Source organism: Bufo gargarizans, chromosome 1, assembly GCF_014858855.1.
Source record: "Bufo gargarizans isolate SCDJY-AF-19 chromosome 1, ASM1485885v1, whole genome shotgun sequence".
NCBI classification, from domain to species: Eukaryota; Metazoa; Chordata; class Amphibia; order Anura; family Bufonidae; genus Bufo; species Bufo gargarizans.
This window is the reverse complement of record NC_058080.1, coordinates 558,629,614-559,783,046: the sequence shown is the minus strand read 5'-3', so window position 1 is coordinate 559,783,046 and position 1,153,433 is coordinate 558,629,614. Positions and strand designations below refer to the sequence as shown.

Sequence of the window (1,153,433 nt, the reverse complement as noted above, 5' to 3'; positions counted from 1 at the left end):
GGCCTGAAGCCTATGGCGGTGATCGGCAGCGGGGCAGGCAGGGAACTATGCGCTCCCGTGCCCTGCTGCAGTATGCGGGCGTCAGCGCTCCAGCAATGAGCGCTTCTATCTGTACCAGCACTCATTGCTTCTGGGCATGGTACGCCACTGCACATATATTATGTCTAGCTTTAAAAAAAAGTCTAGCTACTGTGGTTTCTCCAAACTTTCTCTTAGGAGGAGATTTTTCTTGTTTACTGCTCTTAAGCTGGTGTTCTTTAGAAGAGTCTGTTCTGATTAGTAGATCGATGCTTATTTAGTCTCACCTTTACCGATCTAGTGGTTTGTCCGACATAAACTTTCCCACAGGGACACTTCAACATATAGATTATGTTCTTACTATCACACGTATGAAGCCCTTTTATTTCGATTTTAGAACCTTAAAGTGGATGTAGTATAAACTCACCCATAATAATATACCATTGCGACTCTGACGCCCAAGACATGGAAAAGTTCCCCGCTTTCTAGCAGACAGAAATCATTTCTAATATATTTTTCTGATATTTACTATCGCTGCTGCATATACACCAAACCCGTGTCATCTGACTTTTGGGTATTTCTTCTAATACCTGAGGGGCGTGATAACTATCTCTTCTCAACAAATTATTCCTATCAATGAATTTGGCATATAATGCAGTAGGGAGGCTATGCCCTTCTTTCTTTATTTCAACATCCAAAAACTGTATACTGTTCTGATTCTTAGATAATGCAAACTCAATCAGTGGATGACAAGAATTCAAATACAACACGAATTCTGATGGTTCAATATCACTTCCCGTCCACAACAAGAACACGTCATCCACATACCTCACCCATGTTAAAATATGTGCGGTATGTGGACAACTCAAGACGCGACATTGTTCAAAAGATTATAATTACACTTACCAGTAATTTGATTTTCCATTTAGCCTCCACAACAGCACTAAACAGGAGGGTATCCTACCTCCCAGGGACAGGAAACAATGTGGAGAGTAAAGGTTTAAAAGCCTCATCCCCTTTACCATGTCCAGTAAATATCCAGGAACACAAGAGGATGCTAAATAAGTTTTTTATCTGGGAGAAAGAATACAAAAAAAGAGACACAACAAAACTTTCTCATAATATTCACAAAAGAGCAAAATTAGGGTTGGAATATCCAGTGCCATTGTGAAGGCTAAATGGAAAATCCAATTTAGTGAAATTATCATTTTTTCCATACACCTCCCCAATGGCACTAAACAGGAGGATTAACAAAGGAATCAACAATTAAAGGGGGAACAATGGGAACAAAACCTTACGACCGAAGGACAGATCCCTATTAGCAACAACATCTAGTCTATAATATCTAAAGAAGATAGATGGACTGGACCAGGTAGCACCCGGACATATCTGGGCCAATGAAGCAGAGGTCCCTTCTGCCCAGGAGGTTGACACCGCCCTAGTTGTGTCCGAGTTTTACCCGATCTGCTGATGTGTCTGCCAAGAAATTGGAGGCCTGTTTCAAAACTGCATAGAGGACAAGATATCCTCTCTTGCAGTACCAGAGATTAAGTGTTTCTCAAGCTGGGATAACTACAATGAAAGGGTCCTAGCAGTACACAGTGGATATAAAAAGTCTATACACCCCTGTTAAAATGTCAGGTTTCTGTGCTGTAAAAAAGTTAGACAAAGATAAATCACTTCAGAACTTTTTCCACCTTTAATGTGACCTATAAACTGTACCACTCAATTGAAAAACAAACTGAAATCTTTTAGGTGGAGGGAAGAAAACAAAAAAACTAAAATAATGTGGTTGCATATGTGTGCACACCCTCTTATAACTGGGGATGTAGCTGTGTTCAGAATTAAGCAATCACATTCAAAATCATGTTAAATAGGAGTCTGCATACACCTGCGACCATTTAAAGTGCCTCTGATTAACGCCAAATAAAGTTCAGCTGCTCTAGTTGGTCTTTCCTGAAACTTTCTTAGTCTCATTCCCCAGCAAAAGCCATGGTCCACAGACAGCTTCCAAAGCATCAGAGGGATCTTATTGTTAAAATGTATCGGTCAGGAGAAGGGTACAAAAGAATTTCCAAGGCATTAGATATACCATGGAACACAGTGAAGAAAATCCCTCCAAAATTAATGAAAAGACGAGAAGAAAACTGGTCTGGTAGGCTACCATTAGGCCTACAGAAACATTAAAGGAGCTGCAGGAATATCTGGCAAGTACTGGCTGTGTGGTACATGTGACAACAATCTCCTGTATTCTTCATATGTCTGGGCTCTGGGGTACATGTGACAACAATCTCCCGTATTCTTCATATGTCTGGGCTATAGGGTAGAGTAGCCAGACGAAAGCCTTTTCTTACGAAGAAAAACATCCAAGCCAGGCTACATTTTGCAAAAACACATCTGAAGTCTCCCAAAAGCATGTGGGAAAAGGTGTTATGGTCTGATGAAACCAAGGTTGAACCTTTTGGCCATAATTCCAAAATATATGTTTGGCGCAAAAACAACATTGCACATCACCAAAAGGACACCATACCCACAGTAAAGCATGGTGGTGGCAGCATCATGCTTTGGGGCTGTTTTTCTTCACCTGGAACTGGGGCCTTAGTTAAGCTAGAGGGAATTATGAACAGTTCCAAATACCAGTCAATATTGGCACAAAACCTTCAGGCTTCTGCTAGAAAGCTGAACATGAAGAGGAACTTCAGCATACATCCAAATCAACAAAGGAATGGCTTCACCAGAAGATTAAAGTTTTGGAATGGCCCAGCCAGAGCCCAGACCTGAATCCGATTGAAAATCTGTGGGGTGATCTGAAGAGGGCTGTGCACAGGAGATGCCCTCGCACTCTGACAGATTTGGAGTGTTTTTGCAAAGAAGAGTGGGCAAATCTTGCCAAGTCAAAATGTGCCATGCTGATAGACTCATACCTCAAAAGACTGAGTGCTGTAATAAAATCAAAAGGTGCTTTAACAAAGTCTTAGTTTAAGGGTGTGCACACTTATGCAACCACATTATTTTATTTTTATATTTTTTTCTTCCCTCTACCTAAAAGATTTCAGTTTGTTTTTCAATTGAGTTGTACAGTTTATAGGTCACATTAAAGGTGGAAAAAGTTCTGAAATGATCTTTGTCTCATTTTTGTTTACAGCACAGAAACCTGACATTTTAACAGGGGTGTGTAGACTTTTCATATCCACTATAAGTGGCCGCAATACTGTGTCTTAGCATGGACGTACAGGTTTCCCAGGATCTTTTAAGAACTGATTCACATTTTTTATCTATGGTGTCTCAAAGGAGCCCAACATCCTCAAAGGGTAAGGATGATTTCTTACAGATCCTGTCTATAGGGGTGTCCACTCTGGGAGTTTTATCCCAGTGAGCCGAATCAGATTAATTAAATGGATACATTCTTTTAATTTTGATTTTTTGTTTTGTTTTCATTGACAGGAAAAACTTGCCTCTTTTAATCCCCTAGACCTTTAAACATTTGGACTTGTATAGAGTGTGGCTCTTTAGACTCCTCTATATTTATAGTAGCTCTGATTGTTTTGAGCAACGAATCAGTCTCTTCTATAGAATATAAAGGCTATCCAGATTCATCATCAGATGAGGCCAAGTCAGCATTAGATGAAACTTCACCCTTGTCTAAATCAAAATCCATATCCACCTTAGTTTCCGGATTAGATCTGGATGTAGAGGGTTTTTGCGGAATTAAATCTATCTTTGCATCAATAGCAGAGCTTACTTCATCTTTTATGATGGATTTCAGACTCTCAACCAAAGATGGAGCTTCATCTGACATGACTTTGTCTTTACATTTTTGACAAAGAGGCTTTTTTATATGGGTGGCTAACTGCTTCTTGCAAATAGCACATTTCTTCTTTTACTGGCATCTCTGCCCTGAAATCTAAAAAAACAATCCCTTAGAACGGAGCTTTTGTTTAAACATGGGAACCTCCACCATGAACAAAGGTGAAAATACACTCAACACCCCCACACAAAAAAAAGGTGCTACATAAGAAATTTCACCCAGTAGGAGGCTTACCGGGCTGAGGGCTTTGGGAGGATCAGCAGACTTTTTTTTAATGATAATAGAACTATCTTCAATCAAAGATTTCACTGCCTGTTTTTCCTCCCATGTAAAATTTGATCTGTTGTCACTGCTGTACCTATCCCAGTTAGGGTCCATTCACACGTCCGTAGTGCATTGCGGATCCGCAATACACCCGGCTGGAACCCCCATAGAACTGCCTATTCTTGTCCACAATTGAGGACAAGAATAGGACATGTTCTATTTTTTCCGGAGCCGCGGACCGGAAGATCGGAGCCGTGCTCCGGAAATGCGGAGAACACATAGTGTGCGATCCGCATCTATTCCGTCCCCTCAGAGAATGAATGGGTCTGCACCCGTTCCGCAATTTGCGGAACGGCTGTGGACCCATTCTACGGACGTGTGAATGGACCCTTATTGAGTACTTCATTAATAACCAACTGCTGTAACGACAATAACATGTGAGTCAATTGCAGGATCAAAACTAGATTTAGTCCGCAGCTTCGCCAGGATTTCTGTACTCCTATCTACACAAGATTTTCCATTATCAGCCAAATACATTTTGATCTGTAAATTACAACAAAACTTATGAAAATCAACCAAAAAAATCAAATCACTGTAGTGAAAAACTTGGAAAAAATCCCAATCCTTTATCTAATACCAACTGTTCACCTGATGTTAGAAATCTAGAGGATATTTTGGCCAGTTTAGGGTCCATTCACACGTCTGCAAAATGGATATCGCATCCGTTCTGCAATTTTGTGGAACGGGTGCAGACCCATTAATTTTAAATGGGTCCGGAATGTGCTGTCTGCATCCGCATTTGCGGATCCGCATCCGTGCTTCCGTTTCTACAAAAAAATAGAACGTGTCCTATTCTTGTCCGCAATTGCGGACAATATTAGGCATTTTCTATTATAGTGCCGGCGATCTGCGATCCGCAAATTGCACATTGCCGGTGAATGGACCCTTACTCTGGACTTCTGAGCCCGGGTTTTCCCTTTCACTTTTCTTCTTGTCTTCTGAGTCACAGATCCGCTGCTGTTTATATCCATTTCTTCTGATGACACATCTGTGGGTAAAAAAACCTTGTGTGGTATTGTTCTTTTTAGAAGATCTCAATGTCATTCATTCACCCTTTCCACTTGCACATTCAGATACACTCAATTATGTATGTCAGCTGATGGCACTGAGGGGGCAGCTGATGGCACTGAGGGGGCAGCTGATGGCACTGAGGGGGCAGTTGATGGCACTGAGGGGGCAGTTGATGGCACTTGGTGGGAAGCTAATGGCACTGAGGGGGCAGCTAATGGCACTGGAGGGGTAGGTGGTGGCACTGAGGGGAACCTGATGGCATTGGGGAGCAGCTGATAGCACTGGGGGGGGGGGAGCCTGATGGCACTGGGGGCAGCCTAATGGCACGGGGGGGGGGGGGGGGGGCAGCCTGATGGCATGGGGGAACCTGGTTGCATGGGAGGGGGGTCTGATGAGTTTTTATAAAGAAAAACGTTCTTTTAATTAGTTTTTTGTTATTACAGTACTCAATTCTTTGTTGGATTAATCGATAGAATACTCGATTACATAAATAGTTGATAGCTGCTGCCCTAGTTAATAACATAAAATAAATGAAATGTCTACTGCATAAAGCATACCATTTTTGCATATACACTCACCTAAAGAATTATTAGGAACACCTGTTCTATTTCTCATTAATGTGATTATCTAGTCAACCAATCACATGACAGTTGCTTCAATGCATGTAGGGTTGTGGTCCTGGTCAAGACAATCTCCTGAACTCCAAACTGAATGTCAGAATGGGAAAGAAAGGTGATTTAAGCTATTTTGAGTGTGGCATAGTTGTTGGTGCCAGACGGGCCGGTCTGAGTATTTCACAACCTGCTCAGTTACTGGGATTTTCACGCACAACCATTTCTAGGGTTTACAAAGAATGGTGTGAAAAGGGAAAAACATCCAGTATGCGGCAGTCCTGTGGGCAAAAATGCCTTGTTGATGCTAGAGGTCAGAGGAGAATGGACCGACTGATTCAAGCGGATAGAAGAGCAACGTTGACTGAAATAACCACTCGTTACAACGGAGGTATGCAGCAAAGCATTTGTGAAGCCACAACACGCACAACCTTGAGGCGGATGGGCTACAACAGCAGAAAACCCCACCGGGTACTACTCATCTCCACTACAAATAGGAAAAAGAGGCTACAATTTGCATGAGCTCACCAAAATTGGACTGTTAAAGACTGGAAAAATTGTTTCTTGAACATGACAATGAGTTCACTGTACTAAAATTGCCCCCACAGTCACCAGATCTCAACCCAATAGAGCATCTTTGGGATGTGGTGGAACGGGAGCTTCGTGCCCTGCATGTGCATCCCTCAAATCTCCATCAACTGCAAGATGCTATCCTATCAATATGGGCCAACATTTCTAAAGAATGCTATCAGCACCTTTTTGAATCAATGCCACGTAGAATTAAGGCAGTTCTGAAGGCAAAAGGGGGTCCAACACCGTATTAGTATGGTGTTCCTAATAATTCTTTAGGTGAGTGTATGTCACATCATCTTTTATCAGCATGGGAAGCTCAGGACTTCGGAGTCCTCTTGGTATGAGCTTTACTTTAACATATTCCGTGAGAGTCGAGGCATGGAACATTAATCCAATCTCCTTCCTTCTTAATGCTTCCAATTTGTGTGGATAGTCAATCTTCATGTTTTCCTTAGTTTTGCTAAAGGACAATCCGGCAATTCGGCCCCATGCAAAATACACATCCTCTCCTCATCAGTAAATCCAAAGGTATCAGCAACATTCGAAGTCATTTTTGATATTTCTTCAAAAGACATTTTTTTTTAAATGTAATCTTCCACCACTAAGGCTATAATCGTAAATGTAGATGGTAGTCGCCAAACTAATTAATCACTATCACTGAAAACGACTACCTAAAAATTAACTTTTAATAAATTAATCTAAAATACTCCCTACCAAAGGGATACACAGTAGTGCAAAAAACAACAAACAAAACCGACTACACAAAACAGAGAAAGTCTGGATCAGACAGAAAGCTAGGCTTGAAGACCACAGAAAACCAGAGGGGAGGGAAAGCACCGGGGTAATCTTCCGCCACACTTAGGAAAAAACAAAACCATTCCTCAATCAAATCTATGGAGGCATAAACATTAATCACACAACAGAACCACAATGGTGCAAAAACGTTGATTTCCCAACTCAACTCCAGAAGGGTTCTTCTGGAGTTCAGCACATGTGGTGCCTAGCAAGAATGTAGCTACGTTTCGGGGGTCCAGTGAGGGGCTCAGGCATATGGGGTGGCATTACAGGTCTTGGATAACCCCTTTAATTCTGAATTATACCAGCAAATTCTAAACGAAAATGTGAGGACATCTGTCTGTGAGCTGCATCTCAAAAGAATGTGGGTCATGCATCAAGACGACCCTCTCAAGTCATTGTACCAAAGAATGGTTAAAGAAGAATATAGTTAGTTTTTGGATGGCAAAATATTCACCTTAATCCAATAAACAGGTTGTGGAACGATGCGACACGCGCAGTTCATGGGAGGAAAGCCAACAACATAACAGAGCTAAAGCTGTTTTGTAATGGGAAAGGGGTTACAATTCCTCCAAGCCGATGTGCAGTATTTTTTACTTGATTTGACTATCTTTATCTACTTTTAGGACTTGTTGGAAGATCTGATGTAATTCAAGATCACATCTATGCAGACATATAGATAATTCTGAGGGGTTCACAACTTTTAAGCACCATTGTAGATCATCATTCACAAGATCCAACCCCACTTTCATTCCAGTGGGAGGCACTGAAGTTTATTTATCATACATGGTATTTGCCTCTTTCATACTCTGCTTTTACAGAAGCTTAAAGGGTAACTGTCATATTTTTTGTAATTGGATTGGTCTTACTTTACCTTAGTTCCCTAAATACCTTTGTATAGGTATTGAATTACCTAGTAATTGCAGCATGTTCTTTCCTTCCCCAGGCATTTCAGTGGTGCGGCTAAAACAGCATTGCTTGGTGTCCTCCGTCTCCCATCTTCTATATACAGAAGACGGAGGACGTAGTAGTGGGCAGTCCCGAATGCTGCGTGTGGGCTCCCATCGGACCTGGCTAGTGCCGATATTCTTGATAAAAATTCGCAATTAGAATATTCGCAATTACTCAGGAGAAAGAGGGCGTGTTTAAGTTTGGAGAAAGCCGATTGGTTGGGGTGAGGCTGCGCGTTCCTGAGATGAGCCAAATTAATTCTGGGTAGTTAGGGAGGGAGGTCTAAGCCTCAGGGTAAGGGCATCGGTGGCCATCTTGAGAACATAATCAGAAAGAAGTATTGTGAGGAGTGGTTGCTATGGACGGAATATTATTAAACAAGTGGTATGTGAACACAATAATTAGTGATTATGGATTACTAATATATATGAAAATCGAATTTTGAGTGAAAATATGAGTTATCCAAAATACCTTTTGACATTCAATAATATTCAATGATAGAAAGTGAAAAGTCGAGCAACAATATAACAATAAAGTTTACAGAGAAAAACTGTGTCTGTCTTCAGTCTAATATAGGACCACTGAGCAGCATATACTAGAACAGGAAGACATCAAGTAGTAGGAGGGGCAACAGTGCCTCTCAAGAAGAAATACTTTATCAAAGACAGTGACACAGTGGGGGGGGGGGGGGGGGGGGACAACATCATTATCACAAGATCGTTAAAGAGGACCTTTCACCGATTATTACAATGTGAACTAAGTATACAGACATGTAGAGCGGCGCCCGGGGATCTCACTGCATTTACTATTATCCCTGGGCGCCGCTCCGTTCTCCTGCTATGCCCTCAGGTATCTCCGCTCACTAAGTTATAGTAGGCGGAGATTTCAGTCACTAAGTTATGGTAGGCGGAGTCTGCCCTTGTTTTGCTCTAGCGCTGGCCAATTGCAGCGCAGAGCTCACAGCCTGGGAGGTTATTTTCTCCCAGGATGTGAGCTCTGCAATGCTATTGGCCAGTGCTACAGAAGAACAAGGGCAGACTCCGCCTACTATAACTTAGTGACTGAAATCTCAGCCTACTATAACTTAGTGAGCGGAGATACCGGGGGGCATAGCTGGAGAATGGAGCGGCACTCGGGGATATTAGTAAGTGCAGTGAGATCCCCGGGCGCCGCTCTACATGTCTGTATACTTAGTTCACAGTGTAATAATCGGTGAAAGGTCCTCTTTAAGGCTGCCTCGTAGCCCAATAATCATCCCAGGAGTTCCATATGGCGTTGAAGAGTACATTTTTTTCCTGAAACATAGCTGTGGAGTATTCCAGGGTCCGGACCTCCGTCACCCTAGCATACAAATCAGAAACCCCTGGCGGTTCGGGGCTTTTCCAACATCAGGAGATTAGACAACGAGCCGCTGTTATAGTATCAATAGTAATAACTTAAATGAGTGTTTTTTAACTTGAATGGGGACCACATTAAGCAGGAAGGACAGAGGGTCAGGTTAGATTTCCACTGCAAAAATATCACTCAGGAGGGTGCCTACTCCAGTCCAGTAAGGGCGTATCTTGGGGCAGTCCCAGAAGATATGAACCAATATACCCCTATGTAACCCGCACCTCAAGCACTCTCCCTGGACTACTGGGTTTCCTTTATATCTTCTGATGTCTTCTGGTCCAGAGTTCTTGCGCTGGATCTGCTAGGTAAGTACTGGTCAGTTCTGTATTTCAGGCTAATCCCCAGTGTTGTTTGGTTTCTTTCTAGAAATGGACAAGCCTGTAAAAGACCTTGCAACATGACTAAAAATAAAATCCAAACCATGAAATCTCCTTCATAAGAAAAGTAACTCATCTGCAGACAACTGTTTCACGGTTTTTACCCCAGATCATTTCAGGGCAAAATACTGTTTGGCTGTGTGAGAGTGCCTGAGGGGGATATTGGCATAGGGGGTCTTTTATAGGCCAGAAAAAAAGATATGCAAAGCCGATCTCACCCAGGAAGAAGGAAAACTTCTCACTAGTGTCATCTATTGGTAGTAGCTGGTCTCTTTATCTTATGGAGAAGATTCTGGGTTGGTTTATAGCCTTGTCAGATTTACTCATCCTAAAATGTAGCCAGTGCAAAAGGGGTTTATAGAAGTGCCAAATTTATCATAGTGGTCCACGTTGTATATTACAAATTAGGTGCACGCAATATTCTGAGGAGATGTATAGAATAGCTACAAAGACGTCTATAATTTTAGATGATATGTTATGCCACCTATTTCGTGTTCTATAATTGAGGTTATCAGAGATATAGCTAAAAGCTCATGGGCCCTTCAGTTTAAAAACTGCTTAGACCAAGTCTGGTCAATTACTGGTTACCTGCTTGCCATCCCAACTAAAACTTTGGACCCTGTGACTAAGTTTTGCTCCATGAACATTTCATATTCAGTGGATGAGGACTTCTACTAAGTGCCAAATCTAGAATTGACAGGATCCTTCTCTACACTCAGTACCATCCACAGAAGCTTCCTTCAAGGCGCAGTAAACACACAGCAACTGTGATATTATCAATAGGGGGGAGGGGGGGTTCAATTGTTACTACTATGAGGCAGATGATTGTGGCTGTAACTACTAATGCTGTGATATCTGAAGAAGGGGTGCTTTGGAGGCCGTGACTGTAACCAGTGAGAGGGCTTTGGGCTGTCGGAATTGTGTTTGACTACTGAGCTACTCGGTGTGTGCTGGAGAATTAAATTATAGCTGTAACTAATAAGAAAGGGGTAAGTTAGGAAGAGGTATGGCTCCAACTACTAAGGGGGTGGACTCGGGTGGATTGCTGTTGCTCTGAAATTTGAGAGTGTGGAACACTTGAGGCTACTCAATGTATGGTTGGGGAATTAAATTATAGCTGTAAGTTCTAAGAAAGGGGAGTTGGGCTGGGGAGGGGCACTGTGGCTTTGACCAAAACTTGTATTCAGTAAGGAGACTTTTTTGTAGTAAGACTTTTTTCCAAAGAGTGAACCATCCTTTTCCATTTTAGGCTACTTTCTTATCTGTGTTTTTGCTGTTCGGTTTTGAGATTCACATTGGGATCTCAAAACCACAGCTAAACGCATGAACATGCCAGATCTGGATGTTGTCTGTGCATTGGGGACCGCAATTTTACGTTCCCAATGCACGGAACGGCCGCGTGCATAAGGCCTTTCTCTGATGAGGAAAAAAGTGGCTTCTACTTTTTAAAAACCCCCAAAAAAATTACTTATTGAAAAATAAATCATTAGCAAGTGGCTGCAATTATTCACATGGACAGTGATTTTTTGCAGTAGAGATAAAGTGGGACATTTATTAAGACATTTTTCAAGACAGTCTAAGGGTCCATTCACACGTCCGCAAAATGTGTCCGCATCCGTTCCACAATTTTGTGGAACAGGTGCGGACCCATTCATTTTCAATGGGGCCAGAATGTGCTGTCCGCATCCGCATTTGCGGATCCGCACTTCCATTCCGCAAAAAAATAGAACATGTTCTATTCTTGGTTACGAATAGTTGGGCGGCACTGCGTGAAGGTATGGGTTAGCGGACGTCACTCCGGATGCTTAAATGAAGGGACCGGCACTCCTTGGTACTGCAATTATATCGGGTTTATTCGCCAATCATAGAAGAGGTGACATGCGTTTCGACACATGCAAGTGCCTTATTCAAAGCAATGTGGGCAGCAGGATCGATTGCATGTGTCGAAACGCGCGTCACCTCTCCTATGAGTGGCAAATAAACCCGATATAATTGCAGTGTCAAGTCCTATTCTTGTCCGCAATTTCGGACAAGAAAAGGCATTTTCTATGAAAATCTAGAACGCACATTGCGGATCCACAAAACACATACAGACGTGTGAACAGACCCTTAATGGGGTTGTCTGAGTTATGAAAAAAATAAAAATATAGCACTGTAAATCTGATGGGCAGCAATATACACTCACCTAAAGAATTATTAGGAACACCTGTTCTATTTCTCATTAATGCGATTATCTAGTCAACCAATCACATGGCAGTTGCGTCAATGCATGTAGGGTTGTGGTCCTGGTCAAGACAATCTCCTGAACTCCAAACTGAATGTCAGAATGGGAAAGAAAGGTGATTTAAGCAATTTTGAGTGTGGCATGGTTGTTGGTGCCAGACGGGCCGGTCTGAGTATTTCACAGTCTGCTCAGTTACTGGGATTTTCACGCACAACCATTTCTAGGGTTTACAAAGAATGGTGTCAAAAGGGAAAAACGTCCAGTATGCGGCAGTCCTGTGGGCGAAAATGCCTTGTTGATGCTAGAGGTCAGAGGAGAATGGGCCGACTGATTCAAGCTGGTAGAAGAGCAACGTTGACTGAAATAACCACTCGTTACAACCGAGGTATGCAGCAAAGCATTTGTGAAGCCACAACACGCACAACCTTGAGGTGGATGGGCTACAACAGCAGAAGACCCCACCGGGTACCACTCATCTCCACTACAAATTGGAAAAAGAGGCTACGATTTGCACGAGCTCACCAAAATTGGACTGTTGAAGACTGGAAAAATGTTGATGAGTCTCGATTTCTGTTGAGACATTCAAATGGTAGAGTCTGAATTTGGCGTAAACAGAATGAGAACATGTATCCATCATGCCTTATTACCACTGTGTAGGCTGGTGGTGTAATGGTGTGGGGGATGTTTTCTGGGCACACTTTATGCCCCTTAGTGCCAATTGGCCATCATTTAAATGCCACGGGCTACCTGAGCATTGTTTCTGACCATGTCTATCCCTTCATGACCACCATGTACCATCCTCTGATGGCTACTTCCAGCAGGATAATGCACCATGTCACAAAGCTCGAATCATTTCAAATTGGTTTCTTGAACATGACAATGAGTTCACTGTACTAAAATGGCCCCCACAGTCACCAGATCTCAACCCAATAGAGCATCTTTGGGATGTAGTGGAACGGGAGCTTCGTGCCCTGGATGTACATCCCTCAAATCACCATCAACTGCAAGATGCTATCCTATCAATATGGGCCAACATTTCTAAAGAATACTATCAGCACCTTGTTGAATCAATGCCACGTAGAATTAAGGCAGTTCTGAAGGCAAAAGGGGGTCCAACACTACATTAGTATGGTGTTGCTAATAATTCTTTATGTGAGTGTATAACTGAGCTAAGCAAGTTTTAGGCAAAAAAATATCTATTTTCTCATTTCCCTGGTTCTCTTCTGGCCCTTTGTTTACCTTCAATAACAACAATCTCTGAGGTTTTCATCATGAATATTTGTGCCCCTCCCTCTGCTCTGCTAAGGGAGTGAACGCTGCCCTGAGCGACATGTCTGCCTGCTGGGAGACTCAGCAGCACGTTATATGTGTAGGACTACAAGACTGTACAATGATACTGCTCATACACACAGGATCTCCCCCCCTAGCTGTTCTTGTGCAATGCTCTGCAGAACTGCTCTAGTCTGTCGGCTCTATGTCCAGCATTTGTCTCCTCACTGCCTGCAGCTACTCAGTAATGCCTTCAGCTCTGAGTCTATGCTACTGAAGGGGTTAAAGTGTTTCTGTCACCAGAATTAACCTTATTAAACTAGCTGAAATTAGTGATGTGCTAATATCAGCTGAACCTAATTAGCCTATTCCTAATTTTATCTATGCTGTTACTCCAGAAATATAACTTTTATAATATGCTAATTAGCCTCTAGGTGCAGGGGGGTTGTTGCCTCTGCTCCTAGAGGCTCTGTTCTCCCACCTCCAACTGCCGGCCCTGGGGAAATCTTGTGCCGTTTAGTATTCGGCACAGGCAGGAAGCCGGCGAGTGCCCTTCACTCACTGCACCGAATACTGAACGGGACGGCGCAGGCTCGAGATTTACATGGCAGACAGGGCCGGAAACCAACACTGCCTGGCCCTGTCAATATAGTGTAGCAGGGTGTGGCCAGAGGTGGGAGAACGCAGCCTCTAGGAGCAGGGGCAACGCCCCCCTGCACCTAGAGACTAATTATCATATTATACAAGTTATATTTCTGCAGCAATGGTGGCATAGATAAAAGTAGGAATAAACTAGTTAGGTTCAGCTGACATTAGCACATCACTGTCAGCGAGTTTAATAGGGTTAAATCTGGTGACAGAAACAGTTTAATGCTTTTCCTCAAGAATCCAGGGAGAGAACAGACAGCAGCTCAGCCAGTGCAGGGGGCGTGGCCAGCAGTGCCATCTCGTGTACAGACTCATATCTGATCTCTCAGGTGATTGAGGCGTAGTCCTAGCAGTCACTTATTATGTCCTTATTTATGTGATTGCAGCTGAGTAGATACTCTTAACCCTAGGCTAACTGTGTCTATGTGGGGTTAATTGTTTGTGGAATTGCACGTTTGACATCATTGTTTAGTTTCAATGGTGTACTAGAGATTGTGATGGATTAATGAGGTTGCAAAACAGTATTTTGGGGTCATCTGTACATCATAATTGTGACACTGCATTAGGATTTGTGACCTCCTACAGATGACTCATCACTAATTATCAAGGCCGTTTATTTGATTCATATTAGTTGTGCAATTTTGCCACTATAGGTAACAGTAGCATATTTGGGGAGGTTGTGGCAGGATATACTCCTACATTTCCTTGCTAGGGGCGTCTTAGTCTGTATACATTTTTACATCATGGCTATCTCTGCCAAATTGTCTTATCATGTATACTTGTTATTAATTTAATAAAGACTATTTTTATCTACTTATATACACTGCCTGTCCAAAAAATAAGTCTGCACCAAAAAAAAAAGGTCACACACTCTATTTCGTTGGACCACCTTTAGCTTTGATTATGGCACGCATTCGCTGTGGCATTGTTTCGATGAGCTTCTGCAATGTCATAAGATTTATTTCCATCAGGTGTTGCATAAATTTTTCACCGAGATCTTGAATTGATGATGGTAGAGTCTGACTGCTGCGCAAAGCCTTCTCCAGCACATCCCAAAGATTCTCAATGGGGTTAAGGTCTGGACTTAACCTGGTCATTCAGTATGTTCAGGTAGTCAGCTGACCTCATTCTTGGAGCACTTACTGTTGCTGAACCTAGACCTGACCAACTGCAGCAACCCCAGATCATAGCACTGCCCCCACAGGCTTGTGCAGTAGGCACTAGGCATGATGGGTGCATCACTTCATCTGCCTCTCTTCTTACCCTGATGCGCACATCACTTTGGAACAGGGTAAATCTGGACTCATCAGACCACATGACCTTCTTCCATTGCTCCAGAGTCCAATCTTTATGCTCCCTATAAAATTGAAGCCCTTTTTTCTGATTTGCCTCACTGATTAGTGCCCTGACGTCACTCTGGAGCGCCCCGGGAGCCGCACGGATGGTAAGTATGCTGCTCCCCCGCTCCCCGCTACACTTTACCATGGCTGCCAGGACTTTAGCGTCCCGGCAGCCATGGTAACCACTCTAAAAAAGCTAAACGTCGTATCCGGCAATGCGCCGAAATGAAGTTTAGCTTAAGGCCGGATCCGGATCAATGCCTTTCAATGGGCATTCATTTCGGATCCGGCCTTGCGGCAAGTCTTCAGTTTTTTTGGCCGGAGCAAAAAGCGCAGCATGCTGCAGTATTTTCTCCGGCCAAAAAAACGTTCCGTTCCGGAACTGAAGACATCCTGATGCATCCTGAACGGATTTCACTCCATTCAGAATGCATTAGGATAATCCTGATCAGGATTCTTCCGGCATAGAGCCCCGACGACGGAACTCTATGCCGGAAGACAATAACGCAGGTGTGAAAGAGCCCTTACTGCACCAGTGTCATGGTGGGGAGTGGGGGAAACCCCCACTGTATAATTAGAGCTGTTACTAAGCCCAAAAACAGGGATAGGGAGCAGGTCACCTCCTACAGCCGCCCTAATCCTGACCCTGATCTCCTGACCGTATGAGTGCCCCCTAAAGGTGGGAGGGCTCATACACTCGAACCTGGATCCTACTGACCCTAACGGTCCCTTGCATAGAGGTCAGGGATAGGAGACAACCGGTTCCTCAAGGAAACAGACAAACCGGAGTCTCCATCGGCCTAGTAACAGAAGGGAAAAGATAGAATCAGCAGCAACTGAACGGCAGGTAAGCACCTGGAGAAACAACAGCACGCCAAAACATCAAACACTTACCTGCCGCAGCAAAGATGGAAAAACACCAAAACAAGCTGGACCTCCATGCGGACACCGATGCAAGGTGGCTCCAGGCAAGGCTGCAAATATCTTTTAGGTTCACCCCTCCGGGAAACCAATGGGACCCCCTTTCGGAGGTAATAACAGACAGGGGAAAATATCAATCATCCATGCAGATCACAACACCAAACCGACCTGACATGGAACACCAGACATGACATAAACCACACCAAGAGATAGCACGTCACCATCCTCCTAGAGAACTGAGATCCACCTCAGCTTCCCTTCTGTCGGTGCCAAGAACCCGCCACAAGACAAGGGGGGACAGACGTTTCTCAGTATTGGCCCCCAAGATCTGGAACTCCCTCCCAGAACACATTAGAACAACATCAAATTACCTGGAATTTAGGAAGTTGGTTAAGACCTGGCTTTTTGTGTAGGATGACGTAGGGGCCCACCAATATAGCCGTCGACAAGCGCTTCGATCGGATTGAGTTCCTCTAGAGCGCTATACAAGTACTTAGTAACATAACATAACATGTGAAGAGGGGAAAGGAAACAAAGGGAGACAAACGATGTCCAACTAGGATGCCCTCACACAGGTAAGATTACACATCCAGAAAGGAGCAGAGCTCCTACACATATACAGGCAAACAACCAACTGACCTTCAGGCTCACAACACTGTAAGAAGAGCCAGAGGCCATACCCAGCTCCACCAAGCACACATCTTAAGGCCGGATGCACACGGCCGTTTTTCACGGCCGTGAGCGGTCCGTGGAACCGCGGCCTGGATTCCTGCTGAGAGCAGGAGCGCACGGCGTCATTGGTTGCTATGACGCCGTGCGCTCCCTGCTGCCGCCGCACTACAGTAATACACTGGTATGATCTATACCGGTGTATTACTGTACGGTGGCGGCAGCAGGGAGCGCACAGCGTCATAGCAACCAATGACGCAGTGCGCTCCTGCTCTCAGCAGGTATCCAGGCCGCGGTTCCACGGACCGCTCACAGCCGTGAAAAACGGCCGTGTGCATTCGGCCTAACCCTGAACATACCAGGATGGGAAGTGACACACAACTTAAAGGGGAAGTGTCAAAACATGCAAAACAACATGTTGCCACCAGCAACAAGCACGCACGGCAAAAGTGTCATGGTCCACTACACCAGACCATGACACAACCGTGACAACCAGTTGGGGTTAAATAACTTGTTGCCAGCTGAAAGATAATCGCCCATACAGTAATTATCCAATAGGAGGCTCATACCTATTTGCTTAGTTAAATCCAGGTGGCGCCCTTTTTTTTTGGACAGGAAGTGTATATTGGTATTCCATAGTGCCATTTTTGGGTTAGGTTTAGGTTCACTCTACACATGTTAGCACAGATTTGAACACGGACATATCCCCATTTTCACCCAGGCTGACCCCCTGTCATGAGCATTGGAGCATCTTGTGCTCCGATGCTCACCTTTGCTCTGCACTGAATTGTGCAGGGCAAAGGCATTTTTTGGAGATCTAGTGACGTACTGGGCTCTCCATGGGAAAAGCTAGGCAGAGGCCTCTGATTAGCAGTCAGCCCGCTGGCCTTTAAAACGTCTAGGGCAGCACTAAAGCCTGCCCATCTGTGCCAGTGATGTCAACGACAACACTGCTAGGCAAGAGAGATCCACAGCATAAATTGAGATGCTGCAGATCTATAAGGCGCATCGCAGATCATTCATAGTGTTTTTTAGTTTTTTTTCTTCAGTGTATGGATGAGATTTCTTAAAATCTCATCCACTTTGCTGGTGCTGTAAACCCTTGTGGACTTCGTGAACACAAATCCACACCGTATCCCTCCCATCTGAACGTACTAGGCCACACTGTCAGTATTTGTAAGACAAATCCAGTAGCAAAAAAAAGGGAAAAAAGGGAAAAAAAGGTGAGTCTTACATATGAAAAATATGGTATATTAGTGGTTGGCAGAGGTTGAACACTTATCCCCTGGCCTATGGATAGGGTATATGTGTTTGTCATGGGAAAAAAAACTTTAAAAATTCTTTCTCATTAAAAAATAATAATAATAAATATATATTAAAAAATGATATATTTTTAACCAACAATGTGGATGCTGTAAATAATAAACTTACCCTACAAAAATACAAGCCCTCACCCATCTCTACTGAAGGATCAGCAGTTTGAAAAGAAGGCGGCTCTCGCAGCGCTGCGTTCTCCTAACCTGCTCGCTGTCAGCAATGGGCAATGTAATTACAGCTCCTCAGTTTCATTCACTTTATGGGAAGGAGCAGATGTACTTACACTCCATCCCATTCAAGTGAATGGCACAGAGCCATGTGCCATTCACTTGAATGGGATGGAGTGTAAGTACATCTGCTCCTTCCCATAAAGTGAATGAAACTGAGGAGCTGTAATTACATTGCCCATTGCTGACAGCGAGCAGGTTAGGAGAACGCAGCGCTGCGAGAGCCGCCTTCTTTTTCAAACTGCTGATCCTTCAGTAGAGATGGGTGAGGGCTTGTATTTTTGTAGGGTAAGTTTATTATTTACAGCATCCACATTGTTGGTTAAAAAAAATATATATATGGCACAGAGGAGGGTTATATGTTGCACTTCGTGGACGGCGTGATGACGTGAACACGTCGCGTCTCGTTCTCCCCCTCCACTGGCCTCCTCCCTCTAGGCTCTCGCGTCTATCCGAACAGCTGATGCTGAACAGCTGATGGTTCGTGCTGCGCTATCTCCTTTCTGCTGCGGGCTCTCATCTCCTGTCCCTAGGTCCGGCCGCCTGGAGCTCGGCTTCTTACCTCTCGTTTGCTGATACACGGTGGGTTCTTTTGCTCCTCTGCCTGCTGCCCGTTCTGCCTCGTCATCGTTATCGGTCTCTGCCGGCTGGCTCTGCTCCGGAGGCGGGCTTCGGCTGTTGGATCGCTCAGCAGTGGAATCGTTTGCTGCCGGGCCGCCTTGCCACCCGCTGCTTCGCCTGTTGCAGACTGCCTGCTGCCCTGCTCTCCATCCTGTTGGTGCCCTTGATTTGAACTGCTGTCATCCCTCTCTTCGGTTCCGATATTTCGACACAGCTGCGGAGTGCACCACGAGTAGGACTCCTTCCTCCGGACACGTGAGAAAACAGCTTAATTCTGACTTTTCAAAATTTTGCTCCCCTGGCTTGCTGTTTTTTTTTTTTTTTGCTATATTGTCACACGGAGGAGATCGTCTTTTTTTTTCTTCTCTGGAATCGCTTTTGCCTACTCTCTCTCCTTCCTTCCTTCCTGGTGAGGGGGGGAACTTAAAGGGGAGAGGAAAGGAAAAAGGAAGGAAAAAAGAAAAGGGGAAAGAAAAGAGAAAAAAAAAAAGGAAAAGAAAGTAAACAAATAAAAGGAGAAGAAAAGGGAAAGGAGAAGAGGTTAAGAAGGTGAAAGAAAAAGGGAAAAAGTAATAAAAAGGAAAAAATAAAATAAGGACAAAAGGGGGAAAAAAAAAATAAAAAAAGAAAGAGGGAGCACACAGGGACAAAAGGAGAGATAATAATAGACGAGACAAAGAAGTAAAGGGATAAGGGGGGAAAAGGAGGGGGAGAGGAAGAGAGGAAAAAAAAAAAAGGAAAAAAAAAAGAGAATAAATTTTTTTATGAAAGAATGGCCCCAAAGCGACGCTCAGTCGATTCCTCTGTAATCAAGTTGGGGTCCAAGACTCCAGAGAACAGAATTGATAAATTTCTGAAATCACCTCTCCCAACTGAAAAGAATCCAGCTAAAACCAAACCCCTGCTAATTTGAGAAAATTCGCTAAAATTCCTCAAAATGATGACCATTCTGAGGATGGATTAGAGGACGCAGACCAGGAAGTAGAGGAGGAAGGCCTCCGTACACAAACACAAACTGAAAATGATCCATCTCTCTTGGATAAAATCTTCGGCGCCGTGGAAAATAACGGCAAGTTAGTGCAAGGAATGTCTGCTCAATTGGGGTCAATGCAGAGCGACATCTCTTTAATAAGAGATGACCTAACAAAGATCCGCGATCGAGTTCTTAATATGGAAAAAACAGTTGTCTCTCTGCAAACCGATATCGACATACTAAAATCTAAAACTATGCTTCTCGCCTCAGAAAATCAAGCACTCCAAAATAAGTTAGAGGACCTTGAAAATAGGTCAAGGCGAAATAATGTCCGAATAATTGGCTTCCCAGAAGGAGTGGAAGGTCGACACTTAGAGGAACAACTTAAAGACGTGATTATGCATAGTCTAGGTAGCGATAACTTCTCCTCAGGGTTCCAAATAGAAAGAGCTCATCGAATCCCAGGAGGGAAACCTATTCCAGGGAGGCCGCCGCGTGCAATTTTAATGAAATTAGTACTGTCCTCGGACAGAGATATGATATTGAGAAGAGCAAGAGAATCTACACCCATCGAATATCAGGGCACTAAATTGCTCTTCTTTCCTGATTTTGCGCGGCAGACTCAGGAAAAAAGAAGAAATTTTACGGAGATAAAGAAACGCCTGGCATCCAAGGAGATTAAATACTCCCTACAGTACCCAGCGAAACTGAGAGTGATTCACAATGGGACTTCCCTTTTCTTTGAGACACCACAACAAGTGCTAGAGTGGATGGATCAAAAGGGTATCTGATATTGCGTACTTTCATGATTGAAGGGTCGGAAGGGGGGTGGGGCTAGAATGGGGGAGAACGGCCGGAGGTGAGAGGTTTGCTGAGTAGATCGGGCGAATCAATGGAGAAGGGGGGGTGGGAGAGAAGGGGGGGGGGATGATTACCCACCTTGCAGGTATGGGTTTGTTTTTTTTGATTTCTCCCTTTTCTTTTTTTTTTTTTGGTTGTAATTGATGTCTATTAGAATGGTATCTTGGAATGTCAGAGGGCTTGGGGAAAAGGTAAAAAGACAGGCTATTATGGATGCATTAAAAAGATACCTTCCAGCAATTATCTGCATAGTAGAAACTCATCTAACTAAAGAAACCGTGTCCCGCCTGACAACGGGATGGTATTTTCAATTTTACCATTCTACCTTCAGTGGCTCTTCTAGGGGGGTTTCAGTCCTTATTCATAAGTCCATAGATTTCACCCTGATAAAATCCCACATAGATGATCAGGGTAGATTCATCTTCCTTCATGGTGAGCTGTATGGATGCAGCTATATCCTCGCTTTTTTTTATATACCCCCGCCATTTTCAATGTATCCACTGACCCAGTTGATGCTCTTTTCTGAAAAGAGACCAGAATCTCGGCTGATCTTAATGGGAGATTTTAATGCGGTCATGGACCCTAACAGAGATAGATTCTCATCAGATGCAGAAAGGCGGAGGAATCCTTGTAATTCCCCGCTGTTCCAGTTCTGCTTGGAAGTAGGGCTGGTGGACATATGGGAACATCTTGGCGGAGGAAAGAGAGTGTATTCCTGCGTCAGCAGGGGCGGTAGAGCAATGTCTAGGATTGATCTAGCATTTACTAATGAGTGCAACTTGAGTAATATCCGCAAGATGCGATATGGAGTAAGAACAATTTCAGACCATTCACCCGTTTTGATTGAGGTTTGTACTGGGGAGAACAAGGATATTAGGGGGCTGGGATTTAAGCTGAATCCATATTGGCTCACTATTATGGATAATCCTCAGTCTATCAAACTGTTGATTTCTTCCTTTTGGGAGGTGAATCTACCCTCTGCAAACATCAACATGGTATGGGATGCTTTGAAAGCATACTTGAGGGGGGTTTTCATAAGTGAGATTGCAACACTAAAGAGAACATTTAAAAGGAAGGAGGAGGAATTGGCTAAGATTGCGGCATCTGCAACTGAGCGATTTACCAGGCAACCCACTGAGCATAACAGGGAAGAGATGCAGAAGGCTAGTTGCTTCTTGGAGAATTATGTAACAGAGAAGGCAAATCACAGGGTATTCTTTAAGGGGCTAAATTATTTTTCCGAGTCTGGACGACCGGGTAAGCTTTTAGCTAGAATAACCTCACAACAAGATAAGAAAAATCAATCTATTACTTTGATCCGGAACTCAGAGGGGGAAATTATAATAGATCCAGAAGGAATCAGGAACACTTTTCTGCACTATTTTGCTCAGATATATAAATCCTCTTCTGGTTTGACATCTGAACTGGCGATGCGGTTCTTGGAGAGAATTCCACTCTGCACCTTAAATGAAGCTCAAATAGAATATCTGGAAGAGGAATTGTCTCTCTCAGAGCTGCAGGAGGCCCTTGGGTCCATCTCGGGGAACTCATCGCCAGGTTTGGATGGCCTGCCATATGAGGTTTACCGTAAGCATAGCGATGCAATTCTCCCGCAGCTGCTAGAGGTTTTTTCCCAAGCAACACAGGGAGGGGGATTACCAAACTCCATGATGGAGGCTCTCATTGTTTTAATTTTAAAAAAAGATAAAGACCCGGCAGAATTGAGCTCTTATAGACCAATCTCTCTATTAAACACTGACGCTAAGATACTATCTAAAGCTCTGGCTAGAAGGCTTTCGCGGGTCATATCCACCATTATCCACCCAGATCAAAATGGCTTTATGCCAAAAAGGGGCATTCAGCATAATTTGCACAGATTATTTACGAATATTCAGTCCCCGGGAGGTGGTGCTCGCTCCATCCTGTCGCTGGACGCTACCAAAGCCTTCGACAGGGTGGAGTGGACTTTCCTCTGGGAGGTAATGAAAAAAATGCGTTTTGGTCCAAAATTTATGGCAATGATTCAGCTGCTATACAACTCCCCAGTTGCTAGGATTAGGATTAATGGGACGATGACAGAGAGTTTCATCTTAGGAAGAGGTACCCGTCAAGGCTGTCCCCTCTCCCCTCTGCTATTTAATATTTATATTGAACCTTTAGCAACTAGTATAAGGCAGGACCCAAAGGTGGCGGGTTTCGGCATAAAGGGGAAGTATGATCGTGTTTCACTCTATGCAGATGATATCCTGGTTTTCATGCATCAAACAGACACCACTCTCCCTCGTATAATGGACCTGGTTGGTCTCTTCTCCGATCCTTCTGGCTTGGAGATCAACTGGGATAAGACCGTTCTGCTTCCTATAGACGAGCTGCGTGGTGAATGGGACAATCAGTTAACGATCTCTGATTCAATAAAATACCTAGGAATAACAGTTTCTGCCAAACCGCATGAATATATACAACTAAATCTGATTCCGCTGTTGATGAAGCTGAGGGCTAAAATTAAGGTGTGGCAAAAAATTCTGCTTTCTAGAGCGGACAGAATTTCATTAATAAAAATGGTAGTACTGCCCCAGGTTCTCTACATTCTGCGCAACTCGCCTGTATGGATCGCAGACAAGTACTTTAGATTGATAGACCGGATGCTCAACGATTTAATATGGGGGAGGAAGCGCGTGAGATTAAAGGCACTCTACTTTTCTATGCCCTATGAGCGGGGAGGTCTCAACCTCCCCTATTTTGGGGGTTACTTTATGGCCTCTCAATTATGTCTTTTTAATGATTGGGAAAATAGCCCTCTCTGCAGCAGAGTGGTGAAAGACTCAGGATTCTCGGATTTTTTTTACTGTATTGGAGTCTGATTATCTACTAAATATACTAAGTGGGTACACACTTTTCTGCAGAATGGCTATGAGAACTTGGCTGGCCATAAGGAGTTGGTGTGGAGTTAAGGCGTCACTTATTTGCACCCCATTATGGCACAACTTAAAGCTCCTTAATTTAAATGATTTAAACTGCTGTCAGTATTGGAGGACCAAAAATGTTCAGTATCTACACCAAGTGGTCAGTGATGGACAAATACTGCCCCTCATGGAACTAAAGCAAAGGGCAAATTTAGGTGAGGTGGCTTGGTTTGCATATTTTCAACTGAGGTCAGCACTATCCTGTACCTCGGACAGTTTTTTTTTTTATTGACACTCCTGTATTTTTACACTATCTAATTTGTAAGAAAACTGACACGAGAATTAAAGTATCACATTGCTATAGGCACTTAATGAATAATTTTTTTTCAGATGTTCTCTCTCCAGGACAGCGAGCCTGGTCCTCTCTACTTTCAGAGGTGGGTTATCCAAACTGGGAGAACATGGGGGAAAGTTTAAAGTTGGTCTCACACAATTTCAATCACATTGTCGTACAATTTAATATTTTGCACAAAATTTATGTGACACCCACATGGCTATATAAAAGAGGTTTTAGAGCCTCCTCTGATTGCCCACGCTGTGGCGATCCCGGGGCAGATCATTTACATCTGTTCTGGGACTGCCCAATGGTGAGCAGATACTGGAGCCTAGTCCAAAATAATCTGGCTCGTAAACTTAACATCTCTGTCCCTCTGTCCTCCAGAATATGGGTCCTCGGGGATTTATCGGAGCTCAACTGTCAGCCTACAAAATGCAGACTGTTGATCAAGGTTATGTTCCTGGCCAGGCTCCTGATCACTAGATTATGGTTTTCCTCTTCCGCTCCAGAGTGCAACAACTGGCTGGGCCTGGTTGAGAAAGTGAAAACTTATGAAAAGATTTTGTACAAACAAAGAGGATCCTACTTGAAATGGAATAAATTGTGGAAAGACTGGAACAGGGCTAATTAATCAGAACCTTTCTCCTCCCTTTGGCTTTTTAAGGGATTTTCTTAAAAAAAAAAAAATTTTCTCCTTCCTGCAAGGTGGGGATGGGTGGGTGGGGGGTTGGCGAAGATCCTACGAGTCTGGTCTCTTCTATGTGTACTGCACTGGAATAGAATATGAAGACATATTGGAGTATCTCTAGGAACGTTGGAGGATGGCAGGACCCTCCGGAATTAAATAATGGAAAAAATCCAAGAAGATGTTTAGTCCATCCGCTATATTAAGCTTAGGATGTCGGGCAGATCCTGTTGTTCTTCCCAGCAAGAGATCTCCATCTGTTTTCCTTTTTTTCTATAAGTCTATATAATTTTTGATATTTGTATGAAATTAATGTCATTCATGTTCATAGATTAGAACTGACGGACTTATGGATCTTATAATATTGCAAAATAATATGGATATAAAGTTTGGTATTATAACAATAAAATATAAAAAAATACAAAAAAAAGTGAATGGCACAGAGAAGCTGTAATTACAGCTGCAATATCTATGGTGACCAGGAGAGGGTGCCAGAGATGGGGCAGAATTACTAATCCTATAAATGGCGTCCACTTACAATGTCTGAATAGACCTGGATCAGATTTCTCACAGGGGCTCAGACTGTATGGTAAAAAGGGTGCTGATACACCTCGGTGTAACTCCATACCATACCGCCCAACTTTGTAAACAAATTAAGAGGGACACATTGTGCGGTGCACAAAGCGGCATATTTTTTACAAAAAAGGCCACAACTCTAAATCCGCCCAAAACATAACTATACACCTAATCCCAGCCAGTCCCCTTAACCACCTCCGGACCGCCTAACGCACATGTGCGTTCCGGAGGTGGCAGCGCTGCGCACAGTCACGCATATACGCGTCATCTCGCGAGACGCGAGATGACGCGAATATGCGCGCGCGCATGCGCAGTTCTCGCCGGCATTTCGCACAGCAGTATTTCGTCAGCAACCTGCCAGCCAATCATCGTGGCTGGCAGGTTGCTGATTTTTAAAAAATCCAATCAAAGTGCCAGATAGCAGATCATATTTGTAAATATGATCTGTTATATGGCTGCCTGCTCCTCTGCTGGTTCTTTTCGTCGGTTGGATCCAGCAGAGGAGCAGGCTTCACAGTGAGTACACCAACACTACACTATAGCCCCTGATCACCCCCCTGAACCCCAATTAACCCTTTGATCACCCCTTTGATCACCCCTGTCAATCACAAGTGAAAAGAAAAAAGTGATCAGTGCAAACTGTCACTTTTTTTTTTTCACTGGTATTGACCGTTAGGTTTTAGGTATAGTTTAGGTCCCTTGGTTAGGTAGTTAGCGATCAGTTAGCGCCCAGCCCACCGCACCGCAGTCCGTTATTCGCTGATTAGCGTATCGCTAATCAGCATTTGTACTTTTATAGTATCTGGAAGTGATCAAAACTGATCACGGTCAGATCTATAATTGTATTAGTGTCACTTTAGTTCGCCCTCCACCCAAAACGCAGTGTTTGCCCGATCAGGCCTGATCGGTCGCTCACACGTGCGTTCGCCCACACCCGCCCCACCGCAGTGACAAAAAAAAAATTTTTTTTTGATCACTGCACATTCACTTTACACGCACTGCGGCGATAAAAAAATCAGTTTTGATATTTTTTATCAACCGCAGCGGCCTCCGGTACTTCGCTAGCCTCCCCTTTGTAAGACGGGCTTGCTTTTTTTTTCTTGGGTAGTCTCAGGGAATACCCCTAAATTTAGTTGCCCACATGTCTAACAGGGGGTATTCCTCTGAAGAGGCCTACAGGCTTCTGACCCAGTCGGATGAGGAGTGGGAACCCTCATCTGATGAATCCAGCGGGTCAGAATACGAACCTGTAGAAAGCAGTGGCTCTCTGACCCAAAGTTCGGACGAGGAGGCTGAGGTCCCTGATACCACCAGGCGTACCCGGCCCCGTGTCGCTAGACCGCAGGTTGCGCAGGATCCGCTTCAAGAGCAGCAGAGTGGGGCTGGTGCTGTCGGATTACGTGGTGAGGCATACACCAGCAGCCCAGCCCTCCCTGGACCTAGTACCAGCACTGCCGTACAACCTGGTGAAGTAGCGAGCACCAGAAGGGCAGTTGAAGCTGGTACGGTGGCACGTGCAGTAGTGACCCCGTCGCAGCCACCGCAAAGACGTGCCCGTAGAGCCCCTAGAATCCCAGAGGTGCTGGCAAACCCTGATTGGCAGTCCCCAACTTCAGCCGCACCTGTAGTTTTCCCTTTCACTGCCCAGTCTGGAGTTCGGGTTGAGACGGCTCAGATCGGTTCGGCCCTGGGATTTTTTGAGCTGTTCTTGACTGCGGAGCTCTTAGACATAGTTGTGGCCGAAACAAACAGGTATGCCACACAATTTATCACCGCTAACCCGGGAAGCTTTTATGCCCAGCCTTTCCGGTGGAAACCAGTCCAAGTTTCCGAACTTAAAACTTTTCTGGGCCTCCTCCTCAACATGGGCCTGACAAAAAAGCATGAATTGCGGTCATATTGGTCCACGAACCCGATTCATCACATGCCCATGTTCTCTGCTGCCATGTCCAGGGCACGTTTTGAGGCCATCCTGCGGTTCCTGCACTTTAGTGACAACACCGCCTCCCGTCCCAGGGGCCACCCTGCTTTTGACCGGCTCCACAAAATTCGGCCCCTCATAGACCATTTCAACCAGAAATTTGCAGATATTTATACCCCAGAGCAAAACATCTGCATAGACGAGTCCCTGATACATTTTACCGGGCGCCTTGGCTTCAAACAATACATTCCAAGCAAGCGCGCCCAGTATGGGGTCAAATTGTATAAGCTCTGTGAAAGGGCCACAGGCTATACCCACAAATTTCGGGTCTATGAGGGAAAAGATCAGACCCTGGAGCCGGTCGGTTGCCCTGACTACCTGGGGAGCAGTGGGAAGACAGTTTGGGACTTGGTGTCACCCTTATTCGGCAAGGGGTACCATCTTTATGTGGACAATTTTTACACAAGTGTGGCCCTCTTTAGGCATTTGTTTCTAGAACGGATTGGCGCCTGTGGTACCGCGCGAACTAGTCGCGCGGGCTTCCCCCAACGGCTCGTTACCACCCGTCTTGCAAGGGGGCAGAGGGCCGCACTGTGTAACGAAGAACTGCTCGCGGTGAAATGGAGAGACAAGCGTGACGTTTACATGCTCTCCTCCATTCACGCAGACACGACAATACAAATTGAGCGAGCAACCCGTGTCATTGAAAAGCCCCTCTCAGTCCACGACTATAACCTCCACATGGGAGGGGTCGACTTCAATGACCAGATGTTGTCTCCGTATTTAGTTTCCCGACGCACCAGACGCTGGTATAAGAAGGTGTCTGTATATTTAATTCAATTGGCTCTGTACAATAGTTTTGTTCTCTACAGTAAGGCTGGGAGAACTGGATCCTTCCTCAAATTTCAGGAAGAGATCATCGAGAACCTCCTGTATCCAGGAGGTTCCGTGGCCCCAACCACCAGTGTAGTTAGCCGTCTACACGAGCGACATTTCCCCAATGTCGTTCCTGGTACCTCAACCCAACAGTCACCCCGAAAAAGATGTCGTGTCTGTAGCAGGAGTGGAATAAGGCGTGACACCCGCTATTTCTGTCCTGACTGTCCGGACCACCCTGCCCTATGCTTTGGAGAGTGTTTCCGGAAGTACCACTCACAGGTACACTATTAGCATAGGGATCATCTCACCAGGACAGGCACACAGGGCTATTAGGGCCCATTCACTCACTGCTGCTGCAAACGTCTCCTTTCACATGGGACAAAGTGCATAACGCACTTCGCCACATCTTTGGGCGATTTGCGCTTTGCACATTGACCCATGGGGAAGGAGAGGTTTGTTCTATAAAGGTAAAAAAACAAAAAAAAAACAGGTAAGCAAACAGGTTAATGTTTAGTTCCAAAAGTTTAAGTTACATGTTCTGTTCCAAAGTTAATAAAATTATTGCGTTGTGGCCTGGTTTTTTCTTTTTTTTTTTGTTTTTTTACCTTCCAGGTGGACCAACCGATCTACTAGCTGCAGCACCGATGTGCATTCTGACAGAAGCATTGCGCTGCTGTCAGATTACACGCAAGTCGGTGTATGCGGCGCTGCAAGACGGGATTTTCTCCTCTGCAGTGACAGATACGTTTGCCGAGGCATACGAGCTGAGGAGGAGGCGGCGTTCCTATGCTTTGGCAAACACTTTGTATATATATATATATATATATATATATATAAAAAAAAAAAAATCCCGGCAATGATTTATTCATCCACATCGATTGATGCGAATGGAGAAATCTGGTTTGCCAGGGCATACGAGCTAAGTGGGTATGGATGTAGGGCGGAGCTCCTATGTCCTGGCAGACGCCTTTCCCCTCCATTTTTTTTTTTGGCAGAGATTTTTTCATCCACATTGATCGATGCGAATGAAGAAATCTGTGCCGTTCATTTTTTTCTTTCAGCCCAGAGGCTGAACGGAAAAAAAAATCTCATTACCTGTATGCTCAATATAAGGAGAATAGCAGAAACTCCTAATGCTGGCCATACATGTAATGATTGCGGAGACCCTCAAATGCCAGGGCAGTACAAACACCCCACAACTGACCCCATTTTGGAAAGAAGACACCCCAAGGTATTTGCTGAGGGGCATATTGAGTCCATGAAAGATTTAAATTTTTGTCCTAAGTTAGCGGAAAGTGAGACTTTGTGAGAAAAAACAAAAAAAAAATCAATTTCCGCTAACTTATGCGAAAAAAAAAAAATTCTATGAACTTGCCAGGCCCCTCATTGGATACCTTGGGGTGTCTTCTTTCCAAAGTGGGGTCACATGTGGGGTATTTATACTGCCCTGGCTTTTTAGGGGCCCTAAAGCGTGAGAAGAAGTCTGGGATCCAAATGTCTAAAAATGCCCTCCTAAAAGGAATTTGGGCACCTTTGCGCATCTAGGCTGCAAAAAAGTGTCACACATGTGGTATCGCCGTACTCAGGAGAAGTTGGGGAATGTGTTTTGGGGTGTCATTTTACATATACCCATGCTGGGTGAGATAAATATCTTGGTCAAATGCCAACTTTGTATAAAAAAAATGGGAAAAGTTGTCTTTTGCCAAGATATTTCTCTCACCCAGCATGGGTATATGTAAAATGGCACCCCAAAACACATTCCCCAACTTCTCCTGAGTACGGCGATACCAGATGTGTGACACTTTTTTGATGCCAAGGTGGGCAAAGGGGCGCATATTCCAAAGTGCACCTTTCGGATTTCACCGGTCATTTCTTACACATTTTGATTGCAAAGTTCTTCTCACACATTTGGGCCCCTAAATTGCCAGGGCAGTATAACTACCCCACAAGTGACCCCATTTTGGAAAGAAGACACCCCAAGGTATTCTGTGAGGGGCATGGTGAGTTCCTAGAATTTTTTATTTTTTGTCGCAAGTTAGTGCAATATGAGACTTTGTAAGAAAAAAAAAAGAAGAAAAAAATCATCATCATTTTCCGCTAACTTGTGACAAAAAATAAAAAGTTCTATGAACTCCCTATGCCCATCAGCGAATACCTTAGGGTGTCTACTTTCCGAAATGGGGTCATTTGTGGGGGTTTTCTACTGTCTGGGCATTGTAGAACCTCAGGAAACATGACAGGTGCTCAGAAAATCAGAGCCGTTTCAAAAAGCGGAAATTCACATTTTTGTACCATAGTTTGTAAATGCTATAACTTTTACCCAAACCATTTTTTTTTTGCCCAAACATTTTTTTTTTATCAAAGACATGTAGAACTATAAATTTAGCGAAAAATTTATATATGGATGTCGTTTTTTTTGCAAAATTTCACAGCTGAAAGTGAAAAATGTCATTTTTTTGCAAAAAAATCGTTACATTTTGATTAATAACAAAAAAAAGTAAAAATGTCAGCAGCAATAAAATACCACCAAATGAAAGCTCTATTAGTGAGAAGAAAAGGAGGTAAAATTCATTTGGGTGGTAAGTTGCATGACCGAGCGATAAACGGTGAAAGGAGTGTAGTGCCGAAGTGTAAAAAGTGGCCTGGTCATGAAGGGGGTTTCACCTAGCGGGGCTGAAGTGGTTAAAGGGGTTGTCTCACTTCAGTAAGTGGCATTTATCATGTAGCAAGGCAAAAGGAGACCAGTGCTGCCAGGCCCTGTCAATCAAGTGTAGCAGGGTGTGGCCAGAGGTGGGAGAACGGAGCCTCTAGGAGCAACGCCCCCCCCCCCCCCCTGCACCTAGGGGCTCATTTGCATATTATAAAAGTTATTTTTTTCTCAATAAAGGCTTCAGACAGTGAGATGGCACCAACACAGTTATGTTCAGCTGACTTTTAATAACCATTTTCCTGCTGACAGAAAACCTTTAATACAAGCCACTTGTAATGTTTTGTTATTGTCCATATTGCTTCCTTTGCTGGCCGGATTCATTTTTCCATCACATTATAAGGCTACTTTCACACTAGCGTTCGATCGGATCCGTTCTGAACGGATCCGATCATATTAATGCAGACGGAGGCTCCGTTCAGTACGGATCCGTCTGCATTAATAACTTAGAAAAAATTATAAGTGTGAAAGCAGCCTGAGCGGATCCGTTCAGACTTTCAATGTAAAGTCAATGGGGGACGGATCCGCTTGAAGATTGAGCCATATGGGCTCATCTTCAAGCGGATCCGTTCCCATTTACTTACATTGTAAGTCTGAACGGATCCGCCTGTCCGTGCGGAGGCGAGCGGAGCGGAGGCTGAACGCCGTCAGACTGATGCAGTCTGAGCGGATCCGCCTCCATTCAGACTGCATTAGGGCTGGACGGAGGCGTTCGGGTCCGCTCGTGAGCTCCTTCAAACTGAGCTCACGAGCGGACCGACGAACGCTAGTGTGAAAGGAGCCTAATACTGCTCACTTCCATGGTTACAGACCACCCTGCAATCCATCAGTGGTGGTCGTGCTTGCACAATATAGGAAAAAGCACCAGCCTATGTGCAGTCCCATGGTCTCGGCCACCAGAGAAGCTGATGCTTTTTCCTATAGTGTGAAAGCACGACCAACACTGATGGAGTGCAGTGTGGTCTGTAACCATGGAAACAAGCAGTGTATAACGTGATGGAAAAATAAATCCAGCCAGCAAAGGAGACAAGAATCCCACAATGTCCATATTCTATATCATCCTTCTTCGCCTTTCGCTTTCTAAAACTTAAAATGGATAAAACAGAATTCATCATCTTTCCCCCATCTTGCTCAACCCCCCCCCCCCCCAACAGACCTGTCTATCACGATCAATGGCTGCACACTCTCCCCGTCAACCAAGTCTGCTGCCTTGGAGTGACCTTGGATTCTGCTCTCTCCTTCAGACCGCACATCCAAGCCCTTTCCACCACCTGCCGCCTTCAACGCAAAAACATCTCCCGCATCCGTGCTTTCCTTAACTTTGAATCTGCAAAAATGCTTGTACATGCCCTCATCATCTCCCGCCTAGACTACTGCAACATTCTCCTCTGTGGCCTTCCATCTAGCACCCTCGTACCCCTCCAATCTATCCTCAACTCTGCTGCCCGACTAATCCACCTCTCACCCTATTACTCCTCTGCCTCTCCCTTCACTGGCTCCCCATTGCCCAGCGAATTCACTTCAAAGTACTAACAAATACATACAAGGCCGTCCATAACCTGTCCCCTCCCTACATCTCTGAGCTACGCTGACAGGGGGAAGGTATGCCATACCAGCTATTAGTTGGCTTAGGTCGTGAGTAAGCAACCTCCAGCTGTTATGAAACTACAACCCCAACATGCACACTTGCTCCGCTGTTCTTTGAACCATGCTGGGATCTGTAGTTCCAGAGGTTACTTAACACCTAAGTTTGGGACAGAATTGTACACCGGGCTGAATATGTCAGTTATCAGGCCCCTGTCAGGTTAGGTGCAGATGATTTATCTACGAGCTTTCACACGAGCTGTACAGATTGTGTCAGGATCTGTCCAGGGAAAACGGATGGTTTTGCACACAAATTCAATCCCTCTTTCTGCGACTGCGTTCAGTGTACGTTTATTTTCTTTTCCGGATTAGAAGCAATTTTCACATGCGCGAAGAACAACAATTTCCATCTCCTAGAAATCATCAGCAGAAAACGCATTGCTTCCGGATGTCTTAGTTTTCACACAAGCCCCATTCACTCCTGTGGAGCTGCATGAAAAACACACAGGGATGAGCAACCTTCGGCACTCCAGCTGTTGTGAAACTACAACTCCCAGCATGCTCCATTCTCTTCTATGTGATTGTTGAGAACAGCTGAGCAAGTGTGCATGGTGAGAGTTGTAGTTTCACAACAGCTGGGGTGACGGAGGTGGCTTACAAAACATGATGTGAAAACCCCACTGACGTGCACAGACAGTGACTTGAATGGGTCCGGGGTCAGTCCCCATGCTATGTGCTCTACACTCATCCCATCCAGACAGCAAACTGACTGGTGTGAACGAGCCCTAAACCTACGCCCAAAATAAGGTCAGTATACATATCAGTAAATATGTCTCTATATCGCCTCAATTTTCTATTATTCTGTTCCATAACTTTATCAGACATGGTGGTGGCATTTACTACACGCACACCGCGCTGCGCTGCGCTCCCGGCCATTCTTTCCGAAACTCGCAGGAATTAATCCAATCCTCTCGTGGTTCGAACAAAACCTTCCCGCCCTTTTAGATCCCGCGCGCCGCAGTGCTGGCTGCAGTGACGTCAGTCTTCCCTCCCACGTCATCGCCCCTCCCACCCAGTGCGCGCCCTGCTATTTGAATCCCGCTTCCGCCATTTTCTTTCGCTGCCTCACAGACGCTTCTGGAAGGTAAGAGCTCCTGCGCTGAAGGCGCCGCCCGGCCTTACCGCTACAATCCGCCGCTCATCCCTGCCATCTTTAGTCGTACCGCTCGCCAGTTACGTATAGTAGCAGTGTAATCTGCCCCTAGCTGACTGGCGTAGCTCTGGGACGGATCCCGTTTGGTGAGTTGGACCGGGCGGCGGTGCAGGGTCTCCTGACAGGGGGCGGGGAGGCGAGCGCTGTTGGCGCGCTTTCCTCTTCATGGCTTGTGGTCGGCGCTGTGCGCTATAGGGGTCTGCGGGGCGGCTGTGTGGGGTGGTCGGGCCTGGGCTGCCCGTGACTGTGCATGTTGTGGGCACCGCCCGCTTCTATCCTCGGGCGGAGAACAATGGCAGCCTGTAACGTGGGCACCGGGCGGTCAGGCCTGGGACGGGGAAGAGCAGGAAGCGCGCAGCCGCCATTAGTGCCCGCTCATTTTCCACACGTGCTGTTGAATGGCGGGAGCCCCCTCCCTATGTCTGGCCGCGGTTTGGGGTGTCCTCACCCTCAGTTAGTGTCGGGCCGTTTCCTTTGTATCCCTCTAATCTCCCATTTCCGCGTTGGAGAACCTGAAGCCGCCTGGCATCACGTGGGCAGGGGGAACTTCAGGAGCCTCCCTGGTGATCGGTGCACCCCGGGGAGCTGGGGCATCTGGGCGGTGTGGCACAAAGCAGAGGCGTCTGTGTCCACATGGTGGTGGGTGTCCTGGGGGTGGTGTGACTCACACTCCCTGTCTTCTGAATGAGGCCTATTATATAGCGCTCAATGCTGCTTCTCCTGTTGCTGACACTGTTAATCTATATGTTGCACATGCAAATGTGTTTCTTTTAACCAGATAAAAACCATGGCGGCCCAAGGAGAACCTCAAGTTCAGTTTAAGGTAAGTTACTCAATCTTTCAGTAATGAGTGGTTTTTATCCCCTGGAGTTTGTGCTATCTGAAAACCCCATTGTCCATCCCAGTGGCCAGGCTTGGCAACCTTCTGGTCCCTATTGTTTACTACTGGGTCATGTGTGCCACTGCAGCCAATCACTGGTGTCACCAAGCCTGGCTGCTGAGGTCATTCACTGGCTGCAGCAGTGCACATGGCCCCCTCCACAAGATTGCCAAGTGACAGGTATCAGTATTTTTTTACAAGTATCCCATGTTCTGGGGGCAAGGTTAAAATGGGCCAAACCCCTCTAACGATGTTTCTTGTGTTTTCCAGCTGGTTTTGGTCGGTGATGGTGGTACTGGCAAGACAACCTTTGTAAAACGTCACTTGACTGGTGAATTTGAGAAGAAATACGTAGGTAAGCAGAACTGAGTCCTAACCAGAATGGTCTGGAGCATCTGACATAACATGGCCGCTGCTGGATTGTGATGCGCACTACATTCCTTGAGTAATGTGTATGTAGGGGGTTAAAAAGGTTTTCCAGTGGTATTTTTAACATGAGTAATTGGGTATAAAATGCTCTCTGCTGTTCTGATGCTACTCATTTCTGGCCCTGGACACATAGCTGCTTAAGGTGGACCTGGCTGTAGCCATTGATTGGCCAGTACTGTACTCGGGGAGCGGGGGGCAGTGATGGGGTGTATTTATATACTTCATTCTGCCCTTAGTGTCCATGGAAATCCCCTTTAAATGTATCTTCTGCATGTAAGCATTATTTGTTAATAGGGAAGGAATTGACTTCAATGACTGAACGCTAGATCTGACCTATCGAGGGAGATTTATTCTAACTGGTGCTGAGGGGGACCCCTGTAGTGGAAAACCCTTTGAAAGGGATTGTACAGCGGGTAAATATTGATGACCTACCCTTAGGATAGTTCAATGTGGGGGGACTCCAGAACCTCTCCCGTTCAGCTTTGTGTATGCCCTGCCTCCTCTTGGATCCCTTCACATCTCGCATGTAGCTGCTGTGCGGTATTGGGTACTTTCACACTAGCGTTTTTGTTTACCTGTATCGAGTTTCGTCACAGGAGCTCAATACCGGGGGGGGGGGGGGGAGAACTGATCAGTTTTATCCGCATGCATTCTGAATGGAGAGCAATCTGTTCAGGATGCATGTTTAGTCCCTCTTACGTTTTTGGGACAGAGAAAATGCTGCAGTTTTATCTCCGGCCAAAAATGCAGATCACATTAATTTACATGGAAGTGTACTAGTGCCGGATCCGACATTAAGTGTTCTGGAAAAACGTATCTGGTTTTGCGGTCTGCGAATGCATAGACGTTTAAAAATGATACTGGGTCAATTTTTCCAGATGTCACTGGAGAGACAGATCCGGTATTTCAATGCATTTGTTAGACTGATCCAGATCGTCTACAAATGATATCAGTTTGCATCCAGATCCAGCAGGCAGTTCTGTTGACAGAACTGCAAGTGCTCACCATGTTCCAAGTCAAAGGGATGAGCAACTGCACTGAGATGAGTGAGACAACATGAAGAGGAAGCGGTGCACCATCTTTCAACCAGCTGATTGGGGCAGGGAGTTGGACTCCACCATCAACTATTGATGACATTTTGAGGATATCAAGATGTACCCACTGCACAACCTGTAGTGTGGCTTGGCATAGGCACAGAATAGAGATTGTTCTGTCATATGCCTGGTTTACCATGAGGGCACAGGATCAGGCATTTTTAAAGGGGTTGTCCAGGTTCAGAGCTGAACCTGGACATCCCTCCATTTTCACCCCGGCAGCCCCCCTGACATGAGCATCGGAGCAGTTCATGCTCCGATGCTCTCCTTTGCCCTGCGCTAAATCGCGCAGGGCAAAGGCATTTTTCTGAGTGCCGGTGACGTACCGGGCTCTCTATGGGGCTGACAGGAACCCCGGTGACGTCACCGGCACTGATGGGCGGGATTTGGCTCTGCCCTAGCCAGTAAAACGGCTAGGGCAGAGCTAAAGCCCGCCCCTCAGAGCCGGTGACGTCACCGAACACACTGCTGGGCGGAAGTTACCGCCCGGCAGTGTGTTATTGTAAACACAAGAGCCTGTGCCCTGCGCGATCTAGCGCAGGGCACGGGAGCGCATCGGAGCATGAGATGCTCCGATGCCAGGCTCAGGAGGGCTGCCGGGGTGAAAATAAGGGTATGTCCGGGTTCAGCTCTGAACCCGGACAACCCCTTTAAATCATGCCTGCTTAGTCCTTTTTACTAGGCCTTGTGGATTAATATTTCTGAGTGCCCAGTATGTATCAATTTCATCAAGTCAGTTTTTCTACTTCTCACATCGAATGACAAACTGTACAAAGTGGCTCATCCACGGGAGCAAATACTGAAAACACAGCAATGATGTGAACTAAGCCTGAGTCTTCTGCCTCTCTCCAAAAATAAGATGTGTATGGGTGGCTTTAACTTTGTCTTTGTAAGGCTACTTTCACACTTGCGTTCAGAGCAGATCCGCTCATAAAATGCAGACGATGGGATCTGTTCAGAACGGATCCATCTGCATTATATTGTAGAGAAAATTTGAAAGTCAATGGGGGATGGATCCGTTTGAAAATTGAGCCATATAGTGTCAAATTCAAACGGATCCGTCCCCATTGACTTGCATTGTAAGTCTGGGTGGATCCGTATGCCTCCACACGGCCAGGTGGACACCCGAACACTGCAAGCAGTGTTTGGTTGTCCGCTTGCAGAGCGGAGGCCAACCGCCGCCAGACTGATGCATTCTGAGCGGATCCGCATCCACTCAGAATGCATTAGGGCTGGGCAGATGCGTTCGGGGCCGCTTGAGAGCCTTTAAACGGAACTCGCAAGCGGAGCCCCGAACGCAAATGTGAAAGTAGCCTAAGTTGAGTGAGTTTTCCGTTCAGGTGCAATGCATAATGTGGACACATTGCACCTTCGTGGAATCCAGACCCATTCATTTCAATGGATCTGTCTGTGTACATGATCAGTGATTTTTCACGCATAACTTGTGTTGTGTGGAAAAAAATCACAGCATGCGCTATTCTGCGACTTTCATGCAACACTAGGCACATACAAGTGAATGGAGCTGCGTGAAAATCGCATCCACAAGCAAGTGCGGATGCAATGTTTTTAATGTGTGGTTGCTAGGAGATGTTTGTATACCTTCAGTTTTTATATTGTGTGTGCAAAGCGCATTAAAGTGCATTGCACCTGCACAGTAAAAACTACCCCAGACCAAACTGGCTGTTGGCAAAATTGCACATTTTTCACTGAACGCATTCGCAACCCACCCAGACCTAATCCGCACACTTCTCTGCAGGGGGGCCTTAGAGTTTATTGGCTTCCATTATTCAACAAAAAAACTGTCTTGTTTGAAAGTTGTCATGTCATTAGCTGTTTAGGTGGCTTGAATGACTTTACTCACAGCCTGTTTGGCGCTCAGGTGCTGGTGCATTGCTTGTTAACGCAGGATTACCATGTCAATTTGATAAGGCAATTTGACTTTCTAAAATTAAATTTTTTTTTTTTTTCACTTCTAGCCACACTTGGTGTTGAAGTCCACCCACTGGTTTTCCATACCAACAGAGGTCCTATAAAATTCAACGTATGGGATACTGCTGGTCAGGAGAAATTCGGCGGTCTTCGTGATGGTTACTACATTCAGGGTAAGGTTTTTAGGAGTCCTGTTTGTTTTTAATTCTTGTCTAACATGTTAAATCTTTAGTATGTGTTTAGTGGAACATGAACACAATATACCATACTCGGGATGGGGACATTTTTGACATCTCTCAGGGGGAATGCTGTACATATCCAGTATTTACTGTTTATCTCCATGTTATGCATGAAAAGGCAATACTCTTATGCTCCAACACAAGCCATATTCAGTATTGTTCTTGAAGGGGGAAGAAACAATTACTCTTACCAGTAATTGTCTGTCTTGAAACCCATGACGGCACCCATGCGAATAGGACCACCAATCCAGGACAGGAAACCTGAAGAGATAAAATGGTTAACACCCCCACCACACCTGAGTCTAATAAACAGACCGATGGAGGTGTACCAGCCAACAATGTCAAACAGAAACCAACAAATATATCGATCACTGAGGTGTGGTGGGGGTGTGAACCATTTGATCTCTTCAGGTTTCCTGTCCTGGATTGGCAGTCCTAGTCGCATGGGTTTTAAGAGAATTACCGGTAAGTGTAATTGTGTTCCCCTTCACCCGTAACTGCACCCATGCGAGAATATACTGAGATAAAGAAATTGGAGGGAGTTGGTGGGCTGCCACAGATCTGGTGGAATGAGCCCCAAAGGAGTCGGGTTAAGAGAAGAATAAGCCAGGGAAATATTGCTAGATGGGTAAAGAACTAACACCAATAGACTTTGCACCCTTTAGCTTTACCCAAAAACTGAATAAGGAGATTCTCATCTATTCTCCAAGATGAAGTGGAGGCTGTTTAAAATGCTAAACACTTTCTGACATCCAGGCAATGGAATCTTTCTTATATTGGTTGGATTTGGACAGAAGGAGGGAAGAATCACATCCTGACTTCTATGAAAATCAGAGACCACCTTAAGCTGAAATGATGGCAGCTGTCTAATCACCTTGTCTTCTAAAATGGTAGTATAGGGAGGAAAGGCAGAGACTGAATTTCTGAAACCTGTCTAGCAGATCTCATAGCTATAAGGAAGGCCATTTTGAAAGTAAGCATTTTAATAATAATCTCACTTAATGGTTCAAATTGCTTTTGCGGTAGGGCTGAAAAGAACAGTATTCAAATCCCATGGTTCAGACAAGGGTCTGAAAGAAGGGTGCATTCTTGATGCTACCGACAAGAATCTTTTAATCCATGGATCTGCTAATCTGGAATCAAAAAAAAAAAATCTTAAAGCAGCTACCTGGACTTTCAATGTAGATGCTTTAAGATATCTGTCTAGCCCTGCTTGAAAATTCAGGAGACTTAAAGGGGTCTGGGCTGTGTCCTAAAAGGGGTAAAAAAAAAAAAGCACTCCAAAATTTTTATATTTTCATGAGAGAACCACCTTCCTACTCTTCAGCATAGTGGAGACTAATTTGGTGGATAAATCACCTTCTAGACCAGACTTCCCTTTCAAAATTCACACAGATGGAGAATTTCTGGACTGGGATGGACTAGCAGACCCTGGTACAGAAGATCATCCTTCAACGGAAGGGGCCACGGAGAATCTACTGCCAACTTTAGCAAACTGAAGTACCTTGACAGCAGACAGTCTTGCAAAAGCCAGTACTGCTACTACTTTGGTAAAGACTCTGGGAGCCTAAGAGACCCCAGCGCTCTGTATTGGAGATGCAGTAACTCTCCCTGGACCCAGACTGCTGTCTTTAAAAACTTTTGGTAGGAAGCATGGATTGGAACATGGTAATATGCATCCTCCAAATCCAAGCTTGCTATCCTGGAAGAGGAGTTTTACAGTTGATTTCTATCTCCATATGAAAAAAAAAAACCTGTAGTCCTGGGGCTTGAACAAAAAGATTGTTTAGGAAATTTCTCCGTCATCCCTCAGGAAGTCTGCGGCTTTAGAAGAGGTAGGAAGGGAAGATGGTAATTGTTCTCTAGGTCTTTTGTCCTTAATACGCAACTCCAGCTGATCTAACCATAGCCTTAAGGACCTGGTGACCCAAGAGGCGGCAAAGGCCGGCCTAAGACTTGTTGACGCAGACTCCCAAGCATGCCGCCAGGGATAGTCTCTTTACAGTGTAGTAGACCTGGACCTCCTGAGGTGAGCACCAAGCAATGGTAGGAGCCAGAGCTCCTCGGGTACCTCCTATCCCGGAGGACAGGAAACCTGAACTGATGCATGGTGGGTGTGTGAACCATTTTCTCTTCAGGTTTCCTGTCCTGAATGGGAGATCCTAGTTGCATGGGTGAGGGGAATAATTGGGGTACAATCAAGTTCAGCAGTAGCTTGAAGTACTCAGAATGCTTTTGCTCTTGACATGTATCTTTATCTGTCATGATGGGTTATTCTCTTAGATATTAGTTGTACATTGCTGGGATGGGTAACCCATGCCAGGTGGGAGCAGGTTGCTGAGGTGGGTCCTGCTCTTATAGTCAGAACAGGCCCCACAGAGTGAAGGCGACTCAACATTCACTTATCTGGGAGCTTGGGGAAAATAGCTGAGCTGGATTTCAATCATTACCATAGTGGTGAATGGAGAGGTGGCCATCTATGCAGTGATCTCATCCACTACTATGGGACCTTTTTCCAGAACTCCTACAGCAGTGAATGGAGAGCATGTGCAGTGCTGTCTTCACTCTAGGGGTCCTGTTCTGGAGATGGTAATGGGACCCACTTCTGTAGTGTTTAGATAAGAGATACCACCAATGTTTGAGACGAGTTTAACCATTTAAAGATGCACTGTCACAATTTTGTCTTGTGATCTGACTGTTAGAGTACATGTAACCTGTAGTCATCTTACTTTTGACTCTAACATTCGTTCTGATCATCACCGGTACAGGACAGCAGTCTGATCTCTAACTAATGCATCACAGGAAGTCAGTTACTTCTCTAGTCACTCTGGAGACTGACATTTAAGCTCCCATAGGAATACATAGAGAAACCGACTTCCTGTCCACAATATGCTGTTATCTGGGAAGTCACTGGTGACCACATGAGACAGAATGAAGTTTATAAATCACTGGTAAGAGGCTTCATTACAGTTTACATCATGGATGTCAAACTCATGGCCCTCCAGATGTTGCAAAACTACAACTCCCAGCATTCCCTGATAGCTGCAGTATGCCCAGGCATGATGGGAGTTGTAGTTTTGCAACAGCTGGAGGGCCACGAGTTTTTTTTTTTTTTTTTTTTTTTTACTGTGTCCATTGTCTCTATTGGAGAAATAAAACTGTCACCACTGGGACCTGCACCCATGTCGAACGGAGCCCCGCAAGTGAAGGAGGGCGCACTGCGTATGCACAGCCGTCCTCAATTTATTTTTCTACGGGGCAGGTGAAAATGGCCGCTTGCTGACTCTGCTATTTGTTGGTCCCATGGAAATGAATGGGATCAGGGGCAGCACGTGCAGGGTACGCTCTCATTCACTTCTATGGGGAGCCGGCTTGGCTGTGGCTGGACCAGAGTTCTCAAACCACCACCTAGCGGGGCTCGGTTCTCAATATAGGTGTGGGACCCGCACTTATAAGACATTGTGCATATCCTAGCGATATGCCCCCATTGTCCATGATGAGACAACCCATCTAACACTTTTTTTTTTTTTTTTTTTTTAATAGCTCAATGTGCCATTATCATGTTTGATGTTACCTCAAGAGTCACATACAAGAATGTACCTAACTGGCATAGAGATCTTGTACGAGTATGTGAAAATATCCCCATAGTCTTGTGTGGCAACAAAGTGGACATCAAGGACAGAAAAGTTAAAGCAAAGTCCATTGTGTTCCATAGGAAGAAGAATCTTCAGGTTGGTTTATTTTAGAGCTTCAATGAGAACCCCCCCCCCCCCCCTTTCCTCCCCCATAATGCAGTTGTCCTCGGTTTGTTCTGTAACTTATCAAATATACTTATCTCCTTTCCTTTCTAGTACTATGATATCTCTGCAAAGAGTAACTACAATTTTGAAAAGCCATTCCTTTGGCTTGCCAGAAAACTAATAGGTGATCCTAACCTTGAATTTGTAGCCATGCCTGCTCTTGCACCACCAGAAGTGGTTATGGATCCTGCACTTGCAGCACAATATGAGCGTGATCTACAAGTAAGTTCAACCTTTTCCAGACCTCTGCCATAATATGTATGGGGGAAGTTTGCCAGTTTTCCATTTTGTTTTTTTACAGGAGACACTTGAGGCTTAATGTCTGTAATCGGCGATGCCAATTGCAGACATTTAACCCTTCTGATGCCAGGATTGCATTTGCTTATGGCATCTGCACTGGGGAGCCTGTAATGGCTCCCCTGTGTGGTGATGGCAGGAACTGTTGTGTCCAATATTGGAATACAGAATTTTCTATTTAGCGATGTTTTATGCCACTAGTAAATAGAAAATGCCTGTCCTATTAAATTCCCATATAAAAATACTTATCCCCTATTAAAGGGAACCTGTCACCGGGATTTTGTGTATAGAGCTGAGGACATAAGTTGCTAGATGGCCGCTAGCACATCCGCAATACCCAGTCCCCATAGCTCTGTGCTTTTATTGTGTAAAAAAAAAAAAACTGATTTGATACATATGCAAATTAACCTGAGATGGGTCCTGTATGTTAGATGAGTCAGGGACAGGACTCATCTCAGGTTAATTTGCATATGGATCAAATCAGGTTTTATACACAATAAAAGCACACAGAGCTATGGGGACTGGGTATTGCAGATGTGCTAGCGGCCATCTAGCAACCAATGTCCTCAGCTCTATACACAAAATCCCGGTGACAGGTTCCCTTGAAGTGTCACCTTGTTAGGGGAGGCAGGTTGTGTATTTGTGCACAGTCCCTTTTTTAATTCTGTGAAAACTAATCTTGTTGAACTTATGCAGAATTGGACAAATCACAAGTAACTTTTCTTTTTTTTTTCCCCCTCCCCTTTAATCACTAGGTTGCCCAGACCACAGCACTGCCAGATGAAGATGATGATCTGTGAGGTGAATGAAGTGGAGCCCAGAGTCAGAAGTCTAGTTTTATAGGCAACTGTCCTGTGATGTCAGTGGTGCAGCGTGTTTGCCACCTTATTATCTAGCTGAACAGAGCATATGCTTAATCTTTTTGGGATGCTGAAGGAGATGAATGGGCTTCGGAGTGAATGTGGCAGTTAAACAGAAACTAAATAAATCCTTCATATTTTGGACCTGCATATTTAGCTGTTTGGGACTGCAGATATTCCCTAAAATTTCCAATATTAAGACTGCTACAGTCACATCACACAATATCCAGTGGTGAATCCTGTTTGTTACTGTCATTCCCATATCTTTTCGTTTAGATCATAATAAAGTTGTATTTCAAATACCCGTTCCTTGACATCAGTGACACTTGCTGTATGTTACACTCAATCGCTTACTCAGCCTCATGTGACTTTCCACTTGATGTTTAAAACACTTGCCTTTAACTTTTTTTTTTTTTTTTTCTTGGTCAAAGTCACTTATTTGGAGGATTTGTTAAGAGTTCACAAGCGTCACATTGCCAATATCTTAATCTGTTAGTTACTCCGTCGGTCAGATTAATAAACTATTTTGCGGCAGTCTATTTGGCATAACTGGGTTTTGTTTGAGCTGTATTTTTGAGACCATTAACTTTGCTCAAACTGGTGAAAACTGACTGCATACCAGTATGGTGCACTTTATATAAGTTGGAAAGGGTACAGCCCAAACTGCATTAGCTGATACAGCAGTTGTCATGAAAGAAATCCTGCATTCAATCGGATCCATTTTGCAGCCCATGACTTCTATTATGACAGAATGCCTCTAAAGGCATTCCATCATAGATTTGCATTATGGTCTGTGGTAACAGTATCCATAACACAATTAACCTTTTTACCAACAAACGAAGTGAACGAATTTCAAAATATGATATTTGCTCACCTCTAGTGTTGTCAATAACACTAGAGGTTTCAGCATGCAGTTTTGAAAGCTAAGATCAGGAGTGGATCTTAAAAGGAGTGTTTAAATGATATTTATTTATATATATATATATATATATATATATATATATATATATATATATTTTTTTTAGTATATTCACACCTGGTTTGGGCTTTTAAGAACTCATGTAATTATAGCCTTAGGAGTTCCCCACACATGTTGGTCTGTTGCCTAGTCTGCCAAAAACTGGATATTTGGCTGACAAAACGGCATAAGGGGGTCTTCAGGCGTAAAAAAGAAAAAAAAAACTATAGGAGAGATTTATCAAAGCAGGTGGAAAGGAAAACTAGCTTAGTTTCCCATAGCAACCAGAGTCTGCTTTCATTTTCCACTGGAGCTCTTAAATATGAGAGCTGGAATCTGGTTGATATAGGCAACTAATCCAGTTTTCCTTGCCACTAGTTTTGATAAATTTCAGAAGTGTGGTATAAGTCTCAGATTGTGCAAGCTGATCACAACATTGGTCACTGAAATGCCAGATCTGTGGAAAAATTGAAATTGTAAGGCTAGGGGCTATACAACGTGTGGCACAACATTTTGTCTCACAACAATTTTTATAATGATAGTCTATGGTGTTGCACTGCAACACGACAGTAGCAAAAAATCCACACGATGGATTTTTTTTCTGCGACAGTTGCAACATGTCGCAGTGCAACACCATAGGCTATCATTATAAAAATTGGTGCCATATCAATGTTGCTCTGTAGTTGTGACCCATGTATCCCGTGACTTAATTGTTGTGTGACACGTGTCGTCGCGTAGCCCTAGCCTAAATTCTGTGAGGGGTGTGGTTTCTAAAATGGGGTCACTTCTTGGTGGTTTTAATTTATTTTTAAAGGGGTTTCCCAGATTTTTATACTGAGTGAAGCGAGCTCCAGATGCTACATTTGAAGTCTCTTCACTCAAAACTTCGGCTTAATGTTGTATGGAGATCCATCTCTGTACAGCATTAAAATGTATGGCTGCCAATGAGGCAAAGTAAGTAATTTGCAAAGTCGTGCAAGACTTCTGTTGAATAACTTAAGTACTTGATTTTTAAATTGGACAATCACTTTAAAACTCAGAACCAAACTCTGCTTTGGTTCCGAGGTACCTGTCAGAACTGAAGCTGTTGCAGTCCTCTGGCCCGGAGATCTTGCACAAGCCCGGTCACCACCGAGCCTGTGCCTCTGCCCTGTTAAGATCAGTGCCTCTGCCTATAGTGAGCAGAGCGCGTCCAGTGCTCGGGCAAGATCTCCAAACCATAGGACTGCAAGGGGAGCAGTTAACTGGGCACTTGCAACAGAAAATTTACATAACTTTATAAACTACTTTTTTCAGGATATCTTCGTGGGGCAGACACGAGAGGTACTATTTTAATAGGGGGGGCAAACGTTCTATAACGCAATCTGAAAAGCGGTCTAAAACACTCAGAGTAGGTGGCAGACTCCCTTTAATAAGGGACCACACACATGGCTGCAGGTCATTCAGAGTATAGTATCATGTTTAACAGAGTCAATTGGGCCTTGTACCTCTGAGCTTTGACATACAACCTTTAGCCATTTGTGAGTTTGTCCCTGTGCTTACTGGGTAAAAGCTTATATATATATTTGTGTGAGGCGCGTACGGTAGTACAGTGAAGAACCCTAGGAAATCAGGGAATAAGCGTAGTCTGTTGTGGTGTGCCGAAACCGAGGATGAGGTAGGCCTGAGAAAGAAGAGGGCCCACCCAAGGATAGAGATATGGAAGAAATGAGTTGTAAATGAGTGGAGTGGTGGGAGGGTCAAAGCTCAGACCTCGGACGGTGCAGGAGCCAGGTAAAGGGGGTGCCCTAAATAGGCTGGAGGCGGACCTCAGCCCCTCCCACAAATCCAGGCAAACTGCCTTCACACTTGTGTGAGGCGCTTACGGTAGTACAGTGAAGAACCCTAGGAAATCAGGGAATAAGCGTAGTCTGTTGTGGTGTGCCGAAACCGAGGATGAGGTAGGCCTGAGAAAGAAGAGGGCAAAAATGAAATAACCAGTTATTGTAGTCAAATATACATGAATAGCTCAACCCGACATGTTTTGGAAAGTATCTCTTAACTCTTGTGTTGGATTGGGAATGTATCGCGAGTAAGCGGATGACTTCCAGCGCCCCAATTCCCGATGACATGAGTAGGGGCCTTGGCACTGGAGGCCGTGGATGCGGCTCCAAAGCGAAAGGAGTGCCCTGAGTAGTTGGCTGCGTGAGGCCCAGTTGTGTGAGGGATGACCTGACAAGGGTCATGAAGGTGGTGGTGGTGAGTACCGAACCATGTAGTGAAGTAGCGGTTGAGAGGGTAGAACTTGTGACGTTGACTGTAAGCATCCAGAACCCTGACTGGACACCATCTGTTGTGCGTGGGGTGATATGAAATGTTGACGGGTAAGTGCTGACTACTCTTGGAGTGAGGTAAGGTCAGGACGTAATGATCCATGTGTTTTGCCAAGTGGGAGACAAGAAGACAAGGTGTGGCTTGGGTCGTGTAGGTTGTAGTGAATTCCCCGGGCCTCAGGAACCGTAAAAGGCCAAGTAAATTCCTGTTTTGAGGATGGAGTTGGTGTCTGCTTCAGAAGGCTTGGCGTCTAGTAATTCAGATAATGCCTCGAAAATATGATTGTTAACGGGTAGCCTCTGGGTAGGACGTGCGGGTTCCGCTTCCGAATACCTCTGAGTATGGTTTTGATCTGGTGAGAGGCCACGCAACTGATGTTATTAGGGTGTAAGATTTGCATGTTGGTGTAAAATGCCAGTGAGATGGAGTATGATGGCGTTGTATGACATTTGAGTTTAAGGTGGCAAAAAGAAGCAACCCCAGAAGAGAAGACATGACAAAAAGGGGGCGTGATGTTATGCTCCAGGAGGAATCTGACAACCTAGAAATTAAAAGTCAGAGAAAATGATAACGTGAGAGAGACTCTAATGGCGCAAGCCATGCGTGCGAGTCACCACAAGATAATGTATTGCAAGCCACAGATGACCGAGCCATGCGAGCGGGTCTGAAGGCCGAAAAGACATGGAACCTGCTGGTTGTGGGACCACGCAGCCGGCCTCGACTGGCGGAGTTATGTGTGTGGAATTTGAATGGGGAAGCGATACGTGAGACTCTAATGGCGGAGCCATATGTGTGAAAGTTGACAGAGAAGCCATGCGTGAGAGACTCTAATGGCGGAGCCATGCGTGAGAGACTCTAATGGCGGGGTCGTGTGTGTGAAATTAAATACGGAGAAGCCATGCGTGAGAGACTCTAATGGCGGAGCCATGCGTGAGAGACTCTAATGGCGGGGTCGTGTGTGTAAAATAATATGGAGAAGCCATTCGTGAGAGACTAATGGCGAAGCCATGCGTGAGAGACTCTAATGGCGGGGTCGTGTGTGTGAAATTAATATGGAGAAGCCATGCGTGAGAGACTCTAATGGCGGAGCCATGCGTGAGAGACTCTAATGGCGGGGTTGTGTGTGTGAAATTAAATACGGAGAAGCCATGCGTGAGAGACTCTAATGGCGGAGCCATGCGTGAGAGACTCTAATGGCGGGGTCGTGTGTGTAAAATAATATGGAGAAGCCATGCGTGAGAGACTCTAATGGCGAAGCCATGCGTGAGAGACTCTAATGGCGGGGTCGTGTGTGTGAAATTAATACGGAGAAGCCATGCGTGAGAGACTCTAATGGCGGAGCCATGCGTGAGAGACTCTAATGGCGGGGTCATGTGTATGAGATATATGCGGAGAAGCCATGCGTGAGACTCTAATGGCGGAGCCATATGTATGACCATTGATGCGGAGAAGCCATGCGTGAGAGACGCTAATGGCGGAGCCATTCGTGTAAAAATAATACGGGGAAGCCATGCGTGAGAGGCTCTAATGGCGGGGTCATGTGTGTGAAATTAATACGGAGAAGCCATGCGTGAGATTTTATGGCGGAGCCATGCGTGAGAGACTAATGGCGGAGCCATATGTGTAAAATGCGGAGAAGCCATGCGTGAGAGACTCTAATGGCAGGGCCGTGCGTGAGAGGTTCTACTGGCGAAGCCATATGTGTGACACCAACGGAGAAGCCATGCGTGAGACTAATGGCAGAGTCATATGTGTAAACTAACACGGCAAAGTGATGCGTGAGAGACTCTAATGGCGGAGTTATGTATGTAACACTGAACGGAGAAACCATGCGTGAGACTAATGCGGAGTCATGTGTGTGACACTAACCGGAGAAGCCATACGTGAGAAAACTCTAATGGCGGAGTCATATGTGAGAGACTCTAAATGGCGGAGTTATTGTGTGAAACCAACGGCGAAGTGATGCGTGAGACTCTAATGGCGGAGTTACAAGTGTGACCTAAACGACGAAGTAATGCATGAGAGTCTATAATGGCGGAGAAATGTGTGTGAAACTAAACGGCGAAGTAATGCGTGAGAGTCTGTAATGGCGGAGAATTGTGTGTAACTAAAACGGCGAAGTAATGCGTGAGAGTCTGTAATGGCGGAGAAATGTGTGTGAAACTAAACGGCGAAGTAATGCGTGAGAGTCTGTAATGGCGGAGAATTGTGTGTAAACTAAACGGCGAAGTAATGCGTGAGAGTCTGTGATGGCGGAGAAATGTGTGTGAACTAAACGGCGAAGTAATGCGTGAGAGTCTGTAATGGCGGAGAAATTGTGTGTAAACTAAACGGCGAAGTAATGCGTGAGAGTCTGTAATGGCGGAGAATTGTGTGTAAACTAAAACGGCGAAGTAATGCGTGAGAGTCTGTGATGGCGGAGAATGTGTGTGAACTAACCGGCGAAGTAATGCGTGAGAGTCTGTAATGGCGGAGAAATGTGTGTGAAACTAAACGGCGAAGTGATGCGTGAGAGTCTGTAATGGCGGAGAATTGTGTGTAACCTAAACGGCGAAGTAATGCGTGAGAGTCTGTAATGGCGGAGAAATGTGTGTGAAACTAAACGGCGAAGTAATGCGTGAGAGTCTGTAATGGTGGAGAATTGTGTGTAAACTAAAACGGCGAAGTAATGCGTGAGAGTCTGTGATGGCGGAGAAATGTGTGTGAACTAACCGGCGAAGTAATGCGTGAGAGTCTGTAATGGCGGAGAAATGTGTGTGAAACTAAACGGCGAAGTGATGCGTGAGAGTCTGTAATGGCGGAGAATTGTGTGTAACCTAAAACGGCGAAGTAATGCGTGAGAGTCTGTAATGGCGGAGAATTGTGTGTAACCTAAAACGGCGAAGTAATGCGTGAGAGTCTGTGATGGCGGAGAAATGTGTGTGAACTAACCGGCGAAGTAATGCGTGAGAGTCTGTAATGGCGGAGAATTGTGTGTAACCTAAAACGGCGAAGAAATGCGTGAGAGTCTGTAATGGCGGAGAAATGTGTGTGAACTAACCGGCGAAGTAATGCGTGAGAGTCTGTAATGGCGGAGAATTGTGTGTAACCTAAAACGGCGAAGAAATGCGTGAGAGTCTGTAATGGCGGAGAAATGTGTGTGAAACTAACCGGCGAAGTAATGCGTGAGGGACTCTAATGGCGGAGTTATGTGTGAAACACTGAAACGGAGAAGCCATGTGTGAGACTAATGGCGGATTTGTATGTGAAACACTAAAATGGAGAAAGCCATGCGCGAGAGACTCTGATGGCGGAGCCAGGCGTGAGACTCAAATAGCGGGGTCGTATGTATGCAACTGAACCGGAGAAACCATGCGTGGGAGACTAATGGTGGAGTCGTGGGTGCGTGCTAAACCGGAGAAGACACGCGTGGGAGACCAAATGGCGGAGTGCTGTGAGTGAAACTAAAACGGAGAAGCCATGCGTGGGCGACTAATGGCAGAAATAAAAATTTATTTTTTTTTTTTTTTTATTTATTGATTTGTTTATTTATTTATTTATTTTTTGTTTATTTATTTATTCATTTTTATTATTTGTTTATTTATTTATTTATTTATTTATATTTTTTTTAGGACCATGGAGCACGAGGGTGATGTGGCGTTTTTTTTTTTTTTTTTTTTTTTTCTTTTTTTCCCCCTTCATATGGCGGGTTTATTTATTTATTTATTTATTTATTATTTATTTTCTATGGCGGGTTTTTTTTTTTTTTTTCTCTCCATATGGCTTTTTTTTTTTTTCCATATGGCGTTTTTTTTTTTTTTTTTTTTGTTTTTTTTTCATATGGCGGGTTTCTTTGGTGATTGTGTGATGCGTTTTGAATGGTGTGGATTTTTATTGTGGTGCGAAATGAGCCCCCGTGACGTGGAGGAAGGTGTGATTCGCAGAACTTTTTTTTTTTTTTTTTTTTTTTTTTTTTTTTTGCCAGGACTATATGGCGGGTTTCTCTTCTATGACCCTGAGGGAAATTTTTATTTTTTTTTTTTTTTTTTTTTTTTTTGGGACTACATGGCGGGTTTCCTCCCTATGATACTATGGAGCTTTAATTACATAATTTTTATTTTTCCTTTATCGGGGTACGCGGGTGATGTGGCGGGTTTTATAATGAAGGGGGCTGTGGCCTGGTGTGGTGGGGGTGTAATGTGATGGGGAACAGTCTGAGCCCCTCCTGGGTTGCGCCGCCTGTGGGAGGGGGGCAGTGGCTGCAGCCTGGGGCAGAGTATTGTGGCTGGACCGGGGCCGAGCAGACCTGTGGCGGCCCCCTCCCCACACACCAGCCGCACCAGCGGACGGCCGTCGGGATACCGCGCACGCGCCGACGCCGCCGCGCATGCGCAGTACCCCGGCCGCGCGTGCGCAGACCAGGGACCGGGACGCGGGCGGCCGCCATCGGCAGCGCGGCAGGAGAAGCAGCGGGACGGGCCGGTGCAGCGGTGGGGAGAACGGGGAAGTCCGTAGCAGCAGCGCTGAATGTGGAGGGGGAGAATGTGTGGTGTTGCTGGAACGATCCAACCTGTGGGCAAGTGTGAGTGTTTGTGAACATGCCGCTGTGATGAACGAGGGGAGGCATGATGTGAAATGAGCAGGAATGGGGGGGGGGGGGGGGGAGAGTTGAGCCCAGGAGACAACCTGCCTGCTTGCTGCAGGGGTACAGACCGGAGTGGTGGTGTGGTGTGACCAATCTTCATGTGAACAAGCCTGCTAGACATGAAATGATGGTGACTTGTGACGAAAATTGTGACCTGAATGTGTGTGAGAGAGATGTTGGTGAGGAGGGGAAACGGCGTTGGTGGCCGCCATGGGAACCTGGTACACGTGCTGGTGGTGCTAGGAGTGGGGATGCGGTGTGGTACGCGTGCATGCATGACCGGAAATGGAGGCAGACATGAAAACCGTGACTTGGAGTGAAACTGTGACATGGTTGAAATGAAAATAGTGAAATGAATTGAGCTAGTACAGGGGGCAACCGTGAGGCCCTGTGCTGTACCGCAGACATGAAATGATAGTGACTTGTAACGAGAATTTGTGACATGAGTGCAAAGTTTGGTGAAATGAAATGAGCCGGTACAGGGGGCAACCGTGAGGCCCCAGCTGTACCGTATGGATGACTCATAGTATACCGGGCAAACGTGACCCACAGTGAACCGAGTAACGCAAAACTTCCAAGACTCAGCAACTCGCAGGTAACTCTCCAGTAACTCCACCAGCGACTTCCTCCTTCAAAGCTCAGACCTCGGACGGTGCAGGAGCCAGGTAAAGGGGGTGCCCTAAATAGGCTGGAGGCGGACCTCAGCCCCTCCCACAAATCCAGGCAAACTGCCTTCACACATATATATATATCCTTCTAAAAATATTAGCATATTGTGATAAAGTTAATTATTTTCTGTAATGTACTGATAAACATTAGACTTTCATATATTTTAGATTCATTACACACCAACTGAAGTAGTTCAAGCCTTTTATTTTAATATTGATGATTTTGGCATACAGCTCATGAAAACCCAAATTTCCTATCAAAAAAAATTTGCATATTTCATCCGACCAATAAAAGAAAAGTGGTTTTAATACAAAAAAGGTCAACCTTCAAATAATTATGTTCAGTTATGCACTCAATACTTGGTTGGGAATCCTTTTGCAGAAATGACTGCTTTAATGCGGTGTGGCATGGAGGCAATCAGCCTGTGGCACTGCTGAGGTGTTATGGAGGCCCAGGATGCTTCGATAGCGGCCTTAAGCTCATCCAGAGTGTTGGGTCTTGCGTCTCAACTTTCTCTTCCCAATATCCCACAGATTCTCTATGGGGTTCAGGTCAGGAGAGTTGGCAGGCCAATTGAGCACAGTAATACCATGGTCAGTAAACCATTTACCAGTGGTTTTTGCACTGTGAGCAGGTGTCAGGTCGTGCTGAAAAATGAAATCATCTCCATAAAGCTTTTCAGCAGATGGAAGCATGAAGTGCTCCAAAATCTCCTGATAGCTAGCTGCATTGACCCTGCCCTTGATAAAACACAGTGGACCAACACCAGCAGCTGACATGGCACCCCAGACCATCACTGAATGTGGGTACTTGACACTGGACTTCAGGCATTTGGGCATTTCCCTCTCTCCAGACTCTGGCACCTTGATTTCCGAATGACATGCAAAATTTGCTTTTATCCGAAAAAAGTACTTTGGACCACTGAGCAACAGTCCAGTGCTGCTTCTCTGTAGCCCAGGTCAGGCGCTTCTGCCGCTGTTTCTGGTTCAAAAGTGGCTTGACCTGAGGAATGCGGCACCTGTAGCCCATTTCCTGCACGCGCCTGTACACAGTTGCTCTGGATGTTTCTACTCCAGACTCAGTCCACTGCTTCCGCAGGTCCCCCAAGGTCTGGAATCGGTCCTACTCCACAATCTTCCTCAGGGTCCGGTCACCTCTTCTTGTTGTGCAGCCTTTTCTGCCACACTTTTTCCTTCCCACAGGCTTCCCACTGAGGTGCCTTGATACAGCACTCTGGGAACAGCCTATTCGTTCAGAAATTTCTTTCTGTGTCTTACCCTCTTGCTTGAGGGTGTCAATGATAGCCTTCTGGACAGCAGTCAGGTCGGCAGTCTTACCCATGATTGCGGTTTTGAGTAATGAACCAGGCTGGGAGTTTTTAAAAGCCTCAGGAATCTTTTGCAGGTGTTTAGAGTTAATTAGTTGATTCAGATTATTAGGTTAATATCTTGTTTAGAGAACCTTTTCATGATATGCTAATTTTTTTAGATAGGAATTTGGGGTTTTCATTCATGAGCTGTATGCCAAAATCATCAATATTAAAACAATAAAAGGCTTGAACTACTTCAGTTGGTGTGTAATGAATCTAAAATATATGGAAGTCTAATGTTTATCAGTACATTACAGAAAATAATGAACTTTATCACAATATGCAATTTTTTTTAGAAGGACCTGTATATATATACACACAGTACAGACCAAAAGTTTGGATACACCTTCTCATTCAAAGGGTTTTCTTTATTTTCATGACTTCATCATCACGATTCACACTGAAGGCATCAAAACTATGAATTAACACGTGGAATTATATACATAACAAAAAAGTTAGCCACCTTTTGCTTTAATTACTGCTTTGCACACTCTTGGCATTCTCTTGATGAGCTTCAAGAGGTAGTCACCTGAAATGGTCTTCCAACAGTCTTGAAGGAGTTCCCAGAGATGCTTAGAACTTGTTGGCCCTTTTTCCTTCACTCTGCGGGCCAGCTCACCCCAAACCATATCGATTGGGTTCAGGTCCGGTGACTGTGGAGGCCAGGTCATCTGGTGCAGCACTCATCACTCTCCTTCATGGTCAAATAGCCCTTACACAGCCTGGAGGTGTGTTTGGGGTCATTGTCCTGTTGAAAAATAAATGATGGTCCAACTAAACGCAAACCGGAAGGAATAGCATGCCGCTGCAAGATGCTGTGGTAGCCATGCTGGTTCAGTATGCCTTCAATTTTGAATGAATCCCCAACAGTGTAACCAGAAAAGCACCATCACACCTCCTCCTCCATGCTTCACGATGGGAACCAGGCATGTAGAGTCCATCCGTTCACCTTTTCTGCGTTGCACAAAGACACGGTGGTTGGAACCAAAGATCTCAAATTTGGACTCATCAGACCAAAGCACAGATTTCTACTTGTCTAATGTCCATTCCTTGTGTTCTTTAGCCCAAACAAGTCTCTTCTGCTTGTTGTGTCCTTGGCAGTGGTTTCCTAGGAGATATTCTACCATGAAGGCCTGATTCACACAGTCTCCTCTTAACAGTTGTTCTAGAGATGTGTCTGCTGCTAGAACTCTTGTGTGGCATTGACCTGATCAATGAGCTGCTGTTAACCTGCGATTTCTGAGGTTGGTGACTCGGATGAACTTATCCTCCGCAGCAGAGGTGACTCTTGGTCTTCCTTTCCTGGTGCGGTCCGCATGTGAGCCAGTTTCTTTGTAGCGCTTGATGTTTTTTGTGATCACTTGGGGACACTTTCAAAGAAATTAGGCCTCTGTTGTTAATGCAGAGGCGCAATGATTGGAATTTATGATGTTATTCAAGTAGTATTGGCTTTTCACTGTACCATTCACAAAGTGTAGGGCTGTACTGTATTGACTAGACACACCTGCCCACACTGTAACACCAGTGTTGTCTGGTGACAATGGTTGATGCATATCGCTCTCCTTGGCCTCTCCAACATCGTTGGCGGCCATCATTTCTGCTCAGTGTGAATCGAATTTAATCAGTGAACAGCACTGAGGCCCACTGGTTCTTTGTCCAGCTTTAATGCTCCCTGGCACATGCTCTTCTAGCATGCAGACAACACTGATGTAAACAGTTTTAAATGTTCTGACGTGACACTTGGGTGCCTCTCACCTCCCTTAAATGTGCCTGGAGTTGTATGACATTCATCATCCGGTGTTTGATGTGGCCAAAGGACGTCCACTTCTATACCTTTCTGGGACTTCCATTCTCTCTGTATCTCTGTTGCAACCTGCTGATGACACTATGTGACACTCTAAGCTCAGTGGCCACTTGCATCTGAGAACATTCTGCTTGAAGCCTCGCAATGGCGAGGTACTGTTGATCAACTGGTATCGTCTTGGTCTCATGATGTCAAAATGTGAACAGCATGATGAGGAGAACTGCTTAAATACCAATTCTAATTGAACCAGGAAATTTATTGGACGATTCATGGATCAAACATTTGTTGTGAATTTTGCCGTTAAGCTCCTTGTTAGAGAAAAGCAAGTTGTGAAAAAAGTACTGAAACATTGAACAGTTGGACCTGTGCATTCAAAAGTTTAGAGAAGGTCACATTAAGTTCACCTGTAAAGGTTAAAGTGCATTTTAGATTCAACCTGAAATTTCACCCACAAGCCAAATATCCCTAACTTTACGTGGCTAGTATATATATATATATTACACAAAGAAAGGACAGCAGCACTTGTAAATTAAGTCGAGTGCAGAATCCTCTGACCTTAGGATTTTCGGTCAAAATGGTTGTAGATTTTTCAAAGAAGAGGCAGCACTCCAGGATAAAAGTGAAAAGCGACCCGCTTTATTTCCCCTGTGCAACGTTTCAACTGCTCATTGCAGTCTTTCTCAAGCATAACAATTGGTGTCACAGCATCTACATTTATACCCACAATGCTTAGTGGGTCAAATTAACAGTGATTGACAATAACATGATCAATAATGTGTAAAAACATGAATTACATAAAAAAAAATTCCATAGTTGTCTGTGAATTCATTACATATATTATATGATAAAGCCACGAATTTACATACATAGTGAAACTTCATAGATCATTTTCAAAGATCGCAAACAAATATTGCCTAATTCATAGGGTGCCTCGTGCTTTAGTTTCAGTGATCACCTGAATGTGCTAATTAGGTGGTCAATAAGCCGCGTGATTTAAAAACTTACAGCGTGGAGCAACATGATGGCAGGCGTCCCCGGACCTCCACCGCGCATGCTCAGTATCCTAGCAACTGGTGTACACAATCACAGACCGCGCTCAATCACGACATCGGTCGTGATGCACGCACCAGCAGCCAGGCTCCGCCCCCGAAGCATGACAATACGGGAGGTGACGCCTTCATGCCCGGCCTCCAGGTCACATGACAAGTCATGTGAACCGTAGCCTGGCCACAAGGAAGCGTTCACCCTCGGCCGCACCGCAATCTCCAGTGTTGGTCAGAGCACAGCAGTGAGGCCTGTATAGGGGAAAAAAGGACCACATAGGGAATGATCGGGTTGTCAACTACTAATATCTAGATTGTTGCAGATGATTATTGTGAATAAATCAGGATGTCAAACCGTAGATATCGGAGGATTGTAGTCCTTGATGGGGACATTACATGTATTTAATGGAGAAAAAGGGTGCGGTATATATGGTCGCGTCACGTAAGTGATCATCGCTACAAACCTATAGGACTACAGGGCACAGAGTGTTGTCCACACCCTGCATCCTCATAGCCTACATCCACCCCCTATACATCTCCTGTGGTCATAACTTCCTCCATTCACGACTTATCCATTTTCTCTTTAAAAATAAAACCATAGTTCCAATCCCATTCTCCTATTATGGGACTAAACCACCATAGACGATCGCCATCATTCTCCTCCACCGTGATAATACACTTGAAAAGTAGAAGAATCCCTTTCAGAGCCGGAAAGTTCTGAAAGTAAAAAAGAATAAATAATTTAGATAATAGACACCAAAGGTGATCACATAACCAAATTGGTATAAGAGGAAAACAAGCCCTCAGGGGGGCAAGGAGAACCCCAACAAACTACATAATGTTCCATTTAAAATCCATATTCAGGCCCTGTGATTTGAGTGACTGTAGGCGATGTATCCATCGCAGTTCCCGTTGTTTAAGGGTCACTGTACGGTCCCCACCTCGTCTACCTCTTTGGACCTGATCTATAATCCTACATTTTAGATCTTTTTCAGTATGACCATATTCCACAAAATGTTTTGGGACCGGTAGATCTAGTCTTTTGCATCTTATCGAAAACCGGTGGTTATTCAGACGTGTTTTCATGTCACATGTGGGCTCCCCCGCATAGAGGAGACCACATGGGCATTTCAACACATATATGACATACGTGCTATCACACGTCAGATAGTGACGAATGTCATATTGTACTCCAGTACATGGGTGTGTGAATACATTACCCTTAATCATATATGTGCAATTCATGCATGTAAGGCACAGGAAACATCCCGTCCTTCTTGTACGAAGGAATGTTGTGCATTAAAGTTTGTGCAGATATCGAATAAATATGCCTTTGACGTTATATTGCTCAACCTAGAGTACTTACAGCAGGAATTGGTGGAAGTGAAGGAGAGACATCTGAAAACTAAAACTGCACTCCAGCAACTACTGAATACAGAGGAATGGAATCAGTATAACCTAAATTGCACTCAATATTTGGACAGATTTGTCAAGGATCAGGAGATCATAAAGAGAAGAAAATGGCTCTGTGATTCCGATGATTATTGATGCAAAGAGAGGAGAGAGAGGTAGTCGGGCGGCACTGCTTGCACTGGTTATGCCGTAATGAACCAGACCGAGATGCGGTTAAACGTGCTTCTTAATGTGGTGCTCAGCAAGAAAGATACTGTAGACAGTAGATTGCAACATGAGGAGAAGGCAGAAATAAAGTTGCAGCACTCACCGAAGTATGTAACTCTTTCTTTATTGAAGCTTCCTCAAAGGGTAGCTGGAGGATCCAGGGGCGGACACAAAGTTGCGAGCGGCGACGGCCGTTTCGCGCGCAAGATCGCGCTTCCTCAGGCCACTGAATGCGTCATCGCGCATACGTGCGCTTTATGCAGGTGGATAGGGGGACGGCCGACGCCGTCAGCAACTATCTCGCTCCCACGGATATGACGTAGCTAAAATACATGCAACCAATAGGTTCGGTCATAGTACAAGCATACTAGAAAAAAGACAACACCGACATTGAAAATATATAAGAAGAAAGCGGACATCAAGGGGTATATAAAGTACAGCAGCACAACATATATATTGAAACTATAATGGTAAAATCACCTTTGTATATAGATTCACCAAAGTGGGGAAGGGGGAGGTGCGCTTATATTTAGGGCATATGCGCAACAATAGGCTCCTCTATATATCGAGCGCATGCGACTCACAGGAACACCGACATATCATTTCTGTCATTCATTCCCACCGCGTGCATGGCCTCCGTTCGCATAATCCACCTTGCCTCCCTCTGCAGGAGCAGGCGGTGCCGGTCACCACCCCGTGGGATGGGACGGACATGTTCTACGCCCGCAAAAGAGAGGCAACGTGGATGTGCGTCGTGGGCCGTGCGAATATGTTCGATGAGGCGTGGACTGCCTCTACCTGATCGAATGGAGCCAATATGTTCGCGAATGCGCTCGAATAGAGGGCGAATTGTTTTTCCTATATAGAAGCGCTTACAAGGACAAAAAACCACATATACCACATAGGACGTACGGCAATTAATAAAGTCCCGTACTGTGTGTTGTACCCCGCCTATTTGTAGGTATTTACTGCAGACATTAAGTGCGCAAAAAGAGCAATGGCCACACCTAAAATTGCCCACCGGTTTTCTCAACCAGCTCTCATCTCTAGGTGTGGAGAATACGCTCCTAACTAGTTTGTCTTTAATTGTAGGGCATCTTCGCCAACTCAGGCGAAGAAACAACCCCTTTAGAAAAGGCACGAGAAGGGGGCGTGGTAGACGCAGAAGAAAAAGCAAGAGTGACCAGGAAATCGACAAGGAGGAGACGCCAAGTCTCCTGGCGACAGTAGACCCTGATGAACTGAGTGCGCACGCACCCACTGAAGATGTTGTTGTCAATCTTACGGGCTCTGAACTGCCCCCTGGCTGTATCACACTCCTCAATCGAGGGCTGGGATACAGCCTACCTGGACAGTTCAACCTAGTAGATTTTGAGATCGACCTGTTTTTGTCCATTCGCAAATTATATCTTAAGAGGCTATTCTCTGAGACCACTTCCCAGGCCCTCGACCCCTTACAGGGGGAGGTTCCTGCTACCATGTCGCTCACTGACTTTCACCTGACAGGTAAATTCAGTGACGACGAAATATCCTGCATCCATTTCCTTTCCAGCACTGAACCAGATGAATCTATGGATACAATACAGCAATTTAGTAAATACACAGGAGGCATCAGGTCCACCTTCCTTCCTCCCATGCCGGCCGGCTCACCAATTGACCTTTTCCACAAGCGAGTTTTGAGAGAAATACGTGCGCTGGTGTATCCTGCAGCACCTTCCAACCTCACGGTGGAAGAATCCCGCGCTCTCCTGTGGTTAAGGAAGCAAAATAATATGGTCATTAAGCCGGCCGACAAGGGAGGGAACGTGGTCCTGATGCCTAGGGAGTACTATACGGAGGAGGCACACAGGCAGCTAGGAGATAGTACAGTATACACTAAGTTAAGGGGAAACCCTATACCTGAAATATCCTCCAAGCTCTGCCGGTTTATTGACCAACACGTATATAATGGGTTCTTACCTAAAACCATGAGGGATAAACTTACCCCAGCCTTTCCAAAAATCCCTACTTGGTACTTTGTACCAAAGATCCATAAATCCCTAACTCGACCCCCGGGACTCCCCATTGTGGCGGGAATCGGTTCAGTGCTGGAACCCCTATCCGGCTACATTGATTGGCTCCTTAGACCTTTACTAAGGAGCACCCCGACATACCTAAAAGATACGGGAGACTTTCTCCGGGCACTCCGAGGCCTTGAGTGGCGGGAGGAATTCAGTCTCGTATCCTTGGATGTCGAAAGCCTATATACCCGGATCCCTCACGATCTCGGACTTCAGGCTATCAACACCGTTTTAAGCAGAAGCAATAAGAGTGCGGTATTCAGTGACTTCGTCCATGAGGCTTTGGACCTTGTTCTTAGTAACAATGTCTTCCAATTTGACGGACAGTGGTACCGCCAGGTACTAGGTACGGCTATGGGCACGCCTGTCTCGTGCACATTTGCCAACCTGTACCTGGCGGTATTTGAGGAGACCTATATTTTCACAATGGATAACCCCTATATGCGCCACATCAACCTAATTTTTAAAATATGTGGACGATATTTTCCTGGTCTGGTCGGGGAGCGAGGGGTCGTGTCGTGCATTTGTTGATCATTTGAACGCACGTAACCGTATGAACATGAAGTTCACCATCAATTTTGGTGGTGAGGTTCTGGATTTTCTAGACGTACATGTTATGGTGAAAGATGGGGTGGTACACACCAGCGGCTATCATAAGCCGACGGCGACCAACTCGCTCCTCCACCAGACCAGCTTCTACCCACCGTCTGTCAAACGCGCAGTCCCATATGGGCAGTTCGTCCGACTGCGCAGGGTTAATGATACAGATGAAAGTTTCCATCGACAGGCTGGAGAACTTGGGGCTAGGCTCATTAATAGGGGTTATCCATTGGGAGAGGTCTCATCAGCCCTTCAAAAAGCGTCCCAACTTGACCGTAATGTTTTGCTCATGGAACAGGGCACCAATACCAAACCCTCACGCTTCGCCTTTTCTTTCCAGTATAGCCCGGTCGCTGAAATGGTTCGACAGGTTATTAACCGTAATTGGGACTTACTCAAAGGAGACCCCACTCTTAGTAGCTTCACTGATAATAGACCATGGGTCACATTTAAAAGATGCCCTACAATTAAAGACAAACTAGTTAGGAGCGTATTCTCCACACCTAGAGATGAGAGCTGGTTGAGAAAACCGGTGGGCAATTTTAGGTGTGGCCATTGCTCTTTTTGCGCACTTAATGTCTGCAGTAAATACCTACAAATAGGCGGGGTACAACACACAGTACGGGACTTTATTAATTGCCGTACGTCCTATGTGGTATATGTGGTTTTTTGTCCTTGTAAGCGCTTCTATATAGGAAAAACAATTCGCCCTCTATTCGAGCGCATTCGCAAACATATTGGCTCCATTCGATCAGGTAGAGGCAGTCCACGCCTCATCGAACATATTCGCACGGCCCACGACGCACATCCACGTTGCCTCTCTTTTGCGGGCGTAGAACATGTCCGTCCCATCCCACGGGGTGGTGACCGGCACCGCCTGCTCCTGCAGAGGGAGGCAAGGTGGATTATGCGAACGGAGGCCATGCACACGGTGGGAATGAATGACAGAAATGATATGTCGGTGTTCCTGTGAGTCGCATGCGCTCGATATAGAGGAGCCTATTGTTGCGCATATGCCCTAAATATAAGCGCACCTCCCCCTTCCCCACTTTGGTGAATCTATATACAAAGGTGATTTTACCATTATAGTTTCAATATATATGTTGTGCTGCTGTACTTTATATACCCCTTGATGTCCGCTTTCTTCTTATATATTTTCAATGTCAGTGTTGTCTTTTTTCTAGTATGCTTGTACTATGACCGAACCTATTGGTTGCATGTATTTTAGCTACGTCATATCCGTGGGAGCGAGATAGTTGCTGACGGCGTCGGCCGTCCCCCTATCCACCTGCATAAAGCGCACGTATGCGCGATGACGCATTCAGTGGCCTGAGGAAGCGCGATCTTGCGCGCGAAACGGCCGTTCGCCGCTTGCAACTTTGTGTCCGCCCCTGGATCCTCCAGCTACCCTTTGAGGAAGCTTCAATAAAGAAAGAGTTACATACTTCGGTGAGTGCCGCAACTTTATTTCTGCCTTCTCCTCATGTTGCATTCCGATGATTATGCCAGAGGAAAAATATATACTTGGCAAGAAGACACACAAAGGAGACAGGTGCCACCTTATCGCTCTTACAGTGAGGAAACAATATCCACGATCTAATCAGTATCAGCAGCAACAACAAAATAATATGACAACTATATCTACATCGGACAGTGTATCACCTTCACCAGATGGGGAGGGAGGAAGCACCACAAGTGGAAAAAACTCCAAAAATCTGAGATCACAGAAGCAAACGACACATCGCAAAAAGGACAATCAGTAGGGGTGGATGAGTCTTCCATCTCCAAACCTACAGTGGTAAATATGTCCTATGGAGTGCTGCTCTGTTTTTCATTGATATTATCCTGGGACGCTATTCCCACTGGAGCTTGCACCCAATCTAAAATTTATTCCAAGGTTGGTGCTGCCATTTATTATATTTTATATATATATATATATATATATATATATATATATACAAACCGGATTCCAAAAAAGTTGGGATACTATACAAATCGTGAATAAATACTGAATGCAATGATGTGGAGGTGCCAACTTCTAATATTTTATTCAGAATAGAACATAAATCACGGAACAAAAGTTTAACCTGAGAAAATGTACCATTTTAAGGGAAAAATATGTTGAATCAGAATTTCATGGTGTCAACAAATCCCCAAAAAGTTAGGACAAGGCCATTTTCACCAACGTGTGGCATCTCCCCTTCTTCTTACAACACTCAACAGACGTCTGGGGACCGAGGAGACCAGTTTCCCAAGTTTAGAAATAGGAATGCTCTCCCATTCTTGTCTAATACAGGCCTCTAACTGTTCAATCGTCTTGGGCCTTCTTTGTTGCACCTTCCTCTTTATGATGCGCCAAATGTTCTCTATAGGTGAAAGATCTGGACTGCAGACTGGCCATTTCAGTACCCGGATCCTTCTCCTACGCAGCCATGATGTTATGATTGATGCAGAATGTGGTCTGGCATTATCTTGTTGAAAAATGCAGGGTCTTCCCTGAAAGAGATGACGTCTGGATGGGAGCATATGTTGTTCTAGAACCTGAATATATTTTTCTGCATTGATGGTGCCTTTCCAGACATGTAAGCTGCCCATGCCACACGCACTCATGCAACCCCATACCATCAGAGATGCAGGCTTCTGAACTGAGCGTTGATAACAACTTGGGTTGTCCTTGTCCTCTTTGGTCCGGATGACATGGCGTCCCAGATTTCCAAAAAGAACTTCGAATCGTGACTCATCTGACCACAGAACAGTCTTCCATTTTGCCACACTCCATTTTAAATGATCCCTGGCCCAGTGAAAAAGCCTGAGCTTGTGGATCTTGCTTAGAAATGGCTTCTATTTTGCACTGTAGAGTTTCAGCTGGCAACGGCGGATGGCACGGTGGATTGTGTTCACTGACAATGGTTTCTGGAAGTATTCCTGAGCCCATTCTGTGATTTCCTTTACAGTAGCATTCCTGTTTGTGGTGCAGTGTCGTTTAAGGGCCCGGAGATCACGGGCATCCAGTATGGTTTTACGGCCTTGACCCTTACGCACAGAGATTGTTCCATAATTGGCTGAATCTTCGGATGATGTTATGCACAGTTGATGATGATAGATGCAAAGTCTTTGCAATTTTTCGCTGGGTAACACCTTTCTGATATTGCTCCACTATCTTTCTGCGCGATTTAAACGTTTGATCTGTCATCTACGTTCTATTACAAATAAAATATTGACATTTGTCATCTCCACATCATTGCATTCAGTTTTTATTCACGATTTGTATAGTGTCCCAACTTTTTTGGAATCCGGTTTGTATATATATATATATATATATATATATATATATTATATATATAGATATTATATAAAGCTAAGTGTATGTGTGTGTGTGTGTATGTCCGCTAAAGGAATCCGCAACGTTGCATTTACAATCACGAAATTTGGCACAAAAGTACATTGTGTGTCCTGGAAGGTTTTAGAGCAGGTCTACTGTTCCTGAGATATTCCCAAAAAATGCATTAGCCAATAGAAGCTTGGTCACATGACCCTTATCAGCGAATATAAGCTCGGCGGCCGTTAGCCTCCACATACACAGTTTTACTCCAGGTTTCCATAACAACCCAGCCATTTATATTCACTGCTGTAGGAGAGCTTTAAAGGAAATATGTCACCAGGATAATTGCTATTGAAGTAAAGTCATGGCCTAATAGCACTTAGTACCTTATTTCCAGATGTGCCTTTGTTCCCGCATTAGATGTTTTTATCCTCTGAAAATCCAGTTTATTTGATATGCAAATGAGCCAGTAAGGTGCCCAGAGGGGCATCACTGTTGTAAGATGGAGCCCAGACACGCCCCCTGCCACAATGTGTCCACCCTCCAAATACTTAAAACCCCATCCAAAATCCAGCTAAGCCACGCCCTGATCCAGTTAGGCCACTCCCCCTCACTCCTGAGACGGCGGGGATAAAAAAAATGAAGGTAAAAATCGACTTCTGTCAACTGCAGGGGTGGGAGGGAGGGTGACTTTCTCCCTGCAGCTCACACTCACTTAGGATCCACTACACTTAGGCTTCATTCAGACGTCCGTAGTGCATTGCGGATCTGCAATACACCCAGCCAGCACCCCCATAGAAATGCCTATTCTTGTCCGCAATTGCGAACAAGAATAGGACATGCTCTATTTTTTTCCGGAGCTGCAGACCGGAAGATCGGGACCGCGCTCCGGAAATGCGGATGCGGACAGCACACTGTGTGCTGTCCGCATCTCTTCTGGCCCCATAGAGAATGAATGGGTCCGCACCTGTTCTGCATAATTGCGGAATGGATGTGGACCCATTCTACGGACGTGTGAATGGATCCTTAAAGTGAGCTGTTCAAAAGAACACTGCTCCCAATCTGGTTAGGCCACGCCCCCTCCCACTTCTCAGTCGATTGAGATTGAAAAAATTAAGTAAAAAATCTACGTCTAGGCCCGCTAAGCCACACCCATATCTGTTTAGGCCACGCCCCTCCACTCCTTAGCCGACAGGGATTTAAAAAATGAAGGTAAAAATCAACTTCTGTCAGCTGCAGAGGTGGGAGGGAGGGTGACTTTCTCCCTGCAAATCACGCCCAGACAGCACGGTGCTGCTGTGTTAGAGTGAGCTGTTCAAAAGGACACGCCTCCGATCCAGTAAAGGCCACTGTTATGCGGGCGGGCCCCTGTGGAGGTCACTGTTAAGGGGGTGGTATGCTGTGAAAGTCACTGTTAAAGGGGAAGGCTGCTGTAAAGGTCAAAGTTAAGGTGGTGGGCTACTGTGGAGGTCCAATTTTAAGGGACGGGGCACTGTGGGGGGGTCAGTGTTAAGGGGTGGGGGGCTGTGGAGGTCACTGTTTTGGGGGCGGGTGCTGTAGATGTCACTGTTATAGTGATTAGTGTTAATATCTTTTAATGACACACACAAACATTAAATGAAATAGATTAAATATACCAGAGCAAAGCCGAGTCCTTCAGCTAGTATATACATAATCGTTGTTTTTCCCAATTTTACATTAAAATTTCTGAAAATGTGTGAACTATTATGATGAACGCTGTAACAGAAAAAAAAAAATCTCCATTTTAGTGGTTACTTTGTTCTTTGCAAAAATTAAAGAATGTGATCAGTGAAAAGTCATGTACCCCAAAATAGTACCAATAAAAACTACAATTCACTCTGAAAAAACAAACCCTTACACAGCAATGTAGATATAAATATAAAAATGTTATGTGTGTCAGAAAATGGCAATGCTAAGTACATTTTTTCAAAGGTTTTAATTTTTTTTAAAAGTTGTAAAACTTAAAAAAAATGTACAAACTTGGTATCGCTGTAATTATATATTGTGATTTTTTTTTTCAATTTCACCCACAAAAAATTGAAGAAGTTGTGGCTATCAAAAATGCAATGCCAAAAATGGGATGGTCTTTAAGGAGTTAATAAATGAAATTCTTAGACTATTTTCATGCAGTTTGTTAATTTGATAAAATAAATTTGTATGTCAGATAAAAAAAAAGGCAGAAATAGGAACTGAGCTTGCATTTGCCTTCAGGAGAGCCAGGTATGTTTACTGAGCCCTCAGGATGGCATCAGGCAGCTATGTTTGCAGTGTATGTACAGTATATACACACAAGCTACAGATTTTTCATTTTAGTGACGCCCAATTGTGAGTTGTCTAAACATACAGTCGTTGCCAAAAGTTTTGAGAATTACATAAGTATTGGAAATTGGAAAAGTTGCTGCTTAAGTTTCTATAATAGCAATTTGCATATACTCCAGAAAGTTATGAAGAGTGATCAGATGAATTGCATAGTCCTTCTTTGCCATGAAAATGAACTTAATCCCCCAAAAAACTTTCCACTGCATTTCATTGCTGTCATTAAAGGACCTGCTGAAATCATTTCAGTAATCGTCTTGTTAACTCAGGTGAGAATGTTGACTGAGCACAAGGCTGGAGATCATTATGTCAGGCTGATTGGGTTAAAATGGCAGACTTGACCTGTTAAAAGGATGGTGATGCTTGAAATAATTGTTCTTCCATTGTTAACCATGGTGACCTGCAAAGAAACGCGTGCAGCCATCATTGCATTGCATAAAAATGGCTTCACAGGCAAGGATATTGTGGCTTCTAAGATTGCACCTCAATCAACAATTTATAGGATCATCAAGAACTTCAAGGAAAGAGGTTCAATTCTTGTTAAGAAGGCTTCAGGGCGTCTAAGAAAGTCCAGCAACGCCAGGATCGTCTCCTAAAGAGGATTCAGCTGCGGGATCGGAGTGCCACCAGTGCAGAGCTTGCTCAGGAATGGCAGCAGGCAGGTGTGAGCGCATCTGCACGCACAGTGAGGCGAAGACTTTTGGAAGATGGCCTGGTGTCAAGAATGGCAGCAAAGAAGCCACTTCTCTAAAAAAAAAAAAACATCAGGGACAGATTGATCTTCTGCAGAAAATATGGTGAATGGACTGCTGAGGACTGGGGCAAATTCATATTCTCCGATGAAGCCTCTTTCTGATTGTTTGGGGCATCAGGAAAAAGGCTTGTCCGGAGAAGAAAAGGTGAGTGCTACCATCAGTCCTGTGCCATGCCAACAGTAAAGCATCCTGAGACCATTCATGTGTGGGGTTGCTTCTCATCCAAGGGAGTGGGCTCACTCACAATTTTGCCCCAAAACACAGCCATGAATAAAGAATGGTACCAAAAAACCCTCCAACAGCAACTTCTTCCAACAATCCAACAACAGTTTGGTGAAGAACAATGCATTTTCCAGCATGATGGAGCACCATGCCATAAGGCAAAAGTGATAACTAAGTGGCTCGGGGACCAAAACGTCCAAGGAGGCGGGTAAAAAAACAAAAACCCACTAATTCTAACAAACTTCAAGAAGTGACTATGAAAGAATGGATTGCAATCAGTCAGGAATTGGCCCAGAAGTTGATTGAGAGCATGCCCAGTCGAATTGCAGAGGTCCTGAAAAAGAAAGGCCAACACTGCAAATACTGACTCTTTGCATAAATGTCATGTAATTGTCGATAAAAGCCTGTGAAACGTATGAAGTGTGTGTAATTATATTTCACTACATCACAGAAACAACTGAAACAAAGATCTAAAAGCAGTTTAGCATCAAACTTTGTGAAAACTAATATTTGTGTCATTCTCAAAACTTTGGGCCACGACTGTACATGAAATTAATGGGTTCAGAGCTTAAATTTTTTTTTTTTTTTCATGCTACTATATGTATTTAAAATAAAAAATCATAAATCATGCTATTTTCACACTGCCTACTGAGTTAATGATATGCTGACACACACTGTTTTGTACAGATCACTTTTTAGGGGTTACAATGAGAAGTGATGCCTACAGTATGTATACTTATCCCATGATTATTGTAAAAAATGAAAATCAGACATCATATAGTACATGACAGTCTCTTTCTAACCAGCCTTGTACCTTGCATGGATCCAGAGATCTCCACATTCATTACCTGATTTATATCAAGCTGGGAGCTCAAGGGGAGTGTCTTCTGTGCTGCAGCTAAGGGGTGTGTCCATTATCTCCCTATCACAGCTCAGGAGGCATTAAGAGATGAAACTGAGCAAGTGCGACCTTCTCAGTGAGCAGGAGAAAGAAATAAGAAAAAAAAACAGCAGGTGGCACTGTACAGATACATTTTATTGAATAACTCAGTGGTTATGCAAACATTTTATTTACATGCAATTACAAAAGTATTCAGATGCAGATGCTGGTTTGAAAACTGTAGAATATTTTTCGTGGGACAACTCCTTTAATCACTTCACATCCACCCATAGGATATAAACATTCTATCGGTGGATGTTTAACTCTGAATGGATGTTCTGGAACGTCCATTCAGAGATCGCAGCTGCGCGCTAATCGTGCAGCTGCAGAGAGGGTTGCCCACTGTCAGTGACAGCAGGGCAGCCCAGAGGGAAGGCAGGGCCGAGCGCTGTGTATACAGAGCAGGAAGCGCTATGTCACAGGGCTGGGAGAGTGCAGGAGCTGTCGGGTCTTTCACAGACCTCAATCAGCCCTGCACTGAGGCTGTACAGCACAGTATTCAGCTGTACAGCCTCTCTGGGGGTGTATTTCCACTGTAACTGGGGCTACTATGTCAGCCCCAGTTACAGGAGAAATCAATAGTAAAAAAAAAAAATAAAGTCAAATGTCCCCCAGACATCTTGTATGACCTTATGGGGGACACAAAGTGTAAAATAATAAAAAAAATAAAGTGTTTTCTAAAAAAAAAAAAAAGTTTCACGTGTAAAAAAAAATATACCCCAATTAAGTAATAAAAAAATAGGAAAAAATAAATAAAATAGACATATTTGGTATTGCCTCGTCTGTGACGGCCGGCTCTATAAACATATCACATGATCCCACCCTGATCGATAAACACCTCACAAAAAGTGCAACACCAAGTGATCAAAAAGGCATATGTCCCACAAAATGGTACCAATAAAGCAGTCACATGGAGACATTAAAACATATTTTTTTTGTTTCAAAAATGCTATTATTGTGTTAAAGTGAAATAAATACAAAAAGTTGACATATTAGTTATCGACGTGTCAAAAAAAAGTAATACCAAGCGATCAAAATGTCATATGCATCTTAAAATAGTATCAATCAAACCGTCTTCTCATACCGAAAAAAAAAATGAGAATCTACCAAAGACAATCGCCCAAAAAACAAACAAAAAAAACTATGGCTTTAATATGCTTTAATATGTAATACTGAAACAAACAACCAAACAAAGTAGTAATATTTGGTATTGTCGCGTCCGTAACAACCTGCTCTATAAAAATAGCACATAATCTAACCTGTCAGATAAACATTGTGAATAACAAAAAATAAAAACGGTTCCAAAACAGCTATTTTTTGTTACCTTGCCTCACAAAAAGTGTAATATAGAGGCTGCACTGAGGCTGTACAGCACAGTATTCAGCTGTACAGCCTCTCTGGGGGTGTATTTCCACTGTAACTGGGGCTACTATGTCAGCCCCAGTTACAGGAGAAATCAATAGTAAAAAAAAAAAAAAAAAGTCAAATGTCCCCCAGACGCCTAGCTGCGCCGTACGTCCTTGCGCATGGACTTAGTAATGATGCGCTTGCGTCCAGACTTGGTTCTGGTCGCTTATTTCTTCTATTTATTGCGCATGCCCATACTTTAATCATTGATTTCACACTCCCTGATGTTGGGGCGCATGCGTCAGAACTTGGATTGAATTCTCCCTTCTTAACTACAGCGCTTGTTGTTAGCTTATGTGCCGACTGGGTCCTATTCATAGGTGCATGTCTATACTTTGTTAGTATTATTTTCTGCTTCGTGCCACGATTTATTATGCCTCCTCATAATAATATTATAGTGCACTGGTGTGTCATCCTGCTGTGCGTGTGATGGGGCTCCGGCACTGAGGAGTCTGTAATAGTTGCTGCTATCTCTGGCAGGACTTTCATCCTCATGGATTGTACAATTATGCCTACCATCCTCCAGTACCTAATTGACTAGCATCCTCACATGCATGCCAGGGAAACCCGATCTTATCGGGCTACCCTCCCAGAAGTATATTGTTGTTGGTTAAGCACTCCGATTTAGCTGTCCAATCTTGAGGGGCTCATTAGGGCATGAATGCAGAATTTACAATGTCTTATATCTATTTACCCACTGTGGCTATCGGATCCTTCTGCTGTTGTATATCTTGCATGCCATATTTTAGCCCTAAGGGAAGTGGGTTGGATCTTATTTTCTTTCTCCCATAGTCCTTCATCTTTGATGTGTATTCTCGCTTAGTCAGGTTTTTCTGCATATCTTGCTCTACACCATCCTCTTTCTATATTTTGCAGGTGCCATGAGTTGCCGAACATCCCTGCATCTCGCCCAGTGTTCATCAGGTATGTATATTATATTTTCTTTTTCTTTATACCTTAGTGTATTTAATTAGAATTTTTGGGACTATTAAAAAAAGTCCCTCTAACATCACTCGATTGCGTTTGCGATATAGAGATGCACCTTTACTTTGTTATGTTATAGGTTTCAAAGGAACTGATTATCCGCCCCTCTTATTATCATCATGTGGTTCTATAGATAATCTATTTCTTACATGATTTATAGTTTACAGAAATTCTTTGGAATCTCTCTCATAGAAACGAGGCATAAGTAAATCCCTCATTTAGACCGTGCGGGGCTAGGCTACCTAGGCAATATATCCAACGAGCTTCCTCCTGTTGTAGCCTTTTGTCCAAGTTGCCCATTCTTGGGCCTAACTTGAGTTTTTGGATCCCCCATACTTTTAGACTCTGAACGTTTCCATTATGTTTATTTTGCACGTGTCTTGAAAGAGGTGTATCACTGAGGGTATTGATCGTGCTGAGGTGTTTAGAAATACGCCTTCTAAGTTCTTGTTTGGTTTTTCCCACATATATTTTCGGACAACCACATTGTATGGCATATATTACTCCCATAGATTTACAGTTTATATATTCTTTAATCTGATACTTTTTGTTATCAACTGGATTTCAAAAATCCTTTTTTGGTATCATTTTCCTGCAGAAACTGCAGTCGCCACATGGGTACGATCCCATCATATGGAGCCAGGTAGATTTCTCTTGTTTTTTATCTTGAGTAAAGTGACTATGCACTAATTTTTCTCTTATATTCTGCCCCCTTCTATATGTAATGGCTGGTCTAGGGGTAATGATCTCTTTTAGTTCATCATCTGAGAGCAATATATGCCAAAGTCGTCCTAAGATATTGAGTATTTTTTCGTGCTGTCCATCGTAATTGCCTATGCATCGTACCACTTCCTTCTTTTGATTCCCACATTGTTCGCCACTGCGAAGTAAGATAGTTCTATCGCTTTTTTTCGCCCTATTGTATGCGTAGTGCAGGTTTTTTTTTGGGTATCCTCTTTGCAAGAATCTATCATATAGGAGCCTACACTGATCCTCAAACCCCTCAGATGTGGAACAGTTCAGTTTCGCTCGAAGGTACTGCCCAATTGGAATTCCCTTTTTCAGGGGGGTGGGATGATGACTTTGCCAATGTAAGAGGCTGTTTGTAGAGGTGGGCTTCCTATATATGGTGGTTTTGACGCTGCCATCATTCTCCAGGGTGATCGTAAGGTCTAAAAAATTAATAGTTCTCTTATCTATTTCCGCGGTAAACTTGAGGCCTAGAGAATTATCATTGAGTTCCTCGACGAATTCAAGGAAATGTGTTCTAGTGCTGTCCCATAATATTAGAATGTCGTCTATGAAACGACCCCAGTATAGTATGTGATTTGTAAAATGGTGATTCTCTTCTGTGAATACTGTGCGTTTCTCCCACCACCCTAAAAATAAATTTGCAAAACTAGGTGCACAAATCGTCCCCATAGCTGTCCCAGTGATCTGTAAATAAAACTTCCCATTAAATATAAAATAATTATGTGTTAACAAAAACTGTAATAGTGATAAAATAAAATTATTGTGCTCTTGATATTGTGTGCCTTTAGTGTCTAAATAATATCTAATTGCTTCTAGGCCCAGATCATGTTGAATACTGGTGTAGAGTGCTTCTACATCCAGACTCGCTATCAGAGTGGTTTTATTGACCTGGATATCCTGGAGCTTGGTCAGCGTATCCTTCGTATCTTTGAGGTAAGAGGACAAACTGGGTACAAATGGGGATATCATCTGGTCCACATAGCTGCTGATCCCTTCGCACAGGCTTTGATTGCCCGACACTATTGGCCTACCTGGTAGTGGATCACGTTTTTTATGCACTTTGGGGATAGCGTAAAAAGTAGCTATGGTAGGATGGGGATTGTAGAGAACTTTCAGTTCTTCTTTGGTGATGAGATCTTTCTGTTTTGCTTGATCTAACATAGCTTTTAAATCTTGTTTGAATTTCTCTGTAGGATTTTCTTTCATTAGTCGATATGTATTAGTGTCCTCCAAGAGAGCCATCACCATACGTACATAGTATTCTTTGTTAAGGAGTACTATGTTACCACCCTTGTCTGAGGGTTTAATTTCTATATTGTTATTTTTCATCAGACTCTCCAGGGCTGCTTTTTCTTGTAGATTTAGATTTGATCCCAAAAGTGCTTTTCTAGTTTTTATTTTTTGAAAGTCTTTGGTAACCAGATCTACAAAAGACTCTATTTTCCCATATTTTGTAAATTGTGGGGTAAATCTTGATTGCGGAGTTAGGGTGCTGTGCGGTGCCCTCAGTGGCACTTTCTCTCCCCTATGCTCTCTCTCTAGGTCTTCTAAAATTTGTATTGTTTGTGCTTCTTTGGCACTATGTTTGGTCGGATCTCTCTCCAAATTTTTGTGTTCTTTGTGTAGAGCTAATTTCCTTGCAAACAAATTGATGTCCTTGACCCAACTAAAGCAATCGAAATAGGGTAATGGTGTAAAAGATAGGCCTTTACTTAGTACAGTTTCATGTTCTTGGGTTAGTGTCAGGTCAGTAAGGTTTAAAATTTGCATTTCTTTACTGGGTAAACCAGCAGCTATGTCCCCTGACGGTATCCCCACTTGTCTCTGTCCCTGAGCTGCACTCCGGGCACTAAAAAATGGGGTATGAACGTTTGTGTAGTGGTCCCTACTTGGGTAGTGGTTCCTGCTAGGGCACCTCCTGATGTTTGAGGTAACAATGAACAAGAGGATGGCTGTGCTATAGATGACTGTCCTTCTCCTCCACTTATCACTCCACTTGTATTTGTAGGCACCGAATTGGGACATCTTGAATTATCCTGCGAGCTACTTTTATTCCTGGCTTGATTAAAATTAGATCTATTATTTACCCTACGTTTATATCTGGGTCTATAGCCTGTTCTATATGTGGAGGTATTACTCTCAGCTTCTGATATATCTGACTCCGATACTGCGATTATAATTGCTGCGGTAGTTTGTTTGACTGTTTTTTATATAGACTTTCCCTGTTTCAAAGTCTTTTTTGTCCCTATTATATTTTCAGTGTTTTCTTTCTTTCTCTTCGCTTTGCAGGTATTCAATATTCTTCTGAAGATTTATTTCTAAATTTGTAAATTCAGTCTGAGACCAAAATGTCTGGATATCATTAATTTATTTTTCAAGTTGTATAGCAATTTTACTCAATACCTTTTTCTCATATTCTAACAGGTATGCCTGCATACGCAGGGAACTCTCTGTTTGGCTGTTAACCCTTGCTTTGTTACTGGAAAAAAATGGATTAAAATGTAAAATTTGCCAAAAAATAACTGTTTTGGCACAGTTCTAATTTTTTTATTATTTACAACGTTCATCTGACAGGTTAGATTACATGCTTTTTTTATAGAGCAGTTTCTTACAGACGCAGTGATACCTAATATGTTTACTTTTTCAAATTTATTTAAGTTTTACACAATAATATCATTTTTGAAACCAAAAAAATCATTTTAGTGTCTCCATAGTCTGAAAGCCATAGTGTTTTTTATTTTTTGGGCGATTGTCTTAGGTAGGGGCTCATTAATTGTGGGATGAGATGACGGTTAGATTGGTGCTATTTTAGTGTGCATATGCCTTTTTGATCGCTTGCTATTACACTTTTTGTGATGTAAGGTGACAAAAAATAGCTTTTTGACACAGTTTTTATTTTTTATTTTTTAACGCTGTTCACCTGAGGGGTTGTCATGTGGTATTTTTATAGAGCAGGTTCTTACGGATGCGGCAATACCTAAAATGTTGTTTAACATAAAAAAGCACTTTTGAAACAAAAAAAAATCATGTTTTCGTCTGAGAGCCATAGTTTTGTTATTTTTTGGGAATGTTAGATTGACACTATTTTTTGGGGGGGCATACGCCTTTTTGATCGCTTGGTGTTGCACTTTTAGTGATTTAAGGTGACAAAAAAATGGTTTATTTAGCACAGTTTCTATTTTATTTTTTTGACATTGTTCATCTGAGGGATTAGGTCATGTAATATGTTTATAGATCCGGTCGATTTGGACGCGGCGATACCTAATATGTCAAAGGACACTTTTTATTTATTTACTTATAACTATAAAAAAAAAATTGTAAAACTTTATTTACTCAACTTTTTTTTTTACACTGTATTTTTTGTCCCACTCCGGGACTTCAACTTTTGGGGTCTGATCCCCTTTACAATGCATTCCAATACTTCTGTATTGAAATGCATTGGCTGTATGAGTAATACAGTGTTTATTACTTATACAGCTTCCTGCCTGTGAGATCCAGGGGGCTGGATCTCACAGGCTCTCCACCGGAAGGCAGCCACGCTGCCTTCCATGCTATCGGGTCCCCATTACAGCAGCACGGGGACCCGATGGCTTCCACAATCACTGCCGGCATGACCCGTAAACGCTGCAAATCGCAGGTCTGAATTGACCTGTGGTTTGCAGCGATCGCCGATACATGGGGGTCACAAGACCCCCATCTGCATTGTCACAGGGTGCCTACTGAATGATTTTAGCAGGTACTCTGTTCCGATCACCGTCTGCTGCGCGGCGGTGATCAGAAATACACAGGGCATACAGGTACAGGGCAGGTACAGGGCAAACAGGGCGTTTCCTTAAGGACTCGGACATGAGGGCGTACCTGTACGCCCTGTGTCCGCAAGAGGTTAAAACGCTTTTACTTATCCATGCCATTCTGAGATTGTTTTCTCGTCACATATTGTACATCATGACGGTTGTAAAATTGAGTTAAAAAAAATCTTTTTAAATTATAAAAAATACCAAATTTACCCAAAATGTTGAAAGATTTGCAAATTCCCAAATTTCAATTTCTCTATTTTTTATAATAGATAGTAATACCTTCAAAAATAGTTATTACTTTACATTCCCCATATGTCTACTTCATGTTTGGATCATTTTGTAAATGTCATATTATTTTTGGGGACGTTAGAATGCTTAGAAGTTTAGAAGAAAATCTTGAAATTTTTCAGAAAATTTCCAAAACCCACTTTTAACCCCTTAAGGACCGAGGACGTACCGGTACGCCCTATTTCCCGAGTCCTTAAGGACCGAGGACGTACCGGTATGTCCTGACTTAAAATCTGAATTCCGGCGCCGCGGGGGTTAATCGAAACGGGATTTCGGCTGAAATCATTCAGCCGGCATCCCGTAACAACGCAGGGGGGGGTCATTGGACCCCCCCGTATCGGCGATCGCAGAAAACCGCAGGTCAATTCAGACCTGCGGTTTTCTGCGTTTCCGGTCCATTCGGGTGTCCTGTGACCCGATGAACCGGAAAAAGACTGCGATCGGTGGCGTAATTTTACACCACCAATCGCAGTCCGAGGATTTGAGGAGGCGGTGCTGGCCCTGGTGCTGAACGCCGCTGTCCAGGGTGCTGATTGGTGCAGGGGAGAGAGGCGCGAGATTCAAACTTCCTGCGCTCCTCTCTCCCCTCCTCTTCCTGTCCAGCACCCTGACCGTGCAGCATCGTCCAGCACCAGCTCCTGTGTCCCCCTAAATCGGCATCCATCACCCTCCTGCACCCATCGCCACCCAGGTAGGTTAGGGTCAGTGAGGGAGAGGCACCTTTAGGCAGGGATAGAAGGGAAAAGTTAGGAAAAAAAAAAAAAAAAAAAGCACATTTATTCCAAACTTTTTTGTTTCAACTTTCAGACCCCAGACCCCCCCTGCCACTTGCCCCCACCACCAGCCCCCCCCACCACCAACCCCCTCCCCCCACCACCAGACCCTTCCCCCACCACCACTTTTTTTTTTTTTCTGCGTGCGCTGACTGGCCGGCACTTTTTAGCGTCCGTCCACTGTTAGCGCATCGCCCGCCCCACCACCCCACCGACCGCTGATCAGCGTTGAACCGCTGATCAGCAAGTTTGAACTTTTTTTATTTTTTTTTTCCTAACACTTGCCCATTTTTTTTGCCTGGACTTTTTAGTACGTGAACACCCGTGCCCCCACACACACGCACATAGAATAAAGGTTTACACGCACGCACATACACACGCACACACACACACCCATGGCCCGCCGGGTGTTCTCGGCCGAGGAGGCATATGCCCAGATTGCCTCCGACTCTGAGAGCCCCAGTGAGGATAAGGATGACCCCACGTTCCTTTTGTCATCCGCATCCTCCTCATCATCATCGGATGACGATGAGCCACCAAGGCAGCGGAGACGCCGCCAGGCGGAGCCAGGGGCCACGCATGCTAGGGATCCTGTGGCCCACCCTAGTACGAGCCGCCCTGGGGTTCGTACTGGTTTCCCGGCCCACCAAATAAGTTCACCGGAGCCCCGTGCCGATGAACTTAGCTGGTGTCCCCCAGTGGACTTTGAGCCTGAGATTCCGGATTTCGCTGGCAATCCTGGAATCCAGATTCCCACAGTGGGGTTTACTGAAATATACTTTTTTAGTTTTTTTTTCAGTAACCCACTGGTGAATTTGATGGTGGAGCAGACGAATCTGTACGCCCAACAGTTCGTCGCTCAAAACCCAGGCTCAGTTTTGGCTAGACCCGGTGGCTGGACGCCGGTCAGTGCAGCCGAGATGAGGACATTTTGGGGCCTCGTGCTGCATATGGGTCTAGTCCAAAAACCCAGTGTCAGGCAATACTGGAGTGGGGACGTCCTGTACCAGACCCCACTGTACAGTATGGTCATGACACGTCACCGGTTTGAGGCCATCCGGAAATGTCTGCATTATTCCGATAATGCAGCATGTCCACCCCGAGGTGATCCTGCCTATGACCGGCTGTATAAGATACGGCCGGTCATCGATCACTTTGGGGCCACATTTCAGCAGGCCTACGTACCTGGAAGGGAGGTCGCGGTTGATGAGTCTCTCGTTGCGTTCAAGGGGAGACTCAGTTTCCGCCAATACATTCCCACAAAGCGGGCGAGGTATGGCGTGAAGCTATACAAAATTTGTGATAGTACCTCAGGGTACACTTACAAATTTCGTGTGTACGAGGGGCGAGATTCCCGTATTCAACCCCCAGAATGTCCCCCCACTCTGGGTGTTAGCGGGAAACTCGTGTGGGACCTTATGTACCCACTGCTGGATAAGGGTTACCACTTGTACGTGGATAACTTTTATACCAGCATTCCCTTGTTCAGGTCCCTTGCCGCCAGATCCACGTTCGCTTGTGGGACCGTGCGGAAAAATCAACGCGGCCTCCCTGCCTACCCCCTCCAGGTACCTATCCCCAGGGGTGAGACCCGTGCACTTACCAGTGGAAACCTGTTGCTGGTCAGGTATAAGGACAAGAGGGATGTCCTTATGCTGTCCACAATCCACTGGTAACAGCACCACCCCAGTCCCTGTGCGAGGTACCGCGGCAACGGTCCTCAAGCCCGATTGTATCGTCGACTACAATCGGTATATGGGAGGAGTTGATCTCTCTGATCAAGTCCTCACGCCATATAACGCCATGCGCAAAACCCGGGCATGGTACAAAAAAGTTGCGGTCTACTTGGTGCAGGTTGCCATGTACAACTCTTTTGTACTATCCCGAAGCGCTGGCAGCACAGGGACATTCCTCCAATTCTATGAGGCAGTCCTCAAGGACCTGATCTTTTCGGACCGGGAAAGAGCAGGCCGGAGTACCTCGGGAACTGGAGGCGCCCGGATCGTCCCTGGCCAACACTTTCCAGGTGTGGTCCCCCATACTGGAAAGAAGGGACGAACCCCAAAAAAGTGCAGAGTGTGTCACAAGAGGGGGATACGGAAGGACACCACAACTCAATGTGACACGTGCCCCGATCATCCGGGCCTCTGCATTATCGATTGCTTCAGGGAGTATCACACTTCCATGGAGTACTAAATTTTTATAATCCCCAACAGTTCACTAGAGAACATAAAACACTATGGCTCTCAGACTTTGGAGACACGAAAACAATTTTTCTTTCCCCAAAAAATATTAGTTTTAGTGCAGGCATCCTCAAACTGCGGCCCTCCAGATGTTGTAAAACTATAACTCCCAGCATGCCCAGACAACCTACAGCCATCATCAGGGCATGGTGGGAATTGTAGTTTTACAACATCTGGAGGGCCGCAGTTTTAGGATGCCTGCTTAGTGTCTCCAAAGTCTGAGAGCCATACATATTGGGCATCGTCGCGTGCGTAAAAGTCGTCGCTATAAAAATAACTTTTTACCAAACGCCTCGGATGAACGGTGTTAAAAATATAAAATAAAAACGGTGCCAAAACACCTATTTTTGGGCAAAATTTAAATTTAAATCCATTTTGCCGGTAATAAAGCAAGGGTTAACAGCCAAACAAAACTAAACATTTATTGCCCCAATTCTGTAGTTTGCAGAAACACCCCATATGTGGTCGTAAATGGCTATATAGCCGCGCGGCAGGGCATAGAACGAAGGGAACTCCATATGGTTTCTGGAAGGCAGATTTTGATGGACAGTTTTTTTTTTTGACACCATGTCCCATTAGAAGCCCCCCCTGATGTAGCCTAGACTAGAAACTCCAAAAAAGTGACCCCATCTAAGAAACTACACCCCTCAAGGTATTCAAAAGTTACTTTATAAACTTTGTTAACCCTTTAGGTGTTCCACAAAACTAAATAGCAAATGTAGAAAAATTTTAGAATTTTATTTTTTTGTTACCTTGACTCAAAAAAGTGTAATATAGAGCAACCAAAAATCATATTTACCCCTAAAATAGTACCAAAACAACAACCACCTTATCCCATAGTTTCCTAGATGGGGTCACTTTTATGGAGTTTCTACTCTAGGGGAGCATCAGGGGGCTTGAAAAGGGTACATGGTGTAAATAAACCAGTCCAGCAAAATCTGCCTTCCAAAAACCGTATGGCGTTCCCCTTCTTCTATGTCCTGCCGTTTAGCCAAATAGTAGTTTACGACCACATTTGGGGTGTTTCTGCAAACTACAGAATCAGGGCAACCCATTTTGAGTTTTGTTTGGCTGTTAACCCATTTTTTTCAGTAATAAAGTAAGGGTTAAAATGGAAAATTTTCCAAAAAATAGAAATTTCTAAATTGTTTCTCCATCTGCCATTAACTCTTGTGGAACACCTAAAGGGTTAACAAAGTTTGTAAACCCAGTTTTGAATACCTTGAGGGGTGTACTTTCTTAGATGGAGTCACTTTTTTGAAATTTTTATTCTAGGGGTACAACAGGGGGCTTCAAATGGGACATGGTATAAACAAAACCAGTCGTGCCAAATCTGCCTTCCAAAACCCATATGGTGTTCCCCTCCTTCTATGTCCTCCCGTTCGGCCAAACAGTAGTTTACGACCACATATGGGGTGTTTTTGCAAACTACAGAATCAGGGCAACCCATTTTGAGTTTTGTTTGGCAGTTAACCCTTGTTTTACTCCTGGAAAAAATTGATTATATTGGAAAATTTTCCAAAAAATAGAAATTTCTAAATTGTTTCTCCATCTGCCAATAACTCTTGTGGAACACCTAAAGGGTTAACAAAGTTTGTAAACCCAGTTTTGAATACCTTGAGGGGTGTACTTTCTTAGATGGAGTCACTTTTTTGAAATTTCTATTCTAGGGGTGCAACAGGGGGCTTCAAATGGGACATGGTATAAACAAAACCAGTCCTGCAAAATCTGCCTTCCAAAACCCATATGGCGTTCCCCTCTTTCTACGTGCTCCCGTTTGGCCAAACAGTAGTTTACGACCACATATGGGGTGTTTCTGCAAACTACAGAATCAGGGCAACCCATTTTGAGTTTTGTTTGGCAGTTAACCCTTGTTTTTTTCCTGGAAAAAATTTATTATATTGGAAAATTTTCCAAAAAATCTAAATTCTAAAAATGTATGTCCATTTGCCATGAAGTGTTGTGGAAGACCTAAAGGGTTAACAAAGTTTGTAAAAACAGTTTTGAATACCTTGAGGGGTGTAGTTTCTAGAATGGGGTCATTTTTGGGTGGTTTCTATTATGTAAGCCTCACAAAGTGACTTCAAACCTGAACTGGTCCATAAAAAGTGGGATTTTGAAGATTTCTGAAAATTTCAAAATTTGCTTCTAAACTTCTAAGCCTTGTAACATCCCCAAAAAATAAAATATCATTCCCAAAATGCTACAAACATGAAGTAGACATATGGGGAATGTAAAGTCATCACACTTTTTGGGGGTATTACTATGTATTACAGAAGTAGAGAAACTGAAACTTTGAAATTTGCAAATTTTTCAAAATTTTTGGTAAATATGGTATTTTTTTATGCAAAAAAATTAACTTTTTTGACCCAATTTTAGCAGTGTCATGAAGTACAATATGCGACGAAAAAACTATCTCAGAACGGCCTGGGTAAGTCAAAGCGTTTTAAAGTTATCAGCACTTAAAGTGACAGTGGTCAGATTTGCAAAAAATGGCCTGGTCCTTAAGGTGAAATAGGGCTGTGTCCTTAAGGGGTTAAAAAGTGGGTTTTGGAAATTTTCTGAAAAATTTCAAGATTTTCTTCTAAACTTCTAAGCCTTCTAACGTCCCCAAAAAAAATTAAAATTAAATTTAATTGACAAAATTATCCAAACATGAAGTAGACATATGGGGAATGTAAAGTAATAACTATTATTGTAGGTATTATTATTTATTATAAAAGTAGAGAAATAGAAATTTGCAAATTTTTCCAAATTTTGGGTAAATGTGGTATTTTTTTATAAATGAACATTTTTAATCTTAATTTTACCACTGTCATGACGTACAATATGTGACGAGAAAACATTCTCAGAATGGCATGGATAAGTAAAGTGACACTGGTCAGATTTGAAAAAAATGGCCGGGTCCTTAAGGTGAAAATGAACCCGGTCCTTAAGGGGTTAAAGTTATTACCGCATAAAGTGACACATGTCAGATTTGAAAAAAATGGCTCTGTCAGGAAGGGGGAAATGCCCGAATGGTTAACACCGGATCCATCTACGACAATAGGTTATGGACTGTTACCCTCCTATCCCTTCTTGCATAGTGACTTCTACAGAGGCCATGCCTAGAAGATGAGTCTCTGAATGCTGCCATGTACAGCTTAGTCAAGATGGCTACCACTATGATCTCCATGAAATAGAATAATAATAAAAAAAAAAAGCAAATAGAACCAGATTAGGGAAAAAAAACTCTGTTTCTAGACAAAATTGTCTCTTTAACCACGTCTATCCCTGGAGTTGTTTTTTTTTTACTTTGCGTTTTCATTTTTCGCTCCCAGCATTTAATTTTTATGTCCACATAGCCATATGAGGGCATATTTTTTGCGGGACAAGTTTTACTTTCCAACGCCATCATTTAATATTGCATAGAATGTAGTGGGAAGTGGGAAAAAAATTCCAAAAGTGGTGGAATTGGAAAACCCCCCCACAATTTTTCCTCCTTTTTTTTAAGGGGTTTATTATGTGGTAAAACTGACTTGTGATCTTCATTGTCCAGGTCAGTATGAATCTAGAAATACCACATATGTATACTTTTCTTTGCATGTTGATGCTGAAAGAAACTAAAAAACTTTAATTTATTTTTCTTTTGCTTTCATTTTCTGATCCCTATTACTTTACTGTAGCTATGTGTGCAAAGCTGTTTGAGGGCTCATTTTTTGTGGGGCGTTCTTTTCTTTCCATTGATACCATTCTGGGATGTGTACAACTTTTTGATAACTTTTATTTTTTTTGTAGGAGGAGTAGCAACCAAAAAATGGCAAATCAGCATTTTGACCCTTTTTTTCTTTTTGCCTTTTTTTGTATGGGATTAATACTTTTATATTTTGATAGTACAGGCGTTTTTGCACGCCGCAATACCCATGATCTGGTTTTTTTTTTTTTTTTTTTACATTTTCTCATTTTGGGGAATGTATAAAAAAAAATATATTAATTCGTACAAATACATTTTTAAAAAATATATAATAATTCAAATCACCCCCGATTTGAATTATTATATATATTTTTTAAATTTATTTGTACGACTTTTTTTGTTTTTTATACTGTTTTTATAGTTCCCATATGGAACTATAACAAGCAATCATTAGATTGCTATTGTCATAGACCCTAATGCACTAGCATTTACTAGTTTCCTATGGAGCCCTGTTACAGGCAAGAGTTCCATAGGGAACACTGTGCAGCAGCCTTCTGTCATTCACTATGACAGGGGCTGCTGCACACAAGGTCCGGCTCCTCTGATAGCCGCATAGGGGATCCAGAGGATCACAGGAAGCGTGCGCTTTCGGTCAAACCTGACAACGGCATCTGAGAGGTTAAATATCCATGATTGGCATTACCGTCGGTCGCAGACATTAGCTGTGGGTGCCTGCTGTATGAAACAGCAGGCACCCGCTTGCTATGTCGGTTTTTATAACGCCTGCTCCCTTCAGGAGTGAGCGGCATCTTTAAAGACCCAACATGTGACGTAATAGTACGGGTTAAGGGTATGTCCACGTGGAACCACAAGCATTGTGGATTTGTAGCCAAGGAACGGATGTGGCAAATCCACAGTGTTTTACAGTGCCAGCAGAGTTAATCACAGACTGACAAATCTACTTCACACAATCAGTTTTCCTGCACTCTTGCAGGAGCATATGAAATGGCTGTTGCCTAATCTAGTCAACATACTGTCAACACAATAAACTGCAAAATGTACCGGAGGGCGAGTGTTGCTGATCTTCTGCATTTAACACCTTAGATGCTGTGATCAATAACAACCACAGCATGTAAGTTGTTTGACAGAGGGATTGGACTCCCTATGTCAGTCCATCTGCAACCAAAGTACCATGGCAGGTGGGTCCTAACAAAGAATCCCATCAATGTCATCCTATTAGGCAATGCCAAAAGCGTGGTCATGTCAGTATTACACTGACAGACTATAATGGTATGGAATACTAAGGCCTAAATAGTGCAAATTGGCATAATTTGTTGCATCTAATGTTTCTGCGGTTTGCTTATAAAGAGATGGAGCTTATCATGAAAAGGGGTGGGTCTAAGATGCACCATTTTGCACCAACATTTTCATAAAATTCTGGCGTAAAAATCTGTCTCCAAGTATGCCAACCAAGACTTGGTATACAGACAGAGAAAAGTGTCTAGCCCTGCACCAAATTTATCATCCAGTCTGTGCCCCTGTGATAAATCTGGCATAGGTCTAGACAGCCTGTCTTACACCATCTACAGGCTTAGTAAATCTGGGCCTACATATTATAAAAGGTTTGATTACTGCTTCAAGAGGATTTATGGAAAAAGTTCTGAAATGATTTATCTTTGTCAAATTGTTTTACATCACAGAAACCTGACATTTTAACAGGGGTGTGTAGACTTTTTATAGCCACTGTGTATACAAAAATGGTGTCATTAAAATATACTTCAAAAAAACATAGAAGACCTCATACAGCGACACTGAGAGAAAAAAGGTAAACTTCATGGCTCTTGGAAAGTGAAAAGAAAAAACAAATAAAATTGCTTGGTCCTTAAAGGGGTTGTGTTATCACTCGGATATGCTACCAATGTCAGAAAGGTACAGATCTGACCTCCCCAAACTGAATAAGAGTGCACCGCGCATGCATGGCGTACTCTCCATTCACTTCTATGGGATTTCCAAAATTAGCCGAGCGAGCATGCTTGGCTATTTTTGGAAGTCCCATAGAAGTGAATAGAGAGTGCTCAACGCATACACAGCCATCTCTCCATTCACCTCTATTGGACTGCCAGAAATACCTTAGCCAGTGCTTGGCTCTTTTTGGAACTCCCATAGAAGTGAATGGAGGATATCCACGCTTGCGCGTTTCGCTCTCGTTCTAGATATATTTGCTGGTTCCAGAGGTGTGACCTGCACCTATCTGACATTGGTGGCATATCCTAGCCATAGGCTGCAAATGTCTCAGATGAGACAACCCTTTTAAGCCTTAAAATATGCTGGTCCTTAAGAATACCTTCACAGGAGCGAGTTGTTAACCGACAGCATCCGGACTGATTCATGTCCCATCCATTTCAATGGGTACGTGCATGCGAGCATTGTTTCTCACAATGGAAAATCAGAGCATGTTCTATATTGTCCATTGGTTGCTAGGAGATAATGAGTGTTTTTATTCCGTTTTTATTTACGTGTGTGAAAAATTTATGCAATCGGGATGGAAGAAATGGATACCCTGAACGCAAAGACAGACAAAACTGATTGAACTTGCACGAAAAAGCATCAGTTTTTCGCTGAATAGTTCCTGACACAATCCGTATCGCTCATGTGAAAGAGGCCTAAGGGGTTAAATACACAAGCTTTATTTAGCAATACTAATTGTGACAATATTAACAACACAAATTCCCTTTAATGTGTGATTGCACTTTCATAAAACTCTTAATCTGTCAAAATCACATACCAAAGGTTTTGATCTATGCTGGGACCACAGCCTGTTGCTAAAATGAGGAGCACTATTGTAACACCCCACTTCTACACCTTGCTGCTGGCTACATTGGTCTAACCTGAATGTCATCTTATGTATTTATTTCAGGTCCTCCACACTGTGCATTTCTAATGTTATGTAACTGTTCAAATGTAATGTGCCTGGTTCACCAGCAGGTGGCAGCAAATCTGTCAGAGCTGTAATTATGTAGAATGGAGCTAACCATTCCATTCTAATCCCCCTCTGTAGGGAAGTGGGCTAGTCCTACTTCCTGCAGGAAGGGTAGGGATCAGTCAGAGTTAGTCTAGTCTTCACTAGACAGGGGAAGAGTGTGCAGGGGCCCACGCCAGCTAGAGCACCCTAAGCTCTGCTGGCCATGGAGGCCAAAGCTTGACGCCTCAGGAGCCAGGAGGAAATTTCCCTGGCATAACCTAGAGTCAGACTAAAAAGTGAAGCTCAGCATCACAAAGAAAACTAAGACACTAATTAAGCTTGTCAGGACAGCAAAGTCAGATATAGCAGAGTTGAGTTTGCCTGCCATTTTAATGCTAAAGCCTGGTGGAACCATGATTGAAAGGGATTTTTTATAATCTTACTTTTGATACATCACAGATTAGACATAGATTATACAAGCATCATCTCTTGTGGAATACAGTATCCCGAATAAGCACATCTCACACCCTTTGCCAGTTGCTGGACACAATAGCAGCCTCCCTTAACAAAAGGCTACTTAACATCACACCTCATATACAATGACAGAAAACTATGATAAGTCATTCAACTTATTAGCATGTAGAGTAAACCTGTTCAGTATGTAAAATGGCACTTTTCATGTATTGTATATAGCAGATACCAGTATTGTTTAACAAAGTTTCAGCTGTATCTTGACAAACATGTTCCCCAAGGCCTCCTAAGAATACCAGGATTGTTCCAATTGGATCTTGAGAGACAATATGCTTCCACCCCTAAAAAGCTCTATAAGTATGTGCTGGGAAATAAAGATTTCAGATATTTACAACCTGCGTTCAGTCTGGGCTGATATTTATCTCCTAATCAGAGCAAATGGGATATTCGTTGCACAGGGAAATATTCACGGGTTGGAGGTCTGATGTCTCATCATATAGCCATTATAAACCTGCCTGAAGAAAAAACACTAACAATGATAAAACCTGAAATCTGTTTTGGAAAAATGTTTACTCAAGTAAAGCTGCCATTGAACTTCACCTCAAGGTTTAGACTCAAGTTCTTTCCAATCCCTCAATTATTCCCTTTATTTATTGCTTTGGAGCCAATGACTGGGGTCCAGCAGTAACCAGGTAGGAGCACTGTGACACACATAAAGAGACATTTTAGGCTGCAACATACCACTCGGCATTTCCTACACCTGGGATGCGTTATATAGAGGGCCCAAGGGAGAAGCACCCTTTGCACTCTCTCTCCTCACTGCAAAAGACAGGCTTAAAAGAAAGTCTAAGACCTCATCTCCAGTCCGTATTCAGCAGCGAGGAGAGACCGCCAGGAAAAACTCTCAATCATTAACAGGGGAGTGCAGAGAGCAGGAGCTCATGAATAACCATGACTCTTCTCAGGCAGCTGTGACTCTTTTCCAGCTGGATCTCGGCAACCTCTTACTTTTAGCTCAGGAATGACACACTAAGGCTACTTTCACACTAGCGGCAGGACAGATCTGCCCCGTCTCCATTGTAGTCAATGGGGATGGAGCCACAGTCTGACGGCACGGCAAAATAGCGGCAGGATGGATCCTACAGAGTGAACAGCCTGTCGGATCCGTCCTGCCGCTAGTGTGAAAGTACCCTTAGGAAATCACCTCATCTGTCACTACTTTATGCTGCTGTCAGTGAGGTCACTATAAAGTTGATGGCAGGTTTCCTTTAAAGGATTATGAAACTGCATCCTATCAATTGGTTATAGACAAAGTACACATTAAAGGGATGTTACAGTTTCAGCAAATTTATTAAAAGGGTTTTCCGAGACTTTAATACTGATGACCAATTCTCTGGATACGTCATCAGTATCTGATTGGTGGGGGTCCGACACCCGTGACCCCGCCAATCAACCGTTTGAGAAGACAATGGTACTCGCAGTAGCGCCGCTGCCTTCTCTAGCTTTTCCTAGGCCAGTGATGACACGTTCATCAGTCATATAGCCTAGGTGTAGCTCAGCCTCATTGCAGTAAATGGGGTTGAGCTGCAATACCAAGCACAGCCACTATACAATGTACAGCGCTGTGCTTGATAGGCTGCGAGAAGGCTGCGGTGCACACAGGAGCACTGGTGCCTTCTTAAACAGCTGATCGGTGAGGGTCCCAGGTCATCAGCATTAAAGTCTCGGAAAATCCTTTTAACTGCAATGAATAAAGTTATAGAATTTTCCAATATACTTTGTATATACATTTCTTGTATGTACAGGCAGATACAAAACAGCCTTCCACCAGTCTTGAGGGGAATAGAAGGAGGTAAGGGAAACACTCTCCTCATCAATGTCACAGACTCATAACTCGAAGTTAGGCAACATACTATAATGACGACTCTACATTAAAAAAACTTTTTCCATGTCTTGATATCCACTTTTTTGTTTAGAAAATTCTTCTAGGGATCATTTTAACCCCTTCCCGACCTATAATGTACTACTACGTCATGGGAACCACTGCATTCCCGCAATTTGATGTAATAGTGCGGGCGTGATCACTGCAGGGGCCCGGCAGTCTGTAGTAGCCGGGCCCCTGCTGTATCTGCCGGCATCGCTGTAAAAGCCAATGCCGGCGGATTAACCCCTTCTATGCCGTGGTCCGCGCTGACCGCAACATAGAAGGGGTTTGTGTCGGGTGAGTGATCGCATCGAGTCCTTGCGCTGCTGTGGCGGGGACCCGATGCATCACAAGGCAGCCCGATGCCATGCAGAGGCTTTCCAATGCCTTGCACGACATCGGGAACTGCCTTCTACGGGTGCTGAGGAGATCCAGCCTCAGCCTGGGTCTCCTAGGCAACCTGTTAGTGTATGACTCAGTGTCATACACTAACAGGAAATGCAATACAATACAGATGTATTGTAATGCATTGCAGAGGGGATCAGACCCCCAAAAGTGAACATCATAAATAAAGTTAAAAAAAAAAGTTAAAAAAAGTATTTTTAATAAAAATTTATAAAGTAATAAAATTAAGTAAAAAAGAAAAAAAATGCCCCTTTCCCCTTATTTTATAATAAAAAACTGAAAAAACAAAACAAAACCCACATATATTAGGTATCGCCGTGTCCGTAATGACCGGCTCTATAAATATATCACATGATCCATCCTGTCCGATAAATACCATAAAAAAATAAAATAAAAACGGTGTAAAAAAAGACCATTTTTGTCACCTTACATCACAAAAAGTGCAACACCAAGCGATCCAAAAGGTGTATGTCCCACAAAATGGTATCAATAAAACTATCACCTCATCCCGCAAAAAATGAGCCCCTACCTAAGACAATCGCCCAAAAAAATAAAATAAACTATAGCTCTCAGAACATGGAGATACTAAAACATAATTTTTTGGGTTTCAAAACTGCTATTATTGTGCTAAAGTGAAATACATAAAAAAATATACTTATTAGGTATCGCCACATCCATAACAACCAGCTCTATAAAAATATCACATGACCTAACCCCTCAGGTGAACACCATAAAAAAGAAAATAATAACTGTAAAAAAAAAGCAATTTTAGTCACATTACATCACAAAAATTGCAACAGCAATGATCAAAAAGGCGTATGCCCACCAAAATAGTACCAATCAGACCATCACCTCATCCCGCAAAAAACAAGACCCTACCTAAGAGAATCGGTCAAAAAATAAAAAAGCTATGGCTCTTGGACTATGGAGACACTAAAATATGATTATTTTTTGCTTCAAAACTGCTATTATTGTGCTAAAGTGAAAAAAAATTAAAAAAGTATACATATTAGGTATCGCCACGTCCGTAACAACCAGCTCTATACAAATATTTATATTAATATATATTTTTGGTAAATTAGATTTTTTTTATGAATAAGAATTTTTTTTACTCATTTTACTCATTTCATGTCATGAAGTATGATATGTGACGAGAAAACAATCTCAGAATGGCCTGTATAAGTAAAAGCGTTTTTTTAAGTTATTACCACATAAAGTGACACAGTGATTTGCAAAAAATGACCTAGGCAGGAAGTTGAAAACAGGCACGGGGTTGAAGGGGTTAATTTTAATCCAAAAGATAATACCCTACAGCTAATACAACCTGTATTGCCAGTTTCACACCTGCAGCACAGCTCTCCAGCAGGCTGTGTCGGTAGAGAACAGTCTTCCAGTGTTCTCTGGATCTATCAATGCCGCATAGTGCCATCTGCCTGCTGGACTCCATGTACTAAAATATAGGCCGGGATTCGGTCAGACAAAAAACACTGCACACAATGGTTCTCTGCCAGAACAGCCTGCCGAAGAGCTGTGCTGCAGATGTGAAACTATCCTATGAATTGTAAGAATAGATGGTAACAGTATATTGTAAATGCACATTAAGACAACTGCATATGGCTAGAGTTTTGCCCACTGAAATAATGTTGTATTTGTCTCCCCTATATTATTATCCATTCATGGCTATAGAGTCAAAGTGGCCTAAAATATGTTAGTATCTCTCAAAGTAGAACAGCTGTTTACTTGTAGCTATGGCTTTATGTACACAACTCTGGAGCCCTACAGTATCTTTGGTAAATGTGCTGGAAAATGCTCTCTGCTAGAGTTGAGCGAACACCTGGATGTTCGGGTTCGAGAAGTTCGGCCGAACATCCCGGAAATGTTCGGGTTCGGGATCCGAACCCGATCCGAACTTCGTCCCGAACCCGAACCCCATTGAAGTCAATGGGGACCCGAACTTTTCGGCACTAAAACGGCTGTAAAACAGCCCAGGAAAGGGCTAGAGGGCTGCAAAAGGCAGCAACATGTAGGTAAATCCCCTGCAAACAAATGTGGATAGGGAAATTAATTAAAATAAAAATTAAATAAATAAAAATTAACCAAAATCAATTGGAGAGAGGTTCCATAGCAGAGAATCTGGCTTCCCGTCACCCACCACTGGAACAGTCCATTCTCAGATATTTAGGCCCCGGCACCCAGGCAGAGGAGAGAGGTCCCGTAACAGACAATCTGGCTTCATGTCAGCAGAGAATCAGTCTTCATGTCATAGCAGAGAATCAGGCTTCACGTCACCCACCACTGTAAGAGTCCATTTTCATAAATTTAGGCCCAGCACCCAGGCAGAGGAGAGAGGTCCCGTAACAGACAATCTGGCTTCATGTCAGCAGAGAATCAGTCTTCATATCATAGCAGAGAATCAGGCTTCACGTCACCCACCACTGTAACAGTCCATTTTCATAAATTTAGGCCCAGCACCCAGGCAGAGGAGAGAGGTCCCGTAACAGACAATCTGGCTTCATGTCAGGAGAGAATCAGTCTTCATGTCATAGCAGAGAATCAGGCTTCACGTCACCCACCACTGCAACAGTCCATTTTCATAAATTTAGGCCCAGCACCCAGGCAGAGGAGAGAGGTCCCGTAACAGACAATCTGGCTTCATGTCAGCAGAGAATTAGTCTGCATGTCATAGCAGAGAATCAGGCTTCACGTCAGCCACCAATGCAACAGTCCATTGTCAGATATTTAGGCCCAGCACCCAGGCAGAGGAGAGAGGTCCCGTAACAGAGGATCTGGCTTCATGTCACCAGAGAATCAGTCTGCATGTCATAGCAGAGAATCAGGCTTCACGTCACCCACCACTGCAACAGTCCATTTTCATAAATTTAGGCCCAGCACCCAGGCAGAGGAGAGAGGTCCCGTAACAGAGGATCTGGCTTCATGTCACCAGAGAATCAGTCTGCATGTCATAGCAGAGAATCAGGCTTCACGTCAGCCACCACTGCAACAATCCATTGGCATATATTTAGGCCTAGCACACAGGCAGAGGAGAGAGGTCCCGTAACAGACAATCTGGCTTCATGTCAGCAGAGAATCAGTCTTCATATCATAGCAGAGAATCAGGCTTCACGTCAGCCACCAATGCAACAGTCCATTGTCAGATATTTAGGCCCAGCACCCAGGCAGAGGAGAGAGGTCCCGTAACAGAGGATCTGGCTTCATGTCAGCAGAGAATCAGTCTTCATGTCATAGCAGAGAATCAGGCTTCACGTCACCCACCACTGTAAGAGTCCATTTTCATAAATTTAGGCCCAGCACCCAGGCAGAGGAGAGAGGTCCCGTAACAGACAATCTGGCTTCATGTCAGCAGAGAATTAGTCTGCATGTCATAGCAGAGAATCAGGCTTCACGTCAGCCACCACTGCAACAGTCCATTGTCATAAATTCAGGCCCAGCACCCAGGCAGAGGAGAGAGGTCCCGTAACAGACAATCTGGCTTCATGTCAGCAGAGAATCAGTCTGCATGTCATAGCAGAGAATGAGGCTTCACGTCACCCACCACTGCAACAGTCCATTTTTATAAATTTAGGCCCAGCACCCAGGCAGAGGAGAGAGGTCCCGTAACAGAGGATCTGGCTTCATGTCAGCAGAGAATCAGTCTGCATGTCATAGCAGAGAATCAGGCTTCACGTCAGCCACCACTGCAACAGTCCATTTTCATAAATTTAGGCCCAGCACCCAGGCAGAGGAGAGAGGTCCCGTAACAGACAATCTGGCTTCATGTCAGCAGAGAATTAGTCTGCATGTCATAGCAGAGAATCAGGCTTCACGTCAGCCACCACTGCAACAATCCATTGGCATATATTTAGGCCTAGCACACAGGCAGAGGAGAGAGGTCCCGTAACAGACAATCTGGCTTCATGTCAGCAGAGAATCAGTCTTCATATCATAGCAGAGAATCAGGCTTCACGTCAGCCACCAATGCAACAGTCCATTGTCAGATATTTAGGCCCAGCACCCAGGCAGAGGAGAGAGGTCCCGTAACAGACAATCTGGCTTCATGTCAGCAGAGAATCAGTCTGCATGTCATAGCAGAGAATGAGGCTTCACGTCACCCACCACTGCAACAGTCCATTTTCATAAATTTAGGCCCAGCACCCAGGCAGAGGAGAGAGGTCCCGCAACAGAGGATCTGGCTTCATGTCAGCAGAGAATCAGTCTGCATGTCATAGCAGAGAATCAGGCTTCACGTCAGCCACCACTGCAACAGTCCATTGTCATAAATTCAGGCCCAGCACCCAGGCAGAGGAGAGAGGTCCCGTAACAGACAATCTGGCTTCATGTCACCAGAGAATCAGTCTGCATGTCATAGCAGAGAATGAGGCTTCACGTCAGCCACCACTGCAACAATCCATTGGCATATATTTAGGCCTAGCACACAGGCAGAGGAGAGGTTCATTCAACTTTGGGTAGCCTTGCAATATAATGGTAAAATGAAAATAAAAATAGGATTGAATGAGGAAGTGCCCTGGAGTCCAATAATATATGGTTATGGGGAGGTAGTTAATGTCTAATCTGGACAAGGGACGGACAGGTCCTGTGGGATCCATGCCTGGTTCATTTTTATGAACGTCAGCTTGTCCACATTGGCTGTAGACAGGCGGCTGCGTTTGTCTGTAATGACGCCCCCTGCCGTGCTGAATACACGTTCAGACAAAACGCTGGCTGCCGGGCAGGCCAGCACCTCCAAGGCATAAAAGGCTAGCTCTGGCCACGTGGACAATTTAGAGACCCAGAAGTTGAATGGGGCCGAACCATCAGTCAGTACGTGGAGGGGTGTGCACACGTACTGTTCCACCATGTTAGTGAAATGTTGCCTCCTGCTAACACGTTGCGTATCAGGTGGTGGTGCAGTTAGCTGTGGCGTGTTGACAAAAGTTTTCCACATCTCTGCCATGCTAACCCTGCCCTCAGAGGAGCTGGCCGTGACACAGCTGCCTTGGCGACCTCTTGCTCCTCCTCTGCCTTGGCCTTGGGCTTCCACTTGTTCCCCTGTGACATTTGGGAATGCTCTCAGTAGCGCGTCTACCAACGTGCGCTTGTACTCGCGCATCTTCCTATCACGCTCCAGTGCAGGAAGTAAGGTGGGCACATTGTCTTTGTAGCGTGGATCCAGCAGGGTGGCAACCCAGTAGTCCGCACAGGTTAAAATGTGGGCAACTCTGCTGTCGTTGCGCAGGCACTGCAGCATGTAGTCGCTCATGTGTGCCAGGCTGCCCAGGGGTAAGGACAAGCTGTCCTCTGTGGGAGGCGTATCGTCATCGTCCTGCCTTTCCCCCCAGCCACGCACCAGTGATGGACCCGAGCTGCGTTGGGTGCCACCCCGCTGTGACCATGCTTCATCCTCATCCTCCTCCACCTCCTCCTCATCCTCGTCCTCCTCGTCCTCCAGTAGTGGGCCCTGGCTGGCCACATTTGTACCTGGCCTCTGCTGTTGCCAAAAACCTCCCTCTGAGTCACTTCGAAGAGACTGGCCTGAAAGTGCTAAAAATGACCCCTCTTCCTCCTCCTCCTCCTCCTCCTCCTGGGCCACCTCCTCTTCCATCATCGCCCTAAGTGTTTTCTCAAGGAGACATAGAAGTGGTATTGTAACGCTGATAACGGTGTCATCGCCACTGGCCATGTTGGTGGAGTACTCGAAACAGCGCAACAGGGCACACAGGTCTCGCATGGAGGCCCAGTCATTGGTGGTGAAGTGGTGCTGTTCTGTAGTGCGACTGACCCGTGCGTGCTGCAGCTGAAACTCCACTATGGCCTGCTGCTGCTCGCACAGTCTGTCCAGGATGTGCAAGGTGGAGTTCCACCTGGTGGGCACGTCGCATATGAGGCGGTGAGCGGGAAGGCCGAAGTTACGCTGTAGCGCAGACAGGCGAGCAGCGGCAGGATGTGAACGCCGGAAGCGCGAACAGACGGCCCGCACTTTATGCAGCAGCTCTGACATGTCGGGGTAGTTGTGAATGAACTTCTGCACCACCAAATTCAGCACATGCGCCAAGCAAGGGATGTGCGTCAAATTGGCTAGTCCCAGAGCTGCAACGAGATTTCGCCCATTATCACACACCACCAGGCCGGGCTTGAGGCTCACCGGCAGCAACCACTCGTCGGTCTGTTGTTCAATACCCCGCCACAACTCCTGTGCGGTGTGGGGCCTGTCCCCCAAACATATGAGTTTCAGAATGGCCTGCTGACGTTTACCCCGGGCTGTGCTGAAGTTGGTGGTGAAGGTGTGTGGCTGACTGGATGAGCAGGTGGAAGAAGAGGAGGAGGAAGCCGAGAAGGAGGAGGTGGCAACAGGAGGCAAAGAATGTTGCCCTGCGATCCTTGGCGGCGGAAGGACGTGCGCCAAACAGCTCTCCGCCTGGGGCCCAGCTGCCACTACATTTACCCAGTGTGCAGTTAGGGAGATATAGCGTCCCTGGCCGTGCTTACTGGTCCACGTATCTGTGGTTAGGTGGACCTTGCTACAGATGGCGTTGCGCAGTGCACACTTGATTTTATCGGATACTTGGTTGTGCAGGGAAGGCACGGCTCTCTTGGAGAAGTAGTGCCGGCTGGGAACAACATACTGTGGGACAGCAAGCGACATGAGCTGTTTGAAGCTGTCTGTGTCCACCAGCCTAAATGACAGCATTTCATAGGCCAGTAGTTTAGAAATGCTGGCATTCAGGGCCAGGGATCGAGGGTGGCTAGGTGGGAATTTACGCTTTCTATCAAATGTTTGTGAGATGGAGAGCTGAACGCTGGCGTGTGACATGGTTGAGACGCTTGGTGACGGAGGTGGTGGTGGTGGTGTTAGTGGTACATCCCCTGTTTGCTGGGCGGCAGGTGCCAACGTTCCTCCAGAGGCGGAGGAAGAGGCCGAGGCGGCAGCAGCAGAATAGGCCGAGGCGGCAGCAGCAGAAGAGGTAGCAGGGGGAGCCTGAGTGACTTCCTTGGTTTTAAGGTGTTTACTCCACTGCAGTTCATGCTTTGCATGCAGGTGCCTGGTCATGCAGGTTGTGCTCAGGTTCAGAACGTTAATGCCTCGCTTCAGGCTCTGATGGCACAGCGTGCAAACCACTCGGGTCTTGTCGTCAGCACATTGTTTGAAGAAGTGCCATGCCAGGGAACTCCTTGAAGCTGCCTTTGGGGTGCTCGGTCCCAGATGGCGGCGGTCAGTAGCAGGCGGAGTCTCTTGGCGGCGGGTGTTCTGCTTTTGCCCACTGCTCCCTCTTTTGCTACGCTGTTGGCTCGGTCTCACCACTGCCTCTTCCTCCGAACTGTGAAAGTCAGTGGCACGACCTTCATTCCATGTGGGGTCTAGGACCTCATCGTCCCCTGCATCGTCTTCCACCCAGTCTTGATCCCTGACCTCCTGTTCAGTCTGCACACTGCAGAAAGACGCAGCAGTTGGCACCTGTGTTTCGTCATCATCAGAGACATGCTGAGGTGGTATTCCCATGTCCTCATCATCAGGAAACATAAGTGGTTGTGCGTCAGTGCATTCTATGTCTTTCACCGCTGGGGAAGGGCTAGGTGGATGCCCTTGGGAAACCCTGCCAGCGGAGTCTTCAAACAGCATAAGAGACTGCTGCATAACTTGAGGCTGAGACAGTTTCCCTGGTATGCATGGGGGTGATGTGACAGACTGATGGGGTTGGTTTTCAGGCGCCATCTGTGCGCTTTCTGCAGAAGACTGGGTGGGAGATAATGTGAACGTGCTGGATCCACTGTCGGCCACCCAATTGACTAATGCCTGTACCTGCTCAGGCCTTACCATCCTTAGAACGGCATTGGGCCCCACCATATATCGCTGTAAATTCTGGCGGCTACTGGGACCTGAGGTAGTTGGTACACTAGGACGTGTGGATGTGGCAGAACGGCCACGTCCTCTCCCAGCACCAGAGGGTCCACTAACACCACCACGACCATGTCCACGTCCGCGTCCCTTACTAGATGTTTTTCTCATTGTTATGGTTCACCACAACAACAAATATATTATTTGGCCCAATGTATTGTATTCAAATTCAGCGGGATATAAATTTGAGGCCTAGTATTTAGGCGCTGGGTGACCGGTATGGATTTAGTGACAGAATTAGACTTGGAAATGCACAGAAGCGTGTGTGTGAAGTTATTCTGAATGACCCTATGTGCACCTTGAATATTATATACCCTTTTTGGGATAGATTTCAAATAGCTCTGATATAGCAGGAACCACTAAATTATGAAATTGCTAAATTGGGAATTGTATTTCAACCCAGAACAAAAAATGTGCTTTGACGGACACTAAATATCTTGCCCAGCAACAACAGTACAGCGGTAACGAGAGATTTAGCAGGATATAAATTTGAGGCCTAGTATTTAGGCGCTGGGTGACAGGTATGGGTTTAGTGACAGAATTAGACTTGGAAATACACAGTAGCGGGTGTGTGTGAAGTTATTCTGAATGACCCAATGTGCACCTTGAATATTATATACCCTTTTAGGGATAGATTTCAAATAGCTCTGATATAGCAGAAACCACTAAATTATGAAATTGCTAAATTGGGAATTGTATTTCAACCCAGAACAAAAAATGTGCTTTGACGGACACTAAATATCTTGCCCAGCAACAACAGTACAGCGGTAACGAGAGATTTAGCAGGATATAAATTTGAGGCCTAGTATTTAGGCGCTGGGTGACAGGTATGGGTTTAGTGACAGAATTAGACTTGGAAATACACAGTAGCGGGTGTGTGTGAAGTTATTCTGAATGACCCAATGTGCACCTTGAATATTATATACCCTTTTAGGGATAGATTTCAAATAGCTCTGATATAGCAGAAACCACTAAATTATGAAATTGCTAAATTGGGAATTGTACTTCAACCCAGAACAAAAAATGTGCTTTGACGGACACTAAATAACTTTCCCAGCTACAACAGGACAGCGGTAACGAGAGATTTAGCAGGATATAAATTTGAGGCCTAGTATTTAGGCGCTGGGTGACAGGTATGGGTTTAGTGACAGAATTAGACTTGAAAATACACAGTAGCGGGTGTGTGTGAAGTTATTCTGAATGACCCAATGTGCACCTTGAATATTATATACCCTTTTAGGGATAGATTTCAAATAGCTCTGATATAGCAGAAACCACTAAATTATGAAATTGCTAAATTGGGAATTGTACTTCAACCCAGAACAAAAAATGTGCTTTGACGGACACTAAATAACTTTCCCAGCTACAACAGGACAGCGGTAACGAGAGATTTAGCGGGATATAAATTTGAGGCCTAGTATTTAGGCGCTGGGTGACAGGTATGGGTTTAGTGACAGAATTAGACTTGAAAATACACAGTAGCGGGTGTGTGTGAAGTTATTCTGAATGACCCAATGTGCACCTTGAATATTATATACCCTTTTAGGGATAGATTTCAAATAGCTCTGATATAGCAGAAACCACTAAATTATGAAATTGCTAAATTGGGAATTGTACTTCAACCCAGAACAAAAAATGTGCTTTGACGGACACTAAATATCTTTCCAAGCAACAACAGTACAGCGGTAACGAGAGATTTAGCAGGATATAAATTTGAGGCCTAGTATTTAGGCGCTGGGTGACAGGTATGGGTTTAGTGACAGAATTAGACTTGGAAATACACAGTAGCGGGTGTGTGTGAAGTTATTCTGAATGACCCAATGTGCACCTTGAATATTATATACCCTTTTAGGGATAGATTTCAAATAGCTCTGATATAGCAGAAACCACTAAATTATGAAATTGCTAAATTGGGAATTGTACTTCAACCCAGAACAAAAAATGTGCTTTGACGGACACTAAATAATTTTCCCAGCTACAACAGGACAGCGGTAACGAGAGATTTAGCGGGATATAAATTTGAGGCCTAGTATTTAGGCGCTGGGTGACAGGTATGGGTTTAGTGACAGAATTAGACTTGGAAATACACAGTAGCGGGTGTGTGTGAAGTTATTCTGAATGACCCTATGTGCACCTTCAATATGATCTACCCTTTTAGGGATAGATTTCAAATAGCTCTGATATAGCAGAAACCACTAAATTATGAAATTGCTAAATTGGGAATTGTATTTCAACCCAGAACAAAAAATGTGCTTTGACGGACACTAAATAACTTTCCCAGCTACAACAGGACAGCGGTAACGAGAGATTTAGCAGGATATAAATTTGAGGCCTAGTATTTAGGCGCTGGGTGACAGGTATGGGTTTAGTGACAGAATTAGACTTGAAAATACACAGTAGCGGGTGTGTGTGAAGTTATTCTGAATGACCCAATGTGCACCTTGAATATTATATACCCTTTTAGGGATAGATTTCAAATAGCTCTGATATAGCAGAAACCACTAAATTATGAAATTGCTAAATTGGGAATTGTACTTCAACCCAGAACAAAAAATGTGCTTTGACGGACACTAAATAACTTTCCCAGCTACAACAGGACAGCGGTAACGAGAGATTTAGCAGGATATAAATTTGAGGCCTAGTATTTAGGCGCTGGGTGACAGGTATGGGTTTAGTGACAGAATTAGACTTGAAAATACACAGTAGCGGGTGTGTGTGAAGTTATTCTGAATGACCCAATGTGCACCTTGAATATTATATACCCTTTTAGGGATAGATTTCAAATAGCTCTGATATAGCAGAAACCACTAAATTATGAAATTGCTAAATTGGGAATTGTACTTCAACCCAGAACAAAAAATGTGCTTTGACGGACACTAAATAACTTTCCCAGCTACAACAGGACAGCGGTAACGAGAGATTTAGCGGGATATAAATTTGAGGCCTAGTATTTAGGCGCTGGGTGACCGGTATGGATTTAGTGACAGAATTAGACTGGGATATGGCCAAAAAATAACCACACTATTGCTGGTTAAATGCACTTGGTGACGGGCGCAGCTTGCCCCTGATGTAGTATATGGCCAAAAAATGAACAGACTATTGCTGGTTAAATGCACTTGGTGTCACAGCTTGACCAACCACACTACTGAGGGTTAAATGCACTTGGTGACGGGCGCAGCTTGCCCCTGATGTAGTATATGGCCAAAAAATAAACAGACTATTGCTGGTTAAATGCACTTGGTGTGACAGCTTCACCCTGATGTAGGCTTTAGCCAGAAAACAACCACACCATTGAGGGTTAAATGCACTTGGTGACAGGCGCAGCTTGCCCCTGATTTTGTATATGGCCAAAAAATGAACAGACTATTGCTGGTTAAATGCACTTGGTGTGACAGCTTCACCCTGATGTAGGCTTTAGCCAAAAAACAACCACACCATTGAGGGTTAAATGCACTTGGTGACAGGCGCAGCTTGCCCCTGATTTTGTATATGGCCAAAAAATGAACAGACTATTGCTGGTTAAATGCACTTGGTGTGACAGCTTCACCCTGATGTAGGCTTTAGCCAAAAAACAACCACACCATTGAGGGTTAAATGCACTTGGTGACAGGCGCAGCTTGCCCCTGATTTTGTATATGGCCAAAAAATGAACAGACTATTGCTGGTTAAATGCACTTGGTGTGACAGCTTCACCCTGATGTAGGCTTTAGCCAAAAAACAACCACACCATTGAGGGTTAAATGCACTTGGTGACAGGCGCAGCTTGCCCCTGATTTTGTATATGGCCAAAAAATGAACAGACTATTGCTGGTTAAATGCACTTGGTGTGACAGCTTCACCCTGATGTAGGCTTTAGCCAAAAAACAACCACACCATTGAGGGTTAAATGCACTTGGTCGCAGCTTGTGCTGGCGCACCACAAGACACAAAATGGCCGCCGATCACCCCAGAAAAATGTGACTGACAAACGGTCTGGGCAGCCTAAAAACAGTGAGCAATTGAGGATCAGCAGCTCAATGATCCACAGCTGCAGATCGATCAGTTAATCAAGTCCTTTGGAGGAGTTAATCTGCCTAATCTCGCCCTACTGTCGCAGCCGCAACCTCTCCCTACGCTAATCAGAGCAGAGTGACGGGCGGCGCTATGTGACTCCAGCTTAAATAGAGGCTGGGTCACATGGTGCTCTGGCCAATCACAGCCATGCCAATAGTAGGCATGGCTGTGATGGCCTCTTGGGGCAAGTAGTATGACGCTTGTTGATTGGCTGCTTTGCAGCCTTTCAAAAAGCGCCAAGAAAGCGTCACAAAAGCGCCAAGAAAGCGACGAACACCGAACCCGAACCCGGACTTTTACGAAAATGTCCGGGTTCGGGTCCGTGTCACGGACACCCCAAAATTCGGTACGAACCCGAACTATACAGTTCGAGTTCGCTCATCCCTACTCTCTGCCTATATGTGAAACATATCCACAGGACTCCATTCACTGTGTTCTATTGGTCTCTGCAGGGCTGGTCTATGTTAGTATAGCTGGGCTACATAAAAAAAAAAATACTTCTACTTTTTTTTTTAAGTAGCACTCCTACAAACATGTTTATTCTCTGACCTGTTAGAAATGTACATGATGTACATGATAATCTTCTTACCAGTGTCCATAATCTGTAAACCATAGTTATTCCCTCCCCTCTGATCCTCAGCTGTGTTATGTGACCAGACTTTCCAAATAACACAGCATCTTATGTGTGGACAGGAAGTCAGTTTCTCTATGTATTCCTATGGGAGTCTCAATGTCAGAAGAAATTAATAGAGAAATAACTGACTTCCTGTCCTGTGTCAGTTGGAGAGGCAGAGAGTTGGTCACATGACACAGCTGAGAATCAGAAGGGAGGTTATAACTCACAAATTACAGTCACTGGTGAGAAGATTACATTCACTACAGATTACATCACATGCACCTTTCCAACAGGTCAGAGAACAAAGATTTTTATGGGAGTGCTACAATAACTTTGTGTCAACATTTCACATGGCTCAAACTATTTTAAACTATATTAAGTGACATTACATGTTGTGAATCTTGCTGTTAGAGGTTTCCTTTATTTCCTTTCTTCTATATCTTCTATTCTGGAATTTTGTCTTTGCAAATACAGAAGAGATGGAAAACAGATGTGTTCCTACAGTCAAATTGTGCTTGCCTTACTAGTAGTCACTTTATTACCAAGGATTTATATAATGTCAACAGAGCTGCACAGAGCGCTCACTCCCATGATTCACTATATAAAATCCAGGCCTCAGAAGATGCAGGTTTCCTCTTTCCCTCCTCTATTCTTTAAGGGGCCTTGGTTCTTATAAAATGTAATATTTCTGACAGCTGATACTATAGACCATGGATCAGCAACCTCCGGCACTCCAGCTGTTTTGAAACTACATCTCCCAGAATCCTCCTTTCACTTCTGTGGGAGTTACGAGAACATCCAAGTAAGGCTACTTTCACACCTGCGTTTAGGTGCGGATCCGTCTGGTATCCGTTTGCATTACCATGAACAAAAAAAAAGAATTTTTTTTTTTTTTTGTTCATGATAGTGCAAACGGATCCGTTTTGACTTTACATTGAAAGTCAATGGGGGACGGATCCGTTTGAAAATTTAGCCATACTGCTGAGCGGAGGACAAACAGTGCCAGACTGATGCATTCTGAGCTGATCCGCATCCACTCAGAATGCATTAGGGCTGGACGGATCCCTTCAAACGGAACTCACAAGCGGAGCCCCGAATGCAAGTGTGAAAGTAGCCCTAGTTTGCGTGCTGGAAGTTGTAGTTTCACAGCAGGTGAAGTGCCAAAGGTTGCTGATCCCTGCTATAGATTAACCACCTCCCGTCCGCACGTTGACTATAAACGTCCTGGAGGTGGTTCTCTATTTCTGAATGGACGTTCCAGAACGTCTGTTCAGAAACTGCAGCAGCATGCTAATCGTGCAGCTGCTGATCAGGTTGCCCGCTGCCAGTGACAGCAGGGCAACCCAGAGAGAAGGCAGGGACAGTGCCCCTGCCTTCTGGATCACTGCATACACAGCGCTCACCGAGCGCTGTGTATGCAGAGCAGGAAGCGTCCTGTTCCGGCCTGGCGGTCATGTGACCGCCAGGACTGGAGAGTGCAGGAGCTGTGTGAGGTCTTTCAGAGACCCCGATCAGCCCTACACTGAGGCTGTACAGCACTGTATTCTCCTGTAACTTGAATCTGCTCTATAAAAATGTCACTTGACCGAACCCCTCAGGTGAATGCTGTAAAAATGAATAAATAAAAACTGCTAAAACAACCAATTTTTTGGTCAACTTGCCCCATAAAGTGTTATAATGAATGATCAAAAAATCATATGTACCCCAAAATAGTACCAATAAAACTGTCCCCTAGTTTCCAAAATGGGGTCACTTCTTGGGAGTTTCTACTGTAAGGGTGCATCAGGGGGGCTTCAAATGGGACATGGCATCTAAAAACCATGTGGAGTTCCTTTTCTTCTGCGCCCTGCCGTGTGCCCATACCGCAGTTTATGACCACATGTGGGGTGTTTCTGTAAACCGCAGAATCTGGGTAATAAATATTGTTTTGTTTGGCTGTTAACAATCAATGTGTTAAAGAAAAAATTGGATTAAAATGGAAAATCTGCAAAAAAAGTTAAATGTAACATTTTTAATTCTTGTGGAACGCCTAAAGGGTTAACAAAGTTTGTAAAATCGGTTTTAAGTAACTTGAGGGGTGTAGTTTCTACAATGGGGTCATTTATGGGGGTATCCACTATGTAGGCCCCACAAAGTGACTTACCTGAACTGGTCCTTAAAAAGTGGGTTTTGGCAATTTTCTTAAACATTTGAAGAATTGCTTCTAAACGTCCTAAAAAAATAAAATGACATTTCCAAAATGATGCCAACATAAAGTAGACATATGGGGAATGTTAAGTAATAAATATTTTATGAGGTATCACTTTCTGTTTTAAAAGCAGAGAAATAGAAATTTAGAAAATTGCAAATTTTTCTAAAGTTTTGGTAAATTTGGGATTTTTTCATAAATAAAGGTGAAATATATTGACTCAAATTTATGACTATCATAAGGGAAAAATGTGTCACGAGAAAACAATCTCTGAATGACTTGGATAAGTAAAAACATTCCAAAGTTATTACCACATAAAGTGAGATATGTCAGATTTGCTAAATTAGGCCTGGTCAGGAAGGGGGCAAATGGCCCAGATCGGAAGTGGTTAAAGCTCCTTGGCAATTCGTATCTCTCTACACGTGAAGTTTAATGAGATTTTCATGACTCCTTATTAGCTACTCTTCATCATACCCATGCATTTCTGAACTTTCACCGTCAGTTTACTATACTTTGTTGTAACTGTTTCAAATAGAAAATATCAATAAGCAAATATAAAATAAAAAAAAAGAAGACCTCTTGCACACGACCGTATGGCTTTTTCAGTATTTTGCGGTCCGTTTTATGCTTCTGTTGTGTTTCCGTTCCATTTCCGTTCCATAGTTCCGCAAAAAATCTCTGTATGGTTTCTGTACACAATCTGTTGTTTGCGGATCGCAAATAGAAACATAAAAATTTGTCATCATTAATGTACTGTACAGTAATGTGTTTAACAGTATACACATGGGGAAGGTGGGCATGGATCCGCAAAAAACGGAAGACATACGGATGCATTCCGTATTTTTTGCAGACCCATTGACTTGAATGGAGCCACGGATCGTTATTTGCGGGCAATAATAGGACAAGTTCTATCTTTCAGCGAACGGATATACGGAAATACGGAAACGGAATGCATACGGAGTACATTCTGTTCTTTTTGTGGAACCATCGAAATGAATAGTTCCGCATACAGACCGCAAAAACGGATCGGAAACGGGAAAAAAAAACTTTCATGTGCAAGAGGCCTAAATCACGAGACTCCCTCTGTAAAGCCTCTTTCACACAACCATATGTATTTTGCAGTCTGCAAAAAACGGATCCACAAAAAATGCAGATGACATCCGTGTGCATTCCGTATTTTGCGGAACAGAACAGCTGGTTCCTAATTGAACAGTACTATCCTTGTCTTTAATGCGGACAATAATAGGACATGTTCTATTTATTTACAGAACAGAAATACGGACATACGAAAACGGAATGTGCACACAGAGTACTTTCTGTTTTTCTTGCGGACCCATTGAAATTAATGGTTCCGTATATGGTCCACAAAAAAAACAACGGAATGGACACGGAAAGAAAATACGTTTGTGTGCATGAGCCCTAACATTGTATGAACAATGGATTACATTAAAGATGGAGTGCACTGGCGCATGGCCACATGGCCCAAGAAAACCCCAATAGAATGCACATCCACTAAATGTGAAAACAATATATACATTTTATTAGGCCACAAACACACAGACATAATTATAAATTGTATACAATATAGCACGTGCTGGTACAAAATAAGACCAGACACCAACACAGCTCCCACCAAAAGCCACTAATATGGGCACAATGTGTGTAGACAAAATAGCAGTCTCCAGTAATATACAGCAAAGATGCACTATAGAATCCACAATAGATAAATGACAAGTGATAATATGGCATCAAAATGCCAAGTACCTGAGTAAGATAAAGGTATAAGGACTACCAAAGTGGGCCTGGGTGAAGAAATAACGCCCCACTCATATCGCCGGTGAAGTCCGGCTTTCTCGGGGGTGAATGTCTATGTGCCCCAAGGTCCTTTATATATATGCTGTAATGACCTATCTAAGAATCACCTGAGTGAGAGGTGTCCCTGTTGTGCCACTGGCATCCAAGGAGGCTCACCGCGCTTGCGACGGTGCCCGCTATAGGAAGGTGTAAATAAGTCATGTATTTGGAGGTCACATGGAATACACACCCCTCCTACTAGTGGAACGCAGATGCGCTCCACAGGCAGATTAGTAAGTGCGCATGCTCGCAGATGGGAGTCCCGAGATGCACGCAGTGATCTAGTGGAGCAAAGTTGCGCTCCCTCTGTAACAGTCATATCTTTTCCTCTTAGGCCTCTTGCACACAAACATATTTTTTGCATAACGGACAAGGATAGTACTGTTCTATTAGGGGCCAGCTGTTCCGTTCCGCAAAATACGGAATGCACACAGATGTCATCCGTATTTTCTGAGGATCTGTTTTTTGCGGACCGCAAAATACATACAGTCATGTGCAAGAGGCCTTAGGGTAAGTTGTATGACTTCCTTGATGATAAAGGAGACCACATATAGGACAAGATGTTAACTGCTAATAGCCACGAGGGCTGATTATTCTGTTGAATATTGTGCCAATATGACAAGTCTGTCAAAGCATTAGCTCCATTTTATTTAAATAATGTCGGCCTGAGACTGCACATTACTGAAGCAATGTTTTTTCTTTGAAACAACTGGAATGTGTAATTTATATCCAGTGACAATATGTTGTATAGCTGGTGGGTTGGCAGACCAATATTTACATTTTCCTTTCCTTATCGTCCTACAGGAAGCACAACACAAAGGGTTAATGTCTTGCTCCTCCCGTCTAGGACAGAAGATAAATCATTAGTAAATCAGACTAATTAACCCCCTTATAAAGGAGTGCACACCCACTAGGTAGATGTGTTTTCTTCTTCTGTCTAGGACAATTAGGCCCCCCGTCAGTTAGGCTAGGTCTACACGACGACATTTGTCGCGCGACAGATAGGGCTCAACAGTTGTCGCGCGACATTTTGTTGCACCAATGTCGCGCGACAATTTTTATAATGGCAGTCTATGGTGTCGCACTGCAACATGCGACATGTTGCGACTGCGACGCGACAGTCGCAGAAAAATCAATCTTGAATGTATTTTCTGCGACTGTCGCATCGCAGTCGCAGCATGTCGCATGTTGCAGTGTGACACCATAGACTGCCATTATAAAAATTTCGCGCGACATTGGTACAACAAAATGTCGCGCGACAAATGTCGTCGTGTAGACCTAGCCTTAAACAGCAGTTGCCGGCCTTCAGCCCATCCTCCCTCCTCGTTGATACATCGCAGGCCGCGCTGTGCAGCATAGCAGCCGGCGATGTATTAGTGTCAGACATTTAAAAAGCGCACCATTCACTTTATAAGACACATTGCCATTTTCCCCCCAATTTTTTTTTGGGGGGGTGTGCGTCTTATAAAGCGAAAAATACTGTATATAGCTGGGAGTGGTTTCTAGAATATCATATGAAGTGCTGGAAGAGAGTCCATTTTTATATGCATGTTATAGAGCTGGAGGTGTGCTCGAAAGTGAACTGCAGGTCATTACTGAATTGGAAGTGGGTTCCAGATTTATATGTATGTTATAGAGCTGGAGGGTTGCTACAGAATTAACTGCATAACATTACTGATCTGGAAGTGGTTTCCAGGATTTATTTTTCCCATCGGGGGTTTCCATGGGGGGATTGAGCTGAGATTTATTTTGGAGGTTCCTGGTGAGTTTCTCATATGCATTCGGTGTTTCCTGCAAACTATCTATGTACAGTGCTGCCCATAATTATTCATACCCCTGGCGTCCTCCTTGGTCTGCATTGTGCAGTGTCCGTTGGATTGTCTGCCTTGAGACATTGCCACCAGCAGAGCCCAGATTCACCAGGATGGCCTTGGTGGTGATCGTTCGATTCTTTTTCACCTCTCTAACTATCCTCCTGGCCAGCACAGGTGTCACTTTTGGCTTCCAACCACGTCCTCTGTGATTTTCCACAGTGCGGAACATCTTGTATTGTTTGCTCAAATGTAAATAAAATCTGAGAATTTTTTTTCCCCCCACAATAATGCCTCTTGTACATCGTCTTATTATCTTTTGGGAGACACCTATGTTATTTCCCGTCAAAAAATGACTCGCTGGTTGAATAAAAGTAATTTTAAGTCAAAATATGACAGGGGTATAACTAATTATGGGCAGCACTGTGTGTTTCAGGGTGTGCCCCTGTGAGAAGTGCTGGTTTGGCTGTTATAAGCACTATTATTGCCTTTAGGTTTGCAGCAGTGTCTCCATCTCAGGAGCCATTTTGGAGTAAAGTATATAGGTGCAGCTGAGCTAAACTTGATGGGTAACATGTTAAAGGGGTATTCCCATCATAGACAATGGGGGCATATCGTTAGCATAAGCCCCCATTGCTGATAGGTGCGGGTTCCACCGCTCGGACCCGCACCTATATCGAGAACAGAGCGGGGAGCGCTGTGGCTGGAGGACCCCAGATTTCCCAGGAGCCGTCCACCGCCAAGCGCTAATCCTCGCCTCTCCCATAGAAGTGAATAGGAGCGTACCTTCATTTTCGGGGCTCCGTTCTTAATATAGATGCCTATCAGACAATGGGGGGCATATCCTAGTGATATGGCCCCATTGTCTGAGATGGGAAAACCCCTTTAAGTAAAAAATGTCACAAGAGGTTAACTAACTCTTTCAATGTATTTCAATAGTTTGTCAAACTGGTATGAAATAACTCAGTGCCATGTGTTATCAGAGTAGTTTTTAGCTTTGCTACATCTGTGGCTCTGCACAGTGTGAGATATTACTGCAGCAGCGGGATCACAGCAGCTCTAAGGATCCTGGGTCTTAGAATGGCTCATATATAGCTTTTTTTTTTATGTGTGAGCGAATTATGGTACAATTACAGAACTCTGCAAAGAATCCCATAAAGCCATAAATGTTAGTATGTGCACCAACTGTGGACAATGTAGGAGATGTCTACACCATTTCCTTGCAGCTGAAGGTCTCCAGTGCAGAGATTGTGGAATGGTTTGCAAGATCTTTGTTTCATGAGGGCATACCTTCATTTACCTTCATTATTAAAAAGCTGCTAGCTTACCTTGAAATGTTTGCACCCAGAAAAGATAAGCCCAAAATGGAGGAAAAATGACACCATTATCATCACCATACAGAGACATTATAGGCAATCACACCACTCTGGCATTCCTAACCTGGGACGTGCGTTATAACAGCTTGGGAGGGCCCTGTGATAGTACCCTGCGCACGCTGCAATTCGTGTCACTAACAAACTATAGACTATAGACTCAGCCCTTAGCTTCCAGTTAGACTCCAGAAACTGGTTGCTTATGCTCTCACAGGACGAATCCAGAAATCAAGGTTGATGTGAGTTCTAAGGTCCTGAAAGGATTTGGACCTTTCTGGACCTCTACGACAACCTTGGTTTGAGACACTGACGTCAGGAGAGATGTTTCTCAGTTGGCAATAATAGACACACACATCACTGAGAAACACTCTAATTTTATTATGCTATAGCTTGGCCTCATATAGGCAGCAGAAAAGTTTGCACAACAACAGCGTTAAACCAATCATAAATGATAAACATTGACGCCCACACAGATATTACCGGAACATCCCTTTTATGGGTATGTAATACGTCACATATAAGAACGTACGCAGTTGTGCCGAATGACCCTGACTGAATTAGAACATATGATCTAATTCTGGGAGATTCCCAGAATCTGTCCTGAGACAGATAAGTGAACCTAACTCACAGTGGGGGAGGATGTGAAGTGCGTAGGTGAGATATTATAACAATTCTGTACATCATAGGGAAGACAACATGGAGTCACATTTGCCTTCAATCCCCTCTTTAGAACCAAATTTCTTAGATAATATGGTTCTTACCCTTGCCCTTTTCCCTGTATACAGCCAGATATTTTCTATATCCTTCACGTGAGTTGTCTTCAGGATTAGGCAGCAGAGTTTCATAAAATGACATATTTGATACTCCTTTCATTATCAATTTCCGTACACATGGTATGATACATGTTGAAACTATTGCTATTACTATAATAATTATCAGGATAATGATTCCCAACTGTACAAGTGCCTGTTTCCAGGTAGTGAACCAGCCAAAATACTGATCCCAAGGGTTATCGATACCTGAGTTTCTTTTGAGCTCGATTGATAAATCCTTGAGTTTCTTTATTGCCATTGTGACCTTACCATTAGGGCAGGTGTTGTTGGGTATGAACGTGCAGCAGGATGCGGGGTCCGTCAATACCTTACAGATACCACCTCTTTCTGCAAGTATCATATTGAGTACCATGCGGTTTTGAAATGTCATAATGGAATCTGCCTGTAACTCTTCTGCTGCACCCTGTAACGCATCCCTGGTGTAGTTTACAAACCTTTGTTGATTATAGTAAATATAGTTGATCCAGTCTACATTTTTGTTGATTGTTATGTGGGGAATTATGGATTCAAATCCTGCTGCCACCTGACCTCTGGCCTTGAATTCATCAGGGACCCCTCTTGGGACCCCGATTGCATCAATATATATGTGTGGGTCGAAGCTACCTTTGGGAGGGCGCGACGGTTGCGTATACAGTGGAGGAAATAATTATTTGACCCCTCACTGATTTTGTAAGTTTGTCCAATGACAAAGAAATGAAAAGTCTCAGAACAGTATCATTTCAATGGTAGGTTTATTGTAACAGTGGCAGATAGCACATCAAAAGGAAAATTGAAAAAATAACTTTAAATAAAAGATAGCAACTGATTTGCATTTCATTGAGTGAAATAAGTATTTGAACCCCTACCAACCATTAAGAGTTCTGGCTCCCACAGAGTGGTTAGACACTTCTACTCAATTAGTCACCCTCATTAAGGACACCTGTCTTAACTAGTCACCTGTATAAAAGACACCTGTCCACAGAATCAATCAATCAAGCAGACTCCAAACTCTCCAACATGGGAAAGACCAAAGAGCTGTCCAAGGATGTCAGAGACAAAATTGTAGACCTGCACAAGGCTGGAATGGGCTACAAAACCATTAGCAAGAAGCTGGGAGAGAAGGTGACAACTGTTGGTGCGATTGTTCGAAAATGGAAGGAGCACAAAATGACCATCAATCGACCTCGCTCTGGGGCTCCACGCAAGATCTCACCTCGTGGGGTGTCAATGGTTCTGAGAAAGGTGAAAAAGCATCCTAGAACTACACGGGAGGAGTTAGTTAATGACCTCAAATTAGCAGGGACCACAGTCACCAAGAAAACCATTGGAAACACATTACACCGCAATGGATTAAAATCCTGCAGGGCTCACAAGGTCCCCCTGCTCAGGAAGGCACATGTGCAGGCCCGTCTGAAGTTTGCCAATGAACACCTGAATGATTCAGAGAGTGACTGGGAGAAGGTGCTGTGGTCTGATGAGACCAAAATAGAGCTCTTTGGCATTAACTCAACTCGCTGTGTTTGGAGGAAGAAAAATGCTGCCTATGACCCCCAAAACACCGTCCCCACCGTCAAGCATGGGGGTGGAAACATTTTGCTTTGGGGGTGTTTTTCTGCTAAGGGCACAGGACAACTTATTCGCATAAACGGGAAAATGGACGGAGCCATGTATCGTGAAATCCTGAGCGACAACCTCCTTCCCTCTGCCAGGAAACTGAAAATGGGTCGTGGATGGGTGTTCCAGCACGACAATGACCCAAAACATACAGCAAAGGCAACAAAGGAGTGGCTCAAGAAGAAGCACATTAAGGTCATGGAGTGGCCTAGTCAGTCTCCGGACCTTAATCCAATCGAAAACCTATGGAGGGAGCTCAAGCTCAGAGTTGCACAGAGACAGCCTCGAAACCTTAGGGATTTAGAGATGATCTGCAAAGAGGAGTGGACCAACATTCCTCCTAAAATGTGCGCAAACTTGGTCATCAATTACAAGAAACGTTTGACCTCTGTGCTTGCAAACAAGGGTTTTTCCACCAAGTATTAAGTCTTTTTTTGTTAGAGGGTTCAAATACTTATTTCACTCAATGAAATGCAAATCAGTTGCTATCTTTTATTTAAAGTTATTTTTTCGATTTTCCTTTTGATGTGCTATCTGCCACTGTTACAATAAACCTACCATTGAAATGATACTGTTCTGAGACTTTTCATTTCTTTGTCATTGGACAAACTTACAAAATCAGTGAGGGGTCAAATAATTATTTCCTCCACTGTATGTGGGTTGGTGTCTTTTTCATTTTCAGTGAAGATGTGTATGTTCATGATGGCTTTAGCAAGGGCACATTCACCTTTCCAGGAACCCTCTAGTCTAGATGTCATCTTTCCATCCCCACAGATCAAATATACATCTCCAATCGAGTAAACTTGATTCTGTGTGAGGGAGGTATCTGTTTCACTGTAAGTTGCACAGTATCCTTCAGTGAACTTACCCAGGGATCTCCCCCTCTGTGGCAGGTATAGTTACCAGGATAGATATGTATACCTGCACCAGGGCGGAGAGCTTTTATGAGGAGTGGGTATTTTTGCTTTCATTCTTCACATGCAGACTGGTTACTAGATAAATTTGAGAATAATTGCAAAAAACATTCCTCAACACTAGAGGGCAATAATAAGGGCACAGTACCTAGGGGAGGCTTAGCTGTCCCACATATATAACAATTACTTTTATTTACTGAAGCAGCGCTGTACTTCATCCATTCTAACCATAGGTTGGCATCAGAGAACCCAGTTTCTGCTGCAAGAGCCTCCTCATATGTTGGGTCAGATATTGTTCTCATATTGTTAAAAGTTAAGATAAGAGGTTTGAGGGGGTTTGTTTGTTTCTGAGGGTATGTCCATTCTTATAGTGGTTGCCGCATCTCGTGGAAGGACTGCACTTCATTATGCTGCATAAACAGAAGGAGTAAGTTGCAACGTGAGTACTGGAGGAATTGTACCAGAAGGTAGTGATTCCACCTTTCTGAGTTATAGCAACTTCATCCTTGTTATCCTCCGGCAGAGTCATTAGGATCATCAGTAATCCCACAGTCCAAGTGGACCATCTGTGCCATCTTCCAGAATTTAGGGAGTGCATCCTGGTGGAGGTCAGAGCTGTCTGCTCCCGTTAGTACCTCACTTTGTCCTTTTTCGAGGTCAGAGCTGTCTGCTCCCGTTAGTACCTTACTTTGTCCTTTTTCGAGGTCAGGACTGTCTGTCCCCGTTATCACCTCCTTTTGGGGTGCCTCCTTTACCAGTTTCACTCTTCACTCTTCCGTGAGTACTGCTGTGCGGGTTGCGGCTACCACTGTAGTCGGTGGTCCGTAGGGGAAGTCTCCTGCAAATTTTCCTTTCTTTTAATTTCTTTATCAGCACGATATCTCCCACTTGGAATGGGTGAGTTGGTTCCTGTGGAAGACAAGGAGACTTACAAGCAACTTTTTTCCTCAATTTCACTTAGGGTTTTAATCAATCTGGTTACAATGGTGTTTGGGTTGTTCCTCAAACATGTAATACACCTTCCCACATAATCTGACACTAACTGTTTAATGCCTGTAATATAGAAATTATGCGCTAGCAGCATGTGTGTTGTTTGAATGCTGTTGTGTCCTACTCCATGAAAATGTGCAATGAACAGAGCGGAGCTGTGGTATGCATGTTTCCCCCTCTTTGCAGAATAATCCTGTCCTAGGATTCTTCTGCAAGATTGGATAACACCAATTGGCCATTTAATCGTCAGTAGCTGAGGACTGGAGATCCACAAGCATCTGAGTTAACTCAAGTGAAGGAGGTACTAATTTCACCATCTGCAATGTGGCCGGGGCCATCAGTGCAGCCTTCTTGGCCTCTGCATCTGCCAGGGCATTGCCTTGGGACACACGATCTTTATCACCAGTATGCGCCCTGCAGTGGACAATTGCAATCTGTCAGGGAGATCTTTTGGCTTCTAAAAGTTGTATGACAAGTTGTGAATGTGAGATGTGCTTACCATCAGCTGCAATGAATCATCTCCTTTGCCAAATGACCCCGTGGTCCCAGACCACTTCATGTGTGTACCTGCTGTCAGTGTAAATGGTGACTAGCTTGCCTTCATGTAGTATGCATGCTCTTGTGAGTGCAGTTCTGCTGCTTGTGAAGATTGGTATGTGATGGGTCTGGCTCCCAGGACAATATCTGTGTCATGTTGTATGGCGTGTATACAATCATGTGCCTCTGTCAAGTCCTAATAGGGCATTCAAGATAGGTGCTGGACCTGAGGTGTGTGTTGCATATTTGGAGGGAGGGATTGCTGAGGAGTAGAATCTCCCATCCAGATAGTCTTTGTGCAGACATGTGCTGTGTGTGCATGCCTTTAAGAAGGCCTACTACATCATGTGTGGTGTACAGGATAGTCTCATGTCCCATTGTAAGTGGCGTTGCAAGCTCAGCAATCATAGCACAGGCTGCAAGAGATCTCAGACAGGCCGGCATTCCTTGGACGGATGCCAGAACCACCTTTGAGAAAAAAGCACAAGGACGTAACTTGACTCCGTGATACTATGTCAGCACACCCGCCATGGTTTTACAATTTTGTCGAGCATATACGTGGAACGTGAGTTTGTAGTCAGGGAGGCCCAAACCTGGACTTATCATTAAAGAACATTTCAAATAATCAAATACATTAAACATTTCCTCAGACCACCTGATGAGATCTGGCATGTCTGCCAGAGTGGCTTGTCTCATTACATTGTCATAGTAGGAGCAATCAGGAATCCATTGTCTGCAGTAGTTATCATACCAAGGAAAGACAACATTTCTTTCTTGGTGTGCGGGGTGACCAGGCCCGCTATCAGACTGGAATCTTTCTGTGCTGATTCTCCTTTCTCCCTTTGTGAGAACAAAGCCCAAGTACTCAACTTGCTTCTTACACCATTGCATTTTCTTGCGTGACACCTTGTGTCCACATTCAGACAACCATTTCAACAAAGATAAACCATCTGTTACATTGGCCTGACAGAGTTATAATATTACAGTGAGATATGTTCTTACACTTACCACCAGAACAATAGCTCTCACACAAACAGATTAATCTTAACACTCTATGTATCTTATACTCTAAATATAGGTATGCGTCAAACCAAGGTAGGTCAGTCTCCCGGAGACTGTTCTCTTACATATACTTCTGGTACAAAAAAAATCTCTGTCGACAGTTAGATAAAGTAAATAGATTCTCCCGGAGAATATATAGTGTGTCCGTGACACACAACTTATGGAATGGATCATGTGATCCTATGATGTGTCCCTGACACAAAACAAATCTCCCGGAGATTTTTTTCCATGCATGGCACTCCAAGTGCCGGCCTTATTCATGAAAGTACTCCAAGTACTCATTATAAACTCCCGGAGTTTATTTTTAAGGCTTAACAATGTATCCCGGATACATAATAAAAACTTACGGGTAGAGATGTGGCCAGTGCCCTCGGACCGGGCAGTGGACAAAAGGGATGTCTCTCTTACCGGACACGAGGATGGCCTTCTCTAACCCGGATGTAGCCCCCAAACTGAAAGGATTTGGACCTTTCTGGACCTCTACGACAACCTTGGTTTGAGACACTGACGTCAGGAGAGATGTTTCTCAGTTGGCAATAATAGACACACACATCACTGAGAAACACTCTAATTTTATTATGCTATAGCTTGGCCTCATATAGGCAGCAGAAAAGTTTGCACAACAACAGCGTTAAACCAATCATAAATGATAAACATTGACGCCCATACAGATACCACTGGAACATCCCTTTTATGGGTATGTAATACGTCACATATAAGAACGTACGCAGTTGTGCCGAATGACCCTGAGTGAATTAGAACATATGATCTAATTCTGGGAGATTCCCAGAATCTGTCCTGAGACAGATAAGTGAACCTAACTCACAGTGGGGGAGGATGTGAAGTGCGTAGGTGAGATATTATAACAATTCTGTACATCATAGGGAAGACAACATGGAGTCACATTTGCCTTCAGGTCCCATCACCAAATGCCAGTGGAGTAACTCGAAATAACTGGGCCCCACAGCAAATATTTGAACAGGGCTTCCCCAGCATCATCTGTGCAGCCCCCCCCCCCCATGCAACCGCCGCTCCTGTCGCTAGTCAAGATCGCTATCAGATCAGGCCAGGCAGCCTCTCTGTCTAAAAATACTTTCCTGACCTCTTAGAGAGAAGCCGTTACATAGGCATTTGTGTACTTTGCAAACCAGAATTGTTTCAGGAAGAAACCAATGTTTATCAAGTCTGGTTCATCTTGTGGTGATCAAGCCAGAAAATCGGGAAGACCTATATTGATGGCTTCGTCCAAGAAATACTGAACAAAGTAGATTTTTCTGGTCATTCCGATAATTCTGGTCGGGAAGTACACTTCCACATTCTAGGGGAGGCTCAAGAATCAGTCAGTGGGGGAGCAAACAGATAATATCCACCATGTGCTAGATCAACAATTGGCACAGGACTCGTTCTGATCCATGATACAGTCAATGCAGTCAAATTTTGACCTGGGCAGTGGAATGTCAAACCATAGACAGCCATCCACATTGAAGGTAGTCTGAATATTCAGACATATCTGTTAAGTAGGTCACAGTTGAAGTCTCAGCGACTGTATTTTAACAGATTGTGTGCAGATGGGGTACCCCCATTTAGATGCTAAGGGGAAAGCCTCCTATACAAAGCTCAAGAAGGTCTGCTCCGTGAATCCAGCAGATCCACCAGAAAGAATAGATGGCCTGTCTTTAAGTTGGGAAGGAATTTTTCATCCAAATCCTCCATTTCCTCTCATATCCTGAGTGCTCAGGGAAAAAGACAAGAGTCTCAGCCATAGCCATAGTGCTCATCTGGCCAATAGGGCATGATCCCTCACTGGATACAACTTTCCGGAGGAAATTATAGGAGAAACAGTCCAGCCGAACCTTCTGGTTCAAGCAGGCCTACAGAATCCACCGGAGATGTTTCACCTTTGTAGGACGATAAGGAAAGTCTAAATTTGCTTACTGAGATTTCCTTCCTTGAGTCCAAAGGCAGCACAAATATCCCTCCCTAAAAAATACATTGCTTGGAAAAAAAACACATCTACCTAGTGGGTGTGCACTACTTTATAGGGGGGTTAATTAGTCTGATTCACTAATGATTTATCTTCTGTCCTAGTAATCGTAAACATAACATGCATGCAACTAACCAAATCAAATAAAAGTACAATTCACACCAAACACACTTTGCACCAATTGAAGTGTCAGAAGCTAGTTACAGGCGGGTTGCATATGCACAGATCTACACATATGTTAACATTATATATCACATATCTACTTGGTAGTAACATCATAACTAAAGCTCCTGTTTCCATAGAGCATGGAGCAATTCATTATTCTAACCTATAAACCATTCATACCCTTACACAAGTAGGAGTGGAGTATGGACCCCAACTAATACTACCACTGAGGAAGGGGTGTAGATGCCCCGAAACGCGTCTGGTGAAAGAAAGGAAAAAGCGCCCACCTAATCTACTGGACCTTCTTACAAATTGCATGGCCATGCGATAATAGATCTCCAGGAAAAAACCACAGATCCAGTTTGGAGCAGCGGACACCGGCGATCAGGTATTATCCTTGCCTGTTGAATCCTGCGATATTGTGACATCATCGGCCTGAGACGTGCGACGCAAGACGCCTGAACAGCCGGCATCGCTCGTCTTGTGGAAGGACCGTAAGACGCCACACAGCGGGACATACTACCAGGAACCAGGTAGGAACTGCCAAACTGTTGTTCTGGACACGGACCACGCCATTACTTACCTGTTTGGGTGGTTAACAAATAACTAGAAGAACTAAGCACCCTCGGAAGGACTGTTTATTATAGTGACTGTTTGCACTGGACATAAGCGATTTATTATAAGTGATCTATCTGAGGAACTTTCAGGACGTCCCTATTGATGTGCGGTGTGTGGTATAGGAGGCAGTGGCAGTGACCGGACACTGCTACATATAAATTGCCAAAGGGAGTTCTCCCTATTAAAGAGCTCTCTTTGAATACTAACACCCACACAGACTGTGGCAACAGGATTCTACCCCGACATCAGTTTATTATAGATATTGGTACCTATTTGCAACATTTTATTCTATTTTATTTCGAATGTATTCTATATTGTTAATGGTGTGTAATTGTTTTACCCTTTTGACCGTGTAGGTCCTAGCCTAAAAAATAAAACATTCTATATATCGTATGACCTAGGTGTTGTGAGTGCTCACTCTCTCTCTTGTTTTAAATTTTTAAATCACTTTGGGTCCTGGCACCCAATTCTGAGTTAGCAGCACCCATTATAGCCACTAGGTGAGAGCCACCCACCTATATATTTATTTAATACTTTGTTTTGTCTGCACCTCGTCACGAGGTAATTACATTTAAATATCAAACAAATTTTCCGAAAAGATTCGATCCGAATTTATTTGTGGTGAATCACTTTAAACAGCTATTTCCTAGCTGCAGAGAGCCTATATAATGGTGTAGAACACTGTTCCTTGCAGTAACACGCATAGGGAGTCTGCTGTAGTAGTGAAACAATACTGTGAGTCAGTATGACATGTACAGTCGTGGCCAAAAGTTTTGAGAATGACACAAATATTAGTTTTCACAAAGTTTGCTGCTAAACTGCTTTTAGATCTTTGTTTCAGTTGTTTCTGTGATGTAGTGAAATATAATTACACGCACTTCATACGTTTCAAAGGCTTTTATCGACAATTACATGACATTTATGCAAAGAGTCAGTATTTGCAGTGTTGGCCTTTCTTTTTCAGGACCTCTGCAATTCGACTGGGCATGCTCTCAATCAACTTCTCGGCCAATTCCTGACTGATAGCAACCCATTCTTTCATAATCACCTCTTGGAGTTTGTCAGAATTAGTGGGTTTTTGTTTGTCCACCCGCCTCTTGAGGATTGACCACAAGTTCTCAATGGGATTAAGATCTGGGGAGTTTCCAGGCCATGGACCCAAAATGTCAAAGTTTTGGTCCCGGAGCCACTTAGTTATCACTTTTGCCTTATGGCACGGTGCGCCATCGTGCTGAAAAATGCATTGTTCTTCACCAAACTGTTGCTGGATTGTTGGAAGAAGTTGCTGTTGGAGGGTGTTTTGGTACTATTCTTTATTCATGGCTGTGTTTTTGGGCAAAATTGTGAGTGAGCCCACTCCCTTGGATGAGAAGCAACCCCACACATGAATGGTCTCAGGATGCTTTACTGTTGGCATGACACAGGACTGATGGTAGCGCAAGCCTTTTTCCTGATGCCCCAAACAATCAGAAAGAGGCTTCATCGGAGAATATGACTTTGCCCCAGTCCTCAGCAGTCCATTCACCATATTTTCTGCAGAAGATCAATCTGTCCCTGATGGGGTTTTTTTCGCGAGAAGTGGCTTCTTTGCTGCCCTTCTTGCCACCAGGCCATCTTCCAAAAGTCTTCGCCTCACTGTGCGTGCAGATGCGCTCACACCTGCCTGCTGCCATTCCTGAGCAAGCTCTGCACTGGTGGCACTCCGATCCCGCAGCTGAATCCTCTTTAGGAGATGATCCTGGCGCTTGCTGGACTTTCTTGGACGCTCTGAAGCCTTCTTAACAAAAATTTAACCTCTTTCCTTGAAGTTCTTGATGATCCTATAAATTGTTGATTGAGGTGCAATCTTAGTAGCCACAATATCCTTGCCTGTGAAGCCATTTTTATGCAACGCAAAGATGGCTGCATGCGTTTCTTTGCAGGTCACCATGGTTAACAATGGAAGAACAATGATTTCAAGCATCACCCTCCTTTTAACAGGTCAAGTCTGCCATTTTAACCCAATCAGCCTGACATAATGATCTCCAGCCTTGTGCTCGTCAACATTCTCACCTGAGTTAACAAGACGATTACTGAAATGATCTCAGCAGGTCCTTTAATGACAGCAATGAAATGCAGTGGAAAGGGATTAAGTTAATTTTCATGGCAAAGAAGGACTATGCAATTCATCTGATCACTCTTCATAACATTCTGGAGTATATGCAAATTGCTATTATAAAAACTTAAGCAGCAACTTTTCCAATTTCCAATATTTATGTAATTCTCAAAACTTTTGGCCACGACTGTAGATGACAGGCAAAGCTCATAAAATCACTGCACACTTCACTTATTTGCGGCAGTTACGGGGCCAAGACTGACCAAATAACTCAAGTGTGAACTCAGCCTTACAGGTCAATGTTAGCGCCAGGTATAAAGAACCGTGCAGGGGCCCAATATCCTACTATAGAGTGAAAGAGCGCACACCTTTTACACCATCATCAGCTGATTCCACATAGATGTCTACATAACCTATTCTATTAAATGCTTATACAAGTAGAGCCCCCCCCCCCCCCCTGACAGAGTGGAGAGGGTGTCAGCAGTAAGTTTGTGTTGATATCACAGATTATTTTGCCCTTTCTCTGATCCGTCAGAACAATAACCCCAAAAAAACAGATCCTGTCTGATCATCCGCCTTCACTCGGTCAGCATTTGGTCAGTAATCCATCAGTATTGCTGAAGTAAAAAAAAAACAGGAGTGGATCCAAAACAGAGATGACATGTGAATAGAATCTTTGCATGTTGTCTGTGTTTTGTAACCACTCCTGCTTTTGACTACCAAATCATAAACCAATTCTGATGCAAAATAGGGACCATGTCATACAAGCATGACAGCTGCTACATAGACAGGATCTGTTGTGCGTCTCATTTGTCCTTCTTTCTGACAGATCAAAAGAAGGGTCAAATAAATGATGTCAACCAGGCCAAAAAGGAAAAATAGTGGCCCAGTCATGGAGTGGTGAGGTGGCAGCAGCATGAGACCACAGAGTGACCCAGTGACATAGTGTTGCGGTGGCAGCAGCATGATGAGACCACAGAGTGGCCCAGTGACATAGTGTTGAGGTGGAAGCAGCATGAGGAGACCTCAGAGTGGTGAGGTGGCAGCAGCATGAGGAGACCACTGATTGGCCCAGTGACATAGTGGTGAGGTGGCAGCAGCATGAGGAGACCACAGAATGGCCCAGTGACATAGCATAGTGTTGAGATGGGGGGTTTGGCGAAACCAACCTTGCCACTGGGTGCTGGAGAAGCCTGGTTGCCAGCCTCTTGCCCCAGGATTATGGGCCCTCTCATCAGCCAATGCTAAACTTAAACCCCATGGCGATTTGACTGTGTTTGTGGCATCTGAGCTGTTCGGATACATTGAGCGCTCAGATCCAAGCCATCTGGGGATATAATATAACAAAAACAAAGACAATTTTAACACCAGTTTGAGGGCTTAGTAAGACCGCAGAGTGCACCTGTCTTTGTTTTTGTTATATTATATATACTGTTTATCACATCCACACATTTGCTATCCTGTGAAGGATGTCCATTGTGGTACTTGTGGTCCGCTGCAGGCATCCTCCATCGTATGCATTTTTGCTGGGGATTGCCATTAGCAGCGGACCACAAGTGTAGGATCTGCCCCCCGGTATAGATGCACCACTGCATATGGGGTTGAGCACTTCCTGCTTTTTAATACCACGCCAATCTGTAGTTTGTATTTTGAATTTTTTGGAGGTGTAGAAACTCCTAGTCTGAATGTGCCTTTATTTCTATCTACAGGCAGCATTCTGGTGCACATGTGAGGCCCGGGCTATATCAGCCAGTCTTGGGTGGGGCTCAGAGCTCTCTGCCTCCTCCCATTGTATGCATGGTCACATGCTGGAGGTTACTGGGAGATTGCTTTGAGTCGGACCTTGCGCTTCTGTAATTCGCCCACTGGCTCCTGGTATTGCCCATACGACCCAGGTAGGTTTAGCGTTAGGTCCCGAGCTACTTGAGAAACCTTGGCGCGGTGCTCGGGCTCAGACATGTCCTCACTTAGGACATGTTGGCTAATCTCTCCATTTTAACACCAGTTTGAGGGCTTAGTAAGACTGCAGAGTGCACCTGTCTTTGTTTTTGTTATATTATATATACTGTTTATCACATCCACACATTTGCTATCCTGTGTAGGATGTCCATTGTGGTACTTGTGGTCCGCTGCAGGCATCCTCCATTGTATGCATTTTTGCTGGGGATTGCCATTAGCAGCGGACCACAAGTGCAGGATCTGCCCCCCCGGTATAGATGCACCACTGCATATGGGGTTGAGCACTTCCTGCTTTTTAATACCACACCAATTTGTAGTTTCCATCTGGGGATATGTTAAATGTCTATGTTTTATGCAATAGCTGCACAGTTAAATATTCTTATATTCTTATCTTTTATTGTCTTTTGCTACCATGTGGCTAATGAAGTTTTGCCTCTGCCCTTGGAGATAAATTGGATTACTTCCCAATTGTCTCCAGGACAGAAGACATTGTGTAAAACTGTGTATTCTCCTGCCTGTGATAATTACATTAACCCATTGTGTGAGGTAATTGTATCACAGGCAGAGGGGAGGATTTTATGTGGGAGTGTATGAGTGTATTGTACGGGGTTACTGGTTGTTTTACAAAACCCTGTGGCTGGTACTAATGTGTAAATATGTATATATAAGAACAATACTTCGCTGTATTCTAGCTGCTTGAGTGAATAAATCACCATCTACCGGCGAGTGCTGCGGATTATAGAATTTTCTATAAGAACAATAAACACACAGCTCTGGCTGACCACTGCTTGACCCTCAACACAGAGCCTCGTCTCGTTCTTGGGGGGATTCACTGTATGCTGTTAGAGACTGATTGCTAGGAGTGTAAGCCGCTTGGGTGCATTTCCTATTCGTCTGCTAGCAGCTATTCGTGAGGTTCCGTTCGGGAGTTTGGAGTGCTATGCTGATTCTGTTCGGGAGTTTGGAGCATTCCCTTGTATGCCGTTCGGGAGTTTGGTGTTCTGTAAGTAGCTGTGCCTGTAGCTCTGGAAGGGGAAGATCGCCTAAACGGTTTTAACCCCTTTTATGCCCCGGGGTGCCGTTACAGGGGGCATTACCAGTACCAGCTGAAGATGGTGGGTGGCAGTAGAAGCACCTGGCAGCAGGTGTGGCATCAGGCAGATGGCAGCATCAGAATAGTAGCTGAAGCAGGTAGGCAGAAGAAACAGGTCTCTTTTCAAAGTGTAGGTGTGGCACCATGGATGATTTAGTCTTTATCATCAGGCACTGGTGTTTGAAAATCCTGGCTGATCCACACCTGATTCATCTTCACAAAGGTCAGTTTTGCCACATTTTGGGTGGACAGGCAAGTTCTCCTTGGGGTAACTATGGACCCAGCCGCACTAAACACCCGCTCTGATGCCACACTGCTGGCCGGGCAGGAAAGCTTGTCCAGGGCAAACTCGGCCAGTTGCGGCCACAAATCGAGATTGGCTGCCCAGTAGTCCAGGGGAACTTTGATGTGGGGTGGCAGGGTGCACTCCAAGTATGCAACAACCTGCTGGTTCAGATTCTGCTCTGTCTAGCTGCTTGCTGCTGCTGGTGAGTAGTTTCTTTAGTAGGCGGGTGAAGAAAACTGATCATCAGCAATTCTAGACTTAAGTTGCTGCTGATGGAGATGGCACTGCTCCTGCCCCCTCACCCATCCCCCAGCAGCCATGGCAGTGGAGCGTGAGTGCAGAGGGCCCCCCGATCATATCTGCATAAGGGTGGGCAATGACGCACATAGACAGCAGCCAACTGACTACATAGGATGTCTCGATATTAGTTCAGTTTTTCCTCCCTCTCAGCGGGTTCAAAAAAGGCCCCCATTTTGGACCGGTAGTGATGGTCTAACATGGTGGAGAGCCAGTAGTCATCACTCTGCCGAATGGTGACACATTTGCGCAAGTGACTCAGAGGGACTCCTTGCCTTCATCTCCACTGTATACTGCCACGGTGTGTCTGGGTCCTCTGCCTCGTCTTCCTCATCGCCCTGTAGTTCTTCTGGCTGCTCCTGCTTCTCCTCTCCTGTCACCTTTGTAGAAAACCACCCCTTTCTCTACGCATTGCTTGTGCTTAAATGATGTCCTCCTTCTCTAGTTCAGCCCCCACAGGGCTCATGTGGCCGTGAGATGTAGTCGCCGCGTCTCCTGTCCCCAGGCCAGCCAGATTTAGCAGCATGTGCTCCAGGACATGAATCAGTGGAATGACGTTGTTTATCCCGTAGTCCTGGCGACTGACAAATAAAGTGGCCAACTCAAAGGGCCCAAGCAAATGGCAGGTGTCACGCATGAGCTGCCACTGGCTAACATCAAAGTTACACAGGGGAGTGCCTCTGTCCACCTGTATGGGCGAGGGCGTGCAGGTGAGCTGACCATCGCAAACATTATAGGTGAGAGCCTGCTGCTGCTTTGTTGACTCTAGATAACTTCCTGTGACGTCGATCCATTTGGATTTCTGCCCTATCAACTTTCGATGTTCTTTTATGCGTTTAACATGGTGACCACGGGTAACGCGGAATCAGTGTTCATTTCTGAAGAGGGAGTCTGAGAAACAGCTACAACATCCAAGGACGGCAAGCGGGGGCGCGCAAATTACCCACTCCCAACTGTCAGAAGCACACACCGTCTGTTGAAAAAAATAATAATTATGTCACAGAATTTTTTTGGAAGCGCACATGTTGCACGGCAGATGTGGGCCTGGTCAGGTCACTGTCAGAAGCGGACGCCGTCTACGGAAAATGTGCACTGGATGTTACTGATATTTTGGGGATGCGCACACTTTAAACAGATGTGGCGCAGATAATTTAACTGTCTGCAGCAGACACCGTCTACGAATGTCACTGATATTTTTGGGATGCGCACAATTGACACAGGAGATGTGGCACGAATAATTTAACTGTTCGCAGCTGCCCATACTGCCTACACTGAATTTTTGGGGTCTCTGAAAAGTTTTTTGTATAAAAATCTTCCTATTACACTCGCTACATTGTCCCTTCCTATGCACAGCTCTCCCTTACACTGAGCAATTTAGTGCAGGTTGCGCTACAAGCATATATTGCTGGTGTCACACACAATAGTCCTTACAAGGACTTTTGGGCCTCTAAAACGTTTTTGTACTGAAATAATATTTAATTACACTCCCTACACTGTCTGTCCCTTTCTCTATATAGCACCCGATGACGCATTACAGGTAGGGCAGTACTTACCTGCACGTTTATTGGCTCCTTAGCAGCCGCGAAACATGCGGGAATGAGACTCAAGCATTGCGCTCGAGCACACGCGGTACTCGGCCGAGTACCGCCATGTGCCGAGCATAGCGATGCTCGAGCCGAACTGGTATTCATCCATGATACCTAGCTTCATGTCCCAGTTTGCAGGGCGGCGGAATACAGCACTTTTGAAGTCAAAACAGTGCGACCAGGTGGTCGGTTGTATTGCAGCAGATAATGCTTCCAGTCTGTTAAGCACCACCCTGTCTTCCACAGAGTCCAGTCTCAGTAGCCAAGAGTCTGGTTAACAGAATCCTCACCCTGATCCACCTTCCTCCCACCATGGAGAGTCTTGGCAAACAAGTGATCCCACACTCGGATATTCCGAGGAGCTCTTTTCAGCACCATTCCTTGATTTGGCCCTCTCGCCAAGGCCGCTTGAAGAGGGACATGAGTAGATCTTGTGCCCTAATTCCCAAACTCTTGAGCATCCACAGCCACAAGAAGATGACGGTGGGGAACGGCAATTAGTGTTTCATGAGGTTGATGATGAGGATGAGACACAGTTGTCAATAATTGAGGTTGTTGTTAGGTCAACAAGTCAGGAGGACAACCAGAGTGAGGAAGTGGAAGAGGAGGTGTGGACGATGAAGTCACTGACCCAACCTGGGAAGGTGGCAAGCCGAGGGAGGACAGCAGTACAGAGGGGGAGGCATCCGCAGAACTGCAACAGGCTGGAAGAGGCAGTGGGGAGGCAAAAGGGAGAAGGTGGGTCACACCAAACAGGCCCGCAACTGTTTTCCAGAGCACCCCCTTGCGGCAATCTCCCTTGCCAAGGGGTATGTGTTTCGCAGTCTGGTGCTTTTTGAGGAAAGTGTGGACGATAAAAGAATTGTCATTTGCAACCTGTGCCGTAACAAAATAAGCAGGGGCACTAGCAACCTCACCACCACCAGCATGATCCACCACATGGCATCAAAGCACCCTAATAGGTGGGTTGAATGCCTGTGTCCACCATCAGTGTCTGTGGGTCACACCACTGCCTCCTCTTCCCCTGTGTTACATGCTGGCCAATCCCCTGTCCAAGACGCAGGCCCGAATGCCTCCCGCCATACAACTCGACCTTCACAAGCACCAGCAGCTAGCGCATCCACTTCTGTGTCCCAGCGCAGTGTACAGATGTCCATACCCTAGGCCTTTAAACGAAAGCGCAAATACCCAGCCACCCACCCACAAGCCATAGAACTAAATGCGCACCTTTACAAATTGCTGGCCCTGGAAATGTTGCCATTTAGGCTTGTGGACACTGAGGCTTTCCACAGCCTGAATGCATTGCATTACTCTGTCCCCAGCCGCCAATATTTTTCACGGTGTGCAGTCCTAGCCTTACACCTGCATGTGTCCCGTAACATCACCCGTGCCCTGACCAACGCAGTTATTGGGAAGGTCCACTTAACGACTGACACATGGACAAGTGCTTTTGGCCAGGAATGCTACATTTCCCTGACGGCACACTGGGTGAACGTTGTGAAGGACAGGAGCGAGTCGTACCCTGGGATGGCACAGGTGCTACTGATGCCAAGGATTGCGTGCCCTACTTCCATCAGGGTTTTCCGCCACCACCTACGTTAGTGGCTGCAACCACCCCTTCTCTTTCTCCCCCTCCTCCTCCTCTTCCACCTCTGAATTATCATCTTGCAGCACCAGTCAGTCATCAGTCAGTAGTTGGAAGCAGTGTAGCACTGCAGTGGGGAAGCGGCAACAGGCCGTGCTTAAACTGATCTGCTTAGGTGACAAACAGCACACCACCGCAGAGCTGTGGCAGGGGATAAGGGACCAGGCTGAGCTGTGGCTCTCGTCACTCAACCTTCCACCAGGCATGGTTGTGTCTGATAATGGCCGTAACTTGGTGGCGGCTTTGGAGCTCGGCAAGCTCACACACATCCCATGCCTAGCCCACGTGTTCAACCTAGTGGTTCAGCATTTTCTCAAAACCTACCCCAATTTGCCTGAGCTACTGGTGAAGGTGCGTCACGTGTGTGCCCATTTCCGCAAGTCATCTACAGCTTCTGCCGGTCTGGCAACGCTGCAGCAGCGCTTGCAATTGACAGCTCATCGACTGTTGTGCAATGTGAGCACGTGCTTGAACTCCACATTCCACATGTTGGCCAGGCTTTGTGAGCAGCAGAGGGCAGTAGTGGAATACCAGATGCAACATGGTCGTCGCCTTTCCAGTCAGCTTTTGCTCTTCACAAGCAACAAGTGGGCATTGATGTCTGAGCTCTGTGAGGTTTTACGCAACTTTAAGGAATCAACACAGATGGTGAGCGGCGATAATGCTATTATCAGCGTAACCATCCCACTTCTGTGTCTACTCAAACGCTCTCTGCGCACAGTTAAGGCGGACGCTTTGCATGTGGAAATGGTGATAGCCAGACCACCTTCAGTTCGTTTTCTCAACGCGAATTGGATGATGATGATGAGGAGGAGGAGCAGGAGACAGTTGCGTCCGCTACAGAGAGTAATACCCATGGAAGTTTTATTCCATCTGTTCAGCGTGGATGGGTAAAAGAGGAGGAAGAGGATAAGGAGATTAAGAGTCATCCTCCTGATGAGGACAGCAAAGTCTTGTCTGTTGGGACTCTGGCACACATGGCTGACTTTATTTTAGGCTGCCTTTCACGTGACCCTCACGTTGTATGCATTTTGGCCAACATCGATTTACTTGTTGTTCACCCTTCTCGACCCCCGCCACAAAGAGAACTTCTCATCTCTCATTCCTGTGGTGGAGAGGAGGAGCAAAATTGTGCAATACCAGAAGGTCCTTGTGGAAAAATTGCTCCCAAAATTTCCAGCTGACAAATTTTGGAAGTTGGTGAAGGAGTACGTAGTAGACCGTGTCAGCATCTTCAGTGATCCCTCTGTGCCTTACAACTATTGGGTGTCCAAGCTGGACACGTGGCATGAACTGACGCTATACGCCTTGGAGGTGCTGGACTGCCCCGCTGACAGCATTTTGTCAGAGCGTGTATTTAGTGCTGCTGAGGGCATAATAACTTAAGCGCACCCGACTATCAACTGAAAATGCTGACAGGTTGACTCTTATAAAAATTAACAAGGCCTGGATTGCCCCTGATATCTCTACTCCACCAGAGGAAAGTGGCTGAACATTAAAGGCACTCTAAATGTGGCTTTTATGGTGTATTGAATACGCTGTATTCCCATGCACCCCTTCCACCACTAAAATGGGTATATGGTTCAATCTTCCTTTTCTCATCCTCCTCCTCCATCATATCAACATGCTTATTAGGCTGCCCTCACCCTTAATGTTATAGAGGGTCACTAGGAGGCCCTCAACCATAATGTTTTTGAGGGTCACCAGCAGTCCTTCGCCCATATTGTTTTTGAGGTTCACCAGGAGGCCCTTGCCCATAATGTTTTTGAGGGTCACCAGAAGGCCCTCGCCCATAATGTTTTAGAGGGTCACCAGCAGGCCCTTGCTCTTAATGTTTTAGAGGGTCACCAGCAGGCCATCAATGATAATTTTCAAGGGTGTGTATGATGCCCTCCTTTATGTGTAATAAAAGGTGTATTGTAGTCCCAGTTCCTTTTGGCAGCCCTTTCACTTAGTGCATAGACTTTATGAGTGTAGGTCCCACTACCTGAACAATTGTACCACAATGTGAATGAGGCCCTCCTTTATGTGATATACAGGTTGTATCAGAGTGCCTCTTCCTTGTAATTTTTGGCAGCACTTGCACTTTATATGCAAGTAAATATACAGGAAAGAATGTTTCCTAACAATTAGTCCTCTAAAATATTTGGTTTTGTGCGTATTATTGTCAGTCTGTAAAAGTAGCATATTACTCGGACAACATTGTTCCCAGCAGTGACCTGGGAGTCCAAGATGCATCCAGACATCCTCCCTATGCTGTTCCCGAACCATTTCAGTGGTGTTTCCATCAATTTCTGACCTTTTCCTGTGAACTAGACACCCTCCCCTCTTTAGAGCAGGGGGTGCCTGGTTGAATGCTCAGGTTCTCCCATTGACTTCCATTGTGCTCGGGTGCTCGGTAGAGGACCCGATCATCCAGAGGTGTTCTACTCGAGCACCCGAGCACTTTGGTTCTCAACCAACACTATTTAAGACGTATTCTTTTTTTGTATTACTACACCCCAAAAAAAGAAATATAACAATCACAATTCAACACAGAACGGCTAATAGGACGTACATATATTTCCTTTTAATACACCATGTAAATAGCTGTAGTACAATGTAACTTCACCGCTGAATGGCAATTATGACATATTATATATTTTTTCCTTTTTTTTTCTATTTATACACCCCCTAAATTTTTTTTAAACAATATTAAATCAACGCAGAACGGCTAATAGGATGTATATATTTTTGCTATTAATACACCCCATTAATGGCTGTATCACACAGAGCTTGCATCTGAATCACAAGCAAGGTTTGCTGGAATTACTGATGTATCCTATAGTGCAAGCAACCTAAAACCAGCAGTAACTGCAATTTGGATCCCAAGTTAGTGCAGCAAGGTGTAATAGAATCGCTCCTATTACCCAGGCTGTACACTCTCCTTTTTATAGTGTAGCTGACGCTTCCCTATCCTTTCCCTACAGCTTGAATAATATTTCCCTGAACTTGTAAATTGATTTTTCAGCATAATAAAGTATTTTCTAAGACTGTCCCTAGCGCCTGCTGATGTCTGTTCCTGCACTAAGCACACTGAAAAATGACAGAATCCAAGGCGGCTGAGGCTATTTATAGGGCTGTGACATCACAGGGCTGTCTGGCTGCTGATTGGCTGCTGATTGGCTGCATGCACGGCATTTTGGGTGTTCCCTGGTTCCCAGGGTTCCTTGCTCCATGTCCTAACACGTGCAGCAGCCATTTTAGGGAAAAATGTGATTCACTAGCACGAAGCGTGAAGAAATTTGGATTTGGTGCGAATCTAATTTTTCCTGAAATACGGATCGAATTCCACTATGTCAACTTCGATTTGCTCATCTCTAGTGTGGGGTTTAAATACAACTTGGCTCCCCTATCTCACCTGTGGATAGTTTCCAGTGAATATTCAGACACATAGGAGACTGAGCACATGCAGGTGGAAGTCAGCCAAGTCATGTGAATGATATGTGACTTTACTCTTGAAGCGACCGCCAAACATGATTAGAAAAATATGGTGATACTTATTCTGAATATACTGTATTGCTAAAAATAAACACAGTAAAAAAAAATGATTCCATCATATCAACATGGTGCAATCTGTACAGCAAATAAATTACACTAATTAATGCAAGTGTGACTATATACTTTATAATCAAAACCATAAAAGTAAAAAGAAACACATGAAAAATGTGTGAATATCTAAAATCAAACAAGTGCACCATGATTTACAGAACTTTGAATACTTCCTTATCTTTATACTAGTGTATTTTTCAGAAATTTTTCTCATTTTTTTCATGTACAGCTTGCTTACTTTTTTTCTTTTAGTCTCCTGTTCTTTCACATGCATCACATATGTAGTCCATATTGGATTTATCAATCCCAGTAGCGGCGAGCCCCCATTGTGACTTGTGCAATAGGCTCAGTGTAAAGAGATACACCGTGATAGATGGTGCACCCATCATCAACACCCGGAGAGACACTAAGGTGCTGATAGATGTGTGTGTCTAGGCATGGGAAGATTCTGCTGGGATCTAGATCTAGTAGAAATTTTTACCTTGGCACGGCCACAATAACACAGTTGTTGCTTACAAAGCATCATTCACACATCTGTTTCCAAATTGCGATTTACCTACTTTAATCCTGCATTTGTTCCTGTTGTGTCCCAGCTGGTACCTGCCCTGCTTGTGTGTTCAAGCTCTTACAGTTTCAGCTTCAGTTCTGTCTGTGTTTAACCACTTCAGCCCCGCTAGCTGAAACCCCCTTCATGACCAGGCCACTTTTTACACTTCTGCACTACACTACTTTCACCGTTTATCGCTCGGTCATGCAACTTACCACCCAAATGAATTTTACCTCCTTTTCTTCTCACTAATAGAGCTTTCATTTGGTGGTATTTTATTGCTGCTGACATTTTTACTTTTTTTGTTATTAATCAAAATGTAACGATTTTTTTGCAAAAATATGAAATTTTTCACTTTCAGCTGTAAAATTTTGCAAAAAAAACAACATCCATATATAAATTTTTCGCCAAATTTATTGTTCTACATGTCTTTGATAAAAAAAAAAATGTTTGGGCAAAAACAAAAAAAATGGTTTGGGTAAAAGTTATAGCGTTTACACACTATGGTACAAAAATGTGAATTTCCGCTTTTTGAAACAGCTCTGACTTTCTGAGCACCTGTCATGATTCCTGAGGTTCTACAATGCCCAAACAGTAGAAAAACCCCACAAATGACCCCATTCCGGAAAGTAGACACCCTAAGGTATTCGCTGATGGGCATAGTGAGTTCATAGAACTTTTTATTTTTTGTCACAAGTTAGCGGAAAATGATGATGATTTTTTATTTTTATTTTTTTCTTACAAAGTCTCATATTCCACTAACTTGTGACAAAAAATAAAAAATTCTAGGAACTCACCATGCCCCTCACAGAATACCAAATGTATGAGAAGTACTTTGCAATCAAAATGTGTAAAAAATGACCGGTGAAATCCGAAAGGTGCACTTTGGAATGTGGGTCCCTTTGCCCACCTAGGCTGCAAAAAAGTGTCACACATCTGGTATCGCCGTACTCAGGAGAAGTTGGGGAATGTGTTTTGGGGTGTCATTTTACATATACCCATGCTGGGTGAGAGAAATATCTTGGCAAAAGACAACTTTTCCCATTTTTTTATACAAAGTTGGCATTTGACCAAGATATTTTTCTCACCCAGCATGGGTATATGTAAAATGACACCCCAAAACACATTCCCCAACTTCTCCTGAGTACGGCGATACCAGATGTGTCACACTTTTTTGCTGCCAAGGTGGGCAAAGGGGCACATATTCCAAAGTGCACCTTTCGGATTTTGCAGGCCATTTTTTACACATTTTGATTGCAAAGTACTTCTCACACATTTGGGCCCCTAAATTGCCAGGGCAGTATAACTACGCCACAAGTGACCCCATTTTGGAAAGAAGACACCCCAAGGTATTCCGTGAGGGGCACGGCGTGTTCCTAGAATTTATTTATTTTTTGTCACAAGTTAGCGGAAAATTATGATTTTTTTTTTCTTCGCTTTTTTCCTTACAAAGTCTCATATTCCACTAACTTGCGACCAAAAATAAAAAATTCTAGGAACTCGCCATGCCCCTCACGGAATACCTTGGGGTGTCTTCTTTCCAAAATGGGGTCACTTGTGGCGTAGTTATACTGCCCTGGCAATTTAGGGGCCCAAATGTGTGAGAAGTACTTTGCAATCAAAATGTGCAAAAAATGAACAAGCGAAATCCGAAAGGTGCACTTTGGAATATGTGCCCCTTTGCCCACCTTGGCTGCAAAAAAGTGTCACACATCTGGTATCGCCGTACTCAGGAGAAGTTGGGGAATGTGTTTTGGGGTGTCATTTTACATATACCCATGCTGGGTGAGAGAAATATCCTGGCAAAAGACAACTTTTCCAATTTTATTATACAAAGTTGGCATTTGACCAAGATGTTTATCTCACCCAGCAAAATGACACCCCAAAACACATTCCCCTTCTTCTCCTGAGTACGGCGATACCAGATGTGTGACACTTTTTTGCAGCCTAGATGCGCAAATTCCTTTTAGGAGGGCATTTTTAGACATTTGGATCCCAGACTTCTTCTCACGCTTTAGGGCCCCTAAAAAGCCAGGGCAGTATAAATACCCCACATGTGACCCCACTTTGGAAAGAAGACACCCCAAGGTATCCAATGAGGGGCCTGGCAAGTTCATCGAATTTTTTTTTTCCGCATAAGTTAGCGGAAATTGTTTTTTTTTTTTTTGTTTTTTGTTTTTTCTCACAAAGTCTCACTTTCCGCTAACTTAGGACAAAAATTTAAATCTTTCATGGACTCAATATGCCCCTCAGCAAATACCTTGGGGTGTCTTCTTTCCAAAATGGGGTCAGTTGTGGGGTGTTTGTACTGCCCTGGCATTTGAGGGTCTCCGCAATCATTACATGTATGGCCAGCATTAGGAGTTTCTGCTATTCTCCTTATATTGAGCATACAGGTAATGAGATTTTTTTTCCGTTCAGCCTCTGGGCTGAAAGAAAAAAATGAACGGCACAGATTTCTTCATTCGCATCGATCAATGTGGATGAAAAAATCTCTGCCAAAAAAAAAAAGGAGGGGAAAGGCATCTGCCAGGACATAGGAGCTCCGCCCTACATCCATACCCACTTAGCTCGTATGCCCTGGCAAACCAGATTTCTCCATTCGCATCAACCGATGTGGATGAATAAATCATTGCCAGGATTTTTTTTTTTTTTATATATACAAAGTGTTTGCCAAAGCATAGGAATGCCGCCTCCTCCTCAGCTCGTATGCCTTGGCAAACGTATCTGTTACTGCAGAGTATAAATCTCGTCTTGCAGCGCCGCATACACCGACTTGCGTGTAATCTGACAGCAGCGCAATGCTTCTGTCAGAATGCACATCAGTGCTGCAGCTAGTCGATCGGTTGGTCCACCTGGAAGGTAAAAAAAAAAAAAAAAAAAAAAAAAAAACCAGGCCGCAACGCAATAATTTTATTAACTTTGGAACAGAATATATAAACTTTAACTTTTTTAACTGAACATTAACCTTTTTGCTTACTGGTGTTTTTTTTTTTTTTTTTACCTTTATAGAACAAACCTCTCCTTCCCCATGGGTCAATGTGCAAAGCGCAAATCGCCTAAAGATGTGGCGAAGTGCGTTATGCACTTTGTCCCAGGTGAAAGGAGACATTTGCAGCAGCTGTGTGAGTGAATGGGCCCTAATAGCCCTGTGTGCCTGTCCTGGTGAGATGATCCCTATGCTAATAGTGTACCTGTGAGTGGTACTTCCGGAAACACTCTCCAAAGCATAGGGCACGGTGGTCAGGACAGTCAGGACAGAAATAGCGGGTGTCACGCCTTATTCCACTCCTGCTACAGACACGACATCTTTTTCGGGGTGACTGTTGGGTTGAGGTACCAGGAACGACATTGGGGAAATGTCGCTCGTGTAGACTGCTAACTACACTGGTGGATGATCTCTTCCTGAAATTTGAGGAAGGATCCAGTTCTCCCAGCCTTACTGTAGAGAACAAAACTATTATACAGAGCCAATTGATTTAAATATACAGACACCTTCTTATACCAGCGTCTGGTTCTGCGGGAAACTAAATACGGAGACAACATCTGGTCATTGAAGTCCACCCCTCCCATGAGCAAATTATAGTCGTGGACTGAGAGGGGCTTTTCAATGACACGGGTTGCTCGCTCAATTTGTATTGTCGTGTCTGCGTGAATGGAGGAGAGCATGTAAACGTCACGCTTGTCTCTCCATTTCAGCAGTTCTTTGTTACACAGTGCGGCCCTCTGCCCCCTTGCAAGACGGGTGGTAATGAGCCGTTGGGGGAAGCCCGCGCGACTAGTTCGCGCGGTACCACAGGCGCCAATCCGTTCTAGAAACAAATGCCTAAAGAGGGCCACACTTGTGTAAAAATTGTCCACATAAAGATGGTACCCCTTGCCGAATAAGGTTGGCACCAAGTCCCAAACTGTCTTCCCACTGCTCCCCAGGTAGTCAGGGCAACCGACCGGCTCCAGGGTCTGATCTTTTCCCTCATAGATCCCAAATTTGTGGGTATAGCCTGTGGCCCTTTCACAGAGCTTATACAATTTGACCCCATACCGGGCGCGCTTGCTTGGGATGTATTGTTTGAAGCCAAGGCGCCCGGTAAAATGTATCAGGGACTCGTCTACGCAGATGTTTTGCTCTGGGGTATACAAATCTGCAAATTTCAGGTTGAAATGGTCTATGAGGGGCCGAATTTTGTGGAGCCGGTCAAAAGCAGGGTGGCCTCTGGGACGGGAGGCGGTGTTGTCGCTAAAGTGCAGGAAACGCAGGATGGCCACAAAACGTGCCCTGGATATAGCAGCAGAGAACATGGGCATGTGATGAATTGGGTTCGTGGACCAATATGACCGCAATTCATGCTTTTTAGTTAGACCCATGTTGAGGAGGAGGCCCAGAAAAGTTTTAATTTTCGGAAACTTGGACTGGTTTCCACCGGAAAGGCTGGGCATAAAAGCTTCCCGGGTTAGCGGTTATAAATTGTGTGGCATACCTGTTTGTTTCGGCCACAACTATGTCTAAGAGCTCCGCAGTCAAGAACAGCTCAAAAAATCCCAGGGCCGAACCGATCTGAGCTGTCTCAACCCGAACTCCAGACTGGGCAGTGAAAGGGAAAACTACAGGTGCGGCTGAAGTTAGGGACTGCCAATCAGGGTTTGCCAGCACCTCAGGGATTCTAGGGGCTCTACGGGCACGTCTTTGCGGTGGCTGCGACGGGGTCACTACTGCACGTGCCACCGTACCAGCTTCAACTGCCCTTCTGGTGCTCGCTACTTCACCAGGTTGTACGGCAGTGCTGGTACTAGGTCCAGGGAGGGCTGGGCTGCTGGTGTATGCCTCACCACGTAATCCGACAGCACCAGCCCCACTCTGCTGCTCTTGAAGCGGATCCTGCACAACCTGTGGTCTAGCGACACGGGGCCGGGTACGCCTGGTGCTATCAGGGACCTCAGCCTCCTTGTCCGAACTTTGGGTCAGAGAGCCACTGCTTTCTACAGGTTCGTATTCTGACCCGCTGGATTCATCAGATGAGGGTTCCCATTCCTCATCCGACTGGGTCAGAAGCCTGTAGGCCTCTTCAGAAGAATACCCCCTGTTTGACATTTTGGGCAACTAAATTTAGGGGTATTCCCTGAGACTACCCAAGAAAAAAAAGCAAGCCTGTCTTACAAAGGGGAGGCTAGCGAAGTACCGGAGGCCGCTGCGGTTGATAAAAAATATCAAAACTGATTTTTTTTATCGCCGCAGTGCGTGTAAAGTGATTGTGCAGTGATCAGAAAAAATAATTTTTTTTGTCACTGCGGTGGGGCGGGCGTGGGTGAACGCACGTGTGGGCGACCGATCAGGCCTGATCGGGCAAACACTGCGTTTTGGGTGGAGGGCGAACTAAAGTGACACTAATACAATTATAGATCTGACCGTGATCAGTTTTGATCACTTCCAGATACTATAAAAGTACAAATGCTGATTAGTGATACGCTAATCAGCGAATAACGGACTGCGGTGCGGTGGGCTGGGCGCTAACCGATCCCTAAACTACCTAACCAAGGGGCCTAAACTATACCTAAAACCTAACGGTCAATACCAGTGAAAAAAAAAAAGTGACAGTTTACACTGATCACTTTTTTCCTTTCACTAGTGATTGACAGGGGCGATCAAAGGGGTGATCAAAGGGTTAATTAGGGTTCAGGGGGGTGATCTGGGGCTAGTATGTGTAGTGTTGGTGTACTCACTGTGAAGCCTGCTCCTCTGCTGGATCCAACCGACGATAAGAACCAGCAGAGGAGCAGGCAGCCATATAACAGATCATATTTACAAATATGATCTGCTATCTGGCGCTCTGATTGGATTTTTTAAAAATCATCAGCTTGCCAGCCGCGATCATTGGCTGGCAAGCTGATGACGAAATACTCCTCGACGAAATGCCGTCCCGAACTGCGCATGCGCGGGACGGCATAGCGCGTCATCTCGCGTCTCGCGAGATGACGCGTATATGCGTGACTGTGCGCAGCGCTGCCGCCTCCGGACCGCACATCTGCGTTAGGCGGTCCGGAGGCGGTTAAGCTAAGCCTGTCCATGTGCCTTGTCTCTATTCCTTCCAAATATCCAGCCTGCCTGGAAAAAGTTAAAAAAAAAGAAAAAAATGTGAAATAGTATATAAGGCCGAAAAAAGACATCTGTCCATCCAGTTCAGCCTGTTATCCTGAAAGTTGATCCAGAGGAAGGCAAAAAAAAAAATATTGTGAGGTAGATGCCAATGTTTATTTAGTCTGTATCTTCTCTGTCTCCCTGCCTGCCTGTTTATCTCCCACCATCTGCGCTTCACATGTGCTGTCTGGATCTCAGAAACCCGCATTCAAGTCTTAGTGACTGTAAAGAATATACCTGCAGTTTTCCTGCTTTTTTCGTGTATTTTCTGTATCCTGAGCTTTCTGTATCCTGTGGGTCAGCTGCCAGCAGCACTGGGACTATCCCAGGAGGTAGCAGTCTGGTTGTTTCCCTGCAGCAAAGACCAGAACCCTGTACAAGGGTTAAAGGGTGAATACCAGGGAGTGCCAAAATAACACTGTAATGGTTTACCACAAAGCTAAACTGGTTAGCTGGCACATTGGGTCCAACCTTGCTGATCTGTAACCGTAAGCTCAGGCCATGGAACTCACTAACCCAGCCTAATTGGATATGACCATCTACGTACAAGTCCGAATCAGATATTGTCCTATCTGAGTGATGTGTCTGACCGTTTGGACTCACTGACTACTTCTGCAGCCCTTGTACTAATCAGCAAGTTATCTGTTTTGGAGGAACCGGTTCCAGATTGTCTCCGCCTCCACTTTATGTGTAATTAGTGTTTATTAAACATTTTATCATAATACAACTGTGAAATCAACAAAGGGGAACAAAAGTAAAACTATGAAAGCATGTAGACGATAACCATGAGAATATCAACATAGGAACACGTTCTTAAAATGTAACTGCAAAACAAAGCCACTTCCACACTATGATAGTGACAGAAAGTCCTACCCTGAATTTTTTTTATTTTTATGAAACCCACTTTATTTTGAGTTATTGCCACACCAACCTCTGTCTGATAGAGCTAAAGTAGCCTTAACACTTCGCATCTGGCTGGAGAAGCCCTGGCATGGGCAAAACCTGTATGGGAGAAGAGTGGTCCACTTTTCCTAGACTCTTTCTGGAGAATTGGGCATGCTCTGGGCATGCTTGCTCAGTGGCTTCCTCAATGCTATGCCTATGTCAGGTTCACTTACTGTTAGCCAATATGCAATCCAGTTCTGAACCCTGACCTCTGAACTGGCCTGGAATAATTAAGCCTTGATTTCTGCTTTCTGGGAGGGGCTTTCTGATCAAATTAAAGACAAGCAGAATGAGACCTTCCTATCTCCCTGGATAAGCTGATAATTTTGGCTTCCTGAGTTGATCTACAGTTGTGGCCAAAAGTTTTGAGAATTACATAAATATTGAAAATTGGAAAAGTTGCTGCTTAAGTTTTTATAATAGCAATTTGCATGTACTCCAGAATGTTATGAAGAGTGATCTGATGAATTGCATAGTCCTTATTTGCCATGAAAATTAACTTAATCCCCAAAAAACCTTTCCACTGCATGTTATTGCTGTCATTAAAGGACCTGCTGAGATCATTTCAGAAATCGTCTTGTTAACTCAGGTGATAATGTTGACGAGCACAAGGCTGGAGATCATTATGTCAGGCTGATTGGGTTAAAATGGCAGACTTGACCTGTTAAAAGGAGGGTGATGCTTGAAATCATTGTTCTTCCATTGTTAACCATGGTGACCTGCAAAGAAACGCGTGCAGCCATCAATGCGTTGCATAAAAATGGCTTCACAGGCAAGGATATTGTGGCTACTAAGATTGCACCTCAATCAACAATTTATAGGATCATCAAGAACTTCAAGGAAAGAGGTTCAATTCTTGTTAAGAAGGCTTCAGGGCGTCCAAGAAAGTCCAGCAAGCGCCAGGATCATCTCCTAAGGAGGATTCAGCTGCGGGATCGGAGTGCCACCAGTGCAGAGCTTGCTCAGGAATGGCAGCAGGCAGGTGTGAGCGCATCTGCTCACACAGTGAGGCGAAGACTTTTGGAAGATGGCCTGGTGTCAAGAAGGGCAGCAAAGAAGCCACTTCTCTCCCAAAAAAACATCAGGGACAGATTGATCTTATGCAGAAAATATGGCGAATGGACTGCTGAGGACTGGGGCAAAGTCATATTCTCCGATGAAGCCTCTTTCTGATTTTTTGGGGCATCAGGAAAAAGGCTTGTCCGGAGAAGAAAAGGTGAGCGTTACCATCAGTCCTGTGTCATGCCAACAGTAAAGCATCCTGAGACCATTCATGTGTGGGGTTGCTTCTCATCCAAGGGAGTGGGCTCACTCACAATTTTGCCCAAAAACACAGCCATGAATAAAGAATGGTACCAAAACACCCTCCAACAGCAACTTCTTCCAGCAATCCAACAACAGTTTGGTGAAGAACAATGCATTTTCCAGCATGATGGAGCACCGTGCCATAAGGCAAAAGTGATAACTAAGTGGCTTGGAGACCAAAACGTTGACATTTTGGGTCATGGCCTGGAAACTCCCCAGATCATAATCCCATTGAGAACTTGTGGTCAATCCTCAAGAGGCGGGTGGACAAACAAAAACCCACTAATTCTGACAAACTCCAAGAAGTGATTATGAAAGAATGGGTTGCTATCAGTCAGGAATTTGCCCAGAAGTTGATTGAGAGCATGCCCAGTCGAATTGCAGAGGTCCTGAAAAAGAAGAGCCAACACTGCAAATACTGACTCTTTGCATAAATGTCATGTAAATTGTCGATAAAAGCCTTTGAAACGTATGAAGTGCGTGTAATTATATTTCACTACATCACAGAAACAACTGAAACAAAGATCTAAAAGCAGTTTAGCAGCAAACTTTGTGAAAACTAATATTTGTGTCATTCTCAAAACTTTTGGCCACGACTGTACAGTTACCTGAGCATGTCAAGGAAGTGTCCAGAAAAAGAAGACCCTTTCAACTGCTACCAATTTCTCAGGAACCGCTATAATCCATTTTCTTCTTCCTCACCAGTTACTGTACCTATGCAGGTGGATATAGTAAGACTGACAGAAGTAGACCATAACCACAGATGTACTAATACAGGCATGGCCAACCTGAGGCTCTCCAGCTGTTGTAAAACTACAACTCCCACCATGCCCTGCTGTAGGCTGATAGCAGTAGACTGTCCGGGCATGATGGGAATTGTAGTTTTGTAACAGCTGGAGAGCCGCAGGTTGGCCATCCCTGTACTAATAGATTGTGTCTGTACTGTGATAGGGAGGGTCACTTTCCTGCAGCTGTCCGCAAAAAAATGGGAAGCCCCAGAGCTTAGGGTTAGTAAGAGACCACACTGAGTGAAAATCTGTCCTCTCCAAGATTGTCCTTGCCTGTGATGTTGTTGTGTGGTGGTACTAGGTTCACCGTACAACCTCCAGCTTGTCCCTGCCCTGTGCATTCCAGCCCTTCCAGCTTCAGTTTCAGTTCTGTCTGTGTTTAAGTTAACCCTGTCCATCTGCCTCATCTGTGTTCCTTCCAAGTATGCAGCTGCCTGCCTGTCTGTATCTTCACAATCTCTGCTGCATAAAAGATCCGTCCAGTTTCCGTTATGCAGGAGAGGACTCCCTTGCATAACTGAAACAGGACGGATCAGTTATGCAGCCCATAGACTTCTATTATGACGGAATTAATAACGGAATGCCTTTAAAGGCATTCTGTTATGCATTCCATCATAGAATTGCGTTATGGTCCGTGGTAACGGAATCCATAACGCAATTCTGCTTTGACCAGTAGATGAATCGCAAAGGAATTTCAAAATATACAAAATGTAAGAGCGCTCTCCAGGAGTATAGCTTGGCCTGCTACACCACTTAGCTATTAAATGCAAATATATAATCAAGAGCCAGCTTGTTATAAAATCTAATACAATACTTTAACCACCTCCCGACCGCCTAACGCGCCGATGCGTCCGGGAGGTGGTTGATTTGTTCCTCCTGGACGCATCGGCGCGTCATCTCGCGATACCCGAGATTTCCTGTGAACGCGCGCACGCAGGCGCGCACGCTCACAGGAACAGAAGGTAAGCGAGTGGATCTCCAGCCTGCCAGCGGCGATCGCTCGCTGGCAGGCTGGAGATGTGATTTTTTTTAACCCCTAAAGGTATATTAGACGCTGTTTTGATAACAGCGTCTAATATACCTGCTACCTGGTCCTCTGGTGGTCCCTTTTGTTAGGATCGACCACCAGAGGACACAGGTAGGTCAGTAAAGTCGCACCAAACACTACACTACACCCCCCCCCGTCACTTATTAACCCCTTATAAACCCCTGATCACCCCATATAAACTCCCTGATCACCCCCCCTGTCATTGATCACCCCCCTGTCATTGATCACCCCCCTGTCAGGCTCCGTTCAGACGTCCGTATGATTTTTACGGATCCACAGATGCATGGATCGGATCCGCAAAACACATACGGACGTCTGAATGGAGCCTTACAGGGGGGTGATCAATGACAGGCGGGTGATCACCCATATAGATTCTCTGATCACCCCCTGTCATTGATCACCCCCCTGCAAGGCTCCATTCAGACGTCCGTATGATTTTTTACGGATCCATGGATACATGGATCGGATCCGCAAAACACATGCGGACGTCTGAATGGAGCCTTACAGGGGGGTGATCAATGACAGGCGGGTGATCACCCATATAGATTCCCTGATCACCCCCTGTCATTGATCACCCCCCTGTCATTGATCACCCCCCTGCAAGGCTCCATTCAGACGTCCGTATGATTTTTACGGATCCATGGATACATGGATCGGATCCGCAAAACACATGCGGACGTCTGAATGGAGCCTTACAGGGGGGTGATCATCCCATATACACTCCCTGATCACCCCCTGTCATTGATCACCCCCCTGTAAGGCTCCATTCAGACGTCCGCATGTGTTTTGCGGATCCGATCCATGTATCCATGGATCCGTAAAAATCATACGGACGTCTGAATGGAGCCTTACAGGGGGGTGATCAATGACAGGAGGGTGATCACCCATATACACTCCCTGATCACCCCCTGTCATTGATCACCCCCCTGTAAGGCTCCATTCAGACGTCCGCATGTGTTTTGCGGATCCGATCCATGGATCCGTAAAAATCATACGGATGTCTGAATGGAGCCTTACCAGGGGGGTGATCAATGATGGAGGTGATCAGGGAGTCTATATGGGTGATCACCCCTCTGTCATTGATCACCCCCCTGTCATTGATCACCCCCTGTCATTGATCACCCCCCTGTCATTGATCACCCCCTGTCATTGATCACCCCCCCTGTAAGGCTCCATTCAGACATTTTTTTGGCTCAAGTTAGCGGAAATATATATTTTTTTGTTTGTTTTTTCGTACTAAGTCTCATATTCCACTAACTTCTGTCAAAAAATAAAATCTCACATGAACTCGCCATACCCCTCACGGAATCCAAATGCGTAAACATTTTTAGACATTTATATTCCAGACTTCTTCTCACGCTTTAGGGCCCCTAAAAAGCCAGGGCAGTATAAATACCCCACATGTGACCCCATTCCGGAAAGAAGACACCCCAAGGTATTCCGTGAGGGGCATATTGAGTCCATGAAAGATTAAAATTTTTGTCCTAAGTTAGCGGAAAGTGAGACTTTGTGAGAAAAAAACAAAAAAAAATCAATTTCCGCTAACTTATGCAAAAAAATTAAAATTCTATGAACTCGCCAGGCCCCTCATTGAATACCTCGGGGTGTCTTCTTTCCAAAGTGGGGTCACATGTGGGGTATTTATACTGCCCTGGCTTTTTAGGGGCCCTAAAGCGTGAGAAGAAGTCTGGGATCCAAATGTCTAAAAATGCCCTCCTAAAAGGAATTTGGGCACCTTTGCGCATCTAGGCTGCAAAAAAGTGTCACACATCTGGTATCGCCGTACTCAGGAGAAGTTGGGGAATGTGTTTTGGGGTGTCATTTTACATATACCCATACTGGGTGAGAGAAATATCTTGGTCAAATGCCAACTTTGTATAAAAAAATGGGAAAAGTTGTCTTTTGCCAAGATATTTCTCTCACCCAGCATGGGTATATGTAAAATGACACCCCAAAACACATTCCCCAACTTCTCCTGAGTACGGCGATACCAGATGTGTGACACTTTTTTGCAGCCTAGGTGGGCAAAGGGGCACACATTCCAAAGTGCACCTTTCGGATTTCGCAGGCCATTTTTTACACATTTTGATTGCAAGGTACTTCTCACACATTTGGGCCCCTAAATTGCCAGGGCAGTATAACTACGCCACAAGTGACCCCATTTTGGAAAGAAGACACAAGGTATTCTGTGAGGGGCATAGTGAGTTCCTAGAATTTTTTATTTTTTGTCGCAAGTTAGTGGAATATGAGACTTTGTAAGAAAAAAAATAAAAAATAAAATCATCATCATTTTCCGCTAACTTGTGACAAAAAATAAAAAGTTCTATGAACTTACTATGCCCATCAGCGAATACCTTAGGGTGTCTACTTTCCGAAATGGGGTCATTTGTGGGGGTTTTCTACTGTTTGGGCATTGTAGAACCTCAGGAATCATGACAGGTGCTCAGAAAATCAGAGCTGTTTCAAAAAGCGGAAATTCACATTTTTGTACCATAGTTTGTAAACGCTATAACTTTTACCCAAACCATTTTTTTTTGCCCAAACATTTTTTTTTTAATCAAAGACATGTAGAACAATAAATTTGGCTGAAAAATTTATATATGGATGTCGTTTTTTTTTGCAAAATTTTACAGCTGAAAGTGAAAAATGTCATTTTTTTGAAAAAAAATCGTTACATTTTGATTAATAACAAAAACAGTAAAAATGTCAGCAGCAATAAAATACCACCAAATGAAAGCTCTATTAGTGAGAAGAAAAGGAGGTAAAATTCATTTGGGTGGTAAGTTGCATGACCGAGCGATAAACGGTGAAAGGAGTGTAGTGCCGAAGTGTAAAAAGTGCTCTGGTCATGAAGGGGGTTTCAGCTAGCGGGGCTGAAGTGGTTAATAAAAGCAAACATATAAATCTGGCTAATATTACATACACAACAGTATAACCTAGCTTCTAATCACTGTTAGCAATTCGCATATAGTCGCAGTCCCTCAACCTGTTATAGTGCGGACCTCTCGCACTGTAAAAAATGTTCGCAAAGTTCCGTAGCGCTCTTTTATATGCTGAGTATACGTTGGACAAGTGTGTTCAAATCAGGCTAAATGAAGCCTTTGATGGTAAACTGTATCGCACTTATAATGATGCAGTCCTGTTCGGATATATATCAAGTCTGTATCAGACACAAATGCAACCGATCATAAGGTATGTATTACTGCTGACCAGAGTCTCAGTTGAGTCCGGATTGTTGTTGATAGCAGAGCAGTTTATACATACGTGATGTTACTCCATAGACCTTATATGGCTGCTGGTATCTGTAATCAATTCCAACGCTAGTGCGGGCACTTTGATTTTCTGCGCATGCGGGTTGGAAATCCAGGGACGCCAAGTCAGTATCGTGGCTGTTTGTGATAATCTCCAATACAGATGGTAAACGCTTCAGACAAAAGTATACTCAGCTGTGTAAATGACGCTATGGCAATATATTCTTCAGTTCACCAGATGCATTTCGAAACTATCACAGTTTCTTCCTCACAACTTCCTCGAGTCCGGCACAAAACCTCAGATCCCAACACAGAGACTCAGCTGCTGAGCCTGGCACTTAAACTTCGGTCCGGTATTTGACCTCACCTGGCTGGAAACTATTCCAGCTGCACATGTTGTGAGGAAAATACCTGCCTTCCCAGACAAAACCCCTCGCTGTGTCACATACCCTTCCATTTTTTCAACCCTGAGGAGGTGAAAAAGACGCCAGACAGTGTACCCGGGACAGGGCATTCGTGTTTCCCTTTAACCGGCCTGCCCTGTGTTCCACCGAAAACTTTAAGTTTTGTAAGGAGAGAAACCATCGGGTGACCTGGACATTTCTGTCTTTGGCCATTTTAGAGGGGAGTGGTCAGTCACTAGAACTTTCTTCCCAACAAATAATAGCGGAGAGACTCAAGTGCCCACTTGATGGCCAGGCACGCTCTCTCCACTATACTATACCTGGTCTCGGCTGGGGTGAGCTTACAGCTAAGGAAGACAACAGGATGTTTCTCCCTGTTGACTTCATGAGACAGTACAGCACCGAGGCCTACTTTGGAGGCATCGGTCTGTACTATAAATAGTAAAATAAATAATAACTTTTGAAGTTGGCGTCATCAAAACCGGGGACCCACACAGGGCCTACTTCAAAGCGTAGAAAGCCTCTTCCGCCCAATCATCGAACCAGCGAACCATCACTGACTTGTCCTGACGTGTCCCTTCAAGAGACCTGTCAATGGCGCGGCCTCCATAGCAAAGTGCGAACAAACCTCATGTAATAGCCCACTATTTCCAGGAATTATTTTACTTGCCTAGTGGTGACAGGTCGGGGCCAATTTCTTATCGCCTCTATTTTGTTTACTTGGGGTTTAATGACTCCACGCCCAATGACATACCCCAGGTACTTAGTCTCCTCTAACCCAATGGCACATTTTTTCGGGTTAGCGGTTAGTCCAGCCTTCCGAAGGGAGTCCACTACAGCCTGCACTTTGGGTAGGGGACTTTCCCAGTCGGTACTGTGGATGACAATATCGTCCAGGTAAGCCGAAGCATACCGACGATGTGAACGAAGCACAATGTCCATAAGTCGCTGAAAAGTGGCAGGGGCGCCATGCAGACCAAAGGGTAACTCCTTATAGTGATACAGCCCCTCAGGTCTGACAAAGGCAGTTTTCTCTTTGGCAGCATCCATTAAGGGCACCTGCCAGTACCCTTTCGTGAGGTCCAAAACAGAAAAGTACTGTGTTTGTCCTAACTTCTCGACTAGCTCATCCACCATGGGATACGCGTCAAACTTAGAAATATCATTACGTTTACGAAAGTCGTCACAAAACCGCAACGTCCCGTCGGGCTTGGGTATCAATACTATAGGACTGGCCCACTCACTTTGACTACTTAACCTCTTAAGGACACATGACGTACCGGTACGTCATGATGTCCTGGTACTTAAGGACACATGACGTACCGGTACGTCATGAATGGTTCCGATCACCGCCGCTCGGCGGGCGGTGATCGGAACCCGGTGCCTGCTCAAATCATTGAGCAGGCACCTGGGGCAAATGCGCCGGGGGGTCCTGTGACCCCCCCATGTCGGCGATCGCAGAAAACCGCAGGTCAATTCAGACCTGCGGTTTTCTGCGTTTCCGGGTTATTCGGGTCTCTGAAGACCCGATAACCCGGAACAGGATGGTGATGGTGGTGTGATTTCACTCCACCAATCACCATCCAGCGATCCGGAGTGGTGATGGTGACATCACCACTCAGGATCGCTTTCTGATTGGTCAGGGGGCGGTCCGGCGGCAGATTCAAAAGAGGCAGGCGCCCCTCTCCTCCTCCTTTTGTGTTCCAGCGCCGGAGGAGAGAGGAGCTGCCTGCACGTCGTCAGTCTGTGCCAGCATCGCCCCATCTGTGCCGCCCAGGACCCGATCTGTGCCCCAGCACCCCCCATCAGGTACATAGGGACAGCTAGGGAAAGTTTGGGTTAGGCAGGGAAAAAAAGGGAAAGTTAGTTTTTTTTCACTTTTCATTGCATCACCCTAGTTAGGGTGTCTGGGGTCCACAGCACAGCTGTGTGACCCTAGACCCCCCAGGGGTGCTGCCACTAATAATCTCCTCTATAAAAATACCCCATGATCCAACCCCCCCAGATTAACACGGTCCAAAAAAAAAAAAAAAAAGTGCAAAAAAAGATTTTTTTTTGTCACCAAACATAACAAAAAATTTAATAGCAAGCGATCAAAAAGTCATATAGCCCCCAAAATAGTGCCAGAAAAACCGTCCGCTCGTCCCGCAAAAAATGAGCCCCCACATAAGATAATCAGATAAAAAATTAATAAAATAAATGACACCTAGACTTTAGAGATACCAAAAAAATGTTTGGGTATCAAAAAGGATAATATAGTCAAAAACCTAAATAATTATAAAAAAAAGTAGACTTATTAGGTATCGCCGCGTCCGTAAGAATCTCCTCTATAAAATATCCCATGACCCAACCCCCCAGATTAACACGGTTAAAAAAAAAAATGAAAACGGTGCCAAAAACTCCATTTTTGGCACTTTTTCATTTCAATCCGTTTTTTTCGGTAACAAAACAAGGGTTAACAACCAAACAAAAGTTAATATTTATTACCCTGATACTGCAGTTTACAGAAATGCCATATTTGTGGTCGTAAACTGCTGTATCAGTAAAAGGGAGACCGCAAAAGGAAAGGACCGACATGGTTTCTGGAAGGCGATTTTGATGGCCTTTTTTATTGACACCATGTCCCTTTTGAAGCCCCCCTGATGCCCCCCTAGAGTAAAAACTCCCTAAAAGTGACCCCATCTAAGAAACTACACCCCTCAAGGTATTCAAAACGGATTATACAAACTTTATTAACCCTTTAGGTGTTCCTCAACAGTTAATGGCAAATGGAGATGAAATTTCAGAATCTCAATTTTTGGTAACCTTGCCTCACAAAAATGTAATATAGAGCAACCAAAAATCATATGTACCCTAAAAATAGTCCCCCAAATAATGCCACCTTATCCCATAGTTTCCAAAATGGGGTCACTTTTAGGGAGTTTCTACTCCAGGGGTGCATCAGGGGGGTTGAAACAGGACACGGTGTAAATAAACCGGTCCATAAAAATCAGCCCTCCAAAAACCAAACGGCGCACCTTTCCCTCTACGCCCCGCTGTGTGGCCGTACAGTAGTTTACGGCCACATATTGGGTGTTTCTGTAAACGGCAGAGTCAGGGCAATAAAGATACAGTCTTGTTTGGCTGTTAACCCTTGCTTTGTTAGTGGAAAAAATGGGTTAAAATGGAAAATTAGACAAAAAAATCTAATTCTCAAATTTCATCCCCATTTGTCAATAACTCTTGCGCAACACCTAAAGGGTTAACGACGTATGTAAAATCAGTTTTGAATACCTTGAGGGGTGTACTTTCTTAGATGGGGTCACTTTTAGGGAGTTTCTACTCCAGGGGTGCATCAGGGGGGTTGAAACAGGACACGGTGTAAATAAACCGGTCCATAAAAATCAGCCCTCCAAAAACCAAACGGCGCACCTTTCACTCTACGCCCCGCTGTGTGGCCGTACAGTAGTTTACGGCCACATATTGGGTGTTTCTGTAAACGGCAGAGTCAGGGCAATAAAGATACAGTCTTGTTTGGCTGTTAACCCTTGCTTTGTTAGTGGAAAAAATGGGTTAAAATGGAAAATTAGACAAAAAAATCTAATTGTCAAATTTCATCCCCATTTGTCAATAACTCTTGCGCAACGCCTAAAGGGTTAACGACGTATATAAAATCAGTTTTGAATACCTTGAGGGGTGTACTTTCTTAGATGGGGTCACTTTTAGGGAGTTTCTACTCCAGGGGTGCATCAGGGGGGTTGAAACAGGACACGGTGTAAATAAACCGGTCCATAAAAATCAGCCCTCCAAAAACCAAACGGCGCACCTTTCACTCTACGCCCCGCTGTGTGGCCGTACAGTAGTTTACGGCCACATATTGGGTGTTTCTGTAAACGGCAGAGTCAGGGCAATAAAGATACAGTCTTGTTTGGCTGTTAACCCTTGCTTTGTTAGTGGAAAAAATGGGTTAAAATGGAAAATTAGACAAAAAAATCTAATTGTCAAATTTCATCCCCATTTGTCAATAACTCTTGCGCAACGCCTAAAGGGTTAACGACGTATGTAAAATCAGTTTTGAATACCTTGAGGGGTGTACTTTCTTAGATGGGGTCACTTTTAGGGAGTTTCTACTCTAGGGGTGCATCAGGGGGCTTCAAATGGGACATGGTGTAAATAAACCAGTCCATAAAAATCAGCCTTCCAAAAACCATACGGCGCACCTTTCACTCTACGCCCCGCTGTGCGGCCGTACAGTAGTTTACGGCCACATATTGGGTGTTTCTGTAAATGGCAGAGTCAGGGCAATAAAGATACAGTCTTGTTTGGCTGTTAACCCTTGCTTTGTTAGTGGAAAAAAATGGATTAAAATGGAAAATTAGACAAAAAAATGAAATTCTCAAATTTCTTCCCCATTTGCCAATAACTCTTGTGCAACACCTAAAGGGTTAACGACGTATGTAAAATCAGTTTTGAATACCTTGAGGGGTGTAGTTTCTTAGATGGGGTCATTTTTGGGAGGTTTCTATTATCTAAGCCTCACAATATGACTTCAAACCTGAACTGGTCCATAAAAAGTGGGATTTTGAAGATTTCTGAAAAATTTCAAAATTTGCTTCTAAACTTCTAAGCCTTGTAACATCCCCAAAAAATAAAATATCATTCCCAAAATGCTACAAACATGAAGTAGACATATGGGGAATGTAAAGTCATCACAATTTTTGGGGGTATTACTATGTATTACAGAAGTAGAGAAACTGAAACTTTGAAATTTGCAAATTTTTGCTATTTTGGGGTAAATTAGGTATTATTTTGTGCAAAAAAAATAATTTTTTTGACTTCATTTTACCACTGTCATGAAGTACAATATGTGACGAAAAAACAATCTCAGAACGGCCTGGATAAGTCAAAGCGTTTTAAAGTTATGTGCACTTAAAGTGACACTGGTCAGATTTGCAAAAAATGGCCTGGTCCTTAAGGTGAAATAAGGCTGTGTCCCTATGGGGTTAATAACGTCTGGCTGCACCTCCTCCGAGATGGCTTGTCGCCGAGCTTCGGGTACCTGTTAAGGTTTTCACTGGACTTTTGCCTGAAGGCTCAGTGACAACGTCATGCTGGATTATGGAAGTGCATCCAGGGAGGTCCGAGAACACATCCGTGTTCCGACTAATGAACTCCCTGGCCTCCTGAGTTTGTTTAGAGGAGAGGCTGTCAGCAATTATTACTGTGGCAGCCGCTTCTCTTGCATCAGACAGAGGGTCCGGAACCTCTTCTCCTCGCAAACCCGGCTGTCTTGAGTACAGGTTTCCCTAACTTTCCATGGTATGAGTAATATCACATGGTAAACCTGCTCTGGCTTTCACCGCCCTGGCTGGTGTACCTTATAGTTTACATCTCCAATTTTTGAGTACCTCGTAGGGCCCCTGCCACCTAGCCAGGAATTTACTGTCCACGGTCAGCACCAGAACCAAAACCCGATCACCTGGGTTAAAGATCCAGGCCCGAGCCTGCAGATTATAGACCCGACTCTGGGCTCGCTGAGCTGCCTCCATATGTTCCCTAACAAGAGGCAACACTTTCTCTATCCGATCCTGCATCTGGTTAATGTACTCAATGACACTTTTATGTGGAGTGGGTTGTTGTTCCCACGCCTCTTTGGCCACGTCCAAGAGACCGCAAGGGTGTCTGCCATATAGCAGTTCGAAGGGCGAGAACAAAGTAGAGGCCTGGGGTACCTCTCGCACTGCGAACATGAGATAAGGCAGAAGGAGGTCCCAGTCCTTCCCATCTTTAGACACTACCCTTTTCAACATATTTTTTAATGTTTGGTCAAACTTTTCGGTCAAACGGTACCTCAATAATCGGGAGAGGTACTAGGGGGACTATGAAATGTGGCTGGGGGCTAGTTATCTGGCAGGTCGGGCAAGATTTACAAAACTCTTCAACCTCTCAGAATATGCTGGGCCAATAAAACTGCTGTATGAATGTGTGAATACGATCCTTTGTTTTCGGCAGCCCCAGGTTACCCCCGAGAACGTGTTGGTGGGCTAGATCTAACACGAGTTTTCTATAAGTCTTGGGGACCACCAACTGTTCAATAGGCTCACCCCGTAGTTGGTTTACCTGATACAACATATCCTGATGAACCACAAAACGAGGAAACACTGACTCTGTCCCAGGTTGTTGTGGTTCAACATCTACTATTAACACATATTTTCCCAGGCTCAGGATAGGGTTGGGTCCCGACGTTGGGCGGAACCAAAATTATCCCCGGAGACATTGAGGTCTGCCTGCTCAGGCCCTGGGGTCAAGTCCTCCACAGTCTCCCACCATCACACTTAGCTGGGTTGTCTATGCCTCTTGCACCGAAGTGACGGTCACCCCTACCGCTGGCCCTTCTGTCTAGCGTTCCCAGGGTTCTGGTCTCCCCCCTGAGCAGGGCCACTCTGCTACGGTTACCCCTGTCTCATGGGTAACGGTAATTTTCGTAGCAGGCCACAGTGCCGGGAAGCCCGGGAAGTCTCTCCCTATTAGTTCATAGTGTAGATTGGTGGGACGGCCACCTCGTGGGTCCACCTACCGGCAACCGTGGATAGAGACACCATAGCAGTGGGGTAGTCTTTTAAGTCTCCATAAATACACATTACACCAATTTTCCGGGCAGTATACTCAGTGGGCCGTACCAGTGAAGCCCTTACCAGGGACACCAGACTCCCTGAGTCCAGCAACGCCACCGCCAGAGTGTTTCCTTCTTCCACCTGGCACAAGTGGTTGTTGTCTATAGTTTCTGGGTTACCGGAGGCACACAGATTCCTGGCATATAATGAGTGGTGGTAGCCATAGTTAGTGTCCATGGGATCACCCCGACGGGGACAGTCAGCCCTTACGTGGCCAGGTCCTGGCACCGCCAGTAGACTATCAGAGCCGGGTCCGTAGGGGATACATCCCGGGTGGGATTTGTTGGCGCAAGTCGCTGGGCCTGGGGTGGAGATTTCCGGGGTTTGACTGTCTCCCTCCCAAAAGAACTCTCCTGTAGATTCCTGGTAGCCTCATAGCGTTCCAACAGGTCCACCATCTCAAGGGCATTACCAGGAGACACCTGGCTGATCCAGTGCTGGAGAGAGTATGGCAAAGCCCTCCAGAATACTTCAGCCAACAGACGGTCCAGCATAGCAGTGGAACTCAGCACGTCAGGCTGCAGCCATTTTAGCAATTAGCCAGATTTATATGTTTGTTTTTAGTATTAGATTTTATAACAAGCTGGCCCTTGATGATATATTTGAATTTCAAAATATGAAATTCGCTCATCTCTAATTATTACACCTTATTAATGACATGATCTACATTTGCAATGGTAACAACACAGTTTACAATGCAATTAAATGTGCACATGTTCTATACAAATGAATAATGTACTCTGAATCACTTTCTTTGCCATCCTTGCAGTTCACCTGCTTTGTGAAGCCACTGTTCTTTCCATGGCCAAGATATTTAACATTTTAGTGCAGGTTCGGTGCAAATCAAATGCAATATGCTATTTCACAGTTTCTATATTTTGTTAATCCTGCTCTTTCCAAAACACAGTTAAATTGAAATGAATAAAATGATTGAATTTTAGTTTCTTATGATATGTAATGACTCCTTATTAAACTCCTTGATGGGAAGCCATCTTTCATTTTTACTCTGGGATCCATATACTGTAGTTTCAAACTGGCTTTGAGATCAAATTTCACAAGCAATGAGCCAGAGTGTAAATGATTGTTGAAGCTATTACAAGATGTACTCTGTAGTAAAAAAAAGGTTAATCAGCACATTTTAAACCTGTCCCCTTTCAGATGATTGCTGAATTAAACCACAGTCTACAACACACTGCAAGACAAATGAATGTGTGAAGGAATTCAAACTCTCCCCAAAGAATATAATGGAAGGCAATGTAAAAAATCAAAGGCTTCCTAATATCTTTTCTACTATCTATTTTTCTAATTCCATTTAGGCCTCTTTCACACTAGCGTTTTTCTTTTCCAGAATAGAGTTCCGTCCTAGGAGCTCTATACCGGAAAATAACTGACCAGTTTTATCTAAAGGCATTCTAAATGGAGAGCAATCAGTTCAGAATGCATCAGGATGTCTTCAGTTCAATCTTTTTGACTTTTCAGGACGGAGATGATACAGCAGCATGCTACGGTTTTATCTCCGGCCAAAAAACCTGAACACTTGCCTGAATGCTGGATGACACCGGAAAAACTGATCCGGTATTGCAATGCATTTTTCTGACTGATCGGGCATTTTTCAGACTGATCAGGATTCTCAACCCCCCCCTGATTATATAGGGCTTTCAAAGATTTCCTAGCAATGCGAGGGGATCGTTGATTCCACAAAAAGGGGGAGAAAATCTTATTTAAAGAATCAAAGTGAATATGGGGGATCTTTATGGGGGCTGCTCTGTAAAGATATAAAAGTTTCGGCAATATGGCCATTTTTGTCATATTCGTTCTACCTATTAATGTCAGCGATAAATTTTCCCAAGCTTCCAGTTTTCGAGTAATATACTCCATAGTGGGGACTACGTTAAGCCGATAGAACTGTCTAGGGTCTCTGTGTATCCTAATCCCCAAATAGACAAAGCATTCCACTACCTTTAGACACAACAGTGGCGTTATATCTGCAGGATCTATCTCGTCTATTAAGCAGAGATTGGATTTACTCCAATTGACCTTGAGGTCCGAGAATTTCACAAAACCGTCTATGGTATCTAAAAGTGCTTCCAAGGAAGGACCTGCATCAGCTAGAAACACCAGTAGGTCATCAGCGTAAAGCAAAATCTTCTCTTGAAATCCCGCTATAGACATTCCCTCAATCAGTCTCGATCCGTTAACTAACTGAGTTAGGGGTTCCATAACTAGGGCAAATAACATGGCTGACAAGGGACAAGCCTGCCTAGTACCTCTATGTAGACTAAAGGGGCGTGACAGGTAACCAATAACCCTGACCCTTGCCGTGGGGGCCTGGTACAATAATTGCACCCACCTTATAAAAGACTGGGGGAAGCCTAACCCGCTCAATGTCCCCCACATAAAGTTCCATTCCACCGAGTCGAATGCCTTTTCATTATCAAGGGATGCGATCGCTCGGGATCCCGCATTATCGTGTGAGACCTGTAAGTTAGTAAACATTCTTCTAAGATTAATGTCTTGCCCGGCATAAAACCCGATTGATCGGGATCAATTACTGACAAGATTACATCCCTAAGTCGCCTAGCGAGGAGTTTAGCTAGGATTTTCACATCCACATTCAAAAGGGAAATTGGTCTATAGGAGCTGCACTGGTCCGGGGGTTTCCCAGGCTTGTGAATCAACACAATGGTCGCCTCCATGAAAGATGGGGGCAATCTATTACACTCAAACGCATAGTTGAAAAGTTTCAACAATCGCTTGCTTTGCCTATCCACATCCGCCTTGTATCATTCTAACGGAAAATCATCCGGACCAGGAGACTTCCCACCCATCATACTCTCTATCGCTGCCCTTACTTCCCCCTCCTCAATGGGCGCGTCCAGAAAGGATCTGTCTGAGCGGGAAAGAGGTGTAAGCTGGACGTTCTTCAGAAACCCCTGAATATCACTAGCTGTATAAGGTGTTTTAGAAGTATATAGGTCAGAGTAGTAGTGGGCAAATTGAGCACAAACATCCCCCGGCTGGGAAAACTGAACACCCTCCGAATTAGTAATCAGTTGCTCCCTCAAGAGCTGCACAAGCCACCGGCAACACCTCCAACCATTTAGACTTTAGACCCCACTGCCTATCTGGGGGTTCCAGCGGCTCAGCCAAAATCACGAGTAACGGGGCATGATCAGAGATACCCTGCGGGAGGTATTCCACCTTAGAGAGCCATGGCAAAAGCTCCCTGTTAACAAACACTAAGTCAATACGGGACAAGGTATCAAAAGAAGCCGAGTGACAGGAATATTGGTGGTCACTTGGTTGGAGAAATCTCTAACCTTCAGTCAGATCATGTGCATCAGCCCAATTTACAAGTGACCTATTAGGCGAGACCTTAGGATGAAGTCTATCTGCTAACGGGTCCAGCACTGCATTGTAATCTCCCATCATAATTAGCAGGTCAGTCGGTAGAGTTGATACCTTCCCCATAATGTCATCTAGTACTCCTCTTTGAAAGGAAGGGGGGGGGGGGGGGAATATATGTCTACCACTATGTAGTCTCCTCTAGCAGCGTGTACAATTACATATCGCCCAGACAAGTCCGTCTGCACGGAATGTAGCGATCTTTTCACTTTGTCATTAAGTCCCCTGACGTTCCAGGAGATAAAATTACAGGTAGCCATCATGTAACAAAGCCGACCACATAAATCGTAGAAATCCTAGGACATCCAGGCCAGGCACTCCCACACTCATACCACAAGACAACACACCAACACATAAAACAAATATGAAACAGGTGAAACAAGACCCGCAAAAACTCCCCCCTCCCTGCCCAGACCACCCAACCTATCTGAGCCCAGAAAACCCGAACTAAGACTAGTAGTTTCCTATTGGAAAAATGGGGCGACCCATTCTAAACACTACTTCCCCCCCCCCCCCCCCCGGAATTACTGACTAACCCCCGGGAAGTGGAACAGTTCTGTCGAACACAGCCCCTCCCTGTGTCTCGGCCATCTTCAAAAGTGTAGACAGAATCTCACTATCTCAAAGTCCCTATATCTTCAGCCCCTACGGTTGAGCCAGTCAGATGCTTCCTCTGGAGTAGAGAAGAACTTTGCTGAGTCACCGTCCTGTACTCTAAGACGCGCGGGAAACAACATAGCGTAGCCGAGGCCTTTCTCCCGTAGTCGAGCCCTCACTGCAGTGAACTGTCTCTGCTGTTTTTGGACCTCCGAGGAGAAGTCCGGGTAGAAGGATATCCTAGTGTAATCGAATATCTTTCAGGCGACGGGCCGCTGCAAGCACTGTATCTCGGTCCCTATAGTTCAGGACTTTAAGAATGAAAGGACGCGGCGGGGCCCCTGGCGGCAAAGGTTTGGTGGGTATCCTGTGGGCCCGCTCCACCGCAAAGTTCACAAACAAATTAATGGGGGTCAGGGTTTGCTTGATAAGGTGCTCCGCAAAGTCCTCCGGGGATTGACCCTCCGCCCTTTCAGGTAACCCCATGATACGGATGTTGTTCCGCCTGTTACGATTTTCTGCATCCTCCACTTTCGCCATTAATGCTTTAATTTGTTGGAGTGTTCGGACACTATTATCACCACGCTGCATCATATCCTCCACTTCGTCCAGCCTCCTTTCACCTCTGCGGTTCTTTCCCGTACCTTGTCTATGTCATGTCTGAGGCAGGTAAGGTCCGCCTGGACCGTGAGGGTCGTCTGACAGTTCGTGATGGCAGACATTATTTTAGAGAGATCAATCTCCGCCTGATCAGTGGGGGCACTGTCCCCCTGAACCTCTGTCTGACTCATGGTATCCTCCATCAACTTGGGAGAGAGAGCAGCTCCAGAAGTGCCCGTCTTACGGCCCATATAAAGGACGTGTATCCGCGTATGATATAGGTAACAGTCCCTCAGGTGCAAAATATAAGAAGACACAGGCTCGCCAGTATAGGCAGGCGCGGGCCCCAAAGGATGTCAAGGAGGTAGTGCCAGGGCTAAGCATAGCAATCACTAGGGTGCCACTTCTCTGGGTACAGCAGTGTGCTAGCCTCTCCAACTGTGGCTTTCAGGAGGTGCGTGAACTTACCTCAAAGGGTTAAAACCCTCTTGAAGTCCCTTCTGTGGGGTATAATGGTGCTGTACTTTGATACTGCCACTGACCTGCTCTGCACAAAAGCTGCCCTCAGTGGCCAGTTGGCTCAGGAGAAGGGTCCCAGAAGCTGCAGCCTGCGTTCTGTCCCCAAACCGCGGTAATGACGCCCGTGAAAAAGAGCGCGTGGGAACCTGTCGGGAGGTGTCGGGTCTGCTGGTAAGTGGCGGACAGCTGCACTCTCCCCCGTCGTTTGATTCCGCAAGTCTGCTGTGCCGAGGAGAATCACCAATGACGTGCCGATGTCCCAGGCATCCATAGGAGAGCCCGGGTGCTGGAGTACCCGGTCAGCAAGATGACTGCTCCCCTCTGCTGTGTATAGGCGGTCACACTGGCGTAGCGGTAGGTCTCCAGAGGCAGACTTGCAGACAAGAGTTCTACTGCTGCTCACAGGGTGTTTCAGGGGTCTTTAGGGGCAAAAAATAACGGCGCTGGATTCGCTGATGGCTAGGATATACTCAGGATTTTGTAGGAGCTGGAGTTGTGTGCGACCTTACACCATGACATGACAAGTCTGCTGTGCCGAGGAGAATTACCAATGACGTGCCGATGTCCCAGGCATCCATAGGAGAGCCCGGGTGCTGGAGTACCCGGTCAGCAAGATGACTGCTCCCCTCTGCCGTGTATAGGCGGTCACACTGGCATGGCGGTAGGTCTCCAGAGGCAGACTTGCAGACAAGAGTCCCACTGCTGCTCACAGGGTGTTTCAGGGGTCTTTAGGGGCAAAAAATAACGGCGCTGGATTTGCTGATGGCTAGGATATCCTCAGGATTTTGTAGGAGCTGGAGTTGTGTGCGACCTTACGCCATGACAGTCAGGCCACGCCCCCTTGCCATCATAATATGGATGAGAATACAGATATGAAACTCGTATACAGGAAATAGTCATAAGTAATGTTGAGCGAAGTAGCATTCGAAGCAGAATTCGGTCTGAAGTTTAGGAAAAATTTAATTTGCATCTAATCTGAATAGCATCGTGCTTTGTGGTAACAAATCAGGTTTTCCTAAAATGGCTGCTGCACATGTTACAAAGCGAAACTAAATGTAGAGGAGACAAGCCCAGGAAGTTTAACGTCCATAGTGGGAAAAATGTTTGTGGGCCAGTTACTTACAGGATTATGTAACTGTCAATAATATAATAAGTTATAGCCAACATGGTTTTACGAAGAACAGAAGCTGTCAAAGTAACCTGATTTATTTTTATGAGGAGGTGAGTAGAAGGGACAGAGGGAAGGCTGTCGATATTGTGATTTTGGACTTTGCAAAGGCATTCGATACTGTTCTGCACAGATGACTAATGGGTAAATTGAGGTCTATTGGTTTAGGGGGAGTAAAACTGGGAGAGTCACTGGTTGAGAAGGATCTGGGTGTATTAGTAGATCATAGACTAAATAACAGTGTGCAATGCCAGTGAGCTGCCTTTAAGGCCAACAGAACTTTGTTTCGTATGAAAAGAGGTATGGATTCGTGGGGCAGGGATGTAATATTAGATAAAACAAGAGAGAAAAAAAAGAGAGAAAAAACAGGAGGCAGCGCCTCGTGTGTAAAACCGTATGGTATTTTTATAAAAAACCACCAAAGCACTGATTGCGCTTACCGTGTTTGGTTGTGAGGAGGCACAACTCCTATGGATCACTTTGGTTGGTAGTAAAGCCCGTCCAGCTTGCGGGGGTGACTGCTGCTGCTGCCTAGGTTCTTGCCGGTAGCCGTGGGGTACGGTGTCCGGAATTGGATAGTGGTGGATAGTGATAAAAAAAATATAGAACCTTATTTATAACGGCGCTGCTGCAGAAGACAGGACTCAGATAGGTAAAATAAAGTCGGTTCTTTATTAATATAAGTCTACGCGTTTCTGGGGCGGACTGCCCCCTTCATCGGGACAATAGGTCTGTCTGAACAGACCCATTGTCCTGATGAAGGGGGCAGTCCGCCCCAGAAACACGTAGACTTATATTAATAAAGAACCGACTTTATTTTACCTATCTGAGTCCTGTCTTCTGCAGCAGCGCCGTTATAAATAAGGTTCTATATTTTTTTTTTATCACTATCCACCACTAGGGATGTAATATTGCCACTATACAAAGCATTGGTGCGACCTCAACTGGAATACGCTTTTCAGTTCTGGGCACCAGTCCACAGAAAGGATGCCCTAGAGTTAGAGAAAGTGCAAAGAAGAGCAACTAAACGCATAAAGGGCCTGGAAGATCTTAGCTATGAGCAAAGGTTAAGCAAACTAAATTTGTTTAACCTTGAAAAAAGACATCTAAGGGGGACATAATTAACCTGTACAAATATATAAATGGAGGGGCCATTCCCTACGCCTGGAGAAAAAAAGATTCAGTCATAAGAAGCGACAAGCATTCTTTACTGTAAGGTCTGTGAATCTCTGGAATAGCCTGCCAGAGGAGCTGGCCACAGAAAATACAGAAGATGGTTTAGATAACTTTTTAATTCAAAATAACTTTGAGGCTTATGACCATGTATAGAATTCTTGTTCTACCCACCCTTTCCCTTTGACCCAGCTCCTTTTTAAAATGAAGATGGACATCGATCCAGGGATTTGTTCCATTTAATAATATAGCAGGATTACAGGTTCCACTTGATGGACTTTTGTCTTTTTCCAACCTGAAAGGGGTATTCCGGTAAAGTAACTTAATTTTTGAAAAACTGCATTAAGTCTTCAAGCTGTGACCCAACCAGAACCCTACCTATATATATAACCAGAGTTTCAATTTATCTTGCAACCCATGAGTGAGCCTGCAACACACTAAGAGTATCATGGAGTCTGATCTTCCCTCACAAAACTTCAAAGACTACAATAACCACAATCCCTTGCTATCCTGCTGTAAGTTTGTAGTTGTTCATGAGTGTTGATGTTTATTGATTTGCTTCTTGATATACAGTCCAGTCACGCCCCCTTTACTCATTAATCACCAGCACACTAACACTGTTTCATAAGATATTTAGCTAGAGAATTGATAGCAACACATTGAGCATGCTGAACCTAACAAAGGCTCAGAACTACTGATCGATGTGTAACGTCCCAGCGTGGCATTACCACCTTTGCATCTTGCAACTGTCTCCTATGGTTAACCACGTGTCATCTTATGTATTGATTTCCAGGTCCTGCAAAATGTGTATTCATATTTCATATTTTGTAACTGTTCACGTGTAATATGCTTGGTTCAGCAGCTGTTGGCAGCATAAATGGCAGAGCTGCAGGTACATAGAATCGAGCCTTTGTTTCCATTCTTACCGCCCTCTGTGGTGTGGTGGGTGTTTCCCACTTGCTGCAGGGAGGAGGGAGTTTAGTCTAGAGTTAGTTGCAGTTTACCCTCTTCCAAGGGAGGGTGTGCAGCAGGTGCACGTCCCAGCTGGACAAGCCCTGTCTTTACTCAATTTATTCTTCATCCCCTTCATAACAAACCCCCTTTTTCATTGCTGCGGAGCCAACGCCTAGGGTCCAGCATATCCAGATAGGAGCACCACGACACGTGCACCAACAATAAGGGACATTTAGGCTACCCTACACCACTCTGGCATTCCTAAACCTGGGTACCATCCACAGTATCACTAAAAGGGGCCCTGAGCCCTTGTTGGTTTACTGCAACTGGCATCACGAAAAACAAGTACTCTTTTACCCTTAAAGGGCCCTGGGGGGAGGCGTCCGCCGCAGTTGCTATGGTAATTTATGAGGAAACACAGTGGGTAGCAGAGAAAGAAAACAACTACTGAAGGTAAATATATCAAATTTACATTATATTAGGTAATTATTTATTATGAATTGGTCTGAAACATAAGTTATATTTATCATAACAGGAATACCCCTTTAGCAACTATGTAACGCAAGATCACCCATAATGCCGTGCAGCCATCCATCCCCTGTGATGTCACAGTCCTATAAAAATTCTCGTCCCACGCATTCTTTGCCATTGTCCTGTGAGCTGAGCATAGGTAGAGGCAAGTGATCATCGAGCACCAAAGTATTTGGGTGTTCGGCCTGAACACATTGCTATATTCGTGTGCTCGGCAGAGCACTTGAGTATAATGGAAGTCAATGGGAGACTATAAGAAGCAAACTCTGTCGGGCAGAGCAAATACACTGAATTTCAAAAAGGCTAATTTCCCTGGGTTGAGGGCAGAATTTCAGCGCATAGACTGGGAGCAGCTACTGTCACATAATAATACAGAGGATAAATGGGAGAGCTTCAAATCCACATTGAGTAATTTTTTTCATCCCTTTAGGTAACAAGTATAAATGGCTTAAATTAAACCTCCCATGGCTTACAGCTACTGTAAAAAGAGCAATAAAAGACAAAAAGAGGGCATTTAAAAAATTCAAATCTGAGGGGTCAGCTGTAACGTTTGAAGATTATAAAGGGCTTAATAAAATCTGCAAAAAGGAGATAAAATTAGCAAAGATACAAAACGAACAGCAGGTAGCAAAAGAAAGCAAAACAAATCCCCAAAAGTTTTTTAAATATATAAATGCTAAAAAACCTACGTCTGAGCAGGTAGGGTCCCTAAATAATGGTAAGGGGGGGGGGGGGGGGGGTAGTCACTGAAGATAAGTAAAAGGCAGAGTTCCTAGGTTTTTTAGCTCTGTATATACAAAAGAAGAGAAAGGAGCTGATATCTGTGGTGCCGGGGTTGTTAGTACATCCAGTAATATATTCAATTAGCTAACTGTAGATATGGTCCAAGAGAAGTTGAATAGGGTAAATGTGAACAGAACTGTAGGTCCAGATGGGTTACATCCAAGAGTGCTTAAAGAGCTCTGTTCAGTCATTGCTGTTCCCCTGTTTATAATTTTTAAGGATTCTCTAGGGACTGGTACAGTGCCAAGTGATTGGCGCAAGGCAAACGTGGTGCCCATATTTAAAAAAGGATCAAGGTCCTCCACAGGCAATTATAGACCAGTTAGTTTAACTTCTGTTGTGGGAAAAATGTTTGAAGGACTCTTAAGGGACTATATACAGGAGTATGTGACTATAAATAATATTATAAGTGATAACCAGCATGGCTTTACCAAGGACAGAAGTTTTCAGACTAACCTGATTTGTTTTTATGAGGAGGTGAGTAGTAGCCTGGACAGAGGGTAGCTGTGGATGTAGTGTTTATGGATTTTGAAATGGCTTTTGATACTGTCCCTCATAGACGCTTAATAAGTAAAGTAAGGTCTATTGGATTGGAAAGTATAGTTTGTAATTGGATTGAAAACTGGCTGAAGGACCGTGTCCAGAGAGTTGTGGTCAATGATTCCTATTCCGAATGGTCCAGGTTATAAGTGGTGTACCCCAAGGTTCAGTGCTGGGCCCTTTATTATTTAATTTATTTATTAATGATATTGAGGACGGGATTAATAGCACCATATCTATTTTTGCAGATGACACTAAGCTGTGTAGAACTGTACGGTCTATGGAAGATGTCCACAAACTACAAGCTGACTTGAACACCGAGTGATTGGGCATCAACTTGGCAAATTAGGTTTACAAAGCTCTAGTGCGGCCTCATCTGGAATATGCAGTTCATTTCTGGGCACCAGTCTATAGAAAGGATGCAATGCAGCTGGAACAAGTACAGAGGAGAGTGACTAAAATGATAAGGGGTATAGAGGGTCTTAGTTATGAAGAAAGATTAAGGGCGTGCAGGGCCGTCTTTTCCAAGGGGCAAAAGGGGCAGCTGCCCCGGGCCCAGTTGATCCTGGGGGGCCCAAGGCAGCTGCCTCTTGAGCCCTGCTAGCCACTGCCCCGGGTGTCAGTCTGTCAGCTACACAGGGGTGCTGCCATGCCATGCCTGCCGGCACTGAGTCCAGGCTTCGTACTGTTAGAGCTGTGAATGTGATCTAGGACCTTAGATGACATCATCACCATGTGACCAGTAACCTAGCAATATTACTGGTCACATGGCTATGAGGTCATCACAGGTCCTAACAGGAGTGTTGCAGTAGAAGTTTGGAACTTTTTTTGTGAAGATTACATCAGAAAAAGATGACAGGGGCTGTTATGCTAATATACTGTAAACTACTGTATAGTGGGGTGCTGTATACTGTGTGGGGGCCTGTATACTGTGGGGGGCCTGTAGATCTTCCAAATCACCTCCCCCAGGAAAGCTGCGAGACAAGGCATCTGCCTTGACGTTCTTGACCCCTGGGCGAAAGGTAACCACAAAATTGAACCTAGTAAAAAAAAATGTGACCATCTGGCCTGCCTAGGGTTCAGACGCTTGGCAGATTGCAGGTAAGCCAAATTCTTATGGTCATTATACACCGTAACGGGGTGAGACGCCCCCTCTAACCAGTGACACCATTCCTCAAAGGTCAACGTGATAGCCAACAACTCTATCTCCAACATCATAATTCCTCTCGGCGACCGAGAGCTTCTTAGAGAAGAAGGCACACGGGACCCACTTGCAAGGAGATGAACCCTGTGACAGCACCGCCCCAACCCCCACCTCTGATGCATCAACCTCCACTACGAATGGCTGAGACACATCCGGCTGCACCAGAATGGGAGCAGATGCAAAACGCTCCTTAATAGCCGAAAAGGCCTGCAATGCCTCATCCGACCAGACAGAGACATTGGCGCACTTCTTGGTCATATCAGTAAGAGGTTTTACTATGGTAGAATAATTCGAAATACATTTTCTATAATAATTTGTAAACCTCAAGAACTGCATCAAAGCTTTCTGATTTTTTGGTCGGTCCCACTCTAGAACCGCCCGGACCTTTTCGGGGTCCATACGAAAACCGGAATCAGAAAGCATGTATCCCAAGAACGGAAGCTCTTGCACCGCAAACAAACATTTCTCCAATTTGGCATAAAACTTATTCTCCCGAAGGATCGTCAAAACCTGTCTCACATGATCCTGATGGGTCTTCAGATCAGGAGAATAAATTAAAATGTCATCCAGGTAAACTACTATGAACCTCCCCACCAAGTGATGAAAAATATCATTGACGAATCGCTGAAATACTGCTGGCGCGTTCGTCAACCCAAAAGGCATCACCAGGTTCTCAAAATGACCCTTGTGCGTATTGAAGGCCGTTTTCCACTCATCCCTCTCCTTGATTCTGATCAGATTGTAGGCCCTTCTCAAATCCAACTTGGAGAACACCTTGGCTCCAACAATCTGCTCAAAAAGATAATTTGGCAGATGGGGCAGATGGATCCCGGACTGTAATACGGTTCAATTCCCGGAAATCCAAACACGGTCTCAGTGATCCATCCTTTTTAATTCACAAAGAACAAACCTACTGCCACTGGAGACTTAGATGGTCTAATATGACCCTTTGCCAAACTCTCGGCGACATACTTTCGCATGACCTCTCTTTCGGGTTGAGAGAGGTTGTAAAGCCGAGACTTTGGCAATTTAGCCCCCGGAATGAGATTAACTGGACAATCATAGTCTCGATGAGGGGGCAATTCCTGAGCCCCACCCTCCGAAAAGACATCCGCAAAATCCGAGAGATACTGAGGTAAAGCCTTAATGGACACACCAGAGATAGGTGTGCCAAGACAATTATCCGAACAAAACTCACTCCAACCAATGATTTGTCTCGCTTGCCAGTCTATAATTGGGTTATGTCTAGTCAACCATGGCAACCCCAAAACTATAGGAGCTGGCAAATCCTTCATGACAAAACAAGAAATAATTTCAGCATGTTACTCACCCACCCTTAAGTGAATACCATGAACAATGTGAGTAAGGCTCCTTTGAGAAAGAGGGGAAGAATCAATTGCAAAAACACAAATCTCGTTCTCTAAAGTGCAAGTACTTAGTCCTAGGTTTTGAAGGAAAAGAAAGTCAATTAGGTTTACCCCAGCACCACAATCAAGGAATACATCAATAAACACATTTTTTGACTCTAGCGCCACCATAGCTGGAAGGAAAAAAACGGGAACTGCAGGGAGCTTGCATACCTGTCTGCTCCACCACACCATTTATACTACCAAGTGTGAGGGAAGTTTTTTTTCTTTTTCTCTTCCACCTGTGGTTTAACATAAGGACAATAAAAAATAAAATGACCCCTCTTTCCACAATAGTAACATAGATTGTGCACTTTTCTAATGTCTCTACTATCAGAATGGCAAGATATCTGACCTAACTGCATGGGTTCCTCCCCTACCCCAGAGTTATAAGTAATATCACCCTGGGCAGCAGGTGAGAAAAAACCACACGCAGGAGGGATCCCTTGCGCGGAGGGACCCTTACACCTCTCTCTGATACGTCTATCCAATCATATAGCCAAAGACATAGCATTCTCTAGAGTATCCATGTACTCATGAAAAGCCAGGGCATCTTTCAACCTTTCAGATAACCCCTGACAAAACTGACTACGTAACGCAGGGTCGTTCCACCCCGACTCAGTAGCCCATCTCCTAAACTCTATGCAGTAACCCTCTGCAGTATGTTTACCCTGTAGTAAGTTACGCAATTTCGATTCTGCCATCGAGACCCGATCTGGGTCATCGTAAATCAATCCCAGGGCTTTGAAAAATTCCTCCACTGACCGGAGGGCCAGAAAACCGGGCGGCAGAGAAAACGCCCAGGATTGCGCGTCCCCTTTAAGCAGAGACATGATGATACCAACCCTCTGATTTTCATTACCTGACAAAAATGTTGCAGTCGAAAATACAATTTGCATGACTCTTTAAAGCGGAAAAAATCATCCGTACCCCCTGTAAATTTCTCGGGAAGAGCGACTTTAGGCTCCCCACCAATTTGACCTGTACCTGATGCCAGAACCCTCTGACACTGTGTGACCAAACTACGCAGATCCGCAACCTCTAGGGATAAACTCTGCATGCGGTCAACCAGTGCATCAATTGACGCCATCACAAAACCGCTGAGTAATGGCAGTCACAGTATGGCGGATTATAATGTCACGGCGGGCGTGCACTCAGACTCACAGATAACCCACCAACCAGGCTCTGGGAAGGGTCACCTCCTAGCAAATCCCTGACCTCTTTCCCTGCACTGCTCAGCCCACATGCAGACCTTAAAGGTAGGTGTGATGTGTCCCCGTGTCTGGGCTGAGAAAACCCTAACTTCCCTGAGATGGTGAAGAGGGGAAATAGGAGCAGCCTGCTTGCACAGAACCTGGATGGGAGAGATGACACAAAACAACCAAACTTGAATCACACTTATCTTTCTGAGCTGGAACAGACAGACAACCTTCCTTCCTAGCTTCCAAGACCACAATGATTAGTATAATCTGCTCAGAGCACTGGGCTGGTGTTCTATTTAAACTAATGACCCCACCCAGTGCACCTGATGAGAGGCGGATCCAGCACGGCTCCAAAACAAACACTAAACTCGTGCTGCTATCCTGGCCGACCTCTGCACATCATCAGTGTGGGGCATGACACCTATTACTTGATGGTGGGACCGACATACTTACCCACTTTTACAGTGTAAAAATTGATGACAGTCTGATTGACTGATACTCAGGACTTGCTAGATTAGATAAAGCAATTACATGGTATACTGCAGGAGTGTCATACCTCAGCTGGCCTTTCAAGTTTCTGTGGACTATTTCCATGGGCCGCAAAAACTCTCCTGTGGTTCCATCAACTGTTAAACAATACATAGATGCCATGAGTCAGACGGAGCAAGAAAGTGAGGGGTCTCATGTCCTTCTGGCCTGTGCTGAAGCCTGTCAAATTATGAAAGCTATAGCAGCTTGTCAAGCTACTCTTACATCAAAAATAGATCATCTCCAGTCTGATCTTAGCTGTTTACGGCATGACTTTGACAAAATACGTGAGAGAACGACTGAAGTGGGGCAAAGAGTAAGCGACATGGAAGATGCGTCTAGAGCAGTTAGAAATTACACCAGGCAGCTGTTACAGCAGGTCCAGATGCTACAAGCCAGAGCGGAAGATGCTGAAAACCGTAGAAGACGTAACAAAGTCTGTATTCTGGGCCTACTGCGAGTGGAGGGGTCTACCCTGGAAATATTTGCGAAACAAATCATAAAAGAGGTACTGCATCCTACCTCTTTTTCCAGTTGCTTTGTTGTAGAGAGGGCCCATTGGGTTCCAACCAGGCCCTTATCGCCGGGATCCCCTGCAAGGCCTTTTTATTATGAAAATCCTGAATTACAGAGATAGAGACGCTATTTTGCTAGCTGCCAGACAGAAGGGCAACATCACCTATGAAAATGTCCGCTTGTCATTCTACCCGGACTTTACTGCGGAGGTCCAAAAGAAAAGGAAGCAGTTTACTGAGGTGCGAGCACGACTGAGAGATAAAAATGTGAAATATGCAATGATCTACCCTTCCTGCTTGCGGGTGCAAGATTGAGAAACTGTACTTTTTTTTAACCCCTGTAAGACTAGGCTAGTTTTCACCATAAGGACCAAGCCACATTTTGCAAATCTGACATGTTTCACTTTATGTGGTAATAACTCTGGAACGCTTTTACTTATATAAGCGATTCTGAGATTCTGTTTTCTCGTGACATATTGTACTTCATGTTAGTGATAAATTTGAGTCAATATGTTTCACCTTTATTTATAAAACATTCCCAAATTTACAGAAAATTTGGAAAAATTCGCAATTTCCTAAATTGAATTTCTCTGGTTCTCTGACAGACAGTGGTAACTTACAACATAGTTATTACTTTACATTTACCAAATGTCTACTTCATGTTTGCATCATTTTGTATGTGTTATCAAATTTTTTGGGGATGTTAGAAGGCTTAGAAGTTTAGAAGCAAATTTTTAACATTTTCAAAACATTTCCAAAACCCACTTTTTTTTTGTATAATTGTCTTTTTATTGAAGAATGATACAATAATAAAAGAAAACATGCACATTTTCTCATATAATCTTATGACAATCAAATAATCAAAAAAAAAAAGTGACAGAATTGACAATGCAAATAAAGCATCAATATGCACATCACATCAATCCCGATCTATTAGTATCGGTTCGTACTGAACCCAGTAACCGGGAAAATAACTCACATACTCCAACGTGTTATTTAACACTGTAATAGTAACGAATAAGGGACAAGACAAGACCCAAGAAGATGGACATAGGAAAAGGGGAAGGAAATTCTATTCAGCAGTATCAAAAAATGTATCCCAATGCTGCCATACCTTATTAAATTTATCTACCGTGTTATTAATGAGCGCTGTTAAATACTCCATCCTTCTGACCTCCGTGATACTAGAAAACAGGTCGAGTTTAGTGGGTATGTCTTGTCTCTTCCAAAACTTAGCTATGAGGCGTTTGGTCGCCGACAAGATATGAAGTACTAAGCAAAGTACTGGTTTCTTTAATACCGTTGGAGGCATGTTCAGTAGAAACATGTATGGGTCCAATGAAAATTTTGTATTAAAAAACTGCAATAAAAGGTGTTGGGCTTCTTTCCATAGTGGGGAAATGGCTGGACAGTCCCAAAAGATGTGAAATAGAGACCCCTGACCAGAATCACACCTCCAACAAGTACCAGAAACAGTAGGGTTCAAGTGTCTAAGCATCTGGGGCGTATGGTACCAGAACATTAAAAGCTTGTATGAGTTCTCCCTGAAGGTCACACAAGTGGATGACATTGCGGCTCTACGCCATATAAGCTGCCACTCACTTGGTGATATTTCTTTTTCTAAGTATCTTTCCCATTTGGACATATATGCATGCCTTAGTATCTGAGGGGACTCCGGGATTGAGAGAACGGCATAAATATCTGATATAAGACCCTTAGTGGAGGTCGAAAGTTTGCATAATCTCTCAAACTGCGTTGGAGTAGATACCTTTGTATCACGAAATATGGATCTAAGCAAGTGTTGTATTTGCAAATGCTCTCGAATTATTTGTCACGTTTTTTCTGTGTGTTTATTAATCCATTTTATTTCATTTTTGGCATTCTCTCCATGTCTCTATTTCTTGGATTGACATTAGTCTCTTTCTCCTTATTCCAATCTTTGGTCAGAGTCCCCGGTACTGGTCTTTTGTCCATGATAATGGATATATCATGTCTATTGCAAGAAGCTTTTTCCTGTCTTATCTCTTTGCCCCGTGCACATCTGCAGCGCCCCCTCCGTCGCGTCACACACCGGGACCTATGTCATTTCCGGTTATTGACACGCAGTGGGAGCCCTGTGAGCCGGCACGTGCTGCTACTTCCGGTCTTTGGAACGCAGCACGGGCCGGCTTGAATGGGCGCATGCGCGGACGGCGCATCCGGACGCCGTTCGCGTCCCACAATCAATTTACAATCATATTATTGGAGACTTCCCCATACCGCCCCTCTGTCGCTTGATGATGACGAGGTGGTCACCGCCCCCTCTTTCTCCATCAGGAATCAGTGTCCAGCTGCAAGGTAGCAGTATATTGATTACTTTGTATATATATCTGATGATTACTATTAGGAACCAGACACTCCTGAGGAAGCCAGCAAGTCTGGCGATACGCGTTGGGCTCTTCTGCTGACCGCCACAGACACCCCCCATTATGCCATTTTTATGATAAGTATTTATTATCTATTGTTGATGGATTTCATGCACTTTACATCATTATATGCTGATTGATGTGGGGGTTCATATATGAATTTGTGGTGATTCAGATGGGCATGCGCCGATACACGGCTTACATGGCCCAGATTTGTTGTATACAACGTTTTTAAAAAACTTTTTTATGCTGTGTCTGTTGCCTTAATAAACTTATATTTTTGTAGATGTGCGGCTCCCATTTCGGTATTCTTTTTCTCTTTTGTTATATTGTGCTTCACATACCGAGGGCCGGCACTCTCCTCTTATATTATTGGATGTGCCCCTATCTTTTTTTGATTGCATGGTATTTGCAAATGCTGCCATCTAGAGGATTCGGGTAAATTATATCTCTCCTTAAGCAAATCGAATGATGTGATCTCAAGAGTCCTATACTCCACTATAATAGCATATCTAAATAGCTTATTAGAAAACCATGGCTTAAAAGACGTACCCTGCATCCCTAATGGAAACACAGGATTGAAAAAAAATGAGGTCAAGGAGGGCCTATCAGAAGCCAACGGAAATTTCTGTTTGCAACTTTTCCAAACAGTATACGTATGTGACATAGGGCCCAACAGTTGGGCAGTACAATCAGCTGATAAAGGTGACCATAAGAGGGCATTAGGATGGATAGGGGCCAACCATAACTTCTCAATCTCCATCCATCTAGAGAATGCTTGGAGGGAAGACCATGCCGGGATACGACGCAAATGCGTCGCCCAATAATATTTCAGTACATCGGGGAGCCCCAGACCACCCTGTGATTTCAGGGCAGTGAGAGTACTGCAGGAAATTCTATGCCTCTTTCCATTCCAGAGAAACCTAAGGATGGAAGATTGTAACGCTCTCAGATCTCTCTTAGGTATCGGGACTGGAATAGTCTCCATCACATATAGTAACTTGGGCAATATGGTCATTTTGACCGTTGCAATGCGCCCCAATAAAGAGATTGGTAAGGGCATCCATTTAGCCATAAGTGTATTAAGCTCCTGAAAAAGTGGAACTAAATTATGAGTATATAGGTTACCGTATGTTTTTGTTAATTTCACTCCCAGATATTTAAGGGTGGTATCGTTCCATCTAAAATGGTAGTTACTTTGTAAAGTACTCAGTATATCTGGGGGGAGATTAATAGGCAGTGCCTCTGTTTTTGACGTATTGATCTTATACCCAGATAGCCTACTATATTCCCCTATCGTCTGGAATAAATTCGGAAGTGAAGTATGCAAATTTGTCAGTGTCAGAAGAATGTCATCTGCAAAGAGTGACAATTTAAAGGCCACTTTATTAACTTCTACACCTTGAATATCAGGGTGGGCCCGTATCTGCGCCGCCAGCGGCTCTATGCAAAGTACAAAGAGTAAGGGGGATAACGGGCAGCCCTGCCTCGTACCATTTTGAATAGATATCATGTTCGACTGGGCATATGTCGTTTTCACAAAGGCCGTGGGCTATACCAAAACACCGCAATGTGGAAAACATAAACGGCCAACTGAGGCGATCAAAGGCCTTTTCTGCATCTAGGCCTAATACCAATGCTTGCTGTTTCCTCCAATTGATAACATCTATCAGATCTATAGTTCTCCTTGTATTATCACCTCCTTGGCGGTGCAACACAAAGCCAACCTGGTCTTTGTGAATCAAACTCGGGAGCAGACTAACTAACAAGCCTGTTCGCCAAGAGTTTCGTAAATATCTTTAAGTCTGAGTTAAGGAGGGCTATAGGACGATAGTTCGCACAGTCCATATGATCCTTATCTGGTTTAGGTATGAGGGTGATAAAAGATTGCAGCATCGTGTCGGTTTAGGAGAGCCCTCCAAGAAGGCGTTAAAGACCTTAAACATGTAGGGGAGGAGAGTGTCTATATAAGTCTTATAATAAAGGTACGGCAGACCATCCGGCCCAGGGGACTTACGATTTGGAAGATTGTTTATCACTTCCGATATTTCTTTTGCTGTAATCTGAATGTTAAGAGTAGCTGCTAGGTCACTAGATAATTTAGGTAGCCTACATTTTTTAAGGAAGGAGGAGAACTGTTCCTGTTGCCATACAGGATCCCTCGAGACCTGCAGGGGAAGAGAGTACAGATTTTCATAATATTTCTGGAAAGTGGCCATAATTGCCTGTGCCATCTGCCTGTCTCAAGGCCGTCGGGGTGTTTGCTAAAGTGGAATCCCGCAATTGCTTCGCCAAGAGCGTATGCGATTTATTCCCCCAGGCATAATAACGCTGCCTGGAATATAAGAGTAACTTATCAGTTTTTACCAATGCCAAGTCTCTCAACTTAGCTCTCAACATAATTATGCGCCTTAAAAGGTGACGAGAACTACGGGATCCCAGCTGGCCCTCCAGAGTTTCCAGATCTTTTTTGATAGAGCAATACTGCATATTCCTATCCTTCTTCAATTTGGAGCCAATGGCTATACAACTACCTCTGAAGACAGCCTTATGCGCCTCCCATAGGGTGGATACAGAGGAAACTGATTGCTGATTGATACGAAAATATTCTGATAGACCCTCCTGTAAATCCTGCCTAGATACGGGATTAGAGAGAAGGCTCTCATTCAGATGCCAATGACAAACCTTAGTGATCGGATGTTTAGTGCTTAATTTAAAAAAGATTGGCGCATGATCTGACCATGTGATAAACCCTATATCAGAGTCCATCATTAGACGCATTGTGGGAACATTACCTAAGAAGTAATCAATGCGAGTGTGCGTACTATGAGGATGTGAATAAAACGTAAACGTTTTCGATGTGGGATAATTCACTCGCCACAGGTCGAACATCGCAAACCTTCTTACCAACTGCCTAAAAAGACGCGAAAGCCTGGCCTGTTCCCTAGAAGGGGGCTTTCCTGCCAGTGCCTGCCTGTCTAGTGTTTAGGAGAAAGAGAATTAAAATCGCCCTCTACAATAAGTGCTGCCGGGAGTAAATGAGATACTTTAGTGAACACCTTAATGAGGAAGGAGATCTGCTTAGAGTTCAGGGCGTAGAGATTACATAACACAAGAGCAGTACCATGTAGGGTGGCCTGCACGATAATATAACGACCTTGAGGATCAGAAATCTGAGAGGTCACTTGAAGCGGGCAGTTAGCAGATAGAAGGATTGCTACTCCAGCCCTTTTCTTTCCACTAGAGGCCGAGTAAGCCCTTGGGAACAGTCCCTTAGCAAATTTAAATGTTCCTGTGTCATCAAAGTGTGTCTCCTGGAGGAAGACTATCTCCGCCCTCTGAGCGCGGCATTCCATCAAGGCCAGTCTCCGTTTAACATTGGAGTTCAGGCCCTTGACGTTTAAAGACATACACTTGATCATAGCGGAAAGATTGGCTGAGCCATATACTTGCTATTTTGAATGCAGAGGTCATTCCTCCAGGAGACCACACTCTGAACTATCCAACAAAGAATCTAAAAAAAAACACGGTTAATATCATCAGGCATATTGAACAGATAATAGGGTACGCGACACATGAGGGTATAAGGGAACACATAAGACAATTACATAAAGAAAATATTAACAGGAATCATCCGAACATTAGACATTGACGTCCAAATGGGGTCAGTCAGAGAAGGAATAAAACATATGATATGGCCCGGTCTCTTTTCCTCAGCTCCCGAGAGAGCAGAGGAGAGGAAGAGGGCAAAAAGGATCAATCCCCCCTGCGGTGACATAGTTGAACACACCCGGCACAGATAACCAAACATTGTTAGAACAATATGCATATCAACCGAGCTCCAAAGAAGCCCTACAATATGTTTCACTTGAACAATAAGGCACTAAGAACATGCAAAGAACATCAGCCACCCATCATAGCGACATAAGTTTTAGGAGACGAACTATATGGTATTACTCAGGACATAACAGATCAGGTCAGTTCATCTCTCAATGCTGATCCCCTGGACTCTTCTCTTGGTAGGGACCTACGGTTCTTGCTTCTCACTTGGCTCCAAATTGGGGAGGGTGCTAGCAGCGGATCAGGGACCTCCCAATCATCAATAGGAAGCTCCGAGACCCCCAATGTTGCGCAAAAGGTGGGCAAATCCGCATGGGTACGCATAGATACGGCTTTCCCATTTTTATTAGCAATAAGCGCAAATGGGTATCCCCAACGGTAGGGAATTTTCTTCTGCCTCATGGACGCTAATAGAGGCTGGAGTTGGCGTCTCTTTTGCAGGGTTAGCCACGATAAGTCCTGGTATAGTTGCACTTGACCCGCATTGTACGGGCCTTAGCCATTATAGCTTCTTTCAACTGGAAATCTGTGACGCGGCAAATGACATCTCAGGGTTGCGCAGACACATTTTTGGGGCGTAAGGCCCTATGAGCGCGATCCATCTTAACAATGTGAGTTGACGGGGCCTCCAATATAGTATTAAATAACTCATTCAGGACCTCATGTGCAAACCAGATTCCAAAAAAGTTGGGACACTAAACAAATTGTGAATAAAAACTGAATGCAATGATGTGGAGATGGCAAATGTCAATATGTTATTTGTAATAGAATGTAGATGACAGAAAAATACGCTGATTCAATTTTCACGGTGTCAACAAATCCCCAAAAAGTTGGGACAAGTAGCAATAAGAGGCTGGGAAAAGGAGCATAACGAAGAGCTAGAAGACCAATTAACACTAATTAGGTCAATTGGCAACATGATTGGGTATAAAAAGAGCTTCTCAGAGTGGCAGTGTCTCTCAGAAGCCAAGATGGGTAGAGGATCACCAATTCCCACAATGTTGCGCAGTAAGATAGTGGAGCAATATCAGAAAGGTGTTACCCAGCGAAAAATTGCAAAGACTTTGCATCTATCATCATCAACTGTGCATAACATCATCCGAAGATTCAGAGAATCTAGAACAATCTCTGTGCGTAAGGGTCGTAAAACCATACTGGATGCCCGTGATCTCCGGGCCCTTAAACGACACTGCACCACAAACAGGAATGCTACTGTAAAGGAAATCACAGAATGGGCTCAGGAATACTTCCAGAAACCATTGTCAGTGAACACAATCCACCGTGCCATCCGCCGTTGCCAGCTGAAACTCTACAGTGCAAAGAAGAAGCCATTTCTAAGCAAGATCCACAAGCTCAGGCGTTTTCACTGGGTCAGGGATCATTTAAAATGGAGTGTGGCAAAATGAAAGACTGTTCTGTGGTCAGACGAGTCACGATTCGAAGTTCTTTTTGGAAATCTGGGACGCCATGTCATTCGGACCAAAGAGGACAAGGACAACCCAAGTTGTTATCAACGCTCAGTTCAGAAGCCTGCATCTCTGATGGTATGGGGTTGCATGAGTGCGTGTGGCATGGGCAGCTTGCATGTCTGTAAAGGCACCATCAATGGAGAAAAATATATTCAGGTTCTAGAACAACATATGCTCCCATCCAGACGTCATCTCTTTCAGGGAAGACCCTGCATTTTTCAACAAGATAATGCCAGACCACATTCTGCATCAATCACAACATCATGGCTGCATAGGAGAAGGATCCGGGTACTGAAATGGCCAGTCTGCAGTCCAGATCTTTCACCTATAGAGAACATTTGGTGCATCATAAAGAGGAAGGTGCAACAAAGAAGGCCCAAGACGATTGAACAGTTAGAGGCCTGTATTAGACAAGAATGGGAGAGCATTCCTATTTCTAAACTTGAGAAACTGGTCTCCTCGGTCCCCAGACGTCTGTTGAGTGTTGTAAGAAGAAGGGGAGATGCCACACAGTGGTGAAAATGGCCTTGTCCCAACTTTTTGGGGGATTTGTTGACACCATGAAATTCTGATTCAACATATTTTTCCCTTAAAATGGTACATTTTCTCAGTTTAAACTTTTGTTCCGTGATTTATGTTGTATTCTGAATAAAATATTAGAAGTTGGCACCTCCACATCATTGCATTCAGTTTTTATTCACGATTTGTATAGTGTCCCAACTTTTTTGGAATCCGGTTTGTAGTATAAACCACAAAGCGAGGCAGTATGATAGGGAATATAAAGGGAGATGATTAGTCTAAATAGGTGACACCCGGGAGAAGGAAAGGAGATGACAAAGTGAAACCAAAACAAAGAACATCATGCAAGAGGTAGAGAAGGACGTCTGCCAGACCTTATCACAGAACTGGCGGTGACACTATCTCACTTCTAAATCTTGACGTCAAAATCTTTGCGAAGATACTGGCTTTAAGATTGAGGGAGGTAATTATTTCCTTGGTTGCGGTAGATCAGTCAGGTTTCATGCCAGGAAAGACTACCGATATTAATCTAAGACGTTTGTTCACTAATCTTCAGGTCAAACATGATAATCGAGGTATGAGGGCTCTTGCTTCCTTAGACAATGAAAAAGCCTTTGATTCAGTAGAGTGGGACTTTATGTGGGCGGTGTTGGATTGAATGGGATTCCCTGCAAAATTTCTGCGCTGGCTACAGATGCTCTATAAATCCCCTTCGGCGAGAGTCAGGGTAAATGGATACACATCGGACTCCTTCCCCTTAGGTAGAGGCACTAGACAGGGCTGTCCTCTCTCCCCCTTATTATTTGCATTAATAATGGAACCTTTATCGATACTCATTTCCTCTAACTCAGGTATAGGAATATCAGAAAAGCTTTCATTATATGCTGATGATATGTTGGTATACCTAGCTGATCCAGGGAAGTCCTTAGATACCCTTTTAAATGCTGTGGATTATTTTGGTAGCTTCTCGGGTCTTCGTGTGAACTGGGCCAAGTCAAGTCTCTGCTTAATTGATGACTTTAACCCAACTCGCATTTCATTAAACACTAAGCTTCAGATTGTAGAGCAATTTACATATTTGGGGATTATTGTTCACAGAGAGGTGGCAAAGTTTTATGACTTAAATGTTGTTCCTACAATGCAATACATTACCCAAAAATTGGAAGCATGGGAAAACTTACCTTTGAATCTCATTGGGCGTATCAATATTATAAAAATGATTCTTCTCCTAAAATTGCTATACCTATATAGGGCTGCCCCAACCCTTCTTCCCAGGAAACACTTTACTACCATGGATAGAGCAATCACTCACTTTCTATGGAACAAATCTTCTCCCAGAATAGCGTGACGTACCCTTCAGGCATCTAACCTGCGGGGGGGCTTGCTTTACCCAACCTGTACATGTACTATGCAGCTGTGCAGTTAAACTATGTGGCGTGGTGGGTATAGGCAGACTTGGGTAACCCGGCGGTAGTGTTGGAGGCAGTATTACTAGGGTCCTATTAAGCACTTACGAATTTGGCATATAGGAAAGTGGCTGGTTCTGCAGAACACTATACCCAATCGATGGCGGAGGTAAAGATTTGGGTTAAATGGAGTCAGATGCGTAACTCCGGCGAGAATAGTGTTACTTGGTCACCATATTTGCCATTGTGGAAAAATAGAGTGTTACCGGAGTTGTTCTCATTAATGGAATTTGAATTTTGGCCCCAAAAAGGGGTGCGTTATCTTACCCAACTGTATTATAAGGGTCACTTCAGATCCTTTAACAGTCTGAAACAGGAATTTATTCTGCCCCAACATAGTTTGTACAGATATTTTCAGCTTAGACATGCCTGTCATGCTTAGTTTGGCAGAGAACCTCTAAAGCTGGAATGTGGCCCAGTAGAAGCAGTGGTTAGGAGGGTTCCTTTGGTCAAACCAGTGTCGGCTCTCTAGCTTCTGGTCATTTTATAGCTTCTGGGAAGGGATTCATACTTATATTAATGATAAACTAGGCTTTCCTAATGTCTGTTCTGTGCTGACAAGTCTGTTGGTGATAGCTAAAGAGCTTTTACCCACCAAATTTGGCAGAAAACTATACAGAATACTCTTGTTCTATGCTAGGAAAACTACCCTCTTAAATTGGAAACCCCCTAAGAGTCCTACTGCGCAACAATGGATGCATCTAGTCAATACTGACCTTGAATTATATAAGTTGATATATGATCGAAGAGGGATTCTGATTGTTTCATTAAGATATGGGATCCTTGGATTGGAGCCCAAACACTGATACCCTAGGAGGCAGTAGTGTTTGCTTCTGAACGATGAAGGTGTGTATGAATGTGTGTGTGTGTGCAGTACTTTTTATCATTCCAAGATATAATCTATTGGGTGCTTTTCATACTATTAAGTTGATATCCGCTTCTGACCTGAGTAAGGGCTAAAGGAAGCTGCTGTGACTGATCCCATGTAAATTAATGTACTGGACTTATTTGTAGTTCGCCTGCAATTGGAGTGTTTGTAATGCTTTTTGTTAAACTTTAATAAAAAATATACTATTAAAAAAATTAAGAAAGATTAAAAGAATTGAATTTATTTAGTCTTGAGAAGAGACGTCTAAGGGGGGGGACATGATTAACCTGTACAAGTATATAAATGGGCCATACAAAAAATACTGCAAAAAGCTGTTCCATGTAAAATGTGTTCAAAAGACAAGGGGGCACTGCCTCTGACTGAAGAAGAAAAAGTTCAGTCTCCAGAAGCGTCAAAGCTTATTTAATGTGAGAACTGTGAATCTGTGGAATAGACTTCCTCAGGACGTGGTCACAGCAGGAACAGTGGAGAGTTTCAAAAAGGGTTTAGACGAATTCTTAAAAGTAAAAAATATACCGTAAATGCTTATGAAAACTTGTAGAAATCTGAGTCTCACTTCCTTCTGGGATTCGCGTCCCAACCTATCCCTTGGTTGAACTTGATGGACGTTTTTCTTTTTTCAACCGTATTAACTATGTAACTATGTTGTCTGAGTTGTATGCCACTTTTACGCACAAACCCCCCCAAAAATTTTAAGGGAAATTATTAGGAAACATTCTTTCCAGTATATTCAATTGTAAAAAAAGTGCAAGTGCTGCAAAAAATTACAAGCAAGAGGCACTCTGAAACAGCTTGTATATCACATAAAGGAGGGCCTCAATCACATTGTGGTACAATTGTTCAGGTAGTGGAACTCCTACACTCATAAAGCTCATGCAAGGAACCGACACTCCAAAACAACCTTTGTTACACATAAAGGAGGGCATCATACACACCCTTGAAAAATTATGATTGATGGCCTGCTGGTGACCCTCAAAAACATTTGAAGCAAGGGCCTGCTTATCTGACCATCTAAAACCATAGGGGGCGAGGGCCTGCTGCCGCATTGGTGACTCTAGATAACCTCTGGGCAATTGCACGTCCCCGTGACGGCGACAATCTATTTGGATGTCTGCCCTATCAACTTTCGATGTTCTTTTCTGCGCCTACCATGGTAATCACAGGTAACGGGGAATCAGAGTTCGATGCCGGAGAGGGAGCTTGAGAAAGGGATACCACATCCAAGGGAGGTCAATGGCTGAAATCTGATTGGCTGTTTGTTGCCTTGCCCCTTTCTTTCCTAATTGTGAACAACCCAGAGAGGGTGGGACAAGTTATTAAAGCTCAAGCATCCAAGGAAGGCAGTAGGCGTACGGCAATTTTCCACTCCCAAAAGTAGTGACGATAAATAACAATACAGCACTCCTAAGCGGCCCTGTTATTGGAATGAGTACACTTTCTGTTAACAAGAATCTATTGGAGGGCAAGTCTGGTGCCAGCAGCCAACTTGCTCCCGGCCTCCACAACGTTCACCCAGTGTGCCATCATGGTGAGGATTGTGTTGACCAGACTCTTGGCTACTGAGACTGGACTTGTAGGTGAGGGCCTGCTGCCGCTTTGTTGACTCTAGATAACTTCTAGGCGTTTGCACGTCCCTGTGGCGGCGACAATCCATTTGGATGTCTGCCCTATCAACTTTGGAGCAATTTTTCAACAAGGACCTTCTGCTATAGCACTGTTTTGCTTGTCCTTTCCACCAGAGAAATGAGAGATGAGAAGTTCTCTTTGTAGCGGGGGTCGAGAAGGGTGAACAACCAGTAATCTGTGTTGTCTAAAATGCGTATAACGCGCGGGTCGTGGGAAATGCAGCCTAACATGAAGTCAGCCATGTGTGCTGCCAGAGTACCAACAGACAAGACTTTGCTGTCATCATCAGAAGGTGAGCTCATCCTGTAAAAGATTGCAGGTGAGGGCCTGCAGGTGAGCTGACCCTGTAAAACATTATATACGAGGGCCTGAAGTTGAGCTGACCCTGTAAAACATTATATGCGAGGGCCTGCAGTTGAGCTGGCTCTGTAAAACATTATATGCGAGGGCCTGCTGCTGAGCTGACCCTATAAAACATTAGGGACGCTGTAAAACATTATATGCAAGTGCGCGCTGTTCAAATGACGCTCTAAAACATTATATGCGAGTGCATGCTGTACAGCTGATGCGCTAAAACATTAGTTTCAAGTGCATGTTGTTCAGCTGACTCTCTAAAACATTATTTGCGAGTGCCTTTAGGTGAGCTGACTCTCTAAAACATTATTTTCAAGTGCCTTCAGGTGAGCTGACGCTCTAAAACATTATATGCGAATGCATGCTGTACAGCTGACGTTCTAAAACATTGAATGCGACTAAGTGCATGCTGTTCAGCTGACCCTATAAAAAACTTTGACTTGAGGGCCTGCAGTTGAGCTGACCCTATTAAAAAATTAGAGTGGAGGGAATATATACAATCTGGATGAGGAGGAGGAGGAGGAGGAGGAGAAAACAAGATTCAGCCATATACTCTTTTTTTTGGGAATACACTACAGTAGATTGAGTACATTATAAATAATAGATTGAAATTGCCTTTATGTTCATCATCAGCTCAGCTCTCCTCGGTTGGCGTTGAGAAGTCGGGGGCAATCCAGGACTTGTTCATTTTTATCTGAGTCAACCTGTCAGCATTGCCGGTGGACAAGCGGATACGCTTATCTGTTATAATGCCACCAGCATCACTAAATACACGCTCAGACAAAACGCTGGCGGCAGGGTAGGCCAGTACCTTTAAGGCATAGAGCGCAAGTTCGTACCACGGGTCCAGCTTGGACACCCAGTAGTTGTAAGGCACTGAGAGATCATTTAGGATGCTGACACGGTCTGCTATGTATTCCTTCACCATCTTCCAAAACTTTTCCCTCCTTGTATCACTAGGCAGCGCTTCAGGGTGAGGTTGCTGGCGGGGTGTCATGAAAGTGTCCCATGCCTTGGAGAGTGTTGCCCTGCATTTGTTGGAACTGCTGTGTGTTCCCTTTGTCTCCCTTCCTCGGTTGCCTAAGGAAGTACAGACTCTGTCACCAGCGTTGTCGGATGGAAAATTTTGAAGCAATCTCTCAACAAGTACCTTCTGGTATTGCACCGTTTTACTTGTTCTCTCCACGGGGGTCGAGAAGGGTGAACACCCAGTAATCCGTGTTATCTAAAATGCGTATAACCCGAGGGTCGCGGGAAAGGCAGCCTAACATGAAGTCAGCAATGTGTGCCAGAGTAACAACAGGCAAGACGTCGATGTCGACATTAGGATGACTCGCCATCTCCTCCTCCTCTTCTGCCCATTCATGCTGAACAGATGGAATTAAAGTTCCATGGGTTCTACCCTCTGTTGCAAAGACAACTGTCTCCAGCTCCTCCTCCTTTTCATGGTCCAATTTGCGCTAAGAAGACGAACTGTGGGTGGGCTGGCTATCACCCTGTGTAATGTCCTCCCCCATTTCCTCATCTGCCACATTCAGAGTGTCGTCCTTAATTGTGAGCAGCGATTGTTTTAGTAGACACAGCAGTGGATGGTTATGCTGATAATAGCGTTATTGCCACTAACCATCTGTGTGGATTCATCAAAGTTTTTTAAAACCTCACAGAGGTCTGACATCAATGCCCACTCCTCGCTTGTGAATAGTGGCAGTTGACTCAAAAGGCGACGACCATGTTTCAGCTGGTATTCCAAAACTGCCCTCTGCTGCTCACAAAGCCTGGCCAACATGTGGAACGTAGACTTCCAGCGCATGCTCACGTTGACAGACCGGCTGAAGCTGTGGACGACTTGCGGATATGGGCACACACACGGCGCACCTTCACTAGTAGCTCTGGCAAATTGGGGTAGGTTTTGATAAATTGCTGAACCACTAAGTTTAAGACGTAGGCTAGTCATGGGATGTGTGTCAGGTTGCCAAGCTCCAAAGCCGCCACCACGTTACGGCCATTGTCAGACACAACCATGCCTGGTTGTAGGTTGTGGCGAGAGCCACAGCTCAATCTGGTCCCTTAAACCCTGCCACAGCTCTGCGGCGGTGTGCTGTTTGTCCCCTAAGCAGATCAACTTCAGCACAGCCTGTTGACGCTTACCCACAGCAGTTCTACACTGCTTCCAGCTAGCGACTTATGGCTGACTGCTGCTGGAGGTGGAAGTGGAGGAGGAGGCGGCGGCAGACCGTGGGGGTTTGAGCCAGTAACATAGCTGCTGGTGGAGACCCTGATGGACGTAGGGCCCGCAGTCCTGGGCGTGGGTAGCACCTGTGCCATCCCAGGATATGACTCACTCCCGGCCTCCACAACATTCACCCAGTGTGCGGTCAGGGAAATGTAGCGTCCCTGGCCACCAGCACTTGTCCATGTGTCTGTGGTTAAGTGGACCTTCCCAGTAACTGTGTTGGTCAGGGCACGGGTGATGTTCTGGGACATATGCTAGTATAAGGCGGGCACGGCACACCGCGAAAAATAGTGGCGGCTGGGGACTGCGTACCGAAGAACGGCCGCCGGCATCAGGCTGTGGAAGCCCTCAGTGTCCACAAGCCTAAATGGCAACATTTCAAGGGCCAGTAATTTCAAAAGCATTTAGTGCTATGGCCTGTGTGTGGGTATTTGCGCTTGTGTTTAAATGACTGTGTTATGGACATTTGGATGCTGCGCTGGGACAGGGAAGTGGATGATGTTGCTTATGGTTCATGTGAAGGTCCAGGTGCAGGGCGAGGGGCATCCGGGCCTGCACCTTCGACAGGGGATTGGCTAGCAGTGCGCAACACAGGGGAAGAGGAGGCAGTGGTGTGACCCACAGACCCAGATTGTGGACCCAGGCATTCAGCCCACTTATTAGGGTTCTTGGATGCCATGTGGCGGATCATGCGGGTGGTGGTGAGGTTGCTAATGCTCACGCTCCAGCTCATTTTGGTACGGCACAGGTTGCAAACTCTTTTGTCGTCTGCACTTTCATCAAAAAAGCGCCATACTGCGGAACACCTATCCCTCGGCAAGGTAGATTCATGCATAGGGGTGCTCGGTGTAATGGTTGCTGGCCTATTTGGTGTGGGCCGACTTCTCCATTTTGCAACCCCCATGCTTCTTCCAGCCTGTTGCGGTGCTGCGGATCCCTCCCCCTCTGTACTGCTGTCCTCGCTCGGCTTTTCACCTTCCCATGTTGGGTCAGTGACCTCATCGTCAATCACCTAATCTTCCACTTCCTCACTTTTCTCATCCTCCTGACTTGACCTAACCACAACCTCAGTTATTGACAACTGTGTCTCATCATCATCCATCTCATGAACAAATGATTGCCGTTCACCACCGTCATCTTCTTGAGACTGTGAAGGCTCAAGAGGTTGGGAATCAGGGCACAATCTCTCAGATCCCTCTTCAAGTGCGCTGGGTGCGAGGGCCAAATGAAATAGTGGTGCTGGAAAGAACTCCTCAGAATATGGGATCACTCGTTTGGCAAGCTTCTCCATGGTAGGAGGAAGGATGATCAGAGTGAGGATACGGTTGACCAGACTCTTGGCTACACAGACTGGACTTGGTGGAAGAGAGGGTGGTGCTTAAACGACTGGAAGCATTATCTTCAGCAATCCAACCGACCAACTGTTCGCACAGGTCTGACTTGGACAGTGTTGTCCTGCGCCGCCCAGCTAAGTTGGACATGAAGCTGGGTACGGTGGATGTTTTTTTTTTTTTTTTTTCTGGTGCACTGGCAGCAGGCACAGTTTCATCACGTCCACTTCCCTGTCCCTTAGTGCTCGCCTTTTTCATATTAATGGTTTTGTCACTAGATGTGGCGCAGATTGTGTCTTTAGCAGACTGTAAAACTGTTTTCGGATGCAGGACAGTATATGTCACAGAAAGCCACAGAATATGGACACTATATTAGTAACATAGCATAGTACATAAGGCCGAAAAAAGACATTTCTCCATCCAGTTCGGCCTGTCATCCTGCAAGTTGTTCCAGAGGAAGGCAAAAAAACACTGTGAGGTAGAAGCCAATTTTCCTCACTTTAGGGGAATAAAAAATTCCTTCCCGACTCCAATCAGGCAATCAGAATAACTCCCTGGATCAACGATCTCTCTCTCTAGTAGCTATAGCCTGTAATATTATTACGCTCCAGAAATACATTCAGGCCCCTCTTGAATTCCTTTATTGTACTCACCATCACCACCTCCTCAGGCAGAGAGCTCCATAGTCTCACTGCTCTTACTGTAAAGAATCTTCTTCTATGTTTGTGTACAAACCTTCTTTCCTCCAGACGCAGAGGATGCCCCCTCGTCACAGTCACAGTCCTGGGGATAAATAGATGATGGGATAGATCTCTGTACTGACCCCTGATATATTTATACATAGTAATTAGATCTCCCCTCAGTCGTCTTTTTTCTAAAGTGAATAACCCTAATTTTGATAATCTTTCAGGGTCCTGTAGTTGCCCTCCTCTGGGCCCTCTCCAGCTCTGCTATGTCTGCCTTGTTCACTGGAGCCCTGAACTGTACACAGTACTCCATGTGTGGTCTGACTAGCGATTTGTAAAGTGGTAGGACTATGTTCTCATCGCGGGCATCTGTGCCCCTTTTGATGCAACCCATTATTTTATTGGCCTTGGCAGCAGCTGCCTGACACTGTTTTTTGCAGCTTAGTTTGCTGTTTATTAAAATTCCTAGATCCTTTTCCATGTCAGTGTTACCGAGTGTTTTACCATTTAGTATGTACGGGTGACTTGCATTATTCCTTCCCACGTGCATAACCTTACATTTGTCAGTGTTAAACCTCATCTGCCACTTATCTGCCCAAGCCTGCAATCTATCCAGATCCCTCTGTAGTAGTATACTGTCCTCTTCAGTGTTAATTACTTTACACAGTTTAGTGTCATCTGCGAAAATTAATATTTTACTATGCAAGCCTTCTACAAGATCATTAATAAATATATTGAAGAGAATAGGGCCCAATACTGACCCCTGAGGTACTCCACTAGTGACAGTGACCCAATCTGAGTATGTACCGTTAATAACCACCTTCTGTTTTCTATCATTGACCCAGTTACTTACCCACTTACAGATGTTTTCTCCCAGTCCGAGCATTCTCATTTTATATACTCCCTGATTAGTTAAATTTAGGCCCAGATTAGTTAAATTTGCCCTAAAGAAACTGTTTTCGGATAGAGTACTGTATATGTCACAGGTGTGTATTACACGCACACACTACAGAGACAGTAAATGGTCCCAGGACTGGCCCCTGATTATTTAAATTTACGCTAAAGAAACGTACTGTATATGTCACAGAAAGCCACACACTATGGACACTAGATTAGGCCCAGATTCAGAGGCGTAACTACCATAGCGGCAGACCATGCAACTGCTATGGGGCCCAGGGCAAAAGGGGGCCCAGTTGGGATCATCTGCTCTTCTATTGGGGGTGAAAACTTAGTCTGGACTCTACCATCTAAAGCAGGGATCAGCAACCTTTGGCACTCCAGCTGTTGTGAAACTACAACTCCCAGCATGCTCCTTCTACTTGTGTGGGAGTTTAGAGAACAGCCAAGCAAGTGTGCATGATGGGAGATGTAGTTTCACAAACACCTGGAGTGCCGGAGGTTGCTGACCCCTGATCTAAAGGAACAAGTTTTAGCAAATAAGGCAGTAAACAAAAATTGGCCCAAGGGTCATTGAAAAGGGTTTAGGCAGAAACCCTTCTGTCCTGTGTGGGGGGCCGGGTTTGATCCTTGCTATGGGGCCCTTACTTCTCTATGTACACCCCTGCCCAGATTATTGGAATTTATGCTAAAGAAACAGTTTTCGGATGGAGTACTGTATATGTCACGGATGTGTATTACACGCACACACTACAGAGAAAGTAGATGAGGACTGGCCCCTGGTTATTTAAATTTACGCTAAAGAAACAGTTTTTGGATGGAGTACTGTATATGTCACGGATGTGTATTAAACGCACACTATAGACAATAAATGTGGCGCTGATTATTTGAATTTACGAAAAAAGACACAGTCTGCGGATGGTGTACAGTATATGTCACTAATAGGTATTAAAGAAAAATATCTTTCTGCTGTCAAACAAACACAAAGTAGTCCTTAAAAGGACTTTGGGGTTTTTGAAAAGCTTTTGGTAGTAAAAACAGCAAATTTCTCTCCCTTCAAATTTCTCTCGCCTTTCCCTTCCTACCCTCTGCTCTCCCTGACTATGACTGATCGGAGCACGTGTCATTGGGTGTTATATAACACCCGATGACGCGTTCCGGCTAGCCAATCACTGTAATGCCAGCAGCCAACATGGATACTGGCATTACAGTGAGGGCAGTACTTACCTGCACATTTATTGGCTGCTTAGCAGCTGCAAAACATGCAGGGAGGAGACTCGAGCATGGCGCTCGAGCACAAGCGGTACTCGGCCAAGTACCGACATGTGCTAAGCATAGCGATGCTTGAGCCGAACAGGTATTCAGCCGAGCATGTTCGCTCATCACTAGTAGAGACGTGGCAAGCGATCTAAGAATATTGGAGAGTTCAGCTGTGAACTAAGATATGTAATTCTATACCAATAAGATGGAAACCTTTATTATTCCATTGCCAGCATGCCAATCAATACCATCCAGACTGCACCCCTTAGGGGAGCCATGTCTTAATGGTGATCATCCTCCTCTTTTGCTGGCTTTACTTCTTCCAAATCATCCTTCAGAGTCTGTGTCCTAGAGAAGTCAGCAAGATGCAGAGAGAGGAGGAGCTGGATGTTCAGGATGACATTCTCATCCATATTATATAATGTGTAAAAGGACGAAAAGCAGATGGCAGAAGAAGAGCTCCCACCTGAAGTGCAGGAGAACACTGGGGTTGGAAAAGTGGTTACATCCCATGTTTAAAGGTGCATTAACAATGAAGACCGACTATACAGTGCGGTGTTCATTAGTAAATGAAAGGCAGCTGTGGGCTAATTGGCCACACAGTTCATTACTGCAACCCACCCACATCATGACTATGCAGTTTGGCCGTACCCTAAGGCAGAGTGGTCTCGATATACCTAATTTACTTAGTGACAAATTAATTCGTAACAAATAAAATGTATTGTGTAACTTCAGTAAAGCTGCCGAAATGAATTTTTCTAAACTTCGCTCATCTCTAGTCCTAAGGCTCAAGGAATGTTGTGCTGACGTCTGTGGAGCCAGTGGCGGATCCAGGGGGGGGGCAACGGGGCAATTGCTTCCCCCCGAGCTGGCGGCGGCGGCAGCGGGGCACAGGGAGATGAGCGCTTCCATTGTGGAAGCGCTCATCTCCAGTGATCTGTATCGCTGTCCTCAGGACAGCGATACAGATGCCTGCCTGTGCTGCGGCAGGGAGGGAGAGGCGTGTCCCTTTCCCTTCCTCTGATAGGCTGCCGGCCAAGTGCCTGCAGCCTATCAGAGGTCGGCGCAGGCGGCGCGATGACGTCATCGCGCTGCCTGAGCCGTACAGCGTGAGACACAGGCCAGAAGAGGCCTGCATCGCATCGCTAACATGGAGGTAAGTATGTGATTTTTTTTATTTTATTATATACAATACTTTTACTGGGGGGCTGTTATTACTGGGGGCGCTTATTACTGGCCCTGGGGGGCTGTTATCACTGGGGGCTTTTATTACTGGCACAGGGGGGTTGTTATCACTGGGGGCTCTTATTACTGGGGGCACTTATTACTGGCACAGGAGGGCTGTTATCACTGGGGGCTCTTATTACTGGCACAGGGGGGCTGTTATCACTGGGGGCTCTTATTACTGGCACAGGGGGCTGTTATCACTGGGGGCTCTTATTACTGGCACAGGGGGGCTGTTATCACTGGGGGCTCTTATTACTGGCACAGGGGGGCTGTTATCACTGGGGGCTCTTATTACTGGCACAGGGGGGTTGTTATCACTGGGGGTTCTTATTACTGGGGGCACTTATTACTGGCACAGGGGGGCTGTTATCACTGGGGGCTCTTATTACTGGCACAGGGGGGCTGTTATCACTGCTTGTTATACACATATAGCCTACACTGTGCCCGACAATATACAGTATAGCGCTACACTGTGCCCCACAATGTACAGTATACCGCTACACTGTGTAGTCTGTTCTATAAGTACCATTGTTTTGTGGCGGCGGACAGAAAATAATCTGAAAGTGCCCCTCCCGAGACCAGGCTCTAGATCCGCCACTGTGTGGAGCCATACTGTATTTCCTCATGTCTCCAAATTCATACAAGTAGAGGTTTTGTCTAGTTCATACAGAATATGACAGAAAACAAGTGTGGGATTTTCATTCAGATGCCGTATTGTGTAGATATTTTCCCTTACAAAGCAAACAGAACACCTGAAATATTGCTTGCCTTTGTCTGTTACTATGGTGGTGTGAATAAAGTTCCCACAATTCCGCATCTGTATCTCTTTAGTGCTGTCTCTACTTTGAATATACATCTAGGAGGAACTATGGTAAAGTGCTGTTCTCCACCCACTTGACAGTGTATCTGCATAATATACTGTTAACTGCATAATACACTGCCATACAGAAACACTATATAGTTGGGAACCTGTGTGCCATTGTACAGGTCCTTCTGCATGTGTATCTGAGTAAGTATTAAGGAACAGAGACCTTTCTTAGTTTCATGCTTTCATGTTTCACCACAGCTTATAGTTTAAGCTGTCCCCATTCCAGGATCTATCCTCCCCTTGCTGCCATCAGGCTGAAAGGAGCGAACGACTATCAATTAGCTGCATTATTTTTTGGGATATAAAAAGCTTGTTTTGTTTCCTATATCCATCCTGTGTTGTCAGACTGAAGAAAAAAAAAGTAATTCAGGTGCCTTATAGTACAAACCACTCTTGTCAAGCTGAGGCTAAGTGCTTACTGCATTTGTGCACTGGATTTAATGTATGTACCAGGAAAAGCTCCTGGCTTATGTAATAGATCCCCCTATTTTAAAGATGTTTTTTAGCCAGGGCCTTAGATACCTACGCAGACATCTATGTGTATCACGGACATATGTGTACACACACTTCCAGACATTCAGTCTGCTCTGACCACAAGACTGACCTACTTAATTACAATACACAAGATAACACTCTTGGCCATTGTCTTGGTAAAGCACAGTGTCTAATTGCAAGCTATGTGACAAAGCGCCTGTTTTGTGAGTGCTTTATCTTTTACTGTATATTGATTGGTTACTGTAGTTTGTGTTCTGCATAAAAGCTTGAGCTGTGGCCATCAATAAAGTTAGTTCTTCTTTACCCTCAATCTAGAGTCTTGTCTCTTATTGTGGGTAACAACTATACAGCTATCACACTAGCGCTTGTAAGAGCTTCTTCGCTTGGATCACGACTGAATGCTGAGAAAGGACACCCTCCAGCGGTGGAAACCCCTCTACGCTCTGGGGTAACCGTTACATTGGTGGCAGCAGTGGGATGGTCCTATCTTCCCAGAGGTACTACATCCATTGAGAATCAGTATGAGAAACTGAAACGGCTAACATTGAAGGATTTGCTACAGAGCCATGGGCGTTCGGTTAGTAACAAGGGGGGGGGGGGGCATTGCCGGATGTCGGGAGAGACAGGTGTGTGAGGACAGAGCTCCAGGCTCATGTGGAACATAACAGCTCACAGCACACCCAAAGACATTTCAATCTCAAGAAATACCTGCTTCCCAAACTCCTATAAGCCCAGAGATGATTACCTATTAGCCCTGATGATGACCAGGGGCAAAAAAAAAAGCTGCTAGCCCCAAGAAGATGACAGCCTTCTTCACCCCAGCTTCAGGGCAGCTGCAAGATGGTGGAGTTTCCCGCCCCTCAGGAAATCCCCCTCACTCTCCTCATGGCTCCCTTAGTGTCAGCCCCACTGAGCAGTCTCCTGATCATCTGCAAATAAAGAGACAGCATAAAACAGGGGTGAGTACAGAAAATATTTTTACATCATCAGCTCCTCCTGATTCCTTAAAAGGCCATCATAATGAGAGCATATCTCTTGCTGCAATGCAAAGCATGTTTAAAGATTTAAAGGACTCCATCCAAAGAGACTTTAAAAACACCATAGCAACTATACATTCTTATCTAATTGCAATTGGGGAGTGTACTGCTCACCTAGAAGAAAAAATGGAGGAGTTTGTTGCTGCTCACAATACCCTTGTGGGTGGCCATAATGTGATTGAAGATGAGCTGGCAGTAATGAAGTTAAAAATTGCCGACCTGGAGGATTGCTCCAGGCGACACAATATGAGATTCATACCAGAATCTATTAATGACAGCCAACTTAAAGAATTCATCACTGACCAAATTGTAGCTTATCTGCCAGATACTCCCAGTTCTGAGCTAAATATTGATAGAGCGCACAGAGTGCCTAAACCGAAATCTCTTCCTGCGTCAGTCCCTAGAGACGTCCTGGCAAGAATTCACTTTTACCATTTAAAAGAAAACCTGATGAAAGCATATCATCACAATCAAAATGTCCCAGAGAGATTTCAAAAAGTGGTTCTCTACACTGATCTGCCACCTGTTACTCTGGCATATTCATTCAATATTCCAAAATTTTCAGACACAACAATATACCCTATACATGGGGGTACCCAGTTAAACTAATCATCTGATACCAGAACTCAACCTACATAGTGAATTCACCATCTGAAATTGCTGATGCAATTCGAAAATGGAACCTGTTTCTTCCAAAAGGGGGAGACAAACTCCCAGAATCCATAATCACAGATTCTCCTGCAAGAAAAAGACCAGCTTCAATCTCCCTAGAATGGACTAAAGTGGGATCATCGCCACCTTGACTTTATATACTTAGTCCTTCCCTGGATCTATCTTTATCTTTATATTCATTACTATCCACAATATGATATATTGTGCGCTTTAAACCCGTTTCTTTCTAAACCAAGTGATATTCCAACCTCCGTAAAGTAACTCTTTACAGTTCAATGTTTCAGACTCTGGGTCCTATTTGGACCATTGTTTTCTGTTTTTCATTTTTTTTTCATTGTTTGTTCATCAGGTCATGAAGAGTCACAAAATCCTCCAGATGAAAGAAAGTGATGAAAGAAAGTACAGATGATCGCAATCATAGTGCCAAGCTTCTTCTTAAGGTCTTTGTACAAATAGTAAAGGTTTACGCATTTCTATGGTATTTCACATTTATCGAGAGTCCTAACTCTCCTTTTAATATGGGAATCAGGGTTATGTCTTTAAATGTAAAAGGATAAAATAATCAGTTCAAAAGATCTACTCTATGGTCTGAAATAAAAAGACAAAAGAGTGACATCATATGCATCCAGGAAACCCACTTGAATGCATCCGATTCTCACAGATTACACCAGTCATCTTTCCCATGTATGTTTTTTGCTCATGCGACTCCGTAATAGATGAGGAAGGCAGATTTATTATTGTGACATGTTCTATTAATAATCTGCTTTTTACTATAGTCATTTATTAAGAAAACTATAAAAAAAAAGGCCCAAGAAATCAAACAAGGTTCACTATTGATATGCGGGGATTTCAATATCACGCCTAACCCTTTAGTGGACAGATCCAACCCCATCCAACACCCCAAAAAACAACATTCCCTACAGGAAGTATTAGCCAATAGAAACCTCTATGATACTTGGTGCTCTTTTCAAGCTAACTAAAGAGACTATACTTTCTATTCCAACCCCCATAATACCTTCTCCCGTATTTACTTATTTATTACAGATAAATGGTTACTCCAAAAAATAGCTGATATATTAAACATTACTTGGTCAGACCACGCCCCTATAACTCTTACAATAGTAGAACAGTTCAATAGCACAATATACTCTCCCTGGAGACTGAATAACTCTCTCCTCCAATTAACTTCTATCAATTCCGACATCACAAATCAATTAAAAGAATACTTTCTTTTTAATAATAACAATACAGTTTCGGACTAGAGTTGAGCGAACACCTGGATGTTCGGGTTCGAGAAGTTCGGCCGAACTTCCCGAAAATGTTCGGGTTCGGGATCCGAACCCGATCCGAACTTCGTCCCGAACCCCATTGAAGTCAATGGGGACCCGAACTTTTCGGCACTAAAACGGCTGTAAAACAGCCCAGGAAAGGGCTAGAGGGCTGCAAAAGGCAGCAACATGTAGGTAAATCCCCTGCAAACAAATGTGGATAGGGAAATGAATTTAAATAAAAATTAAATAAATAAAAATTAACCAAAATCAATTGGAGAGAGGTCCCATAGCAGAGAATCTGGCTTCCCGTCACCCACCACTGGAACAGTCCATTCTCAGATATTTAGGCCCCGGCACCCAGGCAGAGGAGAGAGGTCCCGTAACAGAGAATCTGGCTTCATGTCAGCAGAGAATCAGTCTTCATATCATAGCAGAGAATCAGGCTTCACGTCACCCACCACTGCAACAGTCCATTTTCATAAATTTAGGCCCAGCACCCAGGCAGAGGAGAGAGGTCCCATAACAGACAAACTGGCTTCATGTCAGCAGAGAATCAGTCTTCATGTCATAGCAGAGAATCAGGCTTCACGTCACCCACCACTGTAAGAGTCCATTTTCATAAATTTAGGCCCAGCACCCAGGCAGAGGAGAGAGGTCCCGTAACAGACAATCTGGCTTCATGTCAGCAGAGAATTAGTCTGCATGTCATAGCAGAGAATCAGGCTTCACGTCAGCCACCAATGCAACAGTCCATTGTCAGATATTTAGGCCCAGCACCCAGGCAGAGGAGAGAGGTCCCGTAACAGAGGATCTGGCTTCATGTCAGCAGAGAATCAGTCTTCATATCATAGCAGAGAATCAGGCTTCATGTCACCCACCACTGCAACAGTCCATTTTCATAAATTTAGGCCCAGCACCCAGGCAGAGGAGAGAGGTCCCGTAACAGACAATCTGGCTTCATGTCAGCAGAGAATTAGTCTGCATGTCATAGCAGAGAATCAGGCTTCACGTCAGCCACCAATGCAACAGTCCATTGTCAGATATTTAGGCCCAGGCAGAGGAGAGAGGTCCCGTAACAGACAATCTGGCTTCATGTCAGCAGAGAATTAGTCTGCATGTCATAGCAGAGAATCAGGCTTCACGTCAGCCACCAATGCAACAGTCCATTGTCAGATATTTAGGCCCAGCACCCAGGCAGAGGAGAGAGGTCCCGTAAAAGAGGATCTGGCTTCATGTCAGCAGAGAATCAGTCTTCATATCATAGCAGAGAATCAGGCTTCACGTCACCCACCACTGCAACAGTCCATTTTCATAAATTTAGGCCCAGCACCCAGGCAGAGGAGAGAGGTCCCGTAACAGACAATCTGGCTTCATGTCAGCAGAGAATCAGTCTTCATGTCATAGCAGAGAATCAGGCTTCACGTCACCCACCACTGTAAGAGTCCATTTTCATAAATTTAGGCCCAGCACCCAGGCAGAGGAGAGAGGTCCCGTAACAGACAATCTGGCTTCATGTCAGCAGAGAATTAGTCTGCATGTCATAGCAGAGAATCAGGCTTCACGTCAGCCACCAATGCAACAGTCCATTGTCAGATATTTAGGCCCAGCACCCAGGCAGAGGAGAGAGGTCCCGTAACAGAGGATCTGGCTTCATGTCAGCAGAGAATCAGTCTTCATATCATAGCAGAGAATCAGGCTTCATGTCAGCCACCACTGCAACAGTCCATTTTCATAAATTTAGGCCCAGCACCCAGGCAGAAGAGAGAGGTCCCGTAACAGACAATCTGGCTTCATGTCAGCAGAGAATCAGTCTTCATGTCATAGCAGAGAATCAGGCTTCACGTCACCCACCACTGTAAGAGTCCATTTTCATAAATTTAGGCCCAGCACCCAGGCAGAGGAGAGAGGTCCCGTAACAGACAATCTGGCTTCATGTCAGCAGAGAATCAGTCTGCATGTCATAGCAGAGAATCAGGCTTCACGTCAGCCACCACTGCAACAGTCCATTGTCAGATATTTAGGCCCAGCACCCAGGCAGAGGAGAGAGGTCCCATAACAGACAATCTGGCTTCATGTCAGCAGAGAATTAGTCTGCATGTCATAGCAGAGAATGAGGCTTCACGTCAGCCACCACTGCAACAGTCCATTGGCATATATTTAGGCCCAGCACCCAGGCAGAGGAGAGAGGTCCCGTAACAGAGGATCTGGCTTCATGTCAGCAGAGAATCAGTCTGCATGTCATAGCAGAAAATCAGGCTTCACGTCAGCCACCACTGCAACAGTCCATTGTCAGATATTTAGGCCCAGCACCCAGGCAGAGGAGAGAGGTCCCGTAACAGAGGATCTGGCTTCATGTCAGCAGAGAATTAGTCTGCATGTCATAGCAGAGAATCAGGCTTCACGTCACCCAACATTGGAACAGTCCATTGGCATATATTTAGGCCCTGGCACCCAGACAGAGGAGAGGTTCATTCAACTTTGGGTAGCCTCGCAATATAATGGTAAAATGAAAATAAAAATAAGATTGAATGAGGAAGTGCCCTGGAGTCCAATAATATATGGTTAAGGGGAGGTAGTTAATGTCTAATCTGGACAAGGGACGGACAGGTCCTGTGGGATCCATGCCTGGTTCATTTTTATGAACGTCAGCTTGTCCACATTGGCTGTAGACAGGCGGCTGCGTTTGTCTGTAATGACGCCCCCTGCCGTGCTGAATACACGTTCAGACAAAACGCTGGCCGCCGGGCAGGCCAGCACCTCCAAGGCATAAAAGGCTAGCTCTGGCCACGTGGACAATTTAGAGACCCAGAAGTTGATTGGGGCCGAACCATCAGTCAGTACGTGGAGGGGTGTGCACACGTACTGTTCCACCATGTTAGTGAAATGTTGCCTCCTGCTAACACGTTGCGTATCAGGTGGTGGTGCAGTTAGCTGTGGCGTGTTGACAAAAGTTTTCCACATCTCTGCCATGCTAACCCTGCCCTCAGAGGAGCTGGCCATGACACAGCTGCCTTGGCGACCTCTTGCTCCTCCTCTGCCTTGGCCTTGGGCTTCCACTTGTTCCCCTGTGACATTTGGGAATGCTCTCAGTAGCGCGTCTACCAACGTGCGCTTGTACTCGCGCATCTTCCTATCACGCTCCAGTGCAGGAAGTAAGGTGGGCACATTGTCTTTGTAGCGTGGATCCAGCAGGGTGGTAACCCAGTAGTCCGCACAGGATAAAATGTGGGCAACTCTGCTGTCGTTGCGCAGGCACTGCAGCATGTAGTCGCTCATGTGTGCCAGGCTGCCCAGGGGTAAGGACAAGCTGTCCTCTGTGGGAGGCTTATCGTCATCGTCCTGCCTTTCCCCCCAGCCACGCACCAGTGATGGACCCGAGCTGCGTTGGGTGCCACCCCGCTGTGACCATGCTTCATCCTCATCCTCCTCCACCTCCTCCTCATCCTCGTCCTCCTCGTCCTCCAGTAGTGGGCCCTGGCTGGCCACATTTGTACCTGGCCTCTGCTGTTGCCAAAAACCTCCCTCTGAGTCACTTCGAAGAGACTGGCCTGAAAGTGCTAAAAATGACCCCTCTTCCTCCTCCTCCTCCTCCTGGGCCACCTCCTCTTCCATCATCACCCTAAGTGTTTTCTCAAGGAGACATAGAAGTGGTATTGTAACGCTGATAACGGCGTCATCGCCACTGGCCATGTTGGTGGAGTACTCGAAACAGCGCAACAGGGCACACAGGTCTCGCATGGAGGCCCAGTCATTGGTGGTGAAGTGGTGCTGTTCTGTAGTGCGACTGACCCGTGCGTGCTGCAGCTGAAACTCCACTATGGCCTGCTGCTGCTCGCACAGTCTGTCCAGCATGTGCAAGGTGGAGTTCCACCTGGTGGGCACGTCGCATATGAGGCGGTGAGCGGGAAGGCCGAAGTTACGCTGTAGCGCAGACAGGCGAGCAGCAGCAGGATGTGAACGCCGGAAGCGCGAACAGACGGCCCGCACTTTATGCAGCAGCTCTGACATGTCGGGGTAGTTGTGAATGAACTTCTGCACCAGCAAATTCAGCACATGCGCCAAGCAAGGGATGTGCGTCAAATTGGCTAGTCCCAGAGCTGCAACGAGATTTCGCCCATTATCACACACCACCAGGCCGGGCTTGAGGCTCACCGGCAGCAACCACTCGTCGGTCTGTTGTTCTATACCCCGCCACAACTCCTGTGCGGTGTGGGGCCTGTCCCCCAAACATATGAGTTTCAGAATGGCCTGCTGACGTTTACCCCGGGCTGTGCTGAAGTTGGTGGTGAAGGTGTGTGGCTGACTGGATGAGCAGGTGGAAGAAGAGGAGGAGGAAGCCGAGAAGGAGGAGGTGGCAACAGGAGGCAAAGAATGTTGCCCTGCGATCCTTGGCGGCGGAAGGACGTGCGCCAAACAGCTCTCCGCCTGGGGCCCAGCTGCCACTACATTTACCCAGTGTGCAGTTAGGGAGATATAGCGTCCCTGGCCGTGCTTACTGGTCCACGTATCTGTGGTTAGGTGGACCTTGCTACAGATGGCGTTGCGCAGTGCACACTTGATTTTATCGGATACTTGGTTGTGCAGGGAAAGCACGGCTCTCTTGGAGAAGTAGTGGCGGCTGGGAACAACATACTGTGGGACAGCAAGCGACATGAGCTGTTTGAAGCTGTCTGTGTCCACCAGCCTAAATGACAGCATTTCATAGGCCAGTAGTTTAGAAATGCTGGCATTCAGGGCCAGGGATCGAGGGTGGCTAGGTGGTAATTTACGCTTTCTATCAAATGTTTGTGAGATGGAGAGCTGAACGCTGGCGTGTGACATGGTTGAGACGCTTGGTGACGGAGGTGGTGGTGGTGTTGGTGGTACATCCCCTGTTTGCTGGGCGGCAGGTGCCAACGTTCCTCCAGAGGCGGAGGAAGAGGCCGAGGCGGCAGCAGCAGAATAGGCCGAGGCGGCAGCAGCAGAAGAGGTAGCAGGGGGAGCCTGAGTGACTTCCTTGGTTTTAAGGTGTTTACTCCACTGCAGTTCATGCTTTGCATGCAGGTGCCTGGTCATGCAGGTTGTGCTCAGGTTCAGAACGTTAATGCCTCGCTTCAGGCTCTGATGGCACAGCGTGCAAACCACTCGGGTCTTGTCGTCAGCACATTGTTTGAAGAAGTGCCATGCCAGGGAACTCCTTGAAGCTGCCTTTGGGGTGCTCGGTCCCAGATGGCGGCGGTCAGTAGCAGGCGGAGTCTCTTGGCGGCGGGTGTTCTGCTTTTGCCCACTGCTTCCTCTTTTGCTACGCTGTTGGCTCGGTCTCACCACTGCCTCTTCCTCCGAACTGTGAAAGTCAGTGGCACGACCTTAATTCCATGTGGGGTCTAGGACCTCATCGTCCCCTGCATCGTCTTCCACCCAGTCTTGATCCCTGACCTCCTGTTCAGTCTGCACACTGCAGAAAGACGCAGCAGTTGGCACCTGTGTTTCGTCATCATCAGAGACATGCTGAGGTGGTATTCCCATGTCCTCATCATCAGGAAACATAAGTGGTTGTGCGTCAGTGCAGTCTATGTCTTCCACCGCTGGGGAAGGGCTAGGTGGATGCCCTTGGGAAACCCTGCCAGCAGAGTCTTCAAACAGCATAAGAGACTGCTGCATAACTTGAGGCTCAGACAGTTTCCCTGATATGCATGGGGGTGATGTGACAGACTGATGGGGTTGGTTTTCAGGCGCCATCTGTGCGCTTTCTGCAGAAGACTGGGTGGGAGATAATGTGAACGTGCTGGATCCACTGTCGGCCACCCAATTGACTAATGCCTGTACCTGCTCAGGCCTTACCATCCTTAGAACGGCATTGGGCCCCACCATATATCGCTGTAAATTCTGGCGGCTACTGGGACCTGAGGTAGTTGGTACACTAGGACGTGTGGATGTGGCAGAACGGCCACGTCCTCTCCCAGCACCAGAGGGTCCACTAACACCACCACGACCATGTCCACGTCCGCGTCCCTTACTAGATGTTTTCCTCATTGTTATGGTTCACCACAACAACAAAAATATTATTTGGCCCAATGTATTGTATTCAAATTCAGCTGAATATAAATTTGAGGCCTAGTATTTAGGCGCTGGGTGACCGGTATCGATTTAGTGACAGAATTAGACTTGGAAATGCACAGTAGCGTGTGTGTGAAGTTATTCTGAATGACCCTATGTGCACCTTGAATATTATATACCCTTTTAGGGATAGATTTCAAATAGCTCTGATATAGCAGAAACCACAAAATTATGAAATTGCTAAATTGGGAATTGTATTTCAACCCAGAACAAAAAATGTGCTTTGACGGACACTAAATAACTTGCCCATCCACAACAGGACAGCGGTAACGACAGATTTAGCGGGATATAAATTTGAGGCCTAGTATTTAGGCGCTGGGTGACCGGTATGGATTTACTAACAGAATTAGACTTGGAAATGCACAGTAGCGTGTGTGAAGTTATTCTGAATGACCCTATGTGCACCTTGAATATTATATACCCTTTTAGGGATAGATTTCAAATAGCTCTGATATAGCAGAAACCACAAAATTATGAAATTGCTAAATTGGGAATTGTATTTCAACCCAGAACAAAAAATGTGCTTTGACGGACACTAAATAACTTGCCCATCCACAACAGGACAGCGGTAACGACAGATTTAGCGGGATATAAATTTGAGGCCTAGTATTTAGGCGCTGGGTGACCGGTATGGATTTAGTGACAGAATTAGACTTGGAAATGCACAGTAGCGTGTGTGTGAAGTTATTCTGAATGACCCTATGTGCACCTTGAATATTATATACCCTTTTAGGGATAGATTTCAAATAGCTCTGATATAGCAGAAACCACAAAATTATGAAATTGCTAAATTGGGAATTGTATTGCAACCCAGAACAAAAAATGTGCTTTGACGGACACTAAATAACTTGCCCATCCACAACAGGACAGCGGTAACGACAGATTTAGCGGGATATAAATTTGAGGCCTAGTATTTAGGCGCTGGGTGACCGGTATGGATTTAGTGACAGAATTAGACTTGGAAATGCACAGTAGCGTGTGTGTGAAGTTATTCTGAATGACCCTATGTGCACCTTGAATATTATATACCCTTTTAGGGATAGATTTCAAATAGCTCTGATATAGCAGAAACCACTAAATTATAAAATTGCTAAATTGGGAATTGTATTTTAACCCTGAACAAAAAATGTGCTTTGACGGACACTAAATAACTTGCCCAGCCACAACAGTACAGCGGTAACGACAGATTTAGCGGGATATAAATTTGAGGCCTAGTATTTAGGCGCTGGGTGACCGGTATGGATTTAGTGATAGAATTAGACTGGGATATGGCCAAAAAATAACCACACTATTGCTGGTTAAATGCACTTGGTGTGACAGCTTGACCAACCACACTACTGAGGGTTAAATGCACTTGGTGACGGGCGCAGCTTGCCCCTGATGTAGTATATGGCCAAAAAATGAACAGACTATTGCTGGTTAAATGCACTTGGTGTGACAGCTTCACCCTGATGTAGGCTTTAGCCAAAAAACAACCACACCATTGAGGGTTAAATGCACTTGGTGACAGGCGCAGCTTGCCCCTGATGTAGTACATGGCCAAAAAATGAACAGACTATTGCTGGTTAAATGCACTTGGTGTGACAGCTTGACCAACCACACTACTGAGGGTTAAATGCACTTGGTGACGGGCGCAGCTTGCCCCTGATGTAGTATATGGCCAAAAAATGAACAGACTATTGCTGGTTAAATGCACTTGGTGTGACAGCTTGACCAACCACACTACTGAGGGTTAAATGCACTTGGTGACGGGCGCAGCTTGCCCCTGATGTAGTATATGGCCAAAAAATGAACAGACTATTGCTGGTTAAATGCACTTGGTGTGACAGCTTGACCAACCACACTACTGAGGGTTAAATGCACTTGGTGACGGGCGCAGCTTGCCCCTGATTTAGTATATGGCCAAAAAATTAACAGACTATTGCTGGTTAAATGCACTTGGTGTGACAGCTTCACCCTGATGTAGGCTTTAGCCAAAAAACAACCACACCATTGAGGGTTAAATGCACTTGGTGACAGGCGCAGCTTGCCGCTGATGTAGTATATGGCCAAAAAATAAATAGACTATTGCTGGTTAAATGCACTTGGTGTGACAGCTTCACCCCGATGTAGGCTTTAGAAAAAAAACAACCACACCATTGAGGGTTAAATGCACTTGGTCGCAGCTTGGATGCACTTGGTCGCAGCACCGCACAAGACACAAAATGGCCGCCGATCACCCCAGAAAAAAGTGACTGACAAACGGTCTGGGCAGCCTAAAAACAGTGAGCAATTGAATTTCAGCAGCTCAATGATGCACAGCTGCAGATCGATCGATTCATCAAGTCCTTTGGAGGAGTTAATCTGCCTAATCTCGCCCTACTGTCGCAGCCGCAACCTCTCCCTACGCTAATCAGAGCAGAGTGACGGGCGGCGCTATGTGACTCCAGCTTAAATAGAGGCTGGGTCACATGGTGCTCTGGCCAATCACAGCCATGCCAATAGTAGGCATGGCTGTGATGGCCTCTTGGGGCAAGTAGTATGACGCTTGTTGATTGGCTGCTTTGCAGCCTTTCAAAAAGCGCCAAGAAAGCAACGAACACCGAACTCGAACCCAGACTTTTACGAAAATGTCCGGGTTCGGGTCAGTGTCACGGACACCCCAAAATTCGGTACGAACCCGAACTATACAGTTCGAGTTCGCTCATCCCTATTTCGGACACCTCCCTCTGGATTGCCCATAAAGAATTTATTAGAGAGCGCTTCCTGAAACATGCCTCATCCCAAAAAAAGATTAGACAAAAAACAATTGACGCATTACTGTCAACCATTCAAACACTGGAATTTTTTTTTAAAGATTCTCCTGAACCCATACTAGGAAATGAACTAAAAAAGGCACAATTTATACCTACTACTACACAATAAATATGAACTACACCTAAGAAAATTGAGAACGGACCACTATTGGCAGGGCAATAAAGCCTCCAAATTATGGCAAACAGGATAAAAAAGAGAGAAACCAAAACCAAAATCCCATTTCTATATGATAAAAACAAAACAAAAATTCTTTACCCCAAATTAATCTCAGAAGAATTTGCGAACTATTATGGCGACGTTTATAATTTAGAAAATTAAAAAAATACTTTTCAACCGAACATCTCGGAAATTAACCAATTCCTAAACAAGATCTCGCTACCCACATTATCCCCTCAACAAATCCACAAGCTAAACACAGAAATCTCTACTTCCGAGGTTTTCAAAGTTATCCATACCCTTAAACCTAATAAAACTCCTGGCCCAGATGGCCTTTCAAATGAATATTACAAATCCTTTGCTTCCCTCCTCACACCATACCTGACTAGAACATTTAATTTATTTGCCACCCAAGGAACAATTCCACAAGATATGCTCAGAGCTCTAGTGATCACTCTACCAAAACCAGGCAAAACCCCGACACCCCATCCAATTTTAGACCCATTTCACTCCTTAATTCTGATCTAAAAATATATTCCAAAATCCTCGCTGAAATAATAGTCAATATCCTTCCATCCTTAATTAACAATGACCAAATAGGCTTAATTCAAAACATACAATCATCAGATGGTACCAGACGCTTTATTGATCTGATAGATGTGGTTGAAGATAGTCGGAGGCCTTCTCTGCTTCTCTCCTTGGACGGGGAGAAGGCCTTTGACAGAATTCATTGGGGTTATGTCAGAGAGATACTGAAAAAATTTGGGTTCTCTGGTTATTTCCTATCAGCAATAATGGCTCTCTACTCAGACCCTAGCGCCTCTGTGTACTCTTCAGGATTTTTATCAAACCCGTTCAAAATCAAGAACGGAACAAGGCAAGGATGCCCAATGTCGCCACTTAATATTTGCTTTATGCATGGAACCCTTTGCGGAACATATCAGAACCTCTCCCCTCATAAAAGGAATTACCATAGATTCTATTGATCATCGTATAGGTCTCTTCGCCGATGATGTTCTCATTATCACGTCAGACCCTCATTCCTCCTTACCAGCCATTAATGAAATTATAGAAAAATGTTGCCAAATTTTCTACTCTAAAGTTAATATTAATAAATCCCAAATACTTAACCTAGGCCTTTCTCCCTCTCCTCAAAACAAACTCGCTAATACTTATGCCTTCCCTTGGGCGAAAGAGACACTCCCATACTTAGCTACCAAATTGGTCTTCCCTACGTCCAAACTTTTCACAGCTAATTACCTTTCCCTTCTTGATAATATAAAAAATTGTCTGATCAATATCAACCTAAAAACACTATCTTGGTTATGTAGAATGGCCGCCATTAAAATGATTATTCTCCCAAAATTTTTATACATATTCCGCAATGTTCCGATTCCTATACCTACTTCTTATATCCACAAACTACAATCATTAATCAATCGTCATGCTTGGGGAATTGTTAAACCAAGAATAAAATCCCATATTCTGTATAAGCCCCTATCAAAAGGTGGCCTTAATTTCCCATCTCTTTCCCATTACTATAAAGCTACCATCTGGACCAATATAGAAATCTTCAATCAGATGACATAACAAAAAATGGGTCACCATAGAATTTTTTTTTTTAGGTAATTCTATCTTACAACACCTATCCGCACAAAGCATATTCAACACAAAATTATTATCCCCAATAACATGTACACAAGCCATAGCCAACATATGGAAACCTCTTACTAGATCTGATAAACTAATTCCAACACCTATCTTCTCTTTACCATTAAAACTATGCGAGTTGGCAATCCCAAATCTTCCCATCACCAATTGGGAAACCTTAGGTATAATGGAAATATCCCAATTATGGAACAACTACATTTTTGTTGAATTTGCATATTTGAAACAAACATTTTCTATCCCCAACAAAGACTTTTACAAGTACTTACAAATTAGGCATTTACTTCAATCCCCAAACATGTTTGTCTCTGATACCGTCACCTCTAGTCTTTATAATTGGCTTTCATCGACAAGCAATATAGATAAAGGTATTTCCAAAGGGTATCAAATCCTGAAAATGCCTACTATAGACCCATTATCTCATATTATTGATTTATAACAAAACCCTCTCAGATACTCAATGGGGTGAGGCCTTCACCATTACATCCAAAATGTCCAGATGTGCCGGTCACCTTGAAAATGCAAAGAAGATCCTGTACAGGTGGTATAAATCTCCTGTATCGTTAAACAAAAGGTTTTCAGAATTATCTCCCATGTGTTGGAGATGCCATACCACCCTAGGCTCTTACTTTCATTTATGGTGGGATTGCCAAACTGTTAAAACTTTGTGGAAAAAGATTTTTGACATGCTATCAAATGTACGCAACCGCACTATACAGCCCCTACCAGAATTAGCCCTTTTATCCATAGGAATCAAAGGTTTCCCCTTAGAACAGAGAACTATTATCATGCATACTCTATTTACAACCCGTATCAAAATAGCCTCAGCTTGGAAAGATAATAACCTGCCCAATATCCATAGAATCGCCAGAGAAATAGACAATAGTTGCTGGTTTGAGGGCATGTGGGCTGCAGCTAACAATAAAAAGCATTTGTTTACTTCTAATTGGGATCTATGGTTTAAAAGCAACCTATGTAATATCTCTAAAGACTCTTTTATTAGATCTTGATCAAAGATCCATTATTCAGATATTAGATTTGGTGTGTTATAATATATAACATGGTTCTATACAATACTCGCAATCAATCTTTCATCTCCACCCCCTCCACTATACCACTCTATTCCTTGACCCTCCTTCTCCTCTCCCACTCCTCCCAGCTCCCCCCCCCTCTTCACTCTCTGGAATCTCAATTTTGTGACTTAATACAGTTAATGTATTGTATTTATCTGTTGTGTAATATTTCTATCTGTTACATGTAAAGAGTCCTGATTTACATTCTAAAATAAATAAAAATCATTGTTAAAAAAAAGAAAAAAGTAACAGACCACGACGGGAGCTTATAACTGAATTGGTCGAATTGGACCAAAACAACACCATGGCGAACTCCAACCCACCGAACGGAGAAGAGGACGAGATCCAGAGAATCGTACAAAGGAGGCTGATACTCTATGGGCAGAATCCACCTGTGGAACTGGTAACCCAGCTTCTCAACGCAGCGATAGAGGAGGCAAGGGAAGAAAGAGCCTATCACCTACAGGTACTGACCAAACAAAGACCAGAGAGCCCAATGGTACTATCGATTGTGACCCCCAGTGAAAGGAAAAAGATACCTTTTGCAGCATTTAAAGCATAGCAAGAGACAGATAGATGGATATTTGGTCGACTTTGAAAGACAATGTGCGCTACATCAGGTACCACCCGAGGAATGGGTTACAATTTTGTCGGGCAAACTGTCGGGAAAGGCCAATGAAGCTTTTCATGCCATCCCAACCGAGGATGTTACAAATTATGCCACGGAAAAGGAAGCGCTACTGTTCCGGTATGCTGTAACCCCCAGAAGCATAATGGCAACGGTTTAGGAAGTCCAAACGGAAAGGAGGAAATTCCTACTCAGAGTGGGCCTGTATGCTACACAGGGCCGCATCCCATTGGGTACAGGGATGCCAAGCCACCACAGGAGAAGGACTTTTGCAGCTGTTCCTGCTCAAACATTTCATAGGAGCATTACAACTGGGCTTGAAGGAATGGGATTCGGATATACGGATTACCGATGGCCAGAACCAACCGCTGTACGTCCTCACCCCGAGCCAAACATTACAAAATCACCCCCTAAGTCAGAGTTCCATGCTCCGGTCTAGGGTTGTTGCGGGTATCGAAATTTCGATACCCAATCGATACTTTTGTCCCGGTATCGATACGATACCGGGATTTCCGTTTTTTCGATACTGGGCTGCGCTTCTGCGCAGTCTAGTATCTCTGAACATGAGCGTTCTGCTATCAGCGCGCTCATGTTCTCTCAGCAGCACGGGGAGAAGGAAGCTGTCCTCCCTCCCCCTGTGCTGCTGCCGCTGCCACCAATGAGAAGCGAGGGGCGGAGGAGGAGCGGCAATGAGAAGCGAGGGGCGGAGGAGGGGCGGCAATGAGAAGGGAGGAGGGGCGGGCGCACTGCGCCACCAATGATAGGATTATTTCCACACAGAGCGGCGCCCAGCGATGCCCCAGCACTCACCATTAGTCCTGGGCGCCGCTCCGTTCGCCTGCAGTGCCCCATTACTGTCTCCTCTCCTGCTCCACGTGCTGCTGATTACTATCGGAGCGATGGGAGGAGACATCAGCTTCACTAGTGGGCGTTCCTTCTCCCTGCGCTGCGATTGGACAGCGCTACAGCCAGGGAGAAGGAACGCCCACTAGTGAATCTGATGTCTCCTCCCATCGCTCCGATAGTAATCAGCAGCATGTGGAGCAGGACAGGAGACAGTAATGGGGCACTGCGTGCGAACGGAGCGGCGCCCAGGACTAATGGTGAGTGCTGAGACATTGCTGGGCGCCGCTCTGTGTGGCCTGATAGTGAAAGTCTGGACTCATATACAGTAGTCAGTCTTTAACACATACAGGAGGCGGGTGCCGGCAGCAGAATCGCATTGCCGGCACCCTGCCCCTGACAGGGAGCTGCGATCAGCGGCAGTTAACTGCCGCTGATCTGCCAGTACCCGCCTCCTGTATAAAGAGGTAGTTATCATTGCCCCCCCCCCCCCCCTCAACCCACCCATCCCATTAAAATCATTGGTGGCACAGTGCGCCGGCCCCTCTCAACCCCCCAGTATTAAAATCATTGGTGGCAGTGGCCACAGGGACCTCTCCCCCCCCCCTCATTGGTGGTGCAGTTGCAGCTTCTGATCGGAGCCCCAGCTGTGTAAGCCTGGGGCTCCGATCGGTTACCATGGCAGCCAGGACGCTACAGAAGCCCTGGTTGCCATGGTAACATCCCTGATGCTGTGTGCACAAAGCACAGAGCAGCAGGGACAGTGTGGAGTCCTATTCACCCTGATAGAGATCTATCAGGCTGAATAGGAAAAGGGATGAAAGATCCCAGGTTCTAGCCCCTAAGGGGGAAATAGTTATTAAATAAAAAGTGTAAAAAAAACAAACAAAAAACACTAAAATATGAAGTATAAATCACCCCCTTTTCCCAATTTCACATATAAAATATATAAATAATAAACATATTACATCGCCACGTCAGAAAAGTCCAAACTATTAAAATATATTTAAAAAATCTAGGTGGTGAATGCCGGAACAGAAAAAATAAAATAAAAACTGCGCGATTCGCCATTTTTAAAAATGAGGAATGCACGTGGCTTTTTTTGTTTATTTTTTTCGCGTGGTATCGAATGGTATCGAGTATCGCAATACTTTTTCATGGTATCGAAACCGAATCAAAAAATTGGTATCGCAACAACTCTACTCCGGTCCCTCCAGCCCCAGCCCGCTACTCTGGACCCCCCAGTTTCCAGCAGAACCAGTCCCGAGTACGGTGCCATGGATGCCAACAGCTGGGACACATCAGGAGCAACTGCCCCCTGGAACCCCACAGGTCCAACTGGGGATGACCCTCCAACCAGTCCCAACCTATACCAGCTGCCCACTGTTTGGAAGATGAAGCCGAGGCAGAGGAATACTTTGGGGTCCTATACGAGGCCGACCCCATTCAAGCCTCCACTCAGGACAACAGACAACAGCACCACCAAGAGGTACTGATTAATAAACCAGCTCAGAGCCTGTGAGACTCTGGGGACACCCTACATACAGCGACACTTGGTCCGCAACAATGATCGCACCGGGAAGACTGTCGCTGCCCGAGTCACCGGAGGAGCTATTTATCGTATCCCCACTGCCCGGGTTCATCTGAACTGGGGATCTGGATCTGGTACTGTACAATTGGGAATAATGGACATCCTCTCAGCTGAAGCATTGCTGGGCAATGACCTTGGGCCCCTTCACCTCAGCCTATGCTCCTACCCCAGCCGCTCATCCAGTCACCACCTGTGCTCAAAACCACACTGCAGATAAAAAACATATTGACTCTTTGACTAAGACATTAGCCATGACGTCCCTACCTGGGATACCCCAGAAGAATTTGGTAGGGAGACTAGGGCTAACCCCTCCCTCAAGAAGTATCGCCTTAGGGCAGAGACAGGTCAGCCAGGTTCAGAAGGGGAAAAATATGTATGGGAACAAGACAAGCTATATCCGGCGTCTGACATCGCCACCCTGGGGCCGCCCCTTCGCAGAGGCGCCAGTTGGTAGTTCCAAGGAAGTACTGACGGGAGATTCTCCAAATAGGGCATGACATTCCCTTAGCAGGACATTTGGGAATGGCTCGCACCTCTCACCGAGTAATCCAGCACTTCTTTTGGCTGGGTGTCTCCACAGGTGTGCGACATTATTGCCGAACCTGCAATGTTTGCCAGCGGGTTGGGAAAAGGGGGGATCACCCCAAGGCGAAGCTGCTATCCATGCCCATCAAAGAAGAGCCCTTCAGCCGGATAGGACCCCTCAAATGGCCTACTCCATGTGGTAAACAATTTATCCTTACCGTGGTGGACTATGCCACCCGCTATCCCGAAGCCGTGACTTTATCCAGTGGTGTTGCTAGGGCTGGTGTCACCTGTTGCAGTAGAAAATGGTGTCACCTCCCCAAGCCCCCCCTTTCCCACGAAGCAATAATTTTTTAGCTATATAACAAAAAATATGTTAGTTAATGCTTTAAAAAAAATAAAGTTTATTTTAAATTCAACCTTTACTGAACAAATAACAACATTTTATACAACACTAAATTTTATAGGAAAAAAATATAAATAATTAAATAACACAAAATTCGAAAGTAACAAATAATAAATAAGTGAATAACAGAAAATTGAACAGGATCAAATGCAAGTGCACATAAAGAACATCTCAATCAATTCAGAACTTTGCTTTCCTGGCCTTCAAAGCTCCAAAACTGTTAATTACTTCATCATAATCAATGGTTTGCACTAATTCACTTTCAACTGACAACAGTGCAAGATCGGAAAGCCTAGACTCTCCCATTGTAGATCGCAGATCATTTTTTATAAGTTTAAGCTTTATAAAGCTCCTCTCGCACGAAGCCACAGATACGCAGATTGTGAGAAATAATTTCAGACATAGTGAAAGGTGTGGGAGAGGTTCAATAAAATGCCATTCAGCTATGAAGGTCAAAACTTGTAAAGCTGCCCAATCTGTGACTTCTTCTAGGTCCAACTTTGCTGCTGTTAGGAGTCTTCTCAACCTTGGTATCTCCAGTAACAGCTCACTCTCGGATACCTCATCATAGAAATTTGTCAGTTTTGGAATGGAAGAAGATAGACCAAGGCACTCTATTGCTGATGTATCAAATATACTTTTTTTATTAGTTGATCATTATGGCATTCGTCCAGAAGGTGAATACAAAGTTACTGGCCAACATTTCAGTCAACACTAGACCTTGGTCATGGCCTAGTATGAGCATAGAGCAAGAAATCATGTTGTAGATGTACTAAGGTAAAGCAGCCAGCGATCCCTCTCCTCTTCTCTATATCTGTTTTATACTTCTCCACCTGCTGTGACATGGGTTGTACTCTATAGGACATGCCGAATATGTAATCTTTTGGGGATATGCTATATATTATGCACCTTGTATAAACCTAAACCTTACCTCCAACCTAAATGCCCATATTTATTCTACCCACAGGCTTTTATGTGCCTTAAGCAAAATTAGTCTGCTCTCTACTCCCACCGGGCCCTCGTGCTGTTCAGATGTACCCATGTGGACATACTGGGGACGCATCCAGACACTCCTATAGCATACTTTATGAATACCTAATCTGTGTACTGCTTCTCTATATAGTATGCCTGACATGAATTAATAATGATAAAAAATCAACTGCCACCAATTATTATACCATATGACTTAGACTACTACGCTGTTTGTACTTTTACCTTTCTGTAAACATATACAGTATGCTTACATGATTTCTTCATCTATGTTCATACCAGGCCGTGACCAAGGTCTAGTGTTGACCGAAACTTTGGCCAGAAACTTTGTATTCACCTTCTGGACGAATGCCATAATGATCAACTAATAAAAAAAGTATACTTGATACATCATCAATAGAGTGCCGTGGTCTATCTTCTACTATATGAATGTTAAATACCACTGAGCACCACCCGCACATAAAAAGAGGTGTGCCGTTAAACTTCTCTTCCTAGTTTTTGAATGGACACCTTAAATTCTCCTTCAGTGGCAGATTTGAGACTCTTTGCTTGAACATGCCTGCTACTTCAATGATGGCTCTTAATCTGGTCTGGAGTTCCAAATGAAAGCGATCAATGCACTTAAGCATCGACCTCTTATTTTCTTCTTGGAGACTTGTGCTTCCAGCATCTCTTGCCAGTTCCACTGCCATCCTTTTCTTGAACCTGGCTCTTCTCTCTACTGCAATTCCATATTCATCAGCTTTTAAAAGTGCCTGCTGAATTGCATTTTTCGACTAGGTGACTGCGCTCCTCACAGAGAAAAAGTCTTAGTGTCTCAAGCTTTGTCACCACTTTATCGAGACTTAAGCCCTTAGTCTGCAGGTACTGCTGTGAATCATCAACTTCCCTCATTACATCAGACCAGAAGTGCAGGTAGCATAGAAAAGTAAAGTCACAGACAGCAGGTAGAAGACCTTGTGCTACTCCTCTTATGTCCATATTTTCACAAGGTTCACAAAGAGCTTCAAGTGCCGACACAAACATGTCAAATTTTTATTTTACTGGCTTAGGCTACTTTCACACCTGCGTTTAGGTGCGGATCCGTCTGGTATCTGCACTGACGGATCCGCACCTATAATGCAAACGCTTCGATCTGTTCCATTACCATGAACAAAAAAAATGGGGGACGGATCCGTTTGAAAATTGAGCTATATTGTGTCAACTTCAAACGGATCCGTCCCCATTGACTTACATTGTAAGTCTGGACGTATCCGTTTGCCTCCGCACGGCCAGGCGGACACCCGAACGCTGCAAGCAGCGTTCAGGTGTCCGCCTGCTGAGCGGAGCGGAGGCTGAACGCTGCCAGACTGATACTTTCTGAGCGGATCCGCATCCACTCAGAATGCATTAGGGCTGGACGGATCCGTTCGGGGCCGCTTGTGAGAGCCTTCAAACGGAACTCACAAGCGGAGCCCCGAACGCTAGTGTGAAAGTAGCCTTAACTGCAGCATTATAAGCACTCCAGCGTGTTGTGGATAGTCTTTTTTACTGACACTCCAGCATGGTCAATTAACACATCCCATCGATGGGTGGAAGCAGCAAAAAAAGAAAACATTGTCTGCAGAGTTCCAAAAAAGGTCACGCAAGATGCATTTTCAGCAAAACAGTGCACAACTTAAGGGAATGGTCCACACATCCATTAAAAATAGTCTTCCTGTTTTTTTTCTTCAGAATGGATTGTACACCTCCGTGGATTCCAGCCAATTTAAAGAATGTCAGAACTGAGGTCAGCAGCTTATTTCCCCTTTAAAGGGAAAAATCCTAAAAAAACTTCTTTTACCTCAACTTTCCTGTTGGTGATGTGTACATATCTGATCAGTATGCAATACATCAGGTGTGCTGTCAAACATGATGCCGAAGTACTTTGCAGACTTTATGTCTGTTACAATCTTCTCCGTCACATTATTTGCCAGGACACTTATAAACTAATTCTGAGTTTGTGGAGAAAGATAGGAGACAGACACGTTAACTTTACAGGTATGCCTCTTTAACCTAATTAGGTGTTCCTTCAGTACTGGATCATACTTGGAAAGCATCTCAACCATCTCAAGAAAGTTCCCTTTATTCAAAGAAGACTCATCTTCCTTGTGGCCACGAAATGCCAGATTCTGCTTGGCAAGAAACAATGTGATATCCAACAATCTGTGCAAAATGTCCCTCCACTTTTTCATCTCAGTCTCTATCCTAGAAATAGTTTGGGCATCAATGGTTTCATGCAGCCTCAGTCCTGCTGCTAAAGTTTTCCACTTTTCCAGACAGTATAAGTGCTCTTCGGATGTCTCATGATTATATACTTTTGGGCTCAGTTTCCACCACTTCTGAAACCCAGTGACAAATTTGGGTGTTGTATCTGTAGTACAGATGGCAAAGAGTTGGCAGCAAAAGCAATATTAATTCCCGCTGACAGGTAAGTAAACCATCCATGTCCTCAGAATTTTTTCTCCATTTGGCATGACCTTGTAAAACCACACTTTTGAAAGTTTACGTACTTCTGCTTTTGCTGCAGATTTTGCATAAGGCCTTTTTGTGACCATCTTGGTTCTGGAAAGAAGCACTTCCTCTTTTCACAATTTCTACCCGAAAATGATCTGGAACCGGTATCTCCCAGAAGGACACATCAGATAAAATTTGCAAATCTTTCTCCTTAACTGCACTCTTATAAGGACTATGGCTTGAGTCACTTTCAGCACTCTCTTCTGATTCAGATTCTGTCCTTTCCATTCCTTGCTCTTCTGCTTGAAATTCTTCCATTTCCCCTTCTTGCTTTTATTCAGATTCTGCCATTTCCACTTCTTGCTCCTCTACGGAAGGCTTTCTAGCAAAAGCTTTAGAAGAATTAGCTTGATCAATTGGCGCAGTGTCTTTTGATGAACCCTGGCCATCATCTGGTCTTTTGACATACTTGAGCATGGATCCAGCAAGGGTTTTGATTTATTTAATTTTGTTCTCCTTTGCTGGTATCCACTTGGCCTCTTTGACTTATGTACTCCATGTGGCATGGTGGAATATTCCCTTAGCAATTCAGACTTTTGCTTTCTGAAACCCAATTGAAAAAAGGGGACAGAATAAAAACATATAATTAGTTTCTTGTGCTTCTCATATGTTGCTAACGGTATGGATAAACCATATAATACCGTCCCTTGGTTTAACTTTGTGGCATCAGCATGCAATTTTTGTTGTGGTAAAACGGGAAAGGTCATTGTATATATTTTTTTCTTTTGATTGGGTGACTAAAATAATAGATGGCAGAGGTGCAGTAGACATTGCTTATCTAGACTTTAGTAATGCTTCTGACACTGTCCACATAGAAGACTTATAAATAAACTGCAGTCTTTGAGCTTGGACTCCCATATTGTTGAGTGGATTAGGCAGTGGCTGAGTGAGTGACAGACAACAGAGGGTTGTAGTCAATGGGGTATATTCAGAGCAAGGTCTTCACCAGCGGAAACCTCAGGGATCTGTACTGGGACCTATTCTGGGGCTGGTGGATGATGGGGGGGGGGGGGTATCCGTTAGCTCAGCAGACCCCCCCAAATCTTAGAGCCCCAGCACCCCCTTCCCCCCCCTGCTGGCAGCAGGTCACCTAGGTCAGGTGCAAGTGTACCCCACTTTTGTTTTGCTGGCTGACCGAGACACCAAATGCTGTTCAATTTCTTCTGGTGACCGCTTCTTCGTGTGGTCATCGTGTTCTCACCTGTGCGGACGATTCACGTAGGGGACGTCCATCAAACTCCGCCCTGCCGCTGCGGCGCCGCTGATGTTCCTTCACGTCTTTCACTGAGCCTGCCGACCGACCCAAGTGGTAATGAGGGGGGGTTGGATAGTAAACAGACTGCTGATGTTGGGGGGGCTAAGCAGACAGACCACCGATGGGGGGGGTTGGGGTTGCTAGCAGACAGATCGCCAGCGGGGGGTGCTAGCAATCAGATCAACCCGCACCCACCACACACCCCTTGCACCCTAGCAATGCTACTGGCCTTATCCAATATTCAGGCAGACACCGTTGCCAATGCCTTGGGCAGGATATTCGCTAGGGTGAGTTTACCTAGGGAGATCCTCTCTGACCAAGGGAGCCAGTTTACCGCTGAACTGACTCACCAATTGTGGAAAATCTGCCAAATCAAGTCCCTACTTAGCTCCCCGTACCAACCCCAGACCAATGGCCTCTGTGAGTGTTTCAATGGTACCTTCAAACAAATGTTGAAAACGTTCACAGACGAATACCATGACTGGGAACGGTTCCTGCCTCACCTCCTGTTTGCATACAGAGAAGTGCCGCAGGAATCCATGGGGTTCTCTCCTTTTGAGCTACTGTACGGGTGAAAAGTGCGAGGCCCCCTGGATCTCATCAGTGAGCACTGGGAAGGAACCACCGAACAAGAGGGAGCCCCCATCATGTCATAATATGGTAAAGCTCGGGACCACATGGAACAGCTGGCACGGATGGTTAAGGAAAACCTCCAGGCGGCCCAGGAGCGGCAGAAGGTATGGTACAATTGGGGTGCTCACCTATGGACGTTCCAAGTAGGACAGAAAGTCCTAGTGTTGAAACCGACCAAAGATGATAAATTGCAAGCTGCCTGGCAGGGTCCTTAAACGGTCGTAGACCAACTCTGCGATACCACATATGTAATCGCGGCAGCGGCCAGAACCCGCCAAGATACAAGCTGTCGCTAACTGGCCCACATCCCAGACCAAGACCCAGGTCCTGGCCTTCCTGGGGACAGCAGGGTATTACAGACGGTTTGTACCAGACTACAGCGCCCTAGCTAAGCCCCTGACTGACCTCACGAAAAAGAACCTTCCTAGACAGATCCTGTGGTCTCCCGCTTGTGAAACTGCTTTTCAAGCCTTAAAAGATGCTCTTGTACATGCTCCTGTGTTGGCTGCCCCAGTTCCTAACAAACATTTTACCGTCCACACAGACGCTTCCATGTTTGGACTGGGGGCAGTTCTAAGCCAAGTGGGAGAGGACGGAGGAGAGCACCCGGTCGCTTACATCAGCCGCAAACTATTGCCCCGGGAAATGAACTATGCGGCAGTTGAAAAGGAGTGTGTTTGGCTTTGGTGTGGGTGCTGAAGAAACTCACCCCCTACTTGTATGGGTGAGAATTCGTGTTAGTCAAGGACCACAACCCCTTGGTTTGGTTAAACATGGTGGCTGGAGACCTCCCCGGGAAACAGAATGGTAGCGCTGATGGGCTGTCCTGCCAGACTGAACTCAGCCCTTAATCTGTCATCCAGGCAGCCTCCAGTTGACCCGAAAAGGATCAAACCGGGTCTGCTGGAGTGTTCCACAAAGAGGGAGCCATGTAACAGATCCCCCTGTTTTAAAGATATTTTTTAGCCAGGGCCTTGCATACCTACTCTTAACAATGGACGCAGACATCTATGTGTATCAAGAACATATGTGTACACACACTTCCAGACATTCAGTATGCTCTAAACACAAGACTGACCTGCTTAATTAAAATACACAAGATAACACTCTTGGCCATTGTCTTGGTAAAGCCACAGTGTCTACTTGCAAGCTATGTGACAAACCCCCTGTTTTGTGAATGTGTTATCTTTTACTGTATATTGATTGGTTACTGTAGTTTGTTCGGTTTGTGTTTCTGCATAAAAGGCCGAGCTGTGGCCATCAATAAATCTAGAGTCTTGTCTCTTATTGGGGGTAACAACTATACAGCTATCACACTAGCGCTTGTAAGAGCTTCTTCACTTGGATCACTACTGAATGCTGAGAAGACTCCTCAATGATCGGGAAAAGGACACCCTCCAGCGGTGGAAACCCCTCTACGCGCCTGGGTAACCGCTACAGCTTATAATATGTATCTGTAGATATCTATTCAAATGATAGCGGCCAAAAGTCTTCTAGTCAGTGTCTGCATAACATTTCTTCAACTATATAAGAAAGTCCAGCAGACTGCTTTTTCCAGGGGTGGAGTGAGAACTTAAAGTGGCCCTGGAAAAAAACTTAAAAGTAGCCCCAATGTTGTAGGTGGGGCAACCCAAGTAGATGGGACCAATACAAGTGGCAGTAATAATATAGTGCAGCACAGAATGGTACATGGTACCATGGACAAATATCATCCTGCAAAAAAATAAGTTGTAGGAATACAGCAATGTAAAAATATAATTTTGTATGAAAAATGTTTGTGTGGTGCAAAAGTAGTAAACTGTAAATACAACTATTGGTGTAAATGTTATGTCCCTTAGAAAAAAGAAAAAAAGTCCTATACCATATAACGAATGTAAACAAGCAATGGTGGAAACACTGGGTTAGAGACAACACCGTACATGGGTCACAGGACTATTAACAGCAATATGACTGGCAAAAGGTCATCAGGATATAATGTTCATTTTGCACTGGAAGACCATAATGTGTAATTGTTGCAATATATTTTTTTATCACAAGGGGGCACTCCATGCTTATACATTTATATTTCGAGAAGCTCAAGGAACAATCGGATTTGAACATGACACAAATGTGAATCTTCTCCACAATGGTGTCAATGTCAAACCTGTTTATATGGAGCTTATATAATGGTGGTACATAAACCCTGGCACCCTTCGGCTTATCCTCACGCGTCATAGCGAAATCACCATTATAGATGTCTGTGACAACATACCAGGACCTTACTTTCCCAGTCCGTCTAGCTGCTGTCCGTGCTGCACACAGTGGTTAATCGGGGCATTAGCTGGTGACTTGGACTGTGTATTTGCTGTTTGCACAGCTGATTTATCACACTTTGATGTTTTATGTTATTTATATAAAAACATGTTTTATGATTATTCAGTGATTTCTACAAGATAAACTGTTTTTAAAAGTAAGTCCATTAAAGGAGTTTTCTGAGACTTAGGTGATCAGTATCTGCTCGGTGGGGGTCTGACACCTGGGACCCCTGTCGATCAGCTGTATGAGAAGGCATTGGAGCTCGCAGTAGCACCCTAGTAGGGATGAGCGAACTCGAACTGTATAGTTCGGGTTCGTACCGAATTTTGGGGTGTCCGTGACACGGACCCGAACCCGGACATTTTCGTAAAAGTCCGGGTTCGGTGTTCGTCGCTTTCTTGGCGCTTTTGTGACGCTTTCTTGGCGCTTTTTGAAAGGCTGCAAAGCAGCCAATCAACAAGCGTCATACTACTTGCCCCAAGAGGCCATCACAGCCATGCCTACTATTGGCATGGCCGTGATTGGCCAGAGCACCATGTGACCCAGCCTCTATTTAAGCTGGAGTCACATAGCGCCGCCCGTCACTCTGCTCTGATTAGCGTAGGGAGAGGTTGCGGCTGCGACAGTAGGGCGAGATTAGGCAGATTAACTCCTCCAAAGGACTTGATTAACTGATCGATCTGCAGCTGTGGATCATTGAGCTGCTGATCCTCAATTGCTCACTGTTTTTAGGCTGCACAGACCGTTTGTCAGTCTCATTTTTCTGGGGTGATCGGCGGCCATTTTGTGTCTTGTGGTGCGCCAGCACAAGCTGCGACCAAGTGCATTTAACCCTCAATGGTGTGGTTGTTTTTTGGCTAAAGCCTACATCAGGGTGAAGCTGTCACACCAAGTGCATTTAACCAGCAATAGTCTGTTCATTTTTTGGCCATATACAAAATCAGGGGCAAGCTGCGCCTGTCACCAAGTGCATTTAACCCTCAATGGTGTGGTTGTTTTTTGGCTAAAGCCTACATCAGGGTGAAGCTGTGACACCAAGTGCATTTAACCAGCAATAGTCTGTTCATTTTTTGGCCATATACAAAATCAGGGGCAAGCTGCGCCTGTCACCAAGTGCATTTAACCCTCAATGGTGTGGTTGTTTTTTGGCTAAAGCCTACATCAGGGTGAAGCTGTCACACCAAGTGCATTTAACCAGCAATAGTCTGTTCATTTTTTGGCCATATACAAAATCAGGGGCAAGCTGCGCCTGTCACCAAGTGCATTTAACCCTCAATGGTGTGGTTGTTTTTTGGCTAAAGCCTACATCAGGGTGAAGCTGTCACACCAAGTGCATTTAACCAGCAATAGTCTGTTTATTTTTTGGCCATATCCCAGTCTAATTCTGTCACTAAATCCATACCGGTCACCCAGCGCCTAAATACTAGGCCTCAAATTTATATCCAGCTAAATCTGTCCCTAGTGCTGTAGCTGGGCGAGTTATTTAGTGTCCGTTCAAGCACATTTCTTGTTCTGGGTTGAAATACAATTCCCAATTTAGCAATTTCATAATTTAGTGGTTCCTGCTATATCAGAGCTATTTGAAATCTATCCCAAAAAGGGTATATAATATTGAAGGTGCACATTGGGTCATTCAGAATAACTTCACACACACCCGCTACTGTGTATTTCCAAGTCTAATTCTGTCACTAAACCCATACCTGTCACCCAGCGCCTAAATACTAGGCCTCAAATTTAAATCCCTCTAAATCTCTCGTTACCGCTGTACTGTTGTTGCTGGGCAAGATATTTAGTGTCCGTCAAAGCACATTTTTTGTTCTGGGTTGAAGTACAATTCCCAATTTAGCAATTTCATAATTTAGTGGTTTCTGCTATATCAGAGCTATTTGAAATCTATCCCTAAAAGGGTATATAATATTGAAGGTGCACATTGGGTCATTCAGAATAACTTCACACACACGCTTCTGTGCATTTCCAAGTCTAATTCTGTCACTAAATCCATACCGGTGACCCAGCGCCTAAATACTAGGCCTCAAATTTAAATCCCTCTAAATCTCTCGTTACCCACCGCTGTACTGTTGTTGCTGGGCAAGATATTTAGTGTCCGTCAAAGCACATTTTTTGTTCTGGGTTGAAGTACAATTCCCAATTTAGCAATTTCATAATTTAGTGGTTTCTGCTATATCAGAGCTATTTGAAATCTATCCCTAAAAGGGTATATAATATTGAAGGTGCACATAGGGTCATTCAGAATAACTTCACACACACCCGCTACTGTGTATTTCCAAGTCTAATTCTGTCACTAAACCCATACCTGTCACCCAGCGCCTAAATACTAGGCCTCAAATTTAAATCCCTCTAAATCTCTCGTTACCCGCTGTACTGTTGTTGCTGGGCAAGATATTTAGTGTCCGTCAAAGCACATTTTTTGTTCTGGGTTGAAGTACAATTCCCAATTTAGCAATTTCATAATTTAGTGGTTTCTGCTATATCAGAGCTATTTGAAATCTATCCCTAAAAGGGTATATAATATTGAAGGTGCACATTGGGTCATTCAGAATAACTTCACACACACGCTTCTGTGCATTTCCAAGTCTAATTCTGTCACTAAATCCATACCGGTGACCCAGCGCCTAAATACTAGGCCTCAAATTTAAATCCCTCTAAATCTCTCGTTACCCACCGCTGTACTGTTGTTGCTGGGCAAGATATTTAGTGTCCGTCAAAGCACATTTTTTGTTCTGGGTTGAAGTACAATTCCCAATTTAGCAATTTCATAATTTAGTGGTTTCTGCTATATCAGAGCTATTTGAAATCTATCCCTAAAAGGGTATATAATATTGAAGGTGCACATAGGGTCATTCAGAATAACTTCACACACACGCTTCTGTGCATTTCCAAGTCTAATTCTGTCACTAAATCCATACCGGTGACCCAGCGCCTAAATACTAGGCCTCAAATTTAAATCCCTCTAAATCTCTCGTTACCCACCGCTGTACTGTTGTTGCTGGGCAAGATATTTAGTGTCCGTCAAAGCACATTTTTTGTTCTGGGTTGAAGTACAATTCCCAATTTAGCAATTTCATAATTTAGTGGTTTCTGCTATATCAGAGCTATTTGAAATCTATCCCTAAAAGGGTATATAATATTGAAGGTGCACATAGGGTCATTCAGAATAACTTCACACACACGCTTCTGTGCATTTCCAAGTCTAATTCTGTCACTAAATCCATACCGGTGACCCAGCGCCTAAATACTAGGCCTCAAATTTAAATCCCTCTAAATCTCTCGTTACCCACCGCTGTACTGTTGTTGCTGGGCAAGATATTTAGTGTCCGTCAAAGCACATTTTTTGTTCTGGGTTGAAGTACAATTCCCAATTTAGCAATTTCATAATTTAGTGGTTTCTGCTATATCAGAGCTATTTGAAATCTATCCCTAAAAGGGTATATAATATTGAAGGTGCACATAGGGTCATTCAGAATAACTTCACACACACGCTTCTGTGCATTTCCAAGTCTAATTCTGTCACTAAATCCATACCGGTGACCCAGCGCCTAAATACTAGGCCTCAAATTTAAATCCCTCTAAATCTCTCGTTACCCACCGCTGTACTGTTGTTGCTGGGCAAGATATTTAGTGTCCGTCAAAGCACATTTTTTGTTCTGGGTTGAAGTACAATTCCCAATTTAGCAATTTCATAATTTAGTGGTTCCTGCTATATCAGAGCTATTTGAAATCTATCCCAAAAAGGGTATATAATATTGAAGGTGCACATTGGGTCATTCAGAATAACTTCACACACACCCGCTACTGTGTATTTCCAAGTCTAATTCTGTCACTAAACCCATACCTGTCACCCAGCGCCTAAATACTAGGCCTCAAATTTAAATCCCTCTAAATCTCTCGTTACCGCTGTCCTGTTGTAGCTGGGAAAGTTATTTAGTGCCCGTCAAAGCACATTTTTTGTTCTGGGTTGAAGTACAATTCCCAATTTAGCAATTTCATAATTTAGTGGTTCCTGCTATATCAGAGCTATTTGAAATCTATCCCAAAAAGGGTATATAATATTCAAGGTGCACATTGGGTCATTCAGAATAACTTCACACACACGCTTCTGTGCATTTCCAAGTCTAATTCTGTCACTAAATCCATACCGGTCACCCAGCGCCTAAATACTAGGCCTCAAATTTATATCCCGCTGAATTTGAATACAATACATTGGGCCAAATAATATATTTGTTGTTGTGGTGAACCATAACAATGAGAAAAACATCTAGTAAGGGACGCGGACGTGGACATGGTCGTGGTGGTGTTAGTGGACCCTCTGGTGCTGGGAGAGGACGTGGCCGTTCTGCCACATCCACACGTCCTAGTGTACCAACTACCTCAGGTCCCAGTAGCCGCCAGAATTTACAGCGATATATGGTGGGGCCCAATGCCGTTCTAAGGATGGTAAGGCCTGAGCAGGTACAGGCATTAGTCAATTGGGTGGCCGACAGTGGATCCAGCACGTTCACATTATCTCCCACCCAGTCTTCTGCAGAAAGCGCACAGATGGCGCCTGAAAACCAACCCCATCAGTCTGTCACATCACCCCCATGCATACCAGGGAAACTGTCTCAGCCTCAAGTTATGCAGCAGTCTCTTATGCTGTTTGAAGACTCCGCTGGCAGGGTTTCCCAAGGGCATCCACCTAGCCCTTCCCCAGCGGTGAAAGACATAGAATGCACTGACGCACAACCACTTATGTTTCCTGATGATGAGGACATGGGAATACCACCTCAGTATGTCTCTGATGATGACGAAACACAGGTGCCAACTGCTGCGTCTTTCTGCAGTGTGCAGACTGAACAGGAGGTCAGGGATCAAGACTGGGTGGAAGACGATGCAGGGGACGATGAGGTCCTAGACCCCACATGGAATGAAGGTCGTGCCACTGACTTTCACAGTTCGGAGGAAGAGGCAGTGGTGAGACCGAGCCAACAGCGTAGCAAAAGAGGGAGCAGTGGGCAAAAGCAGAACACCCGCCGCCAAGAGACTCCGCCTGCTACTGACCGCCGCCATCTGGGACCGAGCACCCCAAAGGCAGCTTCAAGGAGTTCCCTGGCATGGCACTTCTTCAAACAATGTGCTGACGACAAGACCCGAGTGGTTTGCACGCTGTGCCATCAGAGCCTGAAGCGAGGCATTAACGTTCTGAACCTGAGCACAACCTGCATGACCAGGCACCTGCATGCAAAGCATGAACTGCAGTGGAGTAAACACCTTAAAACCAAGGAAGTCACTCAGGCTCCCCCTGCTACCTCTTCTGCTGCTGCCGCCTCGGCCTATTCTGCTGCTGCCGCCTCGGCCTCTTCCTCCGCCTCTGGAGGAACGTTGGCACCTGCCGCCCAGCAAACAGGGGATGTACCACCAACACCACCACCACCACCTCCGTCACCAAGCGTCTCAACCATGTCACACGCCAGCGTTCAGCTCTCCATCTCACAAACATTTGATAGAAAGCGTAAATTCCCACCTAGCCACCCTCGATCCCTGGCCCTGAATGCCAGCATTTCTAAACTACTGGCCTATGAAATGCTGTCATTTAGGCTGGTGGACACAGACAGCTTCAAACAGCTCATGTCGCTTGCTGTCCCACAGTATGTTGTTCCCAGCCGGCACTACTTCTCCAAGAGAGCCGTGCCTTCCCTGCACAACCAAGTATCCGATAAAATCAAGTGTGCACTGCGCAACGCCATCTGTAGCAAGGTCCACCTAACCACAGATACGTGGACCAGTAAGCACGGCCAGGGACGCTATATCTCCCTAACTGCACACTGGGTAAATGTAGTGGCAGCTGGGCCCCAGGCGGAGAGCTGTTTGGCGCACGTCCTGCCGCCGCCAAGGATCGCAGGGCAACATTCTTTGCCTCCTGTTGCCACCTCCTCCTTCTCGGCTTCCTCCTCCTCTTCTTCCACCTGCTCATCCAGTCAGCCACACACCTTCACCACCAACTTCAGCACAGCCCGGGGTAAACGTCAGCAGGCCATTCTGAAACTCATATGTTTGGGGGACAGGCCCCACACCGCACAGGAGTTGTGGCGGGGTATTGAACAACAGACCGACGAGTGGTTGCTGCCGGTGAGCCTCAAGCCCGGCCTGGTGGTGTGTGATAATGGGCGAAATCTCGTTGCAGCTCTGGGACTAGCCAATTTGACGCACATCCCTTGCTTGGCGCATGTGCTGAATTTGGTGGTGCAGAAGTTCATTCACAACTACCCCGACATGTCAGAGCTGCTGCATAAAGTGCGGGCCGTCTGTTCGCGCTTCCGGCGTTCACATCCTGCCGCTGCTCGCCTGTCTGCGCTACAGCGTAACTTCGGCCTTCCCGCTCACCGCCTCATATGCGACGTGCCCACCAGGTGGAACTCCACCTTGCACATGCTGGACAGACTGTGCGAGCAGCAGCAGGCCATAGTGGAGTTTCAGCTGCAGCACGCACGGGTCAGTCGCACTACAGAACAGCACCACTTCACCACCAATGACTGGGCCTCCATGCGAGACCTGTGTGCCCTGTTGCGCTGTTTCGAGTACTCCACCAACATGGCCAGTGGCGATGACACCGTTATCAGCGTTACAATACCACTTCTATGTCTCCTTGAGAAAACACTTAGGGCGATGATGGAACAGGAGGTGGCCCAGGAGGAGGAGGAGGAGGATGAGGAAGAGGGGTCATTTTTAGCACTTTCAGGCCAGTCTCTTCGAAGTGACTCAGAGGGAGGTTTTTTGCAACAGCAGAGGCCAGGTACAAATGTGGCCAGCCAGGGCCCACTACTGGAGGACGAGGAGGACGAGGATGAGGAGGAGGTGGAGGAGGATGAGGATGAAGCATGGTCACAGCGGGGTGGCACCCAACGCAGCTCGGGTCCATCACTGGTGCGTGGCTGGGGGGAAAGGCAGGACGATGACGATACGCCTCCCACAGAGGACAGCTTGTCCTTACCCCTGGGCAGCCTGGCACACATGAGCGACTACATGCTGCAGTGCCTGCGCAACGACAGCAGAGTTGCCCACATTTTAACCTGTGCGGACTACTGGGTTGCCACCCTGCTGGATCCACGCTACAAAGACAATGTGCCCACCTTACTTCCTGCACTGGAGCGTGATAGGAAGATGCGCGAGTACAAGCGCACGTTGGTAGACGCGCTACTGAGAGCATTCCCAAATGTCACAGGGGAACAAGTGGAAGCCCAAGGCCAAGGCAGAGGAGGAGCAAGAGGTCGCCAAGGCAGCTGTGTCACGGCCAGCTCCTCTGAGGGCAGGGTTAGCATGGCAGAGATGTGGAAAACTTTTGTCAACACGCCACAGCTAACTGCACCACCACCTGATACGCAACGTGTTAGCAGGAGGCAACATTTCACTAACATGGTGGAACAGTACGTGTGCACACCCCTCCACGTACTGACTGATGGTTCGGCCCCATTCAACTTCTGGGTCTCTAAATTGTCCACGTGGCCAGAGCTAGCCTTTTATGCCTTGGAGGTGCTGGCCTGCCCGGCAGCCAGCGTTTTGTCTGAACGTGTATTCAGCACGGCAGGGGGCGTCATTACAGACAAACGCAGCCGCCTGTCTACAGCCAATGTGGACAAGCTGACGTTCATAAAAATGAACCAGGCATGGATCCCACAGGACCTGTCCGTCCCTTGTCCAGATTAGACATTAACTACCTCCCCATAACCATATATTATTGGACTCCAGGGCACTTCCTCATTCAATCCTATTTTTATTTTCATTTTACCATTATATTGCGATGCTACCCAAAGTTGAATGAACCTCTCCTCTGCCTGTGTGCTAGGCCTAAATATATGCCAATGGACTGTTGCAGTGGTGGCTGACATGAAGCCTGATTCTCTGCTATGACATGCAGACTAATTCTCTGCTGACATGAAGCCAGATTGTCTGTTACGGGACCTCTCTCCTCTGCCTGGGTGCTGGGCCTAAATTTATGACAATGGACTGTTGCAGTGGTGGCTGACGTGAAGCCTGATTCTCTGCTATGACATGCAGACTGATTCTCTGCTGACATGAAGCCAGATCCTCTTTTACGGGACCTCTCTCCTCTGCCTGGGTGCTGGGCCTAAATTTATGACAATGGACTGTTGCAGTGGTGGCTGACGTGAAGCCTGATTCTCTGCTATGACATGCAGACTGATTCTCTGCTGACATGAAGCCAGATCCTCTTTTACGGGACCTCTCTCCTCTGCCTGGGTGCTGGGCCTAAATTTATGACAATGGACTGTTGCAGTGGTGGCTGACGTGAAGCCTCATTCTCTGCTATGACATGCAGACTGATTCTCTGCTGACATGAAGCCAGATCCTCTGTTACGGGACCTCTCTCCTCTGCCTGGGTGCTGGGCCTGAATATATGCCAATGGACTGTTGCAGTGGTGGGTGACGTGAAGCCTCATTCTCTGCTATGACATGCAGACTAATTCTCTGCTGACATGAAGCCAGATTGTCTGTTACGGGACCTCTCTCCTCTGCCTGTGTGTGTGCTGGGCCTAAATATATGCCAATGGACTGTTGCAGTGGTGGCTGACGTGAAGCCTCATTCTCTGCTATGACATGCAGACTGATTCTCTGCTGACATGAAGCCAGATCCTCTGTTACGGGACCTCTCTCCTCTGCCTGGGTGCTGGGCCTAAATTTATGACAATGGACTGTTGCAGTGGTGGCTGACGTGAAGCCTGATTCTCTGCTATGACATGCAGACTGATTCTCTGCTGTCATGAAGCCAGATTGTCTGTTACGGGACCTTTCTCCTCTACCTGGGTTCTGGGCCTAAATTTATGAAAATTGACTCTTACAGTGGTGGGTGACGTGAAGCCTGATTCTCTGCTATGATATGAAGACTGATTCTCTGCTGACATGAAGCCAGATTGTCTGTTACGGGACCTTTCTCCTCTGCCTGGGTTCTGGGCCTAAATTTATGAAAATTGACTCTTACAGTGGTGGGTGACGTGAAGCCTGATTCTCTGCTATGATATGAAGACTGATTCTCTGCTGACATGAAGCCAGATTGTCTGTTACGGGACCTTTCTCCTCTGCCTGGGTTCTGGGCCTAAATTTATGAAAATTGACTCTTACAGTGGTGGGTGACGTGAAGCCTGATTCTCTGCTATGATATGAAGACTGATTCTCTGCTGACATGAAGCCAGATTGTCTGTTACGGGACCTTTCTCCTCTGCCTGGGTTCTGGGCCTAAATTTATGAAAATTGACTCTTACAGTGGTGGGTGACGTGAAGCCTGATTCTCTGCTATGATATGAAGACTGATTCTCTGCTGACATGAAGCCTGATTGTCTGTTACGGGACCTTTCTCCTCTGCCTGGGTTCTGGGCCTAAATTTATGAAAATTGACTCTTACAGTGGTGGGTGACGTGAAGCCTGATTCTCTGCTATGATATGAAGACTGATTCTCTGCTGACATGAAGCCAGATTGTCTGTTACGGGACCTTTCTCCTCTGCCTGGGTTCTGGGCCTAAATTTATGAAAATTGACTCTTACAGTGGTGGGTGACGTGAAGCCTGATTCTCTGCTATGATATGAAGACTGATTCTCTGCTGACATGAAGCCAGATTGTCTGTTACGGGACCTTTCTCCTCTGCCTGGGTTCTGGGCCTAAATTTATGAAAATTGACTCTTACAGTGGTGGGTGACGTGAAGCCTGATTCTCTGCTATGATATGAAGACTGATTCTCTGCTGACATGAAGCCAGATTCTCTGTTACGGGACCTCTCTCCTCTGCCTGGGTGCTGGGCCTAAATTTATGACAATGGACTGTTGCAGTGGTGGCTGATGTGAAGCCTGATTCTCTGCTATGACATGCAGACTGATTCTCTGCTGACATGAAGCCAGATTCTCTGTTACGGGACCTCTCTCCTCTGCCTGTGTGTGTGCTGGGCCTAAATATATGCCAATGGACTGTTGCAGTGGTGGCTGACGTGAAGCCTCATTCTCTGCTATGACATGCAGACTAATTCTCTGCTGACATGAAGACAGATTCTCTGTTACGGGACCTCTCTCCTCTGCCTGGGTGCCGGGGCCTAAATATCTGAGAATGGACTGTTCCAGTGGTGGGTGACGGGAAGCCAGATTCTCTGCTATGGAACCTCTCTCCAATTGATTTTGGTTAATTTTTATTTATTTAATTTTTATTTTAATTCATTTCCCTATCCACATTTGTTTGCAGGGGATTTACCTACATGTTGCTGCCTTTTGCAGCCCTCTAGCTCTTTCCTGGGCTGTTTTACAGCCTTTTTAGTGCCGAAAAGTTCGGGTCCCCATTGACTTCAATGGGGTTCGGGTTCGGGACGAAGTTCGGATCGGGTTCGGATCCCGAACCCGAACATTTCCGGGATGTTCGGCCGAACTTCTCGAACCCGAACATCCAGGTGTTCGCTCAACTCTACACCCTAGCCTTCTCGCAGCTTAGCTTAGGCCAGTGATGTCATGCTCATTGGTCACATGGCCTAGGCATTGAGTGCCGGTGCCTTCTCAAACAGCTGCTACCATGGTGCCATGAAAAAATATCCTTCATCCTGCAAAAAAATAGCTGTAGGAATGCGGAAGTGCAAAAATAATTTTTAGGAAAAATGTTTTTTGTTGTGCAAAAGAAGTAGAAAAAAGTTTAAATGGTATTTACGCCATATGATGACGTACCAAAGAACGTTTTAATGGGTTAGGGAGGACTCTTTAAAGGGCTGTATACATGTTATTAATACCATATGATGTATGGCGTCCCTGAGGATGTTGGAAGGGGTTAGGGAGGACCAGGGGCGGATTGTCCATAGACCCTACAGGGATATTGATGTCTAGGAGAGCCACCCAAGCTGCGTTGATAGCGAACTGATTCTCTCTTTTGCACCTGACCAGCAGTCTCAGATGCCCTCCTGAATTCAACTGTATTGACATCCTCAGGATAGCGATACAGTTGAATACTGTGGCACAGGTGGCAGTATTTTGTGCTGCACTGTGGTATTTGGTTCTGCTTGGGTGGCATATCGTTCTGTACTATGGTATTGCCACCTATGCCTAATTTTGTTGGCCTGTCTTACGTCAATTTAGACCAACCTGCAACATAGGGCCACTTTTACCTTTTATTTGCAGGGCCACTTTTAGTTCCCAGTCTGCCACTGGGGTGGACACCTTATAGGGGCTCTATACATGGGTTACTATACCTTTACCAGGACTATGACTGGCAAAGTGTAAAAGCAAAGTGTTTCCCATATCAGGTTATTGCTGTTAACTTTGTTTAATTAAAACACCAGGAAAACCATAATGTGCAATGGTTGCAATTTATTTTTCTATCATAAGGGGGCACTCTATGCTCATACATTTATATAGGGAGAAGCTCTAGCTACAACCAGGTTTCCGTATGAAATGGGAATCTACTGCTGTTTATGTGAAGCTTATTTATTGGTACACAAGGGGTGAATAATGTATATCGCAGCAATTATTACAGTCACAAATCACGGCTGATGTTCTGACCTTGTTGCAATCTCCAAGGATCATGGATAGTATTAACGATTAGAGTTTTTCATTTTGTTACTGTCTATTGTGTTGTTTGCACCTGTTTAATATGACAGCTAATCACATTTAGAGCAGACCATATGTGTTAGGGAGAAGGTGTTAACCTCAGACGCAGCGCGGTTACCTGGTGTAATATAGATCATTATGGGGTTTTACGGTATAGTATTACCAACAAAGACTCGAATATAAAAGAAAGCGTGTGGTTTCTGTAAATCTAAAGTCAATTGTGAGAAACTGAGAGCTCCAGACCTGTGTCGGAGCACCATATCTGGTGACCTATGTATCTATAATACTCTTAAAAGTCTTGTCCAAATTGTTTTCATAACATCACAAGCTTCCGGGAGGCTGGTAAAATAATACAAAATGCAAACTTTCCTCTCCAAGCCTCTTTCAATTCAGCAGTACTGTTCCATCCTCTTTCCAAGGCCTCTGCCATAATGTCTTGTTTTGGCTGCAGCAGGGACGTCGCATATACTGCTGCAGCCAGTCACTGACTTCAGCAGTGTACGTCATGAGACTACTAAGGCCAGTAATTTCTACAGCAGTCTCATAAGGTACATTACATTTTACCACTACAGCCAAAACAATACTTCAAGGCCGCAATCCAGGGAAGATAATGGATCAGGGGTGCTAAATCAGAGGGAGGCTTGGGATGGTAAGATTATGTATTTTTTATTATTTTAACAGGCTCCTGGCAGTTTGGAAAATTAAAAGAATTGGCACAACTCCTTTAAACATCACAAACATTTATGAGATAATTAGAGAACATGCCATTGAAGTCTGATAGTGGGTCCCACCTCTGGGAGCCACACCTATCTCAAGAACACATGGCCCCCAACCCCTATCCCAGGTGGCCACATGCAGACGAAGAATGAATAAAGAGATGGTTGGCTTCCACTTTACCAGAAAGGGCACAGGGGACCCTTGTTCTCAATAAAATTGCAATTCCTAGAGTTTGAACTCACATTTATTGAGTATCCCTGTCTTGTTTTCTCCCAGGCATTGAATTATGGTTTGTGACCACTACAGTTATGACCCTTAGGAGAATACGCTCAATAGTTGCTTTGACCAGAATTGAGGACAGGTGGACATCAAACACAAGCAAAATGGGCTAGGGCCTAGGCTGTTGTCACATGTTCAGGTTTTTTTATGCAGTTTTTAAAGCCAAAACCAGGAGTGGATTTAAAAAAATAAGACGTCATATCGGCCCTTAATGTTTTATCTCCTGTTATGATCCACATCTGATTTTGGCTTCAAAAACTGCATAAAAAGACCTGAATGTGTGGCAGCATCCTTACATGTTGAATATAGTCTTTACCTATTTCTGAAAAACAGGCAAATGTCGAAATACCAAAATAAGACCCAAATATTGCACTATTTTTGAAAATAGGCTGAATAAAATTTTATAGGTCTATACTATTTGCTACATGCAGTGGTCATAGAGGTGGTCCTTTGCTAGAGACCTACCTATTAGTCATGGCAGAGGGTGGTCCCTTTTTGTGTTGCACTTGACATGACCATGACCATGACACATTCACTTGAATAGGATTTTGTACCACAGGATTTCCTCATCCTCTGGGGTTTCAGGTTCAGGACAAGTTTCCCATAAATCAGCTGATCCTCAAGGCTTGTAGATTTAAAATAGAGGGTCTGAGTCTACGATTTTCAGTGGAAAAAAGGAAGCATTGTACATTCTTACATTATGTCAGAAAAGCCTTGTGTGTATTATTGATATTGCGCTGTGCATACAGTACATTAGCTGATTGTTGGTCCCATCAATGCATGGGTTACAAAACGTAACGTGGTCTTGCATTTTACCAAACCAACACATGGGGGCACTAAAAGCACATTAGCAGTGGAGAAAAATCCAATGGAGAAGAATACAGGCTTAAAAGATCTCTAAGCCGAAGGAAGATGATAGTAGAGAAGGTTTACATTCAGTGGAGATGGAGGTTATTTAAACAATTGCGCAGGGCATATGACATGTCGCATTGTTGCTGTGAATGGCGGTGTCCTTAGTCACTGGGAATGTGCCTTCATTTTTTTAGTATTCATCTTACCATAAAGCCTTAGAATACGCTTCAACAATTCGTCTTGTGTGTCATGTACTTCAGCATTTGACATTTAAGGCTATGTTCACATCTGCGTTGGAGGGTCCGTTGCAGATTCAGTCGCAGACATAAGTAAACGGGGTCTGTTGAGTGCCACGGGTGTTTGTCATGCAATGGATCCGGCACAATGTTGTGGCTTCTGCTTTAAATGTAGATAACAACCTATAACACTATGTGCATACCCAGATCACCAAAGAAAAAGCGACCATATGGAAGCAAAAAATATACACAATAAAACACATATAATAAAGTCTTACATGATTGGATGGAGTAAAACAGGTATAAAAGAGGGACACAGGGGGGAGGGGACCGATAAATGTGAATACATGTAGGGGACGCAGCAAATGTAATTAAATAAATAAATACACAAGTGTGAACGCTACTCCAAGTTAGTAACAGAAAATGTAGGAAATAGATACTACACACAGGCAAAGAGCCTACTAAAGTACATAGCAGTGGGGCCTCAGGTAGACCAGGAACCACATATAGTAGCTCATTCAATGGTAAACAAACGTATTAACGGTCACATCACCCATCCAGTGTCCATCACTTACCCTACACGTTTCGCCGAATGGCTTCGTCAGGGGAAGTGCTTCCCCTGATGAAGCCATTCGGTGAAACGCGTAGGATAAGTGATGGACACTGGATGGGTGATGTAGTCACATTGTTGTGACTACTGTGCATGCGTTAATGAGTCCTCTCCATTATGATAGAACAGCACAGAAGTCCTGTGTATTTCATTGCAGCTTTGAACACTGACAGCGGGGGAATGGGGGGCAGTAGGAAAAAAAATTGTGATCTGGACTCCTTATCGGCAGTACTACGCATGTATTACTGTAAATAATAGTCCAAAATCGGGGTGACATTCCCTTTAAGTTATGCTCTTTCCGCCGGACAGATCACTGGAGCCCCCGATGGAGTGGCAGACTGAGCATGCACCCTGACACTCCATTCATTCTCCATGGAATGGCCAAGTCAGCACTTGACTATTTCCAGTAGTTCCATGGAGAATGAATAGAGCGGCAGGGCAGATGCTAGACCGGCCTCACGATCGCGCGGGAATAAGGCATCCAGATTTTTGGGATTGGTGGGGAGCCCAGTGGTTGGACACTCAGTGAACAGTTAAGGCCCTTTACACTTCTTAATTGAGCAGACGATTGTCTGGAAGGAAGCCTTTCTTCCTGACAATCGCCTGTTCGTCAGTGAAGGAGACCGTGGTATTTACATGCAGCAGTCTCCTCCACAGTATGCGGCAAAGTGATTGCTAATCCCATCGCTTGTCCCCATACAGAATCATTGTTTACTGTTTAGGCGGCACAATCCAGCTAACGATGATCCAAATCGGCGGCACCTTTATAACGGTAGATCATTCCTAACGAACGTTCCTACAAACGTATGTCAGTGAGGATCTGCCCAATGTTCGGGCAGTGTTGCCGACCTGTGGAAAGGGCTTAACTTGAAAACTTGGCACAATCTCTTCAATGAATAGACAGGACTGATCCTATTAGTAGAATTATATCAGCGAGCTGCAATCAAAAGAAGAGATTTCCTTTTGGATAACGCTAACTAGCCTCAAGCATGGTGCTTATAAAATAACTGATGAAGTGATTCATGGTGATGGAACTGCTACACACAAGGGTTTCACAAAGTAAAAACCCATAAAGTTATTGCATGTGTACTAGTATGGGTATGAGTATGTGTACTAGTATGTGTATGAGCCTCGGAAATGTTTCTGTCACTTTACATCATAAATAAACCAAAATCAAAGGGCAGCTCCAGACCCATTGCTCGACACACTGGTGCCGTCCAGACAAACCGGCTTAGTTTTGGGGCCGTCATGTTTTTCCAAGCTGACCGTTGATTAGATGGGGAAAAAAGCTCTGCATGAAACACTATTTTTCCTGTCTACAAGGGTTGGAATCTGTGACTCCCCAAGTTTGCGTGGATTTCCAGATACTGCACTTTTTCTTGCACTATTGTGCTGCAGAATATGTTGGCGCTTTATGAAAATGGTAAGTTAAGGGGCATTCCAGCCACAGGGATAGGTGATGTGTGTTAGATCAGTGAAGAACCTCCATTGACTGCCTGGAGCTTTCATACTTATAGGAACTCTACATACCGCCAACATTTTTTACTTTTTTTATGGTATACTTACCCTATACAATCTGAGGCGCAGAGAGGTACAGTGTGCACCCATATAATTCCATGTTCGTATTATAGATCCATGTGCATGAGGCTAATCTCTTACCGATCCTCCAGATATCGCCAGTAGAAGGGTTAGTGTGGAAGATGAAATTGTGAACAAGTGCAGCATCTTCTGCCAAATAATAGGGCTGTTTATTGCCAGCTTAATGCTAAACACATGCAAAGGAACAGTAAATGTACTATCTTGTATTATCCTTTGCAGCTATGTGTAATTACTGATTTCAGATGAGGGTGTCTCACTATTGGCATTCTGCTCGGTAAAAGATTGCCAATTTACATTTCTCCAGGCATCTCAGTTTCTGCTTCTAACCTCACACAAGGCATTTCTCAGTCAAAACAGGGGTCATTGTTACAGGGATGCTGCCGTCAAAATGTTTAGCACATATTACCACCCTACACATGTATGTATTTATTTCTTTATTTTTACTAAATCAAATGGATGGTTTTCTGGATATCAATTTTTTTTATCAAATCATGTGCCGGTTCTTTTTGTTTGGACTTTTAGTGCAGCAAACAGTCTCACTTGACTTTCTCAGTCCGACCATTCGCTGTGACCAGAGAGGAAAGGGGATGTGAGACTCATATCCATATAGGAATTTTATCTCTGTGCTACATTTGCATTTAAGTTTCAATGGTATAGTACTGCCAAAAGAAAAAAAGACCAAAGTACTGCCAAAAGAAAAAAGAAAAAAAAGACCAAAAAGAAAAAAAAAATCAGTTCTATGAATATTGAGTAAAAAAATACCCCTTTCTGACAGAAGTGCCCCATTAACCTACCGTTATGGAACTTATACTGTTTTACAAAATATTAAACCATGTGCAGAATGTTAATTTATGCAAAGCATAAGGCGTAAGTCTATATTAACCCTATGTATAGGAAAAAATATCTTCCCCAGAGCCAAGCGGAATGCATATTACATGGGAGAAAAGAAATTCAACCTCTAACATGGACTTGATTTATTATTCATTGAAATCATTTATAAAGTCTTCTTAAGCATAAAGTGTAAAATTGGGCAGATGAAGGATGTATGTGATGAAGGCAGATTTCCTGCTGTCATGCTTGTTACAAGTTACCGCCGTTCAGTCCCTTCCTTCGTCGAGACAACAGGGCTGTTTTATCTTTGACACAGTGGGCCTTCAAGAATTCATTTGTTTCAATTACTCTTGCTTAACAAGCTAATATGTTCAGAGGTACATAGAGATAAATGAGTGGTGTCAATGGCGGCATCACTTACTGAAGCGATATGGAGGAATGCTTAACATCTAATATATGAATACGTTCCTGTGGAATTAGTCCTGTCAGCATACCGCAACCCCATGTTTTATGTATGGCGCACATAGCATGCAAATGAGTTCCGTATTTAATTACCAAGCTTTACAGGTTGTCACCTGCCTTCAGCAGTAAACGGAAGGTGTGTCTCAGACCTTTCCTTCAAGTGAGGTGGGAAGTTGATGAGATAGACATAATTAGATTCGGATCATATATTAAAGTTGCATGAGCGGCATTCTTCATTGTGTTCTCAGTGCCTTCTGCCTTTATGTTCTGTGCATGCGGCTCCATGGGGATCAATGATTCCTACTTTCCATCAATTATCACTCCGTGTTTCCCATTAAAATGCAGCAGATCATCACAGAGCCCATACTATTCCTCTAGATGTACGAACCTAGTTAAACGAGCCATGGGACCTCCAAATAGCCTCATCATTAAATGTGAAAACTGCTGTTGTTTACTCACACTAAATGTGTTCCTCTCTTATTTGTTACAAATGTATCACTTGAGGATTATGTGCAAGTGAACTTCACTCGTATTTGCTACCTTTTTATATGGCTAGATTGGCTTCTATGAGGAATTCTATTCTGTTTATTGGGTCAGAGATCAGAATATGACTGTATTAGGGCTCGTTCACATCTGAGTTGGAGACTCCATTTGGGACCTCTGTCTCAGATTTCACCAAAAACAGCACTGAGGAAAGTTCTGCTCGCAGTACCTTTTTATTTCTGAAAAGCAGTGTCCAGTAAGGAAATCGAATGGACCCCATTAGACTTAGTGGGATATATTTGACTCTGTTCGGGTCAGTAATGTGCCAAATCCAGCTCTTCTATTCCATTCATGTTCTTCTGTTCTTCTCCAATGACGGAGCAGAACAATAGAAAAATAGCACATTGTTTTTTTTTCCCCCCAATGACATTTTTCCAAAGCTATAGATGTTCCTAGATGTTGAATTTTTAAAGGGGTTATCCAAGACTGAACAAACCATGGTCCCCCCCCCCCCCCCCTTCAATGCCTGGACCAACGATACTTGGTCCCTGATGCCGATTTCCTTCCAGATCCCTCCGTGACTGTCTTTTTGCACGGAGGAGAGATGCAAAGATGACTGTGGAGCGATCCGGAAGGAAACCGGCATCGGGGACCAGGTAAGTATGCTCAGGAAGGGGGATGTTCAGTCTTGGACAAACCCTTTACGGACACTTTCAAACTATAGGCCATAAAGGGAATGTGTCACCGATTATTTTTTTTTCTCATCTCTTTTTATTTTCTAATTGTAGATTTTTTGGGTTCTATTTCCTGAACATGATTATTGGGACTGCCACCTTGCCTGAGCTGTTGTTAGCAGCATTTACAAGTATGCTCTAGAGCAGCCATCATGGTCCATAGACTCAATGGACAGGAGCTATCTATCTATGATTTCTGTCATTGTAATCCTGCTTATGATAAGTAGATAACTGGAATAGCACCTATTATTAAAAAAGTTGTGCAAGTTTGGGGTAAGGAGGGTTGTAAAACCCCCTCTCTTGGCCAGACCCATGGCCTGTGATGGGACTTACCTGCTTCCCAATGCTGGCTCCCTGCTCCTTTTCTTCCAGGCCTGGATTGCTCCACTGCGCTCCTTCGTTTTAAACATCCAGTCACTGCCGCGGACAGTGATTAGATACGGTTCCCTCCTTCTAATCTATAATATAGACACCCAAAAAAAAATCTAAATTATGGGCTTATATTCCGTATGATAGAAGATTCTACATATAAAATATTCCTGATGAATCCCATCCACAATATAGAGATAATGGGAGAGAAAACGCACCAAATTTAGAAAAAACGCAACGAAACCGCATGTGTGTTTTTTAGTTGAGTGTGGCTGTGATAAAGGCCTCTAGTGGAGGGTAAATAATCCTTCCATTGAAAGTTTGGGGAAACAGCCTTGAGTATACATATGAATATTTATTGTTTTAAAATGTATTTTATGTATAATAGAGTAGAAACAAATTAGAACAACAGTAGACATGTGCAAGTCAAGTATCGGTTTTGAATATTGCAACCAGTATGAGTGAACCAAATCTTGGGTGGAAAATCTGTGACATAGAAGGAAAATCGCATCAGGATAGAAAAAACGCATTAAAAACAGGGATGCGAATAATATCCAAAAACTTTATACTGGTCTTGAAAGATATGACTTTGGATCCAGTCCGGATTTTTCCAAAGACCAATACCAGGTATAAATAATACTGATCCTTGGAATGGGGGTATGCCACTGAGGAAGGGGAAGTGTCTTCCCGAAACGTGTCTGGCGTCAAACACTTGGACGAATACCCCGGTTTTCCACATAATTTAGTGCACTACAAAGAAAAGGATTTCTTGAATTTAACAACAGAAGACTACAATACGTTATCCAACAGCGCCAACAGTGAAGGGTCCATGATCCTCACATTGAACAAACATCACCTGTGAGAGACACGTGGGATGCGAGCAGCCTCACCGCCGGACGCCGGCAGATTCAACAGAGCAAGGGCTCGAAATTCAGTCCCAACCTACCTGACGGCGCAAGTGAAGGTAAGCCCACAGCAGTGGGTATAAGAAATAACTTACCAAGTAACAAATAAGCAAACTGCTTTGTTATCAAAGCGAAGATTTTTCATTGTGGGCACGTGCGAATGTATCGCATTAGCCGGCAGTTGGACATAACACAGTATTAGTCTGTAGCGGCTGAAGCACTTTCTTTGACACAGACGGCTGATACAAATGAACTGTTTTGACCACTTAAGGAAAACATCTCTGCTGTAAGTCAGTTGCTTGCAAGCATATTGTGATGAATAGTAGTTGGAAAACTGACACAATCTAGCATTAGCCTATAAGGACTGGAGCTTTTCTTTTGCTTGGACAGACCTGTATAGATATAAGAAAAGACTTACTATCCAGAGATTGGTCCACCCACTGGCGCAATATTGCATTTTATAAGCTGAATATAGGATTTAATGCTATATTCATTTTCAATAATTTGGCGCAATTTGTCAATTTATTGGATAGATACTGCTTGCATCTACCTGTCTCTATAACAGACAAATCTACCACACCTAGGACCTCATAAGTCCAGGTGGGCTATAGAGAGAGAGGCCTTTGGAGCCATCAGTGCCTATTCCAATATTACCACATTTTGCTATGTAATGAACCCATTATTGTATGAATTTAAGGCATCTTGATAGAGATCAAGCACAAGTCTTTTGTGTTTTCATATTTTTTACTAGAGTACCTTTTTATTCAATTTTTAATCTATATGTTAAATAAAATATCCTATATTTTCATGTAAGAGTGACCAATCCACTTTTTTCCTATATATATCCGAATCTTGAGGGGTGACTCAAATTTGGATTGGAGCACCTATCCTGAGAGAATAGGGGTGAGCGGATTCCTTTTTTTCATTTTTTTATAGTGATTAGATACAGCCATGTCAAATCCTCTAGACTTGCACAACCCCTTTAAGCTTAGTAGCCAGTGCGAAAACTTCTCAGTTTTAAGCTGCCTTTTTTCAGTATAGATAGTGACGTGGAAAATTAAATATAACATCACCAAAATTATGTTTAATATAAAAACCTGATTTAAAAAATCGGTCATTTTCTGATGCACACTCCCTTTAAAGGGAGTCTGTCACCACAATGGTTCATTTGAAACAGTTCCCCATGCATTGTAATTCCCATTCTCCCAATCCAAACCTACTGGTATGTGTTTTTCTGGATGTGTAAAATACCTACCTATAACTGTTTAAGACGTTCAGCGGTGGGGATAGGCTGCCTTTAATTTTATCACAAACACGGCAAGTGCGCAGTTCATTTAAGAGACATTTGAATTGCAGGAAAATAATCATTTTGATTTTGTTTTCTTAGACTGAAAAAGCCTCAACTGCCCTGGGAAACTCAGAACTCATTATCCTTACTTCAATCAATAAATCATAAATTACTTCTGACTACAACAAGTATTACACACAACTTCCTGTTAATAAAAAGAAAACACCCCTTATCTGTATTGTGCTATAAAGCCGCAGGCACCAGGCTGCAGTAAGAATTAGTTCTTCTATTGCCGGTGAGATTGGGAGACTCTGATAAATGTTATATTTCTGAAAAAGTCTAATAAACTAGATTAATTGAAACCTGAAAACTTCCCACATTATTAAAATGAGTAAGGGAACAAAGAAACAATGTGCTGAATGCTGATATAGTTCTGCAGACGCCATCCGCATTGTGTACAGTGCCTTGACTTTCTCTGTTTGACCTGCCACTCTTTTCACAGAACTGCTATTTACTGTTGCACTGGTCGGGACCGTAAATTATATACTACATTTTGTGGGAGATTTCAAGTTTTGATAGGGTAAATGGCGCCTGAAGGGTTCTCTAATAGTAAGGTTTATAATATGGACAAAAAACTCACTGAAAAAAGTGGCCTAAACGGGTGAAAATGCCCCAAACCCAGACACCGTAGCGTGTTTATAACCGGGGGAGCAATTCCTCCGCATGCGGTCCGCAGACAACGGCAATCCCCAGCAAAAAATGCGTACAATGGAGGATGTCGGGGCGGACCGCATGCACCACAAGAACATCTTACACAAAATGATACATTGTGCAGATGAAGAAATATACATACACAAATCACTGCAAAAAATGCACCAAAATGATACGCAACTGACAATACTAGCTAAGGGCTCTTTCACACCTGCGTTCTTGTCTTCTGGCATAGAGTTCCGTCGTCGGGGCTCTATGCCGGAAGAATCCTGATCAGGATTATCCTAATGCATTCTGAATGGAGTGAAATCCGTTCAAGATGCATCAGGATGTCTTCAGTTCCGGAACGGAACGTTTTTTGGCCGGAGAAAATACCGCAGCATGCTGCGCTTTTTGCTCCGGCCAAAAATCCTGAAGACTTGCCGCAAGGCCGGATCCGGAATGAATGCCCATTGAAAGGCATTGATCCGGATCCGGCCTTAAGCTAAACGTCGTTTCGGCGCATTGCCGGATGCGACGTTTAGCTTTTTCTGAATGGTTACCATGGCTGCCGGGACGCTAAAGTCCTGGCAGCCATGGTAAAGTGTAGCAGGGGGCGGGGGAGCAGTATACATACCGTCCGTGCGGCTCCCGGGGCGCTCCAGAGTGACGTCAGGGCGCCCCAAGCGTATGGATCACGTGATTGCATGGCACGACATCCATGCGCATGGGAAGCTCTGACGTCACTCTGGAGCGCCCCGGGAGCCGCGTGGACTGTAAGTATGCCGCTCCCCGCTCCTACTATGGCAACCAGGACTTTAATAGCGTCCTGGGTGCCATAGTAACACTGAAAGCATTTTGTCTTCAAATGCTTTCAGTACACTTGCTTTTTTCCGGATCCGGCATGTAATTCCGGCAAGTGGAGTACACGCCGGATCCGGACAACGCAAGTGTGAAAGAGGCCTAATTCCTCAGGCCAATGTTAAAAGCTGAGCACTTTGCCAATATCTTCCAGTCAGGAACATATCGGAGCCCCTCATGCACCACGTCACGGTGTCTCAGCACACATGGGGTCCTACCACTCAACTGCCCGTGGTGTGTGAACAGGGTCTGAAACCAACTCACAGCCAGACTCTCACATGCCTCCATAGTGGTATCACCAATGCACTGTGAGTTAGGATAAACCTGTGAGCCGCACCCACAACAGACCATGTGACACAGAAGCTACCAGGTGCAAAAGAATGTTACCCACAAAATGAAGTGGCACATTCCATACACATAAAGACAAAAACTCACACGTCCCACCGCCTTCTAGGGCAGTGCCGCTTTGTCACCGCATTGTCGCTGTGCCACCAAAGAGGCGACCTTGACGTGGTGAGTGGGCTTATGCCTTTTGATCAAAATGTACACTAATGCCTCTTGTACAGACTGTAGTATGGGGGGCTGTACACTTTAATATAGCTCTGAGAAGTGAGTTAGATCAAAGCATAGCATTGTGGATGTGCGATCCAGTTCTGTTCTTCTCCCCCAGATATCTTCTTTAGATTACAGATGACAGCTGGGGTCCCTAAAGGAAGACACTTTATCTTATTTTCATAGTACATCATACACAGGGGCTTCTGCTTGGGACCCCCCTCTATGAGTTAGAGTGGAGAGTTGCTAACAAGTAGGGCAGGGGTCCGCAACCTCCAGACCTCTAGCTGTAGTGACACTATGATCCAGGCATCTTCCATAAATTTTTACAATAGTTCCAAAAACAGCTGAGTAAGTGTGTGTCCTACGAGGTGTAGTTTCATGAAAGGTGGAGTGCCGGAGGAGTGGAGTAGCGGATCTTAGTCTAAGGACTAAAGCTGTCCATATATGCGTCGAAACTCTAAAAAGGACCACAGAGGAGGCCACTGGCAGCCTGCCCTCCTTTGCTCTACCAATAACCTTGTACAAATTTTGTCCAATCGAGTTGAAACTTCTTTTTACACTGTCTGCCTTCCCTTTGGCGCCCTGCGAAGTTATCCCTGGACCCTCATTTTGAAGGCCCAGTGACTAACCCTCTCTTTTCTTCCCCCGTCTCTGACATATATTATATGGACAGCCATTGAGAAGACTAGACCCCTGTAATTTTGTAACACTTTCCTGGCCAGTTGTTTTCCAAGCAAACACAGCTGTTGGTCGGAGGTCTCTGGAACAACCCACTTTATGTCAACTAGTGGTCTACCTTGAGAATAGATGGTGCTGTATACAAAAGGTAATATCTAGCTGAATACTGTTGTCTACCCAGGATTATTTCCTGTCCCTCTATATAATTTTCACATAGATGATTGAGCCAATATGATTGATGGTAATACCAAATCTATTGTATTGTATTACTCCTCAGCGAATGTGTTGGGGGTGGTTGATAAGTAGTGAAAAAATTCTCCTTTGACTAGTTTCACACTAGTGCTTTGAGATCCAGCAGTCTGTTACAGCAGGGGAAAGCCTGCAAGATCTCTCTGCATCGCTGTCCGGCCCCATTCACTATGGGTGAAGTGTTTTTTGTCCAGTTTATTCTCAGCATGTATTCCAGGTTGCGGCCAGATCCCCGCCGGTCCCCATTATAGTGAAATGGGCCTGACGGGAGTCAGGTAGCGTCCGGCAGTCCCTGATCCAGACATCTCTGGCAGACTGCTCCCTGCCGAAACAGCCTGCCGGAGATGGTAAATGCAAATGTGAAACGGGTGTGACTGCGCTCTATTAGGGATTCTTTATTATAGGTATCAGAAATATTTCCCTTCCAAGCAGGAGTCATCTGATCAGAACTTGATTGCCTATAAATGCATTTCATATCCCATGCGTTTGTAAGATAATGGACTGCTACGTATCCCTTTTACAGAGTGGCACTTATATTGGAGTTACAGTGAACTGGCTAGGTCCAGGCTAGTGCTGACTAGGGGTAGGGTATAGTAATGACAATACGCTGTGCTATCACATTGACCAGGAGGGTCAGGGGAGAAGCCATAAAAAGAAGAGTTTTGGCGCCATTGGTAGAAAGTGTTGGTGTTATGTGGGAGGTGGTGTGTTAAAGCTCTGAGTGTAATATATACTGGTACATGGTCAGCTGGAGACTGGCAGTAACCAAAGGAGACAAAAAGCAGTGTACAGTGCGAAGGATAGAGATCGGCCATCAGATGGAAGTGAGTCTTTAAGAGGGGCGCAGTATGGCTCTATTGCCACACAAGACCTGAAGTGATGTGGCTTGGTGTTGCAGTCCTGCTTAGAGTGGGCAGTAGGAGAGGTGGCAAAGTGAGAACCTTGTGAGAGGTAGTCACTTAGTGTGAAAGGGTGGAGAAGACCTGATATGTGGTTCGATTTTTCCCAAAGTAAGATTACCTACTGTACGCCACTAAGTTGAACGGTGAAATTTTGCCAATCTGTATGTCCTGAAACTGGCAGGTTTATTGTACTCATACAGTACTGTTACCGGTATGCTTTGCTTGACATATGTAATTCCAGCTTCTTCTTTCTTAAAGGGGACCCCCACAAGAGAAGATATTCCTTGCATTACATGTTTGCCATGCAGGCGACATCAGCAGGATGCAGGGTGTTGCTTTTATAATGTATTGTGCATCAGCAACCCATGTATGAAGTGGATAGAGAGAATGCATGCTTCTGTAACAGCAGTCTATATTCTGGTGATATACAGTCCTCCTACAGGTTATTGTCATATTGATTTTCCATGAAAAAGGAGCAATTCTGATTTCTATGGGTTTGCTATTTAAGTGATTTCCTAAACTTTAAAGTTTCTACAAAGTTGCAGCTCCATTTCAGTATCCTGCTCCTGTACTTTATGCAGCTGTTAGGCAGTTTTAGGCTTATTTACACGGGAATAACACAGCATATTACAATAGTATAAAGAGTTGTTATATGCCTGTGTTCTGGTTACTGTTGTCTCCAGCAGGCTGGTGTTAGGACCCAGAACAGAGCTAGTAATGCGAGGTTATAAATAGTGTTGTGGAATAGGACAAAGTTTGAGGAGTGAACATGACATCACTAAGGGCTTCTCCCCACCCTGGATTTGGTGGGATGGAGGTGAATACACATTGTCAGGGTCTGGACTCACATTCCTTAGTGGTGACAGGATGAAGAGTACATGTTCTGAGGGTTAAGGGCTGAGTTCTTCTGTATTTACCTGCAATCACTCATGTTGGGATATCTCTGCCCATCAGAGAAGTGAGAAGTGGAGGCTTTTATCGCAGCAAAGTGAGAAATGTACCAGCCTTAGGTCCCTGCATCTCCTAGGGGTCAATGACTCCTTAGTGTAATCACTTTCTGACCAAGGCTAGACCACAGAGCAACTTCACATCTGAGGATATTAGTTCTGAAGACCTGACACCTTAGTTGTCTCAAGGACCCAGTCATGGGGAGCTCGCTGCATTTCTTCTCTTGGATTGCTTTTCTGGTATTGAGACCATATGGAAATCAGGTAAATATCTGGATCTACAAGCAGGTGTACTGTGACTTGTAGTTCTGTCACAGATGAAGGACTCTGGCAGAATACCTCTTAGCAGTTTGGGACAACCACTTCTCTTATGTTATACTTTTCTCTATACTCTTCTCTCCTTTACCTCTCTGTAAGTTCCAGAAGACAGCTCACACATTAATTTAATCTGTGCCTTATTTTCCTTGAAAATATTTGTCAGACAGTCGCTCAGAATTTTAAAAGGACGTAAGGAATTTTAATATTTTCTGACTAATCGAGACAATTGACGCTTGTACTAAAAGCTCTCTATTATGTTGTAGGTGTGCATCAATTTTTTTGTTCTGTGCAAAAAGCAGACAATGGTCATACATATGGACCAATAAAATGGTTATAGTGACTATTTCAAGCGCCATTATTGCTTTGTACATACAAGGAGCTCATATACCTGGCAGGGAGCATGCACCATGGTGCGGCACAAGATTTGCTGTGTTGAAGTTTGTTACCATTTCTAATGATTTTGTGAGAAAAACCTGTGTTTGCCTCCGTATAAAATGGCATACGGAGATACTGCAAATGGCCATAGCACTCTACGGGCACCGTATTATATGAAAGCCTAAGTGCATGAAGCCTAAGGGTGTAATCACTTTCTAATCTGGAAAAAAATGAATTTGTCTCAGTTGTACACTGAATTCTTAAAAATGGCTCAATATTGGAAGTATATGTTGCTCCAGAGACTTCATATGACAGCTTTCGTAGATTTTGCCAGTTTTCCTCCATACATAGTACTGCGGTTTCTGAGCATATTGCAGTCTGTACAAGTCAAATGTGTAAGGGCTCCTTCATATTTGCTCATGAAAATATGGACCTGGAATATGGACTGGATTTTTTTGTTCCATTTTTTTTATTCCATATTGTATCTGTTTTTCTTCAGTATTCTGATGTACGTTTTCCATTTTTCATCTATAGTTCATCTGTTTTTTTTTTTAAAAAGGTTAACTTATTTTTTTTCCTGTTTTTGGAATGTTGCTGAAATATTGTTATAAAAAAAATTGAAAAATACACCCATGTGAACTATGCAAATAGGGGATATGTAGGTTTAAATTTAGCCTATTAACTTCTATAGGCTAAAAACAGTGCCAATACGAATCTTTTGAAACATTCGGTATATTGAAAGATGCATAAAAAGTGAAAATGTGAATAAAACTATTTACAAGAAACTTGTCACCATAAAATACAGCTTAATCTGTTGGCAGCATGTGATAGAGCAGGAAAAGCCAAGCAGATATATAGTTTTGTCAGAAAAGTTCAGTAAAACTTTTATTTTATACATTTAAATCTCTGCTTGAATGAGTTCCGTTGTACACGGGTACACAACTATCTATGTATACACAATTACACAAGAGAATGCTATCAATCACTGATAACACCTTCCCCTGTGTACAGATATCAATGACTGATGGCTATCTATCTATACACACATACACAGAGAATGCTATCAATCACTGATAACACCTCCTCCGTGTGGAGCTATCAGTGACTGACAGCTATCTATGTACACACACTTACACAGAGAATGCTATCAATCACTGATAACACCTTCCCCTGTGTACAGATATCAATGACTGATGGCTATCTATCTATACACACATACACAGAGAATGCTATCAATCACTGATAACACCTTCCCCTGTGTACAGATATCAATGACTGATGGCTATCTATCTATACACACATACACAGAGAATGCTATCAATCACTGATAACACCTTCCCCTGTGTACAGATATCAATGACTGATGGCTATCTATCTATACACACATACACAGAGAATGCTATCAATCACTGATAACACCTCCCCTGTGTACAGATATCAATGATTGATGGCTATCTATCTATACACACATACACAGAGAATGCTATCAATCACTAATAACACCTCCTCCATGTGGAGCTATCAGTGACTGACAGCTATCTATGTACACACACTTGCACAGAGAATGCTATCAATCACTGATAACACCTTCCCCTGTGTACAACTATCAGTGACTGACAGCTATCTATGTACACACACTTACACAGAGAATGCTATCAATCACTGATAACACCTTCCCCTGTGTACAACTATCAGTGACTGACAGCTATCTATGTACACACACTTACACAGAGAATGCTATCAATCACTGATAACACCTCCTCCGTGTAGAGCTATCAGTGACTGACAGCTATCTATGTATGCACACTTACACAGAGAATGCTATCAATCACTGATAACACCTTCCCCTGTGTACAACTATCAGTGACTGACAGCTATCTATGTATACACAGTTACACAGAGAATGCTATCAATCACTGATAACACCTTCCCCTGTGTACAGATATCAATGACTGATGGCTATCTATCTATACACACATACACAGAGAATGCTATCAATCACTGATAACACCTCCTCCGTGTAGAGCTATCAGTGACTGACAGCTATCTATGTACACACACTTACACAGAGAATGCTATCAATCACTGATAACACCTCCCCCGTGTACAGCTATCAGTGACTGACTGCTATCTATGTATACACAGTTACACAGAGAATGCTATCAATCACTCATAATAGCTGAATGGGCCATCTTGAGCGCAGAAAAAGCAGAGATCTAAATGTATAAATTACACTTCATACTACATCTTTTGCTCACAAAATGATACATCAATCTGCTCAGCTTCTCCTGCTCTAAACCACGCTGCCTGCTTTACATTGCATTTTGTGATGACAGGTCCCCTTTAAATGCGCACTATTTTTTGTCAATGAAGAATACAGAATTTATAGGGATCTGTGATATGGAAGTGTGAATGACCCCTACCTCTCAGTATTGCAGTTAGTACACAGGGTGCATGTAATGCTAATGTCACCACTACAAACATGCCTTCATGACAATTTGCTCAACCAATATACCTGAGTACACAAGCTTTTATACTGGTCAGAAACAAAAATCTACAAGTCAATGGCATGTCAGACAAGTACTGTGTAATTCCCACTTCATCACAGGACGGTTCAGCATTAGCTCCTATTCTCTCCTAACTGGGACATTACTGTACCTCTAGCAGGGCAGCAGTCATGTCTATCTGCAATATGTTGCATCCATTCTCCTTGTCAACTGGCCAGCACCAGGGTGAAAGCTGCAGTGTATTTGTCTTTTTAAGATCAGTGCTTTCCTCAGCTAAGTGATCTGGTGAGAAGATCAGCAATGCAAACATAAAGCCCAAACAACATATTAAGCATTAACTATTTTAATGGGCCATCATTAGTTGTGTGTTAATTATCAGATGGTAACTCAATGCAGGCAAGGTCATTTACTGTACATCCGACTGCGCATCACGGCTGGGCTAACCCTTTCAATGCCAACAAGACAACGTTAAGCTCTCTTCACGCTGGAAATTTCAAATATTATTTTTTTTGACTGGTGCGCTTTATCAGTTTAATTCCTACAGAAATTAATATATATGTATAATGGTAAAAGTTATTCGATATTAAGTAGTTAGCCTATACCAGCCTATATCAGTTATAAACCCGTAGTCACAGGACAAGAACATGAATTTTTGGTTCATTTAAACAGCCTTCAGCTGAGATCTTGGGGACTGTAGCCGACTCTATGAACTATGTAGATGGCCACGTCCGTGTGTCAGCTGTATGGAGATACAGTAGATATATTCTCCTTGACAAGGAGTTGACACCTGCATTCTGTGGATAGTTTTGGTGCCCATGGAAGGCCAAAGCCACAGTTGATGAAGAGAAGTACCACGTCACTCTTTAGGCTTCAAAGGTTAGCTTTATTCGTGTATATATTCACATTTATTTAATCAGGTCCAGATCAATTCATTATTTATAATGCTAATGCTCATATATCACAGAACGTTTCGGTCAATCTCTGACCTTCTTCAGTTTATTAGAGAAAGAGCATGGACATACACTCACAAAGAATTATTAGGAACACCTGTTCTATTTCTCATTAATGCGATTATCTAGTAAACCAATCACATGGCAGTTGCTTCAATGCATGTAGGGTTGTGGTCCTGGTCAAGACAATCTCCTGAACTCCAAACTGAATGTCAGAATGGGAAAGAAAGGTGGGCTACAACAGCAGAAGACCCCACCGGGTACCACTCATCTCCACTACAAATAGGAAAAAGAGGCTACAATTTGCACGAGCTCACCAAAATTGGACTGTTGAAGACTGGAAAAATGTTGCCTGGTCTGATGAGTCTCGATTTCTGCTGAGACATTCAAATGGTAGAGTCCGAATTTGGCGTAAACAGAATGAGAACATGTATTTATCATGCCTTGTTACCACTGTGCAGGCTGGTGGTGGTGGTGTAATGGTGTGGGGGATGTTTTCTGGGCACACTTTAGGCCCCTTAGTGCCAATTGGCCATCGTTTAAATGCCACGGGCTACCTGAGCATTGTTTCTGACCATGTCCATCCCTTCATGACCACCATGTACCCATCCTCTGATGGCTACTTCCAGCAGGATAATGCACCATGTCACAAAGCTCTAATCATTTCAAATTGGTTTCTTGAACATGACAATGAGTTCACTGTACTAAAATGGCCCCCACAGTCACCAGATCTCAACCCAATAGAGCATCTTTGGGATGTGGTGGAACGGGAGCTTTGTGCCCTGGATGTGCATCCCTCAAATCTCCATCGACTGCAAGATGCTATCCGATCAATATGGGCCAACATTTCTAAAGAATGCTGTCAGCACCTTGTTGAATCAATGCCACGTAGAATTAAAGTAGTTCTGAAGGCAAAAGGGGGTCCAACACTGTATTAGTATGGTGTTCCTAATAATTCTTTAGGTGAGTGTATGTGCGTCTAGACCATACTTTGAAGCATAAAGAGTGCTGTGGTACTTCTCTTCACACCTTTATCATACTATCACAATCCCAGGGACAAAATGTTAAATATTTCTGGTGTTAGCCACTTCCTAGTCCTAGCTCAGCATGCAGGAAAAGGCCAGAGAAGCCTGCTCAGCCAATCATGGTGCTGCAGCCAGTGATTGGCTGAGCAGGTATCTCCTGCCGTTTCCTGTGAGTCAAGTTGGGACCAGGATGTGGAGACCGGCATGGATGTGGTGAGCGTCTGAACCGCAATGGGGGATCTGTAAGGAAACCCATTCTATCCCATATACAGGTCCTTCTAAAAAAATTAGCATATTGTGATAAAGTTCATTATTTTCTGTAATGTACTGATAAACATTAGACTTTCATATATTTTAGATTCATTACACACCAACTGAAGTAGTTCAAGCCTTTTATTGTTTTAATATTGATGATTTTGGCATACAGCTCATGAAAACCCAAAATTCCTATCTCAAAAAATTAGCATATCATGAAAAGGTTCTCTAAACGAGCTATTAACCTAATCATCTGAATCAACTAATTAACTCTAAACACCTGCAAAAGAATCCTGAGGCTTTTAAAAACTCCCAGCCTGGTTCACTACTCAAAACCGCAATCATGGGTAAGACTGCCGACCTGACTGCTGTCCAGAAGGCCATCATTGACACCCTCAAGCAAGAGGGTAAGACACAGAAAGAAATTTCTGAACGAATAGGCTGTTCCCAGAGTGCTGTATCAAGGCACCTCAGTGGGAAGTCTGTGGGAAGGAAAAAGTGTGGCAGAAAACGCTGCACAACGAGAAGAGGTGACCGGACCCTGAGGAAGATTGTGGAGAAGGACCAATTCCAGACCTTGGGGGACCTGCGGAACCAGTGGACTGAGTCTGGAGTAGAAACATCCAGAGCCACCGTGTACAGGCGTGTGCAGGAAATGGGCTACAGGTGCCGCATTCCCCAGGTCAAGCCACTTTTGAACCAGAAACAGCGGCAGAAGCGCCTTACCTGGGCTACAGAGAAGCAGCACTGGACTGTTGCATGTCATTCGGAAATCAAGGTGCCAGAGTCTGGAGGAAGACTGGGGATAGGGAAATACCAAAATGCCTGAAGTCCAGTGTCAAGTACCCACAGTCAGTGATGGTCTGGGGTGCCATGTCAGCTGCTGGTGTTGGTCCACTGTGTTTTATCAAGGGCAGGGTCAATGCAGCTAGCTATCAGGAGATTTTGGAGCACTTCATGCTTCCATCTGATGAAAAGCTTTATGGAGATAAAGATTTCATTTTTCAGCACGACCTGGCACCTGCTCACAGTGCCAAAACCACTGGTAAATGGTTTACTGACCATGGTATTACTGTGCTCAATTGGCCTGCCAACTCTCCTGACCTGAACCCCATAGAGAATCTGTGGGATATTGGGAAGAGAAAGTTGAGAGACGCAAGACCCAACACTCTGGATGAGCTTAAGGCCGCTATCGAAGCATCCTGGGCCTCCATAACACCTCAGCAGTGCCACAGGCTGATTGCCTCCATGCCACGCCGCATTGAAGCAGTCATTTCTGCAAAAGGATTCCCGACCAAGTATTGAGGGCATAACTGAACATAATTATTTGAAGGTTGACTTTTTTTGTATTAAAAACACTTTTCTTTTATTGGTCGGATGAAATATGCTAATTTTTTGAGATAGGAAATTTGGGTTTTCATGAGCTGTATGCCAAAATCATCAATATTAAAACAATAAAAGGCTTGAACTACTTCAGTTGGTGTGTAATGAATCTAAAATATATGAAAGTCTAATGTTCATCAGTACATTACAGAAAATAATGAACTTTATCACAATATGCTAATTTTTTGAGAAGGACCTGTATATGAAGATTTAAAGCTTTAAGGTTATGTACAAACTATATAAAAATTGAACTAAAGGCATTTCTGTAAAGACTGTGAGCTGATGTGTGGGCTGTGTGCACACAGTTTTGCAGTATACATTTGTACCAGGACTCCTCACAGTCATATGCACTTTATAATGTTGGTGTCTTTTTAGGTGGCAGAGGGGTCTTTGGGCCCTTTCAGACCCCAGGCTGAGGTGCAACTGCTACCACCACAGTCCCTAGAGCTACATTCCCTTGTACGAGAATGTATTCTTGAGACTGTAGTCTTTTTGCTGCTTTAGGCCTCATGCACACGAATGTTGTTTGTTTCTGTGTCAGTTCAGTTTTGTTTGCGGATAGGATGCGGACCCATTCATTTCACACAGTGTGCTGTCCGCATCAGTATGCCCGTTCTGTATCCCCGCAAAAAAAATAGAACATGTCCTATTCTTGTCTGTTTTAGGCATTGTTACAATGGATCCGCAAAAAAATAAAAAGAATGGCATACGGATGTCAGCCATTTTTTTTTGTGGACTCCGAAATTTCCTATTGTTCACTATTCGGTGGTGTCTTTGATGTGGTTTTCGCCACTTTCCACTACATGTGGAATCAGGGTATGGTTTTCTATAGATGCATTTCTAAGAAAAGCAGTCCTAGAACCATGTCATATGTGGATGTAGAAGCCCTGAATTAAATGTCCACTCAGTCATCTCTTAGTGGTATCAGACAACCCATATGGTCAGTCTTTCATCTAAGGGGTTGTAATCCAACCTACTTAGGCTGCTGAGTGGCATCCTCTGCTTCATGTCACTGAATAACTGGGCAGGTCTCCTGATCAGGACTCCCAGAAAGCTTTAATAATAGTATTTATGTACTGACAGAGTAACGGAGTGTTGTTAGTTACTAAGAACATCTGACTGATCTTTTTATAGTCTTGCAGGAAATCTCTACAAATGAGGAGTTACAGTTTAAAAAGGACCTGTCATCAACTTTACGCTGCTGTCGCTGAGAGTAGCATAAAGTAGCGGCAGGCAGGCTAGAAATATGGAAATTGCCTTTTTAAATTTAACCCATTGACTTCTATGGGCTAAAAACAATGAATATAGATCTCTTGGAAGATGCTGTACATTGAAAAAAATTAATGCACATAAAAAGCAGAAATGGGAATAAGACCATTTAAATGTATTAGCATTACATATTTTCAATGAAAAATGTAATTAAAGGTGTTTTCCAGGACCTCTGCATAGGTCGTCACTATATGATCTGAGGAGGTCAGATCCCGACACCCTGATGATCAGCTGTTTGAAGAGGCTCCGGTGAGCGCAGTGGGCTCTTCCTAGGCCAATGTCATCAAGTTTATCGGTCACATGGTCTATATGCAGCTCAGTTCCATACCTTGTCTGCAATACTATACAGTGCAATGTCAGACTGGCGTTCCTTAGGCCCACCAGAGGAAATTTTTATTGAGGCCCAACCCCTATATCAGTAAATTGTAATAGGTTTTGAATCAAATAAATTAACCCTAGTGACATGTCATTGGCTCCAAAGGCAGCCAAATGTGGTTTCCTCCTGAATCTTTGCAGCCCATTTTGGTATCAGAGCCTGGGCCCACCGGAGGATCTTCTGGTACTTTTGTGGACCAGCCCGACCCTGATACAGTGTACAGAGCTGTGCTTGGTTAGATGCGAGGAGGCCACAGTTCTTCCTGGACCAGCGTGATCTCTTCAACAGCTGGTCGGTGGAGGTTCAGGGAGTTGGCCCTCCATTGATCTGATATTAATAACCTATCCTGAGGATAGGTCTTTAATATTGTACTCCCAGAAAAACCCTTTAATATGGATCTGTAATACGGAAATGTGAATAAGCCCTTAGAGGAAGCCTGTCATCAATTTAATGCAGCCATCACTGAGGGCAGTGTAAAATAGTGACATATCTGCTAATTTCAAAGGTCTGTCATTCATGAACTAATAGTAATTGGTTGGTGAGAACTTGCTATATAATCATCACAGCCCATACACAGTGTAGAGTCACGGGCTGTGTAAGAAGAGTCATGGTTATTAAAGGGAACCTATCATCAACTTTATGCTGCCCATACTAACGGCAGAATAATGTAGAGACAGGTGAGTTGATTTCAGCGGTCTGTCATTTATAAGTTACTAGCATCTATTTCATTTAATGTTTCTGTGTGTCGTTAAAAGATATCGACAGTATCCCCCATAACAGTGACCTCTACAGAACCCGCACCTTTAGCAGTGAACTCCACAGTTCCCCGCCCCTTAACACTGACCCCCCCACAGTACCCCGCCACTTTAAAATGGGACCTCCACAGCAGCCCATCCCCTTAACTTTGACCTTCACAGCAGCCTGCCCCTTTGATGATGATGATGATGTATAGTCTTGTGTACACGCAGTCTTACCCTTAGGGCCTCAAAGTGCTTAGCTGGCTAATTCAAGAAGAAGGCATGCCACTTTGTCATGGGCCGCAAAGGCCTAGAGACTAAGGCACCTATTCCAGAGACCAATTTCCTAGCACTTATCAAATGGAGAATCAAGAAAAAGAGAGGGAGGATCTCAAGGTTCAAAGTGGTTTGGACGAGATATAGAGAATGTGAAGAGAACAAAATTAATAAACGTGAGGAAAAGGTATCTTTAAAATAGAAGGGACATTACCAACCGTGAATTTATAGACTAAGATTTAGGAAACCCCAAAAATTATATTAACCAAAAATAAGTGTTATATAGAAAGATCAAAAGCCTGTTTGAAAAGTAAGGTTTTCAGTGCATGTCTGAATGAGAGAAGACTGGGAATCAGGGCCAGAGGTAGGTGGTACCAAAATCTGGCCCCTTGAGCCGAAAAGGATCTAACTCCACGTCTGATCTTGTTAACTTGCGGGATGTTAAAATTCCTCAACTATTGCCTGGTGAATTTACATTGCGGGTACAAGGGCCCCATACCATGGAATACCCTATGCATGAAGCATCCAATCTTGAACATCACCCTTTGTTGGACGGGGAGCCAGTGCAAGGCATTAAGAGAGGGAGTGATATGCTCTCGGCGGGCAACCCCCATTAATAGCCTTGCTGTGAGATTCTGCACAAGTTGAAGTCTATGCAAGTTCTTCTTAGGGAGTCCCATGTACAAGGCATTACAATAGTCCAACCGACTGCTGATCGCTGCTCCGACCAAGGCATTTCTGAGAGGGGATTCGATGTATTTTAAGATCCTCCTCAAAGGTTTCAGCTGGTAGTGGCAGGTACTAACCACCTGATTTATCTGAGGAGCCAGGGTTAATCTGGAGTCCAAGACCACTCCCAAGTCCCTGACCTGAATGGCTGTCTGAGGGACAGGTCCAAATGACAATGGCCATTGGGGTGCTGAGGGTGTAATTTTCTGGTCACTGAATGTAATACATTCAGTTTTGGTGCCATTAAGCTTTAGATGATTGGCACTCATCCAGTGATCGATCTCCAAGAGACATCCGGCCAGATCGACTTGATCAACTGATCCTTTGGCAAACCTAAAGTACAGTTGTGTATCATCCGCATAAACATGAAACTGAAGATTGTGGCTCCTGATGATGTCGGCCAATGGTCTCAGATAGATGTTGAACAAGACTGGTACTCCACAGGACAGTGGGAGATCGGCTGAGTGAAATACCCCCAGCTTCACTCGTTCTACCCTGTCCTGGAGAAATGAGACAGTGAGTTTCACAGCACCCTACTCCCTTGACAGTGACCTCCTCAGGGGCCCACCCTTTTAACAGTAACCTCAACAGTACCCCGCTACCTTAACATTGACCTCACAGTACCCTACTGCCTTAACAGTGACCTCCACAGCAGTTGCCCCTTTAATAGTGGCCTCTTCCCCTCCATAGTGTCTGCCCCTTTAACAGCGACCTCAGCAGTGCCTGCCCCCTTAACAAGGACCTCCACAGTGCCTGCCCCTTTACCAGTGACCTCCACAGTGCCCTCCCCTTTAACAGTGACCTGCACAGTGCCCTCCTCTTTAACAGTGACCTCGACGGTGCCCGCCCCTTTAACAGTGACCTCCACAGTGGCTGCCTCTTTAACAGTGACCTCCACAGTGCTCGTCCATTTAATGTTAGGGCTACACGACCACATGTGTTGCGTGACATTTTGTCTCAACAATTTTTATAATGATAGGCTATGGTGTTGCACTGCGACATGCGACATGCTGGGACTGCGACATCCAAGATGAATACATGTAGCAGCGTAGTTGTGCTGCATGTGTCTTGCGACTTATTGTCGTCCTGTAGCCCTAGCCTAAAGCTGACCTACAGCAGTGAAGAAAAATAGCTGGGTTGTTATGGAAACCTGGAGTAAAACTGTGTGTATAGCAGTTGGGATTTGAAGAGAAAGACTTGCAGGCTTGTATTGGCTAATGCAGGTCATATTTTGGGAATATCTCAGGAACGGTACGTCCTAGAGAGCTGAGACCCGGTCTAAAACCTTCCCGGAAACCTGATGTACCAGTGTGCCAAATTTGGTGAAGATCAGTCCAGTCATTTGGTCGTGCATAAAGAACAGACAGACGTCCAGACAGAAACTCATTTTTATATATATGAGAGAAAAGTAAGTGGTTGCCGAGAACCAACATCACAATCATTGCAGACTGGGCCTGGAAAAGAGTCAGGGCCACCTGAGAAGACTCATGGTTATTTATTAATTCCTGCCCACCTGCTGATGATTGACAGTCTGCTACCTAGTTGTCTCCCTTTCTCTCTAGGAGAGAACTGCCAATCATCAGCAGATGGGTGGGGAGAGCAGGAGATTAGGAATAACCATGACTCTTCTCAGGTGGATTTGACTCTTTTCAAGGACTGTGCTGCAATGATTATGATGTTGGTTCTTGATTATGATGTTGGTTCTCGGTAACCACTTACTTTTAGCTGATGAGTGACACACCAGTGAAATCAGCATTTCTGTCACTAATTTATGCTGCCCTCAGTGAGGTCAGCATAAAGTTGATGACAGGTTCCAGAGGTTGACAGGTTAAAGAGGTTCTCCAGGAATTACTTTGTGATAAATATATTCCCAAATACCTTTCATTATGATCCTGAATACAGGTGAATCTCTGTGGGAATGGAGATAATGAGGAGACATGAGAGGAAGGTGGGGATGTGGCTAATCAGCAGCAGCACTTGCATGCAGTCTCCAGTACCACAGATCCACATTACCACAGTCTGTCCTGTCCATCCTCTCTGTACTAAATTCCCCAGAGATTCGGCTAAAGTTCTAATCAGCTGTATTCAGGATCATAATCCCTGACAAGCAGAGCAGAGAGGAGGACGATGCAGCTTTTTAGCTTGGTGTTGTGAAGTAACTTGTCCTCCTGTGTGATTAGGACAGGTTTTGTGTGGACCAATAGGATGGCACCCATTTTGTTTCCCCTGATGATTGCTCCCCAGACAAAACAAGCCAATATAAATAACAAAGGTATTTTGCAATATATTTATTGTAAAGTATTTTCATTTTTTTAATTCCCGAAGAACCCCTTTAATGAGCTCCTGCTCTCTCTGCCCACTCACCAATGATCGACAGTATCTCCCAGGGAGAAAACTAAGGATAGAACTGCCAATTATCAGACCATGAGCACAACATGTTCCAACAGATTTGTATTTGTACAATTTTTAGCCCATGTAAGTCAATGGGGCAGATGTACTAAGAGTGGTGTTAGTCAGTTTTAGTATAAAACCTATTGGCTTTAAAAAAATAAAAAATATATAGATTTCATCTATCATAAATTGATAGTTCAACAGGCATAAGAAACTGGCATAAATGACAATTAATATGGCATGGCATTTGTGACATATTAAATCTATGGTAAACCTCCCCCAATGGGTTGAATTTAACCCCTTTGCAACATCCGCTGTACATGTACGTTGAAATTCTGCACTTTAAAGATGGTGCCTCCTTTCACGTGCCAGGTTTCTGCTGTCCCAAATAACATAGACCAAGTCAAATGTATGCGATCAATGTCAACATAGCAGAGGAGGCGGCATGTGCGCATGGTGCGTAACTTTTCTTCATACAGTTGATCAGCGGGTGTGCCGGGTGTTGGACCCCCACAAATCTGATATTGTCATCAATATTAAAAGCCTGGAAAACCCCTTTAACCCCTCAGATGATGTGGTAAAATTTGACCACGACATCTCAGTGGTGCAGATGCAAGAGCCGGTCACTCATGCATCCTTAACAGCGTTCCCTGGCTGAAATTTGGGAAACTTTAGTATCCCGGTGATGGCTCAGAGCCTCTAGCAGGCTCTGATACCCATCACTGGAATACAGGCCAGCAGGTGGCAGCACTGTATTGGAATACAGTGAATGGTGTGTTCTGTGATGGATATATAACCATCACAGAACACAGTTGGCAATTTAATGATTGCAAGTTATAGTTACCTAGAGTGACTTAAAAAAAGTAAAAAATAAAAAAGTTTTTTTAAATATAAAAACATAAAATAAAAGTTCAAATCATCCCCCTTTCCCCAAAATAAAAATAAACAATAAAAAAACACATTATAGGTATCCCTGCATCTGTAAATTCCCGTACTATTAAAATAAAACAATATTTATCCCATATAGAAAAAATATTTATTGTCACCACCTCCCACAAAAAATGTAATAAATTATTATCAATAAGTCACACACACTTCAAAATAGTATCACTGAAAACTAGATTTTTTTCAAGGTTTTAATTTTTTTTCAGCATTAAAATGCACACAAAAACTATAAGTGTGGTATCATTGTAATTGTACTTTCCTGGAGAATGACGATAACAGGTCAATTTTACTGTATAGGGAATTCCATTTAAAAAAAAATTCCAATTCCACCCCATTTGGAATTTTTTTCCAGCTGCCCACTACATCATATGCAGTATTAAATAGTGCCAATAAAACGTACCACTTGTATTGCAAAAAACAAACCATGTGAACTGAAAAATAAAAAGTTATGGCTCTGGGAAGTTGGTTAATGAAAGGGTTAAAAATGCACATTCTATATTTCCATAGCTCACATGGGCATACATGTTCTGTTTTATTTTACATTTATATTTCAGCAACATTACAAAAACAGCAAAAAAAAAAAAAGGTACTGTAATTCTTTAACAAAAAAAGAGAAGGAATATTAGAGAAAAACTTACAGCAAAAAAAAGAACAATAATGAATACAATACAGAACCTAAATAATAGAAATTGCAAAAAGCTGAGCTTTTTATTTTCATACATAGATGTGGCTCCTTATTTTCATACATAGATGTGGCTCCTTATTTTCATACATAGATGTGGCTCCTTATTTTCATACATAGATGTGGATAAAACCCTAAGGCCTCTTGCACACGACTGTTCTGGGGTTCTGTTGCTCCGTGATCCGTTTCCGTTGATGTTTCCGTTGATGTTTCCGTGTGTCTTCCTTTATTTTTGGAGGACCACCAGACATAAAGGTTAAAAAAAAGTCTAAGACAGGTTTGCCATGCAAATGATAGGAATAAAACGGATGCGGATGCGCGGATGACGATCTTGTTTGCCTCTGCGTTTTTTAGCGGTCCCATTGACTTGAATGGGTACGTGAACCATTATCCGCGGACAAGAATAGGACAGGTTATATTTTTTTGATGGACTGGAACCACGGATCATGGATGCGGATGGCAAACGATGCACTATCCGCATTTTCAACGGCTCCATAGAAATAAATAGATCCGCATCTGAAACACTAAAATCGGCGGAACGGACGCGGAGACAAACAACTGTCGTGTGCATGAGGCCTAATACTGAACGAACAAACGCTTTAAAAATATTAATTTGGCAAATCATGAACTAGTATGAGGACAAGTAATGGCATTAGCGATTGCTCATTCCCATACTGAGGAGGAGATCGCTGCACGTAATAGCAGCGGTCTCCTCCACTAGCAAGCAGGCTGCTGGATATTCACATGTAATATAACGACAAGCTGTGTTTATCTTTAAAGCTACTTTCACATTAGCGTTCGGAGCTGCGCTTGTGAGTTCCATCTAAAGTCTCTCACAAGCGGCCCCGAATGGATCCGTACTGGCCTAATGCATTCTGAGTGGATGCGGATCCGCTCAGAATGCATCAGTCTGGCGGCGTTTGGCCTCTGCTCCGCTCAGCAGGCAGACACCCGAATGCTGCTTGCAGCGTTCGGGTGTCCGCCTGGCCGTGCGGAGGCAAGCGGATCCGTCCAGACTTACAATGTAAGTCAATGGGGACGGATCCGTTTGAAGATGACACAATATGGCTCAATCTTCAAACGGATCCGTCCCCCATTGACTTTCAATGTAAAGTCTGGACGGATCTGTCTGCAGCTACTTTCACACTTAGAATTTTTTCTACAATATAATGCAGACGGATCCGCTCTGAACAGATCTATCGTCTGCATTATATGAGCGGATCTGTCTGGGCAGACCCCAGGCGGATCCGCTCTGAATGCAAGTGTGAAAGTAGCCTAAACTGACACTTGGATTAACTAGTAAATTAGAAATTTAAATGTCTCTGAGCTGTGCCTGCTTGGAGGTAAAGGATTTATCCATACGCTTGGTAACAGAGTTGTAATAAACGCATCCACTTATTAGATAATACTAAGTCACTAATCAGTAATCACCTAGGCATGCTGATACATAAGGAGGTGCATTTATAAGCTGTCATTTTGGAGTCATGTTTACATTAGCAAATATAGTGCAAATTTTATCATACATGTGCAATATTCTACAAAAAAACTGATAGATTGATGTAGACATTTTTGTCACTTGGAAAGCCTTACCTGACCTTCCAGAATGGCCTTGGGAAAAACTCCATGGTCTGTCCTTTGCAAACGTGGAGTTTGCTGGATCCGTTTAGGGATACATGTTGCTCTATTTGTGAAGTGACTTCTTGTTGCGGGACAATTTTTATAATGATAGTCAATGCTGTGACTGTGACACAACAGTTGCCAAAAATCCATCCAAGTGTCAAAAACTGTTCTCTTAAAGGGCTATTCCCATCTGAAACAATGGAGGTGTATTGCTAGGATATGCCCCCATTGTCTGATAGGTGATCCCATCTCTGAAAATGAAGCGGGCAAAGTGGTAGCTGGCAGTGCCGGGTCTGGCCACCACCAAGCATTCCTATTGGCCCTCTGAAAATAGCGACGTGCTCAGCTGTTTTCAGAATCCCATAGAAATGAATGGGAGCGCACCGTGATTGCGTGACCATCCCTTACATTCACTTCTATGGGGCCGATGTAAATAGCCAGGCCAGCAGTCGGCTATTTTTTGCCGCCCCATAGAAATAAATGGAGGGCAGCTGCGCATGTGCGGTGTGCCCTCCTTCACTTTGCCAGCTGCATTTACCAGATATGCCCCCATTGTCTGATAGGTGTGGGTCCCACCCTTGGGACCTGGATCTATCATTCAATGGGGTCATATCTTAGCGATATGCCCCCATTGTTTGAGATGGGAAAACCTCTTTTAAGGTACTTTTTAAATTTCTCAGGCAATTATTGGGATCAAACTGAACATTCCCAATAATTGTCTGATCATGAACGTTGGTGATAGCGGCGTTTACATGCATCAATGATCCCCTCTGTATGCAATCACTCATCCCCATACAGATTCATTGTTTGCCACTCCATACATCGATCCATATCAGTTATCAATCTTTAAAATTGCAGGTCTTGTTCCTGCCTTGATTTAGATCTTTACATGAGCCGTGGTCACACAGGCACTAGTTCTCTCTAATAGCATGTCTCATGTAATTTTTTGAATGCTGTATTCAAAAGTTTCTTTGGTGCCACCAGCCCCAAGACAGTTTTCTCAGTATAGTGCACACCACTTGTAATAGTTTTCATGTGCCTTAGGCCTCATGCACACGACCATGGTGTGTTTTGCGGTCCACAAATCGCGGATCCGCAAAACACGGATGGCGTCCGTGCGCATTTCGCAATTTGTGGAACGGCACAGACAGTCTTCAATATAAATGCCTATTCTTGTCCGCAAATCGCAGACAAGAATAGGACATGTTATATTTTTTTAGTGGGACCACGGAATGGTGCATCGGATGCGGACAGCACACGGAGTGCTGTCCGCATCTTTTGCGGCTCCATTGAAGTGAATGGGTCCGCTTCCGAGCCGACCAAAGCAACGGCCGTGTGCATGAGGCCTTAAAGGGAGCCTGTCACCAGTTTTATGGTGTCCTAACTAAAGGCAACATTAATAAGTGACTGATTCTTTTAGCAAAATGCTGGGTCACTTTCTTTAATTGACCCAGTCAATCTGCAAACATCTTGTATTGAAAAGCTCCAGCTGATAATGATGAGTCATGAATATTCATGAGCTCCTGACTCTCCCCGCCTACCTGCTGCTGAATGACAGTTATTTTCCATAGGAATCAGCAGCAGGTGGGCAGGGGAGTGGCTATAGCTCTGAATTAAATATACGCTGGACTCAATGACATCACATCGGACTCCAATCAGCTCATTAGCATGCGGCATCTTTGTGTGTATATTATGAGGTAACCATCTGTCATAGCAGTAAGTGAATACATCTAAGGCACTTTTCAGTAGTTAATGATTGTATATAATTAGTTAGATTATAATCAAATATCGCCATGACAGGTTCCCTTTAAGTTATTAATTCATGGATTATTACTTGATAAGGTCTAATGGGCATTTCTGTAATTGTGTGTGTATATACAGTGGAGGAAATAATTATTTGACCCCTCACTGATTTTGTAAGTTTGTCCAATGACAAAGAAATGAAAAGTCTCAGAACAGTATCATTTCAATGGTAGGTTTATTGTAACAGTGGCAGATAGCACATCAAAAGGAAAATCGAAAAAATAACTTTAAATAAAAGATAGCAACTGATTTGCATTTCATTGAGTGAAATAAGTATTTGAACCCTCTAACAAAAAAAGACTTAATACTTGGTGGAAAAACCCTTGTTTGCAACCACAGAGGTCAAACGTTTCTTGTAATTGATGACCAAGTTTGCGCACATTTTAGGAGGAATGTTGGTCCACTCCTCTTTGCAGATCATCTCTAAATCCCTAAGGTTTCGAGGCTGTCTCTGTGCAACTCTGAGCTTGAGCTCCCTCCATAGGTTTTCGATTGGATTAAGGTCCGGAGACTGACTAGGCCACTCCATGACCTTAATGTGCTTCTTCTTGAGCCACTCCTTTGTTGCCTTTGCTGTATGTTTTGGGTCATTGTCGTGCTGGAACACCCATCCACGACCCATTTTCAGTTTCCTGGCAGAGGGAAGGAGGTTGTCGCTCAGGATTTCACGATACATGGCTCCGTCCATTTTCCCGTTTATGCGAATAAGTTGTCCTGTGCCCTTAGCAGAAAAACACCCCCAAAGCAAAATGTTTCCACCCCCATGCTTGACGGTGGGGACGGTGTTTTGGGGGTCATAGGCAGCATTTTTCTTCCTCCAAACACAGCGAGTTGAGTTAATGCCAAAGAGCTCTATTTTGGTCTCATCAGACCACAGCACCTTCTCCCAGTCACTCTCTGAATCATTCAGGTGTTCATTGGCAAACTTCAGACGGGCCTGCACATGTGCCTTCCTGAGCAGGGGGACCTTGCGAGCCCTGCAGGATTTTAATCCATTGCGGTGTAATGTGTTTCCAATGGTTTTCTTGGTGACTGTGGTCCCTGCTAATTTGAGGTCATTAACTAACTCCTCCCGTGTAGTTCTAGGATGCTTTTTCACCTTTCTCAGAACCATTGACACCCCACGAGGTGAGATCTTGCGTGGAGCCCCAGAGCGAGGTCGATTGATGGTCATTTTGTGCTCCTTCCATTTTCGAACAATCGCACCAACAGTTGTCACCTTCTCTCCCAGCTTCTTGCTAATGGTTTTGTAGCCCATTCCAGCCTTGTGCAGGTCTACAATTTTGTCTCTGACATCCTTGGACAGCTCTTTGGTCTTTCCCATGTTGGAGAGTTTGGAGTCTGCTTGATTGATTGATTCTGTGGACAGGTGTCTTTTATACAGGTGACTAGTTAAGACAGGTGTCCTTAATGAGGGTGACTAATTGAGTAGAAGTGTCTAACCACTCTGTGGGAGCCAGAACTCTTAATGGTTGGTAGGGGTTCAAATACTTATTTCACTCAATGAAATGCAAATCAGTTGCTATCTTTTATTTAAAGTTATTTTTTCGATTTTCCTTTTGATGTGCTATCTGCCACTGTTACAATAAACCTACCATTGAAATGATACTGTTCTGAGACTTTTCATTTCTTTGTCATTGGACAAACTTACAAAATCAGTGAGGGGTCAAATAATTATTTCCTCCACTGTATATAATATATATATAGGTATATAATTTTGTTTAGCATTTTCTGCAGTGTATACTACTTGTTCATCTTTTTATACAGTATAGCATGATGAATAAAGCCCAGCTCCTGGTCAGCCCTTAAGATGATATCCAGTCTGAAGTCCAGAATTAATGTTATTCCTTTTCAGTCGTTCATTACAAATGCTATACCTACAGGTGTTGAGGAAGGTCTCTACATTTTTTGTGTTCATTGAACTTTTCAGTCTTTGAAAACCCATTTCCTTCAAACACTTCCCATAGAAATATTCCAGCTGTAGAATGCAGTGATTAATTGCAGAGAAAGGAGCCAGAGGAAGCTTAAGAAGTGGCTATTGAGCTTTGATATATCACAGTTTCCCTAGAAATTCCTGTTAATATTAACAGAATATTCTCAACCAAACGAGTGCTGCAAATCTGTGCATGCCAATCTGCCTATGTGACTGTAGCTATGTGCTGTATATTACAGTGGTTTTAACATATTTGCTTCTAAAGAATAGAGAAATATAGAGGTAGTGGATAAAGGCTTTGGCATTTTCTTTTATTTTGCACCCAATTGGTAGAAGCATTGCTGGGAAAGGATCCATAGAACTATCAATAACTGTTAAAGGACCTTCTGCTCTTCATATATTTGCTTTAATAATGATGTCTTTTCTATTACAGGCTCATGGGAATTACACACAGCCACAGGTTCATCCAGGTAAGCGCTATTCTTTTTCTCTTATCACGACTCAAGAAGTGAAGAGTTGTATTTCAAGGTTTATGTGATTAAGCCTAAAGGAGCTCACACATATTGTCAACCAAACAGCAGGACCAGCCGTGGGAAGAATTAGGCTAGTTGCACATTAACGCTGGCAATCCGGCAGGCTGTTCTCTTCGCGCAGCAGTTTTCTTACGGATGACTGTTGGCATATTTGCGGTCGTATCTCCACTGTTCCCCATTAGACTAAATAGGGCTGGATGGAGCCTTACAAACCTCTGTCAATGCCGCAGTGCGCAAAGATCCAGCAGGCTGCTCCCTGCTGGAACAGCCTGCCGAATCGCCGGCGCTAGTGTGCCACTAGTCTTAGACTTTTGAATTTTAACACCTGAACCTTTTTTTCCTCATGAGATAAGCTTACCATCAGATGTGTCTGGAAGCGGGTTTCTTCTCTCTCTGCATTGAAAACACATACATGCTTGGCCAAGTAGATCTGACCACGTATGTGTAATGGGAGAGTCAGAAGAGATAGCTGTCTATCAAACAAGCCTTTGGCCAACAGATATTGAAGATATATGGACACCGTTGTATTCCTATGTAAATGGATTTTGTAGATACAAGTAGAAAGTGAACGGTAATAAATACAAATAATCAGTTCTGATCCAGTGCAGAAGCTCCGGTGTTCCCCACAGTTCATGTTTGCAAGCAGCTGGCATGTGACTGCTGCAGTCAATCAGTGGCCTCAGCAATCATATGCTGTAGTACAGCATGTTACTGCTGAGACCAGTGATTAGATTGTTCATTATGATTGGCCATGAGTGTGTACATGAACACGCTCATCCAAAAATGTGGCACATGGTCTTTTCAAAAACACTTTATTGTCCTGTCTAATCCCAGGAACAAGCTATTGATGAATAAAAAGTAAAACAACCAACCCAGAAGGTGCCTCCAGGAATGTGTTTTATGTCCTAATGGCACCTGTTAATTGGGTAAAACAGTTGAAATTTCCCTTTTCTACAAACTATAATCTGTTGTTTCTAGCCATCTTGTCCTAGTGCTTATGCAATAGTAGATCTTAATAAAGAGTTAATTTAAACATTTTAAGCATATGCTGAATCCTCAACAGTAGGGTTATCTGCAACTATAACATTTTGTCCTGGACTGTATTGCACATGTAGTGGGCCATAAAATATGTGCTGATTCCTTCTCTGATGCATGCAAGATTAACTTCTGGTTCCAGACCATACAGAGTCTGTGAACTTGAAAATGTGCTAAATGTGTCACATTTAACAGAAAAGAGAAAAGTGATTAGCAAATTGAACCCTTCACTGTCCCTCAAAGTCAAAAACACATTAAACGGAATATTGTTGTCAGTATGAACCTCTCTACTCTATCCCTTCCTCAATAAACCCTAAGGTCCCCAACTTTAAAGGGTTTTTCTAGGAGTACAATATTGATGACCTCACAGCATACCAAGCATAGTGCCATACATCCTGAAGATAGGTCATCAATACTGTACCTTCCGAAAACCCCTTTAAGTCCCAAAAGTATTGTGGTAGATGCCACACTTTAGTAAACATTTCCAAACCTAAACTGGTGCTCACCTGCACCCACCTTCTGGCCTTGCATTAGGCCAAGTGCACCTTCCTGCCAAGACTGTCCCCCTCCCTGCACAGTCTCCTTTAGACCATAGCCAACTTTCTCAAACTAAAGCGGTCGGACAGTGTGTAAATTCTGCTTCTCTTTCATACACTGGCTAAGTACTGGCGAATTTTTTGCACACATCCTATTTTCCCACCCCTAAATAACACATATTTGTGAGAGATTGAACTAGCACCATCTTTGCTAACAGACTATTGACCATGAATGCCCCCTACAATTCAGTGCTAGATTTCGTTATCAGAGTTCTGTTGAGTATAGATATGAAATTGTCGGGAAGTCTTTAAAGGAGTTCTCTGGTCTGGATAGGTCATCAATATCAGATCGGCGGGGGCCGATACCCGCCACCCTGCCAGTCAGCTGTATGAAGGGAAGGTGCGTGCAGTAAGCATGTGCAGTCTCCTGTCTCTCTTCCTGCTTACTGCTATTATGTCTATGGTGAGCAAGAAGAGAGAGCGGAGATGGCATATGCACACTGTGCACGCCATCTCCTCATACAGCTGATCGACAGGGGTGTCGGGTGTCAGACCCCCACCGATCTGATATTGATGATCTATCCCGAGGATAGGTCATAAATATTAAAGCCCGGAGAATCCCTTTGAAATCCTCGTGAGTATATTGGATGATGTGCTCTGTCTTCTACCTAAAGTTATAGGTCCTGAGAAGTTCTTACCTTGTAGGTATCACAACGGTGTCTTGGTTGATGTAGTTTGCCCTGACACTTCTGCCGTGCATGCAGTTGCATGGGGCAACGTGTTGTTATGCATGTTTGTGCACTGCTCCCTTTATCTTTGTTTTTTCCCAGTCTGGTGTGTGTGGGGTTAAGGTGTGGATATAGATGTGTTCTGGGTGTGACCTCATGGCTCTACTTATTCTGGTGCTGTGAGCATGAGGTCAGTGTTATTCCTGCCTTCGTTGGTGATGGAGCTTTGCTCCTGTCTGGATATTCCATCTGTCCAGTGTGAGGGCCACCTAGTTAGACATCAATGTCTCTCCTATTTCTTCCCCTTGTGTATATGTCCTTTACCCATCCTTGCCTGTTGTTTTGTTTGGTCTGGTTTATGTTCTGGGTGTGTTATGTCTAGTTTGGTGTTCCATGTCTGGTCTGTTTGGTGTTTGTGCCTTCGGTGAGAGGTTTCCTGGGTTCCCAGGGGGAACTACAAGTGAGCAGCTTTGCCTGGTGCCGCCATGCATCCTGTCCACATAGGGGTCCAGGGGTAGTTATTGGTGTTGGTGTTCCACCCTGTTGCTGTGGAAGGTAAGTGCTTGTTGTTCCCGTGTGTTGTTGTATAACGGGATTCTTACCTGCCGCTCCAGTTGCTGTTCACTGTCTTCCGCTATCTTTGCTGCTAGGCCTGTGGAGACTCCTGTTCGTCTGTGTTGTGGAGGAACAGGTCGTCTCTAATTCCTGGGATCATCAGGGTGACTCAGGGTCCGAGGTTCCTGTGTATGAGCCCTCCTACCATATGGGTCCGCTCATACGGTTAGGAGTTAGGCCTCTTTTACACGGGCGTTGTAAGGGAAAATAATAGCATTCTTGATGCAGAATGCTAAGTAAAATAGGGATGGAGGGGTTACAAAAAAATAAAAATAAATTAAACTCACCTCATCCACTTCGCGCAGCCCGGCTTGTCTTCTTTCTTCTTCTTCTTTAAGGACCTGGAAGGAAAATGACCTTTGGTGACATCACTGCGCTCATCACATGGTCCATCGGGTCCCCATCCCGATCGTCACCTAGCAACCATGTGTGAAAATTGCACCGCATCCGCACTTGCTTGCGGATGCTTGCGATTTTCACGCAGCCCCATTCACTTCTATGGGGCCTGCAATGCGTGAAAAATACATAATATAGAGCATGCTGCGATTTTCACGCAACTCATCCCCGCTCATCTGCACAGCCCCATTGAAATGAATGGGTCCGGATTCAGTGCAGGTGCAATGCATTCACCTCATGCATTGCACCTGCGTGGAAAACACGCCCGTGTGAAAGAGGCCTCAGGGCTAGGATCAGGGTTGCAATAGGCGGTGTCCTGCTCCCTTATCCCGGTATCCAGGCATAGTTTCAACTTACGCTTCCCAACACCGCACCGTTACAGTAGGTTGCTAGGAAACAGCTTCATGAAAACTCTCAAAAAAGTAGAAGTAAAATCAATATATACAAACCGGATTCCCAAAAAGTTGGGACACTATACAAATCGTGAATAAAAACTGAATGCAATGATGTGGAGGTGCCAACTTCTAATATTTTATTCAGAATAGAACATAAATCACGGAACAAAAGTTTAAACTGAGAAAATGTACCATTTTAAGGAAAAATATGTTGACTCAGAATTTCATGGTGTCAACAAATCCCCAAAAAGTTGGGACAAGGCCATTTTCACCACTGTGTGGCATCTCCCCTTCTTCTTACAACACTCAACAGACGTCTGGGGACCGAGGAGACCAGTTTCTCAAGTTTAGAAATAGGAATGCTCTCCCATTCTTGTCTAATTCAGGCCTCTAACTGTTCAATCGTCTTGGGCCTTCTTTGTTGCACCTTCCTCTTTATGATGCGCCAAATGTTCTCTATAGGTGAAAGATCTGGACTGCAGACTGGCCATTTCAGTACCCGGATCCTTCTCCTACGCAGCCATGATGTTGTGATTGATGCAGAATGTGGTCTGGCATTATCTTGTTGAAAAATGCAGGGTCTTCCCTGAAAGAGATGACGTCTGGATGGGAGCATATGTTGTTCTAGAACCTGAATATATTTTTCTGCATTGATGGTGCCTTTCCAGACATGCAAGCTGCCCATGCCACACGCACTCATGCAACCCCATACCATCAGAGATGCAGGCTTCTGAACTGAGCGTTGATAACAACTTGGGTTGTCCTTGTCCTCTTTGGTCCGGATGACATAGCGTCCCAGATTTCCAAAAAGAACTTCGAATCGTGACTTGTCTGACCACAGAACAGTCTTCCATTTTGCACGGTGGATTGTGTTCACTGACAATGGTTCCTGGAAGTATTCCTGATCCCATTCTGTGATTTCCTTTACAGTAGCATTCCTGTTTGTGGTGCAGTGTCGTTTAAGGGCCCGGAGATCACGGGCATCCAGTATGGTTTTACGGCCTTGACCCTTACGCACAGAGATTGTTCCAGATTCTCTGAATCTTCGGATGATGTTATGCACAGTTGATGATGATAGATGCAAAGTCTTTGCAATTTTTCGCTGGGTAACACCTTTCTGATATTGCTCCACTATCTTTCTGCTCAACATTGTGGGAATTGGTGATCCTCTACCCATCTTGGCTTCTGAGAGACACTGCCACTCTGAGAAGCTCTTTTTATATCCAATCATGTTGCCAGATGACCTAATTAGTGTTAATTGGTCTTCCTGCTCTTAATATATTTTTTTATTTTATTTTATTTTTTATAAACTTATGTAAAAATCCAGCAGTATTTTAATGTTATCATAAAGCACAGTTCATGCCTTGCGAGGGGAAGTTATTAACATCTGTGCCTGTTTACTGCCAGTAAATGTTAAAGCAAGAGATATTATATTATACAGTACGGATCCTGCTGCTCTTATAGTGGATGTTATCTAAGGTATCAAATAAGACGTCTGAGATGAGAAATTGCTAAGGAAATAAGAAAAGAATCAGGTTATTCTTGTCTGTTGCCAAAATGCTACTTCAGCTGTGCGCGGGGTTGTTATTATGGCCTGCCGTACGTACGTCAAGGACAAGTAGAGTCACAATTACTGAAGAAAGCCATCTCCTTTTTTAAGACAAAATAATACAGTTTTTATGTGGCCATTATGTCACGTCTCTAATGGTAAATATAAAAGCCTCTACTTCCAGTGCATCCTTTTAGGATTCTGGCTGTGCAATCCGCTATCACTTATTATAAGATCTGGCACCTGTAAAGGGCCCACTGAGACTCCTGAAACAAGTTATATCCGCCGTACAGGTCTATACAGCAAGTTTTTTAACCATTTTTTTTCGTTTTATGTAGGAAATCTGGACTACACTGAAGTCATCTTTTATGCAAACTTACAATAACTGTCCTGTCACGAGAAAGTGAGGTTTAAAATTTGGATATTTATAAGATGCCTATGAAGGGTTTACCCAGCATCCCTTGTATGCCCATCAAATCAGTTCTGGGGTCCCATCTATTCATTTCATAGTCCTAAAAACTGATGAACGGAGACTGCTGACTGACATGATTCTCTTTTTGACACATTGCCTGCAGCTTTTAAAGGGGTTGTACAATATCTCAGTTTCTACAGCAAGATGGGACACATCTCCAGTGGAAACTGCCTAGTGATGAGTGCAAAATCACTGAAAATGGTGCACTACAATGGTATATGTAATTGACAATATATGGCTAAACACTCACACTAATATTAAAATGAGACGTTCGCCAATATATTCTTATATCAAGAACATACCGGAGCCCGCTCACCCCGTTAAGGTCTCTCAATGTGGCACAGGACCTAGCGCTAACCTACCTATCCCATATGGGTAGTTACTGATAGGAGCATAAGGTCCGACACACCGCCAGCAGCTCCCAGTTACCTCCAGTGTGAAACCACACATACAATGGGAGGAGGCTGTGATTCCCACCTATGACTGGCTCATGTGATGCAGGCTGCCCAGGTGCACCTGAATATTACCCATAGATCAAAATCAAGGCATATTTAAACCTGAGGTTGCCCCACCTCTAGGCATACATATACATACACAATCACTGAATTCTGTGTTTTTGCTAGTGTTGCATAGACTTCAATCCAAATTTCAGGGAAAATTCAATTTGCCACCAAGCCGTTTTTCCTCGTGCTTCGTAGTAGTGAATCGATAAAAAATTTAAAAAATCATATTCACCTCCTCCATTTGATCGCAAAGAGCTGGCCGCCACCATCTTGATTGAATATCTCGCACGAAATGTTGTGCGCGGTGATGCATGATATCACCACGCCAGCCCACATGATGTCATCATAGGCAGAGTGAGATTTCACGCTAGATCTTCAATCAAGATGGCAGCGTCTGGCTCTTTGCAATCAAACAGAGGATGTAAGTATGATTTAAAAAAAAAAAATGTACACTGTATTATTACTGTCAGATGCCGCGATCAGCTATGAACGTGGCATCTGAGTGGTACAATGACTGGGAGAGGCGCAATTGCTGCTCCCTGTCATTGCACCCGCCACTTACAAAGAGATGTGCTTCGTGACGAAGTAGTCCATCACATGCCAAATATTTTTCTAAAATTCAGCAAAGCGGCTGAATCAAATTTTTCAATACTTCGCTCATCTCTAGAACTCCGCTGTCCCCATAGCTTCCATTGTGAATGCGAGTAGGGATGAGCGAATCGACTTTGGATGAAACATAAAACTTGGGACCGAACCCGAGTTTTGGAAATGTTTTTTTTACAGTACAAATTAATTTATGAAGTTATTACCCAAAGTCTTGCGAGACTTCATGAAGCAATACATTGGCTCATCGGAGCCAATACATTCTAATACTGTATAGTATTGGAATGAGGTTTTATGCAAATCGACTTCGGATGTTTCATCCGAAGTCGATTGGCTCATCCCTAAATGGGAGCTATGCAAGCTAGGATTGTTCTGTAACTCCAAAGACATACTGATAGGGAACTTAGATTGTGAGCCCCATTGGGGACAGATGGATGCTAATGTCTGTAAAGGGCTGCGAAATATAGTATAGTAGTGCATAAAATAAATACATACATAACTTGGGAGTTACGGAAGCCGAGTAGCTTGTCCTGTTGTGCTGTTTACATAACTCCCATTCACTGATATGGGAGTTACGGAAACAGCAGAGTGCTGGCCCGCTTGCGCAGTTTCCTGAGTCATTGCTTAGTCCTATTTAGCTGTAGAAATGAAGAACTGTGGGGAAAGAGAACATATCCCGCTAGCAAATGCTATATTTTAACGCTAATGTGAAAATATCCTTGCTTACTTTTCAATAGTCCATTGTAGATACGCCAGTTCATTTATGTTATTTGCATTTTATATTTAATATGTATTCATGTGAACAGCGCTCCGTTCACTAGCGCTTACAAATACATTTTTATTATAATATTTTTACAAAAATATATTCATGGGATTGATACCCCCTACTCAAATAATTCACAGTAATGGTAGCTTTTATTATTTTCTCTGAAAAAAAAAAACATTTTATCTAAATAATTGTAACAAAACAGAACAGACAGCTGTCCAAATGTGCCATTTTCGGTCCCTGCATTTATTTTATTATGAATGATTTGGTGTGCTGAGTGAAAGAGACTATATCCCCAGAAATATACTGTGCATTTAATTACAGGCCTGCTATGCAGAGCTTGCTGTGTTTTATTCATGGCAGCGGTAACATGAAACCTTATGATTAAATGAAATATGATTTCCTCAGAGAAGTGTATCAGCACATTTACAGCAGCTGCTTCTAATGTTAGTAACAAAAAAAAATTACTTTTCTCAGGGTGTTTCAGGACAAAATTAGAGAAAACCGGTTAGAGAGAATTGCACTGTGCGTGTCCTAAGGCTGGGTGCACACTATTGTAGACAATGGATCCAAATAGATTGGACAACTTAGGTACAATAAATGCCGGAGCTCTTCAATTCATCTCTTTGTTTTCTCATTAAAGACAATGGGAAATGTATTGAAGTTTTGGTACTTCACTTGTCTGGTTCATCATTCAATAAACTTCAAGAGGGTTTCTGGCACTTACAAGAAACTTCCAAGAAACTTGGAAAATAACCTCCTTACCGGAAAAAAATAAATCAAACTATACTGTTACCCATTTGCATTCCTCAGTGTACCATAGTACATACTACACAGTACGCTTCAATGAATGTTCATAAATTGGTGATTAATGAGATAAAGGGACCATGTCCCTTTATTTGCAATCACAGTGCACTTGCAGTGGCATCTGCTGATATGACTCTATGTGATGCTTTTTCTTAAAGTGATCCATCTGGTGACAAGTTCCCTTTAAAGGGGTTATCCCATGATTAATGTAAAAAATGAAAATCCTATATCATATCGTACATGACAGTCTCTTTGTAACAAAGCAACCAGCCCTGTACCTCACATGGATCCAGCGATCTTCCCATTCATTGCTCCAATTGCTTTGTTAGATTTATTTCAGGCTTGCAGGTCAGGGGACGTGTCAGCTGATGGCAGTTGAAGGATGAAACTGAGCATATGCTTCCATCTCAGTGAGCAGGACAAAGAATTTAGAAGATTTCAGTGAATTACTCGGCAGCTATAGTACATTTTTAATTACATGCCATTACTAAAGTATTCAGATCCAGGTGCTGGTATGAAAAATGTCGACTATTTTTCATGTGACAACCCCTTTAAGTAAAACCACACCATTTTTATTTTTTACTCATAAAGCCTCAAGCACACTGCTATATTGGAGTTACATAGGTTTTTACCCCCTTTGCTAGGGTGGAATACATTTTCTCCATGTACATACAGTAATATTCAAAGTGCTTGTAGTTCCATAAGAATAATCCATAGGTACTAGATTTTCCTGTCATGTGTGGGAGGAAAACACCACACTGAGCATAGAAGGGATAGGGGATACCGGAATAAGGCCTGGAAACTAGGGAAGGAAGATGGACACCCCCTAGAGAAAACACTAACGTCAGTCCTGAAAGACTACCAGTATGAACAGTCCCCAAAGGTAGGCAAGTCCATACATCGGATAGCTAGAATCCTATCTCACCCTATAGGACCCTAGAACTAATGTCAGGACTGAGTCTACCTGTTCCTCCAAAGGGAAGGACGAACAGGAGTCTCCCTCAGGCCTAATGACAAACAACAGAGAAAGGCAACACACACATATGTATATAAACAAAATACAAAAGGGAACGGAACACTTATCTTCAATGAAACTTTGGTAGCACCAGGAACTCTGCCGAGAACCAAAGACCAGCTAACCACAAGTCCAACAGAAGCTATTAACCACATAGCATAGTGGGAGAAACAACAATAAATAGAGAAGGCTAAAGGATAACTGTCATATTTTTTTTATTTGCTAATTTATTAGAGCTAGGCATGTAAACTTGAGTTAGTATGTCAATGATTGTGAAAAAATCTGTAATTACCTTATAACAGCTTCCAATAATGTCCTCTGTGCCTTTCCACTGCTCCCTTAAAAGACCGTTGCTAGGGCTTGTCTGTCTTCCTTTTAGTATAAACAGAAGACAGAGGGGCGGTCCTCCACACTGCATGGCTGCATTAGGCTTCAGAGTGAGGAGGCGTGTCTCTCAGGAATCCAATCTGATTAGCTGACATGGAGCTGCTGGCTACAGCAAGTGTATATGGGAAGTGAGGGAAAGCAGTTTTGGCCTCAGAGAACTGGCAGAGGAGCCATCTTGAGAAGGTCCTCATATTGTAAATGTTTAAACAGCCATAACTAAGGGAAAACTCAAGGAAAACAGTGGTATGTGAAGAAACTAAAGATTGCTTTATGCATAATGCTGCTGCAGCAGTAACATATGCTAAAATAGATTTTTTTATGAAAACATGACATTTATCCTTTAAATGACCACAATAGCCACACCTGGGAAAGAAGGTGTGGCAAGCACCAGAAAAAATGCAGATGTCATTTGATCCAAAAGGAAAACATGTCAGATCAAACCACGTGTTGCCAGTCTCACAGATCTCCTGCCACCTGTCGCGGGAACGTCAATATGTCTCGTAACGTCCGTGACATTGCCATAGTTCAGGATCAGTGCACAACAGTGCAAAATGCATGAACCTATGGAAAGCTGTTTCAATTTTTAACTGTGAAAAATGAGTATAATTCCATTAAAGGTATTAATGTGCACATATGCAACTAAAATGGAAAAATCGCTGTGGACTACAGCGACATATAGAAAACATCTCGATGTGTTATTTAGGTAACCCAACAAATTAAAAGTTGCAGAAAATTCTAAAAATTGTATGGTTATTGAAGATAAAAGCACTCGGGTTGTTAGGAGGTTAAATTTGTTGGCTTGGAATTTACATTTATGGCTGTGTAGCTGGCAATCAGAATTTAACATGCATTAGCAATACAGTATGTTATTGAGGGAAATGCCATACCCCATGGGTTGTTATAGCAGGACACATATTTAGCATGAAAAGCACATTGCTCAACATTTTCCATCTTTTACAAAGAGCTACTGTGTGATGATTTTATCTTATCATAGCACATAGATCAATTTCCATTTGTGGCCTGGTTACAGATGAAACTTCACGTATACAAATAACTTTACCACTTGTAATACATGTGTGATGTCATAATGAGTAACTTACCTGCTCTTAACCACTCATTAATAGTAACTTGCTGACTGGATCTCTACTGCAATTAATGGGGTGGAACATTCTTCCTGACTAGATTGCACACAGATAGTATACACATAGTATTGTCATTGTAAAAGGATAGTTAAAGTGATGCTATTATCAAAAAGAAAATCACATATTAACAGCTTATATGTAAAGATGTATTCTATGGAATTTCTTTATTTATATATTTGTTAGCATTTTTATATTTATTTCTTATTTATTTATTTTTACAAAAAACGGGTGGATGTTTATGGATATTTGAAGTCACGCCATGTATTCTACTTCCTGTTCTAGCTCTTTAACTTCCTCCTTTTGTTTGGACTTTTAGTGCAGCAAACAGTCTCACTTGACTTTCTCAGTCCGACCATTCACTGTGACCGGAGAGGAAAGGGGATGTGAGACTCAATTATAGCATCACCCATTACACTGATAAGTGCAGTGCTCCTCTGTGGACATCTTTATTTAGGCCTATAAGGAGAACAATAGAGCTCTCATACTGTTATCCCAATTATAGTAATCTACTATTACACTAATAGATAACATATTTCCCTCACAGCAGCAGTAAACTGACAATGAGTTAACTATCTATATAGGAGTTTTATCTGTGCTGTCTACTACAGAAGGATACTTTTTTGCATTTAGACTATATTGATGTTACCCATTTGCATTCCTCAGTGTACCATAGTACATACTACACAGTACGCTTCAATGAATGTTCATAAATTGGTGATAAATGAGATAAATCCTTTTAGCACTATAGTGCTGTGGCCTCGACCATGTCCCTTTATTTGCACTTGCAGTGGCATCTGCTGATATGATTCTATGTGATACTTTTTCTTAAAGTGATCCATCTGGTGACAGGTTCTCCTTTAAAAAGTTTATCCCATGATTAATGTAAAAAATGAAAATCCTATATCATATTGTACATGGCAGTCTATTTGTAACAAAGCAACCAGCCCTGTACCTCACATGGATCCAGCGATCTTCCTATTCATAGCTCCAATTGCTTTGTTAGATTTATTTCAGGCTTGCAGGTCAGGGGACATGTCCTTTCTGCTGTCCTTACTACTGCCAAAATAAAAAACGACCAAATATGTAATAAAAAAAAATACCCCTTTCTGAAGTAAGTGTCCCTATAACTCATTTAAGTTACAGCAGATGAAACATGTACAAGGTAGCACGATAATGTGCATAATGCTGTCACAATCAGAATGCCCACAGTGATGTCACATCATGCTGATAATTCACCCAGTGATGTCACAGCACCCACCACTTCCCGCATGTCTACACATCCATGAACGTAATACATCCAACAGTTAAATAAATACAGAATACAGTGGGCAAAGCAAGACTAGAGATGGCCTTTTCGCGGCGAACTTTGCTCGTTCGCGATTCACATGTGAAGATATGGTGATGTGCGCGCGCGTCATATTCTTTTGCATTACGCCGAACTTTGACCCTTGACACATCCATCAGGTGGGACAGGACAGCCAATTGAGACGTTTCAGCACATGGACACCCCCCCAACCCTAAAACAAAACCTGATCTGGCAGCCATTTTACATTATGTGTTTTGCCAGTGTAGGGAGAGATTGCACTTTGGAGCACGGACAGACTGTTAGGAACTTAGGGACACCAAACGCTAGCTAATAGGCCACAAAAGTCCTTTTAAGGACTGGTAACATTGTGCTATCGATAGGTGTGATACACAGAAGGGTGTGATATACTTATAATATACTTTCTAACATAGACAGTATATTATAGTGCATTTGTATACTTCCAGAAAATACTGATTGAGGCCTGTCATATATCAGCTTCCACAAAATAGTGATTGAGGTTCTCCATATACCTGCGTCCACAAAATTACTGCTTGAGGGTGATATACCAGCTTCAACTAACAACTGATTGAGGCCTGCCATATATCAGCTTCCACAAAATAGTGATAGAGGTTTTCAAAATAACTGCCTCCACAAAATTACTGCTTGAGGGTGATATACCAGCTTCAACTAACAACTGATTGAGGCCTGCCATATATCAGCTTCCACAAAATAGTGATAGAGGTTTTCAAAATAACTGCCTCCACAAAATTACTGCTTGAGGGTGATATACCAGCTTCAACTAATAAGTGATTTAGGCCTGCCATATATCAGCTTCCACAAAATAGTGATAAAGGTTTTCCATATACCTGCGTCCACAAAATTACTGCTTGAGGGCGATATACCAGCTTCAACTAACAACTGATTGAGGCCTGCCATATATTAGCTTCCACAAAATAGTGATAGAGGTTTTCCATATACCTGCGTCCAGGGCCGGCCTTTGGGGTGTGCGGGCTGTGCGGCCGCACAGGGCGCCATAGCAACAGGGGCGCTGGGCGGCCGACAGCTCGCAATGTATATGTGGCAGCGGCAGGCGAGGCTGCACTTGTGTTATACCTCGGGGCGCCCCCTCCATCTCCCCCTCCCCTGTCTGACCTGATTCCTCCTCCCCTGTGTCTGACCTGATTCCTCCTCCCCTGTGTCTGACCTGCCTGCTGCCCCCGCCGCTGCCAATAAGAAGAGAGACGGGAGGAGGAGGGGAGGGGCTGTGGCCACTGTGCCACCAACGTTTCTTATACTGGGGTGTTTGTTGGGGGGGGGGGGGCGCACTGTGCCACCAACGTTTCTTATAAAGTTATACAAATACAGGAGGCGGGTGCCGGAATCAAATAGCCGGCACCCGACCTCTGTGACAGGGAGCTGCGATCAGCGGCAGTTGAGTTAACCCTTCAGGTGCGGTACCTGAGGGGTTAACTGCCGCTGATCGCAGCTCCCTGTCACAGAGGTCGGGTGCCGGCTATTTGATTCCGGCACCCGCCTCCTGTATTTGTATAACTTTATAAGAAACGTTGGTGGCACAGTGCGCGCCCCACCCCCCCCCAACAAACACCCCAGTATAAGAAACGTTGGTGGCACAGTGCGGCCCCCTCCCCCCCAACACCCCAGTATAAGAAACGTTGGTGGCACAGTGGGAAGTGCCAATGAGGGTTAAAAAATAATTAAAAAAAAGAACTCACCTCCTCCAGTTGATCGCGTAGCTGGCGGTCTCCTGTTCTTTCTTTAGGACCTTTGGTGAGTCACTGAGCTCATCACATGGTCCATTACCATGGTGATGGATCATGTGATGGATCATGTGATGAGAACAGTGATGTCACCACAGGTCCTTTGACAGGTCATGAAGAAAGAACAGGAAACGATTAATTGGAGGAGGTGAGTTAATTATTTTTTTATTTTTTAACCCTCATTGGCACTGCCCACTGCACCACCAATGTTTATTATATGGGGGGGGGGCGCACTGCGCCACCAATGTTTATTATACTGGGGTGTTGGGGGGGCCCACTGCGCCACCAATGTTTATTATACTGGGGTGTTGGGGGGGTGCACTGCGCCACCAATGTTTATCATACTGGGGTGTTGGGGGGGGCGCACTGCGCCACCAATGTTTATCATACTGGGGTGTTGGGGGGGCGCACTGCGCCACCAATGTTTGTTATATTGGGGGGGCCCACTGCGCCACCAATGTTTATTATACTGGGGTATTGGGGGGGGCGCACTATGGGCCAGTGCACAGGTGCGGTGATCGGATGGATGTTCTCAGCTGGACACCGGCCGACATTGCGCATGCGCTGGGAGCCTCACCAGCGGTTAGGGTAGGGAAAAAGCACTGGCCCGTACGTAATTTTTCCCTTCCCTAACCGCTGACGAGGCTCCCGGTGCATGCGCAGTGTCGGCCGGTGTCCAGCTGAGAACATCCATCCGATCACTGCGCCTGCACACTGGCCCATAGTTTTTCCCTACCCTAACCGCCGGCGAGGCTCCCGGCGCATGTGCACTCTGCTGTGAAATTTCCCTAACCTGTCGTTGTGCGCCTGCACGGCGCTGCACACCTCCTCACGTCATGTCCGGTGCGACCGGAAGTGACGAAGGTAGGGAAATCTCACGAAGTAGGGGAGTATAACATTACACCGGCCTTTGGGGTGTGCGGGCTGGTAACTACTTGGTTGGATAGTCAGCCAGCCTATGCCATGATGCCAGCAACAAGCAGTGTTTTGTTTTTTTTTTTTTTGGGGGGGGGGGGGGGCGCCACAAGGTTAGCTCGCACAGGGCGCCTGAACACCTAAGGCCGGCCCTGCCTGCGTCCACAAAATTACTGCTTTAGGGTGATATACTAGCTTCAACTAACAACTGATTGAGGCCTGCCATATCAGATTCCACAAATACTGCTCTTCTCTAGGGACTTTAGCACGGGGTCATTTTGAAAATGACAGGCAGAGGAAGAGGCAGGCCATTCCGCAGGGGTGGTAGGGGTCAGGCAGGTGCACCAGGCCGGAGCCTAAGTGGGAAGTTGGAGAAGGTGTGTGCGATTATGTCAAAGGACGCACCAGAGTTGGTTGAGTGGCTCACCCTCCTCATCCTTTGTATTTGCACCCTACTCACTCTCTGCTGTGTGCACCTCCAAAGACACCACCACCACCATAGCCCCTCCACTAGAGTCAGAGGAATTATCTTCCCATCCATTCCCAGACCTTACTGATGCGCAGTCATTCTTGGCATCGGATGAGGAAGAGGAGGTAGCAACGGCTGCCACCCAGCGGCCTGATGACAATACCCAGATCAGCCTAAGGAGGGTGGTCCCCGCTGTTGCTGCCTACACCGAGATCCCTAATGTCAGTGGCTATGACATTAGTCGATGGACATCATGTGGGTGCCCACAACAGAGGAAGAGGAAGGGAGTTCAGAGGGAGAGATGGAGCAGCAGATAGTAAGGAGAAGGAGAAGAAGCAGGCAGAACCCGCAGTGCACAGGAGGCAAAAAGCAGACTGCAAATGTATCTGGAGCGAGCCATTTACCATGCACGGTCACATCTTGTGCTCCCAGGATGCCGGCACATGGCTCCGCAGTGTGGGCTTTTTTTAACGTGTCAGCTGCTGACAATAGTGTTGCAATCTGCAGCCTGTGCTGTCAACGATTAAGTCGCTGTAAGCCCAACAGTCACCTAGGGACGACCACCTTAAGAAGGCACCTAGCTTCCCATCACCGAGCCCAGTGGGAGCAACGCCGTCAGAACCCGTAAAGCCACACTCCCATCACTCCACGTCCTGTCTCTTCTCCTTATCCTCTCTCCTCCCATTTGTCCTCCACTCTACCCTCCACCATCGTCGCGTTCATCTGGCAAAAGGCAGGCTTCCGTGGCCCAAATGTTTGAGCATAAAAAAATGATGACGCCAGATAATCCTCTTGCCCAACGGCTGACTGCTGACTTGTCGGAACTGCTAGCCCACCAACTACTGCCATTTAAATTGGTGGACTCGGAGGCCTTTAGAAAATTTGTGGCCATTGGCACACCGCAATGGAAGGTCCCCGGAAGGAAATATTTCTCCCAGAAGGCATCCCTGAACTATATGGCTACGTTCAGAGGCAAGTTAATATATCTCTGGCACACAGCGTCATTAAAGTAAATGGGGCCCGCCGCGAATGCGCGTTCACCAACATTTGATCGTGAACGCGCATTTGCGTATCGTCCCGGCCGATGTTCGTCCATCACTACGCAAGACACGATCAGTAATAAATACCTCCCGGAGAAATAATCTTATAGGAGTTCTTCCCCCTTTCTCTATCTTTGATGCAATTATTATTATAGGTTTTGGCACGTATTGTGTTGATTAGATTGATGATTGATGACTGCTGGAGATAAAAAATGTAGATGTGAATTACATTTTTAAAATGCGCAAGATTTATCACAGTGGCTGATGCTGGATATTAAATCTGGTACAGTATCTGGTCTAACTTTAAGCTACCTCTTTGTTGGCTTAGTGTACACAATAAATTAGCCATTTTGGGGCATAATGATGCATTTTAGACACATCACTTGCATGCAAATTCACACCTCCACCCCCTACTTTCCAGATGAGATGTAAAAAGTGTGTAATAAATTGGTGCAGAGTAGGTATGCCAGTTTTTTTTTAGCAAATTGCACCAGAATTCTGGCACATTTTCAAGAGTAAATGTGCCCCATTATATCCTCTGGGGCCGGCCTTGGTGTATATATTTCTCCCCTTGTTTCTCAGCTGTGTTGCCCATTAAATGTTGATTGTATGAACCAGAGTCCTTTTCTTTTAACAATCCCTTACTTCGTTCTTCATGTATTCTTCGATCTATACAACTTTTTTTATTGCACCAATACACTTGCCATAAAATATAGGAATGTTGTAAATCTTGATTAGAAATCTCCTACTGTTGGATTTTCGGCATTGGTCCCCTACTTTTTGCTAACCTCCAAAATGCACAATAGAAAGATGTAAAGGACAAATGGTCTGACTGCAGACTTAGGACTATGCAATGTTTGTTTGTAGTTTGTAACCTTGTAGGCACATTGGTCTGCATAAAGCATTACACATTTAGGCAGGTAGCAACATGTGCTAACCAGGGCCTTAATAACTAGACTGTTATTAGTGACTTTTTGCACATTAGCGGAATTTATTAAAGGTTATGTTTTTTAGGGCAGAAAAGCTATACATTTTTGCACAAGCCCTGATTTGCACAAAGTTAGTAACAAAGTTATTGCCCATTAACTTGCCTACAGTATATCACGTCTGTAAAAACCTTGCAGTATTGGACGGGGCCTATGTGACCGTACAGATTTATAATTACTTAGGAGCAAGTTGCACCTGAAATCAATGTCAGCCCCTAGCTGGCATAGATTTAAGATTCTGGTGCATGGACTTGTCGAGGTGTGCCGAAACTATTAAGAGGGATGTGTCTCTTTATAAAATTGGTGTATCTCACACCAAAAGATACCGGTAAGTTCCCCCCATGGCGTATAACAGCACTAACATTTTTGTATGTTTTTGTGTGATATATACAGTATAATAGTAGAACTATTTGTTCTTAATGAGTTATTTTAGAAAAAAATGGTTGCCATACTATACAAGCTCCTTTATGTCAGCTGGACACTTATTTAAATTGTCCATAAATTGTAAAGACATTGATTACAGCATGCATAGTTTATACCTTTATTTCTATGAGATGGCTGCAGAGCCTTGTAATTACTAAGAGACCTGGACTGATGGACAATACTGATGGGAATATTTTGAACTTTAAAGAGTACCTGTCACCACTCCTGACATGCCTGTTTTAATAGCTGTACGCATTCTCCATGTAATAACAATCCTGGAACATCTATTCTTATGGCTCTGTGTTGTGCCATTCCTTTATTATTTCTTCTATAAGTTATAATTGAATTGCTAGCAGTCTGCAGTAAGGGCACAGAGGGGAGGTAACCAGTTGGGGGGAGGGGGGGGGGGTGTCCCTGCACAGTCACACTCTATCCAATCAGTGCTGCTATGGTCAGACTGTGCAGGTATACCCCCCCCCAACTTGTTACCTCCCCTCTGTACCCTTACTGCAGACTGCTAGCAATTCATTCATAACTTCTAGTTGGAATAATATAGGAATGGCAAAACATAGAGCCATATGAATAGATGCTCCAGAATTGTTATTACATGGTGAAAGCATGCAGCTATTAAACAGGCATGTCAGGAGTGGTGACAGGTCCTCTTGAAAACAATAAGGACTGGACATATCATCTGTAATACCCCCCCCCCACACTTTTTCCATATCTGTTTTACCTCATTTTATCTCACTCAATAGTAATGACATATGTTTCCATGTCTTTAGTGCATAAACTTTAACTTCTACATTAAATTTAATTTGCCAGTTTTTAAGTCCAGCCTTCCAATTTATTCAAATCCCTTTGCAATATAATATAATCCTCTATTGAGTCAATTACAGGCAGTTTCATATCATCTGAAAATATGGAAATTTAACAGACAGCTTAATGACATTCCACTGATTCCTCTTCTTGAAGGGAACATTCATTCTTGAATTTAATTTCACAATATTCCAGTCTGCATAAAAAGTTGAGTTTTATATAGTTTAATTGGTTGTATATACGGTAGTTTTCTTCACTTTTCATGTATGGCCTGTTTACTTTACATAGCACATATGTAAGAATTTTGCTGGCCACCTGCGATCAGGGAGCAATGTTTTGTGGGAGCCAATACTAGAGAATAAAAACGAAAGTCTTCTGTGGAGATAAAACATTGGCAAATATTTACTAATGTGAGTGTACCTAGATGTTGTCGTTAGTTGTGCCAACATTTGGCACGGTTTGGTTAATTCCGTCACAGTTTTGTGCATCTAGTTTTTGAAAAATATAATTCTCTTAGCTCACCAATGTTTAACAGGAAAGGGGGATGGCCTGAGATGCAACATTTTGCACCAAAATTGTGCCACTTTTTTACAGTCCTTATCCCCCTAAGCCACCATGACAAAAACTATATGTCATGAACTGGCATGTGCTCAGTCTTCATGATGTACATTTACATCATGGGGAACGTATGGGCAGAGTGGGAGTCCAGCATTGACTGACAGCCGGGCTCCCTGCCGTAATGGCTGACAATAAAGGGGTTGTGCCAAGTTTTTAATTTATCCGCTATCCACATAATAGGAGATACCTAATAGGAGATAACTAACTGAGTTCTGACCGCTGGGACCCAAATATATCTCAAGAATGGGGGCCCCATTGCCTGTACTGATGGAGCAGTGAGTACCCACAATTGTTACTCATGGTGAATAACAGCTCAGAAAATAACAGCAGAGTAGCTCCCCTCAAAAGAAATAGTAAATTATATATAGTGCCATAGTTGTACTGTTGAAAACAAGCCCAAATACATCTACATTTAAGGAAAACTAAAAGTAATGGCTTTTGGAATGCAGCAACATAAAAAAAACTAAAAACTATTTTTTTGTTTGCAAATAGTAGAACATAAAAAACTAAAAATATTTGGTATTGCCATAATTGTACCAAACCATAGAATACAACTAAGTAATTAGTGATGCCACACAATGAACATCGTAAATTTTAAATCCTAAAACTATGGATCTTCAATACGTCTTTTTACAGCAGTCTCTAAGGGCCTTAGGCCCCTTTCACACGGCCGTTGCGGAAACATGTGCGGGTGCGTTGCAGGAATACCCGCGATTTTTCCGCGCGAGTGCAAAACGCGCATGTTTGGTACCCAAACCTGAACTTCTTCACAGAAGTTCGGGCTTGGGATCGGTATTCTGCAGATTGTATTATTTTCCCTTATAACATGGTTATATGGGAAAATAATAGCATTCTGAATACAGAATGCATAGTAAATAGCGCTGGAGGGGTTAAAAAAATAAAATAAAAATTTAACTCACCTTAGTCCACTTACTCGCGTAGCCCGGCATCTCCTTCTGTCTTCACAGTCATCACATGATCCATCACCATGGTAAAAGATCATGTGATGGATAATGTGATGACTGTGACGTCACCAAAGGGGTTAAGTTTTTTTAACCCCTCCAGCGCTGTTTTACTATGCATTCTGTATTCAGAATGCTATTATTTTCCCTTATAACCATGTTATAAGGGGAAATAATAATGATCGGGTCTCCATCCCGATTGTTTCCTAGCAACCGTGCGTGAAAATCGCACCGCATCCGCACTTGCTTGCGGATGCTTGCGATTTTCACGCAACCCCATTCATTTTTATGGGGCCTGCGTTACGTGAAAAAACGCAGAATATAGAACATGCTGCGATTTTCACGCAACGCACAAGTGAAAATCACTGCTCATGTGAACAGCCCCATAGAAATGAATGGGTCTGGATTCAGCGCGGGTGCAATGCGTTAAACTCACGAATCGCATCCGCGCGGAATACTCGCCCCGTGTGAAAGGGGCCTTAGGCCGAGCTGCTGCCTTTTTATGGAGGCCCAGTCTAAATGCTGCATCGGTCTGCCGTGCAGTGAAAAGCAGGGGCTTAGCCCTCTCATCAGAGATGCACTCCTGCTCTAATTGCCGGATATGCAGGTGTGCTGATCTGGGCCGTTTAACCCCTAACATGCCTCGAGTAATAGACATGTAAGTGGTTAAAGGGGGAGAAAACTCCCTCTTTCTTCCATGAGCACCCTACGAATGATATTGCGGGTTGCTGATGATGTGCATACATGCAGGTCAGGGGCTAGTGATGGCCCCAGGCCTGCCTCTAGAGTGTCCCAACAGGCCACAAAAAAGTTAGAAAAATGTATTAAAAAATCCAAGTAAAAAACTGTTTTTTTAAATTGAAAAAAAAATGTCAATAGAAAAATTTGCATAAATGAAATCTCGAAATAAATCTGGCAAACTATTAGCTGCTTTGGCAAAAGGCCATAGGCCAGTGACGAATATTACCACTCTCAAGAATGACTCAGGGACTCTCTGCTCTGACCCCAAAGGGATAAATACCATATTAATGGATTTCTATGCAGCTTTACAGGGAGTGCAGAATTATTAGGCAAATGAGTATTTTGACCACATCATCCTCTTTATGCATGTTGTCTTACTCCAAGCTGTATAGGCTCGAAAGCCTACTACCAATTAAGCATATTAGGTGATGTGCATCTCTGTAATGAGAAGGGGTGTGGTCTAATGACATCAACACCCTATATCAGGTGTGCATAATTATTAGGCAACTTCCTTTCCTATGGCAAAATGGGTCAAAAGAAGGACTTGATAGGCTCAGAAAAGTCAAAAATAGTGAGATATCTTGCAGAGGGATGCAGCACTCTTAAAATTGCAAAGCTTCTGAAGCGTGATCATCGAACAATCAAGCGTTTCATTCAAAATAGTCAACAGGGTCGCAAGAAGCGTGTGGAAAAACCAAGGCGCAAAATAACTGCCCATGAACTGAGAAAAGTCAAGCGTGCAGCTGCCAAGATGCCACTTGCCACCAGTTTGGCCATATTTCAGAGCTGCAACATCACTGGAGTGCCCAAAAGCACAAGGTGTGCAATACTCAGAGACATGGCCATGGTAAGAAAGGCTGAAAGACGACCACCACTGAACAAGACACACAAGCTGAAACGTCAAGACTGGGCCAAGAAATATCTCAAGACTGATTTTTCTAAGGTTTTATGGACTGATGAAATGAGAGTGAGTCTTGATGGGCCAGATGGATGGGCCTGTGGCTGGATTGGTAAAGGGCAGAGAGCTCCAGTCCGACTCAGACGCCAGCAAGGTGGAGGTGGAGTACTGGTTTGGGCTGGTATCATCAAAGATGAGCTTGTGGGGCCTTTTCGGGTTGAGGATGGAGTCAAGCTCAACTCCCAGTCCTACTGCCAGTTTCTGGAAGACACCTTCTTCAAGCAGTGGTACAGGAAGAAGTCTGCATCCTTCAAGAAAAACATGATTTTCATGCAGGACAATGCTCCATCACACGCGTCCAAGTACTCCACAGCGTGGCTGGCAAGAAAGGGTATAAAAGAAGAAAAACTAATGACATGGCCTCCTTGTTCACCTGATCTGAACCCCATTGAGAACCTGTGGTCCATCATCAAATGTGAGATTTACAAGGAGGGAAAACAGTACACCTCTCTGAACAGTGTCTGGGAGGCTGTGGTTGCTGCTGCACGCAATGTTGATGGTGAACAGATCAAAACACTGACAGAATCCATGGATGGCAGTCTTTTGAGTGTCCTTGCAAAGAAAGGTGCCTATATTGGTCACTGATTTGTTTTTGTTTTGTTTTTGAATGTCAGAAATGTATATTTGTGAATGTTGAGATGTTATATTGGTTTCACTGCTAAAAATAAATAATTGAAATGGGTATATATTTGTTTTTTGTTAAGTTGCCAAATAATTATGCACAGTAATAGTCACCTGCACACACAGATATCCCCCTAAAATAGCTAAAACTAAAAACAAACTAAAAACTACTTCCAAAAATATTCAGCTTTGATATTAATGAGTTTTTTGGGTTCATTGAGAACATGGTTGTTGTTCAATAATAAAATTAATCCTCAAAAATACAACTCGCCTAATAATTCTGCACTCCCTGTATATAGGAGTTCAGATCAACAAAAGGGTGAACTGAGAGACTGGTTAGACGGGACTAATCTTCCCACACTTTCGGACCTAGACAGGGACATACTTAATGCCCCCATATCATAGAGGAAGTCATCAACACTATCAAAAATATATCTTTGGGAAAGGCCCCAGGACCAAATGGGTATACGGGGGAATTCTTTAGAATTCTATCACAAGATATTGCCCCAACACTATCACAGGTCTATACGGGATACATGCAGGGGTCTGCCATACCTCTACATACCAACACGGCACACATAAAGGTCTTACCGAAGCCAGGAAAAGATCCTCTCTCAGCGGCCTCATACCGACCGATATCACTAATTAACGTGGATCTAAAAATAGTCTCCAAAATCTTAGCCGATCGATTGGCACGTATTATGCCTTCTTTGATTTCTCCATCCCAGGTAGGTTTTGTACAGGGGAGGGCGGCAGTGACTAACCTGCGTAAAGTATTAACGGTGTTGGATGAAGTAAATATGCGTCCCCTAGTGCACCCCTCTGCTGCTATTGTTTCAATAGACGCTGAAAAGGCATTTGACAATGTGAGCTGGGGGTGGCTAGGGGTCGTATTAGATCATATGGGATTCAGTGGATCTTTTCGTAGTTATATCACAGCTCTATATACAGACCCACAATCTAGGATATGTACACCAGCCTTTCTCTCACCACCATTTAAGTTACATAAAGGGACTAGGCAGGGTTGTCCGCTCTCCCCTTTACTGTTAAATCTTGCAATAGAACCTCTGTCACGCAAAATCAATAGTTGCCAAAATATAGAAGGTATCAAGATAGGCAAGATATCCATTAAGCATGCACTTTTCGCTGACGATCTTTTGATCTTCCTAGAAAACCCGGAAAGAGATTTGGCCAGGGTATTTGAGTTGTTGGAAGATTTCGGGTCAGTATCAGGTTACAAAGTAAATGCCACAAAGTCTGAAATCCTCTTTTTAGGAAATAAACACCGCAAGAGAAGTCCCCAGCAACTTAATGTCCCTATCTAAATAGCCCCAGTATCCATTAAATACTTAGGAATCCACATCGTTAAGCAGCCGGAGTCATTATATCACTTAAATTACCCGCCACTCGTTAAAAAGATTCTTTCAGACCTGGAGAGGTGGATGAATCTCCCCCTGTCCCTGGGAGGAAGGTGCCAACTTTTTAAAATGATTGCCATCCCAAAACTCTTGTATCCCATGCAGACAATGCCACTTCTCCTTAAACATACTGACATTAAAATACTGGAAAGAGCTTTTACTAACTTCCTGTGGGCGGGGAAAAGACCCAGAATAGCATTGTCAAAATTGCAGTTGCCCAAATTGAAGGGAGGTATGGCTTTCCCGAATTTACGGTTATACAATCTGGCGAGCCTCTTGCGACACTGTATTGACTGGATTTTTAATACTAATTTTTACACTAATAGAGCACTGGAATCCCAGCTTGTGCATCCTTGGTGTTTGAAGGCCCTACTACACACCAAATACTCGGCCCAGCCCCTACTGATAAGAACAAGTCTAGTAATAAAAGATACCATTGCCGCATGGAAAGAAATCCGTAAAAATTTTAAGTTGCCCATTTCCCTTTCTAAACATATGCCCTTGTGGGGTCATCCAGAATTTCCGGCCGGTGTACAGTTTAAGCATTTTAATGCCTGGAGGGAGGTGGGTATCACAAAAGCTTCAGACTTATGGCATTCACAAGAACATCGTTTCTATACATATGCAGAACTAAAAGAGAAGTTTCTCTTAAGTCGTCCACAACATGTTTTTGCTTTTCTTCAAGCCAAAAGCTTCCTATATACTAGGATTCATGAACCTAGAACAGTGTTTTCTGTGAGTGGTTTTGACAGTATGATAGGACAGGGAACAACAAAAAAATCACTATCTGAACTATATCAGGGAATCAGTGAAACCAGACATAAACTCTCTTTTCATCCTGGAGGAAAGACTTCCCGGATGTTGATATACATCAGATAATACAACAGGGTTGGGAAAATATTAGGAGGGTAGTTTTTAACGAGGGTTGGAGGGAAACACAATTTCGCCTAATGCACAAGGCAATTTATGGTTTTCGCTTCTCTTCTCAGTCTCAAAGACAAGACAGACTGACATGCTGTCCAAAATGTCACTTAAACAGATCAAATATGTTGCACGGGATTTGGTCATGCCCAAATACGTCAAAATTCTGGGAATTAGTGAAACAGCAAATTAAAAGACATCTAGATGTCAACATCCCCAACACTCCTGAGTGTATTCTTTTCCATGCTCTCCCAGAGCATAGACATATACAACCAATTATCCATATTATTATTCTGGCGGCCAAGCGGTGTCTACTAAACAGCTGGCTTCGACCACATGTACCATCAATGAATGAGGTATTGGAACATGTCAAAAGATGCTTTGATTTGGAGAGAATAGAGGCAAACGCCTTTAGAGGAAAGCGTATCGAAAATTTCTTCAAACGATGGGAGGATTTTATGATAGTAGTATACTCAGATCTGGAATTGAAGAGTTTGATGACACCATTTCTATCCTCGGAATGGTATTTGAAACGTAAAATTGCAGGGACCCTGGGGAGATTATTGTCTGATTAAAGTTTAATTAATATTAGGACCCGGTATACTGGAGGAAAGAGTTCAGGGGGAAAGGGGGGGGGGGGGGGGGGGGTAAGGGGTTAACATCAGTTAGGGGCTAGTAGATTAGCCTTAAAGATCAGGAAATTGAACGAGCAGTCAATGTTATAATATGTAAGTAATGACAGCTGGGGATCAGCTTTATTCATGTAAGAGATTGTTCAACATGTGTCAGATGTACTGTATCGTATATGTCAAACCATGTCAATTTCTCACTCTATTGTGACATGCTGCTGGAATGAAAAATGACAAAAGCTAATAAAGCTTATATTTTTAAAAGAAATTATGAAATCTCTTCATACTGTATCACTGATACTCGCCTGTAAAACCTCCCAGTACAGCGCTATACACTGCCCATTTGTGCCAGTGACATCACTGGGCTCTCTGTTAGGTGGAAGTCTCTGCTTAGCATATTGATGAAATGTCCAGTACCTCACCGGCTCACAACAAACATACCTTGCCGTGTGCAAAGCAGTGCAAGGCAAGGGGAGCATTGGAGTAAATGCTCTGATGCTCCACTTGTATATGGTAAAGTATTAATGGGGAGCTTATATGCAGGCTCAGCCCTGAACCCGGACAACCCCTTTAATAAAAGTCAATCAATGAGTTATATCTATAGAAAAATTATGCATTTAAAAAATACAACTTGTCCAACAAAAAACAAGCCATTATAAGACTACTTTGACAGTATAATAAAAAAAGCCGTGACTTGAGACTCTTGAAATGTGGTGACATCAAAACTGAAATGTTCTAGTATTCTAGTAAAAAGTGGTAAAGCATAAAAACTATACATAATTAGACCCATAGAATAAAAGTTTAACATATTAAAGAAGCACTCCCACAAAAATATTTATTCCCTGTCCTGTTAGAAAGGTAAAGTAAACTGCATTGGAGCTAATCTTCTTACCAATGACTGTATTTGTGAGTTATAACCTCCCTTCTGATTCTCAGCTGACACAGGACAGGAAGTCAGTTACTTCTCTATTCATTCCTATGAGACTGACTCACATAAGATGTCAGAGTGATGGTCACATAACACAGTGCTTCTTTAATTATACTGCACAGTAAATAGTGATGGAAAAAAACTCTGGTCTAAACAGGTGAAAATGCTTCAAACCCATACACTGTAGCGTGTCTATAACCGGGGGAGCAATTCCGGACGGCAGTCCCCAGCAAAAAATGCGTACAATGGAGGATGCCGGGGCGGACCGCATGCACCACAAGAACATCTTACACAAAATGATACATTGTGAAGATGAAGAAATATGCATACACAATTCACTGCAAAAAAGCACCAAAATGATACGCAACTGACAATACTAGCTAATTCCTCAGGCCAATGTTAAAAGCTGAGAACGTTGCCAATATCTTCCAGTCAGGGACATATCGGAGCCCCTCATGCACCATAGTGATGGAAACACAAAATCAGTGGTGAAATTTCAGTTTTTATTTCCATTCCATCCAGGAAACGTTAATAAAAGTTACCAATAAGTTGTATTTACCTCAAAAAAGGTCTGCAAAATGTGGATCCGCAATATGTGGATACCAGCCGTGGGTATGCTCCATTGTCAAAATGCCTATTCTTGTCCGCAAAATGGGCAAGAATAGGACATGATCTATAATTTACAGCACAGCTGCTCAGATGCTGCCAGCACACAATTGAAATGAACGGATCATCGTGCAATCCACAATAAAATGTGGATCGGATGCGGACCAAAAATACGGTCATGTGAACGAGGCCTTAACGGGTTAATTCCCACAGTACACTTGGGTGGATGCCATTTGAACCTGGGGAATTGTCTTCACTTATTTTTGTACTGAGAAGTTGGCATTTGACATTGATTTTCTTACTAACACAACAATAGGTTAACTTCTCCCCCTCTCGGCCATTCCACCTAGATGATTTATGAAAGGGCCAAATACTTTCAATTTAATTTCTTTTTTGAATTTATTTGCTTTAATAAAATTGGATTATATTTACTTTCTTTCATAATAAATCGTTCTATAGTTTTGTGGCAGTACATTTGCATTCCCTTGGTGGAATAAGATTTATCTTTTAACATTATTCCCAGAAATAAAGTCAAAACAAGTCTAAAGACGTTCTGGTAACCCTAGAATGTCTTTCTCCATGAGACATGCATTCTCCTTGGAAACAGTTGAGCATTGGGAGCTCCAAATAGGATTAAGGTACTTTCACACTAGCGTTATTCTTTTCCGGCCTAGAGGCTCAATGCATTCTGAATGGAGATCAATCCGTTCAGGATGCATCAGGATGTCTTCAGTTCAGTCTTTTTGACTTTTCAGGATGGAGATAATACCACAGCATGCTGCGGTTTTATCTCCGTCCAAAATTTCGGAACACTTGCCATTTTTTGCCATTGAAATGCATTAATGCCGGATCCGGCACCGAGTGTTCCGGCAAAATGGATCCAGCATTGCAGTCTGCACATGCTCAGACCACAAAAAATTTAAAAATAAATAAATTCCGGATCAGTTTTCCAGATGACTCCGGAGAGACGGATCTGGCATTTCAATGCGGAAGTTCCGGTGACGGAACTGCCTGTCGGAATCCTCTGCCGCAAGTGTGAAAGTACCCTTAAGTGACCATATGTTGTGGCTTAGTATAAAAAGTGAGTTTGAGGGCCTTTAGTCACCTTTTGTCAACCTGTACATAGACCTGTCCATTTTAATTAACATACTACATTAATAAAAGGTCATAAACAAATATTTAAGCCACAACAGTAAGATAATAATTGAGCTAAAATGAGTGTTTAGGAGGTCAGAGATCAAAGATAAGGAGCTGTCAGCTGAGCTGCCTGACTAAACAGAGTGAAAACTCAAAACCTACTATTAGAGAATCTCAAGTCTGTACAGAGAAAGGGACTCAAAATGTTTTGTATAGACCAATTGAAAAATGATTTTAACTCAAATTCAGTACATTGCAATGATAATAAAAAAACTGAGCCCAAAGATGTACATAGCCTTTAACGCCTATTACTATAACGGCGCTGGCCGGGTCTTTAATGATGGCGCCCACTCCTGAGCGCTGCAGGCGCTATAGCCACGGGTTGTTGCCTGCTTCTTATAGCAAATACCTGTGGCTCATGTCAGCAACCGGCAGTAATGCCAATCGTGGACATTTAACCCTTCAGATGCCGTAGTCAATCCTGACCATGGCATCAGAGGGTGCTGAAAACCAAAAGCGGGCACTTCCAGTGCTGCTCAGGCTCCCCCGTTCGGAGGAGCCGGAGCTTGTGTGCAGCAGCCCCTGTATTTGTGAATGACAAGAGTCTGCTGCATAGTATTTCCTATGGAACCCTTGCCTGTTATAGGGCTCCATAGGAAACAAGCAATTTTCTCATAGACTCCAATGCTATGAGAATAGCAATCTAATAATTGCATGTTATAGTTCCCTATGGGACCTATAAAAAAGTGTAAAAGAAAAAGTTTTAAAAAAATATAAAAGATAAAATAACATAAAAATTCAAATCAATATAAATATAAAAGAACTAATTTTAAAAAAAAATACACATCATGGGTGTCGCTGATAGTATAAAAATATAAAAATATATTCACTTTAATGGGTCCGTGATCTGGCCATTCCACAAAAAGATAGGACATGTTCCTAAAGAGTTCCGTTCCGTGCTTCCGTTCCGCACTATTCCGCATCTCCGGATTTGAGGACCCATTGAAGTGAATGGGTCCCCATCCGTGATGTGGAATGCCCACGGAACGGCCCCCGTGTATTGTGGATCTGCAAATGTGGTCCGCAATACAGCCACGAAGCGCACACGTTCGTGTGAAAGAGGCCTTAAAAGGGCTGTGCAGCGTCAATATCAGATCAGCAGAGGTTTGACTCCTGACATCCCTGCAGATCAGCTTTATCGACAAGGCCGTTTTGCTCCTACAAGCTTTCTATTGGGCATGCGCCGGATCTCGGAAGGTCGGGGACTGCAGAAGCCGCCCAGCTAAGTGAATATTGATGAGCTGGGCGGCGCTTCAAAAACGGCGGTTGGGCTGATGCTGGCTGGGTGCAAGTGGAGCTGAAACCCCGCCCCTTGGGCAGAAAAAACAGCGATTAGTTCAGGTTATAAAACGTGAGTTAACTGTATTCATAATGTGGACAAGGGGGATACTTATATGTTTTTAATGCACATTAGAAGACCTGTGCATGGATATGTACAGCTAATTATGGTTATTGGGCCTGTCAGTGTCCCTTTAAATTATTACTTGCATCCCATCTAGATTGTAGCAGCAGTACAGTGTGATTACAACTTTCAGAGTCAGACCTCCACCAATATGGTATTGATGAACTATCTTGAGGATATGTCATCAATATCATGGCACTGCACAACCCCTTTAAAGAGCAGAACCTAGCAGAATAAAAGTTTATATTCTCACTACTCATAATGATAAACGCTCCACAATGATAAATGACTAAAGCTTTCTCCAGACCCTGCCTAGTGCTGTCAGCAGTTTAACATGCTCAGAACTGCTCACAGATTCCTTTTAGAGAGGACTTGTCACACTCGTGATATGTCTGTTTTAGTAAATGTTTGCAACATCTTGTCACCACCAGACATCTGAGAAGCTCTGACAGATGCCTTTCAGAACCTCCTCCTTGAGCTTCCTTTGTTTTGTTTTCAGTTCCTCATCTCGTTAGCCTCTCTCAGCTGTCATGTAGTTGTACTGATTGCATCCCTTTAAATTCCTCCCCATAGTGCATCAGTGTGCGGTTTATATTTCTTCCTGGAGTGTGTGTGCATGCTGATCCTACTTCCCAGTCTTCTACAAGATAAGTGTTGTGCATTCATTTGTGTTTTTCTGTTGGCTGGATCCCAGGTGACCCTGACTCCCTCCGTATCTAGTGTAGGGAGCCGGTGGTCGTGTCCCCTCACTATTATAGGGTGTTCAGGTGTTATACAGTCGAGGTACGAGGATATGCGATCATCTAACATTGGGATTTTTGCATAGGCTGAGGAGTCAGGGAGAGTGCCAGGTCTGATGCAGGGGTCTCCCTTTTTGTTCCTTAGTTTTGGATCCAGTGAGTCGTATATTCATTTTGTGTTGTCTTGTTTCCCGTACACCTTCTGTGACATTATAAACCGCCAAAACCGTCACAAGCATGGATCCGGTTTCACTTTTGACTGAACGCTTCCAGGGTCTTTCATTGGAGGTAAACAAGTTATGCCAGGGTAAACAATCCGCAGAGATATACTGCTCAGAATTTCGGAGATGGGCAGCTGATACTGGTTGGAATGATGCTGCACTCCAAAGTCAATTTTGCCATGGTCTTTCAGAGGGATTGAAAGATGCATTTTCCTTTCATGAGAGGCCTACTTCCTTGGACTCTGCTATGTCTCGGGCCGTTCGTATTGACAGGCGTCTTAGAGAGAGAGGAGAGATCACTCCTTCCTGTCATACTCAATCCCAGGACAGTGCAGCGGTCTCTTTCTGTGCGCAGGGGTCCCGGTCGCTGTCAACCCCTTCTGAGCAGAAGCCCATGCAGCTGGGGTTGATTGCCTCTGACAATAGAAGATTCAGCCCACATGGGAAGGTTTGTTTTTGTTGTGGAGGTATAAATCATTTGGCAAATGTTTGTCCCTCTAGGAGATTCAGGCAGTTTTTTGGGAGTAATAAAGAAACAAAAAGGAAAAAATCCTTTAAAAATGTTCCATCTGTTACCATTGGCAGGGTTGAGGCGGAAATTGAAGGTTTTCCGTTTGCTTGCAGTTCCCGTTTTGTTCTGCCTGCCAGGGTGGCGCTAGAGAGCAAGAACATTTTTTGTGAGATTTTTGTAGATAGTGGAGCAGCTGTCAATCTCATTGATAATCAATTTGCGATAACTCATGGTTTCCAGGTATGCACTTTGGGAAAGGATATTCCTGTTTTTGCTATTGATTCCGCTCCACTTTCTCAGAAATCATTAAAGGGCATAGTTTACAATATCCGTTTAATTGTGAGTGATGCTCATGTTGAGGATGTGTCATGTTTCATCCTTAGCGGATTGCCTACTCCTCTAGTGTTGGGGCTACCCTGGCTCACTAAACATAACCCCACCATTGATTGGTAAGCGAGGCAAATAAATGGTTGGAGTGACTTTTGCAGAGAGAATTGCCTCACGACATCTGTTTCTGAGGTTTCTATTAAGACTGTACCATCCTTTCACTCTGAATTTTCGGAGGTCTTCTCTGAGAGTGGAGTTTAGGATTTGCCCCCGCACAGGGAGTACGATTGCCCTATTAATCTCATCCCAGGCGCCAAGCTGCCTAAATCTCGTTTATACAATCTTTCCCAACCTGAAAGGGTCGCTATGCGTGCTTATATCTCTGAGAGTCTGAGAAAAGGACACATACGACCCTCGAAGTCACTTGTTGCCGCTGGTTTTTTCTTTGTTAAGAAAAAAGATGGTTCTTTAAGACCTTGTCTGGATTTCAGGGAGCTGAACAGTATCACAATTCGTGACCCTTATCTGCTTCCTCTGATCCCGGACCTGTTTAACCAGATTGTTGGGGCTAAAGTTTTTTCCAAATTAGATCGAAGAGTGGCATACAACCTGGTCAGGGTCAGAGAAGGAGACGAATGGAAGACGGCCTTCAATACCCCTGAGGGCCATTTTGAGAATTTGGTTATTCCTTTTGGTTTGATGAATGCTCCAGGCGTTTTTCAGCATTTTGTGAACAGCATTTTTTTATCATTTAATGGGGAAATTTGTATTAGTGTATTTGGATGACATTTTGATTTTTTCTCCTGATTTCAAAACTCATAAGGAACACTTATGTCAGGTCTTGCTCATCCTGCGGGAGAATAAATTGTACGCGAAACTGGAAAAACGTGTGTTTGCGGTTCCAGAAATTCAATTTCTGGGGTTTCTTCTCTCTGCTTCTGGTTTTTGCATGGACCCCGAGAAGGTCCGCGCTGTGCTTGAGTGGGAGCTTCCTGAGAATCAGAAGGCGCTGATGCGTTTTTGGGGCTTTGCCAATTATTACAGGAAGTTTATTTTGAATTATTCCTCTGTTGTTAAACCACTCACTGATATGACTAGAAAGGGGGTAGATTTTTCTTCCTGGTCGGTAGAGGCGCGTAAGGCCTTTTCTAATATCAAGGAGAGTTTTGCTTCCGCTCCCATCTTGGTACAACCTGATATTTCTCTACCCTTCATAGTTGAGGTTGATGCTTCTGAGGTGGGTGTGGGTGCGGTATTGTCTCAGGGTTCCTCTCCTGCCAAATGGCGACCGTGTGCCTTTTTCTCGAAGAAACTCTCCTCCGCAGAGAGAAATTACGATGTGGGAGATAGGGAGTTGTTGGCCATCAAGTTGGCTTTTGAGGAATGGCGCCATTGGTTAGAGGGAGCCAGACACCCTATTACCGTGTTTACTGACCATAAAAATCTAGCCTACTTGGAGTCAGCCAAGCGTCTGAACCTGAGACAGGCCAGATGTTCTTTGTTCTTTTCAAGGTTTAATTTTGTTGTCACGTTCCGCCCTGTGGTTAAGAATGTGAAGGCAGATGCCCTGTCACGTTGTTTTCCGGGAGGTGGGAATTTTGAAGACCCGGGTCCCATTTTGGCTGAAGGTGTGGTGGTCTCTGCTCTTTATCCTGAATTGGAGGCAGAGGTGCAGGTAGCCCAGTCAGAGGCTCCTGATCTTTGTCCTCCTGGGAGGTTGTTTGTGCCTCTCGCTTTAAGACACAAGATTTTTAAGGAACACCACGATACGGTCCTTGCTGGGCACCCGGGGGCAAGAGCCACAGTGTATCTCATCGCTCAGAGATTCTGGTGGCCTGCGCTTCGTAAGTCGGTTGAGGGTTTTGTGGCAGCCTGCGAGACCTGCGCTCGTGCCAAAGTCCCTCATTCACGGCCATCAGGTCCTCTCCTTCCCTTACCCATTCCTTCCCGTCCTTGGACACATCTGTCCATGGGCTTCATAATGGACCTGCCTCGTTCCTCGGGGAAGACTGTGATTCTGGTGGTGGTGGACCGTTTTAGCAAAATGGTGCATTTCATCCCTTTTTCTGGCTTGCCCAATGCTAAGACGCTGGCGCAGGCATTTATTGATCACATTGTCAAATTGCATGGTATTCCTTCAGACATAGTCTCTGATAGGGGCAAGCAGTTTGTTTCCAGATTCTGGAAGGCTTTCTGTTCTCGCTTGGGGGTTCGGTTGTCATTCTCTTCTGCTTTCCACCCGCAGTCGAATGGCCAGACAGAGAGCGTCAATCAGAATCTGGAGACATATCTGCGCTGTTTTGTGGCGGAGAATCAGGAGGATTGGTGTTCTTTTTTGTCCCTTGCTGAGTTTGCTTTAAATAACCGTCGTCAGGAGTCCTCTGATAAGTCACCATTTTTTGGTGCATATGGGTTTCATCCGCAGTTTGGGACATTCTCGGGAGAGGGGTCTTCTGGTTTACCTGATGAGGACAGATTCTCCTCGTCTTTGTCATCTATTTGGCTAAAGATTCAGGATTATCAAAAGAGCATGAGTGAGAGATATAAGCGTGTGGCAGATAAGAGACGTGTGCCTGGTCCGGACCTGAATGTTGGTGATCTGGTGTGGTTATCTACTAAGAATATCAAATTGAAGGTTCCCTCCTGGAAGTTGGGTCCTAAGTTTATTGGGCCTTACAAAATCTTGTCTGTCATCAATCCTGTTGCCTACCGTCTTGATCTTCCTCAGACTTGGAAGATCCATAATGTTTTTCATAAGTCCTTATTAAAACCTTATGTCCAACCCATTGTACCCTCGTCTTTGCCTCCTCCTCCGATTATGGTTGATGGTATTCTTGAATTTCAGGTCTCTAGGATTGTGGATTCTCGTGTTGTCCGCGGTTCTCTCCAGGTATGGTCCTGAGGAGAGGATGTGGGTCCCAGTGACGGACATTAAGGCCACTCGTCTCATCAGGGCTTTCCATAGGTCTCATCCTGAGAAGGTGGGCTCTGAGTGTCCGGAGTCCACTCGTAGAAGGAGAGGTACTGTCACCACCAGACATCTGAGAAGCTCTGACAGATGCCTTTCAGAACCTCCTCCTTGAGCTTCCTTTGTTTTGTTTTCAGTTCCTCATCTCGTTAGCCTCTCTCAGCTGTCATGTAGTTGTACTGATTGCATCCCTTTAAATTCCTCCCCATAGTGCATCAGTGTGCGGTTTATATTTCTTCCTGGAGTGTGTGTGCATGCTGAACTTACTTCCCAGTCTTCTACAAGATAAGTGTTGTGCATTAATTTGTGATTTTCTGTTTGCTGGATCCCAGGTGACCCTGACTCCCTCCGTATCTAGTGTAGGGAGCCGGTGGTCGTGTCCCCTCACTATTATAGGGTGTTCAGGTGTTATACAGTCGAGGTACGAGGATATGCGATCATCTACCATTGGGATTTTCGCATAGGCTGAGGAGTCAGGGAGAGTGCCAGGTCTGATGCAGGGGTCTCCCTTTTTGTTCCTTAGTTTTGGATCCAGTGAGTTGTATATTCATTTTGTGTTGTCTTGTTTCCTGTACACCTTCCGTGACACATCTTTTCTTAAACAACTGTGCTGTGCCATTTCTCTGCCATTATTCCTGGAAATATATGACTATTATCTGGGTGCTGCCATTCATCTTATCCAAGGGCCATGTCCCTACACAGTATGTTACTTTCAGCACTGATTGGACATTCCATTTGGGGGTGTGACCCTACACAGTCTGACATTGTCCAATTAGTGCTGAAAGTGCCATACTCTGTAGAGTCCCACCCCTTTAAAAAGAGGAATGGTAATACCCAGTAGTCAGTTTGTGCAAACATTTCCAGGAATAACAGAAAAGCACTGGGTTATAAGGACTGTTTGCTCAGGAAAAATACAAGAATTTACTAAAATAGACATCAACAGAGAGTTGGCAGGTCTCATTTAAGTTTGTTTGGCTAGACTGAAATGACCTATGCAATGAGAGCTTTTCGGGTATGCTTCTCAAACTTAGTTTGCAAATAAATTCATACAAATAAATCACTGTTTGTTCAAGAACACTTCCATTAAAATTGTTTAATCTGTGTTTTGTTGGAATTCCCATATACCGAGTACTGCATTAGTCTGGAGCCAGTGGCGTAGCGCGGGTTGCCAGCACCCGGGGTAAGCCAAGTATTGTGCCCCACAACCTGTGGCTACGCCTCTTTTTACAGATAATGTATTAGATATCACCTGCAGTTCTATGTAACACCACAGATAACACTGTGATAACTCTATGTGTACAGATAATGTAGTAGATATCACCTGCAGTTCTATGTAACACCACAGAGAACACTGTGATAACTCTATGTGTACAGATAATGTAGTAGATATCACCTGCAGTTCTATGTAACACCACAGAGAACACGGTGATAACTCTCTGTGTACAGATAATGTAGTAGATCGGTGTGAGCCCCCAGAATTCAGAACACACACATTGTGGCCTGAAGTCTTGGGCCAGGCTGTGACAGTGTGGGCCAAATTCTATATCCACCCTCCCATCACTACAGAACATACAGGGTAATACAGCGCCCCATAGCTCTTACATACAGGGTAATACAGCGCCCTACAGCTCTTACATACAGGGTAATACAGCGCCCCATAGCTCTTACATACAGGGTAATACAGCGCCCCATAGCTCTTACATACAGGGTAATACAGCGCCCCATAGCTCTTACATACAGGGTAATACAGCGCCCCATAGCTCTTACATACAGGGTAATACAGCGCCCTACAGCTCTTACATACAGGGTAATACAGCGCCCCATAGCTCTTACATACAGGGTAATACAGCGCCCCATAGCTCTTACATACAGGGTAATACAGCGCCCCATAGCTCTTACATACAGGGTAATACAGCGCCCCATAGCTCTTACATACAGGGTAATACAGCGCCCCATAGCTCTTACATACAGGGTAATACAGCGCCCCATAGCTCTTACATACAGGGTAATACAGCGCCCCATAGCTCTTACATACAGGGTAATACAGCGCCCCATAGCTCTTACATACAGGGTAATACAGCGCCCCATAGCTCTTACATACAGGGTAATACAGCGCCCCATAGCTCTTACATACAGGGTAATACAGCGCCCCATAGCTCTTACATACAGGGTAATACAGCGCCCCATAGCTCTTACATACAGGGTAATACAGCGCCCCATACAGCTCTTACATACAGGGTAATACAGCGCCCCATAGCTCTTACATCCAGTGATGTCTCCTTTGATGTAGATGTTCACTTTCCTCATCTTCTCCTTTCAGACCAGACCACTATTTTTCAGCCATTTCTCGTCTCTGCAGTTTGACAAAAATAATCCTAGCATCCCCAATACTCTGCCTGCTGTGCTCCCAAATATTATACTGCAGAAACAGATAAACCCCCTGATAATAGTAGTACCATGCAGATAGTGCCCTTTAATATAATTATTGGCACACATTGCCCTAAAATAACTGCGCCCAGCAAATAGTGCCCCTGATACTAATAGTGTTAACATAACGTTCCCCAAAAATAATTGTTGTAAGCTGATACTGTGCCAAGGTGCCCCCACAGTAATAGTGCTCCCAAAATCCCACCAATAGGAATAATTCCCTTCTAGAGCACACATGTTAGTAATAGTGCTCCTACAATGCCCCCAACATGTCCCCACTGTGCCCCAAAAGTAATAATGCTCCCATAGTGCCCAAATACTAATCCCGTAGGACAGAGGGATAAAACTTAACATTTATTATTGGTTCAATCTAAAATTATAGACACCAGAGGAGAAGCCTCTACACCAAACAAAAATTAACAAGACAGCCCGGCGGGCAAGAAAGTACATATATATATATATAGACAGTGTGAACAGAATGTTGTAAATAGCAGGAACGTTCTCACCCGATTGTGGATCAGGATGTCTCATGAAGAAAACTGGAGGTGGAAACGGTCCTTTGGTGTTTCTTGTTCACACAGGAAGGATAGGTATGCCCCTTCAGATTGGGTGGGTGACGGGGTGGTTGACCCTAGGCAACCCTAAGAGGGGGGGGCAGGGGCTAGTATGCCCTACCTATCTATACGGGGACTTACCCCGCAAGGAGCGTCCCCGTCCGGATACCTGGCCCTGTGGGGACAGAATCCCTAGTAGTCCCTAAAAAAATGCTCCCTACGTGTCACGTTTCAGTTCGTCACAGAAAATCATCAGGGCAGATCAATGGTACACACAGGGCTATGGATTGGGCCTGTGCGACCAAGGAGACAGAATAGTACAAAAAAGGGGGGGTTTTATATGGGTCAAAAGCCTGAAAACGTGTGTAGCCAGTCAGGCTAAAGCACACAAGGCATGACCGCATCAAAGGTTATATCAATCAATATAGGTGCACCAGTGGGTGCCAGCTATGATATAACACTGGGCCACAGGATAGTTAATCCGAGGGCAGGCTGTCGGCAGGGTCCCATAGTGCCCATACTAGTAATCATGTTCCCCCTAGACCCCCAGTAGTAATAAAGCCCACCATAATGCCCCCAGTAGTAATAATTATCCTTATAATGTACCAAAATTACCCCCTTTTAATGCCCCCAGTTGAGCTAATGTCCCTATAGTGCCCCCATAATGTGCCAGTATAAAATACCCCCATAGTTCTCCTACCCCTTCCTCCTAGTGCCCCCCATAACGTACCAGTATAAAATTCCCCATATATAGTGCCCAAGTAGATGCCCAAGTAGTTTCCTGCATAATTTGCAAGTATAAAATACCCCTTCTTAGTGCCCCTGTAGATGACCCCATAGTACTCCTCTCTCCCATTCCCCATAGTACCCAACATAATGTGCCCCAGTATAAAATGCCCCTATACAGAGCCCCCCATATAAAATACTCCTTCTTTGTGGCCTCAGTAGATGCCCACAAAATTGTGCCAGTAAGAAGTGCCCCCATAGTGCCACCCAATAATGTGCCAGTAAAAAGTGCCCCCATAGATGCCCCCTAATCATGTGTAAGTGAGAAGTGCCTAACATAGATGGCCCCCCAATCATGTGCCAGTAACAAATGCCCCCCATAGATGGTCCCCAAATCATGTGCCAGTAACCAGTATTGTACCATATAAAAAAATAAACACTCCGCCCCGGCCCTTCCAACGCTTAGCCACTGTCTGGAGCTACACAGAGGCAGATTTATTATATTTCATCACAACTTTTTGTAGCATAAAAAATAACAAAAAATGCTTTTGCGACTTTTCAAACACCACTTGCGAATTTTTTTGGCACAAGTGACATTTCTGCATCGCTCGCAACACTTTCTGAAAAGGGGGCATAGAAAAGACGGGGAGAGGGTGCTGCCAGTGGGCAGGTGCAAATGAAAAAAGAAGTCTAAGGCAGCGCTGAGCCGCCGTAGATTTCATTCTAGTGCTGGGCGATGTGCCTGATATATAGTCTGCCCTTCATCATAAGGGCTCATACACATGCGCAAACAGTGGGTTCATAATATAAAGGCCTCGTCCGCTTGTGCACCGCATCACGGATGCGGACCCATTCACTTGAATGGGTCCATAATCCGGACGGTGGAGTGTGGAAGGAAGCACGGAACCCCATGGAACCACTACGGAGTGCTTCCGTGGGGTTTCTCTCCGTGCCTGTTCTATTTTTGTGCGGTGCGGATGGATCACAGACCTATTCAAGCTGAATGGGTCTGCATCTGTTTGCAGAAACCGCATGGATGTTGCCCGTGCATTGGGGACTGCAAACTGCAGCCTTCAAGGAAAAGAAACTGCCGGCACACATTCGTATGCACGAGTTCTAAATTAGTTGTATCGTCTGGAAGCACTGGTCTTTGATAAATCTCACTCATAGATAAATCTTCCCCTAATGACTGCAGGCTGTTGGAGCATTATGGGAGTTGTAGTTTTCCAACAACTGGAGAGCCATGGGTTGGTAAACATAGGTATACAGTATTGTAAGAAGCACTGTAGTTAAATAAAAGTGTACCGTGATTGGCTGCTGTGGGCATAAATTAAAACTGTGCTGTGATTGGTGGCTATGGGCAACAGTTTGTCTTTTAGCCAAAGCATGCAGGGGAGATGAGAGGCAGAGTGAGAAGTAGTGCCTCAGCAGTTCCAGTAGTGTATAAAATGCATGCTGCATCATTCATTGCTATGGGCAACAAACAGGTTGTCTTTTGGCAGCACATACAGGGAGACAACCACTCTGTCAACACAGAGAGAGGCAGATTGATAAACACTGTAGTAAAATGAAAGCTGTGCTTTGATTGGTTGCTATGGGCAAAAATGAAAACTGTGCTGTGATTTGTTGCTGTTGCTGTCAACAAACAGTTTGTCTTTTAGACAGCACGTGCAGGGAGATGAGAGACAGACTGAACATGTATGTGTATTTCACTGCCAGAGACTTCTGGTGGCATCTTATCTACCGGGAGAGATTATTTTAAAAACCATGGATGTTTTCTTTACCTTTTTAACTGGGCCAAAGACAACAATATTAGAAAATATTTATATAGATAAATGTACACCTGGGCAATGCTGGGTATATATGCTAATGAATAGAAATGCACAACTATAAATCAATCTGCTCAGCTAGCTCTGCTCTGTAACATGTTGTCCACAGATAGGATTGCATGTTTACATGACAGGTTCTCTATAAAGGGAATGTATCCTCAGAACACAACCTATTGTTTACATCAAGTTTTCATGTTAAACATTTTTTTAAGGAATTTTTGGTGGTTATTTTTAATGTCTCTTGTCACTATATATATATAAAAAAATAAAATCGAATACCTTGCAATTTTTTACTGTCCACTAATCCTAATAGGCAGCACTTCTTGGTCTATACAGATCACTTTGCTGCAGTTATCTGCTTATCATTACAGGCAGGATTAGAATTACACAGGATTCACCATTTACAGCAGCTGATTGTCAAAGCTGGTCTACTCCCACATGACCTCTGCACAGGTCACAGAGAACGTTTAAAAACTCTCCCATTGAAGTCAATGAGGTCCCCTCCTATCTATTGTGTCTATGGCCCATGGTGGCTGCTGTAAAGCATATTTCTAAATGCTATTAAGAACATCTCAGACCGTATAGTTGCCATCAGAATGATGTTTACGAAACAGATTGAAAAAATCTATATCTATGTCTGTATCTGGTTTTAACTGGCAGAAAAAATATAGGTGACACATTCCCTATAAATATTAGTAGTCTGCTAGCCTTTTGGGGATGATTACTGTGTCAGAACCTGGGACAACTAGAGTATCCGACTCTAAGGCCCCTTTCACGCGGGCGAGTATTCCGCGCGGATGCGATGCGTGAGGTGAACGCATTGCACCCGCACTCAATCCCGACCCATTCATTTCTATGGGGCTGTTCACATGAGCGGTGATTTTCACGCATCACTTATGCGTTGCGTGAAAATCGCAGCATGCTCTATATTCAGCGTTTTTCACGTAACGCAGGCCCCATAGAAATGAATGGGGTTGCCTGAAAATCGCAAGCATCCGCAAGCAAGTGCGGATGCGGTGCGATTTTCACGCACGGTTGCTAGGAGACGATCAGGATGGAGACCCGATCATTATTATTTTCCCTTATAACATGGTTATAAGGGAAAATAATAGCATTCTGAATACAGAATGCATAGTACAATAGCGCTGGAGGGGTTACACAAAAAATATAAATAATTGAACTCACCTTAGTCCACTTGCTCGCGTAGCCGGCATCTCCTTCTCCACCTCTGAAAGTGGCATGGGAAGACAAAAGTTGCAGAATTTTACACAATTTGTTGCGTGTGCAAAACATGCGACAATGTCATAATACAAGATGAAAGGAGTAACAGCCTTCATAAAGGTCCTCAGTGTATTAAAACATTAATTTGCTTTGCTTTATCATTTTTAATGGCTTTTTTCCTCCACAATAAAAGGTAGTAATTGTAATGTACAGTAATTAGACAGATTTGTTTTACTGTATATTCAGGTTTGTTTTGTGTGTCATATTTAAAGACAAGAATGTATTTACATTCCACAACAGAACCACAATGGACTCCTTCAGACCCATTTATAAGGCGCCGTTTGGATCTGCTGTACAACCGAACCAGCACAGTTCTGTGGCTAGAAGCCATGGCATACATGACCAGAGGTTGACTCAAAGGGGGGAATTTATCATAAGGGGGAAATTTGAAGTCAGTTTTGCGTTGCAGTACTTTATGCCACATTTATCAAATGTCTTACGTGACTTGATAAATTTGTCTTATTCTTAAACCTAACACTTTTGTCTAGAGATGCTACTTCATTTTTCCTACTCTTACTGGAGAGAGATTGTGACTTTTTTGCGTCTTTTAAAAAAAAGTCTCAATGATAAATCTGGAGTGAAACTCATGAATATAGCTGACCACACCCACTTTTCCATCCACATTACAAAACTAGAGTGAGTGGTGTAAAATGCAAAAAGTTGCAAAAATTGTGCGCGAGTGTAAAAAATCGTGAAACCCCTATTTTTTTTACACTAGAATTCTGGAGAGAACGTATGATTAATCAGGGCCAAAATATTTTTGTCTTTATATTCATTTTAACGGCACAAGACCATTTATATAATTCACTTTACTGTTAAAATTTGCTTAAAAGTAGCACATCATTATTTCACACATTTTTAAAATGTAGCTTTCTGCAAGATAAGACTAGAATCAGAAGTTACAGTCAAATTGTCATAGAAAAGTGAAAGTTTCACACTTTGTCATTGCAGTAAAGCGATTCTCTCCAGTTCCCAGGTACAATGTCAATCACATGATAATATATTGTAGGAAGGCACAAGGGTCCGTCATTGACGGAAGGTACGTGTCACCAAGGTTCCTGGCCTTGGTGAGATAAGAATCGGTAATTTTGGGTGTCAGCCGCAGCTAGTGCTCGCTGACACTGTTTTACTTAGTGTGGCTGTAAAGCTAATCCGGGCCGGTTCTTATTGGGAGCAGCCAAAGAGCAGGGTGGGTGGCTGTTCCCCACGTCCAGGCCAGGTTTTGAGCTGGGTTTAAAAACCCAGCCAGCAGCTCAGCTGGGTGTAGAATGTTTCCTCCATCTAACAGTGGAGCTCGGTCAGGCTCTGTTTTGGGACCTAAACATTTGGTACTGTGCTGGAGTGACACTGCTGGGAATCAGGTGCCCTAAAGCCTGTGGACAAATCAGCCTGCCAGGTGACATCTTTGTTCTGTGGACTTTGTGCAGTGTGAATTAACACCAGGACTCTGCAAAGAGTTTGTGTTACTTTTTTCCTTTAGTGTGAATAAACACTGAACTTTTTGCTTTACTACCGTGTTCTTGCCTCTGTACTGCGACCGCTTAACCTGTGTGAAGTTGGCACCCCATGTTCTTAAATTTCAAAAAGAAATACACCGTTTGTGCCGGTTCGGTTCCTGAGATATTGCGCGTTAGATTTTTATAAAGCCCCGCCCACTTTCCACCCCATGTTTTTAAATTTCAAAAAGAAATACACCATTCGTTTGTGCTGGTTTGTGCTGCAAAAATGAACATTTGCACCGCTTTGGTTTCTGAGATATTGCGCGCTTGATTTGATGAAACCCCTCCCACTTTCCACCCCATGTTTTTAACCCTGACCCTAGACCCCCCAGGTGTGCTGAAGCTTGCCCCCCCTCCCGCCCCCCCACAACTTTTTTTGGAGCACAAGCATATTATTATTATTTTTTCTGCGTACGCTGACTGTGGCCGGCAACTGTTAGCGCATTGCACACCCCACCGCTGATCAGCGAGTTTGAATTTTTTTTAAATCACGCACACACACACTCCCCTATGGCCCGCCGGATGTTCTCGGCTGAGGAGGCATATACCCAGCTTGCCTCCAAGTCCGAGAGCCCCAGTAAGGACGAGGATGACCCCACTTTCCTTTTGTCATCCGCGTCCTCCTCCTCATCTAGCGATGATGATGAGACCCCAAGGCAGCGGAGACGCCGCCAGGCGGAGCAAGGGGACCGCCATGCTAGGGACCCTGTGGCCCACACTAGTACGAGAAGCTCTGGGGCTCGTACTAGTTTTCCAGCCCACCAGTTAAGTCCACCGGAGCCCCCTACCGGTGAACTTCTCTGGTATACCCCAGAGCGTTTTGAGCCCGTGATTCCTGATTTTGTAGGCCAACCAGGAATCCAGATTTCCACAGTGGGCTTCACCTAATACGACTACTTTAGTCTTTTTTTCAGTGACCACTTTGTGAATCTGATGTTGGAGCAGACGAACCTGTACGCCCCACAGTTCATTGCTCAACACCCGGGCTCCTTTTTGGCTAGGCCCGGTGGCTGGACTCCGGTCTGTGCAGCCAAGATGAGGATGTTTTGGGGCCTCGTGCTGCATATGGGCCTAGTCAAGAGACTTAGTGTCAGGCATTACTGGAGTGGGGACGTCCTCTACCAGACCCCACTTTACAGTACGGCCATCTTGGCTGCACAGACCGGAGTCCAGCCACCGGGCCTAGCCAAAACGGAGCCCGTGTGTTGAGCAATGAACTGTTGGGCGTATAGGTTCGTCTGCTCCAACATCAGATTCACAAAGTGGTCACTGAAAAAAAGACTAAAGTAGTTGTATTCAGTGAAGCCCATTGTGGAAATCTGGATTCCTGGTTGGCCTACAAAATCAGGAATTACGGGCTCAAAACGCTCTGGGGTATACCCAGAGGGGGCTCCGGTGGACTTAACTGGTGGGCTGGAAAACTAGTACAAGCCCCAGAGCTTCTCGTACTAGTGTGGGCCACAGGGTCCCTAGCATGACGGTCCCCTTTCTCCGCCTGGCGGTGTCTCCGCCGCCTTGGGGTCTCATCATCATCGCTAGAGGAGGACGCGGATGACAAAAAGAAAGTGGGGTCATCCTCGTCCTCACTGGGGCTCTCAGACTTGGAGGCTATCTGGGCGTATGCCTCCTCAGCCGAGAACATCCGGCGGGCCATAGGGGAGTGTGTGTGTGCGTGATAAACTTTATTTGGTGTGCGTGTGTGTGGGGGGACGGGTGTTTGTGAACTTACCCTAAACCTAACAGACAAAAAAAAAAGAATTAAAAAAATGCCAAAAAATTCTAACTCGCTGATCAACCGTCCTAAGTTGATCAGCGGTGGGGTGTGCGATGTGCTAACAGTGGCCGGACGCTAAGAGTCCCGGCCACAGTCAGCGTACGCATAAAAAAATAAAATAATATGCTTGTGCCCCAAAAAAAGTTGTGGGGGGGGCAAGCTTCAGCACACCTGGGGGGTCTAGGGTCAGGGTTAAAAACATGGGGTGGAAAGTGGGAGGGGTTTCATCAAATCAAGCACGCAATATCTCAGAAACCAAAGAGGCGCAAACGTAAATTTTTGCGGCACAAACCAGCACAAACTCAGCACAAACGAATGGTGTATTTCTTTTTGAAATGTAAAAACATGGGGTGGAAAGTGGGCGGGGCTTAAAAATCAAGCGCGCAATATCTCGAAAACCAAAGCAGCGCAAACGTTCATTTTTGCAGCACAAACCAGCACAAACGCAGCACAAACGAATGATTTTTGAAATTTAAGAACATGGGGTGCCAACTTCACACAGGTGACCGCTTACCCTGCCTACCAGAGCAAATCCCTACAATATGTACATTGAATAGATAGAATACTTTTGAAAACAATTATAATTTAGAAAATTATTGTGCGCCACTCATATGGAGTCACAGTGAAGAGCATATGTAAGTCCTAGTCCTAAATTCCTGAAAATGGTTGGTACTCTACCCTGAGCTAGTCATTACATATAAAACAGAAGAGACAATGGCATCAAAATTAAAGGGACACGTCTATAAGAAAGGGTTAGTTTTTAAACTCAACATTCATACAAAACATTTTTTTCTCCGAATGTGTGGCTGTTTTTGATTTCAACAGTACTATGCTATTGAAAATGACATACAAAATAAGAGATAAAACTCCTGGTATAGGTAGCCTATTGTTAGTTTCTGCTGCTGTGAGGTGAAGATGGTATCTGTTAATATAATAATAGATTATTGGAATAATTGGAATAACAGTATGACATCTCTGTTGTTCTATTGATAGACCTAGATAAAGATGTCCACAGAGGAGCACTGCTCTTACTAGTGTAATGTGTGGTGCTCTAATTGAGTCATTTATCCTCTTCCCTCTCTGCTCGCAGTGAAGGGTCTGACTCTGACCCTCTTTCACACGACCGTATGGCTTTTTCAGTGTTTTGCGGTCCATTTTTCACAGATCCATTATTCAGTTTTTTATTTCCGTTGTGTTTCCGTTTCTGTTCTGTTTTCCCGTACGGCACATACAGTATACAGTTATTTCATAGAAAAAATTGGGCTGGGCATAACATTTTCAATAGATGGTTCAGCAAAAACGGAACGGATACGGAAGACATACGGATGCATTTCTGTATGTGTTCCATTTTTTTGCGGACCCATTGACTTGAATGGAGCCACAGAACGTGATTCGCGGGCAATAATAGGAGATGTTCTATCTTTCAGCGGAACGGAAATAGGGAAATGGAATGCATACGGAGTACATTCATTTTTTTTTGCGGAACCATTGGAATGAATGGTTCCGTATACGGACCATATACGGAACGCAAAAAATGGCCCGTAAACAGAAAAAAAAAAGCGGTCGTGTGAAAGAGGCCTAGGGAAGTGAAGCAAAGCTGTTTGTTGTGCTGAAAGACCAAACAAAGGGAAAAGTTAAGAACCAGAACTGGAAGTAGAATACATTGAGTGACTTCAAAACATTATATCCAGAAAACTATCCACATGGTGATGATAAATATTTGATGGTAGTGTCCTTTTAAATCAAACAGGATAAAAGTAATCTAAAGGAAAGTAATTACAAATATGAGAGAGTTCCTAAGAGGCACGAGTACTACTATATCTCATCATATAATTAAAATGGAAGGAAAATTTAAGTGTAAATGTCATATTTGTTTCTATTTGCTAGTTCATTAGAGCTAGGCATGTACACCTGAGTTAGTCTGTCAATGACTGCCAAAAGATAACAGCTTTTATTAATGTCCCCTGTCTCTTTCCACTGGTCCCTTAAAGGACCCTTGATAGGGGTTGTCTGTCTTCCTTGTAGTGTAAACAGAAGAGTGAGTTGTCCTTCACACTGCATGCCTGTCTGTAGATAGTGTCAGGCTTTAGAGTGGGGAAGCGTGTCTCTCAGTAATCCAATCTGATTGGCTGGCAGGAAGCTGCTGGCTAAGGGTCTATTCAGGCATATTGAGGACCGCAAAACACTGATGCCGCACATCGCTGGTACTTAATAGAGGATTCCTTAATAGGACATACTCTATTTTTTTGCAGAGCAGCGAACTGGAAGTTCGGGGGCGCAGACTGAAAATGCGCATGTGGACAGCACACTGTGTGCTGTCCACATCTTCTCCGGCCCTATTGAAAATGAATGGGTCCGCACCTGTTCGGCATAATTGCGGAACGGATCCAGACCCATTCTATGGACGTCTGAATGGACCCTAAAGCAAGCGTGTATGGGAAGTGAGGGAAGGCAGTTTTGGCCTCAAAGAACTGGCAGAGGAGCCATTTTGAGAAGATCCTCATATTGTAGGAAACAGCCATAAATAAGGGGAAAACTCAAGCAAAACAGTGGTAAGTGAAGAAACTAAAGATTACTTTACGCATAATGCTGCAGCAGCAGGTAACATATGCTAAAATCTATTTTTTTTAATGAAAATATGACAGTTACACTTTAAAGAAACTGGAATTGCCTTGAAAGTAACTCTACATACTGAAAGAGATGCCAGTGGACAAATTAAGGCAGATGAAACAAAAAATCAGGGAAAGAGAGCCTGAAGGAATGGACAGAAATCTGCTACAGGGAAGACATCAATAACCAGGACATTTTATGATAACAGCTACAACAAAGTATCATGTAGTATAAACAGTAATGTGTATGGTCACCAGGGGTGTAACTAGTAATAGCTGGGCCCCATAGTCAATTTATGGATGGCCTCCTCCACCAGCAACTAAGTATGCATATAAGTATGCCACACAATAGGAGAGGTGTTCTCGGTTGAACTTTTAATATGAATACAGATATAAAAATCTTATCGGGGAACCAAGAGGCTCCCATACTCAACATTGGTGAGGATCCCAGTTCTGTATATTGTTTAAGGTGGAAATTTTCTCCATTCTTCAAGGGAATTTTGGTCATTACCATGGTTAAGCAAGTTTCCTTTGTATTATATATATATATATATATATATATATATGCTGTACGTGTATTTGAAATTAGGGGAAATGTAAGTGGAATGCCGTCTAAATGTGGTCTATTAAACATATCTAAATGGCTTGAAAGTCATAGAAAGCACTATAGTGTAACAAAATGTCAGGTCCCAGATTTCTATTTCACTTTCTTTTTTCTTTTTAGGCTTTCAGGTCTTGAAATCAGCATCACACTATTGGCCCTTAGAAGTGGTAAACGGAATCCGCGAGTTACCTAGGGTGGACGACAGCAGGAGCGGTTCTGGTAATGAAAGCGATAAAAGTACGTGTAGTCACTGAGCAGCAATTTTCCTCTTTTGTGTTGTAGATGTCATATCACATGAAGGAAGATGCAGCATTCTATTTTTTGTGGATTAAGTTATTGGCATTTATATTGCAAAGTACAATAATGATGCTTTTCAATCTCACCATCTTGCAAGGCAGGATTTAGTGACAGAACCAGGTCATGAAAGTCACACTGCAATTGATGCCATTTTTATATTGATTTACAACTCATAAAGCATCTCGACAAATGTAGATTGATTTTACAGACGGTCGAATCAAATGCATGTGTTCAGCTAGCCTGGAGATAAAGTTCTATATTTTCCTGCTACCCATGTGGGTATAAATGGAATTGTGGACCAACTGTTTCTTTATGAAAACTATTTTATACCCAGGCTTTCAGAACACCTATATGTGGGATTCATGGTGGCCAAGAATAGTTTTATGTTCTAGGATGTTCAGTCAGTAGCATGAAGAAAAGCTGCTTTTCTGGAAGATAGTTAGAGAAATCCTTTTGAAGGAAGCTGGCTTTTGGAACCCTCAGCTATCAGCTGTTATTTGGGGAACCTATGTCTGGCAAATAGCATTACAGTGTTCCCTCAACATACAATACTAATTGTTTTTTCTGGGGGCAAACACTGTTGAAAACATTGTAACTTGAGACCATAATTCTATGGAAAACTAGTAATTAGTTCCTATGACCCCCTAAATGTCATCCTAAAATAAAACATCATCATTGTCTGAGACATTGTATGTTGAGTCTGGTTTCAAGATATGATCGGCCAGGGAAGACCACTGTATGTTGACAATATTGTATCCAGAGGCCATTGTAGCTTGAGGGACCACTGTACATTTCCCTCAGTGTGGTCACTGTCGGGAAGCTGAAAAGGCTGTCTAGAGCTGTCTTGATTGATGAGGGTTAGAAAACCTAGAACCCTGATGATCACCTGAAAAGTGACTGAATTCTTATTTGGCCTTGCCCCAAAAGGACAACATCTTTAACATAACATTGCTCTGAATTTTACTTTTCTGTAAAATGTCTGTAAAAAAAAAAAAAAAAAAAGGGAATAGAATAAACTATTGAAGATGGGTTAAAACTCAGAGCCTGTAGAATATGTAGAAGTTATAGCATTACTTGTTACAATTTACATTTTATGGACAGATATCACCACTAAGATATTGCACAATTCATTTGGTCTTGTCTCTTATAGTATATACTTTCGGTAGAATGCCGTGACCTCATAACTTTTTTTTTTTACTGCCTCCTAAACATCTCCTTAACTTGTATAGTTTATAAAGATGAAGATGTTCTTCTGAGATTGCAAGTCTTTTTCCTTCCTTTTATCTCTGAGCCCTGGGTCATGCATCTCAATAAACCTTTGATCTTGTTTGTTTTTTGGCTCCTATGGAACCACAAATTTATTCCAACAAAGATATTAGATGAACTTATTCTAAAGAGCGTTGCCAGTAAAACATGGGATTCAGTACACTTTTTATGAGAGCTCCTTGCATAACGAACATTACATGGGTCATTATAGTGCTGGTGTTTGATTTAACACTGCACAGATGCCCTGACAATATCATGAGAAGAAGGGATCACAGCTGATCTCAAGATGCTCTTCTTATTAGTCAAGCTGTTTTCTCTGTTCTCAGTACAGAATGTCTCTGCTTGACATTTCTTCTAAATTGTTACATAAACTCACACTATTAGCTCAGCTGTTCTTGATAGATATAGAAGGGCGTAGATATATAAGGGGAGATTTATCAAACCTGGAGCAAAGGAAAACTGGCTTAGTTGCCCTTAACAACCAATCAGATCCCACCTTTGATTTTTCAGAGCTCCTTGGGAAAATGAAATGTGGAATCTGATTGGTTGTTACGGGCAACTAAGCCAGTTTTCCTTTACTCCAGTTTTGATAAATCTCCCCTTAATGCCTAGGGAAATTATTTCACATCCAACCCTCTATACAATATAGTAATATAGCACTGGGAAGTATGTGTGTATAAAGACACCCACAAACGTAATGATCCGCCCCTGAGTTGACAAGGCTATGCCTGCATTGCAGCTCAGTTCTATTCATTTGAAGGTGGCTGAATTGCAATATTCCAATGGATATAACTGAAGCTGAAAAAACCCAAAATAAATCTTTCTTTCTAATCTCTGACAAGCCTTTTTTAAGGTACAATAAAGAGAAATAAATAAGTCTCCTAGTCCTGTCATCGGTCCAGTCCTCATTTTGCAGATGATGAATGGGGTTGTTTCACTTCAGCAAATGACATGTGTCATGCAGACAAAGTTAATACAAGACACCTACTAATGTATTGTGATTGTCCATATTGCTTTCTGTTGCTGAATTGATTCATTTTCCATCACATTATACATTGCTCGTATCCATGGTTACGACCACCCTGTAATCCAGCAACGGTGGCCGTGCTTGTAATTCCTGGAAACGAGCAGCGTATAATGTGATGGAAAGATGAATGAGTAATTAGTAAGTGCCTTGTATTTCACTTTCTGTACATGAGGAATGCCATTTGCTCAAGTGAGACAACCCTTTAAAGAATATTTTCCCTAAAATAAGAACCACCCACAGGGTGCCTTCACATGTAGCAGATTTTATTGCGGAAATTTTCTGCATTCATCTAAATCGTGTTGTTTTGTCAGGGAACACGCAGATTTCCGGAAGCCAAATGATTTTCAGTCGCAGAAAATGTTTGCAACAAAATCTGCCAGGTATGAGGGCACCCATAGTCACGTTGTCTAAAACATCACTGGCATTTCCAAGGCTCCTGAACCCTTTAAGGCAAACCTAAATTGATATGCTGTGATACATTTTGAACAACCTGACAGATATTGTCAAATCATTGATTTATACAGTGTATACTGATGATTTCTCAATTTTAGGGGACAATTTTTATCTAAGAACCTTAATGATGTTGCAGTTAAAGAAATGAAGATGTCAGTAACTTGCATGACCTGTGCCTTGACATAACTGATATAGAAAAAAATGACTTGGTGGTAATTCATACTGTATTATTACATTCTGTGCTGTTTTCTGCTCATTTCATCCTTCATTTTTCTTCATGACATCAGCTTCTGTAAGTCTTCCATTATTATATGTGATCATGTTGCAGTACATGTGTTATCATTGCTATGTTTTGTACAACCATTATTAAGCTTTATATCTCTCAACAGATTTTTCCCGGTAGGAGGTAAATGCAAGAAAAGTGAATTGGCACACAAGCAGATATAACATGGCCTATAAGCAGTAACACTGTGTGCCCAGTGATATGGGTCAATGTTTTACCCAACAGATAGTGGAGTAGAACAGGCCAAACTCAATTTACTTGAAGAGGTTGTCCTGGATTTCACCACTGATGGCCTATCCTCAGGATAATCCATAAATATCTGAATGCCCGATACCCCCCTGCCAATCCTCTGTTTTGGGGTAGCTCTAGCAGTGGTACGCCATACACTCTGTAGTGGACTTAGCTGGTTACTGCAGCAATACTCCCTTTCACTTCAATAGGAGCAGTACTCCTACAGTGGATGGACCTGTGTAGTTTAAGCGCTGACTTCTGGCACGGGAGCCACCCCAAAACAGCTTGGCGGGGTGCAACCCCCCCACCCACTAGGTATTGTATAGAACAGGAAATCATGAACACTGAAACTACAATAGCTGCAAAACAATTGGCCTTGAATTGCTGTGATAATACTCTACAGAGCCAGATTGAGGGAAATGTGACTATTGTCCAGGAGCCTCCGCCTCCCAACAGCAAAATTTAGGCGTTTAAAAAGATTTACCAACCATAGAAAGTTTTACTGTTTGACACAAATGTGAGCATGCAGATTTTACTAATATTAATTCAGTTCAGTTCTCCGTTCAAATAATTGGAAGAAATCCAGCAGTCAAGCAGGTGCCAGATAACTCCACCTCTGCTTAAGGTGCCCATACAAGTTGGATGAATGTTGGCCAAGTCACAGTTTTTAGTGGGACCGACTGACCATCTAATGAGAAGGGAATTAGTGGTGGGCTTTAGGACCTTACATTGTCAATATTGGAACGTTATCAGATCCTGTTGACATCAGTAGGACCTGCCAGTATGGATCTAGAAAAATAGGCCACTCACTAGTTGGATATTGGAGTAACACAAGGAGAGCACAAGATAATCTGTACCCAAAGGAAAAGGACAAGCGCACAAAATCAAAAAGCTTTACTCGCTCATTAGACGTATGGGTATATATTAAGGCAACCGAATGTTGTTTGTCCTATAGACACACCCTTAGTAAATTAAAACATTTAATATTGTATAAACGTTGTACAAATCAATCTACTCCACGAGGCCCTCATGGAGGTAGACAGTATATCTAATTAGAGCGAGCCACTGTGCCTTAGAAATATAACAGTACAATCTTGTTCATGGGAGTCTGTCGCCAGGAACTTCACCATTTAACCAGGCACAATGACTTGTAGGGCTAGTTTACATGTAGTCATACCTTTCACTTAGAATGTGTTCACATCATGTTTTTGTCCCATGCTTTACATATATATTGTGAAAGGATGCAAAAGTGTGGTACCCTAAGCTCTTCTTTTCTGCCCACCAAAAAAGTTATACATTAAACAATTACGTTATTTTACAATGAAACCCTATGGTGATGGATGAACTGTTTAACGTATATATCATTTTTATACATTAAACTTGGGACAAAAACCTGATGTGAACTTATCCTTAGAAATCCATTGCTTTATTCTGTAGAAAAAATACTTTTAATCCATATACAAATGAGCAGTTAAGCCGCCGGGTTCACTCAGTGCACGCTTGCTCCTCCCACTTCCTCTGCCAGCTGTCTCCTTCATGATTGAAAGGATGATGTTCCTGCATAGTCAACTCGCCTGGCCTGGTCAGTCAAGAAGGAGTGGGAGTGGCTGGCAGAGGAAGTTTGAGGAACAAGGGTGCACAGAGTGGCTTAGGCCCATCCTTGGTGCACTTAACTGGTCATTTGCATATGAATACATTGTACTTTTGTGAAAAGTATCAATACATTCAGCTGGGCTAGACCTACAGTCAGGGTGCCTTATGTATCTGAGAATTTCATGGTGACAGTTTCCCTTTCAGCTTCGCTTGATACAATGTTCCAATTACTAACTGTGTCCAGAAGGATGTTATGCTATAGCAGACCATGTCTGTAGAATGCTCTTTGTCTTGTATGGGACAAACAGCAGTAAATCAGGTTAGGGAACAATGCACCTCTCACTACTCTGGATCTGCAATGTCCTTGCAGTAGACTTAGAATGGTGGTCAGTTGGAGGCTATTTATGAGGTCCCTCTGTTTGTAGTTTGCTACAACATTGGCTTCTTCTGTTTGTCACTGCTGGATACCATTATAGAAAGCTACCAGAACTGGAAGCTCCTAAGGATAGGTCATCTATAGGTAAATCCTGCCAAAACCCCTTAAGACATGAAACCATTGACGAGTGTGGTATTTACACATCTCCTTTAGTAACACTTGGGTGTTCAGAAACCTTTAAACATTTCACTATAGACTTGTGGGTACATTGGGATCTCCTGGTTCATCTCCCTACAGAGAAAACTCCAGGTTGAAACAATAGCTAGAATAAGCATGGGATAAAAATGATAATGATGGCCTTATATAGGTGATATGGCTGGAAACCACCGCAGTAAAATGGGAGCGTGGACCTACACGGGGATCTTTTTCATACTTGTGATGTGTACTATTAGGAAATTCCTTGTATAGAGCCAGATAGAGTTAGTTTCAGTTCAACTAAAACTCTTCCAAGTTTCTCTCTAAATATAGTTTCCCTCTGTAAATATCCCTTCACTTTTTTTTGTATGATTTCATTTATTTTTAAAGTTCAAACCCACCTTTTAATAAAGCAGGCGATGATAAAGCAGGCAGGCTTGTTGAGAGATACAAAGTGTTTGTCATGTTTATCATGTGTCATTTTGCTTGTGTTTTATCCATTCCAGCAGTCATCATCCACAGCTACATTGTGCTTCCTTACCATAACACCTCCTTAGTCAGTAGCAATGACTCTGCCTACTCTAACCTGTCTGCAACTGTAGGTGAGAATCATATATGTATATATGCTGCATGTGTATCAATGTGTGTGTATATACCTATACTTATGTAGATATACTGTATATGTTAATGTGATATTGAAATGTAACCGTTTGTTGTAAATGAGATACATCTCTGCATAGTGTGAATTACAGCATGGGTTCTGGTTTTCACAAATGAATTCTCATTCTCATCTCTAGTATTTTAACCAGCCAATGTGTTTCACACCAGATCAGAATTTATTACTAAGCTCATGCTTTATTTTCCTTTTAGCAGTTTTAATTGCATATAAACTATGTCTGAAATACAAGTTGCTTAATATGACTTAATATAAACAACATCAAAAAATATTTAGACAAGTTTGTCAAGTTTGTAAAAATAAACCAAAGTTAGCACATGGTGTCTTCACAAAGTAAAAGGGTTGTCTGGTACAGAAAACAAATGCCCTGCTAAGAAATTCAAATGTTTTGGACCCTAATATATTACCCAGAATAGAGAATTGCTGCACAGACAGCATCTTACAGTTTCTCTCTCTGCATCCTAGCACAGTATTTAACATGTATAGTAATGTGTATGTCCATCTACTGAGGTGGTCGCACATGCTCAGTTCCATCCTGCTACTTCCACCTGCCATATCTAAAAATTGGAAGCTGTTCTATCAATCATAGCATAACCCTTTAACAGGCGAATGTTCGGTATTCTCAGAGATTATGTTAATGAGGGAAGGCATTCACTCAGAGGAGTAACAGTGTGAGAGGTAATTGAGTTAATATTTTCCAATTAGTAGACCAAACTAGTGATATGAAAATGCCACATTCATTTCATTGTAAAAGAGATTGCAAGGCGCTACCATGATTGAACTGTAACCTATTAGTGCCATCCATTATATGTGTATGGGGGATTTGCAAGTTGACGATATGGCACAGGCTCAGAAGCTGAGCCCGCTTCATAAGCAACAGATGCCACCTGTGTTATGATAACTTGTTCTAATCCTCTGTTGAGACAAAAAAAATAAGCAAATATTTTTGCAAAAACTTTCAATTTTTGCAAAGAATTTTCATGGCATTTTCCCTTTTTATTTTTACAATAAAAAAGCATCCAGATGTTATGTGTTGGGCAATTGTGAAACATAAAAATAGCATTTCTATGTAATGTATTATCATAATTCCCAGATTTTTTTTTGTCACTTGTTTTTTTTCAAAACATGCTCTGGTGTGTTTTTTTCAGGTGGTTTCCTATTAAAAAAAACTTCACATAAAAGTCATGGCGATTTTTGCAATGCCGCCCACCGGCATTGGACATCAACAGAGAGATGAATCTGGTGAATATCAAACTTTTTGCAGGGAACAAAATATTGTTCCCCTAAACATTCTCCTTCAACCAGACGCTAAGCAGTTGTTTATATAAAGCATTTAGTACCAGTCATTAAAGAGTCAAATTTCTTTATCAGATCCCCGTATAACCTTACATAGTCAGAAAACTGCATTTATGGAGCATCTAATAATTTTAGGACACTGACTGAACAGTTGACCAGCACAGATTCTCCTGATCAAAGGTGATGAAACCCAGGCTTGTCATTTCTAAGCCAAAGTGTCATGGAGATAAATAATCTAATGGGTTCATCTCTGTTAGTCTTATCAGCCCTAATATCTATTATATCACTACTGCCAAATGCTGAAAATACCTGAGGAAGTTTGCTATGAAGTCGAGTTCTGCAGTGTTTCTAGTTGATAAGTTTACAATGAAACATCAGGGAGCAATCACTAAACATTAGAAAGCGCGATTGCTTCTACATTTTTTGGATTACTGTTCGCATGAATTCTCTGTTAATTTACGTGATTAAAGGGATTGCTCAAGATAATTAAAAATCTCAGAAAAGCCCCCCTACTAGCCTAAATGTAAAAAATCATCTTATACGTACCTCTCTCTCCAGCACCATTCTCTGCTTCACTGGTTCAGTCCTCCTACTGCTGTTTGCTTACTGGCTGGCCAAATGCTGTCTTCAGTGGTAGACCGCTGAGGACAGTGATTGGCTAGTGGTCATGTGCTGTATACCAGCATGTCACTGCTGCAGTTTGGAAAGAAGCAGCAATCAGACCGGCACAGCAAAGAATGGTGCTGGAAAAAGGGTTGAGTATAAGAAGACATTTTTATTGTAGGCTATTGGTGGGCTTGGCAGAGATTTTTCATTACAGTGGATATAAAAAGTCTACACACCCCTGTTAAAATGTCAGGTTTCTGTGATGTAAAAAAATTAGACAAAGATAAATCATTTCAGAACTTTTTCCACCTTTAATGTGACCTAGAAACTGTACAACTCAATTGAAAAACAAACTGAAATCTTTTAGGTAGAGGGAAGAAAATATATAAAAATAAAACATGGTTGTATAAGTGTGCACACCCTCTTATAACTGGGGATGTAGGTGTGTTCAGAATTAAGCAATCACATTCAAAATTGTGTTAAATAGGAGTCAGCATACACCTGCCACCATTTAAAGTGCCTCTGATTAACCCCAAATAAAGTTCAGCTGCTCTAGTTGGTCTTTCCTGAATTTTTTTTAGGCTACTTTCACACTCTCAGCAGAGTGATATGGCAAGCAGTTCTGTTGCCGGAACTCCCTGCCGGATCCGGCAAAACGTATGCCAACTGATGGCATTAGTAAGACTGATCAGGATCATGATCAGTCTTAAAAATGCCCTATCAGTCAAAAAAATACATTACAATGCCGGATCCGTCTTTCCGGTGTCATCCGGCAAAACGGATCCGGCATTTACTTTTTTCACGGATCCGGCATTTCCGGCACTAATACAGTCAGGCAAGTCTTCAGTTTTTTTTCTCCAGAGATAAAACCGTAGCATGCTACGGTTTTCTCTTTTGCCTGATCAGTCAAAATGACTGAATTAAAGACATCCTGAATGGGGATATACCTGATCAGTTCTTTTCCAGTATAGAGCCTCTGTGATGGAACTCGGTGCCGGAAAAGAATACTCTAGTATTAAAGTACCCTTAGGGCTCTTTCACACCTGCGTTCTTTTCTTCCGGCATAGAGTTCCGTCGTCGGGGCTCTATGCTGGAAGAATCCTGATCAGTTTTATCCTAATGCATTCTGAATGGAGTGAAATCCGTTCAGGATGCATCAGGATGTCTTCAGTTCCGGAACGGAACGTTTTTTGGCCGGAGAAAATACTGCTGCATGCTGCGGTTTTTGCTCCGGCCAAAAATCCTGAAGACTTGCCGCAAGGCCGGATCCGGAATTAATGCCCATTGAAAGGCATTGATCCGGATCCGGCCTTAAGCTAAACGTCGTTTCGGCGCATTGCCGGATCCGACGTTTAGCTTTTTCTGAATGGTTACCATGGTTGCCGGGACGCTAAAGTCCTGGCAGCCATGGTAAAGTGTAGCGGGGAGCGGGGGAGCAGCATACTTACCGTCCGTGCGGCTCCCGGGGCGCTCCAGAGTGACGTTAGGGCGCCCCACGCGCATGGATGACGTGATCGCATGGCACGTCATATCCATGCGCATGGGGCGCTTTGACGTCATTCTGGAGCGCCCCGGGAGCCGTGCGGACTGTAAGTATACCGCTCCCCTGCTCCTACTATGGCAACCAGGACTTTAATAGCGTCCTGGGTGCCATAGTAACACTGAAAGCATTTTGAAGACGGATCCGTCTTCAAATGCTTTCAGTACACTTGCGTTTTTCCGGATCCGGCGTGTAATTCCGGCAAGTGGAGTACACGCCGGATCCGGACAACGCAAGTGTGAAAGAGGCCTACGTCGCATCCCACAGCAAAAGCCATGGTCCACAGAGAGCTTCCAAAGCATCAGAGGGATCTCATTGTTAAAAGGTATCAGTCAGGAGAAGGGTACAAAAGAATTTCCAATGCATTAGATATACCATGGAACACAGTGAAGACAGTCATCATCAAGTGGAGAAAATATGGCACAACAGTGACATTACCAAGAACTGGACGTCCCTCCAAAATTGATTAAAAGACGAGAAGAAAACTGGTCTGGGAGGCTACCAAGAGGCCTACAGCAACATTAAAGGAGCTGCAGGAATATCTGGCAAGTACTGGCTGTGTGGTACATGTGACAACAATCTCCTGTATTCTTCATATGTCTGGGCTATGGGGTAGAGTGGCAAGACGAAAGCCTTTTCTTACGAAGGAAAACATCCAAGACAGGCTACATTTTGCAAAAACACATCTGAAGTCTCCCAAAAGCATGTGGAAAAAGGTGTTATGGTCTGATGAAACCAAGGTTGAAATATTTGGCCATAATTCCAAAAGATATGTTTGGCCCAAAAACAACACTGCACATCACCAAAAGAACACCATACCCACAGTGAAGCATGGTGGTGGCAGCATCATCTTTGGGGCTGTTTTTCTTCAGCTGGAACTGGGGCCTTAGTTAAGCTAGAGGGAATTATGAACAGTTCCAAATACCAGTCAATATTGGCACAAAACCTTCAGGCTTCTGCTAGAAAGCAGAACATGAAGAGCAACTTCATTTTTCAGCATGACAACGACCCAAAGCATACATCCAAATCAACAAAGGAATGGCTTCACCAGAAGAAGATTAAAGTTTTGGAATTGCCTAGCCAGAGCCCAGACCTGAATCCGATTGAAAATCTGTGGGGTGATCTGAAGAGGGCTGTGCACAGGAGATGCCCTCGCACTCTGACAGATTTGGAGTGTTTTTGCAAAGACGAGTGGGCAAATCTTGCCAAGTCAAAATGTGCCATGTTGATAGACTCATACCCAAAAAGACTGAGTGCTGTAATAAAATCAAAAGGTGCTTCAACAAAGTATTAGGTTAAGGGTGTGCACACTTATGCAACTATATTATTTTATTTTAATATTTTTTCTTCCCTCTACCTAAAAGATTTCAGTTTGTTTTTCAATTGAGTTGTACAGTTTATAGGTCACAATAAAGGTGGAAAAAGTTCTGAAATGATTTATCTTTGTCTAATTTTTTTTACATCACAGAAACCTGACATTTTAACAGGGGTGTGTAGACTTTTTATATCCACTGTATATCCATGACAAGTACTCCTTGTAAACTCACTGTGCTTTAATTGTATAACATGTAGATATAGTGCAATCAATCAATTAAATTTCCATTCTCCTGGACGTTCATCAAATAAACTGTAGCTCAGTAAGAGGAAACAGTTGCCAAATTAACCATGATCTGAATCACTGAGGGAACTAGTGAAATAGAACAAATGGAAAGATTAAAATACTGACGCAAAGGACAGCTTTCATGTATTCTTTATGAAACTATCAAAACGAAAAACGTTGACATTTTTATGGGTTACATGCGCATTCGTAAATAAAACTTCTGCTTGTATTTGACATAAGGCACAGACATGACTGCCAGACAATTAAAGAGCCAAATACTAATTATTAAATCAAGTCATTCCAAACAATTTTATGTACGCTATAACACAGCGTCTCATTTAAACATGATTGGAAGACGCAAGTCTTAATGTTCAAGAAATTATTTAAATATCACTGTGATTTACAATATTTAAATTGTCATTTCAACAAACTTTGCATAAAGGAATAATACAAGGAAAGATTAAAAAAAAAACTATTTGTAGCATATCTTATTACAGAAAATGCATCTTTCTCTACTTAGTAGCCACTTCCCCTCTTGCCTCCTGCATCCTGCCCCGATTATTCAGAGAGGAGACTGATAGGCAGAGAGGAGACTGATATTTTTTAGCTTCACTGAGAGATCAGGTTATGGCTGCTGCCCATAGAGGCCTACGGAGGGAGAGAGCAGATACATACATACAAACTGCGGATGGCTTTAGTGTTTTAGGCCTCTTTCACACGGCTGTAGTGCTCCCGTGCCGTATTGTCGGCAACATACGGTGGTTCCGCGATACACGGGCACTGGCTGTGTGCATTCCGCATCACGGATGCGGACCCATTCACTTGAATGGGTTTGCAAATCCAGAGATGCAGTGCGGAACGGAAGCATGGTTCGGAACCACATGGATTCACCTCGGAGTGCTTCAGTGGGGTTCCGATCCGTGCTTCTGTTCAGCAAAAAAATAGAACTTATTCTTTCTTTTTGTTGAACGGATGCATCACGGACCCATTCAAGTTGAATGGGTCTGGATCAAGTTGAATGGGTCTGGCCCGCTGAAAGAACATTGCCCGTGCATTGGGGACCACAAATTACAGTCCCTAATGTACGGAACGGAATCAATACGTTCATGTGAAAGAGGCCTTACTGTTTTACTGCAGTGCTGGATTCACAGCTGCTGTATAATATCCTCCATGCTACTGCTGCTTCATAGGGTGTGCTACAGAGAGCCAGGAGAACAGGAAGCTAGTCTAAAACCCCTAGTCCAGTAAAACTGTCAATTAGGGCTCGAACACGTGCAACCCATGCCTGTGCTGCGGACCGCAAATAGTGGTCTAGCTTCCACCTTAAAAACTGCATCAAAAAATCTAACTGTGACAAACCATCCTTAATTTCATATCAATTTCTTCATTCTACACCATAGTTTCCTCAGTCATAGAGAAATCTTTATATGTATAGGTAAAGGCATAATGTCTGATGCCAACACTTATAAGAAAAGACTTATAGTTTTGCTCAGAGGGTAGACCAATGTCTTTTGGTTGATAGTATCTAGGGGGTCATGTACTAACAGAAATTCACCTATTTTTGACGCATTTGTGGCGCAGATTGCGGAGCAAATCTGCAACTTTTCCCTGCTCACGCCAGGTCTAAAAAGGGTCAGACCCATCTCATTTATCATTTTCTATGCCTAAATAGTCTAAATGTAAGCCAGCAAGGAAGCTGACGTAGATTTAGACCGGCGGTAGACGTGCCGAAGTTATGAAGAGGCCACATGGGGTAATAAGACCGGCATCTAAAACGCTGCTCTTAATAAATGACCCCCCCCTAGTGTTTTCAGAGTCTATCTTCCAAATTATATATGAAAGAAAGAAGGAAGAAATATAGTGTATTTGAAATTGTGTAATTTATTGAATGAAAATCTACAGAAGCAGGTTAAGAAATTATTGTAATCAATAATTGAATTGAAAAATGTCCGGAGCTATAGGGTTCAGGGAGAATATCCCTTTCATATGGTGCAACTTGTATTCAAATCCCCATTTTTCATAAGAATGAAAGGATGTTCAGTGTGATTCCACTAATTGATTACACAGATAATTAGCATGAGATGAAGGTTCTCTTCTAAGCATTTACAGCTACAAACAGCATAATAGGAAACAGATATTATACATGCCAAAGGTGCAGTATTTGCATTTGCACGTCCTGAAGGGTGAACAGATGGATGGATTTATTGGCAAACAGATAAAAAAGTTAATAAATATGGATGAATATTAACGCATTGCACATGTGAAGAGCCGCAGATCTTGTTGCTTCCTAGTTCTGCAGCCCTGTATTGTGGCGCAATTTATAGTAGTAAAACACATTGTTTATTGGTTCAAGTGAGAAAAATCTTTAGTATTTTATGTGTTTAAGCCTACATGCACACGAACATATTTTGTTTCCGTGTCCGTTCAGTTTTTTTTTTGCGGATAGGATGTGGACTCCTTTATTTTAATGGGTCTGCAAAAAATGCGGACAGCACACCGTGTGCTATCCGCATCCGCATGTCCGTTCTGTAGCCCCACAAAAAAAAAATAGAGCATGTCCTATTCTTGTCCGTTTTTAGGACAAGGATAGGCATTATTACAATGGATCCACAAAAAGAAATAAAACAGATGACATACGTTGCAGACTGCAAAACGCATACGGTCGTGTGCATGTAGCCTAAGGCTAGGTCTACACGACGACATTTGTCGCGCGACAAAAAGTCGCGCAACAGATAGGGCGCAACAGTTGTCGCGCGACATTTTGTTGCACTAATGTCGCGCGACAATTTTTATAATGGCAGTCTATGGTGTCGCACTGCAACATGCGACATGTTGCGACTGCGACGCGACAGTCGCAGAAAAATCCATCTTGTCGCAGCATGTCGCATGTTGCAGTGCGACACCATAGACTGCCTTTATAAAAATTGTCGCGCGACATTTGTGCAACAAAATGTCGCGCGACAAATGTCGTCGTGTAGACCTAGCCTAAGAGTGTTTGTGCTGTGTTACTGCACCTGCAGAGCACATTACCGCATGGCACGTTAGCTGACTTTACTGTGTGTTGGGAGGCAGGTTGGCTAAATGTGTCTGCTTTCTCCTCAGATATTGTAGAAGGGACGGTGAATCATGGCATTGTACTTAATGATCAGAAGGGAGTGACCCTGCTATACTTTGGAAGTTCTAAAAACTCTTGTATCAGTGATCCAAGTATATGTGGGCCAGAAGGTTAGTACTTGGGCATTTTTTAACATTTTATTACTGACCATTTAACATCAAGACTAGTGTTGAGCGAACTTGTGTTTTCTAGTTCGGCGTCCAAAGTTCGGGTTGGGGTTATCTAAGAATTTCATTATGGATTCCGCTACTTATGGTCTGTGGTAGCGGAATCCATAACGGAATTCTTAGATATCCCAAACCTTGTACGCCAAACTTGAAAACACAAGTTCGCTCAACACTAATCAAGACGTAAGATTTAAAGAAGTTGTCCAAGATTAGGAAAACATGGCTATTGTCTTCTAGAAACAGCACCACACCTGTCCTTAGGTTGTATCTGACATTACTACTCAGCGCTATTGAAGTGAATGGGACGGAGCTGCAATACTGCAAACAACCTGTGGACAGGTGTGGTACTGATTTTGGAAAAAAAGCTGCCAAATTTTTCTAATATTGGACTAGCCCTTTAACTAGATCTTCTAATGCAAGCGGCAGACATTACATTCCTATCTTAAATGAATTGTCCAATCTTATGCAAATAAGTTTCAATCATTATAACTAGTAATGAGTAATCGAATATAAAGTGTAGCAGGGCACACCTGCACTTGAGGTCACACAGGAGAGTAGGGTGGATAGTTATATATTTTTATTTATGTCAATTCAATACAAGAAAAATATAAGAAAAATATACCTATAAAATTATTAAACAGTATGCTATATAGACTTAAATTCCTCTAAAAATGGGTATCGCTAAAATGTAACAACGCATGTGTGATCCTATAGGAAGGATATCTTGATGGCCAAGTTCCTTACTAATAATAGTGTCCAATACACTTGGTATAATCAGGTTTGTATTGTCAAGAGTCATAGATTGAATGCCGTATAGTCAGAGTGCCAATCACTCCGGTTTCTTTTGCCGTTAGTTGACAATGCAACAGATCGCTCTGCCTGTGTATACGCTCGTTCGGCACTTTTATTACTTACAGTTCTGTAGGTTTGTGCCGACTGTGCTGAAATTTCACGTGGCGTCCCACGTGTGATGCGTTATTCAGGCTGCGGTATATCCTCCAGGAGATAAAATCAGGGATCCACGGTAATCCACGATGATCAGTTGTAGAAGTGCAGTCTCAGTAATTTGGTAGACTTCAGTTCCTGCACGGGTACTCAATCACGCAGACAGGTCAGATGTTGCTGCGGCTGATGAGTTTTAAAAGATTTTTCAATTTTTTCTACCAAGTTGTGATTACCAATCCCGTTACTCCTGGTCGACTTGAAGCGCTTCAATACGTCCTTAGTCTCATGGAATTGTCCTACCAGACGCGTTTCGGAGTTAACTTGACTCCTTCCTCAGTGGTGGAGTCAAGTTAACTCCGAAACGCGTCTGGTAGGACAATTCCATGAGACTAAGGACGTATTGAAGCGCTTCAAGTCGACCAGGAGTAACGGGATTGGTAATCACAACTTGGTAGAAAAAATTGAAAAATCTTTTAAAACTCATCAGCCGCAGCAACATCTGACCTGTCTGCGTGATTGAGTACCCGTGCAGGAACTGAAGTCTACCAAATTACTGAGACTGCACTTCTACAACTGATCATCGTGGATTACCGTGGATCCCTGATTTTATCTCCTGGAGGATATACCGCAGCCTGAATAACGCATCACACGTGGGACGCCACGTGAAATTTCAGCACAGTCGGCACAAACCTACAGAACTGTAAGTAATAAAAGTGCCGAACGAGCGTATACACAGGCAGAGCGATCTGTTGCATTGTCAACTAACGGCAAAAGAAACCGGAGTGATTGGCACTCTGACTATACGGCATTCAATCTATGACTCTCGACAATACAAACCTGATTATACCAAGTGTATTGGACACTATTATTAGTAAGGAACTTGGCCATCAAGATATCCTTCCTATAGGATCACACATGCGTTGTTACATTTTAGCGATACCCATTTTTAGAGGAATTTAAGTCTATATAGCATACTGTTTAATAATTTTATAGGTATATTTTTCTTATATTTTTCTTGTATTGAATTGACATAAATAAAAATATATAACTATCCACCCTACTCTCCTGTGTGACCTCAAGTGCAGGTGTGCCCTGCTACACTTTATATTCACTAAATCTTTTTGAAGATTGGGTGTAATCTTCCCGCAGGTGCACCCATTCCATTTTTTGCCTAGGAGGTGAGCCTTCTCTAAGCTTTTTCTCAATGAGTAATCGAAGTCCAAGATAATTTCAATTCGCCGCGAAGACGAATTTCCTCCTGCTTCGCAGTTTAACCTGAAATAGTATAAGAAACAAAAAAATTAAAATACTTACCAGATTCATTTGCTCGTGATGAGCTGGCCACCGCCATCTTGCTTGAAGATCTCAGCTGAAATCTCATCAATGGTGGCGTATGATGTAACCACGCTGGCCGGTGTGACAACATCAACTTGGGCCAGAACTTCAATCAAGATGGAGGCGGCTGCCCATCATGAGCAAATGGATCAGGTAAGTACTGTATTTTATTATTTATTTTACACTATTATTAATATCAGATGTTGATCCCTGTGATTGCACCCGCTATGTACACAATGTGCAAAAAAATGCTCTTTGTGACAAATTAATTAGTCATGAAGCAGATCTTTATCAAAAATTCGGCAAAGCAGCTGAATTAAATTTTTAAATGCCTTGTTCATCACTAATTATAACAAGAAACATTTTAGAACCTTTTTTTTTGTGTTTAAAGAGCATCTGTCACCATGGTCAACCCTCTAAAAGGAAATCTGTCATCAGGAAAGGACCTTGGGGGTCATTTATAAACACAGATATATCAGTTTTGTGGTGTAAAAAAGTCGCAAGTCATGGCAGCTGTGACATTTTTGCGTCATTTTTTGATCCGCTCCACTCTTCACAGCGGTCTATGTTTAAGTTAAAAGTGAGAATACACCTGGACTATGGCTCATTTACTATGTGCAACTTTTGCAAAAGCTGCAAAAAAGCCATGCCAGGCAACCCTCTGGTGTACCTGTAGGTGAAAGCCACATTGCACTCACTCCAAATACTGTATATTATTGCTATGTGCCATTTCATAAATTTGGTGCAACCGAATAATGCAAAACCAGACTTAAGAGTAAAATGAAAACAATCTTAAGTGATAAATGACCCCCCACTATTGTTTAAATCACGTTATTGTGGTTAACATAAAATGCTGCAGTTTTCGCACTGGCCACTAAGCCTAATAACACTGAGCAGATTGACATACAGTTTTATGGGAAAGGATTCAGTAAAACCTGTTATTTACTGTATACATTAAAATTCCTGCTCATTCTGGGCTTTGAAGTCAAGGAGATGGTCCTATCAGTGATTGACAGCCTTCCCTCTATGACTGTGTATGCAGAGATTGCTGCCAATCACTAACATGACCACCTACTTGACTTCAAAGCCTGGAATAAGCTGGAACTTAAATGAATGAAATATAAATGATACTACAATATACCAATTATATATAAAATCTTGCCCCACTAAACAATATATCAATCTGCTCAGCTCCTCCTTCTCTATTACATGCTGCCTTCAGCTCAGACATCATATTCAACGTGATAGGTTCCCTTTAATAGTAAAGCAGTAGTGTCCCCTATTATTAATAATACTATCCAGAGTTACCACCCCCCATATATGGCGCTTGACCACAGGTTTGTAAATGGTTTCAAGAATCCAAAACTTTATTGTAGCCCCTTGAAGTAGCACAATCTAAAAATGCGGCCCTCAGAACAAAAAAAAAAAGTCATGGACCCCTTTGTTAAGTTCTAGTGAATGTGGCACCTGTTTTGGTAGCCCACAGCGGCTCACTCAAATTCAAGTGATTAGGACTGAGCTGAAATATGAGGCACCATAAGTACCCAAAGAACAGAGCTGTGCCAAATAATAGAGGGAACACTGTGCTTGCTGGAGCATCATAGATCCTTCAATTAGCTTATTGTCAGGGGTGCCAGGTTTCGGAGCGCCACCAATGTGATATTGATTTGTTATCCTAAGACTAGGCCATCAATTTTACAGTTCTCGAAACCCCCTTTAAGTGGTGATCACTGATCACATACTTTGATACTTTTTTGAGTAGTATGTATTTAAAGTGCAACAAACTGATTTTCTACATAAAAATGAACTTGCACCATCAGTCATATATTTTCTAATGTGACAGATCTTTAATAGTACATTTCTGCTACACCATTTATATGTATGTGTTGTAAACGTGTTACCTTTTCTTTCAAAACTAGGTGTCTCGTTTTCATTTTTTTGGAAAATCCAGGACCAACAAACAAAGAAACAGCAGGATACCTATACCCACAATTACCAGCATATATCTTCTCCAAATAGGGGCAATAAAGCTCATCAAGCCTTTGGGAAAAAAGTAACTTCTCATGGTTTTGAAATCTATTCAGATGAACATGATGGTTTTGTGGAGGTTTACACTCGTGGTAACTCAAAGGTGTGGAAGGCACGCATTAAAGCCCCAGGTACTAATAACCCTCAGTCTTATAGCAGATTATATAATGGTTGCCTGTTAACCAATGACTAAACCATTTTTGCCAATATGAACTTAAACGATCCAGTGATCCTGGCTGAAAAATATTGCTCTATCGTTCAATTAACAATAATTAGCATTTTGCTAGCCTTATATTTAAACAACAAGCTGTCCCTGGTCAAAATTACCCATATAAATTGCACTATTGTTTCAGCTCAATCTGGAAAGAAATTCTCCCTTAGTCCAAATGAAGGTATTGACCTATTTGTGTTCATGATAGGTATGCGGGTAATGTAATACAAGGTTAATGGGTTATTACCCAATGCAATATCAAGTTTGTGCAAGGACACACATACCTAAGAAGCAAAGCATATGTCTGCTCTGGGGCCCCCTGGAGATAGTATGCCCAGTTCTGGTAGGTAGGTTGGTTTGGTTGGTCGGTAGTGAGCAATGTTACATAGATCCCCTGTACAAGTCTGAGGAATAAACCCTAAGATTGTGGAAAGAAGATTGAGGAAAAAAACAAGCACAAACACCTGTCCATGGTGGTTAGGTGTGTGGTGGTATAGGTTCTGTGGTGGGTCAGTTCTAGAAGCGGAACCCTTTCCAACCTTTGCTATGGGTCCTTCTCTTCTTTACATATGTCCCAATATATGAGCCCTATGACCATTATGCAATGGGTTATATGCCTTTTTCACATACTATTCAGTCTATTAGACAAAACAAGCCTTTGAGCACAGTTTTTCCTTCCAGAATGTGAACCTTATAGTCAGAAAAATACATTATCTTATGAATTGTGAATAGTCATTGTGACTGCTCATGAATCAGAACAGTTTGCAAGTCTGGAAACAGTGCTATATTCTCTACTTTATTTCGCCAAAAGTTTTGACATAAAAAAAAAGACGTAAAAAAGTAAATCCTGAAGTAAAGCTGAAGGACTAATATCGGGCATTGTATATGAGCATTAAATAGGCAAGTTAATGAAATCTACTCTGTTTTAATAAAAGGAGATTTGTGTGTAATGAACCAGTATGGGATGCGCAATGCATTTTTATGTGAACCACATTCTGTATATATTAATTCTGATGATTTCTATAGTAGTTTCTCCCTAGTTCTACTTCTGCTCATTTACAGTCAAGGTGAAGTATGCAGTGCTGATGATGGGAAGTTTAAGTTTGGTTTTAGAATATTAATTCATGGATGGTGTGAATAGGGTTGGAATTATACTATATAGCAGAAAGAAGTTGGGCCTTTCACCATCATATCTATATGAGCTTTGTGGCTATCTCATTCTAAATCCATGAGTTTTATTTAGAGTTGCCACCGTTTGCAGCTATAACAGCCTCCACACTCCTGGGAAGGCTTTTCTGGTGCACACCACTCCAGACGATAATTGGGATTGGGCCTGGTGTTCTTGGGCTTGTGTGCAGCTGATTGACAATGAAATCCCATTTTATAAACCTCCTGATGCACAGTTCTTGTGTTGATCACTTCTAGAGGATTTTTTTTTATCTGTCTAATGAGTTATGCAACAGATGATAGTCCTGTTATTGTGCGCCACATCTTTCAGCTCTTGGTGGATACACTCTGTTAAGGTCCCTTTACATGGGATGATATAGCAGCAGATTGTCAGGAAGGAAGCTTTCCTTCCTGCCAATCTGCTGCTTGTTGGTGGAGGAGATCTCTACATTTACATGTAGCAAACTCCTCCACGGTACTGACTAGTTGTTTGCCATCAGCAGATGCTGTTTACACAGCATAAGTTTTATTACTTTTTCCTATTTATGATTTCGTTTTTTTTAAAAGATTTTGTCTACTTAGTAAAAAAATATCTAGGGAGTCACGTTTTGCATTCATTGTTGCCTGGGTGTGTTTGACACATTCATACTGGGAAACTGGGTTGGGTCAACGGGGTCCATACTAAGTTTTATTATTGAATCCTATGAGATCTGTGTTCACCCCCTGAAGACACCTATGTTTGGCTTGGCTTATATGAGGTAATTTGCATATGTTACCCATGGAGCCTTGCCTGAAAAATAAGTCTCTATACACTGCTGCTTGTATGTAATGAGATCTAGTACCTCCCGTTCCTCAATATGGTGACATACAGAAGTTTTTTTCTGTCAAATCTCTATGGAGTAGTATAGAAATAAATATTGTGGTATGCTCAGTCAGACCTGATATTATGTAGGTATTCTCCTCCGTAGTATGCTGTCACAAAGAGACACCATGCAGCAACACGCAGTAGGTATAGCTCTGTAGTCTGGTGAAGTTATTAGTCTGTGCATGAAGCCTTATAAATAAATCATGCAATAGTATTAATTGCAGTCCCATGCAAAACCACAATAACACATTATCATATCTGGAATTGTGGCAGTTGACCTCAGCTCTACTACAGTCTTTCCAATATTTTATGTCTGTCTTGTACCATATGTTCAAATACGTAGTTGTGTGTGTGGTGTTGCTATTTGGTTCTTACTAAGGTACTTTCACTTTTTTTCATTTATCCACATAGGTCCTTACTGGACACACGTCCTGTTTACCTGGACTTCCACCGAAGGTCTGAAGGTTTATGTTAATGGCACGTTCAATGCAAGTGATTCCACAGGTCAGGTTTCCCAGAGTTATGGGGATAGTAACGACAGCCTGGTTGTTGGAACCAACAGTGATCTTAACAAACATTATGTGAATGGAGCTTTCGATGAGTTCATCATATGGGAGAGAGCGCTCAATCCACACGAGATCCACCACTATTTTACAGCTGCCATTGGTATGTTATTTTGGTAAGCAACATCAGTGTATGTCGCTTCTTGATTACATGTATATAATACATACATAATATTATTTACGTTAACATAGACCGCAGTTCTGATGGCGCTTCTGAGAAATATCGTGGCTACATATAGACTGAAGATTGTTTGTGTGACATTATCTATAATTAATCTGATTGGGATAATATCTTCATTTACAATGTCGTATTACCAGAGACAAAAATGATCTAATTTAAAACAATAAGCAAAATGTATATTAAAGGATTAGTCTGATGAAAGGATGTTATGGCATAACACTAGGATATGCCATAGCCTTCTGATTGGTGGGGGTCTGACCTCTGAGACCCTGCTGATCCAGAAAACAAAGGTCCCTTCGGTTTTCATGTGCAGGAAATTGCAACAAAGCCCTATTCATGTAACTGGGACTGTTGTATTTCCTTGCCCATTGGGTAGCAGGGAGCATCACTGTGAAGAGAAATACTGTGATAGAGCCCCAACTTTCTAATTCTGGGGGTCCTGGACTAATCAATACGTAATGGCTTATTTTAGCAATATGCCATTGCTAAGAAAAGTGAGAAAACTTCTTTGAGGCTATCTGCACATGGGTGTGAGTTTCAAAACAGAAAATCTGCACGTTTTTCATTTCTGCACTAAATCAGCACCAAAAAACACATGTGTTATTTGTGGGTTTTTGGTGCAGATTTGATGTAGATTTTCCGCAGATATCACTCTAGTGATAAAAAAGGGTAAAGTCAACAAATAAATTGCACAAATCGCACAGCAGCTCAATTTCCACATGGAAAAAAATAGCAGAATGTACATGAGATTTATCTGATCCCATTCACTTTGCTGGTACTATATTATGCTGTATTCCCTACAGCAATGTGTGCAGGTAAACTAATGCTAATTCAGTGTCAGACTTTGAGGAGTAACACGATACACCTAATCTTTCCAGTGTATATGTAAGATGACTATATGGCACATAATAATAAAGTCTCTGCTGATATTATGTACCATTTGCTATATTTCATAAGCCATGCCCCCTTGTTAGGAAATTCTTCTGTGCTGTCCACACAGAGGTCCTGTCCATTATATGGCCACTGATGGAGGAACATGTGACTAGACCCACCCCTCGCGGCATCTGATGCTACAATTGAGGCCTTTCAGGGGTTAAAAAACATACTCGCATTATCCATTTGCTCGCGGAGAGGCCATCTTGATTGAAGACACCTCATGAAATCTCGTCACACCTCATCCTGCGCAAGATTTTGCACGGTATCCTTAATCAAGATGGCCATGAAGGCCTCTGAGCAAGCAAGTGGGTGAGGTGAGTATGTATTTTTTTTACCACCATTTCAGGAAAAATTAGCTTGCTCTACCTGAAGCTTGCTGTACTAAGTGGCTGCTGAATAAGTGGAGTTAAAGAACAGGAGTTTAAGACAAGGAGCACGATACTAAGGTTTGCTAGATTTTCCTTGTGTGTTGTTGGCTTGATTCTAGCTAGTCCTCCAACTGCAGGAGACAGGGTCTAATTCTAACTCATATTTACTGTTTTCCTTCTTTACTGTTCATCCCCATATAAACATGTGCTCCATGGACAATACTACTAAGTGTGTGTCCTGTGCAATGTATGCGTGCTTTGAAGAGCCTTTCTAGGGTGAATACATTTGCACTAGATGCAATTATGTTGCATATTCGGAAGCCCAGATCTTGGATCTAAATAAACAGCTTGAAATACTTAGGGGCATTGCAAAACTGGAGAGAGGCTTAGACCTCACTGTGCAGGCACTGTCTGGGGTCAGGGAAATGGAGGTGGGAGGAGGAGGGCAAGATCAGGACTATCGGGTCAGCAGTTAGGTTAATGTAGGAAGAAGAGGTAGAAGGAAAAGTGCCAGGGAGGCTGGTCCTGAGCTGGAACGCCCTAGTAAATATGCCTGTTTGGCTGATATTAGGGATGAAAGCCCAGGGCCAGCAACATTTCAGCAGGGCGTTTTTCCTAGCAACCAGGCGGATGACCACTGCAGAAAGCATGGGAAAAGGAGTGCAGCAAAGGTTAAACAGATGCTGGTGATAGGGGTCTCTATTATTAGGAGGACAGACAGGGTCATCTGTCGCCGAGACTGTGAATGCCGAATAGTGTGTTGTCTTCCGTGTGCCCGGGTTCAGCATATTGCAGATTGGATTGACAGATTTCTGGGTGGGGCTGGGGAAGACCCGGCAGCCATAGTACACATTGGCACCAATGACAAAGTCAGGGGGAGATGGAAGGTCCTTAAAATGATTTTAGGAAACTAGGAGAGAAACTCCAGGACCTCCAAGGTAGTGTTTTTAGAAATACTACCAGTGCCACGAGTGTCACCAGAGAGACAACGGGAGCTTAGGGAGTTAAATAAGTGGCTCAGAAGCTGGTGCAGGAGGGAAGGGTTTGGGTTCATGGAGAACTGGGCTGACTTCTCTGTCGGTTACAGGCTCTACAGTAGGGATGGGCTGCACCTTAATGGGGAGGGTGCAACTGCCCTGTGGGAAAAAAATGGTTAGATGGCTGGAGGGCTTTTAAACTAGGATCTGGGGGTAGGGTGGGGACTCATACTAATAAGGGGGTAAATAGTGTAGTTAGAGAGTGGGATATAGAAGGGTACAGTGGGGATTTAATGGGGGCTGGTGTTAACAAGGAAAGTAGGGAGAAGACTGGGCAGAACTATACACTTAAGAAAAATAGAACTGCTGGTAACAAGAACCTGTTACATACAAACATTAACCAAGGTAACTAGAGTTGAGTGAACACCTGGATGTTCGGGTTCGAGAAGTTCGGCCGAACTTCCCGGAAATGTTCGGGTTCGGGATCCGAACCCGATCGGAACTTCGTCCCGAACCCGAACCCCATTGAAGTCAATGGGGACCCAAACTTTTCGGTACTAAAAAGGCTGTAAAACAGCCCAGTAAAGGGCTAGAGGGCTGCAAAAGGCAGCAACATGTAGGTAAATCCCCTGCAAACAAATGTGGATAGGGAAATGAATTAAAATAAAAATTAAATAAATCAAAATTAACCAAAATCAATTGGAGAGAGGTCCCATAGCAGAGAATCTGGCTTCACGTCACCCACCACTGGAACAGTCCATTCTCAGATATTTAGGCCCCGGCACCCAGGCAGAGGAGAGAGGTCCCGTAACAGAGAATCTGTCTTCATGTCAGCAGAGAATCAGTCTGCATGTCATAGCAGAGAATCAGGCTTCACGTCAGCCACCACTGCAACAGTCCATTGTCATAAATTTAGGCCCAGCACCCAGGCAGAGGAGAGAGGTCCCGTAACAGACAATCTGGCTTCATGTCAGCAGAGAATCAGTCTTCATGTCATAGCAGAGAATCAGGCTTCACGTCAGCCACCAATGCAACTGTCCATTGTCAGATATTTAGGCCCAGCACCCAGGCAGAGGAGAGAGGTCCCGTAACAGACAATCAGGCTTCACGTCAGCCACCAGTGCAACAGTCCATTGGCATATATTTAGGCCCAGCACCCAGGCAGAGGAGAGAGGTCCCGTAACAGAGAATCTGGCTTCATGTCAGCAGAGAATCAGTCTGCATGTCATAGCAGAGAATCAGTCTGCATGTCATAGCAGAGAATCAGGCTTCACGTCAGCCACCACTGCAACAGTCCATTGTCATAAATTTAGGCCCAGCACCCAGGCAGAGGAGAGAGGTCCCGTAACAGACAATCTGGCTTCATGTCAGCAGAGAATTAGTCTGCATGTCATAGCAGAGAATGAGGCTTCACGTCAGCCACCACTGCAACAGTCCATTGGCATATATTTAGGCCTAGCACACAGGCAGAGGAGAGAGGTCCCGTAACAGACAATCTGGCTTCATGTCAGCAGAGAATCAGTCTGCATGTCATAGCAGAGAATGAGGCTTCACGTCACCCACCACTGCAACAGTCCATTGGCATATATTTAGGCCTAGCACACAGGCAGAGCAGAGAGGTCCCGTAACAGACAATCTGGCTTCATGTCAGCAGAGAATCAGTCTTCATATCATAGCAGAGAATCAGGCTTCACGTCAGCCACCAATGCAACAGTCCATTGTCAGATATTTAGGCCCAGCACCCAGGCAGAGGAGAGAGGTCCTGTAACAGACAATCTAGCTTCATGTCAGCAGAGAATCAGTCTTCATATCATAGCAGAGAATCAGGCTTCACGTCAGCCACCAATGCAACAGTCCATTTTCATAAATTTAGGCCAAGCACCCAGGCAGAGGAGAGAGGTCCGGTAACAGACAATCTGGCTTCATGTCAGCAGAGAATCAGTCTTCATATCATAGCAGAGAATCAGGCTTCACGTCAGCCACCAATGCAACAGTCCATTGTCAGATATTTAGGCCCAGCACCCAGGCAGAGGAGAGAGATCCCGTAACAGAGAATCTGGCTTCATGTCAGCAGAGAATTAGTCTGCATGTCATAGCAGAGAATCAAGCTTCACGTCACCCAACATTGGAACAGTCCATTGGCATATATTTAGGCCCCGGCACCCAGACAGAGGAGAGGTTCATTCAAATTTGGGTAGCCTCGCAATATAATGGTAAAATGAAAATAAAAATAGGATTGAATGAGGAAGTGCCCTGGAGTCCAATAATATATGGTTAAGGGGAGGTAGTTAATGTCTAATCTGGACAAGGGACGGACAGGTCCTGTGGGATCCATGCCTGGTTCATTTTTATGAACGTCAGCTTGTCCACATTGGCTGTAGACAGGCGGCTGCGTTTGTCTGTAATGACACCCCCTGCCGTGCTGAATACACGTTCAGACAAAACGCTGGCTGCCGGGCAGGCCAGCACCTCCAAGGCATAAAAGGCTAGCTCTGGCCACGTGGACAATTTAGAGACCCAGAAGTTGAATGGGGCCGAACCATCAGTCAGTACGTGGAGGGGTGTGCACACGTACTGTTCCACCATGTTAGTGAAATGTTGCCTCCTGCTAACACGTTGCGTATCAGATGGTGGTGCAGTTAGCTGTGGCGTGTTGACAAAACTTTTCCACATCTCTGCCATGCTAACCCTGCCCTCAGAGGAGCTGGCCGTGACACAGCTGCCTTGGCGACCTCTTGCTCCTCCTCTGCCTTGGCCTTGGGCTTCCACTTGTTCCCCTGTGACATTTGGGAATTCTCTCAGTAGCGCGTCTACCAACGTGCGCTTGTACTCGCGCATCTTCCTATCACGCTCCAGTGCAGGAAGTAAGGTGGGCACATTGTCTTTGTAGCATGGATCCAGCAGGGTGGCAACCCAGTAGTCCGCACACGTTAAAATGTGGGCAACTCTGCTGTCGTTGCGCAGGCACTGCAGCATGTAGTCGCTCATGTGTGCCAGGCTGCCCAGGGGTAAGGACAAGCTGTCCTCTGTGGGAGGCGTATCGTCATCGTCCTGTCTTTCCCCCCAGCCACGCACCAGTGATGGACCCGAGCTGCGTTGGGTGCCACCCCGCTGTGACCATGCTTCATTCTCATCCTCCTCCACCTCCTCCTCATCCTCGTCCTCCTCGTCCTCCAGTAGTGGGCCCTGGCTGGCCACATTTGTACCTGGCCTCTGCTGTTGCCAAAAACCTCCCTCTGAGTCACTTCGAAGAGACTGGCCTGAAAGTGCTAAAAATGACCCCTCTTCCTCCTCCTCCTCCTCCTGGGCCACCTCCTCTTCCATCATCGCCCTAAGTGTTTTCTCAAGGAGACATAGAAGTGGTATTGTAACGCTGATAACGGCGTCATCGCCACTGGCCATGTTGGTGGAGTACTCGAAACAGCGCAACAGGGCACATAGGTCTCGCATGGAGGCCCAGTCATTGGTGGTGAAGCGGTGCTGTTCTGTAGTGCGACTGACCCGTGCGTGCTGCAGCTGAAACTCCACTATGGCCTGCTGCTGCTCGCACTGTCTGTCCAGCATGTGCAAGGTGGAGTTCCACCTGGTGGGCACGTCGCATATGAGGCGGTGAGCGGGAAGGCCGAAGTTACGCTGTAGCGCAGACAGGCGAGCAGCAGCAGGATGTGAACGCCGGAAGCACGAACAGACGGCCCGCACTTTATGCAGCAGCTCTGACATGTCGGGGTAGTTGTGAATGAACTTCTGCACCACCAAATTCAGCACATGCGCCAAGCAAGGGATGTGCGTCAAACTGGCTAGTCCCAGAGCTGCAACGAGATTTCGCCCATTATCACACACCACCAGGCCGGGCTTGAGGCTCACCGGCAGCAACCACTCGTCGGTCTGTTGTTCTATACCCTGCCACAACTCCTGTGCGGTGTGGGGCCTGTCCCCCAAACATATGAGTTTCAGAATGGCCTGCTGACGTTTACCCTGGGCTGTGCTGAAGTTGGTGGTGAAGGTGTGGGGCTGACTAGATGAGCAGGTGGAAGAAGAGGAGGAGGAGGAAGTCGAGTAGGAGTAGGTGGCAACAGGAGGCAAAGAATGTTGCCCTGCGATCCTTGGCGGCGGAAGGACGTGCGCCAAACAGCTCTCCGCCTGGGGCCCAGCTGCCACTACATTTACCCAGTGTGCAGTTAGGGAGATATAGCGTCCCTGGCCGTGCTTACTGGTCCACGTATCTGTGGTTAGGTGGATCTTGCCACAGATGGCGTTGTGCAGTGCACACTTGATTTTATCGGATACTTGGTTGTGCAGGGAAGGCACGGCTCTCTTGGAGAAGTAGTGCCGGCTGGGAACAACATACTGTGGGACAGCAAGCGACATGAGCTGTTTGAAGCTGTCTGTGTCCACCAGCCTAAATGACAGCATTTCATAGGCCAGTAGTTTAGAAATGCTGGCATTCAGGGCCAGGGATCGAGGGTGGCTAGGTGGGAATTTACGCTTTCTCTCAAATGTTTGTGAGATGGAGAGCTGAACGCTGGCGTGTGACATGGTTGAGATGCTTGGTGACGGAGGTGGTGGTGGTGTTGGTGGTACATCCCCTGTTTGCTGGGCGGCAGGTGCCAACGTTCCTCCAGAGGCGGAGGAAGAGGCCGAGGCGGCAGCAGCAGAAGAGGCCGAGGCGGCAGCAGCAGAAGAGGTAGCAGGGGGAGCCTGAGTGACTTCCTTGGTTTTAAGGTGTTTACTCCACTGCAGTTCATGCTTTGCATGCAGGTGCCTGGTCATGCAGGTTGTGCTCAGGTTCAGAACGTTAATGCCTCGCTTCAGGCTCTGATGGCACAGCGTGCAAACCACTCGGGTCTTGTCGTCAGCACATTGTTTGAAGAAGTGCCATGCCAGGGAACTCCTTGAAGCTGCCTTTGGGGTGCTCGGTCCCAGATGGCGGCGGTCAGTAGCAGGCGGAGTCTCTTGGCGGCGGGTGTTCTGCTTTTGCCCACTGCTCCCTCTTTTGCTACGCTGTTGGCTCGGTCTCACCACTGCCTCTTCCTCCGAACTGTGAAAGTCAGTGGCACGACCTTCATTCCATGTGGGGTCTAGGACCTCATCGTCCCCTGCATCGTCTTCCACCCAGTCTTGATCCCTGACCTCCTGTTCAGTCTGCACACTGCAGAAAGACGCAGCAGTTGGCACCTGTGTTTCGTCATCATCAGAGACATGCTGAGGTGGTATTCCCATGTCCTCATCATCAGGAAACATAAGTGGTTGTGCGTCAGTGCATTCTATGTCTTTCACCGCTGGGGAAGGGCTAGGTGGATGCCCTTGGGAAACCCTGCCAGCGGAGTCTTCAAACAGCATAAGAGACTGCTGCATAACTTGAGGCTCAGACAGTTTCCCTGGTATGCATGGGGGTGATGTGACAGACTGATGGGGTTGGTTTTCAGGCGCCATCTGTGCGCTTTCTGCAGAAGACTGGGTGGGAGATAATGTGAACGTGCTGGATCCACTGTCGGCCACCCAATTGACTAATGCCTGTACCTGCTCAGGCCTTACCATCCTTAGAACGGCATTGGGCCCCACCATATATCGCTGTAAATTCTGCCGGCTACTGGGACCTGAGGTAGTTGGTACACTAGGACGTGTGGATGTGGCAGAACGGCCACGTCCTCTCCCAGCACCAGAGGGTCCACTAACACCACCACGACCATGTCCACGTCCGCGTCCCTTACTAGATGTTTTCCTCATTGTTATCGTTCACCACATCAGCAAAAATATTATTTGGCCCAATGTATTGTATTCAAATTTAGCTGAATATAAATTTGAGGCCTAGTATTTAGGCGCTGGGTGACCGGTATAGATTTACTGACAGAATTAGACTTGGAAATGCACAGTAGCGTGTGTGTGAAGTTATTCTGAATGACCCTATGTGCACCTTGAATATTATATACCCTTTTAGGGATAGATTTCAAATAACTCTGATATAGCAGAAACCACTAAATTATGAAATTGCTAAATTGGGAATTGTATTTCAACCCAGAACAAAAAATGTGCTTTGACGGACACTAAATAACTTGCCCAGCCAGAACAGTACAGCGGTAACGACAGATTTAGCGGGATATAAATTTGAGGCCTAGTATTTAGGCGCTGGGTGACCGGTATGGATTTACTGACAGAATTAGACTGGGATATGGCCAAAAAATGAACAGACTATTGCTGGTTAAATGCACTTGGTGTGACAGCTTGACCAACCACACTACTGAGGGTTAAATGCACTTGGTGACGGGCGCAGCTTGCCCCTGATGTAGTATATGGCCAAAAAATGAACAGACTATTGCTGGTTAAATGCACTTGGTGTGACAGCTTGACCAACCACACTACTGAGGGTTAAATGCACTTGGTGACGGGCGCAGCTTGCCCCTGATGTAGTATATGGCCGAAAAATGAACAGACTATTGCTGGTTAAATGCACTTGGTGTGACAGCTTGACCAACCACACTACTGAGGGTTAAATGCACTTGGTGACGGGCGCAGCTTGCCCCTGATGTAGTATATGGCCAAAAAATGAACAGACTATTGCTGGTTAAATGCACTTGGTGTGACAGCTTGACCAACCACACTACTGAGGGTTAAATGCACTTGGTGACGGGCGCAGCTTGCCCCTGATGTAGTATATGGCCAAAAAATGAACAGACTATTGCTGGTTAAATGCACTTGGTGTGACAGCTTGACCAACCACACTACTGGGGGTTAAATGCACTTGGTGACGGGCGCAGCTTGCCCCTGATGTAGTATATGGCCAAAAAATAAACAGACTATTGCTGGTTAAATGCACTTGGTGTGACAGCTTGACCAACCACACTACTGAGGGTTAAATGCACTTGGTGACGGGCGCAGCTTGCCCCTGATGTAGTATATGGCCAAAAAATAAACAGACTATTGCTGGTTAAATGCACTTGGTGTGACAGCTTCACCCTGATGTAGGCTTTAGCCAAAAAACAACCACACCATTGAGGGTTAAATGCACTTGGTGACAGGCGCAGCTTGCCCCTGATGTAGTATATGGCCAAAAAATAAACAGACTATTGCTGGTTAAATGCACTTGGTGTGACAGCTTCACCCTGATGTAGGCTTTAGCCAAAAAACAACCACACCATTGAGGGTTAAATGCACTTAGTCGCAGCTTGTGCTGGCACACCACAAGACACAAAATGGCCGCCGATCACCCCAGAAAAAAAGTGACTGACAAACGGTCTGGGCAGCCTAAAAACAGTGAGCAATTGAGTATCAGCAGCTCAATGACCCACAGCTGCAGATCGATCAATAATCAAGTCCTTTGGAGGAGTTAATCTGCCTAATCTCGCCCTACTGTCGCAGCCGCAACCTCTCCCTACGCTAATCAGAGCAGAGTGACGGGCGGCGCTATGTGACTCCAGCTTAAATAGAGGCTGGGTCACATGGTGCTCTGGCCAATCACAGCCATGCCAATAGTAGGCATGGCTGTGACGGCCTCTTGGGGCAAGTAGTATGACGCTTGTTGATTGGCTGCTTTGCAGCCTTTCAAAAAGCGCCAAGAAAGCGTCAAAAAGCGCCAAGAAAGCGACGAACACCGAACCCGAACCCGGACTTTTATGAAAATGTCCGGGTTCGGGTCCGTGTCACGGACACCCCAAAATTCGGTACGAACCCGAACTATACAGTTCGAGTTCGCTCATCCCTAAAGGTAACCCAAAAATCCCAGATATTCATTTTACAGGCAATAGTAATTTAAAATATATTTTCACAAATGCCAGAAGTCTAGCTAGAACAATGGGGGAGCTGGAGGCTATGGTACTAGAAGAACACATAGATGTAGTTGGTGTGGCTGAGACATGGTTGGATTCTTCGCATGACTGGGCTCTAAATATTAGGGGTTTTACACTATTTAGGAAAGAGACGGTCAATAGAAAAGGCGGTGGCGTGTGCCTGTATGGGAGGAGTGATCTGAAGACAAGTGTGAAAGAGGCAATTGTGGGGGAGAATGGTGAGCATGTGGAAACCTTATGGGTGGAAGTTCAAAGGGATAAAAACCCTGAAAGAATAATACTTGGTGTGATCTATAGACCCCCAAAGATTACAGAAGAGATAGAAATGCAATTGTATAACCAAATAGAGCGGGCTGCACAGGCTGGTCATAATGGGAGATTCTGCCTCAACCACAAAGGGGAGAAAATTCCTCAACTTACTGCAGGACCACTTTATGTGCCAGTTTGTCGAAGATCCCATTAGGGGCAATGCTCTGTTGGATCTGGTAATTTCTAATGATGCAGAGCTTGTTGGAAATGTGACTGTTCGAGAAACACTAGGTAATAGTGACCACAATATAATTATATTCCCCCTAAACTATAAGAAGCAAACTCCGTCAGGCAGAGCAAAGACACTGATATTCAAAACAGGTAATTTCCCTGGGTTGAGGGCAGCATTTCAGGGCATAGACTGGGTGCAGCTACTGTCACATAATAATACTAAGGATAAATGGGAGAGCTTTAAATCCACATTGAGTAATTGCACAAAAAAATGTATTCCTTTAGGTAACAAGTATAAACCGCTAAACTTAAACCCCCCATGGCTTACAGCTACTGTAAAAAGGGCAATAAAGGAAAAGGACATTTAAAAAATACAAATCTGAGGGGTCAGCTTTAGTGTTTGAAGATTACAAAGGGCTTAATTTTAATAAAATCTGTAAAAAGGAGATAAAATTAGCAAAAATACAAAACGAACAGCAGGTAGCAAAAGAGAGCAAAACAAATCCCCAAAAATTATTTAAATATATAAATGCTAAAAAACCTAGGTCTGAGCAGGTAGGTCCACTAAATAATGGCAAAGGGGGAGGGGGGTAGTCACTGAAGATAAGGAAAAGGCAGAGTTGCCAAATGTGTTTTTTTTTTTAGCTCTGTATATACAAAAGAAGAGAAAGGAGCTGATATCTGTGGTGCTGGGGCTGTTAGTACACCCACTAATATACTCAATTGGCTAATTGCAGATATGGTCCAAGATAAGTTAAATAGGGTAATGTGAACAAGGCTCCGGGTACAGATAGATTACACCCAAGAGTGCTTAAAGAGCTCTGTTCAGTCATTGCTGTGCCCCTGTTAATCATTTTTAAAGATTCTCTATGTACTGGTACAGTGCCAAGTGATTGGCGCAAGGCAAATGTGGTGCCCATATTAAAAAAACGATCTAGGTCCTTCACAGGTAATTATAGACCTATAGACTTGGAAAGTATAGTTTTTAATTGGATTGAAAACTGGCTGAAGGACCGTGTCCAGAGAGTTGTGGTCAATGATTCCTATTCAGAATGGTCCCATGTTATAAGTCGTGTAGCCCAAGCGTCAGTGCTGGGCCCTTTATTTTTTTATTTTTTTATTAATGATATCGAGGACGAGATTGATAGCACCATTTCTCTTTTTGCAGATGACACCAAACTATGTAGTACTGTACAGTCTATGAAAGATGTCCATATACTATAAGCTGACTTGAACACTCTGGGTGATTGGGCATCAACTTGGCAAATGAGGTTCAATGTGGACAAATGGAAAGTTATGCATCTTGGTAGCAATAATCTCTGTCCTTCATGTAACACTGGGAGAGATACTTATAGATAAGGATTTGGGTGTCCTTGTAGATGGTAGATTAAATAAGCAATGTCAATCAGCTGCTTCTAAGGCCACCAGGATATTTTCATGCATTAAATGAAGAATGGACTTGCGGGGCAGGGATGTGATGCGATATTACCACTTTACAAAGCGTTGGTGCGGCCTCATCTGGAATATACAGTTCAGTTCTGGGCACCAGTTCATAGAAAGGACGCACTGCAGCTGGAAAAAGTACAGAGGAGAGCGACTAAACTGATAAGGGGCATTGAGGGTCTTAGTTATGAAGAAAGATTAAAATAATTGAATTTATTCAGTCTTGAGAAGAGACGTCTAAGGGGGGACATGATTAACCTATACAAATATATAAATGGGCCATACAAAAAATACGGTGAAAAACTGTTTAATGTAAAATGCCCTCAAAAGACAAGGGGGCACTGCCTTCCGATTGGAGAGGAAAAAGTTCAGTCTCCGGAAGCGTCAAAGCTTCTTTACTGTAAGAACTGTGAAGCTGTGGAATAGACTTCCTCAGGACATCTTTTTTTGTGTGCGCTCTTGGTCCCAATAAACAGTCACACCGAACATGCTGCTGTGAACCTTTCTAGCTTCTATTCCTCAGGACGTGGTCACAGCAGGAACAGTGGACAGGTTTTAAAAGGGTTTAGATGAATTCTTAAAAGTGAACAACATTAATGCTTATGAAAACGTATAGAAATCTGAGTCTCACTTCCTTCTGGGATTCGTGTCCCCATCTATCCCTTAGTTGAACTTGATGGACTTATGTCTATTTTCAACTGTATTAACTATGTAACTATGTAATGTAACCATGAAGCACGAATAAATTCGGTTCATGACGAACCAAACTTTTTCTGAAATTCTGATTGAAGTCAATTCTTTGGCTTCGATTCAATCAACACTACTCCTAAGAGTGCAGATGGCAGGAGCAGTGTATCTAAATGGAGGAGGCTGAGTGATTTTCAACCAATCCTGAGGGTAGGTCGTCAATATGGGGAAAGCAGAAAACCCCTTTAAAGGGCAGCTTTCTGTTGATTGCCCATGGGGTGGGTGCTTCCACTCGCTGATTACACTCACACATACTATAAACCCCAGTAATACGTGAATAAATATGTCCAGCAGTGTAGAATAATGGAATCTTTATTATGTTACATTTTGTGTGGATGTGTTTATTGCTGCTGTTTGCTCTACTATACTTTGCGTCTATTTATGCACAGTTTTTTTAATTCTTCATAGTTTCGGGGGCTCTCTGGACACCTGCTTACCTTAGGCTCTGTGATTGTCACATTTCTTCCATTATTGCTTACACTTAAGTAACACGTGTACAACGCACACATATTATAATTCTGTGGGTAGACCATGTTTAACTTTGAAAATGTTAGTATGAAAATCAGGGTAAAAACAGTGAAGGTTTTTGATAGGAAACCCATATGATAGTAATAAATTTCCCTTTAAATGGAGCATGGAAGTAGTATGTACACTGCTGCAGATCTGCAGATGTCTCTGTGCAGCTGGATAACTGTTCAGCCAGCGCAGGATTCAGGAATTTCCGCACTGCTCTCCTGTTGGCACTTATTAAACATGCATGAGGACGATTGTTCTTTCTTCTAATATTAACCTATGAAGCACCAGCACAGAATAGCATGGAATATTACACTGTATGGTTAAGTTTGTTGTAGAATAGCCTAGTGTAAGCCTGCTTTTCTCTAACTTCCTACGTGCTCATGGATGAAAACATTTTAAAGTAATAAAGGGCTTGTCCACTTTGTAAGTTCCTTTCTTTTTTTTTTTTTTTTTTTAGATGAATTCAAAGGTCAGCACTAATCTGTGGGGGGGATCCAAGTGTTCAGACTCACCACAAGGAAACGGAGCGTAACGTGGTTCTCCTTGATATTGGCTGACCATTCAAAGCTGCTTGATAATCAGTCAAATTACTGGGAGGAAGCATACTTAGGAAAGCTTGTTCCAGATATTTTGCTTCTATAATCGAGCAGTCAATCAGCTGATGAGCGAGCAAACAAGCTCATTCATCTAACGCAGGGGTCAGCACTCTATATGTGGTGAAACTACGACTCCCAGCATGCTTCATTCACTTCTATGGGAGTTCTGAAAGCAGCTCAGCAAGTGTGCATGCTGGGAGTGGGATAATGAATGAGGGAGGAACAAATGGTTCCTCCCGTATCCAGTTAACATTGACCTGTGTAATCAGGCTGGCGCAAATGAGCGCCAATGGATGTGATTATCACGTGAGAGATGTGTAATACCACGTGAGAGATGTGTAATACCACGTGAGAGATGTGTAATACCACGTGAGAGATGTGTAATACCACGTGAGAGATGTGTAATACCACGTGAGAGATGCTCTTTGTAGCCACTCTCCATTCTAGACAGAATATTCTAAATGGTAGTTCCCCCCTGTTTACTCAGAATTACCTAAAGGGATATGTCTTTTATAGACTGGAGGAGAGGGTGCACTTACTTATATGTATGCATACATGATAGAGTGCACTCCGAGACCTGAAGAAATGGGGGAAAATATCAACAAGGTCTAGAGTGAATTCACAATGAGCAGATTTGTTGCAGAGCTTTCTACAACTGGTCCATCCATCTGAATGGATCTTGCAGAAAGACATGTGATTGTGAGTCCCAATGGGGTCAGGGAATGACATTATTGATAGCAATCTATGTACAGCGCTGCAGAACATGTTGCCACTATATAAATCATTAAAGTGCTGTAGTGTCACTAAAATCAAACTGGCATTTTGAGGGGTAAAGTCCTGAGGCCCATTATTGCTCAGTATTTTGCATCACAGTTTGTAAACAGAAAAACAGAAGTGGGTCCAAAATGCAGAAATGGCACAAATCTTTTCATTATACTTTCTCTGTAGGATCCACTCCTGGTTTTGGGTGACAAATACTGATGCAAACTGCTGACCAAAGTACTGCAGGAAATTTTAAAGCAAAAAATATAATTGAAAGTATCACCATGTGGTAACACATTAAAATGTATGGAAGTGCATGTGGGCAAATCCTGAAAATACATGAAATGTTATGTGTTAAATTTCCTGTGGTAATGCCTGCCATTGAATGACGCTCATGCATCTGAGCCCTAAAGTGCTAAACCCTTTAACACCTGTTTTTTTTCTACTACTTCCTTGAATATGCCAAAATTAATTGTTCATTTCTTGCCAGGGGATGAAACATTTCCTACTGCAACAGTATCTAGTCCTCCAGGCACATCCCACCCGACGGTAAGAGCAGTGCATATGTGTAGTAGGCCTCATGCACACAACGGTGTCCTTTTTGTAGCCCGCAACTGCGTATCTGCAAAATATGTATGTGGTCTGTGTGCCATCCCCGTTTTTTGGGTGGACCCGCTGAACTCAATGAGTCCATGGTCTACACTGAGAGGACATATACTACCTTTTTGCAGAATAGACATATAGATGAGGAAAGCACACAGTTGATCCCTGTGCTGTCTGCATCCATATTTCTGTTCCACAAAAAGATAGAACACGTCCTATACTTGGCAGCAAAATACGGACCATGGAACCACTGAAGTCAATGGTTCCGCAAAAAATGTGGATGCCACACGGACCAGAAAATGCATATGGCCATGTGCACAAGGCGGTATTCTGTTGGTACGGTTTGGGGATTTCTCATTGCGTTATATACTTGATTGACATCCCTTGCAGGCTCTGTAGTAATCCAACTTGCTTTATACGATTGTCACTAATTGTTTGTGAATTATTTCTGTTGATTATCATTCACACATTGTAATATGCATTTCAAATATTTTTATACAAAGTCTTATATTTAATGTTACTAGGTGTCCACAAATGCCTACAATCTAATTTTAACAAATCTGACCCAAGACAGAGGGAGATCTTCCCACTCACTGCCTGTGTTAGGCTACTTGGAAGTTGTCTCGCAGACCCTGCCCAATAAATCCTTGACCAAGGATACCGCAGGCAACTTGACTCAGGTAACCCACTCCAACCTATCGTGCAGAATACATTCCCCTTTACAGTACCAATTTCCTCAGGACTGTCTGAAGTCTCAGGTAAGCAAGTGGCAAGGCATATTACAGTAGGAATTGGCTGCGTGGACATAGCCTGTGGATTACTTAGTAGGTTACAATATTGTTAGTGGAATATTGACACGTAATCATGTAAATCAAAACGCTACTATTACTATCAGGAATTGTTTGTTAGCAGATTTCAGTAAAATTAAAAACTGGAATTATCAGCCTCAGCTTAGCACTCAATTTAAAGAACTTTTTTTCCCTTCAGAATAACAGCTTTAAAGGCATTGCCCAGTTACTTAAAATTGATGGCCGATCCTTAGTTTGGGTCATTACTATTAGATCGATGCTGGTCCAACCCTCAGCACCTCTGGTGATCTGCTGTATGAAGTTTTTTAGTGCGCCTCCGCTTGATTTTTTTCAAGGCACAGCTCTGTACTTTTAGTAGTGTTCGTGCCTGTTGTTACAGCTCAGTCCCATTCATTTAAATAAACCATACAATGTACAGGTATGTAATATATATAGAGAATGGGAAGTGATTTTTAGTCAGAGAAAATAATTCCATTGACTCTAAAAAAAGCCTTTCAGTTAGGCCTCTTTCACATAGGCGTGTGCGCCCCGTTGCCGTATTGCGGACCGCATTTGCGGATCCGCAATACACGGGTGCCGGTCCGTGGGCATTCCGCATCACAGATGCAGACCCATTCACTTCAATGGGTCAGCAAATCCGGAGATGCGGAATGGTGCGGAACGGAAGCACGGGACGGAACCCTATGAAGCACTACGGAGTGCTTCCGTGGGGTTTCGTCCCGTACTTCCGTTCCGCAAAAAGATAGAACATGTCCTATATTTTTGCGATCTGCTGCGGCTGCCCCACGGACTGTGTTTGTGCATTGCGGCCCGCATTTTGTGGGCCACAGCACGACCACGGGGCACACACGCCCTTGTGAAAGAGGCCTAAACTGGTAAGAATTCTGCTTGCCATAAAGCATGCCTTGGGTTCAAGACCCAGCAGCGACAATCAGATTTAAAACATTAATACCAGTAAAAAATACAGGAGTATCCTCAGGCACTATCGGGATGCTGACTGCCCACCCCCCCTTTATGTCAGGCTCTGGGACTTCGTAGAAAAGACCATGGACTCCTTAGAGCACAGCTGATAGCAGCCTTGGAAGAGAAGGAATATCTTACAGTGTTGGCCCTCAAACCCAGCAGGCCTTATAACAACCATGTGATCTGCGTCGGTAGATTTCTGGTTGTGCCTGGTATACAATCAGCAAAAAGCAGCACTCACTGGAGCACCATCAACCCTTCAAACTGCCTGAGTTCCAATAATATGTCTAATCCTGATTAGGATAAGGGCATTCAATTTAAAGAACTTTCTAGGCCAGTGACTAGAGATTAGCAAATTTCTCAAAAATGTGATTAGGTCGGTTTGCCGAAATTTCCCAAAGCATTCGATTCGATCCAAATTTATTTGTGGCGAATAGCATTAAAAAACTGCTATTTCCTGGCTGCAGAGAGCCTGTATAGTGGTGTAGAACACTGTGCCTTGCAGTAACACGCATAGAAAGTCTGCTGTGGTAGTGAAACAATACTGTGAATCAGTATGACACGCACATGACAGGCGTCGCTCTTAGAATCACTGCACACTTCACTTATTTGGGCAGTTTCGGGGCCAAAACTGACCAAGTAACTCAAGCGTGAACTCAGCCTTACAGCTTGATGTTAGCGCCAGGTATAAAGAACCGTGCAGAGGCCCAAGATCCTACTGTAGCGTGAAAGAGTGCACTCTTTTTACACAGTCGTCAATTGACTCCACATCTCCACATAGATGTCTACAGAACCTGTTCTATTAAACGCTTATACAAGTAGAGCCCCCCAACAGAGTGGAGAAGGTGTCAGCAGTAAGTTTGTGTTGATCAGCAGTAATCCATCAGTATTGCTGAAGCAAAAAAAAAACAGGAGTGGATCCAAAACAGAGATGACACATGAATGGAATATTTGCATGTCTTCTGTGTTTTGTACCCACTCCTGCTTTTGGCTCACTCCTGCTTTTGGCTACTAAATCATAAGCCAATTCTCATGGGACCATACAGGCCTTACAGCTGCTACACAGACAGGATCCGTTGTGCGTCTCATTTTTCCTTCCTTCTGACAGATAAGAAGAAGGGTCAAATAAATGATGTCAACCAGGCCAAAAAGGCAAAATAGTGGCCAATTTTTGGAGTGGGGAGGATGGGAGAAAAGCTTGAGAAGTCCACAGAGTGGCCCAATTACATAGTGGGGTGGTGGCAGCATCAGCAGCATGAGGAGACCACAGAGTGGCCATTTACATAGTGTTGAATAAGCAGCAGCATAAGGAGGCCACAGACTGGCAAGGTGACATAGTGTCGAGGGGGCAGCAGCATGAGGAGACCACATAGTGGCACAATGACAGAGTTTGGAGGTGGCAGCAGCAGGAGGAGACCACAGAGGGCACAATGACATAATGTGGAGGTGGCAACAGCAGCATGAGGAGACCAGAGTGGGGAGGTAGGTGGCAAAAACAGTACCCGCTGGCCATGGTGGGTGTAAGAAGGAGCACTTGGCATCAGATGTGTGGCATCAGGTGGATGGCAGCATCAGAATAGTAGCTGAGGGAGGCAGTCTCTTTTGACAAGGTTTGGGAGAGGTAGCATTGGTGCTTGGAAATCCTGGCTGAGCCACACCTGATTCATCTTGACAAAGGTCAGTCTCTCCACATTTTGGGTGAACAGACGAGTTCTCCTTGAGGTAACTATTGCCCCCGCCGCACTAAACACCCGCTCTAATGACTCACTACTGGCCTGGCAGGAAAGCTTTTCCAGGGCAAACTTGGCTAGTTGCGGCCACAAATCCAGTTTGGCTGCCCAGTAGTCCAGCAGATCTTCAATGTGGGGTGGCATGGTGCTATCCAAGTATGCCAGCACCTGCTGATTCAGGTTCTGCTCCATATCTAGCTGCTGCTGGTGAGTAGTTTCTTCACTAGGCGGGTGAAGAAAGCTGCCCATCACCAACTCAAGTTGCTGCTGATGGAGCTGGAACTGCTCCCACCCCCCACCCCACTACAGCAGCCATGGCAGTGGAATGTGAGCGCAGAGGGCCCCCCCGGTCAGACCAGAGGATGGATGATGGCGCAGATAGGCAGCGGCCAACTGACTACATAGGATGTCTCTATAGTAGTTCAGTTTGTACTCCCTCCTAGCGGGTGTAAAAAAGGCTCCCATTTTGGACTGGAAGCGAGGGTATAACATGGTGGAGAGCCAGTAGTCATTCCTCTGCTGAATGGTAACAAGCCTGGGAGCAGACCCAGTGCCCTCATCTGTCTTCCACCTTCCTCTGTCCTTTTCTCTTCCCTCAGCCAGACAAGTATTATATGCTCAGCTCCACTATACAGCGAGGACGAGCTACTAGAGGAGAGTCAGCAGCTACTGGCTAGCCAAGATGTCTTGTTTGCCCTTGTGTGGTGCAGTTATATGCACTAAAGCATTTTTTTGGCTTGTATTAGTGGGAAAAAAAGGACTGATTAGCCGTTGTGTTGTGAAGTGAGAAAATTACAGCCCTTTTTGAGTGTATTAGTGGCAAAAATAAATTATTTGCCATTCAGCGATGCAGTTATATGTTCTAAAGCCTTTTGTGGCGTGTATTAGTAGCAAAAAAATATATATTATTTGCCGTTCAGCGGTGCAGTTATATGTTCTAAAGCTTTTTGTGAAGTGTATAAGTGGAAAAAACGAAGGGCCTATTTGCTGTTCAGCAGTGCAGTTAAATGCTGTAAAGTCCTTTTTGGCGTGTATAAGTGGAAAAAAATAAGGGCCTATTTGTCGTTCAGCGGTGCAGTTATATGTACTGAAGCCCTTTTTGGCGAGTATAAATGGAAAAAATAAAGGCCTATTTGTCGTTCAGCGGTGCAGTTATATGTTCTAAACCCGTTTTTGGCGTGTATTAGTGGCACACAAAGTATTTGCCGCTGTGTGGTGAATTGAGAATATTACAGCCCTTTTTGGCGTGTATTAGTGGCAAAAACTATATATTTGCCATTCAGCGTTGCAGTTATATGTTCTAAAGCACTTTTTTGCATGTAATAGTGGCAAAAAATGGGTTTAGTAGTCGTTTTTTAATTTCCTTTTTATTTATTTGAGTATGTCAGACAGAGAAGTGCAAGGCCCTGCACAGGTGAGTGGCACAGGCCTAAATGTTTCTGGTGCAGGCACAGGTCGCAGCAGGGTAAGGGGGCGTGGCAGCAGGAGTCGCAGCAAGAGGCCTGAGCTCCCGGTGTCATCTAGCGGTCGTGTCTTGACCAGCAACCCAGCGGTTCTTGAATGGATGACTCGGTCATCCACTTTGTCCCAAGTGACATCACACACCCCCAGCTAAGAGTTGGTGGGTTTGTCAGACACAACCCTTAGTTGGCATGGCCCGGGAGCAGGCCCTGTGCCCTCACCTGTCCTCAACCTGTCCTTTTCTGTTCCCTCAGCCAGACAAGTATTATACTGTATGCTCAGCTCCACTATACAGAAAAGGCGAGCTACTAGAGGACTGTCAGCAGCTAATGGCCAGCCTAATGTGGAGGAGACATCGCTGCTTGGCTAAGTTCAGGACGTGTGCCATGCATGGAACGTGTGTCATTTTGCCCTGTTTCTTCGAGCTCAGCAGATTGACACTATTGTCACACACAACTTTAACAACTGTCAAATTGAGCAGGGTTAGCCACTGATCTCCCTGTGACCGCAAAGCTCAAAGGAGTGAAGGACCGGTGTGGCTCTTCCAGGCACAACAGCCGCAGCACAGTATGGAAACGTCTCACCTGGTACGTTGAATAGGTTCTGGGGATCTTGGGGGGGCGCAAAGGAAGAGACGGTAGCAGCGGAAAAGGAGGAGTCAGCAGAGGAGGAAAGGGAGGACAGCCATCAGAAAGTTCACCCAGTGGGCAGTAAAAGTTATGTACCTTCCCTGCCCGTGTTTGCTAGACCACGGGTCTTTGGTCAGATGTATCTTGGCACCGACACTGTGTGCCAGAGATACATTTACTTGCCGCTGAACGTGGCCATATAGCTTGGGATGCCCTTCTGGGAGAAATATTTCCTTCTGGGGACCTTCCATTGTGGTGTTCCAATGGCCGCAAATTTTCTAAAGGCCTCCGAGTCCACCAATTTATGACGTTGGCGGTCAGCCATTGGGCAAGAGGGTTATCAGGCGTCATCATCTTTTTTCGCTCGAACATTTGGGGCAAGAAAGCCTGCCTTTTGCCAGATGAACGCAACGACGGCACAGTGGAAGGCGGAGTGGAGGATTACTGGGAGGAGAGAGGAGAAGGAGAAGAGGCAGGATGGTGAGCACTGGGAGTGTGGCTTTGTGGGTTCTGACAGTGTTGCTCCCACTGGGCTCGGTGATGGGAGGCCAAGTGCCTTCTTAAGGCGGTCGTCCCTAGGTGAGTGTTGGGCTTACCGCGACTTATGCGTTGACAGCACAGGCTGCAGATGGCAACACTATTGTCAGCAGCGGACACATTAAAAAGCCCACACTGCGGAGCCATGTGCCAGCGTCCTGGGAGCGCCAGATGTGACGTGCATGGTGGATGTTTTGTTTCAGATACATTAGCAGTCTGTTTTTTGCCTCCTGTGCACTGTAAGTTCTGCCTGCTTCTCCTCCCTATCTGCTGCTCCGTCTCTTCTCTGAACTCCCCTCCTCTTCCTCTCTTGTGGGCACCCACATGATGTCCATTGACACGTCATCATCGGATTCGTCACCTTCACCACCACTGACATTAGAGATCTCGGAGTAGACAGCAACAGCGGGGACCATACTCCTTGGGCTGATCTGGGTACTGTCGTCAGACTGCTGGGTGGCGACCGTTGATACCTTCTCTTCCTGATCCGATGCCAAGAATGGCTGTGCATCGGTAAGGTCTTGGAATGTATGGGAAAATAATTCCTCTGACTTGAGCGGAGGGGATATGGTGGTGGTGTCTTTGAGGGTGGACACAACAGAGAGTGAAAAGGGTGCAGATAGAGAGGATGAGGAAGGTGCAGAAGCGGAAGGCTGAGTGAGCCACTCAACCAAGTCTGGTGTGTCCTTTGATGTAATTGCACGCACTTTCTGCAACTTCCCACTTAGGCTCCGGCCTGGTGCACCTGTCCGACCCCTATCACCCCTGCGGAATGGCCTGCCTCTTCCTCTGCCTGTCATTTTCAAAATGACCCTGTGACAAAAGTCCCTATAGAAGAGCAGTATTTGTGGAAGAAGGTATATCACACCCCTGCCTCAATCAGTTTTTTGGGGGGTAACTGGTATATCCCACCAGTAGAAATTATTTCTTCAAGTAGTGTTTTTCACTCTGTGTAGATGCGGTGACGCAGCAAAACCGCAGTCAAATGTTGCACTACCTAAATGCACTATATTGAACGTATATTATTGGTATAGAAAATCCGTGCTTCAATCAGTTTTTTGGGATGGTAACTGGTAAATCACACCAGTAGAAATTATTTCTTCAAATAGTGTTTGTCACTCTGTGTAGATGCGGTGACGCAGCAAAACCGCAAACAAATGCTGCACTACCTAAATTCACTATATAGAACGTATATTATTGGTATATAAAATCCCTGCTTCAATCTGTTTTTTTGGGTGGCAACTGGTAAATCACACCAGTAGAAATTATTTGTATCAATAGCATTTGTCACTCTATTTGTTTCAATAGCGTTTGTCACTCTGTATAGATGCGGTAACGCAGCAAAACCGCAGACAAATGCTGCACTACCTAAATGCACTATATAGAACGTATATTATTGGTATAAAACACCCCTGCTTCAATCTGTTTTTTTGGGGGGGCAACTGGTATATCACACCACTAGAAATTATTTGTTCCAATAGCGTTTGTCCCTCTATCTAGCTACAGTATCACAGCAGAACCGCACACAACTGCTGCACAATACAATTGCACTATAATATACTTTCTATGTTAGAAAGTATATTATAAGTATATTACACCCCTCAGTATGTCACACCTATCGATAACACACCTATACCAGTCCTTAAAAGGACGTTTGTGGCCCTATTAGCTGCTTCACACAGCAACCTCGACCTACACTGGCAAAAGACTGAAAATAAAATGGCACCCAGATCAGGTTTATTGATAAGGTATGTCCATGTGCTGAAATGTCTCAATTGGCTGTCCTGTACCACCTGATGGATGTGTCATTTTCATGGGTCAAAATCCTTCACAATGTAAAAAAATATGGCAGGCGCGAATATCGCCATATGTTTGCATGTTCGGCGAACCGCAAGGCCATCACTACTGCTGGGCGATGAGGAAGACGAGGCAGATGACCCAGACACACCGTGGCAGTATGCAGTGGAGATGGAGGCAGGAAGTTCCTCCAAGTCACTTGCACAAATGGCCCTATGAATGCTCACTTGCTTGTGTAGTGACAGCCGAATTGTCACCATTCGGCAGAGGGATGACTTATGGCTCTCCACCTTGTTAGACCCTCATTACCGGTCTAAAATGGGGGCCTTTTTTACACCCGCTGAGAGGGAGGACAAACTGAACTACTATAGAGACATCCTATATCCTATGTATTCAATTGGCCGCTGCCTATCTGCGCCATTGTCCATCCTCTCACAGGTCTGACTGGGGGACCCTCTGCACTCACGTTCCTCTGCCATGACTATGTCATTCCCTGCTCAGGTTATGTGCGGAGGTCTGCCAGGTTAGCAGCACATGTGAAGTTTTTTGTTTTGGTTTTGGAGTTGAGCTGTATCTGCCTCCCTTCAGGTGCACTGGGTGGGGTCGTTTGTATGAGTTTAAATTACGCTCCTTCCCAGTGTCCTGTGCGGGTTATAGCTTCTATCTTGCTCACCCGCCTAGTGAAGAAACTACTCAGCAGCAGCAGCTAGATATGGAGCAGAACCTGAATCACCAGGTGGTGGCATACTTGCATAGCACCCTGCCACCCCACATTAAAGATCCGCTGGACTACTGGGCAGCCAAAAAGCTTTCCTGCCAGGCCAGTAGTGAGTCATCAGAGCAGGTGTTTAGTGCGGCTGGGGCAATAGTTACCCGAAGGAAAACTCGTCTGTCCACCCAAAATGTGGAGAGACTGACCTTTGTCAAGATGATTCAGGTGTGGATCAGCCAGGATTTCCACCCACCAATGCCTGATGCATCAGACTAGATCATCCATGGTGCCACACCAACACTGGCACCGATTTCTTCTCGCTTCCTGCCTCAGCTACTATTCTGATGATGCCACCCGCCTGATGCCACACATCTGATGCCATGTGCTCCTTCTTTCACCCACCATCTTCAGCTGGTAGTGGTTTTGCCACCCATCTCCCCACTCTGTTACTGGGTTACTGTGGTCTCCTGATGCTGCTGCCACCTCCACACTGTCACCTTCCCAGTCTGTGGTCTCCTGATGCTGCTGCAACCTCCACACTATGTCATCTTGCCACTCTGTGGTCTCCTGATGCTATAGCCACCTCCACACTATGTCACTTTGCCACTCTGTGGTCTCCTGATGCTGCAGCCACCTCCACACTATGTCACCTTGCCACTCTGTGGTCTCCTGATGCGGCTGCCACCACCTCCACACTCTGTCATTGTGCCACTCTGTGGCCTCCTCCTGATGCTGCTGCTGCCACCTCCACACTCTGTCATTGTGCCACTCTGTGGCCTCCTGATGCTGCTGCCACCTCCACACTATGTCACCTTGCCACTCTGTGGCCTCCTCCTGATGCTGCTGCCACCACCTCCACACTCTGTCATTTTGCCACTCTGTGGCCTCCTCCTAATGCTGCTGCCACCTCCTAATACTGTCATTTGGCCACTCTGTGGTCTCCTCACTCTGCTTCCACCTCCCCACTATGTCATTGGGCCACTCTGTGGTCTCCTCACTCTGCTTCCACCTCCCCACTATGTCATAGGGCCACTCTGTGGACTTCTCATGCTGCTGCTGCCACCACCTCCACACTCTGTTATTGTGCCACTCTGTGGCTTCCTGATGCTGCTGCCACACCCACACTATGTCACCTTGCTACTCTGTGGCCTCCTGCTGATGCTGCTGCCGCCACCTCCACACTCTGTCATTGTGCCACCCTGTGGCCTCCTGCTAATGCTGCTTCCACCTCCCCACTATATCATAGGGCCACTCTGTGGACTTCTCATGCTGTTCTCACTCTCCCCACTTAATGACTGGGCCACTATTTTGCCTTTCGACCTGACTGACATCATCATTTATTTGACCCTTCTTCTGATCTGTCAGAAGGAAGGAAAAATGAGACGCACATCAGATCCTGTCTATTTAACAGCTGTAAGGTCTGCATGACATGGTCCCTATTTTGCATAAGAATTGCCTTATGATTTAGTAGCCAAAAGCAGGAGTGGGTACAAAACACAGAAGACATGCAAATATTCCATTCACGTGTCATCTCTCTTTTGGATCCACTCCTGTTTTTTTGGGCATTAGCAATACTGATGTATTACTGACAAATGCTGACCGAGTGAAGGCGGATACTCCATAGACAGGATCCGTTTTTTGGGGGGATATTTTTCTGATGGGCAAAATAATCAGTGACGTCAACACAAACTTACTGCTGACACCCTCTCCATTCTGTCGGGGGCTCTACTTGTATAAGTGTTTAATAGAACAGGTTCTGTAGACATCTATGTGGAATCAGCTGCCAACGGAGTAAAAGGAGTGCGCTTCTTCTTGACGCTAACATTGACCTGTAAGGCTGAGTTTACACTTGAGTGATTTGGTCAGTTTTGGCCTCATAACGGCCCAAATAAGTAAAGTGTGCAGTGATTCTAAGAGTGACGCCTGTCATCTGCATGTCATACTGACTCACAGTATTGTTTCACTACCACAGCAGACTCTACCACTATAAAGGCTCTCTGCAGCCAGGAAAATAGCTGATTTGTAACGCGATTCGCCACAAATAAATTCTGATCGAACAGAATTTTTTTTAAAAACTCGTCGAACTGGCCTAATCGATTTTTTTTTTTAATTCGCTCATCTCTGTCGCTGAATGGCAATTATGACATATATTTTTTTCCCTATTAATACAACCCCCCAACAAAAAGTTAAACAATGTAAAATCAACGCAGAACATCTAATAGGATGTATGTATATTTCCTATTAATACACCCCGTAAATGGCTGTATCTCATAACTTGCACCCCAATCACAAGCAAGGTTTGCTAGAATTAATGATGTATCATATAGTGCAAACAACCTAAAAGCAGCAGTATGACTGCAATTTGGACCCCCAATTAGTGCAGCAATGTGTAGTAAAATCGCTCCTATTACCCAGGCTGCACACTCTCCTATTGCACCCTGTCTCCTTTTATAGTGTAGATAATGCCTCCCTATCGTTTTCCTACACCTTGACTAATCTTTCCCTTAACTTTTAAATTATTTTTTTCGCACAAAGAAATCTTTCCTAGCTCTGTCCCTAGCACCTGCTAATGTCTCTCCTTGCACTAAGCACACTGGAAAATGGCAGAATCCAAGATGGCTGAGGCTATTTATAGGGGATGGCTGATTGGCTGCTTGCATGGCATTGTGGGTGATCCCTCGTTCTCAGAGTTCTTTGCTCCATGTTCTTATATGTGCAGAAGTCATTTTAGGAAAAAAATGTCATTCGTTACCACGAAGTATGAGGAAATTCGGCTTTGGTGCGAATCAAATTTTTCCTGAAATTTGGATCAAATTCCACTTCTTCAACTTTGATTCGCTCATCTCTACCAGTGACATCAGTTTTATAAGGAACAACATCACTTTTATAAGGTGTTTTCCCACAGATACAGACGTGGACAAAATTGTTGATACCCTTTGGTCAATGAAAGAAAAAGTCACAATGGTCACAGAAATAACTTTAATCTGACAAAAGTAATAATAAATTAAAATTCTATAAATGTTAACCAATGAAAGTCAGACATTGTTTTTCAACCATGCTTCAACAGAATTATGTAAAAAAATAAACTCATGAAACAGGCATGGACAAAAATGATGGTACCCCTAACTTAATATTTTGTTGCGCAACCTTTTGAGGCAATCACTGCAATCAAACGCTTCCTGTAACTGTCAATGAGACATCTGCACCTCTCAGCAGGTATTTTGGCCCACTCCTCATGAGCAAACTGCTCCAGTTGTGTCCGGTTTGAAGGGTGCCTTTTCCAGACTGCATGTTTCAGCTCCTTCCAAAGATGCTCAATAGGATTGAGGTCAGGGCTCATAGAAGGCCACTTTAGAATAGTCCAATTTTTTCCTCTTAGCCATTCTTGGGTGTTTTTAGCGGTGTGTTTTGGGTCATTGTCCTGTTGCAAGACCCATGACCTGCGACTGAGACCAAGCTTTCTGACACTGGCTAGTACATTTCTCTCTAGAATTCCTTGATAGTCTTGAGATTTCATTGTACCCTGCACAGATTCAAGACACCCTGTGCCAGACGCAGCAAAGCAGCCCCAGAACATAACAGAGCCTCCTCCATGTTTCACAGTAGGGACAGTGTTCTTTTCTTGATATGCTTCATTTTTTCGTCTGTGAACATACAGCTGATGTGCCTTGGCAAAAACTTCGATTTTTGTCTCATCTGTCCACAGGACATTCTCCCAGAAGCTTTGTGGCTTGTCAACATGTAGTTTGGCATATTCCAGTCTTGCTTTTTTATGATTCGTTTTCAACAATGGTGTCCTCCTTGGTCGTCTCCCATGTAGTCCACTTTGGCTCAAACAACGACGGATGGTGCGATCTGACACTGATGTTCCTTGAGCATGAAGTTCACCTTGAATCTCTTTAGAAGTCTTTCTAGGCTCTTTTGTTACCATTCGGATTATCCGTCTCTTAGATTTGTCATCAATTTTCCTCCTGCGGCCACGTCCAGGGAGGTTGGCTACAGTCCCATGGATCTTAAACTTATGAATAATATGTGCAACTGTACTCACAGGAACATCTAGTTGCTTGGAGATGGTCTTATAGCCTTTACCTTTAACATGCTTGTCTATAATTTTCTTTCTGATCTCTTGAGACAGCTCTTTCCTTTGCTTCCTCTGGTCCATGTCGAGTGTGGTACACACCATATCACCAAACAACACAGTGATTACCTGGAGCCATATATATAGGCCCAATGGCTGATTACAAGGTTGTAGACACCTGTGATGCTAATTAGTGGACACACCTTGAATTAACATGTCCCTTTGGTCACATTATGTTCTGTGTTTTCTAGGGGTACCATCATTTTTGTCCATGCCTGTTTCATGAGTTTATTTTTTTACATAATTCTGTTGAAGCATGGTTGAAAAACAATGTCTGACTTTCATTGGTTAACATTTATAGAATTTTAATTTATTATTACTTTTGTCAGATTAAAGTTATTTCTGTGACCATTGTGACTTTTTCTTTCATTGACCAAAGGGTACCAACAATTTTGTCCACGTCTGTATATATAAAACATTAGAACGAATTTACTAATCCTATGGATGGTGTAAGCTTAGATAGGCTAGACCTGCACCAGATTCATGACAGGGGCTCAGGCTAGATGATAAATATGGTGCAGAGATAGACACTTGTCTTTGACTTTATACTAACTATAGATTGGATTACTTTCAGACAGTTTTTTTACCCCAGAATTGTGGCATAATTATGGTGCATCTCTTAGTCTCCGTCCCCATTCACATGAATCTCCTCCCTTTCCGCTAAGCTACGTCCCATTGATGAGCATGTCGGAAAATACTGTACAAACCCTAGATGCACTTTTTAGACAGATTTTTGGAGGAAACACATTAGTAAATCTGGGCCATTGTGTGACTTAAAAACAGCAACCCAATAATCGGACACTTATAAAAAACACACGGGTTACATAGCATTTTTACAAGACAAATAAAAACCTAACAAGCACCATGAGGCAGGATGTCTTGCAGTTTTTTTTTAGAAATTTCCACTATCTATTTATCCTTGTAAGAAGATGTCCAGTCTAAAATACAGTCCTGATCAAAAGTTTAAGACCACTTGAAAAATGGCAAAAAATCATATTTAGCATGGCTGGATCTTAACAAGGTTCCAAGTAGAGCTTTACCATCCAACAAGAAGAAATGAGAGTGGGACAAAACATTTTTTGAGCTTTCAATTCAATGAAAACAAGGAATAAACTGAAACAGGCTGTTTTTCAGCTGATCAAAAGTTTAGGACCGCACCTCCAAAAATAAAAACTAAATTCCCCCCAAAACAGAAATCCAACTTCCAAACATGAACTCAGTAATGAGTAGCTCTGCCGTTATTGTTTATCACTTCAAAAATTTGTTTCGGCGTGCTTGATGCAAGCGTTTCCATGAGGTGAGTGGGAACATTTCTCCAAGTGGTGAAGATGGCCGCAAGAAGGCCATCTACTGTCTGGAACTGTTGTCCATTTTTGTAATCTTCCCTTGCCATTCATCCCCAAAGGTTCTCAATTGGATTTAGATCAGGGGAATACGCAGGATGGGCCAAAAGAGTGATGTTATTCTCCTGGAAGAAGTCCCTTGTCCTGTGGGCATTGTGTACTGTAGCATTGTCCTGTTGAAAAACCCAGTTGTTACCACACTGACGAGGGCCCTCAGTCATGAGGAATGCTCTCTGCAACATCTTGACGCCCCTGCACTTCCTGAAGCTCCATTGTTCCACTGAAGGAAAAAGCACCCCAGATCATTATGGCGCCCCCTCCACTGTGGCGCGTAGAAAACATCTCAGGTGGGATCTGCTTGTCATGACAGTAACGTTGGAAACCATCAGGACCATCAAGGTTAATTTTTTTTTCTCATCAGAGAATAAAACTTTCTTCCACCTTTGAATGTCCCATGTTTGGTGCTCTCTTGCAAAGTCCAAACTGAGCAGTTCTGTGGCCTTCAAGGAGATGAGGTTTTTGAAGATGTTTTTTGTTTTTGAAGCCCTTCAGTCTCAGATGCCGTCTGATGGTTATGGGGCTGCAGTCAGCACCAGTAAGGACCTTCATTTCGATCGAGGATCGTCCAGTGTCTTGACGGATAGCCAATTGGATCCTCCCGCTCAGTGCTGATGACATTTTTTGGGTCTTCCACTTGACTTTTTTGTTCCATAACCCTCAGGATCTTTTAAGAAATTCTTACTGCGTCCCACCTCAGAAGCAATGGCGCGCTTTGAGAGACCCTGCTTATGCAGTTCAACAACCCGACCACATTTAAAAAGGGAGAGTTTTTTTGCCTTTGCCATCACAACGTGTGACTACCTGACAGAAAATGACAATGAATCCACATCTTTGCACAGATTTGGCCTTTTAAAGGCATGTGGTCCTAAAATTTGGATCAGCTGAAAAACAGCCTGTTTCAGTTTAATCATTATTTTCAATTAATTGAATGCTCAAAAAATGTTTTGTGTCACTCTCATTTCTTCTTGTTGCATGTTGAAGCTCTACTTGGAACCTTGTTAAGATCCAACAATGTAAAATATGATTTTTTGCCATTTTTCAAGTGGTCTTAAACTTTTGATCAGGACTGTACATCACTTTTGCAAAATTTACTGAGAAATGGTCAGTGTTTGATTTTCTTCTGAGGTTTATGTGGTTAAATTTTAGCACTATTTATGTACAGGTAAATCTCGAAAAATTTGAATATCGTGCAAAGTTCATTTATTTCAGTAATGCAACTTAACAGGTGAAACTAATATATGAGATAGACTCATTACATGCAAAGCAAGATATTTCAAGCCTTCATTTGTTATAATTTGGATGATTATGGCTTACAGCTTATGAAACCCCAAAGTCACAATTTTCAGGTACTCTTTGCACGGGGGGGGGGGGGGGGGGGTTATGGATTAATTAGCTGACTACAGTGTGACACTTTAAGCCTAGAATATTGAACCTTTTCCCAAAATTGTAATTTTAAGATGCATTAATGCAATTCCTTTTAAATTGCATTACTGAAATAAATGGACTTTTGCATGAAATTCAATTCATTTATGGAGTTTCACCTGTAAGCACTATGTGAAGTCAGTTATTTCAGACATATTTCAAAGGGTTGTCCAGGAATTAAATATTGATTACTTCTCCTCAGGATAGGTCATCAATGTCAAATCGGTAGGCTTCTGAGTACTGGAACTGCCACTGATCCGCTACAATATTTGAAAGGGCTGCAGCGCTCACTCCTCACAGCGTACCAAGCAGAGTGTTATATGACCAATGACCATGTTGTCACCGGCCTAGGAAGAGGCCACATCACTCGCTGGACCTTTTCAGTCTCTTTAAATAGCTGGTCTACGTAGGTGCTGGGATTTGAAACCTGCACCTATCTGATATTGATGACCTATCCCGAGGATAGGTCTTCAATATTTTACTCCAGGAAAACCGCTTTAAGCTACACTAATCATTTTCTTGCAAGTACATGGGTATGTCATAAGTTTAATTTGACTCAAATGCTTAGGCCAAACTTATCTTACCATCCCAATCCCTGGGGCTGTCTTCTTTGAAATTGTTTTACATTTCATTGAGTTTTTTCTCCATTCCAATCCTCTACTGCCCTGCCTCTTTGTATTGTATACTTTTACCTGTGGCTATAGGCTATATATGCATTATATATATTAATGTTAAAGATTTTTGAATATTAAGTACTCATGATGACATGTAATAAATATAATTAACAATCTAATGTGCCGATCAATTGTGGACTACTACGTAGAAGGAACTACACCCTCAAAAATGGAGGATCTGAAGTTGACAAACTCAGGCTCCCAGTCACCATTTCTCCAACTTTACTCTCTTCAATTTACAATTGGAATAATTCTTCTTCCCATTTCCAATTTCCAGTCAAGAGAATGCTAATTCCTAAGACACTTTGCTTGGTATTAAATAGCTACAGACGCTTTAATGCTACATAAAAATATGAGTTGTACATTTTGCCGTGTTGTGCATTTGCTATTGTACATGATTTATCTATGAGCACAGACGTTTCTGCAGAACTGCACTAAAATGCCACTACCTCTAACGCTAGATTCATTGGCCTATGTTATAGCCTAATTGAAGCACTGTATCATCCCCATGTATATTTCCATTATAATTAATCGGTTAAGTAATATACCTATAAACTAAGCAGGCATAAAACAAGAACTTTAATGCTGAGGATGCATGTATTTCCTGCAAGGCATATGATTTGCTTGAGAATGAGTTTGCTGGGAAGCATTTGTCTTAAATATGAATTGGCTTAAAATCTAAATAATTTCATTGCATCTTGTAGGCCTTCCTCAAAACTGTGGAAGAAGTTCTTTCTTTCCCTACCTGGAGTGATACACCAACAGTAAGTATAGCAGTGTTGTATCATTTAGCGCTATAGGTAAGTCACTATGAAAACGCCAGCCTACTGCATTCCATTTATCATCCACCATCTGCCAGAAAACTGGTTTAAAAAATATATTTTATGAGCATGTGGCATGTTTCTGCCATTTCCACCATTTGAATAAAAGTGTGGAGATAGCCATTGGCCTCGGGAGATTTATAATTTATTTCAGTTTTCTGCCATAAATGTTGACTGAAATCTACACCAGCTACAAGTTGGTGAAGGTGTCATTCTAGGTTTTGGGGACTACAATATCCCCTTATGGAGAGTGTCTTTAGGTGCATAGACTGCAGAGAATGCGTGTGCTCAAAGGGGTTGGCCACCTTCTGGTTACTGGTGATCAATGTATATGCCATAGCCTTTTTATATATTTCATAAGGTATGCCTCTTGTTTGCCCAACTTAATTCTACTTAGAAGGTGCATGGAACAGTATAAATGGACTATGATAAATGCTGTTCATGAATAGTTTTTTTTAAACTTTTGTGGTTTTAGTGGTGTTATTTGCAAATGTAATTCTGGTGCATTTGTAATCGTAAAAACTCCAGATGCTAGCCAAAGGTCTATGGGAAATATGAAATGCAGGTTGTTTTTTGTTTTTTCTGCACGCTCTCGCTCTGAAGCTTTTTTCAGATATTCCCTATAGGGAAAAAAACACCGGTAAAAATGTAGTTCATATACAGGGAATAAAATGTAAAAAAAAATGTCACAAAAACTGCAATTAGAAACTCAGGAGCCCTAAAAAAAAAAGTATACATTTTTTTAACTTTTTTTTCTGCTGGTAAATAAGCACAAAAACAAAACTTATGGCTGGTGTTTTTTTCAGGTGTTTTCAGTTTTTGGGGTGGTTGGTATTTTTTGCAACTTTTTATTTAGGTTTGTTCTTCTTTTCTTTTTTTACTTTAGCTCCATATATTACGGCATGTTGAATCTATGGAACATATAATAAAACCAGGAATAACATTTTTTTTTGTTTTGTAGCGGTATTTTTTTTCTCATTGTGGTGCAATTTTTTGGGGGTTAATTGCATTTCTTTGAATTCACAGCATGATCTGGGGGTGATGCAACATTTTTTTTAAGTTGTGTGACTTAAAAACAACGTCCCTAAAAATGTTTGTAAAAAATGCCAGAATTCTTGGTGTTTTTTTACAAGTTCAAAAAGGCTATGAAAAGACGGTGTGGCAGCACTAAGATGTTTTTTGTTTTTTTACAGTTATATATGAAACATAGAAACATGATGTATTGTTGCTTCTATATTTCAGTAAAGACCATATTTTAGTCTTAAAAGGTCTTTTCAGCTACTTCAAATTTGATCTCCCACTCTGTTGAGCCCACCCATAAATATCCTTTGGTAGTGTTTTTACAGATGGGTTACCACAGATGGGTTTAACATCTCCTTCTTTAATATTTTGGGTGGGGTAGTTAGGTCCAAAGCAACAATGAATCCATTTGTATCTAACAACATTTTAACAGTCAATGATCTTGGCAAAAGTCCAGGCCTTAAGATTGTGAGTACAAAAGACCGCAATAGGTTTTTCTTGGCATGATATAACAGATTGCAGTAGAAGTTGTAACAGATACGTTCAGAAGCATGGCTAATTTCACCTTCACCTATGAGCCAAATACATATGAAAAATATAATATATCCCATATTCATAGTTACGTAAAATAACATAACATCATGCAATTGTATGGCCTGTCTCATTAAAAGCATAGCTGAAGGTAATGATAGCATAGTTCAAAGGTCCGAATCTATCAAGACATATGAAACCTGCCTCAGAGCTTCTATCTCATAATAAGAAAACCTAAGGCCCAGGTCACATTTACCCAAAACGGATGATGATAAAATATGCAGTAATGTGGAGTTATGATGTGCTAAAATTGCTGCCAGCTTTGAACTGTCTCAAACATTTAAGGAATTTTGCAGGGGTGTCAGTTTAGGGTTGAATCACCATAGATCTTTCATAACGTTATCAGGCTGGCCGGTGTAGAAATAGTACGATCTTATTACTGTTTGATTGACATATTCTCCCCTCGAATCTCTGACATTCGGCTTTCACTTTTCCAGAATGGCTTACTTAAACTGAAATTCTGCTTAAAACTAGCATATAAATGGATTTACGTCTTTAGGAACCAGCCCTCCTTGGAAAGGAGGAAAACGAAAGTGTCTGACAATAAAACAATGCAAGAAAATACATACTTAAATGGAATTTTACTGTGTTTTTGCAGGTTTATCCTGCTGTTGGAGGACTCATTGATACCGTTGATAAAGTCATGGGGCATATGGCAATAAACCTCATAGAAAACCCATCTATGATTGTTACGCTGGAAGGCAGATCTTCTGTAGCAGGTAAATGTCAGTTTCTATGTTACTTGTAGGGGCTTATGCAGCTGTTTAAAATCAATTGCCTATCCTTGGGCCAGGCCATAAATATTAGATCTTAGAAACCACTCTGTCAGTTGGTTGAAGGGGCTGCTTCATTGCTTAATTTGCTGTGTAGTGCATACCACCATGCTTTTAGTAGCGGCTGTGCTTGGTATTGTAGCATTGGTTGGAGCAAAGTTACAACACCAAGCCCAGCTGCTACTAAAAACATGGTGGTATGTACTACAGAGCAACGTGAAGAGTGAAGAGGCCACCACACCACATAATTGGACCACCAACTAGCTAGTGTTGAACGCCTTAACAAAGAATAGACCATCGATATTAAACTCCTAGATAGCCCTTTTAATAATGGTAAACATTAAGATTTACAGTGTACATTTGGCATATACACCTGGAAATGCTCCCGACATATACACTAAAGTATTCGTAGCCTACAACAGTCCAGATGTACTGTACTGTGTTCCGCAATGCCAAAATACTTTCTATTACATATTTTGTCCTCCAGAGCTGCATTCACTATTTTGCAGGCTTCAGAGCTGAAAATTCCCAGCATTTTAATGTGTAGAGTCCATCAATGTGTATGTTCAAAAGCTACTTAAAGTGCCGTATTTCTTATTAGGGTACCTTCTCACAGATTTGTCGCAGAAAGATCTGCACTTGAAGAATCCATGTAAATCTATAGTATTTTTATGGAGTGAGAAGAACTGTATAGTTGCAAAAATATCTGCAGCAAATCTGCCATGTGTGAATGTACCCTGAAGCTTCTCCACTGCAAACATATTTCCTTTATAAACAAGACTCGGAGAAGGCCGCTGAGTACACTTATTTGATCCTGTTTTACCACAAGATTTTCCGTTATGCTCATTTCACTATAATAAATGTTTCATGTAAGGTTATATATGGAAGTATTCCAGTACATGGATATAAACATTTCCTTTGAAGTGTAATATATATCCAAAGTGATGTTTGACGTACAGACAACAGGCATGAATGTCCGTGTCATTTACTGTTCTGCCGATGTGTGGGAAAATACAGAAGCTGGGAGATAAAATGGCTTTTGGATAGAAGAATGGATGGAAAGCCGTCTAGGTGCTATTATGGGCTGTCTGAAAGTTACAGTAGTAGCAGAACTATTTGTACTTTCATATACACCAATGGCGAAACATTATTAGCTGTAACTAAACTGCCATCTTAGCGAATAATTAGTAGTATAAGCCGGTAGACCTCTTCGTGCACCAGGCACAGGCAAGGAAAATTGCCCAAAAGTAAGAAGAACATTTTGTAGGACCAGAATGTCTTTGTATGAATGTGCGTCACACAAAATGAAGTGAAGTAAGCTTTGTTGGAGGTTCTGCTGTTTCTTGGTTCTAGGTACACGTGTGTGATGCGGACAACATTCACTCTTTTATTCTTTCCTGATAGGAACATGCTTTGTAGGTCAGGACACTGCTGTACAATAGAGTTCTTCTAAACGTTTCTTATGCCAGGTTAGAGAGGTGCAATTGTTCTAAATAATTAGGTTAATACTGTAATGTCAAGAAGTAATCAGAGACATTTTCTCCACATTAAATCATTTTTCCACTTATTGGATTAGTTTAGATGTGATTGATGGTCAGTGTTTTTTGATCCTTTTTAGATTATGCCATGGTGAAGGTGCCACAGACGTTAAGCCTATCCCACTACCGCTTTCCATCTGCAGGGCAGTCATACATCTCTGTTCCGGGAGAAGCATTTATGAGCAAATGTAAGTTTAGCTTTCCCTGTTTATGTCTGTACTAGTTATAGTAGAGAAAAATATTGCTAAATAATACATGGAAATCCGTTTTTTCAGGAACTGTGATCTGTTGGTAAGTGGAGCCTTTATGAGTGATTTACTCATCGTATTTAGGTTCTATTCCAGTGAGCAACTTGACAAGTTTATGTTACGGTACCTCTTCAATGACAAGCAAACTGTGGAGCCTATATTGGTATCCCATGGGCAGTACCAGGGGCCTTAATTGTAGACATCAATGGATGTTTAAGGAGAATTTCTCATGAGTGTATTCAGTGTGGGAAATACTCCCACCTCCTACAGGTGGGGGCGACCTGCAACCAGACGGTTGCCATTTAACATGAGCGTATTTAGTGCGGGAAATACGCTCTGTGCGTCAGCAGTATTTCCCGCTCTGAATATGCTCATGGGGTAAGGACAAACAGTCTGGTTGCAGGCTGCCCCCACTTGTGGGAGTTGGTGGGCGCATGTGTCGTGTGTGGCCGATGGCACTGTGACCAGACCATTTGTCCATACTCAAAAGCCTGTGTCCATACTATAAGTATACTATAAATCATCTTAAAGAGAACCTGCCACCACAAAATACAATGCAATCTGCAGGCAGCATGTTATAGAACAGGACGAGCTGAGTAGAGTGATGTTGTGGGAAAAGATTTCGTGAAACTTCTAATTTATACATTTATGTCTCCGTTGTTTCTGAACTAAGACGGCCCCTGTATACAGCTATCAGTGACTGACAGCTATCTCTGTATGCAATTCATAAGAAGCCCACACCACAAAGGGGTGAGCCTCCATCCTACATATTTCCTACATGTAAAATATAGTAGTTGAATAAAGCACAGTCCTTCCCATTCACGTTTCTGTCGTTTTCTATATAAAACCCTTCAACTACATCCAAAGCTAAATTGGAGATCAAGTAGGGGCTTTGAATAAATCGTTTAGATAGTGCTGCGAAATGTAAAGGAGTCTATATGCAGCGGGCACAGCTGAAAGACGAACTTTTAAAACAATCTTTTTCAAGTGTTATAAATGGCTCCTTTTTATACCTTCCATTACTTCTTTAAGTGTGGACTTCATTTTATTGGAAATGAGAACGAAATAGTTCTCTTAGTATATATTCTTTTCATTTTATTTTTGGTATTCTGTACATTTTCAGTAAAACACAAATTGCCAGTCTAGTAGCTTAAAAAATTGTCCTACTTCATGTTACCATACATAATGTGATGATGTGTTACTTCCCAGCAGTGAAAAGGCAATTTCAATAATTTATATCTTCTTGAGCCTTAGAACTTGATATATCTTTTGCGAGCCTAACCTTTTCTTCATCAGAAGGGCGATGAATTTGTTGAGGGAAAAGTTGACTCTTTTTCCACTTTCCTTTTAAATCACCGTGCCTTGTAGGGCACAGTAGCAGTGATGTATTTTAAATAGGGTGCCATTATGTTTGCATTTTGTGCTATCTGTCCCTGATTTATGATAGTTCTCTCACACTTAATGTGAACCTATAGCCTGCCATCCCAAAATCACGACAGCTTCTGTGTAGAAGTCAATGAATAGATTAGTTAGTGGTGCAAGGGGACTCATGATGCATGGCTCCTATTCAGTTGTGCTATTAATTTATGGGGATGCATATGTAGATTTCAATAACAGCATGTTTTGCTAATCAGAAACTTGTACTATACTTTAGCAATCAGTATAATAATATGTGAACCACCATGACGATAAAACCAGGGGCTGGGTAAAGAACTGCATACAGAGGGCCCTAATGATTATAAACGTATCTATATAGCTGCCCACAATTTGCAGCATTTTGTACAAGATTCTTACACAATCAGCCTTGTAAAAATCCTACAGTTCACATAGGGGTTAATGTGCTGATCTGCTATATCATCTGCTGTGAGGTTGTGGGGCTTAGGGAAGAGAATTGTGTTTAATAATCTTTTTGTCCTACTGCAAACCAGACAGAAAAGGGATGGGGGCTGCTGCTCCAGCCAGTTGTCTTATGGCCAGACACAAAAGGCTGAGGAGGAGAGGGGTGTTAAGAGACGTGGGTGAGCAGCTAAAGGGTCTTTCTAGGGTCTCAATCCCCCCCCCCCCCCAAACACCCACAAACCAAAGACAAATATTTTCCTTGCTGGATGGATGTTTCCTCTGATTGTGAACATTCTTTTTCATCATCTTCTCTGTTCGACTCAGACCAGCATGATGACTATTATTAGAAATAATAGTGCCAAACAGATAATGCCCCCTTTAATAATAATTATTGCAACCTAGTACACTCAAAAATAATTGTGCCCAGAAAATAGTAGCATCCCCTCAAAATAATTCTTCCAAGCTGACAGTGTCCCTACCAATAATAATGCTCATTAAGTGCCCTTAAAAGTCAATGTCCCCAAAAGTATTAGTGCCCAACATGTGCTTCCAAAACTTATTATGCAAAGCAGAGTGCCCCCAATGGTAATAATGCCCACCCAGTAAACCAAGCAGAGTGCCCTCAGCAGCTATAGTGCTCCTTTATAGTACCTTCAAAAGTTACTGTGCCAGGGTACCCTCATAGTAATAGTGCTCCCAAAAGTCCCACCAATAGTAAGTAGTAGTACTTCTGCTGAGCCCAGTTTACTAACTGTATATCTGTATACTCAACCCCATTCCCCGCTATGGGCACACAGACTGGCGTTAGAATGTATTGAGAGTAGTCCTGACTGCATACATCATGGATAGGATTCCAGGAGGACTTCTGTCTATGCATTCCATGGCTGGTTACTGGGGCACAGCTGGGAATGGGGAAGAGTTTCGGCCAATAATTTACTGATCTGGAATCATTGACAATTACTATTCATTTATTTCTGTACTTAAAAGCTACAGTTTCCGGAGGTGACAGATTACCTTTTAAGGTGCTGTTCATTTTTAGGGAGAGGAGCATCGAAGATAAAGCCTGGGCTTGCGTGTTCCAATAGGTAGATAAATGACATCTGCTGGGAAATAGATCATGGCCCATGTTTACTGACTTGCATCATTTTGCCAGTTGAAGTAGTTGGAGTGAGGTGTTAGAATTTTTAAAAGACGCATAAGGCATGGCCCCTGATACATTTGTCACATTTGACCTCTACTTCTAGTCGTACAGCTAATATTAATGGATACCATGTCCACTTTTCTTCTCACTTTCTACACTGAGACTTAAAAAAAGTTGAATTTTATTGCCACATTGCTGAAAATGGTCCAATGTCTACTAAGAGATTCTGTTTTGAAAAGCGACCTCTCTAAAGCAGTTCTGTACTATTTGCAGCGATGTGTAGCACACAAACGCTTGTGAGCTTGCAGCTATAGTCTGGTGCTTTACCTCCAGTCAATATCTGAGAATCGCTTATCGCTACCCCGTGCTGTTCATAAATAATTTCTCATTTTGTGCCTCTACTATAGAGTTCATTCAAAATATCACATTCTTTCCTAAGAAATAATCTGCTGTCCCCGTTGCCTTTCTGTCTCTTTAGAAAGCTATTTTTCTCATTTTATGAATCCTTCCCATTTGTTGCCCTCTTTTTAGATGTAAAGAGAGTGCATGTTGTCCTGATGTATTTTATTCTTGTGAAGCTTGTAACATCCTTCATTCTGACCGGGCGGTTCTCCGTGAGGAATGCTGGTGGAGAAGCTACAGGAGAAAAGCATTACTAAAATGCTAGCATTGCAGGGAGCCTAAATTTCACAATGCAGTGGCATCAATTATGACGAGGATGTGATGTGTTGACAAGAGAATGTTTTTAAATGAGTAGAATATTTCTTTGTTGGGTGAGACTTGTGTGTAATGTGTCTTCTTTTTACGTCTGTTTATTTAAGCCCGAACGACCATTGTTGGATTGCTGTACCACACTATGCATCGCCACTACAGGCAGATTAAACCGAGTGACACCAGGTATGTGTACAATCCTTTATGAGAATGTGGGGAAATTCTACTACAGGTCTTTTTTTTTATCATATTGCCTCCTATTTGTCTTCCACTGAAATTGTACCAGTGGCTTCAATTGCAATCCAGTTATCAATCCATTTTCTTTTTGTTTCTTGCCAGAAACTTGTAAATGAGGATTAGGTAGTAGATTGCATTAGATGACATCCATTGTGATCAGTTGATTAATAAATATAAAATGAAAGCAAAAACTTTCACAGCTACATACAAATATAAAGCAGAGTACCTCCTTATTTATTTAGTATGAGACAACTGGAATTTCTGGAAGAAATTTTAAAAACTTGGATTTACCTAGATGGAAACAGGAGAATTACAGGTTCTTCTCTCCTTATCCCTTAGGCTACTTTCACACTAGCATTTTTGCTGGATCCGGCAGGGCCAGTTACTGATAATACAACCACCTGCATCCGTAATGAACTGATCCGGTTGTATTATCTTTAACATACCCAAGATGGATTTGTCATGAACTCCATTGTCTTGCTCAGCATCCCCGCATGCTGCGGTTTGCTCTCAGGTATTAGAACGGAAAGGAATGCATTTTGGAGCATTCTGTTTCGTTCAGTTACATTTTGTCCCCATTGACAATGAATAGGAACAAAACGGAAGCGTTTTTTTCCCGGTATTGAGACCCTATGACGGATCTCAATACTGGAAAATACTAACCCTAGTGTGAAAGTAGCCTTAAGCAGCTAATTGGTGGGGGGTGCTGGGAGCCCCACTGATCTGATATTCATGATCTACCCTTGGCATACTTAGGCTAATATATGACCTAATAAATTCCACAACATTGTCATTAAATTAGCTTTCTTTATTTCCTGGGAGAGGGAACAAGAACTCACCTTCTCCATTTTAGAATGGTGCAAGGTATCCACTTTCATAGTATAACCATTTAAAGGGTATTCTATGATTAATTTTAAAAATGAAAATCAGAGATCATCAGGACATTTTCTTTCTAACAAAGCTAGAACCATCCATGTACGTCAGTGTATTCAGAGGTCTCCCCATTCATTGCTCCAATTGCTCTACTAGATTTATATCAAGCTGGCAGCTCAAGGGGAGCGTCCTTTCTGTTGAATTTCTGGGGCCGTTAGCATGCTCCCCCTATCACAGCTCAGGAGGCAGTTGAAGGATAAAAAACAGAGCATTATGTTATGTGGATTACAGTACTGAATGATGAGTATTTCCTCTACAAAGACAAAGTTATATGCTTTAGTACAATCTTACTACACAATGTAAAAGTGGAATGTAAGGACACTCAAGGTACACACACAAGCCATGTTGAAATTACAGCATTTGGCTACACCTATGGAGCTGAACATGCCTATGAAGCTTCACTTTAATGGATGGGGCTGTTTTGGAGATCCATATCTTTCCTATCCCAGAACATGACTGAAATGTGCTGTCCTGAGCTGTCTAGGAGTTCCCCATTGATATCTATGGATTAATTTGCTTATGTACTGAACAAGGCTTACCTCTTTTCAATATTTCTGTATTATACTTCCTCATACTTCAGTGGCAGTTTTGGCTGTGCTGATACAATAATAACTCCCATGTTCTTATTTCAAAATTCCTAATGAATTTTCCAGCTTCTTTAGACTCAAGTACGTCGGAGAGCGGCAGGGGTGGTACTTGTTCCCACTGAATAGATCCAGTGGCATATAGAGTCTTACTTCAGGCAATGCTGTCACATAGGGGAGTTAGGGAAAATTCCTCACCATACAATGTGGGGCAGGCCAACAAGCAACTAGGCCAGAGGCTGGGATAAGGGAAAAGGTCACCTCCTATTGCTTCCCCAAACCTTGCCCTAACTCCTACCCATATAAGCAGATCTGGATGGTAGGATGGCTCATACTCAGGAACCTAGGACCCTGAGTCGCCCTGATAATCCCTCAAAAATAGGGAAAGGGCTGAGACGACCTGTTCTTCCATTACACAAAACACCTACCCATACAAGCAACACCACCCATACAAGGTGGCCCTCAAGCACTGGGTAGATGTAATAAGCCAGACAAAGCAAAGCTCCAGCACCAACAAAGTCTGGAGGACAACCCACTCCAGCCATAAAGCCATAGATTAAATAAACCTAGTGGCCACATCCAGCTCGGGAGTTAATCCCTCCAGAACAAGACAGGGATGGAACTAATATATAGAGAAGTCCGGCAGCACTCCTATATCCAAAATGAGCCAATTGGAAAGACCATACACAATACCTTGACCGCGGTAATAATGGTGCAAGCAGATCGGGATCCTGGCTGTTGATCCACCATCAATAGCATATACAAAAAATCTGCAGCACTCGTCGATTTGTAGCAAAAATAGTGTGGATTTATTCCATAAAGGACAGCAAGAGAATGCGACGTTTCGACCGTTCCCGGTCTTTTTCAAGCAATACAATGAATACAAAAGCATGTGTCTTATATAGTGCCTAATAAATTGGATAAGCCCTCCCCCAGGTAAATCCATTCATTATCATTAGTGCATAATAGTGATACATCACCATATATACAGTCATTAACAAAACAACTTTCTTGTGCAATATATCATATATTCCGTTACCTCTCCTGCAGGGATAATGTCCACGGGGTCTAATTCCCTCTCCTCAAGTTCTTCTTTGAACAAATTTTATTCGGCGTCCCAGAGTTCACAATGCGCATGCGCCCCCTTCGATCATCAGCCAATGAGAAAAAGTTCTTCAGCTGACGTCACCAGTTGTCAATGGCGTGGAAGCAGATTATGTTCCACGTCATTGTGGTGCATCCACCTTGTCCCTTATCAGTGACGTGGTTATCGTCACGGACACGCAGTCAACCCATGTGATGAACGCGTCACCTGACTCCTCCTTCTGTCACTATTCCATCGGTTCCCGGACATATCCCAGTGGGTGCGAGTCCCTCCTCCTTAGCTCAAAATCCCTCCAACATTTCATCTAGGATAATTTCTCCACAAAATGGATTCGAGAATCTCCATGTTCACTCATTATTCGACATGGCTCCTCCAGAGTAATTGCCGTGTCCCTTCAGCCATACACCCCTCTGAGGACACCATATCTCAGACAAACCGTCCCTTCAAGTAGGCAGCCTTGTCCCATCCATGTCACACGATGAGGCAAATGCCTTCTATTGGGAATTCTTCAGGTCGTAGTAAGTGTCACGAGCGTCAGTCATATTTAGTGACAATGGCCCCCGTGGTACTACAAATCCATTCATACATCAACCATATTCTTCATCTTAGAGGTAATAGAGCACGGAAAGGACTCCCCCACTCTGGACACGCCCATTGACCATACATTCTGGGCAAACGGCTATATGACCTTGGGGACATCGACATTGGGAACTGCGAAACGGGGAAGGACCCCAGTAAGGACATCCCTGAGGAAAAATAAAGAATAAAAAATATTCGTGTTAGTGAACATATCAAAAAATAATTGATAAATTAAAATCATCACAACCAAGTTGGGCACAATCTTAAGTTACACAAAATAATAAATATTAAATATTGGTCCAGTCTACATTTAAGAGGAGATACACAGAATCCCCTACAGGAAGACCCCCAGATTGAAATCTCTGTTGAGCCCCCTAGGTTCACGTGTGTCCAATTTATAAATCCATTTCAACTCCAATTGTTTAACCGCTTGCCGCCACGCTAACGCCGAAAGGCGTCATCGCGGCGGCTCTCCCAGGTCACACTAACGCCAATAGGCGTCATCTCGCGAGACGCGAGATTTCCTGTGAACGCGCACACACAGGCGCGCGCGCTCACAGGAACGGAAGGTAAGCGAGTGGATCTCCAGCATGCCAGCGGCGATCGTTCGCTGGCAGGCTGGAGATCCGAATTTTTTAACCCCTAACAGGTATATTAGACGCTGTTTTCATAACAGCGTCTAATATACCTCCTACCTGGTCCTCTGGTGGTCCCTTTTGTTAGGATCGACCACCAGAGGACTCAGGTAGGTCAGTACAGTCGCACCAAACACCACACTACACTACACCCCCCCCGTCACTTATTAACCCCTTATAAACCCCTGATCACCCATGATCACCCCATATAAACTCGCTGATCACCCCCCTGTCATTGATCACCGCCCTGTCATTGATCACCCCCCTGTCAGGCTCCGTTCAGACGTCCGTATGATTTTTACGGATCCACGGATACATGGATCGGATCCGCAAAAAGCATACGGACGTCTGAATGGAGCCTTACAGGGGGGTGATCAATGACAGGCGGGTGATCACCCATATACACTCCCTGATCACCCCCTGTCATTGATCACCCCCCTGTCATTGATCACTCCCCTGTAAGGCTCCATTCAGACGTCCGCATGATTTTTACGGATACATGGATACATGGATCGGATCCGCAAAACACATGCGGACGTCTGAATGGAGCCTTACAGGGGGTGATCAATGACAGGCGGGTGATCACCCATATACACTCCCTGATCACCCCCCTGTCATTGATAACCCCCCTGTAAGGCTCCATTCAGACGTCCGCATGCGTTTTGTGGATCCGATCCATGTATCCATGGATCCGTAAAAAATCATGCGGATGTCTGAATGGAGCCTTACAGGGGGGGTGATCAGTGACAGGGGGGTGATTACCCTGATCACCCCCTGTCATTGATAACCCCCCTGTAAGGCTCCATTCAGACGTCCGCATGCGTTTTGTGGATCCGATCCATGTATCCATGGATCCGTAAAAAATCATGCGGATGTCTGAATGGAGCCTTACAGGGGGGGTGATCAGTGACAGGGGGGTGATAACCCTGATTACCCTGATCACCCCCTGTCATTGATAACCCCCAGGTAAGGCTCCATTCAGACGTCAGCATGCGTTTTGTGGATCCGATCCATGTATCCATGGATCCGTAAAAAATCATGCGGATGTCTGAATGGAGCCTTACAGTGGGTGTGATCAGTGACAGGGGGGTGATTACCCTGATCACCCCTTGTCATTGATAACCCCCCTGTAAGGCTCCATTCAGATGTCCGCATGCGTTTTGTGGATCCGATCCATGTATCCATGGATCCGTAAAAAATCATGCGGATGTCTGAATGGAGCCTTACAGGGGGGGTGATCAGTGACAGGGGGGTGATCACCCTGATTACCCTGATCACCCCCTGTCATTGATAACCCCCCTGTAAGGCTCCATTCAGACGTCCGCATGCGTTCTGTGGATCCGATACATGTATCCATGGATCCGTAAAAAATCATGCGGATGTCTGAATGGAGCCTTACAGGGGGGGTGATCAATGACAGGGGGGTGATCAGGGAGTCTATATGGGTGATCACCCCCCTGTCATTGATCACCCCCCCCCTGGTAAGGCTCCATTCAGACATTTTTTTTGGCACAAGTTAGCGGAAATTTTTTGTTTGTTTTTGTTTTTGTTTTTTCTTACTAAGTCTCATATTCTACTAACTTGTGTCAAAAAATAAAATCTCACATGGACTCACCATACCCCTCACGGAATCCAAATGCGTAAACATTTTTACACATTTATATTCCAGACTTCTTCTCACGCTTTAGGGCCCCTAAAAAGCCAGGGCAGTATAAATACCCCACATGTGACCCCATTTCGGAAAGAAGACACCCCAAGGTATTCCGTGAGGGGCATATTGAGTCCATGAAAGATTGAAATTTTTGTCCTAAGTTAGCGGAAAGTGAGACTTTGTGAGAAAAAAACAAAAAAAAATCAATATCCGCTAACTTATGCAAAAAAAATAAAAATTCTAGGAACTCGCCATGTCCCTCATTGAATACCTTGGGGTGTCTTCTTTCCAAAGTGGGGTCACATGTGGGGTATTTATACTGCCCTGGCTTTTTAGGGGCCCGAAAGTGTGAGAAGAAGTCTGGGATCCAAATGTCTAAAAATGCCCTCCTAAATGGAATTTGGGCCCCTTTGCGCATCTAGGCTGCAAAAAAGTGTCACGCATCTGGTATCGCCGTACTCAGGAGAAGTTGGGGAATGTGTTTTGGGGTGTCATTTTACATATAACCATGCTGGGTGAGAAAAATATCTTGGTCAAATGCCAACTTTGTATAAAAAAATTGGAAAAGTTGTCTTTTGCCAAGATATTTCTCTCACCCAGCATGGGTATATGTAAAATGACACCCCAAAACACATTGCCCAACTTCTCCTGAGTACGGCGATACCAGATGTGTGACACTTTTTTGCAGCCAAGGTGGGCAAAGGGGCACATATTCCAAAGTGCACCTTTCGGATTTCACAGGCCATTTTTTACACATTTTGATTGCAAGGTACTTCTTACACATTTGGGCCCCTAAATTGCCAGGGCAGTATAACTACGCCACAAGTGACCCCATTTTGGAAAGAAGACACCCCAAGGTATTCCGTGAGGGGCACGGCGAGTTCCTAGAATTTTTTATTTTTTGTCACAAGTTAGCGGAAAATGATGATTTTTTTCTTTTTTCCTTACAAAGTCTCATATTCCACTAACTTGCGACAAAAAATAAAAAATTCTAGGAACTCGCCATGCCCCTCACAGAATACCTTGGGGTGTCTTCTTTCCAAAATGGGGTCACTTGTGGCGTAGTTATACTGCCCTGGCAATTTAGGGGCCCAAATGTGTGAGAAGAACTTTGCAATCAAAATGTGTAAAAAATGCCCTGCAAAATCCGAAAGGTGCACTTTGGAATATGTGCCCCTTTGCCCACCTTGGCAGCAAAAAAGTGTGACACATCTGGTATCGCCGTACTCAGGAGAGGTTGGGGAATGTGTTTTGGGGTGTCATTTTACATATACCCATGCTGGGTGAGAAAAATATCTTGGTCAAATGCCAACTTTGTATAAAAAAATGGGAAAAGTTGTCTTTTGCCAAGATATTTCTCTCACCCAGCATGGGTATATGTAAAATGACACCCCAAAACACATTCCCCAACTTCTCCTGAGTACGGCGATACCAGATGTGTGACACTTTTTTGATGCCAAGGTGGGCAAAGGGGCACATATTCCAAAGTGCACCTTTTGGATTTCACCGGTCATTTTTTTACAGATTTTGATTGCAAAGTACTTCTCACACATTTGGGCCCCTAAATTGCCAGGGCAGTATAACTACCCCACAAGTGACCCCATTTTGGAAAGAAGACACCCCAAGGTATTCCGTGAGGGGCATGGCAAGTTTTTAGAATTTTTTATTTTTTGTCGCAAGTTAGTGGAATATGAGACTTTGTAAGAAAAAATAAAAAAAATAAAATCATCATCATTTTCCGCTAACTTGTGACAAAAAATAAAAAGTTCTATGAACTCACTATGCCCATCAGCGAATACCTTAGGGTGTCTACTTTCCGAAATGGGGTCATTTGTGGGGGTTTTCTACTGTTTGGGCATTGTAGAACCTCAGGAATCATGACAGGTGCTCAGAAAGTCAGAGCTGCTTCAAAAAGCGGAAATTCACATTTTTGTACCATAGTTTGTAAATGCTATAACTTTTACCCAAACCATTTTTTTTTTGCCCAAACATTTTTTTTTTATCAAAGACATGTAGAACAATAAATTTGGCGAAAAATGTATATATGGATGTCGTTTTTTTTTTGCAAAATTTTACAGCTGAAAGTGAAAAATGTCATTTTTTTGCAAAAAAATCGTTAAATTTCGATTAATAACAAAAAAAGTAAAAATGTCAGCGGCAATGAAATACCACCAAATGAAAGCTCTATTAGTGAGAAGAAAAGGAGGTAAAATTCATTTGGGTGGTAAGTTGCATGACCGAGCAATAAACCGCTAAAGTTGTGGAGTGCCGATTTGTAAAAAAGGGCCTGGTCACTAGGGGGGTATAAACCTGTGGTCCTTAAGTGGTTAAGGAGGGTCTCCCGATCTCCTCCCCTCCGCAATGGTGAAATTCCATCTATAGGGATGGAACTAAGATATAAGAGGAAGTACACACACATGCAGAGACAAATGCTTCATGGGACAAAATATGTCAATTAGCTCTTCTCATACAAGCCAAACCAGAGACTAATCCAAAAGGAAGAGACACCCAACTGTAGACAGGTGTCATGGGGTTCTTTCAGCTACTGAACATACTTTTTTTTCAAATGGAACATTGGGTGAAATAACTCTCAGTACAACACTTGGTCTCTTCAATTAGTTCCCACTAAAAGTGAGTTAAAGGTACTGTATCTCTGCCAGCCAAGGACTCATATACCAAAATTAGTTATTGTTGCACAGCAGATGTATCCATTCATTTCACTTGCTTGGTAGCAGATTGTCTCTATGATGAGTTAACTATAAAGACATAGGGTTCATTTAATAAGCTAAAATATGCCAAATTAGGTTTATTTCTGGCGCAGAGGGCAACTTCACCCTGCTCATGCCAGTTCTTAAATTGTGGGTGTGATGTGGGCAGTCAGGCCGATCTCATTCATCATTTTCTATGCTTTTTTAAGTTGTAGAAAATGGACTAAATATAAGACCGCTCAGAAGCCGTGTTACATTTAGAACTGGTGTTGGATACGCCAAAATTATGGAGAGGCCTGCACCTCTTCATAACTCTGGCGTATCAACTGCCAGCTTAGGGCTTTATTAAGACTGGCGTCTAAAAGTATGTATCTTCTACCAAGTTTATTTCTGAATTCTTGGTGAAACTTGTAGAACTTAATATAACCGCCCAAGAGGCAGTAGTTCTAAATCAGGGATGCTCAACCTGCGGCCCTCCAGCTGTTGCAAAACTGCAACTCCCAGCATGCCTGGACAGCCTACAGCTATTAGGGTATACTGGGCATTGTAGTTTTGCAACAGCTGGAGGGCCGCAGGTTGAGCATTCCTGTTCTAAATCATTTAATGCATATAACATAATGCATGTAACCATAGGACTACAAATAAATGGAATATGAAAGCTTAAACAATTAAGCATACAAAATATCAGAGCAAACAGGGTTACATTACCATTGCCTGATCTGAAAGATGACTACAGTGTCTAGTATATATCCCAGAAAGGTAAACATTCCTCATGGGTAGATAGGGGGAATTAGAAATGACCGACTTTCTTAAAATTTGCTCTTGGTGTTTCTCTTTCTCTTTGAATATTTATGATTCTAAAGAATCCAAATTTTGGGGAAAATTTTACTCAAAAGGTGTAAATTTGTATAGAGGTAGAACCAATAAGAGACTATGCAAGTTTTGAGTGAAAAAATGAAAATATACATTTTCATTTTTTAAGAGACGTTTTTAAGCTTTTCTATCTGTCCATAATCCTGCATGACAAATGCATTTAAACTGTCATATTTATATTTGGAACTTTTTTTACTGGCATTTAAAGCTCAAATTATATGCCATTGTATATGATTCCTAGTTTCATGTTCCCCATAAATGCAGAGAAACTAAACACATTTAAATCCTCTTCTATCATCTAAAATTATAGTGCTGTTGCCTGTATCTGTTTGTCTAAAGTATAGCGGGTATGTAATAAAATACTAATGTACGGTAGAAAAATTAGGTATTTAAAAAAATTCTAGGACCAAAGTCATATATATAACAACCTGTTAAGAACAAATGAAACAACAAAGTCAAGAACATAAAAATCCAAATTACAGTGAATTGTACAATGTTTAGTTGACAATCCTGGCCATACTCCCCATTATATGGCCTCCTTTGTCAGTAGCAATATGGTAGTTTTCATTAATAACAAATCCATAAGGATCTGGCACTGTGTCAAACTTTTTGTGGAACCTACTGTACAGATTTGATCTGAGCCATTGCCTCATGTCAACTGACAGTCACATATTCCTTCTAACCCTATATTTTTTTTAGTAATGCTACTGTAATGCTACTGTTTGACATTCTTGGTGTCAGGAATGCAACTGCCAACTGGTGATAAAGCACTTGCAGGTGGCTCAAAAGCTGCACGAGGTGCACCTTGATTTTGTGTACAGTTTTGTCACATTTTGGAGCTAAATGTCGCATGTAAATTTTTAAACCGTTTTATCAACGTGTCCAATAAGGGGGAATGGCTAAATGGGAATGGAAATGTGGCCTAAATGGAGACGTTTGAGCCAATATGCAGCAAATTTCTGGTGTAAAAATCTGAAAGAAAGTAAAACAACTAAACATTGTCTTAAAGGGGTTGTCTCATCATGGACAATGGGGGAATATCGCTAGGATATGCCCCCATTGTCTTATAGATGTGGGTCCCACCGCTGGGACCCGCACCTATATCGAGAACAGAGCCCTGCAAGGAGGTGGCTGGAGGACTCCGGTCTGGCCACCAGCAAGCCGTCTCCCCATAGAAGCGAATAGGAGCGTACCACGCATGCGTGGCCCATCATGCGCCCATCACTTGCGGTGCTCCGTTCTCGCAGTCCCTCTGCCAATTTTTTTGTGTAAAGAAGTTTCATGAACCATTTTGCAACTTTTAGACAACTGTGCACCTAAATTTAGGAGCATGCACCCTCAACACTGGGGAGTGGTAGAGACTTAGTGTGTTATTTACTAAACTGAAATATACCTAAATTAGGCGTATCTCAGAAGCAGATGGTGGCCCAATGGTTAGTTGCGCCACTATCTGCGACTTCTACCAGCTCCAAGTCTAAAATTGTCTATGCCTGTTTTAGGTGTAGAAAATGATCTAAATTTATTTAGAACTGGTGATGGATGCGCCAAAGTTATGGAGAGGCAAATTCACTAGCATTTATGCCAGTTTCCTGGTGTAAATGACAATCGAAATCTAGGGGCAAGGACTGTGCCAGGTGCAGGTCTAGTCATAACTTGAGTGATCCTCCAGCAGCACAGTGGATATCAAAGACCAGCGTAAAACACTTGTCTTTAATGGCCCCCTTTCTGTGTAGATGTCTACCCTGCCAAACTCGCGTAAAATACCGGCTTCTGACATTAAATTTAAAAAACTAAATCTGAGATAAAAAAATTGTTTAAAGGCATGGGAAGGTATTAAAACGATAAACTTCAAACCCGCTCATCTCCAATGCTGCTCCAATTCTCCCTGCCGCTGCAGCTATAACATCAGATTCTTGGCTGCAACATTTGCGTCCCGCTATGTTTTTCGAATATTACATTAAAAAAAATACAAGCTGAGTTACAAAAATGTAAAGCAGACTGTAGTGTAATTATGCATAATACACGGAATTTTCACCACTTGGCAGGTTAGCAAAATGGACTTGCTAACCACTGTGGATGTGGGCGAACCATGACTATCTCTTAGTGGGAAAATGTGGCTCGGCAATGTCTTGCACGGATTCCTTTTATTATTTTGCATGTTTGGTTATTTTCATGTATTTTTGCAAATTATTTTTTGCCAGATGATTATTTAATTCCAGATTTATATTCAGCATATAATAACCAGCGGGTTATGTAAAACGTGTCACGACTTTCTCCTTCACTATCTATCACTTCAAATACAAATCGTGGATTTTCTGCTGTGAAAATAATGTGTACGGTAGTTTTACTAAGCTCAGTGTGTGTTACCTCTATGCTGGAAATGTTTTAAGATGGATGTGTTGTTTGGATTTTCTGGAACTTGTGCAAAAGCTTTATTTGGTCCAAATAGAATGTGTCACTACACTGTAAATCTTTAGAGCCATAACAAGTATCACACACTGACATAAGGAAAGTTGTCAATCATTCTCTGTATAGGTGGGGTAGTCGGATCCCTCACTGTCCTCCCCGGAGTCCTGCCAGGATTTACTTTACTTTTTAGAAAACTCAGAAATCCTGTTCCAAATCATATAGTGTATTACAGAGCTCAGCTTGTCTTCCTCTATCATATCTTGTCCTATGGCAGCAGAATGTCATGAAAAGTGACCATATTCTTGAAGAATTAGAAATTCTGTATTTAGATCTTATTTTCCTGCATATTTGCCACAAATTTGACCCTAAGCATGTCAAAGAGTGAAATCCACAGAGGAAATTCTTTGGATTTAAAGGGCATCTGCCATCAGTTACCAATAGGTGAAAGAGTTGGCTAGTATTAGAGATGAGCGAATTTCCGGTTATGAAATTTGTTTGTGATTCGTTTACTGAAAAAAGATGAATTGCTTTATGGATTCCGTTACCTCGAACCATAACGCAATTTTATGATGAAATGCATAACGGAATGCCTTTAGAGGCATTCCGTTATTTATTCGGTCATAATAGAAGTCTATGGGCTGCATAAGGGATCTGTCCCGTTTCCGTTATGCAGGAGAGGACTCCCCTGCATAACGAAAATGGGACGGATACGTTTTGCAGCCCATAGACTTCTATTATGACCGAATGAATAACGGAATGCCTTTAAAGGCATTTTGTTATGCTTTTCATCATAGAATTGCGTTCTTTTCCGTGGTAATGGAATCCAAACCGCAATCCACCTTTTAATAGTAAACAAAGCATGAACGAATTTCAAAATATGAAATTCACTCATCTCTAGCCAGTATAGTTCGGTGCTTGTCTGACAATATCTCTGGTATTTCCATATGTGCCGTAAATCTGTAGGAAAATGGCTTTTCATAAAATACTAGCAGAAGGACCCAACTTTGCACGGGTATATTTCATCCATTTAATTTAATGTTTCTGTGTGTCGTTAAAAGATATCAACACTATCCCCCATACAGTGACCTCTACAGCACCCTATCCCTTAACGGTGAATTCCACAGCCCCTCACCTCTTAACACTGACCCCCTCCACAGCAGCCCATCTCCTTATCTTTGACTTTCACAGCAGCCTGCCCCTTTAACAGTGAGTTTCACAGCACCCCACTCCCTTGACATTGACCTCAGTGGCCCACCCCCTTAGCAGTGACCTATACAGCATCCCGCCCCTTAACGCTGACCTCCATAGGGGACCGTCCCCTTATCTGTGACCTCCACAGTTCCCCGCTCTCTTAACAGTGACCTCACAGTGCCCTGCCCCTTAACAGTGACCTCACAGTGCCCTGCCCCTTAACAGTGACCTCACAGTGCCCTGCCCCTTAACAGTGACCTCACAGTGCCCTGCCCCTTAACATTGACCTCACAGTGCCCTGCCCCTTAACAGTGACCTCACAGTGCCCTGCCCCTTAACAGCGACCTCACAGTGCCCTGCCCCTTAACAGTGACCTCTGCAGTGCCCCCCCCTTAATAGTGGCCCCTGCCCCCTTAACAGTGACCTCCACAGTGCCCACCCCTTTAACAGTGACCTCCACAGCAGCTTCCCCTTTAATAGTGGCTCCTGCCTCCTTAACAGTGACCAACACAGCGCCCTGCCCCTTTAAGGCTAGGGCTACATGACGACATGTGTTGTGTGACATTTTGTCTTACTGTTTTGTCGTGCAACAATTTTTAAAATGATGGGCTATGGTGTCGCACTGCGACATGCGACATGGTGCGACTGCGACACGACATGTCGCAGTGTAGTTGTGCCCTATGACAGAAACACATTTTTATATATATAAGAGAAATGAGTTTCTCTCTGTCTGTCTGAACATCTGTCTGTCTGTCTCTTCTTTATGTGCGACCAAACGACTGGACCGATCTTCACCAAATTTGGCACACAGGTACATCAGGTGTCCGGGAAGGTTTTAGACCTGGTCTCGGCATCTAGGATCTGATATATTCCCAAAAAATTAGCTGCATTAGCCAATAGAAGCCTGCAAGTCTTTCTCTTCATATCCCAACTGCCATACACACGGTCACATGTCCCTTATCAGCCAATAGAATCTCTCAGACCCTTAGTCACATACACACAGTTTTACTCCAGGTTTCCATAACAACCCAGCCATTTTTCTCCACTGCTGTAGGTCAGCTTTAGGCTAGGGCTACACGATGACATGTGTCGCGCGACAATAAGTCTCACAACACATAGGACTCAACTACACTGCGACATTGATGTCGCACATCAATTTTTATAATGATAGTCTATGGTGTTGCACTGTGCCAGTCACAGAAAAATCCATCTTGGATGGATTTTTTGCGACTGTCGTGTCGCAGTCAGAGCATGTCGCATGTCGGAGTGCGACACTATAGCCTGTCATTATAAAAATTGTTGCGAGACATTGGTGCGACAAAATGTCGCTGTGTAGTCCTAGCTTTATAGGGGCAAGGCGCTGTGGAGGTCACTGTTAAGGGGGCTGGGGCTACTATTAAAGCGGCAGCTGCTGTGGAGGTTACTGTTAGGGGGACGAGGGCCAGCTGCTGTGGAGCTCACTGTTAAAGGAGTGGGCACTGTGGAGGTAAGTGTTAAAGAGGCATCAACTGTGGATGTTACTGTTAAGGGGGCAGGCCGCTTTGGAGGTCACTGTTAAAGGGGAGGGCACTGCAGGGTCACTGTTAAGGGAACGGGTCCCCTATGGAAGTCAGTGTTAAGGGGCAGGGTGCTGTATAGGTCACTGTTAAGGGAGCGGACCCCTGAGGAGGTCATGTCAAGGGAGTGGGGTGCTGTGAAACTCACTGTTAATGGGGCAGGCTGCTGTGAAGGTCAAAGATAAGGGGATGGGCTGCTGTGGAGGTCCCATTTTAAGGAGGCAGAGCACTGTGGGGGGGCAGTGTTAAGGGGTGGGGGGCTGTGGAGTTAACTGTTAAGGGGCAGGTGCTGTAGAGGTCACTGTTATGGGGGATACTGTTGATATATTTTAACAACACATAGAAACATGAAGTGAAATAGATGAAATATACCTGTGCGAAGCCTGGTCCTTCTGCTAGTTTTTATATATATGTATAAGAGACAAATTACCCCTAGGTGCGACAAGGACAGAGCTGTTACACTTTTTCTCACCCACAGGCTCCACTTCCTGTCTGCTATGCCATGCTCTCACCACTGTGACAGATAGGCCAGGCAGTGAAAACATACTCACCCCTGGCCCAGAAGTCTTGCAGGAGTGTGTTTACCACATATGCAGTAAAGGCATGGATATTGCCCATCTGCCTGGCAGTCTGTATCCCTTTACTGCGCATGTGCTGAACGCACTTCTGCTGCAAGACTTCAGAGCCAGGCATGAATGTTTTTTCACTTCCTGGTCTGTCTATTATAGTGGAGCTTGGCAAAGCAGACAAAGTGCAATAGAATACTACTCCTGTACCCAAGTAGAATACTATTGCAGTCTATGGTATTATGACACTCTATCTGAGAAGCTGTGCCTTCTGCATGACTTTTCAGGCAGTTAGCCATCACAGGTCTGAGACCTTTGCCAATATCCCAAGCTCTTATGGCAACTGATCTGAATCAAGCAATTTTGACACAGGAGCTCCTAATGGAAGGCAAAGGTAGCTCCCTACTGATTTGCTACTGATCACAGCATTTGAGGGGTTAAAAGACTGGGTCAATCCATATTACAGAGCTGGCATCCACTAGTGATGAGCGAGAGGTGCCATATTCAATTTCGCGATATTTAACAAATATTCAAATGAATATTCGTCGAAATCAAATATCCGTCATTATTCTATTTATCGCGAATAATATGCGATTTAATTATTTGTGCATTGCGATTTTATTTTTTAATTTTTTTACTGTATAAGACAACTTTCCTATTTGTTGGCTATGGCTATTGGCTAATATGTGTATTTTACGAATATTCACTATATTGCTACATATTCTTGTTTTAGAATTTGATGAAAATCGGATTTGGAAAAAATTTACGCTATAAAAAAAAATACTATAGCACTATATTAGCTTAGGGTACTTTCACACTTGCGTTGTTTGATTCCGGCAGGCAGTTCCGTTGCCTTAACTGCCTGCCTGATCAGGCAAACTGTATGCAGACGCATGTAATTTTTTTCTGACTGATCAGGCATTTTTCAGACTGATCAGAATCCTAATGCTAACGCTAATGTGAAAGTACGCTGAATTGCAGTCTATATGTGTATTTTACGAATATTCGCTATATTGCTATATATTCTTGTCTTAGAATATGACGAATATTCAAAAAAATGAAGTTATAGCAATATAGAGAATACATTCGTTATTTAGAATATTCATCTTTTTTTTTTCAATGTGTACTGTTATTCCACTTTGGCATACTCCTCCCCGATAAGCGTCCCCGTCACCATGGGAACGGCTGTGGGTTAGAATACATCATCGGATCTGAGTTTTCACGATCTCAGGGAAAACTCAGATCGGATGGTATTTTCTAACCCACAGGCGTTCCCATGGTGACGGGGAGCTTATTGGGGAGGAGTATGCGAACAGCTGTACAGATTGGTGAAAAAAATTTGAATATTCAAAATAACTAATGTATTCACTATATATACGTTTTTTAGAATATTCGTCATTTTTTTTCCATATGAAAACATGATTTCTTCCTGCTTAAGTTGCTTGTGGGCCAAGGACTCATTGACTCACAAGAAAGAAGCAGGGAGGAATCATGTTTTCAGATGTTAGAAAATGACGAATATTTGATATAGTGAATATATAGCACTATATTCAAAATATTTGCGAATTAGCGAAGTTGTTATATTCGTGATTAATATTCGCTATTCGAATATTCGCACTCATCACTAGCATACACCACTTATGAATGAAAACATTTACCCCATACTATGACCCTGAATAAAACTATTTGCTCTCTCTGTGTCCCCTGAATAAAAATATGGCCTATGCTGTGCTAACTGAATTGAAAAAGGTTCCACGCTGTGTCCCTTGATTTAAAAATGCTCCACACTGTGCCCCCTAAAAAGTGCCCCGGGCTATGTCCCTGAATAAAAATATGCCCCACTGAGCTCCTGAATAAAATTATACTTCATGCTGTGCCCCCCTAAATAAAAATGCTTCACACTGTGCTCTGTGAAAATATGCCTCACACTGTGTCCCCTAGATAAAATGACACATGCGGTCTCCCCTGAATGTGTCCCCTGAATAAAAAAATTCTCTACACTGTGCCCCAATTGGAATATGGCCACACTTTATGCTCCCTGAAGAAACAGGAAACATAGCCTCACTTAGATGGCACCATACAATGGTGCAAGGACTTCCATGCACCCTGTAGTGCCATTCCAACGTATCTTCAATGGTATCCATGTCTTAAGGACATGGATGCAATTGAATCTAGTTGAATGCATAGTCTGCCCAAAATAAGGGGCCCCCAATTGGGTCCCAATTGCACCAGTGATAATGAGGCCCTTAACATAACCAAGAGCTAATCATTTGAACTCCTTTTGCGTCAGTAAGATCAGATTTGCCATTGCAGTGGATGATGTGTACATACGTCCTAGCTGCACGGTGCATCGACAGTTAGGACCTAAATGTACAGATGGTAGATGAAAAGAGGTTAATAGTGTCTTGCCATATTATTGTTTCACAGTATATTTGCAACATGTTTCTTGAACCATTTGATCCCATTAGCAAAAAGACAGAAAAATCCATTTCTGTGATTTAGATTATTAAGAATTTAAAGTACAGAAAGCATTACAGCATAGAGCAGAAGAGCCGTAGTAAGAGAACTCATGCATCCCTTTAGCTGTCCCCCACCTGTAGTGTTAAGAGCAATGGTCTCAGCCTGTGCATTTCTTTTTAATCATGTGTATTTATAGTGTACTACACTAGACATAACCTTATTATTTTTGACCCTGTCATCATTTGTCGGAGGAACTTTTGAACCAGTTGAGATATTAGACAAATAACTTTGATTTCCTAAGGGTACAGCCACATGGTCAGATTTCCTGATGTAGCTTTTGAAGTCAAAACCAGTAGTGAAATAAAAAAGGACAAAAGTTGTATCTGTCCTTTTATACTTTCTCTCCTTTTGTGATCCACTCTTAAATTTGGCTTCCAATACTACATCAGGAGACACAAAAATATACACTAAAAGAGAACATGGATATGTAAGTTTGCGTAGCCTTACAAGAACGTTAATGCTCCACTTGCTGATTTGTAGTAATGATCGACCCCTAAATGCCTCTTGCTAATCACTGGGGATTTTAATTGTGTAATAAATCTAGAAGTGATAGAATATCTATGAGGGGAGATATTCCAGCCCATGGTCCCCTTTAGGCACACGTTGAAGTGGGAAAAATAAGAAAATATATATAATGTATTTGTATGGAAAACAAACTGAGAATTTTTTGTCGATAAAGTAAAAAAATAAAATAAATGATCGACCCATCCTTCTCTCTTTATCTAGTTAAATGCCAATTGCGTTACAGCCCCTGTTTTGGAAGCTATGAAATTTACTATACAGTATATTGGATAAAACAAAGGCACCTAGTAACAGAAGCATAACTTGACTCATCAGTGCAAAATATAGAACAGGGCCCGAATCCGGAGCCACTCTTAAAACTGGTGTCCTGTTATATGGCAGACGGGCCCCCCAGGTGCATATGTTACTTCCTTTAGCTACCTACCTGCATATAAGTGGTGCACTGGAGCTTGAGTATATTAGAGATGTACAGTCGTGGCCAAAAGTTTTGAGAATTACATAAATATTGGAAATTGGAAAAGTTGCTGCTTAAGTTTTTATAATAACAATTTGCATATGCTCCAGAATGTTATGAAGAGTGATCAGATGAATTGCATAGTCCTTCTTTGCCATGAAAATTAACTTAATCCCCCAAAAAACTTTCCACTGCATTTCCTTGCTGTCATTAAAGGACCTGCTGAGATCATTTCAGTAATCGTTTTGTTAACTCAGGTGAGAATGTTGACGAGCACAAGGCTGGAGATTATTATGTCAGGCTGATTGGGTTAAAATGGCAGACTTGACCTGTTAAAAGGAGGATGATGCTTGAAATCATTGTTCTTCTATTGTTAACCATGGTGACCTGCAAAGAAACGCCTGCAGACATCATTGCGTTGCATAAAAATGGCTTCACAGGCAAGGATATTGTGGCTACTAAGATTGCACCTCAATGAACAATTTTGCAGGATCATCAAGAACTTCAAGGAAAGAGGTTCAATTCTTGTTAAGAAGGCTTCAGGGCGTCCAAGAAAGTCCAGCAAGTGCCAGGATCGTCTCCTAAAGAGGATTCAGCTGCGGGATCGGAGTGCCACCAGTGCAGAGCTTGCTCAGGAATGGAAGCAGGCAGGTTTGAGCGCATCTGCACGCACAGTGAGGCGAAGACTTTTGGAAGATGGCCTGGTGTCAAGAAGGGCAGCAAAGAAGCCACTTCTCTCCCAAAAAAACATCAGGGACAGATTGATCTTCTGCAGAAAATATGGTGAATGGTGAATGCTGAGGACTGGGGCAAAGTCATATTCTCTGATGAAGCCTCTTTCTGATTGTTTGGGGCATCAGGAAAAAGCCTTGTCCGGAGAAAAAAAGGTGAGCGCTACCATCAGTCCTGTGTCATGCCAACAGTAAAGCATCCTGAGACCATTCATGTGTGGGGTTGCTTCTCATCCAAGGGAGTGGGCTCAAAGTGGCCCAAAACACAGCCATGAATAAAGAATGTTACCAAAACACCCTCCAACAGCAACTTCTTCCAACAATCCAACAACAGTTTGGTGCAGAACAATGCATTTTCCAGCACGATGGAGCACCGTGCCATAAGGCAAAAGTGATAACTAAGTGGCTCGGGGACCAAAACGTTGACATTTTGGGTCCATGGCCAGGAAACTCCCCAGATCTTAATCCCATTGAGAACTTGTGGTCAATCCTCAAGAGGCGGGTGGACAAACAAAAACCCACTAATTCTGACAAACTCCAAGAAGTGATTATGAAAGAATGGGTTGCTATCAGTCAGGAATTGGCCCAGAAGTTGATTGAGAGCATGCCCAGTCGAATTGCAGAGGTCCTGAAAAAGAAGGGCCAACACTGCAAATACTGACTCTTTGCATAAATGTCATGTAATTGTCGATAAAAGTCTTTGAAACGTATGAAGTGCGTGTAATTATATTTCACTACATCACAGAAACAACTGAAACAAAGATCTAAAAGCAGTTTAGCAGCAAACTTTGTGAAAACTAATATTTGTGTCATTCTCAAAAATTTTGGCCACGACTGTACATATTTGTGCTTTGTTTGGCTTTTTGTGTGTGATACAATTTACAAAATATGTAGGCGAACAGGCTTTCTTGACATTACAATGGTTCCTCAAATTACAATATTTATTAGTCTGGCCATTGCAAGTTGAAACCATTGTAACTAGAGTCCATAAATCTATGGAAAACAAGTAATTGGCTCCATAAGCCCTAAATGTAATCCTAAACAGTTAAGAAAAAAAAAAGCAGTTAACTAAAAGAGATAAAGCAAGTCCTTACATATTACAGGAATAGATGCTGGAAACTGTAAATCACTTTCTGTGATGAGGACAGGCTTCTTCAGGGTCTTCAGCAGTAAACAGTATACCGGAAAAGTAAAATGGTGCCTTACCTGGTGTCTAAAGGAGCAGCTCATCCTGGCACGAAGGGCAGTACAGGACTTGTAGTACCGCACAAGTAGAGGAACAAGTAGCCAACCAATATAGCAACATTGATCCGTTGGATCTGAGTCTGAGACATTGTATGTTGAGTCTAGTTTCAACATATGATGGTCCAAAATATCGTATACTGAGGCCATTGAGGCCACTGTACTTGAAAAATTGAATTTAGGTTTCGGTTATAAACTAAATTAAAAGCTAAGGTTAAAGTTGAATTAAAAGCTCTATACATACTATAGAGAAAGCCCATGCAGCTTTTAAGGGACGCAGAAGGGAAGGTTTTCCCCATCCTCAAGTGATTAGAAGAAATGTGCGCAGGGTTCTCATTCTATACAGGCTGGGAGAAGCTAGCAAACAAGTAGGGAGGGAACCAGACTATGCACTATGAAGATTGTGAAGGAGATTTTTGGGCACGAGTAATCACTGCGCCATTCTGATCCTGGTTTGTTGTTATGAGCCAGGATGATTAATGGGCCCCATTGTAATTGTTTTGCTCTGCTATATTTCCCCTTATCTATGAAAGCCGGATTTCAAGGGAAGATTTTGGATTGAATACTCCAAACACCGTAAAATCCCACCTTCAAACTTTGACCGCTGTGTCCATGACATACTCTCAGTATTCTTCCAATATTAGTGACTCTAACCACAAAACAACAAAGTATAACATGAAAATACATTCTATCAGCAGTTGGAAACGGAACTGCTGTCAATCCCCGGTCTCTACTTCTCGCAGGAATACTGGAATGCATGGCCAGCAATCTTTTTTCTGCATTCTCCAACGTTCTGGCTTTCTTCAGATTGTAGTTTCTTGACAGTTTCCTATTCATGGGACATGGTTATTGTCCAGGTTATAGTTGTATATGTGTTCCTCTACTGTGACAATGAAGTGGTTAAGCATTTTCTCCTTGTAGATCGCCACACTATACTGTTTTATTAGGTGACGTTTTCCTCTGTATTTCACAAGCACAACCTTCTGAGAAGTCTCTTGGTAATATAAAATCTAGCTTTCTGCACCGTGTAAAAAAGATCTAATCCATTCATATCATTCTTCAAGGCAAGAACACTAACTTTACAGCATGGGAAATCCATCATCTCTTTTTTAGACACTTCAATTACTTGCTTATCATTATTTCATTTTCTGGGGCCTGTTCAACATTCTTGTTTCCTAGTGGACGTGTGTTTATATGCATGCCTAGTGACAACTATGTACTATGTGTATATATATATATATATATATATACATACATACACAGAGCAGTGGCTTTGCGTGCTTGCATTTGGTTCCCTGCTGCTGGTGATATTGCAGATCTGAGAGATCATGCTCCACTGCCTTTCGTGGGCATATGACAGACCCAGAGACCAAAAATGGAATCATTGTATGATCCGGCTTTGAGCTACGAGAAGCAATTCATCATCCATCTTATCAAAGGAAATGCAGAAATATTCCTTTCCCTGCCATTGAGAATCTATTAGCAACGGCACAACACTGGTTTTAAATGATTATATTTATACTCTGTTACAAGATGGACACTGCTAATATTTCAGAATGGAGGCCCTGCTGTCAGGCAGCTTTCAGAGTCTGGGTTCACATAGGGGCAAGTGTGGAGTGAATCATAAAAACGGAAAAAAGCAGCCAAACAAAATCCATGCATTGATTTATTCTGCAATTGAAATGTTGAGGCTAAACTACATAAACTCTTATATTCTATGGTCAGACTTTTCATCCAGTTACCTACTTTGCCCTCTTCTAAACTGCATATTTTTTAACTATTTATTTACCTTGCAAAAATCACTGCAAAAAATGCACCAAAATAATACGCCACTGACAATACTAGCTAATTCCTCAGGCCGATGTTAAAAGCTGAGAACTTTGCCAATATCTTCCAGTCAGGAACATATCGGAGCCCCTCATGCACCACGTCACGGTGTCTCAGCACGCATGGGGTCCTACCACTAAACTGCCGTGGTGTGTGAACAGGGTCTGAAACCAACTCACAGCCAGACTCTCACATGCCTCCATAGTGGTATCACCAATGCACTGTGAGGTAGGATAAAGCTGTGAGCCGCACCCAATAACAGACCATGTGACAAAAGAATGTTACCAGCAAAATAAAGTGGCACATTCCATACACATAAAGACAAAAACTGGCCTAAACGGGTGAAAATGCCCCAAACCCAGACATTGTGGCGTGTCTATAACCGGGGGAGCAATTCCTCTGCATGCTGTCCGCAGACAACGGCAACCCAAATGCGTACAATGCAGGATGCCGGGGCGGACCGCATGCACCACAAGAACATCTTACACAAAATGATACATTGTGCAGATGAAAAAATATACATACACAATTCACTGCAAAAAATGCCCCGAAATGATACGCAACTGACAATACTAGCTAATTCCCCAGGCCGATATTTATTTACTGGTCACTGGATTTAGACTAAATTCACTCCAGGTTTGAGAAATACTGACAGATATCTCTTGATGTTTATACCAAGAGACCAATCCTGAGAAAAGGTCATCAATATCTAGAACCCGGACAGCTCCTTTTAGGCTCTGTTCACTCCCTAATAGCTTCAGTGTATAATGCAGTCGTCACAGCTAGCATATGCTAGATAGGTTTTCAAATGAATATGGAAAAACCTCCTTGGCTTGTTGTGGTATTTTTATGACAAAACTAGCGCCGTATACTGTGCTATTCTTAACATCAAATATAATTGAAACCCTGATGGATAGCCTAAAATGCTACTGTGAAATGAGACTAGCTAATCCACTACTATCACCCTTTGAATGCCCTATAAATAATGTATTGGAGGTCACATCAAAAATATGAATACATTTATTAAAATGTCCATCTTTGACACCAGATAAATGGAAATTACTTCTTACTATATCAGCAACACATAAGCATCAGAGTGTGCATCCCTTGTGCATGCAGATATGTTCAGTAGATTGTGTATGACACAATTAATACTCCATGCACATGGCTGTTTCCTGCAGAACTGTAATAGGTCTTCCACAGAGGTCCATGCGTCCATATATCTTTTTAGTGAGGTATTTTTGTCACATTTACAGCATGCTCTATTGGACTCCATATGTATTGGGCATTAATCAGATACATTGCTTCTAGGGGAGAGTGTCACCATACATAGACACCAATAAATCCAGTAAGGCAGTGCATAAAGGTTGTATGGCTCTATCAACTGATAAGGCTCCACTCAAAAGACTCTCAATGTGCTAGCGCCTTAGGTTCATATTCGGAGACCTTGAATGACAGCTCTTTTTTTCTCTTTCAGAATCTCAGAAGCAAATCGGTTCAAGGATCATATGATCTCAGCGGCCAGTTACCTCATCTCTTTGAAGGTTCAGCCACCTCCATATCTGTGTCCAAACCTATCTGGGTCACCTCTTATTACAATACAGCTGACACACATCCTGGTAAGTAACGAATCAAACCTTAGGTTAAAATAATGAAAATAGGATGGCTCATATTTGATCAGTATTCATTGCCAGGCTGGGAGTTGTGGCTTCAGTTGGAGAGCCACACGTTGACAATCGCCGTTGTAACATATAGTATATTATCTTGTATGTATGCAGGGGTAATTTGCTGGAATGTGTCATTAAGAATTTAATTAGACCTTGGGACTGGCTGTGAAATAACATTTTGTTAATGTTGGGTTTCGTACATCTCCACTTCTACCCTGGTTATAGGAATTCCAGATTTCTTTGCTGAGGAACTGTTTATGATTTATGATCATTCTCAGCGTAATCCCCGAGCTCTAGAGGAAGCTAGTAATCTCTTCATTCACTCTTCAACAACTAAATTTAGAACTCATTACAAAGAGGAAAAACAGATAAACATGAATATATTTTCCAAATGAAGAGTACTTATCCTTTAAGGTGCTCAAGATGTAAGTCAAGCAGCAAAAGCCGTATTAAGAAGGTGGTAATTGTACGATTGTATTGAACATACATTATTTAGACCAAATAATTTCTTAATTGTTGAAGCGTTTTGAGTTTAGCTCTGACCTAGCATTGTTAGAGCTACACATTCTATAAATGCAATGTAGGGTATGGCATGTAATATCATATGACATAGAAGACAGCTAATACCCATTTGCAACTTGAAGAAATACTGTATGGTCTTCAGCACCATAGTCCGCCTGTACACCATAAGTCTTCCAACAAGATCCAGTACAATGTAACAAAACAATAGCAAAGACAGGTTGTAACGGATCTCCTTGCACCCTGACCGGGTACCTCCGTCGATAGATGCTCCTAGTGCTTTCCGAGGACTCCAAGCACTCCACTTGACACCATACGCACTGCAGACCCCACGAACCGCCACAGCTTGGTTGGGGTCTCACCGTCCACCCACGCTGGACCCAAGACCGGGCTTCAGCTTTCAGTGGGTGAACCTCTCCTACATCCAGAGAGCAGGAACCATGAACAAGCTCTTACAAGAGCTTATACTTAGGGGAGTATTGTGATATAGCAATCCCCAAGAGTGTAGTTATCCCATTCCCCAAACATGAGCCAAAACTTCATGAAGGTATAAGAGCTGCCTCTTTATTTTAACACACAAGCATTTTATACTCATCTTCCAACAAGGTTACCACCCACAGGGTTTTGTAAAAACAGCCAATAACCATGTACAATACACTCAGACACTCCCACACAAAATCCTCCCCTCTGCCCGTGATAGAATTACCTCACACTGGGTTGATGCAATCATCACAGGCAGGCGAATACACAATATCCTCTGTCCTGGAGACAACCGAGAAGTAATTCAATTATCTCTCAGGACAAAGGACATCACCAATACACACAGAGAGACAATGGAACAGACCTCCCTACTCAACGTATACAATGTCCCACCCTTTTCAATACACATAGACATTTAACATCCCAAAATGGCACAAATTAGACCAGGGGTTCAAGTTAGTCCAAGTCCTTTGTGAACAAAGGAGGCCTGGCTGATGAGAGGGCCCATAATCCTGGGCAAGAGGCTAGTAGCCAGGCCCCTCCAAAACCCAGTGACGAGGTTGGTTTCGCCACACAGGTGCACTCTGCGGTCTTACTAAACCCTCAAACTGATTTTAAAATTGAGAGATTAGCCAACATGTCCTACGGTGTAGGACATGTCTGAGCCCGAGCACCGAGCCAAGGTTTCTCAAGTAGCTCGGGACCTAACACTCACCTACCTATGCCTATGTGGGCAATACTAGGAGCCAGTGGGCAAATTACAGGAGCATGAGGCCGACTCACAGACAACTCACCAGTTACCTCCAGCATGTGACCATGCTAGCAATGGGAGGAGGGAGGAGTCTGCGAGTTCCACTCAAGACTGGCTGATATGTCCCAGGCTTCACAGGTGCACCTAAATTTAGCCTGTAGATGGAAAGCAGGTACATTTAAATTGGAGTTTATACACTTCCAGGCATCTCTATATATACAAACTGAAAAGAATGGCGTGGTATTAAACAAGCAGGAAGTGCTCAAACCCACATGCAGTTGTGCATATATATATATATAGGGGAGCAAATCCTGCACTTGTGGCCCGTTACAAGTAGTATAGGCTTGTCACTGTACTATTCACAAAGTGTAGGGCAGTTCTGTATTGCCTAGACACACCTGCCCACACTGTAACACCACCACCACCGAAGGTTTGTCTGGTAACAACAGTGGCTGATGCATAGTGCTTTCCTTAATGTCTCCAACATCGTTGGCGGCCATCATTTCTGCTAAGTGTGAATCGACTTTTATCAGGGAACAGCACTGAGGCCCACTGGTCCCTCCTCCCATGCAAGACGAAGACGCCTGTAGTTAGGTACCCTTGCAGGCTTTCTAGTACGCAGACCACACTTCTGAATGGTCTGACGTGACACTTGGGTGCCTCTCACCTCCCTTAAATGTGTCTGGAGTTGTGTGGCATTCATTATCCGGTTCCGCAGGGCATTGTTCACAATGAAGCGGTAGTCAGTGTGGGCTGTGGCCAAAGAACGTCCACTTCTTTGCCTTTCTGTGACTCTTCCAGTCTCTCTGTATGTCTGTTGCAACCTTCTGATGACACTCTATGACACTCTAAGCTCAGTGGCCACTTGCATCTGAGAACATCCTGCTTGAAGCCTCGCAATGTCGAGGTACTGTTGATCAACTGTTAGGTGTCGCCTTGGTCTCATGATGAGGAGGACTGTTTAAATACCAATTCTAATTAAACCTAGAAATGTATTGGGTGATTCATGGATCAAACACCTGTTGTGAATTTTGCCATTAAGCTCCTTGTTAGAAAACAGCAAGTTGTGAAAAAAGTATTGAAATACTGAAGTGGCGGACATGTGCATTCAAAAGTTTAGAGAAGGTCACATTAAGTTCACCTGTAATGGTTAGACTGCCTTTTAGGTTTATCCTGACATTCCACCCACAAGCCAAATATCCCTAACTTTTTGTGAGTAGTTGAATATACAGATTATATTACCTATGTAATAGGTGAGATAAGCTAGTTTGCTACACTGGGCAAAAACAATGGCAAACCCCATGATAGAAATATTGCTCTAAAATGGTGTAGATGCTCAACTCTCTCTGCAACTCACCCTCTCCACTTTGATTGACAGGACAAGGTGTGATGATGTTTTCACTGGCTTGCCCTGTCAATAAAAGTGCAGAGGGTGAGTTGCAGAGAAAGCTGAACCTCTGGGTGTAACAGCAAAGCCCCCATTGCACCTAGAGGATCATTTGCATGCATTAAAATTTTTCTCAGCAATGTAGTCACATATGAACATGGAACCAACACAACTGCCTTCAGCTGCCAAGCGCACATACAGCAGGTCATCCAGTTCCATAGGTACAAATCTGTAGATAGATGCCTTTAAGTAAAGTAAGCCTGCCTCTGGGAAAGACAAAATGAATAATATCATTAATGGAGTCTTTATGAAGCCTTTTGAAGGTATTTATGTTAGTTATGGGCTTAGCGAGACATCTAATAAACAAGTCTCAGCAGTGATTTATCACTCTAATTATAATAAGATATACTGTTATTACAATGTTCGTTATATGACGGCTCCGTTACCAGCACTGTGATCTGTAAGCAGCACCGCTGTGACACTGTTCTCATTTTATGATAGATTTTCTCAGCTTAAAGTGAATGTATGACCTATACTTTTTTTTTACCAATTAAACCTGGGTAGTGGAAGATATATCTGTGTTTATTTTCTGATTGTAGATTTAGTTAATTCCATTTTTGGAACATGATTATGGGGGCAGCCATTTCTCCTTTGCTTCTGTTGACAGCATTTAGAGAAGAATGATAAGATAAGCTGTAAATCCAATGCTATCTATACAGAGGAGTTAGGGTACTTTCACAGTAGCGTTAAAGTTTTACGGTATTGAGTTCCGTCCTAGGGGCTCAATACCAAAAAAAAAAAAAAGATTCAGTTTTGTCCTTGTGCATTCTGAATGGAGAGCAATCCATTCAGTATGCATCAGGATGTCTTCAGTTCCGTCCCTTTTATGGTATTTGGCCGAAGAAAATACTGCAGCATGCTGCAGTATTTTCTCTGGCCAAAATTCCGGAACACTTGTCGGAATGCCGGATCTGGCATTAATTTCCATTGAAATGTATTAATGCTGCATCTGGTACCAAGTGTTCAGGAAATTGCTGCATTGACAAATCCGGTTTTCTGGTCTGCGCATGCGCAGACCTTTACATATGTGAAAAAAATAAATACCGGATCCGTTTTTCTGGATGACACCGGAGAGACGGATCCGTACTTCAATGAATTTGTCAGACAGATCCGCATCCGGATCCAGAAACAAATGATCTCTATTTGCACATGGATTTCCGGATCTGGCAGGCAGTTCCGGCAACAAACAACGCTAGTGTGAAAGTAGCCTTAGCTGTCATTGTAGTTCTGCCTGTGATGATAATGAGATGACTGCTGTTAAAGTGATCTGTAGACAAAAAGACGTGTCAGCCTATCACAAGGCTAAAAGCCAGTGTGAAAACTGGAGGATTGTAGGATTTTACTTTAAACATAGGTAGAAATTTTAAAAGGACATCACCAAAATTAACAAATATGTCTAGCATAAAAAGTTATATTTCTAGAATGTTATACCATCATAATTTTAGGAATAATCGTTCAGATTTACTAATACTGTCTAAGGTTTAGACAGTTTAGACAGTGCAAACTTAAATGAGTCTAAAAATGTCCCAAATTGATCAGAATGGCTAATGCTCAATGATAAATCTGGCGCATCTTTAGGCTATTAGCTTACTTTATGCCAGTATTTTGACACACATTGTTGCATCTTAAGCTATACCCTTCCCTGCTAAGCCACACCCAATTTTCAGTTTTGCGTACAAGAATAGGCATTGTTACAATGAATCTGGAAAAAAAACGCATGCCATACGGACGTCATCCATTTTCGCATGAGACTTCAATGAATTAATTCAGCAATTACTTCGGCTATACAGAGACAGCATTAAAACCGAAGTGTTTGACCGTATCGACTTTGTATCACTAATCTGAAGCTCAATTCACTCAACACTACCTGTCACAAAAAAAATACAATGTAAGCTACAGGGAACATGTTATAGAGCAGGAGAAGCTGAGCAGTAAAAATATTGTTTTATGGGAAAAGATTCATTATAACTTGTAATTTATTCATTTAAAGAGGACCTTTCATGGGTCCAAACATTATAAACTATGGGAGTCTAACTGCACTTACTATTTTTTCTGGGCGCCGCTCCCTTCGCCCGCTGTGTCCCCCGTTGTATTCTCCCGCCTGGTATGCTAATTAATAGCATCGGAGCAATGAGGAGGAGACTGAGTCTTTCTCTGTGGGCGTCTCCTTCTCCTTGGCTGTGAGCTGTTCAATCGCAGCAGAGAGCGTCACAGCCTGGGAGAAAAGCTCACCTTCTCCCCGGCTGTGACACTCTCTGCTGCAATTGGACAGCGCTAGGTCCTCTTTAAATCCCTGCTCATTCTGGGCTTTGAAGTCAATGAGGTGGTCTGTTCAGTGATTGACAGCCATAGTGATAGCTGTCAATCACTGATAGGACCGCCTCCTTGACTTCAAAGCCCAGAATGAGCAGGGATTTAAATGTATAAAAAACAAGTTATATTAAAAATATTTTCTAAAAAAAACTATATATCAATCTGCTCAGCTCCTCCTGCTCTATAACATGCTGCCTGCAGCTAAAATACCATATTCAAAATGACAGGTTCCCTTTAAATCTTCAGCAAATCCACAGCAAAATCTGTGATAGATCACAATGTAAATTCCACTGCATAGCATCAGCAAAATCCACCCTTTGTGGCCATACTCAGGCTCAGTCACACTTCTCTACTAAAGAACTGTATTTTTCTATTTCATGTTATATTTCATCAGTTTTATGAAGTGAAAAATTATGGCAATACATTTAAATGGTTTTATTCACGTTAATTTTTTTTATACATGCCGGTTTATGTTTAAGAAGACTTTTTTTTCAATGCACTGCATGTTCCAGTTTCCATTATTAGCCCTTGGAAATCAATAAGTAGAATAAAAAAATGCATATTTTGTATTTTCATATGTAGATCATATATTTGTTTTAAAGCTTTTTATTTCTGTATTTCAGCAATATTACAAAACAAGCAAAATGCATACTTACCAACATTTGAGTTGCTAAAATCGGGGCATAAAAGCCCTGCCCCGGAAACGCCAAAACCTACCCAGAACTCCCACTTGTGGGTGGGATTCGAGTTAGCTCCTGTAATGCAAGGCACCAACAAACAGACCAGTGATGAAAGCAAAAAGGTGTTTATTCACCAGAAACATAAACGTCCAGGACACTTGCTGGTAACAAGGAGTAATAACAAAAAAACAGGCAAGGAGATTCCAGGAATAGTCCCAACCAGTGCTGAATGATGCTGTGCACTTAGCAGTCGAGTCACTCCAGATCTTGGGTCCGCTGTAAGGACAAAGTTCCTGGCAGTCTTCAGTCACTAGGAGTTGTGACCTATACCTGGTTGAGGGAAAATAACAGTGGGCACTGATCACCCTGAGAGACCTCCTTTTAAATGCCTGCTGACCAATCCCAGGGTGCCAAGTGTCCACTACCATAGGTGAACAAATTGCCCTGCACCTGAGTACAAGGCCTAAGGCAATCACAAGTTGATTAACCCATGGCTGGCTCCCTAATCCACTTTGCTCTTGTGAGTCAGTATAATATGCGCCACTGGTCGACGAAGTGCATAAGAAGCGCGTACTCGCGACCGTGTATCCCTTTGCGAACCTGCCCTCATGCGTACGCACGGACGCATGATTGACTCAGCACGAGTATGCGAGCGCGTGGACCCAGATGCGGAAACGGAAGTTGCAGGAGACACCGGAGACAACCCTGGCCGCGGCGTCTTGTCACTCGCCTGGCCACTCTGTCCCCGGGACTCCGACGGTCCTCCCCTCCGATGTCCACGCGAACGCATCTCCGCACTGGCTCGCAAAGGGGTCAGCGCTGGTGCATCAGAGACACGCATAACCTGTCCCGCAACTCCACGAGGACCCCTCTTGGTTCCCCTGGAGTGCAAAGCAGGTGAGGATCTTACAGCTCCATAAATTTTTGACTCGGAACAGCGTGAATTTGCTGGGAATGTCTCTAAAAATCAGGTACAATCTTGTCAAATTTGGGACAGTTGGCAGCTATGCAAAATGGTTAATCCTTTAACAAAAGGGAACAGATGAAAGAAAAAACACATGGTGTAATAACCTTGTCTGTCTGGGCTCCTGCAGTGCGATCCTCAGCCTCCATGGTGACGTAACCGCATCCTCAGTACAGAATGCAATGCTGTGTTGCTCCCCTCGGCGGACGTCACTGGGGAGATTAGCGGTAGGCTGATTGATAGCTCAGCTGCTCTATTGCTTGCACTAGTGGTGTTGACTAATGGAGCGCAGAGTCAATAGATCTATCAGGTTCTGATCCAAGGACTCGGCACTCTATTTAAATCCCTTAACTGGATGTTACCATTGCAAGTGATGGTCTTTGTCTCACTAGCTAGGTTCCTTTTAACCTGTTCCTGCATTGCTGATTGATTCCTCTTTGTCTCTGACCTTGGCTTGTCTTCTGACCACTCTCAGCCTCGCGTTTTGGTACTGCATATCCCATCTGGGTCTGACCCATTTCTAATGACTCTGGTATTGTGTTTATCTGTCTGTGTGTGTTTGTCCGTCTCTGCACTTTAGTAGTGTAGGGACCGTTGACAAGTTACACCCTAGCCATTTATGGCTTGTACTAGGTAGGGACGTGTAGGTAGGGACAATGGATGGTTGCAGTTTAGGGCCTCACTATCCTTGCCCGTATCTATAATACTGACGTTACACATAGCAAAACACAGAAAAAAAATGGATGCAATACAGAATCGCTGAACAAATAGTAAAAAAAATTGAGCCTTATTGGAAATCTGTCTTTTATCTGTATTTTTATCCTCCAGCGTGGAGGATCCTGAGATGAGTGTTTCAGCATTACTTCTTCTCAGCTTCCATCAGATTTCATTTAATAGAGTGAGAAACACCTTTGAAAGTAGAAATGTTAAGGAATGCACAGATAAATAAGAATCACGTTCCTGCGATTCGGTTATTAAAATGGAATTGGCTCATAAACTTTACTATGCAACAATTTCATGGATGTGTAATAGAGACAGATGCTTTATAAACCGAGGAATTAATGGCATAGAATGGAGTTATAATAAAGTATAGGACAGGAATAACACATACTTGTGACTGGCTGTCAGACATATTTCTAAACCTTGTTGATGTTTCCTAGGATCGGGAACTATATAAATGTCGCCATTTCGAAATGCCAGATGCACAGCGATCCAAATGGAAATGCCAACGTGTGACCTGAATATAATAATATGATTACAAGCTGGTAAAACAAGACATTAGTCAGTCAAATCATAGGATGCATGCAAAAATGATGTCAGTGTATTAAAGGTGCAGAACTGTTTGCAGCTTAATTTAAAGGGGTTGGCCCACGGGTGGACTGGCCATAGACCCTACAGGGAAATTTCCCATTGGTTCCATGTCCCCCAGGGCCACCAGAGCCCTCCACACTGCTGCTGGCTAGGTACATAATGATCTGATGCTCTCAGTGTTAATTAACACTGAGATCATCAGGTACCTGGATGTTGGGCCAGGATGAAGCGTTTCAGGGCCCTAAGCAGAGCAGGCAAATTCCGCCATCTCGAATCAATTTAAAGTGTCATTAGTTTCTAATAAAGAGATTGAAACACATTTTAAAAGGACACGGGCAAATGCAATGATTTACAGGTGACTTCTCCACAGATTTGAGTTGTTCATTTCACTTTTCTTCTCCATTTGCTTTAGACCATCATGGGCAAACGTCTTTGGTCAGGGGCTTGCAGCCCCTCTGCCACAAAACACCAGTATTACTATATGGTACATGGTAGATGTGGGACTGTTACAGATTTTACAGACCCCAGATCAGCTCCCAAATTTATACAGACCACTGTCATTCGGCTGGTATCCCAATAATGTGCCGGCTATGCTCACCCATTCCCACAACCATTCCCACTCCAACACTATACTGTCAGAAATAACAGTGCCATACAGTAGCAATGCCCAATAATAATAATGTCCCTACTGTACCCCAGTAGTAATATTATAACCATAGTGACTCTAGTATTTATAAAGCCTCTCCTGCAGTGCCTCTTGTAGCTCTAATGCCCCCCTCCATTTATAACTTCCCTGTAGTGCCCTCTGTATTATAATGACCCCTGTAGTGGCAATATATAATGCTCCCCCCAAAGTTCCAGTATATATACTCTCCCTGTAATGCCAGTATATACAGTTGCAAGAAAAAGTATGTGAATCCTTTGGAATTATATGGATTTCTGCACAAATTGGTCATAAAATGTGATCTGATCTTCATCTGAGTCACAACAATAGACAATCACAGTCTGCTTAACTAATAACACGCAAAGAATTAAATGTTACCATGTTTTTATTGAACACACCATGTAAACATTCACAGTGCAAGTGGAAAAAGTATGTGAACCCTTGCATTTAATAACTGGTTGAACCTCCTTTGGCAGCAATAACTTCAACCAAACGTTTCCTGTAGTTGCAGATCAGACACGCACAACGGTCAGGAGTAATTCTTGACCATTCCTCTTTACAGAACAGTTTCAGTTCAGCAATATTCTTGGGATGTCTGGTGTGAATCACTTTCTTGAGGTCATGCCACAGCATCTCAATCGGGTTGAGGTCAGGACTCTGACTGGGCCACTCCAGAAGGCGTATTTTCTTCTTTTTAAGTCATTCTGTTGTTGATTTACTCCTATGCTTTGGGTTGTTGTCCTGTTGCAACACCCATCTTCTGTTGAGCTTCAGCTGGTGGACAGATGGTGGCCTTAAGTTCTCCTGCAAAATGTCTTTATAAACTTGGGAATTCATTTTTCCTTCGATGATGGCAATCCGTCCAGGCCCTGACGCAGAAAAGCAGCCCCAAACCATGATGCCCCCACCACCATACTTCACAGTTGGGATGAGGTTTTGATATTGGTGTGCTGTGACTCTTTTTTCTCCACACATAGTGTTGTGTGTTTCTTCCAAACAACTCAACTTTGGTTTCATCTGTCCACAGAATATTTTGCCAGTACTGCTGTGGAGCATCCAGGTGCTCTTGTGCAAACTGTAAACGTGCAGCAATGTTTTTTTTGGACAGCAGTGGCTTCCTCTGTGGTATCCTCCCATGAAATCCATTCTTGTTTAGTGTTTTACGTATCATAGATTCGCTAACAGGGATGTTAGCATATGCCAGAGACTTTTGTAAGTCTTTAGCTGACACTCTAGGAATCTTCTTCACCTCATTAAGCAGTCTGCGCTGTGCTCTTGCAAGTCAACAATTCTTAATCGTATGTCTTCTGAGAGCTCTTTTGTGTGAGGCATCATTCACATTAGGCACATCAGGTGAAAAGCAAACCCAGAACTGGTGTGTGTTTTTTATAGGGCAGGGCAGCTGTAGCCAACACCTCCAATCTCATCTCATTGATTGGACTCCAGTTGGCTGACACCTCACTCCAATTAGCTCTTGGAGATGTAATTAGTCTAGGGGTTCACATACTTTTTCCACCTGCCCTGTAAATGTTTACATGGTGTGTTTAATAAAAACATGGTAACATTTAATTCTTTGTGTGTTATTAGTTTAAGCCGACTGTGATTGTCTATTGTTGTGACTTAGATAAAGATCAGATCACATTTTATGACCAATTTGTGCAGAAATCCATATCATTCCAAAGGATTCACATACTTTTTCTTGCAACTGTATATAATGCTCCTCCATGCCCCCTGTAGTGCCAGTGTGTATATGTATATATATATATATATATACACACACTCACAAATACCGCAGCAGCACAGTCAGACCACGTGCACTGGGTGCAATTCCCCACGGAGGTCGGCTTCTCCTCCACAATTCGTACTCTCCAAATAACGAGGCAGCACTTCCAGCTTTCGGTGACAGGATGAAGACCCCAAAACTTTATTCCCAGCAACGTTTCGGCCTACTCAATGAGGCCTTTGTCAAGCTTATTATATAATTCTTTCCCTGTAGTGCCAGTATATATATATATATATATATATATATATAATGCCTCCTGTAGTGCCAGTGTATATATATATAATGCTCGTCCATGCCCCCTGTAGTGCCAGTATATAATGCTCCCTGTAGTGCCAGTATATAATGCTCCTCCATGCCAATCCTTTATGGTCACATTTTTATTATGCCCCCACTTTTAGTGCCCAGCCGTTGCCACACCACCTTCAATTCCACGTGAATGGTCGGGAGCTGCAGCGCATGTGCTCCTAGCACATGCCCATGGTCCGCATCGTTAGCCCTATGCGTACGGAAAGATGCAAGTTGCTGGGAGCGGAACATTCCGTGCCCAGAGAAGAATAGTCCGCTGTGCTCAAACGGACACCTGCCTCTGTAACCCAGCTGATCTCCGGGTGTAGGACCTCCACCGATCAGATACTGATGACCTATCCAGAGGCTAGATCACCAGTATAAATATCTCTGAAAAGTCTTTAACCTTGTTTTTCGCATAGCTCACAGACTGTAGTACCAGGTCTGTCTCTATTTAAACAGTCGGTGGTACAGACAGAGATGCATTAACTATTCCATGCAGGATGTCCAAATAACAAAAGTTGTAAATGTCCTTCTGACGTTTCACCTCTTCATTGTGCCCAATAACCAACTTCTCTGAAAGGCATCAGTGGATTTTATTTTAAACCTTTCCTGGGAGTGATTAGAAAACAGTAAGCGAAATGACTGACAGTGGATTTGTACAGCAAGAGCTATGAAGCGAGGACGGTAATTTCCTCATGGCAGGAATTGTAAATGTTGGCAGGTTATTTAAGAATCTCAGAGTTGACCATTACTTCTGTGAGATGCAGTGGACTGACCGATATAACCTTCAAAGGAAAAATAGATATTTGTAATGATGAATATTTCTTGATATTTACAGAGATATGAATAAAAGCAAGAGGTCTACACAGCTATGGCCCAGCAGGATTGCATGTCTGTATGTGCTGGTGCTTTATATAGAATCAGGGCCGTAGATAATTTTTTTTCCTGGGGGGGGTTCAGCTTTCTCAAATTATAAGTCATCATCCACAGATATCTCCCCCCCCCCCCTCCATTTTAGTTTAGTTTTTTTTTTTTGTATGAAGAGGCTGCGGTGCTTTATGAGCGCCACCGTCTCTTCTTAGGCCATATGACATCTTCAGACTAAAAAAAAATACCCCAAATTGGGTCCTAAACTGAAAAATTTGGTCAACAAATTTTAAATAAATATAATTGCAATAAAAAAGACATGGAAGAGAATACAGCACCCCATACCTCTCCATCCAGGGACATCTCCTGTCATGTAGACCTTCTCTTTCCTCTTCTCCTCCATTTGACCCAGACCACTATGGCAAATTCTTTCAGCCGCAACTCGTCTCTACAGTTTGTAACACAGACAAGTTAGATTTCTCAATTTTTCCATCAATCTCCTCATCCTGGACCAGGATTCCTGGTGTCCCCACAGTGTCATCCTTTCACTCCCAATACTGTGCCCGTTATGCTCCCCAATGCCCCAGGAACTATACTGCTGAAATAATAGTGACCCTAATAGACATATTTGGGGTAATTTATCAAACTGGTGTAAAGTAGAACTGGATTTCCAAAAGAGCTGTCAAATATGAAAGGTGGAATCTGATTGGTTGCTATGGGCAACTAAGCCAGTTCTGCTTTACACCAGTTTGATAAATTACCCCAAATGTTCCTATAGTGTCCACAGCAACTATAATGTCCCCTAGAGTGCCCCCAGTAATAATACCACCCTCTATTGTGCTCCAGGCAATAATCCCTGTATAGTGTCCCCAGAAATAATAGAATTGCCCCTACAGTGCCTCCCCAATAGCAACACCCCCATATAGTAATTTCCACCACACTGCCCCCACATAGTAATCCCCCCATAGTAATTTGCCCCCACACAGTAATTTGCCCCACACTGCCCCCATATAGTAGTTTGCCCCCACACAGTAATTTGCCCCACACTGCCCCACATAGTAATTTCCACCACACTGCCCCCACATAGTAATTTCCACCACACTGCCCCCACAGAGTAATTTGCCCCCACATAGTAATTTGCCCCCACACTGCCCCCACATAGTAATTTGTCCCCACATAGCAATTTCCCCACATAGTAATTTGTCCCCACATAGCAATTCCCCCACACTGCCCCCACATAGCAATTCCCCCACACTGCCCCCACATAGCAATTCCCCCACACTGCCCCCACATAGAAATTACCCCCACACTGTCCCCACATAGAAATTACCCCCATACTGTCCCCACGTGGCAATTTCCCCCACACTGCCCCCACACAATAGTTTCCCCCACACTGCCCCCACATAGCAATTTCCCCACACTGTCCCCACATAGCAATTACCCCCACACTGCCCCATATAGAAATTTGCCCCCACATAGTAGTCCCAGACCCTCCCATAATAATTTGCCCCCACATAGCAATTTGCCCCCACTCTGCCCCATCTAGTAATTTGCCCCGCAAAGTAGTCCCTCTCATAATAATTTGCCCCCACATAGTATTCCCTCCCATAATAATTTTGCCCCATACAGCCCCCACATTCCCCCCCCATGTACTCGATTAATCTTCCCTAATATGTCCTCCTGTGTGTCCCCCCCCCACATGTCCCCCAAAGTAGGTACATGAAATAAAAAAAATAAAAAATAAACAAAAAATTAAAAGCTAAATACTCACCTATGTCCAGGGCCAAGCGCTTGCTTGCAGAGGAAGGCGGGATGAGTCAGGCGCGTCACAGTGCTGCGTCCCGACACAGGCGCGTGATGACGTCATCACGCACGCCTGTGCCGGGATTTCACTACCGCATAGGCCTCAGGCCTACAAGGCCTGAAGCCTATGGCGGTGATCGGCGACGGGACAGGGAGCTATGCGCTCCCGTGCCCCGCCGCAGTATGTGGGCGTTCGGGTCAGCGTTGGCCCCCCTGCGGTGCTGGGCCCGGGGCTGCCGACCCGAACGTCCGAATTGTAATCCGCCACTGGGACAGACACTCTGGGGGGGGTTTGAACCCCCCTATCCCCCCCCTTATCTACGCCCCTGTATAGAATAAAAATAAAAACATGGCTAATGTCGGAGTAACTCATTGTATCCTGTATATAGCCTGATGCCAAAATGAGCGTTCCTTGCCTGATTCAAATCCATTAAGGCTAGGGCATGAAATTCACAATGTCATAATGGGACATCACACCTAATGATCAATTTGGTGAAGCTGTGACACACAACATAATGCAACTGCTACTAAACCTGCTGTTCTTTGATTATTCAGTTAAAGGGGTTATCCAATACCTATAATGCCCCCAAAATGCCCAGGCACCTCATACAGGTTATACTTACCCGGTTCCCTACTATGGCCACTGCTGCATCTCTATGAGCCTCCCTAGAGAGGCTCGTTCCCATCGTGGCCTGCTATTAGCTAACTCCCCCCCCCCCCCCCCTTCCCCTTTGCCAGATGTTTTGATCTGTGCTGCAAAGAGATTGAGAGAGCAGGATAGGCACGGGTGACGGGGAGCAGGGTAAGTATAACCTGGATTAACGTGTCTGCACCAAAAATCTGCATAAAAATTGCACAATTTGCCACATATAGGGTTTCTAGACTTTTCTCCGACATGCATGACAAAGAGGTCGGGTTTCGTGGAAGGAGGTTGAGCTGCATAGGAAAGGAGCAAGGAGTAAGAAAATTAGGGCCAAACTTCTAGCATAAAAATCTGTCTTAGGCTACATGCACACGACCGTATGTATTTTGCGGTCCGCAAAAAAAACCGGATGATTTTCCGTATGGCATCCATTTTTTTTGCGGATCCTTTTTTTTGCGGATCCATTGTAATAATGCCTATCCTTGTCCGCAAACTAGAAAAAAATAGGACATGCACTATTTTTTTTTGCGGAGCAATGGAACGGACATACTGATGTGGACAGCACACGGTGTGTTGTCCGCGTTTTTTGCGGACCCATTGAAATGAATGGGTCCGCATCCTATCTGCAAAAAAAAAAACGGAACGGACACGGAAGTAAAATGCGGTCGTGTGCATGAGGCCTTAAGGTAAGCCAACCAATAATTGGTATAAAGTCAGAGAAAAGAGTCTGTCCCTGCACCAGATTATCATCCAGACTGAGCCCCGATGATGAATATGGTGCAGGCCTAGACAGTCATTCTAGCTTATCCCTCCTCTTATGTTAGCTTTCTGTTACTATCCATGATGTTAACGGGTCGGTTTTGACCCGTGTCTTAAATCAGCCATAAAATACTCTCTGAACAATTATTTATCATCCAATTTGTTTCTTACCTCTTGGTTACCTTGTTAGGCTTCTTTATCCTTGAAAAGATTGGTTTTAATATTTTTGGTGTGACCCTTAGACCTTTCTTTTGATAGCATACCTCTCATTTTCAAATTTAAAAAATGGTAAAATAAACCTCAATAGAATATTATAAGTAAATAAAAGGTTGTTATGTCACCAGAATGTTGCTGAGGAGTATTTGAACACATCTCTTAACTTTAAAAATAAAATAAAAATTATTTTATTTTAATAACATTAACTATAATAACATTGATGGTGTTAGGGTCAATTTTGACCCATATATATTTACTTCAATAAAATAGCCAAAAGTCTTTTTTTTAACATAAAACGTTCATAAACAATGAAAAGCAAGTAATAATACAAAATGTAGACTTGCAAGGTCAAACAAACAACACACAATCAAGCAAGGCAAACCAATAGAAATCAAGTACTACTTTCAAAGCATCTTTGTGCAAGAACTTGCGTGTGTTTGTGTGGGTGTTTTTAGATGCATGTGTGGCAAAAGCTGACACTTTCAGCATGTTCTTTGCAGATATATTTTTTACAGTGGAAGCATAATGTGTGTGTCTTTCTGTCCTTATTGCTGGGGCAGACCTGACACCTCTTTCTTTTAGAATCAGATGGCATTACTGGAGTTGTGGCTGTGCTGGTTGATGTTGAGGCAAGGCTAGATGATGATGAGGATGCTGGCACTGATTCTCTTTGTGTTGTTGATGGTGTGGATGGAGTGCTTGATGAACTCTGCATCTGTCTGATCACGGCTGCAGCGATTGGATCTCGAGAAACCCGTTTCCTTTGCTCAATGTGTGCCTTGACAAGGGAACTTCCTAGCTCCTCGACAAATATTCTCCGCTTGTTATTTTTTTGTGTGTTCCAACCTGGGTGGATGTGGATCCATAACACAAATGCATTGTATGCAGACACATCTAGGATGTTATAAAACACAGCCATCGGCCATCTCCTGGTCATTCGCTGACAAGTATAGGTAGCAGTCAGCTTGTCCAGGTTGTACACTCTTGCTTTGTTTTTATTGTAATCCAGGATAATTGTGGGCTTTTTGTCACTTCTTGATGACACAGCTGCATCTTTGTGAAAAGTGGACATAAGTATCAATTTCTTTTTTTTTTGGGACAATATGAAACAACAGTGGTGGTGTCTGTAAAAGCAAATTTTGAAGAAAGTGGAGCTTTGTCCTTCACCTGCAAAATTTCAGTGTGCAGCTCAGGTTTATTTATTTTTATTGTGCCTACCATGGTCAGTTTCCTCCTGAGAAGTTCTTGTCCAAGGTCATAGCTAGTAAAAAAAATTGTCACACGTGATATTGTGACCCCGCAGTCCAGTAGTCAAATCAAGGACTACACGTTGTCCTTGTTTTTTCTCAGGGATGCCACTTTCGAGTTTGCCGGTGTAAATCTGTAGGTTCCATGCATAGCTTGTTTTTGCATCACAGGCTGCCCCGATTTTTATGCCGTATTTGCCTGGCTTCCTGGGCATATACTGCCGGAAGGGGCAATTTCCACGGAAAGGGATCAAACGTTCATCTACTGTTACCTGAGGCCCAGGGTTAAACATTAGTGGAAGGCGCTGAACCCATTTCTCCCAGACATCCCTTATGGGAGCAAGCTTGTCAGATTTTGCTCTAGTATCTCTGTTGTCAAATCTGAAAATTCTTGATATCATTCGAAAGGTGTGAAGTGACATTGTTGCTGGGAAGATATATCTGCATCTTGACTTGTCCCAAAGACTATCAGGGGCCTCATTATAGGATCTGTACACTCCAGCGAGAAGAAGAACACCAATATAAGCATCTAGGCATTCCTCATTTATGTCATTCCACATGTTGCCATGGACTTTTTTTCCTTCAAGGTTTGTCATTGCAATGATCACTTTTTTTTAGTGACAATGGCATGAACAGTTCAAAACATGTTTTGATGTCACTTACTCTCGTCACAGCAAACCTTGTGATCCCAGGGGTCATTTTGATTACATCTGCAGCAGCTGCCCTGCCATGTAAGTCAGGAGGTTCTGAACTCCAACAGATCTTACCACTTTTGGATTTGAATGTTTCAGCAGGAACAGCAGCAGGTTCAGCACCGGTGGCCTCCTCATCAGACTCATCAGATGTGTCTATGTATTCTGGTTGATACTCTACTTCATCTTCTGCCTCGGAAACCTGCTCATCCATATCGCTATGCTGCTCTGTGTCCTCTGCCTCATTTTCATCCAAGATATAATCCAGTATTTGGCTTCCTGTAAATCTTCTCACTCTTGCATGCTGCATATTGGAGATGGTTACTCTGCAAGTCAGCAACTCTGAAATGTATTGGTCCTATGTTTCTTTACTTTATTTAGAGAAGCAGACAAGCAGGCAAAGAGATGGGCCCCTCGCTAACTACAGCTCCCAGGGCTGAGAGGTGATTGGCTGTCAGTGTTACTAAGCAGAGAGAGTGTTTATGATTTCAGTTTTGGCACTTATTAGTGTCCTATAATCTTATATTATAACTGGGTCAGAATTGACCCTAACACCATAAACGTCTTAATTTTCACCACAGTATTTTATAATTTAGTGAAAAGGATTCTTTTTCTATTACATTGTTTAAATAGAGGTTCCTGACAAAGTAAAAAAATCTTGATGCAATAAATAAATTTATGCGATACTTATAGACATTCAAAACCTGAAAACGGGTCGGTTCTGACCCTAACATAAGAGGAGGGTTATACCACCATTAGGATTAATAAATCTGGGCTAATTTCTGCTTAAGGGTGGGTTCACATCAAATTTTTCCCATCCGTTTAATTTATCAAAAAAACAAACTAAATGTTAAACAGATGCCTCAGACTGATTCCATACAGCGGCATCGGTTCACCATAGAGTTCCATTGTTAAGGGGCATCTGTCAGCAGATTTGTACCGCTGACCTGTTACATGTGCCCTTGGCAGCTGAAGACATCTGTGTTGGCCCCATGTTCATAGGTGCCTGCATTGCTTAGAAAAATACAGTTTTAATATATGCAAATGAGCCTTTAGGAGCAATGGGGGCGTTTCTCATACTCCTAGAGGACGTGGCAATTACAGAGAGAGCAGAGCCTCTAGATGTAACAGCAACGCCCCCATTGCTCCTAGAGGCTCATTTGTATACCGTATATTAAAACTTCATTTTTCTCATATTATAGACACATGATCACGGGACCAACACAGATGCCTTCATCTGCCAAGCGCACATGCAGCAGGTCAGCCAGTTTCATAGGTACAAATCTGTAGATAGATGCCCTTTAAATCACTAGGAGATATGGAAAAATCTCAGTGTGTGGAGAACCTCTTTAACTTTTATATTATTCTTCAGATCTAAAAAATACAGAAATGTAGACAAAAAGGATAACCCCAGAGAATACTTTGCTCGGTCTAGCTGCTGGCTATGTGCAACTGGCTTGTTCCTGATCAGAATCATAATTTCCAGATATCATAATATTCTGCTATTTTAAAGGGAACCTGTCAACTCAAAATCACATATAAAACCACCAGCATTACCTTATAGGAGCCCCCAGTCTGTTAATAATAATGTGTTTGATCCGGTAATTTGATGCTCCATACATAGCAAAAACTATTTTTTTTATTGCCATCAACGCTATCTCGCCGGTCAGTCTGAAGTCAAGGGGGCAGCATCCTCCTTGCTTCAATTTAAGATAAGCACGCCCCCTAACCGTCCCCTCTTCTGTGTGATTGACATCCTGCAGTGTGGCCTGGGATCGCGTTAGTCTCGCGCATGTGCGGTGTGCTGATGAAACCCAGCTAACTGCGGGACTAACGCGATCCCAGGCCGCACTGCAGGATGTCAATCACACAGAAGAGGGGACGGTTAGGGGCGTGCTTATCTTGAATTGAAGCAAGGAGGCCGCTGCCCCCCTGACTTCAGAATGACCGGCGAGATAGCGTTGATGGCAATAAAAAAAATAGTTTTTGCTATGTATGGAGCATCAAATTACCGGATCAACCACATCATTAATAACAGACTGGGGGCTACTATAAGGTAATGCTGGCGGTTTTATATGCGATTTTGAGGTGACAGGTTCCCTTTAACAGATGCAAAGGCAGGGGCGCATCAACTACATCAAAACTATGATATTATACATGATTATGAGGGGAAATATTATACCAATGAACATTGTTCAGGTCTCAAAGAAAGGCTGAAGCTGTGTCCTTACTTCCTTTGGCTGATGCTGTGACGGGTAGCCTGCTGTATGTACAGCTGTCATTATTGACTAAGGCTTAGAGGGATCAATACAATAATAAGGACACTGCCATCTCCATATGCCTTGTAATCTTACCTAAATTGAGACCTTGTGTTTATTCCTCTACCTGTTTACATAAATGTCTGAGTTAATTTGTGTCTAGTGGCTGCACTGACGGTCGCTGTCTACCTCAGTGGATCTAGATATCAGTTTATAGTCACTAATAGGGAAATGCCCGTACTATTATTAACAATTCAGCTCAGAGCCTTTGATGATTGGCACTAAAGTTTAGGATATTTTAGAAAAGTTATGTGATATAGCTAATAGTTAGAGATGAGCGAATTTCTCAAAAATTTGATTCGGCCGGTTTGCTGAATTTTTTTAAAAAATTTGGTTTGATACGAATTTATTTGTGGCGTATCTATTTCCTGGGTGCAGAGAATTTGTATAGTGGTGTAGAACACTGTGCCTTGCAGTAACACGCATAGGGAGTCCGCTGTGGTAGTGAAACAATTCTGTGAGTCAGTATGACATATAGATGACAGGCGTCGCTCTTAGAATCACTGCACACTTCACTTATTTGGGCAGTTACATGGTAAAAACTGACCTAATAACTCAAGTGTGAACTCAGCCTTACAGGTCAATGTTAGTGTCAAGAAGAAGCGCACTCCTTTTACACCGTCAGCAGCTGATTCCACATCTACTGAACCTGGTCTATTAAACGCTTATACAAGTAGAGCCCCCCTGACAGAGTGGAGAGGGTGTCAGCAGTAAGTTTGGGTTGCTGTCACTAATTATTTTGCCCTTCCTCTGATCCATCAGAACAATAACTCACAAAAAAACTGATCCTGTCTGTGGAGCATCCGCCTTCACTCGGTCACCATTTGGTCAGTAATCCATCAATATTGCTAAAGCCAAAAAATCCAAACCAGATCTTTTGTGTTTTCTACCCACTCCTGCTTTTGGCTACCAAATCATAAACAAATTCTGATGCAAAATAGGGACCATGTCATTCAGCTGTTACATAGACAGGATCCGTTGTGCGTCTCATTTGTCCTTGACTTGAAGCAAGTTCAAATAAATGACAATGTCAGCCAGGCCGAAAGGCAAAATAGTGGCCCAGTAATGAAGTGGTAAGGGTGGGAACAGCATGAGAAGTCCAAAGAGTGACCCTATGACATAGTGGTGAGGTGAAAGCAGCATTAGAAGACCACAGATGGGCCCAATGACAGACTCTGGAGGTGGCAGCAGCATCAGGAGGAGGCCACAGAGTGGAACAATGACAGTGTGGAGGTAGCGACAGCAGCATAAGGAGGCCACAGGGTGGCACAATGACAGTGTGGAGATGGCAGCAGCATTAGGAGGCCACAGAGTGGCACAATAACAGTGTGGAGGTGGCAGCAGAATCAAGAGACCACAGAGTGGCACAATGACAGAATGTGGAGGTGGAAGCAGCATCCTCATCCTTTACGCAATGTCAACAGCATGTTCTTCCCATTGTCGGTCACCATGGTTCTGATTTTGAGTTGTCGCAGAGAAAGCCAGGATTCGATTTCTTGATGAAGTACACAGAGAAGTTCCTCCCCTGTGTGACTCCCAGGCAAACCAGGTGCAGAAGAGCGTGACATCGCCGTGCCCTGCACATGTAGTATACTGGAGGGGCACTGTGGAGGATGAGGAGGCAGAGGCAGACATTGTTGCAGGACACATGGCGTGAGAACGTGGAGGCGTCACCTGGCCAAGTTGCTGGTGTGGCTGTGCAGGAACCACATTCACCCAGTGGGCCGTAAAGGATATGTATTGTCTCTGACTGTAGTTATAGCTCCACACATTGGCGCTGCCGTGCACTTTGGCAGGATTGGCCCACCCTCTGTTCTACATATGTGTGCAGGGCTGGTACTGCCTTTTTGGCAAATAAATGACGGCTTGGGACTCTCCACTTCGGCTCGGCACAAGCCATCAGTTCTCTGAAAGGGAGGGACTGCAGCACCAGCAACTTGGCCAGAAGCACATTTAGCTTCTGCGCCGTTGGATGAGTGCACGATTGCTGACGGAATGACTGACGGAATAAGATTGCTGACGGAATATTGCTGACGGAATAAGAGGATGAGCAGAAGCATCAGGACCAGCAGATGATGGGAAGATTGCTGACGGAATAAGAGGAGGAGCAGAAGCATCAGGACCAGCAGATGATGGGAAGGACAGACATCTCCCTTCAGCTGAGGTGGTGGAGCTTTAACTTCCTGCGTGCCACTGGGTGATGCAGAAATTGCTGCGGCATGCTGGACCACAACATCAGAGCCACGGTTCTCCAAGGTGCTTTATGGTGATGCTGCATATGTTGACGCAGGGCCGTGGTGCCAACATTGGAACTCTGGCCACGCTTCACCTTCTGCCCACAGATTCTACGAATGGCCATGTTCAACTCCTTCGGCGGCTTAACAAAAAACTGCCACACTGGCAAGTAGGTAATTTTACCTACAACACACTGCACTGACTGACTGCTACCACTTGTGCTTCCGTGAACCCCTGCACTACTACTTCCCGGGCAGGTAGGCTGCAGGGAAGCAGCTGGTCTACCCTGGGCACGTTTGGCTCACGACCTCCCACTGCTGCAAACCTGCTGACTCCTGGCCACGCTGGTGACTTGCTGGCTCCACCGCTGCCTCACGGGCTAGCTGCCACCCTCTTCTCCTGATGATGATGAAGCCCCTATTTCACCCGGCTCCCAAGTGCGATCAGCTACATCATCATCATCGAGTACTGTCTGCACATCACTAATGTCCTCCTCAATAGTCTCTAGGTCAGGAGCCTGAAAGCTCGCAACCAGTGCCCACGCCATTCTCCTCATCACTACTTGCCCACCTACTGGAGGAAGCGGCGGAGGTCTCCTTCACATCTTGGCTGGCCAGTAGCTGCTGACTGTCCTCTAGTAGATCGTCCTCCCTGTATAGTGGAGCTGAGCCCACAGCATATAATACTTCTCTGGCTGAGGGAAGAGAAAAGGACAGATGCAGGTTAAGGACAAGTGAGGGTACAGGGCCTGCTCCCGGGCCATGCCAACTAATGGTTGTGTCTGATGATTCTGCCGACTCTTGGCTGGGGGTGTCTGATGGACGAAGTGGATGACCGAGTCAACCATTCAAGAACCGCTGGGTTGCTGGTTAAGACACAACCGCTAGATGACACTGGAAGCTCAGGCCTCTCGCTGCGACTCCTGCTGCCTGGCCCCCTTACTCTGCTGTGACCTGTGCCTGCCCCAGAAACATTTAGGCCTCTGTCACTCACCTGTGCAGGGCCTGGCACTTCTCTGTCTGGCATACTGTTAGATCAAATGAATAAATAAAAAGGAAATTAAAACACCCCAAAAAAGTCTGTAATTTTCTCACTTCACCACACAATGACTACTAAGCCCTTTTGTTTTCCACTAATACACGCCACAAAAGGGTTTAGTACATATAACTGCACCACTGAACGGCAAATAATATATATTTTGTTGCCACTAATACACGCCAAAAAGGGCTCTAATTTTCTCACTTAACCACACAACGGCTAATATTTCCTTCTAATAAACCCTGTTAATGGCTGTAACAAACAGCACTTTTGCCCCAATAACAAGAACGGTTTGCTGGAATTACAGAGCTGTATAATGGCAATTTGGATCCGCAGTCAGTGTAGCAAGGTGTAGTAGGATTGTTCCTATTACCCAGGCTGTAAACTCCCCTACTGAAGCCTGTTCTGCTTCAATACTGTGGAATGATTCCTCCCTATCCTTTCCCTGAACTTCTATACAGCAAAATAAAAGTTTTAAAGTCTTTTCTACCAGTGTCCCTAGCGCCTGCTGACATCTCACCCTTCACTAAATACACTGGAAAATGGCTGATTCCAAGATGGCTGAGGCTATTTATAGGGCTGTGACATCACATGGCTGGCTGCTGATTGGCTGCAGCAGCTATTTTAGGAAAAAATGTGATTCGTTACTTCGAAGCATGAGGAAATTCGGATTCGGTGTATATCAAATTTTTCAGGAAATTCGTCAGCTTTGATTCGCTCATCTCTACTAATAGTCTTTCTTTAGTTGGTGGTATGTTCTACCACCTTTTTAAATGGTTGGGGGTCTGACACCTGACACCCCTCTCATCATCTGTTGGCTGCAGCAGCACTGGAAATATTTGGTCAGCCTATGTGAGCCAAAACCAGGAGTGGATCCAAAACATATAGGAGGTACATCTGCTGCCCAGAAACAATGATTTTGGTATCCACATCAACAATGCTTCCACCTGCTGAGTGAGCTTGTTCATCAGGTGATTGGAAGCACCCTCTCACGGAGCAATTATTGGGAATGAGTGTCTTACTCCTTATCAATAAAGGGACCTTTAGGCCCCTTGCAGATGAGCATATGCGGATTAGGTCTGGATGCGTTGCGGATGTGTTCAGTGAAAAATGCGCGATTTCGCAAGCAAGTTCATTCAGTTTAGCCCTCTTGCACACAAATGTTTGTTATTTCTGTTTTCGTTCCATTTTTGTGGATACCGTTTGCGGTCCGTATGCGGAACCATTCATTTCAATGGGTCTGCAAAAACAACGGAAGGTACTTCGTATGCATTTCCGTATTTCCATTCAACAATAGAACATGAGAACATGTCCTATTGTTGCCTGCAAATCATGTTCTGTGGCTCCATTCAAGTCAATGGTTCCGCAAAATACGTAATGCATGCATTTTTATGTACTTACTGTTTAAACATTATTTTATGGTTCCGTTTCAGTTTGCGATCCCCAAAAAACGGATCACAAACGGAAAAACAATACTGAAACAAAAAACAGATCTGTTAAAAACAGACTGCAAAATATTGAAAAAAACATACGGTCGTGTGCAAAAGGCCTTAGTATGTGATCGCGTTTAGTTGGCAACGTCTCTTGGCAACCATCCATGAAAAACGCATCGCATCCACATTTGCTTGCGGATATGATTTTCACGAAGCCCCATTCACTTCTATGGGACTAGCGTTGCGTTAAAATCGCAGAATATAGAACATGCTGTGAAATATAGAACAAGTGATGTGTGAAAACCAACACTCATGTACACAGACCCATTGAAATGAATGGGTCAGGATTCAGTGCGGGTGATATGCGTTCACGTCACGGATTGCACCCGCACGGAAAAGTCGCTCGTGTGAAAGGGGTCTTAGGCAAATTAACTTCAAAGATTTGAGAAGAATCAAGTGTGAAGCGACTAGGAACCCATTATACCCAAATGCTGTCATATTCCAGATATGCAACCTCCCTAGAGTTCCAAGAAGTACAAGGTTTTCAGTGCTCTGAGACATGGCCAAGGTAAGGAAGCCTGAAACCTGACCACCACTGAAGAAGACAAAAATGTAAACGTCAAGACGGCCAAGAAATATCTGAAGGTAAATTTTTCAAAGGTTTTATGGACTGATGACATGAGAGGGACTCTCGATGGACAAGATGGATGGGTCCCTGGCTGGATCAGTAATGGGCACAGAGCTCCACTTCGACTTACATGCCAGCAGGGTGGAGGTGGGGTACTGCTATGGGCTGGTATTATTAAAAATGACCTTTTTGTTTGAAGATGGACTCAAAATCAACCCCCACACCTACTGACAATTTTTAGAAGACATTTTCGTTAGGCAGTGGTACAGGATAAAGTCTGCATCTTTCGTAAAAAAAACAACATAATTTTTATGAAGGGCAATGCTTCTCACATGCATCAAAGTACTCCACTGCATGGCTAGCCTGTAAAGGCCTTAAAGATGAAAGAATAATGATATGGCTGCTTCCTCACCTGGCCTAAACCCTATTGAGAACTTGTGGGCCCTTCTTAAATGGGAGATTTACAGAGAAGGAAGACAGTCCACCTCTCTGAACAGTGTCTGGGAGGCTGTGGTTGCTGGTGCACAATACGGTGATCACCAATAGATTAGGAAACTGACAGACTCCATGAATGGAAGGCCTCTGTTATTGAAAAGAAGGGCGGCTATATTGGTCCACTTTTTCTTTTGGAAATGTCAGAAATGTTTATTTGCAAATTTTAAATGTATTTTGAAATTTTAAATGAATTTTGAATTTTCTCACTTCACCACACAATGACTACTAAGCCCTTTTGTTTTCCACTAATACACGCCACAAAAGGGTTTAGTACATATAACTGCACCACTGAACGGCAAATAATATATATTTTGTTGCCACTAATACACGCCAAAAAGTTTATTTGCAAATTTTAAGTTGTTTGTTTCTTATTCTCACTTTAACCCCTTAGTGACCAGCCTGTTTCGGGCCTTACTGACTGAGCAATTGTTTCTTGGTCTCCTTCTAAGAGCTATAACTTTTTTTATTTTTGCGTCTATATAGCTGGACTAGCTGAAGGACTCAGCTTCACTCGGGTACATTTAATCTATTTCATTAAATGTTTGTGTGTGTCGTTAAAAGATATCAACACTATAACAGTGACATCTACAGCACCCCGCCCCCAAAACAGTTACCTCCACAGCCCCCCACCCCTTAACACTTACCACCCCCCCATAGTGTCCCGCCCCTTAAAATTGGACCTCCATAGCAGCCCATCCCCTTAACTTTGACCTTTACAGCAGCCTTCCCCTTTAACATTGAGTTTCACAGCATACCACCCCTTGACAGTGACCTCCACAAGGGCCCACCCCCTTAATAGTGGCCTTTACAACAATCTGCCTCTTAATTGACCTCCACAGCAGTCTGCCCCTCGGGTGGTCAGAGGTACAGTTTTAGGCTGGACAGTCCGGCTTTCAGACTCCCTGTCCTCCGTCTGGCACATGGCCTGGACGGACACAAGGATGTCCTTTTAAACAGCTCACTCTCAGAGCTCCAGAAAGAAAGTCACTGTCCCTCCCACCCCTGCAGCTGACTGAAGTAAATTTTTAACCTAATTTTTTTAATTTAAGCTAAGGAGTCGGAGGGGCGTGGCCTAACCAGATCGTGGCGCGGCTTAGCGGGACCTAGAAGTTGATTTTTAACTTCATTTTTTAATCCCTGTCAGCTGAGGAGTGGGAGGGGGCGTGGCATAACTGGATTGGACAGCTCAGCCTAAGACAGCAGCACTGTGCTGTCTGAATGTGAGCTGCAGGGAGAAAGTCACCCTCTCTCCCACCCCTGCAGCTGACAGAAGATGATTTTTAACGAAGGCTAAGAGGGAGGGGCGTGGCCTAAGTGAATCGGGGGGGTGGCCTAGAGGGACCTAGAAATTGATTTTTAACTTAATTTTTTCAATCCCTGTCAGCAAAGAGTGGGAGGGGGCGTGGCCTAGACTGATCAGGGGGGTGGCTTAGCGAGACTTGGGGACAGGGTTTTAAGTCCATCTTTTGAGGGTGGACATTTTGTGGCAGGGGGCGTGTCTGGGCTCCTTCCTGCAAGAGTGACGCCCCTCTGGGTACCTTACTGGCTCATTTGTATATCATACAAACTGGATTTTCAGAGGATAAAAACATCTATTGCTGGAACAAAAGCACATCTTGAAAAGAGGTACTAAGTACTATTAGGCCATGACTTTATTTCAATAGCGATTATCCTGGTGACAGATTTCCTTTAAAGCTCTCCTACAGCAGTGAATATAAATGGCTGGGTTGTTATGGAAACCTGGAGTAAAACTGTATGTGGAGGCTGGAGGACCTGTGAGCTTCTATTGGCTGATAAGGGTCATGTGACCAAGCTTCTATTGGCTAATGTATTTTTGGGGAATATTTCAGGAACTGTACATCCAAGAAAGCTGAGACCTGTTCTAAAACCTTCCCGGACACCTGATGTACCTGTGTGCCAAATTTCATGATTGTAAATGCGACAGTGCAGATTCCTTTAGATGACATACATACATATACACACACATACACTCAGCTTTATATATTAGATGAGGCTTGTTCTTTGAGAGATAATTTTTAGTTTTTAATGGTGCTGTTTTGGAGTATACATAACTTACTAATTAAATTTTATTAACCCTTTCTGGAAGAGGGATAGGAAAAAAGCCATTACTGCCACTGAGTTTTTACATTATAATGTTTGTGTCGTTCATTTTTCATAAAAAATAACTTGACAACTTTATTCTCTGGGTCAGTACGATTACAGCGATACCAAATGCATATTGTCTTTTTTAATGTTTTACTACTTTAACTTTTTCTTTATTTGCAGTTTACATTGGTATCATTTTGGGGTACATAAATTTTGATGGCTTTTTACGTTGTTTTGGTGGCGAATAAACAAAAAGCAAGCAATTTCGGATTTTTTTTTACATTGTTTACCGTACGCAACAATTTACATGATAATAGTGTAGTGCGGGTCATCACTGTCGTTGTGATACAAAAAATGTGGAGAATTTATTTTTGCTATTTTTTCCCATTGAAAAAAGTTTTTAAATGGAAAAAAGCATATGGTATGTCTTATTGGAATTATTTAATAATTTTTTTTTACTTTTTTTTAAAACCATTTGCTAGTCCCACAATCTATAATAGGCGATTCCTATAGTGCAATGCATTTTAATGTCAGTGTTATACTGACATTGACAAGCAGGCTGTGCCAAAGAGACACAACATTTAGGAAATGGCGGAGGCAGGTCCGAGGCCTACACTAGGACCTGGCATGCCTGCACAGGCATTGGCACCCCACAATCTCATTTGCGGGTTGCCGATGGGATACAGAGAGTCCGCTCCCTCTGTAACCGCTTACATGCAGTGGGCGCCAGTATCTGCAGCATGTAAGGGGTTAAGCAACCCGGATAAGAATTCTTGCTGGTCTGGGCTGTTAGAGCAGGAGCTCAGCTCTCAAATGAGAGCTAAGCTCCCGTTCTCCACTGCACAGGAGACCCGTACAGCGCTTAGACTGGGCCACTGTAAAATATGGTGGTCCAGCTTAAGGCCCCTTAGTCACTACTGTAAAAAGGCACATGGGTGGTCACTAAGGGCTTAGCAGATGAAAATAAACAAGTGAGATGGGAAAATTTTCCTTTTTCATTTCGTTTCGTAATAATTCCGCACATTAATAGCTGCCCAATAATTATGCACACATAGATATTCTCCTACAAAAGCCAAAACCTCACCTTTATTTTTTTAAATATTCAGGTTTGAGGCTTATTAACTTTTTGGATTAACCAACAGCACTTTACTTATATATATACAGTTGCAAGAAAAAGTATGTGAATCTTTTGGAATGATATGGATTTCTTCACAGTCTGCTTAAATCAATAACACACAAAGAACTAAATGTTACCATGTTTTTAATGAACACACCATGTAATCATTTACGGTGCAGGTGGAAAAAGTATGTGAACCCTTGGATTTAATAACTGGTTGAACCTCCTTTGACAGCAATAACTTCAACCAAACGTTTCCTGTAGTTGCAGATCAGACGTGCACAACGGTCAGGAGTCCTTGACCATTCCTCTTTACCGAACAGTTTCAGTTCAGCAATATTCTTGGGATGTCTGGTGTGAATCGCTTTCTTGAGTTAATGCCACAACATCTCAATCGGTTTGAGGTCAGGACTCTGACTGGGCCACTCCAGAAGGCGTATTTTCTTCTGTTTAAGCCATTCTGTTGTTGATTTACTTCTATGCTTTGAGTCGTTGTCCTGTTGCAACACCTATCTTCTGTTGAGCTTCAGCTGGTGGACAGATGGCCTTAAGTTCTCCTGCAAAATGGCTTTATAAACTTGGGAATTCATTTTTCCTTCGATGATAGCAATCCGTCCAGACCCTGATGCAGCAAAGCAGCCTCAAACCATGATGCCCCCACCACCATACTTCACAGTTGGGATGAGGTTTTGATGTTGGTGTGCTGTGCCTATTTTTCTCCACACATAGTGTTGTGTGTTTCTTCCAAACAACTCAACTTTGGTTTCATCTGTCCACAGAATATTTTGCCAGTACTGCTGTGGAACATCCAGGTGCTCTTGTACAAACTGTAAATGTGCAGAAATGTTTTTTTCTTGGACAGCAGTGGCTTCCTCTGTGGTATCCTCCCATAAAATCCATTCTTGTTTAGTGTTTTACATATCGTAGATTCGCTAACAGGGATGTTAGCATATGCCAGAGACTTTTGTAAGTCTTTAGCTGACACTCTAGGATTCTTTTTCACCTCATTGAGCAGTCTGTGCTGTGCTCTTGCAGTTATCTTTACAGGATGGCCACTCCTAGGGAGAGTAGCAGCAGTGCTGAACTTTCTCCATTTATAGACAAATTGATGAACAGCAAGGCTTTTGGAGATACTTTTATAACCCTTTCCAGCTTTATGCAAGTCAACAATTCTTAATCGTAGGTCTTCTGAGAGCTCTTTTGTGCGAGGCATCATTCACATCAGGCAATGCTTCTTGTGAAAAGCAAACCCAGAACTGGTGTGTGTTTTTTATAGGGCAGAGCAGCTGTAACCAACATATCCAATCTCATCTCATTGATTGGACTCCAGTTGGCTGACACCTCACTCAAATTAGCTCTTGGAGATGTCATTAGTCTAGGGGTTAACATACTTTTCCCACCTGCACTGTGAATGTTTACATGGTGTGTACAATAAAAACATGGTAACATTTAATTCTTTGTGTGTTTTTAGTTTAAGCAGACTGTTATTGTCTATTGTTGTGACTTAGATGAAGATCAGATCACATTTTATGACCAATTTGTGCAGAAATCCATATCATTCCAAAGGGTTCACATACTTTTTCTTTCTACACATCCCTGTTAAAATGTCTGGTTTCTGTGATGTAAAAAAATGAAACAAAGATAAATCATTTTAGAACTTTTTCCACCTTTAATGTGACCTATAAACTGTACAACTCAATTAAAAAACAAACTGAAATCTTTTAGGTGGAGGGAAGAAAAAATATAAAAAATAAAATAATATGGTTGCATAAGTGTGCACACCCTTAGACTAATACTTTGTTAAAGCACCTTTTGATTTTATTACAGCACTCAGCATTTGCCCACTCTTCTTTACAAAAACACTCCAAATCTGTTAGATTACGAGGGCATCTCCTGTGCACAGCCCTCTTCAGATCAACCCAAAGATTTTTCGGATTCAGGTCTAGGCTCTGGCTGGGCCATTTCAAAACTTTAATCTTCTTCTGGTGAAGCCATTCCTTTGTTGATTTGGATGTATGCTTTGGGTCGTTGTCATGCTGAAAGATGAAGTTCCTCTTAATGTTCAGCTTTCTAGCAGAAGCCTGAAGGTTTTGTGCCAATATTGACTGGTATTTGGAGCTGTTCATAATTCTCTGTAGCTTAACTAAGGCCCCAGTCCCAGCTGAAGAAAAACAGCCCCAAAGCATGACGCTGCCACCACTATGCTTCACTGTGGGTATGGTGTTCTTTTGGTGATGTGCAGTTTTGTTTTTGGCGCCAAACATATCTTTTGGAATTATGGCCAAAAAGTTCAACCTTGGTTTCATCAGACCATAACACCTTTTCCCACATGCTTTTGAGAAACTTCAGAAGTGTTTTTGCAAAATGTAGCCTAGCTTGGATGTTTTTCTTTATAAGAAAAGGCTTTCGTCTTGCCACTCTACCCCATAGCCCAGACATATGAAGAATACCGGAGATTGATGTCACATGTACCACACAGCCAGTACTTGACAGATATTCCTGCAGCAGCTTTAATATTGCTGTAGGCCACTTGGTAGCCTCCCAGACCAGTTTTCTTATCGTCTTTTCATCAATTTTGGAGGGACGTCCAGTTCTTGGTAATGTCACTATGGTGCCATATTTTCTCCACTTGATGATGACTGTCTTCACTGTGTTCCATGGTATATCTAATGCCTTGGAAATTCTTTTGTACCTTTCTCCTGACTGATACCTTTTAACAATGAGATCCCTCTGATGTTTTGGAAGCTTTCTGTGAACCATGGCTTTTGCTGTGGGATGCGACTAAGAAAATTTCAGGAAAAACCAACTAGAGCTGCTGAACTTTATTTGGGGTTAATCAGAGGCACTTTAAATGATGGCAGGTGTATGCTGACTCCTATTTAACATGATTTTAATTGTGATTGCTTAATTCTGAACACAGCTACATCCCCAGTTATAAGAGGGTATGCACACTTATGCAACCACATTATTTTAGTTTTTTTTTCTTCCCTCTACCTAAAAGGTTTCAGTTTGTTTTTCAATTGAGTTGTACAATTTATAGGTCACATTAAAGGTTGAAAAAGTTCTGAAATTATTCATCTTTGTCTCTTTTTTTTTTTTTTTTACATCACAAAAACCTGACATTTTAACAGGGGTGTGCAGACTTTTTATATCCATTGGATGTTTCTTAAATTAAACAAAATGTTCTCTTGTTATCATTGGGGAAAGATCGTTTTAGCACATCAGCAAATGGTGAGACTGACATAATTTCTGCATGGAATTAGATTAAGGTACAGCAATTTCATCATAAAGGACCTTTTCTCTTTTAGCTGTAACCAAGCGTGAAAATTGCTTATATTCTATGTGCATAAAATACTCCAAATCATTTTATTTTAAAAGTAATCATAGGGCTCTCAGACAGTACACGTGTCATGCTGTACTTCTGCCAGGCTGTAAGCTTGAGGGACTCAGGCTTGTAGCTGAAAATGATCTTGAACCTTGCTGGGTTCATGTACCTGACTTCCTATGGCTAGTTGCACATACTAGTCATTGTTTTCCTAGACATGTACTTTGCCACTGACATCCTCACATAGAGGTTGATGCCAGAGACACAAGGAACTCAAGGATTCATTGTGCATGCAATTACATTTCATTTCTAATCTGAAACCTCAACTGAAGAGGTCATTTTATTCTAAATTCTTAACTTGAAGCTATTTATGTGACACTGACTGAACCTGAAGTAATAGAGAGGATTAAAATTGTGCTTAGCTTCAGCAGCTAATTACCCATGCCTGTTTTTAGTTAGTAAAATTGAATTCTAATTGACAGGATTAATGATATTACTTACTTTTGTACATGGACACCCATTTTAAATTGTATACATTTTCATTAGCATTAATGTTATTTAGTTCTAAGAAATCATCTAAGCCTTTCTTAAAATTGTCCACTGTTCGTGCTGTGACTACATCCTGTAGTAGACTATTCCACAGATTTAGGGTGCATTCAGACGACCGCTCCGTGTTTTGCGGTCCGCAAATTGCGCATCTGCAAAACACTGATGCTGCCCGTGGGCGTTCTACAATTTGTGGAATGGAACGGACAGCCCATTATAGAAATGCCTATTCTTGTTCATGATTGTGGAAAAAAATAGGACATGCTCTATATTTTTTGCGGGGCCGCAGAATGGAACAGCACCCATTACGCAAAATTGAAGAACGAATGCAGACCCATTCATACGGTTGTTTGAATTCACCCTTATGGTTGATGCCTCCGGAGACTGAACTTTTTCTTCTCCAGTCGGAGGCCTCCTTGTCATTTGAGGGGATTTTACATAGAACAGCTGTTCACCATATTTTTTGTATGGCCCATTTATAGGCTAATCCTGTCCCCCCCCTTAGACGTCTCTTCTCAAGGCTAAATACATTTACCATATTTTTCGCCCTATAAGACGCACCGGCCTATAAGATGCACCTAGGTTTTTGAGGACGAAGATAAGAAAAAAGATATTTTTAACCAAAAGGTGTGCTTTTGTTGGGTTTTGAACTAATGATGGTCTGTGCATGACACTAATATGAGGGATCTGTGGATGGCACTGTTATAGGGGATCTGTGGATGGCACTGTTATGGGGAGGGACATCTGTGGATGGCATTGTTGTGGGGCGGGGGATCTGTGGATGGCACTGTTATGGGGGGGGATCTGTGGATGACACTGCTATATATGTGTAATCTACAGATCCCCCTTATAACAGTGTCCCCCAATACACAGGCCCTCCGCTCACCGCAGTATTTCTAGGCATTAATCCTTAACCTGTTAATAAGTTTAACTAAAGCTGCGCTCTCCCCTTTTCCCCTGCATCAGTACAGCATTTACTAACAAGCTTCTATAGCAGGCAGAGCGGACAGCAGCAGTAACATCACTCACTGACGTTGCGCTCCTGCTCCGCCTGCTTAATTCATAAAGTGGGAGGAGCAGGCATGTAACGCCAGTGAGTGACATTACTGCTGCCGTCTGCTCTGCCTGCTATGGAAGCTTGTTAGTAAGTGCTGTACTGATACAGGGGAACAGGGGAGAGCACAGCTTTAGTTAAACTAATTAACAGGTTAAGGAGTAATGTCTAGAAATACTGCGGTGAGCGCTGGGGCCCGGTGTGAGAGTACAGTGACTGCACTGGGCCCCATCCTTGTTCCGGACTACAGCTCCACCTCTCTCCCCACTCATACATCGCAGGCTGCGATGTAAAATGGAAGCTTTCACCCCATAAGACGCAAGGGCAATCCCCCTTACTTTTGGGGGGGGGGGAGTGCGTCTTATGGGGCAAAAAATACGGTAGTTCTTTTAATCATAATTAAGGCCCTCCATACCCATTATCAGTTTAGTCGCTCATCTTTGGATTTTTTTCAGCTCTAGGACATCCTTTCTATGGACTGGTGACCACAGCTGGACTGTATTTTTCAGATGAGGCCGCACCAAAGCTTTGTAAAGAATCCATACCTCCTTTAAGAGAAGACAGTATTCTGCTGGCCTTAGAGGCCTTAGAAGCAGCTGATTGACATTGTATGCAGTTGTTTAGTCTACAGAGCAAGTTAAGTCTCTGAAACAAAAGGGAAAATTTAATATCTGAATACCTCAGCAGGTAATGCTTGAGGGGTCCTATCTTTTAGGCTACGTCAGAGCATGGCAGCCATCTTGAAAGTAACCATATCGGATCAAGTGAAAATGTTCAAATAGGAAGGGGGTCGTGTAGCATATAAAAGACAGAAATTGATTGCCGCAATCAGATTTGTAATATCTCTTGTGGTGCAAAAATGATCAACACAGAAACTTACAACAACAACCAGGAACAACCCCTGATGCACAGTTATTTGATGTGTTCATTGTGTTGTCCCTGTTGATGAGAACTTTGAAGTAATGAACTTTATATGTTGAAAACTTTTGAACTACCAGAGATATTGCAAAATGATTTCTGAGAAAATTATGGTCTTTTTTGATATGCTACATGACCCCCTTAAATTTTGGAAAATATTTCCCTTGATCCAATATGATGGATTTCAAGATGGCAGCCATGTTCCGGACATAGCCTAAAAGATAGGCCCCTTCACCCAGTACATGCTGTACATGAGTATTCATATATTTCAATTTCCCTTTCGTTTCTGAAATAAAAGGGTGTCCTTTTGACTTGCCCTGTATGATCTACAAGTACACCCAAATCCTTCTCTGCAAAAGACTTTCCCAGTCTTACCCCCACTTGGTGTCGCCTGCAAAAATGGAAACAGTGCTAATTATTGAATCCTCTATATCATTAATGAATAAGTTAAATAATAGTGGACCTTGGGATATATCACTTAAAACCAGGAACCATTCAGAATAGGAATTATGGACCACAGCTTTCTGGACAAATTATCAATCCAATCACAAATTATACTTTCCATGGCTATAGACCTTATTTTATTCAATAAAGGAGTTGGCCATCTTTCTGTGCTTATTTTCGGCAAACCGCCGCCATCCTGGTCAGAGCTGCAAAGGCAAGCATACTTACCTGCTTCCTGCGGCTGAGTCCTGGCTACTTTGCTCCCTGGCTTTGGCTGCCTTGCTTGGGTCCCCCACTGTCAACTTCCACTTTAACGCTGCAGCAGCCAATAACTGGTGTCTTTTTTTTTTTTTCTTCCTACTTTTCTACACTATTCTGATACATTAGGTACAGGCACTACAGTACCATGTTAGTTGGCCATTGGTTAAGGCTCTATTCATCTATGACTTGGCATTGGACCTGAGATTTCGTGTTTATGGCTGATGGTATCACTGTATAACAAAGTCTTCTGTACTTTTAATGTCATTTTATTTTTGTCATCTCTGCAAGGAGGAATAGCACCCCATAAATCTGGAATATTCTCACATGCAATAATGTATTGCTACATCAATATGAGTGTAAGCAAGGTTTAAACTGCACTTGTCATCAGACATGAGTGCTATTACTCTACGGATGATGGTGGCTGTGCGCTTTGCACTATCCCTTTTTATTAAATAGTATCCCTGAAAATAAACGTAGTGCAAGTTATCTTGGCACTGGCATCTCTGCAAGGAATAACAGCCCCCTGCATAAATCTAGAATATTCCTAATTGCAGTAATATATTGTAACATCAATACACATTTAAAGGGGTTCTCCTACAATGTGAGCAGGACTGGTTACCTCCCCTTGCAGAGTTTCCTGGGCGAGGTCAGGGGGGCATAGCCCTTCTATACACTATGCTCTGGTGCTTGCATATACTACATATTGGTGAGTTTTCCTGTTAGGCTGCTCAGCCATAATGGCACATCACAGATCGCAACTTCCATTGTAGACCAGTTTAGTATGTAGTGAGGCCCTGCCCCCTCACTTCCACAGGGATCTCTAAAAGTGGGGGCAACCAGTCCAGCTCACATTCTAGGATACCTTGCTGGCAGCCATTATAACATATTCCCAAAGAACCCCTTTAAATATGTATTGTGCACCATCATCTCCTACATTGACTACTTTGCAGAAATGGTTTTGTATAGAACTCCAGAAATTGGCAACAAATGAATTAGGAACAGAAAAAGGGAATACAAAAAAATCCTATGACTGCCTGTAAAACCGTACGACAGGGATTAAAAGGGAAGCCTTTCTGAGCAGGACACGTAATAAGTTAAAGCTTTTAAGTGATTTAACACTAATAGCAGCACAATTGTATTAATTTAATCTTTTGTGCGCCTTTTATTTCATTTAGTACCGTATATAAAACATTTCCACTTTCAGATTTTGTGAGGCTGTTTGACAATAGTAATTCACTAAATATTTATAAAAGTTGCACTGAGCAAAGGTTTGCCTTGGCTAACTTTTACAGGAGAAAATACTGACTTTTGTATCACCCCACAAGTATTTTTCTCAGATGTTCGTGAAGAAAACAGAATATTTGCACCATTTAACACCAGCTAAAAAGAGCTGGCATGATCTAGCCGATGGAGCAGATTTCCAATAATATTTGTAGCACAGACACTGACTATATTGTTAAAAGCAGCTGTACTTTCTATGCGGACCTATATTATGTCTCCAGGGTTACAGACCACAAACTCTGTGTACTCTGATCCTGCAGTTGAACTTACTTTCATCTGTCTTCTACTTTTTGATAACCTACATTATCACCAATGATAATGAAAAATCTTCTTTGTATAGTATACAACTGTTTTTATTGTGTTCTTATGTACCTTCTGCCTTCAACATGAGAATTTTGAAATATCACATCATTTACAGTTTTAACAGGTCATAAACTCCACCCCATTCCAATTTTAAGGTGTAAATTGTTTTAAAGAACATCTTTCATTTGTTTTCAGATGTTTTCCTGTCAGTTTTGAAATTCAGGTGCTACATATTCTGGTACATGGAGTTTCTTAAATAAAAGAGACTGATTTAAAATACTTTGGAGGTTTAATTACGTATACTCTACATGGTTTTAGTTCTTTAACAAAGCAATTAGCAAACTCAAGACTTTGATGGTTATGATGAATATCTAGAAATCACTATAGCTACATATTGCCGCTGCAGACAAAAATAGGGCATACCACCAATTTAATTTTCTACTGGCAGCAAAGATTTTATATATAGTCATGGCCAAAAGTTTTGAGAATTACATAAATATTGGAAATTGGAAAAGTTGCTGCTTAAGTTTTTATAATAGCAATTTGCATATACTCCAGAATGTTATGAAGAGTGATCAGATGAATTGCATAGTCCTTCTTTGCCATGAAAATTTACTTAATCCCAAAAAAAACTTTCCACTGCATTTCATTGCTGTCATTAAAGGACCTGCTGAGATAATTTCAGTAATCGTCTTGTTAACTCAGGTGAGAATGTTGATGAGCACAAGGCTGGAGATCATTATGTCAGGCTGATTGGGTTTAAATGGCAGACTTGACCTGTTAAAAGGAGGGTGATGCTTGAAATCATTGTTCTTCCATTGTTAACCATGGTGACCTGCAAAGAAACTTGTGCAGCCATCAATGCGTTGCATAAAAATGGCTTCACAGGCAAGGATATTGTGGCTACTAAGATTGCACCTCAACCACCTCAGCTTGCTCAGGAATGGAAACAGACAGGTGCGAGCACATCTGCACGCACAGTGAGGCGAAGACTTTTGGAAGATGGCCTGGTGTCAAGAAGGGCAGCAAAGAAGCCACTTCTCTCCCCAAAAAAAATCAGGGACAGATTGATCTTCTGCAGAAAATATGGTGAATGGACTGCTGAGGACTGGGGCAAAGTCATATTCTCTGATGAAGCCTCTTTCCGATTGTTTGGGGCATCAGGAAAAAGGCTTGTCCGGAGAAGAAAAGGTGAGCGCTACCATCAGTCCTGTGTCATGCCAACAGTAAAGCATCCTGAGACCATTCATGTGTGGGGTTGCTTCTCATCCAAGGGAGTGGGTTCATTCACAATTTTGCCCAAAAACACAGCCATGTATAAAGAATGGTACCAAAACACCCTCCAACAGCAACTTCTTCCAACAATCCAGCAACAGTTTGGTGAAGAACAATGCATTTTCCAGCACGATGGAGCACCGTGCCATAAGGCAAAAGTGATAACTAAGTGGCTCGGGAACCAAAACGTTGACATTTTGGGTCCATGGCCAGGAAACTCCCCAGATCTTAATCCCATTGAGAACTTGTGGTCAATCCTCAAGAGGCGGGTGGACAAACAAAAACCCACTAATTCTGACAAACTCCAAGAAGTGATTATGAAAGAATGGGTTGCTATCAGTCAGGAATTGGCCCAGAAGTTGATTGAGAGCATGCCCAGTCGAATTGCAGAGGTCCTGAAAAAGAAGGGCCAACACTGCAAATACTGACTCTTTGCATAAATGTCATGTAATTGTCAATAAAAGTCTTTGAAACGTATGACGTGCGTGTAATTATATTTCACTACATGACAGAAACAACTGAAACTAAGATCTAAAAGCAGTTTAGCAGCAAGCTTTGTGAAAATGAATATTTGTGTCATTCTTAAAACTTTTGGCCACGACTGTACATGTACTAGACATTAGGCCCGTTACAATAACTGGCGCTAGAACAGTAGTGAATAAACATTAGTAGGAATAGTCTATATTAAATGGCAAGGGAACTTGACCACATTGTATGGCTGAGACTGCTGGCACTGTGACTGGTGGCTGTGGCTGGTGGCACTAACTGATAGCTGAGACGACTGGCACTGACTGGTGGCTGAGACTGTTGGCACTGTGACTAGAGGCTGTGGCTGGTGGCAATGACTGATGGCATAGACAGGGATTTTATTATTATGGATGTATAATTTCCAGCAGGAAAATGAAAGAAAACTTACTGTCCAACAGCTTTGGGATAGGGAGTCATTTTTATTTTAGATTGTATTTCAAAATGTGGACTTTTGACACCAGGCAAGATTTAAACGGCAACTGTCATCATGAATGATGCACTGTCCCTTTTTATTAAACTTATTACAAGTTATATTGCTTCGGGCTTCTCTACAAGGAGGAACAACCCTCCCCCAAAGGGACAATGGGGGTTATTTACTATACTGAAATACGCCTAAATTACGAGTATTAAACACAGATGACGTAACGGTTAGTTGTGCCGATATCTGCGACTTCTCCCCACTCACACCAGGTCTAAAATTGTGGGCATGGCATGGGCGGGGAAGGGGGTGGGCCGGCAGGCCCATCTCATTCATTATTTTCTATGCCTGTTTTAGGAGTAGAAAATTGTCTAAATGTAAGACAGCTCAGAAGCTGTCTTACATGTAGAACTGGATGGCCAAAGTTATAGAGAGACTGGTCTTAATAAACGTGCCCCAATGTCTATTGACGTCTTTTGGGTGTCAGTGTAATACATGGAGGTACCAGATCCTCCAGAACATGAGACTTTCTTTGCAGCTGCTCTCTGCTACAGCTATGAAGCTCCAGAATGAGGAAATGTCCTCTATTAACTCATAATGCCATCATTATGTATTTTAAAATTGATTATCTAAAACAGGAAGCCTGACAATCATCTTTGCAGACTACAAATCCGGGAGCTGATGTCCGGTCTGACTTGCAGTCATGTAGGTGGTGCAGTATCTACTAGTACTAGTGAAGTGATGGCTAACCTTGGCACTCCAGCTGTGGTGAAACTACAACTCCCAGCATGCTCCATTTATTTCTATAGAGTTCTGAGAGCAGCCAAGCAAGGGGGGCATCTTGGGAGTTGTAGTTTTACCACAGCTGGAGTGCCAAGGCTAGCCATCACTGTACTAGTGTATGTGAAGTTCTGCAGTAAACAGGCAAATGTACTAACAACACAGTTACATTCTATTAATTCTGGCCCTCCCTCACAGATTTTCACCCCATAAAGCTCCTCACACAGTTCTTCACCCTTATGGCCCCAGAATATTCCACATGCACCCTCCCCTCACAGTAATGAGTTCCCCTCACTGATGGCATCTGAGAGTGTTAAAAACCGGAAGCATGGGATTGCTCTTCAGGCGCGCTTTCCCTAGCGGAGATCGTGTAAAACACCCTGTTGTATAAATAAGCCACAGCCTGTACTACGAGTCTAGGCTCATTGTTAGTATTTCTCAGTTTAGACCACTAGATGGCAGCACTGAACTGTGATATAGTGATTTCTATACAGACTAATGGAGCATCAGATGATTGTAAGTTGTGGTCCACTTGGGGGCTTTAACAAAAAGTAAAAAAAAAAGTTTTGAAAATATAAAAAAAATGTAAAAATTAAAATCACCCCCATTCCCCAAAATAAAGAGAAACAAAAAAAAATTGCATTATGGGCATCGCCGCATGTGAAAACGCCCATACTAATACAATTTTAAAAGTTAGCCCATATGGTGAATGGCATAACATAAAAAAATGGCAAATTCACGTTTTTTATTACTTCATCTCCCAAGAAAATAGAATAAAAAGTGATCAAGTCATACACACCCCAAAATGGTATTGTCAAAAACGACAGATCGTCCCTCAAAAAAGGAGTCCCCATAGATCTCCGTAGACATAACTATAAAATGGTTATGAGGGTCAGAATATTGCGATTAAAAGAAAAAAAAAAATTATGAAGTGAGTCCTATGTATTTAAGTTTTATTCAGACTCTATTTTTTTAATGTTTCTGTGGGGATTCAAACTCACAACCATCTACATTAAAGCCAAAAACCTTAACCATTGGGCTATAGAGCTCAATGCCCCTAAAGGAATCAATTTACACATGTGCATATGTCTATAGAGGGGGGTAGGAGTCAGCAGGAGCAGAGTGAGACAGGACTCCAGGAGAGACGACCAAAAGACTGCAACAGTTAAAAAGGAAGTTTATATCTCAGCACAAGTGCTTTATTCACAGCCATACAGGTCAGTACTTCTCTGTAATGTCCTCCATGATCCCAGAGTTGCTTTTGAGTAAGAGAAGGTTAGGAAGCAGATTCTCTTCCACTTTTTATGTGCAGTAGATGGGAGCTAGTCTCTACCCATCAGATCTATGGAAACTGAAAACTAGAGATATAGTTTACATAGTATATAGTAAACTGCTAAAAATGCTAAATACAAGTCATATAATTACCAAAAATAGTGTTATTCCTCATGTACACACACTGTACTATTCATTAATGCAACATTTGTTGAAAGATTAGATACAGTCATGTAAAAAAAATTAGGACACCCTTTGAAAGCATGTGGTTTTTTGTAACATTTTTAATAAAAGGTTATTTCATCTCCGTTTCAACAATACAGAGAGATTAAAGTAATCCAACTAAACAAAGAAAACTGAAGAAAAGTCTTTTCAAGATCTTCTGTAAATGTCATTCTACAAAAATGCCTATTCTAACTGAGGAAAAAGATAGGACACCCTTGCCCCTAATAGCGAGTGTTACCTCCTTTGGCTGAAATAACTGCAGTGAGACGGTTCTTGTAGCCATCTACCAGTCTTCGACATCGGTCTGAGGAAATTTTACCCCACTCCTCAATGCAGAACTTTTTCAGCTGTGAGATGTTTGAGGGGTTTCTTGCACGTACAGCCCTTTTCAAGTCACCCCACAGCATCTCAATGGGATTCAAATCTGGACTTTGACTTGGCCATTCCAGGACTCTCCATTTCTTCTTTTTCAGCCAATCTTTGGTTGATTTACTAGTATGTTTTGGGTCATTGTCATGTTGCATGGTCCAGTTCCGCTTCAGCTTTAATTTTCTAACTGATGGTCTCACATGTTCTTCAAGCACCTTCTGATACACAGTAGAATTCATCGTGGATTCTATGATGGTGAGCTGACCAGGTCCTGCTGCAGCAAAGCAGCCCCAAACCATGACACTTCCACCTCCATGCTTCACAGTTGGTATGAGGTTCTTTTCTTGGAATGCTGTGTTTGGTTTACGCCAAACATGTCCTCTGCTGTTGTGTCCAAATAATTCAATTTTGGACTCATCTGTCCAAAGAACATTATTCCAGAAGTCCTGGTCTTTGTCAACTTTATCTCTGGCAAATGTCAGTCTGGCCTCGATGTTTCTCTTGGAAAGCAAAGGTTTCCTCCTTGCACACCTCCCATGCAAGTTAAACTTGTACAGTCTCTTTCTGATTGTAGAGGCATGTACTTCTACATCAACAGTAGCCAGAGCCTGCTGTAGTTCTCGAGATGACACTTTAGGGTTTTTGGAGACCTCTTTTAGCATCTTGCGGTCTGCTCTTGGGTTGAACTTGCTGGGGCGACCAGTCCTGGGCATGTTGGCAGTTGTTTTGAAAGCCCTCCACTTGTAGACTATCTTCCGGACAGTGGAATGGCTGATTTCAAAATCTTTTGATATCTTTTTAAATCCCTTCCCAGACTCATAGGCTGCTACAATCTTTTTTCTGAAGTCCTCTGACAGCTCTTTTGCTCTCACCATGGTGCTCACTCTCACTTCAACAGTCAGGAGCACACCAAACTAAATGTCTGAGGTTTAAATAGGGCAAGCCTCATTCAACATGCAGAGTAACGATCTACTAATTATGTGCACCTGGTGTGATATACCTGTGTGAGATCTGAGCCAATTTAAGAGGAAATACATGGGAGGGTGTGCTATCTTTTTCCTCAGTTAGAATAGGCATTTTTGTAGAATGACATTTACAGAAGATCTTGAAAAGACTTTTCTTCAGTTTTCTTTGTTTAGTTGGATTACTTTAATCTCTCTGTATTGTTGAAACGGAGATGAAATAACCTTTTATTAAAAATGTTACAAAAAACCACATGCTTTCAAAGGGTGTCCTAATTTTTTCACATGACTGTATGCTTTGGTATAAACAATATGCTGCAAACTAGTATCTTCCTCATAGTCAGGACTGCAACACTTTACTTTAATTTAGCTCTGTCTATGTTGGGAACTTGAATCTCTGGATCAAAAAATGTCTACATTAAACAGCACAGAAAACAAAATAATGTACAAGGGTTGGCATTCAATGTAACAATGTAAATCAGCTTTCACTGGTTTCTAACTCAGAATGGGAAATCAGATTTCATTATTGTTTTAAGGAATTAAATACTGTAAGTTAGAGACATTAGTAGCTCTATCCACATCTGCCACAACAATGACGGCCAAGAGGGACCATTCTTTAAGGAATAGGAAGGTGTGTTTTTAGAGCCGTGCTATGAGTCACAGCCGCATGGTCACAACACAGACTTTCTGCACTTCATTAATGACAAACATATGTTTCTGCAGTGTACGGAGGTGCTATAATTTAGATAATATTGGCTGGACCAACTAGCACTTTTCAAATTAACCCCTAGATGACCAGTGCCATACGTTGCTGCAGGAATTGAATTGCCACTAGTGTTGATCGAGCACCCGAGTATAATGGAAGTCAATGGGAGAACCCGAGCATTAAACCATGCACCGTCTGGTCTGAAGAGGGGAGGGTGCCTGGTTCATAGGAAAATGTCATAAATTGATGGATACTCACCAAAATGGTTCGGGAACAGCAAGGGAAGGCATCTTGGACTCCCAGGTCGCTGCTGGGAACAATGTTGTTTGAGTAGTACGCCACTTTTACAGACTGACAGTAATATGCACCAAACCGAAGATAAAATCAATTGTAGAGGAAAAATTTTAGGAAACATTATTTCCTATATATTTACTTGAATATAAAGTGCAGCCAAAGGAAGAGGCACTCTGATACAATCTGTATATCACATAAAGGAGGACCTCATTCACATTGTGGTACAATTGCTCATGTAGTGGGACTCCAACACTCATAAAGCCTATATGCACTATGTGAAAGTTCTGCCAAAAATTACAAGGAACCAGCACTCCAATGCACCCTTTGTTACACATAAAGGAGGGCATCATACACAGCCTTGAAAAATTATGATTGATGGCCTGCTGGTGACCCTCAAAAACATTTGGAGCAAGGGTCTGCTGATCTGACCATCTAAAACATTATGGGCAAGGGCCTGCCGCTGCTTTGGTGACTCTAGATAACCTAGTGCCGATCTCACGTCCCCGTGATGGCGATGATCCATTCGGATGTCTGCCCTATCAACTTTTGATGTTATTTTCAGCGCAAACCATGGTGACCATGAGTATTGGTGAATCAGTGTTCGATTCCGGAGAGGGAGCCTGAGAAACAGCTACGTCTACCACATCCAAGCAAGGCAGCATGCGTGCAAATTACCCATTAGGTATAATTAGGTGAGGGCCTGCATGTGAGCTGACCCTGTAAAAGATTTTAGGTGTGGGCCTGTAGGTGAGCTGACCCTGTAAAAGATTTTAGGTGAGGGCCTGCTGATGAGCTGGCCCTCTAAAAAGGTTGTAGGTGAGGGCATGCAGGTAAGCTGACCCTCTAAAACATTATGTGCGAGGGCCTGCAGATAAGCTGACCCTGTAAAAGACTGTAGGTAAAGGCCTGCTGGTGAGCTGACCCTGTAAAAAAATTATATGCGAGGGCCTGCTGGTGAGCTGACCCTGTAAAACATTGTAGGTGAGGGCCTGCTGGTGAGCTGAGCCTCTAAAAAATGATATACAAGGGCCTGCAGCTGAGCTGACCCTGTAAAACATTATGTGCGAAGGGCATATATGCGAGGGCATTATATGAGACAAATAAGCATGTTGATATGATGGAAGAGGAGAAGGAGGGTGAGAAAAGGAAAATTATACCCTTGTTTGTGGTGGAAGGGGTGCATGGGAATACAGTGTATTCAGTACATTATAAACAACACATTTAAAGTGCCTTTATGTTCATCAGATTTCCTCTGGTGGAGTTGAGAAGTCATGGTCAATCCAGGCCTTGTTCATTTTTATAAGAGTCAACCTGTCAGAATTTTCAGTTGACAGACCGATAAGCTTATCTGTTATAATGCCACCAGCAGCACTAAATACCCGCTCAGACAAAACGCTGGTGGCAGGGCAGGTCAGCATCTCCAAGACACAGAGCGCCAGTTCGTCCACGTGTCCAGCTTGGACACCCAGCAGTTTTAAGGCACTGAGGGATCATTGAGGACACTGACACGGTATGCTATGTACTCCTTCACCATCTTCCAAATGTTTCCCTCCTTATGACACTAGGCCGCGCATCAGGATGAGAGTGCTGGCGGAGTGTCATGAAACTGCCCCAGGCTTTGGAGAGTGTTGCCCTGCCTCTGTTGGAATCGCTGTGTGTTCCCCTTGTCTCCCCTTCTCAGTTGGCCAAGGAACTACGAACTCTGCCGCCAGCCTTGTCAGATGGAATTTTTTGGAGCAATTTTTCAAAAAGGATCTTTTGGTATTGCACCGTTTTGCTCATCCTCTCCACCAGAGGAATGAGAGAAGAGAAGTTCTCTTTGTAATGGGGGTCAAGAAGGGCGAGCAACCATTAATCTGTGTTGTCTAAAATGTGTATAATGCGAGGTTTGCGAGAAAGGCAGCCTAACATGAAGTCAGCCATGTGTGCCAGAGTACGAACAGGCAAGACTTCGCTTTTGTCATCAGGAGGATCACTCTCAATCTCCTCATCCTCTTTTTCCTCTTATGCCCACCCACGCAGAACAGGTGGAACTAAACATTCATGGGTACTACCCTCTGTAGCGGAGTCAACCGTCTCCTCCTCTTCATCGTCAAATATTGAGAAGACGAACTGAGGGTGGTCTGGCTATCACCCTGTTTAATGTCTTCCCCCATTTCCACCTCTTCCACATGCAAAGCGTTGTCCTTAATTGTGAGCAGCGAGCTTTTGAGTAGACACAGGAGTGGGATGGTTACGCTCATAATAGTGTTATCGCAGCTCACCATCTGTGTTGATTCCTCAAAGTTTCTTAAAACCTCACAGAGATCAAACATCCATGCCCACTCCTCGCTTGTGAATAGTGGAAGCTGACTGGAAAGGCGATGACCAGATTGCAGGTGGTATTCCACTGCTGCCCTCTGCTGCTCATAAAGCCTAGCCAACATGTGGAACGTAGAGTTCCAGCGCGTGCTCACTTCGCATAACACCCAGTGAGCTGGCAATTTCAAGTGCTGCTGCAGCGTTGATAGACCGGCTGAAGCTGTCGATGACTTTCAGAAATGTGCACACACGTGGCGCACCTTCACCAGTAGCTCAGGCAAATTGGGGTAGGTTTTGAGAAATCGCTGAACCACTAAGTTTAGGACGTGGTCTAGGTATTGGATGTGTGTGAGCTTGCCAAGCTCCAAAGCCATTATCAGACACAACCATGCCTGGTTCTAGGTTGAGTGGTGAGAGCCACAGCTCAGTCTGGTCTCTTATTCCCTGCCACATCTCTGTGGTGATGGGGGTGCTGTTTGTCCCCTAAGCATATCAGCTTCAGCGTGGCTTTGTGCTGCTTCCTCACTGCAGTGCTACATGTCATGGTCTTACCTTCTTGCTGTTCTCCTTCATTTGACATGTGCTGGCGGCCATCTTGGTTTCTGGGTTTCTTGTAGCCTCCCACCCTGCGGCTTCTCCTTCCCACTGGGAGGAGCTGGATGCCTGGCTCATATATATAGGAGGTCTGTGGCTTCAGTTCCTTGCTTGGTCCTCCTGTGTTCACATGCTTCTAAGACTGCTGCTGCTTCTGGTTCCTGATCCTGGCCTCGTCTGACTACCCCGTTGGTTCCTGATCCAGGCTTCGTCTGACTACCCTGCTGGTTCCTGATCCAGGCTTCGTCTGACTACCCTTCTGGTTCCTGACCTCTGTCTATGCAAGACCCTGCTTCGGTTTAGCCATCCGTTTGGACTTTTGCTCACAGCTTGATTTTCAATAAAGCCTTCTTATTTCCACTTATCTCTTGTTGTACGTCTGGTTCATGATTCCTTGACACTACACTGCTTCCAGCTACCGACTGATGACTGACTGGTGCTGCACCCGGATAATTCGGAGGTAGAAGTGGAGGCGGAGGAGGAGAAGTTGGGGTTGGAGCCACTAACATAGGTAGTATCGGAAACCCTGATGGAATTAGTGCACGCAATCCTTGGCATCGGTAGCACCTGTGCCATCCCAGAGTACGACTCGCTCTTACCCAAATGCACTTGTCCATGTGTCCGCGGTTAAGTGGACCTTCACAGTAACTGCGTTGGTCAGGGCACATGTGATGTTACGGGGCACATGTTGGTGTTGTCACGGAAGGTTTGCAGGAAACTAGAAAACACAAAATGAATATACGACTGACTGGATCCAAAACTAAGGAACAAAAAGGGAGAGCCCTGCATCAGACCTGGCTCTCTCCCTGACTGCTCAGCCTATGCGAAAATCCCAATGGTAGATGATCGCATATCCTCGTACCTCGACTGTATAACACCTGAACACCCTATAATAGTGAGGGGACACGACCACCGGCTCCCTACACTAAATACGGAGGGAGTCAGGGTCACCTGGGATCCAGCCAACAGAAAAACACAAATAAATGAACAAAACTTATCTTGTAGAAGACTCAGAAGTAGGAACAGCATGCACACACTCCAGGAAGTTGTATAAACCGCAAAGTGATGCACTATGGGAAAAGGATTTAAAGGGATGCAATCAGTGCAACTACATGACAGCTGAGAGAGGCTAACGAGATGAGAAAATGAAAGCAAAACAAAGGAACCTCAAGGAGGAGGTTCTAGACGTCTGTCAGAGCTTCTCAGATGTCTGGTGGTGACAGGTGTAAGGCGGGCACGGCACACCTTCAAAAATAGTAGCAGCTGGGGACTTTGTAACGCAGGACGGCCGCCGACATCAGGCTGCAGAAGGCCTCAGTGTCCACAAGCCTAAATGGCAACATTTCCAGGGCCAGTAATTTGGAAAGCTGTGCATTTAGTGCTATGGCCTGTGGGTGGGTGGCTGGGTATTTGCGCTTGTGTTCAAATGCCTGGGGTAAGGACATTTTGACGCTGTGCTGGGACACGGAAGTGGATGTGGTCGCTGATGGTGATTGCGAAGGTCCAGGTGCAGGGCACCCGATGACGCATTCTAGCCAGCCAATCACTGTAATGCCAGCAGCCAACATGACTACGGCATTACACTGAGGGCAGCACTTAACTGCACAGCTATTGGCTGCGTAGCAGCCAAGAAGTGTGCGGGGTGAAGCCTCGAACATTGCACTCGAGCACATGCGGTATTCGGCCCGTTGCAGCTCCCTCACTCTAAAAACCAATAAAGGGGCCTCCGAGGGGAGCGATTGGTGCTGAAATAGGCAGCACCAATCACCCTCAAGGTTGGACAGGGACACCAGTGTTTGGAAAACAAAGATGCCTTCCTAGATCTCTGATTGGGCAACCACTCAGAAAGGGTGACAGCAGGGCTTTCCTAAATGAAGACATGCTGGTGATTAAGTTCCAGGACAAGAGGGATGTAATTGTACTTACCACCATTAATTTGAATAAAACCTGTCCTGCCCCTGTACAAGGTACCACTACAACTACCCTAAACTAGACTGAATTCTAGACTACAATAGGCACATGAGAGGGGTTAAACTTTCAGATCAAGTTCTGAAGCCATACAGTGCCATGTGAAGGTTTAGTACAAAAAGCTTGCCATACTGATGGCACTATATAAAGCTTATGTGTTATTTAAATCTGCAAGCCAGGCAGGAAAAATCCCTTCAGTTGTAAGAGGTGGTGATAAAATCCTAATTTTTCAGATCCAGGAAGGAGAGGACCCTAATACTTCTGGAAATTATGGTGCTCAACACATTTTCCTGGTGAAGTCCCCCAAACAGCAAGGAATGAAATGACCCCAAAAAGATATATGTGTTCCAAAAGGGGAGTACGAAAGGACACCATATATCACTTTGAAACATGCCCTTGCCTGTGCATAAAGGATTGCTTCAAAGTGTACCACTCATCCATGGATTTCAAATTTTATCCTTTATGTACCCTGATAATTTACCACATTATTACACTCATAAACTCCGCACAGCTTATATATTAAATTTTCACTGTTCACTACACATTAATTTCTAGAAACACCTGTGGTGTCTGAATGTTCACTACATTCTTTGAAAAATTAATTGAAGGGTGTAGTTTCCAATGTGAAAAATTAGCAGCTAAAGCAGCATTTTATTGTAAAATATATAATTTTTCATTTTCACAGCCATGTGTTCTAAATTCTATAAAACACCAGTGTTTTTTTTTTTGCTAACCACACACCTTGAAAAACTGAGGACTGTGGTTTTCAAAATGATAACCCTTGTTAAAATGAGCATTTTATAAAAAAAAAATAATAATAATAATAAATTTTCAGAGCCAAGTGTTTCAAAATTCTATGAAACACCTATTGGGTCACCACTTGAAAAATTCCTAAAAGGGTGTAGTTTACAAAATGGGTCGCTTCTTGAGGGTTTAGACCATATGGTGCTCCTTCCCTTCTGAGTCCTGTGATGTGCCCACACAGCAGTTTACAATGACATATGGGGTATTTCTGGAAAATGCAAAATAAGGGCAATACATATTGAGTTTTTTTTTTGGTCTTAAATATTTCTGTTTTACAAGAACAAATGGATCAAAATGGAACATTTTTTAATGTTATCTAACTTAAAGGTTTGACAGCATTTTCTAAAATAAGGTCATTACATTCTATTATGTAAGCCCCTCAAAGTCCCAAGTTCATAACTGAATTTGGTCCTTAAAAAAGTCAGAACAAATTACTAACCGCAGTCTGCGGTGGTAACCAAAAAGGTACAAAAAGTTGTTCTATATAAACATCAAGTACCAGAGTACCAACAACTAAAATAAAAATTATAAAACTTAGATTTTAATAGATAAATCATTAAAATCTATCTGGACTGCCAGTAAATTAAATCATTGAGAAAATTAATGAAACCCCAAAACATACAAAAATGTGAAATAAAATACCAGTGCACGTAAAAAAAAAAGGACTTCAGTACTTGAGATGAAGACTGTAGATAAATGCTGTTCAAATGTTAAGATAGAATGGGGCTGGTATACTGTCCCTTGTAATGTCTAATCAAGAGCCCTTAACCTAATCAACTGGTTAGTGGAACCCTGTCCTGACAAGAGCAACCCCAACGGTCATCCCTACAAGACACCTAAAGTCACCGTAGATTCAAACATATGCAGGTGGTGCCTATCCCACTCTTGTAGTGATCTAGATGACCCTGTGGCTAAATATAAACTCTGCATCTGAACACATTTTGAAAGGACTTTGGCATCCAATCTCATCAGGGTACCAACAAAGAATGCAGTTGCGCTTTGCCGTCTTGACTATCACCAGGCTAAACAATAATGGTGACAGTGGTCAGGCCAACTAGGATAACGTGCATTCCTGATTGTGAGAACCCCTTCCCCGGGCACATGGTTCATACGTAGTTATGAGAGGGAAAAAACTGGACATGCATGTGGCAAGTGGGAAATTTGTCACTCCATGTGTCATTTAAATAACAGATGTCACTGTCAAACTTAAACTCCACCCACCTACGCATGTCAGTACACAAGCGTTGACACCTATGTGTCATGAGTGACATATGTTAATTGGGGAAAGTCCACCTACTCCTAGTGCATCAAAGATTTAGAGAGACTGTTGGTGGATGGGTGGGGGTAGTCACCCCATACCTGATGTGTTATGACAGGGGTTAATGTCTTGTGATGTGAATGGAATGACTCACACCTCCTGAGTCATATATAAGGTTGGTCCATAATAAGGATAGATGTGTTAACCATATATATATAGAGAGAGAGAGAGAGACTCTCTTTGCCACAACACCAGTGTAGCTTATCAAATTTAAAAGGGGATGTTACAGAAGGTCCACAGTTTCTATGGAATAAGGCTGGAATTAATTATGGGGAAAATGTGTAAGGGGCAACTGTACATACACATTCACAAAGGCTTCCAGTGATCCCTATTGTGACACAGTGAGAGGTTTTGTTTGGGAAAACAGGAATTTTCCTCCCAGCATGTGTAAATTACCACCAACACCGCAAGGTGACTTTTTGTTTGATTATGACTGCTTGTTTTGTCACTTGCCTAAAGTGTGAATAAAACACTAACTGATACAAAGAACTTGTTGTTGTCTCTATACTGCGTCTGCTAATCCGGTCTACCAGAGCGAAACCCCACACTATATAAAACAATACAGCGTGGCAAAATTTGACATTAAACACATACCTAAAGCATACCAAAGAGAAAGCACATGATGAGGGTTACAGTAAGTAAAGTTGCCGTATAATAATTCATCATAAGATCCCTTACAGGAAGCATCCAAATTGAAGTTATTTATTTAGGCCTAGTGTGTGGGATGTCTTAAGGTGAAAGACCCATCACATCTCCCTTTGCAGTATCTTCTTGGCAAATTCCCCCCACCTGATGGATGGGAAAATATATTCAATTACCATGAATGTAAGGGAGTGAGGATCCCTGTAGTATTGTATATTCACATGTCTGGCCAACTGTGTATCCTTTATTGTTGCGTATATTATTAATGTTCTCACCCACTTCCCTGCAGAGCTTACAGGGTCTTTCCTACGTATTCTAGTCCGCAGTGACAGGTAGCTTTGTATATTATAGGTGAGTCCATAATGGAACGCCTAAATTCAGGTCCCTGCTGTACAAATTCACAGACGACACAGCCACTGTAGCAAAAGCATCCAATCATCTGGTGCTGCAGCCATTGGGTCCCCTGGAAGCAGCGTGTAAGTGACCGTGGACCAGCCAGTCCTTCAAACTTTCACCCCTTGGAGCTTCCAGTAAATTCTGATATCCCACTCCCCTCCTTACATACACATCTAAGAAAGGTCATGTATTGTTATGTATTTCACATGTGAATCGTGGTGAAGGTTGCTTTTATTCAGGAGGGCCACAAAGTTCTTAAGCAGTTCTTAGGTTCTTAAGCAGTTCTTACAACAGTCACTGTCCCAAGTAATAAGGAAGTCATCCATGTAGGGTGCCAACAGTGTGATGTTATCTGTGCCCTCCAAAGGAGTCTCTCCAAAAACCACAGATTTTGGAAATTTTCTTGAAAATTTGAAAAATGCATTCTAAAATCCTAAGCTTCCATCAGCATAAAAAAATAAAATGACATTTAGAAAATAAGGTATAATGTATTATATCTTAAAAACAGAGAAATATAAAAAATTTAACTTTTAACATGTTTAATTTTTCAAATTTTCAAGAAATGTTTTATTGTTTTAATAAACAAATATAAAACATGTCGCCCAAATTTGCAATAGCACAAAGTGCCATATTTAATGGAGAAAACCGTTTCAGAATTGGTTGAATAAGTAAAAGCGTCCCAATGTTGTTAGCACATAAAGTGCAGAATTTACCATGGTCCAAGGTGAAAACTGCCTGTGTCCTGAAGCAGTTAAAGTCTGCAGCTTCTTTTCTGGTTAGCACAGTCTAGACATTCTTTGGATGTGAGTTGTTTCCATCCTTACACCACTAAAGCAAAGAGATATGTCAAATCCATATGAGTGAGAAAGCACACAAGCTGCCTTTATCAATCATCGGAGTCAGGTACCAGGTCTTCACATTGTGCACTGACAACAGAGGCTGGAATCATTCAGGGACAATTCAAACATAGCTGTTTACAGAAGAAGGCGCTTGTAAAAGTCATCAGAGTGTTCTAATGATAAATCATTGTGGGGTCGTCTTAGGATCAGGCTTGTTAAGTACAAAACAAAACTATTGTTTAATTCAGTAAAACCACTGGAAGATTTAACAGTAATAAACTTCATCAGGTGTGTGCAAATGAGGCATTTCAAGCAACTTTAACCCTTTTAAGACCCTGGCATTTTCAGTTTTTGCATTCTCATTCTTACTCCCTGCCGTCCAAGAGTCATATTCATAACCTTATTATTTTGCTGTTCACAAGGGGTGGAATTGGAAAAAAATTCTATTCAGCCATGGTTTTATGGCTTTGCTTTTATGCCATTTTTTTTTCTGTAGGATGATCTGTAGTGTTCAGTGATATCATTTTGGAGTGTGTATGTATTTTTGATCACTTTTTATTTAGTTTCAGAGGTGAAAAGATTAAAAAATTGTTAATCGATCATTTGTTTTACAATATTTACTGTACAGGATAAATATATTTATATTTTAATAGTTTGGGCATTTTGGGATGCAGCGTTGCATATTATCTTCATTTTTTTACTATTGTTTATTTGTATTATGGGGAAAAGCAAAGATTTGAACTTCACAGTATTACTGAATTGTGCTAGCATGTATACCAAATGACCTCTGAGGCCACTGATTGCCTACAATGCTAACATTGACATCATTGGAATCACTGCAGGACAAGTAAACAGAGACATCGGACCAATGGAGCTGAGACTGCAGGAGATTGAACAGTTGAGGATTGTCTTTTTGTCAACTTTTTTCCTTTTTGAAATTTTTTAAGGGTTCTTCACATGATTAGTGTAAAAAAATGAAACTCAGACTTCACATAGTACATGTAAATCTCTTTCTAACAAAGCTAGAACAAGACCTGTACCTCACACAGATTTGAGCCGCAACCCTTCCTCTGTTGATTGCTCCCATTGCTCTGTTAGATTTTCTACAGACTTGAAGGTCAGCTCTCTTTTTGCTGCAGCTCTCACTGCTTAAAGGGAACCTGTCACCCAAAAATCGCCTATTAAGCTGTTTACAGTACCTTATAGTGCTGTATAGTCGTTTCCTGATGCACTTTTTGTTAGTTTTGCAGCATGTATGCTCAGTCAGAAATCGATGTTATATTCAGCTGCTGCCCCGTGCTTCAAGTCAGGCTTGAAGTCACGGGGGCAGCGGCCTCGGCGTCTTACATGGCCCTCTCCCCGCCCCCTGCCTCTGTGACTGACAGCCGAAATCCGATTCCGGGACCGCGCTCAACGGCCGCATGCGCAGTAAAGGGCGGCAGGAGCGCGGTCCCGGCTGCCGCGCGTACTACGCGCCGTCTTACTTTCGCCGCACTGCGCATGCGCCCGACATCCTGTATCAAACGCGCCCGCGCCCAGATGCCGGGCGCGTTTGATACAGGATGTCGGGCGCATGCGCAGTGCGGCGAAAGTAAGACGGCGCGTAGTGCGCGCGGCAGCCGGGACCGCGCTCCTGCCGCCCTTTACTGCGCATGCGGCCGTTGAGCGCGGTCCCGGAATCGGATTTCGGCTGTCAGTCACAGAGGCAGGGGGCGGGGAGAGGGCCATGTAAGACGCCGAGGCCGCTGCCCCCGTGACTTCAAGCCTGACTTGAAGCACGGGGCAGCAGCTGAATATAACATCGATTTCTGACTGAGCATACATGCTGCAAAACTAACAAAAAGTGCATCAGGAAACGACTATACAGCACTATAAGGTACTGTAAACAGCTTAATAGGCGATTTTTGGGTGACAGGTTCCCTTTAACTGTTACAGCTCAAGGGGCGTGTCCTATTTGCTGCTGCTCTCTCCCTGTAACTGTCAGCTTGGGTTGTGTCCCATGCACAGCTCTCGCTGTAACTGTTACAGTAGATCTGGCTATTGACAGGTAAAAGATGGAACTAAGCATGTGTGTCTACTTTTTATTAGGCCTTACTTTGTTTTGCAGCAGACATGATGAGAATGAAATTATAAAAAAATATATACGTGTACATGTGTATAGAACAGCTCCTTTCAGCCTGTGGATGTGAGTGATGGTTTCACTATGTGAACAGTGCCTTTTACTACTTTCTGCAACCACTTCAACCACTGCAACCACTTTTTTTTTATTCCTCTTGTGTAAATACTGTAACCTAATTTCTGATGTTGGTCATTTATTTATTGCAATTTATGAAAGCTTTGGTTTTGCTAGATTATCCTATAAAAGTCTGGGGAAAAGGTATTTACTTTGTTAGAAAGCAGAAATTTTACCAAAGTTATCTGACATTCCTCCAAAGGATAGCATGATCTATAAAGCGATGTAACGTTTACTGCATGGTGCAACAGTTTTACCCAAACATCATGAGAAGCCAGGAAAACTAATTATGCATTACTAAAAAGAGTCAATTACATTGTAACTTGACTGAGGAATTTAGGATGGATAAATAAACTGATTACAGTTTTTAAAGATTGGGGAAGGGGGGGGGGGTACTAGCTCTCCTTGGAGAGAGTGCCTTAATCGGCAAGAGGAGGCTTATAGGCCATATGAGCTCTTAACAAGCTCTCCTTCTAATGCCACCAGATATAAGGCAGCTATCCTATAAGTGTGACCCTTTAACTAAGCCTTGAAACATGACTTGGATAATAAATAAGCCAGCAACTCATCTGCAGACAGCTGTTTCAGGGTGATTGCCCCTCATCAGTGAAGAGCAGATAGTACTAGCTTAACTGGTTGAGAGGCCAAGTCAGGATTTGAGGGGTACTATCTCTACTTGAGGAGAACATCTTGATCGGTGAGAGGAGCCTTATAGGCCTTACATGCTCCCCCCAAATACTGACAGTACAGATTTGACTTGATCATTAGGAGCATTGTCCTGGCAGCCCCTGGTTTTCACCCTTTAACCCTTGTAGGGAGGTCTTGACTTTGCAGCAGTAGAACCACCAAGTCTCTACCTTCTGAAGTAGTTTCTGTGTGGTTGACTGCTGACTCACGTGAATCAAGAGAAATCGGTGCGAAGCACCAAGGAATCGGACAAAGCTGAAATCAGGGATAGGCCGAGGTCAGGGCAGGCAGAGTAAGTGCAATCTGATAAACAGTCCAAAGTCATGGTGAGCAGCAAAAAGTCAATAAAGAGTTCAGGTAGAGATCAGGTCAGGCAGTAAAGGGTCAAATCCAGAAAATAGGCAGAGCTGGTACACAGATAAACATACAAAATTGAAGCACCTTTGCAGGGAACTAGCAAACTTGACAACCTGTTGCTTAGGTACCTTCCCACAGGGGAAGGTGCCTGAAGAACCTCAAATTTGCCAGCTATTGGCTGATGACAAATTGGGTGTGCATGCTGGCCCTTAAGGTGCTGTAGGGAGTTTACACACACCCCCTACAGGCAGAGAAAGACAGGCCTTGTTGGCGAGCAGACTGCAGTCTATATGGAAGGACAGAGTAGGCCCAGCAGCCAGACCCACCAGAAAGAAAGGAACAGCAGAAAGCAGGTATGCATTGATGGGTCTCAGGGGACCAGGGCAGGTGAGCAGATCAGCAGTGGCTGTGGGCTGCTGCTGAATAACTCGTAACTGTTAAGGAACAGATTTATTTTATATTTTCCTATTCAAGGACACATTCAACTGTTTTTTCACATATTGGTATAGTGCCAAGTGATTGGTACAAGGCAAATGTGGTGCCCATATTCTAAAAAGGTTCTAGGTCCTTCACAGGTAATTATGGACCAGTTAGTTTAACTTCTGTTGTGGGAAAAATGTCACCTCAAAAACACATATAAAACCGCCATTACCTTATAGTAGCCACCAGTCTATTCATAATCATATGTTTGATCCGGTAGTCTGATGCTCAATTGCTTAAATAAATGATATTTTAAGCGCCATCAGCACTATCTTGCCGGTCAGCTTCAAGTCAAGGGGGCAGCGGCTTCCTTGCTTCAAGTCAAGGTAAGCACGCCGCCTAACCATCCCCTCTCTTGTTTTATTGACAGCCTGAAGTGCGGCCTGGATCGGAGAAGTCTCACGCATGCTCAGTGTGCTGCTGAAAGCCGGCTAATATCTGCAGCCGGAGACGGGATTGCGCCTTACCAAGGAGTGCACCGCGCATGCGCAAGACTTCTGTATGTCAATCAAACAAGAGATGTGATGGTTAGGGGGTGTTCTTACCTTGACTTGAAGCCGGCAAGATAGCGCTGATGGTGCTTAAAATATATTTTTTTAAACTATTGAGCATAAGACTACCGGATCAAACATATGATTATGAACAGACTGGGGGCTACTATAAGGTAATGCTGGCGGTTTTATATGCATTTTTGAGGTGACAGGTTCCCTTTAAGGACTATATACAGGAGCATGTGACTGTAAATAATATCATAAGTTATAACCAGCATGGCTTTACCAAGGACAGAAGTTGTCAGACTAACGTTATGTATGTATATAGCAGAATTGTATGTGTGTAGCAGAGCTTTTTGCATGTATAGTAGACTGTGTGTGTAGCACAGATGTGTGTGTGTGTGTAGTGGGGCTGTATGTATATAGCTGAGCTGTATCTGTCTGTAGCAGAGTACCTGTGTGTATAGCAGAGCTGCGTGTGTACTAGAACTGTGTGCGCATATGTGTCGCAGACAAATACTTAAAACTAATCTAGCAGAACAAAAAGTATGGCAGGATGCAACAGAGCAATGACAGGAGACACATTTATCTGGATAGATAGATTTAATGAGGTGACCACATGCACCATTTCAGGTTGTTACAATGGTCAGCAGATTACACACTAAGGGCTGTTTCACACGAGCGGATGCCATGCGTGACATCCACTCCGTGAATGACAGCCAAGACCCGATGCAGACTGCAGAGGCACGGAGCAGTAACATGACTGATAATGCTCCGTGCCTCTCTGTGACCTCTTTACTACGAAATCACAGTGAGATAAAGTTGTCACCGTGATTTCGTAGTAAAGAGATCACAGAGAGGCACGGAGCATTATCAATCATGTTAATGCTCCATGCCTCTGCAGTCTGCATCGGGTCTTGGCTGTCATTCACGGAGCGGATTTCACGCACGGCATCCGCTCGTGTGAAACAGCCCTAAGGCCTCATGCACACGACCGTTGTGTGCATCTGTGTCCGTTGTTCCATTTCCGTGATTTTCTGCGGACCCATTGACTTTCAATGGGTCCGTTGAAAACTCGGAAAATACACAGTTTGTCATCCGCGTCCGTGATCTGTGTTTCCTGTCCGTCAAAAAAATATGACCTGTCCTATTTTTGGGACGGACAACGGTTCGCGGACCCATTCAAGTCAATGGGTCAGTGAAAAAACACGAGGCATACAAGATTGTCATCTGCGTCCGTGATCCGTGTCTGTTTTTTTCCTATTATTTTCAAGGCAAACTTGACTTAGATTTTTTTTTTCACTTTTCTGGTCTGGTGATCCTCCAAAAATCAAGGAAGACACACGGAAGAAATAACGGACACGGATCACGGAACAATGGAACCCTGTTTTGCAGACCGTGTGCATGAGGCCTAAGGGTACCAGGAGCTGACCAAAACTATCCCCTTCCATACGTGCTAGCAGGATAATGTTTAAGTGACGTATGGACTCGCGGGGCAGGGATGTAATACTACCACTGGAATATGCAGTTCAGTTCTGGGCAGCAGTCCATGGAAAGGACGCACTGCAGCTGGAAAAAGTACAGAGGAGAGCGACTAAACTGATAAGGGGCATGGAGGGTCTTAGTTATGAGAAAATATTTAAAGAATTACATTTATTTAATCTTGAGAAGAGACGTGGGAGGGGGCATGTTTAACCTATTCAAATATAGATAAATGGGCCATACAAAAAATACAGTGAAAAACTTTTCCATGTCAAATGCCTTCAAAAGACAAGGAGGCACTGCCTCCGACTGGAGAAGAAAAAGTTCAGTCTCTGGATGAGACAAGACTTCTTTACTGTAATAAATATAAATCTGTGGAATAGTCTACCTCAAGACGTGGTCACAGTAGGAACAGTGGACAGTTTTAAAAAGGGTTTAGATGAATTTTTTAAAATAAATGATATTAATGCTTATGAAAATGCGTAAAAGTCTGGGTCTCACTCCCTTTTTCTAAAATTCACATCCTCACCCATCCCTTGGTTGAACTTGATGGACTTTTGTCTTTTCCAACTGTATCAACAATGTAACTACGGTATGTAAGGAACATGTTTACAGGGAGAAGACCCACCTGAAGCAGCCGCACTGGCTGTAATGGTGCCCATCATTCGTTTATATTTGGGGCCGACTACTATCCTCTGAACGGCTGACGTGCCACCGTAGCTTAAAGGGGCTGGTGTTTACATGCCCTATTTGCTGTTCTTTTCTGTGGTAGAAAAGCGCCATCTTAAAGCTGGGCTGTGTCAATGCCTCAGAGCAAAAATGACCATCTTAAAAAATTCCACCATAAAACCCATAGATGAGTCACCCCCTTGCTTATGATTTGTCTAGTCATTTTTTGTAGAATATTCCTATATATTGCCATCTTAATAAGTAGAAATTAAAAGATGAGAGCTAAAAACGCTGTACTTTCACAACTCATGATCACAATGTAGTTTGTTCATTGCTTGTCTTCTGCTCCTAAAAGTTTTGCACAGAATTAGGCTGTTCCTCCTGACTTTCCAAGTTCTGGCTTTAGCAGTGTAAAGTAGATAATAAAAAAGTCCCTTTGCCTTAACCAAGATTTAGTAGTGTGCATACCCGTGGGTAATGAAATTCAGGTATCTGTGTTGAATGAAATTCTTGGGCAATTAATCTTGTTAATTATGGAGATAAGGATGACAGACTGATTGTATTATGAGTGGTAGATAGCATTTTGTGGTTATTACTACTTGAAAGTTTATGTGTGGGGTCAATATAAAACTAGTGTTTATTAGCCATGATGTGACGGACATTTTCCATGGTATATATGATGTGACCATGATGGAATTGCTCAATAAATCAAAACATTTTATGAGCTTGTGTGAACTAGCCATTGCTTTTCTATTGGAAAATGTTTTACAAAGAAGTATATGTATTCTAGTTGGGATTGAAAAAATAAGCGCTGGTGAACAAGAGAGCGATGTATAAAAGGAGAACATTTTTCTGAAGCCCATTTTAAAGGATTAGAACAATAGGTTTTTCAAGGTGAAAATAAAGCAATTTACTGAGCCGTTGTTAGTACGCTAATATCACATATAGAATACTCAGTGTATTAGAAACATGGGGGAAATGTATTATCCATTTGGATTCCAGCTCAGAGACTGTTTGAAAAAGAAGTCACCTCATTGGTAGCCATGGACAAACTCCTCCACCCCTTACTAATGGCTTTATGTGTAAAGATCCTTAAAGGGAGCCTGTCACCAGTTTTATGGTGTCCTAACTAAAGGCAACATAAATAAGTGACTGATTCTTTTAGCAAAATGCTGGCTCACTTTCTTTAATTGACCCAGTCAATCTGCCAACATCTTGTATTGAAAAGCTTCAGCTGATAATGATGAGTCATGAATATTCATGAGCTCCTGACTCTCCCCACCCACCTGCTGCTGAATGACAGTTATTTTCCATAGAAATCAGCAGCAGGTGGGCAGGGGAGTGGCTATAGCTCTGAATTAAATATACGCTGGACTCGATGACCTCACGCTGGACTCCAATCAGCTCATTAGCATGTGGCATGCGGCATCTTTGTGTGTATATTATGAGGTAACCATCTGTCACACCAGTAAGTGAATACATCTAAGGCACTTTTTAGTAGTTAATGATTGTATATAATTAGTTAGATTATAATCAAATATCCACATGACAAGTTCCCTTTAAACTGCCGATCAACATTAAACCAAGTTAATTGGAGCTCATTTAGGAAGCCTTTACAGGGACTGATTAAAACTGTATGCGGGAAGAATGATCGTAACTATGATAGTTTTTCCCCCATACCTTTTTATTATATTGGCAGCACATCTTCAGTTTACAAGGGAGATGTGCTGGTGACCAGTGAGCATTTCTATGCTATAAGATCTGATCAACTGACAAATGATCATTTGCTTTCTTGTGATTATTTGGACAGTTGATGATCAGCAGAACAAATGCTGATTCTGATCATCGACCTACACTCACCTAAAGAATTATTAGGAACACCTGTTCAATTTCTCATTAATGCGATTATCTAGTCAACCAATCACATGGCAGTTGCTTCAATGCATGTAGGGTTGTGGTCCTGGTCAAGACAATCTCCTGAACTCCAAACTGAATGTCAGAATGGGAAAGAAAGGTGATTTAAGCAATTTTGAGCGTGGCATGGTTGTTGGTGCCAGACGGGCCGGTCTGAGTATTTCACAATCTGCTCAGTTACTGGGATTTTCACGCACAACCATTTCTAAGGTTTACAAAGAATGGTGTGAAAAGGTAAAAACATCCAGTATGCGGCAGTCCTGTGGGCGAAAATGCCTTGTTGATGCTAGAGGTCAGAGGAGAATGGGCCGACTGATTCAAGCTGATAGAAGAGCAACGTTGACTGAAATAACCACTCGTTACAACCGAGGTATGCAGCAAAGCATTTGTGAAGCCACAAGACGCACAACCTTGAGGCGGATGGGCTACAACAGCAGAAGACCCCACCGGGTACCACTCATCTCCACTGCAAATAGGTAAAAGAGGCTACAATTTGCACGAGCTCACCAAAATTGGACTGTTGAAGACTGGAAAAATGTTGCCTGGTCTGATGAGTCTCGATTTCTGTTGAGATATTCAAATGGTAGAGTCCGAATTTGGCGTAAACAGAATGAGAACATGTATCCATCATGCCTTGTTACCACTGTGCAGGCTGGTGGTGGTGGTGTAATGGTGTGGGGGATGTTTTCTGGGCACACTTTAGGCCCCGTAGTGCCAATTGGCCATTGTTTAAATGCCACGGGCTACCTGAGCATTGTTTCTGACCATGTCCATCCCTTCATGACCACCATGTACCCATCCTCTCATGGCTACTTCCAACAGGATAATGCACCATGTCACAAAGCTCTAATCATTTCAAATTGGTTTCTTGAACATGACAATGAGTTCACTGTACTAAAATGGCCCCCACAGTCACCAGATCTCAACCCAATAGAGCATCTTTGGGATGTGGTGGAACAGGGAACTTTGTGCCCTGGATGTGCATCCCTCAAATCTCCATCAACTGCAAGATGCTATCCTATCAATATGGGCCAACATTTCTAAAGAATGCTATCAATGCCACGTAGAATTAAGGCAGTTCTGAAGGCAAAAGGGGGTCCAACACCGTATTAGTATGGTGTTCCTAATAATTCTTTAGGTGAGTGTATGTGAAAGGCAGTAGTTTAAAAAAGGCCTTGTTACTTATTGATCTTTCTTTTAGACACTGGAAAAATGAAACATGAATTCTAATTGTTTGCTATGAAGAATAAAACCAATTTGTCTGGCACAGTTCTGATTCACTAGGCCCCCAACTTAGAATCTCACACTTCAAGGGGGAACAAAATAATGAACAGATGAGTCACACTATTCGCTGTGCCATGCCTGCCCATGTATCCTCTATGCATCATAAACACTATGTTATATGTCTCTCTGTGGCTGTATAGTTCCTGGACTGTTGGAACGGATAAATAAAAGTTTTGGACACTTTAAGTGAAAAATAATAATTTTCTAAGAAGTTCTGGCTTAAGAATTGCCCAATGCTTAGCTATTTTTGTCTGTTGAATGTATTTTAATGTTTAAAAGCTGGATGCTGGTGTCAAGATGATAGAAGAAAAGTAATCATATAAAAGACATTGGTTGAATTATATAAGGTTGCTTTTGGAAAATATTACTATGTGGCCATGTATTAGTTACTTACCTTAAACCATTGCTGAAACTTACAAGCATGAAGGTTCTCTTTACACGTTCAACTCTTCCTTGGTGCCTCCTTGTAGTTTTTCATTGTTTTTCTCTACTGAGTGCATATCTTGCAGAGGAAATCTATGGCGTACTATACACGTCAATTTAGCCTTGGCCTCAAGGACAACTTATATATTTTTTCATTACACCTACTATGCCAGTTCAATTTTTGTAGTATTATTATGTATTTAAAGATTTATAAACCCAAGATGAAGACAGACACTTATGTCAGGTGTATCGTAGTTCTTTTCCCAGTCACGTGTTAATTTATCATTTTGTAATGGTAAATGGTCTCCCTAATGTTAAAAGTTTTAATTTAAAAGAAATCGAAAAAAAAAAACAAATGGATCCATTTGGCATTTTATTAAACTTATAATTAACAAACAGTTTTTTGTTAACTTCATGCTTAAAGAGGAGATCCAGTTAATACGGCATGTGACAGAGGTCACCACTCCTCCTGCTGCTCCATGTTCCACACCGCTCACGACCTTCACCACCTCATTCCTCCTGCTGTGGCTGGTGCACACTCCCATTGAGCAAGCATGTTTGAATTTCCTGGCTATTAAAGGAAGTGCATGAGCTAATCTGTCCCCAACCTATAACAATGTTCTCTGAAGTATATATGTTACCTTCCCCTATGGGAAGGTGCCTGAGCAAAAGGTTCCTAGCATATTTAGTTCCTGCAGAGCTCCCATGCCTGACCTCGGTCTGATAATGGTATTGACCCTGTGTCGCATGCCCTGACCTATTTCCTGTTATGCAAGTGGGAGTGGACCCACTGTGCCACTGACTGGCTATACCCTGGAGAGGTGTGACTAAGTAACTACCTGGTCTCTACTAGAGTCTCTGATGGCAAGGATAGGCTTGGGCCATTAGGGTAGTCATCAGGTACCACTCTAGAGCAGTCCCCAGGTCAATGGCAGCTAACCTAGGGGTCAAAGATACTGGTGAAAAGCACAGAGGGGAATTACGTAATCAATAAGACCAGAGTCAGGGCAGGCAGCGATCAAGCAAAGTCCATAATCAAAGTCTAAGGTCAGAGGCAGGCGGCAATCAAGCAAACAAACAAATAAACAGTACAGGACTCAACCAGGAAGTAAGCTCTGGCAGATACAACAGTTTTGTCAGCATGGTGCATGGCAGCAGGAGGGAAAGAGGGATCCTGGCGCCGGTGCCTACGAGTAGCAGCAGCATAGGCATGAACCACTGGACTAACACCTGTTTTACCATATTATATGAACTATACCAGTTCTGACTTTGACCATGCTTCTGCCAGTCCTCTTGGTGCCATGCACTGGTGTTTCTTGATCTGCCAGAGTCAGTAGCCTCTAAATGCAAACTACTCCTAGCAGACTGGAGGCCCCTGCAGCAAAGTCCAGATACCCATATGGGGGTGAAAGGGTGAATACCAGGGGACCACCTTGACAATGCCCTCAGGAGTAGCCTCGTGTCAAAAACCATTCAGTAGTACAGTGAGTCCACACTTGCACTACAGAATCCAGCCTAATATGATCTTCTTATATGTCATAGTTTATGTGAGGAGACATTCATGATCTTTGACTTAAACTGATTTCGGCAATAGTTTGATCTAATCTCGTTGGTACTGCTAGGGGATTTGTTACTGGATATGTGACACAATATTCAAATTCCACAGGTTCTGCTCATTACCTATTTAGTGGTGCTATTTACACCCGCCTCTCACTATAGCCCTTGCGGTTTATATTTGCTTCTGGAGTTCTCAGCTGGTGTTTGGTGGATCTCCTGCTCCCCGTCCGTCTTAAGCTAAGACCTACTCCTTCCCTTTTGTTGTGTGTTCTGGCTAGGCCTCAGGAAAACGCTGGTTCCTGCACCTTGCGCTAGGAACCAGTTATCTTATCTCCATCTCCCTAGCTGAGGGTTTGTTTCAGTTTCAGCTAGGCTTAGGCTCCAGAGCATGAGCACTTCCACCCTAAGGATTTGCTCATGTTGTCAGCAGTCAGAGAAAGGCTCAGGGATTGTCATGTGGTGACCTTTCCCTGTTCCCTAGCTTTGGGGCCTAGCTTGGTGTTTTGTTGCTTTTGTTGTATTTGGTTTGCTTTCCTTCCTTCAACTACCGTGACAGTATGGGGTTGGAAGTATGTATAGGTAATAAATTATCGTAGTAATGATCGTTTAATAGAATATCAATTGACTGGAATGTATTCTCTTTAAACAAGCGCTGATCTACTTGTTATATTGTCAATTGGCGCTTGTTATAACCTGGCATCAGGCCGTCTAATGTTACTGTGGTCACTTCCTTTTAAATGATGTTAAAATGTGCAAATTCTTTAGTGTGTAACTTCCTTAGAAGGAATTCAGCATTATACACTATCACTTTAAAGGGAAAAACTGAGTTTGCTTTGTAGATTAACTTGAATACATTAGTCCATAATGTATGGGTGCATAACGTGTTTTATCATTTCACTTGTGCTTTATATGTACTGCAGAGCAAAACTATCCTTGCTCTTTAATGTAGCCTATAGTTTAGAAATATAGGTAATAATTTGAAGTGGATTCAAAATGACATGCTGCACTGCCAACATCTTATTTCATCTCCCTTAGTGCTAGAACGTCTTGAAGGAATGCATTTTTCTCAGTGTGGGCAAAGAAATTATAACTTTGAAATGTCAATCTTGTTCGGTTCTGAGAGTCTAAGCAAAGAGAGCAGAAATAAATAGAGAAGACCTCTACCTAAATTTAGGATTGTGTAAAAATACTTAAAAGGTCTTTGGTTTTGCCAGCTCCTCCGACTTTATGTGCTGAGTTGGCATATTTTATACGTGTAAAATCATGACCTTAACACAATTTAAGATGCAAACTCAATGAGTCACTAAAATAATTGTGTTGTTTAACCCTTAGGCCTCCTGCACACGACCGTATGGCTTTTTCAGTGTTTTGCAGTCCGTTTTTTCACGGATCCGTTGTTCCGTTTTTTGTTTCCATTGTTGTTCAGTTTTTCCATTCCGTTTTTCTGTATGGCATATACAGTATACAGTATTTACATAGATAAAATTGGGCTGGGCATAACATTTTCAATAGATGGTTCCGCAAAAACAGAACGGAAACGGAAGACATATGGATGCATTTCCGTATGTGTTCAGTTTTTTTGCGGATCCATTGACTTAAATGAAGCCACGGAATGTGATTTGTGGGCAATAACAGGACATGTTCTATCTTTAAACGGAACGGAAATACGGAAACACGGAAACGAAATGCATACGGGGTACATTCAGTTTTTTTTGTGGAACCATTGAAATGAATGGTTCCGTATACGGAACACAAAAAACGGCCAGTAAACGGGGGGAAAAAACGGTCGTGTGCAGGAGGCCTTAGACTTAGATGTAAATGGCAGTTTATTAAGAGGTTGTCCAACTTCATATATGGAGTCATTATTTAAGACCGGCATTTTTAAACCGCTGGTCTTAATACCCCTGCACTGACACTTGATATGCCTAAGTTATGTAGCGGCACCAGCCTCTACATAACTTAGGTGCATCCACTGCTGGCGCCTAACAGCCCTAATTCGACGCCAGCAAACTTGCTCGCATAGATTTATATCATTTTCTATGCCAAAAACTGGTGTAGAAAATGATAAATGAGACGGGCGTGCAGGCTCGCCCTCTTCCACTCTCATGCCAAGTTCCCCTTTTTAGAACTGGTGTACGTGGTGTGGAAGAGGAAGAAGAATCGACTGCAAAATCCCCTTTGTGACCCAATCTGCCACAGATATATACCAAAAAGCGGTGTATATTTAATCATAAATGACCTCCATTGTTCTTTTTTTGTTTAAATACCCCACCTCCAGCAGGACCAGTAGAGGTAAATATACTGATCTCTCACTAAGTTCAAGCTCCCTTACGCCTTGTTCTGACTTCATGGTGACTCCAAGCAGCACCTGACCCAGCAGTGCTGTCCACATGGGGACACGGCAAGGCTGCAGTGGTAAATGTGACCCTGGCTGGCAGGGGGCAGCACTATGCAGGAAAGATTAGGGAAGGGGTCTTGACACTTAGATAGCACTTCATTCTGGGTTTAGTTGGCCTATCTTAACAATATGCTATCACTTTTTTTTTGTGGTAAAGCCCTTTAAACCCTTTAATGGATGGTGATGTACATATATGTAGACGTGAACATGTCTTGACATCCTTACAAAGTTGTACACCTTTATATTTTACAAATAAGAATATATAGACATTGCAAGCCAGATACTCCTGAAGACAAGTATTTGCCAAATAATCTCCATTCAAATGCCCTGAAATTAAATGGGTTTTGTGGGATTTTGATACTGATGACTTATCCTCAGGATAGATCATCAGTATCTGATCAGTGGGAGTCTGACACCTGGGACCCCTGCCGATCAGCTGTTTGGGAAGACATCAGTGCTCCTGTGAGTGCTGCGGCCTTCTCCATGCTTACCAAGCGCAACTTCGTACATTGTATAGCCGCTGTACTTGGTATCTCACTCAGCCCTATTCACTTCACTCCACAGCCGCTATACTATGTACAGTGCTGTGTTTGGTGAGCACGGAGAAGGCCACGGAGCTCACAGGAGTGCCTTCTCAAACAGCTGTTCAGCGGGGTCCCAGGTGTCAGACCCCACAGATTAGATACTGATGACCTATCCTGAGGATAGGTCATCAGTATCAAAATCCTGGAAAACCTCTTTAATATTACCTCTGTGCAGAGACTAAAGTACTAATCAACATTGCTGTAAATGACTAATTACTGTGCAGTTCTGATACCACAAATTGATGGATCTCTAATGGCTTTTTACAGCTTTGGAAATTAGGTTATTGCCTTTTAAAAAGCACATGGGATATTAAAATCATCTTTGTAAATGGAGGTGTTATCTAGTTCATCGTCATAAATATATTGCCGGTACTATTTTATGACCTATATAGTTTGAATAAAGAAAGAACAGCTGGGTATGAAGGGCTGCTAAGATCATCTGATCAACTCAAAGAACTCTGCAGGAAGTTGTATTAATAATAATAATCATAATAAACCTGCTTATAGAACTTGCCAGCAACACGTGAGAGGAGAACAGGATCAGTCATAGGCCTCATGCACACGACCGTTGTGTGCATCCGTGGCCGTTGTGCCGTTTTCCGGTTTTTTTCGCGGACCCATTGACTTTCAATGGGTCCGTGGAAAAATCGGAAAATGCACCGTTTTGCAGCCGAGGCCGTGATCCGTGTATCCTGTCCGTCAAAAAAATATGACCTGTCCTATTTTTTTGACGGACAACGGTTCACGGACCCATTCAAGTCAATGGGTCCGTGAAAGAACACGGATGCACACAAGATTGGCATCTGTGTCCGTGATCCGTGGCCGTAGGTTGCTTTCATACAGACGGATCCGAAGATCCGTCTGCATAAAAGCTTTTTCTGATCTAAGTTTTCACTTCGTGAAAACTCATTTCCGACAGTATATTCTAACACAGAAGCGTTCCCATGGTGATGGGGACGCTTCTAGTTAGAATACACTGCAAACTTTGTACAAGACTGCCCCCTGCTGCCTGGCAGCCCTGATCTCTTACAGGGGAATATGATAGCACAATTAACCCCTTCAGGTGCGGCACCTAAAGGGGTTAATTGTACTAGCATAGTCCCCTGTAAGAGATCAGGGCTGCCCGGCAGCAGGGGGCAGACCCCCCCCCTCCCCAGTTTGAATATCGTTGGTGGCACAGTGTGCGCCCACCATCCCCCCCCCTTCCTCCCTCTATAGTTAAAAATCGTTGGTGGCACAGTGTGCGCCCACCATCGCCCCCCCCCTTCCTCCCTCTATAGTTAAAAATCGTTGGTGGCACAGTGTGCGCCCACCATCGCCCCCCCCCTTCCTCCCTCTATAGTTAAAAATCGTTGGTGGCACAGTGTGCGCCCACCATCGGCCCCCCCTCTCTCTATAGTAGTAACAACCATTGGTGGCAGTGTGCGGCCTCCCATTCCCCCCCCCCCCACCCCCACCACAGTAGAAGATTCATACTTACCTGCTTGCTGCTGCGATGTCTGTGACCGGCCGGGAGCTCCTCCTACTGGTAAGTGACAGTTCTTTAGCAATGCGCCGCACAGACCTTTCACTTACCAGTAGGTGGAGCTCCCGGCCGGTCACAGACATCGCAGCAGCAAGCAGGTAACTATGAATCTTCTACAATTGTACTATTGCTAAGTAACCATGACAACCAGGGATGCAGTAGCTTCCTGGTTGCCATGGTTACCAATCGGAGCCCCAGCGATTAAACTGGGACTCCGATCGGAACTCCGCTGCCACCAATGATGGGGGGGGGGGGGGAATGGGAGGCCGCACACTGCCACCAATGGTTGTTACTACTATAGGGAGAGGGGGGGCCGATTGTGGGTGCACACTGTGCCACCAACGATTTTTAACTATAGAGGGAGGAAGGGGGGGGCCCGATGGTGGGCGCACACTGTGCCACCAACGATATTCAAACTGGGGAGGGGGGGGGCTGCCCCCTGCTGCCTGGCAGCCCTGATCTCTTACAGTGCGGCACCTGAGGAGTTAATTGTGCTGATCACGGCCCCCTGTAAGAGATCGGGTGCTGCCAGGCAGCAGGGGGCAGTCATGTACACAGTTTTTCAGTGTATTCTAACCTGAAGCGTCCCCATCACCATGGGAACGCCTCTGTGTTAGAATATACTGTCGGAAATGAGTTTCACGATGTAGCTCATATGCGACAGTATATTCTAACATAGAGGAGTTCCTATGGTGATGGGGACGCTTCAAGTTATGTTCGGGTGTCCGCCTGGCCGTGCGGAGGCAAGCGGATCCGTCCAGACTTATAATGTAAGTCAATGGGGACGGATCCGTTTGAAGATGACACACTGTGGCTCAATTTTCAAACGGATCCGTCCCCCCATTGACTTTCAATGTAAAGTCTGGACGGATCCGTCTGAGGCTATTTTCACACTTTAGAAATGTTTTAACAATATAATGCAGACGGATCCGTTCTGAACGGAGCCACCGTCTCCATTATGAACACAAGTGTGAAAGTAAAGGGACTCCTGACTTTACATTGAAAGTCAATGAGGACGGATCCGTTTGCAATTGCACCATATTGTGTCAACGTCAAACGGATCTGTCCCCATTGGCTTGCATTGTAATTCAGGACGGATCCGTTTGGCTCCGCACGGCCAGGCGGACGCCAAAACGACTTTTTTTTCATGTCCGTGGATCCTCCAAAAATCAAGGAAGACCCACGGACGAAAAAACGGTCACGGATCACGGACCCACGGACCCCGTTTTTGCGGGCCGTGAAAAAAAACTGTCGTGTGCATGAGGCCATAGTCTGTGTTATATCAAATATAGCAATTAGTTATCAAAAAGTTGTGTGCAAGTTGCGTGGCCGACTGTCGACTCAGAGATGGAGAAACAAGGGAGAGCTTTTACGCACATGTACTCTGTGGTTCTCTTAAAGGGGAGCCCCTTTTCATATGTGCAGACAAAGGTTAAAAAAAGAATCATCTGTCACTGGCCTTCAGATTTCAGCCCTGAGCTCTCTTGTCCTGTGCTTCTGGTCCCCTCTGGACTGGAAGTATGACATGCTGTCCACATGCACATCATCGCTGGCCTCAACAGTGACGTGAGCAGGCATGGCACATCATCCCTGCCACAACTGAAGCCATTGATTAGCTGTCAGTAGTGATGCGCATGTAGATGGCCATCAAAAATCTAGTCCAACGGGGACTGGAAGCAGAGGAGAAGGGAGCTCGGCGCTATAACCACTGATAGGTGAGGTTTTGTTTTAATACACACCCTGTCTGCAAATATGGAAAAGGGTTCCGGGTCTCGGAAAACCCTATAATTCCCATTGACTGCAATTGCAGTACGCCGCCTTGCAGGGTATTGCGATGTGAGGTCACGGTTAATGGGCAAACGAGGGTTACTCACAGTTTGTAGGGAGACCCTGGGCAGGCGTACAGTAGTGATGGAGAGGGTGGCACAGGAGACCTCTGGGGCACTCTCTGTATTTAGGGACCAGGCCTGATGGTGGATGAGGTGCCCTGGATGTTGCAGGTGTTTAATGTGCCTAGGGCAAGATCCTTTAAGATTCGTGACGCCAGTGCCTGTAACGGTGGCACACAGATTTATAGGAGTAATAAGTGAGAAACACAGTGTTGTGGTGAACCAAACTTTCTTTACTGGAAACAGTTCAACTTTATACAGTCTTTTGCAAGTTCCAGATAATGCAGCAGTTATAAGCAGGCTTTCACATAAATGTCAGGTAATGTTCTTTGCAAGATACTCAGAGGGTAAAAACAACACTCGCAGACCAGGCTGCACTATTCCTCAGATATCCTGGCTGTCTGTATCCCAAGGCCCGTATGCCCTAATGCTGGCTTTTATCCTTGGTAGCAATCCTCCTCAGGTATACAGTACAGACCAAAAGTTTGGACACACCTTCTCATTCAAAGAGTTTTCTTTATTTTCATGACTATGAAAATGGTAGATTCACACTGAAGGCATCACAACTATGAGATAACACATGTGGAATTATATACATAACAAAAAAGTGTGAAACAACTGAAAATATGTAATATTCTAGGTTCTTCAAAGTAGCCACCTTTTGCTTTGATTGCTGCTTTGCACACTCTTGGCATTCTCTTGGTGAGCTTCAAGAGGTAGTCACCTGAAATGGTCTTCCAACAGTCTTGAAGGAGTTCCTAGAGATGTTTAGCAAGATGCTGTGGTAGCCATGCTGGTTCAGTATGCCTTCAATTTTGAATAAATCCCCAACAGTGTCACCAGCAAAGCACCCCCGCACCATCACACCTTCGCCTCCATGCTTCACGGTGGGAACCAGGCATGTAGAGTCCATCCGTTCACCTTTTCTGCGTCGCACAAAGACACGGGGGTTGGAACCAAAGATCTCAAATTTGGACTCATCAGACCAAAGCACAGATTTCCACTGGTCTAATGTCCATTCCTTGTGTTCTTTAGCCCAAACAAGTCTCTTCTGCTTGTTGCCTGTCCTTAGCAGTGGTTTCCTAGCAGATATTCTACCATGAAGGCCTGATTCACACAGTCTCCTCTTAACAGTTGTTCTAGAGATGTGTCTGCTGCTAGAACTCTGTGTGGCATTGACCTGATCTCTAATCTGAGCTGCTGTTAACCTGCGATTTCTGAGGCTGGTGACTCGGATGAACTTATCCTCTGCAGCAGAGGTGACTCTTGGTCTTCCTTTCCTGGGGCGGTCCGCATGTGAGCCAGTTTCTTTGTAGCGCTTGATGGTTTTTGTGACTGCACTTGGGGACACTCAAAGTTTTCCCAATTTTTCGGACTGACTGACCTTAATTTCTTAAAGTAATGATGGCCACTCGTTTTTCTTTACTTACCTGCTTTTTTCTTGCCATAATACAAATTCTAACAGTCTATTCAGTAGGACTATCAGCTGTGTATCCACCTGACTTCTCCACAACTGATGGTCCCAACCCCATTTATAAGGCAAGAAATCCCACTTATTAAACCTGACAGGGCACACCTGTGAAGTGAAAGCCATTTCAGGTGACTACCTCTTGAAGCTCATCAAGAGAATACCAAGAGTGTGCAAAGCAGCAATCAAAGTAAAAGGTGGCTACTTTGAAGAACCTAGAATATGACATATTTTCAGTTGTTTCACACTTTTTTGTTATGTATACAATTCCACATGTGTTAATTCATAGTTTTGATGCCTTCAGTGTGAATCTACAATTTTCATAGTCATGAAAATAAAGAAAACTCTTTGAATGAGAAGGTGTGTCCAAACTTTTGGTCTGTACTGTATATACCTTGCTTTAGGTTAATAATCCTTCTGCCCTTCAGCTTACTTGTCTAGCTGGAACAACGGCTCTGCTCTGCTCTGGTTAGGGAACTTGGTTTCTCCCAGGGGGTAAACTCTTCTCTTGGGGTGAATCTTCTGAGCTAACTGAGGCTCAGGAACTTCAGGCAGGCTAGACTGCACTTACTAGCCACCTGGACTGCACTGCACTCCCCTGTCTGGGCCTACCTATATATACTCAGGGCTCTCTAGCTCCCTCTAATGTCTGGGAGGCTGAACTACACCCTAATAGGCCTGCTACCCAGATAACACAGGGAAATTAACATAAAATCATCACATTAATACCATAGTCATATTAACCCTTGTATAGTGCCCAAATTTACCTAGTGGGACACTACACAATGAAGAAAGCTCTTCTCGTCTGCCATCTGATATCTGCTGCCAAATGGTTCTGCCAACAAATGTGCCTTCGAGAGAGACTATGTTAAAGCGTGTTTCTTGTACCACATTACTGACTCATAACTATGAAATAACCAGAAATAGAAGTTAACTTTGAGTTTCTTTGACTTTCGATAAACCACCTCAAGATTCTAGCAGTGAAAGACATTTTCATTAAAGTTTGACCTATGTCGGAGATATTGGAGAAATCATATCAGTGTAAAATATCTCACCAAAGCCGTAAAGTAAATAATAGAATGTCATAATCAAAATTATATAGATATTGTACGTCATGAATCTAATCCAAACATTCTGTTTATGAAGGGTTAAAAGGGCATCTCAAAATCTAGTGCATTTTTTTTATAATAGTTTTTTTTCAATTATAACTTTTGACTGACTTATGAATTGAATGGCAGAGCTAAAAAAAAAGAATTATTCATAGAAGACTATGAATAATAATTGCTGAAATGATTTTTGGTGCTACTAAACAATATAAAACTATCATGAGAGCGGCTGATTCAGTGCTTGATAGGTTCTTAATGTCGAAAGGCGTGAGGCATTGTAATACCAAACTCACGACTGAATGTGCCAAGAAAGCAGCAAGCTATATCTGAGAAAGTGCAGGGAACCACAACCACATGCTGAACGCAATGAAAATGTGAAACTAAATGTCAGATCATTATGTCGATGAAATACTTTGGTCATTCTAGCAATACACGTCAGGATTGGAACAACTTAAAAAAAAATGTAAGCTTGATTTCAAGGGAGTCTGTCTTCAGATTCACGCTGTGTGAAATACAGGTGCCATGAAGCAGTGGCAGACTCGCTCAGTACGAAGAAACGCTGCGTCCTTTAGAGCATTTTTGAAGAGCCAGGCATGGGGAGAAGCTCCACTGGGTGGCATCCAGCTTCCTCCCACACAGCTCTGCTTGATTGACAGCTCTCTCCCTATAACATTCCGTTTTTAATTCTGGATTACAAATGACCCCTTCCCTGTCTACAAGTATGTATCAGTACCGACAGAGTGACACGCTAGGCGAGCAGCAGGGCCATCTACAACTCCACACCGCACAGTTTGGTGCCGTTTTCTTTAGCCAATACAAAGAATAGATACAAAAAGAGAGGTGGAAGTGGCCTTTTAATATTAAAATATTGTAATATTCTTAGCTCTGGAAGTACTGGCATCAATGTTTGCCTTCTGGGCTTCTGCATGACCAAGAGTGTAGTCGTCCACTGACTGCAAAGTGTGTTGCTAGGAAACAGCCGGAACAGAAAGGGATCTGTCAGCCGATTTCACAAAACAAACTGAATACATTACTACAAAGATCTCACAGACCTCGCAAACTTACTGGCATACCTACATTGAAAAGTAGAGGCAAACTGCTATAATGTTCATCTTAATATCAGACGGGAACAGGGGTTTATACGGGCACTCTGACATGAAGTTTCATAACAAGCACTCCTGCCTCATCAGGTCTAAGAGATCTATTTAATAGTGTGTGCCATGTGTATTGTGAAATCTGGGGACAGGTTCTCTTTTAGGCTACTTTCACACCTGAGTTTTGGCTTTCCGTTTGTGAGATCCGTTTAGGGCTCTCACAAGCGGTCCAAAACGGATCAGTTTTGCCCTAATGCATTCTGAACGGAAAAGGATCTGCTCAGAATGCATCAGTTTGCCTCCGATCAGTCTCCATTCCGCTCAAGACGAAACTGAGCCAAACGAATCCGTCCTGGCACACAATGTAAGTCAATGGCGACAGATCCGTTTTCTGTGACACAATCTGGCACAATAAAAAATGGATCCGTCCCCCATTGACTTTAAATGGAGCTCATGATGGATCTGTCTTGGCTATGTTACAGATAATACAAATGAATCAGTTCACGCGGTTGTATTATTGTAACGGATCTGTTTTTGCAGATGCATGACGGATCCGCCCAAAACGCAAGTGTGAAAGTAGCCTTAGATACAGTTTCTGCTACATAGAAAAGACAATTGCCCAGATTTACTAATCTTAGGCTACTTTCACATCTGCCTTTTCCTTTCCGGTATTGAGATCCGGCAGAAGACCACAAAACCGGTGGAAAACGCTTCAGATTCGTCCCCATTCATTGTCAATGGGGACAAAACTGACCTGAATGGAACGCAGTACACTAGAATGCATTCCGTTCCATTTCATTGCGTTCCCATGACTCACACGAGCAGCGTTTTTGAGTGCGTCATGGGATACTGATCAAGACGCATTTTTTGGACATGAAATAAAACAATACTGCTCCCATTGACTTTTTTTTATAATTTTTTTATATAAGTCTTTATTATATTTTTCCAAACATTTACAATTTTCCAATAAATAACATTTTTACATCCATATCTAATTATTCATATTCAGTTTTACATATTTATATATATTGCCCCTCCCCCCTCCAACCCCTCAACCCCCCCACCGCCTCCCCATCCTCCCGTTTCCCCCGTACCCACTGCTCCTATTGACTTTAAATGGGTTTAGTGCCGGATCCGTCTTGTTAATTTGGGATATAACCCAAACGGATCTGTTCTAAAGGAATGCAGACAGTCGTATTATATACCCGATGCGTTTTTGCTGATACCTTGACGGATCCAGCAAAGAGGCGATGGGAAAGTAGCTTTATAGATGTAGTAAATTTAGACAGGCTGCCTAGGCCTGCACCACATGTATCACAGTGGCCCAGGCTGGCTGTTAACTCTGGTGCAGGCTTGCCCACTTTTGTCTACCCCCCTATATAGCAACTTTTGGTTGGCCTGCTTTGAGACAAAATTTTATTCCACAATTGTAGCACAATTTCCGTGCAAAATGGCACCTCTCAGGCCATGCTTCTTTCTCTTAAAGCATTGCCACCTCCTCATAAGCTCCCTTTTCACGCAAGTCAGGAAAAAAAAGTGTAGAAACCCTATCAAATTGTGCAAAAATTGCACCAATTTACACCATTTTTTAGACAGACTCTGGGTGCAGACACATTAGTAAATCTGGGCCAAAGCTTAAAGAAATGGAGCATGAATGCTGTCTGTATATTCACTCTCATATGGGGTAGTCCCGTAGACTTTGAATTAAGCATCAATGTGCCAAGTTCAACCAATGCTCCATTCAAATGGGGACATTGGAGCCCTGTTCTTATGAACGGTGGGTGTCAGACCACTAGATCCTTATTACCTATTCTGTGGTTAGGTAATATGGTTCTGGGACAACTACCTTAAAGGGGTTATCCCATGACTAATGTAAAATATGAAAATCAGACATCATATTGTACACGACAAAGCTAGAAAAAGCCCTGTACCTCAGATGGATCCAGAGATCTCCCCATTCATTGCTCTGCTAGATTTATATCAAGCTGATAGCTCAAGGGGAGGGTCTATTCTACTGCAGCTAAGGGGGCGTGTCTTAGCTCTCCCTATCACAGCTCAAGGGGAGTGTATTTTCTGCTGCAGCTCAGGGGGCGTGTCTTAGCTCTCCCTATCACAGCTCAGAAGGCATTTGAAGAATGAGCAGGCCATGTCAGTGAGCAGGTCAAAAAATAAGAAAAAAACAAACAGCAGGTGGTGCTATACAGATACATTGTATTGAATAGCTCAGTGGCTATGCTAAATTTTTAATTACATGCAATTTCAAAAGTGTTCAGATCCAGGTACTGGTTTGAAAACGGTATAATATGGAACAACCCCTTTAAAGAGCATTTTCTATAATACAGGGTGGCCCATGAAAAAGTAGCCCGCCTCCAGTGATAGTATGGTAAGATGTAGAAAGCGGTCCCTGTCACAGCACGGTTCACTGTGTTGCTTTCCGTGTAGGCTGGCTGCATGCACCCTTGCATACTGGCTGCAGGCTGAATTCCTGTGCAGGCTGCTTGCGGGATCAGTGAACTCACCTGTGGACGTTGCTATCCCATGTCAGTCTGTCTGCGATTTCACGGGTTGGTTGTGCTCTGGTGTACTGCCTGCGGGTGTCTCGGTGTATGCTGGTTGCCAAGGGCAATGGCCTGTGCTGCAGTCTGTCTGTTATGGTCGTTTCTGGATTCTGGTTCTGTTGGGGTTAACTCCCCTGTTCTGTGGCTGGGTGGGGCTTCTCAGGTGCCTCGTTATGCAGCTTTAAGTTCCTGGGAGCTGTGGGGCTTGTAGGTTGCATTCTGCATCTTGTATCTTGTTTATGCCATGTCCTATTCTGTCTGTACCTGCAATGTATTCTGTTATGTTATGTTCCTGGTCTGTTCTCTGAGCACCTAGCAGGGCGTAACTGCGTCTGAGAGCCTGGCGGTGCTTAGCTGCTTCCGATGTATCCTGTCCCATGTCTGTCCTGTAGTGCCTCTGGCTTCTGTCCCTGTTCTGTTCATGTCAGTTTCTGTCCATGTCTGTATCTGCTTGTTTTATGTCCGCCTTTGGAAGAGGGTCCCTGTGTGCAGCTCTGCCTGGGGCCGCTTAGCTTCTATCGCTTGCGGCGCAGGTAACTGCTTCTGCCTTTGCTATGCCTTGCCTGTCTGTGGATCTGTATCCGATTCTGTATCTGTATTGGTATCACTGTCTGACTTTGCTGGTACCATTGTTGGTATCTTCTGGTCTTCTGGACCAGCTGCCACTGACTCAGTTTAGGCTCTGGAGTTGCCCCTGGCAACTACCATCGCTCAAGTCTATCCTCACCACCAGAGGCGCTAGTGAAGACCTGGTGTTGCTTAGTTACGCCCCTCCAGAGTATTGCCAGTCAGTGGCACAGTGGGTACACACTCACTGATTCGTTACAGTCCCCTTTTACGTCTTTGCATCTTTGGGCGCATCAGATTATGTTGATACTGCTTGTGATGCTGCAGATAGTGTTTGTGATGTTTTCCTTGAGTTCATCCAGAGTATGTGGATTGTTAGAGGACACTTTCTGTTTTAAATTTCCCCACAGATAATAATTGCATGTGGACAAGTCTAGGGAATGTGGTGGCCACAACCCCTTGCTCATAGTTTGCTCCTCTGTTAACAGTTCATGAACCCGTAGTTGTCGCATATTGCCCCATCTTGTTGGAACAAGCAGGACATTTTTTCTTCTGCAGCATCTCCGATGAAGAGCTGCAAGCAGTGTCAGCCAACATGCTCAGGGATGCATAGACCTGAGCGGGGACCACTTTCAGCCTCTTTTGTGACTTGTGGGCAATAAAAAAAAAAACAATCCACTTGCTCGTTCTTCATGTCATACTATCAATGGAGGCGGGCTACTTTTTCGTGGCCCACCGTGTAGAATGTTTTTGAATGAACCTCCATTAGTAGGTAGAGTAAACTGTTCATAAAAATGCAGATCGAAACTTATATTATCAGGAACAAATCAAGCAATTCTGATAGTACCGTAGAAAGGACTTGCTATGTAACTAATTCCCTAACTAACTAACATACTAATAGGATCACCGAAGAACCTCTACTTCACTAGTTTATTGAGAACCTGAAGGGCTAAGCAGTATAATAATAATTCAGTTTTACCACTGAGAAACATGTGTGTCCTCTGCCTCCTCCACACAGGAAATGTTTTTTTACAACTAAATTATTAATCAAGAGCTGAAATGAGTCCCTCAACTCAGACCCATCTGTACCAGAACTGTGTCTGTCACTGGGAAGTTCACTTAGGAGAAGAGCCGGGACAGATCTGTACTGCAGTTTCTCCAGCTAGTCTCCAGCTTATGGCCGAGCAATGTGCAATCTGTTTAGTACATTAAGGCAACTGTTCCCAGGGCACCTTATTCATTTGTTTGTAATAAAGAACACATCTGTAGCCTTATACTGGCCTCTGGACAGCATTACTTCATCGGGACTCGAGTGGATGGAAGCCAAATGGGCGCTCTTGTTCTGTGGGATGCTCTGGTCTGAAAGCTGCCCATTCAGAAGAGTGACGACGAGTACTGATCCAAAATTACACTGAGCAGACACAAAGTAGCTGAGGGCATACCAAAGCATCGGTGAAATATATCAAACCACATTCCTGTAAAAGTTCCTATGAGACTAATACTGAGCGGTAATGCTTATCAGTCATCATCCATATATCTGTGCAGTAACAGAACACCTATTACACTATCAATAAGATAAAAACACGCAAAATACATTTTTACATTATTATCACCATATGGGTATAATCTATATAATCTGCATTGCATACAATCAGCTACACTCATAAACATGTTATACCTTATGCTTCTATCAGCCTTGGGTGGACACATTGGGCAGTGGACACTCATTTGTCAGTGTATTCACACTAGAACGAATAACAGAATTCAGATTTCCTAGAAAATCTGATAGTTTGATGAGAAATATTTACAAACAGGGAATTTCAAAGTTTTTCTTAAAATAAAATGATTGCAAAATATTGTGAAAACTTCAGTAATTTCATAGGGACTTCTAGTTCTTCAAAACTGATGGTAGATCAGTTGGGGTCAATCTCTGGACACCTTTACTAAATATCTGTTCAAAGATCCTACAGCACCCTGGAGAACACCGTGTCTCTTTATTTTTTAGAAGGCTCTGCTCTGCTCTGTACTTTTAGTAGCAGCTACGCCTGGTATTACACCTTCATGACCGTCACAGCTGCACGACCACTACTAAAAATACGGAGCTCTGCTGTATGGAGCAGTGTGCAAAATGAAGGGGACCTGGTGCTCCAAGGAAAGCCGTGGCCCTTCAAACATCTGATCGGGGGCTGAGCTGCACGACCACTAATAAAATGCGGAGCAGTGCTGTATGGAGAAGTAGCATGCAAAATGAAGGGGACCTGGTGCTCCAAGGAAAGCCGTGGCCCTTCAAACATCTGATCAGGGGCTGAGCTGCACGACCACTAATAAAATACGGAGCTCCGCTGTATGGAGCAGTGTGCAAAATGAAGGGGACCTGGTGCTCCAAGGAAAGCCGTGGCCCTTCAAACATCTGATCGGGGGCCGAGCTGCACGACCACTAATAAAATGCAGAGCAGTGCTGTATGGAGAAGTAGCATGCAAAATGAAGGAAAGCCATGGACCTTCAAACAGCTGATCAGAAAGGATTGCCAGATATTGGATCCACAGCAACCAATCAATGTTGGCTTATCCTAAGGATAGACCATCAATTTTAAACAACAAGAAAGCTTATGTTTTGGGGCTCATACATTATTTTATGAATTAAAATCAAGCTATCGGTGACCAGAATTGGAAGTCATTATGTTCTTCCTCTAGAAACATATTCTGCTACATTACAAGTTTCAGTGATAATCAGTAAGAGGCGATTTATAAAAATGCTGATATGATGTTTCCTTACTTGCTTCATTATTCTCCAGAAACTGACCTCTTGGGTTCTCTAAATACAGGTCTCACTTTAAGCTAAACAAATCCCTAAAGGGCCAGTCTGGAGCAAGAGGATGCCTTTAATCAGAAGAAATAACCAATGGGGTAATAAAACAGCAGATTTAGCCTATATCGTAAAGGGGCATTTGCCCTAGGACTTCTTTTATTTTGGGAACATCTTGGCTGTAGTATTGCTTGAGCCCTACTGTGGGGCACTTGTTTATTGCATGGCATTATTGTGTAGGCCTTCTGTTTACAGTACTATTATTTGGCACTGAATTGTGGTGTTATTTAGGCAATTATTTGCGAAATATTATGGTGCTTCTATTTTTGTCCATCTAAAATGGAGGTCCCATTGCATATCCTCTCTTGACATTGATCTGGCCCCAATCGAAGTACAGCCTTAAAGGGGTTATCCCATGACATATATAAAAAATGAAAATCAGGCATAGACAGATTGCCATAGTACATGGCAATCTCTTTTTAACCAAGCTAGAACCAGTACTGTGCCTGACATGGATCCAGAGGTATCCCAATTCATTGCTAAGTTGGATTTATATCAAGCTGGCAGCTGAAGGGGGTGTCCTTTCTGCGGCAGCTCAGGGGGTGTCTCCATTCTGCTGCAGCTCTCTCCCTATCACACCTCAGGCAGTTGAAGGATGAAACTGAGCATGTGCGGCCAGCTCAGTGAGCAGGACAAAGAAACAAGAAAAAAAAACTGCAGGTGGCGCTATACGATACATTTTGTTGAATAACTCAGTGGCTATGATACATTTTTAATGACACGCAATTACAAAAGTATTCAGATCCAAGTGCTGGTTTAAAAACTGTAGAATTTTTTCATGGGACAACCCCTTTAATGTATCTGTGACATGATTATTACAGGGAATATGTCAGTGCTTTAATGACGAGTCGTCTTCCATGGCAGCATTTCTTTACCGATATGTCATTTTACTATGCTGCTTTTGGGCTGAGACCTACCCAATTAAGAAATGTAATCATTATAGAATTGGTGGGGTCTGACATCTTCCACCACCACCTTTCAGCTGATTGCAGTTGTGCTTCTGGTTCTGTTCTCTGGTTCCGGTGCCAGTGGGTGCTACAAACAGCTGGTTGTGGGGGCTGCCAGGTGACACCACAGATCTGATACTGACAACCTATCCTAGCCCCTTCAAGACCAGGCATATTTTCATTTTTCCGTTTTTTATTTTTCCTCCTCATGTTCCAAAAGCCATAACTTTTTTATTTTTCCGTTCACATAGCTATATGAGGGCTTATTTTTTGCGGGACAAGATGCATTTTTTAATGCCACCATTTAATTTACCATGTCTTGTATTAGAACAAAGGAAAAAAAATATTTGTGTGTCAAAATTGAAAAAAAATATGAATTCCACCAAGGTTTTTGGGGTTTTGATATCACAGAGTTCACTATGCACTAAAAATGACCAGATATTCTTATTCTGCGTCTGAATACAAATGCGGCGATACCAAACTTGAACAGTTTTTATTTGTTTTAGTACTGAAAAAAAAATGATAACCTTTTTTGGGGGGACAAAATGACAAAAAAAACGGTGAATCGCGTGTTTTTCATTTTTTTTCCTGTTACTACGTTCACATCACAATAATTTTTTTTAAAATATTTTAATAGTTGAGACATTTTCAGACTCGGCGATACCCAATATGTTTATTTTTTTATTGTTTATGTATTTTTTATATGTAAAATTGGGAAAGGGGGGGGGTGATTCAAACTTTGAATATATTGGTGTTTTTTTTACTTTTTTTTTAACTTTATTTAACTATAGAGGCCTTGTACATGGGATCTTTTGATCCCCTCTCCTATTCACCATAATAGAGATTTCACTGCAGGGACTCCGATCGGAAGGAAGATGGAGACGCATCACTTCACAGGTGCCGAGATCAGCCTTGATCGCGGCACCTGAGGGGTTAAATGGCAGATTGCGCGTATGGAGTGGGCTCACTGCAGAGGCCCGCTCCATGCATCCTCTGTCACGCAATGACGTACCTGTATGTCATAATGTGTGAGGGGGTTAGATACTGTAGGTCATCAATATCTGAAACCTGGAAAACCCCTTTAAGGTTGCTTTTTGGTTCTATCTATCTATCTGTCTGTCTATCTGTCTGTCGGTCTGTTTGTCTGTCTATCTATCAGTCTATCATATATCTATCTATTTTCATCTATTATCTATCTCCTATCTATCTCCTATCTATCATCTATCTAATATCTATCTATCTCATATCTATCTATCTCATATCTATCTATCTATCTCATATCTATCTATCATCTATCTATCTCATATCTATCATCTATCTAATATCTATCTATCTATCTCATATCTATCTATCTCCTATCTATCTATCTATCTATCTATCTATCTATCTATCTATCTATCATCTATCTATCTCATATCTATCATCTATCTATCTCATATCTATCTATCTATCTATCATCTATCTAATATCTATCTATCTCATATCTATCTCTCTATATCATATCTATCTATCTCATATCTATCTATCTATCTCATATCTATCTATCATCTATCTATCTATCTCATATCTATCTATCTATATATCTCATATCTATCTATCTATCTATCTATATATCTCATATCTATCTATCTATCTATCTATCTATCTATCTATCTATCTATATATCTCATATCTATCTATCTATCTATCTATCTATCTATATATCTCATATCTATCTATATATCTATCTATCTCATATCTATCTATCATCTATCTATCTCATATCTATCATCTATCTAATATCTATCTATCTCATATCTATCTATCTATCATCTATCTATCTCATATCTATCTATCTATCTATCTATCTATCTATCTATCTATCTATCTATCATCTATCTATCTCATATCTATCTATCATCTATCTATCTCATATCCAGTGGCGTACATATAGGGGTCGCAGGGGTCGCAGTTGCGACCGGGCCCGGCACCTCAGGGGGCCCGGCCGCCTGCGGACCCCTGGCCCCTGCTGCAGCTGCGTCTGGCATCTGATAATCTTCCCATTCCAATACCAGTTAAGTTGCCCCCGCCCCCCTCCCTCCTCCTTGCGGCCGGCGCCGGGCCCGTGAACTACCGCGAGACCTGTGCGAACTCCCGTGCAGGTCTCGCGAGAACATGCGCGCGTGGCGCCCGCCTGAAGTCAGACCGGGATCCGGAAGGACTGAAAGAGGATGAGAAGAACTGCAGACGGTAAGTAAGAAAAGAGGGGGGGGAGGGAGGAGGAGGAGCGGACCCTGGCAGCCCGCAACAGTGCACACTGAGGCCCCCAGCCCCCCAGGCATTACCCCCAGGCATTACCCCCTGGCAGATGACCGGGGGGGGGGCCCACAACTCGTCTCTGGCAGCAGGAAAAGCCCGCACACTGAGGCCCCCAGCCCCCCAGGCATTACCCCCAGGCATTACCCCCTGGCAGATGACCGGGGGGGGGGGCCCACAACTCGTCTCTGGCAGCAGGAAAAGCCTGCACACTGAGGCCCCCAGCCCCCCAGGCATTACCCCTGGCAGAAGACCGGGGGCAGGGGGAGGGTAATTACAGACTACAGTCACTGCCACTAGTCTCTGGCAGGAAAAGCCCGCAACAGGGCACACTGAGGCCCCCAGCCCCCCAGGCATCCCCCCTGGCAGATGACCGGGGGAGGGTTTACAGTCACTGGCACTCGTCTCTGGCAGGAAAAGCCCGCAACAGGGCACACTGAGTCTGACTGTAAACCCTCCCCCGGTCATCTGCCAGGGGGGATGCCTGGGGGGCTGGGGGCCTCAGTGTGCCCTGTTGCAGGCTTTTCCTGCCAGAGACGAGTGGCAGTGACTGTAGTCTGTAATTACCCTCCCCCTGCCCCCGGTCATCTGCCAGGGGGGATGCCTGGGGGCCTCAGTGTGCCCTGTTGCAGGCTTTTCCTGCCAGAAATGAGTGCCAGTGACTGTAGTCTGTAAACCCCCCCTCCCCCAGTCATCTGCCAGGGGGGATGCCTGCGGGGCTGAGGGCCTCAGTGTGCCCTGTTGCTGTGGGCTTTTCCTGCCAGAGACGAGTGCCAGTGACTGTAAACCCTACCCCCCCCCCCCCCCCCAGGGTCAACTGCCAGGGGCCATCTGCCTTGCTTTGATGGGATTGCCAGATTGGGGCCTGGGCTGATCTGATCATCTGAGGGGCGGTAGTGGGGGTAGGTGCGGCGGCGGGTTGGGGGGGGGGGGGCCCATGGATCAATTTCGCACCGGGGCCCCATGGATTGTGTGTACGCCACTGCTCATATCTATCTATCTCTCTATATCATATCTATCTATCTATCTCATATCTATCTATCTATCATCTATCTATCTATCTATCTATCTATCTATCTATCTCATATCTATCTATCATCTATCTATCTATCTATCTATATATCTCATATCTATCTATCTATATATCTCATATCTATCTATCTATCTATCTATCTATCTATCTATCTATCTATCTCATATCTATCTATCTATCTATCTATCTATCTATCTCATATCTATCTATCTATCTATCTATCTATCTATCTATCTATCTATCTCATATCTATCTATCTATCTCATATCTATCTATCTTTCTACTATCTGTCTGTCTATCTATCTATCCATTCAGCATCATCTCTTGAGACAATTGCACTGTAGTATATATGGTCATCTTGCACCCTCCCTTTTTACGCCATATCTGTTAATAGAAGTGAATGGTTTGTTTGTTTGCTTATTAGAAGCAGATAATCACTTTTCACTAGTCAGTTTGCCTTTTTTGAGCACATGAAGGTAACAGCTGCGTCCATGACACTGCCCAGCTTAGCTTTTTTGATTTACAGGGGACACATAATCACAACTAGTAGGTCTGGGAAAATACATTTGTAATCTTGCCATTTAGGAAAAAGCACATCTTACCCCTAGGAAATAATTATTTATAAAATCCTAAGCTTTACGATTTGCTATTTTATTTGTAGTGCTGCACACAGCCTGTTCCAACAGCGATCACATATACAGCTCCCCCCCTTTATATGTATAGGGACGTCTGTACAGTAATATTTAAAGTGCATTGACTACATAAGAATGACCTTGTAAACTGCATTTCATGGCTGGTCAAGGCTCCATTTAAGGTGTAATCCTGGCAGTTTCCTTAGTTTAATATCACCTAGAATAATACAGCAGGAGTACACAATATTAGACTCATTCAGACGGACATGTTATTTGCGGTCCACAGATATCTGGATCGGTTGTTCAAGTCTTTTGCATGTCCGCAAAAAACCCGAAGTGTAGGTTTCTGTACATCTTCCTTATTTTGCGGATATGCAAAAAAAAAACGGAATGTATAATTTTAATAAAGATTCAAAGGTGACATGACAAGGTATTAAAGTGTGCAGACACGGATCTGCATTTTTGCGGAACCATAGACTTGAACAGGGCCACAAACCGCATTTTGCAGACAAGTATAGGACAGTATACTGCATTTTACGGAAAAGTATAGGTTCTATCGTTTATGTGGACATGCGGATGCGAATAGCACACGGTGTGCTAACCGTGGATTTTGCAGTCCCATAGAAATGAATGTGTCTGCATCTTCTCCGAAAAAATGCAAAATGGATGCAGAAAGAAAAATGTGGTCCTGTGAATGGGCCCTTATGCCGAATGACCCTTTCACGTACTTTTATTGCAAAAACATTTGAGTCAGTATAACTAAATAGTCACTTCTAAAGTTTCATTGTGACCTAACAAACCTATAGAATGGAAATCTAAGATGACAGGATCATTTCCTGGGGCAGATACAGCGTGTGAATATCTTGGTTCCAGAAATGCTGTGTTAATACTCTGTAGTATTCCCTTTTCATCCCTGTCCCTGTTCGTGATATGTATGACAGTGATGTATGGCAGTGATGTGAGTAGATTTAGAATGAAAGATAGAAAAGTGGAGCTAAGGAATTAAGGGGTAATTTCTTAAGCCCAGCATTTTAGACACCGGTCTCAATAAGGCCCTGCGCTGGTAGTGTATCCGCCGAAGTTCCGAAAAGGTGCCGGCCTCGACATAACTTCGGGGGATCCACTGCTGCTTCTAAATCTACGTCAGCTCCCTTGCTGGCTTAAATTTAGACCATCTTCCATGCCTAAAACAGGCATAGAAAATGATGAATGAGACGGGCCTGTCCACTTTTTAACCCTGAAATGAGTGGGGGGAAAAAATTGCAGATTGCTTCATAAAGCAATCTGCGCCAGAAGTACGCCTGATATAGACCTATTTCTGTTAGTATATGACCCCTTAGTTCCTTTGGAAAAAGAAATGGTCAATCTGATTGGTTGCTATGCGCAACTTTTCATAACCCCTACTCTCCCTTACGTACATGTGACAAGTCTATGATGTTGTGTAAGGACACCTCTAGGCCAGGTCTCCTGTCCAGTAGACGGACTGTATTTTCATTTGGTCTTTTGTGAAATACTATGTTTACACAAGAAGTTATCATAATGCAGGACTAATGGCAGCCGTACGCTTGAGTTAACTGAAGAGAACCAGTGTTCGGAGAACAGACGTCTCTCCGAATACCCCCGAACATTTGTGGGCTCAGATTAGCTGATCATGGATGTTTTTGTAAATGTAGAAAGACTCTGATCACATCATGTTTGAGCTTCCCATTGGAGAGATATGTCGGGAGGACTTCCTGATTTGTACTGTTGACAGCAGATTGATGTATGAAGCTAAATAGACATACAGCGCCCTACTGTATATTGCTCAGAGTCTCCAAATGATCCCACATACGTAACAATCTTTTATTGTGGGATACATCTGCATAAGATAATGCAGTCTACTATACTATTGTAACCAAATTGCTGCAACGTTAAAAGTAGGAATTAGCTAATTTCTTAAGATTCGTTCCATGTCCGATTTGCCAAATTTTGTGTGGCAGTTGTATTGATGCTAGTATGGCCTTAACATGGCCACCAGAACTGAGCCCTTATAAAGAGAAAAGCCCCGTCTAAGGCCGGACCAGAACCAAGCAACTATCAATCAACTGTGGAAGGACGAAGGCAGCGCCGCCTGAGTTCACTGCAACTGAGGTGGCCATGGCCACAATTCAGGAACGGCACCGGAGGGGACCTCTACCACATCAGAGGTAAGTAGGGGACCAAAAGGCAGTAAGGAACATTTCAGTAATAAATGCTGACAGCTAAAGGACAGAGAGGGAGAGAAGTATATAGGAATTGTGAGAACAAGAAAAACCATATACTATGACTGAGGAGTGGAGTGAAAAGTGGGGAACTGAGCTAACAGCATCCATCCAATAGAAATGCATCGCCAAAGATAATGATCATTTCCAGTACGTCAATGTGGATCGAGATACATAATTGGGCTAAATGAGTACTCAGTGCTCCAGGAATGAAAAAAGTCTGTACAATCCATACCCGTACAGCCAGAAATATAAGATTAACTGCCAATATTAATAAATATGAGAAACACAGACTCCATAGAGGGAAAAACAAGCACAATTGTTGTAAAAGCGCAGTCAAAAGGACAATGTTAGTCTACTTTCACACTCAGGGCTCTTACAAGTGGTCCAAAACAGATCAGTTTGCAACCTAATGCATTCTGCATGGAAAAGGATCAGCTCAGAATGCATTAGTTTGCATCAGTTCAGTCTCCATTCGGCTTTGGAGGCGGACACCAAAACGCTGCTTGTAGCGTTTTGGTGTCCGTCTGATGAAACTGAGCCAAACGGATCCGTCCTGACACACAATATAAGTCAATGGGGATGGATCCATTTTCACTGACACAATCTGTCACAATAGAAAAAGGATCGTCCTCCATTGACTCTCAGTGGTGTTCAAGTCGGATCCGTCTTGGCTATGTTAAAGATAATACAAACGGATGCGTTCTGAACGGATGCAGACGTCTGTAATATCTGAACGGATCTGTCCATGACGGATCAGCACAAAATGCGGGTGTGGAAGTAGCCTAACACCGATGCTGCCAGGAGGGGGCAAAAGATTTATGAAGAAAGTCCAAAGAGGGAGATGCCCCTCAGAGTTGTAGGTAGATATAATATATTAACCTGGCCATTAGAAGCGAACCACAAATTAAGTGCAGCCCCAAGGCCATAAGGGCATAGATGATCATATCAAAAAGTGCAACCTATTTGGTTATTCAAACCCCCTGGTCCCAAAGTATGTAAGCAAAATATTCATTGCACTTCTTTCTGGAGCATTTTCTTTGCAAATCATTTTTTTCCATTTCACTTTCCGTGTGAAAAAATTCAGGTCTTAAATCGATGTGTGGGAACAAAAGACAGGCTTTTTCTCAGCATATTCATATCAACGATGAGTTAATGATTTGAAGATAATCAGAGTGTGATCCCCAAAAAATGGCTCTCCTACCAACCCCTCTGCCGATCCATGACCCATATGCTGTTGTATACAGAACAAAACTGCATACCAATTTGTACCAGCCCATTGGATACCCAAAAGGACAAGTTTTGGCATTTGTTTATTGCCACATATTATGTGGCAGTAGTAGAGCTTTGACTGTGATGGAAGCATGTAGATGTAGATCCCAAAGAATTAGAAGGCAGCTTGATAACTGGTAAGAGTCGTTTTACTGGCTCCTTTATATAACCTTGTATTCAATTTTTGTAAATACTGTGCTATGTGAAGAACTAAATGGCAGATTCTAGGGGTACATAGTTTTGTGGCGTCTCAAAGTAATATATTCACTGCCTGAAAGGATACTAAAAAGAAATAATAAATACTTTATTCATAATATGTCTAAAATCCTCAATAGGGGCGAGTGCCCAAGGTATCACAGGCAGATGTCTCAATGTACTGTATACAGCACTATGTACTCAAAAAAGGAGGCAAGATGGTGGTATCTTGGGTGTCCACCTCCCAAAATAAATGAGCTCAGTGAGTGCCAACTCGTCAGTGGTGTGGGGTTGTCTGCATATATCACCCCTTTACTTATCACCACTGGCGGCTGGGAGGCAAGAAAAAATTTCTACGGTGGGGATATCTCTAGGGTTGCCAAGCTAAAGTGGCCCCACTTCCCCAAAAATATAGGTTTAAACAGAGGTCAGAAATGTGCTCTAATGATGTCCTGCTTTGTAACTTGATTGTGCTCTAGCTCTAGGCGTTTCCCCAGAATGTATCAGGAGCAAGCAGCATAGAGGACCAGAATGTTCAAGGTAACAAAAGAGACGTGCACAAAAGACCACAACTGATGGTGTGTGGTCATGAAATAGCCAAGGATAATGTACGCAATGATACAATGTAACGTGGCCCACTCTGATAATGCGAGGCTGCGCGTCTGGCTCTGGTATGGCCGTGACGCACGGACATCCATGTGCTGTTTAAATGAAGGGCACTCCGCACCCAGTTTCGGGAAAACCTAATGTGCAAGGCACAACACTGGTTGGGGGCGGGGCATAGAATGAAAACCCGTCCCTGCAGCTATCGCCGTGTATGTTAACTGAGCCCCGACTTGGTAAATCATATAGGAGGGAGATGCGCCAGATAATAGGAATTTCATAGGCAAGTGTTAATATGAAAAAGGGCATGGCATAAACATATAGGGCCAGATTTATCATTAGCTCAGGTCAGAATAATGGAGTGAAAAAGTCCCCCAAAAAGTCCCAAACGCTAAAACTCCACACAAATTTGCGACTTTTTTCTGCTCTGCACTATGCTCGCCAGTTTTCTGAGGTGGACGTGTTTCTTATGTAAATTAATCTCTAGACAGATTTACTATTGGGACTATTTAAAAAGTCGCAAAAAAGTCGCAATTTCACTCCAGTGAGGACCATGCTTATCTTATTAAACTTTTTAATAGAACATGCGACTTTTTCATAAAAACGTGCGTCTTTTTCGTAAAGATGTGCGACTTTTGTAAAGCTGCTTACTGACGGATAAACTGCTACTGTCAAACCACATTTATTACAGTCTTAAAGGGCCGATCATAAATCTGACTTGGCTAAAACTGACTGTAGCCATATGTTAAAGTGGAGTCAGCTGTCAGAGTCTTGATAAATCTGGCCCACTGGGTATATTTGGAGCAGGTATGTGTTACCATACATATATGATCATTAATCAATGGTGTCTAATTGTGAATTACGATAACTGGGGCATATGGGACCATGTGCAGTTAATCAAGGAGGACCCTATGACTTATAATCTGTGACCCACACAGAGATGGTTTAGTCCAATGCCCCAGATATTTGACTTGTCGCCATCTCTGGTTATAATGCACCTGTGTCTATTGACATGGGTGACAAAACCTTGTTCTTGTTCTTGAAGTGGCTCGATCAACATCTGAATGTTTATTTATGGTGAGGATGATGACCATTATTAAATCCAGTTCACCATATTTACTGTACAGGGAATTACTACAGAAAATTACTGTAGATGCATGCTAATCAATAAAACAAGCAACTGAGATTTGGTTATTCAGGCCCATTGGATTGACAGTGCGAAGCCTGAATATCCATTCTTCCTCTTTTTTCACAACCATCTGACTTCTTCCACTCCCTGAAATTTCAAAACAGTAGGATTGGCCCTGTAAGCCAACCCAACATGTTTCACAATAGGGATGTCATTATCGTTTCGCATGTCACCCAAATGTTCACTAATCCGCCTTCTAAACTCACGAATAATTTTCCCCACGTACTGGATGCCACACTCGCCCGTAATGATATACACTATTCGAGATCTTTTGCATTTTATGAGTGAACGAATGGTGAAAACCTTACCCGTCTGGGAACAGGTAAAATCTTTGCCTTGCAGAATGAAATTGAAGGCCATACAATCACCACACCTGTAGGTACCTGTAGCCAGGTTGCCGTAGCAGTGGTTTACAAAAACTGTGAACTAGACTGTCTTTTAAAGTAATGGATGGAGTATCTCCAATCAGATGTCTGATGTCTGAATCTGCTTTCAGAATACCCCAATATGTTGTACAATGCGTGGAATATTATCAACAGCAGTCCTGCTTTTTGGATTCAAAAAGTTATCTGTAGTGCTGAAAATTGAATGTTGATGTGCAGTGTGAAGAACCTTGGACAGGTATCAACTTTTTTAGAATCTTCATTCGAGATCTTTGGCGGCTATGTGGTATCGACCAAGGGTGCTACAATTCCGTCGTAACCTGAGGTATTGGCCCTTTGGTATACCTTTTTTTAAGGGATTCGGATGCCAACTTTCCCAATGTAATAGTGTGTTTGTCGCCGTGGGTTTTCTAAATATGTTGGTGGTGATATTGCCATCCTGTTCCTTATATATTGTGAGATCAAGAAATGTAATCTGATGTCTCCGGATCTCTGCAGTAAAAAAACAATCCAAGTTCATTGATGTTGCGGGCTCGTACAAAGGCATGGAATTGCTGCTCGTCCCCTCTCCAGAGAATAGAATACATACTAACTATTATCTTCCTTCGGTGGCTTTTTAGTCTCAAGGTAAGCAGCGGTGCAGGATGCGAGGAGGCAGTGGATGGAGAGTGTGAAGTATGCTACCGATGGGTGTATTTCATGGTTCTGTTCTATTTGTTTTAGCTCTTAGCAACCATGCCAAGAAGGGCAGCATTTTAAGATTTTTGTGTATGTTCCAGTGCACCCTTGGCACTGAATAAATAATGGTTTCTATACAATGGCATCTACAAATACAAAAAATCACATCCCTAATTAAAGGGCAATCAGAGATGACATTTTCTCCGACACTGGAATATATCATTGACTCCTCATAAAACCTTAGCACACTGGAACGTGGTATTTGAGTGGCACATACTTCAGATTTGAGCTATATACCCATTTCAAGTTAAGGCGCTACTTTTGTTTCCTAGGATATTTGACTTTATGGGAAGCTTGTGAAAATATAAGTATTGGATATAGACTGAACAAACCGAACATGATATTTTATCTACCCACCAGCAGCTCGGATTGTGAAAATGATTCCAAAAGTTTTCACCTGTTTTATAGTTGCTCATTTCTTTTTAGACTTCAGATGAATGGCTGGAAGAAATACTTATTTATACAGGTCTATTCTACTTGTGCCTTTTGTTTCTTTTCTTTTAGAGCCATGTAATAAATTTTAATCTTTGACTTGTACAAGTCTAGCAAATGTTGGGAGGGGGCTGACACTTTGACCTTTCAGCCAATTCTAAAGACTATTCATTTGAAAGACCAAATGTTACAATAAGGTCAGAAAACATAAAATCAGCGTGGTAACTAGCAATGTTAATTGAAAAAATCTCATCTTTCCTAATAACTTATACTTTATAAGCTTTTTAGTGCACTCTCCTGAAACACTAGTTTACACGTTTGGAAACAAAGCTGAATGAATAATAGAGTTTGGCCTCTCTCATGATGTCACGTGGTCAGAGCTTATGGAATACTTTTTTATTTTACTTTATATAACAGTTTAGAAAAAGCAAATGAAAGGGAAAATGACATAAAAATATTATTATATAAAGGTCCAGCTAAACAATATAACACAAAAATCTAGGGATCAGACAATACCCAGAATTAATGAACATTAAAAAAAAAAAATTCGACCATGGGTGTCCCTGCCAGGACAATAACCAATAACGTATTGCGGCTGAATATGGGGACTACCTAATATACATGTGACTTGGAAGAGCTCACCAAATAAGAAACAAAAAACAAAAAAACTGAAGCTCATAAATACCCAATTATGAAGAAATACTTTATTGTTACATAATAAATAATGTATATAATACCATTAAAAAGGAGGATAGGGAACAGGAAAGAACACCATTACCATTTGCTTTCTATCTCATGCCATTTACGTATGTGGGCTCACTTTGGAAATCCATTATTATGTAATGTAATTGATGAATTCTCTGACTCTATGCACTTTATTTGGATTTAGTGATTTGCAATGTGCCGGAATGGTGTTCTTTCCTGTTCCCTATCCTCCTTTTTAATGGTATTATATACATTATTTATTATGTAACAATAAAGTATTTCTTCATAATTGGGTATTTATGAGCTTCAGTTTTTTTGTTTTTTTGTTTCAGAATTAATGAATCAAGAAAGGTGACTTACAATGTGAGAAATTCCCTTGGAATTTATGTGATGAGTTTACGGGGGAAATTCCTTGTGAATTGCTGGACAGCTTGTAAAAGAGTCTGTAATTGTGTGTAGCATACATTTACACCTTTGGAGGTCACAGCAGTAATACTACACTCAGAGCTTCCCAGCATAATTAGTCTTTCAGCTCCAGTACCAGTACACTGGACCTGGTTAGAGAACTCTTATTTTTGTGGACAGTTCCCTTTAGAGGTGGCTGTAGGTAGCCAGCATGTTATGTTTGAAATCTTTATATATGCAGGGGATATGGATCTGTCTATCAGAAAAATGCAGCTCCAAACACTGTAAAGATATACTAAAGGGGTTGTCTTACTTGCAAGTGGCATTTATCATTTAGAGAAAGTTGATACAAGCCATTTACTAATGTATTGTTGTTATCCATATTGCTTCCTTTACTGATTGGATTCATTTTTCTATCACATTATACACTGATCGTTTCCATAGTTACGACCACCCTGCACTCCAGCATTGTGGTCATGCTTGCAGACTATAGGAAAAAGCACTGGCCTTTCTGGTGGCTGGGAACGTGGGAGTGCACATAGGCTAGTGCTCTTTCCTACAGTGTGCAAGCACCGTAACCATGGAAACAAGCAGTATTATAATGTGATGGAAAAATGAATCCAGCCAGCAAAGGAGGCAATATGGACAATCACAATACATTAGTAGTGCCTTGTATAAACTTTCTCTACATGATACAGTAAATGATACTTGCTGAGGTAAGACAAACCCTTTATGATATTAACCCTTTAAAGCGGCACTGTACTTCTCTACCTTCGTTCTAGAGATGGGTGGGGGTCTCAGTGCTTAGACCCCGACCAATCTAAATTTTCCCTGTCCCTGTGGCATATAAAAAGTTTAATGAAAGTACAATGCCACTTTAAGGACCTAGGAATTTCCCATTTTATTTTTTTTTTACTTTTTTTTCCCCTCTGGATCAACTTGCAGGATGACAGGCTGAACTGGATGGACAAATGTCTTTTTTCGGCCTATGTACTATGTTACTATGTTACTCCCTGCCTTCCCAGGGCCGTAACTTATTTTTCATTTTGCCGTTCACATAGCAGTAGGAGGCTGTTTTTGTGGGACAAGTTGTACTTTTTAATGGCACCATATTATATTGCATAAGTTGTAGTGGAAAGCTGGAAAAAAATCCAAATGGGGTGGAATAGGAGGAAAATTCAGTTCTGCCACAGTTTTATCCAATACCCAGTCACGGACATTTCCTTCAGGGTGTCTGATGTGTAAAACAACAGACACCTGTAACACCCCAGAGTTGTGTTACTACATGCCTCTACCCTGCTACTAGCTGTTAAGAGCCTTTACAGTTGTCATCTGATATGATTTTGCTCATGTCTTCACAACTGTGCATTTAAAACTATGTTAAATGTAAATTTCCTTGTAATTTTACATGTTCACCAGTAGGTGGCAGCAATGGATTGGTAAGGAATTGGTTTCAGTTTAGTATATCTAGGCTGGAATGGATCATTCCATCTTAGCTCCCACTGTGGAGGTGTGGACTATTCGCACATCCTTTAGCATGGGAGGAGAAGCAAGTTAAGTCAGTGTGCCAGCCACTCCTGTTGGGGAAGGCAGTGTGATAGCTTTCAGGAGTCCCCCGGTATAGGGAAGAAAGCCAGGATCTTGTCTCGGCTAATACATTGATAAAATTCCCAGACTAAGCCCTGCAGCCTCAGCTGGATGACAAGAAAGCAGACAATCTCCAGAGTTCCAGGACAAAAGCATTCCCTGAGAGCCTATCTGAGAGTCAAGTCCAGAGACCTAGGAGAAGCCATATTCCTCCTTAGCTAGTCAGTGCCCACCAAACAGAAGATAAAGAGAGGCGCAGAAGATAAATTCCTGCCACAGTTTCAGAGCTACTAAGCAGACATTTTATCCTGCAAGCTCCAGAGTTATAGTGCAGAAGATGTATTCCTGCCATTGCCAAAACCTGCTGGGACTAAGGACCAAAGCTGTATTTTGTTTGGATTCAAGGAACCTTCAGTAAAGAAAAGTTTGAACTTCATCTAAAGGTCTGGTTATAATTTCTGCTGCAAATTTCCTCTATTACTCCTACTATTACTACACAAAATTTATTGCAAATGAGCCAGGAGTCCAGCCGTACCCAGGTAGGAGACTCCGTTGACACCATATAGAGACATTATAGGCAATCACACCACTCTGGCATTCCTAACCTGGGACGTGCGTTATAACACCTTGGGAGGGCCCTGTGATAGTACCCTGCGCACGCTGCAATTGGCATCACGAACAAACTACAGAGTATTAACCACCCATATCCTGACCCACTGCATAAGTGGCGTCAGCGTACCCGTTCCTGGTCACTGCACACCCAGCAGCTACAGAGCCCACTCAGAATCTGAGCGGGTGCCATCTTTAAACCGGGGAGTTATACATGTACAGCGGAGGTCCTTAAAAGTTTAATCAGCACAAAAAAGTGAATCTAAAAATTACATGATGATAAAAGGTGGAATTTAAAAAAAAAATTTGGAAAAAAGGGTCTCTTTTTTTTCTTTCTTTTTAATAAATAACTGCAGCATTTTGGTCTTAAAGGGCACCTGTCACCTGGATTTTGGGTATAGAGCTGAGGGCATGGGTTGCTAGATGGCCGCTAGCACATCCGCAATACCCAGTCCCCATAGCTCTGTGTGGTTTAATTGTGTAAAAAAACGATTTGATACATATGCAAATTAACCTGAGATGAGTCAGAGCTTGAAAATATGACTCTTCTCTGGTCACACAAGTAAGATATGACTCTTTTATGTTAATTAGCATAAAAGGCGGAAAGTACAAAAATGCATAATACTTATTGAATTCGTCTGCAAATGAAATTAAAAGTGTAATTTATATGTTTAGGGTAACACAATGAACATTTAGAAATGCTCAGTGAGGGTAGCATAGTAGAGGAAACAAAATGTTAATGTCAATCATTTAAATGAATGTCTGTCTGTCTAGGACATGTATAGACCCAGATGTTTAGAGCAGTTCCCTGCTATAGCTATTGGGGAAAGGGGAGAAATTAGGGACCAATCTGTATGACATTGACATGCCAAGGGATGGTTTTGTGAGACATGGCACGCGCTTCCCTTCATACAGCTGATCGGCAGGATTGCGGGGTGTGGGACCCCCGCTGATCTGATATTGATGACTTATACTGAGGATAGGTCATCAATATTAAAAGCCCGGAGAACCTCTAAATAGTGTACATAAGATACCTATAAGGTACGACAGCTACAGACACCTGAGGGGCACTTAAATTCTTTAGATGCGCCTTAGTCTACATGCACACGAACATGGTTTGGTTCCGCATCGCAAAGAATGCGGGTCAGGTGTGGACCCGTTCACTTCAATGGGGCCGCAAGAGATGCGGACAGCACTCCGTGTGCTATCCGTATCCGTTGCTCCGTTCCGTGGCCCCACAAAAAAAATAGAACATGTCCTATTCTTGTCCATTTTGCGGACAAGGATAGGCGTTGTTAAAATGGATCCGCAAAAAAAAAAAGGATGCTATACCGATGTCATCCTTTTTTTTGCGGATCCGCAATTTGTGGACCGCAAAACACAAACGTTTGTGTCGATGTAGGCTTAGTCAATCCTTCATGACCCACTTATTCCTTTTCTCTTGGATTTGTTAGATAGGGCTCGCTATATGCAGAACAAGAAGGCCTCTGTGACGGCTACGGCTTTCTGTTTCTCTTAAATGTACTGTTCTATGAAATCTTAATGTATAGTAACAGGTGCACTTTATTAGTGGTTAGTGACGGAATCATGCTAGCGGTTTTATGACTGTCGCTATGGATCATTTATATTTAATAAGGCAAAAAGCACATTAAATATGGAATGTTATCTACACCCAGATGTTTATCTGGAGAATTCTTCTGCTGTTATGGACATTCTAGTCACTAGAAATGAATTTATTTACTGTACAGCACTTCATACAGAGATATCAGAAACAACTGCAGTAACATTTCTGCTGGGTGTTGCTAGAGATTTGAGCCTGCAGGCAATTCATGGGAGTTATGACATAATTTATGGTTCATACTTATAATATTATATAGTTCTGTGATGTAACAAATTAGGCAAATGTTCTGAACTGAAAATATAGTGACTTTTGTAAAACAAAAGTCGTAATTCTTGAAAAATTCTACCTTTCACGCATTGTATGTTACCCAATCTATTATCATAAAGATACATTCTAAATCGATGTTGTGGAAGGGCCTGAAACAAGCAGTTTATGGGAGGAAAGTCGCCAACATAACAGAGCTAAAGCTGTTTTGTAAAGGGGAAGGGGTTACAATTCCTCCAAGCCGATGTGCAGGACTAATGAACAATTACTGGAAATGTTTAGATGCAGATATTGCTGCACAAGGAGGTCACACATACTTATGCCACTCATAGACATGTGGTATTGGGTTATTTTTCTCAATAAATAAATTACCAAGTCTAACATGTCTGACTCATTTCTTTGATGTGATTATCTTCATCTACTTTGTGAAAATCTGATGTAGTTTTAGGTAAAATTTATGAAGAAATATCAAAAATTCTGAAGGATTCACAAACTTGAGACTATTTTCAGCATTATGTGACTGCAGGTAAATCTAATACAATTGGGGAGATTTTTTCAGTTTTCTGGGGTAAAAGAAGTTGCAAACCCCAGGTTTGTGACTTTTTAGACAGCAGTGTGACTACGTTTAGTTAAAACTGACCTTTTCACACTGCCCTTGCCACTTTATAAAAGGAGGGCATAGTGACGGCAGGGTATGAGAGGGGCAATCGGCCCCTGCATATTTATCATCATTTAGGACAGTTTTCTGACGTAACTGATAACTGAAATCTGCACCAGCTATGAGCCTCCCAGACTGCTGGAGGATGCTCTTAATTTATGGCGAGACATGCGCCTTGTCAGAAATCAAGTGAATCCTTGGTGGTGCAGGAGATATCAAGACCAGCATAGACAAGACTGTTGTCTTTAACCCTTAGAGGACCAGGCGGTTTTCCATTTTTGTGTTCTTGTTTTTTACTCCAGGCCTTCCTGGAGCCAAAACTTTTATATTTTTCCACCAACAAGTGCATATTGCACTTTCAATATTGCATACGATGTAGTGGGAAGATCTAAAAAAATTCCAAATGCGGTGAAATTGGAAAAAAATTGGTAAATTCCAATGTGGTAAAACAGATCTGTTCCCTTCATTCCCTGGGTCAGTATGATTATAGTGATACCACATGTATATAGTTTCTCTTGTATTTTAATACTGAAAAAAAAATCCTATATTTTGGTCCCCATACAGTTGTGCTCATAAGTTTACATACCGTTGCAGAGTTTATGATTTCTTAATCATTGCTCAAAGTATATGAATAATAACACAACATTTTTTCATTCACTCATGGTTAGGCTACTTTCACACTTGCGGCAGGACGGATCCGGCAGGTTGGTCTCCCTGTCGGATCCGTCCTTTCGCTGTTTCGCCGTATCGCTGGACCGCCGCTCCGTCTCTATTGACTATAATGGGGACGGGGGCGGTGCTCCGGCGCAGTACGGCAGTTCACGGTCAGAGGCCGCCGGACTAAAAAGTCGGACATGCAGGCCTTATAGTCCGGCGGCCTTTCGCCATGCACTGCCGTACTGCGCCGGAGCGCTGCCCCCGTCCCCATTATAGTCAATGGGGACGGAGCGGCGGTCCGGCGATACGGCGAAACAGCGGAAGGACGGATCCGACAGGGAGACCAGCCTGCCGGATCCGTCCAGCCTCAAATGTGAAAGTAGCCTTAGTGGTCGGCTAAAGCCATTTATTTTCAAACAACTGTGTGTAATATTTTTAAATCATAATCACAACACAAACTACTCAAATGACCCTGATCAAAAGTTTACATACCCCAGTTCTTAATACAGTGTATTGCCCCCTTTAACATCAATGACAGCTTGAAGTCTTTTGTGGTAGTTGTGGAGGAGGTTTTTTATCTTCTCACATGGTAAATCTGCCCATTCTTCCCCCAAATTCTTGGGCTGTCTTGCATGAACTGCACGTTTGAGGTCTTCCCAGAGTGGCTCAATGATATTGAGGTCTGGAGACTGAGATGGCCACTCCAGAACCTTCACTTTATTTTCCTGTAGCCAATGACAGGTGGACTTGGCCTTGTGTTTTGGATCATTGTCATGTTGGAATGTCCAAGTACGTCCCATGCGCAGCTTCCGGAATGATGAGTGCAAATTTTCCTCCAGTATTTGTTGATACATTGCTGCATTTATATTGCCATCAATTCTGACAAAATCTCCTGTGCCTTTGTAGCTCTCACATCCCCAAACATCAGCGATCCACCACCATGTTTCACAGTAGGAATGGTGTACCTTACATCATAGGCCTTGTTGACTCCTCTCCAAAAGTTGTGTTTATGGTTGTGTCCAAAAAGTTCAATTTTAGACTCATCACTCCAAATGACTTTGTGCCAGAAGGTTTGAGGCTTGTCTCTGTGCTGTTTGGCATATTGTAAGCGGAATACTTTTTGGCATTTGCGTACTAATGGCTTTCTTCTGGCAACTTGACCGTGCAGCCCATCTTTCTTCAAGTGCCTCCTTATTGTGCATCTTGAACCAGCCACCCCACATTCTTTCAGACAGTCCTGTATTTCCCCTGAAGTTATTTGTGGGTTTTTCCTTGCATCTTGAACAATTTTTATGGCAGTTGTGGCTGAAAGTTTAGTTGGTCTACCTGACCGTGGTTTGATTTCAACAGAACCCCTACTTTTCCACTTCTTAAATGGAGTTTGAACACTGCTGATTGGCATCTTCAAGTCCTTTGATATTTTCTTATATCCCTTTTCTGCTTTATAGAGTTCAACTACCTTTTCCTGCAGATCCTTTTACAACTCTTTTGCTTTCCCCAATGACTTAGAATCCAAACATCAGTGCAGCACTGGATGAAAGATGCAAGGGTCTATCAGGAGTCAAGAAAGTCATTGACCTTTTATACACACCCAGTAATTACAATCAAACAGATCACAAGTGAAGATGGTTACCTTTAATAGCCATTGTTACCCTTTTGTGTCAAGTTGTGTGCATGTTATCAGGGCCAAATAACCAGGGTATGTAAACTTTTGATCAGGATCATTTGGGTAGTTTGTGTTGTGATTATGATTTAAAGGGGCCTCCATAAGCAGTACAACTGTAGTAGCATGGGTTAACGTTAATCGCAGACATTTAAGCCCCTCAGATGCTGTGGTCGAATGTGACCATAGCATCTGGGAATAAAAACAAAAACTTGCAAGGTGTGTTCCAAGGCCTGCAATGGCTTCCCCTACTGGAGATCGGGGAGCTGGATACTGTGTGCAGCAGCTCCGGTCCTCTTGAGTGATCCAAAGCTGCTGCAAATAGGTTCCTATGGAGACACTGCCTGTGGCAAAGCTCCATAGGAACATAGTGAAATTCTTATAGACTCCAATGCTAATGTATTGGAGTCAGTGTAAGAAGCTATCTAATTGTTGCATGTTTAAGTTCCCTATGGCAACTTTTGTAAAAAAAAAAAAAAAAAGAGAAAAAAAAGGGTTTAAAAATATGTTTAAAAAAACAATATAAAAATTCAAATCACTCCCCCTTCTCCAAAATAAAAATATATAAACAATAAAAAATAAACATCATAGGCATCACTGCGTGGAAAAATATTCATCCTATATGGAAAATTGCAAAATGGAAAAAAGGTCAAAATGGCTAATTTGTCTTTTTTGGTGCCTTCACTTCCTAAAAAAGATTGAATAAAAAATTAGCAAAAAGTTATACACACCCCAAAATAGTATCAATGGAAAGTACATATTGCCCCACAAAAAAAATTATCCATCACAGCCCTGTAGACATAACCACTAGGGATGAGCGAACTCGAACTGTATAGTTCGGGTTCGTACCGAATTTTGGGGTGTCCGTGACACGGACCCGAACCCGGACATTTTCGTAAAAGTCCGGGTTCGGGTTCGGTGTTCGTCGCTTTCTTGGCGCTTTTGTGACGCTTTCTTGGCGCTTTTTGAAAGGCTGCAAAGCAGCCAATCAACAAGCGTCATACTACTTGCCCCAAGAGGCCATCACAGCCATGCCTACTATTGGCATGGCTGTGATTGGCCAGAGCACCATGTGACCCAGCCTCTATTTAAGCTGGAGTCACATAGCGCCGCCCGTCACTCTGCTCTGATTAGCGTAGGGAGAGGTTGCGGCTGCGACAGTAGGGCGAGATTAGGCAGATTAACTCCTCCAAAGGACTTGATTAACTGATCGATCTGCAGCTGTGGATCATTGAGCTGCTGATCCTCAATTGCTCACTGTTTTTAGGCTGCACAGACCGTTTGTCAGTCTCATTTTTCTGGGGTGATCGGCGGCCATTTTGTGTCTTGTGGTGCGCCAGCACAAGCTGCGACCAAGTGCATTTAACCCTCAATGGTGTGGTTGTTTTTTGGCTAAAGCCTACATCAGGGTGAAGCTGTCACACCAAGTGCATTTAACCAGCAATAGTCTGTTCATTTTTTGGCCATATACAAAATCAGGGGCAAGCTGCGCCTGTCACCAAGTGCATTTAACCCTCAATGGTGTGGTTGTTTTTTGGCTAAAGCCTACATCAGGGTGAAGCTGTGACACCAAGTGCATTTAACCAGCAATAGTCTGTTCATTTTTTGGCCATATACAAAATCAGGGGCAAGCTGCGCCTGTCACCAAGTGCATTTAACCCTCAATGGTGTGGTTGTTTTTTGGCTAAAGCCTACATCAGGGTGAAGCTGTCACACCAAGTGCATTTAACCAGCAATAGTCTGTTCATTTTTTGGCCATATACAAAATCAGGGGCAAGCTGCGCCTGTCACCAAGTGCATTTAACCCTCAATGGTGTGGTTGTTTTTTGGCTAAAGCCTACATCAGGGTGAAGCTGTCACACCAAGTGCATTTAACCAGCAATAGTCTGTTTATTTTTTGGCCATATCCCAGTCTAATTCTGTCACTAAATCCATACCGGTCACCCAGCGCCTAAATACTAGGCCTCAAATTTATATCCAGCTAAATCTGTCCCTAGTGCTGTAGCTGGGCGAGTTATTTAGTGTCCGTTCAAGCACATTTCTTGTTCTGGGTTGAAATACAATTCCCAATTTAGCAATTTCATAATTTAGTGGTTCCTGCTATATCAGAGCTATTTGGAATCTATCCCTAAAAGGGTATATAATATTGAAGGTGCACATTGGGTCATTCAGAATAACTTCACACACACCCGCTACTGTGTATTTCCAAGTCTAATTCTGTCACTAAACCCATACCTGTCACCCAGCGCCTAAATACTAGGCCTCAAATTTAAATCCCTCTAAATCTCTCGTTACCGCTGTACTGTTGTTGCTGGGCAAGATATTTAGTGTCCGTCAAAGCACATTTTTTGTTCTGGGTTGAAGTACAATTCCCAATTTAGCAATTTCATAATTTAGTGGTTTCTGCTATATCAGAGCTATTTGAAATCTATCCCTAAAAGGGTATATAATATTGAAGGTGCACATTGGGTCATTCAGAATAACTTCACACACACGCTTCTGTGCATTTCCAAGTCTAATTCTGTCACTAAATCCATACCGGTGACCCAGCGCCTAAATACTAGGCCTCAAATTTAAATCCCTCTAAATCTCTCGTTACCCACCGCTGTACTGTTGTTGCTGGGCAAGATATTTAGTGTCCGTCAAAGCACATTTTTTGTTCTGGGTTGAAGTACAATTCCCAATTTAGCAATTTCATAATTTAGTGGTTTCTGCTATATCAGAGCTATTTGAAATCTATCCCTAAAAGGGTATATAATATTGAAGGTGCACATAGGGTCATTCAGAATAACTTCACACACACGCTTCTGTGCATTTCCAAGTCTAATTCTGTCACTAAATCCATACCGGTGACCCAGCGCCTAAATACTAGGCCTCAAATTTAAATCCCTCTAAATCTCTCGTTACCCACCGCTGTACTGTTGTTGCTGGGCAAGATATTTAGTGTCCGTCAAAGCACATTTTTTGTTCTGGGTTGAAGTACAATTCCCAATTTAGCAATTTCATAATTTAGTGGTTTCTGCTATATCAGAGCTATTTGAAATCTATCCCTAAAAGGGTATATAATATTGAAGGTGCACATAGGGTCATTCAGAATAACTTCACACACACGCTTCTGTGCATTTCCAAGTCTAATTCTGTCACTAAATCCATACCGGTGACCCAGCGCCTAAATACTAGGCCTCAAATTTATATCCCGCTAAATCTCTCGTTACCGCTGTACTGTTGTTGCTGGGCAAGATATTTAGTGTCCGTCAAAGCACATTTTTTGTTCTGGGTTGAAGTACAATTCCCAATTTAGCAATTTCATAATTTAGTGGTTCCTGCTATATCAGAGCTATTTGAAATCTATCCCAAAAAGGGTATATAATATTGAAGGTGCACATTGGGTCATTCAGAATAACTTCACACACACCCGCTACTGTGTATTTCCAAGTCTAATTCTGTCACTAAACCCATACCTGTCACCCAGCGCCTAAATACTAGGCCTCAAATTTAAATCCCTCTAAATCTCTCGTTACCGCTGTACTGTTGTTGCTGGGCAAGATATTTAGTGTCCGTCAAAGCACATTTTTTGTTCTGGGTTGAAGTACAATTCCCAATTTAGCAATTTCATAATTTAGTGGTTTCTGCTATATCAGAGCTATTTGAAATCTATCCCTAAAAGGGTATATAATATTGAAGGTGCACATTGGGTCATTCAGAATAACTTCACACACACGCTTCTGTGCATTTCCAAGTCTAATTCTGTCACTAAACCCATACCTGTCACCCAGCGCCTAAATACTAGGCCTCAAATTTAAATCCCTCTAAATCTCTCGTTACCGCTGTACTGTTGTTGCTGGGCAAGATATTTAGTGTCCGTCAAAGCACATTTTTTGTTCTGGGTTGAAGTACAATTCCCAATTTAGCAATTTCATAATTTAGTGGTTTCTGCTATATCAGAGCTATTTGAAATCTATCCCTAAAAGGGTATATAATATTGAAGGTGCACATTGGGTCATTCAGAATAACTTCACACACACGCTTCTGTGCATTTCCAAGTCTAATTCTGTCACTAAATCCATACCGGTGACCCAGCGCCTAAATACTAGGCCTCAAATTTAAATCCCTCTAAATCTCTCGTTACCCACCGCTGTACTGTTGTTGCTGGGCAAGATATTTAGTGTCCGTCAAAGCACATTTTTTGTTCTGGGTTGAAGTACAATTCCCAATTTAGCAATTTCATAATTTAGTGGTTTCTGCTATATCAGAGCTATTTGAAATCTATCCCTAAAAGGGTATATAATATTGAAGGTGCACATAGGGTCATTCAGAATAACTTCACACACACGCTTCTGTGCATTTCCAAGTCTAATTCTGTCACTAAATCCATACCGGTGACCCAGCGCCTAAATACTAGGCCTCAAATTTAAATCCCTCTAAATCTCTCGTTACCGCTGTCCTGTTGTAGCTGGGAAAGTTATTTAGTGCCCGTCAAAGCACATTTTTTGTTCTGGGTTGAAGTACAATTCCCAATTTAGCAATTTCATAATTTAGTGGTTCCTGCTATATCAGAGCTATTTGAAATCTATCCCAAAAAGGGTATATAATATTCAAGGTGCACATTGGGTCATTCAGAATAACTTCACACACACGCTTCTGTGCATTTCCAAGTCTAATTCTGTCACTAAATCCATACCGGTCACCCAGCGCCTAAATACTAGGCCTCAAATTTATATCCCGCTGAATTTGAATACAATACATTGGGCCAAATAATATATTTGTTGTTGTGGTGAACCATAACAATGAGAAAAACATCTAGTAAGGGACGCGGACGTGGACATGGTCGTGGTGGTGTTAGTGGACCCTCTGGTGCTGGGAGAGGACGTGGCCGTTCTGCCACATCCACACGTCCTAGTGTACCAACTACCTCAGGTCCCAGTAGCCGCCAGAATTTACAGCGATATATGGTGGGGCCCAATGCCGTTCTAAGGATGGTAAGGCCTGAGCAGGTACAGGCATTAGTCAATTGGGTGGCCGACAGTGGATCCAGCACGTTCACATTATCTCCCACCCAGTCTTCTGCAGAAAGCGCACAGATGGCGCCTGAAAACCAACCCCATCAGTCTGTCACATCACCCCCATGCATACCAGGGAAACTGTCTCAGCCTCAAGTTATGCAGCAGTCTCTTATGCTGTTTGAAGACTCCGCTGGCAGGGTTTCCCAAGGGCATCCACCTAGCCCTTCCCCAGCGGTGAAAGACATAGAATGCACTGACGCACAACCACTTATGTTTCCTGATGATGAGGACATGGGAATACCACCTCAGCATGTCTCTGATGATGACGAAACACAGGTGCCAACTGCTGCGTCTTTCTGCAGTGTGCAGACTGAACAGGAGGTCAGGGATCAAGACTGGGTGGAAGACGATGCAGGGGACGATGAGGTCCTAGACCCCACATGGAATGAAGGTCGTGCCACTGACTTTCACAGTTCGGAGGAAGAGGCAGTGGTGAGACCGAGCCAACAGCGTAGCAAAAGAGGGAGCAGTGGGCAAAAGCAGAACACCCGCCGCCAAGAGACTCCGCCTGCTACTGACCGCCGCCATCTGGGACCGAGCACCCCAAAGGCAGCTTCAAGGAGTTCCCTGGCATGGCACTTCTTCAAACAATGTGCTGACGACAAGACCCGAGTGGTTTGCACGCTGTGCCATCAGAGCCTGAAGCGAGGCATTAACGTTCTGAACCTGAGCACAACCTGCATGACCAGGCACCTGCATGCAAAGCATGAACTGCAGTGGAGTAAACACCTTAAAACCAAGGAAGTCACTCAGGCTCCCCCTGCTACCTCTTCTGCTGCTGCCGCCTCGGCCTATTCTGCTGCTGCCGCCTCGGCCTCTTCCTCCGCCTCTGGAGGAACGTTGGCACCTGCCGCCCAGCAAACAGGGGATGTACCACCAACACCACCACCACCACCTCCGTCACCAAGCGTCTCAACCATGTCACACGCCAGCGTTCAGCTCTCCATCTCACAAACATTTGATAGAAAGCGTAAATTCCCACCTAGCCACCCTCGATCCCTGGCCCTGAATGCCAGCATTTCTAAACTACTGGCCTATGAAATGCTGTCATTTAGGCTGGTGGACACAGACAGCTTCAAACAGCTCATGTCGCTTGCTGTCCCACAGTATGTTGTTCCCAGCCGGCACTACTTCTCCAAGAGAGCCGTGCCTTCCCTGCACAACCAAGTATCCGATAAAATCAAGTGTGCACTGCGCAACGCCATCTGTAGCAAGGTCCACCTAACCACAGATACGTGGACCAGTAAGCACGGCCAGGGACGCTATATCTCCCTAACTGCACACTGGGTAAATGTAGTGGCAGCTGGGCCCCAGGCGGAGAGCTGTTTGGCGCACGTCCTGCCGCCGCCAAGGATCGCAGGGCAACATTCTTTGCCTCCTGTTGCCACCTCCTCCTTCTCGGCTTCCTCCTCCTCTTCTTCCACCTGCTCATCCAGTCAGCCACACACCTTCACCACCAACTTCAGCACAGCCCGGGGTAAACGTCAGCAGGCCATTCTGAAACTCATATGTTTGGGGGACAGGCCCCACACCGCACAGGAGTTGTGGCGGGGTATTGAACAACAGACCGACGAGTGGTTGCTGCCGGTGAGCCTCAAGCCCGGCCTGGTGGTGTGTGATAATGGGCGAAATCTCGTTGCAGCTCTGGGACTAGCCAATTTGACGCACATCCCTTGCTTGGCGCATGTGCTGAATTTGGTGGTGCAGAAGTTCATTCACAACTACCCCGACATGTCAGAGCTGCTGCATAAAGTGCGGGCCGTCTGTTCGCGCTTCCGGCGTTCACATCCTGCCGCTGCTCGCCTGTCTGCGCTACAGCGTAACTTCGGCCTTCCCGCTCACCGCCTCATATGCGACGTGCCCACCAGGTGGAACTCCACCTTGCACATGCTGGACAGACTGTGCGAGCAGCAGCAGGCCATAGTGGAGTTTCAGCTGCAGCACGCACGGGTCAGTCGCACTACAGAACAGCACCACTTCACCACCAATGACTGGGCCTCCATGCGAGACCTGTGTGCCCTGTTGCGCTGTTTCGAGTACTCCACCAACATGGCCAGTGGCGATGACACCGTTATCAGCGTTACAATACCACTTCTATGTCTCCTTGAGAAAACACTTAGGGCGATGATGGAACAGGAGGTGGCCCAGGAGGAGGAGGAGGAGGATGAGGAAGAGGGGTCATTTTTAGCACTTTCAGGCCAGTCTCTTCGAAGTGACTCAGAGGGAGGTTTTTTGCAACAGCAGAGGCCAGGTACAAATGTGGCCAGCCAGGGCCCACTACTGGAGGACGAGGAGGACGAGGATGAGGAGGAGGTGGAGGAGGATGAGGATGAAGCATGGTCACAGCGGGGTGGCACCCAACGCAGCTCGGGTCCATCACTGGTGCGTGGCTGGGGGGAAAGGCAGGACGATGACGATACGCCTCCCACAGAGGACAGCTTGTCCTTACCCCTGGGCAGCCTGGCACACATGAGCGACTACATGCTGCAGTGCCTGCGCAACGACAGCAGAGTTGCCCACATTTTAACCTGTGCGGACTACTGGGTTGCCACCCTGCTGGATCCACGCTACAAAGACAATGTGCCCACCTTACTTCCTGCACTGGAGCGTGATAGGAAGATGCGCGAGTACAAGCGCACGTTGGTAGACGCGCTACTGAGAGCATTCCCAAATGTCACAGGGGAACAAGTGGAAGCCCAAGGCCAAGGCAGAGGAGGAGCAAGAGGTCGCCAAGGCAGCTGTGTCACGGCCAGCTCCTCTGAGGGCAGGGTTAGCATGGCAGAGATGTGGAAAACTTTTGTCAACACGCCACAGCTAACTGCACCACCACCTGATACGCAACGTGTTAGCAGGAGGCAACATTTCACTAACATGGTGGAACAGTACGTGTGCACACCCCTCCACGTACTGACTGATGGTTCGGCCCCATTCAACTTCTGGGTCTCTAAATTGTCCACGTGGCCAGAGCTAGCCTTTTATGCCTTGGAGGTGCTGGCCTGCCCGGCAGCCAGCGTTTTGTCTGAACGTGTATTCAGCACGGCAGGGGGCGTCATTACAGACAAACGCAGCCGCCTGTCTACAGCCAATGTGGACAAGCTGACGTTCATAAAAATGAACCAGGCATGGATCCCACAGGACCTGTCCGTCCCTTGTCCAGATTAGACATTAACTACCTCCCCATAACCATATATTATTGGACTCCAGGGCACTTCCTCATTCAATCCTATTTTTATTTTCATTTTACCATTATATTGCGATGCTACCCAAAGTTGAATGAACCTCTCCTCTGCCTGTGTGCTAGGCCTAAATATATGCCAATGGACTGTTGCAGTGGTGGCTGACATGAAGCCTGATTCTCTGCTATGACATGCAGACTAATTCTCTGCTGACATGAAGCCAGATTGTCTGTTACGGGACCTCTCTCCTCTGCCTGGGTGCTGGGCCTAAATTTATGACAATGGACTGTTGCAGTGGTGGCTGACGTGGAGCCTGATTCTCTGCTATGACATGCAGACTGATTCTCTGCTGACATGAAGCCAGATCCTCTGTTACGGGACCTCTCTCCTCTGCCTGGGTGCTGGGCCTAAATTTATGACAATGGACTGTTGCAGTGGTGGCTGACGTGAAGCCTGATTCTCTGCTATGACATGCAGACTGATTCTCTGCTGACATGAAGCCAGATCCTCTGTTACGGGACCTCTCTCCTCTGCCTGGGTGCTGGGCCTAAATTTATGACAATGGACTGTTGCAGTGGTGGCTGACGTGAAGCCTGATTCTCTGCTATGACATGCAGACTGATTCTCTGCTGACATGAAGCCAGATCCTCTTTTACGGGACCTCTCTCCTCTGCCTGGGTGCTGGGCCTAAATTTATGACAATGGACTGTTGCAGTGGTGGCTGACGTGAAGCCTCATTCTCTGCTATGACATGCAGACTGATTCTCTGCTGACATGAAGCCAGATCCTCTGTTACGGGACCTCTCTCCTCTGCCTGGGCGCTGGGCCTGAATATATGCCAATGGACTGTTGCAGTGGTGGGTGACGTGAAGCCTCATTCTCTGCTATGACATGCAGACTAATTCTCTGCTGACATGAAGCCAGATTGTCTGTTACGGGACCTCTCTCCTCTGCCTGTGTGTGTGCTGGGCCTAAATATATGCCAATGGACTGTTGCAGTGGTGGCTGACGTGAAGCCTCATTCTCTGCTATGACATGCAGACTGATTCTCTGCTGACATGAAGCCAGATCCTCTGTTACGGGACCTCTCTCCTCTGCCTGGGTGCTGGGCCTAAATTTATGACAATGGACTGTTGCAGTGGTGGCTGACGTGAAGCCTGATTCTCTGCTATGACATGCAGACTGATTCTCTGCTGTCATGAAGCCAGATTGTCTGTTACGGGACCTTTCTCCTCTACCTGGGTTCTGGGCCTAAATTTATGAAAATTGACTCTTACAGTGGTGGGTGACGTGAAGCCTGATTCTCTGCTATGATATGAAGACTGATTCTCTGCTGACATGAAGCCAGATTGTCTGTTACGGGACCTTTCTCCTCTGCCTGGGTTCTGGGCCTAAATTTATGAAAATTGACTCTTACAGTGGTGGGTGACGTGAAGCCTGATTCTCTGCTATGATATGAAGACTGATTCTCTGCTGACATGAAGCCAGATTGTCTGTTACGGGACCTTTCTCCTCTGCCTGGGTTCTGGGCCTAAATTTATGAAAATTGACTCTTACAGTGGTGGGTGACGTGAAGCCTGATTCTCTGCTATGATATGAAGACTGATTCTCTGCTGACATGAAGCCAGATTGTCTGTTACGGGACCTTTCTCCTCTGCCTGGGTTCTGGGCCTAAATTTATGAAAATTGACTCTTACAGTGGTGGGTGACGTGAAGCCTGATTCTCTGCTATGATATGAAGACTGATTCTCTGCTGACATGAAGCCAGATTGTCTGTTACGGGACCTTTCTCCTCTGCCTGGGTTCTGGGCCTAAATTTATGAAAATTGACTCTTACAGTGGTGGGTGACGTGAAGCCTGATTCTCTGCTATGATATGAAGACTGATTCTCTGCTGACATGAAGCCAGATTGTCTGTTACGGGACCTTTCTCCTCTGCCTGGGTTCTGGGCCTAAATTTATGAAAATTGACTCTTACAGTGGTGGGTGACGTGAAGCCTGATTCTCTGCTATGATATGAAGACTGATTCTCTGCTGACATGAAGCCAGATTGTCTGTTACGGGACCTTTCTCCTCTGCCTGGGTTCTGGGCCTAAATTTATGAAAATTGACTCTTACAGTGGTGGGTGACGTGAAGCCTGATTCTCTGCTATGATATGAAGACTGATTCTCTGCTGACATGAAGCCAGATTCTCTGTTACGGGACCTCTCTCCTCTGCCTGTGTGTGTGCTGGGCCTAAATATATGCCAATGGACTGTTGCAGTGGTGGCTGACGTGAAGCCTCATTCTCTGCTATGACATGCAGACTAATTCTCTGCTGACATGAAGACAGATTCTCTGTTACGGGACCTCTCTCCTCTGCCTGGGTGCCGGGGCCTAAATATCTGAGAATGGACTGTTCCAGTGGTGGGTGACGGGAAGCCAGATTCTCTGCTATGGAACCTCTCTCCAATTGATTTTGGTTAATTTTTATTTATTTAATTTTTATTTTAATTCATTTCCCTATCCACATTTGTTTGCAGGGGATTTACCTACATGTTGCTGCCTTTTGCAGCCCTCTAGCTCTTTCCTGGGCTGTTTTACAGCCTTTTTAGTGCCGAAAAGTTCGGGTCCCCATTGACTTCAATGGGGTTCGGGTTCGGGACGAAGTTCGGATCGGGTTCGGATCCCGAACCCGAACATTTCCGGGATGTTCGGCCGAACTTCTCGAACCCGAACATCCAGGTGTTCGCTCAACTCTAATAACCACCAAAAAAGTTGTAGCAATCAAACTATGGCAATGAAAGGAAAATGTTTTTTCTAAGTTTTTTTTCACCATTAAACACAAAAAACTATACAAATGTGGTATCGCCATAATCGTACTGACCCAGAGAATTAAGTTAGCAGGTCAGTTTTACTGCATAAGAAACACTGTAAAAACATTCGACCTCATTTGGAATTTTTTATTTAGGTTCCCACAAAATCATATGCAATATTAAATGGTGCCAATAAAAAGTACAACTTGTCCCTCAAAAAACAAGCCATAACATGTTCTACGTGACAGAAGAGAAAAATAAAAAAGTTTTGGTTATGGAAAAGCAGGTAATGAAAAACGAAAAGGCAAAAATAAAAAAATGCTCTGGGGGTGAAAGGGTTAGTGATCATCAAGGCCATTATCTTTACAGAGAGTGAGGGCGACTGCGCTGCAATACCAGACACAACCAATAGAGAAGAATGGCGCTGTTTCTGGAAAGAAATCTGACTTTATTCTGTTCTCTGTCTCTTTAAGATCATGAATTATATGCACGGTGTACAGTACTTACTACAATTCAGAGAGAAATGAGCAGATAAGTCTAAATCAAAGTAAAATGCTCGAGTCAGTTAAATGTTAATGAGCCTATGCTGTATTTATAGAGCACTGCAAACGTGTCCACGGCAAAGTAGGAGAAAACTGCACTTATCATTATCCGCAGTAAGACATTTAATAAGCAATGTTGCTATAAACATGAACTCCTGACTGCCAGTATATGACGTGACTCATGGGGGATATTAATGAGAATGTGGAACTTTTAGCTGCTCTATATTTAGCAGGGATGTAACACGTCGTGCAGATATAGAAATTCCTAACAGCACGATGCATTTATTCATTAATGAAACCTCTCTAAGGTGATAGTGGCTATAGTTTGTTTCTGAAAAGCAGCCTTATATCTCTGAAAATAGACCAGAAAATGTTCAAGGACTGGTATTTTGAGAGCAGTTGAATACTGTAACAATTTCTTTTTTTTTAATATAGATATGCAGATTGAGCAGAGCTGATGTCAGAGGTAGCAGCACTAACTGTGACCAGGGGTGGCCTGGCCATAGACTCTACAGGGGCTTTTCCTGTGGGCTAAAGCCCATAGGGCCACCTGAGCCCTTATCACTACCACTGGCTAGGTAAATACTACGGGGGGAAATATAGAGGGCATTATTAGAGGAAGTCCAGGCAGCATGCTGAAGGTAGGGCTGGCTTGGTGCCATGGCCCACATCTCACCTTCTAAGCCACATATCCATATTAGAGACAATTGGAGGAGGAGGGCAGAACATGACCACTATTGATGGCCACCACAGAAGGACACTTTCTGGGAAGGTATTTTGTGCTGCATTGTTTTTTTTTGGTTCTGTTGGATGGTATTCTGAGCTGCCCCTGCCAACTTGTATTGGGCCCCATCTACTTGTGTTGCCCCACGTTCTGTCAATTTGGAACCAGCTACAACATTAGAACCACTTTTAGGTTTTTTTCCAGCACCTCCGTAAGTTCCCAGTCTGCCTCTGATTGTGATGCATCATTTTTTAGCATTTTTCTCCACAGATATTTCAGTAAAAATGTTGGCATGGTGCAGAATATACATGGTTTTTCCATGCAGGTTTCCACAGGTTTCCATGTAGAAAATCCACATCTTAATACAGTACCAGCAAAATGAAAGGTGCTGTGCCAGGTTTGCAAGTTATCCTGATTGACTGATCACTAGGGGTCTGACCGCTGGGACCCCCATGTTAACGAGAACAGGCATCACATTCCCCAGATCTGATGGAGGGGCACATCAAGCATATGCCTTGTTGTATAATGAATTTCACTGCCATTTTTTGGATCAGTGGCGGTCCCAGAGGTCGGACCCCCAGCAATCAGTTACTTATCCTCTGTCCTGTGGATAGGGAATAACTTGCAAAGTTGGCAAAATCCCTTTATTGAGATCTTACAAATTTCATGTACACTGCATGGAAATTGACCCGTGGTGTTTTTAGGATCCACAGCACGTCTGTTGTTTGTGCAGATCCACGGCTGATGTGTTGTGGTTTTCCCAGGGTTGTTAAAAGACCCCGAAAATCTGCACCAAAAACCGTGATAAATAATTTGGATTTATGACAGGTTTTTAAAGTGGTTTTCATGCTGTTTTAATGTGGATTTTCCATATCGAAATACCATGTGTAGGTACACTTAAAGATCCACTAAAGCAGGCATGCTCAACCTGCGGCCCTCCAGCTGTTGAAAAACTACAACTCCCAGCATGCCCGAACAGCCTACAGCTATCAGCCTACAGAAGGGCATTGTGGGAGTTGTAGTTTTACAACAGCTGGAGGGCCGCAGGTTAAGCATGCCTGCACTAAAAGATCCACTTCATTTCTGCAGGACAAGGCCATCGCTAATGGATAGACTTAGAGGTAGCAGTGAGTTCAAAGCTGTGTACAGACTGTGCTGTTTGAACACATTGGTGGTCCCAGTGCAAAGGTCAATTGGTGGGCCCCCTCATAAACCATACCATAGCTACACATAAACATCATCAGGGTATCTGCAGATGTAGCGGTCATGGAGCAGTTTATTGTCGTGCCCTCTTTTGCCAAACCGTGGCAGACTGAATGCCTCTACTAAATTTAAATGTAATTTAAAATAAATGTTAAAAAAACGATCCTCACAGGTCTTAACCAGTAGGCATTTACGGAGTATCCCACATACGCGGTGGTGGTGGGCGGTGTAATGCTGTGATGTTATAGCACCACCTACATGAGGACTCTGATGTCTTGTCCTCTCAGATGGAACAAGCTGTACCATAGGTTTTAACCGTATCTGCATCCTGAGGACACAAAGTCCACAGTGGTCCCACTGCCGTGGCCAGAGGTGCTGTCTGTCTGTTGACTGTTTCCAGCAGCAACCAGTACCATTGGTAAGTAAGCTCTGGAATATAATCCAAGCTGTAGTACAGGATCAGTAATGCAGTGTATTTTCAAAGTAACCCAACATTTATGTAGATGATTAGAATTGAGCTCATGTGTGAACGTGGCCTTTAACGTTACATTACTCTGCTCTCTGAGATTGCATTACTCTGCTCTCTGAGATTGCCATTCCTGTACTTCAAGACTTCATTGGAACCAGATAAGTGTTTATTTGTCTGTGGTGCTGAATGGCAGTCGAGGCGCATTGCTTCTCTATCAAAGTGACAAATGATGCCTAGCGAAGCATGAGGTACTGGAGCTCATCCAAGAATTCTGCTGGGCTTGTTTCTGACTTTTTTATGATTGTTCATGGAATTTGTGGATTCGCTAAACTTAAGAAGTCATTTCCTTCCAATTGTGATTTGGAGCCGACACTATAAGTGAAACTTTACAGGCCCCCAGTGGTATCACTGCTACACCAGGCGCGTTCAGATTTAATTATTTTCTTTCCAAATGGTGTTTTATTTTAAACGCTTCCTGAAAAAGATTAAACTCTAAAGCAATCTCATTGATTGTCCGTGGAGAAAATAACACTTGGTGTAAAAGTTCTTTTAATGATTCTGTGGTTGAGTTAGAATAGCAATGAGATGACAAGTTGCATTATCCCCCGCATGTAAAGGACTTCAATAGATGTAATCACCTAACCCTATGTAGGGTGTGAGCATTATATGTCCTGCCTCAATGACATATAAAACATGATGATGGAGTATGTAACGTATGACAGTGATTTTCCACTTGCCAGTTTGAAGTAGGATGTTAACTTTTTCTCCTTTTTTTGCCACTACCAAAACTCTGTGTGATAATTGGGTAAGGCAGTAGTGCTTTGAAATGAAGCTCGATGCAAATTGTCATTAGTATAATGAGTCTTCTAGGAATTATGATAAATCTTTTTTAGTTGCTCTCTCCTGCATTTGGCCCAGAAAGCAGGGAGGTACTGAAATGGAGCAGAGGGTTATCAGTATTACCAGTATTATATGCAGAGCTCCATGAGGAGAATTAGGCATCTCTGGTGCCTCAAGCAAATCTGGGAACTTCTCCTCTTCTTACCACTAAGCTCCTCCTAATCGTACCACTAAGCTCCTCCTCATCATACCACTAAGCTCCTCCCCATCGTACCACTAGGCTCCTCCTCATCGTACCACTAAGCTCCTCCTCATCGTAACACTAAGCTCCTCCTCATTGTACCACTAAGCTCCTCCTTATCACACTGCTAAGGACCATCCCATCCTACCCACAGCTTAGCAGTGCAGCCTGGGTACTACTGCTTCTGCTCTACAGCTAGAAATGGCACTTCTCAAACCTGGGACTCAACGCAGCTGAACCAGCTGCACGGGCAAGCGCTTGTGGCCTGCAGGTAGCTCCCTAATCTCTGGTGGCCCCACACATCTGCTTGCTTTGTGTGAGGGTAAGGTCTGGCACTGCAGAGAACACTCAGGAAGTCTGTGAGGTAAAGCTTCAGTTATAGCCGCGGAGCAGGAAAGAATGTCTATCAATTATCTATATATCTATCTATTATAGTATCTATAAGGCTACTTTCACACTAGCGTTCATAGGTCCGTTCGTGAGCTCCGTTTGAAGGAGCTCACGAGCGGACCCGAACGCCTCCGTCCAGCCCTGATGCAGTCTGAATGGAGCGGATCTGCTCAGACTGCATCAGTCTGGCGGCGTTCAGCCTCCGCTCAGCTGTCCGCCTGTCCGTGCGGAGGCGAGCGGATCCGTTCAGACTTACAATGTAAGTCAATGGGAACGGATCCGCTTGAAGAGGTCACCATATGGCTCAATCTTCAAGCGGATCCGTCCCCCATTGACTTTACATTGAAAGTCTGAACGGATCCGCTCAGGCTACTTTCACACTTAGAATTTTTTCTAAGTTATTAATGCAGACGGATCCGTACTGAACGGAGCCTCCGTCTGCATTAATATGATCGGATCCGTTCAGAACGGATCCGATCGAACGCTAGTGTGAAAGTAGCCTTATCTATCTATTTATCTATCATCTATTGTCTAATCTATCTATCTATCTATCTATCTATCTATCAATCATCTATTATAGTATCTATTATCTGTCCATTTATCTATCATCTATTGTCTAATATATCTATCATCTATATCTGAGATATTACAGAGAGAATCAAGAGCACTCCTGCGCTCCCATACAAAAAATCCACCAACCTTCAGTTTGAGGTCCGCTGCACAGTGTATATAACGGGCTTTGCTGCTGCCGCCCAGGATACAAAATTGATAGAATGTAGTCACCTTACGGTATAAACTTACACTGGCGCTGGTAGGTAGAAATATAACAGATTGAGTACAGTGGCTAGATAAATGTTAGAGAATAAGTATCAATTGACGATGCGATTAAATAATCACCGCGGTGGTAGTTACCTTTTCTTTAGGTGTGAGCTGGAAAAACGATCTAGGTCCTTTGGATGCTTACTCTGCTCCGATCGGTAGCTGTGTGGTGCGAGGGAGCAGACTGCAGATTCGGCGTCCAGGATCTTCTGTGCACGTGACGTCACCGCGAAGTACTACTGGTGCTCCCAGAGATCAAAGTTCATCCGACGCGTTTCTGAGCCGTCGGGCTCCTTCATCAGGGATGGTCTAACCCTTTAAGTCTGACGTCTGCGTCACAGGCACAGAAGATCCTGGACGCCGAATCTGCAGTCTGCTCCCTCGCACCACACAGCTACCGGCCGGAGCAGTGTGAATGCTGGTAGGTGAGCAGTGAAGATTTGTTTTCTTCACACTTCCCTGCACACAGGAACGGGAACTGTGTAAGCATCCAAAGGACCTAGATCGTTTTTCCAGCTCACACCTAAAGAAAAGGTAACTACCACCGCGGTGATTATTTAATCGCATCGTCAATTGATACTTATTCTCTATTATAGCGGAACATTTATCTAGCCACTGTACTCAATCTGTTATATTTCTACCTACCAGCACCAGTGTAAGTTTATACCGTAAGGTAACTACATTCTATCATCCATATCTATCTATCTACGGTATCTATCTAATTAATGTATCTATCTAACAATTATCTATTATCTAATTTATCTATCATCCGTCATATCTATCTATCTATCTATCTATCTATCTATCTATCTATCTATCTATTATAGTATGTATTATCTATCTGTTCATTTATCTATCATCTATTGTCTAATCTATCTATCATCAATATCTATCTATCTATCTATCTATCTATCTATCTATCTATCTATCTAATGTATCTATCTAACAATTATCTATCTTTCATCTATTATCTAATTTATCTATCATCCATCCATCATTATCTATCTATCTATCTATCTATCATACATCTATCTATCTATCTATCTATTGATCGATCTATCTATCTATCTATCTATCTATTGATCGATCTATCTATCTATCTATCTATCTATCTATCTATCTATCTATCTACCATCCAGATATCCATTATCTCTATAAAAGAACAGCTGTGAAGCACAATGTAAAGTACCTGCAAAGAATTAGGTTGCTGAAACTTTCTAGAAGACAGATGCAACTCCCAGGAATTGTTTGATGGAAGTTATTCTCCATTGATTTTATGACCATCAAGGTCTCGTTAACAGCATTGTAAATTAGCCAAGGGTAAATGAGATCAGATTAAATCAGGAGGCAACGGGGCCAATTCTGTGCTCCCTTAATATCTTCATATTTCATCTGCTACAGGCTATAAATTTTCTGTAGATGATGCTGCAGCGTAGAACGCAATATTTTGGTCTGGTGGTGGAAAAAATAAACCAGGAATAGTAAATTTTGGAGGACATGCAGGGGTATCATAATTCCATAGTCTATAAAGGGAGGGTTATGAAATATGCTTGTATTCTAGGCATATGGCAGCAGAGATAACACATTCTGTATCTACATACAGTAGGTCATTATGGCAACATGGAAACTCGGTGATAACACTGAAAAAGTGGATGCTAACAAACAAAATGAGAAATGTGAAAGCAGTTGATACAAAATGAAGAAGAGCGATAATATCATGTAATACAGCAATGGTAAAAGACAAATTATATGTGAGGACGATAAGCAGCAAGTTACAACTTATTAGAAAGCCCATTTTATTTTGATGATAACTGGTTTACAGATCTTAGAGTGATTGTTTGGTCAGATGATGTGCCACCCACAGTCACCTGCGATTTCACAGAATAACGTAGATTATATGTACTGACAAAAGTACTGCTACCCATTTATATGGAAATGAAGGCATTCTCTACAGTGTTAGAACGGGCTAATCAGAGGCAAGGTCGTACATACAATAGAGGCAGACAATGTTTCTACAGGGCCCTTGGAGCCAGCTGCCCAGACACAGTTTCTTCTGGATGTGGAGAGCAGGGCTCTTCTCAGAGGAACAGCATTGTTGGCAAACAAGGGGGTGGGTAATTGGCCCAAGTAACATGGAGATGGTCTAGGACTGGAAATATACACTAGGCCTTCCGGCCTGTCCCCTTCCCCGACCACTTTTTTAGACCTGGCTTGAGCAGGGAAAAGTTGCAGATTGCAGAGATATCCTCAGGATAGGTCATCAATATAAGATCAGCGGGGGTGCCAGGATCGCTGTATGAAGGGAAGATGTGCGCAGTGTGCACGTGCCGCCTCCCTTCTCTCTTCCTGCTCACCATGGACATGGCAGCAGCGAGCAGAAAGACAGAAAGGAGAGGGCACATGCACACTAATGGATTTAGTATTTTTATTAGACTTTTCCCTACCTAAAGTGCACCGTTCGCTGAGCGTTTATAACTGACATTTCTGTACACTGCTGACTGCTCAGTGGTGTACGAACTGCAGACTGAAGTTTATGAATGGGGCTGCAGCAGCAGTGAGTACGGGCAGGAGCGCATATTGCCCCCCGGAGGTTTACTAACTCCTGGCATAGCACTTGGGTACCCTATACCCATGTGCTATGCCAGGATTAGCTGAATGGAGCTGCTCCTGCTCCTGCTTCTGAGTCCTACATGTTTGCTCTTGGCTGAGTGAAGCAGGAACAGGCAGGAGTCCGCTCCTCTAAACCTGGCATAGCACATGGTTACAGAGTACCCATGTGCTATGCCAGGAGTTAGTAAACCTCCGGGGGACACGGGCACGAGCAGCAATATAGGCTCCTGCCCGTACTCAGTGCTGATGCAGCCCCATTCATAAACTGAGCAGTTAGCAGTGTACAGAAATGGCAGTTATAAACGCACAGCGAACGGTGCACTTTAGGTAGGAAAAAGACTATTAATGGATTTTGTATTTTTATTAAAGTATGGAGGTGGAATGGATATTCAGAATGAAGACATTACAACCCTGTGGTTTAAATATTGATTTTGATTTGAAGCCCTGCCTGGTGGAATAGTGTGGGATCTCTGCTTAGTAGGTGTGAAGTGGGTGTAGTCGTTAGTGATTAGCTATTGGTGGAATGACATCATGTGACTAGGGGAAGAGTCATGAATGACGTTAAGCAATATAGGAGGGATATTGGATAGGACCTGTTGTAATGTATTTATGTATGTTTTATGATTATTTGTGGTCTTAAGGAAGAATATGTAACATGTGCTATGATATATGTACCAAATGTTTTAAAGAATATAATTTATAGGGTGGGTGTTGCCTACAAAGGAAGGGGAGGGGATGAAGATTAACCCTATATAATGCAGTGTGCAGAGAAGGGTGGTATGATCGCCCCTGAGGAAGCCTTATCGGCGAAACCTACATCGGGCATTAGATTTGATGGACCTGATGGACCTGATTTTATGATTTTATAAGGCGTGTTATTCGCGATTTTATTGTGAGTATAATAAGAGTTCCATTTACTCAACTTTGCGGCCCTTCACTATGTACCCGAAACTTTGATTCCGTAGGAAGGTTGCTCTACGAAAAGGCTACTATCCGGCAGGACTCAGGTGTGCTGGAAGAATGCCGCTTCCCTTGAGCTTGTGAACTGGGACGTATACCTGGCAGCGCAACCACCTTTTGTATAAAAATTAATAAAGTATATTCGAAAAACTTTTATTAGGGCATTAGGGACAAGTTAAAATTTTACTCGAAAGTTTTGTTACTCTTTAATGGTTGGAGAGGTGTTCATGAAATTCTGTGCCCTTTTTTCCTCCAAACATACCTTTACTCCTCGTAGCCAAAGAGTTCTGTTTTAACCTCATCAGTCCACAGGACTTGTTTCCAAAATGCATCAGGCTTGTTTAGATGTTCCTTTGCAAACTTCTGATGCTGAATTTTGTGATGAGGACACAGGAGTCTAGGTATTTATTAAAGCTTAGACATTTTCATCACCTGGCCTTTCCTAACAGTGACTGTGAACAAGCCCTAACCCTAACTGGCTATATACAGGGAGTGCAGAATTATTAGGCAAGTTGTATTTTTGAGGATTAATTTTATTATTGAACAACAACCATTTTCTCAATGAACCCAAAAAACTCATTAATATCAAAGCTGAATATTTTTGGAAGTAGTTTTTAGTTTGTTTTTAGTTTTAGCTATTTTAGGGGGATATCTGTGTGTGCAGGTGACTATTACTGTGCATAATTATTAGGCAACTTAACAAAAAACAAATATATACCCATTTCAATTATTTATTTTTACCAGTGAAACCAATATAACATCTCAACATTCACAAATATACATTTCTGACATTCAAAAACAAAACAAAAACAAATCAGTGACCAATATAGCCACCTTTCTTTGCAAGGACACTCAAAAGCCTGCCATCCATGGATTCTGTCAGTGTTTTGATCTGTTCACCATCAACATTGCGTGCAGCAGCTACCACAGCCTCCCAGACACTGTTCAGAGAGGTGTACTGTTTTCCCTCCTTGTAAATCTCACATTTGATGATGGACCAATGGGGTTCAGATCAGGTGAACAAGGAGGCCATGTCATTAGATTTTCTTCTTTTATACCCTTTCTTGCCAGCCACGCTGTGGAGTACTTGGACGCGTGTGATGGAGCATTGTCCTGCATGAAAATCATGTTTTTCTTGAAGGATGCAGACTTCTTCCTGTACCACTGCTTGAAGAAGGTGTCTTCCAGAAACTGGCAGTAGGACTGGGAGTTGAGCTTGACTCCATCCTCAACCCGAAAAGGCCCCACAAGCTCATCTTTGATGATACCAGCCCAAACCAGTACTCCACCTCCACCTTGCTGGCGTCTGAGTCGGACTGGAGCTCTCTGCCCTTTACCAATCCAGCCACGGGCCCATCCATCTGGCCCATTAAGACTCACTCTCATTTCATCAGTCCATAAAACCTTAGAAAAATCAGTCTTGAGATATTTCTTAGCCCAGTCTTGACGTTTCAGCTTGTGTGTCTTGTTCAGTGGTGGTCGTCTTTCAGCCTTTCTTACCTTGGCCATGTCTCTGAGTATTGCACACCTTGTGCTTTTGGGCACTCCAGTGATGTTGCAGCTCTGAAATATGGCCAAACTGGTGGCAAGTGGCATCTTGGCAGCTGCACGCTTGACTTTTCTTAGTTCATGGGCAGTTATTTTGCGCCTTGGTTTTTCCACACGCTTCTTGCGACCCTGTTGACTATTTTGAATGAAACGCTTGATTGTTCGATGATCACGCTTCAGAAGCTTTGCAATTTTAAGAGTGCTGCATCCCTCTGCAAGATATCTCACTATTTTTGACTTTTCTGAGTCTGTCAAGTCCTTCTTTTGACCCATTTTGCCAAAGGAAAGGAAGTTGCCTAGTAATTATGCACACCTGATATAGGGTGTTGATGTCATTAGACCACACCCCTTCTCATTACAGAGATGCACATCACCTAATTTGCTTAATTGGTAGTAGGCTTTCGAGCCTATACAGCTTGGAGTAAGACAACATGCATAAAGAGGATGATGTGGTCAAAATACTCATTTGCCTAATAATTCTGCACTCCCTGTAAGGTCTTGGTCACGGTTATCTGAGCACTCAAATCTCCTTTCCTTTTTGTCACTCTAAGGCTACATTCACATGACCGTATGTGTTTTGTGTTGCGGGGCTACGCAACGGACATACGGATAGCATACGGTGAGCTGTCCGCATTTTTTGCGGACCCATTGAAATAAATGGTTCTGCATCCTATCCGCAAAAAAACGAACGGACACAGAAACAAAATACTTTAATGTAAATGTAGCTTAAAATTGTACAAAATAATACACTGATATTGCTGAAATGTTAAAGTGTGTTTCTTTAACTTTATGCCTTTTGGAGATCGTTTCTTCTTCAACTTGCTGAACGGTTCACGGTAACCACCAGGGGTGGCCAAACTTTTGCATGTCACTGTAGGAACCACAGATGTCATTGGCCTCTGCTGATTGTCATTTGTTCTGCTTGGATACCAACTACCTTGTGCATTAGTCCAATATTCTGTATATTTTAGAGAAACACAGAAAAATGAGAAATAGCAAATAAAGTCTGCTGTGAAAACCAGGCTGTGAAAGGATTGAGTCTAATCCCCACAGCGTTGTCTGCCTGTTTCAGCTCATTTGCTGGGAAACGTTTGGCTTATAATCTCCACAGATTGTGTTCTGTACATATGCCAGCGATGAGTTGGCAGGCAGGCACTTTGTGTTTGTTCTAATTACGATTGCCATTAATAATAATTTGTTGATCGGATGAGAAGCTATGCAATTAACACTTGGGAAATGTATCTGCATAGAAAATGGAATATTACTCATGGTGGGTGTACTTAGTGTACCTTGTAGTGGGTGCTACAAAATAGTGGGGAGCCCGCTAATTTCTATGTGACATTTTATCATACGTGGATACATTGTTACAGTGTGTAATTATGTCTTTAGTTATTCTTAATTAGTTTTACTAGCATTCCTATTGCCGTCATTAGCTGCGTCAGCTCCAGTAACATGGTTCAATTTGTCACGAGGTTATGGAGTTGTGTAGGTTGTATCTGAGAACTGTTGGAAGTGCTCAGATCCTTGCATGTCACAATGCAATTACTGTGTAGTCAATGATGAAGGAAACAATAAGTCCAATACAATCCAATATCTACAAATCTGAAGAGATCTAAAAACCATAAAACCTGGTTTAGGTTTACTTGCTGAATCCGTGCCACCCCTTTAAAGGGGTTGTTCGGGAACCTTTTAAAAATTCAGTTTTTTCAGATAGCCCCTTTAAAGTAATAAATTAGAAAGAGGCAAATTATTTAACGTCCATAAGGCGTCCTGCTTATGTTAGCTGAATCTGTCTATTATCTATAATATAAAAATCAATGTGTATACCCTATAGGCATCCAAACGCCTGAACCGTTGGACACCAAATTTGGCTCATACGTGCATCGAGTGTCTGGAAAAGCTTTTATAAAGTCTCAGCTTTCTAGGATGTACCATTCTTGAGATATTCCCCAAAAATGCTAATATGGCATCGTCACATGACCTGCATTAGCCAACAGAAGCTTGCAGTTCCTTCACTGGTAATCTGAAATACATACAGACAATTCGCAAGTCCATCAGTCTTCACTTCACTGACATACACACAGTTTTATACCAGGTTTCCATAACTACAAAGCCAATTTTCTTCACTGTTAAGGGGGTGGGGTGCTGTGGAGGTCACTGTTAATGGGATGAGACGCTGTGAAGGTCACAGTTAAGTGGGTGGCACGCTGTGGAGGTCACTGTTAAGGGGGCAGGTCGCTGTGGAGGTCACTATTAAGGGGGCGAGGTGCTGTGGAAGTCACAGTTAAGGAGACGGGATGCTGTGGAGGTCACTGTTAAGGCGTTTCGGTGCTGTGGAAGTCACAGTTAAGGAGACGGGATGCTGTGCAGGTCACAGTTAAGTCGGTGGCATGCTGTGGAGGTCACTGTTAAGGGGGAAGGGCGCTGTGGAGGTCACAGTTAAGGAGGCAGGGTGCTGTGGAGGTCACTGTTAAGGGATTCGGTGCTGTGGAGGTCACTGTTAAGGGGTTCGGTGCTGTGGAAGTCACAGTTAAGGAGATGGGATGCTGTGGAGGTCACTGTTAAGGAGGCAGGGTGCTGTGGAGGTCACTGTTAAGGAGGCAGGGTGCTGTGGAGGTCTCTGTAAAGGAGGCAGGGGGCTGTGGAGGTCACTGTTAAGGAGGCAGGGTGCTGTGGAGGTCACTGTTAAGGAGGCAGGGGGCTGTGGACGTCACTGTTAAGGAGGCAGGGTACTGTGGAGGTCTCTGTTAAGGAGGCAGGGGGCTGTGGAGGTCATTGTTAAGGGGGCAGGGGGCTGTGGAGGTCACTGTTAAGGTGGCAGGGCGCTGTGGAGGTCACTGTTAAGGAGGCAGGGGGCTGTGGAGGTCACTGTTAAGGAGGCAGGGTGCTGTGGAGGCAGTGGCGTAGCGTAGGTTGCCAGCACCCGGGGCAAGCCCAGTATTGCGCCCCAAACCTGTGACCACGCCCCTTTTTACAAAAAATGCAGTAGATGTCATCTGCAGTCCTATGTAACACCACAGATAACACAGGGATAACTCTGAGTACAGATAATGTAGTAGATGGGTGTGAGGCCCCAGAATTCAGGACACACACACTGGGGCCAGGCGTCGGCAGTGTGGCCCAAATTATATCCCCCCCTTCCCCCCCAAACAGATATTTGTATGGACATAACATACATTGCTATGAAAAATACAGGAGAAGACCGCACCATACCTGTTACATCTAGTGACCTCTCCTGTGATGTAGACTTGCCTCAGCATCTTCATTCGGAGATAGGACCGCCATGACACTTTCAGCCGCGTCTCGTCTTTGTAGAGTTTCACAGAAAATGTTTGGGATTTCTCACTTTACTATCATCCTCAGATAACAGATCTCCCCCGTAGTGCCCATAACTATAATGCCCTCAGTCTAATTATAATATATACTGGCCCCTCTATATTATTATTATTTCCTCCTCTGTAGTAATATTATTAATATTAAAATGGCCCCCTCTGTAGTATTATAGTAATAATTATGCCCCCCTTCAGCATACAGCCCCATGTAAGATACAACGTTCCCCCTGCCTTCAGCCCCTCCAGCATACAGTCCCATGTAAGACACATCACTCTCCTGCCTTCAGCCCCTCCAGCATACAGTCTGATGTAAAATACATCACTCCCCGCCTTCAGCCCCTCCAACATACAGTCCTATGTAAATAATATCACACTCCCTCTCTTTGCCATCTGCCTTCAGCCCCTCCAGCATACAGTCCCATGTAAGATACATCACACCCCTGCCTTCCAGCCCTTCTTGCACAGTCCCATTTAAAATGCATCACTCCCCCTGCCTTCAGCCCCTCCAGCATACAGTCCTATGTAAGATACAACCCCCCCTCTGCCTTCAGCCCCTCCAGCATACAGTCCCATGTAAAACACATCACTTCCCTGCCTTAGCCCCTCCAGCATACAGTCCCATGTAAAATTTCACCCCCCCTGCCTTCAGCCTCTCCAGCATACAGTCCCATGTAAATAATATCCCCCCCCAACTTCTCTTCTGACCCCACTAACATACAGTCTCCAATACAAAGAGGATTCCTTTTCCCTTCAGCCCCTGCAAAAAGCCCTCCCAAGTAAAAATAACAGTCACTATTCTCCTCCACATACTTACCTTCACACTCTGCTCCTGCTCTGTAGAATAATATCACACTCCCTCTCTTTGCCATCTGCCTTCAGCCCCTCCAGCATACAGTCCCATGTAAGATACATCACACCCCTGCCTTCCAGCCCTTCTTGCACAGTCCCATTTAAAATACATCACTCTCCCTATCTTCACCCCCTCCAGCATACAGTCCCATGTAAGATACAACCCCCCCTCTGCCTTCAGCCCCTCCAGCATACAGTCCCATGTAAAACACATCACTTCCCTGCCTTAGCCCCTCCAGCATACAGTCCCATGTAAAATATCACCCCCCCTGCCTTCAGCCTCTCCAGCATACAGTCCCATGTAAATAATATCCCCCCCCAACTTCTCTTCTGACCCCACTAACATACAGTCTCCAATACAAAGAGGATTCCTTTTCCCTTCAGCCCCTGCAAAAAGCCCTCCCAAGTAAAAATAACATTCACTATTCTCCTCCACATACTTACCTTCACACTCTGCTCCTGCTCTGTAGAATCTCCCGCACATCGTTAGGCCACGCCCCCTGGATGACGAGACTCCGCCTCTTCCCTTGACATCATACCTCCCAGGATCAACTACATTCTCTTACACTACGCTCGCTCTACTGTCTCATAGGCTTCAGGCCACTAGCCTGAACCCTATGAGGAAGTGTTTGCCGCCTGGCGCCCCCTGCAATTTTGCGCCCGGGGCAACGCCCCCCCCCACGCTACGCCCCTGTGTGGATGTCTCTGTTAAGGGGTTCGGTGCTGTGGAAGTCACAGTTAAGGAGATGGGATGCTGTGGAGGTCACACACAGTTAAGGGGGTGGGGCGCAGTGGTGGTGACTATTATGGGGGACAATTAAATATAAAATAATAAACTGTTGAGGTATATAGGGCTGCTAGCAATTTCCCCTTAAAAAACAGGGAATGGATTATTCTCCTGGGCACCCTTGGAACAAATCCAATAAACACACAAACAGAACAAAACTTCATACTCGGGCAGAGTCGAGAAATTCTTCTAGTAATGGATATAATTGCAGTAATAGAATTTGTTGACTTGGTCTGTATCTATCTATCTATCTATCTATCTATCTATGCATGTGTGTATCTATCTATCTATCTATCTATCTATCTATCTATCTATCTATCTATCTCACTATCTATCCAGGGACATAGCTAAAGGCTCATGGGCCCTGGTCAAAGAGTTCAGCTTCTGCCCCCCTTTCCTCAGTGCTTTGTGGCAATGGGCAGTACTGACCTGCCTCTCCTGTCCCCGTAACATAGAGTCATTGCATTTTCCATCAGACACCACTAGAAGGAGCTCAGTGCAAAGAGATTATTTACCATTTCCATTCAAATTATTGTTAACTGTATAAATTCTTATACACTGAGCTCGCCCTAGTGGTGACTGCAGGCAGCCAGGTTTATTACATACTATGTGAAGGGAATCAATGTATTTATGCCACTTATCTGGTTTAAATACTTTAAGAAATATGGCGTACCCATTATGAGGCATCCATTCCACTTTTTGTGACATAGAAGTTGGCTAAAGTGGGTAAGTGGAAGGAGACTTTATTTTAACTACAATTTTTTCTTGAAAACTTACATTCATCATTGAATTATTAGGAAGAAAAGGGATTGTTGGTCCAGCTTGTATTCGTGGTAATCCAAAGCTTTATTCAATATTCAGTAAAATCCAGGTACAGGAATGCAGGTCTACATGTTTCAGGCACAACAAAATCCTAGCCCTTGGGTCATGAGTAAGGGCTAGGATTTTGTTGTGCCTGAAACGAATACAAGCTGGACCAACAATCCCTTTTCTTCCTTATATCTATATTTCTCCTGTTTCGGGTGAAGGAGCCGGTCCGCGCTATACTAGTGGAATCCTTGGCAGGTGAGAGCTGCTCAAACTCCTGATTTTCATCATTGAATTATTCTATTATAAATGTAATCTTAAGGCCTCATGCAAACGTATTTTGTTTCCGTGTCCGTTCGTTTTTTTGCGGATAGGATGCGGAGCCATTCATTTCAATGGGTCCGCAAGAAATGCAGACAGCACACCGTGTGCTATCCGCATCCGTATGTCCGTTCCGTAGAACATGTTTTATTCTCATCCGTTTTAGGCATTGTTACAATGGATCTGCAAAAAAAAATTATGGCATACATATGTCATCCGTTTTTTTTTTTTTTTTTTACGGATCCGCAATTTGAGGACCGCAGAACACATACGGTCGAGTGTATGTAGCCTAACGCAGACATTTTAAAAATATATTAAATAGATTTAGTTTTGTTTTCAATTGAAAATTGTGGAAACCATAGAATCAGCTACAAAACTTCTGCCTTCTGAGTGTGTAGGCGATTAATGTTCTATAAATGACTTCACTGTGGTTTTTAAATGTTTGAAAGCTTATTGTTTTCCCTGATGTTTGGTATACTAGAAGCTAAAGTCTTATAAATGATACTGTTGCTGGTACTTATGGCAAATTGAAAATGGAAATAACGGGAGGTTAACACAAGCTCTGCAAGTTACACAGTTACATATGGCATATTTCTGAAAATGTTAATATACTGTTTATTTACTGTACTTTTCAAGCCTATAGAATGTGAATACTCTTTGGCCTCCTTATACTTAGTCCTTTAAAAACCACACCTGAAAAGACCTTTCTGACCAGACACTTTTTCATGATTTAGTGCACGTGGTGGTTTAACGGTCCTAACATTTTTATTTGTCGGATTGTCAAATTTTGGCTGGGACAATATGCATATTATTGCAATCTCCTGCAGGTTGTGTGACAGTAAACACAGAATATTAATCAGCTCTGACATACCCACTTCTAGAATTAACGAATATGGAATATAGCAGTGCTAAGTTAAAATCGAAATTCAAAAATAATAAAAAATGTTTTTTTTAAAACGAATATTCGAATTATCGAATTTATATCACTATATTCGAAATATTCGCGAATTAGCGAAGTGCCGATATTCACGAAAAAAATTCGATATTCGAATATTCGCGCTCAACACTATTGCTAGATTGCAGGAGCAGGAGCTTTAATCTGGCTCTGGATTAAAGCCCAGCACCAAACTCCATACATGTACGGTGTATGATCGTTAAGGAGCTAATGTAGTAAACTATTTTTTAAAGAAATTTCTTCTAATTTATCCTTAGTTTTCTAGTTTAGGGTTTGTGAAGGTACACAACGATGGCTAGACGGCTATATCTTGGACACACTGACCTCACATCCAGCATATACCTGTATTTGTGGGACAACAATCATGAATCTAGGAACAGATTGTAAAATATGGAGTGAAGATTACTGATTGAAACCTAGTGCAACTTTTTCTAAACTCACATTAACCACTAATGTGAAAAAAAAAAATATATTTTTTTTCTAGGTAAAGGTATCTCACCTCTGAGACCCACACCTATCTCTTCAATGGCCAAAAGTGACGGAAAGCACACTGTCCATGCGTAGCATGCTTTCTATTCACTACTATTAAGTTATGAAAATAGCCAAGTGAGCACACTCAGCTATTTTCGGGAGTCCCATAGAAATGAATGGAGAACGCACTTGTCAAGTGCCACCTCCGCTTCAATTACTTCTATGGGACTGACTGATATAGCTGAGCCAGAGATATTTTTGGCAGTCCTATAGAAATGAATGGAGGGTGGCCGTGCATGGGCAGCTGCTCTCCTCTCACTTCATGAGTCCCATTCTGGAGATAGGTGCTGGAACCTATCTGGCATTAATGGTATATCCTAGCTATAGCTATGCAGTGAATCTGGAGCTGTGTATTAGAGGAATTAAAATCCAGCTCCATTAAAGAAATTAATCAGCATATAATTTTGGACCTATCTAGGTTGGGAAAACATGGAAATTATGTCTGAAGGGTGGAAATATACTTTCATCTCTCCTCTCTTGAAGTTGTTTTATAGTCTGTAGATTGTGGATCATCATTTTGTTGTAACATCCAAATTTATTTCAGCTTCAGTGTCTCCACTCACTGTGGGATGTTGGCTTTAAGAGTGTGTTGATATTCAGTAGAATCCATTCCTCCCTCTATTTGGACACTATTTCAGATCCACTGGTTGCCACAAAACAGTCAAGGAATTAAATAACTGCCCCATGCTGGATAGTTGTCGAGATGTTCATATGTTTAAATATCTCACCTTTTTCCTCCAAACTTACTGTAATTGATGCTAACGAGCTCAATATTTGTTTCATCAGACCATAACATGTCTGCTTCTAAAATAAATTATTTAATCAATTCATTTTTTATTCCAAATGCTTCAAATTACTTATTTTACATAAATGGAATCTCAAATGTTCAAGGGGCAAAAAGTTCTGATTTGAATTCTCCAAAATAAATTTTGGTTCCAATTCAGTCAAGTGGGCCATCAGATATGATTCAATATGAATAAATTTGACCGTGAAAGTGCCCTTATTGCCCTGTAAAGTCATGTATAACACTCTGGGGTCTCCTAGGACTGTATCCAACCCTTTTCTAACCATTTAACTCCAAGACATTAGTGATGTCAAAGTGACAGTGACATATAGGACTATGGGCGAATGAATGGCAGCCAGAGGTAACAAACAGCCTGTATAATAAGACATAATAATTTTAGCAAAAAGAATCCCTTTTTGGTGGCAGATGACTTCTTCTGTGTTTACGGATCTGTGAAATGGTAGCTACCATTTTGAACGATTTTTGTGGGACGAATCACAAACGTTTCAGTTTTGCTGAAACTAGAATCTTTTGGGAAATTAATAATGAATTTAATTAGTATAGAATCAATTTGCTGATCTCTAGTTTCAATATTTCTGTTTACTTAACTTATGATCAAGGAAGTATTTCCACTGACAGGTCTCCATTGGAAGAAATGTACCCTATTACTCACCCACTGCAGTTATACTATATACAGTGCTCTGATTTGTTTCCTTATAATATTTTCTCTTGCTCTCCAAACCTTGCGTATGATGTTCTCCATCATCTTTTGTCTTTCCTATCTTCCGTTTCCCTCTATCTTCCATTTTGCTTCCTTTCTATTGCATTGTGCCAAGTGTTTAATCTCATGTGATGATAAATAGTTAATAGCAGAAGATTTGCACTTATTACGACTGACATTCTGCTGGGAGGAAAAGCCTTGGAAGCATTCCAGTCATAATGGCAAAAATATGTACGATTCGCAAACAACCACAAGCTATTCATGTAGCATGCTCATTGCTTTGATCGATTCTTAAATTTAACAGAAGGCATTCAGAGTTCCTGATTCACTCTTAGGAACAATAGTCAAATGACAAGAAAATGTTTTGTGTTAAACTGTGATGAAGGAAATGACACAATATATCTCAATATGAATTGATCACTGAAATGTACTTGGTTTATTCTGCAGTGAGTGATTATCATGCACTTTTTATAAGGTAATTTAGCTACAAAATGCAAACATTTTCTGGGTAGTTAAAGTACAGTATGTCCCATCTGTGAGTAATCCCTATGTTGATGTATTAACCGTGACACTTTAGCACTTTGTTTTGAATTTCTCCCATTTCTTGCGTTTCTCCGTATAACATTGTTAAAACAATTTGGAGCCTATGACTCAATTTTATATTTTCATCTCATTTGTAGCCAATTGAGATGATGTCCTTGGCTCTTCCCCGTACCAACAATATCCACAGGGCAAACGTCTTAGTCCTTCTCTGTTTTCCTGTGATCATCATCATAATTTAAGATTACGGCTTATGTTGCGCCTTACTTGCCCTCAGTAAGTGTGACCTACTGTAACCTTAAAGAGATATTCCATGATTGATGTAAAAAAAAAATGAAAATCGGACATCATACAGTATGTATAGTACATGACAATACTTTTCTAACAAACCTAGAACCAGTCCCGTACATCACATGGGGCCTTGTCATAAGTTAGGAGTAGCCTAAAGCAGAGCATGGAGATATTATAGATGACGTAAAACATTGGCCTATGATACATTTCTGCCTATGGGTGTTTAGGCATCCACTTGGGAAATGAGATTCAGTGTGGATGAATGTAAATTCCCAAAAAGGTCACGTAACCCGTAAATTTATACCAAATTTTTACTTAAAAAAATCACATAAAATCACAAGCAGTTTAAAACCACACAGACAAATAGAAAATACAGAAGGGACGCCTGATGGACAACCTATACAATGGCACCCCCATCATAGGTGATCAGTGCACATAAAATAGCACTACTGAATCTCAACCCCCAACAACAATAATGCAGATATCCTAAGTAGAACAGTACTGCTGACAAAGTCATAAAGCCTGAAAAGTAATGAAAGTATCCTGAGCAGAATGATGCAAAAAGTTATATGACCAAGAGTGAAATGATATGAATAGGAAATGGGGTATAAAAGAGCGGTTATCCAAAAGGAGGATGCCAGCCACCAGTGATTTCCCATCTGGGTAGTAATAATGTACAAGAATTATATGTCCTGGGGGGTTACCACTGGGAGAGTCACTTGTAGAGAAGGATTTGGGTGTCCTTGTAGATGGTAGATTAAATTACAGAATACAATGTTAATCAGCTGCTTCTAAGGCCACCAGGATATTGTCATGCATTAAACCAGGCATGGACTCGCCGGGCAGGGATGTAATACTACCACTTTACAAAGCATTGGTGCGGCCTTATGTGGAGTATGCAGTTCATTTCTGGGCACTGGTTTACAGAAAGGATGCCCGAGAGCTGGAAAAAGTACAAAGGAGAGCGACTAAACTGATAAGGAGCATGGAGGGTCTTAGTTAAAATAATTAAATGTAATCTTGAGAAGAGGCATCTAAGGTGTCTAGGGGGAACAGGATTAACCTATACAAAAAAAAATATATAGATAGATATAGGCCGTACATAAAATTATATAAAAATGATAAAATCTGGTGAAAAGCAGTTTCATGTAAAATCCATATAAATCACAGAAAAAAAAATGCACCAAACGGATATGCCACTGACTATACTAGCTAGTCATACAAGCAAATATTAAAAGCTGAGACTTTTGCCAATATATTCCTGGGACGAACACATCGGAGCCCATCATGCACCACGTCACGGTCTCTCAGCATGGCAAGGGTCCTACCACTATGCTAACTATGGTGTGAACACAGTCTGTAGGTGATGAAATCCAGCTCACAGCCAAGCTTCCACACAACCGCATAGCAGGAGAACTAATACAATGTGAATAAAGCAAGACTGTAATCCACACCCATATCAGACCGTGTGATGGAGGTTACCAGGTGCAGAAGAATGTTTAAATGCCAGGTGAAGGCACATTCAATACATATAAAGCAAAATCACAGAAATATAGTGGCAAATATGGGGGAACTGCTCAAACCCCAAACACTGTAGCGTGTTTATCATTGGGGAAGCAGTCCCACCGCATGTGGTCGTTTGCTGCGGTCGGACTGCTCCCTCAGTGAGAGACACGCTACAGTGTTTGGGGTCTAAGCAGTTCCCGCATATTGACCACTATATTTCTGTGATTTTGTTCCATATGTATTGAATGTGCCTTCACCTAGCATTAAACATTCTTTTGCACCTGGTAACCTCCATCACACGGTCTGATATGGGTGTGGATTACAGTCTTGCTTTATTCACATTGCATTATATATTTATATATTTTCATCCGCACAATGCTCCGTTTTGTGTAGGATGCCTTTGTGGTGCATGTGGACCGTGCCGGCATCCTCCATTGTACGCATTTTTTTGCTGGGATGGTTGTTTTCTGCGGTCCACATGCAGTGGGGCTGCTCCCCCAATGAGAAACACGCTACAGTGTTTGGGGTCTGAGCAGTTCCCCCATATTGGCCACTATATTTCTGTGATTTAGTTCATGTAAAATCCCCTCAAAATACAAGAAGACACTGCCTCCATCGGGAGAAGAAAAAGTTCAGTCTCTGGAGTCGACAAGGCTGCTTTAACATAAGAACTGTAAATCTGTGGAATAGTCTACCTCAGGACGTGGTCACATCAGAAACAGTGGACTTTTAAAGAAGGCTTATGTGTAGAAGTCTGGTTCTCCCCTTTCCTTAATTCACATCTCCACCAGTCCGTTGTTTAAGTTCAACAGACTCTAGGACGCTGCTAACTATCTTATTTATGGTACTACATATATGCCCCTTCACTTCAATTGAACTGAGCTGCAATACCAGACACAACCTGTAAACAGGGGTGGTGCTGTTTCTTGAATAAAGTAGCCAAGTTTTTCTAATTCTGGACACCCCCTTTAAGGTGACATGGGGTCCTCTTAGCTGCTGGGTGTCTGTGCAGCTGCTAAGGTCGTACATATGACATGTGTGTCCCTGACATTCAGTTCCAGCTCATATATATGAATTGAGAAACACAGTGCAGAGTTGTTTGCCGGTACAGTATATTTAGTTGTGTGCTAGAGTAGTTGCCAAAGTCACACCTATAATAAAAATGTTGAACATAGTGGTACAAGCATTTAGGGGGAAATTCATCATTCCCTCTACGTGTCTGACTTTAAAAAGTTGCAAAAACATGGCTTATAAAAGAAGGCGTTGGCGAGGGAAGGATGTGGGAGGGGCCATTGTCCCCGGCTCATTCGTCAGTATTTACACCGGAAACTGACATAAGTAATGACCGGAGCATGGACTGCAGGAGGAGGCATGTAATGTATGATGAGGCGCGTCACATATTACACGTCTCCTCCGGCAGTGCGAGCCCTATGAAGGCCGATGTAGCAGATGCCGGTATTGGTGAATCAGGGGCTCTGTTTTTATTCAGCCTTAGTGTAGTTTTATATCTCAGTATATATAAAATATAAAATATGTTCTTACCTGGCATGAATAATAGGGCCGATGAAAATGACTGTCTCCATATCAACAGCCTTTATTAGGATGAAAGAATAGATAAACCCGAATTGTACCAGGCACATTAATTACGCACAGTGTTGCTGTTGATGAATGGCAGCATTTATCTGAAGTGGGTGTTATAGCATAAAATAATCATCTTTCTTGTAATTTGATTCTTTCGCATTAAAATGGCATATTTATCTTCAACTAAGGCTGCCGAAGCCTTGCTAACCTGTAATAAACGGACCTGTCACTTCTCCTGATATGTTTTTTTAGCAAGTACTTGTACCACCCTCATAATAACAATTCTGGAGCATCTATTCCTATGACTGTATGATGTGCAATCCCTTTATTATTCCTGCCAGAAGTTATGAATGTGGTATTAGGCTACTTTCACACTAGCGGCTGGACGGATCTGACAGGCTGTTCACCCTGTCGGATCCGTCCTGCCACTATTTTGCCGTGCCGCTGGACCGCCGCTCTGTCCCCATTGACTATAATGGGGATGGGGCGGAGCTCCGGCGCAGCATGGCAGTGCACGGCGAAAGGCCCCCGGACTAAAAAGTCGGACATGCTGTACTTTTAGTCCGGCGGCCTCTCGCTGTGCACTGCTGTGCTGAGCCGGAGCTCAGCCCCATCCCCATTATAGTCAATGGGGACGGAGCGGCGGCACGGCGAAATAGCGGCAGGACGGATCCGACAGGGTGAACAGCCTATCAGATCTGTCCTGCCGCTAGTGTGAAAGTAGCCTTAGCAGTTTGAGGATCAGACAGGTGTTGCCTGTGTGTCCCTGTACAGTTTGACATTATCTAATCAGTGCTGCCATTGTCAGACTGTGCAGGGACATCCCTCCAACTGCAGTGGTGTAACTAGTGAACGTGCCCCCTTCACCCCCAGCAACTTCTTCACAACCCTAACTCCTGTGGCAAGTCACACAAGGACTAGCAGCCGCTCCATCTGTTTCCTACAGTGTCGCTGTACATAATGTCATTGTGTAAGGCCTCATGCACACGGCTGTGCCCGTATTGTGGTCCGCAAACAGCAATACACAGGCAATGGCTGTTTGCACACCGTATCACGCATGCGGAGGAAGAAGCAGTGCAGAGTGGAGGCAAGGAACCCCATGGAAGCATTCACACGGAAGCACTAAGAAGTGCTTCTATGGGGTTTCTCGCCGTGTCTCCCCACCACAAAAAAATAGAACATGTTCTATTTTTTTCAGTGCGGATGGATCACGGACCCATTCAAGTTTAAGGGTTTGGATCCGTCTGTGCCTACCGCACAGATATTGCCTGTGCATTGGGGACAGCAAATTGGAATCCCCAATGTACGGAGCGGCCGGCACACATTTGTATGCATGAGGCCTAAAACTGTTGAAGGGGCTCTGACAATAAAATCTTTTAGTCTTCCTCAGGGGTGGACTAGGAACTTAAAGTGGCCCTAGAAAAAAGACTAAAAGAAGCCCCGTTTTGTCCATGTTTTTGCGGATCTGCAATTTGCGGATCCGCAAAACACATACGGATGTGTGAATGGACCCTTAAAGTGAGCCTCCAGCTAGGGGCTTAAAATGATATGTAAACCAGTGCCTACTAGGGATGTGCTGCCCTCCAGGCTCCATGGGCCAGATTTATCATTAGCTCAGGTCAGAATAATGGAGTGAAAAAGTCCCAAACGCTAAAACTGTGCACAAATGTGCAACTTTTTTCTGCTCTGCACTATGCTCGCCAGTTTTCTGAGGTGGACGTGTTTCTTATGTAAATGAATCTCTAGACAGATTTACTATTGGGACTATTTAAAAAGTCGCAAAAAGTCGCAATTTCACTCCAGTGAGGACCATGCTTATCTTATGAGACTTTTTTATAGAACATGCGACTTTTTTGTAAAAATGTGCGACTTTTTCGTAAAGATGTGCGACTTTTGTAAAGCTGCTTACTGACGGATAAACTGCTACCGTCAAACTACATTTATTACAGTCTTAAAGGGCGATCATAAATCTGACTTGGCTAAAACTGACTTTAGCCATATGTGAAAGTGGAGTCAGCTGTCAGAGTCATGATAAATCTGGCCCCATGTGTGTAGAACGATTCTTCTTTAGATGTGGAGGATGCCATTAAAGTTTTTATTATATTTTGTAACTGATGTAGAGTGTTAATTGATACCAAAGCAGCTGAAAGAAAGATGTATCCAAAGTAATTAAGTAGACAATCTTTAGACCTTCATAATGATAAAAGAATGATATTACTTTTCATCCCATGATAACAGAGGTTACACACTTTTTCAGTTATGAGGGAGCAGAACGCTATTCAGGCTTTGACTATTAAATAGCTGTTTCTGGTCTGGAAAATCTGAAGGGATATAGCCAAGTCTTAATTGCCATGGCAACAGGTATACATTTCTCAGAGTGTTAGCTCAGAGTCCTCAGGGAGCACAGCTCGCCAGGAAGGCTACAGCCAGCATTAGAGCTAGTGGGATGAATGGAAGGGGTTTCACGTCATTGTGTTTGACAGATCGCGCTGTATACCTAAAGATCTCTGTGTGAGGCAGTTTAATCAGTGTTCACGTATTCTGAGAAGTTCTTTACTCACTTGATACATTTTGACTATGACTACAGATAAGTACAAAGTCAAATATGAAAAATGGTAATGCTATACTTGCTGGAGGACTGATCGTTATGTGTGGTTTGTGTAATGTAATGAAATATTGCCCATTCCATGTGGAGCTGTCTCAGAGAATGTTTCATACTGGGAAATTCCTCCAGCCAAAGTTAAAGGGGTTATCCCATGACTAATGTAAAAAAATGAAAATCAGACATGATATAGTACATGACAATCTCTTTCTAACAAAGCTGGAGCCAGCCCTGTACCTCACATGGAACCAGAGATCTCCATTCATTGCTCTGCTAGATTTATATCAAGCTGGTAGATTAGGGGGAGTGTCTTTTCTGCTGCAGCTCAGGGGCGTGTCTCAGCTCTCCCTATCACAGCTCAGAATGCAGTTGAAGGATGAAACTGAGCATGTGCGGCCTTCTCAGTAGGTAGGACAAAGAAGTAATAATAAATGAAAAAACAGCAGGTGGCGCTATACAGATACAGATCCAAGGTGCTGGTTTGAAAGCAGTAGAATATTTTTCGTGGGACAACCCCTTTAAAGTGTGTTTTTACGAATTGCTTATTGATGACCTATTCTTAGGATAGGTTATTAATATCACATTGGCCCAGTCCAATTCCCTGAACCCCTGGCGTTCATTTTTGTTTACTAGCTGTGGCGCCAGACACCAGAACACATAGCTCCATAAACTATGTAGTGGCCCTGCCTGGCCAAGTGGATGAGAGCAGCTCTGCAATAACCAGGCCCGACCTCTACACAGTCTATAGTTCCTGTGCCTGATTCTGCCACTGCAGCTATTAAAAACAGCTGACCGGTGGTTCCAAGCAGTGTCGGACTGGGAAGCTTAGGGCCCACCAGTAAAATTCATTCTGGGGGCCTGTTGTAACTCTACAAGCAAATACTATCTGCTTGCACATGATTGATTATAGAGGTCCTGCAGTGGCTTTGAGAAGGCAGATCCATGAAAGAGGATACCGGCTGGCCTGTTTATGGACCTACAAGTCATCTCAGCCACCTTATACATCTATAATGATACACTTGATAGTTTGCTACATAATGCACCCATTTTTTATATGGATGGCTAGGCTGGTTCAGATGCTGTACATTACCTATCTATATGTAGTGTAGTCTTCTGTATTATGTGCCAGTTGTGCAGGGAATGGGGGACTAGGGCTCACCTAGCTCAGGGGCCAATAAGTGGATTCACAAGTCCCCCTGTGGGCAAGTCTGAGCCTGATTCCAAGGATAGGCGATCAATGAGTAATTCCTAAACGAGCCTAAAAAGTGCCTAAAAAAAACTGCAGAAATGTCCACCCTGGATATTGCCGCAAATCTGTGGCAAACCTGAAACACCAATGAATCAAAAAATTCATGTATTACATATGTTTTTTTGACATGGAAAAGGCTGTGGATTTCACCCCCCTCCTACGTGGTCGGGATCCTCCCCATAAATTGGCATTCCGCAGATTTCAAACCTGCACAGCATGTCAATCTACGCTGCAGATTTCTTTGTCTATCGTTTGGATGAGATTTTTTTAAATGTCATCCATATTGCTACTATTGTACAATGCTACGGATTGAACACAGAAAAATCTGTAACAGTGAATCAGCAGCATTTTAGTCACATAACTAAAAAAACTTTCATTTATTAACCAAAACAAAGTAATAGCTAGCATGTAAACACTTATAGTTTCAGGCCATGCTCCTCGCTGATAAAGTTTTATTTTTCTCTTTATAAAGCATGATTCCTAAAACTGTAATATATTTAATAGATGTCTAGAATGGTATTTCTGGTGATAAGTACTAGGTTGGTAGGACTCCAACTGTTGAGATCCCTAATGATCGATAAAAAAGACTCTTTGCCTTTCTGCCTCAGTTCTTGGATGAGAAACAGCAGCCTCCAAGTTCCAGGATTCTTATTAGGCCACAACAGGTATACAGTTACAAGCAATGTTTTAACCCATAGTTACAGTTGGGTCTTTGTCAAGCTTAAAAGTGAGTTAGATCCAATGTATATTTAAAGGATATGTACACCTTCGGTGGCAATTTTTTTTAAAATTATTGCCTGCTACTCATTTTTGGCAAATTTTTATTTTTTTTCAATTGGCCTGTATTAAACATATTGAGCTGTTCTGTCACAAAGGGTTAACTGTTTTTCTAGCTGTGTGACTGGTACTTTCACTTTCACTTTGTGCCGGTCATCTAATAAACCTTATTTCTAAACTATTGAGAGGTCATAAACACTTATATAAGCCACATTCTTATCAGTAAGACAAAAAATTAGCTATAATGAGTGTTTAGGATGTCAGAGAGCAGAGATAAGGAGCCTGTCAGCTCCTGGTCTGATGGAAAAGACAGAAAATTATATCGTTGCTACTAGAGCATATCAGCTCTGTACAGAAAAAAGGATGGCATTTTTTTTTTTATAAAGACCAATTAAAAAAATATTTTTAGCTCAAGATGAGCACAATGTAAGAATAATGCTCCCTCCCAAAGGTGTACATAGCTTTTAAAGGGGTTGTCCAGGTTCAGAGCGGAACCTGGACATACCCTTATTTTCACTCAGGCAGCCCCTCCTGAGGCTAGAATCAGAGCATCTCATGCTCTGATGTGCTCCCTTGCCCTGCGCTAAATCGCATGGGCTCTTTTGTTTATCATAACACACTTCCGGCAGTGTGTTCGGTGACGTCACTGGCTCTGATGGGCGGGCTTTAGAGCTGCCCTAGCCATTTTACTGGCTAGTGCAGTGAAATCCAGCTTCCTGGAAGCCCCATGGAGAGCCCGGTACGTCACCAGATCTCCAAAAAATGCATAAACTGCTCCAATGCTCAAGTTAGGGGGGCTGCCTGGGTGAAAATGGAGGTATGTCTCTGAAACCGGACAACCCCTTTAAGTACAGATTGAAAATTTAGTTGACAAAAGCCCAAAAAGTGAATGCCCAGTGTAAGGGGTTACACTCTCAGGCTGGGCGGCGATGATAGATTCTCTTGCAGACCACAGGGTTGAAGTCCAAATGCTGCTTTATTTATCACACTCCGGCAATACGGGAAATCCCAGTTATAATTCACTGAGTAATCTGAAGGTCCAGCACCACAAAACATAAACTAAAACTAAAATAAACACCTTCCCCTCTGGGCTCTGGCTAATACAGTGAAGATCCTAACTCACCTATTGAACACAGGTCACACAGAGCACTCGGCTTCTCTAGCCAGCAGCGCAGCCATCTTCCCAGGCTTTCTCCAGGCATTCCTCTCCCCAGACTGACAGTATGGACTGTGCTTTATTTCCCCTTGATGATCCCAGCTGGCTTCAGCTGGGATCCCTCAGGCTAGGGGAAAACCTGTCCTGGATTTTATTTACCTCACCCAGTTGAGGAAGCTGGGTGGGATATACACCCCTTCCAGGACTTTACCATACACTTTTCTGTTCACCTTACCACACCAGCCATATGTAGAACTCAATAAGGACAATTGCACATGAGCATGTTCAGACAAGGAAACCTGCTCCATGTGAAAGCAGCATTTCCCAGGCTGAACACTGCTCTTGTGACACAAACTCATGGCGTTATAATGGTTTATAATGCTGTAACTTCTAGTCTGACTGTGGCGGCACTGAACTGTACTGACAGACAGAAACCTACAGCACTATGAATCATTATAATACTGTTAGTTTGTGTCTCAGGAGCAATGTTCAGCTTGGATAGAAGACATTGAATACACTTGTGTGGCACTGCCCTAATAAACATCTATGTGGTAAGCTCATCAGCTCCCTCTAGTGGCAGCCACAGCCTGTTCTTTCTTAAGATCATTTCTATGCAGAGGATTTGGAGCTTTCTATCTGAGCGCTAAACATAATCCGAAAAACATGAGCATAAGAAGTAGAGATTCCCTTTATGCTAAAGGCCTGCTTAATTTGTGACAGTTTGGCTGTTTGAGATGTGCTCTCTGCCAACCTCAACGAGAAGACTCTCTAGCTTTTAGGCAGCTTGTCCCTGGTAACTAGACTGTCAGATGTGACAGTTCAAAGCTATAATATTCCTGTGCGGACTGTAGAGTAAGAGAAACGCAACATGACAACATTCAAGACTTCCATTCCCCTCAGGCTCAGAATGAATCGAATTCAACAAAAACTTAATTTACTGTTCTTGAGAAGATACAGCCTGAGGCATGACTACAAGTGACCTTATAATGGGGCATCTTAGAATCTTCAGAGGAGATACTAAATCTTCAGGATGGCACAAGGGATTGTTAATCATGCAAGATGGACTCTAGACAAATAACTCCATACTCTCGTAGCTCATAAATAATGGCATGGCACAGCCATAAGGTGATGAGATAATTGGCAATGGGCTACTTTATATCAGGATAAATTAAAAGCAATACATAACAAGTATTACAATCAGCATCATAGCTGGGACCATACAGCTGGACAGTCCACTGACCCAGCAAATCAAAGTCAACACTTTTCTTCTCCAGGGCAAATATTCAGTTTGTTACCCTCACCATGTATTTATATATCTTGGCCATATACTGTACACCATGGGCTTTACCGTTGCATATGGTAGCAGCACAGCGCCAATGTCGTGTGACCAGGGCCGGCCTTTGGGGTGTGCGGGCTGTGCGGCCGCACAGGGCGCCATAGCAACAGGGGCGCCGGGCGGCCGACAGCCCGCAATGTAATATGGGCAGGCGAGGCGGCACTTATGTTTTCTCCCCCCCCCCCCTCCTCCTATATTCAGCAGGGGGCGCCCGGCGCCCGTTGCGGTTTAAAAAAAAAAAAGTTACTTATATAAGTTGGGGGCGGCTGGCGGCGCCCCTCATTCTGCGCCGCCTGAGTGGCTGAGGCTGAGCGCTTGCCGCTCTAAAGAATCCTGCGCCTGTTAATGTAGCGTGGCCGAGCTCTGTTAGGTCCGCGGTACAGGAGCTTTTGTTTCCTGTACCCGGCCGGACTGACAGGAAGTGCTCACTTAGTGTGCACTTCCTTTCAGTCCGGCCGGGTACAGGAAACAAATGCTCCTGTACCGCGGACCTAACAGAGCTCGGCCACGCTACACTAGAGGTGGAGGTGGGAGTAGAAAGAGAGTGACAAGGGGGGAGGGGGGAGGAAAGAAAGAGAGTGACAAGGGGGGAGGAAAGAAAGAGAGTGACAAGGGGGGAGGGGGGAGGAAAGAAAGAGAGTGACAAGGGGGGAGGAAAGAAAGAGAGTGACAAGGGGGGAGGGGGGAGGAAAGAAAGAGAGTGACATGGGGGGGGAAAGAAAGAGAGTGACATGGGGGGGGGAAATAATGAGAGTGATGGGGGGGGAAATAATGAGAGTGATGGGGGGGGGAAATAATGAGAGTGATGGGGGGGGGAAATAATGAGAGTGATGGGGGGGGGAATAATGAGTGATGGGGGGGGGGAATAATGAGTGATGGGGGGGGGGAATAATGAGTGATGGGGGGGGGGAATAATGAGTGATGGGGGGGGGAATAATGAGTGATGGGGGGGGGGAATAATGAGTGATGGGGGGGGGGAATAATGAGTGATGGGGGGGGGGAATAATGAGTGATGGGGGGGGGGAATAATGAGTGATGGGGGGGGAATAATGAGTGATGGGGGGGGGGAATAATGAGTGATGGGGGGGGGAATAATGAGTGATGGGGGGGGGGAATAATGAGTGATGGGGGGGGGAATAATGAGTGATGGGGGGGGGGAAATAATGAGTGATGGGGGGGGGAATAATGAGTGATGGGGGGGGAAATAATGAGTGATGGGGGGGGGGAAATAATGAGTGATGGGGGGGGGAAATAATGAGAGTGATGGGGGGGAATAATGAGAGTGATGGGGGGGGAAAATAATGAGAGTGATGGGGGGGGGAATAATGAGCGTGACAAGGGAGGGCGGGTGGAATAATGAGAGTGACAAGGGAGAGGGGGGATAATGAGAGTGACAATGGAGAGGGGGGATAATGAGAGTGACAAGGGAAGGGGCGGGGGGGAAAGAGTGACAAGAGAGGGAGGGGGGGGGGAGAGAGTGACAATGGAGTCCCCAGAGCCAGACTGCAGCCAGAGTCCAGATCATCTTATTGTCCTGGTGGTAAGTAGACAATGCAATATGTTTATTATTTAATTGTTTAGTTATTAATACTACATTGGAAACGAATTTTCTCAGCTGGACACCGGCCGACACTGCGCATGCGCTGGGAGCCTCACCAGCGGTTAGGGTAGGGAATAAGCACTGGCCCGTACGTAATTTTTCCCTTCCCTAACCGCTGGTGAGGCTCCCGATGCATGCGCAGTGTCGGCCGGTGTTCAGCTGAGAACATCCATCCGATCACTGCGCCTGCGCATTGGCCCATAGTTTTTCCCTACCCTAACCGCCGGCGAGGCTCCTGGCGCATGCGCACTCTGCTGTGAAATTTCCCTAACCTGTCGTTGTGCGCCTGCGCGGCACACCTCCTCACGTCATGTCCGGTGCGACCGGAAGTGACGAGGGTAGGGAAATCTCACGAACTAGGGAAGTATAACATTACACCGGCCTTTGGGGTGTGAGGGCTGGTAACTACTTGGTTGGATAGTCAGCCAGCCTATGCCATGATGCCAGCAACAAGCAGTGTTTTTTTTTTTTTGGGGGGGGGGGGGGCGCCACAAGGTTATCTCGCACAGGGCGCCTGAACACCTAAGGCCGGCCCTGCGTGTGACTGCACAGTCTGTACAGAACATTGTCTGTTTTTGAAACTAAATATGCCTCGCTATTTTTTTTCTTGTATTTGTGCAGATTTATTTTCCGAGGGATTTGTGGTGTTGTGTAAACTGTCACAGATGCCATCTGGTTTATTCACTTTCCGAAGCCAATCTACTCATTAATAGAATGGCACACGAACAAGACACTTCCAGGGGTAACTGTGAATGATTATTTGTAACAGACAATCAATATTTGTGGGGACATATGTATATTTTTTGGTCTGAAAGATAATGGGGAGATTTATCATTTTTGCTGCAATTAGTATCAGAACTTACTTTTAGAGATGGAGGTGAAAGTGGTGAAAGTTGAGACCAAACATATCTTACATATATTTCTATTGTACAGAGCATAATAAATAAGGGGCAGTGCAGATTTGCTACATTTTATTGAAATGGCAACATTTTCCAACAATTTTGAAATTTTTGCGCCGGTTTGTTGGAGAATACCAAGAATTGTTGAATACGGCCAGCTCTGCATGAGCTTTTGATTTTTTTTTTTTTAAAAAGTCCCAATTTTACTTTTCATGAGTTTATACTTGCTTGGATATGATTACAACATCAACTATATTTGCGTCTGTTCTCTGATAACACATTGATAAATGTGATGGTCCTAACGTTGCTTTATTAACCGCACCCGCTTTTCTTTGCTGATTTATATTCTAGCGTAAATCCTTCTTTATGGAGTGAATACTGACATTGGTGCGTGGTAAATTTGACGCAAACTAGATGGCTTGTAATTTGGGTGCATTTTGCATAACTTTTTAATTTTAGCACAGATTGATAAATCTCCCCCAATGTGTTCTGTTTATTCTGCGTATTATGCTTTCTCTTACCTTCCCAGTCCCCAACGAGACTACAGGGAAAATATTAGAAATGGCATATTTGTAAGGCAGGAGTATAAGTACGGTATGAAGTATAAAATGTCTTACTACAGCTCCACCACTGCAAACCAAGCTGCAAACAGCCCAGCAAGGTGCAGGGGTATTCTCATCTTAAATCCCTGCGAAAGGTGCACCACAATGATATGCAACTGACAACACTGGCTAACACTGGTTTTGTCATCTTAGACATTGATGGCAAGCAGCCAGCACATTGAACTTCACGATTTTTGTAATCTCTTCCGCCTATGCTTCTTACCACAGGCTGGATGCTACACCCAGCCACCGCCTGGATGAGTTTGGGGAATCTCCACTCTTGAGATAGGTATGAGTCCCAGAGGTGTGACCTGTATCTGCAGTGAGCTCTTGAGGAGTCAGTGCACAGGATGGGAGTGGTAGTGGCCCTGATGAGATGTGTCACAGTGTACTCCCTCAATTGCCATTGCTCCCTGGGGATTGATGCAGTGGAAAGGTGGTTTGAAGAATCAAGCCAGATTAGCTGGCAGTGGATGTGACGGATTTATGTAGAGTTGCCGGCCTCTACATAACTTTGGCATGTCCACAGCCTGTCTAAATCTATACCAGCTCCCTTGCTGGTGTAGACTTAGACCATTTTCTTCTCTTAAAACAGGTGAATAAAATGATAAATTAGATGGGCCTGCCAGCCTGCCCCTCCAATGCCATGGCCCTCTTTTAGACAGCGTGAGCAGGGAAAAGTCGCAGATTGTGGCAATTTTGTTTGGGTCCGTTATACATGATGGAAAATAATAGTCCTGTCGACAGGACTATTTTGTCTGTCATTTCTAATGAAACCAAAAAGAACAGTTATGTGTCCCCATAGACATGTGTAAGGACGGAGCCATATGGAATGCCTCTTAAAGGCTTCCGTCCTAAAATTCAGTTATATTCCCTTATAACTCCGTTATAACGAAACCTATAATGGAGTTCCATAACGCCAAAGAGAACCCACCCTAATTAATATCGCAAACCTGTTTGTTTACATTGTAGGACCCGTGAAGAGGGAATCCTTGTCCAGGTTCCTACTATCCAGTAATGCAATTGTTCACCCTTGGGGGCCTTTTGGGCAGGTCATCAGAGTGACCGGGCCTGCAGAGTGAATCATACTTAACGGATCCCTGCAGCTGGGTTCCAGCTCCTTTGCTCCTCCACTACCGTTGCAGATCTCAGGTCTCCTAGCATCAACATGCAGTTTGACACAGGTCACATGACTACTGCTGTTAGTGACTTGTCCCTCCATGCCTCATGTGACCCAATAACATGACCCACAAACCAGATGTAGATGTGGGGTGGCCGAAGATCTGCTGAGGCAGCGGAGGAGTAAAGGAGACTGAACCCAGCGTGGGGATCAGGTAAGTATGATTCCCTCTGCAAGTCTGGCCAGGCTCGGGGTTCTACGTGAAAGGCCCCAGAGGTGAACATCCTCTTTAAGGGATTCAGCCAACCTTAGCTGGGCCCCCTTTTTCTAAGGGCACCATTGAAGTTGCATGGTCTAGTTCTATAGTACTTAATGGCAGTCTTTTGGAGTGATGTACCGGCATAGGCAATGAAGTTGAACAAACTGTTCATAATAATTGCTTGAGTAGAGATGATAGCTGCATTCACAGACAGCAATCTCCTGCTCTTTGTGGGAATGAGTGATCACTACTGTGATCATTCTTCCCAATACTCACTCATTTTTAGCAACAGATCTACACAGGAGGAAGTTCTGCCAGAAAATGATGTTTTTATGTGTTGCATAAGATATGTGATCAGTGAAAGTTAGCCTTTTGCTCGTTTGTCAGATGTTCAGTGGAATATTTAGACTAGGCAATTATGTTTATTTGTATGAATGCTCATCTCCGAAAATTGGGCTTATCTGGGAGCTGTCCGCTCCGGGTGCTGGCTCTCAGGGGGGGTGCCAGAAGCAATGAGCTCTTCCATCAATACAGATCAAAGTGCTCATTGCTGGAGCACAGGGAGCTGGGTCCTGTCATTCACCGCTCAGATCCCCACGTTTCTCCCATCCTTCAGGCCCACGGCGCTCTGAATGGTGAAGCAGGAAGACTTCTTCCTGCTCCACCATACAGCCTGCAGGCACAGAGATGGCACTGCTGGCCTGTGTGGGCGGAGCCTACAGCCCAAAAATCTGCATAAGCTCCGCCCATACAGTGCTGCAGAGCGATCTATGTCTGCAGGGGAGAGAAGACTGTGAGCTTCAGGAACGAGACAAGGTGAGTAGGTACTGTGTTTTTTTTTTTAAACAGGGCACAATGGGCATTTCTGCTCTGGAGGGGGCACAATGGGCATTGCAAATGTGAATGGGGCGCAATGGACTTTTCTACACTAGGGATGGCACAATGGGCAATTCTACTCTGGAGGGGGCACAATGGGAATTGCTAATGTGAAGGGGTCACAATGGGCATTTCGACTCTGGAGGGGTCACAATGGGCATTTCTACTCTGGAGTGGGCACTGAGGGCATTGTTAATATGAAGGGGGCACAATGGGCATTTCTACTATGTAGGGGGCACTGTGCACAGAGGGCATTACTACTATGATGAGGGCACAGAGGGGATTTCTACTATGGAGGGGGAACAGAGGGCATTATTACTGTGAAGGGGACACAATTGGCATTACTACTATTAAGAGGGGACAATGGGCATTATTACTATTAAGGGGCACAATGGGCATTATTACTATTAAGGGGGTGCAATGGGGATTATTACATGGAAGAGGGCACAAAGAGGGCATTACAAAAAATGGCCACCAAAAAATGTGGACAGCACACTAATGTTATATGCGTGGTGTCTGCATCTTTTTATCATGTAGAGAAAGTTAATTCAAGCCACTAACTAATGTATTGTTATTATCCATATTGCTTCCTCTGCTGGCTGGATTCATTTTTCCATAACATTATACCCTGCTCGTTTCCATAGTTACAGACCACCCTGCAATCCATATAAGAAAAAATGCCAGCCTCTCTGGTGGCCTGGACTGTGGGAGCTCATGTAGGCTGGTGCTTTTTTCTATAATGTACAAGCACGGCCGCTGGACTGCAGGGTGGTCGTAACCATGGAAACTTTCTCTGCATAATAAATGCTATTTGCTGAAGTGGCAAAATCCCTTTAAGTTGAAAGTCTCTGGAACACTTAAGTTTTATTGGCTAATTTTGACATCATTCGTATGGGAAGAACTGGCCAGTCTTTGGGTACATTCTATTCTTGCTTATCTGGTACACATCAGTGCAGCATGTGGGTTTGCCTGGCATATGGTAATCTCACTACTTTATTAGAACATGCTGGCGGCTGCCAAAAAAACTAACTCTATTGCCAGCATTTAATTGTATCATCATTTTTTGCTTAAGATATTTCTGATACAAAAATGAAACTGTATCGCAATAATTAAGTATGCCCAGTCACTGATCTGTAGACAATTACCTACTGAATTGAATTACGTGATATGGAACAGACCATATACAGATGTATGAGTAGTAAGGTAATCTTTATGATTCTTATTGCATATACCACAGCAATTTACAGAGATTGTCTACATTCATATCAGTGCCAGTCTTCTTTTTTTTATTTTATTTTTTGACAATTTCACAGAAAGCCAATTAACATATCAGTATACCTGTTTCCATGTAACGGGGATCAGGAGAACCTGGAAGGATTCCAAGCTTACATGGGATGAACAGACAAACTTTACAGTATGTACAGGTTGCTCAAGATCAAATTCAAACCCAGGATAGAAGGGCTGCAAGGAAACAATGCCAACCACTGAGGTTTTTTGACAGGGATGCCATCAGGAATTTCAAAGCCCCAGGTTTTGGTGCTCTACCCCACCCACAAAGTACTCCCTGCACACATGGCCAACCACTCAGTGTACATCCCTACCTTCAGAAGATGCCTGGTCATACAGGAGACTACAACATTAATTACATCTTACATCCAGTGTTTTTATCTCTAATGTGGACATTTTCTTTCTTCATCTTCTTCATTCAGACCAGACCGCCATGATGACTTCTTTCCGCCATATCTATATTGTCTTGAATAATAATAATGCTGCCTATATTGCTCCAAGTATTAATAATGCCTCTTACAATACCCCCAGTAATAATAATACTGTTTCTACCGTGCTTCCACCAATAATATTGTCCCCTAATACCCCCAGTTATAATAGTGCCCTCAGTAATGCCATATAATTCTCCCAATATTAAACATTTCCCCATAGCATCCCCAATAATGCCCTCTATAGTGCCCCCAGTAATAAAAATGTCCCCATGGTAATGCCCTCAGTATTGGACATGCCCCCAGACTGCCCCATTAAAGGGGTTGTCCGGGTTCAGAGCTGAACCCGAACATACCCTTATTTTCACCCAGGCAGCCCCCCTAAGGCTAGCATCGGAGCATCTCATGGGCTCTTTTGTTTTCAATAACACACTGCCGGGCGGAAGCTTCCGCCGGGCAGTGTGTTCGGTGACGTCACCAGCTCTGAGAGGCGGGCTTTAGCTCTGCCCTAGCCATTTTACTGGCTAGGGCAGAGCTAAATCCCGCCCATCAGTGCCGGTGACGTCACCGGGGTTCCTGGCAGCCCCATGGAGAGCTCCGGTACGTCACCGTATCTCCGAAAAATGCCTTTGCCCTGCGCAATTTAGCGCAGGGCAAAGGAGAGCATCGGAGCATGAACTGCTCCGATGCTCATGTCAGGGGGGCTGCCGGGGGGAAAATGGAGGGATGTCTGGGTTCAGCTCTGAACCCGGACAACCCCTTTAAGTGGGCAGGTAAAAAAAATTCTAATACAAACCTGGGTCCTGTTCCCCATTGCCATCCGTGGAGCAGGCCAAGGAGCTCTTCTGCCCTTCAGACTTAGAGGCCTTTGTTTCAGTGCAGAAAGTTGTAATGATGTCATCTCTACGTGGCTGCCTGCGCAATTGTACTCCCTCATAGGTTTCCAGCGTAGTAGGCCGAGGCTTGTGTGGGTGAACATCTTTTTCGAGGAGGAAGAGAGAGACCTGTGGCCTTCTGCCAGGTACATAAGTACCTGACCCTCCCAACATCATTTAATCTTTAATCACTGTATTGGGTGGAAATCCCTACAACTGTCTAATATACTTTGGGGGAAATTTTCATGAGGAGACTTTGTAAAGTCATTTTTTCAGGCGTCTGCATTAACATCATTTACACCAAACTCGACAAATGGTCCACAGTATTTGATAAATGTGGAGTATCTTTAAAGGGATAATGTCACCTATTTTTTTCTGCCAAGTTAAAAATGATCTGTCACTATAAAATGCAGTGCAATTGCAGCGTTCAAATAAGGAGGCAGAGAGGATGAGGGTGGTAGTATTTCTTCTGTACCCACTGCGGGCACAGTTTGTAACAAGTGGCCAATATCTCTCTTTATTATGGTAAGGACCCTGGGGTATATTGTCCTAGCCAAGATACAGGAAAGTCTATAGCTGCATTACAGACATTACATTTTCTGGCAAATATTCTCAGCACTCTCCTATGTAAGTGCTTGCTGTTCTGTATCTTAAGTTCAATGTTCTTCTTCAGAGGCTGCCACTTGTTCCACAGGGTTGGTGTTCCTTGGTTATCTATGCTGCTTCTCAACTCACTGTCCTTGCTGTTTCTTTACTCACACACTGCTCCAGACTGTGGCCTGTCCACACATAGCAACACCTAGCAACTGAGCCAGGGAGATGGGTAATTAACCCCACACTCCCCAGACTTCCCTATACACAGTCTGATCCAAGTGCATAAACTAAAGTACACAAACCCCTTGCGGTGAGTTTCCAGGACACTGCACAATCTTCAGGCAGCATGTTATAGAGCAGGAGGAGCTGAGCTAAGGGATTTATCGTTTTATCAGAAAAGATTGAGTATAACTTGTATCTCCAGGATTTCCTCCATGACAGCAAGACATGGAGGATGTCTCCCTGCCCACTATTGGGACAGAAACAAAGAGAGGTTGAAAGATCCCTCCCCTCCACACACACTCACCAGTGCTTTTTTCCTGTCCCAATAATGGATGGCGACAGAGAGGAGTCTCTGAACCCAGAGAGACTGGCAGGGGTTGGATTGGGGAGCATGTTCCTCTCCTTCACTCCCGGTAAGGTGCCATGCTAAAACCCTCTAAGCTGAGGGTCGCTTAGCTGTTTCCCCAGCCCCTCCGGTACCTGATGGCCAAGTGGCTATAGAAAGGTTGGAGTCCAAGTAGGCCACGTGCTGGGGAGTCAGTTGCCGTAACCCCGGTGGGGCTCTGGGCACCAGGCTTAGTCCTCTTCCTCCTCATTGACGGATGCCGGGACCGCATGGAAGTCGCGGTATGCATGGGGCGCAGGGCGTCCGATGTCATTTACGGGGCCAAGGAAGGGCAGCCGGAAACAAGATGGTGGCGCCCATAGTGGCTTCAGCTACATAACCCCGGCCGGTGAGACGAATTGCGACGTCCATCGGCGTCCAGCATGGGCGACGCTGGAGGCCTGGCTTTCCGGCCTCATATCCCTTCCGGTTGACTTTCCCAGGATGAGTCCTGGAAGGAAGAGTAGGGAAATTGCGGCAACAGGAGGGGTAAGTGCCAGTGGTATTTAAACCTCAGGTGAGCTAGCATCAGGGTCCTCACATTATGGATACCACAGCTATCCGCAGAAAGCAATCCCCAGAGCCTCCTGTACAGGGACATGTAAGTAAATATCTTATACGGTCCCTTTCTTTATCCTTTTGGGTATCTACTCTAAAAGACTGTCTGTCATATCTTCCTAGGGGGATAAAGAAACTACCCATAACGTGGAACCTAAAAAGAAGCCTAAAAAAAGTGCTACATGCAACAAGAGGCTTCAAGATACTTACACTAAACAACTATGCAGTGATTGTATCAGTAAAATCATAAAGGAGGAACTGCCGTCACTATTGAAGGACGTCAGATCGATTATTAGAGAAGAAGTGAAAGCGTCCGTTTCATCCTTCATGCCCTCTCCGGTGGTTAGTTGCGCCCCTAGGACCAAAGACCAAGAGTGGACTTAGAATCTGACTCAGAGGATACAGAATTCCGATAAACTCAGTCGGATGAAGGGGAAGAGGAAGGAGACTCATTTATGCCCTCCACATCCTATGATGAGCAGCGGAAATAATGATTCTCTTCAGAAGATATGGACTCTCTTCCATCGGCCATTAGAGAAACTATGGATGCACAAGAAGAACAACAAAAAAGAGCCGTAAGATATTTGCAGGCTTAAGAGTAGAGTTGAGCGAACACCTGGATGTTCGGGTTCGAGAAGTTCGGCCGAACATCCCGGAAATGTTCGGGTTCGGGATCCGAACCCGATCCGAACTTCGTCCCGAACCCGAACCCCATTGAAGTCAATGGGGACCCGAACTTTTCGGCACTAAAAAGGCTGTAAAACAGCCCAGGAAAGAGCTAGAGGGCTGCAAAAGGCAGCAACATGTAGGTAAATCCCCTGCAAACAAATGTGGATAGGGAAATGAATTAAAATAAAAATTAAATAAATAAAAATTAACCAAAATCAATTGGAGAGAGGTTCCATAGCAGAGAATCTGGCTTCCCGTCACCCACCACTGGAACAGTCCATTCTCAGATATTTAGGCCCCGGCACCCAGGCAGAGGAGAGAGGTCCCGTAACAGAGAATCTGTCTTCATGTCAGCAGAGAATTAGTCTGCATGTCATAGCAGAGAATGAGGCTTCACGTCAGCCACCACTGCAACAGTCCATTGGCATATATTTAGGCCCAGCACACACACAGGCAGAGGAGAGAGGTCCCGTAACAGAGAATCTGGCTTCATGTCAGCAGAGAATCAGTCTGCATGTCATAGCAGAGAATGAGGCTTCACGTCAGCCACCACTGCAACAGTCCATTGGCATATATTTAGGCCCAGCACACACACAGGCAGAGGAGAGAGGTCCCGTAACAGAGGATCTGGCTTCATGTCAGCAGAGAATCAGTCTGCATGTCATAGCAGAGAATCAGGCTTCACGTCAGCCACCACTGCAACAGTCCATTGTCATAAATTTAGGCCCAGCACCCAGGCAGAGGAGAGAGGTCCCGTAACAGAGAATCTGTCTTCATGTCAGCAGAGAATCAGTCTGCATGTCATAGCAGAGAATGAGGCTTCACGTCAGCCACCACTGCAACAGTCCATTGGCATATATTTAGGCCTAGCACACAGGCAGAGGAGAGGTTCATTCAACTTTGGGTAGCCTCGCAATATAATGGTAAAATGAAAATAAAAATAGGATTGAATGAGGAAGTGCCCTGGAGTCCAATAATATATGGTTATGGGGAGGTAGTTAATGTCTAATCTGGACAAGGGACGGACAGGTCCTGTGGGATCCATGCCTGGTTCATTTTTATGAACGTCAGCTTGTCCACATTGGCTGTAGACAGGCGGCTGCGTTTGTCTGTAATGACGCCCCCTGCCGTGCTGAATACACGTTCAGACAAAACGCTGGCTGCCGGGCAGGCCAGCACCTCCAAGGCATAAAAGGCTAGCTCTGGCCACGTGGACAATTTAGAGACCCAGAAGTTGAATGGGGCCGAACCATCAGTCAGTACGTGGAGGGGTGTGCACACGTACTGTTCCACCATGTTAGTGAAATGTTGCCTCCTGCTAACACGTTGCGTATCAGGTGGTGGTGCAGTTAGCTGTGGCGTGTTGACAAAAGTTTTCCACATCTCTGCCATGCTAACCCTGCCCTCAGAGGAGCTGGCCGTGACACAGCTGCCTTGGCGACCTCTTGCTCCTCCTCTGCCTTGGCCTTGGGCTTCCACTTGTTCCCCTGTGACATTTGGGAATGCTCTCAGTAGCGCGTCTACCAACGTGCGCTTGTACTCGCGCATCTTCCTATCACGCTCCAGTGCAGGAAGTAAGGTGGGCACATTGTCTTTGTAGCGTGGATCCAGCAGGGTGGCAACCCAGTAGTCCGCACAGGTTAAAATGTGGGCAACTCTGCTGTCGTTGCGCAGGCACTGCAGCATGTAGTCGCTCATGTGTGCCAGGCTGCCCAGGGGTAAGGACAAGCTGTCCTCTGTGGGAGGCGTATCGTCATCGTCCTGCCTTTCCCCCCAGCCACGCACCAGTGATGGACCCGAGCTGCGTTGGGTGCCACCCCGCTGTGACCATGCTTCATCCTCATCCTCCTCCACCTCCTCCTCATCCTCGTCCTCCTCGTCCTCCAGTAGTGGGCCCTGGCTGGCCACATTTGTACCTGGCCTCTGCTGTTGCCAAAAACCTCCCTCTGAGTCACTTCGAAGAGACTGGCCTGAAAGTGCTAAAAATGACCCCTCTTCCTCCTCCTCCTCCTCCTCCTCCTGGGCCACCTCCTCTTCCATCATCGCCCTAAGTGTTTTCTCAAGGAGACATAGAAGTGGTATTGTAACGCTGATAACGGTGTCATCGCCACTGGCCATGTTGGTGGAGTACTCGAAACAGCGCAACAGGGCACACAGGTCTCGCATGGAGGCCCAGTCATTGGTGGTGAAGTGGTGCTGTTCTGTAGTGCGACTGACCCGTGCGTGCTGCAGCTGAAACTCCACTATGGCCTGCTGCTGCTCGCACAGTCTGTCCAGCATGTGCAAGGTGGAGTTCCACCTGGTGGGCACGTCGCATATGAGGCGGTGAGCGGGAAGGCCGAAGTTACGCTGTAGTGCAGACAGGCGAGCAGCAGCAGGATGTGAACGCCGGAAGCGCGAACAGACGGCCCGCACTTTATGCAGCAGCTCTGACATGTCGGGGTAGTTGTGAATGAACTTCTGCACCACCAAATTCAGCACATGCGCCAAGCAAGGGATGTGCGTCAAATTGGCTAGTCCCAGAGCTGCAACGAGATTTCGGCCATTATCACACACCACCAGGCCGGGCTTGAGGCTCACCGGCAGCAACCACTCGTCGGTCTGTTGTTCTATACCCCGCCACAACTCCTGTGCGGTGTGGGGCCTGTCCCCCAAACATATGAGTTTCAGAATGGCCTGCTGACGTTTACCCCGGGCTGTGCTGAAGTTGGTGGTGAAGGTGTGTGGCTGACTGGATGAGCAGGTGGAAGAAGAGGAGGAGGAAGCCGAGAAGGAGGAGGTGGCAACAGGAGGCAAAGAATGTTGCCCTGCGATCCTTGGCGGCGGAAGGACGTGCGCCAAACAGCTCTCCGCCTGGGGCCCAGCTGCCACTACATTTACCCAGTGTGCAGTTAGGGAGATATAGCGTCCCTGGCCGTGCTTACTGGTCCACGTATCTGTGGTTAGGTGGACCTTGCCACAGATGGCGTTGCGCAGTGCACACTTGATTTTATCGGATACTTGGTTGTGCAGGGAAGGCACGGCTCTCTTGGAGAAGTAGTGCCGGCTGGGAACAACATACTGTGGGACAGCAAGCGACATGAGCTGTTTGAAGCTGTCTGTGTCCACCAGCCTAAATGACAGCATTTCATAGGCCAGTAGTTTAGAAATGCTGGCATTCAGGGCCAGGGATCGAGGGTGGCTAGGTGGGAATTTACGCTTTCTATCAAATGTTTGTGAGATGGAGAGCTGAACGCTGGCGTGTGACATGGTTGAGACGCTTGGTGACGGAGGTGGTGGTGGTGGTGTTGGTGGTACATCCCCTGTTTGCTGGGCGGCAGGTGCCAACGTTCCTCCAGAGGCGGAGGAAGAGGCCGAGGCGGCAGCAGCAGAATAGGCCGAGGCGGCAGCAGCAGAAGAGGTAGCAGGGGGAGCCTGAGTGACTTCCTTGGTTTTAAGGTGTTTACTCCACTGCAGTTCATGCTTTGCATGCAGGTGCCTGGTCATGCAGGTTGTGCTCAGGTTCAGAACGTTAATGCCTCGCTTCAGGCTCTGATGGCACAGCGTGCAAACCACTCGGGTCTTGTCGTCAGCACATTGTTTGAAGAAGTGCCATGCCAGGGAACTCCTTGAAGCTGCCTTTGGGGTGCTCGGTCCCAGATGGCGGCGGTCAGTAGCAGGCGGAGTCTCTTGGCGGCGGGTGTTCTGCTTTTGCCCACTGCTCCCTCTTTTGCTACGCTGTTGGCTCGGTCTCACCACTGCCTCTTCCTCCGAACTGTGAAAGTCAGTGGCACGACCTTCATTCCATGTGGGGTCTAGGACCTCATCGTCCCCTGCATCGTCTTCCACCCAGTCTTGATCCCTGACCTCCTGTTCAGTCTGCACACTGCAGAAAGACGCAGCAGTTGGCACCTGTGTTTCGTCATCATCAGAGACATGCTGAGGTGGTATTCCCATGTCCTCATCATCAGGAAACATAAGTGGTTGTGCGTCAGTGCATTCTATGTCTTTCACCGCTGGGGAAGGGCTAGGTGGATGCCCTTGGGAAACCCTGCCAGCGGAGTCTTCAAACAGCATAAGAGACTGCTGCATAACTTGAGGCTGAGACAGTTTCCCTGGTATGCATGGGGGTGATGTGACAGACTGATGGGGTTGGTTTTCAGGCGCCATCTGTGCGCTTTCTGCAGAAGACTGGGTGGGAGATAATGTGAACGTGCTGGATCCACTGTCGGCCACCCAATTGACTAATGCCTGTACCTGCTCAGGCCTTACCATCCTTAGAACGGCATTGGGCCCCACCATATATCGCTGTAAATTCTGGCGGCTACTGGGACCTGAGGTAGTTGGTACACTAGGACGTGTGGATGTGGCAGAACGGCCACGTCCTCTCCCAGCACCAGAGGGTCCACTAACACCACCACGACCATGTCCACGTCCGCGTCCCTTACTAGATGTTTTTCTCATTGTTATGGTTCACCACAACAACAAATATATTATTTGGCCCAATGTATTGTATTCAAATTCAGCGGGATATAAATTTGAGGCCTAGTATTTAGGCGCTGGGTGACCGGTATGGATTTAGTGACAGAATTAGACTTGGAAATGCACAGAAGCGTGTGTGTGAAGTTATTCTGAATGACCCTATGTGCACCTTCAATATGATCTACCCTTTTAGGGATAGATTTCAAATAGCTCTGATATAGCAGAAACGACTAAATTATGAAATTGCTAAATTGGGAATTGTATTTCAACCCAGAACAAAAAATGTGCTTTGACGGACACTAAATAACTTTCCCAGCCACAACAGGACAGCGGTAACGAGAGATTTAGCGGGATATAAATTTGAGGCCTAGTATTTAGGCGCTGGGTGACAGGTATGGGTTTAGTGACAGAATTAGATTTGGAAATGCACAGTAGCGGGTGTGTGAAGTTATTCTGAATGACCCTATGTGCACCTTGAATATTATATACCCTTTTAGGGATAGATTTCAAATAGCTCTGATATAGCAGAAACCACTAAATTATGAAATTGCTAAATTGGGAATTGTATTTCAACCCAGAACAAGAAATGTGCTTGAACGGACACTAAATAACTCGCCCAGCTACAGCACTAGGGACAGATTTAGCTGGATATAAATTTGAGGCCTAGTATTTAGGCGCTGGGTGACAGGTATGGGTTTAGTGCCAGAATTAGACTTGGAAATACACAGTAGCGGGTGTGTGTGAAGTTATTCTGAATGACCCAATGTGCACCTTGAATATTATATACCCTTTTAGGGATAGATTTCAAATAGCTCTGATATAGCAGAAACCACTAAATTATGAAATTGCTAAATTGGGAATTGTATTTCAACCCAGAACAAGAAATGTGCTTGAACGGACACTAAATAACTCGCCCAGCTACAGCACTAAGGACAGATTTAGCGGGATATAAATTTGAGGCCTAGTATTTAGGCGCTGGGTGACCGGTATGGATTTAGTGACAGAATTAGACTGGGATATGGCCAAAAAATAAACAGACTATTGCTGGTTAAATGCACTTGGTGTGACAGCTTCACCCTGATGTAGGCTTTAGCCAAAAAACAACCACACCATTGAGGGTTAAATGCACTTGGTGACAGGCGCAGCTTGCCCCTGATTTAGTATATGGCCAAAAAATGAACAGACTATTGCTGGTTAAATGCACTTGGTGTGACAGCTTCACCCTGATGTAGGCTTTAGCCAAAAAACAACCACACCATTGAGGGTTAAATGCACTTGGTGACAGGCGCAGCTTGCCCCTGATTTTGTATATGGCCAAAAAATAAACAGACTATTGCTGGTTAAATGCACTTGGTGTGACAGCTTCACCCTGATGTAGGCTTTAGCCAAAAAACAACCACACCATTGAGGGTTAAATGCACTTGGTCGCAGCTTGTGCTGGCGCACCACAAGACACAAAATGGCCGCCGATCACCCCAGAAAAATGTGACTGACAAACGGTCTGGGCAGCCTAAAAACAGTGAGCAATTGAGGATCAGCAGCTCAATGATCCACAGCTGCAGATCGATCAGTTAATCAAGTCCTTTGGAGGAGTTAATCTGCCTAATCTCGCCCTACTGTCGCAGCCGCAACCTCTCCCTACGCTAATCAGAGCAGAGTGACGGGCGGCGCTATGTGACTCCAGCTTAAATAGAGGCTGGGTCACATGGTGCTCTGGCCAATCACAGCCATGCCAATAGTAGGCATGGCTGTGATGGCCTCTTGGGGCAAGTAGTATGACGCTTGTTGATTGGCTGCTTTGCAGCCTTTCAAAAAGCGCCAAGAAAGCGTCACAAAAGCGCGAAGAAAGCGACGAACACCGAACCCGAACCCGGACTTTTACGAAAATGTCCGGGTTCGGGTCCGTGTCACGGACACCCCAAAATTCGGTACGAACCCGAACTATACAGTTCGAGTTCGCTCATCCCTACTTAAGAGCAAAAAAGAGAGAGATTTTCCCAGTCAATTCAAACCTAAAGGAAATTATTCTAGAGGAATGGGAGGAAATGCAGAAAAGGCTTTTTATTCCTAGAGAATTCAAAAATTGCTTAGCGTTTGATAAGGAAGATACTAAATTGTGGGAAAAGATTCCCAAAATAGACACTACAGTAGCCAGGGTAGCAAAAAATACGGCAATTCCTTTTGAGGATTCCTCGCAATTTTTTTTTACCTAACCCCAACACTCAAAATAAACAATAATGCCAGACTTGTGGGGGGGAAGATTGAAATTCTTTCTTCCAGCATGGCGTCAGATAACTCAGAACCCGTGGGTGCTACAGATAATCCAGGAATGCTATAAAATAGAATTTTTGGAAATTCCCCCAAAAAATATCTGATAACTTTGTATGGACACAATGCAGTACAGCAAAACCTTATAAGGGATATTTCAAAACTAATACAACTAGGTCCCAAAACATCAGGAAGGCGAGGAGTTTTATTCAAAAAAAGCCAGATGGTTAATTCAGGACCATAATAAACTTCTCCTAAACAAATCAATAAAATACCAACGCTTCAAGATGAAATCGATCAGATCTACTATACCCCTAATTCCTCCAGGAGCGGTAATGTGCACCCTGGACCTGAAGGATACATATCATGTGCCTATCCACATAGACTACCAAAAATATTGAGAGAATGGGGGAGTAAGTCATTATCCATTCCAATGCCTTCCGTTTCCCTCCTACAGAGTTTAGGTTGGATCCTGAACCTAGAAAAATCTGACCTAGCTCCAGACACCAGGAAGGACTGTTTAGGAACCGTACTAGATTCCAGGTTGCAGAAATCCTTCCTTCCAGTTAACAGACGGATGAGCCTATTAGAAAAAAAGTTGCGGCCTTTCAAAATAAATCTGTATGTACAATAAGGGAAGCGATGAACATCCTGGGTTTGATGACAGCCTGTATCACGAGGGTCCCATGGAGTCAGTTCCACTCAAGAACATTACAAAAGATTATTCTCTCGGTCTGGGGTGGAAACCAACAATCATTAAATCAAAAAATTCACATAAAAGACAAAGCTCGAGAATCTCTGAAATGGAAAAATATGGAGAATCTCTCAAGAGGGACTCCCTGGAAGTCCCTATATCGTGGTAACGACAGATGTCAATCAGCAGAGATGGGGAGCCAAAATAGGACAACATTACTTCCAAGGGGTTTGGAATCAAGAAAGAAAAGAAAAATCCTTGAACTTTCGAGAGCTTCCAGCTGTTTGGGAAATGCTGAGGCAGAGCCAGGATCTTTTATGTGGTCCCCACATAACAATTTTATACGACAACATGACAACGGTAGCTTTCCTCAGGCATCGAGGGGGAATGAGATTCCCTCTTCTCCACACTCTTTCCCACGAGATCTTTTCAATGGGTGGAAAATAGTGACTTATTAATCTCGGCAGTCCATCTCAAGGGGTCACAAAATCAGTCGGCAGATTTTCTACAGACACTACCTGGACCCGAGCGAATGGTCTCTGAACAAACAAGTGTTCAACGAATTAACAAAGGTATGGGGATATCCCGAAATAGACCTTTTCGCTACAAAAGGGAATGCGCAGGTAGATTCCTTCTTCTCCCTAAATCAGAGAGATCATCCAGATGGGGTAGATGCCTTATCTCAAAAATGGGATATGAAGCTGGCATACGCGTTCCCTCTGTTTCCCCTAATACCGGCAGGAAAATCAAGACAGAGTCAACAAAAGTAATTTTAGTGGCCCCATTCTGGCCAAAACAATCATGGTTTCCAGTCCTAATCTTCATGGCTCTACATTTCATCTAAATGAGGAAATAGTATTACCTTCCTTTGCAGATCCCAAAAATAACATGGAAAAGAGCTTCCCCATGCTAGATGTCAGGTGGACTCTTCGGGGAATATTTGGAGGTTGCTAGGAGATTTAGGAAGGATAAAAATCTGTTCATTCAGTTTGCTGGCCGAAATAAAGGCAGGAAAGCTTCCAAAACAACATTGGCCAGATGGGTAAAAAGGGCAATTATAGAATCCTACGATTTGCAGGGACTGGCTTGTCCACAAAATATTAGAGCCCATTCTACCAGAGCGGTGGCGGCATCTTGGGCAGAACATGCGGAAGCTTCAATCGATCAGATTTGCAAAGCAGCATGGTCGAGTTTGCATACATTTTGTAAACACTATAGATTAAACATTGCAGGAAACCATGACTAGAGGTTTAGACGTAAGGAACTCCAGGCCGTGGTACCTCCCTAATGAGCGTACTAATCTGGTATTTCTCCATGTGGTGCTGTCATGGAGGATGTCCTGGAAAATAGGAATTAGATCTACAAGTGTATTTCCAGGAGGCCGACATGACAGTTACGACCTGTCCATCATTTGTGTGAGAATTTAAAAAAACACTGGTGGATGTGTGTGTGAAGGGGGAGATTTTAATCTCTCTTTGTTTCTGTCCCAATAGTGGGAGGGGAGAGATCCTCCATGTGGTGCTGTCATGTTATGTTAAACAATTACCGGTAGGTCTAATTCCTCCTTATATACATAAATGTCTATATAAGTGTGTACACAGAGATCACTATCAATCACTAATAATACCTCCCCTGTGAATAACAAAATCAGAAACAGCAGAGATATAAATATATAAATTACAAGTTTTACTGAATCTTTTCCCACAAAACTACAGTATATATGAATCTGCTCAGCTCGCTCCTCTCCTACTCTATAACATGCTGCCTACAATTTGCATTGCATTCTGCAGTGACAGGTCCTCTTTAAAACCAGATAGTGATTAGTGTTGATCCAGCACCAAAGTGCTCGGGTGTTCGGGTGCTCAGGTCGAACACCTCTAAATGCATAATGGAAATCAATGGGAAAACCCGAGCATTAAACCAGAAACCCCCTGCTCTGAATAGGGGAGGGCGTCTGGTTCATAAGAAAAGGTCAGAAATTGAAGGAAGCACCACCGAAATGGTTCGGGAACAACATCGGGAGAATGTATGGATGCATCTTGGACTCTCAGGTCGCTGCTGGGAACGATGTTGTCTGAGTAGTACGCCACTCTTACAGACTGACAATAATACACACCAAACCGAAGATAAAATCTATTTTAGAAGAAAAATTGTTAGGAAGCATTCTTTCCTGTATATTTACTTGTATATAAAGTGCAAGTGCTGCCAAAAATTACACGGAAGAGGCACTCCGATACAACCTGTATATCACATAATGGAGGGCCTCATTCACATTGTGGTACAATTGTTCAGGTAGTGGGACTCCTACACTCATAAAGCCTATGCACTAAGTGAAAGGGCTTCCAAAAATGACAAAGAATCGGCACTCCAATACACCCTTTATTACACATAAAGGAGGGCATCATACACCCTTGAAAAATTATGATTGATGGCCTGCTGGTGACCCTCAAAAAAATTACAGGCGAGGGCCTGCTGCAGAGCTGACTCTCTAAAACATTAGGGGCGAGTGCCTGCTGCTGATTTAAGCATCAAAAAAATTATGGGCGAGGGCCTGCTGCTGAGCTGACCATTGAAAAAATTATGGGCGAGTGCCTGCTGCTTAGCTAACCATTGAAAAAATTATGGGTGAGGGCCTGCTGGTGAGCTGACCCTGTAAAACATTATGGATGAGGGCATGCTGGTGAGCTGACCCTCAAAAACATTATATGTGAGGGCCTGCAGGTGAGCTGACCCTCTAAAAGATTGTAGATGAGGGCCTGCTGGTGAGCTGACCCTCTAAAATGTTACAAGCGAGGGCCTGCAGGTGAGCTGACCCTCTGAAATATTGTAAATGAGGGCCTGCTGGTGAGATGGCCCTCTAAAAGATTGTAGGTGAGGGCCTGATGGTGAGCTGACCCTCTAAGACATTATATGTGAGGGCCTGCAGGTGATCTTACCCTCTAAAAGATTGTAAATGAGGGCCTGCTGGTGAGATGGCCCTCTAAAAGATTGTAGGTGAGGGCCTTCTGGTGAGCTGACCCTCTAAGATATTATATGCGAGGGCCCACAGGTGATCTGACCCTCTAAAAGATTGTATGTGAGGGCCTGCTGGTGAGCTGACCCTCTAAAACATTATATGCAAGGGCCTGCAGATGAGCTGGCCCTCTAAAAGATGGTAGGTGAGGGCCTGCTAGTGAACTGACCCTCTAAAACATTATATGCGAGGGCCTGCAGGTGAGCTGGCCCTCTAAAAGAATGTAATTGAGGGCCTGCTGGTGAGCTGACCCTCTAAAACATTATATGCGAGGGCCTGCAGGTGAGCTGGCCCTCTAAAAGATTGTAGGTGAGGGCCTGCTAGTGAACTGACCCTCTAAAACATTATATGCGAGGGCCTGCAGGTGAGGTGGCCCTCTAAAAGAATGTAATTGAGGGCCTGCTGGTGAGCTGACCCTCTAAAACTTTATATGCGAGGGCCTGCAGGTGAGCTGGCCCTCTAAAATATTGTAGGTGAGGGCCTGCTAGTGAACTGACCCTCTAAAACATTATATGCGAGGGCCTACAGGTGAGGTGGCCCTCTAAAAGAATGTAATTGAGGGCCTGCTGGTGAGCTGACCCTCTGAAACATTACATGTGAGGGCTTGCAGGTGAGCTGGCCCTCTAAAAGATTGTAGATGAGGGCCTGCTGGTAAAATGACCCTCTAAAACAATACATGCGAAGGCCTGCAGGTAAGATGGCCCTCTAAAAGATTGTAGGTGAGGGCCTGCTGGTGAGCTGACCCTCTAAAACATTATAAGCGAGGGCCTGCAGGTGAGCTGACCCTCTACAACATTAGGAGCGAGGGCAGACTAATAAACATGCTGATATGATGGAAGAGGAAGAGGACGAGAAAAGGAAGATTGAACCATATACCCTTTTTTGTGGTGAAAGGGGTGCATGGGAATACAGCGCATTCAGTACATTATAAAAAAACACATTTAAAGTGCCTTCATGTTCAGCCGCTTTCCTCTGGTGGAGTAGAGAAGTCAGGGACAATCCAGGCCTTGTTCATTTTTATAGTCAACCTGTCAGCATTTTCCATTGACAGTTATTATGCTCCCAGCAGCACTAAATACCCGCTTTGACAAAACGCTGGTGGCAGGCCAGGCCAGCACCTTCAAGGTGTAGAGCGCCAATTCGTGCCACGTGTCTAGCATGGACACCCAGTAGTTGTAAGGCACAGAGGGATCATTGAGGACTCTGACACGGTCTACTACATACTCCTTCACCGTCTTCCAAAATTTGGTATTCCACTACTGCCCTCTGTTGCTCACAAAGCCTGGTCAACATGTGGAACGTCGAGTTCCAGCGCGTGCTCAGGTCGCACAACAGTCGGTGCGCTGGCAATTGTAAGCACTGCTGTAGCATTGACAGACCAGCGGAAGCTGTTGATGACTTGTGGACATGGGCACACATGCGGCATACCTTCACCAGTAGCTCAGGCAAATTGGGGTAGGTTTTGAGAAACCGCTGAACCACTAAGTTGAAGATGTGGGCTAGGCATGGGATGTGTGTGAGCTTGCTGAGCTCCAAGGCCACCACCAAGTTACGGCTATTATCAGACACAACCATGCCTGGTTCTAGGTTGAATGGCGAGAGCCGCAGCTTAGTCTGGTCCCTTATCCCCTGCCACAGCTCTGCGGCGGTGTTCTGTTTGTCACCTAAGCAGATTAGTTTAAGCACGGCCTGTTGCTGCTTCCTCACTTCAGTGCTACACTGCTTCCAGCTACCGACTGATGTCTGACTGGTGCTGCAAGATGATAATTCAGAGGTGGAAGTGGAGGAGGAGGCGGAGGAGGAGAAGGGGTGGTTGCAGTAGGTGGTGGCGGAAAACTCTGATGGAAGTAGGGCCCTCAATCCTTGGCGCCTGTGCTATCCCAGGGTACGACTCGCTCCCGGCCTCCACAAAGTTCACCCAGTGTGCTATCAGTGTGCTATCAGGGAAATGTAGCATCCCTTGCCAAAAGCACTTGTCCATGTGTCAGTAATTAAGTAGAACTTCCCAATAACTGCGTTGGTCAGGACACGGGTGATGTTACAGGACACATGCTGGTGCAAGGCTGGGACTGCACACTATGAAAAATTATTGGCGGCTGGGGATAGAGTAACGTGGGATGGCCACAGCCATCAGGCTGCGGAAAGCCTTGGTGTCCACAAGCCTAAATGGCAACATTTCCAGGGCCAGCAATTTTGAAAAGTTGTGCATTTAGTGCTATAACCTGTGGATGGGTGGCTGGTTATTTGTGCTTGCATTCAATTGACTGGGTTAAGGATATTTGTACACTGCGCTGGGACACGGAAGTAGATGTGGTCGCTGGTGGTGCTTGCGAAGGTGCAGGTGCAGGGCGGGAGGTATCCGGGCCTGCACCTTCAAAAAAAGATTGACCAGCACATAACACAGGGGCAGAGGAGGCAGTAGTGTGACCCGCAGACACAGATTGTGGACCCAGTTGTTCGGCCAACCTATTACAGTGCTTTGAAGCCATGTGGCAGATCATGCTGGTGGTGGTCAGGTTGCTAGTGTTCACCTCCCTGCTCATTTTTGTATTGCAAATTGCAATTTTTTTGTAGTCCGCACTTTCCTCAAAAAGTGCCAGCCTGCAGAACACCTACCCCTTGGCAGGGTGTGCTTCTGGGAAAAGTTATGGGCCTGCCTTCTCCCTTTTGCCACCCCACTGCCTCTTCCAGCCTGTTGCGATGCTGTGGATACCTCCCCCTCTGTACTGCTGTCCTTGCTTGGCTTGCCACCTTCCCTGATTGGGTCAGTGACTTCATCGTCCACCACCTCCTCTTCCACTTCCTTACTCTGCTTATCCTCCTGACTTGTTGACTTAACAACAACCTTAGTTATTGACAACTGTGTCTCATCCTCATCATCAACCTCTTGAGACACTAATTGCCGTTGACTCATTGGCAACTGTGTCTCATCATCATCATCCATCTCGTGAAACACTAATTGCCATCTTCTTGTGACTGTGGATGCTCAAGAGTTTGGGAATCAGGGCACAAGATCTCATGTCCCTCTTCAAGCGGGCTTGTCAAGAGGCCCCAATGAAGGAATGGCGCTAAAAATAGCTCCTCTGAATATCCGAGTGTGGGATCACTTGTTTGGCAAGACTCTCCATGGTGGGAGGAAGGAGGATCAGGGTGAGGATTGTGTTGACCAGACTCTTGGCTACTTAGACTGAACTTGGTGAAAGACAGGGTGGTGCTTAACGACTGGAAGCATTAATCTGCTGCAATCCAACAACCGACCACCAGGTCACACTGGTCTGACTTCGAGAGCGTTGTCCTGCGCCGCCCTTCAAACTGGGACATAAAGCTAGGTATTGTGGATGATTGTTTTTCTTGTGCTCTGGCAGCAGGCACATTTTTTACGCGCCCAGTGCCATGACCTCTGCGTGCACCATCAGCATCACGGCCACTTCCCTGTCCCTTACTGCTTGCCTTTTTCATATTAAATGTTATATATGCTTGAAAGTATGTCACACGTACAATTAGCGTAGGCTTTGTAAGTGTATGCACAAAAAAAATAAAAATAAGTATTTGGGATGTGCAAACGTCAAACAGGAGATATACCGCAGATAATGTCACTGATATCAGCAGCGGCTAATATAAAATTACAGGGAATGTCACAGGAATTTTGGATGTAGAAATGTTACACAGGAGATGTACCCCAGGTAATGTCACTGTCCGCAGCGGGCACTGTCTACAGAAACAGTACACTGGATGTCACATATATTTTTGGGATGCACGCACGTTACACAGGAGATGTAGCGCAGTTAATTTAGCTGTCTGCAGCAGCCTAACTATTGCTGATGTCAGCAGCGGATAATATAAAATTACTGGGAATTTCACAGGTACATAGGATCCAATGACCCGTTTCGGCCAGCCAATCACTGTAATGCCAGTAACCAACATGGCTACGGCATTACAGTGAAGGGCAGTACTTACCTGCACGTTTATTGGCTGCGTAGCATTGCGCTTGAGCACATGTGGTATTTGGTGAAATACCGCCATCTGCCAAGCATCAAGATGCTCGAGCGGAACTGGTGTTTGGCTGAGCTTGCTCGACCAACACTACTAGTGATACACATCCTATCTGTTTTTATTTTCTGACTGTAGATTTTTTTTTTATGATTTTGGGGGCTGCCATCTTATCTGAGATGTTGTCTAAACAGCATTTAGAGATAGGCTCTAGAGCAGCCCCATGCTCTATGACCTGTACTGAGGTCATTGTACAAGGAAAGAATAGATAAGCTTTGACAATCACCTAGTGTGATTGGTGTTATCTATATATAGGTGATATCTGCCATTCTAACCTTGATTTTAATGAGATGACTGCTGAAAAGTGATCTATACAGACCAAGAAGATGTGTGCCTATTATTAGGGTAAATGGCCATAGAGACTACTGCCACGTTTTATTATTATTAAAAAATAAAGTTAGACACATAGAAATATGAAAACACTAAAATTATATAAAATGTGTCATTTTTCAGCATGACATGCCTTTTATGTCTAAAGGTGCATTTGTGGTCAGGACCTGAAGAGTGGAAGATGCCCAACCACCACCCCCCTACCTAATTGGCCTGAGGTGTGCCTTGGCCTCACTAGGTCGGTATGCCTGAAAAAGGGGGCATACCCTGAATGTGATGGTTGAATGACTGAATGAAGAATGGGAATGGGTGGGCAGGGGACGTCCGAATGCTGACGTGCTGCCTGGAAGAGCCGGACCGCTTAAGACAGGTACTGGCCCCTCCCACAAATCCAGGCTAGCCTGCGGCCAGCCTTAACACTTGTGGTCAGGAACTGACGAGTGGAAGATGCCCAACCACCACCCCCCTACTTAATTGGCCTGAGGTGTGCCTTGGCCTCACTAGGTCGGTATGCCTGAAAAAGGGGGCAAAACCCACCAGTGAGGGAAGGATTGGCCTGACGTGCTACTCTGCCAACGTACTGAATGCTTGGACCAGCTCCGCTTGTGGCTCCGGGATGTACCGTTTGATGATATGCGCAGGAACTCCATGCTTGGACGCTGCGGATGCTGCACCGATGCGGAAAGAATGCCCCGAGAATTGAGCCGGATTCAATCCTACACTGGTCAACAGGATGCGAATATGTCTGATGAACGGGCTGGACGTCAGTGGACTAACAGGGAATGGAAGTAACGGGTCGGTGGGGCTGTGAAGACTAAGGGCCAGCAAGAGGTTGTCCAAGACTGTCACTGTTCTGTCTTCATAAACGTTAACACAGTGTGCAGTCTGACATTCAGCATAAACCATACCTGTCTTCCAAATAAGAGGACTGTTCTTTATAGTCCAGCTTGTTTATTGGTCAAAAGGTTGTACTCTCTGCGCGATGCGCGTGAGTGAGATTGTACAAGTGTGCCGTAAAACAAGAATACAAATAACATGTATAAGTATAATGCATAGAATAGCATGTACTGTAACATTTGCAGAACACTGAAGCACATGGTAAAATATCTAACTAACAGTAGTAACAATTCCCAGAGTAACAATTAAAACTAACTGAACAGCTCTGCATAACATAATATCCCTGAAACAAAAGTAAATCTCTCACCAGATATGCTCTTACAAGGATAGTAGAGTTTAAGAAGGAGATATGCAGTAGGACAGCTTCTCTTCCCCAGGATGCTTTGCACTCCCACAATGCTTTGCACCACCCACAATGCAGCAGTCTTTGTAATAAGAAAAACAAACTTAACACTAGTGATTGACGAACATCGTCCGGGACAGTTCACAAATGCAAATTTGCGATAAAATGTTCGCGAACCGCGCATTCGCGGCAGGCCCCATTGACTTTAATGGCAGGAGAACCTGAAAAACCTTCAGGTCATATTTGCAGCCACCAAATACTTACTAGAAGTGCACAAATAGTCCCACAACAAGGACAGTGACAGACCAGACGGGAATCATTGGCAAAAATTCCCTCAAACAAATGTATTTTAATCAGGGGCCATTTTTATGCGTCTTAAAGGGAAACTCTCAAAAATATGCCCTACTGGAGCCTAAGAAAATTGTACAGGCCCCAAAAATTAGGCATTCACCTGACAGAAAAGAAATTGTGATGATGTGTCTGGAGGTACATTAGGTGGTCACTGGTTACAAATTTTACTGTAGGCCTGTACAGGCCCCAGAAATTATGCATTCACCTGACAGAAAAGTACTTGTGATTATATGGCTGGAGGTAAATAAGGCGGTCACTGGATAAAAATTTTACTGTAGACCAGTACAGTCTCCAAAAATTAGGCATTCACCTGACAGAAAAGGCCTATTATGCCGCTGTATATACATAAGACAAGTACCATTCTTTGTTCTGGGTGGTGGCGGATATGTGTGGGCTTGCTGTCATGGTCTTACCTTCTCACTGTTCTCCTTCGTTTGACATGTGCTGGCGGCCATCTTGGTTTCTGGGTTTCTTGTAGCCTCCCACCCTGCGGCTCCTCCTTCCCACTGGGAGGAGCTGGATGCCTAGCTCATATATATAGAAGGTCTGTGGCTTCAGTTCCTTGCTTGGTCCTCCTGTGTGCACATGCTTCAAAGACTGCTGCTGCTTCTGGTTCCTGATCCTGGCCTCGTCTGACTACCCCGTTGGTTCCTGATCCTGGCTTCGTCTGACTACCCCATTGGTTCCTGATCCTGGCTTCGTCTGACTACCCCGTTGGTTCCTGATCCAGGCTTCGTCTGACTACCCTCCTGGTTCCTGACCTCCGTCTACGCAAGACCCTGCTTCGGTTTAGCCATCCGTTTGGACTTTAGCTACGGCTTGATTTTCAATAAAGCCTTCTTATTTCCACCCATCTCTTGTTGTACGTCTGGTTCATGGTTCCATGACATTAGGACCAAGCCATGAATTCTGACGGTACAGGGCCATCCTCGCTACCTACGCTGGTTGCCAGACTTGATCAGCAGGATCACCTGTTGGGTCGGTTCGCTGTGGCGTTACAAACCCTGTTTGAACGCACGGCTCATTTAGCTTCCGTTGCCGATGGGTCGGTTGTCGCTCCTGGGCCCGCTCCTACTGCCGCTCCGGTTGTTGCGCCAGAGTCTACCCCGACACCTGTTGCTGCGCCTGCGGTGTTTCGGGGTATGACCGGTTCTGCCCCCCTTCCACAGCGCTTTGGGGGAGAGCCAACTCAGTGCCGAGGTTTCCTTAACCAGGTGGCCATTTATTTTGAGTTGCTGCCACATGCCTTTCCTACTGAGAGATCAAAGGTGGGCTTCTTGATCTCGCTGCTCTCGGACAAGGCCTTGGCCTGGGCCAGCCCTTTATGGGAGAACAACAATCCGGTGGTTGCCGAGTTTTCCGGTTTTGTTGCTTCTCTTCGGAAGGTATTCGATGTGCCGGCTCGTGCTGCCTCTGCTGCGAAGCTCCTTATGTCCATCAGACAGGGTTCACGATCCGTAGCTGAATACGCCATTGAGTTTCGTACCCTGGCAGCAGAGGTGGGCTGGAATAATGAGGCTCTGGTCGCTGCTTTCTCTCATGGTCTCTCGGATGCCTTGAAGGATGAGGTTGCAGCCAAGGACCTACCAGTGGAGCTCGAGTCCCTTATTTCTTTCCTGATTTTGATTGACACCAGACTCAGGGAGAGACCTTCCTTTAAGGAGAGCCTGCGGAGGCCTTCTAACAAATTGGCGCCTACGTTTGCTGTCCCACCCGTGCCTCCCTCTCCTCCCACGCCTCCTGGGGATGACTGGTCTGGGGGTGAACCCATGCAGCTGGGGTTTGCTCGCCTGTCCGAGGGGGAGAGGGTACTCCGGAGACGCGAGGGCCGATGCATGTACTGTGGTCTCGGTGGGCATTTTCGGTTGGCATGCCCGAACCGTCCGGGAAACGCTCGCACCTGAGATCCTGTCGGGGGCAGATCTTGGGTGGAGTCTCCTCGTCCCCGGTTTCCCGTGTTGACAAACCACTGATTACTGTTGTCCTCTCCTGGGTCGGGGGCTCGGTGACGACCCAGGCGTTGGTGGACTCTGGTGCTGGTGGTTTGTTCATTGATAGTGTGTTCGCTGCCGCCAATTCCATTCCTCTGCAGCCTCGAGGTTCCCCACTGGCTCTTGAGGCGATAGACGGCAGACCCCTTCTGCCGCCACACGTGACTCAGGAGACCCTTCCAGTGGGGATGGCCATTGGTGCCGTTCACAGAGAGTCGGTCTGTCTCCAGGTTATTTCGTCTCCACACTACTCGGTGGTCTTGGGGTACCCATGGCTCCAGAAGCATAATCCGATTTTCGATTGGAGATCGGCCGAGATCCTCTCGTGGTCACCGCAGTGTGGGGCTAGTTGCATCCATGGGCCTGTCAAGTTGCTGTGTACTTCCTCGGACTCTCTGTTGCCTCCTGAATACGAGGAGTACCGGGATGTATTCGATAAGGTGCGTGCGGTTGCCCTACCTCCGCACCGCCCATACGATTGTGCCATAGAGTTACAATCTGGTGCCGTTCCTCCTCGTGGCAAAGTCTATCCACTGTCGGTAGCGGAGAATGAGGCCATGGAGGAGTACGTGAGGGAGGCGCTTTCACGCGGACACATTCGCAAATCCTCGTCCCCGGCAGGGGCTGGATTTTTCTTTGTGAAAAAGAAGGGCGGTGAGTTGAGGCCTTGCATCGACTACAGGGGTCTCAATCGCATCACGATCAAGAACGCTTACCCGATACCCTTGATTTCCGAGCTGTTCGATCGCCTCAAAGGGGCCACGGTCTTTACCAAACTCGACCTGAGGGCGGCATATAACCTGGTAAGGATCAAGGCGGGCGATGAGTGGAAGACCGCGTTTAACACCAGGACCGGTCATTATGAATCCTTGGTTATGCCCTTTGGGTTGTGCAATGCGCCCGCAGTCTTCCAGGAATTCATCAACGATGTTTTCCGTGACCTGTTGCAGCAGTGTGTGGTGGTCTATTTGGATGACATCTTGGTATATTCTGCATCCATGGAGGCCCACATTCTGGATGTCAGACGAGTGTTGCAACGCTTACGAGAGAACAAGCTGTTCGGTAAGCTTGAGAAATGCGAATTTCACCGATCCCAGGTAACCTTCTTAGGTTACATCATTTCCGCTGAGGGGTTCTCCATGGATCCTGAGGAGGTTTCGGCTGTCTTACAGTGGCCCCAGCCCAGTGGGCTTCGTGCCCTGCAGCGCTTTTTGGGCTTCGCCAATTATTATCGGAAGTTCATCAGGGACTTTTCCATGCTAGCCAAGCCTCTCACGGATCTGACCAGGAAGGGCAGTAATCCTCAGGTCTGGCCGCTCGAGGCCATCCGAGCTTTTGAGGCTCTAAAGTCCACCTTTGTGTCGGCTCCGATTCTGTCGCATCCCAACCCTGGGTTGCCTTTTGTCCTCGAGGTGGACGCGTCTGAGACGGGAGTAGGCGCCCTCCTGTCTCAGCGTAGAACACCAGAGGGTCCTCTGCTTCCTTGTGGGTTTTACTCCCGGAAACTGTCTTCCGCGGAGTGCAACTATCAGATTGGTGACAGGGAGTTATTGGCCATCGTGCAGGCCCTTAAAGAATGGAGGCACTTGCTCGAGGGCTCGGTGGTTCCGGTTCTCATCCTGACGGACCACAAGAATCTGACCTACCTCTCTGAGGCCAAGAGATTGACACCACGTCAGGCCAGATGGGCTCTGTTCTTGTCACGTTTTAATTACGTGGTCTCCTACCTACCCGGCTCCAAGAACATCAGAGCGGATGCCTTATCACGGCAGTACTCCGAGCTGTCCGGGGAGGAGTCGATTCCGACTACGGTCATACCCCCGAATCAGATCCTGGCCGCTATTCGCACCAGCCTGACCTCTCCTCTGGGTGAGCAGATTTTGGCGGCTCAATCTGGTGCTCCCTCTGGGAGACCCAACGGGGCACCCTGGAAAGAATCAACTGTCCTGGGCGGTTTCACGTCTGTTCTGGTGGCCCTCTCTACGTTCCGACATCGCCGCATATGTAGCGGCATGCTCCGTTTGTGCCCAGAGTAAGTCCCCTCGGCACCTTCCGTTGGGCCTTTTGCAACCCATAGCCACCGGGGAGCGTCCATGGTCACACCTGGGGATGGATTTCATTGTGGACCTCCCTGCATCCCGAGGCCATACGGTCATTCTCATGATTGTGGATCGGTTTTCCAAAATGTGCCACTGTGTTCCTCTCAAGAAGTTACCCTCTGCACAAGAGTTGGCCTCGATTTTTGCCAGGGAGGTCTTCCGGTTGCACGGTTTGCCCAAGGAGATTGTGTCGGATCGGGGGAGTCAGTTTGTGTCCAGGTTCTGGCGCGCCTTTTGCTCCCAGTTGGGGATTCATCTCTCTTTCTCCTCGGCCTACCACCCTCAGTCCAATGGGGCCGCAGAACGATCCAATCAGGCCTTGGAGCAATTCCTTCGTTGCTATGTCTCCGATCACCAAGACAATTGGGTTGACCTCCTGCCTTGGGCTGAGTTTGCCAGGAACACGGCGGTGAACTCTTCCTCTGGGACGTCTCCCTTCATGGCCAATTATGGGTTCCAACCTGCCGTGTTACCGGAGGTATTCTCTCCCCAGGATACTCCGGCTGTGGAGGATCACCTTTCCGTCCTACGTACTTCTTGGGTACAGATCCAGAGGTCCCTTGAGGTCTCTGCGCAACGCCAGAGACTCCAGGCTAATCGCAGACGAGCGCCCGCTCCTTCCTACCAGGTCGGAGACCGTGTATGGTTGTCCACCCGCAACCTCAACCTTCGAGTGCCCACTCCCAAGCTGGCGCCTCGCTTTGTTGGTCCCTTCCGAGTGCTTAACAGGGTAAACCCGGTAGCCTATGCCCTTGCGCTTCCTCCTGGCATGCAGATCTCCAACGTGTTTCATGTCTCCCTGTTGAAGCCATTGGTGTGTAATCGTTTCACTTCCTCGGTTCCTCGGCCCCGTCCGGTCCAAGTGGGCAATCGTGAGGAATATGAGGTGAGCAATATCCTGGACTCACTCCTGGTCCGCGGTCGGTTGCAGTTTTTGGTCCATTGGCGTGGTTATGGTCCAGAGGAGCGTTCCTGGGTTCCCTCCGCAGATGTCCATGCTCCTGCGTTGCTCCGAGCCTTCCACGCACGCTTCCCTCTGAAACCGTTCCTTACTCCGCGGAGGAGGGGCCCTTGAGGGGGAGGTACTGTCATGGTCTTACCTTCTCACTGTTCTCCTTCGTTTGACATGTGCTGGCGGCCATCTTGGTTTCTGGGTTTCTTGTAGCCTCCCACCCTGCGGCTCCTCCTTCCCACTGGGAGGAGCTGGATGCCTAGCTCATATATATAGAAGGTCTGTGGCTTCAGTTCCTTGCTTGGTCCTCCTGTGTGCACATGCTTCAAAGACTGCTGCTGCTTCTGGTTCTTGATCCTGGCCTCGTCTGACTACCCCGTTGGTTCCTGATCCTGGCTTCGTCTGACTACCCCGTTGGTTCCTGATCCTGGCTTCGTCTGACTACCCCGTTGGTTGCTGATCCAGGCTTCGTCTGACTACCCTCCTGGTTCCTGACCTCCGTCTACGCAAGACCCTGCTTCGGTTTAGCCATCCGTTTGGACTTTAGCTACGGCTTGATTTTCAATAAAGCCTTCTTATTTCCACCCATCTCTTGTTGTACGTCTGGTTCATGGTTCCATGACACTTGCATGATGTAATTTAATTACACGTGATCATCACAGGTGTTGAATTCCTCCGAGATCCATGCCTCATTCATTTTTAGAAATGTGAGGCAATGCACACTGTTGTGAGCTAGGCGAGTGTGCTTATCATCACGATCCCTCCTGCTGCACTTAACGGCCTTTCAGACAGGACACTCAATGAGGGGCAAGCCAAGATTTTCATGGCAAATTGTGCCAGCTCTTGCCACAGGTCAAGCCTGCACACCCAGTGGTCCAGGGATTCCTTGCTTCTCAGAGTGTCCACATCGGCCGTTAACCCTATGTAGTCAGACACCTGTCGGTCTAGGCGTTCCCTGAGGCTGGATCCGGAGGTCGGCTGTCAATGGGTTGGTTGCAAGAATGATCTCATATCCGAAGTGACAAACACATCTTCCAATCGCCCTCTTCATGCTGGCACAGTAGGATTGGTATCCACACCTGTTTCGCTGTTGGTGGAAATTTGCACTAAATTGGACGTGGTGGAGCGCCCTGGCTCCTGATCATTGCCCAGGAGAATGTCGTCCTCGGTCTCCTCCCCCTAGCCTTGGACAAAATCAGGGATCCTTAACATCAGAAGAGTTAAAAGTCCCCCTCAAAGCCTGCTCTCCTTGCTCCTCCTCCTCCCCCAGCCACCATCCTCCTCTGACTCCTCTTCACACTCCTGCTGACTTGTCTCAGGTGGAGTAGCCCCCCTGGGAAATCATTCAGCATTGCGATTTCCTCTTCTCCCTGCTCCTCGATTGCTTGATCAATGACACAATACAATGCACGCCCGAGAAAGAAGGGGTAAGGAACGATGTCACTGATGGCGCCCTTGCTGCGACTGACCAGTTTGGTGATCTCATCAAATGGCTGCAGAAGTATGCTTGAGCCACTGGTGCGGTGAAAAGAAACCAAGCTCCCCAGAACATGTCCTGCTGCATAGTTCGTACAGGTAGTCATTAATGGCATGTTGCTGGAGCAGCCTATCAAGCATATACAAGGTGGAGTTCCAGTGTGTCGGGCTGTCACAAATGTCAGCAAGGCGAGCCATGGCCGTGTAAGATCTTCTAAAATGGCCAGAGATTTTCCTGGCCTGCCGCAAGACGTTCTGGCCCCCGGGGTATTTGGCAACGAATCTCAGCATGACTAAGTTCAGGACATGTGCCTTGCACGGCATGTGTGTCACTTTGCTCTGTTTCAGCGCTCAGCAGATTGGCACCATTGTCGCACACCACTTTACCAACTGTCAAATTGAGAGGGGTTAGCCACTGATTGGCCTGTGACAGCAGAGATGAAATCAGTGCAGGACTGGTGTGGTTCTTGGCTTCCAGGCACAACAGCAGCGGCACAGCATGGCAACGTCTCACCTGGGACATCAAATAGGTTCTGAGGAGCTTGGGGGGTGCAGCGGAAGAGACAGTAGCAGTGGAAAAGGAGGATTCAGCTGAGGAGAAGACTGAGGATGGAGTAGGAGGAGGAGAAGAAGAGGCAGGCCTGCATGCAATCCTTGGCGGTAACACCAAATCCACACGGGAGCTATGGGTTACATGCTTGATGGCCATCAGAAGGTTCACCCAGTGGGCAGTAAAAGTTATGTACCTTCCCTGCCCGTGTTTGCTAGACCATGTGTCTGTGGTTATATGTATCTTGGCACCGACACTGTGTGCCAGAGATATATTCACTTGCCGCTGAACGTGGCCATATAGCTCTAGGATGCCCTTCTGGGAGAAATATTTCCTTCTGGGGACCTTCCATTGCGGTGTGCCAATGGCCACAAATTTTCTAAAGGCCTCCAAGTCCACCAGTTTATATGGCAGTAGTTGGCAGGCTAGCAGTTCCGACAAGCCAGCTGTCAGCCGTTGGCAATAGGGTTACCCGGCGTCATCAACTTTTTACGCGCGAACATTTTGGCCACGGAAGCCTGTCTTCTGCCAGATAAGCGTGACGGCATGGTGGAAGGTGGAGAGGAGAACAAATTGGAGGAGAGAGGGGAAGGAGAAGAGGCAGGACGTGGAGCGCTGGGAGTGTGGCTTTGTGGGTTCTGACGGCGTTGCTCCCACTGGGCTCAGTAATGGGAGGCCAGGTGTATTCATAAGGTGGTCGTCCCTAGGTGAGTGTTGGGCTTACCGCAAAGGCTGCAGATTGCAACACTATTGTCAGCAGCTGACACGTTAAAAAAAAAAACACACCGCAGAGTCATGTGCCGGCATCCTTGGAGCACTAGAAGTTGCATGGTGGATGGCTCACTCCAGATACATTTGCAGTCTGCTTTTTGCCTCCTACTCCTTTCGAGCTCTGCCTGTTTCTCCACCTTCTCCTCCCTCTCTGCTGCCCCGTCTCTCCCTCTAAACTCCCCTCCTCTTCCTCTCTTGTGGGAACCCACGTGACGTCCATCGACACGTCATCATCGTCACCTTCACCACCACTGACATTTGAGATCTCGGAGTAGGCCGCAACAGTGGGGACCTCCCTACTTGGGCTGATCTGTGTACTGTTGTCAGACCGCTGGGTGGCGGCAGTTGCTACCTCTTCTTCTTCATCCGATGTCAAGAATGGCTGCGCATCGGTAATATCTGGGAATGGATGGGGAAATAATTCCTCTGACTCAAGTGGAGGGCCTATGGTGATGGTGATGTATTTGGGGGTGCACACAGCAGAAAGTGAGGGGGGTGCAGATACAGAGGATGAGGAGGGTGCAGAAGCAGAAGGCTGAGTGAGCCACTCAACCAACTCTGGTGTGTCCTTTGAAGTAATCGCACGCGCCTTCTCCAACTTCCCACTTAGATTCCGTCCTGGTGCACCTGCCCAACCCCTAACACTTCTGCAGAATGGCATGCTTCTTCCTCTGCCTGTCATTTAAAAAATATTTGGTGGAAACTGGTATATCAAACCGCTTAATCAGTATTTTGTGGAAGTAGGTATATCAAACCCCTTAATCGGTATTAGTGATGAGCTGTAGAAATCATATTCGAATTTGTGATATTTCACGAATAATCTGTAGAATAATCATCATATATTCGCGAATTCGTGTCTTCGTTATAGTCTACGTTATTTCTTTTTCAAGTGAAAATCGGCAAGGTAATGATCGCGTAATATTCGCATATTACGTGGGTCAAAAACTAATATGTAGCACTATAACCAGTACTTTACAGCAGATACGTCAAAGGGAAGTTGAATCAATACCCTAGATTGTGTACAGTCAATGTATAAATATCACATGCATTAGGAGTTCAGTAAACCAAATAGATCAATACCTCAAGGGTATAAGCCATTCCTTAAAGGGGTTGGCCACTTTCTGGTTACTGTTGACCAATGTGTTTGGGAGATGATTATACAGTATTGCACTTGCTAATGTATCCTTTGTTGAAATTCTTAATTATTTCCTATATTTTATTAGATATGCCTCCTTGTTTACAAAGTCTTTTGTGCTGTCCACAGGGAGGCCCTGTCCATAAGATGGCTGCTGATGGAGGGTCATGTGACCAGGCAAATCATCTCCATATGACGCCTTCTCCATTCAGATACACTGCCCCTGCCTTTTTTTCCTGTTTCTGTTGGATGTTTAGAGCAGTTGCAGTGTATCTGAATGGAGGAGGCGTCATATGGAGGTTTGCCTGGTCACATGATCCTCCATCAGCGGCCATTTTATGGACAGGACTTCGTGTGGACAGCACAAAAGACATTGTAAAAAAGGAGGCATATCTTATAAAATATAGGAAATGGTGCAGAATTCCAACAAAGGGCATATTAGTAAGTGCCAAATAATCATCTTACAAACACGTTGGGCAACAGTAACCAGTGGCCAACCCCTTTAAACATACCAGAATCTGTTATATATAACAATCTCAACATCATAGTCCCTTTCAATAATTGGTTGTTGTTTTTTTGGCCTTTGTTATAAAAAACAGAGTTTAGAAACATTTCTCTAACAGGCAATTTAATCTAAACTGGGAAGTGGAAGGAAAGTACCACTACTGTCAGAGTAAAACCAGTACAATCAGGTCTGAGCTTCAAAAGCCATAATCCAAGAGCCAAATCAGGCTCAGGAGTCTAGTGTTTCAGAACTGGTGACTAGACTGTTGAATCAGGGTCTCCTTACTTGTCCAAGCAACCATAAGACTTATGAATGGTTTAACTATCCATCCACAGGTGTCAGAGTACCCAGGGTGTACCAAGAAAACATTCCCCACACCATTACTCCACCTGCACCTGCGTGAACTGTTCACACCCATCAGGAATGGCTCATTGATTCATGCGGTGCTATAGTCTGACCCTGCCATCAGCATAGGACTTCAGAAATTTAGATTCTTCTGACCAAGTGATGTTTTTCCACTGCTCAGTGATTACATTTTTGTGCTTTTTTGTTCACTGACGTCATGCCTTCTTGTATTCCTTCAACAGCAATTGCACTTGAACTGGTCTGGTCATTGCATCTGAAGAATGCTATTACATCAACAAATTAATTTGTACAAATCAATTCACTCATCCCATTCCCTAGTCTAAAATAAAGTGGACATTTAGGGGGTCATTTGCTAAATGATATACACCAGTTTTCTGGGGTATATTTGTCACAGATTGTGGCGCAAAAGTTATTTGCACTGTAATATGCAACTTTTCCACGCTCACGCCAAGTCTAAAAAAGGGTGTGTGGCATGGGCGGGGAAGAGGACAGGCTGGCAGGCTCATCTCATTTATAATTTTCTACACCTAGTTTAGACTCTGGTCTCCTAGGGGAGATAGCTGAGGGCTTCAGCCACTCCTCTCTGATGACTGAGCTTAGGAAGGGGCCGCTCTTCCGGTCCTGGGAGGAGACAAAAGGTAAGACCTCACCTAGTTTAGGCGTAGTAAATGGTCAAAATTTAAGCCATCAAGGAAGCTGGCTGACATTTAGACCAGCGGTGGATGCTCCGAAGTTATGTAGAGGCCAGCGCCTCAACATAAATTTGGCAGGTCCACTACCAGTGCAGGGGTTATTATGACGGGGATCTAAAATGCTGGTCTTAATAAATGACCCCCTTAATGCATATGCTAGGTTGTATAATGTGAGCACCAGAATTCTGGAGTGCAGGGCTTGCCAGATTGCCCCCCTCCACCTTTGTGTTTCAGTTTCTCACCATTTTGAAGATATTAGTTGGAAAACAATGCACAGCTAGTCCTGATCTTAGCAAGAAAATGGATATAATTGAATCGAGCCTAGGCAATGATCTGTAAGCTAGTCAACCAGGACTACAGACTGATACACTGTAGCAACATACCAGAGACGTGTGCAGCTGCTGATGTATTTAGATCGCAGAGCATTGTCTACAGTGCTCCAGTGCTGAAGACTGCGGCTTAAAGCCTCCCATTGAAATAAATGGGAGGCAGAAACCACATGGCCACTGGTGAAATTTGGACAGCAAAGTAATATCTTGAAAATGGCGAGGAACTGAAGCATAAAGTATATTAGAAAGGTGTAAATTGTTTTATTTACATAATGATTAAGCGTTACTAATGTAAATCCAGAACACCCCTTTAAAATATTGCCGTCTACAATCCTATGTGACTGCACATTAGATAAAACATCACATTATGAGCTGTCAGAGGACACAAGGTGGTTTTACATGGGTCAGCCCTAAATGAGTGCCGACTGACATTATCACAAGTCGATTGGTATTTGTATAATGGAACTGCTTACCAACTGGTGCAAACAAAACGGGGGACGAGTTCTAGTCAATACAATTGTTCGTTTGCATATTGTCGATAGCACATCCTCTGTTTACATGGGGCGATTCTGACCAGTAAGCATTTTCATACCCACATGCAAAGTGTGATCCATCCACACATGATCATTCGATCATATATCAGCTGATCGCTGAGATGTTTAGCGGGTCTAGAAATGGTGGAACAAATATTCCTACAAATGCTTGTTTCCAACATTCTCTAAATTCAACTCGGCTACATCTGTTTTTAGGTAAGATTTCAATACTAATATAATACCATTTAGCCCTAAACTCCTTGTTTGCCTGACCTCCGCTTTCTGATAGAGTACATCTGCATGCCGATAATTATTTCATACCAAACTATAATTTCATTGCTGACCTGATTGATACTGTTTAGAGAATGACTCCCTTGAAGCGGCATAGCCCATTAAAGACATTAATCAAATCATTAACATTTTGTCATCCTGTCAGCCATGAAATATTGACCCGATCTGTTTTGTACTTCTCCTCATTTTCTGCTTCTCCATTGTTATCGCTGCAGAAATGGTAAAAGTTCACGATATAATTCCGCTAGATGGAAATCATTGCTCTATACCATTTGTGCTTGTCTGCGTTACTGTAACCTCCAAAATACGGCTTGACTTGAAAGCTTTCAATCTCACGTTTAATTATGGAAGGCTTAATGAAATTATACAATAGTAGGAGCGTTGTTTACGAATGCTTTCATATGAACATTTAATAAAAGCAGTGGCAAAATGCTCCACATTGGGGTAAAGGGTTTACTTCATCACTGTACCACAAATAACACAACAAACTTTTATTATGCTAGGTTTTCAGCCTCCAAGGACTAATGTACCATTCGTGCCATTGTTTTCATCGCTAGTGCGGAAAACGTTTAGTGCGTCGCTCCTTGTTTCCCTCTAATAGGTTAAGCCATAACACATAGTAGGAAGCATTTATAAAAGGTCTTACATTAAAGTAGAAATACATAAAAGTGAACAAAAAATAGTTTGTACTCAATTTGTAAAAGCTTAACTGACTTGTTATTATTAAAAGGGGCTCTCTAAAGATATGTAGAAATGTGGATCCAATAGTACTGTACTTGACATGCCTACACTTTTTATAAAAACTATATTGAAATGTATTCCATAAGATATTACCTTTAGCGTCTGCACTTTAATGTGTTAGGGGAAGGGAGGGGGTGTTAATTCTCATCTCGCTCCAATGGGGATGATCTACATCAGGGATGGCCAACGCCTACAGCAGGGCATGGTGGGAGTTGTAGTTTTACAACAGCTGGAGAGCCACAGGTTGGCCATGCATGACCTAAATTAACAGACACAACCATGGTCAAGGGTGAAGCTGCTATAATATTAAGCGGTACCTTTTATATGGCATTCATCTATGGAGAGCATTGTGCACCTCTCATCTATAGAATAGTGTTGTAGAGAGAACATACTGTATACTACTATAAGAATTGCTTTCATGTTGAGCATGAGCATGACAAATTTGGAATTTACAGTACCGAAGCTGACTTCGGATTGCTGTTTTAAAATGGTTTTCAAGTTGCACAATCAAAGTCCGAAGTTCTTCTTGCGAGACTTCGGGCTTAACGAATTTCACCTCCGCACAGCCAATGCATTTGAATGCCATACGGAGACTCATTACAGCATTTAAAGGAAGTTTTGAACCAAGTGACTTCAGATCTATGATCCAAAGTGCACTTTGCTCAACGCTTATTACAATATGACCCTGGACAGTGGCTGGTTCTCTTATTTTACTGTCAGAGACCACCAAACATGTTTGACCATGAAGCCATTTTTTGGCTGGTGTTTTTCTATCAGTCAAGGAACGTGATGCTTAATTCTTATTTTCCATGCCAGAAACAGTTAGTCATTGTAAGGAGGGCCATTCAATTTAACGGGCTGTCCATAGATGAACCGGTCTTGATCAGGTAACTTTATAAGGACATTTTGTCACATGTACATTTTCTTAACACATGATGGGGGTTGTGACTGCAAGAGTTTAATCTATATCCACTAATTCAATTTCACACTTACTATCCGATCGGGTACTGTAACAAATTGAGCTTAAGTCACACCCCAACAGAGTCCATACACCCAGGAGCACCAGCGCCACCAACAACTTTTCAGAAGTGGTGTGTCACTTCTTTGTAGTTTATTTTGGATACGTTTCCTATGGAAGTCAATGGGAAAGGGGTAAAATACATTGATGAGTAGGAGATGTATTTGTTGTGTATTTGGCGGCTTTTACATCACCACAGACAAGCTTTTCTCCAAGGCCAATTTCCATTTTGATCTGCTTCTGATTTATTGTCCATGCGAACATAGCCTCATGTAACAGATTTTTCATGTGAATAAATTTGACTTGGATTTGCAAGAAAATTGACATGAACAGATTTGCAGTTTCGTATGCCACGGGTTTTACGTGTGCATGAAAATTATAGGCGCCATTTGGACAGTGTCGTGGATTTCTCATTGCAGCATATAACAGGGCTGTACTTAGAGTTCATGCTGCCCTAGACACTTCTCTACAGAGAAAAATGCAGTTGCAGTGCCACAAGACGCTATGGCTCCATGCAGTCTAGTAAGTAAGCAAATGCTAACCCATTGCTGTTTAATGGCCACAGAATTTTTTCTCAAAAAGGATTTAAAGGGGTTTTCCTTAGGATTGGTCATCAATATCGAGATTGTCAGGGGTCTAACTACAGGCACTTCTGCCAATCAGTTTACCAAGCACAGCTCTGTCCTTTGGATAGTTGCTGTGCTTGGTATTGAAGCTCAGCTTCAGCCACATTCACTTGAATTTGTCTGATTTGACCGATGAACATGATGTCACAGGCCTAGGAAGAGGATGTGGCACTCGCAAGAGTCTCTTCAAACAACTGATCGGCTGGTATAGGTTATATCAAAATCTGATGAGCTTGTATGAGATTTTTTGGTGTGGGATGAGCTACTTTATCATTGGTACTATTTTTGGGAACATATTACTTTATGATCCTTTTTGTTCCGTTTTTTTTCTAGCAGATGCAATAAACAGCAAACAATAATTATGGTACTGTGACCCTTTTATGACATTCACTTTCTGTTTTATAAAATGGCTAATTAATGTTGCGGCAATACCTACCAGCATTCACATCACAGGGCACAGATAGGTAAAAGAGGGAGACGCCTCCTTCTGTCTAAACGTTTAAATGCCATGGTGACTATTTATCATGGCACACCTAATGAGTTTAACAGCTGGGATCCATATAGCGCCAAGGCTGTAGATATATGGCAGAAGGTGCTGAGGGGTTACAATTCATCCCCTGCTTGAATAGGTGTCCTGTTCGACAGTCATTTGGGTTCTTGGTGGGGTGATAGGATGTTTAATCTGGAGTCTTTCTGGGAGATCTTTATTTGGAGTATGATAAAAGGGGCCACAATCTTGGGAGGGATGGGGTGGTGTTGCACAAGCAGGGTCATTAACTCCAGGCCCACTCCATTATATATTAGCGTGGTCTTGGAATTATTTAGGACCACAAACAGCTTTACATTATTGTATTTATTTATTAAACCTAATACAAATGTAATGTAAATCACTTTTGGGGTTTATTTATTTATTTTTGGCACTTATATAGCGCTACTATATTCTGCAGCCCTTTACAGACATTAGCATCCAACTGTCCCCAGTGGGGCTCACAATCTAAGGTCCCTATCAGTATGTCTTTAGAGTGTGGGAGGAAACCAGAGAACCCAGAGGAAACCCTCAAAAACACAGGGAGAACATACAAACTCAACGCAAATGTTGTCGAACCTAGGACCCCAGTGCTGAAAGGCACCAGTGCTAACCACTGAGCCACCGTGCTGCCCCGGGTTCCAGATAATTACAAGATAATTCTATTGTGGAGGGTGCTTGGAGTGAATGACATTTACCTGTGGGGATGCCTCTCTTTACCTATCCAGGAAAGTAAAGTCACTATAGGCTACATCGGGTTCATGACCCTCCACCTTCCTCTGGAATGTGCATTACTTAAGTCCTGATGATGTGCTGGCGATGACACTCCCCACCCCTCCTCCAGCAATTCACCGCCATAAGCACCTGCCCTCCAATGACTAGTGGCAAATATGGGCCTGGCATATAGTAAAGTTTCTTGTATCACACATTTTTCATCAAAACTTTTTCATCAAAGTTTTAAAAAATCTGTATACTTACAGCTGAAGAGATATGACCTAGGAAAAAGTGTGAAGTGTAGCTTCACATGTCATTGGTTTTTCTCTGTATTACACTCAGTAGATTTAATCTCAATGCTTTTATTAAGAAGAATGCTAGATTCTGCCGGCCTGAGAAGTGTCACATTTTAACTAAACCTATTATAGCGAGTAATGCCCATTGCCCAGAAAGCCTCTCCATTTTCAGCCATCATCTCTAGAAGTCAGAGTCAGTCACTATTGTCACAGAGAACACCTCATAGCTTGCTTTTCCATTAAGAAACACTAGTGTAACTGTACTTTTAAAAACCTTTTTCCATGTCATAGTGAACAACATATCAAAGGGTTTGATCAGTTGTGGTCCAACTGCAGAGACTCCCATTCGCTAAAACGAGGAGCTAGAAGCACTCACACAGACCACTGTTTCTCCTCACTACTGACGATGGACTCAACAGAAAGTCTATGAGCCCTTCTGAAGTCCAACTCCAGCAGTGAGGACAGACGCCTCTGTATGAATGCTTCTATCTTCTCATTTTAGCTATCAGCAGGGGTCTCAGCACTCTAATCCCCACCCATCAAAACTTTTGATATGTCACTAACACAAATTAAATGTTTTCTTTTTTTGAGTACAGTTACAATTTATGAAACATAATCTCAAGTACGCTTAATTTATATAATAGTAGAGTAATTCATAGATCTCAGAAATTAGTGTAGCGTCTCTTTATGAGTAAAACTGGCCATCAACAAGACAACTGGCCAAATCTCTCAATTCTGTCTTAAAGGCATATCCACATGGGACAGGACCTCTGTGGATTTGCCTTTTTGGATTTGCGTTCATTAGGTGAGGGGAATCTACACAACCATATGATTAATAATTATCTGTAACTTCTATTACAATACATATGGCTTATACAGTGGGTATTACGTTCAATGTATAAAAATATAGGTGGCTACATACAGCCAAATATTATTAAAAGGGTTTTCCAAGATCTTTTTACTGATGACCTATCCTGTTGGGCCCCCTACAAATCAGCTGTTTAAGAAAGCTCTGGAGATCACATTTGATAGATAGTGGCTTTGCTTGCTATCGCAGCTCAGCCCCATTGAAGTGATTTCACTTCATTGGGGCTGAGCTGTGCCTAGGCTATGTGACCAATGAAGGTGATGTCACTTGGTCTAGGGAAAACTACGAGAAGGCCACGGCACTACTGCAAGCCCCAGTGCCTTCTCAAATAACTGATCTGTAGGGATCTCGGGTGTTGGACTCGCACTGATCAGATACTGATGACCTATCCAGAGGATAGGTATTTGGTAAAAAGTTCTTGGAAAACCCCTTTAACTATAAGTAAGCAGAAGAACAGAGCAATACAATATAACAATATATTATAACATTAATCAGCAAATCATGTAGGAGATATTTAGATTAAAGGGGTTGTCCCATGAAAAATATTCTATAGTTTTCAAACCAGACCTGGATCTAAATTCTTTTGTACTTGCATGTAATACAAATTTAGCATAGCCACTGAGTTACTTAATAAAATGTATCTGTATAGCTTCATTTGCTGTTTGTTTCTTATGACTTTGTCCTGCTCACTGAGAAGGCCGCACATGCTCAGTGTCATCCTTCATCTGCCTTCTGAGCTGTGATAGGTAGAGCTGAGACACGCCCCCTTAGCTGCAGCAGAAAAGACACTCCCCTTGAGCTGCCAGCTTTGTATAAATCTAGCAGAGCAATTAATGGAGAGATCTCTGGGTCCATCTGAGGTACAGGGCTGGTTCTTGTTTTGTTAGAAAGAGATTGTCATGCACTATATGATCTCTGATTTTCATTTTTCACATTAGTCATTGGATAACCCATTTAAATAATACTAGTAACACTTTCAGTATCCTAAGCCAACAGGAATATTAGGTATTAACCTCCTAACTTAGAGATAAGCGAATCGAAGCTGATGAAGTGGAATTCGTTCCGAATTTCAGGAAAAATTCTATTTGCTCTGAAGCCGAATTTCCTCTCTCCTCGTGGTAACGAATCACATTTTTTCCTAAAATGTCTGCTGCACATCTGAGGACATGGAGAAAGGAACTCTGGGAAGGTGGGATCACCCATAATGTCATGCATGCAGCCAATCAGCAGCCAGCCAGCCCTGTGATGTCACAGCCCTATAAATAGCGTCAAATCTTAGATTCTGCCATTTACCAATGTACTTAGTGCAGGGAGAGACGTCAGGAGGTGCTAGGGACAGTGTTAGAAAAAACTTCATTGTGCTAAAAAAATTATTTACAAGTGCAGGGAAAGATTATTCAAGGTGCAGGGAAAGGATAGGGAGGAATCATTCTACAGCATTTATGTTGAACAGGGTTCAGTAGGGGAGGTTACAGCCTGGGTAATAGAAAGAATCTGATTACATCTTGCTGCGCTGACTGGGGATTCAAATTGCCATTATACAGCTCTGTAATTCCAGCAACTACTGTTTGATACAGACATTAACAGGGTTATTTACAAGGAAATATTTCTACGTCTTATTTGCCCTTGTGCAGTGCAGTTATATGTTCTAAATAGGGTTGAGCGAACCTGAACTGTAAAGTTCGGGTTCATACCGAACTTTAGGATTTTTGGAACCCCGGACCCGAACATTTCAATAAAAGTTTGGGTTCGGGTTCTGTGTTCGGCTGTGTTATGGTGCTTTTTGAAAGGCTGCAGAGCAGCCAATCAACAAGCTTTTAACTCTGTACCCTTAGAAGCCATTACAGCCATGACTACTAATGGCATGGCTGTGATTGGCCAGTGCAGCATGTGACTCAGCCTCTATATAAGCTGGAGTCACGTAGCGCTGCACATCACTCTGCTCTGATTAGTGTAGGGATAGGATGCTGCTGCTGTGAGGGAGAGAATAGGACAGAATCTTTAATCTGAAGTGCTTGTTAACTCAGCGATCTACCTAGATTTTGTTTTGTGGGTGTAGTGCACAATCTTTTTACCCTGCCCTGAGCCCAGTGACCCAGAAAAATTGCTTTTGTCCATCTGTTAGGTGGGCGGCGGCCATTTTATGCAAGCTCAGTGCACCAGCACAGTATATGTGCATTTGTGACAGTCAAATAGAAGCTTGAACTACTGCAATTAAATTCTAGGTTTTAAAAAAATCACCCATTTTGGGCAAGACGTAGGGTCTTGCCCAAAATGGGTGATTTTTTTAAAACCTAGAATTTAATTGCAGTAGTTCAAGCTTCTATTTTTTTAAAACCCAGAAAATTATTGCTGTATTTCTAGATTAAATTGCACACTAATGCTGCAAAGTCCACTTTTGGGCAAAATACTCAATTTTACAGCCCTTGCTGCATCTGTAAGTGTGAAATGCAAGCGTTATATACTGCTGGCATATTCTGCTAGTAAGAAAACACCCATTTTGGGCAAAGTACTTAATATTGCAGCCTTTACTGCATTTGTGATTGTTAAAAACAAGCTTGAAATACTTCAATAATTTTCTGGGTTTTAAAAAACACCAATTTTTGGCAATACCCTTCATCTGGGGCCTCTGCCGCATTAGTCAGTGTGCAATTTAAGCTACAAATACAGCTATTATTTTCTGGGTTTTAAAAAACACCCTTTTTGGGGAAAAATACTCAATTTTACAGCCCTTGCTGCATCTGTACGTGTTAAATTCAAGCGTTATATACTGCTGTCATATTCTGTTATTAAAAAAACACCCTTTTTGGGCAAAATACTTAATTTGCTGCCTTGTTTGCAGCTGTCAGTGTGAGATACATGCTTTAGATACTGCTGTGCTGATCTGTTATTAAGAAACACCCATTTTGGGCAAAATACTTAATTTGCGGCCTTGTCTGCATTTGTCAGTGTGAAATTCAAGCATTATATACTGCTGTCATATTCTGTTATAAAAAAAACCACCCTTTTTGGGCAAAGTACTTAATATTGCAGCCTTTGCTGCATCTGTGAATGTTAAAAACAAGCTTGAAAAACTTCAATAATTTTCTGGGTTTTAAAAAAACACCCATTTTTGGCAATACCCTCCATCTGGGGCCTCTGCCGCATTAGTCAGTGTGCAATTTAAGCTAGAAATACAGCTATAATTTTCAGTTTTTTAAAAAAAAAACTTTTTGGGCAAAATACTCAATTTTACAGCCCTTGGTGCATCTGTACGTGTGAAATTGAAGCGTTTATATACTGCTGTGATATTCTGTTATTAATATTGTACTTAATATTGCAGCCTTTGCTGCATTTGTCATTGTGAGATACACGCGTTAGATACTGGTGTTCTATTCTGTTATTAAAAAAACACCCATTTTGGGCCAAAATCTTAATTTGCAGCCTTTGCTGAATCTGTCAGTGTGAGATACATGCGTTAGATACTGTTGTTCTATTCTGTTATTAAAAAAAAAACACCCATTTTGGGCCTAAAACTAAATTTGCGGCCTTTTCTGCATCTGTCATTGTGAGATACACCCTTTAGATGCTGTTGTTCTATTCTGCTATAAAAAAAACACCTATTTTGGCCAAAAATCTTAATTTTGCAGCTTTGGCTGAATCTGTCATTGTGAGATACACCCTTCAAATACTGTTGTTCTATTATGCTATTAAAAAAAAAACACCTATTTAGTCAAAGATCTTAATTTTGCTGCATCTGTCACTGTGATATGCACCCTTTAGATACTGTTGTTCTATTCTGCTATAAAAAAAAACCACCTACCGTATTTTTCGCCCCATAAGACGCACTTTTCCCCCCCAAAAAATCGGGGGGAAATGCCCCTGCGTCTTATGGGGCGAATGCTGACAATTGAACATCGCTGGATGCGAAGTAGCGTGAGCTGGGGCCGGGGGAGGGACTGGGAGGAGGAGCTGGGGGCCGGGAATAGCGGCGGGGCGGTGCAATCAATGTACTATAGCCCCGCCCCGCCGCTCCGGTATACTAATATTAAATGTCTTATTCGATTAAAATGTATTATATATGCCCCCTCACTCCTATATTGCTAATTGTACCTTAAATCCTATTCCTAGGTGCTGTAATGCAGGCTGGGCGGGCGGCAGCGTAACTCCTTGATGTCACGTGCCTGCGCCGCCTACTTTATGAATGAAGCAGGCAAGTGACGTCAGCGAGTGACGCGCCGGCCGCCCGGCCTGCATTACAGCACCTAGGAAAAGGATTTAAGGTTCGATTAGCAATATAGGAGTAAGGGGGCATATCTAATACAATTTAATTGAATAAGACATTTAATATTAGTATACAGGCGGCGGCGGCGGGGGGGGGGGAGCTATTGGATGATCGGTGGATGGCACAGTTAAGGGGGGGGGGGGTCTGTGGATGCCACTATTATGGGCTGGGGGGCTGTGGATGGCACTGTTATGGGCTGGGGGGCTGTGGATGGCACTGTTATGGGGTGGGGGGGCTGTGGATGGCACATATGTAACAGTGCCACCCACAGATCCCCCCTGTAACAGTGCCATCCACAGATCCCCCCTGTAACAGTGCTATCCACAGATCCCCCCCCCCCTGTAACAGTGCTATCCACAGATCCCCCCCCCCCTGTAACAGTGCTATCCACAGATCCCCCCCCCCTGTAACAGTGCCATCCACAGATCCCCCCCCCTGTAACAGTGTGTCAGTCATCCACAGATCCCCCCCATAACAGTGTCTGTCATCCACAGATCCCCCCATAACAGTGTTCGTCATCCACAGATCCCCCCATAACAGTGTCCGTCATCCACAGATCCCCCCATAACAGTGTCCGTCATCCACAGATCCCCCCATAACAGTGTCCGTCATCCACAGATCCCCCCATAACAGTGTCCGTCATCCACAGATCCCCCCATAACAGTGTCCGTCATCCACAGATCCCCCCCATAACAGTGTCCGTCATCCACAGATCCCCCCCATAACAGTGTCCGTCACCCACAGATCCCCCCATAACAGTGTTCGTCATCCACAGATCCCCCCATAACAGTGTCCGTCATCCACAGATCCCCCCATAACAGTGTCCGTCACCCACAGATCCCCCCATAACAGTGTCCGTCATCCACAGATCCCCCCATAACAGTGTCCGTCATCCACAGATCCCCCCATAACAGTGTCCGTCATCCACAGATCCCCCCATAACAGTGTCCGTCATCCACAGATCCCCCCATAACAGTGTCCGTCATCCACAGATCCCCCCATAACAGTGTCCGTCATCCACAGATCCCCCCATAACAGTGTCCGTCATCCACAGATCCCCCCATAACAGTGTCCGTCATCCACAGATCCCCCCATAACAGTGTCCGTCATCCACAGATCCCCCCCATAACAGTGTCTGTCATCCACAGATCCCCCCCATAACAGTGTCCTTCATCCACAGATCCCCCCATAACAGTGTCTGTCATCCACAGATCCCCCCCATAACAGTGTCCTTCACAGATCCCCAGTAATAGTGCCACCCACAGACCACCATTAGTTCCAAACCCACCAAAAGCACACCTTTTGGTTAAAAATAATTTTTTTCTTATTTTCCTCCCCAAAAACCTAGGTGCGTCTTATGGGCCGGTGCGTCCTATAGGGCGAAAAATACGGTATTTAGGGCAAACATCTTAATTTTGCAGCCTTTGCTGCGTCTGTCATTATGAGATACACCCTTTAGATACGGTTGTTCTATTCTGCTATTAAAAAAACACCTATTTAGGGCAAAAATCTTAATGTTGCAGCCTTTGCTGCATCTGTCATTGTGAGATACACCCTGTAGATACGGTTGTTCTATTCTGTTATTAAAAAAACACCCATTTTGGACAAGATCCTAAATTTGAGAAATATGAGGAGAGCATCAAATAAGGGACGTGGCCCCGGTCGTGGTACTGCTGGTTGAGCTCCTGTTGCAGGGAGAGGACGTGGTTGATCTGTGCCAGCTACATGCACAAGTGAAACACCTTCCTCAGGTGCGAGTAGGCGACAGAACCTGCAGCGGTATTTGGTCGTACAGGCAATAGTAGATTGGGTTGCTAACAGTGCCTCCAGTTCCTTTACATTGTCTCCTACCCTGTCTACTGCTGAAAGATCAGAGTTGGCACCTGCAGCCGATGTCCATCAGTCTTTCACCCCACCCTCTTGCAAATCAGCCAAGCAGTCTGAGCCCCAAGTCATGCAGCAGTCTCTTCTGCTTTTTGATGACTCTGTTGGCAGGGTTTCCCAGGGCCATCCACCTAGCCCTGCCCCAGAAGTGGAAGAGATTGAGTGCACCGATGCCCATCCACTTATGTTTCAAGATGAGTACATAGGAGGACCACAGCAGCACATCTCGGATGATGACGAAACACAGGTGCCAACTGCTGTGGCTTTCGGAAGTGTGTAGACCGACAGGAGGGCAGGGGTGAAGACTGGGCAGAAGATGATGTGAAGAACGATGAGGTCCTCGACTTCACATGGAATCAAGGTCATGCGAGTGACCTGTGTAGTTCAGATAAAAAGGCGGTGGTCGCACAGAGCCACCAGCACAGCAGAAGAGGGAGCAGTGTGCAAAAGCGGAGAGGCCATCCCATAGACCAGTGATGGCTAACCTTGGCACTCCAGCTGTGGTAAAACTACAACTCCCAAGATGTGACGCTTGCTTGGCTGCTCTCAGAACTCTATAGAAGTAAATGGAGCATGCTGGGGGTCGTAGTTTCACCACAGCTGGAGTGCCAAGGCTAGCCATCACTGCCATAGACAGTATGAGTGCTACTGCCCACCGCAGCAAGGGACCAAGCACACCAAAGCCAGCTCCAAGGAGTTCCCTGGCGTGGCAGTTCTCCAGACAATGTGCTGACAAGACACGCTGTGCAGTAAGAGCCTGAAGAGAGGCATAAACATTCTCAATCTGAGTACATCCTGTATGACCAGGCATCTATGTGCAAAGCATGAGCTGCAGTGGAGTAGACACCTCAAAAAAACAAAAAAGGTCTCTGGCTCCTCCTGCTTCCTCTTCTGCTGCAGTCTCGGCCTCTTCATCCACCTCTGGAGTGACAGTGCCACCTGCCACCTCGCAAACAGACTATCTGCCAGCAACACCACCACTTGGGTCATCAAGCATCTCCACAATGTCCCACGGAAGTGCTCAGCTCTCCATCTCCCAAACACTGGAGCGGAATAGGAAGTACCCCCCCCCCTACCCACCTGCGATCCCTGGCCCTGAATGCCAGCATTTCAAAATGACTGTCCTTTGAAATGCAACCATTGCGTCTGGTGGAGACGGAATGTTTTAAAAGCCTTATGGCTGTACCTGTCCCACAGTACATCGTGCCCAGCCACCACTACTTTTCGAGGCCTGCCATCCTTTCCCTGCACAACCAAGTAGGGGACAAAATCAGGTGTGTACCGTTCAACGCCATCTGTGGCAAGGTCCACCTAACTACGGATACGTGGACCCATAAGCACGGTCAGGGACGTTATATCTCCATACCAGCACACTGGGCTTTAGTTTGCCTCCTGTTGCTTCCTCCTCCTACTCCGCTTCCTCATCCTCTACTGGCTCCTCATCCAGTCAGCGTAACACCTTTGCAACCAACTTCTGCACAGTAAGGGGTAAACGACAGCAGGCAGTTTTAAAACTTATCTGTTTGGGGGACAAACCCCACACCGCCCAGGAGCTGTGTACGGGCCTTGAACAACAGACCAATGAGTGGTTGGTGCTAGTGAGCCTCAAGCCTGGCCTGGTGCTGTGCGATAATGGGCGAAATCTCGTAGCAGCTCTGGGACTAGCCGGTTTGAAGCACATCCCTTGCTTGGCTCATGTGAGTAATTTGGTGGTGCAAAGGTTCCTTAAAAATTACCCCGATATGTCAGAACGCTTTTGGCGTTCTCACCCTGCTGCTCACCTATCAGTGCTGCAACGTAACTTCGGCCTTCCCGCTCACCGCCTCGTATGCGACGTGTCCACAAGGTGGAACTCCACCTTGCACATGCTGGCCAGACTGTGCGAGCAGCAGCAGGCGATAGTGGAGTTTCAGTTGCTCTGCGGCCTCCATGTGAGACCTGTGACTGGGCCTCCATGTGAGACCTGTGTTCCTTGTTGCTCTGTTTCGAGCACTCCACCAACTTGGCCAGTGCCGATTTTGGGTGTGATATACCCCGGCTGTACCTAGTTGACAGGTAAAAACATTTCAATAATTTGTTTGTTACATTTTCTGGTGAAATTCGCCAATTTTTGGGTGTGATATACCCCCTGCTGTACCTAGTAGACAGGTAAACAAATTTCACTAATTTGTCTGTTACATTCTCGGTTGAAATTCACCAATATTTGGCTGTGATATACCCCTGCTATACCTAGTAGACAGGTAAAAACATTTCACTAATTTGTCTGTTACATTCTTGGGTGACATTTGACCATTTTTTCCGTGATTAAACCCCTGACCTGCATAGGTGATAGTGACATAAATTTTTTAAAAATCATCTGTTACAATGTGACATTTTACCAATTTTGCCGTGTACAAACCCTTGCTCTGCATAGGTGACAGGGAATAAAATTTTAAAAATTCTTCTTTAATTGATGCGCGCCGTTCCTTTCATTCAATGCCTAAACTTTAACAACTTGTCCCACATTTGCGCTTCAAAAATTTGTCCCGCTTTTCCACTCGATCATATTTAATTTGAAAAAATTTACCTCCCTTGGATGTGGTCTCTCTTTCTCATGCTCCCTCTCCGGCGTGGAACCCTGATTCGCCGATAACCGTGATCAACATGGTAGGCTCAGAAAAGAACATTGAAAGTTGATAGAGAAGTTATCTAAATGGAGCGTGAACGTCACGGTGACAAAGCGGCAGCAGGGCCTCTCCAGTCTAATGTTTCCAAATCCTAAATACCTCAGTGACATTCCCTATAATTTTTTATTAATCATTCCAATAACAGGGCATCTTAAGAGTCTGTATTGTTATTTATCGTCTCTACCTCCCCGAGTTGGGAGTGGGTAATTGCCGTGCGCCCCCTTCTTTCCTTCGATTCTTCCGTTTTAATACCTTTTCCCACATTTCCACTCGATCACAATTAAATTGCATCCATTGATCTCCCCTGGATGTGGTCTCTCTTTCTCACGCTTCCTCTCCGGCATGGAACGCTGATTCACCGCTAACCGTGATCAACATGGTAGGCGCAGAAAAGAACATCGAAAGTTGATAGAGCAGATATCTATTTGTATCGTGAACATCACAGGGACGTGAGACATGGTGGGGCAGTATGTTTGCACACGTTTACACAAACTGACTGATGGTTCTGCCCTCTGCAACTTCTGGGTCTCCAAATTGGGCACATGGCCTGAGCTTGCCCTTTACGCCTTGGAGGTGCTGGCCTGCCCTGCAGCCAGTGTATTGTCTGAACGTGTTTTAGCACGACTGCAGGGGGTTATCACAGGTTATATTTCCCAATGTTTTTGGGTTTACCCTAATTTAAAACAATAAAAAAAATTTTTTAACCAAAAAGCACTGTAGGCTATCTCCTCCTCCTCCACCGCCGATTCCACCTACACCGCCACATCCACTGCCTCCTCAACCTCCTACTCCATATGGACCTCATCCTACTAGATCAAGATTATTTTTTTTTATTTCTACGTATTTTTTTATTTAAAGTAATTTCCCTATCCACATTTGTTTGCACAGTACTTGCCATGCTCTTAATCACATTTTGATGCCATTTGCAGCCCTCTAGCCCTTTCCATTACATTCTCTACTGACTTCAATGGGGTTCAGGTTCGGGGTCAAGTTCGGGTCCCGAACTTAAACTTTTTTGTGAAGTTCGGCCAAACCCTTAGAACCCGAACATCCAGGTGTCCGCTCAACTCTAGTTTTAAAGCATTTTTTGGCTTATTAGTAGGGATGAGCGAACTCGAACTATATAGTTCGGGTTCGTACCGAATTTTGGGGTGTCCGTGACACGGACCCGAACCCGGACATTTTCGTAAAAGTCCGGGTTCGGGTTCGGTGTTCGTCGCTTTCTTGGCGCTTTTGTGACGCTTTCTTGGCGCTTTTTGAAAGGCTGCAAAGCAGCCAATCAACAAGCGTCATACTACTTGCCCCAAGAGGCCGTCACAGCCATGCCTACTATTGGCATGGCTGTGATTGGCCAGAGCACCATGTGACCCAGCCTCTATTTAAGCTGGAGTCACATAGCGCCGCCCGTCACTCTGCTCTGATTAGCGTAGGGAGAGGTTGCGGATGCGACAGTAGGGCGAGATTAGGCAGATTAACTCCTCCAAAGGACTTCACTTGATTAATCGATCGATCTGCAGCTGTGCATCATTGAGCTGCTGAAATTCAAATGCTCACTCACTGTTTTTAGGCTGCCCAGACCGTTTGTCAGTCACTTTTTTCTGGGGTGATCGGCGGCCATTTTGTGTCTTGTGCGGTGCTGCGACCAAGTGCATCCAAGCTGCGACCAAGTGCATTTAACCCTCAATGGTGTGGTTGTTTTTTGGCTAAAGCCTACATCAGGGTGAAGCTGTCACACCAAGTGCATTTAACCAGCAATAGTCTGTTCATTTTTTGGCCATATACTAAATCAGGGGCAAGCTGCGCCTGTCACCAAGTGCATTTAACCCTCAATGGTGTGGTTGTTTTTTGGCTAAAGCCTACATCAGGGTGAAGCTGTCACACCAAGTGCATTTAACCAGCAATAGTCTGTTTATTTTTTGGCCATATACTACATCAGGGGCAAGCTGCGCCCGTCACCAAGTGCATTTAACCCTCAGTAGTGTGGTTCGTCAAGCTGTGACACCAAGTGCATTTAACCAGCAATAGTCTGTTCATTTTTTGGCCATATACTACATCAGGGGCAAGCTGCGCCCGTCACCAAGTGCATTTAACCCTCAGTAGTGTGGTTGGTCAAGCTATCACACCAAGTGCATTTAACCAGCAATAGTCTGTTCATTTTTTGGCCATATACTAAATCAGGGGCAAGCTGCGCCCGTCACCAAGTGCATTTAACCAGCAATAGTCTGTTCATTTTTTGGCCATATACTACATCAGGGGCAAGCTGCGCCCGTCACCAAGTGCATTTAACCCTCAGTAGTGTGGTTGGTCAAGCTATCACACCAAGTGCATTTAACCAGCAATAGTCTGTTCATTTTTTGGCCATATACTAAATCAGGGGCAAGCTGCGCCCGTCACCAAGTGCATTTAACCAGCAATAGTCTGTTCATTTTTTGGCCATATACTACATCAGGGGCAAGCTGCGCCCGTCACCAAGTGCATTTAACCCTCAGTAGTGTGGTTCGTCAAGCTGTGACACCAAGTGCATTTAACCAGCAATAGTCTGTTTATTTTTTGGCCATATACTACATCAGGGGCAAGCTGCGCCCGTCACCAAGTGCATTTAACCAGCAATAGTGTGGTTATTTTTTGGCCATATCCCAGTCTAATTCTGTCACTAAATCCATACCGGTCACCCAGCGCCTAAATACTAGGCCTCAAATTTATATCCCGCTAAATCTCTCGTTACCGCTGTCCTGTTGTGGCTGGGAAAGTTATTTAGTGTCCGTCAAAGCACATTTTTTGTTCTGGGTTGAAATACAATTCCCAATTTAGCAATTTCATAATTTAGTGGTTCCTGCTATATCAGAGCTATTTGAAATCTATCCCTAAAAGGGTATATAATATTCAAGGTGCACATAGGGTCATTCAGAATAACTTCACACACACGCTACTGTGCATTTCCAAGTCTAATTCTGTCGCTAAATCCATACCGGTCACCCAGCGCCTAAATACTAGGCCTCAAATTTATATCCCGCTAAATCTCTCGTTACCGCTGTACTGTTGTGGCTGGGAAAGTTATTTAGTGTCCGTCAAAGCACATTTTTTGTTCTGGGTTGAAGTACAATTCCCAATTTAGCAATTTCATAATTTAGTGGTTCCTGCTATATCAGAGCTATTTGAAATCTATCCCTAAAAGGGTATATAATATTCAAGGTGCACATAGGGTCATTCAGAATAACTTCACACACACGCTACTGTGCATTTCCAAGTCTAATTCTGTCGCTAAATCCATACCGGTCACCCAGCGCCTAAATACTAGGCCTCAAATTTATATCCCGCTAAATCTCTCGTTACCGCTGTACTGTTGTGGCTGGGAAAGTTATTTAGTGTCCGTCAAAGCACATTTTTTGTTCTGGGTTGAAGTACAATTCCCAATTTAGCAATTTCATAATTTAGTGGTTCCTGCTATATCAGAGCTATTTGAAATCTATCCCTAAAAGGGTATATAATATTCAAGGTGCACATAGGGTCATTCAGAATAACTTCACACACACGCTACTGTGCATTTCCAAGTCTAATTCTGTCGCTAAATCCATACCGGTCACCCAGCGCCTAAATACTAGGCCTCAAATTTATATCCCGCTAAATCTCTCGTTACCGCTGTACTGTTGTGGCTGGGAAAGTTATTTAGTGTCCGTCAAAGCACATTTTTTGTTCTGGGTTGAAATACAATTCCCAATTTAGCAATTTAAAAATTTAGTGGTTTCTGCTGTATCAGAGCTATTTGAAATCTATCCCTAAAAGGGTAGATCATATTGAAGGTGCACATAGGGTCATTCAGAATAACTTCACACACCCGCTACTGTGCATTTCCAAGTCTAATTCTGTCACTAAACCCATACCTGTCACCCAGCGCCTAAATACTAGGCCTCAAATTTATATCCCGTTAAATCTCTCGTTACCGCTGTCCTGTTGTGGCTGGGAAAGTTATTTAGTGTCCGTCAAAGCACATTTTTTGTTCTGGGTTGAAATACAATTCCCAATTTAGCAATTTCATAATTTAGTGGTTTCTGCTATATCAGAGCTATTTGAAATCTATCCCTAAAAGGGTATATAATATTCAAGGTGCACATAGGGTCATTCAGAATAACTTCACACACCCGCTACTGTGCATTTCCAAGTCTAATTCTGTCAGTAAATCCATACCGGTCACCCAGCGCCTAAATACTAGGCCTCAAATTTATATCCCGCTGAATTTGAATACAATACATTGGGCCAAATAATATTTTTGTTGTTGTGGTGAACCATAACAATGAGGAAAACATCTAGTAAGGGACGCGGACGTGGACATGGTCGTGGTGGTGTTAGTGGACCCTCTGGTGCTGGGAGAGGATGTGGCCGTTCTGCCACATCCACACGTCCTAGTGTACCAACTACCTCAGGTCCCAGTAGCCGCCAGAATTTACAGCGATATATGGTGGGGCCCAATGCCGTTCTAAGGATGGTAAGGCCTGAGCAAGTACAGGCATTAGTCAATTGGGTGGCCGACAGTGGATCCAGCACGTTCACATTATCTCCCACCCAGTCTTCTGCAGAAAGCGCACAGATGGCGCCTGAAAACCAACCCCATCAGTCTGTCACATCACCCCCATGCATACCAGGGAAACTGTCTCAGCCTCAAGTTATGCAGCAGTCTCTTATGCTGTTTGAAGACTCCGCTGGCAGGGTTTCCCAAGGGCATCCACCTAGCCCTTCCCCAGCGGTGAAAGACATAGAATGCACTGACGCACAACCACTTATGTTTCCTGATGATGAGGACATGGAAATACCACCTCAGCATGTCTCTGATGATGACGAAACACAGGTGCCAACTGCTGCGTCTTTCTGCAGTGTGCAGACTGAACAGGAGGTCAGGGATCAAGACTGGGTGGAAGACGATGCAGGGGACGATGAGGTCCTAGACCCCACATGGAATGAAGGTCGTGCCATTGACTTTCACAGTTCGGAGGAAGAGGCAGTGGTGAGACCGAGCCAACAGCGTAGCAAAAGAGGGAGCAGTGGGCAAAAGCAGAACACCCGCCGCCAAGAGACTCCGCCTGCTACTGACCGCCGCCATCTGGGACCGAGCACCCCAAAGGCAGCTTCAAGGAGTTCCCTGGCATGGCACTTCTTCAAACAATGTGCTGACGACAAGACCCGAGTGGTTTGCACGCTGTGCCATCAGAGCCTGAAGCGAGGCATTAACGTTCTGAACCTGAGCACAACCTGCATGACCAGGCACCTGCATGCAAAGCATGAACTGCAGTGGAGTAAACACCTTAAAACCAAGGAAGTCACTCAGGCTCCCCCTGCTACCTCTTCTGCTGCTGCCGCCTCGGCCTCTTCTGCTGCTGCCGCCTCGGCCTCTTCCTCCGCCTCTGGAGGAACGTTGGCACCTGCCGCCCAGCAAACAGGGGATGTACCACCAACACCACCACCACCACCTCCGTCACCAAGCGTCTCAACCATGTCACACGGCAGCATTCAGCTCTCCATCTCACAAACATTTAAGAGAAAGCGTAAATTCCCACCTAGCCACCCTCGATCCCTGGCCCTAAATGCCAGCATTTCTAAACTACTGGCCTATGAAATGCTGTCATTTAGGCTGGTGGACACAGACAGCTTCAAACAGCTCATGTCGCTTGCTGTCCCACAGTATGTTGTTCCCAGCCGCCACTACTTCTCCAAGAGAGCCGTGCCTTCCCTGCACAACCAAGTATCCGATAAAATCAAGTGTGCACTGCGCAACGCCATCTGTAGCAAGGTCCACCTAACCACAGATACGTGGACCAGTAAGCACGGCCAGGGACGCTATATCTCCCTAACTGCACACTGGGTAAATGTAGTGGCAGCTGGGCCCCAGGCGGAGAGCTGTTTGGCGCACGTCCTTCCGCCGCCAAGGATCGCAGGGCAACATTCTTTGCCTCCTGTTGCCACCTCCTCCTTCTCGGCTTCCTCCTCCTCTTCTTCCACCTGCTCATCCAGTCAGCCACACACCTTCACCACCAACTTCAGCACAGCCCGGGGTAAACGTCAGCAGGCCATTCTGAAACTCATATGTTTGGGGGACAGGCCCCACACCGCACAGGAGTTGTGGCGGGGTATACAACAACAGACCGACGAGTGGTTGCTGCCGGTGAGCCTCAAGCCCGGCCTGGTGGTGTGTGTAATAATGGGCGAAATCTCGTTGCAGCTCTGGGACTAGCCAATTTGACGCACATCCCTTGCTTGGCGCATGTGCTGAATTTGGTGGTGCAGAAGTTCATACACAACTACCCCGACATGTCAGAGCTGCTGCATAAAGTGCGGGCCGTCTGTTCGCGCTTCCGGCATTCACATCCTGCTGCTGCTCGCCTGTCTGCGCTACAGCGTAACTTCGGCCTTCCCGCTCACCGCCTCATATGCGACGTGCCCACCAGGTGGAACTCCACCTTGCACATGCTGGACAGACTGTGCGAGCAGCAGCAGGCCATAGTGGAGTTTCAGCTGCAGCACGCACGGGTCAGTCGCACTACAGAACAGCACCACTTCACCACCAATGACTGGGCCTCCATGCGAGACCTGTGTGCCCTGTTGCGCTGTTTCGAGTACTCCACCAACATGGCCAGTGGCGATGACGCCGTTATCAGCGTTACAATACCACTTCTATGTCTCCTTGAGAAAACACTTAGGGCGATGATGCAAGAGGAGGTGGCCCAGGAGGAGGAGGAGGAGGAGGAAGAGGGGTCATTTTTAGCACTTTCAGGCCAGTCTCTTCGAAGTGACTCAGAAGGAGGTTTTTGGCAACAGCAGAGGCCAGGTACAAATGTGGCCAGACAGGGCCCACTACTGGAGGACGAGGAGGACGAGGATGAGGAGGAGGTGGAGGAGGATGAGGATGAAGCATGGTCACAGCGGGGTGGCACCCAACGCAGCTCGGGTCCATCACTGGTGCGTGGCTGGGGGGAAAGGCAGGACGATGATGATACGCCTCCCACAGAGGACAGCTTGTCCTTACCCCTGGGCAGCCTGGCACACATGAGCGACTACATGCTGCAGTGCCTGCGCAACGACAGCAGAGTTGCCCACATTTTAACCTGTGCGGACTACTGGGTTGCCACCCTGCTGGATCCACGCTACAAAGACAATGTGCCCACCTTACTTCCTGCACTGGAGCGTGATAGGAAGATGCGCGAGTACAAGCTCACGTTGGTAGACGTGCTACTGAGAGCATTCCCAAATGTCACAGGGGAACAAGTGGAAGCCCAAGGCCAAGGCAGAGGAGGAGCAAGAGGTCGCCAAGGCAGCTGTGTCAATGCCAGCTCCTTTGAGGGCAGGGTTAGCATGGCAGAGATGTGGAAAACTTTTGTCAACACGCCACAGCTAACTGCACCACCACCTGATACGCAACGTGTTAGCAGGAGGCAACATTTCACTAACATGGTGGAACAGTACATGTGCACACCCCTCCACGTACTGACTGATGGTTCGGCCCCATTCAACTTCTGGGTCTCTAAATTGTCCACGTGGCCAGAGCTAGCCTTTTATGCCTTGGAGGTGCTGGCCTGCCCGGCGGCCAGCGTTTTGTCTGAACGTGTATTCAGCACGGCAGGGGGCGTCATTACAGACAAACGCAGCCACCTGTCTACAGCCAATGTGGACAAGCTGACGTTCATAAAAATGAACCAGGCATGGATCCCACAGGATCTGTCCGTCCCTTGTCCAGATTAGACATTAACTACCTCCCCTTAACCATATATTATTGGACTCCAGGGCACTTCCTCATTCAATCCTATTTTTATTTTCATTTTACCATTATATTGCGAGGCTACACAAAGTTGAATGAACCTCTCCTCTGTCTGGGTGCCGGGGCCTAGATATATATGCCAATGGACTGTTCCAATGTTGGGTGACGTGAAGCCTGATTCTCTGCTATGACATGCAGACTGATTCTCTGCTGACATGAAGCCAGATTGTCTGTTACGGGACCTCTCTCCTCTGCCTGTGTGCTGGGCCTAAATATATGCCAATGGACTGTTGCAGTGGTGGCTGACGTGAAGCCTCATTCTCTGCTATGACATGCAGACTAATTCTCTGCTGACATGAAGCCAGATTGTCTGTTACGGGACCTCTCTCCTCTGCCTGTGTGCTGGGCCTAAATATATGCCAATGGACTGTTGCAGTGGTGGCTGACGTGAAGCCTCATTCTCTGCTATGACATGCAGATTAATTCTCTGCTGACATGAAGCCAGATTGTCTGTTACGGGACCTCTCTCCTCTGCCTGTGTGCTGGGCCTAAATATATGCCAATGGACTGTTGCAGTGGTGGCTGACGTGAAGCCTCATTCTCTGCTATGACATGCAAACTAATTCTCTGCTGACATGAAGCCAGATTGTCTGTTACGGGACCTCTCTCCTCTGCCTGTGTGCTGGGCCTAAATATATGCCAATGGACTGTTGCAGTGGTGGCTGACGTGAAGCCTCATTCTCTGCTATGACATGCAGACTAATTCTCTGCTGACATGAAGCCAGATTGTCTGTTACGGGACCTCTCTCCTCTGCCTGTGTGCTGGGCCTAAATATATGCCAATGGACTGTTGCAGTGGTGGCTGACGTGAAGCCTCATTCTCTGCTATGACATGCAAACTAATTCTCTGCTGACATGAAGCCAGATTGTCTGTTACGGGACCTCTCTCCTCTGCCTGTGTGCTGGGCCTAAATATATGCCAATGGACTGTTGCAGTGGTGGCTGACGTGAAGCCTCATTCTCTGCTATGACATGCAGACTAATTCTCTGCTGACATGAAGCCAGATTGTCTGTTACGGGACCTCTCTCCTCTGCCTGTGTGCTGGGCCTAAATATATGCCAATGGACTGTTGCAGTGGTGGCTGACGTGAAGCCTCATTCTCTGCTATGACATGCAGACTAATTCTCTGCTGACATGAAGCCAGATTGTCTGTTACGGGACCTCTCTCCTCTGCCTGTGTGCTGGGCCTAAATATATGCCAATGGACTGTTGCAGTGGTGGCTGACGTGAAGCCTCATTCTCTGCTATGACATGCAAACTAATTCTCTGCTGACATGAAGCCAGATTGTCTGTTACGGGACCTCTCTCCTCTGCCTGTGTGCTGGGCCTAAATATATGCCAATGGACTGTTGCAGTGGTGGCTGACGTGAAGCCTCATTCTCTGCTATGACATGCAGACTAATTCTCTGCTGACATGAAGCCAGATTGTCTGTTACGGGACCTCTCTCCTCTGCCTGGGTGCTGGGCCTAAATTTATGACAATGGACTGTTGCAGTGGTGGGTGACGTGAAGCCTGATTCTCTGCTATGACATGCAGACTGATTCTCTGCTGACATGAAGCCAGATTGTCTGTTACGGGACCTCTCTCCTCTGCCTGTGTGCTGGGCCTAAATATATGCCAATGGACTGTTGCAGTGGTGGCTGACGTGAAGCCTCATTCTCTGCTATGACATGCAGACTAATTCTCTGCTGACATGAAGCCAGATTGTCTGTTACGGGACCTCTCTCCTCTGCCTGTGTGCTGGGCCTAAATATATGCCAATGGACTGTTGCAGTGGTGGCTGACGTGAAGCCTCATTCTCTGCTATGACATGCAGACTAATTCTCTGCTGACATGAAGCCAGATTGTCTGTTACGGGACCTCTCTCCTCTGCCTGTGTGCTGGGCCTAAATATATGCCAATGGACTGTTGCAGTGGTGGCTGACGTGAAGCCTCATTCTCTGCTATGACATACAAACTAATTCTCTGCTGACATGAAGCCAGATTGTCTGTTACGGGACCTCTCTCCTCTGCCTGTGTGCTGGGCCTAAATATATGCCAATGGACTGTTGCAGTGGTGGCTGACGTGAAGCCTCATTCTCTGCTATGACATGCAGACTAATTCTCTGCTGACATGAAGCCAGATTGTCTGTTACGGGACCTCTCTCCTCTGCCTGTGTGCTGGGCCTAAATATATGCCAATGGACTGTTGCAGTGGTGGCTGACGTGAAGCCTCATTCTCTGCTATGACATACAAACTAATTCTCTGCTGACATGAAGCCAGATTGTCTGTTACGGGACCTCTCTCCTCTGCCTGTGTGCTGGGCCTAAATATATGCCAATGGACTGTTGCAGTGGTGGCTGACGTGAAGCCTCATTCTCTGCTATGACATGCAGACTAATTCTCTGCTGACATGAAGCCAGATTGTCTGTTACGGGACCTCTCTCCTCTGCCTGTGTGCTGGGCCTAAATATATGCCAATGGACTGTTGCAGTGGTGGCTGACATGATGCCTGATTCTCTGCTATGACATGCAGACTAATTCTCTGCTGACATGAAGCCAGATTGTCTGTTACGGGACCTCTCTCCTCTGCCTGGGTGCTGGGCCTAAATATATGCCAATGGACTGTTGCAGTGGTGGCTGACGTGAAGCCTCATTCTCTGCTATGACATGCAGACTAATTCTCTGCTGACATGAAGCCAGATTGTCTGTTACGGGACCTCTCTCCTCTGCCTGTGTGCTGGGCCTAAATATATGCCAATGGACTGTTGCAGTGGTGGCTGACGTGAAGCCTCATTCTCTGCTATGACATGCAAACTAATTCTCTGCTGACATGAAGCCAGATTGTCTGTTACGGGACCTCTCTCCTCTGCCTGTGTGCTGGGCCTAAATATATGCCAATGGACTGTTGCAGTGGTGGCTGACGTGAAGCCTCATTCTCTGCTATGACATGCAGACTAATTCTCTGCTGACATGAAGCCAAATTCTCTGTTACGGGACCTCTCGCCTCTGCCTGGGTTCCGGGGCCTAAATATCTGAGAATGGACTGTTCCAGTGGTGGGTGACGGGAAGCCAGATTCTCTGCTATGGGACCTCTCGCCAATTGATTTTGGTTAATTTTTATTTATTTAATTTTTATTTTAATTCATTTCCCTATCCACATTTGTTTGTAGGGGATTTACCTACATGTTGCTGCCTTTTGCAGCCCTCTAGCCCTTTCCTGGGCTGTTTTACAGCCTTTTTAGTGCCGAAAAGTTCGGGTCCCCATTGACTTCAATGGGGTTCGGGTTCGGGACGAAGTTCGGATCGGGTTCGGATCCCGAACCCGAACATTTCCGGGAAGTTCGGCCGAACTTCTCGAACCCGAACATCCAGGTGTTCGCTCAACTCTACTTATTAGCCATTGTGTGGTGAAATTACAGCCCTTTTTTGTCGTGTATTAGTGGGAAAAGAAAAAATCTGTTTGCCGCTCAGCGGTGCAGCTACAGTATCTGTTGTAAAGCCTTTTGTGGGTTGTATTAATGGAAAAAAAATATATATATTTGCGCTCAGCGGTGCAGTTATCTGTTGTAAATAGTGATGGACAAACATCGGCCAGGACGTTTGCGAGTTTGCAATCAAATGTTCGCGAACCGCGAACCCCATTCACTTTAATTGCAAGTGAACCTGAAAAACCTTCAGGCCATATTTGCAGCCACCAAATACTTACTAGAAATGCACAAATAGTCCCACAACATGTACATACCAGGGGGGGATTAATGGCAAAAATTCCCACAAAAAATATGTATTTTAATCAGGGGCCATTTTTATTCATCTTAAAGGGAAACTCTCAAAAATGTGCCCTTCTGGAGCCTAGAAAAACTTTATTTTAGGCCACGGGAGTACGGGCCCCAAAAATTTGGCATTCACCAGACAGAGAAGAACAAGTGACTATGTGGCTGGAGTTTTATTAGGCGGTCAGTGGATAACAATTTTACTGCAGGCCAGTGGAGTACAGGCCCCAAACATTAGGCATTCACCAGACAGAAAAGAACAAGTGATTATGTGGCTGGAGTTATATTAGGTGGTCAGTGGATAACAATTTTACTGTAGACCAGTGGAGTACAGGCACCAAAAATTATGCATTCACCTGACAGAAAAGAACAAGTTATTATGTGGCTGGGGGTACATTAGACAGTTAATAACAATTTTACTGCAGGCCAGTGGAGTACAGGCCCCAAACATTAGGCATTCACCTGACAGAAAAGAACTTGTGATGATGTGGCTGGAGGTGCAATAGGCGGTCACTGGGTAAAAGTTTTACTGTAGGCCAGTACAGGCCCCAAAAATTAGGCATTCACCTGACAGAAAAGAACTAGTGATTATGTGTCTGTAGGTACATTAGGCGGTCACCTGAATTTTTTTTTATTGTAGACCACTGGAGTAGAGGCCCCAAAAATTAGGCATTCACCTGACAGAAAAGGCATTTTATGCCACTGTATATACATAAGAAAGAGACCATTCTTTGTTGTGGGTGGTGGCAGATATGTGTGGGCTGGTGTTAGGAAATTCAATTACGCGTGGTCGTCACAGGTGTTAAATTCCTCCGAGATCCATGCCTCATTCATTTAGAAATGTTAGGTAGTCCAAACTGTCGTGAGCTAGGCGAGTGCGCTTATCGGTCACGATCCCCCCCCCTGCTGCGCTGAACGTCCTTTCGGACAGGACACTCGATGAGGGGCAAGCCAAGAGTTTCATGGCAAATGAATATTTGGTGGAAGCAGGTATATCACACCCCTCAATCAGTATTTTGTGGCAGCAGGTCTTTCAGAACCCTTGATCAGTATTTTGTGGAAGCTGGTATATCGCACCCCTCAATCTGTATTTTGTGGAATCCAGTGTATCGTAGGTCTCAATCAATATTTGGTGGAAGCAGGTATATCGTACCCCTCAATCAAAATTTTGTGGAAGCAGGTATTTAGAACCCTTAATCAGTATTTTGTAGAAGCAGGTATATCGTACCCCTCTCTCAGTATTTTGTGGAAGCAGGTATATCGCACCTCCCAATCAGTATTTTGTGGAAGTCGGTGTATCGCAGGCCTCAATCAGTATTTGGTGGAAGCAGGTATATTGCACCCCTCAATCAGTATTTTGTGGCAGCAGGTATTTCAAACCCTATAATCAGTATTTTGTAGAAGCAGGTATATTGCACCCCTCAATCAGTAGTATGTGGAAATGGGTATATAGAACCCCTTAAATTATATTTGGTGGAAACAGGTATATCGCACCCCTCTATCAGTATTTTGTGGAAGTAGGTATATCAAACCTTTTAATAAGTACTTTGCGAAAGCAGGTATATCGCACCCCACAATCAGTTTTTTGTGGAAGCCGGTGTATCGCAGGCCTCAATCAAAATTTGGTGGAAGCAGGTATATCGCACCACTCAATCAGTATTTTGTGGAAGCAGGTATATTTAGCCCCTTAATCAGTATATTGTAGAAGCTGGTATATTGCACCCCTCAATCTGTATTTTGTGGAAACAGCTATATAGAAGACCTAAATCAATATTTGGTGGAAGCAGGTATATCGCACCCCTCAATCAGTATTTTGTGGAAGCAGGTATATCAATCCACTTAATCACTATTTTGTGGAAGCCGGTATATAGAACCCTTAATCAGTATTTTGTAGAAGCAGGTATATCACACCCCTCAATCAGTATTTTGTGGAAGCAGATATATATAACCCCTTAATCAGTATTTTCTAGAAGCAGGTATATTTCACCCCCCAATCAGTATTTTGTGAAAACAGGTCTATAGAACCCCTGAATTAATATTTGGTGGAAGCAGGTGTGTTACACCCCTCTATCAGTATTTTGTGGAAGCAGGTGTATCAAACTCCTTAATCAATATTTGGTGGAAGCAGATATATCGCACCCCTCAATCAGTATTTTGTGGAAGCTGGTGTATCGCTGGCCTCAATCAGTATTTTGTGGAAGCAGGTATATAGCACCCCTTAATCTGTATTTTGTGGAAGCCGCTGTATCGTAGGCCTCAATCAATATTTGGTGGAATCAGGTATATCGCGCCCTTCAATTAGTATTTTGTGGAAGTAGGTATATAGAACCCTTAATCAGTATTTTGTAAAAGCTGGTATATTGCACCCCTCAATCAGTATTTTGTGGAAGCAGTTATATGGAAACCCTTAATCAATATTTTGTAGAAGCAGGTATATCGCACACTTCAATCAGTATTTTGTTGAAAGAGGTATATAGAACCTCTGAATTAATATTTGTTGGAAGCAGGTATATCACACCCCTCTATCAGTATTTTGTGGAAGCAGGTATATCAAACCCCTTAATCAGTATTTTGTGGAAGCAGGAATATCGCACCCCTCAATCAGTATTTTGTGGAAGCAGGTATATCGCACCCCTCAATCGGTATTTTGTGGAAGCAGGTATATAGAACCCCTTAATCAGTATTTTGTAGAAGCAGGCATATCGCTCCCCTCAATCAGTATTTTGTGGAAGCAGGTATATAGAACCCCTTAATCAGTATTTTGTAGAAGCAAGTATATCACACCCCTCAATCAGTATTTTGTGTAAAACAGGTATATAGAACCCCTGAATCAATATTTGGTGGAAGCAAGTATATCACACCACACACCACACTAAACATGGACAACAGAAAGAGGCGAAGAGAACTGTCTGAGGACTTGAGAACCATAATTGTGGAAAAATATCAACAATCTCAAGGTTGCAAGTCCATCTCCAGAGATCTAGATTTGCATTTGTCCACAGTGCGCAAGATTATCAAGAAGTTTGCAACCCATGGCACTGTAGCTAATCTCCTTGGGTGTGGACAGAAGAGAAAAATTAATGAAAGGTCTCACAGCAGTATAGTCTGGATGGTGAATAAGCAGCCCCAAACAAGTTCCAAAGATATTAAAGCTGTCCTGCAGGCTCAGGGAGCATCAATCGACATTTAAATGAAATGAAACGCTATGGCAGGAGACCCAGGAGGACCCCATTGCTGACACAGAGACATAAAAAAGCAAGACTACATTTAGCAAAAATGAACTTGAGCAATCCAAAATCCTTCTGGGAAAACTTCTTGTGGACAGAAGAGACCAAGATAGAGCTTTTTGGTAAAGCACATCATTCTACTGTTTACCGAAAGCGGAATGAGGCCTACAAAGAAAAGAACACCTATAGTAAAATACGGTGGAGGTTCATTGATGTTTGGGGGTTGTTTTGCTTCCTCTAGCACTGGGTGCCTTGAATGTGTGCAAGGCATCATGAAATCTGAGGATTACCAATGGATTTCGGATCGCACTGTAGAGCCCAGTGTCAGAAAGCTGGGTTTGCGTCCGAGATCTTGGGTCTTCCAGCAGGACAATGACCCCAAACATACATCAAAAAGCACCCAGAAACGGATGGCATCAAAGCGCTGGAAGGTTATGAAGTGCCCAGCAATGAGTCCAGATCTAAATTCCATTGAACACCTATGGAGAGATCTTAAAGTTGTTGTTGGGAAAAGGCGCCCTTTCAATAACAAAGACCTGGAACAGTTTGCTAAGGAAGAGTGGTCCAAAATTCCGGGTGAGAGTGTCAGAAACTTATTGATGGTTATAAGAAGCGACTGATTTCAGTTATTTTTTCCAAAGGGTGTGCAACCAAATATTAAGTTAAGGGTGCCAATAATTTTTGTCCTGTCCATTTTTGGAGTTTGGTGTGACATTATGTCCAATTTGCTTAGCTAGCGTTCGGTGTCTCTAGCAGGGACGACAGTCTGTTCCTGCTCCACAAAGCAACCTCTCCCTACACTGGCAAAACACAGAATGTAAAAAGGCTGCCAGATCGGGTTCTGTTATAAAGTGGGGGGGTGTCCATGTGCTGAAACGTCTCAATAGGCTGTCCTGTCCCACCTGATGGATGTGTCATAGGTCAAATTTTGGCGCAATGCAAAAGAATATGGCGCATGCAAACATTTCCATATGTTCGCATGTTCGGTGAATTGCGAACGAGAAAAGTTTGCCGCAAAATGACTGCCGGGCGAACTGCAAAGCCATCATTAGTTGTAAAGCCTTTTGTGGCGTGAATTAGTGGAAAAAGAAAAAATATATTTGTTGCTCAGCGGTGCAGTTATTTCTTGTAAAGCATTTTGTGGCATGTATTAATGGAAAAAGAAAAAATATATTTGCCGTTCAGCGGTGCAGTTATATGTTGTAGAGCCTTTTGTGGCGTGTATTAGAGGAAAAATAAAAAATATATTTGCCGCTCAGCAGTGCATTTATCAGTTGTAAAGCCTTTTGTGGCGTGTATAAGTGGAAAACAACAAGGGCCTATTTGCCGTTCAGCGGTGCAGTTAGATATTCTAAAGCCCTTTTGGCATGTATTAGTGGCACAAAAAAGTATTTGCCGTTGTGTGGTGAAGTGGGAAAATTACAGCCCTTTTTGGCGTGTATTAGTGGTAAAAAAAAAAAGGGCTTATTAGACGTTGTTTATTTATTATGTCAGAGAGAGAAGTGCCAGGCACAGGGGAGTGGCAGAGGCCTAAATGTTTCTGGTGCAGGCAGAGGTCGCAGCAGATTAAGGGGGTGTGGCAGTAGGGGTTGCAGCGAGAGGCCTGAGCTCTCTGTGTCATCTAGCGGTCGTGTCCTGACCAGACACCCAGCAGTTCTTGAATGGTTGACTCGGTCAAGAGACAACAGTATGTGTGCAATCATCCAACGGCGTAGAAGCTAAACGTGCTCCTGTCCAAGTTGTTGGTGCTGCAGTCCCTCCCTTTCCAAGTGGTGGACTCTGCACCTTTCAGATAACTAATGGCTTGAGCCGAGGTGGAGAGTCCAAAGCCGTCATTTATTTGCCAAAAAGGCAGTACCAGCCCTGCATACATGTATGTAGAACAAAAAGTAGGCAACTCCATTGAGCCTGCCGGTGTCTGTGAAAGTGCGCGGCAGCACCAACGTGTGGAGCTGTAACTACGGTCAGGGACAATACATGTCCTTTTGCGGCCCACCAGGTTAATGTGGTTCCTGCACAGCCACACAAGAAACTTTGCCAGGTGACGCAGCTTCCGCCTCCATGTTGCCACGTCATTGGTCCTGTGATAAGGTCCGTCTCTGCCTCCTCATCCTCCACCATGTCCTCAGCCTCCACTGCAGGGACAATTCACAGTGCCCCTCCAGCATGATGGGGTAGATTATGTGATATTTTTATAGAGCAGGTCTTTTCAGACATGTCCATACCAATTATTTATATATTTTTCTTTTTTCTGTGTGTGTTTTTTTAATAATGGTAAAAGGCTGGATAAGGGGAAATTTTTTTTTTTATATCTTACTTTTAATTATTTTCCACTAGGAGACTTCAACTTTTGAGGGTCTGATGACTTGTACAGTTCATTACAATATATGCTGTATTGTAATGTATTGTAACTATCAGTTTTACACTGACAGTTCACTTATGGAATCCTTTTTGGGGCTAGGCCTCATAGGCCTCTGTAGCTGGCCATAGCAACTACTGGTACCCTGTGATCGCATTGCAGAAGCAGATGAGAGAGGGAGCCTCCCTCTGTAAACTGCTTAGGTGTGGCAGTCAGCATTGACTGCAGTAACCAAGGCATTTTCACCAATGCCTGCAGTTACAGCAAGGGCGTAGTAAAAGCCAAGCCCTGATCGAGCAAGGACAGCTCTTGTGTACCACATATATACGGCAAAGGCAGTTATGAAGCTAAAAGCTCATGTCTCTTGTCTTGTGTAGTGCAATACATGAACAGCTCCAGCTGTTCTGACTGTAAGACACACAGTACACTGACTGCTCCTATGCTGTCCCTAATGATAAAACTTGACTTTCTACTTAGTAGTTCAATCTACCTATCTAAATATATCATCTTAACAATCCATGCACTTTTACTGCTATCTTTACTGCTACTTTAAATGGCTATCTTCTTGTGTGTCCATTGTAGATAGGACAGACACATCATATCAGTGGCTGAGCTCACAATAGTGTCTGCGCTTCAAAGATAGCATAGAGCCAGAGAGACCTGCCAATATTCCCCTTTCCAATTTAAGGCCTCCTGCACACGAACGTGTGCTGCCCGTTGCCGTATTGCGGACCTCATTTGTGGAACCGCAATACACGGGAGCCGTTCTCTGGGCATTCCACATCATGGATACGGACCCATTTTGCGGGGCGCAGCACGGCCACGAGGCGCACATGTTCGCGTGCAGGGGGCCTAACTGTCAGGCATTGTGGACAAGTCTACCAGCTGGGGCCCCACCCCATCTTTATCCTGTCAGCCCTGTTTCCCTAAGTAGTGTACTGAATTTAAAAGTAAAATAGCAGGCACCGTTTTGCACAATAAGTCCGAAGCAAATCACCAAAACTATGGATTTGTTTGGAAGAATTTTTGCGAAATTTGTGATGAATCTAGTTGTTTTAGAATTGATTCTCTCATCTCTACTACTGATGTACACAATGCTGTAGTTAATTAGTGTATTCTGACTATTAACAGTGTCCTCTGTAGTTAGGTTCTGTCAGGAGAAGCAATCCTGAGTTCTCCCAGAATGGAGTCTGTTCTCTTTAGTGAATGATCCTGCAGTTCTCCTTCATCCCCTCTCTGATGTTACACAGTATTCAGCAGTAACTGAGAAGAGCCATTTCAGTAGCCGCAAGAAAAAAAGTTGGATGAAGAGATACTATAGCTGAACTATCTTCAGAAGTGCCGTACAGTTTGAATGGAGTGGTAGCGCACTTGCTTGCATGCCGGTCCATTCACACAGGGGACATAGGACTACTTCTTATGATCATTGGGGGTCCCAGATGTCTTAATATCACTGATCACACATGATAATTATTTATCCTTTGGATTGGTAATAAATTGTCATCCTGGGGCAGGGACAAGGAAGCTGGTCAGAGTTGGTTGGAAGATGGATGGACCTAAATACAGGGCAATCCTGGAGAAAAACCTGGTAGAGGCTGCAAAAAACTTGAGACCTTCCAGGACCGTAGGACAACAACCCTAAACATACAGTCAGAGCTACAATGGAATGTTTTAGATCAAAGCATATTCATGAAGAATGGCCCAGTCAAAGTCCAGACCTTTTTTGAGAATCTGTGACAAGACTTGAAAATTGCTGTTCTGAGATGCTCTCCATCCTGTCTGACTGAGCTTGAACTATTTTGCAAAAAAAGAATGGACAAACATTTCAGCCTCTAGTTGTGCAATGCTGGAAGAGACGTTCCTCAAAAGATTGCAGCTGTAATTGCAGAAAAAGGTGGTCCTACAAAGTATTGACTCAGGTTGGCTGAATACACATGCACTCCAAACGTTCCAGATTTTTATTTATCATTTTTTTTTTAATTTGTATGATTTCCTTTTCACTTCACACATACTTGCTACTTTGTGTTGGTCTATCATATAAAATCCCACTAAAATACATTTAAGTTTGTGGGTGTAACATGAAAAAATGTGGAAAAGTTCAAGGGCTATGAATACTTTTTCAAGGCACTGTACAATTAGAACTGTGCACTATGTTAATGGCAGTACACACACTGTAGGTGGTAATACTAACTGACATTTGATAAATACTTTTTAAATAGTGATAAGGATTTGAAAGAATTGTGTACATTTGTTTTACAATACCGATATAATAAAATAAAAATCATTTTATGAAAATAAATTATTTTAACTTGAAGGGTTTGACTTTACAATAAAGTGTAGTGATTAAAATGCATTATTTACAAGAAGAGCAGTGAACCTTTAGCCGACATTTCAAAGCTATAGCCATGTCTCAAGATAAAAGCAATAACCCTTGTAAATATTTGTTTGGTATTGTCCTAAAATTATACCTCATGGCAGACAGTTAATTTATCCCACAAACACAGCCTAGTGTGACCCCGTGTGAAGTAATGTTCCTCATACTTTTATCAGCTCTTCACATCTTGTCTTAATACGGAAGCTGCCCAAAGCAAAGGACTAAGAGGAAAGGATGCTTGTCTAATATTTTATGAGAGCTTTTTCTTTTTCTTTGTAATTTGTTGACTTTTCACTATCCCTAGGCAAGGGATTTTAGGAAATCAACCTTATCTCGAATTTTGTTACAAGATGTTCTTATATTGCCTCTCTTTTTCCAATGTATTTGTGCTTGACGTTTGTCACATTCCCACATGGCAAAATGTTATTGGGCAATATTTTCTGTTAACTGTTAACATTTATATAACTTTTGCCTGTATCTCCTAGTAGTGGGGATTGAGGAGGTGCCATATTTAGGCTCAATAATTTTTTTTTAATCACATATTTCTGTATGTATCACTGTTTTGTAGTACTTTAATAATTTTGTATTTTTATAACATTAATTAAAAGTCTTTTCCAGGACTTAGATATTGATGATCTATCCTCAAGATAGGTCATCAGTATCAGATTTGCGGGGGTCCAACAACCAGCACCCCCACTAATCAGCTGTTTTGGACAGTTGCTTATTCCAGAAACAAAAGCAGAAGGCTCTGTCCACTGTGTAGTGGCGGTGCTGGAGCAAATTGAACTGCAGCTCCCCAGTGATTACATAGTGGACAGAGTCTTCAGTCGACTGTATAGTTTCCAATGCTAGTAGCTGCCCAAAACAGATTGATGGGACTGTCAGGTATAGGTCCTTCTTTGATCTGATTCTGAAGACCTATCCTGTGTATAGGTCATCTGTAACTAAGTTCTGTAAAAGCCCTTTAAATAATAAAGCTAGGTGTCACAGTGTGGTTCACTATGACACAGTTTGCCGTGTTTCTGTCACGTCTGCAATTTTTTCAATAGTGGATCTCAACTGCGGAGTAAATAGGATCAATCAGATATGAATCTCAGGCGTCACTCACAACCTCAACGGTGAGTTTGAGATTCTACCATCACGTGATCACAGGAGAAACAACTCAGGTCGGCACAATACTATTGCTTCATAGACTGCGGGTAGGTATTAGAATACTAGAATGCGGTAGCTGCCGCAGGGTTAACAGGGGGTACTCAGTAAGAGTCATACACAGTTATATCAGCCTGCATGCAGGTAAGGAGAGGTGCTCTCTCACAGATAGGGTACTTGCGATTGGCAGTAGCTATGCGGTGACTCCAGTATCAGGACTGAGCGGATCCGTCTTCCAGACGGTAGCAGGGAAATGAGAAGGGTCCGGTTACTGAGCGGATCCGTCTTCCAGAGGGCAGCAGGGGAAAGAGAAGGGTCCGGTTACTGAGCGGATCCGTCTTCCAGATGGCAGCAGGGGAATGAGAAGGGTCCTGTTTGTAATGGTCCCATACATGGGTTGTGAGGCAGCAGGCGTTCCGACAACAATCACAGCACGCCATGCTGCCTCATCAGTGCCCTTAAATGGAACCAGGAAGTGAGTAGGGATTGCTGATTGGTCCGGACGACTTCCGCGTTCCACCGTGGAACGCAGCCGCCGCGTCACAACCCGGAGTTCGTGCGTCTTCCGCGTTCCACGGTGGAACGCAGAGGACCGCGGCAGACAAACAAAAGGCCGTCCCGTCGGTGGCATTACAGTATCCCCCCCTCAAAGGAACACTTCCGGAGTTCCCCCTGGGAGTAGGTCGATCAGGATACCTACGATGGAACAAACGGGTCAACCTAGGGGCATGTACATCCCGTGAGTCTTCCCAAGAGTCATCCGCAGGAGCATAACCCTTCCAACGTATGAGATACTGTATAGATGATCCCCTTTTTCTGGAGTCGAGTATTTTGTCGACTTCGTACTCAACCTCACCCTGGACCTCAATTGGGGGGCCAGGGGGGGAGGCCCTAAGGGGGAGTCGGTTAGGTTTGTATGGTTTAAGCAAGGACACATGGAAGGAGGGATGGATTCTCCAGTCGGGAGGAAGGGTTAGGCGTACCGCATTTTGATTCAGGACTTTCTCGATGGGAAATGGGCCGATGTACTGGCGACCGAATTTCCTAGCGGGCACGTTAAGGCAGAGATTTCTCGTAGACAACCACACCATGTCTCCCACACAGTATGTAGGGGGACTAGAGTGTCGAGTGTCATAATGTCTTTTTTGTCGCTCTTTCGCAGTCTTTAGGTTGCCTTGTATTGCAAGGGAAGTCTCTCTTAGACATTCGAGGTAGTCCTGAACTGCAGGAACGTTACCGGGTAAGTAATCAGGGGGGAGGTTGGTGGGGTGGAAACCGTAGTTTGCATAGAAAGGAGAGTATTGAGTGGAGGAGTTCATTGAATTATTGTATGCAAACTCGGCTAGAGGCAGTAGATCAAACCAGTCATCTTGGAGATGGCTGCAATAGCATCGAATGTATTGTTCTAAACACTGATTTACTCGCTCTGTTTGGCCGTTAGTTTGCGGATGATATGCGGTCGACATCCTGTGGTCAATTTGGAGGGCTGTGCAAAGTGCCTTCCAAAATTTTGATACAAATTGACTGCCCCTGTCGGAAATAATCCCAGAGGGTAAACCGTGCAATCGCAGGACTTGGCTGAGGAAAGTTTGGGCGGTTTCTTTTGATGATGGTAATCTTTTAAGTGGGGAGAAGTGAGCCATTTTGGTTAGTAGGTCGACAGTAACCATGATGGTGTTGCAACCCTCTGAGCGAGGGAGGTCGACTATAAAATCGACAGAAACAATCTCCCAAGGTCTGGTGGGTGTTTCTAGTGACATCAGTAACCCATAGGGAGGCTTTCTATTGGTTTTGGTAGAGGCACAGACATCACAGGTGGAGACATATTCATGGATTGATTTGGTCATGTCTGGCCACCAGAATTTTCTGCGTACAAGCTCCAACGTTTTGGTGATGCCTGGGTGGCCCGCTAGGGGTGTGTCATGCATGAGTCGAATGACAGAAGGTTGCATTCTAGGAGGGATGTAAAGTTTGTCGTTTTTGAAAAGGAATCCATCGGTTGGTGTCAACCCAGGAGGAACAGGAGGATCCCCTTCAGAGGGAGCATGTTTTAAGAGCTCCTTGAATCCCGTGGCGAGTCCCACGAACCGGTTTGCCGGGCGCAGTAAGGCAGGAGGCTCTGCGTCAGTACTCTCCTCGTATAACCTGGAGAGGGAGTCAGCCTTTGTATTTTTGGAACCTGGTCTATAGGATATATGAAAGTCAAAGCGATCAAAAAAAAGGCTCCACCGTACTTGCCTTGCCGACATGGTTTTACAAGTTTTGAGGAACTGTAAATTACGGTGGTCAGTGAAGATCATGATGGGATGTTTGGCTCCTTCCAAAAGATGTCTCCAGTTGCCCAGAGCATCCTTAATAGCTAACAGCTCTTTTTCCCCAATGGGGTAATTTTTTTCAGCAGTATTAAGAGTTCGGGAGTAGTATGCAACTGGGTGCAAGGGTTCAGAAGAGGATGGTTGTTGTGATAGAACTGCCCCTATGGCGAGGTGGGAAGCATCAACCTCTAGAACAAAATGGAATTCGGGGTTGGGCAATTTCATCTTTCAAGGCCTCCGAAAGGCCGAGGCGGAATTGGTTACGAAGACTGAGATTATTCCACTCCGTCTCCCTGGCCCACCGTTTGAATTCGGCAATATAATCTACGACTGGTCGGCGGCCTTGTTTAAGTGCTCTGATGGCAGTCTCAGCGGTCAATTGTTTACTAGAGTCATCATAGAGGAGTGCCATGGCCTCCATGAATCTGGGGAAGGAATCTAGGACCTCATCCTCTTCATCAAAGTAGGTCTCGGCCCAGGCTCGGGGTTCCCCTTTAAGGTAGGAAATGAGTGTGAGTACCTTTATACGGTCATTGTAATAAGTGCGTGGGCGTAGGTCAAACATGAGTCTACACGAACTTATGAATTGACGAAATATTTTCCTATCCCCGGAAAAGGGTTCGGGGGCACAGACCTTGGGTTCAGGTCCCTCTCTGGGAGGTGCAGCTCCTGTGGTTTGGTTAACCAAAGTACGCAATCTTTGGTTCTCTACCTGCAGGTCCTGCACAGAGGCAGATAGGGTCTCGACTCTCTGGGATAAAGAAACCATATGTCTAGCGAGTTCTGCTGGATCCATTTTTAAAGGTGCTGTGATACTGTCACGTCTGCAATTTTTTCAATAGTGGATCTCAACTGCGGAGTAAATAGGATCAATCAGATATGAATCTCAGGCGTCACTCACAACCTCAACGGTGAGTTTGAGATTCTACCATCACGTGATCACAGGAGAAACAACTCAGGTCGGCACAATACTATTGCTTCATAGACTGCGGGTAGGTATTAGAATACTAGAATGCGGTAGCTGCCGCAGGGTTAACAGGGGGTACTCAGTAAGAGTCATACACAGTTATATCAGCCTGCATGCAGGTAAGGAGAGGTGCTCTCTCACAGATAGGGTACTTGCGATTGGCAGTAGCTATGCGGTGACTCCAGTATCAGGACTGAGCGGATCCGTCTTCCAGACGGTAGCAGGGAAATGAGAAGGGTCCGGTTACTGAGCGGATCCGTCTTCCAGAGGGCAGCAGGGGAAAGAGAAGGGTCCGGTTACTGAGCGGATCCGTCTTCCAGATGGCAGCAGGGGAATGAGAAGGGTCCGGTTTGTGATGGTCCCATACATGGGTTGTGAGGCAGCAGGCGTTCCGACAACAATCACAGCACGCCATGCTGCCTCATCAGTGCCCTTAAATGGAACCAGGAAGTGAGTAGGGATTGCTGATTGGTCCGGACGACTTCCGCGTTCCACCGTGGAACGCAGCCGCCGCGTCACAACCCGGAGTTCGTGCGTCTTCCGCGTTCCACGGTGGAACGCAGAGGACCGCGGCAGACAAACAAAAGGCCGTCCCGTCGGTGGCATTACAGTTTCTCACATTAGTGCTCTGGCGAACTGGCTACGGTGGATTTGGTGTAGGCTGTTTACCAGGGATGATGTGTAGTAACTGCAGCCTGTGTGTGTACTGTTCTCTGTTGATGCATGCTCCCTTCCTCTGTTTGGTCCTAATGGGCTAATGTTCTGTCTGGGTGTGTCTGCTAGGTGGTCAGATTACCTTGTTACCCTGCTATAATATCTTGTGAGCTGTGGGTTTGGGGGTCAGTCTGTCTCCAGCTTTGCTGAGTACAGGAGCTATGCACCTGGCCTGGGGATATTCCATCTGCCCTGTCTGAGTGGTCACCTAGTGAGACATCAAGGTCACTTTGTTTAGTTCTGTGTCTTGTGGAGCAGCTGTCTATTCACCCATGGACTAACTTCACATGGGGAACAGGCATCTGCTAGTCCTGTTCTATATCTTGTGTGCAGCTCTGTCTGTTCGCCCATAGACTAGCTCCGCATGGGGAACAAGCATCTGATAGTCAGAGTCTACGCCTTCAGGGAGAGGGTTCCTGGTTTTCCAGAGGGAGAACATCTAGTCTATGTATGCAGCCCTGCCTGTGATTGCCTTGCATCCGTTCCGCATGTGGTCCAGGCATCTGCTTGTCTGCCTATGTGGACAGCTCTACCTGCAACCACCATGCATCTGTTCCACATGCGGTCCAGGCATCTGCTTGTCTACCTGTCTGGGCAGCTCTGACTCTGACTGCCATGCATCCATTCCGCATAGGGTCCAGGCATCTGCTTGTGTTCTGATTCCCGTTTGTCTTGTCTAAACAGAGTCCTGAGTTTGGGTTCCAGTTTTCCTGGGTTACAGTCTGTCCTGTGTCTGTCTGGACAACTGGTGCTTGCACTAATATCTGTCTCTGCAGGTAAGTGGCCAAGTGCACAGGGACCATCCTGGAGGTGCGATCTGAGAGCCCTCGGCTAAGTTCATACCCATCATCAGGGCCTCTGTGAAGAATGGGGTTTTCTTAACCGCCGCTCTCTAGGTTTGGCCCCCAAGTCAAACCAATGCACTTGGTCCAGTGGTATTAACTGCCACTGCTCCCTTACCTGATTTGATCCTTGCCTTGTCTTTTCGCTTGCCCTGTGTTTGAGATATGTTCTAGGGGTTGGTAGAACCCTCGCCAGAACATGTCACTAGGATAATATTTTAAGCAGTCTGATAAGTCTTGTTTCAAAGCCATTGAACAAAGACTATATTATAAAGTAGAAAAGGAAAATGAGATTAATCAGTCATTCATGTAGGTAACCAATGTAAGATGTAACACAATATTTATTATATAAAGTAATGTGATATATTTAGCAAATTACATTATGTTGGGTTTAACTTTGTATTTTTAGCCATGGGGATGCACACCTAAGCATTTATTGATTATACAGGATATGCCGATTAACTCTATGTTTTATTTTTGCAATTAGTTAACCACTGCTTGAATGAAACAGTACCATCACAGCAGTGAGAGCCACAGAGCCTGCATAACAGTGACAGCCACAGTGATTATATAACAGTGCCTTCATAACAGTAAAAGCCACAATTCCAACATAACAACAATTAGAGCTCCAAAAGTAGTCACAATCTTTGTGCTCCCCATTGACAGCTACAATGCTCCCTTAGCAGTGAAAGCCACAGTGCCCTTATTAACAGTAACATTTACAGTGCTTCCAATAATGCTGGGCACAGTGCCCCCAAAGCCAAAGTACACCCAATAATTGCCAGTGGCCATATTCCTAGCCACTCATGTTTCAGGGAAGACAAAACAGAGCTGCTAACAGATGGCAGTCCTCACTGCATCAAAAGGAGATGGCTGTTTTTAACTAACACATCGCTCTGTTCCATTAGGTAACATCAAGCATATTTTCCAATGGTTGTAGACTACACAGAATGACCTAAGATGCCTCATGCTCCTGCTTGCTCTTCACTTCTGACTTATACCTTCAAATAGTTACAGAACAAGGTTTATTTTTTCCCCCCAGAGAATAATACCTACCATTTTTATAATATCATATGTTTGCCATGCTGTATCTGCATATAACCCTATATGATAAATTAGCTACAATACTTTCAGATAAATTAACACTGTACCGCCATGTGGCTCTTGATAGTGACCCTTACTACGGATTACGGTGTTTGATCTTTTGTTGAGCCTTATGGTGCTATTCTAGTAACTCTAGAACAGCCATTTTTATGCCCATTATGTGTCACGGTACCTTCCGTGATAGAGGTTAGAAGATCAGAGAGACTGACTGCACGTGAGGTTAACTGACAGTCTCTTAATTCTCAGTGTTGTGGTCATTACTGCATTCCCTACTTAGTTTGGTCTCACACTTCATGCGGTTGATATTCTCTGCTTGGATTAGGAAGAGTTGGTGTGTGGACCTTACCTGTATTCCTGCTCATCCATTTTCTATAAGATAAGTTGTACTGATCTTTGCATTTGGTTGTTCCCCTGTGCTTATTCTTACTAAGCCTCATGGAGATGCTGGTTCATTCACCTGGAAAGGAAACAGTAGTCTCATTCCCTGCCACTGCCTAGGGTATTTCAGGGCTGCTTAGGGTCTAGATTCCGGCGTATGTATTTTCCCACCTTCACATACTGATAGGAGTCAGGGGCAGGTTTAGGAGCTTCCTAGGAGGTGACCTTTTCCCTCTCCCAAGCCTTGAGTCCTAGTTCTGTGTCCCTCCCCTCCCCTGTAATTGTGACATTATCAACTGCCATAAACCGCCATTTTAGCTGCATGGTCTGTCTTTGAAGGTAGCTGACCTCTGCACGACCGTCTTGCAGATCCAGAGATCAAAGGCGGCTGGTTCCGGTGGTGGGTACCAGGCCTGCCCTGAACCTAAGGTTGCCCTCCCTGACAGATTTTCCGGGGGTAGCGACAATTTCATTCGGTTCAGGGAGTCATATAAATTGTACTTTAAGCTGTGCCTGTACTCTTCTGGGGATTAGCATCAACGTGTGGGTATGATAACATTTCATTGCTTAAAGGTAATGCCCAGTCTTGGTTTACGGCAGGGAGAGCGCTCCACGGAGACCTATTGCTCTGAATTTAGGAGATTGTCTACGGATACAGAGTGGAATGAGTGGAATATCTGAGAGGCTGAAGGATGCTTTGGCCTTTCATGTAAATCCTGAGTCATTGGAAGCAGCTATGTCCCTTGCTGTACGTCTTGATAGATGCCTGAGAGAGAGATCTAGGGTTCCTCACCCTGGGGATGTACTGTAGAATAATGTGGCAGCTTCCTTTGACACTTATGGTGGAGAAACACCTGTGGTTACGCCTTGTGACGAGCCTATGCAGTAAGGAGGAGCTACTCCTAGAACTGCTGGCAAGAGCTTTGGTCATATGAAGGGAGTCTGTTTTTGTTGTAGAAAGAAGGGACATTTTGTGAATATATGTCCGTACGTTCAGTGTCAAAGTGAAAACAAAAAACTTACTATTGGTGGTGTGGTTGGGGAGCCATAAAACTTACTTTTTTCATTTACTGGTAGTACCCCATTTCTCCTCTCAGCGGAGGTGTCTTAGACTCCAAAACTGTGTGAATTGAGGTGTTTATTGACAGTGGGGCAGGGGTTAACCTAGTTGATGGTCACTTTGCTTGTATGCATGGTTTGACAAAAAATGCATTAGACAAAAATATTTTGCTGTTTGCAATAGATTCTGCTCCACTCTGGGACAGATGTAAGGTAAACTGATTGTAATATCAGACTACACAGGGTTGTCTGCAGTCTGTAACTATGGAGACTTGTATAGAAGTTGTGAACACAAAACTGAAGGATAGTTACAAAATTATTTCCAAAGTTGCTTTTTTTTTTACTATAAAACACAATGCAACAATAAAAATGAAATGTTGCAAAGCAAAATCCTTAATAGAACAATACTTGTATTACCTACAGTAAAGCAGGGACACTCTGCAGGTAGCACCTGGCAGTAATAAAAGAAACTAGGAAAGCTGCAATTTCTGGGGAAATTGTGTGAAGTGTTCTTGCCTCCACCAGTAGTCTACAACTGGAGTGGGCTGAGTAACTGGGTGGAGTGGCTTGAGTAACTGTTGTGTGGTTGGACTGGCTGGAGTAACTGTGGAAAGGTTGGACTGGGCAGAGTAACTTTATGGAGTGGGCAGAGTAACTGTGTGGAGTGTTTGGAGTGAGTAAAGCACACCAATAGGGAACAATCTGCACGTTTCGGTATATTATGGTCTATATAGTGTAAAAACTGTAGGAGGAGTTAGGGTGGTAAATTTGGCTATAATAATAAGGATATATATGTGAGATAACAGTAAGTCGTCTTGCAATGCAAGAACACTTAATTATTTCTAGGGTTTCTGTCACCAGAAATACCTAAATTAAACTGCCTGACATCTGAACCTAACACGCCTATTCTTAGTTTTATCCATGCCCCCGTTACTCCATAAATGTAACTTTTATAATATGCAGATTAGCCTCTAGGAGGAGGGGCATTACTCCTGCTCCTAGAGGCTCCGTTCTCTCACCTCTGTCGCCTGCCTCCAAATCTTGATTGACAGGGCCAGGCAGCATTTGCATCCTACTGTCGGCCCCGAGTGAATGGTAAATCTCGCGCCTGCGCTGTGCCATTCAGTATTCGGTGCAGACATAGAGAAGCAAGGACGCTCACTGGCTTGTGACTTCCTTACTGCGCTGAATACTAAATGGGGGCATGGGTAGAACTTGGAATAGGCTAGTTAGGTTCAGCTGACATTAGCACATCGCCAATGTCAGCCAGTTTAATTTAGGTATTTCTGGTGACAGAAACCCTTTCAGATGAAGAAAATCTTATTATAGCATTCTGTAGCCATATGTCTAAATATGAAAAAGCTTGAGGGTTTTCTCAACCTGCTGATCCATAAAACTTTCCTAAAATCCTGTATGTGCAAGCCAATTATGAATGAAGCGTGTTGGATGTTTATTTCACATGATAACCATGACCAGTGTATGAGCCTTGAAGTTGTATTCCTTCCTATACACCCAAATAGATTTAATAGACTAAAAACACATTTCTCTACATATGACAGCAAGTGGGGGGTATTATATAAAGTGTGCTGGTGTTGTCATAAAATCAATGACAGGATCATAATCAGAAGTAACTCACAGATGAACTTTCATGCTCAGTTAAACCAGAGAAACGTGTTATTTTAAACAAAAGCCAATTTACTCTCCGCGGAGAGTCCGCTCGTGGATTCTTTTAATAGAAAACGATTGCAGATCAATGTTTTTAAATGAAAAAGCTCTCCTTTGCTTTATCCATCTGTAGCTTTGTTCTTCTGACATATTTACCACTGCTACGTTTCCTACAATTCCTCTTTGTATAATGCTGGCAGATTTGTTTGTGGAATAATAAGTGTAGTTTTTTATAGTGTTTTACCTGTCGCCCTAGTTTACACTGCAGTGACATCGCATGCATGCCTTCGTAATTCTACAAAGAAAGCACTACTCTTGTTCCCTTATTTTCATCTTTAGTATAATCATCTCTCTTGGTCATATTTATTATCATTAGACACTACCTACAGACTTTTTTGTACAGATCAAATATTTACACAATATTTCCATGAACAGGCATTTACCAATACTTTTGATTTTATTATTATTTTTACTGCAGACCAATATAATATTCAGGTATATATAAAAACGAGTGTTAAATTACTTATTGATGGAATTGCATTACATACAGACATAAAACAACATTAACAGGGTTGTCCAGAATTTTAAGAACATGGCTGCTTTATTCCAATGTTTGTTTCTGGTACAACAGCTCAGTTCCATTGAAGTGAATGCGGATGAGCTATACTACCGGAGATATGTACGTAAAGTGAGCACCATCTTGAATAATAAATCAGTACCAGCCTAGATGCTAAGGGCTTATGCACACCAACGTATTTTCTTTCCGTGTCCCTTCCGTTTTGTTTGCAGACCGTATGCAGAACCATTCACTTCAATGGGTCAGCCCAAAAAAAAACGGAAGTTATTCTGTGTGCATTCCGTTTCCGTATGTCCGTATTTCCGTTCACAATAAAATAGAACATGTCCTATTATTGTCCGTATTACGGACAAGGATAGGACTGTTTTATAAAGGGATCATGCACACAAACTTATTTTCTCTCCGCTTCCGTCCCTTTTTTTTGGAGGGCCGTATGCAGAACCATTCCGTTTACATATTTCCGTTGCACAAAAAAGTAGTGCATGTCCTATTATTGTCCGCAAATAACGGTCCGAGGCCCCATTCAAGTCAATGGGTCCGCAAAAAATACGCAACGCACACGGAACACATCCATATGTCATCTGTATTTCATCCGTATTTTGCAGATCCATACTGTAGAAATGCTATGCCCAGCCCATATTGCTCATGAGTTTGGTGATTAATAAGTTACTGTTTCCGTTTCCGATCCGCAAAAAACGGATCTCATACGGAAACCATACGGATTTGTTTTGTGGAATAACAGAACGGAAGAGGCCTTAAATCAGAGAAAAAAAAACCTCAGATACGGAACAATGGATCCGTGAAAAATGGACCACCTGTTCTGTTCTGCAAAATACGGAATGCACACTGGCGTCATCCGTATTTTTTGTGGATCCATTTTTTGCAGACCGCAAAATACATACAGTCGTGTGCATGAGCCCTAATGCTGATTTCACACCAGTTATTTGATTAGTTATGTTGATCAGTTATTTTGAGCCAAAACCAGGTGTGGGTCAATAACACAGACTAAGTACATTATACTTCATTTCTGATTAGGCTTTATTACTGGTTTTGGCTCACAATAACTGATGGAAATAACTGACCAGTGGAGTATGAACTTGGCCTAAGACCAATAGTTATGTGCTAAACATATCTTTTTATTAAATCATAATAAAATAGACTTGTTAAAACCATTTAAAAATACACTCATTATCCTAAAAGCCACAGACTGCTATACCCCACATGAATAAAAAGATATATGCAAGCACCATGAAAAGCCAGTACAATCCCAGTAAATATAAAAAAAAAAATATTTAACAAATAATAACAAATATTAGACATTGCAAACCTAAAGTTTTATGTGGAGAAAAAAAACTATCATTATCGCTGCAACACTGGCTTCCTGAGGTTTCAGTGAGCTCTTCAGAAGCAGCCATTCTTTTGCACATGTTTGTAAACGCAGACTGCAGGGCTGGATTTTATACACCTGTGGCAATGGGACTGAATGAAACACGTGAATTCAATGATTAAAGGGATTCTGACGATATTGATGACCTATACTCAGCTCCCCTACCGATCAGTTGTTTGAAGGAGTCATGCAGGTAAACTGAACAAGTAGTTGTAATTACTGTATACTGCACCGCTGCTATAAGGCAGATGGTGTGCAAGTGATCTCATTGCGCGCACAAATGCTGCAACCCCGTCAAACTGCTGATCGGCGGAGGTACTAGGAGTCGGATGGATCCCCACCAATCTGATATTTGTCACTAGTGTTAAGTATTCATGAGCCTAAGCAGTTAGGAGGAGCTACTCCTGGCAAAAGCTTGGGTCATGTGAAAAGAGTCTGCTTTTATTGTGGCAAGAAGGGATATTTTGTGAATATTTGTCCGTACTTGCAGCATCAAGGTTTAAACATAAACCAAGGTTTAAACAAAAAGGAAAAAATTTTTAATCATTACTATTGGTGGTGTGGATGGGGAGCAAGAAAACCTACTTTTGTCTTTTACTGGTAGTACTCGTTTTCTCCTGTCTGCCGAGGTGGCGCTAGAGTCCAAAACTGTGAAAATCAAAGCATTTATCGACAGTGGGGCAGGAGTTAACTTCATTGATGGACTGTTTGTACGCATTCATGGGTTGACTAATAATGCATTAGAGAAAAGTTTTTCTGTTTTTGCAATTGACTCAGCACTCTCACCCAAAAATGCCTGTCGCAGGTAGTGAATGACATTTATTTAAGAGTGGGTGATTTGCATCAGGAATCTATCTCCTGTTATGTATTGGAGGGTCTGCCTGCTTCGTTGGTGTTGGGCTTACCATGGTTAAGCAAACATAAACCTAACAAGCAAGCGATACAGATTCTCGATTGGAGTGATTTTTGCATGGACAACTGTCTTAATGCATCATTTTCTAAGGTGACCACTAAAACTGTACCCTCGTTCATTTCAGAATTTTCAGATGTTTTCTCTGAGAGTGGTAATCAGGAGTTGCCTCCGCACCAGGAATATGACTGTCCTGTCAATCTTATTCCCGGAGCTAAATTGCCCAAATCTTGGTTGCATAATCTTTCGGAACCCGAAAGAAAGGCCATGCGAGAGTATATTACCGAGAGTTTGGCAAAGGGACATATTAGACCATTCAAGTCCCCAGTGGCTGCTGGGTTTTTCTTTGTAAAGAAAAAAGATGGTACCCTGAGACCATGCCTGGACTTCCGTGAGCTCAATCGTATTACCGTCCGTGATCCTTACCCCCTTCCTTTGATTCCGGATTTGTTTAGTCAGATTGTCGGTGCCAAGGTGTTCTCTAAATTGGATCTGAGGAGGGCATATAATCTGGTAAGGATCAAGGAGGGGGGTGAGTGGAAGACCGCATTTAATACCCCTGAGGGTCATTTTGAAAACCTGGTCATGCCCTTTGGGTTAACCAATGCTCCTGCGGTTTTTCAACACTTTGTCAATGACATCTTTCATCATCTGGTGGGGAGGTTTGTCGTTGTATACCTTGATGACATACTAATTTATTCGCCTAATATGGAGACTCACCAGGATCATGTGAGACAGGTGTTACAGATCCTAAGAGAGAATAAGTTGTATACTAAGATGGAAAAGTGTGTATTTGCTGTACAGGAAGTGCAATTTCTGGGTTACCTGCTCTCATCCTCAGGTTTTTGTATGGATTCCGATAAGGTCCGGGCCGTGTTGGACTGGGATCGACCCGAAAATCTGAAAGTGCTTATGCGGTTTTTGGGGTTTGCCAACTACTACCGTAAATTTATCTTGAACTATTCATCGGTGGTTAAACCTTTAACAGACATGACTAGGAAGGGTGCGAAATCATGATGTGGGGAATAGGGAATTGCTGGCCATTAAGTTGGCGTTCGAGGAATGGCGGCATTAATTGGAAGGAGCAATTCACCCTATTACGGTAATTACGGATCATAAGAATCCCAGCTGAATCCCGACTGAACCCAAGACAGGCCAGATGGTCATTGTTTTCACCAGATTTAACTTCATCGTTACTTACCACCCTGGGGTTAAGAACGTCAAGGTGGACACTTTGTCGCGTAGATTTTCAGGTCTCAGAAGGTCTGAAAGATTATCTACGCATTAGTGATCTGACAGCCTCTTTCGGTTTCACTTTGTCTATGTGTTGCTGGTATGTCCACACCTTCTGTTCAGGTGTGGATCATGTGACCTTTACCTCGCCCTATTTAGTCTGACTTTTCCCATCACTCCTTGCTTGGGATAACTTCATTTGGTCTTGGAAGAGCTGGAGTGTGGTTTGTGTTGAAGTCCTCTTAATCCATCATCCTCTGAAGTTAGGTGTTCTGCTTGTTGTGTTTTGTATCCCCCCCCCTGGTTGTTTAATATGCCTCAGTGAGATGCTAGTTCCTTCACCAGGGAAGGAACGGGTGATTTCTGCCCTGTCATTATCTTTAGGGCATCTGAGGTTCACCAGGGTTTTCTAGGTTCCTGTGTATGGGTATCTCTACCATCGGAGGGGCCCATACGGATAGGAGTTAGGGCCAGGAGCAGGGTTTTATAGGTAGTGACCCATTTCATTCCCTAGCAGTGAGGCCTAGTGTCTTTCCCCTTCCTTCTTGTTGTCTTTTGGTATTCTCCCCTACTACATCCGTGACAGCTGCACCCCCCAAACTCCCCAGAACCTATTTGATGTGCCAGGTGAGACCTTGCCATGCTGTGCTGTGGCTGTTGTGCCTCGAAGCCAAGAGCCACACCAGTCCTGCACGGCTTTCAGCTCTGTGGTCACAAGCCGGTAAGTGGCTAACCCCGCTCAATATGACAGTTAGTAAAGTGGTGTGCGACAATGGTGCCAATCTGCTGAGTGTGATGAAACAGGGCAAAATGACACATGTGCCGTGATGGCACACGTCCTGAACTTAGTCATGCAGCGATTTGTTGCAAAATACCCCAGGGTCCAGGACATCTTGCAGCAAGCCAGGATAATCTCTGGCCATTCTAGAAGGCCTTACACGGCCATGGCTCACCTTGCTGACGTTCAGCAGCGACACCACCTGCGCGTCAGACGCCTGATTTGTGACAGCCCGACGTGCTGGAACTCCACCTTGTATATGCTTGATAGGCTGCTCCAGTAGCAACGTGCCGTTCACAACTTCCTATACGAACTCTGCAGCAGGATAGGTTCTGGGGAGCTTGGTTTCTTTACACCGTGCCAGTGGCTGGTCATGCGCGACAAATGCATTTAATGAGATCACCAAACTGGCAGCCGGAGCACCATCAGTGACATCGTACCTTATGCCTTCTTTCTGGAGTGTGCATTGCCTTGTATCATTGATCAAGCTGTCGAGGAGCAGGAGCTGGAAGATGAGGAAGTCGCAATGCTAAATGAATTCCCAGGGGGGGCTACTCCATCTGAGACAAGTCAGCAGAAGACTGAAGAAGAGTCAGAGAAGGATGGTGGCTGGGGGGGGGGGGGGGAGGAGGAGGAGGAGGAGCAAGAAGAGCAGGCTTTGAGGTGGACTTTAAACTTTTCGGTTATCCCTGGTGTTGTCCGTGGCTGGGGGGAGGAGACCGAGGACAACATTCTCCTGGGCTATGAGCAGGATCCATGGCGCTCCACTGCTTCCAATTTAGTGAAAATTTGGGCCTTCATGCTCCAGTGTTTGAAGAGGGACCCCCGTATAAAAAGCATAAAGGGCAAGGACCAGGACTGGGTGGCAACGTACTTAGACCCGCGGTACAAACACAAAATGGAAGACATGTTACCAGCATCACAGAGTTCTAGGTAACTTTAGAGAGAAAAGGTCTCGGATGCAATGGAGAACCTCTAAAACTTCATCTTTATTGGTCATAAATAAATAGCGGACGCAGCCACTTGGTACACGGAATACAGACGTTGACGCGTTTCGGGTTTGGGACCCTTATTCGTAACATAGTTGCACAGTGTAACCCCACTAATTTAAAGGAGTTTGGTGCCCCTCCCTCCAAAATTCTAGGGGGGGAGCTATTAACACCTTTAAATTAGTGGGGTTACACTGTGTAACTATGTTACGAATAAGGGTCCCAAACCCGAAACGCGTCAACGTCTGTATTCCGTGTACCAAGTGGCTGCGTCCGCTATTTATTTATGACCAATAAAGATGAAGTTTTAGAGGATCTCCATTGCATCCGAGACCTTTTCTTTCTAAAGTTACCTGCAGCCTGCAATGGGGACACACCCCTAAGGTTTCTGGAGTCGGGACTATTTTCTAACCAGGAAGGTGAGCTGGATTATAGTCTTTCTGTATCACAGAGTTCTGTCAGAATGCAGTATTTCCAGGCCTTGCTGTGAGAGATGCTGTTGCGGGGTGATGGAGGAGGAACTTCCACCCACAGCGAAACAGGTGCGGGTACCAATCCTACCGCGTCTGCAAGAAGAGGACGGTTTGAAGATTTGTTAGTCACTTCGGATATGAGATCATTCTTGCAGCCAACTCATCGAGAACCGCCCTCTGGATCTAGCCTCAGGGAACACATAGACCGACAGGTGTCAGACTACATCTGGTTAACGGACAATGTGGATGAGAAGCAAGGAACCCCTGGACTACAGGGTGTGCAGGCTCGACCTGTGGCAAGAGCTGGCACAATTTGCCATGTAACTCTTGGCTTTCCCCTCCTCGAGTGTCCTGTCCGAAAGGACGTTCAGCGCAGAAGGGGGGATTGTGACCGATAAGCGCACTCGCCTAGCTCACGACAGTGTGGACTACCTCACATTTCTAAAAACGAATGAGGCATGGATCTTGGAGGAATTTAACACCTGTGACGACCACGTGTAATTGAATTTCCTCATGCCAGCCCACACATATCCACCACCACCCACAACAAAGAATGGTCACTTTCTTATGTATATACAGTGGCATAAAAGGCCTTTTCTGTCATGTGAATGCCTAATTTTTCGGGCCTCTACTCGAGTGGCCTACAATAAAAATTGTATCAGGTGACTGCCTAATGTACCTCCAGACACATAATCACTAGTTCTTTTCTGTCAGGTGAATGCCTAAAGTTTGTGGTCTCTACTCCACTGGCCTACAGTAAAAATTTTATCCAGTGACCGCCTAATGTACCTCCAGCCACATAATCACAAGTTCTTTTCTGTTAGGTTATTGCCAAATGTTTGGTGCCTCTACTCCAGTGCCCTACAGAATTTTTTTTATCCAGTGACCGCCTAATGTACCGTGAGCCACATAATCACAAGTTCTTTTCTGTCAGATGAATGCCTAATTTTTGGGGCCCATACTCCCGTGTTCTAAAATAATTTTTTCTAGGCTCCAGCAGGGCACATTTTTGAGAGTTTCACTTTAGGACGCATAAAAATGGACCCTGATTAAAATACATATTTTCTTTGTGGGAATTATTGCCAATGATCCCTCTGTCACTGATAGCCGGACCCCTGCTGTATGCGCGGCGCTGCTGGCGCATTAACCCTCGCACTGCCGCGGTTAGCGCTGACCGTGGCACGTGCGGATTCCTTCCGGGTCCAGAGTGGCCATCGGGTCCCCGTTCTGCTGTGACGGGGACCCGATGGCAGGGATGGCTGTCTTCTGTAACAGCCTGTGAGATCTAGCCCCCTGGATCTCACAGGCAGGAAGCTGTAAGTGTATTACACTGTGTAATACACTCACAACCAATGCATTACAATACAGAAGTATTGTAATGCATTGTAAAGGGGATCAGACCCCCAAAAGTTGAAGTCCCAGAGTAGGACAAAAATGAAGTGAAAAAAGAAGGTAAAAAAATTTAGTTTTACAATAAAAAAATTCAGTTTCAAGTAAAAAAAACAAACACAAACAAACATCCTTTTCCAAAAATAATGTAAAATAGACATATTAAGTATCGCTGCGTCCGTATCGACCAGCTCTATAAAAATATCACATGACCTAACCCTTCAGGTGAACACTGTCAAAAAAATGAAAATAAAAACTGTGCTAAAACACTTTTTTTGTCACCTTACATCACTAAAAGTGCAACAACAAGCAATCAAAAAGGCGTATGCCCCCCAAAATACAGTAGTACCAATCTAACCATCCCCTCATCCCACAAAAAATTAGCCCCTACCTAATACAATTACCCAAAAAATAAAAAAAATATGGCTCTCAGAGTAAAATTATTTTATTGTGCTAAATGTTAAAGTTTTAGACATATTAGGTATTGCCGCCTCCGTAACAAACTGCTCTAAAAAAAAAACATATGACCTAATCCCTCAGGTGAACACCGTAAAAAAAAAAAACTGTGTAAAAAAACTTTTTTTGTCACCTTACATCACAAAAAGTGTAATAGCAAGCGATCAAAAAGGCATATACACCCCAAAATAGTGCCAATCAAACCATCATTTCATCACGCAAAATGATACCCTACCTAAGACAATCGCCCAAAAAAAAAAAAAAAAACTATGGCTCTCAGATTATTGAGACACTAAAACAAGATTTATTTTTGTTTCAAAAGTTATAATATTGTGTAAAACTTGAATATATGAAAAAAAGTATGCATATTAGGTATTGCCACCTCTGTAACGACCTGCTCTATAAATATATTACATGATCTAACCCCTCAGATGAACACCGTAAAAAAAAGTGTAAAAAAAGCCATTTTTTGTCACCTTGCATCACGAAAAGTGTAATACCAAGCGATCAAAAAGTCATATGTACCCTAAAATAGTACCAACAAAGGTGCAACCTTATCCCGTAGTTTCCAAAATGTGGTAATTTTTCATGGAGTTTCTACTCTAGGGGTGCATGAGGGGGTCTTCAAATGTGACATGGCAACTTAAAATTATCCCAGTGAAATCTGCCCTCCAAAAACCAAATGACGTTCCTTTCCTTCTGCGCCCTGCCGTGTGCCTGTACAGCAGTTTACGACCACATATGGGGTATCTCTTTAAACTACAGAATCAGGGTAATAAATATTGAGTTTTGTTTGGCTGTTAACCCTTGCTTAGTTACTGGAAAAAATGGATTAAAATGGAAAATCTGCCAAAAATTTGAAATTCTGACATTTCATCTACATTTTTCTTTAATTCTTGTGGAACACCTAAAGGGTTAACAAAGTTTATAAAATCAGTTTTGAATTCCTTGCGGAGCATAGTTTCTAAAATGGGGTCATTTTTGGGAACTTTCTATTATGTAAGCCTCACAAAGTGACTTCAGACCTGAACTGGTCCTTAAAAAGTGGGTTTTGGAAATTTTCTGAAACATTTCAAGATTTGGTTCTAAACTTTTAAGCCTTCTTACGTACCCAAAAAATAAAATGGCATTCACAAAATTATCCAAACATAAAGTCAGCATATGGGAAATGTAGAGTAATAACGATTATATGAGGTATCACAATCTTTTTTTAAAGCAGAGAGATTTTCATTTGGAAAGTTGCAATTTTTATTTTATTCTTTTGTAAATTTGTCATTTTTTTAAAATAAAAATGAAAAATATTGGCAGAAATTTACCACTATCATGAAGTACAATATGTAACGAGAAATCAATCTCAGAATGGCTTGGAAAGCGTTCCAAAGGTATTACTACATAAAATGACACATTTCAGATTTGCAAAAATCAACCTGGATTTAAGGTGAAAAGTGGCCTGGTACTGAAGGGGTTAATCCATTGGGCTGCTGTTTTTAGTGAATGATCTAAAACGTCTATTCTGTCCTTTTTTTTTTGTTATGTCTGTTTCTGGAAGAACAGTGAACAGAGATCTTTCTGGAAAAGCTGAAGGGCTATCTATAACTTGTTCCCACAAGTCAAATTGGGGCAGTTTCTTAAATGCTGAAAAAAGCATTATAAATTGTACAAAACTTTCCTGTGTGACCCTGGCCTTACAATAGCTCCCATCCAGCATTTCCATACTTCTGAATGGCAATATCTGTCTAGTTACATGCTCATACATTCCAAGCTCTTGATATAACGATCGTAGGCAGATAAAACCCGCTGTCCCTGCCTTCTTGCAGAGCAATCCCTAAACAACGAAACTTGAATTTCTGATTAAATAAGGGCATTTGCCATTCAGGAAAGGTAAACATCAACCACTGTATGATCTTTAATTGTGGTAATATTGCTTAGAATCCAGATCCTCCATCCCCCCCCCCCCCTCCAAAAATAAAATAAAAATTCCTATGAAACAACAGAATAAAATTATTGAGAGAAGTTAACAGAAAAGATCTAGATCAATTTTATGGGACAAGATCTACTAGTCAAATGAACTTTAAAGACCTGTATCCAAAGCAGCTGCTTTGTTATGTGAAATAGTGCATGATGGAAAAAATATATTTTAAAAATAAAAAATTATATATATATATATATATATATATATATATAATAAAATGAGACCATATCCCTGCTTTTCTAAATGTCTGTTTCCTAAATTTGCTGCTCTTAATTTTGCAGACTCATCGACTCTACATAGAAGCCGCCAACAATAGTAACCTTGTACACTTGTATTGTGCCTTTCTGGACTTCAGGTTAGTGATTATTCAATCATTCTTTGCTTGATTTCGGTATTGCTTTTTAAAGGCTATGTGCACCTTCGGGAGATTTTTGTTTATTACTTCATTGTGCTCATTTTGAGCTAAAAATAATTTTTTTAAGTGGTCTTTATAAAAAAAATGTGTACCACTAGTTTTATGCAGCCTTGAGTTTCTCTACCAGCAGAATCAGAAATTTCACAATCTCAGTTCTTATCTTACTGATAAGAATGTGGCTTAAATAAATGTTTATGACCTCTTGGTAATTTAGAGATAAGGGCTATTAGATGACAGCACAAAGTGAAAGTACCAGTCACACAGAAAAACTGTTAACCCTTTATGACAGAATGGCTCAATATTTTCAATAAAGACCAATTCTAAAAAAGATTTTTAGTCTAAAATAAATTAAATGCAATCATAAAAAATTGCCCATGAACGTGTACATAGCCTTTAACTTAAAGTCTACCTGTCACACCTCAACAGGACCAGAGCTGCAGTAATCAACTTAATTTACTACAATAAGAAAAGGGGACCAGTGCATAGCAAGAAGAGGTGACGCTTTGCGCGGCCTGCTGGATTTACTATAACTTACTTTAGGAACTGGAGTAAGATATAGCTGAAGTCTATGCCAGTCCCTAGCTGGCATAGACTTGAGTTTCTGGCGCATGGTCTGCCAGGGATGCAAATAATTTATAAGGAGGCACTCCGGCTTACAGGGAATGCCAGTCTTGATAATTGTCCTTCACTGTGTTTGTTACATGGCAAAAATACAATATTAAATTCTAAAGTGGTGAAACTAATCAAAAAATCACATAAAAATGAATCTACATAGGCATATTATTCTGTGGAAAATGACTTTATCTCTGCATGATATCACTTTACTGAGCAGATCACACCTATAAAAACCTTGAAATTAAGGTTTTGAAAAGACATTTTAGATGAAGATGAGTGTTTTCCTTGTCAATATTATCTCTCTAATTGGCCTTAAGCACCAAAAATTAATTGGATGAAACATAATTATATAAAAGAAGCACAAACACATCTAACAACGTGATGCCCTGCTCAATCTTGCTTATGTAGCTTCACTGTGAGAAGCCATTAACAAAGTGCTACCCAAGGAGGCCCACCCCCAGTCAGACACAGCACATAACTAAGATAAGTTTACAGATAATGAGGACCATTTTTAAAGTCTACGAACACCTTTGGGGCTATTTTTTATAATTGTATTTTACTCAATTGGGGCTTAAAATTTTCTTTTTGTTTAATTGGTCATTATTATAAATTTTCATTTTTCCTCTACAGCTTTCACCTTCACTGCTTTTTTGCGTAATACTGAATCCGTCAGGGCATAGCTGTGACAGCTCAATGTATAGCCCTTATTGCTGAACTCCTGACAGCTCAGAGTCATAAACACTAATTATAGCCAAATTCTTATCGGTTTGATAGGAATTTAGCTTTTATTAGTGTTTATAACCTGTTAGGAGTTCAGAGATAAGAGCTACAGATCAAGGTAACAGAGGAGCTATGTGACAGATTCAGTGTAAAGCAGAAAGCAATCGTCTGCAGATGCAATAAATGTGAAAGCTGTAGAGGAAAAACTGTTGAAATTTATTTTAATAAAGACCAATTTGAATACATATTTTTTTTTATACCTGAATGAGTAAAATACGATTATAAAAATTTCCCCAAAAGGTTTCCATAGCCTTTAAGAGATTTTGCCAGTGATGACACATTGCCTAGGTGCAGCTCAGCCCGATGGAGCTGAATGAGGCTGAGTGAGATTTCAAGCACAACTGCTATTCAATATATATGGTTCTGTGCTTGGTGAGTTGCTAAAGGCAGCGGTGCTCATAGGAGTGCAGATGCCTTCTCAAAACAGCTGATTAGCGGGGGTCCCAGGTGTTGGACCCCCACAAATCAAATTCCGATCAAATATTGATGACCTATCCGGAGGATAGGTCATCAGTAAAAAAAATCTTGGAAAACCCTATTAAGGCCCCATTTTAAGACCATATTTTTGTCTGCATCAATTCCCCTATTTTTGTGGATCGCACGCAGACCCATTAAATTCTATGGGGCTGCAAAAAACACCAACAGCACATGGATGTCATCCATGTGTGGTCCTCATCCATGCAGCCATGATGCATGACAAGAATAGACATTTTGAATGTGGGGCCCGCAGAAAGTGCAGCAGGCACACTGTCAATATTCGCATTTTGGGGATTGATGGTTTGGAGACCATAAAACAGATACGGAAGTGTGCATGAGGCCTTAAAGGGCTTCTGTCAGCAGAAATAACAGTATTAACCTGGCTGACATTAGTGCTATTGCCAGCTGAACCTAACTAGCCTATTCTAGTTTTAATACATGCCCCCATTACTGCAGAAAAATAACTTTTATTATTTGCTAATTAACCTCTAGGAGCGGTGGGATGGGGAAGGGGGCATTGCTCCTGCTCCTAGAGGCTCCGTTCTGCCACCTCTATCCATGCATTCCTAAACTTGATTGACAGGGCCAGGTAGCATTCAAGTCCTCCTGCCTGGCCCTGAGTATGGGTGAAATCCCAAGCCTGCGCAGAAGACATTCTCTGCAGCGCGATGCCAGCTGGTGTCTTCTTCTGGGTGTACTGTGACGTATTTGGAAGTCGGCAGCCAGTGAGCAGCCTTCCTTCACTATGCCAGTGATAAATACTAAACAGCACAGCGCAGGTGTGAGATTTTACCCGCACTCAAGGCCAGGCAGGAGGATGTAAACGCTGTCTGGCCCAGTCAATTTAAGTCTAGGAGGGCGTGGAAAGAGGTGGGAGAATGGATTCTCTAGGAGCAGGAGCAATACCCCCACCTGCTCCTAGAGACTAATTTGCATATAAAAAAATAAATACAAATTCTGTAGTAACGGGGGCATGTATTAAGACTGAACTAGGCTAGTTAGGTTCAGCTGCTTCTCAGTTTGTTGGCCCATGTACTGAACTTCTGTCTGACTCTGATTCCCCGCTACCCTTCCTGACCTTAACATGTTATCTATACTGAGCCACTGTGGCGTTCGCAGACCTCAGACCTGTTGCACATATACACACAAACCCCTCCAGCCCTGACTTCTCCTGTGCCCTAACTACGAGTACTGCTTAATCCTATAGGTCAGCGGCCAACTACACAGAGACTACTCCAGGAGGTAGTGGCACTGGCCTGGTTGTTTCCCTGCAACAACGTCCAGATCCTTGTATAAAGGGTTAAAGAACGAATACCGGGGGACTGCCAGGACACTGTCTGTAACAGTAATAGATGGTGTTAAGCTACACTGACCATGTTTCAATGTTTCAATAATACTATAATATACTCAGTTCCACTAAGGTTCAATAATCACAAGCCATTGGTTGGAAATCACAGGTGTAATGCATTGGCAGGCTGAGAGGTAGTAGTCATTGCTGTGGCTCTCTTTTCCAGCTATTCGGTGGAGGTCCCAAGGATGAGGGACCCTTCTCTTATTAGCTATTTAAATATAGGTTATATTACCAGACAATTACAGAATGGTTTAGCACACATTTCTAATAACACATGAACTACGGAGGCTGTTGCAGACATTAGAAACCTATGATTTAGTCCTTGCCTAGCTCCGTTTTTTTATTCTAAAAGATTTGTATTGATTTAGTGTTTTTCCTTTGTGTTGACTATTTCTATCCAGACTGCAGAAATGAGTAACGATCCATAATTCACAGGTCACAAATGTGAAACTTTTATCCCTTGTCTTCAGGCTCATTTTTGAAGACATATAGGTAGTAGATTACAGTAAACAATTGTTTATGCTTTTTCTTTGCAGCTCTGGTTTAGGTATCTGGTCCAGTGAAGGATGCATTCGTGTAGAAGGAAACTTAAATTACAGTGTTTGTCGCTGCAATCATCTTACTAACTTTGCCATTCTAATGCAGGTTGTTCCAGTCACGGTAAGAACATGTTTAAGATTATTTCAAAATTGTATACTATTTCTCACAAAAAAGCCAATGCATTGTATGTTAACCATCTCCCGCATATGTACGTCCAGATTGCATGTAATTTACCGCAGTCCGGCATGCACTTACACCCAAACTATTTACCGGGGCTGTGACTCTATGAAATGTCACAGCACCAGAGTCTCCACTCTCACAGAGAGCAGAGACACATGAGAGGCTGGCAAATACCAATCAGAGTTGTCCCTTGCCGGTGAACGCTCTGATTGGTTAGTCAGGCTCTGGGCTCCACAGTTCTGAAATTAGGTATGCCCGGTGAAGCCCTCGTAGTGCCCCCGATGCTGCCTTTGTGCCTGATGCCTCCTGTGCTCCCATCTTTTTCCTGCAGCTCGCCGTGTGCCTCTGTGCGCTCCATCACTTTGGGAAGATGGCGGTGGCTCAGGAAGTGAGCCGCCACCATCAGCAGTGGGTGTTACCTGTAACATACAGCTGACACACTGCTGCAATGGCCGAAATTGGTGCTGACCAATAATGTAAGACCCCTTTCACACGAGCGACTTTTCCGCGTGGGCGCAATGCGTGATGCAAATGCATTGCGCCCGGACTGAATCTGGACCCATTCATTTCAATGGATCTGTGTACATGAGTGTTGTTTTTCACACATCACTTGTGCGTTGTGTTCTATATTCTGCATTTTTCACGCAGCCCTGACCCCACAGAAGTGAATGGGGCTGCGCGAAAAACGCATCGCATCCGCAAGCAAGTACGGATGCGATGCTTTTTTCACTGATGGTTGCTGAGAGATGTTGTTTGTAAACCTTCACTTTTTGATCACGAGCATGAAAAACACATCAATGTTTATTTCACCAACGCAATGAACCACTGAACGCAATCGCAGACAAAACTGACTGAACTTGCTTGCAAAATGGTGTGAGTTTTCCTAAACGCATCCGGACCTAATCCGTGTAGTTCATGTGAAAGGGGCCTAAGGGGTTAACAGAGGAATCTCCCTCTTTAGCCCATCAGGCCGCAGCGCTGCAATGGCAGTATCCTGATGGTTTCCATGGCAGCTGGAGGCCTTACAAAGGCTTCCAGGCTTGCCATGTACTGAAGCCTGACAGGCCTCGCCAGAGGTGGGTCCTCATCAGGCTTAGGGCTCATGCACATGACCGCATGTTATTTGCGGTCCACAACACAGGGATCCACAAAAAATATGGATGACGTTCATGTGCATTCCATATTTTGCTGAAGGGAACAGCTGGCCCCGTAATGCAGAAAATAATAAGATATGTTCCAATTTTCATATTGCTTCCTTTGCTGGCTGGATTCATATTTCCATCACATTATACACTGCTCGTTCCCATAGTTATGAGCACTAGTGTTGAGCACGAGTATTCGAAAAGTGAATTTTTATCTCGAATATCGCCACTTTGAGAATTCGCAAATATTTAGAATATAGTGCTGTATATTCGTTATATCGAATATTTGCCATTTTTATCACGTAATAGAATATTCTTCATTTTATTCCATCTGAAGTCATGATTCCTCCCTGCTTCTTGCTTGTAGGCCAATGAGTCTAAGCAGGGAGGAATCAAGAGTTCTGATGGAAAAAAATGACGAATATTCTAAAAAACAAATATTTAGCACTAAATTCTATAGTGCTATGTATTTGTTTTTGACCCACGCCTGCATTGATCGCATAATATTACGTGATCATTACCTTGCCGATTTTCGAGTAAAAAAAAAGAATGAGGAAAATAAATTGTCAGATGACATGCAGAATGCAAAAATAAATTCCCCATTAAAAGTGTCCTGTCTGACCCAGGAAGAAGTACATCAGCGACTTAAAAAGATTAAAATAGACAAATCGCCAGGACCGGATGACATACACCCCCGTATCCTAAAGGAATTAAGTAATGTCATAGCCAGACCCTTATTTCTGATATTTGCAGACTCTATACTGACAGGGAATGTCCCACAGGATTGGTGCATGGCAAATGTGGTGCCAATATTCAAAAAGGGGCCAAAAACAGACCCTGGAAACTATAGGCCGGTAAGTTTAACATCTGTTGTGGGTAAACTGAAGGTTTTCTGAGAGATGCTAAATTAGAGCATCTCAACAGAAATAAGCAAATAACGCCATATCAGCATGGCTTCGTGAGGGATCGGTCATGTCAGACTAATTTAATCAGTTTCTATGAGGAGGTAAGTTCTAGACTTGACAGCGGCGAATCAATGGATGTCGTGTATCTGGACCTCTCCAAAGCATTTGACACTGTACCACATAAAAGGTTAGTATATAAAATGAGAATGCTCGGACTGGGAGAAAACGTCTGTATGTGGGTAAGTAACTGGCTCAATGATAGAAAACAGAGGGTGGTTATTAACGGTACACACTCAGATTGGGTCACTGTCACTAGTGGGGTACCTCAGGGGTCAGTATTGGGCCCTATTCTCTTCAATATATTTATTAATGATCTTGTAGAAGGCTTGCATAGTAAAGTATCAATTTTCGCAGATGACACTAAACTGTGTAAAGTAATTTACACTGATGAGGACAGTATACTACTACAGAGGGATCTGGATAGACTGGAGGCTTGGGCAGATAAGTGGCAGATGGGGTTTAACACTGATAAATGTAAAGTTATGCACATGGGAAGGAAAAATGCAAGTCAACCGTACATACTAAATGGTAAAACACTCGGTAACACTGACATGGAAAAGGATCTAGGAATTTTAATAAACAGCAAACTAAGCTGCAAAAACCAGTGTCAGCCAGCTGCTTCCAAGGCCAACAAGATAATGGGTTGCATCAAAAGGGGCATACATTCCCGTGATAAGAACATAGTCCTACCACTTTACAAATCGCTAGTCAGACCACACATGGAGTACTGTGTACAGTTCTGGGCTCCTGTAAACAAGGCAGACATAGCAGAGCTGGAGAAGGTCCAGAGGAGGGCATCTAAAGTAATAACTGGAATGGGGCAACTACAGTACCCTGAAAGATTATCAAAATTAGAGTTATTCACTTTAGAAAAAAGACGACTGAGGGGAGATCTAATTAATATGTATAAATATATCAGGGGTCAGTACAGAGATCTATCCCATCATCTATTCATTCCCAGGACGGTGACTGTGACGAGGGGACATCCTCTGCGTCTGGAGGAAAGAAGGTTTGTACACAAACATAGAAAAGGATTCTTTACGGTAAGAGCAGTGAGACTCTGGAACTCTCTGCCTGAGGAGGTGGTGATGGTGAGTACAATAAAGGAATTCAAGAGGGCCCTGGACGTATTTCTGGAGCTTAATAATATTACAGGCTATAGCTACTAGAGAGGGGTCTTCCTCTGGATCAACTTGCGGGATAACAGGCCGAACTGGATGGACAAATGTCTTTTTTCGGCCTTATGTACTATGTTACTAATGTAGAATATAACGAATATTCTAATTTGTGAATATTCGACGAATATTCTACAATATATTTGCGAAATATCACAAATTCGAATATGACCCCTGCCGCTCATCATTTACGACCATCCTGCAATCCATCAGCAGTGCCTGATCTTGCACATTATAGGAAAAAGCACCAGCCTACAGGAGAAACTCGAAAAATTAGAATATCGTGCAAAAGTCCATTTATTTCAGTAATGCAAATTAAAAGGAATTGCATTAATGCAGCTTAAAATTAGAATTTTGTGAAAAGTTTCAATATTCTAGGCTCAAAGTGTCACACTGTAGTCAGCTAATAATCCATACCCCCTGAGCAAAGGGGGCCTCAAAATTGTGACTTTGGGGTTTCATAAACTGTAAGCCATAATCATCCAAATTATAACAAATAAAGGCTTGAAATATCTCGCTTTGCGTGTAATGAGTCTATTTCATATATTAGTTTAATCTTTTAGGTTGCATTACTGAAATAAATGAACTTTGCACGATATTCAAATTTTTCAAGTTACACCTGTGTGTGCTCCCACAGTCCTGGCCACCAGAGAGGTTGGCACTTTTCCTATAGTGTGTAAGCACGGCCACTGCTGATGGATTGCAGGGTGGTTGTAACCATGGAAACGAGCAGTGTATAATGTGATGGAAAAATGAATCCAGCCAGCAAAGGAGGCAATAATGACAATCACAATACATTAATAAGTGCCTTGTATTAACTTTCTCTACATGGAAAAATGCCACTTGCTGAAGTCAGACAACCCCTTTAAGTGCATTATGTGAGTGTTCCAAGGTCAGCATCAATCAGCATTTTATTTAGTTTCATAAATTAAAAAGGGAAATCCCAAGAAATAACTATTAAATGGCAAATTAATAAAAAAAAAATATTAATAGTGTGGCTTCCTGAAGTTCTTCCTCGTTATCCTGGTAAGTGCACACGACCGTATGTGTTTTGCGGCCCACAAATTGCGGATCCGCCCCCCCCCCAAAAAATAACATCCGTATGCCATCAGTTTTTTTTTTTGCAGATCCATTGTCACAATGCCTAAGGCCTCCTGCTGCCCGTTGCCGTATTGCAGACCACATTTGCGGTTATGCAATACACAAGCGCCATTCCGTGGGCATTCCGCATCACGGATGCGGACCCATGCACTTGAATCGGTCCACAAATCCGAAAATGCGGAATGGTGCGGAACGGAAGCAAGGAACGGAATCCTACGGAAGCACTGCGGAGTGGATATACTGATGTGGACCCATTGAAATGAATGGGTCCGCATCCTATCTGTAAAAAAACCTCGGAACGGACATGGAAACAAACAACGTTTGTATGCATGTAGCTATAGCCATACAATAAATACTGAGGTCCTCCACTGTCCACTTCCACTAGGTGCATGAATTGCAAGCAAACATGTATTGGATGACAAAGACTATTTGTAAATGAAAGGGATAGTCCCTTCTTGGTATTTCATGGCCCAGGGGTGGACATAGCAGTAAATGAGAGCTACGCAAACAACGTATCACAGTAAGCTATGATGTTTCTGTAACTCCTAAATTATGGATACAGTGTAGCTTGCTGTGCAACTCAGTTTGCATAGCTCCCATTCACTGTTACAAAAACAGTGGAGCACTAATGCTCGCCCATGTCAGTAACTCTGTATCCTCTGGCTGAAATTACTGCATTCATTCCAATTGGGTTAAAGTGGGGTTAAAGAGTTCATCTGGGAATTTGATATTGATAGCCAATTCTCAGGAGAGCTCAATATCAGTTCATTAGTGGTCCGACTCTTAGCACCCACATCAATCAGCTATTTCCCTAGGCCAGTGATGTCACCGTACATTGGTCACGTGGCCTAAGCACAGCTCAGCCCCATTCAAGTGAATGGGGCTGAGCTGCAATACCAAACACAGCTGCTGCCCTATGTACGGCTGTGCATGCTATGCTATTAGGAGGACACAGCACTCACCGGCGCTGCAGTGAGCCAGAGGCCTCTTCAAACAGGTGATCGGTAGGAATGCCAGTAGAGTTGAGCGAACACCTGGATGTTCGGGTTCGAGAAGTTCGGCCGAACATCCCGGAAATGTTCGGGTTCGGGATCCGAACCCGATCCGAACTTCGTCCCGAACCCGAACCCCATTGAAGTCAATGGGGACCCGAACTTTTCGGCACTAAAAAGGCTGTAAAACAGCCCAGGAAAGAGCTAGAGGGCTGCAAAAGGCAGCAACATGTAGGTAAATCCCCTGCAAACAAATGTGGATAGGGAAATGAATTAAAATAAAAATTAAATAAATAAAAATTAACCAAAATCAATTGGAGAGAGGTTCCATAGCAGAGAATCTGGCTTCCCGTCACCCACCACTGGAACAGTCCATTCTCAGATATTTAGGCCCCGGCACCCAGGCAGAGGAGAGAGGTCCCGTAACAGAGAATCTGTCTTCATGTCAGCAGAGAATTAGTCTGCATGTCATAGCAGAGAATGAGGCTTCACGTCAGCCACCACTGCAACAGTCCATTGGCATATATTTAGGCCCAGCACACACACAGGCAGAGGAGAGAGGTCCCGTAACAGAGAATCTGGCTTCATGTCAGCAGAGAATCAGTCTGCATGTCATAGCAGAGAATCAGGCTTCACGTCAGCCACCACTGCAACAGTCCATTGTCATAAATTTAGGCCCAGCACCCAGGCAGAGGAGAGAGGTCCCGTAACAGAGAATCTGGCTTCATGTCAGCAGAGAATCAGTCTTCATATCATAGCAGAGAATCAGGCTTCACGTCACCCACCACTGTAAGAGTCAATTTTCATAAATTTAGGCCCAGAACCCAGGCAGAGGAGAAAGGTCCCGTAACAGACAATCTGGCTTCATGTCAGCAGAGAATCAGTCTTCATATCATAGCAGAGAATCAGGCTTCACGTCACCCACCACTGTAAGAGTCAATTTTCATAAATTTAGGCCCAGAACCCAGGCAGAGGAGAAAGGTCCCGTAACAGACAATCTGGCTTCATGTCAGCAGAGAATCAGTCTTCATATCATAGCAGAGAATCAGGCTTCACGTCACCCACCACTGTAAGAGTCAATTTTCATAAATTTAGGCCCAGAACCCAGGCAGAGGAGAAAGGTCCCGTAACAGACAATCTGGCTTCATGTCAGCAGAGAATCAGTCTTCATATCATAGCAGAGAATCAGGCTTCACGTCACCCACCACTGTAAGAGTCAATTTTCATAAATTTAGGCCCAGAACCCAGGCAGAGGAGAAAGGTCCCGTAACAGACAATCTGGCTTCATGTCAGCAGAGAATCAGTCTTCATATCATAGCAGAGAATCAGGCTTCACGTCACCCACCACTGTAAGAGTCAATTTTCATAAATTTAGGCCCAGAACCCAGGCAGAGGAGAAAGGTCCCGTAACAGACAATCTGGCTTCATGTCAGCAGAGAATCAGTCTTCATATCATAGCAGAGAATCAGGCTTCACGTCACCCACCACTGTAAGAGTCAATTTTCATAAATTTAGGCCCAGAACCCAGGCAGAGGAGAAAGGTCCCGTAACAGACAATCTGGCTTCATGTCAGCAGAGAATCAGTCTTCATATCATAGCAGAGAATCAGGCTTCACGTCACCCACCACTGTAAGAGTCAATTTTCATAAATTTAGGCCCAGAACCCAGGTAGAGGAGAAAGGTCCCGTAACAGACAATCTGGCTTCATGACAGCAGAGAATCAGTCTGCATGTCATAGCAGAGAATCAGGCTTCACGTCAGCCACCACTGCAACAGTCCATTGTCATAAATTTAGGCCCAGCACCCAGGCAGAGGAGAGAGGTCCCGTAAAAGAGGATCTGGCTTCATGTCAGCAGAGAATCAGTCTGCATGTCATAGCAGAGAATCAGGCTTCACGTCAGCCACCACTGCAACAGTCCATTGTCATAAATTTAGGCCCAGCACCCAGGCAGAGGAGAGAGGTCCCGTAACAGAGGATCTGGCTTCATGTCAGCAGAGAATCAGTCTGCATGTCATAGCAGAGAATCAGGCTTCACGTCAGCCACCACTGCAACAGTCCATTGTCATAAATTTAGGCCCAGCACCCAGGCAGAGGAGAGAGGTCCCGTAACAGACAATCTGGCTTCATGTCAGCAGAGAATTAGTCTGCATGTCATAGCAGAGAATCAGGCTTCATGTCAGCCACCACTGCAACAGTCCATTGGCATATATTTAGGCCTAGCACACAGGCAGAGGAGAGGTTCATTCAACTTTGGGTAGCATCGCAATATAATGGTAAAATGAAAATAAAAATAGGATTGAATGAGGAAGTGCCCTGGAGTCCAATAATATATGGTTATGGGGAGGTAGTTAATGTCTAATCTGGACAAGGGACGGACAGGTCCTGTGGGATCCATGCCTGGTTCATTTTTATGAACGTCAGCTTGTCCACATTGGCTGTAGACAGGCGGCTGCGTTTGTCTGTAATGACGCCCCCTGCCGTGCTGAATACACGTTCAGACAAAACGCTGGCTGCCGGGCAGGCCAGCACCTCCAAGGCATAAAAGGCTAGCTCTGGCCACGTGGACAATTTAGAGACCCAGAAGTTGAATGGGGCCGAACCATCAGTCAGTACGTGGAGGGGTGTGCACACGTACTGTTCCACCATGTTAGTGAAATGTTGCCTCCTGCTAACACGTTGCGTATCAGGTGGTGGTGCAGTTAGCTGTGGCGTGTTGACAAAAGTTTTCCACATCTCTGCCATGCTAACCCTGCCCTCAGAGGAGCTGGCCGTGACACAGCTGCCTTGGCGACCTCTTGCTCCTCCTCTGCCTTGGCCTTGGGCTTCCACTTGTTCCCCTGTGACATTTGGGAATGCTCTCAGTAGCGCGTCTACCAACGTGCGCTTGTACTCGCGCATCTTCCTATCACGCTCCAGTGCAGGAAGTAAGGTGGGCACATTGTCTTTGTAGCGTGGATCCAGCAGGGTGGCAACCCAGTAGTCCGCACAGGTTAAAATGTGGGCAACTCTGCTGTCGTTGCGCAGGCACTGCAGCATGTAGTCGCTCATGTGTGCCAGGCTGCCCAGGGGTAAGGACAAGCTGTCCTCTGTGGGAGGCGTATCGTCATCGTCCTGCCTTTCCCCCCAGCCACGCACCAGTGATGGACCCGAGCTGCGTTGGGTGCCACCCCGCTGTGACCATGCTTCATCCTCATCCTCCTCCACCTCCTCCTCATCCTCGTCCTCCTCGTCCTCCAGTAGTGGGCCCTGGCTGGCCACATTTGTACCTGGCCTCTGCTGTTGCAAAAAACCTCCCTCTGAGTCACTTCGAAGAGACTGGCCTGAAAGTGCTAAAAATGACCCCTCTTCCTCATCCTCCTCCTCCTCCTCCTGGGCCACCTCCTGTTCCATCATCGCCCTAAGTGTTTTCTCAAGGAGACATAGAAGTGGTATTGTAACGCTGATAACGGTGTCATCGCCACTGGCCATGTTGGTGGAGTACTCGAAACAGCGCAACAGGGCACACAGGTCTCGCATGGAGGCCCAGTCATTGGTGGTGAAGTGGTGCTGTTCTGTAGTGCGACTGACCCGTGCGTGCTGCAGCTGAAACTCCACTATGGCCTGCTGCTGCTCGCACAGTCTGTCCAGCATGTGCAAGGTGGAGTTCCACCTGGTGGGCACGTCGCATATGAGGCGGTGAGCGGGAAGGCCGAAGTTACGCTGTAGCGCAGACAGGCGAGCAGCGGCAGGATGTGAACGCCGGAAGCGCGAACAGACGGCCCGCACTTTATGCAGCAGCTCTGACATGTCGGGGTAGTTGTGAATGAACTTCTGCACCACCAAATTCAGCACATGCGCCAAGCAAGGGATGTGCGTCAAATTGGCTAGTCCCAGAGCTGCAACGAGATTTCGCCCATTATCACACACCACCAGGCCGGGCTTGAGGCTCACCGGCAGCAACCACTCGTCGGTCTGTTGTTCAATACCCCGCCACAACTCCTGTGCGGTGTGGGGCCTGTCCCCCAAACATATGAGTTTCAGAATGGCCTGCTGACGTTTACCCCGGGCTGTGCTGAAGTTGGTGGTGAAGGTGTGTGGCTGACTGGATGAGCAGGTGGAAGAAGAGGAGGAGGAAGCCGAGAAGGAGGAGGTGGCAACAGGAGGCAAAGAATGTTGCCCTGCGATCCTTGGCGGCGGCAGGACGTGCGCCAAACAGCTCTCCGCCTGGGGCCCAGCTGCCACTACATTTACCCAGTGTGCAGTTAGGGAGATATAGCGTCCCTGGCCGTGCTTACTGGTCCACGTATCTGTGGTTAGGTGGACCTTGCTACAGATGGCGTTGCGCAGTGCACACTTGATTTTATCGGATACTTGGTTGTGCAGGGAAGGCACGGCTCTCTTGGAGAAGTAGTGCCGGCTGGGAACAACATACTGTGGGACAGCAAGCGACATGAGCTGTTTGAAGCTGTCTGTGTCCACCAGCCTAAATGACAGCATTTCATAGGCCAGTAGTTTAGAAATGCTGGCATTCAGGGCCAGGGATCGAGGGTGGCTAGGTGGGAATTTACGCTTTCTATCAAATGTTTGTGAGATGGAGAGCTGAACGCTGGCGTGTGACATGGTTGAGACGCTTGGTGACGGAGGTGGTGGTGGTGGTGTTGGTGGTACATCCCCTGTTTGCTGGGCGGCAGGTGCCAACGTTCCTCCAGAGGCGGAGGAAGAGGCCGAGGCGGCAGCAGCAGAATAGGCCGAGGCGGCAGCAGCAGAAGAGGTAGCAGGGGGAGCCTGAGTGACTTCCTTGGTTTTAAGGTGTTTACTCCACTGCAGTTCATGCTTTGCATGCAGGTGCCTGGTCATGCAGGTTGTGCTCAGGTTCAGAACGTTAATGCCTCGCTTCAGGCTCTGATGGCACAGCGTGCAAACCACTCGGGTCTTGTCGTCAGCACATTGTTTGAAGAAGTGCCATGCCAGGGAACTCCTTGAAGCTGCCTTTGGGGTGCTCGGTCCCAGATGGCGGCGGTCAGTAGCAGGCGGAGTCTCTTGGCGGCGGGTGTTCTGCTTTTGCCCACTGCTCCCTCTTTTGCTACGCTGTTGGCTCGGTCTCACCACTGCCTCTTCCTCCGAACTGTGAAAGTCAGTGGCACGACCTTCATTCCATGTGGGGTCTAGGACCTCATCGTCCCCTGCATCGTCTTCCACCCAGTCTTGATCCCTGACCTCCTGTTCAGTCTGCACACTGCAGAAAGACGCAGCAGTTGGCACCTGTGTTTCGTCATCATCAGAGACATGCTGAGGTGGTATTCCCATGTCCTCATCATCAGGAAACATAAGTGGTTGTGCGTCAGTGCATTCTATGTCTTTCACCGCTGGGGAAGGGCTAGGTGGATGCCCTTGGGAAACCCTGCCAGCGGAGTCTTCAAACAGCATAAGAGACTGCTGCATAACTTGAGGCTGAGACAGTTTCCCTGGTATGCATGGGGGTGATGTGACAGACTGATGGGGTTGGTTTTCAGGCGCCATCTGTGCGCTTTCTGCAGAAGACTGGGTGGGAGATAATGTGAACGTGCTGGATCCACTGTCGGCCACCCAATTGACTAATGCCTGTACCTGCTCAGGCCTTACCATCCTTAGAACGGCATTGGGCCCCACCATATATCGCTGTAAATTCTGGCGGCTACTGGGACCTGAGGTAGTTGGTACACTAGGACGTGTGGATGTGGCAGAACGGCCACGTCCTCTCCCAGCACCAGAGGGTCCACTAACACCACCACGACCATGTCCACGTCCGCGTCCCTTACTAGATGTTTTTCTCATTGTTATGGTTCACCACAACAACAAATATATTATTTGGCCCAATGTATTGTATTCAAATTCAGCGGGATATAAATTTGAGGCCTAGTATTTAGGCGCTGGGTGACCGGTATGGATTTAGTGACAGAATTAGACTTGGAAATGCACAGAAGCGTGTGTGTGAAGTTATTCTGAATGACCCAATGTGCACCTTGAATATTATATACCCTTTTTGGGATAGATTTCAAATAGCTCTGATATAGCAGGAACCACTAAATTATGAAATTGCTAAATTGGGAATTGTACTTCAACCCAGAACAAAAAATGTGCTTTGACGGGCACTAAATAACTTTCCCAGCTACAACAGGACAGCGGTAACGAGAGATTTAGAGGGATTTAAATTTGAGGCCTAGTATTTAGGCGCTGGGTGACAGGTATGGGTTTAGTGACAGAATTAGACTTGGAAATACACAGTAGCGGGTGTGTGTGAAGTTATTCTGAATGACCCAATGTGCACCTTCAATATTATATACCCTTTTTGGGATAGATTTCAAATAGCTCTGATATAGCAGGAACCACTAAATTATGAAATTGCTAAATTGGGAATTGTACTTCAACCCAGAACAAAAAATGTGCTTTGACGGACACTAAATATCTTGCCCAGCAACAACAGTACAGCGGTAACGAGAGATTTAGCGGGATATAAATTTGAGGCCTAGTATTTAGGCGCTGGGTCACCGGTATGGATTTAGTGACAGAATTAGACTTGGAAATGCACAGAAGCGTGTGTGTGAAGTTATTCTGAATGACCCTATGTGCACCTTCAATATTATATACCCTTTTAGGGATAGATTTCAAATAGCTCTGATATAGCAGAAACCACTAAATTATGAAATTGCTAAATTGGGAATTGTACTTCAACCCAGAACAAAAAATGTGCTTTGACGGACACTAAATATCTTGCCCAGCAACAACAGTACAGCGGTGGGTAACGAGAGATTTAGAGGGATTTAAATTTGAGGCCTAGTATTTAGGCGCTGGGTCACCGGTATGGATTTAGTGACAGAATTAGACTTGGAAATGCACAGAAGCGTGTGTGTGAAGTTATTCTGAATGACCCTATGTGCACCTTCAATATTATATACCCTTTTAGGGATAGATTTCAAATAGCTCTGATATAGCAGAAACCACTAAATTATGAAATTGCTAAATTGGGAATTGTACTTCAACCCAGAACAAAAAATGTGCTTTGACGGACACTAAATATCTTGCCCAGCAACAACAGTACAGCGGTGGGTAACGAGAGATTTAGAGGGATTTAAATTTGAGGCCTAGTATTTAGGCGCTGGGTCACCGGTATGGATTTAGTGACAGAATTAGACTTGGAAATGCACAGAAGCGTGTGTGTGAAGTTATTCTGAATGACCCTATGTGCACCTTCAATATTATATACCCTTTTAGGGATAGATTTCAAATAGCTCTGATATAGCAGAAACCACTAAATTATGAAATTGCTAAATTGGGAATTGTACTTCAACCCAGAACAAAAAATGTGCTTTGACGGACACTAAATATCTTGCCCAGCAACAACAGTACAGCGGTGGGTAACGAGAGATTTAGAGGGATTTAAATTTGAGGCCTAGTATTTAGGCGCTGGGTCACCGGTATGGATTTAGTGACAGAATTAGACTTGGAAATGCACAGAAGCGTGTGTGTGAAGTTATTCTGAATGACCCAATGTGCACCTTCAATATTATATACCCTTTTAGGGATAGATTTCAAATAGCTCTGATATAGCAGAAACCACTAAATTATGAAATTGCTAAATTGGGAATTGTACTTCAACCCAGAACAAAAAATGTGCTTTGACGGACACTAAATATCTTGCCCAGCAACAACAGTACAGCGGTAACGAGAGATTTAGAGGGATTTAAATTTGAGGCCTAGTATTTAGGCGCTGGGTGACAGGTATGGGTTTAGTGACAGAATTAGACTTGGAAATACACAGTAGCGGGTGTGTGTGAAGTTATTCTGAATGACCCTATGTGCACCTTCAATATTATATACCCTTTTAGGGATAGATTTCAAATAGCTCTGATATAGCAGAAACCACTAAATTATGAAATTGCTAAATTGGGAATTGTACTTCAACCCAGAACAAAAAATGTGCTTTGACGGACACTAAATATCTTGCCCAGCAACAACAGTACAGCGGTGGGTAACGAGAGATTTAGAGGGATTTAAATTTGAGGCCTAGTATTTAGGCGCTGGGTCACCGGTATGGATTTAGTGACAGAATTAGACTTGGAAATGCACAGAAGCGTGTGTGTGAAGTTATTCTGAATGACCCAATGTGCACCTTCAATATTATATACCCTTTTAGGGATAGATTTCAAATAGCTCTGATATAGCAGAAACCACTAAATTATGAAATTGCTAAATTGGGAATTGTACTTCAACCCAGAACAAAAAATGTGCTTTGACGGACACTAAATATCTTGCCCAGCAACAACAGTACAGCGGTAACGAGAGATTTAGAGGGATTTAAATTTGAGGCCTAGTATTTAGGCGCTGGGTGACAGGTATGGGTTTAGTGACAGAATTAGACTTGGAAATACACAGTAGCGGGTGTGTGTGAAGTTATTCTGAATGACCCAATGTGCACCTTCAATATTATATACCCTTTTTGGGATAGATTTCAAATAGCTCTGATATAGCAGGAACCACTAAATTATGAAATTGCTAAATTGGGAATTGTACTTCAACCCAGAACAAAAAATGTGCTTTGACGGACACTAAATATCTTGCCCAGCAACAACAGTACAGCGGTAACGAGAGATTTAGCGGGATATAAATTTGAGGCCTAGTATTTAGGCGCTGGGTCACCGGTATGGATTTAGTGACAGAATTAGACTTGGAAATGCACAGAAGCGTGTGTGTGAAGTTATTCTGAATGACCCTATGTGCACCTTCAATATTATATACCCTTTTAGGGATAGATTTCAAATAGCTCTGATATAGCAGAAACCACTAAATTATGAAATTGCTAAATTGGGAATTGTACTTCAACCCAGAACAAAAAATGTGCTTTGACGGACACTAAATATCTTGCCCAGCAACAACAGTACAGCGGTAACGAGAGATTTAGAGGGATTTAAATTTGAGGCCTAGTATTTAGGCGCTGGGTGACAGGTATGGGTTTAGTGACAGAATTAGACTTGGAAATACACAGTAGCGGGTGTGTGTGAAGTTATTCTGAATGACCCAATGTGCACCTTCAATATTATATACCCTTTTAGGGATAGATTCCAAATAGCTCTGATATAGCAGGAACCACTAAATTATGAAATTGCTAAATTGGGAATTGTACTTCAACCCAGAACAAAAAATGTGCTTTGACGGACACTAAATATCTTGCCCAGCAACAACAGTACAGCGGTAACGAGAGATTTAGAGGGATTTAAATTTGAGGCCTAGTATTTAGGCGCTGGGTGACAGGTATGGGTTTAGTGACAGAATTAGACTTGGAAATACACAGTAGCGGGTGTGTGTGAAGTTATTCTGAATGACCCAATGTGCACCTTCAATATTATATACCCTTTTTGGGATAGATTTCAAATAGCTCTGATATAGCAGGAACCACTAAATTATGAAATTGCTAAATTGGGAATTGTATTTCAACCCAGAACAAGAAATGTGCTTGAACGGACACTAAATAACTCGCCCAGCTACAGCACTAGGGACAGATTTAGCTGGATATAAATTTGAGGCCTAGTATTTAGGCGCTGGGTGACCGGTATGGATTTAGTGACAGAATTAGACTGGGATATGGCCAAAAAATAAACAGACTATTGCTGGTTAAATGCACTTGGTGTGACAGCTTCACCCTGATGTAGGCTTTAGCCAAAAAACAACCACACCATTGAGGGTTAAATGCACTTGGTGACAGGCGCAGCTTGCCCCTGATTTTGTATATGGCCAAAAAATGAACAGACTATTGCTGGTTAAATGCACTTGGTGTGACAGCTTCACCCTGATGTAGGCTTTAGCCAAAAAACAACCACACCATTGAGGGTTAAATGCACTTGGTGACAGGCGCAGCTTGCCCCTGATTTTGTATATGGCCAAAAAATGAACAGACTATTGCTGGTTAAATGCACTTGGTGTCACAGCTTCACCCTGATGTAGGCTTTAGCCAAAAAACAACCACACCATTGAGGGTTAAATGCACTTGGTGACAGGCGCAGCTTGCCCCTGATTTTGTATATGGCCAAAAAATGAACAGACTATTGCTGGTTAAATGCACTTGGTGTGACAGCTTCACCCTGATGTAGGCTTTAGCCAAAAAACAACCACACCATTGAGGGTTAAATGCACTTGGTCGCAGCTTGTGCTGGCGCACCACAAGACACAAAATGGCCGCCGATCACCCCAGAAAAATGAGACTGACAAACGGTCTGTGCAGCCTAAAAACAGTGAGCAATTGAGGATCAGCAGCTCAATGATCCACAGCTGCAGATCGATCAGTTAATCAAGTCCTTTGGAGGAGTTAATCTGCCTAATCTCGCCCTACTGTCGCAGCCGCAACCTCTCCCTACGCTAATCAGAGCAGAGTGACGGGCGGCGCTATGTGACTCCAGCTTAAATAGAGGCTGGGTCACATGGTGCTCTGGCCAATCACAGCCATGCCAATAGTAGGCATGGCTGTGATGGCCTCTTGGGGCAAGTAGTATGACGCTTGTTGATTGGCTGCTTTGCAGCCTTTCAAAAAGCGCCAAGAAAGCGTCACAAAAGCGCCAAGAAAGCGACGAACACCGAACCCGAACCCGGACTTTTACGAAAATGTCCGGGTTCGGGTCCGTGTCACGGACACCCCAAAATTCGGTACGAACCCGAACTATACAGTTCGAGTTCGCTCATCCCTAAATGCCAGGAGTCTGGCTAAGAAAATAACTAGTGCAAGAAAAAGCAAAAATGACAGCCACACTCTATATTGCAGATGTAGCAATCTTTAACTTGACATTTATAAATATAAAAAAAATTATAAATAGTGTATTAGCGGCTAAACCCAGATACCAAGAAATTGACAGGTGCACACCCCACGGCACCCCCAATCCCGTAGCAATAAAAATTAGGAGATAGGTGATAAAGTGGATGTAACCCCAATCAACGCATAACACAATTTATAAAAATATATACACAAAAAAAAAAAAAAAGTTGATAAATTAAAAAATCATACAATTAAAAGACGATAGCAAGCACAATCTCTGCTAAATGTCCCTCCGTGTCAAAATATATATTGGGACTACTGGACTGCACTGTCCCAATTCAATGAATGAACCCCTATTGTTGAGGTATAGTTCTCAAGTAAAATATGTCCACCTGTAAATAGCAGGAAAAAAGTCACTTGTTGCAACGATATATCAAGTGGATATTCTGGTGTATGGGTGCCTGATTTACGGACCTCATACGTCAAAGGGGCAGTGCTCAATTGCATCATTCTCTATACCGTTAAAATAACTAAATGTATGGCCAATTTGTTGCATGCATCCACACTTATGGGGGCTGTTCTGTCCTACTGTATGTTAAAACTTTGTAACCGTAGCCGTCCGGGAAGCGTATTATCAATTTGCTCTGCACGGACCTGTGAGTAGTGACGGATGAACATCGGCTGGGGCGTTTCACGAACACGCGTTCGCGATCAAATGTTCGCGAACTGCGTGTTTGCTACGTGCCCTATTCACTTTAATGGCGGGCGACCTGAAAAACCTTCAGGTCATATTTGCATCCAACAAATATTTATTAGTAGTGCACAAATAGTCCCACAACATGGACAGTGAATAACCAAAGGGGGATCAATGTCAAAAATTCCCACAAAAAATATGTATTTTAATCAGGGTCGATTTTTATGCGTATTAAAGGGAAACTCTCAAAAATGTGCCCTGCTGGAGCCTAGAAAGTTTTTATTTTAGGCCACGGGAGTATGGGCCCCAAAAATTAGGCATTCAACGGACAGAAAAGAACAAATAATTATGTGGCTGGAGGTATATTAGGCGGTCAGTGGATAACAATTTTACTGCAGACCAGTGGAGTAAAGGCCCCAAACATTAGGCATTTACCGGATAGAAAAGAACAAGTGATTATGTGGCTGGAGGTACATTAGGCGTTCACTGAATAACAATTTTACTGTAGGCCAGTGGAGTACAGGCCCCAAAAATTATGCATTCACCAGACAGAAACAAAAAAAGTGATTGTGACTGGAGGTACATTAGGCGGTCACTGGATAAAATTTTTACTGTAGGCCAGTGGAGTAGAGGCCCCAAAAATTAGGCATTCGCCTGACAGAAAAGGCCTTTTATGCAGCTGTATATACATAAGCCAAGGACCATTCTTTGTTCTGAGTGGTGGCCGATATGTGTGTGCTGGCATGAGGAAATTCAATTACACGTGGTCATCACAGGTGTTGAATTCCTCCGAGATCCATGCCTCATTAATTTTTAGAAATGTGAGGTAGTCCACACAGGCTAGGCGAGTGCGCTTATCGGTCACGATCCCCCCTGCTGCGCTGAACGTCCTTTCGGACAGGACACTCGACGAGAGGCAAGCCAAGAGTTCCATGGCAAATTGTGCCAGCTCTGGCCACAGATTGAGCCTGCACACCCAGTAGTCCAAGGGTTCTTTCCTTCTCAGAGCGTCGACATCAACCGTTAACCCGACTTAGTCAGACGCCTGTTGGTCTAGGCGTTCCCTGAGGCTGGATCTGGAGGGCGGCTCTCAATGGGTTGGCTGCAAGAATGTTCTCATATCCGAAGTGACCAACACATCTTCAAACCGACCTCTTCTTGCAGGACCGGTAGGATTGGTACCTGCACCTGCTTTGGGTTGAAATTCCTCTGCCAGTACTCGCAACAGCAGAATGCAGCATCTCTCGCAGCAAGGCCTGGAAATGCTGCATTCTGACAGCCCTCTGTGATGCTGGTAACATGTCTGCCATTTTGTGTTTGTACTGGGGGTCTAAGTACGTTGCCACCCAGTACTGGTCCTTGCCCTTTATGCTTTTTATATTGGGGTTCCACTTCAAACACTGGAGCATGAAGGCCCCCATTTGCACTAAATTGGAAGCGATGGAGCGCCCAGGCTCCTGCTCATTGACCGGGCTAGCAGTTCCGACAAGCCAGCGGTCAGCTATTGGGCAAGAGGTTTATCCGGCGTCATGAACGTTTTACGCTTGAACATTTGGGCCACGGAAGCCTGCCTTCTGCCAGATGAGCAATGGCACGGTTGAAGGTGGAGTGGAGGACAAATGGGAGGAGAGAGGAGAAGTAGAAGAGGCAGGACGCGGAGCACCGGGAGTGTATCTTTGTGGGTTCTGACGGCGTTGCTCCCACTGGGCTCGGTGATGGGAGGCCAGATGCCTTCTTAAGGCAGTCGTCCCTAGGTGAGTGTTGGGCATACCACAACTTATGCGTTGACGGCACAGGCTGCAGATGGCAACACTATTGTCAGCAGCAGGCACGTTTAAAAAAAGCGCACACTGCGGAGCCATGTGCCGGCGTCCAGGGAGCACAAAATGTGACAGTGCATAGTGGATGGCTCGCTCCAGATATATTGGCAGTCTGCTTTTTGCCTCCTGTGCACTGCAAGTTCTGCCTGCTTCTCCTCCTTCTCCTACCTATATGCTACTCAGTCTCTCCCTCAGAACTCCCCTCCTTTTCCTCTCTTGTGGGCACCCACTTGACATCCATCGACACGTCATCATCGTCACCTTCACCACCTCTGACACTACAGATCTCGGAGTAGGCAGCAACAGCGGGGACCACCATCCTTGGGATGATCTGAGTACTGTTGTCAGACCACTGGGTTAGGGCCGTTGCTACCTCCTCTTCCTCATCAGATGCCAAGAATGGCTGCACATCGGTAAGGTCTGGGAATGGATGGGAAAATAATTCCACTGATTTGAGTGGAAGGGGCTATGGTAGTGGTGGTGTCTTTTGGGGGTGCACACAGCAGAGAGTGAGGAGGGTGCAGATACAGAGGATGAGGAGGTTGCAGAAGCGGAAGGCTGAGTGAGCCACTTAACCAACTCTGGTGTATCCTTTGACGTAATCGCATGCACCTTCTCCAACTTCCCACTTAGGCTCCGGCCTGGTGCACCGGCCCGACCCCTACCATCCCTGCGGAATGGCCTGCCTCTTCCTCTGCCTCATTTTAAAAATGACCCTGTTCCAAAGTCCCTAGAGAAGAGCAGTATTTGTGGAAGCAGGTATATCGCAAGCCTCAATCAGTATTTGGTGGAAGCTGGTATATCGCACCCCTCTATCAGTATTTTGTAGCAGCTGGTATATCGCATCCCTCAATCAGTATTTTGTGGAAGCCATTGTATCACAGGCCTCAATCAATATTTTGTGGAATCAGGTATATCACACTTCTCAATCAGTATTTTGTGGAAACAGGTATATTGAACCCTTTAATCAAGATTTTGTAGAAGCAGGTATATCCCACCCCTTAATCAGTATTTTGTGAAGACAGGTATATAGAATACCTGAACCAATATATGGTAAGCAGGTATATCACACCCCTCAATCAATCAATATTTTGTGGAAGCAGAGATATTAAACCCCTTAATCAGCATTTTGTTGAAACAGTTATATCGCACCCCTCAATCAGTATTTTGTGGAAGCTGTTGTATTGCAGGCCTCAATCAAGATTTTGTGGAATCAGGTATATCACACCCCTTAATCAGTAGTTTGTCGAAGCAGGTATATACGGTAGAATCTCTTAATCAGTATTTTGCAGAACCAGGTATATCCCACCCCTTAATCAATATTTTGTGGAAACGGGTATATAGAACACCTGAATCAATATATGGTTGAAGCAGGTATATCGCACCCCTCAATCTGCATATTGTGGAAGCAGGTATATGAAACCCCTTAATCAGTATTTTGTGGAAGCACGTATATTGCACCCCTCAATCAGTATTTTGTGGAAACAGGTATATAGAACACCTGAATCAATATATGGTGGAAGCAGGTATATTGCACCCCTGAATCAGTATTTTGTGGAAGCAGGTATATCGCACCCCTCAATCAGTATTTTGTGGAAACAGTTATATCGCACCCCTCAACCTGTATATTGTGGAAGTAGGTATATCAAACCCCTTAATCAGTATTTTGTGGAAGCAGGTATATTGCACCCCTCAATCAGTATTTTATGGAAACAGGTATATAGAACACCTTAATCAGTATTTTGTAGAAGCAGGTATATCGCGCCACTCAATCAGTATTTTGTGGAAGCCAGTGTATCGCAGGCCTCAATCAGTATTTTGTGGAAGCAGGTATATCAAACCCCTTAACCAGTATTTTGTGGAGGCAGGTATATATTTCACCCCTAAATCAGTTTTTTGGGGGGCAACAGGTATATCACTCCCATTGCAAATAGTTTTTCCAATAACACTTGTCCCTCTATATACCTGCAGTATCGCAGCAGAACCGCACACAACTGCCGCACAATACAAATGCACTATAATATACTTTCTATGTTAGAAAGTATATTGCATTATATCACACCCCTGAATCATTTTTTGGAGGGGCAACAGGAATATCACACCAGTTGCAATTAGTTATTCCAATAGCGTTTGTCCGTCTATATAGCTGCAGTATCGCAGCAGAATCGCACTTAACTGCTGCACAATACAAATGCGCTATAATATATTTTCTGTAAGAAAGTATACTATAAGTATATCACACACTTCAGTATATTACACCTATCGATAGCACACCTATATCAGTCCTTAATATGAGTTTTGTGGCCCTATTACCTAGCGTTTAGTGTCTCTAGCAGTCTGTCCCTGCTCCACAAATCAACCTCTCCCTACAATAGCAAAATGCAGAATGTAAAATGGCTGCCAGATCGTGTTCTGTTATAGAGTGCGGGTGTGTCCATGTGCTGAAACGTCTCAATTGGCTGTCCTGTCCAACTTGATGGATGTGTCATGGGTCAAATTTTAGCACAATGCAAAAGAATACGGTGCATGCGTACATGGCCATATGTTCGCATGTTTGGCAAATCACGAACGAGCAAAGTTCGCCGCAGAACGTCCGCTGGGCGAACTGCAAGGCCATCTCTACCTAAGAGGCGTCCCATGTAGTCCGCAAACCTCCTCATGGCGTCCCATGTGACAAAGGAGGTAGAAGTTGTCTGGGTCCTAGAATCTGGGCGATAAGATTGAGCGGTTATGTCCACTGGAGTTAGCCGCGTCAGCTCAATTATATCTCTCACTTTTCAATACCAGACACGTTTTGGGGCTGAAATTGCCCCTTCCTCAGTGATTGAACAGTGAGTGCCATAGGGCTTCCTTTTATAGGGCGTATGAGAGATGATACAATGCTTGCTGGGACAGTGAGAGATATTCAATATGTGGACCTTGAATCCTACCTGGAACTTGATTCCAGGACAACTATAAATGTTGCTAAGGATCCAATTATATCAAAACGGCTGGTATACGATAGGAAATTACTTTGCTTGTAGTAAAGACCCAAAGCTGGCAGCTACATAGCGTCCATAAATGAAGGTAGATACACCCAATAAGTACATAATAGCCACTGGAAATTTTTAAAAGACTCCATACTTTATTATATAAAATATATTAAATATATATGTAATTGGAGAAGGTGCACTAGTTTCACAAAAAACGCACAATGGCACAAAAAACACATCATTCTATAAAAACCGCACATGCGTTTTCTGTGCGTTTTTAATGCGTCCTCTGATAAAAACATAACCCAAAATATTGATATGCTCTTAATAGACTGCAGAGCCAATATTGGGGTTTCTCCTGTCTTTTTCAATCCTAAAAGATCAAATGGATGATTTTTTTATTGATAATTTACATCAGACAACACCCAAACTTCCCATGAATATGGGTGTGTCATATGTCATATTGTTCAACATGACCTAGGGAAGTTGCATAGACTGGAAATGTTGCTGAAGTACGGTATCAGAGGATGTTTACAGGTATTTACAGGTGAATAAGATGAGGGGGGGGGGGGTGACCTACCGGGGAGAGGAGATTGGAGTGCTGATATACAGCCTGACTCCGATGTCCCGTTCCAAATAGACCACCAGCCCAGAATCCTATAGAAATCCATACAGTTCCATTTCAGCATTTAGACCTCTTGGGATCAGGGTGTCAAAATCAAATATTCTTTTGGACTCCAGTCTAGACATATGTGCGATGTAATTCCCTCCCCTCCAAGGTCTCTTAACTGTATTTAAGAGTGGAGGGATCATAATCATGATAATCCTTAAAATATTTAGAGAGGGAATGTAGTTCATAACCTTTTTTATTATTAGCCACATGTTCCGCTATTCTCTTTTTCAGGGTCCTTTTGGTTCTACCCACATACTGTTTGTGGCAAGGACACTGTAAGAGGTATATGATGACTGTAGAGTCACAAGTTAAACCTTCTTTAATGTCCAAATGGAATGAATTTTGTGTAGAATATACTTTTAGTTTTTTCTTTGAGAAAGAAGTGATCCTACAATTTGAGCATCGTCCACATCTATGGAACCCTTTGAGTGTTAGCCAATTATGTCTAGTGGTAGCTCTCTCATTCCTTACCGACGGGCCTACTTTTAGACCCAAATTCAGACCTTTGGTATATGTAATTTGCGGAGTGTTTGTCAGTTTCAATCCAATAATTTTATTGTTAAGTAAGTGGTGCCAATGTCTCTTAATGATCCTCTCTACTGTTCTATATTGATAGTGGAATGGCAAAATCATCCTAAGAGCCTCATCAGATTTGGCCTCCCGCTTGGGGGTGAAAAAATCCCTTCTGTTCATGGCCCTCACCTTATTTAATGAGTCTTCGAGCAGATGTATAGGATAATCTTTATCTATGAATTGTTGTTTGAGGTCCCTAGCTTAATTCTCAAATTGTTTATCATCAGTGCATTTACGCTTGAGTCTCCTAAATTGGCTTATAGGGATATTTGTCAGCCATTTGGGAAGATGGCAGCTAGAGTATCGGACAAAGCTGTTCTTCATCACTGGCTTAAGGTGATACTGCTTTTGTCTTACTAATATCAGAAGTAAATCTGAGGTTCCTGTTGCTTATGTTAATATCCTGTATCTATCAAGGGGGCTGCCATTGCACGAATAACACAGTAGCACAGAGTCATGCTGACGTGACGCCATAATGGGTGATTGTATGGTGGATTCACTTTCAGCGTATTATCATTATAAGCACCATTAGAGCAAATACTATTTGTTGGCATGGGGAGTAGTATTTAGCCAATAGCAGGTCATATTCATAATCACATGATAAATATGGGCGGATCAGGATTGGCCAATGGAGGCTGTATCCACCCCTATCCAGGCATTTAAAAAGTGAGTGCGTTACATAGACTAACTGGAGCTGTATCTATTTCCCCCCTGGAGCCCCTCCAACTGTGCACCATCGGTCTGTGTGTGAGCAATGTCAACTGGATTCATCAGATAAGTACTATACTAGTGGCTGTTATTGAATTAACTATAGAGGTCGGCACTGCATATGGTTTATATCTGTATCTTTGACATATATCGCATAGTTTAGCATACTCTCTCACAGACCAGTGCCGTTTTGGGGTACTCCAGTTTCTCTCTTTTTTCTTCTTTACCTTTTTCCCTTTGTGTATTTTGATATACTTGATTTTATATTTAACTATCAGTGTTTGATACCAATTGTCCCCTGACGAACCTTAATCATCATAAGGGGAAACGCGTTGGGACTGTGAGCCAAGTATTGTGTATCAAATTAATGGGATTTTCAATCATGTATCGTGTATTAGATTTAAGTTAGGGCCTTTTAAGGACAGGCTAGCCAAGGTACGTGGACAAAGTACCCCTACCATCCAGGTGTATCTCTGGGCTGAGTAAATCTCTGTAGGGTTAAACAGGGACAAACATTAGGTATATAGACATGTTGTCCCATTGTAATTCCCTAATCACTGGCTGACTGTCCAGGTTATCATAGCTCCTTCTGTAGCTGCATTTCGTATATATTAGTCCTATTGGGACTTGTTTTGATGTTAAAGAATCTTGAATAAAAGTTAAGTTTTAGGTGGTTGCTTTCAGTGATAGGTATTTGTTATAGCAACTATCCATGAGGTATATATTTTTCAGTGAATTTATTTCTTAGATCTCCCCCTTAAATCTGCATTTTGGTGACTATCAGGATTGGAAAAGGTATTACCTTCCTTAGTCACTGGATTTTTAATATAATATTTTTTTAGGTATATTTTCCTGATTAAACTTTTCTATTTCTATGTAAGTGGAACATTTATCTAAGGTAGTAATGGGGGCATACTTAAGGCCCTTATGTAGAAGTGCTTTCTGAATATCTGTGAGTTGTACTTTAAATTAACTATGTTTGACGTGGATTGTGCTGGTGGCTAATATTAAAACAGGTTATGAACTACATTCCCTCTCTAAACATTTTAAGGATTATCATGATTTTGATCCCTCCACTCTTAGACACACGGCTCTTGAGAAAGTTAAGAGACCTTGGAGGTGAGGGAATTGCATCGCACATATGTCTAGACTGGAGTCCAAAAGAATATTTGATTTTGACAACCTGATCCCAAGAGGTCTAAATACTGAAATAGAACTGTATGGATTTCTATAGGATTCTGAGGTGGTGGTCTATCTGGGACGGGACATCGGAGTCAGGCCGTATATCAGCACTCCAATCTCCTCTCTCCTCAGCTCTGTCTGTTGTATTGGACTGATTTTTTAGTAGGAGGCGTGTCCCTTGCTGCAGTGCTGGCCAATCGCAGCACACAGCTCATAGACTGGCTATGAGCTGTGCGCTGCGATTGGCCAGTGCTGCAGCAAGGGACACGCCTCCTACAAAAAATCAGTCCAGTACAACAGACAGAGCTGAGACACCAGAGCCTATACTGGGCGAACGGAGCGGCGCCCAGGCATACTAGTAAGTGCAGGGGGACCCCTGGGCGCCGCTCTGCCCACAGATAGAGTTAGTTTTTAGTTTGTATACGAGTGAAAGGTCCTCTTTAAACAATATGACATATGACACACCCATATTCATGGGAAGTTTGGATGTTGTCTGATGTAAATTATCCATAAGAAAATCATCCATTTGATCTTTTAGGATTGAAAAAGACAGGAGAAACCTTGGTATTGGCTCGGCAGTCTATTAAGAGCATATCTATACTTTGGGCTATGTTTTTATCAAAGGATGCATTAAAAACGCACGGAAACCGCACGTGCGCTTTTTATATAATGATGCGCATTATGAGTTTTTTGTGAAACTAGTGCACCTTCTCCAATTACATATATATTTTATATAAAATATTTTATATAATAAAGTATGGGGTTCTTTTAAAAATTTCCAGTGGCTATTATGTACTTATTGGGTGTATTTACCTTCATTTATGGACGCTATGTAGCTGCCAGCTTTGGGTCTTTACTACAAGCAAAGTAATTTCCTATTGTATACCAGCCGATTTTGATATAATTGGATCCTTAATCAAAAGGGAGTGAGAGGTCAGATCTGAGGTATGTCTGCGCTCTGGATTACCTGGAGTAAACACGTAAATCAAAGAGGATAATCCTAAAACATAACATTTAATTCAGTATGCAGATAAAATAATCCTAAATATAGTGTGCGAAGACGAACATTGGGATACAGGGTTAATAACCGCTAATCAATAATACCAATAATAATCCCAAGTGAAATAAATACAATAATTGGAGTGCACGGGGGCACAGAGTAACCAGTGTGTCCTACCGGTACCCAGGGACGGTCATCAGATGCTACACCACACGCTGTGTTGATCGTTGCTCATCCTGTATGGATATCCGGATAAACATCAGGGAAAAAGAAAAAGGCTGGCAATAATACACATGTGTGCAGGGTCCCTATGCGGTCCCTATAGCTGTCTAGCCAGTCAGCCCTGATACTAAGGATATGGTAGCAGCCTGACCACAGGGCACTCGTCCTTATAAGGACAACCCCGTCTGGAACCTGTCCCTCAATCTGGAATTCTATATGTCCCTAAAAATGCATGAAAAAAATCCCTACACGCATGTTTCACTGCCAGGACATGGAGCAGTTAAGCAGGGGAGATGAAAGAGAGTCAAATAGATTGATCCCTTGATAAAATTATCGATCTTACAGACCAAAAAATGACACGGTTAGTCAGCTGGTCTTGAGGTATGCCAAGATAGTCGGGTCCTCCATGGGCTACCTCATAGATGAGAGGTAAAGGAATGATGCAGAATATGGATAGATATGCCTGCACATGGGACGCCAACTAACCTGCCGTTCCCTCCTTTAAATAACTACCTGGTTCCCGCCACATTATTTTATCTGCATACTGAATTAAATGTTGTTTTAGGATTATCCTCTTTGAGTTACATAATTGGATCCTTAGAAACATTTATAGTTGTCCTGGAATTCAGTTCCAGGTAGGATTCAAGGTCCACATATTGAATATCTCTCACTGTCTCAGCAAGCATTGTAAGATCTCTCATATGCCCTATAAAAGGAAGCCCTATGGCACTCACTGTTCAATCACTGAGGAAGGGGCAGTTTCAGCCCCGAAACGTGTCTGGTATTGAAAAGTGAGAGATATAATTGAGCCGACGCAGCTCCAACATAAATATACTCTGGGGAAACTCTTGTCATTACCGGCTAACACCAGTGGACATAACCGCTCAATCTTATCGTCCGGATTCTAGGACCCAGACAACTTTTACCTCCTTTGTCACGTGGGACGCCACAAGGAGGCTTACGGACCACATGGGACGCCTCGTAGATAGAGATGGCCTTGTGGTTCGCCCGGCGGTCGTTTTGCGGCAAACTTTGCTCGTTCGTGATTCGCCAAACATGCGAACATATGGCGGTGTTCGCATGTGCCATATTCTTTTGCATTGCGCTGAACTTTGACCCATGACACATCCATCAAGTGGGACAGGACAGCCAATTGAGACATTTCAGCACATGGACACACCCGTATTAAAAGGACATATTAAAAACGCTTGTAAAATGCACATGCGGTTTTTATATTATGATGCGTTTTTTGTGCCATTATGTTTTTTTTGTGGAACTAATGCAACTTCTCCAATTACATATATATTTTATATAATATATTTTACATAATAAAGTATGGGGTCTTTTAAAAATTTCCAGTGGTTATTAGGTACTTATTGGGTGTAGTTACCTTCATTTATGGACGCTATGTAGCTGCCAGTTTGAGGTCTTTACTAGTGATGATCGACCACCATAGTGCTCGGGTGCTCGGGCTGAACACATCGGTATGCTCGGTATAAAGGAAGTCAATGGAGAACCCGAGCATTAAACCAGGCACCCCCTGCTCTGAAGAGGAGAGGGTGCTTGGTTCATAGGAAAAGGTCAGAAATGGATGGAAACACCACCGAAATGGTTCGGGAACAACATTGGGAGGATGTCTGGATATATCTTGGACTCCCAGGTCGCTGCTGGGAACGATGTTGTCCGAGTAATACGCCACTTTTACAGACTGACACAAATACGCACAAAACCAAAGATAAAAGATTTTATAGGAAAAAAAATTGGAAACATTCCATTGTGTATATTTACTTGTATGTAAAGTTTTCAAAGAAGAGGCACTCCGATACAACCTGTATATCACATAAAGGAGGGCTTCATTCACATTGTGGAACAATTGTTCATGTAGTGGGACGCCTACACTCATAAAGCCTATGCCCTAAGTGAAAGGGCTGCCAAAAATTACAAGGAACCGGCTCTACAATACACCCTTTGTTACACATAAAGGAGGGCATCATACACAGCCTTGAAAAATTATGATTGATGACCTGCTGGTGACCTTCAAAAACATTTGGAGCAAGGGCCTGCTGATCCGACCATCTAAAACATTATGGGCGAGGGCCTGCTGCCACTTTGGTGACTCTAGATAATCTGGGCCCGTTCGCACATCCCTGTGATGGCGACGATCGATTTGGATGTCTGCCCTATCAACTTTCAATGTTATTTTGATTCCTGAGAAGGAGCCTAAAAAACAGCTACAGCTACCCCTTACAAATTAAATATTAGCTATATTTAGGTGAGGGCCTGCAGGTGAGCTGACCCACTAAAAGATTGTAGGTGAGGGCCTGCTGGTGAGCTGACCCTGTAAAAGATTTTAGGCGAGGGCCTGCTGGTGAGCTGATCCTGTAAAAGATTTTAGGTGCGGGCCTGCTGGTGAGCTGACCCTCTAAAAGATTGTAGATGATGACCTGCAGGTGAGCTTACCCTCTAAAACATTATATGCAAGGACCTGCTGGTGAGCTTACTCTGTAAAAGATTTTAGGTGCAGGCCTGCTGGTGAGCTGACCCTGTAAAAGATTTTAGGTGGGGGCCTGCTGGTGAGCTGACCCTGTAAAACATTATATGCAAGTGTCTGATGGTGAGCTGACCCTGTAAAACATTATATGCGAGGACCTGCTGGTGAGCTGACCCTGTAAAAGATTTTAGGTGCAGGCCTGCTGGTGAGCTGACCCTGTAAAAGATTTTAGGTGGGGGCCTGCTGGTGAGCTGAACCTGTAAAACATTAGATGCGAGGGCCTGCTGGTGAGCTGACCCTGTAAAACGATGTAGTTGAGGGCCTGCTGGTGAGCTGACCCTCTAAAAAAATTATATGCGAGGGCCTGCAGCTGAGCTGACCCTGTAAAACATTATATGCGAAGGGCACAAATGCGAGGGCATTATATGCGACGAATAAGAATGTTGATATGATGGAAGGGGAGGAGGAGAAAAGGAAGATTCAACCATATACCCTTGTTTAAGGTGGAAGGGGTGCATGGGAATACAGTGTATTCAGTACATTATAAACAACACATTTAAAGTGCCTTTATGTTCATCACCTTTCCTCTGGTGGAGCTGAGAAGTCATGGTCAATCCAGGCTTTGTTCATTTTTATAAGAGTCAGCCTGTCAGCATTTTCAGTTATGCATATCTGTTAAAATGCCGCCAGCATCACTAAATACCCGCTCAGACAAAACGCTGGCAGCAAGGCAGGCCTGCACCTCCAAGGCGTAGAGCACCATTACGTGCCACGTGTCTAGCTTGGACACCCAGTAGTTGTAAGTCACTGAGGGATCATTGAGGACGCTGACAGGGTCTGCTATGTACTCCTTCACCATCTTGCAACTTTTTGGGATGCGCACACTTTACACTGGAGTATTGCGCAGTTAATGACACTGTCAGAAGCGGACACCGTCTATTGAAAAAGTACACTGGATATCACAGATATTTTTGGGATGCACACACTTTACACTGGAGATGTAGCGCATGGACATGGTTGCCTGTGTCGCAGTAGCCAATAACTGGCTTCAGCAGTGATGTGTCTCTTGGAGTCTATGATGTAAGTGATACAGGCTAGAGGATTATAGTTAATTATTCCCAGAAAACCCCTTTATGTTTTGTTTTGTTACCTACACTGTATAGCGGGAACATGACTAGATCACCCTTATTAGGATTTATCTAACTCCTTAGCAGGAGCCTTTTCAGTGTAAAAATAAAACAGAAAAGAACAAATTGAAGGTTGATTTAAGTTTCCTTTCCACAATTTGTTTCCCTTTTCTTCTTCTTGTGTTGACATATGATCTTTTGTAAAGCTTTTCTACCTTTCATTTTCAAGATTTTTCTCAAGTACTCTAATGAGAGGTGAACTTTTCTTTCTGTTTGGATAAAATTTCAAGTGTCTGGGCCATCACATCCGCCCACTGTCAGTTTTTGGAGCAAGGTCATTGTCTTAAATATATTTTCCTGACCCTACACAAAAAGATTGACAAGTTTTCATGGTGATGCCAGACCCGTTCCTTGGCATTCCTCCAGTATTCCAAAGGTGTGCAGCTGAGATATGTTAAAGGTATAATGTCGGAACGTTCTCTGTGAAATACCGATGTCTTGTCAATGTCATGAAAGAGAAATCCCCATCATTCAATACTTTCAGGGTTGTTCGGGTCTACAGAACAGCAGGATGTGGCTCAGGTCTTTTGATCATCTTGTATAATGTATGTTGTGCAACCATGATTAGTGTTTTTTTGATAGGCAAGATCTTTTTCCCAGAAAGGTCACAATAATTGGTTCAATAGTCATATGCTGCTGGAGGTCTCATTTGTGTCACCATTCAGCTTCAGGGCATAGGGTTGAACAACAAGAGTAAAAATAGATATTTTAAAATATCACCACACTGTGGGAACTGGCATATAATCATTACATTCTCACAAGCCGACTTCCAATCTAAATATAAGGTAGCTATAAAGACAGATCCTGATGGAAAAAATAAGCTGATGGTAGACTTTTAAAAACAATAGGGAGCTGGAAAATGTAATTTTCAAGTTGCATGTTTCAGGCTTTCACATTTGCAAAGGCTCTTGATTTATTGGCTAATATCTAGCATCACCGATCTGATGTTATTTGTACAGTATAAGCGCTAAGTGCTCTTATAAAACTCAAAACAATAAAATTGACAAATTCCCCCATATAAACCCAAAACACAGTGCACAATTCCGAGAATCCATTAGTAAAGCTTTCTAATTAGCATTACAAGCTATGATAACTAGTATATTTTATAATCAGAGGGACCCGTGCTATGTGAAGCACAAAACAAATGACACAAATAAAGGTTTAAAATTATCTCCAAATATCCAGACCCAAAATAGCCTTTGTTCCAAAATGATTGGATTCTTTTTATTATCACTCAGCTGTGAATTCCCTGATTTATTTCCTTTCATTAAGCATGTCCCATGCATGTCAAATCATTTGTAGCGCTATGTAACTGGGAACAATAATGTTGTGATGACGTCACCGAGAAATATTTTGGGATGAGATATTTTTGGCTTTTTTTCCCTTTTGATAAGTAAAAAGTTTGAAAAAACAAATGACACACTACAAAAATAATCTAAAACGATCTCTTCTGTGGCTTTTCTTTTATTGATGAGATGATGTAGTAGCATTGCTAATTCAAACCAGTCCTTCGTCCATGGCAGATTGTGTAGCGTTGGGAATACAATTCGAGAGACTCTGGCTGCCCTTCCCACGGTTGGCAGACTTTAATCACGGGGATTATGAAGTTATTAGCCTTTGTATTTACCTGCATGCTTAATCATGAGTTATTTGGGGGAAGTTTGTTAAGGGCTGTCTACTTTCAGATCTCCATAAAATTCTCATACTCCTGCCAAAGTCAACAGCATTGTCTTGGGTATGAACGGCTCTGCATCGCTAAAAGCAGAAGTCTCCGATTAGTTGATTTGCATTTTCATTAATATGAATAGGATTTGTAACATGCCATGTTTTATAGATATGTATGCAGCTGTTAGAGTAAAAAACAGCTACACAAAAAATGCATTAACTATTTTGTGACCACAGGGTTCAATGTTTAAATGTCCATAGGAGAATCTCATCTTTTTAAATGATATCTTCTATTGGTTGATATTTGTCCTAATTTTATAGTTTCACCAAAATGAATTTTCTCCACATTGATGGGGCTTTCATGCTCTATGGTAGCAAAACAGATCATTATCTTTAACACTGTGTTAAAGGGATAGTCCACGCATACTCTCCTGCCTGATCTGACATCAGAGACATAACTATACACTGGTTGGGACAGTTAACGAGGCAACAGTCTGATGATTACAGAATATCATGCATGGGTCCTATTCTAATTAATGGGACTTGTCCAATATACTTACCGAGCATCAAATAGTTGCATCAAATAGTCAAATTGTCAAATAAAACCCTTTTACCCCTTAATGACCTACAATATGCCTTTTTACGGAGGTCACTCTGGGGCCTTTTTTTGGCGGCCCAGTGTAAGTGCTGCACGGGTCTCCCGTGCAGCAAGAGTGGAGAGTAGGGGCTCAGCTCTCACATAACAGATTTCAATGAAAAGAATCGCAAAAATAAAATCTCCTCACTGATACCCACTGAAGAAGGAGCGTGTGTTGCTCCAAAATGCGTTTGGGACTTGAACACCGATTTCCCAAATCAATATCTAAAGAAAAATACATCATGATCCAGAAGACTGATTATTGATGCCATAAATATATATATATTAGCTGTAATTAATTTCAGCTGAAACTATCAAGACATCCCCCCCTCCTCCGACTGCCTCCCTCTACTCCGAACCACAAGCATACAAAATCACCGGCTGGATAGAAGCAGCGTGACTAACCACGTGGGATGCCACGTGTCACGTGAGACGCCAACAGTGCCAACTAGGATCGGAGAGAGACGTGTGTAAGCGAGGTGCCTGGCAATACATTCCACCAAAAGCGTGAGTTATCCTATGAAGGGACATTCTTTGAGCGAAAAAGGAGACCCATTGTGAACTTTTGGTCTGTTTATTACAACGGCAGTCTAATTTGCTGCGGGGATATAGGAAACCTAATCACATAGAAGATTTTTTGTGACGACTACAATATTTCTAATATGACCTAACTACTAATCAGGAACACTGATGCTTCCAATAGGATTTAACTATTAACCATCAACCTTCTGGGACATTATTCACCTTTACTATAAGTAGAGACACTGCTACAACCTGAAGACTAATTATTTTCTCCATTTTTATTTTCTCCATACCTGCACCAAAGGAGGATTAACAACTAAGAAGTATACTCTCACTATTATACTATTGTACTTTGTTGCATGCACTAAAAAGTAATTACACTATATTTGACAACCAAGAGATACGTCAAATATATGGACACTAAGTATTATTTTCATTGTAATATTGTACTCCCACTTACATGTTGTTTTATATCTATTTGCGGCACTGATATTATCGAGAGCAGACATTGATTATCATTATTGATTATTATTGTTTTTGACACTCTCCATCCAATCTATCCTCAATACTCATTGTCGGATCTCGATATACCATCACTATTTCTATCAACTAATTTGCATCCAAAATGTTGGGTGTTGAGCTATAGAATCATCCCTTCCTATATGATTATTTTCATATTTTTAAATATTAATATTTTATACTTTTTTCTTAATAAATATATTTTAATATTTTGTCAATACAGTCCAGATACAGTGTGTGCCATCCATATATATTTACATTCTACAGTTTTTCACACCTGGCGAGGGGTATGCCTAGGATAGAGCACCACAATCCAGAGGGTTTGAACAAGAGAGCCACTAAATATACAGTATAGACCAAAAGTTTGGACGCACCTTCTCATTCAAAGAGTTTTCTTCATTTTCATGACTATGAAAATTGTAGATTCACACTGAAGGCATCAAAACTATGAATTAACACACGTGGAATTATATACATAACAAAAAAGTGTGAAACAACTGAAAATATGTCATATTCTAGGTTCTTCAAAGTAGCCACCTTTTGCTTTGATTACTGCTTTGCACACTCTTGGCATTCTCTTGATGAGCTTCAAGAGGTAGTCACCTGAAATGGTCTTCCAACAGTCTTGAAGGAGTTCCCAGAGATGCTTAGCACTTGTTGGCCCTTTTGCCTTCACTCTGCGGTCCAGCTCACCCCAAACCATCTCGATTGGGTTCAGGTCCGGTGACTGTGGAGGCCAGGTCATCTGGCGCAGCACCCCATCACTCTCCTTCATGGTCAAATAGCCCTTACACAGCCTGGAGGTGTGTTTGGGGTCATAGTCCTGTTGAAAAATAAATGATGGTCCAACTAAACGCAAACCGGATGGAATAGCATGCCGCTGCAAGATGCTGTGGTAGCCATGCTGGTTCAGTATGCCTTCAATTTTGAATAAATCCCCAACAGTGTCACCAGCAAAGCACCCCCACACCATCACACCTCCTCCTCTATGCTTCACGGTGGGAACCAGGTAGAGTCCATCCATTCACCTTTTCTGCGTCGCACAAAGACACAGTGGTTGGAACCAAAGATCTCAAATTTGGACTCATCAGACCAAAGCACAGATTTCCACTGGTCTAATGTCCATTCCTTGTGTTCTTTAGCCCAAACAAGTCTCTTCTGCTTGTTGCCTGTCCTTAGCAGTGGTTTCCTAGCAGATATTCTACCATGAAGGCTTGATTCACACAGTCTCCTCTTAAGAGTTGTTCTAGAGATGTGTCTGCTGCTAGAACTCTGTGTGACATTGACCTGGTCTCTAATCTGAGCTGCTGTTAACCTGCGATTTCTGAGGCTGGTGACTTGGATGAACTTATCCTCTGCAGCAGAGGTGACTCTTGGTCTTCCTTTCCTGGGGCGGTCCGCATGTGAGCCAGTTTCTTTGTAGCGCTTGATGGTTTTTGTGACTGCACTTGGGGACACTTTCAAAGTTTTCCCAATTTTTGGGACTTACTAACCTTCATTTCTTAAAGTAATGATGGCCACCCGTTTTTCTTTACTTAGCTGCTTTTTTCTTGCCATAATACAAATTCTAACAGTCTATTCAGTAGGACTATCAGCTGTGTATCCACCTGACTTCTGCACAACGCAACTGATGGTCCCAACCCCATTTATAAGGCAAGAAATCCCACTTTTTAAACCTGACAGGGCACACCTGTGAAGTGAAAACCATTTCAGGTGACTACCTCTTGAAGCTCAACAAGAGAATGCCAAGCATGTGCAAAGCAGTAATCAAAGCAAAAGGTGGCTACTTTGAAGAACCTAGAATATGACATATTTTCAGATGTTTCAAACTTTTTTGTTATGTATATAATTCCACATGTGTTAATTCATAATTTTGACGCCTTCAGTGTGAATCTACAATTTTCGTAGTCATGAAAATAAAGAAAACTCTTTGAATGAGAAGGTGTATCCAAACTTTTGGTCTGTACTGTACATTTAAAAAAAAAGTGTTTTTATTGTGCAAACATAGTAATGTAAAAAAATAATACTAATACAGTATATGTATTTGGTGTTGCCATACTCAAACTGAGTTATTGTGTTATTTATGCTGAAAAAAGAACACCACAAAATTTATAATGCAAAAACTCTGTTGCAGTATATCAGTTTTTTTCCATTATTAATTCCGTTAAAGTTATGTGTGCCCTAAAATGGTGCAATTAAAAACTAAATATTGTCCCACAAAAAGCAAGCTGTCATACAGCTACATGAACAGAAAAATAAAGAAGTTATAGCTCTTGGAAGTCGGTTAAATAATGAAAAAATTGCTTAGTCTGGTCACTAAGGGGTTTAGGAAAAATGTTCTGAAATAGGAAAAAAGCTGATTTGTAATTCAATGGAATAAGTTGAAAAATAATTATATCTCTAAAAAATCCCCTTGTATAATGAGACCGAATATGTATAATTTGCTTAACCTACTGTATATTGCTGTTGCAATAACTATGAACAAAGGACCCTAGTTTTATTTCCTGTGCAGATATAGGGGCTGGTTTTGAGTAATGTTTTAAGCACTTTGTGTGAATTAGGCAGATCATTTCCGCCTTCTGTCACTTCAGTAGGACAGGACTGACACAGTATCAGCCCAATCGTTTTTTCACATCAGAACATAATACAAAGAGATCTGTCACCAGTAGTGATGAGCGAACTTCTGTTTTAAGTTCGGCGTCTAAAGTTCGGCTTCCGGTTAGCGGAGAATCCCGATATGGTTCCCGATATGGATTCCGACTTCCGTTGTGGTCCGTGGTAGCGGAATCAATAATCGGCCATTATTGATTCCGCTACCAGGGACCACAACGGTATTCGGAATCCATATCGGGATTCTCCGCTAACCGGAAGCCGGACTTTAGACGCCGAACATAAAACACAAGTTTGCTCATCTCTAGTCACCAGTAAAGTGGTAAAACTTTAGTTAAGCCCTGCCTGGATCGAATCAGTCAACCAATACTGCCAAATCGAACCCCATTAGAATTTCGAGTGATTTGCTCATCTCTTGTTTTAGTATTAGTGATAGCGTTAAGAGAACCATAAATACGTGTCTTGGCCATGACCCAGGCATTCACATAATCTGCTATGTACACGTAGGGATTCTTCTATTTTGGACCTGATATGCCAAGTGGGATATTTGCAGTGCAATAGACATTACAGATGTGCAAATATTTCCCTAGTGAACATCCCAGATCTTCCACTTTGAAATGTTTGCAGGAACAGAATATATATATTTAGAAATCTGAGATATTGCAGAGGTATCCAAGAGACTTCCATTAACTAATTATGTCATCACCCATGAGATTCCCCTTCTGAACAATAATTTACTTTTCTCCTTCTAAGACATTTGTCTTGTTTGATTGCCTTCTCCCACGTGGCAGTGCACTTGTTGACCAGCAGTACATTTCTCAGACATTATCATTTTTAAATGTGTCCTGGATGCAGAGTACATAAAAACTTGCAAATATGAGAGAATATTGGAAAATCATAACACCTCTGATTTTAACTATGGTACAATAGATGGCCTCTCATGCTTTTATGGTTCTTCAGTCATGTTTTATTACAGATTAATAGCTATCCCTGATGATTCCCACTTAGTCGTCAGAAATGTCACCTTGAAGTGACACTGATCAGTGTCATACATAGAGAAGTACGGGCCCCATAGCAAGGATCAAACCAGGCCCCCCACATGGGACAGAAGTGTTTCTGCCTAAACCCTTTTCAATGATCATTGGCCCATTTTTTCCACTGCCTCATTTGCTGAAAGTTGTTCCTTTAGAGGGTAGAGCCCTGACCAAGTTTCACCTCCAGTAGAAGAGGAGAGAATCCCAACTAAGACTGGGCCCCCACTTGCCCTGGGCCCCATACCAGTTTCATGGTCTGCCGCTATGGTAGTTACACCCCTGACACTGACTTTGCTGTTGTACCGAAGTGCTTTGCTGTCTCATTTCAGGTTATAAAGGGACAATCACTTGTTTAATTGTACTTATTTTTGTGAATGTCAACTACCATTCATTTCTGAAAATGTGAAATGTAAATTATGTACTGTAGGTCAGTCCATTCTTTATTTTAGCTTTCTTCTATATCTGTGAAAAACTTGCAATTTGACAATTTACTGTTTACTTGGTCAGATTTGAGCCTAGGACCTTAGTGCTGCAAGGCCCAGTGTACCCACTGAGCCGACTAAGCAGAATATTTCTGTGATATGCTGTCTGAAGGAACAAATTGTGATGTCTTTCTTTCTAATATATGTGAATTAAATTGGAAGCACACAGAGTTATAGACTGACTTTATAGATTTCTATGAGTAACATTTTCCATCTCCATACAACTCAAAGATTGTATCACACCTTAAAGGGGGTTTTCTGGGATTACTATGGTTTTTAACAGATATGGTCAGGTAGTGGCTTATCTCATGTACATCTGCACCATGATTTAGATTTTTCAATTTGAACTCTTCTGACCAGTTTCATCCTGTATGAAGCTCTTCCGCTTGCTATATCCAACCAGCTATACAGCAATATTTATTTGCACTGTTTTGGATTGCTTAAGTTAGACTATAACCAGATCCCTAATTTCTCCATTTACTAGTTACAAAGGCTTAAAGGGGGTTGTCCAGGTTTGGGGTACTTTCATCCTGACCACCCACTGTCTTGCCAGACCTGTGGAGGGAAGCATTCTTATCTGACCAGCTGCAGTGATGACATGTCCTCAATGCAGCACGTGACCCAGTGGCATGGTGCATAGGAGACACTTCACTGCTACGGTCAGTCATAGGCTGCAGTGGCACACGTGAACCCAGAGCTGGTCCAAGGATTTTTGCCACCCTAGGCAAAAGCTAGTTTTGCCTCCCCCTTGGTTCCGCCCATTGACCATGCCATTTGACCTGCCCCTTTTTCACGGGACAGGAATGTGCCCCCTCCCCCCAGTGTACAGAGACTGAGCTGGCAATGTAATCCTGGTGAAGCCAGGCGTAGGGCACCATACTGAGCTGCAAATAGAAGAACTGACCATGGTCACCATGGCACATGTGGAGGCACACTACATTCACAAACAGTAGTAGGGGTCCTCTCCTATTCCCCCTGTCACAGGAGCCTGCTGCCTTACTTACTATGTCTGAGCTAGAGCTCACATGCTGAAAGGCGAGGGCGCCAAACACAAACCCTGACATGAGAGCTCTGTTGCTCTGCCCTGCCATGGTGCCCGCCGCTCACCCCCTGCAACCTGTGGCATCCCCATCTCGATGGGGTATGGACTGCTGGCTGCGCTACTGAAGTGTCTCTGATGCAAGAGTTCTCTCTACGTGGTGGCCTACATTGCTAATGGGTGGCACCGGCCCTGCATGAACCCCATCAAAACACATGTTGACATGCTTGATTGTAGCGAGTGAGAGGCAGTGTGGGACCAAAGGAACCAGAACCAAGTAGTGTGAGCAAGTATTCTTCGCTCCACAGGTCAGACAACTTGGGGGGGAGGGGGGTTAATCGGGCCGAAGGGCCTCGATCCTGGAGAATACCTTACTGGGGGAATATTGCTCCCCAAATTAGGGGCTACCAGTGCTTCAAGCGGCCATATAAGAGATCCAGTAACACTGGTGAACTTTATGGGCATGCCACAACCTGTGCTTGTGATCAGAACTTACACTAGGGGATAGCCCTAGCTGAACTTTCACAAGGGAGTTCATGAGACTTTAGCTCCACCCCAGGAAGCACTTAGGGGGACATTTATTAAATCAGATACGTTAGTTTTGTGGTCTAAAAAAGTTTCAAGTTATGGCAATTATGACATTTTCTGCGTTAGTTTGTTAAATTTGCAACATTTCGTGATCCTTGCCACTTTTCACAGTGGTCTATGCTTAAGAGCTAAAAGTGAGATTATGGCTCATTTGCAAAAGTCTCAAAAAAGTCACAACCCATGCCAGGCAACCCCCTGGTGTACAGTACTTCTACACCTAAAGGTGTAAACCACATTGCATTCACACCAAATATATTGCTAAGGTTCACTAGTTCATAGGTTTGGTGCAGGCACACAAAGCAAAGTCAGACTTAAAACTAACACAAAAATACCCTCAAATGATAAACTACCCCCTTAGCGCTTAGAATTGGCTTATTCAGTCGTAATAGTATTAGGCTTACAAATTATCAGGTGAGCTCATGTAGAAATATTATCTGTGGAGTCTAATAAAGGTTGTTTTTTTTTGCCCTTTATGCTTATAGAGGAATAGTGCCACCACAGTCAATGATCTGGAATAAAAAATGTCCATGCACAGGGATCTGAGGCAGGGAAATATAAGTCTTCCTTTTATATTTATTAGTCCATTAGCATTCTCTGGCTGTAAGGATGAGATATATTTACATATTGTATCGTCACATCAGCATTACCTCTTCTATTATATAACCATAACCTATGAAAATTATTATAATTCTAATTTATGGTTGGATACAACCACAGCAATGGGATAGAAATGGCCGTTTTACATCTATTGCTACATCATTGTACGCATTTTAAAGATTGGAGCAGTGGGTGATGTTTGTTCACAAAATAATATGAATATTGAGATAATAACCATCAGAAAGGTGAACCTTTCGAACAAAGGAAATTCATGGTGGGAAAACTATTCAGACAGTCTTCATTGCTTTGGAGGGAGTATAATGGGAAGAGCAATTGTCTTTAATCGTCTCTGTTCTAAAAATGTACTGCACTTTCAAAATGGTTCTGCTACATGTGTATTCATTGTGAAATATGTGTTATTAATATGCTTAAAAGAAAACTCCAGTCATGCCATAATGTTATATTGATGGCTACTCTGCAGGACACCGGCGATGATCGGTCTTGACAACAGTAAAATGGAAATATACAGAAAACTCATTGTTTGTTGGAGTTGGATCCCTTGATGCGTCATTGCCAGCTGATAGTTTATCGTCTTCCCAACTATGAGTTGCTTAGAATTCTAGCTATATATGAGAGAGTTGTACTGCAAATGTTATAAAAAGCGAAATCACCCTTTAAAGGGAATGTGTCTTCAAAAACGATCTATTGTTTTCATGTTAAAAATACTTTTTAAGAATTTTTGGTGAGTTTTTTTTATTTAATTTTCCATATTAGTATCCTTATTAAATTTGCATATAATGCTTCAATTTTCACATTGGCTACTAGGTCTAATAATAAGTGATAATTTCATCTTCTGTATTGGTAACTTTTTAGTAGTCATTATCACTACAGTCAGAATTACAATGACAAGTAACACCTTTATATAGATATAAAGTGACACCGCGCTCGCCTCAACCTTTCTCAGGACACTCCTACACAGTAGGGGTGTCACAGACTTGTTTGCTAAAACGAAACTACCGCTGTTTACTGCACGAAACTGCCGTTACCGGTCTCCTAGCGCTTGTTCCGTGACTTTCTCTCCTTTGTGGTGTAGTTTCAGGTGGCACTGGATACTTAGTTGGGGCTATTACTAGATGGACCACGCCCTGGCCGGTGGCGTGGTTCCGTCTGTATAGATTGTACTTGGCGCTCCCAGTGATGTTACTATACCAGCTACGGATCGTAGCTAGTGCCAAAATTCCTAACAGCGCGTTTTGGACAGAGCGCTGTCCTTCATCAGGTAAAGAGGAATATGGTAATGCTCCCAAGCATTCAGTATTTATACCCTCTAGCAGTCCCACCTTAACTCATTCTCTCTTGTCTTGGATTCTGGTTTATCTGTAGTGAGTCCTCCTATGTTTCAGTGTAATCATTTGCCGCTGCATTGCACGCTCATTCAAATGCAAACAGTTCTATCTCTGAATTTAACCCTCCAGGTGCCAGGGTGTCCATGTTGAAGATCCATTTGGTTTCCACTCGGGACATACTTTTGATCAAATCTCCCCCTCTTTTTGGTAGTCTTACTACTTCTATTCCGCATAACGTGTGGCCAGTTTTCTTTCAAACACATCAAAAGAATGGCTAGATTTCATATTTACAAAGCCCTAAATCGAATGGCTTTATTGTTAAATACATGGAACTTATTTACAAGAAAATACTGTTGCCTTTACACTCATAAAAATTGAAGTGATCTATACTGCCAGACTTAAATTCCAGACATGTAAACTCCAACACCAGGAACATCCCAAACCCAATCGGGAACACCTTGCACTAGCTCTATCCCTTTCTGCTCGGGACAGCCTGAATTTGCTGGGAATGTTTCTGAAAATTAGAGACAATCCTTGCAAATTCAGAACAGTTACCTCATGTAACCTTTCAACAAACATATGAGGAATAACTTGTATCTGATTTTTTTTTGCAGTTCTCCACATCTGATCGGTGGAGACTAGCTCCCACTTCTATTAGAATATAAATGTATTTATCCTGTACGGTGCATGCCATAATGAGGGGGGGGGGGGGGGGGGGAATGGCCAATTTACCTATTTTTTTTATTTTTTTATTGCCTCAACTCCCCAAAAATTGGAAACAAAAGTTAGACACACTCAAAAATAGTATCAATAAAAACTATAGACAACCCAGCAAAAAATGAGCCTTGCTCCACAGATCTAAATATAAAAATGTTATATGGGTCAGAGTATGGTGATGCAAATAAAACATTAGTTTTTTCAAAGTTATTATATTTTTTAGGTATTAAAATTTAAGACACAAAACAACTGCACAAATGTAGTATCACTGTAATTGTACTTGCCCGGAGAATGATGGTAACTGGTAAGTTTTACCACATTGGGAACATCATAAAAACAAAACCCATAAAGCTATGGCAGAATTACATAGTAACATAGTACATAAGGCCGAAAAAAGACATTTGTCCATCCAGTTCGGCCTGTCATCCTGCAAGTTGATCCAGAGGGAGGCAAAAAAAAAACTGTGAGGTAGAAGCCAATTTTCCCCTCTTTAGGGGAATAAAAAATTCCTTCCCGACTCCAATCAGGCAATCAGAATAACTCCCTGGATCAACGACCCCTCTCTAGTAGCTATAGCCTGTAATATTATTACACTCCAGAAATACATCCAGGCCCCTCTTGAATTCCTTTATTGTACTCACCATCACCACCTCCTCAGGCAGAGAGTTCCATAGTCTCACTGCTCTTACCGTAAAGAATCCTCTTCTATGTTTGTGCACAAACCTTCTTTCCTCCAGACGCAGAGGATTTCCCCTCGTCACAGTCACCGTCCTGGGAATGAATAGATGATGGGATAGATCTCTGTACTGACCCCTGATATATTTATACATATTAATTAGATCTCCCCTCAGTCGTCTTTTTTCTAAAGAGAATAACCCTAATTTTGATAATCTTTCAGGGTACTGTAGTTGCCCCATTCCAGTTATTACTTTAGTTGCCCTCCTCTGGACCCTCTCCAGCTCTGCTATGTCTGCCTTGTTCACTGGAGCCCAGAACTGTACACAGTACTCCATGTGTGGTCTGACTGTGTTTTTTTTTCTGAATTCCACCCATTTGGAATTTTTGTTTGCCACTACACTGTATGCAATAAAAAATGCAACCTGTCTTACAAAAAAATCAAGCCCTCATATAGGTATAACAATGGAAAAATAAAAATGTTATAGCTCCGTGAACCTATAAATGGAAAATCAGTGGGTTTAGAAGGGGTTAAAGAATCATTTAACCTACAGTCCATAACCTACATGCCCACACTGTGTACATGTCTGTATGGTAATTTCTCTGGAGTATATCTGGACTGGAGCTGGAGATGTTGGATGATTATGGGCAGGCCCTACCATTTATTGCCCCACTTATGGTTTATACAATAAATTAGGGAAGCAGTCCACAGCAATTGGATGGGGACAATGACACAGGCGGTTGATGCGGTTGATTCTTTACTGAATAACAGCATACAACTAACATCAAATAATGGGACAGGTGCAACCCCTTCTACACCTGGCTATTTTCTGTGTTTACAGTTTTGTTTTTCATTCCCTTACTTCCCAGAGCCATAACTTATTTTTATTTTGCCATTTACATAGACGATTGGGGCTTGTTTTTTTTTTTCAGGACAAGTACTCTCTGGTGACACCATCTATTATTTTTATACAACATAGTGGGAATCTGGACAAAAAATTCCAAATGGGATGAATTTGGAAAAAAAAACACAATTCCACCACAGGTTCCCATCTGTGGAGTTAGGCAGTGGGATGCAGCTCCCTCTTTTGATCGGAGCCCCCACAGTGCAATTGTGGTGCTCCAATCGGTTACTATGAAAGCCTGAGGAATGCTGAAGGTTCCCAGGCCTGCCATAGTAATCTGCCTGCAAATCGCTCATATAGCTCTGTAGATGAAAATATAAAAAAGTTATGGCTGGCAGAAAATGGCGATTTAAAGAAAATTTTTATTTTTTCAAAAGTTTTAATTTTTTTTTAAAGTAATGAAGCAAAATAAAAACTATGCAAATTTTGGTATCACTATAATCATTTTGACCCACAGAATAAGGATATATGAAATATATGAAAACCCCAAAAACTTGGCGGAATTTTACCGCACCAAAAAATTTTTCCCCCATTTTCCAATACAAAAAGGTAAATTAAATAGTATTAAAAAATACTTCTTGTTACGCAAAAACGAAGTGCTCATATAGCTACGTGAAAGGAAAATTTATAAAGTTATTACCATTGGAATGTGGGGAGGAAATGCAAAAATTCAAAAACAAAAATAGGCCCAGTACTTCATGTGGTTTTCTCGGAGCTTTACATTGATGCACCATCCTCTACATAGGTCTTCAGTATCTGATGGGTGGGGGTCTGACACCCGCCAATCAACTGTTTGAGAAGGCACTGGCGCTCGCAATGGCGCTGGTGACTTCTTTGCTTTCCCTAGGCCACCAACGTCACGTTCGTTGGTTTCATGGCCTAGGTGCATCTCAGCCAAGTGACCAAGCTGCAATCCCAAGCACAGCCACTATACAATGGATGGTGCTGTGCTTGGTTTGCTGAAAGAAAGCCTACTGCGATTTTCTGTGCCTTCTCAAACAACTGATCCGTGGAGTCCAGGGTGTCAGACCCCCTGAGGATAGGTCATCAGTGTAAATGACAAGAAAACCCCTTTAAGCGGGTAAAGGTTCCTGTTGGCAATAATCACTTAGAAGGATCCTTTTTTTTCTTTACTGTTTGAATGCATGTGCATAACCTGTGGTGACGATGGTAACATAAGGTTCATTGATGCAGATGAAACTGTGAAATGTCTAAAATGATTAAAGTATCCTCACTTAGGGAAAATATCCTATAGTAAACAATAACTAAAAATGACATGTCTGCGAATTCTTTATCATGAACATCCTTCTAGAGAAGCTCCACAGACTCTTCCAATAAAAGTAATATATACGTCCAGGATCAGCCATGAGCTCAGTCCCCAGACAGTGAGAAAAATGTCAGTTTGGTATCTTTTTTTAAGCCAGCTGTTGATGTATTGTCTAAGCCATGTTCTTTTTGCACAGAAAATGTAGCCAGGGCCATCAAATCTGAGTAAATCTGCATTTGCAGAGCATGTATTGAGAGGTGAAGGCAGAAATGCATCCATAAAACTGAAAGATGTTCTTCAGGCTACAGATATTGAGGACCTATCCTCCAGATCAGTGAGGGATCGACACCCATCACTCCTACCAATCAGCTGTTTCTGGTTGGCGCAGTGTCAAACACTATACTATGTACAAAGGGAGATGCAAACAGCTCCATACACGGTGTATTGCTCATGCCCGGGTATTCAAGCTCAGCTCCCATTCCACTGAATAGGAAGTCGGCACCAGAAACTACACAGTGTGTGGATCCTTCTGGTTCCACTCCATACATTGACAGTTTCTGGAGTTGCAGCAGCCTGAAACAGCTGATCGGTGGGGGTGGCAGGTGTCAGACCCCCAATGATCTGATACTGATGACCTATCCTGAGGATAGGTCTTCAATATCTGTAGCCCATAAAACCCATTTAAGCTATTACAAAAATATTGATTAAATCTCAGCAATGACGTGCACAACTGCCTCATGTGACCGCTCAGGCCAGGGATTGACTGCAGTGATCACATGGAGTAGTCAGTGATGCACATGACCGTGGTGTGTTTTGCGGTCCGAAAATCGCGGATCCGCAAAACACGGATGGCGTCCGTGCGCGTTCTGCAATTTGTGGAACGGCACGAACAGCCTACAATATAAATGCCTATTCTTGTCCGCAAAGTGCCGGCCAAGAATAGGACATGTTATGTTTTTTTCAGCGGGGCCACGAAACAGAGCAACGGATGCGGACAACACACGGAGTGCTGTCCGCATCTTTTGCAGCCCTATTGAAGTGAATGGGTCGGCATCCGAGCCGCCAAAAAGGTGGCTCGGATGCGGACCAAAACAACGGCCGTGTGCATGAGGCCTAAAGGTGATCGCGCTGCCAGGTACAAGTGGAGGCTTCTAGGTTAGGTCAGATTATATCAGACTCATCTTATACAGCTGAACATCCGAGTTCCAACAGGGATAGTACCACTTGGAACCGAACCCGAGTTCGGGAAATGTTTTTTTACAGTACAAATTAATTTAGGAAATTAACTTTGCAAAGTAATAACTTCGGCACATCGGAGCCAATACATTCTAATACTGTAAGGAGCTCCTGCTCCATACAGTGTTGGAATGAAGTTTTAAGCGAATCTCCTAAATCGCGGCCTTTACTGATATAACAGTACACACTCTTCTCTGTGCCCGCATCAATACCTTCTACTAAACTATCAATACATCACTAGTCCACTAGGTTATTTGTTGTTTTTTGTTCTTTCTTTTACAATCTTTGGTCTTTGAAGTTCACAGTTCAGAGGATCCTGTTATGTATAATCAATGGCAATTTGTATTCATACAGTGTTAATTTACTGAACTAATAAACTTGTCCTAAATCGGGAGGCAGATGTTTGGAAACAACAAACACTATGTAGAATACATTTATTGCATTTCCAATATTCTTTGCCGAGAAGAGTATCAATTTCATTCATGAAGTGGTCTATGGAGCATTGTAAACCAATTATAAGCTGTAAATTAAATTATGAATTGTAAAACTAATGTGCTGTGCAGATCTCACCTGTCCCTTCATGCTCTGGATCATCTCACAAATGAAATCTACATCTACGTTCAACTAGATAATGTTTTACTGGCCTTCCCTGCCGACTGAATGGGATCTACTGCTTTCATGAACCTAAGCAAATTGAAAAAAAAAGTTGCTGCTGATAAAAATGCAATGTAGTGTAACAGGCAGGCATAATAATGAAAAATCAAAATCCCCCCTCCTTAACTGGCCACATCCCCAAATGCATGATGTGAACAGAATCCGTGTGAAAAATCACAGCATGTTCTATATTCTGCTATTTTCACACAACGCTGGCCCAACAGAAGTCAATGGGGCTGCGTGAAAATCGCATCGCATCCACAAGCAAGTGCGGATGTGATGCGTTTTTCATGGGTGGTTGCTAAGAGATGTTGTTTGTATGCCTTTCGTTTTTATCACCCGCGTGCAAAACACATTAAATCGCATTTCACCTGCGCAATAAAAACTGAACAACTGAATGCGATCACAGACAAAGGCCTCATGCACACAACAGTTTTTCGGGTCCGCATCCCAGCCGGAGTTCCTTGCCGCTAGTGTGAAAGTAGCCTTACTCTCTCTGGTCCTGACTGTTTGAAAGAATATTTCAGAGTAGATATTATGTATCAGCCTGGAGTAGCTCTCCATGACTGGATACTATTGTAGCAAACTTTCATCCTTGAGATGTAATTGAATTACTTCTGCATTTGATAATACACTGTTGTGTTGATATCTTGAATATGTTTTGTCAGTTGTTTGTCACAGGTGTGCTGGAAATTAGCATTTTATAAATTATAATAAAGAAACAGAGATTGAACAAGCATTTATTTTGCTCAAGATTAGTATCCTGCTTTGAATTAGAAAAAAAGCAAAACAAAATTCCAGTTCTAGCTCGTAGGCAAAAACATAATGAGAAGATAAAATGAAAATGTGTGATAATAAGCATAACAAAGGCAAAACATCACCTGAGAATGAATACATTGTATTAATTAAACCAATGTTCATACACTGAGGCCATTTTGTAAATTAATGTTATATTAACATTTTTAGTTTTAAAGGCAATTTATCAACAGTTTTGACCATGCTAAGCACAAGGTAGGGGCTGGGGAGAGCACTACAAACAGACCTTTTGTGAAGCCTTTATTATCAGAAGTAGAGTGAATATGAACTTTTATTCTGCCACATTATAGTCCTTCACTATTGTTCAGCTTTTGTTTCACTGTGAAGCAGAGTTGTTACTAGTATCTCAATAGATCTAGAATCCAAGCTCCAATGTATATGTACCATATTCTTGTAATATCCGCCCTGCCCCCCCCCCCCTCCCCTCCGCATACACACACCCTAGTGCTAAAAACATATTTTACTTGCAGGATGGACTTTACACTCAGTGCTATCATATATACAAGGCTATGCAACGCAACCTACCTCTTACATCCAGTGCCTTACAGGCGTCGTCTCCTTTGATGATTTCTTTCCTTATCTTCTCCATTCGACCCATGACAACCTCTTTCAGCCACGTCTTGTCTCTGCAGAGTTTACCAAACCGACATCTTAGGTTCCCCACTTTTCTATCATGATCCTTCCCTCCCTGCTGCCCCAACAATATTGTCCTGCTGCTACCCACAATACTGTGCCCGCTGTGCTACACGATGCCCCCAAATACTATACTGCAGAAATTATACTGCCATACAGATTAGTCCCCCTATAGTAATATAAAAGTCCTTCCGATAGCAATAATTCTCTGAGTGTCCTTGTACCCAATAATAATGGAAATCATAGTGCACCCAGCAGTAATAAGGCTCCTAGGGCCTCCAGTAGTATTAAGGCACCTTTATAGTGTCCCCCTATAGGATCCCCAGTGGTTATTGTCTAATTTCCCCCTGTCTAATTCCAGCTGTTGTAAAACTACAATTCCCACCATGCCCTGCTGTAGGCTGATAGCTAGAGATGAGCGAATCAAAGTTGACAAAGTGGAATTTGATCCGAATTTCAGGAAAAATTCGATTTTCACAGAATGAGAATTTACTCACACTTCGTGAAATGGCTGCTGCACCTATTAGGACATGGAGCAAGGAACTCTAGGAACAAGGGATCACCCACAATGCCATGCATGCAGCCAATCAGCAGCCAGCCCTGTGATGTCACAGCCCTATAAATAGCCTCAGCCATCTTGGATTCAGCCATTTTCCAGTGTATTTAGTGAAGGGTGAGATGTCAGCAGGCACAAGGGACAGTGGACTAAAATACTTTAAAACTTTTATTTTGCTGTATAGAAGTTCAGGGAAAGGATAGGGAGGAATCATTCCACAGTATTGAAGCAGAACAGGGTTCAGTAGGGGAGTTTACAGCCTGGGCAATAGGAACAATTCTATTAGGGCTCTTTCACACGAGTGGATGCCGTGCAGGTAATCCGCTGCGTGAAAGAGAGCCAAGCCCCACTCTGGACAGCAGAGACACGGAGCAGTAACCTGACTGATAATGCTCCGTGCCTCTCTGTGATTGTTTTACTACAAAATCACGGTGACAACTTTATCTCACTGTGATTTTGTAGTAAAAAGGTCACAGAGAGGCATGAAGCATTATCAATCATGTTAATGCTCCGTGTCTCTGCTGTCCAGAGTGGGGCTTGGCTCTCTTTCACGCAGTGGATTGCCCGCATGGTATCCGCTTGTGTGAAAGAGCCCTTACAACTTGCTGCACTGACTGCAGATCCAAATTGCCATTATACAGCTCTGTAATTCCAGTAAACCATTCTTGTTATTGGGGTACAACTGCTGTTTAATACAGCCATTAACAGGGTTTATTACAAGAAAATATTTCTATGTCTTATTTGCCCTTGTGCGGTGCAGTTATATGTTCTAAAGCCTTTCGTGGAGTGTATAAGTGGAAAAAAATAAGGGCCTATTTGCCGTTCATCGGTGCAGTTATATGTTCTAAAGCCTTCTTTGGCGTGTATTAGTGGGAAAAAAGGGCTTATTAGCTGTTCTGTGGTGAAGTGAGAAATGTACAGATTTTTTGGGGGTGTTTTAATTTCCATTTTATTTATTTATTTGATATAACAGTATGTCAGACAGAGAAGTGCCAGGCCCTGCACAGGGGACTGGCAGAGGCCTGAATGTTTCTGGTGTTGGGGGACGTGGCAGCAGGATTTGCAGCTAGAGGCCTGAGCTCCCGTTGTCATCTAGAAGTCGTGTCTTGAACAGCAACCTGCATCTGTCCTTTTCTGTTCCTTAAGACAGACAAGTATTATATGCTGTGGGCTCAGCTCCACTATACAGCGAGGACGAGCTACTAGAGAACAGTCAGCAACTACTGCCCAGCCAAGATGTGGAGGAGACATCTGACGCTTTTTCCGGTAGGCAGGCAAGTAGTGATGGGGAGAGTGGTATGGTAGCTGGTATTGCGAGCGGTCAGGCTTCTGACCCAGAGACCATTGAGGAGGACATCAGTGACATGCAGACAATGCTCAATGATGATGATGTAGCTGATCGTACTTGGGAGCCAGGTGAATTAGGGGCTTCATCATCCTCAGGAGAAGACGGTGGCAGCTTGTCTGTCAGTCGGAGGTGGAGCCAACAAGTCGCTAGTGTGGCTGGGAGTCAGCAGGGTGGCAGCAGTGGGAGGTCGGGAGCCAAACTTGTCCGGGGTAGACTACCCGCTTCTCAGGGGCCTACCTACCCGGAAAGTAGTGTGCATGGGTTCACGGAAGCAGCGGCAGTCAGTCAGTGTGGAGTGTTGGGGGCAAAATCACCTACTCGGCAGTGTGGCAGATTTTTGTTAAGAGGTGAACATGGCAATTTATAGAATCTGTGGGTAGAAGGTGAAGCGTGGCCAGGGCGCCAATGTTGGCACCATGTCCCTGCGTCAACATACTGTATGCAGCGGCATCATAAAATGGCCTGGAAGAACTGTGGCTCCGATGTGGTGGTCCAGCCTGCTGCGGCAGCCGCTGCATCACCCAGTGGCACGCACCCAATTTTAGGCAGTCAAGGCTCCACCACCTCAGCTGAAGGGAGCTATCTGTCCTTCCCATCATCTGCTGGTCCTGATGCTACTGCTCCTCCTCCTCGTCAGTCATTCCGTCAGCAATCGATCACAAATGCGATTGCCAAGAGACAACAATATGCGTGCACTCATCCAACAGCACAGAAGCTAAATGTGCTCCTGGCCAAGTTGCTGGTGCTGCAGTCCCTCCCTTTCCAAGTGGCGGACTCTGCACCTTTCAGATAACTGATGGCTTGTGCCGAGCCGAGGTGGAGAGTCCCAAGCCATAATTTATTTGCCAAAAAGGCAGTACTAGCCCTGCACATGTATGTAGAACAGAAGATGGGCCAGTCCTTGAGCCTGTTGGTGCCTACTAAAATGCACAGCAGCACCAACGTGTGGAGCTCTAACTACGGTCAGGGACAATACTTGTCCTTTACTGCCCACTGGTTAAATGTGGTTCCTGCACAGCCACACCAGCAACTTGGCCAGGTCACGCCGCTTCAGCCTCAATGTTCTCTCGCCATTGGTCCAATGAAAATATCCGCCTCTGCCTCCACATCCTCCACTGTGTCCTCAGCCTCCACTGCAGGGACAATTCATAGTGCCCATCCAGCATACCACATGTGCATGGTACGGCAGTGTCACGCTGTTATGCACCTCGTTTGCCTGGATGAACGGAGTCACACAGGGGAGGAACTGCTCTGTGTCCTTCATCAAGAAATTTTAATCCTGGCTTTCTCCGTGACAACTCAAAATCGGAACCATGGTGACCAACAACGGGAGGAACTTGGTGTCGGGGCTGCATCAAGGAGGTCTGAGCCACCCCACATTGAAGATCTGCTGGACTACCAAGCAGCCAAACTGTATTTGTGGCCGCATCTGGCAGAGTTTGCACTGGAAAAGCTGTTCTGCCTGGCCAGTTGTGTGGCATCAGAGCGTGTGTTTAGTGCGGCGGGTGCCATAGTTACTACAAGAATATCTCGTCTGTCCACCTAAAATGTGGAGAGACTGACCTTTGTCGAGATAAATCAGGCATGGATCAGCCAGGATTTCCACCCACCAATGCCTGATGCATCAGACTAGATCATCCATGCTACCACACCAACACTTTGACAAAAGAGACCGGTTTCTTCTGGCCACCTGCCTCAGCTACTGTTCTGATTCTTCCACCCACCTAATGCCACACATCTGATGCCAAGTGCTCTTTATTTCGCCCACCATCTTGAGCTGTCACCAGGTCACTTTGTGGTCTCCTGATGCTGCTGCCACCTCTACACTATGTCTTCTGATCCTGCTGCCACCACCACACTATGTCACCTTGCTACTCTGTGGCCTCCTCCTGATGCTGCTGCCACCTCAGACTCTGTCATTGTGCCACTCTGTGGCTTCCTCCTGATGCTGCTACTGCTGCCACCTCCACACTCTGTCTTTGTGCCACTCTGTGGTCTCCTGATACTGTTGCTGCCACCTCCACTCTGTCACCGGGTCACTCTGTGGTCTCCTGATACTCCTGCCACCTCCACACTATGTTACCTTGCCACTCTGTGGTATCCTCTTGATGCTGCTGCCACCTTCACACTGTCATTCTGCCACCCTTTGGCCTCCTCCTGATGCTACTGCTGCCGCCACCTCCACACTCTGTCATTGTGCTGCTCTATGGCAGCCTGATGATGCTTATTATACCTACACACTGTCATTGTGCCATTATGTTGCCTCCAACTGATGCTGCTGCAGCTACCTCCACTCTCTGTCATTGTGCCACTCTGTGGTCTCCTGATGCTGCTGCTGCCACCTCCACACTGTCATTGTGCCACTCTGTGGCCTCCTGATGCTGATGCCACCTTCACACTGTCATTGGGCCACTCTGTGGTCTCCTCATGCTGCTTCCACCTAACCACTATGTCATAGGGCCACTCTGTGGACTTCTCATGCTGTTCCCACCATCCCCACTTCATGACTGGGCCACTACTTTCCCTTTCAGCCTGGCTGACATTATCATTTATTTGACCCTTTTTCTGATCTGTCAGAAGGAAGGAAAAATGAGACGCACAACAGATACTGTCTATGTAACAGCTGTAATGCCTGCATGACATGGTCCCTATTTTGCATCAAAATTGGCTTATGATTTGGTAGCCAAAAGCAGGAGTGTGTACAAAACACACATGACATGGAAATATTAAATTCACGTGTCATCTCTGTTTTGGGTCCACTACTGTTTTTTTGGCTTTAGCAATACTTACTGACCAAATGCTTACCGAGTGTAGGCGGATGCTCCACAGACAGGATCCGTTTTTTTGGGGGGTCCTGTTCCGAAGGATCAGAAGAAAGGCAAAATAATCTGTGATTTCAATACAAACTTACTGCTGACACCCACTCCACTCTGTCTGGGGGGCTCTACTTGTATAAGTGTTTAATAGAACAGGTTCAGTAGACATCTACTGTATGTGGAATTATCTGCTGATGGTGTAAAAGGAGCGCGCTCTTCTTGATGCTAACATTGACCTGTAAGGATGAATCCCGGGTGCATTGCGGCAAACCCGCGCGAGTAGGTACGCAATTGCAGTCAGTTTTGACTGCGATTGCGTTTCGTTGTTCAGTTTTTATCGTGCGGTTGCAATGCGTTTTACACCCGCGTGATAAAAAACTGACTGTGGTACCCAGCCCCGAACTTCTTCACTGAAGTTCAGGTTTGGGTTCAAGGTTGTGTAGATGATATTATTTTCACCTATAACATGGTAATAAGGGGAAATAATATCATTCTTTAATACAGAATGCTTAGTACAAGGTCAATTGAGGGTTAAAAAATAAATTTACTCACCTCCTCCAATTGATCGCATAGCTGCCAGTCTCCTGTTCTTTCTTCAGGATCTGTCAAAAGACCTGTGGTGAAGTCACTGAGCTCATCACATGGTCCATGTGATTGGACCATGTGATGTAACGTCACCACAGGTCCTTTAGCCGGCAGCTCATGATTAAAGAAGTAAGAAGAGATCGGCAACTACGCCATCAAGAGGAGGAGGTGAGTTAATTTTTTTTTAACCCTCAATTGACCTTCTTCTAAGCATTCTGTATTAAAGATTGCTATTATTTTCCCTTATTACCATGTTATACGGGAAAATAATACAGTGAATAACATGGTTTATCATCTTAGCAACCATGCGTGAAAATCGCACCGCTTCCGCACTTGTTTGCGGATGCTTGCGATTTTCACGCAGCCCCATTCACTTCTATGGGGCCTGCGTTGCGTAATAAACGCAATATAGAGCATGCTGCGATTTTCACGCAACGCACAAGTGATGTGTGAAAATCACCGCTCATGCACACAGCCCCATAGAAGTGAATAGGTCCAGATTCAGTGCTGGTGCAATGCGTTCACCTCACGCATTGCACCCACGTGGAAATCTTGCCCATGTGAACCCAGCCTAAGGCTGAGTTTACACTTGAGTTATTTGGTCAGTTTTGGCCCCGCAACTGCCCAAATAACTGAAGTGTGCAGTGATTCTAAGGCCCCTTTCACACAAGCAAGTTTTCGGCACGTGTGCAATGAGTGACGTGAACGCAAAGCACCCGCACTGAATCCTGACCCTTTCATTTCAATGGGTCTGTGTACATGACTGTTGTTTTTCATGCATCACTTCTGCGTTGTGTGAAAATTGCAGCACGTTCTATATTCTGCATTTTTCATGCAGCCCTGGCCCCATAGAAGTGAATGGGGCAGCATGAAAAATGCATTTGATCCGCAAGCAAGTGCGAGTGCGATGCGTTTTTCACTGATGGTTGCTATGGCCTCTTTCACACGGGCGTCATGTTTTTTGCCCGGATAAGATGCGGGTGCGTCGCGGTAAAATGCACGATTTTTCCGCGCGAGTGCAAAACATTGTAATGCGTTTTGCACGGGAGTGAGAAAAATCGGCATGTTTGGTACCCAAACCCGAACTTCTTCACAGAAGTTCGGGTTTGGGTTAGGTGTTCTGTAGATTGTATTATTTTCCCTTATAACATGGTTATAAGGGAAAATAATAGCATTCTTAATACAGAATGCATAGTACAATAAGGCTGGAGGGGTTAAAAAAAAAATATATAGTTTAACTCGCCTTAATCCACTTGATCGCGCAGCCGTCATCTCTTCTGTCTTCTTCTTTGCTGTGCACAGGAATGGGACCTTTGATGATGTCACTGTGCTCATCACATGGTCCAATCACATGGTTCATCACCATGGTGAGGGACCATGTGATTGGATCATGTGATGTGACGTCACCACAGGTCCTTAGTCGGCATCTCAACATTACAGAAGAAGACAGAGATCCGCAACTGCGCGATCAAGTGGACTCGGTGAGGTAATTTTTTTTATTTTTAACCCTTCCATCACTATTGTACTATGCATTCTGTATTCAGAATGCTATTATTTTCCCTTATAACCATGTAAAATTGCTATTGAGGGGTTAAAAATAATAAACAAATTTAACTCACCCCATCCACTTGGTCGCATAGCAGATCTCCTCTTCTTTCTACTTTCTTCAGAACCTGGCTAAAGGACCTTTAATGACGTTTCCGTATGTTTGTATTCCTGTTCAGCAAACAAAATAGAACATGTCCTATTATTATCCGCATTACGGACAAGAATAGTACTGTTCTATTAGGGACCAGCTGTTCCGTTCTGCAAAATACGGAATGCACATGGACATCATCCGTATTTTTTGTGGATTCGTTTTTTGTGGACCCCAAAATACATACGGTTGTGTGCATAAGGCTTAAGGCTGAGTTCACACTTCAGTTAGGGTGCAATCACATCACCGTTTCCGTTCACACTTCAGCTTTCCGTTCTCCTGTTCCGTCAAAAGAAGAGAGCGAGAAAAAAACAGGATCCTGTAAAAAAACTGATCTTGCTGCATCAGTTGTCATCCGTTTGAGCTATTTCCGTTTGAGATCAGTTTTTTTTAGACGGGGAAAAACTCCTGCACGCATTACTTTTGTTTCCATTTAAAAAAAAAAAGATTTCTGATGGAAATGCCTCAAACGCATGACAACTGATGCAGCAGTTTTTTTTTCTTCTCTCTCTCTTCTTCTGACTGATCAGAAAAACGGAAAGCTAAACGATGATGTGAATGCACCCTTAAGGGCTGTTTCACACGAGCGGATGCCGTGCGTGACATCCGCTGCGTGAATGACAGCCAAGACCCGATGCAGACTGCAGAGACATGGAGCATTTTACATGATTGATAATGCTCCGTGCCTCTCTGTGACCTCTTTACTACAAAATCACAGTGACAACTTTATCTCACTGTGATTTCGTAGTAAAGAGGTCACAGAGAGGCACGGAGCATTATCAATCATGTTAATGCTCCGTGCTTCTGCTGTCCGCATCGGGTCTTGGCTCTCATTCACGCAGCGGATGTCACGCACGGCATCCGCTCGTGTGAAACAGCCCTAATATTTTTATCAGTTATCGTAAGTCAAAATCAGAAGTAAAGCCTACTCAGATATAAGGTATAATGGAAAGATCTGCACCTGGTTTTGGCTCACAATAATTGATGGAAACCAGTCATCAAATAACCGAAGTGTCAACTGGGCCTAAGCTGAAATCAGTTCAGAAGACCTGAACTTTTGCCCTAGAGCCCATGGAGTCTTTAGCTATGCCTCTGAGCTTTTAATTTTAGTGTGCCTATCCCCACCACAAATATGACCATAAATGTCTTGTATTTTGATTACTTACCTCTAATTGCCAATATCAGTGTATGCTCTTATAGATATACATGCTTGGTAATGAAAATTGTAACGTTCCTTCCTGATCTTCTAAAATGACACCTGAGGCAGGTTTTAGTTATTATGGGAGCACAACACTTAGGATAAAAGTCATTTTCTGATATAAATATATGTATTTCTTCTTGTCGGTCGAAAAATGAAATAGGTTTACAACTGATATGACAGGAAACAAAAAAAAATCTTATTAGCAGATAATGTATTAAATGATTGAGTGCTTTAATTGCATCGTATAAGTGAGTGACTATATCCAGACACCACTGGGACATTCTGATAAGTTGTAACATAAAACATCTGTGGATGGTGTCCTCCTTATCCACTGCTTCAGAAAATTCAAATTACTTTGATAAGAAAAAAGTCCTGGAAAAAGTATTTCCAATTACAAAACTGTAGTGCGGTACATGATAAGACTGAAGCTTCACATCTGGGTTTTCGTACTTACTGTTATTACTTTTGAAATGGCAGTTTTTTTATGTAATATACTTATTGTTTGGTATACAACTTCACGGGAAGAAATTCTGCAGAAAAAGATAATAGAAATGTAATAATATTTCAAAAGCATTATGGTATATCTACACATATCCAAAACTATTTATGAAGCTGTTCCACCAAATTCCAGGCAGATGGTTACTATAAGCTTTGGAGTCCTGAGGTTCCAGATTGCATGGAAGTCGGCTACAGATTGAGGCCTCTTTCACACTACCTACCGTTTTGCAGGCCCTTTTTTGCGTTCCGTATACGGTCCGTATACGGAACCATTAATTTCAATGGTTTGGCAAAAAAAAAAAAAAGAATGTACTCCGTATGCATTCCGTATTTCCGTTCCGTTGAAAGATAGAACATGTCCTATTATTGCTCACAAATCACGTTCCGTGGCTCCATTCAAGTCAATAGGTCCACCTAAAAAAAGGAACACATACGGAAATGCATCCGTATGTCTTCTGTATCCGTTCAGTTTTTGAAGAACCATCTATTGAAAATGTTATGCCAAGCACAATATTTTCTATGTAATTACTGTATACTGTATGTGGCATACGGAAAAATGGAATGGAAAAAACGGAAACACAACGGAAACAAAAAAACTGAACAACGGATCCATGAAAAACGGACCACAAAACACTGAAATAGTCATATGATAGTGTGAAAGAGGCCTAACAACTATTCCTAGAAGTGCTATTAATCCGTGGCCCTGTTGTTGATAAATTAATTTTTCATTTCATATACTAATGAGATCTTCATTGCACTGATTAGGGAGCCTAAGGCCTTATGCACACAAACTTATTTTCTTTCCATATCTGTTCCATTTTTTGGGGGGCCATATACGGAACCATTAAGGGTGGGTTCACACTAGCGTTAGGGATTCCGTTATGGCTTTCCGTTATAACATGGCTATAACAGAAAATAACGGAATCCATAAGACGGAAGGACGGATCTGTTCTTCTGCCCACAGACTTGTATTATGACAGAATGCTAAACGGAAGCCTTTAAAAGGCATTTTGTTTGCTTTATGTCGTAATAGAAGTCTATGGGAATCAAAACGGATCTGTCTGGGTCCCGTTAAGCAAGACAGAAAAAGTCCTGTCAACACAGTACTTTGTTTTCAAACGGGACCCAGCTTTCCCATAGACTTGTATTAGGACAGAAAGCAAACGGAATGCCTTTTAAAGCCATGCCCGTTTCATTTCCCATTTTCTATGCCTCTTTTAGGCATAGAAAATGGTCTAAATTTGAGCCAGCTAGGAAGCTGGTGTACATTTAGACCAGTGGTGAATACATCAAAGTTAAGCCTCATGCACACCTCCGTGGAACACGCACGTGTGATACCGGCCTGGATTTCTTCTGAGTGCAGGAGCGCACGCCGTCATTTGTTGCTAAGACGCCGTGATGCCATGCGCTCCTGCACTCAGAAGAAATCCAGACCGGTATCACACGGTCCATGTTCCACGGACGTGTGCATGAGGCTTTATGTAGAGGCCAGCGCCTCTACATAACTTCAACTGAACCACCACAGGGGTTATTAAGACCAACGTCTGAAAGCCAGGTCTTAATAAATGACCCCCTTAGATTTTAAAGCAATGCAGACAGTCTTGTGCTCTTAGATAATATGCATTGAGTACATGAATGACAGCACATCTCCTGCACTGAAGCCAAGCTTACAGAGAACCTATAACTAGCTGCTTACATGCTGACCTGTCCTCACCTTCTTTTAGACCCGTATCATATATTAGACTTTTCTGCACAGTTTAACAGAGCAGGAAGGTTAAAGACCTGGTACAATGCTTAGTGTTCATTCATTTGCTATGTCAAACGGTGTGGAGGGGGAAGTGACTGTTCCCACAAGTAATGTAATGTATGCTACGGTCCTCTCGGTTGACTCTGACATCTAACTGCGTTGCTATGTGAGCTTTTATAGTGATGGGGATAGTAAGTCACTGGATTTTCCTATACATGTCACCCCAGGCAGATTGATGTTTCTGGCAGTATGTTGTATCAACCTTTGTACCACTCTATTTAGGAGAAAATTCTATTCTGTGAAGGAACTTTTAATGAGCATTCCTACTGGTTGGTGGCATCTGACAGAGGCTGTCTGAGAGCTGAAAGCCCTTTTAAATTCTAATAATGTGTGCAAAATCCTTTCAGACTGTGCTATATTCAGGTTTAATGTGTTTTCAGAAATATCATTGTGATCTAAAAGGGGAGAATTGATTGTGTTTGTGTGTGGTCTGCTTGTTAAATACGCGTTTATTAACTTCTTTAGAGTTTTGGAGGCATAAAAAGAAACTTTTCTGTGTGTTGGCATGGACCATGAAATTCCTTTAACCTGGCATTAGTTGGACTCAACAGGTCTGGATGGATCTTGATCAAAATAATAATTTGACTAGGTTCATCCTTTTTAATGAATTAATGAATGAATGAAGGATATATACAGTCATGTGAAAAAATTAGGACACCCTTTGAAAGCATGTGGTTTTTTGTAACATTTTTAATAAAAGGTTATTTCATCTCCGTTTCAACAATACAGAGAGATTAAAGTAATCCAACTAAACAAAGAAAACTGAAGAAAAGTCTTTTCAAGATCTTCTGTAAATGTCATTCTACAAAAATGCCTATTCTAACTGAGGAAAAAGATAGGACACCCTCACATGTATTCCCTCTTAAATTGGCTCAGATCTCACACAGGTATATCACACCAGGTGCACATAATTAGTAGATCGTTACTCTGCATGTTGAATGAGGCTTGCCCTATTTAAACCTCAGACATTTAGTTTGGTGTGCTCCTGACTGTTGAAGTGAGAGTGAGCACCATGGTGAGAGCAAAAGAGCTGTCAGAGGACTTCAGAAAAAAGATTGTAGCAGCCTATGAGTCTGGGAAGGGATTTAAAAAGATCTCAAAAGATTTTGAAATCAGCCATTCCACTGTCCGGAAGATAGTCTACAAGTGGAGGGCTTTCAAAACAACTGCCAACATGCCCAGGACTGGTCGCCCCAGCAAGTTCACCCCAAGAGCAGACCGCAAGATGCTAAAAGAGGTCTCCAAAAACCCTAAAGTGTCATCTCGAGAACTACAGCAGGCTCTGGCTACTGTTGATGTAGAAGTACATGCCTCTACAATCAGAAAGAGACTGTACAAGTTTAACTTGCATGGGAGGTGTGCAAGGAGGAAACCTTTGCTTTCCAAGAGAAACATCGAGGCCAGACTGACATTTGCCAGAGATAAAGTTGACAAAGACCAGGACTTCTGGAATAATGTTCTTTGGACAGATGAGTCCAAAATTGAATTATTTGGACACAACAGCAGAGGACATGTTTGGCGTAAACCAAACACAGCATTCCAAGAAAAGAACCTCATACCAACTGTGAAGCATGGAGGTGGAAGTGTCATGGTTTGGGGCTGCTTTGCTGCAGCAGGACCTGGTCAGCTCACCATCATAGAATCCACGATGAATTCTACTGTGTATCAGAAGGTGCTTGAAGAACATGTGAGACCATCAGTTAGAAAATTAAAGCTGAAGCGGAACTGGACCATGCAACATGACAATGACCCAAAACATACTAGTAAATCAACCAAAGATTGGCTGAAAAAGAAGAAATGGAGAGTCCTGGAATGGCCAAGTCAAAGTCCAGATTTGAATCCCATTGAGATGCTGTGGGGTGACTTGAAAAGGGCTGTACGTGCAAGAAACCCCTCAAACATCTCACAGCTGAAAAAGTTCTGCATTGAGGAGTGGGGTAAAATTTCCTCAGACCGATGTCGAAGACTGGTAGATGGCTACAAGAACCGTCTCACTGCAGTTATTTCAGCCAAAGGAGGTAACACTCGCTATTAGGGGCAAGGGTGTCCTATCTTTTTCCTCAGTTAGAATAGGCATTTTTGTAGAATGACATTTACAGAAGATCTTGAAAAGACTTTTCTTCAGTTTTCTTTGTTTAGTCGGATTACTTTAATCTCTCTGTATTGTTGAAACGGAGATGAAATAACCTTTTATTAAAAATGTTACAAAAAAACACATGCTTTCAAAGGGTGTCCTAATTTTTTCACATGACTGTATATAAATATATATATATATATATATATATGTATTAAGGCAGTTGCCTGGATTTGTGGGAGGGGCTGAGGTCCGCCTCCAGCCTATTTAGGGCACCCCCCTTACCTGGCTCCTGCACCGTCTGAGGTCTGAGCTTTGTGAGAGGAAGTCGCTTGTTGGAGTTCTGAGGAATTTACCTACGAGCCGCTGATTTTCTGAGAGCTTTTTCGTCGCCGTCTGGGTCTGGTTTTGGAGCATTGCTGTTCTTTCCCAGCTTCACTCGGTTTCACTGTGGGTCGCGTTTGCCCGTCAAACTGTGAGTTATTTTGTACGGGTCAGCAGGGCCTCACGGTTGCCCCAGTACCGGTTCAGCTCTTTTCATCATGGCGCACCAATGTCACGGTTTCAATACAAGTCACTAAGCATTCATTTCTGTCACACCTGGGCATGCATTCTCTTTCACATCTGCACCACCTCCGGTCTTACACTCTGACGGCATGCGGCATGGTCCCCCCTTTTCTGTTGGTTTCACACACGCTGCACCCAGGTCACGACTTCTCGCAGCAGTCACCGCCAGCTCATTTCTCAGGCATTTCTCACGTCTCCCCAGCAGATTCCGGTCAGCCCCTGTCGGTCCCAGCCCCATTCCCCGGTGGGATCACCCCCCAACATCCATCATTCAGGCCCCCCCCTTCCTCCCCCGTTCATGTCAACTTCACCAGGCTTGCGCTCCCCGCCGCCTCCTGCCTGTTGCCGCTCCTCTTGCCGCGCGGCCGATGGCGCCCGGCCGCGTCCTGGGGCCTGGTCTGCGCATGCGCGGCCGGGGTTCTGCGCATGCATGGCGATTTCGTCGGCGCATGCGCGGTGTCCCGGCGGCCGTGGGCGGACTCCGGGCGCATGGGTTCGCCGGCAGGGGGTGGTCACCTGCTCCCGGTGTCGCTCCCTGCGGCCACCATCATTCAGGCCCCCCCCTTCCTCCCCCGTTCATGTCAACTCCACCAGGCTTGCGCTCCCCGCCGCCTCCTGCGCACACCACACCCGCGCACGCTCATACCCCCCCCCCGGTCATTCACGGGCGGCTTCATTTCACCTCCACAGGGCTCACCGCGGCCCTGTCATCCCCTCCCCGCTACCTCCTGCTTGATCACCACTTCTCCTGCCGCGCGGCCGGTGGCGCCCGCCCGCGTCCTGGTGCCTGGTCTGCGCATGTGCGGCCGGGATTCGGCGCATGCGCGGCGATTCCGTCGCCGCGTGCGCAGTGTCCCGGCGGCCGTGCGAGCCGCATCTGGTGCGGAGGGCTCGCCGGCGGGGCTCCCCAACAGCCCCCCTTTTCTCCTTCATGGGCACCACCATCATATCATGAAGCTAGTAATTTGTGTGTATTCACAATCATCCTCCTTATCTGTGTTCACCATGGATTTCATCATGTCCCATGGATTGCAATGGATTTTAGTGCCAAATGTGAATCTCATCAGTTGAATCGGCAGTGTGATGCATATTTATTCCCCCTTTTTGATAATCAGATTAATCAGGGGACACATGATTGATCAAAAAGTTCACAAAAAAGTTCACATCGCTGCTTCACACTCAAATGGACAGGTGGAATGGCAGGGGCACGGTCCCAATGCGCCATCCAATTGCAGTCACGCACTTTCACCTGGGCATGGCCACACGGCACGCACCGGTCCCCCTTTCATACCAGGCGCAAGCTGTCATTTCACGGATAACCGCCATGATCCTCCCGGTCATGCACATGTACCACATGCTTCACACATTTTTCTCACACTTTGTCATGTCTACCCCCCCCCCCCCCCCTTGTGTTTTAGGCGGTTAACCTATACTGTTTACGCTACCGTGTAGCCGGAGAATTTTTCTTGGTACCAGGTACGTTCACCTGCTCATTTACCAAAATCTTCCTCACATTTCGGACGGTCCCGTTAGGGTCAGCGTGCTGGCTTTAGGGGCACCATCATCCCACTAGGTACCCCCCCCTTCTTTGGCTTCGCCAGCAGTTAGTGGTCCCGCGAGGCCGACACCCCACCTCAAACGTACGGAGGCACCTGCCCAACGCGCCATCTCGTTAGTAAGCCGCCTCACATGTTGCATAGAGAGGGCCTCACCTGTCACTCCCTTCCCCTAGTCCTGTCTTACAGTCACCGAGAGGCCAACGATCCTGCCGCTACCACGAGTGGCCTCATTATCCCCTCGCGCCAAATCATAGGTAGAGCCTCTCAAAGCCGCTTGGCAACTAGCAGGGCCTCATCTGTCACCATGCGAATATAATTTTTTCGCCGTTCGGCCTAGCTAGCCAGCACGTTCCTGCGTGGCCTCAAATTAATCAACTTTTTATTGTAGTATGTCGCTGGATGGGTTAGAAAACTTCTCCCTACCTGGCACCCCGGCTAGATCTGTCACTGCTACTCCGGGAGACGATCTAGCCAGTCCTGCGTCCATCCGGTCCTGGACGGTTCCACGCATCACGGCGGAGTTAAGGAAACGTCACGTTCCCTTCCCTGCCACAGCGAGAAAGGCGGAGCTGTTCCGGCTGCTGCGCGCATCAACCAATCCTGGGGATGCGGGGGAAGGACCCAGCCAGTCCGGCACCGGGGACATCCACGCCATGCTGGCCTCTCTGATGACATCCATGTCAACAGTCAACGCCAGGCTGGAAAGGCTAGAAGCGGTCACCACGACCCTCTCCTTGGCGGGTCCACCACCTGCAGCATCACTAGCACCGGCCGGTTTACCGGTGATCACGCCATCCACTAGCATGGAGGACCGGGAAGTCAACCCGGCACATATGATTCCTGAGCACTTGAAACGGGATATCCTGGAAGGTAAGGATGTAAACCTGGCCTCCCTTCTAATTGCCTCCCAGGACGTGGTCGAAAACACGACGTACGCCTATGACGAGGTGTCAGTTGTAGTCAAGTCCAGGGATGCCCGGCTCAATAGGAAATTGACCATTCCCGAATTCGTTTTGGCCTTCGGAATCTACAGAGAGGTCATCTGTGCGGTCCACCCCAACAGAAGGGAGGAATTCGACCTCTACTTACACAAACTGGTGGACTTGGGCAACAAATACGGAGGATCAGCGTTTTATGACTATCACAGGTCTTTTTCGGCGAAGGTGGCGGGGGCTTTCTCCCAGTACGGAGTCCGCTCCAACTGGGCAAGGATTGACACGGTCATATTTTGCCACCACTTCGCAGGCCTTAGGACCCTAGCCTGTGCGCACTGCTCCTCCACGGCCCACACCACCAATTTCTGCCCGAACACGTCGGTCAGACAAGGCCCCTCCCAGACAGCTGGGCCCTCCGGGGTCCCGGAGAGACTGGCCCGGGACAAACTGGGTCGGCCGATCAAATTTCTAGGCAAATCCATGATTTGCAATAATTTCAATGAGGGGTCCTGTAATTATAACGGATGTAAATTGTTACATATATGCACCAAATGCTTCCGGGCACATGCCAAATCCATGTGTCCGAATAAAATTTTCACAAAACCGTATCTATCAACCATCACCATGCCAGTTTTTACCGCGCTCATGTCGCAGCACCCCTCCAGGCATCTCTCAGATTTTCTCATCTCAGGGTTGACAGAAGGATTTCACACGGGCATCCTGTACATGCCAACAGGCACCCTGGAGTGTCCCAATCTTTTATCCGCTCTGCACAACCCCACCGCCATTGATGCCCTCATAGCCCAAGAGGTAACAGAGGGTTTTGTGCTAGGTCCTTTCAAGACTCCCCCGTTTGCCACATGGCGCACCAACCCCATTGGCATCGTCACTGGGAAATCTTCCCAGAAACAGAGGCTCATCATCGACCTATCGGCGCCTCACGGGACAGGCAACTCCAGTCTCAACTCCCTCATTCCCTCGGAGGAATTCTCTCTGCAGTACACTACCATTGACCACGCCATCACGGCCATCAGACAAGCGGGGGTGGGGGCATGGCTCAGCAAAACCGACATCGCCAACGCCTTCAAATTACTGCCGATTCACCCTACCCTGTGGCACCTGCACGGCATCAAGTGGTCAGGGAAGTACTATTTTTTTCTCCCGATTGACCTTCGGGTCCAAAAGCAGCCCGGCCATCTTCAACGTGTTTGCGGAGGCGTTATGCTGGTTGCTATTGAACATAGCGAGATGCCCGCTGGTTTTACATTACCTTGATGACTTCCTATTGGTGGAAGAAAACACTTCCCCTCCTTCCAGCCTCAGAGCCACCATCAAGCTGTTCAAGGAACTGGGGGTCCCCCTCTCCACCAAGAAGACAGAGGGGCCGGACACGATCATCACCTTCCTGGGTATCCAGTTGGATTCAGCTTCGATGCAAGCCAGTTTGCCGTCCGGGAAGATCCAGGACATTCTCACCCACATAGACGGCTATCTTCAACTCGGCACCTGCAACCGCAGAGAACTACAGTCCCTGCTGGGCTCCCTGAACTTTGCCATGCGCATCATACCCCAGGGTCGCTCGTTTATTTCACGGCTTCTGCACCTCTTCCCCTTGTTCCGACACGACTCGCACAGATTGTCCCTGGATGCCCACGCTGCGGCGGATCTGGGTATGTGGAGGAGATTTCTGTCCACCTGGAATGGCAGGAGCTTGTTTCTCCCTCAGCTGTCGGACTCTTCCCCCTCCATCTGGTCAGATGCGGCATCTACCACAAGCTTTGCGGCCATATTTGGGGACGACTGGCTGTGGGGTGGCTGGCCTCCTGAGGTCCAGGGTCTGGAAGGATTCTCCACTACCTCAGCACTTTTTGAGATCTATCCCATCGTAGCGGCTGCCGTGGCGTGGGGTCATTTATGGGCAAATCTGGCGGTCCGCTGCTACTCGGACAACCAAGCAACCTGCCAGATCATAAACAAAGGTCATTCTAAATCCCTCACAATCATGAGGTTCATGCGAAGACTCACTTGGCTGGCCGCCTGCAATAATTTTTTCTTGCATTGTTTCCATGTCCCGGGGGTGTGCAATTCAGCTGCTGACAATTTGTCTCGCTTCAAATTCCAGGCATTTCATCAGGATCTCCCGTCAGCATCACCCACTGCCTCCAGCACCCCGTCATTTCAGCAACTCATTCTGGACTAGAGGCCATCATGCGGCAGAGCCAGTCTTTGGCCCACTTTTCACTATCAGTCAATACACATAGGACATACAACAGAGCGTTCACGCTTTTCAACAGATTCCTGGTAGAACACAACATCACGCACCCTTTCATCATGTCGTCTGTTTTGGGATTTGCTTCTTTTTGCCACCTCAAACTCAAAATGTCATACAACACCATCAAACTATATCTCACGGGCATTCAACATCACATGTTAATCTTGCACCCTAACTACACCAGCTTCATGGCCTCCCACCAAATCAAAACAATACTCAGAGGCATTCAGAAGACGGAACCCGCACGTCCAGCCCAAAGGCTGCCCATCGACAGTCATGTCTTCAAGGCGTTATCCGACCTGCTGGACGCCACGCCTTTTGATTCAAATACCAACGCTGTCATCAAAACCGCAATTTATTTAGCCTTCTACGGGTTCCTGAGGCCCGGGGAATTCACTACCACCTCCACGTCCCAAAGCTCACCTTGTCTCCTCGTCTCCCACTTATCCAAACACCTGGATCACTACATCCTGACCCTGCCTCAGTCCAAGAGTAGTCAGCATTTACCCGTCAACATCTCATATTACCCCACACACAACAAATGGTGCCCGGTGAGGGTGCTGGATACCTACAGTCAGCTTCACAGGTTCCTACCCTCTCAACCGCTACTCCAAGTGCATGGATCGGTGCTCACCATGACCACCTTCATGTTCCATGTCAGGTCTTTTCTCACCCAACTGGGCCTAAACGCTGGCAGCTACTCGGGGCACTCCTTTCGCATTGGAGCTGCATCCACGGCCTCCAGTGCCAACATCCCTACCCATGTTATCAAGAAATTGGGACGCTGGAAGTCGTCCGCATATGCACGGTACATTCCCAATCCAGCGCATGAGTTAAGAGTGGCTTTCCAAAGCTTGTCGGGTTGAGCTGTTTACATGTTTTATTGGTTACAAATAAACTGGTTATTTCCATTTTTGCCCTCTTCTTTCTTAGGCCTACCTCATCCTCGGTTTCGGCACACCACAACCGACTGCATTTCTTTCCCTGCATTCCAGGGCTCTTCTCTGTACTACCGTAAGCACCTAACACAAGTATTAAGGCAGTTGCCTGTATTTGTGGGAGGGGCTGAGGTCCGCCTCCAGCCTATTTAGGGCACCCCCCTTACCTGGCTCCTGCACCGTCTGAGGTCTGAGCTTTGTCCCTCCCACCACTCCACTCATTTACAACTCATTTACAACTCATTTCTTTTATGTCTTTTCCTTGGGTGGGCCCTCTTCTTTCTTAGGCCTACCTCATCCTCGGTTTCGGCACACCACAACTGACTGCATTTCTTTCCCTGCATTCCAGGGCTCTTCTCTACTACCGTAAGCACCTAACACAAATATATATATACATCCAACCCGCCTCTGCAGCCGTGATGTCTTATTCCTGGCTCAGCAATGATGCCCTGCAAACCACACATGAACCTCTGCATCCAATCACTGGCCTCGGGGATATATGGGCACGTCACCACCGCAGTCATGTAAACAAAGCCAGGTGGGGATGATAGTAGTGATAGCTTCTGCAACAGGCCCAGGAAGGGAGAGGCATGGAGGACAGGAGTGGTAATAGTATAGATGTTCAATAGATGGTTTACATAGGCATTGATCAGATGTCACGAATAATGGGGAAAGGAGGGACACCAGAAAGACAACAGAAGGGAGAGGACAAAGAACTAGGCCTCAAAGCTAGGAAGAAGGGAAAGGTCACATCCTAGGAAATCTCTAGATCTGGCTATGACTCCTGTTAGTATGTATAGACCCTGAATGTGGGAAGATTCATACGCCAGAACCTAAACCCTAGGAGTCCTGAGATGCCCTAGAGGTAATGAAAGGGAATGAGACTACTGGTTCCTTCCCAGGTAAATGAACCAGCTTCTCCCTGAGGCATAGTAACAATAAGCACAAGGGAACAACCAAAAGCAAGAGCAGTACAACTTATCTTATAGAAAATGGATGAGCAGGAACACAAGTAAGGTCCACACCCAACTCTTCCAAATCCAAGCAGAGAATATCAACCACATGGTATGAAATGTGAAACCAAACTAAATAGGGAAGCAATAATGACCGCCAGCAGGACCTGACAAGAGGTGTGGTCATTACCAAACCACAACACTGAAAATCGAGAGACTGTCAGTTAACCTCATGTGCAGTCAGTCTCTCTGATTTTCTAACCTCTGTCACAGAAGGTACCGTGACAACAGATTAAGTGCAGTCTTTACTGTTGGCAGTTTCCCTGTGCGGGAGGCAGTGTGCCCAGTGAGTGTTCCCTCTAAGGCTCTTTCTTATACTTTGTGCAATCTTCCCAAATCAACTAAGGTGTGTAACTTGTCTCACAGTACGTTATGTAGGATCCAGTAACCAGTTCCCCCAGTGGTTGGCACATATGCTGTAACTTTGCTGCCTTTAACCCTCAGAACTCAAGTGTTCACTGATTATCTGCAAATGAGTCTCTAGGAGCAATGGGGTTGTTACCATTGCTCCTAGAGGATCAGCTCTCTCTGTAACTGCTGCAATCCCTGCACTTTGATTTCCAGGGGCAGGCAGTGTAAATGTAATCACATCTGGCCCTGACTTCTCTTAAAATCATTCAAAGTGCAGAGTGTGCGGTGGTTGCAGAGAAAGCAGAACCACTAGGTGTAACAGCAACACCTCCATTGCTCCTAAAGTCTAATTTACATATCTTTAAAATGTCATTTTTCTCAGCAATGCAGGCACATATGGCCATGCGACCAACACCGATGCCTTCACCTGCCAAGTGCACATGCAGCAGGTCAGCCGGTTTCATAGGTACAAATCTGCTGACAGATACACTTTAACTACATAACTTTATAAGGTGTTTACACCTGAAAACATCATTGAGGGCCATAAACATATCCTGATAAATAAGTTATCTTGTACACTACATTACCACTACCCTGGACAACCACAGAGTTGTATAGTATGTACTATACTAAGGTGTCCATAGACTTCTATGGGCTTTTATTGTACTTCCATATACCTCTAAGTTCAAGCAGTCTGACATCTCACCACTGACATCTCATTATATCATGCGTCAAGACAGACCATCAGAATACCCGTCTAGGCAACCAACACAGCACAACTTTTGAAACTTACTCTGAAGCAGGAGCAAAGATATAGGGGGTGCAGAGGTAGCAGTTACTACGAGGCCAAGGAGTATGATGGGCCCCAAAGATTCTTGTGCCACCTAAGAAGACATCAGTATTATAGAAAGTTCATGCTAGAGGGGCTCTGTTATAGATTTTTCATTGTGGCCCAGAATGTTCAAGTTAGTCCTCTGGCTGGAGGGAAGGGGTTAGGTCAACTGTTTCAATTTTTGTCTCCAGCAGCAGGAAGCTCTTAGGCCTCTTTCAGACGGGCGTTGCGGGAAAAGGTGGGAACATGCGTGATTTTTCCACGCGAGTGCAAAACATTGTAATGTGTTTTGCCCTCCGTGAGAAAAATCGGCATGTTTGGTACCCAAACCCGAACTTCTTCACAGTGGGATCGGTGTTCTGTAGATTGTAATCTTTTCCCTTATAACATTGTTATAAGGGGAAATAATAGCATTCTGAATACAGAATGCATAGTAAAATAGCGCTGGAGGGGTTAAAAAAATAAAATAAAATAATTTAACTCACCTGTCACTACCAGAGCTTTGAGACGTTCTCACAGCTCTGTGTCTCCACCCCTGTGATGATGTCACTTAGAGTTTGGAGGTGTTCTCTCTGTTCTGTTTCTCTGCCCCTGTGATGAGGTCATTACTCCCAGCTGTCTCTCCTGCGTTTGATTTCCCTGCCTTTAAATCACCCCTCCTCCTATTGCAGGGCGTGGATTATATTTCTCTTTTCAGTTGTAGCTCTGCCTTGAGTATCTTTACTTCTTAAGCTACTAGTTCTCTGGACCTGTGTTCTGCTGCTGCAAGCACTCCGGATATTGCCAGCGGCCCTTGGATCCGTCTTCTCTGCGGCTGCAGCTCCATCAGCTAAGTGTGCAAACTTTGTTGTGTACCTGGTGATTTCCTGACTGGATCTGAGGTGGCCACGGTACCCTCCATATTCTGAGCAGGGCATCGGTGGCCGTGCCCCTTCCACTATTGTAGGGGTTACAGGGCTCATCAGTCTAAGGGACGCGGGCATGCCTCGTTCCACCATTTGGATCCGGGCATGTGCTTTAGCAGCATAGGGAGAGTGTTGAGGGTCTGACAGGGGTCACCCTTTCTCTTCCCTAGTTTGGGTCCAGTCAGTAGCTCTTCTTACTGTGTATGCTCTGGTTACCCTTAAACAGCCGTGACATCACCTTAATCCACTTGATCGCGCAGCCAGCATCTCTTCTGTCTTCTTTCTGTGCTGTGTGCAGGAACAGGACCTGTGGGGACGTCACTCCGACCATCACATGGTCCATCACATGATCCATCACCATGGTAAAAGATCATGTGATGGATCATGTGATGATCGGAGTGATGTCACCACAGGTCCTGTACCTGTACACAGCAAAGAAAGAAGACAGAAGAGATGCCGGCTGCGCGATCAAGTGGATTAAGGTGAGTTAAATTTTATTTTTATTTTTTTAACCCTTCCAGCGCTATTTTACTATGCATTCTGTATTCAGAATGCTATTATTTTCCCATATAACCATGTTATAAGGGAAAATAATAATGATCGGGTCTCCATCCCCATCGTCTCCTTGCTTGCGGTTGCTTGCGATTTTCACGCAACCCCAATTCATTTCTATGGGGCCTGCGTTACGTGAAAAACGCACAATATAGAGCATGCTGCCATTTTCACGCAACGCACAAGTGATGCGTGAAAATCACCGCTCATGTGAACAGCCCCATAGAAATGAATGGGTCGGGATTCAGTGCGGGTGCAATGCGTTCAACTCACACATCGCATCCGCACGGAATACTCGCCCTTGTGAGTGAGGGGCCTTAGCTAGTACATGCTAATATACCTGGGTCGTATCTATATACTACACCCTCACTCTTTTGTGACAGGAGTTCACGAAATATGTCTTGGTCAGGCTGATTGTATCCTAATTACATTTTCTGAATATCCACTGCACCGTGATTTGCTCGTTTACTTAGGAGAAAACATGCAGCCAATATGATATTCAGATGCTGGTAACCATGAATTATTCAGCGCATTCTACAAGTCTTATGATACAAAGCTTAGCATGTGGGTCCTTCAGCCACAGAAGAACACAAGCAAAGAAAAGATGTAAAGAAATGTAAAACATGCCGAAGACAGATATTTGCATTTAGGAATATATGCATTCTATTTACATGGGCAAATAGGTATTTTCGTGAAGGCTTTCTTTTAAAGTTGAAAACTAAATTACTTTTCATTGTGTCTACTGGAGACCAAATAGCATTTTCTTATTGTTGCCAGTGTGAGTTACATTCAAATTAGCTATTCTATTATTGTTCAAGTGATCTTTCCTTTAGAATAGTTGCAATGCTCTGCAGGAGTGATTACCTGTTATACTTTGTATAGCTGAATCTTATGGTATTCAGGTTTGAGGTGACAATTGACGTATGAAGGAAATCTGCAAGTTAAGTTAGGCAGAAAGCAACAACTTTTAGTTTGATTCTAGTTATTTAGATTTGTATAAAAAAAAAGGGAACAGTATAAAGAAATAACTGACACCACTTCTGTAGCCACCCTTTGTTTGGCTTAAAAATAAAAAATAAATAAAAATGGTCCAAAAACTGCATTTGAGCTATTTTAGGATAGCCTTCCTTTTTCTAACAGAATACCAAAACCTAGAGTTCCACCAAGGAGCAGAGTGGAGCTAGGCATCGAGCATGACTTTGATCAATATTAAAATCAGCTTTGTATATTATATTACAGGTGCCGGTCACTTTCAGTGCCTGCACAGATACAGGAGATTCTACTGTCTGTATCGCCATGTACGCCAACTGTTTAGCACCCATAGAGAAGAGAACGCAGTCAGGAACTGATGAGAAACAGGTCATATTAATAAATAATGTAACCGCCCCACCGCCTACCTCTCCTACCTCGCCTCCCCCGCCAACATGCATCCTATGCTCACAGAGACCGTGGCTCCTCCGGGTTTTAACAGACCATATGTGGATGCTCCGGGGGTCTTTTATTAAGCTACTAGTGTTAAGTATGATGACATACAGATTTATGTGTCACATAATACAATTTAGAGCATTTTAGGAGATATTGGGGATTATTTATCAAACGGGTGTAAAGTAGAACTGGCTTAGTTGCTCACAGCAACCAATCAGATTCCAACTTTATTTTTCCAAAGGACCTGTCAAAAATGAAAGGTTGAATCTGATTGGTTGCTATGGGCTCCTTTACACTGGTTTGATAAATGACCCCCATTTTTTTTTATAATATTACCAACTCTTTTAAATAAAGTACATTCAATAAATAGAATAAAAAAACAAAAAAGGAAAAACTAAATTTCTCAACATTTTTATTTAAACATGATATGTAACTAGCTCATGTATCGGCTTTACATCTTTTCCTCTACATGAGCTATTTCAAAGCTCCCTTTAGTAATGAGCCCAACTTGAAGCCTTCTGTATGCGGTAAGATGCACTGCGTGATTTCCTACATTACACAAGCGTCTAACATTACAAACACAAGGCCTTATCTAGTCCTTGTATCATTACAAGACAATTCAGTCCCAGCATTGCTCCCTTAGGAGGCTCATTGTTCAATAACACTGACTGCAGTTCACATCACATTTACATGAATTCACAGCGCAAAGTTTTATGTCATTGCATCGGTATGTTGGCCTGCCAGTCTACAAATTGCTAATGGGCAATTGTTTTCTATTAGTAGCATTGTCAGTATTGCCTCTTTTCTACTTTGTCATAATGAAAGACAAAATTAATTTTCTCCCTTTTATGTTGATGATTAGCTTAGTCTTGGCTGTTACATTGGAACATAATAGCCTGGCATTGTGTATAACACAGCAATAATTCACACTCTAACCAATAAATAAAAAGAAGGAGTAACTGGATGCATTTAAACTTGTAACCTTTTTTGTGGTGTCGGAGAAAAACACTTTGCTGTAGCCCAAGGTTGAATATCCACTTAATGGGGTGTAGACAAGGTTCTGATCTAACATAGTTGGCTCACTTTACCAATGAGAAAGTTCACGCCAGGGCTGGCCAACCTGCGGCTCTCCAGTTGTTGTAAAACTACAATTCCCACCATGCCCTGCTGTAGGCTGATAGCTAGAGATGAGCGAATCGAAGTTAACGAAGTAGAATTCAAACCGAATTTCAGGAAAAATTCAATTTGCACCGAATCCGATTTCCTCGCGCTTTGTGGTAACGAAACACATTTTTTCCTAAGATGGCTGCCGCACTTATTACGAAATGGAGCAAGGAACTCTGGGAATGAGGGATCACCCACAATGGCATGCATGCAGCCAATCAGCAGTCAGCCCTGTGATGTCACAGCCCTATAAATAGCCTCAGCCATCTTGGATTCAGCCATTTTCCAGTGTACTTAATGAAGTCATTTCTTTGCCAAAAAGGCAGTACCAGCCCTGCACACGTATGTAGAACAGAAGGTGGGCCAGTGCTTAAGCCTGCCGATGTCTGCCAAAGTACATGGCAGCAACGACATGTGGAGCTAAAACTACGGTCAGGTACAATACATGTCCTTTACGGCCCACTGGGTCAATGTGGTTCCTGCACAGCCACACCAGCAACTTGGCCAGGTGACACCGCTTCTGCCTCCATGTTCTCATGTCATTAATCCTGCAACAATGTCTGCCTCTGCCTCCTCATCCTCCACAGTGTCCTCAGCCTCCACTGCAGGGACAATATGACACAGTGTCCATCCAGCATACCACATGTGCAGGGCACGGCGGCATCATGCTGTTCTGCACCTCGTTTGCCTGGGCAAACGGAGTCACACAGGGGAGGAACTGTTCCATATGATTCATCAAGAAATCGAATCCTGGCTTTCTTCGTGACAACACAAAATTTGAAACATGGTGACCGACAACGGGAAGAACATGGTGTCGGTGATGCATCAAGAAGGGCTGAGCCATGCGCCCTGCATAGCGCACATGTTCAATCTGGTTGTGAAGCGGTTCCTGAAGTCTTCCACCCATCTGCAAGACATTCTAAAAATGGCCAGGAAACTTTGCATGCACTCGTACACTGCAAAGCACACCCTCCTTGAGCTGCAATGGCAGAACGGCATTCCCCAACATAAGCTGATATGCAACGTTTCCACCCTCTATATGTTTGACCGACTATATAAACAGAGAAAGGCCTTATACGATTTCTTGATGATCCAAGAGGACAGGAGTACTCCCCTGTGTGACTTCGATGTCAGCCAGTAGCAGCTCATGAGTGATACCTAATGTTTGCTCAGGCTCTTTGAGGAGGCCTCGTTATTTGTCAGTCGCCAGGACTATGGGATGAATAACGTCATTACTAGTGTTGGGTGATTATTATTATTTTTTTTTAAGTAAATGGCCATGTAGCTCTATAGTATTGAGGTTAACATTCTGGGCTGTAATGTAGAAGGTTGTGAGTTCAAATCCCATCAGAAACTTTTCAGATATAGAGGCTAAATTACATTTATATATTTTATAATTTTTTTAGTAATTGTAAAAAAAATGTAATTACTAGTACATATATATATATATATATATATATATATATATATATATACAGTTGCAAGAAAAAGTATGTGAACCCTTTGGAATGATATGGATTTCTGCACAAATTGGTCATAAAATGTGATCTGATCTTTATCTAAGTCACAACAATAGACAATCACAGTCTGCTTAAACTAATAACACACAAAGAATTAAATGTTACCATGTTTTTATTGAACACACCATATAAACATTCCCAGTGCAGGTGGAAAAAGTATTTGAACCCTTGGATTTAATAACTGATTGAACCTCCTTTGGCAGCCTTAACTTCAACCAAACGTTTCCTGTAGTTGCAGATCAGACATGCACACCGGTCAGGAGTAATCCTTGACCATTCCTCTTTACAGAACTGTTTCAGTTCAGCAATATTCTTGGGATGTCTGGTGTGAATCGTTTTCTTGAGGTCATGCCACAGCATCTCAATCGGGTTGAGCTCAGAACTGTGACTGGGCCACTCCAGAAGGCGTATTTTCTTCTGTTTAAGCCATTCTGTTGTTGATTTACTTCTATGCTTTGGGTTGTTGTCCTGTTGCAATATCCATCTTCTGTTGAGCTTCAGCTGGTGGACAGATGGCCTAAAATTCTCCTGCAAAATGTCTTGAGAAACTTGGGAATTAATTTTGTCCTTCGATGATAGTAATCCGTCCAGGCCCTTATGCAGCAAAGCAGCCCCAAACCATGATGCCCCCACCACCATACTTCACAGTTGGGATGAGGTTTTGATGCTGTTGTGCTGTGCCTTTTTTTCTCCGCACATAGTGGTGTGTGTTTTTTTTTTATAGGGCAGGGCAGCTGTAACCAACACCTCCAATCTCATCTCATTGATTGGACTCCAGTTGGCTGACACCTCACTCCAATTAGCTCTTGGAGATGTCATTAGTCTAGGGGTTCACATACTTTTTCCACCTGCATTGTGAATGTTTACATGGTGTGTTCAATAAAAACATGGTAACATTTAATTATTTGTGTGTTATTAGTTTAAGCCGACTGTGATTGTCTATTGTTGTGACTTAGATGAAGATCAGATCTCATTTTATGACCAATTTGTGCAGAAATCCATATCATTCCAAAGGGTCCACATACTTTTTCTTGCAACTGTATATATATATATATATATATATATATATATAAAATAAATCATACTTCTGATATATATGAATGCATAATATGTGGGAAACTACTACTGATGTTTTAGCCATAATATATTTACATATATTTTATATGTTTAAAGGGAATCTGTCACTAGCAATTTACCCCAATTTTTTTTTCATGAATCCATGTTTTACCTATTTTCCATCTTTATTGTTCTTTTTATTGTGAGTCTTGTCATTTCTTCAAAAAATTGATTCTTTTGATATGCAAATGACGCTGTAAGGAGCCCAGAGGGGCGTTATTCTATCTCCACGGCGCTCAAGAACGCCCCTCTGAAGGGCCGTGCCCGTCTAAGTTTGAAAACTAAATTCAAACTTAGTTTATCTAAATCGCCTCCCAGAGGCGTGGCTAAGTGCTCAACACCCCCCCTCCTCAGCGCCGCGCTCTGCTGCAAACACCCCGATCCTCCTCTCGCCGGCATCCCAAATCCCGCGCAGGCGCAGTGCCTACGATTGCCTGCGCTATGATAAGACGACTGACGGCACTGCGCCTGCGCGGGATTTTGGATATCACCGGCGAGAGGAGGATCGGGGTGTTTGCAGCAGAGCGCGGCGCTGAGGAGGGGGGGTGTTGAGCACTTAGCGGCGCCTCTGGGAGGCGATTTAGATGAACTTGGAGGCGTTATTAGTTTTCAAACTTAGGCGGGCACGGCACTTCAGAGGGGCGTTCCTGGGCACCGTGGAGAAAGAATAACACCCCTCTGGGCTCCTTACAGCGTCATTTGCATATCAGAAGAATCGATTTTTTGAAGAAATGACAAGACTCACAATAAAAAGAACAATAAAGATGGAAAAAAGGTACTTTATAAAACATGGATTTGTGGGGGAAAAAATTGGGTAAATTGCTAGTGACAGATTCCCTTTAAATAAAATGTATCCTCTATTTCTGACTGGATTCAAACTCACAAACTTTTACATTACGGCATAGAATGTTAACCGCTACACTATAGAGCTGCATTGCCAGTTTAAAAAAAAAATAAAAATATAAGACTTCTGCTATATAGGAATACTTACTACTAGTAAGTATTCCTATACAGCAGAAGTCTCATATTTTTATATGTTTTAAATAACTGGCTATGCTGCTCTATAGTGTAGTGGTTAAGTTCTTGGCTGTAATGAAGAAGGTTGTGAGTTTGAATCTCGCCAGAAACTTTTCAAAAATAGAGGCTAAAATAGATTTAAATACACTGGGTGTCCCCAAGCACTGACTACATATATGGACATAGCTATATATGGAGTCAGAGCAGAGACTCCTAAGCCGAACACCCGACACCCTCCCCTCTTCAGATCATGGGGTTCTTGGTTTAATGCTCGGGATCTCCCATTGACTTTCATTGTGCTTGGGTGCTCTGTATTCGAGCACAAGAGCACTTTTGTGCTAGACCAACACTAGTCATTAGTGATGGACGAACATCGGCCGGGACCACAAGTTTGTGGCGGGCCCCATTCCCTTTAATGGCAGGTGAACCTGAAAAACATTCAGCTCATATTTGCAGCCACCAATTACTTACAAGAAGTGCACAAATCGTCCCACAACATGGACAGTGACATACCAGTAGGGGATCAATGGCAAAAATTCCCACAAAAAATATTTTAATCAGGGACCATATTTATGCGTCTTAAATTGAAACTCTCAAAAATGTGCCCTGCTGGAGCCTAGAATTTTTTTTATTTTAGGCCACGGGAGTACAGGCCCCAAACATTAGGCCTTCACCAGACAGAAAACATCAAGTAATTATGTGGCTGGAGGTATATTAGACGGTCATTAGATATCAATTTTAATGCAGGCCAGTACAGGCTCCAAAAACTATTCATTCAATGTACAGAAAACAAGCTTCGCCTTCTTCTCATTGTCTGTCGCTAGTAGAAGCCTAAGCATGGCAGGCAGGTTCCCCCAGAAGTATATTGCTGGATGAGCAGCCAATACCGCACTTGCATCAATGTTGACAGGATTCGGCTCCAGGTGTAGAGGAATTGTTTTTTTTTAATGCTTTCTCCATCGCAACACCCTCCACGTCGTTGAATGAACTGAAAACTGGCCGATTCTCTCCTAAGAAAAAAGTTAAATGTTATTAATAAATGTATTAAACATTTTAATATGAGATTTATTCCATATATATTATAAAATTCGGTGTCTCCATGATCAATCTTTAGCGTGGGGGTCCCACACGGGTTCTACACACTTCCAAAATAAAGTGGGGCGAATAGATGACGGATGATCCGGACGCTCCATGATCTTCCCAGAAGCTGCTTTTGGGAGCCACGGTTCATTTCTGAGACGTCTGTGTGGGAATCCGAAGACCATCTCCATCTCTGTGCACCACAGGATGTCCTCCTTCTCCTGTGTTAGGAAAAATGTTATTTTTATTATAAAATGTATTAAATATTATATTATTAAATGTATTAAATATAATAAGGATACCCTCCTTTCCATTCCATGATGACTGGGAACCCCTGACGAAGAGACTGGGCCCTGGTTGGTTTGAATCATGATTCAATTTGAGTCTACAGTCGCTGATGAGCAGCTTTCTTCACATGCCTAGTGACAAAACTACTCACCAGCAACAGCAGTAACTGTACCTGGAGCAGGACCTGAACCAGCAGGTGGTGGCATACTTGAACAGCACCGTGCCACCTTATATTGAAGATCTGCTGGACTGCTGGGCAGCCAAACTGGATTTGTGTCAGCAACTGGCAGAGTTTGCCTGAAAAAGCTGTCCTGCCTGGTCAGTAGTGTGGCATCAGAGCGGGTGTTTAGTTTGTCGGGGGCCATAGTTACCCCAAGAAGAACTCGCCTGACCGCCCAAAATATGAAGAGACTGACCTTTGTCAAGATGAACCAGGCCTGAATCAGCCAGGATTTCCACCCACAAAGGCCTGATGCATCAGACTAGATCATCCATGGTGCCACACCAACACTTTGACAAAAGAGACCAGATTTTTCTGGCTACCTGCCTCAGCTACTATTCTGATGCTGCCACACACCTGATGTCACGCATCTGATGCCAAGTGCTCCTTCTTTCACACACCATCTTATGCTGGTACTGGTATTGCCACCTACCTCCGCACTCTGTCAACAGGTCACTGTGGTCTCCTGATGCTGCTGCCACCTCACCAATCAGGTCTCCTGATGTTGCTTCTGCTGCAACCTCTACACTGTCAATGTGCCACCCTGTGGCTTCCTCCTGATGCTGCTGCTGCCGCCACATCCACACTCTGTCATTGTGCCACTCTGTGGCCTCCTGATGCTGCTGCTGCCACCTCCACACTGTCATTGAGCCACCCTGTGGCCTCCATCTGATGCTGCTGCCACCTCCAAACTCTGTCATTGTGCCACTCTGTGGCCTCCTGATGCTCCTGGTTCTCTCTGCTGCCAGGAAATATAAGTTTTTAATGCAATTTGCCACGAATAAATTCGGATCGAACTATTTTTGGCCAAATAGAATTTTTGTGAAATTTGCTCAACTGTCAACTGTACCTATAATGATATAAAGGTACAGAAAAATAAATAGCTAGACAAAAGATATAATGGAAATAGCTAGAATCTGAAGACATCTGTCTTTTATTTCTTTACTCTCGGTACTAAAGGCTTGGCTTGAAGTATTGTTTTACAACCGGTAAAGAAAAAGTTAATTCGTCTACTGAATATTTAATAGTGCACTTGAGTAAACTGTTTGTTGGCAATTACTTTCTTAGCCAAGTGAAGACTCATTATCTTACATCACCCCGGGGCAATGCAGATTCCAATCTCACTACTTACATCGCCTCTGGTTACAAAAAATGCCGTCCAGGCTGAGATAAGTGGTTTTATATGTGCAAGCGATTTCACCAAAAGCATAACTGCATTGTTATAATTTGTCCTATATATACTGCTATGCAAGGTAAGAAAAACTTTATGGCTGTGACTCAAATGATGAGCTCAATTATAAATTGTCACAGAGTAATAAGAATAGCAGCTGATTTAGGACCCCGTCGCAAAAGGGGCCCATTTTCCCCGTGCTGAGGTACAGTTAAAGTAGTCACTTAAAGACATTTTTCTAACATCAGTAAATGCCATTTATCATGTATTTTTTATGTGTTGTGATTGTCCATATTGCTTCCTTTGCTGGCTTCCTTCATTTTTCTATCATGTTATACACTGCTGATATCCAGGGGGTTACAACCACCGCTATAGAGCAGATAGGAGGTGGCCAAGACGGGAGATGCTGCAAATGTGTGCCTGTGTGTACTCCCATAGTTCCAGTCACCAGAAAGGCCAGCACTTTTACCTATAGTGTACAAGCACGGCCACTGCTGAAAGGGGCTCGTAATTCCTGGAAAAGGCCAGTGTATAATGCAATTGAAAATGAATTAAGCCAGCAAAGGAGGCAATATAGATAATCACAATACATTAGTTAAGGGCTCTTTACACAGGCCGAGAATCACACAGATTATCTCTAATGAGCATTCATCGTAATGCTCATTAGTAGAAATTAGCACATTTCTAAAAAATTTTGAATATTTTCATGTCTTCTGTGTTTTGTACCCACTCCTGCTTTTGGCTATCAAATCATAAGCCAATTCTGACGCAAAATAGGGACTATGACATAAGAAGTCCACAGAGTGGCCCAATGACATAGTGGTGAGGTGGAAACAGCATGAGGATACCACAGAGTGGCCCAATGACAGAGTCTGGAGGTGGCAGCAGCATCAGGAGGACACAGAGTGACACAGTGATAGAGTCTGGAGGTGGCAGCAGCAGCATCATTGGATTTGTGGCTGCAACTAGCAGAGTTTGCCCTGGAAAAGTTGTCCTGCCTGGCCAGTAGCGTGGCATCAGAGAGTGTGTTAGTGCGGCGGGGGCCATAGAACTCGCCTGTCCACCCAAAATGTGGAGAGACTGACTTTTGTCAAGATGAATCAGGCGTGGATCAGCCAGGATTTCGGCTCTGTGGTAACCTGCTGCTTTTGCCAGCTCCACACTATGCCACCTTGCCATTCTGTGGTATCTTCCTGCTGCTGCCATATCCACATTTTGTCACCTTGCCACTCTGTGGTATCCTGCTGCTGCCATCTCCACACTATGCCACCTTGCCACTCTGTGGTATCCTCCTGCTGCTTCCATATCCATATTTTGTCACCTTACCACTCTGTGGTATCCTCCTGCTGCTACTGCTGCTGCCATATCCACATTATGTCACCTTGCCACTCTGTGGTCTGATGCTGCTGCCATATCAACACTATGTCACCTTACCACTCTGTGTTATCCTCCAGATGCTGCTGCCATCTCCGCATTATGTCACCTTGCCACTCTGTGGTCTCCTGATGCTGCTGCTGCCATCTCCACACTATGTCACCTTGCCACTCTGTGGTCTCCTGATGCTGCTGCTGCTGCCATCTCCACACTATGTCACCTTGCCACTCTGTGGTATCCTGCTGCTATCTCCACACTTTTTCACCTTGCCACTGTGTGGTATCCTCCTGCTGCTACTGCTGCTGCCATATCCACATCATGTCACCTTGCCACTCTGTGATATGATGCTGCTGCTGCTGCTACTGCCATATACACATTATGTCACCTTGCCACTCTGTAATCTGATGATGCTGCTGCTGCTGCCATATCCCCACTATGTCACCTTGCCACTCTATGGTATCCTGCTGCTGCTGCCATCTCCACACTATGCCACCTTGCCACTCTGATGTCTCCTGATGCTGCTGCCATCTCCGCGCTATGTCACCTTGCCACTCTGTGGTATCCTCCTGCTGCTGCTGTCATATCCACATTATGTCACCTTGCAACTCTGTGGTATCCTCCTGCTGCTGCCATATCCACACTATGAATCAGAAGTAATGGATTTTCAAATATAATCACTTGCATAAATCATAGAAATCGGAATTTAGTGATCTGGATTGTTTAATACTTAACTTTTACTTCTTATTATAAAATAAATGGGATATATCCCTCAAAATAGAAATACCAAATACACAAGCCTGTTTTCAATGTCCCACACTCAGGGCGGGGAAAAAGGCTTTACTTATTGAAAACAGTAACAATGTGTCTACACTGATACAGATAGTGTCAGACACAGGAGGTAACAAGTGTTTATATACACTAATGCCCAATCAATAATACGTGATGGAAATAATCGATATATGCCGACACCATGTGGGCATACAAATTGGAGGCAACAAGAACAGATGTGTGCTAGTACCTAAGCCACACAATAGTAGAGGTCACCGCATTGGTGTATGCCAACACCTCAAACACCGATGGCAGACATATAATGCAAAACAGGTATTTCACAACACAAACAGTATGCACAGCGACAAACAACAAAACAACAGTAAACACAGAATGGTATGGGTGCAAGGGAAAGCCGTATGACACGGTATACACAAATGCACCCACAGCATAAGGTGCGCGGCGGCACCGCTTGAAAAACCAGATGTCCTACCGTACAGATGGTAAATACTCCGGACATCTCCTATTTCAATATTTCTGGTCAGGGTGGTCCACTTCGGCGGTTCGGGGGTCAACACACTGTAAAGGGATCACACGGAGATGTTCCTCAATGTCCCTAGTTGGCCCTCGCAGCCCTACAATAGCCCTTAGGTCTAACCACAGGGTGTCCCACTAATTGGGCCCCGTCCGGAACCTAACCCTGGAATTGTGGTCCCTGTATGGCCCTGAAAGGATCCCTACATGCATGTTTCTGAGGCAAAGGAAAGAACCCCTCCTCTCATCAGGGGAATATATCTAGAATGGATATGATATGGTCAGCAGCAAATGCAGAAAAAAGGCCACCGAGAGCAGTGGCTCTCAGGTGGAATGAAGTGCACAAGTAGGTGCACAACAAACAGGGAAGAGGAAAGGGGAGCAGATGAAAAGACCCCCTCCCTTCTTGCGGTATGCAGGTTGAGGCCGCAGGCATAAATGTTACCTGGTCTTTACACAGGTGCACCTTCTCTTTTAAAGCATCGCGTCGGCATGTCCGCACGACTCGCGTCATGATGACGTCAGCCGTCGCCCGATGTGGCGGCTGCTGATGATGACGTCTGCCCTCACATTACGCAGCATGCCCACACACCATGTGAACGCAGCGTGTGCGCATTAGTATAAGCGCATCACGCGATATAATGATGTAATATGATCGCGTGAATGGATACAAAACGTCTAGGCCGCGCGTGCGTAGAATGATTGCCAGGATCCAATGTGCAGCTTGCGCGGGGCAGTGTTTGTGCCTGTGCTATGTCAGAAAGAGACCATTGCACTGGCGCCTTGCCTCCACTATTTACGCTGCATCCTAGTTACTTTACTATATATCATTGCTTTGTACTGCCATAAATGATATACAGAGAAAAGGGGAAAAGGGGGCCACAGTGTCATCGCACAAACATATACATATTGTATCAGATACACACTGTGGATCTATAGAACAGAGATACGGACAAAACATAAATGTACATTTGGTCCGTACATACAGGCATATTGATGTATGAGCACCGTACAAAAGTGCATCTGTGGGCAACGGGACATATGTTCAACAAATGCACATGACAACCCTGATATGGGTATATATTAATTAGTTAGTAGTATTTTTAGCGGTTTTGATATTTAAATTTTCCGCCAGTGGCTACCAAAAAATGACACAAGACAGGTAGTGGGCACTACATGAGGTATAGCCCATTCTGCCAGATTGAAAAAGGCAGAATGAGGTAGCATTGGGAATTTATTTAGTTAAATTTTCAAGAAGGACGAAAATGCTCAATATGGGACATTAGAGGAAGCAACCAAAGTGGAGATATTCATTCAGGCCTTTAGGGGATACCGTGTCCAGTAGGAAAGTCCAACATGCTTCTCGTTGCAGTAAGAGACGGTCCCAATCACCACCATGTATCCTGGTGGGATTTTATCAATGCTTATGGCTCGAATACAGTTCGAGTCTCCACCATGATTATCATTGACATGTCGAGCCACTGGCGTATCGCGTTCATTCGCGATGTCACCCAGGTGCTCTCCGAGACGCCTGCGCAGCTCTCTCTTAGTTTTTCCGACATATTCAAGTCCGCACACGCATGTGATCTTGTAGATCACACCGCGTGTGCGGCAATTGATAAAATCCTTGATAATGAAGGACTTCTGTAGGTTTGAACTATAGAAAGTCTTGCTACTTTGTAAAATCTTGCAGGATACACAGCCACTACACCATAACAGCCGTTGATCTTACGATCCAACCATGTCGCTGCTTGGGTGGCCGGGGTGTAGTGGCTGTGACCAGCATGTCTTTTAGGCTACTCCCTCTTCTGAAGGTGATCTGTGGATAACTGAAAATGATCTTGTTGATTTCAGGATCCATCAGTAGGACAGGCCAGTGTTTACAAAGAACGTCCCTAATCTGTCCTGACGCGTCATCATAAGTCGCGATGAGACGGATCTTCTTCTCCGTCTCCTCCTTCTTAATTTTGGGTACTAGAAGATCGGACCACTTTGCTGTCAGTGCGGTTCGATACGCCGGTTTGAGGACCTCGGGGGACGGAGGCCCAATTAGTGGGACACCCCATGGTTAGACCTAAGGGCCATTGTAGGGCTGCGAGGGCCAACTAGGGACATTAAGGAACATCTCCGTGTGATCCCTTTACAGTGTGTTGACCCCCGAACCGCCGAAGTGGACCACCCTGACCAGAAATATTGAAATAGGAGGTGTCCGGAGTATTTACCATCTGTACGGTAGGACACCTGGTTTTTCAAGCGGTGCCGCCGCGCACCTTATGCTGTGGGTGCATTTGTGTATACCGTGTCATACGGCTTTCCCTTGCACCCATACCATTCTGTGTTTACTGTTGTTTTGTTGTTTGTCGCTGTGCATACTGTTTGTGTTGTGAAATACCTGTTTTGCATTATATGTCTGCCATCTGTGTTTGAGGTGTTGGCATACACCAATGCGGTGACCTCTACTATTGTGTGGCTTAGGTACTAGCACACATCTGTTCTTGTTGCCTCCAATTTGTATGCCCACATGGTGTCGGCATATATCGATTATTTCCGTCACGTATTATTGATTGGGCATTAGTGTTTATAAACACTTGTTACCTCCTGTGTCTGACACTATCTGTATCAGTGTAGACACATTGTTACTGTTTTCAATAAGTAAAGCCTTTTTCCCCGCCCTGAGTGTGGGACATTGAAAACAGGCTTGTGTATTTGGTATTTCTATTTTGAGGGATATATCCCATTTATTTTATAATAAGAAGTAAAAGTTAAGTATTAAACAATCCAGATCACTAAATTCCGATTTCTATGATTTATGCAAGTGATTATATTTGAAAATCCATTTCTTCTGATTCATAGTGTGGAGATGGCAGCAGCAGGAGGATACCACAGAGTTGCAAGGTGATATAATGTTAGGATGGCAGCACCATCAGGAGACCAAAGAGTGGCAAGGTGGCATAGTGTGGAGATGGCAGCAGCAGCAGGATACCACAGAGTGGCAAGGTGACATAATGTGGATATGGCAGCAGCAGCAGGAGGATACCACAGAGTGGCAAGGTAACATAATGTGGATATGGCAGTATTGTGTGGCTTAGGTACTAGCACACATCTGTTCTTGTTACCTCCAATTTGCATGCCCACATGGTGTCGGCATATATTGATTATTGCCGTCACGTATTATTGATTGGGCATTAGTGTATATAAACACTTGTTACCTCCTGTGTCTGACACTATCTGTATCAGTGTAGACACATTGTTACTGTTTTCAATAAGTAAAGCCTTTTTCCCCGCCCTGAGTGTGGGATATTGAAAACAGGCTTGTGTATTTAGTATTTCTATTTTGAGGGATATATCCATTTATTTTATAAGAAGAAGCAAAAGTTAAGTATTAAACAATCCAGAATGCTAAATTCCCATCTCCACACTATGTCACCTTGCCACTCTGTGGTCTAATGCTGCTGCTGCTGCCATCTCCACATTATGTCACCTTGCCACTCTATGGTATCCTGCTGCTGCTGCCATCTCCACACTATGCCACCTTGCCACTCTTTGGTCTCCTGATGCTGCTGCTGCCATCTCCACATTATATCACCTTGCCACTCTGTAGTATCCTGATGCTGCTGCCATCTCCACACTGTGCCACCTTGCCACTCTGATGTCTCCTGATGCTGCTGCCATCTCCGCGCTATGCCACCTTGACACTCTGTGGTATCCTCCTGCTGCTGCTGCCATACCCACATTATGTCACATTGCCACTCTGTGGCATCCTGCTGCTGCCATCTCCACACTATGCCACCTTGCCACTCTTTGGTCTCCTGATGGTGCTGCCATCCTAACATTATATCACCTTGCCACTCTGTGGTGTCCTCCTGCTGCTGCCATCTCCACATTAAGTCACCTTGCCACTCTGTAGTATTCTGATGCTGCTACTGCCATATCCACATTATGTCACCTTGCCACTCTGTGGTCTGATGCTGCTGCTGCCATATCCACATTAAGTTACCTTGCCACTCTGTGGTATCCTCCTGCTGCTACTGCTGCTGCCATCTCCACATTATGTCACCTTGCCACTCTGTGGTCTGATGATGCTACTGTTGCTGCCATCTCCACACTATGTCACCTTGCCCTCTGTGGTATCCTCCTCCTGCTCCTGCCATCTCCACATTATGTCACCTTTCTACTCTGTGGTCTCTTGATGTTGCCATCTCCACACTCTGTCATTCGGCCACTTGTGGTCTCCTCATGCTGCTTCCACCTCATCAATATGTCATAGGTCCCTTTTTGAACTTCTCATGCTGTTCCCACCGTCCCCTCTTCATGACTGGGCCACTATTTTGCCTTGCAGCCTGGCTGACATCATCATTTATTTGACCTTTCTTCTGATATGTCAGAAGGAAGGAAAAATGAGACGCACAGCAGATCCTGTCTGTGCAACCGCTATAAGGCCTGTATGGTCCCATCAGAATTGGCTTATGATTTGGTAGCCAAAAGCAGGAGTGGGTACAAAATACAGAAGACATGCAAATCTTCCATTCAAGTGTCATCTCTGTTTTAGATCCACTCCTTTTTTTTTTTTTGCAACACTGATGGATTATTAAGCAAATGCTGACCGAGTTTTTGCTGGATCGGTCATGAATCAGCAAAAATGCTTCTGTCATGATAATACAACCGCCTGCATCTGTTATGAACGGATCTGGTTGTATTTTCTTTAAAATAGCCAAGAGTGATCCATCATGAACACCACTGAAAGTCAATAGGGGACGGATCCATTTTCTAAAAGATCATGTGACGGACCATGTGATGACCGGAGTGACGTCACCACAGGTCCTGTTCCTGCACACAGCAAAGAAGAAGACAGAAGAGATGCTGGGCTGCACGAGCAAGTGGATTAAGGTGAGTTAAATGTTTTGTTTTTTAACCCTCCAGCGCTATTGTACTATGCATTCTGTATTCAGAATGCTATTATTTTCCCTTATAACCATGTTATAAGGGAAAATAATACAATCTACAGAACACCAATCCCAAGCCCGAACGTCTATGAAGAAGTTCGGGTTTGGGTACCAAACATGCCGATTTTTCTCACGCGTGTGCAAAACGCATTACAATGTTTTGCACTCGCGCGGACAAATTGCGCATGTTCCCGCAATGCACCCGCACATGTTTCCGCAACGGCCGTGTGAAAGAGGCCTGACAGTGAAAAAACACTGTCGTGTGCATGAGGCCTTAGTATGTGCTTTTCATTTACAGTTGGTGTTTTATAACACTGAATAAGTACTTCAGTTTGATTTTGCATGGGAAAACACTATGGGGATCAAAAAAATAGATTTCCTCTTTATTTCTCTTCCCCTTGAAGGTGACCATGTTGATTACATTTGCATAACTGCTGCATAAAACAGCATATTTATGCAAATGCTGTTACTCTACAGAGATCCCTTCTTATTGATGCACAAACTGACAGTTTAGAATTGGCTTCTGGTCTGTACTGCATGGTGTGAACACAGCTCCTTAATCATGCAACACAAGACAAATTGGCACCAAATACATTCGCTGTACCCGTGTGAGCATGCCAAAGCTTAAGAGAACCAGTCATGATGTTAATGAAACAAGACATAGAAACTCAGTGTTTCAGAATAAGCAAATAACACCAGGCAGGTTTTAAGAATCCTTTTAGAGCAATGGCATCCAGGTACAGAAAATGTCACCACGTACAACATTGGATGAGTAGAAAACATAACAATGTGTTTCATAAATCTCATGATAACATATGAAAATGTTACAAAATTTTACTGGCGAAAGATGCGGACAGCACACTGTGTGCTGTCCGCATCCTATGTCCGTTCCACTGCACCCGCAAAAAAATAAATAACATGTCCTATACTTGTTCATTGTATGGAATAGGACTGTTCTATTGATGCCAGGACGTTTCATTCTGCAAAATTCATAAACACAGTGCCGGTATCCATGGTTTGTGGATCTACAATTTGCGGACAGCAAAAATGGCTGCGGCTGTGTACATGAGCCCTTATTCTACAGAACATATGATTTATTATGGGTGATCAGAGTTGTATTATTTATCTTTTCTCTACCTGCATTCTGACTATTCAAAGAAGGTCCGTGTCTGGACCGAAACATCACAATTTCTGTGGGACTGCGTTTTGTCAGGGGTTCACTCAGCCAAGTCACTGTGCACGGCTGTTCTGGAAAAGTTTATACAAAAAGAGTAAAAAAAGGTGTAATCAGTGCAGCGAGCTCCAGTGGGAGCTGTTGTAGAGGATGGGAGTGGTAGTGGCACTGATGTAGTGTTGCAGTGTCACAGTGTCATACCTCAGGCTGTCACTCCATGGGGTACGTTGTAATAAAAGTTATAAAACTGAAGAAAGAGGCAAGAGTTAAAAATGTAGCAAGGTTTTTATTAAGTACAATGTAGAACCTGAACTACATACAGCAGCAGGCTTTAGTGCAATTCTTCTCTGGCACCAGCTAAGGATATGGAGGCAGGCTGGATGGCTGCAATTATGCACTTACAGCATACTGGCTTAGTGGTTGTCTGGTAGGTGATGGTGTCTGAGCTGTTTTCCCTCAACTTGCTGCAGAATCTGTAAATGTATGTTTTAAAAATGTTTTAACATGGATTTGATTATTTGATAAAAAATCGGCTTAACAGGCTTAGTGATACAAATATTTACTTTATTTATTTGTATTATTTATTATTATGTTATTATTTATTTTAAGTGTGAAGGTAAAACAGACAACTCACATACAGAATAAATAATAAGCAATCATATGGCCTGCCCAATACAATATAGGGGGAACTCCAGTCGCATGTCGTAGCACATGGCTGAAATCCTGTGGTGATAAAAGAGATAGGGATAAAGTTTCAATCACATCCTACTTGGATGATTTTGCTCAATGGAATGGCAATTAATGTCTGTGTGTGCCAGGTTTATAACTTTCAGCCCCTCAACTACTCAGGCAATTTGGCATTCTCAGCACAATGGGAGTTGGGGGGGTTGTGTATGTTATCTATTCCTAACTAACTACATTACAAGGAATATCATTACACAGAATATAGAGCATAATATAAAAGGAATAGAATTAAAGAGGACAGAACCAATCTGTCACGATCCCTCCAGTGACAGAGCTTAGAAGATCTGAGAGACTGGCTGCACGTTAGGTTATCTGACAGCCTGTTTTCACTTGTTGCAGTGTTGTTGTTGGTAATGACCATACCTCTTCTCTCAGGTGTAGCTTCTGGTCATTACTGCACCTCTATTTAGTCTGGACTCACACTTCATACCATGTGGTTGATATTCTCTGCATGGAGTTGGAAGAGCTGGCGTGTGGTCCTCATCTGAGTTCCTGCTCATCTATTTTCTATCTAAGATAAGATTACGTCTCTTGGTATTTTGTTGCTCCCATTTGCTCGTTGTTTACTAGGCCTCAGGGAGACGCCGTTTCATTCATCTGGGAAGGAACCAGTAGTCTCAGACCCTGTTACAAATCCTAGGAATTTTCAGGGTTACTAGGGCCTAGATGTACGGTGTATGAATATTCCTACCTTCAGAGTCTATGGGCCAGGTTTAGGGTTTCCTTAGGTGGTCACCATTTCCTTTTTCCCTAGCCTTGAGGCCCAGTTCCTGGTCATTTTCCTTCTGTTTCTTATTCTGGTGTTCCTCCCCTCCCCACTGTGACATTATCAACTGCCGAAAAACCGCAATTTTTTTGTCAATGCAGCGATGGATACGATTTCTGCACTGGTCGAAAAAAATGGGACTATCTTTGGAGGTAGCTGACCTCTGCACGACCGTCTCACAGATCCAGAGACCACAGGCGGCTGGTTCCAGCAGTGGGAACCAGCCCTGCCTTGAACCTAAGGTTGCTATCCCGGACAGATTTTCCGGGGAAAGTGACAACTTTATTCAGTTCAGGGAGTTGTGCAAATTATATTTTAGACTAAGTACATCCTAACTCTTTTCTTCTGAGTCAAAGAGTGGGTAGAATCATTTCATTACTTAAAGGTGACGCTCAATCTTGGGCTTTTTAGTTGCCGACCGGATCATAGTCCCTCCGGCAGGGAGAGCATTCTGCGGAGACCTATTGTTCTGAATTTAGGAGATGGGCTGCGGATACGGAGTGGAATGATCCAGCTCTCCGTAGTCAATTCTGTCAAGGGTTATCCGAGAGCCTGAAGGATGCATTGGCGTTTCACGAATATCCTCAGTCATTTGTAGCAGCCATGTCCCTTGCTGTACATATTGATAGACGCCTAAGGGAAAGATATGAGGTTCCTCACTCTCAGGATATACTATCATATAAGGTGGCGGCCTCCTCCGACACTTTGGGTAAAGAGATACTTGAGTTCATGTCTGGTGACGAACCAATGCAGCTGGGAGGAGCTACTCCTGGACCTGGTGATAAGAACTTTAGGCTTAAGAAGAGACTCTGCTTTTTCTGTGGAAAAAAGGGGACATTTTGTTAATGTATGTCCTTATGTTCAGCGTCAAGGTGATAAAGAAGAAAAAAAAATAATCCTCATCATACTCTTGGTGGTGTGGGTGGTGAATCTGAGAATTTACTTTTTTGTCATTTGCCGTAGTACCCGATTTCTCCTGTCTGCCGAGATGGCACTAGATTCCAAAACTGTGGGAATTGAAGTGTTTATTGACAGTGGGGCAGGGGTTAACCTAGTTGATGGTCAGTTTGTCCGTATGCATGGGTTGACAACAAGTGCATTAGACAAAAATATTTCGATGTTTGCAATTGATTCCGCTACACTCACACAGAAATGTTTGTCACAAATGGTGCAGGACATCTGTTTAAAAGTGGGTGATTTTCATCAAGAATCCAATTTTGTACTGGAGTTTTGTACATAATGTTTTCCACAAATCATTGCTGAAGAGATATGTTAAACCTGCTGAACCATTCTCCTTGCCTCCCACTCCTGTCATGGTGGACATTAATCTTGAATTTCAGATCGCCAGGATAGCGGACTCACAAATTCTCCGTAGATCCTTTAAGTACCTCGTTCACTGGAAGGGTTACAGTCCAGAGGGGAGAATGTGGGTTCCAGCGGCTGACGTTAATGCTAGTCGCCCTGTTAAAGCCTTTCACAGGGCCCATCCGGATAAGGCACTGTCACGGTGTAGCTTGTGGTCATTACTGCTCCTCTATTTAGTCTGGACTCACACATTTTCCATGCAGTTGATATTCTCTGCCTGGAGTTGGAAGAGCTGGTGTTTGGTGTTCATCTGAGTTCCTGCTCATCCATTTTCTATTGAAGATAAGTGTACTTCTCTTGGTATTTTGTTGCTCCCATTTGCTCATTGTTTACTAGGCCTCAGGGAGACGCTGTTTCGTTCATCTGGGAAGGAACCAGTAGTCTCAGACCCTGTCACTAATCCTAGTATTTTCAGGGTTATTAGGGCCTAGGTTTGCTGTGTATGAATATTCCCACCTTCAGAGTCTATTCATACTGACAGGAGTCAGGGCTAGGTTTAGGGTTTCCTTAGGTGGTCACCATTTCCCTTTCCCTAGCCTTGAGGCCTAGTTCCTGGTCATTTTCCTTCTGTTGTCATTCTGGTGTTCCTCCCCTCCCCCTACACTGTGACACAATCAGTACTTAAAAATACCCTAAACACAATGCACATCTCGCTGGTCACTCTGCAGTCTAGAATCTCAAGGCTTTCGTTGAGGATGTAGTCAGCTCTCATTCTAGGAGGAGAGGGATAATTTGGATCATTGCCTTCGATACGGTGCATGGGAGTGCACTATCACTATCACGACCGGACCTCCCATGTCCCCTCTATTCTTAGTACTCCTCTAGACTGAAAAACTACTCTAGATTTCCCCCTCTTGGCAGGAAGTCAGGCCAGTCCACTTTACCAGGAGGGGTGGACTAAGGTGCTTAACCTTGTTATAGCCAACCATTGTCAGCCAGTAACTCCTCCGCTGGATAAAGTGCCATGGTACATGTGAAACCTACAACATTACATAGCATTGCATATAAAACGAATAAAATGCATCAATTAAGGATATCATAGTAGTACCCCGAGCTCTAGAGTATTAGCTAACCACTCCAGGAAATATAACACACGAGACAATGTTTCAATGTAAACTCCAAAATGAATTCTTCCAGCTTTAGACAAAATGTCCAAACTATTTTTACATCATTAAAAACATGAGTCCGGCCAAAAGAAGCTGACATGTTTCAAACAGGAAAATATATATTCTTAGTCGCAGTAAGGTCCACCGCATACAAGCTCAAAATATAAGGGCACAACCACACGGCAAGGTCGTGAATCATTTGGGATGCAGCCAGATGTGGTCAAGAACCGTGTGCTACCTTTTATTTTATGAAGATCACATGCGTCATTTTCAATACCTTGCGGCCATTAAAAACTCTTTATGAACGTTATATTGACAACATGCTCCTCATTGGGATGGCACATTGTCCTCCATATATTAATTTATAGTCTATAGTAATAATAATCTTCATTTATAAAGCACAAACATTTTTCACAAGTGTGTTACAATCTCATTTTTACCTCTCACATTTCCAGTACAGCAGTACATTTTGGGTTTGTGGCTTGGGGGAAATATATGTGCAGGGAAAGTCTTAAATTTGCGTCTCATTTTTACCCTTTAATAAATCAGGTTTTTCTTGTAAGACATATTCTATTCACTAAGACTTTTCTCAGTTTGTGCATGAAAAAATTGTGCAAGTGATCAGAAAAAAGTTGGATCTCTATCTCTTTCAATGTAATAAAATTGTGCAAGTTCCCCCCAAAACATATGGTAAAAATAAGCTTGGTCAGGAGTGGAGTAATAATAAGACTGTTTATGCGATTAATTCAGATGCAAAAAAAAATGCACCTACATAAATAGGTCGGAAAAAAAGTTGCAAAAGTTTGAAAACTTAATTAGTCATAACACTCAAAATAGGCGCAACAGGTGCAAATCCCTCCAAAACAAGTGAAAAATTGGTTGGTAAGTAAGACAAAAAATAAGACAATCAGAAACAGGCTTTTTATTCGTAAAAAAAAAAAACAGACACTATAGTAAATGTGCCCCACTGTTTCTCTATTGAGAAAGCCTGTGATGGATAATTCCATATTGCATGCACTAGCCCTAGAAGGGGCAGTGATTTGGAATGCACCTTAGAGGAGCCTTTTGGATTCTTACTTTACCAGGTTCCCTCTTGGTTTGAACAAAAGACCTATTATATTTTTAACAGGTTGCCGACCTAGGACAAGAATGCTCATCCTAACTGGCCTGCACTTAACGCCCTAGGATGAGCATTCTCGTCCTAGGGTTAACCAGCTGCCCCCCCTTACACAGGCATCGGGACCGCCAGTTACGGGAACCCAAGAGATCCAGCCCAAGGGCTGTGTCTCCTAGGCAACTGTCATCGTCTTACAGTGCAAGGCACTGACAGTTCAATACAGCACAATACAGATGTATTGTGCTGTATTGAAACAGGGATCAGACCCTGAAATGTTGAAGACCCATAGTGGGACAAAAATAAAAAATAATAAAAGTGAAATAAAAGTGTTTTTAACAATAAAAAAAATTAAAGTTTCAATAAAATAAAGCCCTTTCCCCATAAAAAAACCCCACACATATTAGGTACAGCTGCGTCCGTAACAACCTGCTCTATAAAAATATCCCATGATCCACCCCACACCCCGTCCGATCAACACTGTAAAAATAAATAAATATAAACTGTGCTAAAAAAAAGCACCTTTCACCTTTTAGCACAAAAAGTGCCAAGCAATCAAAAAGTCATATGTACCCAATAATACCAATAAAACCAATCAAAATGTATTAAAAAAACAGACATATTAGGTATTGCCACATCCGTAATGACCTGTTCTATAAAAATATTGCATGAGGTAACCTGTCTGGCAAATACCGTAAAAAAAAAAAAAAAAAAACGTGCCAAAAAAGAAATTATTCTGTCACCATCAGAAAAAGGGTAATTCCAAACGATCAAAAAGCAGTACGTACCCAAAAATAATACCAATCAAACTGTTATCTCATCCCGCAAAAAATGATACCATTCATAAGACAATCTGAAAAAAAAAATATATATATATATGGCTTTCAGAAAATGGAGATATAAAACCATCATTTTTTTGTTTCAAAAATGCTTTTATTGTTTAAAACAAAATATATTTAAAAAAAAACATATTAGGTTTCACTGCATCCATAACAACCTGCTTTATAAAAATAACACCTGAGCTAACCTGTCCGGTGAACACCGTAAAAAAAAAGGGTACATCAGAAAAAGGGTAATACCAAACAATCTAAAAGTAGTATGTACCCCAAAATAGTACCAATCAAACAGTCATCCCATCCCGCAAAAAATGAGATCCTGACTAAGGCAATCACCCCCCCCCCCCCCAAAAAAAAAGTTTGGCTTTCTGAAAATGGAGACATAAAAACAGGATTGTTTTTCTTTAAAAAATTGTGCTCTCTGGCGTGTTCCCGTACGGCAGTTTACAACCACAAATGGGGTGTTTCTGTAAACTGCAGATCATGAAGTACAATGTGTCGTGAGAAAACAATCTCAGAATTGCTTGAATAAGTAAAAGCATTCCGAAGTTATCCCCACATAAAGTGATACATGTCAAGTTTCCAAAAAACGGCCTGGTCCTTAATGTGAAAAATGGCAAGGTCCTTAAGGTGTTAATATTTTGTGGTAGTTTTTCTGTCATATTTATAGTGTCTAATGTGAATTCCTCCCTAGATTGGGTTGATATCCTATGGCCCCCTTAGGGTTAAATGCTTTGATTGCATGCCTGCACTTGGAAGTGATGTGTTGTGGGGGCTTTATATTCTGAGCTCGTATGCCATGGATTTTGCTATGACTAAGATCATATATTTACCTCATTGAAACATATCAGCTTCTTCTGGCAGGGCTCTGATGTTTTTAATGACGTGACAATAAAATCTGGACGTTTTATCTTACGCTGGAAGAATTCATTTTGGAGTTTGTGCTGGAAGAGTTGCTATGCCAATCAGGTTTTTGAGGGGGTATTCATACAACCGTATCTGTTTTGCAGTCCGCTAATTGCGAATCCGCAAAACATGGATACCAGCCATGTGCATCCTGCATTTTCCCTTCCGCAATATGTAACAAATAACTTTTCTTTTCCGCAAAATGGACAATGAATGAAACGTTCTATTTTTTTTGTTTGCTGCCCACATCTTTTGAGACCCCATGGCAATAAATGGTTCCCCATCAGGTCCACAAAAAATGCAGATAGGATGTGGAACAAAAATACTATTGTGCAAATGCCTCCTGACTCTGTGTCCAGTCCTAAAACTAAGCCTGATTAACTTGCCTGCAATTGTGTATGTATCAGGACTTCCTATTGACTTTTCTCTACTCTGGCTTTGAAGCCACTTTAAAGCAGATTCCCCAAATATAACTGTTATAAAATGTCACTTGATGTGTTCTCTTACCCTACCCTAGTGGGTATCCATGAGCAGTAAGTGTCCAATGAAGTGCAGAAACCTATGGACATAAAAACATATTAAATATTTCCTCAGATAGGAGTAGTGTTGATTGCAAATTATCGTAATGCTAATTTTCGTAATGAGAATTTTTGTAATGAGAATCAATGAGATCATGAAAACTCAGATCTGATGGTATATTCTAACCCCCAGGTATTCCCATGGTGACGGGGACTCTTGTCGGGGGGGAGTATGCCAAAGTGGAACAACTGTACAGATTTAAAAAAAGACGAATATTCTGAAAAACAAATATATTAGTTTTTTAGTATATTCGTAATATTCAAGACAAGAATAAATAGCAATATAGCGCATAATCGAAAAAAGATTTATGTAGAACAATTTTGCTAATATAGTGCTATAATCTTATTTTTAATGATTGTACATTTTTTCCAATCTGAACTTCAGATGAGAAAAAAAATACAACTTATTAGACAAAGAAGATTATAGCACTATATTAGCTAAATTGCTCTATATTCTTTTTTTTTTATATTCGCTATATTGCTATATATTCGTTTTTTGAATAGTCGTAATATTCTAAAACAAGAATATATAGCAAGATAGCAAATTATAATATTATAAAAATTCTCATTATGAAAATTCGCATTACGAAAATTCGCAATCAACACTACTCCTAAAGGCAAAGATATTGCAGCCTTCTCATTAGCCCACAAGCTAGAAGCAGTGAGGGATCATGTGTACTGATTAAAAAAAATCTCGAATATTCGCTATATTGCTATATATTCTTGTTTTAGAATATTACAAATATTCTAAAAAACTAATATATAGCACTATATCGAATATATTAGTTTTTTACAATATTCGTCTTTTTTTCCATCTGAAGTCATGATCCCTCCCTGATTCTAGCTTGTTCACCAATGAGAAGACTGCAATATCTTTGACTTTAGGAGTAGAGTTGATTGCTAATTTTCGTAATGCTAATTTTTGTAATGAGAATTTTCATAATGCGAATTTTTGTAATATAATAATTTGCTATATTGCTATATATTCTTGTTTTAGAATATTATGAATATTCAAAAAAATTAATATATAGCAATATAGCAAATATTCGAAAAAAAAAAAAAAACTAATATAGAGCAATTTAGCAATTTTTTTCCCATCTTCAGTTCAGATTGGGAAAAAACTACAACTATAAAAAAAAGATTATAGCACTATATTAGCTAAATTGTTCTACATTCGTTTTTTTTTTTTCAAATATTTGCTATATTGCTATATATTCTTGTTTTAGAATATTATGACTATTCTAAAAGACTAATATATTTGTTTTTTAGAATATTCATATAATTTTTTTTTTTTCTGTACAGTTGTTCCACTTTGGCATACTCCTCCCCAACAAGCATCGCCGTCACCATGGGAACGCCTGGGGGTTAGAATATACCATCAGATCTGAGTTTTCATGATCTCATTGATTCTCATTACAAAAATTAGCATTACGAAAATTCTCATTACAAAAATTCGCATTACAAAAATTTGCAATCAACACTACTCCTAACGAATATTCGAATTCGCGAATATTTGACGAATATTCTACAAAATATTTGCGAAATATTGCAAATTCGAATATGACCCCTGCCGCTCATCACTAGATAGGATAAGCTATGTCTTGGGCAACCGAAGATCTATTGATGGAAGATAGAATCCATCAACGCACCATGAAGAACCACTGACAGATCTATATGGTAATCAGGGAATTTCCGAGAACTGCATGGTGTATCAGAATACCCCCTGTGAATAAATTAAGTCATATTCATTAGTAATGATAATAGTATTGCATTGGTTGAGCATCACTTTAAAATCCAATCCACTTACCAGTTAATTCCTGCGCTCTTCTAGCTTTCCCCACTGTTTACTTTTTATTGCTTCTAAAGTAACGATTCCCGTGTTAGTATCTTCTATACGACTTTATTAGATCCGCTGGTATTTTGCAATGGAATTTTGTGACTCTGCCATCTTGTTATGCACCTTGGCATTAAATTGCAGTGCCACTATTATTGTTATATTCAGCTCAACACATCACTTTTAACTCCCCGGTGTAAGAGCTAATTCTGCCTGCGGTTTTTCTGTATTCCATTGAAACATTGCACCTGTTTATTCTCTTTCTGTTATTTAGTAGAGCAGTATTTCATGTACCGTAGTGAATTGCCAGTGTTCTCTGTAAGCCAACTTATTAATGGTAATATCAGCAATGGAATGTTATGTTGTAACTGTAGGCCTGCAGAGGGAAGCCTCTCATTAGGTTAATCATTTAATTGTTCTCCAGTTAGGCAACTATTAAAGAAAGAAATCAATAAAATAATAAAGCCAAACCTGGAACTGTTATCAGGACAAATGCACTTAAACGCAATTAAAGGGAACATGTCACCATGAAAATGCAGTGTAATCTGCAGGAGGCATTTTATGGAGCAGGGGGAGCTGAGCAGATTGATATATAGTTTGATTGGAATTATTTGGGATTCTGTATAACTTGCATTTCATCTATTTAAATTCCTGCTCATTCTGAACTTTGAAGTCAAGGAGACAGTCCTATTAGGCCTGTTTCAGACAAGCGTGTCCTGTGCGAAAATCATGTTCCATGTCCGCATCCTGGAGCTGTGATGCGGTATGGAGGCACGGAACCCCACGGAGGCATGGAGTGCTCCCATGGTGTTTCTGTCCATGCCTCCAACCAGCAAAACAAAATAGAAAATGTTCTATTTTCTTGAAGTGCGGACAGATCATGGACTCATTCAAGTTGTATGGGTCTCGATTCGTCATGGCCGCCACACAGACGTTGCCCGTGCATTGGGGACTGCAAATTGTGGTCCCTAATGCACGGAACGGCCGCACAACGGCAGTGTGCATGAGGCCTAATTCTGTAGAAGTAGGGTCATGCAGAGACACACAGCATTATAAATCAGTATATTGCCGTGTGTTCCTGCGAAATGAGATCTGTCCATAATGGGAAATCATGCTCACACACAAAGCATGATTTCCACACAGGACACGCTCGACTGAAAGAGGCCTTAGTGATTGAAAACTACCTGTGTGTACAGATTCTCCTAGAGAAGACAATCACTGATGGGACCGCTGCCTTGACATCAAAGGACAGAATTATTTTTCCTGCATAATATATATCAATTTGCCCAGGTCCTCCTGCTCTATAACATGTGTTCAGCACAGATGCCTTGTTCAACATGACAGGTACCCTTTAAATGACCTTAGAATTTTTTTTATTAGATTGTAAACTCATGATTAAGATCTCAATTTCTTTTGTTTAAATTGTTATTCTGTGTCATAACTCAGCCCCTACATCAGGGCTTCTGTTCCTGGTGTCCTGCTGCCCTGACTGGCGTCTGGCCATAGGACCACCATGCTCTGCTCTTCCCTGTGTCCCTTGCCTCTTTCACCCCAGCATAGGTGCTTCTGGTACAACTGCTGCCCATGTATGTACACTGATATCTCCTTCTTAAAGAACCAGCATGTGCCCTCTCTAGCCAATACCTAGTAATCATAGTATCTTTCCTCCATACTCCTCTGGCTTGGTGATAAGGTCATTTTGGTGACAGTAGGTGCTTAGATATCTTTCTGACCTGATTGCCCATGTTTGACCTTACCTAGTTCCTAAGCCCATCAGTAGTATGTCCTGATCTACTGCTTATGTACTGATTGCCAGAACTCTGCATGGGTAGCACCAGCTTGTCTTTTGTTTTTAGTCTACTTTTCCTGCCCTGACCTCTGCTTACCTGACTATGATTACTGCCTTCTGTCATGGTACAATGTCTTGGTATCATCTGTTAAGTAACAAATCGGACCCAAGTGATATGAGGATTCCCTGGAGAATACCATGGAATACCTTAGAATCCCTTTCCAAGTTTAGACCTATAACATATTAGCTGCAACCCAGCAGATCAGCATCTTCTTGGTAAACTTTTCCACACTCTGTAAAGTCTGATTTTGTTGTTATATGTCCTCCCAAATTATAAAAAGCTCCAGAAAATGTTGAGGCTCTGAATATAGATTATTATTCTATCCATGTATAACCCTGCCTCTCACATCTCTGCTCAGTTGCAAACACTATTACATTGTCACCTGCAACTGACAAGAGAAACGATTACATGCTTTTTCAGTTAGTAGACCAGTCTATACTCGTTCATATGAAATGTAACAGGAAAAATAGTTGAAGTGGCACTACACACTGATTTCCTCTATAGTACTCCCATGTGGGTGTACAGGTGGTCACTATACTAGTTCATACTTAATATGGCGTAGCCATTAGTACATGTAATGTTATATTTAGAGGCCATGCTGGGTACAGGAGATAACATGTTTAACAATTTTCAAAACAATTGCTTCTCAGCCTAACTTATAAACATGTAGATGAGACACTTAGTATACGTTTTGATCAAAATGTACAGGCCCATTCATCACATCAAGGTAACTTCTATTTAGTGGGTCCCTAATCTAATTTGGCACAGCTTCACATAGCGACCACCATTGCCGTAACAACATATACAGCCAGTGAGACTCAGCAGCCCAACAACATCCCTTCTGTCTGGCTTAGCACCGTTTGGCACTGTCCTCCACAAACCAACAGGTACAGCACCATGGCAACAACTCCACCATGCAGCACTGCCGCATGTACACAGGTCTCAAGAACACACCTTGCCATGTGATCTCAGAATACAGACTGAGACCAAGTGGACATTAACCCTTACATAGTCTCCTGCTAATCATCCCTACTGTAGTTTGACCCAGTACCATATGAAGAACACCACCACCAAAATGACAATAGCCCCCATGATGCATTGCCTCATGTGAACAGACCTGAAAACTTACCTTTCCATGTGGTCTCAAAAACCAGACTGATGCAGTCTCCTGCTAATTAAAAACACCCATGAGTAGGTCACATGCAAAGACTAATGATACCTTAAAAAATAGGAGATAGACTACAATAAAATGCCAGACTATAAAGTAAAAACGACATGGCTCAACACATGCCATGCGTTGGTCTGTTGCTTCTCAGCATAATTTATAAAACATGTACATGAGACACTTAGTATACCTAATGCACCCACTCACTACATCAAGGTGACCTCGTTTGAGTGGGACCCTACTCCAAGATGCGCCTGCATTGTTGTTTCATAGATATTTAAGTGCAGTAGTTTGTAAAATAGAAAGGTCAGGAGAGCTAACATATATGCATCAGCCTTATTTCCTTTGATGTAATTTGTTTTACTTTGTGACCTCTTGGCGTTTATGGTGTTATGCATCTTATGGTATGTAAATGAGCACTCTAAAGGCACATGTACACTGTGCCTGCTCATAAGTGGAGATGAAGTACTGTATTTACATGCTGTGATTGCCTTCACAGTATGAAAATGAGGGATGGCTACTGCTATTGTTTGTCCTTCATTGTTTCTGGTAGGGTTGTCATGATACCAACAATTTGATTAGATTTCGATACTATAAAAAAGTATTGAGATACTCAATACCACGCAAAAAAAATAAAACACCAAAAAAGCTGTGTGCATTCCTCATTTTATGGAAAGTCCATCCCATAATAGAACAGTCCTATCCTATTTTTTGGGGGGACAAGGTGACAAAAAAATGGCGAACTGCACAGTTTGGATTTTTTTTTCTGTTACAGTGTTCACCGCATAAGAGTTTTTTTAAAATATTTTTATTGTTTGGACGTTTTGGATGTGGCGATATGTAATATGTTTATTTATTGTTTATATATTTTATATGTAAAATTGGGAAACTTATTTTTATTTTATTTTTTACGTTTTATTAAATTATTGGCCCCCTTGGGAGCTAGAACCTGGGATCTTTAAATCCTGTGTCCTATTCAGCCTGATAGAGCTCTATTAGGGTGAATAGGAATTTACACTGTACCTGCTGCCCTGTGCTTTGTGCACACAACAGCAGGGAGCTTATCAGGGCAGCCAGGCTTCAGTAGCATTCTGGCTGTCATGGTAACCGATTGGAGCACCCAAAATTACACTGCTGGGGCTCCAATCATAACTGCCACTGCGCCACCAATGAAGAGGGCAGAGGGGACCCTGTGGCCACTGCCACCAATAACTTTAATACTGAAGGAGTTGGGGGCGCACTGCGCCACCAATGACTCTAATACTGGGGGGTTGGGGGGCACACTGCGCCACCAATATTTTTAATACTGGGGCTGGGGGGTGCACTGCGCCACCAATGTTTTTAATACTGGGGTTAGGGGGGAGGGCGCACTGCGCCACCAATGTTTTTAATACTGGGGTTGGGGGGGGAGGGCACACTGCGCCAACAAATGTTTAATTCAAATACAGAATCTCATAGCCGGCACCCAACCTCTATGACAGGGAGCTGCAATCAGCGGCAGTTAACCCCTCAGATACTCAGTAGCGCAGCCTAGTATCGGTAAGAGGCAAATCCCGATATTAATTCGATCCGGGTACAAAAGTATTGATAATTCGATACCCGATGCAACCCTATTTTCTGGGCAACAGATCACTGTTTAGACAGGACGATCTGCTGCCTACAAATGATAATTTAGGTGTCTGCATAAATGACTGTTTCACCCAATGATCTCCATCACTTTTAAATGGGCACATTATTGGGAACGAGTGTTCATAGGAACGTTCATTCCCGATAATCGTCCCAGCTACGGTTGTGTAAATCCAGCATTAGAATAAACATGAAAACAGACAATGTGCGCCATCATAATCTTTATTCAAAACAAAGACAGATCCTTTAAATTATAATACATGCTGTCATTTCCCTTCCATCTCTCCAAAACAATATACAGTATAATCTGTGAATTGATACATACATGACAAGGAGAGAAAATAAAAAGGCACACCCTGTAAATGAAACGGGAAATCCCTCTTACCACAAGTATATCACTGCATAGTACATGCCTGTGTTTATTCTGTATGCTATTTACATACTTTCTTAGTATTTCTTGCGCTGGGTATGTAGCCCATTATTCATACTATAATATCAGCAGAGCACACTGTAATAAGTATCCATGTCACTGTTTACTATTTCAGATGTTGTATACAATGTAATGGATTGCTAGCTAACGCTCTGCCATAAGACCTTATTACACTTTGTCTGTGTCCCTTGTGGTTTTCCCATATCACGGTGATTACCTTGACTGTATTTTCCAGTATTTCAATGTCTTAACTGAAACTCTTTGACTGTAGACAAAGACTACAATTTAGTCTACAACAATAGGGCTAATCTGCGGAATTCTGTCAGTTGTGATGACATTGATGTTCTTCTGGAGAACATGCATTTTAAAGGACACCTGTGAAACCCTTCAGTGCAGAAATAAGCCTGGAGTTTTTATAATACTAATACACTACTAATGCTATGTGTGTGGTGGAGATCAAACTGGTGGTAATCTGGTATGACAGTGGCTGTCCCTCATGGCCACTGAATTAAGGACAACATATAGAGCCATCACTGATTTTCTGAGAAAAACCTCAAATGTGCCATCTTGACAGAATTGCATATAGCCAGTCTCAATATCCTTTACATTTTTCATAGCAGCAGATTTGCTTTGACCGAAAGGGTAATTTGCATCACAGAAAATGATGTGATATCCTGAGACTATAGGAGCTGCACCACTCGTTTAGTGCTGTGTCCTTGCACAGCAGGCCTCCTGAACATAGTCTGTTGCCCCTATTAGAAAATGATGGTTGGCAGATACTTCTGTTACTACATGTGATGAAAGGGCTGGCAAAGGATTAGAAAACATGGCTGCTTTTTTCTAGATCAGCTCACAGGCTGTGGGAAGTGTTGAAGCTCAACCAGAATCATGTCAATGAAACTGTGCTGCAGTTGCAGATCCAACCCTTGGACAGGTGGGGCACTGCGACTGAAAAGAAGCTGCCATGTTTTTCCCCCACAACCTCCTTCACCTTCGAGTTCAGGTGTGAGTGCATTTAACTATAGCTGCTTTTTTTCCTGAGCCTGCTTACAACAATGGTGTTTGGTGTGCGGTTTTCATGACAAATAGTTCTGATAGGCCAATTGATTCTTTGTGGCAATTAAGGATTTTTGCGATTACAAAGAATTCTGGCACACATGTCTAACACCACATTTTTAAACATTTTAGACACTTTTTGTTGCATCAAACAATGGATGTGGCAAGTGGAAAGGAGTGTGGTTTACCTGCAGCAATGTTCACCAACATTGCAATAGAATTTTGGTGTAAATTTCTGGTGCAAAGTAAGCCAACTTGTAGACGATATAAACCATGGTGGTTAATCTGCAGCAATTTTAGACTGTCTAGTTTAAGTGTCTAAAGATCAAACCCCACGAATAAATCTGACCCATTGAGCAAACATCCTCAATACAGAAAGAAAAAGTAAGTGACAAATATGTTAGTGACTTCTCCAAGGAAATAAGATTGGGCATCACCAGTACTTTGTCCATTAAAAAAGGTACACAAAGCCTGGTTACTGACAAATATGTTCTTCTGGAGAAAGATTGGTTAGTGAGAACCATGGCTAAAAAAAACTTTAGGAAGATCTCAAAATACATTTTATAGAGAGATTTTTCGCTGGAAAAGGCTACAAAAGCATTGCTAAAGACCTGGGTGTGCATCATTCCATGATTAGACAAATCATCTACAAATGTTGATAATTCAGGACTGTTGCTTTTCCCTAAGACTGGGTATTCTGTTGATGTCACTTTGATCGCACAAGGGGCAATCCTGAATGAGGTTAGGAGAAAGCCTAGGTGAACAGAAGACACTGCTAACTGCAAAAAAAACAAAAAAAAAACTCTGTTCTTTGCTTTCCAATACTGCCTGGATGTTCAAAATATTTCTTCGTTTTAGTGCAAATGCAATACAGAATACACTATAGGGAAGCAACACCCACTTTTCAAAAGTGAGCGAGCCGTGTACATATGTATATAGTCGCAAAAGCCCTATTTTGAGTTTTTTTAAAACCAAAATTCTGGCATGCAGAGCATGGTATATTCCCAACTAGTTTTGGTGGAAAAAGAACTCTGAACACCAACACCAGTACATCATCCCAAATGTGAAGTTGGAGAGAGTGTTCTGCTTTGGGGCTGCTTTGCTTCCTCCATGCCTAGAAGCCTTGTGATCATTGAGGGAGCAATGAATTCTATGGTGCATGAAACCATTTTATAGGAGAATATAGGAGTAGCAGTCAATGGCCCTAAGCTAAAGAGATGTTGGATGATGCAACAAGACAATGCCCTAAAGTACACAAATAAAATAAAGAATTGTTGAAAAAGAAGATTTATGTTCTCACCTTAACCCTATCAATATTATATGCACCCAAGGCATACCATATATTGATTAACTGAAGCATGTCTGCAGGGAGGAATGGTCCAGAATCCCTCCTCAACATTGTGCAACTCTCATCTGCAGCTACAGGAAATGGTGGAAGTAGTGGAAGTGATTGTTAAGGGGAGAACCTACAGGATACTAAATTTAAGGGTTTAAATACTCATTGTACTCAATAAAAGACATTAATGTTTGTCTACAGTTGCAACTTAGACAACAGCAATATTACACTGCTCAAAAAAATAAAGGGAACACAAAAATAACACATCCTAGATCTGAATTAATTAAATATTCTTCTGAAATACTTTGTTCTTTACATAGTTGAATGTGCTGACAACAAAATCACACAAAAATTTAAAAATGGAAATCACATTTTTTAACCCATGGAGGTCTGGATTTGGAGTCATACTCAAAATTAAAGTGGAAAAACACACTACAGGCTGATCCAACTTTGATGTAATGTCCTTAAAACAAGTTAAAATGAGGCTCAGTAGTGTGTGTGGCCTCCACGTGCCTGTATGACCTCCCTACAACGCCTGTGCGTGCTCCTGATGAGGTGGCGGACGGTCTCCTGAGGGATCTCCTCCCAGACCTGGACTAAAGCATCTGCCAACTCCTGGACAGTCTGGGGTGCAACGTGACATTGGTGGATAAAGCGAGACATGATGTCTCAGATGTGCTCAATTGGATTCAGGTCTGGGGAACGGACAGGCCAGTCCATAGCATCAATGCCTTCATCTTGCAGGAACTGCTGACACACTCCAGCACATGAGGTCTAGCATTGTCTTGTATTAGGAGGAACCCAGGGCCAACCGCACCAGCATATGGTCTCACAAGGGGTCTGAGAAAATCATCTTGGTGACTAATGGCAGTCAGGCTACCTCTGGCAAGCACATGGAGGGCTGTGCGGCCCTCCAAAGAAATGCCACCCCACACCATTACTGACCCAATGCCAAACCGGTCATGCTGGAGGATGTTGCAGGCAGCAGAACGTTCTCCACGGCGTCTCCAGACTCTGTCACGTCTGTCATGTGCTCACTGTGAACCTGCTTTCATCTGTGAAGAGCACAGGGCGCCAGTGGCGAATTTGCCAATCTTGGTGTTCTCTGGCAAATGCCAAATGTCCTGCACGGTGTTGGGCTGTAAGCACAACCCCCACCTGTGGATGTCGGGCCCTCATATCACCCTCATGGAATCTGTTTCTGACCGTTTGAGCAGACACATGTACATTTGTGGCCTGCTGGAGGTCATTTTGCAGGGCTCTGGCAGTGCTCCTCCTGTTCCTCCTTGCACAAAGGCAGAGGTAGCGGTCCTGCTGCTGGGTTGTTGCCCTCCTACGGCCTCCTCCACGTCTCCTGATGTACTGGCCTGTCTCCTGGTAGCGCCTCCATGCTCTGGACACTACGCTGACAGACACAGCAAACCTTCTTGCCACAGCTCGCATTGATGTGCCATCCTGGATAAGCTGCACTACCTGAGCCACTTGTGTGGGTTCTAGACTCCGTCTCATGCTACCACTAGAGTGAAAGCACCGCCAGCATTCAAAAGTGACCAAAACATCAGCCAGAGAGCATAGGAACTGAGAAGTGGTCTGTGGTCACCACCTGCAGAACCACTCCTTTATTGGGGGTGTCATGCTAATTGCCTATAATTTCCACCTGTTGTCTATCCCATTTGCATAACAGCATGTGAAATTGATTGTCACTCAGTGTTGCTAAGTGGACAGTTTGATTTCACAGAAGTGTGATTGACTTGGAGTTACATTGTGTTGTTCAAGTGTTCCCTTTATTTTTTTGAGCAGTGTATATTTTATGATTAATCAGTGCAGAAATCCAGGTAATGCCATAAAATATACTTACTTTTTATGGCAACTGTACATACAATTAGCTCAATACAACAAAATTACACAAGAAGAAGACTTGCACAACATGATCCCACAGTTAGAATGTAAGCATGAAAGCATAAAATAAAAAACAGATGGGATGCATACATGATAAATCAGTGTGTCTTTGCATTGCTCTTCTTTGTCCTAAAATGGTTTTAATTAGTTTGATTCTTAAGTGATAGATCAATTTATCCTTCATCATAATGCCAAAGTGCGATCAGTACTTTCTGAAATGAGTCAAATGGGTAAAAAATATGGGAATTACCACTAAATATTAAAAAGATATCATAAATGAGTTGATGACAACTGTTAAAATTCCCCAAGAGGAAGAGGACTTGGCAAATTAGCTGCTGAAGAATGTAATGAGTGTTCTGCACAGAGCAGTAGGCTGGTGATGCAAGCTACTATGATCGGTTCACATGTTATCACAGTTTTTTCTTTGCTACTGGGATCTCAGAAGATGCAATATGGCTAATCGAGAACCATAAAGTAACAGGCCAGTATATCTATAATATGGTGTGCAAATTAAAAAAAGGTTTTATTTTATTGCATTAAATAGTATTAATGTCATAATAGAAAATAGGTAGGAGTGATGAGACAAGGGTGTGTTAATTATTTTCAAGAAATTAGCCTCTAAACAAAAGTGAATTTTAAAAGAATTTTAGTTAAAGGGAATCTGTCTGTTAAAACAATACCCTTCTTTTGTAAAACCATTATACACTCTGCAGAAAATATTTATTCCATTATGCAAATTGGCTCTTAAGAGCACCGATGGCAGACCCTATCACCTTTTTCTCGTGTAAAGAACATGTTACAGATTTTTGCGCAAAAAATTATGATTTTCTAAGATTCTCCTCCACTTACATTTAAAAAATTGGTTGGAAATTATCGGAAGGGGCAGAGCCCCCTCAGCCAGCAAAATTTAGCATGCAACTAGCATGAATAATTATAATTGTTCATAGCTGGCGTAGACTTAAGTTTGTGGCACACAGACAGAACAAGATGCAACAAATATATTAAAAGGCCTTCAACTCTTCATAAATTCACCACATCTTAATGTACTTCAATGGACCTCTTTTTAAGAATGGCAAAAGAAATGCCAAAGCTTAGTATATATGCCCCATAGTCTTGGGGGCTATAACTTTTGTAACACTTGTAACTGTTTTGGTTGTCGAGTAGGCGACCTTGATAAATAATCAAAAGCCTTCCTTGTATTACCCTGCAGAAGAACAGAATAAAAACAAAGATACTGTAAAAAAAAAAAGTACCCTGTTGCACACTTGGTATCCATTTGAGCTATTTCCGTCTAAATAAAACTGATCTCAGATGGAAATGGCTCAAACGGATACCAAACATGCAACAGGATCTTTTTTTTTTTTTTTACAGGATCCTGTATTTTTCTGTTCTTCTGACAGATCAGAAGAACGGAAAATAAAAGAAGATGTGAACTCTCCCTTAGGGCTCATGCACACAAACGTATTCTCTTTCCTTGTCTGTTCCATTTTTTTTGGCGGACCATATGCGGAACCATTAAATTCAATGGGTCCGCAAAAAAAAAGGGAGGTACTGTGTGTGCATTCCGTATGTCCGTATTTCTGTTCTCCAAAAATAAGCAAACATGTCCTATTATTGTCCGCATTATGGACAAGGATAGGACTGTTTAATAAGGGATCAGCTATTCCGTTCCGCAAAATACAGAATGCACAGGGATGTCATCCGTGTTTTTTGCGGATCCGTTTTTTGCTGACTGCAAAATACATATGGTCATGTGCATGAGCCCGTAGACTGCCTTGTGGACTCATAAGTATATCAGTATACTTACTTATAGCCTCATGCTTTATATCATGCTACCTTGACATAGGGCAGCATGTTCAACATCCTGTTTAAATAATTAGATTTAAATGCTATGATTGCATCTCCCAGATTTCTAAAGGGGAGCACACAACAAATTCCATTCATTTCATAACCCATCAACCAATCTCTGGTGACTCACAGGGTAAGGTCTCATGCACACGACTGTAACCATTTTGCAGTCCGCAAACTATGGACGCAACAGGAGTGCCATCTGCATTTTTTTGCAGACGCATTAACTTCACTGGGTCCGTGGTTCAGATTTTGCGAAAAATAATAGGACATTTTCTATCTCTTGTGGAACAGACATACGCATGTGGAAAGGACTTGGATGACTTCCATATACTTTCTGCATCTATATGTCTGTTCTGCAGAAGATGCTCTATACTTGTCTGCAAAATGTGGATCTGCGGTTTGTAATGTATGTTTGGTATCAGACTGTACTGAGGAAATCCTGTTACACTATGTGCAAGAACTATTAGTATTTATGAAGACCTCAAAACTTATGACCGATGGCCAATATTGGATTAAACAAGACAGCAGCCTGATGAATGTTTAGCCTTTAATATTTGCTCTGGACAACAAGAGGAGACTTGATAAATATGGCCCAATGGAAGATTGTAGTAGCTTGCTATTGCGATATTGGCTGGTTACATTACATAGTTACATAGTTAATACGGTTCAAAAAAGACATAAGTCCATCAAGTTCAACCAATGGATAGGTGGGGACGCGAATCCCAAAAGGAATTAAGATTCAGATTTTTACATGTTTTCATAAGCTTTAATGTTATTTACTTTTAAAAATTCATGTAAACCCTTTTTTAAACTGTCCACTGTTCCTGCTGTGACAACGTCCTGAGGAAGTCTATTCCACAGCTTCACAGTTCTTACAGTAAAGGAGCTTTGACGCTTCCAGAGACTGAACTTTTTCCTCTCCAATTGGAGGCAGTGCCCCCTTGTATTTTGAGCGCATTTTACATGGAACATTTTTTCACCGTATTTTTTGTATGGCCCATTTATATATTTGTATAGGTTAATCATGTCCCCCCTTACATGTCTCTTCTCAAGACTAAATCAATTCAATTATTTTAATCTTTCTTCATAACTAAGGCCCTCCATGCCCCTTATCAGTTTAGTCGCTCTCCTCTGTACTTCTTCCAGCTGTAGTGCATCCTTTCTTTGGACTGGTGCCCAGAACTGAACTGCATATTCCAGATGAGGCCGCACTAAGGCTTTGTAAAGTGGTAATATCACATCCCTGCCCCGCGAGTCCATGCCTCGTTTGATGCATCACAGTATCCTGGTGGCCTTAGAAGCAGCTGAGTGACATTGTATGCAGTAATTTAATCTACCATCCACAAGGACACTCAAATCTTTCTCTATAAGTGACTCTCCCAGTGTGACATCACCTAGGACATATGAAGCACAGAGATTATTACTACCAAGATGCATAACTTTACATTTATCCACATTGAACCTTATTTGCCAAGTTGATGTCAAGTCAGCTTGTAGTATATGGACATCTTCCATAGACTGTACAGTACTACATAGCTTGGTGTCATCTGCAAAAATAGAAATGGTGCTATTAATCTCGTCCTCAATATCATTAGCAAATAAATTAAATAAAGGTCCCAACACTGAACTTTGGGATACACCACTTATAACCTGGGACCATTCTGAATAGGATTCATTAACCACAAACGTCTGGACACGGTCCTTCAGACAGTTTCCAATCCAATTACAAACTACATTTCCAAGCCTAGAGACCGTTACTTATTAAACGTCTATGAGAGACAGTATCAAAAGCCTTTGCAAAATCCAGAAACACTACATCCACAGCTACCCTCTGTCCAGGCTACTACTCACCTCCTCATAAAAACAAATCAGGTTAGTCTGACAACTTCTGTCCTTGGTAAAGCCATGCTGGTTATCACTTATAATATTATTTACAGTCACATTCTCCTGTACATAGTGCCTTAAGAGTCCTTCAAATATTTTTCCCACAATAGAAGTTAAACTAACTGGTTTACCTGTGAAGGACCTTGATATTTTTTTTAATATGGGCACCACATTTGCCTTGCGCCAATCACTTGGCACTGTACCAGTACCCAGAGAATCTTTAAAAATTATAAACAGGGGCACGGCAATGAATGAACTGAGCTCTTTAAGCACTCTTGGGTGTAATCCACCTGGACCTGGAGCCTTGTTCTCATTTACCCTATTTAACTTGTCTTGGACCATACCTACAGTTAGCCAATTGAGTATATTAGTAGGTGTACTAACAGCCCCAGCACCACAGATATCAGCTCTTTTATCTTCTTTTGTATATACAGAGCTAAAAAACCTATTTAGGAACTCTGCCTTTTCCTTATCTTCAGTGACTACCCCCCCCCTTCACCATTATTTAGTGGACCTACCTGCTCAGACCTAGGTTTTTAGCATTTATATATTAAAAACATTTTTGGGGATTTGTTTTGCTCTCTTTTGGTATCGCTGTTCGTTTTGTATTTTTGCTAATTTTATCTCCTTTTTACAGATTTTATTAAGCCCTTTGTAATCTTCAAATGTTAGAGCTGACCCCCTCAGATTAGTATTTTTTAAATGCCTTTTTTGTCTTTTATTGCCCCTTTTCCAGTAGCTGTAAGCCATGGGGGGTTTAATTTTAGCCGTTTATACTTGTTACCTAAAGGAATAAATGTTTTAGGGCAATCACTCAATGTGGATTTAAAGCTCTCCTATTTATCCTAAATATTATTATATTATATATTTTTTGTGTAAATCAAAATATTTTAACTGTTAATTTGCAATTAGCGGTCCTTTTAAAGTATGTTACATTCTACCCTAACAGAGAAGCCTTTGGTAATGGAAGGGTTATTTCCTTTACATTTGGAATGCTGATCAGGATGACATATGAGTTGCAATAACCAAGCAATCTGCCTTTTTCTTTCTTTATTTCCCTTGAGCTATAGTCAGAACAGCTTGATTTGGCTGAACAAGCAGACCCTGTGTTGCTGCCAGAAACATCCCCGTACTCCAGCTCCACCATCAACCAGCAAATGTGTTTAGGAACCCATAAATAGCTGCAATTTACAACCTACATTGTACGGGATCCCTTAGTCAGTGTGTAGTTTCCTAACCTTAAAGGGAGGGAACATAAAGTCTGTGTCATCTCTAAAAGCATATAATGCATTTGTTTTGAAATATCCTGCTGTTTTATCTGATGGCGCTACCTTTTATGACCATATAACATGTTTACGTGGTGTATGGACTCTTTACTATTCCGTGAATTACCGTATTTTTCGCCCTATAAGACGCACCGGCCCATAAGACGCACCTAGGCTTTTGGGGAGGAAAATAAGAAAGAAACATTTTTAACCAAAAGGTGTGCTTTTGGTGGGTTTGGAACTAATGGTGGTCTGTGGATGGCACTATTACTGGGGATCTAAAGTGAATAACCCTAATTTTGATAATCTTTCAGGGTACTCTAGTTGCCCCATTCCAGTTATTACTTTAGTTGCCCTCCTCTGGACCCTCTCCAGCTCTGCTATGTCTGCCTTGTTTACAGGAGCCTAGAACTGTACACAGTACTCCATGTGTGTTCTGACTAGCGATTTGTAAAGTGGTAGGAGTGTGTTCTTATCACGGGCATCTATGCCCCTTCTGATGCAACCCATTATCTTATTGGCCTTGGCAGCAGCTGCCTGACACTGGTTTTTGCAGCTTAGTTTGCTGTTTATTAAAATTCCTAGATCCTTTTCCATGTCAGTGTTACAGAGTGTTTTATCATTTAGTATGTACGGGTGACTTGCATTATTCCTTCCCATGTGCATAACTTTTACATTTGTCGGTGTTAAACCTCATCTGCCACTTATCTGCCCAAGCCTCTAATCTATCCAGATCCCTCTGTAGTAGTATACTGTGCTCTTCAGTGTTAATTCCTTTACACAGTTTAGTGTCATCTGTGAAAATTGATACTTTACTATGCAAGCCTTCTACAAGATCAGTAATAAATATATTGAAGAGAATAGGGCCCAATACTGACCCCTGAGGTACCCCACTAGTGACAGTGACCCAATCTGAGTGTGTACCGTTAATAACCACCCTCTGTTTTCTATCACTGAGCCAGTTACTTACCCACATACAGACGTTTTCTCCCAGTCCGAGCATTCTCATTTTATATACTAACCTTTTATATGGTACAGTGTCAAATGCTTTAGAGAAGTCCAGATATACTCATGATATAGGTTTCTTACTTCTTAAAAATGTTTAGCTTTGGAAAAAAAATGTATTCTCTCAATACATAGAAAATGAAAAATGTAGCAAAGACGATCACTGTAAAGGTCACTGGTGTGAGAAAATAAAACTTTTAAAGCGGTTGTCTGATTTTCTCACATTGATGACCTGCTCAGTTCCGCTCATGTGAATGGGAGGGAGCCTCTAAAATTACACTGCTGACCGCTGCAATGTCAATTGTAAGCAGGTGAAGCGGTGAAGAGAAGGGAGCGATCACTCGAGCCTCGTTCTCTTAAAACAGCTGATTGGGGTTGGTCCCCACCGATTTGATATTGATTACGTATCCTGAGGATAGGTTATCGATATGAGAAAACCGGACAACCCCTTAAGAAGTTCATAAGCATAAAAGAATACAAACTAAAAGTTGCTTCATTTTTTCATTTTGGATGGAATAGAACAATACGAAAATTGTTTGCAAAGGTGTACATAGCTTTTTTTTTTCTCATGTGTAAAAAAGCAAGGGATTTGGAGTTCTGTATAACAAAAGAAGGGCCCTGATCCCTCACAAAAATATATGGTGTTCTGAACCTTTAAGTAATGTTAAATAGTGAAGCCAGCCCCTGGGTCTGTGACACATTTGAGTTACTTTTTTTTGTAATATTGCTCTAGTACCGTACACATTTCTTTGTAACCTAAAGGGGTTTAAAAAAAATATTAACTATTCAACTTAGAGACATGTCACAGTTACAGGTACATATTTAAGGAGGAGATGCAGGCTAGAGGTCTTACCTTAAATTTTAAGTGGTTCTCCGAGAATTAAGAAAATGAAAGTACTTAAATATTACTTTATTATCAATCTATTCCCAAATACCTTTCATTAGTTATAATATAATGGCTCGCTTTGTCTGTAGAGTAATCATTAGAAGAAATTAAATGGCCGCCTTTCTAGTAATATACACAAAACCTGTCCTAATCACACAGGAGGACAAGTTACTTCAGAACACTGAGGTAAAGAGTTAACTCATCTTTCTCTCCTACTTGTCAGGGATTATGATCCTGGATACAGCTGATAAGAATGTTAGCTAAATCTCTGTGGTAATGGAGTTCATGAGGAGACATGAAGTACAGAGAGGATGGACAGGACAGACTGTGGTAATGTGGGGTTGTGGTAATGGAGACTGCACACAAGAGCTGCTGCTCATTTGCCACACCCCCACCTCCTCTCTGTACTTCATGTATCCTCATGAACTCCATTCCTACAGAGATTCAGCTGACGACCATATTAAACTGTATTCAGGATCATAATCTCTGACAATTAGTGCAAAGAGGAAGATGAGGCAGATCTTTAGCTTGGTGTTGTGAAGTAACTTGTCCTGCTGTGTGATTAAGACAGGTTTTCTGTGTACTAATAGGATGGCGGCCATTTTATTTCTACTAATGACTGCTCCCTAGACAAAACGAGCCAATATAACAAATGAAAGTTATTTAGGAATATATTTTCTTAATTTTCTCCGAAAAACCCTTTAATAAATGAGAATATCCAGTTCCTTAATAATTTAACCAGATAAGTTACATGTTCAAATAGAAACTACTTATCTTAGTTATAGTAAAGAAAAATTCACATTGAATTTAGGTTCAGTTTCTGGGCTCTGAAGCAAATTTGTTTTTCACACCGTTTTCTGTATCATCGTATTCTTGCCCTCATGGTTTACAGGTGTATCAGTAAATGTGAGAGGCTTTAGGATAGACGCAGGAGAGGCAGAAATATCTGTACCAATATCGTTTTATAGGCAATAAGATGGACTGCCCCCCACTAGCAGAGTGACCACCAAATTACACTGCAGCCAGGTACAGATTACGTGTGGTCATTTTGCTAATGGCCTAAAGTGCGTATTCTGAGTGCAATTTTCAGGTAAGAGGTGAATTATTAAGACAGCAAAAACAAAATATGCCATTCAGAATGGCATACTGTTAGGATACCCTCTAATCCTGAGACCTGAGGGGGTGCAATGCTAGTTTTGCACTGCGTCCACTTCCAAGTTTTCCATGCACAGCGACATTGGGGGCAACTGCTATTTCTATTTTCAGGATCAGTGAGGGTTCCACAGGTTGGTCCCCCACCAATCATAAAGTGGTATAACCTACCCGATTAAATCTAGCATTAGTCCATTTTGCATTAATGAGCAGGCATGGGATTCAGCCAGTTTCCTCAGGTTCTCGAGATCCGGTTGTTAAAACTACAGCGGCAGCTGGAGATGAGCACATCCATTCCATAGACTAGCTCTTAGGCTTTTTAAAAGTTGGGTGGTATGTGTGTAGTGTATATATGGTGCATTTATGTATGTGTACTATGTATATGGTGAATTTATGTGTGTTGCATATATATGGTGTATGTATATTTAAACATGTGTCATGATGCCACGTGTCCGCCATTGAGTAGGGAACCTGTTGTTAAAAATTTGAATCCCACCACTGTTAATGAGAATAAATAATGATGGGTTTGGCTATACATCTCTAGCATGTGATGACAGGCTGCCAGTATTTGAAGGTATTGCAGCTTGCCACACAAAAAAAAATCTCAGGTTTTGAGAGCTGGGCATCTGTTACTACTACCCCCATGTTCTAGAGCAGGGGTCAGCAACCTCCGGAACTCCAGCTGTTGTGAAACTACAACTCCCAGTATGCTCTATTCTCTTCTATGGAATTTCTGAGAACAGAATAACAAGTGTGCATGCTGAGAGTTGTAGTTTCACAACAGCTGGAGTGCGGGAGATTGCTAAACCCTGTTCTAAAGCATGTTGGCACCAATTACTGCAGCTCACATGGAACATTATGAGCTCTGGCGCAAAGAGTAGAGGTGGAATGAAGGGCATACGCAAAACATTTACTGGTAACTATTATGTAGATGTCAAGACCCATACATTCTGGTTGCAAGAAATGATTTCCTTTTACTTTTATATGAATTTGTGCAAAATTATGAATTATTTTCTTGTCTGGGAGAAAAAAGAGAAATGAGAGACAAAAGATTACGTCAGCCTCTCTGAAATAGTTAAATCTGTCATTACAATCTGAAAATAAAATCATATTTGTTATCGGTTGCTATGGCAATGCCTATGTGTAAATCATTGCAGAATGCAGATAGACCACCAACGTCCAGACATCAAAGAAGCAAAGAAACGCAAACCCTATTTGTGTCCTACCATAACCTCTTACACAATGAAGTCGCCAGTTTTTCGGCTGGCAAAGCAAATGATACTTGGCTTTTTAAATGGTTCATATATACTGTCATTGTCACGGTCTCCCCAGTGACAGGGGTCAGGAGATCTAAGAGACTGGCTGCACGTGATATTATCCGACAGTCCCTTTGGTTTCACTTTGTTTAATGTTGTTGCTGTTCATGACCACACCTCTTTTCTCAGGTGTAGATTAAATGGTCATTCCAACTCCTATTTAGTCTGACCTCACCCATCATGCTATACGGTTGATAGCTCGTTTTGGATGTTGGAAGTGCTGGTGTTGGTTCTCCTCTGAGTTCCTGCTGATCCGCATACTTTGCAGTTATACTTTATTTGTTGTTTGTTGTATTTCCCCTACCTTTTTGGTATTAGGCCTTAGGGGGTCTCCTTTTCCTTCAGCTGGGAAGGAACAGACCATTTGTTGTCCTGACATTATCTCCAAGGCCCTGTTAGGGTGAGATAGGCCTTAGGTTCCTGTGTATAAACATTCCTACCATCAAGGTCTGTTCATAGTGTCAGTAGTCAGGGCTCGTATTAGTGACTCACTAGGTGTGACCATCCCCCTATTCCTAGTTTCCAGGCTTAATACCTTTCCCCTCCTCCTCTGTGTTCGGTGTGGAGTTAGTTCCCATAGCACGCTGTAACTGTTATGCATAGACAGGGGTTGTTTCCATGAGATAATCTCTTTAGCGGTCTATACACAAATGAACTTTGTAGACTTGCTGCATTTTTGGAGACATTTTTTATTTTTTTTGCAAAAAGTGTCTTTGCCCACCAGTGTTTTGTTTATGGTGTGCTTCCTCTAAAATGCATGAAAAAATGACAAGAGCTACAGAATGCTGCATTTTTGTAAAGTAACCAGAAAGACAAAAAGGCCACCTTATAAAAAAAACTAACAAAAACAAAAAAGCTTTGTCCTGCATTTCCTATGTCCTATAGACATTCACACTACTAAAAGCACAAAAGTGCAGAAAAACACCAGCAAAAACCTGTGTGTGAAAGCACCCTAAGAGTGTACACACGGTTTTTATTTGCAGTTAAATAATATATGAATAATAAATGCACACTCCATGTTATAGGATATGGGACTCCATAATTATGAGGTGTAACAAAGCGCATATAATTAAATAATAACAGCACAAAACATATTCAGCTCCAACATATTTTTAATTCTAAGGCTTATTGACAAAGAAACCACCAGGAGAAAGTTTCAGAGGAATGTAACAGAATGAACATACTGTAATATGCACCTTATTATGCAAACCTTTTCAGCCACAACAATGCCCATGGTCTGCTATGGACACTTGCTGACTTTTATTTCATCTGTCATATGAACTCAAAGCTTACATCTGGAGATTGAAAATGGTTTGGAAAGCCTATACTTATTTTGTATGCACTGTGTTGCAGTCCGCTGGCATGGATACTAGCAGTATAAATGGCTAATAATAAAATACCTTGCTCTTATTGCCGTATGTGCCAGTCATTGATTATGAGAAACATTAAAATGGCATTGTAACATTCACACAATAGTCCTTTTCACGTTGTGTCATTTAATCAGGAGAGGCAGAGAAATGACTGGAAAAATGAATATAAAACACAGTAAGAGTTTTTAATGGGCAAAGTCTAAAGTGCTGCCTTGAGAAATCAGGCACACATTGTGGTCATAGTTGCAGACTCCAAGGTCTGGACATGAAAATTAGAAATGCAGATTTAATAAGTTATACTTAAAGGGAATCTGTCAGCTACAAAAGACCCCCAAACTAGAGCAAATGGTGTATAGTGTAAGTAGTGCTGAGTGGTTATGTAATTTCTATCTTACTTGCATTCCAACACTGTACTCACACAAACCAGCTGTAAAAGGCATTCGGAGGACTACTTGAGTCCTCTCAATTATGTGCATGAGCTCAGTCCTCTCAATGCATGTTACTGCTGGTTTATGGTAGTACAGTGTCGGAATGCAAGTGAGTATAAAGATAAAAATTACATAACCAGACTCTGCACCATTTACACCATACACTGCTTACTGTAGTTTGGCAGTGGGGAAAGGGGGTTCGAAGCTGACAGATGCCCTTTAATAAGATTTAAGTACTTATTCCAGTTTATGTCATTCTGAGATTGTTTTTTGTCACATATTGTACTTCATGACACTGGTAAAATATAAAAAAATACAAAAAAAAAAAAAAAAAAAAAGGGAAAATTAGCAAATTTCCAAGATTCAATTTCTCTACTTCTATAATACATAGTAATCCAAAAATAATTATTACATACATTCCCCATATGTCTACTTCATGTTGGGATCATTTTGGGAATGCCATTTTATTTTTTGGGGATATTACAAGGCTTACAAGTTTCATAAATTTTCAAAAACCCACTTTTTAAGGACCAGTTCAGGTCTGAAGTCACTTTGTGAGGCATACATAATAGAAACCAAACCACCCAAAAATTCCCCATTCTAGAAACTACGCCCCTCAAGGTATTCAAAACAGATTTTTACAAACGCTGTTAACCCTTTAGGTGTTCCACAAGAGTTAATGGAAAATGGAGATAAAATTTCAGAATTTAGATTTTTTGGCAAATTTTTCATTTTAATCAATTTTTTCCAGTAACAAAGCAAGGGTTAACAGCCAAACAAAACTCAATATTTATTTCCCTGATTCTGTAGTTTGCAGAAACACCCCATATGTGGTCGTAAACTACTGTACGGGCACACGGCAGGGCGTAGAGGGAATGGAGCGCTGTGTGGTTTTTGGAAGGCAGATTTTGCTGGACTGGTTTATTTACACCATGTCCCATTTGAAGCCCCGCTGATGCACCCCTAGAGTAGAAACTCCATAAAAGTGACCCCATTTTGGAAACTAAGGGATAAGGTGGCAATTTTGTTGGGACTTTTTTTAGGGTACATATGATCTTTGGTTGCTCTATATTATATTTTTGTGAGGCAAGGTTACCAAAAATAGAAATTCTGAAATTTCATCTCCATTTGCCATAAACTGTTGAGGAACACCTAAAGGGTTAATAAAGTTTGTAAAATCAGTTTTGAATAACTTGAGGGGTGTAGTTTCTTAGATGTGGTCAATTTTTTTAACGAGTTTCTACTCTAGGGGTGCATCAGGGGGGCTTCAAATGGGACATGGTGTAAATAGACCGATCCAGCAAAATCTGCCTACCAAAAACCACACGGCACTCCTTTCCCTCTACGCCCTACCAACAGTAGTTTAAGACCACATATGGGGTGTTTTTAAAAACTACAGAATCAGGGCAATAAATATTGAGTTTTGTTTTGCTGTTAACCCTTGCTTTGTTATTGGAAAAAATAGATTAAAATGGAAAATTTGCCAAAAAATAGTTGTTTTGGAACCGTTTTTATATTTTTTTTTGACCGTGTTCATCTGAGGGGTTACGTCATGGGGTATTCTTATAGAGCAGATTCTTACGGACGCGGGATTACCTAATATGTCTACTTTTTTCAAATTTATTTAGTTGTTACACTATAATATCCTTTTTGAACCAAAAAAAAATAATACATTTTAGTATCTCCATAGTCTGAGTCATTATTATTATTTATTTTTTTCTTTAGCCGATTGTCTTAGGTAGGGGCTAAATGGAATTAAAATTGGGGAAGGGGATTATAAATTTAGTACTCCATAGAAGTGTGGTACTCCCTGAAGCAACCGTCAATGCAGAGGCAGAGGCAGAAAAGATCAGGTCCTTGAGGACTGCCTCATAGAACTGAAGGAATTTCCCTGTGTTGCCAACGCTCTAGGACAGCACAAAAGAGTTGTACAAGGCAACCTGCACCAAGTAGACCGCAACTTTTTTGTACCATGCCCGGGTTTTGCTCATGGCGTCATATGGCTTAAGGACTTGATCAGAGAGATCAACTCCTCCCATATACCGATTGTAGTCAACGATACAATCGGGCTTGAGGACCGTTGCCGTCGGTACCTCGCACAGGGACAGGGGTGATGCCGTTACCATGAATCGTGGACAGTACAAGGACATCCCTCGTGTCCTTATATCTGACCAGCATCAGGTTTCCACTGGTAAGGGCACTCGTCTCACCCCTGGGGATAGGTACCTGGAGAGGGTAGGTAGGGAGGCCGAGTTGATTTTTTTTGGTCCCACAAGCGGAAGTGGATCTGGGACTGGAACAAGGGGATAATAGTATAAAAGTTATCCACGTACAGGTGGTAACCTTTATCTAGCAGTGGGTGCATAAGGTCCCACACAAGTTTCCCGCTAAAACCCAGATTGGGGGGACATTCTGGGGGTTCAATACGGGAATCTCGCCCCTCGTACACACGAAACTTGTAAGCGCACCCTGAGGTACTCTCACAAAGTTTGTACAGGTTCACGCCATAGCTGGCCCGCTTAGAGGGAACCTACTGGCGGAAAATGAGTCTCCCCTTAAAAGCAATGAGAGTTTCATCAACCGCGACCTCCCTTCCAGGTACATAGGCCTCCCAAAATTTGGCCCCAAAGTGATCGATGACTGGCCTGATTTTGTACAGGCGTTCATAGGCAGAATCACCTCAGGGGGTGGGGGGGGGGGCATGCTGCATTATCTGCATAATGCAGGCATTTCTGAATAGCCTCTAACCAGGTATGTGTCATGGCGTACTGTAAAGTGGGGTCTGGTCAAGGACGTCCGACTCCCCACTCCAGTAATGCCTGTCACAGTTTTTTTTGACTAGGTCCATGTGCAGCATGAGGCCCCAAAAAGTCCTAATCTCGGCTGCACTGACCGGAGTACGGCCACCGGCCTTAGCCAAAAAGGAGCCCAGGTGTTGAGCAATGAACTGTTGGGCGTATAAGTTTGTTTGCTCGACCATCAGATTCACAAAGTGGTCACTGAAAAAAGACTAAAATAGTCATATTCAGTAAAGCCCACTGTGGGGGCTCAGGTGAACTTATCTGGTGGGCCGTAAAACTAGTACGAGCCCCAAAGCTGCTTGTACTAGTGTGGGCCACAGGGTCCCTGGCATGGCGGTCCCCTTGCTCCGCCTGGCTGCGTCTCTGCCACCTTGAGGGCTCATTATCATTGCTAGATGATGAGGAGGACGCGAATGACAAGAGGAAAGTGGGGTCATCCTCGTCCTCACTGGGTCTCTCGGAGTCAGAGGCAAGCTGGGCGTATAGCTCCTCGGCCGAGAACATCCGGCGGGCCATAGGGGACTGTGTGTGTGCGTGCTTGAAAAGCTTTATTCAGTGTGCATGTGTGTTGGGGACGGGTGTTCGCGTACTTTGCCATACACCTAACAGAAACATTTCAATAATAAAAACTAGCCCCAAAAAGTGTAAAAAAAAATATTCAAACGCGCTGATCAGCTGTACAAAGCTGATCAGCGATGGGGTGGGCGATGCACCGGCCACAGTCAGCGCATGCAAAAAGAAAAAAGAAAAAAAAAACACTTGCGCCCCCAAAAAATTGTGTGCAAAGGTGGGGCAAGCTGCAGCACCCCTGGGGGAGGGGGAGGTCTAGGGTCACACAGCTGAGTGCTGTGGACCCCAGACACCCTATCCAGGTGCTAAACCACAATAAAAAAAACTTTTGTTTTCCTTAAACTCTCCATCACTATCCCTGCCTAATCTACCTCTCCTCACTGTCACTAATATGCTGTTTTGTGCCTGATGGCACAAAAAACTTACTTTATGGGCTCTGCTGCCGGAGGCTCCTCTCTCTCTTCCCGCTCCACGAACGTGTATGAGTGGGGAGAGGAGCTCCGGAAATTCAAATCTGACGCTCCGCCCGCCCACCTGCCCAGCCAATCAGAAGCAATCCTGAGAGGTGGCGTGACCGCGCCATCTCTCAGGATCTAAGGTTGGTAATTGGTGGTGTATTAACACACCACAGATCACCATCCTATACCGGGTTATCGGGTCACCAGAGACCCGAATAAGCTGGAAACGCAGCAAACCGCAGGTCTGAATTGACCTGCGGTTTGTTGCGATCACCAACACGGAGGGTCACAGGACCCCCTTGTGCATTGTACCAAGGTGCCTGCTGAATGATTTGAGCAGGCACTTTGTTCCGATCACCTTAAGTATCAGGACATCAGGGCGTACCTGTACGCCCTGTGTCCTTAAGAGGTTAAAGGGGTTGTGCAGTGTTAAGATATGGCAGACCTATCCTCAGGATACATTATCAATATCAATATCAGATCAGTGGGGATCTGAGAGTGCTGCCTTCTCTTCAAAATGACCTTCCCGTTGTCTCCTTTGTAGAGGCTGCGGAGTGTAATTATAACTGCTCTGTCCATTCAATGACACTGTAAAGAACACGATGCACAAGCCATTTTGAAGAGGAAGCAGCGTTGGCATGAGTTGGAGCTAGTTTTGGGTGGAGTCAGAGTCACCGTCGGAGTCTGCCTATTCTCACTCATCCTTCCTTGGTCCACTTTTGGTAGGTTCTAACCTCTGCACACTGGGAAATCCCCACAAGACTCACTATTTTGTATTTACTCTGGGCCAGTTGTCTAGCTATCACAATCTGGCCCTTGTAGAAGTTGCTCAGATCCTTATAAAAGTGTTATTCACTTCACCTGTCAGTGGTTTTAAAGGGGTTTTCCAGGTTGTAGATATTCCTCAGGATAGCGAATCAATATCGGGTCGGTGGGAGCCCGACACTTGGCACCCTCACCAAGATGCTGTTCTCAGCAGCGACTTTCACCAGAAAAAAGACTTTTGATGGAGATGGAAGTAGATGGCTATGTCTACTGTGTAGTGGGTGTGCCAGCATACTGCAGCTCAGTGTTCTTTCACTTGAATAAATGCCAATCACATTGTCCTTAAGTGACAGTCTCACTGCCCCCGCAAGTACCAGGATGTTAACTTGCTTCTTCTGCACTCCCTGCTGGTTAGATGTAAAAGCACCTGAGCATAGATATGCCAACATCTATAACTCAGGCAGCTTCAGACATCCGCACACCAGGCATCACTTCCGAACTCTTGCTTGATATAGAACTTCTGATGTTTGGCTTTTCTTCACCAGCTTTATCTAGGGTACTAGTCCTGCAGGCAGTGGTTCTTTCGCATATATAACCATGCAGACAATTCTATGGACAGGGCACAACATACATCATTGTTATTCCCTGAAGCAGAACCTGCAAAGTATAAAGTAAATTATAAATTGTGCTACTATTTTTTACACACGAAAACCACTATTATTTCAAGAGTTATAAGAATTAAATGATTGCATTGTATTATGCGGTCTAATCACAGATGACCATCCTTTAAAACTTAGCCTTTATTAATATTTAAAATAAAAAAGCGCATAAGATACCTCTAATAGACCAATAAACACAAAAAAAAAGAAACAAATGAAAATTACTCTTGTGAAAGAAACAATCCTCACAATGATAACCATAGAGCCATAGGACGCCATCCCTGTCCAAACACACGACTGGAGCGTCCCTGCAGTCAGAATCCAGCTAGGCTAACTGACCCCTCACTGCATTCTACATAGGTGTCTGTATTAGATGGCCTCGTTTTTTTGCATGTCAATACCTGATATACCTTGGAATTATACCGTCTGCAGACACGCAAGTAGCAACTATATCACTAAACAGGAGGGGTCTCTTGTCTGTTCTGCTGACCTGCTGATTTATGCTATTCGCTGCCTCCATCTAGCCAGGCTGCCTAGCTCCTCTCTGAACCCTACACAGGTGTATTCGCCATATGATGCTGTCCTTGTGTGGCAACATCCGACCTATTCTGGTACTACTCTCACACACAAGTAACAATTATTTGATTAAACAGAAGGGGTCTTGCATATGTTCGGTTGACTGACAGTCTGTTTTTTCAACTCCACGGTTAATGTGTTCTTACACTGATTGGTATTAGTCTCTACATGAACTATATCTCTATAATCTTTTTTGGTGTCCCCTGATGAGCCCTCAAAGTGTTTTGGTGAAACGCGTTGGAACAGGGACGCGTTTATCACACACTTCCCACAACATCACCACAAAATAACTGTGGTATTTTCCAAAGCTATCTTGTGACTCATCCCTTGCTGATGGGAGTTGATATGCACTTATTTGTGTCACTGTTTATTATTTTTGGTACGTTTATTTTCATTTGGTAAAGTCTAGACTAGCCAATGTTAGTTTGCTCTACACTCCCCGATCAGGGCCATCCCAGGGCGTTAAGGAGGTTCCTGATACTGGATCGCCCCTATCAGGGCGGCCATTCTGTTGTAGGCAGGGCAAAACATAGATAGGGTCATCTCTAGGGATAGTCCCCCAAGTATTGTTCATCATACGAATCTCTGCCATTTTTCGCCCACCATTGTGAGGGTTGTCTCTTTCGCAAGATTCATTTTCTTTTGTTTCTTTTTTTGTGTTTATTGGTCTATTGGGGGTATCTTATGTGATTTTTTATTTAAAACATTAATAAAGGCTATGTTTTAAAGGATGGTCACCTGTAATTACACTTAACCTCATTAGACCATCACAAATTATATTACCCTCTGACGAGCTACAGTCTGTACTGTAAGTTATTGTATTATGCGAGACACAAAATCAAAAGTTTTTTTATACACATGTAGAGATCCTCATCATGACTCTTCAATAGCAAGAAAATGTTAATTGACTTCTTCAATTGCTTTCACTAGCTTTTGTGCCATGATACCAGGGTGAGACGTGATTTCACATTCAGATTTAGAACTGCTGCATCCATATAAGCGGCCCTGCAGTTGTTTCACGGCATTAACCTTAGCTGCAGTTAATCCGTGTTTGACACTTCTTGGTGTAGGGTTAACAGTTCATATATTCCTTATAGAAAAGCACCACCTGTCAGTCAAAGCTCTTTTAGACAAAAGTGCATGTAGAATTTGCATGTGGACTCTGAACTTAGGGATTTCTATTCTCCTCATTGTTTCATTGTGAAAGATGTACCTGTGGCAGGTGCCCTGTCAAGCTTTCCTCTGGTGTCTCTCTACGTGTGCTGTGCCATTTCTCATGCAAATAAGAACAATGCTTACAAAGCCCTTTGAAAGAATTTACATGAATAATAAAATAGCTCGAAGAGATCCGCTGCACAGTGGAATAAGTTACCAACCTTGGAAAGAAGCACATTTATCTGCGAGACCAGGATAAGAAGTAAATAGCTTGTTTAGACTTATTGTTAAGCATTGCATTTATAATACTGTATAGAATAAAATGATCTTTAAGAAGCAGTTCCAAAAATATATTGGCAACAATAATTTATTTTACTCACTTTTATAGCGCTGTCATATTCTGCAGCGCTTTACAGACATTATAATCACCAGTGGAGCTCACAATCAAAATTTCCTATCAGTACTATGTCTTTGGAGTTTGGTAGGAAACCCATGCAAATGCGGCGAGAATATACCTACTCCATTCAGATGTTGTCCTTGGTCAGATTCGACCCTAGAACCCCATCACTGCAGTAACCACTACCATACACTATGGAGTGGACAGAACTGTGTAGTTCTGGCACCAACATTTAGCACCGGAGCTACTCTGAAACAGATGATCAGTGGGGGTGAGGGTTGTTGGACCTCCATCAATCAGATATTCATGGCCTATCCTGAGGATAGGCCATCAAAATTGAAGTCCTGGAATACACTAGCAAAGAGGTATTTCAGTTACATGACCCCCCCCCCCCCCCCAAAAAAAAAATATATAATAATAATAATAATACTAGCATTCAACCTTACTACATTATATAAGTGCAAACGTCACAAATCCAAGCCTGCTTTAAGCTCTGCTGGAAAAACCTTGCACTAACACAAAGCATCATTGCTGACATAACGTCTAAGGGTCCATTCACACGTCCGTTTTTGTGTTCCGCATCCGTTCCGATTAAAAACGGAACGTTATGCGGATCCATTCATTTTCAATGGAATCAGCAAATAATCGGACAGCACTCATGGTGCTCTCCGATTCCGTGATTCCGTTCCGTTCCGTGGGTTCCGTTATTCGGATCCTGGAAAAAGTATATACCCTGTCCTACTATTTGTCCGATTTTGTGTTCCGTCATCCCATTCTAGTCAATGGATCCGTCGAAAATCTGGGAGACATGCTAAAAGCATCCTCATGTCATCCAGATTTTCGGATCCGCAAAAAACAGGAACGTTTATCTGGAAAGGTAAAAATACTGACGTGTGAATGGACCCTAAAGGGTAGGTTCCAGGATAATCAGCAGAACACCACCGTCAGAGGCAAGGTCACTGATAATGTTGTGTCTACAGGTCAGAACTTTAAAAGCCTTGCCACATCTCGGATGTAGACGTAATGACAGGAAACCAACAGAGTGTAAAATGTCGTGACTGCGAGATATAGACTGGGAAATTGAAACCTGTAGAACTCATAAAGGAAACAGGTTCTTGACAATAACCAAAGACAATTACCTTTCCCAACTGGTTCATTACCCAACTAAAGAATAGGATATACTGGACTTAGTATTAACTAACAGACCTGACAGAACAACAGATGTCCAGATTGGGGGACACCTGGGAAATAGTGACCATAAAATAATAACCTCCCATTTGTCATTCAAGAGCGTTTCCTCAAAAATAAAACAACAAATGGGATATTTTTAAAAGCATCCTAAACTGTAATTGTGAGAGGTACATACTTTATGGGAATAAAGGGGTAAGGAACAAGAAAAAAATTCTATGCGGATAACTAGAAATGTAAAGAAAGCAATACATGAAAAAACTGAAAGCATTTAAAACACAGGAGGGTAGCGAGGAAGCATTGAAAAAATATAAGGAAAAAAATAGCATATGTAAAAGACAAATAAAAGCAGCCAAACTAGAGACAGAGAGATTTATTGCCAAAGAGTAAAACTAACCCTAAAATGTTCTAAAATTATATAAATGGTAAAAAGTATACATTTGAAGGTGTCGGCCCTTTACAGAGTGATGGGGATGAAGGGGTAGTGGCAGAGAGTTATAAGGAGAAAGCAAAGCTATTAAATATTTTTTCTCCACTGTATTCACTGTATAAACTGTCGGATGAAATGCAGAGTGTAAAAGTAAACTCCCCATTAAAAGTGCCCTGTCTGACCCAGGAAGAAGTACCGCAGTGTCTTAAAAAGGTTAAAATCATAAGAGAATTAGAGAATAAGACCCTTATTTCTGATATTTAAGGACTTTTTATTGACAGGGAGGGTTCCACCAGATTAGTACTCAGCAATGATGGGGCTTATTTTCAAAAAGGGTCCAATTACAGAGCCTGGGAACTATTTAATAGTTTAACATCTGTTGTGGGTAAACTGTTTGAAGGTTTTATAAGAAATGCTATCTTGGAGTATCTCAATGAAAATAGGCAAAAAATGCCATCTCAGCATTGCTTCAAGAGGGATCAGTCATGTCAAACTAATTTAATCATTTTCTATGAGGAGGTAAGATCGAAACTTGGCTGTGGCAAATCAATGGATGTCGTGTATATATTTTCTTCTCCAAAGCATTTGATACACTGCCACAAAAAAGGTTAGAACACCATATAAAATGAGAATGCTTGGCCTGGGAGAAAATGTATGCATGTGAGTAAGTGGCTCAGTGATAGAAAATAGAGGGTGGTTATTAATGGTACACACTCAGATTGGGTCACTGTCACTAATGGGGTACCTCAGGGGTCAGTATCGGGCCCTATTCTCTTCAATATAATTATTAATGATCTTGTAGAAGGCTTGCATAGCAAACTGTGTAAAGTAATTCACATGGAAGAGGACAGTATGCGGCTGCAGATGGATCTGGATAGATTGGAGGCTTGGACAGAGAAGTGGCAGATGAGGTTTAACACTGACAAATGTAAGGTTATGCATACGGGAAGGAATAATGCAAGTCACCCGTACATACTAAATGGTAACACACTGGGTAAAACTGACATGGAAAAGGACCTAGGAATTTTAGTGAACAGCAAACTAAGCTGTAGAAACCACTGTCAGGCAGCTGCTGCCAAGGCCAATAAGATAATGGTTTGCATCAAAAGGGGCATAGAAGCCCGTGATAAGAACATAGTCCTACCACTTTACAAATCATTAGTCAGACCACACATGGAGTACTGTGTACAGTTATGGGCTCCAGTGAACAAAGCAGACATAGCAGAGCTGGAGAGGGTCCAGAGGAGGGCAACTAAAGTAATAACTGGAATGGGGCAACTACAGTACCCTAAAAGATTATCAAAATCAGGGTTATTCACTTTAGAAAAAAGACGACTGAGGGGAGATCTAATTGATATGTATAAATATATCAGGGGCCAGTTCAGAGATCTCTCCCATCATCTATTTATCCCCAGGACTGTAACTGTGACAAGGGGACATCCTCTGCGTCTGGAGGAAAGAAGGTTTGTACACAGAAGAGGATTCTTTACGGTAAGAGCTGTGAGACTATGGAGCTCTCTGCCTGAAGAGGTGGTGATAGCAAATTCACTAAAAGGGTTCAAGAGGGGCCTGGATGCATTTCTGGAGCGTAATAATATTACTATAATTGCTAGAGAGGGGTTGTTGATCCAGGGAGTTATTCTGATTGCCTGACTGGAGTCAGGAAGGAATTTTCCCCCCCTAACGTGAGGAAAATTGACTTCTACCTCACAGGGTGTTTTTTGCTTTCCTCTTGATCAACTTGCAGGATGACAGGCCGAACTGGATGGACATACAGCCTTATAAAATATGTTACAATAAAATGGGGCATTACAGATAAACAACCTCTATTAGTACATGATAAAGTTCTGTTTCCTGTCAGTTGATGCCAAAAAAGTGCAAACATTTTAACCCCTTTAAGTGTTTTCTGCTGTAATCTAGCATTTTACAAAAGACTTCACCTTTCCATAGACTCAATTAGAGCATACTAAGCTACTACAGGAGGCATAACATCAGCGAGGCATCTATTCAACAATTTTGGTGGATGCACTCTTTCAGAGAAAGCAGATTCCCCACTTTTATCAGGGGACGGTTCATAAAAAATTGCTGCCTGATGTAATTTATTCAGAGGATTTTAGGGACGCAGCTATAATTTATACCACTCGAACAGACTCAAGCTACATGTGGGTTTTCAGCCTATTGAACAGGCTATTGCAGCTTGCTAGAAATCTTTTTGATGATACCATGGCATCTCACTGGCCAATTCTTTGACTTTAAGTACTCTAGCTTCCTCCCAAACGCCAATAACATACTCATGGGTTAATTTGTTTCCTATGAAATAACTCTTAGTGTGTATGTGTATGCTGGACCCAGGGAAATTCACCTGACAGCCCCGCCTAGTATAGCGATATGTGATTGTACAGTATCCTGTTGAATATATGGGTGTTATAAATTATGGAGAAAAATAATAAATGTCTCTGGCCATTAGAGGGACTCAATATTGTCTTATACATGTATTGACTGTGCTAACTGTGCAAACAGAGATGCAGAATTAAAGAGTTATATATCCATAACATACATTGGTGACATAGCGCTATGATCAGGAACCCACTCCTATCTCCACAATAGACCCCTGAAAGGGAAGCACTCCATTCAGTTTTATGGGAGTTCTGGAAATAGCCAAGCAAGCATACTTGGCTACTTTTGAAAGTCCTATAGAAGTGAATAGAGAGCGCACTGCGCATGCACAGCCACCTCTCCATTCACCTCTACGGGACCACCATAAATATCCAACCTGGAGCTCAGTTATTTGGGGAATTGCCATAGAGGTCAATAGAAGAAGGCCACACTTGTGCAGTGTGCCCTCCTTCACACCTGGAGACAGGAGTGGTTTCTAGAGACGGGACCAATACTTATCTGACATGTCTGAGATAGGAATACCCCTTTTGTGTAAAAGCTTCTACAGCAGGTGTCAACAAACGTTGGCAATCCAGCTGTTGTGAAACTACAACTCCCAGCATAAACACTTGCTTGGCTGTTTTTAGAATTCCCATAGAATTGAATAGAAAATGATGGGAGTTATAGTTTCACAACAGCTGGAGCACCAGAGGTTGTCAACCTCTCTTCTACAGTAAGTATCGCTTATTACAATTCATAGAGTAAAGGAACTGTAAAATAGTAAAACTCACTTACTGAGATACATTATTGAAATTAGATGTTAAACTGCCTATATGAAGGCCCCTCTCTGCGATGTACAAGCATTTGTACTTTCATCAGTTTGATATGGCTTACTGTATAGCTGTAAGCACTATATTGATTAATACATATATTGTTAAATAATTCTAAATTGTTGCCTCCACTCAGAAGATTTGTGAAAGTTGCCAGTCTGCTGTTTTATTGCTGTGTGTTCTCAAAGGCAATATTTATCTTGAATATGAAGAATCTGGATATTTATTGGTCTCCTGCTGCTTATCTGTAGAAGGGCATAAATGTAGCCTTGGGCTGGCCATTTTTTTTGCACGTTGCGCCCTGACTAATGATTTTGGTTTTACAAAGTTATAAGAGATTCTAGAATCAATTCAACATGTTAAAACTTTACAGCAAATAATAGCAATTCACATTTATAGACTCAGTGGAGATAAATAATTTTTTAAAATACATTAATCTACTGATCATAGTTAATGGCTGCTCCTAATTCCAGATGAACATCTAGTGATAACTGTAACTCCAGTATTTCTTGGTCTAAATTCAGGTTTTCTCATTCCATAGGGCTCATACAACCCTTTACAACTGTATACATGGTGTAACACAGAGACCCTACAGGTACTTTAGGCACTCTGTGTGCACCATATCATGAAGATCTTCTCCTCTAGAAGAAATGCTTCTAGAGAAGAACACTGTCTAAGCTTGAGGTATGCATTTTTAAATAGAAATAAACAACTGTAATGACCACTTATATGGGAAGGGTTTACCTAATCCTGAACTTTCCATTCTGTACAATCCCAGCAAATTTGGCACTGTAGACAACTATGTGTAGGGAGTTTGTGCAGAGCTGTAAAATGAGCATATTCAAGAATACTTTTACACAAGTATGGCAGATCTGTGTGCCTGTACTATGACCAGAATCCCTACCTGACCAAGGTATAATGACCTGAACTGGCAACATTATATGCATCCATGAGTCATCAAAATGTCTGGCCAGGACATGGTGCTGTAATACAGGTGCACATTAGTGTTGATCGAAAATATTTTAATCACAAATTTTTATCGTGAATATCGGCACTTCGAGAATTTGCAAAGATCTAGAATATAGTGCTATATCTTCATAATCGCGAATATTCTAGATTTTTTTTCATCAGTGCCCTCACTGCTTCTTGCTTGTTGGCCAATGAGAAGGCTGCAATATCTTTGTCTGAGCTTAGCGATATCCCTAGCAGCCAATAGGAAAGTTGCCTACCCCTTACTATATAGGAAACTCCCCAGCAGCCATTTTCTGCAGTTTTTTTGCAGTTCTGAGAGAGAGAGAGAGCAGTGACATTGCTGTGCTCTGTGCTTTGCTGACTCATCTGGATCCTTATTCAATTACATTAGATCGTTAGCTCATACTGTATATATAATACATAGTGGGAGATAGTCAGTGTAGGTTACATGGTGATATAGTGTAGCTGATAGGTTTCCAGTGCAGGGTGTTACTGTGCTGTGATAGGGATTAGTGTCTTTGTCTTTCATCTTTGAAATAAAAAGTCATTTGCTGTCTGTTTTTCTGTGCTGTGATAGGGATTACTGTGCTGTGATAGGGATTAGTGTGCTGTGTTTTTTTTCCAAGACAAAAGACAAAGTAATGCATTCGCAATACGCGCATATTACATTGGCGATTTTCGCAATCAAGAAAATAATGACCGGAGATCAAAAATTCTAGAATTTGCTAATTTATGGCGAATATTAGGCCAAAAATTCTAAAAATATAATGAAAACGAATATTGCCTATGCTGCTCATTACTGGTGCACAAACGTGCCCATATTACCTTCTTCAAGTACAAAATTACACTTCACCTCTGGACTTTTTGGGTGTACTGTTAAAAATGATGTTGGCAACCAAACAGACACAGGGCATTGAATGATCTAATATCAATTCAAGCCAATCAGTTTGGAAAATGTTGGACTTCCAGTTGTGATGTTTGAAACCAATCTGAGCCATATTTGCAGACTGTAGATATTGCAGATTTTAGGATGGTTTTGTCAGCTTTTTTTGGGAGCCCAAAATTCCAAAACAAGATATTACATGTTTGCCAATAGAAAATTATAAAATGCCCTAAATACACCACCAGGGAGATTTATAATGAGTTAAATTGTAAAAGTCAGTTTTGGTACAACTTTAAGTTTAACATTTCTTCTGTCTTGAGATGTTACTCTGCTTTCTATTCCACCCTTTACTGGAGTGAGTTTGAGACAAATTTTCGCAACCTTTTAAAGAAGTTGTCTGACTTTAGCAAATGACATTTATCATGTAGAGAAAGTTAATACAAGGCACTTACTAATGTATTGTGATTGTCCATATTGTCTCCTTTACTGGCTGGATTCATTTTTCCATCACATTATACACTGCTCATTTCCATGGTTATGACTAGGGATGAGCGAATCGACTTCGGATGAAACATTAGAAGTTGATTCGCCTAAAACTTTTGTTCCAATACTGTACGGAGCAGGAGCTCCATACAGTATTAGAATTCGAGATGCACGAATTTCTCAAAAGTTTGATTTGGCTGATTCGCCGAATTTCACACAAAAAATTCGCTTTGTGACTACCCTTCAGATGCCGTGTTCATACATGATCGCGCGTCTGTAAAATTAACAATACATTTTTTTTTTTAAATCAAACTTACCTCCTCCATTTGCTCGCGATGGGCTGGCCGCCGCCACCTTGCTTAAAGATCTCGGGCGAAATCATGTGCTGCGCGAGATTACGTCATCATGCCGGCTGGCGTGGTGATGTATGACATCATCACGCCGGCCGGCGTGATGATGTAATCTTGCGCCGCACAGGATTTCGGCCGAGATTTTCAAGCAAGAAGTTAGGCTGGTGGCCCGTTGCAATCAAATGGAGGAGGTAAGTTTGAAATTTTTTTTAATACTATTTCACGTTAAATCTATTCGCTGACACAAAGCATGAGGAAATTTTATCCGGAAATTTGGATATAATTCCACTTCATGGGATTCGATTCGCTCATCTCTAATTAGAATGTATCGGCTCTTATGAGCCAAAGTTATTGCTTCACGAAATTTGTACTGTGAAAAAACATTTCCCGAACTCTGGTTCGGTTCCAAGGTACCGCTTGTCCCATTTATTTCTATTGGATTACCGCTAGACTACCATGCCCCTGCGATCCTGATCATGACAGCTGTTAAATGACTAGTGTCACCGCTTAGCTGTACCCTTGAAGCCCAAGAAATTACAGATCATTATTTAATTAATTTTTGAGATCAGAACACTGCAGTGCAGGGCTTGATAAATTCCATTTTTATAGTACTGACATTTTGTACCATGTAGTTTATGGTGAAAAAAGTAAAACTTGTGACTAAAAAACACCACCAAAAATCACAGAAAAAGATACAAAACATCCTGCACAATGTAATAAATGAATATGCGATTGCACATAGCTACATTTATGGAAGAAAAATCACTAACACAGAAAGTAATGCACTAACACAATAGATGCAAACATTATATATGACCTAAGCCCTCACTCTGATATGATAAAATCTGAGACACTCAGCCAATATATTTTGATTAAAAGGCACATCTGTGCCCGCCTACCAGCGCCAAGGTGGTCTCAGGTCAGGCGGGTCCTACGCTAAACCTACCTATGCCATATGGGCACCTTTATTCAGGAGAGCAGACCCTGCACATATAGGGGTATACTTATCAAAACTGGTGTAAAAGAAAAGTGTCTTAGGGCCCTTTCACACTTGCGTTGTCCGGATCCGGCGTGTACTCCACTTGCCGGAGGTACACGCCGGATCCGGAAAAACGCAAGTGTACGTCTTCAAAATGCTTTCAGTGTTACTATGGCAGCCAGGACGCTATTAAAGTCCTGGTTGCCATAGTAGGAGCGGGGAGCGGCATACTTACAGTCCGTGCGTCTCCCGGGGCGCTCCAGAATGACGTCAGAGCGGCCCAGGCTCATGGATGACGTGTACATGCGATCACGTCATCCATGCGCCTGGGGCGCCCTGACGTCACTCTGGAGCGCCCTGGGAGCCGCACGGACTGTAAGTATGCTGCTCCCCCGCTCCCCGCTACACTTTACCATGGCTGCCAGGACTTTAGCGTCCCGGCAGCCATGGTAACCATTCAGAAAAAGCTAAACGTCGTATCCGGCAATGCGCCGAAACGACGTTTAGCTTAAGGCCGGATCCTGATCAATGCCTTTCAATGGGCATTCATTCCGGATCCGGCCTTGCGGCAAGTGTTCAGGATTTTTGGCCGGAGCAAAAAGTACTGCATGCTGCGGTATTTTCTCCGGCCAAAAAACGTTCCGTTCCGGAACGGAAGACATCCTGATGCATCCTGAACGGATTTCTCTCCATTCAGAATGCATTAGGATAATCCTGATCAGGATTGTTCCGGCATGGAGCCCCGACGACTGAACTCTATGCCGGAACCGGCCAACGCAAGTGTGAAAGGGCCCTTAGTTGCCCATAGCAACCAATCAGATTCCACCTTTCATTTTGCAAAGGAGCTCTGAAAAATGAAAGCTGTAATCTGATTGGTTGCTATAGGCAACCAAGCCACTTTTCCTTTGAACCAGTTTTGATAAATCTTACCCATAATGAGAGGAGGAGCACGCACGGCTATATGTACCATCTAATCAAGGTCACCTGTGGGATAGGCGGGGCAAAAGTGCAGAAGAAGGCTACTCCCAGGATAAACTAGAAGCACATTCACACTTGAAGGTGCCACTCCTTCAAGTGCATACTAAAAACTTATCAAAAATCACAGAGAAAAGATAAAAACATCATGCACAATGTAATTAATGAATATGCAGATATTCACAATATGCACAATAGATGCAAACATTATATATGGACTAAGCCCTCATTCTGATATGATAATAAACACCACCCCTAAAAATGAAAAAAAAAAAAATACATTTAGCACATGACATTTTTTTTGCAAGCCAAAAAACGCCTTTATTGCTTCATCAGGAGGGGCTCCTGATGAAGCAATAAAGCGAAACGCGCGTCGAGGAGCGCACGCCATATCGAGCCAGCCCACACTCATACAGAGCTGAACATAGGGTAAGAAATAGAGATTTTGATCGGCCTGATCTGATACACCGCAGCACTAGATGATATAACTTAGAAGCTATATGGTGTCGGTCGCCACATCAGAAATACCATCTGATCAATAATTAAGCTAAATATATTGCAAGTTGGGATAGCTGTAATCATAGCCAGAGCCAGCTAATTGATATTGTATGCTGACCTGGGCGCCTCTGCACAGCTTTCCAACAGCAATATAGTTGTATATATAGCAAATACCAACTGCAAATAAGTGATATTAATGTGGACTGTCTTGTATGGCACTCTGTATGATCTCTGCATTCATGTGTTTTTTTGTATATGTCTTTTATGTCATTTGATAATAATAAAAAAAACTATTTTAAGGGATATTACATGGTACCGATTTCTCTTTAGTTGATATATATATAGGTGGTACATTCCTGTTGATTACAGGCTGTGTCGATCCAGTTGAACCACTCATTTTTTTATGCAGTTTTCACATGGCTTGCCCATTACAAAGGGAACTCTGGATGTGGATTCCATGTCAAGAATAGACGCCACTTCTTTTATCCATGGTTTTCAAAACCATGAGCAAAAAAATAAAATAAAAAAAATGCACCATGTGAATTAACAAGTGGTTTCCACATCTAAGGCCTCATGCACATGACCGATCAGAAGATCCGTCTGCATAAAAGTTTTTTTCAGAGCTGAGTTTTCACTTCGTGAAAACTCAGATCCGACAGTATATTCTAACACAGAAGCGTTCCCATGGTGATGGGGACTCTTCTAGTTAGAATATACAATGAACTGTGTACATGACTGCCCCCTGCTGCCTGGCAGCACCCGATCTTTTATAGGGGGGCTGTGATCTGTACAATTAACCCCTCAGGTGCTGCACCTGAAGGGGTTAATTGTGCGTATCATAGCCCCCTGTAAGAGATCCAGCGCTGCCAGGCTGCAGGGGGCAAGACCCCCCTCCCTCCCCAGTTTGAATATCATTGGTGGCCAGTGCGGCCCCCCCTCCCTCCCTCTATTGTATTAATAACATTGGTGGCACAGTGTGCCCCCTCCCTCTCTCTATTGTAATAAGAACATTGGTGGCACAGTGTGCGAACCCCCCCCCCCGCCCCCCCTCCCTCCCTCTATTGTAATAAGAATAATGGTGGCCAGTGTGCGGTCTCCCCCGGCCCCCCCTCCCTCCCTCTATTGTAATAAGAATAATGGTGGCCAGTGCGCGGTCTCCCCCGGCCCCCCCTCCCTCCCTCTATTGTAATAAGAATAATGGTGGCCAGTGTGCGGCCTACCCTCCCTCTATAGTAACAAAAAACGAAAATCCCCATGAAAACTGCATAAAATCGGGCAGTTTTTGTGCTTTTTCTGTGTTATTTTTCTTTGATGTATATGATGAAAACCAAGAATCACGCAAACAATTGACATGCTGCTGATTTGAAAAGCTGCCCCTCAGGTCAATTTCTGTGCATACAAAATACCCACTGAGGAAGATTTATCAAAATTGGTGTAAAAGAAAACTCTTAGTTGTCCATAGCAACCCATCAGATTTCATCTTTCATTTTTCCGAGCTTCTTTTGAAAATGAAAGGTGGAATCTGATTGGTTGCTATGGACAACTAAGAGAGTTTTCCTTTATGCCAGTTTTGATAAATCTCCCCCATTGTGTATATGAGATTTGGCAAATCGCATTCACTTTGCCGGTACTGTATTATGCTACAGATTCTCTTTGCAAAAATCTACATGGAAAAACTGCATGTAAGGCTACATGCACATGACCGTTGTTTTGGTCCGTATCCGAGCCGCGGTTTTTGCGGCTCGGATGTGCACCGATTTACTTTAATGGGGCCCCAAAAGATGCGGACAGCACTCCGTATGCTGTCCGCAACCGTTGCTCCGTTCCGTGGTCTGCAAAACAAATATAACCTGTCCTATTCTTGTCCGTTTTTGCGGACAAGAATAGGCAGTTATATTAATGGCTGTCCGTGCTGTTTCGCAAATTGCGGAATGCACACAGACACCATCCGTGTTCTGCGGATCCGCAATTTGCGGCCCTCAAAACACACATTGGTCGTGTGCCTGTAGCCTAAGGCCTCATGCACACTACAGTATTTTTTTGCGGTCTGCAAAAAGGGGTTCCATTGTTCCGTGATCTGTTTCCGTTTTTGTTTCCGTGTGTCTTCCTTTATTTTTGGAGGATCACTAGACATGAAGGAAAAAAAAAAAAGTCTAAGTCAAGTTTGCCATGCAAATGATAGGGAAAAAAAACGGACGCAGACGAGGATGACAATCTTGTGTGCCTCCGCGTTTTTTTACAGACCCCTTGACAAACGTTTTTTGTGAAAAAAAAATAGGACAGGTTATTTTTTTTCACGGACGCGGGTGACAAACGGTGCATTAGCGGAGTTTTCAACTGACCCATTGAAAGTCAATGGGTCCGCAGAAAATCACATAACGGTCGTGTGCCTGTAGCCTAATTCACATTCTGTGCAGTTTTGGCTGCTTTAAACAATGTTCAATGTTGTATCTAAAAATGGCTAGAAGCCTTGTACATAAAAAGATTTTGTTTGATGGCATATCTGTAATAATGTATGCATAGAAAAACAATTAGTGCTGATTGGAGTGTTAAGGTTAAATTGATAAACTTGTCAGAATTCCAAATTAAACTAAAATTAATGAGTATTCTCTTCTCTTTCTATTGCACAGCTTTCTGAATCCCACAAGGTGGCGCTGTCCTCCATCAGTTATATTGGTTGTTCTCTGTCTATTTTCTGCCTGGCAATTACTCTGGTCACATTTGCTATACTTTCGTGAGTATTTTTTTTACATTTTATCATTTATTCTTTTCCCCCTGTCCCCTGCTGGGCAAATATTGCTGTTAAAAGACTATCTGAGATTTGTGTGTGTTCACATATCAGGCAAGCAGCGCACAGCAACATTTGGATTCTCTCAATCATAAATGTCATTAATTCTTACCAACCCTTTAATTGGATTCTGCCTATATATTTTTTAACAGCTGGGTGATTTTGCTCAAATTACTTTAATTTCCTGATCAGTGGAGTTTTCTATTTGCCTTCATCGCATGTTCTAGAGCTGCCGTTTATTATCTCTGCTCAACCGCTTTAGAGAGAACAGTGACTATTCTGGTGGCTGAAAGGCCTTCAAATCACTGAAGGTCGGAAAAAAAAGACAAAATCTACTAATTTAATGTATTTGCCAAATACAAAAAAGATATATTCCAGAAACGGTATGAAGGATTGTGATCTGGCAAGGATAAATCAAATGATAGTGGCACTCCAGCCTTTGCCTGGAATGCAGACACCCACCCCAACTCCAAAGTGTCATCTACACAGACCCAGTTGAGGGAACATTGGATATCTTCTAGAAGACTGCTACTGCAACCTGCCTATGCCTACTAGGTCAGAACGGTTTTGGAAACCCTTCTGGAAATCTGGAAATAGAATGAATCCCTACCCACGTGCTGAGTACTTCCTCATAATCCCGGGTGGATTATGGGTGGAAATCTTGAGGGACGCCTTCACTTCAAACAAAAACTGGTTTTAGCTTTTGCCTGGAGCAACTGCACCTGGGTCCGATTTTACACTGCAAATTTCTGAATTTATAACGTGCAGATTTCGCTGTGGATCTCATTCCTCTACATTGAGCAATAAAATCCACAGTGAAGATCTAAAGCAGAAATTAACATGCCGGTTATTTAAAAATCCATAACTCGGGTCAAATTCCACGTGGAAAATCTCTGCAGTGTATAGATGAGATCTGTTGAAACGACATCTCCCTGTAGTACTGTATTACGAGATGCAGATCCACAGCATTCATTCTATGTGTGCATTTAGCTTCAGGCTCACATTCTGCATGTGAGTGGCTGGGAGATTGCAGTTGCAATGCTTATTTCTGATTAAAGCCACCATGTGATTATAAAACGAATTGGTTTGAAATGCCCAATGGTTGTTTGCTTTGCTTTATTAGCCTTGGCTTATATGTATGAACTGAATTCTATTGGAAAAAACATGGAGTTCAATATTCGTTAGTTTTATCTACCTGAGACTTATTGCATATTTTATTTTATACAAAATAGTGTCTGTGATTATAGGTTGAAGATGTACATCAAAAAAGTATTGGAACGCCTACACATTACCCCTACAGGAGGTTTTAGGAGATCCTACTCTAATTCCATAGACATTAATATGGAGTTGGTTCTGCTTTGCAGCTAAAACAGCTTTCACTTTTCTGGAAAGTATTCTCTAATATTTCGCAATGTGTCTGTGGGAATTTGTGCCCATTCATCCAGAAGAGCATTTGTGAGGTTACGACTAATGTTGTTCGATAAGCTATGCCTCACAATCTCAACAGCGTTCGATGGAGTTGAGGGCTTTGCGTGGCCAGTCAAGTTCTTCTACACTAAACTCACCCAACCTTGTATTTATGGGCCTTCTTAGTGCACTGGGGCACAGTCATGCAGGAACAGAACAAGGCCTTCCTCAAACTTTTTCATAAAAATAGAAGTATGCAATTGTCCATAATCTCTTGGTATGCTGAAGCATTAAGATTTCACTTCACTGGAACTAAGGGTCATAGGACAACCCCTGAAAAATAACCCCAGAGCATTATCCCTCCTCCACCAAACTTTACAGTTGGCACTATACAGTCAGGCAGGTAATTTCCGTCCAGCAGACTGCCACATACAGAAGTGTGATTCATCCATACATTGTTACTGCTCCAGAGTCCAGTGGTGTCTTTTATACCACTACATCTGATGCTTGGCATTGTGCTTGGTGATGCAAGGCTTGCCTGCAGCTGATTGGCCAAGGAAATCCATGCCATGAAGCTCCCGGCTCACAGTTCTTGCATTGACGTTAATGCCAGACATGATTGGGAACTCTGCAGCTATTAAAAAGGTTATCCCATGTCTAATGTAAAAAATGAAAGTCAGACATCATATAGTACATGACAATCTCTTTCTAACAAAGCTAGAACCAGCCCTGTACCCTACATGGACCCAGAGATATCTCTATTCATTGCTCTGCTAGATTTATATCAGCTGAAGGAGGAGTTCTTTCTGCGGAAGCTCAGGGGGTGTGTCTTTTCTGCTGCAGCTCTCTTCCTATCACAGCTCAGAAGGCAGTTGAAGGATGAAACTGAGCATGTGCGGCCATATCAGTAAGAAGGACAAAGAAATAAGAAAAAACAAACAGCAGGTGGTGCTATACAGATACATTTTATTGAATAACTCACTTTAATTACATGCAATTACAAAAGTGTTCAGATCCAGGTGCTGGTTCGAAAACGATAGAATATTTTTCATGGGACAACCCCTTTAAGTCAGCAGAGCACTGGCAAATTTTATGCATAATTGTGTCTCAGCACCTTGTGGTCTGTAACTTGACGTGGTCTACCATTTCATGACTGAGTGGCTGTGGTTCCTATACACTTCTACTTTATAAGATTACCACTACCAGTTGGAGTATCATCATATAACGGTATCACTCTGAAATTCATGGAGCTCTTTAGAATGATCCAGGAATGTTTGTAATGGCAGACTGCATGATTGTATAGGCCAGGCATTCTCAAACTATGGCCCTCCAGCTGTTGTAAAACTACAACTCCCACAATGCCCTGCTGTAGGCTGATACCTGTAGGCTGTTTGGGCATGCTGGGAGTTGTAGTTTTGCAACAGCTGGAGGGCAGCAGTTTGAGGATGTCTGGTATAGGCAACGGGACTGAATTAAACACCTGAATTGAATGATTAAGAGCTATGTCGCAGTACTTTTGTCCATATAGTTTATTTGTGCTTCCCTTACTGGTAGAAATGCTGTAATTACTGTTTGTCAACAGAGCATTGTAGTTGTCATATTTCATATTATCGAAACCACTAATGGCCAGAAGTGAGGAGAAAATCCTGATGTTCTTTAAAAATTATTTTACAACTTAGATCATTAGGCACAACATAAAACATGTTTTGTTTCTCTAAACATGAAATTGTATTTTATTAACATTCTTGGGGTAAAATATATTCATATGGAATTATATATCTGCTAACAGTATCGGATTCACACTAAATCTAGATTTCTTTACAGTCTAGCTCATTCATTTTTTAATTTGTTGTCTTTAGTTGCATTTTTAGACCGTTGCAAAGCACATTGGTAGTACATTTATTAGCCTTTTTAATACTTATTCTATGGGGGGGGGGGGGGGGAGCTCTAGAGGCTGATGGTGCACTGGGTGGAGAGACCCAGACTACACATTCAGTTCAGAGGTCTCCAAACTACACAGCCAGTTAGTGTACCGTTCCTGTTTAGCCAGAGTCCTTGAGGACCTACAAGTAAGCCAAGCCTAGGGAGAAAGGGTAGAAGCCCATGAGGAGAGAGAAAGTGTGGAGGATATCCGTTAGTGCCAAACTAGACATTTAGATGGGAGGCAAGTATCAGTAGAATACTCAGGTAGCCCGCCAAAATGTGTGGCCTTCCATGTTGAAATGTGTAGAATTTGTGGCCTCTTATCCTGGCTGAGAAGTGTTAAAGATCATTGTGCAGTTGAGTATCAAAAGTACACATTCCTGCATTTGAATAAAGTTAGTTTGCAACAAATTTCCATGTGTCATTTGTCATTGTGGTGGTTCACCTCCCGATGTGCATGAGAGCAGAGCCTGGGGCTTTTCACTGGGTGCCCAGGCCGCACAGTCAGACTAGTGTTAGGCCATATTCACAGGAAACCTAAAAACCATGAAATCAATGGCGCTATTCACATGGCCGATTATTTAATGACCAGTAAATAGCTGTCTTAAAAAACTAGTACATGGTTATTTTCATGGGAAGACGTTTGCCATTAAAATCAATAGTACAGTTTTTAATGGCTGTTTAGACAGGAGTGCACCCTTTGTTAAAAATGGGTATACTAGTGAAAAATTGCCTTTTAGGGTTTAAAAAAAAATGAAAAAAAATACTACTCTCATCCACTTGGAAACGCAGAGACAGTCACTCCTCACTTGATGCAGAAGGACCTGCTCTGCCTGAGTGAAAACATCACAATGCACTCCCAACGTGAGTAAACCATGCTGGGAGTGCACGGTGACGTCATCACGCTGGGAGCGAAGGACCTTCTGCATGAAGTGAGGAGCGACTGTCCTTGCACTTGAAAGTGGATTGGTGAGTATTTATTTTTATTTTTTACACAAGCAAAACTGGGGGCACTAATGTGGGCCATGGGATGTCCAGGGGGCATTCATTGGGGAATTCCTTGCACTAATGGGGCATTATTCATTCTGGGGGACACTATGAGGGCCCTTATTCATACTTGGGGAAACTATGAGGGCTATGTGATGTCCAGGGGCCACTATGGGGTGACATTATGAATGCAAAATGGAAAAAACTGATGCAAAATGGCAGAAAATGGATGCACATATGGATGCAAAATGGCCATGACAGTGCATCTATTTTTAGTGGCCTTTTGTCACTGTTGTGTGAATGCAGTCTTTTGTGGATAGTCCTAGACTGTACAGTTAGACCACTGTTATTTTGGGTCTCAACCACATAGGCATATTGCTGTTATAGCACGTGGTCCAGACTATTAACGCCAACTGCTGACATCGAGGGTTTTCAGACTAAACAGTTTTTTTAATGTCATCTCTGACTAGGAGTACACTCCATTTCTGAAGCTCATAATAATATTCATTTTTATGACAAATATATTTTCTTTTAGGTTTACCAGCTCATTTTTGCTCAGCTTGCTTTCTATAGGTAGTGGTAACAGTATTAAAGCAATCATCTCCCTAAGTGGCCATTAAGCCCTCGTGATATTTTGGATACCAGTGAAGAAAGTAGACAATGCATTAAAAAAGTTTACGACCAGACACCTATCACCATTAAACCTAAAATTTATATACAGTGATTTGAACTCGCTAGAACAAGACAGAAGGAGAATTGTCCTTCAGAGACAGCTGAAGGAAGATCTCCGATTTAATATTCCCCATGCAGACAGACTTCAGTGAATTGGTACATTGTGCAAAGTGAAAAAATGGAAACCATTGAGGCAAGAATAACAGCGTTTCAGACTAATCCATGAACATTTAACATATTTAGCAGAAGGTTTTGACCCACCGGACTTTTGGAAACGTAGATGAATTGTTTATGAATACCATCTGCACAATAGCGAAGCCTTGCCAGGGTGGGATCGTTTTATTAGATTGTCACTGGAGGCTGCAGAAATTTTAACTCATCAAGGGAATACAGTTTTCTCGAATTTAAAAGCTTGCTGATCTACATTGATGTTAAACAAAACTTCACCATAAATTACATTGAAGCCTTTTTTATTGCGGCTTGTCACTGTTGGCAGGAGGACATGATATTTGTTGCCTGATGGACAAGGGACAGACTGTTTCTGTGGATGGGTAATAGCCCTGGCAGCATGGTGATGCGGAGTCTACTTAATACTGAATATTTTAAGTGGTTCCATATGGATGGTGATACATTTGGGGCTAGGCTCTGTATTATTGGTACTCCCATGGAACATAAATTTGTGTAAGTTTCACTTTGGCATTGTGATAAATAAGTGGCGTGTAAATTGATTACTGCTCATAAACCATCTGTTCTTACAATGTATATTTGACAGTTTGTGGTCTGATTACAGTCATCATGCATTTTAGCTTTTCTTTTTCAAAGCTAAATTTCCAATGCTTCTCTAAGGGCTCATATTCACATAAATTTATTCAAAGCTTCTATTGATTTTTTCAATGGATAACACGCTGACCTATTCATGCCTATGAGGTAGATCCATTGTTTTAAAGGCTTGGTGTGTGGGCTGAGCAGGTCATATTGCTTTCCATACTTGGTCATTTGGGTCTATTAAATTATACTACTAGGGATATTTGGCTTGTGGGTAAAATTTCAAGATGAATGAAAAATTCACTGTAACCTTTATAGGTGAATTTATTGTGACTTTCTCTAAATCTTTGAATGCACATGTCCAGCTGTTCAATGTTTCAGTACTTTTTGCACAACTTGCTGTTCTCTAACCATGAGCTTAACGGCAAAATTCACAACCGATGTTTGATCCTGGTTCAATTAAAATTGGTATTTAAACAGTCCTCATGCTGTTCACATTTTGACATCATGAGACCAAGATGACACCTAACAGTTGATTAACAGTACCTCGCCATTGCAAGAATTCAAGCAGGATGTTCTTAGACGGAAGTGACAACTGAGCTTAGAGTGTCACAGTGTTTCATCAGCAGGTTGCAACAGAGATAAAGACAGACTGGAAGAGTCACAGAAAGGCATAGCGGTGGACCACCTTGACCACATCCCACAATGATGACCACTTCATTGTGAACAATGCCATGTAGAACCGGATGATGAATGACACACAACTCCAGGCACATTTAAGAGAGGTGAGAGGCAACCAAGGGTCACGTCAGACCATTTGAAACAATTTACATCAGTGTCTTCTGGGTGCTAGGCAACCTGCAAGGGTATATGACCATACCACCAGGCACAGGCGTCATGGTCTTTCATGGGCCAGGGAGCATCTATGCTGGACGAGGGACCAGGGGGCCTCAGTGCTGTTCACTGATGAAATTCGATTCATGCTGAGCAGAAATGATGGCCTCCAACGATGTTGGAGACATCAAGAAGAGCGCTATGCATCAGCCACTGTTGTCACCAGACAATACTGGTGTTACAGTGTGGACAGATGTGTCTAGTCAATACTGAACTGCCCTATACTTTGGGAATGCTACAGTGACAAACCCATACTACTTGAATACCATCATTATTCCAGTCATTGTACCTCTGCATGAACAACACAGGACTAATTTCATCTTCATGGACGACAATGAGCCAGCTCATCGAGGCTGCATCATTAGGGAATGGCTTCTGGAGACTGGTGTACCTCAAATGGAGTGGCCTGCACTTTCTCCAGACCTGACTCCCATTGAAAACCTATTGGATCAGCTGAGTTGCTATGTAAAGGCTTGTAACTCTGTAACCCAGAACCTCAATGACCTGAGGGCCACCCTTCAAGAAGAGTGGGATGCTATGCCTCAGCAGACAATAAGTCCACTTGTGAAAAGCATGAGAGGTAATTGTCAAGCTATAATTGATGCTCAATTTTTGTGGGATACACCCACCACTGTTGTTTTAAAGACTTTTGTTTCAATAAATTGTTTGAGATAAGGAAATCACCATTGCATGCTTCTACTTAAATACCCTTTTTTATGATATAATATCACTGTAGTGTGAACTTTTTACGTTTTCCATAAATGTCACCGGAAAGGCAAATATCTCAAACTTTTTGTGAGAAGTGTATGTGAAGCCATCAGTGTACTGTTCATATTATGCAAATCCATTGCTAGACGATAGCAGGGATTCCCCTCACAGCAGAATACTACATAGAATACTTTATTGACCAATGGTTTTTATTGGATTTGCACATCATGTCCCACGATATGGACTCCCAAAGGCTTATTATCCTGGTGCAAGAGAATCACAAGATTTGGGACATGTGGTCAGATTCCTACTATGGAAGGCTCTGGCGTGAGAGGAGATCTCCAAGGAGCAGTTGCCCGGGTCATAGGAGAACGGATCATACGCAGAGTGAAACAAATTTGGTAAGTACTCACAGGTGTCCTTGTATGTTCCTACAAAAGCAGCTGCCCCCTACACAGTGCTGCCATGTGACACAACCATAACTGGCCCTTCATTGCCATGATGTGGCCCTGAGTGTGCTGGTGTTTCCCCTTTTTAAACCCTTACTAATTACTTCCATGTGACACAGACATAGTTTGCACAACCGTAAATGGTTCCTTTGTTGCTTACATGTGACCCTGAATGCTCTTTTTTGGCCGCTATTTTTTGCATATTGATAATAATTTTTATTTTTTATTCTGTCAAAGATGGAATAATTGCCATGAACAGGTTTGGTGAGAGAGAATGAGTGGAGCTGGAATGGTGACACAGCCTCAAAATACTCATATCAGTACACCCGGCAGCTAGTATTCTATGTGATAGACCTTCTTTCATAAGTTTTTTTCTTTTTTGTTAGATTTCTACAATTATTGAACATTTTTTCAGTACTGGTGTTCCAGAACTGTTTAAAATGGTAAAAACATCTAGGCTACTATAGTACTTTCCATACTTCCATGTGTCACTTTGTGAAGAATGTGTTTGCTAGGTCCAAGTGGCTGCATGGCAGTATGGTAAGTATCATAGGGTACTATGCACTTACCATACTTCTATTGCACAAGTTATTAGTCAGGTATAATTAATTTCCAATTTGAAATGAATATTTGTTACCCATAGGAACCTTTCACAGCAAGATTCTAAAAGTAAAATAAAACAGCCTTGTGACTGGTCACTCAGAGAAAGAGATCCTTGAAGTTATAATTTTTTAAATAGGACAAATTATTTATCAGTTTCTGCTTCTTTTGCACACAACAGAACACAGGACAGCCTTGAAGATCCTCCTGATGCAGACTATGATGAGACACAGGTGGACACAACAGCAAGGGATACTCCCGCCTATTCTGGTGTTCATTCTGTTCTGGGTCACAGATATGGGAGTGGTGGAACATCTTACATTTAGGCCCAAGACAGATGGGCCATGATCAACCCACATGCCCTAGACTACCCGCACAAAACATATCTGCACACATCCTCATGAATCACATGGCGTATGTGGAGCGGGGCTATATTTTGGTGCCACAGTAGCTCCAATTCATGCACATTGAAGATACTGTCAGACAGTAAACTACAGTTAAAGGGGTTTTGCCACTTCAGCAAATAGCATTTATTATGCAGAGAAAGTTTCTATGGTTACGACCACCCTGCAGTCCAGCAACATGGCCGTGCTTGTACACTATAGAAAAAAGTGGATAATAAAAATATGGATTATAAAAGTACATTAGTAAGTGACATTTGTATTAACTTTCGCTACATGATAAATGCCACTTGCTGAAGTGAGACAGCCCCTTTAAGACAGCCCCCAGTCAACTATCAGTGGCTGAGAGCTATGTACATATGTATACACACTTAGGCCTCATGCACATGAACGTATGTTCGGTTTGCATTTTATACGGATCAAATGCGGACCCATTCATTTCTATGGGGCTGTAAAAAATGTGGACAGCACACAAATGTTATATGTGTGGTGTCTGCATCCATTTATCATGTAGAGAAAGTTAATACAAGGCACTTACTAATGTACTGTTATTATCTAGATTGTGTCCTTTGCTGGCTTGGTTCATTTTTACATCACATTATATATTGCTCGCTTCCATAGTTACAACCACCCTGTAATTTATCAGCGGTGGTTGTGATTGCACACTATAAGACAAAATGCCAGCCTCTGTGGTGGCTGGGTCCGTGGGAGCTCGCGTAAGCTGGTGCTTTTTTCTATAATGTACAAGCACGGCCATGCTGCTGGACTGCAGGGTGGTCGTAACCATGGAAACTTTCTCTGCATAATAAATGCTATTTGCTGAAGTGGAAAAACCCCTTTAAGCCTTCCTAAAAGAAGTTAAGGAGAATAACACAGTTATGCGCACCGATCTGGTGATACCGGTAAAAAGTATACATATATTCCCTTAAAGGGAGCCCCATCTTCACCCCTCCGGCCCCCTGATATGAACATCAGAGCATTTCATGCTCCAATGCTCTCCTTTGCCCTGAGCTGTATCGTGCAGGGCAAAGGCTTTTTTGTTTATATAATTACACTAATAGGCAGAGACTTCCGCCTAGCAGTGTTCCTGGCTCTGATGGACGGGCTTTAGCGCTGCCCTAGCCATTTGACAGGCTAGGGCAGCTCTAAAGCCCGTCCATTAGTGCCGGTGACGCCACTGTGCTCCCTGCTCTTTCTAGCAGTCCATATGGAAAGTCCGTTATGTCACCGAATCTCTGAAAAAACATGCAGGGCAAAGGAGAGCATCGGAGCATGAAATCAGGGGAGACGGAGGGGTGAAGATGGGGATATGTCCGGGTTTAAAAGAGATCTTGTAACCTCGCTTGTTTTAGCAAATACTTGCATTCTTCTTATAATAAGAATTCTGGAGCATCTATTCTAATATAAGGTGCCATTCCTTTATTATTCATGCTAGACATTCTAAATGAATTACTAGCAATTTGCAATGAAGGTTCAGCTGGGTGTCAGTGCACAGTCTGGCACTGGCAGCACTGATTGGATAATGTCAGAATGCGCAAGGACCCATCCCCAGCTGGTAACACCCCGCTGGACCTTTATTGCAAACTGCACAGCATAGAGTCATAAGAATAGATGCTTCAGACTTGTTATTACATGGGGAATGCAAGTAGTTACTAAAACTGACATGTCAGGAGAGGTGACAGGTAATCTGAAAGTTTTCATGTGGAACACATTTTCTACATGCTAACTTGGTAAAGCAATGTATATTTAAAGAGATTGCCCACAAAAAATATTCTACAGCTTTCAAACCAGCACCTGGATCCAAATACTTTTTGTAATTGTCTGCAAACATTTTGTATAGCCACTGAGTTATTAAATGAAATGTATCTGCATAGCACCACCTGCTGTTTGTTCTTTTCCTTTTTTCTTTGTCCTGCTCAATGAGAAGGCCGCACATGCTCAGTTTCCTCCTCCTGAGCTGTAATAGGGAGAGAGCTGCAGCAGAATGGACACTCCTCCTGTCGGCTTCATATAAATCTAGCAGAACAATGAATAGGGATATCTCTGGTTCCATGTGAGGTACAGGGCTGGCTCTATCTTTGTTAGAAAGAGATTGTCATGTACTGTACAATGTCTGATTTAATTTTTTTACATTAGTCATGGGATAACTTCTTTAAATATTAAAATATCAACAGGGTTGCACTGTTAGCACCGAATGGACAGTATAGGATTGTGTCCAGAAAGAATAACAAAGGAATGATTAAATTCATAAATTCAGAACTGCTATTTTATGGGTATTACAAGTAGAAAACTGTCTAAAACAGGCATATGAGAGGACTGGAACCTAATAATATCTTGCTTTGAGATGGTCAAAGCTTTGAACCAGCACATATCGTGGGTAGTTCATCTATATTATGTACTTAAGTTTGCATTTCGTCAATGGCAAGATGAAGGCTGTCCATAAATCTGTCCCCTCCTTACAATTCTGACACACACTCTTGATACATCCCCACATGTAATCTGTGATCCTCACAGGATCTCCTTCTTTGTTCTCCTCATGTCTGTTCCTCCCACAAGGGTCTACAAGATTTCTCACATGCATCTCCCAAATAGCGATGAGCGGCAGGGGCTATATTCGAATTTGCGATATTTTGCGAATATTTGATAGAATATTTGTCATATATTTGTGCGAATTCACGTATTCAAGATTATTTTCTTTATCCCGAAAAAGTCGGCAATGTAATATTTGCGTAATGCGCGCAAAATACAGGCGTGGGTCACTATAGATACATTTTTCCTGAGACTGGAGAAAATGGTTGGCACGGCAGAACATTACAATAGCTTTATATGCAGATAGAGTGCTCCAATATATTTGTGATTGCGAAATTGGCACCGATGATGCAAATATTTTGGCGCAATACGTGCAACTTCACATGTTAGCAGGTCTGACTACATATTACTGATTGGTGCACTAAGTATTGTTGTGAACTTGTGACATCACAGCACTATGTATGTAGCATGTATGTATGTATGTATGGACAGCAGAACCTACGATATCTACACAATATCACTATCTAACCTACACTGATCTCTCACTATCTGTATTATATATAAGCTAACTAGCTAACTATCTAATGTCATGACACAGCAGAGCACAGAGCACAGCAATGACACTGCTGTCTCTCTCAGAACAGCAAAAAACTGCAGAAAATGGCTGCTGGGGAGTTTCCTATATAGTAAGGGGCAGGCAACTTTCCTATTGGTTGCTAGGGATGTTGCTAAGCTCAGACAAAGACATTGCAGCCTTCTCATTGGCCCACAAGGAAGAAGGGAGGTAACTGATGAAAATAAAATCTAGAATATTAAAAATTACGAATATATAGTAATATTCGCTATTCAAATATGCACGCCCAACACTACTCCCAAAATCTGGAACTCACCACCCAAGCACAATAACCCTGCGGCCACTACACTACTATATGAGTGACTCCAACACTCATCTACTGTCACTTCCCCCCTTTTGCTTGTAGATTGTAAGCCTTTGCGGGCAGAGTCCTCTCTACCTGTCTGTTAAAAGGTTCATGTTCATTGTACATGCTTTGCTTCATATTGTATGTATATATACCTCTTTTTAGATCTTCAGAACCCTGGAATTAATGTCACATTGAAATAAATAATAATGTAAAATGGCTCTTCTACAGAAGAAAAGTCTCTCTACTGCCTTTGTCTATGAAGGTGGCAAATCCAAATTTTTTTTTTTTTTCATTTTTAAAGGGTTTCTACCACTTCGGTGTCACATATTTAGCTGTCAGACACTAGCGATCCGCTAGTGTCTGCTCTGCCCAACCATCCTAATATAATTGCTTTTGGGGCGGTGGTTTGGCTAAAAAAAACTACTTTTATTAATATGCTAATGAGCCTCTAGGTGCTATGGGGGCGTCATTAGCACCTAGAGGCTCCGTCTACCTTCAGAAACTGCCGCCGCCGAGCGCGTCCCTCCAGCCCGCCCATCTCCTCCTGAATGCGATCCTCGTATGTATTCTGCGCATGCGCAGTGAATGTCTGACCGCTTCCTTGCTCAGACATCTCCACTGCGCCTGCGCGATGACGCCATAGTGCTCCGAGGAACAGGCGCAGTGGAGATGTCTGAGCAGGGAAGCTGTCAGACATTTACTGCGCATGCGCCGAATACAGGCGCTCACAAGGAGGATCGCATTCAGGAGGAGATGGGCGGGCTGGAGGGACGCCCTGGGCGGCGGCAGTTTCTGAAGGTAGACGGAGCCTCTAGGTGCTAATGACGCCCCCATAGCACCTAGAGGCTCATTAGCATATTAATAAAAGTAGTTTTTTTAGCCAAACCACCGCCCCAAAAGCAATTATATTAGGATGGTTGGGCAGAGCAGACACTAGCGGATCGCTAGTGTCTGACAGCTAAATATGTGCAGCGAAGTGGTAGAAACCCTTTAAGTATGGAGCAACTCTCATTCATCACATAAGAGCTGTTTTTACATGATGAATGAGTGAAACGGCTGTTCATTGGGTAATTGAATTGTTTGTGTAGACACTAGGGATGAGCGAATTTCATAGTTTGAAGTTCGTGTGCAGGTTAATGTTGTGGTATTTACTGAATTGCGTTATGGATTCCGTTACCATGGACCATAACGCAATTCTATGATGGAATGCATAACGCAATGCCTTTAGAGGCATTACGTTAATCATTTTGTCATAATAGAAGTCTATGGCCTGCATAACAGATCCGTCCGGTTTACGTTATGCAGAAGAGGACACCAGCATAATGTAAATCGGACCGATCCATTATGCAGGCCATAGACTTTTATTATGACGGAATAAATAACGGAATGCCTCTAAAGGCATTCTGTTATGCATTCCGTCATGGAATTGCGTTATGGCCCATGGTAACAGAATCCATAACGCAATTCAGTAAATACCACAACACGAACCCGCACACGAACTTCAAAATATTAAATTCGCTCATCCCTAGTAGACACCTAAATTGGCAGCGGACTAATCATACGGTCTATACATACTCTACTTCTGGCAAGCAAGTCTTTATGGGGGATGAGCAATGGCATTAGTGATCATTCCTCCCCATTCTGTGGAGAACATCGCTGCTTGGAAATGTATCCATCTCCTTCAGGGACCTTTAGCTGGGTGAGATACCTACTACAAATGTACAATAATCCAGTTCTCTGTTTTATCTCTTCATTTTCACTAAACAAGTCCTTTAACCATTTTCAGAAGACCGTACAGAGCTGTCAATCAAGGCAGATAGATAAAGACTAAACAATGAAGCACAATTAAGATAATAGATAAAGATATGACCTTAAAGCCCTTTCCATCTTGATACTGAATGTTTCTCTTGCTTGTATAGTCATTTCCGATTGGCTGTCTCCAAGGAGTCACGAAGAAGAGTAAAGTTTAATCACTACATTGTCTCTATCCATTTCACAGTTCATTTTATTTTATTTTTAAACACCTCAGAAACTTTTAGCTCATCTTAATATTTAGAATGTTCTGCAATTAGTACTGACTCTTAATTTCCTTTATTTATGTTTTATTTCATAGCTCAGTGAGCACAATCAGAAATCAACGATATCATATCCACGCCAACCTCTCATTCGCAATATTGGTTGCACAGATCCTGCTCCTTATCAGCTTTCGCTTTGTTCCTGGAACGGTGAGTAAATAATTAGAACAATATTATCTAAACAATTATTACTTTTAGTGTAAATATCAGTTGAAAAAACCTTTGACCTGTCACAAAGCTTTAATTGGTGGGGGTCTGGGTGCATACACCCTCACTGATTGCTAAAGCCAGGAGGCAGATGTCAGGCTCATAGACTTTCTACGGAGCCTGTCTTCAGTTCGCGAGATGAAACTCAACTGAGTGATTCTGCCTTCTTCATTCTAGTAATAAATGGAATCTCAGCACTCAGACCTCTACTTTTTTATTCAACCTAAGAGAAGGTTCCCATCGCTGCCAAAATATTATTAAGAGTCAGACATACCTCTGGGATAAAATACGAAGGAAGAGGAATCAGGAGAAAGATTAGTGTGGCAATTGCATTTTTAAGTTTGTAGGAAGTTTTTTTTAAGGAGTCTGAGTTCTTCAACATTCTTGATACTGTGCTATGGTATTGAACACAGGAATTTACAGTGTCTTTGGTTGGGATAATTAGGTTTTTCTAATGTTAGATCATATTCTCCAAATTCCTCTGTTGCCCTTCTTCCACCTGAAAATGCACCATATTGTTGCCTGAAAACCTTATACAAGGAACTTGGTGGTCTACTAATGGGTTCGAAGAAGAATTGTTGCCTAGTTTAAACTGCACAAAAATAATCTCAATTGTAATTGTAAATTCATGCATTAAAAACATCGAATCACAGTGAGCATGAATAAAACATAACTTTTATTATTCAATATATTAAATAATCCACCCACTTTGCACACACAATAAAATAGATATAGACAAACAGATATGTCAGACAATATCTGAGAGGAGGGGCTAGATGAAATTAGAGAGGATACTCGAGGGAACCACTCTATCCCTATGGGGACCCTCTCTAAAGTCTTAACCCACAAGAACACCCTGATGGTGGGTGGCCTGTGGTCCCGTGCCTGCCCTAACTCACCCTCAAAAATTCCTAAAACCTCCCAACGCGTTTCCCCTAGTAAAGGTTCATCAGGGGAGAGATAATGGGCATACAATACATTACAGCATAAAATAATATATAAGTCTTAGATGAAAATCTGATACATCAACCCACAAATGGGTATAGCCAACTAGAAAAATACAAAAATCCAAGCAGCCATGTCCAATACTGATAATGCGATAATACCATCAGTTTATTAAATTGTGACTCTCTCTTATACTGGATTAAATATCGATATTATGGTATATCCAGCGGTCACATCCATCTGAGAAGATACTTCATGATCACCATTATACAATCCTGTTTGTTGCATAGGTAAAATGGAGCTACTCCACCAATCATTCACCCATCAGAGTTGTGTATATGAAATTGTTGATGTCACATACCGCGAATCTCACAAATTCCAACTCACATAATATACAATGAGTGAATGTCATTACCCTCCATACGCTATAGAATAGATACCAGTCTCCAAATATAGCTTCACATAGAAAAATAAGTAAACAGGATTGCGGTCAATAGACCTCTTACATGTCTTCTGATAAAGGAACTGCATGGCTGTACCAGCGGTGAGGGAGCTAGAATGAAGGTGAGCGTCCAGAGAGCAGCATTATTGTGTTATACTGTTGAGGGGGCTCTGACCAAATCCTTTCATTCTCCTGCTCCTGGATGGGCCCCTTCTTGGTCAGGTCCCCAAAGCTGCAGCTTCCGCTATAGCTACGGTCCTGGTCTGCATTAATCTGAAGGTGACCTGAAGGTGACTGTGATACAGCTCCACAGATTGTTTCCATCTGCATCTTTCTAAACAATCTGTGGCCTCAGTCTTTTATCCAGACTCAGTCATTGTGCCACTATGTCACCGTCCTCATGCTGCTATCTCCACACCATGTCACCTTGCCACTCATTTTTATCACCATGCTGCTGCAGTTTAAAAGGCCTTAAACTAAAGGCATTCCGTTATGCATTCCGTCATGGAATTGCGTTATGGCCCATGGTAACAGAATCCATAACGCAATTCAGTAAATACCACAACACGAACCCGCACACGAACTTCAAAATATGTAATTCGCTCATCCCTAGTAGACACCTAAATTGGCAGCAGACTAATCATACGGTCTATACATACTCTACTTCTGGCAAACAAGTCTTTATGGGGGATGAGCAATGTGATCATTCCTCCCCATTCTGTGGAGAAAATCGCTGCATGGAAATGTATCCATCTCCTTCAGGGACTTTTAGCTGGGTGAGATACCTACTACAAATGTACAATATTCAATTTCTCTGTTTTATCTCTTCATTTTCACTAGAAAAGTCCTTTAACCATTTTCAGAAGACCGTACAGAGCTGTCAATCAAGGCAGATAGATAAAGACTAAACAATGAAGCACAATTAAGATAATAGATAAAGATATGACCTTAAAGCCCTTTCCATCTTGATACTGAATGTTTCTCTTGCTTGTATAGTCATTTCCGATTGGCTGTCTCCAAGGAGTCACGAAGAAGAGTAAAGTTTAATCACTACATTGTCTCTATCCATTTCACAGTTCATTTTATTTTATTTTTAAACACCTCAGAAACTTTTAGCTCATCTTAATATTAATATATAAAATACGGGCACACAATATAATTAAGGTTTTACGCACAAAACCTAAGTAAACCTGTAGATCACATAATGGAGGGCCTCATTCACATTGAGTTGAGGGCCTGCAGGTGAGCTGACCCTGAAAAAGATTTTAGATTTGGGCCTGCAGGTGAGCTGAAACTGTAAAAGATTTTAGTTGCGGGCCTGCAGGTGAGCGGACCCTGTAGAAAATTAGATGCGAGGGCCTGCTGGTGAGCGGACCCTCTAAAAAATTTGATGTGAGGGCCTGCTGGTGAGTGGACCCTCTAAAAAATTAGATATGAGGGCCTGCTTGTGAGCAGACCCTATAAAGCATTAGATGTGAGGGCCTGCTTGTGAGTGGACCCTATAAAAAACAATATTCGAAGGCCATATATGCAAGGGCATTATATGTGACAAATAACTAATGCATGTTGATATGACGGAAGAGGAGGAGGAAGATGAGAAAAGGATTCAACCATATACCCTTGTTTGTGGTGGAAGGGGTGCATGGGAATAAAGTCTATTAACTACATTAAAAACAACACATGTAAAGTGCCTTTATGTTCATCAGCATTCCTCTGGTGTAGTCGAGAAGTCATGGTCAATTCATTTTTATATGAGCCAACCTATCAGCATTTTCAGTTGACAGGCGAATTCACTTATCTGTTATAATGCCACTAGCAGCACTAAGTACACACTCAGACAATACGCAGGGCAGGCCAGCACCTCCAATGCGTAGAGTCCCAGTTCGTGCCACGTGTCCAGCTTGGACACCCTGTAGTTGTAAGGCACTGAGGGATCATTGAGGATGCTGACACGGTCTGCTATGTACTCCTTCACCATCTTCCAAAATGTTTCTCTCCTTGTGGCAGTAGGCCGCACATCAGGGTAAGGGGGCTGGTGGGGTGTCATGAAACTGTCCCAAGCTTTGGAGAGTGTTGTCCTGCCTCTGTTGGGACTGCTGTGTGTTCCCCAGCCATGTGTGCAAGAGTACCAAAAGGTAAGACGTCAATGTCAACATCAAGATGACTCTAGATCTTCTCATCCTTCTCCCCCTCTTCTGCCCATCCACGCTGAAAAGATGGAATTAAAGTTCCATCCAGTAAAGTTGAAGTTCCAGTACGAACTGTGGGTGGTCTGGCTATCACCCTGTGTAATGTCCTCCCCCATTTCCTCGTCTGCCACATTCAAAGCGTTGTCCTTAATTGTGAGCAGCGACACAGCAGTGGGATGGTTATGCTGATAATAGTGTTATCGCCACTAACCATCTTTGTGGATTCATCAAAGTTTTTTAAAACCTCACAGAGGTCTGACTTCAATGCCCACTCCTCGCTTGTGAATAGTGGCAGGTCGACGACCATGTTGCCGCTGGTATTCCACAACTGCCCTCTGCTCTCACAAAACCTGGCCAACATGTGGAACGCAGAGTTCCAGCGCGTGCTCAAGTCGCACAACAGTCGGTGAGCTGGAAGCCGCAAGCGCTTGACAGACCGGTTGAAGCTATGTACGACTTGTGGAAATGGGCACACACGCAATGCGCCTACACTAGTAGCTCTGGCAGATTGGGGTAGGTTTTGATAAACCGCGGAATCACTAAGTTTAAGATGTGGGCTAGGCATGGGATGTGTGTCAGGTTGCCAAGCTCCAAAGCCGCCACTAAGTAACGGCCACATGGCTGGTTGTAGGTTGAGTGGCGAGAGACACAGCTTGGTCTGGTCCCTTATACCCTGCCAAAGCTCTGCGACGGTGTGCTGTTTGTCCCCTAAACAGATCAACTTCAGCACGGCCTGTTGACGCTTACCCAAAGCAGTGCTACACTGCTTCCAGCTACCGACTGATGGCTGACTGCTGCTGGCGGTTAAAGTGGAGGAGAAGGCGGCAGAGGAGGAGAAGTGGGTGTTGGAGACAGTAACATAGCTGCTGGCGGAGACCCTGATGGACGTAGGGCCCTCAATCCTGGGCCATCCCAGGGTACGACTCACTCCCAGCCTCCACATCATTCACCCAGTGTATGGTCAGGGAAATGTAGTGTCCCTGGCCACCAGCACTTGTCCATGTGTCTGTGGTTAAGTGGACCTTCCCAGTAACTGCGTTGGTCAGGGCACGGGTGATGTTCTGGGACACATGCTGGTGTAAGTCGGGCATGGCACATCTTGAAAAATAGTGGCCTGGGGACAGCGTACCGAGGGACGGACGCCAACATCAGGCTGTGGAAGACCTCAGTGTCCAAAAGCCTAAATGGCAACATTTCAAGGGCCTGTGGGTGGGTATTTGCACTTCATTCAAATGACTGTGTTATGGACATTTGGACGCTGTGCTGGGACAGGGAAGTGAATGTTATTGCTGATGGTTCATGCGAAGGTGCAGGTGCAGGGCGAAGGGCATCTGGGCCTGCGCATTCAACAGGGGATTAGACAGTAGTGCGGTATACAGGGGAAGAGGAGGCAGTGGTGTGACCCGCAGACCTAGATTGTGTACCCAGGCATTCGGCCCACTTGTTAGGGTGCTTGGATTCCATGTGGCGGATCATGCTGGTGGTGGTGAGGTTGCTAGTGTTCATGCCCCAGCTCATTTTGGTATGGCACAGGTTACAAATTACCACTCTTTTGTTGTCTGCACTTTTCTCTAAAAAGCGCCATACTGTGGAACACCTATCCCTTGGCAAAGTAGATTTACGCATGGGGGTGCTCGGTGTAACGGTTGCAGGTCTGTTTGGTGTGGGCCGACTTCTCCCTTTTGCAACCCCATTGCCTCCTCCAGCCTGTTGCTGTGCTGAGGATCCCTCCCCCTCTGTACTGCTGTCCTCGCTTGGCTTTTCACCTTACCATGTTGGGTCAGTGACCTCATCGTCAACCACCTCATCTTCCACTTACTCACTCTGCTCATCCTCCTGACTTGACCTAACCACAACCTCAGTGATTGACAATCATCATCCACGTCGTGAATGAATGATTGCCGTTCACCACCGTCATCTTCGTGATACTGTGAAGGCTCAAGAGGTCGGGAGTCAGGGCACAATATCTCAGGTCCCTCTTAAAGCTTGCTCGGCATGAGGGCCAAATGTTATAGTGGCGCTGGAAAGAGCTCTTCGGAGTATCCGAGTGTGGGATTACTCGTTTGGCAAACCTCTCCATGGTGGGAGGAAGGATGATCAGAGTGAGGATTCGGTTGACCAGACTCTTGGCTACAGAGACTGGACTTGGTGGAAGAGAGGGTGGTGCTTAGCAGACTGGAAGCATTATCTTCAGCAATCCAACCGACCAACTGTTCGCACTGGTCCGACTTGGACAGTGTTGTCCTGCACCACCCAGCTTAGGCTACTTTTACACTTGCATTCGGTGTTCTGCTTGTGAGTTCCGTTTGAAGGCTCTCATAAGCGGCCCTGAACGGATCCGTACAGCCCCAATGCATTCTGAGTGGATGCGGATGCAGCGTTTTCGTGTCCGCCTGGCCGTGCGGAGCCAAACGGATCCGTCCAGACTTACAATGTAAGTCAATGGGGACGGATCCATTTGACATTGACACAATATGGTGCAATTTCAAACGGATCCGTCCCCCATTGACTTTCAATGTAAAGTCTGGATGGATCCGTCTGACTACAAATTGGACTTAGACTTTTTTCTGAAATATAATGCAGACTGATCCATACCATTGTTTGCATTATAGGAGCGGATCCGTCTGTGCAGATACCAGACGGATCAGCTCCAAACGCAAGTGTGAAAGTAGCTGGACATGAAGCTGGATATGGTGGATGTTTTTTTTTCTTTTTGGTGGACTGGCAGCAGGCACATTTTCATTGCGCCCAGGGCCACGGCCTCTGCGTACACCATCACGCCCACTTCCCCGTCCCTTAGTGCTCACCTTCTTCATATTAATGGTTTTGTCACTAGATGTGGCGCAGATTGTTTTACAGTCCGCTAAAGACAGAGTTTTCTAATGCAGGACAGTATATGTCACAGACACACACAGACTATGGACAATATATTAGGCTCAGATTTTATGAATTTGCCCTAAAGTAAGAGTTTTCAGATGCAGGACAGTATATTTTACAGCAACACACAGAATATGGGCACTATATTAGGCCCCAATTTTTTGAATTTGCTCTAAAGATGGCGTACTCTATATGTCACAGAACACCACAGAATATGGACACTATTTTAGGCCCAGATTATTGGAATATGCAATACAGACACTGTTTTCTGATGCAGTTTATATTTATATTTACATTTTTCTCTATATCTCGGCCTGACAACCACACAAGGTGTTGAAGCACAGATCACACAATTCACGGATTACACCGTTGACAGCAAAAATGTGGATAGATTATGGGAGAAAAATAGTTTGCTGTATTCAAATTTTTTTCCCTATATCTGGGCCTAACAATCACACAAGGTATTGAAGCGCAGATCACACAATTCACGGATTACAACTTTTCAGAATAAACTGTCATATGTGTAGTGACATCACTATATCTGATGAGTATTATGACTTTTTTTGGGGTAGAGGCAAGCTATAATGATGTCTGTCTATAGAATACATATGGAAACAGAGGATTCTGCACCTAACACTCTCTCACTCACTCAGAATCTCAATATAGGAAAATATAGTATACAATAAAGCACTTGGGTGGCATATAACACTTACAATTAGCTGCTGATGCATGGCTGTCTCTCTCTGTCTTATTCTGCTGTTCACTGCTCATTTTCCCTCTCATCTCTATAGACTTCTATGGGATGATGTAACCTGCTCGTTCAGTGAGCAGGCGGCCTGTCTTCATTTTATTAAAGAGTTCAGAGAAAATGTTCAGTCCAGTTAAGTAAAGAGTGAAAAGAAAGCAGCTGATTACTGGATTATCTCTCTGATAAGACATATTACAAATACTTTTCTTTTATGTAAAGTTGCTTGAAACAGTAATGTAGCATGCGACGGGGCACAGGGGCAGTTGCCCTGGGTGCCAAAATTCCAGGACGCATTCAGCAGCCTGACATGACTTTACCTGCACTGATGTTGCGAACTCTGCATCATTACTGCAGTTCAGAGCCTTAGAAACCTAAATGATCTGTGATGACATCTTCACAGGTCTGTGTAACAGTAAAGGAACTGAACTGACAATTGTGTAACCTTAACCCTAACTACAGCCCCTAATACCTCATGTACCTTACATTGTGACCACAATGTATAACTGTCCACATATATCTGTACACATTGCTGCTATTATACGTCATACCTGACATATAGCATATACACCAATATACTGTTATGTGAGTTTTTTTTAGGCAAAATCTGCAACTTTTTGCTGCTCGGGCCACTTTTCCCAAGTGCCGTGATGAAGGGGTTATGTTGTTGGCTGGGAAGAGAGCAGGCCGGTAGGCCTATCTCATTTATCATTTTCCACACCCATTTTTTGCATGGAAAATTACTTAAAGGGGTTATCCCATGTCTAATGTGAAAAATGAAAATCAGACATGATATAGTACATGACAATCTCTTTCTAACAAAGCTAGAACCAGCCCTGTACCTCACATGGACCCAGAGATCTCCCCATTCATTGCTCTGCTAGATTTATATCAAGCTGCCAGCTCAAGGGGGGTGTCTTTTCTGCTGCAGCTCAGGGGGCGTGTCTTAGCTCTCCCTATCACAGCTCAAGGGGAGTGTCTTTTCTACTGCAGCTAAGGGGGCGTATATCAGCTCTACCTATCACAGCTCAGGAGGCAGTTAAAAGATGAAACTGAGCATGTGCGGCCATCTCAGTGAGCAGGTCAAAGAAATAAGTAAAAAACAAACTGTAGGTGGCGCCATACAGATACATTTTATTGAATAACTCAGTGGCTATGCTATATTTTTAATTAAATGCAATTATAAAAGTGTTCAGATCCAGGTGCTGGTTTGCAAACTGTAGAATATTTTTCGGGGGACAACCCCTTTAAATCTAGGCCAAGGGAGCTGGCATAGATTTTAGTACGTCACACGGCTTGCTGGAGGAAGCGCCAAAGTTAAATAGAGGCCTGCACCTCCACATAACTTTAGTGCATCCATCGGCAGCACAGATTGACTAAGACCAGTGATTTTGATGTCACCCTATATCTGTACCTACTGCATCTATTATATGAAATAATTCAGGCAGTGTGTAAAGATATATAGTATATACAGCAGTTACTGATCTGTATACACTGCATCTTTTATACGTCGTACTTCAAATATCATTGCATGGCTGTATGTACTAATTATCAGTACACATTGCATGTATTATATGGTATAATAGATGCAGTGGGTACAGATATATAGTATATACAGTAGTGTACTGATATGTGAGGTACAAGATATAATACACGTAGATGCAGTGTGTACAGATAAATCAGTGCATACTATATATCTGTATCCACTTCATCTATTATACATGTAGTATAATACAAGAACCAGAAGTGTGATTGGCTCCTTTAGGCTATATATGTGTACTGTGTCTTGTACAGCATTATTTCATGAGTAACGGTTTGTATGCAATGACCCAAAATGTGTAGATGCCGTTGTCTCTGTGTATGGCTTTTTATGTTTTTGCAGAAATAATAACAAAGTATTTTTGATGGAAGCTGGATTTCTCCATATATTTGTGTCAGGATTGGTACATCTGATTATACATTGTAATCTTGGCTGAACCTTAACCCAGTAACCCTAATACTACTAACTGTACACACTGACCAATAATCCCTAACAACAAACCGTAATCCACATAGCTGCACTCAGGGTAAAGAAAGTGCTTAGAAATTCTACATTTTTATATAGCGTTTTTTACATTTTTATATAGCCTACAGCCACATGACCATTGGCGACATGTAAATAGTGAGATCACACCTTCTTTTACACACTCCATTATACCTTCTGCCAGACCTGCAGAAGAAGCTCTTTCCCTTATCCTCACTGCTCCTGTCCTGCAAGTCCCCTAGAGAGGTGAAACATATGGGAACAATACTGCTGCCAGTGGGGGGCTTAGGGGACAATACTGCTGCCAGGAAGATATACCAGAGTGGGTCTCCCTCTGTCAGTACCCCAAGGAGAAGACAGAAGTGGTTTATTGCCACTTCTGCCTTCTCCTTTGCTTGGTGCATAGTTGACTTTAAACTTAATTTAGGGTTTTTCAGTTCATCTACTCTGTTTGACAGATTTTAGATCAAATCTCAAATTGTCTTGAAGGTTGTAATTAAAATTTCTATAATCCTACCCATAATGTCAAAGTATCACGGAGCTGAAGACTTGACATTTAAAACAACAGAACTAGAAAGCTGAATAATTCTACAAAAATGTAATTTTTGTTTGTACAACTTGAAGTTTTTTTTCCTTCTCTTTAATGCATGGTCTGGCAAATAAGTGAAGACCATAAAAACTTGGGAGATATGTCTGGCTAAACAAGCCAAAATAAATGTTTGTTGCACAAACCAATTGTATTTGTCATCAGCTGGCCAAATGTAGCATAACTAAGTATCAAAAATCCAAGGAGATTTAATAAACCCTTCGGAGAGCTGTGGCCAACGTTTTGTATGTCGTAATGTTCATTATCTGCCAAACCTAGGAGGCAATAAGCTTCATTTACCAAGTAGACTATTTAGCTGTCCCTTAAGCCTTACTCCCACACTGCTTTATTTGTTGTTACTGGTGAGTGTTACTGTGTGTAAAAGATATGTGAAGCAGTCTGGTCCAAAAATAAGATATTTTCAGAATCATTTATATAAGTTATGACAGCCTAGTCAGTCACACAAAGACATCAAACATTTCAGCAATTATACATGACTTTATGTAAGATAATATTACATTACTAATACACATGATCTATTCAACTATATGGAAATTTTAAAGGTGAAAGCATAGTGGGTAGTGTTGGTCGAGCACCAAAGTGCTCGAGTAGAACACTTCCCGATGCTTGATGGAAGTCAATAAAAGAACCCTAGCATTAAACCAGTCACCCCCTGCTCTGAAAAGGGGAGGGTGTTGGGACACTAGTTTGGCTTAGGAGTCCCTGCTCTGGCTATATATGGAATCAGTGCTTGGGGACACCGAGTGTATTTAAATCAATTTAGCCTCTATTTCTGAAAAGTTTCTGGTGGGATTTGAACTCACAACCTTCTACATTACAGCCAATAATCTTAACCACTGCACCATAGAGCTGCAAGGCCAGTTATAAAAAAAAAAAAAAAAAAAAAAAAAAAAGAGACCTCTGCTATATAGGAATAATTGCTGTATAAGTATTGCTATACAGTATTGCTATACAGCAGAAGTTATATATATATATATATATATATATATATATATACATATATACATATATATATATATATTTATTTATTTATTAATTTTTTAAAGTAACTGGCCATGCAGCTATACAGTGTAGTGGTTAACATTCTGGGCTGTAATGTGGAATGTTGTGAGTTCAAATCCGGCCAGAAACTTTCAGAAATAGAGGCTTAAAATAGATTTAAAGCATAACTGTTGTATTTTTTATTTATTTTTTTTAGTCTAGGATTGTGGTGATTAATATCTCCTTGGTGGCCCTATTTCAAATTTTCACTGTGTATTCAATTTCCCCTTAATTCCACAGTTTTGTTTCCTGTATTGCCTATTTTTACCTGTTCTTAAAATTGGGTTGCTATGCATGGTCCGTCTATAGACGGAGCACGCAGAAGCAGGCTGCATGCAAGGTCACATTATTGACAGCCAGGGACTGTAAGTAAATGATTAAAGCCAGGTCCTCCCCAGCAGCTGATAACAGTGCCTGGGCTGTGTGCACTTCTCCCTGCCCCTGCGCTTGGCAGACGCTCCCTCACTCAGCAGAGCTGGAGAATGCAGAGTTAGAGCAGCGCACAACAGGGAAGGGAGATCTGCCATCTGCTCAGTGTATAAATGAAAGCAACATGTGGTAAGAGGAGCCCTTTGTGCTGCAGGAGATTAACCCTTTAAGGGGGAGGACTCTGGTTACTGACACTTTTGGTGGGCTATTGTTACTGACTAGTGCATGTGAGGAGCTCAATGCATTGTGGGTAGTGAGGGCAGGCGGGATTAGCCTCAGGGTGAGGGCAGTGGCGGCCATCTTAACTGACTAGTGAAATTGCAGTTTTATGCAGACTGGTTGCTAAGGGCTAAATCTTAGTAAATATGGGGTAAGTCAGTCTAATAGTAACTGATTCTGGAATATCATGTTATTAGTAACTACATATATGAAAATTTTAATTAGGCTCTAAGTGTGACAGTTGTCCTTTTAAATACACTGACTCGAGCATCGCGCTCGAGCACACGGGATATTCGGCCAAACACCGCGATGTGCCGAGCATAATAATGCTCGAGTTGGCATGCTTGCCAAACACTAAGAGTGGGAAAATGCATAAATACAATTCCAAAAGAAACATTGATTGTCAGCTCACCTCAGGCTGTTTACCCTTAGACAATCTTGGACCAGAAAAATACATCCAATACTTCAATAAAACATCTTCCTTTTTTAGTTACGGTTAAAAACATCTTGTACAATATCAAACAATAACCAATACTTTTCGGACTCAGAACGTCCAGTCCTGGGTCATGGCACCATGGAGCCTTGAAGGTGTCCATAGCTTTTACATAATCTTGTTTTCTACAGTTTAAGGCCTCATGCACACGACCGTTGTGTGCATCCGTGTCCGTTGTTCCGTTTTCCGTGATTTTCTGCGGACCCATTGACTTTCAATGGGTCAGTTGAAAACTCGGAAAATGCACCGTTGTTCATCCGCCGTTTACTGGCGAAACGGCGTTGGGTCAGGAGTCGGCAGAGAGATCTTTGCACCACTCGGTATGTTTAATCTTGTCCTTGTACTTTAACCTCAATGTCTACAATTGCCTCCTTTGCACTTTGTTTGGGGCGTTGCTGTCATGAGGTTTTGAGGTACGCTTTTTTAGCTAGCATTCTTTTTTCCCTGTTGTTATTTTCGTGCACGGATCTCCCGGCCTCTCCTTGGGTCCTGCTCCTCATCTGTGTGTCCTGCCTTGTGCTAGCTTCTTTATCATGCATGTATGTATTGTTCATATATATTTATAATAAAGTCTTTTGGATTTTCATACATACGAAAGTCAGTTTCATTTTTTGGTGATTATTATGACTCCTTGGGGTCATTTTTTATTTATTTATTCGATATTTATTCTGTCCGGTTAATATTGGTTGACCAATGAAATTAATACAGTAGAGGGAGGGAGGGGGGACGTTGCACTGGCCACCAATGAAATTAATACAGTAGAGGGAGGGAGGGGGGGGGTACCGCACTGGCCACCAATGAATGTAATACAGGGGAGGGAGGGGGTCTGCCCCCTGCTGCCTGGCAGCCCCTGATCTCTTACAGGGGGCTATGATATGCACAATTAACCCCTCAGGTGCCGCACCTGAGAGGTTAATTGTGCGGATCACAGACCCCTGTAAGAGATCGGGTGCTGCCAGGCAGCAGGGGGCAGTCATGTACACAGTTCTTAGTATATTCTAACTTGAATTGTCCCCATCACTATGGGAACGCCTCTGTGTTAGAATTTACTGTCGGATCTGAGTTATCACGATCTAACTCAAATCCGATGGTATATTCTAACATAGAGGCGTTCCAATGGTGATGGGGACGCTTCAAGTTAAAATATACCCTGACTTTACATTGAAAGTCAATGGGGGACGGAACAGTTTGCAATTGCACCATATTGTGTCAACGTCAAACGGATCCGTCCCCATTGACTTGCATTGTAAGTCAGGACGGATCTGTATGGCTCCGCACGGCCAGGCGGACACCAAAACGACTTTTTCCTTCATGTCCGTGGATCCTCCAAAAATCAAGGAAGACCCACGGAAGAAAAAACGGACACGGAACTACGGAACCCATTTTTGCGGACCGCAAAAAAAAAACGGTCGTGTGCATGAGGCCTAACAGGACTGTTTTCATCCTGCAGTCACTGAGAATACCTGAAAGGCTAGGAGATTCTGTGGTATAGGATATAAGTATATTCAATAAGAGTGTTATGGAAGCATTTAGAAAGTAATCAAGGAAAATACACTGTTACATCGTAAGGACCGTAAGTAAAGTACTTGACAAAGTGCTTTATGTATTCTATTATCTGTTTGGACACAGTGTAAAATCAAAGGCTCTTCAAACCATTTACAAGGACACTGGAGCAGAGTGGGTTAAGCTGAATCTAAGAAACTAATTATGAAAATCATGGAAAGGTTACTCTTTAATAAATATATTATTCTATCATCTGCATTTCATTACTATTGTATATGATTTATTGTTTTCAAGTTCACCAGCCAAAGGATTAGAATACAATGGAGCAATCAGAACACGCCGCATGAACATGTATCATATGTTCACAATAAGGGTTTAGTCTCCAGTCGTAATAACCTCCTGTCCATGTAAGTCATACAAACTGCCTGCTCCATTGCATTGATAATATCAATGTGATAATGTGTGGGGAAAAAGAAAAAAGCTGCTTTGTATTGATAGCAGAAGGAGATTTATATCATGATCAGTGGAATTTTTCCAATCTTTACGTTAAGTAGATGGAGGAAATTGCTGTGTCAAGGCAAAATTTATGCACGGTAGAGAAAAAATCCATGTCTGAGTCATCTCTGTGCTGCCAAATCTTTTAGACTAAATGCTACTTTGTACTTTCTAAATAAAAATAGGATACTAAATGCAATTAATTACTTGCGATGAGTAATAAAGGCTTTGAAGGGTCTAAGAAAAGACAAGGGCAATCTAACATGTCGTGGCTATCACCAAGCAATTTAGCTTGAATTGTTGATACCGGTGGGTGTTACAGTAGGTGAAGCAGTCTGGTCCAAAAATAAAATATTTTTAGAGTCATTTAGATAACTTATGACGGCTTACTCAGCCACTCAGGGACATCAAACATCACTGTTAGTTTAAAAATAGAGTAGATGAATTGATGGGAACGTAGAAGCTAATAAAATAACAGATCAAACTAAATCTTTAAAACAACACTTCTAAATATCCATGAGATTTTCTGTCACAATACAAAAATCTGTTCAGTTGTTTTGTAGATGTATTTGTTTGTGGGCTGAGTGACTACCAATATGGCGGCTAATACAGTACCTACATGGGTCACCCAGCGACTCCTGGATATCTTCCAAATAATGTGCTTAAAGCCATTTTACATCTTGTTATGGGATCTGTATATTCTGTGCCAAAAACGGGATCAGATCCTGTCCTATGAGATCAGGAAAGTGTTGCACTGGAAAATGGTTGGTTGATGTCAACGGACATGATTCAATCCCATTCTCACTCACTAAATTGTAATAGTTTTATGTGCATGGGCCCTTAGGCAGTGAAATAATAATGGGGAATTTAGCCAGCCAGTGGGAGCTGTAATATTGAGATGATGGTTCTGATGATGTTATAGATTTAGCACTTCCCTTTAACAATTTTAAGAAAAAAAACTAACTATTTCTGAAGACATCCCAACATATATGTCCATATCAAATATACAGAGCATGTTATAAGAACTGCCAGTAGAGGATGGAAAACTAATCTTAAAGATGTGACCAACTAGAAACAAGTTACCCCTTGCAATACATTTCTATTTATTGCCCGCCTTGTAGCAAATATGATAATTATCATCATCCAGTCATTCCATATTGTCACTCCTATGCTGTCATTTTTTCCTAGTATAATAGAGGTGTACATTAAATATTTTATTTTTATATTTTTATATTTCATCAATTTTTTGCATACAACTTCAAAACATATAATATGCATATTATAAAAAATAAACAACAAATATTTTATAGAAAGCCCTAATACTGGACTGACAGTTCATGCTAATAAAGAACTGTTACTTTTCACTATTACTGTTTTACTAATTCGCTACATTCCCCAATTCTTCATTATAACCGTATTACTATGATTCACTCTCTGAAGCCATTAAAGAGAAACTCTGCTTCCAATGTTTTCCACTAGATTTATTAGAACATCTTTTAAAGAACATAGAATAATTTTTCTCCAAGCCTTTTGAAAAGCATAGGTCCAAATGTGTTTTATCTGTTGTATGAAAGCATCTGGCCAATTTATGGGTCATCAAAGGAGTCAGTTGAAATTACTCGTGGCTTCACGCAACAGGAATGCATTCTAGCTACATGAACCAATTGTTTGACAAATAATATACTGTATCTGCCTTTAAGAAAACCTTGTTTTACAGCAACATGCAACTACTTAGGGTCAAGTAGAACTGCAATAGGCACTTGACTTCCCCTGCATCAACAGGATAGGACTTGGTCTTGAGCCCCATCTTACTTGCTCATTTCTCTTGTCTTGTAAGTGTAAAGGAATCTCTGACATATGAACATGGTCTATACACTTGTGAATGTCCCTTTTCAATATCCATCATACAATTTCACTAGGGCAGCAGCATGTGCTCCAGAGTTGCTCTTCCCACTGTGACTGGGAACAAGAAACTTGCTAGAAATAACTGGCAACTCTCTGAAGCGATTAAAAAGAAACTCTGCTTCCAACATTCTCCACTCTATTTATTAGAAAATCTTTTAAACACCACAGAATACTTTTGCTCCTTTTGCAAAACATCGACCCAAATATGTTTGATCTGTTGTTTAGCAACATAGGATATGGTGCATGATTGACAACAGCAGCTTCTTAAATGTCAGATTAAATTTTTTTAACTGATTGTATGAAAGCATATGACCAATTTATGGGTCATCAAAGGAGTCAGGTGAAATAACTCATTGTGGCTTAATGCAATAACTCAGCCACAACAACAACAAAATTGCAGCAACAGGAATGTATTTTAGATTCATGAACCAATTGTTTGATTGACAAATAATATACTGTACCTGCCTTTAAGAAAACCTGTCATCAAACCTTGTTCTTCAGCAACATGCAACTACTTAGGGTCAAGTTCAACGGCAATAGCCACTTGACTTCCCCTACACCACGTCTTACTTGCTCATTTCTCTTGTCTAGCAAGTGTAAAGGAATCTCTGACATATGAACATGGTACATACACTTATGAATGTCCTTTTTCAATATCATCACAAAATTTCACTAGAGCAGCAGTATGTGCTCCAGAGATGCTCTTCCTACTGTAACTGGGAGCAGGAAATAAATGGTAACACTGTGACAATAGTTGACCCTACATGTATGACTCTGAGATTTAAATCTGTGCCATTATAAATGTACAACACAGGTTTAAAGTTCCTGCAACCTAGCAAGAGAAGGTCGGGTCCCTGACTACCAGACCCAGTCTGATATCATTTACATCCATCAGAACCCAGTCTATTGACTTTCATGTCATGTCTCCAAATCACCCATTTCTAATCTTCTGCTATCCACTGTTCGTACATTTTTTTTATATAAACTTAAGCTGACGCTTTTTATGATTATACTGAAGTGAAGGCTTTTCACCTTTTTCTGGCCGCCATTCCATCCACTGCTGGGACCCACACCTATAACGAGAATGGAGCGGGGAGAGCTGTGGCTGGAAGACCCCAGATTTCCCGGGGTCTGTCCACCACCAAGCGCTGCTCCCATAGAAGTGAATAGGTGCGTACAGCGCATGCACTGCCCAGGCTTCCATTCATTTCTATGGGGCCAATGGAAATAGCAGAGCCAGCGCTAGGCTATTTTTGGCGGTCCCATAGAAATGAATGGAGGGTGGCTGCACATGCGCCCTCCTTCACTTGCGGGGCCCGTTCTCGATATATGTGCGGGTCTCAGCGGTGGGACCTGCACCTCTCAGACAATGGGGGCATATCCTAGCGATATGCCCCCATTGTCTGAGATGGGACAACCCCTTTAAATGCTTATACAAGTAGAGCCTCCCGATGGAGTGGAGAAAGTGTCAGCAGTAAGTTTGTGTTGACGTCACTGATTATTTTGCCCTTCCTCTGATCCATCAGAACGATAAACCACAAAAAACGGATCCTGTCTGTGGAGCATCCGCCTTCACTCGGTCAGCATTTAGTCAGTAATCAATCAGTATTGCTAATGCCAAAAAAGCATCCAAAAAATAGATGACGCGTGAACAGAATATTTACATGTCTCCTGTGTTTTGTACCCACTCCTGCTTTTGGTTATCAAATCATAAGCCAATTCTGATGAGACCATACAGGCCTTACAGCTGCTACACAGACAGAATCCGTTGTGCATCTCATTTTTCCTTCCTTCTGACAGATTAGAAGAAGGGTCAAAAAGATTATAGTGTCAGCCAGGCCGAAAGAAAAAATAGTGGCCCAGTCATGAAGTGGGGAGGGTGGGAACAGCATGAGGAGACTACAGACCCAGGCCCAATGAAAGAGTCTGGAGTTTCCAGCAGTATGAGGAGGTCACCGAGTGGCACAATGACCGGGTGTGGAGGGGGCAGCAGTATAAGGAAGCTACCAAGTGGCACAATGACAGAGTCTGGATGTGGGGGCAGCAGCAGTAGCAGAATCAGGAGAAGGCCACCGAGTGGCACAATGACAGAGTCTGGAGTTTGCAGCAGTATGAGGATGCCACCAAATGGCATAATGACAGAGTGTGGAGGTGGCAGCAGTATGAGGAGGCCACCGAGTGGCACAATGACAGAGACTGGAGGTGGCGGCAGCAGCAGCATCAGTAAAAGGCCACCAGGTGGCACAATGACAGTGTGGAGGTTGCAGCCGCATCAGGAGGAGGCCACAGGGTGGCACAACGACGAGAGATTGCGGAGGTGGCAGCAGCATGAGGAGGCCACAGAGTGGCTGCTTCATCTTTTTATTTATAGGGAAAATGGAACAGAAGGTTTAAATTTCTCAACTTTATAAAGTGTTGCTTAAAACATGATTCAATTACACGTTCTCACAAAAGGCTTGGCAAATTGATTGTCCGTGAATTTCCCTCGAAGATTCGGATAATATATTGGCAAATTTAAGTTTGTAAAGTGTGTATATTTTTTTTGAAATAATTGCTCACTATCCTTTCCCTGCATTTATAAATATTTTTTTTTTTTTTACTATCACCATCAGGTTTTTCCAATTGCTTTTCCTAGCACCTTCACACATCTGTCCCTGCATTCAGTACACTTGGAAATGTCTGACTCTAAGATGGCCGCCGTATTTATAGGGCTGTGACTTCACAGGGCTGGCTGCGGATTGGCTGCATGCATGGAATTATGAGTCAGCCCGCCTTCCCAGAATTCCTTGCCCCATGTCCTCACATGTGTAGCCGCCATTGTAGGAAAAATTGCGATTTGTTACCATGAAGCACCAGGAAATTTGCATTCGTTGCGAATTAAATTTGTCCTTAAATTTGAATTGAATTCCACTTTGTCAGCTTTGATTCGCTCATCTCTAGTTGACACTTTCAAATGCCTTTAGCTTGTTCAAATACAAAAGTAAAAACAGCACAAATGAGCAGGATGCATTAATATTTGCTACAAAATATAAATCATGTACTATATGCATGACACTCTACAGAAAGATTATCTCATAAACCAAAGCTGCAAAACCATCAAAGTGAGGAAAACATTTGTAGTAAGTGAACCCCAAACAAGAGTAAACAGTAATGTAATCCTGAAGCTGGCTTACATAAATGAGTTTTCTTTGTTACTACTGATGTATAAAAACCTTTCCAGCACCAATTTCTTACTTTCCACACCCCAGCAATTTGCTTCTGAAGATATCAGGACTGCCTTTAATCTGGAAAAACTAAATAAATATGACACATGAAATATGGAAAAAATTACACAGAGATAAAAGTGAATTTGTCCTTGCGTTTGTACATTTATCAAGATAAATAAATGTTAAGAAAACCATCCTCTGTAATAGAACACATCTCTGATAGCTACAAGGGGTTTTCTGGTTTGTATCAACATCCTTTAAAGTAAGCATTTATGAAGGTAGCTATAATGTTGTAACATATCTCTTATTTTTATTGCTCCCATCTTTCATTCTGGGCTGTGGTCACATGACCATGTCCATGTATCTCTTATTTCCTTTGATGTTATGCCCATGGGTGTGTCAAAGGAGCAACACAGGCAGTGATAGGGGAGTGTCTAAGTAATTGGGTTGAAGGAGCTATAAACATGGCAGAAAACAGGAAATGCTACATACAAGATGGAACCAAACCAGAGTGATTTGTTTACATGGTGAAAATGGGTCAGAAGAGTCCAAAAAAAAATAAAAAATGCGAAAAAAAATAAAAAATGCGGGGAAGATGTTAAAAGCCATAGTAATCACAGAAAAGCCCTTTATCTTACACTTTGAGCCTAACCTCAAAAACTGGAAATATAAAATTGATGCATTCACTCCTCTTCCTTGGTAAAAAAAAAAAAAAGGGAGAATTTATGATTTCTATTTTCAAGTTTCTTGCAAAGCGTGTCATGCAAATAATTTGATTTGACATATTGTTATCAGATCCCAAATCCGTTAAAGTATGCAACAGACATTCCAATAGCACTATGTGCCTGCCAGGTCCTCACCCACACTTGTGCTATCAGTATTTCAGCAATATGTGTGTCTCTTCTGCCATAAGTGCCTTCATTAGTGCATTCTTTGGGGCATTCCAAATCTAATGTGCCACTTGAACCCTCTTTAGTTACTGCCACTGGTTGTGTCTTTAGTGCCTGCCACAGGTTCTTTCTTTAGTGCCTACAACAGATGCCCTCTTTTGTACCTGCCACAGGTTTCCTCTTTAGTGTCTGCCACAGGAGCCCTCTTTAGTGCCTGCCATAGGTTTCCTCTTTACTGCCTGCCACAGGGTAACTCTTTACTGCCTGCCACAGGTTATTTCTTTAGTGCCTGCCACAGGTTCCCTCTTAAGTCCCAACTACTTAATAAAGAAGATTTGTGCAACAGGCACCAACTATGTACATTGTGTTTGAGATAGCCCAGCTCTAGGGGGGCATTCAATCTTACCCTAGGGTTCAGGTATTGAAATGTTAAGAACTGGATTCAGCATGGGATACAGGATACAGTCTTATTATCACAGTCACTTGCTTGTGGCAGACCCCACACAGGTAACACTCACAGTCACAAATGCTTTCATGGGGCTGGTTCCCTCAGATACCAACTGGGGCATTCCTTGAGATGCCACAGGCTGTCTTGATCCACTAGGGCTGGATCCATGATGACTTTCTCTGCTGGTGCTGGACCGTATCCTGTTCATGACACCAAATTGCAGTAGCCAGGTTTGGCGTGGATTCAACGCTACACTGGGTCCCCCTGACACCGTCGAGATGTCACCATGTGTTGCTGCTCTTCAGAAGGGATGGTAAGGCGTGGTGCACCCCAATGGGAAATAAGTCCAGAGAGTCAGGGTCTGCAGTAAACCAGGGTGCTTCTTTATTGGGGGAATTCAGGCACAAAACAATACAGACCCATGGTCTGTGGCTTAGCGTCCATATCTCAGAGTCTTCTGGTTACTCATGCAGGTTGGCATGAAGAACTGGTCCCTAACTGCAGCACACAAGGGGCTGTGACTGCTCTCCTTATACATAGTTTTTGCTAGACTAGAACCTTCTAGTGGGAGGGGTGGAGTGGAGAAACTCAGCACAAACAGATACATTGTTCCAGCTCCCATCTGTTATAGACTTACATTAGAGCTTCAATGATACTCAATGGTAATGACACAGCAGGTTTTCCAGACAAAAACAAGTTTCAAGACATAACAGAGCTAAAACCAGACATTTAAAAGGTCAGGCTGTCTTCTTTCAGGTGGTAAACAAGCCTGTGTTTTTTCCTCCAAAACATGGTGGTAAACAAGTCTTAGTTTTTCCCTCCGAACCATTGTTTTTCTAAATCCTATGGCAGCTGTGGAAAATTACTAGCTTTTCAATGAAAGCACTAACAGTCTCTCAGTATTCATTAACCCTTTCCACAGAGCCATATAAATACAGTGATAATAAACGGGATATATATCACAACATATAAATAAAATGTAGTTAAACTGTATTAAACAGTGCAAGTTAACCCTTTTAGGTGAAATAAAGTAAGAAGTTTTAACTTTGTATAGGGGAAATAGGCAAGTGTCCACAAATGTCAAAGTACTCCCTGCTCCAGGGCACTACACCTGCCACAGGTTCCCTCTTTAGTGCCTGCCATAGGAGCCCTCTAAAGTGTGTTCCATAAGAGCACTCTAAGTGTGCCACAGATGTCATTTTTTGTGCTTGACAAGTAGCTCAATGTGTGTGATATGGACTTTTGGTGTAGGTGTGATTGTTACTTCAAAACGATACATCCTATTGCACCTTAGTCTGTCCTTTGGCAAATGGCAGCTAAGAAAACGGAAAACATTTGGGCTGAGATCCCCTCCAATATTTCCTTCTTGAAGAATAAAGCAGGAGCACTGTACATGTACAATTTTCATTTGCAGACCTTGAGGAAATCATTGCATCTAAAATACTGTAAGAAGCTGCCCTGCTCCCGGTCCATGGAATTTTTGCCAAAATTCTCGTCTGGAAGACCATGCGTTATGCAGTATGGACAAGTAGCACTGATGCAGTGGGCCAAAGAACAGAAGCTTGTGATGTTACAGATCTGGTGGTGTAGTAGAAATGATGATCCATATGTAGCAGAGGCAATAATGTAATGGGACTGGAGAAGTAGGGGAGCTGGTGGTATATCTGAACTGTAGATGTAGATGTATCAGAGATGGTGATATTACAGGTTAGCAAAGCTTAAGATGATTCAGGTTTGGTGCTGTGGCAGAGACAGTAATAAGCTTGGCAACAGTATGGCAGCAAAACAAAACTGGCAGCGGGCATGCCATACACTGCATAAATAATCAGACAGCATCCCATTGCCTGAGCTGGGTTCAACTAACCCGGTGGGACACAATTTTCGCTCTGCACCGGGTATGACTGTAATAAACAGGAGATTACCAATACATTGGTCTGCTATTCATCAAGAAATGATGGTTTATATCTCATACATACCTGTATATCAGCTAATCTCACTCTTCATGCATGTAACGTTGGATTTTGCTGTCTTTGGTAGATATTGGGAAAATAAATAGTTAATATAATAATAGTTAATAATATCTGGTCTAATGTTTGGTCTTCTCTCTGTTACTTCTTTGCAGTTACCCTGCAAAATTGTAGCGATCCTGCTGCATTTCTTCTTCCTAAGTGCCTTTGCCTGGATGCTCGTGGAAGGTCTGCACCTCTACAGTATGGTTATCAAAGTCTTTGGGTCGGAAGAGAGCAAGCACTTCTACTACTATGGAATTGGATGGGGTATGTGTATGCTTATGGCAAGCAGCTGCAAATGATGTGATTTGTTTCTTCTATATTTCTGTTTTCATGTGAAATATGATTTCTTTATGGTCCTTATTTAGTAAGGGAAAAGTGATGAGGGATAGATTAATGCATCATCAATGAATATAAAACATGATAACATATGCCTCAATCAAGGGTAAGATTGCTGAACAAGAATATTTTATTTATATTTTTTATCACAATCACATCCATGACTGATGTTATCAAAGTCACCAAAACAATAACTTTCTTTCCATTGCAAGTAATTCAAATGAAATAAAGCAAAACTAATGTTTAACATGTATAGTGAATCGAAAAGCCCTATTTCTACCTCCTCCATTCTCACTCAGCTGTGAGTCAACTACAGTTAAGCAAGTGGAGTACGTTCTTCACAGGAGGATCTTGGGATCTGTAGTAATCACCAACAAAATGGCGGTCACAGTCAGAGGCGTAGCTATGGGCTCATGCGCCCTGGTGCTAGAGTTCAACTTGGGCCCCCCCTTCCCTCAGTGCTTTGTGGCCAGGGGTAGGGAAGCACATAGCCTTCATACTGCTGGAGTCAAAAACCTCACCCTCACCCCTGACATGCCAAATTCTTGGCCTAACCCCTTCCCTCCAGCCAGAGGGGTAACTTGACCTGCATGCACTTTCTATAATTCCAGTGTCTTTTTATGTGACATAAGGGTCTTTGGACCCCTTCAGGCTCCTGGGCCCGGTAGCGACTGCTACCTCTGCACCCCCTATAGCTACGCCCCTGGTCACAGTGGAGATTGAGCTGGACCATCCACTTTCTCTTTTGAAGGACAAGAAGTTAATGGAGAAACTGAAGGTCACTGGAAAAGTAAAGAAAAAAAGAAGGGAGATACATATACATATAGGGGAACATATATAAGAGCCGTAGGCCAGAGGTGTACAAGTGAGAGGGATTTACCAGGAGGGGTAAATCTACTATAACGTGAATGGAGTAAATTATAGCTGAAATTTAGTCCAGCTCATGGCAGCTGTAGCTTTATTCAAAACTTTTATAAAAATATAACTATTTTTAAATGTTCTGCTTTAGTGTAACCTGCTGAGGTGTTGAATGTATTTCCATGTTCTAGTAGTGTTTCTTTGCACAATAATATCTGCAGCTGCCAACAACCGGGGAGTCAGTTGTAGACTTTCTGAGCCACTGCTTTGGAAAAAAACTTTACGTAAAGGGGTTGTCCCACTAAAAATATTCTACAGTTTTCAAACCAGAACCTGGATTTGAATACTTTTATAATTGCATGTAATTGAAAATTTAGCATAGCCGCTGAGTTATTCAATAAAATTTATCTGTATAGCACCACCTGCTGTTTGGTTTTTTCCTATTTCTTTGACCTGTTCACTGAGGAGGCCGCACATGCTCAGTTTCATCCTTCAACAGCCTCCTGAGCTATTATAGGGAGAGCATGGACACGCCCCCTTAGCTGCAGCAGAAAGACACTCCCCTTTAGCTGCCAGATTTATATAAATCTAGCAGAGCAATGAATGTGTAGATTTCTGGATCCATGAAAGGTACAGGGCTGGTTCAGGCTTTGTTAGAAAGAGATTGTCATGTGCTACATGATGTCTGATTTTCATTTTTTACATTAGTCATGGGATAACCCCTTTAACCTGAAATGGCGGTAAAAAACCCCCACATATCTCATCGATATGCTTCCGCCAAATCTCGCACGTGCTGAAATGTGACATCACGTCATCACGCTGGCAAGGAATGGTGATGTCATCAATGATGACGTCACCATGCCTGGCCAGTGTAAAGACGTGATAATGTTATCACGTCAGCGCATGTACGAGATTTGGAGTATTTTCTTCAATCAAGATTACCATGGCAGCCTCTCCACAAGCAAGTGAATTAGTTGAGTATGTATTCTTTGTTTTTTAACCCCTGATTAACCCCTGAAAGGCCTCAATGTGACTGTCAGACGCCACAATTAGTGTTGCCTGCGGCATCTGAGGGGTTCAATTATGGGGGGCTGGGGGACGTGATCATCATTTCCCATCATTGCACCAGCTACATACAATGAACATCTATTTGTGATTAAGTAATTCATAACAAATCTAATTTCTTTGTCAACTTCAACTGAGCAGCCAAATCTAATTTTTGATAACTTGCTAATCTCTACCTGTAGTGTATTGAGAATCAGTTCGCACTTCACCTTTAAGAATTAACTAGAAAAGAAGTCAGGTTTATTGGTAGAAGACTGGGAAGGCAAGGGGTCATTGGTAGAGACTACTGCTGGAAAGAATGAAGATTGCATTAGAAAAGAAATCCAGGCAACAATAGCAGCTAACTTGACCAAGCTCACCTACCTATCCTTCCTATCATTAACCTTTTCATCCAAGTCTCCATCTTCATGTATTCCTTAATTATTCAGAATAGTAATGTGACTACACTACTTGCAGATCTGTATCTCTTCATCGGTGCCTGCCGTGCCAGGATGTGACACCAATTTAAAATCTGACCGTGTACTCTACAAGTGCTTTGTCTGTAAGAATGAGTTTTAAAGTATTTTCTGAACTTTCAAAAAGTGGAATAGTGAATGAGCATGTCTGTAATTGTGACTAATTTTACAAATGGCTTACAATGAGCATTGTACTTTAGCTGACCCATTTCTGAAAGCTATATCAAACCTAATTATAAAAATAACACAGACTCTGTGCAATCATAATTGGAATACTTTAAAGTCACTATTATACTGCGAGTCGTTTTGGTAATTTCCATGCATTTCTACTGCTATCCAATTTAGATATTCCTGGCTGACCTTTTATTTCCTTATCCACAGCGTGCTTTAATCTCAGCTGTAACCTTTCCTTCAGTATATCACTAAGACAGTGTTATTCGCGAGGTGGCCAACCTCACGAGGCCGCTGATATTTTCAGCTGCTGTGTGCATGCAGGAAATGAAAATTACACAATTCGCACTTTTGCAATGGGAGCTCTTTGGGGGACATTGTTTATTTCGGCTTTCATGTACTGAAGGAGTCTGGCAAACCATTAAATGACATAAACTGTACAACCTGATAGAAGGCTCTACAAAGTTCTCGAAATTCAGAATTAAGCAATGAAGGTTTATATTAGAGGCTGCAAACAGTATTAAAGCCAAATACCTATTTATTTTATAACATCGGTTCCCTTCATTCATTTCCCAACCTTGATGATGATGTTCCTGCTGCTTCTCTTCATGTCCTCTTACATCTTGACATCAAGTCAAAAAGATTGATAGTTTTCCTCTGATCTGCATCAATCCTCAACTTCACAGTCACGGTAGATATCATTCCATTTTCTCTGTGCTTCTGCAGTTTAGCTGTTTGATTTGACTCTTGGCTATCTTATACCCTGTAATCTATTGCCATAAGCCATACACCCAGCATGCCTATCCAGAAGTAAAATCAAATCAGCCAGAGGTAAATCTCGGTCAGCCCTTCAAAGGGTCATTTTTCGAGCAGGTTGAAGTAAAAATGGTAGGGGCTCTTTAAACGTGGCGTAGTTCATGATTCATAGCTCTGTTCCAAAATTTGGGATGAGGACAATCATACGCATCTATAAATGGTACCAGTGACCAACTAGCTGACTAATATAGGAATACTGATATGTGACTGTTACTTTTGTAATGCTCAGTGACCATGCTGGATGACCAGTGCTGTATAATATATTGTAATATATTGGAGCTTGGCTGGCAATATATGTTATATGAGCACTAATGGGCGCTAATCATTTGGGCACTAACGTCAGTGATGTTCTTACATACAGCTATGTTGTTTATGCCGTTGTGTGGGCACTGCTGTGGTTTTTAGTGTTGTATAAATTCTTATATCATGTTGATACTGTTGCATGGTCACTACTGTGGCTGAACCTGCGGTACAGGCACTGCTGTAGGTCCTTATATTGGTAATACTGTTATATCAACACTGTTATATGGCTGGTAGTATTGAATATACCCTGATACACTGCTGTCACTAGTGGATGGGAAGAAATGTGCCAGATGCTATTGTTCAGGTACTGATGTGGCTTTATGAATTAAAAGCAGGTCTTTAGGGACATTTGGAAGATTCCTCATCTGCTTGCCAATTGTGCTATGGCACATAATAAAATGAGTGCCCAAGATATCTTATACCCAGGACTAAACAATATGCCTCCTTGTGTAATGTTTTAAGAAATAGGAGTAGGTCTTAACCTGTTCCCAACCTCCTTACATATATATATATATATATATATATATATATATATATATGTTGGCGTCCGGGACTTTCACTATGGGGCCTGCTTGCATGTGCAGTGGGTGCTATAGCCACCAGGTGCCTATTTTAAACAGAAGGCATCCGGGGCTAATGTCTGCAACCGGTAGTAATCTCAGACTTTTAACCCTTCAGATGCCGTAGTAAAATGTGACCAAGGCATCTGTAGGCATAAAAACCTGGAAGCGCGCGCTTCTGGCTGTGTTCCAGCTCTCTCAGCGGAGATCAGGGGAGCAGGAGTGTGTGCAGCCCCTGTCCTAGTGAATGGAAAGCCTGCCTATGGAAGGGCTCCATAGGAACTTAGTGCAATTCTAATAGAGGAATTGTAAATAAATAAAAATAAAAAAGTGTTTAAAGAAAAGTAAAAAAATGTAAAAAAAATTAAATCACCCCCTTTTCCCAGAAATTAAAAGTACATAAACATTAAAAAAGCATTATGTGTATTGTCACGTACAAAAGCACCTGTAGTATTAAATATAAAAATATTTATCCCACACGGCAAATGGCGAAACAGAAAATTCACCATTTTTTGGTTCCTTCAGCTCTCTCAAAAAAATAAATAAAATGTGGTCATAAAGTCATACACACCCGCTTGTCACTACAATACTCGGTAGGGTAGTTTATAGAATGGATGGCTGTGGTGTCTTAGTTAGAGATGGCATTGCGGTTCGCCCGGCGGTCGTTTTGCGGCATACTTTGCTCGTTTGCGGTTTGCCGAATGGGCAAACACATGGCAATGTCCGCCGGCGCCATATTCTTTTACATTGTAAAGAACTTAGACCCATGACACATCCATCAGGTGGTACAGGACAGCCAATTGAGACGTTCCAACACATGAACACACCCCCTACCTTATAAATAAACCTGATCTGGCCGCCATTTTACACTCAGTCTTTTGCCAGTGTAGGCAGAGGTGGCTGTGTGGAGCAGGGATACTCTGAGAGACACCAGTAATCCAAATCAACAGCTCACGTTCTTGTCTTGGCTGCACGGGAAAGGGGAGGAAACCCGACCATTTTCGAAAAATAGTCCTTAAATGGGACGCGTTTCGGCACATATAGTTTTCCTCAAATGGTTGAGGAAGGCTATATGTGCCGAAACGTGTCCCATTTGAGGACAATTTTTTTAAAATAAAGATACAAGATTAAAGCAAACAAGGCAGCTGGGAACTATTGATTTGGATTTTAGTTAGTGACACCAAACGCTAGCTAATAGGGCCACAAAAATACTTTTAAGGACTGGTATAGGTGTACTTATGATAGGTGAGACTTACTGAGAGGTGTGATATATTTATGATATACATTCTAATATAGAAAGTATATCATAGTGCATTTGTATTATACAACAGTTGCGTGAGTTTCTGTTGCGATACTGCAGCTATACAGAGGGGCAAATGCACTTGGAATAAATAATTTCTACTGGTGCGATATACCAGTTTCCCCCCCAAAAAAATTATTGAGGCGGGGGTGTGATATACCAATAATAAACTTTCTATATAGTGCATTTGGGTAGTGCAGAATTTGTTTGCGGTTCTGTTGCTTTACCACAGCTACACAGAGTGACAAACGACATTGGAACAAATAATTTCAACTGGTGTGATACACCAGTTGTCCCCCGAAAAAAACTTATTGAGGCAGTGGTGTTCTATACCAATAATATACACTCACCTAAAGAATTATTAGTGCCTTCAGAACTGCCTTAATTCTACGTGGCATTGATTCAACAAGGTGCTGATAGCATTCTTTAGAAATGTTGGCCCATATTGATAGGATAGCATCTTGCAGTTGATGGAGATTTGAGGGATGCACATCCAGGGCACGAAGCTCCATTTCCACCACATCCCAAAGAGGCTCTATTGGGTTGAGATCTGGTGACTGTGGGGCCATTTTAGTACAGTGAACTCATTGTCATGTTCAAGAAACCAATTTGAAATGATTCGAGCTTTGTGACATGGTGCATTATCCTGCTGGAAGTAGGCATCAGAGGATGGGTACATGGTGGTCATGAAGGGATGGACATGGTCAGAAACAATGCTCAGGTAGCCCGTGGCATTTAAACGATGGCCAATTGGCACTATGGGGCCTAAAGTGTGCCCAGAAAACATCCCCCACACCATTACACCACCACTACCAGCCTGCACAGTGGTAACAAGGCATGATGGATACATGTTCTCATTCTGTTTATGCCAAATTCGGACTCTACCATTTGAATGTCTCAACAGAAATCGAGACTCATCAGACCAGGCAACATTTTTACAGTCTTCAACAGTCCAATTTTGGTGAGCTCGTGCAAAGTGTAGCCACTTTTTCCTATTTGTAGTGGAGATGAGTGGTACCCGGTGGGGTCTTCTGCTGTTGTAGCCCACCTTTCTTTCCCATTTTGACATTCAGTTTGGAGTTCAGGAGATTGTCTTGACCAGGACCACAACCCTACATGCATTGAAGCAACTGCCATGTGATTGTTTGACTAGATAATCGCATTAATGAGAAATAGAACAGGTGTTCCTAATAATTCTTTAGGTGAGTGTACTTTCTATATAGTGCATTTAGGTAGTGCAGCATTTGTTTGTGGCCCTGCTGTGTTACCGCAGCTACACAGAGTGACAAACGCTATTGGAACAAATCATTTCAACTAGTGTGATATACCAGTTGCCCCCCCCCCCAAAAAAAAAAAAAAAAACTGATTGAGGCAGGGGTGTGGTGTACCTATAATATACTTTCTATACAGTGCATTTGAGTAGTGTAGCATTTGTGTGCAGTTCTGCTGCGTTACCACAGCTACACAGAGCGACAAATGCTATTGGAACAAATCATTTCCACTGGTGTGATATATGAGTTGCCCCCCCAAAAAAGTGTTTGAGGCAGGAGTGTGATATACCAATAGTATACTTTCTATATAGTGCATTTGGGTCGTGCAGCATTTGTTTGTGGTTCTGCTGCATTACCGCATCTACACAGAGTGACAAATGCTATTGGAACAAATAATCTCAACTGGTATTGCCCAGTTGCCCCCCCAAAAAACTGATTAAGGCAGGGGTGTGATATACCTAATATATACTTTCTATATAGTGCATTTGGGTAGTGCAGCATTTGTTTGCAGTTCTGCTGCTTTACCGCAGCTGCACAGAGTGACAAACGCTATTGGAACAAATCATTTCAACTGGTGTGATATGCCAGTTGCCTCCCCCCCCAAAAAATGATTGAGGCAAGGGTGTGATATACCTATAATATACTTTCTATATAGTGCATTTGGGTAGTGCAGCATTTATGTGCAGTTCTGTAACGTTACCGCAGCTGCACAGAGTGACAAATGCTATTGGAACAAATAATTTTAACTGGTGTGATATACCAGTTGCCCCCCCCAAAAAAGTGATTGAGGCAGGGGTGTGATATACCTATTATATACTTTCTATATAGTGAATTTTGGTAGTGTAGCATTTGTGTGCGGTTCTGCTGCGTTACCACAGCTAGACAGAGTGACAAACGCTATTGGAACAAATAATTTCATCTAGTGTGATATACCAATTTCCCCCTAAAAAAATCTGATTGAGGCTTGGGTGTGATATACCAATAATTTACTTTCTATATAGTGCATTCGGGTTGTGCAGCATTTGTTTATGGTTCTGCTGCGTTACTGCAGCTACACAGATTGACATACGCTATTGGAATAAATAATTTCTACTGGTGTGATATACCAGTTGCCCCCCCAAAAAAGTGATTGAGGCAGGGGTGTGATATACCTATAATATTCTTTCTATATAGTGTATTTGGGTAGTGCAGCATATGTTTGCAGTTTTGCTGCGTTACTGCAGCTACACCGAGTGACAAACGCTATTGGAACAGATAATTTCAACTGGTGTGATATACCAGTTGCCCCCCCAAAAAACCGATTGAGGCAGGGGTGTGATATACCTATAATATACTTTCTTTTTAGTGCATTTGGGTAGTGCAGCATTTGTGTGCAGTTCTGTTGCGTTAGCGCAGCTAAACAGAGTGACAAACGCTATTGTTACAAAAAAATTCCACTGGTGTGATATACCAGTTGCCCCCCCTAAAAAGTTATTGAGGCAGGGGTGTGATATACCTATAAAATACTTTCTATATAGTGCATTAGGGTAGTGTACCATTTGTTTGCGGTTCTGCTGCGTTACCGCAGCTAGACAGGGTGACAAACGCTATTGGAACAAATATTTTCAACTGGTGTGATATACCAATTTCCCCCCTAAAAATCAGATTGAGCCAGGGGTGTGATATTCCAATAATATACTTTCTATATAGTGCATTTGGGTTGTGCAGCATTTTTTTGCGGTTCTACTGCGTTACTGCAGCTACAGAGAGTGAAAAGCGCTATTGGAACAAATCATTTCTACTGGTGTGATATACCAGTTGCCCCCCCAAAAAGCTGATTGAGGAAAAGGTGTGATATACCTTCTTCCACATATACTGCTTTCTATAGGGACTTTGTCACAGGGTCATTTTGAAAATGACAGACAGAGGAAGAGGCAGGCCGTTCCGCAGGGGTGGAAGACGCATCAGGCCAGAACCTAAGTGGGAAGTTGCAGAAGGTGTGTGCCATTACATCAAAGGATGCACCAGAGTTGTTTGAGTGGCTTACTTAGCTTTCCGCTTCTGCGCCCTCCTCATCCTCTCTATCTACACCCTCTCCACTCTCTGATGTGTGCACCCCTAAAGACACCACCATCACCACCATATCTACTCCACTCGAGGAATTATTTTCCCATCCATTCCAAGACCTTACCGATGCGCAGCCATTCTTGGCATCGGATCAGTAAGAGGAGGTATCAACGGTCGCCACCCAGCAGCCTGGCGACAGTACCCAGATCAGCCCAAGGAGGGTGGTCCCCGCTGTTGCTGCCTACTCCGAGATCTCTAATGTCTTGGTGGTGAAGGTTGGTGGTGGTGACGATGAAGATGTGTCGATGGACGTCACGCGAGCACCAGACGGAGCACAAGATAGGGAGGAGAAGGAGGAGAAGGCAGAACTTACAGTGCACAGGAGGCAAAAAGCAGACTGCTAATACATCTGGAACGAGCCATCCACCATGCACGGTCACATCTGGCGCTATCAGGATGATGGCACATGGCTCTGCATTGTGGGCTTTTTTAACGTGTTAGCTGCTGACAATAGTGTTGCCATCTGCAGCCTGTGCTGTAAATGCATAAGTCGCGGTAAGCCCAACACACAAATATGGATGACCGCCTTAAGAGGACACCTGGCCTTCCATCACCGAGCCCAGTGGGAGCAACGCCGTCAGAGCACACAAATCCACACTCCCGGAGCTCCACGTCCTGCCTCTTCTCCTTCTCCTCTCTCCTTTCATTTGTCCTCCACTCCACTTTCCACCGTGCCGTTGTCGCGTTCATCTGGCAAAAGGCAGGCTTCCGTGGCCCAAATGTTCGAGCACGAAAAGATGATAACGCCGGATAACCCTCTTGCCCAATGGCTGACTGCCGGCTTTTCGTAACTGCTAGCCTGCCAACTACTGCTATATAAACTGGTGGACTCAGAGGCCTTTAGAACATGTGTGGCCATTGGCACACCGCAATGGTAGGTCCCCAGAAGGAAATGTTTCTCCCAGGAGGGCATCCCGGAGCTATATGGCCACCTTCAGCGGCAAGATACATCTGACCACAGACACGTGGTCAAGAAAACAACGGCAGGGAAGGTACATAACTTTTACTGCCCACTGGGTGAACCTTCTGACGGTGGCAAGCTCCGTCTCCTCCTCAGCTGACTCCTCTTTTTCCACTGCTACCGCCTTTTCCGATGTGCCCCCCAAGCTTCCCAGAACCTATTCGATGTTGCTATGCTGTGCTGGGGCTGTTGTGCCTAGAAGCCAAGAGCCACACTTGTTATGCACTCCTTTCAGCTTTGCGGTCACAGGCCAATCTTTGGCTAACCCTGCTCAATTTGACCATTGGTAAAGTGGTGTGTGACAACGGTGCCAATCTGCTGAGCACGCTGAAACAGGGCAAAATGACACATGTGCAGTGCATGGCACACGTTCTAAACTTAGTTGTGCAGCAATTTGTTGCCAAATACCCCGGGGTCCAGGACGTCTTGCGGCAGGGCAGGAAAATCTTTGGCCATTTTAGAAGATCTTACACGGCCATGGCTCGCCTTGCTGACATTCAGCGGCGACACCGCCTACCTGTCAGATGTCTGATTTGTGACTGCCCGACGTGCTTGAACTCCACCTTCTATATGCTTGATAGGCTGTTTCAGTAGGAATGTGCAGTTAACGACTACCTGTACGAACTCTGCGGCAGGACAGGTTCTGGGAGCTTGTTTTTTTTTCACCGCGCCAGTGGCTGCTCATGCGCGATGCCTGCAGACTTCTGTGGCCATTTGATGAGATCCCCTAACTGGTCGTCGCAGCCAGGGTGCAATCAGTGACATTGTACTTTATGGCTTCTTTCTGGAGTGTGCATTGCCTCATGTCATTGATCAAGCCGTCGAGAAGCAGGAAGATGAGAAAGTCGAAATGCTGGATGAATTCCCAGGGGGAATTACTCCATCTGAGACAAGTCAACAGGAGTCTGAAGAAGAGTCAGAGGAGGATGGTGCCAGGGCGGAGGAGGAGGAGCATGAAGAGCATGCTTTAAACTTTTCTGGGATCCCTGCTGTTGTCCATGGCTGGTGGGAGTAGACCGAGGACGACATTATAAAAACTGGACGGTGAGCAGGAGCCAGGCCACTCCACTGCTTCCAGTTTAGAGCAAATTGGCACCTTCATGCTCCTGTGTTTGAAGAGGGACCCCCTTATAAAAAGCATAAAGGGCAAGTACAAGTACTGGATGGTAATGTACTTAGACCCCCTGTACAAACACAGAACAACATGTTACCAGCATCCCAGAGTGCTGTTGGAATGCAGCACTTCCAGGTCTTGCTTCGGGAAATGCTGCATTTTTACTGATGGAATTATATATATTTTTTTATTGGATTAGAATATTTGCGATCAACACTATTTGTGTGATATGCAGTGCCACCTGGTGAAGGTTAACCACATAAGACTGATGATGATGTGCAGAAATTCACCCGGATATGATTTAGTGCTCATGCACACGAACGTGTGCCTGCCCATGCTGTGGACCGCAAATTGCGGTCCACAATGCACGTGCACCGACTGTGTGCCCACTGTCTGCGGACATGGACCCATTCACTTGAATTGGGTTTGCAATGTGCATCCGATAGTCTGCACAGCAAAAAAAGTAGTGCATGCATACTAGAAAACCCACGGAAGCAGTCCGTAGGCTTCCGATCCATGCCTCCATTATGCGCTGCACCATATAATCGGGATTGCAGACACGCATGGTCTGTGATATGTTGTACACGCGGCCGGTGCCCTAATATTGCGTACCCGCTGTTTGCAAGCCGCAATACAGACACGGCCATGTGTATGAGCCCTTAGATGTAACACTTGAATGAACTGGCCAGTTCTTTAGTCATTGCAAGTACAAAACTTTATTTCCTGCCTAAAATGTTGGCACTTAGACCTTGCAGTACGCTAAATGCCGCATCACATTTTATAATGGAGCAAATATCATTAATGCATTCTAGTGATCAGAGTATGGAGGCAAAACCAGACAACCTTTTCGCAGGCAATGGGAAGGGTTATTGTGCAGGGTCCAACTCCCACTTCCATTGTAGACAAAGCAGTTTTAATGAAGTGTGCAGCGATATCTTAGAGCATACTTTTTATGGGGCGAATATTAAAATTTCATGTTTTTTATTGGAGCCTCTATTTGTTTAGCGATAAATAGCCTTGCATTTTGTTTCATAGAGGTCCTGTGGCCAGTTATGAGTCCCATAAATCACGTTGGCACTGATTTATCGGTAAAGCCATGAAACATCATATTTTGTTTAGGAGTAAAATATTAACCCCTTACTCTGAGTCAAAATACAGGAACATATCCCACATAATAAGGAAGGCAATCAATAGAACGAGCTGTGTAGTATACAGCAGCTGTGCACTGCTGAAAATAATTTATAAATTGCATCTAGTTTTTGGCATCAGTTATGTCCCCATTGTCACCTGTCTGCTCATAAAGTTTATGAGTATTATCTAATCCCTTCCTTGGATTGAGTTGTTAGATTAAAACGCTCAGTCTGTTGTTTACTTTTCTCTAATACGATTATTAGTTTTTAATGAAAAAAAATCATAACCCAATCGTTCCCATACCAGATATATTCACTTGTCTATTCAGTCTCACTGACTTCTGAATAAGGGTTCATTCACACATGCGTATATGTTTTCGCGGATTCGCAAAACACAGACATCGGCACTGTGCGTTCTGCATTTTGCGGACGGCATATCGCTGGCACACTCATAGAAAATGGACAAGAATAGGACATGTTCTATGTTTTTTGCGGAACGGAAGGGCCCTTGGATCCCTAAAGATGGTGGTGAATACTTCAGCAGCATAGTGTATGATTTCAGCTTTATGGAACATATGTATCTGCCAAGAGTGACGTTCGAGCAAACTATGAATAAATACACCAGGATGAATCAGGGCATTGCAGCAACAGAAAATAAAAAGACGCATATACAGTTTATAAAAAATAAATAAAAAAATCTGCATCATTGCTCCTTTGAAGTGTTTCCCTGGCAACGCTTCTTATTAAACAGCTCATATCACGCTCCTGTTCAAAATGCATCATATTTCTTCTAGTGCCGTGCTTCACATTGATCAGCATGCATTACTGGTTGATAAGATGGTAAGAAAATATTTAGCCAGCTCGGATCAAGAAAGGCCACACTTGCGATTTACAGAGGGTTAAGCTGGTGCCACTGGTTTTCTTAATCTGCTCTTACGTGTGTAATGTTAATCCTGGAAAGGTTAAGAGAAGTTATATCTCGCCTGCTCGCTAATCGCGGCAGGCAAATGAGGTTTTAAATATATGACTTTTACACTTGTGTTATAAATATATCTAAAGGAAAGTGGGTCATAACAGATGGCTTTTCATGTGAAACCCAAATAAATCCAAAATATTGTGCTGATTAATTTCATACATAGCTTTATAAGTGTCAGAGCTTTGTTTTTCAAGCCCACAATGTGAATCTTCTGCTTCCTTAGAGCTATAGAGAAGATGTATCCCCAGAACTGGTTTAAACCAAGACTTAAAAAAAGCCTCTTAGGAAAGGAATAAAATGTTATATTTCGTAGAGCCATGATTTCCCGAATATTAAAAGCCCATTATGGGAATGAACTAAACGTGTTGAGTTCATGATCAATCAGGTACTCATCGTGCACACAGGTGTCTCTTTGCTCTCTAGGTCAGTGGAGTTTCCTGATTACGAGCAGGCGCTATCTGTAGAGAACTGTAGGTCGGCAATCAATAGAAAGCCCATTACTCATGCCTACTGCGCATCATCATGTCTGTTGAAGGTCAGACTAAGGGCTCATTCAGACGGCCGTATGCTATCTGCAAAAATGCAAATCCGTTTTTTTTTTTTTGAGGATTAGATGCTGACCCATTCACTTCTATGGGGTCCTTTTTCTATTCCACGGTTCCGCAAAACAAATGAAAAATGTCCTATACTTGTCTGTGAAAATCAGGACATGGCCCCATTGAAGTCTATGGGTCCACAAAAATACGGAATGCTATCCGGATAGCATTCAGTATATTTGTGGACAGCATACAGCCGTCTGAATGAGCCCTTAGTGGAAGGGTACGAACAAAACAGATAATTCCTGATCTCTTCTTCCATAAGCTCCTAAGGGGCAGTTGCAAATAGATTAAGTTATATCACTTAAAGTAAATGAATGCTAAACATTTAAGGCTTCAGGTACAGTAGAAACCAGGCACTGCTAGGTGTAGAGGGGAGAGTAAGGCCACTTTCACACAGTCAGTGTTTGGTCAGTAATTTCCATCAGTGATTGTGAGCCACAACCAGGTGTGGAGCCGAGGCTACACAGAGATGAGGTATAATTGAAAGATTGTTCTGTGTTTTGAACCATATCTGGCTTTGGCTCACAATCACTGATGGAAATCGCTAATCAAACACTGACCAAATGTGTGACTGTCCTCTCAGGTGTTTTTTTATGAATAACCTGCCAAGTGTGTGTACACAAGGAATAACATTATGTTTGGACATTACATTTTTTGTAGTTTTTATTTTTCCCTAAGCTAGTGGATGGAGACTAGCTGTCATGACTGTCACTCACACAGGGGGTGGGGTAATGACCACTGAACTCCACCCTCACCCCTGTCCCTGCCTACTTGCCTCGCAAGTCCTAGAGACAAGGGGCAACTGGTCGACAAACCCTTAGCTAGGATAGTGCAGGGAAGACAAACAACACATAAACAGAAAGGTCAAACAAGCCGCGTCAAAACCAAGAGAGCAGAAAATGTACCGGAAGAGCAAGCAGACAATCATCAGGACAAGCCGAAGTCAAATCAGGAGAGCACGCCAAGACCAGAGGATGAGACGGACGGGAAATCGGAGGCCAAGCAGGAACAAACAAACCAGGCGAGTATCATGCAGGAAGGACCTCAATAACAGGCAATCTGTGGCCAGCAGATTGCCTGTTTTAAATAGAGCGCTCGTGGAGTCATGTGACGTGGCCAGCGTCACATGACTCCCGAGTTCTGATGCAGCATATATTGGCTTGAACATGTGGACTTTGGAAAAAGCCAAGTGTAGTTGAGAGGAAAAAAGCGGTACAGTGCTTTCCTACCCAGCACCACTACATCCTACTCTTCCTATTCAGATATGGTCAGCCTGCATGAAGTTTCTGGACTGGAGAAAATGGTTGGCACGGCAGAACATTAAAAATGGCTTTATATGCAGTTAGAGTGCTGCAATATATTCGCAATTGCGCTAATCGGCACTAATAATGCAAATATTTTGGTGCAATACATGAAACTTCACATTTTAGCAGGTCTGCATGTATGTATGGACAGCAGAACCTATCACACTACCTAACACACTGCACTGCAACAGCTACACTGTATCAGGATATAAGCTACACTGACTATCTCCCACTATCTGTATTATATATATAAGCTAACTAACTAACTAACTAATGTAGTCCGGAAAGCACAGAGCACATCAATGACACTTCTCTCTCTCTCTCAGAACTTTAAAAAACACTAGAAAATGGCTGCTTATATAGTAAGGGGTAGGCAACTTTCCTATTGGTTGCTAGGGATGTTGCTAAGCTCAGACAAAGACATTGCAGCCTTCTCATTGGCCCTCAAGCAAGAAGGGAGGTTACTGATGAAGAAAAAATCTTGAATATTTGAAATTACAAATATATTTCACTATATTCAAAATATTCGCAAATTCTCGAAGTGCCGATATTCGCGATTAATATTCACAATATTTCTTAGGTACATGAATGTAGCTTTTGAATGAAGGGAAGCTGCTTGCATAAACCTAACAATTTGCTATATTCAACAGCTTTAGGCCTCATGCACACGACCGTTGTGTGCATCCGCGGCCGTTGTGCCATTTTCCATTTTTTTTCGCGGACCCATTGACTCTCAATGGGTCCGTGGAAAAATCGGAAAGTGCACCGTTTTGCAGCCGAGACCGTGATCCGTGTATCCTGTTCGTCACTTCGTGAAAACTCAGATCCAACAGTATATTCTAACACAGAGGCGTTCCCATAGTGATGGGGACGCTTCAGGTTAGAATATACTAAAAGAACTGTGTACATGACTGCCCCCTGCTGCAGACCCCCCCCCTCCCTCCCCTGTAGTTAACTCATTGGTAGCCAGTGGGCCCCCCCCCTCCCTCCCCTGTAGTTAACTCATTGGTAGCCAGTGGGCCCCCCTCCTCCCTCCCCTGTAGTTAACTCGTTGGTAGCCAGCCCCCCCCCCTCCCTCCCCTGTAGTTAACTCGTTGGTGGCCAGCCCCCCCTCCCTCCCCAGTAGTTAACTCATTTGTGGCCAGTGGGGCCCCCCCTCCCTCCCCTGTAGTTAACTCGTTGGTGGCCAGCCCCCCCTCCCTCCCCTGTAGTTAACTCATTGGTGGCCGGTGGGGTCTCCCTCCCTCCCCTGTAGTTAACTCGTTGGTGGCCAGTGGGCCCTCTACCCTCCCTCCCCCTCCTAATTAAAATCTCCCCCCTATCATTGGTGGCAGTGGAAAATACCGATCGGAGTCCCAGTTTAATCGCTGGGGCTCCGATCGGTAACCATGGCAACCGGGACGCTACTGCAGTCCCGGTTGCCATGGTTACTTAGCAATTTGTAGAAGCATCATACTTACCTGCGAGCTGCGATGTCTGTGTCCGGCCGGGAGCTCCTCCTACTGGTAAGTGACAGGTCTGTGCGGTGCATTGCCTAATGATCTGTCACTTACCAATAGGAGGAGCTCCCGGCCGGTCACAGACATCGCAGCTCGCAGGTAAGTATGATGCTTTTACAAATTGCTAAGTAACCATGGCAACCGGGACTGCAGTAGCGTCCCGGCTGCCATGGTTACCGATCGGAGCCCCAGCGATTAAACTGGGACTCCGATCGGTACTCTCCACTGCCACCAATGATAGGGGGGCTGATTTTAATATAGGAGGGGGAGGGAGGGGAGAGGGCCCACTGGCCACCAATGAGTTAACTACAGGGGAGGGAGGGGGGGCCCACTGGCCACCAATGAGTTAACTACAGGGGAGGGAGGGGGGGCTGGCCACCAACGAGTTAACTACAGGGGAGGGAGGGGGGGCCCACTAGCTACCAACGAGTTAACTACAGGGGAGGGAGGGAGGGGGGGCTGGCTACCAACGAGTTAACTACAGGGGAGGGAGGGGGGCCTACTGGCCACCAATGAGTTAACTACAGAGGGGGAGGGGGGGGGCGGCCGCACTGGCCACCAATAGGTTAAAAACAGGGGGGGAAGTCTGCTCCCTGCTGCCTGGCAGCACCTGCCAGGCAGCAGGGGGCAGTCATGTACACAGTTTTTTAGTATATTCTAACCTGAAGCGTCCCCTTTACCATGGGAACGCCTCTGTGTTAGAATATACTGTCGGATCTGAGTTTCACAATGTAACTCATATCCAACAGTATATTCTAACATAGAGGCGTTCCCATGGTGATGGCGACGCTTCAAGTTAAAATATACCATCGGATTGGAGAAAACTCCGATCCGATGGTATAAAGGGACTCCTGACTTTACATTAAAAGTCAATGGGGACGGATCCGTTTGCAATTGCACCATATTGTGTCAACGTCAAACGGATCCGTCCCCATTGACTTGCATTGTAATTCAGGACGGATCCGTTTGGCTCCGCATGGCCAGGCGGACACCAAAATGACTTTTTTTTCATGTCCGTGGATCCTCCAAAAATCAAGGAAGACCCACGGATGAAAAAACGGTCACGGATCTTGGACCTACGGACCCCGTTTTTGCGGACCGTGAAAAATTACTGTCGTGTGCATGAGGCCTAAATGGATGTGTAGGGAGACAGAAGGATTCTGGATGCAGGATGCTATTCACTGCAAGGAAAAACATTTCCTATTTGCAGTTTTCTTCATTATTGCTTCTGTGTAAACTTTGTAGAATGTGCATTGCCTACTGCTTCACACCAGCTGCTCCAAGTAGAAGCTCCTTGCAGATACTGCTAATTGACTCATTCTGTAGCACAAGTCTGCTTTCCTGGTTCAAAATAGGTGTAATAATTTTGTGTCTTGAAATTTTTGTTTAAGAGCCTTGTTATTGTTACAGAACACGTTATTCATAGTATTGGTACAGCTTCCAAAGGAGCAGATAGAAATAAAAAATGTTTTGTTGACCCATAACATAAAAAAGAGATATCTGATAACTTGATTTTTGTGTCAGCTTGTCTTTTCATTGTTATCATTTTCAGGTACATAAAACTTTTTTTGATTATTTTTTATTCCTTTTTTTGGGGGGAGGGGGGATACACAAACTGCAATACTGTATTATTATTTTTTATTTACAGCATTAACGTGCAGGATAAGTTACATTATCATTGTATTGTTCATTTTATTACAAATGCCTCAATATTTTTTTCTTTTTTTTTTTAGGATTTTTGTTTCATGGTATTAGATATGTGATCCTCTAACACTTTACTACTTATGTAGTACAGTGTATTATGCTGTCAGTAAGCAGTCTTTTAGGCTGGGATCTGGCCATTAGAGCAGGAGCCCTATAAGCTGTCATTGAGTGGTTAAACAGATTTTTCACTATTTTTTTTACTGATGACCTATTCTTTGAACAGGCCATCAGTATCTGATTGGTGGGGTCCGACACACGGGACACTTGCCAATCAGCTGTTTGAGAAGACACCAGTTCTTCTGTGAGCCATACATTGTATAGCAGCTGTGCTTGGTATCTCGCTCAGCCCCATTCACTTCTATGGGGCTGAGCTGCCCCTAGGCCACGTGATCAGCTTTGCTGCTCCATCCATTCTCTATTGGACTGATAAAGAAAGCAGAGTACAGTGCTCTGATATTTCTGGCTGCCGCATAGAATGAATGTAGCAGCAGCATAGGGGATAACTTGAATGACCGAACAGTAGATAGGGAATGACTTGCAAACTCGGCACAACCCCTTTACCCTCTTTTTTTGGGTGGTAGTTAAAGATAAGCGAATCGAAGTTGACAAAGTGGAATTTGATCTGAATTTCAGGAAAAATTCGATTCGCACCAAAGCCGAATTTCCTTGTGCTTTGTGGTAACGAAATGCATTTTTCCCTAAAATGGCTGCTGCACATGTTAGGACATGGAGCAAAGAACTCTGGGAACGAGGGATCACCCATAATGCCGTGCATGCAGCCAATCAGCAGCCTGCCAGCCCCTGTGTTGTCACAGCCCTATAAATAGCCTCAGCCATCTTGGATTCTGTCATTTTCCAGTGTGCTTAGTGCAGGAACAGACATCAGCAGGCGCTAGGGACAGTGCTAGGAAAGACTTCATTGTTCTTAAAAAATTATTTACAAGTTCAGGGAAATATTAGTCAAGCTGTAGGGAAAGGTTAGGGAGACATCATCTACACTATAAAAGGAGAACAGGGTGCAATAGGAGAGTGCACAGCCTGCGTAATAGGAGCGATTCTATTACACCTTGCTGCACTAATGGGGATCCAAATTGCAGTTATACTGCTGCTTTTAGGTGGTTTGCACTATATGATACATCAGTAATTCCAGCAAACCATGATTGTGATTGGGGTGAAAGTTCTGTGTGATACAGCCATTTACGGGGTGTATTAATAGGAAAGATATGTACATCCTATTAGCCGTTACGTGTTGATTTTACTTTGTTTTACTTTTTTTTGGGGGGGGGGGGGGCGGTGTATTAATAGGAAAGAAAAAGGAAAAAATATATATGTCACAATTGCCGTTCAGCGGTGAAGTTACATTGTACTACAGCCATTTGCATGGTGTATTAAAAGGAAATATACATACATCCCATTAGCCATTCTGCAGAGAATTGTGATTTTTATATTTCTTTTTTTGGGGTGTAGTAAGAGGAAAAAGGATATGTCTTAATTGCAGTTCAGCAGTGAAGTTACATTGTACAACTACAGCCTTTGTTTTGGGGTATTATTTTAATTTAATTTTAATTATTTTATTATACAGTATGTCAGACAAACAGGTGACAGGCCCTTTAAAGGAAACAGGCAGTGACCAAAACGAGAGGCCTAAACTCCTGGTGTCATCTAGCGGTCGTCTCTTTACCATCAACCCAGCGGTGCTTGAATGGTTGACTCGATCTTTGACTTTGTAGCAAGTGACATCAGACACCGTCAGCCAAGAGTTGGTGGGTTCCTCTGACACAATGCTTAGTTTGCATGGCCCGGGAGCAGGCCCTGTGCCCCCACCTGTCCTGAACCTTCCTTTGTCATTTTCAGTTCCCTCAGCACAAAAAGTAATATATGCTGTAGGCTCGGCTCCACTTTTCAGCGAGGACGAGCTAATAGAGGACAGTCAGCAGCTACTTTTCAGCCAAGATCTGGAGGAGACATCTTCTGCTTCCTCCAGTAGACGGGCAAGTAGTAATGAAAAGAGTCGCGTGGGAGAAGGTGTTGTGAGCAGTCAGGCTCAGATCATTAAGGGGGACATTAGTGATGTGCACAAAGTAGTGGATGATGATGTAGCCAATCGCACTTGGGAGCCGAGTAAAGAAGGAGCCGAGTAGAGAAGAGTGTGGCAGCTTGCGTGTGAGGCAGCGGCTGAGCCAGCAGGGTGGTAGCGTGGCTATGAGTCAGAGTAGCAGCAGTGGGAGGTCAGGAGCCAAACATGGCTGGGGTAGACCGCCGACTTCGCAGGAGCCTACTGACCTGGAAATTAGTTGTGCAGGGGTTCACAGAGGCAGCGGTAGTAGGCAGTTAGCGTTGAGATTTTGGGGAAAATACCATACTCAGCGGTGTGGAAATTTATTGTTAGGCCACCGGTGGAGGTGAACATGGTCACTTTCAGAATTTGTGGGCAGAAGGTGAATCATGGCCATGGTGCAAATGTTGGCACCACAGCCCTGCGTCAACACATGCAGCACCACCATAAAGTGTCCTGGGAGAACCGTGGCTCCGATGTGGTGGTCCAGCCTGTCGTGGCAACCGCTGCATCACCCAGTGGCACGCATCTGATTTCAGGCAGTCAAGACTCCACCACCTCAGCTGAAGGGAGCTGTCTGTCCTTCCCATCATCTACCGGTCCTGATGCTTCTGCTTCTCGTCCTCCTACTCCTCATCACTAATTTTGTCAGCAGTCTATCACCAAAGCGATTGCCAACAGATAGCAATACGCTTTTGGTCATCCTATGGTGCAGAAGCTGAACGTGCTCCTGGCCAAGTTGCTGGTACTGCAGTCCCTCCCTTTCCAAGTGGTGGACTCTCCACCTTTCAGAGAAATGATGGCTTGTACCGAGCCGAAATGGAGAGTCCCAAGCAGTCATTTATTTGCCAAAAAGGCAGTACCAGCCCTGCACAAATTAGTAAAACATAAGGTTGCCATTCCTTGAGTCTGTCAGTGTCTGTCAAAGTGCCAGATGACGCCGCTTCAGTCTCCACATTATCACGCTGTTGGTCCTGCAACAATGTCCGCTTCTGCCTCCTCATCCACCACCGTGTACTCAGTCTCCACTGCAGGGACAATTTACAGTGCCCCCCCAGCATACCACATGTGCAGGGCACGGCGGTGTCTCGCTGTTCTACACTTCGTTTGCCTTTGAACTGCTCCGTGTCCTTCATCAAGAAATCTAATCCTGGCTTTCTCTTCGACAACTCAAAATCAGAACCATGATGACCGTCAACGGGAAGAACAGGGTGTCGGCACTCCGTGAAGGAGGGCTGAGCCATGCACCCTGCATAGCGCATGTGTTCAATATGGTAGTAAAGCAGTTCCTGAAGTCTTTATCCCATCTGCAATACATCCTGAAAATCGCCAGGAAACTTTGCATGCACTTCAGCAACTTGTGCACCGCAAAGCACACCCTCCTTGAGCTGCAGCGGCAGAATGGCATCCCCCAACATAGGCTGATATGCGACGTTTCCACCAGTTAAAATTCCACCCTCCATATGTTGGACCGATTTGAACAGATGTGAACAGATAAAGGCCAGAAACTGATTTATTAATGATAAAGGTGGACAGAGGTACTCCCCTGTGTGACTTCGATGTTAGCCAGTGGCAGCTCATGCGTGACACCTGCCGTTTGCTCAGCCGTTAGAGGAGGCCACTTTATTTGTCAGTTGCCAGGACTATGGGATGAGCAACGTCATTCCACTGATTCAAGTCCGGAACAGATTCTGCTAAATCTGGCTGGCCAGGGGACAGGAGACGTGGCGACTACATCTCATGGCTACATGAGTCCTGTGGGGGCTGAACTAGAGGAGGAGGACATTTGAGCACAAGCAATGCATAGATAAATGGCTGATTTTTCTACACAGGTGACAGGAGAGGCAGCCGGAGGAGCTATAGGGTGATGAGGAAGATGAGGCAGATGACCCAGACACACTGTGGCAGTATGCAGCGGATATGGAGGCAGGGAGTCCCTCCGAGTCACTTACGCAAATGGCCCGATACATGCTCAGTTGCTTGAGTAGTGACAGCCTAATTGTCATAATTCGGCAAAGGGATGACTACTGGCTCTCCACCATGTTAGACCCTCACTACCGGTTGAAAATGGGGGCCTTTTTTACACCTGCTGACAGGGAGGACAAACTGAACTACTTTCTAGACATCCTATGTAGTCAGTTGGCCGCTGCCTATGTGCGCCATCGCCCATCCTCACGCAGGTCTGACTGGGGAGACCTCTGTGCTCACGTTCCTCTGCCATGGCTGCTGGGGGAGGTTGGGGGGGGCAGGAGCAGTACCAGCTCCATCAGCAGCAGTCGCTAATGAGCAGTTTTCTTCACCCGTCTACTGAACAGACTACTCACCAGCAGCAGCTAGACATAGAGCAGAACTTGAACCAGCAGGTAGTGGCATACTTAGAGTGCACCCTGTCACCCACATCGAAGATTCCCTGGACTACTGGACAGCCAAACTCGATTTGTGGCCGCAACTGGCCGAGTTTGCCCTGGAAAAGCTTTCCTGCCCGGCCAGTAGTGTGGCATCAGAGTGGGTGTTTAGTGCAGCGGGGGCTATAGTTACCCCAAGAAGAACTCACCTGTCCACCCAAAATGTGGAGAGGCTAACCTTTGGCAAGATGAATCAGGCATGGATCAGCTGGGATTTCCACCTACCAATGCCTCATGCATCAGACTAGATAATCCATGGTGCCACAATAATACTTGGACAAAAGACCTGTTTCTTCTGGCTACCTGCTTCAGCAACTATTCTGATGCTACCACCCTCCTGATACCACACCTGCTGACAGGTGATCCTACAGCCACCCACCATATTCAGCTGGTACTGGTATTGCCCCACACATCTCCACTATGTCACTGGGCCACTATGTGGTATCTTTATGCTGCTGCCACCTCACCACTCTGTGGTCTCCTCATGCTGCTGCCACCTCACCACTATGTGGTCTCCAAATGCTGCTGCCACCTCACCACTATGTCACTAGGTCGCTCTGTAATCTCCTCATGCTGCTGCCACCTCACCACTATGTCACTGGGCCACTCTGTGGTCTCCTCATGCTGCTGCCACCTCATCACTTTGTCACTGGGCTACTCTGTGGTCTCCTCATGCTGCTGCCACCTCACCACTATGTCACTGGGGCACTCTGTGGACTTCTCATGCTGTTCTCACCCTCCCCACTCCATGACTGGGCTACTATTGTGCCTTTTTGGCCTGGTTAACATAATTATTTATTTCACCCTTCTTCTGATCTGTCAGAAGGTGTCACCGCCAGTTATGTGAAAAGATCTGTTAGACGTTCTCCTCTACCTCTTGCATGATGATCTTTGTTTTGGTTTAACTTTGTCATCTCCTTCCCTTCTCCCAGCTGTCACTTATTTACACTAATTGTCTCCCTTTATATTCCCTCCCATACTGCCTCACTTTGCGGTTTATACTTCTTCCTGGATGAGTTGTTCACTGCTGGATGCTGCTTCTGCTGAGTCCTCAGATAAGTCTGTTTCCTTTATTTGTGTTTCCTTGCTGGTTTGATTCTAGGTGACCCTGACTCCGTCCGTATTAAGTGCAGGGAGCCGGTGGTCGTGTCCCCTCATTATTATAGGGTTTTTAGGTGTCACATAATATTAGGTACGTGGGCATGCAATCGTCTACCATAAAGACCTTTGCATGGGCATAGCAGTCAGGGAGAGCTCTAGGGGTTTTATAGGGCTCACCCATATGCTCCTTAGTTTGGGATCAAGCCAGTCGGATGTTTATTTATAAGTCCCAGCTTTCTGCAACACCATCCGTGACAGAAGGAAGGAAAAATGAGACTCACAATGGATCCTGTCTATGTAGCAGCTGTAAGGCTTGTATGACATGGTCCTTATTTTGCATCAGAATTGGCTTATGATTTGGTAGCCAAAAGCAGGAGTGGGTACAAAACACAGAAGACATCCCATTCATGTGTTATCTTTGTTTTGGATCCACTCCTGTTTTTTTTTCTTTTTTGGGTTTTAGCAATACTTATGAATTTCTGACCAAATACTGACCAAGTGAAGGTGTTATTGTTCTGACGGATCAGAGGAAGGGCAAAATAATCAGTGACGTCTACACAAACCTACTGCTGACACCCTCTCCACTCTGCCGGGGGGGCTCTACTTGTATAAGTGTTAATAGAACAGGTTCTGTAGACATCTATGTGGAATCACCTGATGATGGTGTAAAAGGAGTGTGCTCTTTTACGCTGAGTTATTTGGTCAGTTTTGGCCCCGTAATTGACCAAATGAGTTTAGTGTGAAGTGATTCTAAGATGGACACCTGTCATCTGCGTGTCATACTGACTCACAATATTGTTTCACTACCACAGCAGACTCCCTATGCGTGTTACTGCAAAATCAGATTAGTTTTATTCTATGGGTCAGTACGATTACAGCAATTCTAAATACTTAGTTTTATCTGTTCTTTATTACTTATCCACTGCATTTCAAGAGCCATACCTTTTTACATTTTCTGTCAGTATAATTATATTTTGGCTTATTTTTTGCAAGATCAGATATAGTATTGTGTGTGTGTGCTTTTGGGGAGAGGGATTATTATTTTTCCAAAACGAATTCACGTGTTAATGTTTTTTGTTTTTTATAGTCTTTTTTCTTAATAAACCTTTATTAACCTATTTTGTACCACTAGGGTACATCAGATTTAAAATGCACTAAATGAAGGACCCGGCTTCACCCGGGTATAATTAGTCGATTTAATTTTATGTTTCCATGTGTCGTAAAAAGATATTGACAGTTTCCCCAATAACTGTGACCTCTACAGTACCCGCCCCTTTAAGATTGACCTCCACAGTGCCCGCCCATTTACCATTGACCTCCAAAGTGGCCACCCCTTTAACATTGACCTCCACAGTGCCGCCCCTTTAACAATGACCTTCAGAGTGCCTGCCCCTTTAACAGTGACCTCCCCTATAACAGTGACTTTCACAGTGACCTCCCTTTTAACAGTGAATTTCACAGTGCCCTCCCCTTTAACAGTGACCGCCCCTTTAACAATGATTGGCCGGCCCTTTAACAGGGACCACCCCTTTAACAGTGACTTTCACAGTGACCGCCCCTTTAACAGTGGCTTTTACAGTGACCGCCCCTTTAACAGTGACTTTCACAGTGACCGCCCCTTTAACAGGGACCGCCCCTTTAACAGTGACTTTTATAGTGACCGCCCCTTTAACAGTGACTTTCACAGTGACTGCCCCTTTAACAGTAACCGCACCTTTAACAGTGAATTTCTCAGTACCGCCCCTTTAGCAGTGACTTTCACAGTGACTGCCCCTTTAACAGTTACTTTCATAGTGCCCGTCCCTTTAAGCAGTAAAGAAAAATAGCTGGGTTGTTATGGAAACCTGGAGTAAAACTGTGTTTATGGCAGTTGGGATTTGAAGAGAAAGACTTGTAGGCTTGTATTGGCTAATGTGGGTTATTTTGGGGAATATCTCAGGAACGGTATGTCCTAGAGAGCTGAGACCCAGTCTGAAACCTTCCCGGACACCTGATGTACCTGTGTGCCAAATTTGGTGAAGATCGGTCCAGTTATTTGGTCGTGCATAAAGAACGTCCAGACAGACAGAAATTCATTTTTATATAAATAAGAGATTGGTATACCTTGTTCCATATACCAATGCATTATAGTCATTGTAACAGAGAAAGATTATTAGGCCATGTCTAATAGTAATAAAGTCATTTTACAACTTGGGGCCTTTCTTAGGATATCGACTGCAATGAAATGACATTTATTTTATTATTGAGCATTTTACTAAAATTCTAATTATTTTATTTTATTATTGAGCATTTTACAAAAAATATGCCACACTGGACAAATCCTTTAACTTATGCAATGCAACAGCAGGTTGTATGGTTCTCGTGCTTACAGAGGCCCTGAAATAAAAAGCTAGCAAGTGAGACATGTGCATTCCTACATTCCTACTGTGCAGTCATGGCACATCAGGGCATAGCTGATGATTACTGTGAAGCAGGTAGAATAGAGGGCATCGAACACTGCACAAGTCCTTATTTTGTTGAGTGATTGAGGTGAAGTGTCTATGAAGTGTTGATAAACCTCTTATACCAGAAGTATACAACAATTTTTAGCTAAGGAGTTGTACTCAAAATAGTATGATGTTGATCCACACTGGATAAAAGAAAAACCTGCATCTAATATACTGTATGTACATTTTATATGTATTGCATTTTTACAATTAATTACAGAATATTATAATAATTAGCAGATATAACTAGAGATGAGTGAAATTTTGAAAAATTCGATTTTGCCGATTTTGCCGAACTTCAACAAGAAATTCAATTCATTATGGAACGCGATAAGTCAGTTATACCGAGGCACCTCTGCCTAATCATATTCCTCCCACTTGGCAGCAGAAGGGTCATGAGTGCCTCCATTGTGGAAACACTCATCTCTGAATGTTCAACTGCATCGCTGTTCTCAGATTCTTTACTGTGTGTATCTGTTGTTACTTGAGATGATGTTGAGGAGCAAGCAACCATTTCAGTACAGCTGGATTGTTGGTCAAAACACAACCATGGGATAACACTGGCAGCTGTGGCCTGTTGCTGCGGCTACCACCACTCCTTCTTCTGCTGCCACTTGTTCCAGCTACAGCAACAGTTTTGCCACTGACCGTTCCTTTGGAGGGCCCAGGCAACTGTCTGTTGATGAATGATGGAGCAGTTGAACAAGATAAACTCTGCGATATACAGGTCCTTCTAAAAAAATTAGCATATTGTGATAAAGTTCATTATTTTCTGTAATGTACTGATAAACATTAGACTTTCATATATTTTAGATTCAGTACACTCAACTGAAGTAGTTCAAGCCTTTTATTGTTTTAATATTGATGATTTTAGCATACAGCTCATGAAAACCCCAAATTCCTATCTAAAAAAATTTGCATATCATGAAAAGGTTCTCTAAACGAGCTATTAACCTAATCATCTGAATCAACTAATTAACTCTACAGGGAGTGCAGAATTATTAGGCAAATGAGTATTTTGACCACATCATCCTCTTTATGCATGTTGTCTTACTCCAAGCTGTATAGGCTCGAAAGCCTACTACCAATTAAGCATATTAGGTGATGTGCATCTCTGTAATGAGAAGGGGTGTGGTCTAATGACATCAACACCCTATATCAGGTGTGCATAATTATTAGGCAACTTCCTTTCCTTTGGCAAAATGGGTCAAAAGAAGGACTTGACAGGCTCAGAAAAGTCATAAATAGTGAGATATCTTGCAGAGGGATGCAGCACTCTTAAAATTGCAAAGCTTCTGAAGCGTGATCATCGAACAATCAAGCGTTTCATTCAAAATAGTCAACAGGGTCGCAAGAAGCGTGTGGAAAAACCAAGGCGCAAAATAACTGCCCATGCACTGAGAAAAGTCAAGCGTGCAGCTGCCAAGGTGCCACTTGCCACCAGTTTGGCCATATTTCAGAGCTGCAACATCACTGGAGTGCCCAAAAGCACAAGGTGTGCAATACTCAGAGACATGGCCAAGGTAAGAAAGGCTGAAAGACGACCACCACTGAACAAGACACACAAGCTGAAACGTCAAGACTGGGCCAAGAAATATCTCAAGACTGATTTTTCAAAGGTTTTATGGACTGATGAAATGAGAGTGAGTCTTGATGGGCCAGATGGATGGGCCCGTGGCTGGATTGATAAAGGGCAGAGAGCTCCAGTCCGACTCAGACGCCAGCAAGGTGGAGGTGGAGTACTGGTTTGGGCTGGTATCATCAAAGATGAGCTTGTGGGGCCTTTTCGGGTTGAGGATGGAGTCAAGCTCAACTCCCAGTCCTACTGCCAGTTTCTGGAAGACACCTTCTTCAAGCAGTGGTACAGGAAGAAGTCTGCATCCTTCAAGAAAAACATGATTTTCATGCAGGACAATGCTCCATCACACGCGTCCAAGTACTCCACAGCGTGGCTGGCAAGAAAGGGTATAAAAGAAGAAAATCTAATGACATGGCCTCCTTGTTCACCTGATCTGAACCCCATTGAGAACCTGTCGTCCATCATCAAATGTGAGATTTACAAGGAGGGAAAACAGTACACCTCTCTGAACAGTGTCTGGGAGGCTGTGGTTGCTGCTGCACGCAATGTTGATGGTGAACAGATCAAAACACTGACAGAATCCATGGATGGCAGGCTTTTGAGTGTCCTTGCAAAGAAAGGTGGCTACATTGGTCACTGATTTGTTTTTGTTTTGTTTTTGAATGTCAGAAATGTATATTTGTGATTGTTGAGATGTTATATTGGTTTCACTGGTAAAAAATAAATAATTGAAATGGGTATATATTTGTTTTTTGTTAAGTTGCCTAATAATTATGCACAGTAATAGTCACCTGCACACACAGATATCCCCCTAAAATAGCTAAAACTAAAAACAAACTAAGAACTACTTCCAAAAATATTCAGCTTTGATATTAATGAGTTTTTTTGGGTTCATTGAGAACATGGTTGTTGTTCAATAATAAAATTAATCCTCAAAAATACAACTTGCCTAATAATTCTGCACTCCCTGTAAACACCTGCAAAAGATTCCTGAGGCTTTTAAAAACTCCCAGCCTGGTTCATTACTCAAAACCGCAATCATGGGTAAGACTGCCGACCTGACTGCTGTCCAGAAGGCCATCATTGACACCCTCAAGCAAGAGGGTAAGACACAGAAAGAAATTTCTGAACGAATAGGCTGTTCCCAGAGTGCTGTATCAAGGCACCTCAGTGGGAAGTCTGTGGGAAGGAAAAAGTGTGGCAGAAAACGCTGCACAACGAGAAGAGGTGACCGGACCCTGAGGAAGATTGTGGAGAAGGACCGATTCTAGACCTTGGGGGACCTGCGGAAGCAGTGGACTGAGTCTGGAGTAGAAACATCCAGAGCCACCGTGTACAGGCGTGTGCAGGAAATGGGCTACAGGTGCCGCATTCCCCAGGTTAAGCCACTTTTGAACCAGAAACAGCGGCAGAAGCGCCTGACCTGGGCTACGGAGAAGCAGCATTGGACTGTTGCTCAGTGGTCCAAAGTACTTTTTTCGGATGAAAGCAAATTTTGCATGTCATTTGGAAATCAAGGTGCCAGAGTCTGGAGGAAGACTGGGGAGAGGGAAATGCCAAAATGCCTGAAGTCCAGTGTCAAGTACCCACAGTCAGTGATGGTCTGGGGTGCCATGTCAGCTGCTGGTGTTGGTCTACTGTGTTTTATCAAGGGCAGGGTCAATGCAGCTAGCTATCAGGAGATTTTGGAGCACTTCATGCTTCCATCTGCTGAAAAGCTTTATGGAGATGAAGATTTCATTTTTCAGCACGACCTGGCACCTGCTCACAGTGCCAAAACCACTGGTAAATGGTTTACTGACCATGGTATAACTGTGCTCTATTGGCCTGCCAACTCTCCTGACCTGAACCCCATAGAGAATCTGTGGGATATTGGGAAGAGAAAGTTGAGAGACGCAAGACCCAACACTCTGGATGAGCTTAAGGCCGCTATCGAAGCATCCTGGGCCTCCATAACACCTCAGCAGTGCCACAGGTTGATTGCCTCCATGCCACGCCGCATTGAAGCAGTCATTTCTGCAAAAGGATTCCCGCCCAAGTATTGAGTGCATAACTGAACATAATTATTTGAAGGTTGACTTTTTTTGTATTAAAAACACTTTTCTTTTATTGGTCGGATGAAATATGCTAATTTTTTTAGATAGGAATTTTGGGTTTTCATGAGCTGTATGCCAAAATCATCAATATTAAAACAATAAAAGGCTTGAACTACTTCAGTTGTGTGTAATGAATCTAAAATATATGAAAGTCTAATGTTTATCAGTACATTACAGAAAATAATGAACTTTATCACAATATGCAAATTTTTTTAGAAGGACCTGTATTAGACCATATCTTTAGTCATGGTTGCATTCCCAGGGACTGCAGTAGTTGCTCCCCTACTCTCAAGTCACTGACATGGCAAAAGTGTCTTACAAATACTTTGCAGAGATCTTGTAAATGAGAGTGACATAAAATAAAGGACTATGTTGAAAAGTTAGAGGACTTTTAACACCCAACTTTAACCATCAGTTTAACTGTCCTTTAAACTGTCCTCCTTGCTGCAGTTACAACTATTTTAAATGTATGTGATAATTTGTTCTCCATATTACATTATACAGTGCCATTTGTCATTGTCACCTCTCCATTTTTCCTTGTGCTATAGCAACTAGTTCTCCATCACAACTGAACACAGTGAGCACTGAATGTATCCGAAGCATAAATTTGGCAGCCTCCATTCCTCCCTGGTTTCAGTAGTTATATATAACACCCCGTGTGTCTCTAGTGCACCTCTACATCACTAACATGACATCACTAACACATCACTAACATGCTCCCCATGCCTCCTCTTCCTAATACAGACTGCCCCCAATCCCCTTCTATCACTGACTGCTCCCCCATTACCATATGTTTCACCATACATACTGCTCTCCATGCCATCTTCCGCTCACAAAGACCCCTTCTTTCACATAGACCGTTCCCTGTGCCTCTTCCTCACAGATTGCACCTCATACCCCGGTCAGACTGCTCCCTATGACCCTCCCTTTTTACATGACTTCATCCCTAACAAAGAATGCCTCTTCTCCTTCTAATGACTTCCTCCAGCCTCCTCAGTTTTTTGTCCTACTCTTTTATGGTCTTCTGCCAGTCTGTGTACTCCTTCTGCAGTAACCCAGAGCTGGGTTCTTTAAAATTGATTTGTTCTTTAATGTTTGTCATGTTATTTAATACCATTTATTGGTATGTTAATGTCATGTACCATACTCAATATGGTTTTCGCATGGGTCTCAAAAAGGTTTACCAACCCTGATACAGCCTCTAGAGAAAACTGAGGTCTAGACTGTTAAGCTCCACCACTAGTTCAGTCTTGAGTTTGTGGAGGAAATGAGAGGTTGTCCACATGACACAAGGCCTCAAGTTGCAGAGACTAACCATCTCTGGATGAACCATCTATAAATTGCAGCACTCCAGGAAAATAGATAGAGGATAGTTGTTCCAAGATCTGTAGCAGATGAGCAAATGGAGTCAAACATTGCTGCCTAAAGGCTGAAAGACTTTACTGCTGTGAGTGGAATACTGCTAAGACACCATCCACAGTTAGACACGACCTGGTAACATAAACCCTGTATCCCTGAATTGCAAATTACAGACATTCCCCAAAGCATTACTGCCAGCCTCAGATTCTGCAGAGAAAAATATTAGGAGTATTTTGGACCTGTACCCATACAAACGTCTCTGGGGAGATTTGCACTGTATATTGTTGGAACGGTGTTCTGAAACTGTACTACAACCCTCATTGTACACTTCAGTAAAGAGAGAAGTTTATTCTGCTACATCTGGTCTGTTTACTAACTTGAACACCATTTGCTGACCACAGCACCCACATCTTCTGCCTTGAACCTACACCAAAAACTACAACACCATTGGCACCCAGCTACAATCAGACAGGAGCTCCATCATCAGGGTGTGTCCTGCGCTCTCCTTTACCTGATCTGGTCCTAGGGAGAAATGGTGTAAGGAATGCTACTGGGATAGACTTTTTCATCCAGAGCCAATACCGCGCCTATCCTCCACCCTGGCTCCTCAGGGGATTGCAGCACTTCTCTTCAATACTGGTAAAGGACTTTTGCCATGTGACTATGATGTAAGCTAAGGTCCTATTTTAGTCACATTTTGCCATGATTTGTGCAAAGTCACAACAAAGCTCCATGCTTTTTCTGCAAACACCATAAACCTTTGTATGAAATAACATGGTTCTGTGCAAATTGTTGCAAATTTGATGTGCTTTTGCCACAATTTGCGCAATCATGGCAAGGTGGCCCTGAATTTACAATGATTCAAAAATTGGGGGACATTTATAAAATCCGATATGTCAGTTTTGTGGCTTAAAAAAGTCACAATTCACGACAATTACACAATTTTCTGTAATATTTGGTAAATTTTTACATTGGTGTTCCTCACAACTTTTCAAAGGGGATGTTTAAGGGCTAAAAGTGAGATTAGACCTGGATTATGGCTCATTTACTATGTGTGACTTTTGCAAAAGTTGTAAAAAAAAGTTGTAACCTACACAAGGCAACCCCATGGTGTACAGCACTTCTACACCTAAAGGTGTAAACCACATTTGACTCACTCCAATTATATTATTATGGTGCACAATTTCATATATTTGGTGCAGGCACACATGGCAAAGACAGATTTAAAACTGACATGAAAACAACCGCAAATGATAAATGTCCCCTATTACTTCTAATAGGCTTCTATGCAAATTTGAGCTAAATCATGGTTTGCCATGATTTTGTTTAAAAGGCTTTTTTAACAGAGGCATGACAGGTGACCAAAGGGGTTATGTCTTAATGGAAAATAGTATGGCTTAATGGTAAAGGAGGAGAGGCCATGATTCTGGTATAAAAAAAAACTAAGCCAACAAATAGTTGGTATAAAGTCAGAGAAAAGTGTCTATGCCTGCACCAAGTTTATTATACAGCCTGAGCCACTGTGATCGATTTAGTTCATCTTTAGGCTGCTGTATGCTGTCCACATTTTAGAGAGGATTAGTAGATCTGCCCTAGAGTATCTTGTCCTGCTTGATGAAGAATCTTGCATGAAAAAACGTACTGGCCTAGATTTACTAATGATTCTACACCTAGAATCTTTCTATAAAGAGTCGCAAATTTGAGGAATTTGGAACAGCTAGAATTTCATATATTAATAAAACTGACTATCATGATATATACCATGGGGAGATTTATCTAACCTGGTGTATAGGTTACCCCTTTCATTTTTCAGAGCTTATTTGTAAAATGAAAGGTGGGATCTGATTGGTTGCCAGTTTTTCTTTACACCAGTTTTGATAAATTTCACCCATGTGTTTCAGATCATGCATGTTCCCAAAGTTCCCTCAATCCCTGAAAAACATTCAATATTCTGAATTTAAAAGAAACTACAACAACCGCAACTACAACAACAGTAGCATAACATAGAGCAGCAGTAGCAGTATTTTAATCTATAAACTGGATAACAGGCAGTATGGCATGAAAACAATTCATACATAGACACAGTTCCAGAGCGTGCAAAATCTAAGTTTTGGGCACTTCACACCCTTTGTCCAGCACCTCATCACTTGAACAGCTTAAATAGCGAATGTCATGTGATTCAGAAATCTATGGTATACCCCATACCTAAACACATTATATAATATCCAAGGACATAAATAATATTTAGAATAAATACTAGACGATACCCATAATCCCTACTGAAACTCTCTACTCCTAAAAAAAATCCTAAATGTAGACATTTGACAGGTGTACATTGTGAATAATAACACCACCTGCAAATATATTAATAAAACTTTGTGGCACTCTGCCGTCTGCTTGCTGCTGGAAGTCGGGTTCCCACTCAGTCTTAAAGTAACGATAAATACTCCAGCGTTTATGACGCAAAAGAATAGGTATTTATTAGATAGTGCGGCTGTATAATACATGTTATGTTTCGGCCACACTCACACCTTTATCAAACTGGTGCCTTTTCCCTTAGTGCTGTTGCACTTTTTGCTGCACGCCTATTTCCCAGGACATCAATCTACCAAGCGGCACCAGTTTGATGAAGGCCAGAGTGTGTCCGAAACATCACATGTATTATACAGCCGCACTATCCAATAAATACCTATTCTTTTCCATTATAAACGCTGGAGTATTTATCGTTACTTACCATCTGCAAATAGACATTAAAAGCACCATTTTTACTCAGCCTTTTAGAGAATATATCCCCAAAACTTCACAGTGAAGCAGCCAAACCTCAACCTGCATGGTATCCATCTCACATACCTCCTCAAGAACCATCCATCGATGTAAACTGGAGCAAAATCACATTTGCATGATTTTATTGAAATCACAGTAAAAGCGCTGTATACCATAGGTAGGATGGGTGGCATGGCTTAATAGGAAAGTGGAAGAGGCCACAACTCTGTCGCAAACTAAGCCAACCAATAGTTGGTATAAAGTTGGAGAAAATTGTCTAGCCATGCACCAAATTTATTATACAGCCCGAGCAACAGGGATAATTTAGCAGAACCAGGAGTGGAGGTTACACAGAGATGAGGTATAATGAAAAGATCTGCAACTGTTCAGTGTTTTTGACCCACACCTGGTTTGGGCTCACAATCACTGATGGAAATAACTGATCAAATAACTGACGTGTGAGCAAGCCCTTAATATTTTCAGTGTTGGCCCTTCTTTTTCAAGGTCTCGATATGCTCGCCTTTTCTTCTCCAGACAATAATTTTTCCAGAGGCCCCAAGCAGCCTGAAGGACTTTCCCCCAGTCCTCTGCAGTCCAATCTCTGTACTTCCTGCAGAATGTCAGTTAGTCCTTGATGTTTTTCTTGGAGAGAAGTGAGTGCTTTTCTGCCCATTTTGACACCAGACCATCCTCCAAAAGACTTTGCTTAATTGTGCATGCCAACATTAAAGCTTCCTGAGACCATCCATGTGTGTTGGATTTTCTCTCATCCAAGTGAGTAGGCTTACTCACAATTTTGCCTAAGAACACTGCCCTGAATAAAGAATGGTATCAAAACATCCTTCAATAGTAACTTCTCCCAGTGATCCAGAAGCAGTTTGGTCATGAACAATGCCTCTTCCAGTATGATGGAGCACCATGTCACAAGGCAAAAATGATAACTAAGTGGCTTTGTGAAAAAAACATTGAAGCATTAGGTATCCACACAACCAAAATAACATGAACAACACATTTAAAATGTTATTCAGTGAGAAATCTGTACAGTATAAGCAATAAAACAATGTAATTTTTTTTTTCTATATTAGCGATGCAAAAAAATGTATAAATTACAAAGTAATTTATATGTACCGTCACAATGTACCAAAAGAAGCACTCTGTTTCCCGGCCAGGAGGTGGTTGGGACTATTTCTCATCTTGCCTTAGTAACGGTGAGATGAACGGTGAGATGAGACAATTCCTTTAAGATAACTTCTTGAGTGAAAACTATGGTAAAACTAAATTATTTATCTCTCAAATTCAGATAACTTGATTCCTCCTTTTGTTTCAGGTTCTTCCTTGGTTATCTGCATTGTGTCTGCAACATCTGCGCTGGACAGCTATGGAGTTGGGGAAAAGTAAGTGTATAGTACAGATTATAATTTCATATATAGTCCAGTTTAGGGATGAGCAAATTGATTCAAAATTTATCAGCTTCATTCGAGTTTCCCCAAAAAATTCTACTTGCAAACAAAGTAATCTTTGGTGTTTTCATTTGGAAGATTTACACAAAGCTGTGCCTCCTATTTTATATTCAAAATTTAGTACACTAGGGAGTAGTGTTGATCACCAAAGTAATCTTTGGAGTTTTGTTTTGGAAGATTTACACAAAACTGTGCCTCCTATTTTATATTCAAAATTAAGTACACTAGGGAGTAGTGTTGATCGCAAATATTCTAATCGCAAATTTTTATAATGAATATTGGCACTTTGAGAATTTGCGAATATCTAGAATATAGTGCTATAGCTTCATAATCACGAATATTCTCTTTTTTTTTTTTTTTTTTCATCAGTACCCATGATCCCTCACTGCTTCTTGCTTGTGGGCCAATGAGAAGGCTGCAATATCTTTGACTTTAGGAGTAGTGTTGATCGATAATTTTCGTATCACAAATTTTTATCGTGAATTTTTAGATTGCGATTTTCGCAATCAAGAAAATAATGACTGGAGATCACGAATTCGTGAATATATGACAAATATTCACCCAAATATTTGTGAAATATCGTAAATTAGAATATTGCCCCTGCCGCTCATCACTGCTAGTGAGGGAACCAGGGCAGGGGAAATGAAGACACGATCAGATGACCCTGGGTGGGACCCTGACCAACAGGCTTTCCCACGATGCTTTGCAATCAGCTTGACGGCCAATCAGGAAGAAGGATATTGGCTGGTCAGAAGGAAAAATGAATGAAGCCAGAAAAGGAGGCAATATGGACAATCATAATACTTTAGTAGGTGGCTTGGCTTTCTCTACATGATAAATGCCACTTGCTGAAGTGAAACAACCCCTTTAAGTCAAAATAGCGACAAATAACATTAGCCACCATAGGCAAAAGCTGCAGGCAAATGCACTGTCCAACACCCCAACCAGCATTTCACACAAGCCAATCAATGGTTGCTGGGTCAGTGTTGGCAGAAGTCCTAAATGGAAAGTTTGCAGTCGCAATCAACTACATCATTAATATTTGTTGTGTATCTTAACAGGTACATGTGTACGGTGGAGGAGCCTGAGTATGTTGTGGTACTAGCCTGTGTGTTTTCTTCTTATTTGCTTACTTATTGCACATTCAGGGGAGTTGTAGATTTTATAATATTATGACATCATATCAGAGTTTAGCACACATTTTCATACAAATAGCAAACAAAATATGGCAGCACACTCTTATAAATAGGGACTAGGGATTAGAGATTATTTGGGATTACGTGTACATTGGTACTATGCCTACTATATATGAAAAATGGAAGCTCTTTGCACACATTTCTGATCAAATGTTTGTCAGACCCATCACGGTGGCTTCTGCAGATGGGTACCTAACACTATCAGAACTGCCTCTCCTGGGCCTCACTTAAGCCTACAAACAATGTTTAGGATCGTGTAGGCACCAGCTATATTTAAACCCTGCTTAGAAGCCCTGGGCAGATGGGCGGGCAGTGATTTATCTAAAAGGAGGTAGCTACTCTCTGCTAGTGGCATCTGCAGAAGCCACCCTGACGTTGGTAGATGGGTTCAACACATATTTGATCAAAAATAGAGCTTCTATTTTCCATGTATAGTAGGTACAGTACCAATGTACACGTAGTCCAGAGTAATCTCTATTTCATAGTTCTATTGTTTGCATAGAAGTGTGCTGCCATATTTTGTTTGCAGCGTGTATGTTAGCTTTATGGATGTGCATTTTTATACAGGCAAACTATTGTGAAATTATCACAAAGAAGCAGGACCTATCAATAGAACTCGTACATACTATTTTAGGTTGCAAAAAGCATCACAGCAGCACATTGCCTGTAAATATAGCTCTCTCCATCAATACAAGATGCAATTAGTGTTGATCGAGCACCGTAGTGCTCGGGGGCTCGGGCCGAACACATCGGGATGTTCGGGTGTTCAACCAAGTAACCGAGTATAATGAAAGTCAATGGGAGAACCCGAGCATTAAACCAGGTACCCCCTACTCTGAAGAGAGGAAGGTGCCTGGTTCATAGGAAAATGTCAGAAATTAGGGGAACACCACCGAAACGGTTCTGGAACAGCATGGGAAGGATGTCTGGATGCATCTTGTACTTGCAGGTCGCTGCTGGGAACGATGTTGTCTGAATAGTGGCCAATTTTACAGACTGACAATAATTCGCACAGAACCGAAGAAAATTTTTTATTTTAGAGGAAAAATTTATAGGAAACATTCTTTCTTATATGATGCAGGGGGAGAAACAGAACTGGATCGCACATCCACAATGCTATGCTTTGATCTAAGTCGCTTCTGAGCGCTATAATAAAGTGTACAGCCCCCCATACTACATGCTGTACAAGATGCATTAGTGTACATTTTGATCAAAAGGCATAAGCCCACTCACCATGCCAAGGTTGCCTCTTTGAGTGGGACCTACTCTGAAAAAGGCGCAGCGACCATGCAGTGACGAGGTGGCGCTGCCCTAGTAGGCGGCGGGACCCAGGAGTCAAACAGCACCTCTGCTGTCTGATTATGCCACCCATGGCACTGGGTCCCACCAACCCACCAGCACAGCGCCACAAAAACAAAGGCCACCACGCAGTACTGCATCATGTGAACAGTTGTCTAACACAACATGTCCACCACTATCAGGAGCTACAGGTCAATGACCACTATATGCAGATCTGTGTGATTAAAACCACCTGTGCTGAATGGGATGTTTCTCCCCCTGCATCATTATTTGAGTCTTTTCTTCTTTATTACTGGTATCAGCACTCCTGCCATTCGGCACAGGTGGTTTTATTCACACAGGTCTGCATATAGTGGTCATTGACCTGTAGCTCCTGATAGTGGTGGACATGTTGTGTTAGACAACTGTTCACATGGTGCAGTACTGCGTGGTGGCCTTTGTTTTTGTGGCGCTGTGCTGGCGGGTTGGTGGGACCCAGTGCCATGGGTGGCATAATCAGACAGCAGAGGTGCTGTTTAACCCCTGGGTCCCGCCGCCTACTAGGGCAGCGCCACCTCGTCACTGCATGGTCGCTGCGCCTTTTTCAGAGTAGGTCCCGCTCAAAGAGGCAACCTTGGCATGGTGAGTGGGCTTATGCCTTTTGATCAAAATGTACACTAATGCCTCTTGTACAGCATGTAGTATGGGGGCCTGTACACTTTATTATAGCGCTGAGAAGTTAGATCAAAGCATAGCATTGTGGATATGCGATCCAGTTCTGTTTCTCCCCCTGCATCATGCTTTCTTATATATTTACTTGTATATAAAGTGCAAGTGCTGACAAAAATTACAAGGAAGAGGCACTCTGATACAACCTGTATATATCACATAAAGGAGGGCCTCATTCACATAGTGGTACAATTGTTCATGTAGTGGGACTCCTACACTCATAAAGCCTATGCACTAAGTGAAAGGGCTGCCAAAAATTACAAGGAACTGGCACTTCAATACACCCTTTGTTACACATAAAGGAGGGCATGATACAGAGCCTTGAAAAATTATGATTGATGGCCTGCTGGTGACCCTCAAAAACATTTGAAGCAAGGGCCTGCTGATCTGACCATCTAAAACATTATGGGCGAGGGCCTGCTGCCTCTTTGGTGACTCTAAATAACCTGGGGACAATCGCACATCCTGTGGCGGCGACGATCCATTCGGATGTCTGCCCTATCAACTTTCAATGTTATTTTCAGCTCAAACCATGTAGACCATAGGTAACGGGGGAATCATGGTTCGATTCCAGAGAGGGCACCGGAGAAACAGCTACGGCTACCACATCCAAGCAAGGCAGCATGCGCGCAAATTACTTATTAGGTATAATTAAGTGAGGGCCTGCAGGTGAGCTGACCCTGTAAAAGATTTTAGGTGCAGGTCTGCGGGTGAGCTAACCCTGTAAAATATTTTAGGTGCGGACCTGCAGGTGAGCTGACCCAGTAAAAGAATGTAGGTGAAGGCCTGCTGGTGAGCTGACCCTCTAAAAAATTCTATGCGAGGGCCTGCAGCTGAGCTGACTCTAAAAAATTATATATGAGGGCCTGCATGTAAGCTGACCCTGTAAAACCTTATATGCGAAGGACATACTGTATATGCGAGGGCATTATATGTGACAAATAAACATGTTGATATGATGGAAGAGGAGGAGAAGGATGAGAAAAGTAAGATTCAACCATATACCCTTCTTTGTGGTGGAGGGGTATATGGGAATACAGTGTATTTAGTACATTATAAACAACACATTTAAAGTGCTTTTATGTTCAGCCGCTTTCCTCTGGTGGAGTCGAGAAGTCATGGTCAATCCAGGCCTTGTTCATTTTCATAAGAGTCAACCTGTCAGCATTTTCAGTTGACAGGCGGATACGCTTATCTTTTATAATGCCACCAGCAGCACTAAATACCTGCTCAGACAAAATGCTGGCGGCAGGGCAGGCCAGCACCTTCAAGGCATAGAGCGCCAGTTCGTGCCACGTGTCCAGCTTGGACACCTAGTAGTTGTAAGTAGTGTTGATGACGAATATTCAAATTGCGAATTTTTATCGCGAATATAGGTACTTCGAAAATTTGTGAATATTTAGAATATAGTGATATTCGAGATGTTTTTTATTGCGAATTTTCGCAATGCAAATTTTTATTGCAAAATTTTCAATTGCCGAGTAAAAACATGATTCCTCCCTGCTTCTTACTTGTGGGCCAATGATTCATTAGCCCACAAGCAAGAAGCAGGGAGGAATCATGACAATAAATGGGAAAAATGATGAATATTCTAAAAAACGAATATATAGCACTATATCGAATATATTTGTTTTTTCGAATATTTGTAATATTCTAAAACAAGAATATATAGAAATATAGCGAATATAAAAAAAAACTATTATAGAGCAATTTAGCTATTATAGTGCTATAATCTTCTTTGTCTAATAGTTGTAATTTTTTTCTCATCTGAAGTTCAGATTGGAAAAAAATTTCAACTATTGAAAAACAGATTATAGCACTATATTAGCTAAATTGCTCTATATTCGTTTCGAATATTCGCTATATTGCTATATATTCTTGTTTTAGAATATTACGAATATTTGAAAAAATTAATATATTCGATATAGTGCTATGACTAGGGATGAGCGAACTCGAACTGTATAGTTCGGGTTCGTACCGAATTTTGGGGTGTCCGTGACACGGACCCGAACCCGGACATTTTCGTAAAAGTCCGGGTTCGGGTTCGGTGTTCGTCGCTTTCTTCGCGCTTTTGTGACGCTTTCTTGGCGCTTTTTGAAAGGCTGCAAAGCAGCCAATCAACAAGCGTCATACTACTTGCCCCAAGAGGCCATCACAGCCATGCCTACTATTGGCATGGCTGTGATTGGCCAGAGCACCATGTGACCCAGCCTCTATTTAAGCTGGAGTCACATAGCGCCGCCCGTCACTCTGCTCTGATTAGCGTAGGGAGAGGTTGCGGCTGCGACAGTAGGGCGAGATTAGGCAGATTAACTCCTCCAAAGGACTTGATTAACTGATCGATCTGCAGCTGTGGATCATTGAGCTGCTGATCCTCAATTGCTCACTGTTTTTAGGCTGCCCAGACCGTTTGTCAGTCACATTTTTCTGGGGTGATCGGCGGCCATTTTGTGTCTTGTGGTGCGCCAGCACAAGCTGCGACCAAGTGCATTTAACCCTCAATGGTGTGGTTGTTTTTTGGCTAAAGCCTACATCAGGGTGAAGCTGTCACACCAAGTGCATTTAACCCTCAGTAGTGTGGTTGGTAAAGCTGTGACACCAAGTGCATTTAACCAGCAATAGTCTGTTCATTTTTTGGCCATATACTAAATCAGGGGCAAGCTGCGCCCATCACCAAGTGCATTTAACCAGCAATAGTGTGGTTATTTTTTGGCCATATCCCAGTCTAATTCTGTCACTAAATCCATACCGGTCACCCAGCGCCTAAATACTAGGCCTCAAATTTATATCCCGCTAAATCTCTCGTTACCGCTGTCCTGTTGTGGCTGGGAAAGTTATTTAGTGTCCGTCAAAGCACATTTTTTGTTCTGGGTTGAAATACAATTCCCAATTTAGCAATTTAAAAATTTAGTGGTTTCTGCTGTATCAGAGCTATTTGAAATCTATCCCTAAAAGGGTATATAATATTCAAGGTGCACATAGGGTCATTCAGAATAACTTCACACACCCGCTACTGTGCATTTCCAAGTCTAATTCTGTCACTAAACCCATACCTGTCACCCAGCGCCTAAATACTAGGCCTCAAATTTATATCCAGCTAAATCTGTCCTTAGTGCTGTAGCTGGGCGAGTTATTTAGTGTCCGTTCAAGCACATTTCTTGTTCTGGGTTGAAATACAATTCCCAATTTAGCAATTTCATAATTTAGTGGTTTCTGCTATATCAGAGCTATTTGAAATCTATCCCTAAAAGGGTATATAATATTCAAGGTGCACATTGGGTCATTCAGAATAACTTCACACACACCCGCTACTGTGTATTTCCAAGTCTAATTCTGTCACTAAACCCATACCTGTCACCCAGCGCCTAAATACTAGGCCTCAAATTTATATCCTGCTAAATCTCTCGTTAGTGCTGTAGCTGGGCGAGTTATTTAGTGTCCGTTCAAGCACATTTCTTGTTCTGGGTTGAAATACAATTCCCAATTTAGCAATTTCATAATTTAGTGGTTTCTGCTATATCAGAGCTATTTGAAATCTATCCCTAAAAGGGTATATAATATTCAAGGTGCACATTGGGTCATTCAGAATAACTTCACACACACCCGCTACTGTGTATTTTCAAGTCTAATTCTGTCACTAAACCCATACCTGTCACCCAGCGCCTAAATACTAGGCCTCAAATTTATATCCTGCTAAATCTCTCGTTAGTGCTGTAGCTGGGCGAGTTATTTAGTGTCCGTTCAAGCACATTTCTTGTTCTGGGTTGAAATACAATTCCCAATTTAGCAATTTCATAATTTAGTGGTTTCTGCTATATCAGAGCTATTTGAAATCTATCCCTAAAAGGGTATATAATATTCAAGGTGCACATTGGGTCATTCAGAATAACTTCACACACACCCGCTACTGTGTATTTCCAAGTCTAATTCTGTCACTAAACCCATACCTGTCACCCAGCGCCTAAATACTAGGCCTCAAATTTATATCCTGCTAAATCTCTCGTTAGTGCTGTAGCTGGGCGAGTTATTTAGTGTCCGTTCAAGCACATTTCTTGTTCTGGGTTGAAATACAATTCCCAATTTAGCAATTTCATAATTTAGTGGTTTCTGCTATATCAGAGCTATTTGAAATCTATCCCTAAAAGGGTATATAATATTCAAGGTGCACATTGGGTCATTCAGAATAACTTCACACACACCCGCTACTGTGTATTTCCAAGTCTAATTCTGTCACTAAACCCATACCTGTCACCCAGCGCCTAAATACTAGGCCTCAAATTTATATCCTGCTAAATCTCTCGTTAGTGCTGTAGCTGGGCGAGTTATTTAGTGTCCGTTCAAGCACATTTCTTGTTCTGGGTTGAAATACAATTCCCAATTTAGCAATTTCATAATTTAGTGGTTTCTGCTATATCAGAGCTATTTGAAATCTATCCCTAAAAGGGTATATAATATTCAAGGTGCACATTGGGTCATTCAGAATAACTTCACACACACCCGCTACTGTGTATTTTCAAGTCTAATTCTGTCACTAAACCCATACCTGTCACCCAGCGCCTAAATACTAGGCCTCAAATTTATATCCTGCTAAATCTCTCGTTAGTGCTGTAGCTGGGCGAGTTATTTAGTGTCCGTTCAAGCACATTTCTTGTTCTGGGTTGAAATACAATTCCCAATTTAGCAATTTCATAATTTAGTGGTTTCTGCTATATCAGAGCTATTTGAAATCTATCCCTAAAAGGGTATATAATATTCAAGGTGCACATTGGGTCATTCAGAATAACTTCACACACACCCGCTACTGTGTATTTCCAAGTCTAATTCTGTCACTAAACCCATACCTGTCACCCAGCGCCTAAATACTAGGCCTCAAATTTATATCCTGCTAAATCTCTCGTTAGTGCTGTAGCTGGGCGAGTTATTTAGTGTCCGTTCAAGCACATTTCTTGTTCTGGGTTGAAATACAATTCCCAATTTAGCAATTTCATAATTTAGTGGTTTCTGCTATATCAGAGCTATTTGAAATCTATCCCTAAAAGGGTATATAATATTCAAGGTGCACATTGGGTCATTCAGAATAACTTCACACACACCCGCTACTGTGTATTTCCAAGTCTAATTCTGTCACTAAACCCATACCTGTCACCCAGCGCCTAAATACTAGGCCTCAAATTTATATCCTGCTAAATCTCTCGTTAGTGCTGTAGCTGGGCGAGTTATTTAGTGTCCGTTCAAGCACATTTCTTGTTCTGGGTTGAAATACAATTCCCAATTTAGCAATTTCATAATTTAGTGGTTTCTGCTATATCAGAGCTATTTGAAATCTATCCCTAAAAGGGTATATAATATTCAAGGTGCACATTGGGTCATTCAGAATAACTTCACACACACCCGCTACTGTGTATTTTCAAGTCTAATTCTGTCACTAAACCCATACCTGTCACCCAGCGCCTAAATACTAGGCCTCAAATTTATATCCTGCTAAATCTCTCGTTAGTGCTGTAGCTGGGCGAGTTATTTAGTGTCCGTTCAAGCACATTTCTTGTTCTGGGTTGAAATACAATTCCCAATTTAGCAATTTCATAATTTAGTGGTTTCTGCTATATCAGAGCTATTTGAAATCTATCCCTAAAAGGGTATATAATATTCAAGGTGCACATTGGGTCATTCAGAATAACTTCACACACACCCGCTACTGTGTATTTCCAAGTCTAATTCTGTCACTAAACCCATACCTGTCACCCAGCGCCTAAATACTAGGCCTCAAATTTATATCCTGCTAAATCTCTCGTTAGTGCTGTAGCTGGGCGAGTTATTTAGTGTCCGTTCAAGCACATTTCTTGTTCTGGGTTGAAATACAATTCCCAATTTAGCAATTTCATAATTTAGTGGTTTCTGCTATATCAGAGCTATTTGAAATCTATCCCTAAAAGGGTATATAATATTCAAGGTGCACATTGGGTCATTCAGAATAACTTCACACACACCCGCTACTGTGTATTTCCAAGTCTAATTCTGTCACTAAACCCATACCTGTCACCCAGCGCCTAAATACTAGGCCTCAAATTTATATCCTGCTAAATCTCTCGTTAGTGCTGTAGCTGGGCGAGTTATTTAGTGTCCGTTCAAGCACATTTCTTGTTCTGGGTTGAAATACAATTCCCAATTTAGCAATTTCATAATTTAGTGGTTTCTGCTATATCAGAGCTATTTGAAATCTATCCCTAAAAGGGTATATAATATTCAAGGTGCACATTGGGTCATTCAGAATAACTTCACACACACCCGCTACTGTGTATTTCCAAGTCTAATTCTGTCACTAAACCCATACCTGTCACCCAGCGCCTAAATACTAGGCCTCAAATTTATATCCTGCTAAATCTCTCGTTAGTGCTGTAGCTGGGCGAGTTATTTAGTGTCCGTTCAAGCACATTTCTTGTTCTGGGTTGAAATACAATTCCCAATTTAGCAATTTCATAATTTAGTGGTTTCTGCTATATCAGAGCTATTTGAAATCTATCCCTAAAAGGGTATATAATATTCAAGGTGCACATTGGGTCATTCAGAATAACTTCACACACACCCGCTACTGTGTATTTCCAAGTCTAATTCTGTCACTAAACCCATACCTGTCACCCAGCGCCTAAATACTAGGCCTCAAATTTATATCCTGCTAAATCTCTCGTTAGTGCTGTAGCTGGGCGAGTTATTTAGTGTCCGTTCAAGCACATTTCTTGTTCTGGGTTGAAATACAATTCCCAATTTAGCAATTTCATAATTTAGTGGTTTCTGCTATATCAGAGCTATTTGAAATCTATCCCTAAAAGGGTATATAATATTCAAGGTGCACATTGGGTCATTCAGAATAACTTCACACACACACGCTTCTGTGCATTTCCAAGTCTAATTCTGTCACTAAATCCATACCGGTCACCCAGCGCCTAAATACTAGGCCTCAAATTTATATCCCGCTGAATTTGAATACAATACATTGGGCCAAATAATATATTTGTTGTTGTGGTGAACCATAACAATGAGAAAAACATCTAGTAAGGGACGCGGACGTGGACATGGTCGTGTTGGTGTTAGTGGACCCTCTGGTGCTGGGAGAGGACGTGGCCGTTCTGCCACATCCACACGTCCTAGTGTACCAACTACCTCAGGTCCCAGTAGCCGCCAGAATTTACAGCGATATATGGTGGGGCCCAATGCCGTTCTAAGGATGGTAAGGCCTGAGCAGGTACAGGCATTAGTCAATTGGGTGGCCGACAGTGGATCCAGCACGTTCACATTATCTCCCACCCAGTCTTCTGCAGAAAGCGCACAGATGGCGCCTGAAAACCAACCCCATCAGTCTGTCACATCACCCCCATGCATACCAGGGAAACTGTCTCAGCCTCAAGTTATGCAGCAGTCTCTTATGCTGTTTGAAGACTCCGCTGGCAGGGTTTCCCAAGGGCATCCACCTAGCCCTTCCCCAGCGGTGAAAGACATAGAATGCACTGACGCACAACCACTTATGTTTCCTGATGATGAGGACATGGGAATACCACCTCAGCATGTCTCTGATGATGACGAAACACAGGTGCCAACTGCTGCGTCTTTCTGCAGTGTGCAGACTGAACAGGAGGTCAGGGATCAAGACTGGGTGGAAGACGATGCAGGGGACGATGAGGTCCTAGACCCCACATGGAATGAAGGTCGTGCCACTGACTTTCACAGTTCGGAGGAAGAGGCAGTGGTGAGACCGAGCCAACAGCGTAGCAAAAGAGGGAGCAGTGGGCAAAAGCAGAACACCCGCCGCCAAGAGACTCCGCCTGCTACTGACCGCAGCCATCTGGGACCGAGCACCCCAAAGGCAGCTTCAAGGAGTTCCCTGGCATGGCACTTCTTCAAACAATGTGCTGACGACAAGACCCGAGTGGTTTGCACGCTGTGCCATCAGAGCCTGAAGCGAGGCATTAACGTTCTGAACCTGAGCACAACCTGCATTACCAGGCACCTGCATGCAAAGCATGAACTGCAGTGGAGTAAACACCTTAAAACCAAGGAAGTCACTCAGGCTCCCCCTGCTACCTCTTCTGCTGCTGCCGCCTCGGCCTATTCTGCTGCTGCCGCCTCGGCCTCTTCCTCCGCCTCTGGAGGAACGTTGGCACCTGCCGCCCAGCAAACAGGGGATGTACCACCAACACCACCACCACCACCTCCGTCACCAAGCGTCTCAACCATGTCACACGCCAGCGTTCAGCTCTCCATCTCACAAACATTTGATAGAAAGCGTAAATTCCCACCTAGCCACCCTCGATCCCTGGCCCTGAATGCCAGCATTTCTAAACTACTGGCCTATGAAATGCTGTCATTTAGGCTGGTGGACACAGACAGCTTCAAACAGCTCATGTCGCTTGCTGTCCCACAGTATGTTGTTCCCAGCCGGCACTACTTCTCCAAGAGAGCCGTGCCTTCCCTGCACAACCAAGTATCCGATAAAATCAAGTGTGCACTGCGCAACGCCATCTGTAGCAAGGTCCACCTAACCACAGATACGTGGACCAGTAAGCACGGCCAGGGACGCTATATCTCCCTAACTGCACACTGGGTAAATGTAGTGGCAGCTGGGCCCCAGGCGGAGAGCTGTTTGGCGCACGTCCTTCCGCCGCCAAGGATCGCTGGGCAACATTCTTTGCCTCCTGTTGCCACCTCCTCCTTCTCGGCTTCCTCCTCCTCTTCTTCCACCTGCTCATCCAGTCAGCCACACACCTTCACCACCAACTTCAGCACAGCCCGGGGTAAACGTCAGCAGGCCATTCTGAAACTCATATGTTTGGGGGACAGGCCCCACACCGCACAGGAGTTGTGGCGGGGTATTGAACAACAGACCGACGAGTGGTTGCTGCCGGTGAGCCTCAAGCCCGGCCTGGTGGTGTGTGATAATGGGCGAAATCTCGTTGCAGCTCTGGGACTAGCCAATTTGACGCACATCCCTTGCTTGGCGCATGTGCTGAATTTGGTGGTGCAGAAGTTCATTCACAACTACCCCGACATGTCAGAGCTGCTGCATAAAGTGCGGGCCGTCTGTTCGCGCTTCCGGCGTTCACATCCTGCTGCTGCTCGCCTGTCTGCGCTACAGCGTAACTTCGGCCTTCCCGCTCACCGCCTCATATGCGACGTGCCCACCAGGTGGAACTCCACCTTGCACATGCTGGACAGACTGTGCGAGCAGCAGCAGGCCATAGTGGAGTTTCAGCTGCAGCACGCACGGGTCAGTCGCACTACAGAACAGCACCACTTCACCACCAATGACTGGGCCTCCATGCGAGACCTGTGTGCCCTGTTGCGCTGTTTCGAGTACTCCACCAACATGGCCAGTGGCGATGACACCGTTATCAGCGTTACAATACCACTTCTATGTCTCCTTGAGAAAACACTTAGGGCGATGATGGAAGAGGAGGTGGCCCAGGAGGAGGAGGAGGAGGAGGAGGAAGAGGGGTCATTTTTAGCACTTTCAGGCCAGTCTCTTCGAAGTGACTCAGAGGGAGGTTTTTGGCAACAGCAGAGGCCAGGTACAAATGTGGCCAGCCAGGGCCCACTACTGGAGGACGAGGAGGACGAGGATGAGGAGGAGGTGGAGGAGGATGAGGATGAAGCATGGTCACAGCGGGGTGGCACCCAACGCAGCTCGGGTCCATCACTGGTGCGTGGCTGGGGGGAAAGGCAGGACGATGACGATACGCCTCCCACAGAGGACAGCTTGTCCTTACCCCTGGGCAGCCTGGCACACATGAGCGACTACATGCTGCAGTGCCTGCGCAACGACAGCAGAGTTGCCCACATTTTAACCTGTGCGGACTACTGGGTTGCCACCCTGCTGGATCCACGCTACAAAGACAATGTGCCCACCTTACTTCCTGCACTGGAGCGTGATAGGAAGATGCGCGAGTACAAGCGCACGTTGGTAGACGCGCTACTGAGAGCATTCCCAAATGTCACAGGGGAACAAGTGGAAGCCCAAGGCCAAGGCAGAGGAGGAGCAAGAGGTCGCCAAGGCAGCTGTGTCACGGCCAGCTCCTCTGAGGGCAGGGTTAGCATGGCAGAGATGTGGAAAACTTTTGTCAACACGCCACAGCTAACTGCACCACCACCTGATACGCAACGTGTTAGCAGGAGGCAACATTTCACTAACATGGTGGAACAGTACGTGTGCACACCCCTCCACGTACTGACTGATGGTTCGGCCCCATTCAACTTCTGGGTCTCTAAATTGTCCACGTGGCCAGAGCTAGCCTTTTATGCCTTGGAGGTGCTGGCCTGCCCGGCAGCCAGCGTTTTGTCTGAACGTGTATTCAGCACGGCAGGGGGCGTCATTACAGACAAACGCAGCCGCCTGTCTACAGCCAATGTGGACAAGCTGACGTTCATAAAAATGAACCAGGCATGGATCCCACAGGACCTGTCCGTCCCTTGTCCAGATTAGACATTAACTACCTCCCCATAACCATATATTATTGGACTCCAGGGCACTTCCTCATTCAATCCTATTTTTATTTTCATTTTACCATTATATTGCGAGGCTACCCAAAGTTGAATGAACCTCTCCTCTGCCTGTGTGCTAGGCCTAAATATATGCCAATGGACTGTTGCAGTGGTGGGTGACGTGAAGCCTCATTCTCTGCTATGACATGCAGACTGATTCTCTGCTGACATGAAGCCAGATTCTCTGTTACGGGACCTCTCTCCTCTGCCTGTGTGCTAGGCCTAAATATATGCCAATGGACTGTTGCAGTGGTGGCTGACGTGAAGCCTCATTCTCTGCTATGACATGCAGACTAATTCTCTGCTGACATGAAGCCAGATTGTCTGTTACGGGACCTCTCTCCTCTGCCTGGGTGCTGGGCCTAAATTTATGACAATGGACTGTTGCAGTGGTGGCTGACGTGAAGCCTGATTCTCTGCTATGACATGCAGACTGATTCTCTGCTGACATGAAGCCAGATCCTCTGTTACGGGACCTCTCTCCTCTGCCTGTGTGTGTGCTGGGCCTAAATATATGCCAATGGACTGTTGCAGTGGTGGCTGACGTGAAGCCTCATTCTCTGCTATGACATGCAGACTGATTCTCTGCTGACATGAAGCCAGATTCTCTGTTACGGGACCTCTCTCCTCTGCCTGTGTGTGTGCTGGGCCTAAATATATGCCAATGGACTGTTGCAGTGGTGGCTGACGTGAAGCCTCATTCTCTGCTATGACATGCAGACTAATTCTCTGCTGACATGAAGACAGATTCTCTGTTACGGGACCTCCCTCCTCTGCCTGGGTGCTGGGCCTAAATATATGCCAATGGACTGTTGCAGTGGTGGCTGACGTGAAGCCTCATTCTCTGCTATGACATGCAGACTAATTCTCTGCTGACATGAAGACAGATTCTCTGTTACGGGACCTCTCTCCTCTGCCTGGGTGCCGGGGCCTAAATATCTGAGAATGGACTGTTCCAGTGGTGGGTGACGGGAAGCCAGATTCTCTGCTATGGAACCTCTCTCCAATTGATTTTGGTTAATTTTTATTTATTTAATTTTTATTTTAATTCATTTCCCTATCCACATTTGTTTGCAGGGGATTTACCTACATGTTGCTGCCTTTTGCAGCCCTCTAGCTCTTTCCTGGGCTGTTTTACAGCCTTTTTAGTGCCGAAAAGTTCGGGTCCCCATTGACTTCAATGGGGTTCGGGTTCGGGACGAAGTTCGGATCGGGTTCGGATCCCGAACCCGAACATTTCCGGGATGTTCGGCCGAACTTCTCGAACCCGAACATCCAGGTGTTCGCTCAACTCTAGCTATGACTCATTGGCCCACAAGCAAGAAGCAGGGGCGAATCATGTTTTTACTCGCCAATTGAAAAATTTGCAATAAAAATTCGCACTACAAAAATTTGCATATTACGCGATCATTACCTTGTTGATTTTTCGAGTAAAAAAATTGTAGAATATAATGAATATTCGAATTTGCAAATATTCGACAAATTTTCTACAAAATATTCGCTAAATATTGCGAATTCGAATATGACCCCTGCAGCTCATCACTAGTTGTAAGGCACTGAGGGATCTTTGAGGAGGCTGACACAGTCTGCTATGTACTCCTTCACCATCTTCCAAAATATTTCCCTCCTTGTGACTCTAGGCCGTGCATCAGGGTGAGGGTGCTGGCGGGGTGTCATGAAATTGTCCGAGGCTTTGGAGAGTGTTGCCCTGCCTCTCTTGGAACTGCCTGTCTCCCCTCCTCGGTTGGCCAAGGAACTACGGACACTGCCGCCACTGTTGTCAGATGGATATTTTTGGAGCAATTTTTCAACAAGGATCTTCTGGTATTGCTCTCCACCAGAGGAAGGAGAAATGAGAAGTTCTCTTTGTAGCGGGGGTCGAAAAGGGTGAACAACCAGTATTCCACGTTGACTAAAATGCGTATAACTCGCGGGTCATGGAAAGGTCAGCCTAACATAAAGTCAGCAATGTGTGCCAGAGTACCAACAGGGAAGACTTCGCTGTCGACATCAGGAGGATCACTCTCAATCTCTTCATCCTCTTCCTCCTCTTCTGCCCACCCACGCAGAACAGATGGAATTAAACTTCCATGGGTACTTGTCACACCGGTGACAGGTTTTAGAAGGTCTGAAAGATTATCTGCACATTATTGATCTGACAGCCTCTTTTGGTTTTGGTTTCACTTTGTCTATGTGTTGCTTGTATGTTCACACCTCCTGTTCAGGTGTGGATCATTTGACCTTTACCTCTGGATAGCTTCATTTGTTTTTCGGAAGAGCTGGAGTGTGGTTCTAGTTGAAGTCCTGTTCATCCATCATCCATAAACCTCAGAAGTTAAGTGTTCCGTTTGTTGCATTTTGTATCCTCCCCACCTTTGTTGTTTACTAGGCCTCAGCGAGATGCTGGTTCCTTCACCAGGGAAGGAACGGGTAGTCTCTGCCCTTTCATTACTATTATGGCATCCGAGGGCCACCAGGGTTTTCTAGGTTCCTGTGTATGGGCATCTCTACCATCGAGAGGTGCCCATATGGATATGAGTTAGGGCCACGAGCAGGGTTTTATAGGTGGTGACCCTTTTCCTTCCCTAGCGGTGAGGTCTAGTGTCTTTTCCCTTCCTTCTTGTCTTTTGGTGTTCTCCCCTACTACATCCGTGACAGTAATACTCCCTGTAACAGAGGTAACCCTCTCCTGCTCCTCCTCCTCTTCATCATCCAATTCGCACTGAGAAGACAAACTGAGGGTGGTCTGGCTATCACCCTGTGTAATGTCTTCCACCATTTCCACCTCTTTCACATGCAAAGCATCTTCCTTAATTGTGAGCAGTGAGCGTTTCAGTAGACACAGAAGTGGGATGGTTACACTGGTAATAGCGTTATCACCGCTCACCATCTTTGTTGATTCCTCAAAGTTTCTTAAAACCTCATAGAGGTCAGACATCCATGCCCACTCCTCGCTTGTGATTAGCGGAAGCTGACTGGAGAGGCGACGGCCATGTTGCAGCTGGTATTCCACTACTGCCCTCTGCTGCTCACAAAGCCTGGCCAACATGTGGAATCTCGAGTTCCAGCGCATGCTCATGTCACACAACAGCCGGTGAGGTGGCAATTTAAAGCACTGCTGCAGCTTTGACAGACCGGCTAAAGCCGTTGATGACTCGCGTGAATGTGCACACACACGGCGCACCTTCACCTTGGGGTAGGTTTTGAGAAACCGCTGAACCACAAGGTTGAACACGTGGGCTAGGCATGGGATGTGTCTGAGCTTGCAGAACTCCAAAGCCGCCACCAAGTTACGGCCATTATCAGACACAACCATGCCTGTTTCTAGGTTGAGTATCGAGAGCCACAGCTCAGTCTGGTCTCTTATCCCCTGCCACAGCTCTGCGGCGGTGTGTTGTTTGTCCCCTAAGCATAACAGCTTCAGCGAGGCCTGTTGCCACTTCCCCAGTGCTACACTGCTTTCAGCTACCAACTGATGACTGACTAGTCTAGTGCTGCACACGGATAATTCAGAGGTGGAAGTGGAGGAGGAGGCGGAGGAGGAGAAGTGGGGGTTGGAGCCACTAACATAGTTGCTGACGGAAACCCTGATTGATGCAATCCTTGGCATTGGTAGCACCTGTGCCATCCCAGGGTATGACTCACTCAGGGAAATGTAGCATCCCAGGCCCTTTGCACTTGTCCATGTGTCCATGGTTAAGTGGACCTTCCCAGTAACTGCGTTGGTTAGAGCACGTGTGATGTTACGGGACACATGTTGGTGTAAGGCAGGCACAGCACACAGTGAAAAATAGTGGCGGCTGGGGACTGCGTAACAACGGACGGCCACCGACATCAGGCTGCAGAAGGCCTTAGTGTCCACAAGCCCAAATTACAACATTTCCAAGGCCAGTAATTTGGAAACTTGCGCATTTAGCGCTATGGCCTGTGGGTGGGTGACTGGGTATTTGCTCTTGCGTTTAAATGCCTGGGGTAAGGAAATTTGTATGCTGCGCTGGGAAACGGAAGTGGATGTGTTCGCTGATGGTGATTGCAAAGGTCCAGGTGCAGGGCGGGATGCATCTAGGCCTGCACCTTCGACAGGGGATTGGCCAGCATGTAACACAGGGGAAGAGGAAGCAGTGGCATGACTCGCAGACACAAATTTGTGGACCCAGGCGTTCGTCCCACTTTTTGCAGTGCTTGGATGCCATATTGCGGATAATGCTGGTGGTGGTGAGGTTACTAGTGTTCACGCCCTGGCTCATTTTCGTATGGCACAGGTTGAAAACTACTATTCTTCCGCATTTTCCTCAAAAAAGCTCCATACTGCGGAACATCTACCCCTTGGCAAGGGAGATTTCCACAAGGGGTGGAACAGTTGCGGGCCTGTGCCTCTTCTAGCCTGTTGCAGTGTTGCAGATCCCTCCCCCTCTGTACTGCTGTCCTAGCTCGGCTTTCCACCTTCCCAGGTTCGGTCAGTGACCTCATCATCCACCACCTCTTCTTCCACTTTCTCACTCTGATCATCCTCCTGATTTGTTGAGCTAACCACAACCTCAGTGATTGACAACTGTGTCACATCCTCTTCATCAACCTCTTGAGACAGTAATTGCCGTTGACTCATTGGCAACTGTGTCTCATCATCATCCACCTCATTAAACACTAATTACCCACCGTCATGTTCTTGTGACTTTGGATGCTCAAGAGGTTGGGAATCGGGCCACAAGATCTCATGTCCCTCTTTAAGCGTGCTTGGCTAGAGGGCCAAATCAAGTAATGGCAATTAAAAGAGGTCCTCGGAATATCCAATTGTGGGACCACTTGTTTGGCTAGACTATAAATGGTGGGAGGAAGGAGGATCAGGGTGAGGATTGTGTTGACCAGACTCCTGGCTATTGAGACTGGACTTGCTGGAAGACAGGGTGGTGCTTAACTGACTGGAAGCATTATCTGCTGCAATCCAACTGACCATCTAGTCACACTGGTCTGACTTCAAGAGTGGTGTCCTGCGCCGCCCTGCAAACTGGGACATGAAGCTAGGTATCTTGGAAGTTTGTTTTTCTTGTGCTTTGGCAGCAGTCACTGTTTCTCCATGCCCAGGGCCACGGCCTCTGTGTACATCATCAGGATCACGGACACTTCCCTGTCTCTTACTGCTCGCCTTCTTCATTTTAAATGTGATATATGCTTGAAAGTATATCACACGTACAGTAGCGTAGAATTTGAAAAGTGTATGTGCAAAAAAATTTTGGTATTTGTGATGAAGAAACGTTATACAGGACAGGTAGCACAGGTAATTTCACAGTTCGCAGTGTACTGGATGTCACTGATATTTTAGGGATGCGCACACTTTAAACAGGAGATGTGGCACGGATAATTTAACTGTCTGCAGGGGACACCATCTACAGAAAAAGAGCGCTGGATGTCACTGATATTTTAGTGATGTGCACACTTTAACCACTTCAGCCCCGCTAGGTGAAACCCCCTTCATGACCAGGCCACTTTTTACACTTCGGCACTACACTCCTTTCACCGTTTATCGCTCGGTCATGCAACTTACCACCCAAATGAATTTTACCTCCTTTTCTTCTCACTAATAGAGCTTTCATTTGGTGGTATTTTATTGCTGCTGACATTTTTACTTTTTTTGTTATTAATCAAAATGTAACGATTTTTTTGCAAAAAAATGACATTTTTCACTTTCAGCTGTGAAATTTTGCAAAAAAAACGACATCCATATATAAATTTTTCGCTAAATTTATAGTTCTACATGTCTTTGATAAAAAAAAAATGTTTGGGCAAAAAAAAAAAATGGTTTGGGTAAAAGTTATAGCGTTTACAAACTATGGTACAAAAATGTGAATTTCCGCTTTTTGAAACAGCTCTGACTTTCTGAGCACCTGTCATGTTTCCTGAGGTTCTACAATGCCCAAACAGTAGAAAAACCCCACAAATGACCCCATTTCGGAAAGTAGACACCCTAAGGTATTCGCTGATGGGCATAGTGAGTTCATAGAACTTTTTATTTTTTGTCACAAGTTAGCGGAAAATGATGATGATTTTTTTTTTTTCTTACAAAGTCTCATATTCCACTAACTTGCGACAAAAAATAAAAAATTCTAGGAACTCGCCATGCCCCTCACGAAATACCTTGGGGTGTCTTCTTTCCAAAATGGGGTCACTTGTGGCATAGTTATACTGCCCTGGCAATTTAGGGGCCCATATGTGTGAGAAGTACTTTGCAATCAAAATCTGTAAAAAATGACCGGTGAAATCCGAAAGGTGCACTTTGGAATATGCGCCCCCTTTGCCCACCTTGGCATCAAAAAAGTGTCACACATCTGGTATCGCCGTACTCAGGAGAAGTTGGGGAATGTGTTTTGGGGTGTCATTTTACATATACCCATGCTGGGTGAGAGAAATATCTTGGCAAACGACAACTTTTCCCATTTTTTTATACAAAGTTGGCATTTGACCAAGATATTTTTTTCACCCAGCATGGGTATATGTAAAATGACACCGCAAAACACATTCCCCAACTTCTCCTGAGTACGGCGATACCAGATGTGTCACACTTTTTTGCTGCCAAGGTGGGCAAAGGGGCACATATTCCAAAGTGCACCTTTCGGATTTTGCAGGCCATTTTTTACACATTTTGATTGCAAAGTTCTTCTCACACATTTGGGCCCCTAAATTGCCAGGGCAGTATAACTACGCCACAAGTGACCCCATTTTGGAAAGAAGACACCCTAAGGTATTCCGTGAGGGGCATGGCGAGTTCCTAGAATTTTTTTTTTTTTGTCACAAGTTAGCGGAAAATGATGATGTTTTTTTTTTTTTTTCTTACAAAGTCTCATATTGCACTAACTTGCGACAAAAAATAAAAAATTCTAGGAACTCGCAGTGCCCCTCACAGAATACCTTGGGGTGTCTTCTTTCCAAAATGGGGTCACTTGTGGCGTAGTTATACTGCCCTGGCAATTTAGGGGCCCATATGTGTGAGAAGTACTTTGCAATCAAAATGTGTAAAAAATGGCCTGCAAAATCCAAAAGGTGCACTTTGGAATATGTGCCCCTTTGCCCACCTTGGCATCAAAAAAGTGTGACACATCTGGTATCGCCGTACTCAGGAGAAGTTGGGGAATGTGTTTTGGGGTGCCATTTTACATATACCCATGCTGGGTGAGAGAAATATGTTGGCAAAAGACAACTTTTCCCATTTTTTTATACAAAGTTGGCATTTGACCAAGATATTTATCTCACCCAGCATGGGTATATGTAAAATGACACCCCAAAACACATTCCCCAACTTCTTCTGAGTACGACGATACCAGATGTGTGACACTTTTTTGCAGCCTAGATGCGCAAAGGTGCCCAAATTCCTTTTAGGAGGGCATTTTTAGACATTTGGATCCCAGACTTCTTCTCACGCTTTAGGGCCCCTAAAAAGCCAGGGCAGTATAAATACCCCACATGTGACCCCACTTTGGAAAGAAGACACCCCAAGGTATCCAATGAGGGGCCTGGCAAGTTCATAGAATTTATTTTTTTTTCGCATAAGTTAGCGGAAATTGATTTTTTTTTGTTTTTTCTCACAAAGTCTCACTTTCCGCTAACTTAGGACAAAAATTTAAATCTTTCATGGACTCAATATGCCCCTCAGCAAATACCTTGGGGTGTCTTCTTTCCAAAATGGGGTCAGTTGTGGGGTGTTTGTACTGCCCTGGCATTTGAGGGTCTCCGCAATCATTACATGTATGGCCAGCATTAGGAGTTTCTGCTATTCTCCTTATATTGAGCATACAGGTAATGAGATTTTTTTTTCCGTTCAGCCTCTGGGCTGAAAGAAAAAAATGAACGGCACAGATTTCTTCATTCGCATCGATCAATGTGGATGAAAAAATCTCTGCCAAAAAAAAATAATGGAGGGGAAAGGCGTCTGCCAGATCATAGGAGCTCCGCCCTACATCCATACCCACTTAGCTCGTATGCCCTGGCAAACCAGATTTCTCCATTCGCATCAATTGATGTGGATGAATAAATCATTGCCGGGATTTTTTTTTATATATATATATATATATATATATATATATATACAAAGTGCTTGCCAAAGCATAGGAACGCCGCCTCCTCCTCAGCTCGTATGCCTCGGCAAACATATCTGTCACTGCAGAGGAGAAAATCCCGTCTTGCAGCGCCGCATACACCGACTTGCGTGTAATCTGACAGCAGCGCAATGCTTCTGTCAGAATGCACATCGGTGCTGTAGCTAGTAGATCGGTTGGTCCACCTGGAAGGTAAAAAAAAAAAAAAAAAAAAAAAGAAAAAACCAGGCCACAACGCAATAATTTTATTAACTTTGGAACAGAACATGTAACTTTAACTTTTGGAACTAAACATTAACCTGTTTGCTTACTGGTGTTTTTTTTGTTTTTTGTTTTTTTGTTTTTTTACCTTTATAGAACAAACCTCTCCTTCCCCATGGGTCAATGTGCAAAGCGCAAATCGCCCAAAGATGTGGCGAAGTGCGTTATGCACTTTGTCCCATGTGAAAGGAGACGTTTGCAGCAGCTGTGAGTGAATGGGCCCTAATAGCCCTGTGTGCCTATCCTGGTAAGATGATCCCTATGCTAGGTGTACCTGTGTGTGTACTTTCGGAAACACTCCCCTAAGCATAGGGCAGGGTGGTCGGGACAGTCAGGACAGAAATAGCGGGTGTCATGCCTTATTCCACTCCTGCTACAGACACGACATTTTTTTCGGGGTGGCGGTCGGTTTGAGGTACCAGCAACGACACTGGGGAAGTGTCGCTCGTGTAGACGGCTAACTACACTGGTGGATGGGGCCACGGAACCTCCTGGATACAGGAGGTTCGCGATGATCTCTTCCTGAAATTTGAGGAAGGATCCAGTTCTCCCAGCCTTACTGTAGAGAACAAAACTATTGTACAGAGCCAATTGAATTAAATATACAGACACCTTCTTATACCAGCGTCTGGTGCGTCGGGAAACTAAATACGGAGCCAACATCTGGTCATTGAAGTCGACCCCTCCCATGTGGAGGTTATAGTCGTGGACTGAGAGGGGCTTTTACATGACACGGGTTGCTCGCTCAATTTGTATTGTCGTGTCTGCGTGAATGGAGGAGAGCATGTAAACGTCACGCTTGTCTCTCCATTTCACCGCGGGCAGTTCTTCGTTACACAGTGCGGCCCTCTGCCCCCTTGCAAGACGGGTGCTAACGAGCCGTTGGGGGAAGCCCGCGCGACTAGTTTGCGCGGTACCACAGGCGCCAATCCGTTCTAGAAACAAATGCCTAAAGAGGGCCACACTTGTGTAGAAATTGTCCACATAAAGATGGTACCCCTTGCCGAATAAGGGTGACACCAAGTCCCAAACTGTCTTCCCACTGCTCCCCAGGTAGTCAGGGCAACCGACCGGCTCCAGGGTCTGATCTTTTCCCTCATAGACCCGAAATTTGTGGGTATAGCCTGTGGCCCTTTCACAGAGCTTATACAATTTGACCCCATACCGGTTGCTTGGGATGTATTGTTTGAAGCCAAGGCGCCCGGTAAAATGTATCAGGGACTCGTCTATGCAGATGTTTTGCTCAGGGGTATACAAATCTGCAAATTTCAGGTTGAAATGGTCTATGAGGGGCCGAATTTTGTGGAGCCGGTCAAAAGCAGGGTGGCCCCTGGGACGGGAGGCGGTGTTGTCACTAAAGTGCAGGAAACGCAGGATGACCTCAAATCGTGTCCTGGACATAGCAGCAGAGAACATGGGCATGTGATGAATCGGGTTCGTGGACCAATATGACCGCAATTCATGCTTTTTTGTCAGGCCCATGTTGAGGAGGAGGCCCAGAAAAGTTTTAAATTCGGAAACTTGGACTGGTTTCCACCGGAAAGGCTGGGCATAAAAGCTTCCCGGGTTAGCGGTGATAAATTGTGTGGCATACCGGTTTGTCTCTGCCACGACTAAGTCTAAAAGCTCCGCAGTCAAGAACAGCTCAAAAAATCCCAGGGCCGAATCGATCTGAGCTGTCTCAACCCGAACTCCAGACTGGGCGGTGAAAGGGAAAACTACGGGTGCGGCTGAAGTTGGGGACTGCCAATCAGGGTTTGCCACCTGTGGGATTCTAGGGGCTCTACGGGCACGTCTTTGCGGTGGCTGCGACGGGGTCACTACTGCACGTGCCACCGTACCAGCTTCAACTGCCCTTCTGGTGCTCGCTACTTCACCAGGTTGTACGGCAGTGCTGGTACTAGGTCCAGGAAGGGCTGGGCTGCTGGTGTATGCCTCACCACGTAATCCGACAGCACCAGCCCCACTCTGCTGCTCTTGAAGCGGATCCTGCGCAACCTGTGGTCTAGCGACACGGGGCCGGGTACGCCTGGTGGTATCAGGGACCTCAGCCTCCTCGTCCGAACTTTGGGTCAGAGAGCCACTGCTTTCTACAGGTTCGTATTCTGACCCGCTGGATTCATCAGATGAGGGTTCCCACTCCTCATCCGACTGGGTCAGAAGCCTGTAGGCCTCTTCAGAAGAATACCCCCTGTTAGACATGTGGGCAACTAAATTTCGGGGTATTCCCTGAGACTACACAAGAAAAAAAAAGCAAGCCTGTCTTACAAATGGGAGGCTAGCGAAGTACCGGAGGCTGCTGCGGTTGATAAAAAATATCAAAACTGATTTTTTTATCGCCGCAGTGCGTGTAAAGTGAATGTGCAGCGATCAAAAAAAACTTTTTTTTTGTCACTGCGGTGGGGCGGGCGTGGGTGTACGCACGTGTGGGCGACCGATCAGGCCTGATCGGGCAAACACTGCGTTTTAAGTGGAGGGAGAACTAAAGTGACACTACTACTATTATAGATCTGACCGTGATCAGTTTTGATCACTTCCAGATACTATAAAAGTACAAATGCTGATTAGCGATACGCTAATCAGCGAATAACGGACTGCGGTGCGGTGGGCTGGGCACTAACCGATCCCTAAACTACCTAACCAAGGGGCCTAAACTATACTGAAACCTAACGGTCAATACCAGTGAAAAAAAAAAGTGACAGTTTGCACTGATCACTTTTTTCCTTTCACTAGTGATTGACAGGGGCGATCAAAGGGGTGATCAAAGGGTTAATTGGGGTGATCTGGGGGCTAAGTGTGGTGTAGTGGGTACTCACAGTGATGTGTGCTCCTCTGCTCCTCTGCTGGAACCAACCGACCAAAAGAAGGAGCAGAGGAGCACAGCAGCCATATAACCCCATCATATTTACTAATTTGTGGGGTTAAATGGCTGCTGATTGGATTTTTTAAAAATCAGCAGCCTGCCAGCCAATGATCGTGGCCGGCAGGCTGCTGACGAAATACTGTGCTTCGAAATGCCGGCCCGCGATGCGCATGCGCGGGCCGGCTGTGACGTAATCTTGCGTCTCGCGAGATGATGCGCCGATGCGTCCAGGAGGAACAAATCAACCACCTCCCGGACGCATCGGTGCGTACAGCGGTCGGGAGGTGGTTAAACAGGAGATGTGGCGTGGATAATTTAACTGTCCGCAGTTGACACAGTCTACGGAAAAAGTGCACTGGATGTCACTGATATTTTAGGGATGCGCACAATTTACACAGGAGATGTGGCACAAATAATTTAACTGTCCGCAGCATCACTGCGCTCATCACATGATCCATCACCATGGTGATGGACCATGTGATGAGTGCAGTGATGTCACCAAAGGTCCTTTACCTCCCAGGTCCTCAAAGAAGAAGAAAGAAGTTGAGTTGAGTTTAATATATTCATTTTTTTTAACCCCTCCATCCCTAATTTACTTAGCATTCTGTATTAAGAGTGCTATTATTTTTCCTTATAACCATGTTAAAAGGGAAAAGAATAAAGATTGGGTCCCATCCCGATCGTCACCTAGCAACCATGCGTGAAAATTGCACCGCATCCTCACTTGCTTGCGGATTCTTGCGATTTTCACGCAGCCCCATTTACTTCTATGGGGCCTGCGTTGCTTATAAAATGCACAATATAGAGCATGCTGCGATTTTCACGCAACGCACAAGTGATGCGTGAAAATCGCTGCTCATCTGCGCAGCCCCATTGAAGTGAATGGGTCCAGATTCATTGCGGGTTCAATGCGTTCACCTCACGCATTGAACTCACACAGAATTCTCGCCCGTGTGAAAGGGGCCTAGGGGTTTATTGTTTAAGATCTTTTATCACCACAATTTTGGGAGATCAATGATCATCTCCTGACATGTCTGTTTTAGTAAAAAAGAAAAAATGCATTCTTCAAAATATGCCAATTCTGGAGAATGTTTTCTTAGAACTCTGCTTTTTGCTGTTTCTATGTTATTCCTACTAGATTGATTAAGTTGACAACTAGATGTTACTAGCTTATGAGTTGTTCAATCACTGTGCACAATATCAGACTATGTAGAAAACCATTTGAGGAGAATGTTAACAGTTGGCAATTATGCATACATTTTCAGGTTGAACAGAGGATTGTACAGTTATAAGAAGATTTGCTCCAAAAGTGTTATTTCATGGGGAATACAAGTATTTACTAAAATGTATGGATGACAGATAGGGATGAGTGAATCGATTTGTCATAAATTTTCCAAAAGATTACCAAATCAGAATTTTTTGACATTTGGGCTGCTCAAATCTCTCAATATGGCGGCCCCCATTTTACAGTTCATAAGACAGATAAGGCATCTGCCACCAAAAAGATTTTTTTTTTTTCTCATTTAAAAATAAAATCTGACCGTGGAGTGTGTTATTAACTCTTTCAGGAACCTGCCATATTTCACCTTAAGGACCAGGAGTGTTTTTTTGGAAATTTGACATGTCACTTTATGTGGTAATATCTTTGGAATGCTTTTACTTATTTAAACCATTCTGAGATTGTTTTCTCGTGACACATTGTACTTCATAAAAGTGATACATTTGAGTCAATATATTTCATTTTTATTTATAAAAAATCCCAAATTTACCCCAAATTTAGAAAAATTGGCAACTTTCCAAATTTCAATTTCTATGCTTTTAAAACAGATAGTGATACCTCATAAAAGTTATTACTTTACATTTCGCATATGTCTGCCTTATAATTGGACCATTTTGTAAATGTAATTTTATTTTTTTGGTAAGTTAGAAGGCTTAGAATTTTAGAAGCAAATCTTAAATTTTGAAAGAAAATTTCTAAAACCCATTTTTTAAGGACCATTTCAGTTATGAAATCACTGTTGGTCTTACATAATAAAAACCACCCATAAATGGCCCCATTTTAGAAACTACACTCCTCAAGGTATTCAAAACTAATTTTACAACCTTTGTTAACCCGTTAGGTGTTCCACAAGAATGAAAGGAAAATGTAGATGAAATTTCAGAATTTCACTTCACTGGCAGATTTTTTCATTTTAATCCATTTTCTCCTGTAACATAGCATGTGTCAAAAAAAAATAAATGATTCTGTAGTTTACAGAAACACCCCACATATGATCGTAAACTGATGTAAAGGCACACAACAGGGCGCAGAAAAGAAGGAGTGATATATGGTTTTTGGAGGGCAGACTTCACTAGGATAATTTTACGTTGTCATGTCACATTTGAAGCCCCACTGATGAACCCCCTATGCTAGAAACTTTAATTTTAATTTTCTTACAATGTTCACCTAACAGGTTAGATCATGTACTATTTTTATAGAGCAGATTGATACGGACACAAAAATACCAAATATGACTACTTTGTTTCTTTTTTTTGTTTTGTGTTTCTGTATTACATAAAGCATTTTTGAGAAAAAAAATCTTGTGTAGGGGGCTCATTTTTTACAGTAAGAGTTGACATTCTATTTGTGCCATTTTTATGTACATATGAATTTTTGATCATTCATTATTACACTTTTTGGGTTAAGGGGACAAACAAAATGTTTGTTTTTGGCACAGCTTTTAGTATTTTTTTTTTATACCATTCACATCATGTTGTATTTTTATAGATTAGGTATAGAGATGAGCGAAGTTTTAAAAAATTTGATTCGGCCGGTTAGCCAAATTTTTTAAAAAAATTGGGTTTGATCCGAAGTTATTCGCAGTGAATCGTGTAAAAAACAGCTATTTCCTGGCTTCAGAGAGCATTTATAGTGGTGTAGAACACTGTGCCTTGCAGTAACATGCACAGGGAGTCTGCTCTGGTAGTGAAATAATACTGTGAGTCAGATGACAGACGTCGCACACGAATCACTGCACACTTCTCTTATTTGGGCAGTCATGGGGCCAAAACTGACCAAATAACTCAAGTGTGAACTCAGCCTTATATGTCGATATTAGCTCCAGGTATAGAGAACCGTGAAGAGGCTCTACTGTAGTGTGAAAGAGCGCACTGCTTTTACACCGTTGTCAGCTGATTCCAAGTAGAGGTCTACAGAACCTGTTCTATTAAACGCTTATACAAGAAGAGCCCCCCGACAGAGTGGAGAGGGTGTCAGCAGTAAGTTTGTGTTGATGTCACTGATTATTTTGCCCTTCTTCTGATCTGTCAGAACAATAACCCCCAAAAAACGGATCCTGTCTGTTGAGCATGCGCTTTCACTCGGTCAGCATTTGGTCAGTAATCCATCAGTATTTCTAATGCCCCAAAAAATTGAGTGGATCTAAAAAAGATATGACTGAGTCAACCATTCAAGAACCGCTGGGTTGCTGGTCAAGACACGACCGCTAGCTGACACTGGGAGCTCAGGCCCCTGCTGCCACGACCCCTTACTATGCTGCGAGCTCTGCCTGCACCAGAAACTTTTAGGCCTCTGCAATTTCCCTGTGCAGGGCCTGGCACTTCTCTGTCTGACATACAGTTAGATCAAATAAATAAATAATAAGGAAATTAAAACACCCCCAATTTTCTCACTTCACTACACAACTGCTAATAGGCAATTTTTTTCCCTCACTAATACACACAAAAAGGGCTTTAGAACATATAACTGCACCGCTGAATGGCAAATAGGCCCTTATTTTTTGCCACAGAAGGCTTTAGAACATATAACTAGTAACATAGTACATAAGGCCGAAAAAAGACATTTGTCCATCTAGTTCGTCCTTTCATCCTCCAAGTTGATCCAGAGAAAGGCAAAAAAAAATATATTTTTTCCCCACTTTAGGGGAACAAAAAATTCCTGACTCCAATCAGGCAATCAGAATAACTCCCTGGATCAACGACCCCTCTCTAGTAGCTATAGCCTGTAATTTTATTGCACTCCAGAAATACATCCAGGCCCTTCTTGAATTCCTATTTTGCACTCACCATCACCACCTCCTCAGGCAGAGAGTTCCATAGTCTCACTGCTCTTACCGTAAATAATCCTCTTCTATGTTTGTGTACAAACCTTCTCTCCTCCAGACGCAGAGGATGTCCCCTCGTCAGAGTCACGGTCCTGCGGATAAATTGATGATGGGATAAATCTCTGTACTGACCCCTGATATATTTATACATAGTAATTAGATCTCCGCTCAGTTGTCTTTTTTCTAAAGTGAATAGCCCTAATTTTGATAATCTTTCAGGGTACTGTAGTTGCCCCATTCCAGTTATTACTTTAGTTGCCCTCCTCTGGACCCTCTCCAGCTCTGCTATGTCTGCCTTGTTCACATGAGCCCAGAACTGTACAGAGTACTCCATGTGTGGTCTGACTAGCGGTTTTTAAAGTGGTAGGACTATGTTCTTATCATTAGCATCTATGCCCCTTTTGATGCAACCTATTATCTTATTGGCCTTGGCCCGGGTCCGGAGTTGACAGACCTAAATGTCTCCAGAGATAATTTTGGTACAGCACAGCGCAAGGACCCGACTCTATCCTGAGCCTGGGAAAATGTGGTAGTAGTTGAAGGTGAGCCGCAACAACCCGGGGCCGAGTCTATGTTCCCCTGTTTTGTGGTTCAACAGGAGACGCTGTACCGAGTAAATTAACTACGGTCTTGAGCATATTGTACAGCTGGTGGTGCCCAAGGCGTATTGCAAGCTCGTGTTGGAGTTAGCCCACCAACATGTTCTTGGAGCACACCTGGGCCAACAGTAAATGTAGGACCGGATTCTACAGCAGTTCTACTGGCCGAGTTTGTTCAGAGAGGTGGAAGAGTATTGCAAGTCTTGCCCAACCTGCGAGATAACCAGCCCCCAGCCACTCTGTATTGACCCCTGATTTATTTATACATAGTAATTAGATCTCCCCTCAGTTGTCTTTTTTCTAAAGTGAATAACCCTAATTTTGATAATCTTTCAGGGCACTGTAGTTGCCCCATTCCAGTTATTACTTTAGTTGCCCTCCTCTGGACCCTCTCCAGCTCTGCTATGTATGCCTTGTTCACAGGAGCCCAGAACTGTACACAGTACTCCATGTGTGGCCTGACTAACGGTTTGTAAAGTGGTAGGACTATGTTTTTATCACGAGCATCTATGCTCCTTTTGATGCAAACTATTATCTTATTGGCCTTGGCAGCAGCTGTCTGACACTGGTTTTTGCAGCTTAATTTGCACAGCTAAACGGCAAATAGTCCCTTCATTTTTTCCACTTATATACGCCACAGAAGACTTTAGAACTCATAACTGCACCGCTGAATGGCAAATATATTTTACTTTTGCAACTAATACACGGCAAAAAGGACTTTAGAACATATAACTGCACCGCTGAACGGAAATATATTTTACTTTTGCCAAAAATACACGTCACAAAAGGCTTTAGAACATACAAATGCACCGCTGAACGGCAAATAGGCCCTTATTTTTTTTTTTACTTATACACGCCACAGAAGGCTTTATAACATATAACTGCACCACTGAATGGCAAATATATTTTTCTTTTGCCGCTAATACACGCCACAAAAGGCTTTAGAACATATAAATGCACCGCTGAACGGCAAATATATTTTTATTTTGCCACTAATACACACCACAAAAGGTTTTAGAACAAATAACTGCACATGCTGAGCGGCAAATATATTTTTCTTTTTCCACTTGTACATGCCGCAAAAGGCTTTAGAACTTATAACTGAACCGATAAAAGAGCAAATCTATTTTTCCTTTGCCTCTAATACATGCCACAAAAGGCTTAAGAACATAAAACTGCACAGCTAAGTGGCAAATATATATATTTTTTGCCACTAATACACAACAAAAAGTGCTGTAATTTAGCACAACGGCTAATAAGCTCTTTTTTTCCCACTAATACAAGCCAAAAAATGTTTTAAAACATATAACTGCACCGCACAAGGGCAAATAAGACATAGAAATATTTCCTTGTAATAAACCTAATAGCTGTAACACCCCAATAACAAGTTTGCTGGAATTACAAAGCTGTATAATGGCAATTCGGGTGCCCAGTCAGTGCAGCAAGGTGTAGTAGGAATGTTCCTATTACCCAGGCTGTAACTTCCCCTACTGAACCCTATTCAATATAAATGCCATGGAATGATTCCTCCCTATCCTTTCTCTACACCTTGAATAATCTTTCTATGTACTTGTCTGTAAATCATTTTTTTAGCACAATGAAGTCTTTTCTAGCACTGTACTTAGCGCCTGCTGATGTCTCTTCCTGCACTAAGTACATTGGTAAATGGCAGAATCTAAGATGGCTGACGCTATTTATAGGGCTGTGACATCACAGGGCTGGCTGGCTGCTGATTGGCTGCATGCATGGCATTATGAGTGATCCCGCCTTCCCAGAGTTCCTTGCTCCATGTCCTCACGCATGCAGTAGCCATTTTAGGAAAAAATGCAATTAGTTACCACAAAGCATGAGGAAATTCGGATTCAGTGCGAATCAAATTTTTCTTCAAAGCTTCTATTCGCTTATCTCTAAGTAGGTCATTACGCATGCAACAATACCTAATATGTCTATTTTACTTTATTTATTTTAGTTTCACACAACAAAGGCATTTTTGAAACAATGTTTTGGTGTCTCCGTATTCGGAAAGCCATATTTTTTTTATATTTTTCGGGAGATTCAGTTTTTGCAGGATGAGGTGACGGTTTGATTGGTACTATACATATGACTAGTGAATCACTTTATATTATACTTTTTGTGGTGTAAGGTGACAAAAAATGGATGCTTTAGCACAGTTTTTATTTATTTCTTTTTACAGTGTTCAGGTGAGGGGGTGTACATTGTACTATTTTTATAGAACTGGTCATTATGGACCCAATTTGTCTGTTTTTTCTTTGTTTGTTTTTTAAACATTTCCCCCACTCTGGGTCTTTTACTTCTGGGGGTCTGATCCCCTCTGTAATGCATTACAATACATCTGTATTGTAATACATTGCCTGTCAGCCTTTACGATGACAGCCTGCTTGTGAGACCCAGCCTAAGGGGTTGGATCTCACAGGCTCTCATAGAAGGCAAGCCCCAATGCCTATGGAAGGCATCGGTCTGCCTTCTCAGCCATCGGGTTCCTGTCACTGTAGCAGGGGGACCAAATAGGGACGAGGAAGGAACGCATACCCTCCGCAAACCCCTGTATGCTGCGGGACATTGAAAATGGTTTTGTGTATTCAGCATTTCTATTTTGAGGGATATATCCCATCTATTTTATAATAAGAAGTAAAAGTTAAGTATTAAACAATCCAGATCACTAAATTCCGATTTCCCAGGTTTTACAGCAGCATACAAAGGGTTAATACGCCGACATCTATGTTTTTATTGATGCCGCCGTATGCAGAAGAGGCCCGGCTGTCAGTGACTACACCCGCCCCATACATTGCTGGTCCTTAAGTCATGGCTCCCAGTGCTGTATATGTACGGCAGGGGTCCTCTACGGGTTAAACAGGATGTTTGTTACCACCAGCTGCCATCCATTTACCCCATAGTCATATGTCACTGTCACTCTGACATTACTTATGCTGTGTTGGCGATAAAGAGCTTGAAAGGGGGTGTATACAGTCCTAGAAGACCTCAGAATGTTATACGCAATTTTTCAGGGCAATTGGGACACTTTCTGTTACGACCAAATCGAATCTGATAGAACCTGTCTGAACTGGACCCAAAATGAATTTTGGGATATTCACTTATCTCTAGTGACAAGTCCTCTTTATTTTGCTATATCTTCATAATATCTATTATTGCCTATTGGTAATATCAGGTAATAAATCACAACTTAAGTGTGAAGATTTTCAGAATAAATGACAATAAATGTCGGCACTACAGTAAAATAGTATAAATGATGATTGTTCCCCAGTTTTCCCAGAAATTGATATACTGTAACTGTAAGACATTACAGATTCGTCAAACTCAAGGATAAACAAGGTGACTGATGATTAAATGGGTTTTCCATTGGAGCTCTTATTTCTATATATCTATATTATATCTTAAATGGGCAAGATGAGAGATGAGGGCATTGTTCTAGAACTGTCTCTATTAACCATGGTGGAGAGGCACTGTATGGAGCAACTCCTGCTGTATTGGTATCAATAATGCAGCAGAAACTCACACATGTGCCTGCAGCGATAACAGCTTCAAAAGAAAGACTGACGAAGCAGCGACCAACGAAGAACCTGCTTCAGGAAATGAATGCTGAGAAAAATCCATTATCAGAATAACTTCAGTAGAGTTACGTGCTGCAACAATACTGTGTTCTCACTAAATTTTACCTTAAACCCCTGAGACGCCAACATTTTACATGGATATCTGTAAAATATATCAGGTCTAACTTTAATGTATGCAATAGAGAGATGGTGGTGTGGCACCGAGCACTCATCTTTCATGCCAGAGTATTACGTTCCCATGTCTTCAGAACATGTACCCAGGGAACATAAAATTAGGCCACTCCATCACTGCAGAAAGAATAAACCTCTTGCAAGTTATTGTATTCAAGTTAAAATGACGAGAATTAATGTGGCCATTTATCAAATAGCCACAAGAGGCGCTTTCCCTAAAAATGGTACAAATTTATGCTTGTACTGGAAATTATTTTAACATCAGCAATAAACAGACATCAATCATTCTGCATATGTATTATGTTTAGCTTTCAGTGCTGTTTTCTCACTGTTCTAAATCATTTCCCTCTTTGTTGAAAAAGGATTGTGCCCTGTTGGCTCCATAGAGAACTGCAAACTGAGAACTTTGTAAAGGAAAAAACTGTGTTTTAACAGTATGTATGTATGTATATATATGTGTGTGTGTGTGCAGTATATATACTGCTTGAGGAAAATCCCATTGAGAGGATTGAAACGTCGCATGCTTGGTGAATAAAGCCTTTTTTTACTTTCTTACAACCTGGATGTGCTGCGGAATTTCTTATTTTTATATATATATATATATATATATATATAAAAAAAATCTATATGGTAGGAAGGCGCAAGGGTCCGTCATTGACAGAAGGTATGTGTCACCGAGATTCCTGGCCTCGGTGAGGTAAGAGCTGGTAATTTCATGTGTCAGCGGCAGCTAGTGCTGGCTGACATGGTTTTGCTATTTAGTATGGCTGTAATGCCGATCTGGGCCGGCTCTTACTGGGAGAAGCCAAAGTGCAGGGTGGGTGGCTTCCCCCCACGTTCCAGGCAGGGTCTTGGTTTGGGCTATAAAACACAGGCTGCACTGTTAGGTGGTAGGAATTTAATCCTTTCTGTGTTCGGACCTGGGAGTTTGGGCTTGGGTAAAGGCCTACTACCTTGTTTGCGTGAGAGCAGGTGGTTTCTGCTATGTCCAAGGACCTCTGCATTGCTGCATGGTGTGAACAAACACCAGACTCAAGGTGACTGTTTTGTTTATCCTTATGTGTGATTAACTTAAACAGTTCGGTGTTTAAAGACGTTGTCATTGCCTCTATACTGCGTCCACAAGCCTGTCTACCAGAACAAATCCCCACAATTGGTGTCAGATGCGGGCAAACACAGTGAGGCAGGCCTGAAGGCCGAAAAGTTTTTCTTTTCCCGGTCACAAGTGCATGTCCTACATTAATCCAGCAAGGTTACGACCTGTGTCCCCTGACAAAATTGAGGCGGTCGTGAAGGCCCTCGTGGAGGCTAACTTGCAGCAGCGGGAGGCTAACAAGCAGCAGCAGGAAACTAACCAGCTGCTATTGCAACATGTGGTGGCATTGCAAGTCGCAGGAGAATCCCTAAACATCCAAGATGCCCGGAAATCTGTCCGTGCGGTAATCCCTAGGATGACCCCCTCGGATGACGTTGAGACCTATCTAGCAGTGTTCGAAAAGGTGGCCGTGAGGGAAAAGTTACCCCGAGACCAGTGTGCTGAGGTTGTCGCTCCATTCCTGGTGTCTGGACCCCAGCAAGTTTTTTTCGATCTCCCTGATGATGAAGCGACCAACTACCTGACCGCAAAAGGTGAGATCCTGGCGAGACGGGGGGTGAATGTGTTGGTCCGGGCCCAGCGAGTCCCGCCAGACTGCAGTATTATGACCTGTTACACCGTTTGAACAAATTGCTGCAGCCTGATGTACTGACCCCCACTGCTATGCTGGACCGTCTTGTAGCGGATGTGTTCTGGAGGGCTTTGCCATACCCCCTCCAGCACTGAATCGGCCAGGTGTCTCTGGTAATGCCTTGGAGATGGTCGACCTGGTGGAGCGCTACGAGGCCATTAGAAATCTAAAGGGGGGTTCTTTTGGGAGGGGGCCAGTCAAACCCCAGAAATCTCCACCCCAGACCCGGCAGCCGGTGCCAGCTGGTCCCGCCTGGGACGTACCCCCTGTAGACCCAGCCCCGGTGGTCTACTGGCGATGTGAGGAGCCTGGACACATAAGGGCCGACTGTCCCCATCAAGGTGAACCCATGGACACCAACTATGGCTACCGCCACTCATTATATGCTAGGAAGTTGTGTGCCACAGGAACTTCCGAGACCATAGACAATAGCCACCTGTGCCAGGTGGAAGTGGGGAACACTCTGGCAGTGGCTCTGCTGGATTCAGGGAGCCTGGTGTTTCTGATAAGAGCTGCCCTGGTACGGCCCGCTTGAGTATACTGGCCGAAAGGTCGGCGTAGTGTGTATTCATGGAGTCTTAAAGGACTATCCCACCACCCTGGTCTCTCTATCAATGGTGGCTGGCGGGTGGACTGATGAGGTGTCCGTCGCCACAAAATTACAGTATGAGAGACTTCCCCGTTTTCCCGGCACTATAACCGAATACAAAAGTTACCGACACATGGGAGACAAACGTAACCCTAGCAGAGTGGCCTGGCTCAGGGGATGAGACCAGAACCCTGGGAACCTGAGTCTGAAGGGCCAGCGGTAGGGGTGACTGCTACTTCGGTGGAAGAGGGGGAGACAACCCCGCTAAGTGTGATGGTGGGAGACGTGGAGGACTTGCCGCCGGGTCCAGAGTTGGCAGACCTCAGAGATAATTTTGGTACAGCACAGTGCAAGCACTCGACTCTATCCTGAGCCTGGGAAAATGTGGTAGTAGTTGAGGGTGAGCCGCAACAACCGGGGGCCAAGTCTATGTTCCCCTGTTTTGTGGTTCAACAGGAAATGCTGTACCGAGTAAATGAGCTATGGTCTTGAGCATATTGAACAGCTGGTGGTGCCCAAGGCGTATTGCAAGCTCGTGTTGGAGTTAGCCCACCAACATGTTCTTGGGGGACACCTGGCCAACAGAAAATGTAGGGCCGGATTCTACAGCAGTTCTACTGGCCGAGTGTGTTCAGAAAGGTATTGCAAGTCTTGCCCAACCTGCGAGATAACCAGCCCCCAACCACATTTCTGTAGTCCACTGGTCCCTCTCCCAATTATTAGGGTTCCATTCGAGCGGATCGCTATGGCTATCATAGGCCCAGCACCGAAGTCCGCTAGAGGGCACCAACACATTGTGGTCATCCTCGACTATGCCACTCGGTACCCGGTTTTCTTGAGTGGGTCTGCCTAAGAAGGTTCTGATTGGCCAATGGACCCCGTCTATGTCCAAGGTCATGAGGGAACTCTGTAAATTGCTCCACATAAAACAGCTACGGATGTCCGTGTATCATCCGCAAATGGATGGCCTGGGAGAGAGGTTTAATCAAACATAAAAAAATATGCTAAAAAATGGGTGGTTTCTAAGGATGGGAGGGACTGGGATCTTCTTCTGCCCTATCTCAAGTTCGCAGTGTGAGAGGTGCCCCAGGTGCCTCTACTGGGTTCTCGCCCTTCAAACTGCTATACGGCAGACACCCTCGCGATTAAAGAGGCATGGAAGTAACAACCCACACCGCGCAAAAGTGTGGTTGAGTACGTCACCCAGATGCAAGGATGGATAGAAACAGTTTTACCTCTGGTTAGGGAGCATATGGAGGCAGCGCAACAAGCCCAGAGTAGGTTATATAATCGACAGGCCCGGGTCTGGAACTTTAACCCGCGTGATTAGGTATTGGTTCTGGTACCAACCGTAGACAGTAAGTTCCTAGCTAGGTGGCAGGGGCCCTACGAGGTACTTGAAAAAATTGGAGAGGTAGATTACAAGGTACAACAGCCAGGGAGGCGAAAGCCAGAGCAGGTGTACCATATGAATCTGCTCAAACCATCGAGAGATAGGGAAACCTTTACGGAAGACAGCCTAGGACCAGGGTTCTTAGGGGATGTGGTTTCGGCCCATCTGTCTGTAGCAAGGGAAACGGCTGCCACAGTGAAAATTGCTGACAACCTCTCCTCTAAACAGGCTCAGGAAGCCAGGGAGTTCATTAGTCGGAACACGGATGTGCAGTACGCCGACCTGCTGGGTATTGCGATGTGAGGTCACGGTTAATAGGCATACGAGGGTTGCTCTGGGTTACTCACAAGTTGTAGGGGGACCCTGGGCAGGCGTGCAGCAGTGATGGAGAGGGCGGCACAGGGGTCCTCTGGGGCACTCTTTGTATGTAGGGACCAGGCCTGATGTTGGGTGAGGTGCCCTGGATGTTGCAGGTGTTTAATGTGCCTGGGGCAAGGTCCCTTTAAGATTCGTGACGCCAGTGCCTGTAGCGGTGGCACACCGATTTATAGTAGTAATAAGTGAGGAACACGATATTGTGGTGAACCAAACTTCCATTACTGGAAACAGTTAACTTTATACAGACTGGGTTCAGTTCCTCATGGCAGCAGCAATCATAAGCAGGCTTTCACATCAATGGCAGGTATAATGTTCTTTGCAAGATACTCAGATGGTAAAAACACTTACAGACCAGGCTGCACCTTTTCCTCAGAAATCCTGTGTACTATTCCTCAGAACTCCTGGCTGTCTCAATCCCAAGGCCCGTATGCACTAATGCTGGCTTTATCCTTGGTAGAAAACTTCCTCACTTCCTCGGGTATATATCCTTGCTTTGGGTGAATCCATCTGCCCTTCAGCTCCTTCTTAGCTGGAATACTGGCTCTGCTCTGCTTATGGGACCTTGGCTTCTCTCAGGAGGCAAACGCTTCTCCTGGTGTAAATCTTCTGAGCTAACTATGGCTCAATATCTTCAGGCTGGCTAGTGTGCCCTTACTAGTCTCCTGGACTACACTTCTCTTTCCTGTCTGGGCCTAACTATATATACTAGGGGCTCCCTATCTCCCTCTAGTGTCTAGGAGGAGGAACTACACCCTAACAGGCCTGATACACAGACAATTGGAAAATACACATAAAACATCATATCCCTTACAATGTCATATTAACCCTTGTGTAGTGCCCACATTTGCCTAGTGGGACACTACAGATGTATTCACGGACCTTCCTGGACGCACGTCCATAATCCGGAATGACATTATCACTGAGCCTCAGGCAAAAGTCCGGTTAAAACCGTACCGGGTACCCGAGGCTTGGTTACAAGCCATCGCGGAGGAAGTGCAGCTAATGCTCCAGCTAGGTGTCATCGAGAATTTAAAAAGTGAATGGGCCAGTCCGATAGTCTTAATACCCAAGCCAGATGGGACATTGTGGTTCTGTAATGACTTCCGCAAAGTGAATGAGGTGTTCAAGTTTGACGCATATCCCATGCCCCGAGTAGATGAGATTATTGAGAAGTTAGGCCAAGCTCGGTATTTTACTGTGTTGGACCTCACCAAAGGCTACTGGCAGGTACCCTTAAAGGAGGCTGCCAAGGAAAAAATGGCTTTCATCACACAAGAGGGGCTGTATCAGTACAAGGTATTACCCTTTGGTAAGTTTCTCATCGAGGATATCACCATCTTACCTGCTGGGAGAATCTAGGTGTCTGGATAGTGTACAACTGAGTAGTAGGACTAATGTTTGTTACTCTAAGTGCCGCCGTGCACTACTATTCCTACTACTCCTAAACCTACTTGCTCCAATTTATTTAGTGACAGAGGCTGTTTGTTTTTGTGCCTTTATTACATATACCGTATTTTTCGCCCCATAGGACGCACTTTTCACCCCGTCTTATGGGGCGAATGCTGACATTTTTACAGGCTGTGATGTATGAGCGAGCTGGGGGGGACTGGAAGGAGGAGCTGGGGGCCGGCAATTGCAGCCGGGCTTTTGCAGTCACTGTACTCCGGCCCCGCCGCTCCAGTGCTGCACTATACAAATATAAAATGTCTTATTCAATTAAAAGTGATTAAACATGCCCCACCACTTTTAATATTACCGTACACCCTAACAGCTTCTGTAGAATTCAGGCAGGCAGGCCGGGCGGCAGCGTAACTCCCTGATGTCACGTGCCTGCGCCGCCTAATTTATGAATGAAGCAGGCGGTGTTGGCACGTGACGTCAGTGAGTGAAGCACCGGCCGTCCGGCCTGCCTGCCTACGTTGTACAGAAGCTGTTAGGGTGTACGGTAATATTAGGAGTGAGGGGCTATGTTTAATCACTTTTAATTGAATGAGACATTTTATATTTGTATACTGCAGCACTGGAGCAGTGTGGGGGGGCGATCTATGGATGACAGTTTTATGGGGGACATCTGTGGTTGGCACTGTTAAGGGGTGGGAGGTCTGTGGTTGGCACTGTTATGGGCTGGGGGGTCTGTGAATGGCACTGTTATTGGGTGGGGGTCTGTGGATGGCACATATATAACAGTGCCATCCACAGATCCCCTATAACAGTGCCATCCACAGATCCCCCATAACAGTGCCATCCACAGATCCCCCATAACAGTGCCATCCACAGATCCCCCATAACAGTGCCATCCACAGATCCCCTATAACAGTGCCATCCACAGATCCCCATAACAGTGCCATCCACAGATCCCCATAACGGTGCCATCCACAGATCCCCCATAACAGTATCCTTCACAGATCCCCCCCATAACAGTGTCCGTCACAGATCCCCCATAACAGTGCATCATCCACAGATCCCCCATAACAGTGCATCATCCACAGATCCCCCATAACAGTGCGTAATCCACAGATCCCCCATAACAGTGCGTAATCCACAGATCCCCATAACAGTGTCCTTCACAGATCCCCAGTAATAGTGCCATCCACAGACCACCATTAGTTCCAAACCCATGTTTGGTTAAAACATTTTTTTTCTTATTTTCCTCCCCAAAAACCTAGGTGCGTCTTATGGGCCGGTGCGTCTTAAAGGGCGAAAAATTGCATTGTGCATTACGAGGGCTATCTATTTTACTATCTATGATTGAAAATTACGTTTTATTTACACTCAGGGAACTCCCGATCACTTTTGATCTTCTCCAGTTGCAGTAAAAAAAAAAGAAAGTAAAACATATGTTTTACCACTAATCTAGCACAGCACATAGAATGCTAGTGCGAACTCCCTGTCAGGACATCACACATATTTAATTTTACATTTGTCAGTGATTGATAATCTAATATAACGTCTAAATCTGTCTTTATCTGCACAAAGTTCCCAAAATGTATTTATTTATTTTTATTTTGGGGGTTATTGAAGTTTATTAAATAGCATATAGGTAATCAGTACAGCAAAACACTCAAATTTGGCCTGACCTTTAATCATCTGTTAACAAAATGCGTATGGCAGCACACTGTTATACATACACCACCATGACTTTCCAACTTTCTGAAATTCAATATTGCACATGCTCAAGTGTCTGTATGAGCAGTGGAAAGCAGTGAATGATTTGTTCATGCACCAGACTGCCTCAGCAGTAGTTTTAAGCACGAATATTCGTATAGCAAATTTTTTATTGCGAATATTGCCACTTCGAGAATTTGCGAATATTTAAAATATATAGTGGTATATATTCGTTATATAGAATATTTGTCATTCCCATCTGAACACATGATTCCTCTCTGCTTCTTGCTTGTGGGCCAATGAGAAGGAAGCAATGTCAAGTTCACAACAATACTTAGTGCACCAATCAGTAATCTGTAGTTAGACCTGCTAACATGTGAAATTGCACGTAGTGCAAAAAAATATTCTAATCACTGCCGATTAGCGCAATTGCAAATATATTGGAGCACTAGACTCTATCTGCATATAAAGCTATTCTAATGTTCTGCCATGCCAACCATTTTCTCCAGTCTCAGGAAACTTATATAAGCTTGAAAAATGTAGCCAAAGTGACCCATGCCTGTATTTCACATTACAAATTCGCATTACGCAATTTTTACATTGCCGATTTTTTGCATTCAATAAAATAATCTCGAATTCGCAAAATTCGAAAATACAGTTGCAAGAAAAAGTATGTGAACCCTTTGGAATGATATAGATTTCTGCACAAATTGGTCATAAAATGGGATCTGATTTTCATCTAAGTCACAACAATAGACAATCACAGTCCGCTTAAACTAATAACACACAAAGGATTAAATGTTACCATGTTTTTATTGTACACACCATGTAAACATTCACAGTGCACGTGGAAAAAGTATGTGAACCCCTGGATTTAATAACTGGTTGAACCTCCTTTGGCAACAATAACTTCAACCAAACATTTCCTGTAGTTGCAGATCAGACGTGCACAACGGTCAGGAGTAATTCTTGACCATTCCTCTTTACAGAACTGTTTCAGTTCAGCAATATTCTTGGGATGTCTGGTGTAAATCACTTTCTTGAGGTCATGCCACAGCATCTCAATCAGGTTGAGGTCAGGACTCTGACTGGGCCACTCCAGAAGGCGTATTTCCTTCTGTTTAAGCCATTCTGTTGTTGATTTACTTCTATGCTTTGGGTCATTGTCCTGTTGCAACACCCATCTTCTGTTGAGCTTCAGCTGGTGGACAGATGGCCTTAAGTTCTCCTGCAAAATGTCTTGATAAACTTGGGAATTCATTTTTCCTTCGATGATAGCAATCCGTCCAGGCCCTGATTCAGCAAAGCAGCCCCAAACCATGTTGCCCCCACCACCATACTTCACAGTTGGGATGAGGTTTTGAGGTTGGTGTGCTGTGCCTCTTTTTCTCCACACATAGTGTTGTGTGTTTCTTCCAAACAACTCAACTTTGGTTTCATCTGTCCACAGAATATTTTGCCAGTACTGCTGTGGAACATCCAGGTGCTCTTGTGCAAACTGTAAACGTGCAGCAATGTTTTTTTGACAGCAGTGGCTTCCTCTGTGGTGTCCTCCCATAAAATCCATTCTTGTTTAGTGTTTTACGTATCGTAGATTCGCTAACAGGGATGTTAGCATATGCCAGAGACTTTTGTAAGTCTTTAGCTGACACTCTAGGATTCTTCTTCACCTCATTGAGCAGTCTGCGCTGTGCTCTTGCAGTCATCTTTACAGGACGACCACTCCTAGGGAGAGTAGCAGCAGTGCTGAACTTTCTCCATTTATAGACCATTTGTCTTACCGTGGACTGATGAACAGCAAGGCTTTTGGAGATACTTTTATAACCCTTTCCAGCTTTATGCAAGTCAACAATTCTTAATCGTAGGTCTTCTGAGAGCTCTTTTGTGCGAGGCATCATTCACATCAGGCAATGCTTCTTGTGAAAAGCAAACCCAGAACTGGTGTGTGTTTTTTTATAGGGCAGGGCAGCTGTAACCAACACCTCCAATCTCATCTAATTGAATGGACTCCAGTTGGCTGACACCTCACTCCAATTAGCTCTTGGAGATGTCATTAGTCTAGGGGTTCACATACTTTTTCCACCTGCACTGTGAATGTTTACATGGTGTGTTCAATAAAAACATGGTAACATTTAACTCTTTGTGTGTTATTAGTTTAAGCCGACTGTGATTGTCTATTGTTGTGACTTAGATGAAGATCAGATCACATTTTATGACCAATTTGTGCAGAAATCCATATCATTCCAAAGGGTTCACATACTTTTTCTTGCAACTGTATATGACAAATATTCTACAAAATATTCATGAAATATTGCGAATTCAACTATAGCCCCTGCCTCTCATCACTACTCAGCAGGGAGCATATGTTGTTTCCAGGTCGGGCAGTCGCAGCTCATGCCATTCATGCTGCAGTTGTCCTTATCCCCTAATATGAATTTTTTAATTTTAAGGGCTGACGCTCATGAAATAGGTGGCGACGAAGGAGGAGAAAGAACAGCTAGTGCATCTTGCTGTTTGCCATGTAGCTGTTGGGGACCCACACTGAGAAACTCTCATGGGGGAGGAAAAAGAGGTGATGCTACTAGAGGAAGAGCAGTCAGAGTTGAAGCTTTAAGAGGATGATGATGACGGTGACACCTGCCACAACACCCAATCATCTCAGTTGGGGGTGGAAAGAACTGGCTCCTTGGGCTTGCGGGATAGAATGGTGACCTGTATGCTTGCTTGCTTGCTTACACAGTCTCAGGTGGAACAGTGACATTAAGCAGTCTGAGGATTACTGGATAGCCATGCTTTTAGTTCCTTGCTATCAAAGCAAAATGGGAAATGTTTTCTTCCACCGAAATGGGAGGCCACATTAAGCTATTACCAGGAAAAACTGTACGCAGCTTGCTGCAGCTTACAGTATACCTTGACCTCATGGATTCATGGGCAGGCAAACTGGAACATAGGAACCAAACTGACATAGCACCCTCTCTGTCTTCTTTCTTGCCCAGCCTCCAGTCTCATCTCAGATAGAGTTTTCAGTTTCACGGGGGGAGCATAGCGACACCCAAACGGACCAAATTGCCCTCCCTCTGTCCAAAACATCACTTTTGTCAAAATGAACCAACCCAGGCTTCTGGAGATTTTTCAAACTCCTCTGGCTGAGGTCGATGAACTGATCTGTTCTTGCTGATAGTGCCCCATCTTGCCAATGTTGCTGTCTGCCTGCCTGTCTCCATCATGCCACTGCTGTAGTCTGTGAACAATCAATTTCTGTATGGTTGCTACCTTCTTCATGCCACCCCCACCATCATGCCACTGCTGTGGCCTGCCGACCATCAGTAAGGCGGCTGCTGCCTCCATCATGCTGCTGTCCATGGACCATATGGCTATTGATGTAGCTGCTACTGCCTCAGCCGCTGCTGTTTCTATATATCTGTGTAGTATGGATCCAAAATACAGCACCCATAGCTTTTTATGGGGCCATACTGTAACTTTTATATTATGTTGTATGTTGCCATACTAAAATTACCGTATATACTCGAGTATAAGCCGACCCGAGTATAAGCCGAGGCCCCTAATTTTACCCCCAAAAATGGGAAAAATTAGTGACTCGAGTATAAGACTAAGGTGGGAAATGCAGCTATAATGCAGAGTGTATGTGTATATAATGCACACACTCTACATTATATACACACATCTGCAAGAGGGTGACTCAGATTGATGGGAGTCTGACTCTGACTCCCTGTATTTAATGCAGAGTGTGTGCATTATATACACACACACTCTGCATTAAATACAGGGAGCCATCCACAGATCTCCCCCCTAAACAGTGCCATCCACAGATCCCCCCCTAAACAGTGCCATCCACAGATTCCCCCCTAAACAGTGCCATCCACAGATCCCCCCTCCCCTAAACAGTGCCAGGATGGCACTGTTTAGGGGAGGGGGGATCTGTGGATGGCACTGTTAGGGGGATCTGTGGATGGCACTGCCATCCACAGATCCCCCTACAGTGCCATCCACAGATCCCCCTCCCCGACGCTCACAGCAGTATATTTATAAAGTAGTATTCATCAGTATTCTTTAAGTTTGATTATCTTACTTTGTCTTTACTCCGGTAATAGCAGCCGCAGGCAGTGCGGGGAGCGGCGCTCACTCACTGACGTCACGCGCCTGCTCCCACTAGGCGGCGCAGGCGCGTGACGTCAGTGAGTGAGCGCCGCCCCCGCACTGCCTGCATTACCGGAGCAAAGACAAAGTAAGATAGTAGACTCGAGTATAAGACGAGGGGGCTTTTTGAGCACAAAAATTTGTGCCCAAAAACTCGTCTTATACTCGAGTATATACGGTACTTGACATACTTTGCTTATCTACATATTACTGTCTGATTTCTAAAACCAGTTGGTTGCTCTATTAATGAATTAGGTATGTCATAGTAAGCAAGCTCATAGCCTATAATAGACCCAACTCAAAAGAGTTTATTTTACATCAGCATAGCATTTTGCATTGTAGTAAAATGCTTTGTTGAATACAGGAGAGTGATTGGAGTCAATGGTGACTCAAGCAACTGTGTGGCATACATTTTAGTTTAGGCATATAGGTAGAGAGCATTTTTATCATGTATGCATGGAGTGAGAGAGAGAGATCGAGTATCTGGACTAAATATATGCATTGTCTGGGGAGTACTCCTTCTCCTTACAATAATCCACATATTTACTCCTCTATGCTCTCAATAAGGAGAAATAATACGCCAGTCAAGGCCTTTCAAACAGCCAAGCAATTTTTCTTTGCTAAGCTCTGTTAAAGGATACTTACCCAGAAAGAGCTTGGTTCCTGCTATAAAGCACTCAGTGTCTTTTTCTTTTTGGAAAGGAGATTGGCTAGCATGTCTCTTTTCCAGAAAAGCAATATGTGGGGACAAAAACACAGCAATAAAAAAATGTTATTATGATAAGGCACTGACTGAATATTTTAAGGCTACCCCCAGGGGAAAATCTTATTATAAAAAAAATTGTATTTGAACAATTTGAAACTACTGCTACCGGGGGAAAATTTTATTATGTAAAAGCACTGACCAAACAGTTTGAGGCTACCCCCAAAAAAATTGTAGACAAAAAAAAAGAGGAAAATTGGAAGTTCTCCTGAATCTTTCACTTTTTGTTTGTTTTGGGTGAATGTCATGTGAGAAACATAAAAAAAAGCTGAGTTTGTAACATACAAATTCAGAATAGCAATTGGTCCGAAATTAAACAGTCTTCCTAGCATAATTAGGAGCGTAGCTAAGGCAGCATATAACCTACTTTTTCAGAACAAAATCCCTTTATTAAGGAAAAGCAGAAATAATTGGCTTTTCTAGCTTAGAGGCCTTGGAAGGACCTTAGGGTGTGTACTATATAATGCAGACCAGTTAGTATTCATGATGACTATTGTAGGCTAGGCAATGCTCCTCCTGGTTTCTGGGAAAAAACATTTTGTAATTTAGTATGTATAACATCAGCAGGCATCAGATACAATTACCTTTCTTATCTTTTTTGTCAGCGTTTTAATTTGCAAGTTATCTTTAGGTTTTGGGGAAATATATTTAATTAGCTTTCCTGACAAAAAAAAAATGTAATTATTTTTTATGTTAATTGATTTTAGAAATGCTCATTTGCATATATGTTTCCTAGAAACCAAGAGGAGTGTTTTCTAGTCTACAATAGCCATCACATATACTAAGTGGTCTCATAATAGAAAAAGTAGGTACCCAAAGCCCTGCAAATGACTCTCTGTGAGAAAAGCTAATTCTGTCTATTTTTCTGTGGGTTTTTGTCCTGCAAAGGGCTATTTTCCTAGCTACTCAAGAAAGCCTGATCGAAAGGCTGAGCAATGATTGGATGGCTATGCTATAGATGGGAAACACTTAACTTTTTAAATCCTTTTGTAAAGAAAGCTAGCTTGTACATGTCTTTGGTGCACAGATCTGGTTTGTCAGAATCAGATTATTATTATTATTTTTTTTATTTTAGATACATTCCAAATCTATTTGCTATGTATATTTATACATAGCTTCTAAGTTCAATTTTCCCCATTTTTTTTCCATCTAAGTTTTTGGTAGTAGCCTCAAACTGTTCAATTACTGCTTTTTCATAACAACATTTTTAATCTATTGCTGTGCTTGTGTTCCCTCTTTCTCTCTCCCTCTCAGCTTTTTAAACAGAATCATAGGAGTCCTAGGAGACCAGAGGGTGTTATGTACCAAATTTCAGGGCAATTGAAGCATATTTGATTTGGGCCCCAATTGAATTTTTTTTTAAAATTTGACAAATCGGACCTGGAACAAATGTAAAAAAAAGTGCCCATCTGTAATATGTAAATGAGAACTATTTAATTAATTAACACTATAAAACCTCTACATGATAATGCTGCCACATCCACAGTCTTTCTGCTTTATAATTAATAACTGAAATGAATGTTAGTCTCTTTGCAGAAATGTGTTCATATTTTTAAGCAGTAGCTTCTGTTCATCAATGTCAAGGAACCTAATGAAATTCACTGTGATTCAGTGTAGTCACCCAACAAAACATATATTATGTAAATAACCACCCTGCACTTTCTAATTATTTTTTCGTGCTAAGATAATAACACAATACGGACACTTTGGATAGATTTGATAGAGTGCTATTAGAGTTACTCCAGCCATTGTCTTCTTTTCCTACAGATCAATAGTAAGAGCAGTTGTGTAATGCTGATGAATCTTCTCATTATTCCTGTTTGGATTTAAATGACAACCTTTGGATAGCAGTGGGGAAAATGTTAAATTAACAGAAATAGCGTGGTATTCAACAGGCAGGAAATGCTCAAACCCATATGCAGTTATGCACATATATACAGGGGAGCAAATCCACAAGCATTTGTGGCCCGTTGCTAATGGCGATCCTCAGCAAAAATGCATACAGTGGAGGATGCCTTCACAAGTACCACAAGAGACATCCTATACAAGATTGTTATTAGATATAAAAATGTTAAATTACCAAGTAATAATGTTTGAAATAATGAACAAGGCTGTTATACTTGTCAACACTGTGACCATGGAAAGCAATGAAATCTGTAGGCCTCATGTCATAGAGCAGAAGTAGCCAAGCAAATTTATATATAACTTTGTTGGGAGAACTCAGTTAAAGCTGGTCCATTTGGCTATTATCAGTGATCAACCCATAGGTGACCCTCTCCGTACATGTACAGCATTACCAGCAGTGACTTAATGACCAGTGGCTGATTGCGTGGGTGCAGGAGCTGTGCCCGCTCAATCAGTGCCAGGTGCTTGGCTATTACTGACAGCCAAGCAGCTGCTGTATCCACCAGCATCAGTGAAAACACAGATGGCAAAATATTAACCCCTTATATGCCATGGTTAACGCTGACCAGGGAGGGAGCAGACTCCCTCTCTCACCCCATTGGTCCCCTGTGCTGCAGTGACAGGAGGCCAATGGCTGCTAAGGCAGGCTGATGCACTACACAGACATTGGAGCCTGCCATCTACAGAAGCCCAGGGGCTGGGTCTCATAAGCACTCTGTCAATGTAATACTGACATTCAATGCATTACAATACATACACAATGTATTTGTAATGCATTTTAGAGGGGGTCAGACCCTGAAAAGTCCCTTAGTGGGATAAAAATAATAATTGAAAAAAAGCGTTTAAAAAAATAAATAATCAAAAATATGGGGGCGTGGCCTACGAGCGCATGGAGTAAGACTCAACGCTCACAGCTCCTGCCAGAATCCTGTCTAAAACAAGTGGTAGCACCTCTCGATTCCTTGCAAAAACCTTGCCTGGTGGAAGGGAAGTGACCGGAGGGTATTGTGGCGATTTTGAGAGCCTAAACATGCAGAGGAAATCGAGTAAAGCGGCGAAACCTGACCGGCTGGAGGTGGGCCAACATGGCGCAGATGGCGGAGAGGTGACTGCGCCGCAGCAGATGGTGAGCCAGAGCGCTGCTGCTAGACTGAGCAAGTATGCTCATACAGACTGTGGAGTGGGCAACTGGGCTGAGGAAAAGGAGTCAGATATACATACCTCCTCTGATCAGGAGGACGGATCTCTTGATGGTGACGGCCTGGATGCGGTGAATCTGCCGCTACTAACTCCTGCGAGTTCAGCTACAGGTACAGCAAGCCCTAAGTCCGCGGCTACTGAGGAGCCCACTCTGAAAGATATTATGGCCGCTGTGGCCAGCTGTAACAGAACCTTGAAAGTGCTCACAGTGCAAGTCGGAAGCCTGAGATCTGATGTGTCGATAATAAGGCATGATTTACATAAGATTTCTGAGCGCACTTCTGAATTGGAGAAGAGGGTGTACACTATAGAGGATGTAGTTCAGCCTTTGCAAATGGCGGCGAAAAACTACTCTAAAGGACATTGCGGCTTTATTTGCTAAAACGGATGATCTGGAGAACAGGTCCAGAAGAAATAACCTGTGAATTGTGGGAGTGCCAGAGAAGATGGAGGGGGCCAATGCCACGGAATTTGTGGAGAAATGGTTGCATCAGTTGTTTCATGAGATGGGCTTGTCTTCCCTGTATGCGGTGGAGTGGGCGCACAGAGTGCCCATGCGGCCGCTCCCGCCAGGCAGGCCTCCTCGCCCTATACTGGCGAAGATTCTGCATTTTAAAGACCGGGACACTATTCTGCGGCAGTCCAGGGATAACGAGGAGATGGTCCTGAATGGGGTCAAAGTGTCCATATTTCCGGACTATTCTAATGAGGTGCAGCGGAGGAGAAGCAGATTTATCGATATCAAGAAAAGGCTGAGGGGTTTACAAATCCAGTATGCTATGCTGTTCCCTGCGAAACTGCGAGTGGTGGCGTTGGGATCCACCAGATTTTTTGAAGATCCAGAGGAAGCGACACAGTGGCTGGACGTCCACGAGCGGCAATTGAGAAGTGGGGCTCTGGACATTTGAAGGAGGCAGATATATGGTTTATTGTGTTTAATCTATATATGCATTTGCACTTTAAGGTCGTGTTTATGTTGTACCAGTTAAGAAGTGTATTATGCATTGCTACCGCATGGTAGATCCTGAGGTGGGAGCGGGTGGTTGAGATATTGTAATGTATTTCTCAGTTGTGGGGAAGTTTCTCTACCTGAGGGAGTGGGTTCTAATCTGCTCTGATTATTGTAGGTTCGGGGGCAGGTTGCTCTCGGTTGCCATGTTTTAGTGATTGAAGTTAACGAAGAGGGGACTGCTGTCCTCTTTTATAGTATTCTGATTAGGGGAGAGGGGGTGGGAGGGTGGTAGGGGGACATTAGGGGGGAAGGGATGGGATTGTGAACTCTGAGCAAATGGTGTCTGTGTGGGTTGTTAGATGCAGATATGGCTAGGATAACTGCATCCATTGATAAACCTTGGTCTTATATATCTGTACATTATGTACCGTTGTATGATGATCCTTATAAGAAGATATCATATGTTTTTGCTATTTACTGATTCTGCATTTTGGAATGGAAAAAGACAATGTATTGTTTTAACATAAGGTGCCTTTATTTGATCAATAAAAAAGATTTGATAAAAAAAAATCAAAAATATAAATAAAAGGTTCAAGTAAAAAAAAAAACTAATACATGTGCCTTTCCCATAATCAAGTCACTTAAAACCGTAAAAATTGTAAATAAAGAAACATAGACAAATTAGGTATCGGCACGTCCCTAATAACTGGCTTTATAAAAATATCACATAATCATCCCTGTCAGATGAACACTGTAAAAAAAATGGACTGTGCCAAAACAAAGATTTTCTGGTCACCGTGGCTCCCAAAAGTGATCAAAAAGTCACATGTACCCCAAAATGGTACCAATGAAAACATCACTTCTTCCTGCAAAGAATGACCCCCCCCCCCACAAGATCATAACCAGAAAAAAATAGTAAAGAAAGACAATGGCCTGTCTCTGTACAAGACCAGAGATTAAAGTGTATAAATTACAAGTTTTCCTGAATCTTTCTTCAGAAAGATATTTATCAATCTTGTTATATAAAATACAATACAATACTTTATCAAGAACGGTGCAATACAATTTACCATCAAAATCTTGATTCAGCCTGTTCCAAACATGCTTGTTCAGTGGTGACGGACGAACATCGTCTTGGATGTGACGGCCACGCGTTCGTGGCAGGCCCCATTGACTTAATGGCAGGCGAACCTGAAAAACCTTCAGGTCATATTTGCAGCCACTAAATACTTACTAGAAGTGCACAAATAGTCCCACAACATGGACAGTGCCATACCAGAGGGGGCTCATTGGCAAAAATTCACACAAAAAAATATGTATTTTAAATAGGGGCCATTTTTATGTGTCTTAAAGGGAAACTCTCAAAAATGTGCCCTGCTGGAGCCTACATTTTTTTTATTTTAGGCAACGGGAGTACTGGCCCCAAAAATTAAGCATTCTGCTGACAGAAAAGAACTTGTGATGATGTGGCTGGAAGTACCATAGGCTGTCACTGGATACAAATATTACTGTAGACCACTTAAGTACAGGCCCCAAAAATTTGGCATTCACATGACAGAAAAGAACTTGTGATTATGTGGCTGGAATCACATTAGTCGGTCACTAGTTAAAAATTTTACTGTAGGCCAGTACAGGCCCCAAAAATTAGGCATTCACCTAACAGAAAAGAACTGGTGATTATGTAGCTGGAGGTACATTAGGCGGTCACCGGATAAAAATTTTACTGTAGGCCATTACAGGGCCCAAAAATTAGGCATTCACCTGACAGAAAATAACTTTTTATTATGTGGCTGGAGGTACATTAGGCAGTTACCAGATAAAAATGATACTGTAGGCCACTGGAGTAGGCACCTGACAGAAAAGGCCTTTTATGTTCAGCGTGGTGGCGGATATGTGTGGGCTGGCATGAGGAAATTCAATTACACGTGGTCGTCACAGGTGTTGATTTCCTCCGAGATCCATGCCTCATTCATTTTTAGAAATGTGAAGTAGTCCACACTGTAATAAGTTAGGCGAGAGCGCTTATCGGTCATGATCCCCCCATGCTATGCTGAACGTCCTTTCGGACAGGACACTTGACGAGGGGCAAGCCAAGAGTTCCATGGCAGTTCTGGCCACAGGTCAACCAGACACACCCAGTAGTACAGGGGTTCCTGGCTTCTCAGAGAATCCACATCGGCTGATAACCTTTTTATATGGGGTCCTCGACGGCTTGATCAAAGACACAACGTACTGCACTCTGCAGAAAGAAGGCATAAGGTACGATGTCACTGATGGTGCCCTAGCTGTGACTAACCAGTTTGGTGATCTCATCAAATGGCCACAGAAGTCTTCATGCATTGCGCATGAGCAGCCACTGGCGTGGTGAATAGAAACCAAGCTTCCCAGAACATGCCCTGCTGCAGAGTTCGTACAGGTAGTCGTTAATGACACATTGCTGCTGGAGCAGCCTGTCAAGCATATACAAGGTGGAGTTCCAGCGCATCAGGCTGTCACAAATCATACGTTTGACGAGCAGGTGGTGTAGCTGCCGAATGTCAGCAAGGCGAGCCATCGCCGTGTAAGATCTACTAAAATGGCCAAAGATTTTCCTGGCCTACCGCAAGACATCCTGGCCACGACTAAGTTCAGGACGTGTGCCATGCATGGCACGTGTCATTTGTCCTTTTTCAGCGTGCTCAGCAGATTGGCTATGTTGTCGCACACCACTTTACCAACTGTCAAATTGAGCAGGGTTAGCCACTGATCGGCCTGTGACAGAGCTAAAAGCAGTGCAGGACCGGTGTGGCTCTTGGCTTATAGGCAAGGAGCACAGCATGGCTACGTGTCACCTGGAAAGTCGAATAGGTTCTGGGGAGCTTGGGATGCAGCGGAAGAGGCGGTAGCAGTGGGAAATAAGGAGTCAGCCACGGAGGAGAGGAAGGATGGAGTAGGAGGAGGAGAAGAAGAGGCAGGACTGCATGTAATCCGTGACACCAAATCCACACGGAAGCCACAGGTTACATGCTTGATTCACCTAGTGGGCAGTAGAAGTTATGTACCTTCCCTGACCATGTTTGCTAGACCACATGTCTGTGGTCAGATGTATCATGGCACCGACACTATGTGCCAAAGATATATTCACTTGCCGCTGAACGTAGCCATATAGCCCAGGGATGCCTTTCTGGGAGAAATCTTTCCTTCTCGGGCATCTTCCATTGCAGTGTGCCAATGGCCACAAATTTTCTGAAGGCCTCCGAGTCCACCAGTTTATATGGCAGTAGTTGGCGGGCTAGCAATTCCGTCAAGCCAGCGGTCAGCCCTTGGGCAACAGGGTTATCCGGCGTCATCAACTTTTTACGCTCAAACATTTGTGCCATGGAAGCCTGCTTTGTTGCAGATGAACGTGACGATGGCATGGTGGAAGGTGGAGTGAAGGACAAATGGGAGGAGAGAGGAGAAGGAGAAGAGTCAGGACGTGAAGCGTGGCTTTGTGGGCTCTGACGGCATTGCTCCCACTGGGCTCGGTGATTGCAGACCAGGTGCCTTCTTAAGGCGGTCATTCCTAGGTGAGTGTTGGGCTTACCGCGACTTATGCGTTTACAGAACAGGCTGCAGATGGCAACACTATTGTCAGCAGCTGAAACATTAAGAAAAGCCCACACTGCGGAGCCATGTGCCGGCATCCTGGTAGCGCCAGATGTAACCGTGCATGGTGGATGGCTCGTTCCAGATACATTAGCAGTCTGCTTTTTGCCTGTGCACTGTAAGTTCTGCCTGCTTCTCCTCCTCCTCCTCCCTATCTGCTGCTCCGTCTCTCCCTCTGAACTCACCTCCTCTTCCTCTCTTGTGGGCACCCACGTGACTTCCATCGACATGTCATCATCGTCATTTTCACCACCACTGACATTTGAGATCTCGGAGTAGGCAGCAACAGCTGGGACCTCCCTTCTTGGGCTAATCTGAGTACTGTCGTCAGACCGCTGGGTGGCAGCCGTTGCTACCTGCTCTTTCTCAGCCGATGTCAAGAATGGCTGCACATCGGTAAGGTCTGGGAATGGATGGGAAAATAATTCCTCTGACTCGAGTGGAGTTGCTATGGTGGTGTCTTTTAAGGGTGAACACAGCAGAGAGTGAGGATGGTGTAGATAGACAGGATGAGGAGGGTGCAGAAGCAGAAGGTTGATTGAGCCACTCAATCAACTCTAGTATGTCCTTTGGAGTAAAAGCACGGAATGGCCTGCCTCTTCCTCTACCTGTCATTTTCAAAATGACCCTGTGGCAAAGTCCCTAGAGAATAGCAGAATGTGTGTAAGCAGGTATATTGCAGGTCTAAATCAGTATTTGGTGGAAGCAGGTATATCAAACCCCCTAATCTGCATTTTGTGGAAGCAGGTATATCGCAGCCCTAAATCAGTATTTTGTGAAAGTAGGTATATAAAACCGCATAATCAGTATTTTTTTTAAGTAGGTTTCAATCAATATTTGGTAGAAGAAGGTATATTGAACCCCTTAATCAGTATTTTGTTGAAGCAGGTATATTGCAATCCTCAATCAGTATTTTGTGGAACCAGATATATCAAACGCCTTAATCAGTATTTTGTGGAAGCAGGTATCTCGCAGGCCTCAATCAATATTTTTTAGAAGCAGGTATATCAAACCCCTGAATCAGTATTTTGTGGAAATAGGTATATAAAACCCCATAATTAGTATTTTGTGGCAGCAGGTATATTGCAGGCCTCAATATATATTTGGTGGAAGAAGGTATATCGAACCCCTTAATCAGTATTTTGTGGAAGCAGATATATTGCAACCCTAAATCAGTATTTTGTGGAAGCAGGTATATCAAACCCATTAATCAGTATTTTGTGGAAGCAGGCATATCACAGTCCTCAATCAATATTTTGTGTAAGCAGGTATATCAAACCCCATAATCAGTATTTTGTGGAAGCAGGTGTATTCTAGGCCTCAATCAATATTTGGTGGAAACAGTTATATCGAAACCCGTAATTGGTATTTTGTGGAAGCAGGTATATCGTAGCTCTCAATCAGTATTTTGTGAAAGCAGGCATATCAATCCTCAATCAATAATTAGTGGAAGCAGTTATATCACAGATTTCAATTAATATTTGGTGGAAACAGGTATATCAAACCCCTTATTCAGTATTTTGTGGAAACAGTTATATCGTAGACCTCAATCAGTATTTGGTGGTAGCAGGTATATCAAACCCCCTAATCTGTATTTTGTGGAAGCAGGTATATCGCAGCACTCAATCCATATTTTGTGAAAGTAGGTATATAAAACCCCATAATCAGTATATTTTTGAAGTAGGTCTCAATCAATATTTGGTGGAAGAAGGTATATCGAACTCCTTAATCAGTATTTAGTCGAAGCAGGTATATTGCAACCCTCAATCAGTATTTTGTGAAGGCAGCTATATCAAATGTCTTAATCAGTATTTTGTGGAAGCAGGTATCTCGCAGGCCTCAATCAATATTTTGTGAAAGCAGGTATATCATTCTTCTTAATCAGTATTTAGTGGAGGCAGGTATCTCGCTGGCCTCCATCAATATTTTCTAGAAGCAAGTATATCAATCCCCTGCATCAGTATTTTGTGAAAATAGGTATATAAAACCCCATAATCATTATCTTGTGGCAGCAGGTATATTGCAGGCCTCAATATATATTTGGTGGAAGAAGGTATATCGAACCCCTTAATCAGTATTTTGTGGAAGCAGATATATTGCAACCCTAAATCAGTATTTTGTGGAAGCAGGTGTATCAAACCCCTCAATCAGTATTTTGTGGAAGCAGGTATATTGCAGGCCTCAATCTAGATTTGGTGAAAACCGGTATTTCAAATCCCATAATCATTATTTTGTGGAAGCCGTTATATTACAGTCCTCAATCAATATTTAATGTAAGCAGGTATATCAAGCCCCACAATCAGTATTTTGGGGAAGTAGATATATTGTAGGCCTCAATCAATATTTGATGGAAACAGTTATATCGAACCCCTCAATCAGTATTTTGTGGAAGCAGGTGTAAAGGGGGAATATTAATCACCAATATTATGCGCATATCGATAATTAATATTCCTAAATGGGAGGAGCCGTCTAGTGATGACTCCGCCTATTTATGCCTTTATATAATAACAACAATACCTTCGCTATGCTTTACACTGATCGCTACACTAGCTGCATGCGCCTTACTCACTACCGCTAACAAGTACACACTACACAAAGGGTACAAATATTACAGTATTTATTACTTACAATACACTACGCACTAAATATACAATCCTAAACTACTCTACACGTTCCCAAATTCCACCCATAAACTAACTAGACAATTCACACATACAAGTAATATTAACAACCCACCCATCTAGTTCTATACTATCCCTATGGGATACACCGAGGGTTAACGGTGGTCTTACAGGGGTGTAAGCCGACCACAAACACAAAGGATTAACAATGGGCATAATATCAGAACTGTACAACAATGCAGGGGTTTAATACCCTGCAAGTGTACAGTGAGGGGGGGGGGGATGTGGCAGGGTTTAAGCAGGGGTTACAACCAGGGGTTAATCAGGGTAGGGAAAGGGTAAACCAGGGGGGGGATAATCGTAATCTAATTATACGCTATATCTATATCTATTTATAGATCAATGGTTATAAATATATATACATATAGACGTACACACCGCAATACAAACCTAGCTACACTAGACAATTCCACCCCACACTCTAGCTGTACATACATTCCTTAGCAGCCCACCCCAAAACACACACTCAGCTGCTACTGGAGTAAGCAGGCAGCAGTGAAGGGATAAGATTACAGAGAAGGGGTGAATATGGTTGGCACTGCAAGGGCAGAGGTACAATGCCATGCCAGCGTATACTCAGCCATCTCCAGGGGCATATGGGCCTCTCTTCCTTCAGGCAGCAGTCCCCATGTGTCTCTGATTGTAGTCTGGTTGCAAGAGACCCTCTTCCTGGTTTCAGGCTCCTATATCAGCCTCAGAAACAGCCCACCTCCCCCCTTCTCAGGGGTGTGACATCATAGTGTGACTGTGACGTATGCATGCCAGTTGGCCCCTTGAGGCTAGCAGCACCACACGCCCAGCCATGTCACAAACACAAGGTGGGGCCGCATAGTAAATAGGCTGATAAACTCAACAAAGTGCCTCAAATCAATTGATCCCTTAGCCTTTGAAGTCACCAGCCACCTGGAGACATATCCACCCCCCTGCAGGAACTGGCTGAACGCAGGGGAAATTTAAGTATATATATATATATATATATATATATATATATGTTATAAGGGGCCACAGCCATATATATATATTATAAGGGGCACGGTCTAAAGGAGGCACATATTTCCCACAGGGGCCACCATGAGCCCCTGGGGATCACCATGGGCAGACGTGCGCAGATGCTGGGCACATCTGCGCACATCGTCCCATGATGCTGTGGTTAATGTATGCACATATATACCATACATGCCCGCACGTGTTTGCAGGCATGCATGGATATATATGCATACGTCTCAACCCTTCCTCAACAGCAGGTATATCAAACCCCTCAATCATTATTTTGTGTAAGCAGTTATATCGCAGATTTCAATCAATATTTGGTGGAAACAGGTATATCAAACCCCTTATTCATGTATTTTGTGGAAACAGGTATATCGTAGACCTCAATCAATATTTGGTGGAAGCAGGTATATCTAACCCCTTATTCAGTATTTTGTCGAAGCAGGTATATTGTAGGCCTCAATCAATATTTGGTGGAAACAGGTGAATTAAACCCCTTAATTCGTTTTTTGTGGAAGCAGGTATATCGCAGCCCCCAATCGGTATTTTGAAGAAGCAAGTATATCAAACATTTTAATCAGTGTTTTGTGGAAGCAGGTGTATCACAGACCTTAGTCAATATTTGGTGGAAACAGGTATATCGAACCCCTTGATCAGTATTTTGTTGAAACAGGTATATCTTAGCCCTCAATCATTATTTTGTGGAAGCAGGTATATCAAACCCCTTAATCAGTATTTTGTGGAAGCAGTTATATCGCAGCCCTCAATTAATATTTGGTGGAAACAGGTATATCGAACCCCTTAATCAGTACTTTGTGGAAGCAGGTATATCGCATCCCTCAATCAATATTTGGTGGAAGCAGGTATATCAATCCTCTTAATCAGTATTTTGTGGAAGTAGTTATATCGCAGCACTCAATCAGTATTTTGTGGAAATAGGTATATAAAACCCCTTAGTCGGTATTGTGTGGAAACAGGTATATCGTAGGCCTCAATCAATATTTGGTGGAAACAGGTATATCAAACCCATTAATCAGTATTTTGTGGAAGCAGGTATATCACAGCCCTCAATCAATATTTGGTGGAAGCAGGTAAGTCGAACCCTTTAATCAGTATTTTGTGGAAGCAGGTATATTGCAGCCCTCAATCAAATTTTTTTTGTGGAAACAGGTATATCAAACCCCTTAATCTGTATTCTGTGGAAACAGGTATAACAATCCCCTAATCACTGTTTTGTGGAAACAGGTATATCGCAGCTCTCAATCAATATTTGGTGGAAACAGGTATATAAAGCCCTATAATCAATATTTTGTGGAAGCAGGTATATCGTAGGCCTCAATCAATATTTGGTGTAAACAGATTAATCGAACCCCTTAATCAGTGTCTGTGGTCAGGTGTATCATGGCACTGACACTGTTTGCCAAAGATATATTCACTTGCCACTGAATGTAGCTATATAGCTCTGGGATGCCTTTCTGGGAAAAATCTTTCCTTCCGGGCACATTCCATTGCAGTGTGCCAATGGCAACAAATTTTTTGAAGGCCTACAAGTCCACCAGTTTATATGGCAGTAGTTGGCGGGCTAGCAGTTCCGACAAGCCAGCGGTCAGCCCTTGGGCAACAGGGTTATCCGGCGTCATCAACTTTTTTTCGCTCGAACATTTGTGCCATGGAAGCCTGCTTTGTTGCAGATGAACGTGATGACAGCACGGTGGAAGGTGGAGTGGAGAACAAATGGGAGGAGAGAGGAGAAGGAGGGCCCGGTGATTGCAGGCCAGGTGCCTTCGTAAGGCGGTCATTCCTAGGTGAGTGTTGGGCTTACCGCGACTTATGCGTTTACAGCACAGGCTGCAGATGGCAACACTATTGTCAGCAGCTGAAACATTAATAAAAAAAAAACACTGCGGAGCCATGTGCCGGCATCCTGGTAGCGCCAGATGTAATCGTGCATGGTGGATGGCTCATTCCAGATACATTAGCAGTCTGCTATTTGCCTCCTGTGCACTGTAAGTTCTGCCTGCTTCTCCTCCTTCTCCTCCCTATATGCTGCTCCTTCTCTCCCTCTGAACTCACCTCCTCTTCCTCTCTTGTGGGCACCCACGGGACTTCGATCGACATGTCGTCATCATCATCATCTTCTCCACCACTGACATTTGAGATCTCGGAGTAGGCAGCAACAACTGGGACCTCCCTTCTTGGGCTAATCTGAGTACTGTCGTCTGCCACTGCTGGGTGGCAGAATGGATGGGAAAATAATTCCTCTTAGTGGAGTTGCTATGGTGGTGTCTTTGGGGGTGAACACAGCAGAGAGTAAGGAGGGTGCAGATAGACAGGAATTAGAAGGGTGCAGAAGCAGAAGGCTGATTGAGCCACTCAACCATCTCTAGTGTGTCCTTTGAAATAATCACACGTGCCTTCTCCAACTTCGCACTTAGGCTCCGACCTGGTGCATCTGCCCGATCCCTACCACCCCTGCAGAACGGCCTGCCTCTTCCTCTGACTGTCATTTTCAAAAAGACCATGTGCCAAAGTCCCTAAAGAAGAGCAGTATGGGTGTAAGCAGGTATATTGCAGGCCTCAATCAGTATTTGGCGGAAGTAGGCATATCAAACCCCCTAATCTGTATTTTGTGGAAGCAGGTATATTGCAGCCCTCAATCAGTATTTCGTGAAAGTAGGTATATAAAACCCCATAATCAGTAATTTGTGGAAGTAGGTCTCAATCAATATTTGGTGGAAGAAGGTATATCGAACCCCTTAATCAGTATTTTGTCGAAGCAGGTATATTGCAACCCTCCATCAGTATTTTGTGGAAGCAGGTATCTCGCAGGCCTCAATCAATATTTTTTGAAAGCAGGTGTATCAATCCCCTTAATCAGTATTTTGTGGAAGCAGGTATATTGCCGGCATCAATTAATATTTTCTAGAAACATTTATATCGAACCCCTCAATCAGTATTGTGTGGAAATAGGTATATAAAACGCCATGATCAGTATTTTGTGGCACCAGGTATATTGTAGGCCTCAGTCAATATTTGGTGGAAGACGGTATATCGAACCCCTTAATCATTATTTTGTGGAAGAAGATATATCGCAACCCATAATCAGTATTTTGTGGAAGCAAGTATATCAAACCCCTTAATCAGTATTTTGTGAAAGTAGGCATATAAAACCCCATAATCAGTCATTTGTGGAAGTAGGTCTCAATCAATATTTGGTGGAAGAAGGTATATCAAACCCCTTAATCAGTATTTTGTCAAAGCAGGCATATTGCAACCCTCAATCAGTATTTAGTAGAAGCAGGTATATCAAACCCCTCGATTTTGTGGAAGCAGGTATATCGCAGGCCTCAATCTATATTTGGTGGAAACAGGTATTTCCATTCCCTTAATCATTATTTTGTGGAAGCAGTTATATCACAGCCCTCAATCAGTATTTTGTGTAAGAAGCTATATCAAACCCCCACAATCAGTATTTTGTGGAATCAGGTATATTGTAGGCCTCAATCAATATTTGGTGGAAACAGTTATATCGAACCGCTTAATCAGTATTTTGTAGAAGCAGGTATATCGTAGCCCTCAATCAGTATTTTGTGGAAGCAGGCATATCAATTCTCAATCAATATTTTATGGAAGGAGGTATATCACAGGCCTTAATCAATATTTGGTGAAAACAGGTATATCAAACTCCTTAATCAATAATTTATAGAAGCAGGTATATCGTAGCCCTCAATCGGTATTTTGTGAAAGAAAGTGTCCCGCAGGCATCAATCAATATTTGGTGGAAGCAGGTATATCAATCCCCTTAATCAGTATTTTTGTGACAGCAGTAATATCGTAGGCCTCAATAACAACTTGTTGGAAAAAGGTATATCAAACCCCTTAATCAGTGTTTTGTGGAAGCAGGTGTATCACAGACCTTAGTTAATATTGCGACTGGATAAGAGGGGCACACCTACATCTAATTCACACCGACCACTGACCAGTAATATAAAAAATTTATTAAATATACTCAAATATATATATGGTACCTAATTGATCACTCTAAAATGCATAGAATACAAATTAAAATACAGCCATGCTAAGGGTTAATGTATTCATGGACTAGAAACTCAGTAGTGAATGTCTCTTACGATAGCGCTGAGTCTCAGCCTATAAGGTAATAGATACAGTCTCTATATTGGTCCCACGTGTGATCGCAGATGATCGTACCTCCGGTCAGCTTTATAGTGAGTAATGAACTTGCGCAGAAAGAAACAGGCTGTTTAAATGCCGGGGTCAGTGGAGAATCAGACCCTACTTGAGATTTGCCGTAGCTTGATGTCTCTTTTACAGAGCAAGGCAGGACTTTCGCTTCTTTACGAAATTGTTTTGTTTCTTTACGAAATCCCTTGCCTGGCGCATGTGCTGAATTTGGTGGTGCAGAGATTCCTTAAAACTTACCCATATATGTCAGAGCTGCTGCATAAAGTGTGGGCCATATGTGCGTGCTTTCGGCATTCTCACCCTGCTGCTACTCGTCTGTCAGCGCTGCAGTGTAACTTCAGCCTTCCCGCTCAGACTGTGCGAGCAGCAGTAGGCGATAGTGGAGTTTCAGCTGCAGCACGCACGGGTGAGTCGCTTGGCGGAACAGCACCAGTGTACTACCAATGACTGGGCCTCCATGCGGGACCTGTGTTCCTTGTTGCGCTGTTTCGAATACTCCACCAACATGGCCAGTGCCGATAACGCAGTTCTCAGCGTTACTATCCCACTTCTATGGCTCCTTGAAAAAACGCTCCTGGCGATGGAAGAGGATGTGGCACAGGAGGAGGAGGAGGGATCATTTTGTACGGTTTCCGGCCAGTCATTCCCAAGTGGCTCTGAGGGTGGGTTCCTGCACCCACAAACCCAAGGTACACAATTGTCCAGCCAGGGCACAGTTCTGGAGGATGAGGAGGTGGAGGATGAGGAGGTGGAGGATGAGGAGGTGGAGATGGAGGAGGAGGAACCATGTTCACAGCAGAGTGGCACCCAGACCAGCTCATGGCCATCCCTGGTGAGTGGCTGGGGGGATACAGAGGACACAGACGATACACCTCCCAAAGAGGACAGCTTTTCGTTGCCTCTGGGCAGCCTGGCACACATGAGCGATTACATTCTGCAGTGTCTTCGCAACGACCACCGAGTTGCCCACATTTTAACTTGTGCTGATTACTAGGTGGCCACGCTGCTGGATCCCCGTTACAAGGACAACGTACCTTCCTTAATTCCCTCACTGGAGCATGATCGTAAGATGCGCGAGTACAAGCGCACGCTGGTAGACGCGCTGCTGGTGGCATTCCCACCTGACAGCGGGGGCACAGTGGAAGCACAAGGCGAAGGCAGAGGACGAGTAAGAGGTCGCCAATGCAGCTGGGGCACCGCCAGCACCTCAGAAGGCAGGGTTAGCATGGCCAAAATGTGGAAAAGCTTTGTCAGCAAGCCACAACAACCAGCACCACCAGCTGATATGGAACGTCTTAGCAGGAGGCAGCATTTCACCAACATGGTGGAGCAGTATGTGTGCACACGCCTAAACGTACTAAATGACGGGTCTGCCCCCTTCAACTTCAGGGTGTCCAAATTGGGCACATGGCCTGAGCTTGCCCTTTACGCCTTGGAGGTGCTGGCCTGCCCTGCAGCCAGTGTATTATCTCAACGTTTAGCACGGCAGGGGCGGCGTCATCACAGACAATCGCAGCCGTCTGTCCACAGCCATTGTGGACAAGCTCACGTTCATTACAATGAACCAGGCATGGATCCCTCAGGACTTTTCCGTACCTTGTCCAGAATAGACATGTATACCGACACTAACCAGCCATTTTTATACTGCAGCGCAATTGCTCATGTTTGTATTTTGGATATTTCACACTCTTTTGGAGTGTTCCCTAAATTAAAAAAATAAAATTAAAACCAAAAACCTGTGTTGGCTACCTCGTCCTCCTCCACTGCCATTTCCACCTACACCGCTACGTCCACCGCCTTCTCAAACTCCTACTCCATATGGAACTCCACCTCATAAATCAAATTTTTATTTTTCATTTGTACGTGTTTTATTTAATATCATTTTACTACTTTGTCATTAACATTTTTGGGTGAAATTCACCAATATTTGGGTGTATAGTACCACTGCTCTAACTAGTAGGCCGTTTCAAAAAATTAAATAATTTGTCATTAACATTTTCAAGTGAAATTCACCAATTTTTAGATGTATAGTACCACTGCTATACCTAGTAGACAGATTTAAAATTAAAAAAATTGTCATTTTTTGGTGAAGTTCACCAATTTTTGGGTGTAATATACCCCTCCTCTACCTAGTTGACAGCTTAAAAAAATTTTAAAAAAATTCTGTTACATTCTTGGGTTGACATTATACAATTTTAGACGTGAATAAACACCTGCTATGCATAGGTGACAGGGAATAAAATGTAATATATTATTCTGTAATTAATGCGCGCCACATCCTTTAATTCAATGCTTAAACTTTGAAAAGTTTTCACACTTTTACACTTTAATAATTTCTCCCATATTTCAACTCTATAATATTAAAAATAAATCCTCCCTTGGATGTGGTCTCTCTTTCTCGCGCTCCCTCTCTGGCCTGGAACCCTGATTTCCTGCCACCCGTGATAACCATGGTAGGCGCATAAAAGAACATAGAAAGTTGATAGAGCAGATATCAAATTGTATCGTGAACATCACAGGGACGTGCAACATAGTGGGGCAGTAAGTGTGCACACGCCTACACGAACTGACTGACAGGGGTCAGCCCCTGCAACTTCTGGATATCCAAATTGGGCACATGGCCTGAGCTTGCCCTTTACCCCTTGGAGGTGCTGGCCTGCCTTGCAGCCAGTGCATTGTCTGAACGTGTGTTTAGCATGACTGGAGGGGGTTATTACAGGTTATATTTCCCAATGTTTTAGGGTGTACCCTAATTTAAAATAATACAAATACATTTAAAACAAAACAAAAAATGTAGGCTACCTCCTCCACTGCCACTTTCACCTACACCGCCACATCCACCGCCTCCTTAACCTCCTACTCCATATGGACCTGCTCCTCATAGAGCAAGATTATTATTTTTTATTTTTACGTATTTTATGTTATTTTAAGTAATTTCCCTATCCAATTTTGTTTGTAGAGCACTTGCCATGCTCTTAGCCACATTTTGACGACATTTGCCGCCCTCTAGCCCTTTCCATGACAGTTTACAGACATTTTAGTGCTCAAAAGTTCGGGTCCCCATTGACTTCAATGGGGTTGGGGTTCGGGTCCCGAACTCAAACTTTTTCTGAAGTTCGGCCGAACCCGTCGAACCTGAACATCCAGGTGTCCGCTCAACTCTAATAACAGGTATATCGTAGACCTCAATCAATATTTTGTGGAAACAGGTATATTGAACCCCTTAATCAGTATTTTGTGGAAGCAGGTATATCGCAGGCCTCAATTAATATTTGCTGGAAGCAGGTATATCAATCACCTAATCAGTATTTTGTGGAAACAGGTATATCGTAGGCCTAAATCAATATTTGGTGGAAACAGGTAAATCGAATTCCTTAATCAGTATTTCGGGGAATCAGGTATATCGCAGCCCTCAATCAGTATTTTGAGGAATCAGGTATATCCCAGGCCTCAGTCAATATTTGGTGGAAGCAGGTATATCATTCCCCTTAATCAGTATTTTATGGAAGCAGTTATATTGCAGCCCTCAATTAATATTTGGTGGAAACAGGTATATAAACCCCTTAATCAGTATTTTATGGAAACAGGTAAATCGTAGCCCTTAATCAATATTTAGTGGAAACAGGTACATCGAACCCCTTAATCAGTATTTTGTGGAAGCAGGTATATTGCAGCCCTCAATCAATATTTGGTTGAAGCAGGTATATCAAACCCCTTAATCAATATTTTGTGGAAACAGGTATATCAAACCCCTTAATCAGTATTTTGTGGAAGCAGGTATAGCAATCCCCTAATCACTATTTTGTGGAAGCAGGTATATCGCTTAATCAATATTTGGTGGAAGCAGGTATATCAATCCCCTAATCACTATTTTGTAGAAGCAGATATATCGTAGGCCTCAATCAATATTTGGTGGAAACAGGTTAATCAAACCCCTTAAACAGTATTTTGTGGAAGCAGGTATATCGCAGCCCTCAATCAGTATTTTGAGGAATCAGGTATATCAAACCTTTTAATCAGTGTTTTGTGAAGCAGGTGTATCACGGACTTTAGTCAATTTTTGGTGGAAAAGGGTATATCAAACCACTTGATCAGTATTTTAAGGAAGCAGGTATATCGTAGCCCTCAATCAGTATTTTAAAGAAGCAGTTATCTTATAGGCCTCAATCAATATTTGGTGGAAACAGTTATATCAATCCTCTTAATCAGTATTTTGTGGATGTAAGTATATCGTAGCCCTCAATCATTATTTTGTGGAAGCAGGTAAATCAAACCTCTTAATCAGTATTTTGTGGAAGCAGGTATATCCCAGGCCTCAGTCAATATTTGGTGGAAGCAGGTATATCATTCCCCTTAATCAGTATTTTATGGAAGCAGTTATATTGCAGCCCTCAATTAATATTTGGTGGAAACAGGTATATAAACCCCTTAATCAGTATTTTATGGAAACAGGTAAATCGTAGCCCTTAATCAATATTTAGTGGAAACAGGTACATTGAACCCCTTAATCAGTATTTTGTGGAAGCAGGTATATTGCAGCCCTCAATCAATATTTGGTTGAAGCAGGTATATCAAACCCCTTAATCAATATTTTGTGGAAACAGGTATATCAAACCCCTTAATCAGTATTTTGTGGAAGCAGGTATAGCAATCCCCTAATCACTATTTTGTGGAAGCAGGTATATCGCTTAATCAATATTTGGTTGAAGCAGGTATATCAATCCCCTAATCACTATTTTGTAGAAGCAGATATATCGTAGGCCTCAATCAATATTTGGTGGAAACAGGTGAATCAAACCCCTTAAACAGTATTTTGTGGAAGCAGGTATATCGCAGCCCTCAATCAGTATTTTGAAGTAGCAGGTATATCAAACCTTTTAATCAGTGTTTTGTGGAAGCAGGTGTATCACAGACCTTAGTCAATATTTGGTGGAAACAGGTATATCGAACCCATTGATCAGTATTATGTGGATGCAGGTATATTGTAGCCCTAAATCAGTATTTTCTAGAAGCAGGTATATCAAACCCCATAATCAGTATTTTGTGGAAGCAGGTATATTGTAGGCCTCAATCAATATTTGGTGGAAGCAGGCATATCAATTGTCCATCAATATTTTACGGAAGCAGGTATATCACAGGCCTTAATCAATATTTGGTGAAAACAGGTATATTAAACCCCTTAATCAATATTTTGTAGAATTAGTATTTAGTGGAAGAAAGTATCTCGCAGGTTTCAATCAATATTTGGTGGAAGCAGGTATATCAATCCCCTTAATCAGTATTTTGTGACAGCAGTTATATCGCAGGCCTCAATAAAAACTTGATGGAAACAGGTATATCGCAGACCTCAATCAGTATTTTGAGCAATCAGGTATATCAAAACATTTAATCAGTGTTTTGTGGAAGCAGGTGTATCACAGACCTTATTCAATATTTGGTGGAAACAGGTATATTGAATTCATTGATCAGTATTTTGTGGAAGCAGGTATATAGCAGCCCTTAATCAGTATTTTGTGGAACAGGTAAATCAAACCCCTTAATCAGTGTTTTGTGAAAGCAGGTGTATTACAGACCTCAGTCAATATTTGTTGGGAGCAGGGTATATCAATCCCCTTAATAAGTATTTTGTGGAAGCAGGTATATCACAGGCCTCAATCAATATTTGGTGGAAACAGGTATATAAAACCCCATAATCAGTATTTTATGGAAGCAGGTATATCGTAGGCCTCAATCAATATTTTGTGGAAACAGGTGAATCGATCCCCTTAATCAGTATTTTGTGGAAGCAGGTATACTGCAGCCCTCAATCAGTATCTTGAGGAAGTAGGTATATCAAACCTATTAATCAGTATTTTGTGGAAGCAGGTGTATCACCGACCTTAGTCAATATTTGGTGGAAACAGGTATATCGAACCCATTGATCAGTATTTTGTGGAAGCAGGTATATTGTAACCCTCAATCAGTATTTTGAGGAAGCAGGTATCTCACAGGCCTCAATCAATATTTGGTGAAATCAGGTATATTGAATCTCTTAATCAGTGTTTTGTGAAAGCGGGTATATCGTAGCAGAAGTATTGGAATGCATTGTAAAGGATTAGACCCCAAAAGTCCCAAAGTGGGACAAAAAATGAAGTGAAAAAAAAGTTGAAAAAATAAAGTTTTCCCCCACAAATTAAAAGTTTCAAGTAAAAATATTTTTAAAATATATATATATATAATTTCCCCCAAATAAAGTTAAAAAAAATTGGTAAAAAGTAGGGGGGATGGGAGTATACATATTAGGTATCGACGCGTCCGTATCGACCGGCTCTATAAACATATCACATGACCTAACCCCTCAGATGAACACCGTAAAAAATAAAAAATAAAAACTGTGCTAAATAAACTATTTTTTTGTCACCTTACATAACAAAAAGTACAACAGCAAGCGATCAATAAGGCGTCTGACCACCAAAATAGTACCAATCTAACCGTCACCTCATCCCGCAAAAAATGAGCCCCTACCTGAGACAATCGCCCAAAAAAGTAAAAAAAACTATGGCTCAGAATATGGAGACACTAAAACATAATTTTATTTGTTTTTAAAAAGCTGTTATTGTGTAAAACTTATTACATATATAAAAAAAAGTATGCATATTAGGTATCGTCGTGTCAGTATCGACCGGCTCCATAAAAATATCACATGACCTAATTCCTCAGATGAACACCGTAAAAAATAAAAAATAAAAACTGTGCTAAATTAGCCATTTTTTGTCACCTTACATCACAAAAAGTGTAATAGCAAGCGATCAAAAAGTCATATGCACCCCAAAATAGTACCAATAAAACCGTCATCTCATCCCACAAAGAACATACCCTACCTAAGGTAATCGCCGAAAAACGGAAAAAATTATGGCTCTCAGACTACGGAAACACTAAAACATGATTATTTTGGCTTCAAAAATGAAATAATTGTGTAAAACTTGCATAAATAAAAAAATGAATACATATTGGGTATCGCCACGTCCGTATCGACCGGCTCTATAAAAATATCACATTACCTACCCCCTCAGATAAACACCGTAAAAAATGTGAAATAAAAACTTTGCTAAATAAACAATCTTTTGTCACCTTACATCACAAATTGTGTAATAGCAAGCATTCAAAAAGTCACACACACACCAAAATAGTGCCAATAAATCCGTCACCTCTTCCAGCAAAAATTATACCCTTCCCAAGGTAATCACCAAAAAACTGAAAAAAATTATGGCTCTCAGACTATGAAAACACTAAAACATGATTTTCTTTGCTTCAAAAATGAAATCATTGTGTAAAACTTACATAAATAAATAAAAAGTATACATATTAGGCATTGCCGCATCCATGATAACCTGGTCTATAAAAATATCACATGATCTAACCTGTCAGATGAATGTTGTAAATAACAAAAAATAATAGTGCCAAAACAGCTATTTCTTGTTACCTTGACTCACAAAAAGTGTAATATAGCGCAACCAAAAATCATATGTACCCTAAACTAGTACCAACAATACTGCCACCTATTCCGTAGTTTCTAAAATGGGGTCACTTTTTTGGAGTTTTTTCTCTAGGGGTGCATCAGGGGGGCTTCAAATGGGACATGGTGTCAAAAAAAAGCAGTCCAGCAAAATCTGCTTTCCAAAAAACGTATGGCATTCCGTTTCTTCTGCGCCCTGCCGTGTTTATGGCAGTTTACGACTGCATATGTTTCTGTAAACTACAGAATGAGGGCCATAAATATTGAGTTTTGTTTAGCTGTTAACCCTTGCTTTATTACTGGGAAAAATTGATTAAAATGGAAAATTTGCCCAAAAATTGAAATTCTGAAATTTCATCTCCATTTGCCAATAACTCTTGTTGAAAACCTAAAGGGTTAACAATGTTTGTAAAATATGTTTTGAATACCTTCAGGGGTGTAGTTTATAGAATGGGGTCATTTTTGAGTGGTTTATATTATGTAGGCCTCGCAAAGTTACTTCAGACCTGACTGGTCCCTAAAAATTGGGTTTTTGAAAATTTATGAAAAATTTCAAGATTTGCTTCTAAACTTCTAAGCCTTGTAACATCCCCAAAAAATATCATTCCCAAAATGATCCAAACATGAAGTAGACATGTGGGGTATGTAAATGAATAACTATTTTTAGAGTTATTACTATGTATTGTAGAAGTAGAGAAATTGAAAGTTAGAAATTTGCAAATATTTCCAAAATTTTTGTAAATTTGGTATTTAAAAAAAATATAATGAATTTTTTTTACTCAATTTTACCAGTGTCATAAAGTACAATATGTGACGGAAAAACAATCTCAGAATGGCCTGGCTAAGTAAAAGCGTCTTAAAGTTATCACCACATAAAGAGATACTGGTCAAATTTGCAAAAAACTGGCCTGGTACTTAAGGTGAAATAAGGCTGTCCTGAAGGGGTTAATCAGTGTTTTATGGAAGCAGGTATATCGCAGACCTCAATTAATTTTTTTTTTGGAAAGAGGTATATCAAACCCCTTAATCTGTATTTTGTGGAAGCAGGTATATTGCAGGCCTCAATAAAAATTTGGTGGAAGCAGGTATATCAATATCCTTAATCAGTATTTTTTGGAAGCAGGTATATCGCAGGGCTTAATCAAAATTTCATAGAAACAGGTATATCAAACCCCTTTAACAGTATTTTGTGGAAGCAGGTATATGGCAGCCCTCGATCAGTATTTTGTGGAACAGGTATATCGAACCTCTTAATCAGTGGTTTGTGGAAGCAGGTGTATTATAGACCTCAGTCAATATTTGGTGGAAACAGGTATATCAAATACCTTAATCAGTATTTTGCGGAAGCAGGTATATCGTAGCCCTCAATGAGTATTTTGAGGAAGCCGGTATCTCACAGGCCTCAATCAATATTTGTTGAAAGCAGGTATATCATTCCCCTTAATCAGTATTTTGTGGAAACAGGTATATCGCAGCCTTCAATCAGTATTTTGTGGAAGCAGGTATATCAAACCCCTTAATCAGTATTATGTGGAAGCAGGTATATTGCAGGCCTCAATAAAAATTTGGTGGAAGCAGGTATATCAATCCCCTTAATCAGTATTTTGTGGAAGCAGTTATATCGCAGCCCTCAATCAAAATTTGATGGAAACAGGTATATAAAACCCCTTATTCAGTATTTTATGGAAACGGGTATATCTTAGAACTCAATCAATATTTGGTAGAAGCAGGTATATCGAACCCCTTAATCAGTATTTTGTGGAAACAGGTATATCGCAGCCCTCAATCAATATTTGGTAGAAGCAGGTATATTGAACCCCTTAATCAGTATTTTGTGGAAACAGGTATATCAAACCCCTTAATCAGTTATTTTTTAGAAGCAGGTATATCGCAGGCCTCAATCAATATTTGGTGAAAGCAGGTATATAGATCCCCTAATCAGTATTTTGTGAAAGAAGCCCTCAATCAATATTTGGTGGAAAGAGGCATATAAAATCCCATAATCAGTATTTTGTGAAGTAGGTATATCGTAGGCCTCAATCAATATTTGGTAAAAACAGGTGAATCGAACCCTTAATCAGTATTTTGTGGAATTAGGTATATTGCAGGCCTCAATTAATATTTGGTGGAAGCATGTATATCAATCCCCTTAATCAGTATTTTATGGCAGCAGGTATATCGCAGGCCTTAATCAAAATTTGGTGGAAGCATGTATATCAGTCCCCTTAATCAGTATTGTGTGGAAGCAGGTATATAGCAGCCCTTAATCAATATTTTGTGGAACAGGTATATCAAACCTCTTAATCAGTGTTTTGTGGAAGCAGGTATATCAAACCCCTTATTCAGTATTTTGTGGAAGCAGGTATATCGCAGGCCTCATTCAATATTTGGTGGAAGCAGGTATATCAATCACCTTAATCTGTATTTTGTGGAAGCAGTTATATCGCAGCCCTCAATCAATATTTGATGGAAACAGGTATATAAAACCCCTTATTCGGTATTTTATGGAAACGGGTATATCGTAGAACTCAATCAATATTTGGTGGAAACAGGTATATCGAACCCCTTAATCAGTATTTTGTGGAAGCAGGTATATCGGAGCACTCAATCAATATTTGGTAGAAGCAGGTATATTGAACCCCTTAATCAGTATTTTGTGGAAGCAGGTATATCGCAGCCCTCAATCAATATTTGGTAGAAGCAGGTATATCGAACCCCTTAATCAGTATTTTGTGGAAACAGGTATATCAAACCCCTTAATTAGTTATTTTTTAGAAGCAGGTATATCGCAGGCCTCAATCAATATTTGGTGAAAGCAGGTATATAGCTCTCCTAATCAGTATTTTGTGAAAGAAGGTATATCACAGCCCTCAATCAATATTTGGTGGAAAGAGGTATATAAAACCCCATAATCAGTATTTTGTGAAGCAGGTATATCGTAGGCCTCAATCAATATTTGGTAAAAACAGGTGAATCGAACCCTTAATCAGTATTTTGTGGAATTAGGTATATTGCAGGCCTCAATTAATATTTGGTGGAAGCATGTATATCAATCCCCTTAATCAGTATTTTATGGCAGCAGGTATATCGCAGGCCTTAATCAAAATTTGGTGGAAGCATGTATATCAGTCTCCTTAATCAGTATTGTTTGGAAGCAGGTATATAGCAGCCCTTAATCAATATTCTGTGGAACAGATATATCAAACCTCTTAATCAGTGGTCTGTGGAAGCAGGTGTATTATAGACCTCAGTCAAAATTTGTGGAAGCAGGTATATCAATCACCCTAATCTGCATTTTTTGGAAGCAGTTATATCGTAGCCCTCAATCAATATTTGGTGGAAACAGGTATATAAAACCCCTTATTCAGTATTTTATGGAAACATGAATATCGTAGACTCTATTTAATATTTGGTGGAAACAGGTATATCAAACCCCTTAATCAATATTTTGTGGAAGCAGGTATATCGCAGCCCTCAATCACTATTTTGAGGAAGCAGTTATATTAATCCTTTTAATCAGTGTTTTGTGGAAGCAGGTGTTTCACAGACTGTGAGGAATATGGATTAATATTTACTGTCAGCCATGTCCTCACACCCCCATTTGCTGACAGATAGCGGAGGTAGTGAACTCCACAGGAGGGCCCTGCTTCAAAGCCCTCAGCCCTGAGTGTCATTTGATGCACCTCTTGGCATGTTCAGTGTACATGCAAAATAAGTTTCCATCCCCCCCAGCCATCTGAGTGTCAGTTGGCAAGGAAGAAAGCCCCAGGGGGTCCAGGCTTCAAGGAGAAGGTCACACCTCAGTCCACCAGTTTGGAGCCAAGCTGAATCCTGCAGGAAAACCCCCAGCATGGGGTATCCGCCCTTGCCCAGGATCAATGAGACCTCCCAGACATGTTGTCACCTACCTTTCATAAGGAATTATGAATCGCCTGGCCATCGCAAGCGCAAACCGGATACATATTTGTGTCCCAGTGGACACGAGGTACGTGCCCATGGTCTTTGTTTAATGGGGCAAGGTCAGGGGAGGAAATATCCATATCTCCCCATAGAAACCACATAACAGTACCAGGTTTGGACTCTACTTGTAGCCGGAACCCAGGCGGGTCAATTGGTCCCAGAACCATCTCCCTGTGACCCTCTGGTCTGGAGCTATGAACCCTAAAGGGTTTTGTGGGTCATTTGCTGCCAGCCCAGAAGAGGGGGAGTGGACCCCTCCCTGAGGCCGGGTGGGGAGGGGCTGGCTACAGGTTAAAAGTCTGGTGCCAGTAAGTAGGCGCTTCTTTCTCTGAAGAAGGGTCACATCTTACAAATGTGTTTAGAGTGACCCAGGAAATAGCTGAGATCATGGCCCTTCATGTGGACTCCAGCAAAGAACATCTAACAACCAAAAGGAACTTCCATCATACCTGGTAACTGACTTTTACACTGCTTAACCCTTATGTAACCATATAACCTGGATCTGTAACCTCAGACCACTGTATATATTGTCTGTGTATATTGTGTTAAATCTAGTGTGCCCCTATAATTTAATCTTGTGCTATCTTGTATCTCGATCACGAATCCCCACGTCCGTGTTTTGGCTTAGTTATAAGCTACCGCGGGTTGGTTTCTGACCCTATATAATCCCGTTAGCGGACCGGGCTGATATCAAACGAGAACTGGTGGCAGATACCCGGGCTGAGGAGGTGCTGTTTTCACTGCGGCAGTGAAAAGGCTCTCTCAGCTTGTTGCCTCTCTGTGCCCGTGTGGACAGGAGGTGTGTGTGTAAACTATACCAACCTGACCTTACGTGCTCCTCTGGAGGGCGTAACTTCAAGTTTTTGGTAAACATGTGACCGTACCACGGCTCGTGAGCTCAACGTAGTTGACATCAAGCGGGTACGAGGTGTGGTATTAATCACACAGTCAATATTTGGTGAAAACAGGTATATAAAACCCCTTGATTAGAGATGTCCCGAACTATTCGCCGGCAAACAGTTCCCGGCGAATATCGCATGTTCGCGTTCGCTGCGGCGGGCGAACATATGCGATGTTCGGTCCGCCTCCTATACGTCATCATTGAGCAAATTTTGACCCTGTACCTCAGTCAGCAGACACATTCCAGCCAATCAGCATACCCTCCCTCCCAGACCCTCCCACCGCCTATCTAAAAAGCAAGGACAGCATCCTTTGTGTCACAAAGTTGTAATCGCAATGCTATTAATACAGGTTATATTATTCGCATTGCGATTACAACTTAGAGCTGGGTTCCTAATGGTTATATTGATAAAATATAACGAAGATTGAGAATATAGTGCTATATTCGTTGTCAATTCTAGCAATACAACCATTAGGAACTCAGATCTAAGTTGTAATCGCAATGCGAATAATGCAGGTTATATTGATCGCATTGCGAATTCAAGCTAGCGAATGCAAGCTAAAGTTCCTAATGGTTGTATTGCTAGAATTGACGAATATAATGAATATAGCACTATATTCTCAATCTTCGTTATATTCTAGCAATGCAACCATTAGGAACCCAGCAGCTCTAAGTTGAATTCGCAATGCGATTAATATAACCTGCATTAATCGCATTGCGATTACAACTTTCTCAAATCTGACAGTACATTCTAGCATGGAGCCGTTCCCATGGTGATGGGGACGCTCCATGAGCACGGAAGTCGGCAGAAGCTCTAAGTTGAAATCGCGATGCGATTAATTCAAGTTCTATAAATAGCATTGCGATTTCAACAGAACTTCTGCTGACTTCCGTGCTCATGGAGCATCCCCATCACCATGGGAATGACTCCATGCTAGAATGTACTGTCAGATTTGAGAAAGTTGAAATCGCAATGCGATTAATGCAGGTTATATTAATCGCATTGCAATTTCAACTTACCACACTCTGCGTCAACTACGTTAATTTTATGTTTGCGACATCACTACCCATAATTAGTATTTTGAGGAAGCAGGTATATCAAACCTTTTAATCAGTATTTTGTAGAAGCAGGTGTATCACAAAATTTGGTGGAAACAGGTATATCGAACCCCTTGATCAGTATTTTATGGAAGCAGGTATATCGTAGCCCTCAATCTGTATTTTGAGTAAGCAATGCAAAAGAATATGGCGTCGGCGGAAATCGCCATATGTTCGCATGTTCTGCAAATCGCGAACGCGCAAAGTTCGCCTCAAAACGACCGCCGAGGACCGCCGGGCGAACCGCAAGGCCACCTCTATTGTTCAGCCTTTATTCAGCATATATAAGAACGCTACAGAAGTTTTCCAACATTTCTTACAGTGCGAGAGCTCCACACTGCGACTATATGCCAATTGTTAACAGTGATTTGAAACTAGGCAATACTGTTGTATATAAAATATTATCCAGATTTACAGGTTGTTTGTTCTTATTAAAGTATTGTATTGGATTTTATATAACAAGCTGGCTCTTTATTATATATTTGCATTTACTAGCTAAAGTGGTGTTGCAGGCCTAGCTATACTATAGAGCGCTCTAATATTTTGTATATTTGAGTATATTTATCAATCTGTTTAGCTAGCTTCTAAATCTAAATTGACATCAATAAAAATAAAAATAAAGCAAAATGGTAACAGGTATAGACAGAGCAGAGACAGAGGGCAAACAGTGTGAATTTAATTTAAACATTTCTTATTTTCTAGTTGCTGGTTGTCTCTGCAGAAAGGAGCAATATGGGCATTTGTGGCTCCTGCATTGTTCGTTATCGTGGTATGTATTATATATTTATATTGCTAAAATATACTGGATAACCTGATTTTTATTCTATGTCACAATTAGAGATAAGCAAAAATTCGATTTGGTTGCTTAGCCGAAATTCACAAAAAAAATTGATTTGTTACAAATTACTTCATCGTGAATCACATTCCATTGTAGCGGGCACAAAGATGGGAAATGGAGATCATGCATCCCTGTCATTGAACCCCTCAGATGCTGCGTTCAACACTGTTCGCTACATTTGACAGTAAATATTGACGCCTTTCAGGGGTTAATAAGGGGTAAAAAAAAAAAGATACAGATGTAACCAGCACCAAAATCAGCACGATAGCGCACCATCTTAGCAATGTAACTCAACACCACCTTTAAGCTTTTAGAAACTTTGCATTTAATTAAACTAAGTTAGTGAGATCAGCTAGTCTGATAACACATCAGATTTGTCTTTAATGCTAGCTACATCTGTACATACTCACCTCATCCTTTTGCTCGTGGAGAGGCCACCGCGGCCATCTTGATTGAAGAAACCGGGCAAATCTCGTGCACAGTGACGTGATGACATCATCACGCTGGCTGCACATGGTGACGTCATCACTGATTTGCCCAATTTACCGAAAAGATTTGATTTGATCCAAATTTATTAGTGGCAAATCAAGTTAAAAAACAGCTATTTTCTGGCTGCGGAGAGCTTGTATAGTGGTGTAGAACACAGTGCCTTTTAGTAACACGCATAGGGGGTTTGCTGTGGTAGTGAAAAAATACTGTGAGTCAGCATGACACGCAGAAGACAGCCGTCCATCTTAAAATCACTGAACACTTCACTTATTTGTGCAGTTGCAGGGCCAAAACTGACCAAACCACTCAAGTGTGAACACAGCCTTACAGGTCAATGTTAGCATCAAGAAGAAGCGCACTCCTTTTACACCATCGTCAGCTGATTCCACATAGATGTCTATAGAACCTGTTCTATTAAATGCTTATACAAGTAGAGCCCCCGACAGAGTAGAGAGGGTGTCAGCAGTAAGTTTGTGTTGACGTCACTGATTATTTTGCCCTTCCTCTGATCCGTCAGAACAATAACCCCCCAAAAAAGTATCCTGTCTTCACTCGGTCAACATTTGGTCAGTAATCCATCAGTATTGCTAAAAAAAAAAAGAAACAGGATTGGATCCAAAACAGAGATGACACCTGAATGGAATATTTCCATGTCTTCTATGTTTTGTACCCACTACTGCTTTTGGATACCAAATCATAAGCCGATTCTGATGGGACCATACAGGCCTTAGAGCTGCTACATAGACAGGATCCATTGTGCGTCTTATTTTTCTTTCCTTCTGACAGATCAGAAGAAGGGTCAAAGAAATGATGATGTCAGCCAGGCCGAAAGCCAAGATAGTGGACCAGTCATGGAGTGGGAAGGGTGGGAACAGCATGAGAAGTCCACAGAGTGGAGCTATAAAATAGTGGTGAGTAGTGATGAGTGGGAGGTGCCATATTCGATTTTGCGATATTTTGCAAATATTCGATTGAATATTTGTGTTATATTCGTCGAAATCGAATATTCATAATTATTCCAATTATCGCGAATAATATGCGATTTAATTAATCGCGTATTGCGATTTTTCTTTTGATAGTATAAGGCAACAGTTCCTATGACTAATTGACTATGGCTAGGCTAATATGTGTATTTTACGAAATTTCGTAATATTGCTCTAACTTCGTCTTTTAGAATATTACGAATATTCAAAAAGACGAAGTTAGAGCAATATTAAGAAATTTCATAAAATACACATATAGATTGTAATTTAGCTAATATAGTGCTATATAATCCTTTTTTTTTATCTTTCAATAAATCTTAATTGATTTTTTCATATATCAAAGTAAAACAATGGTCAAAGGAATCGTACACATATTACCCGCACATCGGGTCATATTGAATTAGTGTGTACATTATTCGTAGGAGCAAGATAGTAACAAGTACTCCAACATTGCATCCAAATGACAATTGATATAGCCTCAGTACATTCCAATGGCAATGTCTAATATAGTAAACATGGGAATTAACCAAAATGAAAAGAAAAGGAAACAAAAATGGCAGAGATTACAAAGAAGGCCAAAACCTTGGGGTGTACATCATAAGCGGCAATCCGTACAAGCATTCCAGTGTGTACTCGTCTAGCACCAATTCATAGTGTACTAGTGACTCTCAGTCAATCCTTGGATGGGTTGGTCCATTGCGCCCATTCCCTTTCAAATCTGCGAAGCGCAAAGCCTTTGTGTGCAATAATTTTTTCAAAAGACCTAGTGATGTCTACTGAGTTGATGATTTCCTGTACAGTCGGGATCGTTGTGCTCTTCCAATACCTAGTAATGGCCAACTTTGTGGCCAGGAACAAATGCATAGCTATGGTCCTAAATTTGTACGGAATCTCCGTAATGTTAATAAAAAGTAAGGCCAAAGCTGGGTCCCTGTCTAGCTTGCGGCCAGCTACTTTTACCACTAGTTGAAAAATACTAGACCATAAATTATTTAGTAAGGGACAGCTCCATAGTATGTGTATAAGAGTCCCCCTACTACCGCATCCCCTCCAGCACAGTGGCTCCACACCAGGATAAATACAGCTCAATCTCTGAGGAGTAAAATACCATCTAAGTAGGGTTTTTGCGTAAGCTTCAAGGTGGGATACACATTTCAATCGTTTATTTGCATAAGTAATAGCTGTGGACCACTGCGCTGGGGGGATAACGCGATCCAGGTCGTGCTCCCATGCGATGATGGGCGATGTTTTTAGAAAGGAGTTTTTGTTGCCCAGGTACGTATATAGAGGGCGTATTCCCTTCCATTTAGAATTTGGCAAGCTCGATTGATTCAGGAGCTCTACATGTGAATGGGTTACAAGCTGTGAGCTAGTGTCTAAAAGGTGGCGGATTCTCAAATATTTATAAAAGTCACTTTTATGAATATTGAAACGGCTTTGCAGATTTTCAAAGGAGTCAAGGACCTCCATTTGGAGTAAGTCAGCAACCGTTGCTACTCCTCCTTCTCTCCATCCCTCTAAAGAGAAATCAGGCATCAGGCATTGCAGCGCCTCCAGTGGTGTGACTTTCGCTATGGAAGCAATCATTCCACTACCTCCACTGTGGTATTTTTTCCAGACCTTCAAAGAGGTGGAGATTGTATACGGGAGGGGCTGTGACGATATATCCTTAAAAAGGGAAGCTAATAATACTGCCTTTAAGTTGTGGGTTGGAACAAGGGTCTGCTCGATATGTACCCAATGTTTAGGGTTGTCAGTTGTCCACCATTCCTTGAGTTGTTGAACTCTAGCCAGGTAGTAATCATAAATGTTTGGAAGGCTTAGGCCGCCCACTTTTTTAAATTTGGACATAATTGACTTAGCAATGCGTGGTGGACCCTTCTTCCAAATAAACTTGTTCAGTAGCTTGGTGACCGTGATAAAAAGGAGTTGGGGAGGTCTACTGGGAGAATTCTGAATAAATAGAGAAGCTTAGGGAGCACATGCTGTTGGAAAGCGGCTATTCTACCTAACCACGAAAGCTCAGTTTTCGCTATACTATCCAATTCTTTTTGAAGCTCTGTAAGGAAGTTGGGAAAGTTTGCATCATATAACTTTGGTATGGTGGGGGTAAGTTGAACCCCGAGGTATTGGACTCCTGTAGTTTGCCAATCCCAGGAGTAAGTTTGTTTTAGTTGGTTCAGGGTTTGGTGGGATATAAAAAGGGGGAGGGCTTGGGATTTGCTCTCATTCAGTTTGTAAAATGATAAAGCTCTGTAGGTGTGAATGATCTTTTTCACTTCCTGAAGGGACAGGGTTGGGTTAGTTATGGAGAGGATTATGTCATCCGCATATAAAGAGAGGGAGTGTTGCCTGTCACCTATCCGGATTCCTGATATATTCTCGTTTTGTCTGATGGCCTGCGCTAATGGCTCCAGGGATAGAATAAAAATAAGGGGGGAAAGGGGGCACCCCTGCCTTGTCCCATTTGAGAGATTAAAGGGGTCTGACAACACCCCATTAGTTAAAACACAGGCAGCAGGGCCTTTATATAATGCCTCTATAGCTCTGATGGTGGCGACCGGGAAACCCATCTTTTGGAGCACCAAGAAGGCAAACGACCAATTCACCCGGTCGAATGCCTTCTCGGCGTCCAGCGTGAGGAACACCGCAGGACTCCGCATTCTGTTGACTCTATCCAGGAGGTTCAACACTCTCCTGGAGTTGTCAGTGATTTGTCTCCCCATGAAAAAGCCCACCTGGTCAGGGGCAATCAGGGACGGGATAATCTCCGCTAATCTGTTTGCTAGTAATTTGGCATAGATTTTCAGGTCAGTATTGAGGAGGGAAATGGGACGGAAGTTTTGGGGGATAGTCGGTTCTTTCCCAGGTTTGGGCAAAGTAACGATAGTGGCTTCTAGCATCTCTCTAGGCATGTAGCCATCCAACATGGTCCTCGCTAAGGATGAGTGAAGATGCGGGCCTAGGGTCTCTGAAAAGAGCTTATAGTAGGAATTGGACAAGCCGTCTGGTCCAGGACTTTTATTGAGGGGTAGATGCTTGATAATCCGCATTACTTCCTCTAGTGTGATGGGCAAACAGATATTAGTTTTTTGCTCTTCGGACATGGAAGGCAATGAGAGGGAGTCGAGGAAAGTACTGATGTCATGATCAGAAGGTTGAACCACCTCCTTATTATCAGCTAGGTTGTATAATTGCGAATAGAATGACATGAACCTATTCGCTATCTCTTTTGGATCATATAATTTGTGGGTTTTGGAGGGATTCCAGAGAAAAGCGATCCGGGAGTTTTGGACCTTACGTTTGATTCTGTTGGCTAGTAGTTTCCCTGCTTTATTTGCTTGAGAGTAGTACAAGGCTTTTATTTTCCTCAAGGACAGTTCGTATTTATGCAGCATGTGCTCCCTTAGCTGAGCCCTGAGAGAGCATAGTTCTTCTGAATAACTAGGAGTAGGAGATGCTTTATTCCGAATCTCTAGTGCTCTGATTTTGTTTAATAGGTATGTAATGAGATGTATGTAATTTTCTTTTCAGCTCTGTGCCCTAGTTTTATAAAAATGCCCCTTATAATCCTTTTTTTTTCTCCAATTTTTTTTGCCTCTTCTGAACTTAAGTTTTGTAAAATATGTACGCTATTAAAAAAATTACTATAGCAGTATATTAGCTAAATTACAATCTATATGTGTATTTTACGAATATTCTTAATATTGCTCTAACTTCATCTTTTAGAATATTCGTAATATTGCTCTAACTTCGTCTTTTAGAATATTACGAATATTCTAAAAGACGAAGTTAGAGCACTATTAAGAATATACGTAAAAAGTTGAAATCGCAATTTGATTATTATAACTTGAATTAATCGGATTGCGATTTCACCTTAGCTAAGTTAGCACTGCTATATTCCATATTAGGCTAGAATTAACGAATATGGAATATAGCAGTGTTAAGTTGAAATCGCAATTCGATTATTATAACTTGAATTAATCAAATTGCGATTTCAACTTAATTCTCAAATCCGACAGTACATTCTAGTATATGGAGACGTTCCCATGGTGATGGGGATGCTCCATGAGCACGGAAGTCGGCTGAAGCGGCAACGGGCACTGACTGGAGCAGCCAGGAAGCCAGGAATCCAACGGACAGGTAAGAACAACTTTAGGGAAGTGGGAATATATAGAACAATATTCTAAATATTCGCGAAATCTCGAAGTTGCGATATTCTAGAAACAAATTCACAATTCGAATATTCACGCTCAACACTAGTGGTGAGGTGGAAGCAGCATGAGGAGACCACAGAGTGGCCCGACAACGAGAGATTGTGGAGGTGGCAACCCGGCCAAAAAGGCAAAAAAGTGGCCAAGTCATAAAGTGGGGAAGGTGGGAATAGCATGAGAAGTCTACAGAATGGCCAAGTGACATAGTGGTGAGGTGGCAGTAGCATGAGGAGACCACAGAGTAGTAATGTTGCAGCAGAAGCAGTAGACCACAGAGTGCTGATGCGGCAGCAGCATAAGCAGACCACAGAGTGGTGAAGTGGCAACAGCATGAGACCACAGAGTTGTGATTTGGCAGCAACATGAGACCACAGAATGGTGAATGTGGCCACTGCTGCACTAAACACCCGCTCTGATGCCACACTACTGGCCGGGCAGGACAGCTTTTCCAGGGAAAACTCTGCTAGTTGTGGCCACAAATCCAGTTTGGCTGCCCAGTAGTCCAGCAGATCTTCAATGTGGGGTGGCAGGGTGCTGTTCAAGTATGCCACCACCTGCTGGTTCAGGTCCTGCTCCAGGTCTAGCTGCTGCTGCTGGTGAGCACTTTCTTCACTAGGTGGGCTAAGAAAGCTGCTCATCATTGACTCAAGCTGCTGCTTATGGAGCTGGTACTGCTTCTACCCCCCCTACCCCGCCACAACAGCCATGGCAGTGGAAAAAGAGCATAGAGGGCCCACCCGGTCAGACCTGAGAGAGAATGGATGATGGTACAGATAGGCAGTGGCCAACTGACTACATAGGATGTCTCTATAGTAGTTCAGTTTACCCTCTCTCTCAGCGGGTGTAAAAAAGGCCCATTTTGGACTGGTAGTGAGGGTCCAACAAGGTGGAGAGCCAGAAGTCAATTCGGCTGTCACTACCCAAGCAAATGAGCATGCAATGTGCCATTTTTCAAGTGTCTCGGAGGGACTCCCTGCCTTCATCTCCTCTGCATACTGCCACAATGTGTCTGGGTCATATGCCTCGTCCTTCTCATCTCCCTGTTGCTCCTCTGGCTGCTCCTGCTCCTCCTCTCCTGTCACCTGTATAGAAAAACCACCCATTTTGATACACATTGGTTGTGCTCCAATGTCCTCCTCCTCCAATTCAGCACCCACAGTGCTAATGTGGCCATGAGATGTAGACGCCACATCTCCAGTCCCCTGTCCATCCAGATTTACCAGTATCTGTTCCAGGATATGAAGCAGTGGAATGACGTTGTTCATACCGTAATCCTAGCAACTGAAAAATAACGTGGCATCCTCAAAGCAAACGGCAGGTGTCATGCATGAGCTGCAGCTGGCTGACATTGAAGTTACACAGGGGAGTACTCCTGTCTGCTTGGATCATCAAGAAATCGTTTATGGCCTTTCCCTGTTCGTACAGTCGGTCCACCATATGGAGGATAGAATTCCAACAGGTGGAATCGTCGCATTTCAGCCTATGTTGGGGGACTCTGTTCTGCCGCTGCAGCTCAATGAGAGTATATTTGCAGTGTATGAGTGGCTGAAGTACATGCTAAGTTTCCTGGCCATTTTTATGATGTCTTGCAGATGAGTGTAAGACTTCAGGAAACGCTTGACAACCAGCTTGAACACGTGTGCCATACAGGGCGCATGGCTCAGCCCTCCTTGATGCAGCACTGACATCATGTTCTTCCTGTTGTCGGTCACTATGGTTCAGATTTTGAATTGTCACAGAGAAAGCCAGGATTAGATTTCTTGATCAAGGACACAGAGCAGTTCCTCCCTGTGGCTCAGTTCGCCCAGGCAAATGAAGTGTAGAACAGCGTGACACCGCCGTGCCCTGCACATGTGGTATGCTGGAGGAGCACTGTAATCTGTCCCTGCAGTGGAGGCTGAGTACACGGTGGTGGATGAGGCGGCAGAGGAGAACATTGTTGCAGGACCAACGGCATGATAACGTGGAGGTGGAAGCAGCGTCATTAGGCCAAGTTGCTGGTGTGGCTGGGCAGGAACCACATTCACCTAGTGGGCCATGTATTTTCCCTGACCATAGTTATAGCTCCACAAGTCGGCGCTGCCGTGCACTTTGGCAGACACCAACAAGCTCAAGGATTGGCCCACCTTCTGTTTTACATATTTGTGCAGGGCTGGTACTACCTTTTTGGCAAAGAAATGACTGCTTGGGACTCTATACCTCGCTTCGGCACAAGCCATCATTTCTCTGAAAGGTGCAGAGTCCACCACTTGGAATGGGAGAGACTGCAGTACCAGCAACTTGGCCAGGACCACGTTCAGCTTCTGCGTCATAGGATGACCACAAGCGTATTGCTGTCTCTTGGCAATCGCTTCGGTGATCGGCTGCTGATGAAATGAGTGACGAGTAGGAGGACGAAAAGCAGGAGCATTAGGACCAGAAGATGATGGAAAGGACAGACAGCTCCCTGTGGCTGTGGTGCTGGAGCCTTGACTGCCTAAAATCGGGTGCTTGCCACTGGTTAATGCAGCGGCATGCTGGACCACCACATCAAAGCTATAGATCTCCGAGGCCACTTTATGGTGACGCTGCATATGTTGACACAGGACCGTGGTGCCAACATTGGCACCCTGGTCACACTTCACCTTCTGCCCACAGATTCTAAAAATGGCCATGTTCACCTCCTCTGGCGGCTTAACAAAAAAAACTGCCACACCGCCGAGTAGGTGATTTTACCCCCAACACTCCACACTAACTGACTGCTATGGCGACTTCCCCTGTGAACCCCTGCATCACTACTTTCCGGGCAGGTAGACTCCTGCGAAGCGTGTGGTCTACCCCGGGCATGTTTGGCTCCTGACCTCCCACTGCTGCCACCCTGCTGACTCCCGGCCACGCTACAGACTTGCTGGTTCCACTACTGTCTAACACGCAAGCTGCCACCCTCCTCCCCGATGATGATAAAGCCCCTTCGTCACCTGGCTCCCAATTGCGATCGGCTATATTATCATTGAGTACTGTCTGCATGTCACTGATGTCCTCCTCAACGGTCTCTGAGCCAGGAGCCTGACCGCTCGTAGCACCAGCTCCCACTCCACTCTCCTCATCACTACTTGCCAGCCTACTGGAGGAAGTGTTGGATGTCTCCTCCAGATCTTGGCTGGGCAGTAGCTGCTGACTGTCCCCTAGCAGCTCTATAGTGGAGCTGAGCCCACAGCACATAATACTTGTCTGGATGAGGGAACAGCAAAGGACAGAGGCAGGTTAAGGACAAGTGAGGGCACAGGGCCTGCTCCCGGGCCATGCTAACTAAGGGTTGTGTCTGACGAACCCACTGACTCTTGTCTGGGGGTGTCTGATGTCACTTGGGATGAAGTGGATGACCGAGTCAACCATTCAAGTTGCTGGTCAAGACACGACCACTGGAGCTCAGGTCTCTCAAAGTGACCCTTGCTGCCACATCCCCTTACTCTGCTGTGACCTGTGCCTGCGCCAGAAACATTTAGGACTTTGCCCTCCCCTATGCAGGGCCTGTCACTTCTCTGTCTGAAATAGTGTTAGATCAAATAAATAAAAAGGAGATTAAAAAACCCACAAAAAGGCTGTAATGTTGTCACTTAACCGCATAATGTCTAATAAGCCTTTTTTTCCAGTAATACACCACAAAAAAGGCAGTAATTTTGTCACTTCACTGCACAAAGTCTAATTAGCCCTTTTTCCCCCACTAATACACCCGAAAAAAGCCTTTAGTACAGTTTAACTGCACCGCTGAATGGCTAATAACACTTTTTTTTCCCACTAATACACCCCAAAAAAGGCTGCAATTTTGTCACTTCACCACACAACGGCAATCAAGCCCTTTTTTCCCCCACTTATACACCACAAAAAAAACTTTAAAACATATAACTGCACCGCTGAACGGGAAATAAGCCCTTTTTTTCTCCACTAATATACCCCAAAAAAGGCTTTAGAACATATAACTGTACTACTGAACGGCTAATAACACTTTTTTCCCACTAATACACCCCAAAAAGGCTGTAATTTTGCCACTTCACTGCATAACGACTAACAAGCATTTTTTCCCCACTAATACACACGAAAAAAGACTTCAGAACATATAAATGCACCACTGAACGGCTAATAATACTTTTTATTCCACTAATACACCCCAAAAAAGGCTTTAGAACATATATGGCACACGGGTGACAGGTTTTAGAAGGTCTGAAAGATTATCTGCACATTAGTGATCTGACAGCCTCTTTTGGTTTTGGTTTCACTTTGTGTGTTGCTTGTATGTCCACACCTCTTGTTCAGGTGTGGATCATGTGACCTTTACCTCCACCTATTTAGTCTGACTTTACCCATCACTCCTTGCTCTGAATAGCTTCTTTTTTTTTTTTTTTTTCGAAGAGCTGGAGTGTGGTTATAGTTGAAGTCCTGTTCATCCATCATCCATTAGCCTCAGAAGTTAAGTGTTCCGCTTGTTGTATTTTGCATTCCCCCCCACCTTTGTTGTTTTCTAGGCCTCAACGAGACGCTGGTTCCTTCAGCAGGGAGGGAGCGGGTTGTCTCTGCCCTGTCATTACCATTAGGGCATCCGAGGGCCACCAGGTTTTCTAGGTTCCTGTGTATGGGCATCTCTACCATTGGGTGGTGCCCATATGGATAGGAGTTAGGGCCAGGAGGAGAGTTTTATAGGTATTGACCCTTTTCCTTCCCTAGCGGTGAGGCCTAGTGTCTTTTCCCTTCCTTCTTGTTGTCTTTTGGTGTTCTCCCCTACTACATCCGTGACAATATAACTGCACCGCTGAATGGCTAAAAATACTTTTTTTCCTACTAAAACACCCCAAAAAAAGCCTGTAATTTTGTCACTTCACTGCATAACGACTAACAAGCATTTTTTTCCCAGTAATACACCACAAAAAAGGGTTTAGAACATATAACTGCACCGCTGAAAAGCTAATAAGCCCTTTTTGTTCCACTAATACATCCCAAGAAATGCTTTAGAACATATAACTGCACCACACAAAGTCAAATAAGACATAGAAATATTTCCTAATAATACACCCAGTTAACCCCTTAAGGACCGGGACATTTTTCACCTTAAGGACCAGACTGATTTTTGCAAATCTGACATCTGTCACTTGATGTGGTGATGACTTTAAAATGCTTTTACTTATCCAAGCCATTCTGAGATTGTTTTCTCATCACATATTGTACTTAATGACTGTGATAAATTTGAATCAAAATATTTCATTTTCATTTATAAAAAATACCAAATTTACCAAAAGTTTTGAAAAATTTGCTACTTTTAAATTTCAATTTCTCTGATTATAAAACAGATAGTGATACCTCCTAAAATTTTTATTACTTTACGTTCCCTATATGTCTACTTCATCTTGGGGTCATTTTGTGAATGCAATTTAATTTTTTGGGGACATTAGAAGGCTTAAAAGTTTAGAAGCAAATCTTGAAATTTTTCTGAAAATTTCCAAAACCCAAGGACCAGTTCAGGTCTGAAGTCACTTTGTGAGGCTTACATAATAGAAACCACCCAAAAATGACCCCATTTTAGAAACTACACCCCTCAATGTATTAAAAACTGATTTTACATGTGTTTAGCCTTTAGGTGTTCCACAAGGATTAATGGAAAATGGAGATGAAATTTTAAAATTTCACTTTTTTAGCAGATTTTCCATTTAAAAAAAAAATTCTGCTAACATAGCAAAAGTTAACAGCCAAACAAAACTCAATATTTATTGCCCTGATTCTGTAGTTTACAGAAACACCCCATATGTGGTCAAAAACTGCTGTATGGCTACACGGCAGGGCGCAGAAGGAAAGGAATGCCATATGGTTTTTAGAAGGCAGATTTTGATGGGCTGTTTTTTTGACACCATGTCCCATTTGAAGCCACCCTGATGCACCCCTAGAGTAGAAACTCCACAAAATGACCCCATTTTAGAAATTACAACCGTCAAGGTATTTAAAACTGATTTTACTTTTTTTCATTTTAATACCCTCCAGCTCATCTGCCATTTCATTATGCATATCAATAATTTCGTTTTGCGATGATGCGAATTCAGGCATTCTATATGATATACTCTATGGTCTACATCCTGCAATTTAAAGGACAAAGCAGCTATGAGGGATGCAAGGTCCTGATGCATTGATGATTTCAGTGCTAACAGCATCTGCTTCAATGTGTCCTCTGACACAGGTCTTTCAGATGTGGGATAATTAATAAAGTGATCTTCCCCAGGTAATGTGCCACTGCATGGTGAGGGGATCTGACTGACCTGGTTTCCAGAAAGTTGTTTGATTCTGGGCCTCTGCTTCTGTGGCCTGGAGGAGGGAGAGCGGGTCTGCTTATCTGCGCCATCTTGGAGTCTTGTACGGTCAGTGCTCGCTTCCCTAATGTCCTCCGGTGTAGAAGGAAACGTTGGTGAGTTTGGACGATATGAGTCCGGGAGCCCCGGAGGGGAAGATGGAGTATCAGGCTTAGGAACGAGCATAGGCGATAGCGCACTTGGCGGGGAAGGAGCTGTAGACAGAGCGGGGCTCCGGGTGCCATCTTGGAATCTTCCTCTCTCTAAGTATTTCTCCAAGTTCTCGGTGTCCACTCTTGGGAGCAATCTTTTTGACTTCTCCATTCTGTAGAGGAGCCGTACATCCACCAGCTGAATTCCAGTCGGGTTTAAGGGGTATAAGCTGAGAAATAGTCACTATGGTGCAGGAGCTGTGTGATCAAGCGTCCATAACTCTCAGCCGCCAAGCCACGCCCCCTTATTTTACAACCTTTTTTAACCATTTAGGTGTTTCACAAGAATTAATTGAAAATGGATATGAAATTTTCAAATTTAACTTTTTGGGCAGACTTTCAATTTAACCCCTTAAGGACCGGGCTCATTTTCACCTTAAGGACCAGGCCATTTTTTGCAAATCTGACCAGTGTCACTTTAAGTGCTGATAACTTTAAAACGCTTTGACTTATCCAGGCCATTCTGAGATTGTTTTTTCGTCACATATTGTACTTCATGACACTGGTAAAATAAAGTCAAAAAAATTAATTTTTTTGCATAATAAAATACCTAATTTACCAAAAATTTTGAAAAATTAGCAAGTTTCAAAGTTTCAGTTTCTCTACTTCTGTAATACATAGTAATACCCCCAAAAATTGTGATGACTTAACATTCCCCATACGTCTACTTCATGTTTGAATTATTTTGGGAATGATATTTTATTTTTTGGGGATGTTACAAGGCTTAGAAGTTTAGAAGCAAATCTTGAAATTTTTCAGAAATTTACAAAAACCCAATTTTTAGGGACCACTACAGCTCTGAAGTCACTTTGCGAGGCTTACATAATAGAAACCGCCCAAAAATGACCCCATTCTATAAACTACACCCCTCAAGGTATTCAAAACTGATTTTACAAACTCCGTTAACCCTTTAGGTGTTGCACAAGAGTTATTGGCAAATTGGGATGAAATTTGAGAATTTCATTTTTTTGCCTAATTTTCCATTTTAGCCCATTTTTTCCACTAACAAAGCAAGGGTTAACAGCCAAACAGGACTGTATCTTTATTGCCCTGACTCTGCTGTTTACAGAAACACCCAATATGTGTCCGTAAACTACTGTACGGCCACACAGCGGGGCGTAGAGTGAAAGGTGCGCCGTATGGTTTTTGGAAGCCAGATTTTGCTGGACAGTTTTTTTGACACCATGTCCCATTTGAAGCCCCCTGATGCACCCCTAGAGTAGAAACTCCATAAAGTGACCCCATCTAAGAAACTATACCCCTCAAGGTATTCAAAACTGATTTTACAAACTTCGTTAACCCTTTAGGTGTTGCACAAGAGTTATTGGCAAATTGGGATGAAATTTGAGAATTTCATTTTTTTGCCTAATTTTCCATTTTAACCCATTTTTTCCACTAACAAAGCAAGGGTTAACAGCCAAACAAGACTGTATCTTTATTGCTCTGACTCTGCTGTTTACAGAAACACCCCAAATGTGGCCGTAAACTACTGTACGGCCACACAGCGGGGCGTAGAGTGAAAGGTGCGCCGTATGGTTTTTGGAAGCCAGATTTTGCTGGACAGTTTTTTTGACACCATGTCCCATTTGAAGCCCCCCTGATGCACCCCTAGAGTAGAAACTCCAAAAAAGTGACCCCATCTAAGAAACTACACCCCTCAAGGTATTCAAAACTGATTTTACAAACTTTGTCAACCCTTTAGGTGTTGCACAAGATTTAATGGAAAATAGAGATACAATTTCAAAATTTCACTTTTTTGGCAGATTTTCCATTTTAATATTTTTTTTCCAGTTACAAAGCAAGGGTTAACAGCCAAACAAAACTCGTTATTTATGGCCCTGATTCTGTAGTTTACAGAAACACCCCATATGTGGTCGTAAATTGCTGTACGGCACACAGTAGGGCGCAGAAGGAAAGGAATGCCATACGGTTTTTGGAAGGCAGATTTTGCTGGACAGTTTTTTTGACACCATGTCCCATTTGAAGCCCCCCTGATGCACCCCTAGAGTAGAAACTCCAAAAAAGTGACCCCATCTAAGAAACTACACCCCTCAAGGTATTCAAAACTGATTTTACAAACTTTGTCAACCCTTTAGGTGTTGCACAAGATTTAATGGAAAATAGAGATACAATTTCAAAATTTCACTTTTTTGGCAGATTTTCCATTTTAATATTTTTTTTCCAGTTACAAAGCAAGGGTTAACAGCCAAACAAAACTCATTATTTATGGCCCTGATTCTGTAGTTTACAGAAACACCCCATATGTGGTCGTAAACTGCTGTACGGGCACACGGCAGGGCACAGAAGGAAAGGAATGCCATACGGTTTTTGGAAGGCAGATTTTGCTGGACAGTTTTTTTGACACCATGTCCCATTTGAAGCCCCCCTGATGCACCCCTAGAGTAGAAACTCCAAAAAAGTGACCCCATTTTAGAAAGTACGGAATAGGGTGGCAGTATTGTTGGTACTAGTTTAGGGTACATATGATTTTTGGTTGCTCTATATTACACTTTTTGTGCGGCAAGGTAACAAGAAATAGCTTTTTTGGCACGTTTTTTTTTTTGTTATTTACAACATTCATCTGACAGGTTAGATCATGTGGTAATTTTATAGAGCAGGTTGTCACGGACGCGGCGATACCTAATATGTATACAATTTTTTTTATTTATGTAAGTTTTATACAATAACTTCATTTTTAAAACCAAAAAATTGTTTAGTGTCTCCATAGTCTAAGAGCCATAGTTTTTACAGTTTTTGGGCGATTATCTTGAGTAGGGTCTAATTTTTTGCAGGATGAGATGACGGTTTGATTGGCACTATTTTGGGGTGCATATGACTTTTTGATCGCTTGCTATTACACTTTTTGTGACGTAAGATGGCAAAAAATTGCTTTTTTTACACTTTTTTCTTCTTTTTTTTTTACGGTGCTCACCTGAGGGGTTAGGTCATGTGATAATTTTATAGAGCCGGTCGATACGGACGCGGCGATACCTAATATGTATACTTTATTTTTATTTATAAAAGTTTTACACAATTATTTTATTTTTGAAACAAAAAAAATCATGTTTTAGTGTTTCCATAGTCTAAGAGCCATAGTTTTTTCAGTTTTTGGGCGATTATCTTGAGTAGGGTCTCATTTTTTGCGGGATGAGATGACGGTTTTATTGGTACTATTTTGGCATACATGCGACTTTTTTGATCACTTTTATTACCTTTTTTGGGAAGTAAGGTGGGCAAAATTTCAATTTTCTCATAGTTTTTATTTTTTTATTTTTATGGCGTTCACCGTGCGGGGAAAGTAACATGACCGTTTTATAGATCAGGTCGTTACGGACGCGGCGATACCTAATATGTGTAGTGTATTTTTTTTTTTTTTTTTTATTCAGTGATAAATGTTTTTTTATTTTATCTTAACTTTTTTCACTTTTTTTTAAAGAAAATTGGACCCAGACCCACTTGGTTCTTGAAGATCCAGTGGGTCTGATGTCTGTAAAATACAGTACAGAAACTATATAGGTTTCTGCACTGTATTTTACTTACACTGAACAGATCTATGCTTTCAGCACAGATCTGTTCAGCACCATGGACAGCAGGACGCCTGAGCAGGCGTCCTGTTGCCATGGGAACCTTCCCTGTCTGTCACAACTTCGCAGACGGGGAAGGGTGAGGACGGGGCTTCGGGGGGCTCTCTGGGGGCTCTCTCCCTCTCCCATCGGGGGGCTGCAAAGGCACAGCAGCCCCCCGATCGGAGAGGGAGGGAGCTCCTTGCTCTGTTAACCTTTTCCATACAGCGGTCCGTACGGACCGCTGCATGGAAAGGGTTAAACGGCTGACATCGCATCACCGATGTCAGCCGTTTATACCAGGGTGCCAGCAATGTGCTGGCACCCTGGTATAACCCACTAGACGCCAACGATTATGCAATGGGAGGCGGGCGGGGGATCGCGATCCCGCCTGCCGCAACGCCCGCCTCCCGCAACGCCCCCACTGCCTGCGACACCCCCCCCTGCACCACCCGCCGCCATCAAATCATGCAGGGGTGCAGGGGGGGGTGCGCAATATTGATTTTAGGCACTCTGAAGTTTCTGATCCCCGCGGTCAGGGACCGCGGGGATCAGAAACTGCAAAAAGCGCAGCAAACCGCAGGTCTGAATTGACCTGCGGTTTGCTGCGATCGCCGACACGGGGGGGTCAAATGACCCCCCCCTGCATTGTTACGGGATGCCGGCTGAGTGATTTCAGCCGGCGTCCCGTTCCGATTAACCCCCGCGGCGCCGGAATGCAGATTTTAAGTCAGGACGTACCGGTACGTCCTCGGTCCTTAAGGACTCGGGAAATAGGGCGTACCGGTACGTCCTCGGTCCTTAAGGGGTTAAATAATTTTTTTCCGCTAATAAAGCCAGGATTAACAGCCAAACTAAACTCAATATTTATTGCCCTGATTCTTTAGTTTACATAAACACCCCATACATGGTCAAAAACTGCTTTAGGGCCAAAAGACAGAAGGAAAGGAGTGCCATGTGGTTTTTAGAAGGCAGATTTTGATGGACTGGTTTATTGACACCATGTCCGATTTGAAGCCCTCCCCGATGCACCCCTAGAGTAGAAACTCCCAAAAAGTGACCCCATTTTGGAAACTAAACTCCTCATGGTATTCAAAACTGATTTTATAAACTTTTTTAACCCTTTTGGTGTTCCACAAGAATTAATGAAAAATGGAGATGAAATTCCAAAATTTCACTTTTTTTGGCAGATTTTCCATTTTAATATTTTTTTACCGCTAACAAAGCCAGGATTAATAGCCAAACTAAACTCAATATTTATTGCCCTGATTCTGTAGTTTACCGAAACTGCTGTATGGCCACACGGCAGGGCGCAGAAGGAAAGGAACGCCATATGGTTTTTGGAGGGCAGATTTCACTGGGATAATTTTAACTTGCCATGTCACATTTGAAGATCTCCTGATGCACCCCTGAAGTAGAAACTACAATAAAGTGACCCCATTTTGGAAACTATGTTATAAGGTGGCAGTTTTGTTGTTACTATTTTAGGGTGCAGATGATTTTTGGTTGCTCTATATTGCACTTTTTGTGAGGCAAGGTAACCAAAAAATTGCTGTTTTGCCACTGTTTGTTTTTGTTATTTACAACGTTCATCTGACAAGTTATATCATAAGCTATTTTTATAGAGCAGGTTGTTACGGATGAGACAATACCAAATATGACAACTTTTTGGGTTGTTTGTTTCATAAAGCATTTTTGAAAAAAGAGGATTTTTATTATCTCCATATTTTTGGGGTCGATTGACTTATGTAGGGGCTAATTTTTTTTCAGTATGAGATGACGGTTTGATTGGTACAATTTTGGGGTGCATATGACTTTTTGATCGCTTGCTATTACACTTTTTGTGATGTAAGGTGACAAAATTGAATTTTTACACAGTTTTTTTTATGGTGTTCATCTCAGGGGTTAAATCATGTGATATTTTTATAGAGAAGGTTGTTATGGATGCAGAGATACCTAATATGTATATTTTTTTATTTAATTTAGTTTTTTACACTAATATCATTTTTGAAACAAAAAATATCATGTTTTAGTGTCACCATAGTATGAGAGCCATAGTTTTTTTTAATTTCTATTTTATTTGTATTTATTATTGGTACAATTTTGGGGTGCCAATGACTTTTTGATCACTTGCTATTAAATTTTTTGTGATGTAAGGTGACAAAATGGCTTTTTTACACTGTTTATATTTTTTTTTATGGTGTTCACCTGAGGGGTTAAAGCATGTGATATTTTTGTAGAGAAGTTTGTTAAGGATGCGACAATACCTAATACCTCTTTTTATTTAAGTTTTATGCACTAATATAATTTTTGAAACAAAAAATAATAATGTTTTAGTGTCACCATAGTCTGAGAGCCATATTTTTTATTTTTTTTTGTAAATTCTCTTAGGTAGGGTATAATTTTTGCGGGATGAGGTTTTATTGGTACAATTTTGGGGTGCAACTTTTTGATCGCTTGCTATTACACTTTTTGTGATGTAAGGTGACGAAAAAATTTCTTTTTTGACACCGTTATATTTATTTTTTATGGTGTTCACCTGAGGGGTTAGGTCATGTTGTATTTTTATAGAGCAGGTTTTTACGGACGCGGCGAAACCTAATATATATATATATATATATATATATATATATATATATATATATTTACATTTAACACAATAAAAGCATTTTTGAAACAAAATCATGTTTTAGTGTCTCCATAGTCTGAGAGCCGGGATGTGGTGACGGTTAGATTGGTACTATTTTTGGGGGCATACGCCTTTTTGATCACTTGGTGTTGCACTCATAGTGATGTAAGGTGACAAAAATAGCTTTTTTTTTACACAGTTAAAAAAAACAATTTTCATGGTGTCTATTGGACGGGGTGGATCATGTGATATATTTATAGAGCCGGTCGTTACGGACGCGGCAATATCTATTATGTGCAGTTTTGCTTTTTAAAAAAAATTTTTATTAGAAAATCAGGGGAAGGGCCCTTTTTTTTTTTTTACTTGAAACGTATTTTTTTTTTACTTAACCCCTTAAGGACTCAGCCCTATTTCACCTTAAGGACTTGGCCATTTTTTGCAAATCTGACCAGTGTCCCTTTAAGTGCTGATAACTTTAAAACACTTTGACTTATCCAGGCCATTCTGATATTGTTTTTTCGTCACATATTGTACTTCATGACACTGGTAAAATGAAGTAAAAAAAAAACTCCATAGAAGTGACCCCATCTAAGAAACTACACCCCTCAAGGTATTCAAAACTGATTTTACAAACTTTGTTAACCCTTTAAGTGTTGCACAAGATTTAATGGAAAATAGAGATACAATTTCAAAATTTCACTTTTTTGGCAGATTTTCCATTTTTATATTTTTTTTTCCAGTTACAAATCAAGGGTTAACAGCCAAACAAAACTCATTATTTATGGCCCTGATTCTGTAGTTTACAGAAACACCCCATATGTGGTCGTAAACTGCTGTACGGGCACACTGCAGGGCGCAGAAGGAAAGGAATGCCATACAGTTTTTGGAAGGCAGATTTAGCTGTTTTTTTTTTACACCATGTCCCATTTGAAGCCCCCCCGATGCACCTCTAGAGTAGAAACTCCAAAAAGTGACCCCATTTTAGAAACTACGGGATAGGGTGGCAGTTTTTTTGGTACTAGTTTAGGGTACATATGATTTTTGGTTGCTCTATATTACACTTTTTGTGCGGCAAGGTAACAAGAAATAGCTTTTTTAGCAATTTTTTTTTGTTATTTACAACATTCATCTGACAGGTTAGATCATGTGGTAATTTTATAGAGAAGGTTGTCACAGACGTGGCGATACCTAATATGTATACAATTTTTTTTATTTATGTAAGTTTTACACAATGATTTCATTTTTAAAACAAAAAACATGTTTTAGTGTCTCCATAGTCTAAGAACCATAGTTTTTTCAGTTTTGGGGCAATTATCTTAAGTTGGGTCTAATTTTTTGCAGGATGAGATGACGGTTTGATTGGCACTATTTTGGGGTGCATATGACTTTTTGATTGCTTGCTATTACAATTTTTGTGACGTAAGATGACAAAAAATGGCTTTTTTATACCGTTTTTTTTTTTTTACGGTGGTCACCTGAGGGGTTAGGTCATGTGATATTTTTATAGAGCCGGTCGATACAGACACGTAGATACCTAATATGTATACTTTTTTTTTATTTATTTAAGTTTTACACAATGATTTCATTTTTTAAACAAAAAAAATCATGTTTTAGTGTTTCCATAGTCTAAGAGCCATAGTTTTTTCAGTTTTTGGGCTATTATCTTGGATAGGGTATGATTTTTGCGGGATGAGATGATGGTTTGATTGGTAATATTTTGGCGTACATGCGACTTTTTTTATCACTTTTATTACCTTTTTTGGGAAGTAAGGTGGGCAAAATTTCAATATTCTCATAGTTTCACCGTGTGGGGAAAGTAACATGACCGTTTTATAGATTAGGTCGTTACGCACGCGGCGATACCCAATATGTGTAGGGTATTTTTTTATTGTTTTTTTATTCAGTGATAAATGTTTTTTTTTTTAAATCTTAACTTTTTTTTTACATTTTTTTTGACCCAGACCCACTTGGTTCTTGAAGATTCAGTGGGTCTGATGTCTGTATAATACAGGACAGTACACTATATAGGGTACTGTACTGTATTTTACTTACACTTTGTCTGAACAGATCTATGCCTTCAGCACAGATCTGTTCAGCACCATGGACAGCAGGATGCCTGTTGCCATGGGAACCTTCCCCGTCTGCTCAATTGTAGCCACAACTTCGCAGACGGGGAAGGGTAAGGACGGAGCTGTCGGGGGGCTGTCTGTGGGCTCTCTCCCTCTCCATCGGGGGGCTGAAAAAGGCACAGCAGCCCCCCGATGGGAGATGGAGGGTGCTCCCTGAGCTGTTAACCTTTTCCATACAGCGTAAACGGCTGACATCGCATTACCGATGTCAGACGTTTATACCAGGGTGTCAGCAATGTGCTGAAACCCTGGTATACCACTGGCCACCAACGATTATTCAAAGGGAGGCGGTCAGGGGATCGCGATCCCGCCTGCCGCACCTCCCGCACCACTTGTGACACCCCCCCTGCACCACCCGCCCACATAATATCATTCAGGGGTGCAGGGGGGGTTAATAAAACTTTATCAGAGACCGCGGGGATCAGAATTGTCTGAAAGCGCAACAAACCGCAGGTCTGAATTGACCTGTGGTTTGCTGCGATCGCCGATACGGGGGGTCACATATCCCCCCCCCCCCGGCGTTGTGACAGGATGCCGGCTGAATGATTTCAGCCGGCATCCCGTTCAAATTAACCCCCGGGGCACCGCAATCTTATTTTAAACTCATGACGTACCGCTACGTCGTGGGTCCTTAAGAACTTGGGAAACATGCCGTACCGGTACGTCATGCGTCCCTAAGGGGTTAAAACACTTTTTTTTGGCCCACTCTAGGATTTCAACTTTTGGGGGTCTAATCCCCTCTGCAATGTATTACAGTGAGTAGTACACAATAGGTTGCCTAGGAGATCCAGCCTGAGCCTCAGGCTGGATCTCCTAGGCAACCTATTTGGTGCCCGCCCGATCATCCCGCCGTGTATGTACGGTGGAATGTATTCTGGCAATGAATCCCCCACTGTACATGCATAGCGTTCTGCGTTAAGGGGTTAATGGCTGTATCACACAGCACTTGCACCCTGATAACAAGCAAGGTTTGCTGGAAATACAGAGGCATCATCTATTGCAAACCTAAAATCAGCAGTATAATGGCAATTTGGATCCCCAGTCAGTGCAGCAAGGTGTAATAGGATTGCTCCAATTACCCAGGCTTTACACTCCCCTATTGGACCCTGTTCTCCTTTTTTGTCATGGTCTTACCTTCTACTGTTCTCCTTCGTTTGACATGTGCTGGCGGCCATCTTGGTTTCTGGGTTTCTTGTAGCCTCCCACCCTGCGGCTTCTCCTTCCCACTGGGAGGAGCTGGATGCCTAGCTCATATATATAGGAGGTCTGTGGCTTTAGTTCCTTGCTTGGTCCTCCTGTGTTCACATGCTTCTAAGACTGCTGCTGCTTCTGGTTCCTGATCCTGGCCTCGTCTGACTACCCCGTTGGTTCCTGATCCTGGCTTCGTCTGACTACCCTGCTGGTTCCTGATCCAGGCTTCGTCTGACTACCCTTCTGGTTCCTGACCTCTGTCTACGCAAGACCCTGCTTCGGTTTAGCCATCCGTTTGGACTTTTGCTTACAGCTCGACTTTCAATAAAGCCTTCTTATTTCCACTTATCTCTTGTTGTACGTCTGGTTCATGGTTCCATGACATTAGGACCAAGCCATGAATTTTGACGGTACAGGGCCATCCTCGCTACCTACGCTGGTTGCCAGACTTGATCAGCAGGATCACCTGTTGGGTCGGTTCGCTGTGGCATTGCAAACCCTGCTTGAACGCACGGCTCATTTCGCTTCCGTTGCCGATGGGTCGGTTGTCGCTCCTGGGCCCGCTCCTACTGCCGCTCCGGTTGTTGCGCCAGAGTCTACCCCGACACCTGTTGCTGCGCCTGCGGTGTCTCGGGGTATGACCGGTTCTGCCCCCCTTCCACAGCGCTTTGAGGGAGAGCCAACTCAGTGCCGAGGTTTCCTTAACCAGGTGGGCATTTATTTCGAGTTGCTGCCACATGCCTTTCCTACTGAGAGATCAAAGGTGGGCTTCTTGATCTCGCTGCTCTCGGACAAGGCCTTGGCCTGGGCCAGCCCTTTGTGGGAGAACAACAATCCGGTGGTTGCCGAGTTTTCCGGTTTTGTTGCTTCTCTTCGGAAGGTATTCGATGTGCCGGCTCGTGCTGCCTCTGCTGCGAAGCTCCTTATGTCCATCAGACAGGGTTCACGGTCCGTAGCTGAATACGCCATTGAGTTTCGTACCCTGGCAGCAGAGGTGGGCTGGAATAATGAGGCTCTGGTCGCTGCTTTCTCTCATGGTCTCTCGGATGCCTTGAAGGATGAGGTTGCAGCTAAGGACCTACCAGTGGAGCTCGAGTCTCTTATTTCTTTCCTGATTTTGATTGACACCAGACTGTTGAGTGGATTAGGCAGTGGCTGAGTGACAGACAACAGAGGGTTGTAGTCAATGGAGAACATTCAAAACAAGGTCATGTTACCAGTGGGATTCCACAGGGATCTGTACTGGGACCAATTTTGTTTAATATCTTCATAAGTGATATTGCAAAAGGCCTCGATGGTAAGGTTTGTCTTTTTGCTGATGACACAAAGATATGTAACAGGGTTGATGTTCCTGGAGGGAAACGCCAAATGGAAAAGGATTTAGGAAAACTAGAAGAATGGTCAGAACTCTGGCAACTGAAATTTAATGTGGATAAGTGCAAGATAATGCACCTGGGGCGTAAAAACCCAAGGGCAGAATATAGAATATTTGACACAGTCCTGACCTCAGTATCTGAGGAAAGGGATTTAGGAGTAATTATTTCAGAAGACTTAAAGGTGGGAAGACAATGTAATAAAGCAGCACGAAATGCCAGCAGAATGCTTGGATGTATAGGGAGAGGTATAAGCAGTAGAAAGAGTGAAGTGCTTATGCCGCTGTACAGAACACTGGTGAGACCTCACTTGGAGTATTGTGCGCAGTACTGGAGGCCATATCTCCAGAAGGATATAGATACTCTAGAGAGAGTTCAGAGAAGAGCTACTAAACTGGTCCATGGATTGCAGGATAAAACTTACCAGGAAAGGTTAAAAGACCTTAATATGTATAGCTTGGAAGAAAGAAGAGACCGAGGGGATATGATAGAAACTTTTAAATACATAAAGGGAATCAACTCGGTAAAGGAGGAGAGCATATTTAAAAGAAGAAAAACTACCACAAGAGGACACAGTTCTAAATTAGAGGGGCAAAGGTTTAAAAGTAATATAAGGAAGTATTACTTTACTGAGAGAGTAGTGGATGCATGGAATAGCCTTCCTGCAGAAGTGGTAGCGGCAAATACAGTGAAGGAGTTTAAGCATGCATGGGATAGGCATAAGGCTATCCTTCATATAAGATAGGGCCAGGGACTATTCATAGGATTCAGATATATTGGGCAGACTAGATGGGCCAAATGGTTCTTATCTGCCGACACATTCTATGTTTCTATGTTTCTATGTTTCAGGGAGAGACCTTCCTTTAAGGAGAGCCTGCGGAGGTCTTCTAACAGATTGGCGCCTACGTTTGCTGTCCCACCCGTGCCTCCCTCTCCTCCCACGCCTCCTGGGGATGACTCGTCTGGGGGTGAACCCATGCAGCTGGGGTTTGCTCGCCTGTCCGAGGGGGAGAGGGTACTCCGGAGACGCGAGGGCCGATGCATGTACTGTGGTCTCGGTGGGCATTTTCGGTTGGCATGTCCGAACCGTCCGGGAAACGCTCGCACCTGAGATCCTGTCGGGGGCAGATCTTGGGTGGAGTCTCCTCGTCCCCGGTTTCCCGTGTTGACAAACCACTGATCACTGTTGTCCTCTCCTGGGTCGGGGGCTCGGTGACGACCCAGGCGTTGGTGGACTCTGGTGCTGGTGGTTTGTTCATTGATAGTGTGTTCGCTACCGCCAATTCCATTTCTCTGCAGCCTCGAGGTTCCCCACTGGCTCTTGAGGCGATAGACGGCAGACCCCTTCTGCCGCCACACGTGACTCATGAGACCCTTCCAGTGGGGATAGCCATTGGTGCCGTTCACAGAGAGTCGGTCTGTCTCCAGGTGATTTCGTCTCCACACTACTCGGTGGTCTTGGGGTACCCCTGGCTCCAGAAGCATAATCCGACTTTCGATTGGAGATCGGCCGAGATCCTCTCGTGGTCACCGCAGTGTGGGGCTAGTTGCATCCATGGGCCTGTCAAGTTGCTGTGTACTTCCTCGGACTCTCTGTTGCCTCCTGAATACGAAGAGTACCGGGATGTATTCGATAAGGTGCACGCGGTTGCCCTACCTCCGCACCGCCCATACGATTGTGCCATAGAGTTACAATCTGGTGCCGTTCCTCCTCGTGGCAAAGTCTATCCACTGTCGGTAGCGGAGAATGAGGCCATGGAGGAGTACGTGAGGGAGGAGCTTTCACGCGGACACATTCGCAAATCCTCGTCCCCGGCAGGGGCTGGATTTTTCTTTGTGAAAAAGAAGGGCGGTGAGTTGAGGCCTTGCATCGATTACAGGGGTCTCAATCGCATCACGATCAAGAACGCTTACCCGATACCCTTGATTTCCGAGCTGTTCGATCGCCTCAAAGGGGCCACGGTCTTTACCAAACTCGACCTGAGGGCGGCATATAACCTGGTAAGGATCAAGGCGGGCGATGAGTGGAAGACCGCGTTTAACACAAGGACCGGTCATTATGAATCCTTGGTTATGCCCTTTGGGTTGTGCAATGCGCCCGCAGTCTTCCAGGAATTCATCAACGATGTTTTCCGTGACCTGTTGCAGCAGTGTGTAGGTGGTCTATTTGGATGACATCTTGGTATATTCTGAATCCATGGAGGCCCACATTATGGATGTCAGACGAGTGTTGCAACGGTTACGAGAGAACAGGCTGTTCGGTAAGCTTGAGAAATGCGAATTTCACCGATCCCAGGTAACCTTCTTAGGTTACATCATTTCCGCTGAGGGGTTCTCCATGGATCCTGAGAAGGTTTCGGCTGTCTTACAGTGGCCCCAGCCCAGTGGTCTTCGTGCCCTGCAGCGCTTTTTGGGCTTCGCCAATTATTATCGGAAGTTCATCAGGGACTTTTCTATGCTAGCCAAGCCTCTCACGGATCTGACCAGGAAGGGCAGTAATTTCCAGGTCTGGCCGCTCGAGGCCATCCGAGCTTTTGAGGCTCTAAAGTCCGCCTTTGTGTCGGCTCCGATTCTGTCGCATCCCAACCCTGGGTTGCCCTTTGTCCTCGAGGTGGACGCGTCTGAGACGGGAGTAGGCGCCCTCCTGTCTCAGCGTAGAACACCAGAGGGTCCTCTGCTTCCTTGTGGGTTTTACTCCCGGAAACTGTCTTCCGCGGAGTGCAACTATCAGATTGGTGACAGGGAGTATTGGCCATCGTGCAGGCCCTTAAAGAATGGAGGCACTTGCTTGAGGGTTCGGTGGTTCCGGTTCTCATCCTGACGGACCACAAGAATCTGACCTACCTTTCTGAGGCCAAGAGATTGACACCACGTCAGGCCAGATGGGCTCTGTTCTTGTCACGTTTTAATTACGTGGTCTCCTACCTACCCGGTTCCAAGAACATCAGAGCGGATGCCTTATCACGGCAGTACTCCGAGCTGTCCGGGGAGGAGTCGATTCCGACTTCGGTCATACCTCCGAATCAGATCCTGGCCGCCATTCGCACCAGCCTGACCTCTCCCCTGGGTGAGCAGATTTTGGCAGCTCAATCTGGTGCTCCCTCTGGGAGACCCAACGGCAGGTGTTTTGTGCCTGAGGAGTTGCGCACTCGGTTGTTGCGAACCTACCATAACTCCAAGGCCGCGGGGCATCCTGGAAAGAATCAGCTGTCCTGGGCTGTTTCACGTCTGTTCTGGTGGCCTTCTCTACGTTCCGACATCGCCGCATATGTAGCGGCATGCTCCGTTTGTGCCCAGAGTAAGTCCCCTCGGCACCTTCCGTTGGGCCTTTTGCAACCCATAGCCACCGGGGAGCGCCCATGGTCACACCTGGGGATGGATTTCATTGTGGACCTCCCTGCATCCCGAGGCCATACGGTCATTCTCATGATTGTGGATCGGTTTTCCAAAATGTGCCACTGTGTTCCTCTCAAGAAGTTACCCTCTGCACAAGAGTTGGCCACAATTTTCGCCAGGGAGGTCTTCCGGTTGCACGGTTTGCCCAAGGAGATTGTGTCGGATCGGGGGAGTCAGTTTGTGTCCAGGTTCTGGCGCGCCTTTTGCTCCCAGTTGGGGATTCATCTCTCTTTCTCCTCGGCCTACCACCCTCAGTCCAATGGGGCCGCAGAACGATCCAATCAGGCCTTGGAGCAATTCCTTCGTTGCTATGTCTCCGATCACCAAGACAATTGGGTTGACCTCCTGCCTTGGGCTGAGTTTGCCAGGAACACGGCGGTGAACTCTTCCTCTGGGACGTCTTTCTTCATGGCCAATTATGGGTTCCAACCTGCCGTGTTACCGGAGGTATTCTCTCCCCAGGATATTCCGGCTGTGGAGGATCACCTTTCCGTCCTACGTGCTTATTGGGTACAGATCCAGAGGTCCCTTGAGGTCTCTGCGCAGCGCCAGAGACTCCAGGCTGATCGCAGACGAGCGCCCGCTCCTTCCTACCTGGTCGGAGACCGTGTATGGTTGTCCACCCGCAACCTCAACCTTCGAGTGCCCACTCCCAAGCTGGCGCCTCGCTTTGTTGGTCCCTTCCGAGTGCTTCGCAGGGTAAACCCGGTAGCCTATGCCCTTGCGCTTCCTCCTGGCATGCGGATCTCCAACGTGTTTCATGTCTCCCTGTTGAAGCCATTGGTGTGTAATCGTTTCACTTCCTCGGTTCCTCGGCCCCGTCCGGTCCAAGTGGGCAATCGTGAGGAATATGAGGTGAGCAATATCCTGGACTCACGCCTGGTCCGCGGTCGGTTGCAGTTTTTGGTCCATTGGCGTGGTTATGGTCCAGAGGAGCGTTCCTGGGTTCCCTCCGCAGATGTCCATGCTCCTGCTTTGCTCCGAGCCTTCCACGCACGCTTCCCTCAGAAACCGTTCCTTACTCCGCGGAGGAGGGGCCCTTGAGGGGGAGGTACTGTCATGGTCTTACCTTCTACTGTTCTCCTTCGTTTGACATGTGCTGGCGGCCATCTTGGTTTCTGGGTTTCTTGTAGCCTCCCACCCTGCGGCTTCTCCTTCCCACTGGGAGGAGCTGGATGCCTAGCTCATATATATATAGGAGGTCTGTGGCTTCAGTTCCTTGCTTGGTCCTCCTGTGTTCACATGCTTCTAAGACTGCTGCTGCTTCTGGTTCCTGATCCTGGTCTCGTCTGACTACCCCGTTGGTTCCTGATCCTGGCTTCGTCTGACTACCCTGCTGGTTCCTGATCCAGGCTTCGTCTGACTACCCTTCTGGTTCCTGACCTCTGTCTACGCAAGACCCTGCTTCGGTTTAGCCATCCGTTTGGACTTTTGCTTACAGCTTGACTTTCAATAAAGCCTTCTTATTTCCACTTATCTCTTGTTGTACGTCTGGTTCATGGTTCCATGACATTTTTATAGTGTGGAATTATTCCTCCCTATCCTTTCCCTACACTTCTAATGATATTTACCTTAACTTCTATTCAGCAAAAAAAATTAAGATTTAAAGTCTCTTCTACCACTTTCCCTTGCGCCTGATAACGTCTCTCTGGAAAACACTGGAAAATGGCTGAATCCAAGATGGCTGAGGCTATTTATAGGGCTGTGACATCACAGGGGCTGGCTGCTGATTGACTGCATGCATGGCATTGTGGGTGACCCCTCGTTCCCAGAATTTTTTGCTCCATATCCTAACATGTGCAGCAGCCATTTTACCACGAAGTGTAAGGAAATTCGGATTCGGTGCGAATCAAGTTTTTCCTGAAATTCGGATCCAATTTCTCTTCGATTCACTCATCTCTAATGGTAATGTCACATATCACCACATGCAAGATTTTGCGGGGTCTCTTCAATCAAGATGGTCGTGACAGCCTTTCTACGAGCAAGTGGATGAGGTATGTTTTATTATTTTTTTTACCGCCATTTCTGGAAAAATCTATTCGTTAACATGAAGCACAAGGAAATTCAGCTTCATGACAAATCATATTTTTCCTGTAATTTTGATCTACTTCAATTTGTTTGACTTCGATCCACTCAAAACTAGTCACAATGGTGATATTATCCAATTCTGGTTAGGAGTTATATAATATCATAAAATCATCCTAAACGAGGCTACCAGCGTCTATATACAAAGCTTTTCTAGAATGTCTAGATCAGGCATCCTCAAACTGCGGCCCTCCAGCTATTGTAAAACTACAACTTCCAGCATGCCCGAACAGCCTAGAGCAGGCATCCTCAAACTACGGCCCTCCAGCTGTTGCAAAACTACAACTCCCAGCATGCCCGAACAGCCTACAGGTATCAGCTTACAGCAGGGCATTGTGGGAATTGTAGTTTTACAACAGCTGGAGGGCCGCAGTTTCAGGATGCCTGGCTTAGAGGTATCAGCCTACAGCAGGGCATTGTGGGAGTTGTAGTTTTACAACAGCTGGAGGGCCGCAGTTTGACAATGCCTGGTCTAGATAATGGACTTTATCTGTTATAGCATCTCCATCCTTCTAATCATTCACGGTTTCTTTTTTTTGCATAATAGTGATAAGCAATATCAATATCTGTCTAAAGCCATGGCAGGTGAAAAATCCATGTGGGAAAACTCACAAAACTATAGAATAGTTTAAAGAAAAAAGAAAGAAAAAAAGATGTTGAATTAGGCTACTTTCACACTTGCGGCAGGACGGATCCGGCAGGCTGGTCTCCCTGTCGGATCCGTTTTTCCGCTGTTTCACCGTATCGCCGGACCGGCGCTCCGTCCCCATTGACTATAATGGGGACGGGGGGCGGCACTCCGGCGCAGTATGGCAGTGCACGACGAAAAGCCGCCGGACTAAAAGTCCTGCATGTCCGAATTTTTAGTCCGGCGATCTCTCACCGCGAACTGCCGTACTGCACCGAAGCGCCGCCCCATCCCCATTATAGTCAATGGGGACCGAGCGGTGGTCTGGCGATACGGCGAAATAGTGGAAGGACGGATCCGACAGGGAGACCAGCCTGCCGGATCCGTCCTACCGCAAGTGTGAAAGTAGCCTAAAAGATCTTCAAAGTGAATGTTCATATTTGCCTTCAGCATTCGGTACTGATTGATGAATCAAATGCTTCCCTTCATACAGGATCATTTCTATTCCCCTTTATAGCCTTAGAGTTAAATTTATGTATCATCAGGAAAAGAAATATTGTTTATAGAGTTTTTAATACTTTTTTTTAAATGCTATAAAAAAAAGTCCTGAAATCCTGCCGTTTTCACTCTGTCCGCTGAGCTTTTTAATAAACTAGGAACACCTGTAATATCTCTCATTAATGCGATTATCTAGTCAACCAATTACATGGCAGTTGCTTCAATGCATATAGGGTTGTGGTCCTGGTGAAGACAATCTCCTGAATTCCAAACGGAATGTCAGAATGGGAAAGAAAGGTGATTTAAGCAATTTTGAGCGTGGCATGGTTGTTGGTGCCAGACGGGCCGGTCTGAGTATTTCACAATCTGCTCAGTTACTGGGATTTTCACGCACAACCATTTCTAGGGTTTACAAAGAATGGTGTGAAAAGGGAAAAACATCCAGTATGCGGCAGTCCAGTATGCCTTGTTGATGCTAGAGGTCAGAGAAGAATGGGCCGACTGATTCAAGCTGATAGAAGAGCAACGTTGACTGAAATAACCACTCGTTACAACCGAGGTATGCAGCAAAGCATTTGTGAAGCCACAACATGCACAACCTTGAGGCGGATGGGCTACAACAGCAGAAGACCCCACCGGGTACCACTCATCTCTACTACAAATAGGAAAAAGAGGCTACAATTTGCACGAGCTCACCAAAATTGGACTGTTGAAGACTGGAAAAATGTTGCCTGGTCTGATGAGTCTCGATTTCTATTCAGACATTCAAATGGTAGAGTCCGAATTTGGCGTAAACAGAATGAGAACATGTATTTCATCATGCTTTGTTACCACTGTGCAGGCTGGTGGTGTAATGGTGTGGGGGATGTTTTTTGGGCACACTTTATGCCCCTTAGTGCCAATTGGCCATCGTTTAAATGCCACGGGCTACCTGAGCATTGTTTCTGACCATGTCCATCCCTTTATGACCACCATGTACCCATCCTTTGATGGCTACTTCCAGCAGGATAATGCACCATGTTACAAAGCTTGAATCATTTCAAATTGGTTTCTTGAACAAGACAATGAGCCCCCACAGTCATGAGTACTAAAATGGCCCCCACAGTCACCAGATCTCAACCCAATAGAGCATCTTTGGGATGTGGTGGAACGGGAGCTTCGTGCCCTGGATGTGCATCCCTCAAATCTCCATCAACTGCAAGATTCTATCCTATCAATATGGGCCAACAATTCTAAAGAATGCTATCAGCACCTTGTTGAATCAATGCCATGTAGAATTAAGGCAGTTCTGAAGGCAAAAGGGGGTCCAACACCATATTAGTATGGTGTTCCTAATAATTCTTTAAGTGAGTGTGTATATATATATATATATATATATATATATATGGTATGTGCCAGCAAAAGGACCTGGCTTTGCAAAGGTATATTTCATCTATTTCATTTAATGTTTGTGTATGTCATTAAAATATATTGACAGTAACCCCCATAACAGTGACCTCTACAGCCCCCCACCCCTTCAACAGTGAACTTCACAGTCCCCCAACCCTTAACACTGACCCCCCACAGTGCCATGCCACTTTAACCACTTCAGCCCCGCTAGGTGAAACCCCCTTCATGACCAGAGCACTTTTTACACTTCGGCACTACACTACTTTCACCGTTTATCGCTCGGTCATGCAACTTACCACCCAAATGAATTTTACCTCCTTTTCTTCTCACTAATAGAGCTTTCATTTGGTGGTATTTCATTGCTGCTGGCATTTTTACTTTTTTTGTTATTAATCAAAATGTAACGATTTTTTGCAAATGACATTTTTCACTTTCAGCTGTAAAATTTTGCAAAAAAAACGACATCCATATATAAATTTTTCGCCAAATTTATTGTTCTACATGTCTTTGATAAAAAAAAATGTTTGGGCAAAAAAAAATGGTTTGGGTAAAAGTTATAGCATTTACAAACTATGGTACAAAAATGTGAATTTCCGCTTTTTGAAACAGCTCTGACTTTCTGAGCACCTGTCATGATTCCTGAGGTTCTACAATGCCGAGACAGTACAAACACCCCACAAATGACCCCATTTCGGAAAGTAAACACCCTAAGGTATTCGCTGATGGGCATAGTGAGTTCATAGAACTTTTTATTTTTTGTCACAAGTTAGAGGAAAATGATGATGATTTTATTTTTTTTATTTTTTCTTACAAAGTCTCATATTCCACTAACTTGCGACAAAAAATAAAAAATTCTAGGAACTCACCATGCCCCTCACAGAATACCTTGGGGTGTCTTCTTTCCAAAATGGGGTCACTTGTGGCGTAGTTATACTGCCCTGGCAATTTAGGGGCCCAAATGTGTGAGAAGAACTTTGCAATTAAAATGTGTAAAAAATGACCGGTGAAATCCAAAAGGTGCACTTTGGAATATGCGCCCCTTTGCCCACCTTGGCAGCAAAAAAGTGTGACACATCTGGTATCGCCGTACTCAGGAGAAGTTGGGGAATGTGTTTTGGGGTGTCATTTTACATATACCCATGCTGGATGAGAGAAATATCTTGGCAAAAGACAACTTTTCCCATTTTTTTATACAAAGTTGGCATTTGACCAAGATATTTTTCTCACCCAGCATGGGTATATGTAAAATGACACCCCAAAACACATTGCCCAACTTCTCCTGAGTACGGCGATACCAGATGTGTCACACTTTTTTGCAGCCAAGGTGGGCAAAGGGGCACATATTCCAAAGTGCACCTTTCAGATTTTGCAGGCCATTTTTTACACATTTTGATTGCAAGGTACTTCTCACACATTTGGGCCCCTAAATTGCCAGGGCAGTATAACTATGCCACAAGTGACCCCATTTTGGAAAGAAGACACCCCAAGGTATTCCGTGAGGGGCATGGCGAGTTCCTCAAATTTTTTATTTTTTGTCACAAGTTAGCGGAAAATGATGATTTTTTTTTTTTCTCTTTTTTCCTTACAAAGTCTCATATTCCACTAACTTGCGACAAAAAATAAAAAATTCTAGGAACTCGCCATGCCCCTCACGGAATACCTTGGGGTGTCTTCTTTCCAAAATGGGGTCACTTGTGGCGTAGTTATACTGCCCTGGCAATTTAGGGGCCCATATGTGTGAGAAGTACTTTGCAATCAAAATCTGTAAAAAATGACCGGTGAAATCCGAAAGGTGCACTTTGGAATATGTGCCCCTTTGCCCACCTTGGCATCAAAAAAGTGTCACACATCTGGTATCGCCGTACTCAGGAGAAGTTGGGGAATGTGATTTGGGGTGTCATTTTACATATACCCATGCTGGGTGAGAGAAATATCTTGGCAAAAGACAACTTTTCCCATTTTTTTATACAAAGTTGGCATTTGACCAAGATATTTTTCTCACCCAGCATGGGTATATGTAAAATGACACCCCAAAACACATTGCCCAACTTCTCCTGAGTACGGCGATACCAGATGTGTAACACTTTTTTGCTGCCAAGGTGGGCAAAGGGGCACATATTCCAAAGTGCACCTTTCGGATTTTGCAGGGCATTTTTTACACATTTTGATTGCAAAGTTCTTCTCACACATTTGGGCCCCTAAATTGCCAGGGCAGTATAACTACCCCACAAGTGACCCCATTTTGGAAAGAATACACCCCAAGGTATTCCGTGAGGGGCATGGCGAGTTCCTAGAATTTTTTATTTTTTGTCGCAAGTTAGTGGAATATGAGACTTTGTAAGGAAAAATGAAAAAAAAAGAAAAATCATCATTTTCCGCTAAATTGTGACAAAAAATAAAAAATTCTAGGAACTCGCCGTGCCCCCCACGGAATACCTTGGGGTGTCTTCTTTCCAAAATGGGGTTACTTGTGGCGTAGTTATACTGCCCTGGCAATTTAGGGGCCCAAATGTGTAAGAAGTACCTTGCAATCAAAATGTGTAAAAAATGGCCTGCGAAATCCGAAAGGTGCCCCTTTGCCCACCTTGGCTGCAAAAAAGTGTCACACATGTGGTATCGCCGTACTCAGGAGAAGTTGGGCAATGTGTTTTGGGGTGTCATTTTACATATACCCATGCTGGGTGAGAGAAATATCTTGGCAAAAGACAACTTTTCCCATTTTTTTATACAAAGTTGGCATTTGACCAAGATATTTTTCTCACCCAGCATGGGTATATGTAAAATGACACCCCAAAACACATTCCCCAACTTCTCCTGAGTACGGCGATACCACATGTGTGACACTTTTTTGCAGCCTAGATGCGCAAAGGGGCCCAAATTCCTTTTAGGTGGGCATTTTTAGACATTTGGATCCCAGACTTCTTCTCACACTTTCGGGCCCCTAAAAAGCCAGGGAAGTATAAATACCCCACATGTGACCCCACTTTGGAAAGAAGACACCCCAAGGTATTCAATGAGGGGCATGGCGAGTTCCTAGAATTTTTTTTTTTTTGCATAAGTTAGCGGATATTGATTTTTTTTTGTTTTTTTCTCACAAAGTCTCACTTTCCGCTAACTTAGGACAAAAATTTCAATCTTTCATGGACTCAATATGCCCCTCACGGAATACCTTGGGGTGTCTTCTTTCCGAAATGGGGTCACATGTGGGGTATTTATACTGCCCTGGCGATGGGCACACACTGTGCCACCAACGATATTCAAACTGGGGAGGGGGGGTCTGCCCCCTGCTGCCTGGCACCACCCGATCTCTTACAGGGGGATATGATAGCACAATTAACCTCTTCAGGTGCGGCACCTAAAGGGGTTAATTGTACTATCATATTCTCCTGTAAGAGATCAGGGCTGCCAGGCAGCAGGGGGCAGACCCCCCCTCCCCAGTTTGAATATCGTTGGTGGCACAGTGTGTGCCCATCGCCCCCCCCTTCCTCCCTCTATAGTTAAAAATCGTTGGTGGCACAGTGTGTGCCCATCGCCCCCCCCTTCCTCCCTCTATAGTTAAAAATCGTTGGTGGCACAGTGTGTGCCCATCGCCCCCCCCCTTCCTCCCTCTATATTTAAAAATCGTTGGTGGCACAGTGTGTGCCCATCGCCCCCCTCCATCTTCCCCCCCCCCATCATTGGTGGCAGCGGAGTTCCGATCGGAGTCCCAGTTTAATCGCTGGGGCTCCGATCGGTAACCATGGCAACCAGGAAGCTACTGCATCCCTGGTTGCCATGGTTACTTAGCAATAGTACAATTGTAGAAGATTCATACTTACCTGCCTGCTGCTGCGATGTCTGTGACCGGCCGGGAGCTCCACCTACTGGTAAGTGAAAGGTCTGTGCGGTGCATTGCTAAAGAACTGTCACTTACCAGTAGGAGGAGCTCCCGGCCGGTCACAGACATCGCAGCAGCAAGCAGGTAAGTATGAATCTTCTACTATTGTACTATTGCTAAGTAACCATGACAACCAGGGATGCAGTAGCTTCCTGGTTGCCATGGTTACCGATCGGAGCCCCAGCGATTAAACTGGGACTCCGATCGGAACTCCGCTGCCACCAATGATGGGGGGGGGGGGGGGAGATGGAGGGGGGCGATGGGCACACACTGTGCCACCAACGATTTTTAACTATAGAGGGAGGAAGGTGGGGCGATGGGCACACACTGTGCCACCAACGATTTTTAAATATAGAGGGAGGAAGGGGGGGGCGATGGGCACACACTGTGCCACCAACGATTTTTAACTATAGAGGGAGGAAGGGGGGGCGATGGGCACACACTGTGCCACCAACGATTTTTAACTATAGAGGGAGGAAGGGGGGGCGATGGGCACACACTGTGCCACCAACGATATTCAAACTGGGGAGGGGGGGGGGTCTGCCCCCTGCTGCCTGGCAGCCCTGATCTCTTACAGGAGAATATGATAGTACAATTAACCCCTTAAGGTGCCGCACCTGAAGAGGTTAATTGTGCTATCATATCCCCCTGTAAGAGATCGGGTGGTGCCAAGCAGCAGGGGGCAGTCTTGTACCAAGTTTGCAGTGTATTCTAACTAGAAGTGTCCCCATCACCATGGGAACGCTTCTGTGTTAGAATATACTGTCGGAAATGAGTTTTCACGAAGTGAAAACTTAGATCAGAAAAAGCTTTTATGCAGACGGATCTTCGGATCCGTCTGTATGAAAGCAACCTACGGCCACGGATCACGGACACGGATGCCAATCTTGTGTGCATCCGTGTTCTTTCACGGACCCATTGACTTGAATGGGTCCGTGAACCGTTGTCCGTCAAAAAAATAGGACAGGTCGTATTTTTTTGACGGACAGGATACACGGATCACGGCCTCGGCTGCAAAACGGTGCATTTTCCGATTTTTCCACGGACCCATTGAAAGTCAATGGGTCCGCGAAAAAAAACGGAAAACGGCACAACGGCCACGGATGCACACAACGGTCGTGTGCATGAGGCCTAACAGTAACATCCACAGTGAACGCCTCTTTAAAGGGAACCTGTCATCAACTTTATGCTGCCCATACTAACAGCAGAATAAAGTAGAGACAGGTGAGTTCATTTCAGCTGTCTGTTATTTATAAGTTAAAAGTAAATGGTTGCCGAGAACCAATATCACAATCATTGCAGATTAGGCCTGGAAAAGAGTCAGGGCCACCTGAGAAGACTCATGGTTATTTATTAATTCCTGCCCACCTGCTGAAGGCTGACAGTCTTCTACCTAGTTTTCTCCCTTTCTGTCTAGGAGAGAACTTCCAATAATCAGCAGATGGGTGGGGAGAGCAGGAGATTATGAATAACCATGACTCTTCTCAGGTAGATTTGACTCTTTTCCAGGCCCGGGCTGCCAGTATTATGATGCTGGTTCTCAGTAACCACTTACTTTTAGCTCATGAGTGACACGTCACTATTTTATGCTGCCCTCAGTGAGGTCTGCATAAAGTTGATGACAGGTTCCCTTTAAAGGGAACCTGTCATCGGGATTTTGTGTATAGAACTGAGGACATGGGTTGCTAGATGGCCACTAGCACATCCGCAATACCCAGTCCCCATAGCTCTGTGTGCTTTTATTGTGTCCAAAAAACGATTTGATACATATGCAAATTAACCTGAGATGAGTCCTGTATGTGAGATGTGTCAGGGACAGGACTTATCTCAGGTTAATTTGCATATATATAAAATATTTTTCTTTTTACACAATACACAGAGCTATGGGGACTGGGTATTGCGGATGTGCTAGTGGCGATCTAGCAGCCCATGTCCTCATCTCTATACACAAAATACCAGTGACAGGTTCCCTTTAACAGTGACCTCCACAGTGCCTGCCCCTTTACAGTGAGCTTCACAGCGCCCTGCCCCTTTAATGCTAGGGCTACACAATAACATATGTCGCACAACATTATGTCTCAACAAATTTTATAATGATAGGCTATGGTGTCGCACTGCGACATGTGACATGCTGCAAAAAATCCATCCAAGTTTTATTTTTCTGCGACTGTCGCATCACAGTCACAGCATGTCACATCTCGCAGTGCAACACCATAGACTATAATTATAAAAATTGTCACGTGACATTGGTGCAACATCAATGTCGCGCGACACATGTAGCAGTGTAGTTGTGCCCTATGTGTCATGCGTGACACATCTTGTCGTGTAGCCCTAGCCTAAAGCTGACCTACAGCAGTGAAGAAAAATGGCTGGGTTGTTATGGAAACCTGGAGTAAAACTGTGCATATGTGGAGACTAAGGGCCTGTGATCTTCTATTGGCTGATACGGGACATGTGACAGTGTCTATGGCAGTTGGGATATGCCAATAAAGATTTGCAAGCTTGTATTGGCAAATGCAGGTCATTTTATGGGAATTTCTCATGAATGGTAAGTCCTAGAGAGCTGTGACCCCCACAAGATTTCTTTCCAGGTAGCAAGGGATGTCTATACCAAGTTTCGTTGAAATCGATGGTTTCATTTTTTTGTGATCTCAGATCATACTTCTTTAAAGATATATATATATATATATATATTTATTATATTTGGGGTAAGCAGCGCAGCTACATCCCTGGGCCTAGCACCCACATTGTTTTTTTCTGGTGCCGCCATTTGCTTTATATATATATATATATATATATATAAACTTTCTCTCATGGGGTCGCAATAACAGACTTTTTTGCAGACAACAGGATTTAATGTCCAAACTGGTGCTAAATTTTGGCACTTCAGCACCCGCACAAGCATAAACATAAAAAATAAACACCTGCCCATCTGAGGTCTAACTAATACACAGTACTTTCCCTGACTCACCTCTAAGCACAGCTTATACACAGGGTTTCAGGCTCCAAACCTTAGCAGATTCACTCACCGAACACAAGTCCAGATAGGTAAGAGATCCGGATACTCGTAGCCTTGTGGCCACTCAGCCCTCCTGGCTCAGACCACCCAGAGCTTCTTTAGGCCTTCTGCTTCTAAGTTTTCTCTCCCCAGACTGACACACAGAGGGTTAGTTTTATCTCTCCATGATTACAGCAGGCCTCACCTGTGATCACCTTAGGTAAAAGACAACACCAGTACTGAAAGGGTGTGGACTGGTAGGTCCCACTAGCAAACCTATCCACCAGTCCAAATGATACTATTCTAATGCCCATCTCATCTAGGCACTCCCCCATCCCGTTTGAGTGACAGGACTAGACATCTCATCTAGCCCTGTATTCTCATGCATCTACCACCAATCCCAAGAGTGTAATATCAATTAGATGATAGACTATAAGATGGATGGCAGAGACGTGATGATACAGGAGAGGGGGAGTACCCAGTGGAAATGGGAATTAGAATAGCAGTGCTCTAAGACTTCTGGCCCATGAACGTATCCATGTCCTGCTGTTAAAGGGAATAGTAATTATTAATATTTTGTGTTAATATCAATAATTAATATTCATAAATAGGAGTGAGTCATCTATTGATGACTCTGCCTATTTATACTATAAATACAGATACTAACCTCCTTGTTGCACTTACGCTTTTCCTGAACTACGTGCAATTATTACTACTACAATATACTACGGAGTCTACAAAAAACACTATACACTGTATTATGAATAATAAAGTATATTTATTAAAACAAATACAAGTCTACAGTCAATTATTGCTATAAGTATATATATTTATATCAATGGACATATAAATATATATACTTATAGTCGCACACAGTAATACATTAACAACACTATAATACACTTAAACTACGCTACACATAGTACAGTATACAATCCCACCCTACAAATCTACCTAAAAATACACACGTTACTTACCAGTCCACCCTCCTGGCTCTATACTGTCTCTATGGGGAAACACAATAGTGGTACTGCAAGGGTGTCACGGACGGTGTACAGGAAACACGACAAAGCAACATGCATATATGACTCACTGGATCCAAAGCTAAGGAACCAAGGGGAGACCCCTGCACAAGACCTAGCACTTTCCCTGGCTGCTCAGCCTATGCAAAGATCCCTGAGGTGGATGGTTGCATAGCCACGTACCTCGACTATATAACTCCTGAACACCCTACAATAGTGAGGGGACACGACCACCGGCTCCCTACACCAGACACTGAGGGAGTCAGGGTCACCTGGGATCCAGCAAACAGAAAATAACAGATAAATGTACAGCACTTAACTTTGTAGCAGACAGGAAAACAAGATCAGCATGCACACACACTCCAGGAAGAAGTATAAGCCGCCCAGTAATGCATTATGGGGTGGAATTTAAAGGGATGCAATTAGTCCAACTACATGACAGCTGAGAGAGGCTAACGAGATTAGGAACTGAATACCACAACAAAGAGAACTCAAGGAGGAGGTTCTGAAAGGCTTCTGTCAGAGCTTCTCAGCTGTCTGGTTGTGACAAAGGGTTAATATACGATGCAGGCCAGGGATCTACTACAAAGAACACAATGCAGGCCAGGGGTGAATAGGGGTAAATCAGGGCAGGGGTATTATGGGTACCTCATTGGTTAAAATTGATGGCATCAGTAAATGGGTTACTGCAATGCTGCAGGGAAAGGGCTAATTGCAGACACAGGGTATGTGGCACTGTAATGCAGGAGGAAAAGGACACAGAGTATGTGGCACTGCAATGCAGGAGGGAAAGGGCATCTCAGCCATCTCCAGGGGCACCTGGAGCTGCTCTGCCTCTCTTAATGGCCTCTCTTCCTTCCTTCGCTGTTCGGTCCATCTTCCTTCATGGAGCTGCTCAGTTCATCTCTTTCTCTCCCATGTTTGTGGTCCAGTCCCAAAAAAGAGAGACACCCTTTGTCCTGGCTTGGCCTAATATAGGCCCAAAAGCAGACCACCTCCCACCTCCTCAACCTAAGGTGCAGTGATATGACTTAATCGTGTACGTGTGACGGAAGGCATGCACTCAGACTGTAACAGATAACTGCCAGTTGGCCCCCTGAAGCTCAGGAACTGTACAGATCAAAGGAATTCCTGCCCAAGGTGTAAATGAGAGCATGCCCACAGATACAGCATGGCACCACACACACTCATGTCAATAAATAATCCCTAAACAGAAGGTGGGAAAGAGCATCATATATTGGGCCCATACTAGCCATGCAAGGCCAATATACATATATTTAGTTGCAAGAAAAAGTATGTGAACCCTTTGGAATGATATGGATTTCTGCACAAATTGGTCATAAAATGTGATCTGATCTTCATCTAAGTCACAACAATAGACAATCACAGTCTGCTTAAACTAATAACACACAAAGAATGAAATGTTACCATGTTCTTATTGAACACACCATGTAAACATTCACAGTGCAGGTGGAAAAAGTATGTGAACCCTTGGATTTAATAACTGGTTAAACCTCCTTTGGCAGCAATAACTTTAAATAACAAATTAGGATACTAGAGGACGACCACCTGAATCAGACAGAAAATTATGTAATAAGTGGTCAAAATTATAACTTAACATTTAATAGGTATATTTAGAAAATTGGTCCCAAGATATAACGATACATTAACGTAAATCAGAAGCAACGCGGCGGGTTGCCACACGGGAAGGCTGGTACCCTGTACCAAGTCAAACACTGAAAAGAGATGCTCGGCGGCACCAAAATAATAACCGTATGGTCCTACCACTCAGATGAAAGGCTTCTGGATCCACAATTGTCTGGCTGGTGTTGATGGATGTGCACACCGTTGCTCTGGCAATTGCGTAATACAGGGTGGTCTGTAGTACTGGCTGGCCCTAGTAATGCCCTGGAGCCCTACACTGGCCTATGTGACCGGATAGCGGTGAACCGCCACCAGTCACCTACAGGAACCTCACCCTGGAATTTGTGCGCCCTAGAAGGCCCTCGCTTACCTGATCCCTACATGCACGTTTCGCTGAAAAAGATGAGTGACAGGCTCATCAGGGGAAACACGGTCTGCTTGGGTTGAACCTGTGCAGGGTGCACTGACAGAGATGTCAATGGTGCACTCTGCATAGAGATAAAGTAACACCACGATCCAGATATGGATCAAAGTGGGCTGGTTAGCTATGAGGGAAGAGGGGGTCAAGATGTAGAGCCCCTCTCCTACTAACTATCTAGACGCCTGGGCTGATGTAGCCTGAGGAGCACCTGAGAATCGCTACCTTTTGAAAAGCGAGCCAGCCTCAGAATGAGGCTTGGCTAAGACACGCCTCCCACATTCGGAATGAGCGGTGCACGCCCGCGCATGCGCGGAGCGATACATCGCATAGGAGGAGGAAGGCAAAGGGGCGGACATGAAATGACAACGATGAAGTCACCGCGTCCTATCACGCTGATACAGGCGTGATCACATAACGGTTGCCTGGCAAACGGGACGCATTCCCAGGCACCGTCCGGCATTGCAGCTCCTGGTGTGCAGCTGCGCACAGTTTAGATTTGGTATTTAATGGCACAAGATTAATATAGGAATCAAGACTGTATAGGTATCAAACGGACACATATAGGAGGCATAGGGAGAAATGGAAATAAAAAGAGGGGCAGGGAAGCAGTAAGTGGACGGGAAAAGGGAAAAGAATAATCATACAATGTCATAGGGAAAGCAGTACAATTATGAATGTCACCAGTGTACTAAATAAAGCAGCTGTAATTAAGCTGTTCATTAAGACCCGTGGGTGAGACTGTGGCCAGAGTGTAAATCCAGCGGGATTCTCTCTGTAATAACACACGGTCCCAGTCTCCACCACGGGCCGAACGCGCAACTTTCTCAATTCCAATAGCCCGAAGGCAGTTTGCGTTCCCCTGGTGGTAATCATGTACGTGCTTAGATACTGTTGTGTCCCTGTTATTGGCAATGTCGCCAAGATGCTCGCCAAGGCGCCTGCGCAGCTCACGTTTCGTTTTTCCCACGTACTCCAAACCGCACTCGCAGGTGATCTCATAGATGACGCCCTGCGTCTTACAATTAATAAAATCCCTGATGGGGAAGGTTTTTGACAAGTTCGAGCTGAACAAAAGTTTTGCAGGTTGGATGAAACCACAGGCCACACAGCCACTGCACCTGAAACAGCCCGTGGGCCTGCGATCGAGCCAGGTGCCTTGCCTAGGGACTGGTGTGTAGTGGCTGTGCACGAGAAGGTCCTTCAAATTACTACCCCTTCTAAATGTTATCTGGGGGTAGTCGTGCACGGCTTCCTTGATATCAGGGTCCATCAACAAGATGGGCCAGTGCTTATTAAGGATCCCTCGTATTCTATCGGCACAACCATCAAAGGTGCCTAACAATCGGACCAGAAGATCCGATTGTTAGGCACCTTTGATGGTTGTGCCGATAGAATACGAGGGATCCTTAATAAGCACTGGCCCATCTTGTTGATGGACCCTGATATCAAGGAAGCCGTGCACGACTACCCCCAGATAACATTTAGAAGGGGTAGTAATTTGAAGGACCTTCTCGTGCACAGCCACTTCACACCAGTCCCTAGGCAAGGCACCTGGCTCGATGGCACCTGGCGTCATCTATAAGATCACCTGCGAGTGCGGTTTGGAGTACGTGGGAAAAACGAAACGTGAGCTGCGCAGGCGCCTTGGCGAGCATCTTGGCGACATTGCCAATAACAGGGACACAACAGTATCTAAGCACGTACATGATTACCACCAGGGGAACGCAAACTGCCTTCGGGCTATTGGAATTGAGAAAGTTGCGCGTTCGGCCCGTGGTGGAGACTGGGACCGTGTGTTATTACAGAGAGAATCCCGCTGGATTTACACTCTGGCCACAGTCTCACCCACGGGTCTTAATGAACAGCTTAATTACAGCTGCTTTATTTAGTACACTGGTGACATTCATAATTGTACTGCTTTCCCTATGACATTGTATGATTATTCTTTTCCCTTTTCCCGTCCACTTACTGCTTCCCTGCCCCTCTTTTTATTTCCATTTCTCCCTATGCCTCCTATATGTGTCCGTTTGATACCTATACAGTCTTGATTCCTATATTAATCTTGTGCCATTAAATACCAAATCTAAACTGTGCGCAGCTGCACACCAGGAGCTGCAATGCCGGACGGTGCCTGGGAATGCGTCCCGTTTGCCAGGCAACCGTTATGTGATCACGCCTGTATCAGCGTGATAGGACGCGGTGACTTCATCGTTGTCATTTCATGTCCGCCCCTTTGCCTTCCTCCTCCTATGCGATGTATCGCTCCGCGCATGCGCGGGCGTGCACCGCTCATTCTGAATGTGGGAGGCGTGTCTTAGCCAAGCCTCATTCTGAGGCTGGCTCGCTTTTCAAAAGGTAGCGATTCTCAGGTGCTCCTCAGGCTACATCAGCCCAGGCGTCTAGATAGTTAGTAGGAGAGGGGCTCTACATCTTGACCCCCTCTTCCCTCATAGCTAACCAGCCCACTTTGATCCATATCTGGATCGTGGTGTTACTTTATCTCTATGCAGAGTGCACCATTGACATCTCTGTCAGTGCACCCTGCACAAGTTCAACCCAAGCAGACCGTGTTTCCCCTGATGAGCCTGTCACTCATCTTTTTCAGCGAAACGTGCATGTAGGGATCAGGTAAGCGAGGGCCTTCTAGGGCGCACAAATTCCAGGGTGAGGTTCCTGTAGGTGACTGGTGGCGGTTCACCGCTATCCGGTCACATAGGCCAGTGTAGGGCTCCAGGGCATTACTAGGGCCAGCCAGTACTACAGACCACCCTGTATTACGCAATTGCCAGAGCAACGGTGTGCACATCCATCAACACCAGCCAGACAATTGTGGATCCAGAAGCCTTTCATCTGAGTGGTAGGACCATACGGTTATTATTTTGGTGCCGCCAAGCATCTCTTTTCAGTGTTTGACTTGGTACAGGGTACCAGCCTTCCCGTGTGGCAACCCGCCGCGTTGCTTCTGATTTACGTTTATGTATCGTTATATCTTGGGACCAATTTTCTAAATATACCTATTAAATGTTAAGTTTTAATTTTGACCACTTATTACATAATTTTTCAGCAATAACTTGAACCAAACGTTTCCTGTAGTTGCAGATCAGACGTGCACAACGGTCAGGAGTAATTCTTGACCATTCCTCTTTACAGAACTGTTTCAGTTCAGCAATATTCTTGGGATGTCTGGTGTGAATCGCTTTCTTGAGGTCATGCCACAGCATGTCAATCGGGTTGAGGTCAGGACTCTGACTGGGCCACTCCAGAAGGTGTATTTTCTTCTGTTTAAGCCATTCTGTTGTTGATTTACTTCTATGCTTTGGGTCATTGTCCTGTTGCAACATCCATCTTCTGTTGAGCTTCAGCTGGTGGACAGATGGCTTTAAGTTCTCCTGCAAAATGTCTTGATAAACTTGGGAATTCATTTTTCCTTTGATGATAGCAATCCGTCCAGGCCCAGACGCCGCAAAGCAGCCCCAAACCAAACTCCTATGAAATCCATTCTTGTTTAGTGTTTTACGTATCGTTGATTTGCTAACAGGGATGTTAGCATATGCCAGAGACTTTTGTAAGTCTTTAGCTGACACTCTAGGATTCTATTTCACCTCATTGAGCAGTCTGTGCTGTGCTCTTGCAGTCATCTTTACAGGACGGCCAGTCAGAGGGACAGTAGCAGCAGTGCTGAACTTTTTCCATTTATAGACAATTTGTCTTACCGTGGACTGATGAACAGCAAGGCTTTTGGAGATACTTTTATAACCCTTTCCAGCTTTATGCAAGTCAACAATTCTTAATCGTAGGTCTTCTGAGAGCTCTTTTGTGCGAGGCATCATTCACTTCAGGCAATGCTTCTTGTAAAAAGCAAACCCAGAACTGGTGTGTGTTTTTTATAGGGAGGGCAGCTGTAACCAACAACTCCAATCTCATCTCATTGATTGGACTCCAGTTGGCTGACACCTCACTTCAATTAGCTCTTGGAGATGTCATTAGTCTAGGGCTTCACATACTTTTTCCACCTGCACTGTGAATGTTTACATGGTGTGTTCAATAGAAAACATGGTAACATTTAATTCGTTGTGTGTTATTAGCTTAAGCAGACTGTGATTGTCTATTGTTGTGACTTAGTTGAAGATCAGATCACATTTTATGACCAATTTGTGCAGAAATCCATATCATTACAAAGGGTTCACATATTTTTCTTGCAACTGTATGCTGTACAAAGGCACATGGGACCTTTATAGATGGAAGATATGCGTCACCGAGGTTCCTGACCTTGGTGAAGTATGAGCCAGTAGTGCATATGTTAGCTGCAGTTGCTGACAACTTAGTAGTTAGCATAGCTCTGAAAAGCTAATTCGGGACAGCTCTTACTGGGAGTAGCCATAGTGCTGGGCGGGTGGCTAACCCCCATGATCCAGGCCGGGTTTTGACAGGCTTACAAAAAGTCAGCTAGCTAGGACAAAGCAAGGTCCCCATCCACTCCGTGGGGAGTACGGTACTGTGCCCTAATCCTTCCTATGTGATTTGCTCAAATTCGGGGCTGACTTGTTTCTTCTTTAAGTGTCGGCTGAAGTAAGATGATTACTACCAACGGTTGAATTGTGGTGTGCCAACAATAAAATACATTTATTACTTTGATTTCCACCCCTAAAAGGCTACTGTGTATTTATCCGAAGGCTACCATTTGGGGAATCCCTACAATTGGTGGAGGATATGTGCATAACCAGTATTGGTTGGACTCTTAAAGGGCCAGTAGCCTAAATTACTGAATGGAATTTTTTTGGGGGGAAAGGAAGTTTTCCAATTGATGTCCTGGGTTAAAACAGCAGATGAGCTTCAACAATAGTCGGTGAAAATTGATGATCTTATCAAGCAGCAGCAACAGGCATTGGAGCAACAGCAAAAGGCTCATGTAGAGGCTTTGCAGGCTCAACAGCAGGCTAAGGCCCATCAGCAGGATACAAACCCCCTACTGTCAGAGAAAATTGCAACCCTAAGAGAGAGGGTGGCAACACAACCAGTGGGCTATGTGGTTGAACAAAATGTGGGCAGAAGAAAAAACATGCAATCTGCCTTACAAAAAATGACCGTAGAGGACGACATAGAAGCATTCCTCACCGTCTTTGTGTGGGTCACTGAGTGTGAGAGACTACCAGTTGAGCAATGGGCTGAGGTGCTGGCCCACTTTCTCTCAGGTGAACCCCAGAAGATGTATTATGACTTATCATTGTAGGATGCACGGGAATACTCCCGACTAAAGGCAGAAATATTGGCATATCTGGGGGTAACCAGTGGGGGTTTCATAGGGTGCAGCAGTGGGTGTTTCAGAGAAGCAAGCCTCCCAGGTCCCAAATGTTGTATCTACTGCACCTCGTCAAAAAATGGCTACAGCTGGATGTCTGTTCCAGCAGCCAAAATTGTGGAGCGGTTCGTAATGGACCGATTCATGCATGCTCTCTCTAAGCCGGTACAGTGCTGGGTTGCACAAGGAAATCCGCAGACTTCAGATGACTTAATAGGCTTGGTAGAGAGGTACTATGCCATAGGGCCGACCCTAGCTGCCTCAGGATCCTTAAACTCCCCCGACTGGAAGGCGCAGGTTGACTCTGAAGTGCAGAGAAAGGGACTAAAATCCCCCCGGGGTGGACGTTATGAGGCCAAGAGTCTACCATAACCAACGTCACAATCTTCCTTAAGAGAGGTCATCTGCTGGAGGTGCCATGGCCTGGGACATATGGCAGCCCAATGTCCCATCAGCCCAGAGCAAATGGACTGTTCTGTGGGGAGACAAACCTCAATGTTTGCATGTAGTGCGGTTCCTAATGTGGAGGAAGGGCTTCCTTTTTGTGCAATTATTGTGAATGGAAACCCCATAACGGGACTTCTGGACTTGGGGAGCCTGGTTACATTTGTAACGGCCCATATTCCTCATAAGTTGGTTCCTGGGAAGACCTTGGGAGTCACCTGTATTCATGGTGATACCAAGGTCTACCCAATAGCCCAGGTCACCTAAAAACAGAAGAGGGTACGGTGAACCACCAGGTAGGGGTCGTGCAGGGGTTGATGCACGAGATGATTATTGCTCGATACTGTCCTGTGTTCTGGGACCTGTGGGCTAAGGCAGTACTGCAACAATGCCCTGGGGCCGCAGACAGCCCCATGACCCTGAGATGGTCCCTGACTTTCCGTTCTTGGCCATGGTAGGCGAGAATGAGGAGGAGTCTGCCCTTGAGGAGACAGTCCCTGACTTAGAGGTGTCTCATGGAAACTTTGGGACTGCTCAGTTCCTAGATGAGACTCTAAAAGGGGCCTTAAACAATGTGGGGGTAGTCAATGGGGCACCTCAAGAGCCAGGGGCAGACGAAAGGTACCCTTACTTTCAATGAATAAAAACTTGTTGTATCAGGTGACTAAAATCCGGGAAGAATTAGTGGAACAGCTCATGGTTCCTAAACCATACCGACGCATTGTAATGGACCTGGCACATAGCCATGTATTAGGGGGACACTTAGGGGCTGATAAAACCCTTGAAAGGGTTTTGCAGAGGTCTTATTTGCCCGGGTGTTACAGAGAAATCAAGGATTACTGCCAATCCTGCCCTACATGCCAAGTAACCTCTCTAGTCGCAAACTTCCGCAGCCCTCTAATACCATTACCAATTATCGAGATACCATTTGAGAGAATTGCGATAGATTTAGTAGGGCCTTTGGTAAAATCAGCGAGGGGGCACAAATATATATTAGTCGTAATGGATTATGCTACCTGATACCCTTAGGCGGTGCTCTTGAGGAAAGCTACCTCTAAAGTTATAACCAGAGAACTGTTCCAAATTTTTTCCAGAACAGGGCTGCCCAAGGAGATCCTGACTGACCAGGGGACCCCCTTCATGTCCAGGGTCATGCAGGATCTCTGTAAGGTATTAAAAATTACCTAGTTGCATACCTCAGTGTACCATCCACAGACAGATGGTCTGGTGGAACGCTTCAATAAAACTTTGAAGGCCATGTTAAAAAAAGTGGTTGAGAAAGATGTCCGAGATTGGGATTACCTGTTGCCTTATCTACTGTTCTCAATCCGAGAGGTACCCTAAGTGTCAACAGGTTTCTTGCCTTTTGAGTTGTTGTATGGAAGGCATCCATGAGGCCTGTTAGATATTGCTAAGAAGACCTGGGAGAGTGAGGTCATGCCTTACAAAAGTGTCATTGAACATGTTACTACATTGCAGGAGCGAATAGCTCAAATAACACCTATTGTGAAAGAGCATATGCTCCAAGCACAGGAGGCGCAAGCGAACATATACAACAGGATGGCCCATCTTAGACAGTTCAGTCCAGGGGACCGGGTTCTAGTCTTAGTTCCCACAGTGGAGAGAAAGTTTTTGGCCAAGTGGCAAGGGCACTATGAGATAACTGAGAGGGTGGGCGAAGTTAACTACTGGGTACATCAGCCAGGTAGGAGAAACCCTATAAAATCTACCACATCAACTTGCTAAAACCATGGAAGGATAGGGACCCCCCTGAGAGCCCATGTCTGTTGACCCAACCAGATGCCACCATCGACAATGTAAAAATTGCCAAAACCCTGTCCCCTTCCCAAAAATATCAATGCCAGCTCCTGTTACAGCAGAATAGGGACTTGTTTACAGAAACCCCTGGCATTGACAAGGTTGTGGAACATGAGATTCTAAGCGAGGTGTCCAAAGTAGATGCTTATCCCATGCCCCAGGTGGATGAGCTCATTCAGAGACTAGGGCCAGCTCGATACATAATGACCTTGGATCTTACAAAGGGATACTGGCAAATTCCGTTGTCGAGAGAAGCTAGGGAAAAAACTGTTTTTTACACTGGCAGGGTCCTTCCACTACGTTAGGATGCCGTTTGGGTTGCAAGGGGCCCCTGCCACCTTTCAGAGAGCTATGGACCAATTCTTACGCCCACACCGGGAATATACAGCCGCTTACTTGGATGATATAGTGATCTTCAGTCAAGATTGGGAGAGTCACCCCAGTAAAATTCAAAGCATCCTAGATGCGCTACGAAAGGCCGGATTCACTATAAATCCAAGTAAGTGTGCCATGGGGTTGGAAGAGGCTCGATACTTGGGATATAGAATAGGAAGAGGAATAATAAAATCTCAAGTAACTAAAGTGGAATCTATCCAAAAATGGCCCCACCCACTTACCAAGAAAGAGGTCAAACCCTTTCTCGGTATTGTGGGATACTGCAGGAGATTTGTTCCTAGGTTTGCAGAAATAGCAGTACCACTGACCAACCTTACAAAATGTGGAAAGTCTGCTGTGATCAAGTGGTCCCCGGAGCCTGAAGAGTCCTTGCAAAAACTTAAGTCCGCCCTCTGTAGACAGCCCATCTTGGTAGCCCCTGACTTCTCCCTGGAATTTATTGTTCAGACAGATGCATCAGAAGTAGGTCTTGGGACAGTAATATCTCAAGTCATAATTGAGGAGGAAGATCCCATGTGCTACCTAAGTAGAAAACTGTCCCCGGCAGAGTGGATTTACTCTATAATTGAAAGGGAATGCTTGGCCATTAAGTGGGCCCTTGATTATCTCTGATACCAATTCCTGGGATGGATATTTACACTGGTCTCGGATCATGCCCCTCTGCAATGGTTAAGAGAGAAAAAGGGTAAGAATGCCTTGTGTCACCCGTTGGTTTCTAGCCTTAGAGGTTTTTGGTAGAGCATAGGCCGGGCAGGCTACGAGGAAATGCGGATGCCCTGTCCAGAGTACGCTGCATCTTTGATGGAGTTGCCCAGACCCCCGGCTTTGGGCAGAAGGGAGGGGTATGTAGAAAGGCACAAGGAAGATGGAAGATATGTGTCACCGAGGTTCCTGGGATCGGTGAAGTGGGAGCCAGTAGTACATATGTCCGCAGCAGTTGCTGATGAACAATTTGGTAGTTAGCATAGCTGTGAAAAGTTAATCCGGGACGACTCTTACTGGGAGTAGCCATAGTGCTGGGCGGGTGGCTACTCCCCATGATCCAGGCCGGGTTTTGACAGGCTTACAAAAAGTCAGCCAGCAGGGTTAGGTGTGTGTGTGTGTGTGATTACCTGGCTGACGGTGGAGCTCTGTGTAGCTGTGTGTTTTTGGAGCAGAGTGAAAACTGCAGGGTCTCTGCCGAGAGACAAAGGACAAAGCAAGGTCTTCATCCACTCCGTGGGGAGTACGGTACTGTGCCCTAATCCTTCTTATGTAATTTTGTTCAGATTTGGGACTGAATAGTTTTTTCTTTAAGTGTTGGCTGAAGTTAGCTGATCACTGCCGCCTGTTGAATTGTGGTGTGCCAACAATAAAAGACATTCATTACTTTGATTTCCACCACTAAAAGGCTACTGTGTATTTAACCGAAGGCTACCATTTGGGAAATTCCTACAATGCATATATTAGACATATAGTGGATGTAAAAAGTCTACACGCTCCTGTTAAAATGTCAGGTTTGTGAGATGTAAAAAAAAATTAGACAAAGATAAATAATTTCAGAACTTTATCCACCTATAATGTGACATATAAACTGTATAACTCAATTGAAAAACAAACTGAAATCTTTTAGGTGGAGGGAAGAAAAAGTATAAAAATAAAATACAGTCCTGGTCAAAAGTTTAAGACCACTTGAAAAATGGCAAAAAATCAAATTTTACATTGTTGGATCTTAACAAGGTTCCAAGCAGAGCTTCAACATGCAACAAGAAGAAATTAGAGTGAGACAAAACATTTTTTGAGTATTCAATTTCAATTAATTAGATTCAATTAATTGAAAATAACGATTAAACTGAAACAGGCTGTTTTTCAGCTGATCCAAATTTTAGGACCACATGCCTTTTAAAGGCCAAATCTGTGAAAAGATGTGGATTCATTGTTATTTTCTGTCAGTTAGTCACACGTGATGGCAAAGGCAAAAAAACTCTCCCTTTTTGAACGTGGTCGGGTTGTTGAACTGCATAAGCAGGGTCTCTCACAGCGCACCATCGCTGCTGAGGTGGGACGCAGTAAGACAGTCATTTTGAATTTCTTAAATGATCCTGAGGGTTATGGAACAAAAAAGTCAAGTGGAAGACTGAAGGGCTTCAAAAACAAAAAACTTCTTCAAAGATCTCGTCACCTTGAACGCCACAGAACTGCTTGTTTGGACTTTGCAAGAGAGCACCAAACATGGGACATTCAAAGGTTGAAAGAAAGTTTTATTCTCTGATGAGATTTATTTTTTACCTTGATGGTCCTGATGGTTTCCAATGTTACTGGCATGACAAGCGGATCCCACTTAAGATGTTTTCTATGCGCCACAGTGGAGGGGGTGCCAAAATGGTCTGGGGGTACCTTTTCCTTCAGTGGAACAATGGACCTTCAGGAAGTGCAGGGGCGTCAAACGGCCACTGGCCTCTGTCCAGATGTTGCAGAGAGCGTTCCTCATGACTGAGGGCCCTCGTCTGTGTGGTAACGACTGGGTTTTTTAACAGGACAATGCTACAGTACACAATGCCTGCAGGACAAGGGACTACTTCCAGGAGAATAACATCACTCTTTTGGCCCATCCTGCATGTTCCTCTGATCTAAATCCAATTGAGAACCTTTGGGGATGGATGGCAAGGGAAGTTTACAAAAATAGACAACAGTTCCAGACAGTAGATGGCCTTTGTGCGGCCGTCTTCACCACTTGGAGAAATGTTCCCACTCACCTCATGGAAACGCTTGCATCAAGCATGCTGAAACAAATTTTTGAAGTGATAAACAATAATGGCGGAGCTACTCATTACTGAGTTCGTGTTTGGAAGTTGGATTTCTGTTTTGGGGGGGTTTAGTTTTTTTGGAGGTGTGGTCCTAAAATTTTGATCAGCTGAAAAACAGCCTGTTTCAGTTTATTCGTTGTTTTCATTAAATTGAATGCTCAATTTTTTTTTGTCTCACTCCCATTTCTTGTTGTTGCATGTTGAAGCTCTACTTGGAACCTTGTTAAGATCCAGCCATGCTAAATATGATTTTTTGCCATTTTTCAAGTAGTCTTAAACTTTTGATGACTGTTATATGGTGGCATAAGTGTGCACACCCTTAAACTTCATTTAAAATACTTTGTTGAAGCACCTTTTGATTTTATTACAGCACTCCGTATTTTTGGGTATGAGTCTATCAGCATGGCACATTTTGACTTGGCAAGATTTGCCCACTCTTCTTTGCAAAAACACTCCAAATCTGTCAGAATGTGAGGGCATCTCCTGTGCACAGCCCTTTTTCAGATCACCCCAAAGATTTTCAATCGGATTCAGGTCTGGGCCCCAGCTGGGCCATTCCAAAACTTTAATCTTCTTCTGTTGAAGCCATTCCTTTGTTGATTTGGATGTATGCTTTGGGTCGTTGTCATGCTGAAAGATGAAGTTCCTCTTCATGTTCAGCTTTCTAGCAGAAGCCTGAAGGTTTTGTGCCAATATTGACTGGTATTTGGAATTGTTCATAATTCCCTGCAGCTTAACTAATGCCCCAGTTCCAGCTGAAGAAAAACAGCCCCAAAGCATGATGCTGCCACACCATGCTTCATTATGGTGTTCTTTTGGTGATGTGCAGTGTTGTTTTTGTGCCAAACATATCCTTTGGAATTATGGCCAAAAAGTTCAATCTTGGTTGGTTAACACCTTTTCTCACACGCTTTTGGGAGACTTCAGATGTGTTTTTGCAAAATGTAGCCTGGCTTGGATATTTTTCTTCGTAAGAAAAGGCTTTCGCCTTGCCACTCTACCCCATAGCCCAGACATATGAAGAATAGGGATGAGCGAACTCGAACTGTATAGTTCGGGTTCGTACCGAATTTTGGGGTGTCCGTGACACGGACCCGAACCCGGACATTTTCGTAAAAGTCCGGGTTCGGGTTCGGTGTTCGTCGCTTTCTTGGCGCTTTTGTGACGCTTTCTTGGCGCTTTTTGAAAGGCTGCAAAGCAGCCAATCAACAAGCGTCATACTACTTGCCCCAAGAGGCCATCACAGCCATGCCTACTATTGGCATGGCTGTGATTGGCCAGAGCACCATGTGACCCAGCCTCTATTTAAGCTGGAGTCACATAGCGCCGCCCGTCACTCTGCTCTGATTAGCGTAGGGAGAGGTTGCGGCTGCGACAGTAGGGCGAGATTAGGCAGATTAACTCCTCCAAAGGACTTGATTAACTGATCGATCTGCAGCTGTGGATCATTGAGCTGCTGATCCTCAATTGCTCACTGTTTTTAGGCTGCCCAGACCGTTTGTCAGTCACATTTTTCTGGGGTGATCGGCGGCCATTTTGTGTCTTGTGGTGCGCCAGCACAAGCTGCGACCAAGTGCATTTAACCCTCAATGGTGTGGTTGTTTTTTGGCTAAAGCCTACATCAGGGTGAAGCTGTCACACCAAGTGCATTTAACCAGCAATAGTCTGTTCATTTTTTGGCCATATACAAAATCAGGGGCAAGCTGCGCCTGTCACCAAGTGCATTTAACCCTCAATGGTGTGGTTGTTTTTTGGCTAAAGCCTACATCAGGGTGAAGCTGTCACACCAAGTGCATTTAACCAGCAATAGTCTGTTCATTTTTTGGCCATATACAAAATCAGGGGCAAGCTGCGCCTGTCACCAAGTGCATTTAACCCTCAATGGTGTGGTTGTTTTTTGGCTAAAGCCTACATCAGGGTGAAGCTGTCACACCAAGTGCATTTAACCAGCAATAGTCTGTTCATTTTTTGGCCATATACAAAATCAGGGGCAAGCTGCGCCTGTCACCAAGTGCATTTAACCCTCAATGGTGTGGTTGTTTTTTGGCTAAAGCCTACATCAGGGTGAAGCTGTCACACCAAGTGCATTTAACCAGCAATAGTCTGTTCATTTTTTGGCCATATACAAAATCAGGGGCAAGCTGCGCCTGTCACCAAGTGCATTTAACCCTCAATGGTGTGGTTGTTTTCTGGCTAAAGCCTACATCAGGGTGAAGCTGTCACACCAAGTGCATTTAACCAGCAATAGTCTGTTTATTTTTTGGCCATATACTACATCAGGGGCAAGCTGCGCCCGTCACCAAGTGCATTTAACCCTCAGTAGTGTGGTTGGTCAAGCTGTGACACCAAGTGCATTTAACCAGCAATAGTCTGTTCATTTTTTGGCCATATACTACATCAGGGGCAAGCTGCGCCCGTCACCAAGTGCATTTAACCAGCAATAGTGTGGTTATTTTTTGGCCATATCCCAGTCTAATTCTGTCACTAAATCCATACCGGTCACCCAGCGCCTAAATACTAGGCCTCAAATTTATATCCCGCTAAATCTCTCGTTACCGCTGTCCTGTTGTAGCTGGGAAAGTTATTTAGTGTCCGTCAAAGCACATTTTTTGTTCTGGGTTGAAGTACAATTCCCAATTTAGCAATTTCATAATTTAGTGGTTTCTGCTATATCAGAGCTATTTGAAATCTATCCCTAAAAGGGTATATAATATTCAAGGTGCACATTGGGTCATTCAGAATAACTTCACACACACCCGCTACTGTGTATTTTCAAGTCTAATTCTGTCACTAAACCCATACCTGTCACCCAGCGCCTAAATACTAGGCCTCAAATTTATATCCTGCTAAATCTCTCGTTACCGCTGTCCTGTTGTAGCTGGGAAAGTTATTTAGTGTCCGTCAAAGCACATTTTTTGTTCTGGGTTGAAGTACAATTCCCAATTTAGCAATTTCATAATTTAGTGGTTTCTGCTATATCAGAGCTATTTGAAATCTATCCCTAAAAGGGTATATAATATTCAAGGTGCACATTGGGTCATTCAGAATAACTTCACACACACCCGCTACTGTGTATTTCCAAGTCTAATTCTGTCACTAAACCCATACCTGTCACCCAGCGCCTAAATACTAGGCCTCAAATTTATATCCTGCTAAATCTCTCGTTACCGCTGTCCTGTTGTAGCTGGGAAAGTTATTTAGTGTCCGTCAAAGCACATTTTTTGTTCTGGGTTGAAGTACAATTCCCAATTTAGCAATTTCATAATTTAGTGGTTTCTGCTATATCAGAGCTATTTGAAATCTATCCCTAAAAGGGTATATAATATTCAAGGTGCACATTGGGTCATTCAGAATAACTTCACACACACCCGCTACTGTGTATTTCCAAGTCTAATTCTGTCACTAAACCCATACCTGTCACCCAGCGCCTAAATACTAGGCCTCAAATTTATATCCTGCTAAATCTCTCGTTACCGCTGTCCTGTTGTAGCTGGGAAAGTTATTTAGTGTCCGTCAAAGCACATTTTTTGTTCTGGGTTGAAATACAATTCCCAATTTAGCAATTTCATAATTTAGTGGTTTCTGCTATATCAGAGCTATTTGAAATCTATCCCTAAAAGGGTATATAATATTCAAGGTGCACATTGGGTCATTCAGAATAACTTCACACACACCCGCTACTGTGTATTTCCAAGTCTAATTCTGTCACTAAACCCATACCTGTCACCCAGCGCCTAAATACTAGGCCTCAAATTTATATCCTGCTAAATCTCTCGTTACCGCTGTCCTGTTGTAGCTGGGAAAGTTATTTAGTGTCCGTCAAAGCACATTTTTTGTTCTGGGTTGAAATACAATTCCCAATTTAGCAATTTCATAATTTAGTGGTTTCTGCTATATCAGAGCTATTTGAAATCTATCCCTAAAAGGGTATATAATATTCAAGGTGCACATTGGGTCATTCAGAATAACTTCACACACACCCGCTACTGTGTATTTCCAAGTCTAATTCTGTCACTAAACCCATACCTGTCACCCAGCGCCTAAATACTAGGCCTCAAATTTATATCCTGCTAAATCTCTCGTTACCGCTGTACTGTTGTTGCTTGGAAAGATATTTAGTGTCCGTCAAAGCACATTTTTTGTTCTGGGTTGAAATACAATTCCCAATTTAGCAATTTCATAATTTAGTGGTTCCTGCTATATCAGAGCTATTTGAAATCTATCCCAAAAAGGGTATATAATATTCAAGGTGCACATAGGGTCATTCAGAATAACTTCACACACACCCTCTACTGTGTATTTCCAAGTCTAATTCTGTCACTAAACCCATACCTGTCACCCAGCGCCTAAATACTAGGCCTCAAATTTATATCCTGCTAAATCTCTCGTTACCGCTGTACTGTTGTTGCTGGGCAAGATATTTAGTGTCCGTCAAAGCACATTTTTTGTTCTGGGTTGAAATACAATTCCCAATTTAGCAATTTCATAATTTAGTGGTTCCTGCTATATCAGAGCTATTTGAAATCTATCCCAAAAAGGGTATATAATATTCAAGGTGCACATAGGGTCATTCAGAATAACTTCACACACACGCTTCTGTGCATTTCCAAGTCTAATTCTGTCACTAAATCCATACCGGTCACCCAGCGCCTAAATACTAGGCCTCAAATTTATATCCCGCTGAATTTGAATACAATACATTGGGCCAAATAATATATTTGTTGTTGTGGTGAACCATAACAATGAGAAAAACATCTAGTAAGGGACGCGGACGTGGACATGGTCGTGGTGGTGTTAGTGGACCCTCTGGTGCTGGGAGAGGACGTGGCCGTTCTGCCACATCCACACGTCCTAGTGTACCAACTACCTCAGGTCCCAGTAGCCGCCAGAATTTACAGCGATATATGGTGGGGCCCAATGCCGTTCTAAGGATGGTAAGGCCTGAGCAGGTACAGGCATTAGTCAATTGGGTGGCCGACAGTGGATCCAGCACGTTCACATTATCTCCCACCCAGTCTTCTGCAGAAAGCGCACAGATGGCGCCTGAAAACCAACCCCATCAGTCTGTCACATCACCCCCATGCATACCAGGGAAACTGTCTCAGCCTCAAGTTATGCAGCAGTCTCTTATGCTGTTTGAAGACTCCGCTGGCAGGGTTTCCCAAGGGCATCCACCTAGCCCTTCCCCAGCGGTGAAAGACATAGAATGCACTGACGCACAACCACTTATGTTTCCTGATGATGAGGACATGGGAATACCACCTCAGCATGTCTCTGATGATGACGAAACACAGGTGCCAACTGCTGCGTCTTTCTGCAGTGTGCAGACTGAACAGGAGGTCAGGGATCAAGACTGGGTGGAAGACGATGCAGGGGACGATGAGGTCCTAGACCCCACATGGAATGAAGGTCGTGCCACTGACTTTCACAGTTCGGAGGAAGAGGCAGTGGTGAGACCGAGCCAACAGCGTAGCAAAAGAGGGAGCAGTGGGCAAAAGCAGAACACCCGCCGCCAAGAGACTCCGCCTGCTACTGACCGCCGCCATCTGGGACCGAGCACCCCAAAGGCAGCTTCAAGGAGTTCCCTGGCATGGCACTTCTTCAAACAATGTGCTGACGACAAGACCCGAGTGGTTTGCACGCTGTGCCATCAGAGCCTGAAGCGAGGCATTAACGTTCTGAACCTGAGCACAACCTGCATGACCAGGCACCTGCATGCAAAGCATGAACTGCAGTGGAGTAAACACCTTAAAACCAAGGAAGTCACTCAGGCTCCCCCTGCTACCTCTTCTGCTGCTGCCGCCTCGGCCTATTCTGCTGCTGCCGCCTCGGCCTCTTCCTCCGCCTCTGGAGGAACGTTGGCACCTGCCGCCCAGCAAACAGGGGATGTACCACCAACACCACCACCACCACCTCCGTCACCAAGCGTCTCAACCATGTCACACGCCAGCGTTCAGCTCTCCATCTCACAAACATTTGATAGAAAGCGTAAATTCCCACCTAGCCACCCTCGATCCCTGGCCCTGAATGCCAGCATTTCTAAACTACTGGCCTATGAAATGCTGTCATTTAGGCTGGTGGACACAGACAGCTTCAAACAGCTCATGTCGCTTGCTGTCCCACAGTATGTTGTTCCCAGCCGGCACTACTTCTCCAAGAGAGCCGTGCCTTCCCTGCACAACCAAGTATCCGATAAAATCAAGTGTGCACTGCGCAACGCCATCTGTAGCAAGGTCCACCTAACCACAGATACGTGGACCAGTAAGCACGGCCAGGGACGCTATATCTCCCTAACTGCACACTGGGTAAATGTAGTGGCAGCTGGGCCCCAGGCGGAGAGCTGTTTGGCGCACGTCCTTCCGCCGCCAAGGATCGCAGGGCAACATTCTTTGCCTCCTGTTGCCACCTCCTCCTTCTCGGCTTCCTCCTCCTCTTCTTCCACCTGCTCATCCAGTCAGCCACACACCTTCACCACCAACTTCAGCACAGCCCGGGGTAAACGTCAGCAGGCCATTCTGAAACTCATATGTTTGGGGGACAGGCCCCACACCGCACAGGAGTTGTGGCGGGGTATTGAACAACAGACCGACGAGTGGTTGCTGCCGGTGAGCCTCAAGCCCGGCCTGGTGGTGTGTGATAATGGGCGAAATCTCGTTGCAGCTCTGGGACTAGCCAATTTGACGCACATCCCTTGCTTGGCGCATGTGCTGAATTTGGTGGTGCAGAAGTTCATTCACAACTACCCCGACATGTCAGAGCTGCTGCATAAAGTGCGGGCCGTCTGTTCGCGCTTCCGGCGTTCACATCCTGCTGCTGCTCGCCTGTCTGCGCTACAGCGTAACTTCGGCCTTCCCGCTCACCGCCTCATATGCGACGTGCCCACCAGGTGGAACTCCACCTTGCACATGCTGGACAGACTGTGCGAGCAGCAGCAGGCCATAGTGGAGTTTCAGCTGCAGCACGCACGGGTCAGTCGCACTACAGAACAGCACCACTTCACCACCAATGACTGGGCCTCCATGCGAGACCTGTGTGCCCTGTTGCGCTGTTTCGAGTACTCCACCAACATGGCCAGTGGCGATGACACCGTTATCAGCGTTACAATACCACTTCTATGTCTCCTTGAGAAAACACTTAGGGCGATGATGGAAGAGGAGGTGGCCCAGGAGGAGGAGGAGGAGGAGGAAGAGGGGTCATTTTTAGCACTTTCAGGCCAGTCTCTTCGAAGTGACTCAGAGGGAGGTTTTTGGCAACAGCAGAGGCCAGGTACAAATGTGGCCAGCCAGGGCCCACTACTGGAGGACGAGGAGGACGAGGATGAGGAGGAGGTGGAGGAGGATGAGGATGAAGCATGGTCACAGCGGGGTGGCACCCAACGCAGCTCGGGTCCATCACTGGTGCGTGGCTGGGGGGAAAGGCAGGACGATGACGATACGCCTCCCACAGAGGACAGCTTGTCCTTACCCCTGGGCAGCCTGGCACACATGAGCGACTACATGCTGCAGTGCCTGCGCAACGACAGCAGAGTTGCCCACATTTTAACCTGTGCGGACTACTGGGTTGCCACCCTGCTGGATCCACGCTACAAAGACAATGTGCCCACCTTACTTCCTGCACTGGAGCGTGATAGGAAGATGCGCGAGTACAAGCGCACGTTGGTAGACGCGCTACTGAGAGCATTCCCAAATGTCACAGGGGAACAAGTGGAAGCCCAAGGCCAAGGCAGAGGAGGAGCAAGAGGTCGCCAAGGCAGCTGTGTCACGGCCAGCTCCTCTGAGGGCAGGGTTAGCATGGCAGAGATGTGGAAAACTTTTGTCAACACGCCACAGCTAACTGCACCACCACCTGATACGCAACGTGTTAGCAGGAGGCAACATTTCACTAACATGGTGGAACAGTACGTGTGCACACCCCTCCACGTACTGACTGATGGTTCGGCCCCATTCAACTTCTGGGTCTCTAAATTGTCCACGTGGCCAGAGCTAGCCTTTTATGCCTTGGAGGTGCTGGCCTGCCCGGCAGCCAGCGTTTTGTCTGAACGTGTATTCAGCACGGCAGGGGGCGTCATTACAGACAAACGCAGCCGCCTGTCTACAGCCAATGTGGACAAGCTGACGTTCATAAAAATGAACCAGGCATGGATCCCACAGGACCTGTCCGTCCCTTGTCCAGATTAGACATTAACTACCTCCCCATAACCATATATTATTGGACTCCAGGGCACTTCCTCATTCAATCCTATTTTTATTTTCATTTTACCATTATATTGCAAGGCTACCCAAAGTTGAATGAACCTCTCCTCTGCCTGTGTGCTAGGCCTAAATATATGCCAATGGATTGTTGCAGTGGTGGCTGACGTGAAGCCTCATTCTCTGCTATGACATGCAGACTGATTCTCTGGTGACATGAAGCCAGATTGTCTGTTACGGGACCTCTCTCCTCTGCCTGGGTGCTGGGCCTGAATTTATGACAATGGACTGTTGCAGTGGTGGCTGACGTGAAGCCTGATTCTCTGCTATGACATGCAGACTGATTCTCTGCTGACATGAAGCCAGATCCTCTGTTACGGGACCTCTCTCCTCTGCCTGGGTGCTGGGCCTAAATTTATGAAAATGGACTGTTGCAGTGGTGGGTGACGTGAAGCCTCATTCTCTGCTATGACATGCAGACTGATTCTCTGCTGACATGAAGCCAGATTGTCTGTTACGGGACCTCTCTCCTCTGCCTGGGTGCTGGGCCTAAATATCTGACAATGGACTGTTGCATTGGTGGCTGACGTGAAGCCTGATTCTCTGCTATGATATGAAGACTGATTCTCTGCTGACATGAAGCCAGATTGTCTGTTACGGGACCTCTCTCCTCTGCCTGTGTGCTAGGCCTAAATATATGCCAATGGATTGTTGCAGTGGTGGCTGACGTGAAGCCTGATTCTCTGCTATGACATGCAGACTGATTCTCTGGTGACATGAAGCCAGATCCTCTGTTACGGGACCTCTCTCCTCTGCCTGGGTGCTGGGCCTAAATTTATGAAAATGGACTGTTGCAGTGGTGGGTGACGTGAAGCCTGATTCTCTGCTATGACATGCAGACTGATTCTCTGGTGACATGAAGCCAGATCCTCTGTTACGGGACCTCTCTCCTCTGCCTGGGTGCTGGGCCTAAATTTATGAAAATGGACTGTTGCAGTGGTGGGTGACGTGAAGCCTCATTCTCTGCTATGACATGCAGACTGATTCTCTGCTGACATGAAGCCAGATCGTCTGTTACGGGACCTCTCTCCTCTGCCTGGGTGCTGGGCCTAAATTTATGAAAATGGACTCTTACAGTGGTGGGTGACGTGAAGCCTGATTCTCTGCTATGACATGAAGACTGATTCTCTGCTGACATGAAGCCAGATCCTCTGTTACGGGACCTCTCTCCTCTGCCTGGGTGCTGGGCCTAAATATCTGACAATGGACTGTTGCATTGGTGGCTGACGTGAAGCCTGATTCTCTGCTATGATATGAAGACTGATTCTCTGCTGACATGAAGCCAGATTGTCTGTTACGGGACCTCTCTCCTCTGCCTGTGTGCTAGGCCTAAATATATGCCAATGGATTGTTGCAGTGGTGGCTGACGTGAAGCCTGATTCTCTGCTATGACATGCAGACTGATTCTCTGGTGACATGAAGCCAGATCCTCTGTTACGGGACCTCTCTCCTCTGCCTGGGTGCTGGGCCTAAATTTATGAAAATGGACTGTTGCAGTGGTGGGTGACGTGAAGCCTGATTCTCTGCTATGACATGCAGACTGATTCTCTGGTGACATGAAGCCAGATCCTCTGTTACGGGACCTCTCTCCTCTGCCTGGGTGCTGGGCCTAAATTTATGAAAATGGACTGTTGCAGTGGTGGGTGACGTGAAGCCTCATTCTCTGCTATGACATGCAGACTGATTCTCTGCTGACATGAAGCCAGATTGTCTGTTACGGGACCTCTCTCCTCTGCCTGGGTGCTGGGCCTGAATTTATGACAATGGACTGTTGCAGTGGTGGCTGACGTGAAGCCTGATTCTCTGCTATGATATGAAGACTGATTCTCTGCTGACATGAAGCCAGATTGTCTGTTACGGGACCTCTCTCCTCTGCCTGGGTGCCGGGGCCTAAATATCTGAGAATGGACTGTTCCAGTGGTGGGTAACGGGAAGCCAGATTCTCTGCTATGATATGAAGACTGATTCTCTGCTGACATGAAGCCAGATTGTCTGTTACGGGACCTCTCTCCTCTGCCTGGGTGCTGGGCCTAAATTTATGAAAATGGACTCTTACAGTGGTGGGTGACGTGAAGCCTGATTCTCTGCTATGACATGAAGACTGATTCTCTGCTGACATGAAGCCAGATTGTCTGTTACGGGACCTCTCTCCTCTGCCTGGGTGCCGGGGCCTAAATATCTGAGAATGGACTGTTCCAGTGGTGGGTGACGGGAAGCCAGATTCTCTGCTATGGAACCTCTCTCCAATTGATTTTGGTTAATTTTTATTTATTTAATTTTTATTTTAATTCATTTCCCTATCCACATTTGTTTGCAGGGGATTTACCTACATGTTGCTGCCTTTTGCAGCCCTCTAGCCCTTTCCTGGGCTGTTTTACAGCCGTTTTAGTGCCGAAAAGTTCGGGTCCCCATTGACTTCAATGGGGTTCGGGTTCGGGACGAAGTTCGGATCGGGTTCGGATCCCGAACCCGAACATTTCCGGGATGTTCGGCCGAACTTCTCGAACCCGAACATCCAGGTGTTCGCTCAACTCTAATGAAGAATACAGGAGATTGTTGTCACATGTACAACAGAGCAAGTGCTTGCCAGATATTCCTGCAGCTCCTTTAATGTTGCTGTAGGCCTCTTGGTAGCCTCCCAGATCAGAATGGTAAAGCAGCAAAAGAGGAGCCAAATTCATGTTAATGACCAGGTTTTGGGGTTATTTATTCAAAGAGTATATAAAGATGTGATCTACAGTACAAATGTTCCTGTCAAGCTCATGGCACAGACTGTAAATACTTTTAACAAATTGTTTGCTGGCTAATTTATATTTACGGGTTCTTATAAATTTTATTTATTTATTTAGCTCACTTATATAGCACTGACATATTCCACTGCACTTTACAGACATTAGCATCAAGCTGTCCCCAATGGGCCTCACAATCTAAGCTCCTTATTAGTATGTCTTTGGAGAGTGGTAGGAAAACGCAGGCAAACACGGGGAGAACATACAAACTCCTTGCAGATGTTTTCCTTTGTCGGATTTGAACCTAGGACTCTGGTGCCTCAAGGCACCAGTGCTAACCACTGAGCCACAGTGCTGCCGTTTTTTTTTTTTTTTTTTGCATTCTTTGTATTTGTCGTTTCTGTTGAGTTGGTGATGATATGTCATTATTTCATTTTTTCGCAAGAATTGTAAAAATCATTTGGTACATATGTTTTAAAACAGTAATATTGGCTTCGTAGTTCATAAAATAGTCATTTTGCTATGCTTCTTGCTAATTGAAATAGCTGTGCACGGATTACCATGGAAACACTCGTCGGATGGTCTCCAGTGACATGTAATTTGATAATCCATGGTAACGCATGGATACCCAGATATTACTCTCCTACCACCCTGGTTTCTATTATCTGTGAGTTATGATACACTTGTCCTTTACTTTGGTATTAAATGTGGTATGACTTACTCTACCCATAGGTTTCAGCCTGCTCCCTATGCTCATATAATCAGCCCCCACAGGAAGCAGCGACAATGTGGAAATTAAATGCATGATTCATACTTTAGCAATTTAAAGTTTAATTTAAGGAGCCGAAAAGTGGAAGTATATTTCTTCTACATTTCTTAATGCAACACATTAGTAAGCTGAATATCAAGAAAAAAACATGGAGCAAAATACATTTTCTCAGGCAGATGTTTTGTGTTTGTACGAAAAACATGGTTGCAGCTCTTGAAATAAATATTGCCAGATCACAGCACCCTGAAGAAGAGATTTAAGTGTTCTCAAAGTACGCTGTCAAAGTAGATTCAGTTTACGAGATAGTTATGAAAGTATATTCCTGGTGAAAAACACAGCAGTTAAATAGAAAGAAAGGCTGGTGTCTGCTGCCATTCCAAACCAGAAGAATGTTTATAGTGACATAAATATGCAACTGAGAGTGGGATCAATATGCCAGTGGTAGCAACTGAAACGACATCTGAACATATCTTACATAAACCACTAAGGTTACACTATAACACATTCCTTGCATTTTTTATTATTATTGCATTTTACTCAATTTGGGCTAAAAAATAATGTTTTCCATTTTCAACAGCTTTTCCTGTACAGTTTTCCATTTTCTCTGTATTTGCAGACTAGGTGAGGGTATGAATTTTAGGAAAGGGGAGTAAGACCCAGAATTCACACATTTTCACAAGCATTGATGTTGTTTTTTATTTTCTTAATAAATCATCTAAGCCTTTTTTTTTTTTTTTTTTTCTTCCTGCTGTGACCACATCCTGAGGTAGACTATTCCACAAATTTACAGTTCTTATGGTAAAGAAGCCTTGAAGTCTCTGGCAACCGATCTATTTCTTCTGCAGATGGAGTCAGTGCACGCTTGTCTTTTGAGGGCATTTTACATGGAACAGCTTTTCACTATATTTTTTGTACAGATCATTTATATATTTCTGAAAGTTATTCATGCCCCCGTCCCTTACACGCCTCTTCTCAAGATTAAATACATTTAATTATGTTAATCTTTCTTCATAACTAAGACCCTCTCCTTTGTACTTTTTACAGCTCCAGAGCATCCTTTATATGAGCTGATGCCCAGAACTGAACTGTATATTCCAGATTAGGTTTTACGAACGCTTTGTAAAGTGGTAATATTATATCCCTGTCCCATGAGTCCATGCCTTGTTTAATGCATGACAATATCCTGGAAGCCTTAGAAACAGCTGATTGACATTGTATGCTGTTATTAAGTCTATGATCTACAAGAACACCCAAATCCTTCTCTACAAGTGACTCTCCCAGTGTTATGTCCCCTAGGACATATAATACACATCGATTATTACTACCTAGATGCATAACTTAACATTTATCCACATTTAACCTTATTTGCCAAGTGGATGACTAAACACTCAGTTTCCACATCAACTTTTAGTTTATGGACATCTTCCATAGACTGTACAGTACTACATAGCTTGGTGTCATCTTCAAAAATAGAAACAGTGCTAGTAATCCCATCCTCTTTATTATTTAAGGGGTTGTCTGCTTTTTTATATTGATAAGCTATCCTCAGGATAGGTTATCAATATCAGATCAGCGGGGCCAACTCCCGTCTCTCCCGCAAATCAGCTGTTTCAAGAAAAAGCTGTGCTCATACAATGGTTGCCAATCAAGCACAGTGATAACGTGGTTATTAAATCAGGTATTGGTACTTTTGGCAGTGAGACGGTTCCAAGTCCTGCTGGAAAATGAAATCAGCATTTCCAATAAAGCTTTTCAACAGAGGAAAGCATGAAGTGCTTTAACATTTCCTAGTAGTAGCGATGTGCTAATGTCAGCAGTACATAACAGTATGTTTATAACTCCCTGCCTGCCGCTGTTCTCTTAAAATAAAGAATGTTAAAATATGCTAATGAGCCTCTAGGTGCTATTAGGGCATTACTTCAGCACCTAGAGGCTCAGTCTACGCACCCTTTGGCACGCCCTGGTCCAGTTGATTGACATTCGAGTTCTCCTCAGTGTCCTGTAAATCCAGCGCATACGCCATCCCGTTTAGCATTCGGCGCAGGCTCATTGAGTGAAGGACGAGCTCCTGCTGCCGACTTTCTTTCTCCCGTGCAGGCGCAGTGAGGAAGCCGGCAGCAGGATCGCGTCCTTCACTCACTACGCCTGCACCGAATTCTAAATGTGACAGCGCAGGCGCAGGATTTACAGGATGATGAGGAGAGCTCGAAAGACCAAGTCTCTAGGTGCTGAACAAACGCCCTAATAGCACCTAGAGGCTCATTAGCATATTTTAAAAGTCTTTATTTTAAGAGAAAGGTGGCAGGCAGGGAGTTATAAAGCATAATGTTATGTACTGCTGACATTAGCACATAACATTCTCATGACAGAAACCCTTTAACACAGTGAACCAACTTCTGGCTCCCCAAACCATCACTGACTGTGGAAACGTCAAACCGGGCCTCAAGCAACTTGGATTGTGTGCCTCTTCCCCTTTCCTTCAGACTCAGGGACCTTGATTTCCAAATGAAATGCAACATTTACTTTTATCTGAAAACAGGACTTTGGACCACTGAGCAACAGTCTAGTCTTTTTTTCCTTAGCCCAGGTAAGACGTTTCTGATGTTATTCTTTGGGTCATGAGTGGCTTGACACAAGGAATGTGACAATTGTAGCCCATTTCCTGATTACGTCTGTGTGTGGTGGCTCTTGAAGCACTGACTCCAGCCACAGTACACTCCTTGTGAATATCTACCAAATTCTTGAATGGCATTTTCTTGACAATCCTTTCAATGTTGCGATTATACCTGCTGCTTCTGCACCTTTTTTCCCCCACATTTTTTCCTTCCAATCAACTTTCCATTAGTATGCTTGGATACAGTATGTTTTGAACAGCCACTCAGATGCCGTGATCCGCATTGAACGCGGCACCTGAGGGGTTAAATGACAACAGGCATAATCGTCATTCCCCATCATTGCGCCCACTCCATACAATGGAATGCAATTCTTTATGAAGTAATTTGTAACAAATCTAATTTCTTTTCGCAGTTCTTTAGCAATGACCTTTTGTGCCTTACTGTCCTTGAGGAGGGTTTCATTGTCTTCTGGACACCTCTTAAGTCAGCAGTCTTCCCAATGATTTTGTCGGATCTGAACCAGACTGAGGGACCATTTAAAGGCATAGGTGTTTTTTGTTGATTAGCTGCTTAGAGTGTGACACTATATATGAGTCTATAATATTTAACTTTTTCACAATATTCAAATTTTCTGAGATGCTGACTTTTGGGGTCTCATTAGCTTTAAGACACAGTCATTAACATTAAAAGAAACACATGATTGAAATAGATCACTCTGTGTTTAATGAATCTATATAATATATGAGTTCACTTTTTGAATTTAATTACTGAAATAAATACATTTTTTAGATATTCCAATTTATTGAGATTGACATGTCCTTCCAAAATATATCTAAAACTTGCTCTGCCGTTATACAACAGAAATGCAGACGATTCTAGACAATTTTTTTGCCACATTCTAGCCACCATCCTTACTAAATGAGGACCATTGTCCTAAATAGGAATTAGGAACTATAAAATATATAAAAAATGTTACCTGCAAATGGAGCACACCTGAGATAAGCAATGTAAATGAATATCACTTTACCACACAAAGCGTGACAAAAAAAGACAATATAAAAACAATTACATTGCGCAAAAACTATGAAAAATGCCTCGCAATATTATATACTGTAAGCAAGCATATCTCCATTTCCACAGTAGAAGATCCCTGGTAAGGCCATGCAAACCCATCTGCCCATATATTTGTTGTAATACTAATACAATCATATTCTTTTAAATTGCTTATCTCAGGCGTAATCCATTTACATTTTGTCTTTCTACTTCTTTCGCTACATTTTAAGCTTGTTCACATATGGAGGGCACCCTTATTGTTGTCCATGTGTTCACTATTTCTCTTTAGGAACTATGATTTTTTTTTTTTTTCAATTAATCAAAATAATATAAATTGGTAGTGTAAATACTAGAGATGAATGCATTTCTTGAAATCCATTTTGGATCAAATTCTAACGAGTGAATTCTACCCAAAACAAAAAGTTCCAATTGATCTGAATAAGGCTACTTTCCCACTAGCGTTTTACTTTTCCGGTATTGAGATCCGGGACTCAATATTGGAAAAAAACACTTCAATTTTGTCCCCATTAATTGTCAATGGGGACAAAACTGAACAGAACAGAGTCCTCCAAAATAAATTTTGTTCTGTTTATTTGCAATCCCATACCGGAGAGCAAATGATGCGGTTTTCTTTCCATCCTGGCATGCGGATCCGGCATGAACCCCAATGCAAGTCAATGTGGATTGATTCGTTTTCTCTAACACAATCTGCCACAATAGAAATCAGATCCGTCCTCCATTGACTTTCAGTTTTAAAGATAATACAACCGTATCCGTTCATAACAGTTACAGATGGTTGTATTGTCAGTAGAGATGAGTGAATCGAAGGTGACAAAATGGAATTTGATACGAATTTCATGAAAAATTAGATTTGCAAGCGAATGCGAATTTCCTCGCTCTTCGTGGTATTGAATTGCATTTTTCCTAAAATGGCTGCTGCACGTGTGGGAACATGGAGAAAGGAAGTCTGGGAAAGCAGGATCGCCCAGACTAACATGCATGCAGCCAATCAGCAGCCAGCCAGCCCTGTGATGTCGCAGCCCTATAAATACAGTGGCCATCTTAGAGTTCGACATTTTCCAGTATTCTGAGTGCAGGAAAAGACGTGAGAAGGCGCTAGGGACAGCCATTGGAAAAACCTCATTGTGAAAAAAATATGGAAAAACTATTTATAAGTGCAGGGAAAGGATAGGGAGGAATCATTTCACAGCATCTTAATGCAGGGAGAGACATCAGAAGGCGCTAGGGACAGTGCTAGAAAAGAGATTTACAAGTGCAGGGAAAGATTATTTGGGGATCCAAATAGCCATTATACAGCTCTGTCATTCCAGCAATTTGTTCTTGCAATTGGGGCGCATTTGCCATGTTGAAAAGCCTTTAGCGGCCTATTTCAGTGCAGAAAGAAAAATATATACACACTTCACTGTTACAGTTATTTGTGGCAAAAGCGTTTAGTGGCCTATTTCAGTACAGAAAGAAAAATATATATGCACGTCAATGTCGCAGTTATTTGTGGTGAAGGAGTTTAGTGGCCTATTTCAGTACAGAAATAAAATTATATTCTCAGTTCACTTCTGCAGTTATCTGTGTTGAAAGCGTTTAGTGGCCTATTTCAGTACAAAAAGAAAAATATATACATACTTCACTATTGCAGTTATTTGTGGCAAAAACATTTAGTGGCCTATTTCAGTACAAAATAAAAAATATATTCTCAGTTCACCTCTGCAGTTATATGTGGTAAAAGCGTTTAGCGACGTATTTCAGTACTAAAAGAAACATATATATGCACTACGCAGTTATTTGTGGTGAAAGCGTTTAGTGGCCTATTTCAGTACAAAAAAAAATTCTTCTCAGTTCACTTCTGCAGTTATATATGTTGAAAGCTGTAATATGGGGGAAGATCGCTCCAGTAAACCAGGTGCATGAGCCAGCCCAGGGTTAAAGATAACAGATGTTTATTTTCCAAAATGAAAATAGGTACAGCTTCCAGCAGCCAAAGGAAAAACAAACCAAAGTTAAAGTCTGCTTAGTTCAGCATAACATAATCAGTAAAACAGTCCATTAAAAAATAAAGGTATTTTTACCCTAGGTTCTTTTTAGTCTGTGGTAGATTTCAGTCGGCTTTCCTGCCAAACTTTCCACATGTCCTCAGTCCCCAGCTCTGTTCACAGCCAGCCACATCAGTGTGTCCACCACACCACACACTCCACACCACCCTTTCACTCACTTCATTTTCCTCTTATCAGGAGAGTCTTCACTGTTGCAGTTATTTGTGGCGAAAGCATTTAGTGGCCTATTTCAGTACAGAAATAAAAATAAATATGCATTTCACTGTTGCAGTTATTTGTGGTGAAAGCGTTTAGTGGCCTATTTCAGTACAGAAAGAAAAATATATATGCACTTCACTGTTGCAGTTATTTGTGGTGAAAGCGTTTAGTGGCCTATTTCAGTACAGAAAGAAAAATATATATGCACTTCACTGTCGCAGTTGTATGTGCTGAAAGCGTTTAGTGGCTTATCTTAGTACAAAAAGAAAAATATATACATACTTCACTGTTGCAGTTATTTGTGGCGAAAGCGTTTAATGGCCTATTTCAGTACAAAAAGCAAAATTTCTTCTCAGTTCACTTCTGCAGTTATATGTGTTGAAAGCGTTTAGTGGCCTATTTCAGTACAAAAAGAAAAACATATTTGTCGTTTTTAGGCGTGTTTTAATTTGCTTTTAATTTATTTAGTTCAGCTAAAAGTATGTTAGACAGAGAAGTTTCAGGCCATGCACAGAGGAGTGGCAGAGGCCTAAATGTTTCTGGCGCAGGCAGAAGTCACAGTAGAGTAAGGAGCGTGGCAGCAGGAGTCGCAGCAAGAGGCCTGAGCTCCCGGTGCCATCTAGCGGTCGTGTTTTGACCAGCATCCCAGCGGTTCTTGATTGGTTAACTCGGTCATCCACTTCATCCCAAGTGACAACAGTGACCCCCAGCCAACAGTCGGTGGGTTCGTCAGACACAACCCTTAGTTGGCATGATCACGGAGCAGGCTCTTTTCCCTCACCTGTCCTCTACCTGCCTCTGTCCTTTCCTCCACTAGGCGGTCAAGTAGTGATGAGAAGAGTGGCATTGGACCTGGTGTTGTGAGCGATGATAATGATGTAGCTGATCGCACTTGGGAGCCCTGTGACTAATGGGCTTTATTCTTTTTTTCTTTATATAATAATGTAATTTTATAAAATCCGGTGTCTCCATGATGAATCTGCAGCATGGGGGCCCGTGTGGCTTCTACACCCTTTTAAAATAATCCTTCAGCGGGGCGAATAGATGCCGGATGACCGGGACGCTCCATGACCTTCCTAGGAGCTTCTGTCGGGAGAAGCGGTTCATCTCTGAGACGTCCGTATAGTTCGGGGGGAAACCCTCTCCATCTCCGTGAACCACAGTATGTCCTCCTTACCATCCATGATGACTGGGAACTCGTGATTTTTTCTCTGATGAAGAGACCAGGGGGTGGTAGTTATGGTTTGAATCTTGATGAACTTCGCGACTTTTCCAGGCTCCAAGCAATCTTGAAGTTTTGTCTTCTCATTGTCTGTAGCTACTAGAGGCCTGTTCATGTCAGGCAGGTTCCCCAGAAGTATTTGGCTCGATGAACAGCCGATACCGCACTTGCATCAATCTTGACAGGATTCGTCTCTAGGTGGAGAGATATTGTTTTTTGGAATGCTTTCTCCATCGCAACCACGTCTTCGAATAACCAGAAGACTGGCCCATTCTCTCTCCATTCTCACCAAGCTACCATTCAGGCCTACACTGGAGATCTCAGCCTGAACATTTTACACTCGGTTAGTGCACACTTTGAATGGGACTTAAATCCTGAGCTCAGGTTCCTCCCTGCAATCAGGGTGAGGAGAATTGTTGGCGCCGTTGCAGCAGTTAAAGCTTTACTGCGACAGCAAGTGGATCCACATCCCGGCTCTGGAGTTACAAATAGCCACATGGGAGTTCAAGGGAGTCTAGCAGAGGTGGGGTGGTTGGCATTACCGACATCCGAGAGGTATAGTGTGGGATTTTTTTCTGTATTTGGCCTCTGTGAGCCACAGTGCCCCTCAGCTGAGATCCCAGGTACACAGACCCCAAATTTGGTGTTGATTCCTAGTGGCTTCGGTCTTCGGTGTTTGGTTAAGAAATCCTGCTGTATTTAGCGGCATTTAGGCAAAATATAAATCCTTAAATGTACAGTGCAAAAATTGAAATAAAGTGAGTCACTAGGTTTCAACGGTACTTGCGCTGCTGGTCTCCCGAAATGAAGTGGGTTCTTTTACAAATGCAAAGTGTTAATATAGTGGGACCGCGCTGCTCCTTATTCACACACAAAACGTTTTTTCCAGGAATGCAGGTAATCACTTTCTCTGGCTCAAGACAGACTCTCTTCAGTTGGATAGCAGTGTGCTTTCACACAGATTGAAACTCAGCAAATCTATGCTGGGTCGTTGAAAGATCTTCTGCAAGATGTCATAAATCACACAATGGTGAGAGTACCTCCAGCACAGTTTAAACTTTCTGTTTTATTATACTCACAGAACTAAAATGGTTATTCAACATATCAATATAGCAATATTCTTTCTGCACAGCCCGACCCGGGTTTCACATAAAGCTTCGTCATGGGCGAGATTCTTGCCAACCACCCCACATCTGCTAGACTCCCTTGAACTCCCATGTGGCTATTTGTAACTCCAGAGCCGGGATGTGGATCCACTTGCTGTCGCAGTAAAGCTTTAACTGCTGCAACGGCGCCAACAATTCTCCTCACCCTGATTGCAGGGAGGAACCTGAGCTCAGGATTTAAGTCCCATTCAAAGTGCGCACTAACAGAGTGGAAAATGTTTCAGGCTGAGATCTCCAGTGAAGGCCTGAATGGTAGCTTGGTTTTCTTGATTGACGATTCAACGCTGGCCTCAGGGCAGCCAGGCCTCGGGTCTCCTCACGCTTTGTGTGTGCATAAGGAGCAGCGCGGTCCCACTATATTAACACTTAAATGTACAGTACCTAAATTAGGGAATTCCAGGATGGGATCCCACTGTGGACAATCTTGGGTTGCTAGAAACCCAGAGAGATTGTACCACCACTTCAGTACACTGGAGCACACCTCACTCCTTGTGTTCCCGCTGGATCACGGTGTATATTATATTGTATATAGTTTTCTCCTCTAGAGTCAGTAAAGTTCTTTTGGTTCACACAGCTCACTGTCTGTGCATTGATTCTTGTGTGGTTCACTGTATCCCAAAGGACTCCCTCGGGTCCACCTCTTACAAGCACACAATGGCGTCTGTCCTTCAGACCTAACATAGAGCATTATAGACCAGCCAATACCCCTCCTGATTGCCTGTCAGGATGATTGCAAATCATTGAGGGGCAGCGTGTTTCTCTCGCTAGTGTACAGAATTTTTAAACTAACATGGCGGATACTGTTTTTCACGATTCACCTAAATTAAATCGGCAAAACTTTTGAAGAAATTTTTTTATGCAATTCAAAACAAATTAAATTAGTTTAGAATTTATTTATTCATCTTTAGTACATACTCTTTAATGTAAATATAATTTACAAGTATATCAATAGATTTTATTTTTCGAACGTAGTTATTATTCATATTCTTTCCTTGTGCTGTTCACATTTACATTCCTTTTCTTGTGCAGTTATTTCAGGCACGCTTGTAGATATCGGTGGAGAATCCACAGGATTAAAGCTTAGTTACTGATACATGAATGCATTACAGCAATTTAATTATGCCAGCACCTTAAATTAAATAGAAATGTGCTAAATCACTTTCATGGGCAAAGGAATCAGTATGTTCCTTTACTTGGAAGGGAGGGGAGACAAAGTAATTGGGTACAGCAGCGGTGTCTTTGTAGCGTAATGTCCCTAGACTAATTGAAGTTCATTTGCTGTTCATCGTCAGGGGAAAAAGTTATTTCAGCATATCCAGTTCATTAAGTCCTGTGTTCAATAACTGATTGATATGACTATGTTTTTGTTTGTTGCTCAGGTATTTTTCACATCATGATTCTGGATTATATTTTTTTTTTTTCAATTATCATAATATGTTTGCATGGTAGCGCTGAGCTCTGGTGGACATGCCAATCATCTATAATATGCTTGAAATAAATGAACGTCACAGCGTAAACAATGGATTTTAGAATAACTAGTGCTGTACAGTATCTATTTCAGTAAAGCACAACATACTTCTGATGTCCCCGGGGACATTGCTCTTGATACTCGGCCCAGTACAGCACTGGCATGTTTATTAGTGCTGTAACCTCATTAATTAGCTTCATTTTATCTAGCTCAGTATCCATCCAATTAATATTATTTGCCAGTGTATTTTCTATCTCTGTCACTGGCTTGATTCTCAGTCTTCGTGTTGAGTTTGCCCTTGTGAATCTATCCGTCAATGATATACCCTGTAGCTAGAATACAGCACTGTCAGAGCTCATATGCGGGAGGAAGCTAATGAAAACTGTTTAGGAAGAGACATGTTAAAGATACTAGTGATGTTAGCTTTATGTGCTATAGCCTTATTATACATATTTTTTTATTTTATTTTAATGGGGATGAGGAAAGGTTGTTTTATATCTGCATCCCTCTAGAAGATCTCTCTCTATGGAGATTCTTGGTAATTTTAATTGACTAGCCAGCTTAAAATAGAAGTTGACTTATAAAAAAGCTACAGTAGCAAAACATTTTCACATTTCCATGTAAAGTTTTATGGATATTTAATATAATGTTGTATTTCCTTTGGAAGCATTTCTTAGAAAGGGCACTTTAGACCGTCTCTTTTTGTATGACTGTATGAAACATATGGCACACACATGTGTGATAGCACATCTTGGTATGTTTCTATGTTCCATGTGCCTGGCCTATGTAAACAGAGAAAAGCTATTTTTGTCGAGCAGTTTTTCCCATTAACTCCTTTTTTGTTCACGGACAATATATACACAGGTCTGATTTAAAATTCGTCATTGACTCCTTTGAGAAAAAATTGCCATCCATATGGCTTCTCAAGGAGCATGCTAAAAAAGTTTCATACAGCAGTCTACAGGCTGCATATAAAAGAGAAACATTGTGGCATCACATGAAATATGAAAACCTCAACAATATGATATGCCTATGCTGAAACACTCACACGTAGAGAAACCTCAACAGTATGATATGCCTATGCTGAAACACTCACACGTAGAGTAGCTGGTTAAAGGTTTTTACCCATATCAGTAGGGGTAAAACATCTGGCACCACCACCGATTTGTTGTATGAAGAGGCACATAATGGAATATCAAGCATAGTGCTGTACATTGAATAGTGGCTGCACTTGGTACTACAGCACAGGCCAATTCACTTAAATGAGCCTGAGATGTACACAGGTCATTTCACCAAGGAATGTGACATCACTTGCCCAGGAAAAGGCTGCAGTGCTCATCAAAACACTGCTACCTCTTCAAACAGGTGATTGGTGGGGCTGCAAGGGGTGGGGCCCTTCACTGATCAGATATTGATGTCCAAGGTGTGACTTCCTTGTGCAGCAATAACTGCAAATAAACTTTTCCAGTAATTGTAGCAGTAATTGACTTGGAAGAGAGCTTCACCTCTATTATGTTAGTGGGTTTCCTCCCATGAACTGCTCACTTCAGGTCCTTAAACAACATTTCTATTTGATTAAGGTCTTAAGGTCACGACTTTGACTTGGCCATTTCAAAACTTAAACTATTTTTCTTCAGCCATTCTTTGATAGAACCCCTTATGTTCTTAGGTTCGATGTCTTGCTGCAAGACCCACGATCTCATGAAATCCACCTTGCCGACGACATTCTGACATTTTCCTTTAGAATTACCTAGTATAATTCAGAAATTATTATTCCATCAATGAAGGCAAGCCATCATAACCTGGATCCAGCAAAATAGGCCTAAACCATAATAACTGCCACCACTGTGTTATAATGATGGGATGAGGTTTTTATGCTGGAATACCAAATATAACACTTCACATTTATACCAAAAAGTCCAAATTTGGTATCATGCATTCACAAAACATTCTTTCATTAGTCAAGGTGATCTTTAGCAAAATACAGATGGACAGCATTGTTTTGTTTGGAGAGCATCAGCTTTCTCCTTGCTATCCTGCCATTCACACTATTGTTGTTCAGTGTCCTCCTAATGGTAGACCCATAAACATTAAGGCTAGTTTCACATTTGCAGCATGAATTCAGGCAGGCTATTCAGATATGAACAGGATGCCCATCGGACCCCATTACAGTTAAGATCCGGCCACATTCCAGCAAAACCGCAGAGAATTGGCTGGACACAAACCGTTGCACGCTGCAGTTTGTGTCCAGCTGATTCCCGGTATTGTCTGCCGGATCAGGGGGCCAGATCTACATATTGGTGTGATCTTTGTTGGTTGACCACTCTTGGGGAGGGTAATAATGATCTTGAATGTCCTCCATTTTACCCTGTCTACCTGAGGAGAGGAGGGTACAAATTCTGTAGTATCACAGCGGCATGTTAAATTCACCTGGAGGTTCAAACCCAACTCCTGGTCCCATTCTCCAGGCAGGCCCAGTCGCCAAGCCCAGTCTTTAACTCAACCCACAATGAGGCTTGTTTGGCAAAACCTTTCCATTACTGCCTGTAGAGTATGTGGCCATGCTTTCTCCGGCTCTTAAAGGGAAAGTATGTGCGACCTAATCTTCATCTGCCAGTGGCTCACAGTCAAGTATATAAGGCACCTTCCATCATGGGTAGGTGGCTGAGTAATAAGGTTCCTTAGTGTGCTAAGCCCTCTGTAAATGTGTTTTGATCTGCTGTCGTATTGACCCTTCCCTACCTTACTTGAGCTTGTTACCCCTATTGATCCTATGCTGCCTGTTCTGACCTCTGACCTATTACTATATTATGCATACTCTGCCAGCTTCGACCTCAGCCTGTCCCTGACTAGGATTTTGCCTGACCTATCTGTGCACTACAACAGTGTCTCTGACCCCACCCTGGGTCAGCTGTTAACCACACAAAGACTGTTCCAGGAGGTAGAGCCATGGTAGCTCCCCTGCAGCAAAGTCAAGATCCCTGTATAGGGTTTAATCCATCTAATGTATGTTTATATACACAAGATGATATCAGCAGAAGCTTTGACGTCTTAACAAGCATTCCAAAACATATCCTTTTTAAGGCTACTTTCACACTAGCGTTCGTCGGTCCGCTCGTGAGCTCCGTTTGAAGGAGCTCACGAGCGGACCCGAACGCTTCCGTCCAGCCCTGATGCAGTCTGAATGGATGTGGATCCGCTCAGACTGCATCAGTCTGGCGGCGTTCAGCCTCCGCTCCGCTCGCCTCCGCACGGACAAGCGGACAGCTGAACGCTGCTTGCAGCGTTCGGGTGTCCGCCTGGCCGTGCGGAGGCGTGCGGATCCGTCCAGACTTACAATGTAAGTCAATGGGGACGGATCCGTTTGAAGAGGCCACAATATGGCTCAATCTTCAAGCGGATCCGTCCCCCATTGACTTTACATTGAAAGTCTGGACGGATCCGTCCGAGGCTATTTTCACACTTAGCTTTTATATGCCCATATAATGCAGACGGATCCGTTCTGAACGGAGCCTCCGTCTGCATTATTATGATCGGATCCGTTCAGAACGGATCCGATCGAACGCTAGTGTGAAAGTAGCCTAAGGGAGAAGGGTGGAGATGTGTGGCTATGTAGGGTAACAACAGCAGGGGTAGTAGTTGATGGTAGTAGAAGTAGTATATGGTCAAAAAATGGTCATTTGTCAATTGGTCAAGGTCTATTAGACAGAGTCCACTATAATATACTGTGATCCATCTCTCATTGAAGTAATTATAAATCTAACTACTGCAGCTATGGTCTTCTCCTGACTGTGAAATAACTCTTTTGAGCCTAGATATGCTGTGATCAGTGCTTTAAAGGGCTTCTGTCAGCCCACTAAACCGTTTTTTTTTGTTTACTAATAATCCTTATACTGCGAGCTCTGCATACATAAGTTAAATAATCATTTTGGTTCAGTAGAATTTGATAAAAAGCTATTTTTAAAATATGCAAATTACCTTGCTACCAGCAAGAAGGGGGGCAACTTGCTGGTAGCAGCCGCATCCTCCGATCCTAATGACGCCCCCTCCGCATTGTGATTGACAGGGCCAGGGAACGGAATCGTTCTCTGCTGGCCCTGCCTGTTTGCATTCAAAATCCGGCGCCTGCGCCGCGGCCGTACCTATGTTCAATCTGCGCAGGCGCACTGAGAGGCAGCCGCTCGCTCGGCCGCTCCATCCTCAATGCGCCTGCGCCGATGACATCGCATCTAAACCCGGCGCAGGCGCATTGAGGATGGAGCGGCCGAGCGAGCGGCTGCCTCTCAGTGCGCCTGCGCAGATTGAACATAGGTACGGCCGCGGTGCAGGCGCCGGATTTTGATTGCAAACATGCAGGGCCAGCAGAGAACGATTCCGTTCCCTGGCCCTGTCAATCACAATGCGGAGGGGGCGTCATTAGGATCGGAGGATGCGGCTGCTACCAGCAAGTTGCCCCCCTTCTTGCTGGTAGCAAGGTAATTTGCATATTTTAAAAATAGCTTTTTATCAAATTCTACTGAACCAAAATGATTATTTAACTTATGTATGCAGAGCTCGCAGTATAGGGATTATTCGTAAACAAAAAAAAAAAAAAAACGGTTTAGTGGGCTGACAGAAGCCCTTTAAGGTCTCTTTCCTCTGTATTGTAGATATCCTGTCCCTCCAAGGTACGTATAAGCTCACAAAACGTATGCAGGTCCTGTCTGGTATGTTATATAGTGCCTATAACATGTCCACTGACAATGAAAGGCATTATGGGCAAGCCCATTTGAAAAAAAGGTCATGTGAACCTCCTTCATTTTCTTATCTTTCCTGAATTCTGATATGTAAAATAGCAGAGAGCAATTCATGCAAGACAAATCTTCAAAACTTCAGATTCACTAGTAACCAACTTTTCTAGGAGACATTTAACAAACTTGATTTGTGTAGAATCAATGAATTCATCTGTACCCTCTATTTTAGCATTCACAATTAAAAATGGGAGAAAGCAATTCGGGCAGAACAGATTATAGATAAAGCACGCTGCATCTTGCAATGCCAGAAATCTAGGACTATCTCACTGAATTAGGGCTCATTCACACGACTGTATGAATGGGTCCGCATCCGTTCCGCAATTTTGTGGAACAGGTGCAGACTCATTCATTTCAATGGGGTCACAAAAGATGCAGACAGCATCCATTGCTCTATTTCGTGGCCCTGCAAAAAAGCTAGAACATGTCCTATTCTTGTCCGTTTTGTGGACAACAATAGGCATTTCTATAATGGGATCCCGTTCCGTTCTGCAAATTTGGAACGCACACCGGCGGCATCTGTATTTTGCGGATCCGCAACTTGTGGACTGCAAAACACGGCATGGTCATGTAAATGTGGTCTTATGGTCACATTTTTAGCATGTAGTTGAGAAGTTGGGACTGAGTTACAGTACATAAAAGAGGATTTTTGAGTGTATAAAACTTGCCACCCTGGATATACCAGAAAATGTATGTTTAACTATTTAAGGTCCTGTCTATATTTATACAGAACAGTGCCCCATATCATCTATGAGTTTCCTCAAGTTGCCTTATTCCATTAAAGCTGCAACTCTTCTATATGTATTTACATGAAAAATAGCAGTTTAGGCTACTTTCACACTTGCGGCAGAGTGATCCGGCAAGAAGTTCCGTCGCCGGAACTGCCTGCCGGATCCGGCAAAACGTATGCCGACTGATGGCATTTGTAAAACTGATCAGGATCCTGATAAGTCTTAAAAATGCCTGATCCGTCTTTCTGGTGTCATCCGGCAAAACGGATCCGGCATTAATTTTTTTCACCTTTTTTCGGCCTGCGCATGCACAGACCGGAAGGACAGATCCTGTATTCCGGTATTTTGAATGCCGGATCCGGCACTAATACATTCAGGCAAGTCTTCAGTTTTTTTGTCCGGAGATAAAACCGTAGCATGCTGCAGACATCCCGATGCATCCTGAACAGATTGCTCTCCATTCAGAATGCATGGGGATATAATTGATCAGTTGTTTTCCAGCATTGAGCCCTTTTGAGGGAACTCAGTGCCGGAAAAGAAAATCTTTAGTGTGAAAGTACCCTTAAAGAGTATTTGTTAATATTTAAGGCTTGATAGTCATGCTTGTCATTGATGGGACTTTACAGGCACAATGTGACCCACACAAAGTGTGCTTTCTAATGTTTCTCCTCCAGTTTTGAAGGGATTCATTGTGTGGAGATAAAAATCACATATTAAGTATATTTTCAGCTAGAAAGAGAAAAGGGATTATACTTTTGTACTTGTTTTCTTTATATTTCTGGCAGCCTTACTTCTTGGTATTCATTGAAATCTAACATACTTCTATTTCACCTCTGATTCAAAGCTAGTAAAGACATCGAAAGCTGCTTTGTATCTCAAAGATAGAGATGTTTTGAAGATATCTCTGGCTCTGATGGGAGTTCCTTTTCAAGGTTATCCTGGCTGGAACTGACATCAAATAACAAAATGTAGACACTTTTCTTTACCCAATTCTGTAATTAATTATTTTAACTTATTTAGTATTTTGGAGAATCTATTTAGTCAAAATTATTCTGAATGTATGCAATGATCATCCTCAAATTTCATATGCATTTATATTTAATTTTATTTTATAGAACATGTACAAAATGTACCCATAAATGACATACAAGTGTTTATGGTGACTTCTAGTATTGAACAAATTGAAGTGAAATGTATTGACTTTTATTGAAAAATGTAATTCACCACATATCCGAATTTCCTTGTGCTTCAAGGTAATGAATTGTTTTTTTCCTAAAATGGCGGCTACACATGTTACAAATTAAGAAGCCAGGTGACGCAATAGGACCCATAATGCTGTGCATCCATCCAATAAGCAGGTAGCCATCTCCTGTGATGTCACATCCCTATAAAAGTCTTATCCAGTGTGGTTGCTGCCATTTCACTGTGAACTGAGCATAGGGAGAAACGTGGCAAAAGCTAGGGACAGTGTTTTAGCAAGTTTATAACTCTAGAATATTGGATAGGGACAGTGTAGGGAGATTGTAGGGAGAGTTTTTTTCACATTGTACGGAGATCATAGGGAGACTGCAGGGACAGTGAAGGCTGAGTATAATCATCCTGTGCATCTTGTTCACCTGCTGCGCCATTCATACTTAGTCTTTTCTGTTATACATAGACTTACTGTGTGTCAGACTCATTGTCTTCAGCTGGTAAAATATATAGTAGGCACATTTATCTAGTTCAACTGCTTCGCCATTCATACATAATCTGTTTTGTTATACATAGACTTACTGTGCATCAACCTTATTGTCAACAGGTGATCTATTAGGCGCATTTATATAGTTAACTTGCTGTACCATTAATACTTAATCTGTACTGTTATAGATAGACACATTGATTTAATAGATAAGCAATTCTATTAGGCCCTGATTCACAAAGTGGGATGATACCCCTATCTCATTCTACTGTTTGTGGTGTGTCCTCATTGATTAATAGATAAGCAATTCTATTAGGCCCTGATTCACAAAGTGGGGTGATACACCTGTCTCATTCTACTGCTTGCGGCATGTTCACATTGATATTTCACCGCAGTTACTGTGACTTAGTGTTACAGAGTCTTATTTATCACCCTGTTGGCAGAGCATATAAATTGATTCTTCACACAGCAGAATGCCCAAGAGTTGATCATAGTTGTCTTTTACTGTCACGACCCTTGGTCATGGTCGTGACTCCTTGGGAGCCGCATGCAGTTACCCGCGGTTTTGGTGTTGTGTCAACCGCAGCTGGGGGCACTTAGTGGTTTGCCTCAGGTGCGGTTGCCACGGATAACAGGCATGCGTGCGGTTGCCCTTGGCAACGTGTTTTATGTGCACTCCCTTTGTCTGTTTGTGGTGCACTAGGTTGTGTTGGTTGTATGCACTTGGACACCTCCCTTCACCTGCGGTTGTCCGCGGCAACGTCTGGTGTTGTGTGCATGTGGTGGCAGGGTCTCGGCCTGCTGGTGGTTCTTCAGGACACGGTTGCCACGCATGCCGTTGCCAGCGGTAACAGGTGAGTGAGTGTGTGTGCTATTCCCCTTTAAGTTGGTGTTTTCCCTTCCCTTCTGTGGTGTAGGAAGGGTTAACTCCCTTCCCAGTGTGTGTGATGTCACTGGGTGTGTTCTGACCGGTGGGTGTGGCCACTCAGGCCTATAAAGCTTCTGTCTCTGGCTTGGCTCAGTAGGTTGCTCTCAGCCAGGCATAGCTGGAGCAGCCTCCTGTATATTACCATCTACCAGTGGGGGCCTCCCTTCTGGTTATACTGTCACGGCTGGAGGTGGGGGAAACCCCCAGCCGTGCGGTGCCAGGAGATGGTAAGGTTACCACTTGGCCAAACAACACAGAATTAGGGAGCAGGTCACCTCCTGTTGCCTCCCTAACTCTGACCCTGTCTCCTACCTGCATGGGCCGACCTTGATGGTAGGAGGGCCCATACTCAGGAACCTCGGATCCCTGCTGACCCTCCGCAGATCCCTGACCTAGGAGCTGGGTGAGACGACCTACTCCTCCTTGGCACGGAGGAGCAGGAGTCTCAATGGCCAAGCAACAAGGGGAAACAGAAAACACCTTATGGCAGTGACAGGCAAACGCAATCAACACAACACTCATCTGCCACAGAACAACACAACCAGGAACCCATGTGCAGGTGCTGTTTGTTCAGGACACCAACAATGACAGCACACACAGACATCACACAGGGACCCGGACCATAAGCTGCAATGATACAGAAACCCCACACACACCTAGATAACACCGAATAACAAAGTTTTATGACCAGAAGGGAGGCCCCCACTGGTAGATGGTAATATACAGGAGGCTGCTCCAGCTATGCCTGGCTGAGAGCAACCTACTGAGCCAAGCCAGAGACAGAGGCTTTATAGGCCTGAGTGGCCACACCCACCGGTCAGAACACACCCAGTGACATCACACACACTGGGAAGGGAGTTAACCCTTCCTACACCACAGAAGGGAAGGGAAAACACCAACTTAAAGGGGAATAGCACACACACTCACTCACCTGTTACCGCTGGCAACGGCATGCGTGGCAACCGTGTCCTGAAGAACCACCAGCAGGCCGAGACCCTGCCACCACATGCACACAACACCAGACGTTGCCGCGGACAACCGCAGGTGAAGGGAGGTGTCCAAGTGCATACAACCAACACAACCTAGTGCACCACAAACAGACAAAGGGAGTGCACATAAAACACGTTGCCAAGGGCAACCGCAGGCATGCCTGTTATCCGCGGCAACCGCACCTGAGGCAAACCACTAAGTGCCCCCAGCTGCGGTTGACACAACACCAAAACCGCGGGTAACTGCATGCGGCTCCCAAGGAGTCACGACCATGACCAAGGGTCATGACATTTACCAAATAAATTCGTCTGCTCCAGTATTCCCAATCCTCAATCCCTATAATGAACGATGCTAAGCGCTGAGTGCAGACACACAGCGAGTGCAGCCCCGGCCCCGAACATGTAAGGACATCACAGAACAGTTAGTGCTGAACGCCACTTTGCCCTCCAGGAAGTTAGATGTGGAACACCTGGGTTCAAATAATTCCTTGTATTTGGGTTGAAAACAGATGGGCCGAACTTGCTGAATGGATCAAATATGGCAGCTTGATTATTATCACACAAGACAATAAATTAGACCTGATGCTTTTATTGAACTGTAATACTGACGCACAGTAATTCCATAGCTAACAGAGGGGATTAGCATCTTGGTGCTCTGCACAGTGATGTAGACGGTGCTAAATCACAACTGCCTGTAATGCTGATGGCACAGTACCTACAGAAGCTTTAACATATTTTTTAAAGTATGTAACATACAACCTATACATATGTGGTATCGTTTTAATCGTATTGACCCAGAGAATGAAGGATAATGAACAGTTGCCACAAAGAGAACGCTACTTTTTTTTCCAGTACCACCCCATTTGTAAAAAAAAAAAATCCAGCTTCCCACTACATTGTATGCCATATTAAATTATGGCATTAAAAAGTAAACCTTGTCCCGCAAAAAACAAGCCCTCATATGGATATATGAACAGAAAAATAAAAAAAAGTTATGGCTCCAGGAAGACAAGGAACAAAAAATGAAAATGCAAAAAAGAAAAAAAATCTCTGGGATCCTAAAGGTTCGTCAGATGAACCACAGCTGTGTATATGCAAACAGTTAGATAGGAGGGGATCACTGTTAACAGATTCCCTGTAAGCTTTCATTTCTGAACCTTATGTTCTTCCTGGACTCATACTAATCTTTGCTTTCTGGCCATCGTCTGTGTCCAAAATTTGTTTGTGTTCAATCATTTTTTTTAACCTAATTATAGTTATATTAAAGGGATTGTCAAACTTCAGCACATCTCATTTATCATGTAATACAAGGCACTTACTAATGTATTGTTAATGTCCATATTGCCTCCTTTGCTGACTTGATAAAATTTTTCCCATTGCATTATTCACTGCTCATTTCCAGAGGTTTCAACCATCCTACAATCCAGCAACAGTGGTCATGCTTTCACACTATTGGAAAAAGCATTGGCTTCCCTGATGGATGGGACTGTGAGGCTGCCCATAGGCACACATGCGTAGCAGCTTCCATTCCAGCCAACTTGTTTCTGCTCTGTAGCGATGGCCATGAACCGTGGAAACGAGCAGTGTATAATGCGATGGAAAATTAAATCTTGCCAGCAAAGGAGGCAATATGGATAATCACAATACATTAGTAAGTGCCTTGTATTACCAATTGTTGAAGTAAGACAACCCCTTTTATACTTATATAAGAGAAAACACATCCCAGCTCTATAGTAAGGGTCAACAGATATTGTACTAGTCACCCCTGGCAATGGCATACTCCCCACTTAAGTTCATAGATATATGATGCATGCTTATTATTACCTCTTTGTCTCCTTTAAAAAAAATATATCTATATATTACATACAGTGGATAGTGGTTCTCCCGTTTTCTGTATCATTGGAGAATCATGTCAGGAAAAAAAAGAATGCAAAGCCTATGCTGCTTTATTATTTAAAGGACATAGAATGTCTATCATCCTCTTTGTCCTAAATATAAGGTTTGGATCAAATATGGTTATAATAACTTAAAATCAATGGCAAAATAATCATTCTAAATGGGCTTGAAACTTTGCCAGCTTCCATTTTCATTTTTCAATGGGATAAATATAGTAATGCGTTTATTATTTTCTAGCATAATCACATTGAAAAATATAGTGTTTATACAGTGATTACATATAGTATTTTTTCACAAATCCAAATGTTTTGAAAAATTTGCATGAAGCATCAATATTTATAAATATTTATAAATATTTATCAATATTTTTACATATTTTGTGCATTAGAAAAAGTGCAGAAACCACAACAGACTTTTAACTTATCATTAGTGCATGCTCTGTTGATGAATACTGAGTGCTCACTGCATGGGGAGGAATACTGGCACATGGTGTGATATTAGTAAATTCTCCTTATTGTTTCTATTCTAGTTTTCATTTAACTTGTGGCTGTTCATTTTCCTGCTTTGCCTGTGTACCGCAACACTACTGCTTAAGATGGAGAAATTAGAGTATAAAAAGATTTTAGTGTTATGTTATAGCAATCAATCTAATGTAAGACTGCAAATGAAAATGATTGTTGTAGCCAGAACTTAGAAAAAACTAAACTTGTGAGTTACTTAAAAGGGCTTGCCCCACAAACTAAACTATTTGCAGGAAAATGTATAAAGGTATGATCACTGGGAATCAGAGAGCTAAATCCACATAGATAAAAAAAAAAAATAAGTGATTCTCTGATTCCAGTACGTTTTCTGTATCTGTTTCTTTAGTATTCTAAATACGTGTAAGTCCAGAATTCTGTTCTGTTTTAATTTTTTTTTTATATCATTATAATGTTTGGCATTACTTTTTCCTGAGGGAGAGCTCCCACTCCCTTCTTTTCTCACTATCATATTTTAAAAGATAACATACTAGCTGTCTGCCTTTATCAATAGAGGGAGCATAGGGTGCAATTTGTGGTCCCTATGTGCACCATTAGTAAGTAAAATCCATGTCATGTCCATGATTATGATACCTGACACTTCTAGCAATGGTGTTATAATTTTAATGCAGTCATCATTGGTTTTGTTGCTACTATAGATGAACAAATCAGTTTGTAACAAACTAGGTTGTACGCCTGGTTTAAGATTTGCTAAAGTTGGGTTGTTTGTTGACTATTCCCGGGCTGTTTCCTGTTTAACCAAGGTGCCAAAATTGTAGTATGTTTATGGTGTTTTCTGAGTTCCCAGTGGGAAACCCTTTTCAAGCCTTGCCAGGTCATTACCTTTAATCAACCAATGCACGTATGTAGGTGCCACTTCCGACTTCCAGTTAGTTGCTATAATTAATCTCGCTGAAGCAAACAAGATTCTAATCAGAGCTTTAGTGTTTGTTGATAATTCCTCTGGTAGTAGAGAAACTAGTGCTAACTCCGGTTGCCATTGGAGTTGTTTGTCTGTTAGCTTGAATAAAGTCTTGGTCTGTTTGAATATGTCATTTCAGAATTCCGCTAGTCTAGGACAAGAGCACCATATATGGATGAAGTTGCTTACTTGGGTTTGACATTTGCAGCATTTGTCAGAGATTGTCCCATACATTTTTATTTATTTATCGGGAGTAAGGTATCAATTGGTAAGAACCTTGTACACATTTTCTTGAATTGTGATACACCTTTTTTGGGCATTTAGTGCAGTTTTGATGTCATTGTCTGTAAAGGTGGTGTTAAAATCTCTTTCCCATTCCCTAATATAGTATAGGGAGGATGATATTTCTAGTTCTAATAGATTCTGGTTGATCTTCGATAGGATTTTGGTGGGGTATTTGTCTTGAGACAGTAATTTCTCAAACCAGGTAAGATTGTCAGTTTTTTCTCTTTTTATTATGCTTTTCTTAACTATATCTTTAATGTATTCGTATTGTAATACATTTAGGAAGGGTAAGTGTAGTTTGGACTGTATGAGCGCAAGGTTGTGGAAAGAAACATTTTGATCTAGTAGATCATCTAGACCTGCATTACTCTTTTTTAGTTGAGATAGCAGGGATTAATAACCTATGTCTGAAGGATGGAAACAGTCCTTTATCTGTAACAGCGGAGATGGGAATTTGGAGCAGTTATTTCTAATGTCTCTAATTTTCCATATCCCTAGAGTAGTTGCTGCTAATGATTAGTCCGTGGTTAACAGAGTAACTTTCTCCAGATCAGAGAAGACCAGATGTCTCAGGGGCAATTTTGTTATTTCTTATTCTATTTTTATCCATTGTTTGTGATGTGGCTTCCTAATCCAGTCTACTACTCTAGCTAATTGTACCGTTTTATAGAGTCTTGGTATGGAAGGCAATCCCATTCCTCCACGGGAAAGTTGTAAAATTTTTATAAAATATATAAATTTATAAAATATACTTGGAACATATATTCCGGAGATGCGTGAAGAACTTGTTTGGTAACTTAATCTGTAACACTTGAAGGAGGTAAGTGATTTTTGGAATGACTATGGAGTTGAAAATGTTCTTGTTATCCATCCATGAAATAAAGGTCGGCGACCAGGCGCTAAGTAATCCTAGTATTTCTTTCAACAATGGTTGGTAGTTTAACTTGTATAAGTGGTCTAAACTGGGGGTGATATTTATACCCAAGAATTTAATCGAATTGAGTCCCACTTAAAGGGGGAGTTTTCTTTTGAGTCCTTCATCACATGACTGGGTATGTTAATCCCTATCGCTTGCGATTTGGATGGGTTTATTTTGTAATTTGTTATATAACCAAATAACTGTTGTTAGTTTAGGAATGGTTTGTTTGGGGTTAGAATCTGAGAGACAGATTATCAGTAGAGTTGAGCGAACACCTGGATGTTCGGGTTCGAGAAGTTCGGCCGAACCCGATCCGAACTTCGTCCCGAACCCGAACCCCATTGAAGTCAATGGGGACCCGAACTTTTCGGCACTAAAAAGGCTGTAAAACAGCCCAGGAAAGAGCTAGAGGGCTGCAAAAGGCAGCAACATGTAGGTAAATCCCCTGAAAACAAATGTGGATAGGGAAATGAATTAAAATAAAAATTAAATAAATAAAAATTAACCAAAATCAATTGGAGAGAGGTCCCATAGCAGAGAATCTGGCTTCACGTCACCCACCACTGTAAGAGTCCATTTTCATAAATTTAGGCCCAGCACCCAGGCAGAGGAGAGAGGTCCCGTAACAGAAAATCTGGCTTCATGTCAGCAGAGAATCAGTCTGCATGTCATAGCAGAGAATGAGGCTTCACGTCAGCCACCACTGCAACAGTCCATTGGCATATATTTAGGCCCAGCACCCAGGCAGAGGAGGGAGGTCCCGCAACAGAGAATCTGTCTTCATGTCAGCAGAGAATCAGTCTGCATGTCATAGCAGAGAATGAGGCTTCACGTCAGCCACCACTGCAACAGTCCATTGGCATATATTTAGGCCCAGCACCCAGGCAGAGGAGGGAGGTCCCGTAACAGAGAATCTGTCTTCATGTCAGCAGAGAATCAGTCTGCATGTCATAGCAGAGAATGAGGCTTCACGTCAGCCACCACTTCAACAGTCCATTGGCATATATTTAGGCCCAGCACACACACAGGCAGAGGAGAGAGGTCCCGTAACAGAGAATCTGTCTTCATGTCAGCAGAGAATTAGTCTGCATGTCATAGCAGAGAATGAGGCTTCACGTCAGCCACCACTGCAACAGTCCATTGGCATATATTTAGGCCCAGCACCCAGGCAGAGGAGGGAGGTCCCGTAACAGAGAATCTGGCTTCATGTCAGCAGAGAATCAGTCTGTATGTCATAGCAGAGAATGAGGCTTCACGTCAGCCACCACTGCAACAGTCCATTGGCATATATTTAGGCCCAGCACCCAGGCAGAGGAGGGAGGTCCCGTAACAGAGAATCTGGCTTCATGTCAGCAGAGAATCATTCTGCATGTCATAGCAGAGAATGAGGCTTCACGTCAGCCACCACTGCAACAGTCCATTGGCATATATTTAGGCCCAGCACACAGGCAGAGGAGAGAGGTCCCGTAACAGAGAATCTGTCTTCATGTCAGCAGAGAATTAGTCTGCATGTCATAGCAGAGAATGAGGCTTCACGTCAGCCACCACTGCAACAGTCCATTGGCATATATTTAGGCCCAGCACACACACAGGCAGAGGAGAGAGGTCCCGTAACAGAGAATCTGTCTTCATGTCAGCAGAGAATCAGTCTGCATGTCATAGGAGAGAATGAGGCTTCACGTCAGCCACCACTGCAACAGTCCATTGGCATATATTTAGGCCCAGCACCCAGGCAGAGGAGGGAGGTCCCGTAACAGAGAATCTGTCTTCATGTCAGCAGAGAATTAGTCTGCATGTCATAGCAGAGAATGAGGCTTCACGTCAGCCACCACTGCAACAGTCCATTGGCATATATTTAGGCCTAGCACACAGGCAGAGGAGAGAGGTCCCGTAACAGACAATCTGGCTTCATGTCAGCAGAGAATCAGTCTGCATGTCATAGCAGAGAATGAGGCTTCACGTCAGCCACCACTGCAACAGTCCATTGGCATATATTTAGGCCCAGCACACACACAGGCAGAGGAGAGAGGTCCCGTAACAGAGAATCTGTCTTCATGTCAGCAGAGAATTAGTCTGCATGTCATAGCAGAGAATGAGGCTTCACGTCAGCCACCACTGCAACAGTCCATTGGCATATATTTAGGCCCAGCACCCAGGCAGAGGAGGGAGGTCCCGTAACAGAGAATCTGGCTTCATGTCAGCAGAGAATCAGTCTGCATGTCATAGCAGAGAATGAGGCTTCACGTCAGCCACCACTGCAACAGTCCATTGGCATATATTTAGGCCCAGCACCCAGGCAGAGGAGGGAGGTCCCGTAACAGAGAATCTGGCTTCATGTCAGCAGAGAATCAGTCTGCATGTCATAGCAGAGAATGAGGCTTCACGTCAGCCACCACTGCAACAGTCCATTGGCATATATTTAGGCCCAGCACACAGGCAGAGGAGAGAGGTCCCGTAACAGAGAATCTGTCTTCATGTCAGCAGAGAATTAGTCTGCATGTCATAGCAGAGAATGAGGCTTCACGTCAGCCACCACTGCAACAGTCCATTGGCATATATTTAGGCCCAGCACACACACAGGCAGAGGAGAGAGGTCCCGTAACAGAGAATCTGTCTTCATGTCAGCAGAGAATCAGTCTGCATGTCATAGCAGAGAATGAGGCTTCACGTCAGCCACCACTGCAACAGTCCATTGGCATATATTTAGGCCCAGCACCCAGGCAGAGAAGGGAGGTCCCGTAACAGAGAATCTGGCTTCATGTCAGCAGAGAATCAGTCTGCATGTCATAGCAGAGAATGAGGCTTCACGTCAGCCACCACTGCAACAGTCCATTGGCATATATTTAGGCCCAGCACACAGGCAGAGGAGAGAGGTCCCGTAACAGAGAATCTGTCTTCATGTCAGCAGAGAATTAGTCTGCATGTCATAGCAGAGAATGAGGCTTCACGTCAGCCACCACTGCAACAGTCCATTGGCATATATTTAGGCCCAGCACACAGGCAGAGGAGAGAGGTCCCGTAACAGAGAATCTGTCTTCATGTCAGCAGAGAATTAGTCTGCATGTCATAGCAGAGAATGAGGCTTCACGTCAGCCACCACTGCAACAGTCCATTGGCATATATTTAGGCCCAGCACACAGGCAGAGGAGAGAGGTCCCGTAACAGACAATCTGGCTTCATGTCAGCAGAGAATCATTCTGCATGTCATAGCAGAGAATCAGGCTTCACGTCACCCAACATTGGAACAGTCCATTGGCATATATTTAGGCCCCGGCACCCAGACACAGGAGAGGTTCATTCAACTTTGGGTAGCCTCGCAATATAATGGTAAAATGAAAATAAAAATAGGATTGAATGAGGAAGTGCCCTGGAGTCCAATAATATATGGTTAAGGGGAGGTAGTTAATGTCTAATCTGGACAAGGGACGGACAGATCCTGTGGGATCCATGCCTGGTTCATTTTTATGAACGTCAGCTTGTCCACATTGGCTGTAGACAGGCGGCTGCGTTTGTCTGTAATGACGCCCCCTGCCGTGCTGAATACACGTTCAGACAAAACGCTGGCCGCCGGGCAGGCCAGCACCTCCAAGGCATAAAAGGCTAGCTCTGGCCACGTGGACAATTTAGAGACCCAGAAGTTGAATGGGGCCGAACCATCAGTCAGTACGTGGAGGGGTGTGCACACGTACTGTTCCACCATGTTAGTGAAATGTTGCCTCCTGCTAACACGTTGCGTATCAGGTGGTGGTGCAGTTAGCTGTGGCGTGTTGACAAAAGTTTTCCACATCTCTGCCATGCTAACCCTGCCCTCAAAGGAGCTGGCATTGACACAGCTGCCTTGGCGACCTCTTGCTCCTCCTCTGCCTTGGCCTTGGGCTTCCACTTGTTCCCCTGTGACATTTGGGAATGCTCTCAGTAGCGCGTCTACCAACGTGCGCTTGTACTCGCGCATCTTCCTATCACGCTCCAGTGCAGGAAGTAAGGTGGGCACATTGTCTTTGTAGCGTGGATCCAGCAGGGTGGCAACCCAGTAGTCCGCACAGGTTAAAATGTGGGCAACTCTGCTGTCGTTGCGCAGGCACTGCAGCATGTAGTCGCTCATGTGTGCCAGGCTGCCCAGGGGTAAGGACAAGCTGTCCTCTGTGGGAGGCGTATCGTCATCGTCCTGCCTTTCCCCCCAGCCACGCACCAGTGATGGACCCGAGCTGCGTTGGGTGCCACCCCGCTGTGACCATGCTTCATCCTCATCCTCCTCCACCTCCTCCTCATCCTCGTCCTCCTCGTCCTCCAGTAGTGGGCCCTGGCTGGCCACATTTGTACCTGGCCTCTGCTGTTGCCAAAAACCTCCCTCTGAGTCACTTCGAAGAGACTGGCCTGAAAGTGCTAAAAATGACCCCTCTTCCTCCTCCTCCTCCTCCTCCTGGGCCACCTCCTCTTGCATCATCGCCCTAAGTGTTTTCTCAAGGAGACATAGAAGTGGTATTGTAACGCTGATAACGGCGTCATCGCCACTGGCCATGTTGGTGGAGTACTCGAAACAGCGCAACAGGGCACACAGGTCTCGCATGGAGGCCCAGTCATTGGTGGTGAAGTGGTGCTGTTCTGTAGTGCGACTGACCCGTGCGTGCTGCAGCTGAAACTCCACTATGGCCTGCTGCTGCTCGCACAGTCTGTCCAGCATGTGCAAGGTGGAGTTCCACCTGGTGGGCACGTCGCATATGAGGCGGTGAGCGGGAAGGCCGAAGTTACGCTGTAGCGCAGACAGGCGAGCAGCAGCAGGATGTGAACGCCGGAAGCGCGAACAGACGGCCCGCACTTTATGCAGCAGCTCTGACATGTCGGGGTAGTTGTGAATGAACTTCTGCACCACCAAATTCAGCACATGCGCCAAGCAAGGGATGTGCGTCAAATTGGCTAGTCCCAGAGCTGCAACGAGATTTCGCCCATTATCGCACACCACCAGGCCGGGCTTGAGGCTCACCGGCAGCAACCACTCGTCGGTCTGTTGTTCTATACCCCGCCACAACTCCTGTGCGGTGTGGGGCCTGTCCCCCAAACATATGAGTTTCAGAATGGCCTGCTGACGTTTACCCCGGGCTGTGCTGAAGGTGTGTGGCTGACTGGATGAGCAGGTGGAAGAAGAGGAGGAGGAAGCCGAGAAGGAGGAGGTGGCAACAGGAGGCAAAGAATGTTGCCCTGCGATCCTTGGCGGCGGAAGGACGTGCGCCAAACAGCTCTCCGCCTGGGGCCCAGCTGCCACTACATTTACCCAGTGTGCAGTTAGGAGATATAGCGTCCCTGGCCGTGCTTACTGGTCCACGTATCTGTGGTTAGGTGGACCTTGCTACAGATGGCGTTGCGCAGTGCACACTTGATTTTATCGGATACTTGGTTGTGCAGGGAAGGCACGGCTCTCTTGGAGAAGTAGTGGCGGCTGGGAACAACATACTGTGGGACAGCAAGCGACATGAGCTGTTTGAAGCTGTCTGTGTCCACCAGCCTAAATGACAGCATTTTATAGGCCAGTAGTTTAGAAATGCTGGCATTCAGGGCCAGGGATCGAGGGTGGCTAGGTGGGAATTTACGCTTTCTCTCAAATGTTTGTGAGATGGAGAGCTGAACGCTGCCGTGTGACATGGTTGAGACGCTTGGTGACGGAGGTGGTGGTGGTGGTGTTGGTGGTACATCCCCTGTTTGCTGGGCGGCAGGTGTCAACGTTCCTCCAGAGGCGGAGGAAGAGGCCGAGGCGGCAGCAGCAGAAGAGGCCGAGGCGGCAGCAGCAGAAGAGGTAGCAGGGGGAGCCTGAGTGACTTCCTTGGTTTTAAGGTGTTTACTCCACTGCAGTTCATGCTTTGCATGCAGGTGCCTGGTCATGCAGGTTGTGCTCAGGTTCAGAACGTTAATGCCTCGCTTAAGGCTCTGATGGCACAGCGTGCAAACCACTCGGGTCTTGTCGTCAGCACATTGTTTGAAGAAGTGCCATGCCAGGGAACTCCTTGAAGCTGCCTTTGGGGTGCTCGGTCCCAGATGGCGGCGGGCAGTAGCAGGCAGAGTCTCTTGGCGGCGGGTGTTCTGCTTTTGCCCACTGCTCCCTCTTTTGCTACGCTGTTGGCTCGGTCTCACCACTGCCTCTTCCTCCGAACTGTGAAAGTCAGTGGCACGACCTTCATTCCATGTGGGGTCTAGGACCTCATCATCCTCTGCATCGTCTTCCACCCAGTCTTGATCCCTGACCTCCTGTTCAGTCTGCACACTGCAGAAAGACGCAGCAGTTGGCACCTGTGTTTCGTCATCATCAGAGACATGCTGAGGTGGTATTCCCATGTCCTCATCATCAGGAAACATAAGTGGTTGTGCGTCAGATGGATGCCCTTGGGAAACCCTGCCAGCGGAGTCTTCAAACAGCATAAGAGACTGCTGCATAACTTGAGGCTGAGACAGTTTCCCTGGTATGCATGGGGGTGATGTGACAGACTGATGGGGTTGGTTTTCAGGCGCCATCTGTGCGCTTTCTGCAGAAGACTGGGTGGGAGATAATGTGAACGTGCTGGATCCACTGTCGGCCACCCAATTGACTAATGCCTGTACCTGCTCAGGCCTTACCATCCTTAGAACGGCATTGGGCCCCACCATATATCGCTGTAAATTCTGGCGGCTACTGGGACCTGAGGTAGTTGGTACACTAGGACGTGTGGATGTGGCAGAACGGCCACGTCCTCTCCCAGCACCAGAGGGTCCACTAACACCACCACGACCATGTCCACGTCCGCGTCCCTTACTAGATGTTTTTCTCATTGTTATGGTTCACCACAACAACAAAAATATTATTTGGCCCAATGTATTGTATTCAAATTCAGCGGGATATAAATTTGAGGCCTAGTATTTAGGCGCTGGGTGACCGGTATGGATTTACTAACAGAATTAGACTTGGAAATGCACAGTAGCGTGTGTGTGAAGTTATTCTGAATGACCCTATGTGCACCTTGAATATTATATACCCTTTTAGGGATAGATTTCAAATAGCTCTGATATAGCAGAAACCACTAAATTATGAAATTGCTAAATTGGGAATTGTATTTCAACCCAGAACAAAAAATGTGCTTTGACGGACACTAAATAACTTTCCCAGCCACAACAGGACAGCGGTAACGAGAGATTTAGCGGGATATAAATTTGAGGCCTAGTATTTAGGCGCTGGGTGACCGGTATGGATTTAGCGACAGAATTAGACTTGGAAATGCACAGTAGCGTGTGTGTGAAGTTATTCTGAATGACCCTATGTGCACCTTGAATATTATATACCCTTTTAGGGATAGATTTCAAATAGCTCTGATATAGCAGAAACCACTAAATTATGAAATTGCTAAATTGGGAATTGTATTTCAACCCAGAACAAAAAATGTGCTTTGACGGACACTAAATAACTTTCCCAGCCACAACAGGACAGCGGTAACGAGAGATTTAGCGGGATATAAATTTGAGGCCTAGTATTTAGGCGCTGGGTGACCGGTATGGATTTAGCGACAGAATTAGACTTGGAAATGCACAGTAGCGTGTGTGTGAAGTTATTCTGAATGACCCTATGTGCACCTTGAATATTATATACCCTTTTAGGGATAGATTTCAAATAGCTCTGATATAGCAGGAACCACTAAATTATGAAATTGCTAAATTGGGAATTGTACTTCAACCCAGAACAAAAAATGTGCTTTGACGGACACTAAATAACTTTCCCAGCCACAACAGGACAGCAGTAACGAGAGATTTAGCGGGATATAAATTTGAGGCCTAGTATTTAGGCGCTGGGTGACCGGTATGGATTTAGTGACAGAATTAGACTGGGATATGGCCAAAAAATAACCACACTATTGCTGGTTAAATGCACTTGGTGACGGGCGCAGCTTGCCCCTGATGTAGTATATGGCCAAAAAATGAACAGACTATTGCTGGTTAAATGCACTTGGTGTCACAGCTTGACGAACCACACTACTGAGGGTTAAATGCACTTGGTGACGGGCGCAGCTTGCCCCTGATGTAGTATATGGCCAAAAAATGAACAGACTATTGCTGGTTAAATGCACTTGGTGACGGGCGCAGCTTGCCCCTGATTTATTATTTGGCCAAAAAATGAACAGACTATTGCTGGTTAAATGCACTTGGTGTGATAGCTTGACCAACCACACTACTGAGGGTTAAATGCACTTGGTGACGGGCGCAGCTTGCCCCTGATGTAGTATATGGCCAAAAAATGAACAGACTATTGCTGGTTAAATGCACTTGGTGTGATAGCTTGACGAACCACACTACTGAGGGTTAAATGCACTTGGTGACGGGCGCAGCTTGCCCCTGATGTAGTATATGGCCAAAAAATGAACAGACTATTGCTGGTTAAATGCACTTGGTGACGGGCGCAGCTTGCCCCTGATTTAGTATATGGCCAAAAAATTAACAGACTATTGCTGGTTAAATGCACTTGGTGTGATAGCTTGACCAACCACACTACTGAGGGTTAAATGCACTTGGTGACGGGCGCAGCTTGCCCCTGATGTAGTATATGGCCAAAAAATGAACAGACTATTGCTGGTTAAATGCACTTGGTGACGGGCGCAGCTTGCCCCTGATTTAGTATATGGCCAAAAAAATGAACAGACTATTGCTGGTTAAATGCACTTGGTGTGATAGCTTGACCAACCACACTACTGAGGGTTAAATGCACTTGGTGACGGGCGCAGCTTGCCCCTGATGTAGTATATGGCCAAAAAATGAACAGACTATTGCTGGTTAAATGCACTTGGTGTCACAGCTTGACGAACCACACTACTGAGGGTTAAATGCACTTGGTGACGGGCGCAGCTTGCCCCTGATGTAGTATATGGCCAAAAAATAAACAGACTATTGCTGGTTAAATGCACTTGGTGTGACAGCTTCACCCTGATGTAGGCTTTAGCCAAAAAACAACCACACCATTGAGGGTTAAATGCACTTGGTCGCAGCTTGGATGCAATTGGTCGCAGCACCGCACAAGACACAAAATGGCCGCCGATCACCCCAGAAAAAAGTGACTGACAAACGGTCTGGGCAGCCTAAAAACAGTGAGTGAGCATTTGAATTTAAGCAGCTCAATGATGCACAGCTGCAGATCGATCGATTAATCAAGTGAAGTCCTTTGGAGGAGTTAATCTGCCTAATCTCGCCCTACTGTCGCATCCGCAACCTCTCCCTACGCTAATCAGAGCAGAGTGACGGGCGGCGCTATGTGACTCCAGCTTAAATAGAGGCTGGGTCACATGGTGCTCTGGCCAATCACAGCCATGCCAATAGTAGGCATGGCTGTGACGGCCTCTTGGGGCAAGTAGTATGACACTTGTTGATTGGCTGCTTTGCAGCCTTTCAAAAAGCGCCAAGAAAGCGCCACAAAAGCGCCAAGAAAGCGACGAACACCGAACCCGAACCCGGACTTTTACGAAAATGTCCGGGTTCGGGTCCGTGTCACGGACACCCCAAAATTCGGTACGAACCCGAACTATACAGTTCGAGTTCGCTCATCCCTAATTATCAGCATACGCTGCTTGCTTTATTTCTAGATCTTTGCAAATCAGGCCTCTTATTTTTGGAGATTGTCTGATTTGTTGAAGCAGGGGTTCAATAGTTAATATGAACAATATAGGTGAAAGGGGGCATCCCTGTCTAGTCCCAAAATTAATTTGGATGTAGATGATATGATATTTATTTTTATATAAGCTCTGGGATATGCATAAATAGAGAAGATTGAATTAATGAATGGTTGAGGGAATCCAAATCTTGATAGGACCAATCGTATTAAGGGCCAGGCTACTCTGTCAAAGGCCTTTTCAGTGTCTGTATTCAATAGGGCCAATGGTCTATTATTTTGTTTTGTGAGGGTAATTTTGTTTATTATTTTAGATGTGTTGTCTTTACCTTCTCGACCTGGGATTAATCCACACTCGTCTGAGTGTACAATCTCTTGAAGGAGAGTTTTAATTCTAGAGGCTCGAATTTTTGCAAAGATCTTGATGTCTAAGTTTAGCAGGGAGATGTGGCGATAATTAGAGCATAACGTGGGTTCTTTTTGTGGTTTATGTATCAGCGTTATATGCGCATTTAAGGTCTGGGGCAGGAAAAGGGGCTCCATTTAGTGAGGAGTTGTATGCTTTAAGTATGTATGGGGATAATGTTTCAATAAAAGTTTTATAGTAAAATAATGGAAGGTCGTCCAGACCTGGAGCTTTTCCTTTGGCCATGGATTTTATTGCTAATGACAATTCCTGTTGATATATTGGTTCACATAAAAGAGAAGCTTGTTCCGGTGTGATAACTTTTCTAAAAAGGAAGTTGATAGTTTTTCTTTTCTTGCTTTAATTGTTTCTGAGTCTGATTTGTTTATATTATAGAGGGCTAAATAGTAGGAGTGAAAGGCCTTAGCTATGCTGACATCATCTGTTGATATTTTATCTCCATACTTAATAATGGATATCCTTGATTTCCGTCTCCGCTGTTTTAGCATAGCTATCATGAATTTAGTGGGTTTATTTCCATGGGCAAAGAATTTCTGCCTCATGGAGAGTTAGAACTTTGCAGATTGGGCGTTCAGGATATTCTGCAACTCTTCTCTCGATCACATCAGTTCTGCCAAACACTCTTTTGTTTGCGTGCGTTTATGGTCTGTTTCTAGACTGCTGATTGTTTTACAGAGAGTATTTATCTTTACTCTTGTTTATGCGGGCAGCTAAGGATATGAATTCTCCTCTTACAGAGGCTTTATGTGTCTCCCACAACAGGTGCGGTGTAATGTCTTCTGAGTCGTTTAAAGAGGACCTTTTACCGATTTTTACACTGTGAACTAAGTATACAGACATGTAGAGCAGCGCCCGGGGATCTCACTGCACTTACTATTATCCCTGGGCGCCGCTCCGTTCTCCTGCTATTCCCTCCGGTATCTCCGCTCACTAAGTTATAGTAGGCGGAGATTTCAGTCACAAAGTTATGGTAGGCGGAATCTGCCCTTGTTCTGCTCTAGTGCTGGCCAATCACAGCGCAGAGCTCACAGCCTGGGAGGTTATTTTCTCCCAGGCTGTGAGCTCTGCAATGCGATTGGCCAGCGCTACAGAAGAACAAGGGCAGACTCCGCCTACCATAACTTTGTGACCGGAGATACCGGAGGGCATAGCGGGAGAACGGAGCGGCGCCCGGGGATAATAGTAAGTGCAGTGAGATCCCCAGGTGCCAATCTACATGTCTGTATACTTAGTTCACAGTGTAATAATCGGTGAAAGGTCCTCTTTAAAAGGAAGAATTATTTTAAGCTGCTATTAATTTTATTTTTGGTATCCAAGCTATCTAGGGGTGTTTCATTTAATCTCCATAAAAACACTTTTGGATTGGAGTTTGGAATCTTGAAGGAGATGTAGACTGGAAAATGGTCTGAGTATATCATGGACCCAATTGACACCTCTGTACATAAATGTATATTTGTTGCAGGGAAGAACACATAGTCTAATCTATGATATGAGTTATAAGGGGCAGAATAATGAGTGTTGTCCTTTGTGGTAGGGTGGAAGGATTGCCACACATCTATTAATCTGCTTTTTTGGAATAATTTCTTTATAATCTTTAGAGTGCCTAGGGGGATTGCAGATTTGCCTGTGGAGGAATCTAGTATAGGGTTAAGAGATATATTTAAGTCACCCACTACTATGGTAATGCCTTCTCTGAATGCCTCCAATAATGGCATTACTTTAGAAAACCATAACGTATGGGCTGAATTAGGGGCATAAAAATTTGCAAATGTGTAAGTTTGAGCATCATTAATTAATAGGTATCTGCCCTCTTTGTCTTTTTTAATCTCTTTTAGTGAAAAGGAGGTATGCTTATGCACCCCTATTCTAACTCCTAGTCTATTTACTATGGTAAATTATAGGTAGAGCGCAATAGGTCGGGAACTTTGTCATGTTTTAAAATGTGTTTCGTGAATAAACACTATTTGTGCTTTTTATTTGTTAAAGTGTCTTAAAACCTGATTTCTTTTAGCTGGGGATTATAGACCTCTAACGTTATAAATACTAGTCTCACATCTGCCATATTATGGGTGTGAGTGTGTTTGTATTGTAATGTTGTTGTACATACCCATTTACATGCAGTGCTTTTATTGAAAGGACTGGTGTGTTGACCGCAACATTCCGGGAAGTATTGGTGGGAAAGAGGGTTAGGAAAACTGTACAGTACAAAAAGAACAGGTCAATTAACAAGAAAACATAATTCCTCCAGTTGGGTGAATCCAAATAGAGATTTACAATCCCTAGGGAAAACCATTGATGGTTCAGACACCTCCACTGTGTTGCGGGGTGTAGGAGGAGGAGTGATCTGTGAGTGGTTTAGGGATACATCTCTTGTTTAATGTTGCTTGCGCCAGGACTTTGAGTATCAGAATTTTTGATCCTTCGTACTTAATGTTTGTGCTTTGTCTAGCTTTCTTCAATATTAACTCCTTTTGAAAGTATTTAAGTAACTTGCATATAGTGTCTCATGGTGGGTCTGTTGGCTTCAGCTTAGGGCGTAGAGCTCTATGTGCCTGTTCAATTATTATAGGTTCTGTATTATCTTCACCTAGTAATAATTCACACATTTCTATTACTGCTTTATGGATTGCATCTGGGGCTACTGATTCCGGTATCCCTCTGAAGCGTATGTTGTTTCTTCTTCCCCTGTTGTCTTGATCTTCAAGATGTTCATACGTCTGTATTCTTTTTAGTGCAATCTACAATAACTGAATGGGTTGCTTCCAGAATATCCACTCTTTGACCTACGGTATTTGCCTTACTTCTTTTTTTTATCTCGGCAAGCTTGTCCAATACTGGATTTAATGCCTTTGATGAGTGAAATATGAAAGATCTTGATATGGGAAGGTCATTAGAAATGTCTATAGCCTCATCACTGTCTCTTTCTCTGTCTGATTGATTTGACATGGAGCAATTGGATGTTTCTTTAGCAGACAGTGCTGGTGCATTGGCTGCAGCTTGTGTTTTTTTCATTATGTATTTGTCTACGTCCGTTTGACATAGAAGTGGAGTGATGCTGTTTGAGGAGGTCAGGCTCTGATCCTTTGCATTTGCCTATGTTCACCATAGGCGCTTGACCTTGAACTCTATTAAGCTTAAAAGTTCTCTTTCACATATTCTTAATGAACTCATAGGTGAGGTTGCGATGAAATTTCTGTGTTATGGTCTTGAAGACCTTTAAATTCAAGCTGTGTTAATCGTAGCTATGGTCTTGTCTATTGATCTGGCTCCTTATTTTGCTATAGCCTTGTGCTGCTACCTTCTGAAATGTATTTTTTCCCTTTCCAGCAGGCTTCTCTAGTCTCTTGCTGATTTTGTGTGTCACTTGCTTTCCCATGTGCTTTAATCGGCTAAGAAGGGTTCGGCTATAATAAGGCTATGCCCCAGGCCTCTATTTGGTGCTGAAAAGGGTTTAAAGAAGCCTTCTAGTGGAGTAGGGATTTAGGGCCCTTTCTGCCAATTTGGCTTTATGTAGCTATATACGGTAAGTGATATGGGAGCTTAGGTGGCTTTATAAGTAGAGGTAAGATGGTGTTGTACCCCTACCTGTTCTGGTATCAGAGTCTGTTGTTCTGGTTGCGCCTCAGTACTCCTGTGCCTTTCTCCCTCTGAGCTTGGCGCTTAAGATGGCGCTTCTCTCCGGTGCTGGAGGTGGGAGTCCAGAGTGGTGGTAAGTCTGGTTAATCCTCTTGGATTGTCTCTTGTCTCCCTCAGGTCCCCTGGCAGCTTCTAAATGTCAGGCCGATATCCAGTGTGAGGGTGGAGAGCCTCCGTTAATAGTAAAAGACCCGCTCCTATGCGAACGCTGCATCCCGTCCGGAACTCTAGGCCGGGGATTTGCCCAGAGGCTAGGCCGCAGATGACTCTTGGGCCTCCGGCCGTCCAGGAACTCCGGAGTGGGGTCTTTTTGATGCTGTCAGGGTGTAAAGCCCAAATTTTAAGTGCAGAGAGTTAGGCTGGGATCATAACGGGCCGGATAGGCTTGGATTCACTTTGCTGGACTGAGCTATGGTAAAAGACGTCCTCCCTGATCCGTGGCCAGTCACGCCCCTCATGTATTGCCATTTTACTGCACATGTCAGGGAGTAAAACCATGATGGTGGAATAAGAAGGATACTCACAAGATCCTGAGAGGAGTGAGAAGAGAGAAACTGAGGCTGGGAATGCAGGGAACAGGAAGTGCCTTCTACTTGCAGTTACTGCCTTATAATACAGATACGACATGGAAGAGGTTTGTGTCGGGTGAGGGAGCACATCGAGTCCCCGCGCTGCTGTGGCGGGGACTCGATGTGTCGGAAGGCAGCCTGATGCATTGCAGAGGCTTCCCAATGCCTTGCACAACATTGGGACCTGCTTTCTATGGGTGCACAGGAGCTCTAAATTAAGGCTGGGTCTCCTGGGCAACCTGTTAGTGTACTACTCACTGTAGTACACGAACAGGCAATGCATTAAAATAACATCCCCAAAAAATAAAATGTAATTTTCAAAATGATCCAAACATAAAGTATACATATGGGAAATGTAAAGTAATGACAATTATATGAGGTATCACTATCTATTTTAAAAGTAGAGAAATAGAAATTTGGAAATTTGGGAATTTTTCCAAATTTGGGAATTTTTCACAAATAAAGGTGAAATAAATATATTGACTCAAATTTATGACTATCATGAAGTACAATGTGTCATGAGAAAACAATCTCAGAATGGCTTGGATAAGTAAAAGTGTTCCAAAGCTGTTACTACATAAAGTGACACATGTCAGATTTGCAAAAAATGGCCTGGGCAGAAGAACGAAAACTGGCCCGGGGTAGAAGGGGTTAAACAGAATTGTAGTGTACCAAAAGCAATAATTACATTTTTCTACCAGCGATATTGAACATAAATGACACCATATACAAAGAATCAAACCTCCTTCCCTGCACATTTCAAGTGTTGGTGTGGGGAGAGTAAGCTCAATACATCTGTCCAACACATATTTTCGAATCCAAAGAGTACCATCTTAAATCTGAAAACCGGAAATAGTAGTCCGAAATCTGTGACAGGACATCTGCAGACAGTACACATATGTTGGTTAGGTTTGCAAAAATAGCAATACAACTGTACAATGCGTGTTTTACAATCCAGGGGGTATCATTTTAAATCTCTGAATGAAAACACTGGAAATAGTAGGCTGAAATCTGTAACAAGGCATCTTCAAAGATTTCAAGTGTTGGTGTGAGTTGTTAAAATATGCATGTTTTACAAAACAGAGGGTAGTGTTTTTAATCTCTGAGTGAAAACACCAGAAAACACTAAAATCTGTGACAGGGCATCTTCATACAATTCAAGTGTTGGTGTGGGTTAGAAAAATAACAATACAAGTGTACAATGCATGTTCTGGTCAAAATCCAGAAGGTACCATTTTAAATCTGAGTGAAAACACCAGAAATAGTAGACTGTCTCAAGTTCAAGTGTTGATGTAGGAGGAATAAACTCATAGGAGGTTGACAACTTTTGTTTTACACTAGGCCCAAATCTGTTAGTCAATTTTTACAGAGGACCCTGTTATTATCCATAACAACACTGATGAAACGTGTATTTGCAGGCGGGGGTGCACTGGCCCGCACTGTCTTTCAAGACAACCCTGCTGCATTTGCTAAGGTATAACACTGTGCTTGATATCTAATTTCTCCCACAATTGGGGTGTAAATTGTGGAACAAGCCTGTTCACACTCAATGTTATTGCATCAAGCACACTGATTTCAGTCTATTAACAGAGAAGTACTGCAAATTAAAACCTAGATTCCGCCCATCACTCCATCACCCCTGATGAAGCCAGATTAGCTGGCGAAACATGTTGGGGGGCGGAATCTAGGTTTTAATTTGCTGTACTCCTCTGTTAATAGACTGAAATCGGTGTGCTTAATGCAATAACATTGAGTGTGAACAGGCTTGTTCCACAATTTACACCCCAATTGTGGGAGAAATTAGATATCAAGCACAGTGTTATACCCTAGTGAATGCAGCAGGGTTGTGTTGAAAGGCAGTGCACCCCCGCCTGCATATACACATTTCATATCAGTCATTAATAGCATCTTTAGATGGGGTATAGCTAGTTTTAATCTCTCAGCTAGCTCACTTGTTATATTCTTTCACTTGTTTTCATAAAGAAGTTAAAGTTAAGTTTTAGTGTCAGGGACAAGAGTGGTTAGTGGCCAGTTAGGCAAATTTTCAATAGCAGTGTCTTCAATGTTTTTGTGGAAAAGGGAAAGACATATTATTGCACATCTTTGTCTTTGAAATCAAGCAAAAACCGACTTTCAAACAAAACACCCTGGGCAAGTGTTTGTCCTCCCACAACCAGAATGTGGGTAGTAGCAGCACCAGCTATCCAGCCAGGAGTGGAAGAATTAGTAGTGGTAGTAGTAGTAGTAGGCCACAGTTCACCCCACCATGCCCTATGGCAGATAGTCAAGGGAGTCTAACTGTTGATGACTTGTGTGAGAGTAGTCAGTGTTTGGACTCCCCTGAGGAGGCGGTTTAGGGGAAGGTGGAGGACCCCATGCATAGCTATGTTGGTAGTATTAAAAGTGGCACCATAGTCACATTATTAGAGTTGGGGGCAGTGACTGTGGCAGTTGGGGTAAATACAAAGTATGGAATCGAGAGGTAGGCCAAGCAACCCACCATAACATATCACAGTCTGATGAAAGAGGCAGGGAAGGTAAGGACTCCAATGATGATTATGTGGTGGACAGGACCTGGGAGCCAGATTGAGGTGCTGAAGAGGAAGTAACATCAGAGGTGAAGGGTGGTGGTGGCAGTGGAAGCAATAAAGAGCAGAGGTGACATTCATACACCCATAACCTCTCAAAGAACTGCCAGGCCAGATCTGCTTTAGAAGAGGTGATGCTGCTGTCATTGTGGATGCATTAGGCACCAAACATGCCAAGTCGAGCTTGGCTGCCTCTCACTTTGCGTGATTATCTCCCATCTGACAGTTTTTCTCCACTATGCTGGAAGACAGCAGCATTGCCCTGTGCAAGAGTAAAATAAGCCATTGGCAGTGAAACACAAACATAGGCACCACAGTTCTATTGAAGTGCATGAAGCGACATCACCCCATCCCATGGGCAAACAGAGATGGCAGCAAGCTACTGCCACAAGAGTTTCCTTCTTCTACCGGTCTCCCTTTCTACAGCCAGGCCGCATCTACTCCTTATCTGCTATGTTGCCAGTAATGTTGAGCGAATTAAAGTGTCCGATTGGACCTGTCTCCATTAGCAGCAGGGCACGGCGTCATTCCCACTCCCCCTCCTTCCAACTACATATGTCAAGTTTGACATATGTTTCAAGTGTTGTCATGCTGTTTTGGAGCCGATTGGCCTGGGATCTGGCCTTGTTTCTGGGGTGCTGCCTCGCAGTGGGCACAAAAAACATTGACCCTGTGGGCATTTTTGGCTTTTAGGAAACAATAACGACAGCTAGGTTTCTTCCAGCTAGGCTGAGCGTACACCATCTGCTCCTTAAAGGCAGCAGACTCTACTAAGTGGTATGGCAGTGACTGCACCTCAAGCAACTTGGCCAGGTAGTAGTTAATCTTTTACACCATCTGATTGCTTGGCTTTTAAAGTTTTTTCCTGGCCACACATTCCATTATCAATGGCTGATGATGTGCATTCTGCCATCTCCAGTTAAGGCATCATTTTTGGATGCCTGGTTCCAACAATCCACACTTTATTCTGACAAATAGCACTTGGACAAGTCATATGGGCAGGCATTTTGACTCCATCAAGGCATAATTTTTGAATGCTTGGTCCCCAAGCATCTTTCCCATAACACCTTGTGTGTTTAAACACCACCTGCCCCAATTAGGGACAATTTTTTGAAGCTTTGGAATATGAAAAAGCAGAGCACATGCAACAACAAGGTATAAACATCAAACATGCATTTACCCATAGCTATGTATGTCAGTGTTACTCTGGCATGATTTACGATTGTTGTTCTCGTGTTTAAGATCTTAGGGTGGGGGAGAGAAAATACAAAAATTTGAAAAAAAGTAATGAAAAGAGATAGCATATTTTCCTAAATATTATATAAGTCCTATGAGACTAGAGGATGGTATATACCAATTTCCAGGGCAATTGGAGCCACCTTGTTTGGGTAGAAGCAATTCGGATCCAAACTGAACTTTTTTAAAAAAAATTGGCAAACTGGAACCAAACCAAACCTTAAAAAGTTTGCTCATCTCTAATTGATACCTATAAGATATGCTGAGAAGGTAATTTCAAGAAGCGATGAATTCTGCAACAAAAGGTCAAGCAGAAAAGGGGAATCCTGGGGACCAGGCATATTACGTTTTTTTAAGTCTGACAGTAAGCACAACTTGTGTGTATGATTCTCATTATTAATTTCATAGTTTTTTATTCAACTTTTGTTAATGTAGTCTAAGGTCTGTTTCACTGGCAGTCAGAATATGTATAATAAGCATACTGTATGCTGAGGCTGGCTACTTGTTATTCTGGCAGCAGAATTCTGCAATGATGTGATAAAGATTCAGTCACTATAATGAAAAAACGTGTATTGCTAATGCTTGGTTGAACAAGTGTATTTTGAACATACTTTTATATGTTGTTCCTCAGGAGAGTGGATCTCAATGAGTTATAATTTGTTTCTACAAACTTAGATGAAGCTGTCACTAAATATGTCTGTGGAGACTTCTCCACTGCGCCATTTCTTCAAATATAGCTAGATTATGCATTCATTGGGGAATCGTGTTGGGAAAAGGAATGTAAAGCCTATGCTTCTTCAGGATTTAAAGAACATAGAATGTCTATCATCCTCTTTATCCTAAACATAAAGTTTTGGATCAAATAAGGTTATAATACTTTTCTTCATGGATATTTTTTACTTCAAATCAGCAGCAAAATAATCATTCTAAATGGGTTTAAAGCTTTGACAATTTCCATTTTAATTTCCAATGGGATAAATATAACAATATGTTAACTGTTTGCTGACATGAGCACATTCAAATATAGTAATTTTTCAGTGATTATATATAGTGATTTTTTGACAAATCCAAATGTGTTGGACAAATTGCTTATGGCAATGATATTTCTAAATATTTCTTAGTGTTTATATATAATTTTGCCACTTTGCACAATAGAAAAGTGGCAGAAAACAGATTTTTAGCCTATCTTTAGTGCATGTCCTTTTGATGGGAGGAATACTGGGGGATGGTGCGCTATCAATAAATTCCCCTTATTGTTTTTATTATAGTTTTCCTTTAACTTGTGGCTGTTCATTTTCCTTCTTTACCAGTGTAAGCAACACAACTGTTTAAGAACACATGAAGAAATTAGAGTATAAGCAGACTTGTGTTATGTTATAGTAATCAATCTAATGTAAGCCTTAAATGAAAATGATTTCTGTAGCCAAAAATTACAAAAATAAAACTTGTGAGTTACATAAAGTGGTTGGCCCACAAACGAATATATTCACAGGCAAGATGATCACTGGGAATTAGACTGCTGAGTCTCCACCGATCATGAAAATGGGAGTCTCTAATTTCCTTCTGTTAATAGATAGTTATGAGCGGCAGGGATCATATTCGAATTTGCAATATTTTGCAAATATTTTATAATCAATTGAAGTTGAATATGGATTATTCACATGTAATCACTCACATAAATCTTAGAAATCGTATTTTAGTGATCTGGATAAATTAAAACTTAGCTTTTATTATAGCTCTATAAGATAAATGAGATTTTGTTCCTCAAATTGAAAAAAGGTAGGTAATCACAGATTGCTCGCAGTGTCCCATGGTCTGACGGGACTTTTACTGAGGGCAACGATAAGATGTCCACGATGACAAGGAATGATGCAACTGATGTACTCCTACAGTGATGCCCCAAGGCCTAGGCAACCAGAGAGGTGTACATCAGCATCCAAACCGCAGGATAGTCAAGACGTTGGCACACATTTGTGCCAGCATCTAACGCATCAAAGGTGGACATATGACAAGTGTTTCACAACAAAAAACATATGCACAACGACAAACACAACACAAAAAATGACATGGATAACATGTATTTGCCCTTGTCTATCTTTGGCAAATAAAGCTGTATCTTCTGGCCCATAGAAATCATATCCCCTGATGAGAGGAGGGGTTTACTCCCCTACCCCAGAAACGTGCATGTAGGGATCCTTTTAGGGCCTTATAGGGACCACAATTTCAGGGTTAGGTTCCGGACGGGGGCCCAAATAGTGGGACACCTCGTGGCTAGATTTGGAGGTTTATTCTAGGGCTGCGAGGGCCAATTAGGGATAAGAAAGAAAATCTTCATTTCTATTCCCTTTACAGTATCCTCCAACTGCCGCAACGGACCACCCTGCCTGATAAAGACCCAAGAAAAGAGGTGTCCCGAGTACCTAAAACCTGTACGGTAGGACACCTGGTGGTGTTTTTTTCAAGCGGTGCCGCCGTGCACCTTTATGCTGTGGATGCATCAGTGTACAATGTGTAACACGGATTTTCTTGCATCCATGTCATTTTTTGTGTTGTGTTTGTCGTTGTGCATATGTTTTTTGTTGTGAAACACTTGTCATATGTCCACCTTTGATGCGTTAGATGCTGGCGCAAATGTGTGCCAACGTCTTGACTATCCTGCGGTTTGGATGCTGATGTACACCGCTCTGGTTGCCTAGGCCTTGGGGCATCACTGTAGGAGTACATCAGTTGCATCATTCCTTGTCATCGTGGACATCTTATCGTTGCCCTCAGTAAAAGTCCCGTCAGACCATGGGACACTGCGAGCAATCTGTGATTACCTACCTTTTTTCAATTTGAGGAACAAAATCTCATTTATCTTATAGAGCTATAATAATAGCAAATATTTTATAGAATATTTTGTTGAATATTCGAGAATTTGAATATTCGTTATATTCTAAAAAAAGAATATATTCAATATATTGCTATATATTCGTTTTTTAGAATATTCTTCAAGCAACTTAAGCAGGGAGGAAACATGACTTCAGATGGAAAAAAAAAATTACAATATTCTAAAAAACAAATATATAGCACTATATCGAGATTGTGAAAAATCAGATCCGATGGTACAGTCCTCATCAAAAGTTTAAGACCACTTGAAAAATGTTAAAAAATCATATTTAGCATGGCTGGATCTTAACAAGGTTCCAAGTAGAGCTTCAACATGCAACAACAAGAAATGGGAGTGAGACAAAACATTTTTTGAGCATTCAATTTAATGAAAACAACAAATAAACTGAAACAGGCTGTTTTTCAGATGATCAAAAGTTTAGGACCACACCTCTAAAAAAAAAAAACTAAACCACCTCAAAACAGAAATCCAACTTCCAAACATGAACTCAGTAATGAGTAGCTCCGCCGTTATTGTTGATCACTTCAAAAATTCGTTTCACAAATAACATTTCTCCAAGTGGTGAAGACAGCCGCATGAAGGCTATCTACTGTCTAGAAATGTTGTTCATTTTTGGAAACTTCCCTTGCCATCCATCCCCAAAGGTTCTCTGTTGGATTTATATCAGGGGAACACGCAGGATGGGCCAAAAGAGTGATGTTATTCTCCTGGAAGAAGTCCCTTGTCCTGCGGGCATTGTGTACTGTAGCATTGTTCTGTTGAAAAACCCAGTCGTTACCACACAGACGAGGGCCCTCAGTCATGAGGAATGCTCTCTGCAACATCTGGACATAGGCAGCGGCCGTTTGACGCCCCTGAACTTCCTGAAGCTTCATTGTTCCACTGAAGGAAAAAGCACCCCAGACCATTATGGAGCCACCTCCACTGTGGTGTGTAGAAAACATCTCAGGTGGGATCTGCTTGTCATGCCATTAACGTTGGAAACCATCAGGACCATCAAGGTTAAATTTTTTCTCAACAGAGAATAAAACTTTCTTCCACCTTTGTCCCATGTTTGGTGCTCTCTTGCAAAGTCCAAACGAGCAGTTCTGTGGCGTTCAAGGAGACGAGGTCTTTGAAGACGTTTTTTGTTTTTGAAGCCCTTCAGTCTCAGATGCCGTCTGATGGTTATGGGGCTGCAGTCAGCACCAGTAAGGGCCTTCATTTGGGTCGAGGATCGTCCAGTGTCTTGACGGACAGCATATTGGATCCTCCGGCTCAGTGCTAGTGAAATTCTTTTGGGTCTTCCACTTCACTTTTTTGTTCCATAACCCTCAGGATCATTTATGAAGGTCCAAATGTATATCTTAATGCGTCCCACCTCAGCAGCGTTGGCACGCTGTGAGAGACCCTGCTTATGCAGTTCAACTGTCACGGCTGTAAGTGAGCAACAAGAGCCTACACAGTGAAAAGCAACTGACCGGACCCAAACTAGGGAGGATAAATGTGACCCCTGTCAGACCCTAAAAGCTCTCCCTAAGCTGCTCAGCCTATGCAAACACCCCAATGGTGGATGATCGCATATCCTCGTACCTCAACTATATAACACCTGAACACCCTACAATAGTGAGATGACACGACCACCGGATCCCTACACTAGACACGGAGGGAGTCAGGGTCACCTGGGATCCAGCAAACAGAAAATCACAAATTAATGTACACTTAACTGAAGGAGCTGCAGGTGCAGTGAAAAAAGATCCAAAGTCAGCAGACAATATCCAAAGTACTTGCTTCAGCAGAACACAGATCCAGTGAAAAGATATCACACAGGTGAAGATACTCAAGCGAGAGATACAGCTCAAATGAAAAGTATAATCCGCTACAAACCTCTACAAAGGAGAAGGGGTGATTTAAAGGCAACGAAATCAAACACAGGAGGGACAGCTGGGCGGAAGGAAACAGAAAGTAAAGACCTCATCACAGGGGCGGAGAAACAGGGCAGAGGGAACTCCTCCAAGCTCTAGTAGTGACATCATCACAGGGGTGGAGAAACAGAGCTGTGAGAACGTCTCAAAGCTCTGGTAGTGACAGTACCCCCCCCCCCTCTACGGGTGGACTCCGGACACCCAGGACCCACCTTCTCAGGATGAGCCCTATGAAATGCCCTGATGAGGCGAGTGGCTTTAATGTCCGACACCGGAACCCACATCCTCTCCTCAGGACCATAACCCTTCCAATGAACGAGGTACTGAAGAGAACCGCGGACAATGCGAGAGTCCACAATTCTGGAAACCTCAAACTCCAGATTGCCATCAACCAAAATCGGAGGAGGAGGCAAAGAGGAGGGCACCGTGGGCTGGACATATGGTTTTAAAAGAGCCCTGTGAAATACATTATGTATCTTCCAAACCCATGGAAGATCATGACGGAAGGCAACAGGATTGACGACTGACAAGATTTTATAAGGCCCAATAAACTTGGGACCCAATTTCCAGGAGGGAACCTTCAGTTTAATATTTCTTGTAGACAACCACACCAGATCACCCACATTCAGGTCCGGACCAGGCATACGTCTCTTATCAGCCACACGCTTATATTTCTCACTCATCTTTCTAAGATTACTCTGAATCTTTTGCCAAATGGTAGACAAAGACAAGGAAAATCTCTCCTCCTCAGGCAAACCAGAGGGAGCCCCTCCCGAGAATGTCCCAAACTGCGGATGGAACCCATATGCACCAAAGAATGGTGACTTATCAGAAGATTCCTGACGACGGTTGTTCAGAGCAAACTCAGCAAGAGGGAGAAGTGAACACCAATCCTCCTGGTTCTCTGCCACAAAACAGCGCAAATGTCTCCAGATTCTGGTTGACGCGTTCAGTCTGACCATTCGACTGCGGGTGAAAAGCAGAAGAGAAGGACAGCCGAACCCCCAGGCGAGAACAGAAAGCCTTCCAGAATCTGGACACAAACTGCGTGCCTCTATCGGAAACAATATCCGAGGGAATGCCATGCAATTTAACAATATGGTCGACAAAAGCTTGCGCCAACGTTTTAGCACTGGGTAAACCAGGGAATGGTACAAAATGGGCCATCTTGCTTAAACGGTCCACCACCACCAGGATCACCGACTTCCCTGAGGAACGAGGAAGATCCGTGATAAAGTCCATGGAGAGGTGTGTCCAATGACGGGAAGGTATGGGTAACGGGAGAAGGGGACCTGAAGGCCGTGAACGAGGGACCTTAGCGCGAGCGCAAGTCTCACAAGCAGCCACAAAACCCTCCACTGACTTACGAAGAGCCGGCCACCAAAATCTCCAAGCAATGAGATCTACCGTGGCTCTACTCCCGGGGTGACCAGCAAGAACAGTATCCTGATGCTCCTTGAAGAGTTTGTGACGTAACTCAGGAGGCACAAACAACTTCCCAGGAGTACAACGGGCAGGTACCTCAGTCTGGGCAGCCTGGACCTCCGCCTCCAAATCAGAATACAGAGCAGAAACAACCACCCCCTCCGCCAAAATGGGACCCAGGTCCTCAGAGTTTCCTCCTCCCGGAAAACAGCGAGAGAGTGCATCAGCCTTCACATTTTTGATCCAGGGCGGGATGTAACGACAAAATTGAATCTGGAGAAGAACAGAGACCATCTGGCCTGTCTCGGATTCATACGCCTGGCCGACTCCAAGTACGCCAGATTCTTATGGTTGGTAAAAACGGTGACAGGGTGCCTGGCCCCCTCCAACCAATGGCGCCATTCCTCGAAAGCCAACTTGATGGCCAACAACTCCCTATCTCCCACATCATAGTTTCTCTCTGCCGGGGAGAGTTTTTTAGAGAAAAAGGCACAGGGTCGCCACTTGGCAGGAGAAGGGCCCTGGGACAAAACCGCACCCACACCCACCTCGGAAGCATCCACCTCAACAATAAAAGGTAAGGAAACATCGGGATGCACCAAGACGGGAGCAGACGCAAAACTCTCTTTAATCTTAGAAAAAGCTGCAAGCGCCTCCTCCGACCAAGAGGAAAAATCCACCCCCTTTTTTGTCATGTCAGTGAGGGGTTTGACAACAGAGGAATAATTCAAAATGAACTTTCTGTAATAGTTCGCAAAACCCAGAAAGCGCATCAATGCCTTCTGATTCTCAGGAAGCTCCCACTCCAGCACAGCACGGACCTTCTCCGGATCCATGCGAAAACCAGAAGCAGAGAGGAGAAAACCCAGAAATTGAATCTCCGATACCATAAAAACACATTTCTCCAGCTTGGCGTACAATTTATTCTCCCGCAGAATCCGCAGAACCTGAAAAAGATGATCCTGATGGGTCTGAACATCAGGGGAAAAAATCAAAATATCATCAAGATACACCAATACAAATTTCCCCATTAAATGGTAGAAAATACTGTTAACAAAATGCTGAAAGACGGCCGGAGCATTCATCAGGCCGAAAGGCATAACGAGATTCTCAAAATGCCCGTTAGGGGTATTAAAGGCCGTTTTCCATTCATCCCCCTCTCTGACCCTGACCAGGTTGTACGCGCCTCTCAAATCCAATTTGGAAAAAACCTTGGCCCCAACAATTTGGTTGAAGAGGTCCGGGATCAGAGGAAGGGGATAGGGATCGCGAATCGTAATACGGTTCAGCTCCCTAAAATTTAGGCAAGGTCTCAGAGAGCCATCTTTCTTTTTAACAAAAAAAAAAAAACAGCGGCAACAGGTGATTTTGAGGGACGAATATGCCTCTTATCGAGACTCTCAGAGATATAAGTTTGCATTGCGATTCTTTCCGGTTGTGAGAGATTGTAGAGGCGTGCTTTTGGCAGCTTGGCGCCGGGAATGAGGTTAATGGGACAGTCAGACTCCCGGTGAGGAGGTAGCTCCTGAACACCGCTCTCGTAAAACACGTCCGAGAAATCAGAGAGAAATGATGGCACCGTTTTAGTAGACACCTCTGCAAAAATCGCTGTGAGACAATTCTCTTTACAAAACTCACTCCACTCATTTATTTGCCTTCCTTGCCAATCAATAGTGGGGTTATGTCTAGTGAGCCAGGGTAACCCCAAAACTAGAGGAGAAGGCAATCCGTTAAGGACAAAACAAGATATATCCTCCACATGAGTGTCACCTACCGCTAACCGGATATTGTGAACAATGCCCTTCAGGGATCTCTGTGAGAGTGGAGCAGAGTCAATAGCAAAAACAGGTATATCCTTTTCTAATGTGCAAACCTGAAAACAATGCATGGCTACAAATTGAGTATCAATAAGATTGACGGCCGCTCCACTATCGACAAAAATTTCACAAGAAATGACTTTGCTCCCTAGCGCTACCCTGGCAGAAAGGAGAAAACGGGAACTGCAGGTCAGAGGAAAAGCATCAATTCCTACATCAACTTTGCCCAAAGTAGCAGATGAAGCAGAGTTTGATGATTTACCTTTTGAGGTTTTTCTCTTATTATAACTCTTTGTACAGTTCAAGAATTTCCTAGACGGACAAATATTTGCCAAATGACCTATGCCCCCACAACAAAAACACACCATTCTCTTAGGACTAAATCCTCCTTTATCAGGGGCAAGTCGACCTAACTGCATGGGCTCCTCCACAGAGGGAACCGAGAGAGGATGAGGCCCCTGTACACTGAATGAGTCCGCACCACTGCCCCAAGACTGAAAATGACTGGACAGAGAGGTCTCGTTTCTTTCTCTTAGACGCCTGTCAAGGCGTACCGCCAACAACATGGCAGACTCTAAGGACGTTGGTCTCTCATGGAAAGCAAACGCATCTTTCAATCTCTCTGAGAGACCACGAGAGAACTGACTCCAGAGTGCAGCATCATTCCATCCTGAATCAGCTGCCCATCTCCGAAATTCAGAACAATAAAGCTTTGCAGACAGTTTGTTCTGGCACAAAAAACGTAAGTTAGATTCGGCCAGAGCAACACGATCCGGGTCATCATATATCTGCACCAGGGCCACAAAAAATCTTTCCACGGATCGAAGGGAGGGATCCCCCAATGGCAACGAAAAAGCCCAAGTCTGAGCACTACCCCTGAGCAGGGAGATGACAATCCTCACCCTCTGTTCCTCATTACCAGAGGAATGGGGACACAAGCAAAAATGGAGTTTGCATGCCTCTCTGAAACGAACAAAATTCTCACTGCCCCCGGAGAACGTTTCCGGAAGTGAGACCTTTGGCTCGCAACAGACTCCATGGGCCGGAGCAGAGCCCAATGCATGAAGCTGAGTCATAGATTGACGGAGATCCGCTACCTCCAAAGAAAGACCCTGCATGCAGTCAACCAGGTCAGAAAGCGGATCCATGTAAAAAAAGGACGGTTTGGCGGATTATAATGTCACGGCGTTAAGTGAGCAACAAGAGCCTACACAGTGAAAAGCAACTGACCGGACCCAAACTAGGGAGGATAAAAGATGACCCCTGTCAGACCCTAAAAGCTCTCCCTAAGCTGCTCAGCCTATGCGAACACCCCAATGGTGGATGATCGCATATCCTCGTACCTCGACTATATAACACCTTAACACCCTACAATAGTGAGGGGACACGACCACCGGCTCCCTACACTAGACACAGAGGGAGTCAGGGTCACCTGGGATCCAGCAAACAGAAAATCACAAATGAATGTACACTTAACTGAAGGAGCTGCAGGTGCAGTGAAAAAAGATCCAAAGTCAGCAGACAATATCTGAAGTACTTGCTTCAGCAGAACACAGATCCAGTGAAAAGATATCACACAGGTGAAGATACTCAAGCGAGAGATACAGCTCAAATGAAAAGTATAATCCGCACCTCTACAAAGGAGGAGGGGTGATTTAAAGGAAACAAAATCAAACACAGGAGGGACAGCTGGGAGGAAGGAAACAGAAAGTAAAGACCTCATCACAGGGGTGGAGAAACAGAGCTGTGAGAACGTCTCAAAGCTCTGGTAGTGACATCAACAACCCGGCCACGTTCAAAAAGGGAGAGTTTTTTTGCCTTTGCCATCACAACGTGTGACTACCTGACAGAAAATGACAATGAATCCACATCTTTGCACAGATTTGGCATGTGGTCCTAAAATTTGGATCAGCTGAAAAACAGCCTGTTGCAGTTTAATCGTTATTTTCAATTAATTGAATGCTCAAAAAATGTTTTGTTTTGTTAAGATCCAACAATGTAAAATTTGATTTTTTGCCATTTTCAAGTGGTCTTAAACTTTTGATCAGGACTGTATATTCTAACCCCCAGGCATTCCCATGGTGACAGGGAAGCTTGTCGGGGATGAGTATGCCGAAGTGGAACAACTGTACAGATTTTTTTTTTTTAAGACAAATATTCTAAAAAAACTAATATATTCGATATAGTGCTACAGTCAGGTCCATAAATATTGGGACATCGACATGCTAACCTTTTTGGGCTCTATACACCACCACAATGGATTTGAAATGAAATTAACAAGATGTGCTTTAACTGCAGACTGTCAGCTTTAATTTGAGGGTATTTACATCCAAAGCAGGTGAACGGTGTAGGAATTACAACAGTTATGTGCATATGTGCCTCCCACTTATTAAGGTACCAAAATGAATGGGACAATTGGCTTCTCAGCTGTTTCGTGGCCAGGTGTGTGTTATTCCCTCATTATCCCAATTACAATGAGCAGATAAAAGGTCCAGAGTTCATTTCAAGTATGCTATTTGCATTTGGAATTTGTTGCTGTCAACTCTCAAGATGAGATCCAAAGAGCTGTCACTATTAGTGAAGCAAGCAATTATTAGGCTGAAAAACAAAACAAACCCATCAGAGAGATAGCAAAAACATTAGGCATGGCCAAAACAAGTGTTTGGAACATTCTAAAAAGAAGGAACGCACCCGTGAGCTAAACAACATTAAAAGACCCAGAAGACCACGGAAAACAACTGTGGTGGGTGACCGAAGAATTCTTTCCCTGGTGAAGAAAACACCCTTCACAAAACTTGGCCAGATCAAGAAAACTCTCCAGGAGGTAGGTGTATGTGTGTCAAAGTCAACAATCAAGAGAAGACTTTACCAGAGTGAATACAGAGGGTTCACCACAAGATGTAAACCATTGGTGAACCTCAAAAACAGGAAGGCCAGATTAGAGTTTGCCAAACAACATCTAAAAAAGCCTTCACAGTTCTGGAACAACATCCTATGGACAGATGAGACCAAGATCAACTTGTAACAGAGTGATGGGAAGAGAAGAGTATGGAGAAGGAAAGGAACTGCTCATGATCCTAAGCATACCACCTCATCAGTGAAGCATGGTGGTGGTAGTGTCATGGCGTGGGCATGTATATCTGCCAATGGAACTGGTTCTCTTGCATTTATTGATGATGTGACTGCTGACAAAAGCAGCAGGATGAATTCTGAAGTGTTTCGGGCAATATTATCTGCTCATATTCAGCCAAATGCTTCAGAACTCATTGGACGGCGCAGAGCAGATGGACAATGACCCAAAGCATACTGCAAAAGCAACAAAAGAGTTTTTTAAGGGAAAGAAGTGGAATGTTATGCAATGGCCAAGTCAATCACCTGACCTGAATCTGATTGAGCATGCATTTCACTTGCGGAAGACAAAACTGAAGGGAAAATGCCCCAAGAACAAGCAGGAACTGAAGACAGAGCATCACCAGGGATGAAACCTAGCGTCTGATGATGTCTATGCATTCCAGACTTCAGGCTGTAATTGACTTCAAAGGATTTGCAACCAAGTATTAAAAAGTGAAAGTTTGATTTATGATTATTATTGTGTCCCATTACTTTTGGTCCATTAACAAGTGGGAGGCACATATGCAAACTGTATTAATTCCTACACCGTTCACCTGATGGAAGTAAATACCCTCAAATTAAAGCTGACACTCTGCAGTTAAAGCACATCTTGTTTGTTTAATTTTAAATCCATTGTGGTGGTGTATAGAGCCAAAAATGTTAGAATTGTGTCGATGTCCCAATATTTATGAACCGGACTGTATATATTCTTTTTTTTAAATATTGGTCATTTTTTCCATCTGAAGTCATGATTCCTCCCTGCTTAAGTTGCTTGTGGGCCAATGACTCATTGGCCCACAACTAAGAAGCAGGGAGGAATCATGTGTTCAGATGGGCAAAAATGATGAATAATCGCTATAACTAATATATAAAATATTCAAAATATTTGCGAATTCTCAAAGTTGCAATATTCAAGAAAAAGTTTGCTATTCGAATATTTGCACTCAACACTATTAATAGAGTAGTGCACATAGAGCTACCTTTCAATTCACTTCTGTGGAGCCAACTGAGAAAGCCAAGTACTGTACTTCACAGTCCCATAGATGTGAATGGAGGTGATGGTTACGCATGATCAGTGGGGGTCCCAGCGGTCAGACCCTAGAAATCATACATTTTTCACCTATCTTGTGTATAAGTGAAAAATTTTGTTTGTGGGTTGGCCCCTTTAAGCTAAATGGTCAGAGATCTGTGTATTATGTCTTTCCTTGTTATTTGAATTAATATTTTGTAATTTTAAATCATTGTTCATTTAGCAATTTATTTTTTTTACTTTACAATTAGGTCAATATTGGTATCCTCATTGCAGTAACCAGGATCATCTCCAGGATTAGTGCTGATAACTACAAAGTCCACAGAGATGCCAACGCTTTCAAGTAAGTTTTCGATAATAATGATCACGAACGGACGGTCATGTTCTGGGATATGTAAAATACGACACATATACTGAGGTTTTCATCCTGGAGTGAGCATTTATTATCTGTTGTTCCATGATCAAATTTGCATGGGAATCAGGGTACTGATTATGTGGAATGCACCACTGTGTGGAAGAGAGAAGGAAAGAGGCCACACCAAAGTACACCAAAAATATCTGAAATATAATACATTAAATAAAGTTTGATACATATTTTTGATATTTTAGATACACTTGTTGTACATGTGGCCTTTTTTGCATCCATTTCCACAGAAAGCAAACACAACTTTGCAGGACAATCGTAATTTTAAGGCCCCATTCACACAATCGTATTTTTACTCCGCATCCAATCCGCATTTTTTGGGGATTGGATTCAGACCCATTTATTGCAATAGGGCCATAAAAAATGTCGACAGCACACCATGTACTCTATGCATCCATACTGTATGTCCGTTCTGCAGTCCCGAAAAAAAATACAGAACATGTCCTATTCTTGTCCATTTTGCGGCATTGTTGCAATGGGTCCACACAAAAAATGGATGCAACATGGAGGTTACACGGCCATCATCCATTATTTTTTTTGTGGATACATGTTTTGCATACCACAAAATATATACGGTCATGTCATGTGCACTCTAAAAGTGTAGGAGAACATCTACATTGCCTCCGACACAAAGATCGATCTTAAAAATATAAAATGTAATTTTTGCTGGAAAATATACAACCTCATCTGAATCTTATCAGTAGATTTTAAATAGTTAGAATTGATTTGCTCATTTCTAGTTCAAATAGTAGAAAAATGAAATTGGAAAGGTATGAAAGAAATTCTTTTTTTAGCCTTTGTCTGTCTTTCTGAGACTAGTGATTACTAAATCAGCTAGTTTCAATCCTGGCTGAGCTAATGGACATTGTTGCTGCCCTTGTGAGTCTACTATGAAGTACATGTACATGGTGGGGGGGGGGGGGGAGACTTTAAGGATAAAAAAAAATCAATAATCATTCAACATAAAAATATAAAACATACTGTAGATTACCATGCCCTCTCTCTACAGAGTTTTGGGTTGCACTTTCATGATGTATGATTTACATAAAGTCAATATCCTGTTCATATCTGCATTCGCTTTAGAAAATTAGAATCCCCCTCTGCTTATATGGCTTATTATGCTTCAAAAAATGTAAAATATTCTAAAGAAAATAGTTTCACAATGTCTTTTATGGCTATATCTTTGAACTGGAATATATTTGTAAAGGGATGCTGATATAATTGAATCCTTTGTAGGTAGCCTCTGAAGGCTATCCCTTGACCTTTACCTTCTAGCTTCCTTTAAGAAATGTCTTATTTAGTGTCAGCTCTATTTGGTTTGTTGATGAAAAGCAGAATCTGTCGAATAAAAGCGAGTAACTGCCGTGACGGCTGAACAATCACAGCACACAATAAAAAACTGAAGATGCGGGGAGGATACATTGCCTTATACAGAACAAATATGCCTTCTATTATCCGCTTTTAATAATTGTTTCCTTTCTAAATAGATGCTATTATTGTCAATCACAAGAGTGGCAGTGTATATACCGCTTTGTCTGCATGGAATTCAGTATGAGAAAGTGGATGTGCCGAAGATCATATAGAACTTTCTCAGTCACTCTGCTATATTGTTAAACGTGACCCTCTGTGCATATTTAAAGGGAACCTGTCACCGGGATTTTGGGTATAGAGCTGAGGACATGGGTAGCTAGATGGCCGCTAGCACATCCGCAATACCCAGTCCCCATAGCTCGGAGTGCTTTTATTGTGTAAAAAAAAAGTTTGATACATATGCAAATTAACCTGAGATGAGTCCTGTCCCTGACTCATCTCACATACAGGACTCATCTCAGTTTAATTTGCATATGTATCAAATCGTTTTTTTTACACAATAAAAGCCCACAGAGCTATGGGGACTGGTTATTGCGGATGTGCTAGTGGCCATCTAGCAAACCATGCCCTCAGCTCTATACCCAAAATCCCAGTGACAGGTTCCCTTTAAGTGGATGCAGTCACATTTTAATTTATTTTTTCGTAATGTGTATGGAGGTCTCCTGGCTCTACCCTGATGGCAGAAGTTGGAGTAGATAAGAACCGGACTGATGAATATCAACAAGACAAAACCTTTTCTTCTCGGACATATAAGCTGCCATCACCACAGGAGTCTGGCATCAGCTTTACTCCCTCTCCACCATTCAGTACACATTCATACTTGGCCAAGCCAAGAGTACATGTGTGTGAGGAGGAAAGATAGGTGAGAAAGTGCCCTGATACTGTATATAGAAAAGATTATTTTAAAAAAATTGCATCTAAATACATTTAAAAACATTCCTAAAATATAGCGTCCGATAATAATCGCAGATTGTCCTTAACTGAGATGGTTCAGTCTCTGAAATACAAACAAATAGAAAATAGGACAGCACAAAAGTGGAGCTGCCCCGTCCTTTTTTCTGTCAATTGCATCAAAGAGGCATAGATGCCCGTGATAAGAACATAGTCCTACCACTTTACAAATCATTAGTCAGACTACACATGGAGTACTGTACAGTTCTGGGCTTCTGTGAAGAAGGCAGACATAGCAGAGCTGGAGAGGGTTTAGAGAAGGGCAACTAAAGTAATAACTGGAATGGGTGGAATACAATATCCTGAAAGATTATCAACATTAGGGTTATCCACTTTAGAAAAATACGACTAAGGGAGGATCTAATTATGTATAAATATATCGGGATCAGTACAGAGATCTCTCCCATCATCTATGTGACTGTGACGAGGGGACTGTGACTTTGACGAGAGGACATCCTCTGCGTTTAGAGGAAAGAAGGTTTGTACACAAACATAGAAGAGGATTATTTACTGTAAGAGCAGTGAGACTATGGAACTCTCTGCCTGAGGAGGTGGTGAATTCACTAAAAGAGTTCAAGAGGGGCCTAGATGTATTTATGGAGTGTAAAAGTATTACAGGTCATAATTATAACTTTTTTGAAAAAGGGTTGTTGATTCAGGGAGCTATTTTGATTGCCTAATTAGTCAAGAAGGATTTTTCCCTCCCTAAAATTAGGAAAAGTAGCTGCAAAGGTGAGGCACCCTTAGGGGTGCAGAGAGGCTGAGAGTGACTGTGGTGGAAATGAATTAGTTTTTACTGGCTGATCTCATTCCGGCTCTCCCCTAGGCTGTAGCGGCAGTGGATGGAGGGGCACACCCTTCCTTCCCCTGAGGTCACACTCTGGGCTTGGGGCTCTTGTCTAATGGTCAGTCGGGTGTACTTGTTGGTGAATGGTTGGCAGGATGCAAGGCAGGAGGGCAGGTACAGGTGACAGCAGATGACGGAGGTAATACCAGGCCAGCTTGATAATGATAAATAACAGCCTCTTTACTGAGGATGATAGGAGGCATGGTACAAATATCAGCAGAAGGCACAGTTCTGAGGTGAATCATAAGGCAGTCTTTTTCCCAAAGGTTGTGTATAGGGACAGGCAGTTTGACAGTTCCCTCTAATTCTCTCTCTAAATACACAAGTCAATCATCCTAATTGACCACAGACTTGCAAGACATGTTGTCATATATCTGCAATGCCCAACTGCAGGATGCTGTCCTAGATCAGTTGTCCAGTCGGTCTCAGAAGTTTGGCAGTGCATTACCTTTACTGACTCAGTCCAAGCACAGCCTTGTGTCCTCAACCATCTGCAAAATTCAATGCTTCTTTCCCTCAGAGGTAAATACTTAGCAAAGTTAATTTTCTGACATCTTTCACTCACAGGAATAATGTTTTCCTGGAGCAAGATCTATCTTGGCCTACTTGGCAGGAGCACAAACCAAACAGGAGTTCACTGTAGCTTGACCTGTTAGAAACTCCCTACTACTCTACAAGAAAAAATGGGACCACCCCACTACCCAGCAACCATTACCAAGGCAGCGTAACAATTTCTTACCTATGTATAGCCTTTTTTAGGTTACATAGTGCATATAACATATTCAGTACGAGTATCACAGTGAACACTTTAGTAATTAACATGGTATTAACCCTTTAGGAGTGAATTGTTGGGTCACTGCATCAACTCTGTATTCAGTAAACCTTCCCTAGTACTGACTATATACAGACATTTTTCACTTATGCATCACATCATGGTGGCCATTATGGTTCCATTTTACCCACTATATTGAATTCACATATTTCCATGCGAAGAATCACATTTTAGACAAAGATTTCCCATAGAAGGACTACTATCAGTGCTTCTAAGAGAAACCTAGTCTGATATATGGAATCCAATGCTATGTTTTTTTTCTTCTACAGAATCTGCCTTTATAAAATTGTTATACACCACCATATTTTAATACAGGGTATTTTAATTATATTCTAAATCCATGTTTACGAGGCTTTACTCTATGGTTTTCTGAAAGGAAGAAAGAAATTTGGAGCTCAGTATAATAAAAACTGAGCTCTGACCCTTGTAAAGATATACAGTTTGTTGGAATGAATCAGCACAAAATGTTGACCTTAAAAACAAAACTATTTGCCCTAAATCATACTGAGGCTGCATTCCCACTCGCGTCTGGTCCGGATCCGTCTTGTATAATGCAAACGCTTGTATCCATTCATAATGGTTCCGTTTGCATTATGCTTTCAATTGCACCATATTGTGTCAGTGAAAAACGGATCAGTTCCCATTGACTTACATTGTAAGTCAGGACGGATCCGTTTGGCTCCGCATCGTCAGGCGGACACCAAAACGCTGCAAGTTGCGTGTTAGTGTCCGCCTCAAAAGCGGAATGGAGATCAAACTCAGCCAAATTGATGCATTCTTTTCTTTTCTGAACGGATCCTTATCCATTCAGAATGCATTGGGGCTGAACTGGTCCGTTTTGGGCCGCTTGTGAGAGCCCTGAAACAGATCTCATAAGCGGACCCAGAAACGCCAGTGTGAAAGTAGCACTTCGTAATGCTTCTACATCCCACAAAAAATAAATAAAGCCTTATTAGACCCAGTACTGTGAGTTCAGTACCTTGTGGTGGTAAGAGCTTCTATTATCACTCTCTGGTATAATTATACCATTCTGCAGCTTGGGTCCCTGACCAGCACCACTGGAACGATCGCCGCGATGAACAAGTGGAGAGAAAATAGACAGGAGAACCACTCTTTGGGCATTGTTGTCAACAGACTTGAGGTCAGGTAAGTATAATATGATATCTCTTTATTAATGACCATAGACTATTAACAAAGAGATATCATATTATACTTACCTGGCCTCAAGTCCGTTGAGGACAGTGCCCAAAGAGTGGTTCTCCTGCCTGTTTCCTCTCTGCAAGTACATTACATTGATATATCCATTCTTCTCACAGTTTCTGCACAGAAATCACAATTAGTGACCACAATTGGAATAGCCACAAAAATCTCTGAACATGCCCTAAGTCTCAGTTCTATAAAGCACTAGAGTGAACTGAACCTGTGTGATTGGAAGATGGAATTATGAGTCAGTGATGCTACAAGAATTATAGACTGGATATCCGATTTTTTTATATTTTTTATTAATGGGTCACATGATGTATACTACCTAGACATATATCACATTGTATGTGCATATATAAAAATGTAATTAGAGAACAAACTATCAGCTCAGAAATGAACCAGATTAAATAATTACAGTCCATATATACCCCAAATCCCTTACATCAATGGGACTCAGACAAGCAGTAAATTGAGCTGAAAATGCAAACATTGTGTAGTAATTAATGAGCATTATGGTCATTAATTCACACTAGTCAGGACTGCAATATTCTATTAAATTGTGTGTACAATCCCATAAGACATGTGGGTGTGCTTGCCCTCCTTTTTTTCTGTTCAGATTACCATAATTACTGTGCATACAGCAATGATCAGCAAAGAAAATCTTCTTGGGCATAATTGAAGTGTTAAACTGTAGATTTTTATTAAAAACTTAAAAGTATTTTGTAGTAGACTATCAATATCTAGGGTCATGCTGAAGAGTTTTTCCAGTATGAGTAATAGTATGTAAAAAGTGCTGGAGTTACTACCAGTAGACTGCATCACATAAACTCACTTTTGAAAGGAATGGAAGTTATTTTGTGGAATCAAGTGAACATTATGTCCCCTTGTTATTTTATTTCCCTAAATTGCTTAATTAAAAATATTAACCATATCCATAGCAATCATTAATTACTTATGGGAGAGGCTTAACTGTGATGAGTGGGTGAAGCGCTTCCCCTGACCTAGCTGGCTGTGTTGTGCCGGAAGCCAGGAGCGAGGGTAAGCCTAGTAGTGGGCATACCCTAAAAGGGAGTGTTTGAGAACAGGGGGGGTGGGTGGGTGTGAACAGAAGCGCCCTGAGGAGCTGGAGTCTGGGGCTTAAGAAGGTAATATGCCCCTCCCACAAATTCAGGCTGACTTTTCAGCCTTCCACTTATGGGAGAGGCTTAACTGTGATGAGTGGGTGAAGCGCTTCCCCTGACCTAGCTGGCTGTGTTGTGCCGGAAGCCAGGAGCGAGGGTAAGCCTAGTAGTGGGCAAAAATAAACGAGGAGAGCAGAGTAGTGACCAAAAGCCTACAAAACCACCCAGAGAGCAAGATTACAAAATGCCTGGGAAATCTCAACATGCGGGTTCGGGATGTATCTCGTGAAGCAAGAAGAGCGCCACCTACCCAAGCATTTAACCCGTGCGCCGAGACCCCGATTTCGATGCTGAGGGCGCAGCTCCAGTTCAGAGCGAGTGTCCCGTGGTGGCCAGCGGGTTACGACCGAGACCTGAGGCCAGCGTTATGATGTGGGCCACAAAACTGGATTGATGACAGGGGCCCCCAACGCCAAGGAAGCAGCGGGGCCTCTGGGGAGGCCATTGCAACGGGGCCAGCAATTGACGGGGGACCATGACTGGGCACCAATCGTTGGAGGTTTTAAAACCTGACCTCAGAGGATGGTCCATGCTGATTGGCCTTCGTGGAAGGGAGCCAGAGGCCACAAAGGTCATGGGCCCAGGACAACTGTCGCACCGGCAACCCCTAACGTTTAGGGGAGGTGCTGGTGAACTCACCTGGCCCGAGGAACCCGCAAAACCCGAGATACACGGCTGCCCTAACAATCAAACTAGGAGAGTGGCCAAAAAGGAAATCCATCCAGCGCGGACGAGAGTCGCCCAAACATCTCACCGGAGACAGGCTGCGCGCCACCTACCTGCATGGCGCAGTGCTGTCTCCCCGCTAGGTACAGCTTGATGGTGTTAAATGACAGCCTGAGATTTGCGGTGACAGTGGGCTATGAACGCCAGGGTGTAGGAGACATCGTTCAAGCCACCTGCGGGTGGGACCTTGAAAAACTTTGGAAACCTTGACGCCGGCTTGGTAGTTTCCTGATGGTACGGGAAAACCTCTGAGCGTTTCAGGCAAATATATTGGATCCTGACCGATTCAGGCAAATGCGAACAACCTGTGGGAAATAAGACCTGAGCGATTTCAGGGAAATACGTGACCTGAGTGAATCAGGAAAATACATAGTAACATAATAACATAGTACATAAGGCCGAAAAAGACATTTGTCCATCCAGTTCGGCCTGTCATCCTGCAAGTTGATCCAGAGGAAGGCAAAAAACCCCTGTGAGGTAGAAGCCAATTTTCCTCATTTCAGGGGAATAAAAAATTCCTTCCCAACTCCAATCAGGCAATCAGAATAACTCCCTGGATCAACGATCTCTCTAGTAGCTATAGCCTGTAAAATTAATACATACACCCTGGAAATACCGACAACCTGAAGAGACAGGAAAATACAAACCTGAGCGATTCAGGGAAATACATGACCTGAGTGATTTCAGGGAAAATACGTAAAACCTGAGCGATTCAGGGGAATACATAAAACCCAAGCGATTCAGGGAAATGAGACCTGGGGTGCGTCAGAAACCCCCCCCCCTCCCCGGAAACCCCCCCAAAAATATATACATATTTCCCCCTTTTTTTTATATATTTTTTTTTTTTTATGGAGGTGCGTAAAGCCGCCACCCGGCTCGACCTTACCTGAAACCTGGCACCGTGGAATAACCAGACACAGAGACGCCCTGTGACACAATTGAGGAAGGATCGAAATTCCGGTGGCCTGAGGCCCTGCTTACCTGAAATAAACTAGCGTTGGTACGAGACCCGGAGAGAGGTGTGATCTGGTGGCACTGGAATGAAGCGACGGAGAACCAGGATGCAGCCTGGGCATCATGGCCAACTGCTGGATGACCCTGAACTGCCAGAATCAGGGCCCGAAGTCACGCTGCATGCAACAAGACCTGTGGGAAACAGAAATCCAGACGTGCCGGACACGAACCGGGTAACCAGGAACCAGCCGGACCCTGCTGAGAAACCCCCGAGCGTTCCAGGCAGACGCATGGAACCTGAGCGATTCAGGCAAATACATTGAATCCTGAGCTTACCTACACCTTTCGGGGAGGATGACAGGCCTGGGTGAACCAGGAGACAGGTAGGTGTGAGCCTGGGCGATTCAGGAGGCAGAGATAGGAATGAGCCTGGGCGAACCAGGAGACAGAAGAAGGTGCGTGCCTGGGCGATCCAGGAGGCAGAGGTAGGTATGAGCCTGGACGAACCAGGAGACAGAGGTAGGTATGAGCCTGGACGAACCAGGAGACAGAGGTAGGTATGAGCCTGGACGAACCAGGAGACAGAGGTAGGTATGAGCCTGGACGAACCAGGAGACAGAGGTAGGTATGAGCCTGGACGAACCAGGAGACAGAGGTAGGTATGAGCCTGGACGAACCAGGAGACAGAGGTAGGTATGAGCCTGGACGAACCAGGAGACAGAGGTAGGTATGAGCCTGGACGAACCAGGAGACAGAGGCAGGTATGAGCCTGGACGAACCAGGAGACAGAGGCAGGTATGAGCCTGGACGAATCAGGAGACAGAGGCAGGTATGAGCCTGGACGAATCAGGAGACAGAGGTAGGTATGAGCCTGGACGAATCAGGAGACAGAGGCAGGTATGAGCCTGGACGAACCAGGAGACAGAGGCAGGTATGAGCCTGGACGAACCAGGAGACAGAGGCAGGTATGAGCCTGGACGAACCAGGAGACAGAGGCAGGTATGAGCCTGGACGAACCAGGAGACAGAGGCAGGTATGAGCCTGGACGAACCAGGAGACAGAGGCAGGTATGAGCCTGGACGAACCAGGAGACAGAGGCAGGTATGAGCCTGGACGAACCAGGAGACAGAGGCAGGTATGAGCCTGGACGAACCAGGAGACAGAGGCAGGTATGAGCCTGGACGAACCAGGAGACAGAGGCAGGTATGAGCCTGGACGAACCAGGAGACAGAGGCAGGTATGAGCCTGGACGAACCAGGAGACAGAGGCAGGTATGAGCCTGGACGAACCAGGAGACAGAGGCAGGTATGAGCCTGGACGAACCAGGAGACAGAGGCATGTATGAGCCTGGACGAACCAGGAGGCAGAGGCAGGTGCGTGCCTGGATGAACCAGGAGGCAGAGGTAGGTGCGTGCCTGGGCGATCCAGGAGGCAGAGGTAGGTGCGTGCCTGGGCGATCCAGGAGGCAGAGGTAGGTGCGTGCCTGGGCGATCCAGGAGGCAGAGGTAGGTGCGTGCCTGGGCGATCCAGGAGGCAGAGGTAGGTGCGTGCCTGGGCGATCCAGGAGGCAGAGGTAGGTGCGTGCCTGGGCGATCCAGGAGGCAGAGGTAGGTGCGTGCCTGGGCGATCCAGGAGGCAGAGGTAGGTGCGTGCCTGGGCGATCCAGGAGGCAGAGGTAGGTGCGTGCCTGGGCGATCCAGGAGGCAGAGGTAGGTGCGTGCCTGGGCGATCCAGGAGGCAGAGGTAGGTGCGTGCCTGGGCGATCCAGGAGGCAGAGGTAGGTGCGTGCCTGGGCGATCCAGGAGGCAGAGGTAGGTGCGTGCCTGGGCGATCCAGGAGGCAGAGGTAGGTGCGTGCCTGGGCGATCCAGGAGGCAGAGGTAGGTGCGTGCCTGGGCAATCCAGGAGGCAGAGGTAGGTATGAGCCTGGCGAGCCAGGAGACAGAAGTAGGTAGTAGATGAGACAGCAGTATATCACGTGAAGCATAGATATATAACATGTGGCACTGTCGCCCATAGAGTAGAAGACTGCGGTGAGCGTATGGTGACCGCTGAATGGGTATGGCGAGTAATGATGGCCTGGACTACTTGTGGTGAGACCCCCAATTTTTTTTTTTTTTTTTATTTTTTTTTAACCCGTGCTAACCTGGTCCCTTCCAGCCCAGCGGAATGAGGAACCAAGGATGACTGCCTCGCTCCCGCACGGCGGGAGTGCGTATGAAATGGCTGGAGATTGGAACCTACCGATTAACTTGTAGATCTATTTAAATTTCTTTATACAATAAAATAAAATTTAAAAAAAAAATTAAATTTCTCTTTTTTTTTTTTTATATAAATTTTTTTTTATTTTATATACATATATATATATATATATATATATATATTTTTTTTTTTTTTGAGGGCATGGCCTGACGTTGCCCGGGGGCTAGATACCCCTGCTTTGGCCGTAGACCTAATGGGAACACTAAATACAATAAAATATATTCACCAGGATCCAGATTTCAGCAGTATAGACACAAGCTTCTGTGACATCATTCTACACTATGAATATATATATACTATAAACAAACATCTGCTGATAGCCTGTCTATCATGAAGAAGGATCCACAGGAAAAATGACCCAACAATTAGAGCTTAATTCCCTTAACAAAAGTGTCATGGTGCATAGTGATTTTAACTTTGACAGGGTTTCTGATGTACATTTATGGGCCCAGGCCTGACGGAAGCACTCCGGCGTGCGCTCCAAGCTGGAACACACGCCGCACACGCGACCAGGCCCAGACCCGGCCGAAGGACTCCGGCGTGCGCTCCAAGCCGGAACGCACGCCGACCACGTGACCCGGCCCATGCCTTGCGGCGGATTTCCGGCGTGCGCTCCACGCTGGAACGCACGCCGGCTTGCAGTGGGGCCTGAGGTGAGGACGGGGAGGCCGTGTGGAGAGGGGGATCTGCGGGCCAGACCCTGCCCCCCCTGCTATCTCGGGAGGAAGTTGGAGGGGAACACAGGGAGGGAACCAAGGAAGGAGACAAGAAGCAATTTGGTGCGGACATGAGAATTGGCATGCGTTCCACGCTGGAACGCATGCCAACTCTGGGAGCCGGGAGTATGTGACCGCGGCTGATGGAGCCCTTGTGGCGCATTGTTTGCGCAAAATTACCTCTCCTGAAGACGTGACGGCAGCATATGAAAACGAAACCAAACGAACCGAACCGAACCGAACCAGATGAAAGCTACTCACAACATGCACAGATGCAGCACCAGAGCAGGCGACTCCCTATCCAGAATGTGAACAGAAGCGCCCTGAGGAGCTGGAGGCTGGGGCTTAAGAAGGTAATATGCCCCTCCCACAAATTCAGGCTGACTTTTCAGCCTTCCACTTGTTATTGCTAAAAATATTGACAAGTGTTATGATTTTTTTTTAAATAAATCCAAATAAATAATTCAGGGGGACATGATCTTCACTTGAGCCATTGTGGCCATGACCCTTTAAAGAGCATAAATGGTTCACAGAAGATATCATAGCAGCATGTCCAGTGTGACTTTTATTAGGGACCAGAGTGCACACACAAATACGACGTTTCGGCTACGCAGTAGCCTTTCTCAAGTAGCCGAAATGTCATATTTGTGTGTGCACTCTGGTCCCCAATAAAAGTCACACTGGACATGCTGCTATGATATTTTCTGTGAACCATTTATGTCTATGGGACGGCGTTGGATTGGCTGTCCCTCCACAGCTGGTGCATTCCAGACAGGCCAGAAGGTCCATTTTGTGCTGCTCTACAAACATTTTTATCACCTTTAAAGAGCATGTCACTGTCACCATGATAAACCCTATTAAACTAGACATATTGCCTTGTGGGGTTGATCATGGTGATCTCAATGTTATCTCACTTTCTGTAATCGAATGTTGCGTTGCAGAGAAATCCTAACTTTTAGTAATATGGTGGAGATGGGGGAAGACGGCATTACACAAGGTGATAGCCAGACCACCCTCCGTTCGTCTTCTCAGTGCAAATTGGACGAAGAAGATGAGGAGGAGAAAGAGGAGCAGGAGACGGTTGCCTCCCCTACAGAGGGCAGTACCCATGGAAGTTGAATTCCATCTGTTTAGCGTGGCTTGGCAGAAGAGGAGGAAGAGGATGAGGAGATTGAGAGTGATCCTCCTGATGACGACAGCGAAGTCTTGCCTGTTGGTACTCTGGCACACATGGCTGACTTCATGTTAGGTTGGCATTCCCGCGACCCGAGCGTTATACGCATGTTAGACAACACGGATTACTGTTTGTTCACCCTTCTCGACCCCCGCTACAAAGAGAACTTCTCATCTCTCATTCCTCAGGTGGAGAGGACGAGCAAAACGGTGCAATACCAGAAGGTCCTTGTTGAAAAATTGCCCGAAAAATTTTCATCTGGCAACGCTGGCGGCAGAGTCTCTACTTCCTTGGGCAACCGAGGAGGGGAGACAAGGGGAACACACAGCAGTTCCAACAGAGGCAGGACAACACTCTCCAAGGCCTGGGACAGTTTCATGACACCCCGCCAGCACCCTCACCCTGATGTGTGGCCTAGTGTCACTAGGAGGGAAAAGTGGAAGATGGTGAAGGAGTACATAGCAGACCGTGTCAGCATCCTCAGTAATCCTTCAGTGCCTTACAACTACTGGGTGTCCAAGCTAGACATGTGACACGAACTGCCGCTCTACGCCTTGGAGGTGCTGGCCTGCCCTGCAGCCTGCGTTTTGTCTGAGCAGGTATTTAGTTTTGCTGGTGGCATTATAACAGATAAGCATCCTTGTTGGTAATGTATTCAAAGTTGATAGGCCAGACATTCAAATGGATCGTCCCCGTCACGGAGACATGCAATCGTCTAGAAGTTATCTAGAGTCAACAAAGTGGCAGCAGGCCCTCACCTACAAGTCCAGTCTCAGTAGCCAAAATTCTGGTCGACACAATCCTCATCATAATGGCACACTAGGTGAACGTTGTGGAGGCCGGGAGCAAGTTGGCTGCTGGCACCAGACTTTCCCTCCAATAGATCCTCGTTAATGGAAAGTGTACTCATTCCAATAACAGGGCCACTTAGGAGTGCTGCATTGTTATTTATCGTCATTACATCCCTGAGTCGGGAGTGGGTAATTGCCACGAGCCTGCTGCTTTCCTTGGATGCTTGTGCTTTAATAACTGGACCTACCCTCTCTGGGTATTTCACAATTAAAAAAAAAAGGGGCAAATGCCCTTGCTCAGACTCCCTCTCCGGTATCGAACCCCGATTGCCCATTACCGTGATCACTATGTTAGGCGCAGAAAAGAACAGATAGTTGATAGGGCAGACATCTGAATGGATTGTCGCCGTCACGGGGACACGCAATCGCACAAAGGTTATCTAGAGTCACCAATGCGGCAGCAGGCCCTCGCCCAAATGTTTTAGATGGTCAGACTAGCAGGCCCTTGATCTAAATGTTTTTGAGGGCCACCAGCAATTTTTCAAGGGTGTGTATGATGCCCTCCTTTATGTGTAACAAAGGGTGTATTGGAGTGCCGGATCCTTGTAATTTTTGGCATAGCTTTCACTTAGTGTATAGGCTTTATGAGTGTAGGAGTCCCACTACCTGAACTATTGTACCACAATGTGAATGAGGCCCTCCATTATGTGATATACAGGTTGTATCGGAGTACCTCTTTTTGGCAGCACTTGCACTTTGTATACAAGTAAATATACAGGAAATAATGTTTCTTAACATGTTTCTGTAAAAGTGGCGTACTACTCAGACAACATGGTTGCCAGCAGCGACCTGGGAGTCCAAGATGCATCGAGATATCCTCCCCATGCTGTTCCCGAACCATTTCGGTGGTGTTCCCACACATTTCTGCCCTTTTTCTATGAACCAGGCACCCTCCCCTCTTCAGCGCAGGGGGTGACTGGTTTAATGCTCGGGTTCCCCCATTGACTTTCCTTATACTCAGATTGTGTAAACGGATTCATCCCCATTGACTTACATTGTGTGACCGGACAGATCTGTTTGGCTCAGTTTTATCAGACTGACACCAAAACGCTGCAAGCAGCTTTTTGGTGTCTGTCTGGAGTTACTGTCTGGTGTCTGTGCTGGAGTTACTACCAGTAGACTGCATCACATAAACTCACTTTTGAAAGGAATGGAAGTTATTTTGTGGAATCAAGTGGAATGGAGACTGAACTGATGCAAACTGATGCATTCTGAGCGGATCCTTTTCCATTCAGAATGCAATAGAATGCAAACTGATCTGTTTTGGACCGCTTGTGAGAGCCCTGAACGGATCTCACAAACGGAAAGCCAAAACGCAAGTGTGAAATACTTCAATTACTCTTACCTTATGTTTCAATTACTCTTACTCTTATGTTTTCCATGAGCCCATGACAGCACCTGTGAGAGATCCTCCCCCTTCCGGACAGGAAACAGGAACTTCCCAGATCTTTAAATTGGTCCACTGCCTTCCACCACTCAGTATTTGACAAGATTCCTTGGGACCAGCAATACACCTATATTGTCACGGACGGTGTACAGAAAGCAAGACAAAGCAACATGCATATATGACTCACTGGATCCAAAGCTAAGGAACCAAAAGGGAGACCCCTGCACAAGACCTGAGACTTTCCCTGGCTGCTCAGCCTATGCAAAGATCCCAGAGGTGGATGGTTGCATATCCACGTACCTCGACTGTATAACCCCTCAACACCCTACAATAGTGAGGGGACACGACCACCGGCTCCCTACACCAGACACGGAGGGAGTCAGGGTCACCTGGGATCCAGCAAACAGAAAATAACAGATAAAAGTTCAGCACTTAACTTTGTAGCAGACTGCAAAACAGGACCAGCATGCACACACACACCAGGAAGTAGTATAAGCCGCCCAGTAATGCATTATGGGGCGGAATTTAAAGGGATGCAATCAGTCCAACTACATGACAGCTGAGAGAGGCTAACGAGATGAGGAACTGAACCTCACAATAAAGAAAACTCAAGGAGGAGGTTCTGAAAGGCTTCTGTCAGAGCTTCTCAGCTGTCTGGTTGTGACATATATATAGTGAAACTAATAACACAGGCAAAAAACAAACCAGAAAAAACTGTGCCAAATATATGCCAGGCATATCTCTTCTTTGGCACAATACTAAAATATAGAAAAATACAGATTTCTCTCTTTTTCATCATTTTTTTATATATATTGTTTGCAATATGTATACATACTCTCCCTTTTTTAAATTATTTTTTATTCTTTAGGGAGGGAATTATGTAGGTGCTGTCATGGGCTCATGGAAAACATATTACCGGTAAGAGTAATTGAAGTATTTCCATTATGCCCCATGACAGCACCTGTGAGAGACTAGACTAGATAACTATTAGGGAGGGACTACAGCCTGCAGCACCTTTCTCCCAAAAGACATATCCTGCACAGATGAAAGGTCCAACCTGTAGTGCTTGTAAAACGTAGAGGGGGAACTCCACGTTGCTGCCCTACAGATTTGCTCAATAGTAGCGCACCATTTTTCTGCCCAGGAAGAGTCTACTGCCCTGGTGGAATGAGCTGAAAAATCTGAAGGAACCTGACAATCTGATTGTGAATATGCCAGATCTATCGCTCTCTTGATCCATCTGGCTAAAGTACGGCTTGTAACTTTCGAGCCCCTGTTCTGACCCTGAAACTGAACAAAGAGTTGCAAGTTTTTTCTAAAGCCCTTCGTAGACTCTAAATATGCACAGACACACCTTCTGACGTCTAAAGTATGAAAGGATTTTTCCCCTTCGTTCTTTGGGTCCTGACAAAAAGAAGGGAGAACTATTTCCTGAGATTTATGGAATACCAACACTACTTTGGGCAGGAATGCAGGATCCGGTTTGAATACAATTCTATCCTCCAGAATCTGAGTATATGGTGGGGAAGATGACAAAGCGGATAGTTCTCCTACTCATCTGGCGGATGTAATGGCCACTAAAAATACAGTCTTATATGACAGCATCTTTAAGGGGATGTCCCCAAGAGGCTCAAACTGAGCCTTGGTTAGAGCGGATAGAACCAGGTTAAGGTCCCATGGGGCTGATTTAGATTTAACTGTGGGACATAGTCTAGAGTATCCCTTAATTAACCTTTTGACCCAAGGATGAGTAGCTAATCTAAAGTCAAATAGGGCACTCAGTGCCGAGACCTGGGCCTTGAGAGTGCTGGGTTTAAGCTTTTTGTTAAGGCCTTCCTGTAAAAAAATTAAAATTAAAGGGATGTTGGGTGAGCTCAAGTCTAGGCCTGGCCCTGCAAACCGAAGGAAGGTCTTCCATACCCTCAGATAGATTTCGGAGGTGACTTTCTTCCTACTAGCTAGAAGAGTCCCAATTACTTGTTCTGATAGGCCTCTAGACTTGATGAATGCCCTCTCAAAATCCAAGCTGTCAGGTGGAGGTTCTTGACTTCCGGATGATGTAGAAGGCCCTGATATAATAGGTTTGTCTTTCTGGAAGTATCCAGGGATCGGCTATTGATAGTCTCCTCAGCCAAGCAAACCAGACTCTTCTTGGCCAAAACGGTGCTATTAGTATCACTGTTGTCTGCTCCCCCCTGATCTTCTGGATCACTCTGGGCAATAGGCTGATGGGAGGAAATGCATAGACTAGGCCCTTCCCCCATGGCTGTGAGAGTGCATCTGTGCCTATCGACTGATCCTCCCTGCTCAGAGAAAATAAACTTTCACACTTTTTGTTCTCTACCGAGGCAAATAGATTTATTGTGGGAGATCCCCATAGGGCCTCTATTTGGTGAAATACCTCCTGATTCAGACACCAATTCGCCTGACTGAATCTGTGTCTGCTGAGAAAGTGCGCCTGGTGATTCTCTGAGCCTTTCAAATGAACCGCCGAGAGAGAAAGAGCTTTCCCCTGTATTAGCAAGAAGATCCTGGATGCTAGCTGCATTAGTTGAGGAGATCTTGTTCCCCCTTGCTTGTTGATATAAGCTACCACCGAGGCGTTGTCGGATAGGATCCTGACATGTTTTTGAGGCAAAGATGGGAGACTTTCCTTTAATGCACACAGGACTGCTCTTAACTCCCTGGCATTTTAGGACTGAGCACTCTGAATTTTTGAATGGGCCCCCCATCCCCAAGGGCTTGCATCGGTGGTTATTATTAAGGGGTCGTGTCTCAACCACTCTACTCCCTGACTGAGGTTCGGAATTTTTAGCCACCAAGCTAGGGACCGGGTTACTGACCCCAGGACTACAATCTTGCGATCGAGGGATAGCAACCTCCCATCCCATTTGGACAAAATGTGCCATTGAAGTATTCTGGACCTGAATTGGGCCCACCTCACAGCAGGAATACAAGCCGTCATCAGACCCAGAATAGACATTGCTTTTCTTAGGGATACTTCCTTCGTTTTGCTGAAAGACCTGATTTTCTGTTGAATAACTTTCTTCTTGTCTACCGGAAGATAAGATTTCTGTATCTGAGAATCTAATAGGATGCCTAGGAAAACGCATTTGGAGGTTGGAATCGGGGACGATTTTTCCCACTTTATTAACCAGCCCAGGCTCATTAGGGTCCCCAGGACCTTCTGTATTTGAGATATCAACAGCTCTGGGGACTGCCCTACCAAGAGAAGGTCGTCCAGGTATGAGATTATAATGATGTCTGACCTTCTTATTTCTGCCATTACCTCCGCCATTAGCTTTGTAAAGAGCCTCGGCACCTGTGATATCCCAAAAGGAAGTGCTCTGAACTGCAAATGGATGATTGATTCTCCCATCTTCACTGCTACCCTCAGGTATCTCTGAGACAATGGATGAATGGGCATGTGATAGTAGGCATCTTTTATCTCTATTGAGGCCATCACGCAGTTTGGGAACAGATGGGGGAATGTGGAGGAGATGGATTCCATTCAGAATTTCTGGTAGGTCAGATATTGGTTGAGACTCTTCAAATTTATTATCAGCCTGAACGTACTGTTGGGCTTGGGAACCAGCTTAGACTTTGAAGCCACATCGCCCTTCCACCCCCTCAACCATAAGGACCTTCTGGCTGAATTGGACAGTGTGGCCGCTCTAGGGGAAAGCCTCAATGCATTAGTGGAGGCATCAGAGATAAAGTCCACTGCACTGGACATGATTGGTATAGCCTTCAGAAGCTGATCCCTAGGAGTCTTGTTCTCTATATGAGACTCTAGTTCCTCCAACCAGACATTTAATGACATTGCCACCAAAGTAGTCGCTATATTTGGTTTAAAGGCAGAAGTGGATGCCTCCCAATTCTTCCTTAAGTAGGCATCAGCCCTTTTGTCCATGGGATCTTTAAGGGACCCTAAATCTTTAAACGGGAGAGATGATTTTTTTTTTTTCTTAGCTACAGGGGCGTCTACCCTCGGTACCTCCTGCCAAGCTGATACTTCTTGATCGTCAAAGGGGTACTTTCTCTTGACCGCTCTAGGGAGAAATAATTTTTTGTCAGGCTTCTCCCCTTAATCAGGTCTTTGATACAGTCCCAAATTGGCTTTAGGCTCTCAAACATAAGTTCTGGCCTAGACCTGGACTCCTTTTCTTCTCCAGCTCCATCGTGGATCTAACCGCCTTTAATAGTAGATCCGTATCTTCTGCTCTGAATAACGGCTTCCCTGTCAAATCCTCAGAGGAGGAATCTGAGTTTGCAATAGCGCCCTCCTCAGACTCAGAATCCATAGTATCCTGCACTATCGTCTGAGCCTTCCTATGTCTGGATGAGCTAGGCAGGGACTTTTTAAGATCTTCCACAGAAGAACTAACTTCATTTTTAACTAACTCTTGGATACTTTGTAATAAAGATGGCGACTCATCTGCTACTAACTTATCCAGACATGGTTGGCAACATGCTTTGGGGTAAGACGGGCCCAATTTTCGCTTTGCAAATTCCACACTCCTTAGCTCTTGTTTTGTGGGTAGCTTTTCTTGGGGCTTCTTTGACCTGCATTTAATAAAACTGCCTAATCAGTCAAATTCTGACCATAATAATAACTCCCCAAAGGGAGATGGTGGGGATTAACCCCTCTCACCCCCAGGAGTACCATTCTGGATTCAGAAAGCTGCTCCTGTCTGTCAGTGTGCGGTTGCACTTCCCCTTCTTCCTGCATGATGATGCTGCTTCAACCGGGGGCAATGGAGGGAAGAACTGGCCGTCCGGTTGGTATCTGCCTGCTGCTGCTCCCTCCATGCTGGCTGGCCGGCGTTCCCTTTTTCAAATGGTCCACGCAACGCCCGCCATTTTAAGCTCCTCCCCTTCCGGCCGGTGGAACGCACGCGTCACTTCCGGTGTGACGCGCACGCCTAGACTCTGCCTGCCGCAATGAGAGGAGAATATCCACCTCCCCCCTCACGCCGAAACTTCACCGGCTAGGCAGGGACCACGAGGCAGCTACAGGCATCCCCCCATGGCTCTGAAGAAGGGAAGAAAAAATGCCGGGCTTCTCAGCGGCTCCTAGTGGAGACTTACGCTGACAGGTACCTCCACTAGGTTTCCATCGTTTTAACCCTAGAGGCCCTGCAGCCCAAAGATAGACCTGAAAAGAAATCCTCCTGTCCCTGGACAGGAAACAGGAAAGAACTGAGTGGTGGAAGGCAGTGGACCAATTTAAAGATCTGGGAAGTTCCTGTTTCCTGTCCGGAAGGGTGAGTATCTCTCACAGGTGCTGTCATGGAAAGTAGACTAATATGTCAATGCTTCTCTTACTCCGAGTGTGAATCAGAAACGAAACAGTTGTTTGCTAGCCACTGGATCAAGAGAGTAAGTACTGTATATGCAGTGTGTGGGATACATTACTGTACATGACTTGCTGGCACTTCAACTAACATAACCTAGTATCCAAGGATATTTAATACGTACATTTTGACACGTTATATAACCATGTGCACATTTAGTGCCTGGTATGTATGTGCAGTAGGCGATCATTAAGTTCTGACTTAGAGAAAAATGCTGAGAGAGGACTCCCCTGCATAACGGAAACGGGACGGATCCATTTTGCAGCCCATAGACTTCTATTATGACGGAATGAATAGCGCAATTCAGCTTTTACCACCAAACGATGTGTGAACGAATTTCAAAACATGAAATTCACTCATCGCTAATTGTGATTATCGATTTATTTATGCTGCTAAGACCATTGGGAAAGATGGACACAATTACTTTTTTCCTATTTCTCTTGATAATACAGACAGAATCTTATATGAGAAAATAACAGAAACATTCTCTATGGATTATGGATTTACTGTACAATTGACTGTGCATGGTACTAAAAGCAAAACACTGGATGGGATGATAACTTCTGTACATCTCAACATGCTTCCTGAAAGGGTATTGTAAGAAAATGAGGTCAAAACATACCCCATATTTTTTACGTATGTTATTTTGCATGAATATCTAAATTACCCTTGACCTCAGGTTATTAGTCTGCAAGCAATTTTTTTGTACACTCTCAATATGGTATACTGTAGTACACCGAACAAGTTGTATTACATTCATGCAGTGACGTATGACGTCATCAAGGCTGTGTGAGATTTCACGCTAGATCTTCAATCAAAGTGGCATTTATATATATTTTTTATTTTACACTATGTTATTACTGTCAGATGCTGCTTTCAGCTATGAACCCGGCATCTGAGGGGTACAATGATGAGGAGCGGCGCAATGACCGGTCCCTGTCATTGCACCCACTACTTACAAAGAAATGGGCTTTGTGATGAAGTAATTAGTCACAAAGCAAATTCTTTGGTAAAATTCGGCGAAGCATCCAAATCAAATTTTTTAATACTTTGCTCATCACATATGCCGCCTATTAGTGTAAACTGGATACTGCTTTGGTTTAGTTCTTTAATTCATTTTAGCCATGTAGATGTTGGTATTGTAATGCGATCACCTTGTTTCTTTGGGGTAAAATGATCCCTTAATGTGTTAGTTGTAATGAATATAAATGATGGATAAAAACTGAATCGGAAATGTAATTTGGTAATTTACGTTCTAATGCATGCTTCACTGAAGTATGTGAGTTAAGATGCTCTGAATATTACAAATAGCTACCTGTCAAGTATAACTTTATTTCACTAACTTGTCTCATTTTTCGTAACCTGTTCTTTCACTTCTGTGCTGTCCCCAAGGGCTGCAGACTTGCTGATGAAACACCTTTATTTAACAAACCATTTACTGTGGAAACAGCTGGGAGACACAGCCAGCCTTCACTAGCATTAAAAGTTCACATAATAGCTTCAATGTCTCCCTCCTGTCTTATACTCCTAGAGTAGATAGTGCCAGTGTTCTTGGCTAATCGAGTATAGAGATCAAAGGGAAGGTGAATATTACCTGAGGCTGGCTCCGAGAATGACAGACTAATGTCAGTGTCATCAATGTTATAGCAAAACCAAAGATAAAACCTAGGATTCTGCTTTATTTTTGCAGGATTCATTTTATAACCATCTTTTGTTCTGTCTTATAAATTCTGAACTATTGATATCCAGTGTGTTTTTTTATTTAGCTATTTTTATATTTCTACAGTCAATTACATGCGCTCTAGTTTTTAAGCAGGCTCCATATAAAGGAAGTATATGATGTAAACAGATTCTATTATTTGGTCCGTTAGCTTGTTTGTAAGTTGTGACAAGTTCTGTTTGGATAACATCATTAAGCATTGTAGATAAACAGTTCTGATAATGGCAGTTCTATAAAAGCCACAGGAGACAACCACTACAGTATCTACAGCCTAAAGTTCAATTATAGGCTGTCCAATAAATACTGAAAGAGTGAGATGAGCGAAGTTTTGAAAAACTGTATTTGGCCAATTTGCCAAACTTCGACAAGAAATGTGATTTTTTTTAATGAATTAGTTGGTCATGAATCACTATAAATCAGGTATACTCAAATGTCACGGTGGATGAGGGAATGTATAGAGCGGCCTGCTACTGTGAGCTTGCTCCACAGGAGACGGGTGCCAGCTGTATTATATTCCAAGCACCCGGCTGCAATGATGGGGAATGGCAGCCAAACCCCATCAATTAACCCCTCAGATGCTGTGATAATCATTGCATCAGTGAGGTAAGGCAGAGGGATGTGGCTCCCTCTGCCTTCCGATCGGAGCCCCTGTAGTGAAATTGCAGGGCTCTGATTGGTTACCATGGCAGCTAGACGCTTTTGAAGCTTCCCATGGCTGCCATGGTAATCTCCCTGCTAGTGATGGACAAACATCGGCCGGGACGGTTCGTGAACGTACGTTCGCGTTTAAATGTTCACAAACCGCAAGTTTGCGGCCGGACCCATTGACTTTAAATGCAGGCGAAGATGAAAAACCTTAAGGCCATATTTGCAGCCACCAAATACTTACTAAAAGTGCACAAATAGTCCCATAACATGGAAAGTGACATACCAGAGAGGAATCATTGACAAAAATTCCCACATAAAATATGTATTTTGATCAGGGGCCATTTTTATGCGTCTTAAAAGGAAACTCTCAAACATGTGCCCTGCTGGAGCCTAGAAGCATTTTATTTTAGGCCCTGGAGTACAGTCCCCCAAAATTAGGCATTCACCTGACAGAAAAGAACTTGTGATGATGTGACTGGAGATACAGTTGCAAGAAAAAGTATGTGAACCCTTTGGAATGATATGGATTTCTGCACAAATTGGTCATAAAATGTGATCTGATCTTCATCTAAGTCACAACAATAGACAATCACAATCTGCTTAAACTAATAACACACAAAGAGTTAAATGTTGTCATGTTTTTATTGAACACACCATGTAAACATTCACAGTGCAGGTGGAAAAAGTATGTGAACCCTTGGATTTAATAACTGGTTGAACCACCTTTGGCAGCAATAACTTCAACCAAATGTTTCCTGTAGTTGCAGATCAGACGTGCACAACGGTCAGGAGAAATTCTTGACCATTCCTCTTTACAGAACGGTTTCAGTTCAGCAATATTCTTGGGATGTCTGGTGTGAATCGCTTTCTTGAGGTCATGCCACAGCATCTCAATCGGGTTGAGGTCAGGACTCTGACTGGGCCACTCCAGAAGGCGGATTTTCTTCTGTTTAAGCCATTCTGTTGTTGATTTACTTCTATGCTTTGGGTCGTTGTCCTGTTGCAACACCCATCTTCTGTTGAGCTTCAGCTGGTGGACAGATGGCCTTAAGTTCTCCTTCAAAATGTCTTGATAAACTTGGGAATTCATTTTTCCTTCGATGATAGCAATCCGTCCAGGCCCTGACGCAGCAAAGCAGCCCCAAACCATGATGCCCCTACAACCATACTTCACGGTTGGGATGAGGTTTTGAGGTTGGTGTGCTGGGCCTCTTTTTCTCCACACATAGTGTTGTGTGTTTCTTCCAAACAACTCAACTTTGGTTTTATCTGTCCACAGAATATTTTGGCAGTACTGCTGTGGAACATCCAGGTGCTCTTGTGCAAAGTGTAAACGTGCAGCAATGTTTTTTTGGACAGCAGTGGCTTCTTCTGGGGTATCTTCCCATAGAATCCATTCTTGTTTAGCGTTTTACGTATGGTAGATTCGCTAACAGGGATGTCAGCATATGCCAGAGACTTTTGTAAGTCTTTAGCTGACACTCTAGGATTCTTCTTCACCTCATTGAGCAGTCTGCGCTTTTCTCTTGCAGTCATCTTTACAGGACGGCCACTCCTAGGGAGAGTAGCAGCAGTGCGGAACTTTCTCCATTTATAGACAATTTGTCTTACCGTGGACTGATTAACAGGAGGCTTTGGAGATACTTTTATAACACTTTCCAGCTTTGTGCAAGTCAACAACTCTTAATCGTAGGTCTTCTGAGAGCTCTTTGTGCGAGGCATCATTCACATCAGGCAATGCTTCTTGTGAAAAGCAAACCCAGGACTGGTGTGTGTTTTTTATATGGCAGGGCAGCTGTAACCAACACCTCCAATCTCATCTCATTGATTGGACTCCAGTTGGCTGACACCTCACTCCAATTAGCTCTTGGAGATGTCATTAGTCTAGGGGTTCACATACTTTTTCCAGCTGCACTGTGAATGTTTACATAGTGTGTTCAATAAAAACATGGCAACATTTAATTCTTTGTGTGTTATTAGTTTAAGCAGACTGTGATTGTCTATTGTTGTGACTTAGATGAAGATCAGATCACATTTTATGACCAATTTGTGCAGAAATCCAAATCATTCCAAAGGGTTCTCATACTTTTTCTTGCAACTGTACATTAGGCGGTCACTTGATAAAATTTTTACTGAGGCCCCAAAAATTTGGCATTCACCTGACAGAAAAGGCCTTTTATGCCGCTGTATATGCATAAGATAAGGACCATCTTTGTTCTGTGTGGTGGCAGATATGTGTGGGCTGGCATGAGGAAATTCAATTACACGTTGTCATTACATGTGTTGAATTCCTCCGAGATCCATGCCAAATTAATTTTTTGAAATGTGAGGTAGTCCATACTGTCGTGAGCCAGGTGAGTTCGCTTATCGGTCACGATCCCCCCTGCTGCACTGAACGTCCTTTCAGACAGGATACTCAACGAGGGGCAAGCCAAGAGTTCCATGGCAAATTGTGCCAGCTCTGGCCACAGGTCAACCCTGCACACCCAATAGTCCAGGGGTTTCTCGCTTCTCAGAGCATACACATTGGCCGTTAAGCCAATGTAGTTGGACACCTGTCAGTCTAGGCGTTCCCTTAAGCTGGATCCGAAGGACGGCTGTCGATGGGTTAGCTGCAAGAATGATCTCATATCCGAAGTGACCAACACATCTTCAAACCGCCCTCTTCTTGCAGGCGCGGTAGGATTGGTACCCGCAGCTGTTTTGCTATGGGTGGAAATTCCTCTGCCAGCGCCAGCAACAGGAGAATGCAGTATCTCTCGCGGCAAGGCTTGAAAATGCTGCATTCTGACAGCCCTCTGGTATCCTGGTAACATGTCCATCATTTTGTGTTTGTACTAGGGGTCTAAGTATGTTGCCACCCAGTATTGGTCTTGCCCTTTATGCTTTTATATGGTGGTCCCTCTAAAAACACTGGAGCGTGAAGGCCTCCGTTTGCACTAAATTGGAAGCGGTGGAGCGCCCTTGCTCCTGCTCATTGCCCAGGAGGGTGTCGTACTGTGTCTCCTCCCCCCAGCCACGGACAACACCAGGCATCCCCGAAAAGCTAAAAGTCCCCCTCAAAGCCTGCTCTTTATGCTCCTCCACCTCCCCCCAACAGCCATCCTCCTCTGACTCCTCTTCACACTCCTGCGAACTTCTCAGATGGAGTAAGCTCCCCGGGAATTCATTCAGCATTGCGAATTCCTCATCTTCCAGCTCCTGCTCCTTGATGGCTTGATAAATGACACGACACAATGCACGCTCCAGAAAGAAGGTACGATGTCACTGTTGGTGAAATGGCCGCAGAAGTCTGCATGCGTCGCACATGAGCAGCCAATGGCACGGTGAAGAGAAACCAAGCTCCCCAGAACCTGTCCTGCTTCCGAGTTAGTACAGGTAGTCGTTAATGGCACATTGTTGCTGGAAAAGCCTATCAAGCATATACAAGGTAGAGTTCCAGCGTGTCGGGCTGTAAAAAATCAGACGTCTGACGGGCAGGTGGTGTCGCTGCTGAACATCAGCAAGGAAAGCCATGGCCATGTAAGATCTTCTAAAATGGCCAGAGATTTTCCTGGCCTGCTGCGAGACGTCGTGGACCCTGGGGTATTTGGCAACGAATCGCTGCACGAATAAGTTCAGGACATGTGCCATGCATGGCACGCGTGTCATTTTGCCCTGTTTCAGCACGCTCAACAGATTGGTAGCGTTGTCGCACACCACTTTACCAACTGTCAAATTGAGTGGGTTTAGCCACTAAATCGCCTGTGACCAAAGAGCCGAGAGGATTGCAGGATCAGTGTGGCTCTTGGCTTTCAGGCACAACAGCCGCAGCACAGCATGGTAATGTCTCACCTGGAACGTCAAATAAATTCTGGGAAGCTTTGGGGGCGCAGCGGAAGACTCAGTAGCAGTTGAAAAGGAGGAGTCAGCTGAGGAGGAGATGGAGTAAGAGGAGAAGAAGAAGAGGCAGGCCTTTATGCAATCCTTGGCGGTTACATCAAATCCACAGGGAGCCACGGGTTACATGCTTGACAACCATCAAAAGGTTCACCCAGTGGGCATTAAAAGATATGTACCTTCTCTGCCCCTGTTTGCTAGAACACGTGTCTGTCTGTGGTCAGATGTATTTTGGCACTGACACTGTGTGCCAGAGATATATTCACTTGCACATGAACGTGGCCATATAGTTCTGGGAAGCCCATCTGGGAGAAATATTTCCTTCCGGGGACATTCCATTGCAGTGTGCCGATGGCCCAAAATTTTCTAAAGGCGTCAGAGTCCACCAGTTTATATGGCAGTAGTTGGCAGGCTAGCAGTTCCGACAAGCCAGTGATCAGCCATTGCGCGAGAAGGTTATCCGGTGTCATCAACTTTTTCCGCTCGAAAATTTTGGTCACTGAAGCATGCCTACTGCCATAAGAACGTGACGATGGCACAGTGGAATGTGGAGAGGAGGACAAATGGGAGGAGAAGGAGAAGAGGCAGAACGTCGAGCACAGGGAGTGTGGCTTAGTGGGTTCTGACGGCGTTGCTCCCACCAGGCTCGGTGATGGGAGGCCTTCTTAAGGTGGTGTAGGTGAGTGTTGGGCTTACCGCAACGTATGCGTCGACAGCACAGGCTGCAGTTGGCAACACTATTGTCAGCAGCTAACAGGTTAAAAAAAAGCCCACACTGCGGAGCCATGTGCTGGCGTCCTGGGAGCGCCAGAAGTGACCGTGCATGGTGGATGGCTCGCTCCAGATACATTTGCCTCCTATGCCCTGCGAGCTCTGCCTGCTTCTCCTCCCCCTCTGCTGCTCTGTCTCCCTATGAACTCCCCTCCTCTTCCTCTCTTGTGGGCACCCACGTAACATCCACATCATCAATGTCACCTTCACCACCTCTGACATTTGAGATCTGGGAGTAGGCAGCAACATCGAGGACCTCCCTCCTTGGGCTGATCTGGGTACTGTCGTCAGACCGCTGGATGACGGCCGTTGCTACCTAATCCTCATCTGATATTAAGAATGGCTGTGCATCGGTAAGGTCTGAGAATGGATGGGAAAATAATTCCTCTGACTTGAGTGGAGGGGCTATAGTGGTGGTGGTGTATTTGGGGGTGCACACAGAAGAGAGTGAGGAGGGTGTAGATGCACAGGATGAGGACGGTGCAGAAGCGGAAGGGCAAGTGAGACACTCAATCAATCTGGTGCGCCCTTTGAAGTAATCGCATGCACCTTCTCCAACTTCACAGTTAGGTTCCGGCCTGGTGCACCTGCCCAACCCCTACCACCCCTGCGGAACAGCCGTCCTCTTCCTCTGCCTGTCATTTTCAAAATGACCCTGTGCCTAAGTCCCTAGAAAAGAGCAGTATTTATGGAAGCAGGTATATCGCAGGCCTCAATCAATATTTGGTGGAAACAGGTTTATCAAACCCCTTAATCAGTGTTTTATAGAAACAGGTATATTGCAGCCCTCAATCAGTATTTTGTAGAAGCAGGTATATCGCAGCCCTTAATTAGTATTTTGAAGACGCAGGTATATCAAACCCCTTAATCAGTATTTTGTTTAAGCAGGTATATCGTAGGCTTCAATCAATATTTAGTGAAAGCAGGTATATCGAAGGCCTCAATCAATATTTTGTGGAAACAGGTATATCAAACCCCTCAATCTGTATTTTGTGGACAAAGGTATATAGAAGGCCTCAATCAATATTTGGTGGAAACAGGTATATCAAACCCCTTAATCAGTATTTTGTGGAAGCAGGTATATCGCAGCCCTCAATCATTATCTTGTGGAAGCAGGTATATCAAACCCCTTAATCAGTATTCTGTGTAAGCAGGTATATCGCAGCACTCAATCAGTATTTTGTGGAAGCAGCTATATCAGACCCCATAATCAGTATTTTGTGGAAGCAGGTTTATCACAGACCTCAATCAGTATTTTGTGGGAGCAGCTATATTGCACCCCTTAACCTCCTCCGGACCGCCTAACGCAGGATCGCGGTCCGGAGGCGGATGTCCCAGACACAGTCACGCATATATGCATCATCTCGCGAGACGCAAGCTGATGATTTAAAAAAAAACGAATCAGAAGCCAGTTAACACATTATATTTATAAATTTAATGTGATAAATGGCTGCTGTGCTCCTCTGCTGGTCCTTTTAGTCGGTTGGTCTCAGCAGAGGAGCACAGTTCACAGTGAGTACACACCAACAGCACACCTAGCCCCAGATCACCCCCCATCACCCCAATTAACCCCTTGATCACCCCTTGATCGCCCCTGTCACATTTTTTTTTCACTGGTATTGACTGTTAGGTTTTAGGATAGTTTAGGCCCCTTGGTTAGGTAGTTAGCAATCGGTTTGCGCCCAGCCCACCGCACCGCAGTCACTGATTAGCGTATCGCTAATCAGCATTTGTACTTTTATAGTATCTGTAAGTGATCAAAACTGATCACAGTCAGATCTATAATAGTATTAGTGTCACCTTAGCTCGCCCTCCTCCCAAAACGCAGTGTTTGCCCGATCAGGCCTGATCGGTCGCCCACACGTGCATTCACCCACGCCCGCCCGACAAAAAAAAAATCAGTTTTGATATTTTTTATCAATCGCAGCGGCCTCCGGTACTTCGCTAGCCTCCCATTTGTAAGACAGGCTTGTTTTTTTTCTTGGGTAGTCTCAGGGAATACCCCCTAAATTTAGTAGTCCAAATGTCAAACAAGGGGTATTCTTCTGAATAGGCCTACAGGATTCTGAGCCAGTCGGATGAGGAATGGGAACCCTCATCTGACGAATCTAGCGGGTCAGAATATGAACCTGTAGAAAGCAGTGGCAGTCTGACCCAAAGTTCGGATGAGGAGGTTGAGGTCCCTGATACCACCAGGCGTACCCGGCCCCGTGTTGCTAGACCACAGGTTACACAGGATCCGCTTCAAGGGCAGCAGAGTGGGGCTGGCGCTGTCGGATTACGTGGTGAGGCATACACCAGCAGAGCAGCCCTCCCTGGACCTAGTACCAGCACTGCCGTACAACATGGTGAAGTATATATATGCCCATCACGAAATACCTTGGGGTGTCTTCTTTCCAAAATGGGGTGACTTGTGGGGTAGTTATACTGCCCTGGCATTTTAGGGGCCCAAATGCGTGCAAAGTAGTTTTAAATCAAAATTTGTAAAAAATGGCCTGTGAAATCCAAAAGGTGCTCTTTGGAATGTGGGCCCTTTTGCCCACCTAGGCTGCAAAAAAGTGTCACACAAAATTGGAAAAGTTGTCTTTTGCCAAGATATTTCTCTCACCCAGCATGGGTATATGTAAAAAGACACCCCAAAACACATTGCCCTACTTCTTTTGAGTATGGCGATACCAGATGTGTGACACTTTTTTGCAGCCTAAGTGGGCAAAGAGGTCCACATTCCAAAGAGCACCTTTCGGATTTCACAGGCCATTTTTTTTTTACAGATTTTGATTTCAAACTACTTCACACGCATTTGGGCCCCTAAAATTCCAGGGCAGTATAACTACCCCACAAGTGACCCCATTTTGGAAAGAAGACACCCCAAGATATTCCGTGAGGGGCATGGTGAGTTCATAACATTTGTAAATTTTTGTCACAAGTTAGCGGAAAATGATGATTTTTATAATTTTTTTTCCTTACAAGTCTCATATTCCACTAACTTGTGACAAAAAATAAAAACTTCCATGAACTCACTATGCCCATCACGAAATACCTTGGGGTGTCTTCTTTCCAAAATGGGGTCACTTATGGGGTAGTTATACTGCCTGTCATGGTCTTACCTCCTTGCTGTTCCTTTCGTTTGACATGTGCTGGCGGCCATCTTGGTTTCTGGGTTTTCTTGTAGCCTCCCACCCTGCGGCTCCTCCTTCCCACTGGGAGGAGCTGGATGCCTAGCTCATATATATAGGAGGTCTGTGGCTTCAGTTCCTTGCTTGGTCCTCCTGTGTTCACATGCTTCCAAGACTGCTGCTGCTTCTGGTTCCTGATCCTGGCCTCGTCTGACTACCCCGTTGGTTCCCGATTCCGGCTTCGTCTGACTACCCCGTTGGTTCCTGATTCCGGCTTCGTCTGACTACCCCGTTGGTTCCTGTTCCTGGCTTCGTCTGACTACCCTTCTGGTTCCTGACCTCTGTCTCCGCAAGACCCTGCTTCGGTTTAGCCATCCGTTCGGACTTTGCTTACGGCTTGCTCTTCAAATAAACCTTCTTATTTTCCACTTATTCCTTGTTGTACGTCTGGTTCATGGTTCCATGACATTAGGACCAAGCCATGAATTCTGACGGTACAGGGCCACCCTCGCTACCTACGCTGGTTGCCAGACTTGATCAGCAGGATCACCTGTTGGGTCGGTTCGCTGTGGCGTTGCAAACCCTGCTTGAACGCACGGCTCATTTAGCTTCCGTTGCCGATGGGTCGGTTGTCGCTCCTGGGCCCGCTCCTACTGCCGCTCCGGTTGTTGCGCCAGAGTCTACCCTGACACCTGTTGCTGCGCCTGTGGTGTTTCAGGGTATGACCGGTTCTGCCCCCCTTCCACAGCGCTTTGGGGGAGAGCCAACTCAGTGCCGAGGTTTCCTTAACCAGGTGGGCATTTACTTCGAGTTGCTGCCACATGCCTTTCCTACTGAGAGATCAAGGGTGGGCTTCTTGATCTCGCTGCTCTCGGACAAGGCCTTGGCCTGGGCCAGCCCTTTATGGGAGAACAACAATCCGGTGGTTGCCGAGTTTTCCGGTTTTGTTGCTTCTCTTCGGAAGGTATTCGATGTGCCGGCTCGTGCTGCCTCTGCTGCGAAGCTCCTTATGTCCATCAGACAGGGTTCACGATCCGTAGCTGAATACGCCATTGAGTTTCGTACCCTGGCAGCAGAGGTGGGCTGGAATAATGAGGCTCTGGTCGCTGCTTTCTCTCATGGTCTCTCGGATGCCTTGAAGGATGAGGTTGCAGCTAAGGACCTACCAGTGGAGCTCGAGTCTCTTATTTCTTTCCTGATTTTGATTGACACCAGACTCAGGGAGAGACCTTCCTTTAAGGAGAGCCTGCGGAGGTCTCCTAACAGATTGGCGCCTACGTTTGCTGTCCCACCCGTGCCTCCCTCTCCTCCCACGCCTCCTGGGGATGACTTGTCTGGGGGTGAACCCATGCAGCGGGGGTTTGCTCGCCTGTCTGAGGGGGAGAGGGTACTCCGGAGACGCGAGGGCCGATGCATGTACTGTGGTCTCGGTGGGCATTTTCGGTTGGCATGTCCGAACCGTCCGGGAGAACGCTCGCACCTGAGGTCCTGTCGGGGGCAGATCTTGGGTGGAGTCTCCTCGTCCCCGGTTTCCCGTGTTGACAAACCACTGATCACGGTTGTCCTCTCCTGGGTCGGGGGCTCGGTGACGACCCAGGCGTTGGTGGACTCTGGTGCTGGTGGTTTGTTCATTGATAGAGTGTTCGTTGCCGCCAATTCCATTCCTCTGCAGCCTCGAGGTTCCCCACTGGCTCTTGAGGCGATAGACGGCAGACCCCTTCTGCCGCCACACGTGACTCATGAGACCCTTCCAGTGGGGATAGCCATTGGTGCCGTTCACAGAGAGTCGGTCTGTCTCCAGGTTATTTCGTCTCCACACTACTCGGTGGTCTTGGGGTACCCCTGGCTCCAGAAGCATAATCCGACTTTCGATTGGAGATCGGTCGAGATCCTCTCGTGGTCACCGCAGTGTGGGGCTAGTTGCATCCATGGGCCTGTCAAGTTGCTGTGTACTTCCTCGGACTCTCTGTTGCCTCCTGAATACGAAGAGTACCGGGATGTATTCGATAAGGTGCGCGCGGTTGCCCTACCTCCGCACCGCCCATACGATTGTGCCATAGAGTTACAATCCGGTGCCGTTCCTCCTCGTGGCAAAGTCTATCCACTGTCGGTAGCGGAGAATGAGGCCATGGAGGAGTACGTGAGGGAGGCGCTTTCACGCGGACACATTCGCAAATCCTCGTCCCCGGCAGGGGCTGGATTTTTCTTTGTGAAAAAGAAGGGCGGCGAGTTGAGGCCTTGCATCGATTACAGGGGTCTCAATCGCATCACGATCAAGAACGCTTACCCGATACCCTTGATTTCCGAGCTGTTCGATCGCCTCAAAGGGGCCACGGTCTTTACCAAACTCGACCTGAGGGCGGCATATAACCTGGTAAGGATCAAGGCGGGCGATGAGTGGAAGACCGCGTTTAACACCAGGACCGGTCATTATGAATCCTTGGTTATGCCCTTTGGGTTGTGCAATGCGCCCGCAGTCTTCCAGGAATTCATCAACGATGTTTTCCGTGACCTGTTGCAGCAGTGTGTGGTGGTCTATTTGGATGACATCTTGGTATATTCTGCATCCATGGAGGCCCACATTCTGGATGTCAGACGAGTGTTGCAACGCTTACGAGAGAACAAGCTGTTCGGTAAGCTTGAGAAATGCGAATTTCACCGATCCCAGGTAACCTTCTTAGGTTACATCATTTCCGCTGAGGGGTTCTCCATGGATCCTGAGAAGGTTTCGGCTGTCTTACAGTGGCCCCAGCCCAGTGGGCTTCGTGCCCTGCAGCGCTTTTTGGGCTTCGCCAATTATTATCGGAAGTTCATCAGGGACTTTTCCATGCTAGCCAAGCCTCTCACGGATCTGACCAGGAAGGGCAGTAATCCTCAGGTCTGGCCGCTCGAGGCCATCCGAGCTTTTGAGGCTCTAAAGTCCGCCTTTGTGTCGGCTCCGATTCTGTCGCATCCCAACCCTGGGTTGCCTTTTGTCCTCGAGGTGGACGCGTCTGAGACGGGAGTAGGCGCCCTCCTGTCTCAGCGTAGAACACCAGAGGGTCCTCTGCTTCCTTGTGGGTTTTACTCCCGGAAACTGTCTTCCGCGGAGTGCAACTATCAGATTGGTGACAGGGAGTTATTGGCCATCGTGCAGGCCCTTAAAGAATGGAGGCACTTGCTCGAGGGCTCGGTGGTTCCGGTTCTCATCCTGACGGACCACAAGAATCTGACCTACCTCTCTGAGGCCAAGAGATTGACACCACGTCAGGCCAGATGGGCTCTGTTCTTGTCACGTTTTAATTACGTGGTCTCCTACCTACCCGGCTCCAAGAACATCAGAGCGGATGCCTTATCACGGCAGTACTCCGAGCTGTCCGGGGAGGAGTCGATTCCGACTACGGTCATACCCCCGAATCAGATCCTGGCCGCTATTCGAACCAGCCTGACTTCTCCTCTGGGTGAGCAGATTTTGGCGGCTCAATCTGGTGCTCCCTCTGGGAGACCCAACGGCAGATGTTTTGTGCCTGAGGAGTTGCGCACTCGGTTGTTGCGAACCTACCATAACTCCAAGGCCGCGGGGCACCCTGGAAAGAATCAGCTGTCCTGGGCGGTTTCACGTCTGTTCTGGTGGCCTTCTCTACGTTCCGACATCGCCGCATATGTAGCGGCATGCTCCGTTTGTGCCCAGAGTAAGTCCCCTCGGCACCTTCCGTTGGGCCTTTTGCAACCCATAGCCACCGGGGAGCGTCCATGGTCACACCTGGGGATGGATTTCATTGTGGACCTCCCTGCATCCCGAGGCCATACGGTCATTCTCATGATTGTGGATCGGTTTTCCAAAATGTGCCACTGTGTTCCTCTCAAGAAGTTACCCTCTGCACAAGAGTTGGCCTCGATTTTTGCCAGGGAGGTCTTCCGGTTGCACGGTTTGCCCAAGGAGATTGTGTCGGATCGGGGGAGTCAGTTTGTGTCCAGGTTCTGGCGCGCCTTTTGCTCCCAGTTGGGGATTCATCTCTCTTTCTCCTCGGCCTACCACCCTCAGTCCAATGGGGCCGCAGAACGATCCAATCAGGCCTTGGAGCAATTCCTTCGTTGCTATGTCTCCGATCACCAAGACAATTGGGTTGACCTCCTGCCTTGGGCTGAGTTTGCCAGGAACACGGCGGTGAACTCTTCCTCTGGGACGTCTCCCTTCATGGCCAATTATGGGTTCCAACCTGCCGTGTTACCGGAGGTATTCTCTCCCCAGGATATTCCGGCTGTGGAGGATCACCTTTCCGTCCTACGTGCTTCTTGGGTACAGATCCAGAGGTCCCTTGAGGTCTCTGCGCAGCGCCAGAAACTCCAGGCTGATCGCAGACGAGCGCCCGCTCCTTCCTACCAGGTCGGAGACCGCGTATGGTTGTCCACCCGCAACCTCAACCTTCGAGTGCCCACTCCCAAGCTGGCGCCTCGCTTTGTTGGTCCCTTCCGAGTGCTTCGCAGGGTAAACCCGGTAGCCTATGCCCTTGCGCTTCCTCCTGGCATGCGGATCTCCAACGTGTTTCATGTCTCCCTGTTGAAGCCACTGGTGTGTAATCGTTTCACTTCCTCGATTCCTCGGCCTCGTTCGGTCCAAGTGGGCAATCGTGAGGAGTATGAGGTGAGCAATATCCTGGACTCACGCCTGGTCCGCGGCCGGCTGCAGTTTTTGGTCCATTGGCGTGGTTATGGTCCAGAGGAGCGTTCCTGGGTTCCCTCCGCAGATGTCCATGCTCCTGTCTTGCTCCGAGCCTTCCACGCACGCTTCCCTCAGAAACCGTTCCTTACTCCGCGGAGGAGGGGCCCTTGAGGGGGAGGTACTGTCATGGTCTTACCTCCTTGCTGTTCCTTTCGTTTGACATGTGCTGGCGGCCATCTTGGTTTCTGGGTTTTCTTGTAGCCTCCCACCCTGCGGCTCCTCCTTCCCACTGGGAGGAGCTGGATGCCTAGCTCATATATATAGGAGGTCTGTGGCTTCAGTTCCTTGCTTGGTCCTCCTGTGTTCACATGCTTCCAAGACTGCTGCTGCTTCTGGTTCCTGATCCTGGCCTCGTCTGACTACCCCGTTGGTTCCCGATTCCGGCTTCGTCTGACTACCCCGTTGGTTCCTGATTCCGGCTTCGTCTGACTACCCCGTTGGTTCCTGTTCCTGGCTTCGTCTGACTACCCTTCTGGTTCCTGACCTCTGTCTCCGCAAGACCCTGCTTCGGTTTAGCCATCCGTTCGGACTTTGCTTACGGCTTGCTCTTCAAATAAACCTTCTTATTTTCCACTTATTCCTTGTTGTACGTCTGGTTCATGGTTCCATGACACTGCCCTGGCATTTTAGGGGCCCAAATGCGTGCAAAGTAGTTTGAAATCAAAATCTGTAAAAAATGGCCTGAGAAATCCGAAAGGTGCTCTTTGGAATGTGAGCCCCTTTGCCCACCTAGGCTGCAAAAAAGTGTCACACATGTGGTATCACTGTACTCAGGAGAAGTTGGGGAATGTGTTTTTGGGGTGTCATTTTACATATACCCATGCTGGGTGAGAAAAATATCTTGGTCAAATGCCAACTTAGTATAAAAAATTGGGAAAAGTTGTCTTTTGCCAAGATATTTTCTCACCCAGCATGGGTATATGTAAAAAGACACCCCAAAACACATTGCCCTACTTCTTCTGAGTACGGCAATACCAGATGTGTGACACTTTTTTGCAGCCTAGGTGGGCAAAGGGGCCCATATTCCAAAGAGCACCTTTTGGTTTTACAGATTTTGATTTCAAACTACTTTGCACGCATTTGGGCCCCTAAAATGCCAGGGCTGTATAACTACCCCACAAGTCACCCTATTTTGGAAAGAAGACACCCCAAGGTATTTCGTGATGGGCATAGTGAGTTCATGGAAGTTTTTATTTTTTGTCACAAGTTAGTGGAATATGAGACTTTGTAAGGAAAAAAATAAATAAAAAAAATCATAATTTTCCGCTAACTTGTGACAAAAAATAAAAAGTTCTATGTACTCACTATGCCCAACAGCGAATACCTTAGGTTGTCTACTTTCTGAAATGAGGTCATTTGTGGGGGTTTTCTACTGTCTGGGCATTGTAGAACCTCAGGAAACATGACAGGTGCTCAGAAAGTCAGAGCTGCTTCAAAAAGCGGAAATTCACATTTTTGTACCATAGTTTGTAAACGCTATAACTTTTACCCAAATCATTTTTTTTTACCCAAACATATGTTTTTTTTATCAAAGACATGTAGAACAATAAATTTAGTGAAAAATGTATATATGGATGTCGTTTTTCTTTTTTAATTTTACAACTATAAGTGAAAAATGTCATTTTTTTGCATAAATTTTGTTAAATTTCGATTAATAACAAAAAAAGTAAAAATGTCAGCAGCAATGAAATACCACCAAATGAAAGCTCTATTAGTGAGAAGAAAAGGAGGTAAAATTCATTTGGGTGGTAAGTTGCATGACCGAGCAATAAACAGTGAAAGTAGTGTAGTGCAGAATGGAAAAAAGTGGTCTGGTCATTGAGGGTGTTTAAGCTAGGGGGGCTGAGATGGTTAATCAGTATTTTGTGGAAGCAGGTATATCGCGGGCTTCAATCAATATTTGGTGGAAACAGGTATATTGAACTCCTTAATCAGTATTTTGTGGAAGCAGGTATATCACAGCCTTTTAACAGTATTTTTTGGAAACAGAAATATCAAACCCCTTAATCAGTATTTTGTGGAAGCAGGTATATCGCAGGCCTCAATGAATATTTGGTGGAAACAGGCATATGGAACCTCTTAATAGAGATTGTCTTGCAGTTCGCCCTGCGGTCGTTTTGCAGAGAACTTTGCTCTTTCGCGGTTCACCGAATGGGCTAACATATGGTAATGTCCGCCGACGCCATATTTTTTAAAATTGTTAAGAACTTTGACCCATGAGACAGCCAATTGAGACGTTTCAGCACATGGACATACCCCCTACCTTATGAATAAACCCAATCTGGCTCCCATTTTACATTCAATCTTTTGCCAGTGTATGGAGAGGTTTCTGTGTGGACCAGAGACAGACTGTTAGGGAAACCAAACGCTAGCTAATAGGGCAACAAAGGGACTGGTATAGGTGTGCTATTAATAGGTGTGACTTAATGAGGGGTGTGATATACTTATAATATACTTTCTAACATAGAAAGCAGCTACAGATAGTGACAAAGGCCTTTGGAACAAATAATTTCTACTGATGTGATATTCCAGTTGCCCCCCCAAAAAACTGATTGAAGAAGGGGTGTTATATACCAATAATATACTTTCTATATAGTGCATTTGGGTAGTGCAGCATTTGTTTGCTGTTTTATTGCGTTACCACAGCTACAGATAGTGACAAACGCTATTGGAACAAATAATTTCTACAGGTGTTATACAGTATACCAGTTGCCCCCTAAAAAAACTGATTGAAGCAGGGGTGTGATATACCTTCTTCCACAAATACTGCTCTTCTATAGGGACTTTTGTCACCGGGTTATTTTGAAAATGACAGGCAAAGGAAGAGGTAGGCTATTCCACAGGGGTGGTAGTGGTCGGGCAGGTGCACCAGGCCAGAACCTAAGTAGAAAGTTGCAGAAGTTGCATGCAATTACGTCAAAGGACGCACCAGACTTGTTTGAGTGGCTCACTCAGCCTTCTGCTTATGCACCAACCTCATCCTCTCTATCTGCACCATCTTCATGCTCTGCTGTGTGCACTCCCAAAGACACCATCAATGCCACCACCACCACCACTATCTTCCCTCCGCTCAATTCAGAGGAATTATTTTCCCATCCATTACAAGACCTTACCGATGCGCAGCCATTCTTGGCATCGGATAAGGAAGAGGAGGTATCAACGGTCACCACCCAGCAGTCTGACGAAAGTACCCAGATCAGCCCAAGGAGGGTGGTCCCCTGCTGTTGCTGCCTACTCCGAGATATCGAATGTCAGTGGTGGTGAAGGGGCTGATGATGACTAGTGATGAGCGGCAGGGGCAATATTCGAATTTGCAATATTTTGCGAATATGTGGTAGAATAGTCGTCATATATTTGCTATATTTGCTATATTCGAGATTAAATCTGCAATGTAAAAATCCCGTAAGATTATGTTTGTGATTGTGAAAAATCTGCAATGTAAAAATCGCATATTGTGAAGTGGGTCAAAAACGAATATATAGCACTATAGAATATAGTGCTATATATTAGTTTTTTAGAATATTTGCAATTTTTTTCCATCTGAAGTGAGCAGTCATTGGGCAACAAGAAACTTTATCAGGTAGCAATCATGACTTCAGATGGAAAAAAATTACGAATATTCTAAAAAACAAATACATAGCACTATATTGAATTTAGTGCTATATATTCCTTTTTTAGAATATTCGTCAATGACGAATATCCTAAAAAACTAATATATAGCACTATTGAATATAATGCTATATACTGGATTTTTACTAATTCTTCTAAAAAAACTAATATATAGCATTATTGAATATTTTTAGAATACTCGTCATTTTTTTTACATCTGAAGTCATGATTCTTCCCTGCTTCTTGCTTGTGGGCCAATGAGTCATTTGTCCTGAGTTCTCCACTCCACCTTCCACCGTGCCGTTATTGCAATCATCTGGCAAAAGGCAGGCTTCCATGGCCAAAATGATAGAGCGAAAAAAAAGATGATGATGCCAGATGGTGTCGGGGCTGATGAGGAGCAAGAAGAACATGCTTTAAACTTTTCTGGGATCCCTGCTGTTGTCCGTGGCTGGGAGGAGGAGGCCGAGGATAACATTATCCTGGACGATGAGCAGGAGCCAGGCCACTCCTCCGCGTCCAGTTTGGTGCAAATGGGGGCCTTCAGTGTTTGAAGAGGAGCATTAATGGGTGGCAACGTACTTAGACCCCCTACACAAACACAAAATGGCGGACATGTTAACAGCATCACAGAGGGCTGTCATAATGCAGCACTTCCAGGCCTTGCTTCGAGAAATGCTGCATTCTGCTTTTGCGGGCGCTAGCAGAGGAATTTCCACTCACAGGGAAACAGTGGCTTTTTGCAGCCAACCCATCCACAGCCTCCCTCCGGATCCAGCCTCATGGAACACCTAGACCGACAGGTGTCCGACAACATCGGGTTAACGGCCGATGTGGACTCTATGAGAAGCGAGGAACCCCTGCACTACTGGGTGTGCAGGCTTGACCTGTGGCCAGAGCTGGCACAATTTGCCATGGAACTCTTCGCTTGCCCCTCGTCAAGTGTCCTGTCCGATTGGACGTTTAGCACAGCAGGGGGCATCATGACCGATAAGCGCACTCGCTTAGCTCACGACAGTGTGGACTACCTCACATTTCTAAAAATGAATGAGGCATGGATCTCGGATGAATTCAACACATATGACAATCACGTTTAATTGAATTTTCTCATGACAGCCCCATGCAGAACAAATAATAGTCCCTGTCTTAAGTAAATACAGCAGCATAAAAGGCCTTTTCTGTCCGTTGAATGCCTAATGTTTTGGGCCTTGGAGGAATTCAACACCTGTGATGACCACGGGTCATCATTAAGGTTTTTTTCAAGAGGGGGTATTTCGTTAGCCATGTTTTTAATCCTTTTTTATATATATTTTTTTAATATATGTATTTGACCTGTATTTGTACTGTCCTTTAGTAAAATTGATATCCATAGACCTGCAGCCACATACTTACTTGTTCTTTTATGTATCATTTTTGGGGCCTATAGTCCACTGGCCTGCTGTAAAATTGATATCCAATGACCACGTAATCTACCTCCAGCCACATACTTACTTGTTCATTTATGTACTCTGAATGCATATTTGTTGCAGCCTCGGAGGGATTCAACACCAGTGGAGACCACGTGTTATCGAATTTCATTTATTATCTTTAGGAGTTTTTTCAAGAGGGGGGATTTCGTTAGCCACGTTTTTAATCCAATTTTATATTTTTAGTTCTTTTAAACATATGTATTTGACCTGTATTTGTACTGGCCTGAGGTAAAATTGATATCCATTGACTGTGTAATCTACCTCCAGCCACATACTTACTTGATCTTTTATGTCCGGTGAATGCCTAAAGTTTAAGGCCTGTAGTCCAGTGGCCTACAGTAAAATTTGTATCCATTGACCATATAATGTACCTCCAGCCACATAATCACTTGATGTTTTCTGTCCGGTGAATGCCTAATGTTTGGGGCCTGTACTCCCGTTGCCTAAAATAAAAAAATTCTGAGCTCCAGCAGGCCACATTTTTGACAGTTTCCCTTTAAGATGCATACAAATTGCCCCTGATTAAAATACATATTTTTTGTGGGAATTTTTGCCATTGATCCCCCTCTGGTATGTAACTGTCCATGTTGTGGGACGATTTGTGCACTTCTTGTAAGTATTTGGTGGCTGCAATAATGACCTGAAGGTTTTTCAGGTTCGCCTGTGATTAAAGTGAATGGGGTATGCCGCAAACTTGCGCAAACATTTGATCGCGTATGTGAACCACCTCGGCTGATGTTCGTCCATCACTACCCCTTAATAAATATTTTGTGGAGGCAGGTATATCGAAAGGCCTTAATCAATATTTGGTGGAAACAGGTATATTGAACCCCTTAATCTGTATTTTGTGGAAGCAGGCATATCGCAGGTCTCAATCAATATTTGGTGGAAACAGGTATATCAAACCCTTTTTATCAGTATTTTGTGGAAGCCGGTATATCAAATCCCTTAATCAGTATTTTTGGAAGCAGGTATATCACACCCCTCAATCAATATTTGGTGGAAGCAGATATATCGAACCCTTTAATCAGTATTTTGTGGAAGCGGGTATATCACACCCCTCAATAATTTTTTGGCCTCAACAGTTACTTCACACCACCCTGTTTATTTGGGGCAACAGGTATATCACAGCCCTCAATCAGTATTTAGTGGAAGAAGGTATATCAAACCCCTCAATCAGTTTTTTGGGGGCAACAGGTATATCACAACCGTTGTAAATAGTTGTTCCAATAGCGCTTTTCCCTCTATATAGCTGTGGTATCGCAGCAGAACCGCACGCAACTGCTGCACAATAGAGATGTCGCGAACATAAAATTTTCCGTTTGCGGACGGTGAACGCGAATTTCTGCAAATGTTCGCTGTAACGGATCTCCTGGCACCCCGACCGGGTATCTCCGTCGATAGATGCTCCTAGTGCTTTCCGAGGACTCCAAGCACTCCACTTTACACCGTACGCACTGCAGACCCCACAAACCGCCGAAGCTTGGTTGAGGTCTCACCGTCTCCTACCCACCCTGGACCTACGACAAGGCTCCAGGCTCCAGTGGGTGAACCTCTCCTAAATCCCAAGAGCAGGAACAGCTCTTACAAGAGCTAGTAGTTATGCCAGGGGAGTATAGCAAATCTTCAGTGTATAGAAATCCCCCAGTGTTGATCAGTTACCCAAACACCAGCCTCAACATGATGAAGGATAAAAGAGGCACACTTTATTGAGGGCTACCCACCTGTATTTATGCAGGTCCCCATCTGGTGGACACGACCCTAGGGGACCAAATGGAAGACTGTGACACAGGACAGATATGCAGCAATTCAGGATACACAGACACAATACATCCCCACAATGCATCATGGTTTCCTCCTCTCTGCCCTGGAGACACCCGAGGAGTAATTCAATTATCTCTCAGGACAAAGGGAAATTGCCAATACACATGTGGGGACAACAGGACAGAAATCACCATTTAAACATACAATGTCACAACCCTTACAGCAAACACAGACATTTAACATATCCCCAGATAGCTCAAGTCTGAGTGCATATTATTAGTTGAATGGCACTCAAACTACACAAATACAATAAAATTAGCTATCTGGGTACCCTCACATAACATAAAATACAATTCCAAAGACAGATTTAAGCTGTGCGGCCAGTCTGTCTTCTCCTTTAAAGTTAGTATGGGCCATAATCCTGAGGCAAGAGGCTGGTTGCCAGGCCCCTCCAAAACCCAGTGGCGAGGTAGGTTTCGCCACACATCTCCCCCTCCCAGGGAAGACTAACCAGATACCTGACCTCATGCCGGTCGGTATCTGAGTTAGTCTGGCAGTCCACCCCCAACCCAATACTGGACCTGTTGAATTTTGGGGCCTGGCTCTGTTCTGTATGTCCCCAGCTGTTGAGGGGGCATCTGCTACTCCTTGCTTCCTTGTTGCTCTCTGCCCCGATGCCAGCTCTTCCGCTGGGATAGACTGTGGGAAGTCCAGCTCTGGAGAAGAGGATAGGGGAGGGCAGAGGCCAACTGTGCTCTTCCCAGATGCCAGCTCTTCCGCTGGGATGGGGTCAGGGAATCCTACCCCCAGGACCTTGTTGCGGATCAGCTGTGGAGAGGAGGGATCGCTTACCTCCTCCTCCTGGCATTCCTGCAGTGTTGGTGGGGACTCTGTATCGGCCATCCAGCATCCCGGTAGGCCTGGTGCAGAGACTGCGGTCCCATCTGCATTATTGGAGTTAGGGGTGCCGTCCCCCTGTGGTTGGGGAGAGAGACCGGTTGTCTCCTCTCCCTTCAAAGTACACTGCCGATGGGGAGCAGGACCAACTGTCCCTACTCCCTGAAACTCTGGCTGCCGTTGGGGATCTGGGTCGACTGCCCAGCATCTCTGTAGGGCCGGTGTAGAGACCTCGGTGGTCCCATCTCCACCTGCCATATGGGGTTCCCCCCAGGACCAGTCTATGAGGTCCCCTACCTGTGTAGCTGGTACTGAAGCAGGGGATACTTCAGTCGGGTCTTCCCAGTAAACCTCCACAATATCCTCCCAGCTGAAGGGCTCTGGACCTGGGTCTGACACTCTGCTCTCTCGCTGAGCCCTCTCAATGGAGTGGAAGAGATCTCTGTAGTCCTGCTCCAGTTCCCACTCCAGGGTCTCTAGGTGAGCCAGGTGTTTCTTTACCTCATGGGGGTCATCCCAATGCTGCCTAGCCTCGTTCTCGTAGAAGATGTTCTGAAGTCTGGACTGTGCAGGGCTCCCAAAGTCAGGCTCTGCAAAGGACTCCCATAACAAGCCAGGACCATAAAACTCCTCTCCCTCTGGCTTGTCATGCTCAGCTGTCCAGGGTATATGCTGTGCCATATACCACCAGAGCGCCAGGTAGGCCCCCTCAAAACATAGCTCCTGCCATACCCGGTGCTCTAGTTCCTTCACCCATTCCTCCAGGGGCTGCTCTCCCAGGAAGGGCATCCGCAGGGCCACTTGCTTCTGCAATCGCTGCTCTACACTGGGGAGACTCTCACCTCGCTGGTATTGTACATTACCCAGGGCCTGGCACCAGATGTCTTTCCTTAATGCATCACGGCAATCCAGGTCTTCCTCATCGTAGGGGAACGCTGTTTGAAGACTAGCCGATTCCATCCTGCTGTATCCAGGGGCACTGTACGGATACTAGCGTTGCCCTCAATATACTCCAAGAACGGTGTCTCCGAGCTGCTTCTCCTCACACGAGGACGCCATCCCACTGCTTGCCACCAAATGTAACGGATCTCCTGGCACCCTGACCGGGTACCTCCGTTGATAGATGCTCCTAGTGCTTTCCGAGGACTCCAAGCACTCCACTTGACACCGTACGCACTGCAGACCCCACGAACAGCCGAAGCTTGGTTGAGGTCTCACCGTCTCCTACCCACCCTGGACCTACGACAAGGCTCCAAGCTCCAGTGGGTGAAACTCTCCTAAATCCCAAGAGCAGGAACAGCTCTTACAAGAGCTAGTAGTTATGCCAGGGGAGTATAGCAAATCTTCAGTGTATAGCAATCCCCCAGTGTTGATCAGTTACCCAAACACCAGCCTCAACATGATGAAGGATAAAACAGGCACACTTTACCCGCCCGTATTTATGCAGGTCCCCATCTGGTGGACACGCCCCTAGGGGACCAGATGTAAGACTGTGACACAGGACAGATATGCAGCAATTCAGGATACACAGACACAATACATCCCCACAATGCATCATGGTTTCCTCCTCTCTGCCCTGGAGACACCCGAGGAGTAATTCAATTATCTCTCAGGACAAAGGGAAATCGCCAATACACATGTGGGGACAACAGGACAGAAATCACCATTTAAACATACAATGGCACAACCCTTACAGTAAACACAGACAGTTAACATATCTCCAGATAGCTCAAGTCTGAGTGCATATTATTAGGTGAATGGCACTCAGTCTACACGAATACAATAAAATTAGCTATCTGGGTACCCTCACATAACATAAAATACAATTCCAAAGACAGATTTAAGCTGTGCGGCCAGTCTGTCTTCTCCTTTAAAGTTAGTATGGGCCATAATCCTGAGGCAAGAGGCTGGTAGCCAGGCCCCTCCAAAACCCAGTGGCGAGGTAGATTTCGCCACATTTGCGAACTGGCGAACCGGGCGAACCGCCCTTGACTTTAATAGGCAGGCAAATTTTAAAACCCACAGGGACTCTTTCTAGCCACAGTAGTGATGGAAAAGTTGTTTCAAGGGGACTAACACCTGGACTGTGGCATGCCAGAGGGGGATCCATGGCAAAACTCCCATGGAAAATTACATAGTTGACGCAGAGTTGGATTTTAATCCATAAAGGGCATAAATCACCTAACAATCCAATTTTTTTTTGAACAACGTGGTTTAAAACATCCAGTGTGTGTATACGATGTATGATGTAGTATCGATCAGGTAGTGTAAGGGTTACGCCCGCTTCACAGACATTGACAGATCAAACTCCCCTTTTTATGCACCGCAAACAACCGCAAACAGTCCATTTGTCCAACCGCAAACTTCTTATTTGCACAAGGTTGGATACCAAGCTAGCCATGTCCCGTTGATGTCATTGAAGGTTTCTTTCTCCACCCAGCCACGTACAACACCAAGGGTCCCCGAAAGGTGAATTTAATTGATTTTTCGAACGGGGAGATGGTTAAAAAAACGCGGCCTCCCTCCCCATTGTTTGAATTCACGTCACGGTCACTGCGTCTGCGCTGTGCAATTTACTGTCACACCCGATATGAGTGCTATTTTCTGTAGTACTATTCTCATCAGTTTAATCCCTGCTACATGATGTCCCCAATCTGGGGTCCATTTATTAAATTGATTTTTTGAATGGGGAGATGGATTAAAAAAATGCTGGCTCCCTTCCCTTTGTTTGAATCCACGCCGCGGTCACTGCGTCTGTGCCGTGCAATTTACTGTCACACCCGATATGAGTGCTATTTTCTGTATTACTATTCTCATCAGTTTAATCCCTGTTACGTCCCATATAAGGGATTGCCTTTTGTGAAAAAAAATTTGGGCCGGGTACCTTCGACTGCCTTCACAGTGACAGACCAAACTCTGATACACCAAACTGAATTGATTTTAGGAACCGGGAGATGGAAAAAGCAGCTTGGTCGGTCCTCTTACTCCGAAGTTGGGGCACTGCGCGTGCACGGAGCTATGAGCATATGAGTGGTGCCTTAACTAGTACTATTCCTATCAGTTTAATCCCTGTTACGTCCCCTATTCGGGGAAATGTGTCGAATTGATTAATCATTGTTGAATAAACGACATCCTGAAATAATTTTGTTCAGAGCTCTGTACTTTCTTTGTATTGGAATTGATGTGGATTTTTTAAATTGTCTGCATTATTTCTAATAAACTATTAAGAGACTTTATTATGTTTTTTTTATTTTATGTATTAAAAACCCATACAACTTTAAAAAAATATATATATATACAGGTCCTTCTCAAAAAATTAGCATATTGTGATAAAGTTCATTATTTTCTGTAATGTACTGATAAACATTAGACTTTCATATATTTTAGATTCATTACACACCAACTGAAGTAGTTCAAGCCTTTTATTGTTTTAACATTGATGATTTTGGCATACAGCTCATGAAAACCCAAATTTCCTATCTAAAAAAATTAGCATATCATGAAAAGGTTCTCTAAACGAGCTATTAACCTAATCATCTGAATCAACTAATTAACTCTAAACACCTGCAAAAGATTCCTGAGGCTTTTAAAAACTCCCAGCTTGGTTCATTACTCAAAACCGCAATCATGGGTAAGACTGCCGACCTGACTGCTGTCCAGAAGGCCATCATTGACACCCTCAAGCAAGAGGGTAAGACACAGAAATAAATTTCTGGATCCCGTGTAGGACTGAAAAAGCTCTGCATGTCCTCCATCAACAACACATCTGTAAAGCGTCCTGTCCTTGCAGCTGTGGTCGTGGTAGGAGGAGGATTACTTTCACCTCTTCCCCAGTTAGATTCCCGTTATGCTGTGACATCCCCCTTATAAGCTGTGTAAAGCATATTTTTTAGTTAGGTTTTGAACTGCTGCATCCTTTCTGACTTTTGGTAATTTGGTAACATTTCCGCCACTTTCTGCTTATACCGGGGGTCTATTAGCGTGGCCACCCAGTACAGGTCGTTCTCCTTCATCCTTTTCATACGAGGGTCCCTCAACAGACATGGCAGCATGAAAGACCCCATTTGAACAAGGTTGGATGCCGAGTTACTCATTTCCCGTTCCTCGTCCTCACTGATGTCATTGACGGTCTGTTCTTCCCCCCAGCCACGTACAACACCACGGGTCCCAGATAGGTGACAACAACGAGCACCCTGGGATGCCTGCTGTGGTTGGTCTTCCTCCTCCTCAATGCCACATTCCTTCTCTGACTCCTCTTCCTCATACTCCTCTTCCAGTGTTGCCGCAGGTCCGGCAAGCGATGATGTCAAGGCTGTTTCTGGTGGTGATGGTGACCACAACTCTTCCTCTTCACGCTTATCTACAGCCTGATTCAGCACTCTTCGCAGGGCACGCTCCAGGAAGAAAACAAATGGGATGAGGTCGCTGATGGTGCCTTCGGTGCGACTGACTAGGTTTGTCACCTCCTCAAAAGGATGCATGAGCCTACAGGCATTGCGCTTGAGCGTCCAGTAACGTGGCAAAAAAATTCCCAGCTCCGCAGAGGCTGTCCTAGCACACCGGTCATACAAATACTCGATGACGGCTTTTTCTGGTTGGAGCAGGCGGTCGAGCATTAGGAGTGTGGAATTCCAACGTGTCGGGCTGTCGCAAATCAAGCGCCTCACTGGCATGTTGTTTCGGTGCTGAATGTCTGAAAAGTGCGCCATGGCCATGTAGGAACACCTGAAATGGCCACACACCTTCCTGGCCTGCTTGAGGACGTCCTGTAAGCCTGGGTACTTAGACACAAAGCGTTGTATGATGAGATTCAACACATGTGCCATGCACGGCACATGTGACAACTTGCCCAAATTCAATGCCGCCAACAAATTGCTTCCATTGTCACACACCACTTTGCCGATCTCCAGTTGGTGCGGGGTCAGCCTCTGATCCACCTGTGCGTTCAGGGCGGACAGGAGTGCTGGTCCGGTGTGGCTCTCTGCTTTCAGGCAAGTCAACCCCTGGGGAGCTGGGGGGATTCAGTTGATGTGCAGCCAGATGCCGCAGCAGAAGAGGACTCAGCCGAGGAGGTTATGGAGAGGATGGAGTAGGAGGAGTAGAGGAGGTGGCAGTAGGCCTGCCTGCAAGTCGTGGCGGTGTCACCAACTCCGCTGCAGAGCCGCGCATTCCATGCTTGGCAGCCATCAGCAGGTTGACCCAATGCGCAGTGTAGGTGATATACCTGCCCCTGACTATACCTGCTTTGCAGACCAGGTTTCAGTGGTCATATGGACCAGGTTTCAGTGGTCATATGGACCCTTGCCCCAACACTGTATGCCAGAGATGCCATGACTTCCTTTTCAATCACTGAGTAGAAGTTTGGGATAGCCTTTTTTGAAAAAAAAATAAAAATTGTCCGGGTACCTTCCACTGTGGTGTCCCAATAGCGATTTTTTTTTTTTAAGGATTCAGACTCCACCAGCTGGTATGGTAAAAGCTGGCGGGCTAAGAGTTCCGTCAAGCCAGCTGTCAGGCACGGGGCAAGGGGGTGACTCTGTGACATTGTCTTCTTACGCTCAAACCTTTCCTTTACAGACACCTGACTGTGGGCAGATGAGATGGAACTGCTGAAGGTGAGAGTTGGAGTGGCGGGTGGTTGAGAGGGGGCAAGGAGGACAGCAGTGGTTGACGTGGCTGAAGATGCTGGACCAGGAGGAGGATGGTGGCTTTGAGCTTGTGTGCTGCTTCTACTCGTCATCATGTGTTGATCCCATAGGCGTTTGTGATGTGAGATCATGTGCCTTCGCAAAGCAGTTGTACCTAGGTGGGTGTTGGATTTCCCACGACTTGGTTTCTTTTGGCACAGGTTGCAAATGGCATCGCTGTTGTCAGAGGCAGACACACAAAAAAATTGCCACACTGCTGAGCTTTGCAATGACGGCATTCTGGTGGTGGCAAAAGCATGCGTTGATTGGCGTGCTGTCTGGCTGACCCCGGGTGCCGATACATGCTGTCTGACTGTGCCACTAGTTCCTTGCGACGACCTCCCCCTGCTTCCAACTCGTCTCTTCCTTCTCTCTGTCTCCCCTTTTGAACTTTCCCCCTCTTCTTCTTCTCTTCGAGCAGGCACCCACGTGGCATCCATGGACACATCGTCATCATCAACCACTTCACTTGTGCGGGAGAGTGGTAACTTCAGAGCAAGTGACCAAAGCTGAGCTGGAGGAGGATGGTGCGTCAAGGTTCTTAGCGGAAGCTGTTGAAGATTGGGTGTCCTGTGTAAGCCAGTCAACTATTTTCTCTGAATTTTTTGGGTTCAGGGTATGTGGCCTCTGAACACTGGGCATTATTCCAGGGCCAGTGTAAATCACAGCACCACGACCGCGCCTGCCTCTGCCTGTCATTTTTTTTTAGATAAGTGGTACTATGCGTGCAAGGTATATAAGTGGTGGGCAGTGGGCACAGCACAGTCTGTGTGGGCCTGAAACACACAGGCTTGCAACTGTGATTATATCACCGAAAATTTTTAAATATAATTTTTTTTATCTGCAAGGTATTTGAGTGAATGACACTCTGTAACGGTATGAGTGGAGGCCTAGCCACTAGCCAGTGGCCACAATGCAGTTTGTGTGGGCCTGACGCACACAGGCTTGCAAATGTGATTATATCACAGAAAAAATTAAAATATAATTTTTTTTATCTGCAAGGTATTTTAGTGAATGACACCCTGTAACGGTATGAGTGGAGGCCTAGCCACTAGCCAGCGGCCACAATACAGTCTGTGTGGGCCTGACACACACGGGCTTGCAAATGTGAGTATATCACAGAAAAATTTTAAATAGATTTTTTTTATCTGCAAGGTATTTGAATGAATGACACCCTGTAATGGTATGAGTGGAGGCCTAGCCACTAGCCAGTGGCCACAATACAGTCTGTGTGGGCCTGACACACACGGGCTTGCAAATGTGATTATATCACAATTTTTTTTTAAATATAATTTTTTTGTCAGCAAGGTATTTGAATGAGTGACACCCTGTAATGGTATGAGTGGAGGCCTAGCCAATAGCCAGTGGCCACAATACAGTCTGTGTGGGCCTGACACACACAGGGCTTGCAAATGTGATTACATCACAGAATTGTTTTTATATAATTTTTTTTATCTGCAAGGTATTTGAGTGAATGACACCCTGTAACGGTATGAGTGGAGGCCTAGCAACTAGCCAGTGGCCACAATACAGTCTGTGTGGGCCTGACACACACGGACTTGCAAATGTGATTCACAGAAAAATGTTAAATATATTTTTTTATCTGCAAGGTATTTGAGTGAATGACACCCTATAATGGTATGAGTGGAGGCCTAGCCACTAGCCAGTTGCCACAATACAGTCTGTGTGTGTCATGGTCTTACCTCCTTGCTGTTCCCTTCGTTTGACATGTGCTGGCGGCCATCTTGGTTTCTGGGTTTTCTTGTAGCCTCCCACCCTGCGGCTCCTCCTTCCCACTGGGAGGAGCTGGATGCCTAGCTCATATATATAGGAGGTCTGTGGCTTCAGTTCCTTGCTTGGTCCTCCTGTGTTCACATGCTTCCAAGACTGCTGCTGCTTCTGGTTCCTGATCCTGGCCTCGTCTGACTACCCCGTTGGTTCCTGATTCCGGCTTCGTCTGACTACCCCGTTGGTTCCTGATTCCGGCTTCGTCTGACTACCCCGTTGGTTCCTGTTCCTGGCTTCGTCTGACTACCCTTCTGGTTCCTGACCTCTGTCTCCGCAAGACCCTGCTTCGGTTTAGCCATCCGTTCGGACTTTGCTTACGGCTTGCTCTTCAATAAAACCTTCTTATTTTCCACTTATCTCTTGTTGTACGTCTGGTTCATGGTTCCATGACATTAGGACCAAGCCATGAATTCTGACGGTACAGGGCCACCCTCGCTACCTACGCTGGTTGCCAGACTTGATCAGCAGGATCACCTGTTGGGTCGGTTCGCTGTGGCGTTGCAAACCCTGCTTGAACGCACGGCTCATTTAGCTTCCGTTGCCAATGGGTCGGTTGTCGCTCCTGGGCCCGCTCCTACTGCCGCTCCGGTTGTTGCGCCAGAGTCTACCCTGACACCTGTTGCTGCGCCTGTGGTGTTTCAGGGTATGACCGGTTCTGCCCCCCTTCCACAGCGCTTTGGGGGAGAGCCAACTCAGTGCCGAGGTTTCCTTAACCAGGTGGGCATTTACTTTGAGTTGCTGCCACATGCCTTTCCTACTGAGAGATCAAGGGTGGGCTTCTTGATCTCGCTGCTCTCGGACAAGGCCTTGGCCTGGGCCAGCCCTTTATGGGAGAACAACAATCCGGTGGTTGCCGAGTTTTCCGGTTTTGTTGCTTCTCTCCGGAAGGTATTCGATGTGCCGGCTCGTGCTGCCTCTGCTGCGAAGCTCCTTATGTCCATCAGACAGGGTTCACGATCCGTAGCTGAATACGCCATTGAGTTTCGTACCCTGGCAGCAGAGGTGGGCTGGAATAATGAGGCTCTGGTCGCTGCTTTCTCTCATGGTCTCTCGGATGCCTTGAAGGATGAGGTTGCAGCTAAGGACCTACCAGTGGAGCTCGAGTCTCTTATTTCTTTCCTGATTTTGATTGACACCAGACTCAGGGAGAGACCTTCCTTTAAGGAGAGCCTGCGGAGGTCTCCTAACAGATTGGCGCCTACGTTTGCTGTCCCACCCGTGCCTCCCTCTCCTCCCACGCCTCCTGGGGATGACTTGTCTGGGGGTGAACCCATGCAGCGGGGGTTTGCTCGCCTGTCTGAGGGGGAGAGGGTACTCCGGAGACGCGAGGGCCGATGCATGTACTGTGGTCTCGGTGGGCATTTTCGGTTGGCATGTCCGAACCGTCCGGGAGAACGCTCGCACCTGAGGTCCTGTCGGGGGCAGATCTTGGGTGGAGTCTCCTCGTCCCCGGTTTCCCGTGTTGACAAACCACTGATCACGGTTGTCCTCTCCTGGGTCGGGGGCTCGGTGACGACCCAGGCGTTGGTGGACTCTGGTGCTGGTGGTTTGTTCATTGATAGAGTGTTCGTTGCCGCCAATTCCATTCCTCTGCAGCCTCGAGGTTCCCCACTGGCTCTTGAGGCGATAGACGGCAGACCCCTTCTGCCGCCACACGTGACTCATGAGACCCTTCCAGTGGGGATAGCCATTGGTGCCGTTCACAGAGAGTCGGTCTGTCTCCAGGTTATTTCGTCTCCACACTACTCGGTGGTCTTGGGGTACCCCTGGCTCCAGAAGCATAATCCGACTTTTGATTGGAGATCGGTCGAGATCCTCTCGTGGTCACCGCAGTGTGGGGCTAGTTGCATCCATGGGCCTGTCAAGTTGCTGTGTACTTCCTCGGACTCTCTGTTGCCTCCTGAATACGAAGAGTACCGGGATGTATTCGATAAGGTGCGCGCGGTTGCCCTACCTCCGCACCGCCCATACGATTGTGCCATAGAGTTACAATCCGGTGCCGTTCCTCCTCGTGGCAAAGTCTATCCACTGTCGGTAGCGGAGAATGAGGCCATGGAGGAGTACGTGAGGGAGGCGCTTTCACGCGGACACATTCGCAAATCCTCGTCCCCGGCAGGGGCTGGATTTTTCTTTGTGAAAAAGAAGGGCGGCGAGTTGAGGCCTTGCATCGATTACAGGGGTCTCAATCGCATCACGATCAAGAACGCTTACCCGATACCCTTGATTTCCGAGCTGTTCGATCGCCTCAAAGTGGCCACGGTCTTTACCAAACTCGACCTGAGGGCGGCATATAACCTGGTAAGGATCAAGGCGGGCGATGAGTGGAAGACCGCGTTTAACACCAGGACCGGTCATTATGAATCCTTGGTTATGCCCTTTGGGTTGTGCAATGCGCCCGCAGTCTTCCAGGAATTAATCAACAATGTTTTCCGTGACCTGTTGCAGCAGTGTGTGGTGGTCTATTTGGATGACATCTTGGTATATTCTGCATCCATGGAGGCCCACATTCTGGATGTCAGACGTGTGTTGCAACGCTTACGAGAGAACAAGCTGTTCGGTAAGCTTGAGAAATGCGAATTTCACCGATCCCAGGTAACCTTCTTAGGTTACATCATTTCCGCTGAGGGGTTCTCCATGGATCCTGAGAAGGTTTCGGCTGTCTTACAGTGGCCCCAGCCCAGTGGGCTTCGTGCCCTGCAGCGCTTTTTGGGCTTCGCCAATTATTATCGGAAGTTCATCAGGGACTTTTCCATGCTAGCCAAGCCTCTCACGGATCTGACCAGGAAGGGCAGTAATCCTCAGGTCTGGCCGCTCGAGGCCATCCGAGCTTTTGAGGCTCTAAAGTCCGCCTTTGTGTCGGCTCCGATTCTGTCGCATCCCAACCCTGGGTTGCCTTTTGTCCTCGAGGTGGACGCGTCTGAGACGGGAGTAGGCGCCCTCCTGTCTCAGCGTAGAACACCAGAGGGCCCTCTGCTTCCTTGTGGGTTTTACTCCCGGAAACTGTCTTCCGCGGAGTGCAACTATCAGATTGGTGACAGGGAGTAGGGATGAGCGAACTCGAACTGTATAGTTCGGGTTCGTACCGAATTTTGGGGTGTCCGTGACACGGACCCGAACCCGGACATTTTCGTAAAAGTCCGGGTTCGGGTTCGGTGTTCGTCGCTTTCTTCGCGCTTTTGTGACGCTTTCTTGGCGCTTTTTGAAAGGCTGCAAAGCAGCCAATCAACAAGCGTCATACTACTTGCCCCAAGAGGCCATCACAGCCATGCCTACTATTGGCATGGCTGTGATTGGCCAGAGCACCATGTGACCCAGCCTCTATTTAAGCTGGAGTCACATAGCGCCGCCCGTCACTCTGCTCTGATTAGCGTAGGGAGAGGTTGCGGCTGCGACAGTAGGGCGAGATTAGGCAGATTAACTCCTCCAAAGGACTTGATTAACTGATCGATCTGCAGCTGTGGATCATTGAGCTGCTGATCCTCAATTGCTCACTGTTTTTAGGCTGCCCAGACCGTTTGTCAGTCACATTTTTCTGGGGTGATCGGCGGCCATTTTGTGTCTTGTGGTGCGCCAGCACAAGCTGCGACCAAGTGCATTTAACCCTCAATGGTGTGGTTGTTTTTTGGCTAAAGCCTACATCAGGGTGAAGCTGTCACACCAAGTGCATTTAACCAGCAATAGTCTGTTCATTTTTTGGCCATATACAAAATCAGGGGCAAGCTGCGCCTGTCACCAAGTGCATTTAACCCTCAATGGTGTGGTTGTTTTTTGGCTAAAGCCTACATCAGGGTGAAGCTGTCACACCAAGTGCATTTAACCAGCAATAGTCTGTTCATTTTTTGGCCATATACTAAATCAGGGGCAAGCTGCGCCTGTCACCAAGTGCATTTAACCCTCAATGGTGTGGTTGTTTTTTGGCTAAAGCCTACATCAGGGTGAAGCTGTCACACCAAGTGCATTTAACCAGCAATAGTCTGTTTATTTTTTGGCCATATCCCAGTCTAATTCTGTCACTAAATCCATACCGGTCACCCAGCGCCTAAATACTAGGCCTCAAATTTATATCCCGCTAAATCTGTCCTTAGTGCTGTAGCTGGGCGAGTTATTTAGTGTCCGTTCAAGCACATTTCTTGTTCTGGGTTGAAATACAATTCCCAATTTAGCAATTTCATAATTTAGTGGTTTCTGCTATATCAGAGCTATTTGAAATCTATCCCTAAAAGGGTATATAATAAAAAGAAGATGGAATGGTCACTCTTATATGGAAATATAGGACACTTTATTGGGCATATATCATGGAATTGTGTGCAATAAAATTACAATAAAATGTTAAAACTAAATTTTGATCAATAATATATTAAAAAATAAAATGAAACAAAAAGCAGTGTTGAATGGGTGCTGATGGCTCCAAATGAAACCCCTCTCTATCATTCGCATCCAGACTTGTCCAGTCCCAGGTGCGATAGTTCTATCTGGTTTGCAGAGGTAGGTTGGTGCAAACAGCATTCACTCAGCTAAAAAATCCATATAATAGCAAAGTACATCAGATATAATTATACATCAGATATAAAGTATATAATCCTATAAACAATTAAAAAGAAATGTCACACTGTTTGGGATCTGTGAATGTCTAGATTTTTGTTGTTCACTTGTGTTTGGACACAATTGGTTAAACCGTCTGTATCAAAAGGCTGCTACAAACTGGTTGAATAATGTCAGTTTTCCTGCTGCTGACTGTTGCAATCTACTGTTTGTTTGGCTTGATTGTAGCAGAAATCATTACTTGAATAACCAGCAGTTCATTTGATATGATGCTTCTTAGTATAATACCCACTACTGTGGGCTTACCTTCACCCGCGCCGTCGGTCAAAAAAGGGACTTACTGTGGAGCTCTTACTCCGTTGAATCTGCCGGCGTCCCGGCTATGGAGCTACTCACGTCCCACGTGTCTCTCACAGGTGATGTTAGAATCCAGTCCAAAGTGAGGATCACAGACCTTTCTTTTGCCGGCGCTATTGGATGGCGTGTTGCAGTCTTTTAGGATAGATGAATTTCTTTTGTTTGTAGTGCACTAGGTAGAATCGGAAAGTGGGGTATTCATCCAAGTTTGCTTGGATATAATATTCAAGGTGCACATTGGGTCATTCAGAATAACTTCACACACACCCGCTACTGTGTATTTCCAAGTCTAATTCTGGCACTAAACCCATACCTGTCACCCAGCGCCTAAATACTAGGCCTCAAATTTATATCCCGCTAAATCTGTCCCTAGTGCTGTAGCTGGGCGAGTTATTTAGTGTCCGTTCAAGCACATTTCTTGTTCTGGGTTGAAATACAATTCCCAATTTAGCAATTTCATAATTTAGTGGTTTCTGCTATATCAGAGCTATTTGAAATCTATCCCTAAAAGGGTATATAATATTCAAGGTGCACATTGGGTCATTCAGAATAACTTCACACACACCCGCTACTGTGTATTTCCAAGTCTAATTCTGGCACTAAACCCATACCTGTCACCCAGCGCCTAAATACTAGGCCTCAAATTTATATCCCGCTAAATCTGTCCCTAGTGCTGTAGCTGGGCGAGTTATTTAGTGTCCGTTCAAGCACATTTCTTGTTCTGGGTTGAAATACAATTCCCAATTTAGCAATTTCATAATTTAGTGGTTTCTGCTATATCAGAGCTATTTGAAATCTATCCCTAAAAGGGTATATAATATTCAAGGTGCACATTGGGTCATTCAGAATAACTTCACACACACGCTTCTGTGCATTTCCAAGTCTAATTCTGTCACTAAATCCATACCGGTCACCCAGCGCCTAAATACTAGGCCTCAAATTTATATCCCGCTGAATTTGAATACAATACATTGGGCCAAATAATATATTTGTTGTTGTGGTGAACCATAACAATGAGAAAAACATCTAGTAAGGGACGCGGACGTGGACATGGTCGTGGTGGTGTTAGTGGACCCTCTGGTGCTGGGAGAGGACGTGGCCGTTCTGCCACATCCACACGTCCTAGTGTACCAACTACCTCAGGTCCCAGTAGCCGCCAGAATTTACAGCGATATATGGTGGGGCCCAATGCCGTTCTAAGGATGGTAAGGCCTGAGCAGGTACAGGCATTAGTCAATTGGGTGGCCGACAGTGGATCCAGCACGTTCACATTATCTCCCACCCAGTCTTCTGCAGAAAGCGCACAGATGGCGCCTGAAAACCAACCCCATCAGTCTGTCACATCACCCCCATGCATACCAGGGAAACTGTCTCAGCCTCAAGTTATGCAGCAGTCTCTTATGCTGTTTGAAGACTCCGCTGGCAGGGTTTCCCAAGGGCATCCACCTAGCCCTTCCCCAGCGGTGAAAGACATAGAATGCACTGACGCACAACCACTTATGTTTCCTGATGATGAGGACATGGGAATACCACCTCAGCATGTCTCTGATGATGACGAAACACAGGTGCCAACTGCTGCGTCTTTCTGCAGTGTGCAGACTGAACAGGAGGTCAGGGATCAAGACTGGGTGGAAGACGATGCAGGGGACGATGAGGTCCTAGACCCCACATGGAATGAAGGTCGTGCCACTGACTTTCACAGTTCGGAGGAAGAGGCAGTGGTGAGACCGAGCCAACAGCGTAGCAAAAGAGGGAGCAGTGGGCAAAAGCAGAACACCCGCCGCCAAGAGACTCCGCCTGCTACTGACCGCCGCCATCTGGGACCGAGCACCCCAAAGGCAGCTTCAAGGAGTTCCCTGGCATGGCACTTCTTCAAACAATGTGCTGACGACAAGACCCGAGTGGTTTGCACGCTGTGCCATCAGAGCCTGAAGCGAGGCATTAACGTTCTGAACCTGAGCACAACCTGCATGACCAGGCACCTGCATGCAAAGCATGAACTGCAGTGGAGTAAACACCTTAAAACCAAGGAAGTCACTCAGGCTCCCCCTGCTACCTCTTCTGCTGCTGCCGCCTCGGCCTATTCTGCTGCTGCCGCCTCGGCCTCTTCCTCCGCCTCTGGAGGAACGTTGGCACCTGCCGCCCAGCAAACAGGGGATGTACCACCAACACCACCACCACCACCTCCGTCACCAAGCGTCTCAACCATGTCACACGCCAGCGTTCAGCTCTCCATCTCACAAACATTTGATAGAAAGCGTAAATTCCCACCTAGCCACCCTCGATCCCTGGCCCTGAATGCCAGCATTTCTAAACTACTGGCCTATGAAATGCTGTCATTTAGGCTGGTGGTCACAGACAGCTTCAAACAGCTCATGTCGCTTGCTGTCCCACAGTATGTTGTTCCCAGCCGGCACTACTTCTCCAAGAGAGCCGTGCCTTCCCTGCACAACCAAGTATCCGATAAAATCAAGTGTGCACTGCGCAACGCCATCTGTGGCAAGGTCCACCTAACCACAGATACGTGGACCAGTAAGCACGGCCAGGGACGCTATATCTCCCTAACTGCACACTGGGTAAATGTAGTGGCAGCTGGGCCCCAGGCGGAGAGCTGTTTGGCGCACGTCCTTCCGCCGCCAAGGATCGCAGGGCAACATTCTTTGCCTCCTGTTGCCACCTCCTCCTTCTCGGCTTCCTCCTCCTCTTCTTCCACCTGCTCATCCAGTCAGCCACACACCTTCACCACCAACTTCAGCACAGCCCGGGGTAAACGTCAGCAGGCCATTCTGAAACTCATATGTTTGGGGGACAGGCCCCACACCGCACAGGAGTTGTGGCGGGGTATAGAACAACAGACCGACGAGTGGTTGCTGCCGGTGAGCCTCAAGCCCGGCCTGGTGGTGTGTGATAATGGGCGAAATCTCGTTGCAGCTCTGGGACTAGCCAATTTGACGCACATCCCTTGCTTGGCGCATGTGCTGAATTTGGTGGTGCAGAAGTTCATTCACAACTACCCCGACATGTCAGAGCTGCTGCATAAAGTGCGGGCCGTCTGTTCGCGCTTCCGGCGTTCACATCCTGCTGCTGCTCGCCTGTCTGCGCTACAGCGTAACTTCGGCCTTCCCGCTCACCGCCTCATATGCGACGTGCCCACCAGGTGGAACTCCACCTTGCACATGCTGGACAGACTGTGCGAGCAGCAGCAGGCCATAGTGGAGTTTCAGCTGCAGCACGCACGGGTCAGTCGCACTACAGAACAGCACCACTTCACCACCAATGACTGGGCCTCCATGCGAGACCTGTGTGCCCTGTTGCGCTGTTTCGAGTACTCCACCAACATGGCCAGTGGCGATGACACCGTTATCAGCGTTACAATACCACTTCTATGTCTCCTTGAGAAAACACTTAGGGCGATGATGGAAGAGGAGGTGGCCCAGGAGGAGGAGGAGGAGGAGGAAGAGGGGTCATTTTTAGCACTTTCAGGCCAGTCTCTTCGAAGTGACTCAGAGGGAGGTTTTTGGCAACAGCAGAGGCCAGGTACAAATGTGGCCAGCCAGGGCCCACTACTGGAGGACGAGGAGGACGAGGATGAGGAGGAGGTGGAGGAGGATGAGGATGAAGCATGGTCACAGCGGGGTGGCACCCAACGCAGCTCGGGTCCATCACTGGTGCGTGGCTGGGGGGAAAGGCAGGACGATGACGATACGCCTCCCACAGAGGACAGCTTGTCCTTACCCCTGGGCAGCCTGGCACACATGAGCGACTACATGCTGCAGTGCCTGCGCAACGACAGCAGAGTTGCCCACATTTTAACCTGTGCGGACTACTGGGTTGCCACCCTGCTGGATCCACGCTACAAAGACAATGTGCCCACCTTACTTCCTGCACTGGAGCGTGATAGGAAGATGCGCGAGTACAAGCGCACGTTGGTAGACGCGCTACTGAGAGCATTCCCAAATGTCACAGGGGAACAAGTGGAAGCCCAAGGCCAAGGCAGAGGAGGAGCAAGAGGTCGCCAAGGCAGCTGTGTCACGGCCAGCTCCTCTGAGGGCAGGGTTAGCATGGCAGAGATGTGGAAAACTTTTGTCAACACGCCACAGCTAACTGCACCACCACCTGATACGCAACGTGTTAGCAGGAGGCAACATTTCACTAACATGGTGGAACAGTACGTGTGCACACCCCTCCACGTACTGACTGATGGTTCGGCCCCATTCAACTTCTGGGTCTCTAAATTGTCCACGTGGCCAGAGCTAGCCTTTTATGCCTTGGAGGTGCTGGCCTGCCCGGCAGCCAGCGTTTTGTCTGAACGTGTATTCAGCACGGCAGGGGGCGTCATTACAGACAAACGCAGCCGCCTGTCTACAGCCAATGTGGACAAGCTGACGTTCATAAAAATGAACCAGGCATGGATCCCACAGGACCTGTCCGTCCCTTGTCCAGATTAGACATTAACTACCTCCCCATAACCATATATTATTGGACTCCAGGGCACTTCCTCATTCAATCCTATTTTTATTTTCATTTTACCATTATATTGCGAGGCTACCCAAAGTTGAATGAACCTCTCCTCTGCCTGTGTGCTAGGCCTAAATATATGCCAATGGACTGTTGCAGTGGTGGGTGACGTGAAGCCTCATTCTCTGCTATGACATGCAGACTAATTCTCTGCTGACATGAAGACAGATTCTCTGTTACGGGACCTCCCTCCTCTGCCTGGGTGCTGGGCCTAAATATATGCCAATGGACTGTTGCAGTGGTGGGTGACGTGAAGCCTGATTCTCTGCTATGACATGCAGACTAATTCTCTGCTGACATGAAGACAGATTCTCTGTTACGGGACCTCTCTCCTCTGCCTGTGTGTGTGCTGGGCCTAAATATATGCCAATGGACTGTTGCAGTGGTGGCTGACGTGAAGCCTCATTCTCTGCTATGACATGCAGACTAATTCTCTGCTGACATGAAGCCAGATTGTCTGTTACGGGACCTCTCTCCTCTGCCTGTGTGTGTGCTGGGCCTAAATATATGCCAATGGACTGTTGCAGTGGTGGCTGACGTGAAGCCTCATTCTCTGCTATGACATGCAGACTAATTCTCTGCTGACATGAAGCCAGATTGTCTGTTACGGGACCTCTCTCCTCTGCCTGTGTGTGTGCTGGGCCTAAATATATGCCAATGGACTGTTGCAGTGGTGGCTGACGTGAAGCCTCATTCTCTGCTATGACATGCAGACTGATTCTCTGCTGACATGAAGCCAGATTCTCTGTTACGGGACCTCTCTCCTCTGCCTGTGTGTGTGCTGGGCCTAAATATATGCCAATGGACTGTTGCAGTGGTGGCTGACGTGAAGCCTCATTCTCTGCTATGACATGCAGACTAATTCTCTGCTGACATGAAGACAGATTCTCTGTTACGGGACCTCCCTCCTCTGCCTGGGTGCTGGGCCTAAATATATGCCAATGGACTGTTGCAGTGGTGGCTGACGTGAAGCCTCATTCTCTGCTATGACATGCAGACTAATTCTCTGCTGACATGAAGACAGATTCTCTGTTACGGGACCTCTCTCCTCTGCCTGGGTGCCGGGGCCTAAATATCTGAGAATGGACTGTTCCAGTGGTGGGTGACGGGAAGCCAGATTCTCTGCTATGGAACCTCTCTCCAATTGATTTTGGTTAATTTTTATTTATTTAATTTTTATTTTAATTCATTTCCCTATCCACATTTGTTTGCAGGGGATTTACCTACATGTTGCTGCCTTTTGCAGCCCTCTAGCTCTTTCCTGGGCTGTTTTACAGCCTTTTTAGTGCCGAAAAGTTCGGGTCCCCATTGACTTCAATGGGGTTCGGGTTCGGGACGAAGTTCGGATCGGGTTCGGATCCCGAACCCGAACATTTCCGGGATGTTCGGCCGAACTTCTCGAACCCGAACATCCAGGTGTTCGCTCAACTCTAACAGGGAGTTATTGGCCATCGTGCAGGCCCTTAAAGAATGGAGGCACTTGCTCGAGGGCTCGGTGGTTCCGGTTCTCATCCTGACGGACCACAAGAATCTGACCTACCTCTCTGAGGCCAAGAGATTGACACCACGTCAGGCCAGATGGGCTCTGTTCTTGTCACGTTTTAATTACGTGGTCTCCTACCTACCCGGCTCCAAGAACATCAGAGCGGATGCCTTATCACGGCAGTACTCCGAGCTGTCCGGGGAGGAGTCGATTCCGACTACGGTCATACCCCCGAATCAGATCCTGGCCGCTATTCGCACCAGCCTGACTTCTCCTCTGGGTGAGCAGATTTTGGCGGCTCAATCTGGTGCTCCCTCTGGGAGACCCAACGGCAGATGTTTTGTGCCTGAGGAGTTGCGCACTCGGTTGTTGCGAACCTACCATAACTCCAAGGCCGCGGGGCACCCTGGAAAGAATCAGCTGTCCTGGGCGGTTTCACGTCTGTTCTGGTGGCCTTCTCTACGTTCCGACATCGCCGCATATGTAGCGGCATGCTCTGTTTGTGCCCAGAATAAGTCCCCTCGGCACCTTCCGTTGGGCCTTTTGCAACCCATAGCCACCGGGGAGCGTCCATGGTCACACCTGGGGATGGATTTCATTGTGGACCTCCCTGCATCCCGAGGCCATACGGTCATTCTCATGATTGTGGATCGGTTTTCCAAAATGTGCCACTGTGTTCCTCTCAAGAAGTTACCCTCTGCACAAGAGTTGGCCTCGATTTTTGCCAGGGAGGTCTTCCGGTTGCACGGTTTGCCCAAGGAGATTGTGTCGGATCGGGGGAGTCAGTTTGTGTCCAGGTTCTGGCGCGCCTTTTGCTCCCAGTTGGGGATTCATCTCTCTTTCTCCTCGGCCTACCACCCTCAGTCCAATGGGGCCGCAGAACGATCCAATCAGGCCTTGGAGCAATTCCTTCGTTGCTATGTCTCCGATCACCAAGACAATTGGGTTGACCTCCTGCCTTGGGCTGAGTTTGCCAGGAACACGGCGGTGAACTCTTCCTCTGGGACGTCTCCCTTCATGGCCAATTATGGGTTCCAACCTGCCGTGTTACCGGAGGTATTCTCTCCCCAGGATATTCCGGCTGTGGAGGATCACCTTTCCGTCCTACGTGCTTCTTGGGTACAGATCCAGAGGTCCCTTGAGGTCTCTGCGCAGCGGCAGAAACTCCAGGCTGATCGCAGACGAGCGCCCGCTCCTTCCTACCAGGTCGGAGACCGCGTATGGTTGTCCACCCGCAACCTCAACCTTCGAGTGCCCACTCCCAAGCTGGCGCCTCGCTTTGTTGGTCCCTTCCGAGTGCTTCGCAGGGTAAACCCGGTAGCCTATGCCCTTGCGCTTCCTCCTGGCATGCGGATCTCCAACGTGTTTCATGTCTCCCTGTTGAAGCCACTGGTGTGTAATCGTTTCACTTACTCGATTCCTCGGCCTCGTCCGGTCCAAGTGGGCAATCGTGAGGAGTATGAGGTGAGCAATATCCTGGACTCACGCCTGGTCCGCGGCCGGGTGCAGTTTTTGGTCCATTGGCGTGGTTATGGTCCAGAGGAGCGTTCCTGGGTTCCCTCCGCAGATGTCCATGCTCCTGTCTTGCTCCGAGCCTTCCACGCACGCTTCCCTCAGAAACCGTTCCTTACTCCGCGGAGGAGGGGCCCTTGAGGGGGAGGTACTGTCATGGTCTTACCTCCTTGCTGTTCCCTTCGTTTGACATGTGCTGGCGGCCATCTTGGTTTCTGGGTTTTCTTGTAGCCTCCCACCCTGCGGCTCCTCCTTCCCACTGGGAGGAGCTGGATGCCTAGCTCATATATATAGGAGGTCTGTGGCTTCAGTTCCTTGCTTGGTCCTCCTGTGTTCACATGCTTCCAAGACTGCTGCTGCTTCTGGTTCCTGATCCTGGCCTCGTCTGACTACCCCGTTGGTTCCTGATTCCGGCTTCGTCTGACTACCCCGTTGGTTCCTGATTCCGGCTTCGTCTGACTACCCCGTTGGTTCCTGTTCCTGGCTTCGTCTGACTACCCTTCTGGTTCCTGACCTCTGTCTCCGCAAGACCCTGCTTCGGTTTAGCCATCCGTTCGGACTTTGCTTACGGCTTGCTCTTCAATAAAACCTTCTTATTTTCCACTTATCTCTTGTTGTACGTCTGGTTCATGGTTCCATGACAGTGTGGGCCTGACACACACGGGCTTGCAAATGTGATTATATCACAGAAATTTTTTTAATAGATTTTTTTTTTATCTGCAAGGTATTTCAGTGAGTGACACCCTGTAACGGTATGAGTGGAGGCCTAGCCACTAGCCAGTGGCCAGAATACAGTCTGTCTGGGCCTGACACAAAAGGGCTTGCAAATGTGCTTTCTGTGACTGAGCCTGCAGCCTCTCACACACAGGCAGCCAGGCAACTGCAATATATATATATATATATATATATGTATAAAAATAAAAGCACACTGATGTACCAGCCCTGAAAAGGGCTTTTTGGGGTGCTGTCAGGACGCTGTCCTTACAGCAGATGAGTCTGTTGACACAGAACAATGCCATAGCTAACGCTTTCTATATTGAATCAGCAGCAGCAGCAGCACTGTCCCTCCTCCGGAATGCAGCTTCCGAATGAATCTAAAATGGATTCTGTCCAGGAGGTGGTAGGGTCTGCTGCTGATTGGCTGGAATGTGCCTGCTGACTGTATGGTACAGGGTCAAAGTTTACTCAATGATGAAGTATAGGGGGCGGACCGAACATCGCATATGTTCACCCGCCGCGGCGAATGCGAACAAGCTATGTTCGCCGGCGAATAGTTTGGGCCATCACTACTGCACAATACAAATGCACTATATACTTTCTCTGTTAGAAAGTATATTATAGGCATATCACACCCCTTAATCAGTTTTTTTGGGGGGTAACAGGTATATCACACCCGTTGCAATCAGTTGTTCCAATTGTCCTGCTATATAGCTGCGGTATCTCAGCAGAACCGCAGACAACTGCTGCACAATACAAATGCACTATAGTATACTTTCTATGTTAGAAAGTATATTATAAGTATATCACACCCCTCAGTATATCACACCTATCGATAATACCTATACCAGTCCTTAACAGAAGCTAGCGTTTGGTGTCCCTTACAGCCTCCACAAAGCAACCTCTCCCTACACTGGCAAAACACAGAATGAAAAATGAATGCCAGATCGGGTTCTTTGATAAGGTAGGGGTGTGTCCATGTGCTGAAACATCTCAATTGGCTGTACTGTCCCAACAGATGGATGTGTCATGGGTCAAAGTTGGGCGCAATGCGGAATGGAATTGTGGACCTATTCACTTTTTATGGGGCCGATGTGCGGCCCCGATCTGCAAATGCGGACCCGCACTTCTGGGTCCGCATTTCCGTTCCCGAAAAAAATAGAACATGCCCTATTCTTGTCCGCAATTGCGGACAAGAATAGGCATATTCTATTAGTGCCAGCAATGAGCGGTCCGCAAAATGCGGAACGCACATTGCCGATGTCCGTGTTTTGCGGATCTGCAGATCGGTGGAACTGCAAAACACACACGGATGTGTGAATGGACCCTTATGGTGATGCGAAGAAAAATTTGATTTTTTCATACAAGTTTGGGATCACTGTATTTGTATTGACCCACAGAATAAAGATGTTATGTCATTTTTAGTACACAGTGAACGCCGTGATGTAAAAAACCTTGGCAGAATAGTTTTTTTTTTTTCAATTTAACCCAATAAATATTTTTTTTCCCCTTTTTTCAATAGCAGACATAGTAAATTGAATGGTGCCCTTAAATAGTGCAACTTATCCCCCCAAAATAGGCCCTCATATTGCTATATGAATGGAAAATTTAAAAAGTTATGGCTATTAGAACGTTGAGAGGAAAAAAATTACAATTCAAAAACAAAAATGGGCCCCGTACTGTATGCTGTGAAAACAATACAAACAATGAAGAACTTTCAAAAACGGACTGAGAATAAATATAAAAATGTACACATTAAAATTGTAAATGGCTCTGTTCTGTCAAATGGAAAACTAGTGAAAGAACAGAAATTATTTAACACTATAGACATGAATCTAATGAAAGAATGAAATCTCTTTAAAAAAGAATGATTTTCATGTTCCAACTGTAAAATAAAAAAAAAGATACAAATATATACTATGAACGATGGTATTTTACTTTCAAAATGTATAAAACTAGTAGCTGCTATATAATATGTTAACCAAACAGTGGTTGTTGCTGGTAGGTGGTTTTGCTGGTTAGGTGCGTGGCACAATATACAAATTGTTACTGTTGTGGCCTGCAATGCCCTGAAATTGCCCTTTTTGTATGAGAAATATATAAAAGGGCCAATAGTTAACCACTGTATACAGTCGTGGCCAAAAGTTTTGAGAATGACACAAATATTAGTTTTCACAAAGTTTGCTGCTAAACTGCTTTTAGATCTTTGTTTCAGTTGTTTCTGTGATGTAGTGAAATATAATTGCACGCACTTCATACGTTTCTAAGGCTTTTATCGAGTCAGTATTTGCAGTGTTGGCCCTTCTTTTTCAGGACCTCTGCAATTCGACTGGGCATGCTCTCAATCAACTTCTGGGCCAATTCCTGACTGATAGCTACCCATTCTTTCATAATCACTTCTTGGAGTTAGTCAGAATTAGTGGGTTTTTGTTTGTCCACCCGCCTCTTGAGGATTGACCACAAGTTCTCAATGGGATTATGATCTGGGGTGTTTCCAGGCCATGGACCCAAAATTCAACGTTTTGGTCCCCGAGCCACTTAGTTATCACTTTTGCCTTATGGCACAGTGCTCCATCGTGCTGGAAAATGCATTGTTCTTCACCAAACTGTTGTTGGATTGTTGGAAGAAGTTGCTGTTGGAGGGTGTTTTGGTACCATTCTTTATTCATGGCTGTGTTTTGGGGCAAAATTGTGAGTGAGCCCACTCCCTTGGATGAGAAGCAACCCCACACATGAATGGTCTCAGGATGCTTTACTGTTGGCATGACACAGGACTTATGGTAGCGCTCACCTTTTCTTCTCCGGACAAGCCTTTTTCCTGATGCCCCAAACAATCAGAAAGAGGCTTCATTGGGGAATATGACTTTGCTCCAGTCCTCAGCAGTCCATTCACCATATTTTCTGCAGAAGATCAATCTGTCCCTGATGTTTTTTTTGGAGGAAGTGGCTTCTTTGCTGCCCTTCTTGACACCAGGCCATCTTCTAAAAGTCTTCGCCTCACTGTGCGTGCAGATACGCTCACACCTGCCTGCTGCCATTCCTGAGCAAGCTCTGCACTGGTGGCACTCCGATCCCGCAGCTGAATCCTCTTTAGGAGAAGATCCCGGCGCTTGCTGGACTTTCTTGGAAGCCCTGAAGCCTTCTTGATGATCCTATAAATTGTTGATTGAGGTGCAATCTTAATAGCCACAATATCCTTGCCTGTGAAACTATTTTTATGCAACGCAATGATGGCTGCACGCATTTCTTTGCAGGTCACCATGGTTAACAATGGAAGAACAATGATTTCAAGCATCACCCTCCTTTTAACAGGTCAAGTCTGCCATTTTAACCCAATCAGCCTGACATAATGATCTCCAGCCTTGTGCTCGTCAACATTCTCACCTGAGTTAACAAGACGATTACTGAAATGATCTCAGCAGGTCCTTTAATGACAGCAATGAAATGCAGTGGAAAGTTTTTTGGGGGATTATGTTAATTTTCATGGCAAAGATGGACTATGCAATTCATCTGATCACTCTTCATAACATTCTTGAGTATATGCAAATTGCTATTATAAAAACTTAAGCAGCAACTTTTCCAATTTCCAATATTTATGTAATTCTCAAAACTTTTGGCCACGACTGTACATTTTACCTATTAATTAAAGTTTCACTTACCTTTAACCCTTGCATCCTGAAAATTGGGTATTCCCAGAGTGATAGAAGAAGAAAGCCCCACAGTTTTGAACCCACTTCTCCATCGCCAACCACTTTCCTGCCTTATAAGTGGAAGACCCTTCTTCTGCCATCTGCTTTTCCTCCTTTTCCACATAATCTAATACTCAAAGTATGTCATCAGAAATATCCGACTCCTCCTCTCTCTCTGCATCTTGCTGACTTCTATCAGACATGGAGACTGAAAAGATGATTTGGAAGAAGTAAGCCAACAAAAGATGAGGATGGTTATTATTTTGACCTGGCTTCCCTAAGGGGTGCATAAAAAAGGATGATTTAATATTCTACTATATACTACTTCCATAGTAAACTTCAGGGAAAGGTAGAGACTGTAGTGCCAACAACTTGGCCAGGTGCATGTTCAGCTTCTACGCCATTGGATGAGTGCACGCATACTGTTGTATTTTCACCTCTGTGATTGATTGCTGTTGAAACTAGTGACTAGGAGGATCAGAACCAATAGACGAATAGATGACATTGAAGTCGATAAAAAAGAACAACAGCTTCTTTCTGCTAATGTTAACGAGCCCTTACTGCTAGAGAAGGGGTGCAGGTGGGTTGCTGGATCAGACTGTAAGAATAAATGAGTGGCATGGTTTTCCCATGGTTTATAGTGATGCTCCAAGTGTTGACACAGGGTCATCATCCCAACATTAGTGCCCTGGCCGCGCGTCACCTCCTGACCACACATCATGCATATTGCCATGCTAAAGTCCCCAGCGACTGACGAGTATGGCATTTTCCCTCCATCACTGTGTGATGCCTGCCTGCCATTGCACGCTTCCACTCTGCTGTCTCACGGGTACACTGCCATCTTCTCTCCCTGGTGAAAATTATGCCCCCTCTTCACCCAGCTCCCAAGTGCAATCAGCTACATCATCAGCTACATATGTTTGGTTGTCACTTGTGTCACCCTCACCTGTCACTTCCCTGACATCTCACAACATATGCTCCCAACCGACTTTTATCATCAGTAGTTGCATGCCTAGAGGAGTCTGTAGCCTCAAAGTCTGTGCTGGCCTGTAACTGCTGACTGTCATCACAAAGCTTATCCTTACTGAAAAGCAGAGCAGAGCCTGTGGCATACATTACTTGGCTTGCAGAAGGAAAAGCAATGACAAGAGGCAGGTTCAGGATAGGTGAGGGCACAAAGACAGTTCCTGGGCCACCCCAACCAAGCATGGTGTCAGTGGAACCCACTAGTGTTGATCGAGCACCAAAGTGCTTGGGTGCTCTGGCCGAACACATTGGAATGCTCGGGTGCTCTGTAGAATAATGGAAGTCAATAGGAGAACCTGAGAATTAAACCAGGAACCCTCCGCCCCCCCAGGGTGCCTGGTTCATAGGTAAAGGTCAGAAATTGATGGACACACCACCGAAATGGTTCGGAAATAGCATTGGGAGGATGTCTGGATGCATCTTGGACTCCCAGGTCGTTGCTGGGAACGATGTTGTCCGAGTAGCACGCCACTTTAACAGACTGACAATAATACGCACAAAACCAAAGATAAAATAGATTTTAGATGAAAAACTGTTAGGAAACATTCTTTCCTGTATATTTACTCGTATATAAAGTGCAGTTTAGAATATTTGTCAAATTTTTTTTTCCATATGAAAACATCTTTCCTTCCTGCTTAAGTTGCTTGTGGGCCAATGACTCATTGGCCCACAAGCTAGAAGAAGTGAGGAATCATGCTTTCAGATGTAAAAAAATTAAGAATATTCGATATAACGAATAAATAGCATTATATTCAAAATATTCGCAAATTCTCAAAGTTGCGATATTCAGTTAAAAAAGTTTGTTATTAAAATATTCGCGCTCAACACTAGTGACAATGGGTAACGGGAAATCAGGGTTCGATTCCGGAGAGAGAGCCTGAGAAACAGCTACGGCTACCACATCCAAGCAAGGCAACATGCGTGAAAATTACATATTTAGGTATAATTAGGTGAGGCCCTGCAGGTGAGTTGACCCTGTAAAAGATTTTAGGTGCGGGCCTGCAGGTGAGCTGACCCTGTAAAAGATCTTAGGTGCAGGCCTGCAGGTGAGCTGACCCTGTAAAAGATTTTCGATGCGGGCCTGCAGGTGAGCTGACCCTGTAAAAGATTTTAGGTGCGGGCCTGTAGGTGACTTGACCATGTAAAAGATTGTAGGTGTGGGCCTGCAGGTGAGTTGACCCTGTAAAAGATTGTAGGTGAGGGCCTGCTGGTGAGCTAACCCTCTAAAAGGTTGTAGGTGTGGGCCTGCAGGTGAGTTGACCCTCTAAAACATTATATGTGAGGTCCCGCAGATGAGCTGACCCTGTAAAAGATTATAGGTGAAGGACTGTTGGTGAGCTGACCCTGTAAAAGATTTTAGGTGCGGGCCTGCTGGTGAGCTGAATCTGTTAAATATTTTAGGTGCGAGCCTGCTGGTGAGCTGACCCTATAAAAGATTGTAGGTGAGGGCCTGCTAGTGAGTTGACCTGTAAAAAATTATATGCGAGGGCACCTCACCAGCAGGCCTTCACCTACAATCTTTTATAGGGTCAGCTCACCTGCAGTCCCTCACCTACAACCTTTTAGAGGGTCAGCTCACCAGCATGGTGAGCTGACCCTCTAAAAGGTTGTAGGTGATGGCCTGCAGATGAGCTGACCCTGTAAAAGATTGTAGGTGAAGGCCTGCTGGTGATCTGACCCTGTAGAAAATTATATGCGAGGGCCTGCTGGTGAGCTAAACCCAGTCAAACATTATATGCGAGGGCCTGCTGGTGAGCTGACCCTGTAAAAGATTTACAGTGCAGGCTTGCTGGTGAGCTGACCCTGTAAAAGATTGTAGGTGAGGGCCTGATGGTGAGCTGACCCTCTAAAAAATTATATGCGAGGGCCTGCTGGTGAGCTGACTCTGTAAAACATTGTAGGTGAGGGCCTGCTGGTGAGCTGACCCTCTAAAAAATTATATATAAGGGCCTGCAGCTGAGCTGACCCTGTAAAACATTATATGCAAAGGGCATATATGCGAATTCATTATATGCGACTAATAAGCATGTTGATATAATGGAGGATGAGAAAAGGAAGATTCAACCATATACCCTTGTTTGAGGTGGAAGGGGTGCATGGGAATACAGTGTATTCAGTACATTATAAACAACACATTTAAAGTTCCTTTATGTTCATCAGCTTTCCTCTGGTGGAGTCGAGAAATCATGGTCAATCCAGGCCTTGTTCATTTTTATAAGAGTCAACCTGTCAGCATTTTTAGTTGACAGGCGGATACGCTTATCTGTTATAATGCCACCAGCAGCACTAAATACCTGCTCAGACAAAACGCTGGAGGCACAGAAGGCCTGCCAGTTTGTGCCAAGTGTCCAGCCTGGACACCCAGTAGTTGCAAGGCACTGAGGGATCATTGAGGACGCTGACACGGTCTGCTATGTACTCCTTCTTCCAAAAATGTTACCTCTTTGTGACACTAGGCCGCGCATCAGGGTGAGAGTGCTGGTGGGGTGTCATAAATTTATGCCATTTTCTACTCCAAAAACTGGCAAAGAAAGTGATGAATGAGACAGGCCTGTTGGCCCACCTTCTTCCCAACCCATGCCACACCCCGTTTTCCCAGATTTTGCCTGAAAAGGGCATGTGACAATATTTGCAACTGAGATACGCGTATATATGTTAATAAATGAGTGCGCATGTGCATTACTTCTTTCCTGTAGGAATGAGCTATGGTATTCGGATAAGTTGCAGTGAGATCACTATGTTTGAAGGAAGCTTAATGCAGTTAATAGCAACTAAAGATCTCAATTGACTTCTTTTTTTCTTATGGAAATTCTTAAGGCTAAAGATGCTAAGCCCAAAGATGCATAAAGATGCATCAAACCTAAAATGAACTGGAAGTGGATGATAAAGACTAGCGATTGTATGTGTATTACAATGTTACTGCTGCGTTATCACCTTGTTTTGCTTTTATTCCATTCAGTTTCTTCATTACATCTCGCCACTGATCCCTAATTGAATCGATTCTGCTTCAACTACATTATCTTCACTCCTGAATGTAATGAGAGTGTGAATAACTCCGGCCATAATGTGATCAAATGGAGCAAAATCAATAGATTCTATTAGCCTCTGAAGCATCTACATCTACAGTGCATCATATATTATTGTACAATCTTTAACCCTTTCCTGACACCAGAAAAATGTAATTCTCAGACCAATCCACAGCTTTCCTTTACACTTGTTATGTTCACAGCAATATGCATTGCAATATGAAAAACATACAGTTCTATATATGGGTAATGTCTGTCTAATAAAAAAGCAATTCCACCTGCAAATAGAATGGAAATCACACCACCGGATCATCTTCACCGCAACTTGCTGAACCTTGAGCAGTGGGGAAGTTTATTGAACTGGAATTATGTTCTGGCCACTGTTTTATGGTTCTGAGTAATGGGCATCCCTTTAATATGGGCTACCAAACAGTGCAGGAACACAAATTAGGAGTGCAAATAACAAAATGTGTATTTGTCAGCAACATAGTATAGTAGCTAGAGTAGCTCGGACACTTACATTTGCCTGTTTTTCCAGTCATTTTTTTTCTTTAGGTATATGCAGGCACCTTAGGCTAATGTATGCAATCATAAATCCTCATACTGTCTAGTGCTGTATTTGGATCTGTGCTTGATGCCATTTGGTAAAATGTATGCTGTTTCAGCAAATATTTGTTCTAAAGAGAGCCATGGCTATATCAGTATGCTTATATTAATCTTTCTTCTTTAGTGTATGGTTACACTAAGCAGTCATGATCCGGTCGTGTTGCGGCCGTGCTGCAGTCAAGAACCGCACAGCCAATTTACCGTAGCTGCCTTTATTTTAACTAATGGGGACCGCACTGTATAGGCACGCACAGCACCTACAATACCGCTTTAGGAAGGCGCAAGGGACCTTCGTTGACGAAAGATATGTGTCACCGAGGTTCCTGGCCTCGGTGGAGTAAGAGCCAGTTTTCAGCAGTTGCTGTTTGACACCTTGCTATTCAGTATAGCTGTAATAGCTGATCCAGGACGGCTCTTACTGGGACTAGTCAAAGTGCTGGGTCGGTGACTACTCCCCGCGTTCCAGGCCAGGTTTTGACTTGCCTATATAAAAAACCCAGCCAGCAGTGTCAGCTGGTGGTAATTACCTCTCTGACAGAGGAGCTCTTGCAATCGCTGGAGTGGGATCTGAGCTGTGTACTAGGCTGGAGGCCTGAGTTTGGGAGGTCTGCTCTGTCCTGAGCAATGCCGATTGGGTGTAAACTAACACCTAGGATAACAGGTGACTCTTTTTCTGTATGAACTGACTAGGTGTAAACGATCACAAAAACTGAAAATGGACAGTCACACTGTTTTATTGCCATAAGTGTGAATAAAACAATACAATAAAACAGACAATAAAAAGGAAGACCAACTATACAATGCTGTCTTCATTTGTTAAATGAGACAGCTGCAGCTAAGCACAGCCGCACCCTGACCAGATCACAGTGGCTCCCTGTGGCCATACCCTTATACAAAAGAATAGTTGTGATGTAAATCAAAGAAAGCATGATATTGTCCTATGATGTCCGATGATGTGATACGAAATATAATCATGCAATAGTTTTAGGAGAAACAGGTAACAAAATTATATGGCACTGATAACAAGAGGCTTTAGTCCTAGAGATCAGAGAATACATTTTAAATAAAACAAATTTGTTAGAAATTTCCCAAAAACTTCAGTTTCCAATTAATCTTATTTGTCCTGCATGAATCGTACGAAATGACGGACACAGTTATACAGTTCATAAAACAGAGAAGACAGCATTTCCCACCAAAAATAGAGCTTGAAAGGAGTTGGATATAATCCTAGGAGACGTCATACATGACTTTTCAGGACAATTGGGACACTTTCGATTCAGAATCAATTTATTCAGACCGAATTAAATCTGATACCTTATTTGACTGAATCAGACCCAAAACTATTTTTTGGGGGAAATTTGCTCATCTCTATTTATTTCCACTTATACCACAGTAGGTATACTGTCTGAAAACAAGCTACTAACCAACCTCATCAAAGCTTTGTGAATGGAGATTAGACTTACTCATTCCGCACAATCATATTTTGTAATCTATCACTTACTTTATTGTAACTCTCACTGTTACGGATCAGCGACTGTGGACCCATTTCGCCAACTAAGAGGTTTGGCTGTGGACTAAACCCTAAGGGCGCTATTCTAGTGCTCCCCTGGTACAGGAATCTGGCCATTACTCCAGAGAAGCAACCAGACCTCTACCTCCTGGGATAAATACGGTGTAGTTGGCATATGACCTATGGGGGCCAGGGACTCTGGGGCAAGCACCAGAAGCTCAGGATGCAGAAAATGCTGAAAAAAATGCAGGAAACCTACAAGTATAGTCTGAACGGTCGGTAAGGTTTTAAACAGGTTTTTGAGAACCAGACAGCACACTAGAAACATAGATAGTGGGAGACACAGGATAAACAGGCAGGCAAGGTGATAGTGAAGCTATAAGGCAGGCAGACAGTGACTGGATATTTGGATAAACACAGACGAGGCAGATGGACAGGGTTAAATTAAAGACAGACAGTACTGAAACTGGAAGAGCTGGAACACACAGGCAGGGCAGGCACAAGCTGGAGCACAGGCAGGAAGAAATGCAGGATAAATCGCAATAGCACTAGATCAAAACACCTTTGCTGGTCATCAGAGAGCCCAAAGCTCAGACACCCTCCTGATGGAGAGAGGGCCTTAACTACCCATTGGCTAGGGAAGGATTTGGAAACGGCTGCAGTGGCCCTTTAAGATGCTGTAGATGAGTGTGTGCCAGCCCTAAGGACACAGAGGCTGGAGCACAAGGCAGAAGCAAGGAGGTTGAAGCATGGTGAGTAGCATGGGTATCATGCCTGCAGAGGAGAGCAGGGTGGTGGAGGACATAGACAGCCGATCAATTACTGAGATATCTTCTTGGATTTTCTCTGCTCTGTCATCTAAACTTTAAAAACCTGTTCTTTATGTGGTAATTCAAAATGTAACTCACACCATGGAGCATGAGAGCAGCAGTTATCAATGAGCCCTGAAATACAGCAATGAGACTGCTTGAATGTGAAATGGCAATAAGGTGAAAACATTTCACCTTATAATGTTACCTGCATCAGTGGGTATCTGTGTTACCAGAGTCACAGATTGCAAAAAGTGATCTAATTCTGTTAGCATGAATCCATCTTATTCTCAGCCTACCGATTGAGGTCACGCAGGACCAGAGCACAGTATGTGTTATACAAGGTGCCATCTATCCTGACTCTATTTCTTGCTGTTAGAAATTACTTTATAGCTCCAAGTAATGGAGTGGTTGTTGATTACAGCAGTTGGAGCTCATGCTCATGAATACTGACTCTGGAGAAATATGTATTTTTTATCAACTTTAAAAACTGCAATTAAATATCTCTTCTTGGCACATGACCAAATCTGAATCGAATTGGCTGCAAAATAATAAACTCAAACTCCAACACTCTATTTTGTTGTAGGGCTTCATTGATTATTTACTTTTCAAACAGCTATTTTGTCTTCCTGTTCAAAACTATAACAGCCAAGACTCTGGGCGTATCAAGAAAAGGGTATTGATACTAAAATAAGAGAACAGAAAATAAGAGAATCAGTTTCTTTCATATACTCCTGTACATGTGTACTTTGGTAATCCTGAGTGCAACTAACATGACCAAATAGTAGAACTTTTATTTCCTTTTGGTTCCTCACATCATAATTACAGATGAGTGAATCGAAGTTGTCGAAGTAGAATTCTATCCGAATTTAAGGAAACACTCGATTCGCATCGAATACGAATTTCCTCACACTTTGTGGTAACAAATCGCACTTTTTCCTAAAATGGCTGCTGCACGTATTTGCACATGGAGCAAGGAACTCTGGGAACGAGAGATCACCCACAATGCCATGCATGCAGCCAATCAGCAGCCAGCCAGCCCTGTGATGTCACAGCCCTATAAATAGCCTCAGCCATCTTGGATTAAGCCATTTTCCAGTGTACTTAGTGCAGGGATAGACATCAGCATGTGCTAGAGACAGTGCTAGGAAAGACTTTGAAACTTGTATTTTGCTGTATAGAAGTTCAGGGAAAGGATAGGAAGGAATCATTCCACAGTATTGAAGCAGAACAGGGTTCAGTAGGGGAGTTTGCAGCCTGGGTAATAGGAACAATCCTATTACACCTTGCTGCACTGACTGTGCCAGTGCCATTATACAGCTCTGTCATTCCCGGAAACCGTTCTTGTTATTGGGGTGCAAGTGTGGTTTGATACAGCCATTAACAGGTTTATTACAAGGAAATATTTCTATATCTTATTTGCCCTTGTGCGTTGCAGTTATATGTTCTAAAGTATTTTTTGGCTTGTATTAGAGGGAAAAAAGGGCTTAATACCCATTGTGTCGTAAAGTGAGAAAATTACAGCACTTTTTGGTGTGTATAAGTGGCAAAAAAAATATATATTATTTGCCATCCAGCAGTGAAGTTATATGTTCTAAAGCCTTTTGTGGTGTGTATAAGTGGAAAAAAAGTAAGGGCCTATTTGCCATTCAGCAGTGCAGTTATGTTCTAAAGTCTTTTTGGCATGTATTAGTGGGAAAAAAATATATATTTGCCGTTCAGCGGTGCAGTTATATGTTCTAAAGCCTTTTTAAGAGTGTATTGTTTGCAAAAATATATATATTTGCCGTTTAGCGGTGCAGTTATAGGTTCTAAAGCCCTTTTTGGCGTGTGTTGTTGGCAAAAAGAAAAATATTTGCCGTTCAGTAGTGCAGTTATATGTTCTAAAGCCCTTTTTGATGTTTATTGGCAAAAAAATTATACATTTGCCGTTCAGCGGTGAAGTTATATGTTCTAAAGCCTTTTGTGGTGTGCAAATAAGAGCCTATTTGCCATTAAGCGGTGCAGTTGTATGTTCTAAAGCCATTTTTGGCGTGCAAAAGTGGAAAAAAATGGGCTTATTAGCCATTGTGTGGTGAAGTGAGAAAATTACAGACTTTTTGGGGCTGTTTTAAATTTCCTTTTTATTTATTTATTTGATCTAACAGTATGTCAGACTGAAGAGTGCCAGGCCCTGCACAGGCAAAGGCCTAAATGTTTGTGGCACAGGTCGCAGCAGAGTAAGGGGTCGTGGCAGCAGGAGTCGCAGTGAGAGGCCTAAACTCCTGGTGTCATCTAGCGGTCGTGTCTTGACCAGCAACCCAGTGGTTCTTAAATGGTTGACTCGGTCATCCACTTTGTCCCAAGTGACATCAGACACCCCCAGCCAAGAGTCAGTGGGTTCGTCAGACATAACCCTTAGTTTGCATGGCCCAAGAGCATGCCCTGCTTCCTCACCTGTCCTCAACCTGCCTCTGTCCTTTTCTGGTCCCTCAGCCAGAGAAGTATTATATGTTATGGACTCAGCTCCACTATACAGCAAGGACGAGCTACTAGAGTACAGTTAGCAGCTACTGGCCAGCAAAGATGTGGAGGAGACATCTGCCGCTTCCTCCGGTAGATGGACAAGTAGTGATGAGGAGAGTGGCGCGGGAAATGGTTTTGCGAGCGGTCAGGCTCCTGACCCAGAGACGTTGAGGAGGACATCAGTGAAGTGCAGACAGTACTCGATGATGATGATATAGCTGATCGCACTTGGGAGCCGGGTGAATTAGGGGCTTCATCATCATCGGAAAAAGAGGGTGGCAGCTTGCCTGAGAGGCAGCAGTGGAACCAGCAAGTCGCTAGCATGGCCGGGAGTCAGCATGGTGGCAGCAGTGGGAGGTCAGGAGCCAAACCTGCCCGGGGTAGACCACCTGCTTTGCAGGAGCCTACCTGCCTGGAAAGTAGTGGTGCAGAAGTTCACGGAAGCAGCGGCGGTAGCAGTCTGCGGTGTGGCAGTTTTTTGTTAAGCCGCTGGAGGAGGTGAACATGGCAATTTGTAGAATCTGTGGGCAGAAGGTTAAGCATGGCCAGGGTGCCAATGTTGGCACCATGGCCCTGCGACAAAATATGCAGCGTCACAATAAAGTGGCCTGGAAGAACCATGGCTCCGATGTGATGGTCCAGCCTACTGCATCAACCGCTGCATCACCCAGTGGCACGCACCCAATTTCAGGTAGTCAAGGCACCACCACCTCAGCCGAAGGGAGTTGTCTGTCCTTCCCATCATTCACTGGTCCTGATGCTCATGATCCTACTCCTACTACTCATCAGTCATTCCATCAGCAATCGGTCACCGAAGCGATTGCCAAGAGACAACAGTATGCATGCAGTCATCCAGCAGCGAGAACTGATGGCTTGTGCAGAGCCGAGGTGGAGAGCCCAAGCCATCCACATTTCTTTGCCAAAGTGTCAGAACCAGCCCTGCACACCTATGTAAAACAGAAGGTGGGCCAGTCCTTGAGCCTGTCGGTGTCTGCCAAAGTGCACGGCAGCGCCGTTGTGTGGAGCTGTGACTACGGTCAGGGACAATACATGTCCTTTACAGCCCACTGGGTCAATGTGTTTCCTGCATAGCCACACCAGCAACTTGGCTAGGTGACGCCACTTCCACCTCCACATTGTCAGGCCGTTAGTCCTGTGACAATGTCTGTCTCTGCCTCCTCATCCTCCACCATGTCCTCAGCCTCCACTGCAGGGACAATTCACAATGCCCCTCCAGCATACCACATGTGCAGGGCACGGTGGTGTTACGCTGCTCTGCACCTCATTTGCCTGGGTGAACAAAGTCATACAGGGGAGGAACTGCTCCATGTCCTTCATCAAGAAATCAAATCCTGGCTTTCTTCCCGACAACTCAAAATTGAAACCATGGAAAAACATGTTGTTAGCGCTGCGTCAAGGAGGGCTGAGCCATGCACCCTGCATGGCACACATGTTTAATCTGGTTGTCAAGTGGTTCTGTCATGGTCTTCCACCCATCTGCAAGACATCCTAAAAAAGGACAGGAAACTTTGCATGCACTTCAACCATTCCTACACCGCAAAGCACACCCTCCTTGAGCTGCCAAACAGCATCCCCCAACATAGGCTGATATGCAACGTTTCCACCCTCCATATGATGGACCGACTGTACGAACAGAGAAAGGTAAAAAACTATTTCCTGATGATCCAAGCAGACAGGAGTACTCCCCTGTGTAACTTTGATGTCGCTCATGCGTGACACCTGCCTTTTGCTTAAGCCCTTTGAGGATACCACGTTATTTGTCAGGACTACAGGATATTTATCAGGACTACAGGATAAACAAGGTCATTCCACTGCTTCATGTCCTGGAATAGATCCTGGAAAATCTGGCTGGTCGGGGGACTGGAGACTTGGTGCCTAGATCTCACGGCCACATGACCCCTGTGGGGGCTGAACTGGAGGAGGAGGATATTGGAGCACAAGCAATGTGTAGCGAAATAGGTGGTTTTTCTACACAGGTGACAGGAGAGGAGGAGCAGGAGCAGCCAGAGGAGCTACAGGGCAATGAGGAAGATTAGGCAGAGGACCCAGACACACCGTGGCAGTATGCAGTGGAGATGGAGGCAGGGAGTCCCTCCGAGTCACTTGCACAAATGGCCCAAAGCATGCTTGCTTGCTTGAGTAGTGACAACTGAATTTTCACCATTCGGCAGAGGAATGACTTCTGGCTGTCCACCTTGTTGGACCCTCACTACCTTTTTTACACCCTCTGAGAGGGAGGACAAACTGAACTACCATAGAGACATTGTATGTAGTCAGTTGGCCTCCGCCTATCTGCATCTGACCAAGGGGGAGGGGGGGTCTCTGCGCTCACATTCCTCTGCCATGGCTGCTGTGGCAGGGTGGGGGTGGGTAGGAGCAGTTTCAGCTCCATCAGCAGCAACTTGAGTTTAGTCACTGATGAGCAGCTTTCTTCACCCGCTTAGTGAAGAAACTACTCACCCTCAGCAGCAGCAGCTAGACCTGTAGCAGGACCTAAACCAGCAGGTGGTAGCATACTTGGAAAGCACCCTGCCAAATCTCATTGAAGATCCGCTGGACTACTGGGCATCCAAACTGGATTTGTGGCTGCAATTGGCAGAGTTTGCCCTGGAAAAGCTGTCCTGCCCGACCAGTAGTCTGAAATCAGAGTGGGTGTTTAGTGTGGTGCTTAAAACTCAGTTCTCCACCCAAAATATGGGGAGACTGACCTTTGTCAAGATGAATCAGGCATGGATCAGTCAGGATTTCCACCCACCAATGCCTGATGCATCAGATTAGATCATCCATGGTGCCACACCAACATATTGACAAGAGACCGGTTTCTTCTGGCTACCTGCCTCAGCTACTATTCTGATGCTGCCCACCGCCTGATGCCACACATATGATGCCAAGTGCTCCTTCCCCCACCATCTCATACTGGTATTGCCACCCACCTCCTTACTCTGTCACTGGGTTACTCTGTGGTCTCCTGATGCTGCTGCCACCTCCACACTATGTCACCTTGCCACTTTGTGGTCTCCTGATGGGCTGCCACCTTCACAGTATGTTACCTTGCCACTCTGTGGTCTCCTGATGCTGCTGCCACCTCCATACTATGTCACCTTGCTACTGTCGTCTCCTGATGCTGCTGCTGCCACCTCTACACTGTCATTGTGCCACCCTGTGGCCTCCTCTTGATGCTGCTGCCACCACCTCTACACTCTGTCATTATGCCACTCTGTGGTATCCTCATGCTGCTGCTACCTCCACACTGTCATTGTGTCACTCTGTGGCCAACTCCTGATGCTTCTGCTGCCGCCACCTGACACTCTGTCATTGTGCTACTCTGTGGCCTCCTGATGCTGCTGCCACCTCCACACTGTTATTGTGCCACTCTGTGGCCTCCTCCTTATGCTGCCTCCACATCCACACTCTGTCATTGTGCCACTCTGTGGACTCCTCCTGATGCTGCTGCCACCTCCACACTCTGTGGCCTCCTGGTGTTGCTGCTGCCACCTCCACACTGTTATTGTGCCACTCTGTGGCCACCTCTTGATCGTGCTGCCACCTCCAGACTCTGTCATTGGTCTCCTCATGCTGCTTCCACCTCATCACTGTGTCATAGGGCCACTCTGTGGACTTCTCATGCTGTTCCCACCCTCCCCACTGTATGACTGGGCCACTATTTTGCCTTTCGGCCTGACTGACATCATCATTTATTTGACCCTTCTGTCAGAAGGAAGGAAAAATGAGATGCACAATGGATCCTGTCTATGTAACAGCTGTAAGGCCTGCATGACATCTTCCCTATTTTGCATCAGAATTAGCTTATGATTTGGTAGCCGAAAGCAGGAGTGGGTACAAAACACAGAAAAAATGCTAATATTCCATTCACATATCATCTCTGTTTTAGATCTACTCCTGCTTATTTTTTGGCTTTAGCAATACTGATGGATTGCTGACCGAGTAAAGGCGGATGCTCCACAGACAGGATCAGTTTTTTGGGGGTTATTGTTCTGACAGATCGGAGGAAGGGCAAAATAATCAGTGACATCAACACAAACTTACCGCTGACACCCTCTCCACTCTACTTGTATAAGCGTTTAATAGAACAGATTCTGTAGACATCTATATGGTATCAGCTGACAATGGTGCAAAAGGAGTGCGCTACTGCTTGACGCTAACATTTACCTGTACGGCTGAGTTCACACTTGAGTTATTTGGTCAGTTTTGGCCCCGTAACTGCCCAAATAAGTGAAGTGTGCAGTGATTCTAAGAATGATGCCTGTCATCTGCATGTCATATGGACTCACAGTATTATTTCTCTACCAAAGCACTAATGCGTGTTACTGCAAGGCACAGTTTTCTACACCACTATAAAGGTTCTCTGCAGCCAGGAAATAGCAGTTTTTTTACACAATTCACCAGAGATAAATTTGGATCAAACCAAATGTTTTCCAAAAATTCGGCAAGCCGGCCGAATTGAACTTTTGAGAAATTCGCTCATCTCTAGTCATATTATTAATTGGTTCTGTGAACCGTTGTCACATGATCATTTTTTTATTTAAGGTTATAACTTGTAAATTGGTTTTAAAACTCGCCTAATGTTTCTTCAAAATGAAAAAATAAATAAAAAATAAGCCTTTAAATAATATAATATAAAGCAGATCCTATGAAAAAGTCAGAAACTGCTGCTGGAAACTATAAATCACTTTGATGTTGATGACAGGAGCTTCCTCCGGATCCTGTACAGTACATAGTGTACGCTAATATGTACCTCATCGGGTATCCAAAGGAACAGATTGTCCTGGCAGAGGTAGATAGTAGCACAATACATGCAATCCTGCACTGTACTGCAGAGAGGCGCTACTAGCCCGCCAACCTTTGCATGCAGTTCAGTACATGGTATTTTAGTAATGAAAAGCCCACGTTAATTGGGTGGAACTTTGCAGGCATCTCAGATCAGCATGGATACATTTTTAGGTAAATTTGGTTTCAATTAATAATGGCTTAGTTAGTCCCATTGCAAGTTAGTCCCTTTTGAAGCAATATTAACTGGAAGGATATTGTAACTTGTTGCAGTACTGTATGATTTTACTTGCTTTTTCATAGCTGAAATGATTTTGCTGTTCTCTCTGAAAAAAACTTTTCTTTGTCAATCAGATTGATCTGGATCAATTACACAACAGATCCACCATAACTGTGATAGCTACTTTCACACTTGCATTTACATTTTCCGGTATTGAGATCGGTCATAGGATCTATTCTCAATACCGGAGAAAAAAATGCTTCCGTTTTGTCCACATTCATTGTCAATAGGGACAAAACGTAACTGAAGAGAACGGAATGCTCCAAAATCCATTCCGTTCTGTTTGGATGCGTTCCCATACCGGAGAGGAAATTGCAGCATGCTGTGGTTTTCTTTCCGTCATGTGATGCGGAGCAAGACGGATCCGGCATGACACACAATGCGAGTCAATGGGGACAAATCCTTTTTCTCAAACACAATAGAAAATGGATCCGTCCCCCATTGACTTTCAATGGGGTTCATGACGGATCCGTCTTGGCTATGTTAAAGATAATACAACCGAATCCAGTCATAACGGATGCAGATGGTTGTATTATCAGTAATGGAAGCTTTTATTTTATCCCTGCCAGATCCAGCAAAAATGCTAGTGTGAAAGTAGCCTTAGTAGCTAAGCTAGTAACAATTTGGAGACTAGAGTAGTTTATCAGGTGAATTATTTGTACATAGTGGCTAACTTTGATGCTCTGAAGGTGTTTCCCAGGACTGAAGTATTGGTTACATATTCTTAGGATAGGTCATCAATATCAGTCCAACTCCTGCTACTCCCATAGTCCAGCTGTTTGAAGGAGCTCTGACTCCAGAAACAGGCACCGACACTGCACAACTCCATCCACTGTGTAGTGGCCGGGGCTCGTAACTGCAGCAACTCCCCCATTAAAATGAATGGGAGCAGTTTTGCAGCAACCTGCCCTGGCCACAATGCACTAGGTGGAATTGTGCAGTTCTGGTGCCTGTTTCTGAGGGTGGAGCTTGCGAAAACAGATCATTATGGGGGTGTCGGGATACAGATCCCAGTGGATTTGATATTGATATTTCATTCAGTATTACAGAAGTGGTTACTGTGCTGTGTTATCTTGCATGAATGGCTGGTTGCATGGTCCTACCCTTGGGTGCAGGAATGGGACAATCCTTGGGTGCAGGTGAACTTTGCTCAGTGTAAATTGTTTGGTCTCCTGGGCCAGCTCTTTATGTTCTCTAATGCTGCTCCAGAGGCTTTGTTTCAATTTCAGGTGATGGGGTGCTTCCATAATGACCAGGCCATTTTGAACCTTTGTGACCAGGATTATTTTTTTAAATCTGACATGTATCTTTTTATGTGGTAATAACTTTGGAACACTTTTACTTATCCAAGCCATTCAGAGATTTTTTTCTCGTGACACATTGTACTTCATGATAGTCATAAATTTGAGTCAATATATTTTACCTTTATTTAAGAAAAAATCCCAAATTTACCCAAAATTGTGAAAAATTAGCAATTTTCTAAATTTATATCTCTCTGCTTTTAAAACAGAAAATGATACCTCATAAAATATTTATTACTTAACATTCCCCATATGTCCACTTTATGTTGGCATTATTTTGTAAGCGTCATTTTAATTTTTTAGGACGTTAGAAGGCTTAGAATTTTAGAAGCAATTCCTAACATTTTTAAGAAAATTTCCCAAACCCACTTTTTAAGCACTAGTACAGGTCCGAAGTCACTTTGTGGGGCTTACATAGTAGAAACCACCCATAAATGATCCCTTTCTGGAAACTACACCCCTCAAGTTACTCAAAACTGATTTTACAAACTTTGTTAACCCTTTAGGTATTCCACAAGAATTAAAGGAAAATGGAGATTACAGTTCTAAATTTCACTTTTTTGGCAGATTTTCCATCCATTTTTAATCCTACAGACCGCAGCATGGAAGTGGTTAAATGACCGTCATCAGTGCCAGCGCCAATGTCGGCCATTAAAGTAATTTGTCAGCTGTATGTTACAGCTGACAATCTACTACCGCTTGGCCATCCTAAAACTTTGTGGGGGTGGCCATCCTGGTCGCTCGTCCATCCTGAAGGGGAAGGAGATTGGGATACAGTAAACACAGCAGCACAGCCCCGATCTCCTCAACACTCACTGAGGAGATCAGAGCTGCGCTGCTGAATGCTGCGATTGGTCAGTAAAATCTGACTGACCAATCGCGGCGATCCAAAGGCAGGGAGCGCTGTGATTGGTCGGCCTGCTGGGAGCACGGACAGTTCAGCAGGGACACTTTTATCTCATGATGTACTGTGCATGTCACGATGCGGTAACTAACTCCACATCGTGATGTACACAATTTGTCATTAGTCACTAAGGGGTTAAAAGGATATTCCTTATATACTGATACACTGTGTTATATTTATAGTGGTACATACATGACACACAGATTAAAATTGAGAATCAGGCTCTGTACTAAACATAATACAGTGCATCATAATGCTTTTTTAAACCTATTTCATAACTTTTGCATTGCATAATGAAATACTAATATTGTTTCTTCTAGCATATCTGATATCCCAGTGTCCCTGATGGTCCATTGGATTAATGCAATCTAATGTTTATAATATCTTGGTTAGACTGTTGTATTCACAAATGACTTTCTGGTTTGTCTGCTTACTATACCTGTCTAGGATCTATTTGCACAAACATGAAAGAGTTATGATATCTTTATAGAGTAGGTACCATTCAATGTTGCATTACAGATATGTCCTTCCATACCTTTCGTCTTGGCAGGACATGTTCTGATACATGTGTTACCAGATTACTAGCTTCTCTAAACAAATAGTGTTTATTTATCAAACAAATAGTGTTTATTTATCAAACTGGTATAAAGTAGAACTGGCTTAGTTGCCCATAGCAACCAAACAGATCCCCTTTGGAAAATGAAAGGTGGGATATGATTGGTTGCTATGGGCAACTAAGCCAGTTTTACTTTACACCAGTTTGATAAATGACCCCAAAATGTTTTTTGCTAGGATGTTAAGATGTTGTATTGATTTAATGAGAAATCAGAGTCCTTAAAGTGATTGGCCCATCTCAGAATTTGATTGCTTCTGTCCCCAGAATGAGGCACCCAAAGTGAACTGAGATCAGCCATGAATAGCAGAGAGCTGGCTTGGCTATTTCCAAATTCCCATACTAGTGATTGGAACAAGGTCCGCACTTTGAGGGTCCTGTTCTGGAGATAGCAGTGGGTCACAGTTGTGAACTGCCATAGTGATGAACTTATAGCACTCTGCGCATGCACAGTGTGCTTCCTTCAAGGTCCCAATTCTGGAGATAGAAGCGGGTTTCAGGCATAGGGTTTGCGCCTATCTGACATAGAATATCCTAGTGGTAAGCCATCAATGTCTGAGATGGGCCAACTCTTTTAACCAAATTCAAGCTACGGCAATAGTGTGTCCATCAGCAGTGGAATTGTATGCACTGTAATTTTCGTGAGCCTGGTTGGCTTTTGACATGTAATGAATCGGTGAGGTATTTCTACACTATATTAATCATAGTTCCTTTCACAAGGCAGCATTTTAATATACAGAGCTCTTGAATTTATGGATAATCTTAGGCTGAATTCAGAGCACTGTAAGTGTTATAATCACCGGAAAGGAACCCTTTTGGAGCTGTAACTGTATACAGCTCCACTGGGTTACGAGACATGGTATAATGTCTTGATTTTTCATGTTCGTTTAATTCCTGTTCATAAAATGTCAGTGATAATCCCAAATAATCAGACTGTGCTGGCAGGTTGTGTGGGGGAGGATTGAAGGTTGCTTTGTGAGCCAGCTAGATTTATAGACTCTGTACAGTTACACAGTGACATTTGGAAAGGAATGGAAAGTCAGACTTATTTGTGTCCTGGCAGAGGCTGACTCAGCCATCTTTCTATCTGTCCATTAACGGTGTAGAGCCAAGAATGAAACAAGTCAGGATGCTGCAGAAAGACAAGTCATTATATTTGGCCACAGGACAAAAGTGTAATCTCGGCACACTTACCAGCCTTCCAAGTGACTTTAAGTTCCTGGCGAAAAAGTGCTGTGATAGCTTTGAAAAATGTATTGGAATAGGTTTTAATTATTTAATCTCCCATTTATGTCTCAGTATCGAGGACAGGGTCTTTTCTACAAGGTTGTGATTTTATTGTACACTGAAGTGTTTGGTGCCTGCTTAAATGTATAAGATCAGACAATGAAAACCTAGTTAAACTCATATTACAGCTAGGAATTGTGATTTATGGTTGTTTTCCAACACACCCTGGTGAAAAATATGTGATTCCGCCTTACATTTAAAAGGGTTTGCCCACAAAAGACATTAGATCATTACAACAGGGGTCCAAAGCCCCAAATCTACCCCACAGTGAAGAGGAGCTTGAAGGGAGCAATGGTGTTACATGCACCAATGTCCATGAGGCTGATGGAAACAACTGTTTGTACCTAACGGTTTCCATCACCATAGACAATGAGTAGAACAGCAAGATAGACTAATCTTATATATGGCACCATGAATGTAGACAAGCTGTCTAGACCTGAACCATATTTATCACAGTGGCTCAGGCTGCATGATAAATATGGTGCGCCGATAGACACTTTTGTCTAATTCTATAACAACTGTTACTTGACTTAGTCTGCAACAGAATTTTGCAACAAAATTGTGGTACATTTTTATCCAAAAATGTAGAGGTCATGCCCATTCCTTGCCAAGCTACATCCTTTCTCGTTTAAGCCACATCCCAGAGGTGAGCTTAGTGCAGAGCATTTCTCTAAACTACCGTAGAGGTGCCAATTTGTGCCAAGGTTTTGGGCAGTTTATGACAACATCTAGGTGCACTCACCTTTGTAAATGTCTCCTTTGTGTACATACATCTAACTTACTCCTATCATCACCAAATCTCCATTGTGACCAGCATTGTTTCAAGAATTTGTTCTCTGGCAGTATTGGCGGCTTAGGCTAATTTCCTCGTGGACAATCAATCTTTCTCTGCTTCATAGGACTGACAGATTGTCTGCACAGAGACTGGGAAAATAGAAATAACAGGACGTATTGACTTAGTGGGCTGTTTACTTTATGGCATTATAAACTTTCTCCTTTAGTAATACAGTGCTGTTTCTTTTCTTGTTTTATTTACTTTCCCTTCACTTTGATCATAGAGTGAATAATGGAAGCCGATGCAAGAAAAGAATGAATGTCTTAATAAATAGCTCAGGTCATTTTTCTCCTGTGCTAATATGCTACCTCTGTCTGAGAGAAATATAGCAACAGGCATGGGGATGCTGGATGATTCCGCTGCAATTGGTTGCTTTTTTTAAAGCCCTAAAGGGAGATAAGCATATCACAAGAACCTCTTTTTTATGTTTTTCTATCCCTGTCAATAGAATTGTGTTTATTTCCCCCCGTAGCACGAAGCCACACTTTCTACAGTAAGATCAGGACACACAGAGTTAATTTCAGCATTTTAATGAAACTAATGTCCTCTAGGAAAAATATTGCGGGAAATGTGTGCATTTTCTAGTGTTCTGGAGAATACAATGGACTTGACATTATAAGGAAACTATGGGATTCTTCAGTTCTTTGCCTTTGTCAGCGCAGAAGGGATATATGTTCTCTCAGTGACTTTTGGCATGCCGCACAGTAGAGCAGTGTAGAGGGAGCTGGCCTGGAAACAAACTTTATAGTCTGGAACATGACTTGCCTTTCATTGAAATTTTCAGATTGTACAAGGCTTATTCGTAAGTCTGTTGCATGCAGCAAAGTCAGTCTGGATTGAGGACGTCATTAATTTATGGTTTTCTTCCATGAATTTTGGGCTGAGCAAAATAATATTGTAAGACTTGTTGACAGCATTACTTTCACCTTTGTTGTAACCTCCTGAAGAATGGCAAGATACCAGTCTGCATGTAAATAATAAATGGCAGCATTGAGTAGGTGCCACTCTTGTTAATGATCTCCAATAGTCATTGTCTGTACTATAGGTTTTCAGATAACGGTACCTAGACTAAAGCACCATTTAATATTCCATACAATATAGAGAGAAGTTGGAAAAAATTCTGAATGGGGTGGAATTGGAATAAAAAAAAGTTTCAAATTTTCTTTTTACTGCATTCACTGTGCACTTTATCCTTTGGGTCAGTACAATTACAGTAACCATAACACTATACACTTTTTGTTATATTTCTAAATTAGAAAATTGTGTTTTTCTTTGCATCATCATAATTTGAAACCCAACTTTTTATATTTCCAACTATGGAGCTGCGTAAGGTCTCATTTTTTGCAGGGTGATCTGTAGTTTTTATTGAAGCCATCTTGGGGTATGTATAACTTTAATAACTTTTAATTACATTTTTTTGAGTGACCAAAGTGACTAAAAAACAACAATTAAAAAGAGGGTTTCTCTGTGTTTAATATTGATGAACTATCCTCAAAATAGGTCCTCAATATCAGATTGGCGGTTTGAGCAGACTGCAGTGCTTCTGTGAGCTCTGCCCAAGAGGCTCCCTTCTGCCATTTGATTGACCGGGCCTGACATCTCACTTGGCCATGACAATATCACACCTGCTCTGCTGCTGCTCCTAGAGCTGCAAATGTGCATGCGCGGCTACACTTCCGAGTATCCAAGGCAGTCCCTCGCTGCTCAGGAACTCTGCTTGATGATCAAATCAATCAATTCGCCCATCTCTATTGAGAATTCCCTTCAGTTTGGGCAGGATCTTCTCAGAGTGTATGGGTACTAGGGTCTATATACTGACCTCTAGAAGCAGATATCCAAAGAAGATTGTACATGTTGTCTCCATCTCCCCATTAAAATAAACACATATTGGGGCACACTCTTATTGATAGAATTAATTTAGTCTCATTACAATAGGTGTATAAAAACAAGCATCTTGCCATGCAGTCTGCCTCTACAAACATTGGTGAAAGTATGGGTCATTCTAAAGAGCTTGCTGCAGTTGATTGTGGTACTAGTATGGGATGCCACTATTGCAACAAGACAGTTCCTAAAATTTCTTCCTACCTACAGTAGATATTCCACAATCAACTGTGAGTGGCACTGTTGAAAAGTGGAAGCATTTAGGAACCACAGCAACTCAGCCACGAAGTGACAGACCACGTAAAGTTACAGAGCAGGGTTCCCAAGTGCCAAGTCACCAATGCTCTGCTGACTCAAAAACTGCAGAGTATAAAACCAACTCTGATTTTAACATTGGCACAAAAACTGAAATGGGAGCTTTATGGCCGAGCAGCTGCATGCAAGCCTTGCATCAACAAGCACAATGCTAAGCATCAGGTGGAATGGTGTAAAGCCCCCTACCACTTGACTCTGGAGCTGTGGAAATGTGTTTTGTGGACTGACAAATCAAATTTATCTTTCTGGCATTTTGATGGACGAGTCAACATATGGGTACTGTCAGAAGAACATTATCTGCCTGACTACATTGTGCCAACTGTACATTTTGGTGGAATAAGAATTACAATGTGAGGTTGTTTTTCAGGGCTTATATGCTTCCAGCTTTGTGGAAAAAGTCCATACAGCCATGTTTGGGTTAGTTTGGTCTGGAAGAACTTGACTGGCCAAACAGAGCCCTGACCTCAACCCCACTAAACACAATTGAGATGAACTAGAACATACACTCACCTAAAGAATTATTAGGAACACAATACTAATATGGTGTTGGACCCCCTTTTGCCTTCAGAACTGCCTTAATTCTATGTGGCATTGATTCAACAAGGTGCTGATAGCATTCTTTAGAAATGTTGGCCCATATTGATAGCATAGCATCTTGCAGTTGATGGAGATTTGAGGGATGCACATCCAGGGCACGACGCTCCCGTTCCACCACATCCCAAAGATGCTCTATTGGGTTGAGATCTGGTGACTGTGGGGGCGATTTTAGTACAGTGAACTCATTGTCATGTTCAAGAAACCAATTTGAAATGAGCTTTGTGACATGGTGCATTATCCTGCTGGAAGTAGCCATCAGTGGATGGGTACATGGTTGTCATGAAGGGGTGGACATGGTCAGAAACAATGCTCGGGTAGCCCGTGGCATTTAAACGATGACCAATTGGTACTAAGGGGCCTAAAGTGTGCCCAGAAAACATCCCCCACACCATTACACCACCAGTCTGCACAGTGTTAACAAGGCATGATGGATACATGTTCTCATTCTGTTTACGCCAAATTCGGACTCTACCATTTGAATGTCTCAACAGAATTCAAGACTCGTCAGACCAGGCAACATTTTTCCAGTCTTCAACAGTCCAATTTTGGGGAGCTTGTGCAAATTGTAGCCTCTTTTTCCTATTTTTAGTGGAGATGAGTGGTACCCCGGTGGGGTCTTATGCTGTTGTAGCCCATCCGCCTCAAGGCTGTGCGTGTTGTGGCTTCACAAATGCTTTGCTGCATACCTCGGTTGTAACGAGTGGTTATTTCAGTCAACGTTGCTCTTCTATCAGCTTGAATCAGTCGGCCCATTCTCCTCTGACCTCTAGCATCAACAAGGCATTTTCGCCCACAGGACTGCCGCATACTGGATGTTTTTCCCTTTTCACACCATTCTTTATAAACCCTAGAAATGGTTGTGCGTGAAAATCCCAATAACTGAGCAGATTGTGAAATACTCAGACCGGCCCGTCTGGCTCCAACAACCATGCCACGCGCAAAATTGCTTAAATCACCTTTCTTTCCCATTCTGACATTCAGTTTGGAGTTCAGGAGATTGTCTCGACCAAGACCACAACCCTACATGCATTGAAGTAACTGCCATGTGAATGGTTGACTCGATAATCGCATTAATGAGAAACAGAACAGGTGTTCCTAATAATTCTTTAGGTGAGTGTAGATTGCAAGCCAGGCCCTCTCGTCCAATATCTGTGTATGATCTCTTAAATGCTCCTCTGATGAATGGGCAAAAATTCCCATACAGTAAGTATACGCCAAAAGTCTTCCCAGAAGAGTGAAGCTGTTTTACCTTTAAAAGGGAGACCAACTCATCTTTATGTCTATGGATGTAGAATAGGGTCTCATAAAAGTCCTTGTAAGTGTAATACTATATGTACAGTAGGTCCAAGTACATTTGTCCAAAGCCAAACCAGCCGGGTTCTGCAGAACTTGGCTGACCATCTAATGTTTATGAGGGCTTCCCAACTCTCCAAAATGTCAGAGCAGAGAATGATCAGGCTGTTGGATTTCACAAGCCAGATCCATTGACTCATTTCTTTTTGGGATGATAGACTGTCACCAGAGATGTCTAAAAGCAATTGACTCTCCTCTTCCTATTCAAAACACATGCATACTTGGCCATGCAGAGTGTACATGTATATCAGGATTGGGAGAGATAGCTGTCAGATGATGGCTATCTAAAATATCTTGGCAACTTAAATGGAATACAGTTTACAGTTAGTGTTTCAATAAAACCGCCATTGGCAGCATATTTTCATTTTTTTACTTTTCCCAATGGGAATAATATTTTCTATAATGTATCAGTTTATTTCATTATCAGCTCACTATTATGGCACCCTGAAGTGGAAAAATGAGAATTCCTGTTAATGATGGTATTTCATATGATACAAAACTGCTATATACAGTACCTGCAGTGGAAATAAAGTTTAAGACAAATGATATTAAAACCTACTGAATCCTATCAAAAGTTGTCTCAGAGGTGATGTACTATTGGACCCGCATTGGGGGTGCTTTTTGGCTATAAATGTCAGAAGTGAATGAACACAGTCATTCAGGAAGACACAGCCAGTGGCATGTTTTAAACTGCACAACAGTTTTGATTTGATGCCACTGTCATCGCCTTAGTAATGTCTCGATGTGTTTTACTGTTTTATTTCCCCCCAGTCTCATTTGATAGGGCTCTTTAGACTGTGTCTGGTGTTTGACATAATAAATAATGGGGACAAACACTCTTGTGAGTTCCATAAAATTAGATTCAATGTCATCATGGGATCTTTTTTAATTTTTTTTTGTAAACACACATAAACTGACGTAATAATTAACACAATTTTTAAATTTTGTCAGAAATAACATTAGAAGAATCAAATCAGTATTATTTACTACGTATATTGATTTCTGAGATATTTTTTTTTTTTTTCAGATTAACAGCTAAAGCTGTTGCAGTGCTCCTGCCGATCCTGGGAAGCTCCTGGATCTTTGGAGTCCTTGCTGTCAATGAACAGTCCATCGTGTTTCAGTATATGTTTGCCATCTTCAACTCTTTGCAGGTAATGTTTGTAGATATGCTATCATACTGAAGTATGGTCTGTTTAAACTATGCATGTAACAAGATAACCTTACAGATGTGTACTATAGTTGCAAGATAAAATAAGTGAACCCTTTTGCATCACCTGGATTTCTGCATTGATTTACTAAAATGTGCTCTAAATATCATCTAAGTCACAATATAGACAAACACAATCTAATTAAACTAATAACACACAAGTTGTATCATTCATGTCTATTGAATATACTGAGTAAACATTCACAGTGCAAGGGAAAAAAGTGAACTTTTGAATTGGTTAATCAGAAGATGCCCCTTTAGCAGCAGTCACCGCCACCATACATTTCCTATAGATACAAATAAGATGTCCACATTGTTGAGGAAACTGTTTGGAACATCCCTGCATGTGTGTTTCAGTCCATCAGTATTTCTGGGATGCCATGCATGCACAGCTCTCTTCAGGTCATGCCACTGAATCTCAATAGGGTTAAGGGCTCTGACTTGGTCATTCCAAAACTAACTTTTTTCTTATTTAAAAGTATTATCCAGTAAAGTACATATTTATGACTTCTCATCAGCATAGGCCATCAGTATAAGATCTGCAGGGGTGCGGGGGAGGGGCATATTCATTATCACAAAGTATAATAACGCATGAGCTGTGCAGTGGTGGATCCAGAGCCTGGTCTCGGGAGGGGCACTTCCAGATTATTTTCTGTCCGCCGCCACAAAACAATGGTGCTTATAGAACAGACTACACAGTGTAGCGGTATACTGTATATTGTGTGGCACAGTGTAGGCTATATGTGTATAACATAAACATATTTCACATGAAAACTTACAATTACTTGGCTTGGCCCTTGGGGATCTCGGACACCACTTCAATACTTTGGCTGGGGGGCTTAATGGAGCTGATGTTGTGTTTTATCCTAATGAGAAAGATTTCATAATAAGGATTTGGAGAAGGGGCAGAGGGATAGCAGAGCAGGGAGAGGCTGGTGCTGCTACAAGGGGGTCATACCATGTGGGAGTAATAAAGCCCACCATAGTGAAATAATTTTCTTTATAATGTGACAGTGCAAAAAATACCCACTTGTAATGCCCCCAGTTGAGCTAATGTCCCCATAGTGCCCCCATAATGTGCCAGTATAAAATACCCCTATATAGTGCCCCCAGTAAATGCCTCCATAGTGCTCCTCTCCCCCCTTCCTCCTAGTGCCCCCCATAATGTACCAGTATAAAATGCCCCAGTAGATGCCTTCAGTGTTCCCCATAATTTGCAAGTATAAAATACCCCTTCTTAGTGCCCCCCGTAGATGACCCCATAGTACTCCTCTCCCCCCTTCCTCATAGTACCCACCATAATGTGTCCCAGTATAAAATTCTACTACGCAGAGCCCCCCATATAAAACACCCCTTCTTTGTGGCCTCAGTAGATGCCCCTATAGTGCCCCCAATAATGTGCCAGTAATAACAGCCCCCCATCATGTGCCAGTAATAACAGCCCCCCATCATGTGCCAGTAATAACAGCCCCTCATCACGTGCCAGTAATAACAGCCCCCATCATGTGCCAGTAATAACAGCCCCCATCATGTGCCAGTAATGCAAACCCCCCCTTGTGCCAGTAATGACAGCCCCCATTATGTGCCAGTAATGACAGCCCCCCATTATGTGCCAGTAATGACAGCCCCCCATTATGTGCCAGTAATGGCAGCCCCCCATTATGTGCCAGTAATGGCAGCCCCCCATTATGTGCCAGTAATGGCATCCCCCCATTATGTGCCAGTAATGACAGCCCCCCATTATGTGCCAGTAATGACAGCCCCCATTATGTGCCAGTAATGACAGCCCCCCATTATGTGCCATTAATGACAGCCCCCCATTATGTGCCAGTAACGACAGCCCCCCCTTGTGCCAGTAATGACAGCCCCCATTATGTGCCAGTAATGACAGCCCCCCATTATGTGCCAGTAATGACAGCCCCCCATTATGTGCCAGTAATGGCAGCCCCCCATTATGTGCCAGTAATGGCATCCCCCCATTATGTGCCAGTAATGACAGCCCCCCATTATGTGCCAGTAATGACAGCCCCCCCATTATGTGCCAGTAGCCAGAGACCCCCGTTATGTGCCAGTAGCCACCAGTATTGTACAAAAAAAAACACTTATACTTACCTCCTTGGCAGCAATGCGATGCAGGCCTCTTCCGGCCTGTGTCCCGCGCTGTATGGCTCAGGCGGTGCGATGACGTCATGGCCTAGTGCCTGCACCCTATCAGAGGAAGGGAAAGGGACATGCCTCTCCCTCCCCTGCCTCAGCACAGTCATCTGTATTGCTGTCCTGAGGACGGCGATACAGATGACTATGGAGATGAACGCTTCCACAATGGAAGCATTCATCTCCCTGTGCCCCGCCGCCACCCCCCCACTTCTGAGCAGCTCGGGGGGTCAATTGCCCCGTTGCCCTCCCTGCGGACGCCCATTGCCGCAGCCTAGTCCTAGACCAGTGATATCACTATTGGTCACATGGCCTAGTTGCAGCTCAGCCCCATTCATGTTAATGAGGCTGAACTGTAATGCCAAGCACTGACACTATACCATGTACAGAGCAGCAGCACCCTGAACCAGCTGATCAGCAGGGATGTTGGGGCTAGGACCCCCACTGATGTGATAATGGTCACCTATCCTGATGATAAGTCATCATTATCTTTTCCAGGATAACCCTTTTAACCATTCACCAAAACACAAATCTTTTTTGTTTTTATCTATTCTTTCTCTTGTGACATCACCCAACATTTCTTCAGCTAGAAGTCATGGACTACTACCCTTACTTTCTCATGTTAACTGTGTTGATATACCTTAGAAGTGCATTGTTCCCTCAATTATTGCAAGATGTCTAGGCCCTGAGGAAGCAAAATAGCCCCAGAGCATGGTATTTCCTTCATGATGCTTAACAGTTGGGATGGGCTTTTGGTGTTGGTATGAAGCTTTCTTTTTCCTCCAAACATAGTATTGTGCCTTTGTGTTAAAAGGGTTGTCTGGGTTCAGGGCTGAACGCGGACATACATTCACTTTCACCCAGGCAGCCCCCCTGACTTGAACATCAGAGCAGTTCATTCTCCGATGCTCTCCTTTGCTCTGCACTAAATTGTGCAGGGCAAAGGCATTTTTTGGAGATCCGGTGATGTACCAGGCTCTCCATTCGTCTGCCAGGAAGCCCTGTGACATCACCGGCACTGATAGGCGGGCTTTAGCGCTGCCCTAGCTAGTAAAGCGACTAGGGCAGCGCTAAAGCACGCCCATCAGAGCCAGTGGCGTCACTGGGCTTCCTGGCAGCCCCATGGAGAGCACGGTACATCACCGGATCTCCAAAAAATGCCTTTGCCCTGCGTGATTTAGTCGCAGGGCAAAGGAGAGCATCGAAGCAGGAACTGCTCCGATGCTCAAGTCAGGGGGCTCCCGGGGTGAAATTATGGGTATATCCGGGTTCAGCTCTGAACCCGGACAACCTCTTTAAATCCTTAGATAATTTGTCTACCTTGGATTGATGTAAATACAGATGATTAACCTTCCGGATCTCCACCGTACATGTACAGCGGAAATATGGTCTTTAAAGATGGTGCCCGCTCACGAGCTAAGGAAGCATCATAAGCGCCGGGTTTCTGCTGTTTTACATAGCAGAGGCCCAGAGATAATGTCTGAGATCGGAGGTAATAGCGATTGTGGACATCTGGCATCTCGGAACGCTAAAACCAGGAGCCATGTGCTTCCCGGCCTGGGCCTGTTCTAGTAATAGTCCCAAGCCTGTACAAGGCTTACAGGATGATTACTAGTATAGTCTAAAGCAGGCCTGTAGGTAGCAGCACTGCATTGGAATACACTGAATTCAGTATTCTATAATGCACATATATGTATTAGAGAATACAAGATGCAATCTAATGATTGCATAGTAAGCTAGGGTGACTTAAAAAAAAATCCAAAAATTTGAATCATAACCCACCTTCCCCTAGAATAATAAAATACATAGAGTTGAAACAAGAAGTTTACATACACTATATCAAAAAACACATACCGTATGCATGTTTACTATAATTATTATTATTTGCCAAATGCCAGAATAATGCGAGAGATAGAATGTTTTAAGGCATTTTTAATACTTTCTGCAAAGTCAAATGTTTATATACAACATTTCATTAATATTTGGTACCATTGCCCTTAAGCTGTATAACTTGGGTCAAACGTTTTGGATATCCTTCCACAAGCTTCTCACAAAAGTTGGTCGGAATTTGGGTCCGTTCCTCCTAACAAAACTGGTGTAACTGAACCATGTTTGTTGGTCGCCTAGTTCACACCTGCCTTTTCAGCTTTGCCTATTCATTTTCAATAGTGAGAGCGGCAGGGGTCATATTTGAATTTGTTATATTTTGCGAATATTTTGTAGACTATTCATTTGTAGACATATTTGCAAATTCGAATATTCGTTATATTGTACATATTTTTACTTGAAAAATCGGCAAGGTAATGATTGTGTAATATGCGAATATTGAGCTATCAATACAGGCAGTGGGTCAAAAACAAATATATAGCACTATATTAAATATATAGTGCTATATATTCGTTTTTTAGAATATTCGTAATATTTTTCCATCTGAAGTTAAGGTTCCTCCCTGCTTAAGTTGTTTGTCAAGCAACTTAAGCAGGGAGGAATCATGACTTCAGATGGAAAAAAATTACGAATATTCTAAAAAATGAATATATAGCACTATATATTTAATCTAGTGCTATATATTTGTTTTTGACCCACGTCTGTATTGATAGCTCAATATTCGCATATTACGCGATAATTACCTTGCCGATTTTTCTAATATATAGCACTATATTCAAAATATTTGCAAACCCTCGAAGTTGCGATAGTCGCAATAAATATTCGTAATTCGAATATTCGTGCTCAACACTAATTTTCAATAGGATTAATATCAGGGCTTTGAGATGCGCACTCCAAAACATTGACTTTGCTATCCTTAAGCCAATTTGTGACCAGTTTGTCAGTATGCTTCGGGTCATTGTCCATTTGGAAGACCCATTTCCGCCCAAGCTTTAAATTCCTGGCTGATGTTGCTTCAGTATTTCCACATAATCGTCTTTCATCATGATGCCATCTATTTTGTGAAGTTCACCAGTCCCTCCTGCAGCAAAAATAAATAAATAAAAAAAACACAACATGATGCCGCCACCCCCGGGTTTCACAGATGGGATGGTGTTCTTAGGCTTCTCCCTTTTTTCTCCAAACGTAACGATTGTCATTATGGCCACACAGTTCAATTTTAGTTTCGTCAGACACAGAACATGTCTCCAAACATGTAGGTCTTTGTTCCTGTGTACATTTGCAAACATTAATCTGGCTTTTTTATGTTTCTTTTGGAGTAACAGCTTCTTCCTGGTAGAGTGGCCTTTCAGCCCATGTTGATACAGTACTCATTTCACTGTGGATTTTGACACAATCTTACCAGTTTCCACCATCATCTTTATAAGGTCTTTTGCTTTTGTTCTTGGGTTTATATGCACATGTCGGACCAAAGCATGTTCATCTCTGGCACACAGAACCCGTCTCCTTTCTGTGCGGTATGATGGCTGGACATTCCCATCTTCTTTGTACTTTCGGATAATTGTTTGTACAGATGAACGAGGCACCTTCAGGTATCTTAAAACTGCACCCAAGGTTGAGCAAGACTTGTGCAAGTCCACAATTCTCTTCCTGGTATCTTGGCTGATGTCTTTAGACTTCCCCATGATGCTACAGAAAAAAAGCTGCGTGTTTCAGGTGTGCATTCAAATACATCCACAGGTAATTAACTCAGATGTTGCCAACTAACCTAACAGAAGGTTCCAAACACATGACATCATCATATGGACACTCCAGAATTGTTTAACAGCATAGTTATAGTTACATAGTTAATATGGTTGAAAAAAGACATAAGTCCATCAAGTTCAACCAAGTTCAATACAACAGCTCTCTGCAAACCAAATAAATTACAAAATTGCAGAGAGCTGTTGCATTGCATGTTTTGTTTTACAGTGTTGTTCTCAGCCATAGCAACGTGCCCCTGCGCATTGGGATGTGCTGACTGACCCCCTTTTTCTTTTCAATTTGTACTGGAGGTGTGGCTGCCTCCTCAGTCATGCACTCCTGACCAGATCGTCTGCCCCATAGGCTGATTTTAATTAGTGTGAGTATATAGCTTAGCCTGCTCTCCCTCACTCACTGGAAGCCATTTGGCACCAGGAGAGAGATAGTTTGTGGACTCTCATTGCAGTCTTTGGTGGCCATTTGGCATCAGAGGAGTGGTGTGGAGTGGGCCCGGCATGCATGTTGGCACCTGCATTTCTTGGATATAATGGAGGCCATTTTGGCACCAAAAATGACAGAAATTAAAGCAGGCCCAGCATGCATTTGGAACCTACACTCGCTGAATTATATGGTAGCCGTCATGGCATATAACAGGTAGAATTTAGTGTTAGGAACCCGTCTTACAGAGATCGCCTTGACATGCGGCAGACGGGCTCAAATAATTTTGTACAAAATGATTTGCCAAGCATCTCTAACTTATTAGTATAGCACTTGCAATTATTATGCAATTTTGTACTTTATTTGGTTTGCAGAGAGCTGCTACATTGCATGTTTTGTTGTAACAGCCCCAGCACCACAGATATCAGCTCCTTTATCTTCTTTTGTATATACAGAGCTAAAAAAAACATTTAATAACTCTGCCTTTTCCTTACCTTCAGTGACTACTCCCCCCCCCCCCCCTCCCTTTACCATTATTTAGTGGACCTTCCTGCTCAGGGGATTTGTTTTGCTCTCTTTTGCTATCTGCTGTTCGTTTTGTATTTTTTCTAATTTTATCTCCTTAGTGTAAGTAAACTTTTGACATTGCAGAAAGTAATAAAAATGCCTTAAAACATTATCTCTTTCATTATTCTGGCATTTAGCAATTATGTTAATCCTAATTGACCAAAAACAGGAAAGGTTTATTCTGATTCCATGTCAGATATTGAGAAAGACATGCATATGTGTCTTTTTATATAGTGTATGTAAACATAATTATGAAAAAGTGGATCAGAATATGACGATAGTATAAAAACGCAAGAAAAACTACATAAATGTGGTATTGCCGTAATCAAACTGACCTAGAGAAAGAAGGCAACAGGTCATTTTTACTAAATAGGGAACACCATAAAAACAAAACCCATAAAACCTTTTGGGAATTGCATTTCTTTTCGAATTCCATCACATTTTTCCAACTTCCCTCTGCATTGTATGCAATATTAAATGGTGTCATTAAAAAGTACAACTTGTCCTGCAAATAACAATCCCTTATAACTTATAATGGCTATGTAAATGACAAAAATAAAAAAGTTATGGCTTCTGGAAGGCAGGGAGTGAAAATATAAATATGCAAAAATGGAAAATTGTCCTGGGCTAAATGGGTTAATAATGCTATTGTTTGCATTTTCCACTGTCATGTGTTTCTTTGAAGCCTTCTGAATTGCATGGTTCACACTCACTAATCTTTCTTGAGAAGTAATGATTTGTTGGTAACTAGTGATGGACGAACATCAGCTTGGAAATTTCGCGAACATGCATTCGCTTTAATGGCAGGCAAACCTGAAAAACCTTCAGGTCATATTTGCAGCCACCAACTACTTACTATAAGCACACAAATAGTCCCACAACATGGACAGTGACATACCAGGGGGGGGAACAATGGTAGAAATTCACACAAAAAATATGTATTTTATTCAAGAGCCATTTTTATGCGTCTTAAAGAGAAACTCTCAAAAATGTGCCCTGCTGGAGCCTAGATAAATTTAATTTTAGTCCACGGGAGAACGGGCCCCAAACATTAGGCTTTCTCCGGACAGAAAAGAACAAGTGACTGGAGGCTGGAGGTATATTAGGCGGTCAATGGATAACAATTTTACTGTAGGCCAGTGGAGTATAGGCCCCAAAAATTATACATTTATCTGACAGAAAAGAACAAGTGATTATGTGGCTGGAGGTATATTAGACGGTAAGTGGATAACAATTTTACTGCAGGCCAGTGGAGTACGGACCCTAATTATGAGGCGTTTATCAGACAGAAAAGAACAAGTGGTTATGTGGCTGGAGGTATACTAGGCGGTCAGGGGATAACAATTTTACTGCAGGCCAGTGGAGTACGGGCCCCAAACATTAGGCATTCACCGGACAGAAAAGAACAAGTGATTATGTGGCTGGAGATATATCAGGCGGTCAGAGGATAACAATTTTACTGTAGGCCAGTGGAGTACAAGCCCCAAAAATTATGCATTCACCTGACAGAAAAGAGCAAGTGATGATGTGGCTGGAGGTACAATAGGCGGTCACTGGCTAAAAATTTTACTGTAGGCCAGTACAGGCCCCAAAAATTAGGCATTCACTTGACAGAAAAGGCCTTTTATGCCGCTGTATATACATATACAAGGACCATTCTTTGTTCTGGGTGGAGGCGGATATGTGTTGGCTGACATGAGCAAATTCAATTACACGTGGTCGTCACATGTGTTGAATTCCTCCGAGATCCATACCTCATTTATTTTTAGAAATGTGAAGTAGTCCACACTATCGTGAGCTAAGCGAGTGTGCTTATCAGTGACGATCCCCCCTGCTGCGCTGAACATCCTTTTGGACAGGACACTCGACGAGGGGCAAGCCAAGAGTTCCATGGCAAATTGTGCCAGCTCTGGCGCAGGTCAAGCCTGCACACTCAGTAGTCCAGGGGTTCCTTACTTCTCAGAGTGTCCACATCGGCTGTTAACCGATGTAGTCGGACACCTGTCGGTCTAGGCGTCCCCTGAGGCTGGATCAGGAGGGCGGCTCTTGATGGGTTGGCTGCAAGAATGATCTAATATCCGAAGTGATCAAGACATCTTCCAACTGCCCTCTTCTTGCAGGCTCAGTAGGATTGGTACCTGCACCTGTTTAGCTGTGGGTGGAATTTCCTCTGCCAGCGCCCACAACAGCTGAATGCAGCATCTCTTGCAGCAAGGCCTTGAAATGCTGCATTTTGAAAGCCCTCTGTGATACTGGTAACATGTCCAACATTTTTTGTTTGTACTTGGGGTCTAAGTACGTTGCCACCCAGTACTGGTCCTTGCTTTTTATATGGGGGTCCCTCTTCAAACACTGGAGCATGAAGACCCCATTTGCACTAAATTGGAAGCGGTGGAGATCCCTAGCTCCTGCTTATCACCCAGGAGAATGTCGTCCTCGATGTCCCCCCCCCAGCCACGGGAATTCATTCTGCATTGCGACTTCCTCATCTTCCAGCTCCTGCTCCTCGACGGCTTGATCAATGACCGATGCAATGCGAGCTCCAGAAAGAAGGAGTAAGGTACTATGTCACTGATGGTGCCTTGGCTGTGACTGACCAGTGATCTCATCAAATGGCCCCAGAAGACTTCATGTGTCACTGGTGCGGTGAAAAGAAACCAAGCTCCCCAGAACTTGTCCTGCTGCAGAGTTTGTACAGTTAGTCGTTAATGGCACGTTGCTGCTGGAGCAGCCTATCAAGCATATACAAGGTGTCGTTTCAGCGTGTCAGGCTGTCACAAATCAGTCGTCTGACGGGCAGGTGGTGTTGCCGCTGAACGTCAATAAGGCAAGCCATCGCTGTGTAAAATCTTCTGAAATGGACAGAGATTTTTCTGGCCTGTCACAAGATGTACTGGACCATGCGGTATTTGGCAATGAATCACTGCATGACTATGTGCAGGATGTGTGCCACTCACGACACGTGTGTCATTTTGCCCTGCTTCAGCACGCTCAGCAGCTTGGCACCGTTGTCGCACACCACTTTACCAACTTTCAAATTGAGCGGGGTTAGCCACTGATCGGCTTTTGACCGCAGAGCTGAAATCAGTGCAGGACCGGTGTGGCTCTTGGATTCCAGGCACAACAGCCGCAGCACAGCATGGCAACATCTCACCTGGCACGTCGAATAGGTTCTGGGAAGCTTGAGAAGTTCAGCGGAAGAGGCGGTAGCAATGGAAAAGGAGGAGACAGCTATGGAAGAGACGGAGGATAGATTAGGATAAGGAGAAGAAGAGGCAGTCTTGCATGCAATCCGTGGGGGTAAAACCAAATCCACATGGGTGCCATGGGTTACATGCTTGATGGCCGTCAGAAGGTTCACCCAGTGGGCAGCAAAAGTTATGTACCTTCCCTGCCCGTGTTTGCTAGACCAGATGTATCTTGGCACCGACACTGTGTGCCAGAGATCTATTCACTTGCCGCCCTTGAACGTGGCCATATAGTTCTTGAATGCCTTTCTGGGAGAAATATTTCCTTCCGGGGACCTTTTATTGCTGCCACTGGGCTGGGTGATGGAAGGCCAGGTGCCTTCATAAGGTGGTTGTCCCTAGGTCAGTGTTGGGCTTACCGCGACTTATGCGTTGACAGCACACGCTGCAGATAGCAACATTATTGTCAGCAGATGAACTGTTAAAAAAAGCCCACACTGCAGAGCCATTTGCCGGCATCCTGGGGGCGCAGGGTGTGACCGTACATGGTGGATGGCTTGATCCAGAAACATTTGCAGTCTGCTTTTATGCCTCCTGTGCACTGCGAGTTCTGCCTGCTTCTCCTCCCATCTGCTGCTCTGTCTCTCTCTCTGAACTCCCTCCTCTTCCTCTCTTGTGGGCACCAACGTGACATCCATCGACACGTCATCATCGTCACCTTCACCACCACTGACATTAGAGATCTCGGAGTAGGCAGCAACAGCGGGGACCACCCTCCTTGGGCTGATCTGGGTACTCTCATTATATCATAATTACCCTGTGCCAAATTCCCTAGAGAAGAGCAGTATTTGTGGAAGCAGTTATATTGCAGGCCTCAATCAATATTTGGCTGAAGCCGGTATATCGCACCCCTCATTCAGTATTTTGTGGAAACAGGTATATAGAACACTTGAATCAATATTTGGTGGAAGCAGGTATATCGCACCCCTCAATCAATATTTTGTGGAAGCCTGTGTATGGCAGGCCTCAATCAATATTTGGTGGAAGTAGGTATATCGCACCCCTCAATCAGTATTTTGTGATAGCCTGTCTATGGCAGGCCACAATTAATTTTTGGTGGAAGCAGGTATATCACACCCATTAATCAGTATTTTGTGGAAGCAGGTATATCGCACCCCTCAATCATTATTTTGTAGAAACAGGTATATAGAATCCCTTAATCAGTATTTTGTAGAAGCCGGTATATCGCACTCCTCAATCAGTATTTTGTGGAAACAGGTATATAGAACCTCTGAATCAATATTTGGTGGAAGCAGATATATCACACCCTTCAATCAGTTTTTTGTGGAAGCCGGTGTATCGCAGGCCTCAATCAATATTTGGTGGAAGCAGGTATATCGCACCCCTCAATCAGTATTTGTGGAAGCAGGTATATCAAATCCTTTAATCAGTATTTGGTGGAAGCAGGTATATTGCACACCTCAATCAGTATTTTGTGGAAGCAAGTATATAGAACCTCTTAATCAGTATTTTGTAGAAGCAGGTATATCCCACCCCTCAATTAGTATTTTGTGGAAACAGGTATATAGAACACCTGAATCAATATTTGGTGGAAGCAGGTATATCGCACCCCTCAATCAGTATTTGTGGAAGCAGGTATTTCAAATCCTTTAATCAGTATTTTGCGGAAGCAATTATATCGCACCCCTCAATTAGTATTTTGTGGAAGCAGGTATATCGCACACCTCAATCAGTTTTTGTTGAAGCAGGCATATATAACTCCTTAATCAGTATTTTGTAGAAGTAGGAATATCGCACCTCTCAATCAGTATTTTGTGGAAACAGGTATATAGAACACCTGAATTAATATTTTGTGGTAACAGGTATATCGCAACCCTCAATCTGTATTTTGTGGAAGCAGGTATATCAAACCCCTTAATCAGTATTTTTTTTAAAGCCGGTGTATCGTAGGCCTCCATCAATATTTGGTGGAAGCAGGTATATCGCACCCCTCAATCAGTATTTTGTGGAAATCGGTGTATCGCAGGCCTAAATCAATATTTGGCGGAAGCAGGTATATCGCACCCCTCAATCAGTATTTTGTGGAAGTCTGTGTATCGCAGGCCTCAATCAATATTTGGTAGAAGCAGGTATATTGCACCCCACAATCATATTTTGTGGAAGCAGTTATATAGAACCCCTTAATCAGTATTTTGTGGAAGCAGGTATATCGCACCCTCAATCAGATTTTTTTGGGGCAACAGGAATATCACACTCATTGCAAATAGTTGTTTCAATAATGCTTGTCCCTCTATATAACTGCGATATCGCAGTAGAACCGCACGCAACTGCTGCACAATACAAATGCCCTATAATATACTTTCTATATTGGAAAGTATATTATAGGTGTAATCTACCCCTCAATCAGTTTTTTGGGGGCAACAGTTGTATCACACCATTTGCAATTAGTTATTCTAATAGCGTTTGTCCCTCTATATAGCTGCGTTATCGCAGCAGAACCGCACACAACTGCTGCACAATACAAATGCACTATAATATACTTTCTATGCTATAAAGTTTATTATAAGTATATCACACCCCTCAGTATATCACTCCTGTCAATAGCACACCCATACCAGTCCTTAAAAGGACTTTTATGCATTAGTAGCTAGCGTTTGGTGTCCCTAACAGTCTGTCCCTGCTGTCCCTGCTCCACAAAGCAACCTCTCACTACACTGGCAAAACAAAGAATGTAAATTGGCTGCCAGATCGGGTTCTGCTATAGGGTGGGGGTGTCCATGTGCTGAAATGTCTCAATTTGCTGTCCTATCCCACCTGACGGATGTGTCATGGGTCAGAGTTCAGCGCAATGCAAAAGAATATGGCGCATGTGAACATCGCCATATGTTTGCAGGTTCGGCGAATCGCTGACGAGCAAAGTTTGCCACAAAACAACCGCCGGGCGAACCGCAAGGCCATCTCTATTGGTAACCAGCCTTTATTTAATGGAGAAAACATATTTGAAATGAACACTTCCAATCTTCATCTCTTTTTGCATTTTAACTTTTGAAGAAGTCATTAACACTGAGGTTGACATTTTTTGTGAGCTTTGAATGTTTAATATGCTCAGTAAAAGACATGAACAGTACAACTGTTGTGTTATTAATTTCATTAGACTATGTTTCTTTGTAATTGAGACTTAACAGTTTAACAATAATCAATGCAGAAATCTAGGTGATTCCAAAGGGTTCACTTACACTGTAAAAAAACAAACAAAAAAAAAACAAAACATAAAACTGTCTGAATTTCATCATTTTTCCATTATTACACTATTTGGAATTTTTTCCAGCTTTCGACTAAATTGTATGTTATAGTAAATGTTGCTATTAAAAAGTACAACTGGTCCCACAAAACAAAAGCTCTCATGTGGCAATGTAAAATGAAAAATTGCAAAGTCATGGCTTTGGTAAGGCAGAGTGTACAAAACAAAACTGTAAAAACAGAAAATCACAAGGTACTGAAAGGGTTAAACCCCATTTACCCTGATAAGGAACAGAAGCTTCCTAATATGAAAAAGCATAACACATGTGACGGCACATCGAGGGACATTTATCAAGACTGATGTTCCCATAAGCCAATCATGATCCCTGTGCACTGGAGTGAGATGCACCTAATATATTAAGAGACAGATGCCTCTCATTAAATAGGGTACATCTCTGGCCGTCCATCCACCAGAAGTCTATAGTTCAGGTATGACTGTATGCCAGTTTCTAGTGTATATTATAGTAAATGCAGTAGGCTGTGCTCTCCTGCTAAGCCCTATCCCTTTCTCACCACTTTAGAAAACACCTGCCTGAAACTTTTGCACAATACTTTACTTTTTTCAATACGATACAGTGCAACATTGCCTATTGTGATCAGCAAGAGTCCAGTTCTTATTTGTATTGTGCAGTTTGACAGACTAAAGTAAATCATTGCCAAGTTGCTAAGGGCAAAACATGATTTCTTCATTATAAAGAACTCTTACTGTTACACACAGTTTGAACAGTTTTAACATGAGGTCTGTATTGGCAAAATCTTTCAGCTAGTGCAACCATTGTAATTTTTCTTGTTGTTTTAGGGATTTTTCATCTTCTTATTCCATTGCCTTCTCAATTCAGAGGTAAGTTTAATACCTTTAATATTTTTTTTCATTGTCACATTAACTTATAAAATCCTCATTACTGTTGGAACATCAATGGTCATAAAAAGTAGTGAGATGTATATCTTAATATCATGACTTTTCTGCGACTGGACAAGTAGGTACAAACACTACAAACTATCTCCTTGCTTCCTTAAAATTGCATATCATTAACAGCCGCTGAAAATGAAAACTATTATTTCTTTTACATATAGTTCTCTAAAGCGATTCTGATCCTACTTTCCTTTCTTTGCAGAAAATTTATAGCACTTACATAAATATTCAATTTGTTATAATGCCAAGATTATGGGTCACACGAGATCTCTAGGGACATGATAAGAGTTTAGCCTAGATTAATTCAGATGTCACATTTTTTTGTTAACTGTTCTAAGTACAGTACTATCCAATCTGTTTTTGTCAAATGAATTGGATAGGATTAAAGAATATTCTTCTTTGAGTTTTTTGTCATTGTAACTATTTCATATGTTTGATGGGCTTGTTTTGTACACAATACTTAATCATTCTGGGTGCCTATGGAAGGTATTTTACTTGCTTTGCTAAAAAGTCTTTAGAACTTGAGATACCTTTATTGTGGCAATACTCTTTAGAGAGGAGTTTCTTGATTATGAAAATTTTTTTTTTTATTCAGCAATTTTTTAATCTGATACATGTTTAAAGGGAACCTGTCACCTGGATTTTGGGTATAGAGCTGAGGACATGGGTTGCTAGATGGCCGCTAGCACATCCGCAATACCCAGTCCCCGTAGCTCTGTGTGCTTTTATTGTGTAAAAAAACTGATTAGATACATATGCAAATTAACCTGAGATGAGTCCTGTACATGAGATGAGTCAGGGACAGGACTCATCTCAGGGTAATTTACATATGTATCAAATCGTTTTTTTTTACACAATAAAAGCACACAGAGCTATGGGGACTGGGTATTGCGGATGTGCTAGCGGCCATCTAGCAGCCCATGTCCTCAGCTCTATACCCAAAATCCCGGTGATAGGTTCCCTTTAAATCCAAGCTGGCACATGGTTAGCCAAGTAAAAATGTTCAATATTGTTGGTTTAGTTGAGCATAAGTTGCACTTACAGCTGTGCTGGGCTACATACATTTGATGGTATCAAAATATAAAAGATACTGTATGTAGAATTTAGTGAATATTCAGTTTTTATGTTAATAATTATAATTTAGTGCAACTTTTTTTCATCGGTGCCATAATTACCACAACATAGTCTATCCTAATTTTGTCAAAGGAAGATGTGCTTTATCTAACTGGATTGTATGTAGTGTTGATCGCAAATTTGTATCGGGAATATTGCCACTTCGAGAATATCTAGAATATAGTGCTATATCTTTGTAATCGTGAATATTCTAGATTTTTTTTCATCAGTACCCATGATCTCTCACTGCTTATTGCTTGTGGGCCAATGAGAAGGCTGCAATATCTTAGACTTTAGGAGTAGTGTTGATCGCAAATTTTCGTATTGCAAATTTTTATTGTGAATTTTCCATTTGCTGATTTTCGCAATCAAGAAAATAATGACTGGAGATCATGAATTCTCAAATTTGCAAATATATGACGAATATTCGCCCAAATATTTGTGAAATATCGTAAATTTTAATATTGCCCCTGCCGCTCATCACTGATTGTAAGTTTTTGTAGACAGGGTCCTCTTTCACTCTGTATAGACAGTCACTCAGATAGTTATTGTTTGTCTCTTGCCTGGACTACTACAACATCCTCCTTTGTGTCTTCCCATACAGCATTCTCGCTCTCCTCCAATCTTCGCTGCCCGGTTAATCCACCTCTCCCCTCATTTCTCCTCTGCCTTCCCCCTCTGCCAATCCCTTCACTGACTGCCCAGCGAATTCAGTTTAAAATACTTACAACTACATGTAAGGCCATCCCCAACCTGACTCTTCCTTATATCTCTGACCTGCTTTCTTGATACATCCCCACACGTAATCTCAGATCCTGACAGGACCTTCTCCTCATCTTTTCTTCACACAATTGACTACAAGATTTCTCACATGCCTCTCCCCTACTCTGGAACTAACTACCCAATGCATCAGATTGTCCCCTAACATCCAAACCTTCAAGAGTACCCTAAACACCCATCTTTTAAGGAAAGCCTACCACTTGCAATAGCATGCTGCTACTACGCAGCCACTTGAGCAGCCTATAACCTCACGTACTGTGTTCTCCCCTCTCCTTGTAGATTGTAAGCTCTTGTGGGCAGGGTCCTCTGTACCAGTCTGCTAATAGTTTCTGTTTATTGTATTTTCATATATGTAACCCTGGCTGGATGTACAGCGCCATGGAAGTAATGGTGATGTAAAATAAATAATAATAATAACAATAACACAATTTCTGGCTATTAAATCAATTGTATTTGGCATTTCTTAGAGGTTTTCCTCTGTGCATGCTGAGTATTTAGTTTGCAGTTCCCCTATATATAGTGGGTGGAGACTAGCTGCCAGCAACTGCACACAGAAAATAGAGGAAAATCTGCTTTGTAATCTTACTCAGAGACAAGCTCAGAATCGTGGAGGACATTACAGAGAGGTACTGACCTATAAGGTTGCAAATTAAGTACTTAGGCTGAGATATAATCTTCCTGTTTAGTATTTTAGTCTCTGTGTGTGTGTCATTAAACTCATGCTCACTCCTCCCCCTCCCCTCTCCATAGACTTGTTTTGTCATGTGTAATGATACCTAAGCAGAGCTTCTCCCATACTAGCCAGGTTTTAGAACTTTTTCCAAATTGAAAAGCAATTAGTAAGTGTGTGTGTATGTGTATAGGGGAGATAACTAGACATTTCTAACTGATAAGACATATTACAACATTTCTTGTGGTCGCTTATACTATCGATTTATGCAAAGTCGTGTCAATAGTTAACATTTAACCTTGTACTGTACCAGTGTCATTAAAGTATAAATAATATATGTTTTTTTTTAAGGTGAGAGCAGCTTTTAAGCACAAAACAAAGGTGTGGTCCCTGACTAGTAGTTCTATTCGCAACATCAATGTAAAGCCTTTCAACTCTGATGTAGTAAGTACAAATATTAGATCTCATTAGATTCGCTGATAGAATTGATATTGTTTTGATATTGTTTTTTGTTTAGAAGCTTCCAAATATACACAGAAATATAATTTCAACTAAATGAAAACATAATAGAAAAGAGCAAATAATACATTTGGACATTTCTATCAGTGTCATAGCAACGAGAAGAGAATGTACTATACATATCAGTAATTGTTCTAATCACAGTGAAATAGGTTTTCAAGGATTGAAGAGCCTGTAATATTTGGCATGCAGGCTTACAGCAATAATGACTTTAAAAAATATGTGAATAAAGAGAAACCTTCTGTGAGTACTGGAAAAGCGAGCAAATACCATATTATAATATCTGAACAAAAGCAAAATGTGGAGATGTATTAAGTTGTTCACCATGTTACTGAGCCTAACATTTTTAAAACATTTTATGACATATAGACAAAATAGCTTAGTACAATGTTAGCCAGAAAAATTGTATGTGATGTTAAATACCTTGGTCTTTTTTTAACACAAAAGTATTGTAGCAGTGGACCTTATATCACTGCTACAATACCGGTACTTTTGTCTTTCTTTTTAACACAAAAGTATTTAATATCACATAAAAACACTCTATGACATGAATGTGATATGCACTGGGAAAGCTCAATGCCGAATCTACAGTAGACATAAGCCCTCATTAAGCCAACAGAGGCCAGAAGAATGTCCTTTTTGTCCTCTGTCAGGCTGCTATATGACATAATACCCTTCTTTACTGTACAGAAAAACGTACTTGACTACTCTTTTAGGAATCCAGTAAAAAGATGTATACCTTTTTTCCCCCATGGACATTTGTGGGCAATGTATGCCACTTTACCTATACAGTGGCATTGGTTGAAGATTTCCATTTCGAGGCATACACTGGGAAATGCTCCAGAGTTGTATATTTTCTGACAGAAAGCTTGAATGCAGTCTGAATAGAGCCTTACATAAACCATACTTTAACGTTAAGTAAATAATTCAGAACTGTAAACTACTGCTACAAACAGCACAATTTCTTCTTTTATCATCAATAGTGAATCATATATTGTTCATTTATAATTAAAATTTATCACAGAATGTGAACTTTAAAAAGTAATAATTGGCATCCTATGGACTTTTGTTTATGCCTTCCAGATGAATGGGAATCGAGCCAATACGTCTCCTACCAAGATGAATACGTGGGACAAAAGCAGCAATTCAGCCAACAGAATTGACTTGTCTGCTGTCTGATTATAAGAGGGTTTTACTACCAATAAAAAAAAAAATCACTGGAGGCCTTTTTGTACATAAGTTTGTCTTTCCCTAATTCAACTGAAGGTGCCTTATCTTTAATAATACTAGGATATTTCCACCATGTTTACTACAGGGAAGGTTTTGCTTTTTCAGCCTGAAGAAACCAATTTGTCTTCAAGCACACGACTACAAAGAAACAACTCCAAAAAAAAGTGCTGCAAGTGCCAAGATGCCTTAGAGACCATCTTCTGCTAAGTATCTAGAAAGCATCAAGGAAAAAAGTAATGTTATACCGTGCAATAGACTGCATTACTAAACTGATCACTACAGGATTATTGTGTGACAGTAAAAGACAAAAAAATCCATCACACAAAACAGTTTTTAGAGACTTTACAATGAAAGCCTTTTATCTGCACACTGCTGACCTTCTTCTTGTCCAGCTTTATTTATGAAACACGTATTGGTGGACAGGTAACACAATAAGCTAAATTGTAACGTGAATAGATATATTAATTGGTTACTTAATTGCTGTGAATAAGATGGCACCTTGACCTTGGTAGTCAACTTTAACACCTCTGGTGATGTTGTCTTACTGAAATAGAAGACCTCTTACTTGCTGTTCTCTGATATGTCCTCTCCATATAATTATAGGTCTGGTAAAGGATGTGTGATAGTACTGCTGGTTCGCTTTGTATTGGAGGAAAATTCTATAATGATTAGCCCCCAAACCAACCAAACATTTTATGCACATTGTTAAACTTTTGTGATAGTTTCTAGTATTGTCTGCTTAAAGAGAAGATTTCAAGAAAAGAACATCATGAACATCAGTTTTTACAGTAAGGTCTGATTCACATGACAGTAATTTCCATTCATGAGCTGTCCTGACTGCTTCTGAGACTCATTGATTTAAATGAATGGTGGTCCAGAAAAAAGAGATAGACCTAGACCTTGTACGGACATCTATATAAATACATTCTTTGTGGGTGGAAATCATTATAGTTGCCTGAATCAGACCTAAATCCAAAGGAATGTCAAATAATCTATTAGGGAATTCTGAATTAATCAAGGTGTGGGGGCCACAAGGATAATGTCTCTCTGTCCTAAAATACCTGGTATGTTTTTGCATCATCAATTGATTTTGATGGGTGTCATCATGGCATGTAATGTTCATGTTCTTGTGATGTGCTACAGAGAACCTAGATGATTGCTCCTGGGATCCCACAATTACCACCTTTCTAGCAAAATGAGATTGTCCAAAGCAGACAAACCCTTCAACGTGCATTTCGTTTTAAACTCCTGGCCCCCAAGAAAACATCTATATTTGGCACATGTTACCATATGTGGTGTAATCATGGATTTATGAATCATGGGACACTACATTTACATGGAATAATATAGCAACATCTAAAATTCTTTCCACACTCACATTGCCCTTGTACCAGGAATGAATAAAGAAAAATAGTAGAATCTGTCTTACAGTGCACCCCTGATTTTGGCTTCTAACGCTGCAAAGAGAAACCTGACCGTGTGGACATACACTTATGGTGGCTCAGTGGGCCCCTGTATTATCTAAAGCTGCTGTTCTGCTTTCTATTTTCGGGCAATAATGTAGATCAAAGGCAAATCAATGATCCTTTCTAAGGCTATGTTCGGGTGCCTCTGATGGGTGGCATCGATCACCCATAGGTTTTAACCATAACAATTTATGTGTTTTAAACATATGTTTTTTCCTGGGTGCCATTAACACAGTCATGCTATGTCATGCTGTACCACAGTCATGTTACAGTCATGCTGTACTATGCCATGCTGTACTGTTTTTATGCAGTATACTGGCATTTACGACCAGACAGAGGCTAAAAAGGCACTCTTTTGGCTCACATCTAGCGAAATTAACCCTATAGACACATTTAGCGTGTTCCTCAGGAGCTTTCCCAGGGTACGTACTAAATAGGCATCATCAACGTGATGTGAACACACTCTAGTCTGAGTTACATTTTGTTTTCTACGATAGATATTCATTAGAGCTAGGTGACTATACTGAAAATAACATTTCTTATTGACAGAGTCTCAGTTATGACCAGCATTTCCTAGTAAAATATTTCCATCCTAAGTTTTAACTATCTCATTAAAAACAATTTTCTCTCTGTGGGACTAATAGAGAAGTTTTATAGTAACGTAATGCTATCCAATTCTAGATCACAAATGATTTGTCACGTTATAAAAGCTAGTCGCAAATTCTGTCAGTAGGATAAATTAAAATTCTATGCTGGTTATATTATTTTAAAAACTGTTAGAGTATGGAGTTGCAGTTTGGATGTTTTTACTTTTTGCTTAAAAACGGGAAAATATCCTGTAATGGCCTGATAAACATTGCTATAGTTGCAATCATCCATTCCTATTCAAGCAGACATCCATGTACTGATGCTTCTAGCATTCCATTAGTCCTAAGTAACAAAAAAAAAGCTCTTTTAGTATGACTGTATCGTAATTTATGGTGAAACCAAGGTACATTAGCATTTTGGACTGAAGATCCATTTATAATAATTTAAGGCAAGCAATTTTCTGACAGCCATACTGCTGATCCAAGACCTTGAATATTTGTATGACAAATGACATCAAAATTCAGGATTGCTTGTAGCAGAACCAAATATATTGTACCTTCCATTTCCGTGATGTATCATTGATATCACCAGCTATTTTTATAATGTCTTTAAATTATGAGCTAAGAAGGGTGATGAAAGCTTATAGAGCATACATGTATCTGAAAATGTACATTTATACATCATAATGGATCATATTTTACTGCCATGTTACATTTACAGTACTTATAGGGGAAATGAAACAAATTAAAGCAAGCGTTCATCATTTGTAAACTTTTACTTGTATATTAGGCACCTACATTTGCCATTATAAGTGGAAGCAACATAATGGGGTTGTTTCACCTCAGCAAATGGAATTTATCATGTAGACAAAATTAATACAAGGCACTTATTAATGTATTTTGATTGTCCATATTGCTTCCTTTGCTGGCTGGATTCATTTTTCCATCACATTATACACGGTTTGTATCCAGGGGTTATGACCACTCTGCAGTTCAGCAGAGATGGTCGTGTTTGCACACCATGGGAAAAAAAGTGCCAGCCTATGTGCACTCTCACGGTCTCGGCCATCAGAGAGGATGGAGCTTTTTCCTTTAGTGTGCAAGCACGACCACCACTGCTGGACTGCATGGTGGTCCTAACCCTTGGATAGGAGCAGTGTATAATGCTATGGAAAAACAGATCAAGCCAGCAAAGGCGGTAATATGGACAATTACAATACTGCACATTAGTAACTGCCTTGTATTAATGTTGTCTACATGATGAATGGAATTTGCTGAAGTGAGTCAACCCCTTTAAAGGGTTGTCCATGTCTTTCAAATAGAGTTGCGAATAGTATTGCAACTCATCTTTATTCAATTCAATGGCGCTGAGCTGCAAAAGCAGACCCAACCCATGAACAGGTGTGGTGCTGTTTTTAAAAGAATGCAGCCATGTTTTTATGAACAGGGCAACCCTTTATACTGGTTTTCTGTGAATTAAATATTGATGACCTATGGTGGAGCTCCAACTCCTGTCACCCCTGCCGACCAGCTGTTTGAAGAGACTACAGCACTTGAACAAGTTCCACAGTATCATCATAGTATACTCAGCACAGTGTGGTACGTAGCCACTGTGCTTGGAATTGCAGCTCAGTTTCATTCCCTTGAATGGGACTGAGCTGCTTAAAGGCTTTGTGACTAATGGACATGATGTGACAGGCTGAGGAAGCGGGTGCAGCGCTCACCTAAGTGTCGCAGCCAATTTAACAGGTGCTGGGAGTCAGACACCCACCATTCTGATGCTGATGGCCTAACCTGAGACTAGGTCATCTGTTTGTACATCCCAGAAACCCCTTTAAGTAACGAGGAAGACTGAATTCTCAGAGGCACCAGAGGAATAGAATCGCTGTTTATAGCTCCTGCATGTCATCATTGGAGATACAGAAGACAACCGTAACAGTCCCCTTGATGTCTGTATTGAAAGAATATATTCTGTATTATGTTAAAGGTCCTGGGGAGGGAATTGGATTTTCTTTCATACGATCTTCCCTATTATCCAAGTTCCTCACTTTCGTAAAGCATGTGATTCAAGCAGGTAAAAGGATGTTAAAAGGGTTGTCTAAGATTAGAAAAAGGGGTCTATAATATATTCTTACGGAAACAGTGCCACTCAGCCCTATTCTAGTGAATCATGCAGAGTTACTAATCTCGCGCAACCTCTTTAACTCTTTTACTGCCAGGGCATTTTTTACATTATGGACTATTTAAAATAAAAGTGAAAGTTTAGACACCCATGTGCCAAGTCCATTGTCTAATAAAAACAGGAATGTCAGTACTGTCTGGAAATTTTATACAGCACAACCAAGCCAAGAAAACATTTGACATTGAATATATGTGTGTGTTTTATAGAGCCTGGCATTAGATCAGTATATAATATTATATAATTCATAGCAAGGCCTTCTAAAATATGAATGATGTAATTTTCTTGATGCCATATTCAAATGAATATTAAATTATTGATGCACTAAGTGACATGTAAGTGACCTGCTGCCTTGTATTTACTTTGACCTGTACAATTTTGTATGCAATATATTCTTCAAGTAACATTAAGAAAGCGTTAAAGTGTATGTCATTATTTATTGATAATTGTATAACATAATCGGTTGAAATGATGTTTGACAGAACACAAACAAAACAGAATACCATAAAAATAGAAGTAGATCCAGGTTACTGCTTTGAACAAGCAAACTACCATGCCTTAAGGTGTCCTTATCCATCCAACTCTAGTCTACTTCTCATTTTTTTCCCACCTGTTTGCCATTTCTATTTCACTACTGGATTGTAGCCTCACTGGTTTGCCTATTACAAGGATAAACTCAACAAGCCTGTGTGTTTCAATGAGGGGGGGGGAACAAATGAACAAATGAATCTTAAAGTCCAACATATCTGATACCAATTTCCCCTTAAATCTGCCATCAGGAGACACTCTTGCATCCTCAATGTACATGAAATAATCAGTCATTATTCATCTAATGTGTATATGCAGCATAAAGAGAAGCTGTCAGCAGTCCTTTCTTACTTTTCCTTTTAGCTGGATATGTCCTGATATGTGTGCAGCATGACATAACCAGCTTTTCAAAACAATGTCATTTCATGATATTGTATCACAAGATGTCCATCCTTTAGAATTCTATGTGCAGCCACCCTGAAATGCAGTTTTTCAAGGAATTTGATAGCATGTGGAAATACTGCATTGAATTGGTTTCATCTGAAATTGGAGTACTTAACCAAATCAGGACTAAAATAAGGATGTACATATCTGCACTTGTATACGTCATAAAATAATTTGCTGGAATTCTGTGCTAAGGATGAGCGAACCAGTGTAGACCGGACTAGATTCAATCCAAACTTTGCTATTTTTTGGATGGCAGACGAACCTGAATCTTTTCAGGTTCATTTCGGATGAATGCACTACAACGGCTCGTAGCACCATTTTAGTGCCATATGTTGGCAGGAAAAAAAGCACTTAGGAGGAAGAAGGGTTCTCAGGTGACCCTCAGAGGAAGTGTGTGTGTTTTTTAGGGGAGGGGCTTGCCCTGATTGGATCTCATTCATGCAGCAGGCAGGGAAGTGTCCTAGCAGAAGGAGCAGAACATTCTATGCTAGGCTGTGAATGAGAGTGCTTGGCTGTAGCAATATCTGCCAATAAAACAATCTTAGGAAGTCAGGGACAGTCAGAAATCAATCAAGCTTGCATTCTACTGCCAGGGACAGTAAAGGGAAAGGCAAAAATTACAAAGAAGATAAATTGGTTATGTAGAATAAGAGGAAGCAAGAAGGAAAGCTGTCAGCCAGGGAGTGAGAACAGAGGAGCTGAGGCTGGCTGTGCCTGGTAGTAGAGCTGCAGCTGCTGCAAATGTCAAAAGCAACTACCTGAAAGGAAATCCTTTCATTTTTTTCCCGATTTTCGCAGAAATCCTTTCCAGGGTGGGTGGAATAATGGTAAACTGTGTAACACTTGTTCTACCATCAATCTAGCATAGCATATAGAATACTAGCGAGATCTGTGTCAGGTCATCGCACATATTTAATTTTAATTTAATTTTTTTGTTTTAGTTTGAAAAACCATATACATCAGTGATTGACAACAAAATGTTAGGGCGATTTAGCCCATTTCTAATCTTCACACACACAGTTCCATTTATTTTTTATTTTTTTTGGGCAGGTTAATAAATTTATTTAAGCCAGCATATAGGTGATGATCAGTAGTACACCAATCCACAGGGTTGGGCAATAATTTACCTGTGCGTGATAACGTGGAATTGAGCGTCAGGCCTGGACCATAATCATCCGTTTCCATTTATTTTATATCCACACGATTGGAATTTTATTTTTCTGGGGGTTGTTCAAATAGTAAGGCTGTTGGCAGCCTGCATTTGTGGGAGGGGCGTCTGGCTATTTATCCCCCTACCTGCCGCTCAGCCAGGTGCCCGAGCCTCACGCAGTACTGCGGCATCGCGCTCCCTCCTCCGGTCAGTATCGTCACTTCCGGGTTACCGTGGTCACGTGCCGCCGACGTCAGCCTCGCCACACGCCAGCCAGGTAATCGGGGTGCAGCTGGCCCCGCTCCAACTGTGTATCGCGTCCGGCCAGGTCTAGGTCCGGTGGTGCGGGGTTGAGATGCCGCTCTCCCCCAGTACGTTCCGCCCACGCAATTACAGGCGGCTGGGTTGGGGGAAGCGGTGTCCTAGCTTCGTGCCCTTCCGGTCACATGCCGCTCAGGATATGTGTCAGGAAGGATTTAAAGGCTCAGTTAGTGTTAGAGCCAGTGTGAGGCAATTTTTGAGACTGGTAATTAAAGTCTAAACTGTGCTTCCAGCGCAGGAGGTGTTGACAAATTCTGGTTTTATGTTGCAGGGGTACTCCCGTTTTCTGGGGGGGCGCAGCTTCATTTGGGCTCCCCAACCCCTCCAGCGGGTTACTGGCGGGTTAAAACACCATGCATGTGCTCGTTCAGAGCTCAGGGCAGCGTTACATAGGCTGGTTATTATAAAAAAAAAAAGTGTATGGTATGGATATATGTGTACATATTTGTGTATGTATATATATATATATATATATATATATATATATATTTATATATAGCAGAATTAAGCATCATAGTACCAGAATTTGCGGTCTAGGTGGGGGAGCTTTTTACTTTACTGTTTAAGTCAGCGGGTTTTCGTTTCGTGTCCCTGGATCGCCCAGGTTGTCAGTGTCCCTGGATCGCCCGGGTTGTCAGTGTCCCTGGATCGCCCGGGTTGTCAGTGTCCCTGGATCACCCAGGTTGTCAGTGTCCCTGGATCGCCCAGGTTGTCAGTGTCCCTGGATCGCCCAGGTTGTCAGTGTCCCTGGATCGCCCAGGTTGTCAGTGTCCCTGGATCGCCCAGGTTGTCAGTGTCCCTGGATCGCCCAGGTTGTCAGTGTCCCTGGATCGCCCAGGTTGTCAGCGTCCCTGGATCGCCCAGGTGGTCAGCGTCCCTGGATCGCCCAGGTGGTCAGCGTCCCTGGATCGCCCAGGTTGTCAGGGTCCCTGGATCGCCCAGGTTGTCAGGGTCCCTGGATCGCCCAGGTTGTCAGGGTCCCTGGATCGCCCAGGTGGTCGGCGTCCCTGGATCGCCCAGGTGGTCGGCATCCCTGGATCGCCCAGGTTCTGTCTTCATTTAAATGTCAGCGTCCCTGGATCGCCCAGGTGGTCAGCTTCCCTGGATCGCCCAGGTGGTCAGCTTCCCCGGATCGCCCAGGTGGTCAGCTTCCCTGGATCGCCCAGGTGGTCAGCGTCCCTGGATCGCCCAGGTGGTCAGCGTCCCTGGATCGCCCAGGTGGCCAGCGTCCCTGGATCGCCCAGGTTCTGTCTTCGTTTAAATGTCAGTGTCCCTGGATCGCCCAGGTTGTCAGTGTCCCTGGATCGCCCAGGTTGTCAGTGTCCCTGGATCGCCCAGGTTGTCAGTGTCCCTGGATCGCCCAGGTTGTCAGTGTCCCTGGATCGCCCAGGTTGTCAGTGTCCCTGGATCGCCCAGGTTGTCAGTGTCCCTGGATCGCCCAGGTTGTCAGCGTCCCTGGATCGCCCAGGTTGTCAGCGTCCCTGGATCGCCCAGGTTGTCAGCATCCCTGGATCGCCCAGGTTGTCAGCGTCCCTGGTTCACCCAGGTTGTCAGCGTCCCTGGTTCGCCCAGGTGGTCAGCGTCCCTGGATCGCCCAGGTGGTCAGCGTCCCTGGATCGCCCAGGTGGTCAGCGTCCCTGCATCGCCCAGGTGGTCAGCGTCCCTGGATCGACCAGGTGGTCAGCGTCCCTGGATCGACCAGGTGGTCAGCGTCCCTGGATCGCCCAGGTGGTCAGCGTCCCTGGATCGCCCAGGTGGTCAGCGTTCCTGGATCGCCCAGGTGGTCAGCGTTCCTGGATCGCCCAGGTGGTCGGCGTTCCTGGATCGCCCAGGTGGTCGGCGTCTCTGGATCGCCCAGGTTCTGTCTTCATTTAAATGTCAGTGTCCCTGGATCGCCCAGGTTGTCAGTGTCCCTGGATCGCCCAGGTTGTCAGTGTCCCTGGATCGCCCAGGTTGTCAGTGTCCCTGGATCGCCCAGGTTGTCAGCGTCCCTGGATCGCCCAGGTTGTCAGCGTCCCTGGTTCGCCCAGGTTGTCAGCGTCCCTGGATCGCCCAGGTGGTCAGCGTCCCTGGATCGCCCAGGTGGTCAGCGTCCCTGGATCGCCCAGGTGGTCAGC

General features: G+C 43.8%; 2 protein-coding genes across 4 annotated transcripts; both read left to right on the top strand.

The window, feature by feature from the left end:
• Positions 1 to 33,582: 33,582 nt before the first annotated feature.
• RAN (RAN, member RAS oncogene family) lies at positions 33,583 to 43,577 on the top strand. 2 transcript variants are annotated; one of them, XM_044275626.1, is made up of 7 exons: positions 33,583 to 33,666; positions 34,514 to 34,558; positions 34,886 to 34,970; positions 38,115 to 38,240; positions 41,850 to 42,037; positions 42,158 to 42,328; positions 43,159 to 43,577. In XM_044275626.1, exons 2-7 carry the CDS (start codon positions 34,523 to 34,525, stop codon positions 43,201 to 43,203), a joined length of 651 nt encoding a protein of 216 aa, XP_044131561.1. In that variant the 5' UTR covers positions 33,583 to 33,666; positions 34,514 to 34,522; the 3' UTR covers positions 43,204 to 43,577. The 2 variants fall into 2 exon arrangements, with proteins under 2 accessions (XP_044131561.1, XP_044131560.1); XM_044275625.1 differs by lacking the exon at positions 33,583 to 33,666 and adding an exon at positions 33,712 to 33,821.
• Positions 43,578 to 238,556: 194,979 nt separating this feature from the next.
• Positions 238,557 to 1,147,628, top strand: ADGRD1 (adhesion G protein-coupled receptor D1). Of its 2 annotated transcripts, XM_044275624.1 has the most exons (26): positions 238,557 to 238,941; positions 258,685 to 258,721; positions 306,658 to 306,774; positions 312,765 to 312,860; positions 321,079 to 321,201; positions 325,458 to 325,697; positions 328,221 to 328,475; positions 343,653 to 343,711; positions 344,290 to 344,445; positions 360,745 to 360,804; positions 363,071 to 363,191; positions 364,864 to 364,971; positions 368,833 to 368,908; positions 392,523 to 392,664; positions 626,829 to 626,902; positions 630,722 to 630,845; positions 768,547 to 768,650; positions 783,076 to 783,187; positions 805,824 to 805,977; positions 841,414 to 841,480; positions 916,781 to 916,847; positions 1,034,397 to 1,034,488; positions 1,125,933 to 1,126,059; positions 1,140,213 to 1,140,254; positions 1,143,241 to 1,143,333; positions 1,144,492 to 1,147,628. In XM_044275624.1, the coding sequence occupies exons 1-26, from the start codon at positions 238,876 to 238,878 to the stop codon at positions 1,144,585 to 1,144,587; spliced, it is 2,808 nt and encodes a 935-aa protein (XP_044131559.1). In that variant the 5' UTR covers positions 238,557 to 238,875; the 3' UTR covers positions 1,144,588 to 1,147,628. The 2 variants fall into 2 exon arrangements, with proteins under 2 accessions (XP_044131559.1, XP_044131557.1); XM_044275622.1 differs by lacking the exon at positions 312,765 to 312,860.
• The last annotated feature ends 5,805 nt before the right edge of the window (positions 1,147,629 to 1,153,433 follow it).

What these genes read in the sequence shown, in the direction of transcription:
- RAN (XM_044275626.1), top strand. Translation starts at nt 34,523, where the DNA reads ATGGCGGCCCAAGGAGAACCTCAAGTTCAGTTTAAG. An exon ending in ATTTGAGAAGAAATACGTAG is followed by an intron (nt 34,971 to 38,114) that starts GTAAGCAGAACT and finishes TTTCACTTCTAG; the next exon opens with CCACACTTGGTGTTGAAGTC. An exon ending in AATATGAGCGTGATCTACAA is followed by an intron (nt 42,329 to 43,158) that starts GTAAGTTCAACC and finishes TTTAATCACTAG; the next exon opens with GTTGCCCAGACCACAGCACT.
- ADGRD1 (XM_044275624.1), top strand. Translation starts at nt 238,876, where the DNA reads ATGGGGAGCTCGCTGCATTTCTTCTCTTGGATTGCTTTTCTGGTATTG. An exon ending in CTATTTTACAGCTGCCATTG is followed by an intron (nt 328,476 to 343,652) that starts GTATGTTATTTT and finishes ATTTCTTGCCAG; the next exon opens with GGGATGAAACATTTCCTACT. An exon ending in TTCGCTTTGTTCCTGGAACG is followed by an intron (nt 783,188 to 805,823) that starts GTGAGTAAATAA and finishes ACTTCTTTGCAG; the next exon opens with TTACCCTGCAAAATTGTAGC.